The sequence below is a fragment of the Pipistrellus kuhlii genome, unplaced genomic scaffold, assembly GCF_014108245.1.
Source record: "Pipistrellus kuhlii isolate mPipKuh1 unplaced genomic scaffold, mPipKuh1.p scaffold_m20_p_6, whole genome shotgun sequence".
NCBI lineage: Eukaryota > Metazoa > Chordata > Mammalia > Chiroptera > Vespertilionidae > Pipistrellus > Pipistrellus kuhlii.
The window spans coordinates 69,541,251-70,503,573 of record NW_023425562.1 but is presented as its reverse complement, the minus strand read 5'-3'; the positions used below and the strand labels follow the sequence as shown (position 1 = coordinate 70,503,573).

The 962,323-nt window shown below is 43.5% G+C and overlaps 2 protein-coding genes, 1 long non-coding RNA gene, 1 other non-coding gene and 1 pseudogene across 15 annotated transcripts; 2 read left to right on the top strand and 3 right to left on the bottom strand.

Annotated features, from left to right (window-relative positions):
- Positions 1 to 16,115: 16,115 nt before the first annotated feature.
- RIN2 (Ras and Rab interactor 2) lies at positions 16,116 to 219,415 on the bottom strand. 9 transcript variants are annotated; one of them, XM_045574685.1, is made up of 14 exons: positions 219,286 to 219,415; positions 179,210 to 179,331; positions 120,006 to 120,145; positions 117,553 to 117,645; positions 80,374 to 80,474; positions 61,979 to 62,171; positions 57,992 to 58,103; positions 54,508 to 54,580; positions 49,127 to 49,218; positions 44,920 to 46,089; positions 27,720 to 28,025; positions 25,797 to 25,928; positions 20,362 to 20,525; positions 16,116 to 16,752 (listed from the first exon to the last, which is right to left on the bottom strand). In XM_045574685.1, the coding sequence occupies exons 4-14, from the start codon at positions 117,607 to 117,609 to the stop codon at positions 16,429 to 16,431; spliced, it is 2,724 nt and encodes a 907-aa protein (XP_045430641.1). In that variant the 5' UTR covers positions 117,610 to 117,645; positions 120,006 to 120,145; positions 179,210 to 179,331; positions 219,286 to 219,415; the 3' UTR covers positions 16,116 to 16,428. The 9 variants fall into 9 exon arrangements, with proteins under 9 accessions (XP_045430641.1, XP_045430643.1, XP_036274862.1 ...); XM_045574687.1 differs by lacking the exon at positions 120,006 to 120,145 and adding an exon at positions 79,982 to 80,149; XM_036418969.2 differs by lacking the exon at positions 120,006 to 120,145.
- On the bottom strand, positions 21,444 to 21,570 carry LOC118708555. Its single transcript, XR_004984629.1, has one exon. It is a non-coding gene; the product is annotated as a small Cajal body-specific RNA 24 (non-coding RNA).
- A 25,245-nt stretch (positions 219,416 to 244,660) lies between the features above and the next one.
- Positions 244,661 to 711,316, bottom strand: SLC24A3 (solute carrier family 24 member 3). 4 transcript variants are annotated; one of them, XM_036417549.2, is made up of 18 exons: positions 710,674 to 711,315; positions 710,259 to 710,634; positions 637,955 to 638,083; positions 400,998 to 401,116; positions 373,440 to 373,514; positions 370,508 to 370,592; positions 369,644 to 369,747; positions 304,958 to 305,032; positions 295,809 to 295,834; positions 289,333 to 289,386; positions 284,135 to 284,268; positions 280,940 to 281,100; positions 279,904 to 280,174; positions 271,336 to 271,502; positions 268,888 to 269,002; positions 267,365 to 267,477; positions 250,152 to 250,217; positions 244,661 to 246,590 (listed from the first exon to the last, which is right to left on the bottom strand). In XM_036417549.2, the coding sequence occupies exons 1-18, from the start codon at positions 710,731 to 710,733 to the stop codon at positions 246,441 to 246,443; spliced, it is 2,280 nt and encodes a 759-aa protein (XP_036273442.1). In that variant the 5' UTR covers positions 710,734 to 711,315; the 3' UTR covers positions 244,661 to 246,440. The 4 variants fall into 4 exon arrangements, with proteins under 4 accessions (XP_036273442.1, XP_045430579.1, XP_045430580.1 ...); XM_045574623.1 differs by having other exon boundaries at positions 710,259 to 711,316; XM_045574624.1 differs by lacking the exon at positions 400,998 to 401,116 and adding an exon at positions 431,667 to 431,743 and having other exon boundaries at positions 710,259 to 711,312.
- Positions 600,183 to 618,256, top strand: LOC123651543. The gene is made up of 3 exons (XR_006740327.1): positions 600,183 to 600,193; positions 601,454 to 601,455; positions 618,130 to 618,256. It is a non-coding gene; the product is annotated as an uncharacterized LOC123651543 (long non-coding RNA).
- Positions 711,317 to 739,915: 28,599 nt separating the features above from the next.
- LOC118708593 lies at positions 739,916 to 740,051 on the top strand (annotated as a pseudogene).
- Positions 740,052 to 962,323: the final 222,272 nt, after the last annotated feature.

Sequence of the window (962,323 nt, the reverse complement as noted above, 5' to 3'; positions counted from 1 at the left end):
ATATAAAATGTATGGTTAAAAAATAGATCACATAACCAAACAGTTCCAATTATGCTGAGCTTTCAAATAATAGAATATCAGTTTTTAAATTTAAATTAAAGTTAAAAATGTCATTTATCAGTAGCACTAGCCACATTTCCAGTACTCACACAATAGCCCATGGGTAGTGGTTGTTACCATGTTGATTGGCCCAGGGCCAGAGGCTAAGAAATGAACATGTTCTACCCATTCTTGAAAGTTCTTTCTCCTCACCCCCTTCTGAGCAACTTCTGAGGTTGTTTTGAGGGGCAGGTTGCACAAGTCAAACCAACCCAAAGGACTCCTCAAGAATAAATCTCACTTCTAAGGCCCTAAAGTCTCTAACTGCCCTGGGGCCCAAGTTGGTTTATAGGAATCTCTTCAGCAGGCCCCTGCCCAGACATATGGGCCAGGCATGGAAGGAGAAGAGAGCAGATAGTTGGGGAAGTAAGTAGGCTCATAAGAAGGTTGCCCCAAGGTCCAAGGTCAGCTCCAGACTTTGTTTCCAAAACCTCAACAATATAGGCATGTGAGTGTAAGCACATGTGTAAAAGTTCCTGGGACTACAACTCATGCCCAAGGTACTACAGATGCACCAGAGGGCAGAATGTGGCATTATGAGCTCAGCTTCCGCCTGCCAGGTGTTTAAACAGGGGAAATAGAGGCAATTTCATATCCGCAGAGCTGATGTGCCACAATAAATGAAGGTTAAAGGATAATGTTTAGAAAAGGTAAAATTACCACTCTCATGCAAATATAAAATGAACATTTGTCAAAGATTTTAACTTTTTAATCAATGAAAGGACCAGTATGACGTTATAGCCTGTTTAAAGGAGAATTTAAAATGCAGAAGGCAATAGGATTGCTGAAGTATATTTAGAAATAGTGTCAAGCTTGTCAGTATCCACAGAGCAGTAATATACTGCATCTAATGGACACACATGAAGCATTTATATTTCTATGGACAAAGATCACTTTCATTACCATCAATTTTTACAGCTTACAGTTTTGTAAAATAGGCTAAAAATAATAAAAGACAGTTACCCAGTCACTTTTTTTTTTTTTGTCATTTCAAAATGTCTCAACAATTTTTTTTCTGGCATAAACTAACATTAACTTCAATTTTGTTATTTATGAAGTTTTGGTGACTTTTATTATTTTTATTTTGATTTATTAGCACTATAAATAGGAAATGTATGACTATTCTGTTTCTACCTATTTAAGTAACGGTATAATAAGAGCAATTCTGATTTTTGAAAACCACTGTGGATTCAATACAAAGGCAATTCTCAGCCTCTTCAGGAGATGTATGTTGTGGGGCTACCAGTTTGCAAACCACTGATATAAATTATGATTCAGAATCATCATTTCCAGCCACCCATCAAAACTCTACAGTAGCTATATGCAATGGCAATGGGTGCCAGGCCATGGGAAATGTGGAGGACGTTAGAGAGAACATCCTGGAATCACAGGCTGGGTCCCCTTCCTCTCCCTGTTTATATACTTATTTTCAAACTCTTATCAGTGTCCACTGCTGAACGCCTGAACACCTCAGATCTATTGGCATCTAGAAGTGTTAACTGTTAAGCAGGTGCTCAGTAAATATCAGTTGAATGAAAGGTGACATATAGGTTACACAGAAAATCATGCCAGCCCTAGTAGTTTATAAACAGGTACTCACGTTACCAGCTAACTTATTTCACCGTGCCTCCGTTTCTGAACATGGTGCATCATAGTAATATTCATCTTATTGTGTTGTTCTGGGAACTAAATAAGCTAATGTATGTAAAGCACTTGGAACAGGGCTTGCCATTTAAATGTTTGTAAAAAAATAAAAAATAAAGTTAAGTGTTTTGCATTTTGGAAGATTGAAACTTTGAGATGTAGAGAGTGGGAGAGACAAAACCGTGGACCGTGGCACTCTTGGCAGTCAGTGCAGGAGAGCTGGCACGTTGTCCGGGTCGGTGAGCAGCTCTCTCCAGATGGGCAGATCTTGGAAGCCGCCTCCCTTTCTCTTATTGTCTTGCTCCACCCAGAGAAACCTACATGTCAGCATGACTCGTTTATTTTTTTAAAGACCTCACAAGGCGCTACATTTTTAAAAAAGTAATTGTTGTTTAATGAAAGTGATATATGCACATTGTTTAGAAAATTAAAGACCTATAGATATGTACAAAGAAAAAGGCAACAAATCACTAAGAATTCTACCACCTAGGAGTAAACCATGTTAACGCTTGAAGAATTTAAGACATATTTTTATGTAGTTTTAGGGGAGCAAGAATAATACTTTATTTAAAAGAGGATCAAATTATACATGCTAATATTAAATGTAAACATATTTAGTTTTTAATATAACTGAATAAAAGAGAACTGGCTTACTACTGAAGAGATTGTTGAGAACTAGACGGTACCTAAATATTTCCTTTAAAGTTTACGTATATATTTCATTACCTCATATATATTAAATATTATTTCAACGTTTTAAGGAAAATCATTGAGGTTGGAATTGCATTTTTTAAAATAAATTTTAATTTAGTTATTGATACCTCTCCTAGGGCAATGGAAACTAAGGAGAAAATAAACAAATGGGACTACATCAAAATAAAAAGCTTCTGCACAGCAACATCAACAAAACAAGCAAGGAAGAACATATTTGCCAATGTTATCATCAATAAGGGTTTAATCTCCAACATTTACAGGAAACTCATACAACATAACAAAAGGAAGATAAATGATCCAATAAAAAAAAAAAATGGGCAAAGGACCTAAATAGTCACTTTTCGAAAGAGGACATATGGAAGGCCGAGAAACAAATGAAAACATGCTCAGTCAGTAATCATCTGAGAGATGCAAATCAAAACAACAATGAGGTATCATCTCACACCTGTCAGAATGGCTATCCTCAACAAATCAACAAGTGCTGGAGAGGATGCGGGGAAAAAGGAACTCTGGTGCACTGCTGGTGGGAATGCAGACTGGTGCAGCCACTGTGGGAAACAGTATGGATATTCCTCAAGAAATTAAAAATGGAACTCCCATTTGACCCAATGATCCCACTTTTAGGAATATATCCCAAGAAACCAGAAACACCAATCAGAAAGACATAGGCACCCCTATGTTCATAACAGCACAATTTACAAATAGCTAAGATTCGGAAACAGCCTAAGTGCCCATCAGCAGATGAGTGAATTAGAAAACTGTGGTACATCTACATAATGAATTACTACACTGCTATATAAAGAAAAAGGAGGAACTTTTACCATTTGCAACAGCATGGATGGACCTGGAGAGCATTATGCTAAGTGAAATAAGCTAGTTGAAGAAAGATAACATCACATGATCTCACTCATATGTGGGATATAATGATCAACATAAACTGATGAACAAAAATAGATTCAGAGACAAAGAAATACTGAACAGATCGTCCAACCTCAGAGAGAAGGCAGGAAAGGGGGCGGGGAAGGGGAGGATAAGAGATCAACCAAAGGACTTGTATGCATGCATATTAGCATAACCAATGGACTGGGACATTGGGGCAGTGGGGGCTTGTCCTGGGGGCCGGGAGTGGTGGTGATGGGATCCATTGGGAAAAAAGGAGATATATGTAATACTTTAAACAATAATTTTTTTTTTTAATTTAGGACCCTAGTTACAGTCTCTTTATAATGAAAGATGAACTGCTTATGATTTTTGCCTATTCTATTTTACCCTGTTGATTATGCTGTGTGTATTATTGCTACTTTTCAGAATGGATATATACATCTGTGTTATAGCTGTGCATCCTCCAGGTGTTTGCTTTTAAGTATAACTATATGTTGTTATAGTTTTCCCATTCCGCTCTTCCTTTTGATTATTTTATGGGTTGCCTGGATTTTATTACAGTCTTTTTTCTTCTTTAGTTTGGCTTTGTTTTGTTTTCCTGGGGTTGTCCTCTACTTCAGAGCTCCCTGGTTAGAATATTGGCTGGATACCCATGAGTCCCATGCTCTCTCTCCCCGAGAACTTTGTCAACATCATTACTCCGTTGTTTTTGTGGGTTCCACGTTGTTAGGAGAAAAGAATAAGGCCAGCATTATTTCTGTTTTCCCTTTTGTGGGTGACGTGGTTTATACTGGAGTGCCATAGCACTTACAGAAATTAAATACTCTTAACAGGACATACACTGTAAATGTAGCGAATCTCTGACAATTTCAGCAATTTAACACTGGGATTTATTTATTTTAATTAGTGTTTCTTTATTTTGTGTTGTCTTGGTTTGTTTGTTTTTAATCCTCATCTAAGAATATTTTTCATTGGTTTTTAGAGAGACTGGAAGAAAGATGGAAAGACAGAAAAATATTTTGTGAGAGAAACACTTTGATTGGTTGCCTCCTGCATGGGCCCCGACCAAGACCCGGGCTGGGGAGGAGCCTGTAACCAAGGTATGTGCCCTTAACCGGAATCCAACCCAGTACTCTGTAGTCTGCAGGCTGATAAAAGCTGGATCATTCTCACATTGCCAGTGGCCATATAATATGGCACAACCTCTCTGTAAAGGGGTTTGTAGGTTTTTTCACAAACTAAAAATTCAACTACCATGTAACCTAGCTTTTGCACTCCTGGGCATTTATCCCAGAGAAATAAAAGTGTGTGTTCAGACAAAAGTCCCAGAGCCAAAAGTCTGTGTACTGTATGATTCCATTTATATGACATTTTGGAAAGGGCAGAATTACAGATCAGAGGTTGACAGGGTTTGATGGCACTGATCATGATGGCAACTCCATGGCTGAATGTATCTGCCAAAATCATAGAATGTGCACTGAAAAGAGTGAATTGTACCATATGCAAGTTATACCTTAATAACCTTGACTTTTAAGAAAGTAGAATCAGCCCGGCCTGCATGGCAGGGTGATTGAGCATTGATCTATGAACTAGGAAGTCGCAGTTCGATTCTGATCAAGGCACATGCCTAGGTTGCGAGCTCCAGCCCCAGTATGGGCCATGCAAGAGGCAGCCGATGGATGTTTCCCTCTAGCATTGTGTTTCTCTCTCTCTCTCTCTCCCTCTCCCTTCCTCTGAAAGTCAATAAAACCATTTCTTAAATCTTTAAAAAGCCTATCTAATAAAGAGGGAATATGCTAATTGACCCTCATGCCATCACAAAGGTGCAGGTGCCCACAGCCAATAAGGAGGGAATATGCTAATTGAATGCCCTGCCCTCAAAGATGGTGGTGCCAACAGCCACAAGATAGTGGCATCCAGTCCACTCAGCCCTGCAGGGGAGGCAGGTGCAGCAAGCCAGGTCTGCCCCAGGTGGGTCCAGCTGCTCTGTGTGCCTGCCTCTACAGTCTCCTAGTCCTCTCAGCCTCCCACCTGCCCAGGGCCAGCCTGAGGCACAGGCAAGCCTCAGATGGCAGCTGCTCAGTTGCCTAGGGCCACACGGCTCAGGTGACCAGGGCCAGCTGAGGCTTGCACTGCCAGCAGTGGCAGCAGCAGATGTGTGATGTGGCATCACCTTCCCCTGATCACTGCATTGCTTCCCACCCCTGAGGGCTCCCAGACTGTGAGGGGGGCAGGATAGGCTGAGGAACCCCTCCTCCAGTGCATGAATTTTCATGCACTGGACCTCTAGTAATTAAAATTAAAAAGTAGAATCAACATGGCCTTTATATCATTGTCCCCACCATTTCAATACACTTATTTAAAAAGCATGAACTACATTATGGCCCGTAGAGTTCCACAGTTCCTTGGGCTTCTAAGACATGCTGTTATTGATTTCCATTTCAGTATATTAGAGTTTATTTTTAACATGCAGAAAAACACTGTTTTTGTCCCGGCTGCACATTTTCCCTACATTAAGGATGACTCATAGAACTTTTATTTATCATTTCATATTGCATAATTCCTTTTACTGCTTAGTTGGAAAATACTACCAGCTTTTACCACATTTTATTACAAAAACATTTTTCTGCTCATTGAGACAAAATACCATGTGCTCTTCTATAAACAGTGCTGACCCAGTATCACATCCATCATGGCAAAATTCCACATTTAAACAAGCAAACAGCTTGACATTTCATCTGCTGCTCCGTTCTTTGTTTTGTTTTTCTTCAGATCACATGGAAATGACAAAGTGCACGGTAAATAAATATTTTTATAAATCCTAGGCAATGTGATTAACCATAAAGCAGCTTGGATGGGTGGCTGCCTCCAAACAAACAAAAAAAATGTTTTTTTTTGTGTTTTTTTTTTACAAAATAATGACAACACTACAGATAGGTTGACTTTGAACATCAATATCATAATCTATTTCCAGTTTTTCTAATTCATCCACTCATCCTAAGGGTGACCACAGGTTTCAATTAAGTAAGACAGGTGGTACACATCTGCTGCCTTCACGAAAATGAGAATAAAAGAAAATTATTTTTTTCTTAAAGGCATAAATCCCTAAGAACAAAGAGAATGAAGGAGATAAGAGCCAATGAGAACTGGCAACAAAATTATGGGTGCTAGAAAACTCATTTAGCAGACAGAAGCAAGCAGAAAGCTCAGCTACTGCTAGAGGAAGATTCAGGAAGCAAGGCAACTGATTCTTAATGCAGGTGAGGCAAGCCAGGTACAATAAAGGGAGAACACAGGTGCTTTTCTCCTTGGAGAGATACAGGTAGTTGAGTCCCTGAGCTCAGATCACAGTCAGAGGAGAGTGAGGGGGAGACATTGCATTGAAAACTGGGAGTAAGTAAAAGTTGGCATTCTGAAAGATGCCCCCCTGCAGATCCATTGCCTGTTTGTTCCCAGAATGCTGGCAGCTGGACTTACCCCTGTTTTGCAATGCCCAGTAGGATGCTAGAGAATTGTTTGCAGAGAAACTGACTTAAGAAAAAAGTCCCACAGATACTCACATTTTTCAGCTCTCCAATAACATGAATGGGCTGCTACATTGTCATCTTAAAGGGAAGACCATCAATTAACAAACTCTGCCCAATATACACAGCTTTTAATAAGCTTTGTGATGCTTTACATTTAATTACCAAAAGTTAAAAGTTATACATATTTAAAAGAATAATTTGAGTATTATTTATGACTAAAATTTGAGAACAGTGTGGATAAGGAGAAAATTTTAAAACTTTCTGCAAAATGGAAGGGAGGTGTATCAGTTAGCTTCTGCTGTGTAACAAATCATCCCAACTTAGTGACTTAAAATTAATTATAGCTGACTCAGTAGTTCTTCTGGTATGAGCTGGAATCATAATGTTTTTATGGTCTAAGACTGATTCACTTACTGTCTGGGACTTCCTGGGATGGCTGGGAAGTCTATAAGAGCTACCACCCTCCCTTTTGCAGCTGATGGCTAGTGAGTCCAGAGGAGATCACTTCTCCAAATATGTTTTAACCAATTCATTCCTTGGTCATCATTTTTCAGAAGTTTTTAGAATCTGTTCACCATTCAAAATGATTATTTCTTCCTCTCCATTTTTTGTTTTCTCTTTCTGGAATTACTAATATTTAAAAATTGGATCTACTAGATTCAGCTCTCCCTGCCCCCTTACTTTGAGCTTTAACTTCTACTTCCTGTCTCTTTGTCTTATTCTTTATACTTTTGGGGACATTGCTTCAATTATTGAATTTTTTACTTAGCATAGCATATTTGCAATTTACAAAAATTTGTTTTTGCCTCTAAACGTAATTTTTGTAAGATTTTGTTCTTTTTTTCCTTTACATACAAGTCACATTGCAAAGGGTGTGGACATAGGGAGGAGTGATTTATTATAACAATCTGACATACCAATATACTGTTTCCATAAATACAATTATTCTCAGGGCCTTAACAGCCTGGATTTTAAATGCTCTGTTAAATGAAGAGAAGTTTTTACTATTAGCTAAAAACTCAAACTATCTCTCTGTGGCTATTAGTTATAGCATGATCTGTGGGTGTTTTGTTTTTCTGTTTATACCAGTTCTATTTTTCCTATTTGATTTTTATCTCTGCCTTTCTGGTTAGAGACTGTACTCAAATGACTTTTAACTATTGGTAATTGAATGTAAAGCACCACAGATCCTATTGAAAGCTGTGCGTATACATTTATACATTTCATTAAATACATCTATGTTTCTCAAAATTGATGAGTAAAATGACCCTATAGCAAATAGATTCCCTGGGAATGAAATGCCTTTAAAAGGAAGTCATCTGTCCTTTCAGAAAATAAAAAAAGCTCCTAAACTTCCTACCTCACATAATGACAGTGTGGCTAAGTATGCAGGCTACATGATGATGTCCCTGTGGGCGTGCGCACACACCCACACATGGATGTACAAGTAGTCGGCCATGACAGAAAGAACTTTCCGACTCAGCCTGTGGTAACACAGACACCTATATTTGTTTAATTCTATCAGCTACACTAGTGCCATTGGCCCCAATATGCCTGAACTGATTAATACTTCTCAATCACGCTGTAATGTGAACGTGGATTATCTGGGGATTCTGTTAAGATGCACATTCTGATTCAGCAGTTCTGGGAGGGGTCTGAGGTCTCACCAGCCCCCGGGAAGTGTGATGTTTGACCCATGGACTATATTTTCAGCAGCAAAACTTTAAACTGTGCACAATCTGAAAAGAAATTTGAAATTTTCCAAGTGTCGTCTTTCCATGTGCTTGCGAAAAATAGGAGGTATCCAACATCCTAGTTAGTTCAATTATATATGGTTAGTCTTTGGTAGTTTATCGTTCTTTGCAGTTTTCTTTTTTTCCCCCTTTAAGTTCACAGTAGATGCCTAAGTCTGTTATGCATGAGATTGTACATTGATAGCTGAGAAAAGAGAGTGAGAAAGAACCTGCAATCTGATATACAAATCCACTCTCATAATTTTTAGACTTGGCAAGAAATTGGAAGCAAGGACAAAGGAAAGCACATCAAATATCTATTTTTGGTAAAGCACAATGCTTTAAAAGTAAGCCTGTTAACTGTTACACGTGTATATGTAAACATCTAAATGAATAAGTGACTATAATAAAATAGAAAGAGGAAAAGTTGTCAGAATTACCACTGATTATAGTTACACTTCCTCTTGAGTAATAACTCCTTCCTGGGAAGTGCTGTTGCCGACCCTCACGGGGGCAGTGACGGTTCCTCTATGGCAAAAGTCACCACTGTCTCCGGGCCCTGACGCTCTGGGCCAGAGGGAACACTGGGGAAAGGCGCCCAGGTTAGACATTACACACTACCATCACCATCACCACCACCTTCATCCACAACAATAAAGCTTAGAGGTGGCATTCACTTTTTATTTTTAATCCTCCCCCACAGAGCACCCCACCCCAATATATTTTTCTTAAACTATTGATGCCTGCTACTGCCTTTCTTTTATTTCACACAAAAAACTTGTCAGCAGATAATTAACATGAGTGGGAAAGTGGAAATAAACAGTAGTAGAAAAATTCCAAAGAAGTTGATTATCCTATATAAGAAAGAGGTAATATGCAAATTAACCATCATACCATCACAGGATGGCTGTGCCCACAGCAGAGGCGGGGTTACTGAAACGAGCGACTAGCTGGGACCTGAGGCTGTGTGGAGTCAGGCTGGGGCCTGTCCAGTGAAACTTGACAGGGGACCTCAGGCCGTGCCCCCCACCCCGGCACTGGGCTGGGGGACTTCAGGCCACAGACCCCGCCCTGCAGGGCTTGATGAGGGAACCTCAGGCTGTGCCCTTCGTCCTGGGCTGGGGGACCTGAGGCCATGCCCTCCTCCCCAGTGCCAGACTGGGGGACTTGAAGCTGTGCCCCCCTGCCCAGTGGGGCTTGATGGTGGACCTGAGGCTGTATCCCCCTACCCAGTGGGGTTGATGGGATTAAAGCTGGCCAGGTCTGGATCTCGCCTAATGAGGGTGGGGCCGGCTGGGTCTGGATCTTGCATGATTTTGAGGTGTGCATGGGTGAGCAGGGACTTGACTCTGAGTCCTGCGGCACACCCCAGCCTCTGACAGGAGGAAGATTTGCATATACATGTTACTAATTTTCTTTCATTTCTGACATTTCTATTATAGAGAAAGGGCAAATAGCAATATTAAAATATTTCCTTTAATTAATTCCCTTTTAATGTGCATGAATTTCGTGCACCAGGCCACTAGCCTAATGATAATAACTAATATTTAATGTGCTCATAGTGTGCTAGGTAGTGTTCGAAGACTTCACATGGATTCATTCATGCTGGCCTTGTGGCATGCTGATGGGACAAGATAAGAAGTACATGCTTGCCGAAACTGGTTTGGCTCAATGGATAGAGCATTGGCTTGGGGACTGAAAGGTCCCAGGTTCGATTCCGGTCAAGGGCATGTACCTTGGTTGCAGGCATATCCCCAGTAGGGGGTGTGTAAGAGGCAGCTGATTGATGACTCTCTCTCATTGATGTTTCTAACTCTATCTCTCTCCCTTCCTCTCTGTACAAAATCAATAAAATATATTTTTAAAAATAATATAAAAGTACATGCTTGACAGTATGCATGTATGTGTCTTTTGAGGATATAAGCTGTGGATGTAATTTTATTTACACACTAGAGGCCCAGTGCATGGATTCATGCACCGGTGGGGTCCCTCAGCCTGGTCTGCACCCACTTGCAATCTGGGACCCCTCAGGGGATATCAGATTGCCAGTTTAAGAAACTGAGGAATATAGCAGTGCACGAAGTGGCAGGTGGCTGGGGAGGAACCCTGAGCACCGGAGCCAGGCGCTGCACCGCTCCCACCCATCCCAGCCCCACTGTGCCTGCTGCTGCTGCTGCTCTGTAGTGCTGACCCAGAGGCAGGAAAGGCTTGCATCGCCACAAGTGCACTTTCCAGCCATGAGCCTGGCTTCTGGCTGACTGGCGCTTCTGCTGTGGAAGTGTATTGACCACCAGGGGGTAGCTCCTGTGTTGAGTATCTTCCCGCTGGTGGTCAGTGCACATATAGCAACTGGTTGACTAGTCGTTTGATCACTTGGGCGTTTATATATATAGACTAGAGGTCCAATGCACAAGATTCGTGCAAGCAGCTCAGCACTCGCAGCCCCGGCTTCGTCCGGAAGGTGGTCCGGACAGTCATTCCGCCACCTGGTCTAATTAGCACATTAGCTTTTTATTATATAGGAGATATCATTATTTGTTTTAGCTTTTAAAATCATTTCTAGTTAGTATGCTAAAACTGCACTGTCCAAATGGTAGCCACTAACCACGTGGGGGTAATGAGCATTGGAGATAGGACTAATGTGAAATGAGATATGCTATGAGTGCAAAGCACACACGAGATTTTGAAGACAATGTTAAAAAATGAACCAATGTAAAATACCTCTTTATTGTTTTAGTTTGATTTTTGAAATAGTGTATTTGGGATATCATGGGTTAAATAAAGTAGATTACTAATCCTATATAATAAAAAGCTAATATACAAATTGAACAGTGAGACGACTGGTCACTATGAAGCACACTGACCACCAGGGGGCAGATGCTCAATGCCTGGTAGTCAGTGCCTCTCCTGCCTCAGCTGCAGGTAGGCAGTAAGGTGTGAGGGTCCTGAACTAGGAGAGGGATGTCTGACTGCTGGCTTTGGCCTGATCCCCCCTGGCCCTAAGCTGGCAGGCAGACATCCCCCAAGGGGTCCCAGACTGTGAGAGGGTGCAGGCCGAGCTAAGGGACCCCTCCTCCACCAGTGAATGAATGTCATGCACGGAGCCTCTAGTATATTACTAAAATAAATTTTATTACCAGAGTGATATATTACTGTTTATTTTACCTGTTTTTCCTTTTTTAATGTGTCTACTGTAAAAATTTTAAATGACTTATATGGCTTGCTGCATATTTCTATAGAACAGTGCCATGCTAGAAGTACTTCTGCCAGCCGAATAAGAAATAAGATTAAGTCCAGTTGATGTTGCTCAGAGGATGAGCATTGACCTATGAACCAAAGAGGTCATGGTTCAATTCCTAGAGGTCAGGGCACATACCTGGGTTTCAGGTTTGATCCCCAGTGTGGGGCCTGTAGGAGGCAGCCGATCAATGATTCTCTCTCATCATTGATGTTTCCATCTCTCTCTCATTCTCTCTGAAATCAATAAACATATATTAAAAAAATAAAGAAATAAGATGGAGACCCTCCACATGGTTAGGTGTTAGTGGCCCTAGACAGGTCTTACCTCTCCCAGATGTGTTTCTATGTTAAGACCCAGCTGGTTCTCAGGCCTGATTTTGCAGTAGGGTCACCTTGAAGTTTTAGAAGGCAGCTATGCTCACCACTATACCACCAACGCGGACACCTTGAAGTTTTAGTAACGATGGCAGCCTGATGTTGATGGTCTGGGCAGCCTGGGCCTCAGGAGCTTTACAAACCTGTAGGTGTCTTGAAGCATTAGCAGAGCTGAGAACCGGATCCAAATAGGAGCAGTGGACTCAGTCCTGGTGACGGGCAGGTGGGAGTGTTTGCATTGGGGCCTGATCAAGCTTTGCATCTCTGGTTGAAATTAGAGAAAACAGGTTGTGAAAAGGACGTGGCAAGTCAGAGCCCTGCTTTTGGCGAAGAGCCTCGTAATGGCTCTCCTTGAACACTAGTGTGAGGGAAACTGCCCTACAGAGTCAGGGGGAGAAGTGAGGGAGAGGGAACGGATGAAGCTACATGAGGGGAAAGGGAAGCCACAGCCCAAAACTGCCTCCGTATGAGGTGCGATTTCCCCCAGGAAACCAAGGGCTGGCTACAGAGATCAAACCACCCCCAGTCCCTCACCCCGCGGCGGGCTGAGAGGCAGACCTGGAGGAAATCCTCAGCCTTCCTGAGCCTGGCCCTGGCCACCCCTGGTCAGAGGCCCCCTTCGCCCTCCAGGCTGAATACCGAGAGCCGATGGCAGTGGTTCTAGAGCACTTAGTCAAAGGACATCTCAGATTCATGTATCGGATGAATGTCTGTTATGTGGAATCTCAGAATGCAGGCAAAGCCCGCTTAGGAATGTTAGTTTATCAGAATAAAGGAAGAAGCTATTCCCATTCCTCCAACAGCCGCACTTGGACCAGAACTTGTGCACAGACTTCCCCCCAGAGCTGCGGTCTCAGAGCCCAACTTGGTTATCACTTTATTCAAAAGCAGACTTTTCTGAGCAATTTCAATGTTCGAGGCCTTTCCTCGAGGCAAAGTCAGTGTTAATGTGGCAAACGCTTGTGTCAACTGCCCATGGTCCTCAGATACTGGAGAAAAACAGGTCCTTCTCAAACAAGAACCTCTTCTCAGAGGCAAAACGCTATTTTCCTTCTCCCTCCTTCCATATCTTCAAATCTGTTTTTAATTTTGCAATGTGAATTTTTTCAGATCCCCTACTTGATCAGGGCTAAGTAAATGAGCAACAGGTGTGTTCTCAAATATGATCTGAAAGACCATGTTTTTTTCCTTTAGGGTTTTACTATCAGATACTGCCAGATGATTAAAATACCTGTGTCCCAGGTACTGACACATTTCTCTCAGACTTTAGGGGAGTACCCAGGCCGTGTGGCTAATAATCCTAGTGCTCTCGGGCACATTTATGAATGGAAGCATTCATGGCTGGGCTTCCTGCCTCTTGTGTTTTCTTATAGATCGCAAGTTGTAACTTTCACATGACATAAACCACATTCACAGTTTCTATTTCTACTATGGGTCCCCACAGGGGGATCCTTGGCAGTGCATGCAAGATTAAAAAAAAAAAAAATCCCTTCCTCTGGCCGGCATTCAACTTTTAGAACACAGTTTTAGATCTGGAATGCATTCTCCTCTCTGTCTACCAGCATGTATATTTTTACTCTCCTTTCTATTCCTTCCAAACTTCCAAAATCTGTTTCCTGACAATTTGAAGAACTGAGAAATGTCTGCGTGGGGGGAAAAAAGTGAAGACACATGTGATCTTGTAATTTTAGCAGGGAAACATTGCCCAATGGCAACACCAGGCGCGGTCTTGTGATGCTTCCTTTTGCTCACACTAACGTTTCCTATTTGGATCGCCCTGTCCTCTCACTGAAGGCTGCTGAGACTGCCTCCCATTCAGATGTTGTGACTTGCTTTAAGACGGCAGAGTACGGATTTCTAAGGACAAGAGCAACTCGGTGACCTTAACTCGGAGGGCGGGGAGCACCACTCTGTGGGCTGACGGTCGTTTTTGATTCTCTGTAAATGCAAAGAGCAGGACGTCTGGTGTTGAAGTACTCACTCATCCTACTGGGTTAGGAGGTTTGCTCAGACATAGGACTTACCAAGCACTTCTAATGGTTCAGGCAGGACTCCAAGCACCGGGAATATAGCAGCAAAGAAGACCAAGCCTCTGCCCAGATTTTGCAAGAGCACCAAACGCTCAGCCAGGGCACCTCAGAAGTTGCCAAACAATGGGCAGGTGGTCTATGGGGCCAGTTTGACAAACTGTGATTGTCCTCTAGGTTCAACCACGCCCATCACTGTGTGGGCAACACTGAAAATCCTTTCTGCTTAGAGCACCCTTTTCCTTGGTTTTTGCCTCATGTCAGTACATAAGCTGCTGAACAGGTAAAGTCTTCTGTTTCCTCTCTGCAGATTATCTAAACCACAAACAGCAGCGTGGGTTTCTGACTGGCATCCCAGGATGTGGCGCGCGATTACATTCTGCTTCTCGAAGAAAAACAGGCGACAAAAGAATATTTCAAAATTATTTTCACACATGATTATCGTACAGTATTACAATGTATTATGTGCAAAATTCCATTTAAAAAAATCATTTACAAAAGGAAGTATAACACAGCATGTGCTGTGGGTTCTGGGCGTATCACAAAAGCTAACAAAGGAACAAGGTACAAAGCCAACCAGGTCAGATGCCCACGCATCTCTGCACAGAACAGTAACGTGTTTTTGCAGCTCCCTGTGCTACGTGGATACACGACCCTCATACTTTGAGCACCACCTCCCACCCCAACCAGGTTTCACAGAACATGACTTTACTTCGCCACGCATTCTTACAATGCAGATGGCCTTTGGGTGCATTTGCAGACTCTTTTCCAAACAGCATCTTACTTAACCTCCGTGAACGCCATCATACACATGACTTGGTCTCTGCCCCAAACCATTCAATGCTGCTAATTTTGACTTACATGGAAAAGGGAAATAACAGTGTTATCTTTATTTTTTTTTCTTTCTTTCCTTGTGGAGCTTTTAAAATTGTTTCCAAAGACAAACAACATAAAAAACGTTGCCAAATCTCTCTGTCTATTTATGGTATTCTCAGCACAGGTGGCTCTTCCATCCTCTTTTCTCACTTCCTTCAAGGAGCCTGAACCAGCAGGCTCACGCCTCAGTCCTTTGTTAGAGTCTGTGTTTCTCTCTCGACCTCTCTCTCTACATCCCTGTCTCTCCTGATCCTCAGCATCACTTGGTTAAAACGCAAAAACAGGCACAATCTCCCGGAGCGTGAACAAGGGAACAGTACGTCAGACTTCCGACGGCATTCTGCGGCCAGTGTCAGGAACACACTGCTCTACGAAACCCAGCAGCCTCTCCCCACAGAGCTGCCGCGACATCCAGTTACAGAGGAGGGGCTTACACAATGCAATGGCTCTCAAATCCAGCAAGAGATTTCTTTTGGAATATTAAATGTTAAAATCACATGCATCATTATAGAATATCTTAAAGTTACAAAAATAGTTTAAAAACCATTCCTGACAGTTTACCTGCAACTGCTATAAAATTTCTATGAAATATATATAAAAACAAAACACAAAGGCTCTTTGTAAAATAAAACAAAAACAAAAAAAACAAGAAAGAATAGAGCCGAAACCGGTTTGGCTCAGCGGTAGAGCGTTGGTCTGCGGACTGAAAGGTCCCAGGTTCGATTCCGGTCAAGGGCATGTACATTGGTTGCAGGCACATCCCCGGCAGGGGGTGTGCAAGAGGCAACTGGTCTATGTTTCTCTCTCATTGACGTTTCTAGCTCTCTAGCTCTCCCTTCCTCTCTGTAAAAAAAAAATCAATAAAATATATTTAAAAAAAAAAGAATAGGAAAAAAGAATGAAAGGAGGAAGCCATCCACAGAACTGAGAAGTACTTTACGCACTGCATCAGCCAGTCCTGTCAGACACCTGCTGCTGAATGAATTCAAGAGAAGAGCTTGTACCTTACATGTTTATTAAACACATGCACACGTCTGTAAGCCTGGCTGCGGATAGGCAGCAAACACTTTTAGAACACTGAGACCATCCAATTCAACTCCCCATCTCTGAGGGAGAGAAGCCTCCAGTTTCACAAACCTCAGCTACCTGGCTTGGGCAACATGGCTAAAGATGCCCTTGGTCAAATCTGCCCGTGGATGGTTTAGTCCCTAAACTGAAAGGGTCTCCACGGAGGTGCCTGCTTTTCCAGCACAAGCACGGGAAAGGCACTCGGAGGGCGAGGTTCCCAACCACTGGAGCGTCCTGAGTCTCCTAAGAGATGGTGAGATCTTCCTCCCCGTTCTGGAATGTGATGCCGTAAGGGTCGTTCTGGATGCGCTTGTAGACAAAGTGGAAGATGTGGGGCTGGGGCCGGCTGTGCAGCTCGGCCTTGATTTTCTGAGGGTAGGTGTCCTCTGCCAGCTGCTGCCACGTCTCATCGACGAAGAGGAAGAGTCTGTACTCCTCGGGGTCCCCCACCTTGAACTTCTCGGCACACAGCTGGCACACGTCCTCGGTGGTGACATATGGCCGCACCAGGAGCGTCTTTCCCGTGCAGCCACTGTTGACCTCTTGGAAGGCAACGCGGAGGTAATTCTGCAGGTGGAAAGAGAGAGGTGGGGGTGGGGGGAGTGGGTGAGAAGGGGGAAATGAGCAGCCGTAAGTGAGCGTGATGAGCTGCGAGGGAGCCGTCTATCTTGCAAGCCACTCCTCACGCCAGGCTCCGGCTCCTCCAGATCATGCCAGGATGTGAGGCGGCCGAGTGCACGCACAGAGGCCGAGCTAAATTTGGGCAGTGGGGGAGCCACAATGTGGACCGAGTGGTTGCAGTTTAATTCCTTACACATATAAGGAGCAGGAAGTTCACCGAGCTGGTCTGATCCCTGAGTGTCCTTCATGAACCCTGGGCAAGCAATCCCTGGTGAAGGGAGTGAGCCAGACCCGATACTGGGTGGATTCCCAGCTTGAAAAACAAACAGGGCGGAAGAGCCCGGGGCAGGAGTCCGCAGGAAGAGACGTGTGACATACGTGGACACAAGGGCACATGTACGACTTGTTTTGGATGACTTTTCATGAGGGCAATGATGTTAGGTTGAACCATGGGATACTGACAGTATCTGACCATTTCACCTCCCCGCATGGCGATGGCATATGGTTCAATCTAGTACAATGGCTCTCGGTGCAACATGGAAAAAGCCAGCAGGAGGAAAACGTTCATGCTCCCAAAAGGCTTTGGAGATGGAGCCGAGTGCAGAGCGGTTGGGGGGGCGTAGGGGAGAGGTTTGTGGGCAGGGCTCTGTGAACAGGGCCAGGTGCACGCCATCACAACATACAGCACGCCTCCCGTGTCAGACGCAGAGCCCTGACGGGGCGGAAAGAATCCTGCACGCACAGCAGGCCCTCTGAGATTCCGTGGCTCTGAACAACTTCCTCCGAGTCCTCTTCTTTAGGAATGGGGTTCCCAGATGAAATTGTTTTCTCGGGCTTAAAACAATTCCCCTTTCTAAACTTTCTCAGGGGCGAAGGGAAGTGGTGCTTGCTCTCCAGGGTCTCCATGGTTACCAGGAGAGCTCACTGGGATGTTGGAAGGGCTAGCTCCACCAGAGGGAAGGACTGTGCACTCTGCACTGGTAATGGACACGCTGGAATCAGAACCTCGGCCAATACACATCCTCCATATTACCAAACCCCTCCTCTCCCATCTCCACCCGGACACACGGCCCACACAGTTGGTATCCATTTACTCTCTGACTCCGGAAGAGGACTTGGTCAAAGTTTACGTTTTTTGCATTTGACTAGTGAAGAAGCTGAGGCACAGAGAGGCTGAGCAACTTGTCCAAGGCCTGTACACAGCCCATGAGTGCCAGACCCGGTATCTTCACCACTGTTGCGTGCTGCTTCTCTGGTGAGGAGACTTGTGTGTGTGTCTGTGACCCCTGATTTAGGAGTTCCAAGTGTCTCTGTTTTTGTTTTTACATCCAAACTAAGTGCTAATAATTCCCCTCTTGGTTATATGTTGTTGTGTGTGTTTGTGTATGTGGTGTGTGTTTTTTTAAAAATATATTTTATTGATTTTTTACAGAGAGGAAGAGAGAGAGATAGAGAGTTAGAAACATTGATGAGAAAGAATCATCGACCAGCTGCCTTTTGCACACCCCTACTGGGGATGTGCCCGCAACCAATGTACATGCCTTGGACTGGAACTGAACCCGGGACCCTCCAGTTTGCAGGCAGACGCTCTATCCACTGAGCCAAACCGGTTTCGGCTTGGTTATATGTTAAGGTGCTCCACCTCCTGGGTAAGCAGGGCCAGTGGAGGGAGTGTGAAGAGGGAAGGGGGCCCTGTGGCCGCTGAGGATCTCCAGGTTAGAAATTCCAGCTGGAGAGAGGGGGCAGGAGGAGTGGCTGGTGGCATGTAGGGAGATGGATGAATGAGCTTTTCTTATTTCTTCTGTTCCTCTCCTCAGAGGGTGGGCAGCCTTAGCAGCCCCCTCCAGGGACAGGCAGCCACAGTATCCTAAGGGCCTATATATGCAAAGCCACTTAACACATTGACAGCTCTTCAACAGCCCAAGGGGCAGGGGAACATGCGGTATGTGTTCTTGCTTTTTATTCATTTTTATTTTTTAATAGATTTTATTAATTTTTTTGCAGAGGAAGGGAGAGGGATAGAGAGTTAGAAACATCGATCAGCTGCCTCCTGCATACCCCCTACTGGGGATGTGCTCGAAGCCAAGGTACATGCCCTTGACTAGAATCGAACCTGGGAACCTTCACTGAGCCAAACCGGTCAGGGCTGTTCTTGCTTTTTAGATGGAGGAGGGAATTTCTGAGAACACTGCTATCTTAGAGAAGACCTTGAAGATCTTGCCTTTCCATGAAGGGCTTACTTTGTGCCACATGAACCTTTAAGTATTTTCAGAAAAGGCAAGGAAGGCGAATCTGAATGCGAACATGGACAAATCTGTCCTGCTTAAAAGTCCACCACATGGCACAGAGAAACAAAGCACAGTTGAGTTTTATAATATGACTTGGAATTTGCAAAATATGATTCAAACACACTTGCAGACTGACTCGTAATTTCATAGACAATGAGCAAATCAAGGGCTGTTGTGCCGGGTAAAGTTTTCTAGCACCCTAATCTGCCTCTCTTCTCTCAGAAACAAGAGAACCTCACATTCCTGGGCACCCACTCATAGTCATGGAATATTCCAGACAGCGACCTAAGCAGCACCTGACCAGCCACCAGAGCTGATGCTGCCAGAGGGATTCTGGTGTCTTCCTTTCTGCGGGGAGATGGGTGGAGAAAGAGGAAGGGGAGAAGGGAAGGCATTACTGCACTCCCCCCTACACCCTCAGGTGGGCTCAGTCAGTCTTTTTTTAAAAAATTAATATGTTTTTATTAATTTTTAGAGAGAGAGAGGAAGGGAGAGGGATAGAGAAATAGACACATCAATGATGAGAGAGGAACATCATTGATTGGCTGCCTCCTACAAGCCCCCTACTGGGGATGGAGCCTACAACCTGGGCATGTGTCCTAACCGGGAATCTAACCATGACCACTTGGTTCCTGGGTCGACACTCAATCACTGAGCCACACCAGCTGGGCAAATTTTTATTTACTGATTTTAGAGAGAGAGGGAGAGGGAGAGCGAGAGAAAGAGAGAAAGAGAAAGAAAGACAGGGAGAGACATCGATTTGTTTTCCCACTTATTTATGCATTCATTGGTTGCTTCTTGTATGAGCCCTGACTGGGGATCGAACCTGAAAACCTTGGCATGTTGGGACGATACTCCAACCAACTGAGCTACCTGGCCAGGGCTCCTCTCAATCTTCTGATGAAATAAAAAACCTGCCACCTGTGCCAAAGAGCTTCCTTCTTGATTTCCTGTCTGTTTAGGGCTCAGTATTCATGCTGCACACTCTGCTAGAAATCCCGCCCCAATTTGACTTTGTTTTCTTAAGGGCAGCAAAACTTATATATTTATAAGTTTTTAAAAAATTATTATTATAAGCAAAACAGAGAAGTGAAACAACGGGGTCAGAGGGTGGTTTAAAATATCTCTTCCGCCGGATGCTCTGACAAAAGAGGGACCTCAGGCGCCCTGAGCTCGGGGCGCCCCGGGAGCCAGCTCAACCGTGGCGGCTGCGGACAAAGGAAGCAGGCCCCCGCCCCTCGCCCCGTCACCATCGCTGGCCACGCACCTGAAAGTCGTCTACGGAAGGGATGGTCCTGTTGGTGGTCCTCCGTTTGTGCCATTGCCTCAGGGTGTCTCTGGTCTCGGAGCTGAGCAGTCTTGCAGCTTGCTCTTCTTGGAAATTCTTTATCAGAGAAAGTGCCCCGTAGGCGCTTGTCAAGTAATAGCCACCTAGAAAGGACAGAAAGAGTGAGTCTCCGAGGGTCCTGCTCTGGTGACGAGTCAGGGGACGTGTAGAGGCTGTGCTCTGCATTTTCTCCGTTTCTCCCTCACGCATGCCCTGTGGGACCACGGTAGCACACAGCCAAGGGCATGTCCTTTTCACCTCCGTCTGTCCATTCACGCATTCCCCCCGATGTACCGGGTGACCCATCCTGTGCCGGGGATGGGGACGCCGCCGGCCCTGGCTGGTGGCCCTGGCTGACAATGCCCGGTGTTCATCGGTAGGATTCCCATTCCAATGGGCCAGACATACCACAATCTCAGTTATTTAAGTGCAACTGTGAAAACGTTTTGCCAAGAAAGGTCAAGCCTTTGTGTGGGCCTGAGGGAGGTGGGGAGGCTTGTGCGGGTGAGGAGGTCAACTGCTCTGAGGCCAGAATCATTTACTTTGGCAACAGGAGTCTGCATATCTCCTGGCAATACTTTCTGGGGCTTCCTTTTTTTGTGTGTGTGTAGAAATTAGTATTTTCTAAATTTTAAATAAAACATATGCTTCGAAAGGACTGCACAATATACAAGTGCGTTCCCAATAATATGGTTTTTTCAAAAGAACTTCTCCCTCCTGATGCCCTTCCTTACCCTTACTTGGGAACTAAGGTGACACATTTAGGGGGAAAAAAAATTATTTATAAGGAGAAGCAAGTAATGTCCCTTTTATGGAGCATTTAGGAATGATTTCTTATGCCTGGGGGATGTTAAAAGACTACAACACTGTGAGGTACACAGAAATGTGTTCATTGCTTTGTCCTCAACTGTAATTTGGTGCCTCCTGGGGAACTTGCAAGCACTGTGCTCTAGAACCACTAGGGGCCGCCCCAAATGCTTATTAAAAATTTCCTAACTGGGCATCCACATTTTGAAAATTATATATGTCAGTAGAGGAATGCTCCACCCTTTCCACTTGCAAAGGGTGAACAGAAAGCCACTATATTTCTCTAGGACATTTACAAAGAGTTTTCTTCACCTTAAGAAGACTGGCTAAAGTAAATGTCCATTTTAAATTGAGAAATATTCTTTGTCAACACACTATTGAATCTCTACAATGAGCCCAACACAGGTTCAGAGCCGGGGATGGGTTGTTAGGAAGCAGAGTCTGAGTCTCAGCTCTCCATATGTTTATAAATTTACTAAAATAAATGGACACTGATAGTTTATTCATGCAGGAACCAAAAGTTAGTTGTAGTTAAGTCGGTTTTGTGCAGAAGCACCAATTTCATGGCCAAAGTATTTAGCTGCCAATGCAAGATCCCTAACAACTATCTCTGTTCAACAAGTGACAACAGTCAAGATGGCAACTGGTCCCCCATCTGAGAAATGAGCCCTGTGAATCTCAGTGGCCAGGCAACTCGAGAAAGAGAACACCTTTGTGGTTTTCAGGTCACTGATGGAGATTTAGGGGTTATTTTTATTTCTTGTTAACCCTCACCTGGGGATAATTTTTCCATTGATTTTTAGGGAGAGTGAAAGAAAGCAGGGTAAGACACACACAGAGAGAAACATCAATGTGAGAAACACACATTGATCGGTTGCCTCCCATTTGCGCCCCGACTGGGGCTGAGGATCGAGCCTGCAACCAAGGCATGTGTCTTTGATCGGAATAGAACCCACGACTCTTTAGTCTTCAGGCTGATGCTCTATTCACTGAACAAAACCGGCCAGGACTGGGGGTTATTTTTTATGGCTGCATCATCTAGGCCACTTTGAACAAAGCACTTTCCATGCACAGATCACATGTGAGGCTTTTTGTTTAGTTATTTGAGTAGTTTCATGCTCCACCAGCTGGGGGTAAGTTCCCCAAGGTACCTCCACACACTAATTCAGAACTGTGAGTAGCTGATTTTTACTAAATATTTGTTCTAAGAACAAATTAGCACACGATGGACTGGGAAATGCAATAGTAGATTTAAATGCCATAGAATTTCAGGAGAAATTAATACCGACTTAAATATTCAAGAAAGAGGTGTTTTAGAGCTGGGACTTGGAGGGACTGTTACAACCAAGTTTTGGAGGGAAGGTGTTTCCTTTGGACATCAAATATTAGACTTCATAGATCCAGAGACAATATAAGCATTGAACAGACCACCAAACCTCAGAGGGAAGACAGAGGAGGGTGGCGGTGTGTGTGTGTGTGTGTGTGTGTGTGTGTGTGTGTGTGTGTTAGGGTTAAGAGATCAACCAAAGGACTTATATGCATGCATGTAAGCATAACCAATGGACACAGACACTGGGGGAGGGGGGGGTTTGAGGGCATGTGCTAGGGGGTGGGAGCAGCTGGGAGAGGCCAATGGGGGAAAAAAGAAAAAATATAAATTTTAGACTCCATAGCTGTGATCTGTTCAGGCCACAAGGAGAAAACTCAAAATGTTGGAAGCACAAAACTGACCACACGCTGAAACATGTAAATGCAATTAGAGGAAGGTTTAAGTTTCAGCAAAACTACCATCCCACCACAAGAGTTGTGCACTGCAAAGGGCTCTCTGATGCTTCTCCCGTCAATGGAACTCCCCGCAGAGGCAGCGGAAGAGATGCGGGCTGCTGCCCTGCAAAGCAAAGGGCCTTGGCCTGGCCTCGAGGGCTGGGCTGATGATGTAGCTCTCTGCTAGGCAGCTTCCTGCTGCCGGCCACATAGCTGCAGTTCACTGACATGCAGGCCTGGTCTGTAACCATAGCCAAGCCGACTGGGCTGCCCGGCTTGCCCACGGGAGGCAGCCAAGAAGCCTGGGACACAGCTCCGTGGAAGCAGGCTCCGGTTAGGCATGAGCTCACAGGCTCTCTAGATGTCCACCAGCTGGCCCTTGTGTCTCTCTCATGTGTGACTCCTGGAGGTGAGGACAGCAACCTGCTCATCTGTCATGGACACAGTGTCCAGGGCAGCGTCTTCCTTTGGGGAAAGGCTGGGAAAGGTGGCAGGAATTGGCTGTCTAGATCCTCGGGCCACAAGATGTAAGCACGTGTTTATCCTAAGCACACATTGTCAGCAACAAAATGGTAATTTTCTGAGTGAAACTGGCAAGCTCTTTCCCTAAAGTACCAAGAATGTGATATACTCATCACTAGAATTAAACACGATCAGAGCTAAAAGCAACAACAAACCTGGATGCACACAACATTACAAAAATGATGCAATCCTATATAATAAAAGCCTAATATGGTAAGTGTCTGGTTGTCCAGTCATTTGTTCAACCAATCACAGCATAATATGCTAATGATATGCTAAAGACACTCAACTGCTCGCTATGATATGCACTGACCACCAGGGGGCAGGCAGTCGACCAGTCAATATGACATGCACTGACCACCAGGGAGCAAACACTTGGACTGATAGGTTAGCTTGTTGCTGGGATATGGTCCATCGGTACTGAGTGAGACAGGTAGGACATGCCCTGGAGCCCTCCTACGATCCCTCTTTGGCTGGCCAACCTCCCATGTCCCTCCCGGTCTTGATCATGCACCTGTGGTGTCCCTCAGCTTGGCCTGTATCCTCTAGCAATCCGGAACACCGTAGGGATGTCGGAGAGATGGTTTCAGCCTGAACTCATGCACCAGGCCTCCAGTATGTAATAATAATGCAAAATGTGAGAATGATGGCCTGGGTGCTTCACTTGATGATTGGACAAAACCACTTGCCCCCCATTCCTCCTGTCAAAGCCCATGGCAGAGCAGATAAGGAAAGCTCCAGGCAGGGCCTTGGTGGCTCAGGTTGTGAATGAAAATGAGGGGCAGTAAACAGGCAAGAGGAGAGAGGGATGAAAGAGGCTCATTCATATCTGTCTAGGGTGGAGGGATGGGATAGAAGATACTTTCCCTAATCCTGAGTCAGCACTAGCCCTGGAGGGGTGGGAAGAGTGTACCCTATGGGCTCCTAGGAGGAGGACAGACCTGGTAAGAAAGGCCAACAATAGGGAACTAAGGAACATGTCGTGGGGGTGATGATACCACATTTAAGTTCCCTTTGGGGAAAATGCAAGTATGACGCATTCCCTGGGGCATCCTATCAGCCCCAGGACCCTTTTACTCAAGCCTGGACTAAAAGTCACTGGAGAAAAGATGGAAAAAAAAAAAAAAAAAAAAAAAAAAGAAAAAGAAAAAGAAAAAAAAGAATAGGCAACAATTCAGAACTCAGGGGACACATGAAAATGGATGAGCTGGATTCCCAATGCACAGGCCCTGATTTGTTCTTTAAAAAGACAAGCCTGCAGAAGAGTCCCAGTTATTTCTGTTTTTCATCCAATTTATTTCCATGGCAAAATTCCTAAGGAGTGTGTAAGGAGAGGGAATGTCTGCTAGGACATGTCGGTGTCAGGCAGGCACAAGAAAAAAACTGAACTGCCTAGATAAAGCAAAACAAGCTGCTTAGATGCTACTCCACTGTCTTTTTATTTTTACTAAGAGCAGAAATGTTAAAATTTCTTGTTAACAGACAGCCAGACTATTTTTTTAAATAAAAAAGAAAATCACTGCTGTTTTCATCTTGAACACCGATTAAAAAAAAAAATGATGAAAAACAAATAACAGCAGGACGTCCTTTCAGTGGAGATATTCTCTAGCAAATGTTTATGACTTCCTCTGGAAACAAAAAAAAACTATTTCTTTTTTCAAAATACCACTTATTCTATTGAATAACATTTTTTTTTAAAAATTGCAATCAACCCATCTCGGTGAAGTGTAATTATGTCAGGGTTACATTTTTTGTGTGTTTTTCTGATGTTTCCAAATTTTCTACAACGACTGTGTATTACTTTTGTTGTTAGAAAAAAGGTCAGCACATTCTTTTAAATTAAAATTAAACCTAATCCTAGGATTTCTAAAAAGCTCCCACATAGGTGCTTAATACGTACAGGGTTTTATTTGGGGGGTCTATATATGTCTTTTAAAATTGTTTGATCCTCACCTGAAGATATGTTTTATTGATTTTTAGAGAGAGAAGAAGGGAGAGAGAGAGAAACAGCGATTGGTTGCTTCCCATAACCAATCGAACTGGAACCTTTTCATGTACAAGTCGATGCCCTGACCACCTGAGCCACAGGGCCAGGGCTATTTTGGGGTACATTTTTGGAGGCTAGACAGAAGTGGTGGACTACACAACATGCGAGTGTACTAAATGGCACTGAACAGTTCACTTGAAAACAGTTGATTTTGTTACGTGAACTTCATCTCAACAGCAAAACCAAAATCTGCCCCAAGCCCCCAGTTCGCCCCACCCTCCCGAAAGCTCGCTACCTTCTCCGTGCAGCAGTGAAGGGTCCAATAGCTCCATCATGTACTCGATCTCCGTGTCCAGCTCCAGCATGTCGCACTGGGCTATGACATAGGTCAGGACCGGCAGAAAGTCGTCGGCGCCATACATCCTCCCTGGGAGTAGGCGGAAAGGGGGGGACAGGAACATGTTTACCAGCATGCCTTGCTTTCATCCCCTCCTCACTGCTTTTATATTAGGCAGCAGGGAGTCATCCTGGGGCAATGTGCTATTCACAGACCGGGGTGGGCGTTTCTGGAATCCGGTGTCGCCCACAACCCGCCGGGCTGCGCATGCCTCAGACCGGCCCCAGCTCACAACCTCAGCCTGAGCGTCCAGGAGTAGGTGAACAGGGCAGAGCTGTTTTTTTTCACCACCCCCAGGCGTTACGGCGTCAGGCAACAGGACCCAGTGCTTTCAAGCCGCTTAACTTTCAGCAAGTAATACCACCAGCCAGATTACAGAGCATCTGCTTACTATGTCACCCCCTGGTGTCCTGTTTCCTACCGCTTCCTGTGCAAGCCAATCCCAAACCTAACGACAGGAGCACATTCAAACCAGGAACAGAGGCTGCTCTCCGCTCCACACGGGAGCCCACGGCCGATTCATTTAAATGTGCGAATTCAGCATGTGTTGCATAGATCCACACGATTAATAAAAGGCAAAAAAAAAAAAAAAAAAAAAAAAAAAGTGAGTCCTATGGCTATTTTTCATGACCGTGGTGCTTTTCAACAGGGGGTGGGGATGGGGAAGGGGATGTGATTTTACCCCCGGAGGAAATTGGCATTATCTAGAGACGTTTTTAGTGTTGGGACTGGGGGGTGGGGGTGCAAATGGCATCCAGAGGTTAAACCTACAGGAAGCACACAGACCCTCCCCGCTCCCCCCCACAACCAAGAGTTATCTGGTGAGGATGCCATCAGTGCTGAGGCTGAGAAACTGTTTTAGAAGAACATAACCCTGTGCAGGTGTTTTCTGGGATCTTTGACGTGATTTCATGAACGACACAAATACATTTTCTACACGTCAAATACGCTGGCAGCATTAAGAGCTGAAGTTCACAGGCTACCATTGCTAGACCAAGAGCTCATGCACGAACATCTTTTCCTCAACAATGTGAATGCACGCACATTTTCATCATCACACACAAGGTGTGGTTAGCAGGGCCTGTGCTTCCTCTCTGCTCCTTCGCCAAGGAGCAGTTTCGCTCAGAGGAAAAGGTGGGAGCCACCCACGGAATTACAACGGGCTCCCCGAAGACCCAGAACTAGGCAGGGCTCCCTCACTGCGTATGAGTCACAGCTACGATCTACCAGAGGCAGCACAGGAAGTCCCAGGGCTTACTGCTCATGGCCACTCCTCTGTGAATGCCAAGTACATTGCTTTAGCTTGTGGCAAAGAAGGGAGAGCCAGTGACATGGCTGTCATGAAACACATCATTACTGATTGCCTTATGTTTCTGATACCTGTAGGTCACTAACACAAACCCTCACTGGCCAAAATGTAGTCCTGATCACCGCTGATATTCCCATTGCACTCGGGGCTATGCAGGCCTTGCCCCACCTAACATGAAGGAAAGGGTCATAGCCAACAATAGGTGCAGACACTGCATCTTAGAAGGCAACGTGAGGCGGCTGAAGTCCCCCGGTTACTGAGCTCATTTGCAAAGCTAGGATTTAAACAGAGACTGCACGTGTATTCGCTGTTCTGAGGCATCGCAAATACCTTGTTGCCCTCGTTTGATTATGCTTTTGGTGCTGTTAATCTGTTGCATGTGACTAATTTGCCAGACACTAGCGTAAGGCTTGTATTTTTGTGAGCCTCTCGGTGAGAATCACGAGATTGAAAGAGACCTTGGGACTCAGAAAGCTCTGGTCACCGGCCCTGCTGGGAGGAGGCAGCCTCACCTGAGTTGCTCTCCATGACCGTGTAAATCAGCTTGCAGACCCGCAGCAGCAGCATGACCTTCTTTTCCGGCGAATACATCTTCTGCATGGTCATGAATTTGACTTTGATCTTCTCCACGTCCACGATGTCTGGGGTCGGGGCGAAGACGCCCAGCTCCTGGGGGTTCCTCTGCCGCACGAGCTGCAGGTTCTCCTTGAGCTGCTTCCAGGAGCCGTCAGCCACGTGGAAGTCCTTCAGCATGGCCTCCACGTGCCCCTTCAGGGGCTTCAGGATGCACTTGTGCATGGCCTTTTCCAGCACCACATCTGCCAAAGAAAGATGGACGCATGATTTCCACTGTCTGCAGAAAGGAAACTCAGCTCTGCTTCCCCGGGACAGACACCTGCAGCTCTATGCACCTGTTAGAAGGCGGGCAAGGTGTAACGTCACACTCACGCAGCCCACACAACTTAGCAGCCGCATTTCACTCCACCTTTTCTTCTGAAAAGCCAGCAAGAAAAAAACCTGCCCTAAAAAGTTCCCAGTTTCTATTGCACCGTGATCAATGCGCCCTAGCTGGTTTGGCTCAGTGGACAGAGCGTCAGCCTGCGGACTGAAGGGTCCCAGGTTCAATTCCAGTCAAGGGTACATGCTTAGGTTGTGGGTTCGGTTCCCAGTGGGGGGCTTGCAGGAGGCAGCAGATCAATGATTCTCTTTCATCATTGATGTTTCTTTCCTTCTCCCTTCCTCTCTGAAATCAATAAAACTTTTTTTTTTAAATGATCAATGCAATGAAATATATTTATTTTAACTACTTTTATGCCCCCTCCCACCCCCCATAAGCACAGGTAAGTGTTTTAGGAGACATTCTTATGACCCAGCTCTTCCAAGGATCTCTGCGTTGACAGGTAAGCAAGTATTATTTTATTGGAGGGATTTTCTAACAAGCAAGGGTTCAAGATTTCTTAAAATGTTTTCTGAGGAAATAAATTAAACTACATACACATATTATCTTAGATTGGATTCTGGACAAAAAAAATAATTCTTTATTTCATTTGTTATGAAGGATATTAGTGGGGCATTAGATTTGAATCAAGCCTGCAGATCAGGTAATACTGTTAACACTGAAGCAGTGTTAATTTTACTGTCATTTTTTAACAGAATGTTTCTGTTTTTAGGATATACACAAGTAGGGTAAGGACACAATGTCTTAACTATCTCTCAAATGGTCCGGAAAAAAAGGAGAGGAAGGGAGGAAGGGAGGGAGGGAGGGAGGGAGGGAGGGAGGGAGGGAGAGAGGGAGGGAGAGAGAGAGAGAGAGAGAGAGAGAGAGAGAGAGAGAGAGAGAGAGAGAGAGAGAGAGAGAGATGGAGAACACACACAGAGAGGAAGGAGAATGATTCGAATGTGACATTCTGGGAATCTGGGCAAAGACAAGACATGATTTCTTACTACATTTATGCAACTTTTCTGTAAGTCTTAAATGATCTCAAAGTAAAAGTTTTGGGGGGGGGGTGCTTTTGTTTAGAGTTAGGAAACACCTTTAGGTGGGAGACATGATTTCTCTCTCTCCCTTTGAACAGTTGTCCAATGGAGTAGCCTTCTTGGCCGATAGTAAAATGACCAGGACCACACAACTGGGGATCAGACTGCAGACGATGTCTACAATAATAAGCTCTCTGCTCTTCCCACGTCAGCCCTCCAATATCAAATGCTTGCTTATTCTCATCAAAACTACCTGGGTAGTAATCACACCTAATATCTGACACTTTAATCTGATTTCATTGGGGGCACAAGGGTCTGTTTATTTATATGACTGAGAATGCTGAGTTATCTCTCCGGCCTTTGGAATTCCTGACACTGGATCAGATCACATTGAATCCAAATTATCATCTATTGTTAGGAGGCCAAGAACACAGAAATCTAAGCTGGACACACAACACTGAAAACAATTTCCCACAACCTAAATTAAAAGAATGTCTGTAGTTGATGCTGACCCCACAGTAATTAGCTTCCCCAGCCCAAGTTTTCCTCTGTTCCACTTCCATATCCAACTCAGAAGATCTGCTTGTTTAAACAAAGAGGTTTGTATAACTATAGAGATTAGGTTGAACCAAAAGAAGTTATAAAATAAGAAGAAAAATCACACTTTTACTTGACCTTTGTTATTAAAACCATTAGTTGGTCTCCATTGGTCATGTTGTGCTAGTAATGTTATGCAACTTCAAAGCATCTTTGACCTTACTGTTTTTATTGTGATGAAAAGTCAATAATAGCAATTAATCCTGAGCCCTCAGGTGCTTTATTTCATTATTCCATCTAATTCTTACAATTATATTACTTTTAAAAATATATTTATTGATTGATTTCAGAGAGGAAGGGAGAGGGAGAGAGTGATAGAAACATCAATGATGAGAGAGTATCATTAATGGGGGGCCTCCTGCATATCATCCTCCTTGTCCCCCGCCCCTTCCACTTGGAACTGAGCCTACAGCCTGGGCATGTACCCTGACCAGGAACTGAACCATGACTTTCCTGGTTCATAGGTTGATGCTCAATCACTGCGTCATGCCAGCCAGGCACAACCCGCGTTTTTGCATAATATTGACATTATAGACATTTTCTAGATGAGAAGACTGATGATTGGTGATGTCTAATGACTTGCTTGAGGCTGCGCAACTATTTTGAACAACCAATCCTATTGCTTTACAAAGTAAATGACCTCTTAATTCTAAAGTTCTTTATGAATAGTCACTAGTTTATTCCTCTCTAGCCAAAGGTTCCAAAAGCTATCTTCGTGATGGTAAGTGACTCTGTTAGAATGAGGTCACCCAAGGGGGAGGGAAGCCATGCCAGTCATTAACAAGGACTGTACATGAACGTTGATAGAAGCAGCATTTCTAACAGCCAAAACCTGGAAACGGACCATTCCAACAGGCCCATCCCAAAGGAACAGATACAAGGATATGTTTGTACAGGGGGACAATGGAAGATTCATTCCATGAAACACAGGACACTGCCGCTCCAGATGCAACTGGACATAATGCTGCATAGAAGGAGCAGACACAAGAGGATCTCCTTTAGCATTTCTTTTATATAAAGTTCAAAAACAGGCAAAAGGAATCTATGAGGACAGAAGGCAGAATGGCACTTATCCCAAGGAATAAATGGGCTGCGGGGAGACCCTTCCAGGGGGTGGAGATGCTCTATATCTGGATCTGGGTGGTGGCTGCATGTGTGCACATGTCAACATAGTCCCAGCTGAGCACTTAAGATATGCACACACTACGGATGTAAGTTAAGTTTCAGTAATGACGTGTAAGTCAAACAAACAGAAACAGCTGGAGACCAGCCTGGGATTTTCTCCTTGAACCCCAAGGGCAACTGTAAATATCACAGTGAGCCAGGTCATGTCTGGGTCAGAGCACTAACACAAAGGCACTGTCCTCAGTCCCAGGGAGCTGAGCAGGTCCCTGAGCAGGCCTCTGAGCTGTAAACTCCACCCTTAGCCGTGGACAGAGCTGTGAAAATCTGTAAGGAGGCTTGAAACCTAGGACCCATTGCCAAGTGCCTGATTGTTTTGAAGCTCAGAATGAAAAACAAATTTCCCAGTGTTAGGATTTTTTTTTTTTTTTTGGTTCAGTTTTAAAGGCCATTATTTAGAAATAAGACTGCTTTCTTTGCACTGTTATTCAGGACTTTACTCCAAAGCCCCACTGCAAGTCCATTATATATATATGAGGAATATTAACATCCAAGGGACCCAGTACCCAGCTGGCTTTCTCTAATAAGAAAAACAGGTTCTGTTCAGGAAGGAACAGGGGAAAGTGATTTGAGTAAACAAAAGGAAGAGAAAATCTTTCCGAATGAGGACTAGCTCAGAGAAAACAAACAAGCACCCGGAAGGGTCACATCCTAATATATAAAGAGCCAGGGTCTGTAAAGTCCAAAATGACCAAACAGATGACTGAATGCCAGTCTGCATATGCAGCAGGTTCAGGTGGGTGGGTACTGGTGAGCGGGCTGAACTGCTGACTTCTTGGTCCCTCCTGGGTCGTAGGCGCTATGGCGACCCAGCACTGACTGCCACTGTCAAGTCAGGTGCGATGCCATTGGTCGGGGGGGGGGGGGGGGGGCCCGCCATTGCCCCATGATTGACCTGCAGAGGAAGGCCCAAGCCACTGGTAGAGGGCTCTGTGATCACCCCAAAGAGGGAGGCCCAGGCTACCCGGTCAGTGGCCGTGGGCAGAGCCTTCCTCTGCAGGGCAATCAATCATGGGGCTCCCAGACTGTGAGAGGACAGACTGAAGGACCACCCCCTCTCCCCACTGAGTGCACAAATTTTGTGCACCAGGCCTTTAGTTTCTTATAAATTACAGTCTGTGTCCCCAGTGTTCATCCTTAAGGGGAATGGTACAGAGCATGGCAGTTCCTTGAATGCTCCTCGCTTTAAGAGACCTGATGTGGTTATTTATAAGAAGGTTAGTTTTGTCTCCCTCCTGTGCTATGAGTGATCACTCCCCTATTAGGAAGGGAAGACAGAAGCCTTCTCCCTGTTGCTTCACTCTGACTGACAGCGTCGGCTCCAGAGAAGGCCAGAGATCAGAAAGGAATCATCACGAGACTGGGTCATGCTTGCTTGCCCAATGCTGTCTAGGGGGAAGTGAGAGCCCGAGAGGTGAAGGTGAAGTCCAGAGAAAATGTGTGTCTTAGAAAGCACAAGGCCTAGCAGCCAGCCCAACTCTCTCTTTTCTAGGTAACCTTGGCCAAGTCACTTCACTTCTCTCACTGCCATTGCCTCGAACTTCGGAACTGCCATAGGCATCACTGCCCACAGGAGGCAAGACAGAACTAGCTGTCTGAACCTGATTGGCTGCTTCAACAAAACAAAACAAATATTCTCCTGAGGATTCTAACAGAAGCCAGAGCCTAACTAACACATCATTCAAAATGTACAGGCTGCAACCTAAGATTATGTGACAAAGATATCACCTCTTGGTTGAGGAGAGTGCTAGAATTCTGAACATCTTTTCAAAAGTAAAGCAGTACAAAGAGAAGCTCATGACAAGAGTTGGGTCTTTTTCGTAGGAAACTCAAACGCTTATAACTGCTAACATTTAGTGGGCATCTATTTGTGCCATTGCTATCTGAAGGGGCTCAAATATATGACCTCACTACGTGCTAACTCTCACCTAGCCCTTTGAGGTCGGAACCAGGGCCATCCCCCTGATGCACAGGGGCTGGAGGCGTAGAAGTCAGAGAACTTCCTAGATGGTGGAGATGAAATGCAAGCCTGGTTAACTCTGCTGCAAACAAGTCAGGAGACGGCATGATGGGCCTCCCTCTGCACAAGGACAAACTGAGTTGCTTTTTTTCCCTTTTTGTGCTGAAGCACTTTCCTTTGGCTGTGTAGTTGGATTGAGGATTAGACCTGAACATTAGGTGATGCTCAGTGAGTTCCAAGCACTACTACCTACTTTCTACCCCTTCAACTGAGACGAGTACATAATCCTTATTTGTCTCAGCTTGGGTTTTCTCAGAAGCAGAGCCTAAGCCAAGGCCCTGAGTATGAGAAGTTCACTGGGTGTGTGTGTGTGTGTGTGTGTGAGCCCTGGGAGCACTAGCAGTGGCTGTGGGAGTGAGACAAGAGGGAAGGCAGCTGTTGTGTGTTTTACTGAGCCAGTCGCCAGTGGGGCAGGGGGAGCTCAGCTCTCCTGGGAAGTCCAAGACACGGGAGAGCAGCGGTCGCCAACCTTTCGGGCCTCATAGACCACCAGTCCCACTGGAGGAGAGGTGGGTGTGGCACTGATGCACCTGCTCCTTCGGACCCTGCTGGAGGGCTGCTCGCAAATGCTGCGGAGGGCACTTCTTTCCACCCTGGACAAGGGTGCTGGTGGCACGAGAAAAAGCTCAGGTAAAATTTTGCATGTACCGGCAGTTGGAAGTCAAACAGATGAGAGAGTGTCAGTGGGTCAAGCACAACGATGTCTAGCACGCTGTGTTACGTGTGAGGAAACTGAGGCACATATATGTGAAGATGTGACCAAGTACACATAGCTCATCATCAGCAGAGCTTCCAACCCAGCAGTGTGAACCTCCACACGCCCCTGCCTCTCAGCCCAGAAACCACTGATCCTTCCCATCACAGTGCACTGGGATGTGACACCCAGGCAGCCACAACGGCACGGTGATGACCCTCTGTCCAAACTACTCATAAAGCACACCATCGGAGGTCCCAGTGGCCTCGGGTCAGAGGCGAGGTCCAAAGGAGAAGTTTTCTACGTTGCGACCTTGAGGTTCAAAGAAGACGACCTTTCCAGGTCTCAGATTCCTCATCTGTGCAATGGGTCCACTCAGAGGTTCCCAGCTGGATGGTCCGGAGGGCTGGGTGAGAGCTCACGCAATGAGCACCTCGTGTGCACCTGGCACCTAGTCAGTCGGCAAAAACCACTCCTTCCCCGTGTTTCTTTGCATGTGCGGTTTTTCGGTGTTCACTGCGGTTTGCTTGGTTTGAAATGGGAACCGAAAGTGCTTTGAAAAGTCAATTGAAAAGCCACCTAGCTTCCTGTACATCTTTTTTTCTCTCTCTCATGCCTTCTTACTCTTCCTCAGCCCCTCGCATCCATAGGCCCAAAGACATAGGATCTGAAGTCTGGCCCTCTGGGTTTTTCTGCCCTGGAACTGCCGGTGTTTTGTCACCGCCTCATTCTGCCCCTCACACAGGGGAGCCAAACATCCTGGGCAGCTGTGTCTCTTCAAAGTGATGGGCACGGAGAGCCCGAGCCTTGTTTCGGATGAGGCCGTGTGTGGGATACAGGGTGGGTTTGGTTCACCACTAGCTGTTTTGCTCTCCTAACTGGGGAGGGCTCAGGTCACGCTGCTGTCCCTGCTGTATGTTGCCACCCCAGCCCCCCGGCGTCCCGGCTGGTCACACCGGTCTGCAGGTGTTTACGGCCAGCGTCTGATTTGAGTGGCTGGTGTCTGAGCTAGAGCAACTGATAAGAGTTCCACTGGTGTGAGCTTTCTGCAATGCTCTCCGCTTCCTTAAAGACTCAGACATTTCCTGGGGATGTGTCCCTGCCTTCCCCCCTCACCTCCCCTGACACATGCCCCACAATAGCCCACTTTCTTGCTGAAGCCAACAGAATTGCAGTCCTCTGTGCCTCTGCACCTTTCCATATGCTGTTCCCGGTGTCTGATGGGCCCCTGGCCTTTTCTGACGCCGATTCCCACGAGGCCTTGCTTTCCTGCCCCCTCCACGGGCTCCTCCCATTCTTGTGAACTCAGCATTCTTCCTTGCCTCTGCCATGGCATATGCTTCTAGAGAACTAGGCTTCTCTCCTCAAAGGAAGGCCTCTGAACACGACTTGGAGGCTGTGATGTGAGAGCCACCTGCAGTCCCTAGTCCAAGGGCCAGCCACAGCATGTGCTCCAGAAGTGACTGCTGAATTGAACTATAAGCCCTGCTTTTGGGAGGCTACTTGAAAACTGTTTCTTCTCCTTACCCCTGCAGAGTTCAGCAGGTGTGACTCTGATGATGTAGCTATGGCCCAGGTGCTGTGGGGCAGCCAGTCCTGCAGAGTCCCTGTCGCCCTGCAGGGATGCCCCGTACCTGGCATTGCTTTAAGTACTGTCAGCAATGCATACCTGGCCCATTAATAACAAACGATAAAGATCCCACCAGCCCAGCAGAAATGGTGCCAGAATAAGATGACAAGTATTAAGTGGTGATTTGCTTGCATTATTGTCTGTGTGGGTAGGCTTCAAGAAAAGGCATTATGAAAAACAAGCAGAAGAGAGACAGTCATTGGCAGAGAGCACGCTGACGGCTGGGGTGGGGGGAGGGTTGGGAGATTGGGGTGGTGAAGGGATTGAGCAAAAGAGAAGAAAATAGGGAAAAATCTCATGGACATGGACAGCAGTGTGGTAATTTTTTTGGGGGGGGGGGCTGGGGAAGGTGAAGGAGGGTATAGGGAGAATAAACAGTGATGGACAGAGCTTGACTTGGGCTGGTGAACATGCAACACAGTGTGCACATGGTGTGTGTGGGGTTGTGTACCAGAGACCTGTATGGTTTTGCTGACCAGTGTCATCCCAATAAATTCAATAAAAGGGGAAGGGGGAGAAAAACAAAAAACAATAAACAACCCATTATGGGGGGTACAGGCTATATTCATGTAATATTTTATGTATAAAATCCATCAGACTAATCTCAGTGTCTTCTAGTAACAGGCCAGTAAAAACAAAGGCAATAGAGATGAGATCAATCCTCAATCCTCCTTACAGAAAAATTCCAAATAATTTATGTCAATCCGCTGGCCTCAGGAGGTGGGGCTTAGTTCCACCAGTATCCTGGGAGTGTGGGTGGGACTTAGTAGTTTGCTTCTGAAGAGTGGAGTATGGACACAGAGGACATTGATTTTACAGAGCAGAAACTGGCAGACTCCACCTTGGGCTGGTGATCCAGGGTAACAACACCCATGTTAAGTCATATGGGTAACATGCTACGGTGTGACTTCACCTGCACAGTTGTGTCCTCCGTCCTCACACAACAGATGAGAAAGGCAATGGAGCTCCCACCTGAGATATAGGAGAGCCGGTCACAAGAGCCGATTTCAGTTTTGCGTGCATGCTGGCTTGTGCTCGCTAAGGCTATAAAAACGAGGGTAATAAGTGGGGTCTCCCAAGGCATTAAGGAGGTTTATGTGGATTCTATGCATAAAAGTGCTTCAAACACCGTCAGGAACCACACATGGGTGAGGGGATTACGGGGGCTTTTACTTGGTTCTATTAAAAACGCACTATGCATGTGATACATACTCTTTGGAGAGGAGGCGGGCTGTGAATGTTGGCTTTTGAAAGAAGCCCCTGGCTAGGACAATTAGTGAGAACCTCCACAGTGGACACGGTGCCTGAGGGGAGAGGGCGGGGGCTGTGCCTGCAGGACCTGGTCCCTGTTGAGAGCCAGGAGGAGTGAGGGCAAAGCAATGGGTGAGACCCTTAGACAGTGAGGCTCCTCCACGCAGTGCTCCTCTCACCAAGACAGCCAATCTGAGCTGTTCTTTTGGCCGGAAGAGAGTACTTCAAAGTCTGAAAGACGGTCATGCTTCCATTTAAATGAATGCATCATTTCAAGTGGCTCATGCTCTCAACTCCTGTATCAAAAACAGGTGTTGGTGGTGTTTCCTGTCTGGGAGGTGCTTCTTTCTCTTGAGATGGAAGCTTCTGTAGTCAGAAAACTCTCGCACAGATGTCTCCATGTGCCTCATTTTGTGATGCCACTCTGAAACCACCTGGTTAGCAAGGGCTCTCTGAGTTACTGGGCTAACAGTTCCCTTGTAGAGAAATACCACGAAATCAGGGGCTCCTGGGCAGAGACTCTTAACTCCAACCTTCTTTTAGTTGTGATAATTCAATTAACCCAATTTTGATGCCCTAAAGGAGAAATTATATAACAAACTAGAGGCATGGTGCACGAAATTCATCATGGGTAGGATCCGTAGGCCTGGCCAGTGATCAGGGCCAATTGGGGCCTTCCAGCTGCCAACTGGGGCCTCCCTTCCCTGGCTGTCAGCTGGGGCCTTCCTTCGTTCTGTGCCGCCCACTGGTGGTCAGTGCACATGATAGAGAGCGATAGAACTCCCAGTCTCCCAGTCGAACTCCCGCAGGAGTTCGCATATTAACTTTGCATATTAGCCTTTTATATATATATATAGGTGATGTCCCACAAGAAAGAGAGGTCTTCTTGCTGTGGTCCTCTATTTAAACTAATTTTCAAAAATAATATAGGCATTCTTTTTATATGCTGCAAGGCCAATCCTTCTCCTTCCTCTCTACCCCTTGTTAACTGTGTAAGGATGTTCAGTTCATCCTGGGAATATGGTCACATGGACTAGATCAGAAGTCAGATCCAAGTTTTTAATTGCAGCTTGGCATTAATATGCCTCTCTGGTTGCATCTCTCAGCATGATTATTTATCTAAAATAGGACAGATAACTCAAGGGCTTACATCACATTGTGTGTTAAAAATTAAAAACAAGTCACACTAGATATTAAAGCTTGAGCCAGTCTTACATACTCATTTTTTTAAAAAGTGATCTGGAGCAAAGTAACTGTAATTGTTTAAATCCTAAGAGATTTATTCAAACCCCCTTTCTTATTCATTCTATGGTCTCTGGTGTCTAACCACATTTCAATATTTCTCTATTAATAAAAACACATGTAGCCTGGGGGTGGTAGTGGAGGAGGGGTCAATGAGGAAAAAGAGGGACATCTATAAGACTTTCAACAATAAAGATAAATTTTTAAAAATTAAAAAAATAAAATGGCTTAATAAAAGACAACACATGTATATGTATATTGACACTTTTTGAAATAGATGGGAATTCAATTTAAGAATATTTTTCCTCAAATAATTACACATTTTAGTATACAGCAATTAAAGAAAAAATAGCATTGTATTTTTTTTCATTATTGTCTTTTATGAATACCAACAGTTAGCTTTTTTCTGTATCCTTGATAATCTGTGGTGGGCAGTTTGAGTGAAATAGAAAATCTGGGATTAGTAAAACTTTGGGGAGTTGCAGAAATTTTGTTTTTCTTGAAATAAGACTTGAAAGCAGAGGGATTTCCCAAGATTAGCATCAAATAAGAAATAAAAAAATTTATTTTGCTCTCATAAAATTAAAGCACTACTTACAAAAATGCAACTAGTTTTGCAAAGTGGAGATTTTTACCATCAGAAACTTTGGACTGGTTTTCCCATTGGTTGAAAGAGGGTGGTATGATGTAAAAACTCACCAAGGAGAAACACATGTTGGGAAAAGGAGGGATGTCACACCCTGTCTGTAGTCCCCTGGGCAGGACATGGCAATAATGCGTGTACCTCACTCTGTTGATGAAGTTACTGATCCCAGGGCTGTTGAGGAGGACCTAAAACTGTGTTCACTTTTTGTTAAAGCATCTGTTTGTCCTCCCATGTACCACCTTGGAGAGGAAGAGGTGAGTGGAGTGGATAACTGTTCATAGGGAAACATAATACAGGTTGTGGACAATGTGTAGATTTACAGCTGTTCATATTATTATTTATCAGTTAATAAAGAATAAAACAAGAATAAACTCTGTATTTTGCATATCACAACTGTAACTGTAAACCTACTTTTGCCCCACCCTGTCTATGGCCCTGGAATGAACAGAGAACTGGATCGTTGGGGAACTCATATCTTATCATCATTGGCTTCATTCTCCAACCAGAAGAGTGAAGCTGATGTCAACCAACTAATATTCATTCAAGAGTCTGTAAATAGCGGGGCTTTGGGGTGGAAGTGCTTTAAAGAATGATCTAAACAAATTGCAAATTCTCCATGACACAACCATGTAGAGTGGCAGGTGTTTGTTTGTTTGTTTGTTTGTTTGTGTTTTAACTCAATGGAACTTGCCAGGGGTTTTTATTTTCTTCTTTATACTTCTCTGTATTTTACAATTAATTTTAAGATGAGCATTTATTTTTTAAGAAGGCAAAACCTATTTTAAAATAAGCTCTTTTTATGAAACTATATTTTAAACTGAATCTTGGCTAAAATGATTCTTGGCCATTTTTTTCTCTCTTTTAGTTTACTGAATTTATTGGGGTGACATTGGTCAATAAAATTATATAGGTTTTAGGTGTATAATTCTATAATGCATCATCTGTATATTGTATTGTGTGTTCAGCATCCCAAGTCCAGTCTCCTTCCATCACCATTTAACTTCTACCTCTCCCCCTACCACACTTTCTCTCTAGTAATCACGATACTATTGTCTGTGTCTACGAGGTCTTATTTTTTTTTTGCTTAATCACCTCACCTTTTTCACTCAGCTCTCCAACCCCCTTCTCCTATGACAGCTGTCAGTCTGTTATTTATATCTGAGTCTGTTTCTATTTAGTTTATTTTGTTCATTAGATTTCACATATAAATGAAGTCAGATATTACTTGTCTTTCTCTAATTGGCTTATTTTACTTAGCATAATACTCTCCAGTCCATCTATGCAGTTGCAAAGGGTAAAAATTTTTTTTTCTTTTACGGCCAAGTAGTATTCCATTGTGTAAATGTGCCAGCTTTTGTATCCACTCATGTATTGATGGGCACTTGGGCTGCTTTCAAATCTTGACTATAAACATAGGGGTGAATATATTCCTTCAATTTAGTGTTTTGGGTTTCTTCAGGTATATTCCCAGAAGTGAAATTGCTGGGTCATAAGGCAGTTCCATTTTTAACTTTTTGAGGTAACTCCATACTGCTTTCCACAGTGGCTGCACCCATCTGCATTCCCAATAGTGCATGAGTGTTCCCCTTTCTCCACATCCTCACCAACACTTGTTGTTTGTTGGCATTTTTCTTTTCATTTTGGAGATTGACTATCATTTTGTACTCACCTAGAAAGTGCTCACCTAAAGGGTTATAATAGGAACATAGGGGTAAAGTGGCAATGCGTAAGAGACAGTTTTTTCCACTGGGTTTTCTCTTTGTAATTGAAGAACCACTCTCAGAAGAAGAGAGATTAGCACTACCTCCATAAACTAAATGCATACACAATTGCATTCATGTGGTCATTTTTTCACATCTGAATGATGACTCTAATTTTACATGGGTAGTGAAATGCCTCCTTAAATGTCCTTAATTTCAGGATGGAAATTCTTAAATCCAGGCTTTAAATTTAAATTCTCACTTTCTAGTTCAGAACTATCTCCTTCACAAATTATGGGAGAAAAGGACAGGACTAGATTTTCCAGAACCCTAACTGCTTTTCTTCTTTTTTTTCAATCCTCACCAAGGATATGCTTTACTGATTTCAGAGAGAGGGCAAGCAGGGGAAGTGCAAGTTGGGAGGAGAGAGAGAGAGAGAGAGAGAGAGAGAGAGAGAGAGAGAGAGAGAGAGAGTTAGTCATGGATGAGAGAAACATTGATCAACTACCTCCTGTATGTGCCCCTACCAGGAATTGAATCACTAACCAAGATATGTGCCCTGACCAGAAATTGAAACAGCAACCTTCCTGTGTATGGAATGACACCCTGAGCCACACCAACCAACTAGGCCATAACTGGAATTCCTGAAAAGCCTTACAAGCATTAGTAGACACCTGTTCAGAACAAATTTGAGGCTTGGGATTCTAGGGATGGCAACCCAGCTGAGACTACTTCCACCCTGGAAGTGAGATGTGGTGAGAATGAGCAGACAACAGAGAGAGAAGACCTGGCTTGAACCCAGACTCCCCCACGCTCTGCATGGCACTTTATATATCTTGGCCTCCATTCATAAATATGCAAACCACAAACAATACTTAAACAAATGTGCCAACTTTGACTTGGTTATTAGGCTCAAAGGAATCAATTTATTAACAAGCCTGAAGTAAACTAGTGAGCCTTTCACTTAGAAATATATCAAAATAGACAACTAGACTAAGTCCATTTTCTTGTCAGTCCTAATAAGGTGATTGGCATGTAAGGGGATTGGCTTTCTAATAATTAGGTCACCTCCTTCCCTCCAGTTGGGCTGGTAATCAGTTTTTTAGGTTAACCTCTGCTTGGTATACCTTCCTCTTACTTTCAAAAGCCCAGCATATGCTGATACCGGTTTGGCTCAGTGGATAGAGCATCAGCCTGCAGACTGAAAGGTCCAGGTTCGATTCCGGACAAGGGCATGTACCTTTGTTACGGCCACATCCTCAGTGGGGGGTGTGCAAGAGGCAGCTGATCAATGATTCTCTCTCATTGATGTTTCTAACTCTCTATCCCTCTCTCTTCCTCTCTGTAAAAAATCAATAGAATATATAAACGGATGAACCAAAAGATAGATATAGAGACAGTTTATCAACAAGTAGACTGTCAAATTACAGCGGGGAGGGGAGGAAGATCTGGGAGAGATAATAGATCAACCGAAGGACTTTTATACATGCATATAAGTACAACCAATGGACACAAAACTCTGGGGAGGGAGAGGATGTGCGGGAGGAAGGGAGGGGGGCAAAAAAAAAAAATCAATAAAATATATTTAAAAAAAAATCAATAGAATATATTTTTTAAAAAGGCCCAGCATATTCACTGGACTTTCAAAACAGAATGATGATTCCTGGGGAAGCAGCAGAGGTGAAGTACCTGTTTTAATGCAAAAAGCTTTATTTATTTATTTATTTATTTATTTAATAAAATATATTTTATTGACTTTTTTTACAGAGAGGAAAGGAGAGGGATAGAGAGTTAGAAACATCAATGAGAGAGAAATATAGATCAGCTGCCTCCTGCACAACCCCTACTGGGGATGTGCCCTCAACCAAGGTACATGCTCTTGACCGGAATCAAACCTGGGACCTTTCAGTCCGCAGGCCGACGCTCTATCCACTGAGCCAAACTGGTTTTGACAAAAGCTTTATTTATTTTTTTTTAAATATATTTTTGTAGATTTCACAGAGAAAGGGAGAGGGGGAGAGAGATAGAAACATCAATGATGAGAGAGAACCATTCACTGCCAACTGCACGCCTCCTACTGGGGATCAAGCCTGCAACCCCGAATGCAAAAGCTTTAAAAACCAAAACAAATAAACCAATAATAATTAAAAAAAAATCATAGCAAAGTTTAAGTTGGTTACACCTACATCTCCACAAAGGGTCAGCTGCCTTAGTCTGAGCTGCCTCAACAAAGGGTCAGCTTCTATTCCAATTCCCTTAATTTCTTTCTTAATGTAAATGTTTTCTTAATTTTTAATGGAGATGTAATTGACATATAACAATGTATTAGTTTTAGATGTACTATGTGCTTTATATTTTTTTCAACCCTCCTTAATTTCTGATGAGAAAATATGAACATAGGCAGCCGCAAGGGGGTATGTTAGAAAAACCTGGGCTTTGAACCTGATAAGGAAGTTCAATGCTGCACTTGCCAAGGTTACTAGCTGGTATGGCCTCAGGACAAAGGACGCCAACTGGCAAATCCCCGCCTTTCTCTACTCCACAGGGATGGTGCCCACGCCTGCTTCCCGGGTGAGGCCAGGACTCACTGAGATCACCTGATTAGGCCACCCGGCTCAAATTAGGGGCTCCATAGATGTCAGATTCCCTTCTTGTATAGGACCTTAGATTTTATTTTATTTTGTAATTTTTAAAAATATATATATATTTTATTGATTTTTCCACAGAGAGGAAGGGAGAAGGATAGAGAGTTAGAAACACAGATGAGAGAGAAACACTGATCAGCTGCCTCTTGCACACTCCCTACTGGGGATGTGCCTGCAACCAGGGTACATGCCCTTGACTAGAATCGAACCTGGGACCTTTCAGTCCGCAGGCCAACGCTCTATGAGCCAAACCAGTCAAGGCAGGACCTTAGATTTTAAATTAAAAGCTGCATATTTCTGAAGTAGCAAAGTGTATATTTAATTTTTGGAGAAAACGGGGTCCGGCACTCCAAGGGCAAGTACACCAAAAGGATGCAGGTGCCATTTTCTGTCAGGTCACATACCTAGACTTCAGGGTCCATCCCCAGTCAAGATGCATGCAGGAGGCAACCGATCGATGTTTCTCTCTCACATCAACGTTGCTCTCTCTTTGTCTCCCTCCCTCTCTAAAAAATCAACTTGAAAACACACACACAGATCCTCAGGTGAGAATTAAAAGAACAAAAACAAGCTGGAAGAAGAGCTTCTGGAGACCAGCACTCAGGCTGGTGCTTACACCATCAGCAGGGAAGGGAGGGAAGGCCCTTGTCCCCTGGAGCCTGTCTCTGTGGGCTGGCTGGGTGGTGATGCCTGCCACATACCTCAGGGCTGACATCAGCGCCTGCCTGGCTCTCCCCGTGGGCCGCCTCAGAGGAAGCTTTTTGTGTCGGTTCTGGGTCCTTATTATGCTATTACGCCTGAGCTGGTCTCCCCCGGAGAAGCAGGGTCCGGTGGGACGGCAGGAAGAGGTGGTCTGTGTGGCTATTTTGATTCTCCTTGAAGCCTTTTCCGATTCTGAGACACAACACCAGGGCACAATCCTCCCATCCTCTCTGTCTTCAGCTCTAACCACGCCTCAGGGACCCAGGCTCCACCCACAGAAAAACAAACAAGGCTTTGATTCTGTTGTGAGAAAATCAAAGAACTGCTGAAACTCGAGAAAGAGAGAGAGAGAGAGAGAGAAAGAGAGAGAGAGAGAGAGAGAGAGAGAGAGAGAGAGAGAGAGAGAGAGAGAGAGAACTACTCTTTACCATATACTGTGTACTACTTTCCACAAACAGCCCCAATCAGAAAGAAGAGACTTGTGTGGAGCTTTATGAGCTGCCTGGAAGAGTCTGAGAGCTATTTTGGCTGTTGCTGCCCAGTGAATGGGGTTTCTGAAATTAGTCTTTGAGACTCAACCTTCTAAAAAAAAAAAAAAAAAAAAAAAGTCTTCAACACTCACCCTGGAAAAAAGACTGCCTGCCAAGTTCAAATTTTCCTTGGCCAAAGGAGTACCAATTTAGCTCTTCAATGAGGTTATAAAGAAAGTATTTCCCCTTGACTTCAGAGAAAACACCTTTCATGTGACCTCCAGACTGTTAATTATTTTTTAAAGGAACACAAAATAAACTATCCACCCCCCTCCCGCCCTGCCTCTCCCCACCCCCCCTCTACTCCAAAACGGCGCTTGTCACTGAATTCTGTAAGATCAGAAGCCAGCGGGCTGGTTACCCTTTGGGGACCAGGGTGACGATGGGGAGGTCTTCTGGATGCTGGTCAAGTTCTACTTGCTGAGCAGGCTGCACCCTGCCACCTCCGCGCTTTTCTGAACGTAAGGGACACCTCAGTAAAAAGTCCTTTCCAAGCAAAGCAATCCCGAACGCCCACTGTCCCCCCCCCGCCCCCCCCCTGAAGGCAGCAAACACAACTTTCTGTGCGTGCACAGCCTGCAGAGAGCCCCTTTCAGAAAACCCTCGGCAGTCCTGTCACACTCACTGCACAAAGTCAGCCGGCAATCCGACGCTCAGAGGGCAAACTCGATCCCCGGGCAGAACCACCAGCGGCTCCCACTTTCCCAGCCCGACTGGTAGCAGCCCTGTGAAGTCTGCTTTCAGGAGCTAAGTTTGCACTCAAATCGGGGCGGGCGAGGTGGAGCATGCTGATGTTTTGAACTCCCAGAGAAGTCTTCCTTCACAGAATGCACGGCCCTACGAGGTTACTGTTACCAGAGATGTGCCTAATCCATAAAGGCAAAGTGGGTGCTTACCTATTTGGTCTTCGGGGATCAAAGACTCAATGGGGGGGTCCAGCTCCGAGCTCTGCGACAGGTAGTTCTTCACCTGGGTCATGAACTGCCGGATGGTCTGCAGCAGGTCCGTGCTGGACACATGGCACTCCTTGTTCTCCTGCAGGAAGCTCACGTAGTCCTGCACCAGGCAGCCGAAGTAGGTGCACTTGTCCCGGGACAGCTCGGAGATCCGGCGGACCATGCGCTTCTCGGGGGTCATGAAGGAGCTGAACACGCCGCTCATCTTGCGGAGCTGGGACTTGAAGAGCTTGGGCAGCACGAAGGAGCTGTTCCTCTTCTTTTTGGACTTGATGGGGGGGGCCATGGTCTCCTGATCGCTCTCCTCCTCGTAGTCCTCCTCCAGGCTGCTGTTGGTGTCCACCTCGTAGCCAAACAGGGGCATGCTGCGGTCGAACTCGAGCGAGTCGGAGGAGGAAGTGGAAATGCTCATGTCGCTGAGCCTCTGTCTGCCTCCTCCATGCCACGGGGGCCGTGATTCAGAGCAGGCGGGCAGGGCCCTTGTGCAATCCCCCGGGGCCTCGGCAGGCGGGGCGCCACCTGGGCTGCCAGCTGCGCTGGGCTCCGGCTCCTCTTGCGGCCGCAGCAGCTCCCGATCCCCGTCCCCGTCGGGCTGGCTGCCGGTCAAGGTCTTTGCGCCGCCTCCTCCCGCCTGCAGAAAAGAAGCCTGCTTCTTCAGCCGGGGTGGAGGGATGGGGGTTGGTTTCGTTCCAAGCAGAGCTACGTTCCCATGTTTGTGATGGTTGACTGTTTCTGGCATGCTCGCCCGGGTTTCGGTCCCGGACAGCTGAGGGCTTGTGTGCAGACTATTAATAGCGGGCGGCGGGGGCCTGGGTGGGGGGGACCGAGGCCTCTCGGCGGTGCCATTCGCGTTGGGAGTCCTAGTGCAGGGCCGCTTCGGGCCTCCGCTGAGGTCCTGGCTGTGCACTTTCAAGAAAAGGGGATTAATGAAACACAGGGCTCCGTTGGTCTGGCTGCACTCCAGCTCCGAAGGCGTCCTGGTTTTGATAGAATGCACTCCATTTATAAGGCAGAGCTGGCGGGAGGCAGGGCAAACGCCTTCAGTGGAGGGAGGCCTATGGGGAGGTGGAGGGTTTGGGGGTTTGTTGTCAGCTGGAGAGCTCCAGAAATCTGAAAGTCATTATCAGTGAACACAAGAATGTAAATACAGTACACTGGGGTCATTCCTTCACAAATAAAATAAAGCAGCACATTTTCATGACAGTTGAAGGGGAAAGAAACACTTTGTTTTGTTTCTGTTTTGTGTGCTTTACCTGCATTTCCTTACTGGGAGGGTAGAAATGCTGGGGGCCCAGCTGTGGGCTCAGGCAAGGCTTCAGGGGTTTTCACCTTCAAAGCCCTTGAGACATGATTTGGCCAACCTACAAAGCCAGCCCAGCCTTCTCACAGGTGAGGAGTAAAGAACCCGATCTACAGTGTTTGTTTCTTACAGCAGAAGCTTGGAAAAGGCCATATGGGGCTCCCTGACTTTACAAAAAACCAAGCCACAGCACCCTCCCCAACAACCCCCTTCTCCTGGGATGCCCTCTGCCGAGGACGGGCACTTCCCCTTTAATGGCAGGAGCGGCAGCTGGGCTTGAGGGATGTTACACAACCCGCTTGGGGTTTTACGTGTTCAGCATTAAAACCCCAAAAGGAAGAAAAATATACTCATGGGTCCCATCAGCAAAAAAAAAACAACAAAAAAAAAACGAGGACAGCAAACTTATGCAAATGTTAAGTCCAAGCTCAACTGTGTATCTTTGTGGTTTGCTGCCCATCCGCCCCAAATCCTATAACCGCCTCAACCAGAGCTATACCTATTCAACACACTTTGGAGCAGTGCACGCTGCCTATTGCAGTAACACTGCCCGAATCCCCCTTTCCAGATGGGTCTCAGTTTTCCATACCACTCCAGGAAGGAGGCAGTGCTGTCTGTTGTAATTTCCATCTGGAGTAGGCCATTCTCTCTCTCTAGCTTTGCCTTGCTGTGCTTGCTTAACATGTGTTTCTTTCTTGTGGGCCCAGAATGGCTGGTCACGGGGAGCACCTGCCCTGCCTCGTCTGTGACGGAAACACGCCCGACATGGGGGCTTGTGTCACCTGCTTTCTCGTATCCTTCCTTCCCTTCCCTCTGGTTCTGAGCTGTCCAACACGACAGCCACCAGTCAGTTATCTATTGAAACCCAGCTCCTGCCACAGAGAAACTCAGCTTTCACTTTTATTTAATGTTACTTAAAGCTCAATTCAGTTCCTGGAAAACTGTTAAGCAGGCTTAGAAATTGGGTATGTGAATCTACTTTTTCCACCACAAATGTAATGAAATCTAAACACACATCATGTATTTCTGTTGACAACTTAGTGCCTAAACAGAGATATGTTGTAAGGAGAAAACACATACTTAGTATGAGAAGAAGGATGTCAAATGTTTCATGAATGCTTTAATATTGACTATATGCTGAAATAACATTCCCAGGTATCTTTCATCCAATAAATTATAAAAATTAATATCACCTATGCCCTTTACATTTTCTTTAGTGTGGCTCCTAGGAAATTAAAAATTACACCCTGGCTGGCCTCCTATGTGTTTCTATTGGCTGGTGGGGGTCTCGGTGGAACTGCTCCGATGGCCAGCCAGGGCCAACACAAGCCATGTTTGCCTTTTTCTTTGCAGGGCACTGCTCCTGTCCCTGACCCTTCAGTCCTTCTGCGTCAGCACAAAGCAAACACTGCACGCGGAGCCCTGAGCAGGAGCTATGGGGACAGGCACCACAAGAGAAAACTGAGCCCTAAAGATGGATGTCTTCCAGGAGCCTATTGTCTAGCTTAGGGGTGTCGAACTCAATCAGAGAAGGGGCCAAAATCTAAAACCCAGCCTAAATCGCAGGCCGAATGGTTTACTGAACAGTCATAAACTGTCATTGTGATGGAAACGCAGCGGAGTGCAGTGATGACAGCGCGGTGCGGGCCACATTGCAAGGCCTGGAGGGACGGATTTGGCCCGCGGGCCTTGTGTTTGACACATGTGGTCTAGCTGGTGATATTAACTTAAATTTAGGAACTGTTTCAAACAAACTCTAAAGGTGTGGAAAACTCAGTTTGCAGGAGATGGCATAGCTTTTCCACGGGGACATTAATACAGCCCTGGTACTGTTAGCAGGATTCTATTTTCCAATCCTACTACCCAACTGCCCAGGGCCAGGCTTCGGACACGCTGGGCAATCCTTTTGGAGCGATCCAGGTGGCAGAACAGAATCTGAATCTACCTCCAGGCTTCTCTTCTAATGATGCAGGCTCCCTTGGCAGTGACATCGGCTTCAAAACAAGTTTATATTAATAGAAAAATATGCCAAGGGGCCAGCACATCTATTTTTATTTACTGGGCCAAATATAGTGTCTTAGGCCTTAGGAATCCCAGCACCTGCCCTTCCGAGTTGCAAGCTTCCATTCAAAGACTACGGCCCGGTTGTTTATCGGCAGACGGAAGCCCTCCAATCTTAAGAGAATTTTCCCTTCTCATCTAGGAAGGAAAGGTTTTGTAAAAGTTATGCCCACATGAAATCCCCAGGACAGTGGGACAAAGAAGTGAAACTGGGTGAACGGTATGTCCGGACCCGCTGTCAACCCCCGTTCAGCAGCATGGTGTTGGGTTTACAGGCATCCAAGAGGCCGGAGGAGGAGCAAGTGCCAGCCAGATATTATGTACCTGGCGGCTAAGGGACGTGGCCCAGAACACCAGGACTGGAACCGAACAAGAGAGGAAGTGCGACAGATGTCACTACAGACGCCTGTGCTGCCAGGAGTGCCATCGATGTCTGTGGTTCCTCCTGCATCAAACCGGTTTCCCTTTCTGTCAGGCACTGCCTTTCCCCAGTGAGATGCCCCAGAGAGGAGGAAGATGACACCCTGCAGAAGTGTGCGTTAGATCAGGACATTTAGGGGCCGTGGCGGTTGTTGTTACCCAGACAAACTCAGCTCGGGCCTTGGCGGATTGGTGCAACCTCTGATTTAGGAAAAGACTCTCAGAAGAGGTGATTCATCAACCTTTTGGACCTGAAGTATTGGGGTGGAGATCGGGATTACTCTTTGATGTATATTCAGCCAGCCCCACATGGACTCTGCTCCATGGAGTTATTTTCAAGAGACCTGGGCAGGGGCCCCCACTTACTTAGTCCCAGCTGGGCTAGTTCTTCAAGCTGAGCCTCCGTCTTGGCCGTGGAGATGGCATAAGGCAACTTCAAGGTGAACGGCAGAACGTCCCTAATTTTTCAGGAAAGAAAGTATTTGTAATTGCATGTCATGTTCCTATCTCTTACTTTTATTTCCATCCTAGACATATTTTAGCTTGAGCTATTTTAAGTGTCCTAAGTAGACACCAAATCATGCCTAACCAGAAAACTTCTGCCTGTGCTAACACCCTCAGGACCAGAATTCCTTTCTGGTTAGTTACAATGTAGCTAGGGTTAATATCGGAACTGCTGAATAATCGGTGGATCTATCATAGACATAAAACATTAATACTAACTTACTAGATGCTTGAATGTTGGATCCCAAATACCAGGGCAGGAATGTGCAATTTGAAACCAACATTTATTGTCCCATTGCCTTGCACGTGGCAGACTCTCAATGAATATTGACATAAAAGTTCTTCTGTCTTTCAGGGGAGTACACATGAACCCAGTGTATAAGGGGTAGGGCCTTACTCTAAGCATTGGTGCGTTCTTCACAGGGATCAGCACCATGCCTCACCTACAACAGACAGGGAGAAAGTGTGTTTTGAATAACTGAATGGATGAATGTTCAATACAATGGTGTTATTTATTTTTTTTAGTGGTGACATTGGTTTTATAATGAATTCATTAATTCAACACATGTTTATAGTCATCTATGATGTGCCAGACCCTGTTCCAGGGTGGTGGGAAAAAAAAATACAAAAACAGACAAAAGTCCCCACCTGCACGGAGCTTCATGTAAGTGGACACCAATAAGCAATAAACCATCATGCAATTGATAGAAGCTACCAGAAGAGGATGTGTGCCCTAGATAAAAACAAAGTGCAAAAGGGGCACAATGAAGAGTGTTCACGTGTGAGAGCTGGCCAGGGTCGGCCCCAGGAGCAGATAGCATTTGGTTGAAGATCTAGAAGTGGCCAGGGAGTAAATGTGAGGAAAAGAACTTTCCAGGCAGAGGGAGCAGCAGGTGCACAGGCCCCAGGATGGGAGAGGATGTGGCCTGTGTGAAGAACAGCCCGGGGCCATCATGGCTGGGGGGGAGGTGGGGGGAGTGAGGGACAACACTTGGAGCTTCTGCTTGTGTGTTGTCTATACAGGATGGCCTGAAAATTTCCATTGAAGAGAATAACTACACCAAAAAACGTGTTGTTTACTATAAGATAAGGCAACATTCTTGGCTGCCTCGGATTAAATCCATTAAATCCGGAGGACTGAGAATTTTGGAACCCTTGAAGCTGCTGACAATGAATAACACATTAGAAAGGTCAATGAGAAGAACCAAACGTAAATAAATGTCTAGTGTCACGAGGGTTCTAACACACTGCTAGTAAAAATGCTAGGCGTCGGGGGCAAGCTAGAAGGGGTCAATGGGGGAAAAGGGAACATATGTAATACTTTCAACAATAAAAGTTTTTTTTTTAATGCTACAAGTTGGCAGTCAGGAGGCTCCTGTTTCCTGGGGTGTCTAGCCTGGGTCACCTCCTGCTTCCAGAAGAACCTTTCACCTGCCCCCCACTGCTGTGAGGACCTCCTTCTACTTGTCACCTTGCATCTGTTCTAGAGGAAGCAGGTGGAGCCTCAGGGGATGGCAGCATTTGTAACAGCTGCTGCCTGACCCGGGAGACACAATGACCCTGATTATAATCTTACATAAAGATCAGTGGGAACCAGGACTTTGTAATGCCTAGGTGCATTGGGAATATATGTTTTTATGGCAGTACCAACTTAATATCTGCTTTCATTAGGCAATTTGGGGGAGAAAAACCACATACAACACAATCAACCTACTTTTATTTTAAGCTTTTACCTTGCCCAATGCAGGACCTTGAGCTTAAATATCACATGACTGTTTTGTTTTTTCTTAATGACATAGATGACAGGAAACAACACCTGCCATTTGCTAATGGGTGGTTTTAGGCTTTGATCTACTAGAAAATTAGATGTTGTACATGAGTCCTCTCCCACTGTGCCAGCCAGCGCCCAGCACAGCATCTCCTCCAAGCACATAAGCACATCCTCACAGGTTCTCTCTCTCAGTCTCTCAATCTCTCTCTCTCTCTCTCTCTCTCTCTCTCTCTCTCTCTCTCTCTCTCTCTCACACACACACACACACACACACACACACACACACACGGGGGCACTTCCTTCTCATCTACACACTGTTAAGTAAAGGGGCCCTGGTTCTAAAACTTGCATAAAAGACAAAATAAAGCCATCTTAGGTATAACCATTTCACCCAAGGCTTTCGTTTCATCTTAACTTTGCTCTATACATGTCATATTTCTAAAGGGGAGACAACTAACTTCACTGACTACCTACTCTTGCATTGAACCGAGCACCTTACCTCTGTGGGGCCCACACACAGCCTGGGAGGAAAGTTACATGTCCCTCCTCCCACAGGTCAGGAGCACAGGATAAGGGAGATGAACAGGCCCCTACACCCACTCACAGAGCTGATGTGGGACGAAGAGTTGGAACCCAAGTCTATGGATCTGGGCTGGTTAAGTGCGAAAATATGGGCTTTGGTATCAAGGCAGGACTGAGTTCAAATCCATTATATGCTCCTGGTTAATTGAATGTGGTTACAATGAGGATTAGAGCTAATGTGGTAATGGTATCTTGCATAGATACAGAAAGCCCCTGAAATGACAATGATACTTAACAATTAATCATGATAATTATTTCCTCTAACCCCTTGCTACTCAAAGTGCAGGCTCGGACCAGCAGCCTGGGCCTCATCCCTTGGGCTAGGGGTGTCGAACTCAATCAGAGAAGGGGCCAAAATCTAAAATCCAGCCTAAATCGCGGGCTGAATGGTTTACTGAACAGTCATAAACTGTCATTGTGATGGAAACGCAGCGGAGTGCAGTGATGACAGCGCGGTGCGGGCCACAATCTAAGGCCTGGTGGGCCTTGTGTTTGACACATGTGCCTTGGGCGCTTGTTGGAAATGAACTCCCAGGCGTGGCCACAGACCCCCACAGTCGGAGGCTACACTGTAACAAGATTCCTGGTGGTTCTGGCACAAGTTTGCCAGGCAGTGCTCTACACTACACTGATGACACTAACCCGCAGAGAGCCACGAGGCACCGCTGGCCATGATGTACCACTATTTGTATTCTCAGCCATGCTTTTCCATGTGCCCTCCCGGTGCGGCAAATCACATGCTTATTGATCTGTGAATTCTCTCATCTAGTGTATTACGTGCATATATGCTCTGTTTGAATGCCAGACCTGACAGTCCAGCCACCGTCTCTACCTGAATATATTCAGGTACTAACAACCAACTAGGACATTGCAAAAATATGTTGGTAAGACTGGATCAAATCAATGAAGAAAACAGATTTAAGTAAATGAGTAACATGATGAAAAGGAGAAACAAAAACATCAATAACCTTTGCACCTTGAAATGAATAAGGAAGTGAATCTCGGGTCTCCCTCATCACAAAATGTCAACGCTGGTATGTTTCTATAAGCACCTTATTATATTCATTCCCATCATGCCTTGTAGTTTAGAAAAGACTTTCTGTTCTCCTTCAATCATAGAACAGGCCTGGACAGCAGGCATTCCAGTCTATTGTGAACACTGAGGGGAGAGATGGTATCTTTCATATGCAGCTGCCCAATGCTGGTGTATAGGTGTAACAATCTTTCACAACAAAGCAGTTACCAACAAGCAAACTATGAAGACTAGTACTGGTCAACTTCACCTCTAACCAGCCTGGTAGTGTTGACAATCACTCCCAGGGCCCGATCTGCCTCCAGCCAGACCAGGTGCGGTCCCTTGGGGACGGTAGAGGCTCCTGCCCACACCTTGGCAGGTTTCGTCCCCTGGGGGACCCTCACAGGGCTCTGGTCCAATTCTAGGTGAAGCCCCTGCTTCTCCCTGCAGCACAGAGTACCCCTCCAAAACGGTCTCCCCATCCTCAGGCCATCGGTTGTGTGGCTTCCCCTGGCCTGGTGACCTCCAGGAGCAAAGAGCTTAGTACCTGCCCCTGAAAGGCCGAGTCCTGCGGTCGGCAAACTGTGGCTTGCGAGCCCCATGCGGCTCTTTGGCCCCTTGAGTGTGGCTCTTCCACAAAATACCACAGCCTGGGCGAGTCTATTTTGAAGAAGTGGCGTTAGAAGAAGTTTACGTTTAAAAAAGTTGGCTCTCAAAAGAAATTTCAATCTGTTGATATTTGGCTCTGTTGACTAATGAACTTGCCGACCACTGGCCTAAGTCCAACAGGTACTTAAGTCTCTGACCCTTAAATTTAGCCTGACCCTTAAATTCACATAAAATAAGCCAGTCCCAGGTAAGCTTCTTGGCCTCAGAGAGGCTGCGAGAAGTGATCTTTGAAAACAACCAAGAATAAGCAGTGCACGCCTGCCACCTCTCTTCCAGCTGCAACAGACACAGGAGGGCACAGGAGGCCAGGTGAGCTCAGAGGGGCGCTGGTCCCACCAGATAAAGAGGAGGGTGCTGTATCGCTGGAAAAGCACTTGGTCTGAAAAGCTGGGATGGCTAGAAAGTGAAGAAGAGAAGGTCTTGCACAACTCCCACCCTCCTGACGCTGGTTAACGTTGTGGTGTTTGGCTTAACGTCACATCGACTGAGACGGTCGCTTTAATGAGGAAAAGGACGTGAGCACCCAGCGGCCCCGAAGGATGGCGATGCACCGTGTGCGGGCTGGTGTAAGGAACCCAGGCTTTCAGAATGAACGGCACTCCTTGAAGAGTTTTCAGAGAAGTTATCAAGGACCTTTCAATGTGACTGGCCCCTTTCTCTGTGTGTGTGTGTGCGCATGTATGTGTAGGTGTGCACGTGTGTATATTAAGGTGACCAGACGTCCCGCGTTTGGCGGGACAGTCCCGGTATTTAACAATTTGTCCCACGGCGTTTTAAAAACAGATTTTAATTAAAACCAGGGCTGTTTAAAATGCCTCGGGACGCGGGACAAATTGCTAAACATTGGTACTGTCCCGCCAAAAGCGGGACGTCTGGTCACATTAGTGTATATGCATGAGTGTGTTTCCCCTGCTGGGTGGGTCTCTGTAAAAGGAGCCATGGGAGCAGCTTGGGAACATAATCATACTAATGAGTGAGATTTCACATCTGGGGGGGGGGGGGAAAGGGGGGGACAGAGCCATGATCTGGGTCTTAGGCCTGGTACCGTGGGCTTGGTGACCGTTTTATTCCAGTGGATAATCCTTCCAGGGACATCGAATAGGTGTAAGCCTGACAGATCCCTCTGCCCTGTTTGAATCAAGAAACTCGGGCCAATTCTGTTGCATACCCAGCAGGTGTTGGAGATGATAAGCGAAGAGGCCTTACCTGCTGATGCAGTAGAAAGCAATGAGCCGGAATAAATCCGCAAAGCTGATTCCTGAGCCTTCCAGGGAAAAGGCTGGAAAAGAGAGATTTGGGAAACTGGCTGAGTGTCCCTGAGCATGTTCTGGGAAAGAGAGGCCGCCCCTGCACTGCTGCCTGCTGCGTGTATGGGACCATCCCAGCACCCGGCGCTCTCAGACAACTACTGTGCACTTATCGAAACCAGCTGTGAGGAGGGTGCACGCCAGCCGGAAACAGGCCAGGGCGGAGTGGACGGCTTGGAAACGCGGCCCCTGACTCACTAGGAGCCACAGGCTTCAATCCTGGTAAACAGTCCAGCACATGCTCCAATTGCACAACTTTCCCCCCCCCCCCCCCCCCTCTCTCTCAAAATTCAGAATACAAAGTTGGGCAGGGAGAAGGGGCCAGTCTGGCTGGAGAGAAAGGCCATCAGCATGTGGCAGGGCTTGGGGAATACCAAGGCCCTCATTGCCCTTGACCCTCCTGAGGTAGACCCCCTGGGTTACATTCCTCTTTGCCTAAACAGGCCAGCTCTGGTAAAGACGCAAGGCACAGGGAGCACAAAGCTTGGAGACAACACAAGATGTCTAGGAGTCAGCTTCTGTTTGAATTCAGTGTGAAAAATTCTAAAACCCACTTACACAGAGCGCCCCCTCTCACCACTGCCACCACCAAGTGCACAAGATTCCTAACGGAAAAGAGATGTCTGGCAAGATAGGAGGCCATCTGTACGTCTTCCGGGTGATGGGACAGCCTGTGGGTGGACTTCAAATGTTCATGTGTTTGCCAACCACGCCTCACACCATGTTGGCTGGGGTACCACTCATGCAGTCATTCTTCCCAAAACATTCCAGACATCCTTAGCTTTGGGAAGATTTCTCATTTCCTCAATCAAATGAGGTTTTCTTCCTTTTTTTAAAATATACTTCATTGATTTTTTTACGGAGAGTAAGGGAGAGGGATAGAGAGTTAGAAACATCGACCAACTGCCTTCTGCACACCCCCTACTGGGGATGTGCCTGCAACCAAGGTACATTGAGCCTGGGACCCTTCAGTCCCCAGTCCAACGCTATATCCAGTGAGTCAAACCGGCTAGGGCAAGGTTTTCTTCCTTTAATAACACTCCATATCCTCATTTATTTTGCCTATAATTTGCCTATAATTTGCTTGTGTTGTGTTATTTTGCTTAGTATTTCTGCGGCAGCCAAAACACACCAAATATATCACAACAGAGACCCACAGAAACACACTCTCTCACCACAACTTAGTGAATTAAATAAGAGGGGGCCATTTGGGGGAGGTTAACATCTCTGAGCCTTGGTTTTCTCATCTCTAAAATGGACAACAGTGTGGAGAGGAGCAACAGCATTTGGACAAGTTCAAGCCTCAGACTAATGGGAGGGCACAGTCCTCTCACTGTTACCTGCAAGTCCCAGCTTGGAGGGCAGAGCCCTCTCAGCACAATTATAGCCAACAGCTATAGTTGTAAGCTTGAATCTATGGTCCGAACACGTGGCCCCACGTGTCTGAGTGACGTGGGCCTGATAGAGTTCAGGTGCATGTAATTGAGTAGACTGGAACATTGTAAACATCTTGACCACGCTCTGACTTTGCCTCGGGGAATATGCCTATAAAATAAAGACTCAGCTCACAAGCTGTGGCGCCGTCGCTAGCTCTCCATCAGAGAGGACAGCGTCCCACCGAGAACCCAGCTTTCATTCTCTTGTCTGTCTTTTCTCAATCCTTCACCGCCCCCTCTCAGGCTCACCAAACCTGGCTCGGCACACAACAGTAATACTTTCATTGTCTCTCAGAAGGGTAGTAGTGGGAACTGAAATTTTAAAAAATGGAGTAATCTATGTGAAAACAATCTATACAAAAATAAGGTGGTATTTATTATTAAACCACATCTTCTAAATGTTACAAAAAAAATCCCCCCAAAAAACAGGTACCTGTTTTTATAACAAGTCCTTCCTCTTCCAATCCACCTCAATTCGAAGAGAAAATAGGACCTGGGAGGGGCCATCACAGTGGGACCAAGGCCAGTTACGGCTACCCTAGTGCTTTGTGCATAAATAGCTCTTTCAACCACTAAAGGTCCCCTTGAAAGGAATAAGGAAGTGACCAAGGTCTTGACAAAAGAGGGAAACTTTTAGCTGGGAGGGACTTCAGATGAACATCAAGAAAGTCACTAAAGGGGTTTCCAGACTAACTTATCATGGTTAATATTAGAAGATACTTAAAAACAAGTTCTTGGCTGGCAGACTTCCAAAAGCCAATTCAGCACTGCCTTGTTCACCTAGTGTTTAATTCATTAACTTTAAAATGGGAGGCTTGAAATCTATGCTCCAATTACCTCCTCATGTAAATAAACTATTAATCATTCACCGGGTTTAATGAGTACTCCTATGTCTGCACGTGGACGTTCTTCCCTGGCACCAGTGACCTTGTGAGCCCTGGAGGAAAAACATCGCAGGGCCTTGCTGAATTTGAGGCCGGTCACACAGAGGTGGGGAAGTTTCGTTTCTGCTGCCAATGTCTCCTCCAGACCCAGGTAAGGGCCACTTGGCTTAGTGAGACGATGGAGGCCGGTCTGAGGGGAATCCCAGACCTGCCCTTACATGGACCGTGGTACCTTCCGGTTCTTCCGATGCAGAGACTGGGGTCCAAATGGCGAAGTGAGAACCCTGGTCTCAGCCTCGCTATTGGAACAGTCCATGGGCCTCCCCACGTGCTCCTCCTGCCTCCACGCTTCAGCCTGCTGACCTGCGATGTCAACGAAGCCCTTCCCTTTGGGGTGCAGACCTCTCTTCCGCTCCTTCTTGGAGGCTGGCAGCACATGGGAACTCTGTCCCCTTTCCAATTTGAAACTTGGCCCCCTGATACTTCACGTTTCCAGGGACCGTGGGAGACATATCAATGCTACTGCATGCCACTCTCTCCTCAAAACTTAGTGCTTCTTCCTAAGGGATGTATCCTGCCTCTGATTTGCTGCGTTTCACAGAAAAGTGAACAGCAATCGCCTGGAGGAAAATATCTGCTCCAGGATTATTCACGGAGATGTGCAGAAACATGTTTCAGTGTTTGATCCTATAAAAAGACGGCCTGTTCCGAAGCTTAGTCATCAGCAAACCTGGGCACCAAACCCATCCTGTGCTTAACCGGGAAGCGGGTGAGGAAGCCAAACTCTACTGAGCCTCTGCCATATGCTGAGCAGTAGGCTGCTCACTTTGCACATAGGTTGTTTAACTGAACGGTTAACTTTCTGAAGTTACCACTGCCCACTCTACAGATAAGAAAACTGAGGTTCCTGGGGCACGTTACCCACCCAGTTGTTCAGTGAACCAACGGCAATGGCAGGACTCAGACCCACGACTGCCTGTCTCAAAGCACAGCCTCCTTCCTGTGCCTGCGAGGCCTGAGGCCCTCATGCCAACCAGGACCCAACCACCCAGTGACCACTTACTGTATGTGCTTTCCTTTATGGCAAATTCCTTGAGTGGAGTTCCAAATTCACAGGGCAGGCGAAGGGAGAGGACTTTCTTCTGCATTTTGGTGGATTTACGAACCAGGAAAATCTAGGAGGGGGAAAAAATTCAAGCTGAGGAAACATCTAGAAGGTTGGAACCTGGGCATATGATTTTTCATACCTCCAACACCCACAAATTGAGCTCCCCTTTATAGCTTAACTGCAAGGCTTAATGCAGGACACTCTGCTCCCTAAGCAAGGTGGGATCAGCAGCAAGCATGCCATAGTCTATGAAGCATCTACCTATACTAATAAAAGGGTAATATGCTAATCAGACTGGGGGACCCTCTGGACATCCTTCCAGACAAAGCCATGGTGGTGGGGCTGAGGCAGAGGCAGTTAGGGGAGATCAGGCCAGTAGGGGAGAGTAGTTGGGGGTGATGAGGCTGGCAGTGGGGAGACAGTTGGGGGCGATCAGGCCAGCAAGGTGGGGCAGTTGGGGACGAGAAGGCTAGCGGGGGGGAGGGGCAGTTGGGAGCAAGCAGTCCAGCAGGCAGAGTGGTTGGGGTGATCAGGCAGGCAGGCAGGTGAGCCGTTAGGAGCCAGAAGTCCTGTATTGCGAGAGGGATCCCAGATTGGAGAGGGTGCAGGCTGGGGTGAGGGACAACTCTCCCTGCCCCCCACTCCCCCGCGCCAGCCCCCTTTCACAAATTTCATGCACTAGTTCCTTGATAACTGATTTCCATGAATTCCTTAACAGCTAACTTCCACAGAATTCCACTTTCCCTTCAACAGAACCTTCCCCAAGAGGTAAGAGCTCCCTCAGTCTGCAGAGCATTTTCAGTTTGGTGACTGTTTACGGGTGACACAGTCTCTGGCTTGGTCATATATGGGTATCTTGGTTGATGAAACCTAGATTCTAAATACAGGCAACAGGGCAATGATGAATTGAGAGTTCACTGACTAATTTGGCTCACGGGTATATTTGTGATAGAGATTTGAATTTGTTGTCAACAATGAAAAGACAGGAGTTGTTTTTTTGTGTGTTTTGTTGTTTTTCACATTAAAATCTGAATTTCTACCTTCTCTTGGAAAATTGGAATACAAGGCAAGACCAGGCATGGCAACAATCCACTGGACCCTAACCATGACGGCTCCATTGGAAGGCGGGTAGGTGTGCTCTGAAGTTCATCACGGCCAACACCATGGCTTACGGTCCATTGACTCCTGACTCACGTCACTTTCCATAGCTCCCTCCAGGTCCTGATGGCCTCAGGCACATGCTTTAACCCAGGACACCTTTCTGGCCTCCGTCACTGCAGAGGCAAGCATGCCATCTACTCCTTTTCAGGCTGTGCTCTGCATATAATTCAAAACCGAGAGGACGGGGGCACCACTGCCCAGACTAAAAATAAAAGGGTGCTCCGTGGAGTGTGCACAGGTGGCCTGGCGGAGCCTGGTTCCCTTCTGCAGCACATGCCCCTTCTCCAAGGGTCCCATACTGATGTTTCCTTAACCCCTTCCCTGCTTCCTCTGCATTTGAACTCTGTGCTCTCCGTTCCCCTACAGTCTATATTTTCCACATAATCTTCCCTGCAGTCTGTATGTCCAGTTAATAGCTCCTAAGAATCATTTTTGGGGGTGGGTAGGTGGGGTTGAAGGGGATGTTATGGGAATGGGGTGTTTGATAAGGAGTCAAATAGTTCTCTCTTTCCTTCTAGCACCCACGAGTAGGTAGCCATGGGATTTGCCTAGAAGCCAGTTCTGGGAGTCCAGGTCTTTAGGACACTCTAAAATTGAAGCAGATGTTCCCTAAATACTGTGAGAGGCAGCCGTTGGGGAGTGGAAAGGAAGTCATAGTCCCTTAGGCAGGTGGGGATTTCTGGGAGCCTTGGAGGCGGGGAGAGCACAACCTCTAGGCCCATTTCCTGAGTCTCCGTGACCTGAGATCAGGGCTCAGTGAAGTCTGGCCAGCAGACCAAATGGATTTAAATATTTGCTCCAAGTCATTTCAATACTGTCTACGGCTGCGTCTGCACTACACGGCGGACTTGAGCGGTTGTGACCAAGACTGGATGGCCCACAAAGCCCAAAATACGTACACTCTGTCCCTTTACAGAAACAGTCTGCAGCTGCCCGTCTTCAGCTGAACATTAGTGAAGGATGGTGGGCATCCCAAGGACCCCTGCCACCATGGCTAGCCTTTTCAAACCTCCCTCTCGCACCTGCTTCCCCTGCTCTTCAGCATTCTAGTTTCTTCCAGTGCATCTGGCCTCTCCTGATGCATGTTGCGCCTGTCCTCAGCCTACCCATCTCACCAGGCGGGCCCTGGCCGGGGACCAAGTAGGTGGCTAGAGTCAACATCCTGCCTGACTTGTTCCCCACCAGGTCTCAGCAGGAATGGACGTGCCTGACACCAGAAGGGGAATTGCTACCTAGCAACAGGGCCACCGCCTTCTTCAGACATGTTAGCAGACACGCAGGAGCAGACAACACAACCTCCCACACGTGGGGGTCTCACAGAAGGGGGCTCTGATTACACAGACCAAAACCAGAGACAGCAACCCAGGGCGCCGGCCAAGGAACTCTCTGCGAAGATGATCAAATGCCGCGCCCGACATCCTGATTGCGTTCCAACAGAGTTCTTAGTCCTGTCTGCCTTCTGTCAGATGAGAAACAAAGACTCGCTTATAAATCAAAAAGTGGTAACAGAGAGGCTCTGGCTGAAAGGAAACACAGAAGTTTATTTTCCTGCCCAATTGTTACAACGTCCCTCAGTTACTGACAGAGTTTTATCCGTCTTTCCACCTACTTCTGAATGTCTTGCTCTTGCCAGGTGTGGTTTCAAGTCTTATTTTATTTAGTGTGGTCATTCTTGCCTTTGGAAGTAGGCATTGCATACAAGCACTGTCCAGCAGAACTTTCTGTGATGATGGAAATGTTCTATATTCTGCACCATCCTAGATAGTAGCCTCCTGTGGCTAGTAAGCACTTCAAGTATGGCTAGTAAACAGAGGAACTGAGTTTGTGTGTTTGTTTTTTTTTTTTGTTTTTTTTTAATATACTCCACTGATTTTGTACAGAGAGGAAGGGAGAGGGACAGAGAGTCAGAAACATCAATGAGAGAGAAACATCTACCAGCTGCCTCCCGCACACCCCCCATAAGGATGTGCCTGCAACCAATGTACATGCCCTTGACCGGAATCAAACCTGGGACCCTTCAGTCTGCAGACTGACGCTCTATCCACTGAGCCAAACCCGTTTTGGCGAACTGAATTTTTAATTGAATTTCATTTAATAAATATAAACTTAAATAGCCACACGAGGCAAGTGGCTACCACACTGGACAGCAAACGCTACGCCAATCACTGAATAACTATTTTTTAAGGAAGTTCTATAGAGTTGTGGCCTGGTCTTGAATAAGATGAGACGAGACTTGAGTAGGGAATAGGTGAACAAACTGAACTGGACCTAGATTCATATGTAAAGCCACTGAGAAAGCCATGAAAACTCACTATCATCAGCCAGAGCAGACAAGTCTATGGACAATGAACTTTTGAAGGTTAGGTCCCCAGTGAGATGGTTGGGCCCTAGGCAGGGTTCCCAGACTCAGAATGAATTAAAACAACAGGGACAACCACCCCTTCTCTTCCTTCCCAACCAGGCTCTTCCTACATGTCTGGTCCTAAGAAGTCAGGCCCAGGGCCTCTGAGCAGCAGCCCCTCCTCATGACTGAGGTGCCCTGCTGTCCTGCCGAGTCCTGCCCTTCCTGGGGGTAACTGAGCAGACAGAGAGGGAAAGACACATTGTGAAGGGCTCCGGGAGCTGCCACCAGAATCTCCCTGCATTGCAACCCAGGTACACACCGGGAACCGTATTCCCTACAGGCTGCAAAGAACTTTCTAGAACTCCCAGTCTTTTTGTCTTTAAGGATGTGGCAGCGCTGCCTGCCTCAACCTGTCTCCTTGAGGCTCTGAGTCTTACCCCCGGGGGCTGGGACTGTAGGACTCCTGCCGCCTCCTCCTCACTCAGATTCAGCTGCAGCCATATGGAGTGGGTGTGGAGAAGCCGGTCCAAAATGCTGAGCCTGCTGGAGAGGCTGTCATAGCCGGAGTCCCGGGGACAGGTCTTCACTTCCTTTTCCTGGGGACAGCCGTCGTCCTTGTGTCTCACCATGCTAGGAGAGAGAGAGTCGGCAGGGGTCAAATGGCTGCGGCACAGCTCCCCTGACACAGACACGGTTCTGCAACCTCAGAGGCGAGGCCTGCCATAGCACATACCCCATCTTGTCACCACTACCTGCTTGTCTTCCCCTCCAGAGCGGAAGCCTGAGGGCAAACACCAGGTTATATTTCGCTCCGTAGCCCTGATATTAAACGGCATATTCAACAACACTCAATGGACCTTCTCTTTCTAACCCAGTTTCATAAAGGTTCTAAACATCCTAAATGCTGTTTAGTCTATCTTCTGGCACAAAGCATTTCTTCCTTTGGGCACAGACCCCCCCTAAGTACTAAATTCCATATGGGAACCATGAAGTTCTAAAGCTCAAGAGACGATATCATAAGAAGGACCAGGGCATGCTCTAAGCAAAAACAAACCATTCACATGCATGCACATTCATTCTGTGTCCAAATGAATTGCATTTCATTTCTTGTCACATAGGTAGGAATTTTATTACTAATAGTGGAACAGCTGAACAACCAGTCGCTATGACATGCGCTGACCACCAGGGGGTGCGTGTGAAACATGGCAGGCGTTGGCAGCAGGCAGCAAAGTGCAGAATATGGGGGCCATCAGCCACGATGGGATGGTGGAGCAGGTGAGTGGGGTCGCCAATTGCTATCATCTGGTGGTTACTGAAAATTCTTTGCTCCTGTGTGCTGCAGTCCACCCTGTGCTTGCACCTGCTGCTGGCGCCCAGCACCAGCCCTAATCACTTGGTGCCTTCAGCAGGTGCAAGTGATGGCTGCCAGCCCTGATTACCCCTCAGGGATTCTCCACCTCCTCCTGCTCCTGAGGGGTGATTGGGGCCAGCAGCTGCCTCTCGCACCCGTTGCAGGCTCTGGCCCCACTCAAACCTGCTGCTGGTGCCAGCCCCAAAAGCTCTGCACTGTGAGCAGGTGCGAGCGGGTGGGCGCCAACAATGGTGGCAGGAGCGGGGCTGCCGGCAGACAGGAGACCAGGGGCCACAGCAGGAGGGACCGAGTGGGGGCAAGAAGAGTGGGCTGAGACTTGCCCCTGTGCCCTCTTAAGGAGCATGAATTCGTGTACTGGGCCCCTAGTATTATTTATAATGAAACCTTTCAGCAGTATGTTGCTCTGCTATTCATAAAATTATATTGACATTATTCATAATCACCATAAAGTGGAAATAGCCCAAATTTCTATCAGGTAATGAATGAATATAAATAAAATGTGGTATACTAGTAGCCATACTTTTTTTCAGCATAATATTCATTCATCCTTTTATGAATAAAGTACTGATCCATGCTACAACATGGATGAATCTTGAAGACATCATGCTGAAGGAAAAACCTTAGACACAAAAGGCCTAATATTCTATGTTTCCATGTATATAAAATATCTAGATAGACAAATATATACTGAAAGAAAAATTAGCGGTTGCCTGGGACTGGGAAGAGGTGCAGGATGGGTAGTGATTACAAATGAGTATGGAGTTTCCTTTTGATGAAATGAAAGTGTTCTGGAATGAGATGTGTGGATATACTGAAAATCACTGAATCCTTCACATTAGATTTTGAATTGTATGTCATACGAGTGAAAGCTCAATAAAAAAAAATCACAATGACTTCCATGGTTGCTTATGGCCCCAACATTAATCCTGTTATTGAGCATTTGGTTCCCATTTTATAAATGAGGAAACTGAGGTCCAAGAAGTTATCAAGCTGTCCTGAGTTATAAACAGCTATGAGACGGCAAAAATAGAAATTTAAGTGGTCTGGTGTTTACCCAGCTCTGCTGTAATGAATAAGATCACGAACACAGGATAGCTTGTACCTATGTGGTGTCTACCCCCGGCCAGGCCCTTTGCAAACATTTTCTCATTTACTCCTCTCAACAGCCCTGAAAGGAAGATACTAGGATCCCAGTTTAAACAGAGAGGACTGGGAGGCTCAGACTGATTGAGTGACTTGCTCAAGGACAGGGCTCTGCTAAGAGAGAGAAGATAGAAATTCCAAGCCAAGTCTGTCAGCTCGGGGGTCTCTTCCCCTCCCCCACACTCAGAACTCTCCCTTTCCCTGGCTCTCAATGAGCCTGTAATCAGCTCCTGTCCTGGAGCAAGCCAGCAAAAACATCAGACCTGACCCTTCATGTCTGAAGGGCCAAGATCAGATTGGAGTACACACAGACTTGAAATGTCTAACCCTAACCCCAACCCCAAGTGTGTAGTCTGGGTGAAGACCTCAACACTGAAAAAGATGAGTGATGGTCCCAAATGTAAGGGAGCCTGCGGGTAGGAGGTGTGCTATTTCCAGGTGGACCTCTCCCCTCCGAGGAAGGTAGACTGAATGTGGACGAAGCCCATCCAAGGTGATCATTCTGGGGTCTCCTGTGGGTAGCAACCCATAATGGATAGCCTGGGGGCTGGCCAGAAACCCCATCCTAACTTCTCCCCTACACCTTCTTGACTTTCTACATCTCTAAAGACTCATGTCAAGAGTTCCATTTAGCTTTCTCTCAAATATGTGAACGTTTCCCTTTACCTCTGCTACATGTTTCCAGATGGGAGACTCTGACAAGAAAGGGCCATTTCTCATCGTGCATATGATATTCCAGGGTGTGTTGAAGTGAATCTTTGCAGCTAATAAGAACAAACTCTTCAAAATGAATCTGGTGTGAAAATTCCTTTCCCATAAGGTAATAGGAGACTTTTGACCAGCAGTTCTCAACCCTGACTGTCTATTATTAAAATCGCCTGGGGAGCTTAAAACAATTTTGATGGCCAGACTTCACCCAGATCAAATAAATCAGACACATCAGGTAGGGTGCAAGCATCAGAATTTTTTCAAGTTCCCCAGACAACCCTGACATGCAGCCAAGTTTACAACCACTGCTTTGGACTAGCTCTTGAACCTACATTAGCATCACCTGGGGTTTGTTAAACCACAGTTTCCTGGTTTCAATCCTGCAGGGTTGGGGTGGGCCTGGGACTCTGCATTTCCACCAAGACCTGGGTGACGTTGCCAGCCTGAGGAGCACTTGCATGAGACCTAAATGCAAAATGTGCACTGGAACTCAGATCCAATTAGGTGTTGTTGTTTTTAAAATGTATTTTATTGAGTTTTTACAAAGAGGAAGGGAGAGGGATAGAGAGTTAGAAACATCATTGAGAGAGAGAAACATCGATCAGCTGCCTCCTGCACAACCCCTACTGGGGATGTGCTTGCAACCAAGGTACATGCCCTTGCCCGAAATTGAACCCAGGACCTTTCAGTCCACAGGCCGACGCTCTATCCACTGAGCCAAACAGGTTAGGGCACATTAGGGGTGTGTGTGTGTGTGTGTGTGTTAGCGGGAGGGGGGGGGCAGTAACATGGCACAGAAAGAACTCACAACCCAATTAAAATAACATTTTATGCTGTCTGTAGTTGTCGATATTTTACCAAGATCAAATTCTGCAACCTCTAAATAGCAACCCTGACACCCAGGTGCGCTGAGAGTAAACATGTTGACAGCTTTCCTTCCTTCGGAGGATATATCCCTTGACACCTCAAGAAGCTAAAAACTCTGTTCTGACAACTGACCTCAGCCTAAAAAGCCGGGGCCTCCATGGGGAGCTGGTAAATAAGATTCATGGGGCCTCATAAAGGAGCAACCATAAATTAGACCTCATCTTTGCCAATGACTAAGCCAACGCCTTTACTCAGCTAGCTATTCTTTGATGTTTATGGCCTACTATTACAGAACAAATTGGCTTTTATCAGCCAGCCTAAAGCACAACCTCCAGGAAAGAGCTAATGAAGGAAATGCTGAACCTGTAGTGAATGCTGATGGTGCCCTGCCCAGTCCTCCAGTAACAGATCGGGCACCCATGCCCCTGCTGCCCCTTTTTCTTGAAGATTCCTGGGAAGTTACCCTCTCCCCGGGAACAAGGGCACTGCTAATGACACAGGGTGTAGGGGAGTGGTCTTCTCGCCTACGGGGAGGACAACTCTGGGTGCTATTCACACTCAGAGCTCCCTGTGCAAAGGCTGAGGCTAGACTCGAGCGGGCCCTGGTTCTCTGCCTGGTTTCCTCCCGTTCTGCCCTGTATCCCTCAGCCCCGCACACACCGCTCCTGAGCCCCCCTCAGTAGATCACAGCACAGGAATCCCTCCCCGCCTCAGGCGCTGCGTTTAGGGAACTCAACCTAACACAGAAGCTGAGGAGATTAATAGAAAGTTATAAACCCAACGCAGCTTCTCGAGACCAGGTGCCCAGGAAGCTCCCTTGCTCCTCTCAGTCCACCACCCCCTCTGCCCAGGCTCCATCCCAAACAACACAGCCTTTGACTCTACCGCCCAGTGTGGTTTTTCAAATGAATGACAATTAGCAAAGCGATACATCAAACACATAAAACTCTGATATCGGGTTGTTTCTATGAAAAAACAAAACAAAAAAAACCACACTGATGTAATAAATAGTCAACATATTTTCTATGTAAGAATGTCACATGTAGATAATATGTATAAGAATATAAAAATCCTCTCTTGGTGAATAGCCAAAATAAAGCTTAAGAGAACTAAGATATAAAGCAAAATGCCAAGTCCTTACTATCAACAAGGCTGGTATACGTCCATGTATAAAGTCTCAGCACTGGCACAGGCTCTGGACGGCTCTGTGCTCAACCTTAGGGCACCGGGACCGGACGAGTAGGGCCCCCAGACCTCCACGTGAGTGAAAAACACACCTTCCTTAAGCTGAACAATTATATATTTTAAATGGGCAATTTGTATCCACGGCCATGATACGATGCACTTGATTAGTTTTGAAGGATCCAACTGGTTTCAATTAAGCATTTAAAGTGTACTAAGAACATTCCCGTCTACAGCAGACTGTCTGATCATATTATAGTTCAACCAAAGACACTGGTATAGTTCATGAACAACCTCTGGAAACCTCTCACAGAAGGAATGGCAAGTCCTCTTGGAAACGAAGCAGGTGGAAGGGGCCTCTGATCCAGGAATGCTCCTCGAAACCTCGTGCCACGCTTCTCGGGCTCTCTCTGTGTGTGCGTGTGCGAGTGTGGGTACTTAGCACAAGCACGAGCCCATCTGCCCTAGAATCTGGTAGACTGCGAACTGCTTTCTTAGTCTGTTTTGTTCCTACTTGCGGAGTTAATGGGCTCTGTAAATGAGTCACCTGGAGACGGCTGGCTGGCTGAGTCAGCAGAACTGGGTGGAAGGCAGAGTATCACAGCTTCCTAAAATGTACTTGGCCTGGCCCTTGTCTCCTTCCCTGCTGCCCATGCCTGGCCCCGGCACCACCCTGGGTCTCCAATATCAGACTTTACAAAGGTGTGGAAGGGAATTCTCTCCTTGGGAGGGCATCCCTGCTTGTGCCGCCTGCTCCTGCCAGGCCAATCCCAGTGCTGGATGCAGGACTAAGTAGTAAGCCACAAGCTGCCTTAGATTTGGAAACTGAAGGAATGAGTGGCAGGCGCCCCCAGCACTGCGGCCCCCCCCCCCCCCCCCCGGCTTACCTTCCCAGGCTATACCTGGATTTCCAGAAAAGTGTCCCCGATAATGCTTAGGGAAGACTCAGTGCTCCTCAGCCTGCGGGCTGGTTCCCTGAAGGTCCCCAGTGGGCTGACCAGACTTGTAAGAAGACCAATAGTTTTCCCTTGTTTACACAGTAAATGCCTAATAAACAGCCTTAGAATGAATCAAGACAAACGATGGGGCTAATTATTGTCAACAAGATGTTAACTGCATCAATAAAACAACAAAACAAAACAAAAATAAACAACAAAAGCGGAGCCCAGGGTTCCAAGTTGTTTTTGCCTAGGACCCTGGTCGGCAAACTGCGGCTCTCGAGTCACATGCGGCTCTTTGGCCTTTTGAGAGTGGCTCTTCCACAAAATACCATGGCCTGGGTGAGTCTCTTTTGAAGAAGTGGCATTAGAAGTAGTTTAAGTTTAAAAAATTTGGCTCTCAAAAGAAATTGCAATTGTTGTACTGTTGTTATTTGGCTCTGTTGACTGATGAGTTTGCCAACCACTGGCCTAGGACCTAATTATGGCTAAGTTTCATCACATTACCTGTCTCCTTAGCAGAAAGAGCTGCAGTCCTGCTACAAGGTGAAGAAAGTTTGTAGATTAATTATAATATTTTATAACTTCTCGATGCTATTAAAAATTGACAGCCTTTCTCAAAGAGTGTTGCATACACCAAGGCAATACATGAGAGCATGGTTTTTATCTGAATGTCCAGGACTTATTTTAATAGTTACTTGTATTGGTAGTGTATGGTGGAGATATTAAATTTACTTTCCCTCCCAATTTTCCACCTTAACCATTTTAAGTACACAGTTGGGGGGTATCACAAATAATCGTATTATTGTACAGCCATCGCTACCATTCATTTCCAGATCTGTGCCTCTTGCAAAACTGAAACTTTAAACTTACTAACCAACTAGTGGCCAGATGTACAAAATTCACGCAAGAGTGGGCCTTCACTCCCGTGGCTGTTGGCACCGGCTTTCCTCGCAGCTCAGGCTTCGTCCGGAAGGACATCTAGTCTCATTGGCATATTACCCTTTTATTATTACAGATAACTCTGCATTCCCTCCTCCTCCTCCCATTCCAGTTTCCGTTTCTGTGATTTTGACTGCTCTAAGAACCTTATATAAGAGGAATCATACAGTGTTTGTCTTTTCATGACTGGCTTACTAAATATACTTTTTATTTATTTATTTTTAAAAATATACTTTTATTGATTTCAGAGAGGAAGAGAGGGAGGGAGGGAGAAAAAGAGGGAGGGAGAAAGAGAGGGAGGGAGGGAGGGAGGGAGGGAGGGAGAGAGAGAGAGAGAGAGAGAGAGAGAGAGAGAGAGAGAGAGAGAGAGAGGGAGGGAGAGAGAGAGAAACATCTATGATGAGAGAGAATCACTGATTGGCTGCCTCCTACAGTCCCACACTGGGGATCAAACCTACAAGTGGGGCATGTGACCTGACTGGGAATCAAACAGTGATCTCCTGGTTCATAGGTAGATGCTCAACCACTGTGCCACACTGGCCAGGCCTAATTTTACTTTTTAAAATAAAGGTAGACGATGAGTTGGTTTAAAGAAATAGGCAATTAACAGTAAAGATGCTGTATGAGTAAAAGAAAAATTGTAACACAACAGAGGAAATTTGGGATAAGACAATTTGGATTAGAACATAAGATTTTCCCTGTATTAATGTTTACAAACCTCCCTCTTAGATTCATGGGGAAGATTGCCCTGAAAAATATATCTGTATGCCATTGCTCAGCCCCTCTTTTCTGTGTTCGAGCTGTTCTTGAGGGTCCATTGCTATAACGGTCCCTAATCTACCTGCCAACAGCGAGCTCAGATCCTGTCTCCTCCCCTGTCTCTTGTAGCTACAGGTGAACTTCAGGCACAGATAATTCCTTTACTCATTTTGTAGACACCTCTGGGGCACTCACCCCATTTTATGAGGAGATATATATATATACAATATATATATACACATACACACACACACACACATATGCTTCTCTCTCTCACTAGCCTGGCTGTATTCAGGCCTAGCCGGGACAGGCATTGATCATATGACTGCTGCACATGAGCAGGGGCTGCAGAGGAGGTGTTTTGCAGACAACAGATTCATTTCTGTGAGTGAAGAAGGGGAGTAGCTCAGTGGACAATGAGAAACATGGTGGCCCTGGGTCTCCCTTAGCTCCTTTCTGCACTCCTGCCCATAATCTCAATTCGGGCCTTAACTTCAACCAGGTCCCAACAAAATCACCTGGCAGCTCAGTTTCAGTCTCAGGAGACAAAGGGTTCTTGTCTCTGTGTTTATCAGGAAATAGGTGGCAAAAATCCACCTCAGCTACCAAGAGCTCCCCCCCCCCCCCCCCCCCCCCGAGTCATCCTAAGGTCTGGGTGAGAAAACAAAGCAACCCAAATCCTTCCAAAACAACAAATCCAAACTTTTAGCATCCCCTTCCTCTTTGCTCATGAATTTCCTTTATGCACAGCCCCTCTCCAACATCCAGTCAACTAGCAAGGGGTGGCTTTGGGTATAAAAGTCAATGCTGAGTTTGAGCCTAGAACTGTCACTGTAGCCCACTGACGGGGCATTGTTGATAAGTGCTCCATTCAAGGTCCCCAAATACCTTGTTCCAACATTGGCAATGAGCTTTAGATTCCAACAAAAGAACTGATCACACCAGCTGGTTGAGCACAGAAAAAGGTAGGAGTAAATACTATTGACAGGAAAGCTGTGAGTTATGGAAAAATCCAAAGTGGGAGCCACACCAGCAACAAGGGGGACGGGGGTACAGGGTGGGGGGTGGGGTGGGGGGGACTTTAGCAGCCAGTTACGGATGAGTTCTCATCTACCTGGAGTTAAAACCATGTTCCTGCATATGTAAATGCATTAAAATTAAAATGCTAACTTTGGCCCTGGCTGGTGTTTCTCAGTGGTTAGAGTGTCAGCCCACTCACTGTAGGGTCTCGGGTTTGATTCCCGATCAAGGTCACATACCTAGGTTGCGGTTCACTCTCCACCCCAGATAGGGACCAGTGGGGAGGCAACCCGTCAATGTCCGTTTGTCTCTCTCTCACATCGATGTGTGAAAGCAGAGCCACATGCTAACCTGACAAGCTCAGGGAAGGCCTGCAAACCCAGAGACCTAAGATAACCACAAAAGATGGTTTGAAAATTAAATATCTAACAGGTTATAGTAGGTAGTCATGTCCCAGATATTTCACCTGACAAAGATCAACTAAGATCTTCTTTACTGAGCCACTCAGCCTTCCAGCATCTGAGATAACATATCTGTGAGATGTCTGGGTAACTTGAAACTTCCTTTTTACCCCAACTCCTCAGGGCACAACAAATGGCCTGGAGACATTCCTCACCGTTATTGTTATCGAGTTAATTGTCAACTGTTAATTAAGTTAGAGTATCCTGTATCTATCTCTGTAAAAGAAGCTCATGTCCATCATTTCACCTTTTACCCTATCCCAGAGGTTTCCCAGCTTCGCTTTGTCCCACCTCTCTAATCTATCACCAATGAATTTCATGTAACTAACCTAAAGCCCTTTCCTTTGATTGCAATGTATAAATATAAAAATGTAACCCGTCATTCTCCGGAGCATTATCTCAATCCATTGAGGTACTGCTTCCCGGCATATGTCGACAGTAAGGCTCAAATAAACTCACTAAGATTCTTTACAGGTTTCAATGGTTTTTTCGTTAACAGATGTTTCTCTCTCCCCCGTCTCCCTCTATCCCTCCCTTCCACTCTCTCCCCGAAAAGCAATTAAAAAGAATATCCTCAGATGAGGATTTAAAAAAAAAAAAGCCAACTTTTGTAAGGCATGTCATAGTTTCCATCTAGTCAACCCCCAATTTTAGTCTCCCCTCAGCCTCATCATCTTCAATGGCTGATGGAAAGAGCATCTGCTGGCAGACTTGAATCAAAGCCTCAGTTGCTTCTTTATACCTGTAAGGCCTTGATCTGTTACTACATGTCATTTAGCTTCAGTTTCCCCATCTCTAAAGATAGATTCTTGTTGGAAAAAAGGGACTATGGTACTAAAACAAACAAAATCTGAAAAGAACTGATTCTAAGAGCCTGGACTATCTTGAGAACTCTGAGTAAAAATTCTGCTTAGTAGAGTTTCCAGAATGTCTCTTTAATTTTCTCCTCGTTTTAGAAAGCCATGAACACGAAGCAAGGCAAGGTGTTTCTATTCTAGGACACAAAGACTGTTCTATAAACAAAATTCTGGAGTTAGTTTTGTCAATTTAATGGCAACCTTTTCTGAGGGCGGCTCCTGGCAGGCCCTTGAGGCTGGAGCCATCTCCACCCTTGGTAGATCTAGACCCAACCTATACTCTGGTGCTGGCCATCCTCAACATTCAGATGGAAAAAAAAAAAAAGGATGAAAGGTGACTTCTCTTGATATTTTTACACTGAAATTTCCACTCAGCTCGCCTCTCTGGAGCCTTCCTTCCTCATTCGGCTGGTGCTGAGCGTTCAGCGGGCCCAGCCTAACAAAGCCTTTTCACACGACGCTGCCTCAACCTGCTGCCAGGGCAGGAAGGTGCAGCCCAGCCCGGGACGTGTACGGCGGCGGAGAGCTGAGGATTCCAGCTACAAGAGGCCAGGGCAGAGGCATCTTAAGAGTTAAGGACCAGACAGAAGTTGGAGTCCTGGAGCAGTAAATCCTTGTGCATATAGGAAGAAGCGAGCAAACACAGCCCAAATGCCAAGCAGTGGCGAAGATGCCAGGCTCGGTGGAAGCTGACTCCAGGGCCTCCTAGGACTGGGAGAGGAGAAGTGATGGGTCTGTGATCAGTGGTTTCTAGAAATATATTAACAGAAAAGGCCTCTTATGTAAAAAGATGGAGGAAAAAAAAAACAACACAGCTCATACTGAAGAGATCCATCTGATAAAAATTTCTGGCAATTCTAATTTTTGTTAAACACATATACAGTATACACACACAGCAAACAAGGAATTCCCAGAAAACCTTCAATTTCAGAGATACCTAGGAGTTGATGTCCATTGATTTCTTAATCACATTCAATCATGAAAATAGTTCTTTAGACTCCGTGAGGCTGAATTACACGCCTACTCTGCAGTATTTAAGTTAGGAGAGGAAGGGGAATAAAAATTCATTCTGACTAAAGAAGGGGCACTGGCCAGTTTCTCAGTTTATTGCTGAGAAATTACTAGGTGAGTTGAGAAAACTTACCCACCACCCAAGATGGGAAAAGCAGTGGGCAGAGGTCTTGGGCAGGCGATATTCTTGTAAGGACCATGGCCTATTTACCTACGTTGTGAGAGATATGGTACAGGCCATCCGTCCATCTCCTATTCGAGGTGAAAACGTTAGATAGTGATAGAACTGGGCTTGGGACACTCTGGCTTACGCAGTTTACCTACCCTACAGGAGTTGATATGTTAATCCCTCGGGGCCTTTTTTGTCCCCTTAAATTCCAAAAGGAAAATGACTGACATAGTTCGCATTGCAGATTTTATTCCTGTGTGGCTAAGGACTTCTGCTTTCCGAGGGAGGAGGCCTCAACTTCTTAAAAAAGATTTCTAAAACCAAGTCACAGGGCATTTGCAAAAAACGTTGAGGACCTTTGGTGATTTTTAAGTTCTATCTACTGAGAACTGGAAAGGGAGAACAACACAACACGGAAATGGAATAAAAATGTGTGTCTGCCTCCGGGGAGGAGGCGCTGCCATTTTTATAAGAGGAGGAAGATTTGGTGGCGTTTTTTTTTGGTTTTTTTTTTGCTTATGAACTTCCTCTCAAAGGCTGCAAAGGACAGATCTGGAGCCAACACTGGCAGGGCCCTTCATTCATTCCTGTAAAACTAAGAAATGAAACAAAGAACCTGTTGTCCTGCACACCCCTGCCGCTGAAAACAAGAGAAGGAGCCAGGCGGCTCCACGTCTTGGCACACTGACCTTGAGCCTAAGCAGCGGCATGCACCAGGCTTCACACATTGGCAAGTGTCTCGTGGATTTGCAATTCTTGGCCTTTACGTGCCTTTGGTTACACGGGTGTTATTTCATAGCTGGATTCAATCCGCCCTGCACTCGAACCAAGCAGATACCTACTGGCAGAATCAACTACCAACACAGCAAGGCAAGGTCTGTGAAGGGTAAAGTGTACCTCCCTTAGGGTACACCTGGTGAACATTGTGTGTACCTAGGGAAGCCAGCCTAGGATACACTGTGGATTTCCCGGATGAGAAAAAAAACAAACACACAGTGGAAATCATGAGTGATCTACCATTTAAATGCATAGAAAAACACGGAAAGGGTACATACAAGGCAAAGAAACCAGCAAACAAGCCAACAGGCCACTGGCTCAGGGCATGGGCACACCCTAAAGCCCCCCAGCATCTGACAGCAAGCCACTCTGCTAGGACGGTCGCACCTGTCAGGGGTTTATTTTCCTTTCCTGTGAGCGCCAGTCTGGTTCAATAAGTCAGGAGAGGCTCACCATTGTTTGCTACATGATAGCAATTGTATTTTGCGGCATCTTAGGCCCCCTTGAGAAAAAGTGTCTGGTGTTATCAAAGTTTATTGTTTCTGCTTACACACGATTGATTTCTAAGAACTGTAAGTGTACATTCCCATAATTCTTGGAAATGTGTTGGTGCCTGCCTGTCCATAGTTTTTCTCAAAGACTATCTGATGGGAAACAGAATAGAGAAACTCTTTGACTTGGGTAGGGGTAGTGTTCGGAAAGGCAGCTGAAAATCTATACCCATCTGAAACACCCAAGTAACACCGCAGACATGGCTGCACTTTCTGTTAGTGGGGAGGGGGTGGGCATAGCTTTGTTCAAACCAGAGGAGGTTATGTGGCGGAAACAGTTTTGCAATAAGACATTTTCCCTACCATGCCCACTGAAGGGGTTCTGCTAGGACTAGCTGGATCAATTTCCCTGAAGGTGTTTCCTGATTTCAAGCCACCAGGGGTGTTTAGAATATGAGTGTTTGGAATATGATGTCAAGGCATTCTATGAGATTCTCTTAACTCTTTGCTCCTGCTGTTACCCATGCAGCAACAATTAAGTTCAACTTAAAGAAAATATTTGTTGAGTGAGTGCTATTTGCCAAAAACACCTAGACAGGGGAGCGTGGAGTTTTATACAGCCTACAGGAGAAAGAACTGTAAACAAGTATCACATAATGGAATAAGTACATAATAGAGAAATAAACTAGATGCCCTGGGGACCTTGGGGAGGAAGCAGGTAATTCCAGGTAGGAGGTGGTTTTCGGAAAGATGAAACTCATTAACCGTAAAGAATGTGAAGTAAGTCACCCATTCAAAAATGCTCCAAAGTACTGTTTGGTCCGCCTTCATTGGTGAGACCTATTATACTAGGGAAGGTGTTTGGCATATGAACCTTAGATCATAAGCTCATAGCAAAACAAACAATAATCAGTGAATTTCTTCTGATCTTTTAGATTTGCTTGCTTTACTTTGTTCAATATGCAGAAATATTATATGCAGTGATAGTCACCATGCCATGAATTGGTTTGGCCAAGGCCATTAGCCGCATGGTAACGAAGAAATATATGTGCCTCTAAATCTGATACAATTATTTTTTGAACTTAAACTTTTAAGCTCAGAATACACCTGCATCCATCCAATAGTTTTCCATATTTAAAATACATATATTCCACTTCATATATGTATTTGAATGCTGGTGAAAAGTGGTCCGATCCTGGATCCAAGTTAAAGGTAGAGATGCCAGGATTTAGTGAAGTCATTCCACTTCAATGACTTTGAATACAGAATTTAATGTCACTTCAAATTATTCTTTTCTGCATCAAATAAAAAGTGACTATTCTTTGTTGATTTATATCCATTTTTACTCTTCTAAAGGTTTTGGAGAGTGTATATGAGATCATTAAAAAGCAAGTTAAAGCCATTGATGCAAAAATCATTGTGCATTTTTTGTCTTCTTGCATAGTATCTGTGTCTCATCAGTGTTAGCCAGCAGAACACATCTTTTCCTCTTTCCCATACTTGGACCGATGGGGACGTGGGGCTTGAGTGTAGGGGAAAGATGTGCCGGTCCCTCTTCTTTTCTAGGGAGGATACTTAGGGCCTGCCACACATTTCCAACTTTCTATTTTTTAAGCACTGGCTGGGACCCTCTAATTGCTTTACAAGGGTGAAGTCTTGTTTATTCAAGAGGCTCCTGATGCTCCGATACCTTTAGAAGGTCCAAAGGGCTAGCACCTTTCATTCGTCGGGTCAATGGACGCTACATGGATGCTTCATGACAGACACGATTCTAGGCACTGGAAAAAACAGCACCACACACAGACCAAGCCCCCGCTGTCAAAATGCCCACCTTCCAGTGCTCGGAGGCAGAAAATGCACAATTACACAAATATATTTCATATCGGCACAAGTTCTAGAAAGAAAAATAAAGCCAGCTAAGTCGGCAAAGAAAGGCAGAGTCCAAGGATGGATGCTTCCCGGAGGAAGGACATTCCAGGCAGAGGGAACAGCAAGCACAAAGGCTGCTCAGCAAGAAGCTGGAGGGGCTGGAGCAGAGCGCTGAGAAGGCTGAAGGGGAAGAGATGGTGAGGGGTTGTGGGTCACCTCCTGTAGGGACCGGAAGGCCATGGTGGGGATTTTGGTTTTCAGTGAAAAACCACTGAAGAGCTTTGAGCAGGAGTGACATGACTTGGGTTTAAATTAGGGGTGTCAAACTCAATCAGAGAAGGGGCCAAAATCTAAAATCCAGCCTAAATCGCGGGCCGAATGGTTTACTGGACAGTCATAAACTGTCATTGTGATGGAAACGCAGCGGAGTGCAGTGATGACAGTGCGGTGCGGGCCACATTGCAAGGCCTGGCGGGACGGATTTGGCCCGCGGGCCTTGTGTTTGACACATGTGGTTTAAATGATCATTTTCTATGCTGTTTAGCTAACCACCCAGAGAAGGTGGAAGAGGTGAATGGAGAGACAACAGGCAAGGTTCTACTGTGGTGGTGCTGGTGAAAAGTGGTCCGATCCCGGATCCAAGTTAAAGGTAGAGATGCCAGGATTTAGAGATGGATGGGAGGACGTCAGGAAAGCAGGAGAGGCACCAGGGATGAAGGAGGGCCCAAGCACCTGAAGGCATGGTCACTGGGATAGGAAGGCCCGGGAAGAAGCAGGTTTGTGAAGGGAAACCAAGGGTTCGGCCTTGGTCTTTTAAGTTTGAGCTCCTGAAGGTCTGGCTGAATGGGAAGCTGGATGCAAACATCCGGATTCCAAGAGAGAACATTCCAAGAGAGAACGGGCCTAGGGATGCAAGTCGGGAATCACCAATACACAGATGTATTCAAGCCGCAGGCCTGGCTGAAATTACCGAGGAAATGACAGGTGTCTTTCCATGCATGTGTTTACCACGTGCCGGCACCAGTGAAGTCTTTCACAGCTAAGCATTCACTTAATCTTCCTAACAACTCTGAGGTCACGTTCTATCATTATCCTCATTTCACCGAGGCACAGAGATGCTTCCGTGTCTTCCTCGAAGGCAGTGGGGGAGGGAGAGAGGAGGAGATGTGTGAAGAGGAGAGGCTCAAGAAGTGAGCTCTGGGTGCTCCAGGGCTAGGGAGTCAAGAAGATAAGCAGGAGCCAGCCAGGAGCCTTGAGGGGAGAGAAACCAGGGCTCATGGCATCCCAGAAGCCAAGCCAAGCAAGTGTCCCAGGCAGGCAGGGTGGGTCTACCGTGTCAGACGATGCCGGGAGGTGAAGTGGGCTGCGAAGTGGTAACTGACTATTGGGTGGAGAAAAGGGACTGGTGCACTCTCGCTAACCTGGTTTGGAAATGCACTCTCCCATTTTGAATGCAGGCAGAGAAATCTCAGCAGCTGAAATTTTGCCCCCAACCAAAACTTTAGATGTTTCCATGGTCGGTGCAGAAGTATTGCTTATTCTCTCCTCTGCTTCCAGAGGACAGCAGTTCGTAGGCCCACCGCCAGACCTCACCATTTGATGTATTAGTAAAGAAGTACCAATGTTATGAAATCATGCATTTTTACATTCTAATCATTGTATTCCACTATAATTGTTTTCCCCTCGTCCACTCACATATTTTGTTTTTATGCATTCAAAATATTAATCTGAGAAGGGGTTCATAACACAAGAAGAGGTTTCAGATCTCAAGCTCATCTCACTCTGAACCACGAAAAAGCAACGAAGAGCCAATGCAGGGTGGGGAACAGCGACTTCTAACCAAGGGCACCGGCCTGTCACTTAATCCGGCTTTCAACAAACTAGGGAACCACAGACACTTCCTGGTGATGGTGGGTGGAGTGGGTGAGGTCATATCACAGCTCACACTCACCAACCATGAGGCTGCAAAAGGCCATTCACTGCCAGGCATCTGTGCAGCCACCAGAACACGCCCAGCTAAGGTCCTGAGGGGCCACCCTGACTGCTTCTTCTCTCTCCACTGTTTCCACTGGAAGTGGCCCTGCCTGCTCCCCTGTCCTCCTGGGCTGCTCCGGGCTGGGCTGACCTGCTGCTCCCCTGTGACCACCCGCAGCTCTGCTCCGCCTTCACTGTGAAAACAACACCATGTCCTCCGTCCCCCACCTTTGTGTTATCCGTCCCTCCTGTCATTGGCAAAATGGAGGAATTAATAGCAAAGTCACCACTCCACACTTCTAAAACTTAGCGAGAGACACCAGCACAGGAGCCACACCCTTATTAGTTAGACTTTTACCACAAAATACGGGTCTCCTATCAGCGGAAAGAGGGTCCTAGTGGAGCTCAACCTCACAGTGCAGTTAGGAGCTTCAATTAGTTCCAGTGGAAATGCATTGAGAACAGTGACTGGCACAAGGTCAACAACACATGCATTGCTAAATCAAGACAATCTTGCCTTTTTTTCTTTCTTTCCCATCAAAGACAGTGCCAAGTAAAATGCCTCTGAAGTTTCATAAATCCAGTGTTAATCAATACAGCATTCAAGAATACACATCAACCTGATAAAATAAAGTTACAGTCACTCTTCAATTTAAAAAGAAAAAGACTAGAAACATGTTAAAGATTAAATGTAGCCCAGCTCTCCCACTTCATGATGCCCACTGCAGTCAGAGACCCAGCCCTGATTACATTATCACTCCCTCCAGGCCTAGCATCTCCGTGGCTTATACACAGGAGGGTCCTGTCTCTTCTCTGCAGAGTTTGGGGTCCATCTTATAGTACTGTTTCCTGGATGTGGGGAAATCAGTGCTATGAACTCTCTCTTCTTTACTCTTTTGTCATCAGCCTGGAGCCCCAATTTATTTTTAGCTTAGTAATGAAAGGGTGAGGAGAAATCCCCTGGCTAAAGTTCCACGGAGTTCAGAACTACTCCGAATGCGAGGTGGAAAGAGAATCAGAAATCATGGTGTATTTGTCCAGATTAGGTTGGGGGGTGGGGGAAGAAAGGGGGATTTACCAATTGAAGCCATTCACATTGAAATAAAGAGAAATTATAGAGTGCCTAGTTTCGCTCCAAGTGGCTTGGGGGCCATCTGGTCTACCCCTGTCATTTTGCAGAGAAGGAAATGGAAAGCAGAATGTCCACAGCTGCGGGAGAATATAGTTCCTCCAGAGACATAGGAGTTAAAGCACCACCTTACAGCTGCCAAGTGCCTCCCTGGGATTGCCACTCTCTCTTCAGGCGAGGGCAGGGAACAAGTCCTGCCAGTTTGAAATTTGCCTGGACAGCCAAACCCAGCTGGTTCCCCTGCCTGTCTTTGCAGTACCACTCCGACTCCTGCCTGTCTCAAGACTTGCAAGCAAATCCTACCGGGTGAAGCTCCCCCTCACCCTGCACAGGCAGCCTCAGCCCCATTTCCTGGGAAAAGGGGCACACGGCTTACAAATCTGGCCTCTCAAGCACCAAATGCCCACGCCTTTCAGCAGTCGGGATATTCTGCTGTTTTGCTAGCAATGAAGTACACAGTCCAAGAGCTGGATAAGGCTTGACCAGCTCCTCCAACCTGCCACCCCAACCCTGATCAGGCACCTCCAATCTCCAGATAAAGATCTTACTTTATCTACTCTAAGATCATTACTTTATCTACATTTAAGATCATCCTCCAGATAAAGATCTTACTACCTACTCCGACCCGTGAAAAAACGTTCACAGCATACCAAGCTTAACTAGGACAACCCACTGCCTCCCCTTTCTTAGTCATGTACAGTCACATCCAACTGTCAGAGCGCGGGCTGCACTGCAGGCTAAGGCTATGGTGGGTGCTGGGGGTTTTCTGACCTGAGAACGCAAAATGAGTCCATCCTCTGAGCGCTCCCCTTTAAGCCTCCTGGAGACTGACACAGGCTACACTGAGCTCTATTTGGCGCGTGGAGGATCCTGCTGCGTTATTGTTTCCATCACTGTGAGTAGGTGGATGTGGCAGATAGAGTTTTAGGTTTCCGGGTTCTGGTGCCAGGAGGAAGGGAAAGGTTGTAGAGTTCAAGTGCCTTCGCAGGGATTAAAATAAACAAGCAGACAACTGGTGCCTAGGCCACTCCCACCTCCTCCAGGGTTTCATCCGGAGCCGCCACCACATTCCCAGTTCCCAAACTGGAGGAGCCCCGGACACGGCAATCCTCAACACGAAGAGGGTCCACTTAGCTCCCGCCTCGCCACATCGCCTCTGTCACCTGTGGGCTTCGGTGGGTCCCAGGCCATTTTCCAGGCTGACATCCGTCTGCACCATCTCCCGCTTCAGTTCTCCGATCTGCGAGGCGATGGTGTCAATAAGCTATTCAAAGACAAAAATAGTGTGACGTCAGGAAGTGGAAGTGAAGAGGCGTGCCCAGGGCCTGGGGAACTGCAGACACTCTAGTAGGTAGGAGCATACAGATGGCAACCCCTCCCCCCCTTTTTTTTTTAAACCATGAATTTCCCCTACTCAGAGGAAAGAAATAAAAAGGGAGGGAGCAGCTTCTTCTTAGAAAGAGGAAGGACTTTGGTTTCGGTACTGCCCTATGAAGAATAATATGACGCTCAGCTTGGTTTCCCAACGAGAAAACAAAAAGGAATAAACAAATCCTGGTCAAATCAGGCCTCGACACTCATCCTGTCAAGGTGAATTCCCGGGATTAAAATTTACACAGTCATCATCCTGGCTACAGAAATAAGCATATTTTAAAGACATACACACATCTTGCAAACCAATTCCCAATGACACTAAACTTATTTCTCACTTTATTTATTTATTTATTTATTTATTTTCTGGTCAGAGAAAACTGTTAGGGAAAAGGGAAGAGAGGGGCAGCATGAGCTGGAAGTGTGTGAGTGGGTGGGTGGGTGGGTGGGTGAACCATGAGGAGAATGGAAGGGGAAAGGCGTGGTCTTATGTCCTTTACCCACATGCTGGGCAAGGGCTACATCTGTCCCTAAAGTTTGGTCTGAATTCTTGAGCCCACATACATCCACTCATTCAACAGACTCTTTCCTGGTTATAATTAGGCGCTGTATGTGTAGAGCGGCTCTGAAAGTGTGCCCCTGCTCACGATTTTTTAAAAATGTTATAAAATGTTACTGATGTCAACATGTAATTGCTTATTTTTAAAATAAATATCTTAGTGTTTTCTTCATTTACTTTCAAATACAGCAAATATCTGTAGATAAGTCCACATGAACTTTGAAGTCCTCCATCATTTTTAATAGTGTGAAGTAGTCCTGGGACTAAAAGTTTGAGAATCACGATTCTAGCTAAAGACGTGTTGTATTGCCTCCAGCAGCTTTTATCCCACCCAGATGCTGGTAGAAATTTCATTGGATGACCTGTCCCTAAGCTAGTCTAGATTGTTGACACCATCAATTCATTCACTAATTCAACCGGATTCTGTGGCCACCCACTTCTTGCCAGGCACTACAAGTATAGAGTAAGATTGACAATTCTCATGGAGATGAGACCATAGCACTTCGCAATAAGAAGTTCCAGAGTGAGCCCAGCTGGTGTGGTTCAGTGGTTTAGCATTGACCTATGAACCAGGAGGTCATGGTTTGGAGCCGCATATAGCTCGTGAGCCGCAGTTTGCCGACCACTGCCCTAGATTATTCTAAATTGTTGATCCCATCAATTCATTCACTAATTCAACCAAATTCTGTGGCCACCCACTTCTTGCCAGGCACTACAAGTATAGAGTAAGATTGACAATTCTCATGAAGATGATATCCTGGTGGAGCACAGACCATAGCACTTAGCAATAAGAAGTTCCAGAATGAGCCCAGCTGGTGTGGTTCAGTGGTTTAGCATTGACTTATGAACCAGGAGGTCATGGTTTGATTACAGGTGAGAGCACATGCCTGGGTTGTGCGGCCTGCAGGAGGCAGCCAATCAATGATTCTCTCTCATCATTGATGTTTCTATCTTTTTCATCATTGATGGTTTCTGTCTCTCCCCCTTCTTTCCTCTCTATGAAATCAATAAAAATATATTTTTTTAAAAAAGTTCCAGAATGAAAAAAGAATAGGGTGATGCTATAGGAACGAACTACTGTATAGCTAGGGTGGGGTGGTCAGGACAGAACTTGGAAGAAGTGGTGGATCTCTGAATGACAAGGTAGCCAGGAAAAGATCGAGGGAGGAGCCCTCCACACAGAGGGAGTCCCAGAGGCTGGAGAGGCATTGTGGAAGGAGAGGCAGGCAGAAACCAGATCTCTTTGGCCTTCTAGATTACAGAAACCTAGAATTTGAGTTTTTGATACTAGGAACCATTGGGGGGTTTTACATAGGAGGATGGCATTTTACTTTTTTTATGTCCTGTAAAGAGCGCCTTGGCTGCTGGCTAGAGATATTTGTAAGGGCAAGAGGACAAAGAGCAAGACCAGCGAGGAGGCAACTGCAGTGATCCCAGCAAGAGATGATGGTGGCTTGGACCAAAGTCGAGGGAGCGGCAGTGGAAGTGGAAAGAAGGGGGGAAACTCAGGAACAGTATGACATAGAAATCGAATTGAAAGATGGGGAAAAAATGGGGAAGGATTAGACTTGAGGAGGAAATCTAATTGGGCAGTGGGCAGGTTAAGTTTTAATGGAGTTGTACTAGCTATCAATTAAATGTGTTAAGTGGCTTTTGACATTCACGATGGAGCTATTTATACATTTAGAAGCCACTGGCCTACGTGTCAGTATTTCAAAGTCCTTTGTCAGGAGAGATTATCTAGGGGAGAGTGTAGATGAAGAAGGTGTCCCCATAAGTAACTCTGTGCATTCCCAACACCTAGAGGTCAGAAGGAAGGCCTCTCTGTTCTCCATGCTTGGTCCATCCCCTTTGTGTGTGACTGGGTGGGGGCTGTGGGTGAGTTTCTAGAAGCACTGGGCTTTAAAAGAGAAAATGACCAGGAGATCTCATTTGACACACATCTCAGTGGCAAAATTTTAAAAGTCTGATAATATTGGATAATATGGAAAAATAGGAACCCATATGCTGCTGGGGAGTACTGCTCACAGAGTCACTTTGGAGAGGAGTTTGCAATATCTTGTAGAGCTGTAGATACACAGACCTCCTAGTTACACAGGGTGCAGGGAGACCTTTATGAGAATATTTGCTGCCCACTACTTTTAAGAAAACCAAAGTACCATATTTTTCGGACCATAAGACGCTCCGGACCATAAGACGCACCAGTTTTTAGAGAAGGGAAATGAAGAAAAAAAGATTCTGAAACAAATAGTGTCCTAAAATATTTTATGTGCATTAAAACCCAACATCACAGTCATAAACACATGTAATCAACCCTGTAAAGTAAACAGCAGCATTTAGAACCATTTTAGAGCCAGGCAAGCACACAGAGACCACACAGAGCCGGGCAAGTAAAAAACTTTTTTTTAAAAAGTATATGTGTAGGCTATATTTGGGGGGGGGAAAGTGTGTCTTATGGTCCGAAAAATACGGTATAAGCACCTATTGGTCCATCGATAGAAGAATGGGTAAATTGAGGTATAGAATACTATACAGAAGTTAAAATTAATGAACCAGAGTGTTAATGAAAAAACATCCAGTGTAAGAAAAAGTCTTGTTAGAGTTTAGTTGAGTCAAGCTGATGACAATTGCTGGGAGGAAAAATCTCAATGGATTGAGAAAATATTCGGGAGAATGGCAGTTCTACAGCTTATTTTATACATTAGAATCAAAACAGGAGATGTAAAGGGTGTGTGTGTATGAAATCCATTGGTGGTAGATTACGGAGGCAGGAACAAACAGAGTGGGGACATCTCTGAGCTTGGATTAAAAAGTAAAAGGAAGAGACACATACTTATTTTACATTATGTCAAGTGGCTTTTCACATTCATGATGGAGCTATTTCGGTGGATACAGGATAGTTAACATTCATAGCACACAGAGATGGTATGTGAGCCACAAGATAATATGGTATCACCCTCTGGTGCCAGCAGTTGTGCCTGCAGGGGTCTAGATACTTCAAAGATATGTTATCTTAGATGTCCAAAGACAACAGACAATTTTAAAGATAAGGACTGACCTTATAAGAAGCTGTAGCCTAGGATTACCCACTCTGACCCATTGTTAGTTAGGGATTTTTATTTCAGACCACTCTCAGTGGAAAATCACAGGTAACACCACTTGGTTTCTGGATTTGCAAGGCCCACCATGGGGCCTTCACTGAACTTGTCAGGTTTATTGATAGAATGTGGCCCCTGTTTTGTCCACAATAGCTATATGCATAAAGACATATATATTGTAAATATAAAAATTCAAAAGTCTTTGTTAAAAATAAAGACAATAGCCAAGATACGGAAGCAACACAAGTGCCCATGAATAGTTGAGTAATAAAAAAACTATATATATATATATATATATATATATATATATATATATATATATATTACTCAGCCATATATATATCTATTTCATAAAAAAGAATGAAATCTTTAACCATTTGCAACAGCATGGATTAAGGGTATTAGGCTCAGTGAAATAAGTCAGTCAGAGAAAGACAGATACCATTTAATTTCACTTATATGTAGAATCTAAAGAACAAAATAAATGAACAAACTAAACTGAAACAGACTCCTAGACAGAGAGTGAACTAGTGGTTATCAGAAGGGATGGTGGTTGGGCGACTGGGAGAAAGAGGTGAGGGGATTAAGTACAAGTTGGTAGTTACAAAACAGTCACAGAAATGTAGGTAAAGCACAGGAAATAGAGCCAATAACATTGTGATAACTATGTATAGTGCCAGTTGGAGTACCGGAAGTATCAAAGGGAACACAATGTAAAATATCTGATTGTCTAAACACTAAACTTTACATCTGAATCCAATAAAAATAAAATTGAAAGAAAAGAAATATCTTTAAAAAACAGAAGCTGAAAATGGTTGCATTCAGTGTATAAGTTTAAAACCACATAACATTGTATTACTAAGTGTCTGTAGATACACACATAGATATAAAGACTACTCCAATATGCACTGTGGGGTTACACTCCTAACCCAGGACAGCAACTGACTATCTCCAGAGAAGAAATAGATGGAGGTAAAGGAGCTTAAACACGTGAGATTTTTTTTTTTAATTCTTTGAAAATTGATGGGAGCTAGACAAAGAGAAATATGGATGTGAAAGAGAAACATGGATTGGTTGTCTCCCCACGTACCTCAACCAAGGATAGGACCCAAAACCTGGGTATGTGCCCTGCCTGGGAATCCAACCTGCCACCTCGTGGTGCATGGGATGGCACTCCCAACTGCCTGAGCCACACCAGCCAGGGAGAGATTTTATTTCTTAAATGAAATGGCAAACTGATACGATTTGACAGAGCTAGTGATTGTTTTTAGTATTATATGTCATATCTTGTATGTTTAAAATACTTCAGAATCAAAGTCTTAGAAAAATAAGAAAAGAGGCGGATGTGTATGAAACTGGGAGGAGATGGAGGGATGAAAAAAGTGGGAGGAAGTGGGGTGAGTCAGGGGAGTCTGAGTGTCTGAGTGTCTGAGCCAAAGCCCTACCACTCTAGGCTGGGGAACTCCCCTCCCATTCTTGGTCACGGCTGTGATCTTGGTCACAGGACAGCCACACACAGCCCACCAGGGAGCAGAGAGCCCACTAGGGAGCAGAGAGCCCCGTTGGTGGAGGACCAGCCACAGCCTCGGGCAAACATCTACAGAAACTAAAAGAGTCTCACCCCCAGCAGTAAGTAAGGTCACCCTCTCCACCCTCAGCCATCTTCACAGCCACCATATTGATTTGAACGAAAAATCCCCATTGGCCTTCCCCAGGAAAAGAAGCTGACCCGCCAGCCAACTTCCTCCCTACACTGCTCCTGTTGACACTTTGGCTGCATGTCCAGGCCTTGGGCCCCTCTTGCTCTTTTCTCTGTATCTGGAACAACACAAAAACCTACAAATTTCAGTTCTCACTTAGCAGCACTCAGTGGAAAACCACAGGTAATAGAGCTATAACAAACAGCCGGCTGTGGAAGAGCATGGTGGTGAGGCAGGCCTAGGGCGAGAGCCCTCTCCAGCGAGACATCACTGTTCAGCTCTGTTCTGCTCCACTCTGCCCTGCCTGCTCCTCTCGGGTCCAGCAGGACATTTTTGGTGTTTTGTCTTCAGGATTTCAGCTCCCTACCTTGAGGTGGGAGGGGAAAGTGTGCTCTGGAAGCCAGGGGTAACTGACCTCTACAGTCCCTTATTGGTCCACCTTCATGCAAACGAGGGCTCCAAATCCTTGCAGTTTGATTGGCCCAAAAAGCACTGTCCTGAGTGGCCAGAATGGAGCTGTTCTGATGGGTTGCTTAAGATGCTAATGTAGGTATAGCTGCACAGCTCTGATTCTGTGGGAAAAGTCTCAGTCCAGGTGGTTAAAACACAATTTCAGGAATTCATTTTTATAAGTGTTGGCTTAGGGGAGAGGAACAGAGTACAAGCAGGTAGTTCAGTGAAGGAATCAGGTAGTTCAGTGCAGGCCTGTCCCTAAAGTGTGGTTTATGTGAACATGGAGGCCCCTGTTTAAATTGGTTGCTAGGCTCTTTTTAGTTTTGTTTTTTTTTTCCTTTTTTTAAATTGAGAAGTTAGCCACCAGGAGTCCTTTTTGGTAGGTGTCTTTTTCAGGATCCACAAAGCCAACAGCAGTGTCAATGGAAGTGCTTTACTGCAGTTGATGCTGCTAACGGAAGTTTCTCAAGGCTCACGAACACAACCCAAGACCCCAGCACATCCCTGTCCTTGTCCAGAGTTCCTACAAGAAGAGGAAGGGCTGCCTAAGCATCTGCCACGCCGGGGAGCAAGCGCCGCTTCCACAGCCCTGTTTTGCTGCCAAGGCTGTGCGGGCATCTGGGGAGGTGGCAGCAGAGGCAAGCGGCTTTTGCTCAGTTTAATCAGGGAATGAGATAGGACACCCATTTCCAGGAAATTAAGTTGGTGAGACAGTGGTTCTTATAACAAAAGGCAACATTTGTGTGATTTCCAGAAAACTCCACAAGCCGTGTCCTGAGGCTTCAATCCAAGAGACAGCCATGCACACAGGGCAGAGCAGATCCGCACTGATAAAGCCAGGACCTACCTGTGTTTGTTGGGTCCAGCTCTGTGGCTGGGGATGAAATGGCCTCTCTGTTTCATAGCAATGATCACCATTAATAAAAAGGGAGAATTTAAACAGGAAGAGGATTTGGGAGCATTTAGGAACTTGTTACAAAGTGTTTTAATCTCATCTTCCTTATAACCCTCCAACACGCTATGCCCCTAGCTAGAGTCAGCCAACAGGAGGCCACAAGGGTATTCCAGGGCAGGTCTTTTTGAACCCAAAGCTGTGGGGAGGAGGGGCGGGATTTGGGAGGAAGTGAAGATCTGGGCCATTCGAGGGGGAAGAGGCCAGAGAGAGGGAACCTGAAGAAGGCAGGCCAGGGGTTGAATCTCTGGGTCCCCTCCCTCTTTCTACTAGGAAACCCAGTGCCTTAGGCCCCCTAACACGTAAGAGGACACAGGAAGCCTAGAGTGCTCCCCTGGGTGGTTTCCATGCAAACTGGCATCCAGGCCCGGGGCAGAATTCTGGAAGCTCCAGGTTCTTTCTTGGTCCTCTGAGGTCACACCCAGGCCTCAGTCTGCTATACTCCAGCCTTGTACAGATACCTACCCTGATTTGCACCATTTTGTAATCACTCTAGGTAAATTTCCAAGAGGCAGGAACCTCACCTGAGGGGCCACACTTCAAGCCTTGTAGTGTTTACAGGCAGTCTAGCTTGTAGCAGCTACCTGGTAGTTGGACAGCGTGAGCTAGTAGTGGTGAGCATACCAGCTCTGGGTTCAAAAAGACCTGTCCTCAAACATCCTCAAGGCCTCCTGTTGGCTGACTCTGGGGGCAAGGGATGCTGGAGGATTACAAAGGAAGATGAGATTAAAACCCTTTGTAACAAGTACCTGCATGCTCCTCAATCCTCTTCCTACTTAAATTCTCTCTTTATATTAATGGTGATTATTTCTATGAAATAGTCCATAAAGGTAAAAGGTAAAAGATACTTAAAAAGGGTCTATACCCCTCCCAACCTGGAGAGAGGCCATTTCAGCCCCCACAGCAGACCTGTCCTACAAAAGACCAGTGCTTGTGGAGCCCAATCTTCTCTGTCTGCGCAGAAATCTCTAACCTTGAGATCGGCCTGCTAGAGATCAATTTTCCCTGGCTGGATGAGGGAGACAAGTCTCCATCTGCAGTCCCTGTTTGCAAGCGAGGTTGGAGGGAAGGAGAGGGAGGGACACCAAATCTTTTCTTTCTTTTAGGGTTAGATAAAAGGAGAAAAATTATCTTGAAGGTCGTGTAAAATGAAATGAGAAAAGTGCTTATAGAGCAAGTTGAGATACAATACTTGGAATTCCAAGGCTAACTCAGGAATGTTATCAGTTGTCTGGAAAGGACTGTGTAGCTGATAGAGGAAGACTTGAAAGGAGGGTGTGGGAAAAGTCAAGTGCTGGCTTTCAGCTATGGGGTTTCTATTTCCCAAGTGCATCATCGTGGCCTCTCCAGTCCCATCAGCTCTGTGGAATTGGACCCACCTCCCAGTCATGGAAACCACATGGCCAACCAATTCCCTCTCTTTTCGTCTGCTTCCGCTGAGGTAGAGGAGCTGCATGGATTGCTGGGTACACCCCCCTGGGGTTTGTCTGAAGCAGTCTGGAAAATAATGGGCTTCTTACAAACTTTCAAACTGTCACCATGGAAACAAAAGAGTAATGGAGACTTCCTCCCTTTACTTGTAGAGGAGTGTCTGGGGAAGGATGCCGAAGGATCTCGGAACTGTGCCCTTCTGTTTTGTTTTGGAACTACCGTATTTTTCGGACCATAAGACGCTCCGGACCATAAGACGCACCAGTTTTTAGAGAAGGGAAATGAAGAAAAAAAGATTCTGAAACAAATAGTGTCCTAAAATATTTTATGTGCATTAAAACCCAACATCACAGTCATAAACACATGTAATCAACCCTGTAAAGTAAACAGCAGCATTTAGAACCATTTTAGAGCTGGGCAAGCACACAGAGACCACACAGAGCCAGGCAAGTAAAAAAACTTTTTTTTAAAGTATATGTGTAGGCTATATTTGGACCATAAGACGCAGGGACTTTTTCCCCCCACTTCTGGGGGGAAAAAAAGTGCGTCTTATGGTCTGAAAAATACGGTATGTTCCATCTCCTATGGGTGTTGGTATGTATACTTAAAGAATTTAATTCTATTCACAAACATAGACACACGAATACATTCCCACTGAAAAGCAGATCACTGTAGTTCAAGTTACTTTCCCTTGACCATGGCCCATAATGCTTTCCATCTAATATTGTCAGTTTAATATGATCATTCTTGAATGTTATGATCCTGTGCTTTTTTTTTTTACCTCTAGTTTGCTTATTATAGTAACAAAAATGTGGAATGTATCCACACGGATAAAGGGAAGCCCTCGTTCATTTTACGTGGAATGGTTTTCCATCACTGGAGTGTACCACAGGGACATTCCACATATCCATTCTACTCTGATAGACATGTAGGTCGTTTCCAGAGTTTTGCTGTCGCCGGCAGTATTGTGATGAACAGCCTGTGCAGCGGGGGAGCCCTCAGAGTCAATGCCGCATTGCTCCCCAGGTGGCTGTGTCCATCTCTCCTGTCTCCATCTCTCTTCGAGAGCATCCACCCCACATGTCAGGGTTCTGACATCCTGCACTTTTAAGCTTTGGCAAACCTGATGAGTACAGTGGCTTTTTATGGTCTCAATGTGCTTTGTTCAGATGCTATTGCTTGTATACGGACTGGCTGTCCGCATTTCTTCTAAGGAATTGCCTATCCACTTACCTGTCGACAATTTTGAGGTTCCGTATTTTTTCTTAAGTTGTGATATAAATCCACTATCTCAACTAATTAAAAGGTGCTGTTTTTTTTCTCATACTGATTTCCTGTCTTTTAAATTCCTAAAGATTTTAAGGTTGATAGAGTCAGAAGTTCATTATGGTTCCTGTTTTGTCTCAGAAGACATTCCTTCTCTTGAAGCAATCAAAGGTCTCCTCTATTTTTTGCGAAGACGTTTTGCCAATTTGCATATATTGTATGTACTTATTTGTAGGCCTTTCATTCTTCTGGAAAGCCATTTAAAAAATGTTTTTATTGATTTTAGAGAGAGGAAGGGAAAAGGAGAGAGATAGAAAATCAAAGATGAGAGAGAATCATTGATTGGCTGCCTCCTGCACAGTCTCTACTGGGGATGGAGCCTGAAACCCATGTATGTGCCCTGAGAGGAAATCAAACCATGACCAGCTGGTTCATAGGTCGGAGCTCAATCACTGAACCATATCAGCCAGGCTGGACTGTCATTTTGAGTGTGGTGTGAAGTCAGGATGAGGGAGTGAGGGATGACCATATTAGTGTCAGAACTAGTTTTCCCCAAACCTAAACACTGCACTCTGGGATGGCTTTATTGGCCAAGGTGCCTTCTGTAGGACGAGAGATGTACACAGAGGGCAACCTTTTCCAAACTTGCCTGAAGGCTGGGAGTGGCACAGGAGGCAGCAGGTAGATTTTCATTCCAAAAGGAGAGCAAATGAGCTCAACAGTATTTATGCAATGGCTCACCTAGCCCTGCTGATTCAAAACGTCCCCTTAATCACAATCAGTCCCTCCTACTTACCGAAAAACAATCTTCATTATCTTTTTATCCCACTTACTCTATTTTGGAGTTAAAAATAATACAACACAGTCCCACACACTTTTTCTCTATCGACCCCCATGCCATATTCTGAGTTAAGTCAAATGGCTTGATGTAAATAATTTTGATTTTAGCTCAAAGTAGTGCATAGTAGTATTTAGAGAAAACAAATACACATGAATACTTTAATACTTACAAGCAAAATTTTGGCTAAATGCCTGGCTTGGATTTCCTTTGGCTCTGCTGCTTCACGCAGTGTGCCCTTGACCACGTCATCTGACCCATTAAATATCCTGATCCGAGAACTGAGGCTACGCTGAGGCCTGCCCCTCAGGGCTGCCTAGTAAGAGTTCACTGGGGTAATGCTACAGAGCCCACAGCAGATCTTTCTGAGAATTTGAATATTTTCTGGTGGGCTAAGGGCTTAGCCATTTACACCACCCACAGGTGAAAGTCAGATGTTTGGTTTAAAGGGTATGAGACATGTGGGCATGTACATGTGTTGGCTAATTTTGTTTGTTGGGGGACCCAAGTTCTTGTGCAAGGCCCACGAGGGAGACCTTCGCATCTACGTCCCCACAGGTACTTGAATTCCATGAGATCTGCCAGAGGCCTGATAAGCATGGATGTACTTACAATGGATAGAAATATTTTAATTTAGGAAAGCCCCAGAAAATTCCAGACCTGGTGCCCCTTGTGTGTGTTGGTCCCCCCAGGGAAACCTCAACATGTTGAAGGACCAGGTTTCCATACCTTTTAGCTTCTTGGGCCCTCCTCAGATTTAAAAACCCCTGCAAACATCGTGCTGCAACACAGCGCCCCTTGAGATCAGGGCTTCCACCACGGGGGGGATCTGAAGGCCTCCAGAGAGCGGCCATGAGAAGGAAACCTGGCCCTACGCAGCCAGCCCCAAGTCCTTTGTCTGAGGATGGCTTCCCAGCAGCCAGAACCTGCTTTATCTGGTGCAGAGAGACCTCAAAGGACCTCCAGAGTCAGTCTCCCACCAATGAGTGACGGGCGCTGGGGAGTAAATACTTCAGCTCCCTCTCCTCTGGCTGAGACCACTCTGAGGTGAGATCTACACTGTCCACAAAGTTACCATGAGGGAACTTTGCTTCAAATTGGACCCTCGTCTGAGCTCCTGCTCTACCCCACTATGGAATTCTCTTTGGAGCACTTCCTGATAATCCGTTTTCATAAAAGTTGTTGGTTCCGGGCCTGTTTGGGGGGGAATCTGAGCCATGATGCCCCCAACCTTCCTGCTTGGCTCCCTCTTTCACCGTTTGAGGTGGATGGTCCTGCCTGTGGGTTATTCCTGAAGCCAGATGCTCTCCTGAGCAGCCCCCACTTGGATGTAAATGCTCCACAGCAGGAATGGTGTCTCTTTGCTCCCCACTCCATCCTCTGAGATCCGGACAGGCCCTGGTATGCATGGGTTATTGAGTGAATGAGTGCTCTTCCTTCTCTACCTTCCTCTTTGTAACTTCCCTGTTCATTTTCTTCTAGAGCAGGGGTAAATCAGGACAGGACACAGGGGGGTGGAGCACCAACCAGTCCATTAGATCTTGGCTGGCCATGATGGGGAAGTAGCTGACATTGTGGCAGCCACTGAAGAAGCTCAAGAGGTTTTGTTTTTTGTTTTTAAGTATATTTTTTATTGATTTCAGAGAGGAAGGGTGGAGAGAGAGAGAGAGAAACATCAATGATGAGAGAGAATATCAGCTGCTTCCTGCATGTCCCACATTGGGAATCAAACCATGACCTCCTGGTTTATAGGTTGACGCTCAACCATTGAGCCACGCCAGCCAGGCTGCTCAAGAGTTTTCAGTTAGTCACCAGCAAAAATGCCAATGTGGTATTTTTCCATGGTTAAGTTCTCATTGAGTGGAAGCCAGTGGCTTTAAACATGCCACACCTCCCTCCACAGTGATCTATACTAATAGAGGAATATGCAAATTGGCTGGGATATTGTCACTAACAACCAGTCAGGATGGGGGTGGGGCTGCAGTGGCAAGCTCTCAGCACACCTGCGCTGGAGGTCCAAAGGGTGTAGAGAATAAGGGAGAGCAGATAGGCAGTTACGGGGATCAGACAAGGAGGGGAGAGCAGTTAGGGTGATCAGGCCAAGAGGGGAGAACAGTTAGGGTTTTCAGGCCAGCAGGGGAGCAGTTAAGGGTATCAGGTAGGCAGGCAGGTGAGCAGATAGGAGCCAGTGGTTCCAGATTGCAAGAGGGATCCTGGCCAGGCTGAGGGACCACCCCCCTCACACTGTGCATGAATTTTGTGCACTGGGCCTCTAGTTGCTTTATAAGCTGCCTCTACTGAAACGGAAGAGACCAACTTGGCTAAACCTTGGCCAGCTGGAAAAGGCCGGGTGGGCCATGCTGATACAGGTGTCGCTGACTCCATGTAAGTTCTAGAGGCCTAGACTCATTTTGTGTGTGTGTGTGTGTGTGTGTTTTCTAAACTATATTTGAAATTATACTGCAGAGAAAACCCTCTGATATAGCTTTCATTTTAGTGTTTCCTTGGAAAAATATAACATAATTAAAAAAATAGTTCAGTACATGAAATATTGCAGCAGCTAGTGTGGTATATCTTGAAATAGTCTTTGTGCCAAGGTGCTGCTTTACTTTGTCAATTTCTGAGGCCAGTATTGTATTAGATTCTTCAATGACCTCAGAGGTCATAGATATCACCAAATTACTGCCCGTGGCTTTGAGTTTTAAGGTTAAATAACAAGGCAAATGAGAGAAGCCCCATGAAGAATGAAGTTCTTCCTAAGAATTGGCACTAATGTTTCTACAGCCCTGGTTAGTTTTAGCATTTGTAAGTTTGATTTTGCATTTTTTTCTTTATATTTTTAGAGTATTTATTACACAGAAAGCTCTAGGTCTACAATGGGGAAGAACAAGAACAACAAAAAACTCAGTGTGCTTGCCCAGGCCAGTGTGGCTCAATTGGCTGAACATTATCCTGTGCACTAAAAGGTCACCAGTTCGATCTGGGTCTGGGCACATACCTGGGTTGCAAGTTCCATCTCAGTTGGGATTGTGTAGGAGGCAGCAGATATTTCTCTCTCACTTCTCTCTCTTCCTCTCCCTCTCCCTCTCCCTCTCCCTCTCCCTCTCCCTCTCCCTCTCCCTCTCTCTCTTCCTCTCCCTCTCCCTCTCCCTCTCCCTCTCTCTCTCCTTCTCCCTCTCCCTCTCCTTTTCTTTCTCTCTCAAATCAATAAAAAAAAAAAAAAAAAAAAAAAAACCACATTGGGAAAAAAAACCACACAAACACAACGATGTGCTCCTTCAAATTTAGAATATGGTCAATTATAATATACACTTATTTTATATATCATTAAGAAAAAAAGATTCCCCAATTATAATTATTCCACACTCTTAATTATAAAATTCACAAGATTTCGTAGATGATAAAATATGACAATCAGCGCATTTTAGAATTGAAGTGTGCTAATCTATGTCTTCATGGAGCTCAAGGTGGGGTCTGAGATTGTGTTGGTCAATTGTTAATGTTCTGTTTTGCTGTCGTATTGGTGACAGACATGCTGTGTGAGGACCGGCATCTGGGAGTTTACAAAACGGGGTGACCAGCAGGCATTCCAGCCTCCTGAGCTCCATCTGGCACCCTCTTGGGTGTCACAGGGCTTTTGGGAGGCTCTCTGCCATGGCAGTGGCTGGCAGCCTGGCAAGAGCAGGCTGCGGCACAGTGAGCAGGCACCTCTGCCTTAGGTCTCTGGGAAACACACAGTCGGGAGCCAATTTGCATGGGTAATGAGAGCAAAGCCCTGGCTGTGATGCCCTTTCAATCTTTAAACAGAGGAACTGCAAGGCCAATGTAGTGTCGGTAGAGTCACCATTGAGATCAACCTTGTCCACCCACACATGGGTTCAGCTACAAAAGGTTGCTACAGTTGAGAAAACAATGCAAAACTTGAAGCAAAAAATAAAATAAAATTGTTTTTAAAGTCATAGTTGGAAGCCTACCTAAGTAAGTCACCTGGGGTGTCATTTGTTTGATTCTTTTCTCTGATTAAGGCACAGACTCTATCAAGTCAAATGAAGAGCTTGTGGAAGACTGGTATTTGTTTGGTAGACAAGATGGCCCCAAAGGTTTTGGGTTTATTGCCCTGTACATCTTTAGCTAGTTTGTATTAAGTTGAACTATATTAACTTGCAGTGGTGGAAGGTAAAAAACAGTTGAATATCAGCCATGCCAAGCTTATATCTAATCTTGCAGAGTTAGATACACAAGCTGGCTGACAGCAGCTATTACAGCTGGCTCAAGATGGGATTCTTCTGTCCACAGGCTGTTTACCTGTCTCTGACATCTGGCGTTGACTTTTAACATCCCATTGATCTCCCCTTTAATATGTTAAATCAATCTTTGATATATATTTACTATGCATTTGTATAAGAATTATGATTTTTCACTTTTTGAAAATGATCTCTGAAGTTTATCCATATCCATGCTGCTCTAAGAGGCGTGACAACTGTGTATTTTTGGCTGCATGTGTGTGTGTGTGTGTGTGTGTGTGTGTGTGTGTGTGTGTGTATAGACTTCATTTGCCTCAAGTGTTAGGTTTCTAACACCACCTTTGGCTCAAACTTTTGAAATTGCCAGCTGTCCTTTGTCTTTCCGGAATGCGGTGGCATGAGTGCTGCAGTCACATTCACTTCCCTTTGCCACCTCCGGTTTCTTTCAATGGGTTTTCTAGAAGCTCTGGAGGAGAAATAATGACTCGTTCCTTTCTGGAAGTTAATTTGAATGTATACATCAACGATTTAAGTATGAAAACTATTGGCTTCAGCATATCTAATTCTAGGAATTGACCCGAAGAAGTAATCAGATAATGTATAAAAGTATGTTTTTGGCAACATCATTTATAACAGTGAACAATGAAAAAACGACTAAATGTTTAACAACAGAGGACTCAAAGTGTGGTAGAGCATTATACTGGAATACTATACAGCCATTAACATTGTGATCCTGTTATATATTAATTGATAGGCACAATATAAGTTGTATATCAATACAGTAAAAAGTAAGTATATAGTGATATATTATTAAGTGTTAAAAAAAGTTGCATAACAGTATGTATTCTCGAAGCCTATTTTTGTAAAACATTAATCTGTGATTTTATATAATATTTGAGGCCTGAATTTTCAGGCACTGGAGGGGGTTTCCCTCAGCCCAGCCTGCCCCCTCTCACAATCCAGGAGCTCTCAGGGTGGGAGGCGACCTGGTGATCAAGGGAAGGCGATATCCCCATCACACCTCTGCTGCTGCCACTGCCGGCAGCAAAAGCCTTGACTGGTTACCTGAGCCTTGACCAGCCCTGGGCGGCTGGGCAGCTGCCATCCAAAGCTTGCCTGCACCTTGGGCATCTGCTGGGCAGCCAACATCCAAGGCTTGTCTGTGCCTTGGGCATGGGCCAGGAAGCCAATATTTGAAGCTTGCCTGCACCTTGGGTATCAATTGGGCAGCAGCCATCCGAGGCATGGGCAAGCCTCAGGCCAGCCCTGGGCAGCTGGGGTACTGAGGGTGGGTCTGGCTGCACCATGTGCCTGACACTCCTCTGGTGAGGCTGAAAGGACTGGGGAACTCTGATGGGGCTGAGGAGAATGAGTGCTGCCATCTTGTGGCTATGGGTGCCACCATCTTTGTGACAGCATGATGGTCAATTTGCACATTCACTCTTTATTAGATATGATAATAGAAATACAAACAGAGCAAAATTCTGGATATATCATAGGGTTCATTTCCAGGTGGAGCAATAAGAGGTGATACAATATAGGTGATATTTTTTAAATCTTTCTATAAACTTTTTTTAAAAAGGAAAAAATAGCTATTTTCATTTTGGGGAAAATAAAAGCAAAAGAATGATTTGATGGGTGTAATTAATATAGAGCCTGGAATTATCAGCATAGCAATTAGACATGTTTTCTTCAGAGCTCCTGGCTTTGGTGACAAAAATTGGATTATGGGTGCTGAAGTTTACCAAATGGAAGTGCCAGCAAAACTTATACTTGGTTGGTGCAGGCTTTGAAAGGAAATTAGATGTTCTGCTGACCATCATGGCTGAGCTACTGAATGAAGTTCCTCGCTCACTAAAACTTTGGCCTTACCATTCGGAGCTGTACCTCACCTATCCAGCCTACCTTATTTGACAACTATACTCAATCACACACCAGGGGTTAACTTCCATACAGATCGGAGTCACTCTTAATTCCAAAACATCAGTTACATAAAGGAGTTTTCTTTACCCCTCCCCCGCCTAGTTATAAAAACCAAAGTAAGCTCTAAGCTGTCATTTCTCTGTGCCCTGCTGCTTCTGCTCAACTGACTCCAAGTACCTTCTAATTTCAAAGGCACTGAGTCAGCTGGGCTATGTGTTTAAAGCAGCATTTCCTCAAATGCTTTTCACCTGGCACTAGCAATGTAGGATGTGAACAGGCATGCTTTCACTGGAATACCACTGGGAACATCCAGTGAACGGGGTTAAACATTTGATTCATCAAGGTCACTGTGGGCTCCTTAGGGCCTTTTAAGATCAGGGTGGGGAACCTTTTTTCTGCCAGGGGCCATTGGGATGTTTATAACATCATTCCTGGGACTTACAAAAGTATCAACTTAAACATTAGCCTGCTCTATTTGGTCAAACATTTAATTAACTCACCCCTAATGCCTTGGTTGGGCCAGACCAAATGATTTCTTGGACCTTCTACGGCCCACGGGCTGGATGTTCCCCACCCGTTTTAAGATGCTCATGTGCTGTGTGAAGAGTTCCACAGGCCTACTGACATTCTGAATTTTTGTTGATGACCATTCTGGGGAGCAGTGTTCTACAGAAAGTCTGTCTCTCTCTCTCTAGTTTTTAATCCTCACCAGAGGACAAGTTTAGAGAGAGGAAGTGTGGAGGGTTGGAAGGCAGAAGAGAAGAGAGAGAGAGAAGGAAGGAAACATGGATTGGTTGCCTTCCAGACCTGCTCCAACTGGGGATAGAATCCACAACCCAAGTATGTGCCCTAACTGGGAATCAAACCAGCAACCTTTCTGTGCACAGGACAACTCTCCAACCAACCTAGCCACTGCAGCTGGGCCTGCTGAAACTCTTAAAGAAATCCCAACGAAGGGAATGCTAGCATGGCCCGTGGGGTGGTAACTGCTGCATTTGTAATATCATTTTTAATTAAAAACACACACACAACGTAATGGCGTTAGGTTTCAAAGGAAAAGTGATTGGAGAGGAGACATAGATCTACAACTTGGAACATTAAAATGAAAAATTTGAAACAGACATTTTTTCCCCCTGTAAGTTGAGTGTGACAGCGTCGCCTGTACACATCTATTTGGTTTAGGGAAGGAAGAAGGCAGAGGGACTATGAAAAGGGAATTTGAATTTTCAAAAAATGTCAAGTTTGGCCATTTTCAGTCTTGTGAAGATGATTAGTAACTCTGAGGGGATGAATCACCGAGGCTTTGACGCTTTGCTAGAATTCAAAGTGTGTGTTCCTCATGAAGAACCGGAGCTTTGTTGCAGAAGTCTGCTCAGACACGCCCGTCTCAAAAGTTCAGATGGGATCTACGCAGCAGGTACTACCCGTGCCTTCCTTGTGACCCCGGGGATCACTGCTCCCTTACACGGCGATGCCTTCTTACCGCCAGCACCAGGAGTCTCTGCCCAAGGCCTGAGATGCTCGGTGGCTGCATGAGCTCAGAGCTGGATGGGACTTAGTGCATGAGCACCCCGGCTTCATTGCCCTTATGGGGATGACTCTGACCCTCGCTTCCCAGTCTCCTAGAGGGCGCCAGCAGGACGGAGCCCAGCAGCTGCCTTCTCTTCTCTGTCTCACTTCCCTCCTCTGCTACCTGAGTTTCCTGAGATCATTCCCCAAATAGACGACTGGCATTCGGATCCAGTCTCCGAACCTGCTTTTGGGGAACTCAATCAATGTTTTTCTTTTCACGATAAACTCAGAGCAAGACCTCTCTGGCTACATCTTCCACCTTGGGCAGCCAGGTGCCTTCATCCTCCCTCGGGGTCTTTTCCCTCTCCCTAGAGCTCCCAAGCAATGGGTATGTATATACAGGGTGTCTTGGATTCTTCTGGAAACTCTTGTGTTCAGAATTTGGCACAGGGTTCCAGTGCCAGTTTGTCCTCATCTCTCTCCTTTACACAAACAGAACAAGTTTGATAAAGAGGTTTGCAATCTTCCTTAGCATTAGAGTGGAATTAACAGAATAATATCCACTAGTGTTTCTCAAACTGGAATGTGCATGCACACCACGGGGGAGTCTTATTAAAATGCAGGTCCTGATTCCTAGGTCTGGAGTAGGGTCTGAGGTTCTGCATTTCTAACAAACTCCTGGAATAGAGTTGGAATTATACAATATTTGTCCTTTTGTGCCTGGCTTATTTCACTCACCACAATGTCCTCAAGGTTCATCCATGTTGTGGCATGTGTCGGAACTTTAACCTGCTTGACCTAACCCACTTGACATCCCGATAAAGCCCTCCTGATCCTGATTAGACTACACTGTTACGAAAGCCATTCGTCTTGCCCAGCCAACAATCACAGGGAGCTGAAGTTTGTAAGAGAGAATCAGGCTTAAACTTCAGTGTGCACCCACAACATAACATGCATACATGCCTTGTGGGTGAGGTACCTCTAATCAGAGAAGTTTGAGTATTCTTATTCAGGGCAAGAGAACTAAGAACGTTCTTTAAAAACAGAATCCAACCCACATTCATCAGCAGCATTACTTAAAATAGCTAAAAGGGGGAAGCAACCCAAATGCCCATCATAAAATGTAGTCTGTACATACAAAGCGATATTAATCAAGCTTAGAAAGAAAGGTTATTCTGACTCATGCCACAACATGGATGAACCTTGAGGTAAAAAAAAATCAATAAAATGTATTTAAAAAAACAAACAAACAAAAACAAAAAACAAAACACAAAGCCAGGGTCATCCCATATGGCCTGGTCCCAAGGCTCTGGTTGGTTGCACACCCATATGCTGGGCTCTTGTCCTGAGAACCATCTATTCCGGTAACCACGGGATTAATGTTTTCGACCTCTTATGTGGGTACCATTTAAAACTAGTACAGCTTTGTTGTTTGTGAAGCTGGATACTGATGCAAAGTCTTTTCATGTGCATGTTACACTTCAACCAAAAGTTGAACATGTAAAAAAATAAAATGAATGAACAGTGCCATCGGTAGACTGTAAGGAAGCAACACACCTAATTGCATGAGTGAACCTGGGTTGGACCCAGGATGAGGGGAAAAGAAATACTGTAAGAACGTATCTAGGACGGTTACCAAATACTGACTGTGGGCTAGAACACAGTCTTGAATCAGTGTTTAATTTCTTGGTTTTGGTCCTTTTATTGTGATTGTATAAGAGACTGTCCTTCCTCATAGAAAATACTAAATGCTAAAGGATTTAAATGACATAATGTCTTCACCGTGTTCTCAAATAGATCAGAAAATGTATTACATATCTAATTACATATAGAAAGACAATTTACATACTTATTGGCTATTTACATATTTATTTATATGTGTGTGTTGGGGGGAGAGAGAAAACGATATGGCAAATGTAGCAAAATGTAAACAATTGGTGAATCTGGACCTGGAGCAATGCGTATATAAAAGTCCTTTGTATTATTCTTGCAACATTTATGGAAATTTGAAATGATATAGTGCACACATACAAGAAAGTATATAATACAAGGAACTCCTTGTACTATTCTTGCAACTCTTCTGTAAATTTGAAATTATATCAATAGCACCCCCGCCACCATGCTCAGTGTGGAAAAAATTAAAACGATGAACATAGGAATGAAACACAGGCTTCCAGGGGCCACTTCCCTAATTCCTCCTAGCACATCTCCAGAGCTCACTCTGCACATTCTGATCATTAGGACAGACCTCTTGGAAAGTTTGGTCAGCTCAGTTCCTTGTCCTCAAAATCCCTGTGTCCTTGGAACACAAGTCAGAGGAAGTGTGCTTCAGGAGGCCGCACCTCTTCCTGTCCAAGGCCTGCAGTGACCCCGGAGTGCACCAACCACACCCAGCTGGCCCCTTCGCCAGGGTCCTGCCGAGTGCCTCCAAGGAACCAACACTTAGTGGCCACCAAGCAGGCCAGCTGAGCTCACTGATGAGCCCTGAACTTCGTGGTCCTGGTTGGAAGGCCAGCTTGGGCTCTTGCTCCCTGTAGGACCTCAGGTTCTTCATCTGTAAAAGGCGATGATAACTTGGTGGGAGCATGAATGGGAAGTAGCATAAGGAAGTTACCTGGCACAATCGTGAGCCTAGAGCCCCAATCAAAATCAGTCCAGGTCAGTGGTGGGTGGGCTGTGCAGTGAGTGCTGTGGTGCAACATGCAGAGGCTTGCACACACACACACACACACACACACACACTCATCTTTGATGGACTCAGCCAGCACTTGGCTGTCTAGTTTCCAGAAATAAAACAGTTTTTAATTTCATCATAGAGTTAACTTTTGTTTCACTTAGGAAAAATATAAATTTATTTTTTATTTATGTATCAATGGTGGTGATGGGTCAAAATTTGTATTTGGAAACTCTAAAGGCATTTTATGTGGCCTTGGAGATGAGGCAGGAAAGGATAGTGGAGTGAGTGTCAGGGTGAAGGAGACAGTGAAGGGCTCAAAGGGAAGATTATAAAACAGGCTGCTCTGATGACAGGTACATTTGTTTTATGATTCTTAGTAGATTACTAGCAAAAATGAGAAAAATGAGATCAGCACGGAGTTCTCTGTGTGTAGTTTGTTTGTGGTCACCCACACCCAAAGTTCAGCTCCTTCAAATAGTAGATTTTTAACAAATGACCTTGAATCTATCTCTCAGAACAGAAGGGAAGTAATTTCTGACTCTCCAGCTTGCATCTGAAAAGCTTTGAATTTTTAATCTTGAAGCCTTAGTAACAAATGAAGACTTCGGGTTATATGAATTGTTCTCAACCTTCATTCATTTGCATAACAGAAATGAGAGACTCATTCCACAGCATTATTCTAGTTACCAGAGTTATTTTACCATTCCCTTTGATGTCCAAAATCTTTCTAAAGTTTCTATGTCTAGAACATAACATAACTTGGATGAGTCTTGCCAGGTCTTTAATAGATAGCACTATGGGTGTGATGAGCAGACCGGACGAAAGCTGTCCGAACTTGGGGAAAATCTCAGGAAATCCACATCACATGTCACAGGAAAGGGAAAGAAAAACATTTTGCTAGTCAACTCAGCTGTTGGTAGCTACCACTTAATGAGTGGCTTTCTCTGTAGCAAGTATCATCCATCCTGTTACTTAATCTTCACACTGTCCTTGGGTGATAGGACAGGGACTTTTTCTATTTTTGTTTCATAAACTAGAGGCCCAGTGTATGAAATTCACGCACTGAGTGGGGGGGGGGGGGGGGGAGACAAGGTGAGGGGGAGTCCCTCAGCCCAGCCTGCACCCTTTCCAATCCGGGACTCCTAAAGGGATATCCAACTGCCCATTTATGTGTGATCAGGACTAAACAGGCAGTAGGACATCCCTCTCACAATCACTGCTGACTCCCAGCCGCTTGCCTGCCATCCTGATCACCCTTAACCACTCCCCTGCCAGCCCAGTTGCCCCCAACTGCCCTCCTTTACTGGCCTAGTCACCTCTAACTGCCCTCCCTTGCCGGTGTGGTTGCCCTTAATAGCCCTCCCTGGCCAGCCTGGCCACCCCTAACTATCCTCCCCTGCAGGCTTGGTCACCCCCAACTGCCCTCCCCTGTTGGCCTGGTCACCCCTAACTGTCCTCCCTTGCAGGCCTGGCCACCCCCAACTGCCCTCCCCTGTAGGCCTGGGTCCCTCCCAACTGCCTTCCCCTGCAGGCCTGATCACCCACAATTACCCTCCCCTGCTGGCCATCTGTGGTGGCCATCTTGTGTCCACATGGGGGCGGCCATCTTTGACCACATGAGGGCAGCCATTTTGTGTGTTAGAATGATGGTCAATTTGCATATTACCTCTTTATTATATAGAGTGAGGAAACTGAGACTCTGAGAGTTTTTCTCACATCAAGGACCTGGAAGTGGTTGCAACAAGGATTGATAGCCAGGGTTCTCATGGTTATAAACCCATGACCTTTCCACCAATATTTCCCTAAGTAGGGTACACAGCTTTGATGCACTAAAAGTGATACTGGGCTGTACTAATTTGAAGAGGTTGGCCTGTGCACTTTGGGAAAGGCTCTGATGGCTGTCCACAGGATGAACTTACCAGCTTAGCTTCATCTCAGACCTGGAGGCTCTCCCGGGACCCATTCCCCTCCTCTGAGCTCAGCCTTCCTGCATCTCTGTATCTGCTTTGGTTCCTGGATGCTTCCTTTCCTCTGCTGATTACAGAGTATGCGGCTGCTCTCCATGCCCAGCTGAAGGCTTGATTGGAAGCCAGGGCTTCCAGGGTTGGGAAGTTTTCCTGGTGAGAGTGGCAGCCTTATCTAGAGCTGTTTCTCACCTGGATACCGAGCCACCCTTCCTGAGAAAGGCTCTGAGAGTCTCCAATGTGTGTGTCACATCAGAGGTATCGGCACACACTCATTTTTTATTTCCTTTGTCCTCACATAGGCTTATCCTATCTTTAAAATATAAAGAATATTTTGTGCAAAAATCAGGAGACTAACATAAAACCCAAGCTCAAGTTTAAAAGTTCAAAGGTTTCTAGTTTGTTGAAAATTAGAGCCAAAACCGGTTTGGCTCAGTGGTAGAGCATCGGTCTGCGGCCTGAAAGATCCCAGGTTTGATTCCGGTCAAGGGCATGTACATTGGTTGTGGGTACATCCCCGGGAGGAGGTATGCAAGAGGCAGCTGGTCGATGTTTCTATCTCATTGACGTTTCTAGCTCTCTATCTCGCTCTCTTCCTCTCTGTAAAAAAAATCAATAAAATATAATTAAAAAAAAAAGAAAAAAAATTAGAAACACAGCTATCATGGTGATCCTCAGTCTTTATTTATTTATTTTTTTAATTTAAAATCATTTTAAAAAATTTTAAATTACAGTTGTCACTCAATATTATATTAGTTTCAGGTATATACCTAAATGATTAGACATTATATAACTTACTAAGTGATCATCCCAATAAATCTTGTACCCATATGAAACCATACTCAGTTATTATAATATTAAAAGCCTCATGCACGAAATTCATGCATGGGGGGTGAGGGTCCCCTCAGCCCGGCCTATGCCCTCTCACAGTCCAGGACCTTTTGGGGGAATGTCCACCTGCCAGCTTAGGCCCACTCTCTACAGGGATCGAGCCAAAGCCGGCAGGCCGACATCCCTCTTGTGGTCCAGAACCCCTCACTCCTTATTGCCTGCTTGCTTGCTGCTCCTTTCCACTTGGCTAGCTGCTCCTTAGCGCTACAGTTCAATTCCTCCCCATATGTCCCTGGTGCCTTTCGAGCTGCTGTCCCAGCACTAGAACTCAGAGTGAGTGAATCTGAGTAAGTCCATGTGTAGGCCCTATAAAAGGAACTTACTGGGACTACAGCAATGCTCTTTCTCACTCAGCCACAATTCCACTGATTTTTAGAGCCAGAAGTTATGGAGACTTCTATTTTTGGCACTGCAACTTTTCTTTCTGTTCTGGATTGCCCGGTGTGGGGCTGGGACCCCTCATCCTTCAGCCAAGATATTCCTCCTGATTTTTACCCACCACACTTGGGAGTAGGACCAACCCATTTGGCATCTCTGCCTCTCCCACCAGTCTTGATGTGGCTTCTTATTTATATCCTTAATTGTAGGACTTCCATTCAGCTAGATTTCAGGAGGTTCTGAATGATGGTTGTTCTGTAGTTTAGTTGTAATTTTTATGTGGGTGTGCTCCAATACAGACCCCAAAAAGTTGCCATTTATCAACTTTCCTCTGGGTTAGCTTTACTGGTTTATAGTATCCACCTGGCCCCTTTTTGCACCTGAGGCTGAGGCCTCCACCTCCAGTGTATTCAATCTAGCTATTTCTGACGAACTCTATGAGGCAGTAATGTGATTCAGGAAAGAGTGGACCCTGCCCCCAGAGACCAACCTCTTACTGACCCTGGCATGTGTTCATTTGTAAACCGGAGATACTGCTACTCACACACAAGATTGCCTTTGAGAATTCAGCGACAAAATGCAATTAGCTCCCAAGTCAATGGGCAGCCAACCTTTTCCACAGAGGACCAGAGAGTCAATATTTTAGGCTTTGGGCACAATATAGTCTCTAAATCAACTCTGTTCTGCAGTTGTGGGACAGAAGCAACCATAACCAATACGTGAGTGAAGGGGTATGGCTGTGTCCCAATTATAAAAGCAGGCGCCCAGCCAGATTTTGGCCGGTGGGCCAAGTTTGCTAACTGTGGTAAGTGATTGTCTTGTTCCTTCAGCTGTTCCCCTCCAATCCAATCCCATATTTCAGGTACACTAGTTATTTCAAATGCATGGGGCAGGCCTGTACAACAAATAAACAAGAGTTTGCAATCTTCCTTCCTTTTAGGTAGGAAGTCAGCTCTGGCCAAGTGTTTGCTGTGTGGATTCTAAGGAGCAGAGAAGACAACCATAAAGCTTGAGGCTCCAGACAGACCAAAACGATCTTCACAATAAAGACAAGAAGGTGGGGGGAGAGGTTGAGGAGAGTAAAGGAAGATGACTGTCAGACTCAGGGAGAAGCTCTGGGAGAGTGGAAAGGGACATTTCTGGAGGGAGTTGCTGGGCACCTGGACTAGGTGCAGAGAAGAACCAGCAAGCTGACTGCAAGGGTGCTGGGTGGGAGGCTGACTCTGGTGTCCTTTGAGGGACAATAGGGAAGATTTGAACTGTATTTTGGTTTTCTTGGTCAGCTGTAATCCTTGCTAATGCCCAACAAGGTCTGTGAGGCTTGCACCTAGGTTGGATTGTGTCATTCCCATCATCAAAACCCTTCATGACTTCCAACTGGAGTAATAATGGGGTCTTAACTTCTCACCCTCCCACCCTTACTTCATGCCAGTCCCTACCCCCACTGTCCAGTATGCTCCCTACTCTGTTATTTCAGAGTCTTGGACACTGTTCCCTGGCTTTTGCATGTGCATCCCCCTTATCTGGGAATGTTTTCTCCTTACTCTCTCTCCTGAAGAGTTATGCTTAAATGCCACCTCCCCAAGAAGCCCTCCCCAATCATCCATTCAGGCAGCCCTGCAAATTCAGATTTCCCTAATTATTATCTATTTCTCCCATCATTGCACACTCAGTGCCAGGAGAGGTGCTGCCATTATGGGTGCAGAGTCATTACAGACCGAATAAATGAATAATCCTATCTAATAAAAGAGAAGCATGCAAATTGACCCCCCGCTATGCCCACCAGCCAATCAGGAGTGAGTATGCAAATTAGCCCAACCAAGATGGCAGTTAATTTGCATATCCAGGCATAGAGCAAGACTTAAGACAGCTTAGAAGGAAGCCAAACGCTGCAGAAGGGAGTGAAGCTTCGGAGAAGCAAGCAAGCAGGGTTAGAGAGAATGGAGGGAAGCAGGCGGCGTGGTGGAAACCACCGCAGGAAGACCTACTGCAGGAATCTTCCTGCAATGGGCCTCTAGTATATGTATAATAGACTCATACATGCATTACACATATCTTCATCCATTCAGTCATATGTACTGGACCCCTATTATTAATGGCCAGGTACTAAGCTAGTTCCAGGTCATACACATTCAAGACAGTGCATGCTAAATACATGCACACACTTTTCTTGCTTTCATTTCTTCTACTTCTGGAAGGCCTGCCCCAGAGTCAGAGAGACCTTAAAAATGGGCAACTTCCTAATTTCTACTGCAGTCCAGGAATTGTCAACCTCAGTGCAAATTTGGAGCCAGATAATTTGTTGTGGGAGTTGCTCCTACATTGTAAGAGCCAGCCAGTAGCACCTCCACCCAATTTGTCACAACCAAAAATATTTCCAGATAACTCTGAAATAATATTTCCAGTGGCCTAGCCTGAACTAACTGGCTATCCTGGACCAGAACTCCCAGTCACCTGCATCTATGGGACCTGACCCTCTCCACAGAAACAAGCCCAGATCTGGAAGCAGAATGGGAGTGCGAGAAAGGGTCCAGGCATGCACCCACTGAACACAAATGATGAGCACGCAATGAAAACAGACGATTCCACAAGGCCCCCAGGGACCAGGTCTGACACACGGCAGAACATAGGCCACTCAGACTCCCAGAAGGAATGGCCCCATTCTGTCACACACTGAGTGTCCGCTGCTGCTTTACCACTGAGGCCTCTGGATCCTTTAACTCCACCCAAAAATTACGCAACTACATAATCACTGAATTGTCCTCACTTCCTGATAACATTCAACTCCTTCTTCATGGTTGTCAGATAAATCACAGGATGCCCAGTTAAATTTGAATTTCAGGTGAACAATGGGTAAATTTTTAGTATACATATGTCCCAAATACTGCATATACTTATGCTATAGCTGAAATTCAAATTCAGATGAGTGTCCTGTATTTTTATTTGCTAAATCTGCAACCCTTCCTTCCTTAGAATTAACCAGCATAAGCCCAAATGCTATAATAAGCCCTTTCCAAGACCCACATACTGAGACCTCCCCCGTCCCCCACGTAGTTCTTCTGGTGTGTTCTTCCGGGCTGCAGCTAGCTAGTAAATCTAATCCTGATGAAGTATGTGTTGTTGCTGGTGTTTTAGAACAGCAATCCCCACTTTTTGAGGCAGGACAGACACTGAGAGGCAGCCATCCGAAAGGGACTGCTGTGGTTGGCCAGAAGGGGGCACACTTGGAGCACCTGTGTGTGGGTAAATGGTCTCATCAGGTGTGAGAGGCTTAGAGGGGAGATTTTGCTTCAGTTTGTCACAGCTGAATCACCCTGCCTCTAAAGATCTCCATAGTTGTGTGTGTGTGTGTGTGTGTGTGTGTGTATGTGTGCGTCACTTCTCAGGGAGCAAATAGAATGTGGAGATGTAGTGGGAAAGCAGACAAAAATAAATAAATAAATAAATAAAATAGAGCATCTTATTAGATGGTGGCCATAGCACCAAGCCTTACAGAGAATGGGGGACTGAAGTACGACGTCTGAACTAACTGGTGAAACCCAGGGTTCTAATGACTTTGATTAATTTAGTTTTGAATCTTACCTTTAGGAATCTCTCTCTCTCTCTCTCTCTCTCTCTCTCTCTCTCTCTCTCTCTCTTTCTCTCTCTCTTTCGGATAATGAGCAATCTGAGGTCTCCCCATGGCAGCAGGAGGCAGTAGCCCACTTGACCTAAATTATGTTTCACCTCCTCAGCCTAAGGTGAAATAATTACATAGCTATCGATACTTCCCCCTGAAACCAGAGAGAAGGATGCCGCAAAAGACCTCAGAGCTGCCCTCAAGACCTGAAGAAATGACTCATCACTCTCACCTCACAGCTCTCAGCATGACCCCTAACCCCCAACCCACGGTGTCTTGTAATTTTGCCCTATACAATCTGTCACCTACACACCATCGGGGAGATGGGCCCTGAGCATACTTTCCCATTCTCCTGGGTGGTGCCATTCATCAGTAAAATAAGTTACCTAGTGGGTTTTATTTCTTCACTGCGATGCTCAGTGCCCAGTGTTTGGCTCTGCTCGCACTGGGTGGGCGAACTCTTTCTCTTCTAGAACACTGATGCTCACAGCCCAGCTGGGACGATGACATTACTTCATTTTCCAGGCAGGGACATGAAGCCAGGTCTAGAATGCAGACCTTTCTATGATTTTTGTTTTGTCCTGTTCACTCATAAGAACAGTAGTTCTCAAACTTGAATCCCCTGGCAGGCTTGTTAAAACAGACCCGTGGGCCCCACCCCCAGATTGTCCAACTCACTGGTTCTGGGGTGGAATCCAAGGATCTATATTTCCTAGGAAGTTCTTGGTGACGCTGCTGCTGGGAGCTGGCACCACCCTTAGAACCACTGCTCTAGGCTGCCTTGCTAACAAGCTCTGGGCGATGCCAAAGCTGGCCAGCTAAAGATGATTTAATTATGTTTGACTTTCCTACGGACTATTTTTATTGCCTTTTAGGACTTTAACCAGTTTTGATTTTAACTCGGCAAACATCACAGAATGTCCAAGTCAACTACATATACATTTAATTGTCAAAGTGCTCTTTGAACTAGCTTTATGCCTGTTTCCTGGATTTGAATAAAGTCTGACAGCAGTTCATTCTAATTTATATGAGTCATATGTTTTACCTTTTTGAAAATTACACATTTGGCACAGCTTCAACTCTACACTCCCTCCTGTGCATCCTCCTAATTATGAAAACTCAGAATTTCAACTAGGCCTGGAGAAAATAGGAAGTTGAGAAGAACCAGAGGAATCTATTTCATTAAAAAAATTAAAAAAAAAAAATGTTGCCTGAAGCAAGTGAGAAAGTGTTGAGCCCCAATGAGCAACATGTGGTATCAGAAATGGATGGCCAAAATGTGCTGGGAAAACTAACCTATAAAATCATAAAATCCATTGCTTTTTTTTGAAATAAGAACAGGAATTGTTGTCCAATAAGTTCATGGCATCCCTACAAAGTCATGCCCTAGAGGCCTGATCTGTGTCCCGGATGAGTTTGGGGAAGATGGTCAAAGAGATGCATGTGTATCTGAGAAAAGCCAACCCCTCTCCCAAGAGCCGCTGTCCCCAGGGCCCCACCAGAAGGGGTTTCCTGGGAGCTCTCCCTGAAAAAGGAGGGAAGGGTCAGAGCGGAACCCTCAGCAGGCCATCAGGCTGGGGTTCCACAGGAGAGTGTCAGGCCAGGTCTGATTCCCACCCCTGCTATAAACTACCCAGCCTTGTCACATCAGCCTCCGGGGCCTCAGTTTCCCCATCTGTAAAGGGAGGAGGTTTAGAATCAATGTAAGCCTTTCTGACCAATACAGCAACCACCAGCCACATGTGGCTACTGAGCACTGGAAATGTGGCTAGTCTGAACTGAGACGTGCTCAGTGTAAAATATGCACTGATTTTCTTTCTTTTTTTTTTTTTTTTTTTTTTTTACATTTTTTAAATTAAATTATTATCTGTGTACATATTTTAACATTGCCCCCCCCCCTATTTATACCTCCCCCCCAGAGTTTTGTGTCCATTGGTTGTACTTATATGCATGTATACAAGTCCTTCGGTTAATCTATTATCTCCCCCAGATCTCCCTACCCTCCCTGCTGTAATTTGACAGTCTGCTTGTTGCTTTACTGTCTCTATACCTATCTTTTGGTTCACCAGTTTATAATGTTCTTTATTATCCATAAATGAGTGAGGTCATGTGGTGTTTCTCTTTCACTGACTGGCTTATAAAATACGCACTGATTTTCAAAGGTATTGTACAAAAAGTATAAAATATCTAATTAATATTTTTATGCTTTATTACATATTGACATGAAAATATTTTAGATATACTAGGTTAAATAAAACACATTATTTAAATCATTTTTACTTGATTTTAAATATATATATTTTTATTGATTTGGAGAGGGAGGGAGGGAGGGAGGGAGGGAGGGAGAGAGAGAGAGAGAGAGAGAGAGAGAGAGAGGGAGAAAACATCAATGATGACAGAGAATCATTGATGGCTCGCCTCCTGCATGCCCCCTGCTGGGGATTGAGCCCCAAACCTGGGCTTGAACCCTGACTTGGAATCAAACTATGACCTCCTGGTTCATTGGTGGATGCTCAATCACTGAACCACATCAGATAGGCTGGGTTTTTTTGTTTGTTTGTTTGTTTTGTTTTGTTTTTAATGTGGCTACTAGAACATTTAAAATGACATCTGTGGCTTACTTTGTAGCTCTGTGAGATAGCACTGTGAAGACCTGTCCAGCTGTGCCTAGGAAGTATCTAAGAAAAACTTATTTGTGAAAAACAGAAGACACACAAACGTTGCTGTGAGATATGCTTTGCAATATTATCATGTACTAGAGGCCCTGTGCATGACATTTGCACACGGGAGGTGGGGTGTGGGGGGAGTACCCTCAGCTCAGCCTGCACCCTCTCCAATCTGGGACATCCCTCTCACAATCCTGGACCACTGGCTCCTAATTGCTAACCTGCCTGCCTGCCTGGTTATCCCTAACTGACCCCCCACCAGCCTGATCGCCATTCACTGCCTTTGTGTGCTGGCCTGATTGCCCCCAACTGCCCCCTCCCTGCTGTCCTGGTCGCACCTAACTGCACCCCCCCACAAGCCTAGTCACCCCTTACTGCCCCCCCTACTGGCCTGGTCACCCCTAACTGCCCCCTCCTGGCCTATTTGCCCCTCACTGCCCCCCTGCCAGTCTAATTACCCTCAACTGCTCCCCTGTTAGCCTGGTTGCCCCCAAATGCCACCCCTGCCGGCCTGGTTACCCTTCATGGCCCCCCCGCCAGCCTGGTCACCCCATGCAGCCTGCTTGTTCAGTTGTTTGGTTGTCCCTCACTAACCCCCCTGCCGGCCTGGTTGTAGGCAGCCATCTTGTGAGGGTGTGAGGGTTAATTTGCATATTACATCTTTATTATATAGGCTAGCTATTGATATGTTAATTGTTCTAACCAAACCTCTAATCTATTTTGTTTCCACTGCAAGGTGCCTGCCTGGTCATAGACTGGTACATGGTGCTTCCCTGGACACTTGGTATGGCACGTGACGTCTACTCACACTCAGTAGTCAGCTAGGAGACCAAGGGCTCAACACTCACATCTATGACTTTTAAACATCATGGATCCATGTGAGGATTTCTCCAATTAAATGACTGAGTAAAATGTGATTTAGGGTCCATCCATTATTTTTCAAGCCCCTGCCATCTCCATCCCGTCACACAACAGTGAACTGCTGTCCGGGGCTGTGCATGCACAGAAATGGCTCCTCATGTAAAGAGCAGCCTGAAAACTCAGGTGCCAAAATCGCTGAGGCCCAAGCTGTGCAATGGTGCCAGTTGTGGATGGCTGGAAATTTGCCTGCAGATAGAATTTCTGAAAGCACATGAACTTTTCAAATGCCAAGGAGAGACTGATAGCTACAGGAAGTCTGTTGTGGTGACGTGAATCATCACTCCTGATTTCTCTGTTTTGTGGAATCAGATTTTAGCAATTAGGTTTCTTCACATGAGCCGCACTTCTGTTCTTTACGGTGCTAGAGAGCTCTCCTCCGGCTTCTCTGACCCATGACCCAGGCTCTCCGTTTCTGAGAGACAGCCATGCTGAGCCTGTTATTATACAAACACTGTGCCCAATGACCAAAACCTCCTCTCACTGAGCCTCTGCTGCTGAGCTGGGCCCTCGAGCACCCCAGGTTGTGTGTGAACCCACATTCAGGTCACCTCCACACTGAATGAGCAGTTTGGAGGTACAGGACAGCAAAGTCCCTATAATCAAAACACATTTCTTCCTGGTCAGCTAAGACCAACCGTTTCCCTGTCACTGAGGCAAAGGGAGGCAGGAAGCAGACACTCCGAGAGGACGAATGCCACCAACTTGTAGGCTGGGGCGCCCCTGGGAGAAATGAGAATTGCTATGTGGATAAGCTCCACTGATCCTTTTTGGCATTGTTCTGTGCTATAAGGGGGTCAGGAATGTGGCAACAAAGACAAAACAAATCCCCTCATGGCAGCGTTCAGAGTTCAGAGAGTTCAGGTTTACTTCCTGGCTCTACATTGGGGTCACAGCTAAGCCTTCATACACAACATTTCTACCACAACTTAACCTTTAGATAAAAATAAAGGTAGATACCAGCTCCACCATAAAGAGCTCCATTGTCAGGGGATAAGATGGGTGTACCCCACCTGGAAGGGTAAGTGGGAGCCTGATGGGAAGAGGTGGAGGGTGAGAGAGAGGAGGTGGGTAAGCAAAGCCCAGAATGTGGGCATGAGCAGGTTTGGGCCATGAGGACCCTTGGAAGAAGAGCTGAGGAGTAGGTGGGAGCACAACCTGAAAGTCCTTGCAGGGGAAGAGTGCAGACCCGGTGCTGGACCCAGATGGAGCCTGAGTCTGCGGAGGTAACGTGATGGGTGTCGTGGCTCGTGACAAAGCAAGCACACATGTTCGGGGGCAGTGCAGACGGATCACGAGCATTGCCCATGGTGCCCACAAATGAAGGAATGAGAATCCAAGAAGGGAGATAATGCAGGAAAGGGAGGATGGGTGTAGATGCTGGAGACTTGAGGGGTATTTGTCAGCAATGGCTGGTGTGGGCACAGGGGTGGCTTGGAGGAAGCTTGGAGCTCAGGAAAAGGAGGGATCAAAGATTCCTTTGAGCTCCTCTGCCCTCGTGCAGGACCATCTGGAACTTTACCAGCCTAGGCAATGTTGTTCTTACACGATCCCTTTCACACAGCACACCCCTGCAATATGACAGCAATAGGTGTTCACCCCCATTACTTAGGGGCAGGTAACAGGGAATTGCTGGCCTTCCCCGTGCATTTTCACGGAGACCTTAAGTTACTGTTTCCCACAGGAGGTGGGGGACATTAACAATGGCGCCGGGAAGGACTCTGACCTGTTGGCCCAGCAGCACAGGATTTCTGTGGCCAGGGTTCCAGGATGCAATTCTACGGGAACAATGACCCTGGGCCCTCTCATTACCCCAGAACGCTCAATCAGTGCCTTATCCACCACTCTGTGTCCTGTGACTTATCTGAGTCACTTCCATGAGCCAGGACACATGGGAAGCCACAAATCAAGGCTTGCTTCTAGTGGTCGGCAACTCCGGTTTAAATACACCAGAAACTGGATGGGGGGACATACTGATGTAAAAGAGGCCCAATGACTACGCTTTACACAAAATCGCAGGAGCCCTACTAAGCAAGAAAAACATAACAAGCATATGGAAGTCAGCTGTGGGCCAAGAACGTGACGGAGACTTTTCATGCTTTACGGTGGATGTGGAGAATGACACTGCAGTAGCTGAAGAGTCTCTTTGAAATGTAGCCCCACCACATCCCTGGGAAATACAGTCAATATCCGCTCTCCAACCAAAAGCCACTTCCTCAGGAGAGATTTCTCTGGAACCCAGCATTATGTTATACAGTCTCAAAGCCCCTTTTATTTCTCACACGAGGCACTGTTTTCTCTTATTTAACTATGGGTTCAGTGTCATGATTATTAGATTAATAATCTTTCTTGCTACCAGACTGAAACCTCGCTGAGGTCAGGGATGGCTTCTGGTTTTTCTCTCCCCTGGGCCACGTACAAGCCTGGCTAATCAAAAGCAGTCAACGTTTGAAACATAAAAGCATGAGGAATAAAAGAAGGCCCAGTGGGTCCCAGGATGTGTCGAGCGACAAACCATCTCAACGACTGAACTCCAGCATTTTAAAAGTGAACCTCTAAAGAGCCAATATTAAATGTCCAACGGGCAGTTTACTTCATCCTTGCAGATAATGACATGCCTACATTAGGAAATAATTGATAACTAATATCATTTATCTGAATTATGATTAATAATATTTTCCCATAATAACTAACTGTGGATTACCATAGTAAAGAATAACAATGGCAATAAAGAGGAAAGAAAGGAAATACAGTTGACCTTTGAACAACATGGGCTGAAGGGGCTTACCCCAAGCAGTAGAAAATCTGCATGTAATTGTTGACTCTACAGTTGAACTTTCACATCTGCAGATTCAACCAACCTTGAATGGAAAACAGTACTTTCAATCCACGGTTGGGAAAGCCCTGGATACAAAGGGTCGACTATATTTATTGCAGGAAATCTGCATGCAAGTGGACCTACACAGTCCAAGCCCCTGTTATTCAAGGGTCAAATATCATTTACATGGAGCATCTAACAAATAAATTGAAGTTCTGCAAACAAAAACAAAATGAAGAACGAAATAGACAACCCCGACAGTGCAGGTCACTTTGCCTACATTTTCCTCAAGGGCCTTCAACTCAGGAGAGAGACAGTAGAGCTCGCCTCAGCAGTTCCAGCAGGGCTCTCTCCTCTTGCTTGACCCTTTCATAGGACACAGTCCAGAAATATAAAGTAATTACCTTTAACCTGCTTTTCAACTGAAAATTGAAAAAAAGAAAAGAAAAAGAAGATTTTCCTCAGGACTGTAGGAAAAACTGGGTCCAACAAGGCCCCTGCCTAAGGAATTTTCCAAGGCAAGTTTGACCATACTCAAAGTTCTCATTTTGTCTTGAATTTAATATCTAACTACTAGGTAAGAGTCAGCCCCACTACACTTGCTGAGCAGAAGGTGGTAATTATGAACTGGCCAGTATTTAGGCTGATGTAGGCAGTGCCTTCGGTTAAGGAGGGGGTTGGGTTCTTCCCTTCTAGCAGCATGCAATAATTATCTCATCCTGAGCCAGAATCCTGGAACTGGAGCCGAGTCAGGGGCCTGGTGGGTCTAGCACCTGGTCTACAGGAGACTTGAGGAGCCCCTCGCTGGCCTCAGGATGGTGGATGTTATGCAAGTTTGATTCAAATTGAATAAACTGCTTGAGAACTGCAAATGCTGCATCCACATACCTTAACTATGAGGGCTGAGAATCGAGACCATCTGTGTCAACATAACTATTTCTTCTAGGATATTCTTGCCCAGGAAGTTAAAGCTGTAAAACAATAAATAACTTCTCTGTTTGCTGCAGAAAATTTTTATAGGACAATCTGTCCTAGAAAATAGTTTGCTCACCTGGGAAAACAACTTTTATATCAATGATGGTTTATTGCCAGGACTCAAGACCCTTGTCTTATCAACAAAACAACAAATGACAAGTGCTGGCGAGGTTGCGGAGAAAAAGGAACCCTCGTGCACTGCTGGTGGGAATGCAGACTGGTGCAGCCACTGTGGAGAACAGTATGGTGTTTCCTCAAAAAAGTAAAAATGGAACTCCCATTTGACCCAGTGATCCCACTTCTAGGAATATATCCCAAGAAAACAAACACCAATCAGAAAGAATACATGCACCCCAATGTTCATGGCAGCACAATTTATAATCGCTAAGATTTGGAAATAGCCTAAGTGCTCATCAGCAGATGAGTGGCTTAAAAAACTGTGGTAATACTACAATGCGGTAAAAAGGAAGGAACTCCTACTATTTCCAATAGCATGGATGGACCTGGAGAGCATTATGCTAAGTGAAATAAGTCAGTTGGAAAAAAAATAATTATCACATGATCTCACTCATTTGTGGAATATAATGAACAACATAAACTGATGAACAAAAACAGATCCAGAGACAGAGAAGCATTGATCAGATGGTCAAACTTCAGAGGCAAGGCAGGGGAGGGTAGGGGGGAAGTGGAGAGATCAACCAAAGAACTTGTATGCATGCATTTAATAAGCATAACCAATGGTCACAGACACTAGGGGGGCAATGGGGAGATAAGGATACATATGTAATACCTTAATCAATAAAGGGGGGGGGGAAAAGACCCTGGTCTTACTATACCCATCAATCTCGAACAATTATATCATAAACTTTGCTGAAATCCAATCACTTCTCTGCCTTGAAAAATATAGCTCAAAGGACATGGATTGAGACCTCTACACCCTATCCACACACCTCCTGACAGCCACTGGCTTAGACCCAGCAGGACTATTTACTGACCCTGACCTCCCTTATCATGGGCCTTAGCTTTCTTTTATCAACAGGCTCTTCCAGTGGTTTATACGGAGTCTCTAAATGACACAATAAATCAGGTTTGGCTCTTGGAAGTAGGACACATTTAAATGGGAGTTAATACATACTCACAACCCATTAGGGTGGGAAATCTAGTAAAATGGTCAGTTTTCCTCTGTAACAAAGTTAAGAAGCCTCTATACCATTTCTCCTATTGAGGAAAGATTGAACTGCAGTTTGAACACCTGCCTATGACAGATTTCAAATGCAAACTCTGCCTTCATTTTTCTACTCTTTTACATGATTCTGTATTTTCCAAATGTTCTACAATCATGATGTTTTACTTTGAGGGTGAGCAGAAGGACACAGAGCAAGAACAATAAGAAGGGAATCCACTTCCAAGTGTAAATCAGGAATGACCACCAAGTCTTAATTTAAAACACATGCACACACAGAGAATGTAAAACATCCATTTAGAGTCTTATCTCTTTAAGCTGGCAAAGTAACTGTATGGCACCGACATCAGTATGCATCTGGAGAAGCTGTACAGTTTTAATCATGCTGCCTTGGTTCACCCTTGTCTGACCATAAGAGACCTCTGGGGAGTTTGATAAAATGCACCAGTAAATAACATTCCATCTCTGCTTACTGTTGTTGTTATTGTTCTTCTTCTTTTTTTTAAAATGAGCACTAAGTGATTCATACAGTCAAGCAAAGTGTAAAACCCAGGACCAACGCCACTGATTCACTAGAATGCAAAGTCCAGCTTCCATTGTAAACCAACCCGCTAAAACCTGGGCCGCTGGCAACCAAAGATCACCTCATCTGTCTTCCACAGGGTGGCACCTCTGGGTGCCTGGGTCCTGGGCCTGTCCTGCAGCTCACAAAAGTCCCAAAGACTGCCAAACCTGGTAACAGCTTGCAGCTGGGCTCAGGCACGCTCCGCCAGCCAGAGCTGGCTCAGAGAGCAGGCTGCCCCTGCAGCTTGCCGGGCCGGGCAGCTGGAGAGCCTGCAGCTCCCCACGCAGCCTGGCAAAGGGAGCGAGCTGCAGCTTAGCGATCCCAACCGAGGCTTCCTTTACCTTAAAGAAACTTCCTCGCTTGTCCGGGCTGCGGGTACCCATGGTCCAGGATGACATTCCCTCCGGCGAGTCTCTACTGCACGCTGGGGACTCCTGGAGGTAGAGACATTTTTAATGGTTAGTCCAGCCTGTAGGAAATTCCTTTCTAAGCCACAGAACACTCACAACAACAGCCCTGCCAAGATCTTTTTCCATCAACAACATAGTGCCATTTATTTCCCACCAAAGCCCTTCCATCCCCTTTCAGGCTGGTTTCCTGCCTCCGACAGCACAGTTCCTAGACGCGGCCCCACCTCACTGCCCCACCTCCCCCCTTTCCAGCTGACGCAGGAGGTCTCGGGGGACTACAGAACGCACAATGATGGCTTTGTGTTTGCTTGACCTCACACACAAGTCCTAGAGGCACCAATATTAGATGTCACTGCACTCTGCCCCAAAGCTTACGGACTTCATGTGGCTGAGCACAGAGGGGCAGCAGAAGCTTGAGGCTGTGCACGTCGCAAGAAACCGTGCTGGGATGGGATAAAGCCACCCTCAGTTCTATTAACCCTCTCCCCAAGGCTAGGTCAACACGAGGGCTGGGAATAAGTCCTTCCATTTTCTCCTTAGACATCAAAGATTGGGGATGAAAATCCACGTCCCTGTTTATCGAGGTTAACTTGGGTAAGCAACAGATGTAAACAGCACCAGGATACCCTAAAGGTGGGGGCACCCTTTGGTCCGTGGAGGGAAATCTAAAGGCGTGATATGATTCTGAATCACAGCCCTGGCTCTGTGAGCTTGGAATTTCCCTTATCTGAGCGTTAAAACCCAGTACGCTTTCCTCTCGGTCACAAAGCCTTCAATGTCCACTTGTAAGTAAAGCACACACACACCCAGGCAGCTGGCCCCACGCCGGCCAGTGTGCATTGAGACCCGGGGAGCGTCCCCAGATCTTCCTTGCCCAGCGAGGCTGGACATGCAGCAATTATAAAACCGCCCTCCTGCTCAGGATCCTGCCTGCTCACAAGGTGTAGCTGGTCCTAGAACCACGAGCCGCAGGTGGAGGGCCATAAAGGAAGTGTGCATTCAGTAAAAACATCTCTTAAGACATAAGAGGGGGTTCAGCCATGGGGATGGAGAGGGAGAGACAGAGCCATGGTCATGCTGCCCGTTTGCTGAGGCTATTTCATTATTAGCTGGGGAACGGGGAGCCAGCAGCACCGAGGGGACATGTCAGCAACCAGAAGAGCAGAATTCCTTTGCAGAGAACTGAATCCCTGCGAGTGAGCGACGCTCTTCGGAGAGAGGCTCATTTCAGCCTCAAGCGCTGCCCCCTGAGGGACTCCATCCAGGAAAAACTGAGGATGTAGGGCACACCCACCCGACCTTCCAGAATGTTCACCTATTTCAGTTATTTCTCCATCGCTCGGTCACTTCAAAGGTTCGGAGGTGTCTTTTCTGTGTTCCTTTCCACTTGCAATCCCGCTGAGTGCAGGCCCGTTTCCAAACACCTCCTTAGGCATGTGGCGAGCTCCCCCTGCCATTCCGCTGACTCCCGAGGTTCAGGTCCTCAGGCTCAGCCATTCCCGGGAGCCCCGGCCCCATGGCCTCTGACGCCCATCACGGATTAACCAAGTCCACAGGCTGGAGCGGCTCCAGGAAGAAAACGGTGCCGTGTTCGGAAGGAAGAGCGGGATGGAGACCACGCCCTAACCGCTTCGACCCAGAAGCACACCGACACGAAAGTAGACTTCCTGAAACCGAGCCACATGGCTGTAACTCCTTCCCTTTCAGACGTCTTCTCAGCAAGAGACCTGCCCTGGCACAGCAGTGAAGGAACCGTTCCCCGAGAGCCAAGGCTTCATTCCTCAGCCAGCCAGACCTGCGTCTCTTTGCTCTGCTCAGAAATTTCCTGTATGCAAGCCCTTTTGGATGCGCCAGCCAGGCAGGGGAGCTTGCCTATAGCGACAGAGCAGTTTGGAGTTCAGGAAGCTGCCCGAAGAATGTGTCCTCAATGAAACCTCCACTCTGGCCTCCACGTGCGGCAGGCAGATCCATCACGTTTCTTTAAGATGAAGGTCGCATCCACCCCCTCCTCCCATGGCTAAGCCAGCATGGAGATGCCAGCAGGTGATTAGAACAGGCTGCCTAGTGCCACGGGAGGTCCTTCCCACAGAAGGAAATCCAAGTGGAACTACACACCACAGATAATTCTAATTGCTCAAAATAAAGTTTTTAAAAGCCCCAAATAAGTTTTGGATGACCGTCTTTCCTGTTGTAGCAATAGTTTCCTTCCCAAGCCATAACCTCTGACACCTTGCTCAATACCGGCAGAAATTTAATAGAATTTAAAATGATTACCTCTTCCCATTCATGGTTAAACCCTCCCCCCATCCCAACTGGTTTACACCAGTAGTTTCAACCTAAAACCACCCCGGTATCAGGCCAGACTAAGGAACAGAAAAAAGTACCGTAGTTCGAGAGGCTGCAAAATTCCTCCCGAGTTAGCGGTGGGAGCGGCTGCTTTACCGGTTTCCCTGAAGTGGTAAAGCGGATTCTTGACACATCAGCCCCGTGCATCCAATGGGTCATTCCAGACGCTGGCTAAAAGCTAGCAAAAAAAATGTCCTAATGGCACTACGGGACACGGCAAACATTTTGGAGCTGCCAAGCCTCTTCAATAACACCACTGAAGGAATGTAAACGGCTGGTTGCTTCAGTTGCTAAGGGACGAAGGCAGGAAGAGATTCTACCTCCCTCTCCAGAAGCACCAGGCTCTGCCGTCTGAGACCTCGCTGTGGCTTTGCAGGTGCCGGGAGAGCTACTGCTGAGGTGGAGGTCTGTCCTGAAATCACAGCATCAGGGACTCGCTGAGTCACCTGGCCAGGCTCCAGGCGGCCCTGACTGCCTCTGAGCAGGACCGTCCGAGGCTGATGCTCCGGCCCATTCTACAGAGAGCCCCTAAGGACAGGCGCCGGGGCTCCACTGCCTGGTCCTTGGCTGCAGGCTGGCGGGCGGGGCTGGGAACACCGAGTGCCCACTTCCCAGTTTGCTGATCAATGGAGCTGAGTTGAGTGGCAGGCACTCTTCCAGCGTTTTCTCTTCCTGGCCACTGGCCAGATCTCAGAGAGATAGAGGGTCTGAGTTGTGTCCACATCCTTCCTTCCTTTCCCCTTCCCTCCCCTCCACCCTGGATTTATTTAGTCCAATGATATTCTTCCTATTTTACTTGCCCCAGATCACAAGCGCAAACCCACAGGAGAAGCAGCCCTAACTTACCCTGGCATTCACCACTCCCAAGTTCAAGTTAAAAAGAAATGCCGCTTAGTCAAGTCATCTCCAACGAAAGCTTTCTCATCTCTACCTTTTCCCTTCTTTCGAGGGAGACAAAGTGAACTTTGGTTCTAAGTAAACAAGGTACCTTTATTATAATTACATCACAGCCTAATTACTGAATAGGAGAAAGTGACTCACCCCTGGGGACCTGTCAGGTCAAGGCCAATCCCAAGAAATACACTTCACCTTCTCCCGGGATGAAGGCAAGTCTTCCTTCTTAAATGTTTGTGCGTGTGTGTTTTTTTTGTCTTTGCTACGAGGCAGAAGCAAGTGGGGCGTCTCTGTGTCTGGATCCAGGGCATGTCTCTGAATATTTTCATAATGTTCTATGTATTACCACAGCTTTTAGAAGTTGGACAGAAAAACTCTATTCCAGGCTCTGGTTTGACAATTCATGTTTTGTGCGTTTTTACATTTTTCCTTTTTTTTTTTTTTAAGTATTTTGCATAGCTACCCAGCACTGATTTTTCAAACTTTTTTTTTAATTAAAGGAAAAACAAAAACAGATCATGAAAACTCTTCAAACAAAAAGAAAAACTAATTTGTGGGAAGTAAGAAATCAGAAGCAAAAAACTGTATTCCCAGTCCCCTCACTCACTAGCTGTGTTTTTAAAAAGAAGTAGGCACAATGCTCAGCACCTTGATTTCTCTAAGAATAGTCAAGAACAGTAATTTCAGTTGGAATGTACACTTCTTTGAGGTGGAATCTGCTTCTCCACTCTTTTTATAAAAATATATCTTTAGAGCTGAAACTGGTTTGGCTCAATGGATAGAGCGTTGGCTTGCGGACTGAAGGGTCCCGGGTTCGATTCCGGTCAAGGGCATGTACCTCGGTTGCGGGCACATCCCCAGTAGGGGGTGTGCAAGAGGCGGCCGAGTGATGACTCTCTCTCATCGATGTTTCTAACTCTCTATCTCTCTCCCTTCCTCTCTGTACAAAATCAATAAAATATATTAAAAAAAATATCTTTAGAGTTGAAAGTATTACAGATGTCTCCTTCTCACCCCCATTTATTCCCTCCACCCCACCCCTTCCCATCCCCAGTATTCTTGTTTCTTTTTCTTTTTTTTTCTTTTTTTAAAATATATTTTATTGATTTTGTACAGAGAGGAAGGGAGAGAGATAGAGAGTTAGAAACATCGATGAGAGAGAGTCATCGATCAGTTGCCTCTTGCACACCCCCTACTGGGGATGTGCCCGCAACCAAGGTACATGCCCTTGACCAGAATCGAACCCGGGACCCTTCAGTCCCCAAGCCGACGCTCTGTCCATTGAGCCAAACCAGTCTAGGCTCTTGTTTCTTTTTTTTAAGAAAGAGCTCAAAGGTGAAACTGTGCATGTCTGCTGTTAACAGGATTGGCCTGTAAATGGGGCTAATTCTGGTGGAGGTTCATCCCGTCCTTCCTTGAAAAACTCGTGTCTCAGAGACGCTCACCTCATCCATGTGGCAGCAGCTCAGCGGTGCCCGGGTACCGAGGGGTGGACACTGCCACTGGAGGTGGGCAACTGGTGGGAATTCTTTTCTTGGGTGGGAACCTGCCTCTCTTCTCTTACCTCTCAATGCCCTCATTCTACCCCTTGGTACTGACCGAGGTGGTCCCTCTTCCACATCCCAGCAGACATCCCTATTCCTCCCTTGAGTGGTAGCTTCTCGTGAGCGTGGTGCTGGCCTCAGGGTGGTGCCCTCAGCCCATCAGGAACGGGGTTAATAAGGAAGGGGAGGGGGTGGCTGTTACCTTCAAAGCATCCCCGTTTGGCATTTCAGAAGTTGTGTGTCATTTCAAACGCTCAACTTGAAAGCTCCAGGTGGTAAGTGGTCACACCCCCTGCACATGTGACATACAATGAAGACGCCTCCTAAGCCATCTTGGCTCTTTTGACCCAAAGGACAACCTGGACGGGAAGCTACACACTTCTTCCTCAGGGTCTACTTGTCGATCCGTGAGCACTTGAGTTTAGAGCTCTCTTTTCCAAGGTTCCCCGGCTGTCTTGGTGGTTAATTTAATGAGAGGATCTGGGAATAGTTTATTATCCAGGGTGTATTTTACACGGAGCACGTCTCAGTTCGGACTAGCCACATTTCCAGTGCTCAGTAGCCACATGTGGCTGGTGGCTGCTCTATTGGTCAGAAAGGCCTACATTGAGTCTACACCTCCTCCCTTTACAGATGGGGAAACTGAGGCCCTGGAGGCTGACGTGACAAGGCTGGGTAGTTTATAACAAGGATGGGAATCAGACCTGGCCTGACTGTCTCCTGTGAAACACCCACCCTAGTGGCCTCCTGAGGGTTCCGCTCTGACCCTTTCCTCCTTTCCCAGGGGGAACTCCCAGGAAACCCCTGCTGATCTGCATCCTGGAGGCGTTTGGCGCAGATGGTAAAAGACATGCCTATGTATCCAAAAACGGCCACCCACTCCTCCAGAGAGTAACTGTCCCCACAGCCTCTTCATTAATGTGTTTTGTTTGGTTAACCTACAGCCTATGTCGCTAATGGAGCAAAGAATAAGAACATACATAAAGTCCAAATGGCTACATAAACATGTTCTGTTTAAAAGGGCAGATCTCATGCTAAATGTTCCTACCACAATAAATAAAATAAAATAATAAAATAAAATAAAATAAAAATCCTAGGCCCAAATGTCATGACAATCACCTTTATGAGGGAAAAAGGGAACATCATTCCTATATAATAAACTAGCCTCCTAGCACATATGTTGCTTGAATTTCATGCACTAATTTGCTACTTTTTCCTTCATTTTTAGTCCTGCCTTTTAATATGTTTCTATCTTTCCAAACTTTCCACTTCACCATTAGGATATTTACCCACTCTTTCAACCAGGAATATGCCGGAAAATGTTTAACAACTGGCTTTCTGGTGAGTAAAAGCCCAAAGTTTTCGCATCTGCCTATTTTGCGAACAATCCCATCACTCGCATCATGGGCAATTTCAAATTACTGAGGTGACATCAACGGGCCTGCAAAGTTCATGAAAATGTATCAATCAGCTGTAGTGAGCAGGGAGAACGGACTCCAGCTCACCACTGCATTTCATTCACCCATTCTGAACCACAAGGTCTCTGAAGAGGTTGCTTTTATTTGATTCTTCATATGCTGAAGTAATAAGAAGATAATAAAAGCAAGAAACTAGATCTCAAAATCGAAACCAGTACTTTATCCATGAAACCACATTGTTTGTCCCCAGTAAGATGTGAAATATTTCTGGCTAGCTTCTTAACCAAGTTAGATGACGCCATCAGGACAACTGGAAGGAAGCTATATGTTCAGTCTGTTACTTCGGACTTAGGAGGCCCCATTTCATTAGAAGCTGAAGAGAATAAAAGATCCTCCTTTAGCCAACCAGACATTGGGGACCCTATAGGCCTTATCAGAGTAGTATCTCCAATGTCTTACACAATACCTGTGCATATGTGCTCAACGAAAGTTGACTGGATAAGTAAGTGCATGAGATTTTACAGAGAAGTCATCTAGTTTGAAAGGTTTTGTTTTTGTTTTTAATTCTTTATTGTTTAAAGTATTACATAAATCTCCTCCCATCCCCCATTAAACTCTCCCGGCCACTCCAATCCCCCAGAACATGCCCTTGCCCCCTCTACTGTCTGTGTCCATTGGTTTTGCTCATATGCATGCATACAAGTCCTTTGGTTTATCTCTTACCCTCTCCCTACCCCTGCCTTCCCTCTGAGGTTGGACAGTCTGTTCGAAGCTTCTATGTGTCTGGCTCTATTTTAAAAAATATATATATTTTATTGATTTTTTACAGAAAGGAAGGGAGAGGAATAGAGAGCCAGAAACGTCGATGAGAGAGAAACATTGACCAGCTGCCTCCTGCACACTCCCCACCGGGGATGTGCCCGCAGCCAATGTACATGTCTTTGACTAGAATCAAACCTGGGACCCCTAGTCTGCAGACCGACACTCTATCCACTGAGCCAAACCGGTTTCGGCTCTGGCTCTATTTTTGTTCATCAGTTTATGTTGTTCATTATATTCCACAAATGAGTGAGATCAAGTGATATTTATCTTTCTCCAACTGGCTTATTTTGCTTAGCATAATGCTCTCCAGGTCCATCCATGCTGTTGCAAATGGTAAGAGTTCCTTCTTTTTTACAGCAGCGTAGTGTTCCATTAAGGAATGGTTTTTAAGGAATGGCTTCCTCAAAGCACCAGATGACAGAAAGAACCAGAGCTTCAAGAATGACAAAATAAGATCAAATACCAGACACACATATTCCAAGCTGGAAAACCATTTCTTATACCCCTTTGAAATACACATTCTCTCGGTGGCTGAATTTTCCCTACAGAGTCTGTGATCTGGATGTCTTTCTTTTCTCTATAACACCCAGACCCACTTTGTTCTCTACAAGTCTGTAGTTGTCATGTTCCTCAGCTCTTTCATTTATGCACAAATCAGAATTCTAGAAAGGTTTTCAGATGTTTCCAAGCCATCACAGCTTCATTAGAGACCACAAAACGAAACAAAAAATCCACCAGATAGTGCAAAACTCCCAATGTAATATAGCTGGTTGCGCAAATGGACTTTGTATGCCTGTGTCTTATGGGGATAGACAGAGCCTTAAACTTCCCATTCCTGCTTGTAAGAAGTGGGCTGGAGAACAATGAAACGGTTGGGCCTCCTCTGAAGAACACCTCCTTCTAAGTTGCAGATTCCATGTGGGACAGTCAGTAAAACCACATGATCCAATATCAAAATAGCAAAATGCAATACCTTCTATAATTAGTAAATGCCCTATTAACATGCATTACTATCTTGCAGCCAGAACTCAGAAATTATGAAGGGAGAAGCATTAAGAAACAGTTGATCTCCAAGATACTTGAATACTTTATGTGTCACAAAGGAGTCAGAGACCCACACAGCTCACTGAGGCTTTCAGGGATACCTGCTGCCATCACCAAAAAGGTGGGTTTTGTGACCAAAAGTTGTGCCTCGGGAGTTCAGGCATGTTTAAAAGTTGCTCTCTGTTGACCAATGGCATCCATGTCTTTTTCTGGGAGAGTCAAGTACATAGGATTGGGGTATTTCACAAATCCAGTTTCATAATCAATTTTGTGCAAGCTACAACTAACCAAATAGTTCTGCAAGGCTCTGCAGATTCTCTTAGACTCAGCGTTTTCCTCTCTGTCTGTCCGCCCCCTCCTCTCCTCTGGGACAGGTGTCTGATGCACAGTTATGGCAAGGAGGCCAGAGAGGGAAGGCACCGTTAGGATCGAGGCCAAGGAGCGGAGGAGGCAGCAGGGTCAGCTCTTTTCCACCAGGAGTATCTAAGGGTGAGTATAAACTCAAGTCATAAAGATAGCCAGGGGGTGAGACTTCTGAAAAGAGAAGGGCAAAGACATATGGTTAATGGGTCCATAGATGATGGTCTTAGTGGACAGGGGGGATTGACTTCTCTGGGCTCTCCTGCCTCCCAAGGGGATGCTGGATGGACACTGATATTTTCAGGGCCTGGAGCAAGAAGACAAAGGGAGTATCTGGCTATGAGCTGTGGGCGAAAGGGGCCACATGCTGACCTGACAGGCTCAGGGGAGGCCTGCATGTCTTGCAAACTCAGAGACCTAAAGTCACCACAAAGGATGGTCTGAAATTAAACTTTAACTAAAAGCAGTTATTTTTATTGACAAGGTCAACCTTTACCTTAACTGAGCCTACCTGTCTTTTTGCATCTATAATAATATACCCTTTGAAATGTTTGGGTAACTTGTAACTTTCCTTTTCCTGGACCCCTTACAGTACAACCTAATGTGCTGGGAGCCAGGACAGATACCACAAATTCCTTCATTATCATGTTAATTGTTCCTGCACCCACCTAAGTATGTGACTATCATTTTACTTTTTATCCAATCCCAGGGCTTTCCCCGCTTTGCTTTCACCTGCCTCTAATCTATCACCAATGGATTTCATGTGACCCACCTATGTCCCTTTTCTTTGACTGCAATGTACAAATACAGATGTATTATAACACACTATTCTATGGAGTATTATCTCAATTCATTAAGGTTCTGCTTCCCAGCATAGGTCGACAGTTTGGCTCAAATAAACTCCCAAAATTCTTTACAGGTTTCAATGGTTTTTTACGTTAACAGAGCTAGTTAACTAAATATGTGCTAATCTCCTACCATGACAAACATACCTTCATAAGGAACTGGGAGGCCCACTTTCAATATAAAATGTCCGGACTCTTCAGTGTCCTGAACTGTGCTCCTCGGTGTTCCGATTCTGAACCTGCCCCACAGCCTCGCCCTTCTCTTCCCTCAGCAGCTCTGTGGCCGCCCAGCCTTCCTGCACAAGCCCTCCCTCCCAAACCTTCCAGCCTGTGTAGGCAGGGCAGGCAGGTTTGGACATGTGGGCAGATTCCAGAGGGTGTGACTCTGGAGCGAGATGGGGAGAAGAACATGGGGTCCAGGCTGGCACAACCCTTGGCCCACTTACTTCTCTTTTCAAGGGAGAGCTGACGCTGAAGTGGGTCAAAGTCCATAGCTTAGGCCCGTGGTCGGCAAACTCATTAGTCAACAGAGCCAAATATCAACAGCACAATGATGGACATTTCTTTTGAGAGCCAAGTTTTTTAAACTTAAACTTTTTCTAACGCCGCTTCTTCAAAATAGACTCGCCCAGGCAGTGGTATTTTGTGGAAGAGCCACACTCAAGGGGCCAAAGAGCCACAGTTTGCCAACCAGGAGCCTAGGCAAAGGTCCCTCTTACCCAGATCTTAGGGTGCTACTGGGTGAGCACGCTGGATTATCTTAGGGCTCACGAGAGAATGGACAGAACTTCCACCACTGCCTTTGTCCTTCTCTCAGCCTCATCAATCTTGCTTTGCGTGAGTTGTAAGGTTTAGTCTCCAGATGCCCTGATTATACTCCTATGGCACTTGGAGAAAACAGATGGGCTTGTAGTCAACAGCCCTCAGGCATCCTAATTTTGCTATTGCTCTTCACTCCAGCTTAAGAGGCCATGCTCTCTCCTTTAAGGCACCCTCGCTACTGTGCCCCTCCCCCACCTCCTCTCCCGCCTTGGCTGTTCTATTATAAAATTCCACAGCCCCCTTCAGTATGGACCCACCCTCTTAGACCTCCTCCTCCAACCCTCTCTCACCCCCAAACCAGCTGCTTTTCCCTCCCAGCATCCTCCTCATCTTGGAGAGCAAAACACACCCAGTAAGCATTGAAAAATACCCTAGCCCCGTGATCGGCAAACTGCAGCTCGTGAACCTCCTGCGGTTCTTTGGCCCCTTGAGTGTGGCTCTTCCACAAAATACCACGGCCTGGGCGAGTCTATTTTGAAGAAGTGGCGTTAGAAGAATAAGTTTTAAAAATTTGGCTCTCAAAAGAAATGCCAATCCTTGTACTGTTGATATTTGGCCCTGTTGACTAACGAGTTTGCCGACCACTGCCCTAGCCTCATGTCTGAGATCAAGCCTCTCATATGCACACTTGCTTTGGGTGACCCTGTTTTGTGAACCTCTAACATAAGCTTCTACTGACCTAGAGGTACTGCAGACAATACAAAAGCAGACCACATGCCTGAGCATCACACTCAAATGATGATCTTGCAAAAACAACCCCCCCCCCCCCCCCTCTCTTTGGGTGGCTGTGAAATGTTTCCAGCAAAGAGGAAGATTAGAGGTTAGGGAAGATTAGAGGTTAACGCTTTCATCTTCCCGAAGACCTTACCCTCTTGTTCTCCAGGAGGCTGAATGTGTTTTTGTTAAGCCAGGAAAGAGTTGTCTGTTTCAATCCTGGGCCAAACCAACCTCCTCACAGTCCCCAGTGGCATAACCCAGATGTGGGTGGGAAGGTGTCTGGATGTGAGAGAGCTAACGCCTCACTCCCCTGGGACAGCGACCCAGTTGGCATATGGTACTTTGGTTTACAAAGGGCTTTTCTCCAAATAGCCCCACTTCACCTGCCTGCCGTGGGGTCTCAGGCCCCCTGGCACCCCTGCCTACACACACACACACACACACACACACACGAGGCTCCTCGACAGCTGGAAGCTTCTATTTTAACCAACGTTTTCTCCACAGACCCTGCTCTCAACTAGGCCTTTTCCTTCCTGCTCCCTACCCCGTTTCAGATTATTTTCTATCCCTTTATTATTTCATCAAAATGTACAAAGAGAGTAGACAGAAGTCAAATCATTCCGTTGGCAGGCTGTGCAATATGTCTGGATTGCAACTATTTATTTTGTCTGATTCCAATGTAAGGAAACACCAACAACAAGCAGAACAAAACCCAGTGTTTGTGGCATGCTTTTCCTCCTTTCCTACTTCCTTTCCTAAACTCAGAAATATATATCTATAAAATAAAGGTACAAAAAGAAGCCCTAATTTCGGGTTTCTTCCCCTGAAAGGTAGCTCCAAACGCTGACTTTCCACTTAACATTCCGTTCCCCTGAAGTCCTCGCTCTCCCGTTAATGACAACACCAGAGTCTTCCTATTCAAGTGTCTCTCATCTTCCTTCCATTCTCCACATCCACACAATCCTAATGGTTTCAGCGGCTCCCAATGTCCGCGCATCTCCACCCAGGTCCAGCTCCAGTCCGTCCTGCAGGCCACACCAACAGTCCTTCCCCAGCATTCCCTGCCCGGGTCACACCCAATTCTCAGGATTTAATACTTATTTGCTCTGGTGGGGTACCCAGGGCCCCTTGATGATCTGTTTCCAACCGAATACTGCAATCTCAGCGGTGATGTGAGTGGAGACTGGCTCTGCCTCCTCTGGAATAGAGATCCCTCAAAAGTGGAGGCAAAGAGCATCCCCACTGGCACCCCCACCCGCACCCCCATCCTCGCTGAGTATTTTCACATGTGACAAATGCATGCTGTCGCTCCTCCCAGCCACACTGCCAAACCCCGACCAGAGTGGAAGGTGGCCGGAGTTGGCAGTGCCGGGCAGGTGAGATCTGGAGGCATCACACACTGCAACTGCTACTTAAGAGCAAATGTGGCTTGTGTCACCTTGACCCAGCTCCCTCCGCTCTCAGGAGGGAGCTCTGAGGTGCGTGTTCTCCTAGGCATCCCCAGGGGGATTAAGCTCCAGACACCTCAGTGAGGACTGCCTCTCCTTCCCCACTTCCCCACTTCCCCACGCTCCTACCAATCTCCCCCCAGAACTGTCTGCACTTGATTTCTTACCTCAAGGTCTGCTTCTGGAGCCCGCAAACCCAGACAATCACACACACAGATACACAGACACACACACACACTCACACACACACACACACACACACACACACACACACACACACTTGATAATGCACTTTAATAGCTGCTTCCCCCTGCCTGTCTCCCGTCCTTTTTCCTGCTGGCTTCCCCTGCGATCACCTCCCGGTAAATAAATGACTTGGACTTGAATCTGTGCCTCAGAGCCTGGCTCACTTCTCCTCTTAGGAATCCTGGTCAGCTGCTACCGAATTTACAGTGAATGGAAACATTTTTTTTTTTTTTTGCAAGGAAAAAAAAAAGCAAACAAACATTTTGAATGAATATTATTTCTATGTCCTTGTAAACAACCACCATCCTTTGTGAGTGCAACTAACAGTATCCAGTAAAGAGTGATAAAAAAGGAATTGAAAGACTTTTTTTTGCAAATTGTTGCAAATTTGCAAAAAGAGTTAAAATGTTATGTTACCATCAGTGCAAGTAATGACACTGCTTTGAACAGAGGATGCAATTTTTATTAATAAAGAGTATTTTCTTGGGTCCTGGCCCTAACAAGATACATTTAAAGACCAAGAAGTATCACCAACTGATTAGTCTTCTTAGGATACGCATGCCCTTTGGTTCAGCTCTGCTCCCATCTGACCACAAAGAAAGCTTTTAAGGAACCCCTCCTATTTTTCTCATTATAATCCCTTGCTTGTTTCTCTATGGTAATCAGCAATTAATCCCACAATATCAATGAGCCCTTGAATCAGTGAGGAGCTTTTATGTTTTAAGTAACAGAAGAGCCAATTCAAACTGGCTTAAAAATAAACAGCAATGTCTCCATACAGATTGCTTATTAACTGCAAGAGGAATGACAGGAACCACACACTGCAGAAACCAGAGAGCATCTCGACCAGGTGAACAAAATTAATATCCCTGGGGAGGCCAGACAGATGCTGTGCTCCTCCAGAATCCATGTCCCGAGAACACATCGATCACAGAATACTCTGGCAGGGGGTGTACACCCCAACTGAAGAAGGTTCTATAAAAGAGCTGGCCTAGATTTTGGGGGGGGGGGGGGGGGGGAAGCAATGTTATGAAACACAAAGAAATGCTGAGTAAGCATTCCAGGTTCAAAGAGATTAAAGGGAACTGAACCCCACTGCAAAGGTCATGATTCTGAAGAAAGAAACATACTAGAAAGGACACTATCAGGAAAACTTAAAAACTGATATCTTTGATTTAGATTAAAAAAAATACCATTATCAATGTTAAAGCTCCAGTCTTGGATGAGAGGATGGTGGGAATGTAAGAAGACATTCCTATTTTTTATTATTATTATTATTATTATTATTATTATTATTAATATTATTAGAGGGAGGGAGAGAGAAACATCAATGAAAGAGAGAGAGAAAGACCCCAATTGGCCACCTCCTGAATGCACCCCAACCGGCACCAAACCCACAACCCAGGCATGTGCCCAGCCCTGATTAGGAATCGAACCCATGACCTTCTGGTGCATGGGATGACACTCTAACCAACTGAACCGCACTGGCCGGGGAGAGATCCCTGTTCCCAAGAATTGCATCTGGAAGAAGTAAAGGGGCCTGATGTCTGCAATCCGCTCTCAACTGGTCAGAGAATGATTCAGCAAATGGGCAAAAAGCTACACTCGGTGACTCTGCAGAAATGGCAAATGGGAGTTCTCTGAACTTTTCCTGCAGCTTTTGTGGAAGCGAAATTATTTCAAGATAGAAACGTAATCACTCAGGGGTAAAGGGACTGAGGGGTATGTTGGAATCCACATCAGGATGTCAATGAGTCCCTTCTCCTGCGGCAGATTCTGTCCCAGGTTCTGCCTTCCCAGGGGGAGCAGTGCGGCCCGCTGTCAGTGTGACCGGCAGTGAAATGCCTGTGGTGGCTCCAGGCTTCGCACCCAGACCTACACATCTCGGTCCACGCCAGCTCCCTCAGAAGGGTGAGTGGGGGGTCTTCCTTGCCAGAAACCCTCCCCAAATTTGAGCAATCCTACTCGAAAACACACATTCGAATCAACACATCCCTGCCACTCGAACATGAAGTCCAAACTTCTTTTTTAATTCATCACATTTTTACTGAGCCTGAAAACAATTCACTTAGTAGTGTATGATGCACTGTCCTCTGCAATCTGACTCAAACATTGATTTCCACGTTTCTATTTAGGGCCCATCGGCCGTGCATTTCTGAAGGGCAGGGCCCAGGGTATATTGTCTCACGTTCCGAGGGTTGCCAGTGTCCCTATAAAATGTGGACAAGCGCGTAACATCAGCCCTGCCGGCGCCTCCTGCTTCCCCGCCCAGGAAAAATTGTGGAATGAATTCATGAGTAGATCTGTGACAGCACTTAAAACAGTGCTGGGCATGAAATAATTCATCAGAATAAAGTGCTATTCAGTAAGGTACATCTTCATTTAGTTTGGGTATTTCACTCCCTAAAGGAAAATGACCCTGTTATTCCAGCCACATGGAACCGCTGAGAAACCCATAATCGAGCCAAAACGCGGAAAGTACATATGTCCTAATTTCCTGTTTTTCTCTGAGAGGCTGCAGTCCCAGCTTGGGTCAGGCAATGCATGACTTGTGGCCCAGCACCGGAGCAGCCCTGGCTGAGAAGAAAGGCTGTCTTCATTTTGTACAGGAAAGCAGGGAAACCTCAAGATGCCCACACTGCACGTCACCCGGCTGGGACAAGCGCACTCAGCAGTCAGCAGGGAGGTGTCAGCTCCTGGCCCAGGATTTAACTTGGCTCGTTACGCCCCAGGGTGCCGCACACCAGACATGCGGACACCGATGGCTTCTGCAGCCCCCACCACAGGCCAGGCTGCTGATGCTGCCCTTTCCGGGCCACAAAAATGCCTCAAAGCGCAGAGAGCAGGCTGACTCACCCAGCGAGACGACATTTTCAGAGCAATTTCCGGACCATCACCCCAAAAGGTCTAAATAACGACCCTGGGATTCACCCCCCATTTTTCACCAAATAATGGTTCTTAAGAATCTCCCTCTGCAGCCCTGGCCGGTGTGCCTCAGTTGGTTGGGTGTCATCCCATGCACGGAAAGGTTGCTGGCTCGATTCCTGGTCAGGGCACATGCCTGGGTTGAGGGCTGGACCCCTGGTAAGAGAAGTACAGGAGGCAGTGGATCGAAATTTCTCTTTCTCTAAAAATCAATAAACTGCCCTACATGGTTTGGCTCAGTGGATAGAGTGTTGGCCCGCAGACTGAAGGGTTCTGAGTTCTATTCTGGTCAAGGAAACGTACCCAGGTTGCAGGCTTAATCCCCACGTGCAAGAGGCAACTAATGGATGTGTCTCTCTTACATCGATGTTTCTCTCTCTTTCCCTCTCCCTCTCCCTCCTACTCTCTCTAAAAATCAATGGAAAAAATATCCTGATGTGAGAATTAACAACAACAACAACAAAATAGTATACATACATACATACATACATACATATATAAAACCAATAAACTATTTTTAAAAACTCCCACTGCAGAGAAACCTGGGGGACACCACCTTCACCTGCCATCAGTTATCTGCACATGTGCCCCCTGGCATCAGGCACAGAGGAGGAAGCAGCACTTCTGTGGCATTCCCGCCAAGAGCACATGACCTGAATCCACCTGAGAGAAGCATTTGACACAGCAATCTGAGTCACTACAAAAACAACCGGCCTGAACTCTTCAAAAATGTCAACGTCTTAAAAGACAAAGGAAGGCTGAGGACCCATTTCAGATGGAAGAAGTCTAACGAGAAATGACCGCTACGTGCAATGTGTGATCCTAGACTGGATCCTGAATCTAAAAAGCAAAAAATGCAATTGCTATGTAAGGAGCAATACTGGGATAACTGGTAAAACTAGCCTGTGGATTATAAATCAGATAAAATTATTGCATCATTGTTAAATTTCCTGAATTTGACAACTGTGGTATTGTGGTAACATAAGAATGTCCTGGTTCTAAAGAAGTAAACACTGAAGTATTAAATAATACAGACATGATGCATTGATTTACTCTCAAATCATTTAGAAAAGTGTGTGTATGTGTTTGTGTGTGTGTGTGTGTGTGTGTGTGTGTGTGTGTAAGAGAATGATAAAACAAATATGATAATATGTTAAAATTTATTAATTTGGATAAATAAATGTCATACTAGTTTCTTTGTACTATACTTGTAACATTTATTAAGTGTGAAATTGCTTTAGAACTCAAAAGTACATTCCACCACCACATTATGCAAAGCAAAAGAAGATTCTGAGTGAACAGTTTAACGCCTTCGAGCGGCTCACCGTGCAACACTGGGAAATGTTTAATTAAACAGGACAGGGACACTTTATTCCCTCGTGTGTACAAAGTAAATAAGCCTGGGAGCACAATTTGATGTGTTAGAGTTTTTTTAAAAGTTTTGACATTTGATATAAAATGCATGTCTGGGTGTGTGTTTTGTTTATTATGCAATATTTAAGATAAGCAAAAAAAAAGTCAAAAAGCAGCATTGTACACCTCTGTACTCTCCACCCCTGTCATATCATATCCTCGGATGCCTCTCAGAAGTTACATGATTTGTACACTTGGTACTCATCAGTCCCATATATTTCTTTTTGGGTTTGTTACATATGTATGTAGGTGCATACTTTCACTGTAGGTCTTAATAATATAACTCTGAATTGTTTATGTAACTCCTGATGGACCCTCAAGAACTGCTAAGGTCCCAGGGATTATAGCTTTAGATGGGCTGATCTTTCAGGCTCTTCTGCGATATCTACCTGGTGACCATGATTCTACGTCCTTGGAAATAATCTGAATACCCCGACTACAACCCATAAAATATATGTCACAGAACACACACAATGAAGTGCTGGAACCCGAAAACACTGGTTCTCAATGGTGATGGCACACAACTCCTCCCAACTCTGCCTTCAATGGCATCACATGGGTAGTTAGAAATTCACCAGGGTTGGAGGATTGACACCATGGGAATAGGCGAGTGCTACATAACATACGAGGCTGTTGTAACTATTTAGTACAACAAATGAATGAGTGGACTTAGGTCCTATTTGATCCTATCTAATAAAAGAGTAACATGCAAATTAACCATCACTCTGCAACAAAAGTGCCGGTGCCCATAGCCACAAGATGGCAGCGCCCAGTCCTCTTAGTCTTGCTGGAGTCCCCAGCAATATTTTCGACAGTCGCAGGCGTCTTCAAACTATGGCCCGCGGGCCACATGCGGCCCGCAGAGGAGTCTGATCCGGCCCGCCAGGTTTTTTGGGCAGTGAGCGCAGCCGAGGTGTTACAGTAGGAATTAGTAGTTCATATAGTCCGGCCCTCCAGCTCTCTGAGGGACCGTGATCTGGCCCCCACTTTAAAAAGTTTGAGGACCCCTGGTAGGGTGCCTAGCTGGGAAGCACCTGCTCCCAATGCAGCAATCCCTGCCCAGTGGCGGCAGCCAGGGGTGTCCAGCTGGGAGGCACCAGCACCCAGCATGATCCTGGCCAGCGGTGGCAGCCAGAGCTGGGGTCTCAGCCTGGCCAGGGTGCGATCCCCTTCCAGTGGTGGCAGCCTGGGGTCTCAACCATTGAGTCACATCAGCCAGGCAGATATGGAGGAATTTTAAATGTTTCTTTTAAAAAATATATTGATTTTTTACAGATAGGAAGGGAAATGGATAGAGAGCTAGAAACATCAATCAGCTGCCTCTTGCACACTCCCCACTGGGTATGTGCCCCCAACTAAGGTACATGCTCTTGACCAGAATCGAACCTGGAACCCTTGAGTATGTAGGCCAATGCTCCATCCATTAGCCAAACCAGTTAGGACTGTCCAATGTGCTAAAGAAAAAACCCTATCTAATGAAGAGGGAATAGGCAAGGGAGGGCATTTGGGGGTGACCAGGGTTTCAGGGGAGGGCAGTTAGGGACAATTGGGCTGGCAGGGGAGCAGTTAGGCATCGATCAGGCTGTCAAGGGAGTGGTTAGGGGGTTATGAGGCTGGCAGGCAGAAGTGGTTAGGGGCAATCAGGAAGGCAGGCAGGCGAGTAGTTGGGAGCCAGCAGTCCTAGATTGTGAAAGAGATCCCAGATTGGAGAGGGTGCAGGTTGGGCTGAGGGGCACCCCCCTCCCATGCACAAATTTCATGCACCGTGCCTCTAGTTTATATATAAAAGAGAAAAATTAACGTTTTTCATGTAGTCTTTCAGATTCTCAAAAGGAAAAATGAAGAACTAAAGCTTGTTAAGATTTCATAGCCCAGATAGACTGGTATAGAAAATGTTAAGATGAATCTTGATGATACTATAAGAACAACTGTCCAAAGTATCCAGATATAACCATCCAGATATAATTTACAAATTACATATGTCCACTTGAGAACAACTATAAAGATTATGGTTTGATTACTCTGTAGGATGGTAACCAGTTCTGCATCTAATTAGTGAGCGTATTTCAGCAGCCTTGCTTTGAACTGATTAAATACTATATGCCTCAGTCTCCTGTATCCTATCTTTAAGTAGCTCAGCCATGCTGCTGATGCCTTCTTAATGAGTCAAATAAACCTTTAAGCCAAGCTCATTATATGTCCGTAGGAGAGCTTTCTTTATAAAACTCTTAAACGATTATACTTTGCCAAAGGAAATGTGGGCTTGAACTAAAGAATTTGGTTCTTTTTTTATTTTTGCCAAATTCAGTGTTGTCAGCCAGGAGGAGAAGCAACTTTGGAGAAGTGAGAAAGGAGAGATTCAAAGGACCCGTGTTGTTGGATGAGCTGGTAGTCTGGTTCATCAGAGCCAAAGCTCGATGGTTCTCAAAATGTAACCAAGTCTGGTTGTAATAAGAACCAGGAAAACCTTAACCACACACGATGGATGTTTTGCCAAAAAGCCTGGTGCTGCACTGGGCAAGCTTAACCCAACAACTTTATGACTGTTCAGCTGTTAACGCCTCACTCCGGAAAAGAGGACACGAACCCTGCACACTAAATACTGCCACCCAGAATGGTCCAAAGCCAGGGTAACATCAGCAATAACGTTTCCTACCTATGAGGAACCAGTGGGGCTTTTGCTATTATTGCTATAGTACCTCTTCCAGGAGCTTTTCAGACATTTAATTCTAGTGGACTCCCATTACATTTTAATACTACATATATGCTATAAATCTGCTTATACGCTATATACATCTCTGTAATTTACAGATTAAAAAAAAGATCTTTAGCTGGGACCGGTTTGGCTCAATGGATAGAGTGTCGGCCTGCGGACTGACAGGTCCCGGGTTCGATTCCGGTCAAGGGCATGTACCTTGGTTGCGGGTACATCCCCAGTAGGGGGTGTGCAAGAGGCAGCTGATCGATAATTCTCTCTCATCGACATTTCTAACTCTCTATCCTCTCTCTTCCTCTCTGTGAAAAATCAATAAAATATATATTAAAAAAAAAAATCTTTAGTCCCTTCCACAAAAGCAATTTTTGGCTCCTTGTGACCAAAGCTCCCACTGAGAATAGGTGTTACGCACTGACCATTATTAACTGGGTTCCCCCAGCCTCTGACGTCACGGCAGCATGGACATAAACACAGAATGAGAAGGCTGGGCGCCTGCCGATGGGCATCTTTGCTGTCAACCGAGGAACAACAATAATGGCAGAAGCAACAACAGTTCTGAGCACGTGTTAGATGCGAGGCACGGAGCCAAGCTTTCACACACTGGGTCTGAGTCTGCTCGAGCTGCCATAACAAAATACCACAGATATTCCAAACAACAGAAACGTATTGTTCGCAGTTCTGGAGGCTGGAAGTCCAAGGACAGGGTGCCAGCAAGGTCAGTGAGGCCCTGTACTTGGTTGCACACTTCTTGCTGGGTCCTCACATGGGCCGAGAGGGAACTCTGTGAGGTCTCTTTTATAAGGGAACTAACCCCATTTATGAGGTCTCTACCCTCATGACCTAAACACCTCCCAAAGGCCCCACATACTAATGCCATCACCTTGGGCATCAGAGTTTCAACATATGATTTGGGGGGTGAGGGAGGGGGAGGGCAGAAGACATTCAGACCATAACATACTGTTATAGTTGGGTTACCCCAGAAGCAAACCTCAAGATAAGGATTCCAGTGCAAGTAATTTCTAGGGGAGGTGATTCCAGAAAATACTGGTAGGTGAATGTGGAATGAGGGAGGAAACAGGGAGGGAGGGTGCAAGGAATGTTTTCAAGCCCATGACCATGTGAACTGGAGTTTAATTCACAAAGAAACTCTGGTAAACTAACGTCAACCACGAACTTCAGAGTGATCCTACCCGAAAGAGTGAGGGAGGCGGAATATTTATACACCATCACTTGTTGGCTGAGGCTTGCTCCTGCTCTCTTTTGGCAGAAAGATGCAAATGCTAGGAGCCATAAGTCAGGCTGGTATGAACTGAAATGATAGGGTCCAGGGCTTGGACAAATACACTGTCTCATATAATTCTTGAAACATCCATTAGAGGTTGGCATCCTAATTAGCCCAAATTTCATAGGTATGGAAATGAGGTACAAACTCAACAGAAAGTAAATGATAAGAGATAACTGATCACTCCAGAGGCCACGTGTTTAATCCCATGCTATAAATTTATACTGCCTTTTCCTGGCATATACATGCTGCTCTTGCTGATTTTTCCTATTAGAATTGACTCAACAAATTGACAAAACTCATAGGAGATTGGAATCATCTTACATCCATCCATAAGTTGACGGAGAGGGGAAGGATTCAGAGAAAAATAATGAGTGAATTCTGGAATTGTTGAGGTTGTCAATAGAACCTCTATGTGGAAAGTTCAGGAGGCAGGTACATCCTGGCTCTTGATTCGGGAAGGGATGTGCTAGAGATACAAGTGCGGCAGCTGTCAGCATGTACATGTGTTATGGCCTGAATTTGTCCCCCAAAATTCATTTGTTTAAACCTTATTGCCCAGTACCTCAGAATGTGATGGTAGTTGAAGTCAGGGCCCTTATTTTTAAAAATATATATTTTATTTATTTTTTACAGAGAGGAAGGGAGAGGGATAGAAAGCTAGAAACATTGATGAGAGAGAAGCATCAATCAGCTATCTCCTGCCAGGGATGTGCCTGAAACCAATGTACATGCCCTTGGCCGGAATCGAACCTGGGACCTTTCATTCTGCAGACCGATGAGATGCTCTATCCACTGAGCCAAACTGGTTTCGGCAAAGACAGGACCTTTAAAGAGGTTACTGAGTTAAAAGGCTGTTAGTTGGCCCTAATCCAATCTGACCAGTGTCCTTATAAAAAGAGGAAATTAGGACAGACCGGGAGAGAGACACCAGGAAGAGACAGGAAGAGGGTGGTCATCAGCAAACTAAGGAGAGAATCCTGCCAGCACCTTGAGATCTTGAACTTCCAGCTTCCAGAACTGTGAAAAATAAATTTATGTTGTTTAAGCCACCCAGTCTGTGCCTTTTTGTTATGGCAGCTCTAACAGACTAATACGATATGGTAGCTGTTGTCATGGAACATAGGGATCTACATGAGAGCCAACGGAAGGTTTTATTTCAAAACACAGCGACTGTAAAATGGAGCAGGTGCTGCAAAATAGACCAGAGAAACAAAGACTGAAAGCTATCTGCTGGGTGTGGCAACAGGAAGGAAGAGCCAAAGAAATGGGAGAAAAATGGGAAACAATATTTTATATGTACAATCCTATTTGATCCTCTTGTCAATCGAGGAAGACTCACCTTGCCTAGTATCCTACAGTTAGTAACTGGCATGGCTAGAACTAGGACCAGGTATGTTTGATTTCTGCAGCCTCATCAGCTCACCTTTTTGGAAGCTGAGTGGCTACTCCCACCTTGTTCCTGCCAATTACTATCTCTCAGGAGACCAGTCTAGGCCTGTTGTGTCAACAAACTCTTGGGATGGCCTGACATGAAGCTGTGTTCTCACTATCCAGCCATCCTCCCTTCCCAAGAAAGCCTCATGGTCCCATGGCCTCCAGAGGGTCCATCTCCCAAGTCCTAAGTTTCAACTCAGCAACTCCTACCTGATCTAAATCCAGTCTGGGACAGGAGTTTCTGTGGTCCTGTCTTCTCCCTGCCTCCATGTGCCTCCTACCAACTTCCACTTGGCTCTGACCCCACGGTCTGGGCAGTTCTGTACAGCCCTGGCATGGTCTTATTATGAAAAGCAGACCCAAATATTTACACTGGACTGTAGGAAAACAGATGAGATCATGGAATTATTGACATTGATCTTTTTTAGGAAAACTTATGGAGAATGGCGGGGTGGGGGGAGAGTCAGCAAATTAGGGATGGGTAAATGTTATGGAAGGTATTATTTCCTAAATATGGTCAAGAAAAGATTATTAAAATGATGTTTTTTGAGCACTTAGAAGGAAAATTATGATCGCTAGTCATTAACATAATGTTCCAAAATATGAACTTAGTTGACTTTTGTTTCTTTTCTCTTCTCTTCTCTTCTCTTCTCTTCTCTTCTCTTCTCTTCTCTTCTCTTCTCTTCTCTTCTCTTCTTTTTCCTTCCTTCCTTTCTTCCTTCCTTCCTTCCTTCCTTCCTTCCTTCCTTCCTTTCTTTTTTCTTTTTTTTTTTTAGAGTGAGAGGAAGAGAGAGGGAGAGAGAGAAACATCTATCAGCCACCTCCTGCACAACACCCACTGGGGACCAAGCTCACAATCCGGGCATGTGCCCCAACTGAGAACTGAACTGGTGACCTCTATGTGCACGGGACAATGCACCACAACCAACTGAGCCACACCTGCACACCCTGCCAGGGCTTCACTGACTGTTTAATGTTTCTAGACAATAACTTAGGAACTATGAACATAAAAAGAGTTTGATTTTATAAAGAAGTTAAACAAAGCTCTCAAAAATATTCCAAAAGATACAGAGTGAGCTGGACAGCAACACAAGCAATTGTCCAGTTACCCAACCAGAAAGCCACTAGAATACATCTTTTCTTTCAGGTCCTTGGACCAAAATCTAATGGTGTCAGCCTCTTACTTCAATCTGTTCTGGAAATCTGCAGACTTCACCTTCCTACCTTAACCTCTGACACATATCCTGCTTCACCCAGATTTAGCTTGACCTGATTTCCATTCTCCCTGCCTAAGAAAATATATTGACATTGGCATGCGGTTGAATTGGCAAGAGAAACTGGGGTTATCAGACTAGGGAGTTGAAGCATAGGCAAAGATTTCTAAACAGGACATAAAAAGCACGAAGCATCTCAATTTTAAAAAAACCACACATTTAAAAAGGATAAACAATTAAGAAAGGGGTAAATTGGACTTCATTAAATTTAAAATATATTCAAGAAAACATTTCATTAAAAAGTGAATGAACAAACCAAAGAGTGGGAGATATCCTACACACATACACCTAGCGAAGAACTTAAGTCAAGAATATATTTTAGAAAACTAGCAAACCTGAAAACCAATAAAAGCAAAACAAGTTTTAAAAAGGAGCAAATGAGCCCTAGCCGGTTTGGTTCAGTGGATAGAGCATCGGCCTGCGAACTAAAGGGTCTCAGGTTCAATTCTGGCCAAGGGCACATGCCGAGGTTGTGGGCTCGATCCCCCCCAGTAGGGGACGTGCAGGAGGCAGCCAATTGATGTTTCTATCTATTTTTCCCTCTCACTTTCTCTCTGGAATCAATAAAAAGTATTTTTTAAGGAGAATATCCAAATGTTAAACATATGACAAGGTGTTCAATCTTATTACAACACTCATCAGGAAAATTCAAAATAAGACCACAATGAGATTCACCCCTGTAATCATCTGAATGGGTAACATTTAAAAAACTGACCACATCCAGCTGTCAGAGGGGAGGGTCAGGGGAGCACTGAATAAAAGGAGGTGAAGGGATTAGTCAAAGAACATGTGTATAGTCCATAGACACAGACAACAGTGCGGTAATTGCCAGAAAGAAGGGGATGGCAGGGGCTGGGTGAAGGTGGGCAAAGGTATGTGTGTGGGGAAATGGGTACATCTTTAAGCATGTCAATAATAAAAATAAAGTTTGAAAAACAATAAAAATAAAAGTCTGACCACATCAAGTATTGACAAGGATATGAAGCAATTGGAACTCTAGTATACACTGCTGGTGGGAGTAAAATTTGGTCCAACTACTTTAAAAAACTGGAATACCTACTAATATCTATGTCTACCCTATATCAAGGAATTCTACTTTCAGGTATACATCCAGGATAAATGGGTACATGTGTCAACAAAAAGTCATATTTACAATAATATTCATAGCCACTTAATCCATAATAGTTGAAATTATAAACAACTTCCATATTTATTAATAGGAAAATGGATAAACAAACGGTGGTAAATTCATACAATAGGTAAGTTCCCAAGAATTAATAAGAACAAATTACTGATATATACTGAGTGGCCAGATTATTATGACCACCTGACATTTGTAGGCAAATTAGCTGTACACTGCATTGTACAGGATATGGAAGACAAAGGCCTGCTCGAATACCTTTGCTGTCTGCAGTTACCAAGATGAAACGTCTCCAATTCGCACAGGAACAAAAGGATTGGACCTTCAAGCATTGGAAAAAAGTCATGTGGTCCAATGAATCACGTTTCCAGTTGCATCATGCAGATGGCAGAGTGAGAATTTCATGGAAAGAGCGTGAAAGCACGTATCCCACATGCATGAATTCAACTCTTCAAGTTGGTTTGGGGCATGTTTTCCTAGCATGATTTTGGCCCTTTAATTCGTTTGGAACAACGTCTGAATAGCACAACATCCCTAAGTATCATTGCTGATCAAGTTCATCCTATCATGTTGATGGCGTATCCCAATGAAGATGGCTTCTTCCAACAAGACAATGCGCCATGCCACAGTGCTCGTATTGTGCAGGAGTGGTTTCAAGAACATGAGGGAGACTTTTCCTTGCTTAGGTGGCCCCACAATCACCAAATCTCAATCCAATTGAGCATTTGTGGGATGAAGTTAAAAGAGCCATCAGGCAGCTGGTTCCACAAGCATCAAATCTCACAGAACTGGACAGTGCTATTCATCAGGCATAGTGTCAGATTCCTCAAATCACCTTCCAACGTCTCATGGAGTCAATGCCAAGAAGAACCACCACAGTATTGAAGGCAAATGGTGGCCCGACGAAGTACTGATGGGGTGGTCATAATAATATGGCCACAAGGTGTATATGACAACATAGATGAATCTCAAAAACATTACATTGAACAGAAGAGGCCAGTCACAAAAAAACTGGTATGTTTTATGCAATAGATTAGGTGAAACCATGCTGATAGTTATCAGAATGGAGACCAACCTCGTTTGGAGGTGGTATTGACAAACTGTTTGGGGTGACAGAGATGTCCCTTGATTTGAGTGGTGGCTATAGGGGTGTGTACATATAGTTAATGGATCTGTATATCTCAGACTTCAATCTTACTGTATAAAAATACACCTTAATAATAAAAAAAACACTTTAAAATGAGGGCAGATAGAGACTAAGATACTGCAGTATACATAAAGGCTTTAAAAAGCCAAACAACAAGCAGTCTCTTCCTGTTTGTTCATTTCCAGCCACCCTGCGCGGGGTCTGTAATTACTCCACTCATGTTTCTAGTTCCATTTCCGATGACCAATCACTGGGATGCACCAGTGGAGAAATAGGAAATTTGATAGCATCTAAGCCATTATTAGTTTTGTCTATTAGTAGGCCAGACACTGGCAAATAAGTCATGACACAATGCTTTCCTATCCCTTAGAATTCATTTTAATCTTATTCAAAGAGCCTTCAAAGGCTAGAAGCCTTATTTAGACATACAATGCTATCATACATACTTTTCCTGCACATTTTACAAGGAAAATATAAGCACAGTAGATTAATATAGTCCTAAAACTTCTTCATATACAGAGTCTGATCTTTCAAGAACATTACTGTTCTCCACTTCTGTCTCTGGGGCTCCCTCCCAGCCTCTGACATCAACTATACACTTCCAATGCTGGAATGCTCTGCTCTTACAGAAGGGGTCCATGTAACAATCCAGATTTCAGACAATAACCCAGATTCTTATTCCTTCTTCAAATGGTCTGTAAGTGCTTTGGTGACCAGTCAGGGTCCCCAAAATTATAAGCAAGTTCATATACACACAGAATAGGGCAGCCACCTCATGACCACATGGCCAACAGGGATTGCAAGATGCCTGGGCCCAGTTGTAATACCCATGGCGATTTCAGAGCTCCTAGTGAAAGTGTAAAGCACCCTCTCCAAAGGGATAAGTAATTGGGTGTCTGGGGAGTTTTGCAAATGCCTTTATTCTCAATATGACAATCATCCTATAGCCACAGAGGAATAATTTCAATATTAATTCAAATGCTATAGTTGAATCACTTACCTTGTACCTAAAGAAAGAATGCAGGTTAAAGGTGATCAGAGAAGAGGTTAGAAAAGAGCAGTACAAAAATAAGTGGGCACTGTCTCTACCTAAACAGGGTGGTCTACCCACCACCCCTTTGGCAGGTGTTTTCCTGTTGTGGATAGGAAGCCCTCCAGAAACCAATGCCCCCTGGTCTGTTTTTAAGCACAATTTGAATTATGATTTGGTGCTCTAAGTAGCTTTCTTTATTTTTTCCATATATAAAAATTATATATATAATTTTTAGTTTTTAATTATAGTTTACATTCAGTATTATTCTGTATTAGATTCAGATGTACAGCCTCGTGGTTAGAAAAGCATGTGCTTACAGTACATGATATTTCCAGAACCCAACTGGCCCCATGCAGAGGTATTACAATATTCTTAACTACAATATATTCCCTATGCTGTAACTTATATTTCTGTGACTATTCTGTAACAATTTGCACTTAATCCCTTCACCCAGCTCCCAACCTCTTCCTTCTGACTCCTGGTCTGTTTCTGTTTTGTTTTGTTCTTTAGGTTCTACATATAAGTGGAGTCACATGGTATTTGTCCTTCTCAAAGTCGCTTTCTTACAAGAAAAGAATACATCCAGTGGATGGTAATTATCTAGTCTACATTATGTTCGGGTTTCTTATTGCAAATAAACAAATCGGCACCCTGGCTTACGCGTCAGCTATGTGCGTTTAGTTAGGGGGAGCCCATTCTGGGCAGTGATCATACACAACCAGGACATTCTCACAAAAACCAACTTGATTATGTTATTCACCTCCAATTCTTCACCCCCAGTCTATCCACACTCTTGCCACGTGAACTTGCAGTGCCCCTCAACAGAGACAAAGACCGGCGTTGGGCTTGGTTGTATGAAAAGCTTCGGCCAACAGAGTAAATGCCTGTAAAAGTGCTTTTGCCGTTGGGCTTGTGCTCCGCTGCCTCTGCCACCGCCATGAGAAAAATACATCCCAGAGAGCTCGGGACGCTTGGGGACACGGGCAGCAGACCTGAGCCAACCCATGACTTGGAGCCAAGCCCAGCGGAGCCAGCCTAGGTCGCTGAGCGGCAGCCAACCTGCAGACGTGAGAGCGAGAAAGAAATGCTGGTGATGATGCGCCTCGGAGTCTGGGGGTGCTTTGCTAAGCTGTGTTGTTGAGACTAGCTAAGTGATGCACCTTCCGCCAATCTCACTGCAGCGGCCGCAGTGCCCGCCAATGGCGTGCCGTCAGCTCAGTGGGAGCGCAGGTTCTTTGTCCCTCTGGGACCCTGGCACCAGGGGAGAGGGGCTTATGGGATGGCTGGAAATGTTTCCTAATCCCCTTCATCTACTATATCTGGCTCCAAGCTTCACCTGGGAATGGAATCTTGAAACCACAAATCCTTCCTTCCTCTTGGGGAAAATCCTCTTTAGCTGAGTGTCACGTCCGTACCATCTGGATCTTCATCTCGCCTGCCTCAGGCTTCCTCTTTGTCCGCTGGCTGCACCGTCTCTCTTCCCCACCCTGGTTCCCACAGGCCTGGAGACCAGTGCCCCATCGCACTCTAGGCAGACCCCCTCTCTCAGCCGTCTCTAATCCCAGGTGCACTCTCCCTTGGAACTTGTTCTTATAACTGGACCTACTGCCCCAGGGGCATGTGTCCCGATAAAGGTTAGGTGGCACTGCCACTGAGTTCAGGGTTCCCCAGACTCCTGTAGCAGCCTGTGCTTTCTTACTGCCCCATCTACCCATGTGACCGCTGCAAACAGAAGGTAAATGACAGCAGCGGCCAACCGGTCTGCGAGAGCTGGAGGTGGCATTCCCCTGGAACTGACTCACAAGTGTTTCCGTCCCTGTGTAGATCCAGTGAGAGACCTCACTGATGGGGAGATACACAGCACTTTTCCTTACAAACGATCCCTCTCAGGAGAAAGGACAGCCCCGCTGAGCCAGAGACAGACTCTGTGAGGGCAGCAAACAAACCTCCCCCTTGTCCTACAGGTTCTCATTCCACTACACGCGGGCAAAAAGGAAGGATGTGCAGGTGGAGCTACAGACAGCAAGACCTTGCTCAGAAAACGAACACACACACACACACACACACACACACACAGTGGGGTTTCCTCTTAGTGGTAATTTATGGGGAAAATAATTGATGGTGCTGGAGCCACCAAATGTTAAGGACCTTTGTCCTTGGACACGTGTTTTCAGAGTGGCCAGGCTGCCAGTTCCTCAGGTGTGAGGCCGTGAACACAGCCTGGGCGCCTGCAGAGAATTCTGAAATTTACATTAATAGAGCAGTCACTTGCAGAAAACCAAAAATAGAGGTGGGGGAGGTTCAGGAGAAAGAACTGGCTCCTTCCCGATACATCACAAGGGACAGCGGGGGGGAAAGCTGATCTTTAAAACTGGTTCTTCTAGCCTCCTATATTAAACTTCGCATTTTCTGGAGGCTGCTGTTTTGAGGCATTCAGAATCTTGTATTTTAATATAAAACCACAAAAACTCTTGCTTTTTTTTTTTCTGTGCTGTGCCATTATCCGACTCTTGGCAGACGTCAAATTCTTCTTTTTAAAACTATTTCCTTTTGGAGGTCAGCTGAGAGTCCGGTTCAAGCACCACATTGATAAAACCGAACACAGGACCACTCTTCCAGGCCATCCATTATGGGTCCCCATAGAAAAACACGACACGGTGCCAGGCTTCGGCGACATCGTGCCTCAAACGTGGCTTTGTGTCAACGCAGCTGTATCCACAAGCGAGAAGTTAAAAGGCATTTAAAAATGTTTCCATTTCTGGAAGCCCTCTCTCTGCAACTTCCACGCAGAGCGGGAGCAAAGAGCGGGGGCAGGGAAATGCCCTCTCAGCGCCCAAGACCTGGCTGAGGACTGGGTTCCTGTGCCCAGACCTCGGCCCCTGTTGCCCAGCTCTCTCTCTAGATCTAAGCACACCAATGCACGCACAAGTGCTGTCCTAGATGGCCGGCAATGAGGTCCAGAGGAAAAGTCTTATTTTCGGACCGTCTGTATTTATTTTATTTTATTTAAATATATTTTACGAATTTATTTATTTATTTTATTTTTTTTTTTTACAGAGAGGAAGGGAGAGAGATAGTTAGAAATATCGATGAGAGAGAAACATCAATCAGCTGCCTCCTGCACACCCCCTATCGGGGATGTGCCCGCAACCAAGGTACACGCCCTTGACCGGAATCGAACCTGGGACCCTTCAGTCTGCAGGCCAACGCTCTATCCACTGAGCCAAACCAGTTAGGGCTGACTGTATGTATTTAAATGACAAAATGTTTCGACCTGTTTATTCGTTCTGCAGACAAGATGAGCTCATAGGGAATGATTTTTTTTTTTTAATTGGCAAAATCTAGTGGCTTAAGCCTATACAGCTTTAACACAGTTTAAACTTTGATATGCAGTAAATCCTTTCCCCTCACAACTCTCCAAAATAGCCTGGGGACTGACTTTTGTCCCTGTTGAATTCTCCCAGAGGTAGTGACCATTGTGCAGAATAAGTGGACAGTGAGGCAGAGTTACAGACACCTGGGGAAAAGCCAGATTACGTTCGTTTCCTCTAATCCACAGAGGAAAGGTTCCAAGACCCAGTGGATGCCTGAAACCACAGATAGTACTGAACCATACACCCACACACTCACACACACCCACACAAACACACACACACACACACACACACACACACACACCCCGTATTTTCCGGCGTATAAGACGACCCCTAATTTTACAGTTAGAACATAGGTTTAGGCCTATATTCGCTGTATAAGACTACCCCACTTCCGAGGCAACACCAGTTCTTTTTTTAATAGACCGCCTCTCTGTCTCTGGCCAATCTGAGCAGGCTTTTTACTAGAACAGTGTAGCTTCGGGTACAGAACATGTACACTGTGTTCTATACACACACACACACACACACACTTGGGATTTTTTTTTTTTCCTACACACATACCTTTTCACACAAAGAAAGTACTTTATGGCTTCTCTTTGGCATATCTGGATTGCTAGCATTATTACTCTTATGCTCTAAGGCCAATTGTAAGTAAAACAGGGGTTACTTCAACCCAAGCAGTGCAACACCAAGATGGTCAATCTGATAACACGGACGGCTACTCGGTGACTAACGGATGGGGAGCTTATACAGCACAGATACAGGGATCAAAGGATGATTCACGACCTGCGGGAAATGGAGTGGGAAGACATGAGATTTCATCACACAACTCAGCATGGTGTGCTTCTTAAAACTTATGGATTGCTTACTTCAGGAATTTTCCATTTAACATTTTCGGACCACGGTTTACCATGGGTAACTGAAACCATAGATAAGGTGGGAAGGGTACTACTGTACTTTCCTTTAGGGGATGCAGAAGCCTGCCAGACAGCTTACCTAACTATTGATAGTACTGATCAGGCGATTCCTGATTGACTGGTTTAAGAGTCCATTTCTGCCTGGCTGGTGTGGGTTAAGGGATGAGCATTGACCTATGAACCAGGAGATCACAGTTCAGTTCCCACTCAGGTCACATGCCCCAGTTTCAGGCTCGATCCCCAATAGGGGGCATGCAGGAGGCAGCCAGTCAATGATTCTCTCTTATCATTGATGTTTCTCTCTCTCTCTCTCCTTCTCCCTTTCTCTCTGAAATCAATAAAAAATATGTATATATTTTTTAAATAAAAAGAAAAGGTTCCATTTCTGAAAGTGCTGAAACTATAATTACGTTAAGTCTGGGTTTGCTGACAGGGATCTTAACATAAGAGACTCTATTTTTGGCCTGCTGTCTTGTTTTTAACACAAGTGGAAAGAGGGTTGTCACTAATCAACATGATCTGATACCTATCTCTGGCTCTTTTTAAGGCAGCCTTTTATTGAAGTACAACATACATATAGAAAAATACACAAATTATACATTAACAGCCTGATGCATTTTCAATAAGTTAGCACACCCACTTACCCAGCAACCAGACCGAGAAACAAAAGGCCCCAGGCCCTCAGAAGTGCCCTGTCCACTCTCCAGTGACTTCTATCTTCTCATCAAGCAACAGAAGTCAGCAAATTTTGACCCTGCCTGTTTGTTTAAATAAAGTTTTATTGGAACACAGCCATTCCTGTTCCTTTAAAGACAGTACACATCAGTGCTGCTTTTGCACTAGAAAGGCAGAGTGGTTGCAACAAAGTCCATATGGCCCGAAGATCCTAAAGCATTTGCTATCGGGACCTTTTCAGAAGTGGCAGCTCTGTGCAGTGGAATGTGACCAGTCACTGATGCAATTTAAAACTTTCTAGAAGCCAGGTTGAAAAGTAAAAATAATTTCAATATTTTTACCCACTATATCTAAAATATCATTTTAACCAGTAATCAAGAATTTTAAAATGAAATCTTTTTCTTTTTTTTTTCATACCGTTTCCAAATTTGGTGTGTATTTCACCCTTATGCATATCTCGGTCCACATTAGCCACAGTCCAAGTGCTCAAGAGCCTGCTGGCCACGGCTATGGTGCTGGACAACAGGGTCTGGGCAGCCTCTGGCTCTGAGGCTGGAACTCCCAAGGCCAGCCTGGGCTCCTCCACAGCAACCACAGGCACATTTCTGCCGTGAGCTTCCCCGCGTCTTTAAAATGTGAACTGAAAATCACATTCTGAGATCCTACAGCTCTCAGTTATAACATATCCCTAGGACAGTGGTAGGCAAACTGTGGCTCTCGAGCCATATGCAGCTCTTTGGCCCCTTGAGTGTGGCTCTTCCACAAAATACCATGTGTGGGCGCACAGATACAGTGCGATTGAAACTTTGTGGTCCATGCGCAGAAGTCAGGTTTTCGGCTCTCAAAAGAAATTTCAACCCTTGTACTGTTGGTATCTGGCTTTCTTAACGAATGAGTTTGCTGACCACTGCCCTAGGACAAAGAGAGTGAAAGAAATGTCCAAAACTCACAGTTTCGCAAGAAAGGGCAGGATGGGTTGGTGATGAGGAGCACAGAACTCTTTGAACTTTTGTTAGGGAAAAAATAATGCTAGCAAACAAACTAAAACAAATGAACAGCAATGAATGCTACATGCTTTAGATAAAGGATGAAAGAAAAAGAGGAATTGAGCGGAACTGGTGGTCATCTCTTAAGAATACCTTTAGCAATTCAGCCATGTCATTGTTCTACGTGGCAATAAAGAATGTTTCACCTACCCAATGTCACAAAACAATTAAGCAAACAAAAGACAAACTGAATGATTGCTCATGTTTAAACATTAAAGCATACCACTTAGAAATCTGGATTTCTGGCATCTTTTGAAAAACTGTAAGGGCTGGGAAAGCAGATGCTGCATGACCACGTGACAACAGTCAGAGGGACAGAACAGCAGGTGCCCACTCCCGGACAGAAGACTTGCTCTCTAGTTGGCCACAGTCCTCACCCTTCCCAGTTGCCCACACACTTGTCACGCACCTATTTGCAGGACTACCTGGTTTTTTAGTTTATGGCCCCTGCGGTAGACATAATCTTGAGATGACAAAATAACTTTTGGAATTATGATAGGCTAATGTTGAAAGCAATAAAGTTATATGTTTCTGGCCATAGGAAAAATTTCAGCAGAAGTGAAACTATTATTTTTAACAAGTGTATATTCTAGTGGTTTCTGTGAAATGTCAAGGGGCTTTGGATCCTTTAGTTTATATGTTGGTAGAATAATTGGTCCCAGAGTCAGAGGCAAGTGATGTTTTTTAAGGCTTTAAATACCGGAGACAATGAAGTGTTGAATGGGCAGCAACCAACCGCACAGGATTGCAATTACAAATTATTTCCAATCTCACTAGCCAAGCTGAAAAAACACTCTAGCGACATGGTTTCGAGAGTTATTCTCTCCTAAATTATTGTGGCAATGGAGCTTGACGTACTTAAGGACTTAAACATGATTTATGGCATCTCTATTTAAGCTATTTGTACCCTGAATCTTGTCAATATACCTAAATCATGTTGTATTAAAAGTTATAAATAGCTCATGGGCCATGGCACTGCATGTTTTATAGAACTATAAAATGTATTCTTTATAAAGCCAACATCTTTTATTTTAAAACATTTTGAGCACTGAAAGGTATTGTCAGAATAACTTACCTCCAACAACATTAGTTCTTCTCAAAAGAAACTCGGAGAAAGCGACTCTGTTCTTTGATGTTGGTTGACATTTTAGTTTTGAACATGCTGGTGGGTGAGGTAGTGTAAAGATTACTGGGTCAGACCTCAGAGAGGCTGTCTTTGACTAGCCATACAATCCAGAATCTCTGTCTTCGACTAGCTGTATAATCTGAAAAGTAGTTGACTCACTCTTCTGAACCTCAGTTTCCCTATATTTAACATGGGATGGATAGACCGGATTGGTGGATTCCAATGTTTAAAATGTGCATTAGGATCCTTTTCTTTAAGTGAAATCCTAGGTGACGTTCATCAGGAAAGGGCAAAGCTGCCTTGATGGGAGGAGTGAGTGTACCCTGAGTCTTGTTACTATACCTAAATCATGTTGTAGTAAAGGTTACAAATAGCTCATGGGCCATCGCACTGTCTGTTTTATAGAACTCGCTGGGTCACACCTCACTCTGTTCCCAGGCAGCCCTAACTGGTCTGAAGACAACTGGCTGAAGGACACATTCATTATTTGTCCAGGTTGTAAAGTGAATCAAATATTAAAATTGGGCATGACAGCAGGGCTGTACAAACTCTCCTCGCTCTCCTCACAATATTCTCCACACCTCCGTCAGGTACCTCCGTAGCCCTGGGCCATTCTTTGTTCTCCTCCCCACCATGCCTTTCTGCTTTCCTCAACCTCCCTGGACAAGGGCTTTCTCAATCCCCCATTCTGTGCTCCTTCTCCTTGCTTCTCCCCAATTCCCTTCTCAACCATGAAGCACTTATATCACAGCAACTTTATCAGAGAACTGACAAGCATCTCTACAAGACCCCACTTGCAGGAGGGTTAGAGGAGGTCCTCATAAACACCAGCTGAGCTCATGTGTTTCCATCACCGGCCCCTTACTTTCCATGTTGAGTCCAAAGCCTCTCCCTGACTTTCCACTATGGGAGGCTCTCAAAGCTTTTGATCTTTGAAAAGGTCACCATCACATGACAGGCCCCTTCACTATGAGGTCACCTAGTCAACCTTCCAAAATAAATATAAACAGTTACTAGCAGAGAAAGACAAGGCCCTGTCTTTATGGTTCAAATCATCGTTTCAACAGACAGTGACCTTTTTATTCCATAAGTTGGCAAAGCCTTTGAGGCTGCATTTGTTACTCCCGGCTGCAGGTAAAGTTATACATCAATTCACTTCAATAGAATCAAAAGAGCAAAACCAACTTGTGTTCAAGGCAGCAATGCCAAAACAAAACAAAACTAAAAAACACACACACATAAACTCCTCTTAGAAAAGTCCTTACATGGTACATATGAAGGACTGAACATGACCTATATGCTCACATGCTCCCTGAAGAAAAGACATTAATATTAGAGAATGAGAGGCACTGAAGAAGGAACTGGTACAAAAGTCTTATGTTGGAGATGACAGGAATTCTCTTAAATTTGAGTTACGTTTCAAATCTCAACAACAAAGAAGCTTAATCTTAATCTTAAGGCTTAAGATTTTAAACCTGTGAGTTCCTAGAAAGTAAAGACTTTTGTTAACAGATTGCCTTAGACAACCCCAAGCACAGTGAGGTGCCCAGGAGAAGACCTTGTGAAATCCACACAGAAAAGGCTCTGCTGGGCCCCAGAGAAGACTCTGTGTATGAGACCTCATCACTCATTGCCCATCCTGGACAAAGATGCGCTCCCAGCAATTCAGGGCGTGATTGGACATAGAGAGACATCTCCTTGATTATCAGAGGTATTTGGGGTTGGACCAAGGGGCATAGCAATTTTCCTCTTGGAAAGGAACCTATGAATGAGCTGTGTCAATAATTACAAAACATTCCTTTAAGCTGCAGGGAAGGGCTCTCTGTGGAAAGAAAATGATGTGTATTTGTACATTAAGAGCAAACAGAGAGTGTCTCTTTGTTTCAATACTTGTCTTCCTAGACATTGCCTGCATATTGTCACACAGAAGAAAATCAGGAAGGAAAGAACACCACCACCACCCAAACGCCTGCCTGAGGAAGTGCTGATGGCTCATCACTCTCCTCCAAGGTCTCCTACCAGGGGAAGAGACTGGGGACAGGAGCCATGAGATTTGGATTTGGCCAGACTCCACTGGGAACACTCATGTAACCTTGGACCAGGTATGTCCTCTCTGAGTTTCAGTTCCTTTGTTTATGAAGTTTGAGGTCGAAAGCGGTGTTAGCATTTAGCATTTTTATCCCCTTGGTTATGGAAATAATACATGCTCATTGTTTATAATGCATGATTCATCCAGACACTGAGTGGAAAGGGAAGGGCCCTGCCAACCACATCACAGCAGAAGGAGGGAAGGGAAGGGGGAGGCGGATGCAAAGGTCTAAGAAAAGGTCCAGGAGAGAAGAAGCCAGGGGTGAGGGCTGGCTACACTACATCTTCCAGGTGAGACTAGAAGGCGTAGAAAGAACAGGGATTTCTCTAGTCCGGGGGTGGTGGGGTGGGGTGGGGGGGATGTCTGGCCCACGGGCCATGTAAGGCCTGGGAAATCATTTGGTCTGGCCCTGCCAAGACATTAGGAATGAGTTAATTAAATGTTTGACCAAAGAGAGCAGACTAATTTTTAAGTTGTTAATGTTGCATGGCCTGTGAATGACGTTATAAATATCTAAATGGCCTTTGGCAGAAAATGGGCTCCATGGCTGCTCTAGTCAAACAATTTGCCTGTGACACAGCTGACTCTGCGCAGGTTGAGCGATCCTCAGTAGAGGAAAAGCATTAGGCCAGGAGCCAGGAGACATGTCTGGCTCGGAACTGGTTTTGTGCCTTTGAGTGGATGGCTGAATCTCCCGAGTTTCCATTTCGTCATCTGTAAGACACAGACAATAGTCCCCACTTCAAAGGCTGGCTGGGATGGTAAAATGAATTTAGCTCATGAAAGCTGTGGGCAAGCTCCCAGGTATTATTTTCACTGCCACAAAAAAGGCGGTCCCTCCCTACCTTTGCCTTTATTTCCTTCACAAGTATGTAGGCAATTACAGACCCACCGAAGGGACTCTGTGCAGCAGCTTTTCTCACCGGTTAATCTGTTCCTAAACGCGTGGTTCTTTAGGCGATGCTTAAAGCAGACCTGGCGCTAAAAACAAATGTCAGGGCACACCAATGAGGCGGTGAGCACAGATAAATGCAAAGAAAACACAAAAATAAAAAACAAACAAAACCACCACCACCAACAAAAGCAATCTCACCTAACAGTTCCTGTGGGAATCCTGCTCTGAATACAGAGGTCGTCGGTCCGTTCATGCACAGATTAAAAGTGACCACAGAGGCCTCACAGGCCCAGCAAGGTGACCGACCAGCTTGTGTTGTCAGGCCACTGTGACAGGGACCAGAGGAGGCGGCTTGGGTAAGGTCTCCAGGGAGCCAGTGTAGGGTGTGCGGGTGGCACCTTTAGCATCAGCCCTGAACCTGGAGCCACAGCCCGCAGTGGGAGAAACAAACACTGGAGTGTGAGTATGCCAAGGTCTTCGGGGTGAACCAACCCCACAGACAGCAAACAGTGCCAAACCTGTCTGCAATGGACATATCCAGGCCATCAGTGTAGATTTCACCATGTTTGGGATTGTGATTTGTCCCAGACATTAGGAAAAGAGACCTGAGTGGAAACGGCCAGCTCCAGGCCCCGGGAGAATGCCCAACGGGGAAAGGAGTGGCTACAACCTCAGTCCCCCTAAGTGGTGTGAAATTACCTTGCCCTTCACAACCACCCACTGTCTCAAAGGCTCCCCACACCTTCTTCATCTCCTTCCAATACTAAATTGCCCATTAGATGCATTCCTTCCCCAAGTGCTTATTTATTCATTTAATAGTTTTCCAAAACAGAAATTCTTTTTATCTGCTAATGCACAATCATTGCAAAAAAATTTCCCCCAAAAAAAGTTAGACACAGTGATATTCTCCACCCTGTTCCCTCTATAGTTCTACTTCTTCAACTCCCTCACTATTGAAAGTTTGAAATATATCTTTCCAGAATAACCTTTATCTTCAATTTTTGGGGAGATGTGAAATATAAGCCCAGATCTTAAGTGGACAACCCCATGAATTTTTTTACATGTCTACATTAAAACACAGAAATTAATTGTATTTCTATACATAAGCAATTAAAATGAAATTAAGAAAACTCCATTCATAATAGCATCAAAAAGAACATAATGCCCTAGCTGGCTTGGCTCAGTGGCTAGAGCGTCAGACTTTGAACTGAAGGGTCCCAGGTTCAATTCAGTCAAGGGCATATGCCCAGATTGTGGGCTCCATCCCCAGTGTGGGGCATGCAAGAGGCAGCCCATCGATGATTCTCTCACATCATTGATGTTTCTATCTCTCTCTCCCTCTTCCTTCCTCTCTGAAATCAATAAATATGTATTTTAAAATATATAATACTTAGGAATAAATATAATACTTTGGAATACTCATGGGTTGGAAGAAAATAAGATGGTCATACCCTGCAAATTGATCTATACATTCAACACAATCCCTTTCAGAACCCCTTTTGCTGAATTGACATGCTATTCCTAAAATGCAAGGGACACAGAATAAACAAAACAATCTAAAAAAAAAAGAGAAAGTTGGAGGACTCAACTTTAAAATTGAACCTTCCTAGTTTCAAAACTTAGTACAAAGCTATAGTAAATATCTGATATCAATCATACCCAAAATTTATGAAGAACTTGCACTCCTATAACAAAAAAATAATCCAGGATATGAATAACCATTTCTCCAAAGAACATAAATTGAATGGTTAATATGCACATGAAAAGATATCCAATGCCATTAATCATGAGGAAAATGCAAGTCAATATCACAAGGAGATACCACTTGACACACACTAGGATGGCTATAATCAAATAGAGGAATGACAATATGTTAAACATAGGTGAGGATGTGGAGAAATTGTAACCCTCACACATTGCTGGTGGATTATATAACAGAGCAATTGCTAACCAGTTTGGCAATTCCTAAAAGTTAAACACAGAACTACCCTATGATCCATCAACTCTACTCCTAGGTATATACTCAAGAGAACTGAAAACTCATGTCCACATAAAAACGTACATATGAATATTTATACCAACATTATTCATAATAGGCACAAAATAGGATTAACTCAAATATCAATCAATTGATGAAAGGACAAGCATAATGTAGTATAGTCATACAATAAAACAAAATGAAGAATTGATAAATGCTATAATATCATGAACCCTGAAAACATTATGCTAAGTAAAAGGTCATATATTGTAATATTTTAATTTTCTCTGAACACTTCCTCATATTTATTGAGTTCAATTAATTCTTAAGTGTTTCTTTCTTTTTTTTTCTTCTTTTTTTTTTTGGCTGATATTACATGTAAAGGCTTTGGTCTTAGTCAGAGCTTGGTTATAACTTCAGCCCTTTAACTTATCCTGAGTGCACATGAGTGTGTGTGCACATGTGTACATGTAGTTTATGTTCAGTGTTTCTTAATCTCTCTGAGGCTTAGTTTTCACACATGTAAAATGGGAACAAATAAAGCTTTAAGGGCAGTATTTGCATATGACATGCCATAAATGGTTGTAAATATAGCAGTGGAGAGTCCATTATAATGTTCAGTATCTTCCAATTCCTCTAAAACGAATGTCTTTTGTTTGCAGAGTTGTAAGACTCTAATATATTGCAGTTGTTTTTATAATGTTAGGATTTGCATACCTGCTGCACAAAATAAAATTTCCTTGAGGAAATTTTCAGGTTCATCAAAATTACAGTATGTTACCTAAAACACAAAATTAATTGCATTATGTAATATTAGTAAAAAATAGAAACTTACTGTATTCCCCCATTATAAGAATTATGTAATTCAGTAACTAGAAGAACCATTCAAAATTCTGTAATCTTAATGGGAATAATGAAGAAAGATTTAAATAAATAGAGAGGCACATTACTGTCTACTTGTTGGCAGATTAGAATACTGGAGATGAAAGCACTCCTTAATTTAATAGAGATTTAATATAATTCCAACTAAAGTACCCACATAACTGTGAGAAATGAAGTTAAATCAAATTTGAGTTTTTCCAAAGATTGGCAATATGTAATAAGAATTACTAGACTTTTAATACTTTAATTTTTAAATTGTTGATTTGAGAGTTGAAGATAAATCCTGTTAGTTTTGGTATGATGCTATAATAAGATATTGGACACTTATGAACTCACTCTAATTTTAATTAATTGAAATAGATATTTACCTGGGAGAGTTGAAGGAGGGTGAGTAGCTGGAGAGGAATCTCTGTTATGCTCACTCAGCATTATCACTGTGGGGCATTAAATGCATTCATTCTTTAACCCATTTTGCCCAGGGTACCTCTGGATGGACTGTTGAATAAAGTTTTTCTTTTCTTCTCCTTCTATTCAATACATGTTTTAGATATATTATAGAATTAAATAAATCAGTAACAACATCCTGGGGTCTCCGGGAAGCAGACTCTGAGGCAGAAATTAGCGTGCAGGTTTATGGAGGTGCACCCATCAGAGCAATGCCTGAGATCAAGAGGAATGCAGCAGGAGTGCAGAGGGAGAAATGGAGTTGGGGTGCAGATTCGGACAACCCCACAGAGCGTTAGAATAGTGTTCATAGTTGTCCTGAGTTGGGCTGAGATGGCTGGGCTTTCGTAACCCCACAGCCATCAGTCAATGGAGGGGTCCTTTCCTATTTTCTGTTTTACAGTCCTACTCAATTAATCTCCATTTGCATGTGTTGTAGGAATGTGTTAGACCAGTGGAGTCAGACAGGACCTGGGTTAAACAACCTCAGTACTTGAGTTCTGGCTAGGAAATGCTTCAGAGAGAATCCAACTATAGTAGGTCCTTGGGTTGCATCAAAGATACATTCCTATGGCGCAAGGTAACGTGATTTTCGCCATAAGTCGGAACCAACCTACATAAGCACCTACGTTACTCACATGGAGCACGTACACAGAAGTAATGAAGTGAAACAGTAAAGAAAAAATTAAAAGAAAGATAACAATTCTTGACCTTTACTTGTGATAAATAAATAATAAAAAACATAAAGCACATATGTACATACGTTGAAATGACGGAACATTTTTTTTTTTAATAAATAAATGGGAGGTGGCAACATAACCACAAAATGATGTACGTCAAGTCCTACGTAACGTGAGAACTGCCTGTGTAAGAGAACATCTATATATATATAAAAGCCAAGCAACCAGAAAGACTAGAATGACTGGTTGCTATGACACGCATTGCGGCCAGCCAACTGGCTAGATGGGGGCAGGGCCAGCAGCCAACCTCCTGCCGCCCCTTTCCCCAGCCGGCTGGCAAGGCCAGCTGGCCAGACCCCACCTGTGCATGAATTCGTGCATTGGGCCACTAGTTTATTTATAAAATCACAGAGGTAGAAGTAATTCATAGAAGAAGTAGGCTTAGAAAAGAAGTTATAGAATGGAGTTACAGGAAGGGCCCTACGCGCTTGGGAGTGAGGAAAATAAGGGTAATGTGCCTGGGGCGGGGAAAGGAAGAGGCTCTGAAGCGTTCAGGGGAGGGAGCAAACACTGCGTCTTCCATCTTAAGGGTTTTAAGGGTGGAGGTTTTAGGTGAGGTCCCAGGGAAAGGTCTTAATAGAATATTCAGCAGCTTTCCAGGTGTGTCCCTTCAGGGTCTAGGTCTCTGCTGATTGATTGGCTGGCATCAGGGAAGGGGGTCATTATTCAATGCAGCTGGTCAATCATAACCTCCAGGTACTTCTCACCAATGACTTGAGTAGTGGCTGGTTTTGTTGCTTTTCTGGGTCTGGAGCTGAATGAAATACAACTGAGGCCTAGATGTTATCGCTAGGGAGGAAAGGTCAGGGGGTCTAAACTACATGACTAGCGAAAATGCTAGGGGAGGAAAGGTCACCGTGGCGGCCACCTTACAACTGTCCACTGCTAGGCACTTTCCGCCATGGTGACCTTCTGACCTTGGCCCATTGTCCTTCCTCTACTCATGTCTATCTAACCGCCTACCACACATGCACACCGCACTCCAACTTTGGGTCTTCAAAACCATTCCTCTGCTCTTCCCTCGTCCTAACATGTTTGTAGTGACTCTACCTGCCAGGAAAATGCCCATCCATTCTTCAAGACCCAGATCAATTATAACCTCCCGGTACCTCTCAACAATAATTTTCACATCCTGTGACTGGTTATTTCTATAGCCATTAACAATCACAGGCGTACTGCTTTCTTTCAGATGCAACTATTCTCCAGGAATGACCCCAGGTAACCTGTGATTTTGCTGAGGCACCAATCTGAACCATGAATACAAGGTTGGTGAATTGTCCTGGCTTTTCCCTTCCCTCTTCCCACAACATCATCGGTGCTTCACATTGGCCAAACCTGGCAAGAATCCAGTTAGCAAAGGGAGCCTGAGAAAATGTAGCTTATTGGGCCAGTCCAGTGGCAATACAGAGCAAAGTGGAAAAGGCAAAAACTGGTCTGGGGTGGCAGAAAAAATAATTAGGTCAACAGAAACTCATAGGAGCCAGTGAGACTTCAAGGAATGGGACTCACGATTAGAATATGACAATAGGAGGACATATGTGAGATGTTCTGTTCCAAAGAAATCGATTTTTTTTTTTTTTTGGAGAGGCAGTGAGCCGTCTCTGTAAAGTCAAGAACAAATAAATCTATGCATCTATACACAATGGCAAATAATGGAGAAAAGTGTGACTGTAATGACCACAGTGGTGTTCACAGCCACTGTCAAATGTGGGAAATGAGTGACTCAATCCTGCTACAGAGATCAAGAGAGAAGACTGAAGACAGAACTGATGGGAGATTCACTGCCCACACACATTCTCACAGTATCATTGTGATAAAAACTGCATATGACACACCCTTGACCTAACTGGCTGACAGATTCAGCCCTCAGAAGATTGAGAAAGCAGTGGAGGGAGCTGCTATTCTTAACTGACTTCCAATTAACAAGGAGGAAGTGATGGGAAAAGTGGAAGTGATGGGCATTCTGAGAGGAAACACTCAAGTCCTCTTTATGTTCACGGCCGCTGGGAATTAGAAACCTAGTCCAGCTGGGAATTTTATGGTTTGAGCAGAGATTTCCAAAAGGTTAAGGTGAGTAGGAGTCTATAAAAAATGTCCTTCTTCTCATCAAAGAGGGTGGGGACTTCATGAAAACAAGGTTCTGACACACAAGGCAGTAAAGAGCTAAGAGTGAAGAATCGCAACAAGCTGATGTGTTGGCACAGACAATTTTGCAATGAGCTCACAGCATCTCTCTCTCATTAGTGTAAATCAGTGAGCATCTCCCGGAACTGGCAGGTATATCATCAGCACAGTCATCACCAGGCTTTACATTAGTCTACCTGTCCGGCACCCTTTCTACTCTGCGAGTCTCCCAGGAAGCCCAGGCATCTGAGCCATCTAGAAATAAAATACACTTGAGTCTATCCTAAAGGCTGGAACACAGAATGGACTTCGTGGGATTGGAGATTCTGGAGACCATTTTCATAAGAAGTGTGAAAATATCTTTTAAACACTTGTGGGAGAGGAATGAGCCGGCTCCAATTCTGGCTTTCCCTTTTCCAGTGCTCCCTCTCTCATCCTATGAACTGAGGATGAGTGATACTTGGCCCACAATTCCTCAACCATTCTCCTATTTAACGCACAAGACTGAGCATCTGCAATACACCAGGCGATGTGAGATGAAAGACAGTAAAATGCTGTCCTCTGCACCCACACACACTGTTAATACTGAGATTTGTGACCAGTGCAATAGGAACAGAAGATAGAAAGTGTAAGCTCTTCAGGGGGAGAACAGAAGAGCTTTACAAAGAAGGCAACCTCTAGGTTGAGCCTGGAAGGATGGGTAGGACGTGGAAGAGATTCCAGGCAGAGAAAAGAACATGAGAAACGCAGGGGGAAATGAAGGGTGAGAAAATACTTTGGGGAAGCCTCACACCCAATACTGCTCACTATTGCTAGAGCCCCAAGCACTCTGTGGAAGGGAAACTGAGGCTGGACAGGGGAGGTCGGATTGCTGAAGATGCCCCTATGGATGACCGGCATCACTGAAAACTTCTCAGCAGGACAGTGGCATTGTAGAGGACCAGCGTGGGCTGGGGAAGGGAGGAGATAGTATAAATGTGAGATGAGTACAAAGGATGAGGCACCTATGTGAGATTTATACAGTGTTTCCCAAAGTGTACCCCCAGGGAATGGGAAGAGTTTGGTGGGGGTCGCATTGCACCGGAGTTTGGTGGAGATATGCACTGCACCGTGCTTAGCTGCGCCTAATTCTATGTTCTCATGAGTATGAGGGGTACTCAGTGTTATGAAAATTATAGAAGGGGTATACATATGTCAAAAGTTTGGGAAACACTGATTTAGGAGATACAGGATTTGATACATGTGGGAGATGAGAAGAGGGAAAGGTGGCTAAGGTAACAACCAAGTTTCATCCTTAGAAAACTTGGTACAGTTCACCAAAACAGGGCATCTAGAAAGAGCAGGTATAGTGGGAGACCCATAAAACAGTTGAACTTTGGACCAGCTGAGTTTGAGGAGCATATGGGTCATCAAAGAGGAGATGACCAAGAGTGCACTGGATATATGAGTTTAAAGCTCAGCACACAGGCAAGGGGTGGAGACAAAAAGCTAGAGGCAGCAGGAATGGCAACAAATACAATGGATGAAATTCATGGCCTAAACCCGAGGGCTGCTCTACATCAGCAGTATGAATATCACCTGCAGCAACAGTCTGGGCCAGCTCACACCAGCACACAAGAGCCAACTGTTAAATAGTCGGGCATTTTGAAAGCTGGTTGTTAAACCCTTGGTAGCCTGGTGAGAATATATACACCACACAGAAATCAGCAAGTACTATATAAATCAGGCCTGCTTTCTTCACACCCCACTCCCAGAGCTGGCAACCAGCACACACAACACTTGAGAACTTATTAATCAATGGAAATTCTCAGGCTGGACCCTAGACCTATGAAATCAGAAACTTAGGCCAAAACCAGTTTGGCTCAGTGGATAAAGCATCAGCCTGCAGATTGAAAGGTCCCAGATTCGATTCCGGTCAAGGGCATGTACCTTGGTTGCGGGCAGATCCCCAGTAGCAAGTGTGCAGGAGGCAGCTGATGGATGTTTTGCTCTCATCATGTTTCTAACTCTCTATTACTTTTCCCTCACTCTCTGTAAAAAATCAATAAGATATATTAAGAAAAAAGAAGAAGAAGAAGAAGAAGAAGAAGAAGAAGAAACGTGGCCAGTTTTCTTAAGCCCTGCAGGGGATTCAGATCCAAGGAAAGGCTGAGAATGCCCACTCGAGACGCATGGAACACAGGATCCACACTAGCCCAGGAAGATCAGCCTGGCCTGGGACTGGATCAGGCGTCTTCAAACTATAGCCCGCGGGCCACATGCGGCCCGCAGAGGAGTCTGATCCGGCCCACCAGGTTTTTTGGGCAGTGAGCGCAGCCGAGGTGTTACAGTAGGAATTAGTAGTTCATATAGTCCGGCCCTCCAGCTCTCTGAGGGACCGTGATCTGGCCCCCACTTTAAAAAGTTTGAGGACCCCTGGACTGGATGGAAATGTGAGGCTGGGCTGCTCAGGGGAACTCCCGGCCTGCTCCTGAGGGGTGAGTGTTGGGGGGAGAGAGGAGTTCCAGACCACAGGACACCCAACAGACTGTTGAAAACTGGTCAACATCTCTCTAAATCTGTGTTAGGATTAACAAGCCCCATCACCTATTTCACTCTTCTCAAATCTAAAATTAACTTTTTTTTTTTTTGACAGACAGCTTCAAAGGGATTTGGGGAGGACAGTGATCACTTAAGAATCTGCAGTGCATTGCTTTGGTTTATGGTGCTGACGGGGAACAGAGTTTACCACCCCCAATATTTGCCTTTTTTCTTTGGATATTAATTAATTTAAGCTGTTTTTTTTTTTTAAATAAAAAAAAACTTTTTTAAAAATTTATTTTAGAGAAAGGAAGGGAAAGCGAGAGAGAAACACCCATGTGAAACATCAATTGGTTGCCTCCTGAATGTGCCCCGATGGGGATCGAACCTGCCACCACCTCTTGGTGTGCAGGAGGAAGCCCCCACCAATTGAGCCACACTGGTCAGGGCTAAGCCGGTTATTTTTAAGGAAAAGACTCAGGAAGAATGTTTGACCTACCCTCAAACTACTTAGAATTTAGACAAACAGGACATGCACCAGGAAGGGTGTTTTCATCACAGATAACTACAGCTTAAGATGAACACTGTGACAGACAGAGGAAGCTAGCCGGGCCCCTTTGATCTAAGTGCTCTCTGTGTCCCATGGTCCAAGTGGCCCAGCAATGTTTGCCAAACATTTGCTTTTCCATTTCATGTGAATCACCTACCTTCCCTTTGAAGTCCCAAACCACTATCTCTTTTTATCCTTGGACTCAAGAGGGTTTAGAAATCTCATCCCTCCTCAGTCACATGGGCTTATGGAGCCCCTGTATGAACATATATAATTAAATTTGGTTATTTTCGCCTGTCAATCTGTTTCATGTCAATTTTATTATTAAATCAACCAAAACTAAGAGAGAAATGAGGGGACGTTTTCCTCTCCCCTACAGGGCCAAGTTAAAACTTTAAAATCTGACTAAGGAAGGCTGGGACAGTGTCTGTTAAAACTGGCATCTTCTCATCTCACCATTAAAATGACCTTGCTTAGAATCAGGCTTTGTTTTTCTGGTTTCGCCTTACAAATAAGTGATCATAACATTGGCAATCTGAACTTTATCACAATAAAGGTTAAACACCAATGAAATTAGCAGTGAAAACTAATGTCTATGGTGAAAATGGCCACAAATTGCCTGGAGTACTGAGGGCACATTTTCAAGTTGCTTTGGCCTTTTTAATGGAATGAGAACTGCATCATGCCATTGTTTTGATGTAATACAATTTGTAGCATTTTATAGTAGAAAGAACAGCCGATTAGAAATCTTGAGTTTGCATTTTCATTGACGTGCCCTTGGGAAAGCCAAAAACTTCTTTGTTGATCTATAAAAATGAACTAGGTGGAATTGGACTAGTTGACATTTCTGGACACTTATACCTACACTAGAGGCCTGATGCACGAAATTCGTGCAAAAGTAGGCCTTCTTTCCCCCAGCTGCCGGCACTGGCTTCCCTCTGGCACCTGGGACCCGGCTTCCCTGGCAGCCCTGGCTTCGTCCAGAAGGATGTCTGGTCTAATTAGCATAATATGCTTTTATTATTATTATAGATGTTTTTGTATCCAACATATTGTTGATCATTAAGTAATATTCTTTGTAAAAATCAAAACAACACAAAAATATATTAACAAAAAGAGTCTCTTTCTGTTATAGACTGAATATTTGTATCCCCATCCAATTACTATGTTTAAGTCATAACCCCTGCTCTGATGGTATTTGGAAAAGGGACCTTTTGGAGATAATTAGGTTTAGACGAGGTCATGAGAATGGGGCCCTCATGATGAGATTAGTGCCCGTTTTATAATATAACTAGAAGCCTGATGCATGAAGATTCAGGCTAGAATGGGCCTCCTATCCTTGGCTGCTGGCACCGCCTTTCCACTGTGACCCAGCCCTGGAGCTATCTCTTTCCGTCCCATCTTTGCCTTCCCACGCTGTTCAGAGGCCCTGAGAGACTGGCTTTCCACCCCACCCCACCCCACCCCCATCACTTGGCACCTGTGTATGCAAATTAACTGCCATCTTTATTGGGTTAACTTACACATCACTCCTGATTGGCTGGTGGATGTAGTGGAGGTACAGTCAATTTGCATGTTTATTAGATAAGATAGGAGGGTTACTATCCTACTAAATGAATTAAGCAAGTTTATCCTATATACCTCTATATAAAAGGCTAAGTTGACTTGCGCATGTGCAATATATAGAAAGCTCTCACTGGCGCCAATTGCACATGTGTGTTTTGATCTGTCATTGACAATTGTGAATTTGATTGATACTTCTATTATAGAGAAAGGATGATAGTGATATTAAAATATTTCTTCTAATTAAATTCCTTTCAATGTGCACAAATCCGTGTACTGGACCACTACCACTAGTTGTATATAATGCTACTATAACATAGGGGTGCATATATTCTTTCTGGTTAGTGATTTGGGATTCATAGTATATATTCATAGAAATGGGACAGCTGGATCAAATAGCAGTTCCATTTTTATTTTTATTTTTTTTATTTTTTTAGAAAACTCTATACTGTTTTTCCATAGTGGCTGCAACCTTTATTCAAACATCTTTTAATCCATGTCCAATTAGTTCTCTAAACTGAGGTGTATAAATGGTAAAAATATGATAAATGAAAGGCAACAGAGAGCAAACATTACTGGAATCCCACTGAAATAAGTTCCTCTTCCTCATTGTAACAGCCAGGAATGAAAGCGTAATTAAAACCAAACAATCCAGCAAGAATGGAAACTGAAACAAAAAAGACTTTATGAAAACCAGTTTCTCAGCGTTCCTGTAAATTGATTATTTGTTTGTAGAGGGGACTGGTCAGATATCCAGCACCTCTAATGGCAGAACAGTCACCATGGAAAATAGCTACTAAGACCATTCACTTTCTTTCTAATTCAAAGCTCATCAAAGACACCTTTTGAAAAACCAGTGTGTTTTCTTTGCCCCACAGATTCCAAAGCAGCAGAGAGGATTCCCCACCAGGCACCAGCTCCCAGGGCAGATCAATATCCTGGCCCGGTGGTTTACAGTGGAGCAAGCTGGAATCCAGTCAGAAGAAACCGTCTAGACCTGGGCCTCCCCTTGTGGTTGACTGAGTTTCTGGGCCTTCATAGGTTTCTGGGCAAGTTCAGACTAGCTAGGTAATCATGATATTAGCAACAAATGTGACCTTCTAGACCTGTCATATAAGTCATGTCTTTTTAGAGTGCACTTAGCACTAGGAGGCAGCTGAGATCGAGTGCATGGATGGCAGGTAGGGGGCACTCCCTCTCCCCCTGACATGGAGGGATTGATAATCAGTTAGCACTGTTTCCCAGTGGGGTACCACAGGATCCTTTTCAATACAGCACTCCAGCCTTCAACAAAATTGGCTTTAATTTGATTTCATAAGTGAAGAAATTAAGGCTACATTACCTACCCAAGGTCAACTTCCCAACAGCATGCCAACAACCTCCATTCTTATTCCAAACTGGTAGCCCCTCTCGTGATATCACGTGCAGTAGGCTGCTACTGCTTCAGTGGGAGCTGGCGGGGATCTGCGCTGATTCCGTGGGAGGCAGGAGGGAGCCACGCTGCTTCCGTGGGAGGCGGGCCCGCTCTCTCCTCTCCAGGCTTACACTCGGCTGTGGAGGCTGTGGGCTGGCCCCCCTGTCCCCTAGAGGCCCTGGCTGCTCCGCGCCTGCTGCCCAGAGGCCCTCCGCGGCCAGGGCGGAATGCTTGTCTCATCGCTGTGGCGATGAGGCAAGCATTCCGTCAGGCCACTCACACTGCCCACTCTCAGTGGCCACCCCCACAGGACTGGGGGACTCCCAGTGGGGATGAGGGGACTGAGCGCTGCCATCTTGTGGCCATGGGTGCTGCCATCTTTGTGACTGAGTGATGGTTAATTTGCATATTACCTTTTATTAGATAGGATAGGAGGGTTACTATGTTCTGTATTCTCTAGAGCTTCCAGACATCAACAAAAGAGGCAAGAGCAGAAATATTCAGATAAGAAATATTCAGATAAGAGCTCCGTTGTCTCAGTGAGACAGAGCTGGCGATTACCTTCACTGCCAAGGTTAAGGAGTTATACTTCCTATCTATGCATCTAATATTTTGCCAGTCTTTTTGTTTTGGGGACCCAGGTCTGACTGTAGGTCAACCATGTCCAACCCTTACCTGGAGTGCACTGTTTTCTGTTTGTAACTCCCCATGCTAAAAGACTCATAAGAAACCTAAGGCCTAGTAAGGTAAAAACAGTCTCCCAATGCCACCCAGGGCTCAGATGAGAATGTGATATTCTGACATCCTATTTAGCTTGTCTAACTGGTCCATCATTTGTCCCAGCTCTTCAACTGCTCTCGTTCCTTAAATGGGAAAAGGCTGTACACTCACTAAGAAATTAAAGAGATCTGATTGCAGAGGAAGAAGCCATAGCAGATGAAGGTCAATGCTATCAAATGGAGGTGAGATTGAATCTATACCCTGGGGATCAGAGGTAACAAGCTATCAATCGGTAATGCTAAATCAAGTTAAAACGTAGCCACAATAATTGATATGATTAAGGTATGACCTTAGAAATGTCTTCATAAGCCTGGCCTATGAAACATAATTCATTGGCTTGAAATTTTCTGAAATTAAATCCAAGTGGGTTAGATATAAGACATGTTTGAGACAAATGAATTTGTACCAGGTTCTTCAAAACTACATCGATACAGGGTAGGGCAAAAAGTATGTTTATAGCTGTAAATATACAAATAGTTTATTCTTATAATATTATTTATTCATTATAGTATTTTCCCCATATGAACAACTGTAAATCAATGTTTGCCCCACCCTGTACATGAAGATTCAATCCAGCCACAAATACAATGCATGTGCCACCAGCAGGGGCTCTGATCAACTCTGATGTCCATCTTTCTGAGACTAGAAGTATGCTTGAAAAGCTTCTGAAGCAAATGCAACATCTGTCTTTTTTAACATCTAATGTGCCTGTATGTTGTAAAGGTGAATGATGGACTGCAACAAACCTTACAACCCCCCAAACAGAGGACATAATAATTCCCAAAAGGAGATGCGACAGCAACTTTCTGACTCCTCCTGAGGACGCAGTAGTTGGGAGCTGAGCGGACCGTAGGCATGCAAGGTGCCTTGCTCAGCGTGACTCATACATTTCCCAGAGAGCTCTGCAGGAAGTAGATGGCAATGAATCACAGTGCTCAGGAGTGGAAAATACAATGTGATTCACATTAACTGAAAGAAAGGTTGAAGGAGAATAAACAACTAATAATGAAAGCCATACACATTCTCTCACGCATCAGCAAATACCACACTGAGCGTGTCAGCGTAGCTTCTGCTTTTCCAAAGTTCAAAGAAGAAAGAAAAGGCAAATTTTCTAAATAAAGCCTAATAAGTCTATGGAAAATTTGAACCACTTTAATGCATAATGTAGCTACATAAAAAGACATAAATTGCCGAAACCGGTTTGGCTCAATGGATAGAGCGTCGGCTTGGGGACTGAAAGGTCCCGGGTTCAATTCTGGTCAAGGGCACGTACCTTGGTTGCGGGCACATCCCCAGTAGGGGGTGTGCAAGAGGCAGCTGATCGATGACTCTCTCATCGATGTTTCTAACTCTCTATCTCTCTCCCTTCCTCTCTGAACAAAATCAATAAAATATATTTAAAAAAAAAAAAAAAAAGACAGGAATTACTTCCAGTGAAGTCGGAATTTGTTAAAGAAAAAGAGAGCTAATGTATTATTTTTCACTCAATCTCAAATAGACCTTCAGATATCTTTTCAAATTGTTGTTGCATACTATAAAACTTTAAAATCGTAACGTTTGCTTAAACTACAGTATATCTCCGTAGAGAAAATCGTAAACCTCTCAAGTAGTATCATTTCATTTCTCAATAATGAGTTATCTAGGAAAGCAGGGGAATGCAAGTTGGGCTCCTCATAATCTAATCAGCAAGCAAGTAAAAATTAAACAAGCAAACAAAAGGAAAAGCTTTGAACCTACGGGAATCAATCACTGAAAATAAGGAAATCTCTGGAAACAATGAGTAGAGCCATAGAACTTAACGTAAGAGCCTATTAATAATCCTCGTGGACACAAATTTTGAATTTGTGTTGAACTTGTATTGGTTAGTTACAAGAAAACATGAAGTTTACAAAACATAAAATGAAGTTAATATTTGGGTAGAACTTGGTTTATTCAAGCACTCGATTGACCAACTAAATTGTAAAAATCAGTCGAGACCAGAAACTGAATGACCTGACAGTGTGGGGTAGGGAGGTTTAGAGTGGCTGTCTTGGGTGGGGTGTTATGTGATCACAGCAGTTGTGAGCTGTCGTTATAATCAATGGTGATGTTAGGAAATAAAATGTCACCTTTTTTGGAAAATGGCACAGGTCAGTGAAGAGGCAGAGTCAAGTGTGTGGAAGCACTGGGGAGGGAGAAGAGCAGGGGGGAGAAAAGCAGAAGTAGGCAATGGGATCTCTCACACACACACACACACACACACACACACACACACACACACACCATAGACATATGCATACTTCCAGGGAGCTGAGGCCCCAGGCAAATAACCTGGGTCAGGCCTTAAAATGTTTTATTTTTGTCTGAATTTTCTTGGGCTGAGTTAACCAAATGACTGAAATCTCCACTTTATGCTTTGTTGTGTTAACTCGGACACACATTTGCACTCCCATTTGCCAGTAAGAACCAAACCAAACAATGTCAGAAGCAGCATTTTGGTCTCAAATGTTTGGGTCTCTGGATCTTGTAGTTAATGCTACCATTTTCTATTCTTACAATTTACCAAGATTTGAAGAAATTTGTCATTATTTCAAATTACCCATCAGGAAGGCATTTTATAAAAATTTTAAATTTTCTATAACTTATTTATCTTTTACTTCCAAATACCAAAATTCCTAAAATGTGCAGAAACCAAACCCCAGATAATAAAGACTATGTATTATTTTCCAGTTAAAATTTTTCAATATTTTTGGTTATAAATTTAAGATATATGTATGTGGACATTCAAATCTAATGGTTTTGGTAAATTAAGAATACTTTTTTTTTTTTTTACTGCAAAAGTAATACAAGTTTGTTATAGAAGTATAAGAAACTAGATTACTAAAATAAATAAATAAAAAATTAAAAAACTATAGGTCCATTGCTAATCCTTCGTAGTACATTCTTCCAGAATTTTTATGAACCCATCTGTCTCTACCTCTATTTTTTTATTTCACAAACCTTATTATAACATGACATGTATTGTATATTGTTTATTTCTCCCATGGTGATTGAATCCTCTTGGGGGAAAGCACTTTGCCACCTTTGCATACTACTAACACCCTCAGCCTCACACAGTGCCTGATGCACATTAGAGTTCATAAAGATTGAATGAATGAAAGAAGACTCAACAGTTGGTACTCACTAAATATTTGAAAAAAAGAAAGCCAGTTAGTACAAGCCAGCCTGACCAGAGTCATGGAGAGGGAAAGTGGACTGAAACATCTTTCTTTTCCACCTTATTGTTCTTTTCTCATTTGCTATTGGCTAAATTAGTCCATTGCTTTCTGTTTATTTTTTTATTTTTATTTTTAAATATATTTCATTGGTTTTGTACAGAGAGGAAGGGAGAGAGATAGAGAGTTAGAAACATCGATGAGAGAGAGTCATCGATCAGCTGCCTCTTGCACACCCCCTTCTGGGGATATGCCCGCAACCAAGGTACATGCCCTTGACAGGAATCAAACCCAGGTCCCTTCAGTCCCCAAGCCGACGCTCTATCCATTGAGCCAAACCGGTTTCGGCTGCTTTCTGTTTAAACTCATCAAATTTAGCTATAAGCATCTATTCAGGTTCACTCATTATGTGAGATATTATAAAAGCATGGATTTGGTGGGAAGTGAGAAGTAATTCCACAAATGGATGGACTGGGCCCCAATCAGGGTTTATGTGCAGTGGGTGAGAATGGGAAAGGCTGTTGTATAGCACACACGTACCCATGCTCATGCCACAACGGGGGTGTCTGAACATGTCTGTGCATCCCTCCGCTCTCAAGGTCTGGCATACACTGTCCGGCGAACACAGAGCAACTGCCTCTTGTCCATACCCAAAGGGAAGAGGCTGAGGAAGTTGAGGAACTTCTGCAGTAACTGAAGAAAGGAAGATAATATAAGCCCTTTCATGTTTTTTTTTAGCCAACATCTGGGAATTTCTCTCCCCAGTTTCCCATTCACAAAGAAAAAGTGGTCAAGGAAATATGTCTTGATTTAATAAAGACCAAGTGTGTCATTACCAGACAATGCCTCTCTCTGGCAAAAGATTTAAAATCTGATCTCCCTATTCCCTTTCATTCTTTTGGTGAGGATGTCCACACTATAAAACAATTCCAGTGTGCCATTCTGATGGCGTGTTAGGGGAGTGAGGGGGGGCTAGACTTTTTAAATTTTTTCTTTGGAAATAATTTTGAACTTACAGAAAAAAAAAATTACAGTATGCCCACAGTGATAATCTGCTCATTCACATAATTGCTTTTCCTTTCCTGTCTCATTTCCCCACTCCCCTGCCATTTTGCCTAGAATCACCTACCAAATAAATTACTTGGGACTAAGTCCTTGTTTCAGAGTCTATTTTGAGGGGATCCCATACTTAATTGCCACCAAGAAATAAAACTTATTGATTGGCTCATATATCTGGTACCTCCTGCTCAATCCTTATGCATTTATAAAGATGGCAACAAGCCACTAAGTCCACAGGCAATTAACAGTACTAATAAGGCATATGGTTTCCTTAACGGGTTAATTAGAACGCTCTAGTGCAGGAGTGGGGAACTTTTCTTCTGCCAAGGGCATTTTGGATATTTATAACATCATTTAAGGTCCACTCAAAAGTACCAACTTAAAAATTAGCTTGCTATATTTGGCCAAACATTTAATTAACTCACTCCTAAAGCCTTGGCAGGGCCAGGCCAAATGATTTTGTGGTCCTTATATGGCCCACGGGCCAGATGTTCCCCACTCCTGCTCTATTTGAACATCATTGCTAAGATGCTAGCATCAAGATCTGGGTTCACTTGCTTGCTTGCTTGCTTGGCCAATGCATGGACACAGTATAAATAACTTAAAAGTGTTTGGAAATGTATTTCATCATTCGAGGCTTAGATTTCTTCCACAGACCACAGGACTCAGAACACAATGGTCAAGACATCCTCAGCATATGCTTTATGACTTATAACTCACCAAAAGCATAAAAACTGCAAACCTTTTCCATGCTAACTTGGAAAAGTCCTATAAATTTATGGCTGCAAATTCCAACCAGCATAAAAGTTTTTGCCTCTTCTCCTTCCAGCGGAATTGTATTCGCGCCAGACAAGAGAGCCAAAGGTACGGAGAGAAGCAAGAAATGACATTTTTACAGAGTTCAGATCGTTCTCCTAAACGTAGGAAAATAAACACATCAATGCAATTGACAGTTTATTCATCCCACTTGCTGCTCATATTTCCTTCTGACGGGCATGAGCAACTGGGATGCGCAGGTGCCACGTCTAACCAATGTAGGCAGCTGCCAAGATGGTAAAATGGCATAGTTGTCCTCGTGGGAGGAACTAGCTCAACAGCTCCACACACCTCGTGAGTCCACGGTGATCGAAGCTACGGGACGCGATAAGGCACATGTGTCAAACACAAGACCCTCGGGCCAAATCCGTCCCGCCAGGCCTTGCAATGTGGCCTGCACCGCGCTGTCATCACTGCACTCCACTGCGTTTCCATCACAATGACAGTTTATGACTGTTCAGTAAACCATTCGGCCCGCGATTTAGGCTGGATTTTAGATTTTGGCCCCTTCTCTGATTGAGTTCGACACCCCTACGATAAGGCAACGATCCCAGCTGAGGTCTGAGCTAACAAAGTGGTGTGTATCTTTTAATAACCATGTCCTCTCCCGTTAATAACCACCTAGAATATCAAAGAATTGGAATTATGCCCGCAGGGGTAACTAAAACTGGCATTAGTAAAGATTTCTACATTTCACATTTTATTCGCTCAACTTGGCAGAAGGCAGGGGAAGCACACAGAGGGCCTTTTTGAACTGAAGCCAAGGCCAACAATAGGAACTTCCCCAGTGAAGACAGAACATACCTCTTTGCTTCTTGGCTTGGTTTTGGCCGTGTGACTTGCTTTGGTCAATGCAATAACGCAAAAGAGCCAGTTAGGAAGCTTCTCAGGTTTCCATCTGCATCCTGTGCTTCTGCCGTGGTCATAAGAGCTTCCCTCGGGTAACCTCAGCCCACAGCTGGACTTAGGATGTCCCCAGATGGAGCAGGCCTGAACCTAGACCTTGGTGAGAATCCAAGTCTTGCTGAGCCTGTGCAGGAAGCAGAGTCACCCAGCTAAGTCCAGCCTGGATCAGCCAGACCCCCACGTACATTAGCCCAACCCAGATCAGCCAAACCCCAGTCAACCTTTATTTGGTGGGCTAAATAAATGCTTATTATGAATGTGCCCCCTGTCTTTCGGGTGGTGTGTTGCACAGCAAGAACTGATGCAGAGCCCTAGCTGGTTTAGCCCATTGGATAGAGCGTTGAAGGGCCCTGGGTTCGAATCCAATCAAGGGCACATGCTCGGGTTGCTGGCTCAATCCCCAGTGGGGCATGCAGGGGGCAGGCAATCAATGGTCCTCTTTCATCATGAGAAAGAGATGTTTCTATCTCTCTCTCTCTCCCTTTCCTTTCCTCTCTGAAATCAATAAAATATATTTTTAAAAGAAAAGAACTGATGCAGGAAACAAATGAGAAGTGCAGGAAGCCAAGGGAAAAATGAACATGTTTTTCCACTTTCCTTCCCTGGACAAATGGGTGGCAGCATGTAGGACACAATTATGAAATTCACAATTACTTTTAAAAGGTCCCCATGATTTCTCTACAAATACCCCAACATCTGTGTCCCTTAGTGGGACAAGTCCAGGATGTATCTTATGCAGTCTGTCACGACCCCAGTAAGATTGACCCCAATCACCCACAGTGGTCACGTGCTCACTGTCACAACCTGTATGGCCTGTCTCCTCCCTTCCCGATCCCATTCCTCAACTTCCTCACTGTGCTTCCGGGAATCACTGCCCATACGAATACCTGCACCCTAATTCTTGACCCAAACAAAGACACAGCTCATTTTTACAAATAATGAACATTCATCAAGCATTTCAATGTGCGAGGTGCTGTGACACACAGATGACTTCACCACTCCGTGCCTCGGTTTTCTCATCTATAAAATGGGGACAAAAATAGTGCTGTTGTTGGAAAGAATATGTAACGTGCCTAAGACAGGACCCAACTTAATAGCAAGCTTTCGATAAATGCTGCTGCTTTCAAGCAAGACTTGCTTCTCCTTACAATGACCAGACTTCTAAGCTGCACCTCCTGGTGTTGGAAAGAACGGGGTGGCTGGAAGAAAAGAGGGAATGAGGAGAAAAGGAATGAATTTCATCTTCTCAAAACCAATTTAAAATCTGTCAGCTGATGGCAGCACCGACCCCTAAGTGAACAGTGAACAGGGAGGACAAAAGCGAAAGGGAAGCCTTCTCCATGGATTCTATTTGGTTAGGAAAGTTGTGTTGCATGGGGGAGGAGACACCTAGGACCAGCGGAGATAAAGGAGGAGCATCCAGGGGAAGAAGCTGGCGGGGGTGTGCTCCTTGGTGCAGGTGACTGAGCTCGGGAGGGGTGATATTTCCAATGGGCTTAGCTGTGACAGAGGACTTGTGAGACGGCATAGGGACACCAATAAACCAACCATAAGAATGTAGCTCTCCTCCACTCCCTAAGAAAAATGTCTTATCTTCCTTCTAATCACTTTTTTTCTTTTTATAAAATACATTTTATTGATTTCAGAGAGGAAGAGGAGGAAGGAGGTTGGGGGGAGAGGGGGGGGGGATAAGGGGAAGAGGGGGATAGGGGAGAGGAGGAGAGGAGAGAGAGAGAAGAAGAAGAAGAAGAGAGAAGAGAGAGAGAGAGAAGGAGGAGAAGAAGAGAGGAGGAGGAGGAGGAGGAGGAGTAGGAGGACGGAAGGAGGAGAGGAGAAAGAAGAAGAAGAAGGGGAGAGAAGAAGAAGGAGGGAGGAGTAGGAGTTAGGGAGGAAAGATAGGTCCATCATTGATGGAAGAGAATCACTGATTGGCTGCCTCCTGTATGCCCTATACTAGGGATAGAGCCTGCAACCCAAGCATGTGCCCTGACTAGGAATAGAACCGTGACCTCCTGGTTCATAGGTTGACGTTCAACCACTGAGCAACACCAGCTGGGCTCTAACCACTTTCTAGCATAGGGGTGTCGAACTCAATCAGAGAAGGGGCCAAAATCTAAAATCCAGCCTAAATCGAGGGCCGAATGGTTTACTGAACAGTCATAAACTGTCATTGTGATGAAAACGCAGCGGAGTGCAGTGATGACAGCACGGTGCGGGCCACATTGCAAGGCCTGGCGGGACGGATTTGGCCCGCGGGCCTTGTGTTTGACACATGTGTCTAGCAGATGTTGAAACCACTTTTCCGCACTTTCAGTTGGTCAAGATTTGGTGAATACATGGCCTTCCGGGGTGGTGGTAATGAGCTACATGGCCATCTTGCCCCCACAGCCCACAGGCACACTAGTTGCCAAGTAACTGGACAGAGGAGGAAATAACCCCATCCTGACATGGAAAGTTCCACTCCAGAACCCCTTGCAAGACCACCTTTTTCCCAAGCCTGCTTTCCCACACAAGCCAAGCAAAGCCAGCCCGTGAGTTTGGAGGACCTTCCTTTCCTCCGTGCTATCTCCCTTGTGCTCAAGCATAAGCTTAATAAAATCTGTCTGGAAATTTCTCTGGGGTTTTCTCTCAATTTCTATCTTGTGGGACGCAAGAACCCCAACACCAGTGACGCTTGGGTATGATGGGCAGAGGCCTGGGCCTGCTCCAGACACGGCCAGAGCACTCCTTGGGGTACTGTCAGATAGGACACTCAAACCTGGCCTTTGGTGGGCCTCATGACTTCTCTTCTCTGTATCCATCTCAGTGTCCTGTTCTCTTTTCTCAATCCAGTTCGTTTTCTCTTGTTATAAATCATGCAAATTGTTTCCTTTCTACAGTCTCCATTTTAATGTTAGTTCCCTCAGTACACATTTGCATTTCACTTGGTGTTGCAGGTTGCAGAGATGGCCACCATTCTCCACCCTCCCCCAATGCCTGCTCTTTGCAAGATGGTTTTACAACTCTTCCCATCAAGGCCTCCTTCTCAGAGCAATTAGTCTATAATATAGACTCTCTATCAATAGAGCGGAATATATTTCTCATCTCGAATCTGGACTGGCCTGTGATCTGCTTTGGGCCAACAGAATGTGGCATAAGTGGCCTTGTGTTATTCTCAAGCCTTAGCCTCAGGAAGCCATGCATGTTCACGTTGCTGGGGCCCTGACTAACCTGCTGAAGGATGAGAGACACGCAGAGCTAGGGAGCTATCCCAATGAGGTCATCCTTGACCAGTCAGCTCCCAGTCAACCTGGAAGCTGATGGAAGACTCGAGAGGCAGGCAGCCCAGCTGGCCTACCTAGACTGGCTGAGCCCAGCCCAAACTGCCCGCCTGTAGAATCATGAACGAAATAAATGGCTATTATTTGAAGCTACTAAGGCTTGGAGTGGTTTGTTAGGCAGCAAAAGCTAACTGGTAGATTAGGCAATAAAAATATAATTAAGGAATTATATTTATCTAACAGTTTGCCTGTACTTTTTTATCCTCAATTAAAAAAAAATCCCCATATTCCAGTCCTATTGCTGCATCCATTATTATTTGAGCCTTATACCTACTAAGCCTAGGGAAAGTATTGGACATTCTAGACAATGTAAAGAGTTATTCAAAGTTCTCAAGCAGCTGCCATGACAGGCACACACATGTTTAAGTACAAGGTGAAAGACAAGTGCCACCAATTCCATGGCAAAAGCTGACCAGGATGTATGCAGAAGTTACATATGCTGTATTTTAACATTCATATCAAAGTGCATTCTCCAATTTCACATCTGAAAATATTTTCCACTTGGATAACAACCTAGTGCAAAGTGGTGTCTCAGAGCCGTGCCAGTTCCTGGTATTGTTTAGTTTACTGTTGCATTTCATTGAAGTTACTTATTTATAAAAGTCACACACAAAGATGTTTTCTCTAACAGGAAAGATAGAGGAAGTGAAGAAGAAACATCTGGCCTCCAAAGACAATCCTTTAGCACCAAGATAAGTCTCATGCCCAGAATTTTGTACTTCTTATCATCATCATCCTTGAAGAAAATAACATACAGTGTTCTTTGGTATTTATTTAACTGACATTTGCTCATTGTCTACCACAAGTTAGAGTTTGTGCTATAAGAAATGAGGGACATGAGACAAAGGCCAAGCCCTGACCTCAAGGAGCCTGAAGTCAAACAAAAAAATAGAAATATTGATGCTATAGAAACATTCAATTCACAAATGATTATTACTTTACGTGATATGTGTGAAAGAAGAGCCTCATGCTAACCTGACAAGCTCAGGGAAGGCCTGCGTGGCAGTCTTGCAAACTCAGAGACCTAAAATAACCACAAAAGATGGTTTGAAAATTTAATATCTAACTACAAACAGGTTATAGTGGGTAGTCATGTCCCATATATTTCACCTGACAAAGATCAACTTGGATCTCTTTACTGAGCCCATCTGCCTTCCTGCCTCTAAGATAACTTATCTGTGAGATGTCTGGGTAACTTCCTTTTTACCCAGGACCCCTCAGGGCACAACAAATGGCCTAAAGACATTCCCTCATTGTTATTGTTATCAAGTAAAATGTCAATGTTAATTACCTTAGAGTATCCAATACCCATTTCTGTAAAAAAAGCTCAAGTCCATCATTTAACCTTTTACCCTATCCCAGAGGTTTTCCAGCTTCTCTCGGTCCCACCTCCCTAATCTATCACCAATGAATTTCATGTAACTCACCTAAGGCCCTTTCCTTTGATTACAATGTATAAATATAGAAATGTAACCCGCCATTCTCCAGAACATTATCTCAATGCATTGAGGTTCTGCTTCCTGGCATATGTCAATCGTTTGGCTCAAACTCACTAAAATTCTTTACAGGTTTCAATGTGTTTTTTTCGTTAACATATGAAAAAAAAATATCTCATGTAACCCGAGCAGAAACCACAGAATCTAAACTCATGGAGAGAAAGCAGATGACTTCCTGAAAAAAATTGCATGTTTAAACCAATACTGACATTGATCTAGGGTTCAAATTAAAGAAACAGACTCACAACACACTATGCAAAGTTATTTCTCCAAAGTTACTCTCTTGTCCCCAAATGGGTTTGCTTTCTCTAAGAACAGTTATGTCTGAGGGGTAGGAAAGTCCCCAGCTCCTGGTCCAGAGGAGGAAGCAGTTGGGGCAGGAGTGGATCTCACAAGCTTGGCATCAGGGAGCCCTAAATTCAAATCCCATCTCGTTGTGTGGCCTTGGGTACGGTACTTCATCTTATTTGTAAATGAGTGTATGACATCTACCTTAGGTGATGCTGTAGCAGGTTTCAATGAGATCACTCAAAACAATGACAATGTTTATTTTGCTCCTGAATTTTCTGTGGGGGCAGGGCTCAGCAGGATGATTCATCAAGGCCAGTTTGTCCCAGCTCTACTCAGTATCAATGGGAGCAGCCACCATGATGTGAGGAAGCCCAAGCTCCATAGAAAGGCCATGGGGAGATACACCAACACAACCAAGCTAGAGCACACAATATTCCCAACCCACTGAAGCACTTGGCGATGAAAAGCAATCGTCGGTCGGCACGCACTGGGTTTTATAATTTGTTACATACCCTTCACAGCAGCATTTCTTCTAGTCTCCCAATTTAGTCCAGCTCCAACCTCCTCAGCATCACAAAGGACTTGCACATTTTATCTTTGTAGAAGTTCAGAAGTCCGGATCTCTTGTATCCATCTACAACACAAAGAATCAAATATTTAAGAGTTTTTTATGCATTAAAAAAAAAATACTATGAACACCACACAGAGGACTTGCCTCTTCACTTGGCCCTGGAATAGGAGCACAGTGAATGGCTTTCCATCCTGTTCTGATCCCTCACCCGGACCTCTGGGCCAGGTGACCAAAGAGGGACCTGCTTTACCAGAATGTTCTTTAAATCCCTATGCCAATACTCAGATTTCTAAACTTCAAATAGTCCTCCACTTAAAAAAAAAAAAAAAAAAAAAGTTACTAATCAGCAATGATTAGTCAGTCAATTCATATTTTCAATCAATTAAGTGACAATTTGAGTATCCCTTTACCCCTTGCATCAAATTAGGTCATACAAATTTCAACAGCCCTGCAATCTTCTAACCTAAGATTTAGAGATAGAAATAACCTGAACATTAAATTCTAAAATGATCCCCTGTTTCATTATTTTTGCATCAATTCCATGCCTTTTCAAAATTCAGTACATAAATACAGTCATCTAACTTGCAAACAAGCAGAAAACCAAGAACAAGTATAAAACCAAAGCTCAGGTTCCTTTGATGATCATCACTAATACCAGGATCCGTGTCAGAGGTGAGCAGTGTTATATCTTCACAGATCTGTGCATTCAAACATTCAATCTCTCTCCCTCAATGGGTATGGTTATTTTCTAAAGAAATATTTAATGTGTGTCATCCTGCACCTTGTTTGCTTCATTCTCAGGGTGTCTTATCGCACATCCCTACATCAGGATCAGAAGATGATCTCATTTAAAAAAAAAACAAAACTCTGATTAATATTTCTCAATCTCCACTCCTCCATCAGGCCATATAACTGAACTCTAACTTCCTCCCTTGCTTTCCTCCCTGTCTGGTGTTACACACATTCCATCCCTTCCTACATCCTCTAGATATAAATTTCTGGCCTAGAATATCCTCCTTGCCCCTCTCTAATTCAGATTAGCCCTCAGGCGCAGAGGCAACATACTTGGGCTTCAATCCCAGTTGAGAATTTCAGAAAAAGTACTTAATTTTTACTCACTTGGATGCCCTATGTATTAAGTAGGATGGCTGTAACAGCACCTACCTCAAACGGTTATTCTAAGGATCAAATAAAATAATCCATAGCTTAGTCCCACTACAGGATATTTACTAAATGCTCAATAAATCACCAATCATCATCATCATCACCTTTTATTTCTTTTGGTAATAATTTAAATCCCGCTGTCTTCTTAATTCAGATTTCCCCCTGAATTTCTACTTCACAGGTAGCTAGGAATACTAAAAATGATCCCAATAAACTTTAAGTTCCATTTACTTCCCAATGTCTTCTCATCTTTGCTCTCTGGACTCAGGATGAGCCGCAGTCGCTCAGAGCAAAGGAAGCCAGGAGCAAAGGAAGGCTCTGCTTCTAAGGTATAAAAAAGTGTAGTGCTTCCTCCACTACACGGTTTATATTATCATATTAAATACATATCCACACAAAAATAACTAAATATCTTATTCTCATGAACCTGTACAATTATACCAAGAAAATGTATAAATTAACTAAGAACAAAAATGTAAACACTACAATTATAAGTCACAAGAGGGGTCCAAGATGGTGGCGGAGTATTTGGAAATTACACACCTCCTCCCAGGTCTGAACTGGAATTACAACTAAATTAGAACAATCAACCTTGAATAACCACTGAAAACCAGCTGAACAGAATCTTATAAACTAGAATTTTCCAAAGAAGCCACATCCAGGCTGGTAAGAAGGGCAGAGACATGACAAAAGCTGGCCCACACACATACACGGCCATCGAAAAACCAAAGAAATATCTCGCCTTAGGGGTCTCCCCTGAGCAGTGAGGGGTCTCAACACCCAGAGCACCAGAGCCAGGAAGAGTAGCCCACTAACATCTGGCTATAAAAATCAGCGGGGAGCCCTAGATGGTTTGGCTCAGTGGATAGAGCACCGGCCCTGGGATTGAAGGGTTCTAGGTTCCATTTGGGTCAAGGGCACTTCCCTTGGCTGCAGATTGGATCCTGGCCCATCCCATGGACGCAATCAATCTGTCTCTCTCACATCTATCTGTCTCTCCTTCTTCCTTCTACTCTCTCTAAAAATCAATGGGGAAAAAAATCCTAGGGTGAGGATTAACAAAAAAACAAACAAAATCAGCCAGCATTCTGTCCAGCATGTAGAGACTGGAATCCACTAGAAACCAAGGTGCCATCTTAAAGGGGCAGCACACAAAATCTCATTCTTGGCCAGTTAACCCTGGGCTCCAGCAGAGGGCTGTGGTTTAAAGTGGACTGGAGTTGTGGGAGTTGTGGGACAACTGTGTTGTGTGGCTCTGAGGACAGATCAGAAGGGAAAGCTGCCACGGTGCCTGTGCTGAGTCCCAACCCCACACTGCCCACAGACTGGATCCAGAACTCCCTCCCACACTACAACATCCTGGGGAAATGCAATAACCCCACCCTCTCTTCTCCTTGTCTACTCCCCATGCCCCGCCCTACAGAGCTCACCCTGCCCAGGACTCAGCTGCCAGGGCTCCTGGTGAAGACTTTCTTGAAGGAGTTTGGAGGGTGAACTCAGGGGTTGTCAGAGACTGCATGAAGTGGCTCTGGGGTGAGGGCCACTCCCCTAATGCCCTGAGGGCTCTGTCTCCAGGAGAGATTCACTAGCCCCATACTCCTGACTCCACTCCCTGGGGTCCTGACATGTTCTGGCACTGCAGAGGAGTCAGCGGGCTGTGGTCAGCTTGGGCCCTTAGGAAAGACTCTCCTTGAAGGCGATCAGGAGGTCCCAGCAGATCAGAGAGAGGCCGAGTTGTGTGGCTCTAGGGCGGAAACCGTTTTCCCCTTACACGTCCATCCAGCGCTACAGTTCCTGTATGGTGTCCTCACTAACACGGCCCATTTTGGTCTGTTTGGACCTGATGAACACTGATACCCTCATCCCGATGACTACCTGAGACGCCGCCACACCACAAAGGTCTGAGGACACCCTGCAAGTGAGAATTTTGCTGAGTGGCTTCAGTCTCAGCATTGGTGTGGTCTGAATTTGTATCAGTTTGGTGAACAACACTTGCCCCTACTGGGAGATTCACTGAGAACCTACCTCATGCAATGGCCCTACTAACCAAAGCAACCTATAGATTCAGTGCAATTCCTATCAAGATACCAATGGCATATTTCACAGAACCAGAACAAGTAATCCAAAAATGAATATGGAGCCACAAAAACCCTGAATAGGTGCAGCAACATTGAGAAAGAAGAACAAAGTTGGTTTCACACTACCTGATATCAAACTATACTACAAGGGCATAATCATCAAAACAGCATGCTATGGGCATTAAAACAGACATACAAATCAATGAAACAGAATAGAGAGCCTAGAAATAAACTCACACCTATATGGTCAATTAATATTTGATAGAGGAAGCAAGAAAACATACAAGGATGTAAAGATAGTCTATTCAATTTATGGTGTTGGAAAACTTGGACAGATACATGCCAAAAATGAAACTAAACCACCTTCTTATATCATATACAAAAATAAACTCAAAATGGATTAAAGACTTAAATGTAGGACTCCTATAAGAAAAAATCTCTATTTCTCTTCACAATATTTTTTTTTCTGATACAGCTTCTTGGACAAGGGAAACAAAAGAAAAAATAAACAAATGGGAGTGAGTCAAACTAAAAACAATTTGCACTGCAAAGGAAGCCATTAACTAAACAAAAAGACAACCTATTGAGAGGGAGAAAATATTCACCAATTCACAAAAAATGTACCAATTTTGTACATCTGAAAAGAGTTAATATTCAAAATTTATAACACAGTCAAACTACTCAACATAAAAAAATAAATAATCCAATTAGAAAATTGGCAGAGGACCTGAATAGACACTTCTCCAAAGAGCACATGTAGATAGCCAACAGGCATATGAAAAGATGCTCAACTTCACTCATTGCCAAAGAAATGCAAATTAAAACCACAACTCACACCTGTCAGAATGGCTGTCATCAATAAATCCATAAACAGCCGAAGCCGGTTTGGCTCAGTGGTAAAGCATCAGTCTGTGGACTGAAAGGTCCCGGGTTCAATTCCGGTCAAGGGCATGTACCTTGGTTGCAGGCACATCCCCGGTAGGGGGTGTGCAAGAGGCAGCTGGTCGATGTTACTCTCTCATCGACATTTCTAGCTCTCTATCTCTCTCCTTTCCTCTCTGTAAAAAATAAAATATATTTAAAATAAATAAATAAAATAAATAAATCTGTAAACAAAAAGTGTTGGCAAGGATGTGGAGAAATAGGAACCTTCATGCACTGTTGGTGGGAATGCAGACTGGGACAGCCACTGTGGAAAGCATTAAGGAGGATCCTCCAAAAATTAAAAGTGGAACTGCCTTATGACCCAGCGATTTCACTTCTGGGTATATATAAATCTAAAGGAAACCAACACATTAATTCAAAAGAATATTTGTACCCCAGTGTTCATTGCAGCACTGTTTATAATAGCCAGATATGGAAGCAACCCAAGTGCTCATCAATAGATGATTGGATACAGTAATGTAGAAGTGGTACATATATACAATGAACTATTACTCCGCCATAAAAAAAAGAATGAAATCTTACTATTTGCAACAACATGGATGGACCTGGAGGATAAGTTTGCTAAATGAAACAAAGTCAGTCAGAGAAAGACAAATACCATATGATTTAACTTGTATGTAGAATCCAAAGAACAAAATAAACAAACAAAACAGAAACAGAGCCACAGACACAGAGAGTGGACTGGTTGATGAATAGGGATGGAGTTGAGGGACTGGGTGAAAAAAGTGAAAGGATTAAAAATACAAATTGGCGATTACAAAATAGTCATGGTGATGCAAAGTACAGCATAGGAAATATAGCCAATAATAATGTAATAACTATGAATGGTGCCAGATGGGATCACTGGCTAGAAACATCAGGGGGATCACTGTGTGAAGTATATGATTATATAACCACTGTGCTATACTCCTGAAACTAATACCAAATAATGTTTTGTAAAAACTAAAAATAAAATGTTCTTTAAAAAAAAAAAATAGTGATGTCAAGGAAAAACCCATTGTGTTCCTTTAAAATGTCTCCAAGAGAATGCTGAAAAGATTCTTGAACATATTTACATTAAAAAGAAAAGATCTGTACTTTTATGTAGTATTCAACAGACTTTGTACATTTAACTATTTATAAATCCACAGCATTGTTTTTTTTCTATTGTAAGAATATATTTTCCTAAACTCTCCAAAAATAATTAACAAAAAAGGCTCACAAATAGGAAAGAAAAAAGTAACAATATTATTTAACAAATGATGATGTTATATTGAAACTAAGTCACTCCTTGAGAGTGAATATAGTGGAGTTGCATCCTCTGTGAGAAGGGTTAACGTAAGAAAATACAGCAGGAGTTACCCTTAAAGTTAATCTGCTGTGTTGAGAGGCACCTGTGGAAAAGCCACCTAGGAAACAGGAGCCTGTGGTGTCCCACATCATGCGGACTCTGGGGCATTCACTTACTGAATGGAACGGAAGGGCAGGTGAAATAGCTCACACAATTCAGATTATTCCCATCTCTGTTCGACTCTGAATGCTCCCTCAACACTTCTCAATCTGAGCTACTGTGCAGCTTTCATTCCTCCTCTCTGCTGGGCCGTATATGTGGTCTTCACCTGGGGCAAACACACCGTCTATGACCTCATCTGCTCCTTCCTCATATCCTGTAACAATTCCAATATGTAGGATGACTTGGTCCCAAGGCAAATTAAATAACCACAAACCAAAGGTGGGCACTGAAATTCCTCTGCAGAACTTGGCTTCAAGGCTCAGCTCTTCAGAGACTCTCACCACTGACTGCACACCTGAGAAGTTGTATGTGGCCCAGGCCACACTCAAACAAATCACAGCAAAATGTCTGGGGGTGGGACCTTTGCAGCCCCATTTTTCAAAGCCCACTGGGTGATTCAGTTTGCAGTAAAGGATGAGAACCACTGACCTAGGGATTAATGGCTTTCAAACTCATGACGTCTGCCCATAAGAATAATAAATACATTTCATCCCAGCCAACATGGCTGAGTGGTTGAGTATTGACCTATGAACCAAGAGGTCATGGTTTGATTCCCAGTCAGGGCACATGATGGGTTGCGAGCTCCATCCTCAGTGTGTGGTGTGCAGGAGGCAGCCAATCAATGATTCTCTCCCATCATTGATGTTTCTCTCTCTCTCTCTACTTCTCCTTTCCTCTCTGAAACCAATAAAAATATATATTAAAAGATACATTTCACATCATGACCCATACTCATACACACATAAACAAAAAACAAACATTTTAATAAGACAACACTTAATTCTTACTACTAGCTACGCATTCCCATGTTTTCCATTCCACTCACTTTTATTTAATGGGTGACAGTCCACTAGGGGGTCATGACCCACAGTTTGAAAAATACTGCTTCAGATGACTCAGAATATAGTGATATGAATCCTATATAATAAAAGCCTAATATCCTAAGTGTCAGACTGTTTGACCATTTGACCAGTCATTATGATGCGCACTGACTACCAGGGGGCAGACACTCTGACTGGTAGGTTAGTTTGCTGCTGGGGTCTGGCTAATCTGGACTGGGCATGATGGGCCAGACATGCCCTGGATCACGGCCCCTCCCCAGCCCCAACCGTGCACCTGTGCTCTCTCACAATCTGGGACCCCTCGGGGGATGTTAGAGAGCTGGTTTTGGCCCCATCCCTGCAGGCCAGGCCAAGGGACCCCACCAGTGCACGGATCTGTGCAACAGGCCTCTAGTTATTAAATATTATCCTTGAAATAAAAATATATTTCAAAAACTAAAGAGCATAAATAAATCCCAGAGAACAATTCCATACTTACAGACGCTCACTTTGAGCATCTTAAAATATTTGACAGAGGAGGCAAGAGAATGTGTGTGTGTGTGTGTGTGTGTATTAGAGGCCCAGTGCACGAAATTTGTGCAGGAGGGGATGCACTTCAGCCCAGCCTGCACCCTCTCCAATCTGGGACCCCTCAAGGGATGTCGAACTACCTGTTTAGGCCCTGGGATTGGGCCTAAACGGGCAGTCGGCCATCTTTCTCACAATCCAGGCTGGCTGGCTCCCAACCACTTGCCTGCCTGCCTGATTGCCCCTAACTACTTCTGCCTGCCAGCCTGGTCGCCCCTAACTGTCCTCCCCTGCAGTCCTTGTCCCTTACAACTGCCCTTTCCTGCTGGCCTGCTCACCCCTAACTGCTCTCCCTGCAGGCCTGGTCACCACCAACTGCCCTCACCTGTAGGCCTGCTTCCCCCCAACTGCCTTCCCCTACAGGCTTGGTCCCCGCTCCCCCAAGCCTCATTCCTCCCCCCACACACACACTACTATCTTGTATCCACATGGGGGTAGCCATCTTGTGTGTTGGAGTGATGGTCAATTTGCATATTACCTCTTTATTATATAGGATATATCCTATATATATCATAATAATCTGGCAACTCAGTATATATCCTATATAATAAAGGCTAATATGCAAATTGTCCCCTCGACCAGGAATTCGACCAGCAGGCAAGCAGGCCAACCTCCCATGTCAACTCCTCCTGACCAGGCTGGCCAGACCCCACCCATGCATGAATTCATGCACATATGTGTGTGTATATATATATACATATGTAAGTATATGAATATGTATATATATATGTATGTATGTATGTATGTATTTTATATATTTCAGAGAGGAAGCAATAGATAAAAACATCAATGATGAGAGAGAATCATGGATCGACTGACTCCTATAGACCCCCTTCTGGGGATTGAACCTACAACCCAGGCATGTGCCCTTGATGGAAATCGAACCCAGGACCCTTCAGTCCACGGGCCGATGCTCTAGCTACTGAGACAAACCAGCTAGGGCTGAACACCTTTATTATACTCCCAAATCTTTCATTTATACAAAAGGTCAAACTCATGTATATATTTCCTCTTGTGTGTACATATGATGTATGCTATGCTTTTCCCACTAGCCATTATTTCCTATCTATCATATATTATCACACAGCATTCCATCTATTTGGATAATCCGTAAATGACCACATTGTGGACACCCCCAACCCCACCCCCAACCCCACCCCCGCCAGAGCTTATTTCACTCTGCTGCTCAGGGGGTGCTGGTCTTATGGTTTGCTTTGTCCATGCACCATGGGCATCCCACAGGATGGACCACAAAGCAAGCATCTGCACTAATACTTGTGGCCTGAATTTTCACATTCTGGTATACATTTCCAATTTGGATTTAACAAAATAGTCCACTAGGGAGGCTGATAAATATATCTGGCCTTCCAAAGAAACAGGTTTACCATTACTAGCAGCCTCTCAGTAGTCACCACGCTTCTAACACCAGACTACAGTTCTAGCTATCCAGTGCTCTTCCCACGTGGGAATAATAGAATTCAACGTCGCCGCCAACATCCAATTTCCACTCATGTTGCTGCAGTCGCATCCCTAAGGGTTCAAGAGAAAGAGTTTTTTGAGCACTATGGGAAAAACCAACTCAAAATGTTATGAGTCCACTTCCAAAGAGGATTTGACTTTGAAAAATATAATAACTAGCCAAACCCAAACCAACCAAAAGAGATGCTAAACTAAGCTTAGATTGGACATACATGGTATATGTTATGAAATCGTACAGGCAGAAACTTGAAACACCAGCGCCATAAAGGCTGTCTTTATATAAGAAAAACATGATTGTATAGGAAAGAGAGAAGCGGACAGACGGAGGCCTCCCTTTGGCCGGGGCAAAGCAGCTGGAATGACTGGGAAGCGGTCCGACCCTGTGGACTGGACTCCACAGCATGTGGACACAGAAGCATTTCCTCGGCGAAGGGCATCTGTTTTCAATCTAGTTATTAAACTTCAACATGGTTATTTTCCTAAGAGAAATGCACATTTACTTCAAGCCTATTGGTTGCTTAGCAGACTAAAAAACCTCTCCAGGGTATACTAAAGTGTTTCTAACCTTCACAATTTTAAAATTATCGTACATTTCCATTTAATTCCTCTATGGAGGACAACTAATGTTATGGGAGGTGTCATGATTACAGTTATTCACTCATTAAACAAATACTGCTAGAGCATCTATGAGATGCAATGTGCTTTGAGAAATACTGAGTCACTTTTCAGGGGAAATTCTGGAGCCCTTGCACAATATTTAAAACCCCTCTAGGCAAAATCAGCTTGAAGACAAGGATGCCAACCGATTGACCAACCTTAGTAGGTGCTAAAAGAAAACACTGTTCCATTATCTCACTCAACTAGGAAATGGGGAGTTACAAGGATGAAAATAGGTTTCTTTGTTGCAAGATTTCTAAAGCCTTTTCTGTGAATATGATCGAGAAGGTTTACAGTATGTCCAGTGTCTTCCAAAATTCGGGAAGGCAACAAATCAATGTTTTCCTCTCTCTCTCCCTTCCCCTCTCTCAATGAGCATGTCCTCGGGTGAGGGTTAAGAAAAAAACGAGTCCACAGCAAAAGCCCAAGCTGGCCACAGATGACTCCTCTTCAGCTCATGGGCTTGACAGTGTGGCTATGGAGGGTTAGGGCTAGTGGATCTCTGTGTGTGTGTGGGGGGGGGGGTGGGTGTCAGGGCAGATCTGGGAGTGGGAAGGTGGAAGAAATGGAACTTGCCACACAATTCAATCTCTGACATCCCCAATTCACACTCAAGAGCCCTCCAAGAAAGTCTACATCCGGGCCCAGGCTGCTGACTCCTCAGCAGGACGAGAGCTCTACAGGGCAAGGTGGAAAGGAGTTGAGGGTGGGACTAGTGTGGCCCTTCAGGATGATGCATCTGCAGGAAGTTAGGGAGAGGGACTCAGCACAGGAACTCTGGCAGCTGTCTCCTGGGTGTCACGCAGCCCAGCTTGTCCTCGCACAACTCCAGTCCTCTCAATCTGCCCTCCCTCTGCCGGAGGCCAGGGGGAGCTGCCATGGATGAGATTTTGTGGGCTGTCGCTTTAACAGACTCCAGTCTCTCCCTAGTGGGCAGGATCCATACCAATTTTCACAGCCAGATGTTATATGAGCTGCTCTTTCCATATGGGTGCTCCAGGCTGGGGAGCTCTGGTTGGGATTGATACCTCTACTGCTGTGATATCCCTGAGGATGCTTAACAGCTATACATGGGTGTGAGGCCAGCCCTTTTCCTGTCTCCACCCTTCCTATCAATATCAGTTTCGATACGGCTTCCTCTGTAAACCCTTGGTTGTAAGACTTTTGTTCAGTTAAACTTCAGTTGGTTATTCAGGCTGATAGTTCTACATTTTAGTTGTAATTCCAGTTTGGACCTGGGAGGAGTTGAGGGTCACTGCTACCTACCCCGTTGCCATCTAGGATTTTCCTAATTTCCTCTTCTGAGTCCAGCCAACTTTTCCCTTCACATCTTCCTGGGTTTATCCATTTTAGTTCAAATTTTTTGAAATCTTGATTCAAGATTATATATATGAAAATGTTTACTTAAATAATCAATGTTGGAACATTCTATTGTCATTTTCTTCAGCTTTGGTGTGTGTGTGTGTGTGTGTGTGTGTGTGTGTGTGTGTGATTAGAGAGTGTGAGGCCTGGCTGGTAGAGCATCAACCCATGAAACAGGAGATCATGGTTCAATTCCTGGTCAGGGTCCTTGTCGGTTGCAGGCTAGATCCCTGTGGGGGCCATACAGGATGTAGTTGATCAATGATTCTCTCTCATCATTGATGTTTCTATCCCTCTCTCCCTCTCCCTTCCTCTCTCTGAAATCAACAAAAACCTATTTAGGGGGGGTGAGAATATTCAAATCTAGACATTTTTGATTTTCAAACTTTGTTTTCTTCTTATTAAAGTGATGCTTGCACGTTGTCTGTCACTTTCTGCTCCATTTACAATAGATTTTCTTTTCTGGACAGCAATGAAACTGATGCAGAAGAGAGTCAGGGCTTGAAGTGGCTAACTAGGTTTCTGATTCAATCGCACCCTCTACTGTTGATATGGTGAAGTGCAGGCTATTGTATGGTACTGCTTGGAGGAAGGGTGTGTGTCCCTGTGATTTTGTGATCCTTTTATCTCTGCAGGACGCTTAATTTTTATTCTTTTCGCCCTTCTTTCTCCACATTGCCCAGTCTCCCAGGGGCAGGTGCCCTTCCAAATTTCTCCATCTCGAAACCCGTCTTTCTGAAGACAGTTTCCCTGGGTCCCGGACACATTCAAGTATTTCCACTGGGGACAGGCTGTCTCTCCAGGGGGGATGTCTAGGTTGGTCACCCCAGCCTCCCCGCACTCTTGTCCTTTTCTCCACGTATGCTCTGTGGTCCCTGGAGCCAGCTGGCCGGACCTGGGTGTTTATTCCACTCCTTATAAGTAACTGGAAGTTTGTGCAACTGTCTCCTACTTATACTATGGGTGATTTTCATTTGCTCTATTTGTTGACTTGGGTGACTTTTTTTGGAAGTTACGTTAAGAGTTTTGGATCTAAGAAGCCACCATTATTCTACTGAAACTCAGAGAGCTCTCTATGTGTTTAAATAATAATGTTATTTACTGCTTTTCACTCATTTACCCATTCCATCAAACCTGTTCACTCTTCATAATACAGAAATGTCTCGATGCAGCTGTCTATATATACACCGTATTTTTCGGACCATAAGACACACTTTTTTCCCCCCAGAAGTGGGGGGAAAAAGTCCCTGCGTCTTATGGTCCAAATATAGCCTACACATATACTTTAAAAAAAAAGTTTTTTTACTTGCCCGGCTCTGTGTGGTCTCTGTGTGCTTGCCCGGCTCTAAAATGGTTCTAAATGCTGCTGTTTACTTTACAGGGTTGATTACATGTGTTTATGACTGTGATGTTGGGTTTTAATGCACATAAAATATTTTAGGACACTATTTGTTTCAGATTCTTTTTTTCTTCATTTCCCTTCTCTAAAAACTGGTGCGTCTTATGGACCGGTGCGTCTTATGGTCCGAAAAATACGGTAACTTTAAACAAGGAACTCTTCGTAATAACACACACACACACACACACACACTCACTCACACACTCAAGTGTTCAGAATACTTAAATAATATCAGCCATCACCAGAACCTGCCCTGAATATCAGCAAAAGGCCGAGCACCTGAGAGCATCTGCCCCCTGGGATGAAGCCGTAGGTACTGTAAGTCACTGGAAAGCCGCACGTGATTCAGGTTGCCCCGGGGTAACAGCCTCTGCCTAAATTCCCTCATTTCCAGAGACAGAGCGGACAGTGCTCTCCTGGCCCCGGTGCCACCTGCTCAGACACACGTGGTTTTTGAACATTTCTCCAACTACGGGAGCAGGCTCTTTCCAGGAGCCAAATGGGTCTGAGCTGCTGGGAATGAATCCCCAGCCCAAAGGCCTCATGCAGGGCTGTGGGAGGGGGCACAGGAGAACCTGGCCCTCCCTCCTCACTCTCTAGCAGGGTAACTGAGTCAGTGTTTACACTGAGGCTGAGTGAGCTCTCGTCCACAGGGTGCATCAGCGACCTCCCTTCCCTGACTCCCCTCCACTCCCCTCAGGTTTCCTGGGGTCACACCGCTTGTCCCATAAAGGGACTTACTTTAAGGTGGCCAGACGTCCCGCTTTTGGCGGGACAGTCCCGATTTTTAACAAGTTATCCCGCGTCCCGTGGCGTTTTAAAAAAGTCCAAAGGATTTAAAAGAATCTTTGCAAAAACCGGGACTTTTAAAAAATGCTGCGGGATGCGGGACAAATTGTTAAAAATCGGAACTGTCCTGACAAAAGTGGGACGTCTGGTCACCTTAAGTTACTTACATGTGACTCTTTGCTCAGGGCCTGCTTCGGAGGGGACCTACATGAAGCCTCCGGAGCATCCCTCAGGGAGAGAGCCCCCGAACAGCTCACCAATCCGCACAGGACGAGGAGGAGAGGGGTCTTGGACGTCACACCCATGGGTCCGGGGAAGCTCAGAAGATCCTAATGGCAGCGTGTGGAGCAGAGTTCCCTCTGTCCCCAGGGCCACTCCTGTGACTAGGGCCAAGAATGTAAAGGGCGGTGGTGAGGAGGAGCCTCTGCATTCCATGACAAAGGCCCGTGTACATAGTAACATCCCATCTCTGTAAATACTTGTGGAATGAGTGAATGATAAGGAATTACGTTGGAGAAAACCACATGAACATCAACGCTGCCATCAGCACTCAGGTTTTTCCAGTTAACACTCTAATCTCATGGAAATATTTGTGACTGTAGGATGTGACAGATAAGAACGCCAGAATGAGCTGGAGCTGAGTTCTTCAGAAGTCCCCCCGCTGCCACCCTGGGAGCTCTAGAAAACCAACCCCGGGGAGGGCGCATGTAGAAGGAGCAGACATGTGTGGCGAGGTGAAATGACGGAAGTTCATGTCACCATCCCCTCATTTTGTCATAACTCTAGAGGGCACCCCAGGTTCCCCTCAGATACAGGTGGGAGCTGCCGTCCCAGGACCCCGTGGTGCAGGGGTCCTACCCAATACTTGTGGGCGTGGCCATGAAGAAAGACGTCTGTGCAGCAGACAGAGCAAGGACAGCCAACTGGGGTTGACTTCTGAAACCAGGGTTTCGATGTTCTACAAGAGGCCATGCAAAGCTCCTGTCTGCTATGAGCAAGGGAGGCGTTTAGAATGCAGAAGAGATGAGCATTTACAGGCAGAATCGCTGCTTTGTTGACTTCTTGGAAAGATCGGTTAATAAAATCAACAATTATTTTAAAACTTTGCTATTTTACAATAATCAACATTTAAAAATGTGTATTTTGTCCTGGGCACTAGGTTAGAACAAGTAGGTTCCATCTGCCCCTTTCCCTCAAGAGGGTTAGTGAGAGAGACAGGCCAATCTAGTGTGATCAATCCACTCAATAGTCTATCAACAATCCTCCTGTAAATATCTACTTTGTCTGCCCTGGCTGGTTTGGCTCAGTGGATAGAGCGTTGGGCTTCAGACTGAAGGGTCTTGAGTTTGATTCTAGTCAAGAACACATGCACAGGTTGTGGGCTCAGTCCCCACTGGGGGATGTGTAGAAGGCAGGCGATCAATGATTCTCACCATTGATGTTTCTCTCTCTCTCTCCTTCTCCATCCTCTCTGAAATCCATGAAACAAATTAATAATAAAAATAAATAAATATCTACTTTGTCTGATGTGAGCTTATGGGTTCTAGTCATGTACAGAGTCAAAATAAGGATTAGCTAATCATTTAGTCATTAAAACCTCAAAAAAAATTAAACAGGTTTTATGGGCTTTATTTAAAATGTGTTCTAAATCACCCTACCTAACTCACCCTACCTTAGTAACCAGCTTAACATGCTGCATTATATGTGCAAGCACAGCTTTAAGAAAGATTGCCCAAGATGAGTACCTGCAGCACCTTCTCTGGAAACAAATCAAAATAGTACGTCGCCTTTCTCTGTAGTCACCTGCCTCTTGTAAAAGCACAGTGCAGGGAATGCAGGTAGAAGACTGTCCAGGATGGAAGGCAACATCGCTGCCTTTCTAAACAGAACCCCAAAGCCAGGACACCGGTTTCCCCAATCTCCAGAACGTCACCCACTGAAAGTCATCATCAGTATTCTCTCCTCTGACAATAACACAGTAAGTAATTTCTACTTCACTATTTACACACGGCAGCCCCTGGGGCAGAGGCCATGGCTGCTCACCAAGGACACATATGCACCTTTTATTTCTGACACTACAGGCCCATTGCACGAAGATTCATGTAAGAATAGGCCTTCCTTCCCCTGGCTTTGCTCCTGGCAGCCCAGGAGCCTGCAAGTCTTTGCTCCCTGCCAGAGCACCGCTCCTATAGCTCCCTTTGCCCCCTGCCCTCCCCCTCATAGCAGGTGTCTCACCCAGACGCTCTGTGCCTGAAAGTTTGAGGTTCACCTGTTAACAAATGCCACCATCTGGTCAGGCTGCAGCCACTCTCCCATCTCCCCATTTACTAGGAAAGAAAATGGACAAAGACCCTGCTCCCCTTTGGAGACTTCTATTATTGTCCTGACGGTGCGTGAGAATCACAAGAACAAAATACTGAGTGTATACCACAGTATCACACATGCAAAACTCTCCTAATGCTCTCCTCTCTGGCGGGGCTGTTCTCCTCCCCACTCCACATACAAAGAATCTGAGTCTCCGGAGGTGAACTGATTTGCCTCGCTATCCACAGCCAGCAGGCAGAGGCCCTACAGCCTCGAACAAGATCTCTGAGTCACTGCACAGCACGGCCTCTCCCCGGCCTTTGGTTTCAGTACCAGCCACCTCGGGGAGCACTGCATACTCGGACTAACACTGCTGCGAGTCACGGTGGTCTCCTCAAGAGAGACTCAGGACACCCCGAGTTCCGAGGATGGCAGGTCATGTGATGTCTCAGCAGAGAATGGAACCGTCTCCCACTATGACTGTATGTGTAGGGAGGGACTGCCTCTTCAGAACCCATAAATTCATGACTATCAGGGGAAGCTGTCTCTGAAAACAGTTCTAGGCCATGATCGCTTCCATGTCATTTTAATTTATAAGTACCTAGGGGTATTTATAAAATGCAAAATAACCTCACATTTAACAAAATTTTAGGCATATGCAGCCTTAAACTTATATAATTATCCACATTAAAAAAAGAAAAAGGCAGCCCTGGCAGGTGTTGCTCAGTGGGTTGAGCGGCGCCTCATGCACGGAAAGGTCCTGGTTTGATTCCCAGTCAGGGCACATGCCCAGGTTGTGGGCTTGATCCCTGGCAGGGCCCATGAGGGAGGCAGCCAATCAATGTTTCTCTCCATACTGATGTTTCTTCCCCTCTCTCCCCCTTTATCTTTCCCTTCCTCTCTCTAAAGTCAATAAAAGCAGGTTTTTTTTAAAAATAAGCAAAATTAATTGCTTAAAATCTCTAAAACTTCACATTCAGAGTCCAACTCTTCTGGATCACTTTGTACTCAGTGTTTTATGGGCAGCATTGTTCCAATTAACACTATCCTCTGTGATATCAAGAACATAAAGAGCATAGAGGATGATGATTTTCTTTATTTCCCCCTTAATTTTTACTTGAGAAAATTATTGGTTTGAAATTAGAGCATCTGGAGGCAATAAACCGCACCCCCTAAATCCAAATAGCTAAATATAACTTAGTTAAAAAATATAATTTACAAAATCACATCTCAGGAAAGTGAACAAAAACACTAAATGTCTTGCCTTTAAGATAGGATTGGTTTCTCCCCAGAATGACAAAAAGCAACTAATGATTTGAGATTAAAATCAAACATACCTGTTTTTCACCCCAGCAACATCTAAACCAATGACCTACACAGCACAGTGCTAGCACACAGCTAACAGCCCTGAAGTGGTAAGTGTGAGAATTACATGAATTTGGATACATAATTTCTAAGACTCGGTTTCTCCTGCTGTAAAATTATGTGATAGGATTCAATGATTTTAAGGGTCTTATCCTATATAATAAAAGCATAAGATGCTAGTAGTCCCCCCAATCGGAAGTTGTCTCGGAGTTCAGCCAGTGGGTGGGGCTGGCTGGGGGAAGGGAGGAAGTACATAACCGGCAGCTGGCAGCCACTAGGGACCCTACCAGTGCACAAATTCTGGGCACTGGGCCTCTAGTCCTATATAATAAGAGAGGAATATGCTAATTATCTGTTATGCCTTGAGACATAACAACCAACCGAGTAACGACCAGATCATGGAACTGCAGGCAGAGAGCTACAGGAGGGCAGCAGAGAGGTACTGGCGCAAGGATTTGTGCGCCGGGCTACCAGTTGTTATATGAAGTTCTCTGTCTATGTAAATGCCCACACAACTTTAATTCACTATCATGTCTGAACACCAAATTGAAATATGGTAGCACTCATACTTGGGTAAAAACTGCTGTTTGAATTTTAACCTTGCTATCTGACTTCGACCTTCGATTACTTGCTTGAACAATAGGATAGTTGCAGGAGATTGACTCCCACTGACTCAGTAGCTTCAGGGGTAGAAACTGTAGATAACCTTTAGTTCTGCTTTTGTATTATGGGCAAGATAGGGCCACATTCCAATCTCAAGCAGGGTGTGACTAGGAACCAACCCTGCAGGCTGTCCCCAGTCTTTAGAATTTAGTCCTGAGGGGCCAATCAGGGTTAGCCGAGGCAGTGACATCACCGACCTGAGTAAAACCCCTGGACTGGGCGAAATTCGCTCTTTTCCGCCATGCTGCCAGCATGAGTGGGATAGCCCAAGCTAGCATGGAGATGGCTCTTTTGTTTATTGCATCGGACTCGGCTCCCTGGTGGTCCTTGGGGATCATGACTGGAATCCCCAGCCAGGACCATGAGGGACCCCCATTCCGAAGAGCCTGACTGGCCGCAGTAGGTGTGTGTTTGTCTGTGTTTTTGTGTGAGCGCTCTGGAGGGACTGCCCCTCCATCGGGGCTCTTACCTGGGTGTTTACCGGCTGCTGCGTCAGCCATGGTTTGAGTCCAGATTCGAATCTGTAATAAATTCTAGCATGCTTAATCAAATTGGCTCCGGTGGTCCATCTCTTGGGGACTCGCTTCATAACACAAATACCACGCCTTTTTCCTTCCAATCATCACTTGAGGATATACTTCTATTTATTTTTAGGTAGAGAGAAAGGAAGAGAGAGAAACAGAGAAACATTGATTGGTTGCCTCCCAAACATGCCCTGAGCAGGTATCAAGCTTGAAACTTCTGGTGTACTGGACAATGCTCCAACCAACCCAGCCATCCAGCTGAGGCCTACCAACTCCCCACCCACCCCCCTTTAAAAAAAATAAATAACATCTGGCAATAAAGCATAATTTATAAGTGCTTAGGGGCATTTATAAAATGCAAATTAACCTTGCATTTTCTAAAGTTATCTCTTCTATAAAAGGAGACTATTTGTCCTTTCCAAACAAATAAAAATATACTCAGGTAGACTCCAAACAGAAACATGATTTCCTCCTCCCATTGAAAATAGAGCTTCTATACTATTATTTGCCTTTCTAAGAATTTCAATAGATGTGGATGAAAATCCTGTGAGACTGGATTACGGTGTGTATGGACTGTAATCATGAGTCCCAAGCCTCCCAGCATTTAATTATGTTGTTTGTTTTTTAAAAGAGTGAAATGTGACTTCAGAAGATGCAAAGAAAAAACCCAGGGATACCACAAAGCAAGCCTCTGTTTCATCTGGGCATTGCATTCTGTTTGCTTTTTCATAGTATTTTCGAGTTCATGGAATGCAAAGTGCAATAAAAGATGATATGTGAATAGGAAATCTCCCTTATTAAATAAAAGAGAAAGGAAAGATTCCATGTCAATAGGAAATCCCCTGATTAAAAAGGTGGATTTTCGGCTGGAAACATATACAGTTGGAGGAAAATATTCACAAATATGGTTATTGTAACGAAGGCCCCAGTTCATTGGGGAGTTTAGTTTTTCTTTTCTTTTTTCATTTTTTAGTGTTGAGATTATGACAGATGCCACCTCCCTGCACCCCAGCCCCATTGCTCCCTTCCATACAGACCCTACCCCACCCTAGGCCTTCACCATCCTATTTACTGTCTGTGTCCATGGGTAATGCATGCATATAAGTTCTTTGATGAATCTCTTCACACCCCATCCCCTTCCCTCTGAGATTCTTCAGTCTGTTCCATGTTTCCACGCCTCTGGTTCTATTTTATTCATCAGTTTATTTTGTTCATTAGATTCATTGTTTATTTTGATTCAATTGTTAATAGATATGTATTTATTGCCATTTTATTGTTCATATTTTGATCATTTTTTTTCTCTTCTTGTTCTTAAAGAAGACCCTTTAACATTTCATGTGATGAACTACTTTACTGGAGCATTCATCTGAGTGTCAGCTGATTTCTCAGCAGAAACTTTGCAGGCCAGAAGGGAGGGACAAGAAATATTCAAAGTGATGAAAAGCAAGGTCCTAAACCAAGATTACTCTACCCGGCAAAGCTACCCTTTAGAATTGAAGGTCAGATAAAGAGCTTCATTGACAGTTTAGTTTTACAGGGTCATTTCCTGAAACCGGAGGCTATGTGGGAATCAGATTTAAACAACAATTTATAAAAGCCTGTTTAATTCCTGTGGTGCAGGTTTAGGGCAACTGCAATGCGGGATTTTAAACTCCTGCGTTGAGAGGAAAAGGTGTAAATAATGGAGAACTTGCTGTGGACAAGTGGCTCAGTTGGTTGGAGCACCATCTCGTGAGCCAAAAGGTTGCTTGCATGTTTGAGTCCTGATCTGTAGGCAACCAATCCATTTGTCTCTCTTACATCAATGTTTTTCCTTTTCTCTCCCCCTTCCTCTCTCGCTAAATAAATAAAAGCATATCCTTGGGTAAGGATAAAAAAAAATAAATAAATAAAAAGAATGGAGAAATAAGGTTCCACAATATCTTTCTCCTTTGTGAGAGTGGGACTATGAGACCCTGGATCTTCACTCAATGGGACACCTGCTCCCTTCTTCAGCACCTGAGGCAAAGACCCCACAGGACAGGTGAGCAGGGAGCCGTAAAGGCAGAAGGAACCGGATACGTTGGGGATGGAGAGAGGGTCTCCCAGCTTAGAGAGGAAGGAGTCGTGTGGACCAGGTCACCAGTGGTTAGTGTAAGCCCCACTTCTTGGGGCATGTCTCAGTCCAGCTACCTCCCAATATCCCTGCAGGGTCCCTAGTGCAGTCCTAGGCCCTGGCCCATCCCCTTTCTTCCCTTCCCAGCCCTTCCACTCCTATTTCCACAGAGGCCACCAGACTTTGGATTTAAAAAAACAGAAAAACTAACAGAAAATATAAACACTCTGTCATTAATAATGGAGAAAAGAGGGTAAAAAACATTCCCTCCTGTCCTTTAAGATCAGGAACAAAACAAGGGTGCCCACTTTCACCACTTGTACTTAATATAGTACTGGAAGTTCTAGCCACAGCAATTAGCCAAGAAAAAAGAAAGAAAAGAAAAGAAAAGAAAAGAAAGAAAAGAAAAGAAAAGAAAAGAAAAGAAAAGAAAAGAAAAGAAAAGAAAAGAAAAGAAAAGAAAAGAAAAGAGTGAGGGGGAGGGGGAGGGGGAAGGGGAGGGGGAGGGGAAGGGGGAGGGGGAGAGGGAGAGGGAGAGGGAGAGGGAGGGGAGAGGAGAGAAGGTATCCAAGTTGGACAGGAGAAGGAAAATGATCTCTGTGCACTGATGCCATTATCTTACATGTTAACAAAACAAAACAAAACAAAACAAAAACCCTATAGATTCCACCAACAATCTTAGAACTAAAAAAAAAAAACAACTCAGCAAAGTTGCAGGATACAAAATCAACACACAAGAATCAATTATATTTCTATACACTTACAATGAACAATATGAAAAGGAAATTAAGAAAATAATTCCATTTACAATCACCTCAAAAAGATTAAAATACTTAGGAACTTAGGAATAAACTTAACCAAGAAGTAAAAAGACTTGCATAATGAAAATGACAAAACATTGCTGAAAGAAAATAAAGACATAAATTAATGGAAAGACATCCAACATTCATGGGTTAATATTGTCAATACTACCCAAAGTGATCTACACACTTAATGAGATTGCTATCAACAAAACATATGGGCCATTTTTTGCAGGGAAATAAAAAGTCCACCCTAAAATTCATATGGAATCTCTGGGGACTCTAAATAGCCAAAACAATTTAAACAAGAACAAAGCTGGAGGATTCACTCACACTTTCAAAACTTACTACCAGTTACTATAGTTTTGTACTAAGTTAACTACTGTGGTTTTGTAGTAAGTTAATTGCTGTAGCTTTGTAGTAAGTTAATTTCAAACCTGGTGTAAAGACAGACATAAACACCAATGGAATAGAATAGAAAGCTGAGAAATAAACTCATGTATATATAGTGAAATAATTTTTAAAACATGTTTTTAAATTTATTTTAGAGACAAGAAGGGTGAGGAAGACAGAAATGTCAATGGGCTGCCTCCTGAATGCCCCCACTGGAGATCAAGCCTGAAACCTGAGCATGTACCATGACCGGGAATTGAACCTCTCAGTGCATGGGCGGGACGTTGTTCAACCAATTGGACCACACCGCCAAGGCTACCTAGTAAAATGATTTTCAACAACGGTGCCAAGGCCATTCAACAACAAAGGGCAGTCTTTTCAACAAATGGTGACAGAAAAACTGAATATCCACATGCCAAAAAATGAAGTTGGTCCCTTACCTTACACCATCTACAAAAACTAATTCAAAATGGACCAAAGCATAAAAACTAAAGCTATAAAAGTCTTAGAATAAAAGCTTTGAGACATTGGGTATGGCAGTAATTTCTTGGATATGACACAAAAAGTTAAACTACATAAAATAAGAAGTATATGTACCTCAAAGAACACAAACAATTAAGTAAAACAGCAACACTCAGAATGGAAGGAACCACTTAAAAATTATGTATCTGATAAGAGATTAGTATCTAGACTATTAGTATCTATAACCCAACAACAAAAACAACTGGATTTAAAAATGGGCAAGAGAATTGAATAACTATTTCTCCAAAAAATATGCAAATTACCAACAAGCTAATGAAAAGATGCTCAGCGTAAGTAATTATTAGGAAAAGGCAAATCAAAACCACAGTGCAATACTACGGAATACCTATTAGGAAGGCAGCTATGCTCATCACTATACCACCAATGCTATGTCACGTCCATTAGTATGACTACTATCAAAAAAAGCAAAATAGCAACTTAGGATATGGAGAAATTGAAACCCTTATGAACTATTGGTGGGGATGTAAATTGGTATAGCTGCTGTGGAAAACAGTATGGCAGTTTTTCAAAAAATTAAAGATAGAATTATCAGATGGTCTACCAAGTCCACTTCCAAATAATTGAAAATCCATTTCTCAAAGGAATATTTGAACACTCATGTTCATAGCAGCATTATTAACAATAGCCAAAAGGTGGAAGAAACCTAAGTATCCATCAATAGATGAATGGATAAATAATGTGGTATGACATACCATGAAATATGATTCAACCTTAAATAGGAAGGACATTCTGACACTTTACAACTTGGTTAAACCTTGAGGACATTACGCTGAGTGAAATAAGACAGCATTTCATTTCATAGATATATATAGTATGCTGTAGGAAATAAGCCATTAAACAAGACAAATACTATATCATTTCACTTCAGTGAGGTGCCTAGACTAGTCAGAGACACCAAGAGGAATGGTGGTTGCTAGGAGCTTGGGGGAGAAGGATGAAGAAGTATTGTTTGATGGGTACAGAGTTTCAGTTTGGGAAGATGAAAAGGAGTTCTGTGGATGGATGGTGGTGATGGCTGTACAGCAACACGAGTGCCACTGAACTGCACACTTAAATATGGTTAAGGTGGTGATTTTTGTCATAATAAAAAAGTAATAAAAATAATAAAAGGGAGAGAAAAAAAAACCTGTAATCAATCTCTTAGTTGAAATTCTTTATTTGCTAAAGAACGATGAGACTTTGGTGGCTGACCACCAGGATAGCCACAGAAATAAAAGAGAAGATCGTTAAAATGAGAGAGGGGGAATAAAACATTCCCTCTGTGACCTGCACCTTCGCACCTCCACCTCCCTCCCATTTCATCAATTAACCACAAAGGAATCAATGGTAGGTGTTAGGGCACATAAAGGACTGAGGCTGGAGAATGCCTGGGGAAGTCTTTAATAAACTATAAGTATCACAGAAATATTTGTTAGTGTTTCTATTTCTAATTCCGAGGGAAACTAAAACCAGATGCTGTGTGCATTTATCTGTAGCTGTGGCAGGAGCTGAGCTGGAGGCTTGGAGGATGCACGGAGGATGAGCAGCTATTATACATGTACTGAGTCCCACACCCACCCTGACAGCAGTAAGGCAGCGATGGAAACATTCCTTAGCTGCTGACCTGGCGCGAGGAGCTTGGCTCTGTTAATGGGTCCACCTGAGACCAAACCCTGTCCCGCCACTGACAAGTCAGAGACACTGTACAGCCATCACCACCATCCATCCACAGAACACCTTTTCATCTTCCCAAACTGAAACTCTGTACCCATCAAACAATACTTCTTCATCCTTCTCCCCCAAGCTCCTAGCAACCACCATTCCTCTTGGTGTCTCTGACTAGTCTAGGTACCTCAGTGAAGTGAAATGATATAGTATTTGTCTTGTTTAATGGCTTATTGAGCAGGTTACTTATGCTATCGAAGCCTGTTTTCCCAATATAAGACGGGCATAATAAGAGTACCTATCTTCAAGATTGGCACAGAAAAACATTTAATAAGATGCTGCATGGACCATACCAGCCCTAAGCATGACACACACGTACTCCATACATGTTAGCTCTCATGATGACTGCTAGTGTTATCACCCCTCAGGGCTCTATCAACAGTCTCATGCCAAAAACAAGTAGCCTCCTTCCTGCAAAACACATCTCCACTAGACTCTTATTAGAGGGAGCCCCATGTGAATGAATGTTTTAAGTCTCAATTTCAAAAGGGCCATTTGCAGGGAACATATGCAGCTAAGTGAATTGAATCAGCAGCTAATCCTTGAGACACAACGTTTCCAGACTTTGGATGGCATATTTAGACACATGAAAGTCTGCACTTGTTACCATCCGGCTCCTTAAGTTACCCTTGGGCCGCATCTTCATACCCTTTTCTTAGGCAATTGTATCTGCTCCTGACTTTACTGAAAATGGCTAACAATGTACTGGCAGCTCAGAGCTCCCTTTTAGGCTCCCGATCCTGGCACTAGACTCCTTGATACATCCACTGGGTTCTCACAAGTACTTCAGAGTTTCCCCATACAAATTGGAACTCTTTATTGTCACTTATTTTTCTCCCAGACTTACCATCTCTTTCAATGGTGCCTCCGTTACCCTGAGTGGTCCTGCGAGAAGCTCCAGGCCATCCTGGATGCCTCTCTCTTCGTAACCCTCACATCAGTCATTACTGAGCTCTGCTGGGTCATTCTCCTAAATTTTGCCTCTAATTCTTCGCTGGAGTCCAAAGCTCCTTCTCCGAAGGATCGCTGTCTTCTCCCATCTGGTCTCCTTGAGGTCCCCCTTGTTCCACTGAAACCCTTTCTGTAACCAGCCTTCTGAGTGATCTTTTCAAGATAAAATTCTATTGTGTCAGCCTCTTCACAAGACATAATGACGCCTGGGTGGAGATGATGGTCATGAGGATTCCAGGAAGTACAACAGTGGGTACCCCACTGCTCAGTACCTCACACGTAGTAGGTTCTCAATAGCACTTTGAATGAATGCAAGGGTTTCAATCCCTTCTTCCCTTTTTCTAGACTAGAAATGCTTTTCTATAGGCACTTTTAATTCCTTCCCGTGCCACAATAGCAGACTACTAGCAGCAGTCATAGCCTCTCCTAGCTAAGTGTTCCTCTCCCATCTGCTGCAATCTCTGGTAACTGGTCCTTTCCCCATTTCTTCTCTAGTTGCAAAAATATCGCTTTTATCGCACAGTGCTCCAAGAAAAATACAATGTGCCCAGTCCACATTCCTATCTGACGTTCTATGGCAACATAAATCACACAGCTGGTTCTGATGAGTGCTTCCTGTTGCTCCACCCCATTCTCTGAAGCAAACCCAAGGCCTCCCTCCTGCTTCAGTGAGCTGTGCTTGGGCGAGGGAGCAGGAGCGGGAATTGACAGTGGAGTCAGTTTTAGACACGTTATGTGAGCTGCGTCCAGGAACCCGAACTCTGCCTTTAACAACTTTCTGCAAGAGAAAAGGAGAGGCCTCCAACTCCTGTCCAGGCGTGAGGGCAATCGTTCCACAGGGCAGAACCCAGCAGTCGGAATGAGGGACCCTCCAAGGCCATGGAGACTGCTGCTGGTCGGGGGGAAGCAAGGGCATCGCCCCGAGTTTGACATAAAGTTAAATGTACTATATTCCTTTTTCTTTTATATTATATGCATATCACATATTATGACAGCTCTATAATATTATCTATAACAATCTGGAATAATAAAAGCATAATATGCTAATTAGACAGGATGTCCTTCCAGACAAAGCCGAGGTAGCAGGGGCCGAGGCAGAGGCAGCCACTGCAGCACAGAGGGAGGGGGTGGGGGGCACAAGCCCCTTGCATGAATTTCATGCATTGGGCCTCTAGTAGAATATAGTTTAACCCTCTATGATGTTATTTTTAATGGCAACTGCCATCAGAACGGTATTGTTAGGAATATTGAAGTTCTATTGTTCAACTCCCAAATATGGTCGTTTGGCCTGTAGCATAGCCTGCGCCTGCAGAAAGAAGCTATGCTTCATCAAAGGCTGCCCTCTCAGGGGACATGCACCTAACAGTGTCACTGAGGGGTCACCGAAACCAGCCCCAAACCAAGAGTCAACACCACCCCCTTCACCTGTCTGTTTCTTTAAGCCTTCAGCTACCATTCTCAACTTTCCCCCTTTCCCAAGAGGGTGTGAGGATCCCCTGCCCTGCAGGAGAGGGGAGATTTCACTCAGGCACTCTGATCAAGAAATAACCATTTCCTACTGAGAATGCCCAGCTATTTTCTCTGTGTGCACACTGCTCACACTTCTTGGACATGTGATCAGTCTCTAATGATACTTTATACCCTGTTATGGGTTGAATTATGCCCCCCCCCCAAAAGGATAAGTTGGAATCCTAGTCCCCAGTACCACACAGGATGCCCTATTTGGAAACAGGGTCTATATAGACTTAGTCAAGTTCAGATAAAGTCATTCAATGGTCCCTAATCCAATGACAGGTGTCCTTATAAAAGGGGGACATGTAGACAAACATGCATGTGATGAAATGCAGGGGTACTGCCATGTAAGGATACAGGCAGATCCTGGAGAGAGTGTTACAAGCCAAGGAACCAGAGGCTGCCAGAGGCTAGGAGCAGGAGTGAGGCAGGGAGCAGCCCCTTTTTTAGTGCCTTCTGAGGGAGCAGGGCACTTGATTTTGGGCTTCTGGTCTCCAGGAATCTATTTAATATAAAAGCCTAGGCAACCATCACAACTGAATTGAACAGATGACCAAAAAGGCTGTGTGGGGCAACGAGGCAGAGGGTTAGGGAGGGGTGACTGAGCAGCAGGCTTCGTGGGGAGATCAGGCAGGCAGGGTGGGTAGTTGGGGGCAACCAGGCCAGCAGACAGAGGCAGTTAGGAGTGATCAGGCTGGCAGGAGGGGCAGTTAGGGGCAATTAGACATACAGGCAGGTGAGCAGTTAGAAGCCAGTGGTCCAGGATTGAGAGAGGGATGTCCAACTGCTGGTATAGGCCCCGATCCCTGGTCCTAAACCGGGGCCTAAACCGGCAGTCATACATCCCCCAAGGGGTCCCAGATTGGAGAGGGTGCAGGCTGGGCTGAAGGGACCCTCCCCTCTGCCTGTGCATGAATTTCATACACCAGGCCTCTATTATGAGATAATAAATTCATATTGTTTTAAGCCACTCTGTTTGTGGTACTTTGTTATAACAGCCTTAGGCAACTAATACACCCTCCTATTTCCATATAGAGATACTATGGCGATATTATAGGACAGATGCTAAGTGTATTCCTTTTGTTTTTATATTATCTATATAAATAAAAGCCAAGCAACCAGAACACCGGAACAACTGTAACTGGTTGCTTTGATGTGCACTGCAGCACCAATCGGCCCTCCCACACCGATCCGGGGCAGGACTGGCCCCAATTACCCCCCTCCCCCAGCCTGATTGGGGGTTGAGCCAGCTGGCCAACCTCCCACATCCTCTCCCCACTGCTGGCTTGGTCCAGCCCCAATTGGCCCCAATCGGGGTGGGCCAGCCAGACCCCACCTGTGCACAAATTCATGCACCAGGCCTGTAGTATATATATTAATAGATGATGCTATATGTATAGGGGCCAGTGTTTGACAGACCTGGTCTGCATGCAGGCCCTTCGGCACCATCCTTTAGCTCCTTCTGTAGTTGCCAAATGTCTTTATCTCTAACTTAATTTGAGCACGACATGTACTTGTATTTTTTTTAAAAATCTCTCTTGCAGAAATGTTTTCCAGGGGTGGGAAACAGGATAAAGGGGACTTCCAGAGCTCATTTTCTTCCCTTTCCTCAGTGGGAGCCATGGGGCCCTGAGCCTGTGTAACTGAGTGAACTGTCTCCTACTGGAACTTTTGAGGGCTTCCTCAGAACAGGCATACTTTCATTTTTAGCCCAAAGGGTTATTTTGGCCTCTGAGCCATTCATTCTACCCAAGCCTTCAGGAATCTTTCTGCCTTAACTATTTAATTCCACAAATATCTACATACATACATACATACATACATACGCACATACATATGCACCCTAGCATTGCGGCAGATGCTGAGGAGGCAACCTGGAGCAAAACACACAAAGCCCTGCCTTTCCTAACCCATACCAGGGGAGTACAATGCTTGGAACACAAGGCAGGGCACGAAATGGAGCGGGTCAAAAGGGTGGGTGGTAGGTTTGCTATCTTACGTGGGGTCATCAGGGACATCTCTGCAGTGGACATTTGAAGGGAGTAAGAAAGTGAGGAGCAGGTCATGTGAATATTTGGAGGGAGCACATCTCAGGCTGAGGGAGCACATCTCAGTGCAGAGGTCCAGAGGGGAGCAGGCTTTTAACCCAATCAAGGAGGCTGGTGTTGCTTGACCATGTGAGTGACAGGCAGGTGGGAGGGTGGGAGAATGTTATGGAGAGCCCAGATCATAAAGGGACATGCAGCTTGTGGAGAAGATGTGGAATTTACCCTGAGTGAGAGGAAATCTAGAGGAAAAAGGAAAGGACCTTCCTTATGTTTTAAAAAAATTGTCGTGGAGAAAAACACTGCCAGGAACAAGAACAAAGCAAAGGCATCAGTGAGGCAGATGCTGCAAAATCCCAGGTGAGAGGCGGTGGGGGCTTCGCGGTGGTAGCAGTGGGTTGCTGGGAAGTGGTCAGATCATGGATAAATTCTGAAGACAGAGCTGACAGAACTTGCTGACAGATTGGATGTTCATGGAGGGTAGAGAGTTGGGGTCCAAGGTGTGAAGCCTGGAGGTGCAATTTGCTGAGATGGGAAACGATGAGGAGAGGAGCAGGGCTGTGCAGGAAGAATAGGAGTGAGTTTGTGCACATTCAGCTGGAGAATTCCTACGAGACCAACAAATGCAGATACCAAAAAGGCCACCGAATCTTCAACAGCACCTGCAGTTCAGGGAGGAGCGTGATGTGGAAACTGTCTGCACATGAGTGGTATGTGAGGCAGTGAGGCAGGATGACTCACTTAATGAAGTCTCAGCAAGGAAGAGAAGAGATCTGAGGACTAGACCCTGAGGCGCTCAATACTTAGGGATCAAGGAAATGAGGGGAGCTAGCAAAGCTCGCGAGAAGGAGTCCTCCATGAAGCAAGAAGAGCAGAGGAAGCATGGTCTTGAAGGTCATGTATTTGTAAGGAGGAACAGGTACCTATGTCAGATGCTGCTGGAAAACGGAAGGGTACGGGGACCAAAACTGACCATTTGATTTGACAACATGGAGGTCATGGTGACCTTGGCCTGATCAGTTTAAGGTGCAGCATCTCAATGGGAGTGGATCTAAGGAAAAACAGAAGGAGGGGAGCTGGACACCAGGAGCACCCAAATGCCTGTAAGGAGCTCTGTTGTAAAGGGAAGTTGAGAAGAAGGAGGAGCTGAAGGTAGAAGTGGGACCCAGGAAGGTTCTCTAAAGATGAGAGAGATTGTACTCGGATGAAAGTGACCCAACAAAAGGGGGAAAACTGGTGATTCAGGATGGAGATGGGGCAACTGTAGGAGCAATGCCCTTGAGTACCTGAGAGAAGCCAGTACCCACTGCTCAAGCAAAAGCGTTGACTCCCCAGAAGAGCATAGCGGGCGTTTGACTCCCTGCAGCAGGAGGGGAGGTAGAGCATGTGAATACAGGCGCAGGGCTGCTGGTGGAAGTCCTTCTGATTAAAAGGAAATACCAAAGTGATAATACTAATAAATCAAAGTAACCCAAACTTTATTTAACGACACATACAGGTAACAGTAGTCAATGGCAGTCAAAGACTGATCTGAAGAGGAAAGTGGATGGGCTAATCAAATGAAGTAGGACCCCCACAAACCAATAGCCATGAACCTTTTAATGTGCCCGTGATTGTCCAGCCATGCCCATCTGCCTGGAACGGGCACAGACCAGGGGAAGCATGCTGCAGCCAGGGCTGAGTGTAACAGGGGTGGTTCCCTGAAAGAGACCAGCAAAGGAAGGGTTATAACTGTAGACCATGGGATCTGAGCTGGAAACGAGGCAGGTGAGGATGTGATCTATAAGAGGGGCAGTGACCTGATGGCAGGGTCAATGGATTACAGAGCTTGGTGGCGGCTGAGCCAAAGCAACTCTCCGAGAAAAATAAGATTTCACATGTCTTCCTCAAGACGGAGAGCATGGAGAATTGTGTTCCTTCGCCAATGTCCATTCACAGAAATCTTCTGTTAAATGGTTTCTTGGAAATACTTTATCAGAGGGCTTTCTCCTTGCTTCTTTGCTAGGCTTTTCAGATGGTGTGTAAAATGTTTGACGTCAATAGGTGTCAGATCTTGATTAATTTTTTCCAGCACTCAGCCCCCAAAAAATAAATCCTCAAAAAGAGTTTTGTTAAGTGAAATAAACTGTACTACCTAGTCATATAGATATACAGTGCTTTCAGTTCAGCAACCTTCAACAACTCCTTCGCTGTGTTTATTAATTTTTATCTCTGTTTCTAGAAGGGTATTTATTTTATCAAGGCATCATAATCCCTGAGATTTATGAAGTCCTTTTTCTCTCTCTCTCTGGACCAGCTGAGTCCAGCCGTTCATACTTTCCCTGTACTATCTTTCATGGATTGTATAGAGAATCCCTCCGATTATTAAAGACCAGCTAAGATCCTAAGTTTAAATGGCCTCATGGGAAAATAGTAGCTAACCTGTTGCCCTTTCTGCTTGTTCTATTCATCTTTATCCCTATTGCTGATCATTTTTTTTCTTGCAATTATTATTTTAATGGTTTCTTGATTATTTAGCTAAATAAAAAAATACCTTAGAAACACTAAAAGAGAGATTGGTTTCCACTATAGTTTAAATAAGACCTTAACCTGGTGAAGATCTTGAACCATGTTTAAAATGTCATCTGATTCCACATGGGCCTGCCATGTGATTTTGGCTTCTCTGTCTCAACCATTACCCCAGCTACTGCCTGCTCAGAATAGCAGATGCACAGAATCCTTACTGGCGGTGTATCACGGGCAGCATCCTGGTAAATTGTAAACCCCTGGTAACAATGAGCTTCATCTCTGAAGCCTCCCGTGATTGGCTAGCTATCACCACCTAATCCTTCCTTCTGGCAGATTCTGCCAGAATCCTTTTCTGACCTGACACTTTTATGTGCAACAATGTCACCCTTGAATAAAAAGAGATCACTCTGCCCTTTCCTAGCCCCGACTCTTTGAAATGACTCCACCTCTAGTAGGTATGAGTGAAGACAGAGTTTAAGCAAGCAGGATCACACAAGCCAATATTAAAACGTAGGAGGTTACTTGTATTGTTTAGATCATCTGCTTAGCCTAAGGTCACCCAATATACTGTTTAGGGAAAGACATTAGCTTAAATATTAGACATAATCGGGGTATGAGAGGAATTTTCCCAGAGGAAAATTGTAATGCCAAGTATGTTTTAGGTATGTGTTAAGAAAAGAATCCCAGAACACAGAGTGAATGGGGTGGGAGGCCATGGACAGATGGCCAGCAGAAGACTCCCACACTGGGAGAGGGGCAGGGAACTATTGATTTCAAACATCAGACCATCCTACAGAGCAAGTAAGAAGCTCTGAGGAAACCACCCTAAATGGAACACCTTCATCAACGTGGCAGGGAGCCTTCCAGTCTGCTCATTGGACCCTATTCCTTCCCTCCCTCCCCTCCTCCCTCCCTCCCTCCCTCCATTCCTCCACTCCTTTGCTCAGGAGCCATGCACACTTCCTGCACAAGCTAGTGTAGCCAGGAACCAGAGGAGTCTCTGCAATCCACACCCCCTTCCCTGTGGTTATGTTAAAATGACACCTTTTAAAAGACACAAGCCTCTGTCTTTGTTCTCCTTCACAACCCTAACCTGCCAAGTGGAAAAAACAATTGCAAAGGAAAACAATAAAGAACTTCAATTAGAGGTTTTCAAGTTCAAACTTGACAAGTGTGTCTCCCTAGCCCAGTAGTGACTGCACTGTCCTGCTCTCACCTGCTCTCACCGGTGTTTGTAAGCATCCCCTGCTGGGCTGGAGGGCCCTGGGGCCAGGAGTTATACAGGGGAACCTGACAGCCACAAAGGAACCTGGAGCCCCTCGGAGTGTGCCAGGATCCCATATCCCCACAGGACTCTGCAGAACCAGCCCAATTACTGTTTCCTTCCCCAGGCACTGCTGGCAGGTCAATACATGTGGTGGGTAGGTAGCTAGTCATGAATAAGAGAGAACAAATAGAATCAGGCATTAATAAGCCTCATAAACTGGGGAGCTGAATCGGACACTGAGCCTGCTTGCTCCACTAGGAAGTTATAACTTCACACAGTCCCCAGGGCATCCTCTGCCTTCAGGACCTAATCCCCCTGAACCTGGCATACCAGAGGAAGAATAAAAACAGCAGGAAAAATTCCTCTGCTGGGCACATGCCCAGTAGAAGTCAAGATGCACAGGGGAGGTGCTTCTACTTTGAGGCATGCGGAATAGGAGCCAAAATGGGGACCAGAGAGGCCTGCCTGTCAGGCCGGGGAAAAGAAACAGTTTGGATAAGGGCCACATGGCCCGCAAGACCTAGAAAATAGATTGGTTATCGGGAGGATCCAGCACCAGCCTGCAAAAGTTTGGGAAATAGATTGGTTAGTTTGTAAGGTGCCTGGTCCTTCCAAGTCCAAGATAATATAATCAGCTTCACAAAGTTCTCTCTCGTGTCCTCCCTCCCTCTCTCTCTCTCTCTCTCTCTCTCTCTCTCCTTCCCTTCCTCCCTGCTTCCCTCCCTCAGTAACATGCACTCTCCCCAGTCCCTTGTGTGTTCTCTCCATAGCCATGTGGCTCTAGCAGCCACCTGAGGCCCGTGGCACACACTGCAGGCCTGGATACAGCGGCAGCCAGAAACAGTCAGTGTAAGCTAGCTGGATGGGGACAGTATGAACTGGACTGAACCCATGGCACAGAACTTTTGGACCGTGGCCTTTTTGCTGGGCATGATAAAGATAGGATCGGACTTTTTCCATGGCAGGATGGACAGAGAGGAGACATTGGGAACCCAGGGGGTCTTTTGATTTTGCTTCTCCAGTGAATCTGACCTGGACACACCAACCTCCCATATGCGAGTCTCCTGCAGTGCTTTCCTTGCAATCCCGTGAACCAACCCCATTTCTACCAGCAAGAGTCTGAGTATGCCCAACCCACCCCTGCAGGCTTTCATTCAATCTATGGTTTACTAGAAAAAAGAGGATCAAAAACTACCAAGTCTTCCCAAATCCATGTCGAGGCTTACTATCATTCCCAACAAATCCCATGGAATAAAAGTCGACTGGAAGAATTCATGGTGAGCGTTGCTTAGGAAACTGGGCAGGTAGGAAGAAAGAAAAAGATGAAGGACGGAAAGCAGAGTGGGACTTGACCTGCCAAACACTGCATGAATTCCAGAGCGGGGAAGAGGTGGGTTTGTCAGTGTCAATCATTGGCTGGTTAACAGGAAAAAAGCAAAGGGGAGGCCAGACTTTATAAACAGGGTCATCTGGGCAGCGTCAGCAGGAAACTACAGTTTCACATTCCCCCGCAGATCCCTGGGGGAAGGGACTGAACAAAGACGGAGATGGCACATGTATGTGCAGAGAAGTCATGGTGGCACAGGAAAGGTGCTTGCCTGTCCGTCTACCCCGGGGAACAATGGACTGGCCAGTGGGGGGACCCCATCGGAAGCACAGGAAATCTTGGACGGTTATACTCCCCAGACAGTGTTCCCTCTCCTCTTGGTCACTCTCTGGTTCTGGGACCTGCACTTGCCCTGGCACTCGCCTGCTCTCTCTCCATAGCCACGTGGCCTTAAAGCAGCCTCGTAACCCACGGCCATCCGGACTCACAAGCAATGGAGTGCAGCTGGGAACACAAGCTAAGACACTGGACTGGACTGGACTTGAACATGGAGCAGAAACTACGGGCAGTGGCCCTTACTCTGGCCCCGCTGAAGACCAGGTCGGACTTCTTCCATGGTGGGAGGGACAGACATGGCACCTTGGAGGGGGACTCCCTTAATTTTACACCATCAGTAAAGCTTTCCGTGAAATCCCGTCCTCCCTTGGAGGCCTCAGGAAATTGCCCGAAGAACTCCACTTCCAAAGACAGCAGTTTTATTCACCAAATGATGCTGGGCCTGCGCATAAGCTAGTGTGGGGGGAAGGAGAGAATTGAGTAGCATTCTTACTTCACAAACCACCCATCCAATGATTCTAAATGAACTTAAACCAGCAATGTAACACTGAGTCCATAAAAATTAGAAGAGAAGATAAATGACGAGCTGCTGATGGATACAAGCAAGGCTTTCTGAGCACAGGCGCCATAAAAGAAATCCAAAGAAAAAGCATGAACATTCCACTACTCACAACATTGGTTTCTGTATGAAAAAAATGTCATGAACCCTCGGCACTTGGGCAAGAAACGTCTGGACAGTGAAAGGAGGCGTGTGGGTTAGATGCCGACTCACTTATCTGGGCTCCAGGTGTTGAAGTCAGACACACCCCAGACTGGTCTTTGGAGGCGGGTCCTCTGGTGTCAGCCCTCTGGTGCGAGGGGGTGTGGAAATCTGGCTGATTTGTGGTTACTCAACCAGTCATGTGCAGTCCTACCGAGGAGACCCTGGTTTACCATACAGAGAGATGTCTGCCTCCATTAATTTTTTAAAAATTATCCTTGCAATCAAACCAAAGTTAAATGCAATGGGGCATTAGCTATTTGGGGGGGGGAAATCTGTAGTGATTTCTTCAATAAGGAAAAAAATACTTTATTAAGTAAATCAAGTTAATCCAGCTGACTATTTAAATTAGCTAAAGATTTGGACTTCTATTTTTTGTATTCCTGAACAAATACATAAAACCATATATGTGAAAACCAAAATGTCTGTTTATCTCATTTAGTAGGTTAACCTACTAAATTGAAAATGCTCAATTTTTCAGAATTTCAGGTAATTATATACTAATACCTTCATCATTTACTATCACTTGATCAAATAAAAATGAGATATAAATTCACAGCAGCAATTAGAACACCTCATGAATTTGTTTCTCATTTGAACATTATAAAGCCTGGCCACATCATTTAAATCAATCTTACACATGGTTTCAAAATACAAGTCAGCACACCTTTATAACTTTTCCTACAACTCTCAGTAGTATTCAAAGTTACTGACAAGAGTTGCTGCCACCAAGAATTCTTGTCCTGAATGAGGATGAAATGTCCATAGACTCATATCCCACTCCCCCGAAATCCAATTTTATTTTCTGAGATTCTTCTACAAAATGACTCTGTTTATACTTTCACGAAACCATTAAAATAGTTTCTAGCTCTGGCCAGTATTTCTCAGTGGTCAGAATGTTGGTCTGCAGATTGAAGGGCCATGGGTTCAATCTCCAGTCCCAATGAGGGCATGTGCAGATGCACCCAATTGATGTGTCTCTCTCGCATCAATATTTATCTCTCTCTCTCCCTCTCTCTCTCTCTCTCCTTCTCTGTCTCTCTCTCTCTCTCCTTCTCTTCCTCTCTTCCTCCTTCTCTTTCACTCTCTAAAAAATCAATGGAAAAATATAACCTCGGGTGAGGATTAACAAAAATAAAATAAAATAGTTTCTACTCCAAAAACCATTGTCATTTAATCAATGTCATTTAATCAAAAACCACTGTCATTTGTTCAATCAATCAATATTTAATAATGCTGTTGAGTGGGTTTGCTAGAGACTATACTAACTTGTGTGGTTCCATTCACTCTCAGCTGATACTACGTACTTCACAGGGATATTAAAAATGCTTCATGCCGAAGCGGTTTGGCTCAGTGGTAGAGCAGTCTGCGGCCTGAAAGTTCCCAGGTTCGATTCCGGTCAAGGACATGTACCTTGGTTGCGGGCACATTCCCGGTAGGGGGGTGTGCAAGAGGCAGCTGGTCGATGTTTCTCTCTCATCGATGTTTCTAGCTCTCTATCTCTCTCTCTTTCTCTCTGTTAAAAATCAATAAAATATATATTTTTTAAATATATTTTAAAAAATACTTCATATCTTGGGTCAGCCTGGGCCCTAAACAATCACGACAGATGTGCAAGGTTCTGGATGGTCCTGCTCATAAGTGCAGGCTCTTCCTCCTCCTCCCTGGCTTCACAATCCCCTTCCCTGCCAATAGATCCATATCCAAACAAAGTTCTGGTTTGATCTTTCTGCTCCTCTTGTGGCCTCACTCTGAGTAAGTTCATTAACTAGAGACAGCTTCTGTGTCTCAATTACTTCCTGTGTCTCCAGCTACTTATGGAAAATTCCTATTTGGGCAACATACAGAACTTTTAAACTCAACAGGTTAAAATCATACTTGGTATTTTCTCCCCATTCTCTTCCATGGCCACAAATACAGAAGCGCTTGAGTGCGCTATTGTGTACGCATGTGCACACATAAACACACACACACAGTTGCTGAACACACACACATATACACACCATCTGATAGATGTCCATTTTTCTCAAAACATTCCTTTCCTTTACTTCAATACTGGTATCAGCGGCCACTTTTCACACTCAGTGAAAACTCTGAGACAAATCTAGAGATAAATTTGCTCAGCGCTTGGAGATATAGAAATAACTGCGGGTGGACAGTAAATTCACCCAGCTACGTTTCTGGAATTACGCTATTACTTCCCATGGCTCCGATCCTCTGCTAGCCCGCAACTCTTCTCTGAGCTCCTGAAATAGGAATCCCAGCTTCCCCAGGTCACCTCCTCTCTTAAATGCAATAAAGCCTTAACAGCCAGGGTTACAGATCTGTGAAACGTGCCCGATATTACCATAGTAGGCTGTAAGCAAAGTCTTTTTAAAAAACAGAAGACTTCACTTTGGCCGGCAGGCACAAGGTGTAATATACAGATCTTGTAACATAGAAACCTACACCTGAAAACTATCTGTTCATGCTGACCAGGGTCACCCCAATAAAATTTAAAACACACACCCCTGATTTTAAACAATGGGTGCCCATGTACTGGGGGCCACCATCAGGAGCCCTTTGTTCCTGGCCGGAGGCACCCAGTGAGTGATTGCTGCTCCTTTTCACGAACAGACACTGACACCATCCACACTGCCAGCTCCCCAGGAGAGAGGAAGTGAGACAACTGAAAACTCAGGGGGTATTTCCTGTTCAATGGAGATGATCAACCCAATGTGCCATCAGTGTCAGAACCCCAACACTGCCATTCCCAGTACCCAGCTGCCTCTGAGGCATTCTCAGGGGAGGCAGGTGAGGTCTGCAGGCCTCTGGGCAGCATGGAGACAGCTCTCTAGGGCCTGTTTGCCCCTTTTATCCGACTCCTCCTCAGCTCCTCAGCTCCGATCAAACCTGGAGAACTGACTCATGTTCCCCAGGGTCACAGAACCTGGCAGACCAAAAATTCACTCTACATCTCCGAGAGGGGATTAGGTTTAATGTCCAGAACATATATTTTTACTATCCTGAGTGCCAACGTTTTTCAGAAACGGCCTAGATGTTGGAAGGTGAACTAAAAACCATTTGGGTGAAGGAACATTTCCCGGAGTGGAACCGTTGGAACGCTGGCTCCAGAAGATGCTTCACAAGGAAGAGTCTTCTGTGGCCAAATGAAGTTGGCACACATTCCAAATGATGGCATCATCCCGAGAAGTCCCCATGCTCATTCTAACGAGAAAGGCACTGAAAACCCTACAATGGAAAAACCTTAGTTTCACGTGAGCATTACTCTATGTATTTTACCACGGTGACTCTTCAGTAATTCTTCAGCAATGGTTCACCCTAAAACTCAACTGGGAAAATTCTCCTCTAGACATACACTGAGCGCAGCCGCCTCTAGCAAGTCCGTGGTGGTACAGTGAAATGATTACTGGATCTGAGCCCTGGTTTTAGCTTTGGTACTTGCACCTCTCCAGGCCTCTGTTTTCTCACCTACAAATGGAATTAATAATATTGCTTTGAGAAACATATGAGGCATCCTCTCTAAGAGCACTCTATAAAGTGCCATAAAAACATGATTCTCTGCTAATGATATACTTCTTGTTGTGTGACTCCTTAAAATGGATTTATAGTTCTGACCAGTGTAGCTCAGTTGGTTGGCACATCATCCTGTGCACCAAAGTGTCACAGGTTCGATTCCCAGTCAGGGCACATACTCAGGTTGTGTGTTTGATCCCTGGTCAGGTTCATGCCAGAGGCAACCGATACATGTTACTCTTTCATAATAGTGTTTCTCTGCCCTTCCTTCTCTCTAAAGTCAATGAAAAACATCCTCAGGTGAAGATTTTTTAAAATCCCTTTATAAGGGATATTTTTGTTCATTCTTTCAACACCCATTCCTTGTGTGCTAATCAGGAAAAGCTCTGACTGGGTTTTTGACCTCAGGAAATTCAGACAGTTGGCAAGTGGGGTCCGGTGCAAACTGCTCATAAGAGATACAGATACAAGTCATTCTGGGATTCTGAAGTGGATGCCTGGCCAGGAAAAGGCGGAGGGAGGTCAGGGAAAGCTTTCCAGTTGAAAGCTTAGGAATCTTGAAGGATCATTAGGAGGGCTGGATGGATAGGGGGAGTGGGACATAATGCCAAAATGATATCATGTGGGGAGTATGTGAAGAATGGGCCTCCTTGCAAGGGGGAGAAATAACGTATCTGTCTCTTCTAAGCAGAGGAAGAGACTTAGCTCGGTAAGGAGGTTGTTTCTTGAGAGTAGAACTCCTCTTTGGAGTCGTGGCCCCTGAAAAGGGCCGGGGGAGTCACATGCAGAATAGGAGTTACTATTTGGAAAAGGGCTGGGGGACATTAGGTGGAGATAAGAGGGCTGCTGGGAAGTTACCTCTAAAACCAGCACATACCATAGTCCTCCAGAGAGTCAAATTCCTGCCATCTACCCCTGCATGAGGGTCCAGTGTGGGCTATTTTAATTTTTTTTTTTTCCTGCTTAGGTAATCTGCAGAAGAATGTCACTAGACAAGGAAGGCCTGGCAGCAGGCTGGGCCTTCTCTCATGACCCCAGCTTTCAACTGCTGAGAGCAGAGTCCTCAAACCTCCAGGCTACTGTCAACCACCAGCCGCCTTCTCCGGTCCCAAAAGCAAGGCCCTCTCAAAGTCCAAGTCCTTCCCAATCCCTGGCTCCTGACACCCTCCATGGAGGTCCAGAGCACTGGGAACTCACCAGTGTGTGATATACATACCGGACAGGAGGCAACAGGGAAAGCGTGTGCCTCTATGTACACTCATCAAGATATTCTCCCGTATTTGAACCAGGTAAAAAGTAAGTAAAAACTGCTCAGTCCACAAACCTGACGGTATAGAAAGCCAGCACTGCCTAGCCTGTCACATGTTTATGTTCTACTAACCCTCATAAACCTCCGAGTGGGGACTAAATACAGGGAGGGCGTCTGGAAACAACGTTCCCATGGCACGGGTTGCAGGGTCATCACAACACCCGTCTTTATTTAAAACGTTGGCATGTTGTTCATCATGGATTTTTTTTTTTTACATTGCATTTGATTTTTAAAATATTGCTTTAAAATGCTACTTATCTGAATGACTGAGAACCACCAAGTGTTTATTTTCGCTGCAATATTTACACAGCCCTGCTGGCTGAAGAATGCTGAGGTTTCCTTGTTGATAACAGGATGTTCCTAAGAAACCCCAGCGTGCCTGAAACTCTCAGGCTTGCAAGCAAGTGCGGCGCCACTGCAAGCAAGGTCAGCGCTGGCCTCCTCGCAGAATCCCGAAAGCCCTGAGGACTCCGGAGCTTACAGAAGAGAGGAGTCTCTTTGGGCGCAGGGGAGGCCGGTACTGCCCTGTTTTCCTTGGCAAGAACATCAGAGACTCCAAAGCTGAATTCTACAAACCCTGCAGTCTCCCGGCCCGTCGAGGGGCGCCCTGTGACTGGTGGGTGGATGCCGCCGAGCCTGGGGAATAAGAGGCCAAAGGGTGGAGGCCTCCAAGTGGGAAAGTGGCCCTGTCCTTTCCAGGCAGGAACCCTGGGCTCGCTCCTCCTCCTCCGCCAGCAGCGCAATCAATCACCCGCTGCAGCCCGATCGCCCCCGGCCGGGATCACCGGCCCCCTCCCGCCGAGGCCAAGTCCCGAGGGAGAAAACCTGGGCCCGGAGCGTCTGTCCGGCTGGGGCTCAGGCTGGGCGCACGAGCCCGGTCCTCGCCCCGCACCCGCCCTCGCGCACTTGACACACAGGAGGCGTCCCCGCAGGTAGAACTTCCACCTCCTCTTCCTCCTCCTCCTCGGAGCACGCACACTCCCCGCTCCTCGGGCCACCGCGCCGGCACCTCCTGGCTGCCCCGCACGCCACCCCGCAAAGGTCAGCTGAGGATACCCCGTGGCCCGGCCCGGGGCAGCGGCCGCCCCGCAGCGCCGTATGGTCACCCCGCCCCACTCCCCGGCGACTCTTCCCCCTTCGGCCCCCACGACCTCCGAGGCCGCCGGCTTCTCTCTCCCCAGGTCTCCCGGAGGGGAGAAGAGTTGGAAGAGCAGCACCCCGCGTCCCGAAACCCGCCGAGACCCCGCCCGCACCCCGGGGGTCGTCCGGGGCGCTGGGTGCGGGCACGAGGGGTGGGGTCCCCGCGGCCGCCGCCCCTTACCTCGCGCAGGACCTCCCCGCGGGTCCGGGCAGCGGGGAGACCGGTAGCCCCGCGGACTGGCGCGGGGCCGGGCTTCCCCACCGGGGCGGAGCGGGAGGAGGGGAAGGGGGAGGAGGAAGGAGGGAGGAAGGGCCAGGGAGGAGGGGAGCGGAGGGGCGGGCTTTGTGTCCGCCTCCGGCCCGCCCAGGCTCCGGCGCTGGTAGACATCCCCACCCCCCATCACCCACCCATACCCCACCCCCGCACCTCGAGGGGGTGCAGTGAGGGGTCAGAAGGCGCCTGCGCGACCCGGGGTCCCGCCACCCCTCTCGAGTGCCGCGCACTCCCCGCCTCTCCGGCCGGGCAGCCCCCGCGTTCACCCTGGGACCGGGACCCCGGCTGGTGCGCGGGAGAGCCGGGACCAGAAAATTTACTTAGCCCGGAGCAAACTTGGCCTGGCGGGCACGGGCGCAGCGGATCCCCTCTCCTGCACTCCCGAAGGACGATCGGAGTGTCTTCTCGGAGCTTCCTCCCCGTCTCCTTCCTTGCCGCGCACAGTAGGGCAGCACCGACGCGCGGAGCCCCCTCCCCCCCTCCGCAGACCCGGCTGGCGCGCGGCCCTTTGTCCCGGCTCCGCCGGACCCCACCCCGGCGTGTTGTTTCCGTGGTCGCGGAGAAGGGGACCCCAGCCCTTAGGGGAATCAGCAGCGGGATGTGGTTTGCTGGTTTGCTCGGCGCCAGGAGACATTTATCTCACCCGGGAGGGCGACCGGGACCCGCTGGGAAGCTGGGAGCTGCCCCCGCCGGGAACCGAGCCCGGCCGGACCCTGGTGAGCGTCCTGCCGGGTTTTCCCACCTGCGCCCCCCCCCCGGGAGAGCTCTGCAGACCGAGGTAGAGTTACAGAAGCAGCCGGTGTTGCAAAAAAAGAGCAAGGACACCTGTTTTGGACAGAAGCAACAAACAAAAACCCACAGAAACAAACCAACAAAACACCACCACCGAGAAAGACCGTATTCTTGTTCTTCTTTAGATCAGCAGCAGAAGAAACTTTTTATTGGTGTTAGTTCTTGTAAACCCTGCCTTCTAAATACCAAGACTTATTTATCGTTTATAATCAGCTCAGCTCGCGGGAAAGTAACCCACTGCACCCAGGGTTCTGATCCAGGCCGCTCGTTCAATAAATAATGGAGCACTTGCTATGCTCCAGGCACTGAGTCAATGCTGGGGGGTGCGCTGAAGGATCTTCCTGCCCTGCCGGGCTGCCTTTCCGGAAGGCTGGGGGGCAGGTGCGGCGGCGTCTGCAAATAATCACAGTGTGCTACACATTCTGACTAACAGCAGTTCGTGGCGTTAGTCACGTCCCTGGCTGGTATTTTTCCCAAACAATGGTCAATCTTTGCATCTACGATAACATACCTGATGACACACCTTTGGAATGTCACAGTAATTTCCTTTTCCCCCCAGAAATTGTCAGTTTGGCTCAAATAAACTCATAAAAAATTCTTACACATTTGGGCATAGTTTAAAAATATTTTTCTCTTGGTTTCAGAGAGGAAGGGTCAGGGAAGAGCGGAGGGGAGGGGAGGGGAAAGGAGAAGAGGGGAGGAGAAGGGAGGGGAGGGAGAAACATAAATGATGTGAGAGAATCTTTGATGGGCTGCCTCTTGCTCTCCCCATACTAGGGATTGAACCCCGAACCCCAGGCATGTGCCCTTGACCAGAATCAAACCCAGGACCCTTCAGTCCACAGGCTGACACTGTATCCATAGAGCCAAACCAGTCAGGGCAGGTTTGGTTATTTTTTATGTTGACACTACACACCAAGGCTATGCAATATAGCCTATTGCTTCTAGGCTACGAGCCTGTACAACATGCTACTGAACTGAATACTCTTGGCAATGATGACACACAGGTAAGTATTTGTGTATTAAACAAAGAAAAGGCACAGTAAAAATATGGTATAAAAGATAAAGATTGTTACACCGGTATACAGCACTTACCATGCATGGAGCTTGTAAGACTGGGAGTTGCTTTGGGTGAGTGAGTGAGTGAGTAAATGAATATGAAGTTCTAGTCTGGGACCTCATTGGACATTACTGTGGACTTTATAAACACTATATACTTGTGCTATACTAAATTTAAAAAGTATTTTCTTCAATAATAAATTAAACATCACTCACTGCTACCTTTTTTACTTTATAAACTTTTTGATTTTTGACCTTTGTGATAACACTTAGCTTAGAACACAAACACATGGTACAGATGTTCAAAAATATTTTCTTTATAAGCATTCTATAAGCTTTTCCTATTTTTAAAATATTTCATATATGTATTTTTTACTCCGTAAACATTTTTGTTAAAAACTAAGACAGAAATACACACACGAACCTAGGCCTACACAGGGTCAGGATCATCAATATCACTGACTTCCATCTCCATTACCTTGTCCCATTGGAAAGTCTCCAGGGGCCTTCACATGCATGGAGGGGTCATCTCCTATGAGATGGCTTTTTCTGGAATAGCCGTTGGTTCTTCAACTATAAGGTGTAACTCCTTATAGAAATATATCCATGGTGGTTTCCTTGCTTTGTTCCTTTATTTTTAAATTTTAATTTTTTTTATTGTAGACTACAGGCCCACTGCATGAATTTGTGCACCTTGAAAGGAACTGTGGGCCATGAGGCTGCAATGTGCACAGGAGGGTGGGGTCTCAGTCCATCCTCTACTCCCCCACCCAGCCCCACCCACCATAGCCCCTCCTGCTACACCCAGTTCCCTGTCTGCTGTAATCCTGCTCCTGCTGCTGCCACTCCCACTGATGGCAGCAGGTGTGAGCATTGGACAGGACCATGGAGTCTGGGAGCAAAGAATTTACAGTAACCACCAGAGGCTCACCCAGATGACAGCTACCAGCAACCTGCTTTGGTCTGGTGCCCTGCTCACCTGCTCCACCATCCCTCCGTAGCCTGCACCCAGCACCCAGCATGTTCCACGCTCTACTGCCTGCTGTCAACCCCCACCACCATAGTTCCACGCACCCCCTGGTGGTCAGCGCACATCATAGCGACCAGTTGTTCGGTTGTTCTGTCATTTGATTTATCAATATTTGCATATTAGCCTTTTATTAAATAGGACTAGAGGCCCAGTACATGAAATTCATGCACTGAAGGGGGAGGTGTCTCTCAACCCAGCCTGCACCCTCTCCAATATGGGACCTGTCAGGGGATGTCCGACTAAAGGACATCCCTTTCACAATCTGGGACTGCTGGCACCCAACCGCTCACCTGCCTCCCTGACTGCCTGCCTGACTGCCCTTACCACTCCCCTGCCAGCTTGATCAACACCTAACTGTTCCCCTGCAGGCCCGATCACCCCCACTACCCTCTCCTGCAGGCCCAATCACTTACGTTTGGCAGGGAGTCAAAGGCAGGAAGAGGAACTGTCCTCCCCTGCCAGCCTGGTGACCCCTAACTGCCCTCCCCTGCCAGCCATCTTGTGGCGGCCATCTTGGACCAAATGGGGTGGCCATAGTGTGCAAGGGTGTAATGGTCAATTTGCATATTATCTCTTTATTATATAGGTTTTGTTTGTAAGTAGATGATGCACTATGAACATTTCTCTCTATTAAAGATAACCTTTTCAATGTTGGAGATTTTAAAAACTTTAAAAAATTGTGTTTTCTGTTTGTTTTTCATAGAGAGAAACATTGATGAGAGAGAAACATGGTTTGGATGCCTCCTGCATGACCCTATAGGGGATTGGTCCTGCAATCAGGGCACGTGCCCTAACTAGAATTGAACCAGCAGCCTTTTAGTGTATAAGATAAAGCCCAACCAACTGAGCCACACTGGCCAGATCATTTTCAAACTTTTTAAGAAGTTTGTTGAGGTCTGCAAAATCTTCACTGAGCTGAAACTGGTTTGGCTCAGTGGATAGAGCGTCAGTCTGTGGACTGAAAGGTCCCAGGTTCAATTCTGGTCAAGGGCATGTACACTGGTTGTGGGCATACCCCCGGTAGAGGGTATGCAGGAGACAGCTGGTCGATGTTTCTCTCTCATCGATGTTTCTGGCTTTCTATCCCTCTCCCTTCCTTTCTGTAGAAAATCAATAAAATATATATTTTAATAAATAAAAAAAACCTTCACTGAATTTTCTTGGGGCTTTGTTTACGTCTCTTGTAGTTTAATTTCTCTTGCCTCTTCTTCACTTATGCATTGCTATTCCAGTTCCAAGAACTCCTCATTAGTCAAAACCACACGAACCACCTTAAGAACTGCTCAATGTCATCCTAACCACATCACGTTAAAGTTGTTTACCATTAACCACATCCTTGTTGATTTTTGCAACCTTTGTGTGATGATGTTATGACAGCTATAATATCACAAGGCAGTAAGAATTGTTTAGCTGTTATCTTATCAGACCAGCATCTTAAACATAATTCTGCAGCACATGACTCTGTTTTGAACTGACAGGAATTCCAAGCAGTTGAATATGAGAGTGTAAGGAAGAGATGAACAGAGGCACACCTGGCCTCACCTCCCTCCCTCTTTTGTCCCTTCTTCAGCCTAACAGTGAATCTATTTGAGAGACAGTGTCCCAGGCAAATGCTGAAAATATGAGGCTTCTGCTTCTTCCTGTGACTTCCTCTTTCTCTCTTTCCATTCACCGTCTTACAAACTTCCTTATCTTGGTAACATTGCCCCATGGATGTCCCCACAAGTTCAATCAGTTCCAGGACTGGGGCCCATTGGCCCTTTCCTCCCCAAGGAAAACATCTTGTACCGTAGAGATGGGTCGGGATTATTCATTCAAAATTATTTATTGAGTAGCTACTAGGTGCCAAGTACTATTGCAGGCAAAATTGGGGATACAGCAGTGAACCAACCAAACAACACCAAGCTATCATGGAATTCAGATTATAACAGGAAGAGAGAGGCAATAAGTCAGACAAACATGGGAAATATGTGCCATGGAGAAAAATTAACCCAGTGAAAAAGCAGGTGCTGCAGAGGCCACAATTTAAAACAGGTGGTCGGGCCTGGCCAGCATGGCTCAGTGGATGAGCATGGACCTGTGAACCAGGAGGTCATGGTTCCATTCTGGTCAGGGCATATGCTGGGGTTGCAGGCTCAATCCTCAGTAGAGGGTGTGCAGGAGACAGCCAATCAATGATTCTCTCTCATCATTGATGTTTCTATCTTTCTCTCCTTTCCTCTTCCCCTCTGAAATCAATAAAAATATATTTAAAAAATAAAAGTTCCTCTCTCTCTCTCTCTCTCTCCCTCCCTCCTCTCTCTCTCTCTCTCTCTCTCTCTCTCTCTCTCCCTCCCTCCCTCCCTCCCTCCCTCCCTCCCTCCCTTCCTCCTTCCCTCCCTCCCTCTCTCTCCCTCTTTAGAGAAAACTCGGAGGATAAAAAACAACAACATGAAAATAGCGCACGTTGGACCTCACAGACTTAGCTCACTTTTGGCAGGTTTGACGTCCCACCCCAGGGTTCCCAGAGCCTGAAGTGCCCCCCCCCCCCCGCCCCCAGTGAGCCACAGAGATCACAAGTGCTCCAGGGGCACTGTTGTCAGCTGAGGACCTGCTGGCCAAGGGATGTCATTTCTAATGAAGCCATTTCCCCTCTAAAGGAAGCCCAGCAGCACTGGTTCCAGGAACACTGCCCAGAGCTGGCAATGCAGTGATTTCTCTCTTCTGTTGAGCAGGGCGAGTAGAAGTGAATGTCTTGTGCACATATAATGACTTGAAAAGAGTGGCTTTGGACTCCAGGGTCTGAGCTGTAAAATCATCATCATAGTAATTATGGTGATTCTTTCTTTACTAGTCTGCAGTGGTCCTGGTGACATTACCTTGCTCAATTACCATAGCAACCCTGGGAAACAAGTGGAGCATATTATTGGATAGTTAGCTAATCCCTAGTGTTAGGGCTTATCTAGTAGTTAGGTGGCAGTTAGAAATGACCATCTCCTTTTCCAAAGATGTGGTTCATGTAGAAGGAGGTGGTTATTATTATTATTTTTTAAGTTTTTATTGACTTGTAGAGAGAGAGAAAGGGAGAGAAGAGAGAGAAATAGAAATATTGATGAGACATCAATCAGCTGCCTCCTGCATGCCCCCTTCTGGGAATCAAGCTCAAAACCAGGGCATGTGCCCTAACTGGAAATGTAATCAGGGACCTCCTGGTTCATGGGTTGACACTCAACCACTGAGCCACATCGGCTGGGCATAGGGAGGTGGTTCTTAGCTGGAAGGGCATTTGGCACAATTACATATTTTTTATTTATTTATTTACTTTTATCTTTGCTTCAAAATCTAAAAGGAGACCGTGATTATCTCTGGAGTGTGCGATGATTGGGGTCTCAATCTTTCAAGTTGTATGTTTATGAACAGTCTGAATACTTAAGATGGTGTATTACTTGGTTAGAGAAAATACCTTTACATATAAAATTGTATGAAGAGAACCAGAAGTACAAGTAGAAAAGTAAATTTAGATATTTAATATTTTGATTTCTTGTTTGACCTTATTATTTAGATCACTCTTCAGGCCTATAGTACTTTGGCCTGAGAACTGACAATACTCTGAGGGTACTGACTATTCTACCTGGCATGCATATATATATATATGTCAAAGGTTAGCTCCCATCTATGTTGCTCCCCATAAGTTTAAAGATATGTTTTCTATTGCTACATAACAAATTACCATAAATGTAGTGACTTAAAAACAGCACATACTTATTATCTCACAGTTTTCATGGGACAAGAGTCTGGGTACAGCTTAGCTGGGGTTCCCTGCCCCAGGGTCTCATAAGGCTTCAATCCAGATGTTGGCCAGGGCTAGCTGTGACCTCTCAGCCAAGACCTGTGACCTCTCACCCAGAATTTACTTCCTTACAGAGGTGCGACGGAGGCTCTTTCCCTGTGGAAACAATGACCAAGCAATAGCCATTGGTTCAGAGCTTGCTACAACAAGAGAGTAGGCCACCATCACTTACATTTGGCAGGGAGTCAAAGGCAGGCAGGGGAATGGGAAAGATTTACAGTGGAGAAGGGAGGTGTCAGTTCACAGGCGCCGTAATTGGAAGCTTTTGACCGCTGGAAACTGGAATCAGGCCACCTAGCAGCCAGCAGTCTACGTGACTGGTCAGGGGAATATATTTGACCCCTAGTTGGAAACAGAGACAAAATGAAGAAGCTGTCAGTTGTTAATCAAGTTCTGGTTATTTTGGACCAATTATTACAAGGGTTATCGTTTGATCCCTGGGTCAGTTGCTATAGATAGTGTTGTGAATTCCCACAAGTCTGACATAAATAGCACTGGCTTTGAGGGCTGGTTACTGTAGATAATGGGTGGTTTCCTGGGCTGCTCACTGCAGAATGCGGGTCGGAGTTCTATGTCTACATAAGGTCCATTTGCATATCCAGTCTTTTAGTTCCTAGAGACAGGCTGTGTGTCTCCCTGCACTTGGCCCTCTCCAACAGGGTAGTCTACTTCCTCTGGGCCAGCGAAGAGTGTCTCTCACTCTCATGCATTCTAGTAATACGGAGTTTTTATATATGTCATTATACATTCATAAGAGTGGCATCATACCTTTGCCATAGTCCCATGGTCGGCAAACTGCGGCTCGAGAGTCACATGTGGCTCTTTGTCCCCTAGAGTGTGGCTCTTCCACAAAATACCACGGCCTGGGTGAGTCTATTTTGAAGAAGTGGTGTTAGAAGAAGTTTAAGTTTAAAAAAATTTGGCTCTCAAAAGAAATTTCAATCATTGCACTGTTGATATTTGGCTCTGTTGACTAATGAGTTTGCTGACCACTGCCATAGTCCATTGGCTAGAAGCATTGGAATATTATCCAAACTGGAGAGGAGAAGATGATAGGGCATGACTCCAGGGGTAGACACCACCGGGCATTTTGCCTTCCACTTAGGATTCCGCCTACCACAGGGGGAGAGGATGAGCCATGAGCTGTGCTCCAGGCCCTGGGGAAGGAACACTGATTATTCCGGCGTGGCTCTAGGGTCTAAAGCACATGTGTCAAACACAAGGCCCGCGGGCCAAATCCGTCCCGCCAGGCCTTGCAATGTGGCCCGCACCGCGCTGTCATCACTGCACTCCGCTGCGTTTCCATCACAATGACAGTTTATGACTGTTCAGTAAACCATTCAGCCCGCGATTTAGGCTGGATTTTAGATTTTTGCCCCTTCTCTGATTGAGTTCGACACCCCTAGTCTAAAGGAAGAAATGCCCACAGACCATTGTTCTCAGGAGCCTCTAATAATGACTTCTCAAGGAAGCAGACTTTTGTGCTGCCCTAATATCCTCTAACACCCAAATCCAGGCTGTTGTGGCTGATTTCTGTGGGTAAGGAACTTTGACTGCTTCCTTTGTGTGAGGGGTCCCCCAGCTCCTGCTATGGGGGTGTTTCACCTATTTCTCTCTCCCCATTGCTGCTCTGTTAGATTCTAGAGCGGAGGTCTCAACCTTGGCTGTATATTACAATCACCTGGAGTTTTCTAAAACCTCAATGCCCAGATAACACCTCAGACTGTTAAATTAGAGTCTCTAGGGTGGGGCACAGGCATAAACAACTTTATAGCTACCAGGTGATTCTAATTGTGGCCAAGGTTCTAGAAGAGTCACTTTCTGAAGCTACAGCCTTTAAATTGGCTCTGAGGCTTGCTGCACACCAGTCACCTGGAAGCTTTTAACACAACCCTCTGGTGACCTGGCCCCAGCTCTAATAACATGAAGCTGCCTGACTGGGAATCTAACAAGTGACCTCCTGGTTAGATCCACAACACTATCTATAGCAACTGGCCCAGGGAGTCAAATAATCAGATGTGACTGGTCTGGAGGATGGTTTGGGCATTGGGACTTTTAAACGTTCCCCAGATGATGCCAGTGCTCAGGCCTGATGAGAGCCATGGATTCTATTAGGTCGGCAACTAAGTAATTGCGGATTTTTTAAAAAAGACAATTTTTTCATGGAACTAAATAACTTTATTCTGTAATGTATTGCCCATTTTGATCAATGACCTTTTGCCATCTTTCAGGCAGCATCATAATCCCACGTTCAAAAAACTTCTGGTTTTTATTAGCAAAAAACTGAATCAGGTACGATTTGACATCATCATCATTATTGAAATTTTTACCATTCAAGGAGTTTTGTAAAGATCGAAACAAAAAGTAATCAGATGGTGCAAGGTCAGGACTATATGGTGGATGTGGCAAAACATCCCAACCAAGCTCCATTAATTTTTGCCGAGTGACCAAAGATGTGTGTGGCCTTGCATTGTCATGATGGAATACAACACCTTTTCGATTTGTCAATTCGGGCCGCTTTTCTTCAACTGCATTGTTTAATTTCGTTAGTTGTTCAATGTAGACATCAGAATTGATCGTTCGGTTGGGTGGTAAGAGTTCAAAGTAGACAATTCCTTTGTAATCCCACCAAACTGATAACAAAACCTTCTTTTGATGAATATCAGCTTTTGATGTTGTTTGAGTTGGTTCACCTGGCCTGCTCCACGATCTTTTCCGCTTGATATTGTTGTAAACAACCCATTTTTCATCGCCAGTTATCAGTCGTTTTAAAAATGGATCATTTTCATTACGTTTCTTTAGCAAATCGCAGCTGCTAATGCGTTGCGTTAACTGTGATTCTTTCAGTTCGTGAGGAACCCATGTATCGAGTTTTTGAACATAGCCAAGTTGTTTTAAGTGATTTTCAATGCATGTATGTGATACATGAAGCTTCTCTGCAATCTCACGTGTTGTACTGTGACAGTCCGAATTGATTATTGCTTTGATTAGGGCGTCATCAACTTCAACTGGACGACCAGAGTGTTTTTCATCTTTGAGTGAAAAATCACCAGAACGAAATTTGGCAAACCAATTTTGACACTGCCGTTCTTTTAAGGCTTCGTCACCATAAACAGCACATAACTTTTTATGAGCTTGCGATGCTTTTTTCCCTTTGCAGAAATAAAAAAGCAAAATATGACGAAAATGTTCCTTTTGATTTTCCATTTTTCAACAAACGCCAAACGAAAACTACAAAACATATCAAAAAACTTTTTTTACTGATTAACAGCTGAATAGCCAACTATCAAATAACAAAATGTGTTTTACATTTGTACTACGTCTGCAAACCTAAAAATTCAACTGAAGCCATATGTGTGTGAAACCCGCAATTACGTAGTTGCCGACCCAATACATCCAGGTAGCAAGGTGCTCCCAGGGAAAGGGGCAGGTCCCTAGTTTAAGGGTGATTCATTGAAACCATGGGCAGAACATAAGGAAGGATTTGTCTTGATTGCTTTTGCTCTGAAAGTTGAAATAATTTAAGAATATTAATTTAAGGCTACATCAGATTTCCTGCTTTTAGAAAGGTTTTCCAAGCTGGCAGTGGAAATTTCCCTTTGCTATCATATTTTGCATGTGTTCTTATTTTATACGAAGCATTAAGAGAATGTTCTCTGTATCATTTGTCTGGTAAGTCTGTTTGAGTTTGTCACGTGGTTCCCAAATGCACAGTGAGATTTCTGTAGGCTGAGGCTGCCAAAGGAGCATGGGGCACAGAGGAGACGTGGAGACATGAGCTGGTGTCTAAAGGGCAGGCTCAGTTGGGCTGGAGGAGGAGAGAGGGAAGGGCAAGACCAAAGATATGGAGGTGAAACAGTGTCTACTTGAGAACATAACTCAATAGATCCAGGAGAGATGAGGTTGTGATGAGGACAAGCATTTTCTGACTACCTCCATGTTAGAACTTTTTTCTCCATCATCTTTATCAATTACATATTTACTTTTACATGTACATTCTGCTCTATAATTCAACTAGAGGCCCAGTGCATGACATTTGTGCACTGGAAGGGGTGGTCCCTCAGCTCAGCCTGCGCCCTCTTGCAATCTGGGACCCTTTAGGGATGTCTCCCTGCAGGCTTAGGTTTCTTAGGGGAGCGAGCCTAAGCTGGCAGTCAGACATCCCCCCATGGATCCTTAGCGCTGCCAAGGAGGCTTCTGGCTGTGTGGCACTCCCCCTGGGGGAGTGCACTGAGCACCAGGGGGCAGCTCCTGCATTGAGCGTCTGCCCCCTGGTGGTCAGTGCGTGTCATAGCGACCAGTCTTTCCATCATTTGGTTGATTTGCATACTAGCCTTTTATTATATAGGATTTCCTAGACCTTGTTTATAGATTGATTCTAAAGACTAAACACCAATAAAACACATCAACATCATCATAACCAGAGTTCACTGTACAGCCTCATAATTGGCTAAGATTAATTTTCCTTTTCTGTGAACCCAACGTCACTATTCCTGTGACACTTAAAGGAAAATATTTCCAAAATCAAGGTCGATGAACTCTTTTCTTGCCCCCACATACATTCCTCAAAATCATGATCATGCTACATTTCAGTTTGCTTCATATTTGAGCCCTTATTTTCTTACATAATCTCTTTCCAACCAAAGAGTCTAATTGCCTTTTCCTTCCTTCCTTTCTTCTTTTAAAAAAAATTTTTCTTGTTTATGTTGTTAATAGAAAACATTTACCATCACAGATCTTTCAAAACATCCAGCCTTTCAATTACAGTAACTGCTGCAGGGAATCCACGTTTTCTCAGAACACTGTGCCCCCAGAGACTTCTGCATTTCTGCGTTCATAGCAATTACTTATTTGCTACATCTGTTGGGAACTATTCTCCCGAGGCTCTTTTTCTCTGTATTTCTGGAGTAAATCAATTGTTTTCTAGATCTCAGGTCTTCTTAGTTTGTTTTCTCCCTCATTTCTTCTCAGGAGGGGCTCTTGGAGGCTTTCAGAGTGTGTGTGGCTGAAAACATGTTTAGTTTGTCCTCATGCTTGACTGATATTTTGACTAACAGACACTCTAGGTTCAATACGTTCCTTTTTAATTTGAGGGCTTTCTTTATCCTCCAAGTCGTAAAATTCATAGGAATACGTCTGAGCTGGATCTTTCATCCATTGCTTCACTTTACCCATCAGTGTCCTCTTACCTGCTTTTTTTCTTATTGTAAGTTCAAATTTCTGATGAATGTCATATAGACCTCTTTGTTGTGGTTAACTTAATCCCTCTTGTATCCCTTTACTTTCATTTTAAGGGGACTTAGGGTGAGTAGGAGAGTAAGTGCATGTGATTGGTCTGCCATTTGGAACTCTACAGACATGTAATTTCGGTATTAAAGGAAAGGAGGACCCCTGAAGATGGAAGGACTTGTAGACACTTGCTTTACATCATGGGGAAACTGTAGCTCCCATAGTGCTCACTGGTGGCCCAAAGAGGTAACATCAGGTGACCATGTGTTCTGTTCTGAAGTAAACCATGACATCACTTTTCCAGTGAATGGAAATGATTGGGAATGTTCTAATATATTCTGGACTATTTCCATTAGGTCCCATGGGTATCCAGAGTACTAAGTGAAGGTTGGAAAAATAAAGGCAGCTTACTTAGTATGACCTCTAAGTGTCTGTCCCACACTTCTGGAATGTACCTGGTGCCTGTCAGTGGGCACATCTTGCAATTCTTACATTCCAGTGCACTTTGTAGCTGGCACATGAGATGCATCCTAAACTTAAAAATGATGCTACTCATCTGAGTATGGAAGAATGAAAAAAATCAACCTATGATGGTTTTGACCAGGCATTGTGTAAGTTTAAGCCCTCTGAAGGAAAGGCACAAATGGCTCTGCTCAGTCTGAGTTATAATCAGGAGGAATTATAGATTCCCTATTCTACAGGATGAAGATCTGAGGGTAGAAGGGATTCTGCATCTCCTCTCCAATGAAGTGGGCAGACTTCAAGGTCCTCCTTCACTTGATACGATGTGAGATCAGGAGAAATAGCTGTGAGGGATTGAGGCACATAAACCTAAGACTACTCCAAAGACTCAGCACAACCTCCCAGGGTGGCAGCAGGAACCTGCATGGGCCAATGAAGAACAGATAAAGAGAGGGCATACCATCAGATGCCAGAGTAAATAAATAATGTTATCCTGTATCAGATGCCTCCCCGAATCCACCCCCCAGGCTGTGGACTGGGGCAGGGATGCGAGAGACTGAAGCTGACTAATAGTTTCCTGTGAGAGCAGGTCTGCCATGCTTTGGAGAATCATATCTGCTGGCTGTTGTTTGGCTGGCATCCAGAAACACGGCTCATGCAGCAAGTGATCGCTGAGGACGACTGTGCTCTCAAGCAGGAAGCCCCTGGGGTGGACATCTGGTGCATAGCTGAGTGGGAAGTGGCCACTCTACACTCCTGCACCCACAGGCTCTGTGTTCTTACTGGTCTTTCCCGATGAAGTGTGATTATCTCCCATACATCTTGGGGAAGTCTGCTTCCTTCAGAGTGGGGTGGGGTGGGGTTGGGGTGTGAATAGAAGGGCCACAGGGCTCCTTTGGGCAGGAGACTTCTGAGGGTGCAGTGATGAAGCTCCCCCCTCTGTCCCTTCCAAAGGAGCTTTGGCTGCTTGTCCCTATTAGACATGCTGTTCCATAGGGAGCGCCCTTCCCTCCCTCTCTGCCAGCCCCACTGGCTTCGGCCCTCAGCCCATCACATAGTAAGTGCGAACTGGAGCAGAAGTTGCAGAAGTCTGGTTCTCTCTTATGTGTCCTATCCCCATTAGACAGTGACCCCGAGTCCAAAGACTAAACCTCATCCCATAAACCCATGGCCAAACCCACTTCTGGCAGAACACAGAGGCATCTAGTCCCCTCTTGGGGGTTTTGGGATGGTTTATGTGGGGGTGCTGGGCAGCGGCTTTGGGGCCCTGGCCTCTCCAAGGGCTGCCTGGAATGGACTTCTCACAGAAACACTGTTTGAAAGTGGCAAACTTGCCGTGTCCTACTTGTCTTTCCGTACCGTGGCCCCGCCTGGAAAGGGACACAGAGGGCTTAAAAAGTGTGTGCAACTTCCCCAATGTTTACCAATAGTTACAGCTCTTTCCTGTAAAACCATTAAGGACCAATCAGAGAGAACTGGTGTACTGATAAACTTGGTATTATTTCAGTGTGGCTATCTGAATCATCACTGAATTCATTTCATAGGGCGGCCGTGACAAATTACCCCGTGGTGACTTAAAACAACAGATTTATCCTCTTGGGATGCTGAAGGCCAGAAGTCTGAAATCAATTAGGACTGGTTCCTTCTTGAAGTCCCGGAGAAGAGTCTGTCCCACGCCACCCTCTGAGCTTCTTCGTGGCTTCTGGCAGTCCTTGGCATTCCTTGGCTCATGGCTGCATCACTGCAATCTCTGCCTTGTGGTCTTATGGCAATCCCCATGTGTGTCTGTGTCCAAATTCCCCTCTTCTTATAACACCAGTTGTTGGGTGAGAGCCCGCCTGAATCCAGTGTGACCTCATCTTAATTTGATTAGATCTGCCAGGACCATTTCCAAGATAAGGTCAAATTCGTAGGTAGCAGGGGATAAGACTTGAACTATTTTTTTGGGTGTGTGTGTGTATGTGTGTATGTGTGTGTGTAAACATTTAATCCATAAACAAAATGTACTTTTATCAAAGTAAATTAAAAGACAATTAGAAAACTAAATGCACAAATCTTTTTTGTTGTTGTTGACAGTGTTACGGATGTTTTCCGTTCTCCCTCTTTTGCCCCCTCCACCTAGCCCTCACTCTACCCCAAGCCTTCCCCACACTATTGTCTGTGTCCATGGGCTATGCATATATGCATATAAATTCTTTGGTTAATCTCTCTCCCCTGAGATGTCAGTCTGTTTCATGCATCCATATCTCTGAGCCTATTTTGTTCATCAGTTTATTTTGCTCATTAGATTCCTCATATGAGTGAGGTCATGTGATATTTGCCTTTCTCTGACTGGCTTATTTCATTTAGCATAGCAATCTTCAGATCCATCTATGTTGTCACAAAGGGTAGGAAATCTTTTTTTATAGCTGCATAGTATTCCATGGTGTAAGTGTACCATAGCTTTTGTATCCATTCATGTACCAACGGGCATTTGGGTTGTTTCCAGATCTTAGCTGCTGTAAACGACACTGCTGTAAACATAGGGGTGCATACATTCTTTCTGAATGGCGTTCCAGGATTCTTAGAATATATATCCAAAGGTGGGATCGCCAGTTCAAATGGCAGTTCCACTTTATTATTTTTAAAAATATATATATTTTATTGATTTTGAAGGGAGAGATATAGAGAGTTAGAAACATCGATGAGAGAGAGTCATCGATCAGCTGCCTCTTGCACACCCCCTACTGGGGATATGCCTGCAACCAAGGTACATGTCCTTGAGCGGAATTGAACCCAGGACCCTTCAGTCCCCAAGCCGACACTCTATCCATTGAGCCAAACTGGTTTTGGCTGGCAGTTCCACTTTAAAATTTTTGAGGAAACTCTACAGTGGCTACACCAGTCAAAAGGCAACATATCTTGTTATTCTTTGAATGACAGTGGTAAAATTGTCCTACGTTTACAAAAGCCATAATTTTTTTCAAATATATAAAAAACAACAACTGGCTTTTAAATACTTAGGTTAGTAAAAATGGAATAATAATAAAAATGCTCTTACCTCTCATAAACCCCTAATTAACGCATGTGGGAAACCAGTGATAAATACTAGTAGTCCACTATAAAAAATGGCAAAACAAATATGCAGATATCGTATTAATACAATATGAAAAACAAACAAACAAACAGACAAAAAAAAACAAAACCCAAAAACAACAGTTCTGAAATAACCAGTTTGTCTTTTACATCACTTTATTTTGAGGTGTCAAATCTCTCTAAAGGGAAAATAATATTTGAGAATGAACCTCTACCTTCATAATTCTTGAATTCTTTTTTTTTCTTTTTTAAACTATAGAATCTCCCAAAGTATAAATGAACACCATGTCACATAAGCGTTTTGATTTTACATTGTCTCATGCATGTGTTGTACTAAAGTGAGAAGCATCACAGAACTTTAATTCATCTGAAAAATTAAACATAAATTTTAATCCAACCCAGCAAAGCCTTCCTGCTTCATCCTATCATGTCTGGAACACACACTCAACTCAGTTGTCCCTGCTCTGTGTTTTTTGCAGCTTTGAATGAAAATGTGGATATTGTGCAGCAGGAAAAATGGCATGTTTGCAAGTTAAAGGAATCCAGCTACTTTCATTAAGTTTCTTTAAATTTATGTCCTATATTTGGGCAAACTTCAAAAGAAGATACTTCAGCAAGGGGAAAGGCAATGCTTTTAATGAAAATTCCAGGAAATGAGTGGGATTTTAGGCCCACTTTGCTGATCTCTTGTAAACATGCATATATAGTGAATGACTGCGATTAAAACTAATAGGAGTTTCACATAATTGAAAAGAAGGCCAAGAGAAGGTCTAGGATTAAGATGAGCTTGTCATTTCATTGTCATCCTTTGACATTTTTTGAGAATTATTGAGTAATCTAGAGGATGTGTACTTCTCTTTGACTCACTATTATTGATTAAGAAATCAGAATGTTGACCTGTGGGTCTTATCTAAAACAGACAATTTCTGTCAGTTAACAAAGATCACTGTAGGTTGTGGTTTGGTTGCCCTGACCTTCATTAACCAGTCATATATCTAGGAGTATTTTTTCCATCATACTTGCATCCTATTTAATAAAAGAGTAATATGCAAATTTGCCATAAATCTGCTACACCCATAAGCTACGCCCAGCAGCCAATCAGGAGCGACTATGCAAATTAACCCAATCAAGATGGCTGTGACCACGGAGTGAGTGGGAGGCTTGGGTTTCCCTAGCAATGGAGGAAGCCAAGCTTCAGTAGCCCTGGCCTGCCTTGGCCTCTGCTCAAGGCTACAAAGTTTCAATTATAGAAGATAAATAAATTCCAGATACCAGGGCCTCCACTTGGGTGGCCGGGAGGTGTGGCCAGCCTGCAAACACCACAGACCCCTCGCCCAGGCCACCCCATACCCCAAGGGAACCTCCTCCTGATCCAGGATACCCTTAAGGGCAAACCAGCAGGCCCCCACCCATGCACCAGGCCTCTATCCTATCTAATAAAAGAGTAATATGCAAATTGACCATCACTCCAACACACAAGATGGCTGCCCTCATGTGGAAACAAGATGCCAGCAGAGGATGGCAGTTGGGAGGGACCAGGTCTGCAAGGGAGGGCAGTTGGGGGCAATCAAGCCTGCAGGAGAGGACAATTAGGGTTGACCAGACCTGCAGGGGAGGGCAGTTAAGGGTGACCAGGCCTGCAGGGATGGGCAGCTGGGGGAAGGGATCCAGGCCTGTAGGGGAGAGCAATTGGGGGAGAGGAGACCAGGCTTGCAGAGAAGGGCAGTTAGGGGTGACCAGGCCTGCAAGAAAGGGGAGTTAGGGGTAAACAGGCGGGCAGGGGAGCAGTTAGGCATCAATTAGGCTGGCAGGGGAGTGGTTAGAGGGTGATCAGCCTGACAGGCAGAAGTGGTTAGGGACAATCAGGAAGGAAGGCAGGCAGGTGAGCAGTTGGGAGCCAGCAGTCCTGGATTGTGAGAGGGATTCCAGATTGGAGAGCATGCAGGCTGGGCTGAGGGACACCCCACTCCTGCCCTGTGCACAAATTTTGTGCACCAGGCCTCTAGTTTACATATAAATAGCCAGGCCTTTAAAGTGCTCCTGGAACCAGCTTCACCATCTTACTGGTTCCCATGATTAATAAATCTTAAATCTATAGTTATTGCCTTATTTTTACATGAGAGTCACTTGGAAAAACTTTTTGAATATATACTTTGACACATCTTTGGACTTTAAATCTGTAACGTGGTGTTGGCAGTGGAATATAAGAAGTTATTTGTCAAAGTGCCAGTCATGTGCTTTGTGATGCCAGCACTGGTCCCGAGGCGGCCACGGACAAATCCCCACACTGCTTTGCTCTCGCTTATGGGTAGGGTCACATAAAATGCCAGAATAAAAATACCTCATTTGTTTTCATCTTGTGCTTATTTGCAAATGAAATTCTGTAACAGCTTTTGTCTAAGAGGAGGAGGAGATGAATGTTAGTATCAATCCAATAATTGAGTCCAATTGCTAAGGTACTTGCAATAGCCTGAACAGCTGTGAAAGGGGCATTTCAAACACACCAATTCTCAAAACAAACCAATATACTATTTTGTTTTGTACTTGGATTAGGTGTGTAAAGGGACAGGAGTACTTGGGATGGAGGTCCCTAGGAAAGGAACAGTCAACCCTACAGAAAGTTCAAGGGCTGTTGGTGCTAAGTGTCCAGAATTTGGGGTGCAGAGAGCTATTTAATATAAGTTACTTCCATGAACTGCACAAGGACTGATTTTCATTCTCACTCAGACCCTGCGACTGCGCTGAGATGATTACACAACACCACCACCAACAGATGACTGCTGGTGCTCTCCTGGGTGAAGAAATATCCTGGGGGCCAAGACATTTGCTTCTCCAATTCCTGGCTGCGCCTTCTTCTGGATTCTAACCTAACCACCGTCCAGCTGGGTCCCAATTATCCCTTCAAAAATGACAGCCTAAATATCCTTCCCGTGGGACCTGTCCCCATGCTTATTACAAAAAATTGCTGTTATGTAAGCCCCTCTCCTCTTGTTCTGTTTTCTGCCCCCTTTGGCTAGAAGTGATGATTTTCTTGGCTGACCTTTCTTTCTTTTTTTCTTTTCTTTTCTTTTTTCCTCATAGTCTCAAAGGAGAAAGTTCTAGTCTTGCAAGTGAGGCAAAATTCTTTGGGGCTTTTTAAGGAAAAGCGTAGAATCAGTTCCCAATTCTACATGGAAATGAGACAGACATGGTTAGTTTATCAACAAAGAATGGGAATTTCCAATCTTAGTAAGCTATCTGGTGTAGACTGAATGTGAAAATTAGGTGAGACACACCCTGAGTTAGATCTTGGCCTTTTATTTAGTTTTTCAGTGGTTACTCCTTTACCCCTACCCAAATGAGGGCTTACTGGAGCTAAAATAGGACTCTTTTGTCCTCCAAATTCACTAACCCATCCCCTGTTTCAAACGCATTCCTCACCATCATCTGTACTGCCCCATTTTGCAATTCCTCAAAAATACACGGAGACCAGTGACCCTACAGAGTGACCTCCTAGGAAAGAGTGTCTGTCCTCTGGCGAGCAGAGGAGGTGTCTACTCGAAGAGCTGCTCAAGCTTGAGTAAGCATTACCTGGGCCTGAGATCCTACATTTCCATCAGCCAGGTGTGCTGCTGGTCCCGGAGCACCCTGTGAGCCCCGCCGCTGTAAGGCATGCCTCCAGGTTCAGGGCAGCCGGCCTGCGACCTAGGTCAGAGCAGAAAGGGCATCCTCTCTGCTCCATGGAAGACACGCTATGCTCTTTGTTGGCCGGGGTGGCCCTTTAATATTCTCTATCTGCTCTGCCCAATACTGCAATCACCTGTGGCTCTTTAAATGGGAATTTAAACTAAGTTCAACAGGATTAAAATGAGTCCCCTAGTTCCGTGGTCGGCAAACTGCGGCTCGAGAGCCACATGCGGCTCTTTGGCCCCTTGAGTGTGGCTCTTCCACAAAATACCACGGCCTGGGCGAATCTATAATATTTTGAAGAAGTGGCGTTAAAAGAAATTTAAGTTTAAAAAATTTGGCTCTCCAAAGAAATGTCAATCGTTGTACTGTTGATATTTGGCTCTGTTGATTAATGAGTTTGCCGACCTACTTTGAGTTGCTTGAGCCGTGTTGCAGGTGCTCAACAGCCACATGACCCTGACGGTCGCACACAGATGTAGGCCATTTCCAAGGCTGTGGAAAGTCCTACCTGACAATGCTGTTTTATGGGAATTCCAAAGTCTCTCTTTCTAGTCAAAGCTGCCAGTTAGAGACCCATCCACACATTCGAGTAGCAAAGACCCAGGGGACACTCAGCATTCCTTTCTGGATTTGCACAAGAAATACCCTAAATGGTCTGAGTAGATTTCCCTGAGCCATGGTTCCGAACCACAGTAGAAACACCTGGGCCTGAAACAGATGATCCAAATCAGGTTGTTGGGGGTGGGACCTCGTTACTTTCCAGAGCACTGAGTCACAACAAGAAACTGTGATACAGGACTGGGGTTTCCTGATGGGGTGCAGGGGAAAGCTTACCACTGATCCTAAAAGGCTGTCTTGTTGCAGAATTCATATTTATAAACAAACTTTCTGTGTAGCCAGTCAACCCTTGTTAAAGGCATAATTCCTTTCTGAAACAAACACTGAGAAAAGGGAGTTTAAAATTTGAAATTGTAGTAGACTCCTTTTGAGAGCAATGCAATTCTGTTCCTATGTTCATCCAAGACACATTCCGAACCAGTGCCTCATTTATAGAAGGTTTGCCTCTTTATACCAGAGGAGTGACTTGGTATGATTCTTATATCTTCAAACTTCAAACTTCTTTTTCCTCCTAATATGGGCCTTCAGTTAACATTTAGGCAACAGATAAACTCTACTTAAAAGTGCAAAGAGGCTGCCTCTGCCCTAGGTGGTTTGGCTCAGTGGATAGAGCATCGGCCTGTGGACCAAAGGGTCCCAGGTTCGATTCTGGTCAAGGGCACATGCGCAGGGTTGCATTTGCAGGAGGCAGGCAGCCAATCAATGATTCTCTTTCATCATTGATGTTGATGTTTCTATCTCTCTCTCCCTCTCCCTTCCTCCATCACTGAGGGGTCTTGGAAGCAGGAAGAAATACCTTGCATCCTATTGTAACATGATACAGTGGGTCTCACATTAGCATTGCTACCTGAGAGCACCTTCTTGGTTAGAGAAAAGGCTTCTAGGAAGAAAGCCTGGGAGAGGTTCAGGGACGGATGTATTCCATCTCATTGCCTTGGGGTGGACCACCCTACACTGGCATAGGCCAAGCATACAATGTTCTGTTTCTGGAAAAGAAGCATTTCCCTTCCTCCTTGTTTTCCTGCCTCCCTGATGGATTCTGCACACGAATATCTAATTCCACTTCTGACTCAGAGCAAAAATTTTAGTGGATATAAAAATGTGGCGTTTACCATCTAATTTTGCAGCATATTGTGTCCCTTGAGGTTCTTGTGGATAAACCAAGGCCCCAGCCACAGTTAGGGTTTAGCCGTAGGCACGCATCATGCCCTTGCCTGACTTTCACCTGGGGTTAGCAATCATTTTCCACAGGAGAGCTGACCAGGGCCACCACCTGTCAATGGGGTTTTCTGAGCCCCAGGAAGACTGACTGGCGAGGGATGTCCTGCTCTCATTCTTAACAAGACCATGGTGCGGGCATGTGTGATTGTCTGGAGCACTTGGGCTATGAAGCCCAGCTCAACAAGATAAATTAAAGGTGAAATCATTTTATTTTTGTCCTGAGCCATGGCAACTTTGTCAGATGGATTTGCATCAAAAGTATATTTTTCGATTAGGAAGTTAGCTATGCATGATTGTCACGTGAAAATAGGAGTTCATATACAATTCATGTCTTCTATGTCACTGTTACTTTCTCTTACTGTAGTTTAGAACTAAATCTTTTGCACCTTGAATAAAACTGGTGGTTGTCTGCTCCCGTCTCTACTGAGCTAATAATTCCACCGAGAACCTTGGCTTTCCTGCATCTTCATCTTAAATTATTTATCTTGATCTGGTTCTGCTTTAATTTAAAAGTTGTTTTCTGACTCGGAGTAGAAGTGCAGGATGATAGAGAATGTAAATTATGAAGAGTTGACCACACGTCTTTTCCTACTTTCAACAGTTGTAGATCTCAGCAGTTGTAGAAAGGAAAAATAAGCTGTAAGTCAAAGATATTGGTAGAGGCTGGTGTAGGAAAAAATGTGGCTTTATGGGCAAAGGACATTCTTTACACGGGTGGTTCTCAGAGTGGGTCTCAGTATCAGTAGCATCTGGGTGTTGGTGAGAAGTGCCAGTTCTTGGCTCTCTCCTTAGACCCACCCAGAAACTCAGGGATGGGACCTAGAAATCTGTATGTAACACATTCCCCAGGTGATGCTTAAATTGGGAAACACTGATTTTGACAGTAAGATGAGTACATGTATTCTTATATATGATACCGAACATAATATAAGCAACTGGAGGAAACAATTCTACCCGATATGGCAATAAACTTTTATATATATTGAAACTAGTATTTTAGAAGCCTTTAACCAGTAGACAAAATAAAATCTTAAAATAAAACAGTGTGCATTTGGTTCAAACCCATTCGTAGTTAGCATAATGCGGACTGACCAGAGCACAGGCTTAATGAATATCTAGCATTCCAGGAACACACCTTCCTCAGTATTGTGAGAGATAAAACATCTGACTTATGCATCATAGAGAAAAATATGAAACCGAGTAAGAATTGAAAAATGTTAAATTTATGTATATGGGAAGCACTTTCGCACATTGCAATTTAGCCACCACATAGCCACGGCTTCGAAGTACCCTCAAAGCAAGCGCAAGGATTGGGAGATGCCTATTTATGTTTCATTCCAGGTTTTGTATGCACTTTTCTGGAACCACTCACTGGATAAATTATTCCAACAAACCAGAAAATATGACGTTGCCAAACTCAGCTTTGAGTAAACAGGATAAGTTGAGAGTTATATAAAGAAAAAATGTTAATAATGTAAATGTGAATGCATTTATGTTAATAATTTATGCATTAAATGGCACATTTGTCAAAACTGTAGTCTTAAATCTCCCTCCCTCTCCCACCTGTTGCAAAAAACGAAGACCAAAAACAAAATGAGTATCAACTATGACTAGTCACTGTATTTCAAATCTCCCCCACTTGGGTGTGGCTAAATTGAGGTTCAATAAAAATTTCTTAAGGTAATGGGACTACTGGGTATAACTTATTAAGAAAATCACTGTCCTGGGTGCAACAGTAAGCTATCTGAAAGATTTTTTGAGGAGGGAGGGTTATTACTCCGCCCTGTGCTTTGAAACTAAGCATGATGTTTAATGTGAAATCAATTCCAGCATATGGCATAATTTATATTGTGCACATTGCTAATCTCTCCGCTTGTCCATGGCCTCAGTTCCTAATTTTCTTGGCATCTTTGCAGACGCCCACATCTCTGGATGATGATGCAATTGTCACGTGAATTTTTATTTATCAAAGAAAAGTTGGCTAAATCCACCCCATTCCTGAAGATGTATCATAATAGTCAGCTGGATATTTGGAAAAATTGAAAAGACCAATTGGACTGTTTTCACACAGAATTTTGGTGTCAGATAAGTGGTGTGTGTGTGTGTGTGTGTGTGTGTGTGTGTAGCAGCTATTGTAGAAAATATCAAAGTAAATGAGATTGATAATTAGTATGAGACTATTCAAAATCCAAAATGGAAATATCCCATCTACTTCAAAATAATTGATAGAAATAGGTCAAAATGCTTGGATAATGATCTGCTAATGTGATAATTATCCTATCTTGAATATTTTCATGAACAATTAGGTAAAGTTCTACATTTAATTACATGTATTGCAAGTTGGATGTTATTCCTATCTTATATGCCACAAGTGAAAACTGGACTTTACTATAGTATCACCTGTCCTCCTTTTTTTTTTTTTTTTTTTTTTTTCCCTTTTAAGTTTTTCTTTGAAGCCTGGATGTTTAAAATGAGTTCAAATGTGCTGCTTGGGATACAGAAGGTCTCAAATCCCCTGTAGATTTCTGACTGCAAACAAGTTCTGAAGCAACAGACTCAGGAAAACAATGAGCAGCCTTCAGATCTTTTTGTAGATAAATGCAAAACATCCTATATAATAAAAGGCCAATATACAAATTGTCCCCTTGACCAGAAGTTCAACCAGGGGGTAGGACCAGCCAGCCAATCACCCACAGCCCCTCCCCCTGCCAGTCAGGCCAACGATAGGCACGCCCAACCCCAATCGGGGCTGGCCGGCTGCTCCCTCCCCGTGCACAAATTCAGGCACTGGGCCTCTAGTGTATCTATAAAAGTGGTCTCTCCATAAGAAGTGTACTCTCCACATTCCTTTGGGATGGGGAAAAGCTCTCTGAAAACGTCCCACGTGGCCTCTCAGTGTATCCAAGGCCACCTGAAGGGCAGGCGTGTGGACAGTGACCCTCAGCAGGCCTGGGCCAGATTGAGAACACAATTCCCAGAAAAAGAAAACGCTCTGGAGGTACCTCCCTAGTGTGGGGTCCACTAGGATGTGTTCAGGAGGAGGTACAAGCTCCTGTGTGTGCCTTCCCTTGTTTAGAGCCACAGAGATATCCCCCTTGTGCATGAGATCACAGGCTGGGGAACTTACTGAAACTAGCACATCCCAGAAAATTGCTGAGAGTTTCTCTGGCCCTACTGCCAGGTTTGGGATACTGACAAGAAGTTCTTCCCTCACACCCATCTGAAGCCCTCCCAAATGAATCCCAGCATGTGGGAGCAGTGCAAACAGCAACGCCAGCAGTTCTGCATCACTGGATGGCCAGCTCATTTAGAATCACGTTCTCAACGGACAATTCAAGACACAAATCACGCATGGCTGAGATCAGAGCAGAAACAGGCCAAATGCTCATTGCAGAAAGGAAACTTTCATTGTGCAGGAAACACGGAAACTCTACCTCACCCCACAATTGTGTCTCTGAGAAATCTTGCATAAAATTATGGTTTCCTAAGATTTCACAGCAAATGTGTTTAAAAAGATCAAGCATTGGATCAGATGTCTTTTCTCAGAGCAAAACTAATTAAGTAAAACTCATTAAGACTAGTCTAACAACATATTTCATGTAAAAGGATCTTATGCTTTGTAAGCACTGATCAGCATAATGAAAATTCCCTGTCCAATATCCAGAGTATATGTACAAAATGCACAAATAAGCTAGTAAAACTATGTTAAATGTAAACACTCAAAACAAAGTTAAGCACCTCGTGCTTTTCCATCACCTTGGAATACACTGTTAGATACAGTTAAATAAAAGTTGGCACTGTGAATTAGTAGATATTTTTCTTCTAGTTCCTATAAAGACATTAATGTTGACTTTCAGATGGAAACCTGACTTGTTCCCTCACCTTGGTCCACTTTCAGATCTGGGTAATTCTTTCTTGAGAGTCATGCAGGACAAGAACTGGGTTTTCGGACAGGATGGTGACCTTGAGCCCTGCTGAAGGTCATCAGTACTGGCATGCTCTTCCTCTCAGGTTCAGCTGAAAGAAAGATCTCTAATGTAATGTCACACATGATCTATAGGACAATAGGTTAGAAGACCCTCCCGGATTTAGAGGGACTCATGATTTGCCACTTTGTACTTGTAATCCACCAGACATTTTACCAGCTTCCCAGGTGAGTCCACTCAGACACAGAAGTGCAAAATACCTGATCCCTCGGGGATTGCATTCTTTTTCCCTGGCATTGCACACTCCTCAGTGCCAAACAGGCAGCATGCCAGAATCTAAGGAGAAAGGAACGCGCACTGCTCAAGAAAGGATACAGAACAGAGAAGTTTATTTTACACTATCTGTCCAAGAAAACAATTGCCATAAACCAGTGCAAAGTGTGCAACAGAATCATGAAGTGTGTCTTAGCTCTGAGAGCCCAAATTGGTGATCTCCTCTCCCGGGCCTCCATCAGGCAGGTGCCCCATTGGCTAAGGCTCACCTCCTTTCGCACCCTCGACAAGAGACGTTCAACCAATTTGTTGCAGGTTATTTTTACAATTCAGACCAGAATGTGTAGTACAAGGAACAGAGAAAACCATACCGAATGGATTATAAGTGATCAGTGCTTAACATAAATATAGGAGGAAGCACGGGCAAGAGTCCACAGTTTCAATAAATACAGGTGTAACAAGCATGGGTGGGTCTCAACTGGTGGAATTAGTCTGCGTAATAATTCAGCATCATACGGAAACCTAGCAGGGCTGTTGAGCAGTGATTGGCAACAATGTTCACAATAACTTATGCCCTGGAGCTTGTCTGCATTTAGCACATTCTGTGGCTTCAAAGATGTCAGTTCTGTTTTCTCCTTCCCTTGCCATCCCTTCCAGGAGGGGACGGGTGGAGCCGGGCAGCTTGGCCACGGTGTCCTGGAGGAAGGACGCTGCCCAAGAGCCAGCTTGCAGGGTCCAGTGTACTCAGTACCAAGTGGCAAATCGGGGCTTGATTGACGATGTCTGTGCAAAGTGCGCTTCTCTCCATCCTCCAAGAAACCAGTGTCTGTAATTCCTGCACAAAAAGCAGTGGGTGGCCTCTGGGTCACTCGCTGTCACTCCAGAATGCCAAGCAATGACAACGCATCTCAGGGACTCACAGGTTTTGGGAAGCTTCTGCTGCTGACTGCCTGGTACCTCATGGATAGATGTTCAACCAGGGACCCTCTCCAAAGGCCTGAGGCAGGCTAGAACTATTGCTTAAAAGACTAGAGAGAACCTAGTGAGAAAGGGAAGGTCATGATGGACAGGTAGGAAGCTGCCTTCTTCCTCAGAAAACCCTGTGCTCCCCAGGGAATGCCTATGGGCCCGTGGGGGCATCCTTGGGCATGAAATGTCATGCGTCTTTCCCGGTGGCCTGGCTCAATGGTTCATTCTAATAGGCACTAGGCCACACCTGCTCTAGCATGCTTGGGATTTGACCCCAAGACACAGCGGGGACAAACCTGTGGCTTCTGTACTAATCCAGAGCCCAGGGACAGAGGATGCAAGAGAAGCTCTCGCCCGATCTCTGGAAGAAAAGGGGCAGAAGGGAGAGCCCCTCCGAAGAGAAACAATCCCCCAAACCCAGAACCTAGGAACCACCTGAAAATATAACAAAATCCCATAACCAATGTACCCTCTCCTTGCTATCTCTTTGACAGTCTCGGGCCATAAATTAGGTTAGTCTTCCATCCAATAACTTAAAAAAAAAAAAAAAGGAGGAGGGATTGTAATAAGATTTGCCTGGCTTGGGCCAGTTAGCAGCCAGTTTTTCTAGAATCTCAGTCACTGTCAAAAATGGAGCTTGAAAATTCACATGGATATTGAAAAGTCTTCACACTGAGGAGGCAAAAAGGGGTGGGCAAGAAAGGCTGGGTGGCAGGTAGGACCCCAGGAGGAGGAGGGGCGAGGGAGGGGGCAGAGGGCGCCTGGGCCACTGAGGCAGGAGCGGAGGCCTGTGAACAGCAAGGGAGAGACGGAAGCCCGGCCCTGGGGGCCCGTGTGACTCGGGTGGTGCGGCCGGGTCTTGTATTGCACAGAAGAGAAGGAACGGAGCCTCGGTGGGCGGCCCGGCAGATCAGTGTTCCCCGCACATGGGCAAGTTCACGAAGGTGAACACGTTGAACTCTGTCATGATGGAGAAGCACAGGAACACGCCGTACAGGAAGAGGCATCCACAGCCCAGCTTCTTGTCCAGCTGCCACTTGTTCAGGTGAACGCCAAACACCTGCAACACACAGGGCGTCAGCGAGCAGCAGCGGGAGGGCCCCTGAATGGGGCACGGATTCTCTCCGGGCCCACAAAGTCCATGTTTTATATTATGGAGCTTAAGGCCATCATAATCAAGAAGAGGGGGAGTCAGGACCTGCTGGTTGTGGGAAAATCACTTGAAAAAGTCATAAGCACGGGAGTAACAAAGATAGTCATAGCAGATGCCTCTCCTGCCCTGGACTCCAGCCCTGTACCATTTGGTGCTGGCATCACAGTTCTGACACTTGACCCTTTTGTCACACTAGGACCTCAGGGGCAGGGAGTGGCGCATCTCTTCAAGTCACTGTGCCTGGAGCCAGGAAGAAGTCCCCCTTGCTCCTCACTGCTGCTTCCATTCCCTTTTCTTTATTCCTCCCGAAAAGCACTGGGCTTGGAAGCTAAAGTCTCCCGACAGTCACATTCTACCTTCCTTGCAGTCAACCCTGGGCCCTCCTGGCATTCCTCAGGGCCCTAAGCGCCCCCCCCCCCCCCCCCCCCCCCCCCGCCCCGACTGCTGTTCCTATCGTCGGCAGGCACCCTTGTTGTCCTTTAAGTGATTTATCTATCCACCAGGACGATCTGCCCAACACCAGGTCTCTTGAGTCCTTGTCTTCCACCCTATTTCAGCCTCTCACTCCCATGTCACACCCTGGACCTGTGATATACCCACTAGCCACACGTGGCCACCCACATTTACATGTAAATCAGATAAAGTCAGAAGCTGAGCTCCTCAGTTGCACTAGCCACATTTCAAGTGCTTAATGTCCACAGATGGCCCGTGATACAAGACATCTCTAGCACTGTGGAAAGTTTGTTGGACATCCCTGCTGCCTAGAGCTTGTCAAATATCCCACTTTAGTTTTCTTAAAAATATGTTTTTAGTTATTTGAGAGAGAGAGAGAGAGAGAGAGAGAGAGAGAGAGAGAGAGAGAGAGAGAAACATCAATGAGAGAGAAACATCAACATAGATTGACTGCCTCCTGCACGACCCCCACTGGGGAATCCAGCCCCAAACTGGATATGCCTTTTGACTGGGAATTGAACCAGTGACCTCTTGATATATGGTTTGACACTCAACCATTGAACCACACCACCTGGGATCAAACCATTGAACCACAACACCTGGGATCAAACACCTCTTTCTCCTGGCCATCTTCTGTCTTTCCCATTCTGGTACCACAACTACCTACAACTTTCAGAACCCATGACCCAGAATTCACTGAAACCATCACTGCTTCACTGTACTTCACTCTCCTGTCCCTGTGCCCTCCTTACCCTCCTAAGTTCCTCCAGCAATTGCTATATTTGCATCCGCCTCCATTCCTTGGTCTATCTATAGCTTTTGTGGTCTTTGCTGGTTAAGCCACAGCCCTTTGGTTCATGCCAAGCTTCCATGTACTCCACGCTGCCTCCTTGCAGCTGACCCAGGCTGGAGGAAAATGCTGGCCAGGCTGATGAGTCTCACTTTAAATTTAAGATCATTAATGCCTTCTGGCAATCATCCACATTTCCTAGCCCACCATCTCTCCCTTTCTTAGACGGCTATTTCAGGCCTCTCTTCTCTCTTTAAATGACCAACACTCCCTTCTCTACTCTCACTGTCAGCTCATGACATGGTTCCCATTTCACAGAGCTCCTACCACCACATCTACCTGCCCACCTTCCCTCTGTTAATGAGGACCCACAGCCCACAGCCCTGTCCACAGCCCATTTTTCCACGTGGGCACGACATTTCCCCACCTCCTGGTACTGCTTAAGGTCATGGCACCAGCAATTGTCTCTCTTTCATCTCCACTCCCCAAACCCACCTTGATTATTCCAATTAGCATAAAAGAATGCTGCTATCTCTCTCAGCTACACTTTTCTGGGTTTCCATTTCTCTCCTTTCTTTACAGCAAGATAACTTGAAAGAGTTGTAAATACCAGCTGCCTCCAGTTCTTCTCCTTCCATTCTCCGTTTACTTATTCCACTCAGCCTTCTGCCCCACTGCTCTGCAAGCCACCATGTCAAGAGCACCGATGACCCTACATTTCTAACCCCAATGGCCAACTCGGGACTCCTCTCCCTCAACAGCACAGATCTCTCCACCGTGAAGCCCCTCCTCCACATGACTCCCCATTGCCACACTCCTCTGGTTTTCCTCTTATCCCTCTGAATGCCCTTTCTCTGTTTCTTTTGTGGTTTTAGTCTCATCATTCGTACTTGGGTCTTAGGGCTCTTCTCTTTCCTGTCCATGCCCACTCCCTTGGTGAACTCATCCAATTGCCTGGCTTTAAATACCATCTACATTCCGGTGTCACCAGCTTGGACATTTGTCCAGAACCCAGACTCATCTTTCCAATGGCTTTCTTGGTCTCTCCACTTAGAGGTCAAATAAGAATTGCAAACTTAAGATGTTTAAAATTCCTCTTGTTTCCCAAACCTACTTCTCTTCCATCTTTTCACAGCCCCATTTGGATAGCCCAGACAGCGGTTAGCCCGATCTCCTACAAATTGTACAACCTCAGCACGGTGTAAGGAGAAGCACTGTGCTACAAGCTTGCACTGTCAGACAGCTTTTTCCTCCATCATTTGGTGTCAACTTCTCTACTGTCATCAGTACAATGGAGCTGATATTAGCAACCAGCTCATGCGGATGTGGTGAGATCCAAACGGGAAAACAGATGCAGAATATTAAACACCGTGTGTGGCGATTACAAGTATCATAACCCTAAGTCATCTGGCATGAAGAACCTCTACACTACTTTTGTGTAAGGAAGTATTTGCTCTGGCAAAACTTAGACATTTGACTCCCATCTTGATCCCATAGATTATCTCTCCTGCCTCCTGCCTGCCCTACTGAATTCCCATTCTCTAGCATATGTACATTCACATGCTAGGTATAACTCAGTTTATATTTCCTTGAAAATGTCAGGAAAAAACATATTGTGTCTCAATGTTTCATGTCAAAATTCAATAGCATACTTGTATGTTACAGGATACTTCACGTGGGTCAGTCCACGTGTTGGTGCAAACTGTGTTGGTGCAAATTTGTTTGCACCAACATGTCAGTTGAGATGGAATGTTAAGTTATACAAAAAGATATAATGGCCAAGAAAGTAGATAGCAAAAAAGGGGAACTGTCAATAAAATATATTCTTAGTTGCTGAGTACTGGTCAAACCCATGGATTTATGAAGATATTTAGTAACCTGGAATCATTAATTAAAATATACTATTCTGTAACAAATTTTGCAGAAAGAGTGAGATCTCCCCTTTGGTTTTGATAAAACGATTTATGTTTGGCATGCCACATGGCCATGTTTCTGAGTGGAGGCTGCTTCCTTTCAGTAAGAGAGGGTTTTCTAGTGGGTTGCTAGGATCCACTTCTAGAAGAAACAGAAGAAGAAGGAACATCTGGAGGCTGATTGTCCTGATCCACCAGGAGGCCCAGCCCATCTGGTGTCCAAACAAACTCTGTTGCCAAAGAACTGCAGGGGGTGGGGGCGGAGGAGGGAAAACACAGGAGCTCAAAGTGAGGAGAGAACTGCAAACCTACTGTGACAAAGACGGAGGCCAGGAGCAAGCCCACGGAGTAGATCAGTCCCCTGCTGTTCAGCCGAATCTGTAACAAAAGAATGAGACAGAATTAGCTCTCTGAGAAGTTACGTGTTTACACGTGGGGCACTCAGGCATCTCTGAGTGAGTCCAGTTTTCTCCTATAGGGGGCGAAACAAAAGGAGGCCTCCCCAGCCATCCTCTACAGCTTGTGGGGGAGAACGTGAACTTTTCTAAAACACCCAGAGAACGCCTTGTCTGGTCCACTCTCAGCCTGGTCCCATACTTCCCTCCAGCGACGGTGGTTGGACTGCCCCAATTCTCCATGTGTGTTGCCTGATACTTGTCGCCCACAAGGCTTCCCTGTGGACTGCACCTCCAGGAGTTTCTTAACATGGGTGATGGGAGCAATGGTTTGAAAACAAACAAACAAACAAAAACTACTAAAGTTTTTATCTCTTTTGCATTAAAATGTCTATGACCTTCACCTCAATTTGATATGAAGAGATGGGTGAGGCCTGCTATCTAGAGCAAGCAAAGAGGAAAGAGTTAACATAAAAAAGGATTTTGTTTGGTTTCTTTTTCACAGCCAAAAAAAAAAAAAAAAAAAAAAAAAAAATGGGGCTAACAGCCAAACCTTGAAGAAAAAGAAAGCAGCAATTTTTGGAATGCTTATAGAACAGCGCTGTCCAGGAGAACTTTCTGCAAAGACAAAACGTCCTGCATCTGTGCTGTCTCGCCTAGCAGCTGTCAGGAGCGTGTGGCTGTGAGCACTTACTTGCAAAGGAGCTCATGAAACCGAAGAACAAAACATTTAAATTTACCTTGAATAAATTTAAATTTCCATCTAAAGAGCCACATGGGACTAACGGCTGTAGCATTGGGCAGAGTAGGTAGAGAATATTAAAGGGCCAACCCAGCCAACAAAGATCCTAGCTTTTCTTCCAGGGTGTAGAGAGCATGCCTTCCTGCTCTGACCTACGTCAGTGGTCGGCAAACTGCGGCTCTTTGGCCCCTTGAGTGTGGCTCTTCCACAAAATACCACGGCCTGGGCGAGTCTATTTTGAAGAAGTGGTGTTAGAAGAAGTTTAAGTTAAAAAAAATTGGCTCTCAAAAGAAATTTCAATCGTTGTACTGTTGATATTTGGCTCTGCTGACTAATGAGTTTGCTGACCACTGACCTAGATCATGAGGTCGCTGCCCTGAAACTGGAGGCATGTCTTACCGCAGCTGTGCTCCCGGGGTGCTCCCTGGACCAGCCGCACACCTGGGGGCTGGTTAGAAATGTAGGATCCTGGGCCCCAGCTGACCTCCTATATCAGAAACTAGGAGGGTGGGGCACACCGATCTGTGCTTTAACAAGCCCTGCAGGGACTTAAGAACCAATGACTTACAGAAAATATCGAGGCTAAATTTGCTTCTGGGGATGGGACTTGGACATTCATTTTTTCACCAGTTCCCTTGGGAAGTCTTGTATGTATCCAGGTTTAGGGACCACAGCCTCCCTCCTCCCCACAAGGTACATTGTCCTGCTGGGAGACAAAGGCTCACCTGTGTTCACAGAAAGAAAAGTGAGGCAGGTTGATGTAAATTAGAGGATAAAGTGGGGATTATTAGGAGGAGTGGTTTGGGGTCTTTTGGACAAAGTTCAAGGTTACCTCTTTCCACCCTTTTACCAGTTCAGCCCTGCGGTCTAGTATGGGAATAAGGGGATGACTCCGTAAATGGGTTTGCTTGGTTCATGATTGGTTCGTCTTTGGTGATAGGACACTACATCCTCATGCCCTAAACAGCCAACCCTTTCTTTTTTTATTTCTTTTTATGTCAGAGAGGAAGAAAGAGGGAGATAGAAACAATCAATGAGAGATAATCATTGATTAGCTGCCTCCTGCATGCCCCCTACTGGGGATCAAGCCTGCAACTCAGGCATGTGTCCTGACTAGGAATGGAACTGTGACCTCCTGGTACATAAGTGGATGTTCAACCACTGAGCTACCCCAACTGGGCCTTTCTGTGAGGACCCGTGAGCATCTCCCTAAGGGACGTTCACAGAGGGAATGGACCGGCTCTCTCCCCTGCCTGAACAGTCTGTGTGAGCTAACCATCTGCTCGGCCCCAGCCATCAAATGCCTTCCTAAGAATCAAGGACTCAGATCTTAATCTCTGTGACACTAGAGCAATGGGTGGACCCAGTGAATTCAGGGTGGAAAAATGAGGAATCAGCCACCACAGGCCAGCTGGTGGCTGAACTTCCAGCAGACCCTCAGCCAGACTGTGGTTAGTTTCCTCTTTCCATCAGCTGTGATGGAATGAATAGGCTACTCAGCAGGAGCACATAACAAATGCTGTGCTGAAAGAGGGCCTCTGCCCCAAAGTAGTCTGTCCACACTGACTCTGACAATCCCACATGTACCCTGGTCAGTATCAAAAGTGGGGGGGGGGGGGGGGAGAGAAAGAAGGGAGGTTCAGAGCAAGAAGGTGGCTCCACGTGGAGTGAGGAACAGCCCACCAGCGCTGTCTTCTGTCACAGGGTCCTTGGGTCCACCCGGAAACTGAACACACACTCAGAAACTCCTTTAGCAGCACATGGATTCTTCTAAGTATGGAGTCAATCCACTTCCAGCCCATGGCACCCTCTGAGCTCCAGGGTCGAATTCTTGTCAGCAACAGGAGTTGAGTAAAATGATTTCCTGCCCTTAGAAACCCAGAGCCAGTGACACCAAAGCCAAGAGCAGAAAATTCTTTGGCAAAGCATTTTCAAAATGAATCACATTCAAGCACGGCTTTTGACCTTGACGTTTTCTACATTCACATGAAGTCAGTGCTGCTAACATTCTAAACATGGCTCTCAAGACCAAATACAACCAACTCTTGTGTGGTTTTGGAGTATTCTCCACTGTTTCTCTGCAGCTTCCTTTGGTAAAGAGCTGCCCAGGGTTGTATTGTTTGTCATTCTTAATTAGAGACCCAGGCTCCTAAACCCGGTATTGAGTCCTTTCTATCTGACGCTCACACTTCCTCAGGGAGGTGACCGTCAGGAATCAGGTTTCCTTCAGTTGCCTCTGGTCCAACTCAAAAGCCTCCCAGCCACTGGAAGTTGTTGGTAGTTTGAGGCAGAAGTTGGCAAACTACGACCCATGGGCCAAATCTGGCCCATTGCCCATTTTTATAAATAACATTTTATTGGCTCTCAGCTCATCATTTACTAGTATATACTGTTTACAGCTGCTTTCATGCTACAATGGCAGACTCCAGGAGTTGGGCAGAGATTGCACCGCTCATGGCCTTAAAATATTTCCTCTCTGTCCCTTTCTGGAAATAGTCTGCAGACCCCTAGCTCAGGCCATGGGCAGCAGTCCCAGCGTCCTGGTGTCTGAGTCCCTGCCCAGTCAGTCACTCATGTGTTGCACGTGACTTTTTCAAGCCTCAGATTTCTAATGTGTAAAATGGGACAACACAGTTTCCACCTTATGGGGCGGTTGCAGGATTGATGGAATTAATCCAGATTAAGCTTGAACAGAATCTGGCATAGAATAAATTCTCGGTAAGGGTGGGCCATTATCCTTCACTCACATAGGAACTGCCTGGGCCCACTTCCCTGGGACCCCTGGCAGCTCCATGGCGGAGATGACACACAAGGAGGGTGGGGACCATGTCTGACTATCCTCCACCTGCCACAGGGCTGAACACAGACCATGTGCTTAATGCGTAATCAGTGACTGGATAATGGGTACTTTCCAGATAGCATCTTGATTGTGATTTACAAATGGGCCATCATTTCCATGGGGCAGGGTGGACTGGTCAGAGGGAGATTGGCAGCAGACAGGCCCTGGGCACCAGTCCTGATGTTCCAGAAACAATGCAATCCCTGCCCAGCATTCCCTGTCTCCTGGCCCCACTGGTTTATTCCAGGTATAGCTTTTTTGTGGTTGTTGCTCAGCATTTTATTATGAAAGTTTTCGATCATTCAATCAAGTTGAAAGATACTACCTTATTTTTTAATGAACTACAACGTAAGCTGCAGATGCTAGTACACTTCACTCCTAACCACTTCAACTGGCATCTGGTACGTGTTAAATAGGGGTCAATTGTAGTTCATGGGTCTTTTTCCACTTTGAAATTCACAAATCATAACTTCACCATTCAATGAATTATGAGAAATGCATACACCCATGTAACCCAAACTATATTCATGATTTCCAACACTTCCATCCTGCCCAACCCCCACCCGGAAAATTCTCATGTGCCCTCTGCCTCAGCCAGGAGTGGTCACTACTCTAAGCAGCTCTCCCATAGGCTGGCTCAGCCTGCCCTAGAAACTTCAAATGAATGCTGTTCACTCTTTTATGCCTGGATTCTCTTAAAGAGTCTCTCATGGTTTTCATCGCAGCAATAGCTTATTTCTTGTCATAAAACAAACTAGTAAATATACCTCAGTGTGTTTAACTACTCTCTGGTTGATGGACATCTGGGTGGCTTCCAGCTTTGGGCTATCAGCAAGTATTGACTTGATAACTTACAGACAAAATGAAAAGAGACTTATAAAGGCTCCTTTGCACAAGTAGGAGAACTATTTATTTTTGTTTTTATTTTTTAAATATATTTTTTATTGATTTTTTACAGAGAGGAAGAGAGAGGGATAGAGAGTTAGAAACATCGTTGAGAGAGAGAGACATCAATCAGCTGCCTCTTGCACACTCCCTACTGGGGATGTGCCCGCAACTAAGGTACATGCCCTTGACCGGAATAGAACCTGGAACCTTTCAGTCCACAGGCCGATGCTCTATCCACTGAGCCAAACTGGTTTTGGCTGGAGAACTATTAATGAAGAGAATAAGGACAGCTGGGGACTCTACTGAGACCCCTGAGGCTGTCTCTCTCATCCTAGCATCCAGTCTGAGGGTGGGCATCCAGGGCCTCTCCAAACTGCAGTCCACCTTTCCCACCTCAGCGCACTCCCACCTCCCTTTTGGGATCTTCTCTCTAGTCAGATGGGACACACACTTCTTTCCCCTCTCTACTCAGCCCATCTCTCCTGAGGTCCTTTCACCTTTTATAAATTTACTGGGCCCTTGCTGGTCCTATCCCCCATCTGAAGCTGATCTTGGTCACATTCTTTGCTTGAGTCACCTTTTAATCTCCCCAGCTAGTCCCAATGCAGAGGGCAGATGCTTGGGTGCTAAGTTTTTCCTCATGCCACACCCATTACTTCCCCTTGGCCCCACACACTCATCTGCAGGTAATGCGGAGTGTGCCTGTATGTTTGTCTGCACCCACCTTGGGGGCAGTGAGGCTGGTGACCAGGGGTAAGAGTGGAAAAGTGGATGGGGAGATGGACCATGGTGAGTAGTGGCTTTTAGCTGATCTTTTCAAGCAACAAAGTGAGAGGGAGCCTCAAGTTTTTAAAAACTGAGGCATAATTTGCATACAGTGCAATGCCACAGATGTTTATCCAGCAAGTGTACTGTTAGATAAATTTTAACAAATGCATGTACCCATGTAATCCACATCTCAGTGAGAATATAAAATATTTCCATTGCCCAATAACTTTCCTCGACAACAGCAAATTGAACTCAACCCTCTTAAAAACCAGTTTGCTGGGTGTGCTGAGTCAAACAACATCTCTGGACTACCTATGGAAAAGACATTGGGCTCCAACCATGCACAGTGCTTATATAAATGATTGTTTCCCTGCTTCCTGCATCACAGATGCAAAGCCCCATCAAGCAAAATGCAGAACATCTCTATGGTGATGCCCACCTGAGAGCAGGCAAGGCGTAACTGGATTATTCAGCCATAACATTTAGCATCGTTTTTATGTCTTGCCTTCAAAACTATGCATTTTCATTCTCCAATTCCCTCTTGGCAGGCGTGGCTGAGGAACAGAAGGCTGGCTGGTTCCAAAGTCAACAGGAATTTAGCCCTTGATGTATGTATATTTTTCACAGGATACATACAGAGACCCAGTCATATACCTAGTTTCATGTGTGTATGTGGTTCATAAAACTGAATCTTACAGAGTTTGGGGACCCCAAATCCCCAGCCTCAAAGACTCGGACTTCCCCATATTACAGTTTAAAATCTTTCTATTGTTTGAGGTCTGCTCTACCCAACAAGCACATTATTTTAGGAAAATAAGAAACTCCTGGATTTTTGCTAATTTATTTATAACTTGGAACACATGTTGTACGTCACTTCGCATTTTAAATATTTGGGTAATTTGAACATTTGTGTGGGTGTAGGTTCCAAATGGATGTGTCTGGCCTTGGCTTAACATTATAAAATATCACTGGGTGGGAATTTCTTTCCTTGAACAATTTAAATGAGGCAAGAAAGCTAATAAACCTACAGAACAAAAGCACTGTAATGGCCGTGGGTGCCTTTCTTTCTATCATGCTTCCACCAACACACACACACAATGGAAGGGAAATTTAGTAGACCCAACAAGCTCCAGGGAGCCTCATGGCAGGCCTGACAAGCTCAGAGACCAGAAGTAATCACAGAGGATGATCTGATCATAAATTCCTAACTGAACAGGGCATGGCTGGTAGTCCCAGGCTTATAGCTTCCTTAGCAAAGGCCAGTCTTTACCTTCAGTGAGCCCTGTCCATTGTTCTGATGCATCTAGATAATATATCACTGAAATGTTAGAGAATTTTCTTTTCCAGACCCTCAAAGGCATAACTGAGGCACCAGAGCACAACACCCCAGAACCCCTCATTGTTATCTTGTCCCCCGAATACCACCTCTATGTGCTGGAAATGTTAGCTATCCTGTACCCACCAATATAAAAGAAGCATGCATTTCTCCATTTTGCTTTTTATCCAACCCCAGAGATTTCCCTGGTTTGCATCCTCCTGCCTCCTTGATCTACACCTTGATTTCATGTAACCCTCTTTAAGTCTCCTCCTTTGAGGGTGCTGCATAAAATTAGCTGCAAAGCTGCCATTCTCTGGAGCACTTTCTCAATCCACTGAGATCTTGCTTCTTGGCATGTCCTCAAAATTTTGGCTCAAATAAATTCTTTAAATTTTCTATAGGTTTGGACCTTTCATTGACAGGTGCACTGAACTTTAGAGGCAATTCTATGAGGGAAGTAGGGTGGTTTTTTTTTTTTCCTATGTAAAGATGAGACATCTGAGGCTCTAAGAGGTTAACCATTTAGCCAAGGTAAGACTCTGGTCACCAATTCTAGTGTGTGTGTGTATGTGTGTGTGTGTGTGTGTATGTGTGTGTGTGTGTGTGTGTGTGTGTGTGTGTGTGTGTGTGTTTCGCCTCATGTCCAAGCAATCCTTTGGTACCAGGTGGTGTCCTACAATTTAGCTCAATTCCAACACTATTTACCTGCAGATAGTGTCAGGTCCCATAGGTTAAGGGTTCAGTCCTCCAAGTCTGTCCCAGACATCCACTCCCCACCTCCCACTTTGCCTGCCAATTGTAAGTCCAGTTTTCCCCATGTGCTTCCTTGGATTGCATTCATTTCCCAGAGTGGCTCACAGAACACAGAGAAACACTTTACTCACTACAACTCCACTTCATTATGAAAGGATGGAACTCTGGAACAGCCAGGTTGAAGAGATGCCTAGGGCAAGGTATGGGAAGAGTGAGGAGCTTCCACGCTCCCTGAGCAAGTCACTTCCTGAATCTCTATGTGTTCATCAACCTGAAAGCTCTCCAGGCCTTGTCCTATGAGTTTTTATGGAGGCTGCATACATAGGTGTGACTGATAAAATCACTGGCTATTGCCAATTGATTCAGACCCTCTCACTTGAGATCCGGGCGGGACTGAAAGTTGCAACCCTCTAATCACAGGATTGGTTCTCCTGGCAGCCAGCCCTCCTCCAGGGGTGAGGTCTAGAAGTAACCTCATTAACATGACTAAATATACCTCTCAGTACTTAAGAAATTCTGAGGATTTAGGAGCTCTGTGCTACAAACTGGGATGAAGACCGAATACATATTTTTTATTATAAATCAAAATATCGCACCAAATCAGGAAGCTGGTAAGGGTCAAATCTGCACTTAGAGTTCGGCTTTGAACTGTAAGTTCTACACTCATGTACCCTGCAGGACCCAGGGAAAAGGCCAGAGTCCCCTTCACCCCTTAAGAACCCTCAGAAGTGGCATCTGGACCTTACCAGCCTATCACTGCTGCAAGAGTCCTCAATTCCAAGAAACACAGATGCTAGTGTAGCAGATGCTGAAAGGACCCCATCGGCACCCAATCCCCTTACTATTTTGGTAGCCAGCTGCTTCCTAAAAGCCAGAACCAGCATCTGTGACTGAGGGCTTTTTCTTGAACCATGTACGTGCCAAGCAGCCCTCCACCAATGACTCTCTGGGGTGGGTGTATAAATACCCCAATTCCCCTGCCCCTCAGATAGGGTTATTCTGGGAAAGGGCTGCACCATTTCCCAGAGCTCCCCCAGGACTCAGCTCCAGTCACCCATGGCAGTAAAGGGCTTTCTAACCTCTGTCCTTGGCTGCCTTCTCTTCCCACCTCCCCTCCCCACTCCCTTTCTCTGCTCCTCCAGAATAAACCCATCACTCTGAATCCTTGTCTCATAATTGAATGATTTCTAAAGGAGCTAAACTTTGACAGTGAAATGACTGAACTTCAGGTATTAGTGACTTAGGTAAGCCTTTCCACAAGGGACCTGTGAGGATCCTGCCTTTCCCCAAAGATCACCTAATTTTCCTGACACAGTACCCAAAATTCAGTGGTCAAGGTTCACCTTAAGGGTCGTAGATGGTGTCACGATAGCTCCCAGGATCTCGGAAAGAACAACCTCAAGAAGACTCATTTGTGAAGATGTCATCCAACTATCTCCAAGTTACCTGTGGGAGTTATCTGTGGGAGTAGTTTATAAACTGGTCCTGGCAGTAACATTCTGGCATTCTGCTAATTTCCATGGTGTTAATACTCCCCCAAGTCAACTACAAGCTACTGATGGTGGCCTCTCTGAAGGCAGGGCCAGGAAGAGCTGCAACATCACTTCTCATGAGCCTGCTCAAACTGGCCCCAGTGCCCCATCTCTGGGGGTCGGGACAGGTGTCTACAGAAGAAAGGAACCACTGGTCCTGGCAGTTGGGGCAGTGTCCAGGCGTTGAGAACCTGATTTGGGAATACTCGATAAACAAGTGCGAGGGCAAGACCTGGAAGGCATCCAGAATGATTGGTTCATTGATTCATCCCACAGAGGCCCTTTCCTGGGTGCTGAGGAAGATCCAGTTCCAGGCCTCAGAGCATCTGGGCAGACGTGCACATCAGAGATGACAGCCCTATGTGATCCTAGAAGTAGGAAATATGGCTGGAGGTAAACTTCTTGGAGAAGATGGTTATAGGGCTAACAGAGAAGGCCTCAGAAGAAGCACCTCAGGAAAAGCCCTGAGAAATGTGACTTCACCATCTTTCTTTTTAAAAAATAATTTATTTTTATTGATTTCATTGATTTCAGAGAGGAAGGAAGAGGGAGGGAGAGAGCGATAGAAACATCAACAATGAGAGAAAATCATTGATCGGCTGCCTACTACACTAGGGATCAAACCTGCAACCTGGGCACATGCCCTTGACTAGAACCAAACCTGGGACCCTTCAGTCTGCAGGCAGATGCTCTATCCACCGAGCCAAACTGGCTATGGCCTCACCATTCTATTTGAAACATAGTCCTGGACCCTGTTTCTTCAGATTCTCCTTCTTTTTGGCTGACCCCTCCTCAGTCTACTTCACTGGGTGGTTTTTCATACCTAACATCAGGATATGGTTCTGGGCTCTCTTCTCCATCTACATTTATCTTCTTAATGAGCTTTATGCACTAAAAAGCATGTAATGCTATTATTCTCAAGTTCATATCTGCAGCCCAGACTTCACCTTGAATCTTCAGACACATTTATTCCACTGCCTACTTGCTAACTCCACCTGGATTGCCCTCAGACACGTAAAATTTAATCTATTCTAAATGGAGCCCTTGACATTTCCTCTTAAATATGCTCCCTAACCCATGTGATGTCTTCCTTATCTTCTATGAATGACATCCAAATGAAGAACTAGAAGTTACCTTTGAGTTTTCTCTTTATCTTTTCCCCTCTATTCATCCATCAGAAAATCTCATCAATTTTTCCTTAAAAGTCTTTTTTCTCCTGGGCAATACTTCCACCAGTTTAGCCCATTTCACCATGTCTCTTGCCACCAGCTCCCAACTCGTCTCCTCTCTTCTTTGCCTTCTCCTAATGAATTTACAAATCTGATCATCAGATGTAAAGTGAATCATGCCATGACTTTACTAAAATGTCCACCCCTTGGTGAGCAGCACTGTTTCGCTGCCTCTGGAATTTGGGTTTGGCCACGTAATATGCTTTAGCCAATGGGATATTGGTGGACTTGACACAAACACAGGTTTGAAATGTATTTCTGTGATTGAGGTGGCCTCTTGTGCTCTCACCTTTCATCATGAGAAGGATGTGTCTCAGGGAGTCACTGGTTCAAAGAGGTTAAGAGACAGGTGGAACAGACCCACCCGAAGCTTGGAGCCAAGTCTGAATCAGACACTCAACTCACGGATGTATGAAAAAGAAATATATAATAATGAAACTAGGCTACTGAATTTTGGGACTGTTTGTTACCTAGCATTATGGTAGCAATAGCTAACTGATACAACTACCCAAGTCTAGGTCACTATATTTTCTCTCTCCTGCCAATGCCTCAAAACTGGTCCTGCAGCTGTCAGTTTTGTCTGGCTCCAACCCATTCTCTATGTAGTGGTCAGAATCTTCTTAAAGGCACATATAGTGAAAGGTACCATTCCCTCTCTAAGACCATTCATTTGTTCTATTATCATGGCTTATAGTGTCCTTCACCACATGATTTCTCTCTCTAGTTTTGCTCCTATCTCTTCCCACTGCCCACATCTTGCCCTCAGTCACAGGAGCTGCCCTTGTATATGAAGCCTTCTCACATTTCCATCTCCTACAGGCTGTTCTTTCTGCTTGGAAAACAATATCCTCTCACTCTTTCCACTTGCTTGGCTCTGAAAATCTTGGATGCTCAGAAGATGCATCATTTCCTCCCAAGCATCCCAGGCCCACTAAATCCTTCCATACAGTGCCACACTCTGCCACACAATGCCACACTCTGCCACGATTCCTGCACCAGCCCTTGGGAGGACACACATCACACTTTGCTCTGGACTGTCTCCTTCCAGAGGCTGTAGTTCCATGAGCACAGAAAGGAGGTTGTCCTGCTCACAGCAGCATCAACATCTCTTAACAGCTTAGCACACAGTAAGCATTTAATTAATGTTTAACCAGAGAGAAGGAACTGGGCAGAAAGCACGGGGTGGGGATGTTTCTGGTCACCTTTCTTCTTCACTTCTTTGGGTTCTTGAGTCAGGTGGGCTCTCACTTGGAAAAAGAAAAAGACAGACTCTCGTTCTCCCTCTGTTATTTTTTCTAGGATTTCCTTTGCTTTTCTAAGCTGGAGTTCAGAAATCCGAGTTTTGCTCTGGCTTCCTAGAGCCTGTCTGATGGCTTTTTTAGTTCTGTAGAGCAAGTGGAACAGAAACTTTTCACCAAAATAGGGCAAAAGTGCTCATTTTCCAAACTCTGACTTTTAGAAATATATATTTTTTAAAATCTCATGCACTTAAATAGCTTGCTGGCTTCTGAGAAAGCCACAAGTGCTAAGAAATGTCAAAATCTGTAAAACTGCCTTCATTCCCCGCTTTCAAATGCTGAAAACAGCTGTCTTGATGGTAATTATCCAATAATTATGACTTGGAAATCCCATCTGGTCAAGATGGAAAAATTGTTTCAGAATTGTCAGCAGGTCCTTTGCGAGGGCAAGAGAGGCCATTAAACCCACAAAAAGGTCTGCTCAGCTCTGATGTCAGAGACGCAGACAGATGTCCGGGTTGCAGCCATGCTACATGGAAGGTGCCCCGCGTGGCCTGGAAATGAAGCCTCTCTCCAGGGAAAAGCTGGAGGCAGACAAGAGGGAAGACAAAATTGCTCGTGACAAATAAGCCCCTAAGTCTGCTCTCCCAAGAATCTGCCACTAATTTTCCGAGCTGGTCACAGGCGCTGGCACCAGAGGGCCTGGTGAGAGCCAGGGAGGGAGGGACCCAGAGACTGTATAAACAAGTAACCCTCATTGAAGAATCCAGAACGTTCCTCCAACCTTCAGGCAGAACCCACTGTAGTCACGTCACATACCACAGCCTAGAGCAGTGAGGACTTCAGCTTTTTAGAACAGGACTAGGGGGGTCAGGAGGTCTCTTCCCTTCCAGGTCCTTCTTTCCTTACTTGAAGTTGAAGAGCTCATTTGAGCCTGTCCTCTCTTCTGGCAAAGATTAAAATCAGAGATGGTTCTGCCTCAGTGTGACCCTTGTGTGTCTGAGCCCCCAGCCCTGCATGGTGGCCATTGTGGCACGGTTTCCTTTCAGCAGAAGTACCCTCCCTCCCCCTTTGATCTCTGGGGCTTGGGACAGGGGATGGAGGAGGGGAAGCAAATCTCACCGTCTTCTCTCTGCCTCTATCTGGCTGTGATTTTCTGGGCCCTGGTTTCCTGACCTGCTCAAGGGGAGTTGGAACAGCATTGCAGTAGAGTGCGACATGTGACCTCTGCCCACCTCACCTCATTCCTTTCTCCCTCCTTGCCTCTCCCCTGCCCACCTCACTCAGCCTGCCTCTCCCCTGCCCACCTCACTCAGCCTGCCTTACCCCTGCCCACTTCACTCAGCCTGCCTTACCCAGCCCCACCTCACCCTGCCCACTCAGTCAGCCTGCCTCACCCCTGCTTTTGTGTTGCTCTGACTGCCCTTTTGTTCTCAGACACAGTCCACCTCAATGTCTTTACACTTGCTGTCCCCTCCACACACCCAACTCTTTTTTGTCATTTGCCACTCAGCACAGAACCCACCTCTTTTTTCCAATAAATCTAGAGTGATATGTGCCCCCCCCCCCCATCACATCACATGTCTCATAGGTTTCAAAAGGCTTTTGTTCTCCAAATTTAGTGCACTTATGTATTTGTCACTCATGGATTTCTGTTTTCCCATACCTGATGCACCCTCTGAGAGGGAGAGTCTAGTCCATCTCATTTACTCTCTGTTTCCAGTGCCTTTCCAAATTTTTTGGCACACAGTAGGCATGGTAACCACTGGTTGAAGAAATAATCCTTGCCTAATTTTGCTGTTCTCGGGATTAGATGAGACTATGTGTTTCTAGAGTGCCTGACACATAGTAGGTACTTAATGTTCAGCTCTTCTTATTGCTGTTTTGTCCTCTACTTTTTTTCTCAGGTCAACTTATTCCTACATTCTGCTCTGCTCACATGTCCCCCACCCCCCACAGCTGAGGTGATGCTGATGGGAAACTTAGGATCCATCCAGCCAACAAGCAAATATTTGTTGATAGAACAATGTATAAAAAAGACAGAGTTCCTACTCTCAGGGAGATTGCCTCACTGGGAGAGGCTCAGACAAAGAGGCAAAGGGAAGCTTTCATGGAAGCTGAGGAAAAATACAGGAGTGACCCCTGACCCAAGCCTGGAGGAATATAGTTGACATCTAATCTGACACCTGAAGAATGAGCTGGAGAGACAATGAAGCCCCTTCCCCCCCTCTGTGAAGTGGCCTGGTTCTATGGGGCCACTTTCTGGGACACCTGACTTCTAGAAAAAACAAAATTAAAGCTTGGTTGGGCCAAATACTGGGCATCTTGTGTGGTCTAACATTACTAGACAAAGAGGAGTTCTGTACAAGTAAAGTTGTCTAGAAAATTTAAGTCCAGCACCTACCAGCATCTTAACTGTTTTTAGTGAAAATATTTCATTCTTCACTGTTTCTTGCTGACTCAGAATTACTGCCATGATTATATTTCAACTATAGTTGGGTATTCTAGAATCCTGCATTCTCAAATAGTGATTCACTGTCAGGGGGAGTTTTCATTCTAACTGAATCAGAACTAAAATGCAAATGGGCAAGAAGCAAGTTGTGAATATTACTGAAAAAGAAGTTAACTAGAATTGTTTCCTTAGAATTTTTATAGTTCAAAATGAAATCTTTACAACAAATAGTACTGAAACAGTGATATCAACATGCAAAAGAAGAAAGATGAACCCTTACCTCACACCATATACAAAATGAAATGTCCTTGATTTCCCTGGGATTCAAGAACTGTTTGATTATATTGATGAATTTCTGCTTTCAAAAGAGAGGGCTACACTGAATGTCTGTACTCCTGGAATAAAACGACCATCTATCTGGCCCTGGTTACAGATACAGCAGTATTTGGATGATAATGCAAGGTAACACATTTTTTCCCAGTCTTCCCAACCAAAACTCTCTCCTAAGAGCACTCTCCCATGTGGCTTTGCCTTGGTCATAGACCAGATGTGGCCACCTTTCCTTCTGCATTTCCTCCTTCATGTCAAGGATAAGGATGATCTTCAACCTCAGGATCAGATATACTCCTTGTACAATTCCAGCAGAATTACCAGTGACCCAATTACATCATCTACAGATGAAAAACAGAAATTTGGGCCAAAGATCTAACAGGGCCTGAACTTTTGTTTTCATGATGTCACCCTGCCACTAGAGTTGGGACCCGAAATGGTGTGCCTTCATGGCTGTGGGAGTTACTGATATGAGAATTTTGTTTAATTTTCTGTTCTCTGAAGAGTTTTGGAAGTATGTCAGAGAAGAGGAAGGCAGAATATTTAGGGGGTTAATTGTGGCAGACAATGTGCCTAATCGAGTTGGAATTTCAGGCCTGATATCCACGTTCTGTCAGGAAGTTTTCAAAGCTGGTTAGAGAAACCAGTTTACTTCCAGGATGAGCTCTGAGTTTTGTTTTTGAGTTTTTGGTTGTACCCTGTTAATCCCAGCAAAGAAAAAGAAACATAATGGATTTCAGGGACAACGCAAGGATTTGCATCCCCTGTTCCTGCCTGTCTATCCTTCCCTGGAGAGAGTCATGTGGTAAATATCTATTATTCATGGACTGATTTTCCAGGTTATTCAGAGTGTAGTTTCTTCTTATCTTTTTGCTGCCTGTTCTTCAGATACCAGAGAAAACAAACAGTAGTTGAAATTCACATAGGTCTGCATTTTACTTGTTAGGTAAGAGGTAAGTGGGAAGGTGAAAGAGACAGAGCAATAAACCAGTGGGTTGCTGATGAACTCAACAGATCAGTACCCCCTGCTATTCTGGGGCTCCAATGAAAACAGGCTATAAAGATGAATCAGGAAATGAAATGAGAGACAGAACATTGCATTTAAAAGAGATAGATTACTAGGAGGGAGGGATGAGGCAATGAAGATCAAGGATGCCCTCTGGTGAAACCTCTCAGCCAGTAGGTAACTTAACATAAACCAGAAACATATGGCTTTTCTGTACGGATTCCAATTCCATTGTGTCCAGACCCAGGACAGGCTGCCTCAAGATACTCTACAATAATCTATATTGATATTTTAAACTAAAGTTACTTAAGAATCTGCCTGTACAAGAAGTAAGCCTGACCTCTCTGTGCCCCTAAAAGCAGAGATAAATCCCCCATGTGATAGATACCCTCAACACTCCTGAGGGCTGAGAGAGAATATAACCAGAGTTAAAAGAATCCAGAGTCCAAAGCTTATATAAACAAACGTTAAATGTTGAACTGCCTTTATTAATTTACTACCCGAGCTCAATCCTTGCTTAGATTCCTTTCTAATGAGCACCAACTTTCTTTGTCCTGTGCACTTCTCACAAATTCATTCCCCCCCCCCCCCCCCCCTAAAAAGTATAAGAAGGGGACTGGTTCAATAATTTCTTTGAGCTTCATTGTTTGATCTGGGTATCATATTGTGATTCTCCCATGCACACATATTAAACAGATTTTTCTCCTGTGAGTCCAGTCTTGTGTCAATTTTATTATTTTACCCTAGTCCAACCATAAGAACTAAAGCAGGGTACCCTTCTCCCCAACAATTGCAACCGGTTGGATATACCTTTCTTAGTTGAAACAGCCATTAGTCAAGCAACTTCGAATACAACTACCATTTGTTAAAATGCACTACAGAATTTTCTGCAGAATAAACAATTACTTAGAACATACAGTACAGATGGACTAAGTCATGCTCAGCAGCCTATTTAGAGAAGCACTGAGCACTGCACAGGTGTAACAGCTTCAGAGGCACAATCCTTCTTTCTTCCCGATATAGGAAGAAACCTTGAAGCACAGTTTCTTCCTCAGTCTTTGGACAGTTACTAGGGCAGAAGCTTTTGTAGCAGAGGGGGGACATTTTGGCGAGTTGGGAAAGAGCATTGAGTCCACCTGGACTACCTGAGTCACCCACCTGCAAATCACCTGAAGCCATAATCAGGTCATCACAGGAGGGTCTGACAGTCATCAGATCCCTGGCAGAGAGGGAATCTTGTATTTTTGTGCCCCTTTCTTCACATACAAAGATAGTTTGCATGCAAAATAAATACACTTGAGAAGAGGTTGGCAAATTATGGAGCTGGGCCAGATCAAGCTCACCACCAGGACTTGCATAGCCCATGAGTTAAGAATGATGTTTACATTTCCAATGAGTTAAAAAGAAACGAAAGAATCATAATATGTGAAAAATATATGAAATTCAAATTTCAGTTTCTATTAATAAAGTTGTACTTAAACAGCCACACTCATTCACTTCCATATCATCTGTGGTTGATCAGGCTATCACAGCAGAGCTAAGTAGATGGGACAGCAACTGTCTGGCCCATGAAGCCTAAAGCATTTACCCTCTGCTTCTTTAAAAAAAAAAAAAAAAACCACACAAAAAGTTTTAATTGATCTTTAGAGAGAGGAGGTGAGAGGGATAGAGAGATAAAAACATCAATGAGAGAGAAACATCATTCATCAGCTGCCTCCTGCTCACCCCCTACTAAGGATCAAGCTCACAATCTGGGCAGGAATCAAGCCAGTAACTTCTTGGTTTAAAGGTTGATGCTCAATCGAAAGAGCCAAACCAGCCGGCTACCCTCTGTTTCTTTACAGAAGAAGTTTCCAACCATGCTCTTGAGTCCTGAAGGATCCCACAGGCCTCACTTTGGAATGACTTTGATGGGGAGAATTTGTTACCTGCCAAACATTAGTATTTCCACACTCCCTCGCCTTGAGGCAAAGTCACTGTGACCAAGGCCACTAAAAACAGATGTAAAGAGAAGCCATGGAGAAAAACCACTTACGTAGGATCCATAATCCACAGCCAGAGTCTGCAGGGCCCAGGGGAGACCGAGGCCAATGAGGATGTCAAACACGTTGCTCCCGATGGAGTTGGACACGGCCATGTCTCCCATGCCTGCGGGGACAAGAGGCCACTGCAGTGAGGGAAGGGATCTCAGGGGAGTACCCACAAGGGACTCCCCGAAACCTTCTGTCTGACAGCCAGAGACCTAGTTGGCAGGTCTGCAAGCTCACATATTTGGTTCTCTCCTAGGCCGATTTTGGAACAGTGATTTTAAACCTTTTTCACCCCATGGCACACATAAACTAATTATTACAATTCTGCAGCACACACAAAAAAATGTGTGTTTGTGTAGAACTGACAAAAAATAAGTATAATTGTGATTCATTCACACTGGATGGCTATTGTTATGTTATATTTTTTATTTGACAAGCTAAGGGAAAAGAGGTCAGTATCCTTGACAACATAGTCAGGTATTGTATGTTTTAAAACTTCGATGGTACACAGGTTGAAAATCACTGCTATAGATTGATGCTGCCTGTAAAACACATAATCATTGGAATAGAATATGTATTTTCAATAGAATTCAATAAATTACACTTTCTTCAACTGTTGACCCTTATTTCAAATATGATCACGGGTCAGATGTGCTTCAAAAATCCAAATATAATTTAATAAATTAGAATACATCCTTATAGAAAGGAATTCACACAACAGTTGTATAAAGGGGCTCCTGATCTCAGCAACCCATACATTTCAGTATCATCATCCACCTGTTTTACACTGTATTCATCCTTCTAAACCACTGAGCAATACTAAGAAGAATAATGTAACCAGTTGACTTTTGCGAGGACTTGTAGAGGACACTGTGTTGTGTCATAGCTAGACATTTCTGTTGAAAACAAAGGTCCTCTAGCACAAATCAGGCATACACGTTAGAGGGGTGCTGGGGAGGGGCATGGCCATCCGGGGCATCCACCTGGGAAGGTTAACTGTGACCTTGGTTTTGAAGGAGGGGAGGATCTGTCACACACTGAAGAGTGACCTATGGCAACTACTACCTCGAGGGTTACTGCAGCTGAGTAAACCTTAGGCTATGTGGTCTGTGCTCTCTAAGCCTCAGTTTCCTTATCTATAAAATGGGTGTACCATTGTCCCTAACTCATAGAATTTTTTTTTTAAGTTGTATAAAATAATGTGCCTAAATTGCTTTACTCAGTGTGAGGCACTTAGCAAAGGTTAGCTATCAATATATTTGTTACTATTTAAAAAAAAAAAGGTAATACAACCTCCAGAAAGGGGGGGGGGGGGCTGGTGCTACATAGAAAACTTCTCTGACCTTCTGGCTTGTTTCCCTGTTCTGATGCCAAGAAGCCTTTTGACCAACATGGCACTGAAGTCCCCCATCACCCCTTCCAAGCTGGGATTTGAAGGCCTGGTAATTGTCAGGTGGACACCCACCCTCTCACACCCTTGTTGAGAGGTCTTCCTTCCTCCCCTACCCCAGCCCACTGGGGGCCCCACCTTGTCTGGCCACGATGAGGCTGGCCATGCAGTCAGGCACACTGGTTCCGGCTGCCAGGAAGGTGATGCCCATGATGACGTCAGGAATCCCCAGTGTGTAACCGATGATTGTGACCTGGAGGAAGCAGGAAGAGGTGGTGAGCTGAAGGCTGACTCCAGCCCTACCTGCCTGTGCATCCTTTGACCAAGACATAGAAAAGGCGGTCTCTCCAGGGGGCAGCGTAGGCTCTCTGTATGAAGATGGAGGGGAAGAAGGTCTCGGGGAGCACCCTGGGGCTGCAGGTCAGCGGACCAGGGTGCAGTTATGGAAGCTCATGTTTTCCAATCAAAGATGGTCCTTTTCCACTCGTTCCTTTCAGCTGAGACAGATGGCCCGAGAGAGGAAAAATAGTGCCTGGGGAAAAGCAATATTGGGATGGAATATTTACACCATGGGTGGTCCTAGGAAATGCAGAATGCATAGCTGCCAAGTTGGGCTGGGAATTTGAGCTGCATGATGGGAATCCACACCTCCCAGTCTTGTAGGAAAGGCCATAGTTGCTGATTCCTTTCCTCTTTCCCTGGAAGCTTGCTTAACATCACCTTTGTCAACACTGCCCTCCACACCATATCACTGATGTTTGCTGGGCACTGTGCTAAGTGATGTTTGTGTGTTTTAACTGACTTAATTCTCACAACAACCCTACAGAGTAGTGCTATCGTTATCTCTATTCTTTAGATATGGAATATGAGGCACTGCCCAAGGCACACGTGTGGGTAAGTGGCAGAGGGAGGGCATTCCCTCCCTGGCAGGCAGGCTCCTTTGCAGAGGCAGTGCCTCTGTCTACATGGGAGGGGTTTGGCCTGAGTCAGTGCCTCCATTATGCAAACGAGCCCATTCTGGCCCCTTGATCCCAGATGGTAAGACAGAGGAAAGCGGGTGGTGAGACATCATGGAGGGGGTGGCCAGCAGCGACAAGAGACCAAGTCCCTATACGTTGGCCTAAGGAGAGGATAACTTGCAAGAACTGAGAGGAATTGGTCAGGATGCCACCTGACCTCACTTTCTACAAAGTTACAAGAAATGCAAACCATGAACTGTAAATAGCACATTCTCACAGTTCCTCCCTGCCAGGCCAGCGGTTGAAGGAGACACCTAGGAATGCACCCTGACTTCCTCCAAAGGCCACAGATGCTCCTTCACAGTCCAAAGGTTTGTGGGAAGTTAGTCACATGGAGATGCCTGGCTGGCCCCCTTTTAAACTGGAGAATGCACCTCATTTCTGTTCAGTGCTGAATTGAACTTGGAGTGGCCTTGGGACTTTCTGTCTTCCTCTCTCCAAGGAGGAAAGTGAGATGCAGAAAACACAGCATTTCTGTCGGTTGTTCTGAGGAGGCTTTGGAGAAGTGGCGTTACCAGGATCCTGGCCAAACCGCATTTTCCTTTCTAACAGCCCTCGGCCGGGTCTCTGTGGGAATCAGGTTTGTCTTGCTGGGGCTTGGCCTGCCCTCTGGTATTATTGCGATGCTTGTGGCTTAGTCTGGAGTTTTGGGGAACTGATTCCCCAGACAGCTGGGCCAGGTCTCCTGCTTCCTGTTTTCTCCCTACTCCCCACCCCTTGTCAGGACTTCTTAGAGCTGTCCCTCCACCCAAGGAGGAGTCTGACGGAGGGAGGGTAAACCTCAGGTTAGTGGGTGGGTTTGCTTGTAGGTGGACTTGGGAGAAAACCACTGAGCACCTAGAGGACAGGGACAACAACACCAGTCCCCAAACCTGGAACAGAGATGGCACCCAGTGAGTATGTCAAATAAAACTGTTAATGAGTACAGGAGAAGGGAGGAACCTGTGGCTATAAGATTTAGGTTGAAAAAAAAAAATTCCTGTTTCTCCATGATGTTGAAAGCAAGGGATAATTATGATTTAATTGGGCCAAAGTTCACAAATTTGTTATTGCCTCCAAAAATAATCCTTCCAGAACATTTTATTAGCTCTTGAATATAACCCCCCACCGCACTCCATGGATGTTGGGGATGATGGAATGCGGGTGGAAGTCACAGCCAAGGCCATAGAAGGCACCATGCACTCCAGTGATCCACCATGAGAATAGCGTTTCCCAGGCAGCCACATGGATTATGGTCCAGGAAAATGGGCAAACACATGGATTAGACATAAACCCCACCTGCTGCCTGAATCTATGGAACCACGCTGTGGCTTGAAGTAGAGTTGCTCAGTCAGTGCCTGTGCTGAAATTAGTCCAACCATTCAACCTGAAGACGTGAGCAAGAGGATAAATGCTTGTGACTCTAAACCTCTGTTTCAGGGTGTTTTGTTATGCAGCTTATTGCTGCAGTAGCTGACTGTCACAGTGTCTGGGCTGAAACCCCAACCCATATTCCCCTCTGGTTGAGTGTACAATATTTCTCTCTCTCTACAGAGATCGAGGGCTGCCATGGGGTTGATGCACTCACCATCCACACCATCATGTAGGAGAAGGCTGCGATCCACAGCGTGGAGGAAGCAAATGTCACCATAAACCACTTCTCCCACCGGGGCTTGTTGCAGTTGGGTACCGTGAAGTATAAGACAAAACTCAGTGGCCAGGTGAACACCCATTTCACTGTCTCCAGTTTGCCGGCTGGGAAAAATAAAAAGGGCAAACACAGACACACACAAATCAGTCCTCTGCTCCACCAGCTCTCCATACTGCGTTCCCCAGGCACTTATAGCTTAATTGGTGGCCTGTGAAAGAAACCTTACTGTGTTGTTCTTTCCCTAAAAGACACAAATGGCTTTTCATCACCAACAAAACCTGATGGACAAAACCAAGCAGAATACCAACCTTCTCTGCGGCCCACCTGGTAGGGAAGGCCTCTAAAATGAAAGGATGAGTCACTTCTGAATCGTACAAGGCTGGGGGGATGGCTTGGCAAATGAGGCCAGGAGCAAAAGAATGAGAAAAAATCCAGGACACAAACGGGTGAGGGAAGTGTGTGGGGGCAGAGGTTTGGGGGGAGGAGTGTTGCTAGGAAAATGATCAGTTGGCCTTTGTTGTCTATTCTCCAACTGGATACATAGGTCACCATAGCCTTCCAGATTGTAAGGCGTCAGTGGTCATAGCGCCATCTAGTGGAATCTATCAGCATCGTCTATCAATGTACTGAAATCTTGAAAGATGATTTGAAAGCTCTCAAGGTTGTCAAAACAGGGCATTGAGTGTTTGTATCCCAAACTGATATGTACTTTGAATCACTGTTTTCTATTTCTCTAACTACCTGTTTCCATGAATAAGATGACGGATTTGTCAGTGATGACCTGATCCTCCCATCTCTGTGCTGCCTGAGGACTCTGACTCAGAGACACCCATACATGTTGTTTTGGTCACTATATGATCATCATTTCCTGTTGCCTTTGATTTGAAAAACATATTAGTTCTCTTTTGGTCTTTATAACTTTCCTGCTTCAGTGCTAACTCACCTGCAAGAACTTCACATACACATATATACTCTCTTCTTCTATCACAATCTCCTCTTCCAGAAGTTTCCCTGTGCTTCCTTCTAGTCATCCTCCCACCTGCTACCACCATAGATGAATCTTTCCTGTTCTTCAACTTCAAATAATAAAATCATATAATATGTTTTTATGTCTACCTTCTTTCATTCAACATGTTTTTTCTGTGTGATTCATTCATGTGTAACTGATTCATTCATTTTAATTGCTGTGCAGTATTCTACCCTGTGAATACACCACAGCTTGTTTATCCATTCTCCTGTGGATGGAAATTTGGGTTGTGGCCAGTTTTCAGGTATTACAACAAGAGTGGCTATGAGCATTCTTGTACAAGTCTTTTTGGGGCAAAGACCCAAGAGTAGAATTGCTGAGTCATAGGGTGGGTACTTACTTAACTTTATTAGAAATTACTAAACAGTTTTCTAAAAATGATTGTACCATCTTCTATCCCGACTAGAGATAAGAAGGTATTTAAAAAAATATATATTTTTTATTGATTTTTTACATAGAGGAAGAGAGAGGGATAGAGAGTTAGAAACATCGATGAGAAACATTGATCAGCTGCCTCTTGCACACCCCCTAGCCGGGGTGTGCCTGCAACCAAGGTACATGCCCCTGACTGGAATCGAACCTGGGACCTTTCAGTATGCAGGCTGATGCTCTATCCACTGAGCCAAACCGGTTTCGGCTAAGAAGGTATTTTTAAAATACATTTTGAACAGGGACTAATGAAACAAAACTTATTTCATAATTTTCTATCAGTATCCAGCACTTATTATATTTCTTACCAGTCTCCAAATATTTTCTTAAAACACAGAACCAAGTTACACAACATCACTTTTGGCTCCCCGGTCTCCCTCGGATGGCAAGGTGGTCACTAAGGGAAGAGTGGGGCTTATTCACCAGACAGCGCTGGCTCCGCTGCCTGAACCAAATGTCTCAGATACTTACATCCCCTAAGTCTCAGTTTCCTCATCTGTAAAATGTGGACAGAGCAACACTGAACTCACAGAGTAGCTGGAAGAATTACATGGGATATCAGGATGGGGCTGGGACAGTGTAAGTTGGCAGGTTGGTGGAATCAAAATTTTCAGGATCATTCTTGACTCTCCCTGTTCTCTCAGCCCCACACCAACACTGGCAACCTGCCCAGGGCACCCTCAGTCTGCCTGCAGCTCACGATTCCCACAGCCTTTCCTGGGGCCAGCCCTCCATCCACGACCTGGCTGAAGACCCGAGTTCCTAAGGGACTCACTGCTCCTACACTTGCTCCACTTCCACCTGCTCACCATCAGTAGCCAGAGTCTAAAAAAGTAAACTGCTTTAGAACCTTCTACTTGCTTCTACTGCCCTCAGAGAAAAACAGTATCTCCCCACCTAAATGATTTGGCTCCCACTTACCGCTCTTCCTACTTACACATGCTCCTGCCCAAGCTTTCTGTCCTCAGACTCACCAAGCTTCTTTTTACCTTAGGACCTTTGCACCTGCAGTTCCCTGCCAGGCAGTCCACTGCACAGCCCCAATGTCCCCTGATCCCTCCGATCACCTGTTTAAATAAGACCCTAACCCACCCCACTTCTTTTCCATCACCTTCATTTGTTTGTTTCATAGTAAATGATTTCTGTCTGAAAGTATCAGGTTTGTTTTCTCATTTGTTTTCACTTGCCCCAAGCTAGAATATAAACTCCATAAGAATGTTTTCTCAAGCATGCTCAGTACTTTAAATGCCATGAACAGGGCAAGGCATATATCACATGATCAATACATATTGATAATATTGACAGTAATAACATTGCTAGGAACAATATAGTAATGTGTGTGTGTGTGTGTGTGTGTGTGTGTGTGTGTGTGTGTTTAGGATCTAAAGGTATCCCACTAACAGGTGCAGAATAAAGCGAAGAGAACAGAATAAGAAAGGGGCATCTTTCCCCATTAGCAGCATGTTGTTAGATTTCAGATTTGGAGATGGTAAAGTGAATGAGGAGAACACTGAGACTGTTTGGCTGGATCACAAAGCAAGAGGACTGCCTGAGGATTTGTTTTCTGAGGGCTTTTCAAGTGCTGCAGAATCCAGATTATGGCCAGATTTTTGGATTCCAAATGCATCCTGGAAGTCTGCACTTCCCTGAATCCTGCAATATGGTAGTGACTTATCAGCCTGGGGGCCTTGACATCCCCTACGGGTCATGCAGTCTCCCAGATGCCCTCCTAGGGAGAGAGAGTTTAATATATACACCCAATCCAACTTACAAAGAAACACATGAATGAGCTGAGAAATGACTTCAATTTGGCTATCTGTCATTCTTTAGAAAATAAAAGCGATAAGAAAAATGAAGTCAGGACTTAGGACTGCAAGGGCATAGAAATGACATTAGGTAAAGTTTCCAGCAGTACAAGCCAGCAGCAATGAGTTTTGAGTTTGGTCTCTCAGCTGAAAAAAATTTTTGACTTCACACTGGGAGGACATTATATCTTGAAAACTGTTTTCACTGTCATCCAAAATGCTATAGATGCTTTCTTTGAGTTACAGTTCCATTGTAAGAACAAATTTAAAGCAGAAATTCAAGGTATACCTTTAAATGAAATATAATAAATATAATTTCTTGAATAAATCAAGTGATGCAGAAGTGTGTGTTTTCAATGGTTTTGAGGACATTGAGTGGTCAACTTTGCCCCTCAGGCCAGGCACTGCCCAGGTCCTGCAGATACAGCAGCAGTTGAATGAAACAAAATTCCCTGCACATGAAATAGAGGTTACATGATTTCTCGAATGCCAGCCAGCAAATGGGAGCTGGAGCAGGGACTGAGCATCCTCAGTCAGTATTGCCGGCTCTAAAAAGCAAAGGACTTCTTCTCAAGTTACAGTTCTGATTAAGCTTTTTTGGACACTTAATTCTATTGGATGGAAAAAAAAGTCATTCATTGCTCAGTATTTTAGACCGAGAGTTAAATATATATAAATTTCTCCTAATCATATAGGCTAGTGGTTGGCAAACCACAGCTCTCGAGCCACATGTGGCTCTTTGGCCCCTTGAGTGTGGCTCTTCCACAAAATACCACGTGTGGGTGATTGAAACTTCGTGGCCCATGCGCAGAAGTCAGTTTTCGGCTCTCAAAAGGAATTTCAATCATTGTTCTGTTGATATTTGGCTCTACAAGTTTGCCAACCACTGATATAGGCAATTAAAAGGTATACATTGTTTTAAAATAAAAAAGCAGAGAAAAAAAAAAATAATCCCAAATACAAAAAGCATACTTATATTTTTGCGTATTTCTTTTCATTTTTAAAAAATAAAAGTGTGTTTATCTACATATACATGTAAGTGTTTCTGTTTCTCTCAGTCACTAGGAAGGCTTTCTTCACACAAGAGATAAGAATATATGTACAATTTATATGTATGTATACATATATAGATATACTATGCATAGTTGTCCATTGTATATATTTAATCTACACATATATACATAAAAACTCAGGTATGTTAATATGCGTTATACATTATGTAATATATAATACCTTAAAGATGTGTACACACATGCATATTAACAGACAATATATTAAATTTGTGCAGCATATATACAAATATGTTATATGCATATATTAATGATATTGATCATACATGTGCACTAATATATGCACACACATATTCATGTATACACATTTAAACACACGTGTCATATCTATCCCTATATTTATATACTCCCACAGAATTACTTATTTGTTGATTATACCCACTCAAGTCCTGGCAAGAAGGAAGCCCTGCAGCTGGGTAACTGGAACAGGGGAACCTGGCTCTCACAGGATCAAGAAAAGAAAAATGTGCTCGTTGTGTGGACAGACCTTTCTCAGGCCCAGGGAACTTAGCCTGAGGAACCCCAGACTGTCCTTCTGGCTCCTCTGGTGCCCTCTGCTGGCCCGAGGCCCCCTCAGGCTGCTCCGTGCTGGGAGCAGGCCTGGCTGGACACAGCCTCCGAGCCTCAATGGAAGTTCCTGGCTCCAGGAATGAGATTTCTCAGCAGCTGGTGGAGGAATACTGAGGCTCAGAGTTGGAGAAGCCCACTCTCCATTTCAGAGGCGGAACTGGGCGCGGAATTAGCCTCCCCTAAGCCTCAGAAGGACTGCGAAGTCAAGGAAGTGTCTCCAGGCCTCCAGCCCTTCCCCATCCCAGGTGTGATCTGTGGGCCAACAGCACTGACATCACCTGAGGGCTCATTAGAAATGAAAACTCTGAGGCCCCGCCCTTCTGGAGCAGAACCTGAGTTTTGTCAAGGAAGCCCTGGCGAGAAGGGCTGGTGTACAGGAACTTGGGACCTGTTTGCTTGGGGCCCTGGGACAAAGCAGAGACCCCCAGGTAGCAGGCCCATGCAGAGCACTGTTTCTCCTGTGGGGCCTCTGGAGCCTCTGGGGCCGGTGCTTGTGAAAGATGCAGGGGCCCGAGGTGGGTCTGAGCCCACGCCTGCAGCCAGGTCTCCTGTCACATGAGGAAGAAGGAAACACAGCTGGAAGCCCTGGAGCCTCCTCACCTCCTTGGTTTTGGAGATGAGGAGACACCTCACACCTCATAGCTAGGCCTGGCACTTACCTCGTCCAGGTGAGAAATGGGGACACGTGATCGGAAAGGGGCCCTTAAACCCAGCCAGCCTTCTGACCTACAGAACCGAGAGCTATTCAACAGGTGTCGTTTTACGTGGCTGAGCTTGTGATAACCTGCTGTGTATGCAGCAACAGGAAATGCACACAAGAGTTTACAGGGGATGAATGGAGCGTCTGATCCTTTAACACGTTAAGCGCCCAGCCTGTTTTGTCTTCCTGATGGAAAGTATAGTGTCAGTCACCAGTGACTGACTGGGTGCTTAACATGTTAATCCTTAAAATGCTTTTGTCCTGGTTGATACCCTGTTTTCCCCAAAATAAGAGTGTCTTACATTAATTTTTGCTCCCAAAGATGCACTAGGTCTTATTTTCAGGGGATGTCTTATTTTTCCATGAAGAAGAATACGGTACACATTTATTGTTAAATGAAAATAAAGAAAATTTATTACCTGTCTACGGTACGGTAGTACGATAATTGTCAACACAAACCTGAATCCTACAGTATCAAGAATTTACTCATTTAATCAATGACAATAATGTCATCATCTTCTGGAACATCATCATAATCCAATTCCTGAATTTCCTGGTGAATTTCTTGTGACTCCATTTCTTTCAGAATCAGTGGACTAAATCTCTCATGTTTAGCAATAGCACTGTCTTTAAATGAGTACTTCTTGTCAAGGTAGCCTGCTTGCAGTGCATTTGCAATGCAACTGTCAGTGATTTTTCTCCCATGAATTCTTCACCCAAGTCACAACTTCTTGCAGTTTAGGTTTCACAAAGTTTCCACGCTGATTTCTCTCCATTCTATTTTCAATGTAGTCATTAATTTCCATGCACAAATTGTCTTTGAATGGCTTGTTTATTGCAATATCAAGAGTGTGGAGATAGGCCATCATTCCTGTGGGAATCATTATCTGATCTATTTTTCTTTCGTGAAGAAATGTCTTCATGTCTTTAGCACGGTGAGTGCTGGCTGCATCCCAGACTAGCAGACCTCTTTGGATCCCTCTCATAACAAGTGGCAGCATTAAATGGACCCACTTCCTTATAACTGCTTGTGTGGCCCAGAGACAGACCAGCACTCACCACCTTCGCAGCGTCCAGTCTGCTCTAATCCTCCTGTTCTTCTACATGCATCTGCGAAAGTCTCTTCCTCTCTCCTGCCCCACGCTCACCGCTCACTCAGACCTCCGCTCCACCCCCACACAGCAGTGACTTCAGGACTCCGTGTAACGTCACTGGTTGCTAGACGCCAGTCAGGGCAGCCCTAGCAACCAGTTTACAGTAAATTAATTTTCATTCTGAGACAGAGCTTAGGGGGGGGCCTTATTTTCGGGGAGATGCCTTATATTTCACTCAGAAGGAAACCTGTTAGTAGGTCTTATTTTCGGAGAATGTCTTATTTTCAGGGAAACACGGTAGGAAAGAAGCTTGCTAAGAAATACAGAGACAGTTGGCAAAATGGATCAAAACACAGTGTGTGTGTGTGTGTGTGTGTGTGTGTGTGTGTGTATATATATATTTTTTTTTTCCTATCAAGATTACCTACTGCCCAGCCGGCGTGGCTCAGGGGTTGAGCATAAACCTATGAGTAGCCAGGAGGTTTGGTTCTATTTCTGGTCAGGGCACAAGCCCAGGCTGTGGGCCCGATCCCCAGTGGGGGATGTACAGGAGGCAGCCAATCAATGATTCTCTCTCATCACTGATGTTTATATCTCTCCCTCTCCCTTCCTCTCTGAAATCAATAAAAAATACGTATTTTTTTAAAAGAAAAAAGAATATTACCTACTAACAAATGGCAATTTCACTCTGGACGGGCAGTTCGGGATTGGGGCATAAGCATCGGGAAGATGTTTTCTAGTTAGTTTTGGTAAACACTTGGCCATGCTGAGCTCTCAGGAGCCCAGAGGGGGCCCAGGAGCAGTCCGAGTCTGTTTTACCTGCTGTCTCTTGAACACAAAAAGGAGCACAGACACCTGGCTCCCACCCTGAAACCCAGCTCTGATGCTCTGCCCCCACATCCCACCCTTGCAAGATGGTGGACCAAACCATCCTTCCCCAGAGTTTAAAGTCCTCCCATACATTCAACCCTCCCGGAGAAGGCACACATGCTAATTAAGCCCCACACACTTGACAGTGAAAGTGAGTCCGACCAGTGCACTCTGTCCTGAAACCGTTGGAAGCTTCTGGCAAATCTAGAAAATGGACGGAATTCTTTGGGCTCGGTCCACCTGTCCCACAAGGTCACTGGGAAGCCACATCTCTATAGGAGGTGATAGTCAAAGGAGAAGGACACCACCCTGTCTTGCTCCTCCCCTGGGTACCAGAGGGGTGTTCTCAGCCAGCCCACAGGATGAGATTTACCCGGGCCAGGATGCTCTGTGCCCAGGTGTACATCTCCTGTGGGGTCTGCCCTGGAAGCAGCAGGTGCTGGGAGTGGAAGCACCTAAATGGAGTGAGGGGCAGGAAGTGAGGAAAAAAACACACAAAGGCTAATGGGGAGGGCTGCACATGTACCCAGGGCTGGCCTTGGCAGGACAACCCCCTGCTAACTGTAATGGGAAGGGAAGGGTGAAGGTGGGTGGAGTGCTACTTCTCGGGAGCCCAAGATGCTCTGCCGACACTCTTAGGACACGTACTCGCTTCCTTAGCACCAAAAGGTCCACAGAGCAGCTAAGAGAGGGACTTCCCCCACAATGATAAACTTGGCTGAAGAGCCTACATTGCTACCAGTGAGCATGCGTAGCCATCTTGCTCATGTTTGGACCCTCACAGCAGTCTTGCCCACTGCAGATGTTAATGTAAACATTTCTGTGCTCATACAGAGATAGTTCTTTGAAATGAATGGCAGAAAGATAATCAAAGTTAAGGGCATCTACTCAGTGGCATTAAAAGAACCTCCAACCCCAGCCCAGACATAGAACCTCTTACAGGGAGGGTCGAATGGAGTGTACGGTCCTTCGTCATCCTCCTCATCCTCCTCTTCCTCTTCGTCATTCTCGTTGTTCTCGTTGTCCTCGTTCTCATTCTCTGTCTCATTCCCAGCCTCGGCAACAACATCATCCCTCCGAGTTCCATTCACGCCCCTGTCTGGGGCACTGCTGGGCCCTGTCCCATTCTCCACGGTGTGTTTGATGGGGATTTTGATGGCCACCTCAGATTCTCCATTGGTGTAAGCCCTGCTGTTTATCAGTCTTTGTCTCTGGAAAGAGAAAGGCACATTCTTACCACGGGAAGATGGACTGTATATCCCTACACCCAGAACACCAGGTAGCGGACAAGGAGATGCTTTCAGAACACTCTGCAGTCAAGTCTTAAGGGATTCCTCAAAGTAATAACCAACTCAGAAAACCTCCTTCTGGGAAGAAGGGTTAACCTTCATGACCCATTGGAATTTGCAAATCATTTTAGAGGAAAATTCCCATTGCTCACTTCAGATTGCACTTCTTTTCTATCAGGGTTCTTGATTCTCTGTGCACTGTGATGTTAACTTTCTTCTCCAAAATTTAGGAAAGCCACACAAATGTGTTTGGACTAGTGTACCAATAAGGCTGTTGCTCCAGAGAAAAGAATACAGAGGAAAATTCAGGTCAGAGACTCAAGATTATTTTAAAGCAATTTTGGTATGAAACCACTTCTGTGCAAGTTCATTCACATGAGAGGGCTCCATTCAAATGCAAGATGTAAAGAAAAAGGTACATAGAAAAGGACCAGAGAGGTTTTTTGTTTTTTGTGTCCCCCCCCCTGTATAACTGGGAGCCGGACCATGTCTATCAACATGTGGAGGGAGGAGCAAGGACCAGGATGTGCACCTGGCCCAGTGAGCAATAATGTTTCAAAATGTCTGAGAGATATTATTGTATTAAATGTTGAATTAGATGCTTCTACTTTCAGACCTGGAAACTTTCTCTCCTTCCTAGTATCCTATCCCTGTCCAGTGGCAAATGGCTTCTGCTGTCCCAGATACCTCATTGATCAACATGCGGCTGGCCATGGAGAGTCTGGTCTTGGGGGGAAAGTGGCTGGTGATCATGATTCGAAGTCCAGCCTCAGAGAAAGACAGCTGGTGTGGGTAGGCAGACAACAGCTCATCCACCATGATCACTGATGCTTTGCGGTGGAAATTGGCTAGGAAGGTTAAAAACACAAAATAAAAATATTGAGATTAGGAGCAGGAAAGACATATTCATTCAGTCTTCTTTTCCTTTCTCTTCCTTCTTCCCTCTTATGCTCCCAGTTGTCTTCCCTTCTTCCCTCCCTTCCTGTTTTTCTCCCTCCCTCCTTCCCTCTCATCTTCCTTCCCTCCTTAACTGCCTTTCCATCTATCTACTCATCCAGGGAGGGCTTTAGTAAGCAAAATCTGAGGAAGAACCAAAGTCTGTTTTTTTGGGCTCATTTAGTAGCTCTTTAGAAATGATGAAACAATTTAAGCCTCATTCACTGACAGAAAAAAATGAGTGATAATAAATAAGAATTTCTCCTTGTTCTCAAAGAATTGACCCCCTTCAACTCAGATCTGAGGCATAAGAAAGACCCCCATAATCTTTAGTAACCTTTTATGCCCTTCAGATGTCAACAATGTTCATACTGAGAGGTTAAAAGCAACAGACTTGACTTTTAAGTGGAGGACCTGGTGGAGAAATGGACACATTGCTTCAGTCCCTGCCTTTGGATCAGGGCTGATGGGTGAGCGAGTGGCCACAATACAGAGGCCCAAGGCCCAAAGGAGGCTGCAGGCAAATCTTATGTAATGACTTGCTGACTGGCTGGAAACAAGTTCCACCAAGGCCCCTCTCTAGGAATGTGAAACATGAGCACATATCTCTCGGGGACCTAGTCACGGGCCCTCTCCGTGCTCACTCCTGTTCCAAGCCACTAAACCATGAAATGATCTCTGGAAACACTAAATAATATTAGGTAGCGCTCTCTGCCTTCCTGAGAGTGTTCCTCTTATGGTTACAAACTACCCAGAGAGAAAAAAATAAGTGATATCTTTATGCGGGATGGCACTGAATAATCTTAAGTCATTAGTTCAACATGCACATAATTAGGAAAGTCTACCAAATGACTGATTTTAAAATTCTCATAATTACCAACAGATTCCAAAGTCAGACATATATTTGAAAAGAATCTATAGATTTTCTAATTTCTTTTTTTTCCTGCAAAGCAACCATATGGGATTAAGAAGAAATAAGCCCACATATTTCAAGGGAAAGTTAAAAAACAAAACAAAAAAAACCTCAATAAAAAACGAAGCATATTCTAGGCAAAAGTAATTGATAATTTTTGTGTTTCTCTAAGAAATAACATTATTTGAGCTGCTTTATATTATTTATCTAAGTATATAAATGGATTAACAAGAATCTACTAAATATAAAAATTACCTTTAAAAAAATGTCATTAACTATTAGGTCTAGTAATAATTAATGTCGTTTTCTAATATTTTAAATCGAATTTATTTAAACAATACAACAAAATTTAATCAACAATATAGTTGCTGTTGTTTTCTACTACTTGTGCCCAACGCTCAGGAAGCATTTTAATCCCTCTGTTGTAAAATTCTTGTGATTTTGATGCAAAAAATTCGGTCAATGCATTTTTGAGGCATTCTTCATTATTAAATTTTTTTCCAAGAAGAAAGTTTTGCAAAGAACGAAACAAATGGTAATCGGAAGGGGCAATATCAGGAGAATATGCAGGTTGAGGGAGAACTTCCCATTCCAACTGGCGCAGTTTTTCAGCAGTGATTCTTGCAGTATAAGGTCGTGCGTTATCGTGGTGAAGAATTACGCCCTTCCGATTAATCAGCGCGGGTTCTTTTTCTCTTAAAGCTTGGGCTAACCTTTCCAATTGGGCACTATACACTGCACTTGCAATGGTTTGGTTAGATGGTAAAAGTTCATAATGAAGAATTCCTTTAAAATTCCACCAAACACACAACATCACTTTTTTCGCATGCAAGTCAGGTTTTGGCATGGGCTGCGGAGCCTCATTTTTGTCCAACCATTGAGGCCGCCTTTTCAAATTAACATACAGCACCCATTCTTCATCTCCGGTAACAATTTGCTCTAAAAACGGCAAACGGTTTTGACGAGAGAGGAGCGAACTGCAAATTGTGACTCTGATTACGGTTGTTGTTGGTCAACTCATGAGGAACCCATTTTCCAAACTTTTGGACTTTGCCAAGTGCACGGAATTGATTGGAAATTGTTTTCTGTGAACAATTTAAAGTTGTCGCAAGCTCTTGTTGGGTAATTTGAGGATTTTGCACCAAAAGAGCTTGAAGAGCTTCTTGATCAAAATTGGACACACGGCCTCGACCACTCTTGTCATCTAACGAAAAATTTCCCTCGCGAAATTTCTCAAACCAATGCTGGCATTTTCTAGCGCTAACTGCATCTTGACCAAGAGCACTACAGATGTTTTTTGCAGCCTCACTTGCTTTTCTTCCTAATTGGAACTCGTAAAGCATGCAGTGCCGAATATGCTCTTCATCCGCCATCTTCTTAGCCCTAGTTTTGCAACAGAAACCAAACAAACACAAACTTTTTCAAGCAAAACTTGTTAATTGCACTTCACACGTTCTGTAGATACCACGTGTTTGAAGGTTATGTCAATACAAGTCAACGCCAAGCAAGATTTTAAACGAATGTTTAAAAATGACATTAATTATTACTAGACCTGATATATCATGCTGCAGCTTGGAAACTGAGGTATGACAGCCTGGAAGTAAATTTGGATATAATAATATACTCATGACAATTATTATTCATGAAGTATCTTACATACTTTGTCTCCTTTACTCATTACAAAAATTATCCCCATTCTGCAGAAGAGAAAATTGAGGCTCAGAGTAATTAAGTGACCTGCTTTGTGGTCACACAGCCAAAATGTGACAGAATCAATAGCTCAAAACCCATGGTCTTCTCTTCCTTACCATCCTGTCCTAATTTCCTTGTAGCACTCCCAGCAAATATTTTGCCCAAGAACTTGCATGGGGCTTTCAGTCAGCACATCACCAGGTATGAGACTGCCCCAGGGTATGGCCAAAGGGAGGGGAGAGGCCAGGAACCTGTTCTCCCTCAGAGAGGCAGCGCCCTCTTCAAGCCAGCTGCAGTGCCCCATGCTGCTTACTTCCTGGGCACAGGCTCCCCTTGGTTACCTTTCTTGAGTAGCACCACAGTTGCGTCGCAGTTGCTGCTGTCATCGATTTCAGCATTGCTGGCCAAGCCATTGACCATGTTCCCAGCACTTTTCGTCCTCCTGTCAAAGCACTGATGTATGCAAGCGTTATATCTGAGCAGAGTAACAAGGGAAGAGAGCCCATCAGCATTTTGCTGTTCCTCCATCCCCGAACTCCCACCAAGTGTCCCTGAAATCTGGATGCATTGTGGGGACCCCACACCTCAAGTTATTATTGTTATTATCATGTCATCACAGTTCCCCTCACAATATACAACCTGCCCCATTTTCCAGTGTAAGGATATGTGAGAATAAAATCAACTTTACATAAATAAATAGTGACAAACTGCTTTCTTTGCAATCTCTTCAATGTCCACGGAGGCACCTCCGAGATTGAGTTCCCTGACTTGGAGTCCGTGCATGAGACTTAGTGGGATGGCCACGTCTACCTTCTCCGGGCGACGTCTCTAGGGCCTCTGCTGCCAGGGACACCTTGCTGCTGCCTGGGGTGTCGTGGTCTACGTGTTATAGGTTGGCTGGCCGACTAGGTCTCTGTCTGTCTTGGGTTTCCTGAGGTCACAGATTGGCACCCTGTGATTCTCTGTTACTCTAATGCCATAATTTTTCTTTTTTGTTAGTCTTCACATGAGGATATTTTTCTGTTGATTTTCAGGGAGAGTGAGAGAGAGGGAGACAGAGAGCGAGAAACATCTCTGTGAGAGAGACACATTGATTGGTTGCCTCTTGCACATGCCTTGACCCAGGCCAAGGATTGAGTCTGCAACCAAGGTAAGTGCCCTTGATTGAAATTGAACCCAGGACCCTTCAGTCCATGGGATGATGCTTTAGCCACTGAGCAAAACCAGCCAGGGCTTCTTATGAGAGGCAGAACATTATTATTGTGCAACCCTAACATAATCATGGAGACAGATTTTGAGCATCAGCTCTGCCGACGTCACAGACAGGAGACACAACGTGCTTGCTGGTGGGAGGATGGGCACTGCTTGGCATACAGTCTGACCTGAATCAGGTTGATTGATGGCTGACAAGGAGGAAACACAGAGGCTAGAGGGGTAGGCCACACTACACCCATTTCCAAACTGTGGACATCTCTGTGGAGCAAGCAATTCACTTCAAACTTTGTTGAAGAATAAATTGAAAGAAAAGAAAAAAAAAAAGGTAAACAAAGGGTGGATTTATAGATGAAAAGAGAGCCCAAACATGGAACAATCAATTGTACTGAGTGGAATTTATTTGGATTTTTGCTTTTAAAAATATTTATGACATTTATAAGATTAAACTAAATCTGTAAAAATTATGTTTATGAGGTGAATTGAAAATCTGAACACTGATTTGATATTCAGTTATACTGAAAATTAGCATTAACTTTAGGTGTGATAATAATAATGTATTATTAACTGGCCTGAAGTCTGGGACTTCAAATCATAGAAGGAGGGAAATTGATAGGAGTGTGGATGGAGCAACTGTGAGTGGCTGGTGAAGAGTACGTGGGATCCATCACATGATTCCAGAGATTTTCAACCTTTTTCATCTCATGGCACACATAAACTAATTACAAAATTCTGCGGCACACCAAAAATAGATTGTATTTTTTTGCCAATCTGATGAAAATAAAAGGTATACTTTTTTTATTTGACAATCTAAGGATCTTTTGGGCAGTGCCCCTGACTAAGTAGTCAGGTATTGCATGTTTTAGCAATTCTTGTGGCACCGGTTGAAAATTGCTGCACTATTCTGTTAACTTTTGTCTATATTCAACCTTCTTCTTCATGTAAGATCTCTCCACGTTGTAGACTCCACAAGAGGGCCTTGCCTGACTAATAGAGCCATGTGGGCGGGGCACAGTTCCTGTCATCTTGACCCCACATCCATTCTCCACATAGAAATACTGACTTGCATGAGGGTTTGGTTTTAAAGTACAACTGTGTGTTATATATTTATTTGGATTTGGGTAACAGAATAACGATACTATGAATAGTATTATGAAAACTTCCTTGAAACCAGATACTGGATAGTAACTATGCTGTCACATCCCACCCTTACAAAAGAAAAGCATTGGAGGTAGGAAGTATTACTAATCCTGTTTTGTAGAAGAGGGAACTGAGATTCATGTCTGAATAGGTTTGCCAAGGTCCCCATACCAGTAAGTGGTGGGGTGGGATCCACAGCCAGGCTTTGAAGTGAAGAACTTGACCTTTGCCTGGAGACCATATTGCTTCATGTGGGGACAGGATCCCAGAGGAGTGATGCAGAGGTGCAGAAATCAATCCTTGCCGAGGCCAGGTGTGCCTCATGTTCCCAGGAGCTTTCTGGCCAAACTAAATGGCTCTTTGACTTCCCGACAGAAAGTTTAATGTCATTTAAAGCCTTCTACCCAGGGGGCAGCTGATGATTCCAATATATGCCATTTTTAACTGCTGTTGCTATGTTTTATATTTTTAATTGAGTGTTTTAAATTTTGTGCTTGCACCCCGAAGCTACTTTATTGTGAGGCGTGCAATTTTATAAATCAGATTTTATAAAACCCAATGATTAAAGCCTCTGATTGCAGAGGGGGATGGCTAAATACCAGATATTTCAATTTAGAACGTGGGACCAGAATTTATGTAGAAAATCCCACAAGCACAGAGGCCGCCATTCCCGGTTTTATTTGCATCCTGCTGGTCTGAGCAGCTGGAAGGCTGGTGAAGCTGAGGCATCAGCAGAAACACACACCTCATTAGCTTTCACACTGGGTATGGTTTGGAGGAGAGGAGAGGAGAGAAGTCGTTCACTGTGCTCTCTTAGTGTCCATATGCCTGCTAGCAGCCCACGGGCTTGGTGATGGCCTGGCAGACGGGTGCAATGGTCACAGGAGGGGACTACTAAAATCCCTCAACCCAGCTTCCCTGTAGACCAGCTTTGCTCTTAAAGACCTGCTTGTTCTGTGAAGCTGCCAGTGAATTCAGTGTGGAACATGCTTCCATCTAAATTCGATTCAAATCCCTTGAGTTGCTGGGCTTATAGCACACAGTCAATTCTATGGAATAACTGACCAAAATGCCTTTTCTAAAAGGAAGAAAAGGGCTCTTGACTCTTTGGGAACTCAAACTTAGAACCACAGGAAGTTAAAAAAAAAAAGGTGAAATAAATAAAAATGAACGAAGAAACACATGTGTATTGTTGAGGTCTGTCCACTGTGGCACTGGTTCCTTAATAATTTTGCTATTTTTGAGAAAGAGGAGCAAGATAGATGCTCCCATCTTGAATGACTTTTCCTTTGAAATCTAGATATGTCAGAAAGTCTAGTGTTTGTGGGAGCCCACCTCTTGGTATTTGTCAATGAAAGGTGATTATTGATAACAGCCCCTGATTTCTTGATCTGTCATCTCGTGGTTACTCTACACCAGGACACTCTAGAAATGTCTTCTTTCAGTAACAAGACCCAGGCATTGGGGCCACACTGACCACGGACAGATCCTAAGGTGCTAAGGAGAAGCCTGGACTCCCCATTTGAGTGATGGGTGGCAGGCCCCCCGCAGACACAGCCAAGCCAGCTCCTGCCTTCACAGTTCAGGTGACCTTTGCCAGAGGCCACACTGATTCCTCTGAACGGGGCTCTTGGCCACTAGAGGCTGGAACTAATTATTGTCAGGCCTCAGAGCAAGAAAACCTAGACATGCCAGTTCCAGCCTGCTCCTTGCCATGAGCAAACTGGCAGCTCCTAAAGGCCTTCTAGTTTCTTGCCCCCTGGAAAAGAAGCCACTCCTGCAGTCACATATGCTGAGGAAAATATGGGCTAATTTAGAAGAATAGAGACTGCTCCCATGGGGGCTGGCGGCTGCAGCACTGAAGGTCTCTGCACTGTTTATAAGCTCCTCATCCCAATGGTACTTGGCAAAACGATGACCCAGCAGGTTCACAACCCTGGTGCTTACATTTTACCTTCGAGTATGGGGAACATTTGCAGTGTGATTCTTTAAAAAAAAAAAATTCCCCCCCTTGATTTTGGAAAGGAAGGGAGAGGGAGAGGAATAGGAACCTTAGTGATGAGAGAAAACCATTGATTGGCTGCCTCCTACACACCCCACACTGGGGATCGAGCCTGCAACCTGTGCCCTAATTGGGAATCGACCCGTGATCTACTTCATAAGTTGATGCTCAATCATGAGCCAAGCTGGCCAGGCTACAGTGTAATTCTTGATAAAAGAAGTAACTCTAAGAGGAAAAAAAATATATATGATGTGTTGGATTTAAAATATATTCACAAATTCTTTGACACTCTTCCTTTCAAAAGGCAAAGTAGACCCCTTGAGTGTGGATTAGACTTAGTGATTTGCTGCTAATAAACAGAGTATGACAAAAGTGCTGGTATGTGACTCGTGGGACTAGATTATAAAAGGCAATGTGGGGTCCTTCTTGCTCTCTCCCTGAGTGCTTGTGTGCGGGACACTCGAGTGGCCTTAAAGAGAGGCCCATATGGTGAGGAGCTGAGGCCTGCAGCCGACAGCCAGCATCAGCTCACCAGCCGTGCAAGCAGGCCACCTTGGAGCACCGTCAACAAGGTGATGGCCACTCTGGACAGTCTTCTATCCGCAATCTCATGAAAACCCTGAGCTAGAACCCTCCAGTCCAGCTGCTCCTGGATGACCAGCTCTCAGAAGCTGTATGAGACACCACACGTTTGTGGTTTGAAGACACTAAGTTTTGGGATCATTTGTTACACAGTCCTAGATAACCACGTGAATAATAGAAGTCCATAGAAATTTTCAACCATGGTTTTAGTCCTCTCTTCATTAGCTCTGGTCCCTTCTCTTTTCCTATATAGAAGCATAAGTAATTAAGTTTTACCTCCTTTCTTGTTATGAAAGAGAGTGAAGAAACAGCCCAAACCTAGGTTGCCAGGCCTTGAAGAGAGTTTTCGCTTGAGAAATTTCAAATTAAACTGAAGCTTTGATTCTATCATCACGCCTGGGTTGGAAGGATCTTGGCTATGGCCACTGCCAGAGCTGCAGCGGTCATAGCAGGTTGCCCAGGGAGCCAAGTGAGTCTGTGACCACACGCAGCGAGAGCCAGCCAGACCCCTGCCCTCTCCCCTGTCCCTCTTTCCACATTATCACATAATGCTGAATGTAGAAAACAGTCTTGGAAAGGAAACTAAGAAAGCATTTTACTTACTTCATGATGATAATGTAGATAAAATACATCAGCACGAGGACTAAAGACTCCCACCTGTGTACACAACCAAGAAAGGCTAGTTAAAGCAAATCACCATAGGCACATGTGCAACACACAGGCCTATTTTTAAAAAATGTCATCAATGGGAAGGGCAGTAAACCTGCCAAGCATGGCAAGGGTAAGGCAGACGTGCAGACTGCTTACAAATATTCCCTGGTCGAAGATGTTTTCCGGACTGCATACAGCTTTCAATGACCTTTCTCTTTTTCTCCTTGAAAGGGAAATAAATGCTTCTTCCTCTGCGATTCACTTACCCCAACTCGTTCTTTGAACACAGCAAGCCTTCCATAATATCGCTGAATACAGGCCTCTATTTATAAATCTGTCCACAGCTTAAGCTCACTAAAAACTAAATATATTTACCGAAAGCCAATGAGAGGAATTGATAGGGACAACCAAGGAGCAAGGCAGAAAGAGAGAAAGAGAGAACAGAGAAGGAGAGGGAGAGGGAGAGGGAGAGAGAAACACTTGGCAGGGAAGATGTCAACAGGAAGGATAAGAATGAACAAGTGGGAACATAGTCAAAGGAAACAAAAAATAATGAAACCCACTGAAATTTACCTAAAAATTCTGATAATTTGAACACTTCCACTGCCTTTATTTTAATAACTTCCAACTAAAAAATAAGGGAATTTGATATCTAGGCTTCCTTTTGGTTGTAGAATAAAATTAACCAACTGGAAACCAATTAACCAATTGGCTTCTAGAAAAAGTTCTTAAAGAATGGTCTATGAAGAAATTGTAGATTATTCCTTTCTTTCCTTTTTCCTTTTCTTGTCTAGAAATTGATCCTAGATAAATATGTGGTTAAATAAAAAAGAATGCACATACAAGGGTTTTCGCTGCAGTGTTTATAAAAGTGAAGTGTTGGAAGGAAGCAAAATGTTTACATGCGTATGTTATGATAAGCATGTTCATACAATGGGCTGCCACGCATCAGTTAAGAATGATTATGCAAATACTTATGTATTTATTATAGAAAGTGCTTGTTATGCTACTGAGAGAAAGAATCAGGGTGTCCAAATCCCTTGAACTTCTGCTATGTGTCTTGGCTTCTTCACAAAGGTTTGCTACACTACCTTCCAGAACCTTTCATTCTCTTAGCAAATTTCTCTAGTCCAACTCCCAAATCTGTCAATGCCCTGAAACTCTTGTCAAAGGCACCTGTGCCCTTTATCTACAAACTCCAGGGACGGTTCTTTGTCATCCTGTTCTATTTCTCTGCAGCATCTGAGAGTTAACTACTCTCCCTCCTTCGTCAAACACTCTGCTCCTGTCTTCCAAGAGGCCACACTCCTACTTCTCCTAACTTCTCCTTTCCCATCCCCTTTGCTTCCTCCATTTCCTCAGTTCAGCTTCTGACTATGGGACTCTTCTCTTTCTACCCACACGGTCTTCCTAGGTGATATCATCTTGTTCTATTGCTACAAAGACCAGGTGACACATCCACCCCACACCTCTGCCCAGCTTCAGGTTCATGTATCCAGCTGTCAGTATGGCCTCTCCATGTGGAATCTCAATGCATCTCAGATGGAATTCTTCATTCCTAGCTTCATTTTCCCCTGAGCTTTGCCATCTTAGTGCACTGTTCCACTGCCTGCTCAGTCAGGGCCCCGATCTGGAAACCAGCCTGGAGCGCTCCTTTATCCTCACCCATGTCCATCAGGATTCTATGTCCAGATATCTCCTGAACTGCCAGCTCTGCCCTCTCCAGTGCTACCTCCCTACTTTACCTAAACTCTAGCCTCTGAAAACTGGCTTCCTTGATGCAACTGGGTCATGTCATTCTTCTGCTTAAATTTTTTCAATTGTTTCCCAAAGTTCTTGAGGAGTAAAAAAAGGTGCAAATCCTGGTTCTGTTTTCTTCCTCTCCAAATCATTGTGGGTCCTGAATTGCTTCACCAGACTGGCCTCCGTTCATTCGCACATTTCAAGCTTTTTCCTTCCCCATAGAGCCTTTCCATTACTGTTCCATCTGCCTGTAATGTTTTCCACTCATATCTGGTCCCTTTCATCCTCCAAATATCAGCTTAAAGGTTGCTTCCTCCAAGAAGTCTACCCTGCCTACTCTTGCTTCACCTTCTATCACAAGACTTTGCTTATGTTCTTTAGACCTCTGATCAGACTGTGTCTTATTTACTCATGACTTATTAATATATAATGCCTGTTCCTAGCAGTCACTGGATAGCAGTTTTCACACCTAGCCCCTACCTCAGCTACATGGTTTCTCGTTTTCAGACACTTAAAACAGACATCTGGACAGCTCATTTCCCAGCCGGGAGACACCTTCCTTCCCCCTCAGCTCCTCTGTGCAGGGTGGAACTGCTTCCAAACATAGCTTTTCAATTGCAAGACATTCCCAGTGGCCTGAAGAGGGCTCTTATCTTATTGAAACCAACATAGATGTGGCATCTACTTATTTGGGGAAAATGAGGTTTTATTCACAGTATTCATTTTAAGAGAAGATATACCCAGGATCTAAAGGGATGTCATGGAATCGCTACAATATATTTTAACAGACTCAGTGAGGAGTCACCAGTAAATGAACCAACATCAATGAAATATTTGTTAAGTTGAATTAAGTCTAGCATCTTCTAAATAGTTATACTCTCCAATTCCTTTAGATCTTTTTGACTTTTCACTCTAAGCAAGTCCTTTCATTGCAATATTCGAGTAAGGTTATCTTCAGTCATGGTTCAAGGATGCCCATGACATGGGGGTTCCCTGCTTGTGTTGATATTTCAGGTTTGCTTTGTTGTGCTCAGACTCAGGGTTCACCCAGCGCTCCCCTACAAGATGCACCGGGTTCTCTGGGGCCTCTCTGCTGCCATATCTCCCGTTCATTCCCTCTGCTTTGGGGCCTGATTGAGTGTCTGATGATCAAGTTTTGGCTCAGTGCTCTTGGGATCTCTCCCCGTGTCCTGTGCATGTCTCCAAATGACTTAATTACATGTCTCCTGTCTGCCTCTCCTCTAGCCCAGAGAGCTCACGGTCCGGGCTGAGTTGCTTTCTGTGTTGTGTCTAGTTCTGGAACAAAGCCTGGCGCCCAAAAGATGCTCAGGGAACAGCGGTGGAGTTGACGGACTCTGCCTGCAGACCTCTAAAAGCTCACAGCTCTCCTCCCCCTCTTCCCCAGGATGCTCTTCTCCTGACCACAGCCTAGCCGCTGTCCTTGGAGGACCTGGTCCTGTAGTATGATCCGGGTTTGTTTCTTCCCTTCTCCCAAACGTCTGTTTTGAGTCACCTTCAACTGGCCCTGATTCTCCTGCCAAAGATTTCCGTGTTGGAGGGCAGTCCCTTTTCTTGCCTGTAGGGCATGGCTCCACTTCCCTAACTATGGTCCAGAACAGTGAAGGCTGGCCTCCATATGACACAGGTGGACAGCCTCCGGGCTGTGTTCTCAGACTCTCCTTTGTCTCCCTAAGTCACAACCTGAGGCTCAAAGAAGAAATAAAAATACCCTGGATCCTTTCGTTTTCTTGTTAGACCTTCAGACCCACTGAAGCCACAGTTTGGATTCCTTCTGGCAACATTGTGGGCCTTGCTGAGCCATCATCATGGATTCATGAGCCTTGCTCTGCAGGCTGAACATACATCCTAATAGGTGGATGCTTTGTATGTTATATGTCTTTTACAGCAGGTACATAACTGGAAAGCACGTGACAGATTCTTCTCTGCCTTTGGCCTGCAAATTAAACCCCACTATGTTGAGGCAGTAACCCTTCAATTTCAAGGAGGGTGGGCCTAGTCCCAGGATAAATAATGATTTGTCTAAAATTATATTTCTATTTCCCCTGTCCACTCATTGGTCAAGGCAGATCCAACTGGGACCAAAGAGATGCAAGGTAGGCATAGCACCTTCCTTCTTCTTGCCTTCAATCCAAACTTGATGGCTGGCCCTGCAGCAGCCCTTTGGGGGCCATTAGGAAAAGGCCAAGAGAAAAGTAGAGCCATCGCCCTACCCAAACCTGGGGTACTTACCATATAAGAAACACAAACCAGCATTCTTTAATCTCCAATCACTGGTTTTTCCTGTCACCTGCTACTAAAAGCTTTCTGAGTACCATCTGTCAGCTATGTGACTCATTGCAGGCCGCCACCTCAGAGCAGCGAAGGAACCTCAACTGTGTAGGACGAAGGTACCTTGTCCCTGTGTATTTGTATTGGACAAGGTTCATTTCTTCCTAAAGAGAACTGTAGTTTCAAATTAAACACTAATGAAGTTAGTTTCCTTCTGCAGATTTGGAGTAGATTGGTAACCTTCCTTGAAACTTCTAGACATGCTGGGAGGTTCTACCACAAGGAGTGGAATCCACTGTTTGCAGTATCATTGAAATATGACTGTGCTCTCATTGCACAGATTGAAGAATCTGGCTTTAACGAGAGACATCAACTCCCAGACACACCCTCTTAGCAAAACAAATGCTCATGGTTGGCTGGGTAAAAAGGGCTGAGGTGTGGACAAGCCACAACTATCTTAAAGTGCAATATAATTTGCTCTCACATGAAGAGCTGGAATCCCTGGAATTCCCAAAGCAGTTATGGGCCAGCAGCTCAGACTAATTTCTCAGCCTCACTCCCGTGAAAAATGTTCTTCATCAGCCCATCCACATAATAACAATAACAGGCTGGCATCTGGAGATAATGTTCCGGTGCCACAAAAGCCTCCCTACTTCTTTCCTGAAGCTATGCCTGTGCATGAGTTAGGATGCGAACCCACTCCAGGCTGAACAAAACACACTGGGAATGTGCAACTCACTTATCTGTGGCCTCCCATTCCCTCATCATGATGCCACGTACAGCCTTGCTGCAAGGCTGAGTGCTACCTGAGGATGGGGTCACCTGACATCACAGGGGGTTCAGCCTTGGGAGTGAAGAGGAACTAGATGGTCCCTTTCTTGCTCCACTCCATCTGAAATACCTGGAAAGATGTTTTGAGGGCAAGGACTGAAATAGGCTTAGCATGAACCCTATATTCACCTCCATGGTGGCCATCAGCGAGGCCAAGGAGATGCTGCAAAGAGAGCTCCTTAAGACTGACGGACAGCAGAACTGCCAAGATCTCCTTTCTGAAGGATTCCCACACAAAGGCATCAGAAACATTTCTGAGTTCAACTGTGATCATGTGTTTGTCTTTATGACAGCAACAACACTGAGCAACATGTTGAGCACCCACTGTTTGCTAAGGCAGAGCAGTGGCTATGCTGACGCTGCCATCAGATGCAGTGAGAATTTTTTGCCAGGGCGTGGGGAAAATGTCACCACTCCATCTGATGACCATGTCCTGGTGGGTCCCACAAGAAGGTTCTCCCTGACTTATTGACCTCTGACCTGATGTGATCCTGGGTGTCTTAATCCCTTTCAGCCTATTGATCACTGTTACTCAAAGAGGACCTCCTTCTTATTTTTTATGGGTCAATACAGAGGTTATGAATGTGTCTTAAAGCAAGTTCTCCAAGCCATCTCCTCCTCACCCTTTCTGGACAGAGAAGAGTTGGCAAATGCCCTAGCCTAGCGTATAACATTTTCCATCAATATGATCAGTTCCCCTATCCCCACTTCCACATTCTGAAAGTCATAGAGATACCCCAGGACACAGAGATGTCTCTCTAACAAAGCATTGGCACCCATTTTGCTGGGAGGGGAGCCTGGTGAACTCTATGCTTTGTTTTCTAGTTCATTCTTAACTTTAAATAATACAGTACCACCCCTATCTATTCCTAAGATGTTATTTCACATTACTCTACTTCAATAGATCAAATCTTAAAAAAAAAAAAAAAATAACAAGAACGGACAATGCACCCAATTTCCATTTCCATTTCAAATAGATTTGACTTGCTTAGAACTCATCTCAAAAATGGGGATTTGGAGAGTTGGCTCAAATACAAAGGTTCCCAGGTATTTAATTTGGGCAATTAAAAAAAAAATCTATCCAAAACAAAACCACTGACTTTCCAGAGCACTAAGATCTTCCGAAATGTCAGGCACAACTTTATGGGTTGGAGGTCACTGAAGTGCCTCCTCCCCCTCACCCCCCTCACCCCCTGGGTTCTGGGCGGAATGTGGAATATGCCAACAAGGTCTGGACACAAGTTGGAAAGATTAGTCAAGTCTTAACTACAGCACAGCCAATAGCTGAGTGCAGAAAGGCACAGCTAAGTCACGCATCTAACCTGGAGGATGAAGACATGTGATATTAGGAGTGGAAACCCACCACCCAGCCTAAGGCAAAGACCTCTGCTCTGTGCAGCTAATATAATTCCTTTATGGAAGTGGACAGAGGGTTCTGGAGAAGTGCTAACTGCTCCAAATTGTCGTGACATGACCCATTTCTTCCATAAACCCTGAATCTGGTCTTCCATATATTTGGCTCTGCAACATAACAAGGAACGTTGGAAGGAAAGAGAGGTACTTACCAGGAAACTTGTTCATCGTAAATGAACTGTGGGGGGAAAAGGGATAGATTAGACACGCACATGTGCAAGCATGCTTTATGACAGTCTGCCCTTGCTGCTTGGTAAGAATTGGGGTGGGGCTGGCCTGGCACATGAAGCCTGTGGGCAAGCTCCCCTCTCTGCTGGTTTAGTCTGTGGCCAGTGTTAGTGGAAGGAGGTGCTGTTGGCAGACTGGCGTGGACATGATGGGGAGGGGAGAAGCGATAGGTCATCCCATCCTTCCTGAAATTTCTGTCCAATAGTGGATTGTGAGGGAAGCATGACTGGCTGTTGTGTAGAGCAAGATGTTCTGTAGAATTTTACGTCTGGAAGGGATGTAGGCGCTTGGCAGGGGCTTTGCACACCCCCGCCACTCTGGGCCACCTGTGAGACGTGTGTATGTCTCTGTGTACTGTACAGCTCCTTCAAGCTTTTACACAAACATTTGGAATTCTTTGTACTCAACACCTTTCTTTCAGTTGACCTATATCCTTAGAAGAATTTACGTTCAAAGGAAACTTTACATCACAGCCAGAAGCTGAGAATCAGCACCAGTTGCGACCCCGTGCAGAAGGTAAAAATAAATGCCTGACAACAGTGACTGGGATCCTGGCTGCCAAGGCTCTGGGTCACAGGCCTGCCCTTTTGTTGAAGAAGGTTGTTAGCAAGGGTTGAGCAGTGTAAGACACACAAGTACTAAGTGGAGACTTCTCCTGACCAGTTAAGACCAAAGAGAATACAAAGTAGGATTGAATTAAGCCGTAGACCCATGGTCGGCAAACTGTAGTTCACAAGCCACATGGGCCTCTTTGGCCCCTTGAGTGTGGCTCTTGCACAAAATACCATGGCCTGGGGTGAGTCTATTTTGAAGAAGTGGCATTAGAAGAAGTTTAAGTTTAAGAAATTTGGCTCTCAAAAGAAATTTTAATCGTTGTACTTTGATATTTGGTTCTGTTGACTAATGAGTTTGCTGACCACTGCCCTAGACCTTATATCATCTAAAATCATTTCTCATTTGGGGGCAAAAAAACTGGTATAATTTAAGTCCTTTGATTTTGACAGGAAAATTGAGTCACTGAGAACATGAACCATTGTCTTGCGGTGCCGAATTTGCTGCAGTGTTCGTTCTAGAACCCGGACCCGGCTCCTAACTTGGTGCGCTCTACCTGACTTATTTGCCCAGACAGCCCATTGTTGAAACTGAATGGTGCACCTGTCTTTCCTTCAAGCAGGAGCCGAGAGCTGGTCACTCACTGATGTGACTGCTTGGAGTGGGACCACATCTGAGTGGCTTTTCCTTCAGGGGGCAATGGCCAATGGGAACCCTAAGGTAGACCTTGCAGGACAGTCTGGGTGTACAGTGTCATTACTGCACGGAGATGATGAACTCAGTTAATGACATGGGCTGGCTTCAGTCCCCAGCGACAATGACCATCCGTTGTGAGAGATGCAGAGGAAACCACCACAAAGACCTACAGGGTCCAGAGCAGAGGCACATCCAAGGACCCTCCTCCAATGACCCTGCAGGTGCAGAGAGAGGGGCGAGGAGAAATGGGCACACTTATTTGCAACTCGTATTCCTCAGAGACATTGAAAAAGATCTTGGCTCCATCAGGTTGGTGACTCTTGTCATTGTTATCATGTCAACAGAGTGACACTGGATGAAAGTGTCAAACTGGAAAGGGAAGAGGACTAAGGCAATGGAAGAAGCAATGGTGTAGCCTGGACTGGATGGTTTGGAATCCACTTTCTGGAAGGCGGTTACGGATGCTTCTGTATAATCACTAGCTTTAAAAGAATTGCTTTCAAGAAATCACTAGCAGAAAAAATGATTTAAGTTAGAAAATGTTTTCTATTAATTGAAGTTAATTCAATATCAGTCTTAAGCAGTGGGCTTGAACAATCAATTCACAGCCACTTAGAAGGACACTAGATACGGGTAAAGGGTTTATTAGAGCACCAATTTGATTTTCATTCTCAGGGAAGGCAGGCTGTCCTCTATAATAGGAATGTAGCTTTTAGAAAAGCTACATTCTGTGTGATTTGTCTGGCATGGGGGCATAGGTCAATACATCTTTAGCTATCATTTCAATGATCATATCAATAAAAACATCAGAATGGGTTTAATTGTACAGTGGATCCCAAACTGAGGACAGAATTTATGGGAGCACCATAAATCAAAGAAACAGTGGGGCAAATCGGGACAACATAGGATAAGATATGCAATTGAGGATGGAGCTTCCTGGGCCAGATGTCCAGGTGATACCTATGGCTGGGGGAGGGATGGGGGATTATGGTTCAGAAAGGCGGACAGAGAAAGAGAAATGCACATGATCTCGCTAAAATGGCGCAATCTGCAATACTCCAAGTAACAGACACAGTAATGTCTCACCCCTGACCACTCTGACAGGAGGCCTTAGCTGCCCTGTGGCTAATAAGCAAACAGTCTGGATGTTGCCCCATTACTTTAAGAGAACTGAGAGAGAGAAAGAGAGAGGGAGGGAGGAAGGGAGGGAGGGAGGGAGGGAGGGAGAGAGAGAGAGAGAGAGAGAGAGAGAGAGAGAGAGAGAGAGAGAGAGGGAGAGGGTGAGGGAGAGGGAGAGGGAGAGGGAGGGAGAAAAAGGAGAGAATTAAAAAAAGAACAATAAAATGGATAAAAGGAAATAGAAACCAGGCCTTTATGAAAATTCAAATGGAAATTGGCTTGTTTATGGTGAGAGAGGAGGTGGGGGGTGAGTTATGAGCCGCCTCCGAGTACCAGATGATTGTCATTCAAAGGCTGAAAATGAGGACCTCGGCACTGGTCACAGAGTGTCCCCTGAGAGTCCATCCTTCAGAAGTGTTGGAATCAGCCTGTCTGAAAACTCTTAAAATGACAAGGGCATGCTGCTGATGGTTAAGGAAGGGATTGGTTATTCCTTACAGACTTTATTTTATTCTTTTAAGACAAGTGTTGCATACCGTTTGGTATCATCATACTCTCTCTGCGAGTAAAAGAAGACAAAATAACCTCCCCCATCCATTCCAGCGGCATTACTAGGGTAGGAAATCAATTTTATGTCCTGTCTGAAACAAGAGACCGCGCCCCAGTTCCACCCAGCGACCACTAGATGGCGATCGCAGCACAGCCCTCAGGCTTGTCTCTCTGCCAAGGCAGCGAGGTTTGAAATGAAGTCAGTCCAAGCCCATTAAATCTCCTGGAAAGAGGGCAAATGCCTCAAGGCAGGCAGCCTCCTGAGGGGCCTTCAGCAACCCACTGCTGTCGGTCTCAGGCCAAGGTGAGGTTCTGGAGGCAGCTCCTGCTGGAGTTCTGAACTGGGGACAGGTGGGTGGGTCCCTCATCTTATGCGAACACTCAATTCTCCTGATGCGCTGAGGCTGAGGGATCTGCTGGGTCCCTTCAGAACCGGCTCACTCTTTTCCCAGCCGGAGTTTTGAAAACAGGCCGGCCTTGGGAAAGCAGCTCTGAGAGCTGTGCTGGGGGCGTTGGGGCGAGGCACTGGCTCTGCCCGCTGTGGCCACATGTGGGCAGTGCTGACTGCTCTCTGGGTCCCAGCTTTGCCGTGCATGGCTGGCCAGGGCACCTGCTCTCTGACCCACCCGTGGTTCATCCAGAGCCTCTTTTGGCTTCGCCTAGACTAGAGCTTTGCACGTGTTCCACAGACAGAATTAAATGGGATCCCACAGGAGTGCATTTCTCTTTTCCTCCGGGCTTCAGAGAAACAATTGGGTTCCATGGAAACCAGCTCATCCGACCTGGTGTCTGCTCTAGAAGTCTTCCGAGAGAAGACTTCCATCAGGCAGGTGGATCCGTGGAGGTTAGAACATCCCGGGGAACTGCGAAGGGAATGGCACATCCAAGAGGGCACAGGAGGGAAAAGACGAGCCAGGATTCGCCTGGGTGTGTGAGCAGGAGTGGAGAGGCTGGCCGGGCTCTGTGCAGGGTGGCAGGTGGCTGTCCCCGCATTGCGTGCCAACCCCTGGGTCTGCTCCCTGTGGCTGTAACCATGGAGCAGGGCAGCTGCATTGCTGAAGCTAAGACTGCCTTACTGGTATTATAACCACTGGCCCCGTTAGAATTTTACGCAGAGAAAATAATAGAAATCAACGCCATCATTCTCTTTCAAGAGACCAAAGCCTTGACAATCTCCCCTCCTTTGCTGGGAATAAAACTGCCCCCCTGCCCCCAGACTCCGCCCATGACAGCGTGGAGACACCCTCAGAGGTGCCCAAATGGAGTCCTGACTTCCTGAGCTGCAGGGACCAGGGGTGTAGACAGCTTAGCCAATGCGATTCCATCCGAGGAGGAATCAGATGGAATTCGCCAGGAAGCTGCTGCTAGGCACCGTTTGCACTGGAAGGCTGAAGGGGAGTTGGGAGTTGGCCATTAGCACCTCTGGCAGGCAGGCTTGACAGCGGTGGGGCTGTGGGTGGGTAAGAGGGTGAGGAGCCAGGGGTGCAGGGCCGTTAAGGACAGCTATCCACATGACCATAAGATGTCTTTTTCTCAAGAAAGGCCAATGAGAACATTTCTGGAAGTGTTACATTAGTTGAAAGGGTTGGGGGAAGGGAGTGGGGGTACGCTATTCTCTTCCATCTAAAAATGTAAGGGTAAGTGCCATAGACACACCTCTCTAGGGCAGATTGCATGGCAGCTGAAGTAACATCAGGAGGATTTCAGAGACAGAAAGGCAGATTTTATGGGAGAGAAAATCCTAATTTTTTGCTGGGGTGGTGTAGATGTGTCATCTTAGACACCTGTTCCGGTAAACCTGATCTTTTGGCAAATACTTGAATTTTTGGAGCCTCAGCTTTGCTAAAATTGGACTCCTGTAGTAGTAGCTAGCTTGTATTGTCAGGAGTATTGAACTGGGAAATCGTCAACAGACCTAACAGAACCCTCCATCCTGTCTTAAGTATGGAGACCACGCTTGCTAACACTCACAGATGCTGTGAGAATGTAGGTCTATTTTCTATGGGAGAATTTGTTCTCTACAATTGTGCTATCCAGTATGATAGGCACGAGTCACCTATGGCTACACAAATGTAAATGAATTAAGTCAACATTTTAGGCCTGTGGTCTCACTAGCTGCATTTTGAGACCTCAGTAGCCACATGCCTAGTGACGGACAGTGCTGCTAGGCCACCTCTGGCAGTCACTGACTCATCTCTTTTTGTCCCCACAGAATCACCTCTAGAGGGGAGATTGCAATGAGCCCTCTGGGGAGGCAGGGGAGAGAAAGAGACAGAGAGAGGGTGAGAGGGCAGTGAGCCTCATTTCTATGCCAGTGCTCTGGTTGCTCAGATGGCCTCCCAACTGGTGCTAATGGCTCGAGGGCCCTTCCCCAGGGAGCCAGCACTTCCCAGTCTGGATCTGTGACCCCATCCATGTTATCCTGGAGCTGTCTGAGGCCTATCGATTCCACGGAGAGTTCCCTTCTCTTGAAGGCTCACGTCCCCAGTCTCAAAGCAAAGAGGAAGGGTAAAAATAAAGTATTCCTTTTAGGGCAGCTGTTAGACTGAGGATGTAATGAACCATTTGCATTTATGTAAATTGCATGATTATGTAAATTACAGTAACATTTCAATAAGAAGACTGTGGGGCCTGCTGGAGTTTGAAGCAAGGATAGGAGTCTGGGCTGGAGCTGTCTGTGGTGAAAGTCCAAGTAGGGAGTGACGGGGGAGGCAGCGAAGCAGCAGGAGACTATTGGGTAGAAGGGACCTACTCTAAAGAGCCCAGGATACTCCCTGGTCTAAAAGGTGAGACTCCTCTTCTAGAGACCAAGGTCATGGGCGACCTTCCCGGCCACATCCTGCTTCTCCAATGCCGGAAGCTTCGCTGCAGAGAACATCACGAGGGCTACAGGGGAAAGGCTCTGAAGCACACACTGTCCATTTGTGAGATTATAACTGCTTTAGGCAATACCATCTTCTTAATTTCTTCTGCTCTCTCCCTAAAAATTGACAACGAGAACACCAGAAAGCAGCACAGAGCAGCTACCAAAGTGCACTGAGTCCTTCGCCTCCAAGTGAGCTGTTAAACACTCTGCTGGTCTCAGAATGCATGCACTTGTCTTACTCGCATGGTTTTCCTTCTTGGCTGGGTCCATCTGCATCAACTTCCAGGACTCTATAGCTGTTTTAGGATTCAAGTAGCACCGACTCTATTAGCACCCTCTGGGCCCAGGGGTGATGAGCATCCCTGGAGAAGTCATCTTTCCCTCTTTTTGGATCCTAGGCCCTGGGGGCTGTCCTTCAGGCTCCTCTGCTGGGCCTGAAGGACTGAGCCCAGGGACATATATACAGAACTGGCATCCCGTCTCACTGAGTCCAGACTTGCCCTCGGGTAAATTAGCTCTTCTTTGCATCACCTCAGGGGACCAGCAGTTCAGTCTTCTGAACAATTCAGAACCATAAAAAGGGGAAGTGGGGGGAAACCCCAATGGTTAAAATAAATTCTTCAGGTGACTGGTAATTATTTGTGGATAAAAGGAAAGGCTTTTAAGTTCAGGAATTTTAAATGTCCACAGCAGGGTTCTGTAGAGAAGCTTAGGATTATATAAGGAAGGCCAGAAGGAAAGTGATTTTGTTACCATGACATTAGGGGAACACAGAAAGAGGAGACCAGGAAACCCTGACAAAAAACACCGCATGTGTGAGCAGCAGCAGCATAGTGCTGGGCATGGAACAGATTGGGGTTACTGAGAAGCCTCCATTGCTAAGTGCCACTAAGCACTGTCTTCTGGGTATAAAACTTCTACCCTGCATGCTGGTTTTAAGTTTTGTGTGATAATGACCCCGGGGATGAACAGTAGTCAGAAATTCAGCCACGCTGCCACTATGCCTTGCTTTTGAGAATATCAATGTTTACTCTAGAAATGGTCATGGCCATGCAACAACCAGCTTTCTGGATATCCAGGTCTCCGGAGGAAATGGTGCCCGCTGGTATGTGAAGTTCCGTTTCTCGAAGTGCAGTGTGGTGCTAGCATCAGAACCACCTGGGGAGGGGGAGAGGGGCCTGGGGCAAGTGCAAATTTTTGGGTGCTGCCCCAGAACCTGCTGGATTACAACCTCCGGGTGTGCATTTTGAGTAAGCATGCTGGGCGTGTCCAGGGCACACTGAAGTTGAAGTTGGCGGAGGGCCAGTTAAAAAAGCAAGAACCAAGCCCAAGCCCTGAGGACCCAAACTTGCCTTTCCCCATTTCTTCTTAACAGGGAGAAATGTAATTTTTCTCAGAACACAGAACTCTTGAAATCTGGTCTTTAAACACAGTTCACCTTCAGGGAACTGCAAGGAATTGCTTGCTTTTGCACATCCTTGCCATGAGGGGGATGCAGAACTGCCGGCAGCCGGAATGTCCACTCAGCTCTGCCATTCACCCCTGCACAGGGGGGCAGAGATGGCTTTGCCCAAAGCGAATGGCACCTGCAGCCTGAAGCCGCAAAACTGCTTTACTTCCTCACTTAACACATCATTCACAGCAAGTACTTCTGTTTCATCTCGAACACATCCAGATGAATTGTACAGAATACAAGCTATTTCACACACAGACCAGGAGGTGTCAATGCTGAAAAGTGAGAACGAAGCTGAGGCCAGCGCGTCTGCTTGGGGGAGTGGACACGGCCAGGTCTGTGCTTCTGGCCACGCTGGCCTGGGCTGTTGGCCACATCACATTGCCTTTCTGAGCATGGTCATCTCTTTCTGGAATTCAGCAAAAGTAGACAGCTGCGTTCCTTACATCTCCCCCTAACCATGCCTCCTTGAAAAAGTAATTTTCAGAAATATCCTACAATACCCGAGATGGAGGAGCATAGTGCACGTGATCAATGCGGTTCCTGCATCTCTGCGGAGAGTGTCAGACAGGAGTGGGCTTGGTGAGCAGAAGAGTCTTCTAGATTTGGGGTTCTCATACCGTTTCCATGGGTTATAATTAAGAACAAGAACACAGAGTCAAGTGTGTCCTTAAGTCTCCTAACCAGGGACTCAACAGCGTCTCCAGGTCCTTAGGATAGGCCTCACGCTCCCCATTATCAATGGCCCTGTAATGAGGGGACTTGCCTCTAACCCAAGACCCTCACTGTGATCCGTAGGTAAGAAAAATATGACCCGGAGAGATTGGTTTCTCCAGGGACACTGGAGGCGGGGCCCAGAATTAGAAGTTAGATCTCCCAATTCCCATTTCAATTCTTTCTGATTTGCCAGCCTTCTCTGGGACAGCGTGGTTGCCAAGCTGAGGGGTTGGGTTTGTCCCCACAGCCGACATAGAGCCACTGACCATTGCAACAAGGGGTCCATTCCCAGGTGTTCTCTGTAAAGATACCACTTGGGATGGATTGAGGGAGTGGTGAGAGGAGCGGGACAGAGACACTACTCATTGCAACACTGGCCTGGGCCCATCTGCTCAGGCCAGAGATGTAAAAAGCCTCAACTAATGGGTAAAGGAGAACACACTGGGGAGATTTTTGCAAGATGAGGAGCCACAGGACAAGTAAGCCAAATGAGCATAGTGGCAGTTGGGGGAAAGGTGTGTTTAATCATTCCCAGGCTGGGTGGCAGGAAAGGAATGGGGGCAGACATACAGGAAGAGGCTGGTCTTGGAAAATGGTCATCAGTTTAGAGACATGTTGAGTTTGGGGTGTGAAGATCTCCAGTAGAGAGTTTGCTAATCCATGGCTGGACCTCAGGGAGTTGCCACTGTGAAGACACTGGTAGGGGTATCCGCGCAAAGGTGCTAATGGCGACGGGTGCTGTGGGAAGAGCAGGGCAGTCCCGGGAGAGCGTACAGAGTGAGAGGGAGAAGATCCAGATCCAGGGATGGTGATGATGTAAGGAGTTACAGAGGAGCCCGTGAGGAAAGAGGGAGGGAATGTCAGGAGATCACAGGAAAACAGCAGGGGCTCTCATGCAACCAGATAACCACAGGTGCCACTCTTATTTGAGCACCAACTATCAGAGGAGGGGTGCTGGTTGGTCAAAGAAAGACTGGAAGAGAGAAAGACTGTCTCCAGGCATAGACATCCATCTGCTCATGTCACCATGCAGAGGAGCTGCACATAACCTTGAGTAGTAGGAAGGGTGTTCGGGAGCTCACGGTAAGGGAATTCAGGCGAGCTGTCCCCCACACACTTACCACAATGAGTGCGACCACAGACAGCGTGTAGTAAACGGAATCCCTCAGCAGGCACCAGGAGGACAGAGCCACCACCTGAAGGAAAAGGGGAAAAGACAGTAAGAAGCAGGACATCCAATGGGTGCAAATGAAAAAAAAAAACTGGCTCCTGGTGGCCCCAGCCAGTGATAAACCTGAAACACAGCCTAGTATTTCTCTCTCCTGTCCTCGACCAGTCAGTCTGGCCAGTCAATATGAATTTATTGAAGATCTTCAGGTGTATCCATCTGGACCTTCTGGAAAGCACCTGCCACAATTGTATCAGGGGATGAGCGCATGAGAGAAAATGGGGAAGCAGTCAAGCAAGCTGGGAGTGCCACCCAACATGGCTCGGGTCTGATCTGTAAAAGACAGTGGGCAGGTTGGGTGGATGCATCGCAGGTGGCAGGGCAGTCTGAAGAAGGTTCAGGAAGATTGAGGGGGAGCTTGGGTGCACAGCCACCTGTCAGAGGAGTCCCGTGTTTCCCAGGAATCGGTCAGCCCTAGCATCCCTAATGTCCTGTAAGGGAATGGGATCAGCAATCATACTCTGTGTCCTTTGTCAACACTCTAACATCTGCCTCAGCCCGACCTCCTGTGAGGAACGAAGACCCAAAGCTGCCCGTCAGAAGGGACATGGGCAAGGCCTCTGGGCACTCCTCTCCTGGCACTCTATTCTCATCTCTATAATATGCCTAGCCTGGTTGGCACTTGATCCCTGGTTTAGTCAGAAGTTTGAAAGATCAATTTGCAAAGATCTGGAGAAAATGTGGTTCTTAGGCAGTGGGAAGTGTCCCTTTGAAGATATGATGGCTCTGCTGAGCCAATGCCATTGACAGGCATGATGCCGGACGCTACGGCAGCCTCAGCAGCTGTGCCCAGACTTCCTTCAGGAGAAGGAGGCCCCTGGGTGAGACAAAGGAGAATAAAAGGCCCAGGGGTGGGCACTGCACAGAGGAGAGAATGGGGGAGGGAAGGGAGACAGGGATACGAGGGTCAGATTTTTATTCTGAAGGAAAAATAATGTCTCCTTGGTATGTTCTTCAACCTCTTTTTTTTTTTTTTTTTTTTTTTTTTTTTTTAGGAATACCTACAATTAAAAAAAATTTTTTTGCACCAAAACCGGTTTGGCTCAGTGGATAGAGCGTCGGTCTGCAGTCTGAAAGGTCCCAGGTTCGATTCCAGTCAAGGGCATGTACCTTAGTTGCGGGCACATCCCTAGTAGGGGATATGCAAGAGGCAGCTGATCAATGATTCTCTCTCATCGATGTTTCTAACTCTCTATCCCTCTCTCTTCCTGTCTGTAAAAAAATCAATAACATATATATATATTTTTTTTTCTTTTTTCTTTGCAGGTTAGTTCTATGCTGGCAGACACTCACAAAGGAATTGGGGAGATTCCATAATGCCATGACTTCCTGGGATGTTACTCACAACTTCCTCCCACCTTCCTAGAAAAGTGTCAACTATCCCTGGCTGCCTTTGAGCTTGGCCTGGTAAGTGAAAAGGGCAGAGCAAATGTCAACACCCAGCTGGACCAATGGCAGGCACACGTGGTACCAAAGACAATAGGAAAAAGGGGTTCCAGGGACAAGGCAACCTTTGGTGCCTTTTCTCTCCCTGGCTGCTGTGTCCGTCTATAGAGAAGAGACTAGCAATGTCAAACCAGAGAGGGCTTTCTGGATTCAAATAACATGAGAGATATGACTTAAATAGAACCATAAATGAATAATGAGTCCCGTCTCTTTCCATTAACACGTTCTTCCACTTGTTATATGAACACTTAGATATTTTCTGTTGCTAATTTTACCTTGTTAGGTTTCATATTTGCAGATATAAATTACAGATGATGGGGCTGTCAGGAAGAGGACGGGTGCTACAAAAATCACTTTAGAACAAATACAAAGCATTTTTTTACCCTTTTATCTTTGTCTTCTTGTATTGTCAACTCAGAACCTATGGTCCTCATTCAGCAGCCACAGAATAGACTAAACTGGACTATATTGTTCACTTTCTAGTAGGTCACAAAAGATTGTGAATATCCACTCAATTCATTGAAATTAGACACATGGAGCTAAAACATGTAGCAAGTATAAATTCTGAATTTCTTTAAAAGAGTATTTTTATTGATTTCAGAAAGGAGGAGAAGGAGGAGGAGAGAGAAACATCAGTGATGGGAGAGAATCATTGCTTGGCTGCCTCCTGCACACCCCACACAGGAGATTGAGCCCACAAACCTGGGCATGTGCCCTGGCCAGGAATTAAACTGTGACCTCTTGGTTCATAGGTCAATGCTCAACCACTGAGGCACCCTGGCTGGACAATTCTGAATTTCTTTAAAAAATCAGTTTAAGATGGCAGTTTGAGCACATATTACTTTTGCTGTTTCTCATTATATCATAGCAAGATAATAGTAAAGGGATTTTTACTTTTAGGAAAAAATAAAAAAGACATAAGCCTGCAAGAAAAAGAACAGAAGAGCTGATTAGAGCATCAACATTTTGGAAATTGAACATCAGAAGAAACGATGGTCCTTCAGCTGGAAGTGGGCGAAGCTCTAGATGTGTGGGTGAAGGTGAGCCTGAAAGCAGGGTAACCGGAGGACTGCTCAAGAGCCTAACGCCCAGGCTTCCTCCACCACTTCAAGCAGACGAGGGACTGACTGCACACCCCACACCTTAACAGAAAACAGGACATCCAGCCCTTGCAGAGCAGTTCCAGAAAACAGAGAAATAGAAGTAATCAAATAAATAATTTAAGGGAAATTTCCAGAAGGTAAGGACATGCATTTTCTGAGTAAGCAGAGGGCCCTCTGAGTGTCCAGTTCAATGGATATAAAGTTGTACACCAAGGCATGTCATCAGTAATTTCAGAATATGGAGGCACAGAAAAATCCTAGGAAGAGAGAGAGAGAGAGAGAGAGAGAGAGAGAGAGAGAGAGAGAGAGAGAGAGAGAGAGAGAGAGAGAGAGAGAGAGGGAATATATGAATGAATTATATACAAAGGGTGAAAACTGGAATGGCTTTTTTTTTCTGAACAAAAGCACTGGAAGCTAGAAGATAATTTTGAAGATACCTGAGAGTCTATGTCCAACCAATTGTTCAGTAAAAGTAAGAGAAGATTAAAAAAAAAAAAGAGCTTGTCTCAAAAACTTTACTTTTCATGCACCACTTCTCAAAAAGCTACTGGAAGATGTGTTCCACTAAAAGAAGGGAGTAACCACTTGTTACATAAAAGTATGTCACAATAACCCATTATACCAGTTCATAAGAATCTATAATAATAAGTGAGGGAAAATTTCAGAATTGTGAAGAAAGATCCCAAAAAAGACAGTAAAAGGAGATTCCAAAATTAAACTTTTCCATCAGGCTTAGAAAATAACCTAGCCAGATTAGAGGTCAGAAGACTCAGAAGTAATGAGACTGAAAGCACAAAATGAATGGAATATCTGAGAATTCTGAACCCATGGAAAGGATACTAGAGCGCTCTGGGAACAGAACATAGAAAACTAAGCAAACAAATGAATAACAAAAGAATAACTATAAACCATAGGGAAAACACAGACTTGTGCAGGAAAGGAAGATGAATTATTAAGTATTAATGGCTCAGCTATAAATAATGGTGACAGAGTCATAATAAACTAAGCATAGACTACTGTCTAACCAAATTTATGATATTACTAGTTGGGGAGAATGGAGGAATGGGCAGAAAGGGCAGGTTGGGCTAAAATAGACCTAAATCCTTCTCTTCCATACTGGGAGTTCACTGAAGAATGTCTGAAACTACAAAATCAAGTAATTCCACTGAAGGAAGTTATTTAGAGATATTGAGCAAATACCAGGAACAACCAATTTAATGAGAAGTATTTGCCTCAGAAGAGTGGGAAATTGGTGCTGGAGGGTTGGAAGATGGCTGTTTCAGAATAAGCATAGATCTGATTGCCTCCTTAAACTGTGCATATATAGCTTTAATAAAAATAAAAACTAAAATAGAAAGTATGATACAAGTTATCCACTTAGATTTACTGCATAAAGAAATAACACTTTGCACTAGGTCTAAGGAGTCAAGTCTGAATCCATAGTGAAGCATTTTATCTCTTTATCAATAGAACTAGAGGCCCGGTGCATGAAATTTGTGCATTGGGGGTGTCCCACAGCCTAGCCTGCACCCTCTCCAATCTGGGATCCCTCGAGGGATGTCTGACTGCTTGTTTAGGCCTGATCCCACAACTTTTCTGTATGTGAGCCAATGTAGAGCAATGATTTTCAAGAATTTTAAAACATGCAATACCTGACTACTTAATTAGGGACACTGACCTTTTTTCCCTTACATTGTTAAATTTTAAAAATGGCTACAGTCAATGCAATAACAGCAATAATAGAATGAATTAAAATTATACCTTTTTTTTTTTTTTTTTTTTTTTTTTTTTTTTTACATATAGGCACTGCCTCCCTCATTGGCCAGCAATAGGTGTTTGGCTAAATTGAGGGAATTGACTAAGATCCTACAACTAATAGTGGGGAGGGGCTGGGATATGAATTCAGGAAGTTTGAGTCTCAAGCCCATGTTCACATATATTATGCTATAGTGCTCACTGAGGACAAGGATGAAAAGCAGACAAATGTTTGTGAGGGCTTCCTGGAGATTTTCTTTGCTCCATGACCCCAAGCTATAAGGCAGATGTGTTAGAGACAGTAGCCAAAGGAGGGAAGAGTTGAAGTGAGAGACAAAAAAAGCAGTGACCACAGCTTCATTAAAACAAATATATATATATATATATATATATATATATATATATATATATATATATATATATATATATACTGCTTTAAGGAAATTTAGGGAAAGCAACCAAAGCAGAATAGTTGCCATAGGACCATAGATACAGATATGATTTTGGTATGGTCATATTCTAAGAGAGAGAGAGAGAGAGAGAGAGAGAGAGAGAGAGTAAGTGAATCTGAAATTACTCTGTTTAGCTAAATTAGTTAAAAAAAATAAAACAATAACACAAAAGCAATGAAGTTCACTGTTTGGCAGTTGAATGTTTTTTTCCACAAACATGCTTGGGGGCTAAGTGGCTCCCTTTGCTTCTCAGTGAAGGGTCTTTTATCTTGAGAAGGAGAGTTGCAACCCTATGACGTAGACCCTGAACATACTTATTGGCAGAGAGGAACATGTTAGCACCTCTGCATCAACATGGAGCTCTTTGGCAGCTGTTGGCAGGTGTCCCCCAGCCCAGAGCGGGGGAGACATTGATGAGAAGAACACAGTGCTTCCTCAGCACTTTGCAAAATGGCTACAAGGAAGAAAGACAAGCCATTCTGGTGAAAAGACCAGAACAAGGGTCCTGGGAGAAAACCAACAGTGAGTAATTCTGCTCTTGGCCTCATTAATCAATAATACAGATGGAGCAGATTACAAAGGGCCATCTGCTGGCAAACTCCTCCATAAATTAAAGCCAGAGGCTCGATTTTCCCTCGCTAGCACTAGGAATCCCTCCCAGCTGGGATTTCGTCTCTATATTTCTTTTCTATTTCTGGAGTGCATTTCACAGTTTTTTTCTATTAAATGTGCAGCTTCAGTTTCCTTCATATAATTCCATTTAGTTTCAGTGTGGCATAATGGGAAAAACAAACAAACAAACAAAAAGACCCACAAAACAACCCAACAAGAAAACAGAGACAAACAGAAAAACCCTTCACATTTCTCAAACAGAGGAAAACATTCTCCTTCATTCTAATGTTGAGTGATGATATTTTAGAATTCGGACTTATTCTAAGAGGCTGAAATTAATTGTTTATGATAAAACTATATATTCTCTGAATATGGCTATGAACTGCAAACCTATATATAGCTATTTATCCTATTCGATATATAATAAAAGCCTAATATGCAAAGTGACTGACCGGCAGAACGACCAGTTGCTATGATGTGCAATGACCACTAGTGGAAAGACTCTCAATGCAGGGGCTGCACCCTGCCTGCAGGCCCCAGGCCAGCCAAGGAGGTGGTTGGGGCTGGCTGGTGAGTGGGCTGGCACTACCCCCCAATCATCCTGCAGGTGAGAGGCAATTAGTGGCAGTGGAGGGTTTGGGGTAGTAGGGATGGTGAGCAGGCAGTGCCAGGCCAGCCAAGGTGGGTGCCAGTGAGCCCCCCAACCCCATCACCCTGCCAGTCATCCCACAAATCAACCCTTATCACTGGCCTGGTCTACGGACCCTACCCATGCACAAACTTTTTGTGGACCCTACCCATGCACAAAAATAGCAGGCCTCTAGTATATGATAATAAGATAATATACAAACATAGTATATAGGGTGGGACAAAAGTAGGTTTACAGTTGTTAATATGAGAAATAATACAATAATTAATAAATAATAATATAATAAACTCTGTGTTTCCCATACTCATAACTGTAACCTACTTTTGCCAAACCCCATATAAGAGATTTATAGTGTATATATAACACAATATGATACATTTGATTATTTTTCTGGGTGCAGAATAGAAGATGACATTGCAGGCATTTAAAAAAGCACAAATATCCTCAAAATTGTAAGCAGTTTGCATTTTCTAAAAAACTACTGAAGCAGTCAGAACACTTTAATAGTTACATGACAGAAAACGTAAACTGCTATAGTCTAAGAGAAATGTTATTTCACACAGATTTCATGGAAAAGGGATTTGAAAAATCATAACATGAGTTTCTTTCCAAGCTTTTGAGCTGACACAATTTCCATAGCCAATTCTCACCACAGAGAAGAAAACCACACGATGTGTAGCAAGGATGGGGCTCTGGAATATCCCCCACAGAACCTGAGTCACAGTGGCCCTAGGGTTCAGAACAGGTAGGGTCTGCCTTGCTTTTCCCTTCGACGGGGAAGTCTTGGTGCTACTGTCTGCTCTTTATTCAAGTACACCTTCTAAATACTCCGATCCTGGGAAAATTCCCTAAAATACAAATGGCTCCTGCTTTCTAGACGTTCACTGTCAGAAATGCAAAGTAACAGTCAGGCCACGTAAAAAGACCACCACAGGCTTTTGCAAAACACGATGAACTTCTGCTTATTAATCTTCACAAACATGCAAATGAGTTCATGTCTGTAATTTTATTTTTTGAAGGAATCTCATTTTGAGTTCTAGTTTTACGTGAAGAAAACAAGTGACAAGTGAACAAGCTGCTGCTGGAGAAATATTTAAATAAAGCAGAGGCGCCGTCAGGACAGGGCAGACCTAAGGACGTTGATCTCTTGAATGCTCTTCATTGATCGTGCCGAATGACCACCACAGACACTCATAATGGCTCGGAAGACTCGCAACTCAGAAGTGCCTTCTCCATCATCCAAAACAGTATGTGCTGTCGTTTTCATGGTAAATGTAAACCATCCCCTGCTAGGTCTTCGCAGTTCAGTAGCTCAGAGTGTCTTCGTCCGTGTCACAGGGGTCAGCTCTGCCTTAGGGAAGAAACACTGTATTGTAGCCTGCCACGCTCCTGGGGACTCCGCCACTCACTCTGGGAGGAGGATCTACTTTCACTGGCAGGCATTGCTGCGCCAGCACCCAGCACCCAGCACTGCATTGAGCAGCACTAGGGACCCACACTGGGTAGAAGCCTGCTGAGTACATGTAAGGTATGTAGGGTAATTTCAAGTAACCGAATATGTTAGCTTTGACTCCTCTAGAAACTGAGCCTAAGGCACGTGGCTTATTTGGGAGGTCATTCTAGGAAACATTGTTAGGGGGTGGGAAAAGTGAGGCAGGAACAGTAAGCAAGTTACAGCAGGATAACTGGGGTGCCGTCTTGGTGGGGAGCCCTGGGAGATCACGTAGAACTTGCAGCTCTCCTTGTCTCACCCAACTGGTGGGGAAGCTGGGGTATTTTTAAAAAATATATATTTATTGGTTTCAGAGAGGAAGGGACGGGGAAAGAGAGAGAGAGAAATATCAATGATGAGAGAGAATCATTGATTGGCTGCCTCCTGCACACCCCCCTACTGGGGATTGAGCCTGCAACCAGAATCAAACCTGGGGCCCTTCACAGGCTGACGCTCTGTCCACTGAGCCAAACCAGTTTATCCACCCACTGCCACTCATTAGTTGAGGGTGCACCCCCTGAGATTTAATTCCCTGGCACTTGCTGTCCCAGGGGCAGTGACTAATGAACCCTCAGGCAGAGAAATGCAGGTTCTGGCAACCTGAAGTCAGGCCAGTGGGAATGGAAATGGTAAGGGGGAGAGGTCACAGGTGGGGCACAGGCAGTGTCTGTTCTACCCTCAAACATGGATTTACACAGTAATCCAATAGCAGGTAATCTCTCCCCCCCAACCCCACCTTCATTCTCCACCTCCCACCTCAAGTTTTGTAAGCTTAAAAATGCAACCCAATGCTATCTACGTAAAGGTTGAGAGCAGAACATACTAACTGAGGCTGTTGTAAGTTCATCATACTGTCCCCCTTGGGCCAGGGCAGAGTCTGAAAGGGTAGAGGGTGCCTGGAGGCTAGGACATTTCTGCTTCTTGGTCAGGGTCCAGTTTGTGTGTGCTCAGCTGTGAAAACTGACTGAGCTGCACTTACAACCTGTGCCCTTTTCTGAGTGTATGTAGTCCTTCAAGAAAAACGTTATTTAAACAAAACAGAAATGCAATTACAATGCTGGTTGTTAATGTTATTATTACATATTAATTTTAATAGTACCTTAATTACTCTCTCACTACTTGGAATTGACTTATTCATAAAGTTGCCAGATAAAATACAGGACACCCAATTAAATTTTAGGGGCACAATCAGTGATTTTAAAATATAAGTATAGCCCTAACCGGTTTGGCTCAGTGGATACGGAGTTAGCCTGTAGACTCAAGGGTCCCAGGTTCTATTCCGGTCAAGGGCATGTACCTTAGTTGCAGGCACATACCCGTTGGGGGTGTACAGGAAGCAGCTGATCAATGTTTCTCTTTCATTGATGTTTATAACTCTCTATCTATCTCCCTGTCTCTCTGTAAAAAATCAATAAAATATATTTTTTAAAAATAAAATAAAGCCAAAACCGGTTTGGCTCAGTGGATAGAGCACCAGCCTGCAGACTGAAAGGTCCCAGGTTTGATTCCCGTCAAGGGCCTGTACCTTGGTTGCGGGCATATCCCCAGTAGGGAGTCTGCAAGAGGCAGCTGATCGATGATTCTCTCTCATCGATGTTTCTAACTCTCTATCCCTCTCTCTTCCTCTCTGCAAAAAATCAATAAAATACATAAAAAAATAAAAAAATAAAAGTATAATATCAGATATAATCTGGGAAATATATTTGCTTTTCTAGAATGGGAATGTAACTGGTGCCCTGTATTTTCATTTGCTAAATTTGGTAATCCTACTTTCGATTTCAGGGGGTTGGTCAAGAAAATGATTTTGCCTTTCATTAGATATGCACAGGAGAGGAAATTTAGTGATTCTGGAATTAATACTCTTAATACAAAGGAAAAGCTGGATCTTTTCTATGTTGCCTACTGATCTCATGCTGGATCCTGCCAGCTGTTTATTCTGATTGTTTGGGCTGCTCCGAGTTTTTTTCCCTTCATTTCTTGTTAATTGCAACAACTGCCAACATCTACATTGTATTTTTTTGGGAAGGGGGTATTTTTCCATAACACCAAGACTCTTAAAGGCTTCTCTTGGAAAAGACTGAAGACCTGGCAGCCTGGAGGTGCTATCTCACTTGGAGCTGTCAGCGGTGCCTTGTGTAGGGAGGACATGCATTCTTCAGCTTGCCACACTCTCCTGTACCCTATTGTCCCCCCTTCGAAAGGCCAGAGTCTGCTTACTTTCTGCTATTGTTTTCCTTGGACTTGACCACTTCCCTCATTTATCCGGTAGACCCCGGTCTGCAGGAATATGCATTTGTGGTCCTTGGTGTAAAAGAACAACTTTAATCCATGTTGACAATGCTGAGCACACCAGCTGCCATTTCTTCACATTCCCACATTGTGCTCGGGTTTTTAAACATTTTGTGCCATGTGCCCCTTTACACTCTATGAAACTGAAATAAAAGGCATACATACGATCAATAAAAAGATTATACAGAAACCAGTTTATTGAAATTTAGTTATCAAAACTTTGGGAAATGGAGATATAGTAAATACATGTGTTTCTCTATGACTAAGAGCCAGGAAAATTCTTTATTATAAAGAGTTAATCATTTCAATGTAGTGACGAATGGAGAGAGAGCCAAAGTTTCTGCAATCACTAACACAGTACAAATGCACCTCATATTTCTACTGGAGACAAAGGCCTAGGTACTGCCAATGTCACTCTGATTTGTTGCCTCATGAATAATTAAATGAAATGTTAAAAATAAAGATGTATTTTTTTTCTCATCCAAATTCACAGACCCCCTAGCTAGTTTTTGGAAATGGAAGCCCTGAGGCTCTCATCCTTAGTTCCTGGCTTTGATTCATTTAATTAATTGTCCATCCATCAGAAAGGGGATGGGAGGGAAGGTGGCTCTCAGTCCATCTGGCTATGGTGATAGCAACTCAGATGAAGATGGTTGAAATTAAAGGCAAAAACATGGTTTGGGGCTATCTTTAGATTTCAATTACGTGGATTTTCTGTTTTGTCCATTATCATGGAAAGAAACTCAGCTATATCTATGCAGTTTTCCAGAAAGAATTGAAGTGGCTCACAGCATCCTTTCCTATCTCAGCTTGGTAAATGCAGAATGCGAGCCATTCCTCTAAGAGCTGGAGAGCTGCTTTGCACGGCTTGCTGTTTACCATATGGTCCAGGACTGCTTGGTACAGATGCACCTCTCAGACCCCACTCTCAACCTCCTAGATCAAAACCTGCATCTTAATAAGACCACGGGTGCATGCTGCAGTGCAAAAAGTGCTGGCTTAGAGGACAAAAGTCCCCAGTCTGAGTTGCTCCTGTGATATGTGTGTGTGTGTGTGTGTGTGTGTGTGTGTGTATGTGTGTGTATGTATACATACACTGACCACCAGGGGGCAGACGCTCAACGCAAGAGCTGCCAAACTGGGGTGACTTGGCAGTGGTGGTTCTCAGGTGATGCAACTCGGAACCAGAAAGGAGGGAGCCTGATTCTTTGTGGTGCCACATGAATCCACTTTTGGCCATGGGTTATGTTGAAAAAGGGTGAACAGTGATATTAAAATATTTCTTCTAATTAATTTCCTTTCAAAGAGCACAAATCTGTGTACTAGGCCACCAGTCCTATATAATAAAAGGGTGATATGCAAATAGACAGAAAGGCAAAGAAACTGAACAACCAATCAAAGTGTAATCCTATCTAATAAAATAGTAATATGCAAATTGATCCTGTATTCACTACACCCATAAGCCACTCCCACCAGCCAATCAGGAGGAGTATGCAAATTTGGCTGCAGCCATGGAGTGAACAGGAGGCTTGGGTTTCCCTGGCAATGGAAGAATCCAAGCTTCCTGCACACCCTGGCCAGCCCTGGACTCCACTCAAGGCTACAAAGTTTCAATTATAGAAGATAAATAAATTCCAGATCCCAGGGCCTCCACTTGGGTTGCTGGGGGGCATGGCTGGCCTGCAAACAACCACAGGCCCCTCAGCCAAGCCCTCCCATGCCCCAAGGGAACCTCCACCCTGATCCAGGACACCCTTCAGGACAAACCAGATGGCCCCCACCCATGCACCAGGCCTCTATCCTATCTAATAAAAGAGTAATATGCAAATTGACCATCACTCCAAAACACAAGATGGATGCCCCATGTGGTCAAAGATGGCTTCCCCCATGTGGACAGAAGATGGCCAACACAAGATGGCCAGCAGGGGAGGGCAGTTGGGAGGGCCCAGGCCTGCAAGGGAGGGCAGTTGGGGGTGATCAAGCCTGCATGGGAAAGCAGTTAAGGGTGACCAGACCGACAGAGGAGGGAAGTTGGGGGCAACTGGGCCTGCAGGGGAGGGCAGTTAGGGGTGACCAGGCCTGCAGGGGAAGGCAGTTAGGGCCAATCAGGTTGGCAGGGGAGTGATTAGGGAGTGATCAGGCTGGCAGGCAGAAGCAGTTAGGGGCAATCAAGAAGGTAGGCAGGTGAGCAGTTGGGAGTCAGCAGTCCTGGATTGTGAGAGGGATGTCCCACTGCCTGTTTAGGCCCAATCCCAGCAGGATTATAGGGTCTCCAAACAGGCAGTCAGACATCCCTCAAGGGGTCTCAGATTGGTGAGGGTGCAGGCTGGGTGCAAAAATTTCGTGCACCGGGCCTCTAGTATGCTAATTATATGCTAAGGCCGCTCAACAACTCACTATGACATGCACTGATCACCAGGGGGCAGACAGTTGACCAGTCAACCAGTTGCTATAACATGCACTGACCACCAGGGTCCAGATGCTCCAACTGGCAGGTTAGCTTGCTGCTCGGGTCCAGCCTATTGGGACTGAGGGAGATGGGCCAGATACACCCTGGAGCCCTTCTGCAGTCTCTCCCTGGCCTGATCATGCACCAGTGGTGTCCCTCAGCTTGGCCTGTGCCCTCTCGCAATGTGGGACCCTTCAGGGGATGTCAGAGAGCCAGTTTCATCCCACAGGCCACTCCCCTTGGGAGGATACACATGGCTCATGGCTGGTGAGCACTGCTGTGGCAGTGCAAGCCTCTCTCAATCCATTGGGACTGATGGGGCATGAGCAGTGGGGTCAGGATGAGTGGGGCTGCATGTAGTAGCTGCAGGCAGTGTTGGACTGTGGGTTTTGGCTCAATCCCTGCAGGCCACCCAGAGGGATCCCACCCATGCATGAATTCATGCACTGGGCCTCTAGTTGAAATATAAAGAGACTGGTGAGATGGCCTGTGGCAGTGGGCAGTGGTCTGGACCTGATGTGGGGGGACATGGGCAGCTAGTTAGGATCTTTGCAACTGGGTGTGTTGGAGCTCCAGGTGCCAGTTAAAGCAATGTGTGTATGGGAGTTCCTCCTTGCAATTTTAGATCCAACCCTGCTTTAGCTTCTGGGGAAACCATCCCTTTGTACAATGTATAGCAGCCTGACAGAAAATTCCTGCTCCCTTCCAAGTTCTCTACTCCAATATAAGGAAATGCAAGTCAGAGGGTGCTATATTTATTTTTAAATTTATGCCATTCAGGTTAGTAGCCAGAGAAATGTTGGAAGGAAATATTTCCTCATTTACCAGGTGTACCGGTTAATAATGCGGATTTTTTTTTTCAATAGATGGAGTTACACATATGTTTATATATATGCAATTTGATATGTATGCTATTTTGTTGTATTGACAGCAAGCTTCAAGACTTCATATGGCAAATTTGCTGAAGGGGTTAACATCATAGATATTTTTATGCTTAAAAATGTTGAATTTTGTGCCAAACAAAAGAGCATTTGTGGGAATTTTTAATTCATTATTTTGAAGAAAAGTGCTGCTGAAAGTGAACATATACTTCGGAAAGCTTATGGTGAACATGTACCATCTCAAGATACTTATGAATTTTGGTTTAAATGCTTTAAAAGTGATGATTTCTATGTGAAAGACAAAGAACTTTCAGGTCAACCGAAAAAGTTTGGAGACCAACAATTACAAGCATTATTAGATGAAGAAACTAAAAAACAACTTGCAGAAAGATTAAATGTTGCTCAACAATCAATTTCTGATTGTTTCCAAGCAATGGGAAATATTTTAAAGGAAAGAAAATGGGTGCCACATCAACTGAACGAAAGACAAATGGAAAACTGAAAAGTCATCAGAAAAATTTTGCTTCAACAGCACGAACGTCTTTTTTTGCATCTAATTGTAACTGGCAATGAAAAATTGATGTATTTTGAGAATCCCAAATGCACAAAATCATGGGTTGATACAGGTCAACCATCAACATGGACTGCAAAGCCAAATTGCTTCAGAAAGAAGACAATGCTCTGCATTTGGTGGGATCAGGAAGGTGTGGTGTATTATGAGCTTCTAAAACCAGGTGCAACCTTTAATATTGATCACTACTGACAGCAAAAAATCAATTTGAACTGCTTTGATTTTAAAGTGACCAGAATGGGCCAGAAGACACAGCAAAGTAATTTTGCTTCATGATAATGCATCATCACACACTTCAAAACCAGTTAAACACACGTTAAAAGATCTTGCCTGGGAAGTATTAACCCACCCGCTGTATTCACCAGACCTTGCTCCTTCAGATTGCCACTTGTTCTGATCAATGACACATGCACTTTCTGAGCAGCACTTCAAAACGTACCAAGAAGTGGAAAATTGGGTCTCTGAATGGTTTGCCTCAAAACAAGAAAATTTCTATTTGGACGGTATCCTCAAATTACCTGAATGATGGGAGAAATGTGTAGCTAGCAATGGACATTCCTTTGAATAAAGCACTTTTGATGTTTCTCTTGAAATTATCGTGTTTTCTTTGATTACAAAATCCACATTAGTAACCGGTACACTTGGTAATTGACCAGAAAACCTAAAAGGACAGTTTCAAGCTGGAGGGACCATTTCAGTGTGCACCATTATAGGATCTCCAAAATGCTGTGTGGCTTTTGAAGTGTTGCCATATCATGTGAGCTCAGAAATTGGATGTGAGCTTAAGCTTCTGCAAGTATGATCCAGTAAACTTATTACATTGGAATTTGGTGTCTATAATATTACCAGGTGCAGAAATAGATGGTTTCTATGTTGTCAGAAAATCAGCAACAAAGAGTTGGGTACCGATGCGCCATTTCCCTCTAGTTTCTCTGACAAGTAAAATGCTTTGGCCTGAGGACTGAAGGGTTCCATGTTCGATTCTGGTCAAGGGCATGTACCTTGGTTAGGGGCACATCCCCAGTAGGGAGTGTGCAAGCGGCAGCCGATCATTGTGTCTCTCTCATCGATGTTTCTAACTCTCTATCCCTTTCCCTTCCTCTCTGTAAAAAAATAAATTAAAAAAATCAATAAAATATATTTTAAAAAATGCTGAAGATACAGGGGAGAGCAAAACAGGAGAGCTAGCTGTTGGTCAGTCCATAGACTTGGATGTAAATTTAGAAGTGTCTGCTTCATACTTGGAAGGATCCACGTTTCTCTGGCTTCATCAAATTAGAGAAGAGGAAACCTGGATTGTGCACCTTTAAAATTAAGATTTCTCCCTACAGTTTGACCAAAAATAAAAATAAAAATGGATTTTTGCAATATCAGGAGCTAATGTGACTTACAACAGAGTGCGTGTTCAAAGGAAAGGTGAGAGGCCACCACCTGAGGGAGCTCTGTGAGCTGGGAGAAAAGCATCAGCCCCCTCAGGGTGGATGCAGAGTCACACTGTGCTCTCAGGCGCATGCAATGATACTGAAAACACTGGTTGCTATGTCTGTGTGGTACATCCGGCCCCAGTTATTCTGTGGCACAATCTATTTTAAGTAATTTCTGTGACTCAGGTCGGGGCAGCAGGTGATGTGCGTGAATCAGTTCTGTACCCAGGGCAAATAGCACAACGAAAACCTTCTCCCCAAAGAGCCAGTTAGTTTTGAGCCGAAATCTTGTCTCCCAGGTAGTTAACGTTAATTTTTCATTTTGCAAATGACCATGTTAAGTGGAGAGCAGTGAGCACCCCAGCTGTTCAGGGGATCAGAAATGTCATCAAAGTGCAGGGGGACAGTGAGGCAGCAGGGGCATGTGCTTTCACTGTGCAGGGTGGCTCTGGGGTTTGCGGCCTGGGCCTGTGTGTGGGGCCCCACCCCTCCATCTGCAGAGCTTCACTGCAGCTGCCCCCTTAAGTGCTGTGCCAAAGAGCTTATGCTCTTCCACATTTCATTGTTCCACCAGGAATGAAAATATTCCTCTCCCTCCTCGCCCAACCTCACCAAACCCTCAGCAGTGTGTAAGGATCCAGGCAGAAATGTCTCAGAAGCCTCTATGATTTGGGGGTGAGAGGGATGTTGTGTTTTCCCTTGGGATTCTCCCTCTCCTTCCTATGAAGGAAAAAGCCTCTCTGAATGACTTGGGGCCTTCAGGGACCTGTAATAAGCTGTTTCCCAGGAAGTCATGGCCTGTGATGGAGCCCCTCCCTAAAACAGCCAACATCTTAAAGTTGGTTCTTATGTGCTTCACATTTTCCTTACAATCTTTTAATATTCCCATTTTACAGACGAGCCAACTAAGGCTTCATGAGGTTCCCAGTTTGAAAATGGTCAACTCTGGCTGCCCACTGGAAACACCTGGAAGCTTCATGAGACACTCATGCCTGAGTCCTCTCCCAGACACCCCCTCTCAAGAAGCTGAGCTAGCTGAGCTGGGCTGTGGATTGGCCACTGGGATTTTTCCAAGCCTCCCAGACACTTCTACCATCCAGCAGGGATTGAAAGCATGCCCCAGAGATGGAAGACGCTGACGATGCCTTGCCATACTAGCAGATAGCAGCTGTGTGTCACTGCAGGTTGCCCAGCACCAAACCAGACAAGGATGGACCGGCATTACCACCATTTGTCCACGATCCAGAACTGAAATATCATTGCTGACATGTACACATAAGGAACTGTTTGACATTGAAATTGGGACTCAAAAGAACTGTTGGCCCAGAAAGAAACTCACCACAGACTGATTCATTTGCCTCTCAGCATAACCATTATTGCTTGTCTCATTTTCAGTTCTTATAAGTGTATCACTCTAAGTGTAGTATCACATGATCTCACTCATCTTAGGGGAAATAATGAACAACATAAACTGATGAACAAAAACAGACCCAGAGACAGGGAAGCATCAATAAGACTGTCAAACTTCAGAGGAAAGGTTGGGAAGGATGAGGTCCAGGGGGAGAGATCAACGAAAGGACTTGTGTGCATGCATATAAGCCTAGCCAGTGGCCACGAACAACAAGGGGGTGGGGGCATGTGTGGGGAGGGGTTTGGGATGGGAATGGGGGGATGAGGACAAATATGAGATACTTTAATCAACAAAGAAATTTAAAAAAAAAGCACTGCCCCACCTGCTACGACCTGTTGGACTGAGGGATCCAGGTGGTTAGAAATAAGAAACCTCCTGGCACTCTCTAGCCCCACACACCGTGGAAGGCAACCCCATGTCTGTGTCTGAAAGTTGAGAAATAACAACACGTTTTTTCTATTCCTTATGAACATTTCAGGGTCCGTACACCAGCTGTGTTGCCCTTCATTACTCTGCGTATAAAGCAGATCTTTTTAAATATCTCTCTTGGATTTAAAATGTACTTTGAGAGCCACCTCGGTATAAAACAAGAAGTGTGGAGTTGCTGGATTTAGCTTAATTGCTGGAAAGACTCAAAGGCTGGGGGCCAGGGTCGCCAGAAGGCTTGTTCTCTCACATGACTCAGTAGGGATCTCTGCTGGGGACCCTGGCCCAGGGTCCCGGGGCCTCTCCCTGTGGCCGGGGCTTCCTCATGGGAAGGCAGCCTCACCCCAGGGCAGGCAGACAACTTCAGTGGGGTTCAGGGCTCTACGTGCCAGTGTCCCTGGGAACAGTCAGAAGCTGTACCGCCTTTTATGCTCTGGCCAGAGAAGCCACACAGCATCCCTTTCCTAAGTCACAAGACTGATGAAATCTACAGTATTTTTCGGACCATAAGACGCTCCGAACCATAAGACGCACCAGTTTTTAGAGAAGGGAAATGAAGAAAAAAAGATTCTGAAACAAATAGTGTCCTAAAATATTTTATGTGCATTAAAACCCAACATCACAGTCATAAACACATGTAATCAACCCTGTAAAGTAAACAGCAGCATTTAGAACCATTTTAGAGCCGGGCAAGCACACAGAGACCACACAGAGCCGGGCAAGTAAAAAAACTTTTTTTTTAAAGTATATGTGTAGGCTATATTTGGACCATAAGACGCAGGGACTTTTCCCCCCCACTTCTGGGGGGAAAAAAAGTGTGTCTTATGGTCCGAAAAATACGGTAACCGTTGTCTGGAGATTTTAAGTTGATTTAGGAGTGATGGTGGGAACATTTTAATGTTTCCCTACAAATAAAAAAAAAAAGACAAAACCTTAAAATAATAAAATATTTAAGTAAAATTGCTGCAGAGTGCATCTGGTTGCATAAGTTATGCACCTTTATACAAGTTACCTCCAATGTTGGGAGACGCCAGGGTCCTACATTGAGTTTTCATAAATATCTTCCTATTTTACCTGATTTTAAATTGAAGGTCCACTGAAATTTCTAGATTTTATGGAACAAACTTTAAAACCTAAAATTGATGATTATGATTAAAAAACAATCAATCAGTACAACTGAGTATGAATGAAAGTAAGTCTCCCGCATCCCTTCCACCCCAGGCTGACTCAGCAGAGGGGAAGTATGAACGTTTCTGCTCTTAGTTATTTTCGGGGCCACAGACTAACACCGCATAATTTGTCTTGACTTCAAGTCATGGTCTCTGAAGACCGGTGAGGAAATGACGCACACCTGATGTTTCTAAGTGGTGAGAGCATTGGCCCACGCATTGAAGGGTCATGGGTCCAACATTACCAGCCATATGGCCTTGATGGCTATATGGAATGAATGGCAAGCTATCATTCCCACATCTTTGCCTCAGATTCTTCACCTTTAAAGTGGGGATAATAATAGAACTCCCCTCAAGGGTTATTATGAGGCTCAAATGCATTGGTATATGTCAAGAGGTTTTGAACTCTGCCTGGCACATGATAAAGTCTATCTATGTATATAATAAGTGAGGAATACATAGATTGCTTCTCTTCTCCCTTCCCCTCCTTCTCTCCTGGATGTTAGAGTTAGTTCGTCTAGGGGGTATCACAGCAATTTTCCATCAGTGTGCCACAAGAATTTTTAAAACAGGCAATATCTGACTATTTAGTCAGAGGCAATGACCTCTTTTCCCTTGTTGTCAAATAAAAAAAATGCCAACAGCCCTGGCTGGTGTTTCTAAGTGGTGAGAGCATTGGCCCACACATTGAAGGGTCATGGGTTCGATTCCTAGTCAAAAGCACATACCTGGATTGCAGGTTTGATCCCCAGCACTGATAGGGATGTGCAGGGGAAGCAACTAATGGATGAGAAACATCAATGTTTCTCTTTCCCCCTCCCTCCCTCCCTTCCACTCTCTCTAAAAAAATCGGTGGAAAAAATATCCTTGGGTAAGGATTAAGAACAACAACAAAATGACAAGAGCCAGCACAATAGCTGTTCATCAAAATTATACCTTTTTCTTTTTGGTAGATTGGATATATATATATATATATATATATATATATATATATCAATATATATATTTGTGTGTGTGTGTGTGTGTGTGTGTTCTGCAGGATTTTAGTAATTAGTTTTTGTGATCCATGAGATGAGAAAGGCTGAAAATTGCTTGGTAATCTTAATGAATTTATCCTCATATTAAGAAAATGAAATTGCACATATTAAAACATTAAATAGTACTTGAGTCTACCAGAATGAGAAACAACAGATCCTGCCACATCTCTCCTATTTCCCAGCGTTATACACTTTTAATTATAATTTTTGGTTCTTTTAAGTCTTATTTCTAAAATGCCGACCAAAAGGATAACTCTTTCTAGATTTATCCACTTTAGACATTACTTATTGAATCCCTCTATAAAAAATGAACAAGTAGCTCATTCATATTATTCTCTACATTTTCTTTCATTTCTAATATTTGAAAGTTATTATTATTAGGGCTAGTATATCTTTGAAGTTTTCCTCCTTTCCTTCACATCCCATTAGCTTTTGGAACTATTTCTTGATTCCATATTTGGGAGAACAACAGTGTTCACATCTCTATCTCCAGCCACTTCCTCACCAATTTCTTTTTTTTAGGTTTTACCCTCATTTTTCTGGAGTACTCTCTTAAGTAGCTTCCTAAGAATGGGTAGGTGAGAGGTAAAATTCTGAAGCTTTTGTTTGCTGGAAAATATTTTTATTTTATCTCTCATCTGATTGTTTGTTCAGCCACCTATAGAATTCTGGGTTCAAATTCATTGTCTTTCCTAACATTCAAAGTATGTTTCTATTGTATTTTAGCGTTTAGTATTGTCAATTAAAGTCTAAAGTTAGTCAAGACTAACTATTCCTTTGGTCAAGACTTATTTCCTTTCTCAAAATTGTAGGATCTTTAGCTTTCATGTATCAAAATTTCATGCAGATGTTTAGACCTATAGGTTTGTTTTGTATTCCCTGTGACTGCCACTATGTCAGCTCTTTTATATATAGACTTATGTTTTCCTTCTGCTCAGAGGAAATATCCTACTATTATATATTTGTTTAAGTCCTCTTTTCCAATGTCTGCACTTCCTTTTCATGGAACTCCAGTTAGATTTCATAAGAGAGCCTGCACACTGATCATCCACCTTTTTAAACTTTGTCCATCATATTTTTCATCACCTTTTCTTTCTGCTCTGAATGCTGAGTGCTTATGTCTTTTAAGTTTCTATTTTGGTCATCACCTTAATAATTTTGTTGTTTTTTTCCAGTTTCCCCCACCAATGAAACAAATTTTATTTAGCACAGTCAGTTCAAACATGCAGCACAAAAAATTTACCGAGGATAGAACGTGCATGAATAAAAGACAGTCTTTACCAAAGAAAAACAAAACACATTACTAATTCAAAATATTTTGCACTTGAATGCAAAATATTGGACACCTACTGATCAGAGAAAGGAAGAGAAGAAAAGAATATTTTAAGAAGAGCTCAGTCTCCAGCTTGTACCAGAGAAATCCATAGAGGTCAGAGGCTGGCATTAGTGCTCTCAGCCAGAGCTGTTTACAGGACAGAAGACACACATGCTCTAGGAAGTCACCCAGGTCTATTACTCCCACCTCAAGACTTCTCCCAGGTAAAAGATTGTGTCTTCTCTAGCATTCTCCTCTTCCTACAGCCTCAGGGTCTGTTTTTCTATCCAGGCTGTGGAAATGATAACTTCATCAATATTGTTCTTTTCAGTTTGACTTTCCATTTTCTCCAGAGTGAAATTGAATTTTCATCCTTCTTTCTGAAAAGCTCTATGTTTTCATCAACCTCAGCTACTTCTTGATCTAAACCACCTCTTCCAGTTTCTGGACCTTTTCTTTCAGGTCTTCCTCTGTTAGTTGCAAAGCACTAAGCTCTGCTTAAGTGTGATCCATTTCCTCCTTTATCCGCCATCCATCTCAGTATGTCACTGACCTTTGCGATGAGAGAAGCTTAGACGGTATCTTCCCTGCTTGTGCCAGCCCTACTGGGACCAACAGTAGTCACACGAGGCTGGGGAGGGTACTGGGGACTGTGGCATTAGTTCTTTTAATGCATTGCGGAAGGATTATGAGAATTCTCGCTTCATATTACACAGTGTTTTACAAAGTATCATACTTTTAAAAGATATTAGCTTGTAAGAACATGTAATAAATCACTTCAAAGTGCAATGGGTATTTAATTTTAAAGCATGTCTTTAACATTTATGTTAAACTTTTTTTTGGTACTCATTCAATAGAAACTTATCTGGCCACTTGGAAAGCTAGCAATAAAACTACTGGTCCAAAATTTTACATTTTGGAAGTCATATTTAAATGTTTTAAACAATTCCTTGTGTACTGATTGCCCCCACGTTTTAAAAATAGTATCCCTGTTCTGATTTTATGGCTCCAATCCTAATGAAAGTCTTAAGGAAACTAATTAAAATTTTATAAGGAGTTTATTTGCATTACCTGAATTATCTTTGGTTACTCAGCAAAGAGCTGCTCTGTTTATCCATTTTGAGCCTTCATTTGGGAAGTAGCCTTAGACACCTGGTAGTCTTTGGGAACATGCTGATACTTTTGAACCAGTGGCTGAGTAATTTGAAGAGTAACCTGAGTTTTCTTTGCAGGTGTATAGGCCTGCTTCTCCAAATTCCTCTGATGCGAGTGCTGATTGCTAGCTCTGTGAAGGGACATAGGGTGTGTAGACAGGTAAGCTTCACTTCAGGATGTGTGGTCAGTGTTGTGAGCTTCGGCCCTCCCAAAGGCAAAATAAAGAGAGAATATAACACTTTTGTATACTTCCTTGTAGAGTCCCTCTGTAATATTAGACATTGTACAGTTCCAGGCAGAGAAAGCTGAAGTTACAAGCCTCCCTAGACAGGTTTTCATTTGCTTTCAGGACCATTTCTCTGGTTCTGTCTTGGAAAAACTATTAGCCAGTTATTGGAAATGGAAAATGAACCAAGTGATTCCCTTGTTTTCAAGGGTAGGGTGGTTTTCAAACATGACCACAAATTCTTTGACACACCCTCATCAAGAATGGGAGATCTATGTCCCCTCATCTTGAATACAGATGACCGATAGAGAATGACAGAAGTAGTGTTTACGACTTTTAAGGCTAGGTCATAAGAGGCCATGTGATGTCTTCCTTATTGTCAGGAATACTCATCTTGAGAGCCCTGAGGATGCCATCATGCTCAGGCCATCCATAGGTGCTCTCTACAACAGTTCCAGCTGAACACAGCTTCACCCCAGTTGTTGGTCACCCCAGTTCAAATGCTAAAATGTGAGTGAAGCATCTTCCAGATGATCCCAGGCCCAGCCATTCAATTCTCCTCCAGCCAGCCAGCCAGAATTTCTGTTTACAATTGCCTGAGTATTTCCTAATATTTCTAGGATTTCTACATTGTGAAACAGAGATAAGCTATCCTTGCCATGCTCTGTCCAAATTCCTAGAGCACAGACTCACTGAGCAGAATTAAATGGTGTTTGTTTTTATACCACTGAGTTTGGGAAGCTAGTTACACAGCTATAGATGCTTGAGGTACACGAAGATAGTTCTTTAATTAATTATCCTAATAACTCCTTCTGGACCACACCTTCTGTTTCTGTGCTTGAAGCTCTATGAGATCCTCAAGAACTCATGACATCCCAAGGTGGACTTTAACCCTTTCTCGCATGTGCTGAGGATGGAGGCTTTCCCTGCTCTGGATCAATATAATTATATCTGATTTCAGACACCTAGGAATTCATAAAAATGTATGGACCACTCTTGGCATGCCTTCCTGGTCTCTGGGAAATGATGGACTCATTCCCTTCCTGGTCTCTGGGAAATAATGGACTCATTCTCTGTAGTCAGGGCAGGTAGATGTCCCTCCTGAGAAACAAGCATGTTCAGATGAAGAGACAGATCCTCCATTCAAAAAAACTGGCACATTTAATAGCCATTAATAAATCATAAGTAGGTGGTGTCTATGAGACAACACATGCAAGAAAATGTGCTCAAATGTCTTTTTCCCCCTAAATCAACACAGGCTATGAAATTGATTATATTAATTTTCTTCTAAGTTGGTTGGTGGTTAGTTTATTTATTGATTAGTTTGTAAATAAAAATTTTGAAGCTTAATTTATAAGCAATGAAATGCATCTAATTAAAATGCATAGTTCAATGAGGTATAAGTAGATCTGTATGCCCATGTAACCACCACCCCTGTCAAGATATAGAACATTTCTATCACCCATAAATGCATTCCTATCCCCTTTCCAGTCAATCATGCCATCTATCTTCACCCAGTCAACTACTGATTTGACTTCTATCACCATAGATTAGTTCTCACTATTCTAGAACTTTATATAAGTGGACTCAGATAGTATGTTTACTTTTGCATCGGCTTTTTTCACTCAGCATATTATTAAACTTTGTCCATGTTATGTGTATCACTAATTTGTTCCTTTTTTATAACCAAAAGTATTCCTTTTGTCTATCCATTTACCTCTTGATGGATGTTTGGGTTTTGAGATATTATGATAAAAGCTGCTCTTGCCGAAACCGGTTTGGCTCAATGGATAGAGCGTCGGCCTGCGGACTGAAAGGTCCCAGGTTCGATTCCGGTCAAGGACATGTACATTGGTTGCGGGCATATCCCCAGTGGGGAGTGTGCAGGAGGCAGCTGGTCAATGTTTCTCTCTCATTGATGTATCTAGCTCTCTATCCCTCTCCCTTCCTCTCTGTAAAAAAAAAAAAAAAAAAAAAGCTGCTCTTACCATTCTGGTATAAGTCTTTTGATGGACACTGAATGAATACTGTAGACCCATGTCCTGGAAAGCCCTTTGTTTCTTCCTTAGTGCAAGCAGAGTCCCCTTGGCAGAATTCCTGGTGCCAGCTGGGTGAGTGGGATCCTAAATGAGAGACTTACTTTTTCACGTTTTCTAAGAACGATAGAACTCTGGGTCTCAGGAGTTCAAGGAAATGATCTAACCAAATCAGAAGTGGTCTGTGAAAATCAGAGCCAGCCTTGCTGCACTGAAAAAGGTGACTAGGGACTTTCTTGCTAATAAGTATTTCAAAGAGATAAGTAGCTTCCCTTTAAATAGCATATAAATACCGCTATTATGGAGCAAAAGACTGAAAACATGTTGCTTTTAACTAGTAATTAGGAATGGCCATGCCTATAAAAAGCACTGAGGGAACTCAAAAGGAAATGGAAGGCACAGGAAGCTTTTTCCCCCTTTCCTTTTAAACATGTGAACTACTTTTTAGTAGATTTAGAAAGGGGTGGGAGATATAAATAGATGGAAGAGCATACCGTGTTCATGGATTGGTAGAATCAACATGATTAAAATGTCCATACTACCCAAAACAATCTATAGATTCAATGCACTCCCCATTAAAATACTAATGGCATATTTCACAGACCCAGAAAGAACTCTCCAAAAATTCATCTGGAATTAAAAAAAAGACCTCGAATAGCCACAGAAATTCTTAGAAAAAAGAACAAAGTAGGTGGGATCTCAATACCAGATTCCAAACTGTATTACAAAGCCCCTGTTTTCAAAACAGCCTGGCACTGGCACAAGAACAGACATATAGTCCAATGGAATAGAATAGAGAACCCAGATGTCAACCCAAACCACTATGCACAATTAATATTCAACAAAGGAGGCATGAACATACAATGGAGTCAAGACAATCTCTTCAATAAATGGTGTTGGGAAAATTGGACAGATACATGCAAAAAAATGTAACTAGACCACCAGCTTACACCATACACAAAAATAAACTCAAAATGGATACAGGATTTAAACATAAGATGGGAAACCATAAAATACTAGAAGAATCCATAGGCAGAGAAATCTCAGACATATGCTGAAGCAATTTTTTTGCTGATAACACTCCTAAGGCAATGGGAGCTAAAGAGAAAATAAACAAATGGGACTACATCAAAAAAGCCCATTGTATGGGAGAGCATATTTGCAAATGTTATCACTGATAAAATCTCAATCTCCAACATTTACAGGGAACTCATACAACTTAACAAAAGGAAGATAAACGACCCAATTAAAAAATGGGCAATGGACCTAAATAGATACTTTTTGAAAGAAGACAGAAGGAAGGCCAAAAGACATATGAAAACATGCTCAAAGTCACTAATTATCTGAGAGATTCACATAAAAAAAACAATGCAGTACCATTTCACACCTGTCAGAATGGCTATCATCAACAAATGACAAGTGCTGGCGAGGATGCAGAGAAAAAAACACACAAAACCCTTGTGCACTGCTGGTGGGAATGCAGACTGGTGCAGACACCGTGAAGAATAGTATAGAGTTTTCTAAAACAAACAAACAAACAAACAAACAAAATGGAACTCCCATTTGACCCAGTAATCCCATTGCTAGGAATATATCCCAAGAAATTAGAAACATCAATCAGAAAGGATATAGGCACCCCTTTGTTCATAACAGCACAATTTACAATAGCTAAGATTTGGAAAAAGCCTAGGTAACCATCACAGATGACTAGATCAGAAAACTATGGTACATCTACACAATGGAATACTATCCTACCTAATAAAAGAGTAATATGCAAATTAACCATCAATCCACTACACTCACAAGCACACCCACCAGCCAATCAGAGCGAGTATGCAAATAAACTTAACTAAGATGGCTACAGCCATAAAGAGTAGGAGGGAGGCTTGGATTTCCCAGGCAACAGAGGAAGCCAAGCTTTCTGCCTGCCCTTGCCTGCCTAAGCCTCTACTCAAGGCTACAAAGTTTCAACTATAGAAGGTAAACAAATCCAAATAGAAATGGCAGCCACCATGGAGCAAGCAGAAGGCTTGGCTCTGCTCCAGGCTACAAAGTTTCAATTGTAGTAGGTAAATAAATTCCAGATCCCAGGGCCTCCGCTTGGGTTGCCAGAGGGCATGGCTGGCCTGCAAACCACCAAAGGCCCCTCACAGAGGCTGCCCCACGCCCCAAGGGAACCCCCACTCTGATCCAGGACACCCTTCAGGACAAACCAGCCGGCCTCCACCCATGCACCAGGCCTCTATCCTATCTAATAAAAGAGTAATATGCAGATTGATCATGACTCCAACACACAAGATCAAGATAGCTGCCCCCATGTGTTCAAACATGGCTGCCCCCATGTGGACACAAGATGGCCACCACAAGATGGCCAGTAGGGAAGGGCAGTTGGGAGGCACCAGTCCTGCAAGGGAGGGCAGTTGAAAGGGACCAGGCCTGCAAGGAAGGGCAGTTGGAGGCAATCAACCCTGTAGGGGAGGGCAGATAGGGGTGATCAGGTCGGCAGAGGAGGGAAGTTGGACTTGTATGCATGCATATAACATAACCAATGGAAGCAAGACACTGAGGGGTGAGGACATGTATGGGAGTGGGGTGGGGGTGGGGGGACAATGGGAAGATATGTACACATGTAATATCTTAATCAATAAAATATAAAAAAGGAAAAATAAAGAAAGAACATGTCCAGTAAAAAAAAAAAAAAAAAAAAAAAAAAAAAAAAAAAAAAAGAAAGAAAGAAAGGAAGAAAAGAAAAAAAAAAGAAGAAAAGAAAGAAAGAAAGAAAGAAAGGAGTGGGAGGCAGTACTGGCCAACTTCCTTTAAAAACAGTAGCAGCAACAGGAATATTTTGTTGAATATTTACAAGTGCCAAACACTATCCTAATGACTTTTCTCTAGATGCTTTAATTACTTTGATTTTCACATAACTCTTTAAGATGGGTGGTTGTTATGGGTTGGTTTGTCTTTCTCTTCCCACCCCACCCCCATATTCTGTGTAGTCTTAACTCCAGATTCTCAGGATATATATTTGGAGATAGGGGTCATTATAGAGGTAATTATGTTAAAATGAGGTTACAAAGGTGGACTCTAATGCAATAGCACTGGTGTTCCTATAGGAGAGTTTAGGATACAGACAACACAGAGGGAAGACCATTTAAGGACAGAGGGAGAAGGGGCCATCGATAAGCCAAAGGGAGAGGCCCCAGAAGGAACCAACACCTCTATCTTGGACTTCCAGCCTCCAGAAGTGTGAAAAACTAAATTACTTCCCTTTTAGCCACCCAATCTGCAGTGCTTTGTTGTGGCTGCCTCAGTGAACTGATGCAATGCTACCTAATGTCTCCATTTTACAGATGTGGAAAACTGAGGGCCATGCTAACTGACTCAGTTTTGTATGCCCAATAATGAAGCCAACTGATTGACTCAAAAGCTCATGTTTATAAGCATTATACTAACATGCCACTTTTGGGAGCAAGTAATAAAAATAAAATGGATGGTGTGTCCTTATCTTGTAGGAACTCACCACTCACTGTCGAGACAAACCGCATGACAGGCAAAGTCTACATGGCTCGGCAGTCAAACCCATGCTGCCCAAGGCTCTGCAGGGCCAGGCTGAGCATTTTTACAGAGACCTCCAGGCCTGTGTTGATCAGAGCCCCTGAACATGCCAACCTGTTGCCAGCACCAACCTAACTTACAGTACAACCGCCCTGCGTCCCCAGAAGTGGGCCCAGGGGCCATAAAGAGGCTGTTTAATGGTCTTCCGAAAACACAAACAACAAACAACAGATTACTGGTGTGGTTGCTTGAATAATGGACCTCCAGGATGTCCATATCCGAATCCCACAGCCCTGCTGAAACACTAACTTTAGACTTCCGACCTCCAGAACTGTAAGAAAATAAAGTGGCACTGCTTTAATCCGCTCAGTATAGGAAATGGATACACCTGTGTCCTACTGCGAAACTCCATATGCCCGGTGCTACTGACCTCTGCCAATCTCATGTCTGTCAAGTGTTCGAATCAGAGTATGTTTTTTGTTTTTTGTTTTTTGTTCAAATTGTTTTCCACAGATAAGAAATGTTCTGCTAAATATACAAATGGGACTACATCAAACTAAAAAGCTTCTGCACAGCAAAAGAAACCATCAGCAAAACAAGAGGGCCCACTGCATGGGAGAACATATTTGCCAATGTTATCACACGATAAGGGTTTAATTTCCAACATTTACAAGGAATCATACAACTTAATAAAAGGAAGATAAACAACCCAATAAAAAATGGGCAACAGACCTAAATAGATACTTTTTGAAAGAGGACATACAGAAGGCCAAGAGACATTTGAAAATATGCTCGAAGTCACTTATCATCTCAGAGATGCAAATCAGAACGACCGTGAGGTACCATCTCACACCTGTCAGAATGGCTATCATCAACAAATGACAGGCGCTGGTGGGAATGCAGACTGGTGCAGCCACTGTGGAGAACAGTATGAAGTTTCTTCAAAAACTAAAAAATGGAACTCCTGTTTGACCCAATGATCCCACTTCTAGGAATATATCCCAAGAAACTAGAAATACAGATCAGAAAGGATATATGCACTGCTGTGTTCATAGCAGCACAATTTACAATAGCTAAGATTTGGAATCAGCCTAAGTGCCCATCAGCAGATGAGTGGATTAAAAACTGTGGCACATTTACACAATGGAATACTATGTTGTGGTAAAAAGGAAGGAACTCCTACCATTGGCAACAGCATAGATGGAACTGAAGAGTTTATGCTAAGTGAAATAAGTCAGTTGGTGAAAGATAAATATCACATGATCTCACTCATTTGTGGAATATAATGAACAATATAAACTGATGAACAAAAGCAGATCCAGAGACAGAGAAGCATTGACCAGGCTGTCAAACCTCAGAGGGAAGGCAGGGGAGGGTTGGGGGAAGGGGGAGAGATAAACCAAAGGACTTATATGCATGCATATAAGCATAACCAATGGACACAGATACTAAGGGGATGAGGGCATGAGTGGGGGGGATAGTTAGAGGGGGTAGGTAAGGACATATATATATAACACATTGATCAATATAGAAAATAAAGAAAAGTTTTGTTGTCCTTAGACCAACTGGGGCCCCAAAGCACTGCTCCTGAGGGGAGTGGGGCACTAATGAATCTGCCACATCTTCCAATTCTTCCAACAATCCTGTGCACCTGTTACTCCCACTTTACAGAGAGGCAAATGGAGGCTTAGGACAGTGGAGAGACTTGCCCAAGGTCCCGCAGCTGAGAGTGGCAGAGTTAGGTCCAGACCCATGCAGCCAGAGTCTGAGCCCACATTGATTTTTTTTTTTTATCATGGCAAATATACATAACAAGATTTACCATCCTGACCATTTTTAACTGTACAATTTAGTGGCCTAAGTACATTCACATGGTTGTGCAACCGTCATCACCACCTGTCCTCAGAGCTTTTTTGTTTTCCCAAACTGAAACCTTGTACCCATTAAAGAATAACTCTCCAGCCCGGCTGGCATGGCTCAGTGGTTGAGCATCGACCTGTGAACCAGAAGTTTACGGTTCGATTCCTGGTCAGGGCACATGCCTAGGTTGTGGGCTCCATCCTCGGTAGGAGGTGTGCGGGAGGCAGCCCATCAATGATTCTCTCTCATCATTAATGTTTCTCTCTCTCTCCCTCTCCCTTCCTCTTTCTCTAAAAATTAATTAAAATACATAAAAACAAAGAATAACTCTCCACCCTTCCTTCCCTGGCAACCACTATTCTACTTTTTGCCTTTATGAATTTGACTACGCTAGTTATATGTAAGTGAAATCATACAGTATTTGTGCTTTTGTGTCTGGCTTATTTTACTGAGCACAAGGTTCATCCATGTTCAAAGCCCACAGTTTTAACCTCTGCAGCATTTCCTGCTAACTCACAGGAAAGCTTCGACATGACTCAGGTTAGGGGCTGTTCGGATCATCTCCGTACTTACAACCCAAATTTACAGGAGCTGAGGACTCATTCATGGTCCCACAGAGTATTGTAATACTCAATTCTGAGCCTAGAGTGTGGTCAAAACAGTCCCTGCATTGCCCACAGAGAGGCTTACTACTTGCAACAGAATGAAAAAATAATTGCAAAATCCTTCTTTCAGCTCATAATGTCAATCTTCCTACCCTATATATAAATCCCACAAACACAAAGATGATGTTTCCTCCACATTTATTTCCTTTGCTCTTCCTAATTGTTCAAAATGTGACACAGGAGAAGCACAGTACTCTAAACACAGAAAATAATACAAAGGAAGAGTTGGTATATTTTGACTTTATGGTAAACATTCCACAATGGATATATGCTTACCTCATTTTGTGAAACACAATGTTTTAACTCATAAATCAATACTTTTTTTTTTTATAATAAAATACTTAAAATCCATATTCCATATACATACTGACGTGGGCATGGTGACTACACTCTACATAATTATTAATGTAATTAGTTTTTACTTTTAACACATTCCATCCGCACAACTAGCTTCTGGGGGGCCAGCACCTAAGCTACATGAGGCTATTTTCTTTTTTTAAAAAAAAATATACTTCAATGATTTTTTTACAGAGAGGAAGGGAGAGGGATAGAGAGTTGGAAACATCGATCAGCTGCCTCCTGCACACCTCCTACAGGAGATGTGCCCTCAACCAAGGTACATGCCTTTTACCAGAATTGAACCTGGGACCTTTCAGTAGGCAGACCAACACTATATCCACTGAGCCATGCCAGTCAGGCCTGGAGGCTGTTTTCAAAGAGCCACCTATGAAGTCCATCCCTCCTTGCTGTTCTGGTTCTGGGACACATTTCACCCTGGGGAATGCCTTTCTGGCAAGCCCTATATATAAAGTCCCTTTTCATTGTAGTCTGATTAGATATTTTAAAAATGGTTTTGGTTTAATGGATTTGGCTTATGTCATAGATATAAAAGTGAAGTTAAATAATAAAATTAGGTTAAATATTGCTGAGTCAAATGAAAAAGGATAACTGCAATCCTGTTTCAGAATAGAATACCTTTTAGTGAAAGAACACTTTGGGACAGTTATATTTTATTATTCTGGGATTCTTTATAAAACCAGAATTGGGGTCATTTTCTTTCTAAAATGCTCTCCTTAATCTTACGTTGTTATTTATTTTATCAGCACAACCTCTTTCAAAACAAGGCCAGAGCTACCTGGTCAGCCTGCAAGATTTCTGTTAAGCAATCTGTGGATAATCTTCCAGAGCTCTGCTATATGTGATGAGTTGCTTTTCTCTTGTGACTTTCAAGATTCTCTCTTTGATTTTTGACAGTTTGATTTTTATGTGTCTTAGCATAGGTCCCTTTGGGTTAATCCTGGTTGGAGTTGTTTAAGCTTTTTGAATTTATATGTTCATTTCCTTCCTCAAATTTGGGAAGTTTTCAGCCATTATTTCTTCAAGTTAGGCTTTCTTTCCCTTTCTCTCTCTTGTATTTCTGAGAATCCTAAGAATTTGGGAACTTAAGCCATGAAAGTAAATTTTTCTCTTTGTACATTACATTGTTTATTCTGACTGCTGATGCCTGATGGTTAGAATAGTTATGTGTGAAGCAAGACTCTCAGAGTAATTGTATGTAAAGTTTTCAGGTTGTGGTGTATACAGAGTGCTGGATTTGAGGCATAACAGTTTATAAGGAAGCACTAATTACTTAAGCCTAATGTCTTTTATGTTTCCCTGGAAAGAGGTGCTTGGAATGAAGGAGGATAGGACCAAGAAATAATTTATTCTTGAAGTTAAGTTGCATTGTTACCCTAAAGACAGATTTTATTCTGTTCAATCAAATGTCCATATTTTCATCTCCTTCTATGAACAAAGTACAAAGAGTGATATTTTTGAGAAAAATATTGGAATTTCTGACTTACTTTATATGTAGCTGACATCACGTCTGTGTCATCAGAAAAAGTAAATGAATAATATTCTTGACCTTCTTCACTCTTATTCTAGAACTTAGGCAAGGTGCTTCACTGTTCTGAACCCTAGCTTTCTCAGCTGAAACAGGAAATGAATAATATGCTTTTTTTGGGAGGGGGGGGGCTGACGTAAGGATGAATAGGACAATGTCAAGTCTTATTGTGAAGCCTGGATGTAGTTGGCATTCAATAAATGTTAGTTTCCCTTTCATTCTGAATTCTGATGGGTTTTTACTAGACTAGTTGACTATTATTAAGTTGAAATATTTTATATATAACTATTAATAAAAAAAATTCACCAGAACCCTGGAAAATTATGGTCAGGTGGGCTTAAGTCATGGAAAATGAACAAGCTATTCCCCTAGATCAGTGTTTCCCAAACTTCTCTCATGATGAGAATCACCTGGTGGAGTTGTTAAAACACGGATTCCTGAATCCCAACTAAGAAGTGCTAAACTAGAATTTTTGGGAACATATAGGTAAAATTGTATACTTAACTAGTGCTCTAAGACAGATGTTATATACAGAGCACTAAGTTTGGGAAACACTGCCGTAGATAAATGGGAAGAAAAATAGAATTCAGTAAAAATGGAGAAAGGGCAATCCAAAAGAAATTTGAATCAGATGAAGCAAAAGTAGAAGGGTGTTGTATTAAAATTCTTGTTGGGATGAAATGGAAAACTGGGACTCCATGAAAAGAACATATATTTAAGGAGTTACTACCTACATTCAATTGTGAACAACTGTTCCTGAATAATTATACCCTGATAGGGATAAATGACACAATATATATTTGTAGTCACTTTGGCTCCCAGGAAGAATGAAATTGTAGAAACTTATTGTTACAGCTGTTGTTGACAGCTGTTATTAGCAGCTGCAACTCTATCCCTTAAAAAAAATCTGACAGGTGGGACTGGCTGAGGAAGGACATCCATGGGGATTATCTTGGTAAATTCAGATCCAGTGACTCTTTGTTGGTATCATATTGGATTAATAATAACTGGTTGTCATCATAATATATTCTATGACATCAACCTACTTTTAAATGCTGTCTCATCAAGTAAGATAGGGCATGAATGATGGCCCATGACACAGGGAGAAATTGAGGAAAGAGACATATTCTTCTCTGAACTCTATCTGCACTTACACTTTTCACTCCTCAGGTTGCCTCTATATGGTAAATTTTGGATGAGAACCTCATCTTATGTTCTTATTTCTAATTCAGAATATATATTCTGGATCCATCTAATAGAGTGCAAAAATAATCCAAGATTATTTGAATCTCCTCCCATCAAGAGGTGGAAACAATTAAACTTTGGCTGACTTGCTGTGAGCCATACAATGCAGAAGTGGTGGGGTGCCAGTTATAAGCCTTGAGCTTGACTCTCAGTGGGAACTTTTCCACCACCACATGAACCAACCTGGGCTAGCCTGCTGGAGAATGTAAAATATAGACACCCCCACCCACCACCTCCAGCCTGAGACATTAAACCCAGCCAAGAACAGCCCATACTAAAAGGATCATCTCATTGAATTAAAGTCTAATTACTGAGCCACAGAATTATCAACTATCCTATATAATAAAAAGCTAATATGCTAGTTAGACTGGACAGTGGAATGAGCAGTGGGTGGGGCCATGGGGCCACGAGGCCCGAGGCAGCTGGGGCTGTTGTATGAATTCGTTGTTTTAAGCCACTAAACTTTTGGATAGTTTGTTTACAAAGCAATAGATAACTAATACTATCCAGAACTCATTCACTTGGGAACTCAGTAAATTTGATCTGTAGGATGGTTCACTTTTCTTCTCCAGATAAGTGGTCTAGAACAGTGTTTCAGACTGAATTATTGGCCCTGATTCTTCACTCTGGATACACACCTTAATCCACCTAACTTTCAATTCTTCCTATAAAAGTTAGAATTTTTTTTTTTTTTTTTTTTTTACAAAGGACTTGGTGATGTGACTTTCTTTGGACACTGGGGTGAGAAAAGTGATGGTTCACCAGTTCTGAGCCTGGAATTCAGAGGTCTGCCTTATTTCATTGCCCTACTGTGTTTCTGCCATCACCATGAAAAGGCCTTCCTTTGAGGAGCCGCTGCTGTCTCAGTCTGGGCCCCAGATATTGAGAAACTAATGCTTATTGATGTGTATAACTGAGATTAGGAGCTGTGTATTACATAGCAATAGCTGACTCAAACATACAGCTTTATTTTGACACAGCCAACATATCCCTACTTCCTTCTCAGATAAGCAAGTATCTTAGGCACTATTCTAGGCCTGGGTTCAGAATTCTGGGCCCATTGCCTGTAGGGCAGTCACTGAGTGACTTTGACAAATGGGCTCCAGAGATCAAGACAAGTTCAAACCAAGCAGAATCCAATCAAAGCATCAGAGAAAAGGGACTGGGCAGAAATGCAGATGCCAGTTACAGAGACCTCACAACAAGAGTTAGAGGCACCCAAACTAAGTAAGTTAAGTTCTTGAAGAAAATGGGAGGGAAAATCTGAAAAGATTTCTTGTGGCCTTTGCTCTTTTGTGGGAAGTCTGAGTCCTGAGTCCTGACAAAAGCTAGCATTGTTAGGATAGTTCAGAAAAAAAAGAAAAAAAAAAAAGGCTTTTGTTGAGAACACAGTGTACTCTTCAACTCACTCTCTTCTTCTGGAGCCATGGGAATGTCACTCAGCCCACCTGGGGCGATTCAGGTTGGTCTCTCTTCTTAGGGACACATATTTGCTCTTATCCACATTTTCTGCTCACATCTTGGCAGGCCCACTTTCCTCCCACCATTGGGTATCAAGACAATGCGTTTGGCTCAGGTTCTAGAGCAGCCATCAGACAGCTTTCTGTGATGATGATAATGGCCTATCGATATAATCTGCACTATCCAATATGATACCCACAGGTGACTATTGAACACTTGAAATTTAACAGGAGTGACTGAGGAACTGAATTTTAAATTTCATTTCATTTTTAGAAAATACGTTTTATTGATTTTTAGAGAGAGAGGAAGGGAGAGAGATAGAGTGATAGAAACATCGATGAGAGAGGAACATCATCTATTGGATACCTCTTGCGTGCCACCTCAGGTTGGGGTTCAAGACCAAAACCTGAGCATGTGCCCTGACTGGGAATCGAACCAGCGACCTCTTGGTTCCTGGGTTGATGCTCAACTGCTGAGACACACTGACCAGGCATATTTCATTTCATTTTAATTAATTAAAATTAATTGGATTTTATGTAGCGAGTGGCTACCATACTGGAGGGCACAATTCTAGAGGGCAGTGTGCTGTCCAAGCCAACTATATTATGGAACTTCAACAAATATTATACATTTAAAACTGAAACCTACTGAAAGGCTCAGCCTCTGCTGAAATGGCAATAGGCTTGCTCTCCTTGCAGCTCCTGCTTCAGAGCTGAGCATGCTGGGCACTGACTCTCAGCACACAAAGCTATAAAGTTTAAATTTCTAATACTAAGAAACACTCATTTTGAGAAAGATTTTATGACATGAGAGTTCCCACCATCAGAATGAAATGGACAAGAGCAAAAATGGACCTGTGGTTTTTCAATCCTCCTGAGCAAATTCTCCAAAACACAAAGCAGGCAGGAGCCGCTCATGGGAACCCCCTTGCTTCCCCCTCCCCCCGCCTCTCTATTAAAGACTCAGAACTTGAGTCACTGCATTTGGTAGCTTTTCTTGTTTAATAAAACAAAACCAAAGAAACCAAAGAACAATCTCAATTGAACTCATGTGAACTCATCTTTATGCTCCAGGGTTGGGAAGTCATTGAGCATGGTGCATCGGAATGGCCTTCTAGATGTCTACAGCCTAGAAGAATGAGTGTGAAAACATTCCTAACTGCTCCCTCAAACAGATTTTCCATTTTTTTAGCTCTTTATGATCAGAAACCCTTCCTCAAAGGCTGTGAATTGTGACTGCTGGCTTGATCAAAAGTAGAGAACAATTTTTAAGCACTAGAACCAGCCCACTCAAAGGCCATCTAGGCATTACACAACCACATTGCCTCAGTTTCCCCATTTTGTATTCTCTTAAACCTGTATTGACTTTTAGCTATCATCAGGAGAGCCTCTTAATGGCCCCATCTCATCTCTCAATGAGTCTGTGTTCACTCTGGTCCCACCTTCCTCCTCCTCAACACATCTCAGCAACCAACTCCACATCCCACATTAAGCCACTCCCACTGCTCCTCTCAGTTCCCTGAAGGCTCATGGCACTGGCTTGGTGCATCCTGAAATCTTATTGCTTTCTCATCTGGTTCTCTTTATGGGTCCCTGACTTGGCCGGCCCTCCCTGAGGAGAGCGTCTCAGAACCACACCCCTGCATCTTGCCTGATGTTCACACAGAAAAGGAGCTCAATGGGTTCTTGATGTTGGCTGGAGGGGCTGAAGAGAGTGCCATGTCTACAGGTGCAATCAGGAGATTTGGCATGTATGGGCTTTCGTGACTCATGATAATGATCTGCCATGAGCAGACCAGATGAGAGCTTCTGAACGGAAGAAGCAGAGCAGGTGGTTCTAGGAAAGATGCAAAGAACAGAAGAGCAGAGGACTGCAAAGACTGTCTGTGGCCTAGCCTCGCTGTTTAGTGTGGTTTGGGGTACAGAAGCAGTAGCATTACATAGAAGATGGTTAGAAGTACAGAGTCTCAGGGCCCATCCCAGACTTTCCGAATCAAAATCTTCATTCTAACTACATCACCAGTGATCCATGTACACATTAACATTTGAGAAACGTTAATAGTCTAGAAGTAACAGATGTCTGGGACATACCTAAGAGATGGGAGACCTGCTAAACAGCAGCACTTCACTTCATGTCTGGGAATTAAATATTATTTCTAAAGAGAACAGGACCAACACACTCTGAGAAAGAATATCAAAATCTAGTTCTTTACATGGATGAACAATATTAAATATCCCTAAAACAAACAAACAAAAATAAACAAAGCAGCCCTGACTGGTTTGGCTCAGTGGATAGAGTGTCGGCCTGCAGACTGAAAGGTCCCAGGTTTGATTCTAGTGAAGGGCATGTACCATGGTTGTGGGCACATCCCTAGTGGGAGGTGGGTAGGAGGCAGCTGATCAATGTTTCTCTCTCATCAATGTTTCTAACTCTCTGTAAAAAAAAAAAAAAAAATCAATAAAATATATTTTAAAAAATAAACAAACAAAACAAAATGCCCTACCAATACTGCTGATGGGATGGTGGGGGTAACTATTCAAGGAGCTAAGAGATCTAGATAAAATTAGCCTATTTTGAATCTATTGGTTTGATAATGTCAATCTCTGGAAATCCACTCAAGCATCTCTGTCCCTACATGATTGCTGCCATGACAGAGGAAGCATTGTGGGCAGATGTCAATCAAGAGGGATCCTTAAAGATAGGACATTTCGTGGAATTTTGGGGGGATTGTTAGAAATTATGTTATTTGTCTTTTATTACCTCCAGATGGTGAGGATGAAGAGTTTGGAAAATGAACTCCCATTTAACCACTAAAAAAAGGAAAGAGAAAATCTGAAAGGTATTTCCATACCAGAAAGAGACTGGCACTCCGAAAGCTTTATTTTTCAGGTAAGAAGCTTGTTTAGATACAGTGGTATTTTCATTCTGCAGAACACTAAGGTAAGTCACTTGAGAAATGTCTTTGGGCTTTGCCAACATTAACTCTACAGATGGAATGAGAGCTGAGAGCCCAAAGTCCTCTCCCTCTCTCTTTGCAACACAGACTCCGAAGGAGGTCAGGGTTGCAGCTCCTTCCAGCTAAACAAAGGCTCTGCTTTCCCATTTCTCATCCTAGGACAGATGCTCAAGTCTCATCCAGCTGCTCTGCAAACACAAGACAGAAGACCCCATAATGTTCCAGCAGGTGGGTCTCATCCCATTTCCCCATCAATGTGCTGGGTATCCCAGTGACATTTGACAGACAGCTGGTGTGGACACTGCAGCTGCCAGCCCCACAGATGAGCTCTGCCTTTTCAGGGTTTAACGTCAAACAGCTAAGGTTCTGACAATGTCAGTTCTGACTTCTCCCATCTCTTTCTCTCAAGAATGCCTTCTCTGTCACCATCTATAAAGTTTCCCATTACAGAGACATTCAGCATGTATTGGTTTTAAAGAGCATTGAACTTGAGATGCTTAATTGCAATCATTATCTCTTTAAGCATCCCCCTCTCCCCAAATATTGATAGCACACACTATTTTTTTTTTAAGAAAGGATTTTTCAACTTTATTTTTATTGTCTACACAATTGTTTACACTATTACACTATTTTCCCACCTCTCCAATAGCTGCTTCTCACCTTCCCCCACCTCTGGTCATCATCTTCCCCCACCTCTGGCCATCTGTGTCTACGGGATACGCATGTATGTTCTTTGGCTAATTCCTTCACTTTCCTTTATCTGGCCCCTCCCCACTTCCAGACTCTTAAGCCTCCTTAATCATCATTTCTCTTATACCAAAAGGAAAAGAATCACCATTTAATCTTATTTCTAACATGCTGAAAGTTACCCTGAAGATACAAAGATCTGCTTAAAGAATAAAGGTGACCTGCGGAGGCTTTGCAGGATTATAGGCTCGATGTGCTGGGAGACCCTCAGGATAGGCAGATTTTGGTGGAATTCCCAGTTGCTGAATTAATGTTGGAGATTATGGAATGGGTCAACCAAGGAATAAAAGTGGTCTAGTTCCTCTAAAAATGCAAAGGAGGGCCTTTGGGGTGGGATGGTGGACTTGTGACCCTTTGGGTGGGTATTAAGTATTTTTCCCCTGCAGAATAAAGTGTCCTAAAACCCTAGGTATTCCCCACTCTCCATCTGTTCCTACTTTTGATTAACCTTCCTCTAGTTAGACTTCCCCTTGCCACATTTGGAGCCTTGATCCACCCTTAACTTATCACTCACATGATAAGCCATAACCAGAACTGTTCTTCTTTAAAGACTATCAACTGTCACTGCCACTAAACAAAAATTTCTTCTGTCATTTAAATGTGACACAATCATCAAAAGGTTGTAGAGTGCCTTATCATCGATCTACAACCTAATGTCTCAATGCGAAGGACTGCAGCTCTAAAAAGCACCCCACAAAGCCTGTCCCAAAGTGGTTGGATTTTATAATAGCTGAGTTGGTGCTCCAGCCATGTCAGTTGCATAAGCAGTTACTCCAAAAACCTGATGGTATAAACTGGCCATTCTCATGCTCACAGATCTTGGGGCTCCACGAGGAAAAGCTCATCTTGCTCTAGTCAACATCGGTTGGGGTGGCTTGAGGATTGAAGACTGGAGTCTTATGAAGATTGCTTATTCTCATGTCTGGTTTCTGGGCTGCAAACATCCAAGCAGCTGGCTCAGGAAAGCTGGGGCTCCTCAGGCATCTCTCTCTATCCTGAATAGTCTCCCCAGCATGGCAGCTTCAGGGCATTTTGGCTTCTTATATGGTGGCTCAGGGCTCCGAAGGTCCATGACCCGAGAAAGTGCGAGAGTCTGGGAAGCCCTATTGCTTTTTATGATCCAGCCTGGGAAGCCACAAAATGCCACTTGGATCTCACTGTATATACAAAAAGGGCAGCACCAGCCAGCACGCAGTCAAGGAAAAGGTAACCAGATTCCATTGTTTGATGATAGGAGTGTTGAGGAATCTGCTGCTATGTTTTTGTTTTGTTTTTTTAAAGATATATTTTATTGATTTTTTACAGAGAGGAAGAGAGAGGAATAGAGAGTTAGAAACATCGATGAGAGAGAATCATCAATCAGCTGCCTCTTGCACGCCCCCTACTGGGGATGTGCCCGCAACCAAGGTACATGCCCTTGATCAGAATCAAACCCGGGACTTTTCAGTCCGCAGTCTGACGCTCTATCCACTGAGCCAAACTGGTTTCGGCTGCTGCCATGTTTTAAGCCACACAGTGGGGTAGGAATGGAATGAAGAGTGGGTGCTGGAAAGCAATAATGGGGAGATGGCTGTGAGAGCTAGTGTGTCCTGGTGGCCCATTTGGACAAACTAGCTTTCTTTTATAACAAGAGAATCCTAACCATTTGCATTCTCAGACAGTGAAAGTAGCTGACCATAGGCCCTTCTGAATCTGAGGATGGAGTCAGGCATGCCTTGCTCTGAAAGGTCATTAGAATGAAAGGGCTGCACCTTGATAATTTGCTCTGCTTCCCTCTGAAATAATGACCATTCCCATTATAACTGTCCTAACTCATACTTAATTCATGAGATATTAACTCAATTAATCCTCATCACAAGTCCACGAGGAAGGCATTACTACTGTGCCTATTTCTCAGGCAAAGAAATAGAGGCACAAGAGGCATAAAAAATACTTGCTTAAGATGACCTAGTTAGTACATGGTTATTACCTGGTTTGTTATGGGTTGAATTGTGTCCTCTCAAAATTTGTATGTTGAAGCCCTAACCCTCAGGACTTCAGACTGTGACTGAATTTAGCTATAGAACCTTTGAAGAGGAGATTAAGGTAAAACGAGGTCATATAGGTGGGCCCTTAATGCCCTGTAACTGGTGTTCTTCTAAGAAGACGTGATTAGGACACAGACATGCACAGAGGGAAGACCATGTGAAAACACAGTGGGAAGACAGATCGACATTGACAAGCCAAGGAGGAGCCTTAGAAGAAACTGGCCTTGCTGACCCCTTGTCTTCAGACCTCCAGCCTCCAGACTATGAAGAGATAAGTTTCTGTTGTAGAAGTCCCCCCAATCTGTGGTAATTTGTTATGGCAGCCCCAGCTGACTAACACAGTAGAAATGCTGTTGGTGTCTGAACCGAGCCGACCCTGGTCTGCATTCTTATCCATCCCACTTTTGGGCTAGAGAGTGAGAGAGCATTCCTTGGAGGTCTCCACCAGTGACCCTCTCACCTAATTCTCCCATCACTGGGAGCCAATGTGATTTAAAGCTGTCTGGTTCTCCAACCCTGAATATTTTAAGCTCAGTGGAATTGTTAGGAAGAGAAGCCAATTCAAAGTGAGGAAGGAAAAATCACCTCAAATGAGATAATTTAAAATAGGATAAAGGGAGTTTGAAGGCTCTCTGGGATCTGGCTTAGAAGTTGGAGATAAAAAATAAAAATAAAAAATCCCACACCTCCTCGGAGCTTCCCTGCCTTCATTACCCTGCAGTTATGTAACACGTGTGGCCTCGTCTGAACCGCAGACAGAAAATCCCCACTTTGACACCACTGCAATTTTTCTGAAATAACTCTTTTTACAGAAAGTGCATGGGGCTGAAGTGAGTGCAGTGGGTATATGCAGGCATGGAGTGGTTCAGGATACAGACTCCCCAGGGACAGCCCCTGGCTCTTGACCTCAGAGAGGGGCCTGAAGTGCCCTCTCACAGTCAGTCTTGATTTGAACAGCAGATATTTCACCACTGTTTGCTCTCCCAGATCTGCCATGAAACAAATGTCATGGGTGGCGACCTATGTGCATAGGTAAGAAGACCTCAATGCCAAGTCCAGCTCCACGGGGCACCTCAAAGCCCCCAGGACGATGGTAGCCATGCACATACATCCAGGCCCCTTTTCCAGCAGCTCTTCACAACAGCCAGCAAGAAATGGAAGCAGCCTGACTTCACCTTCCTCCCCTTCACAGGTAATGGTCCCCCAAATCATATTTCATCAAAAACTCTGTCTCAGGGTCTGCTTGCAGAAAACCCAACTGGTGACAGCACATAATTAATCCATTTAAAATTTCTAGACTCTGACTTGCACTCTCCCTGATAGATCTAGCAAAATAAAATAAAAACGAAAGACAAACCAAACTAAACCAAACCATAACAACAAAACCAACTGGAAAAGGAAATATCTACTTGGAGGAAAGATCCTCCATCCCACAGAGGTCTGTTCAAGGATGAAGCTAAAGACCACATAATCTGTGGAATTAAAGCTTAAAAGATTATGGCTGACAAAAGGGGATTATGGCTTGGATGATGAATAAATACACAAGGTTTACTAATCAAAACACATTACCACATACCACACACACCCCACCAGCAAATTTCAGTTTGCATTGTTAGATGTTAACCCGGTGGATCTTTTCATCTTCCTTGGACACGTCTACTAATTCAGCCTCATTATTCATTATTAGTCTTAGTGTTTTTAACAGAGTGATTCAAGTCATGGATCTACCTGGGTCAACAGAAGCAAGGTCACAGGCAACTGCAGAGTTGGTGGCATTTTTATTAGAATTCACATGGCCTTCAGAGGGGCCCTCCAGTCACAGACTGCACTTTCCTGATTCTATAATTGGCATTGGGTCTTTGGTTATTAAGAGTCTGCTAGGCATTTTGCATGTTACGCCCAGACTTCGTGATCCCCAAGGACCACCAGGGAGCCGATGCAATAAACAAAAGAGCCTTCTCCATTCTAGCATGGGCTCCTCCCACTCACGCCGGCAGCATGGCGGAAGAGAGAATGAATTTCGCCCAGTCCAGGGGTTTTACTCCGGTCGGTGGTGATGTCACTGCCTCGGCTAACCCTGATTGGTTGGGTGAGGGCTAGGGATAACTCCGCCCTGCAGGGCGGAGTTGGGAGCTCATCCTCGCCCTGCCCTGCCCTTTCATTCAGTTTGTTGGGACACAAGTACCTACGTGCCTTAGAACTTTCTCTCTGTGTGTTTGTAGGCCGTCTTGGTAACTTAGAAGAACATGTGAAAAACAGGTAAGAAAAGCAGAATGGGATCAAAACCCAGGTTCTGTGGTAAAGACCAATGTCTGCATGCAGGAGAGTCTATAAGCCTGTGGCAGTCAGGGACAGCTGCCAGGAAAGGAAGGCTTGGAATGGGCCCTGCAGATAGTGTATTCTAGGAGAAAGATACGGCATTGGGCAACAGTGTAATAGGTTATTTTTACTGAACATTTTCTATGTACCTGTTGTCATTCTAAGTACATGTATTAATTCATGTAACTATTGCAGCAACCCCACAAGATAAAAACTATTCTCATTAACCCACTTTATAGATAAGGATATGGAGGCTCAAACTATGTAAGTAATTTGCTCAGTGTTATTCAGTTAGCAAGTGGCAGAGATAAGATTCAATTCCAACAGTCTGACTCCAAATTGCAAGCTTTTAATCATCCTCTCAATTATAATCTTTTCATGATGCCACTCCTGCCAACCCCTTTAGTTCTATAGAAATGGCAAAGAATATAAAACCCAATTTTCTGCCTGATTGAAGTCCTGGATTGAGGTTACCAGCTTGAGGGGAATATTGTGGACTCTTTGGGTTGCAGAAGCATCTTAGGTGGCAGGATATATTCTGAGTTCAAGTCTAAGTCTAAGTTCTAAGAGAGTTTGGCTGTTAGGAAGACCTCAGTAAAAATCGCAGGTTAGAGGAGTCCCAGATCTTCCAGGGATACTCAGTATTCTGGGAGCAGCCTGTGGGAGGCATAGCCCTGGCCCAAGTACTGTGATGGATTTCACAACACAGCAGCCAGGGAAGTCTGTCAATCACCCTTCTTGCATTCAGAAACCCGAGAGGCATATTCTCACAATGCCACATACCCAACGATGATCACCACTCATGGTGAATGGCATTGGGCCGCCTGCTCCAGCCCTATTTTCATCAGGACTCATATCTTCAAATTACAGAAAGACCAGTCTTCACTGAAAATGCACCAAATGCAAATTGCCCCCACCCTCATCACACTATTGAAGCTGCTTATCAGATCTGTGGACCTGCCTGACTGGGAGTCAGAGAGAAAGCATTGCATGAGACAACTGATTGAAAATCATTTCAGCAGACCGTGCAAAGATAAATAAGGGTGGTGTGAGACAGATGAATGCAAAGAATCTCACACCTAAATATAGAACAAGGTGGTGCATGGGAAAAATACCTCGAGACTGAAGGTGCTCAAAAGTTCCTATGAACCAAATGCTACACAGTCCAATATAAGCTCTAGTTGCCTGAAAGGTTATTTCATGCGATGAGCAAGAGATTTTTATCTCTTCATGCTCAACATTGGTCATCACATACTTAGTGAACAATATCCCCAGGTCTGCACCCCACACTGGGATGGAGACATTGATCAATCTGGAACATCCCGTGGAGGGGCAGGTCTCGAGGAGTTTCCCTCGTAGGTGAAAGTGAGACCTGAGGGTCAATCTGAGATCTGGCTTTCATTACTGATTAAGCAGGAAACAGATGTGTCTTTGCTTTGGCAGAGAAGGCAGAAGTGGGACCAATTGTCACACATTCCAGGGAGGGAGATTTGAGCATCTTGCAAAATGGTAAACTCTGTATTCGTGGATAACAAACTATTGCTAATGGGTGGAGACTTGATCATGATGTTTTTGGGAATAGTCAGGAGTCCAGGTTTGGGCATATTTGAGGTGCTCTGCAGGTGACTGGGGAAGCGGGCTGGGATCATTAGCATGTGGATGGTATTTAATGTCACAGCATAGAAGTGAGAGTGGAGAGAAAAGCTAAATGGTCAGAAGACAGTGCTCCAGTGTTTAGTCCAGTGGGGAAATGGGGATAGACTAACCAAAGAGGCTGAGGAGGAGCAGTGGGGAAGTGGGGGAAGAGCCAGGACCATGTGGAGCCCAGAAGCCAAGAAAGAAAATATTTCTAGGAGTGAACAACTGTGCCAAGTGCTGCTATCATATAAAGTAGAAAGAGGGCCGGGACTCAGTCTGAGATAGAGGTCCCTGTGACTTTAATGAGAACAGTGACAGGGAAGCAAAGGGGCACAAGCCTAATTCAAGTGGGATCAAGAGCCGATTCAAAAGATACTATATTGGAAGCAAATTTTGGACTGAAAAATTCCTAGTATCTCCCTTTCAACCTGAAGATTCTACAGTCTTATTTTAATTTGGAAGAAGGTCTGGCTTGTGGAAGGATGGTTGAAGAGGAATAAATTATCTCTATTACTAAAGTCAGAAAAGCCTCTGAAGAAGGTATGGCCTTGACCAAAGGCTCAGCAGCAGGAAGGTGCCAGGTATATTCCCATGTTAAACCATCCCTACGACGGAGTCCCGGGTATCCAGAGTACTCATCTGCTGGATGGTGCACTTTTGGGTGCCTTCTCTGTCTCTTTTGTCTCTCTTTCCCACTCACCTGCCAGGGTTTCTTGGGATCCAGTACCAAGTAAATCACTTGCTCTTAAATCTTTGTCTGAGGTCTACTTTTGGGGAATAAAAACCTGAATATGGGGTGGCGGGGGAAGACTCCTAGGTCTGGTGTCCTAGGTCTGGTGTCCTAGGTCTGGTGTCCCTAGTGTCTGTGTCATTTCCTCTTCATGGCCATTCCTACCAGGAGGCAGGGCAGGTAGCTAGCTGCCTATAGTGCTTAGGAATGTGAGGGGTGGGGACCTCACAAGCTCTATTTTCTGTCTCTAGCCAAAGTCTTATCACCTATAAAATGAAGGGGATGGGCTAGGTCATCTCTAAGGTATATTTCAGCACTAATATTCTACATCGTGAAGAACAGAACAAGTAGCCAGAAGATCTCTGCCCTGTGTAAATGAAGTAATATTTGGTAAAAAGTAGAACAGACACCAATAAATAAATACATTAAAAAAAAAAAAGAATGGGAAAGGGATGATGATGAGGAGGAAAATAGAAGGAAAAAAAGGAAAGAAAGAATAAGAAAAAAGCACTAGCTTCAGGGAAAAGCTTTATTGAATTGGGATTGGGACAATGGACTGTTGCTAGTTCATAAAAAAAAAAAAAAAAAAACAAAAAAAAAAAAAAAAAAAAAACAAAAAAACACACAAATGAGCAGTTTTCTCCCTGAGTTTCCTGGCATGCAATTCAACACTAGCACATTGACTCCGTGGTATAAATTGCGGATTCGTGGTTATGACCCAGATGAAAAAATGCTTATTCAATTTAATGGCAAATACTGCACAGTTTCAGTTACTATTTCCACCAGCTCACGGGAATACAGAGACCCAAACCAAATGCTTTTTTATGTCAAAAATCTTTTTTTTTCTTTTTTTTTTTTTCAGAGAAAGAAACCTCTCCCTTTATTTAAACATAATAAACATTGGATTAGCTGGTAGAAGAAAGCATTACCTTCATGCAAACTTCTTAAAATGAAGAAAAATTGCATAAGTAAAAAAGGTTACACTAAGATTGTATCTTGAAATATATGGATATACTGTAATGCTTCCTTAAAAATTTATGTTTTAAGAGCAACACCTTGCTTGCTATGATAAAGGAGGGAAGGATAAAGTGTTGATTGTTCCTTGGTGCAATTTCCCCATAAAATGGTAGAAGTTCATTAGATAACACTCCCCCACTCCCTTCATGTTTTATGTTCCCATAGCCATAAAGAGAGTTTATTTTGGAGAAATATTTTAAGGGTTTCATCAAGTTTTCCAAGTCCTAATCTTTTAGTATTCAAATCATTCTCTTTGGAAGGATGTAGGACCTGTGTCATCATCTTTGTCTTATTTTCTTTATCAACTGTGAGTTCCACATTTATTAATGCCTTTGTGTGTGGGGTGTGAGCAATTCTCCAACACGTCACCTTTATGAACTTTGCATTTTTATGGGATGTTACAACATCCAACTAATAGCCACAAACTGGACAAAGAGACTGATGTGATAGCTGGGAAAAGATGCTATTGTTAAGCAAGGAAAGATGTATGAAGGGGGCCCAGTTTTTTCAAGTGCTCAGTTCATTAGTGAATGTTGTGTATGTTGACAATTCGGCTTCCCTATGCAACCTGCTAACAGCAGGGACTCAGATAACAAATATTGTACACAGATCAATGAGGACCCCTTGCTCCATTATACATTATACTCTCTTTTTGTCAACTTGAAAAACATTATTTTTTAAAGCCTATTGTGCTGTGGTGATTCTAAAGAGATGACAAAAGCACACCTTAAAAATGAAGCAAATGTTGCTAATCTGCAAAGTTACTGACAATGAAGTTATGTCTCTTCAAAGAACTGTGTTGATGTGAGGGACACCAGGGAATGGTACAGATACCAAAGGACCAACTTTAATTCACATTGTAGAAAAATGCATTGGAATCTTGAAAACTGTACAGCTCATTTGACAGAAATAATTTACCAACCTGTAACTTCACACTGCTTGTTGCTTTCACATGTATTTAACTCTTATACTGCTAATATTCACATGTTTATGTATTTCGTCTACACCTCCATCCTCCATATCATTATCACCAAAGGAAGCAAATACCAGAAGAATCAGTTTAGACAGACAAATTTAGGAGTCTACTAGAGATGATAATCTGCAAACATGAATAACAAAATAGAACTGAAGACTGCTAAAGAAGTTTGAAGAAAAGATTATGTTCACCTGGTGAAATTCAGCTAAGTTTCTTTCAGGAGGTGACATTAAATACAGCCTTACAGAACAAAGATGACTTACACTTTCAAAACTGGGAGGTGGTGTGGAGTGAACAGAGATGTAGAAGGACATTCCAGATGGAAGGAACAGCACATATATAAGCACTTGTACAGAGGTAAGCAAATGAGGGACAAACACAGTTCTGCGAATGTGTACAGGTGAAATATAGCTAGAAATGTAAAATGGCTCCTGGGATATGAACTTGGAAGATGTGCTTTGCAGGTGAAAGATGAAATCAGAAAGAAGATTCAGAAAGTTTAATAAATGTGAAAATGAATTTGAGGAAGAGTGAATGAAGAGAAAGATGGGTAAGGTGACTTTGGTGGTCCAGCTGACCAAGAGCTGAAGGTCAGAATTGAATGATGTCCATGGGCAGATTACAAGAAATGTTGGGATGGAACAATTGATAAGATCTGACAATAGGTTGAATGTGGAGTAGCTTCCATAAGACTGAAACTTAATGTGGAAGTGACAGGAACCAAGGGGTGCACTCAAAATGCCTGAAGAACTCAGGTGGGATGATGTCATAGTTAACTTGATGTGTCAACTTGACTGGGCCATAACATGCTCTTCTATTTGGTTAACTATTTATTCTGGACATTTCTGTGAGAGTGTTTCTGGATAAGATTACCTTCCCCAATGTGGTGAGCCTCATCCAATTAACTGAAGGCCTGCATAGAATAAAAGGCTGAGGAAGAAAAAATTCTTTTTCTCTGCCTGCCTTCATACTCTGACTCAGACTGGAACTTATACCAAGGACCTTCATGGTTCCCAGGCCTTTGTACTTGGACTGAAATTGTACCATCAGCTTTCTTGGGGCCTCCAGCTTGCTGACTCTCCTTGAAGATCTCCAGACCTCTCAGCCTCCATAATTGTGTGAGCCAATTCTTTACAGTAAATCAATCAATATCTTATCTTATCTTATCTATCTATCTATCTATCTATCATTTATCTGTCTATCCATCCATCCATCCACCCAGATACACATATATTTATGATATTAGTTCTGTTCTCTGGAGAACACAGACAAATAAAGACAGTGTGTCAATGCACAGAGAGTTCAGTTCAAGATTAGATCTTGAATTGAAGGCCATCCCAGAAGACCCAGGTTGGAAAGGTCTGACAGTCCATACACAAACTAAGTCCTGAGGATGGGAGTCCCCTCCTCTGAGCAACTCAGGCCAGGAATGAAGACTTAAGTCATGAGATTAGGTGAATTTGTCCCATATAAGATGGGGAGATGGGAGTTCTGTGGTGGAGAAATGTCTTTTGGGGGGATTATGAGAAGAGGGGTTTCAGGAGAAAGAAAGCATTTTATGTAGTAGAGCAGGTGAAAAGTTTGCTCAGTGAGAAATGTTCACTATATTTGTGTCCAGGAAGAGATTTTGGGGGAGCTTGAAGAATCCGTTCCAACTGGTGAGTGGGGGCAGGAGAAGGAGGCAAGTCCCCTCTTATAGGTCCTTAAAGAACATCTTTAAGTTGTCTCATCTTTATGGTGGCTTTCTTAAAGATAACTATCTGCACTCACTTAACTTGTCCATCTTCCCTTAATGCCCACATGTCTTTTCATTAGTCATGAAGGAGCCTGGACTGATAGGTGAACCAGGTATAAAACATAGGTTGGCCACATACTGTTCACATATACTCTGAAAATGCCAAAGGAGTCAGGAATCAAAGGGCAGCAGTAGAGTTCAGTTCATGTCTGACAATTACCAGCTTTGTGGATGTGGACAAGCTATACCCACTTCTGCACATCAGTCTACTCAAATGCCCTGGTCATTCTTCTGATGCTCATGACCTCCTCTGGCTTTCTTCTCTCTCCGTCCTCACTCCTACACACCCCTTTGATCTCCCTCCTACACAAGATGGATGCACAAATGTTTTCTATTTATATTTATGGACAGAGAGGAGGTTAGTTAGCATACTTCCTTGGATTCTAAAATTTCACTCATCAAAGTCAGATGAATACCATTTGTGGAGTAATAAATAGTTCAGATCCAAATTTAGTGAGAGGTTTTAGAGCTTTATTGGAGCTTAAAATCCCCTTACAATAAGTATGTTTCTTCATTTCAGCACCAGATAATTTTTAAACACTCTGATATAAGGAATAAAAAATAAAATCAATACCAACTGCTATTTACTTCTACTGGCTCTGCCTGAACCATGTCAACCAGAATCATTTTTTGCTATAAAAAGCTCACTTAAGTGATATGTCAACCTCCCCTGTGTTGGAAGCCCTAAGCACTCAGCAAGCAGTAACTAGAATGAGACAAGTCCATACACACTAGCCAGCAGCAGTCACCCTCATGTGCACCCCAGAATAACTTTCAGCAGGAAGTGTTGAGCATGGAACTCCGACATGCTGCTATAGGCACACTTTCCCTCAGAGAGAGAAAGAATGGAAGGCTGGCTAGTTTGGTTTCCTTTCCTTCACTAAAAACACCCACTTTGGCCAAACAGCAAGTCCAGCTGAGGGCATCATGAGGCCTAACCCTAGGAGGAATCAAAGCTTTAGAATGATTATCCCGGTCTAGGAATTTGAGCTGGTGTCAGAACTGGCTTCAGAAAGAGGCCACTGCTGTTTGGAGCAAGGAGAACAGGTGAGGGGCTGCCTTTCCCTTCAAGACCCCTCCAAACCTCCAGCCACCACTGAATGAAGGAGTTGGAAAAGAGCAGCCTGATAGCTAGAATTTCCTTTTTCTTTTCAAAGCTATTAAGTTGTACTCGTTTTCTTCTGGTTTGGCAAGTTCAATGGAATGATTCGTGGGAAAAACTGAACCTTTAACAATTTGGTGGTTGTGACTTGCTGGGGAAGATGTTGAAAAAATCAGGTCACTAACCAGAAACTCTTCAGGTAGATGTCAGAAAGCCTAGGCTGTAAAAAAAAAATGTATTTCCAAACATATGGCAGCATATGTATGGCACTGAACAAGCAAATCTTGAGATAATTCACATGGCAGGCTTATGGGGCTGGACCTTCATCTCTTAATGGCAGTCAATATAAATTACTCAAAATCATAAGAATTGGTTGATCTCAGCTTTAGAAAGTCACATGTTGCTTTTAAATCCTAGCATTAAGGCTACAATTTATTAAAAAGAAAGACAGGAAAAATGAAAGAAGAAAGAGAAAAAGACCACTGAATGGAGATAGAAAAGAGTAGCCTGATGGAAAAAAGAAAAGAAAAGAAAAGAAAAGAAAAGGAAAAGGAAAATGAAAAGAGAAAAACAGATTTGTGGAGAAAACCTAGGTAGAAGTTCTAACTGGAAACAGACCATTTAGAGGACATAAGTGGTCACTGCTATCTGAAACTACCTTATTGATTTACTGTGTACTTTCTTTACCATGTCTTCCCTGGACTAGAATCTAAGCAACACGAGAGCTCAGGCCTGTCCCGTCTTGCTTGCATCATCTCCCCAAGTGCTAGAACTGGGGCTTAGGGGATGCTCACTGGCTGAGCAAGTGACTGAACCACATTTGTGCTGCCTGGGTCTTGTAAAGACCTTCAAGGCCTAATGGCCACTGTAGTCCCAGGCCTCCTTGGAAATCCTCACAAAGATCTGAAATGATGGGGCTCAGTGCAGACCCAGAAACCACAAAGATGAAGACTTATCTATTTTCTCATGTAGTATAAATGGGGCACCAAGGATCGTTACAGCTGGCAACCCAGAAAGTTGCAGTATTTTTTAAATTTTATTTTACTATGGGCATACATGGCTCCAAGGCTGGTGGCATCACACTTAATTCCAAAACGAACAAACAATTTGACAAATTAAAAAAAAGAATTAAATGCACTCAGACCCTGTAAGCTCCAGAAAACCTCTTCTCTCTTCTAATGGAGAAAGGAAAGGACTTCTGATTTGAAGATAGCTAAGTAGTTTGACAATGGCCAGCCTGCTGGATGAACAAGTGTTGGAATCCCCAAAGGATCTAGTCACAGTACTAAGCCATTCTGGACTATTTAAGGAGTCCATTGATTTCATCCCTGATGGGGCCTGCTGATATCTGAGCAGCCAAGTACAAAAACAACCTCAGCTATATCCACTGTGGACCCTCCCTCCACTGCTTTCCCTTCTTTGGACCACAAAGTTGGAGATGTAAAAAGGCAGTGAGCACCATCGTTCCCCACTGAACTGTTGGGGATATTCAGAGCTGGGAAGGTGCTGGGGTGATATGGCCAGGAATGCTCAGTCCAAAACCTCACAAAATTTAAGCCCAGGGGTGGGATTCGGTAAAATTATCCTCAACCATGGCTGAATCAGGGCCAGAGACATGATTATTCATAAGGATTATTTTACTTCTACTAGTAAGTCACAAGTAGGGTTTGTCCAGATGGAGCTGGCAGTGCCTGGAGGCTGGAACTAGGGGCAAGGAGAGGCCGAGAGATGAGCCCATCACCTGGGAAAAAGCAACAGGTTTTCCATCCCAACTTGGTTCACAGCTCTGTGGGAAGAGCACTGAGGCTTGCTCTCAGAAAGGCTCCCCTGAACCTTCAACTCAGCCCCTGAGACTTGCAGGTAGTACGAGTAAAACGAAGCCACCCAAGAGCTTAGAAACAAATGCATTTCCAAAAAAGAAACCCAACATTTCCCCCCGGGACACTCCTGAACTTTGTTTCCCTGGATCAGATAAGAACCCACCTGGCTGGACTCTTAATCTTTCCTCCTTGTTCCCAAAATAGAGTAGACTACCCTAAGAGACAAAAATAGAGGTGAAGGGCAGAATGGGTGGGACAAGTTAATCAGAGGCTAAGGGACAGCCCCATCAACATGGAAAGGTGAGCCCTCTGCTGCTTCGTGCTTTGAAGGTCATAGCACCATAGTGCACTGGTATTAGAAAGCGCCTTAAAATCCATTCAGTCCCATACCAGTTCAATACCTGCGACACTCGGGCCACATATAAATGTTGCTCAGAATAGAGTCCCAATTTCTAAAAGGAGACGTTGTCTCATTTTCCCCTGAGACAACCTCCTGAGTCGCTAGACTCAGCACTCCGAAAAGCTCTAAAACAAAAGGCCCCAGGATAGCCCATACATGCAGACTTCTGGACCAGAGAGAAAAGCTGTTTGACAACCCAAGGTGGCCTCCTCCTTCAGCCATGAGATGTGTTCTACAACCTTCCACATGGGAGGGTCCTCTGCATCATTCTGCTCTGCTGGGTTTTGCCCCACAGAGATTAAGAGAACAAATTCCAGACCGAGACTGCCTTGCTCCAAAGCCTAATTCTGCTATTCCAGATGCTTTTCTGGAGCAATTCTCTCCCTCTCCCACTCTGGGCTCTGCTTTCTCATCTATAAAATGACAAAACAGTAGTTACATCATCAGGTGGACATAAGGACTCAAGAATTTATAATAACAAAAGTTTAATATGCTAATTAGACCAGACAACCTTCTGGATGAAGCCTAGGCTGTGAGGGAAGCCCAAGTTTTGGGTGCCGGGTGTCAGAGGGAAGCCGGTGCCAGCAACTGGGGGGAAGGAAGGCCTACTCTTGCACGAATTTCGTCCATTGGGCCTCTAGTTAATAAAGTTTTGTAATAACTCAGTTGAGAACCACCTTCCTTCTCCCTCCCCCCCAATAAAGATTAGCTATTAATACTAAAACTGTGTTTATTTTCAAATAAAAGTAGATGGTAACTGGGAGCAGGAGAATGTTACATATTGCTAGGGGATAAAAAACGGGGGGGGGGGGAGCGGGTAGTAAAGATGCCATGGGAAGCTTAGAACCCGTGTTTTTAGAAGTTGCATGTTGCAGTGTCAAAGACAGAGCAAGAGAGTGGAAAAAAGAAAGTTTACTGGATAATGACCAAGATCTTAGAGTGAGGAAGGCCGGGGTCTAATGTTGTCTAACAGCTGCACCTAGCCCTCGGGTCTCTCAGCTGCTGGCAATGGCATCAAGTGTCCTAATTCCAATTTTCCATGCCCCAATTGCAGCCATGGTTTGATCTTGGGTAAAATAAATCAGAAACAAATAGAGCAATCTGAGGCTATTTTCTTTCCCATCTCCAGGAAAGGATGAGTTCCCTCGCTGCCCTGTGAAAATAAGTAGTCCCTCGGTTGAGTCAAGGGAGGGAGAGCCTCAGGCCAACCTCTACTCCATCTTACTTGCCTATAAAAGCCAGAAACTTGGCCCATGAGCTCCCCCGTTGCCTTGAACTGTCTGCACACTATCTGGAAAGATTAATGACGTTTGTTTCCTTCTCACTTGAGGATTCAGGCTGTGGTCCAGTCTTAAGGTTTCCATTTAAATGCAGAGTGATGTTTCCCCTGCAGGAAAAAGCAGCTGGAACAGGAGGGCATAGATGCCTTATTTCACATAAATAAAAGGAGATTGGCCAGAATAAAAAAGAGTGGGTCAGAAGTATTTTGTTATATTAAAAAAAAAAAATGTCCTTAGTAGCTCCTCTCTTCCTCTCCTTTGTTAAATTGCACACTTGGCCCCTCTTGCCTGATGAAATAGCAAGTAGAGTTATCAGCAACTCAGAAAACCTGAAATAAAGACAGTATCTTGGTACTGTAGCCTAGCATGATATGATAAAATACCCAGCTTTGCATGGATCTAAGGAAAGCTGGGGGAAGGGGACAGATGACAGGGAATATGATGGGTCAAGTCATTATAAATGTTGTAGATTTCAATAGTTCTGATCTGGCTTTATCACATGCAAAATCACGACTATTCCTAAATGCCAACTGCAAAGTCACAAAGACTACCGCTGACATGTGATGAGCAGTGCTGCCTAGGACTTCGGTACCACTGTATCCGGGGTACCAGAAATAGCTAACCAGGGCTCTTACCACGAGGGAAACCAGTAGGAGAAGTGGCTCCATAAGAGAGCTGAGCTGAATAGTGAGGTTAGGGAGGGCTATTAGTGACAAAAACTCTCCAGCAACGTAGTCAATGAATAACAGATGGTGATTAAGCTTCCAATTAAAAAATAAAACCTCACAATGTATTTCAGTGACCCCAGCAAATTTTTGGATCTGGCACACCATGGCAGACTTCAGAATATGTTAGATCTTAGGCTGGCTAGTGTATGAAAACAATCTCTTCTAGTTTCTCATGACCAATTTGTACTTGTTTGTAGAGCCAGGACCCATTTATATTACTCAGGAGAGAAATCCCAGTCTTCCATGATTTCTTTCATTCTAATTCCAATATCAACAAACCCTGTTGGAGTCACCTCCAAAAGTACTCCAAATCCAACAACCACTTTTGTTATATTGCCCAGAGCTCAACTCATGCCTCACCATAGACTTCCTAACCGGTCTTCCTACCACGTTGTTACTCTAGGGTACCTCTCTCCATAGAATAGTTGGATGAATTTGCCACAGTATAAATCAGATGTGACTTATTTTATAGCTTAAAACTCGCCAATGGCTTCCGAGTGCACCCAAATCCTCACCATGATTTGCCCCTGCCAGAGCTCTCTCTCAGACAAACTCTCCCTTCATGAGGCTCCACCTTGTATTCTGTCTCTCAAACATGCCATGCCTTTTCCCATTTATACACCACTACTTGCTCACTGGGAACTTCCTTGTCCAGATCACATATGATGTTGCTGTCATGACTTGAGGTTCTTTGGAGACACCTTCCCTGACCCCAGTGGCCAGGGCTGCTCCTCCCTATTCCCCACTAGCATCCCCCATCCCACTGCCCGGTGCATATCCTTCAAGGACTTTTTTTGTATTATTATTTGATCATTTATTGTTTTCCATTGGTCTATGAACTCTAGAAGGGCAGGAACTTTTCTTCTCTTGTTCACCTCTGTGTCCCTGTGCCTGCACATAATAGGCAGTGAATGAAAATCACATAACATAGATAATTCTGTTTTATGACTGTGTCTCAGGTTATGTCCAAAGAGTTTCTGCTGCTTCCATTCACCTTATCTTTTGGGTACCTGGTGGCAAGTTGTAACAGCTGTCTATGCATTCATCTAACTCCTCAGGTACCCATCAAATAATTCCTGGCATGTTGGTGCTAGGCAATGGGTCCTCCCTCTACCCATGTGAAGGGCATTATATCTGTTAGGCAGTGTCTTATCAAAGATCCACCGAGTCCTTACTGCATGGGGTGATTCTGTTGGTGCTGTGGATAAGTGGGAACAGGCATAGATGCACTGGGCTCTCAGGGAGCCCATAGCCTAACACCATGATTGTCTCCCAGCAGAAAAGAGATTCCCTATACTTCTGTAGCCTCCTCATGCATTTCATAGTTGGTAGGAATGGGAGTGTCACTGCACTCCCTACCTCTTCCTACTGCCTTTGGCATTGCTGTTTTCTAACTCCAGCTTGAGAGGACAGCAGACTAATCTTTTACCGTGTTCCAGGGACAATGGCATGTTCTCTCTGCTCAGAGTGACCCAAATGTCCAAGACAGTGCCTAGAACTGGAGCCTTCATATTAGTTGGTGCCATTTTCTTCATGGAGTGGAATTTAATAGTATTTTCTGCCCCCATTAAATTATCAATGCTTGCTGATATGGCTTCTCTGGAAACTCTTCATAAATTAGTATCACTTTTTCCATCCACTCTCTGTGATTTTCACTTTATTTTTCTTTATAGTATTGACTACCCTGACACATATATCATCTCCCTATTTCACTATCCAACTATCTCAAATTTTATCTATTTCTCTCCATTCATCCATCCATCTACCAATCTATCATCTTTGTTGTACATTAAATATACCAAAGCCTGCTAAAACTATGTATTTTTTTTTTTCACTGGTGTATCTCCAGCTTCTAGAACAGTGCTTGGTACAGAGTAGTCACTCAATGAGCATTTGTTGAATCAATGAACGGACTTATTGCCCAAAGAAAAAATATAATAAACATTTTATCCTAGAACATAATCAATGAGTTATTACCCTGGCTTTAAATTCCCATATGATAATACAAAAAAAAAGTCACCTTTAATTAACATCATTATGCAAAGACAGGCTGGTGATGTTAAGTTTTAGATAGCGTTAGGCCTCCAGTGCTGGCTGTGGCTCAGGCCATGGACATTGACCATAGCTGCTTGGACCCAAAGCATGAAATCTATCTGGCCTGTTCTGTCATAGCCCCTGCAATGCTCTGTGAGTATGGCGGGTGATAAGAGGTAAGACAAAGGAGGACACTGGTGGATACCAGCTGAAGGAACAGAGGGTAGCAGTCTTTTTTTTTCTTTTCTGTTGCATGTACACTTTCATGACTTGATAATATTCTATGTTCTCCATTATCACATGACTTTCTGCCTGGGGTGGAGTTAGAAGACTATGATTGGAATTCTTTATTTCCTCTTGTTTTGTATGCAGGCTCTCCCTATGAATAAAGGGCAAGTGTGTGGGGAGGTGGGTCTCTATGCCAAGGGATGGGCATGAAGCTCAAGAGTGAACATGTTGGACCCAAGATTCCACCTGAAAAACGTAAGGTCAGCAGATGCCACACACACATTCCAGTGAGTATGAAGGAGGCATTGAATGGCCCACTTCCCCCTTTTAATCTGATCATGCCCTTCTGCTTACTTAGTGGTGATAAAAAGGCTGTGAAGGATTGGGGAGGCCAGCTGCAATGTACGGGAAGCTTAATGTATAAGCCTGTGATCTAAATCCATTCTTCGAGTTGGGTGTGAGAGAAAACTTATGTGCTCTGTAGCCTAAAGCCTCCCAACTGTCTGGCTCTGTGACTGACACATTACTTAGCCTCTCAGAGCTTCTGTGTCTTCTTTTGAGAAATAGTGTCCTTCTCAGAGGGTTACTGTGAGCATCACAAGGGTTAATGTCTGTAAAGCTCTGAGAACAGGGCGTGGCACATGGTAAAGACTAGAGATGGGTTTGTTAAGGAGAAAAAAGAAAATTAAGCATCTGCCAGATGGGCTTCTGTCCTTCATTACATCACCTTTTCACCTCAGGCTTATCTACTTGGGAGCAGGGGGTGGGGTGGGGGGGGCAGCATGGAGATTGCTGTGTCTATCCCCCTGGGCATGGCCATGAAAAGAAATGACTTTTGTGCCCCAAACATGGAAAGCTTTCATGGAGGTGATGCTCAACTGCAACAGTTGTGAGGTTCTCAGCTCCCTGAACACTGAAAGTCATGGCCAGTGCCAAGAATAGCCTGAACAAGGACACAGATGGTGACCTGAAATCCATCCCATTTGCTCACTTTCAAGGAGCAATGTGACCTAATTACATGGAAGGAATGTTCATCCCTAGCTGCTAGGGACTTCAGCTTTCCTGCTCCCGTTTCTGTAAGGATACACCTCAGATTTCAGGGACTGCCACACCCAGGTCCATGGGGCAAAAGGGAAGTGACCTCTTCATTTCCTCCCACACAATTGAAGAATGATGTTTCTGAGTACCTCTCTTGAAAACCAAACAAGCCGAAACCGGTTTGGCTCAGTGAAAGGTCCCAGGTTCGATTCTGGTAAGGGCGTGTACATTGGTTGCGAGCACATCCCCGGGTAGGGGGTGTGCAAGAGGCAGCTGGTCGGTGTTTCTCTCTCATCGACGTTTCTAGCTCTCTATCTATCTCCCTTCCTCTCTGTAAAAAATCAATAAAAATATTTTAAAAAAAGAAAACCAAACAAAACTTATAAAACATTGCCATGATCACTTTATGTAATTCCTAACAGTCCTAGTCTTTATCAATTTGGAAATAGAATGAATTGGAAAGAATGTCTCAGGAGGGAAGTCAAGTCAATGTATAGAGATGGTCTGAAATGGAATCAGAGAACAAAATCCCCAATTAAAAACCAAGCAAAGATTTGAATGGAATATCCACTAAGGAAGTTAGATGGGTGGCAAGTAAGCACTTGAAAAAGATGCACAACACCATGACTCATCAGGGAAATGAAAATTAAAACCACAGTGAGGTGCTACTCATGCTGGCCAGAATATCTTAAATGAAAGCAAAACAAACTGATAATACCAAGAGCTGGTGGTGATACAGAGCAGCTGGAATCATCTATATTGTAGGTGGGGATATAAAAAAGTTTGAAAAACTTTTGGCACACATATGTGAAATTAGACAGTATTTGTCTTTCTCTGTCTGACTTATTTCACTTAACACAATACCCTCTAGGCCAGTGTTTTTCGACCTTTTTTGGGCAAAGGCACACTTGTTTCATGAAAAAAATCACGAGGCACACCACCATTAGAAAATGTTAAAAAATTTAACTCTGTGCCTATATTGACTATATATAAAGTAATTCTCTTGAATAGGAATCAAATAAACACAAAGAAAGTATTTTATAATTACTTTATTATGAAATATTAAGTAAACAAAATAGTGAAAAATTATAAAATTCTTGTCTTGTCTGCACCTACGGCACACCAGGCAACATCTCGGAACAGCGGTTGAAAAACGCTGCTCTAGGCCCATCCATGTTGTCACAAGTAGCAGTTTCATTTTATTTATTTTTTTTTGTGTGTGTGTGTGTGGCTGAGTAATATTCCATTGATTATATATACTACACCCTCTTTACTCATTCATCTATTGTACAAAAATAGACTCACAGATACAGAGAACAAACTGATGGATTCCAGAGTGAAGGGTGGTGGTGGGTGGATGGATAAAAAAAGTGAAGAGGAATAACAAAAGTTCAGCTATAAAATAAATAAGTCATGATGATGTAGTGTGCAGCACAGGGAGAATAGTCAATATCCTAATAACTTTGTGTGGTGAGAGATGGTTACTAGACTTATTGTGGTGATTACATTATAAGGTACATAAATATTGAATAAATATATTTTATATCTAAAACTAATATAATATTTTATGTCAACTATACTTAAATTGAAAAACAAAACACCTTTCACAGTTTCTTAGATGTACTGGGTTTTGTCAGCGGAACAATAAGCCGGGAACCAATGTGTACAGAATAAACTGAGTGGTCTGTGGGTCTCTCACTGCGTTTATTAGCTTAACTCCTCTATCTGTTTGGTAGAATGCAAGTCCAATGTGGACTATGCCCTCTGACTATAAGAGAAGCTTCTAGCTGAGCACTGTTTGGGCTGAGTACTTCCATTATTCATCATGAGTCACCACCATTGTGCTTATGTGTCCATTCTTTGCATTGCCCTGGCAGCAACACTCAACATCAATAAAGAACACATACAAGCTAGGAATAAATGTAATAATGAAGTAATAACTTCTAGAGATTTTTAAATCATAGGTTTTCTATGTGGGAAGAGAATAGCTTTTATAGCCAGATGTGAGCTCAATTCCAGACCTAACCACTTCAGGGCACTCTCCCTGTGACCAGATACACTTTTTCTTGTCTGTAAATGTTGATATATCTGAAAACTAAGTGGGTATATTTCTAAATATTTATAAATCACCTAGTGTGGTGCCTGTAGATTGGAGGTTAATAAATGGTAGCTGTTGTTATTTTTTAATATGCCATTTCTATTTGGTGTTTCTTATTTTTTCTATTTCTCTACTGAAATTAAGTGTCCTTCACTTAGTCTTCCCTTCTTTCCCCATTAAAGATAAATGTTTTAAATTCTTTTTTGCGATTCTTGTATCTGGATCACCTGTGGTTTGCTTCTATTGGTTTTTTACTTGGTTATAAGTCCTGTTTCTGTCTTCACAGGTCCCATAGTTTATTGTACCCTGGAAATTATGTATAAAACAAGAGTGAGAATTGAAGAATAACCTTATGTGTTTTTTTCCTCCAGAAGTTTCAAGTTCTTCTCTCACCAGCTGGCTACAGTGAGGAGCTGATTATTCAGAATTCAGGAAGGGTTCAGGTGAATGAAATGGGTTGAACTCACCTCTGACCAAGAGTAGATCCAGAGACAAATGTCAGGGAAGGGGGCGGTTAGAGATCAACTGAAAGATTTATATGCATGCATATTAGCATAACCATTAGACACAGACACTGGGGCAGTGGGGGCTTGCCCAGGGTGGGAATGGCTGTGGGTGGGGGGTGGGGAGAGGAAGAGGTCAAGTTGGGGGAAAAAGGAGACATATGTAAAATTTTAGACAATAGAAAAGTAAGATATCCTTTCAAATGACTGAGTAGTATGCCATTCTATAAATGAATCAAAGCTTTTTATCTACTCACCTACTGATGGGCACTTGGGCTGTTTCCAGATCTTGGCTATTGTAAATAATGCTGCAATGAACATAGGGGTGCATATATTCTCTCCAAGTACTATTTCAGGTTTCACTGGATATATTCCCAGAAGTGGGATCACTGAGTTAAAAGGCAGTTCCACTGTATTAATTTTTTGAGGAAACTTCATACTGTGTTCCACAGTGCTTGCACCAGTCTGCATTCTCACCAGCAGTGCAGGAGTCCTCCCTTCTCTCCTCACCAGCACTTGTTTTTTTTTTTGTTTTTTAAAATATATTTTATTGATTTTTTACAGAGAGGAAGGGAGAGTGATAGAGAGCTAGAAACGTCAATGAGAGAGAAACATCGACCGGATTGCTCTTCTTTTGAGAGCTGATAATGGTGTCTAACTTTTGTTGCGCATCTACTGTGTAGGCCTGGTGTTGTTTGCTGAACACGTTACGTTTCATCCTAGGGCAATCGACCAGCTGCCTCCTGCACACCCCCCACCAGGGATGTGCCTGCAACCAATGTACATGCCCTTGACTGGAATCGAACCTGGGACCCTTCAGTCCACAGACCGACGCTCTACCACTGAGCCAAACCGGCTTCGGCAACACTTGCTGTTTGTTGACTTATTGATGATAGCCATTCTTGCAGGTGTGAGGTGATATCTCATTACGGTTTTAATTTGCATGTCTCTGACTATGAGTGACGTTGAGCTTTGAAGGCAGGTTTGAATTCAGATGTACCACCTCTGGGTGCTGTTCTGGCTTGTTTAAAGAGGCCAGCATGAATAGCAAGGCAACGCCAGACAAGATTAGCGGGACCTCGCCAATGAACATGAGGTAATTTGGAGGATGCCAGGAAAGCTGATGCCGAAGCTCTTTATTACAAACTGGGGCCATCTGCCGGCCTGTAATCACTGGGATATGAAAGTCCTAACCTGGAATGTAGTTAATCTGTTTACTCTCTATTTGCGGTGGTTATGTCTTTAAAGCTTAACATGCTCTGGATGGTGAATTTAAGTTCAAAAGTGCATTGTTTCACAATGTGGAAATAAATTGGTGTTTCCTCTTTGTTGTTATTTTTTGTTTTTAAATGAAAAAAAAAAAAAAAAAAAAGCTGGTAGGACCACAGCCCTATAAATGTCTTGCGGGCATGCCAAGAATCACTCTGTAAGCCACTTTCTAAGAAGCAATTTCCTTTTTGTCCCGTAAAACTCCCCAAAGCACCTTAGGCGAACACCGAAGCGCTGGGTATGTTTGCAAACTGCAAATACAGCAGACATTTAATTACATCGAATTCATCAAAACCCTAATTGAGACAGGAACTCAAACCTTACCGCTTAATTACTTTAATTTCAGATGGGTAACAGACTTGGTCACGAGCAGCCGTTCACGCAGGAATACATTAGAGAGAGCCCCATGGGCACTCGCTGGTAATTCTCACAGCCAAATGAAAGTGCGGAGCAACATAAATAACAATGCTAAGTGAGCCCCATGATTGGATTTATTAATCAGTTCAATTGCCAATAACCATCCTTTGCTGGAACACGCTTGCTGCATAGGCTCAACCGGCCTGGAGGGCGGCTCGGGATGCCAGGCACGTTCATTTCGTACTGATTTTTCTTTTCCTCCCACTGATCAGACAGCACAGAGGCCAGGACCAGCCCTGTGAGATGGTTCTTCTAATCAGCCTCTCCTCATTTAGAATTTCACATAGAGACCTTCTCCCTGACCTTTCCTGCCCTTGCCACGGGATACCTGGCTGCTGTTTCACAAGTTAGTTGTAAGTTCCTTCCACTGGTTGGTTAAATTATTGCAGTGACCCAGCATGGGATTTAAAATAAAATAATATATATATATATATATTTCAGAGAGGAAGGGAGAGGGAGAGAGAGAGAGATAGAAACATCAATGATGAGAATCATTGAGGCTGCCTCCTGCACATCCCCTATGAGGAATCGAGCCTGCAACCCAGGCATGTGCCCTTGACTGGAATTGAACCGGCAACTCTTCAGTCCACAGGCCGACACTCTATCTACTGAGCCAAACAGGCTAGGGTGCAAGCATGGAATTTTGAGGCAAGAGATCTAGGGATTGCTCTTCTTTTGAGAGCTGATAATGGTGTCTAACTTTTGTTGCGCATCTACTGTGTAGGCCTGGTGTTGTTTGCTGAACACGTTACGTTTCATCCTAGGGCAATACTAGGAGGTAGGTGCACTTATACCTACTCTATAGATGAAAAAAAACCCAAAAAACAAAAAACAAAACTCCGAGGCTTAAAAGGTGAAACAACTTCTCCAAGGCTCCACAGCCAGCAATAGCAGAGTCGGCATTCAAACCCAGAGCAATTTGTTTCCCAAACTATCATTTTGCTCTTTCTGCAAAGACTTCGTGGATCTTACAAAGTCCTGAAGAAGAGCACTGTGTAGCTTTGGAACTCTCTATGTAGGCATAGTACACGGAAAGACAGGAGGAAGGGCTGGCACCCAGAACAATCATATGGGCTCCTTCTAATATCATCCAGGAGGTTCCTTCTCTCCACAATGGCTGAGATGAGCTTGGCAAAGAGCTTCTGGAAGGTAAAGTGACTGATACCAGAACTTGCTAAACACTCAGGAAGTAATTGGCCTTTTAAGTCCTTGTTCTAACAAGACAAGTGATTTACTGCATTGCTAATAAATTATGGAACACAAATGCATTCAAGCCACCTCATATGTATTGTAATTAGTTGCATAGCATTTACTAGCTATGTCCCCGCATTTGTTTCATTTGCTTACGTACTTTATTTCTCCCTCTTTGGGCTTGCCTTTGCATCAAGTTTCTGGTACAAAAGACTAATGAACTAATGATAACACTAAGAACCACCAGGCTAATAAACGTACCGCTAATGGTGGCAGTGCTAATTAAGAGAGTGCTAATAGCAACAGACTCTTCTGCAGGATGACTGTTCATCTCCAACTCAGATGAGAACCAGCGAAGTACAAATGGAAATGAAGGCAAAGACAGAGACTTTTCTTTTTGGTACTGACTACATTAATAGGAGATCGATAAAATACCATATTGTGGGTCTACAAAACCTAAGACAAAGAGAGAATTGACCCAAAGGATGAAGAAAAAAATTTCCAGTCCAGTAAACTGGGAAGAACTCAATAACCACATGTGGACATAGCTGTCCCTCTCAGAAGTAACTGTTCACTTGTGGGTGTTGGAGCTGATTCCTGATGAGATCAAGGGGTCCTGCCTATCACCAGAAGTAACAAACTCACCAGGCTACCCAGAAAAATAAATTGGTATGGAGATGATGGAGGTAAAAGCAAGCAGTGGGGAATAGCGGTGGTGTGCCGGAGCGCATCCTGCTTCAGACATTCTCTAGTCTGTGTTCAAAACACGGGCAGCATTGGGTGCCCTGGCTGGTTGATTGAATGACCAAGGGGCCCGCGGAAGGACATGGGAGAAAACTCCCCGGAACTTTATTTAGCCCTTCAAACCACCCAGCCACTTCTATCAGGACCTTGGCTCAGACCACCGGGTACCTCAACACTGCAAGTGGACACCCTTGATGGGCTTCTAGAAGTCATGTTTCCTAGATAATACTCGGAGTCCTGGGTGTTTCTACAAGGAAACTAGGACATGAGTGCTGGCAGGCTGGCTGCAAGCCCATTTGCCCCTGCAATGCCATGGATGCCGGAAAGCTTCACACTTTGGTGACTTCGGGGTGTCTTCCCAAGACTTTCCAAAATGCACACCAGAGTTCATAAAGGACAAAGACCCCATAACACCCCCTGGCAGTGGCATAGTCTTCATAGATAAAATGCAAGTGTGCAAAAACCTCTGGTGACCCCAAAAGTCAGCTAAAGCGAACATGTAAATAAAATGCTTTCTTACTGTAGATGGGTCCTAAATTGTGATGGATGCAAATTGTTTTTAGCAGAAAAACACACATCTGTCATTTCCTGTCTCCTTCTCTCTTTTTACTCTATTTACATTGAGGCAATACTATACCTAAAATTGTTTTAGGTTTTCCAATTCAGATCAATACTATCAAAATGAGCATGGCACCTTCAGATTCGTGGCCCATATCTTCAGACTGGTTAATTACTTACATGAACCTGGGAACTCTATATTCCATCAACACAGAGACCAAAGGATGGTGCCTGAGAATTTCAAGGTCTAGCTGAGCTAGCCTCCTGGGCATGCGACATCACATCCTCACTGTCCAAGACCACTGGTCCTTGTGCTGATTCTACTCCTGCCAGACTGGCTGCTGCCTCACTTCCACGCCGCCCTCCCAGACACCACCTTCTGCCATTACTCCTACCTGACCAGCGAAGAGCCCACAGACTCCGATGATGCACAGGATGTTGAACACTGCCGAGCCCACGATGGTCCCAACTCCCACATCGCCCTTGGTGATGAAGACACCTGAAACACAGCGCCAGAATCAGCCTGGCTGTTGTGGGCGTCATATTCCAAGGTGTTTATAGAGGAATTTTCTTAAGTGTTAGACTGATCACAGAGGGTATGCAGGAAGCAGTCAAGGATTGAAAGGAGCTCTTTAATCTGAGGATGCTGTCCCACAAGAGCATTGGCATTGGGGCTGGGGCATGTCCATGCATAGTAAAAGCATTTCTTTAATTCTATATAATAAAAGCCTAATATGCTAAGTGTCTGGTAATCTGATCATCTATTCAACCAATCAAAGCATTATATGTTAATGATATGCTAAGGCCACTCAACTGCTCACTATGACATGCACTGATAACCAGAGGGCAGACTGTTGACTGGTCGCTATACCATGCACTGACCAACAGGGGGCAGACACTCTGATTGGTAGGTTAGTTTGCTGTTGGGGTCTGGCTAATCAGGACTGAGCAAGACAGGCCAGACAAACCCTAGAGCCTTCCCATGGCCCCTCCCAGATGAGCAACCTCCACATCTCTTCCTGGTCCCAATCGTGCACTGTTGGGGTCTCTCAGCCTGGCCTGCACCCTCTCACAATCCAGGATCCCTCGGGGGATGTCAGAGAGCCAGTTTTCGCCTGATCCCTCAGACCAGGCAGAGGGACCCCACTGGTTCATGAATTCGTGCACTGGGCCTCTAGTAAGATAATAATGAACAACCACCACTGAGCCCAGGTCCTTTAGAGAGCTCAGGGCTGAGATGTCCCCAGGTCATCACCTACCTATGACAGATGTGAACAGCTCTGGGGCCGAACTGCCCGCCGCCATGAACGTGGCGCCAGCCACATCTTCACTGAGGTGCAGGCGCTACAGAGGAACAAGAACAAAGCACAGGTGAGTTCAATTACCCCTGGGAACCCTGTGACTCCCAGATCTCAAGTGAAGTCCTTCCACCTCCTCCTTCCAGAGCTCAGCCTCTGTGTCTGACTGCCCTGGCTGGGCCACAGTTCCTCTCATTGTCCCCCTTTGGGGACAAAATCAGGAGGAGGGTCCACTTGAGTTAAAGGCTCTTGACAAGATCTAAGGGTCCCCAATCCCAATGCCCCAATGGCCATGCAGATAATAGGAAGGAGTGGAGTGGCCAGTGTGAAGCACAAAGGGCATTCACCTCCTTTCTAACATCAGACCACTTGGTTCCCTCTGAGTTCCAAAATATTTCTATTTTTAAATTAGATTGACTGGGGTGACATTGGTTAATAATAACATCATATAAGTTTCAGGTGTCTATATTTATAATACAATATCTATATACTCTACTATGTATAATGTGCCTACCACCTGAAGTCTAATTCCCTTCTGTTCAAGTATCCTTATTTTTTGAGATGACAAAGTCCACATTTTTTAAAAATGCAAAATATCCTGATTTTTTTCAGTACCATGCTGATCTTAGGCTAAATCAGGCTCATGGTAACCAACTTTTGAGCCTTGATTCTAAGAGGTTATGGAGGCTTTGGGGTGGGGAAGGTCATCCTCCTGAAACCCCTTCCCATTCTTGATGCAACCTTGAAACCCTGGGGTAGGGCAAGTGAGGGATAAGTAGAAAATAATGAGGGATCAACTCTGCCGAGGTATTCTATTCAATAAACTCTCTAGGTCACCCTGTTGGTTAATCCAAAGGTGATTTGCAAGAAGACAAGACAAATACACATTCAAGGCTGCTTAGCAAGTTTAGCTTTTCTGTTTTCAATCATGACTCAGAAAGTGAGCTGCTGGCCATCAGTAAATTGCCAGTTCCTCCTGGTGTCCCAGATGGTCATGAATGATACTATTCCCAGTGGCATCAGCAGCTGCACTCCCTTGCTCAGCCATGGAGGGGCAGCATGGCTTTGGCGTAGGCTACTGGCTCCACCAACCAGCAAGTCTGCTGCAGGAGCCCTAATGGAGCATTTTCATCTGGAATCCTGGGGTTCCTCACTCTCTACTGAACAGCTAAACTTCACTCGGGGTCCTGAGGAGACCTTAGATGAAGTACTGATACCTCAAGTTGAAAGGTGTGGTTGTGAGGACACCCTGCCATCCTGTCTCACTGGGAGCAGGCAGTTTGTGGGAAGGTCGCCTAAAGTAGAGCTCACACTCCTGGGGTAGTTTGTCAAGACTTGCCACAAGCTGGGAGCCTTGCATTGCCGGGTCTTCTCCAGCTCGGGTTCCCCAATGGGGGTTATTCTGGAGTCCACACCTTGGATTATCTCTAGTTCCTCTCTCTCCTTCATCCACTCCGTTGGCTTCTTCCTTCATACCCTCTTATGCCCCCTCCTCTTTCATTCCTAATTCACTTCGGCCCTGGCAACATCTCTCCTGATGTACGGACAGGCTATAGGGTCAAGCCTAATTGTGTTAGTAGGGCTCTGCCCTCCACGCTGGGACTTGTATGTGGCTCTGCCACAGGTCAGTTTGAGACTTGATCCTATAGCAGCTACCTTTTTTTTTTTTTTTTTTTTTTTTTTTAAGTTGTGTGGAAAAGAAATAGTTTGCTTTGCATGAAAAACAAACCACCAAATGGTGGTATTTTAGAGATCACAAATGACCCCACTTACAAGGGATTCAGAGTTTCTTCATCTTTCCCATGAGGTGACCCTGTTCTCAGGTTACCTCACTTTGAACAAAGGCCTTCCTTCCACACCTGTCCACAGTCCACCTCACTTTTTCCTCATCCTCCTTCCACAGAATAAGGAACCCACTCCCAGGCCTTGATCCTTTTATTTTTTTTAAGCACACAAAATTAACAGACTTCCAGGATATAGAAGGTACTGCTTAAGTTAGTGGTTCCTGACCAGCACCTTCAGCAGCACTTGGATACTTATTAGAAATGGAACTTCGGATACCTGTTGGCCCCCAAGATCTACTGAATATGACACTTGGGAGGAAGGAGGGAAGAAAGGGGAGGGACAATGACGTTTGAGAATGATATAAAGAAACTTGAGCTCCAGATTGGGGTGGGGGGGCATTTGGGAGAGATCCCTTCTGGAAAGGTATCTGAATTAAAAAGACAATAAAATGGAAAGCTTCCAGATAAAAGAAACTACATTTCAAAACAGAGGAGAAGATGAAGGAGGCAAGAAAATAAAAGGGTTCTAGATATGCTGAAGATTCAGATAAAAGGGATTTAACTTGGTATTCAGCCTGGTGTCACTGGGCAGATTTTGAGCAGGGTCCTGTTTTTGTCTCTGTGGCCAATTCTTTCATCTTCTCCCCTTTCATGCCTCTGCTTGGAGCATTTTTATACATATACACAGAGGAAGGGTGATTGATGTGTGTGGCTGGAGATTTCTCAGTCGACAAGGACTCCACAAATCACCAAAGGAGGGTTACCGAAGCAGAAGGGAATGGTGGAGAGGAGGGAGTGATAGAGAATGAAGGGGCAGATTTTAAAAGAGGGAAAGAAAACTGGAAGCAGAACTCAGAAAGTACCATGAGTTATAGCCAAATGGACAGGGAAAGCTGGCCATGTGTATGTCAAAGCCCAACTATAGATGGGTGTTCTGGAATTCTAAGCAGATTGATGGCACTTTTGTGCTAATGTTGCCCATCACTCTGAAGTATGCTGTTATCCGGTGTTCCCACCCATACCGGCTGCATAGTGTTCCAGGGCCTCCGTGAAGTAGGCTGGAGCAGTACCAGTGCCCAGCTCAGAAATGCTGAGAATCAAGCACATACCTCACAGATCTTTTCCAAGGAAGGGACGAAGAAGTCATCACACACAATGGCCAGTGCGTAGAACATGTACATGGCCTAGAAGAGAGGAGAGGAGAAAGGATTAAATTCAGTCAAGGCAAAGCCATGGGCTGAGGGTCTGGCCACTCTCTGTCATCATGAATTCAACATCCTACTCAGGGTAAGAACAATGTCTTTGCAATGCCTGTGAGGTCCCATGTGATCTCACCTTTCCTCTCTGACATTATTCCCTACCACTGTCCCCCATGTCCACCTCCTTGTTCCCCAAACATGCCATGGATGCCTTTGCATTTTAAAAATGTATATATATTATTGATTTTTTACAGAGAGGAAGAGAGAAGGATAGAGAGTTAGAAACATCGATGAGAGAGAATCATTGATCAGCTGCCTCTTGCACACCCCCCACTGGGGATGTGCCACAACAAAGGTACATGCCCTTGACCGGAATCGAACCTGGGACCTTTCAGTCTGCAGGCCGATGCTCTATACACTGAGCCAAACCAGTTTTGGCAGCCTTTGCATTTTTTGTTCCCTCTGCTGGGAATACACTCTCCCAGATCACCTTGGATAACTTCATCATATCCTTCAAGTCTATGGATCAACCTATGCAAGAAGCCTTGGATTCTTCTCCCTCCCATTCTCTCTATCCCCCTACCTTGCTTTGTTTTTCTTGACATATTATCTTTGAAGTTCATTTGTCTGCTGTCTTCCCCACTAGAAGGCCATGTGAATTATGAACTATATCCATCTCATTTATTCCAGCACTCATCTCAGCACAGTGGTGCATAGTAGGTGCTCCATAAATATATGAGCAATAAAAGGATAAATAAATGAATACTTCCAAATGAGCTAGTGCACTCTCCTGTTTCCTGCAGGACAGCCTCTGCAATCTTGTCTCCACATCGTTGACCAGGCCATAAATTGCCTCTCTACCTTATCCAACTCCATATTTCCTTCCTAACTAATGAAGTCTTATTAGGAGCCCATTGTTGGTTGACTACCCAGTGTGTGTCCTCCAATCCTAATGGTACTACAGTTTCATTCAAATATCTATCATATTCATACATGTGGAGGTAACCCCACCCTTTCCTCCAGGAGCAGTGATTGGCCAATCAGTGTGTAGCAGTTCCCAGAGTCAGTGTGCTATTGCTTCAGAGGTGAGCACATGACCTAGGCTGATTCAATCACATGGCAGGAAAAGCCTTATAGTTCTTGACACAAGGAGCTGTTTTTCATCCTCAAGTGCTGGCTATGAACAAAGAGAATAGGTATCGTGATGGCCATTGGCAGCCATATTAAGGGAAATCTGAATTGAGCTGAAGCTGACCCTCAGTCAACTTATGACATCACTGAGCCATGCTCATGTGTTGCTAGAGCCCACTACACCTCCAGGTTTCATAAAATTGGCAAACAGACCAGTTTGACTTGGAGTTTCCCTGTTAATTGCAGCCCTAAGCATCTAATGGACATGGTTGCTCATCCGTTAAGTTCCAGTATCCTCTCATTTTTTCACCATCCAGCATCTTTGCCTTTGAGAACTGCTCCAGGGCCTTCAGTCACACCCTGTCCACCTTCCTCACCAAGGACACAGGCACATGACCCAAAGTAGTCACCAGGACACCCACTTCCCTTTATACAGTGGTGGGTGAGCAAAAGTTCTGCAAGGGATTACAGAGAAGCTGGGAGAAAGGGTTTCTCTCCTTATGGCATATAAAAACCACCTGAGACTGGACCTGCTGGAGGCAGCTGCCATAGAGAAAGAGCTTGGCTCAGAATGCAGCTCACACCAAGAGATGGAGAAAACACACACACACACACACACACACACACACACACACGCTCAGTAACATCAAGTGAACACTGGACCCAGCTCAGTCTGAAATCAAAGTGAACTTGCAATTTCATGAGCCGGTCATACACTTTTTACACCTACACTGGTTTAAGTTTCTACCACTTACAACTCTCCTTCATGAAGGCTTATGTAGCAACCTAAGTGTGAAATGGTTTTTCTGGCCGTTGACTCTTGGCTGTCAACTAATTTAGACACCCTCTTCCCTGCATGAGCTTGTTTTCTTTGCATTGTGTTTTGTTTCTACAACCAGACTGTAAGATTCTCAAGTACATCTTAACACCTGAGTCTATGGAAATATCAGACAAGTGCCCCAAACCAAAGATATTTTGTTTCAAAATGATGACTATAATAAATGATCAAAACCAAACAAAATATATCATAGGAGATGGGTTATATAGACTATAATTCATCAATCAATGACATACTGTGACAAGAGATTATGTAAATCCATATTTAGTGACAAGAAAAGGCATTTATAATAATAGTTATAAAAAGTGAAAAGTGTTATAAAATAATGTGTACAATCTCTTTTTTTGTTAAATAATGTATAAGAATGCATACATATATTCATACTTATATAAGATAATTTGCATATAAGGGTTTGAAAGGCCATAAATCAAAATAGTTTCTCCCTTGGTTGGTGTGACTCCACCTGTATTTTATAATTCCTATCCATATTTTCTGATTTGACTACCTTGAATTTGGATTTCTTTTGTGATTTTTATAGGTGGTGGGAGATTGGAGAGGCAGCAACTCTGTTTTACATTTTACTACTCTCTGAGGAGGCTAAGAAGCTTGGAATGTACAAAAAACTTAAAAATAACTTTCTATTTATTGGTTTGTTCATAATCTATAAAAATTATTTGCCTGTGGGGTGTTTTTAATATGTCAATTAAAAAATTAATGCTGTATTTTATAGCTTTGTAGATGAGTCAGAACACACATTCCCAAATTGTAATGGACTCAAATCCTCTTTTGTATAAGACTTGGCTGATCCAATGATATGAAGACTTTATCATAAACTCTGAAAGGACAGCCAAATGCAGTAACTGGAATACAGGATTGCACACCTTTGAATTAACCAAAACCTAAATAAGCCATCCATACCTAACATACTCAATTCACTAAAACAGCCAATGCCATTTGGAAGTCCACAAATCATCTCTCAAAGACTGCATTCCAGTATTTCATATTGATCCTATTTCAAGGCAAGAAGCTCCATCTAACACATCACAATATCAATGCTTGAAGTGGGATGGGAAAGGAACAGATCTACCAGATTCTTTGTGCTTTCAAGACTGATAGCTGTTGAAAGCCACATTATTTACTTGCCCATTATTGAACACATAGATTGCTTCCATATATTGACTATTGTAAATAGAACTGCAATGAACATAGGGGTGCAAATATATTTTCTAATTAGTGTTTTGTATTTCTTCAAATACGTTTCCAGAAGCATAATTGCTAGTTCATAAGGCAGTTCAATTTTTAACTATTTTGAGGAACCTACATAGTACAATACTTTCATAGTGGACACACCAATTTGCAACTCTACCAAAAGTACACGAGCATTCCCTTTCCTCCACATCCTCGCCAGCAATTGTTGCTTGTTGATTTATTGATGAGAGCCATTCTGACAGTTGTGCAGTGATCTCTCATTGTGGTTTTAATTTGCATCTCTCTGATGATTAGTGATGTTGGGCATCTTTTTACATGTCTATTGGCCATCTGTATGTTTTCTTTGGAGAAGTGTCTATTCAGGTCCTCTGCCTATTTTTTTTTAACCATCTCTGGAGGATATGTTGATTTTTATAGAGAGGAAGGGCAAGAGAGAGAGAAACTTCAACTGAAAGAGAATCATTGATTGGTTACCGTTCAGATGCACCTCAACCAGGGACTGAACTCACAACCTAGGTATGTGCTTTGAGTGGGAATTGAACCTGTGACCTTTGGTGTACAGGATGAGACTCCAACTAACTGAGTCACACTGCCCAGGGCCTCTGCCCATTTTTAAATTGGATTTTTTTTTTTTTTTTGTGCTGAGGTGTATCATTTGACTATATTTCCTATGGTGGTCTTTACGTCCTGTAACTATTTGTAACTATCAATTTGCACTTCTTAATCCCTTCACCTTTTCCATTCAGCCCCCCAGCTCTCCTTCCCTCTGGCAACTATCAATTTGTCCTCTATATCTACGAGTCTGTTTCTGTTTTGTTTATTCATTTATTTTATTCTTCAGGTTCTGCATATAAGTGAAATCACATGATATTTGCCTTTATCTGTCTGACTTACTTCATATAGCTTCATACCCTCAAGGTCCATCCATGCTGTTGTAAATGGTAAGATTCTATTCTTTTGTATGGCTGAGTAGTATTTCATTATGTATATGTATCACTGCTTTTTTATCCACTCATAATAACTATGTATGGTGCCAGGTGGGTACCTTAAATATCAGGGGGAGCATTTTATAAAGTATATGATTGTAACCACTATGCTGTACACCTGAAACTAATATAAAATAATATTGAGTGTCAACTGTAATTGAAAAATAAAATTAAAAATAAAGAAGGCCACATGACTTCTTGTACAAAGGCAAAGTGAGGTGGGGTTCTCACTCCCAATCAGACACTTTGTGGCAACTTCCTCTGGACATTTGGAGGGGCCCACCAGGTGATGAGGTTCCTATCCATCTCCTCATACCTAATGGCAGGTCTGCCAATTGACTTACAAGAAACTAAGCTCTAACTCTGCCATACTACCCAGCCCCCCAGCTCTCCTTCCCTAATTAGGTTCCCACTGGAAAACAAAATTGAACAAGGTGTTGGTGGGGATGGGGACTGTGCATGTGGAATGGAACAGGGGAAATAAGCAAACGCTATATTTTCTGCCCAGGTTGGCTTGCACAGAACAAGGACCCATTTATATGAGGTGAATGGATTTCGTGGAGCGTGATGCTCACAGAGTCACTGCTGTCACCTTTGGTAGCTGTCAAAGGAAATGCCTGAGTAGCATTAGCTGGCAAGCAGCTGCTGAGGGACAGGCAGCCTGGAGTCTCAGAGGAAGCCCAGGGTGGGTAAAAGACCTCACATCCAATCCTGGACTTGACACTTCTGAGCTGAACCACCTTGAGCAGTGAACTCTCCCTACCCAGCGGAGCCTTTGACGTGAGACCAATCACACCATGCTCTCTAGTTAGCATGTGAGGTTGTTGTGGGGAGAAAATGGAAACAAATGAACAGAAAGGTCTGAACACAGCAAAACACCTCATGACACAATGGCAATGCCAGAAGGACGTGCCGCAGCTAGTGTGCAGGAGTCACATAAAGCAGAGCTGAATCACCCCCGCCGTCTTAAGTGAAGCTGTCAGGGATCAATTGACAGGCAGCTATCCTCAGGACACGGGCGAGCTGAGACTGGTCAAGCTCAACCTGGTTCAGTTGAACTCAACTCAAAAGACCCAGGAGCTAAATAAGTGTTTATTGTTGTATGGCACTGAGGTTTTGAGGCCATTTGTTACACAGCATCATTCAGGGGTCCTCAAACTTTTTAAAGTGGGGGCCAGATCACGGTCCCTCAGAGAGCTGGAGGGCCGGACTATATGAACTACTAATTCCTACTCTAACACCTCGGCTACGCTCACTGCCCAAAAAACCTGGCGGGCCAGATCAGACTCCTCTGCGGGCCGCATGTTGCCCGTGGGCCGTAGTTTGAAGACGCCTGATTTAGGCAGTAAGTAACAGATACAGCCAAGGTGACAGAAAGAGTCACAGAGAAAACAACAATAATGAGAACTTCTAAGAAAACAGACTATCTGGGCTTTTTTTTTGGGTGGGGGGTGGGCCTGACAATATCCTCAGCTTTTCTAGTATCCTGAAACTAGCCATGGCCATGTGACACAGTTTTGGCCAATGAGAATAAGGGACAGATCCTACTAAACTCACCCTTTCTTCCTGTTTTGAATGTGATTGTGATGTTTGGAATGGCAGCAGCTGTTGTATGACCATGAGACCAGCATGGAGATGCAGAGAAATATTCTGAGGGGGGCAGAATATTGAGGATGCCATTCGTCAGCTGACCTAATACCAGAGATCATTTCCCTCCATACTTCTCACTGTGTGAGAAAAGGACCCCACCCACCCCCAATTGCCTCTGTTGCCACATGCAGCTACGTGCTTCTGGTAGGGGCAAGAGTAGTGAAGGAGGTTAGAGAAGGCTTCCCAGGGAAAGTGGCCATTAAACTGGGCTTTTGAAAGATAAATACTGTCCCATCAGGCAGTTTCAGAGGTTGATTAGCTCTATAATAAAACTAGAAAACTTTGGCGACAGTGGTTAAACTGAAAAATACCTAAGGTAACAGGAAATGATGGTGGCCTGTGGCTTAATGGAGGTGAACAGGCTCTAGCTGAAATGTCGATCTACAGAAGGGCTTCTGAATTGTGAGGGCAAATGTATCTGAACAGCACGACATTAACCCTGCTGTTTTATGTGGCATCTCCAGTCAGCGGTTTTCACAGGCAATTTCCTTTTACTACATCTCCGCACTCCTGTGGCTCTGTCTTTAATTTCAATGAAGGTGGTGCTGGAGAGGCAATTCCTAGGGAAGAGCCATAGAATGCTGGCCTTGGTGGAAATTGTACTCAATCTCCAGGGAATGTGGCTTGAATAATAACCAAAAAAGATCCTCCTCCTTTTCCCTTCTCTGCCCCCACCCCCCTCATAGTTTCAAGTGATCGTACATGATAACACATTTTAAGAGTTAATTCTTTAAAAATAATCCCTTCCTGTTATGGCTCTATACCTATTGGTTCCATGATGCCACATTGGGACTGACTGAGGCACTCACTCTCGGGTTCTGCTACCTCTGCAGACATCATTTGATTGGATACACCACAGCTAGTGACTGAAGAGACAAACTCTGAGCGATAGCCAAACCAGGGTTCTGAACACGAGGATCTAGTTGGAGGTAGTTGCAGGGAAAAGGAATGTAGCAGGTGGCTATTGGGTGCCCCTGGTTCCATCATATTTTTTGGCCTTATTAATTTAGAGCATTCCACTGCCTTTCAAATGTCAGCATCTGCCTCCATTTGTTTGAAGACCTCTGATTTAGCCTTTCACAAAGCAGTCAAGAAGTTCTTGGGTGTTACTGTCCCTGGGAGCCCCTGAACAATGGCTGATAAAAGTTGGTGTATGTGTATCCAGCTCCTTACTCCCTGGGAGGTAACTGCACTGTCTCCCTGAGTCCCCAGATGAATTAAGCTTCAGGTGCCCACAGTGTTGAAACCTCGAGCAAATTACCTTTTAACTAGCAATTTTCCTTCTCTGTTTCACTTCCTGTTTCCTTCTCTGTTTCCTTCCACCCCCAACAGACCACTTTAAAACGAGGAAAGTCGGTTAAGGAAGACTGTGGAAAGAATGCAATGCAATTTATAAAATGGGCCACTTGTAGAAACAACCGTTTTCCACCAGTCTATGGGGGACTCTCCCTTAGTCCCACTCCCCTGTGGTCATGGTGTCAGCTGGTATCGTGAAGGTTTTCGGAACCACTGCCAACTGAAAAGGTTTCCCGTGAGGGGACCCAAGCACTAAAGGAAATGAGAATGTGTTAATGTACCTGCTCCATTAGCATAAGTCCTATAATTATGTTACTTGAAAGGAGTCTACCCAGATGAGGCCCATGTCTGGTCATTGTTCCTGGAGGCCACCATACTAGGGTCATTGATTTGGAGCCCTGGGAATGAGAGATTTGCCATCTCTGGAGAAATTTTTCAGTGGGGGAAGAATGCTTTATTGGTTTTCAGTTTCTCAAGAACATGGGAGTGATAATTGCCACTTCCCCTCAGTATACACGGAAGGAAGGTTCTGGGGACAGGCTTATATAGCTGGGATAATGCCAACTTGACCTCACTTGGTCCCAGGAGTATGCATTCTTCTTCGACCCTCTCAATAGCTGTAAGATGGGGCACTGGACTTAAGCTAGCCTCACAGGCGGGAACCGAGTTCGGTAACCTGGTTAGGTCACACAGCTAGTAGGTGGAAAGGGCCAGATTTGAATTAGGTGACCTGACTCTCGAATCTGTGCTGCTAACCATCACACCACACATCATCTCAGGAGGAGGACTGGCTGTGTTCTACAATATTTGAGGAGTAACTCTACTCCTCTAACCTCTGCCAGGCCCCATCTCTCCTTCCACAGAGAGCTCCGGTGAGATGGAGGCTCTTGACCTGAGGTCCCTGAACCCCCACCTCCACAAGGAGTACTTAAAAAGCCTTAAGGAGTGTGTCAATTTGTATGGGAACAGCCTGTATATTTGTTTTCAGCAAACATTAAGCAGAATTCAGTATTTCCTTCTACTATGAATCTACGCAATAAACCACAGAAACATTGGCAAGACCTGGGAACCCGTCCCTAATGGAAATCTCAGACTTTTTACATCAGATTACTTGTGTTGCAGAGGCCTCATGTACCTATTGCTATTTCAAAAATAAGCAGTTATGAGACCTAACACTATTTAATGTATTAAGAACACAAATTCCCTGGTACTCTCCCAGTGAAGTGGCTCCAGCAGCTAGGTATTTGAAAGTCACCAAGGAGACCCATGAAAGCACACAAAAACTATTGGATAGGCACACAAACTAGTAAGGAGGTCTCAAGTTTATCTGATGAAGTACCAACATGTCTGCTAAATATATAAGCAGAGCACTTGAGGTTAAAGTTAAACATAGAGCTATTCACTGGATTCTGTGTGAGATTAAAGGGAGAACACCTAACCTAGGCGAGAGTGAGGGGAGGGTATGTTCTGGAGGAGTTGATGTTTATATCATGTCCAAGAAGATGAACAGGAATCAGCCAAGCAAAAAAGTCAGGAAAGAATTGGCTAGACAAGGGAATGGATGAATAAAAGTGTGGTGTCCTAAATTAGCATGGTTTGTGCGGAAAACTACAAAATATTCACTATTGTGGGTGAGAAAGTAGAGACAGATGAGTCTGCAGAAATATGCAAAGATATGTTTTGGGAGGTTCCAGTATTCCAGGCTGAGATATTTGGATGCATAAGTGCAGACTATTTTTCTTGAATGGAAATCACTGTTGATTCTACTAGATGAAACTTATGAGGAGGAGGATGATAAAAATGGTTTGATGATGATGATGGTGTTGGATTTAATGGGTATGATGATGGTGAAGATAGTGATCGTCATGTGATGAAGGGAACAATGATGATGGGAGTGATGACAGTGGCTGTGATATAATAATTGGGGGGGAAATGAAGATAGTGATGTGGAGGAGGATGGTGATAATGATAATGATAATGATAATCATGGTGGTGATGATGGTCACAATGGTGAGGGTGATGGCGATGGGGATAATAATTTGATGATGTGAAGATGATGATGACAGTGGTGGTGATGACAGAGATTATGATGTCATATTAGAGACAACAATGATGATGATGGTGATAATGAGACAGATAATGATGATGATATGACCATTAACACTTATTAAATGTAACCATGGACCTCAAACCGCCTCAAAGTTTTTCTCTCAAGTATACCCTGAGGAAAATACTATTGTTATCCCCATTTTAAAGACAAAAAACAAAAACAAACAAAAAAAAAACCTTAGGCAAAGAGAATATAAGCCCAAGTCTCAGAGTTAGCATGTCTCCAATCCAAGCCAGAGCTCAGGCTTTCACTTCCTCTCAGCAAGAGAGGAGGACTGGTCTAAAGGATCAGAATGCCCACTGGCTTGAGGATTTCTCATGGCCTCTCATTCTTCCTTACTCCTTCCCTTTCTTCATCTCCCACTTCTCCCACTGCCCTTCTCCTCTCACTAAACAATAGTGGCATATTCTGTAGGGGTCCTCAAAGTCTCATGTAAAGACTGTCTGATAACAGGCTTGTTTGCCAACACTGCCCTTTCTTCTTCAGGCTTGTTTGAGAAAACAAGGACAATGACTTCTACACTAGGAATGTATTATAAATAGCACAGAATTTAATTTCTCTGGAAGACTTCGAAAACTTGAAGTTTCAAATATCTGCAAGAAAATACTCAACTATCTGTAACATGGTGGAACTCTTCACTTCAAGGTTGGTGAGAAAGCTGCTTTTTGCCTCATGTTTTTATTGGAAACCTGAGCTGAGCCTTTCTAAGGAAAAGCACAATAAGTTAGAAATTTTCATGCCAGAGTTAAAGCTAAGTTTATTGCATAATATTGCGCCTTTGAAAGACAGCACACTGGTGAAAGTTATTAAGATATGTGTATTCTTGTCTTTCCGTCCTTTTCTTGTTATTCTCTCTCCAAACACAGTCTTGGGAGCTAGTGGGCACCAGAGCTGCCAGATAACATCAAATAGTAGAACTGCAAGCCAATATGGGTGAGCAACCAGGACTTCCAAATACAGAATCGGCCCGAGACATAAGCTCTCCAGGCAGGTTCGTAATTTGGCACCTCTTCAAACCCATGTTCTTTAAATATTTATTCAACATTTGTTTAGTGAAGGATGGAGGAGAAAACTAACGTTCTATTAATAAAAAAATGTATATAGAAATTGAGCCTCTTACAACTTCATTTCTACTGATGCAAGATAGTCAATATTTTGAAAAATATTCTGCACAATCTTCCCCAATTTTTCTGTAATTGTTATTCTTTTCAAGTTTCTCTTGTAAGATGAACTACTCTAAAGTAGGCAATTTCTTTCTTTTTTTTAAATATTTTATTGATTTTTGTACAGAGAGGAAGGAAGAGAGATAGAGAGTTAGAAACATCGATGAGAGAGAGTCATCGATCAGCTGCCTCTTGCACACCCCCTATTGGGGATATGCCCACAACCGAGGTACATGCCCTTGACCGGAATCGAACTCGGGACCCTTCAGTCCCCAAGCCGACGCTCTGTCCACTGAGCCAAACCAGTTTCGGCTAAAGTAGGCAATTTCTTGATAGTGAATTCAAAGTTTAACTAGTTAATATTTAGATAGTGAAACATTTTATTCAAAGTTGATAAATACTAAGCACTGTTCAATTTTAAAATTTCAGACATAGGATGATCTGAGTGCTAACAAAGTACATGTAGGCTGGCAATAGCAAAAAGAGAAGATTCTCTTTATTTCTATTTCAGGTAGCTGTTTGGGTCAAGTTGAGGAGATCAATTTATGTGTCTTTAACTGTGTTGTGTGGAAACCCAAGTTAAGTGACACCATCTTTCCCATTTATTATACTGATGTTTTTTAAGGGTTCCAGTAGTCAGGCCTCCTGAGAAAGTCAAATGGCCACCCAACAATATAGCTTTTAGTACCCAGTTGAAAGTCATGCCAATGTCCACAGGTTGGAATCACTTCTTTAACTGTGTGTCATTACTGTGTTCTATGAACAGAATAGATCGAGTATCATAGGTTGTGCTTCTGGAGTGGAAGGTGATTTCCATTAGTGGTGGAGGGGGATTGGGTCATCCAGGGTCCCTGGCCTAATTCTGCTTGTCAGGGTGCTGGATGAATGTGGGTAGGAATCTAGCCTGGGGCTATGTGTATAAATGAACAAAGCCAACAGGCTTGTGTGGGTCTTAAATCCTGACCTTCATTTTATTGTTTAAGATCTACTTTAGCTAACGAAGCTAGACCAAAGTTTTACATTACAGTATTTCCAACTTCACACTTCAATGACAAGCCACTTAAACAATTACCAGATGATTGCTATGAACTTTTAACTAGGAAGTTCAAAACTTCTCTTAACAGACAATTAGTTCAGCTAGGCCCATGAGCTCCTTCCCCTGGCTGATCTAGACTGGCTTGATGTTCAGAGATATTCCAAGGAATTATTTGTACCTGGACAATAGTACAAATAACTGCAGGTCCTGGGATGTTCTTCTTGTGTTCTGTTCACCTGGTGTGCCCATGGGAAGCTCAAGACAGAGATGTTCTCATACCATCTACTAAAAATCCTCTCTGTTTTATTTTCATTGATTAATTTTATATATATTTAAATACATATTTATATTTCAGAAAGGAAGCAAGAAGAGAGAAAGAAACATTATCGATAAGAGAGATTCATTGATTGGCTGCCTCCTGCACGACCCCTACTGGGGATTGAGCCAGCAACCCTGGAATTAAACCTGGGACCTTTCAGTCCACAGGCTGATGCACTATACACTGAGCCAAACCAGCTAGGGCCTCTCCGTTTTGGGGGGAACAATGTCATAATAATAATGATCAACATTTGTTTAGGTTTTAGATGCCGACACCAGTGTTAGGAGCCGTGGCTCTAGGCAGAGAGCTAAAATTTAATCATGCTTTCACTTACCTCTTCTAGGGGTCAGAAAAAGCAAGAAGCTGAGTTGCAAATAAGAACACAGATGATGATCAAAAGGCATGGGGGCAAAGCACAAAAGGGAAACAAATCCCCTTGAGGTTTTAAAGGGTCTAGAGAACAGTGGTATCTTTGAGTTTCTTCAGTTCTCTTCTGCAACTTACAAAACAGGAATAAAAGAAATTTGCCAGCTGCTTACTCCTGCTCTGACTGGTGTAAATAAGTTGGTGAGTCTTTATTTTAGCTTTTTGACTTGAGTATTTAACCTCATCAAGGCTTCAGTTTTCCTTTGTCTGTAAAATGGGAAAAATAATAGTTCCTACCAGATATGGTTATTTTAAAACTAGATAATTCATGTAAAATTCTAGCATAATAACTAAACTGTTGAAAGCATTAAATAATTGCTGAATAATATTGAATATTATTTTAATCAACTTGTTAGAAAAATGGAACCAACTGAATTGAAATAGACTTAGGACATCATTCATATTTTCTTCTTTACAAAAGCAGAAGAAAAGATTGGCAGGCTTATTCCTCTCTTTGACTGCATCTGTGGGGGCCACATGTACTGAAGCAGTTACATTGGAACAGTTTGCTGATGAGCCTGGTTTCCTTTTCTGTTGTCCATCCAAAGAAACCTAACCCAAGTTTCACATTCCAACAAACACATGATTTAGGATTCCCAGCAGTCAATGGGGTTGGCCAATGCAATGGTAAAATCCAACCCATCTCTGGGTTCGATGTTAATTACAACTGAGAAGCAGATGGTATCTAAATCTAGGACCATATGTTCTCTGTCCATGGGAACTTTCCCTGGTGGAGAAGACAGGACCATCACCATTTTTTCTTTTTCTTTTTTTTCCTCCCAAGAAAGACTGGACTTTTGAGTTTAAGAAAAATCTTATTATTTGTCATGATAGAATTCCTCTGATCTTCATAACCACAGAAGCATTAAGTCAGACATCCGACAAGGAAAGGTCAGTGGGCTGACCTCAGGAGTGTAGATGGCTACTCAAACTCAAGATGCTAGCACAAGTAAGACAATCTGAAGGTAAGAAAATATTTGAATATAACCTGTCTACTGATCTGTAAGACAAGCTCTACTCCCATATATATAATTCTAATTAAGTGGTCTGATGATAATTTATATTGAATTCTATTTCTGATACTTATATTATTATCTTTTTAAGAACTGACTAAAAAGTAATTTCCCTTTTCCTTTCTAAATAAGACCTGCCAATAAACATGTTGGCTCCTATAGGAATGCCAGTGTCACTGGATCTGGTCAGGTAGAGAATTTATTATTCATTTATTTATTATTTTAAACAATATATTTTTATTGATTTCAGAGAGAGAGGGAGAGAGAGAGAGAGAGAGAGAGAGAGAGAGAGAGAGAGAGAGAGAGAGATCATGAAAGACAATAACTGATTGGCTGCCTCCCACACCCCACCCCCAGTGATCAAGCTTGCAATGTGGGCATGTGATCTTGTCTGGAATCAAACCTGGGATTCTTCAGTCTGTAGGCTGATGCTCTATCCACTGAACCAAACCAGCTAGGGCTTGTAAGAACTTTTAATTTTTTAAAATCTTTACCTATGATATATTTTTATTGATTTTTAGCTTTTTAGAGAGAGAGAAACTGATTGGTTGCCTCCCGCATATGCACCAACTGGATATCGAGCCCACATCCTGGGTATTTGCCCTAAATGGGAGTAGAACCTGTGACTCTTCAATGCAGGCTTATTCCTCTCTTTTACTGCATCTGTGAGAGTCATATGTATTGAAGTAGTCACACAGGAACAGTTTGCTGATGAGTATTGTTTCCTCTTCTGTTGCCCATTTAAAAAAATCCAACCCAAGTTTCACATTCCAGCAAACACATGATTTAAGATTCCCTAGCAGCCCCAGCAGTCAACAGGATGGTGAATGCAATGGTAAGATCCATCCCACTAACTGAACCACACTGGCCAGGGCGAAAGGTACCTCTTTTAAGTTACATTTTATCATCAAGTTTGCACCAGGCAGGGATTGTGCCTTTGACTGTGGATCTAATAAGAGATGCTGTTGATCACTGGAAATCCAGTGTTTAGAAAAAGTATGTGATTCATGAAGCACATGCTGTGATGCTCCTTGATCCACTTATAACAATGGATAATTTAAGACACACTGGAAGCTTCCTACTCAGAACAGTTGCCCACCTCACCTGTGGCTCTGCTTTCTGCCCCAGGAAACCTCAGTGCTAGAAAACTTTCTTCAGCCCATGTGCTGAACAGCTTGAAAATGTCTAGGTTTTAACAATCCAGAAACAATCACCAACCAAAGAGAGAGTAACCAGCCTGCCCAGCCCTTACTAGGGCACTTCTTTTTATTTTTTTAAATTAATTAACTTATTTTATTGATTATGGTCTTAGATAATTGTCCTTATCCCCCCATTCCCATCCCAACCCCCTCCCTACATATGCCCCCACCCCCCTGTTGTCCATGGCCACTGGCTAGGCCCATATGCATGCACATAAGTCCTTTGGTTGATCTCTTCCCCTTAACTCCACCCTCCCCTACTTTCCCTCTGAGGTTTGAGAGTCTGATCGCTGCTTCTCTTTCTCTGGGTCTGTTTTTGTTCATCAGTTTATGTTGTTCATTATTTCCTCTAGATGTGTGAGATCATGTGATCCAAGAAATACCCTTGTAAGAACCTAAACTGTGACAAGTAATAATGGTTATGTTGAGAGGCAAATGAATAAGTCTGTAGTGAGTTCCTTTCTGGGCCAACAGCTGGGGCACTCTGAATCAGAATCGACACCATCCTCAAAGGGCTGAGTCCTAGTTGTTCACAGTGCTAACCCCCTTTATAATGCCCCTCCTTGTTGGCTCCTCTCCATTCCCTATCTTGCTTCCCCCTTTCCTCATGTCTGCTTCCTGGGCATGACCTCAAATAAACTTCCTGTACCTGGTAGAGTGCCGGTGGAGGCTCTTATCAACTCACAAAGGCCAATTATTACATTTTCAGGAAATATGCAAGTCCACTGAGGTACTGATAGCCTAAGACTGGTGATGGTGCGAATTTTTGCACCTTGGAAATAAGAAAATGCTTCAAATCAGGTCTCCACCTATCCTACAGGAGAACCAGTTGTTACATATTTACCAGCCCACCACTGCCTTTACTCTAGTCCTTATCTCAAGGTTTGTTTCCAGGACCACCCAAACTAAGAGTATGAGTAGCAGGTACCACACTGAAGCCAACACATGAACATTTAGAGTAACTAAAGACTCAATTTGCCATCATTATTGTAAGTATTCCTTCACTGGCCAAAGGCTTAGTGCTCTTCATGGATGGAAGAAAATTTATTTCTAAATTTATAGTTAAGGAGGTAGGTAGAGAAACTGAAAGAAAAAATCCTAGGTGAACTGCCACTTGAAACTCATTCCAGGAGAAAATCTTTGTGAGCTTGGGCTACACAAAGATTTACTAGATAGACTATGGAAAAGGAAAAACTGGAAAAGAAAAATAAATAAAATGGAGCACATCAGAAACAGCAAAAGCTTGCTATTCCAAAGACACTATTAAGAAAATGAAAGGTCCGGTCATAGACCGGGAGAAAATAGTTGCAAAACATATACTTTCTGAAGTACTTGTATAATCAACATATACAAGAACTCTTATGACTAAAAAAAAAATGAAGATAACGCAATTAAAAGTGGACAAAATATTTGAGCAGACACTTCATCAAAGAAGATCAATGAATGAGGAAGAAGCTCATGAAAAGATGTTCAACATTATTAGTGGTTAGGGACATGCAAATAAATACCACAAAGAGATACCTCTATAATCTCACTATAATGACTGAAGTTAAAAATCTGATGATATCCAGTTTGGGTCAGAACATGGAGAATATGGAGGAACGCTCATGCATCATTGGTGGGAATTTATAAAAGTACAGACATGCTGAAGGAAAGTTGGGCAGTTTCTTATACAATTCAACATATATCTACTCCCAGGTATTTACTCAAGAGAAATGAAAACATCTGTAGACACTAACTCTTGTACCTGAATATTCATAGCAGCTTTATTCATAATAACCCCAAACTGGAAACAACCCAGATGTCTACCAACTTGTGAACAAACAAGCTAAGGTGATACACCTGCACAAAGGAATTCTACTAGGCAATAAAAAGGAATAAACTCCCTGAATATACAAAATGTGCAACTGCAAAATGGATCTTAAAAGCATTAAGGTTAGGGGATGAGGGTTAATATCCCCAGTAATAAGACATAGCAACATCGCATCCTCCTGATACGACTTACTGAAAAGAGTACAAGGTCAGGGTGGTATTCCTGATGAACAGGTATAACCTCAATCAAATCATGAGAAATACAGAACATAAACCCATATTGGCCCAGAGTATTCAAAATGGTGAAGGTCATGAAAAACAAAGACCAAGGATCTGCCACAGACTATAGCAACTAAGGAGACATACATCTGAAAGGAGTGCAGGATGCTGGGTTGTACTATAAGAAGAGATTAGTGGGAAAACTGGTGGAATTTGAGTAAGTTCTGTAGCTTCATTAATAGTATTGCAATGTTAATTTCCTGGTTCTGATCATTGCACTATGATTGTATATGATGTCAACATTAAGGAAAGCTAGGTGATAGGTATTTGAGAAGTCTCTGCACTATTTTTTTAATCTTTCTATAAGTCTAAAATTATTTCAGAATAAGGTTATTTAAAATGATGATTTTTGTATGCAAATTACATCTCAATAAAGGTGATTGAAAAGTAAGCAGGTCCACCTGTCTCAAATGGTGACTCAGAAAATCTGATGTTTCTCTGAGAGTCAGGAAGTGAGAAGATAGAAAGAATGGAATGCTCCATCCTCCCTTCTCTCCCCCACCCCCTACCTTAGGTCATGCCTCACCAAAACACTTCCATTCTTTTCTGTTTTATATTCATGTGTGTGTGTGTGTGTGTGTGTGTGTGTGTATGTGTGTGTGTGTGTGTGTGTATATATATATATATATATATATATATATATATATATATATGGATTTATTCAAAGCGGGGGCATTATTTATAAGAATGTAAAAAATTTCAACAACAGGATTATATTTTGACACAGTGAAGGAGGTCTCTTTCTCAGATGAAACCCATCTTTAAGAAAAATGGAAGTTGAATGATCCAAAATGGTGACAAAGTAGGTGGAAGTTATATTCACCTCCTCCCAGGACAAAATTGTAATTACAACTAAAATATACAACAATTAACCTGAATAACTAACTGAAGAAACTAAAGACTAGCTGAACAGAGGTCTTATAACCAGAGATTTACAGAAGCCACATTATGACTGGTTGGAAAGGCAGAGATTCAAAAAGGGCTGGCCCTGCTCCCGTGGGCAGCAGCTCAGAGTCAGGAGAGATATCCCAGCGGCAAAGGTTCCCCTGAGGAGCGAGGGGTCTCAACCCCAGCTGGGCTCCCCAGCCCAGAGCACCAGAGCTAGGAAGAGGAGCCCACACAACAATGTGAAAGCCCACTTGGGGATTCTGGTCCTGAATAGAAGGAGGCTGTACTGGAGGAGAGCACTGCCTGCACACTCCCAAAGGGGTCTTTGGACAAGCCCAGAAGGCCTGGGCATCCCTTTGACAGCATGTGGCAGTATCCTAATGGGTAGACTGTGGAGAAGGCCAGATACCTTAGGCCATCAGGAATGAAGTAAAGACTATTTTTTTTTTAAAGAAATAAGCTTGAGAATTGTAGAGATTATTCAACTTCCCTAAGCCACCCTCGGACTTAAGGAATGCCTGATATTGTTTTCTAACTGGACATCCTTTTCTGTAAGTTTTGGTTTTGAGGCCAGTCAGGATGGAGCAAAACCCTGTCTATGCATTAGGAGAGAAAACACTACCCTGAGGAAGAATTACATGAACCTGATCTCTTGGGAAAAGGTATCCCAACCAGGTGTCACAGGCCTGCTGCAGAAGTGAGTTACATCTGAATTGAGCTTCTAAGCTTTGAAACTGTCTTTGCTTATTTTTTTTTTAACACAAAGACTGGCTACTACATTTTACACTCCAGCTAAAATCAATGCCTCTTTCTCCATGCAACATAATTTTTCTGGAAGAAAACCCACACTTATTAAGTGTCTTATTTCAATGGCGAAATGACTCAACTGACTTGGAATTCTCTACCAATTTGGATGACAGAGGCAGGGGAGAGAGCAATTTAATCAGACCCACTGGTGATTAACACCATGACCAGTTTCCCACTAGAACACTTTGCCAGTACGTAAGGCATTTTATTTTTGGATTTTCTTTATGCCTAAGGCACACAGTGGAGGAGAGGATGCCCATGGTGTGTCCTTGTGGCTGTCAGCATTTACTTGGGCTGATGAAACCTTGGTGTGGTGTGTTTGCCATACGGAGATAGAAGGGTCCTTTAAAACTCAGAGCAATTCACAACCCCCACCAGGCATTTACAGGTCAATTTGGGGGCCTTCCGCCAGGCATAAAATAAGAGAACTGGCATGACAATGTCCTTTCATGCACGAATTATCTTCATTTTATAAATGAGAAACTGAGGCGCACTGAAGAGGCACTTGATGTGGGGTGGGAGGAGGATGGAGCAAGTCACAGGTGCCATTGCAGATGGAGCAGGTCTCATGAAATCTTTCTACAGTGGGTAATTTTTAGAGTATTGCCTGAGTAATTAAGTTATAATCTACCATTCCAGTTTAGTCATGCATCTGTGTTTCTTTCCCATCATTGAGACTAACTAATGGGAGAAGAAATATGGACCTTCTTGAACAATAAATCCGACAGATGGGAACTGGGTGACAATTCCTCATCCATCAGTGTTCTTTGGCCAGAAGCCTCCAAGACAATTTGCTTTTGCTGCCGCTGAGCCTCACCAGGATCATGGGACATTCACTGTTAGTTGGTATCTCTTTAGCAGATGGCTTATTTATAAGTAGCAAGTACATGGGTTCTTTCCTTTATGACTCTGCACTGAACAAAAAGCTTGGGTTTTTTATTCTCTTTTTTAGAGGATGCTCAGATCTATTTGGAAATGTATGAATGCTGTTGATTGCTGAGGCTGTGGCTAACTCAAATTCAGATTTCCAAAGCTGCCAAAAATTAGAACATCAGACACCTTTACCAAATAGCAACAAAGCGATCTGCTTAATCCAAGAGCAGCTTTCAGCCCAACTGAACAGGACACTTCTAGGACCTTCCTGCTAACTCTCATGACTTTTTCTCTATTGCAGCCCCATCTTCCCTTCAAATTGGGGGATAACTTTGTCATCACAGGCTGGGTGCTTACTTTTTTAACATCCCTCTAGTATTTTCATTGGACTTTCTACACCTCTTTTCACTTGCCCGGTATGCTGCAAACCACAGCATTCAGAGAGTGGAGATACACATTCAGAATTCACTCAAATTTCAGTCCCACCTTTCTGCCTCTGCAGCCCCTTGTTACTCTGGGTGAGGGAAAGTAAGGGCATACTGGAACTTCTATTTGAGGACCTCCTGCGACATGCAAGATATTCCCTTAGAGTCTGTACGTGGTGTCTTACTTAGATCTAACAACTGCGTGAAATAGACACTATCAGCAAGCACTGTTCTGTAGATGAGGACACTGAGGCTCATCAAAGTTATGCAACGTGGCCAAGGACATACAGCCAGGAGGTGAACTCTAAGCCCAAGTTCATTTCTACTCCCACACATTCCATTTTCTCCTCTTTCTCTATAAACTTCACTAAAAGCACTTTTAGAACAGGCTGTCAGAAAGAAATATAATATGAGCTACATGTGCAATTTAAATTTTTCTACTTTTGAAGCAAATACCCCCCCCCCCCCAAAAAAAAAAACAGTAAAGAGAAACAGGTGAGATGAAATTTAATTTGTCCCATTTAGCTGAATATATCCACATATTGCCATTTCAACAGGTATCCAATTTAAAAATATCAGTGTGATATCTGACACTCTTCTGTTTCATCCTGAGTGCTGTGAGCTGGTGTGTGTTCCGCATTCACAGCCCATTCCAGCCTGGACTCACTGTCTCCCACCTGCTCCAGGGGCAGAGGCTGGCACCCACTGTGCTGGACAGAGCACGGGAAATGCTCAATTTTCAGTCTCCTGGTTATTTCTTCTTGAGCCACACTGTTGTGGTTGGATCCATTTCTCCTACTCTGCATTCATCCCCTTAGATTCACTTTCTGACTTTTCCAAATTACTTTCCTCCTTTTTCCCACACTCTGCCTGCTGGCCTGCGCTGCCTGCCTTCTGCTGTTCTCAGATGATCCACCTGGCCTGCACTCGCTCTTTATAACATCACCCAAAGCTGCATAGGCTGGTCTGGCTCTCTGAATGCCTCCTCTCTCCTGTAGCAAATATTTAATATTACCATGGTGTACACTACTGGCCACACTCTAAGGTAGCTTGCGTGTTCAATGCACATACTCCTGCCCCCAGCCTAGGTGTCAGCTTCAGTCTCATAACCCCTTTTAAAAGGCTTGGGATCACCATGCCAGTCAGCTGATGTGACTGGCATCCCTGCAAGTAAATGGTTTTATCAGCATTCATTGTATGTTCCCCCCCCACACACACGCACCAGTCATCCTGTTATTAAGCATTTACTGAGTACCCACAATATCAAAGACACATTCCAAGGGGCTGAAGGAGAAGTAAGGATTATTCTCATTGAGACTCCAGCCTCTTGAAGTTTACACAGCTGTGTTCTACCCACTGATGGGCAAGATTTCACATTTTCTGAGCTGAGTGCATCCCTCTTACCATGAAAGGTGCCTTGCTTTCTTGCAACGCAGTGAGTCACCCTACAGATACTGGAATCTACATAGCATCTCCCTATGGCTTTTAAGTGCTCTCTCAGTACCAGCCACTACCTCCACTCTTCACTGGTGCTTACACATGCATGCAGATGCATGCACACAAGTGCACACACAGGTACACAGGCTACCTGCTGCAAATTGCTTGTGATTTGGCAGAATCTAGCCATTAAAAGAAAGGGAGGAAAGAAGAAAGGGAAAGAGAGAGGGTAGGGGAGTGAGGCAAGGCTAGGCAAGCCAGTCTGGAGTCTTTGCAAGCTTTGAGAATTGCACCCTTTGGCATCTGCCCAACACACTGCATATGAAAAATCCTTGCTAGTTGTAGATCTATGAACCTTGGTAATATGTACCCCCTTCTTTCTTCTGATGAGGCAAATGACACATGTGCATACTGTCACCTAATCCTGCCCATTCTTGCTCATAGGAAATTATGTTCTATATATATAGTTGGGGCAGTAGAATTATAGGCTAGGGAGAATGGATGCAGTGAAAAAAATCCAAGCAGGGAATTGCAAGAGGAGGCAGGAAGAATAAAACAGGGTCATTTGAAATGCTTAACATCAAATTCAAAAGGGAATGGAATCAGCTGAGATCAGATGCCGTTTTATAATGAAATCATCTTCGGCCTCTTCACTAGAGCTCAGAGACACAGCTAGAAAACGTGAAGGAATGATAATGGAAAGAAATGTCACAACTGGGGGAAAGTAGGAATCCATCCTCTAGCTTCCTAAGCATCTAAGCAGAGTGGCCACAATGAGGAGAAGATATATCTTAAAGACCTGAGCAATTTGGTGTCCAATTTTTTATTGACGCCTATGTTAGTAGATTGCCTCTCCTCACACCGAGAGGCAGGTGTGGACAGTTTATAAATGAGATTGGGCTCTTCTTGGTGCAATAACTTAAAAGGAGAGGCATTTATCTTGGGAGATTCTTCTCTGTTGGTGGATAACAATTAGATCTTAGCCTTGTGAGACAGAGGAGAGAAGCCAGCCCTGCTATGTCTGGACACCTGACCTAAAAGCTGTGAGAAAATAAATGGATATTGTTTAAAGCGTTTACGTTTGTGGTAATTTATTACACAGCAAGAGGAAACTTGCACGGGGTCTATTTGTTACTGCAACCACCCCACCTTGTACATTTCCCTACTTACTTTAGAGTTAGACATCATGAAGCATCTCCTTGTTAAATTTTTTTAAATGAGTGATAAAGAAAACTTCTAATTAATGACAGATTTTGTAAGGTCATTATTTATAGTGTGAGTGTGTGTATGAAAATGAAGAACTGACATTGGAGGCAAAGAATTCTAATTTGTGATGAATGTGCTCCTTATAAGCAAAGGGGCGATTCTAAATAAGCAACACCAGGGGAAGACGAGCATCACCTCATCAGAAAACATACCAGCCAATCAGAGTTGAGAAGGGCTGAATGTCAGCCTGGTTTGTAAACCAACCCCTTTCATGCTAGGGCCACATTCTTTCATGTACTGAGCTGCACGGTGACTGAGAAAACCATGTAAAGTCAGAGGAGAAAAATGCACTCAGAAGAAGAATTTTAATATAACTAAAACTGGCTGGGCATTTCTGGCGATCAGGGGTGGGGATGTCAAAAATAATCTTAGACTGAACCACAGTTCCCAATACCTGGTTACCTGGCTGCACTCTGCCGTGATAGCTGCAACGTTGTCCTGATTTCTGTGCCCAAAGGAGACTTGTCTAATTAGCGAGAGGAGGAAGCTACACCAGGGCCGAGGGTTATTAGAAATCATGAATCTCCTCTCGCCCTGGCTCTGGGACACCATCAAAGGAAATGCTGCCTCAGCTCCTGCATCCGAGCTCAGCTCAGGGCAAGGCTGGGAGGGAGAGAGTTGTTTTTGGCCTGGTCATCCACCAGCTGCTGCTGAGCAGGCATGTCTCTTCCTGGGAAGAAGGCAAGGGGGGTATGCCAGCAGCCCTGTCCACGGAGTCACCTGGTACATCCCGGTTCATTTCATTTTATCTCATTACTTTCTGAACAGTTTTACTGAGGTATAATTTACATGCCATAAAGTTTATCCATTGTAACTGCACAGTTTGGTGGTTTTTAGAAGCTTTATATGATTGTACAGCCACCACCACACTCCAGTTTTGAAGCTAAATATCACATGATCTCATTATATTTGTGGAATATAATGAATAACATAAACTGTTGAACAAAAATAGAACCAGAGTCATAGAAGCATAGAATAGACTGTCCAATCTATGAGGGAAGGTGGGGGGTGAAGGGGTAAGAGATCAACCAAAGGACATATATGCATGCATGTGAGTATAACCAATGGACACAGATGGGAGTGGGGGGTGAGGGCATGTGCTGGGGTTGGAGGTGGCTGAAGAGAGGTCAATGGGAAAAAAAGGAGAGTTATGTAATACTTTAAACAATAAAAAACTTTAATAAAAAATAATAAAATAAAATATAAAAGTTATAACCAAATTATCCTTTATGATTCCCTAAGACCTTATTAATGTGTATGTATTCAATAAATAAATACTTGACAAATAAAGATTAAATAAATAAAATATATATACTTTTTATTGATTTCACAGAGGAAGGGATAGGGATAGAAACATCAATGATCAGAGAGAATCATTGGACACCCCACACTGGAGATTGAGCCCATAACCCTGGCATGTGCCCTGACCAAGAATTGAACCGTGACTCCCTAGTTCATAGGTCAACACTCAACCATTGAGCCACACCAGCCAGATCACCATAGTCCACTTTTAGAACTCATCCATCAGAAAGTTTCCCCCTGTCTATTTGTAGCTCATCTTATTTCTACCCCATCTGTAGGCAACCAATGATCAATTTTCTGTCCCTTTCGTCTACTTTTTCTAGAAATTTCATTTAACTGGAATCAGACAGCATCTGGTCCTTTGTACCAGGCTTCTTTCACTCAGTATAATGCCTGCTGCTTTGCCACCACTCCCATCCCCTGGTGTATGCACCAGGCCACCTGCTCCTCCTGGAGGATGTCTTGCAATTTTTCTACAATGTCTATGAGGCCATCCATGATATATCAGACACTGTTTGGCCCTGAGGTGGACATTAGAGACTAGTAGAGAGAGATGTTAATTAAACTTACAAATAAATGTATAATATACACTGTGATAATACCTATCACAGGAAAGAGTGCTTTGAGCTCACATAGGTAGTGGATATGATCTGACCTGGGTCAGAGGAAGCTTCAGAGAGGCAGTGACCTCTCAGCTGAGATCTTAGGGATCTGCCTCAGTTATCCTTCCAAAGAAAGAGAATGGTGTCTGAAGCAATGGAAGGTCACATTGTTGGAGCACACTGAGGGGTGCAGTGGGTGGGTAGTTAGGATAGAATCTGGGGGTGTCAGCCTTAGCCTCATCCCTTGGAGGACTGTGACTGGAGCATGAATGCACCTGAGTGTTGTCCCACCTGGAGGCAAGGTGGCTGCAGTGGTCCAGGAAGAGCCTATGGGCTCGTGGGCAGAAGAGATGGAAAGTCGATATTGCTGAATGCGCTTGCTTCTCGCAGTGTAATGGGAGCACGTGTTTTCAGGGGATCATGTTAATAGCACAATGCAGATGTTGATTCACTAGATTTGGGGTGGGGCCAGAGATTCTGCATTGTATCCCATGCCCAGGTGACGCCCATACTGGCAGTCCATGGACCATACCTGGAGTAGCCAGGACCTAGAAGACCTGGTGGTGAATTCAGCAAGGCAGGTGATACCAGATCGATCCCAGGCCTGCAGGAAGGGCAGCTCTGATTTCAGAGAAAGGAGATGCAGCAGCAGAGAGACTAGGCTTGGGAGGCGAGGCCGGGCCTTACTCTGTGGGCAGATGGGAGTGCTGTCTGACTCTGCCACAGAGAATCAGAGAACAGCCAAGTTGGAAAGACCTTAAAAATCACTAGCCTACAATCCCTGAGCAGGAAGGCAGTGGTTTTCAAACTATGCTCTCCAGGTTTCACTGTTCCTGCAGCAGCCTTGTCAGGGTGGGTGCGGGAGTGGGATAGGGCACGAGAAGTGATGGGGTGGCGAGAGCAGGGCTTGGGTCCTTTCAGCCAACATTGTGAAGCTGTTCTGTTTTATACATGGATGAGATATGGTTTATAATCTATTGCTAAAAAAATTAGAAAAGATTGGAGGGGAAATGAAAGGGTCTGGTATCATGTGGTCATCAAGGGAATGTGGCCTGGTTTCTGGTGGTTACAGAAAAGTCTTTCCTCAGCTCTAATAAGTTTGGCTCCAGGTTTCTGCACAAGCTCAGGGGTGCAGGGAGGGTGTGGATAAAGATTCCTCGCCAGCCACAAAATGCTCCTCCCAGCCACGTCTAGGGGGAGGCAAGGGGAGGGAAGTCCCAGGCCAGCTACTGGATTCATGAGTTTTAAGGACTGATGTTTACTTCCAAGGAAATGAAAGCATCCTCCTAATCAATTAAACTCTATCAGTAAAAGTGAGAATACATCTCAAACAGCTGTCTCCTCCAGGAACCTGAAAAGGAACATGCCTGCCCACTGGCAATTGCATTTTGCCCCATCACTGAAGAAAACTTGCGAGATACCCTCCAATGGGAGCAGATGGCCTTGTAAATACACCAGGTGATAGGGGTGGGGAGAAGAGGCAAAGCACAGGGCCCCGACTACTGCCCCTCAACCCTGTCTCAGAGGGACCTGCTAATAACAGCACTCCCTTTCAGGGCCAGGGAGTGTGGCTGACCTAGATGTCTGATTCCTTTCAATTCCACATGGGAGCAAGAATCAGAAGAAATAAGCCCTTTTATCTGGTCTTAATTAAACACGATCTGCATAGAGGGAGCAGCTCGGTACAAGTACAGCAGCCAGCCAGCTGACTCCCAAGTATCATGATGCCAGGAGGAGGATGTCTGATGGCAGGAACTGAGCAGTCAGACCTGCCTATCTTCCATATGAAACCAAGATGGCCTTTCTTCCAGAGTTGCCTTTGTTCACCCTGTTGTTTTAACTATTCACTAGCTTTAACCTGTTCAGGAATTTTATGCAATTACTAGAGGCCCAATGCACAAAATTTATGCACTGGAAGCGGGGAGGGGGAGTCCCTCAGACTGGCCTGTGCCCCCTCCCAGATAGGGAGCCCTTGGGGGATGTCCAACTGATGGCTTAGGCCCACAGTCAGACATCCTTAGCACTCTGGCAGAGGCGGGAGAGGCTCCCACCACTGTCACTGCGCTCGCCAGCTGTGAGCCCAGCTCAGGGCTTCTGGCTGAGTGGCACTCCTCCTGTGGGAGCACACTGACCACCAGGGGGCAACTCTTGTGTTGAGCATCTGCCCCTGGTGATCAGTGCTCATCACAGCGACAGGTCATTCCACTGTTCAGTCTATTTGCATATTAGCCTTTTATTATATAGGATGTACTGTCTTCCCACCTGCATTGTAAGCATCTTGAGTAAAGATCCACTTCTGATAGTTCATATATATCCTTCTTTGAGTCAGTAAGTATTAAAGCATAACAAATGAGCTGCATTGTTTCAAACCCCATGTGATCTCTCTTCTACTAGGTCTTATTTTGTTTTTATTATGAATGTAGCCACACAGCCTTCTTTTCCCTTAATCCTTGGATCTAGGGGAACATCCATACCTCCTTCCCCTGTGTCCTTCTATTCTCTGCTCATTCCCCTTATTGTCTCAAAAGGAAGCCAATCTGAGGTCTGAGTGTAAATTACTAGTAGGCATGCATTACATGTGGGAAGTTTGCTTCATTCAAAATCGCCTGCACATGTGTCTGTCCCCTTTCTTTCTGTCCCAAGTGGGTAATCAGATTCAATCTGGCATGTGGGCCACCTAAACTAATGGTGGGGAGAGAGAAGGTAACTACACTTGAACTTTGAGCTTGCACATGGAAATACAGAAAACTTCCTCAGAGTTTTGCATCAGTGCATATCATCAGATGCATGCCTAATTCCTAACTTTGCTAGGATATGCCCCAAACAGAAGGAATAGCTGATATGACCTTGTCAATTTTGGTCTGGTGCTCTTGCGGGGACAGACTTCCCCTTATACAACTATGCATAGACACTAAAATTATATATGCTTATTTTGTTTTTGTTTCTTTCATTCAAGCTCCCTGTAAATGTTATTGCTGCATCACACCTGGATGTCTGGCATCTCAGAGTGGAGGCAGAGAATGAGAAACATCCCCCTTCCGGGCTACTGTGATCTCACCTCTCCTCAAGAAGTTAAGGTGTCCTCTTACCTGGCTGTGTTTCTCTAAGGCCAAAGGCAAGCCAGCCTCTCAGGACCCTTTAATAAAGGGCTTCTGCAATATTGCTATTAACCCTTGAGAATGCTTTCAAAGTCAGTAATTTGTCTTTTCTGCCAACTTCAAATGTGGCAAATGAGGTCCTGGGAGGGTGATTTTGATTTGGGGCAGTAGACACCCTCTGAGGGTAAAATATGTGAATCAAGAGTATGGCCAGCCCAGGTAATGATATTTGTGGTCAAAACAATGTGTGAATGTAACATGAGGCCTTGAATTTCCTAGTGGGGAAATTCACACACTCTTCACCTGACAATGAAGAGTGCAGAAGATGTCTGGGAAGACAGCAATATTGCTAGAATGAAAGTGTGGCCTCCCAGGATACTGTTGGAAAAGGGCACAGCTCTCCTCAATGAGTACATCTTGAACTGTATGTGAAAATAAACCTCATTATTTACAGCCAGAGACTGTTCCTGAGGCAGAACTGTACTCTGATGCACAGGGTTTTGCTGTCCTCCTCACATACACTACCTTCAGATAATGGACCCCAAAAGCCTAGCTTTTCAATTATCAATTCAACCTCCATTTACCAGTTGTTGGCTACCCACAAAGCATGGCACCTGGTTCTTCCTTGAACACAAGATGCAGCACTTCCTCTCAGAGCCAGTGCTGACTCCCATCTGGCCCAGGTGGGTGGACAATCCCTCCCCAGTGCTCCTGCAGGCCGGCCTATCACACAGCCTTCTGTGTCTGCCTCCCGTTTACTCCCCTTGGCATCCTCAGCACCAGCACTCCTTGGCACTTTATTGGACCTAATTGGACTTGCTGAAGGAATGCTCCATGTCCCGAGTCCGTCAGAGGCTCACATTTGTAGCCCAGCATCATTGGCATCCCAAGAGTTTTTCTATGATACACCATTTCAAATCAGAGCTTGCTTTCTCTGCTTCTGTGATTTTGAGTTTTTTTTAAATTGTATTTGACTTCTACTTTCATACCATTGTGATCAAAGAAGATGCTTGATATAATTTCAATCTTCTTGAATTTATTAAGGGTTACTTATCCTATATCCTAGCATGGTGTCAATCTTATAGAATGCTCCATGTGTATTTGAAAATCTATACTCTACTGCTTAGGGATAAAATGGTCTACAAATCAATGAAGTCCATCTGGTCCAGTGTATCATTTAACGTCACTCTTGCCTTATTTGTCTGAAAGATCTATACATTTATGTCAATGAATATTAAAATCCCCAACTATGACTATATTCTGCTGATCTATCCTTTAATCTATACCAAGATTTTCTTAATATATTTAGGTGTTCCTATGTTTGATGCATATATGTTTACAAAAGTTACATTCTCTTGTTGGGTTGATTCATTATGCAATGTACACCGTTGTCACTTATTTATAGTTTTTGTTTTAAATTCTATTTTTCTGGTTTAAGTATTGCTACCCCAGTGTGTGTGTTTTTTTTTAAATTTCCACGAAATATTTGTTTCCTTTTATTTTCAATCTATATGACTTGGCTCTCATGTAGACATCATATATAAGAGTCATGTTTTCTTATCCATTCAGCTACCCTATGTCTTTTGATTGGAGCACTTAATCCATTTACATCTAAGGTTATTATTGATAGGTACTTTTAATTGCTATTTTATTCTTTATACCTATGTTCCTCTCTTGATTTCTTTCTTTCTTTCTTTTTTTTCCTTTTTTTCTTTCTTCTTCATTGGGCAGGCCCTTTAACATTTCTTCCAATACTGGCTTGGTGGTAATGAAGTTCTTTAGCTATTTTTGTCTAGGAAGTTCTTTATTTTGCCTTCAACTTTAAATGATAGCCTTCCTGGATAGAATAGTCTTGGTTGTAGGTCCTTGCTTTTTATCACTTTAAATATTTATGCTAATCCCTTCTGGGATGAATATTTTTGTTGAGAAATCAGCTGACATGGCAACTCCCTTGTAGGTAACTAATTGTCTTTCTCCTGCTCGTTTTAAGATTTTTTTCTTTAACCTTTGACATTTTCATTATGATGTGTTTTGGTGTGGGTTCATCTTATTTAAGACTCTTTGTACTTTCTGAACTTCTGTGACCTTTTTCTTCATCAGTTTAGGGAAGTTTTCAGCCATTATTTCTTCAAATAAGTTCTCAAAGTCTTGCTCACTCCCTTTTACTTCTGGTACCTGTATATGTGGATGCTGTTACGCTTGATGTTGTCCCAGAAGTACTTTAGACTTTCCTCATTAAAAACACTCTTTTCATTTTGTTGCTCTACTTGGGTGGTTACTGTTGTTTTGTCCTTTTAATAGCTGATTCGATCCTCTGTGTTATCTAGCCTGCTGTGGATTCCTCTGCTTTATCTAACCTGCCATTGGTTCCTTCTAGTGTATTCTTCACTTCAGATATGGTGTGAGTGGTTTGTTTTTTTTAATCGTTTTTGTCCTTTTTAATGCTTACTTTCTCCTTGTTTAAGTTCTCACTGAAATCATCCACTCTTCCCCTAAGTCCTTGAGCATCCTTATAACCATTGTTTTAAGCTCTGCATCTGGTATCTTGATTGCTTCCATTTCATTTAGTGTGTGTGTGTGTGTGTGTGTGTGTGTGTGTGTGTTTTGGGGAGGGTTCTCTTATCCTTTCATTTAGGGCATATTTATTTGTTTCCCTATTTTATCTGCTTTTCTGTGTTTGACTCTGTATTTTAGATAGATCTGCTATGACTTCCAAGTTCGTTATGAGGGCTTTTTGATCTAGGTGCCTATGGATTTCAGTGGCAGAAACTTCTAGATCACCTGAGTGAGGTGCTTCAGAAATGTTTGTATGAGTTATGTATCCTCTTCTGTTGTAGTTGAGTCTTAAATGCTGTTGGCCCGTTCATGGCTGGAGTTAACCTGCAGGCTGGCTGACTATAAGAACAGACCTTGTTCCACGTGTATGAATCACTGTTCAGGGGATGCACCCTGAGATGGAATTATTCCTGGCAGGTTCTGGTGCCTGCTCAGAGTCCCCATTTGGCTGTGTCACTTGTGTGGCTAGTTGGGTCATGTTCTAATGAGGTTTGAAGCCCACCACTGATTGTGTTGGGTCTAAGCCCACTTGGACGAGGTTCTGGTGCAGGCCAGTGTCAGATGTTGTGTGTAAATGGCCTTGAGCTATCTGTCTGGGCTACCACACTGTTCATTGACTGTGGCTGTATCTACAGGGCCTGGGTGTACATGGGAGGGGCCAAGCTATGCACAAGGGTCAGCTTCCTGCAGCTCTGTATTGGGGGCAGATTAATAAAAGGTCCAAGGATCTCTGAAGTTGGCATCTACCTGTTGGCTATTTCCCTACTCCTTGAGGTTGCCTGGACTTCCTCCAGAACCTTTTGAAGAAAGACTGTACAGTGGGCCCAAGCTGGATGCACCCCACCGCCCCTTCTATAAGGCACAAACTTGGTTGGGTGGGGTGACCAGATGGGGAAGACAAGACTAGTGGATCCCCCACTTGGAGGCAGTGTGGTCAGGCACTCCATGGGGAGAAGGTGGTCCCTACTCAGTCTCTGCTAGAGTCTCCAACTCTGACTCCCCCAGGAGGAGTGCACTGCTGGTTTAGATTAGGTGTAGTCAGTTGTCCCCACTCCAGGAACAAGCTCAGCAGGGCAGGGCCACTGGGACTTGTGAAAACAGAACAAGACAGTCCTCCATTGGGGTGGCACCAGCCACGCCCTCTGGAGGGGAGTGTGTTCTATGCCTCCCCTTAGCAGCATAGCCATACCTGTTCAAACCCCCAACTGAAGCCTTTTAGGGAGATTCTGAAGGTCCCAGCTCTGAGTGGACTTTCCTTTCTCCTATGGATCTAAGCTCAGCAGGGCAAGGCCATGGGGATTTGGGAAGACAGAACAAACAGTCTCCTATTGGGGCAGGGGGGTGCTGGCTGAGCCTTTAGGTGTGTGTGTATGAAAGGGGGGGAGGAAGATGGGTGGTGGAGGAGGGTGGGAGACACTAGCCATTGTTACAAAGCCTTGCAGTTATATGTCTGTCTGAGTGTCTGCCTACAGTTTCTTCAGCAAAAGAGCCCAACAAAGATCCCTGTTAGGTGCAGCCAACAGTCCTTTCTGTTGGAGTCAAGCTTGGCATGGTAGTATTGTCAGTATTTGGAGGACTGAGTTAGTGCACTCCACAGGCTTACACTATAAGTATAGAAATGTCTGACCCTGGGGAGATGGTCTTTGCGGGCAGTGTGGCATAGTGACTCAGGATCAGGACCTCAGTAGCTGCCTCTCCAGATCACTCTTCAGGGCCAGGCTACCCAGGTCTTCTCTTTATGACTCCACATCCCCTGAGTCGCCTTCCCTCTACTGGAGCCCTGGGTGAGTGCCTGACAGCAAGCTCCTGTATGTTGGCCTTTTAGGAGAGCACCTGGGATCCTAGCAGACTCCCTGCTCTTCCTGGTGGACTGAGTCCCAGCTGATTTTCACTGCCAGATGCTATGTAGGCTCCACTTCCTGGCCCTGGGACTCTGGTTGGGGGTCCCATTATGGGGTTAAGACCCTACACTCCCCAGGGGTGACTTTTGCAGCTGAGATATTTCTCTGGCTTATCAGCTGCCACACATGAGTGCCGGCTCCAGCCCTCTCTGCATCTCCTCCCTTCTTACCAGGCTCTATGTAGCTTCTGTAAGTCCCTGGATACAATAGTCCTGTTCAGCTGTCCCTCGGTTAGTCATTCAGGGTGATTGCTCTATAATTTAGCTGTAAATCCAATTTGGAACCAGGAGGTGAGTGTGGTTTCTACCTACTCTACAGTCATCTTAAAACTCTCTCTGAGTGTTGCCTCTTAACACTGCCTCCCTGCATTTCTCCCCTCTGACTTCACTTTCTGGTCTGGCTTCAGGTCGACCCAACTAATTAATTTGATAATGCTTTGCCAGGTGGGAATCCCTCGATTTTCATATGGAATCGCCACTGGTTAGGATCCCTGCCAGACTGCAACTCTTAGAAGGTAGAAGTGGAGGCTTTTTCCTCATCCTGATCACTATTCCCCTTCTAGACAGACCTGGTAACCTGCATGCAGTAGGAGCATCAAAATGCACAATAAAGAGTTGATTACAGCTGATGACTTGCAAATGAGGAGAATATGGGAGAAGAGGGCCTGGGATAGATCAGCCACATACAGTTCCCATTTCATAGGTGTGCTTGCTAAAGGTCCCAACTGGTTAACATGTCCCCCAAACTCCCCTTTATTTAAATAGTGCTAAAATAGCTTAGATCTTTGGTGATATTTTTATATTTTAATGGGGACATTCTGAAAATAATGACTTAGTTCCCTAGAAATGACTTTTCTAAGGAATGAGACTACACATCCTAAGACTAATATTGAGATAGGAGGAGTCTGTGATTTCCGGTGTATGGGGTGGAGGGATGTCCCACATCCTTGGATTACACCTCCAAATCTTCATCCTTCACGATTTATCTTAACCCAGGGAGAGCAGAAAGTAAACAATTATACTGTGAATGGCATTTTAACTTGATTGTAGAAAGTAGGGGCAGAGAAAGTAAGAGGGTTGGGTGGGGGTGCACTCTGGGATGGAGGATGGAGGAGGATTAGGGCAGCTCCTATATCTTCTAATGATCTCTCCTCAGTGACTGCCATCATCATAGTTATTACAATTATTAAGCCTTTGATAAAAAGCTATTCTTTTTTGTCTGAAATTCTATCATGGCTTTAACCTAAAAGGTACATTTTGCTGGAAGGCTGGAAAAAAATTTGTTCACTATAAAGGAAGAATAGAGTAAAACACTGTTTTAAAATCACATTTGAGGGTCATGTATGAGGGTTTCTTAAAGCAGTTGGTTCCAAGTATTCAGCATCTCATGTTCTTACCACAAATAGTTTTGCAAGATTATCCCACAAGAATCAGAAATAGGGAATGGGAGGATATTAGCACTAAACTATCTGTAATTTTAAAATTACTTTAAAATTTACATATTTCAAATACATTTAAAGTGCCATTGTCATTCAGATAGATTCTCTTTTTATTAACACTTGACATTGGTGATTGTTAACAGATGAGCTAGGACTACCCTATAAAAGGAAGGAAGACCAGAGGTGTGTTTTTTTCCTTCCTCTCAGCCTCCTCTAGCATTCTGAAAATAATTCTGGAAATAAAGCAAATGAAACGAAAACCCAGCCATCTCTGAACACTAATGTAGAAGCAGATTGTCAGGAAATCCGCTTCACCAGTCTTCATGCAATATTAACCACCCACACGTAACACATGCGATGCTTATTCCTCACTTTGGCGCTGGCTTCGTCTCATGCATGACGTGGAGGAGTTGGTGTTGCAGGCTTCTGAGAACGTTCTGGTTTCAGATTTGTGTAAAGGAACAGTTTTTGCATTTTCAAGGCAGATTAAAGAATTAATTTGCATTTCAATTAGTGCTCAGCAGAGACCTTTGTATAGAGAGCTTCAGGGTGCCTCTGGGTTATCCAGTTGTGCCAGAGCAGTACCCTCCTCAGGATCATCTACCACCATCTCAGATCTCTGCTTCCTGGCAGGTTTAGGTTCTGGAGTCTGAGAGATCATGGTTCCAATTCTAGCTCCATGCTGAACATGTGCCCTGAGTGACCTTAGACAGCCATCCATGCTCTCTGAGCCCTCGTTTCTTCATCTGTAAAACGGAGCAGATTAAAGCAAACATGCACATGGTGCTTATTGTGTCTGTACTGTTATGAGTGGAATGACAGGCAGGCGGGCTCCAGGGTCTGAGCTAACTATCTGTTCATGCCACAAGGCTAAGAGCCATGCTCCTGGCAACTTGAACTCGCAGAGGAAAAGTGCTAATGGCAGATCCAGAGAGCTCTCAGACCTTAGTGTAAAGAGCCCCTGCATCCAGCTGATACCAAGCCTGGGCTTCCCCTCCAGGCTGCTGCCCAGCCAGAGCTGAGCAGGGCAGGTGATGCTGGAGTTGCCATTACCCGGAGACTCAGGGATTTCAATTTTAGGTTTCCTTTCTTATTGGAATGGCCACGTTATAACTGAGCAGCTTAACACCTAAAAATATATTTTTTGACAATGATTTTAAGAGTGGAAGGGAGAGGGAGGGAGAAAGAGACAAACATCAATGTGAAAGTAAAACATTGATCGGCTGCCTCATGCTCCTCGTACTGGGGATGCAGCCTGCCACCTGGGCATTAATACCTTTTTACACACATTGCATACACCTACGTAATCAGTAACCAGATCAAAAAACAACAGAGCACAACCAGCACCTCAGAAGCCCCTTTGTGTGGCCTCAGAGTCACTAAAGCTTGAGGTTGACCATTATCTTGTCTTCTGTTTCTGTTCTTTATTATAAGTGGAATCACATAGTCCTCACTCTTTTGTATTTGGTTCAACACTGTATTTGTGAGATTCAACCACACTGTTGCACATAGTTGTAGGTCATTAGAGATCATTACCATTGGTGTGTTAATACTCTGTTGTTTCACACTGGCATGATTTATTTATCTTTTTCACTATTGACGGACATTCAGGTAGTTCCAACGTTTGACTATTACCAACAGTGCTTCCACAGACGTTCTACTACGTGTGGTACACACATAATCTCCGCTGTGTGCATTTCTGTTGCTACACAGGATTGCTGATTGGAACACAGAGCAACCCCATGTTGCTGTTCAGCTTCAGCAATTACTACCAAATAGTTTTACAAAGTGATTACTTCAGTTTATATCAATTTATGCCTCCTCCCCCAAGAAGCAGATGAGAGTTCCAGTATTTCTGCATTCTTGTTGATACTTGGGATTGCCAGTCTTAATTTAGCCATGTAGACGGATGTGGAGTGATACCATGTTATAGTTTTTATCTGTATTTCCCTGATGACCAAATTGAGCAACTTTTCATATGTTTATTGGCCATGTGAATTTCCTCATCTATAACATGCTTGTTTAAATACTTAACATTTTTTCTCCTGTGGGGTTGTATGCCTTTTTCTTATAGACTTGTAATAGATATACATTTATTTACACACACACACACACACACACACACTCATAATTTGAAAATATTCCACTTATCTTGGACTGTTCCACTAGGTAAAGAATTATAAAAGAGAAATAAAAGGATGGGAAGGGACTTAGATGGGGAGGGATGGGCAAGGCTGGAACTGGATTCTCTGTGTAGGACCGAACCCTTGAGCCTGGAGGAGGACATGAACATATAGAAGATTAAAAGGAGAAGTGACAGGTCAGGAGGTCTTTGGGACAGATAGTTGAAGAATTTGGTATTTTTTGTTTGTTTGTGGCTAATAGAATTCATGCTATTAAAGCAGGAAAATAGCAAAACCGGTCAGTCTATAAAATGTTCTCTACAACCCAGGTCCATAAGTTTGGTACCTATATTTTTTTCTATGTGACTTATTGTTTTGGTTCTTATGTCTAAGTCTTTGATCCATTTTTTAAAATCCATTTTGAATTAATTTTGTACATGGTGATAAACTGCAATACAGTTTCATTCATTTGCATGTGGCTTTCCAGTTTCCCAGCACCATTTATTGAAGCAGATGACATGATGCTATATATAGAAAACCCTAAAAACTCTACCTAAAAAACTACTGGAAACAATAAAAAAAATACAGTCAAGTTGCAGGATACAAAATCAATGTACAAAAATCCATTGCCTCCCTGTATAACAACAACAAAACTTTAGAAAAAGAAATGGAGAAAACAATTCCTTCTGCAATCACAACCAAAAGAATAAAATACCTAGGAATAAACTTAACAAAGAATGTGAAAGACCCATATACCGAAAATTACAAAACATTATTAAAAGAGATTGAAAAAGACAAAATGAAATGGAAAAATATTTTGTGTTAATGATTAGGAAGAATCAACATAGTTAAAATGCCCATTTTACCTAAAGCAATATACAGATTTAATGCAATCCCCATCAAAATCCCAATGCCATTTTTTATAGAACTAGAACAAGAAATCATCAGATTTGTATGGAACCACAAAAGACCCAGAATAGCCAAAGCAATCCTGAAAAAATAAAGAACAAGGCTGGACGTATCAATGCTACCTGACTTCAAAATATACTACAGAGGCATGATATTGGCAGAGAAACATATACACAGATCAATGGAACAGAATAGAGGGTCCAGCTATAAAACCACACCTATATCGACAGATAATTTTTGACAAAAGAGCCAGAAATGCACATTGGAGTAAATAAAGATAGTCTCGTGAAAATTCTTGAGGCACATCAATGTGCCTGCCACAGGACATTGGTTGAAGATCACTGTTCTAGGTACATATCTTCTTATCTTAAAGGGAAGACTCACTCAGGAAGACCACAGAGTAGATGCACAACCACAGTGGTGGCCTGGTGGAGGTGGGATTCTTGCACAGACCTGCTGAGGCTGAAGCTCACATTTCTGATTCTCTGCAGATCTGTCTCAAACTGATGGAAAGACGTGGCCTACAATTACAGACCCTGATGTAGTAAAATTGATGGTACCTACATCTCTGCTGCAAACACAGGAATTCCCACCATGCATGGCAGTTATGTGCCATAACTGTGTCCTACAAACAGTGAATCAGTGAATACTCTGCCACCCTCCTAGAAGAAACATGGGATTTGGTTCCTAGAAGCCTTGAGCAACAACAAATGATCTATACATAACCTTATTTTATGTATAGACCCCTTACTTAACACTGTTGATTCATTAACACTGAGCTCCGAGCCAACAGCACTATTACTCAGGCCTAAATGAAGCTTATCTAACACATGAATTTTCTCTGCAAGGCACATCACAGCATTCATAGGCTTAGGAACACTAGACAGTACATTAGCATTATGCCTGGAGGCAATTTTAAAGTGAGAAATCATCAACAGAAAGCACAAAAATGCACAAATGTAGACTGTGAAAGGACGCTTGCTGACAGTCTGAGGCAGGAAGGCAGAGCACTGCCCTGTTGGACCATGGAGTCACTGTGTGCATTTGTGAGCAGGAATATTGATTTCTGGGTTATAAATACTTTTTTTTAGCAAGTAGGCAAATTTGCAAATATAAAATCTGAGAACGAAAAGGATCAAGTACATATTATTTGTTGACTGATCTAGACTAAAGAATTTTATAGGGGTGTCGAACTCAATCAGAGAAGGGGCCAAAATCTAAAATCCAGCCTAAATCGCGGGCCAAATGATTTACTGAACAGTCATAAACTGTCATTGTGATGGAAACGCAGCGTAGTGCAGTGATGACAGCGCTGTGCAGGCCACATTGCAAGGCCTGGCGGGACGGATTTGGCCCTCGGGCCTTGTGTTTGACACATGTGATCTAGTTAGTCAGGGGGAATTACCAGGGGAGGGTCAAGGCTGCCAGTTGCCAGCTCAACTATTTGCCCAATTTTAGGGTTCATTCTTGAGGTTGCCATGCCTCCAACACATCTAAAGAAGCCCAGGGCCACCAATAGCAGAGGGCTGGAGCAAGCACATGGTAAAGTCTCTTACTGACTAACCCCTATGCTGGCCTGTGGTCTGCATATTGGTGACCAAATATCAATGTTCCCAACAGAACTCTGACATTTCCACAGGCCAAGGGATCCTGAGCAATGTCTCTAACAGGACATAGACCAAAGCTGAACCCCAAACCCAAAACAATCACCAGCCTGCCTATGGGGTGATTACTGCTGCCTCCTTTCCAATGACAACCATAGCAGCGCTGACATCCTATGTCTTCCTGGACAGACACGATGGAGATATCCAATCATCAAATTGTACCCATCTTTTGTCAGCATACAATCCAGGCCTATTCCCTCTTCTACCACCCCTCTTTAGAGTCATGCTGCCCAAGCAAACCTCCTCCTTCCAGAGTTACTTGCATGTTCCACTGGGCATATTCTCCCTTGCTGCAGCAGGCTAAAGAATTGATCTTTGTTCTATAGGTGATGGCAGGTATGGAGAAGTGGACTGCAGATCCTTTTAGTCTTGTTCAGCCCTTTGCACTGCATCTATGCTCAGGCACCCCAAATAAACATGCAACCTTGATCCCAAACTCTTTTACTTTGTTATGCAAACAGAGCTTAAACAAAAACCTCAGCTTTGTTCTCCCAAGCAAATCACCTCATGAGAACCTAGAAATTTGGAAGTACCCTTGGCTTAGGAATCATGGAACCTACATGTGTGAACTGTTTTGAACAACAGAATGTGGCAGATGTGTTGCTATGTCAGCGGTGAGCCTAGGGCAGCTTCCTACTGATCTCTGGGAACTCTGTCCAGCTGCCAGGTAAAAAAACCAGGGTTAGCTTAATGGAGGATGACAGAGCATGTGGCTTTCATTGTCCCAGCTGATAGTCATCTGCCCAAAGCCAAACTGTCTAGCTGCTGACAGCTAACCACAGACACATGAGAAAGCCCAGCAAAGACCAGAAGAACAACCCAGTTGAGCCCAGCCCAAACCACCAACCAATAGAACCAGGAGCTAAATAAATGGCTATTGGTTTAAGCTACAAAAATACAGGGTCATTTGTTATATAGCAAAAGCTAACTGATACAATACTGTCCCTTTGATAGCTAATCTGAAATTAATTATGAGACCTGCAGTTGGTTAGTTATTTTACCCAAAGTATGATACTTTGCAAATGCCTGTAAAGTACTCTGTAAAAAAGAGAGTTCTGAGGTCAGTTTTGAAAACCCTGCTGTTATACTTCCCATAGGGAGATTCATGGTTCATATTAGCATAATTAAAGTTTGTGAGAAACCCGGAATTTAGACAATAACTTAGCATTTCTTAAACACTTAATTAAAGAATCTTTATTTTCCACAAAACGCCTGTGATGATCTTTCTTTCTGCAGCACCTCATAAAACAGTCAGGGAAATGATACTCTAGAATCTAGATCAATAAATGAGCCATTGCTGGAGGCAAAGACTAACAGTAGTTAGCATAATAAATGCAAGAAGTTCATCAGAAGGCTGATGGACATCTTTAGCAGGGCTGAAGATCTGCATATTATTACCTGCTACCAAACAGCTGAGGGCATTTCCCCTAACCTGATAATCTCTTCCTGTCTACCAAACTTTACCTTTGATATGCCTATTTGCATTCCTAAAGGGCCAATGTGTTTTCCAGTAAATAAAAAGCCGTGGGTCCAGAGATTCAGAGAGCCCATATCACTAGAAGGTGCAGCCTCCACCTGGCTCTCCCAAATGCCTTCCAAATTTATATTTCTTGTCTTATCTGTATTCATTTATGCGCAGCCCTTCTTCAGATTCCTGAACCCTTGCTGTGAAAAGACTGTGGCAAGCCATGGTTTCCAATCTGTAGCAAACAGACTCCTGAAAGCTTGCCTTATTGTATGAGGTATCTATGCATAGATGGTGGATGAATGGTCAAAACACTCCTTGAATGTAAAAAATAGTCTCCACACTCTGAAATAGATTGGGGGTCCCTGATCTTGGTTTCAGGCTGTCTGGCTGCCTCTTGGAATGGTATCTGTTGAGGTCATGAGATGGCCACAGGTAGAAGTGACACACATGTCCCCTGTAAAGGGCTAAAATAAGACAAGTGCTGCCTCCAGAAGGTGGATAAGTTGCTTGGCAGTAATTGTCAAAATTCTACATTTACAGGAAACTGGCACTTTGTAAATACCAACTCGTGCTATTTGTGTAACTGTTTCTCATCAATATATGTGGGAATTCTGTAATTATCATGAGTGCTATTCAGAGGATTCTGGAATCTCAGAAAAATGAGGGTAGCAGACAGAGCTTGAGGAGCCTGCAAACACCCACTGGCTCTTGCAAACACCAGTGTGGATGCTCAGACAAGAGCAAAGGGCAAGGGCATGGCCTAGGCCTGAGCCATGACCAAGGTCTACCCCAGTGTCCCCTCTCCTTGGGGTGGCAAATGAAGGAGTAATGTGGACAGACTTAGTCACTCAGGGATTTAGATATAAAGCCTGTTCACCTTGGTATTGGACCTGAGGCTTTGCTGACAGTGTCCTGAGAGCAGCCATGGCTACAGTCCCATGAGTATGGCTCCATGCTGCCCTTGGTTCTCTGGCAGCTTATGGGAATTGGAAAGTAGCTTCTAGAGCTGGGTTGAGAATAAAATTGAGAAAACTGATCAAACAACATGCCCCTAGACCCTTCCAAAGTTGGCATTCAAGTTACTGTATGGGAACGGGGCCTCCCTCCCTGTGCTCCCACTCTGGAGGCCATGGCCCTGGGTCCGACCCCAGCTCTGTCACTCATGAGCTGTGTGTCCAGGACAAGTTGCTGAATTTCTCCATGCTTCAGTTTTCTCCTCTGTGAAATGGGGAAAATAATACCTACATCATAAGGGATAAGTCATTTAACTGTCAGAGCTTTAATCATCCACATTCACTTAGAAGTCTGCTTGCACCTTTCATTTTAGTGGACAAGTTGCTTGGCAGTAATTGCCAAAATTCTATATTTACAGGAAACTGGCACTTTGTAAATACCAAGTCGTGCAATTTGTGGACCTGTTTCTCATCAATATATGTGGGAATTCTGCAATTATCATGAGTGCTATTCAGAGGCTTCTGAAATCTCAGTAATGTTTCCCAGTTCGAGTCTTATAAGATGTCAGACTTCTAGGCAGAGAGAACTATGCTTATCTGTCCATTCCTGTCTTGGTTCTGCATTTCTCATTCACACTGGTCTCAAGAAACTCTTCTTGATTTGCTTGAGGCATTTATGCATGCTTAGCTCTAAATATGCCATCAGCAACTTGCTCCCTTAGATTAGGTACTTCTCCAGGAGTAGGTTATTCATTTATATGAGGAGGATTTCAGAGGTGGGGGGATTTAAGGAGAGTTACAGCAGACCCCCAGCCATTAGCCATTCTCCTCCTTTGTCTTCATGACTTGGGAGCAAGACAGATGTGCAGCTATATTTGTACATTACATAGTCCCTTGGGTCATGTTTCCCGTTCTCCCACTTTCCTGTATAAGAATCTTAGCAGGAGAGAAGAAATTCCCAACGACTTGGTTGATTGCATTCTTGAACTTCAGGGAAACCCTTTGATGCACTTGGACCACGTATGTGTCCATTTGCGGCTGAAAATGAAATGAGAGCATCTGTGGCCTGTTAACTGGGTGGTGAGCTTAAGGCAGGGGAGCCACAAACCTCGGGCGATCTCTCTGCTCAGCTCCCATCCCGATGCCTGTGAACTGGTGCAAAGGCAGCACGCGGAGCAGCTGGGTCGCTGCACACAGGCTTCCTCTAACCTTGCCCTTAGCCACTAACATTATTGTTTTGTGGGCAGAGGCTTTTTTTCCCCTCTCATCCTTACATGGAGCAGCTGCAGGCCTGTGTTTCACATGATCATGTGACCTGATCTGGTCCTAGGGCCAAGGACACTTGCTTATTCACCAGTGACAGGAAGAAACAGAGCCTTCCCAGTGCCTGGCTATCCCAGTGCCTGTGAGTTTTAAGTGTGCAATATCACAACTTCTGTGTGTGTCCAGGAACTCCTGGAAGGGACTGTGTCCTGGGGAACTGGACAATGTCATGGATGCCCAGGGATGGAAGCTTGAAGCCACCTAGAAGCCCTTTCCTATTTTATGTACAAAATGTGGATCCTGGAGTTAGAGTGGGAGCTAAAAACATTTTTCTCATTTAAAGGTAAAGAAGCCAAGGTCCCAAGGGGCAAGTGACATACTCAAGGTCCCAGAGCTCTGGAGCAGTGGTGGCTCTGGGACAGAAGGACCTGCCCCCTTTGAGCCATCCTGGAAATCAATAGCTTAAGATATGGACATCATCATCCAGCCCCTCTTTCTCCTTTGGTGAATGGGTTTGGGGCCATCACCTATTTACCCCAAAGACAGAGAGGCCCTCAGCTCTTGGCTGATTTGGAGACATTCAAAGCATATAGCTGCCCCATTGATGCCCAGCGCGTATGATTTCTTTGTATATTGTTATTAGCTATATCACAATGGGATGTCTGCCATGTCTGACAGTGCTGGATACCTTTCCATTCCCTTTTCATGCCATGTCTCCATGCCAATACCATTACAGAATCAAGTAGATATGAATATATTCACAGAAGAGCTTTCCTTTCCTTTCCTTTCCTTTCCAACAGTACTTTTTTTTTTCTTTAATGAGGGCCAGCTACTTTTATAAGAGATGCACAATAAATCACCTCTTTAGTCATGCTGAACACTTCCTAGTTTGAACAGATTCCTCTCTATGCTGACTTGTCTATTTACTATAGGAAGAGAAACAAGAAGATTTGCTTTTTACCATTTTTGGTATAGGAAAATCTGGTTCCTTTGCCAGCAGAGCAAAGAGTGGAGAGAAGCCTCCCAGTGGCAGGCTGTGAGTGTTCACACGCAACTGAGAACTGACACGTGTGTAGCAAGATGCACAAGGTAAAAATGTAATTAAAGTAAGGGTGTGTACTCAGAACCAAAGGTGGGATGTGCTTGAAATGTTTAAGGAACATGATGGGGAGGAAGGTCTGCAGAGCTGAAGGGTAGGAGTGGTGGGGAGGCAGGGGAAGGAAGCAATGAGTTTGTAGAGGCAGGCAGAGCTAGAATACACTGTCCTGATCCCCACATAGGATTTTAAAGGATCATCTGGGCCACTACATGGAATATGGACCCGAGGGGGAGATTCTGATCCAGGTGAAGGATGATGGTGGCCTGGATAATGTACATGCCAGTGGATGAAGAGAGAGATGGACTGGCCAGGACTTATTGATGGTTATGGTAGGAGGGGGAGAAATCAAGTTTGATTCCTGAGATTCCAACCTGAGCAACTCAATGAATGGTGGCGATAATTGCTGAAGGGGCAAGCTAAGAGATAAATGGGTTTGCAGGGAAGAATGAAAGGTTGCTGTCTTAAAAACTCATAGCTCTTTTTCAAACTACAATTGACTCCATGCCAACCCACCCTCACTCTTCAGTGGAGTGCTGTGTTGCCAAGGGAGATATTTAAAACAAACACACATAAGCACACACACGCGCATACACAGACCCCTTTACTTATTCAGAATCACACTTTAAGTAGTTGTGCCTAATACATTAAAAATCATTCCTTTTGTCTTTCAAACAAAGATTATATCCAAAGAAACTCAAAACACGAATTTGAAAGAATATGTGTACCTCTATTTTCATTGCAGCGTTATTTAAAATAGCTGAGATTTGGAAGCAGCCTAAATGTATATAAGTAGATGAGTGGTTAAAAAAAAGCTGTGATACATTTACATAATAGAATACTACTCTGCTGTAAAAAAGAAGACAATTTTACCCTGTGTGACAGTGTAGATGGACCTGGAGATTATTAAACTAAGGGAAATAAGCCAGTCAGAGAAAGACAAGTAGCATATGATCTCACTCATATGTGGAATTTAATGAACAAACTGAACAACCAAGCAAAATGGAAACAGACTCATAGGTAGAGAGAAGGTAGACGGCTCTGCTGTTGGGGTGTGGGAGGTGAAGAGAATAGCAAAAAAGAAAAAAGAAAAGAAAAAAGAGAGAACTCAGGGTCATGGACAACAGTGTGGTGATTGCAGGAGGAAGGAAAGTGGTTGGAAGTGGAAGAGGGTATAGAGGAGATAAATGGTTATGGAAAAATAACAGAAAATAAAATAAAAAATTATAGCATTCATAGGCATGCATGTGTGTGTAACGTTTGCACTCATGTGCTGCATGTGCGTATGAGCGTGGGGAAAAAATTATGCTCCGGGGCCTGCTCTCTACAGAGGAGTAATAGATCTTGTCTCAGCCAACTCTGTAAAATGAAAAATCGATGCCATCAAATAAATTTAGGCCTGTGTCCAGGAGAGGATGTTAAGGGTCCAGCATAAGCCAAAACTGCTGGTTCTGTCACAGCTTCAGATGCTGAAAAGTATGCTAACGGCCAAGGATACTTGTCTGCCTCAATCCCTGCATCCACAGCATGGAGGAAAGGCAGTTCTAACAAGTTCCAGGAAAGAGAAAATAGATTATCAGGCTTCCACCTTTGTGCATAAAACAAGAACCATCAGGGTGCTAATGAAATAGCTGACAAGGCAGCTTCCATGATGACCTATAGGCCAGGATCAGGGAGTTCTCCATAATCCAAGGATACATCACAATTTGCAAAAGGCATCCTAACCAAATGCCCAAGAATGAGGAGCACAGTTGGATCTAATCTGCACACTTGTTCTGAGCTTTCTAGGTGGAAGAGTATGTCACCAAGAAATCCATCTGCTCCCAGAATTCTTGGAAGAAATGCAAAGAGTGCCTCAGGAAACAAAACCCTCAACTCAAAGAGAGCACCTGGGTAGTCAAGGACACATGCCCTGAGGGTAAAGATTTGGGTAAATGGGCCCATCCTATAGCAAGTGGGAAGGTTAATGGTTGACAGTTTAATCCAAATGCCCTAGGAACCAGCTTCTTAGAAACTGGTTCCAAAATTCCCCAAGGAAAGAGGTGTTGCAAACTGAAAGGGCAAGTGAATGTTGGGGGTCCTTAAAATGAGAAACAAAAGCACAGGCAATAAGAACAGCCCTGGAAAACTTTCTAGAGCCTCTGCAGAGAGCAAGAAGCTCCTGGGATCTCAGGAAGAGAAAGGGGTCCTCGTGAAGTCCTGGTATCTGGTACAAACAGGCCAGTGTCCTTGCTTGTCATTGGTCCTCAGGCTAAACGAGCTTAGGGAACCAAAGGCACAGCCCCCAAACCTACGTATGCCAATCTTCTACTAATAACATGTTTGGGTGCCTTTTGTATGTGAGCACTGCCTTTGGGTTGCTGAAATAATACCTCAGTAGATAGAGACCAACCCTCTAGAGAAATAATTTACCTTAATAGTGTCAGGGAGCATTGTGATTGCTCTTGAAGATGTTCCTTGAGGTGCTACGTTTTTGTGCAGATGTTCGGAAAGGCCTCTGAGTCCTTGTGAAGCAGACTCATCTCTGCAGGGGTGGGTGTCTGCTGCCACTGGATCTTTGCAAAACCCAACCTACCTGGACAGCACCGACATGGTGGAGAGCCAAGGTATGTAAATAAAGTAGGTGGCCTCTGCATTCTTGCTTTAACTTGCTCTGTCCTGCCTTGGGCACGGCGGTACCCTGAGTATTTAATTCATGACCCTTCTCTCCATGAAGGTCCATCCCAAAAAGGTCATTTTGTTATGCTCAGGACTGATGGAACCCCTGGAGCCCTATGAAAACATCCTGTCATTTTCATTGCTCACCTCTTTCATTTTTAACTCTTACCAGCTTATACCGAGTATGTACTCCAACGATAAGCTACTAAGTGCACTTCATTCATTCACTCACACACTACACCTTCAAGAAGCAATTCCTGCACACAAGGTGCCATGCAGCCTGTGACAGGAACATAAAAATGGCTAACATATGGTCCCAGCTCACCAATACCAATCTGGGGAGAGGTAGAGAGGAAAGACATGTGCTGCATCTGAGGACAGCTGGCATGAAGTTTCTTAGGAGATGGACAAGAAGGTGGGAGTTTAGAGGAGGGGAAGATCTAAGCTAGTAAAGAACTAATTCTCTTTACGGAAAGTCAGAGAAAGCTTCAAGGAGGTCCGGCATCAGGCTGGAGTTGTAGGAGTCCCAGGAGGCCAGAGGTGATGGAGGCCTGGCCAGGAACTGGTCAGGAAGGCCCTGACATTTATTGGTGAGTGGAGAATAATCTGTTTTTGCTAGTCTATAATATATGGGTATACAGAAGAAGAGAAAAAGAGCCTGAAAAAATGGTCAGCACATGGATGCTGGGGACACTGAAGTGACAATAATGACAATGACTGACAGTTACAGCTGTGTGCCACGCACTTGTTAGGACTGATTTCTCTAACCCCCACATGGAGAGCTTGCGGAAGCACAGCCTATTATTATCCTCATGTTACAGGAAAACTAAGGCACAGAGAAGCAAGTGACTGCTCCAAGGCAATGTTCCTACAGAGAGGTAAGCTGGCACTCAAACCCAGCAGTCTGACTCTGAAACCCTGCTCCCCTTCCCTCTTCCCCCGACTCCATTGCTGGGGAAGACATCTCAACAAGCCATCACCTGGACATTGCATTCAAGACGTTGATCTGGCACTAGGAGTGTTTGATTTGGATTGAAAGGGAACATGAGCTAGGAAGACCATCTTGATGGACACTGGACAAAAGGTACCACAGATAGATGCAGAGTAGAACAATGACAATAATAGGAGTTAATGTTGTCTGGTACCTATAATTTTCTAGGTACTGGACTGAGATAGTACATGCTTTATTATACCCCACAATAAAGTTTCCATGAGGTAGGTTAGCCTCATACCCATACCCAGGTGGGAGAACAGAGGCCCAGAGTATTAAAGGCCACCCAGGCAGTAGGTGGCAGTCAGGGCTTGCACCCTTGACCTTCACCCTAATCTTGAGAAATGGCAGAACTAATAGAACTTGTCAAGTCCAAAGTCGGATGCAGCATGGAAGGGAACACATTGAAGAAGACAAAGGTGTTGGGAAAAGACAAGACCTTTGCTCTTCTCACCTCACTGGGTCAGAAAGGAAATGTGAAGGACTGGATAGGAAGCAAAGTAGGCGGAGAAGGGATGAGGGGTGGGGGAGGGGGAGGGCGTATGCACAGTTCTGGGAGCTGGGCAGCTGCAGACTCCCCAAAGTTCACTGGATGAGGGATGCCATCTTTTTCTGCTCTCCACCCCAGGGGACACTGGTGACATCTGAACCTCAAGCATAGACACCACGCCTGTGTGTGGAAGGGGGAACTGGGAGAAGACGCAGGGGAAGTCCCCAGCCAGGATCTTCAGAATTATCTCAGGTGTGGGTACAGGTGCAAGTCTGCTCCTCTTTGGGGCAGCCCAGCTGGTATGTGTCAGGCAGACACTGGCAGTGCCCACCCTCGTCCCTGGCACTCATGCTCCAGGCATGACAATTGGACAACTTCCATCTGTGGTCTGAAGGGCTTTGGAGCAGCTTGCCTCCATGGAAGCAGCCTTCTGCCAGCACTGACAGGAGGTGGGGGCTACACACTGCAGGCTCCTGCACCTCCACTGGGCTCCTCAGTGGAAGGTCATGTTCTCTACTATGTGCCATCCCAGGAGGTGGGAGCATAAGCTCAGTAGCCCTGCCCTCTGGGTCACTGGCCTTATATCACACAGCCCTGATGGGCTGCCTTTCCCCACCTTCCGCCCTCTGCAGAGTGCTTCCTGGGACCATCCCCTAAAGGAAGCACCTGCCCTGGACTCCCTGTTTCAGGTCAGCTTCTGGGGGAGCCCGGACTAAGACACCTGTCTCGGCCACAGGAGTTCTTCCGGCGTAGATCTGCAGGGAGGAAATGACTCCTTAGACTGTGGAACAGGCTGAGATCTGTATCCCTGGGTACAGAAGCTTCTGGGCTTTAAGGTCAGGGTTTTTTTTTTTTTTTTTTTTTTTTTTTTTTTTTTTTTTTTTAATTTAGAACTCCTATACCAGGTAGGAGGGATGATAAATAGAGGGGATACAAAGTTCCCTCAGGATAGCATTTATTCTGTCATCTGGAGGCATGATAAATAGCGGGTCTTGCATAAGGTTCTCCATAAAACAGAATCATCAGGAAACTGTTGAGCAAAACCAGTGAGCACCAACATTTAAAATGCATGGAGTGTTTTCTGATAAATGAGAGCATTTAATTGACTATTTTATCCAGATTGATTTTTTTGAATATTTGCTAAAGACTAGTTCTTTAAGCTAGGGCATGTGATGAATCCAAATGGCATTACCTCATTGTTTACTTAGCGTTTAAATGTATACTTTCCAGAGAGAAAATGCTACAAAAGTATAAGTAGTCCATTCATAGCTATTGTATACACACTGTGACTGTTGGCAATGTCATCTCAGAGGAACACAAAGTTTATCTTCTATAAACAAAATGAATTTATATAAAAGTACATCGAGTAGGGATGGGCGGACCAAGAAATAAATTAGATAAATAAGATGGAGGGGGACACACAGCACCCTGCAGCTGGCTGGTCTCCAAGAGAATACGTTTACTATCTAAACAATGCGCATGCTCTCTCCCATCACCATCTGGGGCTCCTCATTAGATCATATTTGGAAACTGTCTTCTCCAAAGTCCACTCCCCTGGCTTCCTTCCGTATGGCATTGGGGTCAAGACATGAGCCACAGAGACCGTAGGTGAACTCAGTCACACCTCGGTCTGGGGATGTCTAGAAGGAATGCAAGACTCAGAATCTTGCATCTCCTTAGCCTCATGGGTTCTAAAGAGGGACCAAATGGGCATAATAATAGGTGTAGGGACCAAATGGGCATAATAATAATTTGGTGCCTCAGGAGAGAACTGGATACCAGGATTCCAGTGCAAGTCCTTTCACTGGGCAGGGAGACCCCAGAAAGCAGCAGGAGAAAGCAGGGAAATGATTTGGAGAAGATCAGACAGCTAATCAAGATGCTTTCAAACAAGCTCCTGGGTTGGAACCTACAATTTACCCTGCTCACGCAACTCTGGGAGATAGGGTGGAAAACGTGTTTCATTTAGCCCAACTGAGGCACCAGGGAAACAATATATTTATCTCCCACCCCCTCTCTGAGGGCTATTTCTGGGCTGTTCTGCATTCTGGGTACCAGAAGAAGTCAAGTAACAGGGGCTGGATATTGGGAGTCAGGCAGAATTCAGGCAGGCACATACAAGTTGCAAGAACTAAGGGGTTCAGGTGGGATGTAATCCATGCAGTGCCAGACACCTTGCCAAGAGCTTGGAACACCTGTATTCCTCAAAGCAACCTGATGAAGTGGGTGCAACCAGATGCAGTGGGTATGTATCTCCTTCAGGGACATGTGAGGAAACAAGCTCAGTAAGGCCAAGCAATTTGCCTGTGGCTATGTAGCTAATAAGTAGAAAAGCCAAGGCTAGAACTCAGATGGGTCTTATTCCAGTGCAGGCTCTAAGGCAAGCATGTCAAACCCATGGCCTGAAGGCCACATGTGGTCCACAAGGAATATTTTTGCAGCCTCCCCAATATAACAGTATAAGAAATGTTTTAATAAAAATTTTGTAACTTAATTTTTACCATGCCCATACCCTGTTATACATAATATATATATATATATATATATATGCCTAATATGCAAATTGTTTGACTGGGAGACCGGGAGTTCGATCATGTGCTATGACATGTGCTGACCACCAGGGGATGGCACAGAATGAAGGGAGGCCCCAGCCAGCAGCAGGAAGGTCTGATCAGCCCTCATCGCCAGCCAACCCTAGGGTCCCTACCTGTGCACAAATTTTGTGCACCAGACCTCTAGTTATTAACAACGAACTACAATGTTTGTTAATGATTGATTACTATAATCGCGTCACATTCATTTCCCTTACACACCTTACAGGCAGGCACACTATTTCTCTCCACTAATACTAGCAGTGAATATTTTAGCAGCCGACTGCCACGTCATTAGTCTTATACTGATTTGTTTGGTGTGTGCAAAAGGAAGTACCCTGTTTCCCCGAAAATAAGACAGTGTCTTATATTCATTTTTGCTCCCAAAGATGTGCTAGGTCTTATTTTCAGGGGATGTCTTATTTTTCCATGAAGAAGAATATGGTACACATTTATTGTTAAATGAAAATAAAGGAAATTTATTACCTGTATATGGTACGGTAGTACAGTAGTTGTCAACACAAACCAGACAAACTGTGAATCCTACAGTATCAAGAATTTACTCATTTATTCAATGACAATCATGTCATCATCTTCTGGAACATCATCATAACAATCCAATTCCTGAATTTCCTGGTGAATTTCTTGTGACTCCATTTCTTTCAGAATCAGTGGACCAAATCTCTCATGTTTAGCCTAGGGGGGGCCTTATTTTTGGGGGAATGCCTTATATTTCACTCAGAAGGAAACCTGTAAGTAGGTCTTATTTTTGGAGGATGTCTTATTTTTGGGGAAACATAGTATTTAGCTTTTGAAAAACAAGAAAAACAGGTTTATTTGCATTATGCTTATTAATTTATGCAGTTATGCAGTGTCTGGTAGGTTAATGATCAAGAAAAAATATTAATTTTTATTAAAATGTTCTATTATTTTATGGTAATGATTACTCATTTATTTCAGCCCTTTGTATTCAGCATGTCCTTATGGAAATAAACCTACATTTATATGAAAACTGAAGCTTTTGTGTGCTTTTTTTCTTTTCTTTTTTTTTGGCAGCCCACATAAACTTCAACCTTATTTAGCCTGTGTTAGCCTTTGAGTTTGACATGCTTGATGTAAGGCAGTGGTCAGCAAACCCATTAGTCAACAGAGCCAAATATCAATAGTACAGCAATTGAAATTTCTTTTGAAAGCCGAAAACTGACTTCTGCGCATGGGCCATGAAGTTTCAATGGCCCACACGTGCTATTTTGTGGAAGAGCCACACTCAAGGGGCCAAAGAGCTGCATGTGGCTCATGAGCCAGTTTGCTGACCACTGCTCTAAGGGATCACATTTTATCTCCAGCTCAGGGGTCCTGGGAAGTCCATCCACAGCAAGCCTGGGTGCAGCGTATGGGCCTCATGGCCAGGCCAGGGTCTTCGGAAAGAAGTCTTGGGAGCAAAGAGGGGCGGGAGTAACTTAGATCTATCAAAATAGAACAATTTACTCTCTCTGTGTTAATCTTCTCTGCACACTGCTTTTAGTTGTGTGTTGACACTGACAAATTAAGGATATGCTCAGCACTTTTCCAAGAGTAAACAGCGAATTCCACCAGCTCTTCTAATCATTTTTCTCTTCTAGGGTGAAATCCCTTAACTAAACACTAAACACGTCTGCCCAGCAAGTGAGTTGTTGCTGAAACCTTGCTGACCAGATCATGTAGGTCTCCTTAAAACTCCAAATGCTTGCAGCAGCCCCTCGCCCAGAACCCTGGCTGTGACCGAAATTCCAGCTACGAAGAGGCCTTGAGACCCTTGTCCTGTAGCTCACAGGACCTGCTGTCACTGAATGAATATGGCTCTGATCCCGTGTCAGAAAAAAAGCTGCCTGTGCAGGGGTGTGTGTGGGGGGTAGAGGGGGGGTAAAGATGAAGACAAAAAATAAAATAAAAAATCCAGCATGTACTGAGCACCTACTATGTGCTCCCACTTTACAGAAATGGAAATTGAGGTCAGGAGCAGTTCTGTAACTCTCTCCATATCATGGGAGTTTTTTAGGGACATACACATTTTCTTACTCCTAGGTGTTCTTTCTTCTCACAGGGTCCCAAGGTGCCTTCCCTGCATCCTTTGCTAGTGACCTTTTCTCTGGCCATCTCTTCTTGATTTCAAGTTAACAACATAATCAAAGGGGCGCGGGGGGGGGGGGGGGGGGAGAAATGGGGCAAAATTAGAACTCACCTCGGTGCCTTCTAGGGCACAGGTGGCTAATTAAATTTATATTACATAAAATAAAATTAAAAATCAGTTCCTCAGTCACATTAATCATATTTTAAACGTTCAGTGGCCACAGGTGGCCAGCAGCTACCACATTGGGGAGTGCAGAGAGAGAACATTTTCATCAGCACAGAAAGTTCCATTAGTGCTGGGCCACAGAAGTAGAGTCTCAGAGCCCAGAAAGCCCAAGGAGAGACCCTGGAGAGACAAACATAACCCCTGGGGCTGAGGTGGCCGGAGAGCTTTGATATGCAAAGCTGCCTCTCCCAGGGATAAGGAGGGGGTTGGGTGGAGCTGGAAGGAGCCTCCTCCACCTCCTGTTTGCACCCTGGCCCTTCTGCCCCTAAGAACCAGCTATTGCATTAAGTAGTTTATTCTCTGGCTCTTAACAAAAGCAATCTGGACCCCAGGGAAGGGAGCCTGCCCAGAACAACCATTCCTCCAGATATTAGAATTAAACAGCAGAGATAACTGAGGGAGGCTCAGGCCCCAAGGAAATGGATTCCTTGGCCAGGCCCTTCCAGATAGCCTTTTCCCCTAGGACGAAAGGGGAACTGGAAGCTCAGAGGAGTAAGGCAGCCTTTCCCACTTGGGACGTGGGCTCTCCCCAGATCAACTCCCTTCTCCAAGAACACATCCAAACCAGTGTTCATTCTCGCGCAGGGTAGAGGGGTTAGTTTTGGGGTTGGGGTGGCAGAGCCCGACTCCCCATCAGGAGTGGGCCATCCCTGCACCTTCTGAAGGAAACCTGTCCTTCCATCACAAGGACTGATTAGGATCTGACCCAGGGAAGTCAACCCAAAGGCCGGCTGGAGAAGCATGTCAGGCAGGACACCTATGAGCTGGGCCCCTTAGACACTTCTGGGGCTGTGAACTAAGAAATAGTGAACAGTACAGGTGGCAGCGAGCAAGCAGAGCAGGCAGTGTCAGGGCCTGCATGGGGCACAGGTTGTGTGGAGATTGTGTGGGCAGGGGGGAGGGGGGGCACGGTTAGGGCCATCTAGGCCATCTAGGCAGTGTGCTTGGCTGGGAATACCACCACAGAGAGGAAATGGGGAATGGACTTTGAACACCCACAATCCCATGGGGAGGGTGATATCTGAATAACCTCCTTCCTCCCCCTCACATCCCAATCACACTTCACCACCTCTACTCAAGGGCCTTCCTCCAATGCTGACTGGTTTCCACTGTGGCTTTGGGGAGCAAGGAGGTCTTAGTGGAATCATGAAACAGGAATTAGCAAATTCTTGACTCTAAAACGCTGATCTGGGAATAAGAGAGAATTGGATACAGGCTCACAGGGAATTTCCCCAATTTCCTGACCAGATTAAAAACTGGGTTGGAGGAGGAGGAGAAGAGAAATGTAGACAGGAGCTGGAGGTTTTGGGGAGAACACCAACCTTGGGGGTCCAGCCCCAGACATCACCTACAGGGATCAGCAGCTATGGTCCTATTGCCATCCCTGGAGAACTTCCACATGCGGGAGCCCTGGCTTGACGGATGGCCCAGCCCAAGAATCCTGCCTGAGCTGCCCAAATGGCATACCCTGTGTGGAGCCCACCTCGTTTGAGTACATGCGAGCCCCTAAAGTGGGCACTGTACTCCAGATTCCATGAAGATGGAGTTGTGGACAAGGCAGTTTCCACTGCTGGACAGAGCAGGCCTCAGATAGATGGCCAGGCATCTCCCTATGGCCCACACATCCCTTTTGCTGCCCCAGGAAGCCTGATGGGGCCCAAGAGTGGCTGCCCTGACTGCTCCCCGGAGGAAGAAGAGCCTTCTATGCACACAGTGTCAATGCCTGAGTTGCCTGGGCTCCTCAGAGAGTGTCTAGGTTTTAGAATATGAGGACAGAAACTGGGAATTTTTTGGTTGATATTTCCTTTCTGGGTTGGTTCATGGATGGGTCTGAGTTGCTGAATCAGTGGCCAGACCCTTCTTCCAAACAGACTCACTTAGCAGGGCATTGCCTTCAGAAGGGCTACACATTCACTCTGTACCACCTCACACACACTCACACAGAAACATCCTCCCCCCGAAAGAAAGGAGTTACATTAAACACCTGAAAAGAAGGTTTGATGCCTAGGAAGGATCCTTTCCCAAATAAAAGGTATTTATTTCTGCTGTGGAGGTTGACTTATTAAAAACAGACCCATTTTGAGGAAGAATTTCAAACACTGATTACTGAAAGCTGCTTTTACTGGAAGAGAAAATGTATAGCTTGTCTTTTAATCTCAACGATTCGGCTAAGGACATACTGGATAATTAGCCGAAATTTCACAAGATGCTCATAAATCACAAACAAACTATGGCCCTAGAAAATTATCCACAGGCTTCTTCTGTTTGGGGTCAGCTCCCCTAGTTTACGGGGTGCGAATTTCCTAAGAAACAGGAAACACTGCATTTAGTGTCTCAACATTATAACAGATCGGCTATAAAGCAAGTCCGAAGAGTATTGTGTTTCCTTGGGGTTATTCATTGTTGACAGTTATACAGATAAAGAATTACCCACTCTAGTCAGGAGCCCATGTATAAAGAATAGTCAGAAGGAATAGAAACCTTTCTTTACTGTAATCCCATGATTTAGGGGTTCTGAAATTGATAAAATCAGAAAGATTTAAGGAAACATTAAATCTACAGTGTTTGAAAAGTTTAACCAGAAATGGCTGATTTCTACAAATCATACACAAAAGAAGTTAGTATTTTGATGGAAAAAAAGGAGAAAAAAGAGAAGCAGGCTTGGATATTTAAGATTGTTCTGGGGGATCCAAAGACCAGTGCACACCTGAGGTTGAAAGCCACGGCTTTATGGGGCCATGAAGGCCCAGCCCACTCATGGGGCCCAGGTGAAAGGGGAAGGATGAGTGTGGATACCAACACTCAGGTTTCAGAGTGATTTGAAAGGACTCTGCTCTGCTTGAGAGCAGCAAGGACGATAGTTAATCCCATGAAAAACAGCCAGGGGCCCTCTCTGGGCCAGCCCAGGGTGACAGAATACACCTCTGAGACCCTCCCTTCCCTGGAGGAGGCAGACATAGCTCATCAGGGGCCTAGAGGCAGCTGGAGGATGCTCAGTCCCCTCACCCCTTCGAATGTCCCTCCCAGATCTGGGGTCTTCCTCAGGCAGCCCTGCCCAAAGGGCCCTGAGCCTCTCTCCGCGGCCGACCTGGGTCTTCCTCACCTGATGGAGGGCTGACCACTCTGGTCCTCTCCGACTATGGCTAACCCTGCTTCCTGAGCAAGGAGGGATGGTGAGATCCTGAATCTGTTTCCTGCCACTTCTAACTCAGCAACTGAGCCACCTTGTGGTGCTTCCAGGTGAGGCCCACCCTCCCCCAAACCTCTCCACCTCCCTCCAGGTCCTCGGTTCCTGCTCACTCCAGGCACCAGGGACTCTCCAGTCTCTATATCCTTCATCACAGGTGTCCTGCTCCTACCTGGAACCACTTTGCTCCTGTCATTGTTGGAAAATACCTACCCAGTCTTCAAGTTCAATGCAATTGCCTCCCAACACAGGAGTTGCCTTCTCTGCATTCTCACATCACACGGAACAGATGATGCATGGATGGAGTGTCCATTAGTAGGCCTCCCCCGGGGCAGTGGGTTCCTGTGGGCGAGGCTGCCCCTTGGGCCTCTAAAAGGGGCCAGCCCAGCGCTCCCTCATTGCAGGGGCTCAAAAGGCCCCTTGATGGCTGAGGGCAGGGAATCTGTTTTCAGCTCCCACTCTGTCTCATTATGCACTGTGCCTACAGGTTAGTCCTGGCAGCGTGTCTTCTCACATCTAGTCTCATATGTGCATGTAACGACTCCTAAGCACGCCGAATGCGGTGGGCACGGTGGTGGATGAAGGGGGTGAAAAGCATCACTGAGCCCTGCACTAAACTGGGCAGCGTTTGTTGTTCAAGGCACCGGGCACTATACAAAGGGGCTTCCTGGTGAGGCTCATGTCCTATTGGGGGAACTTAATGCTCTTGTGGAAAGCATAGGCAAGATTTGGTCCTTGACCTTGGGGAGGGTGGGCAGGCCCTCCCTAACTTGTGCCCCTGCCATAGAGAAGAGGTGCTCTCCTCCTGGTCTGAGCCCGATGCCTCCCTGCACCACGGGCATGCATGTGGATGCCCCTGGCAGCAAATTCAAGCTTCTCCACCTGGTCTCTTCCCTCTCAGAGGCGGATCCGGGAGGAGGCCCACCCAGGCCGTGGCAGCAGGCCCTGCTGTTTAGGTGGAGAATTCTGAAGCTCCAGTGCCTGGAGCATGGTCTCACAGGGGTGGCTGCTTCCCTTGGCCCCTAGAGTCCTTGCCCTGGGGTTTCTTCAGTGCAGGGCCCAGGGCAGGGGCTATGAGCAGTATTAGATACCAATGATGACAAAGTGCTAAGCTGCAGGTTTCTGCCCACTCTCTAGGGACTAGGAGAGTGTTAGGGTTAGGGCTTTTGTACACTTGCCTTCATGCCACCCTGGGGATGCGCAGTCACAGACAGAAGAGGCTACAGGCATCCTTGAGTCGTGAAGAGCAGGGCAAACGCACTCTCCTCCACCTTGGGCTGGCATCGGAGGGTGAGCGGGGTGTTGGGAGGAAGGGCCCTGCCAACTGCAGGCGGCAACGTGGCCCTGGAGGAGGGAGCTCGCACTGTTTGTGCCCCGAGTAGCAACCTCATTGCTCAGATGTCGGGGCACAGGGAGCTGATGGCTCCCAGGGAATTCTGGACCAGTTCAGTGCCTGGGTCTCCTCAGCCTTTCGACAGGGAGCCTCGCTGGTGCCGAGGGCGGCAGCTGCCATCCGTATTAGTCGCTCTGTGTACGGGCTCTCCTAGTGGGCAGGGGGCCTGCAGAGCGCCAACTTCATCACCTGGTATTTTTAGAGATTGTCTTTGCTTAAAAGGGACTCCTCATGCCTTTTTTCCCAGCGGAGGTGGTTCTGGAGGGTTGAGGTAAGTGAGGAAAGACCCGAAGAACTGATGGCTTTCAGCGTGAAGGGGTCAGGCTTCAGGCAGCCTAGGGGCCTAGAGAGGTTAGATATCTTGTCAGAAGCCACATGCAAAGTGAGAACAGCAGAGCGACTCCAAGTCTGTGATTGGTCAGACTCCAGAGTCCAATGAGGTCTCTGTCCCCTCCCCTTGAGTCATAGATGCCCGTGACTTAGGGGCTTGGGCATTACAGGCCGTGAGGTTCCGTGTTCACTGTATGCTCCCCTCTCGGAGCCCTCCATGAAGCCACGCTGGAGTGGCCACAGGGAGGTGCTCTGGTCAATAGTTCCAGCCTATACAGTGCTCAGCCTAAAGCCAAGACATGAGTGTGGACAGCCCTTTTGGGGTTGGTGGGGGGTGGGGAGCCTCCAACAGCAGTGGCTGCAGCCCCAGTTGTGCATGTCACCACCGCCATCCACATTGACCCACCCAGGCCCAGACTCTGTGTACAGCATTCCCTCTGGGTCCTTTCTTAACAACTGATCCACAGAACCCAGAAGCAACGTAAAGTGGTTATTGGGTATGTCACAGGATTTGGATAATTTTGTTCACCGCAATAAATATTCAGATGTTAGCATGCTGGGGGAGGGTGGGTGCCCTGGAGATGAAAGCGCACAGTGCCGCACCTTGTTCAGAACCTGGCCTGGTCATCCAGCTTCTCTGCCACTCCTTGACATATCTCCACACACCCCCTCTCCAAACTCTCCCAGTGGGTTTGAGGGAAATCACAGACCTCCAATCCACTGTGTTTGCAGAGGACATGCTAGGGCACTGGTGGGTGTTCAGAGTCAGAAAAAACTTTAGTGATCACCTACTACATGACAGCCACTGTATCCATTGCCATTACACTTAAGACACGGACTTAACAAATACTCTGCCCTTGCCACATGCCAGAAACAGGTAGGGAAATTAAGCCAAATACAAAACCAAGTTTCAGTTCTCCTGAGGCTTACATGTAAGTGAAGTTGACAATAAGTAAATGATCATCTATCTATATAAAAGCCTAAGCAACCATTCAATTGGTAGCTATAATGTACACTGACCACCGGGGGGGGAGAGGGGGCGCGGCAGAAGATCTGACCAATAGATTATCTTGCTACTGGGGTCCTGCAGATGGGGACTGGGTGAGACGTGTCGGACAAGCTCTGGAGACCTCCAGCAGACCCTCTTCGGCCGGCCAACCTCCCATGGTACCTCCCTGGCCCAGATCATGCACCAGTGGAATCCTTAGCCTGCCTGCACTCTCTTACAATCTGGGACCCATTGGGGGATGTCTGCAGGCCAGGCTGAGGGACCCCACCAGTGCACAAATCTATGCACTGGGCCTCTAGTATAACAATATAAAGGCTGGTTAGGAAAGGATTGCCCAAAGGGGAGACATCTGAGCAGAGAGCGAGAGCAAAATTAAGTAGTGTGGAGCAGGTCTGTTTGACCTTGGAGTCCATGCTTTGGGTGAGATATCAAGAACAGAATATATACAGGTGCCTGTCAGCTTATGAACCCATGGCCTTTTAAAGAGGGTACACTGAGAAATTGCCCCCACAAGGCTCCCACAGGAGGGAGGGAGGATGCTGGTGCAGCCACCACTGCCCACCCCCCAGCCAGGCCTCTCCGAGGACCCTCCAGAAAAGCGACGAGAAGGTACTTACACAGAGCACATGGAGAACCACTGCTCCCTGTCTCCGGTCCTCGTTGGTGAAGATGTCACTGGGGAACTCATGCAGGGCTGAAGAACAGAGAGAGAAAACCAGCTCAGTACAGATGACAGCATTTTCTGTGCTGGGGGTCAGGGCAGTCTGCCAGTCCTCATGGTAATAGGGGGTCCGTGAACTTGGAAGAGAAAAAATGATATCTTTCTATTCACAGACCTCAAAATGGGAATTGGTGTTTCCTGCAGATTAGAAGTAGGCAACAAATTACAGTTGTGTTAAAGCACCTGAGACTCTGCCCCAAGATATTTTCATGACCCATTATGCATACTACTCTATTCATTCAGCACTTCACCATCAGGGTGGTCTTCATGTCACCATTTAAAGTGTTAGTGAGAAAATACGTGAACTACCATACAGCCTTGCAATGGCCAAGTCTAGTTCCTGGGACCGGAAAAGGGCCTGGACAGAGTCACAGGTACCTCAGGAAACCATCCACGTGTATGATGTGGCAATGCCCAGTGTCCACTACAGCCGGTGTCCCCCACCCCTGTCATCTTCCAAGCCTCCCTTGTGTAGGAACTGGGAGAGAAGAAGTGCCGGGTGTCTTTACAAGTAGGAACAAGAGACCATACTTGCTCATGTATGACTGGCATCAGCACATGGCAGTGAGCGTGGGGTAGAGGTGGCAGAAGGTAGGCCCTGAGCCAAGCTTAAAGGTCTGGATAAACTGCTGTTGGGACTTGCATTCTGAACCCAGCATGGCAGGGCCTGGATATTAAGATTTACACCCTAGTTAGCGACATGGTAATGTGTTGTTATATTAACGACTGATCCACAGAACCCAGCATGGTGACTCATTTGCAAAGGACATTACCACGTCATCCAGATCACAGAGCATGTAAGAGCCCTCAGTGGAGACCTGCTGGGCAGTAGCTTCATTTGGGGAGGCCCCTAATGCTTAGTACTGACCTCATCAGCCCCTGCTTAGGCACTATCCACACAGCCTATCAATACACATGCCACTATTTCATGAAGTGCTGCTTTGCTGTGGTTCTAAAGCAGCTGGAATGATTGTATTTAACCTTCCTAAGGAAGCGGTCAGCCTGGGGCCAAGGAAAGGCTCAATTGGGCATCTGGAGATGTGGGACTCGATGCTAGCACTCCCATGGCTGGCCTTTGGTGGCGTGTATTTTCCTCTCTTAGCTTCAGTTTGCCTACTGGCCATCTGACAAATGGCCCGAGGCTCCTCCTTACTACTCCCAGGAACACAGAGAACAGTTAGTGCACACAGCAGACACCTTTACTAAATTTCTGTGAGATGAAAAACGCTGAAGGGAACTGACCCTGGGCACTGACCGGGGCAGAGAATGTCAGCCTTGCCCAGGTTGCCCAACAGTTCAAGAACAGAGCTACCAGAGAGAGCATTGAGCTGCTTCCCCAGGACCAAGTAAACTCCCCACCTGGCCGACTCTGACTCAAGCCACCAACACATCTGGGAGATGGTGTTTTCAGAAGAACTGCAGCTGTGCAATACAAGAGCATATGGAGGAGGCAAGGTAGCTCACTGGACCGGAGGACTCTGCCCAGCACTTTCTGGACTCAGTTTCCTCATCTTTAAAACAAGGTGGGGCTTCTAGTGCCTCTCACAAGCTGATGGGGTGCTGATGTTTCAACCATTGAGCAACTTCAGCCAGAACTCTTTTTTTTCTCCCTCTCAGTTTTCCTTTATGTACATCTCACCAGCCCCAGGAGGCCAGCGAAGTCAAGCAGTGCTGTTCCCATAGAAACCACTGCACCCAAACCCAGCAGATTTCCCTTGCCAAGGCAACAGCAATCAGAGGCCTGCTCCTCTCTCCTGGCTGCTTTCCTGAGGCCTGGGTTTGATGAATCTAAATGGAGGTTTGCTGGAGATGAAATGTGTTTTGTGCTTTCTTTGGAAAAAAAACAACAACCCAAAAACAAAACACAAACCACACACCTGCTGCAGGGACATTCACGGCATCTTTGGACATACTAATTGCCTATTGATCAAATGAAGCAGCCAAGATGAAGATCAACACCCGCTAACACCTAGCTCCTTAGCACATCTGAGCAGAAGGAATATGAGCCAGGCAATCTCAGTGTGTTGTCTCATTCCAGGGGGCTTTTATACCAAAATATCTAGTGAATTTGATTGACTGCCTCTTGGGAATTGCCTCAAGAATTTGGAGTCCTGACCCTGCCCAGCTCGTCCCCTACAGTGATGGGGTGACTTCACAGTTCTGCATTCATCTGTCCTGTGCTCCCTCATAAAGCCTGTTGCTCCTTCTGCCCCTCACATGAACATTGGGGAAACCTTGCCAGCAGGTGTAGGACTAGCCTCCCACAGAGCCGTCCTCACCTCATTGTGGCCCTCCTGTACTGCGTGAGCACTTCACACATGATATTCAAACCAAACTGCAGCCATTTGCTGTCTATTGTACCTTTGACTCAACTGGACCGACAGTTCCCCGAGGACAGGAGCTGTGCCATTTCTCTCCTTATGGCCTGTGCCCACCAGGCCAGGGTCCATGAAAGAGAAAGTGAACACAAGTGTGAATGTACTCAGTGGTTCTTTCTCCCAGGAAATGCTTTTGTATAAACACAGAACTATTGGCTGAGAAATGACACTTCAGTCATCTCCCCAACAACTAGATTCCAACTTGGGTGGCCATTCAGCCAGTTCACAAATATTCCATTCTCCTTATTCCAGAGACCTGGAAGGAGTATGCCTTTGGGTGTCCTTCAAGGCTAGGTGGGGCCCCACAACTTGCTTCGATTAATAGAATGTGAATAAAACAACATGTTCTATTTCTGGACAGGCTTGCATTTTCTTGTCTAAGCATTCATAGAAACATATGTTGGGGTGAATCTCCCATCCGCCTGGATCCCTGAGTGACTGATATCAGAAGCCCACACCCTTAATACGTACTACATTTTGTACATGTAGCATACGTAAAATTGAACATTTTTATTCTTTTTCTTGCCACTGTGATTCGGGGGCTATTTGTTACCCAGCATATCCAAGCCCACCCTGAGCAATGCAACAACTGATGTAGTCCTTGGCACTGCAGCAGCATTTTGTACATGAGGCCTTGCCTCCAGCAATTTCGGTTTCTTCTGTCTTCTCCATTAGACCAGGGGTTAGGGTTGGAGAAAATGTAATCCCCTCTGTGTCCTCAGTGCCTGGAACCGTCACTTAATGAGTGTTTGTTGATCAGATGTATGCATCTGTCATGACTGAAGACCCTGAACAAAATCATCCACAAAAGAATCTGTGTGAAAGTTGATATACTAGTAGGCACAACTTAATTTTTTAAATATTTAGTCTCTGGAAAATTTCAGAGACAATTCAGTGCCCTCCTCTAAGGCTCAGTGAGGTTCAGCAAGCCATAGGAATGCAAGAGGGAGACTGTCTGGCAGTGGGAGGGTGCAGGGTGCCCTGAGGAACTGCTGCCTGCTGGGAGGTTGTCTCATTATAAGGACTGTGTTTTAATACTAGAAAACGTATTAACAGATCCATCACATGCAAAAAAAAAAAAAAAAAAAAAAAAAAAAAAAAGCACATATGTTCAGCTCTTACCATGTGCTGGATACCATACTTAGCCCTAGTTCCAGAAAGAACAAAGATACATAGTCCTGATCACTAAGGAGTTACAAGTTAGTGGATGAAAGGTTAGGCAGGAGGAAAGGGAAGTCTCAACCCTCTTTGAGATCATCCCAATAATTTAAGTATTCTGATTTTAAGCCTAAAACTCATCTTTATCAAGTATTGTAAATATATACTGTATATATTTGTTGCTTTTTCATTGCTTCTCCATAACATGGAACATTATCCCTAATTTACAGATAAGTAAATCAATCTAAGTTCACACAGATGTTAGGGGAGAAGTTGAGATCATAACTGGGTTTACATGTCTAGCATGTTCATTTCTGTATTAGAAAGGGCAAACTGACTCCCTCCTCCCCCACCTTTTACAGGGCACAGTTTTTCCCTTCAAAAGCCAGAAATGAAGTTCTGGATTCAAATGGATTGATGTGTACATGGAAACAAGATCATGAGCAGTATCTCTGTGAAGGAAGATGGAACCATAGGTCATGATAACCAAGAGTTTCATGACAGGGTTCATCAAACTATCAATCAAAGTCTTAGCTGGTTTGGCTTAGTAGATAGAACATTGGCCTGTGGACTGAAGGGTCCCGGGTTCCAATTTGGGTCATGGGAATATAGCTCAGTTGCAGGCTCCTCCCAGGCCCGGGTCCTGGTCAGGGCACATGCAGGAGGCAACTAATCGATCTGTTTCTCTCACATTGATATTTCTCTCTGTCTTTCCTTCTTTCTTCCACTTTCTCTGAAAATCAGTGAGAAAATATCCTCAAGTGAGGATTTAAAAAAATACTACCAAACAAATAGATATTACCAATCAAATGTGTTGAGAAAGGTTGCATCAGCCAAATACTAATGTGGTGACATTTGCTTACCACAGGCAGCCAGGGTATTCTAAGCCCTAAAGACCTACATTTGTAGCCCCCCTTCACCACTCATGAGTTCTGTGGCCTCAGGGAAATTCCTTAACCTCTTTCAGTCTTAATATGCAAAATGGGAGAATAAAAACAATACTAGTTTACATGGTTAAGCAGATTAACTGTGATACTTATGAAATATGCAGTACCTAGTATTGGGTATCTAATTAGTAAATGGAGAGGGAGAAATATGGACAAGGGGTGTTTCCCTAGACATCAGTGCTCTGCCCACATTCCTGGGGTCCAATCCCTTTCATGCTAAACAACTTCCACAGCAAAGCTGAGAAAGAGTGCTCTGCCCAGATACTGAAGGCTGGATATGCTGAAGAATTAATACAGCTCTTTCCCCAGAAGAAGTCCTCAACCAACATCTGAAGTAGCCCTCAACCTCACTCAGCTCCCTACCCACTCGAGTGTGATAACTCTGAGGTGTGTTCTACACTGTTGATTCCAATTCTCAGCAGGATCAAGCTCTAGTTGTCCACAGTGACAAGTGGCTTTAGAACATTCCTTTGACTGGCTGCCTTCCCTTCCCTGTCTCAATTCTGGACTCCCCTATCTGGATCATCTCCCAAATAAACTTGTACTTGAGTCTGCCTCAGAGTCTATTTCTGGCAAACTCATATTTGGACAAGGGGAGCTAGGAATTTTGCACTTTTGTACCCCTTCCATTTCAACAAGGGGTTACATTTTCTAGCAAAGGACTCACTCACATCCAATTGAATTTCCACCTAATAATGGCAATAGTCCTCACTAGCCTCCCTTCCATGTACTTACAGAGAAATGATGCATCCTGTATTGCCAACAGAAGCACAGAGCCACCTCATTTCTGATGCAAGTTGGTAGACTGTCTCTGTCTCTGTCCCGTTTTCCTGATGCTAAAGTTAATCCAACACCCATGAGAAGTTCCGTGATTTCCACTTCAGAGCTCTTTTTCTCATTTCCATATTGGCAGAAAATTTTACACAATCATCCCACAATCTTTTCTCCTGGAAGCGAACAGATATTCTTTGCAACTGAAGAACCCCCATCGTTAGTTACATAGACTTTTGGCCTGGCAGGGTACTGAAATATAATTTGACGAACTAGAAACATATTTCTTTATCAATAATAAAAAGCCTTGGCATCAGTGTTGCTCATGGCTTCATGCCAGTAGCTACTGTAGAAAATACAGCGAATAATGTAGTGGTCTCAGCCCACAAACATGCAATATGTAGAAAGAGGCCTATTTGCAGGGGCAAGGGCCTCCAACTTGCATTTGTTGCTTTTGTAGGAATACCATCACTGTGTCAATAATGAATTTTCATTAAAGGAAATAAAATATTTATGGTAAATAGCCCTATGGTATTCAGAAATTTATGCCATTCTTGGTCTGCTCCGGTCCTCAAAATGTCCCTTGGTGCCAACTTCAGAGGCAGAATGTTTAGATGGATGAACTGGAGTCTGACTCAAGTGCTACACTGCTATGCTCTCAAGTCTGCTTATTGATCCAGAGAAATTCAAACCAGCAAGCTGATGTATGCAGAAACCCACTAAGTAGCTTCTTAAGAGGACATTCAGTGGTAAGAAGGAATGCCTATTCCTCCTTGGAAAAATGCAATGGAAATAGATTGTTTTGAATGTAATAATTCCCTACAGGAATCTACATTTAAAAAGTTTACTCTTTATGAATTTATTTTATAGAAGCTGAAGCATGCATGATAAAAGACTGAAGAGTTCAAAATCAGTGATTTTTGAGATCAACCAAAGGACTTATGTGCATACATATGAGCCTAACCAATGGTCGAGGACAATAGGGGGGTAGGGGCATGAGTGGGGGTGGGGGATTGGAATGGGGGGTTGAGGACAAATATGTGTGATACCTTAATCAATAAAGGAATTTTAAAAAATGACAATTCATCAAATTTCAGAGCTGGAAGTAACCTTTAGTATTGGTCTAGAAATGGGAAAGTAATGACAGAAGGATCTGGTTAGAAGCACAGTTTAAGTTTTCCTTCTGCTTCTTCTTTGAATATCTGTCCTTTTTCTCCATAATGTTAGTCCATTGTCATCAATTCAGGGTTAGAAAATAGATTTCATCTCATATGTTCATCGGTTGAGTAGTAATGACTGACTGTCTGTTAGGCTGAGGATTAGATGGGGCTCAGTGGGGTAGAGCATCATGATCCATTAACAATGTCTGTCATAGTTACTGGAGTGGGAATAAGGGCCTAATTCCCTACACTAAAGCTTCCTGAAAAAAGTCGTAAAATAAAAGAATACCTGAAATTCTTATGCCTGGTTATAGTAATTCTTGTCATAGTTTCTTTGATCAGTACCTCTTTTAGAGTATAATCCATTACAAAAGGGGAAGGGGAAGATTAAAGTATTTCTATACAACTCCCTGCAAATACCAAATACATTTGAGCAGATGCACCCATTTAGAAAACATTACCTTGAAATTTGGTCTATAAATAATTAAATATCTAAAAAAAATCTCACACTTAGTTGCAGGAAGAGTTGTAAATAAACAAATTATTGGATAATTCAGTTGATAAAACTCAAGCTGTGCTTATGCCTCAGTTTAGTACTTGGTGACCTTAGGTCTCTCCTTTAGGGAAAAAGGAAGATATTACTTTGAGGAAATCATTTCCCCTTTTTACCATTCACCTATGGTTTTGGGTCAAAGCACTCAAAGAATCTTCTAATTACATCTGCAACTCTATTAAGGGTAAATTTAAGCTCAAAGCTTTTTGATTTGAACATGAAGTTTGTTTACCAAACGTTTAGATTTCAAATGTCATGGGTACATCTCTTGGAAAACATCTGTCACTGAATCTGAATAAAAATTAAAGAAGAATATAATTAATCTAAAATACAAAGTAATTCTTAAATCCATTTTTCTCCATTTTCTTGGCCCATTACTAGGCTCTAATGGTGGCACATTATAGCTTTAAATGAGATTGACTAAACACCTTTTGCTTCTACAATTTGCTTTGGTCTCCAATTAGATGATGGACCAACAATAGGAAGTGATGACAAGGAAAATATTCTAAGAAGACCATTGTGCTCTCTTACAATTATCAGAGCAAGACTGGTCACAGCATGGAGCAGGCCAGATCAAAGCAAGGGGATTTAGAATCTACTTAATATGTGTCTAGTAATTTTTGATTGTATATTTGACTTTATGGACGATGCCCTGAGGAGATTCTGGATTCTGTCTTTCTTCAAAGAGTGCTGAGTTTTTGTTTGAGCAGGAAGTTAAATTACCGGAGGGTCATCGCCAGTGGTGGTTTTGGCTTCTTCTGACAAAAGTCTGTTCAAATAAGGCTTACGTCTGGAATTATTATAGGATTTCAATGGAAAGTTTGGACTGTTTAGTAAGCCCCTTTAACTTGAGGGTCTTGCACTATAAACTCTGTCTCTCCACTGGGCTGGTAGGAGCTACTAAAGCTCCTACCCAGCAATTTATGACTCTCAGCTATTGTTTCCCCCAGGGTGCTTGAAGTTGGTCCCAAAGCATGAACAACTTAGACTTAAGGTTCCCTCTGTGGCTTCTTCCTTTCTGGGATATCCCCCAATTTCCACCTGCTTTGGGAGTTCCAAACTCTACCCTGATGACTCACCCCAATAATTTCACAGTTTTCTGGCTGTTCTCTATCTCCTGTACTGCACATACAGGGAAGGTTCATCAAGGAAAAGGCCAACTATCGGGTCTAGTAATAATTAATGTCGTTTTTAAACATTCGTTTAAAATCTTGCTTGGCGTTGACTTGTATTGACATAACCTTCAAACACGTGGTATCTACAGAACGTGTGAAGTGCAATTAACAAGTTTTGCTTGAAAAAGTTTGTGTTTGGTTTGGTTTTTGTTGCAAAACTAGGGCTAAGAAGATGGCGGATGAAGAGCATATTCGGCGCTGCATGCTTTACGAGTTCCAATTAGGAAGAAAAGCAAGTGAGGCTGCAAAAAACATCTGTAGTGCTCTTGGTCAAGATGCAGTTAGAGCCAGAAAATGCCAGCGTTGGTTTGAGAAATTTCGCGAGGGAAATTTTTTGTTAAATGACAAGAGTGGTCGAGGCCGTGTGTCCAATTTTGATCAAGAAGCTCTTCAAGCTCTTTTGGTGCAAAATCCTCAAATTACCCAACAAGAGCTTGCGACAACTTTAAATTGTTCACAGAAAACAATTTCCAATCAATTGCGTGCACTTGGTAAAGTCCAAAAATTTGGAAAATGGGTTCCTCATGAGTTGACCGACAACAACCATAATCAAAGAGTCACAATTTGCAGTTCGCTCCTCTCTCGTCAAAACCGTTTGCCGTTTTTAGAGCAAATTGTTACTGGAGATGAACAATGGGTGCTGTATGTTAATTTGAAAAGGCGGCCTCAATGGTTGGACAAAAATGAGGCTCCGCAGCCCACGCCAAAACCTGACTTGCATGCGAAAAAAGTGATGTTGTGTGTTTGGTGGAATTTTAAAGGAATTCTTCATTATGAACTTTTACCATCTAACCAAACCATTACAAGTGCAGTGTATAGTGCCCAACTGGAAAGGTTAGCCCAAGCTTTAAGAGAAAAAGAACCCTCGCTGATTAATCGGAAGGGCGTAATTCTTCACCACGATAACGCACGACCTCATACTGCAAGAATCACTGCTGAAAAACTGCGCCAGTTGGAATGGGAAGTTCTCCCTCAACCTGCATATTCTCCTGATATTGCCCCTTCCGATTACCATTTGTTTCATTCTTTGCAAAACTTTCTTCTTGGAAAAAAATTTAATAATGAAGGATGCCTCAAAAATGCATTGACCGAATATTTTGCATCAAAATCACAAGAATTTTACAACAGAGGGATTAAAATGCTTCCTGAGCGTTGGGCACAAGTAGTAGAAAATAACGGCAACTATATTGTTGATTAAATTTTGTTGTATTGTTTAAATAAATTCGATTTAAAAAAGTATTAGAAAATGACATTAATTATTACTAGATCTAATAGCATGGCTCTCACACAGTGTGGCTTCCTTATTTCAAGGTTCATATATCCCAAAGTCTTTACTTATTTTATTCACTTTCCACAGCTTTTACTTTGGTTTGTCCAGGCTATAACTGTTCCTACATTAATCCAATATAAGCTACTCTATCATGACTGAAAGTCAAAAGTCTGAAATATATTCTAGGTAATCACCTCTGCAGATAATTTACAGTAAACTAACACTACAGGTTCCCCCAACTTGCTATTAGCCAGAATAAATCCTATATGAAACTAATGCAGCCTGAAATAATTGTGTGGCCAAAGAGTCAATAATAAGCTAGGGAAAGCTAAGGTAACTGGAATGGGCTGACAAGGTAAGATTGAAGGGCTAGGAGGTCATCTAATTTTATAGGAACTTATATGGACAAACCAAGGATTGGCTAGAAAGAGCACTCAAGACAGGAGATCACAGGAAGAGATGCTGCAGTATTCCACAGCCCTCAACTGTATCTATTTCAAGGTTAAGGCAATCCAAAGAAGCATCTGTGGCAGCTCTGATGTTTCTGTCAGGCGATGCCCAGAAGCTTAGAGGCAAGAAAGTGCATTAGGAGGCAAAATGATATGGGAAACCAGTTACAGCCAAGGGAGTGAAACTGGGTTCTGCTTTCGTTTGGAATCTGGAAGTTCTCTTCTGTGTTCCTATAAGTGTCAGGTTTTGATAATCCTCATGAAGTTGGCAAATTGAAATTCACAGCAATAAAGGAAGGTGTTTAATAAATGCTTTTCAAGTCCAGACAAATTTGTGAAGCTTTAGAAATAGGAAAGAAAGGTAGACTGAAAACAAAATTTTTTACTAAATCTGGCCACTACCTCAAGCACATAAAAGTAGTATTTTTTTTTAAAAAAAAGAAAGTGAAGGAAAAGTCTGATTGGCACTCAAATTAGCTGAAATCAAAATAATATATATCACAATCTGTGTTTGGAGTAAGGATCAGAGGGAAGGCAGAGATAGGTTAGGGGATGGGAGTGGGAAGAGATCAACCAAAGAACTTGTATGCATGTATGCATAACTCATGGACATATACAAAAGGGCAGTGAAGGCCTGGGGTGGGACAGGCTAGATGGGGTCAATGGGGAAAAAAGGGGACATTTTAATACTTTCAATAATAAAGATTTACAAAAAGAACAAATTGAAGAGGAAAGGCCAACATGAAAAAGGATGGAAAGGTTTCACTTGGTTCTGTGTCAACTCCATCATATTCCCCATTATATGTCAACTAGAGGCCTGGTGCATGAAGTTCATGCACTGGCGTATCCCTCAGCCCAGCCTGCACCTTCTCAAATCTGGGACCCCTCAGGGGATGTTCAACTGCCGGTTTAGGCCCGATCCCTATCACAATCTGGGACTGCTGGCTCCCAACCACTCGCCTGCCTACTCCTAACTGCTTCTGCTTGCTAGCCTGATCACCCCCCCAACCATTCTCCTGATTGACACCTAACTGCTTCCCTGCTGACCCGGTTGCCCCCAACTGCCCTTCCCTGCTGGTCTAGTCACCCCCAACTGCCCTTCCCTATGGACCCAGTCACCCCTAACTGCCCTCCTCTGCTGACCTGCCCCCCCCCCCTCCAACTGCCCTCTCTTCCCTGCAGGCCCGGTTGCCCCCAACTACCCTCCCCTGCTGGCCTGATACCCATAAGTGCCCTCCCCTGCTAGTCATCTTGTGGCATTCAGCTTGTGACCACATGGGGGTGGCTATCTTGTATGAGGGTGTGACGGTCAATTTACATATTACTTCTTTAGTATATAGGATGACCTTGTTCCCTCAATACAAGTCCATGACCTTGTTCTCTACTATCTCTCATCATATTCTCATTAACTCAATGACCTCATATTCCCCCTTAGAATTTAGGATTTTATGACATTGCTGGCTATGTCTATGTGCTTATATTTCATTGCAGCATTGCTTGGGTTAAAAACACATTCAAAGAAATCCTTAAAGAAACCAACATAATTATTTTGATACCCCCTCCCACCCCCCACCCCCCCACCCCCCCAAAAAAAGCAGAGGCAATTGTAGCAACATAAACTTTGTGATGGAATAACTTTGGTCATCTAATCACAGAGGCCAGATGTAAATGTATGTATTGTATTTACTGCTATAAACCAGGAAAAGTCTTGGGCCCACTTGGGTAAAATGCTGGTTAAATAAAATGAAGACCCTTCTCGTCACCCTCAGAGACCAAGGACTAGTTTAAGATGTCCTTGAAGATGTTGGTGTGCAGGTCATTGGATACCAAATTCCTGCAGTGTGTGAGGAAAAGGGACTTGGCAGACTTTCAAAGGGTGGAAAAGATGTTCATAGCATTACTTCCTATGATCTTTTCTCAAATAAACATTGAATTTCAGGGCACCTCATAGATCCATTAAAATCATTTTTTCAAAGCATGATACTTACAATGCTTGAGATACGTGATATTTTGGGTGATAGGCACAGAAAAGCTTTATTATTCTTTGAGAGACTACAATGTTTAAGTTTTCAGGTATAGCTCAAATAAGTAGGATCAGACTGTCAAACTTATGTGCATAAAACCCTGCAATCTCCTAGGTAACACTGTGGGAAGATAGGCAAAGGCGCTGTTTTTCAATCTGAAGATGAAAGCAGCAAACCCCGTGGGGGTCCTGGACTGAGGAAACAAGGTCCAGCCAAATCACTTCCAAGAGATGGCTGTCAAGTGCACACAGGTAGGAGGGCTGGGGAGAGCAGCCTTATCTTTCCCTGAATCCAAGACACAGAAGCAAACCCAGTGGCTTACTCTTAGCGATTCAGGTAAATGACTCTTTCCAAGGATACAGAGTTCCTTTGAGAAAGATTCAAAGACCAAAGAGACTCTGATCTCTTTATGATTACATTTACATCCTATCATGAAAGCAAGCTTTTCAGGGATACAGGCAGGCACACAGTTTCCCTATCAATTTAACTCCAAGATGAACAGATGCCACGTTGCTCTAACTGGCAGAGGATAACTAGAAAATAGACAACACAGCCCTGCCCTCTTGAAATTAACAAGCTAGTTGGGGAAGCTGTATTTTAGCACACAAATCACACAGAGTGCAGGATGGTAGAAGGCAGGCTATATATAGATGTGTATATGCGTGTACTTACACCTATATATTGTACATACTAACTGCAGCATAATAGCTATCCAAAACATAGTGGTTTAAGACTATCATAATGTTTTTCATATTTTGTGTGATGTCTCCCATTTCTGGGGGTTGACTGGGCCCAGCTAGATGGTCCTTACTCAGTGACACAGTTGTTGGGAATGTGAAGTCTTGCTCAGTCCCTGCCTTTCTGGCACCTGTGCTCATGAGGCTCAAACATGGGGTGCTGGAAGTGCTGGGGCTCCTGGGAGCCCCTCTCTACCTCCGTATGATTCCTCCATGTGCTCTTTTCTTGGGATCTCTTTAGCATGGAGACTTCTCACATTGGAGGCTCAGAGATACAAGGCAGGGGGCCAGGAAGAAGTTGCATGGCCTTTTATGACCTCACTTGGAAGTCATGCAGAGAATTTCCATCACCTTCTGTCCCTTGGGGCAGTAACAAAAGTCTGGACCGGCCTCACATGAAAGGGGGACTAGACTCTATCTCTTGATGTAGGGTGGGGAAAGGACAAGGTTCCGGAAGAGCACAGGGTCCTGGCGTTATTGCTGTGGTCTTTTTGGAAGATGCAATCTGCTGCACTTTGCCTCTAGCTGAAATGATAACTATTTTTAGAGCTCCCTTCATAACGAATCTAGATCTATTCATGTGGATCAGACAGGGAGTGGTATTCAGAGTCAGGAAGAAAGGGATCAGCTTCAGCCAAAGCAGCAGTAAAGGCAGCTGGGTTAAGTCGGCCTTGAGAGGGGTCTTGAAGAGGGAGGGCATATGTGGCTAGAGTGGAGGTACTCCAGGAGGAGCAGAAAGAAAGGCCAGACGTGCAGGTGGGAGGGAGCGGAGCATTCTGAGTTCTCATGGGATGGGTACTCTTTGATGTGCCTCTCCTTCAACAAACAGCCAAGCTCTACAGTGGAAACAGGCGTAGTTACTACATTGAGTGGCCAGATTATTATGATCTCTGAATGCATAATAATCTGGCCACTCAGTGTGTGTGTGTGTGTGTGTGTGTGTGTGCGTGCGCGCGCACACATATGTATATTAGAGGACTTGTGCATGAATTTGTGCATGGGTGGGGTCTGGCCAGCCTGGCCAGAAGGAGGAGACATGGGCAGTTGGCTGGCCTGCCTGCTGGTCAAACTGGTCGAGGGGACAATTTGCATATTAGCCTTTTATTATATAGGATATACAGAGTGGCCAGATTATTATGCATTCAGAGATCATAATAATCTGGCCACTCAGTGTAATGTGTTTCCCTTACATGAACTCATGGCTACCCTGACATCTCTGTGCTTTACAGCAGGAGAAACTGAGGCCTCGTTCACAAAGCAAGTGTGATCTTGAGGCCAGGTCTTCTCAGTCAAGTGTCCTTTCTTCTAAACCACAGTACGCAAATGTATGTATCTGCTGTTATAAACGAGGGGAAATTTTGGGCCCATTAGTCAGAGCTCAGTTCACATTTCCCCCCAGGCTTGGAGAGATGAAGTACCTGCTATGAAAACCCCATCTTTGTCTTTTCCAATAAAAAAAAGACTTCACCCCGAATTTAAAAGAACATGTGGAATTGCAATGTGCCATGGAAAGGTTTCACGTGGTTGTGTGTGAACTTCATGGCACATTAGAGCCCAGAAGGGGACTCAAGACTAAAGTTGGCCAGTCCTCCTGGTTAACCTGTACTAAGCCACGAGCAAGAGAAACACGGCCTTGAAGTGTATGGGGTCTGGGGGTTCCCCCAAGCAGGAGCAATGTCCTGGTTCCTTCCACCCAAAAGGAGCCCCTGCCTTAGTTAAGTGCTGGCACTGTCTATTGCAATTTGACGTTCGTCATAGGCTAACATTGAGCTGACTGAGATTCTCCCATTTCCTGAGATGCCTGATGGAATGCATGCTGACACCTTTGCAGCAACTGTCTGTGCCCCAGGGCCCCATTTCATCATTTGCACATTTCATGACAGTGGGCTGTACCCCAATGTGTGCTTGGTATACTGGCACCCACAGGGGTAAGGCAGAAAGAGTTGGTGCCAGGGGTCCTGAAAGGTCCCAACTGACAACAGAGCAAGGTTTAGATATTGGGGAAAAAGTGCCCTGGTGTGGTTACTATCCATGCCCCCCCTCTCCCCGCTTCCCCGAGGATCCCAGCTCCAGGTGCTTTCACACCCAACAGCCCACAGCCAGGGCTCCAGGAACTGAAGTGCCAGCTGTGAGCCTCTGCTTCATCCTGCCCTTGCCCCTCCCTCCTTCTCTCGCGGTCCTGGTGTCCGCTCTCCTAACAGCCTTTCCAGGGAGCACGTTCAGAATCATTTTCACATAAGCGCTCATGCCATGCTCAGCTTCTGGGAACCCAGGCTAACCCAGGAGCCACACAAACACTGCTTCTCCCACAAACATTCCCTGGATCACTCCAAAGGAATCCTGCCCTAAAACACCACAGAGACTGGGATCCAGACCACATGAGTGCAGGCTGGAGGGTGGGTGGTGGGCAGCAGCTTGTTACCCACATCCCTGTGGGTATGGGTACGGCATTCCATACTTTCCCTTCAAATGACCGTGTCCTGGGTCAGCCACACTCATCACTTGGCAGCCCATCCATTCCCAAGGGGCCAATCTGTGCACTCTCTCTCCTGAGATCCTGACATGCCGATGGGTCTGCTGCTGCATGCAGACGGGCTGGCTGGTGTTTAGGATGGAATGATGCAAGATTAGACTTGCTCTGAGACACTGTCAGCGAGCAGAGGGGTGGGACCGGGTGAGGCAGGGAGTGGAGAAGCCTCAGAACTGCCCGTGGCCAGAGTTTCCATTCTTGGTGCCAGCTGATGGGAGCCAAGGGTGTCTCAGGGGCACGTCTGACCGGTGTGAATGCACAAGCAGCAGGGAGAACATCCTCTCTGTGTTTTCAATGGTCTTAAACACGTCCCAGAAGTGTCTATGTTCTCCTGTCACATAATTTTAAAAAATCTTGTTTTTACCAGGAAGTTCAGATCCAAATAGTGAAACAGATAGAATGTGTGGTTATGTTTTGGCAGGAAGCAGCAACAGACTCAGGTGGTGACAGAAGGTCCAGCCTCAGATCTGGGGCATTGTCAGGGAGAATGCTGGATATCAGAATCTCATTGCATGAAAGGAAATGGCAACTATGGTGTGTGTGTTTATGGGGAGGAGAGGGGGGCACAGCAAAGGCTGTCACTTTTGGTGATCATTTCCAAATAACAGAAAAACAAGTAACACGGGTAATAGTGGTCAGGGACAATACGAGACCTATCCAAGGGAGTAAAGTCTTGAAAACAACGTCCACACCAAAAGCATGCACCACACATTTTGGACAGCCTTGCCGTTCCTGAGGGAAGCCACACTTCCATAACGTGAATGAAATAAGCTCTTTTTATGCCCCCAGTTTCAAAGAGCCTGGCTGAATGGCTGAGTGGCTCTGTCCGTGGCTGTATACAGGGGAGAGTGAGATTATCTGACCAGCCACATCAGCTTCTGCAGCTACCCCTTCCATCTCTCAGTAAAACATGTCTAAAACATGCTAAGGTTTTATAAAGGATTGGAAAGCGAACCTCTCACAGACAGATGAATAAGCATCTTCTTAAAGGTGACAGGACCTTTTGGTGAAGTCAAGTGGACAGCAGGGTGGCCTGTAACCCTGTAGTGGTGCCTGCTTAGATCCCCCTTACCAGGCTGGTCACCCACCACCCAGTGCCTTAAATGTTGCCTGGTGATGGCTCCGACTCAATTCTCCTCCCAAGAACCGCCCTCAGTCCTGGAGTATGAATGTCTGGAAGATCAAGTCTTCACTCCAAGAAGGTGTGCAGCCAATCCCCTGCTCAAGGAAGAACAACTTCAGGGTGTCATCCATTCTCCATGGGCCCCGGGAGATCGGGCTGGAGCCCATCTGCAGCTAAGGACACAACTTTGCTCACTGCTTCTCCTGCCTGACCCTGCTGCTTTCACTCCCCTTCTCTGAGAACTCTCCAACAGCAAATCGCTGGCCCAGAATCTTTCTGGGAAACCCAACTTGAGCCAACCTGTTAGCTTGGCTTTTGCACTCAATCCTCCAATGAAATGGGGCATCTCATTGAAATGTAAAATGCACACCAACTGGGAAAGGCAGGGCCCTGTGCACTAAGGGATGACCAGAGCAAACATTGCCTCTTTTCCTCCCTGTAAATCATTACAACCCAGAGCTGGACCAGTGGTTCAAGCTCCTTCTGTTCCAAGCTATGCCCCAGCCTGAGACATGCTGCTGTCCAGGCTGTGTGCCCTACAAACTGACAGACAGCATGAAGCCACACTCAGATTTGGCACCAATAAATAGTATTGCTTTCCTCATCCACCCAAACATTGTGAAACAATTGAAATAGCGTGGGACTCCTTCTTCCAAATCTGAAGAGGGCTTATGGAGAGATTTTATCCTAGCTAATAAAGAGAAAATATGCTAACTGACCTTCACACTGTCACAAAGATGGCAGCGCCCACAGGCAATAAGGAGGGAATATGCTAATTGACTTCCATGCTGTCAAAGATGGTGGTGCCCACAGCCACAAGATGGTGGTACCTAGTCGCCTCAACCCCGCTGGAGCAGCAGGTATAGCCCAGATGCTCTGCACTTCTGCCTCCTGAGTCCTCCAGTCCCCTCAGTCCCCAGCTATCCAGGGCTGGCCCAAGGCACAGGCAAGCCTTGGATGGTGGCTGTCCAGTCACCCAGGGCCACCTGAGGCTCAGGTAACCAGGGCCAGCAGAGGCTTGCACTGCTGGCAGTGGCAGCAGATGTGTGATAGGGCATCACCTTCCCCTGATCATTAAATCACTTCCTGACCCTGAGGGCTCACAGACTGTGAAAGGGGGCAAGCTCGGCTGAGAAACACCCCCTTCCCCTCCAGTGCATGAATTTTCATGCACAGGGCCTCTAGTATTTTAATAAGAAATTTATTTCCCAGAAGGTTTTGTCACTTGGGAGTTAACAGAGTTTGGCCAAAACCAGGCATCCATGCTGAGACGTACCAAAGATTCAGGTTCACAAAGCTGCCAACTGTGAACCCCTCAGACCAAGCCCGGCACTGCTGTTTTGATGAAGGGCTCCCAACGTGACTTCTGCAGGAGGCTGCTGCTCTCCTTCATGGCAAAGGGTAAAATGTGCAACACATGTTCCACAGACATGCTGATTGGAGTGGGAGGGACTGCCAAGGGGTCTAAATATGCAGATAACACAGGTGCCATCTTTGCTCATTACTGAATGTCTGGTGACCGAGGCTTAGAGCTGTAGACTGATGCCCATCGAAAGGAAGGTCAGTAACCACTGGTTCTTTCTGCCTCCACACAGATCACACCCTAGGCCTTGGGAATCTTGTTTCCAGGTGGGAAAGGATGAACCATTCTCTCAGGGGCGGGGCATAGGAGAAGGTTGACATGACAGTTGCGTCTCTAACACTAGATCCCTAACTCAGACTCATGACCCCCTCACTGTGTTCCTATTTTCTAACCCCTTGGCCTCCCTTAAAAAACACCTAGATTATCTTCCTCTTCCACACCCATCCACCCACCCTTTTACATTTACTCTTTTATATCAATTTATTTATTTATTTATTTATTTATTTATTATTTTTTTTATTGATTTTAGAGAGGAAGGGAGAGGGATAGAGAGATAGAAACATCACTGATGAGAGGGAATCATTGATGGGCTGCTTCCTGCACGCCCCCTACTGGAGATTGAGTTCATAGCCCTTGGCCAGAATCAAACCTCAGACCCTTCAGTCTGCAATCCAACGATCTATCCACTGAGTCAAACCAGCCAGGGCTACATTCACTCTTTTAACCTCAACTTGGTCCTAGAAGTGCAGTAAATGGTCAGCAAATGCTGTTTAAAGGAATAAATATGGCATGGTTTTAGCATTTGGTTTATTCATCCAATAAAAATTCTGGAGGACCTACTCTGCAAGGGGCACTGTGGTCACTTGTAAGTAACTAGGCAATGTTTACCCTGTTTGCTTATCTTCCTCACTCTTTAAAAAAAAACACAAAAAAAAAACAACATTGCCTTATGTGCTTCTTCAATGTATACACATTAGGCTGCGCTCTATGATCTTCGGGTCCTCCCAAGTGAAATGTCAGAGGTGTGATCTGGGATGATGACTGATCAGAGACTTGCTCAAGGGGACAGGAATGAGAGTCTTTGAGATGGCCCACAAAGAAATGGCTCACACCTGTAATGCTCTCCCATCTAGCTGGTCACCTGGTCAGCTGGTGCTGATTCCTGTCATCATGGCGAAGAGACCAGAACCAACAACCATTTAGTTCTGAGAGCTACCTACCAGCCCCACCAGCAACCTCAGGGTCCAGAAGTAATTCTGGACTTTAGAGTCTAAGGAAACTGGGTTTTAGATCTGCCTCTGCTGTGTAGGTGTCATGTGGCCTTGGGCCATGTGCTCTTTCCCTTGCTGCCTGCATTACCTGCCAGTCCTTCTTGGCTAGTTAATTCCCAATCATCCTCTAGATCTCAGGTCAGTCATCATCTTCCTTTGCAAGCTTTCCCTGACCTTGACCATGTCAATTCTGGTACCATCAACTGTGTCTTCTTTTCTGTTAATTTAACATCCCCCACTAGACCACCTCCCTCATATGGTTTTATTATAGATTCTTTATAGATTCCTCCCAAATTCTCCACCAGGCCCTCCCTCTCTCCTTTCACCTCAAAAATTTCTAGCTGCCCAGTATTTCCTCTGTACTTGTGCTGGATCTAGGAATCTTGCTGACCCAGGCACCATTTTCTTGCTGACAAAGACTTGTTTGTTTGGTTCCACTGATTAAAATAAATTCTATTTCTCTTCAGTTATTTAATTATTACTTTCATTTTTTCCTTTCTAAATATTGTTTGATTTACTTGAAAAAGGTAATACATTAAGTGGTTCAAAATTCCCAGAGGTGGAATTGCTGGGTCATAAGGTAGTTCCATTTTCAGTTTTTGGGGTAACTCCATACTGCTTTCCACAGTGGAAATCTGCATTTCCACCAACAGTGCATGAGGGTTCCCTTTCCTCCACTTCCTTGCCAACACTTGTCATTTGAGGATTTATTGATAATAGCCATTCTGACAGTTGTAAGGTGATACCTCATTGCATTAATTTGCATTTCTCTGAGTGACAGTGAGCATCTTTTCATATGTCTATTGGCCATCTGAACGTCTACTTTGGAGAAGTGTCTATTCAGGTTCTCTGCCCATTTAAAAAATATGTGTTTTTTTTTTTTTTTTTTTTTTTGCGTTGAGTAACACAAGTTATTTATAAGTTTTGGATATTAACCCCTGATCAGAGGTAGCATTGGTGAATATGTTCTCCATTCAATAGATTGTTTTCTCATTTTTTGGTTTCCTTTGCTGTGCAAAAGCTTTTTTTTTTTTTTTTTTTAAGTTTTATGTAGTCACATTTGTTCTTTTTGTGTGTGTCCCTTGCCTGAGGAGATGTATCAGAAAAAAAATATTGCTCAGAGAAATGTCAGAGATTTTACTGCTTCTGTTTTCTTTTAGGAGATTCACAACTTTGAGTCTTATAGTTAAGTCTTTAATTCATTTTGAGTTTGTTCTTATAGAGGGTATAATAAGGAGGTCTAGTTTCTTTATTTTTGCATGTATCTGTCCAATTTTCCCAACATCACTTATTGACTAGATAGTCTTCCTCCTACTGTATGTTCTTGCCTCTTTTGTCATATGTTAATTGACCATAAAGATGTAGGTTTATTTTTGGGGTCTCTATTCTGTTCTATTGGTCTATATGCCTTTTTTTTAATGTCAGTACCATATTGTTTTGGTTACTATGGCCTTATAGTATAGTTTGTTATCAGTTAGCATGATACTTCCAACTTTTCTCTTCTTTATCAAGATTCCTGTGGGTATTCAGGGTCTTTTGTGGCTCCATATAGATTTTTGAATTATTTATCACAGTTCTGTGAAATACACCACTGGTTTATTGATAGAAATTGCATTGAATCTATAGATTGTTTTGGGTAGTATGGACATTTTAATGATATTAATTCATCCTATTCATGAACACAATGTATGCTTCCGTTTACTTGTATCTTCTTCAATTTCTTTCTTCAGGATCCTATAATTTTCTGAGTACAGATATTTTACTTCCTTGTGGAAATTAACTCCTAGGTATTATTTTATGCAATTGTTTCATAAGTTTCCATTTCTGATAGCTCATTACCGATATATAAAAATGCAATTTATTTCTGAATATTAATTTTGTGTCCTGCTATTTTATTGAATTTACTTATTAGTTCCAGTAGTTTTTTGGTGGAGTAATTAGAGTTCTTTATATATAATATCATGTCATCTGCAAATAATTACAATTTTACTTCTTCCTTTCTAATTTGGATACTTTGTATTTCTTCTTGTCTGATTGCTGTGACTAGGACTTTGAGTACTATGTTGAATAAGAGTGAACACATCTGTCTTTTTCCTGATCTACAAGAATTGCTTTATGTTTTCCCCCTGTTAAGTATGATGTTGGCTGTCAGTTTGTCATATATGGCCTTTATTATGTTGAGGCATACTCCCTCTATTTCTATTTTGCTAAGAATTTTTATCATAAATGGGTGCTGGATTTTGTCAAACTGCTTATTCTGCATCTATTGAGGTGATGATATAATTCTTGTCCTTCATTTGTTTACATGGTGTGTTGTGTTAATTGATTTATGAATATTGTGCAAACCTTGCATCTCTAGATTAAATCCTACTTGATCATAGTGCTGCCCCTCTTGGGCCCTGGCATGAATATTATTGTGCCCAGAGAAGCACGTAGGCATGAATACAGCCTCGCTTCTCTTTACACAGAGGGTAGCTAATATAACACAGTGGTCTGCATGCTGCTGTTTCCATTTAACATCAGAAATCTCTTGGCATGGGCACATCAATCCCACAGCCTCATCCACTGCCTGGTGTACTAGTAAAGACACAGACCATCTCCTGGTGCCCTGGAGGAGGGCATCTAGATTGTTTTCACTCATTTGTTGTGGGACATTATTGTATACACCGCTTTGTGCACCTGGACAATTACAGGATAAACTCCCAGAAAAGAAATTGATGGCTAAAAGCAATGCACATTTTATACTCTGTTAGAAATAAGTGCCATCCAAAGGGTTTGCACCAATTTTTACACCAGCAATGTATGAGAGTGTCTGGTCCACATGACCTTGCCAACACATCAAATTATCTAATGTTTGGACTTCTGGCACTATGAAGCAGTTAAAATGGTGCCCAGTATAACTTTAATTTGTATTTTTGCTTATAACTGATGAGATGATTTTTTCATGTTTTTAAAAAAGTTTGTTTTAATTTTTTAAGTGTGGTAAAATATATATAAAATTTACCATCTTAACTGTTTTAAAGTGTATAGTTTAGTAGTTTTGAGTTCATTCACTCTGTTGTTAAACCAGTCTTTTCCATCTTGCAAACCTGAAACTTTATGCCCATTAAACACAACTCTCCATTCTCCATTCTCCTAGCTCCTGGCCAACACCATCCTACCTTCTGTACCTAAATTGGACTCTAGGTATCTTATGTGAGTGCAATTATATAGTACTAGATGCCCGATGCATGAAGATTCATGCAGAATGGGCCTTCCTTACCCTGGCTGCCGGCACAACCTCTGCTCCAGCCCAGAGCCGCCGTTCTGCCTTTGCTTCACCTGGAGCTGCCTTTCTTTCCTCCCACACAGCCCTGAGAACCAGAGCAGCTAGGGTGGTGTGAAACGCCTGCGTCCTACCCTTTTGTGTATGTAAATTAACTCACCATCTTTGTTGGTTAATTTGCATACTCACTCCTGACTGGCTGTATCATGAAGGTATGGTCAATTTGCATCTTTCTCTTTTATTAGTGGAGATTTGTTGTCTTTTTTGTGTGACTGGCTTATTTCATTCAGCCTCATACCCTGAAGGTTCATTTCTGTTGTAGCATATCTCAGAATGATCTTCCTATTTATGGATGAATAATATTCTTGAACACCCCTACACCTGGCTCAATTCAATTCAGTGTGTGCACACAGTTGCAAAGCCTTATACTGATGGAGCCAGGTGTAGGGGTGTTCCCAATATCCTATATGTAGCATATCTCAGAATGGTCTTCCTATTTATGGATGAATAAAATTTAAATATATATATATATATATATATATATATATATATATATATATATATATATATATATCACATTTTGTGTATCCACTTACCCATTGGTGGACTTGTAGGTGCTTCCACCTTTTGGCAATCATGAATAATGCAAAAATGGGTATGCAAATATGTCTTTGAGACCTTGACTTCAATTCTTTTGGATAAATACTCAAAAGTAAAGTCACTGGATCATATGGTAATTCTATTTCTAATTCTTCTGGTATGTTTTAATGCCATTTTATTTCCAGTTGACCCTGAAACACCACCAGGCCCTGTTTACAGGAAGCCTCTGTCTCTCATCTTCAAGCTCGTCCCTGAAGTTATCTTCAGCTCCCTCTGATGCTCTGGGATCTGCCTCCCAATGTGGCTTTAGAATGAAGTTGGACCCAGCCCTAGCAGTGTGAACCCAACCCGGCACTTTCTCATCTGCTGAGCTGGTCTCTGCACGGAATCACACACCCTGCAATTCAATTCAGTGTGTGCACACAGTTGCAAAGCCTTGTACTGATGGAGCCAGGTGTAGGGGTGTTCCCAAACTCTGCCCAGGGGTCCTCCCTGAGATCTATGTGACCTCACATATCTGTGAGAAGCTGACCTATGAGCAGAGGCAGCCCCTTCTCAAAGTTTCCAGCACAACAGCAGCCCATCCTCTCAGTCCTCAGGGCACTTGGCCCGCAGACCTGCCGGCTGCTCTTCCACTCCCAGCTGCAGGGACTCCAGTGTTCACACCAAGGAGGCAGCTCCTTTGGGCATCTGGAGCATCATTTAACCTCAAAGGCAAGAAAACCAGCTGGTACCGCTGGCAACAATGCCACCTACCCTTAGGATCTTGCCAAACATTCCAAACCCTAAATTTAGGTTTGGTTAAAACATATACTCAACAACCCCAGAAGCAACTGAAATGTGATAGCCAAATTCTGTGTCCAGTGTCTTAGTCTGGCTGCCTCTAGAATTTCTTTTCCATTTGCTTTAATAGCAAAGAACTCTCTTTTTTTGGTCCCCTTTACCATTGCTTTGGAAAGCTAAGTGCAGCCAAAAATCTTCCAAGGAAAGCTAAGTGCAGGCAAAAGCCTCCCAAGGAGCTATTGTTTGTTGAATGTCAACCTCCACTGCACAGGGAGGAGGAGAATTACTGGTGACTGAGTGCAGGTGCCTCCTGGAGTCCCTGGTCAGTGGAGCAGTTTGACCAGTAAATCAGGACTGATCACTGGTCCAGATCTGCCTGGACTCAGCAGCCATTAATTACAAGCAAACAAGCGAACCATTAGTAGGTAATTGATTGCTGCACAGCCTCGATCCCTGCAGTGGAGACAGGTGTGCTGCCACATGAGCCCAGCTGTGCTTTCCTTCCAGGCCTCAGGGAGGGAAAGCCCACAGTGACACCACAGTGAGCTGCTGTAACTCAGGGCACTTTCCCATCTGCTGAGCTGGTCTCTGCACCAAATCACACACCCTGCAATTCAATTCGGTGCGCACAGTTGCAGAGCCTTGTACTGATGGAGCCAGGTGTAGGGGTGTCCTCAAACTCTGCCCAGGGGTCCTTCCTGAGGTCTGTGAGACCCCCCTTCCACTCCCACCCAACCAGTTAGCGGCTGGAGGAAAACTCTCAGCAGATGACCTCACTGTCCAGAACATCTCAGCAAGGTATGGGATCTGCCCTCAGAGAAGCAATTAGGTCTCCATTGGGAAAGCAAGTGACACTGTTCCAGGCTTGTTTGTCTTCCTTCCTTCCTCCCTCCCTCCCTTCCTTCCTTCCTTTACCTTCCTTCCTTCCCTCCTTTTCATTCATTCATTCATTCATTCACTCACTCATTCATGTAACATTTGTTGAGCACCTGTTCTGTTTCTGCTATCTGTTAGGCACTAGGGACAATTGTCTAGTAATTTAGCTTCACTAATGAATGTAACTTTTTAAAAAATATATATTTTATTGATTTTTTACAAAGAGGAGGAGAGAGGGATAGAGAGCTAGAAATGTCGATGAGAGAGAAACATCGACCAGCTGTTTCTTGCACACCCCCTACCGGGGATGTGCCTGTAACCAATGTATATGCCCTTGACCAGAATCGAACCTGGGACCTTTCAGTCTGCAGACCGACCCTCTACCACTGAGCCAAACCAGCTTCAGCTGAATGTAACTTTTTAACTATGATGAACACCAAGAAGATACTTCCTGGGCTCTATGAGCCTGTGGAAGGCGGGCTGTGATGTCTCTGCCTGCCTAGTGAGGTAAGAAGAATAGGAGTGTTTAGAGAAAAGTGTTAGAGAAAAAACTACCCGAGAAAATGAAAAGCCTCCAGAAGACCAGGGGAGGGAGGCCCACATGGTGTTTAATCAATTGAAGAAGGAGAGTGAGTCTGGAGGGGAGGAGAAAACGGAGTGTGAGAGGAGGTGAGATGGAGAGGGAGGCAGACCACTCAGGACAGTGGCCCAGGTTAGCAATGTTGGCCTCCACCCATAGAGCAATGGAAAGTCACTTACGTTTTTTCCAAAGGGGGTGCAACATTAGGTTCAACTTGTAGGAAGGTCTCTCTGGCCATCACGGGGAGAGAGTGTTGGTGGGAACAGAAGTGATGCGGCTACAATGCCGGCCAAGAGATAGGAGGCAGCACTTGCACTCCTGTGGAGCGGATGGGGTCAGGTTCTAGAGCTCATGTGGAGGAACAGCCAGAGAACTCATCAGGGAATTGGCGTGAGGTTTGAGGGAGAGGCTGGATCTGGGACAAAGGCCAGCTTTCTGCCTTCAGCAAAGGGGGGGAGGGGGTTTGGGCTGGACAAAGACAATGGGGACCCAGGAAGAAGACCAGGTCTATGGGATGGTAAAGGGGTCAATTTTGACACAGGGAGTGTGAAGACTCTGTGGCTCCCCAGGAGGAGGTGCCAGCTAGGTTTAGGATTCATAGGAGAACCCCAAATGCTGGGGTGGAAGTCAAATAGGGGAGGCCCTAGCACCCACTCTGGAGAAGAGGGCCATGTGCAAGGTCACCCGTGAATGCCCACCAGGCTGCCTCTGGGTGGGTGAAAGGTTGACTTGGCTTCCTTGACTTCCCAGGAGCCTCCCCTGGAACTCTCCCCAGCTAGTCCACCCACATCTACTCCCCGTAACCTAACTCAGATCCACTCTGTTCTCTCCATCGCAGAGCTACCCACTCCTAAGGCTCTAATCCTGCATCCTCTTTATGGACTGCTGGGACCACTGTTAGGACTGCTATTTCCCCATTACCTCCTGAAAAATGGGAGTCAGCCTGAATTTTCCTGAACCCTGATGTCCCCTGGCTCAGACCCAGCCCTCCTGGCCTTCTCTCCAACACTATCAGATTCTTTTTATATTCACAGGATGGATTTTCAGTAGGAGCCAGGCCTACAGGATTCTCATTTTGACTCTAGCACTTACCAGTTGGACAACCTCAGGTCTCCATTTTCTCATCTAAAATTGTGGCTGCTGCCTTTTATACTTCATAGAGCTGTGGAAAACTAAGCCATATGCATGTAAAGTGTTGAAACTAGTATCCAGCACATAGGAACTGCTCAATAAATGTTAATTGTCATGACTTTACTATTTTGTTCAACTTACTTTTTGCACATTAACATTCAAGCTAGGGCAATGAAGCATCTTTTCCTGAGAGCAGTACCTCAGCTGTCTGTTTCTTCCTCGGCATTGGCAACTCCTCACACACGGTAGCTATTTCGCCTTCATATTTGACTCCCAAGTTCCCCTTACAATGCCCTGAACACACTCCATAAATGATGGTTCCTTCAATGACTATGCAGCCGCAAGAAGTTCTTAAAGTCCAAGCACACAGTAGGTGGTAGGGAAAATGAGCATTTATAATGTTTCAATCAAGAACACAAAGTATTTTCAGAGGCTTTTTATTAAAGGTGGTAGTTAATACGCATTTGCTGCATTCTATGGGTTTTTTGTTACACTACTAAACTCAGTGGTATTGTTTCAAAGCCTCCTAGGAGAACACCAAAGCCCTAATGCCAGGAAAGACAGGTCTCCCAGGATCCAAAGATTCCTGAACAACCCAGGGAACTCAGGTAAGTCAACCGTCCTGGACTTTCCCGTTTCCAACATCAGCAGCATACAGACTCTTCTCCCTCGCTGAGTGTGAGGATAAATAATACAGGGTCTAAAGAATGTTCTGGAATCCTCTGTGACCTAAATGAGATAGTTGTCTGAAAAAGGCACAGAACTAGAACTAGAGCTGAGGACACCACCACCTCTCAGCTAGACAGCCTGCTAGGCAATTCCTAATTGAAGAATGTACCTCAAACTGGGCATAGTTATTTATCTTAAAAAAAAAAAAAAGGCATAATTCAGGCAGCTATTTCCAATAATATAAATGTGTTCCAAAGACGAGGTCATAAAGGTGTATGAAAATGGGTTTGAGAAGCAAAAAGAACAATGGGGAATAAAGCACTGCATTCTATTTGTAACTGTTTCATAGTCATTATGATTGGAGCCTCTCCCCTAGTCCAAGCTTTCCCCATGAGAAAACGGGCCGAGGGAAGTGAAATGCCTTCTCCTAGCTCACTGATCTTAATGTCAGAGACCTAAGACCCTTCTCCTAGTAACTGCACATTTTGCAAATCAAATTGTATTGAACAAATTTCCCTTGAAGAAAAAAAAAGTGACAAAAGACAAGTATGATAACACCATTACGCGGTAAAATATGTTACACTCTCTCAACCAGGCCCTGTGTTAAGCCCTTTAAATACATTTCCTGGGTCTTTCAACCAGTGTATGAATATGTAAACCGGCCCTGTTCTCCTGGGAAGACCCAGGCCTGCCCAGTCGGCTGAACAGCAGGTACTGGAGCCAGAGCCTCTGGGAATTTTCTTTCAAGGTTCTCAAAGCCTGAGTGTAGCATCACAGCATGTCCCCTGAGCTCTTGAGGTCCTCATGCGATGCAAGCATCTGAGACTCTCCACTCAAGGGCTCTCTCATCCCGCAGGCGGGACAGTGGGCAGGCCAGAAGAGCTGGGAGACTATTGCCCCTATTGCAGGGGGGATGCCAATGACAGATGGAGCTGGAGGTTTAAGCCTCAGCCTCCTCCTCCTACACCTTGTCCCAGCAGGACTGAGCCCACAAAGCAACCTCCTCCTTGTATCACACCTTGTATCGATTTCCTTCTCTCTCCACGTCACTTCCTCAATAGCCACCAATGCCTTCTGGGATCACAAGGGTATTTATTCTCCATGTCAAATATAAGAAAAGCCACAGCATAAAGGATTGTACCGAGCACAACAGCAGCAAAACGCTTTGTCAGCTGATTTACAGACCTGCATTGGGTCAGAAGGCCACTTCTGAAATAAAAACAGAGCCCCAAAGATGCATCTGTTGTTATGGGAAATCCATAAGGCCCTGAGTCTGCATGTCCCTTCTCCCAGGGGGTGGGTGGACAGGCGGGCCATTTATCAGTTGCTGAAAGGCTGAGTCCAGAGCAGACGTAGCCATACAAGGTCATCCCCTGGCTCCCAACCCCAACGGATGACCTCTGTGTTCACATCACTACATGAATTCCCTACAGATGATCAAGATGACAGATAGCAAGAGTGACTGAGGGCTTCTTGCTGACATCATGGATGGGGTTCCTCAAGCTTTACAAGGGAGGGGATTCATGTCTAGGGATCTTGGAATGCTATTTTTGCGCAGATTTGTTTTTTAATCCCCCTATCTAGGTTGTCTCTTGTGAAATTGATGACCACTTTCCTCCATTTACTTTCAATACCCTCAAAGCCAGTATTAGTCATCTAGCTCTTCTTGGCATCAAATCTACATAGTCTGACACCGTACACAGTATGTACAGTTTATGCTATAGTCATGCATAAGGCCACCAAGTGGGGAAAACTGCCAGAAAAGAAAGAACCTATTGAAGCCATTTGCCTTTATTGTAAGGTCACTGACACCTGCTCTTTAGGCACAGGGCACGTGATACCCTCCTGACAGGCAAGGCCAGCATGGTCAGGAGGAGCCGGCTGACCCCTGGCTGAAACATCTCCCTTAGCCAAGGACTATGGTATCTGTGATGCTAAACTGTAGGCTGAGCACTGTTCTTGCTCTTCAGAGTTCTTTTAACACACACATATATATATATACCAAAAAAAGACTCTGTAACTCAAAAATATTTCCAGATAATTCATTAATCTGTTATTAAAAATCTCCCCTTTTTGTGGACTAAACTTGCCTTCAATTACATTGGAAATCTGCTCCCTGCAGATCCCTCCAGCTGCACACACCTGCCTCTTCCTCCTGCATTTATTATTTCTGCAAATGGCAGTGGCACCTAGACAGCTGCAGAAGATCTAGACCCATCCCCACACATGACCTGGATCACAACCAGCCGGTTTCCAAATTAGGAGGTTTGATTCTGCCTCGTTTCTTCAACCCTCTTGTGAAATTGATGACCACTTTCCTCCATTTACTTTCAATACCCTCAAAGCCAGTATTAGTCATCTAGCTCTTCTTGGCATCAAATCTACATAGTCTGACACCGTACACAGTATGTACAGTTTATGCTATAGTCATGCATAAGGCCACCAAGTGGGGAAAACTGCCAGGAAAGAAAGAACCTATTGAAGCCATTTGCCTTTATTGTAAGGTCACCGACACCTTGCAATAGCTCTCCTTTGCCACAATGCCACAGGGGCAGGTCTTAGGAGGTCTCCCTCTGGTGCCATGACAAGCACATTTCTCTGTCATCTTTCCTCTTCCAATCTCTCCCGATCATTTCTTCCCACATGGTGCCCAGTAGAGTCAGGACAGTGATACAAGAAGAGAAAGGGAGTATGGACAAACATGTGCTGTTGGCATCCCACCTCCAGGAATTCTGTGCCCCTGGGACAGGACCCTTGTCTGGATTCCTGTAAGGATGGATGGTGACATCCCGCGTGCTCCGCCCTCCTTGCTCTAAAGGCCAGGTGTCCCTCCCTGTCGGCTGCAGCCACCTCCATGCATACATCTAGCTCTCGCCAACAAGATCTTGTCTAATTGCTACATATTTTGGATACAATCCTTTATCAAAAGTGTTTTGCAAAGATCGTTCTCCCAGGCTTGTCTTTTCATCTGAACAGTGTCTTTTGAAGAAGTGAAATGTTGTTCATTTTAATGAGGTCCAACTTCTTTCTTTCATGGATCGTGCTTATGGTGTTGTCTCCAAAAAGTGATTGCCAGGCCCAGAACCCCCCTGGATTTTCTTCTATGTAATCTGTTATGAGTTTTGTAGTTCTGTATTTTACATTTAGGCCTCTATTTGATATCGCCCAGTAGAAAAACAAAGTCATTTGCCAAGTAGTTAAAAGCATCAGGGCTTCCTTTATCTGTTTTTAAATCAAGTTTAGGATTTGCACTGCAGGCAAGCTCAGACTTATTATTTTATCACCAACATCTTAGGTTTATAGCAACTGCTCATCAAAATAAACCTCTGGGTGTATGCACACAACTGGCTGCAAGGCCAGCAAGACAGAGGCCGGGGGTGCAGCCGGCATATAGTCTCCTGGCTATGAGTGGATTGCTTGGGTATGACACAGCAGTCATGAGAGCAAGGACTCCACAGCAGTGTCCCCTTATCTGAGGGGGATACATTCCAAGAGCCCCCAAGGATGGCTGAAACCAGGATAGCACCAAACTCTCTGAATAATGTTTTTTTCCTATACCTACACATATATCTTTTTACTACTTGGCTTCTCTTTGGCATATCTGAATTGCCAGCATCCCTGCTCTTCCACATTGGGGCCATTATTAAGTAAAATAAAGAACACTTGAACACAAGACTCGGATACCCCAACTACCCATCTGATAACCAAGATGGCTATTAAGTAACAAGTAGGGAGCATATAGTGTGGGTAAGCTGGACAAAGGGGTGAGTCAAAGGACAGGGCTGAGCCGGACAGCTGATTTCATCATGCCACTCAGAACGGCGCATGATTTAAAATGTGTGAATTGCTTACTTCTGGAATTTTCCATTTAATATTTTCAGACTGCCATTGACTGCAGGTCACTGAAACTGCGGAAAGTGAAACCGTGGATAAGGGGGACGAATGTATATACCGGGTGAGGTGGAAATGCTACTTGAGTCTTCCCCAAAATTTGCCAGCTTTCCCACACACTTTCTAAAAGTTCTCCCCTGGCTTCTGCCTTGGTCAGGACCGTCTCCTTAGTTAAAAATTAGTCTCATGCCCTAATGTCATTTCTGGATATCTACTGTGTACCACTCATCTAGTCTGGTTTAACGCTGGAGCGTCAACAAGACGTAAGATATATTTCAGCATAGAGTACAGTGGATGCTCCTTCATTGCTCTTCCTCAAAATATTATTTGGTATTCAAGTAAATCCAAAAATAAATCTTACAGGCTTTTAAGTTAAATTTAAAACTTAAATGCTTTTTATCTTCTACCCAAGAACATTTATTGTTAAAATATTTTCATATACATTTAGATACACGTGGAAGTTGCCTTTATAAAGACTATTTACTATCCAACTCAATTCCGGTTATTTCATTACTGCTTTCCTTATTGTTATTTTCTAAGTAAAAGATTCAGCGTATCTTCTAACTGGTCACTGTCAATGTCTAGGAAAGCCTTTTTGTTTCTGTATATTTTTCTTATATCTGACCATTTAAAACTTTCTTATTAATATTGAGAGTTTATCAGTAGACCTTTTTCCCTCCCCAAATAATAATATTTAAAATAGTTGTTCACTAGGTCCTTTGAAGCAAGTATGTGAGATAAAAATGGCAGTGGGAGCCATTCTCTGCCACAGATGTGATTTTCATGGGCTTGCGAGCATCTTTGTCACCTCTGCTGTTGACTGAGAGAACGTGTTTTTGACATTGGGATACACTCTCCTATCAACATAAACATTTATAGATAGTGTTTTTCTCCACGGAGACACATCTCTGTGATGTATGGCAATGGCAGAGACTCTACTACAAATCAGTCTGCAGCACAGAGGTGAACTCTTACCTGCTCCCGAGAGATGTTTCTTTTAATCTACTGCCAAATTTAGTTAATTTTATTTTTAGCAGTTGTGAAGTTTTAATCATTTTCTTTTCAGGGTGCTCTGCGCTAGGTTTTAAAGTCTGGGTTATGACAAAGTTCTAAGCCACTGGAAAAAATATTATAGATACTGTCTCCAAGCCCCCTGGCTCCTCGGCCCCAGGCAGAGGAGCCCCATGGGCCTGGGGGCCTTCTCCAAAACCTGGAATCCTAGAATGTAGGTGCACCCTCCTGGGCCTGGCTTCGGGCTGGGCCCCTGGAGGCCACGGGGACCTCAGAAGCTCCTGACACCAAATCCACTGACTTCAAAAGCAAAACCCAACTCCAGTTGCCACTAAGCCTGACAGTTTCATGCGGCGAGCTCCCCGGCCCAGGTGGAGTAAGACAAGTAGAAAAATCTCCTCAGACAGTTTAATTAAGTTGAGTGAGTTCCACTGTTCTGGAAAATAAACCAAACCATTTTCTCTATTAGCAAAAATGACAATTCAGCATCCGGGCAGATTGCTGAATTAATAAAAGTTCATTAAAAAATCCATCTTTTAATTAGAAGTCTCTGCAGACCCAACCACCAAATTAGAGACTGATGTGATTGGAAAGGACAGGGAGCGTTCCCGCTGCCAAGGCCCGCGCCAGCCCGAGCCCTGCTGTGCCTCCTCTGGGGCACTTTTGGGAGCTCTTTGCCTGGCATCTGCACAGGAACCACCAGACCCTCCGTGGAAGCACTGACAGCTCCCCCGGGAGGGTGTTGTAAGGACCACATGGAACCTACCAGAAGGTGGTTAGTAAGGTGAGGTGGAGCGGGCTCAGATCCAGGCTCCCCAGTTGCATGGCTGTGGGTGAGGTCATGGAGTGACCTCGGAAATGGGAAAACTAACAGTATTCAAGGTATGTCATAGGCGGTTGTGGGGTGGAGGAAGAAAAGCCACATACAGGACTGAGCACGGTTCCAGAAGACGGTCATGAAAAGTCAGTAGTCATGACTCTGGCTGCCACTACAATTTAGCTATCATCTCTCCTGGGAAAACAGGGGCAAACTGTGCGTTAAGAAAGTGGAGCTCTGACCCATCAGTTCCATAAACTCTGAGCCTCAGTTTTCTTACCCCTATAATATAAATAAGCAGTTTCTGCTGATCCTGTTCTACAGAATTCTAAGGAACATGGGTTTAACATCCCCAAGAGTCCATGGAGGTGAGGCGTCACACACTGCCCAATGTGTAACTATAGCAAACGTGTAAGTAACACCCTGAGCACCAAGTCTCAGAAGTGGTATCCTTGTTTTTGAAAGTGGCAAAGCTACTTTCTGGGGGTTAGAGAGAGGAGGGGAGGTGAGGTGTACTAACATTGATGCCAGATACAGGGAGCCCCCCACGCATGACCATTTTAACACACAGCTTTGTAGGTGCCATGGCAGCTGCATGCTCTGTGCAATGAATGGCCTGAAGCTTCCTTGTTTCCTGCTCAATCTCCCTGGGGTCCTTAGCAGCAGCTCCCCTCATGACTGACAGCCGGGGCCTATGCGGACGTGGAAATGAAGCTGACCTGGAGACTTGAGAGGGTCTGAGAAGTCTGTGTGCTCATGGATACCACGGAGGGGGGTGCACTGCACCATAACTGTCTCTGCCATTTCAGGCAGCAGGAGGGGGACAGCCAGACACACTCCCCTTCCTCCAGCAGGAAACCTCACAGTTCTTGGCAAAGCCAGGGGGTAAAGGCCTGGGTCCCTCCCCCATTACCCAGGAAACAGATCAACTTTTGGAGAGACGCCTTCCACTGCAATTAATATTGTCATAGAGGAGTGTCTTTCAAGCCCCGGTGAAATGAACTTGCATAACACCCAGGAACTGATGCAGGCAGAGAGCTGAGTGTGGGAAAGCAAAGGCAATGAGCTTCCTTCCTCACAAAGGTATCCTTCCCCCAAAATGTAAAAGTGTTGTCATCATCACTGCTGTCATCAAAAACAAATCTTTCCCAGCAAAGCCCATACCACCTGCTCCCCCAAGGCAAGCCCGGTCTCTGGCAGGGAAAGGTGACCCTCACACAGAGGAAGTCTGCATCACTCAGGTGTGCATCCACTGAAACACCTCATTGGACCCACAGAAACGACCACACATACATGTATGACACACATGACATAGGGCCCCATCACGGATGGCACAGGCCATTACCTTTTAAGTAATGAACACACTAAAGAATCTTTTGAAAGCTACACCATCTCCACAAAAAAGCATGCAAGCACTAATTCAAAGCATTCAACTCTCACCCCAGTGGGTCCTTCCGAATTAAGAACCACTGTTCTACAAAGAGGAATGCTTTTAAGAAACAGTAAGTTAAAGATTTGCAAAGTAGAATACTTTAAAAACCCCAAGATTACTTGGTATTTAATGAAGTACATGGCAAATTCCTTTGTAAAGAATAATCTCTGTCATGCAGAGACTTGCAGACTATTATTTATATATTTTTAATTTTCAAATCTTGCTGTATTGAAAAGGAACATTGGAATTAGAGCACAGGGATATAAACTGGCTGCATTCACTCAGTTTAATTTTTTTTAAATTAAAAAATAGCAACTGTTGATGCACAGTACTGTGCGTGACCCCAGGATATCAAGGGAGGAACGTTGCTACCCTTCTGCATGCTTCTACTTCTTCACCCCCACTTCCTTCCACAAGCTGATGGACCTGGCCACCAGCTGCCATCTCCCAAAGCCACGTGTGAAACATTCAGGGCGTTTACAAGCAGTGGTTAAATGGTTATTGCCTTGCTATTGGCCACTGTGGGAGAATTCACACCACAGAAATCAGCAAGGGCTACAAGTGACAAGTTGGGGTTTTCTTCCCTCCCGGGCAGCTTGTTTACAGGGCCACCCCTGTACATTCCCTAGTTACATATATGAAATCAACACTTAGAAATGTTCTCAGAAATAGCATCTGTACTTTTGGCCACCAGAACAAAAACAAAAATGTATTAGCAATGAACCCATAAAAGAAATTGGTGCCAAAGATGATATTCATGGCATGTTAATTAAGGTTGAAATCTGAAGCAATTCCAGGACCACATTCATGGAGTGATGGAAACAGTAACTTAGAGTACTGATCCAGCAAATCTAGAATCTCCCATCTGTGAGGACCTCACAGCAATGCTACACACTGCAGATCCTTTCAGTCAGATTGACACGTGCAGGGTCAGCACAGAGACTATCCCTAATGCCAAGTCCTGTGTTAGGTACAGGTGACGCAGAGTGAGCTGACTGTGGGTCAGTCTAGTTTGTTCTAGTTTCCTGGATTTGGTGTTAGCCAAGACTGGTCGTGTCTGCATGTGAATGTTTGTGCAATGGAGGAGGGAGAGTTCAGTGCACAATCTTAACCTTGTACATCTGAGCAGTGATTTCCCAGACTATGATGTGTTCGTAGTTTAGGTTCTGGGCAAATGTTACTCAGGAGAGAGTAGAGCCCTCTCTTGACACTTGGGTAGGGCAGCCTGGCCTCTTAGTTTCAATCCACTCCCTTCTCAGAGAAAGAAGTCCAGTGCTAAAGTCATTGAGATCTGAGCCAGGCCTCCTGGGCACTGTTACCTCTGAACCACATTCCATGCCACTCTGCTTTGGTGAGCTGATAAATCCAACAGTTCTACAGCAGACAGGAAAGAAATGATGTTTGGATGACACACTGTGGGCAGGATTTTGGCTCCTAGTTTGAAACCCTAAAGGATAAGACAGGTAGAGCTAAACTGTCCAAGGTACTGAGCAAGGGCAAGGGCTGTAGGGCCTCTCTACACACACCCATAGCCTCAAGACTGTGGGAACAACCTGAGCTTGCAGGGTGCTCCTCAAGCAGGTGTCCCTGGTGGGCTTGAAAGCACCTGTAATGTTGCAGGGAGGGGGTCAATATGGACAGATACCCCTTTACCACCAAATGGATGTCCCTTTTACCTGGGAATACTCCCAGGTTTGAAGAGTTGAAGATGTCAAACTGACATCCTTGGATGGGCTTGTGACAATATAATTTAGTTTGCAAATAGTCCATAAATTGATGGCGTCTTTTATCAAGGTAAACAAATTGAGGTATGCTAGTTTCTAGACTTAATGGAGAGAAACCTCAGGCCAGACACAATGAGAATCATGGAAAGCTAGAAAAAGAATGGTTCTAGATCAGTGGTTCTCAACCTTTTTAATGCCTCGACCCTTTAAGACAGTTCCTCATGTTGTGGTGACCCCCAACCATAAAATTATTTTCATTACTACTTCATAACTGTAATTTTGCTACTGTTTTGAATTGTAATGTAGATATCTGTGTTTTCTGATGGTCTTTGGTGACCCTGCTAGCGGTTCTCAACCTGTAGGAACTATATTAAAGGGTTGAGGCATTAGAAAGGTTGAGAACCACTGCTCTAGATCAAGAAGTACATTTACTCTTTTTGGTATGCATGAGTAAACCGAGGTGGTGTCACATGTCCAAAGTTATACAGGAATATACTGGAAGAGCTGAGCTGGTCCTCAGGTTCCCTGGCGTCCCCAAGTGAATGCACCATGCAATAGGAGCTTGGCCACTCAGCATGTACACAGTTATGTGGAATACCCCTGCTCAGCACTGTGAGCATTTGCTAATTTCTCCTGCTCTGCAGGTTGGTCAGGGGCAGCTAGAAGTCCTCAATTTTGGGGACATGCCGTTCTCCAAGAAGCTTCCATAGCACTAAGTAAAGCACTGGCTCCAGGCCCAAACAATGAGAAAACTAATGCGTTCCAGATAGTTTTCATGTCCATGAAAGCTCCCCACTGGATATTTTCTCTTCCTTCTTGAACTTCAGCTTCTTCATCCCTGCTCCTATCAAAATCATGGTGACATCAACATCCCTGGCCATGACCATCAAGAGCTCTAACCTTCCACCTTACTGATTTTTATCACTTCTAACATTCATGTTGTCTGTCCTTCCTAAGCCTTGACTCTTGTGTCATTAATGATGTCACTACGTCTTGGTTTCAAGCAGCCTTTCTGACCATTACCCCCCAGCTGTCCAGGCCACTTACTTTAGAATCCCCACTGCTACAATCCTTTCTTAACCATCCATCATCTTCCTTATTTCCCTCCCTTTGTTGCCCATTAGGTTTTATTGCTTGCTCTTCTAATCATTCCTCTTCAAATACTCCACCTTCTTGTCCCTCTCCTCTTATGCAATACTCAAGTGGCAAAACTTTGGACTGTGATTAAACCCAACTCTGAGGCACACTTGAGCAAGTTACTTGGTCATAAAAGATGACAGATCTGGGCTAGCAGACTCACCTCAAATGGGCCATCAAAACTCAAAGGGAAACCCAGGGAGCTGGGTGATCTCATGGCATTTTCTATATAAACTTGTTCTTTGCTCTGGGTTCCTACTTCTTTCTCTGTCCTCAAATGATTCCTCTCATCAGCTCCTCACTTTGCCCTATGCTGTATTCATAGAAAATAGGAGCAATTAGGCATTCATTTTCCTTCACCAAATCCATTGGACTGCCTGAATCTACACCCATATTCTCTTTTGCCCACTGTTAAAGTGGAAATGTCCCTGCTGCTTTAAAAGGAGAGTTGGTGATCACATATTCTGAGTGCCATGCCCTATCCCCTGAATTTTGGACAGTTTTACCCCCATACTTTTCCCTTCAGCTTCTGAAGCATCCCGTCTCCCTTTTTAGTCCATCATTTTGATAAGCAAACATATTATAAAGAATTTCCACCCCATTTGTTTATTTTCTCCTTAGATTCCTTTGCCTTAGGAGATGTATCGGTAAATATATTGCTATGAGAGATGTCTGAGATTTTTCTGCCTATGGTTTCTCCGAGGATTTTTATGGTTCCTGTCTTACATTTTAAGTTCTTTATCCATTTTGAGTTTATTTTTGTGAATGGTATAAGTTGGTGGTCTAGTTTCTTTTTTTGGGGGGGCATATATCTGTTCAATTTTCCCAACACCATTTATTGAAGCGACTTCCTTGACTCCATTGTATGTTTTTGCCTCCTTTGTCACACTTTAATTGAGCTTAATGGTTTGAGTCGATTTTTAGGTTCTCTGTTCTATTCCATTGATCTATATGCCTATTCTTGTGCCAGCACCAGGCTGTTTTGATTACAGTGGATTTGTAGTATAACTTTAAATCTGGTATTGTGATTCCTCCAATTTAGTTTTCTTTTCTCAAAATTGCTGCAACTATTCTTGGTCTTTTTGGTTCCATATAAAATTTTGGAGTATTTGTTCAGCTCTGTGAAATATGCCCTTGGTATTTTAATAGGGATTGCATTAGACCTGCAGATTGCCTTGTGTAGTATGGACATTTTAATGATGTTGATTCCACCAATCCATGAACACGGTATATTCTTCCACTTGTTTATATCTTCTATCACTTTTTTCAATGACCTGTAGTTTTCTGAGTACAGGTCAAAATAAAAAGCTTCTTCACAGCAAAAGAAACCATCAACAAAACAAAAAGAGAGCCCACAGTTTAGGAGAACATATTTGGCAATGATACATCTGACAAAGGGTTAATATCCAAAATATGTAAGAATTTCATACAACCTAACAAAAGAAGGACAAACAATCCAATTAAAAAATAGGCAAAGGAACCAACCAAACCCCATACTGTTTTCCATAATGGCTGTATCAATCTATATTCCCACCAGCAGTGAATTAGGGTCCCTAAGAGGACATACAGATGGCCAAGAGACATGAAAAAACACTGATCATGAGAGATGCAATTTGAAACAATGAGCTATCACCTCACACCTGTCAGAATGGCTAGCATCAACAAATCAACAAATAACAAGTATTGGCAAGTATATGGAGAAAAGGGGACCCTAATTCACTACTGGTGGGAATTTAGATTGATACAGCCATTATGAAAAACAATATGGAGTTTCCTCGAACAATTAAACATGGAACTCGCCATTTCACCCAGTGACCCCACCTCTAGGAATATATCCTAAGAAACCCAAAGCACCAATCAGAAAGAATATATGCACCCCTATGTTCACAGCAGCACAATTTATAATAGCTAAGATCTGGAAACAGCCCAAGTGCCCATTAGTAGATGAGCGGATAAAAAATGCTGTGGTATAGTTATACCATGGAATACTATGCAGCAGTAAAGAAGAAAAATATCTCATCCTTTGACACATCATGGAGCAACCTGACATGTGTTTACATGCTAAGTAAAATAGGTCAGTCAGAGAAAGGCAAGTATTATATGATCACACCCATATACGGAATCTAAGTAACAAAATAAACTGATGAATGACGAAGTGGATCCAGAGACATGGGAGTATGGAACAGAGTGTGGAATCTCAGAGGGAAGGTGGGGAAGGGTGATTGGGTGAGAGGAAATCAACAAAAACCCTTGAATGCATATATGCAGAACCCATGAACACAGACAATAGGGTGCTGAAGGCCTGGGGCAGGGGTTAGAGGTAGCCTGTAGGGGGTCAATGGAGGGAAAGGGGGACATATGTAATACTTTCAACAATAAAAAATTATTTAAAAATGACAAGAGAAAAAAGAATTTCCATCCAAAAATATTCTATACCTAAGAGGCATCCCATGTCTGTCTGTGCTCAGTTTTCAAAAAAACACTTGCAAAACTAAATTCCACGTTCTCACTTCAACCTTTGACTCAGTTACTCCTTGACTCATCCAACCCATTTTCTACTTTCTAACCTCCTCCTGAAACTGCTTTTGTCGAGGTCAATACAGGCTCCATGGTCAGACATTTCCACCATGCTTCTCCGATGAGGTGTTTGCTCCCTCCTTAGTGATTTCTGGGATGTTGTTCTATTCTTTCTCTCTGGCCACTAGTCTTGGTTTCCTTTGCTGGTACCTTTTCCACTGGGTTCGAAATGGTGATGTCTTTCCAGGTCAGCTCATAGCTTTAAACACCTTCTATAAGCTTATGTCTCCAAATGGATAGCTCCAGGCTGACCCTCCTGCCTGAAGTCCAGGCACATCCACACATAGATGGCATCCACACTAGATCATTTAGATGGCAGTATACTCGCTACTCTCCCCACTCCCTTCAGACCTGTCCCTTCTAGCCACATCTTGCCTGTCCTGAGAAATGTTACAACAATCCACAGCAGGTTAAGCCACACATTTAGGTGTTTTTCTTGCATCTTTTCTTTCTGCTATCCTGTCCAAGTCATTGTCAAGTTGCATTTTACTCTTAAATATATTACAAATCTGTCCTCTCTTCTCCTCCTCTATTACCTTCACCATTTCTTCCCCGACCCTGAACTGGCCCCTTAAATGGTGTCCTGGCTTTCAATTTTGTCTCCTTACAACTAATTCATCTTCCCACCCAGCAGCCAGTGCGATCTTTCAAAATGCAAACCAGGTCATGCCATTTCTGTGCTTAAAACATGTCACGCTACGCCGCTTATTTTTTTCACAGCAATTATCACAGCCTGTAATTTCCTCGATCGTTTGCTTTCTTGTTGGTTGTCTCCTGACTAGAATATGGGTGCAGATGTCGGGGCCCCTGGCGAAATCACCACTGTGCCTAGTACTTAGTAGACAGTCATCACCACACGTTTTGATAAATTAATCAACAGTTTTTTGAGGAAGCTCTTGTAATCTAGTTGCAGGTCCAGGACAGTTTCTCAGGGCCAGCAGAATCTCTTTATGCTACCAAGACAAGGTGTGCTTTAAATAGACACCGGTCCTGGCAGAAGCAAGGGCCCTGGGAGAACTCCGTCTCTGCAGAGCCTTTGATCGCCCTCAGAAACTGAAAGCCCCTAAATATAGGCCATCCATGAAAGATTCATGAGCTCCCGCCGCATGCACAGAGCCCTGGAAATCAGAGACTTCCATCATGGTGGACACTTTGACATTTGCTCCTAATCAACGGAGGCACATATTTTATGACCATGCGAGAGGAGGATGACCAGGGCAGCATTCCAGGAGCATCAGAGGCTTCCCCTCAGAGCGGGGAGTGCGCTTTGCTCTCCAAGGCAAACACAGCACACCCACGGCCACAGCGGCTCATGAAAAAGGGGTGGCTCTGACTTGCTTTCTTTCTCCCGTTGCATCAGGCATTGTAGATGCTCACTGTCCTTTCTTTCATACATTTTACTTAATCCTGGTTTAGGTGAGGTCTACAGCCTTTTTTTCCTGCAGCAATGAGAAGTTTGGGTCAAAAGAACTATTAAGGAAGCAGGAGTTGGGAATGAGTCTGAAATAATGTCATCCTTTGACATTTTACAGAAATCCTGCTCATATTTATCATTTGGGATCCTATGTTCAAGAACAGCCTCACTTCTATATATGGCGAATATATGGTTACACTTTTTCAGAAAGTTCTACTGGGGAGTGCTGCTCTGGACCTACAGGATCCCCATCAGTCACTGGAGCCGGTTTGGCTCAGTGGATAGAGCATCAGCCTGCAGACTAAAGGGTCCCAGCTTCAATTCTGGTCCAGGCTCGATCCTCAGTAGGGGGTGTGCAGGCAGCCAATCAATGATTCTCTCTCATAGTTGATGTTTCTAACTCTTGTTCTCTCTCCTTTACTCTCGGAAATCAATAAAAATATATGTATTTTTAAAAGTCACCAGAGAAACACTGATAGAGAGCTATAAAAATGAGCAAAGTTCAAACCTCCATATAATCCACAACCTGCTGGGAAAGGGAAAATCATGGTGTATTCCTGGGCCTTAGTTTCTTAATCTGTATAATGGGCATGCTCTCTCCTTTTTCTCTTTGCTTCAATATATTTAAAGGCTTTCAAAGAAGATAGACTTTAATTCCTGAGATAAATGCACCCTGTGCATATTATGTTAATCTTAACAATGTTAAGTACTAACTAACAGTCCCCAGAAACCAGGCCTAGGAGAAAAAATTACTGAGTAAGTGAGCAAGCACACATGAGTTCTCCATTTGGTGTTCTAAACCAGATGCTTTCACAAGATTATTCCATTCCTCACTGACTTCATCTCTGTCCTCGCCCCTCTCTTTGTGAGCACTCACTTGGAAGGGCTTACACTACACACCCACCCACAGGCAGAGTTTGAGTGTGTGTGTATGGGTGCATGAATGTGCACAGGCACATGTGAACTGAGGGCCTCGGGAGCTGGGCGGTCACAAAGGAGGGGGGAAGTCAGAGACAGGCTGCAGAACCAGCTCTGAGCAGGCAGGACAGCCTGCCCCTACCAGCCAGTGCCAGCCAGGAGGCCGGGCAGGCCCTGGAAGTCCCGGTGATGAAGCACCTTTCACAGCAGCGGCAGCTTTTTATAGGTTCTATTAACCTCTGAAAAGGTCAACAGAAAACCATTAACTTCCCCACAGCCTTGGTGACAGTGTGTTTCAGTGTTCTGCAAGTCAGACGAGAGCGTCCAGGCATGGAGATGCCCTGTGAGAAGGGCCTTCTAGTTTCAAAAGGGCTGTGGCAGTGGACAGAGAACCTAACAGGGCCCCTCACTCCAGACCCAGGCTGCCTCCCGCAACCTGAGAGAGCCATGAGCAGGTGTTGGGGGAGGTGAGGAGAATGTAAGAAAAGTACAGCCCACACTGAGTCCCTTCCCTACAAGACCTCCACCCAGCCGGGACCACTACACAAAAAAGCCCATGCCTGCCAAAACCGGTTTGGCTCAGTGGATAGTGCGTTGGCCTGCAGACTGAAAGGTCCCGGGTTTGATTCTTGTCAATGGCATGTACCTTGGTTACAGGCACATCCCCATTGGGGGGTATGCAGGAGGCAGCTGATTGATGTTTCTCTCTCATCGATGTTTCTAGCTTTCTATCCCTCTCTCTTCCTTTCTGTAAAAACTCAATAAAATATATTTTTTAAAAATATGCCTGGAGGAGCCCCGGCCAGTGGTGGGTTAATCAACTGACCCTCTCTCTTCTTTTTAATTTTCACCCAAGGTTATGCCTGTATTGATTTTTAGAGAAAGAGGAAGAAGAGAGAGATGGGGGTGGGGATGGGGGTGGGACAGAGAAACATCAATCAGTTGCCTCCAGCACACACTCCTTCCAAAATCTCAACCTGGGATTAAACCTACAACCTAGGTATGTGTCCTGAAAGGGTATTGAACCTGAAACATTTGGTGCATGGGACAATGCTCCAACCAACCAAGACACCGGGCCAGGGCTGTCCCTCTCTTCTCTCCCTTTTAATACTTTGTATTGGAGAGTTCGAGACCTGCAGAGAGGACGGTGAAAGCAGGGGAAGGAGGATAGGAATGCCAGTGGCAAAGGCTCTGCAGTCTCTCCTCACACCGCTGAAACATCGGGGAGAGCATAATTATGCACGGAAAGCTCCCTGGAGGGGAAAATATCGGAATAAAACTGCTCGCCCAAGAATGCTCCAGCAGTCTCACTTCATTTGAGCAAGTGGTTAAGGCCTAGTGAGTGAGGGGATTGGTTGGGTTCAAGTCATGGCTCACTGTGACCCTCTCCATGTCCACTCTCTCACTGCCATGAGGACACGGCACACATCACACCACAAAGTACAAGAAGAAAACACTCTAGAAACATTCTTTTTAAAATCATTGCAACTCCCAGGCAGTAAGAGTGTGGGCTGAGCTGTGGGAGTCCTGCTCTGACCCAGTGAATGAGGGTCACAGTGAGCTTGGATATCTGTCCAGGGGTGGCTCAGGGAGCGAGAAGGACCAGGAGTCCCTTGGGTGACTCCGTCAGAGCAGCCGAGCTCATCCCAAATCCCCTGGAGCAAAAGCCTCCTTCCAGGCCTGCGGCCAGGGTGAGCTGAGGGAGGCATCCAGGGTGCAAAATTAAAGGACGTGCCAATCCTTGGGATCAAGGCCACTCTGCACCTGTACCGCCCAGAGAGGGAGTTGCTTCAGACGCAGTGGGAGCCAGGACCTCCTGCCATTTTGTGCCTGAGATGCCTCATTGGAGCTTCTGATGAGGCTGGCCCCTCCTTATAGACCCGAGGCCTCCATGTACCCACGCTGGGCAAAGTGGCCCATGCCTAGCACCAGCAGCACCCGGGAGCCGGTTAGCAATGCAGAGCCCGAGTCTCACTCCAGACCTACTGTGTCATAATAAGCATATTAACAAGATACTGGGTGATGTACATGCAAAAAAAAAAAAAAATAGATTTGAGGGCTGACAGAGCCGAGACATGGCAGAAGTGACAGGTTCCCCTGGCATTCAGATCTCCCAGCCTTGGTGGTGCTAGGGCAATGGTTGGCAAACGTTGGCTCGCGAGCCACATGCGGCTCTTTGGCCCCTTGAGTGGGACTCTTCCATAAAATACCACAGCCTGGGTAAGTCTATTTTGAAGAAGTGGTTCTAATGCCAAGCCACACTCACAGAGCCAAAGAGCCGCATCTGGCTCGAGAGCCAAGTTTTGCCGACCACTGTGCTAGGAGGCGACTGGTATTGATGGGATGAAGGGCTTTCCTGAGATCACAAATCTACAAGCGGCTTCTGGAGAGATAGCACATTGGTTATATTAATAGAAATAGTTGTTGGCCATTCATTAAATATTTAACAAAACTGTGTGGTATTTAAATAGAGGATCAACCACCCTCTAAGGTCCAGCCGGTACTGAGAGCCTATTTAATATTGTATTAGGTCGATGCAGTTTGTGCAATACAAGTCAATAAATATTCACATGGTGTCTCAGGCATACCCAGAACTTGAAAGAACAATGTCAGGAGCATACCCAAGTTCCCACTCCTTCCACAGCTGAGAGATACAAAGGCTGGCAGCGAGCAGGTTCCTAACATGAGGAGGTTCATAGATTGCAAGAAACCCACCTCTACTTGGCCGTTTTATCTGATGGAGCCTTAGATGGGGGTGATGTTAAGGAGCACTAAACGGGAAGTAGGTGCTGGAAACTCCAACAAGACTGCCCAGAATGTTGAGAGTTATGCTCAGTATCTCTTTAAAATATATCCGAGTGCATGTATTTTTCATTGAAAGCAATGTAACCCAAAAAGCATGTTAACCACCCAGTTCAAGTCAACCAGGACCATTTTATTACATGCCAAGCTTGGAGTCACCCACAGGTGCTAGACTTTAGTCTTCCAAAATCTCAGAACACTCCAATGACTCCCGGGCTCACATGGGAGGGGAGGAGTGAGTTCTGAGCAAATATAACCCTGGCATTACTATTTTACCACTGTAAGAGTGAAGGCAAGAGAGCTAACTAGTTGCAAGTTCTCAAGTGTCTATAGGCCACAATTCTTTCTTTCTTTCTTTTTTATTGATTTTTTACAGAGAGGAAGAGAGAGTAATAGAGAATTAGAAACATAGAGGAGAGAGAATCATCGATCAGCTGCCTCTTACACAACCCCTACTGGGTACATGCCCTTGACTGGAATCGAACCTGGGACCCTTCAATCTGCAGGCTGACGCTCTATCCACTGAGCCAAACCAGTTTCAGCTTCAGGTCACAATTCTTACGTCCATCAAAGTAAGTGACTTGACAAAACTTTCACAATAATAATAATAATAATAATAATAATAATAATAATAAAATGTCCACTGTCCCCACAGCATTAAATATCATTCTTATTTCAAATATGGAAAACCATAGGACAGATATTAACAACAGAAGTTCAATCAGCTGGGAAAAACATAGTCTAGGTTAAACAAAATGGGGTATATTCATGTAGGGGTGGGCAAAAGCAGGTTTAGAGATGTGAGTACACAAAACAGGGAGTTTATTCTTGTATTATTACTTATTATTTTTTGTATTATTTTAAAAGTAGTAATAGTACACTACTTTTGCCCCACCCTGTACAATGGAATATTGCTCAGCCTTATAGAGGAAGGAAATTCTGACACATCCTTGGGGACTCTGCTGAGTGAAGCAAGTCACAGAGACAAGTACAGTATGATCCCACTTACATGAAGTGCCTGGAGTCCTCAGCTCCAGAGGCAGAAAGTAGAATGGAGGTTGCTAGAGGCCCTAGGGGTGGGGGGGTGGGGGGAGGGGACGGGTTGGTAGTTGCTTACTGGGGACAGTGTTTCCGTTAACAAGATGCTGGGTGATGCACATGCAAAAGGTGAAAGTGCTGGAGATGGATGGTGGTGATGATGCTTGTACAACGATGTGAATGTACTTAATGCTACTGCACCAGACACTAAAACATGGTTAAGATGTTACTTTTCTATGTATTTTAACCACAATTCTGGGTCTGTTAAAATTAAGAACAGCATAGCTGGGACTAACGCCAACTATAAGGCTAGAATTGGTTAACAATGCTTTTTTACATAGCACTTCTTAAAGGCCAGGGTACAAATTCTGCCTGACTGTATTCAAGTAAAGCCACGGAAAGAGAGAATATTGACATGTGCACACAGACAGTTGTGTGTACATGTATGCACGTGTGTGGGTACATGGGAAGAAGATGACGGCCTGGAACCAGCCTTTTTATAGGACGTAGGGTGAACAAACCTAAAGGCTGTGCTGACCCACAGAGCATATCAGTTCTCACCCAATGCTGCCAGCCAGGTGGCAGAGGCCCTGCGTGCAAGGATAATTACGTGTCTGTAGAGTGTGTAACAACTTGACTTCCTGGGTGGAAAGGCTGGGGAACAAATTCCTGGCGGCCCCCAGATGCTCTGTGATTCTCCTGGGGCACCGAATGCTGAGGCTCTGCCACCTCTGAGCCTTAGAACTGGAGTTGCCGCTCTTGATTAGCAGGGGTGGGGGTGGGGGGAAATTACTGGGGTGGCAGGCCCGGGGTAATTCCTAGGGTGGCCCAGGCGGGGCTCTTTCTCTGGGCCTGCTCTGTTGGCCCTCCCTCACCTTCCTCCAGCTGGGACACACAGAAGGCAGAGCAATAAGCCCAGAGAGTGCTTGTCCTCAAAGGGAGTCCGTAGTGGGACTGATCCCCAGGGAGTGATCTGGGGCCAGCAGGACTATGGGGCTTGCCTGTCTTCATGAGACAGTCCAAAAGATCACTCTAAGCAGAATAGTGAAAAGGTTCGGACATTTTCTCCATCTCTCCAATATGGCCAGTTATTAACATTTCAGAGGCTAATGAGCAGCTGTGACTTTTCCTCTAGTATTTTATTCAACAGAGTAAATCATTTAAATACTAAGAATACACATTTTATCTCAGATTTCAGTAAAACATTTTTATTGTGAGTTTTAAAAGCGGGCCATAAATAACTTTTATCTTAGTCTGAATTTGTATCGTTAGAGTAAAAAGTGTTACTGAAAATAACCCAAAAGTCTAATTCCTTTATTTAACAGCTAAAGCTCAGAATGGTTAGCTGACTGGCCCCATGTCACACAGCAAATGAGGCAGAGCTGAAGCCAGAACCCTGTCCTCCTCTGTCCTTTCCCTGACAAGGCTAGAGGCTCTGGTCATAAAATCCGATACTCCAATGAGATGTGGGGTTATGGCTTTAGGGTTTCCCTTTGCATCCCAGGCCACATGTTGATAAGTATTACATTACTCATCTTTTTCTCAAGTTCAGACTTTTTTGGGGCATGGCCTGTGGGAGGTGTTTAATGGGTATAACCAGTAAAAAAACACACTGTGTTTCTTTTTATAGCATCAGAGAGTGCATGGAAGAGCCATATCTGGCACATGCCTCCTCTTATATGAGTCCCAAGAGAAAACTCAAACTCTAATATTTAAGCTTCCAGGACATTAACAGGGAGGCTGTGCACAAAGTCACAGTACTGCCTTTTGTCTCTGTGGACATAAAGTGCCTACTCACTGGGGAGCGCTGCCCGCCCAGGCTGCGGACTGGGATGCTGCACTGACCCCAGGTCAAAGCCCCCACGTGCTGAAGTCACACCCACAGCTGCTCCCTGCCCCTGGCAGCCTGCCTTGCCTGGTGCCCAGAACTGGGTTCATGAACTGACAACACATTTTTGAGCCACTCCGGGCTGCAGAGGGGCAGACTACGGGCGAGTCCAGGCACTAAAATGCTGGTCATCTCAAGCCAATGTGGCAGGTTTTGAAGAATGGGATGGATGCGCGCTCCAAGGGGGAATGAACATGTACCTATCTCTCGCCATGGGTCCTCCTACAAGGCTACCTCATTTGAGGGCCCAAAGCAGCAATCCATTTTTCAAAATTTTATATGTGGTAAAATACATATAAAATACAAGACCTTTTCTTGAAAGTTCAGAGAAAGTTTTAGAGATATAGATGAGGAAGAAGAAGGGTACACAAGATTTGTGGAGAAGATTGAGCTGCCTGGCAGCACGAACTTTCTGGGCAAGAAGTGCCTTCTAGACCTGAGGTACACTACATGCTCAAGCTCTCTCATCCATGTAAACATGTCCAACACAGAGTGCAGTTTCAATAACAGGTGCTATATAGGAAATGATTTGTCATTTTAGTCTCCCAATCAAGTAGGTCTAATTATTCAGCCTCTATCTGCATTTGGCTTCTCTCAGAAAAGGACACTGAAATAAGTAGTTTATTTGGGGTGTGGTACAGGAGGCAACAGTAAAAGAGGGGAGGGAAGAAGGGCAATATAGGAAGTAGTCATGAACATGTGGGCAACAAGGGCACAATGGCACCAGGGATGCCCTGAGAGACAATGTTGAACCACCTCTGAATTGTTCCTCAAATTGGCAGAGAAGCTGGTAATTATCCACCAGCCTCTATACATCATTGGCTAAAGATGCTCCTTGTTTAGGCTGAGCACAGGGCCATGGCCAGAGAACAAACGCCATTGGTAAATCAATCAACCTACTGATGACCCAACACTATACCACACTTTATGGAAAATAAAAAAGAACTAGAGAATCTTAGAGTAGCTGATATTTTCAGCTGTCTTCCTACTAAGTATCCAATTCTCCCCTCCTTCTTTTCTGTCAAGATCCCAATTTTGTGCTGGTGGTGAGTTCTCCTCTCACAGTCAGGCATTTAGTAATTAGTAATGGTGGTTCCTTGGCTCTGGAATGGCATCAGATAGGAGAAGGAAGTCTTCAAAGGGGCGTATAAATACTGCCTTGCTGATAGAAGCAGACAGCAAGGGTCAGCGTGGGATGAAGGGGAGAGGGAGTTCTGAGAGCCATACCATCACCTCTATGCTATTCATGCACATCCTTAGCCATGTCAGATCACACTGACGTTTACAAAACTAGATGATACAACACTCACTAGAGAAGCTCTTTGTAGCCAGAGTACACCTTTCTTCATCTGTACAGTTGGTTTTGAAAATGTACATGTGGGACTTTTCTCTTATCCCACTTAGATTTCATCTCCTCTGTCTGCAGGCTGTGGGAGATGGCCCAGAATCTTGGTTCTTCATTACATTTTGTGGTCACTACTATAAACCTTGAGCAGCTTGAAAATGTGATAATTATGCCTTTTATGTCTTCGCTGAAACGCTTTATGGCTTGCCTTTTCTAATTTACTATCATTTGTAAAAATGTTGCACTTGCTGGGGTCAAGTACAGACATGCCATTATAGAAGATCCTCCCTGCCCCTGGACAGTGACCCCAGGTGTAAAGTAGTTCTTCAGCCAGCTACTAATGTCCCAGCTCTATCCCATCCATGCCCAGTTATCTGACTGGCCTCAACGAAGTCATAACAAGATTCTGCAAATCTTATGTTGAAATCAAGACCCACTCTATCTACCTCATTGTTCTGAATTACCAGTCTGGAGATTCTATCAAAAGAACAGAAATAAGTGGTCAGTGCAAAAGATGTCCTCAACAAACCTTCAATCCATCACGGATCAGAGGTTGGGGACCACACAACATTGATGAGTCTTGACCTCATTTGTCTGATGAGAATCGACCTTGTAGTAATGCTGGCTCCCTGCACCAGGGGTCCATAAATATTCAATTACATCAGAATCAGCCTGTCTCTAAATCCCTGCCTCTTAAACAATGAGATGGTAATGCACCCAAGCTGAGAATAATTCATTAAAATCTGGAGGCAGCAGCTTACAAAATGGAAAATAGTCCTGTCAGCACTGTTGGCGATCCTTTGCCCAAATGCTTGCAGTAAGTGACACCTTTGGGTATATATTTAGTCCCTTTAATGGCAGACAGGGTAGCCTGGGAGAACTCTCAGCACTTGAAGATGCTCTCCTGGACATTTGTTTTTCGTTCCCCCCATTGTCCAATCAGCAGACAGGGTCTGCAATGACCAGGAAGCAGGCTCAGCTGGGGATGAGCACGTGCAAGGTCTTCCATAAAGAAAAGATGAGGCTGGGGTATAGGAGTGGAGGGTCGAGGGGGAGAGGGGCAGAGCTCATGACCAAGGTAACATGAGACTCAGAGCATCAAGAGCAAACATAGCAAATTGGTTTCCATCTGAGCCTGAACACTCCCCACCCACCTCTGCCTCCAGGCTCCTTCCTGTCCTGTAAACCACACTCCCCCACCCATGGCTCTTGGTTCCTTGGATACGTGGCAGCTTTTCATTTGAGACCAGAAGCCAAGGACCTCCAGAACTTGGTTAGGCTCCCAAAGGACCCAGTGGGTGACAGTACACTCCATATGAGACGATTCACTCTCATCCCCAAAGGCTGGTTCCAGGCATGTGATCAAACAGATCTACCTACCCTTACCCCTCAGTGATGTCCTGTGTGAGGGCAGTTCAATGCGCCTGGCAGGCCTGCACACAGGGTGACATCTGCTGTCCTCAAGTTATTTCCCAACCTACCGAGCACCTTGGTCTTCCCCAGAGTATCCCATCACTCTCCACATCCCCTTTCCTCTGTAATGATCCTTCTCCCCTTCTCCTCCAAGACACACACACACACACACACACACACACACACTCCCTCAGGCCTCACATTAGCCACCAGCTTTCCATTTTTTAAACTTTACCACTGACGAGTTTTGAGAACAGTAAATACAATTAGGACAGAAATACTGCTGGGAGCCTGATCACTAGAGAGTAGGTTTTGATGTGATCCTTTGATAAATAGTAACCCGCCCCCCCATTTGGAAAATTCTAACCCTGTTCTTTAAAAAGTACACCAGCTCTTCCCCCTCGGCATCTCAACTGTGGTCTGTGGCTGAAACAGAACCACTGCTCTCGTGAGGTAAGCCCCGAGCATCTTATCTCTCACACGCAATGCTTCCCTGGCGGGGCGGGGCTTCTTGGAGTTATATTCTTATGCTGTGTTGAGATGTGGTCTGGGCTCCTGAAAATAGCCACACAGAAAATCCTGTCTTATAACACGAGGACAGGCTCAGGCGGGCCAGGAAAAGCAAGTGAGGACGGAGGGAGGCTCTGGGGGAATCTGTCCTTGCGTCCCTTCACTGGAGCTCTCACGCTGCTAGGGAAGGGAAAAACAGAGACTAAGTCTGATTCCCCTTTGAAAACCTGAGGTCTGAGATTCCAGCGGCACGGCAAAGGCAGGTGGCCCCGCTCCTGAGGCATGCGGAGAAGAGGAAAACGGAAACAGGGCCAGAAAGGGACAGAGTCGGTAAGAAACCAGTTAGAAGTTATTTATCAACAGCTTAAAATGAAACCTCCCCAACGACCTTGAGAATCTCCCAGTCCTACACGCATTGGCAGCCATCATTCAAAATGCCTCTGCCACAGGGAGCTGCTGGCCAACCTTCCATTTGCTCTTGCAAAAGCAGGGGACTTGCACAAGTGGCCTCTTCCGCCATGCCACACAGCTGAGTTGTCATCAGCAATGCAGGAGGTGAAGATCTGGCTCTGCTCAGAGAGCTACTGAGGCTCAACATGCTGAATGAATAGATGGAGTGGACACCCACTCACAATGTGACCTGCTGGGGCCAAGGCACAGTTACAGGAAGCACTCCGGAGACTTACGACATTGAGGAAGATTAGGGCAGCCACACACAGTAGTGTAGGATATTCAGTGCACAAGGGTGGCAGGCGAGAGCTGCTCTTGCCAAGCAGGGGGAAAGGGTATTTTAAAATATTTATTTTCTTATTCTTTTAATTTTGGGGGGAAATATCATTGAGATATTATATACATATTAAAAAAAGTGCATAAATCACAAGTTCCAGGTTTGATGAATTGTCAGAAACTGAACAGACCCATGTAATCAGCACCCTGTCAAGAAACAGGATCCTAGCAGGATCCCAGAACTACCCTCCCAAAAGACATTCTTTAAAAATTTGAATCAAAGTGCCATCTGTTCACTAAGACAGCGCACAAGAGGCGCCCTTTCAAGTATACACACAAAAGCGTCCTATGGACCAGTGGTCTCTCAAGACAGGAGGGCACTATGATGAGGAGGATGGGACAGAGATAGAATTCTATGAAGAAAAGATGGTCAGTGGCACTGCCCAGAGGGAGGCCTTCCTATGTCCACAATTCCCCGCTCTCCCTCCCTTCTGCCACTTCTCCCCACAGTAATTATCAAGCCTCTCATTATCAGGGCAGAGGAGAGGGCACCTGAAGGCTTGGGGACAGAAAGGTAACGTAAGAAGCTTTGGGAAGCAGCCCATCCTTCACTGAGAGCTGTCTCGAGTCCCAATGTGCTAGTTAACAACTGTGTGAATGCTGGAGGTTGAGTCCAGTTAACTGCTTAGTGAAGAGATCCCCTGTGCACACTGGTTTAGTGAACAGATGGCACCTTGATTCAATTTCTAAAGGTGTATTTTGGGGGGTGCTCCTGGGGTCCTGCTAGGATCCTATTTCTTGGCCTGGGTGCAGGCCATCTGAGGCTTCCTCACCAGATATCTCCTCAGCAGAGGAAAGGAGTGTGCTGTGACCACATGACCTGGTAGAGACCCAGCCCCTGTGGACCATGGTGCTCTGACCTGGACCTGTTATTGATATTCCATTGTTGGTTCTTTCCAAAGTGGTACAGCCTTCTGCCTCTCTCCCCAGACTGGTTATTCCTTGAAGGTTGGACCCCATAGCTCTGTTCATTAACAAAAACTGGGGATACTTATGAAAAAATGAATGAATGAATACAAAGTTTACAAAAAAGGAAAGGTGCTTCATTTTCCCTTATTTTGTCCATAATGTCCCTGTCCAATAACATTTCCACATAAAGACATCTGGAATTCTCTGCCTAGTTACAGCCCTTCAGATTTGGATCCCTAATCACAGAACAGCGGTCAGAAGATGAGGTTCACATCAGAGCACCGACAGTAGAAATGTATTCTTCCTGTGTCCTCAAAATTCCAAGGTTTGCAAATATAACTTCTCATTCATCTCATCTGTCAGTCACTGTTGAGTCAACAGAATGGTCAAGTTCAAGGACAGGAAGAGATTCAGCACTGTGGAAAGCCGGGAGAGTTCAGTGTAAGGGCCAGAGGCCTAAGCATCCCACTGGGCTGAGCATCATGGGCGGGAAGACCTGAGACCTTTCTTTTTTCTGACAGAGGACAAGGTTTTCCCTCAGTTCCTAACTCAAGGCCCCAGCCTATGATACTAGCTGAGTGCTCCTCTGATCAGGGTATTAGGGGCCCCGAAGCCTGGGCCCCTCCTGAGGCTGCCATCCTCTGAGCCCTTTATTTCAGTTGTGGCTATGGGCACATCCCAGTCTCCAGGCAGAGTCCCACGGGCTGAGCCATCAGCAGCTCTCAGCTTTCTGTCGGGCTTTCCCAAAGCCTGAGAGACTGCTTAGACCCGGCAAGTGCAGGGAAGCTGGCCCTCAGCCACTGGAGCAGGAGCTGCTGGAGAACACTCCCCACAGCCATCTCTGCAGAGACAACTTGGAGGGGCATCCTACCCCGTTCTAGTGGCATGGGCCCCCATTTGCCCCAAATCAGTCTGCACTCAACACTGTGCTTTTTCCTTCTTGCCTCATGCCCCTTCCCTTCCATTTGCTGCCATCACTCCCCTACTAAACTACACAAGTCCTTGTCTTGGGCTCTGCTTTCAGGGTCCCTAAATGTATCCAGTCCAGGGGGTGCAGGTGACTGTAGCTCAGCTACACTTTCGCTGTGCAGAAAGTGTACTCTCTGTTCCCACCCACCCTCCACCCCCAATGAGTAAGAAAAATTGCCTCGTTGAAACTGGTTTGGCTCAGTGGACAGAGCATCAGCCTGTGGACTGAAAGGTCCCAGGTTCGATTCCAGTCAAGGGCATGTACCTTGGTTGTGGGCACATCCCCAGTAGGGGGTGTGCAAGAGGCAGCTGATCGATGATTCTCTTCCATCAATGTTTCTAACTACCTATCCCTCTCTCTTCCTCTCTGTAAAAATTCATTAAAAAGAAAAGAAAAGAAAAGAAAAAAGAAAAATGGCCTCCAAGCTTTTGATTTTTCTCATCACTAATCATTTATGGAACATTTGCCAGGTGGCAGGACTGTGCTAAGGTGCTTTGCACTGTTTATCTCACCGCATCTTTGACAACTTCCTGTAGGATGGCACAAGTGTCATCCATATTGTACTAAGGCTTCCGGGTGATACGCTGTTAAATGGTGGAACCAGGTTTGACCCAAAGATGGTGCAAGTCCAACTACACACCATGGGGGCCTCACCCAATGACTCATCGGCAATGATAATAACTGGTCGGATGCTGTGATTTGAAGGCCGAGATAAGTTGTGTGACATGTTACTAGGGAAAGTCAGGCAGGAATAGACTGGAATCCGGATTAGCCATGTACCTTCTCTGAAACCCAAGACTTTGTGTTTACGCTGGAAAATGTGAATTATAAAGACTATTTTACTGTTGGCTCTTGAGGTTAAAAAAGTAACTATCTGTGACTTGTGCACAGTAACTATTCAATTCATGGCAGTGATAGTAGCATCACCACCATTGTTGGTAAAGCTAACACAATCTCAGAACATTGAGTCTGGCTCTGTGCTTGGCACTGAGCTGGGGCTTAGGGTTTGGAGGCCACGACTTATTTCGGCCTTCAAATCACAGCATCCGACCAGTTATTATCATTGCCGATGAGTCATTGGGTGAGGCCCCCATGGTGTGAAGTTGGACTTGCACCATCTTTGGGTCAAACCTGGTTCCACCATTTAGCAGCGTATCACCCTGAAGCCTTAGTACAATATGGATGACACTTGTGCCATCCCACAGGAAGTTGTCAAAGATGCGGTGAGATAAACAGTGCAGAGCACCTTAGCACAGTCCTGCCACCTGGCAAATGTTCCATAAATGATTAGTGATGAGAAAAATCAAAAGCTTGGAGGCCATTTTTCTTTTCTTTTCTTTTCTTTTTTTTCTTTTCTTTCTTTTCTTTTCTTTTCTTTTCTTTTCTTTTCTTTCTTTTCTTTTCTTTTCTTTTTATTGAATTTTTACAGAGAGGAAGAGAGAGGGATAGATAGTTAGAAACATTGATGGAAGAGAATCATCGATCAGCTGCCTCTTGCACACCCCCTATTGGGGATGTGCCCACAACCAAGGTACATGCCCTTGACTGGAATCGAACCTGGGACCTTTCAGTCCACAGGCCGATGCTCTATCCACTGAGCCAGACCAGTTTTACCTCTCCTACTTTATGATTGACTCAGAGTTGGCTACAATTCAGCCAAACCCATGCCTTCCATATTGGGGATACACACTTCACTTTCAGTGTGTTACCATGTGGCTCAGTTTTGGCCAATAATACAATATATTAGCAGAAATGAGATGCACCACTTCTTGGCATTGCCCTTTCAAATCTCCCTTATGATCCTCTCTCCTTTCTCTTTCCTTTTTTAGAACATTTCTGATTCTTTGACATATACAGGGATTTACAGTTCATCACAGTCACTCACACCTCTATTCTTTTTAAAATCTCTTTATTGTTTAAAGTATTACACATAGTATTACATATGTCTCATTTCCCCCCCATTGACCTTTCCTTGGCCTCCTCCACCCAAGCACATGCTCTCACCCCCTAGTGTCTGTGTCAATTGGTTATGCTTATATGTATGTATACAAGTACTTTGGTTGACCTCTTACCCCCTCTCTTCTGCCTTTCCTCTGAAGTTTGTTAGTCTGTTTGATGCTTCTCTGTCTCTAGATCTATTTGTTCATCAGTTTATGTTGTTCCTTATAAATGAATGAGATCATGTGATATTTATTTTTTTCCAACTGGCTTATTTCACTTAGCATAATGCTCTCCATGTCCATCCATGTTGTTGCAAATGGTAAGAGTTCTTTCTTCTTTTACAGCAGTATAATATTCCATTGTGTAGATGTACCACAGTTTTTTAATCCACTCATCTGCTGTTGGCATTTAGACTGTTTCCACATCTTAGCTATTGTGAATTGTGATGCTATCATCATAGGGGTGCATATATCCTTTCTGATTGGTGTTTCTGGTTACTTTGGATACATCTCTAGAAGTGGAATTACTGGGTCAAATGGGAGTTCCATTTTTAATTTTTTGAGGAAACTCCATACTGACACCTCTATTCTTTTTTTGTTAAATATATTTTTTATTTATTTCAGCGAGGAAGGGAGAGGGAGAGAGAGATAGAAACAACAATGATGAGAGAGTCACCAATCAGCTGCCTCTTGCATTCTCTCCACTAGGGATTGAGCCCACAACCTGGGCATGTGCCCTTAAGCAGAATCGAACCTTCGACTCTTCAGTTCACAGGCTGACACTCTATCCACTGAGCCAAACCAGCTAGGGCTCTCCTTTCTCTTTCTTAATCTGCCATGTGGAAAGGAATACCTGAGGTCCCAGCAGATGGTGAGCCAAAGACAGAAGGCTCTTGGGTCCCTGAGTCACTGTATGGAAGGGTGTCTGCTGAATAATGCAAGAGTGAAAAGTAACCTTCTATGGAAGGGGTAGGGAACCTTTTTCTGCCAAAGACCATTTGGATATTTACATAATTCATGGGCCATATAAAATTACCAACTTAAAAATTAGCCTGCTACATTTGGTCAAACATTTAATTAACTTACCCCTAATGCATTGGCAGGGCCAGACCAAATGATTTCACAGGCCTTATACAGCCGACATACAATGTTCCCCACTCCTGTTCTATGGTTTTACACCACTCAAATTTGGGTTCCTATCTATTAGAGTAGCTTTAGTTCAACAAGGTACTTTGTGCTCATTCTTACAAACTTATGAAATTCATAAGGTGGGTGTATATGCTTTCAGTGCCCCCGTCAAAGTCATAGGAGTAGGGAGGACCCACTTAATGACATGAGGTGGCATGAGCTAGTGGTGACGCTGATGGCAAACACTAAGCATTGACGTACATGTGCAGGGATTTTTGACACAGACTTGATTATTCACATGTTCACCTGTCTGCCATGTGCAATTAACAGAGCTGAACAGGCCGTGATTGAAAATCACTTAATCCAGACTGTTCCATGGACTTGTCCAAAGTCCGACAGCTGGTTGGTTACCGGCAAAGCTGAAGTCTCTTTGTTTTTAGTCCAGGAATTTCCCCTGGAGGCAGAAATTCTGGTAGAATGAGTCAAGGTCACATAAAGGGCACTCTCTTTTTTTGGACATTTGCTGCTCAGCTAGCTCATCAAAGTCACCTGAATGCAGAGAATAAGAGTAACTCTGTCCTTCCCAGAGCAATTCCCTGGCTCCAATGAAACACCAAAGACACGTCCCTTGGCAACATGCTTCAGCCAGCAACCAGTTCCGAGACCTGCCTATAGCACACCATGGACTAAGAATTAACATCTCTGTCCTTGTTGCTAAGAAACGGAAACTTGGTAATTATATTACAGATAACAAGAGACCTGCATTTCTAGAATTTTATTTTTTTAAATCTGTAAATATTAGCTTTCCCATTGAAGCAGCTTACTTTCAATCTCTTGCGCTTTTTTATGTTTAATTAAAAGGCTCCCAGCACTCGCTGTGCGCTGCCCTTAAAAGTTGGCTCAGCATATGCTTTCTTTCCTTCCTGAAGGTTCTCACAGCCCCTGGAGCCACTCTCACAGGCAGCTTGAGGTCCTGACAGGTGAGTCAGAGTTCTGATGCAGGGGTTAGCCACCCCTAGCTGCTGAAACCCAGCTCGACTCATTTTCCACATCTGGATAAGGGGATAAGATAATAATAGCCTTCTCACACAAATGGTGCAGTGGGATCTTACAATGATGTAATGAGATCCCAGGACCTGGCACACAGCACATGCTCTTACATTTTTTTCTTTTTACATATTTGCTAAACAAGTTGAACCTTAGAAGGGAACTTTTACAAGTGATTTTAGCAGATTCTGCTGGTGGGCTGCCCACATCCTTGACCAGTGCGGTGCACACTTGCCTGATTTCTGACTGCCAGGGGGCTCTTTCTGGCTGTCAGAGCCAACTTTGCCCATGACCAGAAATGTTAGGGGCACAATGACACATCAGCCAAAAATGACGGGAGTTGGGGAATAACACCTCACTCCCTCCTGTCTCCTGTGTGCTCTCTGCTGCCTCCCAGGTCCCAAGAGGGACTGAGCTACAGTCGCTCACAGTTATTTCTTCTCTTCATTGTCTCAATTTCCTGCTCCCTGACCAGCAGTGCCAAACAAACAACTTGCCCTTCAATCCTTGACTCCAAGTCTGCTTCTAGGAGATCCTAAACTAAGACAAATGAATGCATTGTGCATGAATACACATCTGTACATTCCAGATTAGAAGACAATGAATTCCACTTCTTCTGTCTTCCAATGTACTGACTGTTCCGTCCAGCTTCAGAAGGTCCACACTAGTGATGTAGGAAGAATTGAGTTTGGTACCTAAGTCAGTAGAGGTAATTGGTTTGGAAAGAAACATACCACCCTCCATGACAGTGGTGGTCTCTGGGAATGGCAGGTAAGGGGTGATTAGGACTGGTGATGGGGAGAGGACATCTATATTATTTGTAGTGTTGCATTGGCTTTTATTTAAAAGATACAAAGCAAACATATTAAATTATCTTTGTTCTTTTCTATATTTTAAAAATATCTCAAATAAAATAAGTATTAAAATATAATTTGTCAAAATTTGTGGGATGCAGCAAATATCCTATTTTTAAAAGAACATTTATATCACAGCATGCATATTAGAAAAGAAGATTCAAAATCAACAATCTAAGCTTTCACCTTAGGAAATTGAAAAAGGAAAAGCAAAGTAAATCCAAAGTAAGCAGAAGAAAAGAAATACTAAAAATTAGAGCAGAAATCAATTGCAGAAATTTAAAACTGGATGACACAGGGGGGGAAAAAATCAATGAACCCAAAAGCTGGTTCTTTGAAGAGATCAATAAAATGTATCGACTTCTAGCCAGGTTATAGGGGAAAAAAAGAGAGTTTAAACACAAATTACTAATATTAGAATTGAGAAAGGGGCTATCACTATTGATCTCATGGACATAAAACATAATGAAGAAATATAATAAATAAACTCTATGTCTACCAATTAATAACTAAGATGAAATAAACCAATTATTTGAAAAGTCTACCAAAACTCACATAGGAGAAGTAGACAACTTGAATAAGCCATATCTATTAAAGGAATTTAATCAATAATTAATAACCTTCTTAAAAAGAAAGCACTGGTGAATTTTGCCAAACATTTAACAAATTATTCCAATTCTCTACGATCTCTTCTAGAAATTAGAATTAGAGAGAATACTCTCTAATTCACTCTGTGAGGCCATTATTACTCTAATATACTACATTAGACAAAAAAAATTACAAGAAAGGAAATCTACAGCAAAGTATTTCTCATGAATAAAAATGCAGAAATTCTCAACAAAATATTAGGAAGTTGAATCTAACAATATATACTAGCATAATACATTATACATCACAACCAAGTGGGGTTTATATTTATTCCAGGTACACAAGGTAGGTTTAACATTTGAAAATCAATTAATATAAGCCATCACATTAACAGGCTAAAGAAGACAAATAGTATGATCATAATACTAGATGCCAAAAAAGCATTTGATAAATAAAACACCAATTCATTTTTAAAAAAAAGAACTCAGCAATTTAGGAATAGAGGGGGAACTTCTACAACCTGGTAAAGAACATTTACAAAAAGTCTACAGGACATCTACAAAAATTCTACAGGTAACATCATAACTAATGATAAAAAAAAAACAGATCCTTTATTAACTCCCCAGCACTCCTGGCATTCCCTGCATATGAGCTGGGCCTGCTCTGTGACCAGAGAAAGCCCTCAGACAAGGTAGAGTGGATGCTAAGAGGATAAAGGTAGAACACTCACTACTTCATGTCCCATTAAGTCTTAACAGTAAAAGTAGTGGTGAGAAACTAAATGCTTTCCCCTTAAGATCAGGTATAAGACAAGGATGTCTCCTCTCACCTTTTCTATTTAACATCATACTGGAAGTGCAAACCAATGCAAATAAGACAATAAAGATAAATAAAAGGCATACAGATTGGGAAGTAATAAATGAAACTAGTGTGTCTCTCTCCTCCCCCCCCCCCCCCCCCCCCTCGACCCACACACACAGATTAGATGACTGGCTATGTAAAATTCTCAAAGAATTGACAAAAAAAAAAAAAAAAATCCTTCTGGAACTAATAAGTGATTATAGCAGAAATACAGGATATAAGGTCATTTCCCCCCACATACTAGCAGTTAACATTTGAAATTAAAACACAATATCATTTTCAGTAGCTTCAATAAGAAGAAACACATAGGCAGGCATAAATCCAATAATACAAAGAACTATATAAAGAAAACTAGAAAGCTCTGATGAAAAAAAACCAAAGAACTAAATAAATTGAGAGATATCCCATGTTCATAGATAGGAAGACTCAACAGTGTTAAGATGTCAGTTCTTCCCAACTTGATCTATAGATTTGATGCAATCCCAGTCAAAATCCCTAGTGTGATGAAATAGGAAAGATAATGGTTTCCAGCCACCATTTCAAAACTGGTCTCGCCCAGGCATTATTTCTCAGGCTTGTCTGAAACATTGCTGTGGGCGTGTGATGTGGAATCCCAGGGACTACGAAGTCTCAGAATCTAGTCTGCCTCCTCCTCAGATAGGAAAGGCCTTTGCTTTTAATGCATCCATCTAGCATGCCCTGTCAGCAACATTGGAAGGAAGCCCTGAGTCCCCACAGATTCCAAGGCTGACACTGCCCTCCACCCCAGACCTCAAAGTTTGCCTTCCATTCAGAAACCTGGGAAGCCCTGGACACAGGTGCCATTACCTCTTTCTACCCCTTATGACACTGTTTCTGGAATCTGGACTTCTCTCTGGTTGTTGAAATTCTACTCATTCTTTAAAGAGTAACTCGGCCGAAACCGGTTTGGCTCAGTGGTAGAGCGTCGGTCTGCGGACTGAAAGGTCCTGGGTTCGATTCCGGTCAAGGGCATGTACCTTGGTTGCGGGCACATCCCCGGTTGGGGGTTGTGCAAGAGGCAGCCGGTCGATGTTTCTCTCTCATTGACGTTTCTAGCTCTCTATCTCTCACCCTTCCTCTCTGTAAAAAAAAATCAATAAAATATATTAAAAAAAAAAAAAAAAAAAAAAAAAGAGTAACTCGGCCAGGTCTCTCCCCCAGGAACTATTTCTAGATTTTTCCAAGTAAGTACATACCCTCTGGTTAGAACAGTATGGGAATGGCAATTGTAGCCACCATCTCTCTCTGACCTCATGGCCTGGTAGCCACATCGATGGTGCCTCAGCAGCAAAAGTCACAGGAGTTATTATTATCCCTGTAGCTCTGTGGCATATAACATTGAAGGCACTTAAAACAATCAGAGGTGAAACACCTCTCTTTCAACATATCTTCTCTCTGCCTCCCTCTCAATCTCTGGCCTTTCCAACTCCTTCCTAGATTACAGACAAAAGCCTTCCTTTCATCTCTGCACACCACCCAGCACTAACTGACGAACAGGTACTCAGCAGCTATAGTGAGAGGTCTGATGGGACTAGTAAGGTAAAAGAACAATATGGGACATAGTTTCACTCTTCAATTTACACTTGGTATCTATGAGCTTTGGAATAAGCTAGATTCACCCAGATAGAAATAAAATATGGATTCTAGAGTGGTGTATGATTTTGGTGCCCAAGGATTCTCAGATCACTGTACATCAGCAAATACAAATCATCAAGGTTATGTCTGATTCTTTTCCCCATATTTTAACAAATTAAATACAAGGTGGGGGAAAAGTAGGTTTATAGCTGTTCGTATGGAAAATAATACAATCTATAATAATAAAAGCATAATATGCTAATTAGACCGGACAGTCAAAAAACCTTCCAGATGTCCTTCTGGACAACCTTTCTGACAAAGTTGGGGCTGCAAAGGCCTTGTACAAGCTTTGTGCATCAAGCCTCTAGTAATTAATAAATAATAATATTATAATAACCTCTATTTTGCATACTTACAACTGCAAACCTACTTTTGCCCCACCCAGTATAATAAATTCATAGATATATCTATTTTTTATGTAAGGGTGACACCCTACATCCAATCAGAAACCTAATCACTACCCAAGGCTGACTAAATGGAAAACCAATGATGCTTCAACCTTTCTCTCTTCTGATCTCCAAAAGGCATTGGTCATGTCCACATGGAAAGACCATGTCTTTTACTAAGTCAGACTCTGCGGTCAGTGAGGCATTCCATTTAATAGGATCTTATTTATCCAGAGACCTCTGAATTTGCACACTACACAGATCAAATCTACCACGTGTTCTGACTTGTATAGACATAATTTATAGACAAATGGAAAGGAAGAATGCAAGAGATTTGGAATTCCTTTGAAGGAAATGAGTTTTGGTTTCTTTTTTTGGTGAATTCAGGTTATTACTGATAATTATTTTGATTGGGTCTTCAGGAGTCACTTACATAGGCCAAAAAAATTTGTATAGAATTGTATAAGTCATTCACAAGTGCCTCACAAGAACACTTCTGAGCTGAGTAATCCAACCAAATCTTCGTGTTTTGAGGGGCCCACGTTACTCCCCCCAGTTGATGATTTTGTACTTGTTTTCTACAGAAGAAAAACATTAAATAAAACCAGGCAAAAAGACAAAGAAAAAAATGCTTCTAGGTTCCATAGGCCTTAAAAGTAAAAAAGCACGGCTTGATCCCCAGTGCTGGGGTGGTTCCCAGTGACATCACACATGCTGCTCAGTGCAGGACGGGGTCACGGAACTGGCTCCAGCCACAGTGTGCCCAGGGGTGTTAGGCTTGCTGAGATCACGGTGCCAGTTGTCTTGGTGGATATGAGCACAACAGTTGAATGGGAATGTCCGTACTGTGGGAGGGGTGCCAAATTCTATGCATAAGTTAGGGTGCTCTTGTCAGCCAAGAGATGAAGGGTGCAGGAAATTGCTCTGCAGGAATGCAGGATGCAGAGGCCAAGAAGCAGCTTGCAGGGTACACGGCTCATTGCACCCTGCTCACTCACAACAGGCAATGCCTTAGGGGGAGCTTAGTATTCAAGATCTCCAAGATCATCTTTCTTTCTTTCTTTCCCCCCCCCCCCAAAAAAAAATTTTAAAAAATCCATGACTGTGAATTAGCAATGGTTTCTTTAAAAAAAAGAAAAGAAAAGAAAAGAAAAAAGTTTGTATTGGTTTTAGAGAGATGGAAAGGGAAAGGGATAGAAAAACAGAAACATCAATCGACTGCTCCCACAAACCCTGAGCCCAAAGCCCAGACATGTGCCATGCCCAGAATAGAACTGGTTCATGGGTCAACACTCAACCGCTGAGCCACCCTGACCAAGCCAAGATCATCTTTCATCAGAAATTGTCACTGTGCAGACCAGGCATCTCTGAATTAAAGGCTTACTTTTATTTTTATTTATTTATTTTTGTTGTTGTTAATTCTCACCTGAGGATATTTTCCCATTGATTTTCAGAGAGAATGGAAGAAAGGGGGAGAGACAGAGAAAGAAACATCAATGTGAGAGAGATACATCAATTGGTTGCTTCCCACATGCTCCCCCACCAGGACCCAGGATTGAGCCTGTAACTGAGGTATGGGCCCTGGACCAGAATTGAACCCATAATCCTTCAGTCCACAGGTCAATGCTCTGTCAACTGAGCCAAACAGGCTAGGGCAAGGCCTCCTTTTAAAAGTGCAACTTATCCTCCTGAAAGTGGTGAAAGGCCACCTCCTTCTAACTCGGTCAGAGGCCTTTTGTATGTGCAAAGGCCAGCGTTTCCCTTTCACAGCTGAGTGCATGGTGCCCAGAGGCGGAGAACTCACCAAGCTCAATTGACTTCCTTTTCTCAATAATTATTTCACCTTTTGAAAACACAGGGTCACTGGTTGAACCTTGGAGTGAGGAGAGCATGGAAGCCAGAGCTTGTCAGGGGAAACCACTGTTCTCCATGACTTCACTTGGGAGTCAGACTCGTGCACAGAATATTGTTCCAAAAATATAGCAGGTCCCTGCAGTGGTCTCATTTATGTGTCTTCACAGTCGTGTGGGGAATCAGCTGTGGGGAATTTTCAGACCTCATGATGTGAGACTCAAGCATGGCCAATAGCTATGACCAAACAGCCGAGGGAAAAGGTGCAGGAGGCTGGAGACAGGAACAGAACACACACTATATGCAGCACCGTGGCTCATTGGTGTCTGTCAGCCATTTGAAACCCATCTTTCCTTAGACACATGGAAGCTACAGAGATGCACAGAGCAGTGTCATCCTGTGATAGCCCAGATGACAACTGGCATCACTGTCCTGAATGTTTGAATAAACTTGTCTAGATAACCCCTTACCCCACATGAAGTGGGAACCTAGAGTTCTTCCCACCACCTCGAGGGAGTCCTGAGGGTATTCTGTTGGGCAAGTCACTTCTTGTTCTTTCTTCTGACTTATTCTCAGACTCTCCTGTCCTGCTTGCACATATCCTCTCTCCTTTTTCTCCTCCCCACATTGGCATATCCCATTTGCTTTGGATAGCCCCAGAAAACCATTACTCACAAAAGGACATTATTACTCCAATATTTACTGAGTGCCTACCGATTGCTGGGCATGAGACAATGAAGTTACACAGGAGAGCCAATAGGCACAGTCCACAGAAAAGGCAGATAAGGCACAAATAAACAATTCAAAGAGTTACAAAAATGTATTACAAGTGCTCTGAAGGAAGAGGCTTCTATAAAGGAGAAGAATAAAGAAGGACCTGACTTAGATCAGGGGCTCAAAAATGGCTTGAGGAGGTAATGTTTACACTGCAGTCTGAAAAAAAGGCAACTGTGGTAAGAGGGCTCAGCTACTTTGATGAACAGAAGGAAGACTGGTAGAGCTGGGAGTGTATGAGCCAACTCTTCCTCTGGGGTCCCTAGCCACCTCAACACACATACCCTTTAATACCTCCTCTTGATTCTGTGATTCACCAAAAGCCCAACAGCAAAACTTTCTTAACTGGAGCCAAGAAAAGGATCCCTCTAAAGGCTGTGAAAATGCAAACCCAGGTATAGTGGTGGCCATGGGGAATGTGGCAGGAGAGAACAAGACCAATAACATGAGAGATGCAACCATACAACCATTTACGGTCCATTGCTTCAGCAGCTGTCTACCAGTCACACATCTCCTGACAGCCTCCAGCCAGAGACGGAAGGGAAGACATGCTCTGGAGAGGCCCCTCTAAGTATCAGGGTCTCCAAATCCAAGTGAGCACACTGGGTCCCTTTCACACGGAGAGCAGGCATTCTTTATCACACTCATGTGTGAGGTCTTAGAGACAGGAATCAGAGGGTCATGCTACAGAGTGACAAGAGCATGAGATGGAATTCTGCTCAGGTATTTTTGCTTGGAGATCAGAGGAGACTATGCCAAATCTTTGAAGGATTGGAGGTCAAACAGAAGACCCATGAGTGGCTCAACACAAATCCATGTCTACTGCTTCTCTTCCTAGCCCTGTAAATAGAGCCAGACACTGACCCTCTCAGGGTCTTTGTTTAATCATCTGGACAAAGAGAAATACTACTGTGTTAGTATACAGTATAATAATAATGGTCCTTTCCTCACAGAGGATGCATATTAAGTGGGCTGATACGGTGTTTGTCAGCCATTTGAAATGCATCAAGTTCTCAGAACACTATCTGACACATGGTAAGTACTCAATAAATGTTAGCTATTATGATTTTTTTTTTTTTTTATTTGAACCAAGGAAGATCTCAAGCCAGTCTTCATACGAAGCACAGGTCAGCATTTGTAAGAAGGGGATACCAGAACGTCACTCTGTACAGGGGGTTTCAGGTAGATCAAACTGTAGACCCAAGAGACAAGAAAATGAATGTCTGGGTCATAATTCCATTCATTCTTGAAGCCAGTATGGGCAACCAGCCACTACAATGTGTAGGCCAGTAAACAAGTGGGATAAAACATTTCTCTCTGTTCTAAGTTTATCCTGTAACCACTGACTGTTCCAGCTGGAAGAGACCCTGAAGATAAAGAAAACTGCCATAGAATCTCACTAGACACATGAAAAAAGTACAACCATCTTTTCATTCTGAGCCCACATGCCAGTGCCTGCCAGTCCTGGGGACTCCAACCAGGTTACCCTGAGCCTGGGGAAATAGCTCTGAAAAGGTGACTGAATATTTTAAGCACACATGAGTTGCCCTAAAGTCCCCCCACTCCCAAATGTCTAGTGCCCAAATGTGAATACAACATCTAGCCAAAGAGATCCTTCTGGATTCTTAACATTTTCAGTGGGCAGATGACTAAGGTCCCCAACTATTTCTCTTTGAAATTGTATTTACTGCAATAGTACAGGAACAGTTAACTCAACCATCTGGCAAGGGCTTTTGCAAACATTTGATGTCCCTGGGAAACAATGAGGTTGGTGCTGTTATGTTCATTTCCCAGAGAAAGAAATTCAGGTTCTGGGGAGTTCAGCAAATGGCATAGATTTGTCCAGCTGTTAAGAGGATTTGAACCTGGGCTTGACTATCCTGGGAATCTGTTATTTCTCCATTACAGACTACTCCAAAATAAATAGGAAAGCATCTTATCATCATTTTGGCAAATCCCAACACCATAGTAATTGGTTTGATTGATCAAAAGTACCTATTGGAAAAGGTGCAGAGTACCCCAGAGCTAGCAGCAGCACAAAGGAAAGATGACTCTTGTTTGTCTCGTGGCTTCTAGAACTAAGAAACTGAATTCTTGTAAGATGCTAGCTAGCAAGAAAGGAAAGGTTTCTTTCCTTCAGGTATGCCATAAGCATTAATTTCTTGCATACCCATCTCTAATTAGGCATGTCATGAGATGACATGAGTTCCATTTTTTTCTTTTTTTTAAATATATTTTTATTGATTCCAGAGAGGAAGAAAGAGGGAGAGAGAGATAGAAACATCAATGATGAGAGAGAATCATTGATAAGCTGCCTCCTGTACCATGCCCTCTACTGGAAATGGAACCTGCAAACCGGGATTGACCAGAATTGAACCTGGGACCCTTCAGTACACAGGCTAACGCTCTATCCACTGAGCCAAACCAGCTAGGGTGACATGAGTTCCATTTTTCTATGAAAAGAAAGGTGAGTTCCTATACTAGTATATTCTGGCATAAGACTATCACATCCCTTTTCCCTATAATTACCCAAGAATAAATAACCACCAAGAGGCACCCATGCAACCCGTTAAAGGAATGCAGAAAAAAGAATGTAGATTGCAGGCTACACTGCAGGAATTATGAAAGCTCACCATGCCTTCTTTCTAAGCAAATGGCAAGTTCTCAAAAATAAAATTGATATGCTTTTCCTACAGTGTAAATTTTTTGGGCTGAGGTTTAGAAACCTCAGGCACAGTCCACAGGAAAGGCAGGTAAGGCACAAATAAACAATTCAAAGAGTTACAAAAATGTATTACAAGTGCTCTGAAGAAACAAATTGTAGGTTTGATTCCCAGCTCTGGTGGTCGGGGCACTCCACCATGCACTGAACTCAAAGGTGTGTGCCTTCTCTCTCCTCCCTTGGCTAGCTGTCTGCTCTCCATGGAGCCCTCCACAGAGCCTTCCACAGCGACCAGCAGGGATTGATGAACACCGGCTCTGTGTACTTCATGGGAGAATAAAGTTCTGTGATTTATTTGTTTCAATGCCCATGAGAATTTCCCTTATATGGGGGTTTCTGTAAACACAAATGTAGCCCTAAATCTTAACTCATCTTGTTTGATAAACCACTGGAATGTTGGCTTGGAGATGCAAATTAATTACGTCTTTTATTTTCTGAATTCTAATGCTGACCCTGGAGGAACTGCCTATTTCAGTGTTAGCTCATCCTAGAGATGGTGAATAATGTGTGTTCTTTGCAAATTCAAACCAATTGATCCAGAGTCCACACCCCAACTACCTCCTCTTCTAGGGGGTTCTCACCCTGGGCCATTACTTATCTGCCTAATGTGGCACCCAGGGCCAGGAACCAGACGACTAGGAAGAGCTCCTATACCCACCCCAGAGCCCACAGAAATGAGTCCAACAAGCCAGCCCTAAGCCTGTCACATCTGTTCCTTCCGTGAAAACCACAGTGAAGGCTCTGGGGACAGATTGCCCCTTACCTTTGCCTCCTGACTCACCCTAGTGCTTCCCTGAGTGACATGGCATGTCCCTTTCTGGTAGGAATTATGAGGAACACTGGGTTTGCATTGGAATTATCTCCTGGTAGGTTGACTTCCATATCTCAAATTTTCTATTAATATGTCATATATATGCATATCATAAGATCAAATTCTTATGATCTCTGAACGCATAATAACCTGGCCACTCAGTGTGTGTGTGTGTGTGTGTGTGTGTGTGTGTGTGTGTTTATATATTTAATCCTCATCTAAGGATATTTTTTTCCACTGATTTTTAGAGAGAGAGAGGAAGGGACAGAGGAGTGAAGAGAGAGAGACAGAGGAAGAGAGAGAGAAACATTGACTGGTTGCCTCCCTCGAGTGCCCTGACTACCAGAGCTGGGGATCAAACCTACAACGAGGGATATGCCCTTGGTTGGAAATCAAACACAAGACCCTTCAGTCCGTGGGCCAACACTCTAACCACTGAGCAGAACCCGCCAGGGCAATGCATTATATTTTAAAACAAGATGGAAGTTTCTACTCCACAGTCCACCTCCCACTCACAGAAAATGTGAATGGCTTCATCTTTATCTTGCATTTCTAAGAGGAAAACCAACACTTGTGATTGGGATAGGAGAGAATAGAAGAATCAAAAGATATGCAGATGCAAGTTTAATATTTTGCACATTGGAAAATTTTTACCTAAAATGACCTAAGTTTAGTCACTGCCTGATTCAAACGAAAAGCTTGGTGCATTTTCCCTGTGGAACATTCATTAAAACTACCACCAGCATGATTTCTGAGGCTCTGGATTTTGTAACCTCATTAGTTTCTGTAAAATCTCTCTGTGATTTGACCCAGTTTCAACTCCCAGAGTCTGAAAATAAAATATGGATGCTTTCTGTATAAGGATTTGGCCATGTGTCGTTAGTCCACTAATAAAGTATGGGGCCACACTGCTCCTCACTTAACTAGAAATGCTCCAGAGGGTATACCCTGGAGGAAGCTCAGATTCATTAAATCTGGAGTGGGAGGATGTCCTGTAGAGATAGCTCCTTGCAATGAATAAAACACAGCAAACCATCATTTAAAATCCTCAACAGCTTTTGCGACTAAATGAAACGACCTATAAAGAAAGCAATTTTAACATAGACTAATTGATAGGAACAACAGTTAAGTACCTGTGGCATCTTATGCACATTATACCCAAATGACATCGTACCAAACAGGGGTATCTGAGGACATGCTGTACCTGTACCTTGGAAGAACGTACTATATTCCTTCTCAAGTTATTCCCAATAATTCAGACGATTTCAACCACCACAATTCAAAGAAGATTCAAAAGCTCAAAACATTCCCATGCATGTGATGGATGTATACTTCTCACAATTTACGGCACTAATCCCGTGTTTTAAGATGCTTTGGTGAACACGTGCTAAACACTGCCTCTGGCTACCAAGAGCTGGCCATCATTCCCTTTATTGGCCAAGGCAGCACGGCTGAGTGGGTCCCTGCAGTGTAATATTACATGCGCTTTCCTCAGTCAGATGAGAGACCCCACACTCCCGACTGAAGGCTTCCTTCCATTTGTGTGGCTGAATTTTTGTCTTCCCTTATGAATGTCTTGGGGCTTGAGATACATGAGTAGTGGTGGAATCAGATTTCAACTTGGAATTCTCCGTGGGGTCACTTGCCTCGACTTGAGTTATTGTGGGCAGTGTGAGAAAGCTCCACAGACTAACTTAGAGATGGTCCTGGCAAAAGAGCAACAAGGGCGTTAAAAACATCCAAGCACCTTTCCTTGTCTTCTATGATTGCTTGAGCTTTTGTAACCCTGAAATGTTCCGTTGTTGATCAGGATGATTATTAAGATTACATAAAAACTTGTTTGACTTTGTCAAAAGGATGCCAGGTGATGACTGCTCTGCTCAGAATATCTGCTTTGGGGGTTGGCTTTTGCTAAGTGCTATATTTATACATTAATGCACTTCCTCAGCCTCAATGCAAAGACCTCTACCTCCTGTCACCCCATCAATGTCTGCCACAGAACCCAACTTGATGCTAGGGGACATTTGGGATAGCTTGGGAAATTAGGACTACAAAGTATCTCCCCTCAGACAGGGTCACTAAAAACAACAGAATTAAAACCTGATTTTTACAGGCCTCAAACAAAGTGACTCTATAGCCCCATGCAATGTTTAAAGCTCTCCTCAGCACCAGAATATCCTCCTTAGTCAAATACTCCATCACAGCATAAAGCCCTAGCATTTCTTAGTGTTGATAACAGTTGTGCCTGCATGTTGCTCAGTTGGAAAAAAACCCTGTAAATTCAGACAGAGAGCCACCTTATTAGCAAATGATTATAGGACTGAGTTTATCTTTTTTAAAAAAGCAAAACTATGCCAGGCCAGTATGGCTCAGTGGTTGAGCGTCAACCCATGATGGGTTTGATTCCCTGACAGGGCACAGGCCCAAGTTTCCTGCTGGATCCTCTGTAGGGGGCACTGCAGGAGGCAGCGGTGATGTTTCTCTCTCATTAATGTTTCTATTTCTTTATCTCTCTCCCTTTCTCTCTTTAAAACAGCAATTTAAAAAAAAAGTGAAGTCATTTTTCCCCCCCATGAATTGTTGTTGGTCTTCTGTTTCAAATCAGTATGAAAGACTGGGTCACTGCTTCTGACTTGGGGCTAAGTTCCCATTGACTCCTCTCTCTTTGCTCAGTGCAGTGGGGCAGGGAGGGCTTACTGGCTGCTCACCGGCTGGTAACTTCTGACACATCTCACCTACTGACCATGACGGGTCCACAGCACATTGGTAGGGACACTAAAGCTGCCCGTCTCCAGATGCAGGTTTCCCCCCAGGGCTGGGGCTGGCTCAGTGATTCCCTGGTGGCCCTGCAGAACCTCCTCTGGGCAGCAAGAAGTCCTAGAGGATGCTCCTGAACAACCTTCCGCCCCTCCTCCCTCCTTCACTCAGGGTGGGGTGGTGCAGTGGTTGCTGCCTCTCCCTGCCTTCCCTAGCTCTCCTGCCCTTTGCCCTCTTCTTAGGCATTTCTTGCATATTGCACCTGTCCTGGCAGTACATCTCAGAGGCTCCCACAATGAACTTGGATGTCTACCAGGGGCTGAGCAGAGAGTACAATCCAAGGCTTCATCAGACTTTGACAACATTCTCTTCTTGCCACCATCCAGCCAGTAAACACCATCACTAGTGTAAACAGGCTGCTCCCCGAACCCCAAAGCCTGAGGTTCTCCTTTTACCCCAGGAGACATACATGACAGGCTGGGTCCTGATGGCAGGCAGAGGGTGAGAGTTCCAGGCCCCATAGAGACCACACCACTGGGTCAGGGTCAAAGACAACCGTGGATGCCAAGACTCAAAGCAGGAAGAATGGAGCAGGGTGTGATTGAGTCTATGTATATGTGTATGTGAGTGTGATACAGTGAATATGTGCATGAGTGTGCACTGAGTGTGTGTAATGTGTGCATGTGCATGCAGGTATATGTACCTGCCTTGGTGTGCATGTGCATGTGTACTTGTGCGGGTGTCTCTGTGTGTGTATGGAGTATATGTGCATGTCTGTGTGGTCATAGGCTGGGGCAGGAACATATGGGAACAGGGCTGCTACCATGGATCAGCTGTGTTTTTCTGCACTATTTCCCCAATTAACCCTCCCTGAAGGCTGCAGAAACCCTCCAGTCAGTTCTGCTTTTAATTTCCATGTAAATCAGTTGGGAGAATGGCCTTCCCCTCCCCTTTTTCTCTTCATTTTCCCTTCCCTCTTTTTTGTACTTTCCTCCATCCCCCCTTCCTCCCTTTCTTCTTTTCCTCCTTCTCTCTAACTGCCATCCCTTTTTTATTTCCTTTTTTTCCACACCAGTCCCTTGGTCTAGTCTAAGAAGGCACCTGCGTGAGCAGGGAACCAAGGAAAATCCCTCTTTAGATTTTTCTTCTCCGCTTTACTCCTCCTTCCTCTCCTTGCTGAACCCAGAAAACTGCCAAGTGCCTTCCGTGTCTGTAAAACCCAAGCCAGCAGAGTTTAGAGGGGTTTCACCTGCACTTCCAAGTCTTAGCCCAAAGGAGATGGTGCGATGAGGTGGGTGGCAAGGGGAGGGAGGGGAAGAGAGACAGAACAGAGCCCCTCCCTCCACCAACCTCAGACCCCAGGGCACTCCCAGAGTGCCTTGCAGCGGGAGCAGTGGGCTGCTTTCCCATCTTCCACTCTATTTAATCACAGGCCTAGCCGGCCTCCACCCCCCCACCCCCCTCTCTAAGCTGCGCAGACAGGCTTTCCCGCTGCAGCTCTGAATTAAAAAGGAGAGATTTATTGGGAGGAAATTCTCCCTGCTTTCGGGTGACATAACTTCAAACCAGATGACATGCGCCTAATCAGCAGCGCGGAGGACGCCTTTTATGGGTCAGTCAGAAGTAAAGGTGGAGTAACTGCACTCCGCTCTCCGGCAACAACACATTTATGAGCTGCTCGGATGAACGGATGATTATGGGTTCTGCCGGCCCGCGCATTATTTATTTAACAGATGAGCACCGCTTCAAGAGACAGTCCTCAATTCCTCAGTCCACCTCGCTGTCAAGTAATGGGGGGCAGCCTATTAAAATGACACGGCAAATTCTAGTCCAATTCCTGCCACCGTCCACACGAGCAGGAGTCTTTATCGGGGACAGAACCCGACTCACGGAAGAGCAGCATCTCCTGAATCTGGGAAAACAGAGTAATAGGGATGCTGTGTACTTACTGCCTTCCCATTTACTTACATGATGCTCCCTAGGTTCACCTTCTAGATCTTTCACCATAAGAATGAGAGGCGCAATATTGCTTGAGTAACCCTAAACCTGAGTGCAATTCTCTTCCCCCAAATCATTAGGCTAAACCATTGGAGACTGGCATTTCTGCATGTTGAAAATGGTCAAATAACGTCAGTATCAAGCCAAAGTCCCTAAGTTCTTGAGATAAGATGCTAGAGGTAAAAAGGAGAACAGTGGAGGATGGAGAGTTGTTGGCTGTGCACATGCAAGTTCCACCTCTCCCTACACTGAGCAGCCTTCAGAGAAAGGGAACTGGTGCTAATCTGTGAAAGCCCACCATAGCGGACATTATTTCATATTTTTAGAAATCAGCAGTGTTTCTCTTTAAAATTTGAGACGGTAGAGGGAGGTAAAAGAAGCCCTGGAGAAGATGACAGGAAAGCATCCCCCGATGGCTACAGATAAGAAAAGTCACGATGCGGATTCCACCACCTGTCTTTAAAGCACACATCTAAAACATTCCCAACATGCAGATAAGGAGAGTGTGTCTGTGGATGGCACTGTGTGTATAAAGCCTTTCTGCAGTCACCGCCTGGGCAAGGCAGGTGACAGCTCCATTCATAGAGAGGAAACATGGCGAAGGAGCATCCAACTCTTTTCCACACTCACTTATGGGAAGAAGTGATTGAATCTGGAATAAATAAAAGCTCATAACCCTTGCCCTGACTGGTTTGGCTCAGTGGATAGAGCATTGCCTGGGGGCTGAAAGGTCCCATGTTTGATTCCAGTCAAGGGCATATACGTTGGTTGCGGGCACATCCTCAGTAGAGGGTGTGCAGAAGGCAGCTGATAGATGTTTCTCTTTCATCGATGTTTCTAACTCTCTATCCCTCTCCCTTCCTCTCTGTAAAAAAAATAATAAAAATATATTTTTTAAAAAAGAGCTCAGAACCCTAATGGACAGCCTCTTCACTTGTCTCCCAGACAAGGACTCAGGATGGCCTATGCCAGCTCTGCTCACTCCAATGAAAGAATCGTGGCAGTGAGGAGACCAGAAGCTTACTTTTGGTCAATTAAACTAGAGATTTTACCTTTTCGAAGAAAAGGAACATTTGTATGCAATCGCAGTGGTAAGACTCCACTACTTGGAAGTCAAACTTCCTGCACATTCTCATTGTCTACGAGAATGTCTCAGCCCTCGCTCCTGGTGCCATGAACCCTCACCGGGCTTGGAGGTTGAGAAGTCTCTCAGACTCCTATTTAACGTGCAGTATGAACGCTATACAGAATGGGTCACTGTGGCCAACTCCACTGAATGTTCAAGCCACCAAACAAAAATGAGAGTGACTGGGTTTTGTTGATGTGAAAAGAACTCTTAGAAGCAAACCAGGAGGGAGCAGAAGGTGCAGCTGGCAGCCAGCCCTCAGGAGAGCCAGCAGAATACTCACAGCCAGGCCGGCTCCTACCCGTAGGAATTCCACCGAGTGATTAGTTAGGTGTCCTCAAGTCTAGGACCCAGACACAGTGTAAGATGGCAAGGAAGTATTTTTAAAAGACTGCATGGAGACAGATGAAAACCAACGCGGGTGTGTTTCATTGTTGTGGAATCGGTGCTTGAAGGAACAATCTGTTAGATGTCTGCGGGGAGTAGATTTTTTATAAGCGTTTTCAATGGGGATTTTTTTTTTCACGTTATTAAAGTTGTGCTTGAATTCACAGGGCCACACATTAGCCACATGTGAACTACCCTCTAGGAATGAGGAACGCTTCCTAACGGGAGATAAAAAGCCCCTTCGCAGGGAACTTGCGTAGGCCCCACAGGAGCACATCCATGAAATGATTCCCACCCTGCGGCAAATGCTTTTTTTCTGAGAGAGATCTTTCTCGCTCTGGGGCAGCTGAGGGCAGGCCTGGTAGGAGGACAAGGACAGGACTGGCTTGAACAGACAGAAGCACCTCAGGATTGCTCACCAGGACCACCAGCAGCTATGAGAGTGACCACACCTCCTATTGGGGCCACCTGCCCCAGAGGGGGCTCCTACAGCACGTGCGGTGTCCACAAAACAGGGAAACATTATCAGATACACTTATTCAGACAGCGGTTAGTTACATTTTTAAGTTCGGTTCTCACTACATTTTTCCTCAATCTTCAGATGCCCTTCCAGGTGAAGCGCCTCTAGATTAAAGCGGTGGGTACACTGGGACATCTGAGAACAGTGAGATCCATCCCCCATTTTCCTTGTGAGGTCAGTGTTTACAGACACTCGGTAGTGTGTGTATTGATAGCAGCTGTGGTCATGGCTTTCCCTGTCCTCCTCAAGCCAGGAGCTCCTGCTGCTGGCTCCTGCCCACCTTGTGCCCCAAGCCTCTGCACACCTGCTTCCCACTTTGGTTCATGGGCATGTGCGCATGTGTGCGCAAACACACATACACACACACATAAAACAGTCATACACAGACACACACCCACATACACATCTTCCTCCTCCTGTTTCCTATTTTAATATGGACACCAAATTGTCGCCTGACCTCAGTCTAAACACCTTTTCATTCCCTTGTTCATCGTTCTTTTTATTTCCTTGATACCCACTTCCAATCAAGAGCTAAGCCCCTCTTCCAGCCCCCATCTCCCCCCTCCCTGATCTCACAGTCACAGTTCAGACACTGACCATCACTAGCCAGAACACCCATGGTTACCTCCTATGTCCGACCTCATTTCCTCTCAATCCATTCTCAGACAGAACCTACTGAAAACTCAAATGGTACAGCCCATTCAGAAGGAAATATGGCATCATCAAAATTGACATGTGAACATGCCCCTCAATGCAGCAGTCCTATTTCCAGGAGTTTGCCTGGAAGATACACACCCACAAATCAAAATTATCCCCCACAGCATTATTTGTAATAGCAAAATCTTGGGAACAACCAAGTGCCCGTCCCTAGGAGACTGATTAGATAAATAATATTATATGATATTGACTTTTGAAATTTAAGTATTTTATGTTTCCACAAAATAAAAATGAAGATGAAATAACAAAGCCTAAATTGTATACAAATGAATCAAATTGGATGCATTTATAACATAACTGGACATACAGATAAGAAATTCAGTTACTCTGACCACACATTTTTAGAGGGATACATTTTGAAAAGGAAAATAGCTGCAAAGAAATCTTAGATTTTGCCTAATAAGTAAGTATTGGTGGTATTGTCTCTGGTACAGTGATCCAGATTGACTTTGTATCTATTGTAGGACACAGCAAATTAGTAAATGTGTTCATGTGTTTTTGAACCAATGTGGGGATATGGAAGTGTGAGGAAGTGAGGAAGGACCTTACAATAAATTAGTGTTATTGGTTTAAATTGTAAGATTTCAAAAATATACATGTATACCCTGGCCAGGTGGATCAGTGGGTTGGAGCATCATTCTGAAAAGACTGCAGGTTCAATTTCTGGTCAGGGCACATACCTACCTGGTCAGGGCAGATACGGGAGGCAACTGATTATTGTTTCTCTCTCACATGGATGTTTCTTTCTCTTTCTCCCTTCTTCTCTCTCTCTCAAATCAAGGAAATCATCACATACACACTAGAGGCCCATTGCAAGAAGATTCCTGCAATAGGGCTTCCTGCTGCAGTCGCCACCCTGCCTGCTTCCCTCCTTTCTCCCCCTTCTCCGCAGCTTCACTCCCTTCTACCAGTTTTCACTCTGAATATGGATATTCAAATTAACTGCCATTTTGGTTGGGCTTATTTGCATATTCGCCCTGATTGGCTGGTGGGCGTTGCTTGTTGGCATAGAGAATGTACGGTCAATTTCCATGCTTCTCTTTTGTTAGGTAGGATGTGTATGTGTGTGTATAATATTTTTTATCCTAGCAAAGTTCTAGAGGCAATGGTGTTTCTATAGTGATGGAGCAAGTTGGCACCCAGACCATGGTTTCTAATTATCATTCAAAGGAACCAGGGAAGCTCAGAGAAGTGGTCAGTTCCAAATCTGAGGCACAAAAGTGCCAAGGGAGGCAGAAAGCCGAGAGTGCTCAAAGCCAAGTGGGGACTTAACAAGGACATACCAGCTGGCAAATGGGCTCCCACTGGCCCTGTTTGGGACACTTTGAGCATCAACAAGCATAATAGTATTTCCTAATACAATGAATAAAAACAAAATGAATTTCATGGGCCTAAAGTGATGATTTTGTAAAATGGGATGTGTTGGAAATATTTCTTGAGAGGAAGCCAATCTACAAATGGAGAAGAAAAAAGGGAATTGCAAAATCACCTTGAGTTATAAAGGGTAAGATGTTTCTGTAAAATGGAGAGATGGTGGTGACAGCCAAGAGGACAGTTTAGTTCAGCAACATTGGTCAAGCTGGCATCCTGGGCCTCTGGACATGATGCACAGGGCTCCCAATGGTGCTTTTGCCGAAAATATTGAAGCTAACCTAATTATGAGCGAACAATCACACACAGGTCCAGACTGAGAGGCCTTTTGTTAAGAGACTGGCCTGCACTCCTAACAAATGTCAAGGAACATAAAACAACAACATCAGGGTGGGGAACATTCTACATTAAAAAGGACTAAAGAGCCAGTGTCCCCAAGTGCAATGTGTCTTCCTTGACCAGACTCTACATAAAAAACAGCAGAGCTAGAAAGTTTATTTTGGAGAAAATGGAGGGAATTTAACTATAGATGTCAAAAGACACACTTAAATATATTACAAATGCTCAATCTTGAATGTGATAATGGCATTGCAGTTATGTAGGAAAATGAATGTCCTTTCTTCCTGTAGACTCACACTCAAGTATGTAGTCATGATGTCTATCATCTACTTTCAAAGATTCTGAAGAAAAAAAATACAATGAGAATGACAGAATGCCAATGTGGCAGATGTTACCAATTTGAGAATCCATGTGTTGGGTGCACAGTTATTTATTGTACTATTCTCTCAACTTTTCTGTAGATTTAAAAATTTCAAAATAAAAAGTTGGAAAGAAAGTCTTTTCTCATCCGGGTCACTCACAGTCAAGTCTGGACTCTAATCCAGCACATAGTCTCTGGCCTTTGGTCTCTGCTAATCTGGCTTTCTCTCTCTTCGCTCCCCCCCCCCCCCCCCCCCCCACCCCCCCCCCCCCCCCGCCACACACTGAACTTGCACTGTCTGCTCCAGCCACACCATTGCTGTTCCTCCTTGACACGATGCTGTTCCTCCCTGCTCAACCATGGCTCATGCAGATCTTCTCACCATTGAGGGTTCCTTTCTTCCTGTGAGAACTTAAATACTTTTCCTTTAAACCCATCTCAGACAAGACTCTGAAGGGCATATGCCTTTTTTGCACAACCCCTCCTCCCTCCAGGCTCCATTGTATCGTGCACCGTGCAATACAGAAACGAACTGCTGATGTAAGGGGCAGCCTGCACTAAATAGTAAGCTCCCAGATATAACTGGCTTCAAATTTGATTGCGCCATTGGGACGTGGCACCCCCAAGTGTCTATAGAACTGAATGACAATGGGAGCTGGGTAGGGATATCTCTGAACACAATGCCCCTCAAAATAGCAGGGTGACTGCTTCCCTGGCTGCCCATCTTTGCTCGGGATGATGCTGTGTTATTAACAACAAACGGGGTTCTCAAAGACCAATACCGTTCAGTACCCATATGGAAACAGAAACTGAACCCCTGGGAGCAGAGAAAACAATTCTACAAACCCTCCTGCTGCACGGGCCCATTAGAAACACCTCCGGGGGCTCCTGCTTGCTGATCTGTGGGAGGGAACCAGGGTACACATCCTGCAAAGTCTCTAAGTGGGCAGGCTACGCTTTCTTCCATCCTAATTTCCACAGCCATCCATCGCCTTCAGACTAAGTGGAGGTCTTTTATCACATGGCACGCTCCATGCTGTTGGCTTTCCATTTCTGTGGTTGGGGCTGAGCAGGCGGAGCAGAAAAAAGCTGGAGGAAGGGCTAGTATTTCCCTCCTGAGCTTGGCTCCTCAGATGTCTCCCACAGGACACTGCAGAGAGGAACTAACACCCCCTGCTCCGCTAAAGCAGCCTCATTGTGGCCCAGGACACGAAACCACCCTCGGCCTGTCCAGCTGGATGTGAGCCCAGGCTGCCCACAATGCCCTGTGCACACAGTTGATGTGAGTTTTCTCGGGCAACAGGCATAACCCCATTTTAGAGATGTGCACATTGAAGACGCACAGCTGATAAGCAGGCATTTGTGGCAGGAGGTAATGGGAACAGAGGCTTCCAACAGTGAATCTCTCCAAATTACTTACCAATCAACCACTAATCAATTACATGTATGGACTGACTGACCATCAGAGGCCTGGGGGCAGAAGGGACTCCCTCATGCATCCCTCTGCTGGTATCATTCTCCCCCGAAATTTGGTGAGGGGTTTCATAAAGAAGTGAGAAATTCCTTCCCAATTGCTAAAATAATTCTGGCTTGCAATAGGGACTTCCTGCTCAAGCTTTTAGAACTTTCTTATAAACTGTGGCTGCTCATTAGAAACACCTGGGGAGGAGTTTAAAGCTCCCCGGGCCAGCACTCACCGCAGACCAATTACTCCCGTCACTCTGGGGACGGGGCAGAGTCATCCGTCTTTTGAAAGGTCCCCAGGTGACCAGGAGGTGCAGCCAAGGTTGAGAACTACTGAAGCAATACCACCAAAGCTGCCAGGGGAGGCACAGAATTACCTTGTCAAAGAGTCAAAGATGCTGAACTGAGGAGGACTGCCAGGTCAGGAGCCCGGTCCTTGCCAGCACACTGAGCAGAAAAGTGTCTCCATTTCTTTCCAGGGTGGGTAATGTCAGAGTCACCTGTGCACAATCCAGACAGCTGAGAGCCTGCTCTCCTGACACATAGGCAAGTCCACTGGGTATCAGCCTGCTTCCTCTCCCCAAGTCCTAGGGCTGCACCTTATGAAAGACCCCAAGACCCGTTTAGAGCAGTGGTCACAAGCACAGTGTTGGGGCCAGGAAGGCTGGGTTCTCCTGGCCTTAACTTAAACAGCTGCCCTCCAGGTAGTTCACCAAGTCTCCCTGTCTGCAGGGGTTCTCTGGCCAGAGAGCATGCTCAGTAGAACCGGCCAGAAAAGCCAGCGACTGAGCACCTCAGCAGCAGCCTCAGCCCATGGAGGAAAGTGATCAATGGTTGAATACTTCCACATCCTCTTCCCTTGATGGGACAACTCTTGGGGGTCTCCAGTGGCCCTGAGCCCAGCTGCCCAGAGCAGTAACTGGCTCATTGAGGCATCCTGCATGGGCACTACTTTCTGGCTTCCTCCCTCTCTCACCGTTCTTTCTGGGATCCCTTCTGAAACCCAAGCCCTCCTTCAGGCTGTTGGAGGAGCTCAAACTAAGACACCATGAAACCTTGAGTTGACTTCTCTGAGCCCAGATTGGTCAGGCTCTAAAAGCCCATGGAAGCAAAAGGAGACTGTGCATAAGGAGCTTTGACCTTGAGTAGGAAAGGTCAGCTGCTGGGGTGCCTGACCCAAGGCTGAGCTCTCGTTTTCCAGCTCCTTCGAGTCCCTCCCCGAGGAGTTCCGGAGGCAGCAGCACTGGTCTACCTGATGGATAGTTAAATCGCCAAAATTCCTCTTGGGCAGAGATTCAGGAACTTTTGCTTGGAGGCACTAGCTCATTAAATAATTAAATCAATCACTTGCAAAAGCCTTTATGCCAGATCCCCAGTCCCCACACTCAGAGTAAACTAAGCCTCAGCCTAAAATATTCTCGCCTGTCTTAAAGAGCCAGGAAAATGAGAAACTGGCCTTTGACTGTCTGGTCTGTGCCAACAGAGGTGGGAATTGGCAATACCATCTCCCAGGTGGCGGGGTGTACTTCTATTGGGAGGCACATCAAGTCTGCTTGTCACTATTTGTGTGATGTCAGTGAAAACCAATGATCTTAGCCTGGATCCTTCATTTCACTGGGGAATGAGACATGGTGTTCTCATTTCTTAATTCCTTCTTTGCTTATTAGCTGAAGTTCTTTTATAAAGAGAAACCTCTCATCAAGGGGTTGCCTGCGGTACCATTTTACAAGAAACATAAAAATAAATGCTTGGCTCTTTCTTGTTATTTACTAGCTTTCAAGCTAATGAGTTGGCTACCCAGCATCTTCCGAAGGTGAATATGGACGTGTGGTTTGATGCACTGCAGTCATTATTCTAAGTGAGGATCAAATCATCACATCTTTGGCCAGTGGGAGCCTCTCCAAATTGGCTCCTGAGTCCTATTGACATGACTCAAACAGATGCACGCCGACTACTCTGCTGTTTGGTTTAACACAGGTTCCATCTTGTACATTTCCTGCTCCAAATCTAGAATCAACCACTTCTCCCAGGATCTCTGGTTCTTTTAATGAGGAAGAGAAATGGAATTTAGAGATGTAAATCATTCTAAATTCACTCTGATGGCCACCCAATGGCCCATTTCAAAGTGGGCAGCTCATGTCTGTGAGTTGGGCATTTTCTTGTATTTTTTCTTTGTTAATTTCTTTCCCTTTTCCATTTTCTCTAAGTCTCTCTCTTTTTTTTAATGTAACTTGCATTTTTCTGGATTTAGATTTCATTGACGAGTTCTCTAATTTTCATAATTTTTCCTCCTACTTCATTCCATACCATTTTTGTTTTATTCTCCTTTCCTGGAGATTTCCTGGACTTGATATTACCACTCTTGTATTGAACTTTTTGCTTTTCGATTATTCATTTTGTTTCCAGCAGTTCTTTTATATTCTCAAAGTACTTTACTTTTTATGGCATGCTGTTCTTGTTCTGTGGGTGCCCTAACTTCTTTCTACACCCAAGGCTGTCACATCATTTTCTGGATGTTTCATACATGTTCCACAATGTCTCTGATTCCTGAAAATCCTTTTTGCCCTGCTTTCTCACTTGGGTTTCTTTCAAATGTCTGATGACACCATGTTGTTCATTCTCTTTCAAATGTCTGATGACACTGTGTTGTTCATTCCCATGTGAGGAATGTGCTGAGGGAAAGCTCTTCTCTGCAGAGGAAGTGGCTGTCTCCTTCGGGCTCCAATGCATAGTGATCAGGCAGGGACCTAGCAAGTCTTCAGTGAAAATTACACTGAGGGTCTTTTCTTTTAGCTGACCAACTCTCCTTTGAAAGACTCCTCCACTTCTCCCATTTCCTGCCTGGAGAGTACAGGTCTGGCTTCCATTCCTGGATGCCAAACAGAGATATTGCTGTTCAGTACCCAGTCTTCACCTCATTGCAATATAGGGTGTCGCATACAGCACCCTCAGCTTGGCTGATATCTGAGTAAGAACGTCTCAGGGCCAACTCAGAGAATGCTTCTTCAGTCCTCTACTGATGCTGCGGTGGAGGCTGGTTTCCTGACTGTGTGGGAACTATCTACAAGTTTACTTTTCTGTTCTAATACTCAGCTGATTCTTCTGCATCCAGCCCTTCCCAAGTCTATGCCTACAGAGACATGTGGCATGTTGATGCCTGAGCCATTCAAGGGTTCTTTGAGGTGAATGAGTTACTTTCTGGTTGGCTTCTCCTGCAGGAGTGGGGAGTCCAGCTTTCTCTGGCCCTCAAAGTCAGGTCCCTCATTCATCTACTCGGGAGCTCATAGAACTGTGTTGACCTCTCCCAACTGTTGACTATTCTTCTCCCATTCTCTTTGAACTTGTAGCGTAATGCTTTTTTAACCTATTCTATTATTATGTCCATGGATTTTGTGAGGGAATGAAGAAAAACCTATCTGTAATATGCCATATATAGCCAATGTCATCTCCAATCTATTTTCTATACTGTTGCCAAAGAAATCTATACATATAAAAACCTAATATGCCAAGTGACCCCTCAGGGGTTTAACTGACCGGGAGTTCGATCGCTAGCTATGATGTGCACTGACCATCAGGGGGTGGGGCAGAACGAAGAAAAGGACCTTTCTAGTGCATGAGTTTTGTGCAATGGACCTCTAGTTCTTTAAAAATGCAAATCTGACCATGTTACTTCTTTTTGGCCATTCCTTGCTGTCTTTAGAATAAAATCCAATTTATTAATATTTCAAGCCCCTCATGGGACTGTTCTGCTTTTTCCCCTCACCTACCTCTCCAGTTTAACATACATGAAAGTACGTATTGTTCCCCAAACACCTAACATTCTCTTCTGCCTTAGGCTTTTGTGCATGCTGTTCCTCCAGTAAATGCTGTCTTTCCCATCTCCTCTCATTTGTCTAATTGTTGATCATCCTGAAAATTTTTGCTTCAGTATCACCTTTTCCAAGAAGTCCTCCCAGATTACTTCTGTGGGTTTTGGGTTGACATTTTCTCTTCTGTGTTCCCAGAGCTTTGTTAAATCACTCATTGTATTTGTTGTATCTGTGTGTGTCTTGCACTAGGCAGGAATCTCCTTCAATGACTGCTTGTGTCTGTTTTGAAGTATTTAGCACAGAGCCAGGAATTAGTATATGCTCAATGTGAGTAGAATCACCAAGCAAGAGAATGAGTGAACATTTGTTTCCAAACCTAAAATTCCTATTATCCTCTCCCCCTTATTTAAGTCATAGGCTCTCACTAATGAATTGTTCAAAGCCCATTATTTTTCTTAAATTTCTCTTGCTCCATCAATTTGGTCTAATCAAGGAGGCATCACAGCACCAAGCAAGGATGTCTAATTAGGAATCAGCAGGACAGGACGTGAGCTTGCAGGTGTCCTTGGCCAAGTCCACTCTCCTGACCTCAGTTTCCCTGTCTGTGAGGGAGGGTAACACTTATCAGACACAATGGAAAGACAACACCTTTTATGGAATTTACAACCTAATACAATTTGAGCACCTTAATTTCTATAATAGCCTCCACTCACATTTCTGAGGATGGTACTTTCTATAAGAGCTTAGGCAAATCCCTTACTATCTGCATAAGCCTGGGAGGACGTATGGTGGTTGTTGCTGCAGAAAGAGATGGAAACCCCCTCAGCTCATCAGGGTAGTGAGTTCATTTCCTGGGGCTGCTGTAACAAAGTCCCACACACTGAGTGGCAGAAAACAACAGAGATCTCACAGTTCTAGAGGCCAGAAGTCCAAACTCAAGGTGTCACCAGGGCCAATCTCTCAGGAGGCTCCAGGAGAGATTCCCCAACCCCCCCACCACCACCCCACCACCCCACCCGGTTTCAGGCACACCTTGGCTTGTGGCTGCATCTCTCAACTTCAGCCTCTGTCACTTCAACTTCTCTGCACAGGTCAGTTCTCCCTCTGCCTCTCTCTAATAAGGGCCCTTGTGAAGGTATTGCGGACCCGCCCAGACAAGACAGGAGAATCTATTCTCAGGCTACTTAACTTAATTACCTCTTTGCCACCTTGGGAATATTCACGCTTTGGCCATTTAAAAGTAATATTTATAGATTCTGAGGATTGGGAACTATATCTTGGGAGTATTTTTTGTTTTTGTTTTGTTTTGTTTTGTTTTGTTTTGAGCTTATCACAGTGATAAAGTTTTTATAATCAGCTGTAGAGTAATGCTTACTGGAAACTCTGGATTTTCCAGGGCAACACTTGACTGACAATTAGGCCTTATTCAAGTTGCAGAGAGGGTGTTATAACATTGCCTTGCCTGGATGGCACTGTCTGGAACTGGGGGTGGAGCAGCATCGGTCACTTTCCTGCACCATTTCAAGGAAGCTTTGAGGAATCCTTCCAGGTAGATGTACAGGCCAAGGCAGGGCGGTGGGAATACTGGCTCCCGGGGCTGATTTCCAGAATCGGAATCTAGGCCTTGTCACTTACAAGCCCTGTGACCTTTAGCAGATGATTTCACCTATTTGTGACTAAATGTCCTCATTTGCCACAGAAGCCCCTGTAAAGTCCACCTTGGGGAGGTGGTGGGAGATGAGATGAGTCAATGCATGTAAAACACTCAGCCCAGCCCTTGGCACATAGCAAACCAACAGTACCTTAGCTATTATTCTTGTTTATGCTGACAAATGAGGAAACTGAGGCTCAGAGGAGTTAAATGTCACTGCCAAGCTCACAAAGCTAAATAAGTGGGAAAGCCTCAATTCAAAGGGTCCGCAGTGCCAATCACACAAAATGAACACGTACTGGAGACTCGAGGCACAGCACGGTGACTGCAGTTACCAGTCCTGGATTGTATGCCAGAAATTTGGAGATCGCAGGTGCTCTCACCACCAAAAAACAAAAAACAGAAAAGGAACCATGTGAAGAGATGGATATGTTAATTAGCTTGATTGTAGTAATCATTTCCCTCTGCATGTGTATAGCAAAACATCATGCTGTATGCAATAAATATTTTTTTTAAAGCGCCATAGAACCAGGCCTGTCTGACCCCACAAAACTGAGCCTTATATCATGGTATATCATCTTTCACATGTAGAAGGGAAGGTACAAAAGACCCAACACATGATGGCGTTTTGGAGGTCTTTCCTTTTATTTATTTGTTTTTAAATATGTTTTCATTGATTTATTTAAAAAGATAGAGAATGGCAGAGGGAGAGAGAGAGAGAAACATTGATGTAAGAGAAAAATCATCATCAGCTGCCTTCTGAACACCCTCTACTGGAGATCTAGCCCATAACCCAGGTATGTGCTCTGGCCTGGAATTGAACCGGTGACCTCAGTATATAAGGACTGCTGCTCAGCCAACTGAGCCACATAGACTGAGGCTGGAGGTCTTTCCTTTTAATTGAATACATTAACTAGAGGTTGAAATCATGCATCCTAGGTTTCCCCTCTTGGAAATAGACTATGCTGACAGAATTCACTTGATAGGGCAAATTCTTTGAAATGCACACAGGTTTACAACGCCTCCCGTCAAGAGGGCAGGTGTCCCTGGACAGGGCTCCAGAGTTAGTGCTCACAGGTTGTTTCAATCATAAGACTTTTTAAAGTGAAATTCTGAATACTTATGGATGTTTTTTGGTTTGTCTCCAGAAAAACAAATAGTATGGCTGAAACACTTGTTTCCACCTTAATTTTTTTTTAATATATTTTATTGATTTGGTACAGAGAGGAAGGGAGAGAGATAGAGAGTTAGAAACATCAATGAGAGTCATCGATCAGCTGCCTCTTGCACACCCCCTACTGGGGATATGCCTGCAACCAAGGTACATGCCCTTGACCGGAATCGAACCCGGGACCCTTCAGTCCCCAAACCAACGCTCTATCCATGGAGCCAAACCGGTCCTGGATCCACCTTAATTTTTTTGTAGAGATGCATCGGACTGGGTCCAGGGGTCCATAATAAAATTTTGCCTCACTTAGTAAATAAAGAATTCCTTTAAGAATAAAGAAAAAGGCTTGTTAGGAGGCCTCTGTCTCTCAATCCACTCCAGAGACTAACTGCACAGTCTTGGCCCAGAGTCTACACAGTTTGGAAGAGGCGAGGCACGTTAGGGGAGGAAAGGATATGACCTGAGGCTTGTGATTTACACAGAATGAAAGTCTAGCAGCTGAGTGTACGTGTGTGTACTCTGACACGAAAGCAGGCATAGATGTGCTCACCTGTGTATGTGTGTACCAGTATATGCATGAGAGTGCACACTCCCAATATCACTAGGATCTTTTACTCCCCACAGATCCCTCCTGCTGGACACACATTAAAACCAACTGTGTTTACACTCTGGAGCAGAGCACACACATATACACCACAAACACTCAAATGTGTTTGATGTTTTTCATTAACTCTTACACCTCACAAACATGTCCAAGTATATTAATACTGCAGTTGCTAATTTATATTATAGTGTAACTTATATTTTCAAAATAAAAAGAACTTGAAGTGGTTCTGGTTCAAGATAGAGGCATTAGCCCTGCAGGGTAGCTCAGTTGGTTAGAGCATTGGTCCACTATGCCAAGGTTGTGAGTTCAATTCCAAGGCAAGGCATATACAAGAATCAGCCATTGAATGCATAAGTAAATTGAACAAGCCCTGGCTTGTGTGGCTCAGTTGATTGAGCATCATCTCATGCACCAAAAGGTCGCTGGTTTGATTCCAGGTTAGGGCACATGACAAGGTTTTGAGCTCGATCCCTAATAAGCTTGTAGGAGGCAACTGATCAGTGTTTCTCTCTCTTTCTCCCTTTCCCTTCTTCACTAAAAAACACATTAAAAATAGAGATGAAATCATAAGTGCTGATATTTTTTACCTTTTCTATTACTGTTCTATCATAATGATTTTTTTATGTCATGAAAAACTTTCTATACATATCATTTTTAATGGTCCTATATTTCACGGAACAGATAAGTCATATTTATTGACACATTCTCACCATTTTGGACACTTTGGCTCTTTAATAATAAGTATTAAATAAACCAAATGTCCTTCTACATAAATGTCTTTGTACACAAATGTACCTTAACCCCTGCAAGATACAATTCAAGAAGCAGAGTTCGTAGGTCAAAGGTCAGCAGCATTTAAAGCTCTCACCTTGTACAGGCTACTTGTTTTCTAGACAGTCTTGCTTTTCCTGAGTAGCACATAATATTCTATGTCACTGTACTCTTTCAGGGCCGTCATTTTAGAATCTTTGTTAAGTTGACAGGGGAAATGATGTCCCCTTACTATTTTAATTTGCCTTTTGTTAAAAATCAGTGAGGCTGGACATTTTATCACAGGTTGACTCACCGTTTGAATTTCCTCTCTGGAGATCTGTTTGTCCTTTACCCTGGTATCTATTTTGGGTCTTAATGTTTTTCTTATTGATTTGTGTGAATTCTTTATATATTAGGAATATTAATCTTTTTGTCCTGCTTGTTTTAAACATTTCCCAGCTTGATGTCTGCCTATTAATTTTGTTAATGAGATAGCATTATGAGGATAAATTTCAAAATGTTATGGAGTCAAACCTATTGATGACTGTGCACAGCTTTCTCTAGGGGTATTTCCATTAAACGATTCCAGCAGAGAGCTTTACTAAAACACCCCTGTTCTAGGAGCAAGGCAGAGGAATGTCACAGAGACTTTTGCTTCTCCTTCTCTTCACTTGCTTCAGAACAGAAAGTTGCAAATGAGAACATAATCATTAGTCTGTGCTGCGAAAGTGGGCCTGAGGGTAAAGTAAGAGATGATTATAGGGTGTCAGAATTTTTGACAGAAACTCAAATCAGGAATCAGAGGAGGCAATCATTGTAGCTGCAACTTGCAACTTCAGTCTGGACAGGACTTCTAGAAAGCAGCTCAGAGAGCACACCTAGAAGTTGATAATCTCCTTGAGGAGGAGTTGGAAAATTTTTCTAGCCCTTCAGTATTTTGTCTAATTCTTCTGCACTTTTCCAGTGTCATAGAAACCAGGGAATTTCCATGTCTGGTACCATTTATTTACTTATACAACAAATATTCATCGCATCTTGGCTTTGCCCAAGATACTCCATGAGGTATCAAAAACTCATGTTCTCATTTTCCCATTTTTCTTCTTTTGTTTTCAGAAAAGGGACTCAACTTATCAAAACATAACTCCACAGGCCCATCCAATTTCCCCAGCCTTACACTTGTGGGTTTGGCCTTTGTCAGTGACTGAGTAGGTGGCCAAAAGGCAAAAGGGTTGAACCTTGCTTCCGGAGCTAACACACTGTGGGAGTGTCCCATTAGGGCCTGTGTAGACCTCCCTAAATTAGAGCATTTGTACCAAGCTGGTGCATTCCCTTAGCAAGTGTTAAGTCAGAATGCTCTTCCCCCTTTAAGAGATAGTTTCCAATTCTGATTATCTCTTGCTTTTATCCTGAATGCACTGCAATGTGTTTATCAGAGATATGCCGAAGAGAAGGAAGCAGTTAGTGGCAGTTTAGTGACTAGAAGCTGATCAGGGGTTGATTTGCAAGATGTTAGGCTGCTACTCTACATGTGGGAAGCACAGGAGATTTAGGCCATGAGCAAGCAGCCCATCTCCTCCTTCCTTGCAAGATATTAAGAAAAAAGGGCATCCAAAATCAGCTCCCCTGCCCTGTGCTCTGAGATGTCCTGAAATAATTTCACCGGGACTGGTAGCCATGCTGCTGGCTTTAGGTGGTTCTTCTTCTCTCACTCCTCCTCCTTCTCCCTCACCCCTCCTTCTCCCTCAACCCTCCTCCTTCCCTTTTTCATTTCTAATTTTGGCATTTCACCCACAAGGGCAACAAAATGGTCGCAATCTTGGTTATTTTCCCATTCCTGTCCTATAAGAAGGTTTTCTCCATGAGCTTTCCGCCCCTCCCTGCCCCCCAACCAGGGCATTTATCTTTTTCTGGGTCACTCCCTCTGCCTGAGTCATTTTGTTAGGGCTTAATTTCATTAGGCCTGAAACAAAAATGCATTGGATGAATATGAACAAAAATAACACAAGATAAATTCGCAGGCCAGATTCTCTACACTCCCAGTTCTGGGGTTTGAAATGGGCCCAGTGCTCTCCTCCTTCAATTGTTGCAGAAGAAGGAGGGGCTACGACCCGGTGTCTATTCACAGTTAAAATATGATGAAGGACAAGTGTGGGGAGGGAGCTACAGGGAAACCCTTCTTTTGCTCACGCTCTGAATGTATTATTCCCTGATAGGCCCTGCCATGAACACAACGTACCTTCACCAAATATGTTAAAAACAAACTCCAGTCTCTTGGAAGTGTCAAGGGAAATTCAGTGTCTTCATGCCCACAGCTATAGTATTCAGAGGTGGGAGACTGACTTCATCAGAGGCTGTTAAGTGGGACATTTGGGTTTTCACTTCTCCAAACCCTAACCCACTATCATTCAAACAGATAGAAAGATGGCTAATGCTTCCGGGGCGGGGGGTGGGGGGGTGGGGGGGAGAGACAAATGAGATGCTGTCTAATGACCCCTCCATTGCTCTCTATTTCTTTTTCTTAAGTCATTTCTACCTCAAGCTTGCCTGACTCACTCCCGCATCAGAATGAGATTGTCCCAAAGGCCAGAGCCTTGAGCTGCCTGAGGAATTCAGTTCTCTTCTTGCTGCTGGATGCCCTGGAAGTATCTGGATCTAGAATTGATCTGAAGCTATCATCAGACCAATGATGGCTAAGGCAAAGTCCAAAGATTTTTTTTTTAATTTTAAACTATTTTTTTTAAATTATTGATTTTAGAGAAAAGAAGGGAGAGGGCTAGAGAGAGAAAAACTTGATGCTAGAGAAACATTAATTGGCTGCCTCCTGCATGCCCCCTGAATCAAGCCTGAAACCCTGGTATGTGCCCTGACCAGGAATTGAACCATGACCTCCTGGTTCATGGGCCAACATTCAACCACTGAGCCACACCAGCTGGGCAAAGATATTTTGACATTTCCCCAAATATTGACTTTATTTTCTTGCCAAGTAACATGACAACTAACATAACCATAAGGTTCTGAAGACTTGTACTAGAAAATAATGTTGTCAGTGTATAGAGTTATTGCTCCCTTCGGAAATACCATCTTCTCTGCTGAAGAAGAAGTCTGAACACTAGGGCAGTTCACCACCTCAGGAAGAAGAGTGATCTGGGAGCACTCACCCCAGGGCCAAGCAGGCTGTCTCCACAGCAGCCAGCAGAGGGCCTGCCTTGGCTCTGTTCAGGACACTGCCCTGAGCAGCGGAGAGGAAACTGTCAACTGGACTGGATTCCAGAACCAAAGCAATATGCACGGCCATTCTGAGGTACAGGAAGGGATTGTTTGGCTTCTCTGTGTACTCCATCTCAAAAGGGCAGAATGTTTACATCTCCCACCTCGACTCCCTTTCACAATCCCATGCAGGCACATCTATTTCTTCAGACGTGTTATGTACTTGTTTTTATTTTGAAGATGGTGCCTTGTATAAAAAATGTTCAATAAATATTTTTAGGAAAGAATGAGTGAATTTGTGAATGAAGATGTTTCTAGTGTCAACTCATAAGGTATCTTAAATCCACGGTCCACTGGATCCCTTAATTCCTTTGTTTTCAGCATTTACTGAGCACCTACTATATGCCTAACAAGTTGTTGGTGTTGGAGAGCAAAACCGGCCCTGGTTCTGCAAATCCAAAGAACTGACAGAAACACAGACGTACTTCCTTCAGTTCCACCCCTCAATCATTTCATGATCTGACATATACTTATTGCCTCCCAGACTAAATATTTTCTCATCTTTTAAGTCTGTCTTCAAGTGACCATCACTCTTTCCACAGTACAAACTCCACAGCTCCTGGCTCATGGGGGGCACTCCACCGTGTGAACAAGGGGGTGACTGCACCCCCAGTCCAGGCCACCTGAGAGGGATGGACTAACCCTCTGGGCCTTGAAGTCAGAGCTGGGCAAGTGGCCTGAGCGCTCTGTGCTCTGATCCACTTATGTGTAAAGATGGAGAGCGTGTGCACCTGATGGGAGTGCGATAAATATTCACCTCACCCCCCGTTGTCTCCTCTCCCACGCACCTGCATTACCTCTTCCTCTGACTCATCTTCCTGCCAGTGACATGGCCTGAGTCGCTTCTAACAGCTCAGGCAAGAGCACAGCGTTTTCTGTTTCTCTCTAAATGTGTGCTGAGAGGCAAAGCAATGCAATTGCTTCCTTTTTTTTCCTTCCCCTCTCTTATCTTTTCGGGGGGGCCAGAGTGGGTCAGTTTCTTCAAGAACATTGTCTAATACCACCTCTTTGTCAAGGTGGTAGTTTATTTTTCCCCTCTGGGAACCACGGCTCTTTTCTTCTTTCTCAGTACTTCTTCCAGGCCCCTAACAAGGCATTTGACAAAATCTCCTGGCTCCCTGGGAGGCGCTTGCTTTGTTCCCAGGCTCCTTTTAACGGTTTTCTAAGGCTCCTACTCCTACTCCTGTCCCATGGTCGGCAACTGAATATCTGCAGGATGAATTTCATCGGATTCTGGCATTCAAAAACGGCGTCGATCTATTTTATTTTTCAGATCAGAGATGTAACACATACATCCTTCAAAATGTGGAAGATGCAGAAAAGTATAAAGATCAAATTAAAGATAACCATAGTCCTACCAGGTAGAGACATACACTGTTAACATCTGAGACCACTCTAGTCCATACATATTTTGTGCATGTATATATTTTTATATAACTGTGTTACTATAAATAATTTTAGATGTGTTTTGCTAATCCTCAGTGGATATTTTTTCATTGATTTTTAAAGAGAGTAGAAGGGAGGGGGAGAGAGAGAAAAACATCAATGCAAGAGAGACACATCAATTGGTTGCCTCTTGCATGTAGCCCAACCAGGGTCAGGGATCGAGCCTGCAACCAAGGTACATGCCCTTGACTGGAATCAAACCCGGAACCCTTCAGTCCTCAGGTCAATGCTCTACCCACTGAGCCAAACTGCCAAAGGCTAATTTTAGGTATTTTTTAAAGTTAATATAGCTTCATCAGCATTTTCCTTTGTTATTGAGATTTTTCACAGCCATGATTTAAATAGTAGCATGATATTTTACACTATGGGCCTACTCTAATTTACTGCATCATTTCCTAGCCAGACACTTGGGTTGTTTTCCCTTTGTTGCTATGGTAATACAAGGAATTTCTCTCCCTCAACCTGTTCTGCGGACAGATGTTTGATTTAATAGGGCTCTAACCTTCTGATTCAGTGACCCCCCCACAAATGTGCCCTGAACCTTTTCCAGTTTCGTGGTCAGACAGGCAGAGAACGTCCTCCTTCTTCTTAGGACACAGTGGCCAAAGCTTCACGCCCTGGTCTTCACCTGACGGGGTACATCCTGCCTCCAGATCTCTCAGCATCAACATCTGCACCACATTTCTGCTTCCTTAACTCCACTGAGCCCACCCTGGCCGCCCCTCCAGCCCTGCCTTGCCCTCCCTCACCTTCACACAGGGGACCCAGGCTGGGTCTGTGAATCTGCGGCTCCTCTCCTGGGAAAGGTCAACTCCCAGGTCTCTGCAAGGCATGTCCTTGTAGTTCAGGACCCACCTTTCTCAGAAAGGCCTCCCCGGATTGACAATTTAAAGAAGCTATGTGTTCTCCTCCCCACCAGTCATTTTTTAAAATATTATATTTTTATTGATTTCAGAGCAGGAGAGAGAGAGAGAGAGAGAAAGAGAGAGGAGATAATCATTGATCGGCTGCATTCTGCATGCCCCACACTGGGGATGGAGCCTGCAATATGGGCATGTGCCCTGACTGGGAATAGAACTCCTGATTCATAGGTTGAGGATCAACCGCTGAGCCACACTAGCCGTTCTTAATGCCATCTCTCCAGACCACTGAGCTCCTCACTCAAGTGCCTGAAAATATGTGTATCTTTAATGTGTATCTTTCACCTCCAACCAAACTGTTTCTCTTGTTTTTTTGCTATAACTTTGTTGGCCAGAACAGTGAAAGTATATAGCAGGAGCTCAATAAATGTTTCCTGAAGGAATGAGTGATGAACAAATGAATGAAAGCATGAACAGCAATATCATTTCCTTGATGAGTTATTCTATATAACATTTGCTACATTATATGGATGTACTTTATATCAGAGAATATCTTCAATCTTAAAAATATCCGTAAGTTTTTTACCAATATTTTGTTTCAAGAAATCTTTCCTGATGACATTTACAGGAATGGAGACATCAGTTTTGCAAAGAATGGTCATCAGAATACTATTTATAATATTAAGAATTGAAAGCAACTCTAATACAGAGAAAAATGGGGAAATCGTTATATGTGTTACTGTTATTTGAATGGTGAAATATCATGCAGCCACTAAAAAAAATGTTTCTAAAGACTTTTGATGACATGAAAATTACCACAAAAATGTACCAAACATTAATGGTATATATCTGAGTATTAAAATTAAGATGACATCTTTCTTTATACTTTGAGTGTCTTACAAATGTTTTTCCATGAGTCTGTTTCTTTTAGAGATAAAGTAAAACATAAAAAATTCTCTAGTGTCTTGAGTGTAAAGGTGGAGTGTACTCCACATTTTCTCCCACTTTTTTTTTTTTTTTTTTTTTAGTTCTCCATCTTCTATTCTTAGAGGTGGTTTGCAAACAGTAGGTATTTTTAAGTGTTACAGAATGTTCACAGAAGGAACCAGTTTTACAGGTTTACTCCTAAAAAACCACCAGGTTCCCTTGGCACTGGCAGCAGCCCTTACCCCTGCGGCACCGCGAACCCCAAAGAAGAAAGGATCATGGAAACTTGCTCCCATCTCAGTGACATTCTTTTGGGGTGATGAGGTAGTGAGGGTACAGGCACCATAACAGACGCACGCCTCTGCCAACATTTCCCGATCAAACTCTCAAAGGTTCAGCAATCAATATGGTGGAGAGAGGAAAGGAAGTATAAACATGGACTGTGCGGGGGATATTGACACATCTAAATGATCACTGTGATTGTTGTCCTCGCTTCGTTTTTTTTCTTCCCACGCCTGAGATTAATCGCCAGGAACTAGACTCCTAAAATAGACACCTTTGTGATTCATTTACTCTCCCCAAAGATCTTTTTTGGCTGCTTCTTCCCTGTAGTTCTCTTCTGAAGCCAGGAAAACTTTGTTGTTATTTTCCCCTCTATGTTTCTGACATAAAAGGCAGCTCCTCTTTGCCAGGTGGCCTCCCTCGGCGCCTGAAGCAGCTGGAGGCACACCATCAGAGCATGGCCCGCCCCTCTCTGGACTCCCAGGAGGAAGGCAGAAATTGGGACATGGCACTGGGACACAGAGAAACGGAAGATGACGCATACTTTCCATCTGAAGGGTACATTCAACCATCCAAAAATCTCCCACCTCCATTTCTCAGCTGATCACCACAGAAGACCCCCTGCCTCTTTCTTTACCTTGGACCTGCCCAGGCAGCCTCTCAGCACCGCTGCCCAAATGCTCGCCCAGCTGACTAGAACGGGCTCTGGTCTTTGGGGGCCTCCATTGCTCCTGGATCAATAAACCCACTTCCCTACTCATTCTCAGAAACAGACCCTCTGGCCATAGTCAACAGGCACAAAAACATTTTAATTTTACACTGATTGGTGTGAACAGTCCCATTAGCCAAGGCAGCTGCAGCTTTTAGTAAGTTTCCTTGGTAAAAATACAATTTAAATTCTTCGAACACTTCAAGGGTTGGGAGTTTATTTAGTAAGCCCCCACTTCCCTACTCATTCTCAGAAACAGACCCTCTGGCCATAGTCAACAGGCACCCCTCCCTGACCGGTAGAAACGCTTTACCATCTTGTCAGGGATCAACAGAAAAGAGGGGTGGGATTGACTGGAGATGTATGTCTGTGAGGGGGGTCGTTGGAGCCCCCATGACTGCCCACTGTATCTCTTACTGGATCTAACCCCAAGGCTTGTATCTGCATCTTTGCAATCTTGTACTTTATAAGAAGGATGGGAGGCTTCTCTCACATTCAGTAGAAAAAGCAGCTAAATAACCTCATTGGGATGTCAAGGCTATGGCGATGCATCTTGCCAGTTGGGGGAACTGAGCTGGCCCCTGAGGATACAGAGATTGCCACAGATCCTCAAGTGTAACCCTTTCCTCTTCTGTGCTCCTTTCGCTCTATCGCCCTCCTGTGCCATGTGCCTCCTCTTCTCACTGCACTGGTCACTCCATGTTGTAATAACTTTGTCACCCGTGTCCTCCTCCCCCACAGAGCTATAGACTCCTTTACGGTAGAAATCACATCCTGTTTGTTCGGAGTGGATGAGCACAGAATGGGCTCTCAAAAACATTTCTGAATGAAATTGGCCTGAATCCCTAGATGAAAATTGAAAATTAATTCTCTTAGTCTCTTATATGGACATTAAAGCAAGGGGAGAGGCAGAAAAGCTATAAAATTGAACTCCAGTCTCTCCATTTGTAAATCAACTTTGAAAATCCTCTATAATTTGAGAAATGTCTTCACATGTAAGAACAAAGATGCATGGAATTTCAGAGAAATTGGAATCTTCCAGATGGGGTATGATTTGACACCAATATTCAAATGCTTTCATTTTCTCTCTCTCCAACCTTCCTTTCCTCCCTCTCCTCCCCCACACCCCAATCATATATATTTCAGAACCCTAGACATTCTGGTAAAATGCTGAGTAATTTGGGTTGGATCACCCCAATATTTTTGAAGCCATTAAGCCTCTCAGACTGAATTCTAAGTTCTCCAAGGCAATCAAATGAAGAAGAAAGGACAGGCATAAGATTCAAGCTCCATGAGGTATTCAAAATCAGATTTTCAGGGGGCCTTTTAAAATTCCATTTGCTGACCCAGTAGTTATTACTTTATTAATAGAATCCTTCAGCACAGGAAACCAATCAGTGAACAAACATAAATACATTTCTAAATCCATGTGTTAAAGTCCCTCCAGAAAACAAACAAACAAAAACATTTTAATTTTACACTGATTGGTGTGAACAGTCCCATTAGCCAAGGCAGCTGCAGCTTTTAGTAAGTTTCCTTGGTAAAAATACAATTTAAATTCTTCGAACACTTCAAGGGTTGGGATTTTATTTTAAACTGGTTTCGAAACAGTGCTGGTGCCAAATGTACTCCTAGTTATTAAGTTACTTATGTCAGGATGAATTCAATGGCAAGGCAGAGGAAACACAAACAGTAAATTCAGCTGAAATTAGGCTCCCACTATTGTGCTTTAAGCCAAGTTGCCACTCCTTGCAGAGGGAATGGTAAGAAGGAATTTGGACTGATGGCCTAGGCACTGGTGGGTCTTGGTTTTCTGCAGAACCCGGCGGAAGAAGCAGTGCAGGGGGATTCCCAGGGCCTGGGTTCAGTGATACCCACAGCTACCCCCATGCTGGAGATGCTGCCAATAGCGGGCCTTCTTGGTGACATGATGACCAGGGACTAAGGAGAAATACAGTAGATCTTAGAATTAAGACTCCAGACAACCTCAAGGTGGGAAAAGGGCAATTCCTGACTCTCAGAGACAGCCATGCCCAGCAAAAGCCTACGGTAAGGCTATGGGACATCTGGGAACTGGTCAGGGTCGCTGGGGAAGATTTTTGGGGTGGGTCATGTCTGTGGTCTCTATCCTAAGTGCTGTGAGAGGGGAGGTAAAAGGAAATTGAGTGGGGTCATAAAAACCTTTAGCCTATAGGTTTGAAAGAAACCAGGAGTACAAGGTCATCTGTATTTTAGTTGTAATTCCAGTTTGGTCCTGGCAGCATCCTGGAGTCCAGGGAGAAGTCTACAGCTCAGTGAGGGGGGCGCTCACAACAATGCTCTCATGAGGGGCAGATGCACTGCAAGATGATTGGCTGTACCTGCCACAGACCACCCGTGACTGGTTTTCGGGTGCATCTAACCCAATCCCTGGACCCAGCCTGCACAGGAGTCTGCATGAAACTGGATTAAAACTCATGCCCAAGTCACCAGCTTGAGCTGGTGCAAATTTAACAAAAATGCACCAGGAGGGAGGCCGATGGAAGCTCAGGGAAAGAACCAGGGTACACGAGGACCCCCTGTAGAATCTTGTTTCCTGCTAATTCCTATCAAAGTTCTACTTACGGAGATAAAAAATGGTGGCAGAGTACGTGGATGCTGCCAGGACCAAACTGGAATTACAACTAAAATACAGAAAAACTCCCTGAGTAATCAACTGCAGACTCGCTGGAGAAAACCCTGATGACTGAGGACGGAAAGTGGAGACCCCAAAGAGACTGAAAGCACATTCTAACCTGGCTGGGAGTTGTGTGCCCTGTAACATGGGAGCTGGCATTGGAATGCAGTCCATCTGGCTTTCCCAAGAACTGCTTATCATTATGGAAAGATTGACAACCTTGTTGCTGAAGCAATCTAGTCCAGGAGGCACCTTATCTTTACAACCCCCAGCCCCTATTGCCTATAATCTGGTCCTGGGGCGCCTGGAGGCACCTACCCTCTGTGACCCCCTCCCTCTGCCCGCATGCCTTGTAACCTCTGATGATTATCCCCTGCCTACTTTCCCATGCCTGTAATTCCTACTTCTCCACGTAATCTTTGTCCTTCTACCCAGTATAAACTGGCTTATGGGGAGAGGCAGAACAGATTTTTGTGGATGACCTGCTGCTCTCCCATACTGCCGGCATTATTGGAGTAAACACTCATACGTGATTTAAGAAAATAATAATAATAAGGTCTACTTACTAAATACCTTGTATTCGGTGGCTATCAGTGATCACTTACATTTCTACCTCTACCTACACCACTATGGCAAGTGGCTAAGGACATTTTTATCTGCCCACAGTGCCATGTCATAAGAAACCAAGGATTTCCACAAATTGAAAGGCCATTGGCTTATCCAGCCCAATAGTCCAGTGTCTGAGTAGAAGCTTACAGTTACCTCCACAAGGAAGTATGGCCTGTGCTGTTGACTGACATGTCCGCAGCTCCCAGGAGAGTACCTGGCACATGTGCTAGGTGCTGGGAAGTGTTTGCTGAATGGAACTGAATCCTGAAAGAGGTGCCCAGGAATGCCAGGTGGCAGGTTCAGCGTTTTTCTTGGCAGTAAAGCGGAAGGAGCACATGGCAGAGTGGGAGTGGGGACAAGAAGACCACAGTGCTGGTTTCTGTGCCTTTATCAAGCCTTTGCCAGTCACACACTCGCCTTGAGTCTCAGTTTTCTCATCTGTGCAAAGAGAAGAGCTGGTGCCAGCAGTGTTTTCCAGCTTGTTACCTTGGGCTCCAAAGCTCAGGGGAGGGGCTCTTTGCAGGACATGCTACATAAATGCCTTCGTTTGTTTTATTGTGAGGGTTCCCATAGTATTTTATTGACTAAAAGTTTCCACTGCTGATAACAGAATGTTGGAAAAAGACCCACTGAGTCCTTTGTCCCAAAACACTCTACCCCTCTCCCCCACAATATTTCTAATTCTTTAAATCTAGCTCCACTGGCATCTTATGGTTCCTAAGACACCTGAAAGTCCTTCCCCTCCCAGAGCTACTCCACCTCTGTTCCCTCTGCCTGGAACGCCCTTCCCTGGCCACCTGGGCTACATCTTGGCCAGACACACTCCTACTTAGAGGCCACTGTCTCATGAAAGTGCCCCTGCTATCCATAGATTACTGAGTCCCCATTATTTGTGCTCACAGCACTCTACTTGTCCCATTAGCTGGTTTCTCAGTGGTTAGAGCATCGGCCCTCAGACTAAAGAGTAACAGGTTCAATTCCGGTCAAGAGCACATATCTCGGTTGCAGGCTTGATCCCCAGCCCTGGTTGGAGCATATGCAGGATCCAACCAACCGGTGTGTCTCTCACATCAATGTTTTTCTTTCTATGTCTCTCTCCCTCCCTTCTGCTCCCTCTAAAAATCAATGGAAAAAATATCCTCAGGTGAGGATTACCCCCACCCCCAATTGTACTTCTCATAATTCAGATCAAATAAGTCAGAGTGATTATTGGCCTCAGGTCTGTTCCTCTGGCTAGATTACTGTTTCCATGAAGATGAAGGCAGACACTGCGTCTGTTTTGTTCACCACCTTGTCCCAAGAACTGAACTCATACATTTTACTCAATAACTCCTCCTTGAATGAATGAATAAGTTAAACAATGACAGGCATTAAGATGTTACATTAAAGCTAAATAAGATGTTGTATAATAGTTAATTATGGTGTAGCTACTGTCCCCCACATACTGTAAGACACTGGACAAGCCTGCGCCAGGGTTATACTTCTCATAGAAAAGTAGAGAAACAATACCGGCCCTTCTCAGTTTTCTGGTTCTGTCCTATGCGATGTCTAAAACGACAGGCCAGCAGACCCTCCATAGAGCTCAAATTACCTGTGGGTGCATACACCAGACCTGGGCTGTCTAATATGAAGCATTTAGCACCTGTGACTAAAATTAAAGTAAAAAATTCGGTTACTCAGTCAGACTAGTCACCTTTCAAGTGCTCAGCAGCCATATGTGGCCACTGAGTGTGGCCCTGGGCAGTGCAAACGGAGGCCATTTCCACCACATGGAAAGTTCTACTGGATAGCACTGTGGTAGCCCCTACTTAGCTCAGCACTCGCCATGTTTCTGGGTCGTCCTGGACCTCATCATTCCCTAACTGGGTTTTGCCTTCTTTCCCAACATCAATAACTGGCTGTAGCTGAATGTTCACTGCTGATCTTTTCTAAAAGAACAGAAGTGAGATGTTAAAAGCTTTCATCTGTCAAAAAAGTTACTTCTCTGATCCTTCCCAGTACATTTAAAATGTTCTGTTTGTTTTTGATTATTTTCACTCCCTTTGCTGGCAACAACTTCCTTTCAAAGTTGGCCCTCTCGAAATCACCCATGCCACTGGCTGTCTCATGGCACTGATCTTTGAGGATCCGGCCTCATTCTCTATATGCCCACTGCTGAAGCTTGGGCTAAGTCCTTGGTTCTTTTCTTATCATCTCTGTTCTTTTAAGGCCCTGGTTCATTTTTTTCTGGAGAAAACTTTCAGCTGTTCAATGATAGCTCCAATATCTGCATTCATATGTCACTACTCGGCTAACAGTCGAGAAAAAAATAGCTGGAGAGCAAAACCTAAGCAAATCTGCTTTCCTGAAACAGTCTCTTTATATTCTGGCTTCTTCTTACTAAGATCATCATGGATTTAATTATTTTGTGATCATTTCCTCCAAGGCTTCCATCTAATCTTTAGATGAGAGCTTTAGAGCAGTAATTCTGTCTTCCCTCTTTCATAACATTGCATTAAAGAAGGATTTCTGCCTGCATTGATTCGGCCCCTCCTGATGTTTGTGAACCATCCCCTGCAGCTGCCAGGCTTGCTCTGGGCTCCTCCAGAAGCCAGCACTGAAACAAAGATATGCAATTCCAAGTAACCTAAATGAACCCCACACCAAAGCTCAAGAATATATATAGGAATACAAAAATACCCACTCCTACTAGGTAAAATTCACAATGTCTGGAGAGCCAGTCGAAGATTACTAGTTAGGAAAAGAGCAGAATAATCGAAGCCATAATGAGGAGATACATCAATTAGTGAAAACCAACCCAAAACTGACACAGATGTTAGAATTGGCAGACAAGGGCATGAAACGATTGCCATAATTGTATTCTATAGCTCAAAAAGTTATGTACAGACATGAAAGATAGTAACAAGACTCCCTCTGAGGTTCTCTATGTAAACTACAATGTTTGAGATGAAAATATACTGGACAGGATTAATGAAAGATTAAATATTGCAGGAGAAAGGATTAGTGACCTTAAACATATAGTAATAGAAACTATCCAAAAGAAAATAGAGAACAAAGATATTTCAACACCCTTTTCTCAATAATTGATATCACAAACAGAGAGTAAGTGAAAAAGACAAACAATCCTGTCAACCAACTTGGCCTCGCAGACATTTGTGGAGCACCACACCCAACAACAGCAGTGTGCATGTTCCTCGCAAGTGCACAGGAACCACGAACCAAAATAAACCATATCTGGGTCATAAAACTGGTCTCAATTAATTTAAAACAAATCAAGTTGTGCACAGTTTGACTTCATTGTAACCCACAATGGGATTAAGTTAGAAATCAATCATCGGTAGATACCTTAAAAAATCTCCCAATTATTTGGAAATAAAGTATGTGGTTGTTTATTACATTTCTAGATGATCTACATGTCAAAAAAAAGAATGTAAAGAGAAATTATAAAGCATTTTGAACTGAATTAAAGTAAACATACCATATCAAATTAGGTGGATGCCCCAAGTAAGGAGTAAGTTGAAAAAGAAAAAGAGTCTCAAATCAATGACTTAAATCAACCATCCTAGAGGACATTATACTAAGTGAAATAAGCCAAATACAGAAGAACAAGTATTCTGTGGTACTATTTATAGGAGGGATCTAAAACAGTCACTCACAGAAGCAGAGAGGAGAATGATGATTGCCAGGTACGGGGTCGGGGAGAGGAAACGGATTATTAGTGAAAGGATACAAAGTTTCAGTAAAACAAGATGACTAAGTCTTAGAGATCTATCATAGAGCATAGTCTATATTTAATATTATACTGTATACTTAATTTTTTCTAAAAGGATAAATTTTACATTAAGTGTTCTTATCACACAAAAATAATAATAAATAAAAGAGAGCAGGAGCAAACTTTTGGAGGTAATAGATATGTTTATGGCATGTAGTGATGGTTTCAAAGATGTATACTACCTCCAAACTCATCAATGTCTACTACACTCACTATATACATCTTTATGTATGTCAATCATACCTCAATACAGTACTTAAAAATTAAATCCAAAGCAAGTACAAGTTAGAAAATAATAAAGATCAGTGTGGGAGTTAAAGAAATAGAAAACAAGCACAAAAAGCAACAGGGAAAATCAATGAAACCAAAAGTTGGTTCTACAGATTATCAATAAAATTAGCAGATCAAGAATGAGAGAAATAACATCAATATAGATTTAATACATATATTAAAGGATATTTAGTAATGTTATCAATAACTTGGATATGGCAAATTTGAAAACATAAAAGAAATGAACAAATTCTTTAAAAAACACAAACTACTACCCTTATTTAAAAAGAAATAGATAATGAATAGATCTATATATAGTAAATAAATTGAATTTGTGATAAAAACAACAACAACAACAACAAAAAAACACCTTAACATAAACAAAACTCTACTCCCAGATGACTTTGTTGGTAAGATCTAACCAGATACTTAATAAATGACACAAATCCTACGTAAATTCTTCAGCTCCTATACAATTTATTTTATAAAGCCAGTATTTTGTTAAAATCAGACCAAGCAAAAGTAACTATAATAGACCAATACTCCTCTTGAACATAGTTACAAAAATTCTAAATAAAATTTTAGCAAACAGAATCCACAATATGTAAAAGTATAACATATCATAACCAAATTGAGATTTATCCTGAGAGTTAAAGTTGGTTTGACATTCTAAAATCAATGGATGTAATCCACCATATTAACAAACTAAAACCAGGAAACCACATGAGCATCTTGATAGATGCCTAAAAAGTACTTGTAAAAAATCAGTATCTATTCTTAATAAAAACTCTTGGCAAACTAAGAATGGAGGAGAACTTCTTCACTTGAATGTAAAGGACATATAGAAAAAGCCTACAACTTATACCATACTAATGGTGAAAGACTGAGTGTTTTTCCCCTGATAAGGAACAAGAAACAGATGTCTATTCTCTCTACTTCTGTTCAAAATTACAGAAGTCCTAGTTAGTGAAATAACGCAAGAAAATAAATACAAGGCACTCAAATTAGAAAGAAAGAAGTAAACTGCATTTGTCTGCAGACAACATGATCCTCTATGAAGAAAATCTAATGTAATACACAAAAAACTACTATAACTAATATGTAAGTTTAGCAGGTTGCAGGATAAGAGCTCAATGTACAAAAAATTTATTGTATTTTTAAGCATTAGCAATGAACAATCAAAGCCTGATATTTTTTAAAAATACCAAAAATAAAGAAGTTTAAAAAAGCAATACCACTTACAATACATAAAAATACAATGTATCTGGGATAAATCTGATAAAAGATGTGCAAGATCTATACACTGAAAATTACAAAACACTGCTGCAATTAACCACCTAATAAATGGGGCAATATACCATGTTCACGTGCTGGAAGACATTATTGGTAAGATATTAATTATCTCCAACTTCAATATAGATTCAACACAATCCCATTCAAAATCCCAACAGGTTTTTTGGGGGGGAAAAAAGAGAAAGAAAAAAGTTATAGTGCTTTAAAATTATATTAAGTAATGAAGGCATATCCATCAGGAGTCTTAGAAGTTAAATCATAAGCCAAGAGGAAATGACTACCAATGGGAGAAAAGAGAAGGCTCCAGTTTTTGAAATAAATACAACGGAAAGATTTAAGCAAAAGGGGCTGAGATAGAAGGAAGAAGTACAAGACACCCACACCCGTACAAGGCAGAGTTTTAAGGAAGTGGTGTTGATTTCCTGTGCAGGTGAACCCTCTTGCTCAGGTTCAGGGAGTTTGAGCCAGGTTTCTAACTTCCTATTAACATGTCACTTCCGATTGGAATCTAACCTCCTGTTGCTGAAGGTCTTCAGAGAGCCAAGCTTGTAATACTCCTCCTCCTCCAGACTCTCACAAGACTGCATCAAGAACTAGCAACCTTTCAGCATCATAAAGAGAGCTCCAGATTATGTTCTTTCTCAAAAGCGTCCAATTTATATAATAGATACAAAGATCTTCACTATTTTTCCCAGCCTCAAATGTTAGTCTTCATCTCATTTCCCCTTCACTGTTGAATTACCACTTTAAAAAGCACAATATCTCCCTCTAAAACCACTTACATTTTGTAAAAATTTAATATTTTCAAGATAAAGTTAAATAAGAGCTTTAAAAAATGTCCTTTTATGAAGACCATAAATATCTGTTGCCTAATAAGTTGTTCTTAAGATCTTGTTTTTGTTCAAATTCTGAAAACTGCTGAACTCCTGGGTTCAGGGCCTATTTTCTTTCCAACTGCTCTGGTTTCCAACTAGTTTGTTATTTTTATTAGAAGGCTGCACCTTAAATGGTTATTTCATACCTTTGACAAGAACCTAATTGGTTATGATAAAAAACCAAATTATGTGTATTTTGAGGAAAGAAAACATATGGATTATGGAAGAAATTTTGTTAATGAAAAAAGGTAATGTGAGAAATGAGAATTCCAAATCTGTATTTTTAAAAACATGCAAGACATGGGATGAGGTGAAATTTGAAAAATGGCTAGCATGTCCTTATATATAAACTGTAAGCATTACATCTATTAAGTTGGGTTGAAATGCACACATATATACAAACACATATTGAAGTGTCTAATACATGCTTATTGTTTGTTACCGCAAATATTTAATGATGTTAATGACCACTTTTTCGTTTATCCTTCAGGCCAAATAATCTCCTAACTCCAATCCCTCCCAAACTAATAAAGGCCACGTGGTGTGAGTGTATCCTGAAGCCAATTTTGTTTCTGTTGCCAGGGATGAAAATGCAAAAGAACATCTCTATGCAAGGCTGGCAAGTGGAGGTGACAGCGATACAGTCTGCATACATATCCCTGACAAGATTTTTTTCTGAGAATAATTACCATGTTTTGACATAACTGCATATTTTTTAGACACCATATGATCCTGGCAAATGGAAGTGTCAGTGAAAATTATACTCCATCAGCATAAACCTTCCGAAATGCCAGAGAAGTAATTTGATCTGTGCTGTGAGTTACGTCTATAAACAGGGTCCTGATCCTGATCATGGTTTATTCCAACCAAAGTGTTAGAGGACACATGACTATTATGTATTTCTTTTAAACCATTGTATGTTCTAGACCCGCTCTGTCCAACAAGGTAGCTGCCATTAACGTGTGGCTACCGGCCACTCCAAATGGGGCTTGTCTGATTTGAGATGTGCTCTAAGTGTAAAATACATGCTGAATTTCCAAGACCTACATATAAAAAGAGAATGCAAACACCCTCATTAATAATCTTATATTGATTACATGTCAAACTATTATTTTAACAAACAATACAATTGGTTATATAAAACGTTAAATTAATTTTAACTGTTTCTTTTTACTTTCTTTAGAAAATTTAAAAGTACATATGTCTCTTGCATTATATCGCTACCAGAGATTACTATTCTAAACAACAGAGATTAATAAATCCCCTGGGCTCACTGATTGGTCTACTTTAAAGTATACAGATAGAAAAAGACCACTCTTTAAATAAAAGGAAGATGAATGATCCAATGAAGAAATGGGCAATGGACCTAAATAGAATATTTTCAAAAGAAGACAGAAGGCCAAAAGGCACATGAAAACATGCTCAGAGTCACTAATTATCCGAGAGATGCAAATCAAAACAACAATGTGGTACCATCTCACACTTAGAATGGCCAACATCAACAAATCAACAAATGACAAGTGTTGGCGAGGTTGCAGAGAAAAAGGTACCCTTGTGCACTGCTAGTGGGAATGCAGACTGGTGCAACACTGTGGAGAACAGTATGGAGTTTCCTCAAAAAACTGAAAATGGACCTCCCATTTGACCCAGTAATCCCACTCCTAGGAATATATCCCAAGAAGCTAGAAACATCAATCAGAAAGGATATATGCACCCCTATGTTCATAGCAGCACAATCTACAATAGCTAGAATTTGGAAACAGCCTAGGTACACATCAGCAGATGATTGGATAAAAAAACTATGGTACATCTACACAATGGAATACTATGCTGCCATAAAAAAGAAGGAATTCTCATTATTTGAAGCAACCTGGATGGAATTGGAGAACATCATGTTGAGTGAAATAAGCTAGTCAATGAAAAAGAAACATCACATGACCTCACTCATTTATGGATAATAAAGAATATTAAAAACTGATGAACCAAAAGATAGATATAGAGACAGTAAAGCAACAAGCAGACTGTAAAATTACAGTGGGGAGGGTAGGGAGAGATAATAGATCAAACAAAGGACTTGTATACATGCATATAAGTGCAACCAATGGACACAAAACTCTGGGGAGGGAGGGTATGTATGGGGGGGGGTAAGTTATGTACACAGATAATAATTTAATTTTAAAAAAAGAAAGAAAAAGACCACTCTTTGCCGAAACCAGTTTGGCTCAGTGGATACAGCAACGGCCTGTGGACTGAAAGGTCCCAGGTTCGATTCGGGTCAAGGGCATGTACCTTGGTTGCAGGCCCACCCCCAGTATGGGGTGTGCAAGAGGCAGATGATCAATGATTCTCTCATGGATGTTTCTATCTCTCTATCCCTCTCTCTTCCTCTCTGTAAAAAATCAATAAAATACATATATTTTTAAAAACTTTTTAAAAAAAGACAATCCCCCAAGACAAACACTAAATTTAATCCTCTAGAGCATCAGGATATGGGCATTGACTACTGGTAGTACTTTTTCAGAGCATTCAATGGTCCTCTTCCAGGGCTACACTACTATTTCCGCAGCGACAACTGACTCTTGGGGACCGTGTTAATGTTATGTGGCAGCCAAAATGTCATCCTCGTTATTAAAAAAAACTAACCCCCACCTCTCAGGCAGGAAGGGAAATACCTCTGTTGTCTGACAGCTAGAAGACGAAAGCCCCAAGTTCTGGCCCCAAAGCACCTTTTCGGGGAGCAGACACCACCAGTGTCCACCCCACCCTCATGTTCTCACCAGGGATGCAGACTCCTTCACTGTTTCCAAACTGACACAGCCTTCACAGTTCCATTCCTGTCCACATGCTACCCATCTTGCTGGAATGCTCTAATCCTCTTTCTCTGCCTGTATGGCTCCTAATTTTACTTTGAAACCCAACTCATTAACATAAGTGCATATTTTCTTGACACCATATGATCCTGGCAAGTGGATCCTTTGAAGAATCATGCTGCTCTCCTCCCACAGTGCTCAGACACCCTCAGCATAGCTCTGTTTCACTAGTTGTTGGGTTCCCTAACCGTCTGTCTCTTTTCATGTGCCTACAACACGTCAGGCCAACACAACAAGCAGTGCACTGGTGTGTGTGGGTACACATTGGCAAACACACACAAATGTTTTTTCTCTTGTTGCCTATGCTTTCAGTGTCATAGCCAAGCCATCACTGCCAAATCCAGTGTTGTGAAGGGTTCATCCTATGTTTTCTTCTAAGAATTTTATAGTTTGGGGTGTTATGTTTAAGTCTTTGATCAATTTTGAGTTAATTTTTTGTATATGGTAGAAGGCACAAGTCCAACTTCATTCTTTTGCAGGTGGATATCCAGTTTTCCCAACATTATTTGTTAAAAAGATTGTCCTTTCCCTATTGCATGACCTTGGCACACTTGTCAAAATCATTTACCCGTTATGTAAGAGTTGATTTCTGGGCTCTTTATTCTATTTCAGTGGTCTATAATGTCTATAGAGGTGCCAGTTTCACACTCTTTTCATCACTGTAATTTGAAATCAGGAAGTGTGTCCAATTTTATTACCATTTTTAAAAGATTTTTTTCCACTTTGCATGGACCCTTGAGAGTCCATATAAATTTTACTACCTGCAAAAAACACTGTTAGGATTTTGACAGAGATTGAATTAAATCTGTAGATTACTGTGGGTAGTATTGACTCTTAACAATATTAAGTCTTCTAATTAATGAATATGGGATGTATTTTCATTTATTTATGTGTTTCTTAGTTTCTTTTATTAATGTTTTGTAGTTTTCAGTGTAAAAATCTCTTGACTTTTCTGTTATGTTTATTCATAAGTATTTCATTATTTTGATACTATTGTAAATAGAATTGCTTTCTTAGTTTCCTTTTTAGATTATTTATGGTTAATGTATAGAAACATGACTAGTTTGTATATGTTGATTTTATATCCTACAATTTTGCTGAATTCATTGTGTGTGTTGGGGGGGGGGGAGGATTTTCTACATAAAGATCTATCATCTGCAGAAAAAAAATTTTTTTTTATACTATTCCTTTCCAATTTGAATGCATTTTATTTCTTTTCCTGCCTAACTGCTCAGGCAATGGATTATAGTACTCTGTTGAATGGAAGTAGTGAAAGAAGGCATCCTTGTCTTTTCTCATGATCTTTCAAAGGAAAAGCTTTCAACCTCTCAAGACAGAGTATGATGTTAGTTGTGGCTATGGGTGATGTTTATATTTTCTATTAATCAAGCACTATTTTTTCATTGAATAGAAATGTACTGAGTATCTGCTGTGTTTCAGACACCATCCTAAGCTGGAAATTCAGCATTAAACAAAACAAATCCCTATGATCCCTATTCTCCTAGAGCAGTAGTTGGCAAACTGCAGATCTTGAGTCACATGCAACTCTTTGGCCCTTGGGTTTTTAGCAAAGGCCAGCTTAGGAGTACCCTAATTAAGTTAATAACAATGTACCTACCTATATAGTTTAAGTTTAAAAAATTTTTCTCTCAAAAGAAATTTCATTCGTCCTAACTGTTGATATTTGGCTCTGTTGACTAATGCAGACCACTGGCCTAGAGCTTGCAGTATGGGAAAGAGAAAAACTAACAAAGAATGTCGCTGTTAGAAGTGGTAAGACAGCCCATGAAGCAGTAAAAGCAGAACTAGGTGTGTGTGTGTGTGTGTGTGTGTGTGTGTGTGTGAGAGAGAGAGAGAGAGAGAGACGGTGGGGACTGCAATCTCGATCAGGGTGGTCAGGAAAGGCCCTCAGTGCGGTGAACTAGCCATGGGCCACCTTGGGGAAGGACAAAGGTTTGATTTCATGACTTTGTATTGAGCATGCTGTCAAGAACAGGGGGAGTACAGAGATGGATTAGGATACCACCTCAAACTCTGTGGAGCCTTTAGGTCTGACAGGTAAAAAAGGAAAGTAAAGACAAAACATTGGAGAGTTCAGAGTGCTGAGGTCATAAGAAATTAATCAGCAATGCCTGAGGAAAGCTTTCAGCTTCAGGATGAAGGCAGGTAGTGGGTAAAGCAGGTCAAAATGCTAAGAGCTCTCAAGCAAGGTAATGGGAATGTCAAGAAAATACGCCACGCTTCACCCTAACGAACCTCTAAGCCAGTGAGTCCAGCAAAACATGCAAAATGACAACCTGAGGCTCCACAGATCTGACATATAAACACGGAACTTGGGTCTATGCACATGAATTGGTGGCTCTGTGTATGTTGTGCATGTGCTATGTCATTTCACAGGACAAATGGTTATGCAATTTTTGTCTGCGTGAAAGAAAAACACATCACTTCTGCAGAAATAACATTAAGGAAAGAGTGTCCCTCTATCTTTTCTGGCAATCTGACTGCCTCACTAAAGCCCCCAGCAGATTTCTCATCTTGAACACAGGGCTAAACAAAAAAATCAAAACTAGTGATGCCACAGCAGCTTTCTGGAGTGATAATACCTATGGAAAATGGACTGGATTAGCCAAGCAGCATCCTGAGAAATATGGATGTCATCATGATTGCCTCCCATTTATAGCCCAGCCTCCTGGGAGAAGGCTGATCAGAGCTGCCAACGAAGAGAAATCAATTCATTCCAGCTGTACTCGGTGACTTTACTGCTTGCACTCAGAGAATCGGCCTGGAATCACTTTGAAAAGAGATCATCTCTCTTCTCCTCTCTATTTAAACAGAAGCCTCTATCAGAAATGGACGGAAAATATGTTTTGGCAGCCGAGTCAGAGGTAATTGTAAGAGCTGAATGCTCGCAATTTTGCAGGCTTTGCCACAGGGACCTGGGGGCAGCCTCTCAGAGTGGTTGTATCCGGACATTCTAGCAAACTTCAACCCCATTGCCTAGCCTGGCCGCAGCCAAACAGCCTCCCGCTTGATCCTCTTTGTGCCAGATATGTCATGTTTGTTCCCATACTAATTTCTGGGTAGGAGACAACATAACAGGCAAAAGAGGGAAGCTGTAGTGAAACATCTCCTTACCCTTTGCATTTGTGCAGTTTGGGGCCCTCATCTCTCGGTCTCCTGGGGAGGTTTCTGCGTTGCCTGCCAGGCCAGAGGGAGGGCACCACACGGACACTCTGGTCACACCTAGGCCTTGGGCAGAGCCTGGGTGAGGAGGGACATGCGAGCTCACATTGCAAGCCTGGCAGCTGCCAGGCCCCCAGAGCAACATTAATAGCCTCTCCGGGTTCTCTTCTGAAAAGACGAGGAAGCTGTTTAATTTTCATCACTCTAACGGTTCAGCATAAAATAATAAAACTCACTTCATTTTCCTCTTAAACCTAGTTTTTCCTTCCTTCCACTGCAGTAAATTAGACTAATTCCTATGTGGCCCTAATTAATCATATTATCATCATCAACAGTAATTAAGTTACTGGAACTTTCCACAGACTTAGATTGTTTAATGTGAAATTATGGTCCAGGGGGAACTTGTGTTCTTTTGCATTTCCGCCCACACATAGGAAGTGGCATTCTCTCCCCCACGCTGGCAGGCCCTGGATAACAATCGATCAGCCAAATCCATAGCATTTATTCACGTGTGGTGAGTCACACAAATCGTTGACATGTTTACCAAGATGCTGACGTGCTGAAGAATGCTTCCCAGTCCCCAGCAGAGACATGACAGACATCCCATGCAAGTAAGTGTCGGAGGGGATACCCGTGACAGAGAACACATCTACCGAACGCGGGGCTAACATTTAAAATGTCACTTGAGTGGTTCTGTTTCATCCAAAGATTTGTTTCCTTCAATTTCTGCGTCAGCATGTCAACTCCCAGGGCTTATTTCTGTGTTTCCCGCTTAACAGGACGCCTGCCCCTCCACTCAGCATGTCATTAAACAAATGGGGATTTTTGTCAATCTTGAAAATGGTTGGAAAGAAGATATAATAATACTTTGAATTGCTAAAACTCTCTAGACCACATGTGTCAAACACAAGGCCCGCGGGCCAAATCCGTCCCGCCAGGCCTTGCAATGTGGCCCGCACCGCGCTGTCATCACTGCACTCCGCTGCGTTTCCATCACAATGACAGTTTATGACTGTTCAGTAAACCATTCGGCCCGCGATTTAGGCTGGATTTTAGATTTTGGCCCCTTCTCTGATTGAGTTCGACACCCCTACTCTAGACATTCCTTCTGCGAATGCTTGCCTAGAATGGGAATGACTGCTCATCTGACCTGAGCAGAAGTAGTGGGAAGGAGGTGAACTCAGAACAAAGAAAGAAAACTGAAAGTAGATGACAGTCACTTCTCTCAGAGCCTCTTGGAAGAGGAACCCACTCCTGTGATTAGTGGTTCTGTAATAACAGACTCATGGAGAGCATTCCTTTCTTTTCCTGGAATCCTAAAAGCACCTTCTGCCCTTGGGCCTTTGCACCTGCTGCTCCATCTTGCCAGTCATCTGCATAGTCCACACCCTCCACTCTGATGTTGGCTCAACAGCATCTCCTCAGACGGAACTACCAGATGATTTTACCCATTACTCTCCTTCACCTTTTCCTGCTTTATTTTTCTTCTTAGCTCTTATTTCCTTTGGCCAAATAATGCATTTATTTATTTATTTATTCATTGCCTACCTCAGAATATAAACTTCATGGGGAGTGGGATGTAGTTTTGATCATTGTTACATCCTCAACACGTGTACCTATCTAATAAAAGAGAAATATGCAAACTGACCGTACCTCTGCTACACCCACCAGTCAATCAGCAGCAAGTGTGCAAATTAACCCAACAAATACGGCATTGGCCATGGAGCTGGAGCAAGCAGGAGGCTTGGTTTGCCCCCAGCAATGGAGGAAGCCAAACTTTCCAGCCATGCTGGCTGGCCCTGGCCTCTGCTCAAGGCTACAAAGTTTCAATTATAGAAGATAAATAAATCCCAAATACTAAGGCCTCCACTTGGGTCGCCACTGTGTGTGGCTGGCTTGCAAACTACCACAGGCCCCTCGCCCAGGCCTCCCCATACCTCCAGGCAACTCTAACCCTGATCCAGGACACCTTTCAGGGCAAACCAGCCGGCCTCCACCCTTGCACCAGGCCTCTATCCCATCTAATAAATGAGTAATATGCAAATTTACCATCACTCCAACACACAAGATGGCTGCTCCCATGTGATCAAAGATGGCTGTCCCCCTGAGGACACAAGATGTCTGCCACAAGATGGCCAGCAGAGGAGGGCAGTTGGGAAAGATCAGGCCTGCAAAGTAGGGCAATTGTGGGCAATCAGGTCATCAAGGGATGGCAATTGAAAGGGACAGGCCTGCAAGGAAAGGTAGTTGGGGGCAATCAAGCCTGCAGGGGAGGGTAGTTAGGGGTGACCAGGCCAGCAGAGAAGGGAAGTTGGGGGCAGCTGGGCCTGCAAGGAAAGGCAGTTAGGGGGACCAGGCCTGCAAAGGAGGGCAATTGGGGGGGACCAGGCCTCCAGGGGAGAGCAGTTAAGGGAAATCTGGCTGTCAGGGGAGCAGTTAGGCATCAATCAGGCTGGCAGTGGTGTGGTTAGGGGTTATCAGGAAGGCAGGCAGGCGAGCAATTGGGAGCCAGCAGTTCTGGATTGTGAGAGGGATGTCGACTGCCTATTTAGGCCTGATCCCATTGGGGGTGGGGGGAGTCCCTTGAGGTGTCCCAGATTAGAGAGGGTGCAGGCTTGGCTGAGGTACACACACCCCATGCGTGAATTTCATGCACCAGGCCTCTAGTATAATAATACTTGGTAAAGTTGGTGCTCAATAAGCATATATTAAAAGGCTGAATTTAATAAACAAATGAATGAATGAATATAAAATGGTGGGAGAGCAATGACATCTTTCCTGTTGGTAATAGTGGTATTGATATTAATAACAGCCATTAAAATAATAGCTAACATCTATGCAGGGCACAAAACACTTTTACAGTTACCCACCACCCTGCCCACCCTCACCCCCCCCACACACACACACATTTAGCCACTTAGTCACCCAGGTGTCCTACCTATTTTGATGTTAGCCTGGCTGAGTATTTCAAAGAGTCAGAATTTATTCCCCAGTGCTCCATCATTTTAGATTTGCTGCCAAGGGAAACCTCTTACACTTTATTCTACTATATGTTAAGCAAAAATCAGTTTAAAATAAGAACTTAACCTTCATGGCCAAGGTTTACTGGCCATTTCAGACATCAGGTCACCTGTTAGCACTGTAATTAACCCTATTTAACCCACTGTTGCTGGTATATGGTATTCCTACTCATTCCCCAGATTCCAAACAATACTCTTCCGGAATATTCCAGCATTCCATCTCACCCTTCCTTTAATAAATACCCAGGACCAGTTCTTCTGCTCAGAAATAATCAGAGACTAAATGAACCCAGAGCCCCACAATCCAGGGGAAAAGTGAAAGAAGGAAAACACCCACAGAAAGTGATCACTCCAAGTTGAGTGTTTCCTCCTGTGTCCACACCGGCACTTCAACCAGAGAAATCTCTCCCACATCTAAACCCCAACGTAAAACCACCCTGGTTAAAGCAGCTCCCCACCGTTTTGGGAATCAAGTTCACTTCTTTAACGTGACCACTAAGAACCTATAATGCAAAGGTCACTGCCAATGACTCCAGCCATGCTGGCGACACCGTATCACAGTGTTTCTCCCACTCAGCAGCCTCCTTTCAATTCCTCTTATGTGCCCTGTTCCTTTGGACCCTAGGGCCTTTGCACATCTTCCCCAACCTCCATCTATTCAGCATTCTTCCCGTACATCTTCCCCAACCTCCATCTATTCAGCATTCTTCCCGTAGGTTCCAGCCTCCATGCCGCTTTCTTCTCTGTGAATGCTCGCTGATCACCAGACCTGTTTGTGATCTCATGGCACTGTGTCATTTACTTCACTAAACTGGCAAGCACACTTTGAATGTTATTTGACCATTCCCTGTCTCCCCTATGAAGTTCTGAGTTCCCCACAGGCAAGGAATGGTTTGCTTTTGTTCACTATCTACTCCTTAGCACCGAGTATGGCACCTGGCACAGGCAGGGTACTCCATAAAGATGAGTTAAGGAATGGGTGGAAGAACAAATGCACACTCAGTAGTACCCAGCAGAGTCTGTATCACAGAGTTACTATAATTCTATAAGAGTTACAAAATATATACTTTATGAAAGTATGAAAAAAATCATATTCTCCCTCAATCCCAAATCTATACATGTAGTAGCTAACTTAATTCTGTTGAGCATCTGATAACCCTTTACTATCTTACAGTTAACAAAGATAAGTGAGGAGTGTATGTGAGCACACCCTCCTGTGGCCCCTCATCCCTATCAAAGTAAAAGATGGCATGTCACAGTGACTGACATATGAAAGGCTCTAAATATATTGTATGTGATTAGCTAAGTAAAAGATCCCACCCAGGGATCTGTGTGATCAGGTCATGTGATCAAATCAGCACTACTCCATCCTGTGGAATGCATTTCCATTACCACGACTCAGCTCTTTATTTCTGAAATCCTCTAGGTTACATAGTAATTTTCCAATTTTAACAATTATGTCTCACCTGCTCGCAGCCACTGTAACAGTGGGGCCATTAGGAAAAAGCCTAATGTAACACTGAAGTTCTGCTTTAATTTTTTAAGTTCCCAAGTAGGAGGACTCAGGGTCAATACATAGGTATACATACACAGAGTGGCCAGATTATTATGATCTCTAAATGTATAATAATCTGGCACTCAGTGTATATCCTATATAATAAAAGGCTAATATGCAAATTGTACCCTCAACCAGAAGTTTGACTTCAGGCAGGCTGGCCATGTTCCCTCGCCAGGCTGACCCGACCCCACCTATGCACGAATTCATGCACCAGGGCTTTAATACGTGCACGCATGCAAGCGCGCGCGCACACACACACACACACACACACACTGAGTGGCCAGATTATTATGCGTTCAGAGATCATAATAATCTGGCAACTCGGCGCATACATGTTCTTTTCTAAGGAGAACAGATTTGCTTTTCAGGCTTAGATGCTACTGATCACATTTAATTCTTCTCATTTAAAAAACAACCACTATTGATCTCTCTACTGAATCTTTCATTTTGGTGACATTGAGTGAGAAATTATCAGATGAAATAAATACTAATTGCAAAATAAAGAAAGACTATACTTTGGGACCCGAGTGCCACACCACCAAACCCTCCCAGAGACTTCCCACCTAGTATTGAACAGTGAGCCTTGAGGGAAGGTAAAAGAGAGAAGAAGTGTAAAGCGCTTTATTTCTTTTTAATATATTTTTGTTGATTTTAGAGAGAAAGGAAGAGGGAGAGAGAGAAACATCCATGATGAGAGGGAATCATGGATCAGCTGCCTCCTGCAAGTCCCCCACTAGGGATCAAGCCCACAACCCGGGCATGTGCCCTTGACCAGAATCCAATCTGGGACCCTTCAGTTTGCAGGCCAATGCTCCATCCACTGAGCAAAACTAGCTAGAGCTGTAAACCATTTTAATAAAAAAAACTATGAACAGTATCTTTAACAAAACAGATTATTTATCCCCAAATTCAAACTTAAATTTTGACATCAGTTCATTTGCTCAATTTGTTCCTTCATTTACTTGACAAACACAGCTGAGCACATTGACTGACTCTCACTGGCTACATTCACTTTCATCAAAATCAGTTAGCTGAGTTATATTTTCCATGCAGGGATCATTTATACCAGAAGGCGGGGTTTGAAATAGGGGCCTTTAGATGGCCATGATAATTTCCAGGCCTTATTTACATCTCTTACAACAGTGACTAGAAAATTTTTGTTTTATTTTGTTTCGTTTTGTTGTTTATTATTGTTGACTCTATTATAGATGTCCCACATTACCCCCCACGCCCATGCCTCCCTTCACCTTGCCCCAGGCCTTCCCCACACTACTGCCTATATCCATGGGCTATGCATATATGCATATATATTCTTTGGTTGATCCCTTCCTGTACATTCCACCCCACCCCACCCCCACTCTGAGATCTGTCTATCTGTTCCAGGCACCCATGCCTCTGGTCCTATTTCGTTCATCAGTTTATTTTGTTCTTTAATTACACATATAAGTGAGATCATGTGATATTTGCTGTGGAACTCTAACCTGTAGAGACAGCATGGATGGATCTGGAGACTATTATGTTACGCGAAAAAAGCAAACATTTTTGAAACTCAATATAAGCTTAGCCATATCACTGCATATCCAGAGCACCAGGCATGGTTAGCAAACTCCAGGGGATAAACAGCAGCATATCCAAGCTATGGCAACCCCACAGCGATACCTGACACTCTTGGAGAACATTCTCTGTCCCAAACCCCACCCACACAGAGCTGAAGTGAGAAGTTACAAAAAAGTGATCCTTTCTCTGCCTGGCTTATTTCACTTAGCACCATAATCTCCAGGTCCAGCCAGGATGTCACAAAAGGTAAGATTTCCTTCTTTTTTTTTTATGGCTGAGTAGCACTCCATTGTGAAAATGTACCACAGCTTTTTTATCCACTCACCTACTGATGGAAACTTGAGCTGCTTCCAGATCTTGGCTATTGTTAAATAACACTGCAATGGACACAGGGGTGCGTGTGCTCCTTAGATTTAGTGTTTCAGGTTTCTTCAGATACATTCCCAGAAATGGCATTGTTGGTTCAACAGGGAGCTTCATTTTTAATTTTTTAAGAAAACTAAAAACAAAATTATTTTATAAAGAAGTGATCCTTTATACCAGTGGTCAGCAAACTCAACAGAGCCAAATATCAACAGTACAATGATTGGATTTTTTTTTTGAGAGTCAAATTTTTTTAACTTAAATTTAATTTTATAAAAAGCTTCTTCTAATGCCACTTTTTCAAAATAGACTCACCCAGGCCCAGGCCATGGTATTTTGTGGAAGAGCCACACTCAAAGGGTCAAAGAGCTGCGTGTGGCTCGTGAGCCACGGTTTGCCCACCACTGCTTTAGACCAAGTTGTCACAACCTTTCTCTGTAAAGGAACAAGTAGTAAATGTTTTAGACATGTGGGTGGTGGTCTCTGTAGCAACAACTCTGCTGGTCTCTGTGCCCTGACAGCGGCCACAGAGGACACATACACAAATGGGAGTGGCTCTGTTCCAACACCATAGTATGTACAAAAATTGGGGTGCAGATCTGACCAGAGGTCTGCGTCTGCCATTCCTGTAATAGACACAGCTTCCTAATACAAAACTTTTCTGAACAACTGTGGGGGCAGAATGAATTGCCCACATGAAACCTGAGGTAGACTGATCAGGGTTCAAAACCCACCTAAGGGCCAAGCATCGGAAGATCCTTTCACATTGATTTAATTTTCATAATGTCATTGTTTATGTACCCTGAAATGCATAGATTTTAAGTGTCCACCCAATGTATTTTGAAAAACGTGTCTGTGTATGTAACCCTCAGCCCAAGAAAGGACATTCCCATTGGCCTCGGAAGTTCCCTTGGACATCCATCATCATAGCTCAATTGAACCTGACCTAGAACTTCACCAACATGAAAGGAGGCAGCATGGACTTGAAGGTCTGGCTCATTCCACTCAGTGTATGGTGTGTGATCTCGCTTGCTGGGCTGGAGTTCTTCGTGTCCACTCCCCTTGGCAGCTGGGCTGGGGCCCACTGTAAGAACAGGCCACAATTTATCCCTTCCTCTTCATGACAAGGACACAGTGTCCCAAACCTCTCCAATCAAATTCATTTAGAATCAGAAAGAGAATAAATACTTTCAGAAGTGCCTAAGCTGGAAACAAAATACTCAACTATTATCCTCACTCTACCAAATTTCCATGTGAATCAAGGTTAACCCCCGCCCACTAAATGCCCACCTTGGATCAGTGTAAAATAGAAATAATGTACACACTCCAACTAATAATCCCTGCTTTCCAGCATCCCAAGTAGGCAGTCCTGGCACATTCTGTAGCAACCATGAATGTGGTTCTCCCGATCCTTTCAAGCTGCCTTGTGATGGACAGGCCCATGGCATTTCCTCGGCTAACGCTGGACTGGAAGCCGGACTGCATAATTAACACCCATGGTTATCTTTCAATGCCTGCACCTGGCACTCTTAATTTAATTATCTCTCCATTTCTACAATCCACTGCACACTGGTGACTGCTCCACCTGGCCAGCCTCGACCTGAATCTCCACTCGCCTGCGGGACTTTTCATCCAGAAATAATTAGGGACACAGGGTCCTCTGTCTCGTGGCCAATTCAGGCATGAATGCGATCGGACCCGGAGGAAAGTTTTATCTCAAATAAATGTAGTCAGCTTGCAGCAGTGGTTAAAGGGACAGGGCTGACTTTCAGGCCTTTCGGTCATGCTGGAAGCTAACAAAAAAAAAAAAAGTGGCAATGACATTTCAGAAAATCTAGAACGCTCTGGTTCTGGAAATCATCTTCCCCCTTGGCTTGCTCATGGTGGAGAATGAAATAATGAATTGGAACCAGCCTCCCAGTGAGGCTAGTTGCCCAGCATGCCCTCAGTGATCCACGCTAAGGACGCACAGATAGAAGCAAGTAAGCGGAGACCCAGAGATGGTCTGGGTTCCTCATTCTGCCTGCCTGCTTCACATGATTGTTCTACCTTACATTTATGTTACTGCTATTCACCCAGTGTGACCAGCAGGTAGCAAGCTTGATCAGATAGTCCTCCACTTCTCCTTGCACTTATTTCTTTTTGAAAATGACACCTAGCACCTAAAATTGTCCCCACACCGGCAGTTTCAATAATAAAATTACAAATAAAATGATAGTATTATGGAAAACATAAATTGGGGTTCAGAATGAAGTCCATGAGGAGGTATCTTTATACACCCTCTTTCTCTCACCCTTATATATTTTATTCAAGGTTTACCTGTGCGAAAACATCTGAGCACACACACACATACATACTTAGTATTGGGTTACAATGATCCAACTTTAATACTCAATTTTAAATAAGAAAGCCAGGTTGTCTACAGCATCACTTTATCTAAGTCTCTTATAAGACACACGAGAGAAGCTTCTAGACAGATTTATGAATTGTGGAGACCTTGCTTTATTTAAAATGTCCCTCCTCACTCACATTCTAGGTTCACCTTTGCTAAATGCAGGAAAAAAATTCTCAGGAAATTTTGACCTGCTTTTCTCAGCTTCTAAAGGATATTCAGAGAAGGGGCAGAATCTTACCCTCAAGGAAACCTCAGGGGCACCCCTCCTCTTCACCAAAGCACAGCTCGGGGAAGGGAGGGCTGACAGATGGCTGCACTGCCAAGCCACACTGCAGAAGGAGCCTCAGCCCACTTCTCCTGAGGTACAGCTCCTGCCTGTGGTGTGTCAGGGCATGTCCTCCCCTCACACACTGTAAGGCAATGTGCAGCGTAAGTGCAGGAGCTTGGTGAACTCTGCAACCTCCCTGTGCCCAATCTGTCTTCCAGGCCAGAAGTCCTGACAGAGGGGTTTTCTTCTGGCTCTCTGCCTCCCTGTTCCATTTCAGGCAACTTCCCTTATTAATAACAAAAAGTGCTGATCTGGGACATGGACAGGGGCATGTACCAGGGTAAGCTGGTCATTTTTCTCTCTCTTCAGAATAAAACAAAAAGAAGGAAGAAAGTAAGGGAGGGCAAGAGGGAGGGAGGTAAAGAAAAGAAGGATAGGAAGGGAAGGGAAGGGAAGGGAAGGGAAGGGAAGGGAAGGGAAGGAAGGGAAGGGAAGGGAAGGGAAGGGAAGGGAAGGGAAGGGAAGGGAAGGGAAGGGAAGGGAAGGGAGGGGAAGGGAAGGGAAGGGAAGGGAAGGGAAGGGAAGGGAAGGGAAGGGAAGGGAAGGGAAGGGAAGGGACCTTAACTAACTACTCACCGTGCACCACAGTATTAAGACAGGCTGCTCTTAAGCTCAGAACACAGCTTGACTTCTGTCTAGGAGCTTGCTTAGCCTTTACACCCAGAAGGAAAGGGGGAAACATTGCCACCCAGATGGGAAGATCCAGGATTTAAGTGCCCAAGGATCTGGGTCTTAGTTTATGTTCCCCAGGAGCAAACTCTGAGACAAGGATTCTGAGGCAAGTGACTAATTTGTGAGATGGCGGAATGCCAGCAGTTATCCCTATAAGTAACTGGGGCTTAATCCCAGCCTCAGGGGGACTCTGGGAAAAATACATAAACCATGTATTTCAGTGTTATCTTAGGGACCTAGGGTGTTTATACACCAACTCCCATCTATCCCCAGAGAGCCATCATTCCTCTGGCTTCTGGTCTACCACCAAGGCAGGCAAAGCACACCTAGGTGGCCAGAAAAAGCCATTAGGCTAAGCATGCAGGTGCCCTCATCAGTACAGATGAAGGATATGGGCAGGGCCACAACAGTCTCTGAATCTTGTGTCCTGCTGCTCATCAGAACTCGACTCAAGACTTATCCCTAAACTCCTTGGACCCACATCTAAGCTCCCAATATGGAAAACAGTGCCAGGTTACATATACCCCTGGCACTGTTTGTGGTGAGAATGAACTGAGATGATACCTCTGAAAGAATTTCCAAATTATCATTAAAAAGCCTTGTAAAGTCATTAGCTCTCGCAAGCCCATAGCAATGACTGGGAGCCCACCATGTGCCCACAGCTCCAGGCGAGAGAAGAGAGGGGGGCAGCCTTTGTTTCCCCAGGGCTTGCACTGAGCACTGAAGAGGAGGTACATCGCATGGTCAGGATCCTGCTTGTCTGAGGGTGCAGTGGCCAGGTGCTCTGCTTCATTTCTGAGGGAATGAATCCAGCCTGTTTCCCCAGGGTCCCAGCTCAGGGGAACCATCACTGAGTTTGACAAGGTTAGGGTTGCTTATGTAAGACCAGGAAGAAAAGGCAACTCAAGCAGTGGGAGGGGCAGCAGTCTACCTTTCTTTTTCTCAGTCCACCCCAGGTGACATTTGAGTGACACCTTGAGGATTGGTAAGCAGAGAAACTAGAGACTGTTCCAATTTTGAAGCACTACTGGAGTTCCCGGCTTTGTCCTCTGGCCACAAGGTAAGCTATGGCTCCGCACTTCCCCCACCTCAAACTCCTTCTTAAGCAAAGACATCTGGCATCTGAGTACCCAGGCTACCTTCCAGAATGATGATGCAGACGCTGATATTGGTAGCTAGGTGATAATATATGAATAAGGAATCCTTACAACTTAATCCAGGTATTCAGCCCATTCAAGACAAACCTGAAAGAAGTTGTGATTAACTGTAACAAGGATCTAGGAGATCCTTGACACACACCACCTCCAAGTGTTTCATAATGTCTTTGCCTAAAACAGGTCATGTCCTTAGCGATGCCTTCAGATCCAGAAGCCCACCCACTCCAGAAAAATGATAACTAGCTAGCTGCAGCTAAAGCTCTTCCTCCACTCAATCTCTCCCCTCACCCATGTCTCTCAGGACAAAGTCTTCTTAACCTAGGACTAGGTGTCTGTTGGGGATACCTAAGGGCCCTCAAATTCTGTGTTAAATCTTTATTAAAATTTAAAGCTGTTATAACAGGAACTTCCACATGGGGAGTGTCCCTCAAGAATTAGGAACCACCGTCTTCGACAAAAATGACGTCTGGAAAATGCATGGAGCTGGCAATGATCTACACCAGGGAGTACATGGGCTGTTCTATCACCAAGACAGAGAAGAGGGGGCTGGACCCTCGACGTTGCCCTATTCGCCCTGGTTCCCATTGAGGATTTAGCACGGATGGTGCCCTGTGCTCTGATTCTCCCAGTGAGGAAACAAGGTGCAGAAACTTGGACTTACTTTCCAAAGTTATGTGGTGATCTGGAGATGAGGGTGATGACCATGAATGAGGCTCTCCCAGGACTTTTCCTACTCCTGCCTTCCCCCTTCTTCTCTGAAAAGTAGGAGTCCTTTTCCTCTCGAGTTCTATTCCTTCCTGGTTTTCAGAATGTTGATACCCATAGACTAATATGCACTGCTCCTTCCAGACTACCCACCTCCCCACTGACTGTCAGCCAGGTTCAAGAGAAACTCCGCTCAACTCAGGGCCCTGGCTTTGCAACGGGGATGACAGTGGTGCTGCTGCTGGCCGAAGCAGAGAAGCGGCCCTACCAGACGCCTCCGCTTTTGGCTTGATTCCCTTTGGGGTCTGCCGAGGGAGAAATTAACTTGTATAAGTCAGGTCCTCTCTCAGGAACTGAATACCAGCGGCAAACAAAAACCAGACCAAAAGCATGTTTGAAAAGGCAAAGTGGGACAGGGGCAGGGAGCCAACCTGTAGTCCCCCATCCAGAACTAATTGTCAGGACCTCCCTTTAATGAAAAGCAACAACAAAATCACAAAACCAAAGGATTTCTTTCTTCCTTTCTTCCTGTCTTGTAACAAAGTCAGGCGTGTGTCCTCTCTCTATAATTCACTTCACTTGTGGTCCCAACCAACCTCAGGCACCACAGGAAATGGAGAAGCAGAAGAACTTTCCATAGACAGGTCCAAATGTTTGCCTTCTGATGCCACCTGATTAAGTCTGACCCTGACTGACACAGAGAAAGGGAGACATTGCTGGCTGTTCCCTGTGTCCTTTACTCAATGGTTTTAAGTACCTGGAGTGAAAGCCTTGCATTCACTAACATTTTCCAGTTTCTCTCTGGGGATCCTTTCTTTCTAGTCTAAGTGTCTCTCTTAATAGCAGGGGCTCAGTAGGGTTCAGATAAAGAAACCACAATTGTCCTACTCCAATAGGGTTCCATTGCTAATAAACAGAAAGGAAGCCTCTCTAAGGTCGGCTTCTTCTATTTGTTGATTTGCTCTCTGGTTTTCGTTTCACCATTTTCATAATAACCATATGAATGACATAACTGAGTCTGCTCCCAGATAGGACTAATGAAGCCAAGGTCATGGCCATTATCCCTAGGAGACTTTTTGTTGCTCTTATTCTTGTTGCTTATGTATCTCTATTTAAAAAAAAAAAAAAATTCAATTATAGTTTACAGTCAGCACTATTTTGCATCAGCTTCAGTTGCATAGAACAGTGGTCAGAAAATCAAAGTGGTCTCCCTGATGTTTTATGTACCTGCCCGGCTGCATACAGAGTTATCATAATACTAGGGCCCAGTGAACGAATTCATGCATCTTCAAAGGAATTGTGGGCTATGAGGCTGTGGTGGGCACAGGGGTGAGTCTCGGCCCATCTTCCAAGCCCCTGCCCGGCCCCTCCCACCATAGCCCCAGTCTCCTGTCTGCTGGCAGCCCTGCTCCTGCCACCACCACTCCCATGCACTGATGGTGTCAACCCTGCTCGCACCCACTGATGGTACAGTGTGATTAAAGCCGGCACTAGCAGCGGGTGTGAGCAGGTGTAAGAGGGGCCAGCACAGGCAGTGGGTGCTAGTGCCAGGTGGTTCCAGGGTGTGTGGGAGCAAAGAATTTTCAGTAACCACCAACTGGCAGCAACCAGTGCCCCACCTTGGTCTGGTGCCCCAGCTCACCTACTCCATCCTACATGCCCCCTGGTGGTCAGAGCACATAATAGCAACCAGTTGTTTGGTTGTTCCACCATTTGTTCTATTTGCATATTTGCTTTTTATTATATAGGATTATTTTATAGGACTAGAAGTCTGGTGCAAGAAATTTGTGCACAGGGGAAGGTGTCCCTCAATCCAGCCTGCACCCTCTCCAATCTGGGACCCCTAGGGGGAAGTCTGACTGCCTGAGATCCCTCTCACAATCTGGGATCACTGGCTTCTAACAGTTTGACTGCTTGCCTGTCTGGTCACCTCCACTCCCCTCCCCTGTTGGCCAGATTGCCCCCTAACTGCTTGCTCTCCCATGCTGGCCTGATCTTGCTCCTAACTGCTTGCTCCTCTGATGGCCTGATCACTCCTAACTGCCTCTGCCTTGGCCCCTGCCACCGTAGCTTTTCTGGAAGGAAGTCAGATGTCCAGTAGATGTCTGGTCAACCCAGTCTAATTACCATATTACCCTTTTATTAGTATTGATTAACTATATTTCCTATGCTGTAATCTACATCTCTATTACTGTTCTGTAACTACCAATTTTTACTTATTAATCCCTTCACCTTTTTCACCCAGCTCCCTAACTCCTGCCCTTCTGTTCTATGAGTCTGTTCATATTTTTATTTTGTTCTTTAGATTCCACATATAAGTGTAATCATATGTTATTTGTCTTTGTCTGAATATTTCACTTAGCATAATAATCTCCAGGTCCATCCATGCTGTAGGAAAAGGTAAGAGTTCATTTTTTATGGCCTATTAGTATTTCATTGTGTATATGTATCACACCTTTTTTTTTTTAATATATTTTATTGTTTTTTTTTTTTTTTTTTTTTTTTTTTACAGAGAGGAAGGGAGAGAGAAAGAGAGCTAGAAACGTCAATGAGAGAGAAACATCAACCAGTTGCCTCTTGCACACCCCCTACCGGGGATGTGCCCGCAACCAATGTACATGCCCTCAACCGGAATTGAACCTGGGACCTTTCAGTCCGTAGACCGACGCTCTACCACAGAGCCAAACTGGCTTCCGCTACTACACCTTTTTTATTCACTCAACCCAAGATGGGCACTTGGGTTGCTTCCATATCTTGGCTATTGTAAATAATGCTGCAATGAACATAGGAGTACATATATTCTTTTTTTAAGATTTTTAAATTGATTTTGAGAGAGAGAGAGAGAGAGAGAGGGAGGAAGGGAGAGGGAGAGGGGGAAAGTCAATCGACTGCCTTCTGCATGTCCCCCACTGGGGAAGCAGCCTGTGTCCTGACCAGGAATTGAACTTGCAATCTTTCAGTACATGGGACAATGCCTAACCAACTGAGTCACACAGGCCAGAGCACATATATTATTTTGAATTAGTATTTGGGGTTTCTTTGGATATATTCCCAGAAGTGTAATCCATGGGTATTAAGGCAATTCTATTTTTATTGTAATTTTTTGAGGAATCTCTACCGTTTTCCATAGTGGTTACACCAGTCTGCATTCCCACCAACAGTGCACTAGGGTTCCCTTTTCTCCACACCCTCCCCAGCACAATAATGATTTATTGATGATAGGCAGGTGTGAGTGATATCTCATTATGGTTTTAATTTCTATTTCTGTGATGGTTAGTGATGTTAAGCATCTTTTTATACATCTATTGGCCATGTGTATGACCTCTTTGGAGAAGTTTATTCAGGTATTCTGCCTACCTTTTAGTTAGACTATTTGTTTTTCTGGTAGTAAGTTGTCCATTGCTGTTTTGTTTTCAATTTTCTTTTTATCCTCAGAGCATGCCTCAACCTCAAAGGGCTGACATAGTTAGGTGACCTGTAGCACTGAGTAAGAACAGCAGTAGATCATTCTATTCTTGTCCTCCTCCTGGGCCTCTTCTCTTGCAATGCTTTCTTTCATGGCCTGCCCTCAACTTCTGCCTTTGCTAGTGAGATAGAAGATGCCAAGTAATAAAACTACAACACATGAGAAATTCTAGACACAGGAAGTCAGAAACTTCAGTCTATGTCACAAAGCTAGGGAGTTCCAAATGTGGGATTAAAACTGGGTCTAGGGTCCCATCCCACAAGGTTAGGTAACTACATCACTAAAAAGCATGGCAGCCTGGGGCTTTCACAAAGGGAGAGGTATGGGGGAATGTTGCCATATTTGGGGGGTATGAGAGTTATCACTATTGATGGGCACCTGGGAAGCCTTTTAAAGGAACTAACTAGAAAATCTCATCCTTCCCACTTCCACTGCCTTTTTCATCACTGCTGAGCCACTGGCTCCCTGGGCAGTGTGAACCTATTCTAAGATTGGTTCAGAGTCCAATCTTAAATGCTCTTTTCCTGATCAAGTTTCCTCAGTCTGTCCCCCATGATCTAGCACTTGAAAGGCAGCCTGGAAGACACTGTGGACACCCTCCCCACACCTCCTCAGTCTCTGTCACTTCAGTCCTAGCCACCTCGACCTCCACCTACCAACATCCGCATCTCTTTGCCCAATGTGTGATGGACAGGATGTCTCAGGAATTAACATCAGCCCTCACCCCATTGCAGCAGCCCTCAATCGACTGCAAATGAGACTTGGTGTATACCTGCCTCTGCTCTCTTCCCCCAGAGCTGAGAAGGTACTGATGGGCAGTGCTTTCCAGAGTCCTCAGTAAAGCAAGGTGCTACCAGGGCTCCCATCTTCAGAGTCACCTTTGAAAAGATAGCCTACACTCAGGCCCATACTCAGTGGCTGCTTCTGGGGAAACCCACACTAATATAGGCTGTGTCATATCCTGGAAAGAACCTCAAAGAAGCAAGAAAGCCCAGGTTCCAGCGATTTCATATCTCAGAGCCGCAGTTTCATCATTTGCAACAAGGGTCACAATGCTGTCCAGGGAGCTCTAATGTGTGATGAAGGACGGGCCCATCGTGGTGACCTGCCAGGCTGCTGAAGGCTGGAGCTGGCCGGATGTGAGAGTTAGGTTTCCGTTTTTGAGCAGCCAGAACCGTGGTGCAGTGAGATGTTGCCACGGTGAGATCCTGACCCTGCTTCCTGGACAGGAACTCTGCTCCTGGTTCAGAGCCCTGACTTCACGTTTGCATTCCTCAGCCTCACGCTGGGCAAGGTTGGCATGAAACTGTTCACTCCATCTGAAGTGGAGGTGGAAGGATTACAACATCCTAAAGCTTCCTGGAATAGGAGGGTGATTAAAATAGCAATAAATACATTCTCCAGCCTTTGTGAACAATGTAGGGGAGCTGGCCGGGGTCCTTCAAAAGGAAACTCCAACAAGCAAACTGTCAGGCTCCAAACCACAAGCTCACAACTCGGCAGCTGGCCTGGTAGATGGCAGGAGGGTGAGTGCCTGGGAAGTTCTGCCCTGGGCTTCTTTTCTGCTCCTTCACGGAAACACAAATGACCCTTCTGCCGGATCTCAGGGGGGAGGCACTGTGTTTGTTACGAAGTCTAATATATCAATCATCAAGCAACTGGCTAATATTTACTGTGTGCAATACCATGCTAACTGCTATAACAGGAAATAGTATTTGACCATGAAATAGTGACTTGTGAAAAAATAATTAGCATGCTTAGATCAGAGACCACTCTGAAATGTCAAAGTAGCCATTTTGGACACCTGTACACCCACTTCAATGGCTGGACACACTGAACAGTTTTGAATTGTCTTTTTTTTTTAGTTTACTTTTTTCTGATTAATTTTTCAACAAGGCATAACTTACAACGGGAAAACACACAGGTTGTCAGCGTTCAGCTCAATATATTTCAACAAATGTAGACAGACTTGTAACCCACAAATCAACCGAGAGGCAGAGAATGCCATGGCCAGACAGTTCCCTTGTGCCCCATCCGGCTAATGCCAGGGACACCCTCAGAGGTCAGTGTGTTTCCCAAGAACAAGAACATTCTCTTACATAAGCATCGCAAAACTGCCAAGTGTGGAAATTAACAATATTAATGATGCTATTATCTACAGACCTTACTCATTCTGCTCATTATCTCACTAACGTCTCTTAGAGAAAAAGAAAATGTTTCTGCATAGCATTCAATCAAGGCTCCTGCTCTGCACTCCTCTGTCCCGTCTCCCTGGTCTCCTCCCGACGGGGACAGCTCCTCAGTCTTACTTTTGTCTTTCATGCCCTTGCAGGCCAGTTATTTCATGGAACACCCCTCAGTTGGAATTCGCTTGATGACATCTCTCGATGGACTGCCTGGAAGTGATGTGTGCTTCAGGGCAACACATCAGGAGTCAGGATACCATTAGGGTCAAGGCATCCAGGTTCCTCACTTTAGAGTCACTGTTTATTTCCTTTGTAATTAATAAGTACCCTTTAATAAGTATACTCTGACACTATGTAAATGCCCCATGTATCAAGCATTTAGTCACTACTTTTAGTATTAATTTATGGTTCTTGCTTGAAACAGCTATGATGGTTGCCATATGGTGACTTTTCTAATTCCATCATTTCTCCCACTCACAGGAAAAGTTATTCCCATCTCATTCATTCACTTATTCAAATGTGGTCTCACAGATTCTTATTTTATCCGATACCCTGTTACTGTTATTGTTTATTTGAATGTTCAAACTGTCCCGGCTTTGGCCAGTGCTCCTTCAAGCTTGTTTCTGTGTCCCTTTGACATGTCAGGACTGAGAAATGCTCCTGGATCCTGAGACCACTGGCCCCATTTCTGTGTTAATTTATGTTCAATGCTGTTCTTTCAACAAAGCATCCTTTGGCTACAGTGCTGGGTGCTGAGGCCAACGGTTGTCATGGTTGCCTGCCCCAGGGAGAGAGGTGAAATAGATGGGCCTGAACTGTGGAGGGAATGGGGCGGTGCCCACTGAGCACCCAGGAAGGAGGGCCAGTGCCCAGACTTAGGTTGAATGCAGTGGCCCACTGTTGGAGATGCCAGTCCAGGGACAGAGAACATACACCAGCCCCAAAGCCAAAGCCAAGCTGGAGAGTCCTTCTAGTGGAGACATGTGCCAAGAAGGACCGAGGTGAGGAGCCAACATCGAGGGGAGGGACAGGCAAATGGGGCCAGGTTCCCAGGGCAGTCTTTGGACCATGGCTCCGTGCTTTAACTCTGACTGCCCCATTTTCTCTCCGGCTGGACCTTGACTATCTTAAAGTGTCAGCATTTGTTATTGCCACTTCCCAGGAGACACCAACCAAGATGATTGTCAGTTTAAAAGAACCCAATATCACCAAAACCGGTTTGGCTCAGTGGTAGAGCGTCGGTCTGTGGACTGAAAGGTCCCGGGTTCGATTCCGGTCAGGGGCATGTATGTTGGTTGCGGGCACATCCCCTGTAGGGGGTGTGCAAGAGGCAGCTGGTTGATGTTTCTCTCTCATCAATGTTTCTAGCTCTCTATCTCTCTCCCTTCCTTTCTGTAAAAAATCAATAAAATATATATATTTTTAAAAAGGAACCCAATATCAATCTAACAACAAAGTTTTTGACCCACTGATTGCCAGCAATAAGTTAGCTAAATGAGTGCACACACACATACTGTATTACTGAGAGAATAATACTCCAATAACTTCAGATTTCTGCCATGTATTCCATTTACTCCATGGATGATAGTTGATCTTTCCCATCTTATGGGTCTGTGGTGCTAAATGATGCTTCTTAAACAGAATCTCACACCACAAAACACGGAGCCTGTTACTCCGCAGACATCCAGTGATGGACACTGGTGGATCATCACTAAAGCAGAAACATCCCAAAGTAGAACTAGCTTTTTTCAGATAAACATGGCCAACACACCAATGCCAAAGTACTGGGCATAGGACCAGCTGGGATCTTCCAGAGTCTGAGATGTTTCATGTGCTTTCCCACCAGATCCTCTCCCAAACCAGACCAGCAAGGCAAAATCAGCTGGTTCTCATCCCTGACCTTTTCTACCTTCCCAGGTGTAGTGTGGCTCAGCAGATGAAAACATAGAAGGGAGGCAGACCCCAGCTGTCTGAACACCTGGGCATCTAATTAGACAACTGTGTACTCTACCCTTTGCCTAGCCAAAGACAGCCCATAGATACTCGCAGTGTTTTCAGCAATTTGTCCCTAATGGACAAAGTAGGGTTAAACAAGGGGAAAATTGTGAGACTTCCTCTTTTGCTCCCTGCTTTCATTTCCCAAGCCTATTTGTTAGTAATGAGAAAAGAAAAAACGGAAATACTTTCACCTCACTGAAATTTTCAAGGCTCAATTATGTCAATTTCCTCTCAAAACAAAGATCTTTTCTCTGTTCAGCTTACAGATTTAACAAATTGGGGAGGATCTCCTCTTTGGGGACTCAGTGTGCTCCATACTACTGTTCAGAAAAATGATCAGTGGCTAAGAAAGATCAGCTACTACTCAGGCAAATCCTTTTCTTTCCCTGCCATTTCAATGCAAATGAAATAGAATTAAACAGAATTTAAAATTTAGCTCCTCACTTGCAGCAGGCACAAACATGTCAGGTGCTCAGATGACTTAAGGATGAGGACATTCTGTCAATTATAGGGAGTTCTACTGGAGAGTGGGGCTGGCCAATGGACCCACCTATTTCAAAGGGAAGAGAGCCAGGGGTCAGAGCCACCCAGGGACCTCACAGACCACTCTCTCCATTCACACCCATGGATGGTGGGGTACAGGGTACACCTGGGGTTGAGGAGGTGGGAATGGGAGGCATTTAACCTTCATCGATCTACTGACCTTTTCCCTTCCAAATACGGCCACTCTTTATTTCTAAGCAAGCGGATACATTCCCCTCAATATGGAGCCTGTCTGTTGGTCCCTATGTTTTCCATAATTTTTAATAAAGTCAGTTGGATCCTACCAAGGTCCCTCTGTGATCAATGATTCCCACTCGTTGTTGCTCAGGGTCTCATGAAGAGAGAGGCATGGTTTCAGGGGCTCCTCCAGGGACAGAGGGTTGGATAGCTGCAGTAATCTTTGTGGGACAGAAAAGAAGTCCCAAGACCCTGCTTATTAGGAATGGGTGGGGAGGCAGGAAGGGAAGAGAGACTGGGACCCACAATCATGGTGAAAAAGCCATGAAAATGAAGGAACTACAAGAAAAGAAAACTCTCCAGAGGTCTCCTTTCAGCCTAAAAGTAATTCACTTCTGAGAAAAGTATCAGCTTAAATGTATGCCATGGCAGACCTAGATAATACTTTAAACAATAATTTTAAAAAGCCTGAGGAAACAGAATGAACACACAAAAAAGTAAATAAGTGAAAAATAAATAAATAGAAGTTGCTCTTTAAAAGATTCACAGGATTGTTCACTCCCAGAATGCTGGGGTGATTGTCAGGTAGATAAAGACGCATGACTATATAGGGCATGATGGCTGTTTTATGTTAAAGAAGTTATCCTTCCACACTTAAAATCTGAACCATGGGCAATGGAAAGGGAAAACAGACCCCCTTCCTACCTTGCTTCCTCTGTGTAATTTGAAAAAGGAAGAACAGATCATGAGTGCATGAGAGCTGGGCAGGTAGAAAGAGATGGATTTCCTGTTTGAAGGAAGCCCTTGCCAAACCTGGAAGGGCTTAGCAAAGAGAGAGTTATTTTTAAGACTCACAAAGTTTGTGTTGGCATAAATATAGTCCTTGCCTGGAGGCAGGGAGCAAAACCAGATAATAAATAATACCTGGACCCACATGTCAGGGAACAGTCAGAAAAAAAAAAAAAATAAGCTTCATTTTCATAGGACAATGTCCTGAACTGCAGAACAGGCACCTTTGCTATTGGCAGTGGCATGAGGGAGCCTGGAGGAGGGGCTGGGGACAAGGGCTAATACTATCCCTGAAATAAGCCATTGCTACCTTCTCATTCTTACGTAAAGTGTAAATGGAAGCATCATTAGGAAAATGTTGCTTGTTTTAAGGACCTTTCACATATCATTTTAGTAGTAGCCAAGTGCTTTTCTGCACAATAGCTTCGGGAGAAATCTTCCCATGCCCCATTCCAGCCAGACAGCTGCCTCAGATCTTCCTACAGGCCCTTCCATTAGAAGCCCCACTGAATCCCATGGTGAGAATCCAGAATGTGAAATAAACTAAAGAAGGGCCTCACAACGAAATCCCCACCCCCACCCATTTTCTGCAGTAGCTCTGGGTTCCTCTCCACCTGTGCGTCTCCACCTAGGAGTGCTGCTAGGGACTCACCTGGAGGGTTTGGGAAAACTCAGGAGCTCAGTAGGCCTGGGTGGGGCAGGAGAACGTGCATTTCTCACCTACTCCCTGAGACAACTGGCCCGTACTGCTGGTCCCACAAGGCTCTTTGAGAAACTCTCCCTATATTAGTGATTCCCGTCATTCCCAGAAGTCCGCTGGAAGGAAAGTCGAGCTGAAGGGGCCAGTTGGGGAACATCCTTCTCCCGTTTGTCACTGGTGCAAGTGAAAGGCCCCGGGAGAGCTTCTGTAAGCCTGCACTGCGGCACCCGCGTGGCTGCCTGGAGCGTGCGGAGGGAGTCATTCTCAGCAGACACCGTGCACAGCCCTGAGAGCCCCTCTTTGTGGCCCACAGGGAGGCTGCCCAGTGCAGTTGGGCTTTTCCTACTATGTTCTTCTTTCTATGTCTCCTGCTGTTCCTCTGAGTTTACTCTCTCACTTGGCAGGTTCTTGCCTGCAGATGACAGCGTTGCTCAGAGGAAACCTGGGGTCTGGGTGGGTTTCCTACGCCAATCTGGGAGGGGGGATACTGAAGCACCGTGTGGTTTAAAAGTGAACTGCTCTTGAGGAAACCTACAGCCATGCTTGGATATCAGGACAAACTGTGGGACATCAGTTTCAATAGTCATGTTCCCCATTAGGTGTTGGATGCAGGCTGTTCTGGAGCCTGCGTCCCTCCTGGCCAGAGGCAAGGTCATTGCTGAACCCGCAGCTCCCATTGAAGACCCAGCTGGGCCCCCACTAAAGACAGGAAACCTTCTGACATCAGCCCATCCGCCTGACCACATCTGTCTCCTCCCTGGACATTCATCGCTCGGGAGAAAATAACATATTTGCAACGGGGCCCAATGGCCCCTCTCAAATTGTAAACTGACCCTTGAGATGTTTTCATTCTCCAGGAACTATTTTTCCTGGCATACATGTAACATACAAAGAAAAAAAATCCTTTGCTTTTTTAAAACATCCAATACAAAATAAGCGATTGTTAAGGCTCCAAACAGTCTGTTGTAATTCCCTAGCATGCTCTAAAAACAATGAGCCCCATGAGGGTGTATGTTCTTTGGCCATCGCTTCTCTCCCCAGTCGGTTTGACTATACTTTGTTCCTTCCACAGTCTCTGTCACACTACAGAGCATCCTGAATGGGCACCCCTGCTGGACACACATGCCAGGCCAGGCTCCGGGTCTCTCCCTTTCAGCACTAATGGAGTTCAAACAGCTGACATTATTCTCAAATGGACAATGTCTTCCTTCTTTATAATGTAAGCAAGGCCAGTAGCCAGATCTGAATGATGAACCTACGAAAATGGGCAACCCTTTGTTAAAACTCAGACATCTGACGTAAGGCTGCTCAAGACCACCAGGTTTGAGGTAGATCTCATGTCCCAGGGGAACGGTCTGGTGAATGACACACCTCACCTCCTCTTCAATCGCTGGGTGTGGAAACTCCACAGTTTTGGCCAAAGGAAGGAAGGAAGAGGAAAGCACCTTTGAAAAGGACCCAGGGCCTTTTGGAAGGCCATTGCTACCCTACGGACTCACTCCTCCTAGCTGAAGTAGAAACAGCAGAGGACTCAGAGATGTGGGTCCAAAGCCTCCATTGACTTTGGGATACCCATGCCATTGAGGGTATGCAGATGATTAATTGAACTTTCCCAAATACTAACGCCCTCAACCTGTGCCTTCAACCTGCACACCATTCATTGTTTGGTCCCAGGTGGAAAGTGTGAGCTGTTGGGGAACAGGGTGCAGGTCCAATGAGGTGGAGTGAAGAACAGCAGGATCAGCTAACACTGGGGCCTCCTCAATACTTAGAGAGCTCACAGAAATGGGAAGGTATCAGTTGGTGTCAATTGGAAGACATCAAAATGTTGGCTTTTGTGTCCAAGCGACCCCAGGTGACACTAGTGAAGCTCAAATAATGAAAGATTTTGAAAAGTTCAGCACAAGTCTGCTAAGTAATTGTGGCCTGACTTTTTACCATCCCAACATGAATGCTAATAACTTTCCGCAAAATTTTTGATATTCGACAGTGTGAGGCAAAATCATTTTTGCCCTGAGACCAAAGGAGATTCCAATTTAGCTCATCTTCATGCCCCTCATTCAGCCTTCCTGAAGAGAAGTAGAGACAGTGACAGGCTCAGAAATATGAATTCTAGTGCTCCAGCTATTTTGGGATAACCATATTGTTAAGGTCTGCAGGTATGGACTTCTCTAAATACTTGCCATCTTCTCTGGGAAATGCACATGACATTAATCATTCTCCTTCAAAAAGATGACATGGGAATGTCATGAAAGGAACTAAAGCTGAGCATTCCACCTGATGAAAAACCTATTATGTATCAGATTCTTTAATGTGTTTTGCCTGCATTGTTTGATTTATTTCTTACAAGAATAAATCAATATATAATATATTTAGGTATTATATTCCTACTTGTTACAGAAAAGCATCAAGTTCAAAGAGATCATGAAGTGCCTCCTCGATCACATAGCCAGCAAGTGGATGAACTACATAAAATCTAAACCCAGATGACTCTAGATCAGAAGGCCTTTCCCTAAAACCCTGAGACAATACATGTAAAATTGCCCAGAAAATGCTGAAGCCGAGTCAAAGTTAAGATGATGTGATCATCCACTAACCAGAAATGGTAATTAAAATGACATCTCATTCATCCTGCCTAGTGAGGGAATCAGAGATTTCACTTAAGTGGGCTTTTCCAGGTTTCCAATGTTTTCCCCTAATTAAGAACCAATCTTTTTCCCCTCAATGCAGAGATTTTTTTTAATGGAAAATTTCCAAAAGTAATTATGTTCTTTTTTGCTGTCTTGAATACACATGGAACAGAATTTTGAGATTTCTAAAAATAATCCAGGACATTAATGAGTATCAGGCATCAAAATAAGATACAATTGGGCAATGTTCTCAGAGTCTGTGATGTGGTTTAAAGCAGCCCCAAATGCCTGGACTTGTTAGCTTTCCCAGCCTACTTTCTTTCCGAATATCATATTATGAAAATTTTCAAATGTGCCGAGAAGTTAAAAAATGGCAGCCTACCACCTAGATTCCAACATAACATTGCAAAATACTTGTTTTGTCACATGCATCCATCTACTCATTTCTCTATCTATCAATGTGTTTTTAATGCATTGAAAAGTATATTGCAAATATCAGCATACTTCTCCCTGAATATTTCAACATGCATATCATACAAATATTTATTTTTAAAACTATATTTTATTGATTTCGGAGAGGAAGGAAGAGGGAGGGAGATAGAAACATCAATGATGAGAGAGACACATTGATTGGTTGCTTTCTGCATGTGCCTCAACCAGGGCCAGGATCAAGCCTGCAACCTCAATACTGGAATTGAACCTGGGACCCTTCAGTCCACAAGCCAACACTCTACTCACTGAGCCAAACCAGCTAGGGCATATTCTTCTATTGAGATACCATTTACATACAATGAAATGTACAAATCTTAAGTGAATATTCACTGAGTTTTGAAAAATGAATACATACTGTGTATGCAAAAGCCCTATCAAGATGCAGACCATTACTACTGCCCCAGAAAGTTCCTTGGTACTACATCCTAGTCAATTCCACCCTCACTCCCCAGGAAGCCCACTTTCTACAGGTCTTTCTGCCCCTCCCTCTGCCCAATGTCACTTTACAATGTCAGAGATTCTGTTTCTAATTTGTACCTCATTTTATCTGCAATTATCTGAGTGAGATCATAAAGGTAATCCTAAAGCCACTTTCAGAAAGACATATGGGCCCTGGTGTCTTTCCTGTCAGGCTGAGAGCCCCTCATCCACCCCAAAAAGACTGGGAACACCTGATATTGTCAGAAGCCCAATTTCCACATAAAAGAAGTGCTACTGGACTGTCACAAAGCTTGGCCAGATATATCTCTGCCTGTAAGATCAAGTGTTAATCTGTGAAAGAACAGAATTTCTCTAGTAGTTAAAATATCTGTGGTCAGTATTTCATGAGAGTCCTGAGGGACCAGATATGGAAGGAAGATAACGGCTCACTCAGTGTATTAGATGTGTGGTGTTGTGGAGACATTCATGTGTTCTGATATGAAGATATTCATATGTTGTGATGTTGACAACCACATGTTGAGATGTCAAGACATATGCATGTTGAGATTTTGCAGCAATCAGATGCAGATGTTGTTAAAATGATGAGACATGCACAAGTTCATATGCCAAGTTGATAGGCTGGGACATTTGAGATGTCAAGGTACAATTCACAGGTTCAGTTGTAGTGGCATTTGCTTGTTAAAATGTTGAGACATGTGCATGTGAAGATTGTGGAGACAGTCACAGGTTCAGATGTTGTCACAGTCATATATTGAAATGTTGAGACATCCAGGCCCAAGATATAGATACTGCCTCCTTCTAAGCCATATATGATACACCCTTCTTCCATATTCCTCTCCCCACAGCAAAGAGTGCTAGCGCCACCTCAAAGGTCTTCACGGACAGTTTACATTCATGTCTATATATCCTGTATCTCTCTGCCTGAGGATGTCCTTTGGCCCCAAGTAGGTGCTCAATCTGTATACAGGCGGCAAGAAATGCTGGGGGATTACAGTCCAGGAGTGACCCTCAACCAATGCAAGATGAGATATGGAAGATTAATACCCAGCTCCTTCTCCAGTCAGTGGCTCAACACTATCTCCCAGAAAGTCCTCAGTGGCAATGTCCCCTACTGGTATTTCTTGAGATCACCTCCCAAAGAATCTACTTGTACCCAAATCCTTATTTTTTATTTTGGTGGAAACCCAAACTAAGCCATCTGCAAAGCACCAATCTTGTATCCAAACCGACCTAAAGCAGTTAGGACATCCATCCTGCCCATGTCAGTCAGTGGCAGCAGGAACTCACAGCTCTTTTTGGGAGGAGTTCCCAGTTATACTTTCCTCAGTGGGGAGAAAAGATGTCGGAGCTCCATGTAGGCTTTTAATTGCAAATGTCTCCTCGAGTCTCTGGGAGGGCATAAATGAAGAATCTTGGAATATGGGCAATTTTAAATAATGATTTTATAATTTTTAACTTGGAGAAACAATGGATCAAGAAAGACACAAATGATGCAACTGCTATGGAAAACAATTTAGCAGCTCCTCATTAAGTTGACCATAGAGTTGTCCAAACAAAAACTAAGGCGTAACATAGTCCATGGCCATAGGCAATAGGGGGGTGAAGGTCTGGGGCAGGCAGAGGCTGGGCAAAGGGGGAAAAAGGAGATAAGGAACATCTGTAATGGTGTCAACGATAACAATATATATTTAAAATTAAAACATGAAAGACAGAAGTCTTAAGAGTCATCAGATACTTTTACAAGCTGGAAGCCGTGGCCTTAGATGTTTCTAGTCAATAATCCCATTTTAAAGTTCAAGAAAGATGCAGAGTGGTTAATGCAAATTTGGGCAAGTTTACAAAGGAAATTAGGGAAATCTACCTGGAGTTTCTACTTATCAAACTGGGAGCAAATTTTTCATGCTTTATGGCCTGGCAGTCTATACCAGGCCATAAAGCACAGAGGCCAGAGCGCAGGTATGGTGCTCAGGCGGGATGTGCTCAGGTGTTGTGAGAAGGTTGGATGTGTGTAGCCAATTCCAGATTTTAGGTGGGTCCTCACCCCACCCAGCCACCCCTGAGGCTGCACACCCACTTATCCCTCTCAATCACCTACCTAACCCTTAAAGGCATTCAAGGTCATGGCCCCTGGTCTGGATTATTGACAGGAAAAAAATAAAATAAATAAAATTGTCACTACTGGAGTTTTAGGCACTGCAAATAATAAACAAAAATGAAGACAGAATTGGAACAGGAGGGATAAAAGAGTTGGCAACTCATAGCTGAAGGAGCAAATTTGCCTTAGTTGGACCCACAGTGGTAACTGAAGAGTGATGAATGATAAGTGATGATTAAAAAGTACAGGACATACCCTGAAAGCTAAACATCAAAATAATTAGCCTGGACATTTGGCAAAAGTCAAGGCTTGGAAAAGGTAGCCAGCACCAGTTTCCAGGCCGAGGCTCACTGGCAGGCTTGCTGGAATGCCTGTGAGGCTTTGCCCGTTGTCTGAAGAGTGACATGACCATTCCCGGCTGGAATCTCTCACCCAGAGGACAGGGCCTACCACGTTCCCAAATAGCCTGAGGTATTTAGAAGATTATAGCAGGATATGTATATATCTCTGATCGTAGAGTAGGAAAGGACTTTTTAAACAAGACACAGTACAAACCATAAAGGAAGAAAAAGGTGATGCATTTGACCACATTAAGGTTTAAAACCCCTGTGTATCAAAATCGACATCCAACAGAGAAAAGACAAGCCATGGACAAAATATAACACTAATAAAAAATTGATATTCAGAATATGTAAAGCTCTCTTATAGCTAATTAGAAAAAAACAACAAAGCTTATGCGTAAGCAATTTGCATAGATGACCATAAAAATGCCCAATAAACTCATGAACAGAAGCTGAACTTGACTAGTGTGTTTGCTTCCTACAAATGCTGTCACAAATTACCACAAACTAGGGCCTTAAAACAACAAACATTAATCCTCTCTCAGTTCTGGAAGCAAGAAGTCCTAAGTTAAGGTGTCCACAAGGCTGCCCTCCCTGTAGAGGGGAAATCTGTTTCTTACTTTGCTCAGCTCCTGGAGGCTGCTGGACTCGCTGGTTTCTGCCCACATCACTCCCGTCTCTGCGTCCACCTGTGCAGAGCCTTCTTCTCTGTGTGGTCTAACCTCCCTCCACCTTCTCAATGGTGACAGCATTGAAGGCACACCACATAATCCATGGTGATCTTCCCATCTCAAGCTCCTTAACTTATCACATCTGCAAAAACTACCAGGTCAAGTAATAGTCCCAGGTCCCAGGGATTAGGACCTGATATCTTTGGAGGGTATCGTTCATCTCACTCCAGCCAGTAACCAGGGAATGCAACTTTAAACCACATTGAGACACATCATCAAGAGGATATTAAAAAGTCTGACAATACCAAGTATGTATGACAATGTAGAACAATAGAAACTCACCTCTCCTGCTGTTGTCTAAATCTATTGGTACAACCATACTGGAGAGTACTTTGGTGAAATCCATGAAAACTAAGGATGCCCATGCCCTATGATCCAGCCATTCCACTGCTAGAGAAATACATCTTACACAAGAGCCTTCAGTGCAGTAATTCATGTTGGAACCCTGGAAACAATCAGAATGGCCAGCAACCAGGAGAATAGGGAACTCAACTGAAATACGATGATGCAACAGGATACTATATGGCTTTGAAAGGAAGTGAAATAGAGTCTCATACATTGACATCGATAAATCCTACAAACATTACATCGCAGAAGAAAGGCATGTTACAGAAGGACACAGATTGCAAAATCACTTAGACAGTACTGAGTTTAAACTCACACAGAGAACAGCATGGTGTGGACAGTAGAAGAGTAAAGGGGGGATAAATGTGTGACAGGAAACTTGATGTTGGGTGGTGAACACACAATACAATAGACAGATGATGTGTTATAGAATTGTACACTTGAAACCTATATAGTTTTACTAAGCCATGTAACCCAAATAAATTCAATTAAAATATATAAAAGACATGCAGCTGATACCTGTGTTATCTATGGATACATACACGAGTGGTGAAAACCTAAAGATATTAAGGAATCCCACACTCCCAATTCTAGATAGAGGTTGTCCCTGGGAGGCAGGGAACAGAATGCAAATGTGAGCTCTAAGAAATCCAAAGAAGCTTTCAAAATGTATTTGCAATAGTTTATTTCTTAGGTAGGTGATAGATATATGGTGTTCATTATACTAATCCCTCTACAGTTTTATGAATGAAAAATGTTGTCACTCTTTTTTTTTAATTTAGGAGGTGATGTATATTGCTGTCTGGGGTGGTGACAGATGATCCCACTCAGTGGGAAGGACTGATGGGGGGCAGGAAGGGAGACTTTGGTCTTAGTCCCAGAGGTCTTTTAACAAGGGGTTTATGGGTAAAATTGGGGGAACCTGTAAACTGGGATGAGGAAATCCATTTTTTAAAAACTAACTTCCAACTGAAATGTAGCATTTACTTCCACTATGAAAGTAGGCAGTAAACCACAGGGTATAAGCAATTTCTCTGACTTTATCACCAATAGCTGTCATGTATTTTACAGCCCTTTATGGTGTGGCGGGCATCTCAAAATGGCATTTATGCTCATCGACAATTCAAAATGACAGTAGTTATTAGACCCACCACCAGTTCTTGCTATTGAATGCACAAATAAAGAAGCACATAGCTTATTACTCTATCACCATGCTATTTATTCACTATACTGTATCTATTTCAATATAGTTGAAATACTTTTTGCTGCCCCGTATATTATATCCTATGTATTTAAAAGCAGTATCCCTCACCAGACTGTCAAGGGGTGAAGCACCCCTGGATGAGAGAGGGGCTGGCGGTTCTCAAGGAGCTGAGTCAGTGACCCCACAGCTCCAGAGGTGAGAGATAAAGATCAGCTTTCAATTTAAGGAGGAAAAGAAAGTTGCACTTGTTTATCTTAGCAGATGTAGGCGCAGAGCCCAGGAATTAAGGGGAGCTATTTTCCAATGTGCCATCCTTCTTACCCCATCTCTGTGTCTCGTTTTAATGGATTTTAATCAGGCCTTTCTTGTGATGTGTTCTGAACTCAGACTGAGATGTAACACAAGAAGAGAACTAGCGGATAAAGTCTCAGAGGAGGCCTCTACACTGAACCGAAACCCACGTGAAGGCTGAGCCCATAATTCGGTGATTGGAACCACATGCATTTCCTACCTTTGGGCCAGAAGGATGCCCAGGGGAAGCAGAGGTGTGGGGAGCCAACTGGTTTCCTGACTCAGCCCAGGCCAAGGTGTGGCCAGGCCTTGGAAGTCTGAACCTGAGTCATAAGGATGCCAAAATGAAAATGAGACCATAACTGCTTCCGGCGGAAGGCAGCCTTCTCCACAGCTCAGAGCCCACCGAGAAGGGGAGTTTGCCCAACATGGAGACTTTGGGGAGTTTCTGTGTGCCACTACTGCACATGGAAAAGCAGCAACTTATCTTAGCAGGAAGGCTGGTGGTTACTTTCATTAAATCCATTGTTTGTTGAGCATTTGCTATGTGCTAAGCATGCTGTTAGGTGCTTTTTAAAATCAACTTTATTGAAGTATACACTATATACAATAAACTACAGCCATTTATATCTTACCTAATAATAGATAAGCATGTAAATTGACTGTACCTCTGCTATGCCCACAGCCAATCAGAGTGAGTATGCAAGTTAGAAGGCCAAAGATGGTGGTTGCCCAGCTGCTCCAGGCACAGAGTGGCCAGGTGGGGCAGGATGCCTGCTATGAGAGGGAGAGGGGGACAAAGGGATCTACAGGAGCGGAGTGCCGCAGTGAAGACAAGACTGCAGACTCCTGAGTGTGCAGCAAAGATGAAGATGGTAGACTCCAGCTGGAGTCTGCAGCAAAGACGAAGAAGGCAGACTCTGGCTGGAGCAAAGGCCTGGGTCCTGGGTGCCAGAAGAAAACTGATGCTGGAAGCCAAGGGAAGGAAGGCCTCTTTCATGAATCTCTTCGTGCAACGGGCCTCTAGCTTCATTATAATATAATCAGCAAACTCACTAAAAGACTAGATCTTAATTATTCCCACCACTTGCAAAGATGATAATTATATGAGGGGACAGAGGCGCTAACTATTGCTACAATAGATATCATAACAATATATGTGTATCAAATCAACATGTACACCTTACATTTACATGTTACATGTCAAATATATTTCAGTTAAAAACAAAAGAACATAAAAATAATAAATATGTGTACAATTCCATCACTCTGAAAGTTTCCTTGAGCCCCTTTGTGTTGCATCCCCTCCCACACCTGGCCCCCATGAAACCACTGATCTGCTTTCTGCCTCTAAGGAGTATTATGCATTTTCGAAAATTTTATACAGATGAGATCATATAGTATGTATTCTTTTTGTATTTGGCATCTCTCATTTAGTTGGAGATTTTTTGAGAGCTATTCATGCTGTTGTGTGTTTCAGTGGTTCATTCCTTCAAACTGTTGAGTTGCATGTATGTACCCCTATTTATCCACATGGATACACCCCTATTGGCGTTTACATTTACCAGCTGATAGACATCTGGGTTTTTCCAGTTTGGGGTTGTTATGAATAAAATTGCTATGAATCTTCAAATGCTTGTCTTTTATTTGTAAGGTATTTAGGGATAAACACCTAAGTGTGCAATGACTTGGTCATCTGATAAGTATATGTATAACTTATAAGAAACTTTCAAACTGTCTTCCAAAGTGACTCCATTCCATTTTACATTTCTATCAGCTATATAATAGTGTTCCATTGACTTCATATCCTGACCAATACTTGGCATAGACAGTTTTTAAATTTGAGTTATTCTAGTGACTGTGCACTAGTATCTCACCGTAGTTTTAATTTTCATTTTCCTGATGACTAACGATGTAGAACATCTTTTCGTGAGTTCATCAGGTCATATATTATTCATCCTCTGAATATGATAAAAGATTAAGGGAGGCTCTTGCTTTTGTCTCTTGCTTCCTCTTAAACACTTTTTACAATGCAAACTCTTTTTGGACAAGGACCATGTCTCTAGCATAGTATCTGACAGATGGTAGGTGGTAGGTACTTAAAAGAAGTTGATAAATGAGCAAATGAATTCCCAGTTAATTCTGGGATATAATATGACATTCTTAGAGCCTACTAAACAGTGCTATGCTTGTAGGTGTTACTACACTGAATAAACCAAGACTGCTTTTTTTCTTTCTTTTTTCTTTTTTTAATGTGATTAAACTATCTCTTCCTTCATATTAGAACTACAGCTTCCTCCTGCCTATAGATGGCCCACTTCCAAAACTGGTGATTTGAATGTATTGTGGGCTAGTTTGAGAAGCAGAGAAGTTTGTTTTAACTTCTAAATGTGTAACTATATAAGCCTGAAGGATAGCCTTAAAAACTTCAAAAGATTTTTTGAAACTTTCTAAGAAACTCCTATACAATGTTCTTCCCATTCAGGGCTGAGAACCCATGCTGTCACGGGAGTCTGAGGTGCAGTCAGCAGTTTAGCAGTGAGAGTCGATGAAGAGAACTGAGGCTTTGGGAGAGAAACCAAGAAAGAAGGATCCTGACTCCTCCACTCACTGTTCCTCAGACCTTAGAAAGCTCCTGAATCCCACTGAGAGAAAACAATGCTGTGTTCATAGGGTGACCTAAGAATTAAGTAAGTTCATGGATGTGGAAGTTCTTCACACACCTGCTCACAGCATCAGTAAGTGACAGTGTCCTTCTCCTAGAGAGCAAGGTGTTTGCTGCCTCTGGTGCTGGTCAGGATCTCCTTTAGCAGCTGGTACTGCATCTAGCTGCTGCAGCCAAAGTGGGGACTCTGTCCACAAAACTGCTCCCTGGAGGCTATATTCCCTGAATCCCCCAGGTGTTCAATGACTGGCTGATGTAAGCACAGACTATAAGGCTCCTTGACCCACACAGGGACAATCTTGGGTGTGATTTAAGCTACAGGACCAACTTTCCTGCTCTGGACCAGGTAAGGCTGAACGTGCCCTCATAAGGCATTTGTTTTCAGCCCTTTCCACTGCCATGCCCTGCTTCTCCTCAATAAAACATGTGCTCATGAATCCCCATTTCAGGCTTGCTTACAGGAATCCTAAACCCAGAAAGAGGCACATGGGCTGCCGTTTCCTTCCTGTTGCATTCATGACACAAAGGTTAAGAGTTTTTGAAGCCAGGCTCTCTGGTCACTGGAGTGTGAAGAGTCAATGCAGAAGTTTTCCACACCTTCTGTGCTTGTTTAAACACATAGATAGTATAGTGCTCAGCCTGCTCTAAACCAATCACCTGGGGGAAACTGAGGTAGCCAAGCAATCAAACAAGAGGTATTTTCTGAAGCCTTGGGAGGTATACAGAAGAGAGGTACACAAAGCTAAACCTCTACTCTCAGAGTGTTAGAGGCAAAAAGACCCCAACAGATATTCACCCCAGAAGAGGAATTAGAGAGGTTGGGATTGACAAATGTTACTACCCCTGTCTGTGCCCATGAGAAGGATGATCAGAAGCCAATTACTTGGGTTACTCAGCACACACTGGAGGAGTTCTCCAAAGTGATGTTCAAGCTGGGACTAAGGGCAAGTTGAAAGGAGAAGCCAGAAAGGGTGGTGGTGGCCAAAGAGTAGAGGGAGGAAGGTCCAATTGAGTCACACATCCAGACTGTAGAACAAGCAACTGAGCCCCACGTGTTGGCCCTGACGCTGCCTAATCCATGATGCAGAGATGAATTAGAAAGGAAATAGCTAGAATGAGCTTCAACTCTGGAAAAGTGGACAGGAAGGGGGAATGCCCACACCGATGGGAGGAGATGGCCACATGTTTTATTGAGCAGCAGTGAGATATGCCCATAATACCAAGGCCAGGTTTCAGGAAAAGACTCATGAGACATGTGTGTGAGAAAATGTCTATTCTCTGTCTTCCTCAGAAGACTCTCTCAAGGCCATCCCTGGACCTGAGCCTTGAAGACCATCACACAGACAGCCAAGCATCAAAGCATCCAAGGGAGAGTGATGTCAATGATCAAAGAACCTGGGGGCCAGTTCAAGGGGAGAATGAGTGGCATTAGTATGTATATAACCCATGGGAGGAGTGAAAGGACAAGGATCCTACTTATACATATTGTTCAAGTTCTTTGTTAAGCTGTCACTGGGGCTTGGGCAGAGGTGAGTGGAAAATTCAGCTTGTGGCTTTCCTCTTTCTTGGAGTTTTCTCAAGCTGATGAAAAACTCAGCATAGAGCTTCACCCAAGGCTGACTCACAACCCATGGCACTCACAGACAAGCTGTCCTAGAACTCTCCTTGCTTCCTACATTCTCCTAACAAAGGATAAGTGGAAGAAATCACCATATTAAATATCTGCCTAAAGTGGTCTACCCAACTAATCATGTGCATAAAATCATAAAAGGTTCATCTCGAATGCTAAAATCAATCAATTGGCAATGTCTTCCTAGAGCTCTGGGTTAAGAAGGAGCTCTGTGATTGATTATTGATGTCTGCCAAGAGCAGTGGAGGAAATATGGTGCCACAGATTTATCCATTTTATTTTTGTTTGTTTAGAAACATCTGATGAGTTCAAATACTAAATGTTCAGATTTGTATACTAATTGAAAAACGCACCTAACACTGTCTAGATACAATATCACAAAAATAGTGATTTTTAAAAAGCCGCATAGAGTAAGGAAGGCAATGGATGAAGAGAGGGGACAGGAGAGTAAAATTTAAGGGGGAAATAGGAGGAGCAAATTCAGACAGAAATAAATCTGTAAAAGAAAATTTTCAAAGTAACTTTAATCTCTTCTACCAAATTCTATTTTAATTAAATGTTCTTTTTACCAACTACAGAGCAAAATGAAATTTAACATTAAAAAAGTATTTCCCACTTTTCATACAGAAACTCCCAGCTGTGAGTTTATCCCTATGAACAGCAGAGCTGGTAACTCTCAGAAATCCCTGGCTAAAGGTCAAGCCACTGCAGCCAAGAACTTTCCTGCACTTTTTTCTCCAGAACTCCCGGGACCTCCAACAGTGCTCACACTCTCAAAGAATGTTCCTCATCCTGCTAGGTCCCTGGCTGAACATGTCATTATGAGTATTAGCTCTGTGACATGAATGAGGCAATCACTTTAGCTAAGAGCTTAGGGACGCATGCTTCCCAAGTAGCAAATTGTGTAGACAAAACACCAACCACAGCAAACAGAAGGACGACAAAACCAAAAAATGTCAGAAATAAAGCTTACAGAGCAGTCATTCCATATTCATTTGGATTTTCCAGAAGTAGAACCAGAGACGAAGTTGAAGGCAGCTAGTTTGCTGGGAGGTGGACGGAACCCCAATAGTTTGCTAGGAAGTGGGACAGGGCAGGAAGGCAGCCAGCAAAGGGTTAAGTTATCTGTGGGCAACTAAAGTTCAATCCTGCTGGGGAACTCTGAGAGACTATATAAAGCATGTGCCCTTTAGCCATCCCACTGGAAGGGTGAGAGTGCTGGCTATTTACACAGGGACTCTCCTCAGTTCTTGCGTGAGGACTGTTGGGGAGCGGGGAGTTCATTCCCTAAAACCCCTGGTTTTCTTTGTGGGGCAGGCAGAGCGGTCTTCCTGGGCTTTGGAAACCTCTAAGCACCTCAGGCAAAGCGGTTCAGGCTCAGGCAGTGAGAAGAGTAACCCATACCTAATAACAAGACCTGAGGGACAGGACACAGTGGACAACAGCAGTGTCTGCCACACAATCCGGTCCCCTCAGTCTGCGGAAGGAAACATAGGACCAGTGTCCAATGTGGTTGAATGTTGGTGCAGGGGCACAGAGACAGGGAACTGAGGCACAGCTCTGCAGGGTTTCCCTACGTGGAGTCAGTCTATGTGGGCTGGCCATTTCTGTGGTTTTAGGAAAGAACTTAGACAAGAGACTCTGGAGTCAGTTTCTTACAAGAGGGGCCGGCAAATCACCAAATATGTACTGCTCATCAAAGCCCTGATCTAGCCTTCACAAATGAAGGAGATGGAGTATTTGTCCTTAAGAGGAACATATATTCCAGGTAGGAAGTGAGAACAGGTAACGAAATTTGATACAAAGAAGGATGTGCTAGGTGGCACAGAGAGGGGAAACCCATGCTATTAGGGAGTTCTCCTGAGAGAGACATCATCTCTGGCTGGGTGTTGTGAAGGACCTCTTTGAGGAGGTCATATCTGAGAAGTGTGTCAAATCATGGAGGATACTGTGACTAGGACAAATGGAGATGAGGAGACTACACCAAGAGTGGAGAAAGAAATGAGACCCAGCACAGAGGCATGCAGGGGACTGACGAGCTCTCCAAACACCAGGTACCCTGAAGTGCACACGCCAGACACTCTGGGCCCATGCTGAGTAATAAATGGGAGGAGATACGTGCACAGGTGAGATGGAGTCCTGTGAGGGCTTGAGGACCAAGCAGAGGAGTAGTGCTGCCATTTGAAACGCCAGAGAGGTATAGTGTCCTATGCCACTGTTGCTAAAAAAACAACTCCATCTATCTATCAGCACTGAGAGCCAGAACTGAGTAGTTGCCTAAAAAATAGCAAAGAGATGTAAGCAGGAGATAAAAAGGTAGTTAGTGAAAGAGGTAGAATATTCCTTACCTAAGCTGTTGGACAGAACTTTCTGAGATGATGGAAATAACCCATATCTACACTGTCCAAAACAGCAACAAATGGCTAGCCCAGATATGGCTGTCTGCAGGCCCTGGGAGTCTATCTCAAGTGCTAAAATGAGAATGAACAGAACCTTCCAATCAGCTGGGAATTCCCAGTTCTCCTTGCAGGAAGCTAAACACCCTCAGGACGCCCATCTGAAGTGTGAAATGCCTTGGCCAGCCCATACAGAGTGTTTAGAGTGCCTCAATGTGAAACTGAAACCCCACATGGGGACCCCTTGGCTTCTAGCAGAGCCTGAACCCCGGGGGAGCCAAGTCAATTATCACCTTGCTGTGACCTGCCTGAGTAGCTATCTGTCATCCACTGGCAGCCCAGCCATAGAACATAAGCCAATGATGATGCAACCTGTGACTGAATCAAATAGAAACATTCTGTACAGCACAGCACCTTGAGAGGTCTGGAGGCAGGGCGATGGCGGCAGGGAGGGAGCTCCATGTGCTGTGTTGTCTAACCTCACTTCGCAGGCATTACCTCCCTTCACCTTCACAACAGCCCCACGGGGTAGATCTTTCCACCTGCACCTTGTAGATGAGAAGTCTGCAGCTGGGTTATAACTTACCTCAAGTCCAACAGCTCCTAAGAGACAGGCGGGGATGGGTCTCAGGCATGGTGATTCCCACCATTCCATGCAAGTCCCCCCCCAAAAAGTGTGTTTGATTGCCATAACATCACCCTTTCATCTTTCACACTAAAACCATTTCTATAGGCAAACTCTGGACTCTATTCTAACTCATTTTGTTAAGTTAATTTCTCACAAATATTATATTTTTAAAGAACTCCAATCTATATAAAGGTTTGTTTCTTTCTTTTTTTTCTATTATTAGTAGACTTAAAAGAAAGGTTTTAGTTTTACAGAAAAAAGTGAGCAGAATGTATAATTGATAGTTCCCATGTCCCCCCTCATCCCCTCCCCACTCCACTTCCTCATATTATTAACATTGGCCTTAGTGCAGAAATTTGTAACAATACAATATTATTATCAATAGTGGTTTACATAATGGTTCCATCTATCTATTTGCCTGTTCTTTCACCAATATCACACTGTCTCTCTTTTTAATAAACAAAATAATTAATAATTGGCATAAAGCATTATATTAGTTTCATGAGACTATCACACTGCCTTGATTGCTGTAGCTTTGCAGTAAAGCTTGCAGTCATGCAGTGTCAGTCTTCCAACTTTGCTTTCCTTCAACATTGAGTTGGCAATTCTGAGTCTGTTGCCTCTCCAGATAAACTAGAATCACTTTGTTGATATCCACAAAATAATTTGTTTGTGTTTTGGTTGGGATTTCATTGAATCTAGTCACGATCAAATTGGAAAGAACCGACATCTTAACACTATTAAATCTTCTTATTCATAAACATGAAATATCTCTCCATTTTAACTAGTTGATTTCTTTCATCATAAGTTTTCTAGTTTTCCTCATAAAGATCTTGTGCATGTTTTATTAATTCATATCTAAGTAATTCATTATTTTGCTGTTAATATAAATGGTGTTGTGCTTTTCATTTCAAATTCCAATTATTCAATACTAACATATAGAAAAACAACTGACTTGTACCATGCAACTTTGCTATAATCACTTAGTTCCATGAGTGTTTTTCTTTGTCAATTTTGGGGGATTTTCTACATAGGCAATCATTACTGCAAAGACAATTTTATTTCTTCCTTTCAAGTCTGTATATTTTTATTTCCTTTTCTTATCTTACTGCATTGTCTAGAACCTCCAGTATGAGCTGAATAGGACTGGTGAGAGTAGTCATCCTTTCCTTTTTCCTGATCTTGAGGGGAAAAGCATCTAGTTTCTCACATTGTTTTTACTGCTAAGTGGTCATGTGACATAAAGTAGGGGGTGCTTCACCCAAAATCCATTGGCACATCCTCTTCCTTGTCTGAGGGCTTTCTCTGGCCACAGAGCAAGCTCAGCCCATTATGTGGAGAAGGCCAGGTGTGCTCTGGAATTAACTCCCTAGAAGTAACCCTTAACCAATTGTGGACAGTATTAGATAAATGTTTCCTGGTGTCCTTGGCCCTTAGGGAAGACATTCCTGTATGTACCTTCTGTAGATTCCCAATTGATAATTGAATCCCTGCTACCCAAATAAATGACCTACTTTTTATTATATCCTTCGCTGAATTCTTCCCCTTATCCGTCTCATTTCCCACTCCCCTACCAGTGCTTCTTGCTATCTCCTCCCAAAACAACTAGTTGAATTCAAATCTGCTCTTAAAGTCTGATTCTGGGGAAACCTAGCCAAAGAACAAACCATGTATAAATCTATTAACTAGTTTCAAAAACTGTATCTACAGATGTATCAATTAGGATTCAGAATGCTTGCGAGCACTGTTTAGGGTCCACTAGACACTCTGCCAGGTATACACTGAGTGGCCAGATTATTATGATCTCTGAACGCATAATAATCTGGCCACTCAGTGTATTTTTATCTCAAATGCATACCCAAAGTATTCTAGACTTTTGCTGGAGATCAACCCCTATTTGTCCTGAGCTTTCTATCAGCCAGTGAAAAGGGAAAAACTGATCAGGTGCACGATGTATAGTATCTTTGATATCAAATAAATGAAGTACTCAAGAGAAGTACACTGAGTGGCCAGATTATTATGCATTCAGAGATCATAATAATCTGGCCACTCAGTGTATATCACAACTATATTATTAAACAAAAAATAATGAGGTAGCAAAAAATTAAATTAAGAAAAAAAGCCATTTTTAGATGATCTAATAGTACACTTTATATTCTTATGTTCACTGGTCTCTTCATCATTGACCACTGTTCTGTTTATTCACTGGAGAAGGAGGTGTCCACAGACACTCAGCTGCTTTCCCTAACCCAAAAACCAATGCTCAGAAATGAACTCCACTATGATTCTTTCCAGGCTTAAAGACCAGAGCTTATTTCAATGACTATGGCAAAATTGAGGTCCAAAATACTTCCATATCATTAGTGGCTAAAAGTAAAATCCATGATCCAACAACTTGGAAAAACATGGCAAGGGAAAATCACCTTTAACTCCAATATTATGACCAAGCATGTAACACCTGTAAAATCATGTCCAAATCCCCTTTTCTTTTATGGGAGAGAAATTTACTTTCAGGCCTATAAAGTTTTCCATCCTCTGCCTTCACTAAACTTATCCAACATTGCATCCCAACACTCACAAGTCCTTCCCTCTGTTCCAGCCAGACCTCCCAGCAAACACAAACTGGTCGACCATCTATATATGGTCCCACCTCAACTGCTAATTATTGCCAGAAAAGGACATGGGCTTTCATTCCTCTCCACCTCCACAAATGCTACTCCCATTCCTCAAAATGCCTATTATGCCTTTTCAAACTCCTACACCTCCATCAAGAGCCAACTCAACTGTTACCTCTTCTGCAAAGCCACATTCATTATATAGAATTATTATTTCCTTTTTCATTAATTTATTGGAGTAACATTGGTCAACATGAACATATAGGTTTCAGGTGTGGGTTTCTATGTTACAAGATCGGGGTATATTGCACCATGTGCCCACCACCCAAAGTTAAATCTTCTCTTGTCACCATATATTAGGATCCGCTTCTCCTCATACCCCTTTCCCTCTAATAATAGATAAAAATACCATCTTTCTGCCACTAGAAACCCATTGTTGACATTTAATACAGATATTTCCATAACTTGCTTTTTTTTCACCAAAACATTTATCATCAATATGTTCCCATGTCACTTGATATTCAACAACCTAGTTTTTTTTTTATGATTGCCCAATATTCTAATGTATTTTTGTCCTATAATTAAATATGATCTTAAATCTGATCATCTGATCTCTTCAAAGATTAACATGGTGGACTCAGCAGACATTTATCTTGATGGGTATATGGCACGAGGTACAGGTGCCATGGCTCCATTCCAGTTTCCCACAGAACTTGGGTGAGATGTAAAGACGGATTAATTAATGCACCTATTCTGGCCAAGGGCCCAGTCACCTTGGTCACTGCCCATATTTCTGCCTTGAATTTTAAGACTGGGGAGAATAGAGAGCTACTCAGCTTACTTCATTGTACAGGGAATTATATTACTAAATTATTTGGAGGCTGACACAAGAAAGCCAGAACCACAAAGAGAAATTGGCACTTAATTTGAAGGTAGGTACAAACCAAAGTTGATGTCCCACCTTGCATATCTAGAACAACCTAATATAGACCAACATTCCAACAATAGTAACAATAATAAAAATAACAACTAATATTTTGTAAAGCATTAAAGTGCTTTTGATGCTCACTATCTTGTTTACTCTTCACCCCCAAGGAAGATATTATTAGAGATGAGAAAATTGAAGCCCAGAGAGCCTAATCAGCTGATTGAGGAATTAATGGGTAGAGCTAAGATGTAGACCTTAGGATTCCAATTCCAAATGTTGTGCTCATTTCTATCAGATTATTCTATCTCTTCAAGGACTATTTTTTCCACATCAAATGGTGAAACCACCCAAGGACAGAGGGCCCCTGATATATGTAAGATGACATACACAGGTCTATAGGATGCAGAATTAGAAGATATCCAGGGTGACGTGGGTGACCTTCTGGAGAAGGCCATGGCATTCATTCTATAGAACATCCTTAATGGAAACCTTGATTCCCTTTGCCCTACCCCATGCACTGTGGAATATGCCCTTGCTCTTGTTGGGTAGACTCCCTTAGGTTTTAGCATAGGTTGTAGGCAACACCACTTTGCTTATCACCACATTATGGTGACACCTTGCAGGACAAGCCCAATCCTGAACACATATCTCTTAGGAATATGGCCAGTGCATTGCAGCTAGATGGGAACATGTCAACATGTCAGAAAAACAGAGACAATGAGTAAAATGCCACACTTGGCATTAGGAGCCCGCAGTCCTAAACCTTCTTTCTCATGGATTAGATAGGTGCCAATGTGCTCTTTGGGTTTCAGTTTCTTCATCTGTAAAGCAAATGAGTCAGCCAAATTATGTCAAAAAGACTCTATCCTATGGGCTGATGGAACAGGAAACTGCTTCCATTTGGCAGATTTCTACAACACTGTAAAATTCCAAAGCAGGATTCCTGCATGTCTGGGAGTTATTGAATGAAGGTGCATTCACTCCATCTTTAAGTCCCAAGATCCTTTATGCGTTATACTATAACATTTACCTTTACAATCTTTGAAGTGAACAGACGTCCATTCTTCCTTGGCCACTAGCTAGGGTGTTAACCGTATTATAGTACAGGCTTCACAGGAAGACAACTGAGAGCTTCCTGGCCTAGCACACCTCTAGAACACACTCTAGAACCCAAACCTATAAGATCCTCAAGTGATCTTTGGATCTTTTGAATAACTCTTGGACTCCACCTGTGAAAGTTTTGATCAACTATGCATGGGTGGGGCCCCAGAATCTGCACTAAAGGGAAAATTTCCTAGGTGATTCTCAACAACCTCTGTGAGAATTTCTTGATAAGCTAACTTAAATTTTTCAATCTAAAATTCTTTATTGGTTTGCCTATTGTGGTGGTCAACCTGGGAGATTTGAAAACTTCCCACGTCCAGGCTCTCAGACCAATTAACTCTACCCCTCTGGGGTGGTCAGGGCATCAGCACTTTCAGAACTCTCTAGGTGATCCTGGTCAGGCAAGAGTGCACTCATCCTACAAACAGTGGGGAAACCGTGGAGCCTGCAAGTCAAGAGTCCTGGGCTTGAACTCTACTTCTGTCACTATAGTCTCTGTGGCCTCAGTTCCCTCACAAAGGGCCCACTGACTCCTTCATTCATGGTGGGAAGACTAAATGTGGCCTACACATGCATTGCCCTGTGCCATTGTGTCACTCCTGCCATAAATCACACCATACAACTGTATCTTTTTATATTATCAGTGGAGGCCTCATGCATGAATTCGGGGACCCATAGGACCGGGCTTGTGGGGAGGCCCACGAGTGGTTGGCCAGCCAGTCACGCCCCCAATTGGGGTGTTGGGGGCTGATTGGGGCAGGATTGGCTAGGGGGAGGGGCCAGGGGAGGTTGGCTGTGGGATTGCACTGACCACCAGGGGGCAGATCCTGTATTGAGTGTCTGCCCCCTGGTGGTCAGTGTTCATCCTAGCTACTGGACAGTTGTAATGGTTGCTTAGGCATATATATATATATATATATATATATATATATATATATATATATATCCATCCTATATAATAAAGAGGTAATATGCAAATTGACCCTCACACCCTTGCACAAGATGCCCATTCCCACGTGGTCAAAGGTGGCTGCCATAAGATGGCTGACAGGGGAGAGTAGTTGGGGGTGATCAGACCAGCAGGGGAGGGCAGTTGGGGGCAACCAGGCCAGCAGGGGAGGGCAGTTGGGGTGACCGGGCTGGTAGGGGAGGGAAGTTGGGGGCAATCAGGCCAGCAGGGGAGCAGTTAGGCATTGATTAGGTTGGCAGGGGGGTGGTTAGGGGATGATCAGGCTCACAGGCAGACAGGCAGGTGAGCGGTTGGGAGCCAGCAGTCCCAAATTGTGAGAGGGATGTTCCAAATTGGAGAGGGTACAGGCTGGGCTGAGGGATACCCCCCCACCACCCCAGTGCACAAATTTAGTGCCCCGGGCCTCTAGTGTGAGTGCGTGTGTGTGTGCGTGTGTGTGTGTGTGTGTGTGTGCGTGTGTGTGTGTGTGTGTGTGTATAGGGTTATTGTTTTAAATGGAAAATCTAGATGATAAAGAGGCAGAAATATTGATCTCGTCATGTTATTTCTGGGTGTGTATTAGAAGTACATGAATCTTAGTTGCCAAGTGGTTCCCAGCCTCATTTGGGGTGACCTAGACATATCTGGTCCCCAAGTCTTATCACTGCTCTTTCCTACCTTACTCCTCCCTTCACAGGCTATGAGGGTGGTGTTAAACAATCCAGCAGGGTGAGAGATGAGAAAATCCATACCCTCTATCATGAGGCCAGCTGGAGTTGTTTGCTAAGGCTACCTCAAAAACATACTACAAACTGGGTGGCTTGACAGCTGAAATACATTGTGTCACAGTTTTAGAGGACAGACGTCAAAGATCAGGGAGTCAGCAGGGTTGGACCTCCTGAGGGCTGTGCAGGAGAAGCTGTCCCAGGCTGCTTGCCTAGCTTCTGGTGGTTTGCTGCCAATCTTAGGCGTTACTTGGCTTGTAGGAGCATCACCCTAATCTCTGCCTTCATCTTCACATGGCATTCTCCCCATGTGTGTTTGTATCCAAACATCTCCTTTTTAAAGGGGTACCTGCTGTGCTGGATCAGGGCCCACCCCAATGACTTTAACTTGATTAATCTCAAGGATCCTTGCTCCAAATAAGGTCACATTCTGAGGTTCTGGGGTTTAGGATGCCAACATATCTTTTTGGGGAACACAATACAACCTATGCCATTCCAAACCTTAAGATCTGAGACCACACCCTGCGTCCTATACATGCCCCAAGTCCCAGTGACAGAGATGGTCTGCAAAACCAGTGCAAGGTCCCAGTGAGACTGTCACTCCTTCAAACGTCCCTTGCTTCACAAAACACCATAAGGAAGATTTGGAGATTATACAGAATTCACTTGACTTCCGCCTGGAAGTCCTCTGCCCCCTTTATCCAATCTATTGATGGTTAAACATGATTGATAAACACTTAAAGTGTTACTAATGCAGAGTTGCATCAAAACGACTGGGCTCATGTTCAGGACCTGACAAAGCCTATCCCCAGCTCAGCTCTGTCCTTTCCCCCATTGGTCTCTGACCCTCAGCTCTTAGGGCTTGGCAAACCTCTCAGCCATGGGTTAAGAACACAGCTCTACCCAGTAGGTATATCAGGGTGGGTCTCTCTGAAACACCAGGTAGAAGCCAAGAGAAATGTGAACTCGCAACATTTACTTAACAATTTCTGCTTCTTCTAATGCTGCAATACCTTTATTCAGTTTTCCTGACCGGTTCCTTTTGCTTCTCCTTATAAAATATGAAATATCAGAATTTTTAAACAGTACAATAAGTGAAATGGCATTTTGTTCTCCTGTAAATTGTTATACAGACTCTGGAATAGTTTATGAATCAATATTCTCATGGGTTCTTCATCGAATGTGTTTATTTACAAGCTCCCTTCTGTGCTGCCAACGCCCACACAGATGCTGAACAGAGAGAAAGAAAACAAAAACAAAATAAAACAGGTACCTGGGGATAGAAAAACAACTGCCCCCACTAAAACTTGGCCGGCATGATTAAAAGGAGGATTGAACACAGTCATCCGAACCGTAGCTACAAGCCGATGAGAATACAACAGGGCAGCTGAAGCATGACGCTCTAGAGGCATTCACATTCGTTACAAACAGTGTCTGGTTCTTTTGGGAGCTCCCTGTCCAAAAATGCCTTTCCACGACTCAGCAAGTTTAGAGTTCTTTCGAAGCTTGGCAAGTGTCCCTCTGCTGAGAAGAAGCTATCCCCTTCAAAATGTGAAAAAAAAACAAAAACCCTGGGCAAACCAGAAATGACATCTCTGTGGCCATCCAAGAATGTTTCCACCAAAATTGGGCCCTCCAGACCCAGCCTTAAGAAAGTGAAGGAGTCCCCCTCGAAAAAGGCAGAGCCAGGCATATAACTCAGACTTTAAGACTGCCAAGAGGCTCACTAAAGCGCAGTCGGACCCATAAAAACAATCCTGATAATAACAACAGTCATCAAGTGAGTGCGTATTCCACACACTGGAGTGGACGCATCACATGCTCTACCTCCTGCCAGTCCCCCATCATAAGCATCACAGAAAAGACGGGGCCTCAGCATCTTGCCAAGGTCATACCTGCTCATGGCAAAGCCAGGTTTCCATGTTCTATCTGACTCCAGAGCCTAGGCTACTGAACACCTCATGCTGTCAACAGTTAGTTAGTCCCACCCCAAACAACTGGCTGAAATTGAGTAGCCAATGAGATGTACCCGGCAGGTTAGCCAGGGTTGCCTGACCTCAGAGACCAAGACAGCACAGGCAGCCACCTTTTTCACTTCTCAAGTGACCTCGGTGGCAATGTATGGACAGACTCGGGGGACTTCGCAAGTCTGAGACGTAGGGGCTTGAGGGCTCCTTTATAAAGGAATCTGTGGTGCTTGTAAAAATGTCAGAGGAAGAAATCCAATATGCAACAGGCCCTGAGGTTTGCTGACCTTATTACATGACAGACAAACCGTGGGAGGCAGGCCCCAAATTAAATCCTGTCACGTCAAAGGCTCTGCTGGCCAGAGTCTGTAGCAAGGATGACAGAGCAAGGGGGATCTTGGGTCGCCATGCGGACTTCCTAAATCAAAAGGGTCATTTCACAGCTTCTTTCTATTAGATGTAAAGATTGTATATTCATTGTCTTCTTTATAAAGGGAAATAGCTATAGCTAAAAATATTTGGATGCCTGACTTAAATGATTCATGTGGATAAAAGGCATAGTGCCTGTGACTTCTTAATTTATTTTCTAGCGTCTTGGTGAAGGAGCCAATGTGATAGATGAATTGCAAAACCATTTTCCCAGTCCTTCGTTCATCCCTGTCCACGCCCTTTGCAATCTGATTTTTCAGCTCCTCCATTATTTGGGGAAGCTGTCCTTTGACTTTGGGCTGTCCTTGTAACTTGATTAGGCCAGAGAATGTGGTAAAACTGATGCTGTGTAATTTCTTATCATAGACCTCAGGGCACATGAGTCCACCCCTAGACCAGCCAGCCCCCAGCTGACCATCAGATGATCACAGACACATGAGCCTGACCAGCATAAATGCCCAGCTGACCCATTGACTCATGAGCCATAGTTAATGTTTATTGTTTTAAACAACTGAGTTTTGGGGTTGCTCGTTACAAAGCTATTGCTATTGTTCCCTAACCATGAATGGAGACTCCTTTCTCAAGATACTCACATGGCAGATATTTGCTTGTTCTGAGCACACCCATTTTACTAGTCCATCACCTACTCGCTAAAACATGTTGCTTCAAGAACAGCTGCCATGCATGGGCTTTTAATCTGTGTGAAACACTAGGATAAACACTTTTAATCCTTTTTCTTATTTGATCCTCACTTCAATATTAACTCAATAGCCACATATAAGGATTGTGATTTAATATTTTCATATTAATGATGGAAAAACAGAGACTCAGAATGGCCAAGTGGGCTAAGGCCACTTGCTAAGTGCTGTCCAAAATGTGACGCCAAGGCCAACTTATGCCAGGCTCACATGCTTACAAAGTATGCTTAAGAAATTATGTTTCTGCAATTAACTGTGATGTGCTGGGGTTAAAAATTTTCACGGTGGGCATATATCATGTTCAGGGTGTCCCCCCAAAGTTGGATATATGCTTTGAATAATTATTAATTCCAATGGGTTAACTATGAAAAGAAAGAAGTGTCAATTGAGCTATCAGCTATTAAAGTGTGTATGCATTTTGTGGACACCCTGTGTTTTACAGATTGGAATTTCCTGAGCACTAAGGCTCACCAGCTTCACCCAGTTCAGGTGAGGACAAGTACAGACTATATCTGACACTGTTTCTTGTGCCAACAGGAAGGAGAGCTTGTCTTTCTACACAAAAGTCAAAAGAAGAGTCTAGGGAAGGGGTTTGAAAACTTTTCTATAAAGGGACAGCTATAAATATTTTAGGGTTTGTATGACACAGTCTCCATTGTGCTGTTATACCAAGAAAGCACACAGGGGCAACGCATAACAAATGCATGTGGCTGTGTCCAATAAAATTTTATTTGCAAAAACAAGAATGGTTTGCCAAGCTGTAGCCCAAAAGATAAGGCCCCGGGAGGTGAAATAGGCTATATTGTTAGTGCTCTCAATCCCCAATGTCAATGAAAAATACAACAAAAACTCTATTACAAGCCTCTTATAAGTGATCTCTACATCACCTAATCTTTTCTGTGAGGTATGACAGAAATACACGGTGGAATACTATGCAGCTGTAAAAAAGGACCTCTTGCCATTTAAGACATCATGGAGGGAAGTGGAAAGTATTATGCTAAGTGAAATAAGCCAGTCAGAGAAAGACAGGTACCACATGATCTCACTCTTCTGTGGAATATAATGAACAAAATAAACTGATGAGCAAAACAGATCCAAAGCCGAAACTGGTTTGGCTCAGTGGTAGAGTGTCGGTCTGTGGACTGAGGGGTCCCGGGTTCAATTCCGGTCAAGGGCATGTACATTGGTTGCTGGTGCATCCCTGGCGGGGAGTGTGCAGGAGGCGGCTGGTCAATGTTTCTCTCTCATTGACGTTTCTGGCTCTTTATCTCTCTCCTTTCCACTCTGTAAAAAATCAATAAAATATATATTTTTTTAAAAACAAAACAGATCCAGAGACATAGAATCTCGAAACAGATTGAAGAATCTCAGAGGGAAGGTGGGAAGGGGGTAGGAAGAGATTAACCAAAGAATTTATATATATATATATGCATAATTCATGGACACAAACAATAGACAATAGTGTGGTGAAGACCTGGGATGGGGGTGTTGTGAGGTGAAGGAGGTTAATGGGGGGAAAAAGAATATCTGTAGTACTTTCAACAATAAAGATAAATTTTAAAAAAATATATTACATAAATTGTTTAGGACCACATTTCCTGGTACCAATATATAGTATGCAATATCATGAATAAAATAAAAGTCTTATATCTTCCATATTTTACATGCAAAAAAAAAAAAAAGAAAGAAAGGAAATGACTCATTGTTTCTTGCTGAGCATACTAATACTGATTGGCTTGCCATATCTGCCAGGAGTGTTGTGTTACAAAAGGCCCAGAGGCTCCATTGGTTCCACAGCAAGAGTGCTGTGGTTAATTAGTAATGCATCACATGATCTCACTCTTATGTGCAATCTAATTAACAAAATAAACTGTTGAGCAAAACAGATCCAGAGACATAAAAGCCCATTTCCTTGGGAAAGGAAGGGGAGGAAGATGGCATGAGGTTAAGTCCAATATCCCATACATTTGTCATTTATGCTCTATATTGTTGCTACCTGTTTCCAATAAAAGTTGACTGTTGATAATTCAGTCTGCTTTGCAGAAACAGCCATGAATAATCTTCTGAATGCCCTTAACATAGTGGACATCTTCCATCATATACCAAAAGAAAAGGACTGCTCAATACAATGAAGCTGAAGTGACTAAACAAAATTATATAATCACTACTGTTTTTTATTATAGGTCATAAATCAAACAAATAATTTGAGTAATCCCCTTGCAACAGTATTTAGTTTACCTTAGCAGCCTTGCCCTGGTCCAAATCAAGCTCTTGGGCAGTCCTACAGGCAGGGATTGCTAACAATGAAGGCTCCAGCATATTGCCTTTCTCTGTGATCAGAGCTGGGGACTTTCCTATAGCAGTCATTTGCAACCTTGTTGAACTGCCTTAGTTAGCAATTACCTTCAGCTGAGCACACCAACCCCTACCTATTGACTAAGAAAAGCTAAAAATCTATCCAACTAAAGCACACAAAAAGTGAAGATTTAAGAGGAAATGAAAATACATCTATAGTTATATCGCCCATTTTATTCTAGTCATCTTGATACCAAACTTTGTGACTTTCGACTAAGAGACTGAGGGGTTCCTTTTCTAATATGTTTATAGACCTTTGTGGTCCATGATGACAACCACTAGCCATATGTAGCCCCTTAAATTTAAATCAATTAAATTTTTAAAAACTCAACATTTAAATTATTTAGTCACATGTCATATTTCAATTGTCCAGTAGCACAGACACAAAACATTATCAAAGAACGCTCTATTGGGCAGCAAGGATTTAGATTAAAGTAGCAGATACTGTTAGTGTCCTGTGTGTATCTCCCAGGTACACCATGGGTACCCCAGCAGAGGCTTTGTGCTAACACTTCTAACTCTGCCTGGATGCTCTGTTCTTGGCTGGGAGGGCACCCTCAACCACATGCAGGGCAGGCCAACAGTGCCAACCAATACCCCAGACACAGTGCTAATAAATGACAAGTGGGAATCAGTGGACAAACACCCCAGCTTCCTAGCTCCCGGGCTTGAGTAACTCTGAGGCATGTGTCACAGAGATTTCCAGTCTTGCCCATGACACAGAGACCTGATTGCCCATGGTGGCCACCTGCAAGCCAATGCTCACTTCATTGGCTTGACTCGGATCAGCTTCTGGAAGAACCCAACTAAGAAAATAGTTGTTCGCAAATCTTAAGCTAGTCACATTTAGCTTGGCATTGAATCTTGGTGTGAGAAACTGGCTAATTTCAGAGGTGAAGAAGATGATCATTTATGAAGTATACATTATCTCCCAGAAGAAAATATCTGTTGTCTTATGTGATTTCATTGTCATTATTTTTACTGTGTCAATATTTCTCAGCTTGATTTGCTTAATCACCAACCCTACCTTTGACTCCTTTTAGTGGTTTCCAAAATAAAACCACTTTCTAGAGACACTTGACCCCACTGGAAACCCAGAAAGAATATATTACTGGTTCAGAAAGCTATTCCCTCAGTCCAGCTTAAGGACCCTTTGGCCAAAGGAATATCATTCAATAAGTGGGCCATCCCAGGGAGATGATGTGTGTATATTTGTATAACTTGTTTCCTGTGTGACTTTCTAAAACACATGTGTCAAACACAAGGCCCGCGGGCCAAATCCGTCCCGCCAGGCCTTGCAATGTGGCCCGCACCGCGCTGTCATCACTGCACTCCGCTGCGTTTCCATCACAATGACAGTTTATGACTGTTCAGTAAACCATTCGGCCCGCGATTTAGGCTGGGTTTTAGATTTTGGCCCCTTCTCTGATTGAGTTCGACACCCCTATTCTAAAACTTGATTTCCTGTCTGCCAGTCTATCCTCTTGGGCTGCCTTTTTCTCTAACTGCTTTATTCAGATATAATTCACATATCATACAACTCACCCATGTAAAGTGTATAATTCAACATTTTTTACTAGCATTCAGAGAGTTGTGCAACCACCTCTTTTGTTGCTTCTTTCACCATAAATGGTAATAGGCAGTGAGATCTCACACATTGTTTCTACTCAACGACCTTGTGACTACATCTGAAAATCAAAGTCAAGTTCACAAGAGGATCATTTACTACCATTGAGGGTAAACAAAAGAATAAACAATAAATATGCTGGTGTGGCTTCCTTTTCTTTCTTCCTCGTTTTCTAAAATTACCATGTTCAATTATTGATTCACCTATTTACACTGCAAAAAAATTAGCAGGGCTGGATTCACCAGTAACATTTTGTTTACTCAACAAAATGCAAATTCACACACAAAAATGTATTCTTTTAAAAAAAAAAATTTCATTCCTCCCTAGATCTCTGGTTATTACTGATGCCACAAACCACTTTAGTGAAATATAACCCTCATCTTCCCACATTGCTCTTTGCAACAGGCCAAATACCCCCCACCCCCACCTCTGTCCCCTTGAAACCTAGCAGCTGTCTGGGGCCATTTAAGCCCCCACCAGAATCTGTTTCAGAGACCCTAATTTGAGCTTCCAGAGTTCAATAGAGAAGTTCTTTGGAGCAGTGAACAGTAAATCCAAAGGGAAGATGAAAGGGCACCACTCTTCATAACCATCAAAATAACTGACTAAAATTACTGTCTTCTAGGGACAGCTCCTGTACCATTGTGTATCCGCCCACCTACACACACACACACACACACACACACACACACACACACACACGGCCTGACATTCAAAGTCACTGTTGTGAAAGACCCTTCTCTAACCCACACATTTCTTCCTTGTGCTTGCTGGCAGGATGGTGCCTCAATAAAACACCCCTCTAGGAGCCACAAGAACCCAGTCACCAGACCCCCTCAGCCTCAGAAAAACCTCAGTTCATCTGACACGGAGATGAAAGAAGCAGAGTTATTTACAGTCTTCTCCCAAAACTGTCCTGGCTCCCTAGGAATTCTAGAAGAGGATGGCTGCTGGCATAGAGTAGACACAGAGTTAGCAATGCATTAACAAGAAAGAAAAACTATACCCGTATTTCCTTTAAAGTAGTCCATGTGGCACTAGAATGTTCATGGGACCTATGTCCCCATCACCCACTCCTATTTTAGGGGCTCCAGCGATTCTCAAATGCTTCTCTGAGTCCTCCTGGTGGGTTTCTCCTTATGGGACTGGGCCTCTCTAAACACGTTCTGGTTTCTATTTATTCTTCCCCAATACTCATGCCTGGAAGTAGCTCAAAAGCAAAATAATAAAAACAAAAGGAGAAAGATGCATTTTTGCCATTTATCAAAGTAATGTTGGAAAAAGAAATCTAGTCAATTTGTAGAGTTGCTGAGAGGCACTGAATGACTGCACTGAAGATATATTTTGGTACAAAAGACAGAACACAGAGTGTGCTTCTATTGTCTCCCTCTCCCACAGGGGCAAGGGAGGAGGGGACGCTGTGGGGAGAGACATGGGGCGGCCTCTCCCGTTGCCTAGTGGAGGCTGCTGGCTTCTTTTCCCATCAGGGTACCCCTACAATTCATACTCCTAACCAGAGTGATCTCTGAAAACATTCATGTACTTCCTTCCTTCCAGCCTCTGGGGACTCCCTCTCCAATTCAGAATAAAATCAGAACTCCTTTCTACGGCTGACAAGGCCTTAGATACTCTGGTCCTGCCCAAGATTCCAACTCCCTCCAATCCTTCACCCCAATGGCAAAGTCCTTCTCAGTTCCTCAAGCGGAGCCCTCCTCTGTCCTGCTGATGGCCTTTGCAGCGGACGGTCCCAGGCCTGGAATGTTGTTCCTGGGTGGAATCAGGGCTGACTCCTTACTCCTTCCCTCAGTCAGGTTTCCATTCCATTGACTTAATGGTACCTCTCCCATCATCCCCCCATTACCACCCAATGACCCATTTCCCTTCTCTGTAATATGAGTACCATCTGACGCTTTCCTGTTGCTCCTTGTGTTATTCTTTTATTACTGCACCTCCTCCTGGAACAGAAGCTCACTGTGAATCAGCAGGGTGTCTGTGTGGCTCACTGCAGAGAAGATGGGGCCTGACCTGGGACTCACACTCAATACATCCTGCACGAGTGGGTGAATCAACCAACCAATCAGGAAAGGGTTTTGTTTTTGTTAAAACAAAAGTTGTTTTCAGAAGAATTTCAAACTTACAGGAAAATTGCAATAGTGCATGGAACTCCCATAAACTATTTACCCAAATTCACCTATTATCAATATTCTGCCCCATTTGCTTTATTATTCTATTTATCTATCTAATGCACATCTATAGCCATCTAATTTATACCTAGCTAGGCATCAATCATTATTGCTACTACTACTGATAACTACTTAGTTAGCTGTCCATCATTATTTCTGAGCTGTTCAAGAGTAAGTTACCTATGTCGTGGCCCAAAACTTCAGCACTTATTTCCAAAGACTAGACATTCTCTTACATAACCACAGGACACATAAATTTCAGTAAGTTTATTACTAATGTAATTATTTTATTTAACCTACTGTCCATATTCAAACATTGTTAATGACCCAATAACATGCAGTGGAATATTTTTTCCCTCCAGTTCAGAACCCAGTCAAGATCTGGATGTAGCTGGTCCGTCTCTCCAGTCTCCTGGGTCTTTCTCTTTCATGACATGGGCATTTTTGAATAATACAATCCCTTACATGAGATTTGTGGTTTTCTGCTGCTTCCTCATAATTAGATTCACTCCTGGAAAGAACATCCTGGAGACAAAGGTGCATCTTTCTTTCTAGAGCACATGTGTCAAACACAAAGCCCGCGGGCCAAATCCGTCCCGCCAGGCCTTGCAGTGTGGCCCACACCGCGCTGTCATCACTGCACTCCACTGCGTTTCCATCACAATGACAGTTTATGACTGTTCAGTAAACCATTCGGCCCGCGATTTAGGCTGGATTTTAGATTTTGGCCCCTTCTCTGATTGAGTTCGACACCCCTATTCTAGAGCATCACCCCTGAAGGTACCATAACCACGTGGTCTCAATGATGTTAACTTTGATCAAGGTAAAGTCAGTCAATGTATTATTGGGTTTCTCCACTGTATAGTTTCTCCACTTGCTAATTATAAACCATCTATGGGGAGTAACTACAGATGAGGTTTACTGATCCAGTCCTTACTGGGCTCATTGCAAAGTTATGATTTTCCTAACCCAGCCTCTTCTCTATATTTACCAGTCAGTATTCAGCATTCTACCACCCACCAAACCCCTCCCTCTCTCCCATTTGTTTCTCTATGTTTTTTATTCTATACATAATATCTTATAATTATATAAATTATTCTGTATATGTTCCAAACTTCTCAGAAGTATGGAATCATAGGTTCTTACTTTTTCAAAGTTCATACTTCATTCCTGTCCATATATATTTTGCTCAAACTGGTCCCAAATGTGGCCAGTGGGAGCCCTTCAAGCTGGACCATATGTAAAAGGAGATAATTTTTAAGTACATTTGCAAGGTCCTAGTTGTTTGGAAGGTGCCTCTTCTCGTTATAGTTTGCCTTAAGGGAGAAATGAGTCTTCCCCCACGTCACAGTCAGTGTAGGTTGCTATAACAAAACAAAAACAAACAAACAAAAAAACAAAAAAACATAGACTGGGTGACTTAACCAGCAAATATTTATTTTTCACAGTTCTGGAGGCTGGAGATCCAAGGTCAAGGTGCTGCTAGATTCAGTGTCTGGTGAGAACTCTCTTGCTGGTTTGCAAGAACTCTCTTGCCACCTTCCCACTGTGAAGAAGGGCTCTGATCTGTTTTCTTATTACAAGGGCACTAATACCATCATGGGCTCCAACCTCATGGCCTCTTCTAACCCTAATCAGGGCTTTAACATATGAATTTGGGAGGATACAGACTTGCAATCTATAGCGCCCCACTTTGAGTCTCTGGACAGGTAGTGGCCATCTAATTGACCAATCCACAGTTCTGCAAAACTCCTGACTACCTCCTCTGGGACAACGAAATCAGCCTGCAGAGTCTGAGCATGTCCAGAACCTGAGCCCAACAGACCCTCCTCAGCCAGCCCTACCCAGGGAAACCACTGGCCAAGAGACACCAACCAGCACTTTGTCTCTGAAGACAGCTAAACTGATTCCTCATTAAGGCATACTTATGTTTCAGAATATGAGCATGTGACCTGGTAAGCCCAAGAATCATGCAAAAGGGACATAGTATAAAATAGTCTATGATGTGTGAAGTAGCCCTGTTCAAAAAATCATGTCTAGAGACTCCAGCTTATTCAAACCCTGGTTTCAACCAGCTTAAGATGTCTAGTAATGTGAGAGGCCTTGAAGCTGGAACAAGCAAGATTTCACACATGTCAGATCACAGAGGGCCTCCACATGCTGCCAAGGTCTAATCCTTGACCTTGAAATAGCACAGGTAAAAGGACAGCACTCGCTGTGTATTAAGTAGACAAGATAAAGCAAACAGCAAACTCAGAATCCGTGAACAACTTTCAACCACACACTAACTGACCTGAGGCATGTAGCAATAAGGGGGGAAGAATTATGTCTGGAGTAGAAGATCTAGAAAGAGGAATCTTATCTGTTCCCCAAGCAATGATTCTACCACACCTCCCACTACCCTGGAAACTAAATAGCAAATTCAATAATAGTGCACAACAGCCTTTAAAGCTATATAAGGGAATACAATAATCAAATATTATAATGGCTAAAATAATATAACAAGCTTATTTGTTGAGCACTGACAGATGGTTTATTTATGCCCAATGAACAGATGAACTAAAACTGAACTCAAAGACATCTTATTGTGTGTTTCCTATAGGAATAAAACTGAAACAACTAATGAGAGGGAAGGCACACTTCTGGAATGAAGTTGTGGAACAAATGTATTAAGTAGAAGAAAAGTCTCTGAATTCAATTATATTGAACAAATATATTTTCATTGGCATACAAAGACATTACTATTTTCTTTAACAATAAAACTTCATATCAGACTTTTCCTATGAGATAATGAACTATTTCTCTTCACTCCCAGGTGATGCCCATAGGGCCTGCCTCCATTTCTTCATCACTCATCTTCTCTTGAATGGTCCAATGCACTCATCTGATGTGTCAGCAGCATTCAACTCTCCTGGCTCTCTCCCTCCTCCCCAAGAGCTAGCTTCTAGGTCTGACTGCATCCTCTGGTCCTCCTCCCCTCCACTGGATGTTCTTCTATGTCTTCTTTTCTGGCTATCTACAGGGACCCTCTCTGTCCACATTTGCTCCAAGAGGGATCTCCTCCATTTCATGCCTATACCTACAAGCTTCTATATGCTGCAGAGTTCCCAGCTCTTACCTCTAGCCATGACTTGTCAGTTGAACTCCAGGTGCACACTGTAGCATTCTACTCATTATTTCTACTTGGGATACCCAGTACCCAACTTAAAATTAATACTTCTGAAATGGAATACCTGATCTCCTCCTCACAAAGCCTACTCCACCAGCTGCCTCACCGACTCTATACTTCCTTGGGTCAGGAATCCTGGATTCTGTTATTTCTCTCTCATTCAATTCTATTTCTTCAGGAAATGTGCCTTCAACGTGTAGCCAGAATCTAATGTCTTCTCATATCCTTTCTTTTTCTGAGCCATATCCACTTAATAATTTCCAAAGTCTTCTACTTTCTACCCATACCCCCTACATTTTATTAACAATTCAATGTTCTGTTTGATTCTGGTTACATCACTTCTTAGAGCAAGAAGTGGCCCTCCACCCACAATAAAATGACCTCATTGGCCTCCAAGGCCCTAAATGACCTGCTCTGCATATCCCTCTGACCTGCTCCCACTCCTCCCTCCTTCTGACAGATGTTCCACTCCAGCCCCATTGACTCTGCATCATCAGAGGACACACCAAGAATGTGTCTACCTCAGAGCCCCTGCCCTTCCTATACCCACTGCCTGGCATAATTACCCTCAGATATTTCCATAACTCATTTCTGATCTTCAAAGATTTCTCAAATATCACCTCCTCACTTCTATCTTGACTTAAAATTTCAACTCGTCATATACTCCCCTAACTGCTGATCCCTCTTACCTCCTTTATTTTTCATCTATCAAGTATCACTTTCTAGCATACTTTATATCTACTTAAGAACATTTGTCTTCACCACCCATCTCTCACCCTATAGGGCAGCTCCATGAGGGTAGAAACTTTGGCTTTTTTGTTTCTGCCCTTAGGTTTCAGAACACATAATGGGTGACACATAGTGTACGCCCAATAAATGTATTTTGAGTGAGTGAACACAGATCTATACAACCTTGAAGAAAAGTGGACAGAATAAGGATAAACATTTAGATCCTGAGGCTGAGAGCAGACATGTTCAAATCAGTACATCCTAAAAATATTATGATGATAAAGACCATAAGTAAGTGAAATAGATAGTCAGCAAGGCAGAACAAGATGTCCTGAAGTGAGCTCCACTTGGGGCCAGGTGTAGAGGACACTAGTAAAGTCCAAGGTTATAGTACATAAAGTGTCACACTATGGCTCCAAAGAGCATCTAAGTATGGCAAACACCAATGTTTTTCTTATTTCTTCTGCAGAAGTGCAGGTAACAGATAGTGTGGTTGCACATCCAAGTCATCTTATATACTGAGTGGCCAGATTATTATGATCTCTGAATGTATAATAATCTGGACCCTCAGTGTATATCCTATGTAATAAAAGGCTAATATGCAAATTGTCCCTCAACCAGGAGTTCGACCAACAAACAGGCAGGCTGGCCAAAGACCCATGTCCCCTCCCCCTGGCCAGGCTGGCCAGACCTCACCCATGCACGGATTCATGCACCGGGCCTCTAATACACACACACACACACACACACACACACACACACACACACACACACGAGTGGCCAGCTTATTATGCATTCAGAGATCATAATAATCTGACCACTCAGTGTATATTCCACCCATTGGCATTTCCTTTTGGGGCACTCTTGCATGGGTAAATTAAAATCTTTCTGTTGGTAACCATGTGCCTTGGCATTTGGGAACAAAGCAATTGTGGTTACCAGCTGCAATGTTGCTCTCTAGCCCAGCCATGGAATGAGGAGAGACAGGGGTTAACAATGACATTCTCAGAAGCTACAGCATCTCAAGGTATGTCCCTTAATCCACCACTCCAGGAATCACAAAAGGGCTTTAAAATTTCTCTTCCCATTATGTGAATCATCACAGAACAAAATGATCCAATGCTTGGTATACTTGGTATAGAATATTTTAAAAACAAAATTAAATAAAGAAAGAAATGCTAATCAAAATAAATGCAGGGAACAGTGAAACATCATAAAATGTTCAGCCCAATCTCTCCCCTGGTGCAAAGTCTGGTTCTAATGAATCTCTAAACAGTACCCAATCATTGGCAGGGTTTGTTTTTCCTGGCTTCCCAGAGAATCCATTTCAGTAAAACAAAGGAAACAAGCTTTTTTCTATGTCAAAAAAAGGAAAACTGAATGTACTGGAAACTCTCCCTCTGTCCTTCCTGACCCACAATCCACATGACCCCCACTCCACCGCCCCTGTTCTGTGCCCCAGAAGACCAAATCTGGCTCCCAGGGCCTTTGGATACCAGGTGGATTTGGCCAACAACAGGAGGCTAAAGGGCAGGAGGAGAGAGAGCAGGGTACTTTTTCCCCTAGTTGTCTCCTGGCCCACTGTTCGTGTCAAGTGTCCCCTCCACTGCACACAGAGTGGGGGTGGCCCTGACCTCTGTTGCCCCTTCAGGCAAAGGGATGGCAATGACCCCTCACTATAGCTAGTCTCTGGAGGTCACCATTTTTTTTCTTGGTTCCCTCATCCTGACCACTTCTTGATAAATAGACCCTTCATGAAACTATCTCTGGTCACTCTTGAGCATATTATCCTTTGCTTCCCAGACCCTGGCTAAAGGAAGAATTCATGTTCCAAGAAGAAAACCAGATAGAGGTGGAAGTACTGCTATGGCACTGGCAGCCATGCCTGCCTCTCCCAAGGCAGTGGTCAGGAAGGGGCAGGGCTCTGGAGGAGACTGGCCATCAGCTCTGAAAATGGACAGGGGCTGTTCACTGAGGTCAGTGCTCAGGGTTGCAAGTATGGGTTCCTTCTCTTTTTATGGGGTGATAGCTCTTTGACCAAAAGGCCAACTAAGTTATTTTGAGAATGCAAGAGAGTAAGAGAGGAGTAAGAATGAGGTGTCATCTCAGAATAAACGTTCCACCTTCCATTCACCTCCATGAGCTGTCATAACAGAGGAAAGCTGTGCTTCTCCAATGTCAACTGCCAGGGTGAACATTGAAAAGTGAACATACCGGGATGATTACCTCACTGAACAAAAGTCTGACACATCACCCAAGACAATATGTGTCACAATATTAATGTAAACATCCGATGTGTTAAGCTCTTAAAAACAAACAAACAAAAAAAAAATACACACGATATATTATAATTGCCTTTCCCCCAGTTCTAGCTATATAGTTGGCATTTTATAGACATAGCCTAAAGACATCTCATTAATGAATCAACAATCTGATTTTCTCTGATTAAATGGATGGGTAAAAATGTCAAACCAGCATGGTACGGAGTCAGAAAAGGGTGATGAGCAATGTAGCCATGGCCACAGAGCATGTGACCAAGAGGAGTTGTGAACTCAGAGCTTGTGAGACTGTAACACCTTTTGGTAGGAATCCAACACAGCTGTTTTTTTTTAAAAGCAAAACTTCCCACCCATCAATAAGAGCAGTGAAAATGCCAAAGGGTTTTTAACTTAGACCCAATAATATGTTTGCAGCCTAATCTCACTGCAGATATCAGAAAAATATTAAAACTAAAAACAATTTCAAATTGATCTGAGTGGTATGTTAGAACCACAAAAAGCAGCATTCTGGCTAATTTTCTTGTTCTAATGAGGGAAAAGGGCAGTCAAATTTGCCCTCTGACATCCATTTGTAACTTATCATATGCCACAGCAGACATCCAGGAGATTTCAAATGACTGAAATAAGAGGAATTATTTAGCAAAACCGGTTTGGCTCAATGGATAGAGTGTCGGCTTAGGGACTGAAAGGTCCTGGCTTCGATTCCGGTCAAGGGCATGTACCTTGGTTGTGGGCATATCCCCAGTAGGGGGTGTGCAAGAGGCAGCTGATCGATGACTCTCTCTCATCGATGTTTCTAACTCTCTCTCTCTCTCTCTCTCTCGCCCTTCCTCTCTGTACAAAATCAATAAAATATATTTTTTTTAAAAGAGGAATTATTTAGTGGCTTAGGGACAGCATTTTTTATTCTGAAGTATCCCAACACCAGATCATCACAGCTACCAAATATGTTCAATAATCACAACCAATGCTTTCTGAGTTTAATCCTGCATCAGTCGTACTAGGAGCTTACTGTGCCTGAACTCATCTGCCTCTCATTGACCTTGAAAGGCATTTTTTCTTCTCTATGACAAACTAGAAATCAGATATTCTTAATTTAGTAGACTTGTTTAAAATGCTAATAAAGGTATTGGTAATAATGTCAATTAAATGGTTTGTAGAGCTACAAAATTTTTTTTCTTAGAACAAAGAAGAGCAGCAAAAAGGAAAATAAATTAAAAATAATGAGGATAGTTTAAGGGAATTTGGGACAACATTAAGCATAACAATACCTGCATCATAGGGGAACCAGAAAGAAAAGAAGGAGAGCAAGAAATCAAGAACCTATCTGAAAAAATAATGAAAACATCCCTAACCTGGTGAAGGGAAAAGACACACAAGTACAGGAAGTGCAGAGAGTCCCAAACAAGATGAACACAAAGAGGCCCACACCAGGACATATCATAATTAAGATGCAAAAGGTTAAAGACAGGGAGAATCTTAAAAGCAGCAAGAGAAAAATAGTTACTTACAAGGAAACTCCCATAAGCCTGATGTCTGATATCTTAACAGAAACATTTCAGGCCAGAAAAGATTGGCATAAATATTCAAAGTGATAAAAAGCTAATACCTACAATCAATACTATTTTACCCAGCAAAGCTATCATTTATAATTGAGGGATATATAAAAAGCTTCTCAGACAAGGAAAAGCTAAAGAATTCATTACCACCAAACCAGTATTGCAAGAAACAAAAGAAAAAATAAACAAATGGGACTGATGCAAGCTAAAAAGATTTTACACAACAAAGGAAATCATCAATAAAATGAAAAGGCAACCTACTGAATGGGAGAACATATTTGTTGATACATCTGATAAGGACTTAATAGGATGTAGATGAGAATAAAGGGGGGATAAACGGTGATGAAAGGAAACTTGACTTGGGGTGGTAAGTACAATATACAGGTGATGATATTAGAATTGTACACCTGAAACCTATGAAATTATATTTTCCAATGTCACCACAATAAGTTTAAGAAAAGAAGAACTGAGCAGAGGAAAGGAGCAATTTTCCAGCTAATACCAAATCTTCAGCCATCTTGGAAAATGGGCACCAACTTTTAGTTTCTCTCAGGGATAAATGTGGCTTCCAACACATCTTGTACCATAAAACGTGTGACTGGTAGTAAAAGACCCCCTTACGCCTCAAACTCCATACTAGCCTCCTGGTGAACCTGCTAGATATGGTATATACAGTGTAAGAGCCAACTGCCATGCTAAATGGCAGGCTGAAGACACTGCTGGCCCCATGATGTATGGTGGCCTGAATGCATAGATCTGGTCCTACTAATTCCATGAGCCTGACCCCATTGCTTCTTGAGGTACACTGACCAAAGAAGTTCTTAAATATAAATTAAATTATCAAGTTTTCCAGAAATAACAACCCTAAGTGAAACCTCCATGTCCTAGGAGAAGTCCAGAACAATTTCATGCTCAGTCATATAAAGACTCATGTTTCACAGACCAGCTTATAGTATAACCACAAGTTAGCACACTTACAGCCAAACTTGGCTCCGGGTCATTCTGTTTACAATGCTCTTCTCAATACTTTATAAGCTTAAAGAATAAAGACGATTATATTGCTCAAAAAAAAAAAAATGCCCTTCACCCAAAATAGGTTTCTTTATGCCCCAGTGTTTTTTGCATCTCACTGTCCTTTGATCAGTTCTAGCTGATGAGGAGAAGGCTCACCTGAGTTTGTTGACTTCCACTCAGGGCTGCTGGCATGAGGATGGCACCTTTTGTGTGTGCTAAGTGGACACAAAGGAGCACCACATTTTTCAGACGAATGTTCATTAATCACAAGGGAAAGTTCTAATGATCTAGCCATGGCCGATTTTACTCAGTGGTTAGAGCATCGGCCCAAGGACTGAAGGGTCACAGGTTTGTTTCCGGTCAAGGGCATGTACCTGCATTGCAGGCTTGATCTCAGGCAGCCCCAGTCCGGGTGCATATGGGAGGCAATTAATTGATGTGTCTCACATCCATGTTTCTCTCTGTGTCTCTCCCCCTCCTTTCTACTCTCTCTAAAAATCAATGGGAGCCCTAGCTGGTTTGGCTCAGTGAATAGAGCCACAGACTGTGGACTGAAGGGTCCTGGGTTTGATTCCAGTCAAGGGCAAGTGCCTGGGTTGCAGCCTTAATCCCCAGTAGGGGGTGTGCTGGAGGCAGTCAATCAATGATTCTCTTTCATCATTGATGTTTCTATTTCTCTCTCCCTTTCCCTTCCTCTCTGAAATCTATAGATAGATAGATAGATAGATAGAGAGAGAGATAGAGAGATAGATAGATGGAGGATAGATAGATAGATAGATAGATAGATAGAGATATGTTAGATAAAATTCAAAAATATATATCCTTGGGAGAGGATTAGCAAAGAGAGAGAAAGAGAGAGAGAGATAGAAATTGTTATAGTCTAACTGGATTTTAAAGAAAAGGTAAGTGCAAGGTAGAGAGAAATCCCAGGTCTTTGAAAGCCTAAAATATCCCAATAAGAAAAAACAAGGCAAGAACAGTCTGGAAAATTATTAGTGAATATGTCAGCTTGAATGGGCTCTCCTGTCCAAAACTGGGACAATTTGAGCATCAATAACAACAATAATGATTAATTATCAAAAAGTATAAAAAGGTATCCATAGTAATACAAAAAGGGGAGGGCTCAGTTTTAGAGAGGAATGCCAGCCAATCGAGAAATGATTGAATGGGAAAATCACCATTTTGCAAACCCTGACATAAAACTCATCTCGGAAAGGATGATTCACAGATGCTAAAGGCATAGGGCAAAGGTTACTGGGAAACAGAATAGCCACACAGATGCAAAGTATCAGTCTCATGGATATACCATACCCAACTGATCAAAATTAATCACAACCCAGTGACATTGTGTGCCTCCTGATGTGATGAACTGGGAAAGACTCCACACTATTTGTGCAGAATTCTTACTGAAAATGTTCTTCCAGCATCTAATCAGGGAAAGACAATCAGACAAATCCAGGGCATGGGGCATTTTACAAGTTAACAGGTCTGCACTCATCAGATGTCAGTGGCAGGAAAAAGAAATAAAAAGGCAAGAAAGTATTCTAAAATAAGGCAGGTTAAAGAGTGTCAACGAAAACATGATGTATGAACCTTGACTAGATCCCAGATTTTAAACATGAAACCATAAAAACTTTCAGGGACAATTGAGGAAAACATCAATATGGGCATATATTTCATGTTTTTGAATTTTTAAACCAGAAATGGAATTACTTATTTAACATATTGGAAGGGAACTGTACAAAACTTTACAGCATCTTTAATGCATTGTCTTTTGACATACACTTTTAGTTATTTTAAACATACTTAAATGGAACAAATGTCTTAGAAACCCAAATAATAAGATAATCTTACTCCTTAAAATAATCTGTATTGATTCTGAATGATCTGAGAGCCTGGAAATAAATGTGACTTTTTTTTTAACGGTTTATAAATTTACTAGGTCATCTGGGAGACCAGATGGGCTGAGCCAAAAATGGAGCCAGCCGTGACTTTAATTTTCCAAGACTAAAGTCTTCTAGTATGAACATCTTAAAAAAATTTATTTTGCCCTTCACATATTTTCAGTATCTATACTAAGTATTTCCTCTGCCCCGTATGTGCTGCCTTAGTTCCAAGTTCAGTGATGGGTACATGCTGATGACTTAGTAAATGTCTGTTCAATAAGTTACTAATAATTTTACAAGTTAACAGGCATGTTTCTGGTACTTGGGTCTAAAAAAATGCATTTGCCTGGCTTTAAAAGTTTCCACAGTTACTGTTCCATTTCTTGTGAGTATTTCTTGAGTGGTATTGTGCTTATGGGTGTGAGTGTAATAGCCTTGTTCTTAGGAGATCAGCCCTAAGTATTCAGAGGCTGTCTGTCTGCAACTTATTTTCATATGATTTTGCACACCAAAAAAAAATGAACCGCAAAGTGTGTGTGTGTGTGTGTGTGTGTGTGACTACTACTACTAATAAGATGTCCAATGCAATATTTTTAGTCTTTGTTCTTGGTATGCTAAATGACAGGTACAAAATTTCTAAAATTCTTGAACTTTCCTGATTGATAGGCATGTCTTTTATTATCTTAAGGAGCCCCTTTTGAGCGTCCCTGAGTTTGTGCTAATGAGGTGACTTAGCCCTCAGATAGCCTCAGGATGAGCCTGGACACGAGACAGTCCAAGTGATTTGAGGGGCTAGAACTTTTTAACCCTCCCCACCAACTTCCGGGCAGGAGAAGGCAGGGGTGCAGACCAATCTTTATCAAAACACTGAACAAGAGTGCACGAGCTTCCAGGCTGTGGGTGCATTCATGTGCTGGGAAGATGGTGCATCCTGTTCCACGGAGACAGAAGCTCCTGTGGACAACCCTTCCAGACCCCACTCTGTTACTCTTCACCTGGCTATGAAGACCTGTATCCCTGACAGTATACTTTATTTTTCATTGAGATATAATTAACATATATAATAGCTTTTAGAATAAACTTAAAGTAAATGTTTGTCTGAATTGTTCTGAGCCACTCTAATAAATTAATCAAACCCTGGGATAGGAGGTCAGAACCTCCAATTTATAGTCAGTCAGAAGCACAGGTAATAACCTGGACTTACGACTGATATCTGAAATGTGATCGAGCAGTCTTTGTTGGGCTGAGCCCTTTACCTCTGTTACATGATGCTCTCTCCAGGTAAATACTGGCAAAATTGAATTAAATTCCAAGGACACTGAGTCAATGTCCACTGAAAATTGGAGAATTGCTTGGTGGTAGAGGAAAACACTCATAGGGATGCACGTGTGTGTGTGTGTGTGTGTGTGTGTGTGTGTGTGTTGAAAGAGAGAGGGGGGGAGGAAGGGGAAGCAAGTATGATACCCCCTATGTACGATGTTGACACAGAGCCAGTAACACACAGAGTGGGTAAGATCTGCCTACTTGAGGCAGAATGACCACAGCATGAGCCAAATGAGGGACAATATCTCTGCCAGAAAAATGAGGAGATGTCCAAACTCTAGAAAAGAAGTTCAGCAACAATCTCCTAAAACAAGATGGAAACCATCTCTTAAATTCCATTCAGGCATCCCTTATATTAATTTCATAGCTTGACCTTTATGATGTTAATAAATCCCAAATTTTTAAACAAAAAACACTCATGTACACCATCTCTCCCAATGACAATGACAAAACCTGACCTACATGTGCCCCTCAGAAGACAAAGCCACGGAATGGCTGCAGCACAGGATACGGGTGTCGGCGCTTCTCCAGACCAGCTGCTATCAAACACGTGTGGCTCCGGGTGCAGCCTCGATGTGCCAACAGACTTAAGCAATTGTAATTACAGGTGAGCAAGCTTGGTGAAGCCCCTTTTCCAATCCCATGAGAATTCCCTAGGAGACTTGTAGGAGGAAGCTTTGGGAATCCCCACCACCCCTCCCTCAGCTTGGGAAAGGAGCTGTTAGCCTTTGGCAAGCTCAGTGCAGCAATTCTTCAGGTGTGAGTGACCTGGGACCCATTGTCCTGATTCCCCAAACCCCTTCAGCACCTCCTCCTGTATCCCTCTGAGCCCTCCCCCGGTCCCCTGTCCCCACCATCACCAGGTCCCCATGACCCACACTCCATCCACCAAGGCAGCCATCTCTGACTTGTCAGTGTATGCACTTTGTCATTGTTGAATATTTTAAACCCTCTCACCTTCTAGACGCCAGTCCTTCCAGGGCAAGGAGTCTGTTTTATTCATTTCTGCATCCCAGCACTTCTGACAGTGCTGAACGCACCCAGGAGGAACAATGGGGGCTCTCTAGGAGGCAGGTCTGCCTGTGAGTGAGTGAGGGTAGGTGGCTGGGTATTGCTGAGATAGCAAACTGCCTTTGCATTTTAGATGTTGGTCCCAGGAACAGTGCTGAGCCTGAGGTGCCAATTTCTTTTAAGGCATTTTGGCTGGAAAAAGCTTACTTGCAATAAATTTCAACAATAATACACACACACACACACACACACACACACACACACACACACACACACTGAGTGAAGAATTAATCCTATTATGTCCCCAACAGTATCTCCCACCACATGTTTGCAGAACAGTAGGACTCAGGGTTCCTTCAGATTCATTTGGCCTCCTCTACTTCCCTAAAGGAAGCTGATCCTCACCCCTGAAAACCCACTGGAAAGTCTAGGGCAGGAAGAGCTGTGCAGTGAACAGCAAACACACCATAGGCAACAAGAGGGAGATGCTTTACCTAGTCCGTGTGGCTTAGTGGTTAAGCACAGACCTATGACCCAGAAGGTCATGGTTAGATTCCCAGTCAGGGCACATGCCCGGGTTGCAGGCTTGATCCCCAGTGTGGGGTGTGAGGAGGCAGCCAATCAAAGATTCTCTGTCATCATTGATGTTTTTATTTCTCTCTCCCTCTCTCTTCCTCTCTGAAGTGTGTGTGTGTGTGTGTGTGTGTGTGTGTATATATATATATATATATATATATATATATATATATATATATATATATTTTTTTTTTTTTTTTTTTTTTAAGTAGATGCTCTGGAACACGTGTGAAGAAACTGACATCCCCAGAGCAGGATCCTTTTACAACTGCCCTCTGTGGTCTGGGAAACACTGGACACAGGGAAGGACTTTGTGGAAGAAAGTGCTGCCCCTGAAGGACAAATGAGACTGAGGCAGCCATATCACACAGCATGGAACAAGACAACATCTCTCCCCTGGCAGGCGGCTTATAACCCTGAGTGTGGCTCAGGAGGGACTCTGAGGGCACAACTGCCCCCTCCACCCCACCCCATCAGCCGAGACCTAAAGAAGCCACAGAACCGACACTCAGGGGAAAAGAAAGATTTTTGGTTCAAATAATCAATCTGGATGGAGGACCTGACACACACATGGGGAAGGCAGCCAGTAAAGCTGGTGTTACCAGCAGGGACCACTATGGGCACCCACCTGAGAGGCAATACACCAACCCCATCCATCACTGGCTGAGGCTGTTCCCGGGGCTCGCTGACTCCCTGACCTTTCATCTGCCACTCAGGGAGCAATGTGAATGGACTCCAGGGAAAGTCTCTGGCAAAGAGTGCAGGGGCAAGCAGGTGGAGACAGGCCTGGGTGCACTGAGTGACAGCAAAGGAGCCATGAGCAGGGCCTGGGCAACATCAGTTCCTGAAACACCCAGAATGCAGCTATCACTGCCCCAGCCAGGGTGCCTGGGGACCCCAGAATAAAAAGCTTTGTACTCCTCGGAGGTGAGGTGTCTGCTAAATATAAGGCATGACCATTCCCAGGAAAACAATTCTATTCCCCAATCAGAGGAGAGCTGTTAGAGAACAAAAGAGACTGCAAAAGGTGTGGAGTATCCCTGTCACAGCAGCTCAGGGAGGAAAGGCAGTCCCTCCCCCCACCCCCCCCACCCTCCTCTTCTTGCCTGAGGTGTGACTGGGATCTCAATCTATGTTACCATGGGTGGTAACAGGAGTGAGGGGTGTGGCTCTGGGCCCTGCCTGGCTGCTTTGCCCTTTTCCCTTTGGCTTCTTTTCTGTAAACACAGCAGGTCTCATCTGGGAAGCAAAGTAGAAATGAAAGGATCACTTAGTGATTAAGGAGAGATTTGAGATCCCCGAGGAGGATGACTACCCATTTGGAAATCAGGGAGACTCCATATTTTGAGATGCAGAAACCTTAAAGGAGTCTGCTTCCTAGGCAAGGCCCTTCAGGCTCTCCTCACTGTCACCTCTGCAAGGCCCACCTCCGGTCAGGTGACTTCCTGCCCCCATCCCCCCTCAGCCAAACATGGTGGCCTGCACCCTCCCCTGTTCCTGCCTAAGGAAACCAGAATGAATGAGCTTCTGGCTGATTTACGGCTCCCACTGGAGTCATTTAACCCCAGTGTGTTTGAACTGCTAGACATTTTCAAGATTGGATTTTTTTTTATTTGACTGATTTAGGACCCATAGCCCTGATTAAACAGGGAAATGCTCTTCTATCAAATGGACCACCCCACGTGCTTATGTAAGGGGCAAACGCTGATATCTCAGAGTCCACCCACCCCCAAGGTGGCTGCAGGCAATCTCCCTCCCTCAGCTATTCATGGAAACCCTGCGAACCTGTTTACCTCTTCTAATGGCTTCTGAGCCTCTCTCTCAAGCTACCTAGCAAGGGCCTACACATAGGACCTGGGGCCTCCCCTTGGCTCAGCCCTGACACTAGTGCTTGCAGGTGTTGCCGTGCCCATGAGCTCTGGTCATGGCATTGTAACTCTCTAACAGAGGATGACCCCTCCACCAGCAGAGCCGGGGACCCATGCAGATCGTGAAACCCACCAGCATGTGGGTTCTTGGTAAATTCCCGAGCAAGGTGCACAATCTCGTGTCATTGCCGTGACTATAGCGAGGAGGAGGCCTCAGCCCCACGAGGTAAAGGATCATCCCTGGCCACTCAACCCTCTTGGGGTGGGATCATGACCCCAGCTCCTCCCAGAACATTCCATTTCATTTCTATTTGGTACTGGATATAAAATCCCTCTAATACACGCCTCCTCCTGTGCACCTGAGTGGGCGTCTTTGAGGCCCAGCCAGCAGCGTTCTAAGAGTGTCATACTCTGGAAAACCCACACTGGGGACACTGCCAGGCTGCTGCCCCGAGCCTCCTTCCCATTTCTCACTTGAAACATTCCTGGTGTAGAAGAAAAGAAGGAAAAACAGGTCTACTTGGCTCAGAGGAAAACAACCTTTCTCATGTGAAAGTGCTAGAAACAAATATGGGTGTGAGGGTGAGCAGATCTGAGTACAGCGACACAAAGGACCTGTTCTTTGCAGAAAGACAAAAACAAAATGGATGATCTGCTTGAGCTGGGACAGAATGTGGGTGCCCCAGAAGCAGATGACTGGACTGCCAGCACACTGGCCCCGTGACCCACAAAATCAAAGTAAACGGCTCCTTCAGCACTTACTACGTGTGGCCTTTGACCTAGTGCCAAAACACGCAGGTAGTGATTTCAGATGACAGGGTGATGCTGTAGTTCTGTGCAGCGCAGATGCCATGTGCAAATCACACATCTGAAACAGCAGGCTTCCTGCCCAGGTCCAGACACCGACAGGCTGCAGCCAGTAGGCAGCAAGGTGTGTTATTACAAGTCTTTGCTGACTCTCCTCCCAGAAGACTGGAGGAGGGCTGCATGCTGATGTGGCAGGAGGACCAGGCTGCCTGCACAGCCAAGAACCTTCCACAGCAACACCCTTCACCCTGCAGATGAGAAAATCCCTCATTCTTTTTTTAAAATATATATATATTTATTGATTTCAGAGAAGAAGGGAGAGGGAAAAATAGAAACATCAGTGATGAGAGAGAATCATTCATCAGAAGCCTCTGCATACTCCACACTGGGACACTGGGCAATCGTCACTGACCACCAACACCCACACGGTTCAGCAGAAAGGCAGCTGGCCCCTGGAGCTCGGACATGCCCCCGAGCATGGGGCAACTCCCTAGTTCATGCAAGTACTGAGTTAAAACTTGTCACAACCCCAAGGACTTTCCCTATCGCACATGTCATCACAAAGTCTACACAACATGGGGTGCAGAAAACAAAACCACACAGATGTGTACCAAAATCAGGAGCACCACTTCTGCAAGCAGCAAAATGAAGTGGCAAAGGCACTTGGGAGTGAATAAAAACAAGTTCATGATAAAGCCCGGCCCTGTTCATAGTGACTGTCTTCCCGGAGCACAGAGGGAGGAGGTGAGGTGAGAGTGCAGGAGGGTTTTAACTTTCTACTCTTTAGAGTTCAGTACACAGAGTTTCCGTTATCCAAGCTAAGCATGTATTCCTGAATGACCCTTACAATTTAAAAGAGTCAAAGATGTGCACAGAAAAGTTATACACACCCAAGCGGTACTAAGCTTCCAAATTATTGAGCTTTGGGCATGTCTTCCCCTGCACCTGTCCAAGAGCTAGGCAGCCTGCCTACATCCCTCACACGTTTCTTAAAAGCAAGAATGAAGCCCTTCACTGACGAGAAAGCAAGCCCTGCATCTTACGCCATCTTATATCCCAAAGAACTCTTCCAGCCCAGCAGGTGTGGCTCAGTAGGAGAGCGTCGACCTATGAACCAGGTGGTCACGGTGCAATTCCTGGCCAGGGCACATGCCCAGGTTTCAGGAGATAGCTGATCAATGATTCTCTCTCATCATTGATGTTTCTATCTTTCTTCCTCTCTGAAATCAATAAAAATATATATTTTTTAAAAAAGAGAACTCTTCAAAAACACGGTGGCCTAACTGAGGGACATCCATGGCCACTTAAAAATAACCCTGTTACCTTAATGAATTAAACAAGTGCCATTTTGGTTCAAATAGCAATTTTCACATCCAATTTTCCTTCAGCTAACCCCTGGGTTTCCTGTTTTTTACAAGTCCCCTTTTATTTGCTATCCCAGCATTTGGAACATGAATGAGAGCAAGAAATGGTTACAAAACTACTCACTGCTCACAACAGAGGAGAGTAAAAGAACGCACAGGAAAAAGTCCTCACGAGACAACCTGAGCACAGGCAGCCATGTTCTGAGACAGGCCACGGGTGACATCCTTGTGGTATTCTTCTGAAAGATGTGTTCTAATGAGCAGGAGACCCAAGGGTCGCAAGGGGAATTCTGGGCCAACCAGAGTAGGAAGAAGAAAGTTGTATGTTGTGCTAATGTATAGCAGGCTGCACGGTGTCATTGTCCCACCTTTTAGATGAGGGCCATCGTCCTCCCAGGGTGACATAATTTAACTGTTTTCCTTTGGAAACCTGTCCACTCAAATGCCACCAGTCTTTCCCTACCAGCCCCCTCTCATCCATCCTGACCTTCCATGCCCCATGTGCACATCACTGTATGGGTCTCTCTTGCTCTGCTTTCAGGTGATCTTTGAGGGCTGAAACTGTGACCTTTCTATTTCCACGCCTCCCTCCACCAGGAGTGCAGGGACCAGCAGGAAAGCTCAGGGAGGTGGGTGTGTCTGTAAGTCTTCACCTGGTCCTGGAGTGATTCACCACATGGGGAGGAGCTACCTATGGGCCCTGCTGGCGCAGAGCTTCTCACTGCAAGTCTGGGGTTTCCTCCCAGCCCTGGCCCTTGAACACGAGTTAGGTTCACACCCGAATTCTGCAGAGGTATGAACTCAACTTTACACATACCTGTGCACAACAGCCCTCAGGAAGGACAGAGGGAGGGAGGCAGGGGAAAAGAAGGGAGGGAAATTACAGAGAGAAAAAAATTCCCACAGAGAGACTCCAGGAGAGCAAACACAACTCAGAATGGCCTCAGAAAAGGCCTTTTCCCAGAATGTGTAAAGCACCTGGCTATCCTCAGAGCCCATCTTTGACCTTTCCCCAGAAAAGCTAAAGAAACAGGTAGTGCAAGAAGCCGGGAGCATGTCGATACAGAACATCTGGAAAGTATGACTCCAGAGCTTGGTTATGTAACGAGGCTGAATGCGGCATCGCGCTCTGTTTATATTCTTGCTGCCAGGATGATTGCAACACAGAGGGTGGCTGTCTCCAGTGAGGGCTTCGAGGCCACAGACACCCGCCCGGTAGAAAAGAAAAGTGACAGAGAGCAGTGAGGTCCCTCTTCAGGTAGCTCCAGTCCGTCCTGGAGCAGCAGGAGCCTTCCAGAGAACTGGCCTGGACGAGAAAGGGAAGAAATGGTTCTTAGGAAATCCCTGCCCTGAAATCTCCCTCCTCTTTTCTCAAGCTCTCACACACAGCCTTATTGGTTTTTATTTTATACACAATGTTTAACCAAGGAGAGAGAATTAATATTTACTGAGCATACACTCGGCTGGCCCTTTCCAAACTCCACTGTGCACATGAATCATCTGGGAACATTTGAAATTCACATGCAGATTCTGTGGGTCCAGGGGGACCCAAGCTTCTGGGTCACCAACAAGCCCCGAGCCACACAGATGCCTCTAACCTCACACTACACCCTGAGTAGCAAGAGGATAGAATATGGTGGGAAAACGTTAGAAGGGGCAGTGTGAAAGCCAGGGTCCAACTGTTCAGGAAACAAAAATATCAGTGAATAGATGCCAAGATGCCTAGATCGGGTCACTGGGAAGTGGATCCAGCACCCCCAGAAACAAGCAGGCCATGCTCATGCCCTGGGGCTGTCTCTGCATTGAACTTGGCTCTGTCAGGCCCTTGGGGTCGGCTGGACACTCCACGCTGTGCAGGGTCAGAACCTGGACAGGTCAGACATTGGAAGCACAGAGAGTGTGATGCTCTGCCCCCTGACCCAGCCCGATGGCCTGAATTGTTCCCAGGACACATGTCCATGGGGCAGAGGCGGAAAGCCCAGGTCTCCTGAGGGAAGATGTGGGGACGCACGGGATTTGGTTGGAATGTCTGTAAGGAGGATTCTCTGAAAGGTTGGGGGCCTCTGAGGAGACCTTGCCGAAGGCAGCAGCCCCTGCCTTGACTTTTCCAAACAAGTCCGATCCCCGGGGTGTATTCCTAGAATCTCTATGTTTAGTCTTTAAAGACTTGACCTTGTAGAAGCACATACTTTCTCAAGGATACTTGCCCTACTGATTGTATCTAGAGGTTAATTTGAGCTCAAGCTGTTGTTACAATAAAAAGCCAATGAGGCAGGCAAACAGGACTGTTTTTACTACTGAAGTAAAAGGGTCCCTTAGCCCTCTCTTTCACAGAAACCTGTGTCTATTATAAATAATCTGTTCATCCGTCGCTCAGGGTCTGCTGGTCAGCCCTGGCAGGAAGAATTCCCTTATCTTTACTTCCCTCAAATGATGACTCTGCACCCAGTTGTATATGGCTGAGAAACAAACAATATCTCAAATTAACCCACCAAATGGAGAAGAACACAGGAAGAAAAAAAATTAGGTCACTTTTTTAGGTCACTTCTCATGATGCTTAGGACTCAGCACCCTTCCAGAAAGCCCATGGGATGGCCTTAGCTTCTAATGTTGGCATATTGCTTTCTCTCCCAAATAGGAGATAAAAGGGGAGCTCCAGGCCAATGCTTCTCAAAGTTGAACCTGCATAGGGATCCCTGGGCGCCTGAGTCAGCAGGTGTGGTGGGGTATGCAATTCTGCATTTCTAACCAGCTCCCAGGAGATGTTGAAGCTGCTAGAGAATGTGCAAGCCACTTGGTTAGGCACTTAATCTGCACTAGTTGACTGAATGCCCTAAACCATGCTCTCGGGCTAGGCACAGTCTCCCCTTGACCGATGAAAAAGCCAGTCATCATGGTGAAGAAATGTGATCGAGTTCCACAGCTAGAAAAGGGGTGTCCGGATTTTAAGTTTGGTCAGCCTCGCACCAAAGCTCATGTTCTTTCCTCAACAAAATGATGGCTTCAGTTTATTATGAGAAAGGCCAACAACCCACATTCAGTGCACTCTGTGTCACAAGGCAGGAACCTCTAGAATTTAGAGAGATATCACTTAAAACTTACCACTTTTTTTTAAATGGTCTGCGTTTGAAGAGATGTTTCATTTATTGGATAGTTCATTCAACTACACATTCAGCAAGCACCTGCTGAGCTCTTAGATGTGCAAGGCACCATGCTAGCAGCAGCAGCCACTTGTGCAGAAAATACTTCTCGATGATGGCTGATAAGTGAGCTGCTCAGGACATAATACAGGCTTTCTAACAATAAACACACCCTACTGCAACCCAGTTTTGTATTTCCCTATCCCACGTTCCAAACGATACAGCTGATTTCAGACATTTTAATAAAAATCCAGTTCAATAAAGGTTTGCAAAGTGCATCAAGTACAAAAATCTGTCCTGATATCCCTCAACCAAGGTGTGATGGGACAGGGAACTTGGCCTGACCTAGCTCTCCAACATCTGTCTTTGGACGATACTGCTGATGCCACCTCCCTGTAGCTAGTAATCTGGGGACTGCTAGGTGAATTGGCAAGTCTGATTTCTGGACTCTTAAAATGCATAGGAATATAAAAGTGTCTTCAGTCTTTTGCAATTTCAAAATGAAGCCACTCCCCATCTAAGTAGTAGCCTTCCTTTTGCAAGGGCAATTTGAGAAATTCTTACAAGAACTTGTGGAGCTGAAGAAACAAAAAGTCAAGGTGTTGGTAACATCAGGGTTGACCAATATGCTTCTAAAGAGACTTGTTCAAAGCATTTCTTTGTTCATACATTAGAAAATGTCACAGTATGGAAATAAAATATGCTTCATATGATGCATCCTCAATTTAAACAATGACCAGATTGACAGAAGAAAAATATTAATAACCTGTGACTCATCTACCCTCACCTCCAGCTATTTATTCCCCAAGGTCTCTCTTTGTGTTCCTGTGGAAGGACCTCTGTGTCATACAGATATTAGGGTATCATAAATAAAGACTTCCACTTCCAAGACTTCATTGCTTCCATTAAAATCAGGCACAATAATGCAAGTATTTCTATGCTGAGTAAGCTGAAGTAAACCAGAACTTGCTTGGTCACCACAGATGTATGATTGGTTCAGAGGTTCCCAGGGCACTAAAGATGCACCTCTAAAATTTTAATGGATTTTCCACAGTGAGACCTTTCAGAAGGTCACAACCTGGTTTTGAAAACAGTTGGAATTGTATGTCTTCAATGAAAAGCATGAGCGCAACATAATTCATATCCACCTGGAGGGGCAAATCCCCACGTGTGTTTTAGACATTCTATTAATAGACTGGTAGGAACTCAATAAGAATTACCAGGAAAGGGTTTGATTACCCAATTGGGTTGGGAAACAAGGACTTAAACAAATTTAAATAGGTTTCTTCCTGCAGTTGTCAGAGGCTTTGATGTTGTATTATGTCTCTCCAGGTATATGATACTCTGTTTCCTAAACTCAGTGAATCATGGGACCCCTCCTCCCAGTTTTGTCTTACAAATCAGGCAGGATTGCTGCAAAGTGGCCTACTCCATGCCAAGGCTGTTCTAGGCACTGGAAGAGAGCAGGGAATGGTTAGGCCAAGATGGGGCAGTGGTCCCAGGGGGTCCTATCTTTTCTAACCTATGGAAGCTCTTCATCTACATGAAAGCAGATTTTTACATCTCCTTTTAACAATAAAACCATCTAGCCTACTAGGAGGTGCTCACTGATTGAGCATTTACTGTACAAGCAATAATATCAGTAAGTGTACTTACAAATACTATCTCATTTACTTTTTCTAATAACCCAGTGATGTAGTTCATGTCCCCATTTTGAGATGAAGGGACTAAAGTGTCCATCTAATGACTACCTGAAAGGCCATTACTAAATTCTGGTTTGCAGAATCCAGTCCCATGCCATTTCTACACCAAACTGTCTTTTGAATCATTCCCCACAATTTGTCCCCAAACCCCCAACTTTCCCCTTACTCCACCATCACCAAAACTCACCAGAGCTGAGAACAGCCAGAGCCTGAGGAAGGCTCAGAGACCTGGTCCTGGGAAGACCCAGTTGGCTCTCAAAGGAAAGGTCAGTAAAGGGGCAGCAGGAAACACCTCCCTCAGCACAAATGCTGTGTGACATGAGACCATTTTCAACCCACAGGCCATCCTGATGTACACATGCCAGGTGCAAACAGCCAGGCAAGGCCAAGGATGGAGGTCCAAGCAAGAGCAGCAGCCACACAAGTGAGGGCTTGGCCTCCACTCTCAGCATGTTGCATAACTGGATAAATCTTTACCCTCTCTGTGGTTCAGGTGCCTCGTTTATAAATACTCTGGCTACCCAGGCATAGTAAATGCTGAGAAAATAACCAAAAAGGTGAGAAACTGGAATACGATTGCGGAAACGGCTTTCAGAATTACACAAGAATGACCATCTTTCACATTTTCTCATGAAAGAAACAGTGTTTGCGACTTCCTAAGAAAAAGGGATATAGTAAAGGCTGAGTAACAGAACGCCAAAGATACCTACCCTGGGGGGGAAATACATATACAGTAGAACCTCAGTTCTCCAACTTAACTCATTCTGAAAGGCTGTTTGAAAACCAAGTTATTTCCCCTTAGAAGTAATGTAAATTGATTTAATCCATTCCAGACTCCCAAATGACCCCCTCTTTCAACCTTTCTTATATACAGTAACTGTCTAATGCACTGTTTAATCTATAAATAAACATTTTTAAAAACAAAAAGGACATGAAAATTTAATAAAAGAAAATAAAATGTACAGGTGAAAAATGAAAATGTAACAATAAACAGCAACAAAACACACAAATATGTTCACAACACTTTCCTGGGATGTTAACAGCATGAGGGTGAGTGGTAAACTGACTCATACTTGTGCATTCTCTCCTTTGTCACCTGACAGGTGACTGACTGATCATACAGGTATCAGCATGAAAGGGTTCTTGGGTGGAGAGGCGAATTGTTTGAGATGGGAGATGCTCAAGAACCAAGGTTTGATTGTATGTATATCATTGGAGAGAAAAGAAAGGTGACATCCAAGATCCTCCCTCCCGGGATTTTATTCCAGGGATATGACAGCCACAGGAGGGGTCATTTATGGAGAGCAGCTCCCATCCCACACAGGTCTCCTGTGAGCAGGCCCAACAGGAAGAGTTAAATTTAGAAGCACAACTGTCACATTGCATTCAAGAAGGAAAGAGAAAAAGAACTCGTCGAGTCTTATCATTCAAACAGGGCCAACATACTCGGGCCCACGTTTTCAGGGCGGGATTACCGAAGAAGCCAGGCACTGAGGATGCCCAAGAATGTGAAAGATGTGAAAGATGGTCATTCTGAAAATGTGAAAGATGGTCATTCTTGTGTAATTCTGAAAGCCGTTTCCGCAATCGAATTCCAGTTTCTCACCTTTTTGGTTATTTTCTCAGCATTTACTATGCCTGGGTAGCCAGAGTATTTATAAACGAGGCACCTGAACCACTGCCCTCTCCTTCACAGTCCTACCCTCTCCAAAACACGCTTCCTGGCTTCTGTTGGCAATGAGCATTATCTCCCTAAGCTTTTCTAATTTTTTCCTGTGAAAAAAGGTTTGGCCAATGGCTTTTAGTGGAGGGATTTTCATATCCATGCTTTTTGAAGAAGAAAGAGAAGATGACACTTGAGGCCATGATGTCCCTGCCTAGCTGACTGCTAGCCTCACCATGGGGCATGGGATCAACCCGACCATTCAGGTGGTGGGAAATAGAAGGGAAACAATGAGAGGGAAAACTTTAAAAAAAAAAAAAAGAAAAGGTTTTTGTTTATTCTATCACAAAACGTCTGTGGCAGCAGACCGGGAGTGGTGAGTATTTCTGATCCTCCTCATCTTGACCCTGAGGAGGAACACCCAAAGAAACCTGAACTTGGGTGAATTTAAGAGCTGAATCATCAGAGCTGCCATTCATTAAGCTCTGCTTGGTTCCAGGAACAGGGTTACACTCATGGTGCATGCTATTAATTGGTCAAGGACCATCAACCTTTTTCATCTCATGGCACACACAAACCAACTACTAAACTTCTGCAGCTCACCAAAAAGTACATTTTATATTTTGCCAATCTGACAAAAAAAAAAAAAAAAAGTACAATTTTAATTCATTCACACCTGATGGCTATTGTGGTTTTGTCTGTTGTCATCTTTTTCTTTGACAACCTTAGGGAAAAGAGGTCAGTGTCCCTGACTTAAACAGTCAGGTACTGCACATTTTTAAAATTCTTGCTGCACATGGCTTGAAAAATCACTGATTTAAATAATTATCCTAACTACAGCTAACAATCACTGAGCACGGATTTTACAGCAGCTATCCTGATAAGCATGTGCAAGGAGGCGAAGCCAGGGCTTATGGAGCCTAAGCTTATCCACTGGGGGGTCCCTATCCATGAAAAAGCAGACCAAACACAAATACAAATTAGAGGTCGTGGAAGGCCCTTGCCAGTGTGCAGCCCTGAGGCCACACTCCCCTCAACCTGTCCCAGAGTGAGGCTGGCGTCCATACCATCTGCTGTGAGATGAGGAAGCTGAAGCTCAGAAGTTGTCAACTGCCCGGGGGCCTCTCCATAGCAAGTAAGAGAGCCAGGTGGCTTCAAGGCCACCGAGCATCTCCTGAGAAGGGAAAAGAAGGTCTTTATTATCTCTGAAACTTGATAATTTTTTTGTAAAAATTGCTTAGTGTTTCCCAAGCCCAAATGTTTAAAGAGACATAAGGAAAGAATGATTAGTCTCTCTTTAAAAAATGTCTTTGATTTTAGAGAGAGAAGAAGAGAAAGGGATAGAGAGCAAGAAACATCCATCGATGAGAGAGTATCGTTGAACGGCTGCCCCCTGCATGCCCGATACAGGGGATCAAGTCTGAAACCTGGGTGTATGCCCTGACCGGGAATCCAACTGGTGACCTCTTGGTTCATGGGTCAACACTCAACCCCTGAGCCACAGTGGCTGGGTGATTTGTTTCTTTTTATGGAAACTGGTTTTAAAACCTGCTTTTCAATGACACTATATTGACTTGAAATGAAAAATAAAAGTTTAATTTCCAAGACAGAAGTCTCCCTTGAGTTAGGAGATTTTTCAGGCCAGCTTTTCAGTAGTTATAACATTTATCCTTGTCTTGTTTGCCCGGGAAGCCAAGAGCGAGTGGTCAGCTATACCGCAGATGCCTCAGTAACAATGCTGTTCACACCTCATGCTGACCACAGAGACAAGCCCAGGTGTCAGGAATAACCCTTCATCACATACAGGTCTTTTCCTTGATGTCCTTTGGCACTCTTATCTAAAAGTGGTAATTTCCCTAATGAAGCTTTTAAAAGATTAAGCCCACCAATGTGTCCTCCAACTTACCATCTCCTCTCCTGAAGGGAGAGGACTGTGATGCAATGAGAAAGACTGTTGCCCAAGACAGAAGATATGGGCTCCTTCTCTGACAACCTAGATGGGTCATTTCACTGCTGGCTCTAAGTTCCCGGGCCTGAATATTAAGGGTGACACAAAGATGGTTTGCCTACAGCAGAAAGTTGAAAACAACCCACAAAGGTATGATGAGGGAATAGATAAATAAAACGCAATGGAGTCTTACAATGAAAAACAAGGCAGCAGTTGCGATGAAGGAACTAGTGTATTCACATCCAATTCAGGAATATAAGTGGAAAAAATTACAGGATATTAATATAGTAAAATAGCACTTCTGTAAATTTGAAAACACACCTAACATTATTATTATGCAAATGCATGAGACAAAAAGATAAAACAGGAGCCAGATATCCCCACCATAAGAATACTGGTTGCTTCTGAAGGTAGAAGACCCAATGAGGCAAATAAAAAAAGATGTCAACTTGATCTGCAATGCTTTATTTTTTATAAAGTGAAAAAGATTAGAAGCAAATAAAAAGTTAACGCTAATGAATTCTGAGAGTAAATACACTGGAGTTTGTTGTTTTCCCATGTAGTTTTCTATTACTTCAAAATAAATTGTATTTTAAAAAAAGAAACCTGGTAGGATTCATTCATTCAATCATTCATTGAACAAAGATTTAACATCAGTAACTAAGATGCAACTACCATTTTCCAAGTGTTACAGTATCTACATCCTAGGGATATAATACTGAGCAAAACCCTGTGTGTGCCTGCCCACACAGGGTTTATCACCTAGAGGCAAAGACCAAGCCTTATGAAAATCAGGCATCAAATTCATATTCTTGCCTGCAGTTCAGCCTAAGTAGGAGCGAGGTGCTGGGAAGAGGCACTTAGGTGTGGCTGTTTTTGTTGTGTTTTTTTTTAAATATATTTTATTGATTTTTTACAGAGAGGAAGGGAGAGGGATAGACAGCTAGAAACATCGATGAGAGAAAAACATCGACCAGCTGTCTCTTGCACACCCCCTACTGGAAATGTGCCCGCAACCAATGTACATGCCCTTGACCAGAATCGAACCGGGACCTTTCAGTCCGCAGACCAATGCTGTCTATCCACTGAGCCAAACTGGTTTTGGCAGCTGTGGTTGTTTTAACTCCAGTTCTGCCTCCCTCCCTGGGTGCTCAAGGACTGTCTGACTCTTGAACATGTTTGGAGAATTAAGGCGACAATACAGGTCAAGCACTTAGCCCAGTCCCGACTCCAAGAAGACATTTGACAAACGCCCTATCCCTTCACAGTGTCCCTAGGAAAAACACCTATAGATTTAAGTCCTTCCTCAGAAATCTTGGGTTTGCATCTGAAATAAGTATATCTAACAGCTGAACATGGGTTGAATCAGGTCTAATTATTTCACGTGTTGTCCAAACAATATCAGGAGGCTGGTTTTTAAGAGTTGAACAAGAGATTAACATTGAGCCCAGAAGGTAACCAGGGTGGTGAGGGGGTCTCAAAACCATGTCATATGGAGTGGGGGTGGGAAGCTGAGAAACTGAAGACAGGGAAGCCTGACCAAGGAAGACCTTACAAACTGACCTTAAAAATAATATGCCATGCAGGGGAGGGGGGGCTTATTTTACGGAACTCAGAATAACTAAAAGGCAGATTACTTTGGTTCAGTACAAAAAAAGACAACTTTAATAATCCCAGCTGCCTAGGGAATAAAAGGCCTCTAAAAGGAGGCAGGAAGAGAGTCTGTCACCAAGGCTATACAGGATATGACAGAGGACACTTTCAGGTGATGCTGTAAAGGGAACTTGGGTATTAAATAGGCTGCTGGGTCACATCATTCTGCGCGGTATCTGAGTGTTGAGAGTATGAGACTCTAAATTACCGTCTTCAGAGAAGATAAAACAGACACATAAGTGTCTGGACCCAGTAATTGCTTATTAATCCCTTACCAGTACCTTCCATTTTTTGCAACAACTTTGCAGATTTCAAAGTTCTCTCCCAGGCATTTTCACATTTCTCCCCAAGACAGTGAAGAAGTGGTGGAGCCACGCCTGGGCTGAAGGAAGAGGGGTGCACGAAACGACATTAAAGAAGAGACCCCTGGCACAGGGACCTGGGGACCGAAGCACTGGAAAGGATAGGAGAGCCGCCCCGCTTTGCACCCCACAGCCAGCTACTTCCTCGGGCTGAGGCCAGATTTTAGACGTTATGACAAAAAAGCAAGTTAGGTGTGCAGAGTCAGCCATAGAAGCCAAGTGCATGGGAACCACCTGGAGGGTTGCTTCCCACAGCTGCCGCCACCGCTGTGATTCTGAGTTGAGAAAGGTGGCAGCTGCTGTCCCACTGCTCACAGCCAGACCTGAAACGGGCCGCCAATCCCCAACCTGTTCAAGTCAAAACAGCTGGAAACCTCATACAGCATCTAGGGCGCCAAGTTGGCAAGCCATCTGGAGACTCCGGGAATCCGACAAACATGCCTGCCCTTGTCTCTTCTCCCCACATACCGATTTCCTAGAAGCAGAAGTGAGTCACTGAACCAGACAAAAAGGGTGAGCAATGAACAGTGGAGATCCTTAACTAGCCCAGAAGTTCCTCAGCAGTATGAATTGTGAGTGTATGCATGTAACGGTCAGGATGGCTGCGGAACAAAGCAACCCAAACTGGCAATGCAAAACAATACCCATTATTTCTGTTATTCTCTCTCCTGGCTCTGGGGGTGACTGGGCTCCATTAGGCATTTCTCATTTGGACTCATGTGGTTACAGTCTGATGGTGGCTATGGCTAGGGTCATCTAGAAGGGGTCTTCATTCACATGTCTGGTTGTCAACACTGGCTGTCAGCTATCAACTAGGACCTTGGAGGGAGGAGGGGCTGTTAACTAGAATACCTATAAGAAGCCTTCCATGACATCTGGGCTTTCTCCTGCATGGTGATTGGGTTCCAAGAGCAATCACTGAGAGAACTGGGTGGAAACTGCATGGCCATCCATGACCCAGCTTTGGAAATCACACAACTTCTATGTCTACAGCCTATTTGTTAGAAATAGTCATGAAGGCCAGTCATAGTCAAAAGGAGAATGAGTGCCATTTCATGTTGAAAGATTAATGTGCTTGTGGGGGTGTTTTAGAACACCCTAAGATTCAGTCCTTCCTCTAGGGCTACAAACTGTATTCCACAGCCTTCAAGGGGTCTAGATGCCTCCAGTTTCAGTGTGGAATTACCTCTTATTGTGCCTGGCTTTGGGCTGAAGAGCATCACGAAGTTGGGTGTGTCTTTTCTGGGAACTTTAGGAAGTCCCACTTTTGGGGGGGTCTCTGGAAATATGAAACCATGCAGGATCTGAATACCAGGGCTAAAGGGTTCTCTAATTCAAACATAACTAGTCACTCTGAAAGATGGTTTATGTGACATACAGATTCCATTTCACACAAGACAGAGCCCAGTGAGGGACTAAAGTTGCCAGAGGATATGGACACATTTGCTTTTGACGCCAGAGCCAGAAAAGCCAGTATGTATGTGCTCCTAAAATAACACATATGCAGAGGCCAAAGGAAGCACCCCAATCTATAGTGACACCCCACTTTCCAATTTCTATTCAGGACTCAAATTGGGTTTTCTCCCTGAGCTTAAATGAGTTCCAAGCCCTTAGCCCCAGCAACACTTGCCTGGTGAGCCCCTGCCTGGTGAGCAAAGGGCTGTTTGCTTGCAGAAGGAGCTTAGACAGGATTTTGTTAGTGTTTCCATCCTCCCCTCCCCCCCTTTTTTTTCTTTCAATTTTCAATGACAGGTTCTGAGCCCCCATGGGGTCCCCAGAAGTCCCCCACATGCATGGAGGCAGTCGAAGATGAGTGAGGGGGGAAGAAGTGTTTCCCAGACTCTGGCCTAAAAGGCTTCCTCAGCTCACCCAGCCTAAGCCCTCTGCTTGGTGAGCCATCAGTGCTTGTACAGGCACACATGACAAGGCAGTGAAAACTGGTGGGATGAGTCAAATGCCTTTGCCTGGCAAGACAAATCCATGCACACACAGAGGACGTGCAGAGTGCTATTACCCATCTTCCTGCGTTAGGATGCACTTTCAAACCTACTTGAGATGACACGGAAATCACTTAGTTAGAAAAGGGGATGTAGGTATTGAGCAAGCACTGTCCATCCCCCACTGACCCACCCTGTCCTAACTCTCCGGTGCACACTGGCCCAACTTCCAGCTGCACTCCTTCACCTGCTGGCTGTCTCTGGTCATGGGCGCTAGTCTACCTGCAGGAGGAATAAGCTGGATGTGCCAGATCTCTGACACCCCTGGAGTCAGCCCTCCCAATGACTGAAGGACACTGATGTATACTCAGCCCAGCTCCCTCATCTGTGGGTTGAAAAACTCTGAAGTATCTTCCATACTCTATCCCAAGGGCCCCAGGAGGGTAAGCCCCATTGCCCCAGTGATAACTGGCTGATGACACCCCTTGCACTGGCTGCTGCCTTGCCCTCCCTCTCTCTCACTTGCCCTACTGGTATATCCTGGGCTTACCTCCCAAATAAACTACATGTACCCAAATTCTTATCTCAGCATCTGCCTCTAAGAGAACCAAAAGTGAGTCAAGGGACTTGGTGATCAAAGCAAGAAATGAATGGTTGCCAAGGGTGTGCCTTCATTGTACAGCTTGTTTGTGCATCACAATTAATACTCTCAACTGACTTGTGTGACAGAAACTGACAGGTAAACAAGGAACACAGGGAAACAAATGAAGACCCCATGCCCACAAAGGGTTCTGCCTAGACAGAGCTCCTTTGGGAAATAGAAGGTCTCACCCTTTCCAAGATCCTAACCCACACACAGTTCTCACGTTAGTGTGGGGCTGGTCCCCTGCCCTAACCAGGCCTCCGGTTCCCAGTGCAGGTGCTTGGAGAGACAATGCCTCCCTCTCTCTGACACTGTGTCTGTGACGAGGCCTGTGCCCAGCTCCAGCAGGGAAGTGTCGCAGGGTCCCCCTGAGCCCTGGGAGCAGCTCCCCCAGCAGAAGGCAGCCAACTGTTTACTCAGTGACTCCGATCATTTTCTCCACCTGCTCAGTTCTTCTCCCATTCCTTGTTATAACTGAAAAACAGAATGGGCAGTGTTGCATCTGGAGTGGCCCAATCGGTTATGATAGAAGGATGAGGAAGATCACCCCTTCTCTTCCTCTCCTGCTCTTTCTTACTCTTCCCTCCCCTCCCCTTCCCACAATCAACCACAAGGTTTCTGAGTCCAGTTCATACTTCTGTGTTGTAGGAAAGCAAGAGGGAAGTTGAGCAGGAGGAGAAGAGCTGGGCTGAGCATACATGAAGAATGAGTGCTTTCATCTGGTTAAATAAAGTTCAAGCTCGAACTACTTTTCCAGACAGCACAGACATCTATTTTAAAGTTGACCTAAGATAAGTATTTAAGATAAGTGACCAACATCCCAACTAAAAACACACCCAACATATTAACATTTGTCATACTTGTATATGTAAATTGTATGCACAGATATCTATCTATATGTGTGTACGTGTATAGTTAATAATGTATCTACACACAAAAACCTAAATGAATGAATCTCAAAAGCAGCATGTTGAGAAAAAAATGCTTACAGAAAGAGTATATACTGTATGACTCATGTATTTAAAGTTCTAGATCAGACATAAACTAATCTATGGGGATAAAAATCGGAAGAGTGGTTGTGTGGAGATGGCCTGGCCTGGGGATTTCCTGAGAAGGGGCATGAGGATTCTTCCTGAGATGATAATATATCTTCTATCTTGACGAGGGTCGGGAGCACTGTTGTATGCATATGTCACACCTCACTGATGGTACATATAAGACCTATGCACTTCATTGCCTATAAATACTAACCCCAAAAGAACCCCAATAAACTAAAGATATTCATGCTAAAGTATGTTAGAGGAGGTGTATTTATTTCTGCAAATTACATTGAAATCCACCACTAAAATAAAATAGGATAAATTAATGGATGGGTATAGGGTTGAACAGATAAGTAAACGTGGTAATACCAGTATAATAAAATGGAAATTACAGAATCTAGATACTGAGTCTGTGGCTGTTCACTGTATACTTCTTCCAATTTTTCTGTGGATTTGCAAATGTTCATAAAATGCAGAGAGAGAAAAAAACATGCAAAGCACATAAAGACAAAACTGAGACTGGATAGGGAGAGGGTTGCAAATTTTTTAAGTAATAGCCCATGAAATTGTGGCATTGACAGAACAATAATTCTAGGTTCATAATGGCAACTACTGAAAGATTCTGGGCCTGGGCCCCATTAAAGGGAACATCCTTTTGGGAACCATGCATTCTTTGGCCTGGGCCCCATTAAAGGGAACATTCTTTTGGGAGCCATGCATATAAATGACTCCTGCAAAGGGGCCCTTAAAACTAGAGTCACTGGATAAAAACACCTCACCAATGGGTAGGCATAGCAATGCTACAACTTTACTTCCTCTGTATTAAAATATAACTTGCTTTGTATTTGTGGTCATAATGGAGCAGGCAGTAGGAAAACCTCCTTTTCCTGGAATATGAAAGGACAGTTGCCCATGGAACACAGGTCATGTTTTTGCCAAAAAGTTGATTTGAGGGGATCCAAAAGGCAGACTTAGATGGTGAAAGGGGGCAGAACTGAGCCCTGAACAAGCCCCACTTTTTTTCCACCTTCTCCTTTCCTTTCCATGTCCTCTTCCTGCTTCTGTTGAGATCCATTCTATACACTTAATCTTGCATACTCCGTCTAAATGACCAAAATTCCCATCCTCGGTAATTTTTCTATGGATTTTCCCAGGACAGATAAACAAGAGTTCAGCATAAGTGGAATTCCCATTCTCAAAGAAAGATCCACCAGGAGGCTTATTTGGTGCTGACAAGCTGTTCCTATGATCTGCAGGTATAATTTGACAATTAAGGTATTTTTACTTTCTACTTTGGTATTAGTACATGTCAGATTTGTTTTACTCTTCTCCCACAGTAAAATCCCCACACCCTAAACCATGCATGAATAATAACCACACTGTCCTATACATGACCAATCGGGGCCCTGTTTGCGAAACCCCTCAGGAGGAGCATACAGTGGGAGCTCATGCAGTGAGCATCCATTCATGGGTTGCTGAGAGTTTGCTTTGCCCTAAGAACTTTACACAATTTGTCCTGCTGAGTCCTTATGTCCACGCTTTCTGCTTGTACCATAAATTATCCCCACTTCACAGGGGAGGAAACCGAAGCCTTGAGATGGTATATGACTGGTCCAGGGTCCCACAACCCATGGATGTCAAAGTCAGGACTCCTCTCCAGGTATGTGAGACCATGGTCTGCATCCCTAACTATACCCAGGAGCACTTTGCAGTTATTAAACGTGGGTATCCCTCATGTTCTGGTTCTCCCAGTGATCCCCAAGGCAGGGTGGGTACTCTGAGCGCCCACTTAGCAACTGAGGTACCAGAGGCTAAATGAATCCACCCTGACTCCTTGGACCCCGGTCCTTTGCTCCTTCCAAAGTGGCCTGCCTCTGTGGTCTGTCGCCTGTTCTCCTCCCTTTCTCAGCCCAGTGTCCCTGATTCCAGTGGCATAGATGCTGAGTGAGCCTGTGGTAGGACCTCAGCCCTTCCCAGTGCTGGGAAGCCCAGACTGGGCTCTGTGCACACAGGCTTGGCAGAGATGGACAAGCCGCTGGGCTAGCCTGAAGTCCATTTTGTTCTGAGTTGGCTTGTAAAGAAAGATGCTAATCTTTAATTCAGGGACTTTATTTGTTCCGTTCGAGAAATTTCTGCCAAACTAGTGGTGTAATACTATATCGGTAGCACCAATATGATTATCTAGACATGTACTTATTTAAACTTACTCTCCAAATGGAATGTGCACTATCATGGGCTTAGATGGAGTATGCTAACTGGAGAGGTGGCCCTCGGCCCAGGCCATGGGGATCCTGCAGCTAAAGGGAAGCAGTAGGCTTGGTGACTGATGCCCAAGTGTGTGGTCTGTAGAAAACATACTCAGAGAGTCAACTCAGACAGGCCCTCCCCTCCCCTTAGACCCACTACCCCTATTGTCCTTGGAGGCTGTTTTAAAAATCTTGAGGCCTAGAAAGGCTGCCACATGCCTCTAGGGAGAGAGGCCAGGCCTTCATCCTACCCAGAAGTCCCCAGAGTCCCCCTCAGGCCTGGAGAGTCATAGTCAGGGCCAGAGTGCTGCAGGGAGAGGTGGTCAGCTCCCCGGGCCCTGCCCTCCAGCCTAGTGTTAGCCCTGGACTTTGGCCGATCCACGCTTCTGAGAAGGAGGGAGGGTGTTGGCGGGAGAGGTGAGTGCTGGGCAACCAACAAGTTCTGGAAGGCAAGCTTAGCTCCACTGGTAGGAAGAAGGATTCTCATATACACACATGCATATTCAAGTGCAGCCAGGGTGAAACTCCATCCTAGTGTTTCTCAGAGGGAAAATTTTAGGGGGGGGGAAAAAGAGAGAGAGAGAGAGACCCCCGAGATTGAGTTTAAAACTAAATGACTATGGTGAGGGTCATGAAGAGTGCTGAATGAATGAGGAACCTACAGCTTGATAGGTTCGGTGTCTTATTGCACTGACATTGGTTGTTAAGTGGCAGGAGGAGATAGGTTTTGACTGGCTTGCAGGCCCAGCTACCTTCCTCTCTGCCAGACTCCCAGGGCCAGCTCCGCAGAGCCAGCCAGCGCCTGGAGGGGGTCTCAAGTGGTAGTCTCAGCCCTAGTATTACCAGGAGACTTTCAAACACTGATGCCCGGTTCCCAGTTCCAGAGACTCAGGTGTCTTGACTTAGTGGGTGGGACCTGGGTTGAAAATCTGCCCAGGTGACTCCAAAGAGCTAGGCCGGGGCTCCTCACATTTGAGTGCCCCTGACAAGCCCCTGGACAGCTTGTGAGAACCCACGTGGCTGGGCCTGCTTCCCAGAGGTTCTGTCCCAGAGGCTCTCAGCAGGCCCGGGAATGTGCATTTCTGACAAGATCCCAGGGCTGCTGCTGCTGGCTTGTCCCACTCTCAGAACCGCTGCCTGCCTCTACCTGAAAGCACTCAGATGAGAGCAGAGGAGCCCACATGTGCAACCCTCATTTGCACTTGTGACTTAAGGCTGACACCACACCCAAAATGAGGGGACACAGCCCAGCCTGCGTCCACAGGCTGGAGAGTCTGGTAATGCAAGCGCTGGTCCCTGGGGACAGAGGCCCATTCATACCTCTAGGCTTCGTCCTGGTTTCATCAGTGAAATAGGATTATCTGTGGAACGGGACAACCTCTGCATGTGTAACTCAAGAAAGAGTGCCTTGTCCCTCCATGCACACGGCTGCTCCAGGAATGACTGAGAAGTTGGGCCAGGCAGGAGGGAGCCCCCATAGGGCTGGAGATAGAGCCAAAGCCACACCTGCTCAGGGAAGAAGCAGCTGTCACTGTCATAGGCCACACAGATCAGCCACGGGGGTGCAGGGGGGCCAGGAGGAGGCTTCCCCATGAGCTGACCCGTGGCGGCTGTTCTAATGCCCGTGGCCTCCACACACAGTGAGCTTACTGCTCGCTGCTTCAGCGCCTGCACAACGAGCCCTGGAGAACCACCCACGAGTGATATGGGCTGACGGCGCTCACCAGCTGCCAACCCCGTGCTGATGCTTCACCCTCTGACCCAAGAGAGAAGCAACTCCAAGGTTTATGGAAGCTTGGACCACTGGTCTGGAATAAGAAGTTAGTCCAGACCACTGGTTTTCAAGCAGTTTTCGGGGATGAGTATTTACTCTTCTTCTTTTAAACAAATCCCTAACACGAGGGCAGATGAATGTTGAAGGTTTTTTATTGTGTGTCTGTGTGGGGGGGAGGGAGTAAGAAGAGTAGAGTCCCTGAGTCACACAGAACCTTAGTTGTCATATGGCCCAGGCACCGTCTGGAGGGTCAGGGAGGGCAGAGAGGGAGATGGGAATGTCATCCTTGCCTCAACCTCCCTCCAGGCTACATGAGGAACCAGTCTTGGGACCTCAAACAGGGGCCAGCAGCAAACTAGAAAGGGCAACAGAGTAAATATTTTAGGCTTTGCAGGCCCTGTGGTCTGTGTTGCAACTACTCAGCTCTGCCATGGTAGAGGAATAATTCCGAAACTTCTTTCCACGCTTATGATGATGAACTCTCAATTTGCTGTGGTCTCAGTCTAACTTTCCATCAAGAATATGGTCATTCCTGTTGAGGCCGGATTGGCTCAGTGGTAGAGCGTCCGTCTGCAGACTGAAGGGTTCCGGGTTCGATTCCGGTCAAGGGCATGTATATTGATGCGGGCACATCCCGGTAGGGGTGTGCAAGAGGCAGCTGGTCGATGTTTCTCTCTCATCGATGTTTCTAGCTTTCTATCCCTTGCTGTACAAAATCAATAAAGTATATTAAAAAAAAAAAAAAAGAATATGGTCATTCCTGACCTGCAGATATTTTTATCCCAAGGAACACATGTGTTCCAATGAGAAACTGCTTTGAAAAGTCTCTAGTGCTTTGCAAATGGACAGGCCCACCGACACATCTAAGAGCAGAGGAGAGCTGAGCTTACGATCCTTTACGTGCATTGCAGGAAGATTCCAGGCACTGTTCACTGGGCTAGGCTACCTAAGCTGCTTTAAAAGAACAGGGTTTTAAAGAAAGCCTCAATGAACAACAATTTAAAAAAAAAAGTCCCAAAGGGATGTTGAAGCTGGAAGAAATTAAATGGTATCTGAACCTTTCTCCTGAATCTTGAGGCTTTAAAACTCTTCTCAGTGTGAAGTACAGAGTTCTTCACTCCTATTTCATCCTGCTTGTCTACATAGTGGCCTCTGAGGCCAGCAAACAGCATTGTCAGGCGCCGCCTAGTTAATCCCATCGCACAGCTATAAGAATGTTGCATGGTGCTGAACTACATGACCTGTCCATCCTTAAGACACTCTTCATAATCCCTCATTGTGCCTCAGAGTAGGCAAGTCCCTGTGAATGATCACCATTGGTCTACCCTCCATTATATTTCTGGTCACAAGGATAATATTGCTATCATTTATTAAATACAGTCTCTAATTGAGGTTCCAGCTCTTTCACAAAGCTAACTTCGCAATTCTGTGAAGTGGGCATCTTCAATCTGCACTTCAGAGATGGTGGAAATGAGGTTCAAAAGAATTTAGGAACCTCACCGGGCATCACACAGGCGCCAAGTGATAGAACCGAGATGTAGGGTTTACTCTGGGCCTAAGCTCTTTCCACCGTATTGCCGATGACTTAACCTATACTCAAACATTCATTATTTTCCTGGACTTCTTGTATATACAAAGAAAAGATGCAATCTGCAAACAGACACACCTGGGACAATTTCTATCTCACTTGTGACCCTCCCCAAGTGACCAAGTGAAAATCATAAAGGTTAAGCCAAGAGCTAGGCCAGTCTCAGAAGATGTAAATTTGGGTTATAATTTTTCTACAGAGGGAGTAGATTGCTTTTGTAATAAGTATAAGGGAAATGGAAATATTTGTGTGTGTGTGTGTGTGTGTGTGTGTGTGTGTGTGTTTTAAAGGAACAAGTTTGGGAGGAAATAATGTAGCTATAACCTTCCTTTTTTTCTTTCAGGGCATTCTGCTAATGGAGATGCCCCAGCCTCCCTTGCAATTAGAAGTTGTCATGTGACTGAGTCCTGACCAATAGAATGTAAGCAGGAGTGAGAGCCCAGTCCATAAAACCCAGCTACTCCAAATCCTCTAAGGTCTTTCCTCTTAAAGCAGAGAAGCACAGCCGAAACCGGTTTGGCTCAATGGATAGAGCATCGGCTTGGGGACTGAAGGGTCCCGGGTTCGATTCCGGTCAAGGGCATGTACCTTGGTTGCGGGCACATCCCCAAAAGGGGGTGTGCAAGAGGCAGCTGATTGATGACTCTCTCTCATCAATGTTTCTAACTCACTATCTCTCTCCCTTCCTCTCTGTACAAAATCAATAAAATATATATTAAAAAAAAAAAAAAAAAAAGCAGAGAAGCACAGCAACCTTGGAAACCAGGTGTGAGGAAGAGAAAAACCTCAAAATGGAAGGCTCCCAAGTCCATGAACCACTTTTTGCAACAGAGCCACCTTACCAATCAGAACTTCACACAAGAAAAAAGCAAACTTCTGCCGAAACCGGTTTGGCTCAATGGATAGAGCGTCGGCTTGGGGACTGAAAGGTCCCGGGTTTGATTCCGGTCAAGGGCATGTACCTTGGTTGAGGGCACATCCCCAGTAGGGGGTGTGCAAGAGGCAGCTGATCGATGACTCTCTCTCATCGGTGTTTCTAACTCTCTATCTCCCTCCCTTCCTCTCTGTACAAAATCAATAAAATATATTTAAAAAAAGAAAAGAAAAAAGCAAACTTCTTGTGTGTTAAATTCCCAAATCTGAAGGACTTATCTGCTACAGCCTCTACTATTACCTTGTCCTACTAATTCAGTAAAAAAAAAATTAGATACAAATTGAAGACCAGATCACAGTGAGTTTCTAACTCATTCCTCTTAATGTCAGTAGCTATTATTTGAATCATAAAAATTACAAGTGCAGAGGAAAGTTAGTAAAAGTGATGTGAGCTAGTACAATAAAGCAGAGATCTTTACAACTTTTTTTTTTTTTTTTTTTTTTTTTTTTTTACAAACCTTCGTTCTTTGTGAGTTCAAACCTGGGGATAAAACATTGGGGTGATGGATATCCTCCTATTGTGGATATGCTTGGTTAAGTAAAATATATTATTAAAATTAATTTCACCTACATCTTTTTACTTCGGAAATAAAGCTACTTGAACACTTAAAATTATATTTGTAGTTTGCATTATGTTTCCTCAGGACAGTACTACTCCAGATCATACAACGGTTAGATTTTCCTATCTAATTGTCAATATACATTGAATTTCTACGTGTGACAGTTGGGGACCCTACTCTGCTCTGACAAGCCCCATGACCATGGGAGATCATTTATCCCCTCTGGACCCCTCTTTTTTCATGTAAAAGATGAGAGAGTTGGACCCATCATGCTTTGTATGTATGCTGATTTTATGGCTCACATTCAAAAACAGGAAGATCCCAACACTCATGACTTGCACCCTAGACCAGTCTTCCATGCTTGCCAATCTGTGCCTGGCCTCCAGTTTTTATTCATGGGCCACATTCATCTTTTTTACTTGGCCCATATTGCTGTTCTTGGAGGGACCTCTGGCTTCTTTCCTCTATGCACATTCAACAGATGATGTGGTTTACGGCCATTCCAGCATACACCTGATCCAGTGAACATTCCTGGCATGGACCCTTCGGGTCAGTGCCCTGGCAGCATCTGCTTGGTCCTGCTGCTCAGACCCAGCGTGTCTTTCCATCTTCAAAGACCTTAGATCCAGCTAAGCCAGGCATGTACAGGAAGCCGAGCTCTTTATCAGGAGACTCCAGTAATCTCAGAGCGAAGCCCATGCCAAAGGCTATCATTTTAAACAGCTTCTTTCCTTCCAAAGTTTATTTGAAAGAGGCACTCTAAGGAAAAGCTCATTTCCTTAAAATATCAAGTAACTAAAAACCAAAAGATGATAGGTTTTTTTTTGTTTTGTTTTTTTCTGGAGACAGACGGCAAAGTGCATAAATAAAATTCTGCAAAGTGTACAAATAAATAGTACAAAATAATCATTTTTTGCTACAGTTATCCACCCCTCTCAGTGCTACATTTAGCTAACTTAATTTTCCGTGACTCAAATTTATCCAGTATAATTTCTCTTAATAGGTCATCTGAGTAAACAGTTTCAAGTGTTATTTACCAAAAAACAATGTTTCCAGGCTTCAGATGGAATTGGCAGCTAGGCTAAGAAAACAACCTTCAAATTTCACAGAGGGCAAGAAAAAATTGCAGAAAGATTGGAGTCCAGAGGTCAGCCTTTTTTCATGCTGTTCTAGAGGCAAAAATTACAAATTTCCACCAAAACCATGTCTTTAACAGCAAGGGAAGAATGCCATTTAAAATAAAAATCCAAACTGTACACAGCAACATGTCTTTAAAGTGGCACTATCACATGGAGAGTGTGTCATCTCAGTGCTGCCACATCAACTACAGAGAGCACTCCTACCTTATCTATTTTAAATCCTCACCCAAGGATATACTTTTTAATTGGTTTTAGGAAGACAGGAAGTGAGAGAGAGAAAGAAACATCCATCAGTTGCCTCCTGTACATGCCCCAACTGGCAATGGAACTCACAACCTAGGTATATGACCTGACCTGGAATTGAGCCTGCGATGGTTTTGGTGTTATAGGAAAATTCTCCAAACAACTGAGCCACCTGGACAAGTGGCAGTGCCACTTTAAAGAAGGAACCCTGTGTCCTGGCCGTCCCCTGGCCAGTTGCTGGGACTCCTGGTTTTCAGAAGGAAGAAGAGGGAGAGAGAAGGAAATAAGGAGATGGAAATGAGGAGGCAAAGGCGGAGGTGGAGAAGGAAAGGGAGGGAGGGTGAGGAGTAGAGGGAATAAAAGGAGGACTGTGGTATGGCATGGAAACACAAAGACTTTCTTAAGGGAAGTGGAGTGGGGGCATCTTGGGATGGGAGTTTTTGTGACTGTTCTGGAAATTTCTTGCATAAGCAAATGTGTGCAATAGAAAGAATCAGAGAGATAAACCAGTTGCAAGTCTATTTCATAGCTGAGGAAATTAACATCTAGGGAGCAAACTAGCCCCATCTCCCAGAGAATACATTTCACCTACTCTAATGGCATCTAAAGCCAGGGATTCTATGAACAGTCTGAGAAGCCCTGTGACATCCCAAGTGGCACTAGGGGCACTTTGTGACAAGAGCCTAATTAACTCCTGTGACCTGGCACCATAACTCACTGGGTCACGGCAAAAGCTGGCACCCCAAGAACTCAGGTCCTGAGTAAACAGACACCCTTCACGCATATAGGGCACCCTGATGCATCACCATCATGACTGCTCTGCTGACATCATCACAAAGAGGAAGAAGGTCCATCTAAAATCCACCTGACTCACTGCCTAGTCCCTACATTTAAGTCATTTGAGAGCAGACACCACTACATTCAATCAGTAGAAGTAATATTCATTACGTACAGGCCTGCTTTGGCCTCTCCAAGGAACTGGGCAGCCTGCTGAGAATGGGCCTGCCACTGGCTTATTCCAACTCCTCTCACCCTTTCATCAGTTAGAGGTAAAGAGGAGTAATACTAATAAATTTTGATTCTAAATCAAGATCTCACAAGTGCTTTGATTCTCAACTTTTTTCATAAAATATCCATTCTGTGAACATTGAGAAGCAGTCTTCTGACAGTATTCTGGATAGAAGGCCAAGACAATTGGTGGTGATGTGAGTCTGAGGCAATGTTTTGATTACATCCTTACAGAAACAGAGGATTCCTCAAAGGTGCCTTGAGTGAGATCTTCCAACCTGCCTGTGTTTGAAGGTGGTGCCTGGGCCTCTCTGCATACCTAGCTGACTGCCCAGACCTGGGCCACTAGGAAGTGACCTGTTGACTGAACAGATGTGAAGTATCTGCCCATTCCCCTGAGGAGGGGCTGGAGAATGTAACTTCATGACCTGCCTACAATGGAGGGAGGGGTGCCCCGAGCCCAGTGGGAGTTCCTGAGTGAGCTCCTCCTGTGGAGCTACCAAACACAGAGCACTAAGCTGGTAATACTTTATTACTTCATTATCAATTCTCAGGGCAAATGTGATAGGTTAGAATACTTATTTAGTTTCACAGAGAAGCAAAAAGGCTTAGAGAACCTGACCATTTGCCCAAAGCCCAAAGCTTCCAAGTTTCTAAGCCAGTATTCCCACTCAGGTGAGTGAAATCCCAAGACCCAGATTAGAGATGGGGCAATCAAATTTACACATTCACCCTATATCCTTGAACTAGAAAGACAAGAGACAAATGGACCTTCTAGACCAGTTTATCTAATAGACAATGGAAATGCTCTATGATTGGTGCTGTTCAAATGGTAGCCATGAGTCCCAAACAACTCTTGAATATTTGATGTGTGGCTAGTGCAACTGAGAATCTGGATTTTTTTATTGTATGTAATTTGAATTCATTTTAATTAAGTCACCATTGAATGTCCATATTAAACAGTGCAGTGAGGGACATTTTACATTAAAGCAAACAAACAAACATTCAAAAGCAAAATGGTCACAACAATCTGGTTGGTCCGAGCAGCTTAGTGAAGGAGAGAGGCTCCAAGCAGGCCCTGGATATGTTAGGGATTGAACAAGACCCTCCCTGGTTCAAGCATGATTGCCTTCCCTACAAAATCTGGTTTAGAGTCAAGGACCCAAGAAATCAAGTCCAGTTCCCATAGTCTGCAGATGCGGACATCAAGGATGTGCCTGCTGGGTCCTTGTTCTTCGTGGACCAGCTCTACACAACATGATGAGTTCTCATTTACTCCTCACGTTGCCTTCCTAAAGCCTTTCCTATCCTCCATTTCCCTCTCCTTCCAGCCCCCACTCCTACCAACACCAGCAGATGCTGGGCTCATGCTCTGTATAAAAATCTCTCTCGCAGTGGCTTTTAAGGTGCATTATTCTTCTATAGCTGTCACCTTGAAGAAGGCATTTCTTGATATGGTGAGCAATGATACTCACAGAGAGACCACTTCATCTCCCTGAACCACAGTTCCCACACCAGCAAACCGAAGCAAGCCCTCCATCACACTGGCCAGGGCATAGCTGAACCCAACATCCTGGATCTGGTCACCATGTCACGTCTGACTCCATTATTTCCCATAACAAGGGTTCCCTATCACTGCATTTCCCATGACTTTGACTTACCTTTTCTTCAGCTGCCCTAAGAAAAGAATGCAGAGGTACAAACACACCTGCATAGTTGCCTGGGGTCTCATCTTTGAGTTTCTTAGACATTTGCCCTAGATGTCCTTAAAGTCTCTCTAGATTAGAATTTAAAGAAAAAACATGGCATCCAGCTCTTCCTTAGCCAAAATCAGAGAAAACAGCAGCTACTGCCCAAAGTGCAGCTGTCAAGTTACCTGGTTCAGTGCAGTTCTTGCTGCTCCGAAGGTCTGTGTCTTCTGAAGTCAAAGTGTCATTCACCTGCATTAACTTCCTCCCCAACGTCCACTGTCGGTCTTCCCCTATGAGATCCATGAAGTCAAGGTCTGGGGAGAAAAAGATAACCACACATCACTAATTTGCCTTTACTAATCTGGGTGCTCAGTGTCTTAATCAGCCATTACCTATACTTCCTGTACCCCCATAGGCCTTGCTGTTATACTTTCTCTGGTACTGGATTCTACTGGGCCTCAAGGGTAGCCCTCAGCCAGTAACTGGTAGGAAGTAGTATATTAATACCTCACTGCTCCAGTGGGATGACTTTGAGGTATATATTCTAACCTGAATTGCAGAGTTTTCTTCACTGGGATCCCACTCTAGTTGTTTACAGTGTAAGTCTCATGATAAAGCACACTTTATCAACTCTGCCCTTCGATGTTTTAATTCTCTGCTCCCAAAACAATGCTGAGAAATGTTTAATAAGCAATTCTGGGGGTAAAGGATGGGGAGTCTTTGTTTGTGGCCATAGGCCAATTTCTATGGTGTAAATCGCATGTGTCAAACACAAGGCCCGCGGGCCAAATCCGTCCCGCCAGGCCTTGCAATGTGGCCCGCACCGCGCTGTCATCACTGCACTCCACTGCGTTTCCATCACAATGACAGTTTATGACTGTTCAGTAAACCATTCGGCCCGCGATTTAGGCTGGATTTTAGATTTTGGCCCCTTCTCTGATTGAGTTCGACACCCCTAGTGTAAATAGTCCCATTATGGCCTATTTCAAGCTACCACCATGGCCTCCCTAGACGTGAATTTAGGAAGAGTTGGACACAGTTAGGTCCACTAAGTCAGTATAATTAGCTCTAGCCCACCAGAATTTACTCTCCTACCAGCATTTCTTGAACTACCTCCCAAAAAAAACTTCCTGCAATTGAACACTTGATCAGGATCCCCTTCTGAAGGGTTATCCAGCAAAGACACCATTTTAACATCTAAGAGCCTAGGCCTTGAACACCACATAGCAAGAGTTCCATAAACAAGAGACAAAGGCAGGAATGAGGAAAAGCAAAACACTGAAGGGGATATGCATTGAACAGTGCTGAGATGACTCATGGGATGGAAGTGCCAGGAAACAGAACAGAGACTATAAAGTACATGAGAAGAAGAATGCAGTGAGTTCTCTGTTAAAGACATGTTGAATCTAAATTGCATGTGGAGCTTTGCAAGGGAGGCTTGCTGCCTATGTGAACATGGGTGCAAATGCCTCTGGGGACAGAGAGGATCAGGAGAGTCATAAGCAAACAGGGGACAGTATGAGACATCTATGAATGGGGTCTCCCAGAGAAGGGGGGGGGGACTAAAGAAAAGGGAATAGAACAAGAAATTATGGGGAACTCAAGATTCTTTCAGAGAGCAAGTATAGAAAAAAAAGTCATCAAAGGGTCATGAATGGAAGAAAAAGGAACAAGGAAAATGGTGCCACAGAAGGTGAGCAGACAGAGAATTCCAAAACAGAAAGAGTGGCCAATAGCCTTGACAACTATGGACAAATCAAGGAAGACAGAGGCAAAGAAACAACAGAGCTGGAAGATGGAAGCAGCAAGCCAAGGTGACTCTTTCTAGTGGGTTGGCACTAAATCAAGATGTGACATGACACAATGGCAATCTCTTGAGTTTCAGAGTTGCGGTGGTCAAAAAATGGACTTAAATATAAGACAAGGGCCTAATGTGCAATGGTCTTCACAAAAGACTGGAGGGTACACCCCATCCAGCCACATCAATGTGGTGTTCTGAAACAGTCAATGAAAAGCTGAAGGTAATCATACGCATTGCTCTATTTCCATGGTGGTTCAGTTTCCTAAATAATTACACCTTCAATATTAAATTTGTACTTCATGACATCATCTGGGAAAGAAAGGGGGAGCACAAATATTGTCTGCTTTGCCCACTGTTGTTCCTCCAACACCTGAATAATTATTCCCATTCTGTGGATGGATCAAGTAAGGCTAACAGAAGTTTCTGAAAAATCACAATGCTTGTGGACATCTCACCTAAACCAACAAGACACAAAAATGTCAGCCACTCATGCATTAAGGTTTTCCACAATCAAAGGGAGACTGTTGCCAGACGTAAAATTATCAAGATATCCAATTAAACCTTATGCATGTTGGCCAGCCCTGATGTATGTTCTTAAAAAAATAATAATAAAAGTAGACTGTGGAACTTAACTAACATCACTACACTAAGTGATAACTTTAGAATCAGAAATATAAAACCTACATGGTAGCCACAGATATCAGTTTTGCCAAAAACATGAAGATAATACCAAATATAATTCAAGGATAAAGCAGGCATTTGTGTAGTCTGGTTAACCTGAACAGTTAATTCTTATGATTAAGACTGTTGACAAGCACAGGAAAACTTTTCAAAATTTCACCAAGAAACAATAAGGCCAGTGGCCTTAAAATCCAACAAGCAGCCCTACAATGTGAACTGAATACCATAATGTCATAAATAATCTGAAAGTGTGGAGAAAGACATCCCATTTGTCTGAGGCCAGGTTTTCACAGAAGCAGTTCCTGAGGCAAAAATTCAAGTCAAGGTGGTTTATAGAGGGTGGGGAGAGGGGTGATCTACGAATAGGGAAATGGGACAGGGAAAGGGAGTCAGCCAACAGAGGGTGCATATCAGGTGCTTTGCCAAAATGAATCAACTAGAGTTTGAACCCTCTGGAAAGCTGTGGGTGCCAATGTAGGCAGGTATCTCAGACACCCCAGGGGTGAGGGAGCTTATGTATTGATCTACCTACTCCTGGTCTGCTGCTGGCCGAAGGCTGTTCCCAGGGACACACATTCCCTGGCACTTCCAACCTGCCACATGTCCAAGGGAGGTTCTGGTGCCCGGAAAAAGGCCCTGGACAATGAGATACAGGTGCTAACAGTTGAACAGTGCCAGTGTGCACTGAAGAGGTAAGAACAAAGTGATGTGGGCAGGGCACCAAAGGCATCTGCCAGCCTGCCTGAGATTCAAAGGCAGGGCTGTGCTATGGACCAACAGACTGGCCACTCTGCTGTGCTCGTAATCTGGGTCAAAGTAAAGCGCCTGGTGACACAGCAATGCAAAGATTTGCAAAGAAGCGAGAGTGTCCCTTCCAACGACTTCCAAAGTCCTTTCCTAGGCCAAGTTTCCATGGTTCTGTAATTGTAAGAGAAAAGCTGATACCAATTAAGAGATGTATAAATAAAGCCAGCTATTGTAGCAGAAAATTAGAGGATTTTTTTTTCTTTTTTTACATAATGATTCAATATCTTCAGGAATTAGAGACTATTAAAGCAGTACCTCTGGATTCCAAAACCTACAAACTTTTATCTCAACAAAAATATCTTTTATAGTTGACCACTAATGTAGAGATCAGAGTCTGAGAAAATGAGAATGATGAAAACTAAGCACTTCACTCGCTTCCCACTGAGCCAAGTGGGACAATATTATGTCCCATTTCATTTACCTCCAAACTGAAGCACAGAGAGGCTAAAAAAAAAAACTCGACCAAGGTCACACAGGAAGCACAAAAGGGCAGAATGGGATTTAAACCCAGGTCTGGTAAGTCCTGAAAAGGACAGAATTCAGTGGGTTGCATCATTCAGCCACAGAAAGACAGAGCAATGCATCCTGCACCTTATAACAGGTTAGGGTGAGGACAGTCTTACTGGACTTACTTTCAAGAAGGCTGTTTCCTCAGACACTATCAGGAACACAGCCAAGCATGATGCTACCCCGTGAAAGCATCTCAAAGAACAAAGTAAATGGTTCTGAAACAGCACTGGACACATAATGCTCCTCTGAGTGTGGATTTCCTAGAGACTAAGCTAGTCCCATTGGTCATGACACCAGGGCTGTACTCTTGGATTCAGGGAAGTAGGGCAGAGGGTGGGCAGTGAGGAAGGCAGAAAAGATTGGGAGAGGTGGCCACACTTGGTTTTTCCACTGCTTTCCCCTCATCATCTCCTGCTTCCTCGGACTTTCTCTGCGATGGCAGAGACTGCTTCACAAAGCTACACTTGAGCAATGTCAACAAAAACACTTGGCCCCTGTCCACTGCATTCTTGGCTCCTCATGTGCCGGGCCCTGGAAGTGCATGTTGGCCTAATTAGCCGGGGTGTTTGGGAGGGGGGTGGGGGGAAGGCAGGGGGCATAAAGAGGGAAGCAGCAGGCTCACGTGTTCCGTGCCCCACACTGATGAGCAGAGGCAGCCTGTGGGACTGCAGTCTCAGAGGGGGCAGGGTGGGGCAGAAGTAGGCCGTGGAGCTAGCACAGGGTGCCTGCTAGAAAGGGAAGAAGTTCTCAACCTGAGACTTGAGCCACATGCTAAGGAAGGAAAGAGAGTGGAGGCTGGGAGCCAAGTTTCCATTACAGAGCTGTGTGCTCACCCTCTTCTGCTCTCTCTCTCTCTCTCCCCTCCTCCCTCATTCTCTGCCCCATCCCTTCCCCGCCCCCCAATTCTCCTTGGAACTGGGGCTTGGAAAACCCATGGATTTCTGGCACTAAGAATAGATTTCCTTGAGTGCCCAAGGCCCCCGCCTTCACCCTAAGACTTTCTCCTCTGTGCACTCCTGTCCCCCAGGCTTCCATCCTTCCCACGTGCCAGCCCCACGTCCAATGGAGAGGAGGGGCTGCCTGCTCTCTGAGGAGGAATTAACTCCTTCACACTTGTGGACAGACAGCTGATGGACAGATTTGCTACCGTGTGTCACCCTAATTACCTTGCATGCCTCTCTCCTCTGTGCCCAGTAGCCTGCCTGCACCATCCACTCCCTGCTCTCACAGGATGTTTGGGCCATCTTACTGCCACTGCTGACGGGGTTAAGTGGCTGAGCTGGGACTCCAGCCCAGGTATGCACGTCACACCTTGTCCCGGAGCTCCGGGAGCCCAGGAAAGAGGCCTCCTGGGGTCAGCAGCCTGGTTGGAGAGGTCCTGTTAACTGTCCCCTCCCTGAGAACTGGGATTCTGCATTTCTTCTGGAACCCTGGGGCAGCGGGCACCACCCCCCTAAAACATCCCGAGGACCAGGACGACAGGCCCCATTTGCAGATGAGGAAACCAAGTCTCACACGCCCAATGCAGCACAGTTAACGCCGCAAAAGCTGAGCCCGTGGAGGCAGTCACTGACTTTGGCTCCGAGGCAGGCTCAGCCACCGAGGCTATAAATACCCCGCCCTGTGGTTTACACAGCTGTCTCCACTCCACGCACCCTGGGCCTCACCCCGGGGTCGGTGGTCCGTTTTGCATAAGCCTGAAGCCAGCAGATTGCCTTCTTGGAACCCAGTGAGCAGGGGCGAAATCTGCCTCCCCCACACCATTCTGTCACCAGCCCCCATCCTGACTCCACACCTAGAGTCTCAGGAAGGGGCCCCTGGGTGGGCGAAGGGGGGGGGAGCGGGGGCACGGGAGGCACTGGCTTTCTGCATGTGCATTTACACAGATTTTCCAGCTGAAACAAAAAGAAAAGGAAAGGAAAGAAAAGAAAAGCATGTCCCTCTGCATTGCTCTTGGTCCTTGATAAGGAGCACAAACTGTGGAGGCTGCAAGCTCTCCACACCCACCAGTACTGGAGGAAGCCAGGGGTTAGACGGGCTGTGCATGGGCCCTCAGCTGCCTCAGAGCTCCGGGAAGACGGACAAGGGCAGATCCAGAGAGCTCAGAGCTGCAGAGGCCACAGACCCCATTGAATGTCCCCACACATGTTCACACACCCTGTCCAGTGGGGGCGACTGTAGGACCCCAGTGGCCTGGGCCAAAGTGTCCCTGTCATGCTCTCCAACTCAGCGATGGCACCACAGGCAGCAGCTTCAAGCCAGATTTAAACATTATCCCCGTAACAAAGCACACATCTCAGCGTCAAGAGGAAAAGCCTGTTGAAAGCTGAGGTTTTTCGGTCCCTCAGATGGGCCTCTCCTTTTACTCAGAGGGGAAAGGGACAAGTACCCGAACCCCGAAGCCGGCACAGCCTCAGCTGTCCTGTCCCCTGCTCTGTGTTGCTTCCCAGCAGCTGCAGGGGTAATTCCTGGGGGCCAGTTAGAAATGCAGATCTCGCTGAAACCGGTTTGGCTCAGCGGATAGAGCCTCAGTCTGTGGACTGAAAAGTCCCAGGTTTGATTCTGGTCAAGGGCATGTACCTTGGTTGCGGTCACATCCCCAGTAGAGGGTGTGCAGGAGGCAGCTGGTCTATATTCCTCTCTCATCGATGTTTCTACTCTCTATCCCTCTCCATTTCTCTGTAAAAAATCAATAAAATATATTTTTAAAAGAAAAAGAAAGGAAAGAAAAAGAAAAGGAAAGGAAAGGAAAGGAAAGGAAAGAAAAGGAAAGGAAAGGAAAGGAAAGGAAAGAAAAGAAAAGAAAAGAAAAGAAAAGAAAAAAGAAAAGAAAAGAAAAGAAAAGAAAAGAAAAGAAAAGAAAAGAAAAGAAAAGAAGATCTCGGGCCTGGTGGAGCCCAAATCTGCATGGGGCACACTGGAGTCTCCAGACCCCTGGGGCAGTCGTGCTGGAAGGACTTGGGAGGGGAGACTCCAGACCCAGAGAGATGAGCCCAGCCTGCTGCTGCTGGGGGGAGGGAGAGGGGCAGGGAGGAGCTGTGAGGGAAGTAGGGGCCTCTGTAGAAAAAGAGGGGGGAGGAATCATGAGGCAGCTGGGGCTCCCAGCTCGCTGTGTGACCTGTGATGTCCATGTATTACGGCATCCGGAGGGACTGGCCCCATTTCCAGTCCCCGTGCAAACCCACCCCTGGAGGGGAAAGGAAAGGCCCAACCACCTCCTTACTCCCCCACCCTCAAATCTCCACTGCTACTGCCTTTCCTTCGCTCCTGACACCGACCCCTGCACAGCCCCCCGAGGCTGGGCAAGCCCCTGCAAGACTGCCCTTGGGAACAAGGGACTGCCCAAAGCACCCAACCCACCAGTGTGAGCCAAGAGCCCCATCTGGCCCCAAGCGCAGATTTTGTCATGGTTATTCTGCAAAACCCAATAGCTCTGGTTGTGACTTGGAGGCAAAGGTGAGGGAGTCCACACAGCCCCTGGCTGCTTTCTCCAGGCAGCCTTCCCAGACTCCCCAGAAACCTCCAGATCACAAGCTCCCAGAGAACACGCACATGTCAGGGACAGAATAACAGACCGACTCTCATTGTGGTATCTCTCCTCCCCTCCCCCTAACAGGTCCTAAGCTCCAGGAGGGCCCAGCCTCCCTGTGTTTTTCTCTTCACTGTGCCTCCCTGGCCTAAAACATGGTGGACGCTCTCCAGCGATGGGATCATTGTGTTTCACTTGAGCCGTGACCTGGGCATGACTGGGAAGTAATCACGGGATCCACAAGGGCAGAGCTGAATCTCCAGGAAAGATCCCCAGGTGATTCAACCTTGGTGAAGGGGTTCAGTTTAATGATAGGCCCAGGAATTTTAGGGGCAAACCTGAATCGGAATCCAGGTTTTCTGGGTTCCTGAACCAAGCTCTTCGCATTACAGCTTACTCCTCAAGGGTGGTGCCTGGACCAACAACATCAGCATCGCCTGAGAGCTTGATGGAACTGCACCTCAGACCTACTCCGTGAGACTGCGTTTTGATAGGTGCTCAAGTGACCACCAAAGTCTGGGCAGCTCTGCTACCCCACACTAATGACTTTGACCTCATTTGTCCTCATCCCTGGGTGCCTTCAAAGTTCCCAGCACAGTGCTCAGCTTGTCCTCTCCGTCTCTGAAGTCCGAAATGAAAGGACCCCTTAATGTCCCAGGACCAGAAAGACCGCTCGCTGAGCTCCACAGAGCCCTACAGCCCTCTCAGAGGCGGGGCTTCAGCATGCATAGCGCTGCCTGGCCGCCTGAGACACTTCCTCCTGTGCCCGCCTCACCAGCAGCCTTTCAGATGCCTGTCAATGGCTTGGAAAGATCAGGTCCCCAGCAGCCTGTTTCAGAGCTTGCTCTTTTCAAAACAGCTCCACCTTTCTTCATTGCTCCGCTAAAGGAAGCACATGGGTTTGTTCCAAGGAACCCAGGGGCTGACCCCCAGGAGTGCTCACCTCCTGATCTAAGCACACATCAGGGGCAGGAGTCAGCCCCAGTTCTTGGCAGTGCCTCCCCTGCCCTTCACTGTGCAACCTCTCTGCCTCGTCCCTTTCCAGATTTCACAATCTGTAGTTACTCGGAGCTCTGGCCTTCTCCTGGAGTCTCTCCTCACTGGCCTCATCAGAAAGCAAGCAAGAGGACCCCTCTCCTCTCCTCTAGATCTCTCTCCATCAATCAATCAATACCCGCCCACCCCCCCCACCCCCCCCACACACACACACTATTCAATATGGGAATTCTTCTCAACTTTAATATGCATGCCTATCACCCAGGGACCTTATTAAAATGCTGACTCTGAGAAGTAGGTCTATAAGATTCAGTATTTTTAACAAGTTCCCAGTGGATGCCAGTGCTGCTGGTCCAAACAACACTCTAAGGATCTTCATTACACATTTTTCAATGAAGACACACATTGAACGAAAGGGTCTGAGTCACCATATGCCAATGTGCATCCCAACTGGACTGTGTTTCAGAAAGGAAACTGCAGGAGTCCCAGGCAATGCACTCTGCAGTAGCTCCCAGCAAATCCAGAGTAGCCTCAATGGACTAGAAGCCTCTGGAAATAAAGAGGATGATGATCGCACCTGCTGTAAGGCAGAGAAGCTAAACTCTTCAGACCTACAGTTAACCCCCATCAAAAGTGGGTACAGAGTGGTGCCTCACACAACGAACTTAATTCATTCCAGGAGCAAGTTTGTTATGCGAAAAGTTCATTATGTGAAACGCGTTTTCCCATAACAATACATGTTAAAAAAAATAATTCGTTCTGTAGCATAAAATATGCTAAGATGACATAAAAAAAGATAAATTTTTTGTTATTATTTTTATTTAGATACATCTAAAAACATAATTTAAAAAAAAAACACACATTTTTTTAATTTTAAGACAGACTAAGTAGAGTCTACCGAATCTTGCACATCTTCATCCATTTTCTGCTTTTTGGCCGATGGTTTCATGAAAAACCTGTCCAAAGTCGTTTGTTTTTCTCTTTTCTCCAACATCTGCCGGAAATAACGGACAAGAGTATCGGAGTAAAGATCGTTGATCCTGTTTGCTTCAGCTGAATCCGGATAGTGGGCATTGGTAAACTCCTGAACTGCTTTCCATTTGACCAGGATGTTCTTGATGTCAGCAGTTGGGACTGGTTGATTGTCTGATTGTTGCTCCTCGTTATCAGATGACGCTTCCCTTTGAGCATTGTCCTGTTGCTGGACCAGAAGTGCTTGGAGCTCTTCAGTTGTCAGCTCTTCTTTGTGTTCCTCAATAAGCTCCTCTACATCCTCTTCCTCTACCTCTAATTCCAACCTTTGGGCCACTGTGATGATGTCCTTCACCACTTCTGTGTCATCAACTACTGCTTCTTCCTGGGTCCACGAAGGCACAAGCATCTTCCAAGCAGAAATGAGGGTCCTTTGTGACACTTCTTCCCAGGCCTTCTGTATAAGTCGTATTGCCATAAGGACATCAAATTTCTCCTTCCAAAACTTTCGGACAGTCATATTGTCTCCACCAAACTTGCATTCTTCAAACACCTTATTAAAGAGGGCTCTAGTGTAGAGTTTTTTTAAGTTCGCAATAACTTGCTGATCCATTGGCTGAAGAATGGATGTGGTGTTTGGTGGCAAATACTGCACCTTGATAAAAGGATAATTTTCCTGCATTATTTCCTCTAGGTCTTTTGGGTGAGAAGGGGCATTGTCAAGTAGTATCAGAAGGGCTTTGAGCGGCAGTTCTTTTTCCAGCAAGAATTTCTTCACGGCAGGAGCAAAGGTTTCCAGAATCCATTCGTTGAAGATAACTTGGGTCACCCAGGCTTTTTGATTGGACTTCCAATGGACGGGCAGTTTGGACTTAATAACGTTATTTTTCTTGAAAATTCTTGGATTTTCAGAGTGATAAACCAATAGAGGTTTGATCTTGAGGTCTCTGCTGGCATTAGACGAAAACATAAGGGTAAGTCTGTCCTTCATGGCTTTGTGTCCTGGCAATTTCTTCTCCTCTTTTGTAATGAAGGTTCTGCTCGGCATTCTTTTCCAGAAAAGACCCGTTTCATCGGCATTGAACACTTGTTGTGGGCAGTATCCTTCATCCTTAATACATTTTTGAAAGTTAATAGAGAACTTTTCTGCTTCTTTCTTGTCAGCACTGCCAGCCTCACCATGCATAGTAACGCTGTGGATTCCACACCTTTTCTTAAATCTAAAAAACCACCCCCTGCTGGCTTTGAATTCTTCATTATCTTGATTGCTGCTACTTCCAGGGATGTTTTTCTTTAGATCGTCATAAATTCTCTTGGCTTTGTGACAGATAATATCTTGGGTTGTTACGTCACCTTTCACCTGCCTGTCCTTAATCCAAATCGCTAATAGCCTCTCCATTTCCTCGTGGATTGAAGACCTATGTTTTTCATGAAATAGTTTTGATACTCCTTTGGCTACTTTGGCTGATTTGATTGCATCCTTATTTGTCAAAATGGTGAAAATGGTGGTCTTGCTGAGGCCAAACTCTTTGACGAGGTCACACTGTTTTACCCCACATTCACTCCTTCTAATTATTTCCTGTTTCATTTCAACAGAAATCACCTTCCTGCTTTTTTTAGAAGCCATGATATAAAAAAAATATTGAGTTTAACTTAAAAGGACGACTGCCGTGATACGTGCGTGAGTTAATTCGTAATAAAGAACGATTGCCGCGATACGTGCTTAAGTTAAGCGCAGTGACTGACGACTGCCTGCAGTGCCTGCGCGGAAGGATGCAATACATCGGCAGCGATCATGGAAGCTTGGGCGAAGCAGTCGTGGAAGCTCGGGCAAAGCAGTCGTGGAAGCTCGGGCGACTTCGTTGTGTGAAACGAAGTTCGTTGTATGAATCATGAAATGAAGTTCGTTGTGTGCAGCGTTTGCTGTGCGAGGCGTTCTTTATGCGAGGCACCACCTGTACCTGACTTCCACAGCACTCAGGAGCAATCACTGAAGTCATGTGCCCACTGCACCTGATGATGGGGAGTGAAATAAGCCACATTTCTCAGGCAGTGGGGGCATCGTCTCAACCAACACCCTACCTGCTCTTATTAACCCACCTGCACATTCAAAGACAGGAACCCAATTCGGCACCAAAATCTGTATTGGTGGCTATGAAATGGGCCTCCCAACAAAATGGCCTTCAAGCCCTAATTGGTTTGGCTCAGCGGGTAGAGCATCGGCCTGCAGACTCAAGGGTCCCAGGTTCTATTCTGGTCAAGGGCATGTACCTTGGTTGCAGGCATATCCCCAGTAGGGAGTGTGCCGGAGGCAGCAAATAGATGCTTCTCTCTCATCGATTTTTCTAACTCTCTATCCCTCTCCCATCCTCTCTGTAAAAAATCAATAAAATATGTTTTTTTAAAAATGGCCTTCAAGGGGTGATAGGGTGGACAGAGGGGGAAGTAGGGAGAAAAATAGGGACAGATGGCACTAGGTGCAGCTACAACCCAATGGGTGTGATGTGGACGCCTGGTTCCAAAACTGAAGCCTCCTTTCAGACAGTGGTGGCTCATTTAATGCTATTTGTAATGCTCTGTGAGGCTTTCTCTTCAGCCATTTGGCCCAATATCCAACCTGTCGAGAAAGTTTGGGAAATCAATTGGAGGCACAGGAACTCCTAAAATGCTCCCCAAGATAATTTCCCACATTTAAAAATAGAAAAAACCCCAATACCTCAGTGGCCCATTTAGATCTGTGCCATGGAAAAGCACTTTCTGCAGCGATGGAGGTGCCCAACATGGTTTCTGCCCCATATGGTAGCCACCAGCCTCATGTGGCTATTGTGAATGTGGCTAGTCCAGAAAAGAAATCTAATCTCTATTGTCATGTTAATTAATGTAAATTTAAATAGCCACCTGTGGCTGTGACTAGACTAAGAACAGGCCTAATCACATAAGTAGAATATACCAGTTCCAAGGTCAAGAACCCAGGCAGAAACCAAAATATTTCAATATATAGCAGGGTCAAGGGAAACAGAGAAAAAGGCAATGGCCTTGAGAGAGAGGTGATCACGCATTCTGATGAGACTCAGAAGAAGGTGGGCTTGTCTGATTATTGCTCTCTTTTGGCTTCCTTCTTAGGGAAGAAGGAAGACAGTCAGTAGTCTGGTAGAAGAAATTAGGAAGAATCATCAATACTAAAAACCATCCCCAAGTCCTCTTAAAGAGGAAAAGTAACCTTGCTCTGTTGGCATAGAAATACTCCCAGGCTTCTTTACTCTTTGCTCTTTTCATTTTTTAAATAAAAGGGAGAGGAAAAAAGAGAAAGAAACATCAATGAGAGAGAGGAGCATCATCAATTGGCTGCCTCCCGCAGGGTCCCTAATGGGGATCAAGCCCACAACCAGAGCATATACCCTGACCTGGAATTGAACCAACGACCTCTTGGTTCCTATGTCAACATTCAACCACTGAGCCACACCAGCCAAAACCCTCAAGCAGAATTTAAAGAAAAACAACTCAAGTTGCTAAAAAAAAAAAAAAAAAAAAATCTGTGAGATCCACATGGGAAGGCAGCTGAGTGTGTATGGTCATGGGTAGTCACTATCTCAGCATTTGGTGAGGGGATTCTAGTGCCAGATCTATCAGGGCTGTTGAAGTTTAATCACTTTATCTCAGATGCTGTATGTGCAAGTTAAATGCACAATTGATCTCTGAAGTCCCTTGAACTTAGATTTTTAAGTCTTTAAAAACAAATCTACAGTAGAGTTATCTAAGCAAAGACTGAGAGGGTCCTATGGGTGGGTGAGCTACAGGCCATATTAGAGAGCGGGGGGGGGGGGGGAGAAGAGAAGGGGGAGAATATTAGAACCTCCATATCTCTATCACATGCCATTCTAAAAAATAAGAAAAGTACATATTCATTTAATATTTAACATACGGGTTAACAGTAGCAACCACCCTGAGTCCAGCATATACCATAATTAATGTAATAGAAAGGCACTTTCATTCATGGCAGGTAAGAGGCCTGAAGGAAGAGTGCAGGATGACCAGGGAGCCCTTCTGAGTTCACTTGCTTTCAGAGGTTGCAACATAGTGCACTTTATAAGAGCTCAGTTAAGCAGATTTACAGATATTATTTTGAAACAATAAAATCTTCACACTATTTTTAAGTGAGATGGGGACATAATCATGAAATCTTTTTATACTATACAGATGTCCACTGATTATATTTTGGCAAGAGTATTTTTTAAATTGTTGAACTTAAAAATGAATTATGAGTTTCTCTTTTATAAAAATATGACAGTTATAAATATGCTAATGTCTTCTGAGAAGTATGTACTGGCTAAGTATGTACCTAACAGATATACTAGTATTCAGAGAACACATGCCTACACACACACACACACACACACACACACACACACCCTCCAAAGTTGTATTTTATCAACCAGGTAAACAAGTACAGCTTTCCTACAGAAAACTGTTCTGTGAAGAGAGCATTTCGAAAACAAATATTTTAAAAAGTGTGTTGTTCCCTTCCCCGAATGATAAAAACCAGCAGCATATAAACGGTTCATACTTTCCACCTTAAAACTTGGAAGCAGAATTATGTAATCTGAATAAAAACATTCCCAAATAGAGTTTCACTAACTTTGACCTATTTATTAAAAATATGTAAACATAACACCTTTCAAAAGTTGCAAGATTAATCCAAGGAAACCAGAAACAGTGGGAAGGTGTTAGCAAAAGTCTTTGCATAACTGGTAGATAAAATGGAAAAATGAACAGCTTGATTTAACACAGCCTCTGGTGTTTTTTTTCCATGGGATCTGTGTAACTTGGTGAATTCTCCATTTCAGAGAAAATAGCCCTTAAACTTTAATATTAAGCTGAACTTTAAAGTAAGTTAAAATAAACAGATCAATTAGCTGTATCTCAAAATATGGAACTAATATTTTCAAAAAAATGATTTAAGTACATTCAATCACATTGTCCTTCAAAATATAGTACTCATAGAATAAAACAATATTAAAAATTATAATACTTAAGTAAAATTGAAATGCTCTGTTCTGTTCTATTAATAAATATAATGTTTAAATGGTTTATGTTTATTTTCTTCTTCCTAAATTTATATTTTTTAAGTTAATTTGAGAGACAGGAAGGGGAGAAAGAGAAAAAGAGAAAGAGAGAGAGAGAGAGAGAGAGAGAGAGAGAGAGAGAGAGAGAGAGAGAGAGAGAGATCAGTTTTGTTGTTCCATTTATTTATGCAATCATTGGTTGCTTCTTGTATGTGCCCTGACCAGGAATCGAACCCACAACCTTGGCATAGCAGGATGACACTCTAACCAACTGAGCTACCCAGTCAGGGTTATGTTTCTCGGTATTTAAAATCATGGGTGCATTCAAGTTTGGTGGGATTTGAAGCTTGTATAATGTTGGGATCCCTCTTTTAAATAGAAAAATATAGTATAAATACAAAATTAGATACTAGCATCATTTTTATATTCACATAAAATATATGTGAATACAAAATATAGTATTTATTTTACATAATTGCTAAATAAATTTACATTCATAAGAACAATGTGGAGATTACTGCTTCAGATGGCACATCCTAGTCCAGCTACACACATACCTTCCTCATTTCCTCCATTAGATTGTAGCTACCTAACAGCAATTTTCTCTTAGTGGCCCTCACTACTTGCATAGAGGAGGAATTCATTAAATCTCCATTGGAAAATTATTTTTTTTTAAAGTACACTGAAATGTGGTGCCCACACTCCTCCCTCCTAGCATCCCTCTCCTTTCATTTGAATCAACTTCAGATTTTCATTTGGGAAATGACCCCTCTCCATATCCAATCTACCTCTTCAGGGTGAGATCCATTCACTCACTAGACGCCAGGTCAAACAAAGCCCCATATCCTATAGATGATTGGTTCTGAGATGTGCTCATAACTGAGCCACGCCAATCAAAGCAGAGATCCCAGGAGACTCACCCCAATCAACCAAAAGTCTTATATGCATGCATATAAGTATAACCAATGGACAGAGACAGCAGGGGGGTGAAGGCATATATGGGAGTGGAGGGGGTGGGCATTGGGGGGATATGGACACATATGTAATACCAGTAACACACCAAGGTGAGCATAGCCAAACCAAGAGACAAAAAGACCTCGGGTCCCTAGGACATCACATGTCAGCCCCTGGATACCTGAAGCCAGACCAATCATGGCCTTCTCATTACACATCTCAGTGTACTCCCTTTTAAGCCTGAGCCACATGGGGTTGGCGTTTATCGAACAGAAACTGACAAACTCCTCGCTGATACCTGCTTCCATGTTTTATCCCACCCCATGTAAAATATGGTAGCTCTTCCCCAAACCTGCCTGCCTCCACCCTCACTGGGTCCATCAGGCACCCTGCTGAGCAGAGAGCGCTTTCCTTTCTTTTCTCCACATAAATGTCCCCCACTCTGCCATGGAAATAGAGGCTCCCTAACGCCTTCTACCAATCATAGTAATACGCTGCAAGAGGACTGGGAACACTGTGTGGGAATTAAGATGGCTATGGGCACAAGGAGCTCAAGTACAGTCCGCAAGGGGTGATGGTTGTTCCCTGATGGTGGACAGAGACAATCTATGCTCAGGTCCCCAAATACCCTGCCATCCTGGGCCATATGACAGACAGAGGCTGGCCCGATCCCACAAACAAAAACCTCGGCGCCATTGTGAAACTGCAGTAATGCTTTTCACAGTGGCAGTTTGCGATGCTGGGAACTATCCCAAATGCATAGTCTGAGAAAGAGACTTGCATGCAAATAGTGTATCTGAAAGGAATGTCTGGAAGAAGGAGTGAGGAAGACTGGGAAGCAAGACAGGGAAAGAGAAAGAGGAACTATGAGGGTGCATTTCGAAGGCTGCTGCTAACAACTGGGACACAGTTCTCATGAAAGCACAGAGATGTAAAATAGTCCAACCTGAAAGATAAGGGTGGTGGCTCCCTTCCCCACAGCTGAGATCTGCCCCAGAAGCAGGAGCTTCCCAAATTCCAGGCTGCCTTTTTGAATGGGCCAAGCCAGCTCCCACCTACTAGGGAAGACCCTGGACCAGGGAGTAGAAGGACGGACGCGTAGCCCATGCTTGAGGTGGCACCATCAGGGCAACAGAGTCTGCACTCACACTGAACTGCCCACTGCGGCTGGAGCTGGAGCCCAAAGCAGGCTGAGGGGCCTTCTCAAGGGACACCAAACCATGTCAGCCACTGAAGGTAACCTTGGCCTCACCTTGGAAATCAGGTCTCCTAAAGCAAGTAGGAAGAGACCATGGGCATGTAGATTCTCTAACAATGTTTTCCTTTTCTTCTCTTGTCTCTCACCACTGAACTTCACACCCCAACTAAAGTATTCTCTGGATGTTTCACAGTGAGAAGAACAGGACTGAGGACAGCAGTGCGGCGTCCATTTACAAGCAAAGCCACTTCCTTTTGACTCTGTGGTCCACTACTCGGACCTTTCTGAGTTGGAAACTGATCTGGCCATCAAAGAGTCACCACGTTGAGTGGGAAGAAAGATAGGATCCACATCCTCTCGAGTTTCAGTCCCGAGTCACAGATCCATCAACGGGAAAGGGAAGACAGGGAGCGAATACAGGAAGGGCCATTGGGGATAGGCCTTTCAGGTGGCTGCCTGAGTCATGGCAGCTTCGTTTCTCTCCTTTCGTCCAGAGAGAACACCTCCCCGGCTCTAATACCCAGTGAAACCCTCCAGGTGCATTTCTATAGGTTTGGGATTTGCCTAAGGAATCGGGCTTTCTTTTCTAGCATCCTGACAGGAGCAGACTGCCAGCAACTCCCCGCTTGAAAAGACTTGCTAAAAACCATAATCAATATCTAGCAGCCAGCTCCTCTATGCAGTGTGCTCCTCAAATGCCTGTCTGCTCCCTTCCCTTCAGGCCTCACTCTCTCTCCCACAGCCACAAGGCCATTCATGCCAAACACTGAGAGAGACCCTGTCCTTCACAGACTCTGCCAGCCTATGTCATAAGTCCTTTGACAGGAACCAGAAAGAATAAAGAAAAGTGAAAGGCTTCTTCCATTGTTTCTGAAAGAGGTAAGAAACAAGGAAGAGAAGTTCATGTACACACACACACACACACACACACACACACACACACACAGTGGAGTAAGGGGTTCTGAGAACAAGAAGCCTGCCCCTCTCTTCCAAAATCACCAGCAGGGGAGAAAGATGAGCAGACAGTGAAAGGGCAGATGGGTCACAGACACAGTGGGTGGGGTTAACAAATGTCCCTCGTGGCAGATAGCAGGGATTCTGTGGTTCTTTTCACAAGATCCCGTCATCTTTTGCCCACTGTGACAGCAGGAAGTTGTGCAAAAAGTGTTGGGCCCGCATCATTTCAACATGGCAAGAAGGAGTGGTTCGGAAGGAGCCCGTGGCCCCATTCAGATCAGTGAGATAGAAGCAGAGGTTTGCTCCCACTTTCTGGGAAGGAAGGCCTCTCACTCTCCAGAGAAAGCTGCCGATGTCAGATCTCTCTCTGCTGCTGGCGAAGAGGTGACACCTGGAGCCTCTGCAGCCTTTTTGCCACCATGGGGGAAGTGGCCTTGGGAAGAAGCAGACATACGGAAGGGAGGAAAAGGAGAGAAGGGAGTTGGATCCTGATAACATTGCTGGCCCATGGATCACACTAGCCTACCTGCAGAAATACCCTCCAATAAACCTCCATAGGCCCATGGTCAGCAAACTGTGGCTCGCGAGCCACATGTGGCTCTTTGGCCCTTTGGGTGTGGCTCTTCCACAAAATACCTTGACCTGAGCGAGTCTATTATGAAGAAGTGGCGTTAGAAGTTTAAGTTTAAAAAATTTGGCTTTCAAAATAAATTTCAATCATTGTACTGTTGATATTTGGCTCTGTTGACTAATGAGTTTGCCGATCACTGCCCTAGGCCGTAGGCACTTTGACTTGTACATTTGTTTTGTTTTGCTTTGTTTTGTTGGCATGAAGTGTCATAACTGATGTGTAGGAGATTAAACTTTTGGTACAAAGATAATAAGTATTGCAATGAGAAACATCAGATTTTTGTTCAGACTACTGGTCTCAACTTCCTAACCTATGGGGCCTTACTACTGCATAACTCCTTCCTACTTTACACATGTTAACTCTACTAGGACACAAAGCATTTTTCTTAAATATATTTTATTGATTTATTACAGAGAGGAAGGGAAAGGGATAGAGAGTTAGAAACATCAATGAGAGAGAAACATCAATCAGTTGCCTCTTGCACACCCTTTACTGGGGTGTGCCCACAAACAGGTTACATGCCCTTGACCAGAATCGAACCTGGGACTTTTCAGTCCGCAAGCCGATGCTCTATCCACTGAGCCAATCCGGTTTCAGCGAAACAAAGCTTTTTAATATAGGCAGTGAAAGCTCATCACGATGTCCCATCCCCTATCCATTATCCACTATCCATCAGGTCCAATCTCCTTCACTCTGTAGCGGGGGTGATGACACCCGACACATTCTCACTGGTCCCTGTGTCCCCCAACCTGGCAGCCTAGCAGCTAGTGCTAATGGCCCTCAGCTCAAACAGCAATAGACGAGCATAGGAAAAGAAGATTCAAGAAGATTCCTAACCTGAGAGAAGTTCAGTGAAGCCATGAAAGGCACTGGGAATGGTGCTGATTTAGAAGGAGACTGAAGCCTGTGATGAGCCTCATGAGGGGTTGGGGGCTCCCGTGTTCTGCGGAAAGCCCTGCCTCGCCACTCCTGCGTCCAGGGCCGCCTGATTCGGTTCCAACTGGAAACGCACTGCACCTGTGATTTGATCTGATTCCCCTCCTCTCCAACGACAGGCGTGAGCTGTCACTACCGTCAGATGACAAACAGGAAGTCACTGAGTAAGAGGAACGTACTGTCCATCCGTGCATGTCAGAGGCCGTCCCTGAACCAGGGGGAAGAGTTCCAGCGACCATGTCTTGCACGACAAGTGAGCCCCTGGCTACAGTGCCCCGCACGCCTTCTCCAAAGGGCTGCAGAGCACAGCGCTCTCGTCGCTTCGTTCTTTTATGGGAAGCAATAAACCAGAAAATGTTCATCCGCAGAGGCAAATACAGCAGTTCTCTCCACAAGCACGTGCAGAGGATGCTCAGGTTGTGAAGTGAGGAATTTTATCTCTGGTTCTGTCTTCGGTTGAGGTCTACACTTTACAATAATTACTGTTTTTGCGACTACTATTCTTATTCCTAAATACAAGACAGATGCATCTTTAGCTGGACATCATACAAAGCTATAGGTGCACTTATTTTCAAACATCGTTGGGGGTACTTACATTGTATCTCAATACCTCACTTAATCATACAGTTGCCTTGTGAGGTGGGTGTTATCTCCACTTCCCAGATGAGAAACCAAGAGCTCGGAATCTAGGCCAGCCACTGGTCCCCAGCTATGTGTCCAATTGCTGCCTTGGACTAGTCTGCAGGCATAGGACTGTCCTGACAAAATGAAGGTGGTCCCCTCAGGGACACAGGCTTTGTAGCCACAGAGATAGGCCTGGCACACCACCTTCTAGTTCCCACTCCAGAAATCTTCCCTTTACCCTCATCTGCCTTAAACTCACCCGGATTCTCCCCTCAGCGCTAATGTTAAAATGGGAATCTTCTGGTGAAATGGCCCACATCTTGGATGAATTCTTGATGGGACAAGACAGGACCTCAATGTAATTTGCTTAGTGTCCACACAAACCACTCTGATTTCTGCAGACCTGGCCTCTGTCGAGTGTTCCATCCTTTGTGATTTTGCACTCCATGCAAGTTCTGTGCCAGCTCACTATTCTCTGGAAAGCTCATATTTAGTGGATAAATGATAGAAAAGCGATCACTCTTACATCTTCCTTATCATTACTGTTTCCATTACTCTTTCTCTGTGAATATAATTATTAGTTAAAAAGAAGCCTGAGAACTACTGGAGTTTGCTTTTGCCTTGTTCTTTGCAGGAATGTTAACAGTGGCTTTTTCACAGAAAGCCCTCACTTCCCCGTGCCCAACTCTTGACCTGGGGGAGGAGAGCTCACAGCACAGGAAGCAGCCCATGTACAGATGTGGGGGGACAGTGGTGGAGCAAGTGGGCCGCGGTGCCAGCCTCCAGAGCCTGCAGCTGGGCCTCCCCAACTGGTGAACACTCGCACCAGTTGTTTAAATGAAAACAGGTAAAAAGAGAGAGATGATCATAAGACAACATTCCTAACAGGGACCTACCCGAGTTCAGGTGCTGAGGAGTGCACAGGCTAACAAGAGCTCCTAGCCCCAGGGCTCGGAGATCCCTCAGCAAAGGGGGAAGGTCCACCTCACAATGGAAATACAAGCCAGAAGTTTGTGTGTCTTTTTTTATTTTTTTATTTTATTTTATTTTTAACAGAGAGGAAGAGGGAGGGATAGAGAGTTAGAAACATAGATGAGAGAGAAACATCGATCAGCTGCCTCTTGCACACCCCCTACTGGGGGTGTGCCCACAACCAAGGTACATGCCCTTGACTGGAATCAAACCTGGGACCTTTCAGTCCACAGGCCAATGCTTTATCGACTGAGCCAAACCAGTTTCGGCGTGTGTGTCTTTTTTTTTATTATTAAAATATACTCTTATTGATTTCAAAGAGGAAGGGAGAGAGAGGGAGAGATGGATAGAAATGTCAATGATGAGAGAATCATTGATTGACTGCCTCCTGCACGCCCCCTACTGGGGATTGAGCCCAAAACCTGGAATGTGCCCTGGACCTCCTAGTTCACAGTTAAATGCTCAACAACTGATCCATGCTGGCTGGGGTGTGTGTGTGTGTGTGTGTGTGTGTGTGTGTGTGTGTGTGTGTGTTTTTAATGGACACTGATACTGCCCAGTTCTTGCAGGAGGCATGTCTCTCGGAAAAGCCATAAAACTTGGACTTCTGAATTACCCCACACAGCATCCACAAAAAGCAGGGAACAGAATGGATATTCAGTGGATAATTCCTGGAGAACTAAGTTAAAATGGCACTTCCCAAGATCATCTTCAGCCCTCCTAGAAGGTGAGATTGGGGGCCATGGGTTTTGCGTTTTGACACCAAGCCTTACAGGAAATAAAAGAAGCTCTGGTGGCCTCCAGCTGGGCCACGAGGATGTGAGGAATCCAGGCCAGGGCTCGGCCAGGCTCCTGGTAAGCACTTTTGCCAACCAGGGATTTACAGCCTGTTCCTCGGGGCAGCAGCAGTCTCAGAGTCAACCTTCCAAGAGGAGGATCGATTGAGAAAACCAATGTTCAGGCTCAGACTATAAATTTTTTAAAACAGCCCTGTCCACAATTACAGATGGATGTGGGTGGCTCACGGGGGCAGGAGAAAGTAACGGGCCCAGCTCTCGGGCTCACCTTATATGACTCTGTGCTTCCTTTTAGGATTTCTCTTTAGAATCCTATTTTTGCAAATGAACTTTTTTTCAAGTTGGGTTTTAGCCATGTTACCAAATGAGTCATCAGAAGTCCAAACCTAGGAATCATTTTGTGGAAGAATATAATTTTGGAACTAGGAAGGTCCTTCGAGAGTATACAGCACAGGGCGGTCCAAAAGAAATATGCTGCGAGCCACATAGGCAAGGTCACATTTTCTCACAGATATATTAAAAAAAGTAACACACAACAGGTGAAATTAATTTTGATCACATATTTTACTTAACCTGATATATCCCAAATATTATCATTTCACCTTTATTGAAATACTAGAGGCCCTGTGCAGAAAATTCGTGCATGGGTGGGGTCCCTAGTCCTGGCTGACAATCAGGGCCAACAGGGGCCAAGCCAATCAGGGCGAGGCTGGAGAGAAGGCTACGGTCACCAGGCTGGGTGCAGAAGGAACAGACACCAGATGCCGACCCCCCCATTGTCGCTACCATGCAGTTCCCCACCTCCCCACCTCCTCCTTCCCTCGCCATAGCCACGCTGATTGGGCCTATTGGCCAAGGGGAGGGACAAAGTATGAGAAGTTAGCTGCTGGCCCCAAGGAGGGAGCCGGCCTCAGCCCCCCTGGGAAAGAGGCCACATCAGCATCAGCTGCCACCCAACCCCAGGTCCCCTTCTTCACCTGGGGGGCCAAGGGGCAGGGACTTCAGGAGGTTGGCTGGACAGGGGAGGTTGGCTGTGGGAGCACAAATGACCACCAGGGGGCAGCTCCTACATTGAGCATCTGCCCCTGGTGGTCAGTGCAAATCATAGCGAATAGTCATTCAGTCATTCCAGTTGTTCCAGTCAATTAGGGTTTTATATAGATAGGTAGATAACTTGCATACTATAAAATGCACCTATTTAAAGTATACAATTAAATGCTTTTAGTATGTTTATAGAGTTGTGCAACCATCATTATAACCTAAGTTTAATATATTTTCATCACCCCAAAAGATACCTTGCACCCATTAGCAGTCACTCTCCATTATTCCCTAGGCAACAACTAATAATTTTCTGTCATTAGAGATCTGCTAATTTGGACATTACATATAATGGAATCATACACCATCTGGTCTTTGGTGACTGGCTTCTCTGACTTAGCATGATGTTTTCAAGGTTCATCCATGTTGTCATATACATCAATACTTCTTTCTTTTTCATTGCTGAATAATATTCTATTGTGTGGATAACAATTATTAATGAACTATTTTTTTTTTTTTGTACTAAGCCTTCAAAGGCCATTGTATTTTACACATCTCAATTGAGCTCAGTGGTCATATGTGGCCCATGGTTTGGTAGTAGTACAGATCTAGGCACAGCCTTTTAGGAAACAAAATAAAGCCCTGGACAAACAATTATTGGCCCAAGGTCACATGCCAGTCAGTGGTTACATCTGAGCTTGAACCTATGTGTTCCTGGGCCCATCTAATAGCACCACACTACCTTCTCACCCACGTCCTGGGCCACATAGAAAGGAGAATAAAGATGAAAAACCATCAGGCTACTCAGACATGGAAGTCCGCTCTTCCCCTCAACAACATTCCAAATCTGGTTAGCCATCATTCCGTTTTTAACCAGGGCACAGGCTTAGTGAAACAAGCGGTGAGGCACCCAGTCACAATCAACTGAGAGAAAGCCCCTCTCCAGGTGAGCTGACTCCCGACAACAGCCGCTGCTGGGTCACCATGAGTAAGCCACTCAACTTCCCTGAGACCTTTTGATGGTAGGATACATACGTCCCTGACTTCATGGGGAGCTTGAGAGAGGAGATGCAGAGCTAGTAAGCAGCACAACAATCATTTGAACCCAGGCAGGTTGGTTCCAGAGTCCAGGCTTCTGATCACCTTTGAGAAGCCTGGGACATCCAGGAAGGCTAGGGCCGTCCCTATGGGATTTCCTCCTCCTTGATAGACCCCCTCGGCCCTCCTAGCCCATAAATCATGATCTCCAAAAATCATGTCTTCTGGCTCCAAAGAACATCTGTGGCCACCCAAGCCTAGATTTCCCATGCTGGAGGCATGAGTCAGAAAGACAAAAAAAATTTCTCCCTTTTTCTTATGAGTTATTATTACTTGTCATCACGCTTGTTGCATGAGCCACAAGGGTCTGGATTTATGAAATTGGAAGGAAAGCTGCTGAGGTTTGCTGCTGGGGAATGACAGACGCCACAGTGCTTAGATTCAATGCTTTGTCCCCCAAACCATGGCCCCTTCACCCCCACCCAGCTGCCTCAGATGCTTTCTCAGAAATGCTAGCCCAAGACAGCAAGCAGCCAGTGAGCATGGAAAAGACAGTTTCCCCTCAGGTGAGCTCTCTCCCCAAGCCTTTATTCACTGGAGAGGAGGCAGGGCTCCTGTGACCTATTTGAGAGCCCCTGAGCCATCTGTGGTGACTGCACAAAGACAGACTAGCTCTGGTGTGCAGTTGGGAGTGGATGGATATCAGGCTGCCTGGTCAATGTCATTCTGTAGGGGAAGCACTCTGGCTTGGTAAAGGCCAGCAGTCACAATTAGGCTAGAGATCGGTGCAGACATGTTTAGTTTGGTTCATACAATATTGTAAAAATCCCCCCAATCTATACTAATAAAGTATTATAATATGCTAATTAGACCAAATATCTTCCAGACATCCTTCCGGACAAAGCCACAGTGGTGAGGGCCAAGGCAGAGGGAGTTAGGGGGCAATCAGGCCAGCAAGCAGGGGCAGTTAGGGGTGATGAGGCAGGCAGCCAGGTGAGTGGTTAGGAGCCAGTAGTCCCAGATTGTGAGAGGGACCGAGCCTAAATTGGCAGTCGGACATCCTGCATGGGGTTCCAGATTGAAGAGGGTGCAGAATAGGCTGAGGGATGCTCCTTCCCACCTCAAACCTATGCACAAATTTTGTGTACTGGATGTCTAGTTTCATATAAAAAGCTAGCTTCTCTTGAAAAACCAGGAGACCTGGCAAAATGGGCTGGAGTCCTGCTGGGTGAACACTTAGGAGAGGATCTACTCACCTTTGGACTAGGAAATCTCCCTTGTCCTCACCACAGTCCCCACCAGTCCCTACTGTCTCTCACCAGGCCCTCCGGCATAGACACAGAGCACATGCACTGGACCTGGCCATGGGAGGAGGACGGTGAGGCCCCTGGCTTATCAAGCAACATAAGGTTTCCCGTTAAGCCACATTCAAACCACACTTGGAGCTGTGGTTGGCCTGCATCCTCCTGTTCTGTGACACCTCCCCTCTCTATACTCAAGTCCCTTTTCTTCTTCGCCTTCCTGCTTCTGGGCTGCTCTTACTCACATTTAACTCTAGAATGTCTGGTCTTGTGTTTCTCTCACATGGGAATGCCTTGTTTCTCCATCTATTCCAGAAGCTCTTTGAGGAAAGAAACATTTCATACACTTCTTTTGGCTCTTTTTCTTGCCAAACTGGGTTGGGCACACAGTAGATACTCACCAAGTGTGATGTGGCATGAAGATGAGAGCCTAAAGGGGAAGATGGGGAGAATAAAGGGCCCAGAGGCATGACCTCCCACAGCTCCTTGCTGGTCAAACCCATGCCAAGATCTTAGAAGGACACAGAGAATGATGCATAGACATTATTCCTTTAAAGACTCTAATGACACAACCACCAGAAAACAACTAGAGAAGTGAATGCCAGACTATATGGCTTAAGGGTCTAGGTGGAGGTCTGGAGGATTTCAACTTGATTGCTTGGAAGAGTGCAGGCCCAGGGGCAGTAGTGGGGCTGTGCCAGGATGACACGTGGGAAGGGATCCATTAGTATGCACCATGCACACCTGCATCAGATCCTGGAATCTGAAATAATTTCATGATTTTTCTGTAGCGAAAACACCTTAAAAGTGACTGATGACTAAAACCAGCAATGACAGGTTATTTACACTCAGCATGTTAGGTCACTGATTGAAATTTCTAATACATGACCTGGGCCCTGGGACATCCGGACAGACCCCCAGGGAATGTGAAGCTTCAGGCCTATTCCCCTCCTCCACCTGCTCCTATAGAAAAGGGCAGGTGAGCCCTTGCACCGCAGGGGCAAATGCCAGGATGCCCTCTATAAGTGATACTATTCTGTCTGCTGCCCTGGGGGCATATTAGGACCAGCACTATTGCTTAATCCATGGGAGACCAAACATCCAGAAATTGCTCCAGATGTTTCCACATGACCTTGCTTAACTCCAAGAGGCAGAGTACCTCTTGCATAATTCTATAAATCTAAATGCACACACAGCTCCTACCATGAGATTGTGAAATCAAGTACCACCACTTCTGTTTATCTCTTTAGAATCTAACACAGAACTACAAACACATTTATTCTAAATATATGTTGACTCCTCCCCCATAATAGGAACTCTACTAGAAGACCCAAAGAAGTTTGTCACAGCAGGCTGAATAAGAAATGTGTAGTTGTTTTCTGCCAAGTTCACACAATCCAGGGAAACACACATCCAAAAAAAATGTACCAAGACAACTCAAGGGAACCCATATGGAGGTTCTCAAAAAATATGCCCCTCACTCTAATTTTAGGCTTCCTTTTAAGCTAAACGGAGAGAAGAGGTAGAAAGGGGAAAGAGAACGTTGTGAGTATCTGCCGATTGGAAACGATGAAACTGACCCACTCTGTCAGCTAGCTGATTTCAACAGATGACAGCAATAATTAAAATCAGCCATCAGGGTTAATTAGCGCCTATTACTACAAATATATTGTTTCCCCTGTCACCACCAATGCTTTTTCTTCTTGCTCCAAGCTTGGTGGCAAAGATCTTGCTACCCACAACTTCGGGGACCTCCCAAAACTAAGGATCTCTTCATTACAAAGGTCATCCGACTCCACGCTGCCCCTTCTGCTGTTGAAAACGGTTTGGCTCCATTTCAAAGCTAGTGATTTTGGCCTCAACATTCTTCAGTCTTCAAGCCGTGGCTGTCTGGGGGAGCATTTGCTCTGACTGACACAGCCTGCTGAGCCGAGAGAAGCAACGCTTGCCCGAGATGGTTATAAAAGATAACAAGGACTTTATTAGAAGCTATACACAGCGTTCTGTGCTGTCTTTGATGGAATCAACCACCGCCATAAATTTCAAATCCACACTATTGGGCTGCGACCACTAATAATGTAGCCTGGCCACAGAGAAAGGCTATTTGAAGTCTGTACATCCCATAGCACTAGGCCAGTGGTCGGCAAACTCATCAGTCAACAGAGCCAAATATCAACAGTACGATTGAAATTTCTTTTGGGAGCCAAAAACCGACTTCTGCGCATGGGCCACAAAGTTTCAATTGCACTGTATGTGCGCGCCCACGCGAGGTATTTTGTGGAAGAGCCTCACTCAAGGGACCAAAGAACTGCATGTGGCTCGCAAACCGCAGTTTGCACTAGACATTCAAAACTGAAAGAATCTGGGTGACTTTCTAAAGCGAGCTAAGTGGGATCAGCTTAACTTTCTACCCACCACCTGGGAAAATCACCCAAGAGAAGCCAGCGAGGCCAGCCATTGGAGAAGCCACGACCCAGACCCCTACTGGGTTCCCCTGGTGCAACATCCTGCTCACAGCTTCCCCACCCCAGTGCCTGCATCTCCCAGCTTCTCCTCTTGAGGGCTTTCTCCAGCACTGGAGGTCAGGGTATGGGGTTTGGCCAGCACAGAAGCAACTGAAAGATACAGAAGATTTAATTCCGGAGAAGGGGAAGAACTTGAACAGTCCTGCGCCAGTAGGGAATTGGATTTGGTGGATAAATACCCAAGCTTCCTGTCTCTGAGGCATATTCCACATGGTGTTTCAGAGATCTAGGGTTGACCCCAGTTGCCCATAGCAGTATTCTGCTTAAGAAGGCACCTTTTTATCAGTACTTCCACGTCCCCCCGCCCCCCACAACTTTCATTTTGCTCATTCCCTCTCTTGGAGCAAGTGCTGGATCATGGCCTGCAACTAAGTCCATGTCTAAGGGTCTGCCTTCTGGGAAAACCAAACCAAGACGGAGGCTAAACAGACAGGATTTAAATTCACAATTGTTTTTCTTCCTGTCTGTGGCGTATTCCATGGGGAACACGTTAGCTTTCTCTTGGTAACCCAAATATAGAAATATAGTGGGCACAGGAGAATGCTAGAAGAAGGGAGAGACACCACTGGCCAACAGCAGTGAGTGCCCAAACTGGCCTAAAAGCTGCCCACCAACAGCTGTACCAGTGTTCCCTCGTCCAGACATCCCTACGATCTCTCTGTTCAAATTATCTTTCATTTAGGGACTTAAATGGGTTTTCCATTGTGAGTACCATTCAGCTTCTTCATGGGCAGCAGCATGGTATAAGGCAAGAGAATAAATACTAGGTTATTGATTAATGTTTGCAATGGGATCAGGAATAAAGAGTGGTAGCCAGTATGCCAGGCATTTATAATCATTTTTAATTACTTTATTAAGTTATCACATATTTGTATAATCATTTCTATATGGGGAAGGATAAGGACTTTGGAATCAGACAAACTCAAAACTCATCTCTAACACTGAAGAACCTGGGCATCTTAATTTATCTGTCTAGGCCTCAGGTTCCTTAACCTTATAAATGCAGATCCTGGTTCCTAATCTGTAAGACTAGCGTGAGGTTGTGTATGATGGTATGTGACAGCTCTTGGCACACTTCTAATTTAATAAGCATTCGTTTCCCTTTACCACTGGAAGCCAGATAGTTTTTTATCAAAAGTATTTCGGATTTCTTAAGTGAAATACATTATTTGCCAAAACTAATTAATGTATTTAATGGCAAATAATCTGCAGTGGATTAAAAAAAATATATTAAAGCTTTTATGATCATTACCCTCTCCCACCGCACCTCTCTTTTGGTTGAAGTGGTTTTTCAATGAAATTTAACCCTCCAGGCAAAGACACTGGATCCAAAATAAACCACCACACACCCTTTAGAGTATGGTGGCCATAATTCCCAGATTTATTCACAACACTGAAGGAAGGAAAAGCAAGAAATGTGTCTGGCTTTGATGACACATGCTTTAAATAATTAACAGGCAACTATGCAAGTTTCGACTGTGTCCATTAGTTGATTGTTCTGTTTAGAAAAGGGACTGTCCCATATGGCATGCCCAGCCTCAGGCCACATCCCAATCCCGGGAACCTGATGCTTCTGAAAGCATGTGTATCCCGGCAATTGACACAGTGGAAACTTGTGCAAGTGAGAAGTCACTTTAAAGCCTTGTGTAAATGGTATAAGTGGTGGTTTGGAAAATACGCTGGAAAGTTAGCTGCCAAAAACCAAAAATGAGAGCAATTTAAGATACTTTCAGTTGCCAGCAAACATGCCAGAGCCTAGCACATGCTCAGTACAGATGGATATGGGGCGCATAGCTGTCGAATGACTTAATGAGTGCTGGCCCCCATGTGTTTCCCCCGGACATTTGGCATGCCCACAAGATAATGTCTGAGAACCAGAAATAGGAAAGGTTGTCTTTCAGATCAGACAGGGGACAAATGTTAAAGATCCAGGAGGTGCTACATCTGGCCCCGAGGAATAACCTGCAAGCTTGCCGAAAACAGGCAGCTCTCGCTTTGCACAGTCTGAGAGACACCAATTTCAGGTGCCACCATTTAGTTGGATAAAACAAGGGCCTCTGAAGCATGGTTCAAGTTTCTGTTACCATGATGCATTCACTGGGACAAACTGCTAACGAACAGACCTCACTGACAGCTCCTCAGTCCACAATCACTATGTAAATAATGTGTACACCACAGCTGGTGACCAACCCATCCATGTTTTCAAAGTCGGCCACGACTGGTCACTGCATCAGGGACTCAGTGAACAACAGACTGCAGTCATGTGGCTGTGCTGCCCCCTGATAGACCCATGTGACATTCTACAAGATGAATAAGGAACTAAACAACAAGATAAAAGTAAAAGAAAGAAATGGAAAGCAGTGACCCTGGAAGGGAAACATTAACCAGAGCGTAAATGAAATTGGAGAATATACTGCCTGATGCGGCTGCGGTCCTGAGACTCTGGATGTGCAGCCCGGTGAACTCAGTGAAGACAAACTTATGGGGACAAATAAAAAAAGTGTTTGTGACCCAAAAACATAATAATAATAATAATAAGATGAAGATGTCTCGGAGGAAGTGACCCCTGAAAAAAAAAAAATTCACATTAAAGGAACTCATGGAAAGTGTAAAAGATCAAGTATTGGAAGCTAATCCAATCTCAGAAAGTAACAGTACAACTAGCCAGGGCCAAGAAAACATGCTCAGTCCATACTGTAAGTACTAGTTAAAGTACCCCAGGTAAGTTTATTTTATTTACAAAGAAATGAAACACTTGCCCTAACCAGTTTGTGGTTAAAGCATTGGCCGGCAGACTGCAGGGTCGCAGGTAAGATTCCAGTCAAGGGCATGTACCTTGCTTGCAGGCACCAGCCCCAGTAGGGATGCATGCAGGAGGCACCAGTCATGTTTCTCTCACATCTGTGTTTCTCTTTGTGTGTCTTTCCCCCTCCCTTCCACTCAAAAACAAGTTAAAAAAAAAATTAATGGGGGAAAAATATCCTCAGGTGGGAATTAACAAAAACAAAAAAGAAAGAAAGAAAAAGAAAAGAAATTAAAATGAAACACTTTAATTCTTGATATCTAATGTTTCTAATTAAGTGTACTAAATATTAGCTTTATTACTTTTCATTTCACTATACATTTTTAACCAATGATAAAACTGTATTTAATGATGTAACAGAAAATTTCAAAGTTCACAAAACCATCACACTTTTTCTCCTTGAATATTGAGATTGTTTTAGGGTTTTAGCATTGCAGAGTTCGTACAGCTATGGTAAGTTTAAAAGGATTCCAGGCACACAGAATTCTAAAGGGAGAGCCCCTAAAGAAGACCAATAAAACTTTGCCTATAGGTTGGTCCTGCTCTCTCGGCTCCAAAAATAGGCAAGATGCTAGCAATATGTACAATTTTTGCCAAGCCCTTTTTTTCTATTTCTGGAGCTGTGCTGTGCTTAAAACAAAAATGAATGGACAAACAAGAAATAAAATCAACCAGCATAAGTATAAAGTTTTACCATTTATCAAATCCTCATTTGAGGAATGGATTTCTCCCTTGAATGCTCTCAACTATCTAAGGTACTCAAAACATTCAGCACCCTTTTTATAAAGGAGAAAACTGAGCTTACGAGAAAATGAAGCACTAACCCCAAACCACATAATTAGAATTAGAAACCTATAACAGTGCTGAACAACAGAAATAAAATGCCTATAACTGCAAGCCACATATGTAACAAATTTTCTAGTATTCGCATTAAGAAAGGAAAAGTAAAATTAATTTTAATAAATCCAATACAACTGACCCTTGAACAACACGGATTTGAACTGCACAGGTCTACTCAGATGTGGATTTTTTTTTTTCAATAAATATACAGTCGCACTCCATATCCCCCAGTTTTGAATCCGCGGATTCCCAGCAGTGGTTTCAATTCATGGTTGGGAACCCACAGATGTGGAAAACCGACAGTGCACACTAATCTACACCATTTTATATAAGGGAATTGAGCATCCGAGCATTTTGATATCTGCAGGAGTCCTGAAACCAATCATCCATTGATACCAAGGGACAAATGAAATTTTGGAAAAGTCCAAAGTTACATACAGATTTTAAATTGCAAAGATATTAGTACCCCCTGTATGGTCCAAGGGTCAACTGTACATGAAAACTATTATGATATTATGATTACAACACATTAACATGAAATTATTAATGAGATATTCACATTTCTTTAACTATTAATAAGTCTTCACAATCTGGTGAGTGTTTTACATTGACAACACACCTCAATTCTACATTTCAAGTGCTCAGTTGATGGTATGTGGCCCTAGCTACCATGCTGGACACAACTGTGAACTGTCTGTCTTATGGGGGAATTCAAGGTGGGAGAGTAAGTGGAGGTTACACTTAGCTCCTCCTATGACTACATCAAAACTACAACTAAATTATAGAACAATCAACCTGAATAACTGAAAGATTAGCTGAATATAAGTCTTACAACTAAGGCCATATGGAAGAAAACCAGGGCATGACTGGAAGGAGGGGCAGAGACACAAAACATTGACCAATTGGGACTTGTTCCTAGGGTGAAAGAATGGTTCAATATCCTCAAATCAATGTGATACACCACATAAACAAAATGAAGAATAAAAATCATATGTTCATACCGATAGATGAAGAATACAGCACTAACTATATATATAAAAGCCTAAGTGACTGGATGACCAGAAGACCAGATGACCAGACAACTGGCCAGTAGCTATGACATGCACTGACCACCAGGGGACAGATGCTCAGCAGGAGTTGCCCCCTGGTGTTCAGTGCATTCCCATAGGAGGAGCGCTGCTCAGCTGACAGATGGGCACCAGATACTGGGCTAAGGGCTGTTGAGTGCAGCTGTAATGGCCTCTCATCACACTCCTGCTGAGCACCTAGGTGGTGCAGCGGGGCCAACCTCAGGCTTCTCCCGAGCCACCTGCCACTTTGTGCACTACTTTGTGCTACGATGGATCAAAGGGGACAGTGAGCTGGAGCCCAACGAGCTCGCAGACAAGGCCAGGCTGCGGTGGCTGGGAGGTCCACTGATCCCCAAAGGACAGGCTGAGGGATCCCACTGGTGCATGAAACAATGCACTGGGCCTCTAGTTTATAATAAAACTCTCAGCAAAGTAGGAATAGAGAAAACATACCTCAATATAATAAAGGCCATCCGTGACAAACCACAGCTAACATTATACTCAATGAAGAAAAACTAAAACTGTTTTCCTTAAGATTAGGAACAAGACAGGGATGTCTACTTGCACCACTCTTATTTAAAATAGTACTGTAATTCCTGGCAAAGCAATCAGACAAGAAAAAAAAGTCATCCAAATTGAAAAGGTAGAAGCAAAATTGTCATTATTCGCAGATGACATAAAACTATAGAGAGAGAACCATAAAGATGCCATGCACACACTAAACTACTAAAATTGATAAATGAAATCAGTAAAGTAGCAGAATACAAAATAAATATTCAGAAATTAGTTGCATTATTGTACACTAACTACAGGCCCAGTGGACAAAATTCATGCACAGGGGTGGGAGAGTCCCTCAGCCCAGCCTACACCATCTTCATTCCGGGACCCCTAGGGGGATGCCCAGTCTAATTAGCATATTACCCATTTATTAGAAAAGATAATGAACTGTCAGGGGGGAAAAATGAACCGGCAGTCAGACATCCCTCTCACAATCTGGGACCACTAGCTTCTAACCGCTCACTTGCCTGCCTGCCTGATTCACCTCTAACCACTCTGCCTGCCTGCCTGGTCACCACTAACTGCCTTTCCCTGCCAGCCTGGTTGCCCCTTACCATCTCTGCCTTGTCCCCCACCACTGTGGCTTTGTCCGGAAGATGTCTGGTCTAATTTGCATATTACCCTATTATTAGTATAGATAATAAGCTGTCAGAAAAAGAAATTAAGAAAACAATCCCATTTAAAATTTCATTAAAAAAAAACAAAAAACAAAAAACAATGAAGAGATTTAGCCAAAGGTAAAAGAGCTGTTCTAGGAAAATTATACAATATCAATACTAAAGAAATAAATTGAAGAGTATACAAGTAAATGGGTACATACACTGTGCTCATGGATAAAAAGAATTGGCATAGTTAAAATTTCCATACTACACACACAAAAAATCTATATATTCAAAGCAATCCCTATGAAAATACCAATGATGTTTTTCACAGAACTACATCACATAATTCTAAAATATATCTGAAACCACTAAAAACCTCAAATAGCCTCAGCAATATTGAGAAAGAACAGAGTTGGAGGTATCATGCTATCATATCTCAAACTATACTACAAGACTATAGTAATCAAAACAACATGATACTGACATAAAAAAAATATATGGAATAGAATAAAGAGCCCAGCAATATACCTGCACCTATATAGACAGTTAATGTATGACACATGAGGCAAGAATATACAATGGTTTGATAAAGAGTGTCTATTCAATAAATAGTGTTAGAAAAATTGGACAGTTACATGTAAAAAAATGAAAATAAACCACCTTCTTACACCATAGACAAGAATAAACTCCAAATGGACTACAGACTTAAATTTAAGACTTAAATTTAAAACTTCTAGAAGAAAACACAGTAAATTGTGACATTTCTCTTACCAATATGTTTTCTGATATATCTCCTTTGGCAAGGAAAACAAAAGAAAAAAATTTTAAATGAGGACTATACCAAACTAAATAGTTTTTGTACAGCAAAGAAAACCATCAACAAAAGACAATCTCAAGCTTGATCTACTTAATGGGGGAAGAAATTTGCCAATGATATATCTGGTAAGGAGCTAATATCCAAAATTTATTAAAAACACACACAATTCAGTCCTTAGAAAACAATGCAATTTAAAAATTGCAGAGGACTTGAACAGAATATTTTCTAAAGAGGGGTCACACAGATGGCCAACAGACATATGACAAGATCCTCGATGTCATTAATCATTAGAGACATGCACATTAAAACCACAAAATGGCTATTATCAATAAATCACATGAAAACATGCTCAAAGTCACTAATTGTCCGAGAGATGCAAATCAAAACAACAATGCGGTACCATCTCACACCTGTCAGAATGGCCAACATCAACAAGTCAACAAACGACAAGTGTTGGCGAGGTTGCGGAGAAAAAGGAACCCTCGTGCACTGCTGGTGGGAATGCAGACTGGTGCAACCACTGTGGAGAACAGTGTGGAGTTTCCTCAAAAAACTGAAAATGGAACTCCCATTTGACCCACTAATCCCACTTCTAGGAATATATCCCAAGAAACTAGAAACACCAATCAGAAAGGATATATGCACCCCTATGTTCATAGCAGCACAATCTACAATAGCCAGAATTTGGAATCAGCCTAGGTGCCCGTCAGCAGATGATTGGATCCAAAAACTATGGTACATCTACACAATGGAATACTATGCTGCCATAAAAAAGAAGGAATTCTCATCATTTGCAGCAACCTGGATGGAATTGGAGAACATCATGCTGAGTGAAATAAGCCAATCAATGAAAGAGAAACACCACATGACCTCACTCATTTGTGGATGATAAAGAACATTATAAACTGATGAACCAAAAGATAGATATAGAGACAGTATATCAACAAGTAGACTGTCAAATTACAGCGGGGAGGGGAGGAAGATCTGGGAGAGATAATAAATCAACCGAAGGACTTGTATACATGCATATAAGTACAACCAATGGACACAAAACTCTGGGGAGGGAGGGGATGTGTGGGAGGGAAGGAGGGGGGCAAAAAAAAAAATCAATAAAATATATTTTTTTAAAAAGAAGAAGAAGAAATGCAAAGTTTAATTGATTTTCAAAGGATTACTACAATAAATAAAGACCAGAACTCAAAACTTATTAATATTTTGATTTATAATATCTAGTATGTTTTGTTCAATATCCACTGGGGGAAAAAACTGAGGTGAGGGCTAATGATTTTAGTTTTATTAAGTATTTCTATGAAATTTACCCCAAAGTAAAAGACACACTTTTCAGTTGGCAAACAGTGAATGAATGATAATGAAAATTCACATTCATGGACCATTATGTAGTCATTAAGATGATCATTATGATAACTACATGGATATACTAAAGTACTTCAAACCTTTTGGGAAGAAAAGCAAAATCCATGAGTATATCCATATTAAAGTTACAGCTCTGCAAAAAAATAAGTAAGTAAATAAATAAATAAATAAATAAATAAATCAACAAACAACAAGTGTTGGTGAGGATTTGGAGAAAAGAAAACCCTCCTTTGTGCACTTTGGTGGGAATACAGATTGATGCAGCCATTATGGGAACAAAATGAAGGTTCCTCAAGAAATAAACAATAGAACTATTTTATTAACCAGCAATTCACTTCTGGGTATGTAGCTGAAGAAACCCAAAACACTACTTTGAAAAACTATATGCACCCCTATGTTTATTGCAGTGTTCTTAATAATAGCCAGTAATGGAAGCAAACCAAATGCCCAACCATAGCAAGTGGATAAAAATGTGGTTGTGCATACATTCAATGGAATAGTACTCTGCCATAAAAAAAAAGTGAAATCTTATCTTTTACTACAGCATGGATGTTTCTAGAAGGTATTATGCTAAGTGAAGTAAGTCAAACAGAGGAAGATAAATACACCATTTCACTTATATGTAGGATCTAAAGAACAAAATTAACAAGCAAACAAAATAGAAACAGACACAGCTACAGAGAACAGACTAATGGTTGCCAGAGGGAAGGGAGGTTGGAGGATGAATGAAAAAGGTGTGGGGTTAAGAAGTACAAATTTTTAGTTTCAGAGTAGTGCTGTGGATGTAAAGTACAGCATAGGAAATATAGTCACTAATATATGCGTGGATATGTATCGAGGGGATCTTTGTAAAGTATATGACTGTCTAACCACTATACCTGAAACCAATATTAATGTAAAATAATGTAGCATATTGTATGTAACAAGGTAAGAAATGTCTCCTATGATCAAAAAATTTAATCTGTGTAATGTCAATTCTGAGACTTTTTTTTAAAAAAAAAAACTTGTATTAAGGTCTGGTACAAGAGGAATTTTAATATGGGTCCTATTTTATATATGTTGGAAATCTTTATTACATATTGTTGAGTAAAGTTCTATATGTCTATAAGTACAAACTTGTTCAAATACTCTATATCCTTAATGATTTTTTATTCTTTGATCTGTGAGTTACTAAGAAAATTGCTTCATTCTATCTCAATATGGTTTAACATGTATGTTTGTTTTAGTTTCTTCTTGAAAAGCCAGTTTGCCTTACGTTATTTTGAGATTACCTTCCAAAGTGCTTGAATTGTTATTTATATCTTCCCAGTTAACTTACTATAAAATACTGACGTTTTACCCCAAATAATAATTTTTGTGTTTAAATCTCCTTTATAGGCTATGCAAAATTATCTAACCCAAAGGTGTATTTTTTTATATATATTTTATTAATTTTTTACAGAGAGGAAAAGAACCATCAATGAGAGAAACATCGATCAGCTGCCTCTTGCACACCCCCTACTGGGGATGTGCCCTCAACCTAGGTACATGCCCTTGACTGGAATCTAACCTGGGACCCTTCAGTCCACAGGCCGATGCTCTATCCACTGAGCCAAACCTGTCCTCCCATTGTTCATAATAACTAGACACTTTTTCAGGATAAACCTCAGAATGACAGGTAAAATAGAGGCTTGTAGGATTTCAGATTCTTTTGAACTGAGGAAAACGTTCAGCTAAAATGAATTATTCAAAACTTTCAGAGGCTAAAAATTAATGCATGAAGAAATTCCCAATTACTTTGGAGGAAACTGTGTTCTGGAATTATCTGCAAGCATCCTTTTCCCCTACCTCCCATCCCCCACTCCACAATGTGTTGTTTGAGCCAATTCATTTCTGGTCCATATATTCACTGTTTCAATGTTATTCACATGTCAGAGATCTTATAAATCACACACATAAACTTTATAAATCATACTTTCTACACATTAATATAAGTCCTGGGAAACTACATAGGGTAGCATTAATTCTCTCCCAAAATAGTTCTACAAGTTATTTGGAGAGTAATAACTTGGCTTTAATATCATAAAAACAGATCCAAAGTACCTCAAAATGACCACAGAAAACATTTTATCATTGCTAATTGCACATTAAAAAGGAGAGAGAATGTCATCTTTGAGCAAGTTTAATGCTTAGACCATACTGGACTTTTTAAAGAAGAGGATAGGGGGAAATCTGCACTACAACGAAAAGCTAAGCATTTTCTAGGATGCACCTTTCCAGGTTGTCTGACTTTTCATTGCCCTTGAGCTATTTATTTTATACTTCTTTACATTGATACTTTTTCTGTATACATGCAAATTTTGTTCAGTAGGCTCAATGGACTTCTCTCCAAAACGGTGGAAGAAACCAAATTTGCACATTCGTTGCAATATTCCTGATCCATAAAAATGTCTGTCCTTTGGATTATCCCTTATATGTTTGTAATATCTTACCAGCGTCCTCACCCATCATGAGTTAAATAAAATCTTTAATGTGTTCTTTCTATATCTGAATGGAAGTTAAGGTGTACCATTTCTGAAAATTGTTGTTTAACAAGGAGTGAAGAAACCTGTCCCCGTGAGGAATAAGAGAGGGAATAAAAACAGACCCATACTTTCCAAACACTGAAATGTGGAAAATGCCAGCTGCAATCCCTGCTGCCTGCAGGGCAGTCCTGGGTTAAAAGTGAGGAGCTGTCCCTTCCCACAGCGCAGACTGCTGAGATCCAAACTCCAATCTATATGGGACATCTCAAACCCAACACCAGTAACACTGACCTCATCCCACACCTGTCTGTTGACTCAATGAATGAGTAAATGAATGAATGGAGCTGAAACACCTACAAAACCTGGGGTTTTTATTTACTCCCATCAGGGCCCATACAGACTGGTTTCAGATTAAGCGATCACCCCTCCCGTCTGAGTTGTAAATTAACCTTCCTCTTGGATCTGGGTGTCCAGTATGCTCATTCACAATCCCACAGGTCATACCCCCTCTTCTGCCTTTACCAGGGAATCCTTTCAGTTATTATTCTAAAAACCTAAAACTCACTATTGAGATGGCAGACTATGCCGGGGATCTGATAGTGTTGAGGCACAGAGAGTGATGCTTAAGACAATCACTTTTTCCAAAGCACCAGTCTACGGACCTCGAAGGTATAACTGGGTCAATCAGAGAGAGCCTTTCAGACCTTGCTGCCTGGTGGGATCAGGTTCACTTATTATTCAGCGTTTTCACAGCCTGTAACATTCATTTCTCAGCACCCTTCTGCCATCCTGCAGTAAAATGACCCCCGTTGTCTGGGGATGCTAATTCACTATTCATCACAATTGCTCTCGATGAGAGCGAAGTGTGCCAAAGCTCTGAATGCAGAGCCACCACGGAGTCTCGAAGGAGCACCTTGGCCAAGAAGAGATAGAGCCAAAAAACACCACAAGCAGGACTGACACAAGACCAAAGGAAGTGGGAGGTGTAAGTCACTGTTAATCACTCATCAACGCCAGCCCTGGGAACCCTGGGTATGCTCTGAAAATCTACTCGCAAGCACCTCTTCCATTCTGTAGAATTCAGACCTGGTATGCCTGCCTCCACCTGAGTGAGACCAGGTGAGATTTTCCCGCCTAACAGCCTCACCACTACAATGGAGAAATGTGGTGGCACAAAGAGAAGCCAGACCATTGTGACAGAGAGAACAGCAGAGAAGTGGAGTACTGACAGCATGGGGCTGTGGTTCTGGTGGTACCTGACAGGACTTGGCATATGCACAGATCCTTCTGCCTCAGAGCACATGGACTAAGACCATCTGAGTAGAAATACTACATCATCTTCTACAGGAACAAGTCACCCTTGCAAACAGGAATGCCTCTCTCAAACCCCTCCGATCTCACAGCCACAGCTCTGAAGCCCAGTTTTGGCCACTTGCATGATCTTCTTGGATCCAGTTAGTGTGAAATCCCAAAGGTTCTACTGCAAGGTCCTAGCAGGTCCACACACATCTGTTCAAGTGGCATGATCCAAACTAGTGGGTCCAGAAGGGCCCTGTTTATAATAGAGACAGGATCTGGGAGAAGCAGTGGCCAGTCACCAGCCAGGCCCACAGGTGGCAGGGCAGAGATCACCACTCAGATCCCCCTCATCTCAAGGGCACCACCCAGTGCTGTGAGTGTTGGCTGCTAATGGCTCTCACCTGCCTCTTCTCAAGAGAAGCTGCCCATCTGGCAAGTCACTTGCCTCTGATACCACAGGCAGCAAGTGGCCAGTGAGTGGCTGACCTGGGTACAAAAGGAAGCCCATTTTCCCCAGACAGAATCAACTCGAATGTAGCTGTGGAGCTCCCTGTGGGATCGGTTGACATCCCAGCTTAGCTTTCATTCTGCATCTATCCTGCTTTATCTAGCCTCCCTCCCTCAATTATTCACTTGCCTAGGAATCAGGCTCTGCCAAGCGGAGATAGCGAACACCCTGCAGAAAGAGGTTTATGCCTCCTTACTCATTTACACCTTCCCAAGGAGAAGTTGCTGCAGGCAGCACCAATGTGATGCTGGCTTGCCTGGTCTCCCTGATCCCGTCTGCATGTCAGCACACACGCAGTTCAGCCCACCATCGACAGGGTGTTACTGTCCCTGGAGCAACCTAGAATTGGGAAAGTGCCTGAAAGCATCTGCTTTTATCATGCAAAGGCACCTTTCAGAGGCACCCGTGTCTAGCGGTAGGACAGACGACGTGGTACTGAGGATCTGCGTGCTATTTCCAAATCACATGCTATTTCCAGATCTACTTGAATTAAGGCAGCCATGGCTAACGGAAATGCCATCAGCCTCTGCTTTCAGCGGCAACGAATCAACTCAGGTGGCAGCTCCAGTCATTGCAGGTGACTGAAAGCCCAAAACAGCAGCTGCATGGGACTCGGATGATTTTCAGGGAGAAATGAATTGATTAATGCTTTACTTATATGGCTTTCGGGTCAACAGAACCCTCTAAGACACTAAATGGATGGAAGAAAATAGCATGGGGGAGTGGGGGAGACTGGAAGCCACCGTTTTCACACCTTGTTAAACTGATTGTGTCTATTAGGTTCTTGGGGTGGGGGCAGATAAGAGATGAAAGATGACCCCAAATTTGTCTCCCAGATCAGGGCCCAGAGTGCCCCTCAGGATCCATGGCTCAGGCCACAGAACTGAGGGGCAGCTTCCTAGCCTCGGGGATAGCAGTATCAGAGGAGAAAGGGCTGCACTCGGCCAAAGGGTAGAAAGGGGAGGTGATGGCGACATAAAACCTGGCCAGGCTGTCTCAGCACGTGCCTTTGCTGTGTGCATTCACTCCCAATAGGCTGGCACCTCTCAGGGACACCCCCTCGTGTCCAGGACCCTGGACTAGTGGCAAGGCTGCCTGCAGGACTCCAGGGTAGATGGTGACCAGTCAACTTCCCCACAGATGCTTTCACTAACAGTCTCTGAAACACAGCCATCATGACAGGATTCTCAGGGGTCCCAGGATGGCAGTAGGAGCCTCAGGGTCCGGCCAAGAACTAGGTCTCAACATCCACACTGGGGTACAGACCTAACTGAAATTCACACGTGGCCATGGAAAGGCACATATGAGAATGGGACCTGGCCATAGGACCCCACATGAGCGAACAGGCACTTGGGATACAGCCTTCACTCCCAGAGGAAAGTATTCCCAAATGGTACCTGATGGAGAATGGGGATGGCAGCCAGATGGGCAGATCCCTTCAAGCAGTGAGATCTTGGCCTCGAGTGGAGCTCTGAGCTATAGGAATTGGCAGGGTGACCCCCACTCAAAGGAGAGCTGGCTAGAAGGCAGTCTGCTACTTAAAAAAGGTGTTGTGACTTTGTTCTCTCAGAGGGTCTCTGGTTTGTTTCTGCCCTTCCGTCTAAGGACTTGGCTGACTGTGGACACCACACAGGAACCAGAGTGTGGGAGGGCTCTCTCTCAGGCCTGGCTGCAAACACAGGAATTCTGGAAAGACTTGTTCCTACTGCATTTCTTTTCCTTAAATACGCTTTCCTCTACGGAACTCCAGTTATTGTGATCACACTTTCTCCCGTATAATTAACACTTCTCTGCACGCAGTGATTCCGGGACTGCATTACTACCTCAGGAGCTGGTGCTCCCGCACGCAAGGCTATGCGTGTGCGTGTGTGTGTGTGTGTGTGTGTGTGTGTGTGTGTGTGTGTTTGAGAGAGAGAGAGAGAGAGAGAGAGAGAGAGATTGATTGATTCTGAGGGCAAAGAAAAAGAACTCTAGGAGGAGGAGGCAGAAAGGGGAATAGAGGAGGAAGAAATATAGAAAAAATGGTGGTTGTTTCACTTGTAGAGGGCAGGGCATGTGCCTCAGGAGTGTCTCCTATCTGGACAACCCTGCCTGCTGCAGGGACCTGACATGCACAAGGGCAGAGACTTCATGGCCAGGCGGCTTCTCCATCCCAAAGGCTTGGGCTCTCTTGGGTGTGGTTTGTTTGCTCATGAAGCCTTTCAATCCAACGGATGTGACTACAAAGTTCAAACTCAATTATCTACTTTGATTTAAAATCCAAGTTATAGTTTAAATAAGTACATCACTTTGGGAAACTGTGTACTAGGATCTACTAAAGCCGAACCACGGGCACATCCTAAGTCATCCATGCTAGGATATAGACCTGAAATTCACATGTGGCCATGGAAAAGCACCAATGAGAATGTTCTGAGCAGCATGACTCATAACATCAAACACTGGAAATGACTCAAATGCCCATCAATTCTCACAATAAAACACTCAATGATAATGATAATAAATAGTCTACAACCAATCAAAATTATGAAGGTGGTTCTCACAAGCATAATATTCAGAGAGCGAATATATGCATGGGTTACACTGAAACAACATACATACAGACAGGCAAAGCTGACTTACAGTATTAGAAGCTGGGACAGTGATCACTCTGGGGGGGGGGGGGTGTAGGAGCGAGGGCGCCAGAAAGGACCATGAGGGGCTTCAGGGGTGCAAGTCCTGCTCTGCTTCTTGATCTGGAGCTACTGTTTTGTTTATGGAAATTCACTAAGCTCTGTACACTTGTGACAGATGCACTTTTATTTCTATATATTAAACCTCAAAAAAGGTGTTGAAAAGTGACAAAATGAATCACATTCTCTTTGTACTGAAACCATCCTTGTCTTTCCTTACTTGGGTTGGAAACAGAAAAGGCAGCAGGAAAATGTAAGAGGGGCTTAGGCTCTTTAAGTGAAATCAAGGGAAGCAAGATTCAAGCCCGGTGAAAGGGAAATTGGGGGGAAAGGAGGGAAGTTGGTGAGAAGACTGAATCCGAAACCCATTGAGAGCTATCTGATTCGCATCTCACCACTCTGCCCAACTTTTCTCTCACTGGGGCCATTCTCAATCCAGCTGAATTCAGCCATACACTAATGCTTATGCTGTCAACATCTTAAGTGCATGCTGATGCATGTGTACTGACAAGACACAGACCAGAAACCTGGGTACCACACAAAAAGAATGTGTGAGGGGTCAAATTTGCACCCCCAATTCCAGCCTGGCCCTGCCAGTGTTTGAATGCCTCAGAGACTGGAGCCACGCTGAGCTTGCATGTGGCACAAACAGATGTTGAACCCTAGAGAGTACAGATTGCCATGACTTTGAAGTGACCCCAGGCCAAGCCTCTGTGTATGGTAATTCTCATGAAATCCTTTTTCAGGATGACTTACAGATGGCAAAGTGGGCAAAGGCAGGCAGCTGGGGCAGGAGAGGAGCAGACGGTGCTGCTGGCTCACCAAATCCTGACCACTCCATCCACTGTCAAACCCCGACCTGTGCCTGCCTGGCCAGCAACAGCAGGCTCTATAATTACTAGTGCTAATTATCTCCTTCCCCACCAGAAAGAACTCTGCTTTAAGAACAACTCCAAGACCATGTGGATTCCTGCAACAGAGAGGAATTGACAGGAGTGCTCCAGCCATGAAGACAGAAAAGAAACAGTCCAGAGATGGAAGATTCTGACGATGCCTTGCCATACTAGCAGTCAGCAGCCGTGCATCACTGAAGGTTGCCCAGGACCAAACCAGAGAGGGTCGGACCTGCATTATCACCATTTGTCCACCATCCCAGAACTGAAATATCATTGCTGACATGTACACATAAGGAACTGTTTGACATTGAAATTGGGATTCAAAAGAACTGTTGGCCCAAAAAGAAACTCACTATAGACTGATTCGTTTGCCTCTCAGCATAACCATTATTGGTTGTCTCATTTTCAGTTCTTATAAGTATATTTCTAGCATCACATGAGCTCACTCATCTAGGAGAAATGATAGACTGAAGAACAAGAACAGCATCAATCAGACTGTGGGACCTCAGAGGGAAGATAGGGGAGGGTGAGGATAAGGGAGAGAGTTCAACCAGAGGACTTGTATACATGCATATGAGCCTAACCAGTGGTCACAGGCAACAGGGGGGTGGGATCCTGCATGGGGAGGGGTTTGGGATGGGAATGGGGGGAGGGGATAAGGACAAATATATGATATCTTAATCAATAAAGTAATTGAGAGAGAGAGAGAGAGAGAGAGAGAGAGAGAGAGAGAGAGAGAGAGAGAGAGAAAGGAAAAGGAATGAACATCTGCAGCTGGAAAAACCTGGAGCATCTGAGGATTCAAAGTTTAAGGAATCGTCCTGCGAGGGGGCACAATGGGACCCCTGTCGTGTGTGTGTGTGTGTGTGTGTGTGTGTGTGTGTGTGTGTGTTTAGGAGGGCTGAGCCCATCAAATATTCGTGGCATTGCCCTAACTTCTCATATACTCATTTTAGGCCAAGTGCTATACAGTGTAACTGATATTACTTTTTTAAAGTTAATTGCAGGATTGGGAAGTGTCAGGAGACTGGGCAGTTCCCTGGGGAATGAAAGTCTAGGGAAGAAGAGGAAAACTCTACCAGCTCAACTATTAACCAAAAACATAAGGTTTAGAAACCTGCAGACACTGAGATATAAATGTTCATTTTCCCCAAGAGACCCTCCCTCCTCCTTCTCCACGCATCATCCCTGTCTATGGAGGTTCTGGATGTCCTTGATGATCATTTTAAGATCTTTTTAAATCTAAAGGCATTGGGAGGGAGAGTATAGAAGCATATAATGAAATATGAACCCGCCTATTGCCTCTCAAGGAAGAACTGGAGACCCCAAGCTTCTGTAGACATTTGTACAGTGTTAAGAACTGAGTTGTATTGCCAAAGCCAGTTTGGCTCAGTGGTAAAGCATCGGTCTGTGGACTGAAAGGTCCCAGGTTCGATTCCGGTCAAGGGCATGTACATTGGTTGCAGGCACATCCCCAGTGGGGGGGGAGGGGGGTTGCAAGAGGCAGCTGGTCAATGTTTCTCTCTCATCGACGTTTCTAGCTCTCTATCTCTCTCCCTTCCTCTCTGTAATAAAAAATATATTAAAAAAAAAAAAAAGAACTGAGTTGTGTCTCCCAATACTTACATGTCCGCATTCTCCCAGTACTGCAGAATGTGGCCTTTAGAAATAAGGTTGTTCATAATAGAAGTCATTAGCTAAGATGGGGATCACAGGGAAGTAGGATGGGATTACCCCTAATCTAACACAACTGGTAACCTTATAAAAAGGAGAAATGTGAACCTAGAGACAGATATGCACAGAGAAGACTAGTATGTGAGGACACAGGGAGAAGACGGCCATCTTCTGAGGCTAAGGAAAGAGGCCTCAGAAGAAAATAACCCTGCCAAAACCTTCATCTTGGACTTCCAGCCTTCAGAACTGAGAGAAAATAAATGTATTTTGTTTAAGAAAGCAGCAACAACAAAAATAGAGACCCGGGACCCTACATCAACTTATTTAAGGCAAGGGGCCACCTAAATTCCTTGTTTCTGTTCAAGGTGAGCTGGGCATGGGACAGAGTCAAAAGGCCTGAAAGCATTTTATCTGAGGTGAATGAGGCATGGTTTTCTCTATCAGCAAGTGAAATGTAACCAGACAACCAATGAGTCCAGGCTGCTGGTCACTACTTCAGCCAATGAAGCAGAGACAGGGTTGAATCATATAAGTGCATTTATTCCAATAATGCCAGCAGTGTGGGAGGACAGCAGGTAATGCACACACACAAAACAAAAACAAAAACAAAAAAACTGTTCTCCCTCTCCTCATAAGCCAGCTGCTTATATTGGGCAGAAGGACAAAGATTACATGGGGAAGTAGGAATTACAAGCATGGAGAAGTAGGCTCAGGATAATCATTACAGGTTACAAATCATGCGGGCTGGGGATGAGGGTTACTGAGGGTAGATGCCTCCAGGCACCCTGGGACCAGATTAAAGGCAATAGGGGCTGGAGGTTGTAAACAGTGGGTGCCTCTGAGACTAGGTGATTTCAGCCATGAGATTATAAATCTTTCCATAATGATAAGCAGTTCTTGGGACAGGAGGATGGACTACATTCCAACAATAGCTCCCCATGTCCCAGGGCGTAAAACTCCCAGCCAGGTTAGAATGTGCTTTCTCTAACCAGAACAAAACAATCCTGGTTAACAGAGCATGATTAAAATCTTTATTTTATTTCTAATAGCCAGTCCCCAATACTGTGTTTCTGACCCTAACAGAAATTCATTCATTCATTCATTCATTCACTCACTCAAAGCTACTTAACAAATCTTCTCTCTGTAGAGCAACTCGCTACGTACTGCAGAGAAGTGGAGGCATTTGAGATTCAGAATCTACCTGAAGAGATTTCAAGGTGAACAACTGATATGGTGATTCCACTGCTTGGTGTCACCTGAAGAAACTCCTGTCACAGTTGGGCACAGGAGCTGTGTGCAAGAAGGCTCAATGCCAGCACTGTTTGTGCAAACACCTCAATTGCCCACCACAAGGAAAGAGCTAAAAAGCAAAGTCATCTCTGATATATCCATAAGAACAAGTCAGAGACCAGGTATTTCAAATGGAGGGAATTTAATGCAGGGATTGACTGTACCGATAGAATAAGTAGCTTAGGAGCCAAATGGGCTGGTGGGGCAACTCAGAGAAGAGCTACAGCAGGCAGCTGGTAGCATCCCTTGGGTGGGAAGGGCAAAAGGAGAAGATGTTGTTAGCAGGCCATGAAGGGAGGTGCTTCCAGCAGGAATGGAGTCACAGCTAGGAGGCTACATAAAATGTGGTGGGAGGGAAAGTGAGTGGGGTGGGGAAGGAGATGCTCTCTCTTTTTTCTCCCCCTCTTGTACCTCCTATTGGCTGAACTGCCTGGAGGCCAGAGGACAGGGGGACTGGGAAAGGTAGCTCCCTGTGATACGAGGGCAACAGGGAATATCCTGAAGGTGCACAAGGCATCCTGGGAAAGTATCCCAGCATTGTAAAGAAGGTAAATCAATCCCTAACATCCTTTGTTGAATAAGAAAAGGCAAGCTACAGAATTAAGTGTATAGATTGATACCATCTCACCACAATGAAATACTGCATGTTTAAAATAAAAAATGTCCATAAATGGGGACATGCCCTACTGATTATGGTATGGCTTCTAGACAGGGCCATAGATCATGGCGACAAGCTATGTGTACTCAAAGAGAACACTGGCAGTATCTGGGATGTCTTAAATTTCACCAGCAGGAAGTAACCCTGGAATTACTTTGCTAATAACAATTAATCTTAAAAGGTACATGCGTGAGCCAGGCCTGGTATGCGTTTCATCCCAATGCTGTCCGCCAGAGCTGATGTCTCCTTCCGGAAAAGTCCCCTGGCTCTTTGTAAGGGCACTTTACAGGTGGCACCAGAATCTAAATCTATTATTTACACATGCCTTTCTTCCCTAATAGAGTTTAGGTGCCTCTCGGGCAGGGACTGTTTCTTATTTAGCTCCATAGGACACCAACATAAAATCTCCACCGAGAATGTCAGTTGAATTACAAGCAAATTAAGTTACGGATAAAGTCCAAAGAGAAAAGTTCACCATTAGGCAGGGTAAAAGGGTTAAGGATGCAGAAGTTGAGCCAGGCCTTACAAGAAAGGTGTCATTAAATGTTTGAGAGCCTGTCATACTATTGGCACTCAACTATTGCTGAGAGAATGAGCAGAGCTGTGACTTCACTGTGGTTTGTTACCCAGTGCTCCATCGTGTTAAATTCACTTATAATTCATATACACCCTTCTAAGGTGACCAGACGTCCCGCTTTTGGCGGGACAGTCCCAATTTTTAACAATTTATCCTGCGTCCCGCAGCGTTTTAAAAAAGTCCCGATTTTTTGAAATCGGGATGTTTTTAAAATGCTGTGGGATGCGGGGGGGGGGGGGGGGGGGGAATTGGGACTTTTTAAAACGCTGCGGGACTCGGGACAAATTGTTAAAAATTGAGACTGTCCCACCAAAAGCGGAATTTCTGGTCACCTTACCCTTGACCCTATGAACTGTGGAACTGGCTCTCCAGCTCGGAGGCAGGCTGCAGCCAAAGTTTGGAACCTTGAAAGTGCAGGCTTCAGAGTTCAGTTTAACTCTATGTTAAAGATCGAAAGTTTGTGTTCCTCCCAAAATTCAGATGTTAAATCCCAATCACCAAGGTAATGATATAAAGCAGTGGTCAGCAAACTGCGGCTCATGAGCTGCATGCGACTCTTTGGCCCCTTGAGTGTAGCTCTTCCACAAAATATCTCGGCCTGGGCCAGTCTATTTTGAAGAAGTGGCGTTAGAAGAAGTTTAAGTTTAAAAATTTTGGCTCTCTCTCGTCAGCCTGCAGACTGAAAGGTCCCAGGTTCGATTCTGGTAAAGGGCATGGACCTTGGTTGCGGGCACATCCCCAGTAGGGGGCATGCAAGAAGCAGCTGATGGATGATTCTCATCGATGTTTCTAACTCTCTATCCTTCTCTCTTCCTCTGTAAAAAATCAAAAAAATGTTTTTTAAAAAATTGGCTCTCGAAATTTCAATTGTACTATTGATATTTGGCTCTGTTGACTAATGAGTTTGCTGACCACTGGTATAAGGAGATGGAGCCTTTGAGAGGTGCACAGGTCAGTAGAGTAGAGCCCTCATTATTGGGATTAGTGCTTTATTTAAAAAAAAAAAAAAAAAAAAAAAAAAAAAAAAGCCTTAGGCCCAGCCAGTGTGGCTCAGTGGTTAAGCATTGACCTACAGACCAGGAGATCATGGTTCAATTCCTAGTCAAGGCACATGCTCAATACCCAGTGTGGGCCCTGCAGATGGTAGCAGATCAATGATTTCTCTCTCATCATTGATGTTTCTATCTCTATCTCTCTCTTCCTCCCTTCCTCTCGGAAATCAATAAAAATATTTTTTGAAGGAAAAACCTCAGAGAGCTCCCTCGCCCCTTCCACCATGTAAGAATACAATGAGAAGAGGATGAGGGCTCTCACCAGACCCCAAATCTGTGAGTGCCTCAATCTTGAACTTTAGCTAAGGCTGAACAGAGAACAACCTCAGGACACCCTCTACCAGGAGGGATGATCACATGTGACTGTGTGTGTGTGTGTGTGTGTGTGTGTATGTGTGTGTGTGTGAGAGAGAGAGAGAGCGAGAGAGAGAGACCTCACCCACACTAAGAAATGGCTGTAATTACAGTTCTGTGGTTAATTCTTGCATCAATGACTGATAATAGAACCACTGGACCTCTTGCAGATCCTTTGGAAATCGGCAAAGGCACCATCCCCGGGAGCCTGAGAGGAGCAAGCCAGATACCACCCCCCAAGGAAAGGAATCCCATCCTCCTTCCTACCCCAACATCCCTCTCAACATCATCAGGCCCTCCACAGAGCAGCAGTAGCTCCCTGCACACCGAAGGGTCTCTATCTTGGCATCTCCAATGAAGCCCAGTAGGTATGCTAGAAGTAGTCACTCAAGGAGCAAACAATATGCTTGAGGTTTCATCACATGCAGAGCGCAACATCATAGCACCAACCTGCTGCCGTGCTCACAACACTGCTTCTCAAACCTCTTCCACATGAGATTTTGTTAGAACAAGGCTTCCTGGCTCCATCCCCAAGGACTCCATTTCGGCAGGCTGGGGTAGGGCCATGACGATGCATGTCTAGCAAGCTCACCGGCGGGCGGCGCCAGGTGATACTGATGTCACTGATCCAAAGATCTCGCTTTGAAAATCCCTGGCTTCTCCTACAAGTAGAAATGTATGACACACAGAGGCAGTCCATCGAGCTGTGCAATTTCAATGGCTCTGGGAAACCAAAATCGCATTGGTAAGAGTAATTCTCGTGAAACAAAAATGAATAATGATTCAGGGCATGCTCTGAGGCAAAAATCATATCGGCCTGGCTGTAAATGAGCGGGAAGCGTGTTTCCAGCATCTTCCAGGAGACTAGCGAGTTAAAAATGAATGATGCAATTAAAAAGTGTCAGGGCTGCCAAGGGAAAAATAATTGAAGCGTAAATGCTCACGTTTTTACAGATGAGAAAACTGAGAACAAAAGCAGACATGCAGCTGACCAGCAAGGATGGAACTGGAATCCCTGCCTCGAGACTCACTGTCCAGTCCTCCTATTACGGGCAGTATGAGCCAAGTCTCCAAGAATCCATGAATATTTTCATGGCAGAAATTATAAAAATGCGGGAGGATCGTGAAGTTTTACTGTCCTCTGTGGTGGAACAACACGGAGCAGTCCTGCACAGTATCAACATAAAAGATTTCATTCCTGGTGTCTCCTAAAATAAACCCTCATTCTGCGCTGCATCCCTCTCATCTCCCCATTCTCCTTCTTCCCTTCCTACCCTGCTTCCCAACGGACTAAAAAACACTGAAAAAGCAAACACCGGGGCTAAAGAGCTATCAAGACACACTATGCACCCTGGAAGCTTCCAGATGCATGTCTTCCCAAGCAGGACAAGCTGTGTCCATTTATGGTTTTCTTGGCTCTAGATTGGACGATGATGATGTTCTTGCCATCTTAGGCAAAACAACTGTCCAGATCCGCCTCAGGGTGGACATCCTTCTCCCGGGCTCGGAGCTGTTGTTTGTCATCAGTTAACACAGTTGGCCCGTGCAACCAGAGGGAGCCCGGGGAGCTCCCGCCCCCACGGCCGGACACCTCATTGCTCTTGAAAAGCCGAGTTAACGGTTCAAACTGTTTTTTCCTTCTTATTCTGTTATCAGAGGCGCGGTCAGTGTGAAGGAAAACTGAAACAACTGTCAAGAAGAGAAGAAAAACAAAACGTCTGTTTGAAAAAGTGTAGGTCGTCACGTGACATGTTTTAAGGAGGTGCCTTCATCTGATTCACATCACCCTCTTGGTCTGCTTTCCAAGTTGGTGCTTCTCCGCTCTTGTCTCCTACTGCTGCAGGGCTTCTAGAGATTTCTGAGGAGGCGTACGTTACGGGGGAGTGCAATCTGAGGTTGAAGAAATAAAGGGGGGACAGGTGACAGCCAGGGCAGGCCTTGTGGATAGGTTAAGCACAAATGAAAGAGCCATCGCCAGCCCCTTAACTCCACAAACATGCTCAGCATTTCTGCCAGTTAGTCTGGGCCTGCAGGATCGCTGCAAATGCATGATCATTAGAGAGTCACGGTGACTTGTAACAGACTCGTAGCACAAAGGAGTTTAATTAGTGGCCACCGAATATTTTAAGTCACCTATAATATTTTAAGTAGCCAACAACAAATGATTAATTACATATTTAATATGCATGTGTCCTATATAGTCAGGAATGCCAACCAGCTTGTGAAATGGTATTTACAAAAACCATGTACTATTTAAAATGTGTTTAAGTCACAAACGTGCAACATGGAACATCATATTGTAAGTCAAAATGCAACCTACAACATCACATTTATTTTATGAAGATCACCTATTTATGAAAGGATCATTCAGTGTTTGAGGAAGATGAACTACTTATATAAGAAATATTTTGCATATGACCCTACATATCTTAAAGGGTGGCACAATTTTTAACTCCTTTTCTTCTTTCTTTTTATTTCTGTAACTAATCTATCTGGCAGTAAACTGGGTTCCCTTTATTTGGTGCAATGTCATTTGGGCAGGAAGTAATAATCCAACAAATATTTATGGAGTTTCTCCTCCATCCCAGGCACTGGGCATAGGCAGAGAACACAACAGATGAAGTTCCCGCTCCCGGGAGCTGGCACTCTCACTGGGACCGGGTAACAGCAACACAGGGAGAAAATAAATACAACGCGCAGCAAACTATAACCCAGTAACTCCTCACAGAAACGCCTGCCTGCTCCAGTTTCTGCTTTCCAGGGTCAGACCATGGCCTCTATCTGATACACTGAGTGTTTGAATTTCCTATTTTTACTGTAATAAATTCTCACCAGCGTGGCTTAAAACAGCCCCAAATCTGACAGTTCTAGGAGTCAGAAGGCCAACTGAATTCTCCCTGGGATAAATTCAAAGTGTCAGTAGAGCTCCATTTCTTCTAGAAGCTCCAGAGGGAAAATTCATTTCCTTGCATTTTCCAGATCCAAGAGGCTGCTCCCATTCCTGGGGCCATGGCCCCCTTCCATATTCAAAGCCAGCAACCCTGTCACTCTGACCTCTGCTTCTGGCATCACATCACTTTCCCTGACGCTGGCCCTCCTGCCTTCTCCCTTCTCTAATTAAGATCCCTGTGATTACAAGAGACCCACCTGGGTAATCCAGGGTAATGTCCCGATCTCAAAGTCAGCTGATTAGCAACCTTAATTCCATCTGCAACCTTAATTCCCACATGTCATGTAACATAACATTTCCAGGTTGCAGGAATTAGGACCTGGACGCGGTTGAGGGGAGCTGCAACCACCTGGGGGAGCTTCCTCTGGAACTCCCTGATAGGAAACAGTCAGTAATCTCGTTTCTCAGAGATGTTTGAGCACAGTGGAGGGTACCATTGTCTACCTGTGAGACTCAGGGGAAGTCACTTTATGAGGAAAATAATAACCTGATCCATGGTTCTGTGGAAATAGTTGATGTAAAAAATGCTTGAAAGAAGTATGAGCCTGGAAAACACAATGACCAGTTAGTTAACATGAGATAGATTTAGCTAGTTCTGAATTTCTTTATCCATAACAATTAAATTTTTCTTCTTTCTAACAAACTAAAAAAATCTGAGCAGGCTCCGTGTGATGCTGTGGTAATTACCCAGTGACATGTGATTCACCCTCTCCTGCATCCCCATTGAAAGAAATGTAGAAATGCAGAGAAAGAGGCTGAGTGTGGCTGAGCTGCTGAAACATAAGAATGGGATGTGGACTGTGGGAGAGCACACTGAGCCCTACTGCGAACCCCTATCTCAGAAATAGCATGCTGAAAGGAACTGCTTTCAAGGGCACTCCCACCCCGTGAATACACTTTCTATACCCATCCATTCAGAGACCCCAATTCCTGGAAATGCATCTCAACCAAGGAAAAAGGGCAGATGGGTGGGGGTATACTGCCTTTTGGAGAATAACAGAAAAGAAGAGAAATGGGAAAAAACCATAAGAAGGATACACACTGGGGTATTAGATTTTAATGTACTGTCTTTAGATGGAAGTTTAGAAATAACTATGAAATGATTAAAATTATATGAAAAGAGCTCCACCTAACTATTCAAACTGCCAGGCAGCAGAAGCAGGAGATCCCCTCTTCCACAAGCTAAGGTACCCTCAAAAACACAACACAAACGGAATTTAGCCAAGGACCATGAACAACAGCCACACCTTGAACTGAAGATACACTAACAGTAATCTGAAAGGATGTGGCAAGGTGAGTGCTCTGCAGGGACCAGACAGTCTGTTCACAGTGACAGGGCTCAAAACAGGCCTCCCCAAAATATGCCATCCTGGCACGGGAGTTATTTTGAGCTGAAGGCAATCAAGACCCTGCAGACTCCTGGAGAAAAGCTTTTACTTTTTCTTTCATTCAAATTAGGGGTCTTGCCCACAATAAAAGTGGTCACCGGAAATAACCTTTTCTAACTTACCTATAGGGCAGGGGAAACTACTAATTACTGAACATCTGCTCTTCTTGTCATCCTACAATGACCTTCTTTCTCTCTGAAGCCCCAAGGCACCTTACCTCATCTCTAGCTCAGAATGTCATAAGAATCTCATTTCAACTTTCTCAAACCTCTCATGTATGAGGTCTCTAGAAAGTTGCCCCCAACTCCACCCCACAACAGGCACCCCCACAGTCTAGATCTTTTCTCTCAAAGATGGATAACTCAAAAAGGCTTTGAAAATTATCTGCAGCATAAACACAAAGAATCTTATACTTCCATAAATAATTTAGTACATAGAGTAGAATTTTAGAAAGAATCTATCTTTCAATCTCAATGATGCAAGAAAACATGGGCCATATGAAGAAAAATGTTAAATGGACAGAAAGGCTAAGATGACAGTGGGCATTGGCTAATATGGAAGAGGACCAGATGTGATATAGTTTAAAAAAAAAAAACAAAAAAAAAAAACACAGAAATACATGAACAAAACCTAAATGGAAAAAAAGGCAGTAGAACAGATCCAAAGTACTGAAAATCAAATCACTGAGGAGAAAAAAAAATTAGAGATTCTTAAAGAATGAAGGGGAAATGTCAAAAGGGGAAATGAGGAAAGAGGTGAGAGACATGGAAGACATACAAATAGCTATCGGAATTACAAACAGTTCATGTCCCAAGAACAACAATCAAAACAAATGCAAAAACGTAATATTCTCAAGGTCCATCCATGTTGTTGCAAATGGCAGTATTTCATCCTTTCTTATGGCTTAGTAGTATTCCATTGTGTATATGTACACATCTTTGTCCAGTCCTCTATGGACACTTCAGTTGTTTCCATGTCTTGGCCACTGTGAATAATGCTGCAATGAACTTAGAGGTGCATATCTTTGCGAATACATTACTTCATGTTTTTAAGGTATATACCCAGGAGACAGATTTCTAGGTCGTATCATAACTCTATTCTTAATTTTTTTAAGAATCTCCAGACTGCTTTCCATAGTGGATATACCAGTCTACATTCCCACCAGCAATGAGTGAGAGTTCCCTTTTTTCCACATCCAACACTTATTGCTTGTCTTCTTGATAATGGCCACTCTAACAGGTGTGAGGTGTCCAGAGAATATTATGCTCAGTGAAATAAGTCAGTCAGAAAAAGCTAAGAACCACATGATTTCACTCATAAGTGGGATATAAAAGTGAAATTCATAAATATAAACAGCAGTGTGGTAGTTGCCAGAGGGAAGGTGATAGGTGGAGAAGGGAGTCCTAATATACGGACAGAAGAAATTTTTACTTTGGGTGGTGGGCACACAGTGCAATATACAGATCTGGTAACATAGAAACCCACACATAAATCCTATATAGCATATTGACCAATGTCACCCCAATAAATTTAATTAAAAATAAAATAAGCAAAATAAAACATGTGAAGAGGAAATGGTTAAAACAATTATATAATGAACAGGGAGAATAAATAGTTGTTATCAATATAATAAGAAAGCAAAAACACAATCCAATGTAATATTCTCTGGACAAAATGAAAGAAAATTAGAAATGGTATTTCCAAATATACATTTAAAAGCAACATGACAAGTTAGAAATTAAAAAAATCACACTCTCCTAAATAATTATTTGCACAGAAAATATAAACCTACAATTACATGACTATTACAAAAATACAATATAATGATTACATGACATTGTAAAACTCATAAGGAGAGCCTAAAGTGGCCCTGAAAGGCACATGCATCATTAGCAAGAAAGAACAAAAATATGTGGCCCAGCAGGTGTGGCTCAGTGGCTCAGTGTACACCTATGAACCAGGGGGTCACAGCTCATTTCCAGTCAGGGCACATGCCTGGGTTGTGGGCTTGATCCCCAGTAGAGGGTGTGCAGCAGGCAGCCAATCAATGATTCTTTCTCATCATTAATGTTTCTCTCTCTCCCTCTCACTTCCTCTCTGGAATCAAAGAAAATATTTTTTTTAAAAAACTCACTTATAAAAATATATGTGTGTGTGTGTATATATATATTTTATATATATATATATATATATATATATATATATATATATATATATATAAAGCACTTAAACATATTAGAAAACAAAGTAATTTAGAGATGATTTTGAAAAACTATCCTATATAATAAAAGGCTAATATGCAAATTGACTAAACAGCAGAACAGCCTGTCACTATGATGCGCACTGACCACCCCGGGGGCATTCACTTAACGCAGGAGCTGCCCCCTGATAGTCAGTGCTCTCCCCCGGGAGGAGTGCTGCTCAGCCAGAAGCTGGGCTCACAGCTGCAAGTGCAGCAGCAGTGGCGGGAGCCTCTCCTGCCTCTGTGGTAGCACTAAATATATCCGACCAATGGCTTAGGCAGCTCCCTGGTGCAAGTATGCCTAAGCCATTAGTCGGACATCCACCAAGGGCTCCTGCACTGCAAGAGGGCACAGGCTGGGTTGAGGGACCTCTCCCCACCTGAGTGCAGGAATTTCGTGCACCAAGCCTCTAGTTTGAGCTATAATTGATGACTCAGGAAATAGGGAGAAGAGCAAAATTGATAAATAATAAAATACTAAAAAATACAGTCAAATTTCATCCAGAAAATAAGAGAAACATCTAAGTTAGCAATGAGAAAAATGTTATATAATCATAATTATAGAACAGTTAGAATTTTAAAATGCAATGCATATTTTTATTCATTCAAAAAAACTTAATGAAGTTGTCATTTCCCTGGAGGGAAAAAATTACCTAAATAGAAAAGTAGCACTGGAAGATATTGAAAAGTTTGTCCAAAATTAGATGCGAGACTACAGGCCAAGAAGAATTATAAGTGTTATTTTGAATTTTAAAGTTACAGGTCATTCCCATGCTTTATAAAATGTTCCAGAACACAGAAGAGCATGTAAATGATCAATTTGTTTTGTAAAGTTAGTATAATGCTAATATCTGCCACGAATATAAAAGCAAACATTTTATAGAAAATACAAACAAATCAAATCCAACATTAGTTTTTTTAAGTATATATCTAGGGTTTACTTCAGGGGCAGCTCAGAATAGAAATTTATTTATATTATGTTATATTAAACACTTCAATAAATATTAATGAGGCATTTGGACACTCCACATCCATTCTAATTTTTTAAAAAACCTAGAAAACTAGAAATTAAAGAAAACTTACACAGCATAATGAAAGTAACCAATTTAATAGCCAACAGTAAAAAGCTATTCAACTACCACCTGAATTTTAAACTTGCCTATGATAGCAAATTATTGGAAAACACAAGATATTGGTTTGTATAATAGATGTGTTTTAATTATTTCTTATATAGTTTAAAACTTAAGAATAAAATATAAATAAAATTAAAAAGAAATTAAAAAGAAATCTTTAAAAGAATGTATAAAGAATAAAACAACAAGGACAATAAAGAATTAATACCAGATAAACTTTCACAAACAAATGTAAATAAGAGATAGGAAAATAATCATGAATCTCCATTGATTGTTTTTTAAACCTTGGATCACATGAAAAGCACACTATGAATGAGAAGATTCAATGTTATAAAATGCCATTTTTTCTTTCACCCTAGCTGGCTGGGCTCAGTGGATAGAGCCTTGATATGCAGACCAACGGGTCCCAGGTTTGATTCTGGCCAAGGGCACATGCCAGGGTTTCAGGCTCAATCCCCAGTAGGGGGCATGCAGGAAGCAGCTGATGAACAATTCTCTCACATCATTGATGTTTCTATCTCTCTCTCATTCCCTTCCTCTCTGGAATCAATAAAAATATTTTTTTTAATAAAAATAAATAAAATGCCTTTTTCCCCCACAAAATAGATTTGTCAGAGGCAATTGGGCAAAAATTGACAGATTCTAAGTGCCCCTGAAAGGATAAACGAGTGGTAATAGCAAATAGTGTTCTTCCCCAAAACAAGAGGAGTCTTGCTCTATGAGATAATTAGCAAGCTATTAAACTACAACAATTAATTAATGGGTACGCAGAACAAATTAGACATCACAAAACTGTTTCTGTGCATAAGAAAACAGGCATGAAATAAGGGTGGTACTATAAATGTGTGGGTAAAGGAAAGATTCTTAAATAAGCAATTTAACTGTTAAACCTGTTCATTTGTTTAAGCCAAATCTTTACTGTATGCTAAAATAAAATCCAAATGAGCAGAGTTTAAAAATGTTTAATTTAACCATAAGACAGGGAAGAGACATGAAGGCTTATATGGAATTAATATATAATTGAGATCCTGGATCTAAGAATAAAACAATGAAAAAAATAAATACAAGGGAAAAGAAATATAATTTTGACTAGATAAAAATGAAAACCTTCTGTAAGCCAATTGAAAAAAAGCAAAACTTCTGAACTAGGATAAGATATTTATACTAGTATATACAATATAGCTCTCACAAATCATGGATAAAAATACTGTTGTCCCATTAGAAAAAAAATGAAGACATTTTTCTCACAAGCAAAGAAATATGAGAGACCAATAAACATTTTTTTTAAAAATCAGCTTCCCTAGTATCGATATAAAAGAAAGGCAAACTAAAGCACTGAGATACCATTTCTCTGCAGTCAAACTAAATTTAAAATATGTAAAAATAACCATACTTATTCGATTCTGGCAGAGAACACTGAATTGAGCACTCTCAACCCTTGCTGTTGGAATCTCTCACTTGTTCAGATTCCTGGAAAGTACGTGTTAGTTTTGACAATGGGCATGCACTCTGACACTGAACAGCACTTCTAGGAATCCACCCGGGAGAAAATGCCAGAGATTAGCAAAAATTTTAACACAAGAACATCCATCATAGTGAGTATATTGAAAATTCCTAATGATCACAAATGGAGGCCTGCATAAATAAATTAGGATACAATCAGATGACACAATGTCATGGTTAAGTCCATGGGTTCTGGAATCAAACAGCCTAATTTCAAATCGTCCTTGGCCCTGTAGACATTTTGTGAGCTTTAGCAAGTTACTTAAACTCTTTGGGTCTTATTGTATGTAAAATGGAGATAATAATGGTACCTACTCCATCAGATACCGTGAGGGGGAGGGAGGCGGTTGGGAGGATAAAGGAGTAATACAGGTAAAACACTTACGAGTCCCTACAACAAGGTAAGTGCTCAGTAAATGCCACTTGGTATAGTACTAAAAAAAATTATGATTGTAATATGCACTATATTATGCAGATATTAATTAGTTTTTAAGTTTGATGCCATGGAGAAATGTTTATAATAAGGTAAACAGCAGACTCCACCAATTCTACACTATCTCTTCCAGAGAATAAAAGGGAATACTCCTAATTCATTTTATGGGGCCAGCAAACCCGAACAAAGATAATATAAGAACAATAAACTATCAATGTCCTGGGCAATCACAGATGCTATAGTCCTCAACAAAATGAGATCAATTCAAATCCAAGAAAACAGCAAGCGAAAAGCACACCATGATCAATGGGGATTACCCAGGATATGCAAGGCTGATTCTGTATTTGAAAACCAGCCTATATAAACCACCAAACATTAACTATCTAAAGAAAAACTACAAGATCTTATCAATTGATGGAGGAAAAGCATCTGACAAACTTCGATATCCATCTGATAAAAATTGTCAGCACACTAGGACTAGATGGAAACTTCCTCAACTTGATAAAGGGGTATATAAAAATCCAACAGCAAATACCATAATTAATGTTGAAGGACTGGAGGCGTTCCCTCTCAGATCAGAGACAAGGGAAGGCTGTCCACTCAAACTTAACCTTGTACCTGAAGTCTCAGCCAGTGCAATAAGGCAAAAAAGAAATTAAAAGCCCTGGATCTGAATGTGTATAGGAGCTTTATTCATAAATACCAAAACCAGAAACAACCCAAATGTTTTTCAATAGGTAAATGGATACGTAAGCTGTTGTACATCTGTATAATGGAATACACCTTAGCCATGAAAAGGAATGTACGGCTGTTACATGCAACAATGTAGGTAAATCCAAGAGGCATGATGGTGAGTGAAAGAGCCAGTATCAAAATATTGCATACTGCAGGATTCCATTTGCATGACATTCTCAAAAGGACAAAATTTTAGTGACAGAGAACAAATCAGGGGCTAGAGATGGAGAAGATGTGATTACAAAGTGATAGTCTGAGGGACTTGGCTGGGGTGGGGGGTGGACTTCTGTTCTGTATCCTGTCAGTTAATTTTACTGTGGGTTAATTTTTTTTTAAAAGCAGGATCCCATACATTACATATAGTAGGATACCAATTTAAAAATACATAAGGAAGGACATATTCTGCCATGTTAGGAAAGACTGGAATTGACCTGACCTCATGCCCAAGTTTATTTAAAGTAGGTGCAGTGAGTTTTCTTTCTGCACACCAAGCACACGCATTGAAATCCCACTCAGAGGTCCTTACCACCAAATTCCAAAGCCTGGGTTAGTAGGTTTTAGGAAACTTTGCTTTCCTTGGAAGTGACGTTCAGATAACAGACTAGAAATGCAACACTAGAGATTTAAAAATTTTTAAATCTTGTAAGCCCAAAGGCCCATAACAAGAAAAATTAATGGGCATTCATTTTTAAAATGCTCAACCATTCTCATGCTAGAGGGGTAATTGCTCAGGTAAAAGGTAAGTCAAGGATGTTATTTTTCTCCTAAGGCAAGTTAAGCATCCTACCTATCTAATAAAGAGGGTATATGCTAATTGACCATCACTTCATCACAAAGATTGTTGCACCCACAGCTGAGGCCAAGTTCCCATAAGGAGCCTTAAGGAGCAATCAGCAGGGACCTGAGACTAGCCCTCCCCCACCCCCCATGGGGCTGACAGGGGACCTCAGGCCACACCCCCAACCCCAGTGCCAGGCCAGGGGACCTGAGGCCACACCCCCCACCTGGCGGGGCTTGACAGGGGACCTCAAGGTGCGCTTTCCATTCTAGTGCTGGGCTCAGGGATCTCAGGCTGCTCCGCCCACACCAGCACCAGGCGGGAGATCTGAGGCTGTGCCCCTCCCCCCCCCCCTGCTTGGCTGGGCTTGACAGAGGACCTCAGGCCATGCCCCCCACCTGTCAGGGCTTGATGGAGGACCTCAAGGCATGCCTCCGGCCCTGGTCTGAGCTGGGGGACCTCAGGCCACGCTCCCCATCCTGGCGCCAGGCCAGGGGACCTGAGGCTATGCCTCCTGCCTGGCAGGGCTTGACAAGGGTGGGACTGGCCAGTCGGGTCTGGATCTAGCCTAATGGGGAGTGGGAGGGTCGGCTGGGTCTGGTTCTCACTCTTTGAGGTGCATGAGTGTGGGTGGGGACATGAGTCTGGGTTCCATGGTGAGCCCCAGACTCTGACAGGAGGAAGGTTTTCATATAGACATTTTACTAATTTTCATCTCTGTCACTTCTATTATAGAGAAAGGGCAAATAACAATAGTAAATTATTTCCTCTAATTAATCCCCTTTTAATGTGCACGAATTTTGTGCACCAGTCACTAGTATCCTATAAGCCAGTATGTCTGGATAAACAAATTTTTTTTTAATATATTTTATTGATTTCTCACAGAGAGGAAGAGAGAGGGATAGAGAGTTAGAAATATCGATGAGAGAGAATCATCAATCAGCTGCCTCTTGCACACCCTCTACTGGGGATGCACCCGCAACCAAGGTACATGCCCTTAACCAGAATCGAACCTGGGACCTTCCAGTCCCCAGGCTGACGCTCTATCCACTGAGCCAAACCGGTCCCCGCAAATCTCTCATTTTTTACAAGAAGTATTTCATCCTGAAATTCTCCAATTTTCTCCACCTAATGACTACACATGCCAAATAATTCCCAGCAAGATACCAGCACTTCAAAAACATTTCAGAATTTAAAATAATTTTACTGACAGTTTGCATTAAATATATTTCTAACCTTAATTTTCTGATGTGTGTTTTTGTTTTTTTTTCTTAAGTATTTACTAAGCACAGAGTCAGAAAACCTGGGTTCTGGCCCCCATTTCAATTCTTTCACATCAGTTCCTTTAAACATAGGATCAGATGATAACATACAATGGTCCCTAGACCTCCTCCATCTCTAATATTCTAGGACAGCAATTGCCAGCCTTTCTCATTTCATGGCACACATAAACCAATTACTAAAATTCTGTGGCACACTCGAAATGTATGTTTTGCCAATCTAACAAAATATAAGTATAATCTTTATTCATTCACACCAGACGGCTACTGTTGTGTTACCTGTTGTCATTTTTTTATTTGACAACCTGAGGAAAAAAAAGTCAGTGGCCAGGACTTAAATAGTCAGGTATTGCATGATTTAAAAATTCTTGCATCACTCCGGCTGAAAATCACTGTTCTAGGAAATGAATCACAGTGAAAGTAATATTGCAGGGAGCACGGCTAAACTGCTTAAATGAACAAACGACTTAAATGAACTATTTTCACGGAGGATTCATTCAGAAATATTGTGTAAATGACAGGGGGAAAAATGTTCATTAGAGAAACTATTACCTAGCCATGCCTGACCTTTATCTAGCACTTAGCTCAGGTTACAATACCTGAAAGCAATAAAACTGCAATGATTGAGACAACTCTCAGCGTCCCAATTTCACTGGTGTACACTGACCTACACTCATGTCCCTGCTGCCGACTTATAAGCAGTCTTTTGCATAGAGCAGCATTATTGGTGCTGGAATTTTACTTAATTCTTAAAGCTATAACTTTTAAATTAACTTAATCTGGGATAGGTGATAGGAGTTACTTAAGGTAGAGAGTGTGTGGTTATTAATGGGCAACACACATTATCCTTGTGATGTTGACTCTGTCCAATATTTTGACTGCAGTGATTGTGAGAACCTTCATAAGTTTTTAAAAAATTGTACAGAACTTAACACACATACACAAGTACAGATATAACTGAGGAAATATGAATAAGATTAGTAGATTATATCAATGTCGCTATCCTGGTTATAATATTATATGAGAGTTTTGCAAAATGTTAGGAAATGGGAAATGGGAAAAACTACAAGGAATCCCTCTGTATTATTATTTCTTATCATTGCATGTGAATCCACAACTAGCTCAAAACAAATTTCAGTTAAAAAGAAGGATATGATGAAAACTCACCTTCCACCTACTAGCCCTCCCAAGAGGCAACAACTCTTACCAGTGTCATGTGTATCAGAGCTAAAAGAGAGACAGGAGGAAGGAAGACAGGAAGGGACAAAGAAAGACTTAAATAACTTGGAATGGTCTTGCAATGTATCGAAATAAATTATTCAGCCCTGGCCAGTATTGCTCAGTGGTTAAAACATCAATCTGAGCACAGAAGGATCTCAGGTTCTATTGCCGTCAAGGGAAGGTACCTAGGTTGCAGGTTCCATCCCTAGCCCCAGTTGGGGCACGTGTGGGAGACAAAAAATCAATGTGTCTCTCTCATCTCTCTATCTATCTATCTATCTATCTATCTATCTATCTATCTATCATCTATCTCCTGCCCCCTTCCTTTACCTTTCTCCCTACCTTCCATTCTCTTTAAAAATCAATGGAATTGATGAGGATTCACAAAAAAACAAAAATTTTTTTTTCAGCTCTTTCATACTCGTAGCTGTCCTTGAGACAAAGTCTTGAGTCTAGGAGTGTGTTTCTTTTTAACAAATCCCCACCCTACCCCAGCTTCCTCTCCCATTGGATTATTAGAGGTAACCATGTCTTTTTCCTCAAGACAGGGCACTGGGTGACCCTTGGTTGGGAAATCTGACCGTCCCCTGATAAAGAACTAAAACTAGAGATGCAGAGGACACTCAATGACATGGCCCAGTCAGCTCAGCTTACGGAAACACAATCAACAGACTTTCCTCCTTGCAGTTTCCAATCATTGTCTTAATGGCCTTACTTCAATAGGAGGAGACACCAAGGATCACTTGACATTCAAAGAAAGCACATCATATGAAAATCAAAACAAAGTAAATAGACAACAGCAACTTGTAGAAACAGACTCTATACAGAGAAAAGAAAACTTCAAAGACATTATTAATAACTTAGGGATATAAGAGATGATTCTGTATCATTGAAGCAGAACAGGGTGCTACTAAAAATAACTTCCAAAGAAAAACAGAGAGCTCTTGGAAATAAAAAATATGACAACAGAAAATAAAAGCTCTATATAAGAATTGGAAGATATGATTAAGAAAATACAGACATTAGAGTAAAAGGATGAGAAAAATATATATAAAACAGGATAAGAGGGATAAGAAAATCAAGTCAACCCAGGAAGTCAAACATCCAAATAATAGACAATCCAGAAAGAGAGAAAAGAGAACTTAAGACAGAAAAAAACCATTAACAGACAAGTTCACAGATATGAAGGACATAAGCCACTCCAGAACCAGGTGAGTGGACAAGAAAATGCATGAAACAGTCATAAACATGATTTTAGAGAACATTATGAGCAAAGCAAAGAACACACATGTCCTTAGAGGGAAAAACAGATCTCACTCAAAAAAATTAACAACTGGAACAGCACTTGACTTCTCAGAGGCAAGGTGGCACTGGAAGCTAGAAGAGAGCAAAACAATGCCTTCAAAATTCTGATGGGAAAAAATATATTTTCTAATTGAAATTCTTTTTTAATATATTTTATTGATTTATTACAGAGAGGAAGGGAGAGTCATAGAGAGTTAGAAACATTGATGAGAGAGAAACATCTATCAGCTGCCTATTGCACACTCCCCACTGGGAATGTGCCCACAACCAAGGTAAATGCCCTTGACTGGAATTGAACCTGGGACCTTTCAGTCCGCTCTACCCAGTGACCCAAACTTATTACGGCTAATTGAAATTATTGATCCAGCCTAACTCTCCTCTAAGTGTAGGGGTATAATGAATATATTTTCAAGCCCACAACGTCTGAAACCTTTGTTTCATTATTCTCACACCCCTGTCTGAGGAGGTACTTATATGTGATCCCCAAAAAATGTATACCACAAAACCAGGAAAGACCAATACATGAATTCTTGGAAAAAGCTTTCAACATAGGGAGAGCTGGGGAAAGGGAGGATGTTGTGGGGGAAGGGATGCAGGAAGAGGTTGGAGGGGGAGCTCAAGGTGACAACTGGGCAGCAGATTTAGCCAGCAACTTCTCCAGACTAGACCAGGCCAGAGAATGTGGTGAAGATTTCTTCAGAAAGAGACTTAGACAGAGTGTCTAAGGGCACTGTCTGTACGAAGAAGAGATGAAGGCGACTGGGGGGAAGTGTGGGCTTCAATGAGTGGTAAAGTCTTAGAAAACTAAGCAGGCCAATATTAACTCATGTTCAGGACAGAAAAATTAAGCCGAGTGTCTTTCCCAACTCAGCTGTGAAGACCACCGAAGTGGCTATGATAAGGTAAATACTGACATAGCCCAGTGGTGCCAGTCTTGGCTGCATGTTAGAGCCATCTGCCTCATTTAAAAAAAAAAATCTCAATGCCGCCCTACCAGTGTGGCTCAGTGGTTGAGCACTGACCTATGAACCAGGAAGGTTGCTGGTTCGATTCCTAGGCAAGGAACATGCTCAGGGTTGTGGGTTTGATCCCCAGTAGGGGGTGTGCAGGAGGCAGCCGATCAATGATTATCTCTCATCATTGATGTTTCTCTCTCTCTTCCTCTCTGAAATCAATAAAAATATATATTTTTTAAAAATCTCAATGCCCAAGCTGTACCCCTGAGCATCCCATCGGAATCCCTGGGGAACAGGACCCAGCCAAGAGCAAGGTTTAAAGTTATAACCAGGGGTGATCGCAATGTGCAGAGAAGACTAAGACCTGCAGAGCTAACCAAAGGTACAATGCTCAGCCTCTTGTGTCCTACTCACAGATTATGTGTAGCTGCAGCTGCTTACAATCTTGGCTTTCCACAGTTCACTATATTCCACCTAAGTGCCTTGCCAGAAATCAAAGTCAAAATTCCATAAATGAATGTTAAACATCCTCACTTAAAAGTGGTTCTATTGCCTGGCTGGCATGGCTCAGTGGTTGAGCGTCAACCTAGGTACCAACTCACCAGCCCACCTGCAGTATACGAGACCAGTCAATACCTGGTCAGGGCACATGCCCAGGGTGTGGGCTCTGTCCCCAGTGCAGGGTGTGCAAGAAGCAGCCTATCAATGATTATGTCATCACTGATGGTTCTATCTATCCCTTCCTCTCTCTTCCTTTCTGAAATCAATATATATGTATATACTAGTATATACTAATACATATATATATACATATTAAATTGGTGCTATTGACCTCTTAGTGTCAACTTATGGCAACCCGTTTCTCCTGGTTACCCATGCCCTATCTCACCCACTTTGTTCTTACATCAAAGTCCTACTCAATAAAACTGCTTGTTTCCTGCCCTACGCACACTGATTCCCCAACTGACTGCCTCACTACAGTGAAAATGCCTCCTGCTTGAGGTCAAACAATGCCGAAACACAAAGGGGAAAATGAGGAGAAAAATACAAAGTTGCAAATGTGAAATTCCCCCAAACTAGGTCACAGATGGCTTACTTTATTTGTTCACCCTCTCCTTAGAAATAAAGTGATTGACAAGCAAGGAAGAGTGGCTAGGTTTCGTGATTCACATCAGCACCTTGTGTTGACTTGAATAGTCTCAGATATGTACGTATTGCCATTCTAATCCCACCTCCATCCTTTCTACACATCAATCTCACTAGAAGGCCACGGCTCCATGTTAAGTCTGTGCCTAAAATCTGGACACGCTGCCATCTCCCATGGTGTCTGGGTAGCAACTCACCAGCCCACCTACAGTATACAAGACTCTTCTGCGCCTTTGTCAGCACTTGATATTTCCATGTTTTCAGTTTTGCCAATCTGATATTGAAAACTGGCATTGCATCATTTTTAAAATGTGGATTTCCCTGAAGACAATGAACACAGAGGATTTTTTTTATTTGTATCTAATGGCCACTGGCAACTGCTTTTCTTTGTGAGGATTGCCTGTCTGTATTTTTTGCCTTTTTGTCCCCATTCTTACCAAGCTGATTCCTTTTCTATCCCAGGTTCCAGGTTTTGCTGACCACACACTCTTCCACGCCATGCTGTGTTCTCATCTGTATCTCTCACGGTGCCTGAAAATTAGTAACCCAACATCCCTGTTCCCACTAAAGCCTGCGCACCACGAGGACGATATTCTGGGTGTCCACCTCTGACCCCTCTGTCACCTCGGTAACTAGCAAGAAGCCACAGGTGTTTATTGAAGGAGTGAACATAGTTCTCTGTGTCTTTATGTCAGGGAGGTCCAGCCAGAAGCCACTGAAGGTGTGCCACTGAGAGGAGTTCCACAAAGGGACCATTTGGAAAGGTGGCTGCAGGGTGGAAAAACCAATGAAGGACGGTGAAGCCCCAGGACTTAGTCATGAGAGAAAGGCGGGTTGTCCCTATGAGATCTCCAACCCCCAGGGAGTCTGGATGGTCTCGCCCAAGTCTGAGAAATGGTGAGCCATCACCACTGTCCTCATAGAAAACCTCTTCCACTTGAATCCTTAAGACTTCACATTCTAAATCCTACAGAATAACACCATGTATCAAGCCACTGCAAATGATAAACAAAATGATTGTGAAACGAATTCCACAGGAACCAAAGGCCAGAAAAGGCCAGAAAAGGTAGAATTACCTTCCCAGCAGAATCACCCCTTCGCTGCATGATTTCAGAGATGTTTTCTGAACACCTCATATCTCAGTGCCCCCCACTTATAAAGTATATGTACTATTATTATTCCCCCCCCAAAAAAAATTTTATTTTGCTTAAGGAAAAGAAGTGCCCTTAAAGAAAAATACAGATGCCAAAATCATGTGCTATCAGCCAACTTCCACCAGGCCATGGAATTCTCAGCAAATGGCTGGTTTTGCAATTCTTCTGGCTTTGCCAACCCTCCAGGGGGAAAAAAAAAATCTTCCCACAAGGTTGGAGGCTTTCAAGTGGAGGAAATCTCTGAGAAAAATCTGGGTTGATGAGCAGCTAAGAAAAGCCAGGAGGAAAAGACACACATCTATATGTGTTTAGGCAGAAAATAGAAAAAGTTGAAAAGCAATGCTTCTAAAATACCGCTTCTATGAAAGCAACCTTCTGTTACTCCTTCACTCTCTGGGTGCCTGAAAAAGGCAGCGTGACTTCCATTTTCTACTCATGTCCTCTTCAGCCCAGGCCAGGGAGTCTGGCGGCCTGCAGATCTGGCCAAGGTGGGCTTGGGTTCAAAACTTGCCCCGTAATGAGGGGACGCCGGGCAAGGCACTCACCTTTCTGCAACTCAGAGTGAGCCCATGAAATCTGCTGGGATGAGGGTAGGATTATACATCATGAAAATAAAATGTGTGTCAGCCAGTGGGTTCCTAACACATGGGAGTTCGATCTATCACAGACACCATAGTTTGAAAACCAAAAGGGCTTTTTTAGATTAACAAGGGCTTTTTTTTATATATATATTTTATTTTTTTGTTGTTGTTGTTTTTGTTTTGTTTTTTAACAGAGAGAAATTGAGAGGACGGAGAGTTAGAAACATTGACCAGCTGCCTTCTGCACACCCCCCACTGGGGATGTGCCGGCAACCAAGGTAGGTGCCCCTGACTGGAATCAAACCTGGGACCCTTCAATCTGCAGGCTGATGCTCTATCCACTGAGCCAAACCGGTTTGGGCAACAAATATCTTTTTGAACAGCTTCTATGGGCTGAGTGACAGAGGTGACAAAGGTGAGACAAGTTCATAGTGGCCCTGACCTCCTGACCTTGGAATCTGGTGAAGATACTCAAGCCGTAACTAAAGAAATACATAATTGCCAACTGTGATACACACTATGAAGGGAGGATAGAGCCTGCTCAGAGAGCAAAATGGGGAGCCTCCTCTGGTCAGGAAGATCGTGGGTCAGGAAGGGAAGGCTGAAGGATTAACTACCGCAGTGGTGACAGTGGGACCAGCATGTGCTGGAGGCCTTGGGTCAGAAGTGTCACCCTTTTGAGAAGAAAGGCCAGAGTGTTGAAGCATGGGAAGGGGAGATAACGCTGGGGAATCTGGCAAGACTTCCCTGTAAGCCACACGAGGGATGGAAAGGTCACGGTCATGGTCCTCTGAGAATGGGAAACCACAAAGTGAAAGATGGGCTCTCGGGTCTGCAACTGATCTTCGCAATAAAACTCCAGCCCGCTTTCCACCGCTGGATCCCACGCCAGTTACATGAGTAGCAATGTTTTCATGATTGCAAGGTATTCCAAAAAATGACATACACACGTATGTTCCAAGAGAATAAGGTGGAAGTGCATGTATTAGTCACCATTTTCCACCTTGGAAAATATCTACAATTACTTGTAAGTTACTATGCCTTTGGATTCCTGGTATTCCAAAGACAGCCACACTAGTATCTCCCACTGCGCATGCTCTCCTACAGCAAACCCTGACACGCCTCTATTGAGTAAGCGACGGTATCTATCTTCTCGAACTTGGGCAGACATTGCTCACTGCCTTGAGCAACAGGAAAGTGATAACACGAGACTCCTGAGGCAAAGACATAAAAATGCCATGCACTCCTACCTTATTTTCTTGGAACCCTGAGGACTTTTTTTTACTTGTTAAACTTCTGAGGAAGTTCAAACCAAGGCACATGGAGAGGCCACATGTAAGTGTTCTGGTTGACATCCCAGCTGAAGGTCCAGCCAACAGCTGGCATCCACCCCAGACACGGGAGTGATGCTGTCGCCAGATGACTGCAGACCCAGCTGTCAAGTCACCTAGCCTTTCAATCTTTCCAGCTGAGGCCCCAGACATAATGAAGCAGAGAAAAGCCATCTTTCACTAGGCTGTCTGAGCCAAAGTATCCATGAGCAAAAAAAATAAAATAACTTTTATACTCATACATGTGGGGTGGATTGTTATACAGCAATAGAAACTTCGAGAGAAAGTATCTCAAAGTGTGTGTATGTGCTAGCATATGTAAAAGTAGGTAAGTAGATAGATAGATAGATAGGTGTATAATTGTTCTTATTCACTGTTCACCTATCAGGACCATTCTTCAGGGAATGGTTACTTCTGAATTAGAACCCATGTGCTTTATCCACATCACTTCTAGAAAAAGGTGACCAGGTTCCTTACTTCAAAGAATAAACACTTTAAAAACTCAAAACATACAAAAGTAATCCATCCTCACTGTGAAAGAAAGAATGAAAGAAAGAAAGAAAGAAAGAAAGAAAGAAAGAAAGAAAGAAAACATTTGTTAGCAAATCTGACAACTTATTTCAATTGGCTTTGAAAGCAGAGATCAAAAACAAGATCTCCATTGTCAGCAACTAAACAGAGCACCCCGGCTCTTTCCTTCTCTGCCGCTGAAGGTTCACACAGCTGCAAAGTGTCTGCAGATTAAATAAGGCGATGCCTGTATAGCGCACTTAGCACAGTGACTGCCTTTTTAGAGCACACCAGATTCCAATGATCATTATTCCTTTGTTGTTGTGAGAATTAACATTTTTCTTGATTCCAATGCTAACCCTTTCGACCTAGTTTAACTATGCTCCTGTTTCATCACAGCAGAAAAGAATCGATACCGAGTTTGGTTAAATGTCAAGAAAGGTATCTCAGATTCCATACGATATACAACATTATGTAACATAACTGCCACAAATCTCTATTTAGGTTTAGTAAAGGACTATCCTTTTTATTAAAAAAAATAAAAAGTCAATATGTGTTAGAAAAGTGTTTTGGGAAGTTACACTTAACCAATGCATGGCTTTCAGGTGAGTAAATCAAAATATTACCTTTGATCCTTAGGAAGGTACCCCTCTGTGGTTACATAAATATTACAAAGCTGCACCACATGGTGATATGAATACCAGGGGACAGAGGTGACATGAAAGAGCCAGGTCAACTCAGGTCAACTCAGGCTGGTTTCTTCCTCTGCTTATCAGTTGCTACGTGACTTTAAGTGAATCACTCAGCCTCTCGAAGTCACAGCATCTTTTAAAAAGGCTAAATTCCAAACTTTTTTCCATCCTAAAAGGACCCTCGGGTAGAGTAGCACCAAGTTTCCAGCCTGATACTCACTATTCAAATGCCTACGTATGTTGAATGACAACCTCCCAAGCAAAATAATCACCTGCAGGTTCACACGCATTAATTTAATATCTTTAAAACTATCTCAAAAAAAAAAAAAAAAAACTTGTGCCTTGCGGCAAAATATTTCTGTGCATCGTGCAATGAAATTATCAATATGCGATAGGGGAAAAAAAAAAAACGGTGATTCAACACAGAATCATGACTAACATGTCATTTGGAGGAAATAAATGGAGGTTGGATAGCGTCTTCTTAACACTGTCGGCTTTTCTCCATTATCTTCAGGTGCTTGGTGTGAGGGTCTTCTTAAGCCCCACATTTATGGCAGGGGGTGGAGAGAGGGAGAGAGAATACGAATTGTACGAAGAAGAGAGATCCAGAGAGGGGTGAGGGGAAGGGCTATGCTGTGGAACTAAATCTGAGTCACTGGCACCTGAACAGAAATGTCACTGCTTAGGGAAACCATTTCAAAATGACATTCTAGCCACCAGGTTTCCAGTCTGCAGAATGTCTAACACTCCCTCCCCCTGAACATCCCAGGTCGGATAGCCCCCTCCCCCTGATGAACATAGTTGTATGGGTCACATTCCCCATCCTGAAAAAACAAATGTCTTTTCTATCCTGGAAAGCGGTGGGAACTCTATGACTCATAGAGCCCAGACATGCAAGAAAAAAATGGCCGGCATGTAATTGACTTGGAATGGCCCTTTCCAAAGGTGGCACGAAGAACAGACTGGCTCTTTGAGTCAGAGAAATGAAGATGGAAATGGGGTTCATAAAAACCCACTTGGTGAGAACTGGCAGCTCTGACGCTGCCCTGGGAGACAGGTCCACTTTGCTCGCCCAGCACAGAACCCTACCTGATGTCAGTCCCCACCGCCAGACAACCCGGGAATCTGGAGCAATCTTAGCTGCTTCCCTGAGGACCAGAGCCGACTCTCATATTACCATATATGATGAAGTCTGTCAACAGGTCTGCGAAGGCCTGAACCAAGATGGACCATCTGCTTTCCCCACGAAGCATGAGACCAGCCCATTTGGAGGCGATCCCTCAATTGATGGCACCTTTAAAAATATCTTACCATCAACATCCAGATGCCTGTACTGTGCACTCCCTAACACCTTGTGTTAAAGCTATATGTCTCTCTTAACACCAAAGCACTATTGGTACAAACTGCTTTTTCTCACAGTCATTTCTATGACTATCTTCCCGGGAAACATACCACTTTGAATGGCTGGGATCATAAAACCATTTTAACAACAATTAATTCTTCCAAGTCTTTCCTCTGTTTCTTAGACAGCTGCTCCCGGGGGTCCGAACTGTTTTCTGTGGACAACTGTTCCGAGCACATTTCCCCACAAGAGCTATTTCAGCGCAAGGAAGGCCAAGGGCAAAGATAAAACGAAAGTTGCGGGTGAGAAGGTGGCCCCACCGCAGGGCACCAGGAAAGCCGAGTCCAAAACCCTTTATTTCAGAACGGCGAGTCCACAACACGGATCGGTCTTCCCGGCGACTGGAGAACAAGTCCATTCCCAAACCCTTGCCGGTGGCCGACACTTTTTTTCTTATCTAGAAGTTCCCAGCATCTGTGCTGGAAAGGCCGGCGTGGAGCTTCCTATCTGGTCCACCCCGCGCCTGTTCCATATGGAGAACACCTGGCAACTATGTGTTCACCCGTCAACCAGTCCTGTGCATGTCCTCCACCCAGTGCACAGACAGGTGGTTTACCTGCACAGGTAGCGAATCTTACCAGGTCAACTTTGGGGGGGGGACTTGCTTAGGGGAACAGTGCCTCCAGCTTGTGGCTGAGTCCCTCCAAAAGACACGGGCAAGGGTTCCAGGGCCAGCCAAGCAGCCAGTGTGCTAACTACTCCGTGCGCGGCGCTCCCTTCGGAGCCAGCTCTGCCCGAGCCCCACGGAGGGGCAGTGGGATTCCTGGTCCCCGGCACCCGTGCCCCTGGCCCAGCCTGCTCGCCCGTGCCCGGTCAGGGATCCCAGAGCCGCCAGAGCCGCAGCGCCCACTCCGGGCGGGCGGCGAGCACTCACCATTATGCTCCTGCAAGCTTGACAGCGACCAGAGCACCAGCGCCACCAAGGCCAGGAAGCAGAGCTGGCTCAGCAGAAGGTCCCTCCGGCGACTCCGGCGCCGCTCGCGGTCCTCCTCCTCGGGCATCCTCGGGAGGCAGGGCAGCGGCCCCGGCGGGGGCCCCGGCGGGCGGCGGCCGCTCCGGTCGCGGGCGGCAGCGGCGGGGACGGCGGCTGCGGGAGGCAGCCCTGCGCTCTGCAGCCGCGCGTTCTCGCCGCGCTCCCGCCCCGCAGCCGCTGCAGCCTCCCGTGCCTCTGCCTCGCCGCCGCCGGTCTGCTGGTCTCGGTCCTCGTCGTCGCTATCGCTCAGTCCCTCCTCTCCCTCCTCCTCCTCCTCCTCTTCCTCCTCCTCCTCCTCCTCCTCCTCCTCCTCCTCCTCGCTTCGGGCCCGCGCCGCTGCCTCCCGGCGCTCAGGGTCCCTCTTCTCGCGCGCCATGGCTCCCACGCTCGGCGTCCGCGATCGGCCTCGGGCGGCGGCGCGGCGGGGGCGGCGGGGGCGGCCGGGAGGCGGGGGCGGCCGAGGAGGAGGAGGAGGAGCAGGGACGGACCGGCGGGAGGAGGCCCCGCCGCTGGCCAAGGCTGCCGGCTGGCTGGCGAGGCCACCCGGGCTGGCTCCGGCCTCACCGGCTGCAGGAGCGCTGGACGGGACCGCCCGCCTACTCCATGGTCGGTGCACCGGGAGCCGGAGCGCGCGGGAGAACCGAGGGAGCAACTCCCCGCAGCCGGCAAAGCTCGGGGACCCGGGCGCGGGCGGGGGGCAGCGGGGGACGGAGCCCGGCTCTGGCCAGCACCGCGCAGAGAGGGCGCGTGGGGAGGAGACAGCTGAGCAGGGAGCCCGGTGCGCTAGCCTGGCAAGATCGTTTCTTGCCAGGGGAAGGGAAACACAAACCGCCACCGAAAAGCCGGTCACCGGGAAAATGGATTTCACTAGAAACTTTCGGAGAAACCCGGGGTTTCTGGAGCTCACGACCTGTCCTCTGCCCGGAAAGCGGGCGCCACGAGTGCAGTGCGCCTGGCTGCGCTCGCCCAGCTACCCGCCTCGCCTCCTCCTGTGGGCCTCCTGGGTTTCCCTCCGCCCCCTTGTGGGGATCCCCCTGCACGCCAGCCTCCCGACCTGGAACAGGGCTCCCCAGAGGCTCTTGGCTCACTGGGGGTGTCCTGGCTCCCCCCTCTGGCCCGGGCCCGCACTTCACTCCTTGATGCCGCTGGAGAAAGCTTCAAGCTGGGGCCCTGGGTGAGGCGGCCTGGGGGTCCCTGGCCAATGTGAGGCTTCAGGCTTTCCTCAGGAAGCTTTAGGGAGCCCCTAACTCTGAGGTCAAAGCCCTAGTACCCCCACTCCCTTGCCTCCAAGGTGTTGACTCTCCCATTGCCCGGCTAGGTCCACAGCCCTGCGGGAGGTAAGGTGTGCATTGGAGAGGACACCTAGGATGCCAGGCACATCCTCAGGTCTCCTGGCTTCTTCCGGTGCCTGCCTAGGGCTGCTGGCTGGGATGGCTGGTGGATACAGCCCTGAGGAGGAGATGCATTTTGGGTAAGGCTGACAACTAAAGGGCTTCTTAATAAAAGGCTCACTAGTAAACCAGGTGTCCAAATGACAGTCTCCACGGAGTCCAAGCACGTCGGGGTATCTAGCTGCAGGTGTCTAGGGAGGTTTCCCCACTCCCCGACTGGGAGAACCCACAGCCACCAAGGGCGTTCCCACCTGTGGAGACCTCCAGATGACAGCTTCTGGGGACACGGGTGGCTTCCTTTCCACAGAGAGCCCATTTGACCCTACAAGATCGGGAGATGTTTGCTTCCTGGTCATATCATTTATGTACTCCTGTTTTCAGCTTGGCATCTTGCCAGACACAGAACGCACCTTTTCTACAATGTTCCACAATGTGGTTGTCCCTGTGCTTTGATTACCAGGCACAGAGAAGGGTTTTTAAAATATGTAAGTAGCCGAAACCGGTTTGGCTCAGTGGTAGGGCATCGGTCTGTGGACTGAAAGGTCCCGGGTTCGATTCCTGTCCAGGGCATGTACATTGGCTGCGGGCACATCCCCAGTGGGGGGTGTTGCAGGAGGCGGCTGGTCGATGTTTCTCTCTCATCGACGTTTCTGGCTCTCTATCTCTCTCCTTTCCTCTCTGTAAAAAATCAATAAAAAATATATTATAAAAATATATATTATAAAATATGTAAGTACATGCCGGCTGGTGTGTGGGGGCGGGGGAGGGGGGTCGAGGCAAAGAGGAGGGGATTCCCCAGTTGCATTACCTTCATCAAACATTCTGTGACACAGAAATGAAAGTTTAGGAGTTCAGAATACTCTGCCTTTCATCCCACTAACCAGGAAATACACTGGAGTCGCTTTTCCTGGTGTATGTAGGGAAAATAAAAGTGAGAGAGAGAATCTGGAACTAATTGGGTTAGAGAATGAACACTAGCTCAGGGGAAAATTGCCACAGGCAAAGGAGTTGTGTAATCTGGTGATGGGAGCAGTGTTGGGAAGGGAGCAAGAGGGGGAGAAAGCAAGGATTGGCAGTTCCCTGGGAATCCTCTCAGTACCTGCAGTAAAAGGAAAAGGGAACGGGGGGGGGGGGGGGGGGGTGAGAGAGAGAAAGATTGCTCCTTGGCACATAGAAATTTTTCTAGTCAATATTAATAGATTTCAGAGCTAAGGGGTGTGTTGGAGTACAGCAAAGACAAAGACCCAAGAGGAGCCAACCACTGCCCATGGAAGAAAACCGGGGACTTCTGGTTGGCAGTCTGACTGCATGGAGGCTGGGGAGTGAGGAGGGGGTGGTGCACGAGGGGTCCTGACCCCATGCTGCCATGCTCCTCTGCAGGAAGAAGAGGGAAGGCCCTTCTCTGGTCAGGAAGGTCCTCTTCTCCCCTCCCTCCAATAGGTGTGCTGGGTGGGAAGCAGGCTCTCGAGTTTTCTGTCATCGGTGGACAAAGGGGCCAGACCACAGTCACTGGGCTCCGTTTCTGAGGAAAACAGTGACTTGTGCCCTGTCTCTCCCAGGAAGCTTCTCAAGGACACTGGGTTATGTTAGAAGCAGAACCTGTCATAACTAATGTGCTACTTATCCTTCACCATCAGGATCCTCATCAATCCTAAGGTAGCTTTTGCCTTTTTCTTCTTTTTTTTTTTTTTTTTTTTTAATCTGTTTAGTGTCACATTTTGTTCAGGGTGTCTTAGGGAGAAAGTTCCAGCCCTAATAATCTGAGCATTAGCTTGCTTGGAAAGAGATCTTTTGCCCCAAGATGTGCTCAGGCCCTCATCCAATCCAGAAACGAGACAGGCGTGTTTACGGGGCGCCTCCTCACCCTGAGCTAGGTGCTGGGTGTGACCGCGCATGCCCCTGTTTTGACTTCCCGTAAACATTCCAGTTTCAGTTCTGAGCAGACTCTGGGCCTGATGTGCAGGCGCGGTCATGGTTTATCTTTCTCAAACCTCTGCTTTATACTAAAGAATCAAAGACCTTCCACGACCACATTCACGGTCACTCAGCCCAGGCCGGCTCTCCACCGGGAAGCAGAGTGGGGCTTGATCTCTGCCTAGACAACCAGCACCTGCGAAATTTCCAGGTCTCCGGCCTCCCCTCACCCATAGCACCCAGACCTGACAGAGCAGATTCTATGACAAAGCAAGGCTGTGACTCCAGAACACCAGACAATGCTACTTGTGTCAGATAAACCACTCAGCAAGGAGGGAGGAGAGAAAAAATCAGGACTTTTTTTTTAAATGCCGCGAGACGCGGGACAAATTGTTAAAAATCGGGACTGTCCCGCCAAAAGCGGGACATCTAGTCACCTTACAATAGATGTTCATAAAAAAACCTTCAAGCCGAAACCGGTTTGGCTCAGTGGGTAGTGCCTGCGGACTGAAAAGTTCCAGGTTCGATTCCCGTCAAGGGCAGGTACTTGGGTTGCGGGCACATCCCCAGTCAGGGGTGTGCAGAGGCAGCTGATCGATAATTCTCTCTTATCCCTCTCTCCTCCTCTCTGTAAAAAATAAAAATAAAAAAATAATAAAATAATAAAAAAAATTAAAAAAATTAATTACAAAAAATAAAAAGGGTTGGTGGATGGGGGAATAAAAGGAAGGAACTCTGCCATGGACTGTTCCTGGACTGGTCCCAGATGCAGCACCCCTCCTGGGCATGCCTGACTTCAATGTCCAGGCCTCACCCCACTGGTCACGGCCTAGCTTCAGGAGACAAAGAATACACCCGCTGCTCTACAGGCCCGATGTGTCAGCCTATGCATGCACAGTCACCCAGACCTAGACAGAACCCCAACTTCACCCAGGAAGGCCTGACAACTTATTTCCTTCCCCGTTCTCGATTGCTGCCTTTATCAAAAGCCAGTAAAACTGCTCCGTCAGCCTATTTCTGAGCTGTGGATATTTCAACGGATACAAAGGAATCACTCCTAGGAGTGTATTCATCCCACACTCCATCTCATGAGGTATTTGAGGGCACCAGGTCTGCAAGTTGGGGGTCCTGTTAAAGTGTTCAGATTACAATGAGAGTTCAAAGAAACTGCTTATTTTATAGTAGTTTCCAATTTTTTTATTTTCTTTTTGCATTTGGTCATTTTTACTCACTACATAGATATGACTTTAGATTTCTTTTTTCTAGTGAACCATTGTCATATTCACAGCTGTCACCCTCTTTATTCATTTACTAAGGTATCATATACATGCAGGAAAATGCATACAGTTTAAGCATTTAGTGCAATGACTTTATGTGTATACACCCTACATAAGATTTAAATCATAACTTAGAACATTTCCTACCAACCTCCCACCCTGTAGTAAGCCTTCAAAGACAGACCCTATTCCCCTCTTTCAGCCTAGGTCAGTGGTCGGCAAACTCATTAGTCAACAGAGCCAAATATCCACAGTACAACAATTGACATTTCTTTTAAGAGCCAAATTTTTTAAACTTAAACTTCTAACGCCACTTCTTCAAAATAGACTCGCCCAGGCCATGGTTTTTTGTGGAAGAGCCACACTCAAGGGGCCAAAGAGTCGCATGTGGCTCGAGAGCTGCAGTTTGCTGATCACAGTTATAGGCCATTGTTGCCTGTCCTTGAACTTCAGGAAAACGAAGAAACTTTTGCTCAGCCTTGCTTCGGTGGAATCTGTCCGGGATGGTGTGTAAAGCTAGGGTTTGTTCATTTTCATGCTGCGTTTAAGTGTAGATTTTTTTTTTTTTTTTTTTTTTACCTGATGCTTCAGTTCCCTTCCAAGTTTAGTGTAAGCCAAGAATAACCAAACCACCGCCTCTGGATCTGATACAAATGACCTTCCAGATTGACTAGTTTTATAAGGAACTTCAACTGAAACTGAACCAGTCATCGCTGCTTCGCAAACTGGTTACAGTGTGTAAGGAGGGGCCCCAGGGTAACTGCAGGACAAGAGGTCAACTGGCAGGCTTAGGGGGTCAAGTTTTTTAAGACAAGCATAGAAGAATTCCAAAGTGTGCATAAAATTGGAGGCAGCTTTTAGTGGAAAAAGTCAGCACAATCCATTTCCTGTGCATTCTTTCCATCTCCTTTTCCTTCTAAATGAGAAGAAAGAGAATAGGTGCCATCAGGAAAGATTCCCACTCAGACCGTGGCTGCGCCATGGAGCATCCTTTCAGTGAACGTGGACAGACATTAAAAGTACAAGGGAGCTTGTTAGCAATGTCTTCGACCAAGCCCATCCTGAGGAAACAGGATTCAGGAGGCCTGGAAGCCTGCATTCTTATAAACTCCCAGGATTCTTCTGTGTTAAGTTTTGAGATCTGCTGAGAGAGAGAAAGAGAAAGAGAAAATCAGAGGGAGAGAAAGAGAGAGAGAATGAGAGGGAGAGGAAGAGAGAAAGAGAGAGAGAGAATGAGAGGGAGAGGAAGAGAGAAAGAGAGAGAAAGAATGAGAGGGAGAGGAAGAGAGAAAGGAGAGAGAGAATGAGAGGGAGAGGAAGAGAGAAAGAGAGAGAAAGAATGAGAGGGAGAGGAAGAGAGAAAGAGAGCGAGAGAGAGATATTTTAGTGGATCTTAAAGGGCAAATCTAAACAGGCAAAATATATTATCTAGCCCGTTTGGTCAATATTTTAAATTAACTTTTGTGGGTGTTTGGAAGAAATAAAGACAGAGTATGCAAACACCCCATACCTGTGGCTGTATCTGGCTCCTGTTCTGCATGAGTTCTGCATTGTTTTTTTTGTTTTGTTTTGTTTTGTTTTTTAAATATATTTTATTGATTTTGTACAGAGAGGAAGGGAGAGAGATAGTTAGAAACATTGATGAGAGAGAGTCATCGATCAGCTGCCTCTTGCACACCCCCTACTGAGTATATGCCCGCAACCAAGGTACATTGCCCTTGACCGGAATCGAACCCGGGACCTTTCAGTCCCCAAGCCGACACTCTTATCTATTGAGCCAAACCGGTTTCGGCTGCATTGTTTTTTAACTCTGATAGACAAAATATAACAATCCAGAGCATGGAAAGAATCTATTTAAAAATTTAAATCCTCAGAGGACAAAAATTTAGTATTTCACAGTTTAAGTAATTTTCTTCATCCTATCAGCATCATTCAGAAACCCAGTGTGACAGGAAAAAACCCAAGGAGGACACTGAGGTTTATTTATACTAACACACAAATATTAAGCTTGGAAATACCATGTTTTTAATCAAGAAAATTGATCTCTAAAAGTTTTATCACTTTTAAATTTTAAGACTTCATCCTAGAAAATTATGGTGTACATCTTAAGAGGCAAGAGTAAGTGTATTATAAATTTTTTTCAAGTTAAACAAAATCATGTGTGTCTTTCCATCTGTATATGTACATACTTATATATAAATACACTTATATGTAGCCTAGCCAACATGGTTCAGTGGTTGAGCATTGACCTATGAACCTGGAGGACTTGTTTCAATTCCTGGTCAGGGCATATGCCTAGATTGTAGGCTGGATCCCCAGGATGGGGTGTGCAGGAGGTAGCCAATCAATGATTCTCTCTCATCGCTGATGTTTCTATCTCTCACTCTTTTTCCCTTTCTCTCTAAAATCAGTGCAAATAGCCAAAACCGGTTTGGCTCAGTGAATAGAGCCCAAGGACTGAAAGGTCCCAAGAGCATGTACTTTGGTTGCGGGCACATTCCCAGTGTTATGCCCAGACTTCATGATCCCCAAGGACCACCAGGGAGCCAAGTCCGATGCAATAAGCAAGAGAGCCTTCACCATGCTAGCATGTGCTCCCCCACTCATGCCGGCAGCATGGCGGAAGAGAGCGAATTTCTTCCGGTCCAGGGGTTTTGAGGGCTAGGGATAACTCCGCCCTACGGGGCGGAGTTGGGAGCTCATCCTCGCCCCGCCCTGCCCTTTCATTCCCCCCTTGTCTAATGTGCCTAGTCAAATCATTGACTCAGCAGCCTACTTCCTTTCAGCATAAACAACAAATACAGTTATCAAGACCCTTAGTACCACAGTTCCCATCAGTATTGTCCTCACTGAAGTCCAGTTCCCCTCCTGCAGGCATCAGTTCTCCTCCTGGCCTGTAGTTGCCAGGATCCAGGCCATGCAGGAGCTGGGAGTCATGTAGTCAGGTCTGGGTGCCATCTACTTCAACAGCAGTGGGCGTGCTCAAGATAACAGTGCAGCATCCCTTTGAGTCCTTGGGCAGCAAATTTCTTTACCCACATTGAGTTCCAGGGCTACAGGGTCTGCGGTGGGCACTGGCAGTGCATCTGGAACAAGCAAACTGCAGAGCCTGTAAGGACTTGAGCAAGGAAATGGTTACCATACATGATCCCCTCCCAAAAAGGGGAAACTTGTCCCAATAAGGGGTACACCTGGCCCTCAAGAGGGCAAAGGACAGGGGGTTGGTCCAATTTTCACCGAATCTAAGACACATTTAGTTAAACCCCCTTTTCAAGAGTCTCGCCTGTCCTAAGGCTAGAGCTATGAGATACCTTAGCTACCAAGGGGAGGGCTGTTATCTGATAGTGGGGTATACCTCAACCTAATCTGAAGTGTCTATAAAAACTAGACCTTAATGCTGGTGGTTTAATCTCTGAAATCCACCTACCAATGCTCTCCTGGGGAGGTTCCCTGGGACCTGAATTCCCAGGGGGGATCCCCTTACCTTGCTTAGCATTTACCTGTGCACAGACAGTACTTCTAGCAACTCTGCCTCACAGAAGTTCAGAAGTCTTGGTGACACTTAACCTGGTGTCACCGGGCAACTCTGACCTAGAGCCTCTGGAACCAACAGTCTTGTCATCTGGAGGGTCCATCAACCATCTGGTCCTTCAGTGGCTTGCTTCTGGTCAGCCAATTCCTTCTGGCTGCAGTTGGTACCCCTCTTTTCTTTGTGGATGGCACAGTGTCTCCATCAAAGGGCCTGGATTAAGGCCAAAAGTTCTGGAGCTGTGCCCAAATGGTGTGGTCCAAGGTGACTACCACTGCCCCTGCATATCAGGTCCCATCCTGAACATAATTGCTCCCATCCGTGAACAGTACCTTGTCGTCTGTTACCTCTGTGCAGTCATGAATGGGTTCCATCATCATCATCTGGAAGCAGGCTGGCAGGGTTGATGGCCAGAGTTTTCTGAATCTGGACACAGGGCTGGTCCAGGAGAAAAGCCTGGCCCATCCAGGTTAGCTCCTGGTCCAGAGTCCACTTATCTGCCTCCTTCACCAACAATGCTGTGGCTGCCACAGGGTCCAGTCTTAGACAGATAGGCAACAGGTCCCTTCCAGGGACCTAGAGTCTGAGTGAGAACCCCTTTGGCAATGTCTCTTACCTCACTCACGTAGGGGTGGAAGGGCTCCGCGTCGTCCGGCAAGGCTAGGGCAGCTGCTGAGATGAGAGCCTTCTTTAGCTCCTCAAAGATCCGTTGTTCCACTTTGGACCAGTTCAACAGCTGCATTCCCCCAGTACGTGTTCCTTCCGAGGACCACAGTCCTTCTTGATGTCCAAGGAAAACAGGCAGTTTGTCCGGTGGCTTCCTGGGCTGATGTACGGGTCCTATTGGCTCTCTCAAGACTAAATAGGGTGCCCCCATGCCCATCAGGAAACTAACAGGCTTGCCTCTCCTAGCTAACCTGTCAGGACATACTCTTTATAATTTCTATAAAAATCTTATCTTCCAAAAATACATAACCATGCCTCAAATTTTAAAAGGCAAGGGAGGAGGGAGCAGGTCCAGTACCTGTTCCCAGGCCTCTAACAGCCACCTGAAATGTAAAATGCCACATTTTCCCTACAGATATAGATTTATCTACATTTCTAAGCCCCTCTACTCCCCACTGCAGAACATCGGTGAAAATTGTCCAAGCAGTCTCGGGGGGTTAATCATACAAATAATTGTTTTCACATTGTTTTAACACAATTCTAAATAAATTATAAACCTTTGTGATGAAGTCTACTTAAATCTATAAAGTAGATACACATGACTGAAACCAAAAATTATTCCCAAAGTTTAAACAAAATACAAGATGCAGGTACAAGCCCAAATTCAACAACAATGGCATATGAGAAAAGCAAAACAAAACAAATCAAATATAAAAGTTTCATGTTACATTAAACATTACTTTAGAAAAACTGACTTTTAAAAAAAATACTGCATCACTGACTTAAAATAATTTTTTTAAGTGTAAGCATTACATACTTTTTCATCTGACAAATGAGAATAAATCAATCCTTGAGATCTTTGATCATTACTGCTTATTCTTAACATATATAATACAGTTTAGCCTGCCATATTCTAGGCATCTAGTTACTGCAATTAACTTTTCCTAATTCAACTTATACTTTGAACTTTTAAAGCTGGCAAGTCAAATAAATTTGGCATTTCTTAGATTAATAACATTACATTTTTAATATATCCTACTTAGGGTAAAGTTTCAGCAACAGATCTAATCATACAGTTTTTTCAGATCTCAAAATTTTTTTTTTTTTTTCTGAAGTTCAAACAAAGCACTGAATAATCTCTTTGTAGGAGAGCTAATAGTCTTGCGCTCTCCGGCCTCCCCTAGACCTCTTCACACCAGAGGCAGTTTACTAGGATTTAAGACAATGTCAGAAAATCATAGGTCAATCACAATTCATACTTAAGTAGCTATATGACTCTGCTTAGCTGATACCAATGACAAGGAAGACTAACCATTGTGGGCTGCTTCACCACCAATTACCTGCCACTCCTGAATCTGGAGCAGCATACAAATGCAAATGAACACATTCTTTACCTGAAGACTCTCAGCCATTAACGGCCATTCACCACCATTCACGTAAACTTGTTACCATTACCATCTAGTTTTCGCCTCATGGCGGGGAATTTCAAGAGCTGCTTACAATGACTTGGGAAACCAGTTTTAATTTATCTCCACCACTTTTAAAACTTATTCTGTACCCAGAAAAGTGTTTTTAAGCACAGCCCAAAACTATGCGCACTCGTTTTGAACTGGCCTTTTCTCTTTACTGAGCACAGAGATTTGCCTTTGAGCTCTTCTCCGGTACCTGATGTCTCCAGGGACCAATGTCTCTACACTGGCCCAGGCCCCTATGGCCCAGGCCCCTGGGGCGAGGCTGCTTTGGCCACCCCAACCACACTACTCAGGCAGCCCCCGAGGAGAAAGCGCGGGTCGCCCCAGCGGCTTCCCGGCTCCACTTCCCAGGCAGCCAGCAAATTAGCCCAGGTGCCTGCTCCCCGAGCGAGGCCACCACTGCCCAGCCGCGCTCCAACGCGCAGACTGAGCCCCGCGGGAGCCCCCCCTCCGACCCAACGCCGCCAGGGGGCCCCGAACCACCATGCCGGCCACACTTCGCCGGCTCCATCCTGGGGCACCATGTCGCCCACAGATACCAAACTCAGACCTGGGAAAGGCTCACTTTCCGCAGGTGAGGCAACGGCTCACGCCATTCCTCTCCCCATACGAGGGTCCCTCTCGGGCCCTCCCGGGAGGTCAGAACGTCTTCTGATCCTCCTGCCCGTAGCCTTCACGGTGCGTCCACCAGGCGTCTTCGGGCACCAATTCCATGAGGGGTTTTATGTCCCTCCAGAGCGCGCACACACCTACCGCGGCTAGTCAGACTCTCCGGATCGGGTTTTCCCTAATGGTCCGGGGGATCCCGGACGAGCCCCCATCTGTTATGCCCAGACTTCATGATCCCCAAGGACCACCAGGGAGCCAAGTCCGATGCAATAAGCAAGAGAGCCTTCACCATGCTAGCATGTGCTCCCCCACTCATGCCGGCAGCATGGCGGAAGAGAGCGAATTTCTTCCGGTCCAGGGGTTTTGAGGGCTAGGGATAACTCCGCCCTACGGGGCGGAGTTGGGAGCTCATCCTCGCCCCGCCCTGCCCTTTCACCAGTAGGGGTCGTGCAGGAGGCAGCTGATCAATGTTTCTAGCTCTCTATCCCTCTCCCTTCCTCTCTGTAAAAAATCAATAAAATATATTTTAAAAATAAATAAATAAATAAAATAAAGGCAAATGTACACTGTATTTTAAAAATAAATACACATATATAAATTTCATATATAATAAAAAATATATTTTAGATGGAAGTGGTATTAGAAGGTTTGCAGGATCCGTGAATGAAAAGAAACTTTCCATTTTTCTTTTATATTCTTATATTTTTAGAATTATTTTTCTGGCACCAGCACATCCTATTATTCTAATTTTTAAAATTAGGGGGAAAAAATTAAAGAATCTGTCCAGGTGTAAGTCATTAAGACAAGTTTACTTAAGTGAAAGGAATTAACATGGTTAACTTTGGAGGGGGGAGGGGAGAACACAACGCTGGGCCCAGGACTCCAGGAAGACTTCCCTCTAGGAGCCACTTTGCCCAGCATTTCCCTGCTGGCTGCCCTCTGCCCTGAGGCTCTTTCTAAGCAGCAGCAGTAAGGTTGCAGGGGAGGGGCAGGTCGCCCGGGTGGTTGGCTGCCTTTGTTGACCATAGCAGGAAGCTGGACTTCTGATTGTAATCTAGCCACAGATCTAAGGTGCAGGCCATTTCTTCCTTGTGCCTCAGTTTCCTCGTTGTTAGCTAGAAGGATGGCAGCAACCTTTCCTCAGAAGGATGTTTCCAGCTATGAAACATTTTGAAAATACAAAACCTGCAAAAGACAGATGCCACAGTCAATTGCTTTCCGCACTTCAACAGCCCTGTGCTATCCTTACCAGGGTACGTGCAGCAAGCTCTTCTCCCCCAACACCTGAAACCTCAATGCTGATTAGAATCCCTTTCGGTTCAAGCCCAGCTCAGCTGCCAATTGTAACGCCCTGAGAGTGGTAAACACAGGACCCATCACCAAGTCCCAGTCATAGGGAGAGCTGAGGTCACATTCTAAAGGAGTGGGAGGGCCCCCCGTTATTGTATCCAGCTTTTACCAGTGCCCCAGAGAGAAAATTGATGTCACACTGCCAACCTTGAAAAGCTGTGGTGGTGCTCCCCCTAGTGGCAGTGGTACACATCCTCCTGGGCCCTAGGGGATTTCTGTTGCCTACATCTGTATATGTACATGTTTCTTTCCATTTGTATATGTATATACTAACATATACTTATATATAGCTCATCAATGAATCTCTCTCATCGCTAATTGTTCTCTCACTCCCTTTCCCTTTCTCTCTCAAAGTGTTTCCTTCACCCAACCTCCCCATGATTGGTGACTGGCTCAGCTTAATTTCACACTGAATCCTCAGTCTCTTTCCCTTCCGTATTTCTACGGTGGATTCTGAGGGAGAAGATACCTACTAACAAGTGTTCCTGGTGGCTAACTAGGCTCAAATTTTAAAAACAGAGCTAAGCAGCCATTTCTGCATAGGGTCCTCTCATCAAACTGCACTTCAAGGAGGAGGCCTGCACTGAGCTGCCTGCCTCCTGCACTGAACTGCCTGCCCGCTCTGTACTCCTGCCTGCTGAGCCAGTCCTCAGGGAAGAGTTCATGTTATTCTTTTTCAACCAATAAGACTGAGGTTCTCCCCATCCAATCAGAGCTGTGCAGCTGTGTATATCCCCCATCAGCATCTTCAACAACCAATCAGGGAGGCTCCCTTCTGACCAAAAAGGACAGTACTTTTTGGACCAATCAAACTGCTAGGATTTGGAGTCCTCATTTGCATGAAGATGAACCAATCTGGGATCAGTGATTGGGTTAGCAATCAGAGAGGCTCCCTTCTGACCAAAAAAGGACAATACCTTTTGGACCAATCATACTGCTAGGATTTGGAGTCCTCATTTGCATGAAGATGAACCAATCTGGGGTCAGTGATGGGGACTTCTGTTTATTTAAGTCAGCTTCTTACTTGTTCTGAGAGCCCACTTTTCCTTTCAACCGAAGACTGAAGGTGGTATTTCCCCAGCTGAATCTGAAACACCAAAGATGTCTGCCCGGATTGGAGCAGACCAATGCAGAGCAGAACATAAGCAGAGCTGTGTAACCAGAGAGTGGCCTGGCCCCAGGCCCACCTCACAGCAGTGCTATTCCACAGACATGCTGCTTCATAATTGATCTGTAACACTATTGAGCTGTAACACTATTTCAGGCTGAGTAATGCTGTTCTCACAGCTGTGCTATATCAGAGTTGAGCCATTTGCACTGAATAAAGTTTCCTTCTTCACCACAGCCCAAACTGTGGATTCCTGTTGCATCAACAGCCATCCCTTGACATTTCTTAGGCAATGTCTGACATTGAAATGACTGCTGCACCACTCTCTGCTTCCAAGTGTTTGTGTCAGTGGAGAGATTTCCTCAAGTTTTTTTTTTTATTATTATTAGCCATACTGCCTTAAGATACTTAAATATTCCACTTGTTTACAATTAATCCCTTACTCTGAAGATTGACACCTGAAGTAGACAGGACTCGATCATAGCACTCTTTTCTGGTCATTTAGGTCCTTGTTACTCAAAATGGGCCAGACTATGGATTCTCGGAGCTGCTTAGGAATGTAGAATCTCCGGCCCAGAGCACACCTGCAGCTTCAGAATCAGCATCTTGAAAAAAATCCACAAAAAAATTCCTATGCGCATTAAAGATTAAGAAGCACAGATTTGGTTGGTATTTTATCATAGATGAGAGACTAGGTCTTCATAACTATCCATTTGTATGACCAGGTATAAATTATAACACTAGAGTTTACATGCACCATTTAAAAAAAAAAAGTCTCAGTTGTTTTTAAACACCTCATATATGGAAAACCAACAAAACCAAACTCCCAATGTTTATTTATTTTTAAAAAAAATATATTTTATTGATTTTTCACAGAGAGGAAGACAGAGGGATAGAGAGTTAGAAACATCGATGAGAGAGAATCATCGATCAGCTGCCTCTTGCACACCCGCCACTGGGGATGTGCCCGCAACCAAGGTACATGCCCTTGACCGGAATCGAACCCGGGACCCTTCAGTCCGCAGGCCGACGCTCTATCCACTGAGCCAAACCGGTCCCGGTGAAACTCCCAAAGTTTAAGCATTTAAAGTGTTAACATAAAAATATTCAAACCTATAAAGAATTTTTGTGAGTTTGAGCCAAACTGTCAACAATTGCCAGGAAGCAGAATCTCAATGGATTGGGATAATGCTCCAGAGAATGGCAGCTCTTCATCTTGTTTTATACATTACAATCAAAGAAGGAGATGTAAGTGGGTTACAGGAAATCCATTGGTGATAGGTTAGGGAGGTGGAAGAAGGCAAAGCAGGGAAAATTCTGGGATTGGATAATAAGTAAAATGATAGACACATCTTTTACTTAGGTGGGTGCAGGATAGTTAACAGTCAACAACATGATAACAATGACAATAAAGGAATTTATGGTCTCTGTTCTGGTGCCCAGGTGCATTTGATTGTGCCCTGAGGGGTCCAGAAAAAGGGAAGTTACAAGTTACCCTGACCCTGACATTTCACAGGGATGTTATCTTAGATGCAAAAAGACAATAGGGTCAGTTAAGGTAAAGACTGACATTTGTCAGGGAAGATAATGGACTTGACTACCCATTATAAACTGCTTTTAGTTCAAGTTTTAATTGCAGACCAGCCTTTGTAATTACTTTAGGTCTTTGAGTTTGCAAAACTGCCTTGCAGATCCTTCCCTGAGCTAGTCAGGTTAGGGTGTGGCCTTTTTTTCACCCACAAAAGTAATCTATAAGCAATAGATTCTGAAGTTCCCAAGGAATAAGAATTCCAGCCTCGTAATTAAACATTTAGCTGTGAATTAGCAAGTGTCTATATTCCAGATAATATTCAAAAGAAGAATTTCAAAGTTAAACCCCACACCTACTGTAATCTGTTATTTTAACACTACCAATTTAATGTGTTTTAAACACAAAACAAGGTATAACTTTTGAAAAAGCAGTGTGAGAATTTGAGAATACAACCCTGCCTAGGTATAATACTTTTTATTTTCTCTCAAAATGTTTCAGCCCCTTGTCTACGTTTGTCATAATCTCAGAAAAGTGTTCCAAAAATATCAAAAATTTTAATTGGATGACAAATATTATTTAAGAAATTAAAAAAAGTTCTTTGAAATGTTAAAAACTGAGTGCAATAATTTTTTAAACTTATTTTTAAAAAATATATTTTATTTTAAATATATATATTTTATTGATTTTTTAGAGAGGAAGGGAGAGTTAGAGAGAGATAGTTAGAAACATCAATGAGAGAGAAACATCGACCAGCTGCCTCCTGCACACCCCCTAGTGAGGATGTGCCCACAACTAAGGTACACTCCCTTGACCAGAATTGAACCCGGGACTTTTCAGTCCGAAGGCTGATGCTCTATCCACTGAGCCAAACCAGTTAGGGGTTAACTTTTAATTTTGAAATAATTTCAAATTTATGGAAAACTACAAAAATAGAATAAAGAGTTTCTATAAACCCCATGAACTTCTAATGTTATCACTTTTGATATTATAGTACAATTATCAAAACTGGGAAATTAACATAGGTATACTACTAACTAAACTACAAACCTTATTGAAATTTCATCACTTTTTCTTCTGTTAACATAAAAAAAATATTGAAACCTGTAAAGAATTTTGTGAGTTTATTTGTGCCAAACTGTCGATATATGCCGGGAAGCAGAACCTCAAAGAATTGAGATAATGCTTCAGAGATTGGCAGATTACATTTGTATTTATACATTGCAATAAAAGGAAAGGGATGTAGGTGGGTTACATGAAATCCATTGGTGATAGACTAAAGAGGCGGGAGAAAGCACAGGGGTAGGATAACGAGGTGGGGGGAGGGAAACCACATGGATTGGATAAAAAATAAAATGATAGACATACGTGGAGAGCAGCTATAGTGTTTGGATAAGTTCAAGCCTTGGACTAATGAGAGGGCACCGTCCTCTCATTGCCACGTGTAAGTCCCAGCTTAGAGGGCAGAGCCCTCCCAGCACAATTATAGCCAACAGCTATAGTTGTAAGCTTGAACCTACGGTCCGAACACGTGGTCCCACATGTCTGAGTGATGTGGGCTTGATAGAGTTCAGGTGCATATAATTGAATAGGATAGAAACCCACGAGAATGTTGTAAGCAACTTAACCACGCCCTTACTTTGCCTCATGGAATGTGTCTATAAAATAAAGAGATGACTTACAGACCGTGGCACTGTCTCTCTCCATCAGAGAGGTTTTCCATCAGAGAGGACCAGCGTCCCACCCAGACCCAGCTTTCTTCTCTTGTCTGACTTTTCTCAATCCTTCACCACCTCCTCAGGGTCACCGAACCTGGCTAAGCTGGCTCAGCACATAAGGCGCCCAATGTGGAGCTGAGTATGCCATGGCCAAGCGGGCTTGCCACAGACACATACTTAGGTGGATGCTAGAACAATAAACATGATAATGAAGGAATTTGTAGTATCTGTTTTGGAGCCCAGCACATTAGGTTGTGCCCCAAAGGGGTCCAGAAAAAGGGAAGTTACAAGTTACTTAGACATTTCAAAAGGTGTGTTATTATAGGTGCAAAAAGACAGATAGGCTGAGTTAAGGTAAAGGTTGACCCTGTCAGTGAAGATACTGGCCTAGGATTTGACTACCCACAGTAACTGCTTTTAGTTAAAGCTTCATTTCAGATCATCCTTGAGGTTACTTTAGGTCTCTGAGTCTGCAAGACTGCCATGCAAGGCCTTCCTGAGCCTGTCAGGTTAGCATGTGGCCCCTTTCATCCACACTTCTAAGGTCCTGTTTCTGTTTGGGTCTACTATGCAGGATGCCACTTTGCATTCAGTGATTATTTTTCCTTAACCTCCTCAAATCTCTGACAATTCTTTAGTCTTTTCTTATTTTTCATGATTTTGACACATTTGAAAAGTACTGATAGTTTTATTTTTTAGCATATTCCTCAGTTTAGTTCTGCCTGATGTTTTCTCGTGATTTACAAGAGGTTGTGCTTTCTTGGCAATGAAATTAGGTATACTAAGTCCTCACTGCATCATATCAGTGGATTTGTGATGTGAGTATATCTTATTTGGAGGTTGTTAAATTTGAGTGGTTGGAGTTAATATTTTAAGAAGCTACTTTATAACTAAACAAATATTGTTTCTCCACAAAATTTCACATATTAATTTTAACATTCATTGGTAGATCTTGTCCACAACAATGATTATTATTGTATTCAACTGTTTTACAAAAGCATTATTTGCCATTTCCCTAAAGTATTGAATAACTACTAGAGGAGCCTTAAGTGTGTGTGATCAGCAAGGAATATTACGTGGGAAGGGGTCTGTATTCAAACAATAAAAAATGAGGCATAGGAAGAAGGAAATAAGAGGACCCCTCTATAAGTTAAATTTCTAACCTATCTTGGTATCCTTATGAACTGCCTATGTCAGTGCAGCACCCACCTTTAAGACCTCATAGATAAAGTTCACAACCTTTCCATAGATATGAATCTATCAGCTAAGGATTTTAAGACAAAGAATTGTGTCTTTAAAAGAATAAGAGTGGAAAAATTAAGTAATTGTCTATGATCCCAATCTAGTGTTAGTAAAATATATAAATCAAAATGAGGAAGTTATTTACAATCAAACAGATGGCATTTTTAAAGCCATCCATATTTTATTAGTATTAACAATTTTTTTAAATATATTTTATTGATATTTTACACAGGCGTCTTCAAACTATGGCCCGCGGGCCGCATGCGGCCCACAGAGGAGTCTGATCCGGCCCGCCAGGTTTTTTGGGCAGTGAGCGCAGCCGAGGTGTTACAGTAGGAATTAGTAGTTCATATAGTCCGGCCCTCCAGCTCTCTGAGGGACCGTGATCTGGCCCCCACTTTAAAAAGTTTGAGGACCCCTGTCAGAGAGGAGGAAGGGAGAGAGATAGAGAGCTAGAAACACCGACAAGAGAGAAACATCGACCAGCTGCCTCTTGCACACCCCCTACCGGGGATGTGCCCGCAACCAAGGTATATGCCCTTGACGGGAATCGAACCCAGGACCTTTCAGTCCACAGACCGACACTCTACCACTGAGCCAAACTGGTTTCAGCTAACATTTTTTTTTTTAATTTCTTTACTGATTAAGGTATCACATATTTATCCTCAACCCCCCATTCCAATCCTCTACCCCTACCCACTCATGCCCCCACCCCCTTATTGTCCTTGACCACTGATTAGACTCATGTATGCACATAAGTCCTTTGGTTGATCTCTCCCTTTTATCCCCGCCTCCCTTTGAGGTCCAACAGTCTGACCCATGGCTCCTTATCTCTGGGTCTGTTCTTGTTCATCAGTCTATGTTGTTCACCATTTCCCCTAGATAAGTGAGATCATGTCCTACTGGAAATATACTTATAAGAATAAAAAATGAGACAAGCAATAATCGTTATGCTGAAGGGCATATGAATCAGTCTATAGAGAGTTTCTTTCTGGGCCAATAGTTCTTTTGAGACCCAATTTCAATGTCAAACGGTTCCTTATGTGTACATGTCAGCAATGATATTTCAGTTCTGGATGGTGGAAAAATGGTGGTAATTCAGGTCCAACCCTCTCTGGTTTGATCCTGGGCAACCTGCAGTAATACACAGCTGCTGACTGCTATTATGGAAAGGCATTCTCAGTGTCTTCCATCTCTGGACTGCTTCTCTTCTGTCTTCATGGTTGGAGTAGTCCTGTCAATTCCTCTCTCTTGCCAGAATCCACATGGTCTCGGAGTTGTCTTCTGAAAATTTACAAACATATTCTCAACCAAAAGTTAATAAAGGAATATTTTCTTTAAATTTGACTTGGGATCCTTTTTCATTTTTTTTGCCCAAATGATTTTCCTCTGGCTTGTTTTAACATGTGTGTTTTTCATGGTTGTCTTGAACATATTCTTTTGATAGCCACCATTTTTACCCTTGATTCTTTGAAACCATTTTCAGGAATATTCCCTTGGTCAGACCTATTGGGTATTATGATCACCAACTTCAAAACATCATAGTTTGGTTGTGTTGTGTTTTGTTTTTCTTAAACCATGAATTCTGCTTTCTTCCCATTTGTGAGGAATTTCAAAGACACTGAAGAGCTCCTTGCTCCATACAACAAATCACTTTTCTTTTTTTTTCCTAGACAGTAATCTCTGGTTCCATAACTATGTGTGACTATTTTGCCAAAACTGTTGCAGAAATTACTAGGCAACCAGAGGAAACACAACCAGGAACTCAGAAGATTCAGAAAAAAAACACTTTATTGCAGGAACATCGGTGCATGGCTCAAGGGAATCAGTTCTCAAAGCTGTGTGGCCCAATGCAGTGGGGGTCTGTTAATATAGCCCTAAGTTGTCTGCTTTTCACTGGCTTTTGCAGCCCCTATGACAATTGTAAGGGGGAAGAGAGATTACGACCAAACCAACCAACCCACCTGGCGCCAGAATTTAATCTTCTGTGGGGACTTTTATAGCCCCTGCAAGATAAGCATTCAGGGAAACAGATTTTGCAAGGCCAAGACACAAGGGGTAAGAGGATTGGGGCTTAATTATAGGCTAGCAAGCATATGCATCAGAATGCAGGTTGAGGGGGCACCAAAACTTTTTGAGCTTTTTGCTCAAGCTGTCTTTACAAAACCAGGCCTCAAAGGAACCAGGAGCTAATTCTGGTTCAGGAGTAGGAGAATGTCACAATCACCAGGCACTTCATTTCCTCATTTATAAAAACCCTAGATTCTTGACTCTCTCTAAGATGCAAGCTATCGAAGCATTACTCATAGTGATATACAATTATCAGGGAATTTCAGCTTTCTAGTAGAGGAATTGCTAACACCTCCCACAGTTATTATAGGCATAAAGACTTTGGCTTTTGATCTTTGTGAGTTCTTCATTATAGTAATTGTCACATGTGAGATAATTACTGAGATGTTTTATATTGCTACCAAATCCCACGTGGGCAATGTTTTCTGACACTTTAAACTTTTGGAAAAGTGAGAACACTCAAAAGTCTTTGCATAACAATAATGAGAACATTAAGGAAAGTAGTTAGAATCAACATTTTCAGGACTCTGACAATTAACCAAAGACTTCCTGCAATGTACAGGGCATTTATTCAAGAAAGAAAAAAAAAATGGCTGAAGCTAAGTAAGAGCAGCAAGCTATATGGCATTTTAACTTGCTCTATTTCCACCCATACTTCCTGGTACTATGGTATCCTTGAAAACAAATAAATCATAATCACAGTGAAAACAAGCAGCCAGGTAACCACTGGAAGAGGCAGAAGGTCTTTATTTTATATGCCTTGTGGTTCTCTGAAAGATGCCTCTTTATTTAATTTGACTCAGAGTAAATTAAATACAAATCATTTTTTGCCTATGGAAATTTGTTAAAAATAATCAGTGAAAATTGTTTAACATCATGGCTGCCCAACACATTAAATAACAGAGGGAATAAACAGTAGGATAATCAGTTGGCTTGAAAATAAAAAATGGAGAATGATATCTCCATTGGGTGCTTTGAAAAATTCTGATATCTGGAAATCTAGAAAGCCACGCACATGCATAGTCCATGCAAAGGCTGTGTCCATGCAAAGGAAAAACCTGAAAGGCCCTGTAAGTTCTCACTTCTGACAACTTGAGGTTCTGAATAAGTAAAAGGAGAAGACAAAGACAGATTTGCAAACTGCATAGCTAAATTTTGAAGTCATTTCCCAATACACGTATACTGAGCCTTTTGGCAAAAAATAGGAGACTTGTTATTTCCAGGCATGTAAGGAAACCTTAACAAATCTATAGTTGACCAGTACATTAATCAAGCAGAGACTTTAGTGACCACAGATGATAAAAAATATTAATTTTGCATAATTAGTTTTGAAAAATCACTGAAAACACACACACACACACACACACACACACACACAGAGAGAGAGAGAGAGAGAGAGAGAGAGAGAGAGACAACAAACTCTAAAGAGAATAATCTTATTTGATAGTTGTCACATTATTTTTACTTAATGTGACTAGTTTTTAAGAAAAATTATGAGACATACTGTACAAAGAAAAAATGTAGAGTCTATAATAGAAAAAAACAAAAAAGCAGTTCATAGAAACTGTCCCTGAGGAAGCCCAGGCATTGGACATACTAGACAAATACTTCAAATAAACTATTTTAAATGAACTAAAAAAAAAAAAAAAAAAAAGTCTAAAACTCTAAAGAAAAGTATAAGAAAGATGAGTACAAAACTGAAATAAAAAATTCAATGAAGAAAACAGAATAGAACTTCATAGACCTATGACATCATCAAGTGTATTAATATATGTACAATAGGAATTCCAGATTGGGAATACTGAAACAAATAGAATATTTACAGAAATAAAGACTGAAATGTTCCAAAATTTGATAAAAACATTGATCTATACATCTAAAAAATTCAACAAATTCCAAGCAATATAAATGCAAAGAGATCCACATCTAGATCCATTATAATGGAAGTGTTGAAAGACAAAATAATATTGAAAGTAACAGAAGTGTGATTATAAGTGGGGATGGGATTCTTAATAAGATTAATAGCTAATTTCTCATCCTAAATCATGGAACCAGCAGGCAGTAGATGACATGTTCAAAATGCTGAAAGAAAAATATTGTGTGAACAGTTTTACACAGCCAAACTTTCTTTGAAAAATTAAGAAAATTTAAGACATTTTCAGATTTTAAAAAAAATTTTTTATTTACTGGCAGATTTATTCTACAAGAAATACTGATGGGAGTCCTCTAGGCTGAAATAAAAGGACACCATAAAGTAACTCAAATTCCTTTGAAGAAATAAAAATCATAGGAAAAAAAACTACCTAGGTTATATAAAATTCACTATAAATGTAAGGTGTTTTATTATATTTTAATAATACTATCTAACTTAAAAAACAACTGCATAAAGCTATAGTTATAAATCTGCATTAAAGGTTACACAATGTAAAAAGATGTAATTTGGATGACAACAGCAACATTAAGGAGGGAAGTGAATGGAGTTATATAAAAGCAAAAAATTTTTATACAATTAAACTTAAAGTGATATTAATCTGACACACTCTTAAGATGTTAATTATAGTCCTCAAAACAAGCACTAAGGAAATAATTTATAAAATGTAAAATAAATGGCAAGAAAATAATATCCTAGAAAATATACACGTAACACAAAATACACCAACAATGAAAGAGAAACAAAACAAGGTAGGCATGTAGAAAACATATAGCAAAGTGGTAGGTGCAATTTCTACCTTATTGATAATTATATTAAATGAAATGGATTAAACATTCCAATCCAAAGTCATAGAAGGAGAGAAAGGAAGAAAATAAAGCATGACTTAACTATATACTGTCTATAAGGAACACACATATTTTGATAGTAAAATGATGGGGAAAATATATCATGCTAACAGTATACAAAAGGGCTGAGTGGCTGGCTGGGTTGCTTACTTGATTGTAGCATCATCCCGAACACCAAAAGGTTGTAGGTTTAGTTCCCAGTCAGAGCACATACCTAGATTGCAGGTTCAATCCCCAGTGGTCCAGGTGCATACAAAAGGCAACTGATCAGTGTTTCTCTCTCTAAAATCAATAAAAATATATTCTCAGGCGAGGATTTTTTTTTTTTAAAGGGCTGAGTGGCTATACTAATATCATATGAAATATTGATAGATTTTAGAACAAAAATTGCCAAAACTGGCCGGGACCGGTTTAGCTCAATGGATAGAGCATCGGCTTGGGGACTGAAGGGACCCGGGTTCGATTCCGGTCAAGGGCATGTACCTTGGTTGCGGGCATATCCCCAGTAGGGGGTGTGCAAGAGGCAACTGATCGATGATTCTCTCTCATCGATGTTTCTAACTCTCTATCTCTCTCCCTTCCTCTCTGTACAAAATCAATAAAATATATTTTAAAAAAAAAATTGCCAAAACCGGTTTGGTTCAGTGGATAGAGCATTGGCCTGCGGACTGAAGGTCCGGGTTTGATTCCAGTCAAGGGCATGTACCTTGGTTGTGGGCACATCCCCAGTAGGGCGTGTGCAAGAGACAGCTGATTGATGTTTCTCTCTCATCGATGTTTCTAACTCTCTATCCCTCTCTCTTCCTCTCTGTAAAAAATCAATAAAATATATTTTTTAAAAATTGTTACAGACATTTAATAATGGCAAAAAAAAAGTATCAACCCATCAGGAAGATATATGATTGTAACCCTATATCTGGAACCCAAAATACATGAATGAAGCAAAACTGACAAAATGGGATGGAGAAATAGATAAGTAAAAGGTAGCAGTTGGAGACTTCTATAGCTCACTTTCAATAATGAACAGAACAACTAGAATTAAGATTAACAAGTAAATAGGACTATAACAACACTAACCAATTATACTTAACAGACATCTATAGAACATTTAACCCAGCAATGAGTAAATATATTATTTGCAAGTACACTTGAAACATTCTATAGAATAGGCTATACATTAGGATAAAAACAAGTCTAAATAAATTTAAAAGAATTGAAATAATAAAAAGCATGTTTTTCAACCAAAAAGGAATGAAGCTAGAAATCAATAGCAAGAAGGAAAATTGGGAAATTTTCAAATACATAAAAATTAAACAAGACACAGTGCTAAATAACAAATAGTTTAAAGAAGAAATCACAAAAAAATTTTAAATACTTTGAGGTGAAAATACACACACTACTGAAACTTATGAGATGTAACTAAAACAGTGCTCAGAGGAAAATGTACACAAGTAAATGCTTATATTTAGAAAAAAAATAAGATAAATAATCTCATCTCTCACTTTTAGAAACTATAAAAAAAAGAAGAAACTAAACTTGAAGCTAGCAGATAAAATAATAAAGATTGGATTGAAAGTAAGTGAAATAAAAGAAATAGAGAAAACTCAATGAAGTTAAAATTCCACTCATTGAAGAAATCAACAAAATAGACAAGCCTTTAACTAGACTGACCCAGTACAAAGAGAAAGATCAAACTGCTAAATTCAGAAATGAAAGAAGTGACATTACTACCAGCACCACAGAAATAAAAATTAGAAAGGAATACTATAAAAAAATTATATGCCAATATATTAGATAACATAGATGAAAGGCACAAACTACCAAAATTGACAAGGGAAGAAAGCAGACAATTTGAATACACATATCAATCAAAGAAATTGAATTAATAAATAATAACCTTCCAAAGAAGAAAGTGCAAGGCCCAAATGGATTAACTGATAAATTCTACCAAACATTTAAGGAAAAATTATACCAATTCTCTATAATCTTGTAACATAGAAACACATATAATAATTTATAAATCATTCTATGGGCTAATATTACCAGAATACCAAAACCAGATGAAAACATTGTAAGAAAAGAAAACTACAGGATAATATTACTCATGAACATAGATGCAAAATTTCTAAAAAAATAAAAAAAAAAGAAAAAGAAAAATAGCATTAGCAAATCAAGCCTAAGAATGTATACAAAGAATTATACACCATGACCAAATAGGATTTATTCCAGGTATGCAAGGCAAGTTCACTCAACATTCAAAAATTAATTAATATAATTCTTCATATCAACCACCTGAAGAAGAATAATTGCATGATCATATCAATAGATGCAGAAAAAAAATATTGGTAAAATCTAACATCCAATTATTATAAAAACTTTCAGTAAACAAGGAAAATAATGGAACTTCCTCATCTTGATAAAGAATATCTACAAACTTAAAGCTAACATTATACTTAATGATGAGAAACTAGAAGTTTTCCTACACTATTCCTTTTCAACAACACAGAAATCATAACTACGTACTTCAATAAAATAAGAAAAGGAGGTGAAGAGCAAACACTGAAAAGCAAAGCCTGAACTGCCTTTTTTTGCAGATGATATGGTGGTCTATGCAGAAAATAAAAGTATCTCCTAAAACTAATAAGCAACTTAGCAAGGTTGCAGTATTCAAAGTTAATATAGAAAATTCAATTATTTGTTTTTTCCTGTAGAGTGGCAATGAACAAGTGAAATGAAGTGCAAAACCATTTGAAGCACTCAAAAATTGCTTAGGAGGTGGGAGGGCAATGGGGGAAGGGAGGGATAAGGACACATATGTAATCCCTTAATCAATAAAAAAATTGCTTACTTATAGATCTAATAAAATATGTATAAAAACTATATGAGAAAAACTACAAAACTCTGATGAAAGATGTCAAAGAGCCCTGACTGGTTTGGCTCAGTGGATAGAGTGTCGGCCTGCAGACTGAAGGATTCTGTGTTTGATTCCAATCAAGAGCATGTACCTTGGTTGTGGGCACATCCCCAGTAGGGGGTGTGGAGGCAGCTGATAGATGTTTCTCTCCCATCAATGTTTCTAGCTCTCTATCTCTCTCCCTTCCTCTCTGTAAAAAATCAATAAAATACATATTTTTAAAAAAAAAAAAAAAAAAGATGACAAAGAACTATATAAATGTAAAGATATTTTATGTCCATGGATATGAAGCTCAATATTGTCAAGATGTCAGTTCTTCTCAACTTAATCTATAGATTCGGTGCAATCCAAATTAAAAAAAAAAAAATCTCATCAAGCTTTCTTGTGGATATTTTTTGTTGTTGTTGTTTATTTTTTATTTTTTTAAATAATTCTTTATTGTTCAGATTATTACAAATGTTCCTCCCCCCCCCCCAACTGCTCCCCTCCACCTGGTTCCCACCCCACCCTCTGCCCTTTCCCCACCGCCCATTGTCCTCATCCATAGGTACACAGTTTTTGTTCAGTCTCTTCCCACAACCCCCACTCCCCTTTTCCCAAAGAATCGTCAGTCCACTCCCCCTCTGATTCTATTATATTCACCAGTTAATATTGTTCATCAGGTTTTTTAATTCCCTTGGCTTTTAGTTTCACTTGTTGAGAGTTACGTATTTGTTGATCATAATTTTTATCTTTATCTTCTTCCTCTTCCTTAAGAACCTCCATCATTTCATATAGTTCTGGTTTGGTGGTGATGAACTCCTTTAGCTTTTTTTTATTTATGAAGTTCTTTATCAGGCCTTCGATTCTGAGTGATAGATTTGCTGTATGTTCTTGCTATTCATCACCTTGAATATTTCTTGCCATTCCCGTCTGGCCTGCATGGTTTCTGTTGAGAAATCAGCTGACAATCATGTGGGTGCTCCTTTATAGGTAACTACCTGCTTTTCTCTTGCTGTTTTTAATATTCTCCCTTTGTCTTTTGCTCTTGGGATTTTAGTTATGATGTGTCTTGGTGTGGTCCTCTTTGGATTCCTTTTGTTTGGAATCCTGAGGACTTTCTGGACTTGTAAGTCTATTTCTTTCCCCAGGTGGGGGAAATTTTCTGTCACTATTTTTTCCATTATGCTTTTGGTATCTTGCTCTCTTTCTTCTTCTGGGACCCCCATAATTCTGATGTTGGTTCATTTGAAATTGTCCCAGAGGTTTCTTACACTATCTTCAACTTTCTAGATTCTCTTATCTTCTTGCTTCTGTGGAGGAGTGTCGTCTGGCTCTTTGTGTTCCAAATATTTGACTTGATTCTTGCAATCTTCCAGTCTGTTTTTAGGACTCTGTATAATATTTTTTATTTCAGACAATGTATTCTTTATTTCTAGTTGATCCCTTTTCATATCCTCATAGGTCTCATTTATTTTATCAGCCTTTTCTAGGAAATTCTTGAAAAACCTTATAATCATGGTTTTGAACTCTATATCCAGTCGCTTTTTGTCCTCCATTTCTTTTGTTTGTGATCTTTTTCCTTGTCTCGGCATTTTCACAGCTTCCCTGAGCTGGTAGGGTGGCTTTATGTGCTGAGGTGTCCTATATGGTTCAGTGGGTCAGCCTCCCAGTTACCTGAGGTGGACAGTCTTGGTGTAGCCCTTTGTGGGCTGTGTGTGTAGTCTTGTTGTTAAGCCTTGCTTGTTGTTGGTATCACTGGGAAGTGTTGATCTCCAAGTCAATTGGCTATGAGGATCAAAAGTGTCTCAGTTAGGAGGGTTTCTGTATTTTGCTTGGATGGGGCAGAGTCTCGGGGTGGCACAGACTAGCTTAGTGAATCCCACAAGATTGGTTGCAGGCACGCACACCTCTTTGGTATAGGTGCAGACAAGCTTTGGATTCCTGTCTGTCCCTCCCTAGCAGAGTCCTATTCGCTGCAAGTGAGAAAGCTAGCCACTGGAAGGGCTTCTGTGCTCCGCTTGGATGCGGCAGAATCTCAGGGTAGTGCAGACAAGCTTTAGTCAGCCCCTCCCTACGAGGGTCTGGTTTCTGAGTCCCGCAGCAATGGCCCCTGGCTTCACACACCTCCGAGAGATCTCTGCCCACTGCCTGACAGTCTGGCCTCTCCCTGTCTGGGGCAGTCTATCAGTGCAATAGGGTGGTTCTGTTTTACTCCCGAACAAGAAAGCCAGCCACGCATTAGCTGTCCATTCTCTCCGCGTGCAGGGAGTAAGCCAGCTGCGAACTTGGGTGCTCTCTCCGCACTCTGCAAGCAAGCCAGCAGCAAAGTCGGGCGGCTGCCTTTTTGTGCACGCAGTTCACTGCACCTTCACAGTTCCTGAGGTTCAGTATGCCTTCTCTCTCCTTCCCAGATGGTAGAGTCTCCTTTCAGCCAACCGTCCAGCGCTTCAGGGTAATGTTTCCCCTGTTTTCCAGTTCTAAATTCAAAATTGTTATGGTAGGCTGCATTCAGGTGTCTACCCTATGCCACCATCTTGGTTTGTCCTTCTTGTGGATATTGAAAAATTGACTGAAGTTTGTATGGATGGGCAAAAGACCCAGAATGGCGAACACTATTAAAAAAGAATAAACTTGGAAGACTGACACTACTCAACTTTAATGCTTACCATAAACCTACAGTAATCAAGACAATGTAGTATTGGCAAAGAATATATCAATGGAAAAAATAAAAGCCCCAGAAATATATCTATATCTATATATAGATAGTTGATATATAGATAGGTAGATGATGATAGAGAAAGAGAGAGAGAGAGAGAGATTAGAAATAGATAGATGATACAGATATACAAGAGATATAGATATAGATAGATATAGATAGATATAGATATAGATAGATATAGATATAGATATAGATATAGATGTAGATGTAGATGTAGATGTAGATGTAGATATAGATATAGATATAGATATAGATATAGATATAGATATAGATATAGATATAGATATAGATATAGATATAGGTATAGTTATAGATATAGGTATAGATATAGATATAGATATTCTACTGCTTTGACAAAGGAGTAAAAGTAATAAAGATTGTCTTCTTAACACATAGTGCTATAACAATAAATGGAGATCCATATAGAAAAAAATAAATCTAGACACAGACTGCTGAAGCCAATTCTAGCATGTCATAATTACAAAAATTTCATCAAAAGGTTGATGGAACTTGGGGACTCAACAAGGGCTAAGTCACATATGTTATCACCTATTGGGAATGGCTAAAGGCATTTCCCCAAACCTGAAAAGAGATAATTGTTTGCTGCCAGATAATCTACATGTTATTGCCGCTTACTGGCCAAACACCTGAACAACTGTAGGCTATTCCCCATTCTGACTGCTTCTTTACCAAAACCCTACTCTTTGAAGTGTATCTTCACCTTGCCTTGGGACAAATTGTGTTAATAAAAAGCAAGGGATCCTGAGACAAGAAGAACTTGGTTTCTTTAGCCAAGCTCCTCTGATCCCCAATGCCTTTCAAAATTATAGTTCTTCTTTGGACTCTTATTTAATCTATGCACGGCCCCATCTCCAGATTGCTGAACCCTTCTAGATGCCAGATCAAGACCCACCAGTGTTAAATGTCGCTCAACATCCAACATTAACAGACCTCACACCCTTCACAAAAATTAACTCAAAATGGATCACAGACTTAAATATAAAATAAAAATTTTAAAACTTCTAGAACATAACACGGGTATGGCTATGGCTTTTTAGAAGATATAATACTAAAGACATGAAAAACATAATTCGTAAGCTGGACTTCATTAAAATTAAAAATTTCTTCTGTGCAAAAGATACTGTCAACAAAATGAGAAAACAAGCCACAAAGAGAAAATATTTGAGAAAGACATATCTGGCAAAGACCTGTTATGCAAAGTATACACGAACACTTAAAATGCAACAACAACAACAAACCACACCAAATAACACAATTAAAAACAGCAAATATCGCTCCTTGGCCTTTTGGCTAAGATCAAGTGTAGTATCTGTTCTTATCAGTAAAAATAGCAAAAGATCTGAACCAACGACTCACCAAAGATATATAGATGTCAAATAAGCATTTGAAAAGACATTCCAACCCATACATTATTAGGGAATTGCAAATTAAAACACCAATGAGACACCACTACACAGAATGGCCAAAACCCAAAACCTTGACAAATATCAAATGCTAGTCAGGGTATGGAGCAATAGAAACTTTAATTTTTCATTGCTGGGGTTAATACAAAATGGTATAGCCACTTTGGAAGGCAGTTCGGCAGTTTCTTAAATATCTAAATATAGTCTTATCATAAAATCTAGCAATCATACTCCTTACTACTACTTATTCCTCTACTCGAAAAAAAAAAAAAAAGTTGAATACTTTTTGTCTACAAAAAAACCTGCACTTGAATTTATAGCAACTTTATTAATAATTGCTGAAACTTGAAAGCAGCCAAGATATTCTTTAGCAGATGAATGGGTCAACTGTGGTATATTCAAACAATGGAGCATTATTCAGCACTAATATATATATATATATATATATATATATATATATATATATATATATATATATATATGAGCTGCCAATCTACCAAGCTATGAAAAGACATGGAGAAACCTTAAATTCATGAAACTAAATAAAAGAGGCCGATCTGAAAAGACTACATACTGTATGATTATGACTATATTACATTCTGAAAAAGACAAAACTATGGTTTACATTGGTCAGGATGGAGGGAAGAATAAAATAGGCAAAGCACAGAGTGTTTAGGGCAGTGAAACTATTCTGTTTGATACTGTAATGGTAGAAACATATCATCATATATTTGTCAAAACTCAGAAATGACTACACCAAAAAATAAATCCTAATGTAAACTGTGGACTTAGGTGATAATGATGTGCCAATGTAGGTTTATCAGTTGTAAGAAATGTACTCATCTGGTGCAGGATTTTGAAAGGGAGGCTGAGTATATTGGGGGAACACGGGATATATGAAAACTCTCTGTATCTTCTGCTAAATTTTACTGTAAACCTAAAACTGTTCCAAAAATAAATCAATCTTTTTTAATTCACATGGAAATGAAAGAAACCAGAATAGCCAAAGCAGCCTTAATAAAGAACAAATATAGAAATCTCACACTCCCAGTTTCAACACTTACTACAAAGCTCCAGTAATTGATTCTATATAATACTGACATAATGGTAGACATACAGATTAATGCAATATAATTGAGTCCAGAAATAAACCTGCATGTTTATGGTGAATTAATTTTGGTAAGAGCTCCAAGTAGTATAAAGAGGGAAGGAACAGCTTTTGTGACAAGAGGTGTTGGGACAACTAGATATCCACATGAAGAAGAATGGATTTGAACCCAAACTTCACAGCATATACAAGAGTTAATTCAAAATGAATTAAATACCTAAATGTAAGAGCTAAAATGATAACACTCTTAGAAGAAATTGTAATTGCTTCTAAGTCTCCATGACCTTGTATTAGACACTGGACTCAGATATGACACAAAAGCCCAGGCAATGAAAAATATTGATTAAATGAACTTCATGAGAATGAAAAATAATTGTGCTTCAAAGCACAATATCAAGAAAGTAAAAAACAAAAACAAAAAACTATAGGATAGGATAAAATATTTATAAATCATAACTGATAAGAAACTAGTATCTATAATATACAAAGAACTCTTACAACTCAACACTCAAAAAAATAATTCAGTTTTAAAATGGGCACATTTTTAATAGGCATTTCTCCAATGAAGATATACTAATGGACCTTAATAACATGAAGACATGCTGAATGTCTTTCACCATTAGGGATATGCAAAACCACAAAGAGATGTTACTCCACACCCACTAGGTAGGCTATAATTTTAAAAATGCAGACAATAAAAATAATAATGAGAATGTGGAGAAATCAGAATCCTATTACAATGCTGGAGGGAATGTCAAAAGGTGAAGCTGCCTCAAAATGCTAAACATGAGACTCAGACATTCCATTTCTAGGTATATACAAAAACTTGTACACAAATGTTCACTGCATCCCTATTCATAATAGCCCCAGGGAGAAGTAACCCAATTGTACATGAACTAATGAGTGGATAAATAAAACATGGTTTGTTCCTATCATTAAATATTAATCAGCAATAAAAGATAATGAAGTAGCCCGGTCGGCGTGGCTCCATGGTTGAGTATTGAGGCCACAGTTTGATTCTCGGTCAGGGTGCAGGCTTAATCCCCAGTGTTGGGCACACAGGAAGCAGCTGATCAATGAGTCCCTCTCATCATTGATGTTTCTATCTCATTCTCACTCTCACTCTCCCTTCCTCTCTGAAATCAATAAAAATATTGTATATTTAAAAAGTAATAAAGTATTGATACATGCTACAACCTGGATAAACCTTAAGAATAATTGCTAACAGAAAGAAGTCAGACACAAAGAGGTGCATATTTTATGATTCAATTTATATAAAATGTCCAGAAAAATCAAGTCCATACTGAAAGGAAAATTAGTGGTTTCTAAGGACTAGGGGTAGAGGAGAATAGGGAGAAAGTGCTAATAAGTGTGGAATTTCTTTTGGGATGATGGCACATTCTAGAATTAGATAGTAGCGATGTTTGCATATTTCTTTAAATATACTGGAAACCACTGAATAGTGTACTTTAATACGGTGGGGTTTTTGGTTTTTTTTGTATGTTTGAACTGTCATTAGTGCTCCCTTCTATGTTGGTTTTACATACCTCTAAAAGCAGTGCTAAAGCTTCTACTTATTATATCTAAGCAGTCTTTTAAACACATCACAGCTGATTTGTATCTGGTGTGAATGTCTTTAAAAAAAATTTTTTTTTATTGATTTCAGAGAGGAAGTGAGAAAGAGGAACATTGGTAGAAACATCAATGATAACAGAATCTTTGATTGGCTGCCTCCTGCACGCCTCCTACTGGGGTATTGAGTTCACAACTCAGGCATGTGCCCTTGATGGGAATCAAACTCGGGACCCTTCAGTTCACAGGGCGATGCTCTCTATCCACTGACCTAAACCAGCTAGGGCTGGTGTGAGTGTCTTGTGTGAGCATCTGACAAGGCAGTTCCATGATGTCCTTGTCTTGTAGTCTAGCTGTGGCTGAAGAAGGGGATGGACTTGGCTGCTCACAGTTAGTCTACTTCTGACCAATAATTCTCTTACATGGCATACTACTACTTTGTTAATTTTTGAACACACATCTGGAAGATGGGCTCAAAACTTGACAGGTTTGTGAGCTTCTTATTCACGCCTGGCTTTTGCTACATGGGTTCCAGCATCGGTTGCACTGAACTTTCACTCTATAAATAGTTCTTTAGCAGATTCCCATGTTAACTAACAGAAACAGAAAAATCTCTTAGTAAGCCATCCAACATTGCTATCGGCTGTAAAAATAATCCCTCGTGCTTGTACATGGCCAAATGCCTGATGCAAAATACAAAAGCAGCACATTAAATATTATTACCCTTTCTGAGAGTTGCATTGTATAATTTAGTAAAAGATTTTTATAACGTATTGTTAGAAGAAATTTTGCACAAAAGATCGTAGCTTCATCTACAACTACCAAGAGAGATTGCAATCTAAAACAATTATTTTTATGTTTAAAACTTAAGCTCCTCTTAACTTGAAATTATGAAGAATCTTCTTCTTAAAGCACTTGGAATTCTGTTGTTAAATTTTATAAGTAGGAACAAAATGTTTGCTCTTACACAGTCTTCAAAGTATTTCTTCATTCTCTTTTTATTATATTTGGACTGAAACTGTTTTATCACAGAGTTTTTGGATCTTTTTCTTGTGGAATCTTGAGGTGGCAAAGTTGAAGTTCTGCTTTTAATTTGTCATGAGATGTGAAGTCCCACATAACACTTTTTCTTATAGCTCATAAGGCATTAAATAACAAACAATTAATACAGTTCACATAATTAATTTTATTTAATGCGATGGATGCTAGTATACCAAACACATATCATTACTCTTTTACCTAACATTATTATGATATTACAGGAAGTCCTCAATATCAAAGAGTTCTTGCAAATTGTGCCTATAAGCTAATGACTTCTAATGAAACCATGTGTACCACAGGTAGTTGATATAAGTGAGAGTTAAATTAAGTTTCTATAGCATATCTCTGCTCATACAAACATCGCCAAACTTCTAAATAAAGACCCAAAACACTCCTGATACTAAACATTGAAATAAATGTGAGCTACACTACATTTAAGGAAGAGTAATAAAAATAAGTACGATTATTTTCCCAAACTGCTTATTCCAGTTCAGGGTTTCTGGTAGCTGGAGACTGTCCAGGCAGCTTGGGGCACAGGTGGGAATGCACTCTGGACAGATGCCTCTTCACTGCTGGGCCAGTCTCACTCTCACACTCACTCAGACTAGGACCTGCAGGCAGGCCAATTCACCTCATGTGCACATCTTTCCGGATGTGGGGGGAAACCGGAGCACTAGGAGAAAACCCACATAGACATGGGGAAGATGTACAAACTCCTCACAGACAGTAGCCCTGGCTGGAAATATATTTTTTCCCCACAAAGTGACATTGCATAAAACAATGTTATTTGAGGATCTGCTGTATTATTATGGGCTGAATTGTGTCTGCCAAATTTATATGTTGAAACCCTAACCCACAATGTGACTGTATTTGGAGATTGGATCTATAAGGATCTAGACCTTTGCAACAAAGCAAATGTTGTTTTGTTACTTTCCCAGTGCACATAATAGTTATGCTTACACTATACTATAGTCTATTAAGTGTGTGATGGAATGATGTCTAAAAAGTGTACATACCTTAATTTAAAAATGCCTTATTGCTAAAAATATGCTAACCATCTTCAGTGAATCACAACCTTCTTGCTGGTAGCGGGACTTATCTTCAATTTGTAAAAAACACAATGTTTGAGAATCACAATAAAATGAAGCACAATATAGTGAGGTATGCCAGTGATTAAGATTCAATGAGGCCATAAGAATGGGGCCCTAATTCAATAGGACTGGTGCCCACATAAGGAGAGGAAGGAACGTCAGGAGCACACACCTGGGGGGAAGGCCATGCGAGGTCACTGCAAGATGGTGTTCATCTGCAAGCCAGGAAGAGCCCTCACTAGTAACTTGCACCTTAATAACCTTGGACTTCCAGCCTCCAGAAGTGAGATGATAAAGGCATTTCTGTTGTTCTAACATCCCAGACTGTGGTTTTCTGTTAAGGGAGCTTGAGAAGACTAACACAATTGTTTTTCAAAATTTTATAAACATTTGTTTGCTCAGAAAGGGTGAGATAGTAGATCATATTACAGGCACTTTGTTAGTACCCTCTTTTAAATACTCACAGTAATTATCAATTTCTTTCTCTGATAAATATTGAAAATACTACTTTTATATATACATTTAATGACCCACAATCATCATTAATTAGTACAACACTTTACTCTTGTATTAATAAATATATATTTATACTTCAGGTAACTAATAGAATTTTAAAATTTAGAGACTTTTCACTCCAAGATACATCTAAAATGCTTGCCTATATTTGGAAATATAAAAACTAGAGGCCCGGTGCACGATTTCCTGCATCAGTGGGGTCCCTTGGCTTGACATGTGGGATCAGGCCAAAACTGGCTCTCTGACATCCTCCAAAGGGTGCCAGATTGCAAGAGGAGCAGGTCATGCCAAAGGACCCACCAGTGCACGATTTGAGGCCAGGGAGAGATGCGGAAAATTGGTCAGCCAGGGAAAGGACCACAGGAGAACTCTAAAGAGTGTCTGGCCTGTCTCAGTTCGATGGGCCGGACCCCAGGAGCAAGCTAACCTACTGGTTGGAGCTTCTGCCCCCTGGTGGTCAGTGCACATCATAGTAACTAGTCAACTGACTGCCCCCTGGTGGTCAGTGCATTACATAGCAAATGATTGAGTGGCCTTAGCATTCATTAGCATACTACTCTTTGATTGGTTTAATGGCTAACCGGACGACCGGATACTTAGCATATTAGGCTTTTATTATATAGGATAAGTCTAAAAGATGTGTCTTATTCTGTTACAAGAATTCCTTCCAATTAAATATGTGTTCCCTATGCAATCACATATTATTGATCCAACAAAAGATAGGGTTGGAAAATAGAGTGGTGAAATAGGCAGATTAGGCTATTTAGACTTCTAAAGATCTAAGTTAGGCAAAGCTAAATGGCAGAGTAGAGCACAATATTGAGGCAAAAGGTAAACTTTAATGCATTCTTACGCTCTGTGCCAGCACTTCTTGTTGAACCCAATTAAACCCAAAATGCCTAAATGACAACTAGACTGATTTTGTTTGGGGATGCAATGTCATTTTTAGATTAATTTTATGATCTGGACAGGTGTAGATTTTTGTTACGGTGTCTACAGTAAAAAAACAAAAATGTTTGAACATTCTGTGTGAATAAGCTATATGGATGAGTTCCTTCCTTCTCTAAGACCTTATTCTCGGAAGCTTTTAACCACAGTGTCCCTGCCTCTCAGGCCCAATGAAGTCTATCTGAATGGCCTACCAGTGGTTCTCAACCTTTCTCATGCTGCGGCCCTTTAATACAGTTCCTCCTCATGTTGTGGTGACCCCAACCATAAAATTATTTTTGTTGCTACTTCATAACTATAATTTTGCTACTGTTAATGAATCGTAATGTAAATATCTGTATTTTCCAATGGTCTTAAGCTCTACAGCAGTAGTTCTCAACCTGACCCAGCTAGCAGGGTCGCCTAAGACCATCGGAAGTTATGAAGCAGCAACAAAAATAACTTTATGGTTGGGGGTCACCACAAAATGAGGAACTGGGTAACAGCTTCACTGAAGAAGAACCTTTTGTCTTGGAAGACCATCAGCAACTCTCTAAGAAACTAACCTGATGGTTGTGTCAGTGAGGAGCATGTATTTTTTATCTTTTTTTTTCATTTAGTGCAAAATACTTCTAAATTCCTCTTGCTGTTATTTAAAGTTTTTCTTTAATTTCTAACTATTTTAGAACTTTCCATCTACCTTTCTGTATTGATTTCTACTTTAATTCCATTGTGGTCACTGAACACACTTAGTATGATATCAATTCTTTTAAATGTATTAAAGTGTAATTTAGGAGCCAGTATATGTAGTCACTATTAGTGGAAGTGCCATGTGAGCTTGAAAGGAATGTGTATTCTGCTGCTGTTGGATGGAGTGCCCTATAAATGTCAAGCTGATTGATAGTGCTGTCCAGATCAACTATATCTATTGGTTTTCTGCTTGCTTCATCTATCAATTACTGAAAGAGGGGTGTTGAAGTCGTCAAATATAATAATGATTTGTCTGTTTCTCCTTGAAGTTCTATTAGTTCTTGCTACACATTTTTTTGATGTTCTGTTGTTAGGTGCATACATTCTTAGGATTGTTCTGTTTTCTTGGATAACTCGCCCCTTTATCATTTCGTAGTGCCCTTCTTTATCTCTGATGAATATTTTGTTATAAGTTAGTTTCTGTCTAAAATTAATGTAGTTACTCTAACTTATTTTATTACTGTTATTATGATATATCTTTCTCTATTCCTTTACTTTTAAAATCTACCTTTATCCTTATATTTAAAGAAAGTTTCTGGTAGACCATGTATATTTGGATCCTGTTTTAGATCTACTGTGATAATCTTTGTTTTTTAATTAGTGTATTTATACCATTTGTATTTGCTGATTATTGGTTTCCTTAAATTAATATCTACCATGTTTGTAACTGTTCTTCTATTCATTGTATTTGTTCTTTGTTTCTTTTCTTTATCCCTATCTTTACTGCTTTCTCTGGTTTTAATTGAGCATTTTATACAATTTCACTTTCTCTCTTAGCACACAACTGATACTCCATTAAAAGAATTTTAGTGGTTTCCCTAAAGTGTGCAATATACATTTACAATTAATCTAAGTTCACCTTAAAATAATGTCATATCACTTGACACAGAATATAGAGCTACCTTTAACGAGAGGATCCATTATTCCCTCTCATTCCTATGAAGTTGCTGTCCTAAATTTTAATGTATCTATAGCTATAACCACCCAATTCATAGTTACCATTATTACTTTTAACTTTCTCTTTTAAGTAAAATAAGAGGAATAAAATATTTGATTTTACTTTTTTTTTATTCCTTCTCTGGTACTCTTCCTTTCTTCATATACGTTTAAGTTTTTGACCTATATAATTCACCTTCTCCATAAAGAAAATTTTAAATACTTTTTCTTGACAGATGTGCTGGCAATGAATTACCAAAAGTTTTTGTTTTACTAAAAAAAAGGTCTTTATTTCTCATTCATTTTTGAAGGATAATTTTTCTGGATATAGAATGCTATATTTTTTTCTGTCAACACTTTGAATATTTCACCAACTCTTTGTTGCTTGCATGGTTTCCGATAAGAAAGTTTTGGTAATTCTTACCTTTGTTTATTTTTAGATATGAACCCCACATCTTCTTTAAAGACATTGGCACTGGTTTTCTGCAGTTTAAATATTATATACCTACATGTACTTTTTTTGATATTTACTACATTGGTGTTCTCTGAGCACTGCGTTTGTGGTTCTGTGTCTGTCATTAATTTTGGAAAATTCTCTGTCATTACTACTTCAAATATTTCTTTTTCTCCTTCGTCTTTCTTCTGGCATTCCTACTATTATATGTGTATGTTATACCATTTGAAATTCCCCACAGTTATAGTATGTTTTGTTCTGCTTTGTTTTATGTTGTTTTATTTTGTTTAGCTTGGAAACTTTAAATGGTATGTCTTTAACATCTTTTAGCCTCTGAGCTCATCAAAGGCTTTCTTCATTTCTGTTACTGTGGTTTTTGATTTGTAGGTTTTCCTTTTGATTATTTATTATAGTTTCCATTTCTCTATTTACATTACCTATCTATTCTTGCATGTTGTCTACTTTTTCCATTACAGCTCCTAACATATTAATCATAGCTATTTTTAATTCCCCTTCCAATGACTTCAAAATCTATGTCATATCTGAGTCTGGTTTTAATGCTTCCTTTTTCTCTTCAGACTGTGTTTAATCTTGCCTTTTAGTGTGCCTTGTAAAATTTTATTAAACACTGGACATGATACATTGGGTAATAAGAACTGAGGTAAAAGCCTTTAGTGCAAAGTTTTATGCTAATTTGTCTAAGTGTTCAATGTTTGCTGCAACTGTGTCAGAAGCTTCAAATTTACTTCATGTCTTTGTTTTTTTCTCTCCTTTTACCATTGGGCTCCTTAAGTAGAGTCTGCACTTTATAGCTCTTCAGCTGTAAGAGATTCATGCAATAGGCTTTCCTTCTCTTGGCTTCCAGCACTGTTTTCCTCTGGCCCCCAGAACCCAGGCCTTCGCTCCGGCTAGAGCCTGCTGTCTTTGCTGCAGACTCTGGCCAGAGTCTGCTATCTTCTCTTCATTGTAGACTCCAGAGTCTGCAGTCTTCGTCTTCACTGCAGCCAGAGTGCCACTCCTGTAGATCCCTTTGCACCGCCTCCCACCCCCAGCCACCACCCTCCTTTTCACAGTAGGTGTCCTGCCCTACCCAGCCACTCCTCACCTGGAGCAGCTGGGCAGCTGCCATCATTGGCCTCCTAATTTGCACATTCCCTCCTGATTGGCTGGTGGGTGTAGCATAGCGATGGTCAATTTACATGTTCTCTTTTTTTTATAATATATTTTTATTGATTTTTTACAGAGAGGAAGGGAAAGAGATAGAGAGCTAGAAATGTCAATGAGAGAGAAACACCGACCAGCTGCCTCTTGCACACCCCCTACTGGGGATGTGCCTGCAACCAACGTACATGCCCCTGACCAGAATTGAACCTCGGACCTTTCAGTCCGCAGACCGACGTTCTACCACTGAGCCAAACCGGTTTCGGCTACATGTTCTCTTTTATTAGTATATAATAGATGATTAAATCTGACTTTAATAGACCAATTTCCCTGAGCTAAGACCTTCACAACTGTTTTTTACTCTTTTCCTCTCTCTTTAGGTTCTGGTAAAAAATTATTCCTTATTCCCTCTGAAGATTAAGCATTTACTATGGAGAATTATCTGGGCATATCTCACAATGATTCCTCCTCTCCTCACCCCACCCCACCCCTGCCCTGCAGCACTGAGGGAATCTTTCTTAGCTTTTACCATAAGAACCTGGTGAGCTTCCTAAAAGTAGATCCATGGAAGTGTGGATTCCCCTAAGACTGAAGATTCCAGAAGTTTTTCACTTTCTTGCTAGTCCACACTCAAACTCCAGTCCATCAAAATTACCACACGTCCCTACCCATTTGTGGCTCCAGCTGCTTCTGCTCTAAGCATGCAGATTCTGTGTCTTCACTGTCTCTCCAGATTTGGTGTCGGGAGGCAGTGGTATCATTCTTTGAACACAAGTCTTTGATGGGTCTAAGAAATTTTGTTTATTTTCAGTTTGTTCAATATTTTCCTTGTTTTTAAGAGCAAGAGTGATCACTTTCCAAGTTTTTTGCATGTTGCAGATGAAAGCAAAAGTTTTGCATCTGTATTTTCATAGTAATGGAAAATCTAAATCACATGGGCTTAAACAATAAGGGACTGCCTCTGCTCATATGAGTAGGAATTTCAAAGGTAGCTCAAGTCTTTTAAAAATATATATTTTATTGATTTTTTTACAGAGAGGAAGAGAGAGGGATAGAGAGTTACCCTGTTTCCCTGAAAATAAGACAGTGTCTTATATTAATTTTTGCTCCCAAAGATGTGCTAGATCTTATTTTCAGAGAATGTCTTATTTTTCCATGCGCTAGGTCTTATTTTCAGAGGGTGTCTTATTTTTGGGGAAACACAGTAGAAATATTGATGAGAGAGAGTCATTGATCAGCTGCCTCTTGCACACCCCCTACTGGGGATGTGCCCGCAACCAAAGTATATGCCCTTGACCTGTATCGAACCTGGGACCCTTCAGTCCACAGGCTGACGCTCTATCCACTGAGCCAAACCGGTTTCGGACATAGCTCAAGTCTTATGTTTGGTTGGTGCGAATGGCTTATCAGCACCAATCAGAAAACAGATTTCTCCCATTACCCTGTTCTGCATCCTTATTATCCTTATTATCATCTACATTCTGGGCACAAAGTAGTAGCCAAAATGTGTTCCTTCAGAGAAAAAAGACAACTTCTTCTCAACACTGAAAAAAATAAAATTGGGCTTTCATCTTTGATTAAATAATCTCAGGTCATAAGTTCATTATATCAGTTAGCTATTGCCACTAAATGCTGTGTAACAACCACATTATTTTGTTGCCACTTAACAATACATGTTACTGATGTATGCAATGTTTGTCTAGAGGAATCTCTGCTAATGTCATCTGGGCTCACTCACATGTTTTCAGTTGGGTGTGAGTGGGCTGATTTGGATTGGATTGGACTGGGTGTTTCAAGTTCAAACTACAAAAGCTCTGTTCTGCCTATCTCTCATCCTCCTTGGATCTGAGACTAGATGTGTCATGTTATTGTCATAGAAAAACCAGGGTTGTAAGAGAGGAACACATAAAAATGCCGAAAGCCTGTGCTTAAAACTTGCACAGTGTTAATTCTACCCACATGCTACTGAGCAACAGGAGCTACATGGCTGAGGTTAAAATCAAGGGGCAGAAAAGTATACTCTGCCCACAGTGAAGCCATGATAAAGGCATTAATACAGATGAAGATTATTACCCTCACAGCCACTGTTTTCACAAGACTATGAATGCCCTGATGGACAAGGACCAGTCAAAGTAATGCTCTGGGACTGCTGATTGAATGGTGCTGCTTTAGTTTGCTAGGGCTGCCATCACACAGTACAACAGGCTGGGTAACTTAAACAACAGAAAGTCATTTTTTACCTTGGCCTGTCAATGGCTATTTTTCCATCCCAGGTCTTAACATGGTCTTCCCTCTATACATGTCTGTGTCTTGATTTCCTCTTCTTATAAGAATTCTGGTCATATTGGATTAAGGTCCACCCTAACAAAAGTAATTTTTAAAAAATCCACTACATGACTGCATGAAAGGGACTGACAGAGTGGGATTGTGGTTAACCCTACCCCAACCACAGAACATACCATACCACCCAAGAACATGGTTGTGAGAACAGTACACTTCTTCTACTCCAGGGCATGCTTAGAGCTATGTTCTGGCATGATCTTACTCTCTGAGGGCTGCTAAAAGTTCCCCTCTAGTACAAATAATTATTTTGCCATGCATTGATGTGAGAAGATGGAAAATGGCTACTTGGACTGTGAAAGAGAGTGGGAAATAATCCACCAAGGAATCTGGTGACCTCTCAACCATTTTTTTGGCCAGGCCTCCCTGCAGGCATGACTAGATTTTTTTTTTTTTTTCTGGATGACAGCCTCTCATTGGCATCTCTAAAATAACACAAAGTTTACAGATGAGTCATTGGTGTTTTTCTTGGCACACCTGAACTATTCCTTCCCAGTGAGCGGCAGTAATGCAATATTAAGTACAGTCATGAGTGTACTTAAGTTAAGCTCAAGTTAACAGGTCATAAAAAGTCATACATGTGAGCACTTGTACTTGGAGAGAACAATATTCATGCACCGGTCTATACCAGGGACCGCCATGAGCCAGTATTGATGGACTAACAGTATTGTTTTGATGTAGCTGTCTTAACAAAGTACCATAAACTTGGTGGTTTAAACAACAAAAAAAATTATTGTATCCAAAATCCAGGTATTGACAGAGTTGCTTCCTTTTTAGGTTGTGAGAAAAACCTGTCCTTTGCATTTTGTGTGCCTTCTGTTTGCTGGCAATTGTTGGTGTTCCTTGGTTTGTATCACTCAATCTCTGCCTCCGTCTTTACATGACATTTACCATGTACAATATATGTCCCTGTTCAAACTTCCTTTAAAAAATAATAAAGACACTAGTCATATTGAATTAGGGCTCACCCTAATGACCTCTATTAATTAAGCTAATAATTATAGCTTCAACTACATTATTTCCAAATAAGGTAACATTCTAAGCTACTGAAGGTTAGGACCTCAGCATATAAATTTTGGGAAGACAGAACTGAACCCATAACAATAAAGCATGGTACCCATTAACCACATAGACCCTCTCCTATAAAATAAAACCCTAATATGCAACCTAATGGCAGAACGACCGGTCACTATGATGTGCACTGACCATCAGAGGGCATACGCTCAACCCAGGAGCTGGCCCCTGGTGGTCAGTGCACTCCCACAGGGGGAGTGCCACTCAGCCAGAAGTCAGGCTCGCTGCTCTTTATCATTGCCTTGGAGGTGGGATAAGACTCCAGCCATTGCCACTGCACTCACCAGCCATGAGCCCAGCTTCTGGCTGAGGTCCCATGGCTGGCAAGCATAGTAGCAGTGACAGGAGCCTCTCCAGCCTCAGCTGTAGGTAGGTGGTAAGAATGAGGGGTCCTAGTCTGCAAGAGGGTGTAGGCTGGGCTGAGGGACCCATCCCAATGCATGAAATTTTGGGTACCAAGCCTCTGGTTTTTTTTATACCAAGCAATAATATAGATTGTAGCACCAAATCAAAGTGCTATGTAGTAAAATCATCATCAGAAGGAACCAGAATGATACCATTGGAGTTCTCGATTTTCTTTAGCTTTGATTTAATCCAAGAGTAAAAATGTTTGTTTTTCTGAATTAAGCTATTGATCATTTTGAGAGTATTCACTGTGGCTAGGACTTAGAGAGCAATCTTCTAATATTTCCTGTTGAACATGTATCTTAATCCCCTGTATCTTAATAGCAAAGCAGAGAGCCCACACATCTAAAAAGGAGTCCAGCTGAAGCCATTCTGGCTCAATGGTAGAGCGCTGGTCTGCAGACTGAAGGGTCCCAGGTTCGATTCAGGTCAAGGGCATGTACATTGGTTGTGGGCACATCCCCGGTAGGGGGTGTGCAAGAGGCAGCTGGCCGATGTTTCTTTCTCATCGACGTTTCTAGCTCTCTATCTCTCTCCTTTCTTCTCTGTAAAAAAAAAAAAAAAAAAAAAAAAAAAAAAAAAATTAGTAAAATATATTTAAAATAAAAAAATAATAAATAAATAAATAAATAAATAAATAAATAAATAAATAAATAAAAAGGAGTCCAGCCACTTAGTCTCAGAAGTGAGTAGATAGAGTATCAGAAAGTTCTTTTGGTGATAAATAATGGGAACTAAGTTTAGATGTCTAAACAAACAAATATGAAGAGGTGTATAAAGCTTCAGTATGTTTCCCAAATCTCAAGGAAGGGCAAAAATGCAACAATCCCAAGAGCAATAGTTTGACATTTTACAGGAGACTTAAGAAGCTATAATTTTCTATTGCTCATGTTTGTACTTCTCTGCTTGATTTCATCCTTTTTTGTATTTATCTTTCTCCTTCTTATCCTCATTTTTTTCCTGCTCTTCCTTCTCCTTTTTATTCTCCACCTCTTGCATTACTTCTCTTTTTTTCCCTTTGCCTCTATTTTTTATCTCTCTCCAAAGTGCCTTCCTCTGGCTTTCCAATTCATATGTAAATAACTAATGTCCTGGATATGGCATACCCAAAAATTCTGGGGAAAATATTGAAGGATATGTTAAAATGCCAAACTGAGTTTAGAAAGCAGATAATTCTTTGAGTGTAGTTATTCTATGCTGCTTATAGAATACACACCAATGTGTCTTAATAGGCAAAGCAGAGAGGCCATTGTGCCTGAAGAGAAGATCATCCTACTTGGGCTGAGGAGTTAGCCGAGGGAGTATCCAGCAGACTCTTTTGGTGAGGAAAATGCTGAGGTCATAAATGATTAGAATATGCAAATCCAGGAGCTGGATGTTCTCTGGTAGATTTGCTCATTTCAGTTGCACTTTATGCTTGCAGAAGGGAAAGTGAGGGACCTAAGCATAAGGAGAGGTGCTGCAGACCACTGAAAAAGATAGGACCCTGAAATCCTCCAAGAATGACTAAGACCTCCTTCCTTTGTTCTGCTGCAGAGAAGAGCAGGTGAATATGCCATGCCTAACTCAACATTGGCTTTGAGCAGAGTAGGGAAAAAGGAAGTCTACTTTCAGAATTATCAACCATAATCCCCCCATTTTCTGTGGGTATGGGGCCTAAACTTAGATGATAGGGGGGAAAAATTGGCTGAAGCCAAAAGCTTAGCTAAAAGTTGTCCAAAGTTGGTGGTTACACCTAAGCACATTGAGGGAGAAAAGGAAAATTTTCTCTAAATTAATCCCTTTAAACTCTTGTCCTCAAAGAATTTATACTGAAACCCCTCCCACCCGCCTCTCTCTCACCACCACTAGTACCACCACCAAATCCAAAAGTTGTCATGAAAAAAAAGCCAACAAAAGCAACAAATCACAGAGTCAGACTCACAAAAGCTGATGATATTGGAGTTATCAATATGGCAAATATGTAACAAATATGTTTAATATATTTAAAGATATAAACACATTTATGAAACAATGGGAAACATAAGACTATCAATATTAACCTGAAATTTTAAGTGATTAAATAGTACTGAAAGAAAAATTAAATAATAAATATTTGAAACTCAATGGACATATAAAATAGTATATTAGACATAGCAAAAGAGAAAAGGATTAAATGAATGGAAAATACAACTGAAGAAATTATACAGACTGAACCACAGAGAGAAAAGAAAGAAGGATGTTCAGATAGGATATTAAATCCCAAACATAATAAATAAAAGACAACCTAACCTAGACAAATATTAGGGAGAAATGCATAACCCAGACACAGAAAATGTTAAACAGTCAGAAATAAAAAACAGATTATTGATGAAGAAACAGAAATTAAACCCACCTCTCCTAGTTTACAAATTACCTCTGCTGCTTCTCACAAGCAATAAGGAAAGTAGAAATTAGTAATATTCTATCTTTAAGATGTTTTATATTAAATAACCCAATGAAACTATCTCTCAGGAATTAAAGCAAAGAAAATGGGGGTGGGGTGGGTAGCATTATAAAAAACAAAAGAACTGAGAGACTCTCAGAAAAGTGATATCTAAAGATGTGCTTCAGAGGAAAGTAAAATGATCCCAGAAAGAAGTATTGAGATACAGCAGGGAATGATGAGAAAAGACAATATGGGTAAATCTAAACAAACTTGACTATGTCAGAGATAACTCTCATGGTTACTTTAATACTATATAATAAAAGCCTAATATGCTTAGTTTCCAGTCATCCGGTGAATCATCGTCTATTCAACCAAACAAAGCATAATATGTTAATGATATGCTAAGGCCACTCACCGCTCACTATGATGTGCACTGACCATCAGGGGACAGATGCTCCAACTGGTAGGTTAGCTTGCTGCTGGGATCTGGCAGATCGGGATTGGGGACTGAGCGAGATGGGCCAGACACATCCTGGAACCCTTAGGCCCTGATAGTGCATGAGTAGAGTCCCTGCCTATGCCCTCTAGCAATCCGGGACACCTCGGGGGATGTTGTAAAGCTGGTTTCAGCCCAATCCCCAGATCATTGCCTCTGGAGGGCATCATATGCAGGGCTCACAGATGCAAACACTGCTGCAGCGGCATGAGCCTCTCCTGATTGGGACTAATTGGGTGTGAGCAGTGCTGGGATGAGGGGGAGCATCAGGAAGAAGCTGTAAGAGGCATTGGACTGCAGGTTTCGGCCCAATCCCCATAGGCCACCCCGAGGGACCCCACCCATGCATGAATTTATGCACCAGGCTTCTAGTAGTTACATAAAATATAATGGCAATCACCTCTGTTTTGCTGAACCCAGGCTGGAAAAGAGCAGGGATGCTCAGAAACACTGCAAGACCAACTAAAATGCCTGGAATAATAGATTATGAACTGAGACATACAATAGACTGCCTAAAGCTCAGGAAGAGCGTTTAAGAAATTAGGACTTTCAAAATGGGTAATTTAGAAATCCATGTCATGCATATGCCTGGGGGAAGACCCAAAGCTTCAACTTTTGGCTAATTCCTAGGTTTGGTGCAAGTTTGGATAAGAGTTGAAGGAGTGCCTGGAGCAGAGACAATTTGTAAAGACTGGCAGAGATGGGATTTTTTTTCTTTTGTTTTATTTTCTCGTAGGGTTCAAGGAAATCATTGTCAAAATACTAGCTGAACTCGGATAAGGAATAGAGATTTTAATGAACATACATGACAAGGAATACAGTTTTTGCAAAACAAAAAATTTGGAAAAGTCTGTTTATATTTATAGCACAGCAAAAATGGTGTTATTGTTGACTTACTGGAAATTTTTACAGAAACAATTATTTTGTCTGGAATAATAAAAAAAAAAAAAAAGATGATTTTATTTTTTTCCTTCCAACCTGTATAATTTTTATTTCCTTTTCTTGTCTTTTTGAATTAACTAGGACTTTTAACACAATGTTGAATAAGAGTAGTAAGAGTAGACATCCTTTACCTGTTCTTATCTAGCAGGAAAGTATCTAGTTTTTACCATTAAGTATGTCAGCTATTTTTTGCAGCATTCTTTTTATAGTTGAAGTTCTACTCTATTTCTAATTTTCAGATCATGTTTATTGTAATGTATATAAGCAAACACTTTTTCTACATCTATCAATATAATCATATTTTTTCTTTAATTTTATATTTGACTAACTACTTTAATTGATTTTCAAATGTTGAACTAGCCTTGCCATACTTGAAATAAATCTCACTCGCTATGGTGTATAATTCTTTTTCATATGTTAAATTCAATTTGCTAATATATTATTGAGGATTTTTGTGTCTATGTTCATGAGAAATATTGGTCTATGGTTTTCTTTTCTTGGAATATGTTGTCTGATTTTCACATTATGGCAATGATGGCCTCATAGAATAATTTAGGAAAGATTCACTCTGTTCTATTTCCTGAAAGAATCTGCAGAGAATTGGTATATTTTCTTTCTTAAATATTAGCTAGAATTTACTAATAAACCCACATGGGCTTGGTGCTTTCTGTTTTGAAAACTTATTAATTATTTATTTTATTTATTATGCATATTCAGGTTATCTCTTTTTTGTATAAATTGTGATAGTGTTTTTCAAGAAATTGGTTCATTTTTATCTAATCTGTGAGTTAACAACTTTGTGAGAATAAAGTTATTCATAATATTCTTTTATCTAAATCCCATAGGCTTACTGATAACCCCTTTCATATCTGATATTAAACTTTTTGTTTTATCTCTTTTTCTTCTTACCCTGTTTCCCTGAAAATAAGACAGTGTCTTATATTAATTTTTGCTCCCAAAGATGCGCTAGGTCTTATTTTCAGGGGATGTCTTATTTTTCCATGAAGAAGAATATGGTACATATTTATTGTTAAATGAAAATAATGGAAATTTATTACCAGTATACGGTACGGTAGTATGGTAGTTGTCAACACAAACCAGACAAACTGTGAATCCTACAGTATCAAGAATTTACTCATTTATTCAATGACAATCATGTCATCATCTTCTGGAACATCATCATAACAATCCAATTCCTGAATTTCCTGGTGAATTTCTTGTGACTCCATTTCTTTCAGAATCAGTGGACCAAATCTCTTATGTTTAGCTTAGGGGGGCCTTATTTTTGGGGTGATGCCTTATATTTCACTCAGAAGGAAACCTGTAAGTAGGTCTTATTTTCAGAGGATGTCTTATTTTCGGGGAAACACGGTAGTTAACCTGATTAAGGTTTTATCAGTTTTATTGATCTGTTCAAAGAACCAATGTTGGGCTTTCTTGAAATCCTCTATCAAATTTCTGTTTTCAATTTTGTTAATTTTATTCTAATTTTTTTCATTTCTTTTGCTTACTTTGAATTTCATTTGCTTTTACTTGTCTGGTTTTCTAATCTGGAAGCTTAAATTATAGATTTTAGATTCTTCTTTATTAATATAACTAGAGGCCCAATGCATGAAGATTTGTGCAAGTATAGGCCTTCCTTCCCCTAGCTGCTGGTTCTGGCTTCCCTCAGGCACTGGCTTCCCTCTGGCACTAAGAACCTGGCTGCTTTGCTCCTGCCACTGCCAGGCATCTGGGACCAGGGCTGCTTCACTCCCCCCTCACTGGGGGCATGCTCCAAGCCACGCTGCGCTGCGGCTGCTCAGAGCACACCCTCACCCCTGGTGTGTGTCTGCTGGAGCTGGGGGTGGCTCACAGTCCTCTCCCACCCATCTGTGCATGCAGCCTCCTCCTAAAGCTGGCTGTGATGCCTTAAGGTATCCCAGCTAATTTGCTTATTACCTCTTCATATACATAGATCATTCAATGCTTTAAATTCCTCTGTAAGAATTGCTTCCATTGCACCCACCCACAAGTTTTGATAAGTTAAAATTCCCTTTATTTTTATCTCAAAATATTTTTAAAATTTTTTAATTTCCCCTTTCACTCATTTGTTTTTTAGAAGTGTTGGTTTCAGCCTCCAAGTTTTTTTTAGGTTTTATTTCAGCTATTTCTTTTATTAGTTTTGAAATTTAATTCCATCCTGATCTGAGAGCATACATTGTGTGATTTTTAGCTTGTTAAGGTGTGTTTATGTCTCAGAATGTGGTCTATCTTGGTGAATGTTCCATGTACACTAGAGAAGAGTTTGTATGCCTCATAATTTTTTTGTGGAAAGTTTGACATAATGTACTTGGTAAAAGATACTGAACTAAATGGGCATTTCATGTGAAATTCCATGTTTACATGGCTAGGCGTTAGGTTGTGTTTACTATTTGCTTGTAGCTATTAGTACCAGAGGCTAAAATTTTCTCAGATGTCTTTGGTGTTTTTGTTGTTGTTTTGTCTACCTGTTGTTGTTTTGGTATTTCCCTAAAGATTTCTTCTTTAATAGGTCAGAGATATGCATATATCTTTAGTCATATACCCCTGTTATAGATGAAGTACAACTGACATGGTGGTAAGGAGTGAGGATAGGAGAAGCATTCTATGACAGATCTAGTCTTTTAGAGAGCCTGTGTTTCTGGGCTATGACCTTCAGACATGCTGTCATGCTTTTCTTCTTCAGATGAAGTAAGAAGGCTAGAGAGGTTGGAAATGGGTGATTCCTCTCTCCTCCCTCCACCCCCCCATTGGTTAGGCTTTAATAAAATCCTGGTTGGTGAGGTTCCAGTAAGATAGTTTCTTGAGAGCAAGCTCTGGGCATATTTCAAAATGGTTCCCCTTCTCCCTGCCGCATTAAATCGCAAGGAGATTATTCTCTGTGCTTCAGTGTGGACTTGGTAGGACTCCTGGAAGTGAAATCCACTCAAGTATGGATACTCCCTTGAAACCTGGAGTTTCCTCTCTCAGACCTGTGCACACTGAGCCTCCTGCAATTTATCAACTACAGATGAGGTGTTCCTGCTCCAGTGCTGGTTCCTGTGGAGTTCCGGCTTCTTCCCAGGAAGAAGGATTCGCTGAATCCATTTGTCTGTCTCTCCAATTTGGGGACTAGAGGGAGGTTGCCTGAATCTAAGAAGAGTTACTGATTTTCCTTTTATTCAGCTTTTTCCATGTTGTCAAGACAGGAGTGAAAACTGCCAAGCTCCTTACATGCTGGACCAGAAAGTGAAAATCTCACTCTAAGGCTTTTAAATCTATACATGTCAGTCTTATCTCTTATCTGGATTAATGTTTCATAATGCCAGTGAACACGTCTTATTAATATAGGAATACCTCAGGGATATTGAAGGGTCAGTTCCAGACCTCTGTGAATATTGTAATAAAGTGAGTCACACAAAATTTTTGGTTTTCCAGTGTATGCAATAGCTCTGTTTATACTATATTGTCATTTATTAAGTGTGAAGTAGCATTATGTCTAAAACCACAATGTATATACTTTAATTAGGAAATACTTTATTGCTAAAAAATGCTAACCGTCATTTGAACCTATTGGAAAAAATAACACTGACAGACTTGCTGGATGCAAGGTTGCCACAAACCTTCAATTTATAAAAAACACATTATCTGTGAAGGACAAGAAAGTGAAGTTCAATAAAATGAGGTATACCTGAAATATTATATGGTATTTTTTAGTGCTCATTACATACCAGACATTGTACAAATAAGTATTTTACACATATTACATTTTGGACTAATACTAATACTAACTAACACTTAATAAACCTCTGCTATGTTCTAGGCTTCATGCTAACAGCTTCTCAGATTTATATTACTTAATCTTTACCCCCTCAAAAGAGCTAAAGCAAATCAAAGCAGAAACAAACAAAACCTGGGAATAAAAAGTATTGTTAGAGACATGGAACTAGGGTTCAGAGAGGTGGTATACCTTGGCCAAGTCCCACAGCTAGTGAATTTTGTGGCCTAAAGAGCCAAAGCCAAACCTTCCTGATGTTAGAGCCCTGGAACCTAACCATCAGACCATGAGGATGGTCTGCCTCTGGGTGGATTTTGTTCTAACCCCCATATGATGTCTCCTGTATGACATTTACACACAAAACATCTAGTCTGAGTGGCTCTTTATAACAAAACTGGGGGCCCAGTCCACGAATTTGTGTACCTTGAAAGGCACTGTGGTCTGCATGTGTGATGTGGTATTCAAAATGAGCTGCCCTGCAAATAAAAGGAAAGCAATAGATATGGTCCCTGCCTTCCTAAGATCCCGGGTTCAACTAACAGAATGTTAAAAGAAAACAATAGACTCTGCTTTCATAGGTCAACTTAAGAACACAAGCAAATAAAAATAAATAGTACATTTACAGTGAGAGGCAGTGAAATAAACATTAACTTCACAAAAGCCTAGCAGACTTGAGTTTTAAAATTATTTCTTCCACACATACTCATAAAACTTTGAGAACATTTCTTAACCTTGCTGAGTTTGATTTTCTCACCCATCCAATGAATACAATTAATATATGCCTCATAAAAGCTAAATAGGAGTGATTAACCAGGGAACTTTTATGCACATATGCATAGCCATGGACACAGACAATGGTGTGATGAAGGCCTGGGAGGGGTGGGTGTGGGGTAGAGGGCATCAATGAGAAAACAAAGGGCAACATCTATAATACTTTCAACAATAAAGATAAATTTAAAAGAAAAACAAGAACAACAAAACACACCAAATTGATTGCAAGATCAGGAGGAGAAAATTACCCCCCTCTCCTTTAAAATAGGTAATCAGAAAGAACTAAGATGTTGGCACAGGTAAACGCTGGCACTTGTGGCCATCCATAACTACATCAAAATTACAACTAACATACAAACAACAGTCATTCAGAAACGCCTGAAATGAAAGTCCTACAACTATAGAAGTAAAAAAGAAAGCACATTGAAACTGGTAGGAAGGGCAGAGGCATAGAATGGACTGATCCAATACCCACCATTTATTTTGTTATTTTTAAAAATATATATTTTATTGATTTTTTACAGAGAGGAAGGGAGAGGGATAGAGAGTTAGAAACATTGATGAAAGAGAAACATCGATCAGCTGCCTCCTGCACACTCCCTACTGGGAATGTGCCCACAACCAAGGTGCATGCCCTTGATCAGAATCAAACCTGGGACTCTTGAGTCTGCAGACTGATGCTCTATCCACTGAGCCAAACTGGTTAGGGCACCATTTCTTTTTCAATTTTCCATGCAGTGGCTGCCTTGAGGAGCAAGGGGTCCCACATAAGACCCTCATTCCAGGGTTCCAGAGCTGGGAAGAGAAGTCCCCATAACTTAGGGCTATAAAAATCAGCAGGGATTGTGGCTAAGGGAGACTGAGGCTACTGGAGATCCAGGCAGTTTCTCTTAAAGAGCCAGTGCATTAACTTTCATGTTCCCACTTCCTTTGAGCTCCAGTACTGGGGCAATGGCTCAAGGGGAGACAGGAATATATAGAGAGAAACAGGGTATATAGGGGCAGGATCTTAGTGCCCCTAGATGGGGGCACTGGCAGAGGTCATTGTTCCTTTTCTGGGACCTCCCTTGTCTCACTTGACTGGCAGCCATATTTGAGTTTTCATAAGCATGGCCCACACTGTTCCTTCTGCCCCGGTGATTCCCTGAGACTCCACCTAATCCGATTTACAGCCCCACCCAAGCTGTTTTCAGTAGCTTTTCTATGAGAACAGGCTGTCCTGACTCAGGCTTCAGACTTTGCTAAAATCTCTCAAACAAGCAGCAACTGGCATCAGTGTGCCCCAAACTTACCAATAAGAGGCCCAAGACCATTCCTTGCCTGGGCAATTCTAAGCCCAATGCAAATAGCAGCTATCTGCAGATCTCTCTGTAGCTTCTGCCAGGTGGCTCTAGGCAGTGGCTGACTTTGCACCTCCCACGAGGCCCCAGAGCCAATGCACCCGGGGACACAGCTTCGAATCATATCATATTACAATGCTACACATCCACAAGTGACACACTCAAGTGGTAGGCAAAGTGAACACTAAAGCCCCACTGAAGCATAGGGTGTGCCATAGGGTATCTCCTGCACAGCAGCTTCCACTGTAGTCACAGCTAGTCCTCACAGCCAACTGGCCTAGACATCAATTCCTGCCAGTGACATCAACAGCAATCAAGGCTCAACTACAAGATTGTGCACAAAGCCCACACAGGGGAACACCTAAAGAACCCAGCTCAGGTGACTGAGGAGGCTGATCCATTGGGCCCTACAGGACACCTACTACACAAATCTGGGAGATATAACAAATATACCTAATACATAGAAACAAACACAGGGAAGCAGTCAAAATGAGGAGACAAAGAAACATGTCACAAATGAAACACATGGAAGAAAGCAAACTACGGGATACATAGTTCAAAATAATGGTTATAAGGTGGCTCAAGGATATTAATAAGAGCTTCAAGGGACTCAGTGAGACAAGAATCTTAGTGAGAATGTCAAAGACATGAAAAAGGACCAGTCAGAAATTAAGCATACACTAACTGAAGTAAAGAATCACTTATAGGGATTCAACAGTAGAGTAGAGGATTCTGAAAATCAAATAAACAATTTGGAATATGAGGAAGCAAAAAACATCCAATCAGAAGAGTTAAAAGAAAAAAGAATCCAAAAATAATAAGAGAAAATTTCCCTTACCTGATGAAAGAAATAGACTTACAAATCCAGTTAAGTGCAAAGAGTCCCAAACAAGAGGGACCCAAAGAGATCTATACCAAGACAACATAATTAAAATGTGAAGAGTTAAAGATAAAGAGAGGATATTAAAAGCAGCAAGAGAAAAGCAGTTAGTTACTTCCATGTATGGAAGTGACCATATAATTGTCAGCTGATTTCTCAACAGAAACTTTGGAGGCCAGAAGAGAGTGGTAAGAAATAATCAAAGTGATGAATAGTAAGGACCTGCAACCAAGATATTCTACCCTGCAAAGCTATCATTTAGAATTGAAGGTCAGATAAAAAACTTCACAGATAAGAAAAAGCTAAAGGCATTCATCACCACCAAACCAGCATTACATAAAATATTTAAGGGTATTTTTTAAGAAGAAGAAGTAGTAGAAGAAAAAAAAAAGATTAAAAATATGAACAATAAAATAGCAATAAATATATATATATCAACAATTGAATCTAAAAATCAAAATAAATGAACAAAAAATCTAATGAACAAAATAAGCTGATGAATAAACTAGAATCGGAGGCATGGAAAGATAGAACAAATTGATGAATCTCCGAGGGAAGGGAGGCAGAGGGAGAGTGGAAAGGGGTTAACCAAAGATCTTACATGCATATATGCATTACTATGGACACAGACAATAGGGTGGTGAATGCCTGGGGTGGGGCAGGAACTGAGTGGAGGTAGATAATGGGGGTGAGGGAGAGATGGGAGACATTTGTAATACTCTTAGCAATAAAGATTTTAAGAAATAAAATAAAATACATCATCAGTCCTTACCAAAAACAAAAACAAGCAAAAACAAACAAAACATGAAAAGCTTCTGTGACTGTGGGAACTGAATAAATGCATGTTCTCTTGCATGCATTTATTCATGCTTTTGGGGGGCTTACATCTTGTTGTAGGAAGTATATGGCCTTCATTTAAATGCACAGATCAATTTCTGATTCTGAGAAAGTTATATAACCTCTCTGAACATAAAAGTCTATCTTTTTTCATTTGACAAATTTATATTGAGGATCTACATTTTTAAGTACTGGACACACCAAATCATGACCAACATAATTCCCATCCTCTAAGGGCCTACAGTACTTGTCCATAGTAGATACAACCATGGCCTCTTGCAGATGCTGAAAGACAAGCAACGTTGTATATAACACAATGCCTAGCACATAGTAGTTCAGTTTGCATTGCAAACCCAGTTCCTGAAAGATGAAAAAAAATGCTGTAAAAGGGACTAAGGGTGTGTATATTAGGTTTCTGTTGCTATGGTAAGGAATGGCCAAAAACTTAGTGGCTAAACAACTTAATTGTATTATCTAATATTTCTGTAGGTCAGAAATCTGACATGGATCTAACTGAACTAAAATCAATAGGGTTGCATTCCTTTCTGGAGACTCTAGGAGGTGCTAAGATATGAACTGTGTTCACCCAAAAATTTATTTGTTGAAACTCTAACCTACAAAGTGACTATAGTTGAAGATAGGGATTTTAGGAGGTAAAGTTAAATGAGGTCATAAGGATAGGGCCCTAATCCAATAGGATTGGTGGTTTATAAGAAGAGGGAGAACAAGAGAGAAAGAGTGAGAGGAGAGAGGAGAGAAAGTTATCTCACTCTGTGTGTACATACCAAGGAAAAGGCCTTGTGAGGACCTAATAATGAGAAGCACTACCTGCAAGCCTAAAAGGGGATTCTCATCAGAAAGTGGCTTGGGGGGAACCTTGATCTTGGACTTCTAGTCTTAAGAACCGTGAGAAGTAAATTTCTATTGTTCAAGCCACTGCACCTATGGTATTTTATTATCATAGCCTGAGCAGACTAATATGAGGAGAATATGTTCATTTATTTGCTTTTTGATTTCTGCTTTTGCCAGATTTCTTTGTCTTTTCCAGATTTTAGAGGCTGCCTGCATTCCTTGGCTCATGCATTCCTTGGCTCCTCCTCCAGCTCTCTGACCATGGCTGGGAGTCATGCCTGCTTTTAAAGATGTGTGTGATTAGATTGGGCCTACCTGGATAATTCCGGAAAATCTCCCCACATCAAGGGCCTCAATCCTATCACACCTGCAAAGTCTCATTTGCCATGTAAAGGAATAGTCACAGTTTCTGGGGACTAGGGTATCTTTGACGGAGGCATTACTCAAAGATTGGGTACAAGGGGGTCTCCATTGGAGTTTAGGTATAGATGCTATCAGGACATCTGAGAAGTGCATTGAAAGAAAGATGGCAAAGTCATACATTGTATTTCCAATTGACTTATGTTGAAGCCAGAGCCTTTATTAGAGTTTATTTGAGCTGAACTGGGAATGCTCCCGGAAGCAAGATCTCAACAGACCAAGAAAAATGCCTTTGAGAATGACAGTTTGCAGTTTCTTTTATGCTTCTGAAAATAATGAGGGAATATAAGTAAGACTATGGGAAGGTGGGGGAAAGCAAGGCGGGGATTGGATTACTGGACAATTAACAAGTTTATTGCTTTGAGGGTAGCTACATTTCTGAAGGGTCAAAAAAAAAAAAAAAGAGGCATTTCAAAAGTATGTTAACCTAGATGCATGAAAACAATGGACAGGACTTGCTTAAGGCAAAGACGAATTTTTCACTAAAGAAGTTATTTGCCTGGAGCATGACTACCTCCATGATCTGCCCAGTTAGGAATTCATAATCAGGTCACCATGCTGTGGGGTTACTTTTGGTTAGATTTATGACAGTGCCCCCATACTTATCTAGTAGCTTTTCTCCGGCAGCAAACACACTCAGCAAAACAGAGGGAAAGAAGGTGGTCTGGACAAAAATGTTTCCCTCTAGACACAGTTATGTAACATGTGGTCTCCAAATGCCTTGAGTTAGCAACTCTGGTTTCCTTGTTTCTTTTATAGCCTATACTTGATTCTGATCATTGGCAAAAGATCACAATATCATGATTTTCAAAAATCTACTCTTCACCTCGTTCATTAACTGAAAATCACGGGGTGTTCTAGGAGAAAACAAAACCGAAGATTTTCTCCTTACATTTATCTTCCTGTGTTCACCTATCCTTCCTCATTTTTTCCTGCCTCAATTCTTTCTCACCTTCTTTATTGAATCACTTACAAAAGAAACCTTAATATCTACTGCATTATTATTCAGATCTCCAAATATTTTAAGCTTTACATTAAAAAAAACTTTTTAAAAGCTTATGAACTTGAAACATGGAACTCTTTTCAAAGGAACATCATCTTTTTAGAATATATATATTTTATTGATTTTTTTACAGAGCCGAAGGGAGAGGAATAGAGGATTAGAAACATCAGTGAGAGAGAAACATTGATCAGCTGCCACCTGCACACCTCCTACGGGGGATGTGTCCACAACCAAGGTACATGCCCTTGGCCGGAATCGAAACTGGGACCCTTCAGTCCACAGGCCAACGCTCTATCCACTGAGCCAAACCGGTTAGGGCAGGATTCATCTTTCGAAGTCAAACACACTATTAGTTTTCTAGGGCCGCTGAAAATAATTGTCATAAATTAGGTGGTTTAAAACAAGAAAAACTGCCCTGATTAAGTGGCTCAGTGGGCACTGTCCTGATGTGCTAAAACTGTGGGTTCTTTCCCCAGGCACCAGGGCACATACAGGAAAGCAGCTGGTGAATGTATGAATGGGTGGAACCACAAATCTACACTTCTCCCTCTCTGTCTTAAAATCAATCAATAAAATAATTTTAAAACAAGGAAAAATTATTCTCTTGCAGTTCTGAAGATTAGAGATCTGAAATCAAAGTGTGAGCAGGGCCATATTCCCTCCAGCCTCTAGTGGAGAAACCCTTCTTGTTTTTCCCAGCTTCTAATGGTTGCCACCAACTCCTGGCATTCTTTGGTTTGTTAGACACATCATTCCAACTCCATTGTCACATGCATTCTGCCTTTGCAACTGCTTTCTTTGATAAAGGCACCCATCCTTGGATGAAGGCACACCCTTATCCAGTATGACCTCATGTTAATTTAACTAATTACATCTGCAAAGACCTTGTTTCCAAATAAGGTCACATTCCGAGGCTCCAGGGGGTCATGAATTTTAGGGAACATTATTTGACACAGTACATCCACCCATTATTATTATTATTTAATAATTATTTAATAATAATCCCTTGAAAGGAATTCTGCCTTTATCTTAAGGTAAGTGGCTCAGACTGTAGCCAAATTTGAGAAAAACACTTTTATTTTCCCCGTAAGCTGAGAAGAAGTGATTTAAAGTCCTCAGTCACTCTCTGACTCAAAAGTAATAGAATGTGATCTCACCCTTAGGAGAAAATCAATATCATGGCCCTTTAAGTTGGGCTTATATAAATCAAGTGCCTCCCAGTGTTTTTAAGGGGACAGGGTCACTGTTGACTGAGTGCGGATGATGGGAGCGAGGGGTTAAGTGTTCTTCTTGGGGATGTAAAGTTTACATAGGTTCCAGCAGAGCTGTGCCTGGAGGATTCACTGCTTAACTGAGAGAAATGCACATGTTCTCAGTACGGGTTTAAGCTGCCCCTTCTTTATTGCTATGCATCTGGAGTTCTGTGTAGTTTTTGATGAGCAGGCCAGGGGGAGTTAATGTGTGCATGCACGCCTGCTTTTACTTCATACTGCATGAAAAGGGAGAATTAACTGAGCTGGAATGGGGAAACCCCAACGTATTCTGGGTGGTCCAACCATCATCTCCTGGGATTCCAAAACCTGGATAACACAGTGAGACCAGATGCTGGTCTACCGTGTTCTAGCGCTTTGGTCTTGTGAGAGGCAGGCAGTAAACTCACACTCCTGTGGACAGAGTGTCTGTCTAGAGGAGGTTCACACTTTACACCACGGGGAATGGGCCTAACTGGTCAGAGGGCAACACCTGGGAAGAGAGGTCTTACCCTGAAATGAGAAGGAAACCATCTTCTCACTTGGGGGCCATGTGCCTGTGGGTGCCCACTTGCTGAGCAAGTAGAGTGTGTTCCCATAAAGGGAGGTGAGCTGGCCCCTTCAGGTAGGCAGCAGAGAGGAAGCAGGGTGGAGAAACGTCCATCAAGTACCCCTTGTCAAAAATCCAGGAATTTCAACATAAAAACTGCCAAATCAATAAACAGTACTTAGTGAAAGCTTATTGTGCACAGACATACAGTTCACAAACTGGGAGATTTCAAATTTAAAACTGATATGAAGCTCAGGGGCACAGAGTTACAGGATGGCTTAGGTGAAGAGGTTGTTTAACCTCTGCAACAAATGGCAATTGCAGTGGGAGTTTCCAGATGGCAGGGGATTGGTTAAAAGTGACGATCGGATTCCATTCTTAGGAACATGATGTGTTTATTTTATAATTGTCAGAGGCATTTACAAGAAGCAGCTCAAGTTAAGTTTTACTTCGTTTGCAGCATAAGCTAAATTAAATTTCACTTATTAAATGGTTTTGGCTGCTCAGGGAATCCTCAAATCCGATCTTCATTTTAATTTTATTTTAACACTCCTAACAATGAACCTACACTGGGGCTGGATGTCTCTAGGCACAGACGTTGTATTGTAATTTTAAGAAATTCTGCATTGTTCATCCTTCCCTTACCTCTGAATGCTTTACCCATCAGTCATGGTCCCACCAGGAGACAGAAACTGGTTCACTAAATGAAGACAACTTGCTAAAAAAAGGTGTTAACTAGGGATTGGAGAAGTGAAAGGCAAGAACAGGAAGCTGTCATGAAAGTGATGACCACAGGAAGTAGTGACCTCCACAGGACTGGAGGAACACAGAAGAGAGGCTGGAATTATTAAAATACAGATTCTTGGAGAAGAGGTCCCATGCAGGTAAAGCTCAAGGAGGGGACATCAGGTGGCCGGCTGAGCCTGGAAGGGTGTGGGTGTCTCTGAGTTGGAGGGGTTTTCCTGTGGGGCTGGCTAAAGATCTCTGAGGAGAGAGCACTGCCCAGCTGGTGATGGTCTCTCTGAATTGGGTAGAATAAGGCTGTTTTTATAAATGTTGGAACCAAAAACTAGCTCTAACTGCTGCTATAGCAACAAATTGTCGATGCTCCTGTGGAGAAGCAAGGTGGGGCACTGCTGACAGGAGCAAGAAGCACAAAAGAGCAGGTCCCTTCCCTCTCTGGCCTGTGATCCTCTTCTCATGCCCTGATGACAGAGCTTAACAGATGACTGAGCAGGGATGGGTCTCAGCTGAAGCTCATAGAGCAGAGGATAGAAACGAGAGTTGCTGGGGGCAGAGGGGTAATAGCTTGGTGACCAGCACAGTCCACCCCTTTGACTATTCAGCTTCCGCATACAGCCTCCTACATATATCTTGTACATCAGCTAAACAACTCTATGGGTGCACCTGAAACAATGCAACTATCCTTCACACAACTCAGACACCCCAACCTTCTATTTAAAGGGAGGAGACCCAAAGTTTCAAGAATCATTGTGTCCATCTCTAAGTCATTTAAACCAGGACCTTGACAGCCCACAGAGCTCAAGGCAATCTGGGGAGGGAAGCAGAATATCCGCATTCACCCAGTGGCCTCTCTGATCTTGAGAGCCTTTTAAGCACAATTTTTTATTTTTTATTTTTCTTGATGGTTCTCTTTCTGCTTTTTACTGCATTCAGGAATCAACAGGGAGCACTCTAATTTAATACCTGTAAAAATGTCTCTCAGTCCATGTCTCCTGGTGAATGAAAATGCTAGACTGCAATTTCAAAGGCTGTGAACTCACCTCTCTTTTGGCTGGGCTTTTAATAGTAACTCATTCTTTCCTCAGGTAATCTGAGATTCGCATGATCCCCAAACCACCTGGAGCTTTAAAATGGCTCATGAAGTGACAAATATGAAAAGAAAAGAAATCATGGCCTAACAGCAAGCAGTTGAAAAATTATTTCCACATTATATGCCTTAAACATTAGCTGTTAAAGTGAGGCGACAAACTGGCAGCCCGAATGCTGCCCACAGTCTCTTTTGTTGGGTGAGCACAGTAACTTATTTTATTTTTTAAACGCATCTGAATATTGTTGCACAGGCCATGTGGTCTTCAGTTTGCCACAATCACCACAAGTCCCTAATGCCTCACTCTGGCCAATATATACCACTTGTTTGTTATTTGCACGCAGACTTTTCAGTTTGCAATAGTTAAACTAATATTGAAGGTCATTTTTTAAAAGGAAGCTTGTGTTACTTACCACAGATTCATTAAACTAAACGACATCTGGTCTACCCCACCCTACCTCTCCTCCTCTCTCCCCCCTCCCCCACCTCTAAGCAGAGCTTAATCTGTGATTCATGGCAGAGCTCAGGTACAAAAAGGGTTCTGTCTGTACAAGTCCCACATCAGAACTTCAGGGAAATGAGGCAAATGCCCTCAGTTTTCAGTTTTGCCTTCGACCTTTCAAAGAATTCATGGTACTCATGTCACACCATTAGCTTTTCCCCAAATAGCAAGGTTCCTAATTCACATTAAAACAAAGTGTAATTTCTTTATCATCCCACTGCTTTGTCCTTTCAGGTCTGGGTTACATTATATTTGGTCTAATCTGATTGACTTCCTAAACCAATACATCCAGAAGTCTCCTTATCCTTGCATGTTTTGGATGAATGTTCTCATTCTCTTCCTTCTCGGGTGTTAGGTGGTATATGAGGAGGGGACTTCCTGTTAATGGAGGAGAGAGGATCTTAGATTCATGCACAGTTGTGCCTCCTCTGCCCTCTTTGGAGAGGCCCCTAGTCCATCTGTTCTCTAAGCACGCTGTTTGAATTGCACGCTAAAACTGTGGCCCAGCTTCTGGGCCCCATCAGAGCCTGATGTTCTGTCCTCTAGGCTTGGTCTTCCAACCCAGCTTTCTCTGGTGCTGAAATCTGTTTGGGACTCACATTCAGTCCCCAACCTGAGTGACCTTCCCTATAGCTCTTGTCTACAAGTCACTTTGTCAAGGTCCCAAGTATTTATCACTGGTTCTCCACTCTGGAATGCTCCAGGGTCTGCCTGGATCTTTATCAGACCACCTGGAAACCAAGAGGTCCTGAAAGTGCAAACTTAAATTCTCTTCTTCCTCTTTGCTTCATTAGAGGACCTCCTACTCCAAGAGGGAAACATGGCAATGCCCCTCTGATTCTGAGTTATCCCCTAACCCAGTGCAGGAAGAGGCTCAGGATGTATACATTGCATCATGTTTCCCTATCATTACTTCTTCTAACAATTCGCAGGGGGCCTTTGTTTCTATTTCCTGTTAGTCAGAAAATCCTTACATTACAGCTTTCTTCTCAAAGGAACATCTCCACTTCCATTTCACTGGATCACTTTTGCAAAATGGCTGCTGTGTAATATACAAGGAATAGACCCTGGCCAATGTGGCTCCATTGGTTGGCCATCATGCTGTCCCATGCACCAAAAGGTTGCTGGTTTGCATCCTAGTCAGGACACATTCCTAGTGGTGTACATACAGGAAGCAGCCAATTGATGTTTCCTTCTCACATTGATGTTTCTCTCTCTCTTCCTCTCCTTCCTCCCCCTACAAATGAATTTTTTTAAAACTAAAAAATGTATAGAAGGGATAGTAATAAAAATATTATTGAGGAACCTGGTACCTGAACTCCTATCACACCTATGAGAGAGAAGAGACATCAATGAGTGTAGAGACTATCTGAGGTTCCCATGGTATAGAGGGCCTACAGACAAGACATCAGAAAGGACTTCAAAGACCAGTCAATTCCATGCATAGCAAAGAACCTGTGAAGCAGAAGACTGTGGCTGCCTCTGAAGCTTAAGGCTATAAAACACTGGCTTCCAGACTAAGTTAAATAGAGGCCAGGAACAATAATAGAAAATTAGAACTAGCCTTAAAGAATAAAACCTTATTAAACACAAATTATCAACACAAATATCAAAAGCTACAGTAAAGATCAAAGATGGCAATGAGTTACATGGAAGGTACAATGATATTTTCCCAGCAATAAACTAAAATATAGAAAAATCATTCTGAATATCCACTGAAGACTAGCTGGAAAGAATCCTTATAACCAAGGATGAAAAGAGAAGGCCATAATGAAACTGGTAGGGAGTGCAGAGGTGCCAGAGGGCTGATGGGGCTCCTACAATCAGCAGCAAAATGAGGAAGGTAGACTCTGGCCAGAGGGAAGGCCTGGGTCCCAGGTGCCAGCGGAAAAACTGGTGTTGGAAGCCAAGGGAAGAAAGGCTTACTGCACGAATCTCTTCGTGCAACGGGCCTCTAATGTAGCCATAACAAACAAGGATCTATTACCCTTTGAGACATCATGGTAGGACCTGGAGAGTATTATGCTAAGTGTAATAAGCCAGTCACAAAAAGACAAGTACCTCATGATCTCACTTCTATATGGAATCTAATGAACAAAATAAACTGATGAACAAAATAGATCCAGAGACATAGAGGCCTGCAACTAACTGACAAACTTCAAAGGGAAAGGGCATGAGAAGAGAATAACCAAAGAACGAACATGCATATTTGCATAACTTATGGACAGACTATAGTGTGGTAAAGGAACTGGGTGAAGGGGATCAATGGATTAGGGGTGGGGGGACATCTGTAATACTTTCAACAGTAAAGATAAAACAGAACCTTATTGGCTTATTTGCTTTCAAAAACAGTATTCTCCCAGAAGAAATATCAGTAATAATGAAGCTGGGATCAAAGACTTTGATTGCTTTACCACTAAAAGAATGATTTATTCTCCTCAATAGTTTCATTTTGATAAATAAAACATATTTTAGCACCTCCACCTCAAGCACACCCTCCCCACACTTTCACCAACCCTCTCAACTGTGCAGTGTTACAGGAGAGCTGTAAGTGTGCCCCTCACTCAGGGGTCTGCCATCCCAGCCACTGAGCTCTTCTTCACCTGCTCACACCTCCTCAGAGGCCTCCTTGCTCTGCCCATCCTCAAAATGTCCACACGAAACTCTGTGTTCCCAGCATGATGCTAATCCCCATGGTGGGGAACCAGCAGGCCTCAGAGGAGCACAATTCAATGTTTAAGTACATTTTCTAGGGTTTCCTAAAGCCTAGAACTTCTAATGGTCCTTTTAAAGATTAGCATTCTGTGAACAAAATCAATCACTGATGTTCACTGCTGCTGATTTTCATTTTTTCACTTGAAGAGGATAAATCTGAATTTTAAGTTTTCTCTGTTTGAACCATGTTTCATTTTCCCAGGCTACAAATTTTAAAAATGTATATATTTTTTTTACAAGAGTAAAGTTGAATCAACACCCACCCTCTCTCTCTAACCACTGTGTGTACCTCTGGATCATTCGCGGCCCCCAGTCTGCTCTGCGTCCCTGCCCGCCTCACATGGCCAATCACCTTGAGCAGCTTCCTCCCTGCAGCTCCAGGTTTGATCATTTACATTTCATTTCACACAGGCCACCTGTGCCGGAGCCTGCCTGCCTTTTAACTATTCATTTTATAAAATCACAAAGTCAACAATTTTGACCTGCAATTTCCTTCTTAATTTCAGGCGTCTACAGCTTATTTTATAAGATGTGGGGGATGGAGAGTGAGTGGATTTTGGGAAGAGACAAGCCTGAGTGTAAATTCTGGCTTTGCTAACTAACAGCTGTGCAACCTTGTCTCAGTGGACATCCAAGGACAGTTTTTTAAAAAGCCTTTATACAGGTCATGGGTGATGCCTGTTGAATGGAGTAGAGCATGTGGTGTCAGCCCATGTCTCCCAGTATCTGAACAAACTCCCTTGAATGACCATAATGAATGTTGGTGTTCTGTGCTCTGACCAGCATTTGCACCCATGGTTCTCTATGAAAATCTGTACTGTGTGATGTGACTTATCTCCCAGTAGGTAAATTGTAGAAGACCAGGTGCTCATTCTCTTTGGTAAGTGAAGTGTGAGCCTGACTTCAGAAAAGCTGAAGAGGAGTGTTCAATGTTGTGCCAATGCCAGTGGCAATCCCAGAGGAAAAAGCTCCAGCATTTAACGTGGCAGTGGTGGGGCCAGGTCCAGCAGCCAGGGTCCCAGCGTGGCCATAAGATGCAACCTGATAGTGTAAAGGCTTAGTATTCAGACCTTGAGTATGGTAGGGGCAATAATATCAACTCCTGCATCCAGGTTCCACACATATGGCAAAGGTGACAGTCATGCCTTCCAGTTCCAGGATTGGAATGGCAGTGGTGTCAGCTCATGCATTCAAGGTCTCAGTGTTAATTACAGCCTTTAGCACCCAATCTCATCCTAGCCTAGCTACCCCTTTGACATGACCTTGGCTAAGAGTCCACCCCCTAAATTTCTTGAGCATCTCCCCATTTTCTGATTATGGTTCCATAACTTTCTTTTGATTTTATTAGTCAATAAATTCTTCTGCTGCTTAATTTGACTGAGCTCAGTTTCTGCTTGTAACCAAGACTCTGGAGCAGTTCCATGGCCCTTTCCTCATATGTCTCTCATTTCTGGCTCAGGAGTTCCCTCAAGTCCTGTCTACTTCCTCTGGGGTATATAGAGGCTGGCTGTTGAGGGTGAATGTGTGCCGGTGGCACAAAATTGGTGAAGAGACCCTACGGGTTATGAGTGGAGCACTGATAGTAGCATCTGCTACAGTTAATCCCTCAGTTACCACCTGTCGCCAGTGCCCACTCTGTAGGCTGTGTGGTTTCTGTCCACTGATGTAAAGGGTCTGGCATGTGGCAGATGCTCTGTAGGTGATGATCATGTGCTCTGTGAGCACAGTCGCTTATCAGAGGCAGGTGTTTAGAAGCCTATCTAAAACCCTTCTGAGGAACAGAGAGGAAGGGGTGGAGAGAGGCGAGAGAAGAAAGGAAGGGGGAAAGGGAAAGAAACTAAACAAATGGTCCTCGAAACCTGAAAAACAGAACCACAAGCAGATGCCAATGCCAATGTTGACCATATATGATCCCTCTGCAAAGAGTCCTGTTGCCTCTGCACATGCTTCCACCAAAATACAGATGCCCTTTGGAGACAAAGCACTACATGCATATGCACACACACACACACACACACACACACACACACACACGCATGCACATTTCTCACTTATCTGGCAGCCTAGTTTATTTTTTTTATTTTTTAAAATATATTTTATTGGTTTTGTACAGAGAGTAAGGGAGAGAGATAGAGAGTTAGAAACATCGATGAGAGAGAGTCATCGATCAGCTGCCTCTTGCACACCCCCTACTGAGGATATGCCCGCAACCAAGGTACATGCCCTTGACCGGAATCAAACCCGGGACCTTTCAGTCCCCAAGCTGACGCTCTATCCATTGAGCCAAACCGGTTCGGCCTGGCAGCCTAGTTTAAAACTAGCTCAGTCTGGCTAAGCCTTCCCTGCTGGCTGCCTTGCAAGCTCATCTCCAGATTAAACCTGTTGGGGTTTCTGCCCACAAGCAGCACTGTGGGAATTGGCATGGGAGGACCCCTGGATTATTTTTTAAGTGGGCAAGTTCTATTTTCAGAAGGAAGAAGAAGGAGACAGTTGAAGACTGTTACATATTTCCAATCATGAGACTTTCTCCATGTGCCCCACAGAGATGGAGTTCTGGTATTTGCCCAGGGAAAGCTTTTAGACATTCTTGGTTTGGCTGACTTGTAGTGAACTACTACTAAATACCACAGTGCAGAGTAGCGAAAGAATAGAATCCCCTCGCTGGCAGAATGTTAGAAAACAGGACTGTCTTATCTCTCTAGAAAAGATAAGAGAGTTTCAGTGTGATTAGAATAGGAAAACCACATTGGACAATCTCCTGACTTTTCTTACTGTTCCTAAATGAATGGCCTAGAAGGAAGGGTGCTGTCCTATAAAGCCTAAGGTTTGATTTGCTTTAAACTCACACAATTTTAAGAATACATATTGTTGCATTCCCTACTCAAACTCCCTTCTGTGTATATTCTGCTCCTAGGTCCTGGTGGTGGGCAGCAGAGTAGACCCCTTCTGTCACCCCAACTGAGTACACACACATACAGAGAGAGAAGGGTGGGGGATTGGGACACAACCCATAGGATAGGAAAAGCCTAGGTGCCCGGCTGAGGCATGAGGATTTGGATTGCATTTCTGGCTATAGGATGAATTCAATCTGTCCCTGAGCCATAGCCACTCCCTCTTCTGGAGCCCATCAGCCCACAAGTGATTGTGTGAGATCCCAACCTAGCAAAAACATGAGATGTCTTTGGGGATGGTGACTGACACATGGCAAGGGGCGAATGGGGAAAATAACCCATGTAATAATATAATGGTCTCTTTGCTCAGAGGTAGAGTTGTGTCAGCCACCAGGATAATGTCCAAGACCTAGTTTTCTACCTTTTTCCTGAGTTTGTTAGATAAAGCATTGTGCATGCTTGCTTGTTTGCATCAGCAGAAGACAGAGTCCCCATGCACCCTAGCCAGTTTGGCTCAGTGGATAGAACATCGGTCCAGGGACTGAAGGGTCTCGGGTTTGATTCCAGTCAAGGGCACTTACCTCAGTTGCAGGCAACCAATCAATGTGTCTCTCTCACATTGATGCTTCTCTCCTGGTGCCTCACCCCCTCCTTTCCACTCTCCCTAAAAATCAATGAAAAAAATATCCTCCAGTGAGGACTAACAAAACAAAGAGTTTCCATGCTCTTAACAAACTTTGCCATTTTATATAAACAACATAAAAACAAAGTGGTGTTACTTATGTAAGCTTTCATGGACACATCTTTGTCTCCAGCTGAAAAGTTGGTACAAATAATCTAAAGCAAACAGTATTGTTTCAGAAAGCAGCTCTTGTTGGCATTCTCCCTGGAAAACTCCCCAGGGTTCTCCTAATGGCAGAGACCTCTGTGTGCCCACAAGGTGCTGGCAGAGCCCATGGGAGGCTGTTTGTCTGGTTTGCTTGGGCATCTCATCCCTCTTTCCCAGGCCAGAGGAGTTAAGAAAGAAAGAGAGTCCCCATATTTCAATGCTTCTCCCCCTTCAAAAGAGACCAGCAGACTGTGGGTTAAAGAAAAAAATTAAAGAGGAAAAAATGCAGAGAAAGCAAGAACTTATTTTTCTAGTATAAAAGGTGAAACCTAGAATTCAAAGGTGAAAAAAAATAAAAGGGAAACAGTGACAATGTAGGAAGAAGAGAAGGGAGTGGACAGATGCGAATTAATCTCCCGTACTTATCTGCACATTTAAATTTATTCCAAAATGGAAATATTGTCATAAAATAAAACTAAAAGAGAAATATATCATAACACCATAGTGATTAAGAAGCCTTGAAATCTGTCATACCTGAGTTTAGGCCCCTCTAACCAATGATTCAAGTCATGACCTGCACAAGTTCATTGGCCTGTCTGGATGTTCAGGAAAAGCCAGCTGCTACTTTTATTAATACTAATAAACTAGGAGGTCATGAGCCTCAGAAGTCACCCAGAGCCCCCTTCTGACATCAGGTTGATAATGACTCATCAGTCAAAGGAGCTAAAGGTCAGTCCTGTGGAGTGAACTGAACACTTAGCCCCCAACCTCCAGCCCCGCCCTCGCCCATGAATTCCTCTAATCCTGGGAGTGGAGGTGTCTACTACCCACTCCTGTGACCTGAAATTAAATGATTTCTTGTGAACTCTGAAATGAAGAGCAGACATATAATCTATAATGAACTTAGAAAACTGCAAATATTTTTTTAAAGAATCCCATATATTGATAATGATCATCTCTAATCATATGCCCAGTGGAGCAAAGTCTAAGTAGCATGAACCTCTGCACATGTGTCTTGGTTTTCAAACACAGCTATTTTCATGCTCTGCTTAAAGACATAGTGGATTTTCTCTCTCTTTTTTTTAAGAAAAATTTTTTATTCCCTTGCCTGTTTATTAGAGTCAAAATTTAAATACTTTCTTAGTCCTCTCATTTAATCTGATCCTCTTTCTCTATATATATATATATATTGCCTGTCCTTTCAGGAAGCAAGTTCATTTAAAAATAAAAAATATGCATTCAATAAATTATCTTGCTAGTTCATATAATATATATAGCACAGAATAATACTGACTTTAATCAATTCTCTCTTCTAAATGAAGTGACCTAAAAGGAAAAAAGAAAAAAATCTTGGACATGGACAACAGTGTTGTGATTCCCAAAAGAGGGTATGGGGTGAGGGAGGTAGAGGAGAGTATCTGGGAATAAATGATGGTGGACGGAGATTTGAGTTGGGGCGGTGGACATACAATACAGTGTACAAATGATGTGTTGTAGAATTGTGCACATCAAATTTGTATAATTTTGTTAATCAAAGTGGCACCACCATACACTCAATAAATAGGAAAACATTTAAAGGAAAAGTAAGTGTCCTAATTCATGTCAGCACAGCTCCTTTTACCAAAATCTAGAACCTTTAGGGGAGCAAAAGAACTGGGAACTAAAGGTGTGAAAGGTGTTGGATTTCTCTGGATAACAATATGTGAAAATTTAGAGTTGCTAGTCAGAGTGGGGCTGGGAGTAAAATATAAGAAAGGTATCTAGAAGCAGGATCCCACACAGAGAGAAATAGCCAGAGACCAGTGTAAGAAAACAGAAAATTTAGTCACTGATGTAGCATAGCATTTGTCTTCATGTTAGGATAGCATCTAACTCAGGCCTGAACAGATAGAGTGTTTTTGTTTTGTTTTCTCTCTCACATGACAATAAGTTCAAAGTTGTCGATTCAGGGATGATCTGGCTGCCCTATAATGTCCTTAAGAACTTTCTGTTTTCTTTAGCATGTGCTTTTTTAAAGTTACAGTCACAAAGTGGCTGCTGTGACTCCAAGCATCACATTTACCTTCTAGGCAGGAACAGCAAAGAAAGAAGTTTAAATTAGGAAAGCAAAGCCCTACTTGCTAGACAGAATGTGTCACACTCATAGCTATAAGGGAGCTTGAGAGAGTGAATACTCCTTGAGCAGGTTATCACCACGAACAAAATTGAGATTCTATAATTAACAAAGGAGAGGGACTGGCTATTGTTAGAAACTAAGCTGATCTAGTATAGTATAGTTTTTTGTTGTTGTTGTTTATTTTTAATATATTTTATTGATTTTTTTTCCAGAAAGGAAGGGAGAGGGATAGAGAACTAGAAATATCAATCAGTTGCCTCCTACACAACCCCTACTAGGGATGTGCCCACAACCAACGTACATGCCCTTAACTAGAATTGAACCCAGGACCCTTAAGTCTGCAGACCGATGCTCTATCTACTGAGCCAAACCGGTTTTGGCTGATCTAACATAGTTTTGCTGCTGCTTGGACCCACAAACCTTCAGCAAAGTCTGCATAAAAAGACCTTGCTTGAGTGGTTGGGTGGTGGGAACCAGATTGAGGGATTGAACCTTATGTCTACATGGGTGCAGAGTAGATTAAAGAAGCAGATATGGAAAGTGAGCTAAAACTCTGCTCAAAATTCCCTGGAAAGCAAGAGCACAAAGTCAGATGTGGAGATGAAAATTCAAGCTCAGGGAAGAGATGAAACAGGAAGCTGTGTCTGTTGGTCATAACTTTGTTATTACTGTTGATGGTGAAGATATATAGATAGATGATAGATAGATGATAGATAGATAGATAGATAGATTTAGAGATAATGAATAACATCTGTTGAACACCTACATTCAGAGCACTGTTCTATGTACTTCTATTTTATCCTAATTAATCCATACAAGAAATAAAAAGGCAATGAAAAATATTTCTATTTTACCAATGAATGCCTGGAGGCTGAAAAGGTTATTTTTTTAGCTTAATGGCCTGTAAGTTTTCAGCCCTGTTTGCATATGCACTGCCAAGGCACAGGTCCCAGAACAACCACCCACCATGGGCTTACCTGTTGTTAAGCCCCTGCCCTCCTAGACCAGCCAGCAGGTAGCCCTGGCACATTGTACCTCAAAGCTGATGTTTTGCTTGAATCCTCAAAGAACTTAATATCCCTTACTCCCTCTGAACATTTTATCTCTGATGACCTCAACCTCACTCTAGAGTGGTTTCCTCACATGCACTGTTTAATTTCTCCCCAAAGTTGCCTCCACTGTGATGAGAAGAAGCCAGGCCCAGAATGTTAAGTGTCCTGGCTCCCAGCCATCTCTTGTCTATCTCTGTCCTTACCTCACCAAAACTGTTATAGAAGGCTTGTCCTAGCTGACTTGCAATATCCTTAAGGAATCAGTCAATTTTTCCTGAAGGAGAAAAGGAAGGGAAAAGTAAAAATCTTAGGAAAATGGCAGAGGGTGGCATTATGTTAAAGGTTTTAGTGACCAAGGAGAGGGAGTTCCCATCAAAGTTTACCCTATGGTCTGATGGGACAATTCATATGAATCACAGAATTATAGAATCAGTATCATTCCCCAGACAACCAGTATGGGCTGCTAATCAATACTCATGCCAATCAATCCTCACAGAAGGAGATGGTGAAGTTTCACTCTAGTTTCCACTTCACACAAGTTGGGGGACCTTGGGCCTCAGTAACCTGAGCCATAAAATGAAAAGTTTGTTATTCTAGTTCTAAAAGTCTATGTTTCTCTTAGAGCTCCTGAACCCTGAGGTCCAGAACCCTGCAACTATCCGCTTGGCCCCTGGAAACAGTATTTATTTGTCATGGTTTACTGACATTTAACACACAGTGGTCACAGGTTCTAAGAAGTTCACAACTCTATTTTGGAGGACAATCCCTAGCCCAGGGGTCAAAATGAAAGAACAAATCATGAAAATAGTTTAGCTTGCAGTATTACAAGCACATCATAAAATGAATTGTGAGGGATTTTATAGATTTGGGTTGATGGAATCTAGCTTCATATGCAGAACAGTTCAAACACATCATAAAAAATAAATAAAGAAGCATTGCGAACTCCTAAGTAAATGCCTCTGAGTTTTGATATCATGTTTTTATGCTACCTTCTTCAATATTGCTGGACATAGTGGGCTAATGTTGAAAACTTGGATTTCACTTTTGTTTTGAATATTCCCAGCATCACCAGGGAAGGTCAGCTTTCTAAGTGAACACTCAAACATTTGTTAGGTGATAGGGGAGCAATTAGCAGTCAAAGAATTTCCCTTATGGGCCTTCAACACTTTGACCACTCCTGCTTCCTTCCTGCCACAGTCCCAGGCCCACCAGAAGAGAAATGCAAGTAAAAGCTGGTGGGTGGTACTTAAGAACAGCAGAATTTCAGTGGAGACTATGGGTACCCAGCCTATATCCTCTCAACACTTATCATTCTTGTGTGTGTCAACCCAATGCCTTCCAACTGCAAGCATTTGTACATCCTTGCCTAACCAAGAGCCTTCTCTGGGCACATGGAATGAGGTTAACACTCTCTGGGAACAGCCTTAAACCACTAGCAGATGGGAGTTGTGGACAAGTGCCCCAGCCCCTTCACTCCTCAGGAAGGATAACTCTTAGGCATGTTCCTCTCTCTCTCAGAGGTGCCCAGTAAGATGGAACCCCAGGAGCTATTTGTTGTTGGCTTTCTTCTACTCTTGCTTTCATTTCCTTACTTCTCTATCAGTGCTTCCTAGTATCACCTCTCAAATAAACCACAGCCTCCTGAGTAGTTCAACCTAAGAAATCTATTCACTACAATTTGGCTGGTAATCCAATTTTTACATGCACAGTTTCTCCTTAAGGAAATTACAGCTTTTCATTACATTTTATCTTCTATTTAATAACTTTTATTTCTTTTTCCCCCACAAAGGGATAGATGCTTATTGAAGAAAATTTATAACTGAAAATAATGTCACAATTGAAAATTTCCAAAGAAATCCTTAACACTATGAAGAGATGCTGGTAATTTCTTCAAATCCCTTCAATGCGGATATTATAGAATACGTAGGAATGTAAAACATTGCTCCACTAAGAAATAAAAATGTGTGTCCTCATCCACTTCCAACCAACCAACCAATCAATCAATCAATCAAAAATAGACTTGGGTTCTAGTCTCAGCTTTGCCACTATGCACACAGGTAAGTCACTCCCAGAGTGAAGGTGGGACCAGTAATGGTGAAGATGTCATTGCCACATTTCTCCTAGTCAGCCCCTAAGCACTGGCGTAGGCCCTGGTGCAATGTGAAAAAAGTTAATTTAAGTTGCTTGAGGAAACCTCTTTTCCATCATGGTATTTCTAGAGAAGACTGGCACTCACCCACCCAGAAGGGAAGGCATTGGCAAGAACACAGCTGACCACCTCGTTCCCCTCTCTTGCTCCTCTCCAATCCAGCTCCTCCCATAACAAGATTGATGCTATATGTATTTAACCCCTATGTTGTGTCCCACCCCTTTTAAAATGCTCACGGTGACCTCATGATTGTCTCCCTTAATCTCCTCTTATTCCCTAGCCATGCCCCTGCAGTCACCCTGTTCCTCATTCATAGCGAGTTTGGATGTTACAGTCCTTGGAGGAGTCAGTTCTGCAGCAATAAAACATATGCGTCCCTAAAAAAATCACCATATTGTGCAAAATCGTGCAAATTAAACCACTTGTGGGGAAATGTGGGGAAAGGAGCACAGCATTCAAAAACATGAGTGACACATTAAAACAGATTAGAACCCAATAAAAAGTTTAAATGATTGGAACCTAATAAAAATGGTAGCATAATTTTACACCTGTAAATGGTTAAGAAATAGATCCATGTGACAATAAATGTATCACTTTACCTTGGAAAAGGCCTAGAGTTTGCTTGTGGAAGTGGATGCCAAGGGGCTGCAGCCTGTAAATGGTTGTGAATGAGATGGAAGGACACCATCTGAAATCAGTGGTGGCTGATAGATGAATATGCCTTTAGTATATTCCCGCAGCTCAGCTGAGCTGGGTATAGTGTTCTGTATTTACCTAGTGTGTTTGAAGATGAAATTGGACATGAGAAAATTCAAAACTTGTTTCTTAATATAAATCACATTGGAACAAATCCACATTTTCAAAACAAGTGTGATAATTAGGGCTACCTCTCACTGGCTGCCCAATCAGAAGGGCCTCTCCCCCACCACCAGGGGGCTCAACACCCACCCTGTTTCACTTGCCCTATAAGAATTACCATTATCTAAAATTATCTTCCATATAGGGTGCCCCAAAAATGTGTACACACACTTTAATTATAATTATAAAGGCAGTGTTTACTAAAATACATTTTCTTTTCAAAACTGAGCTGTCAGCTGTCAAAGTGTGTATACATTTTGGGGGGACACCCTGTATTTACAGGTTTGGATTTCCATTGTCAGTTACCCCTCATTAGCCTCTAAGCTCCAGGAGGGAAGGGACATCACCCCCATGTCTACCACCTGTGTCCCCAGCACACTCCTAGTGTCCAGCACAGGGTAAGTGTAAATAATAAATACATTAAAAATGAATTTTGCCCCTTATGTTTTTCATCACATATTAGAAGTCCAGTTATACCCTCACACCCAGCTCTTCAAACAAGATCAGCGGGAAAATTGTAATAGTTGTTTTTCTACCTTTAGATTTGTTCCAGTTACTATGGCTGCATAACAGGTTACTGCCAAAGTAGACACAAAGACAATCATTTTATCATGTTCTCCAATTCACAGGTCAGGAATTTGAATAGAGTATTGAGGGAATGGCTTGTTTCTGCTCTTCTATGCCTGGCACCTCAGCTAGGAAGACATGAAGATGGAAATGTTTGAGCAGCAGGGACTGGATAATCAAAGACTAGTTCCCTCGCAGCACTGGGGCCTGGCTGGGGAGCCTTGGAATTTAGGACTGCCAGCTTGAGGGCCTACCTATGACTGCTATGGATGGCATGGCTTCCTGTAAGCATGGAGGCCTCAAGGTAGTTGATTTCTTACTCGGCACTCCAGGGCTCCAAACAATATTGTCCAAGCGTAGCTCTTGTGACCCAGCCTCAGAAGTCACATAGAGGCATGTCTGCAATACTGTGTCAGTCTAACTGTCACAAGCTGTGGTACAATTTCTAATAAAATGCTTCCAAGGTGTATTGCCCTAATCCATGGAGCCTGTGAGCATGATCAGATATCTTTCCATGATCATATTATGTTACATGGCACAGTTGACTTCAACATAGAGAATTATCCATGTGGGCCTGGTCTAATCCCATGAGCCAGTAAAGGCAGAGAGACTCCTCTGGCAAACAGAAAAACAGCAAGTCACAGACATAAACAGTGGAGTGCACCACTTCCAGACCAATTGTAGGAGTTTAAGAAATAAAAGGAGCCAAAACTGGTTTGGCTCAATGGATAGAGCATCAGCCTGTGGACTGAAAGGTCCCAGGTTCGATTCTGGTGAAGGGCATGTACCTTGGTTGTGGGCACATCCCCAGTAGGGGGCGTGCAGGAGGCAGCTGATGGATGTTTCTAACTCTCTATTTCTCTCCCTTCCTCTCTGTAAAAAATCAATAAATATATTTGAAAGAAAGAAAGAAAGAAAGAAAGAAAGAAAGAAAGAAAGAAAGAAAGAAAGAAAGAAAGAAAGAAAGAAAGGAAGGAAGGAAGGAAGAAAGAAAAGGAAAAGCATGAAGGGACCTGGAGAGTATCATGTTAAGTGAAATAAGTCAGTCAGAGAAAGACAAGTATCACATGATCGCACTCAAATGTGGAATCTAAGTATCAAAATAAACTGGTGAACGAAGTGTATCCAAAGACAATAAAGCTCAGAGGGAAGGTAGGGAAGGGTGGGTGGGTGGGAGATAATCAACCAAAGACCTTGTATGCATATATGCAGAACCCACGGACGCAGATAATAGGATGCTGAAGGCCTGGGTTTCAGGTGGGGGGTGGGAAGAGAACATGGAGGTGGACTGGAGGGGGTCAATGGGGGGGAAGGGAGGACATATGTAATATTTCAATAATAAAGAATTATTTTAAAAAATAAATAAATAAAAGGAAAAGAAAAACAATCCAGAAAAAAAGCAAAAATAGAGGAAAAATAAAAAACACAAATACATGGCATAACCATCCAATGGACAATTACAGAGCAATTCAAATGAGTGAGCCACACAACTCAAAATGAAATGCAAGAACCTCAAAAACATAATGTTGAAGAGAAAAGCAAGACCCAACAGAATATGTAGAGTATGAATCAAATTTTAAAATTAAAAGGAGGGATGAAGAGCTAGATATATTGGTTGGGGATAATTATATGTGTAATAAAACTGTATATAAAAGCAAGGTCAGGATAAACATAAAATCAAGATAATGATTATCTCAGAGGGGGATAGGATGAGGGGTGTCCATAGGGACTTCAAAGGAATTATTACTATTCTAATTCTTAAGCTGGGTAGTGAGTTAGAAGCTCATGCATCTCTAACTCCTCATAATAAAAAATATTTTGCATTTGTTTAATTTTTTTAAGTTAAGAAAGAAATGGTGATTGAACAGCAGGTGGTCCCAAGCCCCTCCTTTTGACTAAGTTCAGAGGTCTAGCATCTCTCCTAAGGACACCAGGGAGTGGATCCTCACTAGAATTCAGGGACCCTGATTCCAGGAATAGGATGTGAAGATACCACATCCTATCAAAAATATATTTGAAAGAAAGAAAGAGAGAGAGAGAGAGAGAGAGAGAGAGAGAGAGAGAGAGAGAGAGAGAGAGAGAAAGAAAGAAAGAAAGAAAGAAAGAAAGAAAGAAAGAAAGAAAGAAAGAAAGAAAGAAAGAAAGAAAGAAAAAGGAAGGAAGGAAGGAAGGAAGGAAGGAAGGAAGGAAGGAAGGAAGGAAGGAAGGAAAAGGAGAAGAAGAGACGGACAAAGGGAGAGAGAGCCTATCAGTCGAGGCTCATAGCTAGACGCTAAAGAAGGCGAACAATCCCGACGCAAAGACAGAAAAGCAAAAAACCCGCACCGAAAGACAGAAAGACACCAGCCATCCCCACTCGCCACACCAGCCCTTCCCGTGCCAATCCATTCCCCCTTGCATTAAGGACCTGGAGAGTATCATGTTAAGTGAAATAAGTCAGTCAGAGAAAGACAAGTATCACATGACCACACTCAAATGTGGAATCTAAATATCAAAATAAACTGGTGAACGAAGTGTATCCAAAGACAATGAAGCTCAGAGGGAAGGTAGGGAAGGTACTCCTGGCAGGTTCTAAATGTCTGTGATATGTTTGTGCTGGGGCTTGCGACCAGTTAAGATGGGAAGTTTTTACATTGTTGGAGTATTTTTAAAACCTAAAGTTTTATTACCTTCGAGTTAAAATAGTTGGGATTCCCTATTCAGGTTTTTCAATACCTCAGAGTTGCAAAATTCTCCAAATAAATTTTAATTGAATAATTTCACTCCTTAAAATAATGAGGACCACATGTGAGGCTGGGAAAGCAGAAGGGAAATCTAGGATGTTTAACGGGATGGGGAAACGTTCAGGGTGTTATGTTGACTGAGAAAGGAGAGAGCTCCAGGCACCGCATAATCCCAGTGAGATGTAGTCCAGGTCTTACAGGTTCAGCCACCTGGGAAGGTTAGGACATAATGGCACTCATACCTCACGTGACAATCCCCCACACCCACACTTGCTAGCTTTGCAGAAGTCTAGTCTGCCAGGATTATATAACTCTGAGAGCAGCCCCCATCATCCACATCACCTGATGGGGTACAGATATGCAGCTGTAGAGCATGCTTTTGGTGTTTCCCCCACATCCCCTCAGAGCTCAGCATTCCTGAGCTCTCTCTGCTCAGCCTTAATGTGACCCTGCCTGAGCTCTCTCTGCTCAGCCTTAATGTGCTGCAGAAACAACACTTCTGTGAACAGTGACTATATTAAGTGTTTCATCTGATGGATCATCTCATTTAAATCTCACAATATTTCTGTGAGGCATGGTTATGCCCAATTGGCAGACAGAAAAACTGAGGCTCAGAGAAGTTAGGTAAATTGCCCCAAGTCATCCAGCCCATAAATGGTACTGCTAGAACTGTAACCCAGGTCATCTGAATCTGAAAACCCAGCTCTTAAGCCTGGGGCCAAAGAAAACCTTCCAGATCTGAGTACTTATGTAAGTCCTTTTCTCCTCCCTTCTTTTTCTGTGTTTCTATTTTTCATTCTGGCTTTGTTCTGAGAGGTCAAGGGTGTTTGTTTCTTTCATTAAATTTTTATTTTTATTTTGGTGAGAACACAACACAAGATCTAGCTATTCTATTAACTGTAGGTACAATGTTGTCCAGTAGCTCTATTGAGCTTATTTATCTTAACTTAATTGAAACTTTATGCCTGTTGATAAATAGCTCCCTGTTTCTCTCTCCCCAAATTCCAATCATTGATTTTACAAATTTGACTCTTTTAGATACCTAAGATAAATGGAATCATGCAATATTTGTCTTTCTATGAATGGCTTATTTCATTTAACATAATGTCTCAAGCTTCATCTATATTTTTGCATGCATGAATTCCCTTCTTTTTAAGTGCTGAATAGTATTTCATTGTATTTATATATCATATTTTCTTTATCTGTTTATCTGTCTATGGACATTTAGGATGTCCCACATCTTGGTTATTATGAATAATGCTGCAATTAATATGGGATAATAATAATAATAGCTCTTGCAGATCTTGATTTTAATTCTTTTGGAGAAGTACTCAGAAGTAAGATTGCTGAATCATATGGTAGTTGTATTTTTAATTTTTTTTAAAGAACTTCCAAACTTTCCCATGGCAGTGGCACCATTTTGCATTCTTACCAATGATGCCCAAGGGTTCCAATTTTTCTACATTTTTGCTACCGGTTGTCTTTTTTTATATATAATTGCCATCCTGGCAGGTGTAAGATGATATCTCACTGTGGTTTTTATTTTAATCTCCATGATGATTAATAATGTTGAGCACCTTTTTATGTATTTGTTGGCCATTTCTTTGGAGAAATGTCTATTCATATCCCTAGCCCATTATTGTTATCTTTTTTGTTGCTTTTGTTGTTGGTTTGTATGAATACCTTATATATTAGATATCAGTCCTTACCATCAATATGGTTTGCAAATATTTTCTCCCATCACATAAGTTGCCTTTGCACCATTGGTTATTACCTTTGCTGTGCAGAAGCTTTTTTGTTTGGTATAGTCCTACTGCTTTATTTTTTATTTTGTTGCCTGTGCTTTTGGTGTCATATCCATAAAATCACTGCCAAGGACCAATGTCATGAAATTTTTTATCTTTTTTTTCCTAAGGGTTTTGAAGTTTCCAGTCTTACAATTAAGTCTTTAATCTATTTTGAGTTGATTTTTGTGTATGGTGTAAGATAAGGCTCCTTTCAAGTGGCTCACTGAAGTGGTAACAGTACTGAGAATATTGCAAAGAGTGTGAAATAACCTCTCCCCATCCTTCAACTGCTGCCAAGAATAACTCTGTGTAATATTATTATTCTGAATAAACCACACCAAACTTGCTCTGGTCTTGTATATAAGAACATTCTTCTCCTTGTGGTAGAATGGGAAGAGACTGGGATTTGGGGTAAAAATACCAGAGTATTTATCATGTCTGCCAAATACCACATGCCCCTAGAGCATCTCTGGAGGATTCCCACTGAGCATCTCTGCCTAAAACTCAGTTTCCTCACTTGTACAAAGGAGTTAAAGATACTTTTGCCACAAAATGGTTTTGAGAGTGCAAATAATTAAATCATATGATGTAAATGTAAACAGTAAAGCACCATAAGAATCTACACTAATGAAAAAGAATATGAAAATTGACCATTACTTCATGATGCCCACCAGCCAATCAGGAGTGAGCATGCAAATTAACATGACGAAAATGGCAGCATTTTTGTCATGTTAATTTGCATGCTCACTCCTGATTAGCTGGTGGGCATCATGAAGTAATGGTCATTTGTGCTGCCTAGAGGCCCAGAGTGCCCCACAGCCGCTCTGGGCCTCTAGGCAGCACACATGCAGGCATGGAGCAGTTGGGCTTTGCGGGACACCTGCTATGAGGGAGAGGGCAGGGGGCTGAGGGAGCTACAGGAGTGAAGAGTGAAGGCTCTGGCTGTGGTGAAGACTGAAGGCAGCAGCCAGAGTGAAGGCCTGGGTCCCAGGTGCTGGAGGAAAATCAGTGCCATCAGCCAGGGAAAGGAATGCCTATTGCACAAATCTTTGTGCAACAGCCCTCTAGTAATGTAATAATGGCTTACAGTGTTGTTCCTTAAAAAACATTATGTAATATGAAAACTAAAGATGCAAGCTTTGGAATAAGACAGTCATCACCAGGAGAGTTGGGGAGATCTTAGGAAATGGCTTTACTTCTGAGCCTGCATTTTCATCTGAAGTGACCACATAACCTCTATTAACTGAGAGGCTGTATGAAAAGGCAAGTGCCAAATTTACACACAGCCCCCAAAAAGGTAGTTTTAGTAACAGTAGGATTTATAGTCTTTGTGTCTCTCTCTGCCTTTACACACAAATTTGATTACTAAAATTTAGAGACATTGTATAAGCATAATTTCTAGCAGGCAGGGACTCAGAGTAACATTCCAGGGAAATTACAAAGGCCAACTTTCTCCCTCCCATGCTCAGGCTACAGCACTGGGATAATGTGCTCCCTACCCTAGTGGCCATGTCTGTCCCTGTCCATTTCACCTCCCATCCAGCCTGATGATTAGCACACTAACTTCATTATTGCAAGTCTCAAAAACCACTTTTAAATAAATGCCATGAAAAATAATAATTCTGTCTAGCTTGTCCACATGTCTGAATCTGAAGGCATAGCAACCTCGGCTCCAGCTACCTGACCAAGGCTGATACCACTCATGCACGTGCGAGCGTGTGTGTGTGTGTGTGTGTGTGTGTGTGTGTGTCTGTGTGCATAAGGTTTTCATTAGCTGTTGATACATTACAAAGTGATTCATGCGATCTATCTCTCCCAAGTCTAGCTGCATCCCAGATGTGCTATGAATAAATCAAGTCTGGTTCTTTTATTGTCCAGGTAAATTACTTAAAAGGGTGTCTACTTACACATAAATCTAATCAACCACATTTTGAAATGTGCAAGGAGTCATTCAACCTTAAACTATATGTGTCTCTATTTTAGTCCATCATACTGATGTAGAGAGAGGCTATAACAATTACTTATGCATAATCCTGCAGCTTTAACCTAGTCACGTAAAGAGCAGATAATGTATAGCTGTCACGCTGATTAGGAGTCAGCTGAATACTGGAGAGAAACTCTGGAGGATTCCCACTGAGCATCTCTCCCACCTCTGGGACTCTGCTGTGACACCACCTCAGCCACTCCAGTCTTCCAGCTCCATCTCTTCAGGGAGTCCCCCAGGTTCTGTCTGTCCCCCACTCCTCCAATCAGCCATGTCCTGTTTCATCACCTTGAAACTCTCTCCAGACAAAGTGGAGGGTTGGGAGGGGGGTGGGGGGAGAGATAAATCATGAATTTCACCTTGTTTTCTGTCTCTCACTATCCTTCAATGCCTGGTGTCCAGTGTCTTGAGAACCATTTCCCATATATCTATCCTTTTTTTTCTTTTTAAGTTGTTTCAAGTGGGAGAGTAAATCTGGTCCCTGTTCCTCCATCTTGGCTGAAAATAAAAGCTGCTTTCATTGATTTTTGTCTAACTGTTGTATCTGTAGCCAGCCTGTGGTAGCCATTGACAAATGAGTATAGTTCTATTGTGAATGCTGGTTGACGTTTGTGTTCACATAATAAGTAAGACAAAAAAAAAGATACAAAGCTGTATGTTGGACTGTCACTTGTTCATCGATGATGTGAATAATTGCTTTGCTGAAATAAATCATGGTTCACAAATATTGAGAACAGTCTTTTTATGCTACTCAAAGTGTAACAAATACAGACATAGCACACATTTAAGTTTAACCGACCTTATTAATATTTTCTCCATCACTTTCTTAAGTCTAGCCAATCAACAACAGCAAGCCAACCCTGTTTTGTAGCATTTTTTTTTTTTCATTTCTCAGGTGTAAATATTCCCAACAGATGATTTCGAGATGCCAATGTTATGTCATTGAACACAGAGTTGGGACAAGAGGCCCAGTAGCCACCATGAGATGGATATTCCCACTATGTGGATGCAGTAAACATAAAAAATAACCCTAAAAGCATCGGTTATAGCAAAACAGGAAGTTATGAGTGATGAGCATTTATTCTATTTTCTAAAGAAGTATATTTAATTGTAAGTTTTTGTAATTTGATTTTTAATAGTGGCTTCCAGAATTCTTGAAGACTTACAAAACAGCTGTGTGAGCTGTTTGCCCATCACTTGGGCAAAACAGCCTGTGATTGGGCCATGGATGCCAGTCATATCACAGGCAGGCAGGTGCACACCATTTTTGGAGACAGTGATTCTTGTTCCTGTGTCTTGCAAGGGAAGTGTTCCTTTGCCAAATGGGAAGGGTAAACAAGGGCAACCAGGTAGCAGGAGTGGTGCATGTGAGGGCAAGTAGGAACCATCAGTCCCAACTTTAAACTTCCCAGGATCCAAGAGGGTGTCAGGAGAATTTCATGACTTCACACAAGGACTCCAGGTTGAATCTCAGTCTCTACTTAATTAGCGTGGCCTGAGGCACACCATTTAACTGTTCAGGCCTCAGCTTCTCCAACAGCACCTATCCCCCAAAGCTGTGGTAAGGAGTGATTGTGTTAAAGCACATTAAATACTGAGAAAAGTGCCTGGTGTATAGGCACTGAGGGGAGGGGGGAAGGAAAACAGTATTCCTGTTATTTTTAAATAGCCCTGTCCCAGAGAAAGCCGATCCAGTGCTGACCTGAATGTCTGAGAGAGTCTACATTGGAAACAAATGTCATCTTCTCTCCCCTCAGGCACACCCAGGAAATGAGTCTCCTTTTTCCATCTCAACAGCACAGCCGTGCAGGCATGTGGGGGCAGAGCAGGCTCATGCAGGTGCATCTCCTCCCAAGTCAGTGTTCAGAGACATCAGCACATTGGCAGCTTGAAAGCAGCTATGGTGGGAATATTTATACAACAGAAATAGGCAAATACCAACACCCAGGGTTTTTCTTCCAGAGCACATATCAGCACACCACTGCTTCTTCTGATAGCTTTCCCAGTCTATGCAGTTAAATTTGTTTACTATAAAGGATGCATCAGACTTCACTTCCAGGAAATCAATCTCTCCCTAGCAAGGCATTCAAGGAAATAAAGAAGCTTGTGCAATCCTATTTCCAAACCATAGTCCTACCAAAGGAATGACCAAAATTGGCCTGATGTAAAGAGTTTCTCCATGTGGAAACAAGTACACAAATTCAAGATAACCTCACACTGAACGCATTTCCGTTGATACTGGCTTCTCTGAAACTTAGCAGGCTGCAGAGTGCAACTTAGAATGATGCAAAGCCATGCCTCCAGAGAGCTCATGGTGAGAACACATCATGAAGGTACCAATGATAGCTTTCTGGGCCTTTTCACAGACAGGTGGATCCTGCTATCCTCCCCATTTGATGAAAGTGAAGTCTAGAGGAGAAAACAAGCCAGATCACCAGGTTCATCTTGGAGCCATCTTTAAGTGATTCTCACATTAAGCTAGAATGGATTACTAGAAGGTAGACCTAAAACCAACAAATGAGTGTAGTAGGCTATATTACTGGCTCCAATTCTTCAACCCTCTCCATATTCATGCCCTTTATTATGTGCCTTGGCAATCTCCCATGGAAGGGGCAGATTATCTCTGTCCCCGCACTTGTCAGTGTGACTTGCTTCGGCCAATAGAACAGGTGGGAGAGATCCTCTGTCTTCGGAGGCCTCACCTACTTCCTCTTGGCTTGCTGCAGCAGCTCTGCTATCACCGTGAGAAGGACATGGATGGCTAGCCCATTGGTCTAAGGAGTATGGGAGATACTGCATCCTGAGGCTGAAACATCTTGGCCCACCTGCGGGAAGCAGAGGTGCACAGAAAGTCCAGACTAGACCAGACAAACCCCAGACATGAGAGTGAACCTGCTGGGATCCTCAGAGCCCCCCAGCTCATGTGCAGATTGCTATTGTGTGTTCCCAAGACCTGATGGTTGTTTTTTATGCAACACTATTATAACAATAGCTAAGTGAAAACAGGAAGCATAAAGAAAATTATTTTTCCCTCATTCAGAGAATAATTTCTTAAAAGTTGAAGCGTTAAAATCATGAAGATTTAGATTGTCATATTCATTGTATTATCTCCAAAGCCTACTCCAGTGCCTGGTGTACAGTTGCTACTCAATAAATGTTTCTGTGTGCCTGTGTGTTAGGCTGTCTTATGAAAAATGTAGAGAGCTTCCTGTCATTGGAGATAAAACTGCATTGATTGTATTTCATTTATAGAATACAATAGGAGGCATTTTTTTATTCAGTGGATAAATTACTAAGGACTTGTTCACATGAAGTGACCAAAAAAAAAAAAAAAAAAAGGTGCCTCTTCTTGCTGACTCACAAATTTAAAATGTCAAGGGGTAGATCATGTTTGGACTATGTTGTCAGACTGCCTGCCTGGCTCTGGATTGTTCTGTGTTGTGACTAGTGGCATCTGGGAGACTCCATATTTCCTCAAGGGACAATGGTTTGATATTAATAAATTCAATGTTCATGGTGACTCTATACCACATAACTACCACAAATAACGGAAATTGATTGTATATGTGTGTATGAGTGCACACACTCAATTTTAATTTCCGATTTCTTGCTTATGGCAATTTTGAAGCCACAAATTAGAAGGCATAAATTAGAAATACAATGAGGGAAGATGCAAAAAGCCCTGTACACGAGCACAAAGACCCAAAACACACAGCCTTAGAAGGAGCACACGTGGCTGCTCTCTTTCTGTGTGCAAGGCTCTCAGCTAGGCTCCCTAGGGTGCAGAAGGGGATTCAGCAAATACCTGACTTTGAGGAGGAGCAGAGAGTCTGACAGGAAAGGTAAGGCGCCTGCACAGATACAATGTTAGGAAGAGAGAGGTCAGTGCCATGAGAATAACATCAACTTCAAATTGTTTGGTCACTTTTTTGCTGTCATAATTCCTAATTTGTGTCTTCTAATTTGGGGCTTTAAAATATCTAGATTTGTGATTCAAATTTGAATTACACTTGCAGAGCAAATTCTTCAAGGCTCAGGTTTAGGGGTCAAGTTTACATATGGAGACCTGAGGTCTGAATTCTTCAAAACTAGGGTGATAGCCCCAGGGTTCCTGTGTTACCATATTGCAATGTGGAGTGGGCCTGACCAGCCCACTAAAGGTCAACAGTGAAACACCTCCCAGAGAATTAGCCTTAATCCTTAGGCCCTAGGGCTCTGGATGCTCTCTGAGCTCATCTCTCCATGGCAGAGCTACGGTATCCTGAACACTTGGGACACAATGGTGGTTCAGGGGCAGTGACATAGCATGACTACTTGAGGACATCTCATCACCTAGCAGTGTTTCCCAAACTTTTTTTTTTTTAATATATTTTATTGATTTTGTACAGAGAGGAAGGGAGAGAGATAGAGAGCTAGAAACATCGATGAGAGAGAGAGAGTCATGAGAGAGAGTCATCGACCAGCTGCCTCCTGCACACCCCCTACTGGGGATGTGCCCACAACCAAGATACATGCCTTGACCGGAATCGAACGCGGGACCTTTCAGTCCCCAAGCCGACGCTCTATCCATTGAGCCAAACCGGTCTCAGCTGTTTCCCAAACTTTTGACATATGTGTACCCCTTTCTATAATTTTCGTAATGCTGAGTACCCCTCGTACTCATGAGATTGTAGAATTAGGAGCAGCTAAGCACGGTGCAGTGCATATCCCCACCAAACTTCGGTGCAATGCATACCCCCACCAAACTCTTCTCGTACGCCTGGGGGTACTCGTACCACACTTTGGGAAACACTAGTAGGGGATGGACAAGAGAGATCTTACAGTCCAGGTGATTCTCCTGTAGTCTCATTCATTCCTTGCCTAAGGATGTTTAATTACCATACTTCCTTCCCTCCCCGCAAGCCCTCCTCCTTTACTTTTATTTATTTTGGAACAACATCATTCATAACACCCAGGTGGATGTTCGTTGAACCTTTTCTTCCATTTTCTGTTCTAAGCACAGATAATTATGCACATCAAGCGAAAAGGTAAATATTGTAATTTGTCTCCAGGGATATTACACATAATGTGGCTTTTGTTTCCTCCACCAACTAAACAGTGAGCGCTCTATCTCCTCCTGGAGGGGCCTGGAATGTTCTGGAGGACACATAAATAAGGGTTTTAATTTAAAAAATTGCTTCTCAGCCCTGCTGGTAGCATCCCTCCTCTTCTGACTAACAGCATTATTTGTGACATCCGGTGGCAGACAACTCGGCCTGTGACTCATGCACCAGCAAGACGTACGCTCTAATGCCATTATGAAATGGCAAGAACCCCATGATCAAACTCTGAAACATTGTTTGTAGATTAAACAGAAAGCCTTCTCCAGAGGCTCCTCCATCAACAGAGCAAATGGTTATTGCCAATTTGCATTTCTGCTCCAAAAATGCTGGGGACCATTTACATGTAAATTCTCACCTTGCTTGAGTTCTCTCTGGGCTGGAGGACACCATTCAGAGGGGGAGCAAATGAATGGGGCTGCCTGATAGAACACATCACTAACTTAGAATTCAAATTCAGGGCTAGTATTGTGCTCCATGAACATCCCTCGTGGTTACCTGTATTCATCGGGGCTCAGCTCCTGATTCTAGCTCTGGAATGCAGCACGGGCTTCACCCTACAACTTCTCTGAAAGTAACCTCCAGTGGAACCCTAGAACTATGAATATTTCAAACATTGGCTTTTCTTCCCTACAAACCTGCCAGGGAACTGGAGCAAGGGTAACTTGCCTGGAGCCATGAATGATTTTATGATAAATAAATATTCATTCAGGAGAACGTGTACTGAGAGCCCAGGAGCTAAGCACACACATGGCTAACCCACCCTGAGGCGGCAGGGAATGGGGAACAAGAAGTGTGCTCCTTCCTCTCTATATTATAGGTTAGCTTCTGGGGGGCCACTAGGGGGCACCTGCTGGTTGTGTGCCTTGGACAAATGACCTCTTGCTCAATGGCCGAAGCTGGGCCTTTGTCATAGAGCCGAGGGTGCCTTTCTCTGGGAACCGCTCCATAAAGAGCAGAGAATGTTTTTACACTGGGTTTCAAGGATGCTGTGATTTAAAAAGAAAAAATAGGGCATCTAGGAGGGAAAGTAACCATATTATTTTAAAGTTAATTAAATATGTTTTATTAGGTACCTGCCAGGTGTAATGTAGCAAAGGGAATATAAAGTTTAATAAATCCCTGATTGCAGGGTTTTGTGGTCCTGGAGGGTAATGAAGTTTGCGGGTGAGCTGCAAAAAGGCAGAATGTGGGAAGGGGGCTGAGATGCCCAAACACAAGCTCAAGTACAGTTACAGAGCACAGGGAACACAGTCTCCACCATGATGCTGACAGCCACTTGGGAGGAGACAGCATTTGAATGAGAACATCTAATAGCAGGAACAAGGCCCCTGCACACTTCCTATGTGCCCAAAACGCTACTCTTATCCCCATGTCCCAGATGAATATAGTGAGGCACAGAGAGGAAAAACAAAATGCCTTCACACCCAGCCCAGAAATCACCATTTTTAGAATGACTTCTCAACTTTTTTGTCTCTTCATTTCTCTGTCTGCTGTGGCACTAACATCAGTCCACTCTGCAATTCAACTCAGCAAGCATGTATCAGATTCCAAGCATGTACAGGACAGCATGGGTCAGAAAGGACAGGGGTAGTGCCCACCAGCAAGGAGCCCATAATCCAGCAATGACAATGAATTTGGATGTAGGCTAACTCTAGTTCATAGTCAAATGCCCCGTGTGTCATGAGGAGGGAAGGACGGGTGATTGTTAAGGATAGATTTGTGTTGATGACGAAAGAGGTGGCTTCTTTTTCTCTATTTTTAAACAAATATATTTTGTTTTGAGAAGGAAAGTAAAAACTCACAGGGAGGATAAAGAAGAAAATCAAAATCATTCATAATCTCACCATCAAGAGGAAAAAATTTTATGTTGCTATATTTCATTCCAATCTATTTTTATCTGCAAATTAAGATTTTTTTGGGGGGTGGGGCAGAATTATACTGTTTAGATAATTTAGTATTAATATTGCATTATGAGTACTTTATATTATCAATAAAAATTGTGTAACAGATAGTTTTTAAAGGCTAAATGGCAAGTTCATGCGTAAACATGCCATAACTCACCCGTTTTACTGTTGTTAGGTATTTACTTGTGCCAGGTTTTGCTATTAAAAGCTCCATTGCAGTATCTATTGTTGCCTATTGTTTTTATCAAATCTTTGCATCTGGCTTCTGTAAAAATAGTTAAATATTTGTAAGGCATATAGAGTTTCTAATTAAACAGTCTTCATTCTTGTTATTTTGACATTGCTGCTTTAGGAAAGCCAAGTGTGCATAGCGCAGTCTCTCAGCCACCAGCTGTGCCTGGAGACACTGTCTTCTCATCTCTCGTGTCATCATGTCAGCTCCACTGACCATGTGGCAGATGCAGGGCCATCTGAGTAGCATCATCTTGTCAGCACCTCTTGCCATATAACAGTCAGGTGGCCACCAGTCGCTCTACTCATATCCCAGCTACCAATAATCCAGGGGGAAAGTAGGTTTCCCTTTGCCAATAGTCCACAGAAGCCCCAGAATTGAGTCTTATCAGTGCCCCGCGGGTCATGTGTGTTTTGTGTGACCAATTATAAGGGTCAAAGAGATGCAACCGGCTGATCTGCCTGACCTGTGTCTTGTCTTCTTTTTTCACTTCCTGGTTGTGTCCTGTGTACTGTTTACAGACAAGCCCAAATCAAGAGTTGCTAGCTATGCCACTCTGTACTGAGGAACAGTAAAATGTGTTAGGCTGGAGAGGACTCAACCCACCTGTCTTTTAGTATAATCCAGCAACTTGAAGTCAATATGGTCCAAACCTAATCTACCTTCCCCACCAAAGCATGTGCTTCCTCCTGCATCTCAAAAAGCCATTGTGAATCATGTCAGACCCCATGGTTTAGCTCACCCAAATTTCACTTACAGCCCCCTCTCATTTGCTTGCCTTTACAATGGAATCTATGGAAGCTAAAATCTTAATCTCCTAGCCTCTCTCACTGCTGGGAGTAGTCATGCAAACACCTATGGCCAATGCGATATAAGCAGGTGATGGCTGGAGCTGTCGTAGCCATGCTGCAATTGTAAGGACCAGAGACACACACTAAGGAGGGAAGAGCATAAAGAGGGAAGGACACTGCGTCAAGAGTGATGTCTACATAAGCTGCAGTAGCCTGGGAAGCCCACCTCTACACATCCTGTTACATGAGACAAAAAGATGCCTACATTTTAAAGCTAAATGTAATTCCTTATGAATATACCATCTTCCCAGTCAACTAGAGAACCTCTGAGTTTCTTTGTCATTCCCCAGTATTGCTCTTCATCATTGATTGCACACCAAGCACTATTAATGTTTATTTCTCTGGAGAGAAAAAAAAATAAACAAACAACTAGAAACAACAGAAAGCAAAATGTTAGGGGGAATATAAACAGTAAAAAACTGCCTAGGTGTGTCAGCTACGCATGGGGTGCTCTATGATAAGTCAAAAAATGTATTTGGAGGGAGGTTATAAAGCAACATCTAGATAGTTGCATTAAGGTTGCCAGAAAATGTTAAGGTCCCTTCCATCTTTGAAATGCTAAAATAATTCAAAGAGAATCACCAGGTGTAGTTTCTAGCCATGTGAAACTGAGCAAAATATTGTTACTGGCACCTCAAACCGCCTCATAAGATAATGGGTCATGTTAGGAGCCGTGCTTTGCCCTGGAGGCAGAAATTCTTTGTGTTGAGTTCATTTTAGGAGCAGAAGCTGAAGGCCCTGCCTAATGAAGGGGAAGAATTTGGGAGAAGGAAGGGTGAAGAGAGAGGAGTCAGTGAAGCTGTGGAAAAGGGGGCCACAGAGGAGATTTCGGGGGCTGAAGGTTTGAAAAGAGTAGTAAGAAGAATTAAGATATGACAGATTAAAGTGTTTGTTGTATTATCCATTAGGCAATCTCCCCTAGCTCTTAAAGAAATATCATACAGCATTTTGTGAGAAGATAACTCTTAAACTGAAGCAGAGATTGAGTTTCTCACCTGGACAGGCACAGGGAGGAAAAAAATATCCTATGCAACACAGTAATTGACTCCAGTCCAAGGGAGACATCCGAATTTGAATACCCTGAAACTCATGGACATCTAGGGATGGTCTTGCAGTTTAATAAGCCATGAATTTGAAATTCAAAGCAAATTTTAAGTAAGTTTCAAGGGCCAGGAGGCCCTAATTGACATGAAGTCTTTTATACTTTTTACATCAGGCGAACATTTTATTTCCCTTGAATTGGCTCTTTTCCAAAACAAATACAAAACTAAAACAAGCAAGAGAAACAGTAACAAAAAACAGTTGTATACTATCAACCCAGAAATGGATGGATTCCACCAATGATATTAATCACAACCAAGCTCTTCCCACACAGCAAAGAAGTGAGGATCTGGCTTTCTGTAAGCCAATGTATGAGTTTCTGTGTCAGGACTGACCAGCAGACCCTGAGCAATGGATGAATGATTATTTTTACATACTTTTTTGGGGGGAAAGAGAGGGCTTAAGGACTGCCTGGCTAAAGGAACCAAACAGCCCCATTTGTCTGCCTTTTTAGGCTTTTATTGTAGTAACTAGAGGTCCGGTGCATGAAAATTCATGCATTGGAGGGGGACACTCCTCAACCTGGCCTGCCCCCTGTCATAGTCGGGAGCCCTCAGGGGCAGGAAGTAACCTGGCAATCAGGGGAAGGGGACGTCCCCATCACATCTCTGCTGCTGCCACTGCTGGCAGTGCAAGCCTCAGCCCGGCCCTGGTCACCTGAGCCTCAGGTAGCCCTGGGGGGCTGGGAAGCTGCCATCTGAGGCTTGCCTGTGCCTCGGGCCAGCCCTGGGCAGCTGGGGATCTGAAGGGACTGGGGGACTCCAGAGGTAGGCGTGCAGAGTGTCTGGACCCACCTGGGGGCAGACCTGGCTATGCACAAGCCTGCTTCCCTGGCAGGGCTGAGGAGACTGGGTGCCACCATCTTGTAACTGTGGGCGCCACCATCTTTGAGGGCATGGCAGTCAATTAGCATATTTCTCCTTATTGGCTGTAAGCACTGCCATCTTTGTGAGGGTGTGATAGTCAATTATCAGGATAGTTTGGATTAAAATTAATCTTTAGATACTACCAGCAAGGTAAGTATTCTTGAGAAAATATATGTATTTCTAGTATCTTTTTAAAACAAGAACGTTTTGAAGTCTAAATATAAAGATTTTAGTAAAACACCTGGGGGCTCAGACTTGTTTGGAAAAGTCAAGGCAGGGTCTGTGGCCTTTGACAAGAGGCCTGCAACCTTTTGAAGAATTCTTCTTATAGATTTTCCAACTAAGTCCCGTGCTTTCCCACATTTCTGAACCAGAGGGTCTATAGTAGGCTTGGGATGAAGGGTTTTCCTGCCTCCTTTCACCAGCAATTGTGTTTGTAGGGCCAGGTCTATTTGCCTTTAGTCTGTGAAAATCCTCCTAGGCTCTGACAGTGAGTGGAATGCCCCACTGATTTCTCGACACCTGGACTAGTGCTATGGGCTAGAGCTGCTGACATCAAGTCTTCCCACAATCAAGAGATGGCTGATTTCTTGGTTAACACTCAACCCACAAAAGACATTGTATATGAGCAGATAAGCCATGCAGCAGACCAGTAAATGTTTTTATTTACTGACTTTCTTTTATAGCAGATTCTCTGTAGCTAAAACAAAGAATGAAAGACAACCAGACAAGAGTCTTGTACTGAGAGATTGTAGGAAAAAAATGCAGGAGGCATAACATTGGTCTAATAGGAATTCTAGAGGGAAGGATCAGAGACAATGCAAAGAAAGATATAATCAAATAAAATTAATATATATTTATCTGCACTACAGGAAGGTATGCATCTTGAGCATGAAAACTACTAAGCATGATAACTTTAAAATCACATCTAGACCTATAACGGTAAATGTCTAAGCTCTAGAGATAAATAGAAAAAATTTTAAAAGCTCTCAAGGAAAAAAATATGTATAAAATCAGAATATAAGGGCTATGAAAAAGGGCAAGACACAAATCTCCAATGTCATGAAGGAAATACTGATATATTTGGCTACATGGAGACTACAAATTCCTGCAGTTTGCTACCTATTTAAATCTGAAATGAAATAAAATCAAATATATTTTTGAGACATACATATGTAACTAAATTGTCTTTAAAATGATACAAAACCAACTTAACTGTATGTACCTCTGGAGAAAGGAGGAGGAGAACGGCATGAAAAGAATTTTCACTCTTTGTTGTATATTCTTCTGAATTGTTTTGAATTTCAATCAGAATGAACTACTTTATTACTTAGTTGTTTAAAATATGAAAAACATATAATAAAAATAGACTTTAATTTACAAAATAACAGATAATGAACTGCCTACTATATATGTTTCTTCATTCATTTACAAAATAACAGATAATGAACTGCCTACTATATATGTTTCTTCATTCATTTGTTCATATTAACTGGGCACCTGCTATGTGCCAGGCATTACTTTAGACACTAAGATACAGCTGTGAAAATACAGACAAAAAACTCCTGCCCTCATGGTATTTTACATTCTAATGAATAGAGGTAAACAATTCAAATTAATAACTATAAAAATAACCAACACCTTTAACACCATTTGTAAAACTGCTCCTCCCCAGTATTCTGGCATGCTTTAGCTCAGCCAGGAGCATTCCCACCCTTCTAGATAGGGGGTCATCCCTCTCTCTCTCTCCCTCTCTCTCTCTCTCTCTCTCTCTCTAACACACACACGCGCGCGCGCACACACACACACACACACACACACACACACACACACATTAGCTAGTTTTGCCTTACTTTAATTACCTTTTTTTAAAAATATATATATATATTTTATTGATTTTGTACAGAGAGGAAGGGAGAGAGATAGTTAGAAACATCGATGAGAGAGAGAGTCATCGATCAGCTGCCTCTTGCACACCCCCTACTGGGGATATGCCCGCAACCAAGGTACATGCCCTTGACCGGAATCGAACCCGGGTCCCTTCAGTCTCCAAGCCGATGCTCTATCCATTGAGCCAAACCGGTTTCGGCTAATTACCTTTTATTACTTCTTCCACCTCTATTGTTAGAATTTGGTCTAAGACACCTTCATCCTAGGTTCTTGGTCAGACTTGGGCTATTGGTGATTGATCTCTATTTCTGCCTTTGCCCTTCTCACTTTGCCATATACCTGTCTTCAACACAGCAGCCAAAGTGATTCTGCTAAAACATTCCAAAGCAAGTCCATCCTCTGCTTGAACCCGAGCCCCCATCAAGTTCCCATCTCCATCAGAGTAGCATTCAACATCCCTACTGTGCCAGTAAGACCTCACCATTGGCTACATAACGTCATGACCTCATCTCCTACGTCTCTCCTCTCTGACCAAGGTCTGGCCGCATGGCCCCTTTCCTGTTCCCAGGATGCTCTCTCCAATATTGGGCATTTCTTCTGCCCTCAGCTGGGCCTCAGTTTACCCGGAAGTCCAAGTGATTTGCATGTCACTTCAGAGAGGCCTTCCCTAATCAGCTCTCAAAAACTGGACCCTCCCCACATCCTCTCTGTTTTCCTTAATCTGTTCTTTTCATGCTCACAGCATCTCTCACTCCTAATGTCTGATATATTTACTTGTTTATTCTTTATGACCTTTCCCCTCCTCCCTACTCAGAATATAAGCTTTTAATGTCAAGGACCTCATTTGTTTCCCTCTTTGGCCTCAGTGTAGAAAGTGCTGCCTTATACATCGTTGTGTTCAGTAAATATTTGTTGATGACAGGAGAAAGTGGAGTCGCAGGAGCGTGGTGGTGGGAGTTCTCTGACCCAGGCATAGAGTTAAACAGATGCAATGCCAGGAGAGAATGTTCGAGCATAAATAGCTTTAATCAGAAGTTCAGCTCCCTTTTTTATTAAGACTATGAGCTAGCCATTCTGAACAGCTTCAGTGATTAAAATACTCCTCCTCAGCATTGGTCTATGTTTGAAATAATTACTGTAGTTACTGTTGAGTTTCAGTAATATACACATAAGCTTCAAATTACCACATTTTCATGACTTCCCCTTTAACTGACATTGTACTCCACATGGAACATCATTTGGAGAATTCACATTTTCAGAGCCAGCCTCCAACACATGCACACAGAATGTACGTTCACTTCCAGAATTAGTTCAAAAGTTACTGTCCCCAGCTCCTGTGGGTCCACATGTGCCTGCTGGTAGCAAAGATCTGAAAGAAGTGAGGCAGCATGTTGAGTCTAAAGATCAAGACACAGAATTTTAGTCATTTTGTGTCCGTGTGACAAGTTGGAGTTTTCATTTGTGACTAAAATTTAAAACAGTGACACTGAGTGTGAGCTTCAGAACAATAGTTTTGCTTGGTAAGTGAAAACTGTAGTTCTTACACGAAATGTTCACCAAATTTGAATACTACCTTTAAAACTTAATTTCAACTCTTCTTTTTAAGTTTGTAATTGTTTCAAAAACTAAAAACCAAATTAGGAATGAATGATTTTCTTTGACTACTACATGGTTATGACCGAAAATTATTTTGTCACATACTAGTAGAAGAGGCGGTGTTGAAAACAACCCTCTCTGGGTGTTAAATAGACAAACCACTGCTGAAAAGTAGGTACTATTATCATTGTCAACATTTTACGGAGCAGAAAACTGAGGCACAGAGGGCTTAAGTTACCTTACTTCAGTGGCAGAGCAAAGGTTCAAGGCCAGGAGACTGTAGTGATCACTTCCCCTTGATGTTAATGAAGTGCTCTTTGTACCTTCAATTGACTGAAACCTGGGACATTCACATTTTATTGATAGCTAAAAGGTACTTGTTTTGCCAATGCAAACATGCTTAAGTTAACTGCATGGAAATCTTAAATCTACATTCAACAGAAGTCATATACAAGAGTATTCATAGTAGGTTTGTCAATAGTAAATGGATACTTTGAGGTACATTTATATAATGAAATAGTACACAGAAAATATAAAAAATAAGTTAATTATGAGTACACATGATGGCATGTTGAGGAAAAGAAGCCATACACCATGGAGTCATTCCTACTTGGCATGACTCCATTTATAGGATGCTCAAAACAGGAAAAACTTGTGGATGGAGATAGAAGTGGAAACAGTGGTTCCTTGTCAGAGAGATTAGGAGGGTGAACCAGGGAAACTTCTGGGATGCTAGGAGAATTCTGAATCCTGATCCAGGTTCTGGTGATACACATCTGCTGTGGTTTGAATTGCATCTCCCCAAATTCAAATGTTGAAGCCCTCATTCTCGTGTGACTGTTAGAAATAGGGCCTTTATATGCCGAGACCGGTTTGGCTCAATGGACAGAGTGTCGGCTTGGGGACTAAAAGGTCCCAGGTTCGATTCCGGTCAAGGGCATGTACCTTGGTTGCGGGCATATCCTCAGTAGGGGGTGTGCAAGAGGCAGCTAATCGATGACTCTCTCTCATCGATGTTTCTAACTCTCTATCTCTCTCCCTTCCTCTCTGTACAAAATCAATAAAAATATATTTTTTTTAAAAAAGAAAAAAAAAGAAATAGGGCCTTTATGGAGGTGAAAAGGGTTACATATATCAGAAGGGGCGGGGGGAGGACACTGATCTATTAGGATTAGTGTCCCTATGAGAAGAGACACCAAAGGGAAGGCAGAGCTATTGATGGACACCAAGACCTGTCCCAATGCTTCTGAGCTGGGAAAATACCGAGGGGACAGGAGGCACAATGAGATGTGGCCTTAACACAAGAACAAAATGATGAAGTTTCTGTACGCAGTTACGCAGACATGAGCAAAGGGAGGACGATGGGCCAGGTTCAGAAGATCATCAGGATAGAAAGTCCCAAGTGCCTAGCAATGGACAATCAATTGTAGGGAGGGACCTTGCCCCCACTGACTTTTCCTCCTCTAGCATATCACTGGTCATGCTGTTTGGAACTCCTGACCTTTCCTCCCTAAAGATAACATCTAGGCCTCAGTTGTATTTCAGCTCCAGGCCCAAATGAGCAACAAAACCAGCCACAGCTGACATCAGTACCATCCAATCAATCAGTGGCAAACACAACCCTGAAAGGACACACCTGGAGAAACTGCTGAATATTCCATTAAGATTTTTCCATGGGGCCACCCCTAAAATCTCCACCCTTAAAATTCTTCGAACTGAGGGCTTAGAGTGCTCAAACTCCAGGGTACACACTCATGCCTCTCCCTTTCCTACCCTGCCCCTCCCCTTACAGAAGGCTGACTTCCAAGCAATGGCCAAGAGGTGGTTTTATCTCAGGGATTTTCCCTCTCAGGGTATCACCACCTATAAACAATTTGCCACTGGAAGTAAATGGTCATTGGGGAAGCTGACAGGCTCCAAGAAGACTTGGTAAGGTGAACCCGTGTGCAAATTGGGAATCCTCTGTGGCCACCACTGGGGAATTGTGCCATTTGGAACTCGTTTGTTTGAACTTTGTCTTTGTTTCAGACTTTGTTTCTGTTTTAAAATGGGTGGTTCCATTAGAGAGTCATTGGGTGGCATTCAAAAGGAAAATAAGGAAATGAATATTTTGCCCATCCTAAAGTGTCCTCCTGGAGGGCCAGGGAGTTGCTGTGGTACTAGGAGCAGTGGAGGAATTAATGTGGTGACTGCCCCACCTCAAGGTGAAGACATAAAGTGTCACTTTTAAAATTCAAACAGCTGAAATTGCCCATGCCTGATACCTTCCCTCATCCTTGTCCAGCCTCCTTAAAAGTTGTTTTCTCTCCAAATGAGAATGAGATAGAGCAGTGTTTCCCAAACTTCTCTCATGATGAGAATCACCTGGTGGAGTTGTTAAACTACAGATTCCTGAATCCCAACTAAGAAGTGCTAAACTAGAATTTTTGGGAACATATAGGTAAAATTGTATACTTAAGTATACAATTGTATACTTAAGTATAGAAATGTATACTTAAGTATAGAATTTTTGGGAAGATATAGGTAAAAATATACAATTTTACCTATATGTTCCCAAAAATTCTAGTTTAGCACTTTTCTAGTTTAGGTAGATTTTCCCCCTACCATTTCCATCATCTGGGGAAGATCCAGTCTTTTCATAACTACCCTAGACCAAGATGGGGCGGGGAGGGGAGAAACTGTCCATGGAAAAGAGCCTGTTGCATTTTCTTGGGAGCCCCCTAGTGCATTCTCGTGCTGGGAACAGATCATTATTGTAGACTTTTTGCAGCTTAAAAGGCAGTATTCCTCGGAGCACAGGCACTGCAGTGATTTACAGAGGTCTCACACTGTCATAATTAACATGACTGAGTGATTTTCCAATTTGCAGAATGCCTTGGGAAGAAAGTAAAAAGCACAACCCAATCCCAAGTACACTACTCAGAAATAATGACAAGGAATATACTGTTCCCGATCCCTCCCTCCTCTACCCCAGTTAGGTCTTAGGTGGTTTCCAGAGTCTGGTTTCTCAGACTCCAGGCAATGTCTCCTGGGATGGCACAGGCTCTTGCTAAAGGGCTTCTTATCTGCCCTCTAGTGGTTGGGACAGATCAGCACAGAGGTCCCAGAGGGTACACCCCCATGGATTATGGACTGGCTTGCATTGACTCATACAAGCTTCCTTTCATACATGTTTATTGCTGAATCCCCAATGTCTACATAGTGTCTGGGGGAAATTATGGGTTCAACAAATACTTGTTGAATTAAGTTAAAATTCAAAATAAATTTGAGGATCACACATAGGGTAGTCAGAGAACATGATTAACAATGCCTGGCTTTAAGGCATTTCTAAACCGGGGCCTCTGCCATTTCCTCAAACCACACCAGTCTGGTGGTGTAGCCTGGGCTTTGGACATGGGTGATAAATCAGTAATTGATTTAGCCTTCAGTAAATCATAGGAATTGAAAGATGGCTGTAGCCAGCCTTTTGGGGACAACAGGTGCCTCCCCTTTCCCACCATTCATAATGTAGTAGCACCAGATCACTAAGTGCTGGGCTGAATCCCCTGTCCTCCTGACCCTGGCCACGTCCCTCCCCTGTGCCACATCCCATGGCCAGATCACAGGCCCAGACAGACTTGGATTTCAGGTGTTGGCAAGCCCTTAGCCATGAGGACAGTTCTCTCACTTGAGTATTTTAGTTCATTCCTCACTTTCTCTCTAAAAATATGAAATTCATCCCTTTTGTTTAGGCTGGAAAACTAATCTGCTTCACTTTGAAAATCTACCTGTCCTCAGGCCAGCCTGTTAGGGACCTGGACTCAGCTTGAGCATTTCAACTCTTCTTTAGAAGGAAAAAGCCCAACTGACGGCTACAAATCAAATGGTACTAAATGGCTTTTATTGAGAACCCTGAGTGAAGGTGGTTGGGGTCAGCTTACTCACTGAGGAGTGCCTCCTCTATGGCTCTCTTTGCATCTTCTCGTGGTCCTAGGAAAATGGCCACAATCATCAGGTAACATGATATGAAACAACTGTTTTCAAAGGGGAGCAGGGTGTCAGACCTTTTGCCCACATATTTCTCTCTTACTCTGGAAGAAGTGTATTTCCCAGAGTGCTCTGGGAGGCTTCCCTTTACATCTCACTGTCTGGGACAGTTTTTGTGCCCCCTCAGCTGAGAGGAACTCCTCCCAAATGAACACAATTAAGACTCTTTTAGCAAGAAATCTGAATGAATACTTTTGCATAGGTGAACAACATTATCTGCCACAATCAACTGAAAGTATGTACAACAATAGGGAGCTGATTATCTCACATAACAAGATGTTCAGAGGTGGGCATCAACTTCCATTCATCAACTGAACCATGTCAAGACTCTGCCATTGAATCTCTGATTCTCTCTGCTTTTCCCTCTTAGTCACTAGATAGCTTACTTTGCATCCTCACATATACCATCCAAATGCAGGCAGAGGGGTATTTCCTTTCCTGGAGACTGGTAGGAGAGGCAGAGGTGCAAATTGGCTGATCTCACACTCACCTGTGGTGGATAAAAGTTGGGAGGGATGTCTTGCTGTGGAGGACCCCACTGAGGAGTGAGGGGTCCCAGTCCCACACCAGGTCCTCCAGCCTATGGTTCCAGTGCCAGGAAGAGAAGTTTCCATAATTTCTGGCTGGAAAAACCAATGTAGATTGTAGTTCCTGGAGTCCCAGGCAGTTCATCTTAAAGAGCCTATGCTAACTTCTTTTGAGCTCTAGTGCAGAGACAGCTCTAGCTCAAAAGGCACCAGGGATATATGGGGAGTAACTGAATTATCCAACATCAGGACAGGACTTGAAAAATCTTTCTCCCAGATAGAAATATTGGCAGAGGTCATGTTCCTTTTCTAAGACCCCACTCCCTCACAGAGCCAGCAGGTGGGCACCATATCTGAGTCTCCTTTAACCAGGCTTCTTGTCCTGGTGATTCTCTGCTCCAACCCACACAACCTGTAAGTCCAGCCACGCTGTTTTCCAGTGGATTTTCCATCCGAATAACCTATCCTGGCTCGTGTTTCAAACTTTCTTAAAATCACTCAAACAAGCAGCATCTGGCCTCAGTGTGCCTTGTGCCTCATGATAAGTGGCCTCATGCCTGTCAATAGCAGCATAAGTAGCAGCCATCTGCAGATCTCTTTTTGCTCATGCCAGGTGGTCCCCGGCAGAACATAGGCAATGACTGACATTGGCCTGCTCTTCCTGGGAGGTGTAGCCAGTGAACAGCCTCAGATCATGTTATAGCAACACCACCCAACCACCTCCACAAGTGACACACTCAAGGGCAGGACTCAACAGACACCAGAATCCTGCTGAAGTAAGCCTTGCGTGTCTAATCACTGGGGTGCACCTGAAACTAATATAATAACATATGTCAACTGTATTTTAAAATAAAAGATGATTTTTTAAAAATCATTGCTGAAAGTAACTGCAGGTCATTAAGACTAATTGCATCATTCTGACAATAATAAACCACATCTTCAAAAATTGATGTGACAAAAAGCCACAGCTTTACCTAACACCACTGCTCTTTTATGCCTGGCTTCCTCTTGGCAGGCTCAGATCTTGGGACTCCTTAACCAGATACATAACCATTGACTCTGCTGTTTGGCATGGTTCAGAGATGCTGTAGAGATGACTGGTGGGTCCAGTGTACCACAGAGCAATGCACTGGACTGAAGCAGCTCAAGTGATGTCACTGGAACCTCACTATGAAATGACCTGCACTATGATTTTTAACTTCCTCAGAACCCAGGGAGTATTTCCTCTTATTCCTTATTTACAAAAGAGAAAAGTTGACTCTCCATGAGGGTCTGTAACTTTCCCAGAATCAAAGCCAGAGAGTTGCTTTGGACCCAGAATTTTTCGACCCCAGAGCTATGCTCTTCCTCCTTGTTTCATCTTATGGAAAAGTCTCCAAAATTGCTACAGACTACTTTTCCCTTAAATTTCTCTGTGGGGTTTCCACACCCACCTGGGCAGAAAGCCAGCTACCTCAGGTGTAGCTCTTAAGAGGCAATAAGTCAAATCAAATAACAGTCTTTGCTTCCAGCAGTCTGACATTGTGGTTGCAGAGGAATGAGCCATGCTTAACACAGTAGCACTTTAAACAATAATGTTAAAATGCAAACACTCCTGGAAAGTGCAAGAGGCACCTTATATTCCCTCCAGTATGGAACAGACCACTAGGAGGTCTCCATGTGCTGGAGAGAAGGCAGCCACAAAAGACCAGAAATGCAACAATATCATAAACTTAGACGGTTTCAGAGAAGGGCCCCTAAATTTGGGGAAAGTTAAGTAAATCTGAACTTTTTTGACTCTAGGTGTGTTCTTGAAGTCTTTGGCTGATGGGGCTTTCACAACACACACACACACACACACACACACACACACACACACACACTATTTTAAAGGGTTAAGTGGTGTACTCAAAGATGAAACTCATTGTACTAGTCAAATTCACCAACATCATGCAACTAATTCAGAAAATGATTAGCTGTACTTCTCTCCTGGATTATGAGCTCAGTTGGTCCTCTCTTTTATCTGTGCAGAACCTACTCCAGATTCCCTGGACTTTGAGGCCAAGACTCAAGGTCTTTGAGGAAAGCCCCAGTACCTGGCTAAATCTCTAGGCCCTATCTCCAGTACAAACCTGTAGGCCTAAAACAGGGACAACAGATGTCAGAGAAGAAGTTGGAGATTCAAGAACTTAAAACGCAAGCAGGGAAGGAGCTGTGAATTGCAAAATATTGAAGCAAGACAGAAAACTGAACTACTCCTTTGGCAGAGATAAAATCCTTAGTTTGGAAGGGAGAGATTTTTTAAAAATATATTTTATTGATTTTTTTTTTTTTTTTTTTTTTTTTTTACAGAGAGGAAGAGAGAGGGCTAGAGAGTTAGAAACATGGATGAGAGAGAATCATCGATCAGCTGCCTCTTGCACAACTTCCACTGGGGATGTACCCATAACCAAGCTACATGCCCTGACCGGAATCGAACCCAGGACGTTTCAGTCCACAGGCCAACGCTCTATCTACTGTGCCAAACCGGTTTTGGCCAGGAAGGGAGAGCTTCTTAACCTGGCTCTGTCACTATGGCCATCAAGGCCGTGAACTGGTCATTTCATTCTCTCAAAACTGTAAAATAAAATGACTGGACAAGATGCCTGGCCTTCTCATTTGAGCTCCTTAATGCCCCCAGGCTGATCTGACCACTGGGACTAGTGGGAGGAGCTGAGAGACCGGAAAACCCAGACTCTATGAAAATCTGTCTTCAGTGTTTATGCCTCTAATTTAGACAGTGTTTGAAGGCCTTTATCCAATTGTTTCAAAGCAGTTTGAAACATCACTAGACTAGACAAATTTCTGACATCTACAACTTATATCAAGAAAGAACAAAATACAGTTATTAAACACAAAAAGAAAACATGTTCAGCCTATTCTTTAAGCCACATATGACAAAAATCACAGCCAAAATCATACCCAATGGGAAAAACTAAAAGCATTTCCCTTAAGATCAAGAGCAAGTCAGGGGTGTGTGCTTTCACCACTTTATTCAACATAATATTAGAAGTCCTGCCACAACAATCAGGCAAGAAGAAGAAATAAAAAGCATTCAAGTTGGAAAAAAAGAAGTAAAATGGCTTTTATTTGCAAATGGCATGATACTGTATATAGAGAATCCTAAAGACTCCACCAAAAAAACAACTAGAACTGGTAAGTTAATTCATTGAAGTTGTAGAATACAAAGTTAATATTCATAAATTGGTTGCATTTTTTATACACCAATAATGAACTATAATATATAAGGTAAACCAAGAATCCCATTTACAATTGCATTAAAAAATACCTAGGAATAAATTTAGCCAAGGAGGTAAAAGACCTATACTCATTAAGATCCTGAAGAATATGAAGATAGAAAAAATTGGAGGCATATACTATGTTCATAGGTAGGAAAAATTAATATTAAAATGCCCATGCTACCCAAAAACAGTCCACAAATTCAATGCAATTCCTATAAAAATACCAATAGTGTATTTTACAGCACTAGAACAAATAATCCAAAATTTTATATGGAACCCTAAAAGACCATGCATAGCCTCAGCAATATTAAGAAGAACAAAGTTGGATGTATCATGCTACCTGATATGAAACTACACCATAAGGCTATAGTAATCAAAACACATGGTAATGGCATAAAAAACAGACCTCTAGATCAATGGAATAAAACAGAGAGCCCAGAAATAAACCCACATTTATATGGTTAATTGACATTTGACAAAGGAAGCAAGAACATACAACAGAGTAAAACTGGTTTATTCAATAAATATTGCTAGACAAATAAGACATATATATGCTAAATAAAGAAAATTACACCATATTCTTATACCAAACTGAATTAAAGTGAATTCAAGTCTTAAATGTAAGACTCAAAACCATAAAACTCCTAGAAGAAAACATAGGCAGCTGGGACTGGTTTGGCTCAGTGGATAGAGCATCGGCCTGAGGACTGAAAGGTCCTGGGTTCGATTCCAGTCAAGGGCATGTACCTTGGTTGCAGGCACATCCCCAGTAGGGGGTGTGCAAGAGGCAGCTGATCGATGGTTCTCTCTCATCGATGTTTCTAACTCTCTATCTCTCTCTCTTCATCTCTGTAAAATATCAATAAAATATATATATTAAAAAAGAAAGAAAACATAGGCAGCAAAATCTCTGATATTTCTCAGCAATATTTTTCCTAATGTATCACCTATATTAAGGGAAACAAAAGAAAAAAATAACAAATAGGACTACACCACTAAAGCATTTTTGAACAGCAAAGGAAATCAACAAATGAAAAGCTAACCTACTAACTGGGAAAATATATTTGCCAATAAACATCTGATGAAAGGTTAATATCCAAAATTTATAAGTAACTCATATGACTTAACACCAGAAAAACAAACAATCCAATTAAAAAATGAGCAGAACATCTAAATAGACACTTCTCCAAAGAGGGCATACAGATGACCAATAAACGTATAAAAAGATGTCCAATAACACTAATCATCAGAGAAATGCAAATAAAACCCACCAAGATACCACTTCACACCTGTCAGAGTGGCTCTCATGAATAAATCCACAAATGACAAGTGTTGGTAAGGATGTGGAGAAAGGGAATCCTCATGCACTGTTGGTGGAGAGGCAGCTTGGTGCAGTCACTATGGAAAACAGTATGGTGTTTCCTCAAAACAATAAACATGGAACTGCCTTATGTCTCAGCAGTTCCACTGCTGGGGATTTATCCGAAGAAAGCAAAAAATTAATTCAAAAGAATGTATGCACTTCTATATTCATTGTATTCTGTTTACAATAACCATATATGGAAGCAACCCAAGTGCCCATCAATAGACTATTGGATAATTTAGAAGTGGCACATATATACAATGGGATATTACTCACCATAGAAAGAGAATGAAATATTACCATTTGTGACAGCGTAGATGGACCTATAGTACATTATGCTTAGTGAAATAAATCAGTCAGAGAAAGAGAAATACCATACGATTTTATTAATATGTGGAATATAAAGAATAAAATAAATAAACAAATAAAATTAAAATAGAATCATAGACCCAAAGGACAAACTGGTAGTTGCCAGAGAAAATGGAGGTCAGGGGGCTGGGTGAAAGAGGTGAAAGGATTAAGACGTACAAGTTGGTAGTTACAAAGTAGTTACGGGGATACAAAGTGCAGCACAGGGAATATAGTTGATAATATTATGTAAGGTGCTAGGTGGCTACTGCAAATATTAGAGGAAACACTTTGAAAAGTATATGATTGTCTAAGCAATAATCTGAACACTGGAAACTAACATATAATAATATTAAAAGTAAACTATAATTGAAAAATAAAAAAATTTTTAAAGAAAAATAAACTTTTAAGGTTAAATGTCCGATGACTACTCCCAAGGAAGTGTTGGCCACAGGCTCTTTATCTCACAGAAACCTTAAGAAAAGTCAAACTGATGGAGGGATTATAAAATAGTATTCCTATGCTTCTTCCACTTTAACATTTAAATAGGAATGCTCAATGTCATCATCCAAAAGAGTTAAATAACATTGGGAGTTCAGATACCACAAGAATATGGAGAAGTAGCAAGGGCTATGTTTTTGCTCTGAGCCCTCAACATGCATAAGGCCAGCCCTGTTCAGGCCCTTACTGAGCAGTCAGAGCAATGGATCCAAAGCCTCAGAAATCCTGGGAGAGAGGAAAAGTTGGATGAGAGGCTAATGAACATAGGTCTAGACAGAGGGAAGCACTGTGAGTTTGGAACTGAGAACTGGGGGGTGAGGTGGGACCCACTGGCCAAAGAATACTGCCGAGTACAGTAAGAAAGTGTGGTGCTTAACAACAAGTCCTATGACAGCGAATTAGTGTATGTGTGTATGGGGGGTGGGGGGAGGAATTCTGTCTTTATGGGATTTATATTTTTATTTTTCATATTTCTCATATTATTAAAGTAAGATGTATATATAGGAAAGCACAATGATTAGTGTCTAGTGGATGAACTTACATCAACTGGACACAAGTGTAATCAGCTCCCAGATCAGGATGTAAAACATTGCCAGCACCCCTCCCAAAGCCGCCTATGCCCCTTTCAATCTCGAACCATGCACCACTCTACTTCTAACACCATAAATTAATATTTCAAACTTTATGTTATGGGAGTCAGGCCCCGAAATATGCACTCTTATGTTCAACATTATGTTTGTGAGATACATTCATGTTGTTGTATATAGTTGTAGTTTTTGCATTTCATTATTGTCCTGTTATACCATTTATGTATAGCATTGAGTAGTAATCAATTCTACTGTTGAACAATTGTGTTATTTCCAGTTTGGGCTATTATGAATAATGTTGCTAGGAAAAATTCTAGTACATGCCTTTTGATGCACAAATATATGCATTCTTAGTGGGTTTATTCCTAAAAACTCAGACCATGGACTCTCATGCATTGTTGGTGCCTTTTTATTATATGTAATTACAAAATGCACCAGTGTTCAGAGAGTCCATGGGCTTTTAAGTTTTTAACCTAGAAATCATTGAAAAAGAAAGAGGAGGAGGAGGGAAGGGGAGAGAAGGAAGGGAGGAAGGAAGAGAGAAAGGAAGGAAGAAAAGAAGGAAGGGAGGAAGGAAGGGAAGGAGGAAGGGAAGGAGGGAGGGAGGGAGGGAGGGAGGGAGGGAGGGAGGGAGGGAGGGAGGGAGGGAGAGAGGGAGGGAGGGAGGGAGGGGAAGAGGAGAAGAGTATGGGGAGGAGAAAAGAGGAGAAGAGGACCGGGGAGGAAGAACTAGTAGCATTAACCATGTAAAAGTGTACAAATGGCCTCTCTTCCCTCTTTAGGTCACTGGGTATACAGTATATGTGAATATGACACAAGGTTTGGCCTTTCTCAAAGGCTATGAGGGAAAAGCACACGCAGGGCTTTTTGGTATAGGGGCCTACCTACATCTGAGGAGGGTGGCAATAGTAAATTATAAGATAATTATAGAGTTATCTGACTCTGCTAGAAACACACCACTCCAGCAAATAACACTATGCCTGGAGTCCACAGCGGCACTGGTGATACGGTTCCTAGGCTAAAAAGATATGCTATGCAGTGAATAATCCATCAACTACCAAGCCATTCCAGGGAGTAGTGGAAACTGTTGGTGACTGGGCCATGCTCCAAAGACCAAATAAGGCCAGTAGAAATGAAAGAGACAAACAAAAAATTAGGTTGTATTCCCTACCCCCCTACTCCCTATAAACTGGTCAGGAAATAGTTATCTTGAGTCAGCAAACAGAACTGAACCAGCAGCCCAGACAATGATTACTTGGTAGCTTGGCTGGACTAACGTCTACAAGGCAGGAAAGCTTTAGCAATTATTTCCATCAACAAGACTCTGATGATGATGGGGATTCATAAAAAAGTCTGGGAGCTGTTACCACATGTAGGGGTGGTGGAAGCCAAAGACCAGGTGAAACATTTCAGTTTGATGGGTATGTATACATTCTATTTCCTTCTCAAGATTAAACATGCTTTCCTCCAGAGCCTCTGCTGACAGCCTCTGTGTGAGAATGGTCCATGTCCATTTAAAGTTGAAAGGGAAGCAAAAACAAGATTATATTTTTAGAAGCTGGGAGATACAGACTGAATGGGGTTGAGCATGAAAGCAAATTTGAGAGACCAAACTAACAGATGCTTTTCTTAAATGCAAATATTCCTTCAGCTCACAGGGAGGTTATATGATGTTTGAAATGGACTGCAGCAAGAATGTCTAGTCCTATCTCATTTATTTTCATCATATTCCTGAGCAAACTTAAAAGATTTCTAAGTCTTTAAATGAATAACATAAAAGATAATCCTTCACCTGGTTGGAATGGAGTCCTGCCTGCAGTCAAGGAGACAAACCAGATACAAGCTTCTATATAAAATGACTCTGGTGACCATGGAAAGAATTCCTGTTTAAAAATACACATATCCTTCTAGGAATACGTCCCAAGAAAACAGAAACACCAATCAGAAAGGATATATGCACCCCTATGTTCATAGCAGCACAATTTACCAAAGCTAAGATTTGGAAACAGCCTAAATACCCATCAGCAGATGAGTGGATTAGAAAACTGGTACATCTACACAATGGAATACTTCGCAGCTATAAAAAAAAAAAAGAAGGAATTCTTACCATTTGCAACAGCATGGGTGGACCTGGAGAGGATTATGCTAAGTGAAATAAGCCAGTCAGTGAAAGATAAATATCACATGATCTCACTCGTTTGTAGAATATAATGGACAATATAAACTGATGAACAAAAATAGATAAAGGCAAAGAAGCATCAAACAGACTATCAAACTACAGCAGGAAGGTAGGGGAGGGTTGGGGGGTGGGTAAGAGATCAACCAAAGGACTTGTATGCATGCACATAAGCACAACCAATAGATACAAGGCACTGGGGGAAAGGAGAGGGCAAATGCTGGGGACGGGGGAGGCCAGGAGGAGGTCAATGGGAGGGGGGAGAGAAAGAGAAATATGTACTACTATTTGTAATACTTTAACAATAAAATAAAAAATGATAAAAAAAATTTAGAAAAAGAAGTAGAGGAGCGGTGGTGGAGTGTGTGTGTTCTAAGGATTAAATTTAAAAATGCATCTGAAATGTTCTGGAAACTAAATGGCATGACACACTTAAAAGGGATTATTATATTAAGGCAGAAAACTGTGGGAATGACCTTTTGACTTTGCCTGGTTTCCAGGATGTTTTAGGCAGGCCATTGTTTGCACAATACTTTCATGCTCTTAATTTGTAGTGCATATGTTTGCATGTCTTAACTTTTAGGTGGCACCTTGTGTCTAGGGTGTGTCTTTCAAGTTTCTTTACATGACTTAGAAATGACATGTACCTAATGAATGCTATATATAAAGATAGAAATTCAGGCTTTCTGTGCATCTGTCTTTTATGTTTTTGTCACAATGTTTTCATATAGTCTGGAGACCTCTTAACAATAAGGGTGAAAGCCTTTGAAAATCTCAAAAAGCCCTGGATACATGCAAAGGTATTAAATTTAAAGGAGACACTATTACTACTAATGCTATTCAAATTTATAAGTATTTTGGAGTAATAAATCTATAAGAAAAAAACACACACACAAAACACAGACCCTGAGCTTTTGGTCAAGATGGTAGAACAGGTAAACATTGTAATCACCTCCTTTTATGACCACATCAAAACTACAACTAATCTATAGAACATCTATCATTGAGAACCACCTGAAGTCTGCAGAAAAGAAGTCCTATAACTAAAGATATATGGATGAAGCCACATGGAGACTGGAGGGAAGGCAGAGATGGGTTAGTCCCATACCCAAGTGTGGAGGTTAAAAATCAGGAGAAATATCTTGGCTGTAGAGGTATCTGCTGGGGAGCATGGGGTCTCAGCCCCACACTATGCTCTTTACCTAGAATTCAGTTCCAGGAAGAGAAGTCCCATTACTTCTGGCTTGAAACACAGTGGAGATTGTAGCTCATGGAAATGAAGAGCTTCTGGAGCCCCAGGCATTGGGTCCATGCTCAGACTTACTCACTGATGAACTCACTCCTCTGAACTCCAACCCTACGGTAGCCATGAAGGGATGGACATATGCCTTCAAGGAGAGGGCTGGAGAGAAAGCTTTCTCCCAGAGAGAAGTTCTGGCAGTAGCTATTGTTCCTTTGCTGAGCCTCTCACTGAAGGTGAAGGCAGGTGTCATGTCTAAGACTCTATTAAGCTAGCACTGTCCACCCTGCCCTGGTGAATCACTGAGACCCTGATTCAACCCAGTAGCTTTTTCACAGAAATGGTCTGTCTTAGCTCATGCTATGACTTTCCTAAGATTTCTCAGAAGTTAAAAAAACCCAAACAAGCAAAACTAGCCTCAGTGGGCCCTGTATCCCTTGATAAGTAGTCCCAAGCCCAGTAATAGCTGCAGCCAGCTGTAATTCACAGCTTAGCCTGTCTCAGGCACCTCCAAGTGTCACCCATCTGCAGATCACTTTGTAGCAGATATCAGATGGCCCCAGGTTGGGCACAGGCAGTGGCAGACCTGCACCTACCAAGAGGCCCCAAAATCAACACACCCAGTAGCTATCTTCAGACCACACCAGAGTACCACCCAACCACATCCACAAGTGATATTCAAAGGACAGACTTGGCAGGCACCAGAACTCTGCTAAAGTGAATCCTGCTCTATAAAGTCAGCCACTGCACAACAATCCCTCCACTGCAGTCATGGCGAGTCTTCATGACCAATCAGCCTGAGGGTTAATCCCTCCCATTGATATGCCAACAGCAATCAAAACTCAACTACAGTAGGAGGACACACACAACCCACACAAGGAACATACCTGAAGCACCTGGCTCAAGTGACCAGCTACAATGAGTCCTATAAGACACCAATTACAAAGGACCACTCTAGTAAGAGTGGGTGATATAACAGCTCTATATGACACATAGAAACAAACACAGGAAGGCAGCTAAAGTGAGGAGACAAAGAATCATTCCCCAAATGAAAGAATGAAAGAAATCTTCAGGAAAAGAACTAAATAAAATGGAAGCAATTTACCTAATACAGAGTTGAAAACAATAGCTACAAGGATGCTCAAGGAATTTAGTGAAAACTTCAAAAGCATAAAAAAGAATATAGAAACCATAAAGAAGAACCAGGCAGAAATATATATATACTATATATGTGTATGTATATGTGTATATACATACACATATATATTAACTGAAATGAATGCATTAGGCAGAATCAATAGGAGATTAGACTAAGCAGAGGACTGAATTGGTGATGTGAAAGATAAGGCAGCAGAAAGTACCCAATCAGAACAGCAAAAGTAAAAAAGAATACCCCCCCCCCAATGAAAATAGTTTAAGGGGCCTTGAAACAACATCAACATGCCAACACTGGCATCGTAGTTAATGTATGGAACAACATGGGGCCTTCAGTAAATCCACATGATAGTCATGTTCCTGGATATCTTGAAGAATGGGTTAGCAGTGATTTTTATTTAGCTTAAATATGCCTACTTAAAATAAAATTTTTTATCTACTATTATTGATGGACATAACCTCAAATTATATTTTCTCTTAAGCTTTATGGAGGCCTTTTCAACTGGAGTTTCAAGAAATTATGTCCTAATGCCATAAAATATCCACTGAATGTAATGGGCTACTTTCTCCCTATGCTTCTAGAATGGTACTAGCTATCTCTGTACATTTTGGGGGAGGAATTCAGAAAATTTACTCAAATCATTGTCTGTGGAATTTAAGTTGAAAATGGCTGAATCAAATCCATCATGTTTAGCAAGACATTTTTAAAGCATCAAAAATAAGAAGACAAATCTGATATATTTTCATTAATTTTTAAGGTTTCTGAAATTCACGAAGTTTCACAAATATTCTTATATGTTAGTGATGGACAAAAAAATCACTTAACTTTGGGAAAACACTAGTCTTCTTACAACAATAAAAAAAATAACTAATGCCAGGACCTGTTTGGCTCAGTGGATAGAGCCTGCAGACTGAAAGGTCCCAGGTTCGGTTCCAGTCAAGTTGCAGGCACTTCCCCAGTGAGGAGTGTGCAGGAGGCAGTTGATCAATGTTTCTCTCTCATCAATGTTTCTAACTCTCTATCTCTCTCCCTTCCGCTCTGTAAAAAATCAATAAAATATATTTTTTAAAAAAATATTATATAAATAACTAAAATAATGCCCAGAAAACAATATGGCAACAGACTAAACTGCACCCCTTTTGTTAGCATACACCGTTGAAATGCACACACACACACACACACACACACAGTGAAGAAACAACCATTTGAACAAGCATGCAGTGCGGGAGGTAGTAAAAAGATTAAGTACAGATGTTTTTAACAAGGTTTAGCTTATGAGTTTTGCCAGATTGGTTTCAGTAATGAAATCCACAAGAAGTACTTTTGGTGAGTCATTATAGTAAAGATGTGCAAGGAAAAATATAATCTCAACAACTGAGTTTTTTTTATTAAATATGAGGACTTAGGAGTCTAAATAAGAATTTAGCAGTAAGGCTTCCAAGAGAGCACTACGTGTGAGACACACATACTCACATGGGCACACTCTTACAGCAAATATATCACACTCAGAAGGACTACAGGATATCAGTAATGGTGGCAAGTTTGTAAGATAAAGGCCTTTAAGATCAAGTAGAATGTATACAACACTTTATGACAGAAGAAGACTGTTATGAACTAAATATTTGTGTTCCCCTAAATTCACAAGGCGAAGTGCTAACCACCAATGTGATGATGTTTGGATGTAGGGCCTTTGGGAGGTTATTAGGTTTAGATGAGATTTTGAGGGCGGAGCCCCATGATGGAAATAGTGCCCTTATAAGAAGAGCAAGAGACTTGAGAGCCCTTTCTCTCTCCATGAGCACCCACCAAAGAAAGATCTATAAACACACAGCAAGATGGTGCCTACACCTGGATTTGGACTTCCCAGCCTCCAGAACTGTAAGACACACATTTCTGTTGGTGAAACCAGCTAGTCTTAAGATATTTTGCTACAACAGCCTGAGCAGAGTAAGGGACTAACTGTGAAACTTCTTTGTTCCACATTTAGATTTGTATGTTATCTCATAGAAAAGTACTTAAAAGATCGGGCAGACTTAAAGGTGACTTACACACTTTTCTTTTACAAAAACATCAAGTGCTTCAGAATTGCTGGCCTCTCCTGAGATGACAAGTAGCTGTCACCCTTCTAACAAAGACTTCTTTTTAAAAGAAGTGCCACACCTGTCCATTCAAAGTAAACATGACATTTGAACAAAGAATGAAAAGAAACCGCTGTTTTAAAGAAATGTATGTTATGAAGTTGATATTTTTGTAAAAAAAGTTTGGATATGTCCCCAACATTGTATGATATTCTTAAAAATCAGCTATGCTACCTATAAAATTGACCCTCTTCACACTCTAAACACTTGGAAATAACACATTATAACTTGTTAAACAACCTTTCAAATGAAGAGTGTCAGTGGCTTAGAAACAACCCGTTCAAAATATATAAGCACACCACCTTCTGATTAGTTTGCAAGAACAACTAATAATTATCAAGGAGCAACATTTTAAGAAAAATCTTCACAAATTTGGTGAACAGGTTGAAAGTTATGTATTGTGATTTGATAAGAATGGCCCACACTGTATTTGTTCTACTTAGTTCAATGTAGTATGAAATTGATATCAGTTTTGACCAGTAAAATTGGCAATTTCATAGTTTGACTATATATTTGTGTGAAAGCTAGTGGCCTAGTGTCTTCTGGCTGCCCTCAGACAAGGACATCTCCGCTCAGGTAAATTAGGAGTTGGGGGTAGTAACTGATACTCCAGCAAAACCAGAACCTGGTGGACCTGGAAACTGCACAGACTTCTCCATGCTCTGCCTAAATATTGTGCTGAGATGGTATCTGGAAGTGGAGCCTTTGGAAGTTTATTAGGTTTAGATGAGGTCATGAGAGTGGGACCCTGTGATAGGATTAGTGCCCGTATAAGTAAAGGAAAAGAAGAGATTCTAGAGCTCTGAGCATCTAAGTAGTTATGCCAAGACAACCTCAGAGACCCCTTGCTCAATGATAGGAAGAACTTAAGTGTTTGAGAGAGAGAGAGAGAGATCCAGCAGTTGGGTTGAAAAAAGATAAAGCTACGGAACTGGAGGTCTGAGGTCTGGGAGGCAATGACCTGTATGACCAAAGGCCAACTAGCAGTACATGGTGGATAAATGAGAACAATGGAGAATGAAATATGCTCTGAAAAGGCAAAACTCACCTTTCCTCCTGTGTTGGGAAAAACTAGATCTTCTTGTGATCTCTTTCTTTCCTGTGTGTCTCTTTTACTACTCACACAAAACACTTCACTTCTAATCACCAAATGTGTGAGGGCTTTTCCCTACACCAAGAAATGCTCTGTGACACCAGCTGAATATCTTACAATTGAACTCAATTCTAATATTATCTACCTGAAGACAGTGTCAAATGCCCTAGGTTAAGGGCTCAATCCTACAAGAATGCCCCCACATCATTTCAGATGCCAATTACAAGAGGTAGGACCCCAGTTTAACTATAAATTCTGTCCAATTTGGCTAAAAATAAAATATTCCCACAGTCCACTCCCTCCTCAAGTTCAATTGATTTGTTAGAGCAGCTCACGGAACTCAGAGAAACAATTACTTACACTTACCAGTTTATTAAAGAATATAATGAAGGATACAGATGAACAGCCAGATAAAGAGGTACATAGAGTGAGGTCTGGGAAGGTTCTGGGTGCAAGAATTTCTGTCCCAATGGAATTGAGGTACATCACCCTCCTGGTGTGGAAGGAAGTGTTTGCCAATATGACAGCTCTTCAAACCCTGTACTTTTGGGATTCTATCACATAGGCATGATCAATCATTAACTCATTTCAGCCCCTCTCCTTTCACAAGAGAATGGGGCAGGGAGGGTGCTGAAAATTCCAAACCTTTCATCATGACTTGGCCTTTCAAGTGACTAGCCCTCATCCAGCAGCCATCCAGGAGCCCACCCAAAGTCACCTCAATAGAACAAAAACACTCCTATCACCCAGAAAATTATAGGGGTTTCAGGAGCCCTATGTCAGGCACTGGAATCAAAGACCAAATATTAGAATAAAAGATGCTCCCAGTGCTCTTATCACAAGGGTTTTAGTAGCTCTGTGTCAGAAACCAAGGGTAGAGACCATATAGATACTTCTTATTATAAATCACAACATTAAAGCCGCCTTTCACCTCTCACCTCTGGACACATTGGTCCTCTGCAGTGTCCCAGAACTTACATGCAATTCTGAAGAAAAAGGGAGAGAAACCCTGAAATGTCCAAGAGAAAGTTCCCATCACCCAAATGCAGAAGAGAAATTAATTCGGTAGAGAAAGTTGCATGTGTTGTTCAATGGATCAGCCTCAGAGGAAGTAGAGGCCACTGCTCCTAGTGGAGGTGTTTCTTCTTCCAGCTTGAACAAGAATTCCTTCGGAATATAGACAGAGAGGACAATGAGGAATCTCTCAATTATACTCAGAGCTATTTTAAAATTCATTTTATTGATTTTTTATAGAGAAGAAGAGAGAGGGATAGAGAGTTAGAAACATTGATGAGTGGAATTATCTATCAGCTGCCTCTTGCACACCCCCCACTGGGGATGTTCCCGCAACTAAGGTGCATGCCCTTAGACTGGAATCAAACCTGGGACCTTTCAGTCCACAGGCCGAGGCTCTATCCACTGGGCCAAACCAGTTTCAGCTCACACTCAGAGCTTTTAAAGGACAACTTCGGGTTGGAATTTAAAGGAAATAAAAATGTGATTCTGAGGCAGAGTGGGTGGAAATTTGTATTTGTTCAAGTAAAACAGCTTTATAGCAAATGCCTCAAAGTTGTCATTTTTCTTCTCATACCCTTATCCTTGCCTTCAAATCATTCAAAAATAAATGCAGCATTTGATTAAAAAGACAACTTTTTTACACTGAAAAAAAAATCAGGATCATGGATCTTCCATACAGATTCCCATCTTTCCTATAGATGTTTTTACTTAGGGGAGATGAGCACAAAAGCAGCAATAATCAGAAGTATTGATTCTAGGGCTGAAAAGATTTTTCATAAATCTCCAAAATTATATTGTCAAGCAAGGAAAGCAAATAGAACAAGCATTCTTGTTTATTGTAGCTATAAAAATGAATGAGATATTATAGACCATGGATTTTCAGGAAACTCACTTCTGTCTTCCCAAAATATATTTCTCTAGGTACCCACCCATTGAAAACTCAGTGGCATGGCCATCTGCTTTGTGAGATTTACAGCTGAGCATACATGTGTAAGGATTTTGCAAGTAATTTGGGGAACACTTCCTGATTTCTAGGGGCTTCCTGGAGAGTTCTTGAAAACACACGTTTCTGGTGAACAGATACCTGTACGAGATGGTAGTTACTTTACTGTTTCAAGTTATAGGTAACTTGTTATTTAGAAATGAGTTAGGTGATGGGAACACAATGATAAAAATGAACTCCCTGCTTTCATTGACTTATAGTCTATCAGGGGATACAAACACTTGGGCATGCTCCTGTAACACCTCATAAGGAGGCCTGGGATAGCAGAAACTAGTGCATGTTAGAGAAGCACAAAGAAAAGTCTTAAGCAACTATGGAAGGCTTCCCAGAGGAACTAGCATCTAATCCAAGACATACAAGTTAAATGGGAATTTCTTGGCAGACTAAATAGAATGGACAAAGGCTGAGAGACCTAGCAGTCTTTGGGGGATCTGCGAAAAGTTTAGTGCATGAAGGAGGTACATGAGATTTTTTTTTCCAGGAGGATTTATCGCAATTTACATGCAAAAAAAAGTACCATTTTTAATGCACAGTTCTATGAGTTTTGACAGATGAATATAAAGATGTGACAACCACCACCATAATCAAGTTATAGGAGACGTTCATCACCCCTAATTTCCCTCCAGTGCCCCTTTGAAGAGAGCCAGTCCCTTCCCCTGACTCTCAGCCCTTGGCACCCACTGATCTATTTTCTATTTCTATTGCTTACCTTTTCCAGAACGTCATATAAGTGGAATCATACTATGTGTCACCTTGTGAGTCTGTCATTTTTTACTTAGCATACTGCATGTAAGATTCATCCATATTGTTGCATTTGTGAACATGAGATTTTTTTTTATGAACCCAATTTTAGGTTGTGGACAATTGACATTTATACTAGTCACCTGATCCTAAAAATTTAATTGTGATCAAGTTTTAATGACCTAGAAGAATCTCAGAGGGAATTCTGAAAGGTGGCTGATGATGTGCATAGCTACTCACATTCCTTTCCCATCTCTCCATCAGGAATAACACAATTAGCAAGGTACAACCAAAGCCTACCTTCAAAGAAGAGGTTTTGCCTGTTCCTGTTCACCTCACTACATGGGCCTTTAGAAAGCCTACCAGTCCATAGTTTACTGTGAACCTGGGGGAAGGGGGATGATGCACAGTAAAATGCACTGACACCAGCCCCTGTGGATGTGGGAATGGTGTCACTTGTCCCAGTAAGCCTCAGGACAGTTTTCCAGGTTTCTTTACCACCACCTCTTAAGACCAAAATTTGCCAGTTGAGACAGCCAAGCTACAACATCTACAAATTCTAAGGGAACACCTGCCCATAAAGAGATAAACAAAATGGGAGCCATTTAAGACTTAAATGAGAGGTCTTGACTCTTGCCCAAATCATTGGAATCACTTGGGGAACTTAAAAAGCCACCAACATCTCAATTTCATCCCTGGACATTCTTTATTAATTGGTTTCACTGTGTCCTGGACACTGGAATTTTGAACACCTCCCTGGAGTGATTCTCATGTGTGGCTAAGGTTAAGAACCACTGGATTGGGGCGGAGCTTGAAGATGGTGACCAAACAGATGGACTTGTTCTGACTCCGTTCCCAAAACAGAAGAACCACTGGATTAAGGAAATTCAACAGCTTTAGGTAGAAAACTAAGTTTAACAGGGAGAACAGATGACTACTATTAAGATAGAGCTAATGGAAAAGATAGATGAAGTTAAAAAGCAAGTGAGAATTCCCAAGGACATTTAATTCAACATAGAACAAAATATTTTCTTGAACTAGAATACTTATTTCTGAAATTACAAGTTCAACAGACTAACTGATAAGAGAACATTCTTTTTTTTATAATTTTTAAAATATATTTTTATTTATTTCAGAGAGGAAGGGAGAGAGAAATATGATGAGAGAGAATCATTGATATGCTGCCTCCAGCACTAAGGATCAAGCTCGCACCCCGAGTATATGCCCTGACTGGGAATCGAACCACGATCTCCTGGTTCATAGAAATTTATAAGAAACAGGGAGGACAGACCAGGATATGTGGATGTGAATAATAAAAGTTTACAAGAAGAGGAAAAGGAACAGATCAGAAGTAATATGAAAATCATAAGAGAAAATTGATCTGTGTGGTTTTGCATCTTCAAGTTAAGGAATTGAAAGGGCCAAATAAAATTAATTATACTTAAAATAAAACAAAATCCAGATCTTCAGTAACATTTCCTCATGGTATTCCTGAATTCCAATTATGGAGGAAAATAAATATAACAGGTTTATAGAAAAAAACAGCAGATGACTTTCAATGGAAAAAAAGATAGGCTAAAATCGGACATCTGTCTACAATACTGGAGGTGTCAGACTCTGGGGAAAGGCTTAAAGGTGACTGAATGAGGACAGTATTCAAAGAATTCTATACCCACCCACAAAATCAATCACTTGTCAAGGAAAGATATTTTTAGATATGAAGAGACTCAGAAAGTCTATAGAAAAATACAGATAATTCCTATATCAAACTATTCCAGATCATAGAAAAAATATGAAAAAATTTCCAAATCCATTCAATTTAGCCAAACTGGCAAAAATCTTATAGAGGATGCACGCACACACACACACACACACACACACACACACACACAGAAAAGTGCTAGGTTAACTTTTTTTATGAACATAAAGAAAAATTATAAATGAAATATTGAGAAGCTGAATCTACCAGTATATTAAAAGTATAATCCATGATTTCAGGAATGCAAAGATGATCCAGATTAATAACACGTTTTTGGTGGATAAGTTGATATCATATGGAATTTAGGCAATATAAATCACAATCCCAACAGAATTTTCTGTAGATATAGATAAACTGATACTGAAATATATATATACAAAGACAAAAGACTAGAATGGCCAAGTCACTTTTTAAAAAGAAGAATGAATTATAGGAATCACACTGACTTTAAGCTTTTAATAAAGCTTTAGTAATTAAGACAGTGAAACAAAATAAGAGGCCAAAAATAGAACCACACAGAAATGGCCAACTGAATTTTGAGAGACTGAGAAAAGCAAAATTTTGAACTCAATGAAAGCAAAAGCAATTCAATGAAAGAAGGACAATCTTTTCAAAAAATGGAAATCAACATGCAAAAAGATGAATCCCAACCTATTAATAAATCATATGCCTCATACAAAAATTAACTCAAAATGAATCATAATTCTAAGCATAAAATGTAAAACTATAAGGCTTTAGAAGAAAGTATAGAAGAGAATTTTCATGAACTGGAATTAATGAAGAGTTCATAAACATGGTACCAAATGGTATACATATGATACAGAGTCATCATCAATAACTATTACAATATATTTTTGCAGTGATGTACAAAATAGGATATTTGTTAGTAGTTTTGGGGAAATAATTCTTTTATCATTTTCGTACCCTCCTATTCCATTTATGATTAGAACTTTGATAAGGATTGGATATAGAATTTTATACAATGTCTTTTCAGCATTCGCTAAATATGATTTGCTATGATCCTGTTTTCTCATGTACATTAGTCAATGTTAAAGATTCTAGAACAGGAAATAATTGTCTTATATCACAAGAGTAATGCACCTCTTAACAATCAGGATATGTCTTGCTGAGGAATGTGTTATTAGGCAATTTATCCTTGTGCAAACATCTTAGAGTTCACTTACACAAACATAAATGGTATAGCCCACTACATACTTAGGCAATATGGTATAGCTTATTGCTACTAGGCAGGCTGCAAGTCTGTATAGCATGTTACTCTATAAAAGAACACAAGATTAAATCAAACACAAGATAAAATGGTGCAATCAAGAGATGCAGTAAACATGAGATGTATGAGACTGCTGCCGGTGTAAAACAGACAGTATACTGTTTTGCAGAAAACTTTTTTTTAACTAAAAAAGGGTATACTGTAAAATAATGATAGAAAGTATAATATAGTAAACACACAAAGCATAGTCATTTATTATCAAGTGTTATGTACTGTACATGATTGTAAGTACTGTATTTTTATGTTCTGGCAGCGCAATAGGTTTGCACCATCCTCACCACAATACATGAGTAATATGTTGCACTATGACACATTGGCTATGATGTCACTAGGCAATAGGAACTTTTCAGCTCCATTATAATCTTACTAGAAGCCCAATGCATAAAATTTGTGCATGAGGGGGGTCCCTCAAACCAGTCTGCACCCTATCACAATCTAGGACCCCTCAAGGGAAGTCCAATTGCTGTTTAGGCCCAATCCCTCAGGCCTAAACTGGCAGTTGGACATCCCTCTCGCAATCTGGGACTGTTGGCTCCTAACTGCTGGCCTACCTGCATGCCTGATTGCCCCAATACCTCTGCCTGCCTGCCTGATTGTTCCTAAGTGCTCACCTGCCTGACTGATTGCCTCTAACCACCTCTGCTGCCTACCTGATTGCCCCTAACCACTTGCCTGCATGCCTGATCACCTGATCGCCCCTAACCACTTGCCTGCCTCTGCCTCAGCCCCTGCCACCACAGCTTCGTCCAGAATGACATCTGAAATGACTTCCAGAAGGTTGTTTGTCCTGTCTAATTAGCATATTAAGCTTTTATTATTATAGATGGGCTACCATCATATGTGCAAATGCAGTCTGTTGTTGATTGAAACACTGCTATGTGGTGCATGCTTGTGTGTTATTCAACATTGTTTTTGGAGGTTTCTTTTAATGCTCTAAGACAAAATACCTCAGGGATAATATTAAAGAGGTTAAATTAATTTCACTTGGAAGCTATGTTTGTACACTTAGAAACATGTCTCTTCACAAAATAACTACTAAAATTAACGAGAATTGAATAATATGGTAATATAAATGTCAATGTTACTGGTGGACTTTTTAAAAACATGCTGAGTGAAGTACAAACCTGAAATGCTTTTTATTTTTATCTAATCACAGGCTTCAACAATGTTCTGCTGAAATTTCTTTTTTATCCCTTTCATTTGGATAGAATCCATAGATTTCTGGTCTTTTTCAAGAACTAAAAGCTTAATATGGTCTAGTTAAGTATTAAAGTTACACAGTAATGAATAACATTCATTTTTGTATGCTCCCACACAATATTCAAAATATTTATTTACATGACTATTATTCATAATATACTAGTTATGTACCATAACTTATTAAATGTTTTTTAGTGTGGGTACATTTGGGTTGTGTCCAATGCCTGGCTATCAGAGGTAATCTATACTAAAAAAAGCCTAGGTGGCCCTCATGCCCTCACGTCATCATAAGATGGCCACCCACCCCATGTTGTCACAAGATGGCCATCCCAACTTCATCATAAGACAGCTGCTACAAGATGGCTTTCCCCACATAATCACACAAAGGCAACCACAAGATGGCCATCCCCATGTTGTCACAAGATGGCCAGCATGGGAGGGCAGTTGTGGCCAAGCAGGCCTGCAGAGGAGGGCAGTTAGGGGTGACCAGGCTGGCAGGGGAGGGCAGGTAGTGGAGACCAAGCCAGCAGGGGAAAGCTGTTGGGGGTGACCAGACCTGCAAGGGAGGACAGTTAGGGCTGACCAGACTGGCTGGAGAGGGCTGTTGGAAGTGACCAGGCCAGCAGGGGAGGGCAGTTGTGGACAAGATCAGGACAGCAGGGGAGGGCAGCTGGGGGCTATCGGGCTGACAGGGGAGCAGTTAGGCATCAATCAGGCTATCAAGGGAGCAGTTAGGGGGTGATAAGGCTGGCAGGTAGAAGCAGTTAGGGGCAATCAGGCAGGCAGGCAAGTAGTTAGAAGCCAGAAGTCCCTGATTGTGAGGGGGATGTCCCAGATTGGAGAGGGTGCAGGCTGGGTTGAGGGACACCCCCTCCCCCCAGTGCATGAATTTCATGCACCAGGCCTCTAGTCCTTTAATAAGTTCCTTTTTAATATGTAGCTTTATTTTAGAGTTACTTCCTTGGGAAAAATTCCTAAGTATGTGTGAATGCTTTAACATTTCTTGTGGGATTTTCCCAAAAAAAATTCCTTTTTAAAAAGGCTGTACCAATTTGCACTGCTATTAATTTGGTTGGATATCTCTCTCCTACATTCTGATTAGGCATATTATTACAACTGTATCTTACCATCATCTTTATCTTGTTCCTATTATCTATACAAAATGGTGAATGTCCAGGGGTCAATAAGACCTCCAAATTTAGTATCAGATTTATTATATAATTCCTATTCAGCAAATGTTGGTGTTAGGACCTGCATAACAGATAGCCATAGGGGAAGAGGCTGGGTCTTTTGTTCCATTCTGGGCAGAGACTGAAGACACTTTCAGTTCAATATAACAGTTGTTGGAGGATGCCTGAGGAGTATAGGAGCAATATGAGGAGAAGAGACCACCAGGGTGTTTTCAGCGATGAAGGAGGTATGAGAGTAACTCCCAAAAGGACCCAGAGAAGGTTTCAGTTTGGTAAGATGGAGTATGTATACTCCAGCTTGTTAATCTCACTGAATGTAGCTATAATTTGTACAGGATGCATGGAGCATCTATTTAAGGACTCTGAAAAGTAAACAGTGGCAAGCAAACTGGAGAGTTTCTGTTTGGAGAACTAAAAGGGGGATACTCCATGAAACCAAAAAGTACTAAGGAGGTCACAGACAGACAGAACTTACAAAGGAACACCAATAAGATGAATAGTTGACTTACATTAAAACAATGAAAGTCAGAAGGCAGTAGGATAATGTGTTCACAGTACTCAAAGAGAAAAACTCTTAACCAAGAAGCCTAAAATAGCAAAGCTTTTTTTTTTTTTTTTTTCAAAACTATGGGCAAATAATGTCATTGCCATATTAAAAATGAAGAAAGTTTATGGGGGGTTGAGGACAAATATGTGATACCTTAATCAATAAAGAAAATTTTTTAAAAAATGAAGAAAGTTTGTTATTAGCACACTAACGGCCCAGTGCATGAAATTTGTGCCCTTGGGGAGGGAGGGGGAGGTGTCCCTCAGCCTGGCCTGAACACTCTTGCAGTCTGGGAACCCTGGGGGGATGTCTGACTGATGGTTTAGTGGGCTTAAGCCATCAGTCGGACATCCTCAGCATTGCCACGGAGGTGGGAGAGGCTCCCACTATTGCCGCTGTGCTCACCAGCCATGAGCCCGGCTTCTGGCTGAGTGGCGCTCCCCCTGAGGGAGTGCACTGACCAGCAGGGGGCAGCTCCTGCATTGAGTATTTGCCCCTGGTGGTCAACACGCATCATAGTGACCAGTCATTCCACCATTTGGTCATTTGCATATTAGATTTTTATTATGTAAGAGTCTTCTTACAACAACCATTAATGGAGAATAATTTTTATCCAAATAAACAAAAAGCACCCATAAAAGTTAGTATAATATATAACTGTAAAAGCTAATGTAACTGAACAAATTAAAGAAGACCTAAATAAATTAAAAGAAAGCCTATGTTCATGGCTTAGAAGATTTACTATTGTAAAAATGGCAATATTTCCCTGCCAGAAGCCAATTCCAGCATGTCATAATTGGAAGAGTTTCATTGAAAGGTTGATGGAACTTGGGGACTCAACAAGGTCTGAGTCACATATGTTATTGTCTGTTGGGAATGGCTAAATGCATTTCTCCAAACTGGAAAAGATACATAAATTGATTATTTACTCCCAGACAGTTTTGGGCATCTTAATCTACATGTTATTGCCTCCTCCTGGCCAAACACCTGAACAGCCGGAGATAATTCCCCAATCTGACAATGAATTCTGTATGGAGCCCTACCCTTTGATATATCTACCTTATCTTAGGACAATTTGTGTTAATAAAAAGCAAGGGGTCCTGAGACGAGAACTTAGTTCCTTTTAAATAAGTCTTCTGTGACTCCTTAAATGCCTTCCAAAATTATGTTTCATCTCTGGACTCTTATTTAATTTATTCACAGCCTCTTTTCCAGATTGCTGAATCCTTCTTAATGCTGGATCAAGACCACCGATGTTATTTCCCAAAACAATCTACAGATTCAATGCCCTCTCTAATAAAGTTATAAGGAGTGTTTTTGTAGACATGGAAAATATGATCCTAAATTTCATATGGAATTGCAAGTCCCAGAATAGCCAAAATAATCTAAGGGAAAATAAATTTTGAGAATTCTCACTTTCTGTTTTAAAAATTTTACTACAAATCAACAGTAATCAAAACAGTGTGTCATACTGGCATAAGAACACATATTGATAAATGGAATAGGATTATGAGTCCAGACATAAACCCAATACATCTGTAATCAACTAAATTTCAACAGAGTGCCATGGCCATTGAATGGAGGGGAAACAGTCTTCAACTAATGGTTCTGAACACATGCAAAAAAATAAAGTTGGGTCCGTTATACCACATATTAAAATTAACTCAAAATGAGTCAAAGACCTAAATTTAAAAGGTGAAACTATAAAATTCCTAGAAGAAACATAGAGGACATTAAATCTGCATGACCTTGGATTTAGAAATGGTTTCTTAGTATGATGCCAAAAGGATAGCCAACAAAAGGATAAATAGGTAATTTGAACTTCATCAAAATTAAAAACTTTTATGCGTCAAAGGTTATTTTCAAAAAATGTTTAACCCACAGAATGGAATAAAATATTTTCAAATCATACATCTGAAAAGGGACTTATATCCAGAATATATTAAGAATGCTTACAACTCAACAACAAAAAGAGGAACAACATTTTAAAAAGCATGCAAAGAACTTAAATACCGGTAAGCATTTTTCCAAAGATATACAATTGGTCAGCAAACACATGAAAATATACTCAATATCTTTAGTCATTGGGGAGATGCAAATCAAAATCACAGTGAGGTATCACTTCACACTCACCTAGGATGGCTATAATCGAAAAGTCAGGTACTAAGTATTGACAAGGATGTGGAGAATCAGATCCCTGCTTCACTGCCAATGGGAGTGTAAAATAGTGCAGACACTTTGTGACACAGTCTGGGAGTTCCTCAAATGATTGAACACAGAATTACCACATGACGCAATAATTCACTCCTAGATGTACATCTAAGAGAAATGAAAACATATATGCACACAAGCACTTGTACACAAAAGTTCACAATAGCATAATTCACACTTACAAAAATTTGGATACAACCCCAATGGAACATAATTTGACCATAAAAAAGGAATGAAGTAGTGACACATGCTGCAATGTGGATAAACCTCAGAAACATTACACAAAGTGAAAGAAAACAACATATTAGATTATTTCATTTGTATTCAATGTCCAGAATAGGCAAATATATGGAGATACAAAGTAGATTGGTAGTTACTTAGGGTTGAGAAGTGAGAGGGGGTGGATAGAAAGAATGGAAGGTGATAGATAAAGACTTCATGAGTATAGGATTCCTTTTTGATGTGATGAAGTGTTCTAAAATTGTCTGTGGTAATGGTATTGCAAATATTTGTGAATATACTAAAACCATTACATTTGCACATTTTAAATGGGTGAATCATATAATATATGAACTGTATCTCAATAAGCTGTTAATTTTTAAATTTCTGATGATACCAAGTTCTGGCAAGGATGTGGAAAACCATTACAGGAATACAAAATGGTTCAGACACTCTGGAAAATAGTTTGGCTTTTTCTTATGAATTTAAACATATACCCAGTTAAACATGACTCATAAATCCTATCTCTGTGTATTTACACTAGAGAAATGAAAATTTTATGTTCGCATAAAAACATGCACACAAATGTTTATAGCAGTTCCATTCAAAGTCCCCCAAACTGAAAGCAATTCAATCCAATGGGTGAAGGAATAAACAAACTGCTATATCTATATAATGAAACTCTACTCATCAGTAGGAAAAAAGGGAACTATTGTACTTGCACCAACTTGGATAAACCTCAAAGCTATTATGTTGAGTGAAAGAAGGCAGTCTTGAAAAGTTATATAATGTAACATTCCATTTACTTGACATTCTCAAAAATACAAAACTAGTGATGAAGAACAGATCAGCGGTTGCCAGGAGTTAGGTATAAGGGAGAATGAGCCTATAAAAGGATAGCATGAGGGAGTTTGGGGGTGATGGAACTATTTTTTTATCTTGATTATGGCAGTAGTTATATGAATCTATATACATGTTGAAATTCATGTAATTGTATGCCAAAAACAATCAAATTCTGTACCCAAAAAGTCAATATTACTGTATGTTGATTTAAAAATTGAAACAAAAAAATTTATAGCAATACATAAAAGCAAAATAAACTTTTTAAAATAAAGATGAAAAGACCAAGGAGAGAAAGGAAAGGGAATGAAAATTCACATAACAGCTCCAAGGTCAAAAACTCTCCTGGGAAAGCAAGGGCAACTTGCAAGTTGGACGTGCAGGTTGCACAGATATACATGGCAGGAGATCTCTAAGGTGTCATCATGTGGTAAGCTTTGTGATGGACAAAATTCCAGGGTAAATGGCTGGTTGTCATTTTGTAAGATCATGAGACTGCTCTGGCCAACCAGAAGTTGGAAGGAAAGGTGGTGGCCATGGTTATATCTGCATTCTCAGTAGAGTTCCATTGTGGCTGATAGAAATGTGGAAGGGGCTCCTGGACCCTGTATTCACGGCTCTCTCTCTGGTTCCTGTGGTGCATCAGGGAGAGAACAGGAAGGAAGGCTCCCTCTTACTCCCTTCTGTGTGTAACATACAGAGTGCAAGGGAAGTAGAAAGTGAACCAAAACAACAGAACCTCAATCATGGTGACCACAGACAGTCCTCTCCCATAGAAATTCCTCCACCAAGGCCCTGTCTGTCCCCTTAACAAGTGGCCTGAGGACTCATGATGTGAGGAGTCTGAGTTTTGGAGTGGTTTGTTACTCATCAATAGCTAACTGGTATATGGGCGGTGTCCAGACAGGAATCACAAAGGGGCGGCAGCTCATCATTTGGGCATTTATCATGCACATGTGTTTTCCAGGCAATATTTACTCATGAATGGGTATAAAATCAGTTTTCACCACCCTCCTTCCCCTGGAAGACATTGCCATAGGTTCAGTTTTACAGGGCAAATAGTCACTGAGGTGGAATTCGCTTATTACCCTGTTTCCCCAAAAATAAGACAGTGTCTTATATTAATTTTTTCTCCCAAAGTTGCACTAGGTCTTATTTTCAGGGAAGGTCTTATCTTTCCATGCGCTGGGTCTTATTTTCAGATGATGTCTTATTTTCAGAGAAACATGGTAGTAATCAACATGCTTATTAGAGATCAATACTGTAAAAGGAAGGATAAATAAGTAACACTGGGAAAGAGAAATAAAACCATGAGGCAGCCCAACCTGGCAAGGAGTTCTGGAACATATATTGCCTTCAGAACTGCCTCACATCTGGCTGAAATGGACAGGCCTTTATATCCCCAAAACACTCTCTTATTAGATATAGGCTGTCCCTGGGTGGGTGTGACCCCAGATGACCCTGTAGCTTAGGCAGGTTCTGAGGCTGCCTACTGACCATATTCCCTACAATTGGGAAGCAAGTCCTTCCCTGAGGGGGACCTGGACACAAGTGCCTGTGTCTACATGAATATTATAGGATAATATATGATCAAAGACCCATCAGTAGTCATGATGGGTCTTTGATCATATATTATACACAAGGGCCTAAAGACCACTGTTGCATCAAATCAGCTAATATGTGTGGGGTGTTTTTGGCACTGTAAAGGTCACAGAGACCTTTTCCCTGTTCCCAAGCCACCCATAATCTAGAGGGGAAACCATAGCTGAACACCTTTAATATAGACAAAATAAAATTATTGCTAAATAGAAGTGCTGGCACAATGTTCTGGGAACAAAGACGACCTTCTCAAAAAGGAATTTAAAACGCATAGCAGTGTAAATATTTTAGTGCTGAGCTCAGGGTACAGGGGTTAAGCTGAGTTCAGAGAACTCAAGAAATCAGGGAGGCTTCACAGAGGAGGTGAGACTTAGGTGGGCCCTGAATGAGGAGTAGAATGTGGATACTGGAAGCAGAGAGTGTTCTCTTGAGGTAAGCAGCATGCATGAAGCCTGGGTTACAGAGACCGCAGCTCACATCTCCTCTCACTGCCCACTACTCCCACAGCATCTGAGCCACATTCACCCAGAGGCAGGGACTGAGCACATCTCCACCCAGGAGAGCCACAGTGTACATGACCCATAAGTGAGGAACAGTTAGCTGGGGGCCCCCAAGTCTCTCAGATTGAGTGCCGAGTAGAGAAGAGCAGTGTTGCTTTGCTTTGGTTGTGTCTCCTTCAGAAGACAAGGCAGGGCTAGCCAAATGTTTTCTTCTCCATCTCGACTGGGAGTGGGAATAACAGCTGTCCTTTCTGAAGTGCCCAAATGCCTTCCTGGACTCCAACTCTGAGACTCCATTCTGTGCCCAAGGAGCTGCCTTCTCCCCATAATGACACCCATTAGAACTAAGACTGGCATCTGTTAGAACTGTGACTGAGATCACAGCCCCCCATGGAAGATGCCGTGAGGATCGAGAGCCTCTGGAATGATTCAGTCCTGTCCTCCCACCAGCCAGGGGTGCCAGTGATGAGAGGCCATGGGTCTCCAATGCAGAACCGGCAGAGAGGCTGCCCTCAGACAGCTAGGGGTCGGAACTGGCAGGCACTGTGTTGTGAGCATTCTTATGGTCACGACCAGGCCAACCAGGTCATACCTTCCAGGGGGCACCATGCTCATACTCCAGGAGAAATGAGGAACATAGAAGACAACGTGATTGGTGCCCTGGACGTGTCAACTGAGCAGCCCCACTGAAAACAGAGTTCTGAGTGAGGAACTATCAATATCCCCATTTCTCCCACGAGGAAACCAAGCAAATTGGAATGACCTGCGCTGGTGATCTATATTGTGGCTATGCCAGAATTTGAAACCAGATTTCTTTGTCTGACTTCTTCAACTGGCCCAAACTTTCTAAATCTCTCCCCTAATAGTGAGGTATGGCAAGGTCCCCAGAAGGGCCTCAGAGCCCAGCAAGGGGTGACTCAGTCACCAGGGAGGAGCTGCACTGGAAGCAGCCTCAGTGTCAGCCGGGCTGGGGCACCTGCAGGCTGAAGTGAGTTCTCAAATGAAAACAGCAGAGAAAATCAGCCACCTCCCTCCTCTTCGAAGGAAAGCTGGATTTGGAAACATAATATTCTAACATTATAAACAGGGTTTTTAAAAAACAAAACATAAAAACACCCTACAATTAGAGGAATTAGCCAATATGACTTGCTCAAGAACTAATCACCTGTATTATGCATTAGAGCAGAGCCGGGAAGAGCGCTTAGGGCTTTGTGTGGCACCGTGATGGGAACAATGAGAAACAGCAGTGGGAACGTACCCTCTCAGGATAATCCCGGCTCAGCGCCTTCTGCATTTAATCCTTTTCTCCTTCGGGCCTGTGTGCGTTATCATTGTTATATTTGTATGGCGCATTAACACTCATAAAATGCTCTCACACTTGAGACGCTCTGCTCTCTATCTTTTGATTTTGCAGAAACCTTCAGAAGTGGGAAGGCCAGGTGGGTGATGGGTTTCAAGAGACCTGAAGAGGAACAAAAGGTGGCGGGTGTGGACATTCAAGTCCAGAACGCAGGGGCACCCATGGAACCTTGTTTCTATAACAACGTAACTGAGTCACTGTTTTGTACCCCCATTCCTCCTCCTGATGGGGGTGAGGAAGCCTAATCAACCTCAGTGACAGAATTTAACTGTCATGTCAGATTTAAGCTGAAAATTTCCCTGTTTCCATGAGGAGCTTATAAAACCAGAGCAGGTGGGGCAGTGGGCACATGCAGCATCAAGGTGTCTCTACACTATGATTGGCATCTGCCCTTTCTGGTATCTACGCACACATCCCTGCCCGGTCTGGTTCTCGGCCACATTCCCAGCAGCCTGACATTGATGGTCCATGTCCTCCATGCATAGGACACCATCAAATCCACGTGCATCTTGGGCCAGGAAAAGTTCCAGGAGACTTAGTAGGACACCTCAGAACCTCGGTGGTGCACCCCATGGTACCCCTACCTGGGCAGCCTGGGTGGTCTCCCAGCCCTCGGATTCCTGACCTCTTTAAGGAGCTTCACACGCTTATGTGTGAACTCAAAGCCTAAGTGCTCACTACTATTGTTTTCTGCATTCCTGCCACCACAGCCCTCCCCCCGTGTGTGTGTGCACATGCGTGCGTGTGTGCACGTGCGTGCGTGTGTGCATGTGTGCACATACAATGACAATCTTGATTTTCTATCCCAAAGTCTCAATCTGTCCTCAACTTAGTATTCTCTGTATTCGGAAATTTTCCTCAGCACACAAAGCCCTTTTCCAAGAACAAAATGCTGTTTGTGAAGCATTGTGCCAATCACCGAGATAAATTCTTTCCACATGACCATCCCTTCCATCCTCACAACAAAACACGTGCTAACAGCATTTCCCTGCTACAGTTGAAGATGTAGATTCCCAGAGCCCTCACACAGGCTTCCCCAGCCCCACAGCCAGTGAGCAGCCCAGGTGCTTTCAAGCCTTACTAACAGCCTTGCGGGGCCCCTCACCCAGAGCCCTCTTGTGCCCAGCCAGGGTTGAGCTAAGCTAACCGGGAGTGGTGGTTCCCTGTGTCCCCTCAAACCCTGCCATCAGCCAAGGCGCACACTCTCCGGCTGAAAGCTCTCCTCTGCCTGCCTCTCCTCACCCAGGTTTACACCCTTCTCCAGTTTGGTCATGGTGGGAGAAGAAAGCTGAGTGTCAGTCTTTCACCCAGGAGAGCCCAAAGCCCCCAGGAGATTGACCGAAGCCTTTGTTGGTAATGAAATGGAAACTCAAGTGCCCGCTCTGCCCAACTCTCTGCCCCTGAGGGCTGTACCTGAGAGCCACCTCCAGCTCAGAGCCAGTGTCCCAGCTTCATACAGAGACAGCGATCATGTGTGCAGGAGGTCCTTCTTTGCAGCTTCCCGGAAAGCAGACCATCTGCCCGGGTGTCTGAGCAGACTGGTCCTCAGGGAGCCCACGGCAGGGGCTCCTTTCCTCCTGATCTGGGCAGGGGCTGTCAGCTGGCCGGACTAGGAGCCTGACAAGGGGCAGCCTGAGCCTCTCCCTGTCCAGCCGGGAGGTGGTGGTTGCCATGACTCTCAGGATGTGCTTTGCCTACTCCACTCCCCACACCATGGATAGCAGTTAGTCACCTAACCTTAAATCTGAAATCTGCCTGCAGGGAGCAGGCTCACAGCCTGCGAGGGAAAAGTGGGGGATGTCAAGAGGCCTCCCCTGAAACACAGTGGGACCAGGACAATGAGCCCACAGGGCCTAGAGATTTATATGTGCAACCTGGGGCTGTGACAGACAAGCTGTGTGAATTTGGACAATGGCTCACCCTCTCTGAGCCACGCTCTCACGTAGAATGAGGGGTCGTGATGGTTATATGTTCTCTGGGAGGCTACTTGCAAGAATGAGAAATATTCTGAGTCATTCTCCCTCTTTCCCACCCCCTTCAATTAGGTCTTAATTAGAAGGGAAAACAGAGACAAGTGATCTGTCCCAGGACTCAGGTCCAGGCAGCCATAGATAAGCTGAGAAACATGACCCTGGGCAGCGCTGAGGAACTCCTAAGTAGTTCTGTGCCACGTGACGGAAAATATTATTAAGCTGAGACTTTAAATAGCTGGTGTATCTGTGGCTGGAAGATGGCCCTCGACCTCCAGAGCAGTCCCCCCAGGGTGGGCGCCTGAGAAGGGCGCTGAATCACCTCACAGTCTCTCAGACACTGGCATCCCAGGGTCCCAGGAGCCACCTCAGGAGCAACCCGTTTACTCAGGGCTTCCCAACAAACCACAGCTGTGTCCCGTCTCCCACGCACCCTCGCAGGGCTCGAGTTGCGAACAAGCTTTATGCTGCCTCCATATTCTTAAACAACCGTTCAAACTCAAGGTGCATCAGAATCACCTGGGGTGCAACTAGACCGGATTGCCCGATTCCACCTCAGATTCCTGCCTCAGTGGGTCTAAGTGGAGCCTGGATTTCTGTTCGAGTCTCAGTCCCAGTGCCCAGGCTGTACCCAGATGAACTGAACCAGGCTTAATGTATGGGCCTCAATGTCGCTTAAAGCTCCTTGGATGATTCCAATGTGCAGGCTAAGTGGAGACCTATGGTTCGAAGGAGTCATCGCCTTGGAGAACACAGGGCATCATGCCAAATGGTGTAACGTTATGACTGGGCAGGAAACCTAGATAATGGGCAGCAAGGACCTCTCTGGAGGCCAGTGGAATTCCAGCTAAAAGTAGCCCCTCTGAGTGTCAGAAGTTTCCTGGGCAAAGATAGAGCCAACCACCTTTGTGCTCCTTACTTTTTAAAACGGGGCCCGGAGACCAGCAGCAGCCCTGGGAGCTTTGAGAAATGCAGCATCTCAGGCCCTACCCCAGAGCAGAATCTGTGCTTGAACAACATCCCCAGGCGACTCATGTGCACTTTTAAAGTTTGAGTTAGGGGAGGTCTGGCAGGACCTAAGCAGGGGCTAGGAATAAAAACCTACTCAAACCCAAGGTTGTCCCAGGGGCCATATACTCAGCTCCCCAAATCCGGACAACCATGGAAAGTTGGGTGCTCCTGTTTTATATATAAATCACCTGTCTGTGGAGCTCTGCGTAACTTCAGAACTGCTAAGGAAACCCACAATTTGCCCTCTCCCCAACAAATGACCTAGCTGAATCCTCAAACCTGAGACCATTCTGTTCATCATGCGTGGATGGAGTTATAACCTGGTCCTAGTCAGAGCCTATCACATTGATCTTGAACGTGGTCTACACATTAAAATCATCCAGACAGCTTTAAAATCTCTCCCATGCCTGGGCCACACCCAGACCAATTTACATCAGATGGGGCTCAGGTATGTCAGGACTTTAACACTCACCCAGGTGATTCCTGTCAGAACCAGGAAGTGCCCACTGTAATCTTCAATATGTCTCTCCTGACCTCCCTCCTACAGCCTTCAGTTATTTCCTGCCTGACCTTTCTTCTCCTCTGTCATTAAGTTGGACACTGGATGCTCCTAATGGGAAGAAACTGTGGGCTTCATGCCAGAGAGAGAATGTTATTCTGCACACAAAGCAAATTTGGTTATCTTTGCTGAGCTTGCAAAACTGTGAGAGAGCTACAACCTTCAGATTGTTTTAGTCTTGTCTAATTTTTTAGCAAAACACCCATAAATTCAAGCAGCTACTGTCAGAGTGTGGCTGTGACACCAAGAGAGGCCAACAAGCCTGCAACACCCAGGGGGCCAAGGTCAGAACAACTGTCCCTTGCACCATCCCATATCTCAGTGGTGACATACATGCAAGAATCCTGGTCATCAGTGCAAGAACTCTCCTTTACATTTTCTTTTCCTTTCTTCTAGAAGTCACTAAGAACAAAGATTTTATTAATTTGCCATTAGGAAAATTGTTTGGGAGTGATCCTTCTTGGGATAAGCTCATGTCATCTATGACCATAAGAATTAAATCAATGTATTGACCTTAAGAAATAAATGATTGTTAGTATTTTGAAGGAGGAGTAGGAGAAGGAGGAGGAGGAGGAGGAGGAGGAGAACAACAACAATAACAATAAAATATTTGAAGGAAATTATTCAGTTACAATGCATATTCTATAGCAAATGACCTTGGATCTTTCCAACAATTTTGTGCAGTGAGTGAGGCATATATTATGATTCCCATCTGTTGTGAGCTGAATGTTAGCCCCAATGATATGCACAACTCCTAATCCTTGGAATCTGTGGGTATGACCTCATATGGCAAACGGAGTGATCCAGTTAAAGGTCTTGAGAGCAGTTGCTTATTTTGCACGATCCTGGTGGGTCCTAAATGCCATCACCTGCATCTTTATGAGAAAGAGGAAGAGGAAGTTTTAACACAGACACACACAAAGGATAAGGCAATGCAAAGGCAGGGGCAGGTGCAGCCTCAAGCCAAGGTGATTCATGTGCACTTTAAGCTGCTGAGGAGAGGAACATTTGGAGGTCCTTTTGGGAACTGCAGCCCCACCAGTAGCCCTGTGAAGCTGGTGTTAGACTTCTGGACTCCAGAACTGTGAGAGAATAAACTTATTAGTTTAAAGCCACCAAGTTTGTGGTAATTTATTAACAGAAGCCACAGGAAACAAACACAACCTCTTGTCTCCAAATTCATCATTTGTTACACCAAAGTCATCACATGCCAACCAAGGGAAAGATCACTGGAATCCAGGAGGGAATAAGCCTGACTCGGTCCCTCTTCCTTTATCCCAGGAAGGCAGACAGCAGTGAGCATGCTCACCAGTGTAGAAGTAAAGGCAGAGAGTGACAAGTGCCATGAAGAAACTAAGCAGGAAATGTAGGAGTGGAGGTCCAGGGCCAGGACAGTGGAGGGGCAAATGGAGGAAGATAGGTGACATTTTATGTGGCCATGAGAGCCCTCTCTGGGGAGATGACATGGGAGCTCAGACCCAAATGGGCCAAAGGATTCATGGAAGATGAGCACAGAACAATCTGGGCCCAGGGACAGCCATATGGAGCCCACAGGCAGGCAGGAGTGTGCATGTTGGAGGAACAGCAGCCAGCATGTATGTGAGCAAGGACAGAGTGAGGAGGTAAGAACACGAGAGAGCTGGGGACTGAGATAGTAGTCGCCTTTTACTCAAAGTTATGGTGTCAAGTAAGGAGGTGGCTTGATCTTCCACATAAGAAGCGCCCTGCAATGCTTAATGTTCCTGCATTCATTGCCCACAGATACTCTGCTTATGTATCTATGGGCAATGAATGTCACAACTCCACATCTTCTCAGCCCAGCCCTCAGGGCATTGCTCCTCCACAACCAGGTCAGGTGGTTCTGGAGGTGGCACAGGTACAGGGCTAAGAGAGGAACCCTGACAAGACCCCCTGAGGGGAGCAACAGCCATTGTGCCACATTTCTCTCCAGCTCCCAGCTCTACACCCCTCAGCTGTGCCAATGTCCCAAAGAACCAGGCCTGACTGGTCAGGAGCTGCTCCCCTGTGACTGCAGCCCCAGACACTCCTCTTCCTGCCCTTTCTCAGCAGCTCCCTTCCTGGGCCACCCTGGGGTACTCAACCCCTCATCTTCAGTCCTGGCATCTTTGGCAATAACAGGTGAGCGATAGCCCCTGGGACACTCACAGGAGCCAGAACTGCTCTGAAGAAGCCACATGAAGTGCACATGAGATTGTGCACCTTAGAGAGCTCCCTGAGCCATTAACCCCTCGCTGAGCACTGCTCTGAGCAGCTGGGCTGGGTCCCGATGCCAGACCATGGGGAAAGCATTGAGCCAGGAGGGGCAGCGGGCAGAGCCAGCCAGTCCAGCCAAAGGTGGATGCTCCTCTGGGAGCGAGGGGAAGCCTGCTCTATTTTGCTTTGATTTTTACTGACTACAGGTCCGAACAACAAATATTTACTTCCCCTTTAATTGGCCTGGACAGCACTGTGATTTGCACTTTGGCCTTTCCCTGCCATTCAGTGCTTATTCAGTGTTCTCTGAATCCCTAATTAAATGCTAAGTATGTCAGGGTTATAAATGCGAACCAACATGGGTCCCACTCTCGAGGCACTTAGGGTACTATGGGTTGTTAAATGAAGCTATTGCTACATAAGAAATCACCCCACACTGAGTGGCTGACAAACTACACACATTTGGCTTCAAAACGCCCAACTCGTGATGCTGTGGGTGAGGAGTTCAGGCAGGGCTCTGTGGGGACAGCTCTCTCTGCTCCCTGGGGTGTCGGCTGGGTGGCTGGAGGATCACAATGGTCTCACTCATGTGTCTGAGCTCTCAGCTGGGGAGGGCGGCCACGTCTGGGCTTGGGTCCTCCTCTCTGTGGCCTCTCCCTCTCCACATGGCAGCTCGTCCTCTAGGCCCTTCTCTCCAGCTGGACAGCCTTGACTTCTCCACGTGGATTCCAAGGAAACAGAAGCCGAGATTTACAATGGCTGGGCCAGGCCCCTTTCCAGAGGGTCTGCTTTCTCTGGTCTGGGGTGCAGCCTGGCACCAGGAATTTCAGTCTCTCCAGGTGCTTCTTCTGGAAAGTGGCCAAGGCTGAGAACCCCAGCTCTGCCCCTCCTACTCCAAGAGCAGTTTATAGGCCGGTAGCAAAGGCAGCCCTGTGTCTGTTAGAATCCCAGAATCCCAGAATCCCAGCAAGCAGAATGTTTTGGTGTTCCTGGAACCAGAGCTGTCATTAATGACAGCAAGTCAGCCAGAAGGAGCAATGCTGGAGCTGTGGCTCCCTCTCTTCCTCCACGGGCATCTGGACAACAGGCCCCCAGGGGATCCCCCAGCTCTGCACATCCCACAGAAAGGTGTTCCCATTACAATAGAGCCATGGGTGGGGGGAGGGGATGAAGGACAGAAGCGGCCACGTTCATGAGAGGGCAGAGGGAGGCAGATCATTTGTGCTGGGCTGGAGGGTGTGGGGGATGTACCACAGGTGTCAAGGAGACTGGAAGGTGATTCCAGCTGCCTCCTGACTTAAATCCGCATCTCTATCTGTTTGAGGAAGCTGATGTGCTCTGAATTCCGGGCCTGTACTTCTGCCCCAGGAGGCTGAGGATTCCTGCAGAAAAGCCACACACAGCCTTGCAGATAGGAGTCTGCTAAATTCTCCCCTTACCCTCACTCCAGATCTGAGGCCTCCCAGAGTCCAGTCCTTGGTCTCTGCTACCTGCTCTTCTCTGCCCGAGGTCAGCTCCAGACATCTCGCTCCTGCTCACGCCAGAGTCCCTCCCTGTCTCCCTGTCTCAGCACCCCCAGCCGAGCCTGCATGCAGTGCCTCAGCCATCTACAGAGATGCAAGCTCTTGATGATGTCACCCCTGTCACAACTCCACAGGAGCAGCAGAAGGAGTGAGCCTCCTTGGGGTGGCCCCCAAGGCCCACCATAGCCTGCTCTCCCTCCTCCCCCAACTCTCCTTCCCCTGTTCCCTCGCCCTATTATTATACCTGCTGCTGGCACACCCTTGAACTGAGCTGCTCGCCTGATTGTGGCATTTAGGAACTCAGGTCCAGGTCAGTGGGACTTTGCCTTTGGAGCTGTCTCTATACGGGGCCTGCACAGGAGTGCCCCTGCCCAGCTCCATAGACCCTCGTGATGTTCCTACAATTATGCCACCACAGGCCACACCTGGCTGCTGAGCATTTGAAATGCAACTACTAGTAGTCCCAAATAAGATGTGTTGTTAAGGGTAAAATGCACAAACGTCAACATTTTGTCTAATAAAATAAAGAATGTTAAATAGCTCATTAGTAATCTTTATATTAATTACATGTTGAGATAGTAATATGTTTACATATTGGGTTAAATAAAATATTCTATTGACATCAGTTTCACCTGTTTTGTTTTACTGTTTTTAATATGGCTGCCAGAAAAATTTAAGTGGCTCCTGTGAATCACTCTATTTCTTTTTTTTTTTCTTTTCTTTTTTTAATATATTTTATTGATTTTTCACAGAGAGGAAGAGAGAGGGATAGAGAGTTAGAAACGTCGATGTGAGAGAATCATCGATCAGCTGCCTCTTGCACACCCCCTGTTGGGGATGTGCCCACAACCAAGGTACATGCCCCTGACCAGAATCGAACCCGGGACCTTTCAGTCTGCAGGCCGACGCTCTATCCACTGAGCCAAACCGGTGCCAGCAATCACTCTATTTCTACTGGTTGTGCTGGGCTAAGGATTTCTTTCTCCCCCAGCTTCTCTGTCCTAGTTGTAACCTAAAGTAAATTATTGAAACTTCTCTATAAAAAGTAGGTAGTATCATTCCCACCTTTCAGTAAGAAGAAAGGTCATGTGCCCAGCATATGCTATCTATCATATAATATTAGTTGTATTAAAGTTAACAGTGACAGTGACCTTTGTGGTCTGAGGGGTTGCATTCCTTTAAGGTACCTAGGTTCTCACACAGTGTGGAACACACCGTAGGTGCTCACTGCCCAGACTGTGCAAAATGGGAGTCGCAGACTAGAGGTTGACTCACGGGCAGAAGCCCAGCTCTGGGAGATGCCCCACGGGGACAGGTTGTCCATCCTGCCTCCTCAGAGGTCAGTGTGAGTCCCTCCTGCTCTGGTGCCCCCATGTCTGACCAGGCTCCTGCAGCCTCAGCCTCCAGCCTTCTCCCCCTTGCTCTCTAATCTCATCCACCCAGTTCCAGCCTGTTGACACTCTGGCCCTGCCGAATGCTTCCTCCCTCCAGAAAGGTTCTGATGAGGACCCACTGGGGACAGTCTCCCCAGGAGCCAGAGTCACTCACTGCTTCCCTTACTGAAGGTGAGCAACCAGACATCCTTTCCCTAGCTGCTCCTGGGCTCCTCTCAGAAAGGTTCTTGTCTCCAAACAAGATCTTCTATGCCAGCAGCAAGTCACTCTGGAAAAATGTTAGCCCATTTGATTCCTGAGGAAGAAAAGCTCACAGTTTGTCAGCGGAAAATGAAGCAACACTGTTCTGACACAGGTGTGGGTGTGGGTGTGGGGGAATGGGCTTCAGCCCCAGGAGCCGTTGTCAGGGCCTCTGTTTTGGCAAAGCCCAGGGCCTTTGGGTGTTCCTGAATTTCCCTAGGATGGCCTTGTGACAGGATTGAGTGGCTGGAGTTTGCAACAGGCACCAATGCTCCAGTGAGGCCTTCTCCCACCCGAACAGAGGCCAGTGGGATCCCAAGTCAGGTTAATGTCTAGTCATGGCCATATCCACACGCAGGTCTCCTCAGCCTTCTGGGAAACGTGGTCCCTCAGCCTCTTTTGCAGTCTGCAAGCCAGCGTCCTTGGCAGAGAGTAAGTCAGAGGTTGGAAAGCTTTTCGTTCCTCACCGAGCTTTGCCCCCAATTGTTGATTTTTCTGGATCCCACCGCCCTTGGATCTGCCACTTCCCACGAGTCCTACTTGCCATCCTCAGCTACAACACAACCCCATGAGCCACGGTTTCCATCTTCCACCCAGTAATGCCTGGCTCTGCTCTGCCAAGCCTCTTCCCACAGGGGTCCAGCATCACCAATTAGCAAGGTCGCTTTCAGGCCAGTCCCCTAGACAGGGCTGCATCTCAGCAGAGAAGACAGTGAGGGAGGGGTTCCAGAGCTGGGACAAGGGAGCATCGATTGACAAGCCATAGAGAGCTTCTCCAACTACCCGAACCTGATCCCCCACATGAGCCAAAATACTTATATTTACTCATGAGAAGTTTTCACCGGATCTGACAAGGTCGTATGATGTCATTTAACTGAAGCGGTTCCAGAGATGACAAAATAAAAGAGCATCCAAAGGAGTCTCCCTGGAGACCTTGGGAAGCTTGACTTTTGCAATAGAGGCAGGGCAGGGTGGGGGGGTGGGGGATGTAATTACAGCCATCAGCCTCCCCCTGCAGGGAGTGACTTTAGTCACATTGTTCCCTAGGTCACGTCATCCTCTTAACAAACACAGAGACCATGTGTCACATCTAAATATAGCCAGGAGGGTATACAGGGAACTACTTGAAGGGAATGCAGAGAAAGTTGCCGTTCATTACCATTCAGCCTGGCTGGAACTCACATCAAATGAGGAACACTGTCACATCCAGGAGTCCCTCATTGACTGTCAGCGCAACAGAGGGGCGGAAAGCGCATCACGCACTGGATTTTCCTTAGAAGCCTTCCCTGAGGTCTGTCTGGTAAAATAGGGCAAAGCCAGTGACTAAGATAAACCATTGCAAGGGGAAACCATAGACCCCAAGGCAGTCGCTAATGTGGCCTGAGAAGCAAGGAAATGCCATGATTCCAGTTCTTTGCTTGCCCTCTTGTGTGCTGAGTTTCTTTTCTGGCAGGAAATCAGTTTCTGATCTACAAAAGTACATCCAAGAGACCTGAGTTCAAGCCCTGGCTCTGCCACTCACTAGCTGTGTGACTTTAAGTAAGTGGCCTTTCCTCTTTGGGCCTCAGTTTCTCATCTGTAAAACAGGGATGATCATAGTAGCTTTCTCAAAGGTCTTTGAGAAGATTGATGGAAATAATTCTTTCAGCACTCAGCAATTAGTAAATTGAGCACCTACTGTGTTATAGACACTAGGATACACCAGTAAAGAAAACAGCTGAAGCCGGTTTGGCTCAGTGGATAGAGCATCGCCCTGCAGACTAAGAGGTCCCAGGTTCGATTCCATTCAGGGGCATGTACTTTGGTTGCAGGCACATCCCCAGTAGAGGATCAATATTTCTCTCTCATCGATGTTTCTAGCTCTCTGTCTCTCTCCCTTCCTTTCTGTAAAAAATCAATGGCTGCATATTCTTTGTTACACTGATTCCTATCTCCTGCATCAGGACTTCCCTTTGTGACTTGCTTGACCAAGAGAATGTGACAGTGATATTCTGGGAGTTCCAAAACCAGACCTGAAGAAGAGCTGCAGCTTCCTCCTGGATCACTTGGGACACTCTCTCTGGCTGCCCTACTTGCATATTGGAGAGATGATGTGTAGGTGCTCTGATCACCTGCCCAGCTGAGCCCAGGATGCCAGCCATCCCCACCAAGTCACTGGCCCTGGGCTGAATCCAACTGGGCCCTCCAGACCCACCCATCCACCAGCTAAATCCAACCAAATGACCTGAATTGATGGGTGTAGAGCTTAAGAATTGCTCAGCTGAGCCTGGCTTGAATTTCTGATCCACAAAATCCTGAGATACAAGAAAATAATTGTTGTTTTATGCCACTAACTTATGGGGTGATTTGTTACACAGCAACATATAACCAGAAAGGGCTGGTAAGAGAGGCTTTGCTATCCTATCTAATAAGGAGGAAATATGCTAATTGACTGCCATGCCCTAAAGATGGTAGCATCCACAGCCACAAGATGGTGGCACCCAGTCCCCTCAGCCCCACCAGGATAGCCTACCCCATGTGCCTGCCTCCAGAGTCCCCCAGTCCCCTCAGCCCCCCAGCTGTCCAGGGCTGGCCCGAGGTGTAGGCAAGCCTTGGATGGCGGCTGCCCAGTTACCCAGGACTGGCCCAAGGGATGACCCAATGACTGAACAAGCAGGCTGAGTGGGGTGACCAGGCCAGCAGAGGGTTTAGTGAGGGACAACCAAGTGACTGAAAGCTGGCTGTGTGGGGCAACCAGGCCAAGGGGGGAGGGGGACAAGGGGAGAGTGTGAGGGGCAACCAGGCTGGCAGGGGAGAGCAGGCTGGTAGGGGGGTGCAGTTGGGGGCAACCAGGCCAGCAGTGGGGGGGGGCAGTTGGGGGTGATTAGGCTGGTGGTAGAGCTGTTAGGGGTGACCAGGCCAGCAGGGAGAGGGCAGTTGGAGGTGACCTATATGGCAGGGGGAACATAGTTAGGGGCGATCAGGCCGGCACACAGAGGCAGTGAGGGGTGATCAGGCTGGCAGGAAGGGAGACAGTTAAGGGCAACCAGGCAGGTAGACAGTTGAGGGATTAGGAGCCAGCGGTCCAGGATTGTGAGAGGGATGTCCCAGATTGGAGAAGGTGCAGGCTGAGCTGAGGGAACACCTTCCACCCCATGTATGAATTTCATGCACTGGGCCTCTAGTAATGCATATAAAACCCCTAGGCCAGTTGCCACAACATAGCATCTGATATTATTATCTCCACTAGTATTTTTTCACTAGCTTCTCTCAACAAGCCAGGGCTTTCTATTATGCATTATTTCAGTAATGTTTGTGTTGTTTTCATACATAGGCTACCGATTCTGTTTATCCTCTTAGACATGATATTCCAAAAATAAGCAGATGTAGGGAAGCTACAGAACTCAAGGGATGGCAGGATAAGGAAAGGGCTCAATAAGGCAAAAGGACATTTATGGGCAGAGATTGACTTCTGCACTTGACCTTCATCTCCACACACATATACCTTCTCACACTAAATAAATAAATAAATAAATAAATAAATAAATAAATAAATAAAAATAGATTGAATTTTGATGGGTAGAGGGTTTTCCTGGTAGTCGTAATCTTATCTAACTCTTAGAAAAACAGTTACAATTGTGTTTTATTATCCACACAAGTTTATCATGAGATCACTATGAAGAAACCAATGCTCACGCATATTTAAAAGCTCTCTCTTTCTATGTTCTGGTTTGCTCGGTTTCAAAGGAAAAGAAAAGAGGATGGAAAAGAGCCTCTCTTTTGGGAATGGTGCAGCTTGTAGACCTACAAAGTTGGAATTTTCTTAGAGGAAAATGAAAGAATATGACTATTTTGAGTAATTAAACATTTGTTCCAAAGGAAGCAGAATCTTAGTAAATGATTTCCGTAGGAGGGAGAGAGAGAGAGAGAAAGAGAGAGAGAGAGAGAGAGAGAGAGAGAGAGAGAGAGAGAGAGAGAGAAACACTGTACCCTAAAAGATAAATGAATGCAGGTAGCTGTTCTAATAAAAAATTAAGAACCACAGGATGGAAGAGATATTTGGAGATATAGATGGAAGGTAAATGAAGAAATTGATGAGATGTCATTTAAAATATCAAATGCTAGACAGTAGAAAGTAGTGAGAACAATCACAGAATATGCAGCTAATTGATGATTAGCTACATGTTTTACAATGCTGTTTTGGTAGCAGGTCTTCCCCTTCTACTCCCCAACATCCACCACAACCCCACCAGATTAAATGTATAGTGTCACACCCTTTTCCTATCCCTGCTGAGTGGGCAAATACATCATTAGCATTCCACAGTGCTGTACTGCCACCTAAGGGCAACTATTCAAATTGCAGGCATAGCGCTTGAGAGAACTTGTTTCATTTCTGAGGGCATATATCTTGCATATCCAACCCTGTATGTTGTAGTAATCTCTAGAGGAGAAATTGAAATAAATCTATCCTTATTGACTATATATGATGTGCTCATAAAGATGCATTTAAATGATGGCGAGTGCAGTCCCTATCTCAAAGGAGCTTAAAGAAACAATCAACACATAAGGGAAAAAATAGTAAGTATTACATGTCATTGGAGTTTATAAGAAAGAAATATCTATAGAAAGCAACAGGATCTCTGGTTTATCATGATAAAAATAGAAGAAAGAATAACTAAGCCAATTGGGAACCCAAGTGGTTCTCCTCTTTCACATTCTTATGTCAGGTTGGGGAAGGGAGGGAGAAGAGGGAAGGAGTCAACTGCTGTTAATGCCCACTCTGTGCTGGGAGTTTGACCGCTGCTGTTTCCTTTATGCTCCACAACTACCCTCCAAGGAAAACTTACTGTCAAAGTATTGAAGATCATTTGAGGCTGAGTAAACAGCCAAGATTCAAGATTGGATCCTAGCACAGGTCTGAAAGAGTTGAAGATCCATGCACATCAAGTCACACTGCTTTAATGTACCAAACTTCTACTTCAGTTCCAAAAGACTGTGATATTTGAGAGACATGCATGTGAGTTTGTGCTTTGCCTACATGGGTCAATTGTGCTTCCTGGAGCTGCCCTGCATGATGAGAGGGCATTGCCCAGCTCAAAGAGGTCAGGAGCCAGAGGTGGAACTGAGGCTGCACCCTGAAGAAGCATACCCATCTCTGAAGGTTCACACCATTTTGTGCTTTCTCTAGCAGCATGGCTATGTGCTTCAGGATACAGATCAACCCCTGGAGGAACCTATTTCAATTGACAACTTCTGACCCCAGCCAGAGAATTTGATTCAGCAGATTGGAGGTGACAGCAGGAACTACTTCCAAGAAGGGTTGGATACAGGTATCCCAGGAAGCACCAATTAGAAGTTGTTCTGGATAATTCAGATGCAAGATGTGAACATCTGTTTCCCAGCAACCCCAGTCTCTGCCTCCCTGTACACAAAGGATGGAATCATTGCCACTTCACTGACGCTTTCCACTGCATTACACTTTGTGTCAGAGTCCCTCCAGGAAAATGGAACCCACTCTTCATTTCAAATAGAAGAAATTCATTACAGAAGAAATTCAGTTACATGGGTGGTGGATGAAATAAGAAGCCACACAAAGATCAGTGGAGCTAGAGGTAACTCCACCCTCAGAGATAAAGGGACAAGGAGAGGAAAGGGTGTTGCTGAAGCTGCAGAAGTGGGAACCAAGGCTGTCCTGAGCAGTGGAAGGAAGAGCTGTCCAGCAGCAGCAGGAGCCATGGAGGACATGCTACTCAGAGCAGAGATGGGAAATCAGGTGCCTTTCATGTCCCCGTGGAGGGACTAAGTTGGAATTCTAAGAACCCACGTAAAACCAATGCTTAGGGAGCACCTTTTCCAGTGGGTCTTGAGCCTGGCTAAGCCTCAGGATCAGTTGGACCCCCAGCTCAGAGATTTTGATGCAGTAAGTCAGAGACAGGTTCTGGAGAAAGGTATTCTGAAGTGACTGTAATGTGTGGACAGGGTGAGAACTGATATGGTAACCCTAACCAGCAGAGATGTGTTTACTATTGCATATTCAGTAATACCACAGTATCTGACCCAACACTGAGATGTATGGCTGTTCAATACCTGTGTGGAATGAACAAATGAATGAATGAACAGCAATGGCCCAGAGCCCTTGATGAACCAGCTAGATCAGATGGACATCAATGCAGAGCAGAAGAACATGTAAAGAATCAATCAGATTCAGAGACAGAGAAGCATCAATCAGGTGCTCAAACCTCAGAGGGAAGGTAGGGGAGGGGTGATGGTAAGGGAGAGAGATCAACCAAAAGACTTGTATGCATACATATAAGCATAACCAATGGACAGAGCAGGGGAGTGAGGGCATGTACAGAAGTGGGATGGGTATGGGGGGCAATGGCGGATATGGACACATATGTAATAACTTAATCAATTAAAAAAAATCAATCAGAAATAATCGGCACTAAAGAGATGAACATGGCTACCAAGGCTAATCCCAAGCAAATAGTCTTTTCACCTAAAATGAATCAAACGCCAAGAGAGGAGCAGGGTCCCTCATGGAAGTAACTGAGACCCAAAGAGCAGAGGCCAACTGTCCATCAACTTAGTCCATGTAGCATTTCCACCCTCTTGGTTTATATAGGCACCAGCAGTGGCTCTGATGACTGTACTCTGGTTTTATTTATGCCTTTTCCCTATAAAGTGGGGTGTTCCCACATCTTCTCCTTCCATTTTGCCTCCTAGCACCTAGGTATTGTGTGTGACAGGCAAGGTCCAGCTAATCAGCTCCATCCGCCCCAGGAGTTGGAGGAAATTGCAGGTAATGGCATCCCACCTGGGCCCAGCACCACACCTGCTCTGCTAGCAGCTGTCTGGAACCCTGACTGAGCCACAGTGCCACTTGCTGCCCACGTCTCCATTCCTTATGCCCCCTTTCCTTCGTGTCTTTTTCCATTTCTCTCTCCATTTCATCCTTTCCACGTCTCTCGTTTCTTTTGTCTCAGCCCTCTCCTTTTGTTCCCTCTCCTTTCCAAGTTCTTCACGCCCTGAATGTCACCTCCACCTGTAGCAAAGCCTTCCTCGGCCCATGTTTCTATTTTCTCCTGGGTGAAATAAAACTACGTACAGACGTGTCCTTGAACATCTCATCAGGGAGGAGGGACGATACACAGCTTTACAGAAGAAATGAGGTGGGTTGCCTTGATTACTCTCCCCCAAGGAACTTTAGAACTTGGGACATTTTACATTGACAGGAAAGAGCTTCAGGCAAGGTCACTGGAAAGAGCTGCAGGCAAGGTCACTGGCAGCTATTTCTGTTCCATCTGGGTTTTAACCAGCTCTTCTGTCCCCAGCGTGGGAAGCTCCTGTCAGGGAAATCTGGCCTCGTCCCTGCATTGCAAGCGTGAGGGCTGCTGTGGTTCCAAGGCACTAGGATTGAAGGGTGGACCCCAGCTGCTTGCCCCACAACCTTTAAGATGCCAGAATAGCTGCAGTGACTCCTGCTGTGAATGACCTGCTAGACCAGCACAGCATAATGGGGTGACAGTTACCAAGCCTGATTGCATGTCAAAATAACCTAGGGAGCACGTACAAACATCGAGATGCCAGGGCCCATCTCCTCTACAGCGGTGTCCAGGCAGCCAGCCCAGGACCCTCCTGCTAATCTCGGAGAACCACAGCCCTGAAGGAACTTTGCATCTAGAAATGGCAGGATGTTTACACCTGACTCACAGACAGGTCTCTGGCCAAAGCTTTTCAACTCCATTCACATCCCATGCATAACAGTGAAGGTGTCCTTTTTTTTTTTTTTTTTTTTTTTTTTTTTTTTCTACTCTGCACATTTATAAATAAACAAAGCAAATCCACTATGTCAAAGTACCAATCCCTCCCTGCTTTATGCCTTATGGATTTGGACTTTTCCCTGAGCCCAATGTAAGAAGCTTGCCACATCTCCATTCCCTGTTGCTCTACCGTGGTTTTAGATGAACAAGAATACTGTTGGACAGAGTATTGTATAATCCCCACCTCACCCCACCCCACCCCACCCCCTCACCCCCGGCTCACATACAGGGTTGGCTGGCCCAGTGTATGGCCAATGTCAGGAGCCAAGCCTTCTCTCCCACTCCATCAGAAAGATGTCCTGAGGCTCAGGACTCAACTTCCAACCTTCCCTCCCAGACAGCACATCCCTCTTTCTCTGGCCAAGGGAAGCACAAATAAGAGCAGATATGAGAAGAGGAGAGCATTGCTCATACCTGCTTTGGGGAAAAGCTCTCCCTTTTTGTTAAGGCAGACTTTCAACCCTAACCCAGTGGCTTTGGAGCATTTTTAGCAGCAGAATCAATTTTGAAGTTTCTGGCTTGAAAACCCAATACTTCAAACAGGTAACAAAGAGCTTCCCTGCTTGATGCCAGATGTGCGGCCTCTCACCCATCCACACATCCTGCACCCTTACATAGAATGCTCAGCTCCCAGCTCTAAACTTTGGCATCCTCCTCTCTCACTCAGAGATTTTCATGAGATTTCAGGGATATGTCTGCAGATCAGACAATGGCTTAGCAGAATGGAGGGTCATGTCCATTTGCCAGAAGAGACGGATCAAGTCTTATCCCCTCTCTTACTTTGGACTCCTCCAAGAGTAAGGACATGTATGGAGGTTGCTGCTGAGAAAAGAGAATTCAACCCCCCTGGGAACCATTCACAGTGCCCCCAGAACTATCTGCCTGAATAAAGGGCAGCTAGGCATTTATCATCAGGTTTGGACCCCTTGGGGTAAGAATTGTTCTAGGACTCTTAACTACCCCCTGCTGTGCATACATGTACACATGTGTATGCACATGCATGCACACACATATGTACATATGAATCTGGTTTGTGCTTATACTCTTATACATGAACTGTGCCCCACAGTGGCAGCTAAAATCAGGCATGAACCTTTGCGTTCTTGGGGGTGCTCTTTCAAGGATAAAATGTTCCCCTGAAAATCACTTACCTTGCTGTCTAAAACCTCATGGAAAATTGAGATGCGATTCTTTGGCACTCTTCATGCAGAAATGCCCATCTCTGTGGATAGAACTTAAAATCTGAGAAGACATTCCTCCTACTCATAGCAGCCTCTCTATGTCCAACTCACACACCAGCATGCACTGAGTCCCCTCCTCCAGCCCCTCCAAGCTCCAGGATCAGGGCTAGAGCAACCAGGATGTCCCTGCCCGCCCCACAATGCAGAGTGTGTTCCTTGATGGGGTGTCTGCAGGACGAACCACAGGCCGTGGCTGTCCTCTAGGATGTAGCTCAGCTCATCGACATGAAAAGCCCAGGTTGAGCACATCCAAGTCCTGAGGAGCTGGATTGTGCCTCCACTTGGTCCCTGAGCTCAGGTTGGTGTAACCTGCCTAAGCAAGCATGGCTTCTTCGGTGGGACTCTCACACTCACTTCCCAGAAATTCTCTGACTTGAACTAAATTCTCTTTAGTTCAGAGAAACTAAAGCTCTTTTTCCCATTACCACTGCCCTCAAGTGGGATTTAACGTCTCAGAGCTGGTCTGTATGTGGGCTTAGAGAACACCCACCACAGGGCGTTAAACCAACAGAATGCAAAAATTGGCATGATGCCACTTCTGCTTTAAAAGGAAAGGAGAGAGAATAAATCACCAAGATGTCTTTTGATCGAGGGTCCATGGTTGACATAGGTCAGTAGTTGGCAAATTCATTAGTCAACAGAGCCAAATATCAACAGTACAACAATTGAAATTTCTTTTGAGAGCCAAATTTTTTAAACAAACTTCTTCTAACACCACTTCTTAAAAAATAAATAAATAAATAAATAAAAATAAAAAACTCACTCAGGACGTGGTATTTTGTGGAAGAACCACACTCAAGGGACCAAAGAGCCACATGTGGTTCGCAAGTCAGTTTGACGACCATGGATCTAGGTCAATGGTTCCCAAAGTGTGCTCCCTGAACCAGCAGCAGTATTTCCAGGAAACTTGTAAAAAATGAAAACTCTCACTCTCCATCCCATCCTAGACTTACTGGATCAGAAGTTATGGAGACTGAGCCCAGCAACACAGGTGATTCTGATAGATGCTGGAATTTGAGGGCCATTGAGTTAGTCTAGTCATGAGGCAGCCACTATCCACTGTGCCAGAAGCTGGGAGAAGACAGAGTTGCTATCCTCCAGCTGTGTCAGTGTGGCAAGGAGGACAAGGTATGTGTTTGCAATAACAAAATCCAGGGGGAGAACTGCCATCTGGGCTACCAGACACAAAGGAAGTGTTCACAAGGAAGTGGGTGCCCAAAGCATTCGCAGAGAAGAAAAATCAAAGAAAGGGAAAAACAGAAGAGAGAAAGAAGAATGCCAGTGTGCAAATAAATCAAAACAGAATAGGAAGGAAGGAAGAAAGGAAGGAAAGGAAGGAGGGAAGGGAAGGAGGGAGGGAGGGAGGGAAATAAGGGGTAGAAGTAAGTTCTGGTGGGGCCCATAAGCCCAGCTCTGTAAAGTCCTCTTCGGTGAACCAGCTAATTTTCTGAGTCTGGCCTGCTTTCTAACAAGCCCCAGGCATGTGGTGGGCACTAATTTGCATAGTTGGTTTACCAGGCAAGTACACTCTCTGGCAGAAGCTGGAATCTCCTTGCATTCTTTAAAGCCTCCAGGCAAATGAAAAATTGGAAATGCAAACATTTCCTTCAACTCTCTGTGAGTAACAGGTACCAAGCAATTTCTCTGCTGCTCTGCGCCACCAGTAGAGAGAATGTTGCATATTTCGATTGTCATGCGCAGCAAAGCTGTGAGACAGATATGGGGGTTTCCTAAGCAGACATCAATTATAAAGGTATGGGCCTCTCCCACACCCCATTGGATGGCACGTTTTATTTAGTCTCATATATGGTATCATTTTTCAGTCCTCTACCAAGTTCCTTTCTGCACTCCCTACTTTGCAGTGCATTAGTTACCATGGAAACAATTTGGCTCCTATGGTTGGGCATAGCTTAATTGACTGAACAGAAAGTCATTTTGTGCAATGGTTGGATATTGTGTGTGTATGTGTGTGTGTGTGTGTGTGTGTGTGTGTGTGTGTACATTTATAGGTGATATATATAACTATATGATTATTAAATCCAGTACTTTAGGAAAATTCCAATAATTTAAGAACTTCCCAAAGGAAATAACACACACATTGAAATTAAAATGCTAGGAATGTGGGACCAGCACACTACCTGGGTCACATGTTGTAACTTGGCCTATAAAAAGGGAATAATGGGTGAGAGACCAGCAGGTCAGAATGGAAAGAATGCTGGCATGGCAGCTGGGAGAGCTGGATGTCTGTCCTGGGCACACCCCACATAACTGCCTGGGGGACTCAGAACAGCCTACTTCATGTCTCCAACACTATTTCCTCATCAATTGAGAGCAATGAACAAAGTGTTTCCTCAAGCCCCTCTCTGTGTGTGTGCATGTCCTAGGATTTTAACCGTGCTTACTCAGTGGTCTCATTTGTTCCTGTAGAAGACCACCCTCCTGTGGCAAGGCTGAGTTCATCTGTCCATTCATTACCCACTAGCAGTCATTTGTTAAGTATTTACCTGTTCAGTGAGGCTCTAACACTGAGTGAACTCTACAGAAAGTTGAGGTGTTGAAACTTCTGTTGGACAGTATTTTTGGAAGAAGAGGTCGCATAGCAAGGAAACATTATAGAACACAGTGGAAACATGGCCTGTTTCTCACTGGTCAGCTGTCTTAGCTCTTAGCCAGGAACGGACCTCACAGGACAGTTTCACAACTCCAGGCACCAGGCCCCAGATGCTCAGTTCCTTGTGTCCATTTCAAAAGACACATTAAAGCACTTGAATTTATCTTTCTAAACTATGTACAGCGAGTCCCAAAAAATGTACACTCACTTTAACTGCTGATAGCTCAATTTTGAAAATGTAATGTATTTTAATAAATACTGCCTTTATAATTATTCAAAGTATACATTTTGGGGGGACACCCTATATGTTTCCTTCTGCAACTCAAATATCCATGCTTAAGAGATAATCAGTGAGTTCTACATGGTTACCCAAAATTTCAGGATTAAAGGACTAACTCAGTCTAAAAAAAAATTGGGGCTTCCTTAGTCCTTACTTTATCCTCTCTCAAATATCAACAGTGGAAACTAAAATAACACTCCAGATTCAAAGGTTATTTCCTGACAGCAAAATTCCTTCTGTTTTCCAATCAGAACATCCCAGGGCTTTCTTTCTGGGTGGGTTTATCCCAAGGATTTTAAACAAGAGTCAGTAAAAATCACACTGGCTCAACCAGACATCAGCTGCCTGGCTCACTCTGTTTGCTCTTGATAAAGATAAAGGCATGGTACTCATAGGCCCTACTTATTAAGGGGGCTCAGTAGTAATTGTTCAGAAATAGTCCATATCAACCTGCTCAATTCTCTCACCAGATAGGAATTACTTTCTCCATATTTCAAATGAAGAAAATGATATTCAAAAGATGAAGTAGCCTGCTCCTTGTCACACAGCTAGTATGAAACAGGTCCATTTGCTTTCAGACCACGAGCTGGTATGCACAGCAAATGTATGAGATATCAGTTGTCACAGCAGTGCTCTGGAACAAAACACTCCAAAACGCAGAAGCTTAAAATAGCTACTTATTATTGCTCCTGAGTCTGCAGGTCATCCTGCCCATCTTGGTCAGCTGTGGGTTGGCTGGCTACTCTCAGCAGGGCTCTCATGTCTCTCATGATGGCCTCACATGGGAAGAGGGGAGATGTGACTGTGTTCTATGTGTAATATCCCAGTAAGCTAGCTGAGGTGAGTTCTCGAGGTCCTTGCAAGAGAGCAAGCCCCAGAGTAAAGCACTGTTCAGAGCTTCTGCTATGTCACATGCCACACTTGCTCATCTGCCATTGGTCAAATCAAGTCACATGACTGAGCCAAGCGTTAAGGCGTGGGGCAGAATAAAGAACTGAGACCTTCCATGCAAACAACCTAACACGTGGAGTTCAGATTCAGCACTCTTTCCACCACCAGAATGGAGGCAACATGTGGTGAGATTTTACTTTGGTTTTTTCAGATAGACATTTAATATTATGACTTTGGTAAGTAATATTGAAATAAGCCTATATTCTAAGGAAGATGAAAAATAAAACTAAATTTTTGGTTAATGTATAGATGAGATCTAGTTTTTATTTAAAACTATATAATTTTTGCAAACAAGTAATTTATTTTCTTTTCTCTCTCAAGAAAATCTAGATTCCTTTGTACCGAGTTTGGCCTAACTAAGGAGCAGGTATCCAAATTTAAATCCTCATAAAGTCAGATATTTATACAATTTTCAAAAAGCCCCATCCAGCTACTACAAATCAACTAATTCCAAGCAACCTTTTAAAAATTCTGGAGTGGAAAAAAAAGGAATTTCCCAAAGAAAGAGAAGCAATGAGTTAAAGCACAAAGTCTGGGCTGTTCTCCTGGGTTACCTGACTAAAACCAAAGGTCCCGAGGGCACTGCCAGCTGTGACGTTACAACACTCACATGTTCAGATGGCATTTAGTCCTCCCAACATCAAACATATGAAAATTTTGAGGGTTTTATAGACCAAACATTTGGATGCTTGACCACATTTTTCCATTTTCCATCTGGAAAAGAATGAAGACAGGCTGAGGTTTGTCTCTTAGACTTCCTAAGAAGATGACCTTAGATGACTTTTTTTTTTTTTTTTTTAAAGGGGGCTGCAAATCAAACCAGCACACATGACAATGACTTTCCTTACAATTAGCCACCTGAAAGTCATCCATGAGTGTTGGAAAGGAAATTTGTGTTGAAGGAACAAAGATGGAATTAAAAATGTATTATGTGCCCACTATGTGCTGGACACTCTTACAAATACCCACTTCCCGCACCCCTCCCCCAAATACTTAAAGAAAAGGAAGTTCTATGTGGTTAAATCACTCACTCAAAGTCACATTTGCAGTCTTGGGAAGACTGAAAATATTTCTGCCACAGAGATACATCTTTCAAGCATCAAACAAAAAACAGGTTTGAAGAGCTGTGAACAGGAAACCACTCTCTGCCGTGTGTGTGTGTGTGTGTGTGTGTGTGTGTGTGTGTGTGTCCCAATATTAGGGAAAGAATTTTTAGGAGTTGCCTTCCTTTTTATACGCAGTGTCTGGCGCAAGTTATCACTTGTCAAGCTGAGCTCAGTGGACCTTCTTCAACAGAGTTGGCTTCTGCCTAGTTGTCAGAGAGGCTGCGATGAAATGTTTCTCAAACTGAATGCCCATCAATGGAGGAATGGATAGATCAAATGTGCCATAGGTATACAATGGGATAGAATGAAGCCTTAGAAAGAAGGAAATCCTGTTACAAGCTAAAACATGGATGAACCTTAAGGATATTCTGCTAAATGAAAGAAACCAGAGGCTGTGTAGGAGTAGGAGGAAGAGAATTTTTGTTTAATGTTGATAGAATATCATATTTGCAACGTGAAAAAATTTTGGAGATGTGTTTCCCAACAGTGTGAATATGCCTAATATGACTGGGCTATATACTTAAAATAATTAAGATGGTAAATTTTAGGTTATACCATTTTTACAATTAAAAAATGAAATGAAGTTGAACCCCCCCCCCCAAAATAAATGGTCCCCACCTTTCTCAGTAATGCTACAAGCACCCAGACAACCAACAGTGCCCCGTGAGACATTGCCCAGCTCTGGGGGTCATCTCTGCTGATTCTTCAAAAAGGAAGCTCTGCTCAAGGAGGAGTTACGGAATGATGAACACTGGCATTGCACACATTCTCTCCTAGACTCAAACGGACCTCTGACAATTGTGAAGTAGCAAGGACGTTACTTTACCTCTCCAATACCAGATTCCTAAACTATAAAATAGGAAAAAAATGCACCTAATTCATACCAGCATAGAGAGGTTTAACATGAAAAACTAACAAAATGTTAGTTATTTACTAAGTTTTTTCTTGAGTAGATGGGACAAGGTGGGACATTGAAAAGTGATGGACTTAATTATAGCAACATCTAACATTTTTGAGGACCAACTCTGTGCAGGCACTGCACTAGGTGCCTCCCAGAAAGGAAGTTAGAGAGGGGTGGCAGGTCAGAGCATATAAGACCACACTAGGACTTTTTTTTTTGGGGGGGGGGGAAGGAAAAGTTTGGAACAAAATATCACATCCAACCTTTTAGGAGATCCACTCTAGCTGTTGTGCTGAAGAAAGACAATAGGGAGTAGATGACCAGGTATGAGACTGCCACAATACGGCTAACAAGAGGAGGCAATGGCTCAAACCAGGATGGTGGCTCAGTGATTAAGCATCGACCTATGAACCAGGAATTCACAGTTCGATTCCAGGTCAGGGTGCATGCATGGGTTGTGGGCTCAATCCCCAGTGTGGGGCATGCAGGAGGCAGCCAATGAATGATTCTCTCTTGTCATTGATGTTTCTATCTCTCTCTCCCCCCTGTCCTCTCTGAAATCAATAAAAATACCCATTAAAAATTGACAGGTTCTATATATTTTGAAGGTCCAGCTACCAGGATTTGCTGATGGATTTCATGTACAGTGTAAACAAAAGAGAAGAGGCAGTGGTGACTGGAAGTTGTTTTGCCTGAGCTCTTGAGAGGGAGGACTTTCCATTGAGTGGGACAGTAAAGACGGGAGGCTCGGGTGTGGGTAGGAAGGGTCAGGAGATTGTTTGTTGATGTGTGAAATGTGGGGTGCCTACACGATATCAGCGTGGAGATGCCAGGTAGGCAGTTCTATAGACAAACCTGGAGTTCAGTTCTGAAATCTAGACAGGATATAGAGATTTGAGGCTGGTGGTGCCTCTACCTCCTTTGGTGATCGTCACTAGGCTCAAATGGTTGTTTTTAAAAATTGACTTTGAACCCAACTGGCAGCCTTATAGGATTCCTATCTTGGTCTTCAGACAACCAATTAGACTCCCTTTGGCAGGGCAATAGTACCCACTTATTCTCAGCTCCCAAATTCTCAGACCTAGGTCTTTTGCTCATATCACTGTTTTCTCCTTTACTCACTCCTGTCGGTTTCTTGTCCTCAGCCTTGTCTTGTGGGAGCTTCCCACAGGACTGTTGACTCCTCTGAGAGGCACCTTAACTTAACTCCCACCACCCCTTCTGCAGAGTCAGCATCCCACTGACCTCTGCCACTGGCCTTTCAACACTGAAGCCAGGGTATTCTGGGAGGCAGACGCCAAGATGAACAAACACTGTGCTTGTGCAATGCGGGGCCCAGTCCAAAGATCGGGTTCCATTCTGGGATGCTGTAGCAGGGGTAGACCAGCCTCCTTTCCTGCCACGCTGCTGGGAGAGACTCGCTGTCTCACAAAGAAGCACAGGAGCAAATGAGCACAGATTTCCTCAGATCAAACATCATTTGGGTTCAGCCCCAGTTAGCAATACTACTCGCCTCCCCTGAACTAGACTATGGGAGACCCCCGCAGGCCAGCCTTCTGGCATCAGAAAGCAACACGCCTTTTCCAGCAGATGGATGCACTTGGAGACATAGCAGGAAAGGACCTGAATCTGCAACTTCTCTCATACTTGGAACTGCTGAAGCTCCATGTTTTATGTGAGCCATTTTCCAGGTAGACCTGGGTTTCTGAGGAGGAACATGGTGTGTCTGACTTGAGCATTTGGCCCTTGGAAGCACACAGTTTCTCCAGACTGTAAAGTGTGATCTAAAGCATCCTGGACTGCTCACACCTGCCTCCAGCGAGATGCAAAACAAGCAGCTGGATGATTCTGTCTGAGCCAAATATGTGCTGCTGAAGCATCGCCTCGGTGAGACACACAAGCAGCGGCTTCCCCACCAACTCCACTTCTTCTCTGACTGAGAAGCCTGGGTCTTGCCATGTTGTTCCCATGCTCCTCAGTACTTTAAAAGGACTTATCAAAGGTTCTGCTTTTCTCTTGAACAATTTGAACCCCAGCCTCCTGAGAGTTTATCTTTGTCTTTATAAAATGCTTGCATTCTTTCCTCTTTTCCTAAGAGCATCTTAGGACCAAGTATTTACTCACTTCAGGGGTACACAAAGCAGTTGATTTGGTATGGAAACTCTGATTTGCCACACTTCTAAGATCAGAGAGGCAGAATGGTGTGGTGGGAACTTGGTGGGCTGAGAAGTGGGAAAGTGGAATTTCAGATAGACTCTGGGGTCTTTGGCAGATTTTTAACATCACTGCAGCTCTCTACATCAAATTCATACATCTCCCTCTCCCCCCGTCCCAGGGAAGTAAAGGCCCAGTGATGTGCCTGCCCCACTCTGACCACACAAACACCTCTCCCATCTCCATTCTCTCATAGCTATGGTCTTTCTAATCCTGATGGTCTGCATTCTAAATGCTGGGTGATACAGCATTATTCTCAAGAGCCAAGATATGAAAACAACCTATGAATCCATCAGTGGATAAATGGATAAGGAAGATATGGTACACAGATCCAACAGAATATCACTCAGCCACAAGAAAGAAGGGAATCCTGCCATTTGTGACAATATGGATGGACCTTGAGGACATTCAAAGGAATATTAAGGGAAATAAGAAAATAAGTACTGCATGGTACTGCTTATACGTGGAATCTAAAAAATAGTCAACTCATAAAAGCAGAGTAGAAAAGTGATTGGCAGAGTGTATAGTATAGGGGAAATAAGGGTAAAGGGGTACAGTACTAAATTTCAGCTATAAGATGAATAAGAACTGAGGTTTTAATGTAAAATGTGGTGACTATAGTTGATCACACTGTATTGTATAATCGAACTTTGCTAAGAGAGAACTTAAATATTTTCATCAATTAAATTAGTAATAAATGCCATGTGGCATAGCATCTAAAGCACATGTGTCAAACACAAGGCCCGCGGGCCAAATCCGTCCCTCCAGGCCTTGCAATGTGGCCCGCACCGCGCTGTCATCACTGCACTCCGCTGCGTTTCCATCACAATGACAGTTTATGACTGTTCAGTAAACCATTCGGCTGGCGATTTAGGCTGGATTTTAGATTTTGGCCCCTTCTCTGATTGAGTTTGACACCCCTAATCTAAAGCAAAGATCTCCAACACCTTCTTACTCCAAGGTCCTGCATTCTCTCCCTCTTTACTACACCTCCAGACGAGCCCTGGCTCAGAGGGAATGGGAGGTTTCATCCACCTCTGAGAATCTGTGAGAGAACATTCTTTCGATGCAAATGGATTCGGAGGAAGATGAGTATATGTGAGAGGAACCTATTCCATCAACATGACTTCAATCCCCAGAGCAAACACAGAGAGATGCTCAATGCCAGGCTGGTACCATTCCTGAGGCCAGACTCTGGCCAGCAAAAATAATCAGAATGAAAAATTATAACAAGGGAGCTCCATTCATTGAAGAAATATTCATAAAGTGCCCATTGAAATGAGTAAAACAGACAAGAGTCCATGGAGCTTATGTTCCTGTGGGAGAGAGAGTTATTAAACCAATAAACAGAGAAAACACGTGTCCGATGGCGATGAGTATTGGAGAGGAAAATAACATAGGGGATCATGAGGGAAGATTTCAGCAGGAGGGTGAATTTAAGTCCAAGATGGAAAGGAAGGAAGAACACCTGGGTGCCAGCTGCCCTGTGTGAACACCAATGGCTGGGCAGCTGGGATCAGAGTAAGGCTCTTTGTGAACTGATATATGGCCCCTCATACCTGGGCCAGCTGTCCTCTAACAGTTTGGGAAATCGTCTTAATAAAACTGAGCCTATGACGGACACTGGCTTACAGCCACATGCCATTTGGGCACATGTAGGGTTTGGCTTGGTCAGTACATTAAGAAAACTGAATTTGAATGCCTTCTATTTGGTGCCTGTCCAATTTGCCCAGACCGTGCATTCCCTGTCATCCTACACCAGTGATGTCACATGTTTATGGAGCATGCCTGGTCTCTGCAGGCTTCCAAATTCACAACTTGACACAGTTCTCAGTGGCCCGCTGACTTTCTGTGGAGCAACAGTGTGAGAATTACCCAGTAATGGATTAGAACTACAGATTTAACCCCCAGAGTCTGATTTTGTGCTGGATATTTGTTGTAATGTAAATACAATTGGTTCATGCCTATTGGATCCACTCCCTTAGGTGATCCTATCCCACAACAGCTCTGGGCTTGTCCATGTGACTTCCCATTAGGGGCTCAGTAAATGTGATACAAGCAGAGACTTGAAAGGAAACACTCTCTCCCAACCCCCAGCTCCAGCTGCTCCTGGATTCTTTGTGGCTCCATATGAATGAGCCTGAGTTGGCCCACTGGAAGAAGAGAGACTTGTGGCCTAATTGCATTGGGCACCCCAGATGATAGCTTGCCAACCACCAGTCATGTGAAGGAGGCCATTCTGGACCACGATGCCTAAGTAATCCTAGAAAAATTAGGTAAGCCGGTTCAGAGCAAAAGCACACCCCTACACACACATAGAATCATGAGCTAAATAAATGGCTGATATTTTAAGCCATAAAGTTTTGAAGCATTTGTTACACAGCCAAAGCTAACTGATACAAAACTCAAAATTCTATCATTTTTGTAAAACCTCCAGGCATGTCTCTGATGGCACAGTCAGGTCTGGCAAACCGTGATGCATTGACTTGCATCACCATCACCTCTTACTGCTTTTTCCTCCAGATGTCACAGCTGTGGCCTTGCTGAGGGAGTAGAGCATGGTAAGGGAAGACTCCAGTGGGACCCTTCCAGAAGGAAGACTCATGCTCAGTTCCCAGAGCAAATGAGGTCTCGCCTGGAATGTTGGTCTGGCTCAAGAACTGGCAGAAAGGTTTGGCATTTTTCATGTTAACTCCAGGGACAAATGATACTGGTGAGCAGTCAGGAAAAATAACCACAGAATAGTTTCATGTTGGATGTGGACAAGTAGAAGGTATAGAAATGGGACGCTCATGTTTTCTATCTTCTTGGGAACCCAAGTCTGAGGGAGAATGTATCAGAAGGACAGAAATACAACATCCTGGGGCCTTGAAGGAGAAGGCTAGCAGCCAAGTGAGGACCTGGGCTCTCCCAGGCCAACAACAGAGATGAGTGTGTGGGAAGGAGAGGGAAGGACAGCAGCCAGAGAGTGACCATGACCTCCTCAGACTCAGTGGGAAAATATTGCTCTCACTTTTCAAAATCGGAAAATGAAACACATCCAAAAATCTTGGGAAGAAAAATCCTTTCCAGCAGCAGTCAAAATCATTTTCCTGGACAAGACCCTAAACACTGGACTATGTATGTAAAACATGTGAACCAGGGAACTGGGCAGAGGAGGTCACTCAGGGCACCCCCTAGTACTAACTGCTGGCCGATCTCACTTCAGCCTAGTGTAGCTGCAGACACTTGAGGGCAAGACTGCCTCAGACTGCCTCAGTATTCTTTCCCAAGGTCCACCCTTGGTCTATCCAGTCAAGAAACTTCTTCTAATAGCCACAGAATTCTTGCCAAAAATTAGCCCTTTCTCCTAGACTAGGCATTGTATGGCAATTCTATAAGACATCCACTTACACACACACACACACACACACACACACACATCTGGGAAAATACCTAGAAAATGGCCTACATAAGCAAATTTATTTTAGAAAGTCCCCTTCTATCAGCAGGTGAGGCCATATGAAGGAGGAATGAATGAAGAAGTTCTGATCTTAGAATCCCTCCCTGGGCAGGGAGGGATGTGGGGCTCTAACATGGCTATGTGACCTTGGAGCAGGCGTTTCCACACACTCTGTTGAAATCTTGAGTCTGGCCACCTCTGTTTTTCAAAGTGCAAGAATCCTACAAAATTAATGCCAAGAAATGCATTTCTATACACCAATAGTGAACTTACAGAAAGAGAGACTAAAAAAGCAATCTCATTTACCATCGCAAAAAAAAATAAAAAAAAATTAAGATACCTACGAATAAACTTAATTAAAGAGGTAAAAGACCTATACGTGGAAAACTACACAACACTGAAAAAAGAGATAGTGGAAGATATAAACAGATGGAAGAACATTGATAGAATCAACATTATTAAAATGTCTATACTACCCACAGCAATCTATAATTCAATGCACTCTCTATTAAAATATCAACAACATACTTCACAGACCTAGAAAGAACTCTCCAAAAATTCATCTGGAATAAAAAAAGACCCCGAATAGCCACAGCAGTCCTGAGAGAGAAGAACAAAGTAGGTGGGATCTCAATACCAGATTTCAAGCTACACTACAAGGCTACTGTTCTCAAAACAGCCTGGTACTGGCACAAGAACAGTCATATAGACCAATGGTATAGAATAGAGAACTCAGATATTGACCCAAACCACTATGTTCAATTAATATTTGACAAAGGAGGTATGAACATACAATGGAGTCAAGACAGTCTCTTCAATAAATGGTGTTTGGCCGGGACAGGTTTGGCTCAATGGATAGAGCGTCGGCTTGGGGACTGAAGGGCCCTGGGTTCGATTCCGGCCAAGGGCATGTACCTTGGTTGCGGGCATAGAGGGTGTGCAAGAGGCAGCTGATTGATGACTCTCTCTCATTGATATTTCTAACTCTCTATCTCTCTCCCTTCCTCTCTGTACAAAATCAATAATATATATATATATATATATATATATATATATATATATATATATATATATATATATATTTTATGGTGTTTGGAAAATTGGACAGATACATGCCAAAAAAATGAAACTAGACCACCAACTTACACCATACACAAAAATTAACTCAAAATGGATAAAACACTTAAACATAAGATGGGAATCCATAAAAATAATAGAGGAATCCACAGGCAGAGAAATCTCATACATATGCCAAAGCAATTTCTTCACCAATACTGCTCCTAGGGCAATGGAAACTAAAGAGAAATAAATAAATGGGACTATGTCAAAATAAAAAGCTTTTGCACAGCAAAAGAAACCATCAACAAAATAACAAGAAAGCCCACTGTATGGGAGAACATATTTGCAAATGTTATTACTGATGAAGGTTTAATCTCCAACATCTACAGGCAACTTATACAGCTTAATAAAAGGAAGATAAATAATCCAATAAAAAATGGGCAATGGACCTAAATAGAATCTTTTCAAAAGAAGACAGAAGGAAAGCCAAGAGACATATGAAAACATGATCAAAGTTACTAATTATCTAAGAGATGCAAATCAAAACAACAATGTGGTACCATCTCACACCTGTCAGAATGGCAATCATCAACAAATCAACAAATGACAAGTGCTGGCTAGAATGTGGAGAAAAAGGAACCCTCTTGCACTGCTGGTGGGAATGCAGACTGGTGTAGCCACTGTGGAGAACAGTATGGAGTTTCCTTAAAAAACTAAAAATGGAACTCCCATTTGACCCAGTAATCCCACTTCTAGGAATATATCCCAAGAAACTAGAAATACCAATCAAAAAGGATATATCCACCTCTATGTTCATAGCAGCACAATTCACCACTACTAAGATTTGGAATCAGCCTAAATGCCCATCAACAGATGAGTGGATTAGAAAGCTATAGTACATCTACACAATGAAATATTATGCTGCTATTTTTAAACAAAAGAAATTCTTACCATTTGCAGCAGCATGGATGGACCTGGAGAGCATTGTTAAGTGAAATAAGCCAGGCAATGAAAGAAAAATACCACATGATCTCACCAATTTATGGAAAATAAAGAACATTATAACCTGATGAACAAAAAGATAGATACAGAGGCAGTAAAGCACCAAACAGACTGTCAAATTACAATGGGAAGGCTGTGGAGTGTTGGGGAGGGGGTGAAGAGATCAACCAAAGGACTTGTATGCATGCATATAAGCACAGCCAATGAACACAAGACACTGGAGTTGGGGGGGGGGGGGCCTTGAGGGCACATGATAGAGGGTGGGGTAGGCTGGGGGAAGATCAAAGGGGAGGGGGAAAGGAGAGATATGTACTACTATATGTAATCCTTAAAACAATAAAAAAAAGAAAGTGCAAGAATCCTGCACTGAGCTCATCCTGGCAGGACCAGCCCTGGGTTTGGCACAAGCTGTCTATTCACAGTAATAGGTAAATGTCCCAAGTGGAAATAGAGGTTCAGGAGAAATGAAATCATGGCCTTTCAATGTTTTCTCATCTGTACATGGGGATGCTATAACCAATGGTAACTATAACCAAATGAGACAAAGTGTGTAAGGAGTGAAGTTTCTAACACATAGAAAGCCCTCCATAGATATTAGCTGCTGCTGCTCACAGGTGAGGCAGGCATCTCAGGGGCCTCAAGGGACTAGTTGGTCCCCTCTCCTTTCTGACCCTCCCAAGCTGGGTTTTAGTTCTGTTCAACCCAGAGCTCTTAATGGTCTTCTCCACAGCAGGCCCAGGAGATAGGGGAAGGAAGAGGAATCAAGATTGGGCTTCTGTGCTCAAGGGTCTTAGTCAGTGGGAACACCTGCAGGTTCAGCCACTGCCAGGTCAATGGGCAAGAAGGGATGTCAGCAGCCAGCTCAAGTGTATCATTGGCACACATGCAGCTGCTCAAAACTGGCCCTGGTGTCTGCTGGTCCAGGGATGAGCTTTCTGTAATACTTTCAACAATCAAGATAAAGCCTGTAGCAGATGCCTACGGCACCTCCCAGCCCTCTGTCCTCATCAGTTCCGTGCACGCTACTCCCAAAGTCTCTCTGCCAGCACTGCACTCTTTGCCTGTGGGTTTTGGTGCTGAAGTCACTTTACACCACCCATGAGGGAGAAGAAATCAACCAATGACAGATAAGAATTGGTGAGTAAATTCCCAAGCTCCCTCACTCCTCGTGTAGATGGCTCCAGCCATGCTCTACACTGGCTCCCAGAGAACAACCCCGCCCTCCTCCCCCCAGCCCACCAGCAAGACAGAGCTCCAAGTGCCCATAGACGGAACTCATTTTATAATACCTGATCAGATACTGTCCCTTTCCTGTCTCCCCTTTCCACCCTCCTATCATTGTTTCCTTCGCTTGCCAAATAAACCACTTGCCCTGGAATCCTTGTCTCAGGAACTGCTTCTGGGGGGACCCAGCCTAATAAAAGCCATATTTTTTTTCTCTTGAGCTCCACTTAGACCCTGAGGCCCACCTATTTGTCTCTTCTCCCACCTCAAGGCCTGTCTCCTGCACGGCACATCACCAGCCCTGGATCCACCACACTAGCAATTGAACCTCCTAATTTGTCTCACTTGTCTGAGTTGTTGAAGCTTCCATGTTGGAGCCACTCCCAAGCTTGTTACAAGCTCTGGACCTGCCCTGCAGTCCAGGTATCCCTCAGGTTGAACCTCTAGAACCAGCTTTGGACCCTACACACCCAGTGCAGAGTATTTGGCCCATCACAGCACCTCAAAACCCCTGCCTGACCTCATCTTCTGCCAGCAGCCAAGGAATGCATCTGGGCACTCTGGCAGGGTGCATAATCAGCCTCTGGAACTCTAGCTACTGGGAACCCATCCCAAGATGTGGTCCTCACATCCTCAGCTCTGACTTCCTACCTGTCTTCACTGTGCTGTTAACGTGCCACCCAGTTTGACAACTATTCTTGCTTTCCTTACTTTGACTCTCCTGGGGCCAGGAGGAAAGGGAGAGTCTGTGCCTTTTGCCATTTTAGAGGCCATTTCAGCTCCATTCAGCCTGATCCCAGGAACAGGCTGGGCTTGAGGACAGCAATGAAGACCTAATGGAGGGTTCTGGTAAGTGCATAAGCAATTACAACCCACTGTGACAAATACTGTGGTGGGGAGGGGAGGGAGTCCAGTGCTACAGGAGCCCAAGAAGGCACTATGAGTGAGTCCAAGCCTATGACTAAGAATTCTCTGGGGGAAGATTGGGTGAGAGAGACGGTTTGTCTGGCTCAAGCAACAGCATCTACAAAGACCAAAGGAAATAAAAGATTCCCTAGTGAACCTCATGTTATACAGTGGGAATGAATACAAGATCCTAAGAATATTTACTGAAACTAGGAGATAAATATTTAAGTTGTGAGTGGTCTCACTAATGAGTTTTATCTTCTCATGGAACCCTTCCTCTGAGTTCCTCGGTCTCTGCATCACTCCAGCTCTGCTGGAGATAAACAACGTTATGGACAGAACCATTTAGAAGACTTCCGCCCAGGTACAAACAGTCCAATTTAACCCTCTGTGTGGGCGGCAGCACATTTGAGCTCCAGGAATTCTGGTGCTCACTGCTGAGCCATTTGCTCTAGGTAAAGGGCAGAATGCTTGAGTCAGTAGATCATGTGACCAGTGATTGAAAACCAGAACCTGATTACCAACCCCAACAGCTATCCACCCCAGGCCCTACACAGTCAGATGGCATAAGTAGAAAGCCCAGGAGCCTCACCTAGTTCACCAGTTCTAATGATTCCAGCTGATCTCTTCATGGAGTTGCTTTGCCCAGCCATGGCACAAGCCCCATCCTCCAGAGATGGGGCCTGGAAGAGACGTAGGTGTGCCTCCCCCCCCCCACCTTCACACACACACACACACACACACACACACACTCTTTCAGGAGACTGGTCTTGAAGAACTTCAGCAAATTGTCATGCCTTCTCTGAGCTGTCAAACCAATGGGGGCTGGAACAGAAGTAGTAATATGCTTGCTGGAGGGGAATACAAGGTGGGTTGTCATAATCGGTGGAGGTGGAACGTGAGAGTCAGTGAGGATGGTGGGACAGGTGAATCCACATATAGTGGGATGGACAGAATGTTAGATAGAGGCACTGAGATTTGGAAGAGTTGGTCCCTTGTGTTCCCGTGACTACAAATCCCTATGGCGATAGAAGCACCATTCCTTGTATTAGCTCAACAAGGAAAGGGGTGCACCACCCACTGAGGGCACAGGAGCAGGAGGCACCTGGGGTTGAAAATGAAGACATTTCTGAGCCACTACTCTTAAAAACCAAGGGCAGCAGCTTTGTAGGACATGGGCACCATTCATTCTGGGGATTTCCTCAATCAAAAGTGTGCATGTGCCAACACCCTAACTTCTTATACTGTGTGTGTGTGTGTGTGTGTGTGTGTGCACATGTTTTAATTTATCTTTTAATTCGTAAATTTATACTAGAACTAGAAGATTGTCTAGAACCTGAAAAGTCTAGAGTAGGGCCAGTGAACTACAGCACATGAGCCAGATTTAGCTACTGCTTTTTCACAGCATGAGAGCTAAGAATGTCTTTTACATTATAAAATGGTTATCACCTATTAATTACCGACATAATAACCATTTCAGTAGTTATATAATATTCTCTATTTTTGCCTCTTGGCCAGCAAAGCTTGAAATATTTACTCTCTAGCCCTTTAAGAAGAGATTTGCCAACTCCTGTTCTAGAACAGCAACTCTCTAGAGAGCCAAAGTAATAGAAGGGAAAATGTGACCATTAGAATCTTTGGGGGGAAAGCTGGGATGCATTATGTAGTTGAAAAAGCATGTTCTAGGCCCAGGATCGAGGACTTCCAGTTGTAAGTATAACCTGAAGAAATCCTATGCATGGAAAAAGAAGATGATGACCACATTGTTCCTCACAATAACCAAAAAAGGGATATTGAAAACTAAATTGTGGTATATTAGTATGGTCAAAATCTGCACAGCAGTAAGAAAACTTACCTAGACCTAGATACATATCAATATGAGATCTCAAAAATATAATGTTGGTGGGGGGGGGGAAAGCAACTTGCAGAATGATCTGTATAGTCTGAAACCAAATGCATAAATTTCTAAATAAAAGTTCACAACAATTCTCTGTATTGTTCTTATTTATGTGTGTGTGTGTGTGTGTGTGTGTGTGTGTGAAAAAGATGTCAAAATGCATTGGAAGATGGTATACCAAACTTTTGTACTATTGCCTGTAGGAAGAAAGGGAGAAAAGGCAAAGGGGAGGTCAAAAATGAGATGTGGCTAAAATAATACTGGCCCAGGGAACTTCAAATGCATCAATATACTTTGTTCCTACACACAAACACACATACCTAGAGTTAAAAAATATAAAATGCAAATACAAATTTGGAGTAGTTGGAAGCCAGGCACTTGTTTTATTATTCTTATCTCCAAATTAACAGCATATTCTATTGTAAAATTGCCTCTGTTTTTATTTACCCTTTCCTGCTATAATTACTTTATTTTGAAATTCTAAGTAGCTGAAGAACAGTGTGGGGTTTTTAGTCTAATCGAGAGGAGCATGGATATTTAAACACTTAAGAAACACTAATCTGAGGCAGAGGCTTTCAATTTTTAAGTTTAACTTACATGGCACACATTTCACCCATTTTAATACACAACTCAATGAGTTTCACCAAATACACACAACACACCTTAATAACAACCACCACAATCAAAAGAACACTTCCACCATCTTCAAAAGCTCACATCTCCTTCCCCAACCCTGCCTCCAGGCAACCACTGATCTGTTTCTGAGTGGATTGATTTTTTTTCCCCACAAAACTTTTTTTTCAAGCAGACACTTGAGAGCAAGCCCAAGAAATAAGCTTTGTGAAGTCTGAGCTGTCCTAGATGAAATGGTGGGAGAGAGAGGTGGAAATGCTGTTTGAAAACCACGGAAGCTTAGCAGTGGTTTTCTCCTTTCCAAATGTGAGCACTGACTGTAACACAGAACATTTCTCATAACCCCACAAGATAGCAGTGACCCTTTCATTACCTGTTGAGTGACAAAATGCATACATGCATTTAGATTCCAAAGCCCCATGAATCATTAGCCCACCAGTGTCTGGAGACCATCCATTCTAAGAAAATTTAGCTCAAAGTCTGATTTTACAGAGAAGAAAACCAAGTCCTGCTTAAAGTCACACAACTGGAGAGAGTGAATAGCCCCAACTGAAGAGATATCTGGTCAACACTCTCATGGCATTAGCAGGTCTACAATATACCTAATCTCCTCCTACTTTACCACACTGCCCTTAGATGGCAAAATAGATGTGCCAACCGTCCCCAATTCAAAATGGTGGCCAAAAAGTTGTTCATCTCTGCAGGACTAGTCAAAAGGGATGAATCATGGTGCAAAGTTGACAAACAGGGGCAGGCTTAATTCCCTGCATATAATAGACTAGGGGTGGGGAAAGGGCAGAGGGTGGGATGGGAACCTGGTGGAGGCGGGGGGGGAAATGAGGAACTTTTGTAATAATATGAACAATAAAGATTTCTTTAAAAAAAAATAGATTAGGGGCCTGGTGCATGAAATTCGTACGGGGGGTAGGGGGGGTTCCTTAACTCAGCCTGCACCCTCTCCGATTGGGGACCCTTTGCGGGATGTCCAACTGCCATTTTAGGCCCAATCTCAGGGATCGGGCCTAAATCAGCAGTCAGACATCCCTCTCACAATCTGGGACCACTGGTTTCTAACTGCTCACCTGCCTGCCTGTCTGATTGTCCCTAACTGTCTCTGCCACCAGCCTGATCACCCCTAACTGCCCTCTCCTGCAGGCCTGATGTCATCCCCAACTGCCCTCCTCTGCTGGTCAATTTGGTTGATTGGTCAGTTCCTATGCTAGCGTCAAAAGCTTCACCTCCTAAGCAGCCATTGGCTCTCCACAGTACCCAGATTTGGTTCTCATTGGCCAATTCCTATGCCAGTCAGCGTCAGAAGCTCCACCTCCTAGGCAGCCATTGGCTCCCCGTAGCACCCAGATTTGGTTCTGATTGGTTGGTTCCTATGCCAGTCAGCATCTCCAGGCCTATCTCTAGGCATGATCAAAGAGGCGGGGCTTCAAAGCAGTCCACCCCTCACCCAGCCCAACCCCCGAAGCCTAGAGAGAAAGAAAAGCCTGGCTGCTGGCGAAGATCAGGAAGAAAGAGTGAGAGGAATAGAGAAGTAGATCAGACGCTGACTCACTTTCTGAGTCTCAGCCACCTGGGCAGTCATTGCTGGGTCACCAGGCTGCAGCTGGGCAACTCAGCACTGACTTTCAGATGGTTTGCATTTGGTTGCAGGCTTAGCCCCTTCCCAAGCCTAAAGCCTCCACCCCAGGCTTTAGGCTTGGGAAGCAGGCATCCCCCAACCCTCCAATCACAGGCTCAACCCTTCCCAAACCTAAAGCCTGGGTGGAGGATTTAGGATTGGGAAGGCCACCCTCCTCCGATGGCCAGCTGGAAGTGACCTGGGTGCCAAAGAGGTTCCCAGGACCCAGGTATGTATGCAAATTAATTGCCATCTTTGTTGGGTTAATTTGCATACTCACTCAAATTAACTGATTGGCTGTGGGCCTGGTGGAGGTATGGCCAATTTACATATTTCTCTATTATTAGGCAAGATATTCAAATAATAGTTGCCCCACTTCCACGAAAGATGTCAAAATCCACAGAATACTTCTTCCCACCCTGACAATGAGAAAAAGCCAGGAAATTACAAAACCATAACTGTTTTGAGTCCATCAAAGAGTTGAGGTCACAAAGCAACCAAATAAACTAAATTCCAAAGGATGAGAAGCCTCTTGGAGGAGAGATGGGATACACGAACCATTTCACCTTTGTCAGAGCACCACAGGCTGCAGAGGCAGCCACCACAAAAGTAGGTAAGAAGAAACAAGCTAAAATTTCAATGAATTATAAAAAGTTAAGCAGGGCTAGCATATCAATTTACAATGACTGGGGGGTCCCAAACACAAATAGAATTCACAGTCGCTCACAAATTCTTTGCCATGGGCCTTTGCCAGGAGCCCATGGGAAGAATTGGTGCAAGAGAAGAGGCTGGAATAAGTGCTCCAAGGTTATGCAAGTGTGAAGGTAACGCAGGTGATGCAGGTCTGCTGGTGATGCAGGTCTGCTGTCACTGCAATGCAGGCACAACACCCTCCCCATTTCCCAGCCCTTCCTTCAGAAGGAGCAATGGTCTTAAATTGCTGGAGTGTGAGAAGAAAGTGAGTCTAGAATCCTGCACCAATACAAAGCAGGAGTTTTCTACCACTAGTGAAGGAGCAGAAAACATTCTCCCAGCCAAGATCCAACATAGATAAACTTGCAGTTTGATGTCCATGGTGGGGGTTTGGGGGATGTAATATACTAATACATCCCTACCCCTGAAACTCAGGTGCACAGCCATTGTCTAAGCCAAGGCCAGACCAGGAAAAGTGAGACACTCCCCAGTTTCCCTCATGAGCTTCAAATAATAAGCAACAGTCTATTACTGGGGAGTATCAAAATGTTGGAGAAATTGACCACACAGGTACAGCTGAAAACTGAGTAGGAAACAGGAACACTGAGACTGGAACTCCCACACATTCCAACTCCCACATTAAGCAAAAGATAACAGCAGCCCACTGATAGAGGAATCTGAAGTCTCTGCTGTACTCCAAGAAATGATAACAGAAACATAATCAAAACCCAGCTGGATTCCTAAGTAGATTGACTCAACCTCCCATGTTAATTGGCCTGATAGTAAAGGCATGCTCTTTTCTGGGTGTAATACTACTTACTTTAGTCTCTACTGTTTTTCTACAGCAAATGTCTGGAATGCAATAAAAAATCTTGGGATACACGAGAAAGAACAGCCCAATGCAGAGAAAGAAAACAACCAATTGAATCAGTATCAGATGACTCAGATGTTGGAACTGTCAAACAGACTTTAAAATTACCATGATTACTGTGTTAAAAAAAATCTAATGGAAAACTGAGCATAGCTCTAATGAATCAAATGGTAACATGAACCAACAGATAGGGAATTTCAGCAGAGAGTCAAAAAGAGTCAAATAGAAATGCTAGGAATACAAAAAGCAATTTCAGAGATTAATTCTTTCTCTGGAGTTCTCAGCAGGCTGGACACCACTGAATAAGGAATCAATGAATTTGGAGATAGACCAATAAAAATTGTACATACTGAACCCTGCTGCCAAAAAAAAAGTGTAGGAAAATAGAACAAATTTGTAAAAGCTGTAGGATAAGCAGTCTAATATACCTGTAATTCAAGTCCCAAGAAGAGAAAAGAGAAAAAGAATATAAAAGAATGTAAAATCTTACTTTGTTCTTCTTTATGTAATATTTCTTTTTTTCTCTGGCTGCCTTCAAATTTTTATCTTTGGATTTAGCAGTTTGACTAAGAGGTGTGTGTGTGTGTGTGTGTGCGCACGCGCATGTGTTTTATATTAATCCTGACCTGGGTACAGTGAGTCTCTTGCTTGTGGTCTTTTTATAATGTTAGATAATTCTTGGCCATTATATCTTCAAATACTTCAAATATTTTTATTTACTTAGAGAAACAAAGAGTGAAAATGGTAAACCTAAAGGTAAATGTGAAGGTGAATATTTTTTGGTCTCAGATAACACCTTGAGTTGATAGAAGTAGGGCCAGGAGTGGACAATAGTAGTGGGTCTTCTAACTGATAATAAGTCTATTCTAAACATTGAAGAATTAGGTAAGCCCCCATCTAATCTGTTGCTTCGGTTCCTTGTAATTGAGCCCCAAGGGCCCATTACTCCTATTAATTCAAGGCATCATCAGAAGTAGTTACCACTGAAAGTAGATGACCTATATCATGTATGCTCACCCCACCTCTGATTATAGCCTGCTTCATAGACAGTTCCTTGAAAGCACAGCCTCACCTCTCACTGACAGCTTCCCACCTCTAGCACATCCCATCTGCGTTTCCACTTTCTTCCTCTTCAAAACTGCAGGGCCTTCTAAACCCAGCACAAGAGCAGCCAGGATAGCAGGGAAGCCAATCAGGGGCTAACCCACAGCCAATGGGAGAATGAGGAGCCAGTGGGTAAGTGCCCAGATTTTCATCCTTCAGGGGGCCATTCTCCATGCTTCTCAGAGGTCTTAAAAAATGAGCCCTGTTGCTCACAGTAACACTCTCTCACTCTTATTCTTTCTCCTCTGTCTCGTCCTTCTTGCTTCTCCCTCATGCCTCCTGGGGTCACCTACCAGAAAACTACCAGCACCTAAGCCCTGGTCTCAGACTACTTTTGAGGAAAACTCTAAGACAGATTCCATTATTCAAGGCTCAGGACCTCAGCTCTGTCTGGGTTCATCAAATCAGAAAGATTCTCTCCTGATGCCATGAGTCCCACCAGGAAGAACCATTCCACTTGGTCATTTTAAGGAGACAGACCAACTATCATTCCAGGGAGAGGAATAGGCAGAGTGAAGGCTGCCTTCACAAGAGACCAGTTATGCTTTTGCATTTTTTCCACTGACATTAACACCCAGAAGAGCCAAGAACATGTAGCTGATTAGCCAACTGCCCTCAAGTTATCTAATTCCCAGGCCTTCATCAGGCACTACACGTAAACATACACGGTGCAGTGCCTAAAAAGGGAAATCAGATCACGACAAATTTATGGCAGGTTTTGGACCTGGATAGCCTTTAACCCATCTTTCCATGCTTCTAAGAATTGAGCGTCAGGGCCACATGCCACAGAACCTAATGACCCCAAGACTAAAAGCAGGCAAACATGACAAGCCCAGCTGTGGAGTGGTTCCCCCAGCATCAAGGCCAGCCAAGACCTCCTCCCCTCCCTTTCCAACCTTTATGGTGAGTCACCTCTCCTGCCCGTAGCCTGGCAACCAATCCATCAAAGGAGGAAAGTCAGCTTTCTCCCTTTTAGGAGCAAAACATCTTCTTCAAAGCACTGATTTTAGGACCATTTTGAGACTCCCAAGGAAATCATCAGTAGAACAGTTTGAAGCTTTCAATTCCTCCAATCCAGCTCTAAACCTCATTGAGAACTTTTTCTGTGCAAATAGGCATCGGTGGGATACAGAGATGAGGAAAACACAGTTCCTACCCTCAATGAGATTTCAGTCTCCTGGGGCAAATGACAATCAACAGCGCAGAAAGATGATACTCTTGTGCTTTTTCACAAAGTGTGACAAGTGCCCCTGGCGACCCAGCTTATAAATTGAAAACTGAGTTAACAGTGTCGGAAATCCAGAAACAGCAAAATTTAAACCATCAGATCAGCCGAGACCAGTTTGGCTCAATGGATAGAGCGTCGGCTTGGGGACTGAAGGGTCCGGGTTCAATTCTGGTCAAGGGCATGTACCTTGGTTGCGGGCATATCCCCAGTAGGGGGTGTGCAAGAGGCAGCTGATCGATGACTCTCTCTCATCGATGTTTCTAACTATCTCTCTCTCTTCCTCTCTGTATAAAATCAATAAAAAATATATTTAAACCATCAGATCAATAAATAATCTTTAGTAAGAGCTTATTGAGCACATAAGAGCAGTTTGTGATCTAGGAGCTTTAAAATTTAAAACTGACAAGAAGCTTAGAGGCATGATGGTACAGGATTGCTTAGAATGTGAAAATGAGGAAGTTGTTAATCTTTACAATCATTCATATTACAAGAGGAATCTCCAGATACCAGAGAATTGGTTAAAAGTAATTACCGCATACCATTTTAGGAAGATGATTTCATTTTTGTAATGATTATCAGAGGCATTTATAAGAAATAGCCTAAGTTTCACTTATGTTCATAAATAAATTTATTGTGGTTTAAATGGTTTTGTCTACTTCAGGAATTCTCAAGTCTGATCTCCATTTTTTATTTAATTTTAACAACAGACATTAAGAGACTATGGACCAGTGAGAAATTTAACCAAGGCCCAAAGTGTTTTTCTATGGGAACAGAAGGATTCTCTCTAAGCTTTACCCAAACTCATGGGAAGCCCTGATCTAAAAACAGCACCTCCTTCTATAAGATAAGGGCATGCCTGCGTCTCTGTCTTCTGCTGGCCTGGGAGTGCCCAGGAACTATTCAGCATGCATTTATTTGCTAATGCATGGGACCCACACCAAGCCCCAGTCATAAATTACCTTTAAGAGCCATGGAGCTCTTTAAAAAATTTCATCTGAAGCTGAGCCTCAGACAGATATGTTGATTAAAGATGGGATAAAATCTAGAATCCCTTCTCAGTCTTTGGGATAACTCCTTAGCCACCCCAAAATGTTCACCTGCATTCACCTGGGATTTTCCAGTCTTAAAAGATTTTCCAACCTGAGGATCCTTCCCAACACATTCCCAAGATGAGCTGAAGGTGGTTGCAAGTGCCTCAATATTCCTCCCATGGGGAGGTGGGGACTATTCCCCACTGCTTACATCTGAACCAGCCTTCAAAGCTTGCCTATCCAAAAGAGAAAAAAAGTTGCAAAAAATGATATTCTCAGGATTCTGAACCTAGGTCACAGGAAGTCTCACAGCTTCTGCCAGGGGATTTCACTAGAAACTCTCACTCTAGGGATGTTCTCACTCAGAACCTGCCTACCATTGTGAGAGGCCCAAGCATGGGAATGCCACACATGGGAGTTCCAGGGTCAGCCCTAGCCAACAGCCAGCATCAACTGCCAGCCATATCGATGTGGCACCTTGGATGTCCAACCAAGTCAAGCCCTCAAAGAGCTATAGCCCACCCATATCAGCCAGCAGCTACACAAGAGCAAAATCTTCCCAGATAAGCCTAGCCGCTCCACAAAAGCATGGAAAATAATAATAAATTTTTGTTGTAAGCCACCAAGTTTGGTGCCATTTTTATCCAACAAATAGATAACCAGGGTACACACAGAGATAACCAAGTTCCCTGCCCACAGCAAAGGGCTGGTTCCCATAATCCAGTTGTCCCTTCCTTTACCACTCTTCATGTCTCCCGAGGACCTGGGAAATTCTGGAAGGACCCCCTGTTTTCTGACTCCTACAGAATGCAACACTTGCACATCAGAGTCAGGAGTGTCTGGAGAGACTCTCCAATCTAACAGCTTCATTATACAAAGAACCCGCTCAAAGAGGTAAGATTAGCTGGTAACAGGGCCAGGGTTTCAAGTTGACTCTCTTGATTCTAAGTACCATGCTCCAGCTATAGCATTATGCTGCTTCCCGTCTGTCCTGGAACAGAGCAGGTAGAGTCCTTGATTCTGTCAAGTATAACTCCTTTCCTGGCAGAGTTTCTCTGAGAACCACAGGAATGCTGCTTACATGAGACCTCAGAATTCATCTGCTCTCCACAAGTTCATTGCACTGCCTAGAAGGGCAGACTGACAAATGATGCCCCTTAACATTTACTCATTACACCTGTTCTGAGCATCTACTGTGTGCCAGGAAATTAGCTAGGCATAGATATAAGGGACACAAGCATGAAGAGAATAGTCATTTTCCTAAAACTACCAGCCTACGCCAGATCACAGATACAATTTGTTACAAAGGCATGAAATGAGTGCTCTTACAGCATTATCTATGATGTGCCATAGGGTCATCAATAGGTCGCAAGGTCTCACAAAGCGCTAGAAGATTCCATACCAGGGACCATGACTATGAGGCTATAGCAAGAGGATGGATAAATAATTGTGTTACAGAGGAGTGAAGACTTGGGACCAATGAGGCAATCAACCACAAAACAGAAGATGCACACAAAAAAGAGACCTAAATGGAAAGGTCATTGAAAAGCATCAGAACAGAGCCAGTGGCAAGAGAAAGAATAATGGGAAGGATAAATCTCAAAGCATAGAAAGAGAGCAGGCAGGGAAACCACTGCGGCTCCAGCTAAGCAACCAGGTAGTAGGTGATCAGGTGGGTGAGGTACAGCTATCTAAGTTCTACCTCCCATCTATTTCCCTGAAGCAAGCCTACATAAATCAATGAGGATTGCATTGTTCTGGGGAACTACTGCTCTTTCTCACTCCCCACACAGACTACCTCTCTCTCTGATCTAGTTCATCCGTGCTGAGCTAAGCCTCACTCCTTTCTCTCTTTCACCTCTCCCTCATCCATTATGGCCTACTTACATGTACACAATTCACACCTGAGTATTAGTTGAAAGCAACCCAGCCTTCTAAGCTCTGATCCCTGAAAAGCCACCCCTACTTACTCCACCTCACCTGAAACGGTTTATGATCTCATGGTTCTGAGGCTATAAGCAGAACTCCCACACCCACCATTTGAGGTAAAATTTCTCTGCCTTCCCATGTGTCATCCAGGGCAACCAGCAAATACTTGGACATAGCCTATTTCTGGAGATACTCAAGGGGATGGGCCTGGCCTGGAAAAAGTCTCTGTGTCTACTAGAGTTGAACCAACTAGGGAAGGTAGAAGACACACAAATTCAGAATGGGCACTTTAGGAAAATCTAAGATACTAAAAATTTCTCATGATCCCTTAAATACTTAAAGTTAATCCCCAACTTTCACCTCTACATCTTCCATGTGGAGAATTTGAAGATATCTCTATAGATTTATGCATTTACATCTTCTATTCCCACATTCACATTAGGGTTTGACATGCTCATCAACGTTGCTAAGACACAGCATAGTAGTTTATATCCTTGTTACTCAAAGTGTAATCCATGGGCCTGCATCACCTAGAGTTTATTAAAAATGCAGCATCTCAGGCCTCATTTTAGACCTCTGAATTCGAATTTGCATTTCAACAAGGTTGCCAGGTGATTTCTATGCACATAAAGGCATTGATTACAGATTGTCCGGATTCAAAACTTGGCTCTACTCCTGGTTAGTTGTGTGAACCTGAAAAAGTTTTGGTTTCTCTATGCTTCTGTTTTTTCATCTGCAAAATGGGGTTAATGATAGCACCCACTACATAGATTTATTATGAGGATTCAATTCGTTCACACATGCTAACCACTTAGCAAATTATTCACCACACCATTTAGCTCTTGGTAAATTTTGAGGCTATTGTTTTTATAATTAATTTTATTGACCTGCCCAAACTTTGCAGAAATATGAGAAGACCCTAACTCATACACTGCCCATGGCTCCCCCTCTCTGAGCTTAAGAACTGAGGAGCTGGAAAATCCCAATTCCAGCAGCAAGAGAGCAAAATCCCAGCCAGTTCTGGTATTATAAAAAAAAAAAAAGAAGCCAACTTTCCAACCAACCAACCAGTATTTATTAAGCACTGTTTCAGACACTACTGGTTTGTCAACTGTGATAGGCAGAATTTTAAGTTAGACCCTAGTTTCCCTCTCTATGGGATATATACCTTGTATAATCCCCTCTTCTTCAGTATAAATATGATTGTTTATCCTAATCTTTAGATTAGATTAGATTAGATTAGATTAGATTAGATTAGATTAGATTGCATAAGGCTTTATCATAGTAGACTGGAAGATACTAGAAGTCAGGGAGATGTGTTCCTGCTGCCCTGGAAGAAAGCCTCCCATGCTGTGAACTACCTCTGGCAGCCTCCTACGTGGGAAAAAAGCTGAAGTGGTTCCTAGCTGCTAAGAGTGGTCCCTGGATGATAGAGACTCCAGTCCTACAAACAATAGCCAGTTATCTTGGATGAGGACCCCAAACAAGTCTTAGATGAGATTGCAGCCTAGCCAATACCTTGATTTCAGCCTGGCAAGATCCTGACCAGAGAAGCAAGCTACACCTGAACTCCTGACCCACAGAAAGTATAATATAATATAATAAAATTGTGTTGTTCTAAACTGCTAAAGGTGTGGTTATTTGTTACACAACAGTAAAAAACAGTTACAGATGCCAAGCCCAGAGGTTGGTAGTCTACAAGGGCATAACAGTTATGGTATAAACTCACAATCACATTGGTTCCTAAACTCTTTCTATTCCACCTTCCTTATCATCTGACTTCCATCTTCATACATGGCTTATCTTCATGGTCCAAGCTGGTGATTTAATCTCCAGCCATTCTATCTTCATTCTTGGCATAGGAAAATGAAAAGATAGAAAGGCAAAAGAGGCATTCCCTTGCCATCTTTCCCCCACTTTTAAGGAACAAGTCTAGGAGTCTTACTTTACACTTTCTGCTTATTTCTCAATAGCTAGAATTTGCTTACATGGTCACACTTAGCTGGAAGGAGGTTGAGAAAAGTATCCGGGTGCAATTGCTGCTATTAAAATCAAACACCCATTCATGATTTAAAACAACAACAACAACAACTCTCAGTTAACCAGGAACAAAGACAAACTTTCTCAACTTAATAAAGTATATCTGAGGGAGGGAAGACAGAGGGGAAAAATCAGCCAGCATCATACTTAGCAGTGAGAACCTCAAGTTTTTTACTAAGATCAGGTATAATATAAAGATATTTCCTCTTATCACTCCTTTTCAAGATTGGACTAGAAGTTTTAACTAATTCAATAAGGTAAGAAAAAAGAAGAAATAGAATAGTTTTTGTTTTTGTTTTCAGGTGACATGATCATCAATGTAGAAAATCTGAAAGAATCAACAACCAAAAAAAAAAAAAAATTCCTGAAACTAATAAAAAATTACAGCAAGGTTAGAGGATGCCTTGATACAGGGATGGAATTTGTAATTAAAAACACAATATCATTTACATTAGCACCTCCTCAAAATGAAATGGTGAGGTATAAATCTAAGAAGTATATATAAGGTCTATATGATGAAAACTACAAAGCTCTGAGGAAAGAAATCAAAGAAGAATGTAAAAAGGCCACATACTGCAAATTCCAACTAGGGTAGTGACAAGACTTGGTATGATACTATAATAACAGATACATGTCACTATATATTTGCCCAAACCCATATAGTATACAACACCAAGAATGAACCATAATGTAAACTATGGACTTGGTAATTATGATGTATCTATATGAGTCCATCAATTGTAACAAATGTACAACTCTGGTAGGATATGCTGATAATGGGGGAAGCTATGCATGTATGAAGGCAAGGATATATGGGACATATTTGTATCTTCCCCTCAACCTTGCTGTAAATATTAAAGTCTTTTTTTAAAATATATTTTATTGATTTTTTACAGAGAGGAAGGGAGAGAGATAGAGAGCCAGAAACGTCGATGAGAGAGAAACATCGACCAGCTGCCTCCTGCACACCCCCTACCTGGGATGTACCCGCAACCAATGTACATGCCCTTGACCAGAATCGAACCTGGGACCTTTCAGTCCGCAGACCGACCCTCTACCACTGAGCCAAACCGGTTTCGGCAAAATATTAAAGTCTTTAAAAAAAATAAAAAATGTACTTTTATGAACACAGAAAATATGGATATTTGGTAGGTGCATTCTTTTTCTTTTTCTATAAAACAAATTACCACAAACATTATAGCTATAGGTGTTTCTGATGGTATAATATTCAAAAACTGGTGGTCCTCCCATGTATGTCTTGGGGACTTACTACATTAATAGGAGACCTCTAAAGGTCCTTCCTAGATAATTCCATGTCTAGTTTTGGCTTTTGCTGAGATGGCTGAGGGGATTCATGAGTCACAAACCTAATCAATCCAGACAGCTCTATGTGTGACTCAACACTGTGCTCTTTTCTTCCTCCGGAAACACTAGCAAAGGTTTGATTTCTCTCCAGAGCATACTATCCCAGCAGAGAACCTTCTAATTTTAGTGTCTTTTGCAATATGACTAAAGTAAGAATTTCTCATATTTTAAATAACTTGTTCCTTTTTAATAACTAGAGGCCCAGTGCACAGGTAGGGTCCCTCAGCGTGGTTGGCAATCTGGGCCAATGGGGTGGGGGGCTGACTAGGAGGAGGGGCCACAGGAGGTTGGCCGGCCATGAGAAGTTGACTGGCCATGAGAGGTTGGCTGTGGGAACACACTGACCACCAGGGGGCAGCTCCTGCATTGAGCATCTGCCCCCTGGTGGTCAGTGCACATCATAGCAACTGGTCAACCAGTAGTTCGATCGTTCGTCATTCGGTCACTTGGGCTTTTATATAGAGAGATTTTTCCTTCGATTTACCTTTCTCTTTTCAGCAAGAAGAAATGAGGTTGGACTTTCAATACTTTGCTTGGAAACCTCTTTAGATACTAGTAGATATCTAAGTTCATCACTTACAAGTCAGAACTTCCCACACAACTGTAGGACAAAACTCAGGGACATTTTCTGCCACTCTATCACAAAGATTTCCTTTCCCCCAGTTTCCAAGAACATGATTCTCATTTCTGTCTGAGCTCTCACCAGAAGAATCTTTAATGTTCCTATTTCTACCTATGTTTTATTTATGGCAATATGGATGTTCTCAGACAATGCAGGCTTGCTCTGTCATGCTCCTCACTTCCTCCTGAGCCCTCACAGGCAACACCTTTCACATCCATATTTCTAACCTATGTCAGTAAAGGAGGTTCAATTCCACGGTTTATGGGACTCGATGACTTTGGCCACAGCCTCCCCCTAAAGGACAGATGGGGTGCTTGTCTCTTGTGTGTAGATGAAAAACCTTGACTTATTTTATCATGGCCCTCAAAATTCTTCCAGCCTTTAGCCATTATCCAATTCCAAAGTTACTTCCACATTTTTAGGTATCTGTTACAGCAGCACTGCATTTCCAGATACCAAAGTCTATTAATTGCCCATTGTGGCTGCAACACATTACCACAAACTTAGTGGCTTAAAATAACACATATTTACTCCATTACAGTACTTATGGTGAGAAATATAAAATCATCAGGTCAACCTAGCTGCATTCCTTCTGAGTAAAATCCATTTCTTGCCTTTCTCAGGGACCTCATCTCACTTTGGATACAAGATCCTTGATAAGTTAGATTAAAATGGCTGTGAGATGGAAGCTCAAAACAAATATCAAGGTGAACAGAACAGTCCAAAAACAAGCTTAGTCATTCAAAGGTCTATGATTTTCACTGACATTCCGTCTCTCAGCAGATGTTCCCCAAAGAAGACCACAAATCTTCTTTTTTTTAAAAATATATATTTTATTGATTTTTTTTACAGAGAGGATGGGAGAGTTAGAAACATCAATGAGAGGGAAACATCGATCAGCTGCCTCCTGCACACCCCACACTGGGGATGTGCCCGCAACCAAGGTACATACTACCCTTGACTGTAATCGAACCTGGGACCCTTCAGTCCGCAGGCTGACACTCTATCTCCACTGAGCCAAACCTGTTTCAGCCACAAGTCTTCCTGAATAGGTAAAAGCATAGGACAGATAACCTCAGGTTCCATACAACTCTAAAACCCTCTTTACTGTGATTTTGGCTGGTACCATTGTTCCTAAATAATATTCTTTATCCCTCTCATAAAATATGTCCAAGGCTGCTTCTGAAAAAGAAAAAAAGAAAAAAAAAAACTAGCAAAACAAATTTTGGTCAAATCCATTTGGCTTTAGTATTCAGCTCCCCAGCAGAAATCCAGGTCAGTCAATCAGAACACAATTTGCTGAAAGCCTGCCTTTTGGACCTAAGCACCAGCCAACACAGGGAGAGAGGAAAAACATATGAGGCATGATGGTGGCGCCTTGCATTTACAGAATGGAGCAGCCAGACACTTGGCTAAGATGGGGTATTTTGAAATAAACATATGAAATTGAGCAGTTTCCTGGTTTCTGTCAACTGAAGATTAGGAGCAGAAGTTAAATGCAGGCATTTTTCCTGCTATAAATGAAATGTGGTGCTCGGAAAACTCTTTGCAAAGCAATCATTGGATGGCTGAGATCGACAGGCAACGTTCCCTGCACCTAGAAAACAGACAGATCTGACCACATTAACTGGGCTCTCCGCACTAATAATCTCCAGTTCAAGAAATTCACAAGCCCCTAACCCCAACAACAAAAACAAATAGCCATGTAAGAGAAAAAATATCAACAATGAAATGAACGTGCTTACAGTGCAGGGGTAAGGGAAGGGAGGAATGGTGAGATGGTGGCTGTTTGATGGGGGAGGAAGGGAAATGGGGGGTATTTTGTTGGTTTAGTTGGTTGTTTAGTTGTTCTATTTTGTTTTTGTCCTGTTTGATTTTTAGGCCTCCCTCTGGTATCTCTAACCAAACCGTAAGCCCTTTGAAGGATGGCCCTATGGACCCTACGCATCATCGCCCTAACCCAGTGGTCGGCAAACCTCGGCTTGCGAGCCACATGTAGCTCTTTGGCCCCTTGAGTGTAGCTCGGCATTAGAGCCACTTCTTCAAAATAGACTCACCCAGGCTGAAAACCGACTTCTGCGCATGGGCCACGAAGTTTCAATCGCACTGTACGTGTGCGCCCGCACGTGGTATTTTGTGGAAGAGCCATATTCAAGGGGCCAGAGAGCCACATGTGGCTCTTGAACCACGGTTTGCCGACCACTGCCCTAACCCAAGCATATGTGTGCTCAGTAAACCTGTCAGTAAAGGAGGTTCAATTCCACAGTTTACAGGTCTCAACGAGTTTGGCCACAGCCCCCCCTAAAGGACAAGTGGGGTGCTTGTCTCTGAAAAACAAGGAACAAATAATCTTTACATCATGGATTTTTCTCTTCAAGCAAGAGCCAACAGCCCAAGGCAATCCTGTTCCTCCCCCAATCTGGGAAGCACACTTTGCCCAAGCCCAGATGATCTCTTTCAGTTCAATCCACGTCTGTTTTGTTTGTAGCTCACGGAGCTAATTACCACAGAAACACAGAGGAAGGGGCTGAAGCTATTGAAGTTTGAGGTGACGCAGACAATGACAGTCTCCAACCTTTCTCTTTAAAAAAAAAAAAAAAAAAAATTACCTGCATCTATGTATACATAGTTACAAAATAATTACATATTTCCCCAAAGGAAGGACACAAACAGAAGGGAAAACACAGACACTTCCTTGGTTCATCGCTTTTCTGTTTGGGTTCAAAAGACAGCCCTGAAGCTTTCCACCTACACTTCTGGTGACTGGCCTGTCAGGGGAAACTTGTCTACTTGCTGCCTGTAATTTCACTGTTGGAGGCTTCTCTGCTGCTACAGATAAGGGCATCCATCACGCTGCACTAGAAAGAACCTTCTGCTTGCCAAAATCCAGGGACTGGAAAAAAGACATCATTTATGTTTTCATGTAAATGAAATGCTTCCTGTCACAAATTCTGGAGCAAGGCAGCTCTTACACATTAGGGCAGGGTAGTGGGAGTGCTAGAAGATTCCATGATGTAAGCGCTCCCAAGAGCCAAGTTCTTCTTAGAACACAAACCAATGCTAAGGAAAGTTGCAATGCATTACAGCTGTGACTGTTTGCCCCAACGCTCCCCATCAGTGTCGTTCATGGCTGCACAACGGGTTGCTGCGAGAGGAAGTTGTGGCCCCAGTAGTGGGGACTGGTGATACCTGTCTCACTGATATTATTTCACCTATGGGTAAGGTGACCAGACATCTCGCTTTTGGCGGGACAGTCCCGATCTTTAACAATTTGTCCCATGTCCTGAGGCATTTTTAAAAAGTCCCGATTTTGGGAAAGAATTGGGACTTTTTTAAAACGCCTCAGGACACGGGACAAATTGTTAAAGATCGGGACTGTCCCGCCAAAAGCAGAATGTCTTGTCATCTTACCTATGGAGGAGAGGGCAGTCTTGGTCTGTACCAGTCACATTTCTTCTTTTGACTTCTACTCGGATGGCCAAGGAGGCATCTTACTTTATCATCCTGATGACTGATCTTTATTCTTCCGTTTATATGAACCAGGACCAATGATAAAAATTTTGTATTGATACAAACGTGGAAGGTTATATTAGTGCACACTAGTCAGATGGATAGAAAAACATAAACGTAGCTTCTGGAGACTTCTGCTTCCAAGTAACAGCAGGCTGGCAACTTCAACAAAACCTCCCAAGCAAAACCATCTTCTTAAAAACATCCGTTTTCTAAAAGGAACAGTAAGTGAAAAGTGACTCCGTTGCTAATACTCTCACCCTGAGTGTGATTAATGGGTGTTGATGAAATAAGACACTGGGCAGAGGGTCTAGTTCTCCACAGAGGAAGTCAGGGAATGAAGGAATTCACACAATACTCAGCTTCACTGAGCGTGGAGTCGTGGGGCACAGCCTCACAGTATGAAGGAATAGCTGATGGTCACAGTGGCGAAGAGTCACCAGGGAAATTAAACCATGTGGACACTCTACTGAAGAGTCTCATCTGCTTCAGAAAGATTTCTCTTCAAAATGCTCAAAAATGTCCCATTGCCTTGACATTTAAAGACATCTATACTTAATACATCTACATGAAATGCCATATTCTCAGAGAATACAGGCAGACCTTGGAGATATTGTGCATTTGGTTCCAGACCATCGTAACAAAGCAAATATCACAATAAAGTGCATCGTGAATATTTTGGTCTCCCAGTGCATATAAGTTATGTTTACGTTATACTGTCATCAATTAGGTGTGCAAAAAGTTGTTGTTTTTTTTTAAATCTTCATACCTTAATTTAAAAACATATTTTATTGCTAAAATATGCTAACCATTATCTGAGTCTTCAGCAAATTGTAACTGTCTTGATGTTCATGAAAACACTTCTGTGAAGTACAATAAAATGAAATGAAATAAACAAAGTAGACCTGTACTGAATAAATGAGGTGTTCTGTGTTTGTGGGGGGTTTTCAAGTCACTGAATACAAATCATTATGTTGAACAATTTACAAACCTATGATGCAGTAATGACCTTAGCATCATATAGAGACTCCCTGTGAATCTTCCAGTGACAGCATCTACTCCATAGACATCAAAGCACATTGATCATACAGCAAAGATTAAGCAACCTTCAGGACAGAGTCCTTTGGAGTTATCTTCCAAGCCCACTCCTGGCTAAAGGCAAACACCAAATCTGGCCAGGTGCATTTCTCCAGACCCATGTAGGGGGCTCGCCTGCCCAACTCAAGCAGCGTGGGAATACCACACCTGCACACTAGGAATAGTTGCTCCCACTTGCACACAGGTACAAGGGGTTGTTGGGGTGATCTCCATTTTTAATTTCTGTTTGGCCCTTATCAATCTAAGCCCATGTTGAACTGAGAGGATTCTATTTCATCTTCCTGGAGTGTCTTCTTAGTGATGTCTCCTCAGTCACCCAGTTAATTAAGAGGCTACTCCTTTCCTAAGAAACTGTACACATGGTTCTGTAAAAAGGTAGAAACTAATCAATCAACCACATGGGTAAGACATTAGCAGGCATAAACAAAGAGTTTTGTCCCTTTTGCTTAAAGATGGTAGGTTTAATGGTCCATTTTGTTCTTTAAAAGAATCTGTCACAATCCCTCAACCAGTCCAATCTGCTTTCCCCCCATTGCCTCTCCTACCTGGCCACTCCCATTCCAAGATGGGTGATCTGCCCCCAAAACTCTTCCCAGGCCTCCTGATGCATTTCCCAGCTTCCACTCCTGCTTCCTACAGCCCTTGCTCCACTCAGCAGCCCATGATCTTTCTAAATCAGAAATCAGACCAGTCAGTCCCCTGCAGTAAGCCTCTCAGAGGCTTCCCATCACTCGGAATGAAATCCAGAACTTTTGCCATGGCCTAAAGGCCCCTGCCTGATCTGGCCCTGCCTGTCTGCCTGGCATCTCCATCATGCTCACCTGGTTCACTATGTTCCAGCCATGTTGGCCTCCTTGCCAGGCAGGCCTCAGACACATCAAGCCTGTTTCCACCTCAAGAGCTTTACAATTGTTGAATTGTTGTCCTTTCTGCCAAGATGCTCTCCACTTGTTTGGATTCTTTTTACCACTCGGTTCTTCACTGAACTGTCACCTCCTCAAAGAGCCCCTCCCTGACCACCCAACCCTAAAATAGCCCCTTCTCACCCATTCCCCATCTAGAACGTCATTTTCTTCAGTTCCAGTAATTAACTTGATCACCTGGCTTTTACTTGGTATTTTTACTCTCTTCCTCTTAGAGCATAAACTCCTGAGAACAGGGTCCTTGTCTATGTTGTTCTGTATCACCAACATCCAAAACAGTGCTTGGTACATCAGAGATGTTTAGTAAGTACTTTGATAAATAAGTCAACCAACTTTTTAGACTCAAGACGATAAATTATTTGAGCAGTTGCACCAGCTGCCATTTTGTTTCAAGAGGATAAACTGAGTCATAATTTGGCCTATGGTTTATTATTTGGATATCTATTAATAGTTTACCAAATCTGAAAGAGAAAAAAAATCAAATTTAAAGTTAAAATGATTCCTCTCTTCCCCTTAGACACACTCCTCCCTTCCTCCCAAATCTGAATGTTCCTCAACATTCAAGTTCAGCATTTGGTTGGCCAGGCCCAAGCAAGTTGATTACACTAAATGCATTTCTTGTCCTTGGCATCTGCTCAAGCAGCAATTCTCAAAATTTAGCACCCTCAGAATCACCTGGAAGGCATGTTGAACCACACATTACTGGACCCAAGAGTGTACTGGAGCAATCTGTAACACCTCATGAGAGTAGATTGTTAAATTTTCAGGAATTTTGCAAGCCAGTTGTGAAACACAGCTATCATTAAAAAATAAATGATAAAAATGTATAATTAAATAAATTGTGTTTTTTAGAACTACATAGTTCCTTCTGGAAAAGGCAAAACTATGGAGACAGTAAAGATATCTGAGATTGCTAAGGGTTTAAGGGGAAGGAGGGATGAATCAACAGGCAGAGAACAGAGGATTTTTAGGGCAGTGAAACTACTCTGTATGGCATATAATGGTAAATACATGTCATTATACCTTTGTCCTAACCCAAAGAATATACAATACCAAGTGTGAACCCTAATGTAAACTCTTGACTTTGGATGATGATGAGATGTAGATTCATCAATTGTTAACAAATTTTCTACTCTGATGTGGGATATTGATCATGGGGGAGGCTGTGGATATAAGAGGCTCAATTTTGCTGTGAACCTAAAACTACTTGAAACAATAAATCTTATTAACAAGCTACATTAAAAACATTTCTTGCCCTAGCCCAGTAGTCGGCAAACTCATTAGTCAACAGAGCCAAATATCAACAGTACAATGACTGAGAGCCAAATTTTTTTAACTTAAACTATATAGGTAGGTACATTGTTATTAACTTAATTAGGATACTCCTAAGCTGGCCTTTGCTAAAAACTCAAGGGGTCAAAGAGCCACATGTGGCTGAGAGCTGCAGTTTACCAACCACTGCCCTAGCCAATTTGGCTCAGTGGATAGAGAATCAGCCTGCAGACCAAAGGGTCCCATGTTTGATTCTGGTCAAGGACACATGCCCGGGTTGCAGGCTCGATCCCTAGTGGGGGCGTGCAGGAGGTAGCCAATTAATGATTTTCTCTCATCATTGATATTTCTTTCTCTCTCTCTCCCTTTTCCTTCCTCTCTGAAATCAATAAAAATATGTCTTTTAAAAAGCATTTCTTAATTATTTTATTACATGTTTCTATTATGTCTGCTCTTGAGGATATCTGTCTATTGCACCTGTGTGATGGAAACAGTATAAAATGGTGTGCCTGTGGAGAGTGGCTACAGCGTTTGGACAGGTTCAAGTCCCAGACTAATGAGAGGGCACAGTCTTCTCTTTGCTACATGCAAGTCCCAGCTTGGAGGGCAGAGCCCTCCCAGCACAATTATAGCCAACAGCTATAGTTGTAAGCTTGAACCTACAGTCCGAACACGTGGCCCCATGTGTCTGAGTAATGTGGGCTTGATAGAGTTCAGGTGCATGTAATTGAGTAGATTCAAAACTCAAAAGAACTTTAACCACGTCCTTACTTTGCCTCGTGGCATCTGGCTGTAAAATAAAGAAACAGCTTACAGGCCGTAGCACTGTCTCTCTGAGAGGGCAGTGTCCCACCGAGACCCAGCTTTCATTCTCTTGTCTGTCTTTTCTCAATCCTTCACCGCCCCCTCTCAGGATCACTGAACCTGGCTGAGCTGGCTTGGCACACACCACTGCACATCTCTTCCTAACTCCTCACTCAGTGCTGTTATGTGGCCTGAAATTGGCTGTGCTGGAAGAATTTGCAGCACAGAAATGGATAAATGCTACAAATTTGAACTTGGCTTATTATTTTATTGGTTGTCTAGACTTAACAACATAATAGAGAAAATTTTAATATTATGATTAAACTTAAATATATCGATATGTCAGCCTGTAGCTATTGAATTGGGAATAGAAAAAATAATTCTGAGGAAATATTTTTCCAGTATATGAAAACTATTGTCTGATTCAGCAAAATAGTTGCTCATGTCATTGACATGACATTCTGAAACAATATATATCTTTATTTGTTTCACTCTCATCTTACTCCTTAATATAAACAAAACTATCAACCAGTGTTCATGTTGGTACTCCATTCATTAATTAGTTACAAGCTTACCAAAAACCAATGTAAGTGTCCTGTATAAATAAACTTGCTACATAAAATTTATAATAAGGCGTATTAAATATTTCATATTATAATTGGTAAAGTGTGTGCTGCATATAATACCTATCAGAAAAACTTATAATGAACTTATGTACACAAATATGTGCTTTTTTCCCAGAGAGATGGTTATTAAACATTTGCCTGCACTCCACAGGCTGGGCGCCCCACCCCCTCCCCCAAGCTCTAGATTCAGCAGGACTGAAGTGAGGCCCAATAATCTGAATTTCCAAAAAAAAGTTGCCCAGGAATGCTAGTCCTGCTGTTCTGAAGACCCCTCTGAGTGAACTGGGGAACATCTGACATAAAAGAAAAGGAGGCTTACAACCACAATGAGATACCTCCTCACACCTGTTAGAATAGTTATCAGAAAACTACAACAGAGGGCATGAGTGGGGGGGTTGAATGGGGCAATGGGAGGATAAGGACACCTATGTAATACCTTAATCAATAAAGAAAAAAAAGATTTTGGAAAGAAAATACAAAGTAAAACAATAACAGCATGGATGAATCTTCATAGTATTAAGCTAAGTAAAATAAGTCAGATGGAAAAGGACAAGAATAAAATTATTTCACTCATATATGGGATATAAAACAAAAACAAACAAATGACCAAACAAAAACAAGCAAACTCATAGATACCTAAAACAGTATGATGGTTACCAGAAGGGAAGGGCGTCGGGGGAGAAAAAGAAGGAAAAGAGAGTCAAATACAGAGTGTGCCAAAATAAGAATGTACACATTTTGAAGGATTATAAAGTCAGAGCTGCCAAAACCGGTTTGGCTCAGTGGATAGAATGTCGGCCTGTGGACTGACAGGTCGCAGGCTCGATTCCAGTCAAGGGCATGTACCTTGGTTGCAGGCACATCCCCAGTAGGAGGTGTGCAGAAGGCGGCTGATCGATGTCTCTCTCTCATCGATGTTTCTAACTCTCTATCCCTCTCTCTTCCTCTCTGTAAAAAATCAATAAAATATTTTTTTTTTAAAGTCAGAGCTTATTAACATATAGTTCATTTTCAAAATATATCCCCATTGATTTTTAGAGATAGTGGAAGGGATGAAGGAGAGAGAGAGAGAGAGAGATCAATTTGAGAGAGACACATTCTCCTGCACACCCCCCAATTAGGGCCCGGGAGAAATCTGCAACCAAGGTAAGTGTCTTGACGAGGAATCGAAACCATGACTTTTTGGTCTGCAGGCCAAAGCTCTAAGCATTGAGCCAAACCACCCAGGGCATGATAATTGTTTTTGTCAATGCCTGGTTTCAACTAATAACCTTTCTGATCCAAAAACTGTGTTGATAATGTGAAGCAATGAAATCACAAACATCAAGAATCATTTTGTTGGTTTTTGAGCACCCTCAAATTGTCAACTGTTACTGGTTTTGTACCAGAAACTTTATCTCTTATGTATTCCCGTTAAAAAAAATAAAAATAAAAAATCTAGTGGCACTTTAGGATAAATGTCTTTGTTCAAAGCTTAACCTGGCTTCCTCCATTATTTCAAATGAGTTAAACCTGAAAAGGAGTGAAAATTGAGTAATCAGCTGTTAAAGTATGCATATATACATTTTGGGGGGACTCTATATTACAGGAGACTAGACTTTAGGTGGTATGCACACAATAGACTATGCAGATGTTATATTATAAAGTCATACACCTGAAATTTATATAATATAATTAGCCAATGTTATCCAAAAAAATTTAATTTAGAAAAATAAAGAGGTAGCAAGTGTTGGTGAGGATGTGGAGCAAAGGAAACCCTTGTGCACTGTTGATAAGAATGTATCTACTATGTGCAGCCACTATGAACACCAGTATGGAGGTTCCTCAAAAAACTAAAAATAGAACTACCTCCTGGGTATATATCTGAAGTAAATAAAATCAGTATCTCAAAGACATATCTAAACCTCATGATGATCATGTTCATTGATTCAGTATTTTTAATAACCAAGGCATGTAAAAAATCTAAGTGCCCAAGAGATGAATGGATAAAAATGTACATATGAATATTATTCAGCCATAATAAAGAAGAAAACTCTATCACTTACAACACCATAAATGGACCTTGAGGGCATTATGTTAAGTGAAATAAGCCAGACAGAAAAAAAAAAATACTGTATAATCTCACTTATATATGGAATCTAAAAAATTTAAAAAAATGTTTTTCCTAGAACCAGAGGATAGAATAGTGATTGTCAGAGGCTAAGCAGAAGGGTAAATGGGGTGATATAGGTCAAAGAGTATACATTTTCAGTTCTATGAAGAATAAATTCTAAGGATTTAACATATAGGGGTGGGCAAAAGTAGGTTTACAGTTGTGTGTACGAAAAACAGTTTATGCTTTTATTTATTGTATTATTTATTTGTATTATAACTATAAATCTACTTTTGCTCACCCCTATACAGCATGGTGACTCTATTTAATAATATAATATTGTATACCTGAAAGTTGCTGAGAATAGATCTTAAACAACTCACCACACACACACAACTATGTAAGGTGATGGATGTGTTAATTATCTTGATCTTGGCAATCATTCTCCAATGTATGTGTATATCAAATCACATCATACTTTTTAAATATATACAATTTTATTTGTCAATTATTCCTCAATAAAGCTAAGAAAAATTGTGTTATAGTATAATTATAATACACATGGAATTTAAAAGATTTAATAAGAAAAATAATGCTAAATATCTAAATAATTTTATATTGATTTCATATTGAAATGATGTTTTGTACATAATAAATTAAAATTTTTTATTAACATTAAGGAAAAAAAAAAAGAAAAGGAGGCTTTCCATCATGGGTCTTCCAACTGATGGGTAGACAATTCACTTCACTGCACTCAGTCACTGGATATTTTATCAAATAAATATTGACTTTTGTTGGCAGAAGACATTACAAGTTAATTCAAGAAGTCAATATTTGCTCAATAGATGACAAATCTTGAGGGAAAACAAAGAGAGGTATTAACTCCACTTTGCTAGTGGTCAGCTCAGCATTTTGACATGAAGTAAGCTCAAAGACTCAATTAATAGATTACCCCATTAGCCTGCATGTCACCAAAATCCCCACTGTTAGAATCAATCAAGAAAAACCTTGCTAAAGTGCAAATATTTTGCCTAATACAAAACCATCTGCTTTGTTCCTAGACTAAGCCTAAGCATTCCTCCTTCCTGCTTCATTAGCAACATTTACATCTACTTCCTGTGGAACTCCTTCCTTCAGTTAACTTGTTTCCCTTTCCTGTGGGCCTTAGGGTCACAGAAGTACATTAATCCTAACACTGGTGTTGACTGGCGTTCCAAGATGGCAATGGCATAGGAAAACACTGAACTCACTTTATATGTGAGCAAATAAAAAAATACATGTACACTTCTTTTTATTTCTTTTTTTTAACATATTTTTATTGATTTCAGAGAGGAAGGAAGAGGGAGAGATAGAAATAGCAATAATGAGAGAGAATCATTGATTGGCTGCCTTCTGCACACCCTCTATTGGGAATCAAGCTCATAACCCAGGCATGTGCTCTTAATCGAAATCGAACCCGGGACCCTTCAGTCTGCAGGCTGATGCTCTATCCACTGAGCCAAATTGGCTAGGGCATATGTACACTTCTAGAAAGAGGACATACAGAAGGTCAAGAGATATGAATAAATTCTCAAAGTCACTAATCATCTGAGATTTGCAAATCAAAATGACAATGAGGTACCATCTCACAACTTTCAGAATGGCTACCATCAACAAATCAACAAATGACAAGTGCTGGTGAGGATGTGGAGAAAAAGGAACCCTCATGCACTGCTGGTGGGAATGCAGACTGGTGCTACCACTGTGGAGAACTGTATGGAGTTTCCTCAAAATGGAACTTCCATTTGACCCAGTAATCCCACTTCTAGGAATATATTCCAAGAAATCAGAAAAACTCATCAGAAAGAATATGTCTTTTTCATAGCAATGCAATTTACAATAGCTAAGATTTGGGAACAACCTAAGTGCCCATCAGCATATGAGTGGATTAAAAAACTGTGGTACATCTACACAATGGAATAATATGCTGCTGTAAAAAAGAAAGAACTCTTGTCATTTGCAACAACAGGGATGGACCTGGAGAGCATTATGCTAAGTGAAAAAAGCCAGTCAGAGACAGATAAGTACCACATAATCTCACTTATTTGTGGAATGTAATAAACATCATAAACTGATGAACAAAAACAGATCCATATACAGAGAAGCATCAAACAGACTGTCAAACCTTTGAGGGAAGTAGGGAAGAGTGTAAGGAGGGATAGGGTAAGAAAGCAACCAAAGGATTTGTATGCATGCATATACATATTAATACAAATACATACATGGTTATACTAGTAAATATAACCAATGGACACAGACAGTAGGGGGTGAGGCCATGTGCTGGGAGGCAGGAGCGGGCAGAGAGAGGTCAATGGAATAAAAGGAGACATATGTAATACTTTCAACAATAAAGAATTTAATTTTAAAAATTTTTAATTAAAAAATATATAAATAAAAGAGAAAAAATATGTAGATAGCAATTATTCCTGAGAGAAAATTGAGCAATGATGAACAGCTTCTGACAACAAATAAGAGAAAGAGACTGAGTAGAGAAGGCTGGGAAGCCAAAGTAGCCCTCTGGATGTTGTGAGAACTCTCCGATTTCGAGGAGCCTGTGAGTGCATTGTTGTCATACCCCTCATACAGATGGATGAGGGTTCTATCCAGGTATCTGGGCCTCCCTGCAAGTCACCGTACTGGCTCAGTAGGCCAGTGCCCAGATGTCTTAAGCAGCCACTTGCCTCCAACCTGTCTGCCAAAACCACCCTAAACGTAGTTTACACAGAATCCATTTCTGCTTAAAGCCACTTTTTTAAGAGTGGGAGAGACAGCTATTTTGTCTAATTAATATTAAAAAAAAAAAAAAAAAAAAAACTAGAACACCCAACAAAATGAAAAGACAAAAGAATACCTCAAGTGAAGGAACAAGAAAAACAAAACCAAAAAAATACCCTAAAAAAAACAAAAATAACTAACTTAATTAAAAAAAAAAAAAAAAAAAAATTCAGAGAAAAGATTATAACTATACTCATCAAACTCAAAAGTGAAATAGAGGAATTTAGAGAGAACTTCAACAAAAACATTAGAAAGTATAAGAAAAAAACAAGCACACCTGAATACAATAACAAGGGGGGGTGGGGGAGAGAATCACATTAAAAGGAATCACCAGCAGATTAGTTAGCACAGAATAATAGATCAGTGGCCTGGAAGACAAACTAGTGGAACTCAAACATCCAGAACAGCATAAAGAAAAAAAGAATTTTTTTTTTTTTTAATGAGGATAGTTTAAGGGACATCTCTGATAACATCAAGCACTCAAACATTCATACTATAGGGATCCCAGGAGAAGAAAAACAGGAATTTTATTTAAAGAAATAATGGCTGAGCCCTGGCCTGTAGCTCAGTTGGTTGGAGTGTTATCCTGTACACCAAAAAGGTTGTGGGTTCAATTCATAATCAGGGCACATACCTACAATAGGTTTCAGATTCAACCCTCAGTCAGAGCATGTATGGAAGGCAACCGATTGATGTCTCCCTCGTGCATCAATGTTTCTTTCTCGCTCTCACTCTCACTCTCACTCCCTTCTATCTCTCTAAAATCAAATTTTTTTCAAAAACATATCCTTGGGTGAGAATAAAAACATATACATATTTTTTAAAAGAAAAAATGGCTGAAAACTTTCCTAATCTGGGGAAGGAAACAAATGTCCAGGTCCAAGAATCACAGAGAATTCCACACCAAAACATACCATACTTAAACTGACAGAAGTTAAAGAGGGAGAGACAATCTTGAAAGCAGCAAGAGAAAAATGAGTTACATATAAAGCTATCAGCTGATTTCTTACCAGCAACTTTACAGGCCAGAGGGAGTGGCAGGATAACTTTAAAGTGCTTAAAGAAAGGAACCTACAACCTACAGTAATAATTTACCCAGCAAGGTTATCATTTAGAACTGAAGGAAAAATATAGAGTTTCTTGGACAAGCAAAAACTAATGGAGTTTATTGCCATTAAATCAGTGTTAGCAGAAAAGTTAAGGGTCTTCTTTGAGTAGAAAAGGAAAGGGCATAATCAGAAATAAGAAAATATTAGAAAGGGGAGAACTGCACAGGTAAAGCCAAATATTCAAGAAATACAGCAAATCACACATTAAAAAACTAATTCAAAGGTTAAAAGAAAAAAACATCAAACTCCATTCATATAATAAATAGGAGATGCACAACACAAAAACATCTGAAATATGACAGCAACATAAATCATGGAGGGAGGAGTAAAAATGTAGTCCTTACAGAATATATCCAAACTTAAATGCCTTTCAGATTAAAATAGACTACTGTAGATAAAGAATGATATATGTGAACCTCATGGTAACCACAAACCAAATTCCTACAAAAAATTTACAAAGAACAAAGAGAAAGGAACCTAAATTCACTAAAGAAAAACAGCAAACCCCAAGAAAATAATTCAAGAGAAGAAAGAAACAGAGGAAAACAATTAACAAAATGTCAAGTAGTATATACTTATCAATTATTACTTTAGATATGAGTGGATAAGTGTTCCAAAGAAATAGGGTAACTGAGTGGATTTTAAAATGGCCCACCAATATGCTGCATATAAGGACTCACTTCAAATGAAAAGACACATTTAGACTGAATTTGAAGGGCTGGAAACAGATATTCCATGCAAATAGAAACGAAAAGAAAGCTGGAGTAGCAATAGACTTTAAAACAAAATTTAAAAGTTTTTAAAAAGACATAGAAGGACATTACATAATTTAAAGGGTTCAATTTAAGAAGAGGATATAACAATTATAAATATATACACACCCAACATAGGAGTACCTAAGTATATAAAGCATGTATTAATGGACATAAAGAGAGAAATCCATAGTAATACAATAATAGTATAGGATTTTAATACACTCATATCAGTGAATATAGACAGAAAATTGATAAAAAATAATCTCTTTAATGTTAGATTAGATGAGATTAACTTAACACTTATAGAAACATTTCATTCCAAATCATTTTTAAGTGCAAATGAAACATTCTCCAGGATAGATCACATATTAAGCCACAAAACAAGCCTCAATAAATCCAAAAAGATTTAAATTATATAAAACATCTTGTATTACTATAACGGCATACTCTAGAAATTAACTACAGTAAGAAAACTGGGGGGGAAAAAACAGAAATATGGGAGACTAAACAACATGCTACTCTATAACAAATGGATCAAAGAGGAAATCAAACAAGAAATCAAAAACTAGCTTGGAGAAAATAAAAATACAACTTTTCCAAGTTTATAGGATGCAGCAAATACAGCTTTAAGAGGGAAATTATTACCTCAAGAAACAAGAAAAATCCCAAATAAACAATCTAACTTTACACCTAAAGAAAAGAATAAAAAAAGAACAAAACAAAACAAAAAATGCAAAATAAATGGAAAGAAATAGTTGAGATTAGAACAGAAATAAAATTAAAATTTGGTGTGTGTGGGGGGGGAATAAGAAAAAAGATCAATAAAATTAAGAACCGGTTTTTTGACAAGACAAATAAAATAGGCAAACCATTAGGCAGATTCACCAAGGAAAAAAAGAAAGAGCCCAAATAAATAAAATCATAAATGAAAGCGAAATTACAACTGACACCACAAAAATACAATCATTAAAGAATACTATGACTAATTATAGCCCAGCTGGCTTAGCTCAATGGTTGAGTGTCAACCTATGAACCAGGAGGTCATGGTTCAATTTCTGGTCAGGGCACATTCTTGGGTCATGGGCTTGATTCTCAGTGGGGAAGAGGGGGGGTGCAAGAGGCAGTCTATTAATGATTCTAATCATTGCTATTTCTATCTCCTCTCCCTCTCCTTTCCTCCCTGAAATCAATAAAAACATTTTTAAAAGAATACTATGACCAATTACTAGTATATACAAACAAATTTCACAATCTAAAATAAATAAATGTCTATCTTATATAATATAATAAAAATCTAATATGCAAATCGACCAAATGGTGGAATGAATGGTTGCTATGATGCACACTGACCACCAGAGAGCAGATGCTCAATGCATGAGCTTCCCCCATTCTGCAGGCCCCAGGCCAGCCAAGGTGAGTACTAGTGGGAGCCCCTGATTGCCCCGCCAGTTGCCCCTCAGAGAGAGGCAACCAGCTGCAGTGGTGGGGAGTGGAACCAGCGAGTGGGCAGTGCCAGGCCAGTAAGATAGGTGCCAGCAGTCCCCCTCACCCCCCCGCCATCTTACCACTGGTCACCCTGATTGCCAGGCAGGCCTAGGGACCTGTGCACAAATTTCATGCACCAGGCCTCTACTAAGTATATAACCTTCCCAGACTGAACCAGGAAGAAATACAAATTTTACACAGAATAATTACAAGCAATGAAATTGGAGTGGTAATAAAAAATAAAATAAAAATTACCAACAAATCAAAGTCCAAGCCAGATGGCTTTTCAGGTAACTTTTATTAAACATTCAAAGAATTAATACTTAGTCTTCTTACACTATTTTTAAGAATCGGATGCTTCCAAATTCTTTTTTTTTTTTTGAAGCCCTGACACCAAAACCAGACATTACAACAACACAAAATTATAGACCAATATCCTTGATGAACATAGATGCAAAAATTCTCAACCAAAATTAGCACACCAAATTCAACAATACATTAAAATAATTATACATCATGGCCAAGTGGATTTATCCCAGGGACGCAAGAATGGTTCAACATCTATAAATCAATCAGTGTAATAATTAATAAAATATAAGATTAAAAAACGCTCAACAAAGTAGATATAAAGAGAACATTTCAACTTAATAAATACTATATATGATAAACCCACACCTAATACCATACTCAGAAGTAAAAAGATGAAAGCCTTTCCTTTAAGGTCAGAAATAAGATAAGGATTCCCAATATCATCACATCTATTCAATATAGTATTGGAATTCTTACCACAGCAATTAGATAAGACAAAGAAATAAAAAAATAATCCAAATTGGAAAGTAAAATTTACATTATTTGCAGAAGACATAATACTATATACCGAAAACCCTAAAGACCACACCTATTAGAACTGATAGATGACTTCTGTGAAGTTGCAAGATACATAATCAATATACAGAAACCTCTTGCATTTCTATATACCAATAATGAATGATCAAAAGAAGAAATTAAGAAAACAATCTCATTTATAATTGCACCAAAAAGTACAAAATACCTAGGAATAAATTTAACCTAAGAAAAAGACTTCTACTCTAAAAACTATAAACTATGGAAGTTATTGAGCAAGATACAAATATGTGGAAGAATATAGCTTGCTTATGAATTGGGAGGATTAATATTGTTAAAATGTCCTTAATACCTAAAGAAATATATAGATTCAATGAAATTCCTATTAAAATACCAATGGCATTCTTCTCAGAATTAGAACAATTAATCCCAAAACATGTATGAAGCCACAAAAGACACTAAATAGCCAAAGAAATCTTGAGAAAGAACTAAGTGGGGGGTATCATGCTTCCTGATATAAACTATATTACAAAGCTACAATAATCAAAACAATATGGTACTGGCATAAAAACAGACATAGAGATCAATAAAATAAAATAGAGTCCAGAAGTAAATTCTCACTTAGATGGTCAATTAATCTATGACAAAGGAGACAAGGATATTTAATAAGTAGTGTTAGAAAAACTGAAAAGATACATGCAAAAAAATAAAATTGGACCACTCTCTTACACCATATTCAAAAATAACTCAAAATGAATTAAAGACTTAAATATTAGACTCCAAACTATAAAACTCCTAGAAGAAAATATAAGCAGTAAACTCTTTACATCTCTCTCAGCAATATCTTTTTTAATATATCTCTCAGAGCAAGAGAAACAAAAGAAAAAATAAATAAATAGATGAGACTACATCAAAGTAAAAAGTTTTTGCACAGTGAAGGAAATCATCAATAAAATGAAAAGACTGAACGAGAGAAGATATTCATAAATGATACATCTGATAAGGGGTTAATATAGAAAGAACTCACACAACTCAATGCCAGGAAGACAAACAACCCAATTAAAAAATAGGCAAAGGATCTGATAGATACTTCACCAAAGAGGACAACAGATGGCCAATAGACATATGAAAAAATGCTCAATGTCACTAATCATCAGAGAAATACAACTTAAAACCACAATGAGATATCACCTCACACCTGTTCAAATGACTACCATCAATAAATCAACAAATAAATGCTGAGGTGGCTATGGAGAGAAGGGAAACCTTGTATATTGTTAGTGTGATTATAAATTAGTGCAGCCACTATGGAAAACAGTATGAAGATTCCTCAAATAAATTAAAAATACACTTGATGTATGATCCAACAATTCTACTTCTGGTTATTTACCACCCGCCCCCCAAAAAACACATTATGTGTGTGTGTGTGTGTGTGTGTGTGTATATATATATATATATATATATATATATATATGATGAAATATTATCCTATCTAATAAAAGAGTAATATGTAATTTGTAATATGTAAATTGACCATCACTCCACACACAAGATGGCCATCCCTATGTGTCAAAGATGGCTGCCCTCATGTGGACATGAGATGGCCACCATGTGATGGCTGGCAGGGGAGGTCAGTAGGGAAGGGCAATTGGGGGAGGGAGGACCAGGCCTGCAGGGAAGGGCAGTTGGGGGAAACCAGGCCTGCAGGGGAGGACAGTAAGGGGCAACCAAGCCTGTAGGGGAGGGCAGTTGTGGGGGACCAGGTTGGTAGAGGAGGGAAGATGGGGAGGACCCAGGCCTGCAAGGGAGGGCAGTTGTGGGTACCAGGCCTGCAGAGGAGGGTAACTGATGTGGGGGGAGACCAGGTCTGCAGAAGAGCAGTTGGGAGCAATCAGTTCCTCACCATGTGGGTCTCTCCATCAGGCTGCTCACTTCATGACTCCTGCCCATAGCCATATGAATGACCTTGGAAGTGAAACCTCCTGCCCCAGTCATGCCCGGCAACCTGAGACTCTGACACCCTTCAGCTAAGCTAGTCCCAAATTCCTCACCAGCAGAAACACTGTGAGTTTTAAAAAAATAAATGCTGTGCAAAGAAAAGCTACTAAGTTCTGGAGCAATTTGTTACGCAGCAATAGAAAACTAACACACTCCATGTCCTTCCTTTCCACCTAGAGACTCACATGTGACCTCCATGACATGTGCATTACCTAAAACACATAGTCCACTCTTTTCCTCCCCATCCCTACCTACTGTCATGTCACCTTTGCTTTAAAATGAGGTTACACGTACATAGTTCTTAGTAATCTGCTTTTTCATTTACTATGTCATATATAACTTTTTGTACCAATAAATACCCTTTTATAGCATGTTTTCATTAATTGCAAACTATCCTGTTGAGAACCAATACACCAGAATTAATTTACCTAATCATTTTGTATTACATTTTAATGATTTCCTGTATTTATAAAAGATAGTTCAGTGAACATCCTTGGAACTAAATCTTTCAACAGATCAAAGTAATTTCCTTAGGATAAATTACTGGACAAATAAAGGCTAGGAAATAAAGAAAGTTCTTTTAAGCTAGAAAATGAAGTTTTGGTATTCATTGCCTCACTGAGCTCTAAAAATGAATACACCATTTTTGTTAAGATTGATAGCAATGTCTGAGTGGGCCTGCATCCCCACTAATATGTGGGTTATTCAAATATATTTCTGAAATGTCTGCCTTCTGTTAAATCCTGTTAAAGTATGGGTTCTAAATATTTGTTATAATTGTGAGCAAACTCATTTTTTATCGTCCTATAAAATAAAAGCCTAATATGCAAATTGTCCCCTCGACCGGGAGTTCAACCAGGAATTCAACTGGGTGTTTGACTGCTCACTATGATGTGCGTTGACCACCAGGAGAAGGCCAGAACTGACAGGGGTTGGCAGTGGAGGCGCAGTCAGCACACACACACCCTCCCCCCCCTCCCCCCCCCCCCCAGGGGCCCAACAAAAGCAGGACCTTGGCAGGATGGTGCAGCAGGTGTGCAAGTGGCACCAGTCCAAGGCGATATGAGCAGGGCTCAATTGCCCTGCCAATCACAGCCCCCCCCCCCCCCCGCCTCCAAACAGTGACTAACAGGGGGCAGGGCCACCACCCGGCTTCCAGGCACAGAGGGAGAAAGGGCAAAAAGCAATATTTAAATATTTCTTCTAATTATTTTCCTTTCAATGTGCACAAATCCTTGCACTGGGCCACTAATATTTTATAACTGATTGTTTACTGGTATATAGGAGAATTACAGATTCCCGCGCCCCCCGCCTGCCCTATATTTGATTGTCAGGCATTTTTCTGAACTCTCTTACAGTCGTTTTCTGGTTGACTATTTTAAGGTTGCTAAATAGAAAATTATTTGTAAGTGATAATAATCTCATCTGTAAGACTTCCTTTCCAAAAAATCATTTCTCATTATCTGTTGTACTTCATTGGTTAATGCACTGTACAATATTGAATTATAGGAGGCACCTATAATTCAATATTGTACAATCTTTTGTACAAAATCTATTGGCAATCTTTTCTTGTCTCTGACTTTAATGAGAATGTCTCTGATGTGTCTCTATTAAATGTGATGTTTCTTCTTAATTTAAAATGGATATTTTAATAGGTTTGCAATCTTTCACCTGTTTCGGGTAACAGAAAACTAAACTCAAGCTGCACTATAAAGTGCATTGGAAGTCCCACAGCAAGTTCAGGCAAAGCTCGCTCCAGGCAATCACCTCTCAGTCTTTATTCTAAAGCCTTTTTCCCTCCTGCTCCCAAGATGGCTGTTCTTGCTCACATTTAAGAGAAAAAGAACTTCCCTCCAGCTAGCTGCTCTCCCAGGATCCAGAAGAAAGATCCCTATGTTACATCCGCCCAATGGAGAGTGGCTGTCTCATTCCTAAACAAGCCACTATGGCCAAGTAGACAGTTTATGCTAACCGGCTTAAGCCAATTAGAAAACAGACTTGGAATGATCCCAAACAGTAAGTGTTCCCCTATAATCATTTTTATCAAATTAAGGATCCATCCTTCCGGTCCTAGTTCAGAGAGTTTTATCAGACACAGATATTGATATTCATCACATGTATCTGCAGTTTCTATTTCCTCTTTCCTTGCACCTCTCTTAAGATACTTATCATTGTCTCTAAGCTTCAAGATACTCAAAAGTGACTCTAGGGCTTCTTGTACTGCCTTATAGAGATTTTTAGCATAAGATATTTAGCAACAAAGATCTCAAAAGTTTCCAAAGACAATCTCACTGGGATGTGGCCTCCAGGAGCCTCCTGACCACCAGGGGCCTCCAACAGCTCAATATTTTTATGTGAGTCCATGTTAGCTTTAAAAAGGTTAATGTTGTCCCAGCCTGTGATAAAAAACACCACCAACAGGTTCAAACTCCAATCTACCCTTTTAACCTAGTTTGCAACCAAGCTGAGCTTGTAGTTTTCTGTGCAATTTCCTGTGGAGTTCTGACAATTCCCATTGTGTCATGGCTCCTCCTCTTCAAATACCCCTCCTTGTATCACTACATTATGTTGGTTAATTATGAACTAATCTTTCCTGTAAGCTCAGCTAAGATAGGCTTTCTATAGCAAATTTGCATTGGTATCATGCTTAGCATAGTATTTGTGTTTGATTATAATATTTACTAAACATTATTTTACTCGGAAGCATGCTGAAATATCACTTTCTTGGCCATGAATTTCTAGGTCACTGGCTGGCAAAAAAAAAAAAAAAAAAAAAAAAAAAAAAAAAAAAAAAAAAAAAAAAAAAAAAAATCAACACATACAAGATAAAATAATTGAGTTTTATTTTCATCCAGATGTCTCTTTATTTTTCTGTATTCAGCCCTCCTCAGCTCCTTTGAAAAAATACTTCAAAATGGTGCCTTCAGTTGGATCACAGTTTTAATGGCGTTACAGATTTGATCTATCAAAAACATTTCTGGAACTCAAACCTGAATTTGCTACTAAACAGATTCACTCAGTGTCTGAGTGGGCCTGCATCCCCACTAATATGTCGGTATTCAAATATATTTCTGAAATGTCTGCCTTCTGTTAAATCCTGTTAAAGTATGGGACATTGAGTGAGGTGGACACACTCAGCTATTGCCAAACCGCCACTTGGCCAAGATTGCTTCCGGTGTTGGAAACAATAAACTATCAAGTGAGAACTGGAAGAAATATGCATATCTTTGGCAGGGCTGGGTGGAAGTTGTTTAAACTACTGACCAAGGTCTGCAAGTGAAGATCACTCAGCATGTTCCTCTACAGTGCTATTTAGAAAGATAACATTTCCCTAGCTTAGGATCTTGTGCCTATTGCTGAGGGTAGATCATGAATGTATCTGTTTCATGCTAGGAAATATAAGCCTAAAATTTATTCCATAGTTGTCCAATGTATAACTGTTATTTAGGATCACTGCCATGAGTAAAGAAGAGAGTGCAGTGGGTAAAATGGGTGATGGTGCAAGCGAAAATGTGATCCTAACTAATAAAAGGGCAAATATTTCTTGCTCAAATTTGCTTGCCTTGATGAAGTCAAATATAGTTGGGAAATCTTATATAATAAAAGCCTAATATCCTAAGTGTCCTGTCATCAGATCATCTGTTCAACCAATCAAAGCGTAATATGCTAATGATATGCTATGGCTGCTCAACTGGTCACTATGATGTGCACTGACTATCAGGGGGCAGACACTCCATCTGGTAGGTTAGCTTGTTGCTGAGGTCTAGCCAATTAGGACTGAGCAAGATGAGTGGAAATGCCCTGGAGCCCTCCTGCTGTCCCTCCCTGGCTGGCCAATTTCCCGTGTCTCTTCCCAGTCCCAAATTGTGTGCCGGTAGGGTCTCTCAGCCTGGCTTGCACGCTCTCGCAATCCAGGTCCTCTCAGGGGATATCAAAGAGCCAATTTCGGCCCCATCCCACAGGCCAAGCCAAGGGACCCCACTGGGGCACGAATTCATGCACTGGGCCTCTAGTTATACAATAATTATAGAAATTTGGGACTGTCCACTTGAACATCCCAGATAGTGAATTAAGATTGTCATTGTCCCAAATTTTTTTAAATCAGCTACTGCCTGAAATTTATTAGTACAACACCTGCAGTTGTCCTCAGGGTAGGTCAATAGCATGCTAAACTTCAGAAAAGTAGCAGAAAACAAGGAACCCAGAGTAGAGGAGCAGATGTTACAACCATTCTGTGGACCTCCCACCAGGAGGGAATGAGAGGTGGTGAGACTAAGAAGTGATTGCCACCAGAAAAGCCTCCAATTAGGTTCAAGGGAAGATATCCTGAAAGGGCAAACCTGGTTTCCAGGACTTGGAGGGTGCAGGGGTACAAGTCAGGTCACCAGAGCAAGACTCCATGACATGGACCTGGGAGAACCTATATAAGAACTTAAGTGCAGAAGCTCTGGGCTCTGAACAAGAAGGGCAGTGCTTTCACAAGAACTGGTCAAACAGACAGCAAGGGAAATTTAAGAACGAACCTTTGCTGTATACCTGAAACTAATACAAATAATATTGACTGTAAACTGTAATTGAAAAATAAATACTTTAAAAAAGGGTGTGGCCAGGCCTGTAGCAGCAACAGCCAAGTCCAGAGCAACTGGGTCGGGAGCGGCAGTGACCAGACACGGAGCAGCTGGTTGTGGAATGAACCAGAGCAACAGAGGCCAGGCCCGGAGCAACCTGGCCCAAAACAGCTCGCTCCTCACCTGCCCCTGCCCCACAGCTGCCTCTCAGACATGGCTGGAAACTTTTGCGGGAACTTGAGGGTCTGCTGAATCAAGTGATGAAGGCTTATATCTGGATGTGCTGAGTTAGTATAGTGCTGGGGTGTTGATCTGTGAGTGCCTTGGGTGGGGCCTGGATGAGGCTGGTTGTCCTATTTGGAAATGTCTTTTGTGTGAAATGTATCATTGGGCATGTGGAGGTATTATTGATATGAGAAAATGCTAAGTAACAGATTTGCTATCTGAAAAGGGATTTACTATCGGGGAAAGGGAGGGAGGAAGAGACTGAACATAAACTGTGCACCAATGGGTGAGGATGAGGGGCCAGAGGGTGGGGTGGGAACCTGGTGGAGGGGGGAAGAAATGAGGAACCTGTGTAATAATATGAACAATAAAGATTGATTTAAAAAAAAAAAATGAGCCCAGGAAGGTAAGGGGAGCTGATGAACTCCTTATGGAAGCAGAGGAAGGAAGATGCAAAAATAGAAACCAGGAACCATATCATGAGATGCAAAGAAATGAACATCTTTGAAATGAACAAGTGAAATGTGGTTGAATCTCAAAACTAGACTGTACAAGGTATAACATCCTCCTTAACAAATACTCCTGGACCCAGAAAAGTTCAAGGCTACATGATAGACTAATTACCAGCCCTACTTAATATATGGACAGAAGTCTGACATTTGTACCCAAAAATAGGAGAGCAACAACCTGAGGTCCCTTAGAGTATGGAGGTCACTGAGATTCCTGGGATCAGCAAACACCACTGCCTTCACTGAGTCCTCTCTCCAAACAAAACCCAAGTATTCTTTTGAGTTTTGAGGAAATTTCCAATAAAATAAATTGGACTTGACTCATATGCCCCACCAAGAAAAATGTAGGGTGAAATCTTAGGGTTCCAGTTGTCAAAGTGCTCTGCGAGGCCTCATGAGATATTGACACTTAGAATGGATACTCTCCTTGCATGAAATGAGGTACATATGGAACTACAATATATCGACTTCTACTCAGAAGTCACTCCACATGTGACTTAATCTTCTAGAGGGCTTTGGTTAACGCAGGTGAAGTAGACAAGACCCTGGAAACACTGTCCTGTATGGGCACTCCTCTTCTGATGACAGGAAATCCTACCTGTAAGTTGTTTTCATTGACTATCTTCCATGCAAACTTCTTAAAGGAACGGACATTCATTCTCTCCTCACACAAAATTCCCCTGAGCCTTCGTAGAAATTGTCAAATTTAAAGGAAACCCAATGTGTGTGCTTCCTCAGCAAAGTTGTCCTCTCTAAATTGACCTGATTCTTCATGGAGGTTCATCTCCAACTGGCTGCAGCTATAATTGGATCCATGATAATACGTAGTTCTTTTTTCTCTTAATCTTGTTTACACAAGATATACTTGACATCATAGAAGACACTAGACTGTGCTGGAGGTGGAAATTTAATATGAGAATCACTTCTCTCTCAGTCCTTTTGAAGATTCACTTAGCAGGGAAGGCTTGGTAAGTGGGTGGCTTCAGCTTTTTCCTATTTTGAATTGAATTCCATCTAGTGCTGTGGCACTAAAAGCAACGTAAGCATTTATAAGAAAAAGCAAATGAAATTGCAAAGAAATTAGACAAATGGAGTTGATACAAAAAAAATCCATTTTAGAAGGGGATTTGCGAGATTTTGAACTTAATGTTCAGTATTTTATCAATAGCTTATTTTTAAAAATCTTACTGTGTGTAGAAACTTTTAAAAATATTATTGAAAAGTGAAGGTTAGGAGAGCACAAAAAAAAAATAAGTTTCTCATAATTCTATGATCCAGAACAATGCAGTTCCTTTTTAGCCTAATTCTCTTATTTTAATATATTTTTATTGATTTCAGAGAGGAAGAAGAGGGAGAGAGAGAGAAACATCAATGATGAGAGAGAATCATTAACCAGTTGCCTCCTGCATTCCCACCCACCCCCAATTGGGGATCAAGCTCACAACCTGGAAATATGCACTTGACCAGAACTGAACCTGAGACCCTTTAGTCCACAGGCCAACACTCTATCCACAGATACAAACCAGCTAGGGCTGGCCTATTTCTTTCTTGTGATTTTTCTATGCATTTTGAACACAGCTGAGGTAAAACTCTACAGAAAACTCACCATCCTATGAATATTTGTGTAATAATTTCCTGTAGCACAAAAAGTATAAAATAAACATTATTCTTAGGGATCACATAACATTCTAATGCATGAATGCTCCATGATTTACTTAACCATTACTTTAATGACAGGTTTGTACACTTTCAACGTTTTACTTTTATAAATAACCTTGCAATGACCATCTTTGGATCTTTGGTCATAAATCTGGGCTGTGCTTGGGATTATATCTTCAGGAAAGATTGCTAGGAAGAGATTTATGGAACAAAAAGGAAATGGAACCTTTTTTAAAGTTCCCTGACACGTGGTGAAACTACTGAGCTGCTACTTTTGGAAACAGATAAAGCTGGACAGAAAAACAATTTCGACTCTAATAGGCTTGCTAAGCTGTCTGTAATGCTACTGCCCATCCCACGAGTGTTAAATCAGTTGGTCATAAAAATTATTTAATAAACAAAAGCTATAATTACACTTTCCTCTATTTCCCAAGTTTTATACAGAAAAAATATAACCAGAAAAGTGGCTGTGATTTTTTTTTTTTAAGAGTTGTACAATACCCTCCCTCTCCAGAGTTTTGTGTCCATTGGAGGGTATGTATGGGTTTGGGAGAATGATAAAACATGTACACAAATAATAATTTAATAAAAAATAAAATTAAAATAAATAAATAAATAAATAAATAGTTGCGCAATAAAGATGTTGCCTATTGCTTTTCAAGCCATAGTAAGAGAAGCACCATTGCTCACCTCTTTACAGCACAGTTTATAAAGTCCCCTCCAGGGCATTTCCTTAACTGATCCTCTTTACAACTTGGCTGCTCAGGTATTATTATCCCCATTGTTCAGGTGAAAAGACTGAGCTCCCAGAACTGAAGTGTCTTACTGATGAAATGAATAAGAAAACCTTGTGGACAGTCAGGGTTTAAAAGAGTTGGCATTATTTGTTTTTATTTTCTTTAAGTTCATCTTTTCTTATTGTTTACATGAAATTTACACACTGCTAGGTAAACATAGCCCCGTTAGCCACCAGCACAGCACAAAGCTGAAGACAGAAAGAGTAAGGGCATCTCTGCATAATGTCCCACTTGATTGTTGCCTGGTGAGGGACCAACTTCGTTCCTGGTATTCCTTTCTTTGAACTTGAATAACATGTGGGTGAACCGCTTTTTGTAGCATGTTGTTCTCTCCCCTGAAGAAATAATTGTTGGTATTAGGGCAGTGGTTGCCAGTGGTTAGATATAGGACAGTCCAGGGGAGAGACAATGACTTATCATTGTCTATTATTGATGGGGGCTCCAGAATTATACAATAATAAAAAGTACCCATCATCTTAGCTGTCTTTCTCTGATGAGAAATAGCATATTCCTAAAACACATATGGTTCCTCCAATTTCTTCAGAGATGAGACAATTTCTTACATTTTGATCCTTACTGCTACCTTGGTATTGTTATTATTCCCATCTATACGGAAGAAATTGAGGCAGTGTGTGGCAGAAACTGACTAAATGTTTTGAATAATCAAAAAAACTAGCTCTCTCAGATTCCTTTGCAATTAGGATGTGGTCATATATTTGGTTCTTGACTGTGGGCAGAAGTAATAGAGCTCACTTACAGGCAAGCCAAACAATTTTCTGTTTGCTCTCCATGCTCTCTGTCTTTACTGGTAGACAGGTTAAATGAAGAGGATTCAATAAAGGTTTCCAAGATAGAAGAACCTCCCCATGACAGGAAACTGGATCCCTGCATCATGCTGTGGAGAGCCACCTGACCGTCATTGCACTGCAATGTGAGTGAAAAGTGAACATGGATAATATAAAGTTGTTAAGATGCGAAAATGTATTTGCTCTTGCAGCATTGCCTAGCCTAGCATAACTTATACAAAAGGGATTGGCCCAAGGTCACCCTTGAATGACACTTAGGTTATACCATCTTCCTGTAACTCCAGTTGTGTAGTCCTTAAATAAGATCAGGAAATTCTGTTTTTGATTTCTTTGCAGCTCATCTCTGCTTTGTGCTAGAGTGTCCTGAAGTCTGGGGACTGGAATCACCCTGCCCCACCCCCCACACACACACACACACACACACACACACACACACACACACACACATACACACACACACACACACAAGTTTCTGGAGGTTGATGCTAGCTGTTGCCTGGAACTTCTGTTGGGGATGTTGGTCAGAAAACCTACACGAGCCTCCTCTGTGTGGTCTGTCTACTTCCCCACAACATGGTGATTGAGTCCCATGAGCAAGCATCCTAAGAGGACCGGGGAAAGCTGTATCACTTTTTATGACCTAGACTCAAAAGTCACACAGTGCCACAAAGTCACAAAGCCCACCAAGGTTCCAAGGAAAGGACCATAAATCCCACATCTCCACAGAAGAGATGTCAGGGGCATTTTAGTGTTGCAGCCATCTTAGAAAATACCATCCTCCATACATGGCTAACCAAGGCACACCGTAATAAGAAGCAGTTTGGGCTCCAGCAGGTTTGGCTCAGTGGACAGAGTTTCAGCTGAAGGGTCCTGGATTCAATTTCGGTCAATGGCATATACATTGGTGGCAGGCTCCTCCCCAGCCCAAGCCCTGGTCAGGGCGTATGTAGGAGGCAACCAATCAATGTGTTTCTCTCATATCAATATTCCCTCTCTCTACCATTCTCTAAATATCAATGGAAAAATATCCTCGGGTGAGGATTTATAAATAATAATAAAATAAAAAAGCCTGGGAATGACTCAGCCCAGGAAACTTGAGATATCTGCCTTCTGAGCTCTACCACCTGAGTCCCAGTCCTGGCTTCTACTCTCGCAGTTCCAGTCCACCCTGCCCTCCCTCTGCCAGAGCACAAGCAGCACAATTTACAATAGCTAAGATTTGGAAACACTCTAAGTGCTCATCAGTAGATGAGTGGATTAAAAACTATTCTATTAAAAAAGCAATAGAATACTATGCTGCTGTAAAAAAAGAAAGGAAGGAAGGAAGGAAGGAAGGAAGGAAGGAAGGAAGGAAGGAAGGAAGGAAGGAAGGAAGGAAGGAAGGAAGGAAGGAACTCTTACATTTGCAACAGCATGGTTGGACCTGGAAAGCATTATGCTAAGCAAAATAAGCCAGTCAGAGAAAGATAACATCACATGATCTCACTCATTTGTGGAATATAAAGAATAACATAAACGATTAACAAAAATAGATCCAGAGACACAGAAGCATTGAACAGACCATTAAACCTCAGAGGGAAGGTGTGTGTGTGTGTGTGTGTGTGGTGTGTGTGTGGGGGGGGGGGGGGGGGGGGGGCGCCGCGGGTAAGAAATCAAGCAAAGGACTTGTATGCATGCATATAAGCATAACCCATGGACACAGGCAGTAGTGGGATGAAGGCTTGTGCTGTGGGGTGGGAGCAGCCCGGAAGGGGTCAATGGGAGAAAAAGGAGACATATACAATACTTTAAACAATAAAAAATTTAAACAAAAAAGGAAGGAAGGAAGGAAGGAAGGAAGGAAGGAAGGAAGGAAGGAAGGAAGGAAGGAAGGAAGGAAGGGAGAAAAGAAAAAGTCTGGTACAGAGGCTTTGGTCAATTTTTCTTAACAAGATTTTTTCAAGCATGTGTGTGTGTGTGTGTGTGTGTGTGTGTGTGTGTGCACTTTTTAATTTTTTCCCCAAGCCAAATAAGCCAGTCAGAGAAAGCTAAGTATCACGTGATCTCACTCATTTGTGGAATATAATGAACAACATAAACCGATGAACAAAAATAGATTCAGAGGCAGAGAATCATTGAACAGTCTACCAAACCTCAGAAAGAAGGTAGAGGAGGGAGGTAGTGGGAAGGGGGAGGGGAGGGTAAGAGATCAACCAAAGGACTTTTATACATATACTGTAAGCATAACCAATGGACACAGTCAATAGAGAGGGATAAAAGCCGGGTGGGGGTGCCAGGCTGGGAGAGAACAATGGGAGGAAAGGGAACATATGTAATACTTTCAACAATAAAGAATTAAAAGAAAAAACATTAAAGATGTTTTATAACGTTTTAAAATAAAAAAAAATTAAAAATAACGTGTGTGTGTTGAAATTTCTCTAAATATTTACCAAAAAATAGTTGGAAATAATTTCCTCCAATGAATGAGACTGGACATCCAGGAAGGAAGAAAAGCCCAGTTTTCATTGCATAACTTTTGCTGTGTGAATTGTCACAATGTGCTTGCATTATTTTCATAATACTAAATAGAATTTCAAAGCGATGAATGGGGATATTCTGAGTTGATTATACACATTTGTCTCTTTTCTCTGTTGAAGTTATTATTCTTTTGGAAGCCAACCAAATGATGCAAATGAGGAAAAAGAATTTTTTTGATTTTCAATCGAGACATCAATTTTCATTCTGTACTCACTAGATGACAATTTGGCTCAGTCAGAATCACATTGGCACGTGCAAGAAATTCTTAATTTCTCTGCACCGGCAGTTACCCATCTTGGCTGCAGACTCCAATCACCTGAGCGCTTTATAAAAGAAAAGGCTCCTAGGCCTTCCTTCCGCCCTGTCAATCACAGCTTCCAAGGCAGGCACCCGGAATCTGTTAGTGAGAGCTCTCCCTGATCCTAATACGGACAGCCTAGCCCCGGGGTTTTGAACTTGTCTTTGGGAATAAAACATCTGGTGGCTCTGCCTTTAGCTGAGGATCCACAGGGACTCCACCTGGCTATTCCCAGTGTGGGCCACCTAAGCTTATTAGGGATGCAGATTCTCAGGTCCCATCTCAAAGCTACGAACATAGGATCTACATTTTAAGAAAGATCCCCAGGGGATTCCTGGGCATGTTTAAATGTGAGAAGCATTGATCCAAATGATATAATCCCAACAACAGGGAAGAAAACAGACAAAAAGCCCCATCTTCATGAGGCTTATTTCACTTGGGGGAGATAAACAGTAAATAATGATAAAAATAAGCATAATAGTTTATGTTTATTATTCATTTATCTAAATATAGTATGCAAAGCTGGGGATTCGGAAAACAACCTGTAACCAGTAGGTTGTTTGCCTTAAATTTAAAAATAGCACAGTGGATGCTGATAAGTGCCAGGGAAGGAAAGGGGAGTGTGGGGGATAAATTTGCATCTTTAGAGCAGAAACAACCTCACTGAAAAGACAGCATTGGAATGAAAGCCTGAAAGAGGTGAGGGAAGGCTTGCAGAGACTGAGTGAATGGAATTGCCAGCAGAGGAAACAGTCAGTGGAGAGGCCCTTCTAGGCAGTGAGCCAGGAGCAGGGACAGAGGATCTGGGGCAATGTGAAGACGTCTTCTATGCATCGTGAGATGGGAACCCTGAGTCAGCTTTGAGGAGCAGTGACAGGATCTAACTTACATTGTCAAAGGACCCCTCTGGCTGCTGAGTTGGAAGTATTCAGTGAACCATTTAATAATGCAGATTTTTTTTTTCAATAGATGGAGTTACACATATGTTGATATACAGTAGTATATGCAATTTGCTATGTATGCTATTTTGTTGTATTGGCAGCAAGTTTCAAAACGTCATACATCAAGTTTGCTGAAGGTGTTAACATCATAGATATTTTTAGGCTTTAAAATGTCAAATTTCATGCCCAAAAAAAGAGCATTTGCGAGAAATTTTAATTCATTACTTTATTTTGAAGAAAAGTGCTGCTAAAAATTATCGTATACTTCAGGAAGCTTATGTTGAACATGCTTCATCTCAAGATACTTGTGAACGCTGGTTTAAATGCTTTAAAAGTGATGGTTTCGATGTGAAAGACAAAGAACGTCTAGGTCAACCGAAAAAGTTTGAAGAACAACAATTACAAGCAATATTGGATGAAAATGCATGTCAAACTCAAAAACAACTTGCAGAAAGATTAAACGTTGCTCAGCAAACATTTCCAATCATTTACAAGCAATGGGAAAAATTTTAAAGGGAGGAAAATGGGTGCCACATCAACTGAACAAAAGACAAATGGAAAACCAAAAAGTCATCAGTAAAATGTTGCTTAAATGGCATGAAAGAAAGTCTTTTTTGCATCAAATTATGACTAGCAATGAAAAGTGGATTTCTTTTGAGAATCTCAAAAGCATAAAATCATGGGTTGATCCAGGTCAATCATTAACATCAACTGCAAGACCAAATCACTTTAGAAAGAAGACAATGCTCTGCATTTGGTGGGATCAGGAAAGTGTGGTATAGCATGAGCTTCTAAAACCAGGTGAAACCGTTAATACTGATCACTACTTGCCGAAACCGGTTTGGCTCAATGGATAGAGCATCAGCCTGCAAACTGAAAGGTCCCAGGTTCGATTCCGGTCAAGGGCATGTACCGTGGTTGTGGGCACATCCCCAGTAAGGGGTTTGCAAGAGGCAGCTTGTCGATGATTCTCTCTCATCGATGTTTCTAACTCTCTATCCCTCTTCCTTCCTCTCTGTAAAAAATAAATAAAATAGCCGAAACCGGTTTGGCTCAGTGGTAGAGCGTCGGTCTGCGGAGTTTTTTTTTTAAATCAATAAAATATATATTTTTTAAAAAATACTGATCGCTACCAACAACAAATAATCAATTTGAACCATGCTTTTATCATAAAACAACCAGAATGGGCTAGAAGACACAGCAAAGTAATTTTGCTTCATGATGATGCACCTTCACATACTTCAAATCCAGTCAAAGACACGTTTAAAAGATCTTGCCTGGGAGGTATTAACCCACCCACCATATTCACCAGACCTTACTTCTTCAGATTCCCACTTGTTCCAGTTGATGGCACACACACTTTCTGAGCAGCACTTCAAAACGTACGGAGACGTGGAAAATTGGGACTCTGAACGGTTTGCCTCAGAACAAGAAAAGTTCTATTTGGGACGGTATCCACAAATTACCTAAAAGATGGGGGAAATGTGTAGCTAGCATTGGGCATTACTTTGAATAAAGCACTTTTGATGTTTCTTTTGAAATTATCGTGTTTTCTCTGATTTAAAATCCACATTATTAACTGGTACACCTGGTATTACTGAGTGAGCAGTCATAGAAACAGGGACTTCTAGTTACAAATCTATTGCAATAATCTGGGGGTGAAACAATGGTACCCTGCAGGAGGACAGCAGAGGAGGCAGTGACAACTGGTCAGATGCCCATGTCCTAATCTAAACTGACCATCTGTTATGGTCCCTCTCCCTACCTACGGGAGTTAGGGACAAAGCTGGCATTGTCTTTGTTGTTTCAACAGTGTCACGTGAGCCACAGGGGAAAAGCTATGCAAAGCAGTAAGAGAGCTAAACTTGTGTCTCATCCCCATGTTTGCATCAGAGCCCTCTGCTTACGAAGACACCATCTGACTGTGTCATTTGCAAAGGTTAACGTGCCATGTGGTTTCACTGTTCTATATAAAGCACCGTAATGCTCGCCAACAGGGGAAATGAGCGTCCTCCCAAAGCTCAGAAGTCATAAAAAACACAGCTGAGTTTCCAGCAAGGTTTGGAAAAGGACCCTAGGTGGCTCTCACACAATTTCTCTTTTCACTCATCCATGAGCTGAAGGAAAGCCATTAATCTCTATCAGCAAACATAATTAAATAGAACAATCTGGAGAGGAGCAGGCCTGGTGCAAAAGGCAGCAGGAAGGGGAGGAAGAAGGAGGCAGTTCCACTAAGTCCTCCCTACCACCACAGGCCTCATCTCACTGCCCTCACAAAGGCACTAAAATGTTCCTGCCTTCAGGTTCACCTAGTCCAAACTCACAATCTTCCTACAACCATGGCACACCCTGGCAATCACCAGTGTTCTCTTGCTTAGAGCCTTGAGGTTGGTGTGATGAATGAACAAGAGGAACTCTCCCAGGGAGACCACGGGCCCAGACAGATGCCAAAAAGCAGCGATTTTGAAGGAATGGGAGGCACCTCCGTTTGCCAAAGTGAAATGGGGCCAGACCGTTCGTGACTATACAGCCAAATAGACAACTTCTACTCATTTGTCTTACCTGCTGGTAAGGAAAGAAAAGCCTGGGGAAGCGGATGACTTGCTCCAGGCGACACAGTGGAGAGGTTCCAGGACAAGGACACAGAGCCCAGGCCTCACAACACCACAGGGACCTTGTGCCTGAACAGTTCAGGACTAGCTTCTTTTTAAGAAAAATATTTTATTGATTTTTTTTTTCTTGTACAGAGAGAAAGGGAGAGAGAGTGTGTGTGTTAGAAACATTGATGAGAGAAAAACATCGATCAGCTGCCCCCCCCCCCGCCACCCCCGCATAACCCCTCTGGGGATGTGCCTGCAACCAAGGTACATGCCCTTGATTGGAATCAAACCTGGGACCCTTCAGTCCACAGGCCAATGCTCTGCCCACTGAGCCAAACTGGTTAGGGTAGGAGCAGCTTCTTTAGGCACTAACTAGGAACTACCTACTCTATTATCTGTCAAAATTAGTGCTTCCTGGGGGAATCGTAATAACAATCCTAACACCTGGTGTTATACCCTCACTTTTTATCAAAAGGCACTTTGAGAAAATTATATATAACTAGAGGCCTGGTGCATGAAATTTGTACATGGTGGCGGGGGGAGGGGGTGTCCCTCAGCCCAGCCTCACCTCTCCAATCTGGGACCCTTTGAAGGCATTCATTTAGGACAGTCAGACATCCCTCTCACAATCCAGGACTCCTGGCTCCCAACTGCTTGCCTGCCTGCCTTTCTGATTGTCCCTAACTATACTTCTGCCTACCAGCCTGATCACCCCCTAACCACTCCCCTGCCAGCCTGATTGATGTCTAACTGATTCTCTGCCAACCTGTTTGCCCCCGACTTCCCTCCTCTGCCGACCTGCCCCTAACAGTTCTCCCCTGCAAGGTTGATCATTTTCAACTGCCCTCCCTTGTAGGCCTGGTTCTTCCAAGTTGCCCTCCCCTGCTGGCCTGATCGCCCACAACTGAACTCCCCTGCAGGCCTGGTCCCTCCCAACTGCCCTCCCCTGCTGGCTATCTTGTGGTCATCATCTTGTATCCAACTAGGGGCAAGATCTTTGACTACATAGGGGCAGCCATCTTATGTGTTGGAGTGATGGTTAATCTGCATATTACTCTTTTATTAGATATGATAGAGACCTGGTACATGGGTGGGGGCCAACTGGTTTGCCCTGAAGGGTGTCCCAGATCAGGGTGGGGGTTCCCTTGGGGTGCGGGGCAGTCTGGGAGAGGGCCTGTGGTGGTCCCCCTGACTCCCCCAAGAGGAGGCCCTGGTATCTAGAGTATATTTATCTTCTACAATTAAAACTTTGTAGCCTGGAGTGGAGCCAAGCCTTGGGATTCATTTACCTTCTATAATTGAAACTTTGTATCCTTAAGCAGAGGCCTGGGCCGGTCAGGGTGTGCGGAAAGCTTAGCTTCCTCCATTACTTGGGAAACCCAAGCCTCCCTCCTGCTTTTTCTGTGGCCACAGCCATCTTGGTTGGGGTTAATTTTCATACGTGCTCTGATTGACTGGTGGGTGTGCCTTATGGGCGTGGCTTGTGGGTGTAGTGGAGTGATGGTTAATTTGCATGTTACTCTTTATTTAGATAGGATGTCCAAGACCCCACCCCTTTTCCCTGATACAATCTTCTCTTCTTTGCTCACAGCTAGCAGTGTTTGTCCTCTGCACAGCTTCCTTTACCTTCCTCAAGACCAATTCAGAACTCAGATTTTACTACCTCTGCTCTTTCATCTCTCTGCTTTCTCATTCTGTTGGGGAGGACTACTGGAGTAAGGGGAGTAGGCGCTATGGTCTTTCATAATTAGATAAATATCTTATTTGTCCCCTCACATTGACAAAGACTCTCCTTGATCAAACTTTAGTCAGGCTCCTCTGAATCCTCTTCTCAACCAAACCTCAAGTTGGCCCCTGTGCTTGCCTGGACCTGCATAGCATAGTCCAAGCAAGAATCCTGCTGAGTCAGTTTAGAAAGATTCCCCCAACCTGATACCTGATCACCCTGGCTTATCTTCATAAAGATTCCTGCTAAGTGGATTGAGCAATAATCCCCCTACCCTGATGTCGCCCTCTTAGTAATTCTCCATCCACTGACCCCTCTAGTTGTTTGTTGCCTACAATTTCCCACCTGTCTTTGCTGTACTTGGTCTTGAATCCAATCTCTGTCCCCTTTTGTGTCTGGTCACCTATTGCAACAGACCTGAATAAAGTCTCCCTTACCATTCTAAGAAGCATCAGATTAATTTTCTTTAACAGCATATATATGAGGGAGAGGTTGGGAGTAAACACACCAAAATATGAATCCTGATGACCTCTGGGTGATACTGGAATTTATACTTTTTGGAACATTTAAAGTTTTGTTGTATATCTCTTTAGGAAATTGATTTTATCATTAAAAAAATGAAATGAAAGTATTAGCATGTGAAGTTTCAGGAGTCAATAGTCATAGCTATAAAATATTTTATGTTTATTCTTCACTTCCTTAAAATATTTTTTTTTAATGGAGAAGAAATGCCCTTCCCACAGGGATTGGTTGTGGATCAAACCATTTGGCAGAAATACATTAGCTTTTAGGATCACGCTCTGCCCAAATCCTCTTTTCAAATATCCATCTGGCCAGTGATAGTCATTACTAGGGATCAGTATCCTGATCAGAGAGCTAACTAGTCAGGAGCAGCAGTACGGGGAAGGAAGATATAGTCAGGAAATAAGATGAACTCTTTGGTTATTTGAATATAAATGAGGGTTGATCAACCATGTAAAGCAAAAAGAAACATTTCTTAATGTCCCCAACTGCCCAGTCATGAGACTACTCTCCAACTTGAGCTTACATTGATGAACACCACACATTTCACCATTGTCTTAGAAGAGACCACTTAGTCAGGAAAAGACTTTCTAGGCAGCTAGTTGCTTTAACCTTTATCTGAAATTGAATTGAAAACCAATATGCATTCAAATTTTAGTCATTCTTCAAAATTGATCACTCAACTTTTATTATCAACATTATTAGAGGAAAGAATCAAATTCTGTCCTTCTCTGATCACAGCTGAGTCTGATTACACCAGAATTGAGGCTGCTGTATAAAAAGAATATATACACTTCAGCTTCAAATTATGGAGGACCCAGGTTCTCATGAAATTACAGAACACAACCGAAACCGGTTTGGCTCAGTGGATAGAGCGTTGGCCTGCGGGCTGAAAGGTCCCAGGTTCGATTCTGGTCAAGGGCATGTACCTTGGTTGCGGGCACATCCCCAGAGGGGGATGTGCAAGAGGCAGGTGATTGATGATTCTCTCTCATCGATGTTTCTAACTCTCTATCCCTCTCTCTTCCTCTCTGTAAAAAAATCAGTAAAATATATTATATATAAAAAAAAGAAATTACAGAACACAGATTCCTAGAAGTAGAAGGACCTTACAGGTCACTTTGTGGATGAGGAAACCTGGGACCAAGGCAAGACCAGATTTCTCATCATTCCTTTTGTTTTCATTAGATTATTTTTTTAATTATATCAACAATACCTAAAAGTTGATTTTGTTTAGAAATCTTTGTAAGTAGAAAGGGTCTTGCTTCTGAAACTTATCTATGCCTGTATGAGTATGCATAAAAATCTACGCTTTTGTTGTTGTCATTGGGGTCGCAGACAAATAATATCCTAATGTACACTGTTTTTTTAATGGCTTATCTGAAAGATCTTGCTGAATTATGGTTCTGCTTCATTATGTAAAACAGCTTACATAATCATTCCCCTGATAATGGCTATTTAAGCTGTTTTCAACTTTTAGCTATTACCTCCCAAAATGCTTCATTATCTTATGTTCGAAACTCAACTCCTGATTACATTTCCCCACACACACACTCAGCCCAGAAAGGACTCCTACTCCACCCTCAGACTTCCTCATCTCAGTTGACAGCCAGGTTGCTTAGGTCAAAACCTCAGAGTCAGCCTTGACCCCCATATTCAATGTCAGGAAATTATGTGGGCTCTGTCTTCAGAAAACTGGCAGAACCTGACCACTCCCTTATACCCATTACCTTCTAATATTCTAGAAAGTTTATGTAGTCCTTGTATTAATTGCTTCCTGTCTATCTATCCCCATGAGAAAACAAGTCCCATGAGGGCAGGTTTCTTTGCCTGGTTTGTTTACTGATTTATCCCATCTCTAAGCTTGGGGTACAGTAGAATTCATAAGATTATAAGCTTATGAATATTTGGTATATAAAGTAATGCTTTCATTATTATTCATTTGCATGTTTGTGAATATTTCCTAGGAAATATACCTATATTTTTTGTTGGATCCAAGATACATGCATTTAAAATTTAAGTAGATATTACCAAACTATGCTCCCCAAAAAAGGAACCAATTAACACATCCAACATCAATGCATGAGAGTCTTTGATTCCCTACCCTGGTTGTTAACTGATAAAAACTCTTATGTGGGTTTAATATGGGTTTTCACCCATATGCTGGTGAAGATGAACATTTAGTCTTATATTGATTGGCCATTTATATCTTCTCTTCTTTGCACTTATCATATTTTAAAATAGCTTAAAAATTTTTTGAAAATATTATACTTTTTCAGAAAAAAAAAAATCATCCAAGAATGGACAAAGGAGATCCCTGGGTAACTGTTCACTGGCAGATCTGGGCTTTGCCTAGGGAACCTTCCAGATAGTCTTTAATTCTATAGAGGTGTGTGCCTTTGACTGACTTGCCATTGCTGGGCTACTTTACATGCTTGTAAGGTAACAATTACATTGAAGACCACTACCCTGTTTCCCCAAAAATAAGACAGTGTCTTATATTAATTTTTGCTCCCAAAGATGCGCTAGGTCTTATTTTCAGGGGATGTCTTATTTTTCCATGAAGAAGAATACAGTACACATTTATTGTTAAATGAAAATAAAGGAAATTTATTACCTGTATACGGTACGGTAGTACGGTAGTTGTCAATACAAACCAGACAAACTGTGAATCCTACAGTATCAAGAATTTACTCATTTATTCAATGACAATCATGTTATCATCTTCTGGAACATCATCATAACAGTCTAATTTCTGAATTTCCTGGTGAATTTCTTGTGACTCCATTTCTTTCAGAATCAGTGGACCAAATCTCTCATGTTTAGCCTAGGGGGGGAGGGGCTTATTTTCAGGGGATGCCTTATAGTTCACTCAGAAGGAAACCTGTAAGTAGGTCTTATTTTCAGAGGATGTCTTATTTTCGGGGAAACACGGTAGTAGCGCTGTAAATAGTTCCCATCCACATCAACGGGAATACATTTATCCCAGAGGGAATGTAACTCTCTGTAATTTAAATTCTGATTTGAATCTATTTTAACAACTAACTCCTTTAATAATTAATGTGCTAAATGAAACCTTTGATACGTGTTCACTTTATATTTGTATAAGAGTCTTTTTTCTAACTTCTTGAAAATTAGACCCTAGCAGACTTCCCTTAATCAGCCAGAGGATTTCAGCTGCCCTTAGGGTTGAGGACCAGAGAGTAATTTTAAAATTTATCTACAGCACTGATGCTAAGAATTAATATTTAGATTCTGACATTTTAAGTAGGGTTTGAGTTCTCTGCGAGATAATGGGCTCTAAATCCTGGCTTTGTGCAAAGAGGATGAACTTTTCTCAATTCCTTTATCTTTATTCTTTACTATATTAAGAGCCTGAAGGACCTAAGGGAGGACCAAGCAGCCTGGAAGGGAACAAAGGAGTCTCAGCAGCCTGCCAAGAGAGGAGAGTGTCTAGTTCAATAGCTCTGGGTTGAAGGAGTGGAAGCATATATGTAAATGGAGGGGCAAGAAGAGGCAGCAGGACCCAGATTGTGGAAGGGGATGGCCTCTCACCTGCCCCTGCCCCAGCCCCAGCAGGTGTGGACACAAACAGCACAACCCAGTGCAAGGCGGCAGAAGCAGCACCAGGCAGGAGAAGGGAGGGCTGAGCTAAACTCTCCCAAGCAGAACCTTGGCTCCCATGTGGCTGCTATTGACAGATTTAGCAAATAAGAATGCCAGCTGTACAGTTAAATTTGAATTTGGGGTAAACAATTTTTTTAGTGTAACTATGCACCATATAATATTTGAGACATTCAATACTTGGAACATACTTATACTAAAAAAAATTACTTGTCATTTATTAGAAATTCAAGTTTAACTGGGCATCTGGTATTTTATCTGGGACCCCTACCTGTGGCACTGATGGAACAGGAGTTTCCTGCAGCCTCTTCAGGTGCAGAGGAGCATGGGTGGCTTAGCTGGGAGCACACAAAAGGGGGTGAGGGAGGACATTGTGATGAGGAGAAGTAACTCACTAATAGGTAAAAACTATAGGATGGACCACATGACAGGGCCATAAGTAAACTATAGGGGACAATAGTGAGAGCAGCAGTGAGGCCTGACCAGCCAGAAAGAGACATAGGTGTTGACCAAGCTGAGAAAGAAATCAGAACCAAGATATGGATGCAGACCTCAGCCTCAGATCCCAATGGAAACAGAGGACGTTGGCATGGGACAGATGACACCTGGGTAATTACCATTCCAGGGACTGAGGTGACATGAAGTCAACAAATGAAACCACTTAATGTGTTAATTTATATTAAGCTTACTAGAGTGTACACCAGAGAAGAGAAGATCGAGCACAGAGAAACAAAGTAGAATATATTTTTATCTGCACTTCTGAGTACATGGTAATTGTGTAATTCAGCCACACTCATTTTGTATAGCACTGTTTTATCTTTTCTCTGATTGCTTTTTAAAGACTTCATGTAGTCTGGATAATAATCATTTAACTGCCATATGTTACAAATATTCTCTGGTTATTATGTTGTAATTCAATAACTATTATATATGCTACCATTTTTTATGTAGATGTTTAAACTTTCATGTAGTCCATCAAAATGTATCAATTATGCCTACTGCATTTAGTGTCTTGCTTAAGAAAATTTCCCCATCCCAAAATTAATAAATGATCCTATATTTTCTTCTAATATTTTGTAGTTAAAACTTATACATTTTCCTTTAATTTATTGTATATAACATATCTAAAATACATATTTATAGCCAATAAGGCAAGAACCCTATAATGCACTTCACCTTACAGTCTTTAAAAATCCTGTTTGTATTTTATGAATTAATTTAGTGAGAACTGACAAATGGACAGGATGGACACACAGTATGGCTCTTGACTAACTTAGATCTCTACTGGTGATATTAATAAAGATTAGGAATGTTTTCATGTAGATTTTGCATATTTCTTATTATATTTATTACTAGCTGTTTTATAGTGTTGTGGCTTATAAAATCTTATTTTGCATCACATCTTCTAATGCAGTGGTTGGCAAACTACGACTCACAAGCCACATGTAGCTCTTTGGTCCCTTGAGTTTTTAGTAAAGGCCAGCTTAGGAGTACCCTAATTAACTTAACAATGTACCTACCTATATAGTTTAAGTTTACAAAATTTGGCTCTCAAAAGAAATTTCAATCGTTGTTCTGTTGATATTTGACTCTGTTGACTAATGAGTTTGCTGACCTCTGTTCTAATGTATTATTGCTAAAGTTTAAAAAATCCTTTGACTTTTTATGTTGATCTTATACCACTTTATAGAAATCCAACAACTTTTAATAACTTGTCATTTGATTTTCTTTGATTTTCCAAGTAATCATATCATCTCCAAATATCTCATTTTCACCACCCTAATTGCATTGGCTGCCTTAAGTATAATGTTTAATTGTAGTGATGATTGTCTTTGTCTTGCTTCCAAATTTGATGGAAATGTTGTAGGTGTTTGGTAGATGCTTCATATCAACATGTTATGTTGGATGTGTCAACAGCTTGCTAAGCCCTAATATCAGCAGCTACCTGGGACACTGCCCTCATTCCCAAGTACTCATGCTTACTGCTCACACCTGCCTGCTGCTACTTGATGAAAGTATGCAACCCACCTGACTGCTCTTACAATACCCCATCAATCACCTGGTCAGGTGACTCCCATGACTCTTCCCTGCCTCTACTACCTCAAGCTTAGAGCTCTGCTGGAGTGCTCACAAAGCACCCTGGGACTGCTCCCACCTTTCAAAGAACCCTCACTGTACATGTTTTGATTGCTGAACTCCACTTGCAACCTGATTTCTTCTCCCTCTGGCTTTCATGCATCCCTCATAATTTCTGGTTCATAAAAGGTAATACATGCAATTTTACAGAAGTGTAATGAATGTTTTGTGCCTTTTCTGTAATTTTTAGAGACCTAGGGCAGAAGGGTGCATGGTTCACAGGTATGCTCAATCTGGTACCTTTATCCAATCCCCCTTCTCAACTAGATAAGTCATTTTTACCCCCTCATAACAGATGCCACCACCCCAAGGGGAACTCCTTCATCTTAGCATGTTATCAAGAACTTCTGGTGCTGGGCACATTCTCTGACTCTACTGGGGTCTCTGGGGCAGAAAAAGCTGTCTGAGCCCCATCATAAAAGCTACAGATGGCTGGTTATTTATGTTGCTGCACTAACTTTTTCCTTAAGGTCACCCCCTTAATAAACATAGCTCCAGAGAGAGATAGAAAAGAAATAGATAAGATTTCATGCTGATGGCTGTGGTCACAAAGGTCCATTTTAGGCACTCAAGCTGAGATTTGAGCTAAACAATGACCTTATAGAGAAGTTTCAAAACATTATTGGGACTAAAATTGCCCAAGAAAAATGCTCTGACAGGTCTTTTGATAATCAACTGTGTCAAAGGGACAATAGTACTGACACTTCTAGTTATTTAGAATCATTTTTTGATCTTCAAAATTCAAAACTACATCGTGTAAGACTTTCTGATGCACATTTGATGTTTTGAAGGTCCTCTGGCTTGGTCCACTCTGTGTCCTTGGGGATCAGTTGCCAGAACTATTTCAGTTCCATGACTTTCTTCTCTAGGGAACCATAGAAGAGTCAGACTCAGAAAAAGGAACTAAGAAAAGACAATGGGAATTAGCAAATTACTTTTACTCATGTGCACTGAAACTTATTGGCCTCAGATGTGCAGACAAGTGGATTTATAAGACTTAATAATTATTTCTTATTTGTTTTTATTAGAATCATTCCTTGGTTGGCTTTAAATTTTCCAACTTGTGTAAACAATTCAGAAACAATATGCCGATGGAAGGGTTCAATGAGGGGATGTCAAATTGTTGGAAAACTTAGTCATGACTAGACTTTCAAACCCCTGGAGTGGTGAGTCTGAAATTCATCTCCAACATGTTAAGGAAAAATTGATGTTAACTTCCAATGGATATGACCTAGACTTTGCTGCCACCTACGTTCCATCCCTAGATCTGGCCTTGCCTCCAAATGCCACACAGCAACCATGCACACTCTTCCATCCACAGAGCTGACAAATAGTGCAAAGCCAGTTCTCACAGACTGTCCCTGAAGGTCTTCCTTATTGATAGGAACCTGAAGGTACTACAACACTTTAAATGAAGATGGTGGTCTGGGGTAGGCATGAAACTTAGGAGTCCCCCAAAACAGACCCTGAAATGAGAATTTGAGTGCAAGTAGTTTATTTGGGAGGTGATTCCAAGGCACACCACTAGAGAAATGGAAATGTAAGACAGGGAAGAGAAGCCAGCCAATAAAGTATATATAATTAATTTGGGATGCCACTGTGGACAGCTGAGGATCAATTAAACTGGGCACTTTGGGAGAGAGCGTAGAACATGGCACAAAACTGACCTCACCCTTGAAACTGACCTCACCCGAGAAAGTGGAATATCTTCCACAGTTTGCAGAGGACTATTCCCCAGGGGCATTACCTTCCACCTGCCCATCTTTGACCAAACATGCTGAAGAACACCCTCAGGGGGAGAGCTGGAGGTATTTGCAGCAGGCAGTCCTCAGCATGCACTGAGTAGTGAACCTGAGGGCAGATGGACAAGGTACTAAGCCCATCTGTTTCACTGAAAGATTTGTGAACTTTGACAGTTGCGTTTTCGGGGCCCTCTGAGGATTATACAATAACTATCCTTGTGTCCTCTCTTTGGTGGATGCAGCTCAACATCATTTCTTGGACATTGTCATGGCCTTGCTCAAGTATACTTACTATTCTGAAGCCTCCCGTCATGCTCTGTCTTTAGAATTTCTATAAATGGCATCAGCATCTGTAGGGGAGGGAAAAGTTTTCCTTGTCCCTTTTAGGGTTCTTAATTGGGTCCAAAAGTTGAACTGACAAAGATAAATTAAGAGAAAAGCACACAAATTTTTTTTTGAAATTTTACATGCACAGAGGGCCTTCTCAAGAGAATGAAGAACCAAAAAAATGACCAAAACAGGAAGTTTTTATATCTTGTAGACAAGGAAACAATAAATTTGTGAAGAATTGACAAAAATCTTTATACCTTGTAGATAAGAAAAGAATAATTTTGTGAAAAATTGACATTCTCAAGATAATGAAGAACCAAAAAATGACAAAAACAAAGTTTTTACACCTTGTAGACAAGGAAACAATAAATTTGGAAAGAATTTGAGCTAGGGGTAGTTACAAAGAAGTAACTGGGAAGATAAAGGTGAACTTCACAAGCTTTGTTTATATGGAATTATTGGCTCCCAAATTCTGTTTCCGGTGATAAGAATGTATTTCTTTCTCTTGGTACAGGAGGGAATATTTCACATGGGAGTTTTATGACCTATTTCACAGGGAAAGGGCAGTGGGTTGTGTCTTCATTTTGTTGATAGTTTTCTTTGCTGTGAAAAAACTTTTTAGATTGATGTACTCCAATTTGTTTATTTTTCATTTTCCTTGCCTTACATGATATATGAGAAAAAATATATATTGCTACAAGAAATGTCTGAGAGCCCTAGCAAGTGTTTCTCAGTGGTTAGACAGCTGGCCCACACACTAAAGTGCTTCAGGTTTGATTCCCAGTCAAAGGTAAACACCTGGGCTGCCAGTTCTATCCCCAGCCCCAGCTGGATTGTGTGTGGAAGACAAGCAATCAATGTTTGTCTCTTACATTCCATTGATATTCCTCTCTCTCTCTCTTTTCCCCTCCCTACCCCCACCTTTCTGCCTCTCTCTTTCCCTTCCACTCTCTATAAAAAAAATCAATGGGATGCCAAAACCGGTTTGGCTCAGTGGATAGAGCGTCAGCCTGTGGACTGAAAGGTCCCAGGTTCGATTCTGGTCAAGGGCATGTACCTTGGTTGCAGGCACATCCCTAGTAGTGGGTGTGCAAGAGGCAGCTGATCAATGATACTCTCTCATCGATGTTTCTAACTCTCTATCCCTCTCTCTTCCTCTCTGTAAAAAAATCAATAAAATATATTTAATTTTTTAAAAAAAGAGTGAAAAAATCAATGGGAAAAAAAATCCTCAGATGAAGATTAACAATGCAAAAAAATAAAAGAAATATCTGAGATTTTACTGCATGTGTTTTTTTCTAGAATTTTTATGATTTTGAGTCCCACACTTAACTCTTTAATCCATTTTCAGTTTATTCTAGTGTATTATGTAAGAAAGTAGGTTAGTTTCACTTTTTCTGCTCATATTTGTCCAATATTCCCAACACTATTTATTGAATGGCCTATCTTTATCCATTGACTATAGAGGCATGAGTTTATTTCTGAGCTCTCTATTCTGTTCCATTGATCTATGCATCTGTTTTCTATGCCAGTACCATGCTGTTTGTATTACTATGGCTTTATAGTATAGTTTGATATTAGATAGCATGAATTCTCAACTTTGTTCTTCTTTCTCAAGATCACTGTGCTAGTTGGAGTCTTTTGTGATGGCAACTTAAATAAAAGTTTTTGGTCCTTCTCTAATATTCTCAGAGTTTTATTCACTCACTCAAAAGGTCACTCTATGTCCCCAAATCTGTCTTATAAAAATAGAATTATGTGACAGTTATTTTTCCCTCAACAAAAAATAACCTTGAAGGGAGAAAACAAATTTAAGTGGCTTTTCCTTTTCTTTTTGGTACTAAAAGAATTGAAATTTGGAAGACTTGGAACCTGACATCCATGGTTGCCATGGTTCTTGCTCTGTGAGGTGTGGGATTTTCCCACAATGCAGTTCTCTGAAGACATGCAGGAATTGGGCAGATGTAGCATATAGCAGGACCCTGTGCTGCTCATCTGTCTCCCCTCAACCTAGCCAAGGGCTCAGCAAATATGGGAGAAAGTAGTCCCAGGTCATACCTCATGATCCATTTTCATCTATAAATTAAGGAGAGTGACCCTGAAAAGCAGTTCTGTACATGACAATCTGCTGGAAAACAGCAGAAATGGACTCAAGCTGGCATTGATAATGCTGGAGACTCAGCCTTAGGGTCCATGGAGTCCTGAGCAAGAATGGTAGTCAGGCCAGAAATAGCTGAAACAGAGCCCTATCAGATTCTCTCTTTATCCCAGCGCCTGCTTCTCTCTGCATGTGGCTGCATCCTCCCCTTTGAGCATCAGACTTTCCCTACTTTCCCACAATCCTCAGAAACAAAGACGAGCACATTGGGGCTCAAAGCCCAACTGTCCCTACATTCACACACACATACCAACCCAATTGAATGTGCCCTGAGAGATGGGGTCTATTGGATGAATATGGTCATTATGGGGCATCCCTGTGGGTAAAGGAGGATAGTTTAAAATATTCACTATGAACTCTAAACATACCTGCAAAGGCATCCACGACTAAACTCCTGCAAAGGAGTACCCAAGGAGCAGCTTTAGAATAAGGAACACTAGGATGGAAGAAAGCATGTCCCAAATCCCTGAATACTAGGAGGGGAATCTATTACACAAGTCTGTTTATAAGAGAAAAACAGTCCATACTAAATTATTTGTTCCTAGTTGGGACACTAGTAGATGAAATCTACCTGATCATTTCTAGATAGGTGTTTATTTGGTCGGGGTTTTTTTTTTGTTTTTTTGTGTGTGTGGTTTGTTTGTTTGGGGGGGGAGGGTTTGGTCTCTTTTTATGACAAATGTATCTTCCATTTGCCATTGAGTGCTGCTACCGGCAGGGGGGAAATTACAAAACACATATGTGAGTAATCTCAAAGTAATCCCTCCCATCCAGCTGTTGCAGGACGGGTTTGTGTTCTCTCTCAATGTCACCATAAATTTCCTGGGCCCTGACGCATCCCAGGCCTAGAAGAGCATTTAGGAACCTTATCATGTGATGCCAGCTCCAGAAAGAAATTATCTTTCAGGGTTAATCTCCCAGTTACCCACTGCTGCTTAGCAAAACATCCCTGAACTTAGTGACTTAAAACAACCACAATTAACTGTTTTGCTTGCAAATCTGCATTTTGGGCAAGGTGTGAGGTGTGATGGGTCAGCTCATGTCTGCCCATTGTCTGGGGCAGTGGGTTCACTGTCACAACTCACTCCCATTGTTCCAGGTGGGGCTGCCTGTGACTGGGGACTAAGCCAGGGGTGGCCAGCCACTGTGATCCTCCCAGACCACTTGGGCTTCCACACAGCATGGCAGCTTGATTCAAATAGGGAGCCCCCAAAAGATAGGAAAAAGAAACTGCCTGGGTCTGAAAACAGGCACCATGTCACTTCAGCTGTATTCTTTGATTAAGATGTCACAGAACCCAGATTCAAGGTCCTACCTCTCAATGGGAGGAGTATAAAAGAATTGTGGGAGTCTTGTTTTGAAACAAGCATAGCTTCGTATAAGAGATGTAAGTGTAGGAAATTAATATTGGCACAACGAAAATTCAGCTTTGTCATTCTGACACTACTCCCAACGTGAGATGGGCCTCTTCCCCCTGCCCCCTCCTCGCTGGAGATCATAGCAGTCCCACCCCACCCCTAGCCCAGCCCCTTTCTTGCACTGGGTTGAGGAAACTTAATGGTTGGACACTCCCATTGAAGGCTGAGCACTTGAGGGAGGACTATCAGGGGGAGGGATCAAAGGGGTGAAACTTCAAAGGTAATCAAAGGGAGCAGAGGAAGTGTTCTCTCAGTTACCCTAGTAGGTAGTACCCTCAGGATCCAAGACTAGGCACCATACCCATCACTGGAGCTGGGACAAACTAAAGAGCAGAAAATCCACACCTCCATCCATTTAGCACAACTCTGTCTGGCTTGGATCATCAGGAGTCAGCAAATGTCTTCTGTAAAGAGCTAGACAGTAAATATATTGAGGTTTGCAGGCCACTGATGATCTCTGCCACATACTCTTCTCTATTCTTTTAAAACTCTTTAAAAATGTAAAAACCACTCTTAGCCTACAGCTCATACAAAACATGCTGCTGGCAGGATTTGGCCCATAGCCCTGGTTTAGCCCCATCCTATTCAAAATGGCCCAGCATGATCAACATCACCTGGCAACTCATTAAAATGCAGATTTTCAGGTCCACTTCAGACTATAACAAGTCCTTGTTTAGACCATGCCCCCAACCACCTTCTCCTGTGTTCCATGAGTGTGTCTGACTGGCTAAGGGGATGCCCTGCACTGTGGCATGTACCTGGCTTCCCTTTCATTATCAGGAGCACACACCAGGATCCTACAAACAACCAGCAGGGGGATGATCCTTCCCCTAAACATTATGATAAAACTGGCTCCTCCTATGGTTAAAAACAGCGTTTGGTTGGCTTATACAAATTTCCACCAAACTATCTCTGGAGGCACAGAAAATGGAAAATTCATACCACCACTACCATGGCTTGAGAACAGGTCAGCACTCCTCCCACAGAGGTGGGATATGACACCTGCCCTTAAACCTGGTCAGGGTGTAGCAAAAGTGATGCTGAGTCACTTCTAGACAAGGTCAAAAAAGTCTTGCAAGTCCAGAGTCTTCTTGAGGAGTTGAAGGGGGTATCCACCATCTAAGAATTCAACTACTTTGAGGCCAGTGAGCTGAAGAGACCACCTGTTGGCACTCTAGATAGCAACCCAGCTCAGCTTCCAGCTGATGGCCTATGAGAAGCCATCTTGGACTCCACCCAGAGAAGGCTCTACATTTCTGCAGTCACAACTGACATCCAAGGAGTAGGGAGGACAGTGATGGCCGAAGAGGAGGAGTTTCCTTTGTGCTACAAGCAATTCTCTGAAGGAGTGGCTGTAGACAGGTAGAAGTGGTCACTCTCTGAAAGCCTTGACCTCCAGCTAAAGAACGATCAAGAAGACACTGAGATGTAATGGGCCTTCATTCCAGTGAAAAAAGCTGTCTCTTCTTGGCCCAAAGATAGAGGGACCAATCAGGGCTCAGGGGGCTTCCTAAATGTAGTACTTTCAGTTGCAAAACTGGAAAAGTCCCTGGCAAATCTAAAGAATTCCCACTGAGTATTTGCAGTGATCAAATGGATTGACAGGAAAGATGTCCCTCTGCTGAGATGACAAACCTCCATCCCCCGCCAGACAGAAGCCCCCCATTAATCACAGCCAGGAATGGCAATGTTGCTTATCACACATGCTGCTGCCTTTAAGTGCTATCGCCAAATCTTCTCCTGTCTGCAGTCTGAGAAATCTGACTGCTGGTTACCTCTTAGCTCAAAGATTTTGAGTAGAAAAGAGAAAACACATTTCCAGCTTGGGCACTCAGCAATCGTAATTAAGATAAGCATGTTTACAAATATTCAACTTGTCAATAAAGTTCCATCAGCTCCTGGTTGCTTATAGAGCAGCTCAATTGCACCAGCTGGGTCGCAGACTGATGTAAATACCACTAACCCTGAATAAAGGTTATATCCCCAGCAGCCAGGAGCAAATCTGCAAATCTGATGGAGGGTTGGTGGGGAAAACGAGCCATACACTCTTCTACCCAGAAAGAGCAGCAGCATCCAGCGAAAGCTACTGCTGCATCCCTTGCTGAATCTGGAGGCCTGGATGGCCAAGTCCAACTCTACCATGAAGATACAGACTTTCAGAGAAGCGTTTGGCATGTGCTGGCCTGTTTCCTCCACCTGAAAAATGAAACCACGGACTCAGCCCTTTCAGAAGTCTTTTTAGCTCTAAGGAAGTGACTCATCCCTAAAGATGAGTGAAGACTGGGAACATGGTGATAGCCAACTGTGCAAGCACAGGATAGGCACAGATCTTATGCAAGTCTTGGAAATTCTGGTGACAGGGCACTCACTAGAGGCCCACAATATGAAGTGGTCACTAAAGAAGACACAGCGAGGCTTGAACTTGAATTCTGAGGTGTCTGCCTGCAGAGACACTGTTGGTTCTCCACCCAAACAGCCTCAGAGGCTCATTGCCATTTGTTACAGACTAAATATGGACATCCTCCCCCCCAATAATCGATAGGTTGAAACCCTCCCCCTCTCCCCCAATGTGATTATATTTAGAGAGAGGGCCTTAAAAATAGGTGGTTATATATAAGGTACCCTTATAAGAAGAGGAAGGGACACTAGGGGTAAGTGGGCACAGAGGAAAGGCCAAATGAGGACATCAAGAGAAAGTAGATGTCTGCAAGCCAAGGAGAGGGCGTTTACCAAAAACCAACCTCACTGGCACCTTGATCATGGACTTCCAGCTTCAAGAACTGTGAGGAAATAGATTTCTGTTCATAAACCAGCCAATCTGTGGTATTTTTTATTGGCAGCCCTAGCAAACTAATATATCTTTTCTGTGTTCCCAGCCCACATGTCTGTCCCTCAGTTGACTATATTTATTCCTTCTCAATCTGTATACTTTATATTTTTTTAATTTGTCATACTGCATTCATTAGGACTTCCTAACAATGTTGCAAAGAAGTATTGAGAAGGATCATCATTGCTTTGTTCCAATATTAGTGAGAAAACTTCTAATTTCTGACCATTAAATATGATGTTGACTGCAAGTTTTTAGTAGATGTTCTTTCAAGTTGAGAAATTTCCCTTTCTATTTCTACTTGGTTGAGATTTTCTTTAAAATAAAGAATTGGCATTGGATTTTGTCATATGCTTTTCTGCATCTATTAATATGATTATATAATTTTTCTTTTTTAGTTTGTTGATGTAATGGATTACATTAATTGGTTTTCAAATGGTGAACCAGCTTTGTATACTTGGGATAAATACCACTTTGTCATGGCATATAATTCTTATTTACACTAATGAATTTCATTTGCTAATATTTTGAGGATTTTTGCATGTATGTTTATACTGGTCTGTAGGTTTCTTGTAATGTCTGTCTAGTTTTGGTACCAGGATAATGCTGGCCTCATAGAATAAGTTAGGAGTATTCCCTCTGCTTTTATCTTCTGAAAGAGACTGTAGTGAATTGATATAGTTTCTTACTTAAATATTTGATAGAATTCACCATTGAACTGATCTGGACCTGGTGCTTTGTTAGGAATGTTATTAATTAATGATTCAATTGTTTAATAGATAAAGGTCTATTCAGTGTGTGTGTGTGTGTGTGTGTGTGTGTGTGTATGTGAATTTAGGCAGATTATGTCTTTCGAAGAATCAGTCCATTTCATCTGGGTCATTAAAATTCATGTTCAAAATTGAGCTATTAGCTGTTAAAGTGTATATACATTTTTTGGGACACCTGTATATACACAATATAAATCCTGAAATAATTCTGCAAACAGATAGAAAACTGGCCAGAACCCACAGAGCAACATATAACTGCATCTCCATCAAACACAAGTTATTTATGATTCTATGGACAAGAATCAGTTGAATTATTCTAGTTTTGCTGTAACTTAAAGAGTTGTTAGATAGGTCAAAGACAATGAAAGGCACAGATAGCCGGGAAGGGTCCCCTAGATAGGATATGACCTTTTTCACCAATTCCAGTCTTCAAAAATACTTCCTGACACAAGTGAACCAGACAACTATCTCCAGTTTCCTATCATTTCGATTTCAAGTCCACATTCAGCCTAGATAGTAGTAACTTCACCTCAGTCAACTTGGGGTTAATTCCTTTATCTCAGAATAACGCCTAAGTTGGAGGGAGATGGTAAGGTTAATGCCATTACTGGGCTTGGTATCATCTCCACACAGAAGAGCATTAAGTTATTACCCATCAGTCCACATACATTCCCAGGGAGATATTCTTTGTCCCCAATAGTGGCCTCTTCAGGTATAGAGGTTCTTGATGCTATTTCAGTATTATTTGGCTACATAAAAGTTCAAATGGCTGCCCTACTGAGGTAGGTGGGTCCAGAACATATCTAACAAGTTCCCAAGTAATGCTAATACTTTGGTTTGGGAACCACATTTTGAGCACTGCTGAACAACTCAGATGCCCTCAACAATTTCCAATGCATACGAGAGTCCTAATTATTAGGGCTTCCTACCCAAGAGGCGAATACATGGATACCTTCATGTGATTCCCAAAGGTCAGGTAAAGTGACTTCAGTGGCTCTAGGCTGTCTTGATGAATGAGAGGTAGACCTTACAAACTTGACATGTAACCTGATTGATTATAATAATTTCAACAACAGAGCCAATCCTCTTGGGACATTGCAAATCTGATTTTTCTTGGCTAAGTTTGTGCAGAGTACTGTGGAAATTGGCACCACTGGCTTTGAAAAGGGATACTGATTTCTTGATAACAAGGAGCTGTTCTTTTGCATTTGGAAATCAATCCTCACCTTGGTTTCCTACTGCAGAGTTTTTCTGATGGCTCTGTGGCTTCCTCTCTCCCTGTGCTCAACATCACAGGTGCTGAGAGATGCATGCATGCCAGATAATTCCTTATTTCTGTTGGCCAAGTGGTTGTTTGCTTTTTATCATCAAGCCCAGTCTTATGAGTGAGAGCTGTAACTTACTATGGGGATTAGTTCTTGTCACTTATTTTCCAGAAGAGTGACTGCTTCTTCCCAGTGATTGTATGTTTTTATATGCACAAACCATGCATACATAACAAGAAAGAGAGAAAAACACTGAATAAAAAGAACACATTCAAATGAAATCAGTTATTTATTGAGTAAGAGTTATACACACAAGCTGTGTTCCATGTTGTGATTGCCCTGCATTCTCTCCTAGCACTTCTATCAGCAATCATCAAAACTGGCTTTCATACTACTGGCCCTGTGTTCCCTTGGTCAGGCCACTTAAAGCTCCCCATGTGGTATAATCACTTTAGCAAACTGTTACTCAATATTTATTAAAGTTGAAAATTCAGTCAATTCTTATTATTCATGGTAGTTCTGTCCTATAAAGCTGCCGCAGACTCTAAATTAATGAATACCGAGCCCCTGATCCTAGGGGATGTACAGCAGGTCCTTGAGTAACCTTGTATCATTCAACATTATTTCCTTATAATATTGATTAGATGCCTGAACTTAATTCCTGTTTATATCTATTAGTCTATGGCAAATTTGTTTCATTATAGACTATTTTGCTTAATGCTTCAGAATCTATGGAGGATGCTAAGTGAAGACTTATTTAGCAGAGCTAGGTTCCCACAAACTTTTGGTCACAGAATGTTCATCAGCCAATCAATACCTAACCTTGTTTTATATGTGTTTCTATTTAAAGACACTTTGCTTTTTACTAGTACACATTGTTGATTCATTGGCATTGAACTCATGGCCAAAGGCACTATCACTCAGATGTGGAAGAACTTATCTTTCACATCTGAGTGATAGTGCCTTTGGCCATGAGGCATATCACAGCCTCTAGAGTTTAGGAACATAGACAGCACATTAGCATTAGGCTACAGGCCATTTAAAACATTGAAATCACAAAGAAAATAAAAAGACAATGCAAAAGAAAAAAAATCCCACAACATGGCAGTAAATACATAGTGAACAGGACAGTTGTTTACAGTAAAGAGCTGCAACAAGAAAGTAGAATATTGCCTTTTTTATTTTTACCTCAGCTGGGAGAGCAACTCAAATTTCCCACTGCTCTGCCTGTGTCTGTGAATGAGTGGGAAAGTGCTCAGTATTGATTGGGGGACTACCGATGACTTTTAACAAACAGGCAGATTCATAATGAAGAATCTATTGTATAAATAATGAGGATTTCCTGTACATCCTCCCCCAGACCCAGCAATCCACTCCACTCTTAAAGAAGTGAGTGTGCATATCACCTAAAGGTAAGTACTGGTTGTCCAGAGCAGCTTTCTTCATATGCAAACCTATACATATCCAGCAATGGAAAAATAGATAATGTGTGATATATTCATGCAATAGCATATTCATCTGCAATATAAGTGAACTCACCACCAATTCCCCCAACAATATGGATGAATTTCAAAACCAGTCAGTTATACAAAAGAAATCAGGCATAAAAGACTATATACACACTTTATACAATTCAAGGTCAGGTGAAATGAGTCTGTAATGATAGAAAACAGGTAGTGTTACCTCTAGGATATTAATAGGAAGAGTCATAAGTATCCTCAGGTGCTAAGAAGGTTCTGTATCTTGGTTAGAGTAGTGGTTACATTTTTATGTAAAAATCCATCAAACTGCACAATTGTGATGTCGCTACTCTATTACATGTGTGCTATGCCTCACCTCAATTTGTTTTTTAGAATTGCCAAGGTAATTCTAATGTGCAGCCAAACCCGGGAACCACTGCTTTAAAGAAATCTTTGAGCCCCATTAATGCCCAGTTCCACCTTTCAGATCATAATGACTTGCAAGATAATTTCTGCTTGCTCCCGACCTTTTAAAACCAGAAAACAAAAAATACTAGAGCTGGAACTCGGGAACTATTCACTGCCAGAATGACTAATTGGTTTCATCCCCAGTACTAACTTCAGTCCATTTGTAATGCTTGCCTGGCATTCTGGATCGAGGATTTTGAGACTACATCCAAGCACAGCAGGGGAAAAGTTGCACAATTAGCAGGATCTGGCTTGTGCCTGGTGAGGAGAGATGCATATACTTTCATTTAACTGCAGCCTAGTCCAGCTCTCTCCTTTTTCACAGGCAGGAATAGAAACCCAGAAAAAGTACTTACCAACCTTCACATTGGTAGTCAGTGGCAGAGGCGAGACTACACCCAAGCGTTTCCTGAGCATCTAGGAGGTTTACCACCTCTGCTAGATGCCATCAAGTGGATCCTGGAAAGGAAGGGCATAAGAGTAAGGAACCAAGGCATGATCCTAATTGGGCTAAGGATGCAGGCTGCCCATGAAATTGCCCTCCCAAGAGTTCAGGGAATTTGAAAAGATGCTAGAACTGTTGTCAGATGGAGACTAGCCTGGAGCGGGTCTGCCTTAGGCCGGCCAGTAGTGTGTGGGTTCTTGACTTCATGCAGGAAAGACTTCACAACGTGAGTCCAAGTGATTTTGAGAGTATGTTTAGTAAAGCTGGGGACAGTGCAACAAAGGAGGGCTTGGGATGGAAGAAGCAACAACAGAGAGCCTAGGTGGGGCTGTCTTGGCTTTTTAGAAACTGGGCCAGGCTGGGCTGCATGAACTCACTGGGCTGCATGAAATCACTGGGCTCACAGTGACAGAAGTGAGCCAAGGCGGTGTTGTTTTCACTGGAAAATCAGAGAGAAGGGGATCTTGGAAACAGGTTCAGGGGGAAAGCCCAGTAGGAGCTGCCACTGCCCACTGCCCCCCTGGCTGCAAGTCTCATGGGAACTCTTAGAGTTTAGGAGAAAGACAGCAGAAATACATGCCTAAGGGAGAAAGGCATGGGCATGCTCTAGTGAGAGCTTGCTGAGGGTCCGTGAGGCTTTTTACCTTTCTTTAGCCTGCAGAAATGCTAGGGGAGGTCTTACAAGATAGTCTTAACAGAATATTAATTTGCTTTCCAGGTGTGTCCTTTAAGATGGTGATACATCAAAATGTAAAGATAGAGGGGTCAGGTTTATTTTCTGGTTAGTTTTATTTTTAAAGAACATCATTGAAGAGGGACTGTGACTGAGACCCATCTGCTCTGAATGTGCAAACCATTTGCTCCTAAGTATCCTTGGTAACAGAAGATAAAACCTTGTGATTCATTAGCTGGCTGTAAATTGCTCTGTCCTTATTTAATTATTTTGTCTTAGTTTTCCTTATTCCACTTGCAAAGGAATTTCACTAGTTTCTTACTATCTTGCCTCAGTACCAACATCCAACTTACTTCAAAACTATGTGCTCATTCACTTACTCATAACTCTTCAGCACACATTGCATTAGAGAGAGAATGGATCTGAATGTTCTTTGAAAACCATAGGCTGCTTTACAAATATTGACTGGTTTGATAAAATGCTTTTTAACAATCATAATAAATACCCACCATATGCCCAGTTTTGTGCCAAAAGTTGTGGAAAATATTACAAAAGTTGGAGATGAGATGTGAGTAGTTGATGAACAAATTATAGTAGTCCAACCTAGTTTTGGGCATGATGCCACTAAGCAGTTAATGATGTTGAACTATTCACCGTCACCGGAGTTTCAGTTTTCCAGTTACAAAGTGAGTTTTATATGAGCCCCCATCTCATAGGCTCTGGGAGGGATTGGATTACTTTGTGTGGCAGAGCCTCACTTTTATAGACAGAATATTCCAAAGTCAAGCCAAAGGTCTAAATCATGTAGCGTCAAAACATCCTAAAAACTGGTGCATTAGTTACTGCTTTGCAATGCCCTTAAAGGTGCTGTCTTGCTCCTCTACCATGCTGGTTCCCTAACTAACCAGATAGTCCAACTGCAGGCAGGATGGAGGGAGGTCCAAGACCCCACAGGCTTAAATTTCTGACTTGGAGAAAAACATAGTTTAGAGCAGTAGTTCTTGATCTTTAATCACTGGGACAACTTTAAAAGGCCTCATGTCTGGGTCCCACCCAGTGTGTTATAAAGTTTCCCAGTGATAGTCAATGTGCAAAAACAATTGAGGAAAACTGATATAAGAGTTCTGGAAGAGACTGTGAAGAACTCTAATGGTATCAATTACATAGACAAAGAGTGGTCTCTGCTCCATCCCAGTATCAGCAAAATGGCCAGGGCAGAGTCAGAGGCTGAGATGTATAGGGTCCAGAGGCCCACCATGGCCTTGCAGACACCCACATGGGGAATGAGCCTGCAGAAGCACAATGCCACAGCAGGCAGCCACCAAGGGGTCAGGGGCCACCAAAGACATCCTAAGGGCCATTAGATGGCCAAACTTAGGGTCAGAGCTCAGGGAAAGGACAGTGCAGGTTCTACAGTATTTTCCCTGGTGGGCCTCAGAGCCAATGGTCATTTCCAGCACCAGCTCCTCCTCATGGATGCACAGCCCTTGGATATCATCTCAAGACAGAACAGCATGTTCCACTCATGTTTACATAATCAATCCATTGATGGACAAGTGGCTTTCATACACAGCAAATCGCTTCATCTTTCCAACAGTACAGTGCGGTAGCCAGAGGAGACATGATTATCATCCAGTTATGGATAAGAAAATCAAGCTCAGAGGTTAGACTTCCCAAGGTTACAAAGCTATAAAGAGGTTGGGTTGGGTTCCAACTCAGATTTCCTAACTTCCAGTGTGGAATTCTTTTCAATCATTACCATTAACAATAATAGATAGTATTTATTGAGCATTTAATGTGTTCTAGGCATCTGCTGCATTTTATTTCAGTTGTTCATCTTATCCATTAGAAGGTAAGTATCAGAATTGCAATTTTACTTATGAAGAAACTTAGATTCAGGGTTTAAGTAACTTGTCCAAAGTCACATGATATTCTGCTAAGAGTGGTTGTGGGCAATGCTGCAATAGAAAACAACAAACGCAGTTTGGAACTAATGGAGTGGACCAGCTGAAATAGCTAGCCTATAGTCAGTAAAGCCAAAACCTACATGAAGGAGGACAGATCCCACCAGATTTTTTAGTCTGATATGTCTAGACCACCACTGGGTGGAACAGACTATGCCTGAGGGATCAACCCCATCTCCTCTGAATCCAAAAGGCCAGGGAGAACAGAATTCTCATCCTACACAACACCTGAGGCTGTTGTGAGTGTATCTATCATCTTTCATATATGAAGAGTGGCCCTAAGGCACGTGTAATCTACATGGAAGGTATGAATGAGAGAATGTCTGGAAGGAAATCTGATTCCACCAGGCTATGACACACATTTTGATGAATCTCCACTTGAGAACATAAAACACAGAGCTCTTCTTCCTCATACATTCCCATTTTTAAAAGGCACCAGCAGTCTTAACATCACCAATTATGGAACTAATGGAGTCATCTCCCTCTTTTTTTTAATATATTTTATTGATTTTCCACAGAGAGGAAGGGAGAGGAATAAAGAGCTAGAAACATTGATGAGAGAGAAACATCAACCAGCTGCCTCCTGCACACCCCCTACCGGGGATGTGCCTACAACCAATGTACATGCCCTTGACTGGAATCGAACCTGGGACCTTTCAGTCCACAGACCGACGCTCTATCCACTGAGCCAAACTGGTTTTGGCTCCCTCTTGATAAAATTCACTGGGAGAACTCACATCATTTCTGGGGTTTCCTGCCAAAAACACATCAACTAAATCTAATCATTAGGAAATCTGACATGGCAGCTACATGCAATACATGCTTCTGAATGGAATCCAGAATTGAAAATGTTTTTTCCTTCGATGTAGAAAATGTTATTGACAAAATTTAAATACGCAAACAGTATTGTGCCCACATTAATTTCCCAATGTTGACAATTGTACTTAATTTTCTTGTATTTCAAATACACACTGAAGTTTTGAGTAGAGAGAATGAGAGAGAAGAAGTCGAAGAGAGGGGATGATAAAGCAAACATTATAATTGTTAACATTTGGGGTAAAAGGATTTCTTTTGTACTATTCTTGATGCATTAGGTCTTTATAAGTAAAATGGCAGAATTCTCGGTCCTGGGGAACGTCTCTGAAGATCATGCCTCAAAATAGTAGCACCAAGGGTGGAGGAATCAGGGTATTAATCTACCATGTCATACTACCCTTTGGTTGAGGGCTGCTTATGGGGCAGAGTAATACAATGTCCACTAGGTTCATCCAACCTAACTCCTGCCCTCCATGCAGAGCATCCTCCACCTGACCATCCACACCCAATGGGCAAAATTTACAAAATGTCTGAGGGATCAACCCCATTCAGAATGAGGTTGAGTCGATATTCATGTTTGCTGGAAAACGAACAGTGGGGTTCTATGCAATGAAGAACTGGAGACCCATGGGTGAACACAGAAGAAGGGCTTGAGTGTGGATTTTACCAGGCATAGTTTGGGACTTTCCAGGTAGGGTAATTGCAATAAAGGTGTTTTGAGACAAAAGGGAAAACCAGGCTCACTGCTAGGAGCCAAGAGCTGGGATGGGGCTTATCTAAAAGGAAGTAGCCTACTGCTGGCTGGATCATGAATTTTAGGGCTGAAGAAGGTAGGAAGAATTAAACCCAGCTTGATTCCAGAAGCTGAATCAAGCTACCTGCTCCCTTAAAAATAGACAGTTCACCAAGAGGAAATACAGAGGGCAAATAAACACATGACAAAATGTTCTACATCATGAGGCATCAGGGAAATGTAAATAAAGACCACAATGAGATGCCACCGCAAATCTATCAGCATGGCTAAAATAAAAAAGTGACATGAAATGTCCACAACAATGTGGAGAAACTGGGTCACTCACATATTGCTGGTGGGAATGAGGAATGATACATCCATTCTGGAAAACTGTCTGATAGCTTCTTATAAAACCAAATATGCCTTTACCATATGATCTGGAAAATGTACTCTTGGGCATTTATCCCACAGAGATAAAATTTTATGTTCATACAAAAATCTACACATGAATGTTCATAGCAGCTTTATTCATAACAGCTTTCCTCCAAAAGCTGAGAGTAGCCCAGATGTCCTTCAACAGATGAACAGTTAAACTTGCTGGTACATCCATACCATGGAATGTACTTGCAATGAAAAAAACTGAGCTATGATACACACATCAACTTGGGTGATTCTCCAGGGAATTATACTGAGTGAAAAATGTCAGTCTCATGGGTCACATACTGCATGATTCCATTATAGAAATGGAGAAGAGGCGAGTGTTTGCCAGGAGTTAAGGATGGGAGAGGAAAGAGAAGGGGGATGGGAGGAAAATGGTTATTGCTATAAAAGAGCAACAAGAGAAATCTCCATGGCAATGGAAATGCTGTGTATCACAACAGTGTTAGTAAATACACAAGCCTACATATGTGAATAAATGCACAGACCTAACTACACACACACACAAATGAGTACAAGTAAAATTGGAGAAATCTAAACAAGATGGGTAGGTGAGTTGTATCCATGTCAATATCCTAATAATTTTGCAAGATATTATCATTGAGGGAATCTGGGCTCTCTCTCTATTACTTCTGACATCTGCATGTGGATCTACAATTACTTCAAAATTAAAATTTTAATTAAAAATCAAGATGAAGAAGAATTGGTGCATATTAAAAGGCTGATTCCAAATATGGGAAATAAAATAATATAAACATGGGGGAAAGCACATTGATAGGAATTAGTGAATTTGAACCAGCTTGGCCTTGCTCTGGTCCAGATGTGAAGACTCATATGCCTGCAGGAGTGGGCATATCATAAACAAATATACTTGGGTGACCAAGGTATCATATTGAACTAGAGAGGGCTCATTTCCAAAGAGGCATCCACTTTTCACCTGCATGACATTTTGCCAAACAAGGAAGCAGGCCCAGTGTCACCAAACTTTCTAATTTTTCTAGAAAATATAAAATCTGAATTTTAATAAGCAATATTCCCATTTTTTAATGTTGACAACTAATTTAAAAGTGCTAAAATGTGGCACATATCTAATAAAATATTACTAAAGATCATATTCAAATTTCAAGTAGCCAGTATTCTATTCTTAGTCTAGTACAGCTTCCTTTCCCTCCACTAAGTTTTACTCATCCAAGACTTAGTGAAGGTTTTTATCTCCTTTTTGACCCTTCTTTGAGTCCCACTTCTCTTGTGGGACTCTGTGCTTATCTTGAATTTTCTATCTACAGTTGGGATCCGCATATATGGAGGGCCAACTGTAATTAGACTCACATTTTTTATTGCATGGGTGGTCGGACATCATAAATACCTTGGTTGTTCAAGAGTCATTGTATAGCCCACCTCCCCACAATTCTTTATTTCCCTCTATCAGAGCATTCACCCCACTGTATTGAAATGTCTGGTTGCCTGAGAGCTCAATACAGCTAATTATGGCCCCAATCATGCTGCATAATAAATAGGACGGCTAGAAAAAGGCTGGTGTGAGCACTACTGATGTTGGCCTGATTTAGGTATTTGTGAGCTAATGGGACCAGCTAGTCTAGGTTAGCCCCAGCTGACATGGCTCTGCTCCAGGTGTCTCTCGTTCTCCTGGAACAAGTGGGCTAGCCCAGTGGTTGGCAAACTCATTAGTCAACAGAGCCAAATATCAACAGTACAACGATTGAAATTTCTTTTGAGAGCTGAAAACCAACTTCTGCGCATGGGCCACGAAGTTTCAATCGCACTGTACATGTGCACCACACGTGGTATTTTGTGGAAGAGCCACACTCAAAGGGGCAAAGAGCCTCATGTGGCTCGCAAGCCGCAGTTTGCTGACCACTGGACTAGCCTGAGCATGAAGTTTTCAGGACAATAGCAGAGGCCAAGAAGAAAACACACAAAGCCTTTTAAAGCTTAGACTCAGACCAGCCCACTGTTATTTCCAGCATATGCTATGGTCCCAAGTAAGTCACATCATCTACCCCAAAAACAGTCAAATAGACTCCATTCTATAATGAAAGGCCTATGAAATCAAAAGCAAACAGGACAGATTAGACACAGCAGGAATGAAGAATGAGACTTTAACACTCCCCAACTCCTGTGGTTATGAGTCCTGTTTTACTCATTTTCTATCCCCAGAGCTTATCATTGTGCCAGGTGCATAGTATGTACTTAAGGGTTGCTTTTGAGTAACAAGGGAGAAAGAATAAATGAGTAAATAAACAATCATTTTGTTTATAGATGGGGAACACTTCCTAAGAGGTGGAATGACTTGCCCAAAGTCACACAGCTCGTGGCAAATTAGACACAGGGCGGAATGAAGAATTCATGTCTTCTCTTCCCACTATCATAAGATGCTTGGTGATGGAACCATCATGGCACGGCACTCACCCTCTCTGCACTCTGGGGCTGCCGAGGGCTGGTGTCTGGGTGGGCACCTACAAACCAGTTCATGGGCCTTACATAGCAGGGTCCTGTGGGTTGGCTGCCATGGTGTGAATCCATCCAATGTGTGGGTCTGGCTGGCGCCCTGCTAACTTCTTGCATAAAATAGGAAGAGACACTTGCTCTGCCAACAGATAGAACACAGAGCCAGATGTCTCCGTTGTTATCGTCATCTTTCCTTCTTACATGCTAATCTCCCCATCAGGGAGCTGGAGGAGGCTGCTATTCTGGGCCAGTTTCCTACAGTTTGATGCTTGTGTTTCTCATCGCTATTGCCACTTGCTGGCATTGGTATATTAACAGTTTAATCCATGTGAATTTCATGTGTGCTTCCTCTGACACTGCTTAAAGTGAAAGCTAGGATTTTATTTGCTTTGAAAACTAAAGCTCCAATGGGGGCATGAAGGGGGGGGGGCAGTCTCAAACATTACAAAAAGCCCCTTGGCCAAGAAGAAAGCATTCAGCCAAATCTCTCACTGCCCCAACTTGAGGAACAAGGAGGAGTGACCGGGGATCACTGTAACATTTCATTTTTCTTGGCTCCCAGTGAAGAAAATCAAATTCTAGTCACTGGCTGTTTCTTTAATCATGTGACCTCAGAGAAGCAACTTGGCTTTCCTGCACCTGAGTTGCAATCTGCAAAACAAATGAAATAACTAGATGTGTGTTTCTCAAGCACAGGCTTCAATCCCCCAGAGTCAGCTTTCACCTGAGGGCACCTGCCCCAGGGATGAAGGTGGGAAGTGTGGCAGGAGGGTCTCTAGGATAAACCACGAGAATCCTGCTACGCGGCTCCTGCTTCAAATCACACTCTCTATTCCCACACGGTGACTGCTCCTCTTCCAACAGGTACTTGGTAGGAAAGTGTGAGAAACTCCAATATTGCCACCTGGTCTCAACATTGGCTGAGTCAGTGAATCAAGACAATCAAACAGCCAATCTCTCACCCTGGGAAAGGTAATAAGTACAGTCACTTTGGAAAATTGTTTGGCAGTTTTTCTTATAAAGTTAACCATGTATTTACATTGTAACCCCCCCAACTCCATTTCTTGTTACCCAAAAGAAATGAAGACATATGTTCACACAAGCACTTATACACGAATGTTGATAATAGGCAAAAGCTAGAAACAACCCAAATATCCATCAACAGGAAAATGGATAAACTGTGTTGCATCCCAACAATGGAATATTCCTCATCAATAAAAATTACAGAACTGGTAATATATGCCACAAATTGGATACTGTGGGATGAATGATTGTGTCCACTCAATATTCATAAGTTGAAATCCCAGACATTTGGGAGGTAGTTAGGATTTGTACCCTTATTAGAAAAAACAGGATCTCTCTCTCTTTCTCTCTCTCTTTCTCTCTCTCTTCTCTTTCTCTCTTTCTCTCTCTCTCTCTCTCTTTCTCTCTCATTATGTGTGGGCACAGCAAGAAGGTGGCCATCTACAAGTCAGGAAGAGGGCTCTCACCAGAACCCAAGCTTTGGCACCCTGATCTCAGGCTTCCAGCCCCCAGAACTGTGAGAAATAAAGTTCTGTTGTTTAATTGTTAAGCTACTCAGTCTATCATACTTTTGTATAGCAGCCCAAACTAAACTCAAATCACTTTGCTGAATGAAAGAAGCCAGATACAAGAGTGTACATGCCATCTGATTTCATTCATGTGAAATTTTAGAAGAAGCCATACAAAGTTTAATAGAGGTTGCCCCTGGAGGGAGTGCTGAAGGTGTTGACTGGAAAAGGGCACAAGAAAATCTGGGGGTGGGGTGAGGGAGATGTTTTGTATCATAATGGGGGTGGTGGTTATACTGGCATAAACATTTGTCACAGCTCATTAAACTGTGAATTTAAAATCTGTGCATTTTACTGTGTATAAGTTGTGGCTCAATTTAAACAATTTAATTTTTATTACTGATTTGAGATAGAGAGAGAGAAAGAGAGAGAGAGAAAAACAGTTATGTGAGAGAAATATAAATTGGCTGCCCCCTACACGCCCCCACTGGGGATCCAGCCCACAACTCAAGTATCTACTCTGACCAGAAATGGAACCTGCAAACCCTTTAGAGCTCAAGATGATGCCCAACCAACTGAGCCACACTGACCAGGGCAGTTATGCCTTAATTTAAAAAAAAAAAAAATTAACAAACAACAAAAAACACTTGCCCTAGCTGCAGAACAGAGATGTCACTGGGAACTTAAGAATAGCAGCCTTTTAAACATCAGAGGCTTCCAGGAACCACCATTGAAGAAGGGCTATTGAACAGAAAACTCTGAGCTTAGAACAAACCCATTTGTCAAGACACAGCCGAGAGCCTACTCAGCCAAGAGTTGTTATTAAGCCATCAGTCGGAGAGCCAAGCATGTCCTACGGATGGCTTAGCTGGAAGTTCGACATCCTTAGTGCTGCTGCAGAGGCAGGAGAAGCTCCCACCACTGCCATTGCACTCGCCAGCCATGAGCCCAGCTTCTGGCTGAGTAGCACTCCCCCTGTGAGAGCACACTAACCACTAGTGGGCAGCTCCTGCATTGAGCATCTGCCCCCTAGTGGTCAGTATGTGTCATAGCGACCAGTTGTTCCACCTTTCAGTTGATTTGCATATTAGCCTTTTATTATCTTACCTAATAATAGACAAACATGTAAATTGACCATACCTCCACTCTGCCACCAGCCAATTAGGAGTGATATGCAAATTAACCCAACAAAGATGGTGGTTAATTTGCATACTCAGCCACAGAGTGACAGGGCCGGGACACTTGTGTCGTAGCCATGGCGATAACACAGGCATCCTACCCTATCCCCGGTCTCTCAGGGCCTCTGGCAGCATGGGAAGGTGGGGCCAGAGCTGAAAGAGGCAGCTTGGGACCTGACTGGAAAGGGGCTGGGCTGGAGTGAAAAGGCAATACCAGCAGCCAGGGAAAGGAAAGCCCATTCTAGCATGAATCTTCATGCATCGGGCTTCTGGTCCTATATAATAAACTCTAATATGCAAATCAACCAAACGGCAGAACAACTTGTCGCTATGTTGTGCCCTGACCACCAGGGGGCAGATGCTCAATGCAGGAGCTGCCCCTGGTGGTCAGTGCACTTCCACAGGGAAAGTGCTCTCAACCAGAAGCCAGCCAGCCAGGCTTAAACTGGCAGGAATTGGACCTAAGCTGGCAGGCAGACATCCCCTGAGGGGTCTCAGACTGCAAGAGGGCTCAAACCCCTCCATCCCCCCAGTGCACAGACATGGTGCATTGGGCCTCTAGTATAAGATAAAGTCATGGATAATGTTACTGTGACAGGTTGGGTTTCCTGGAAAGCAGACTCTGGGATTAAGATGAGTTTGCAGGAAACAGGACTCTAGGGATCAGTAGGAGGGAAGGGAAGAAAGCAGGAGGGAAGCTGAGCTACAACATTGTCTCATCAAAGGCCTCCTGGCCACCCTGGAGAGTCAAGTGACTTTCAGAGCTGACTGAAGGGTGAGGGGCTGGGCCTTCAGCCCACATTGACCAGTCATTGGATGCAGGATGTTCCTGGAAGGAGGTCTTACCTCCAGCCAGCCAATCCCCAAATGGGCTCAGAAGCTGGAAGAACTGGAGTTTGTAAGGTGGATCTGGACAGCTCATCACAGAATCTGCTACAATCTCCAAAGCTATAACAAAGACTCTCGTTTCTTTATCATGAACCCAACCCACTCTTCTTGACTTATAATTACAAATAATAGTATTCTCCCTGACTCTCCCCTGTTAGGTGAATAATCTTATATAATAAAAGACTAATATGCAAATAGACCAAGTGGCAGAACAACTGAACAACCAGTCACTATGATGTGCACTGACCACCAAGGGGCATGGCAGACATCAACCATGGCAGGATGGTGGAGCAGGTGAACAGAGGTACCAGACCAAGGTGGGGTGCCAGTCGCTGTCATCAGGGTGAGCCTCTGGTGGTTACTGAAAATTCTTTGCTCCGGCACACCGTGGTCCCACCTTGTACTCACATCCACTGCTGTCACCAGAGCTGCTACTTACACCCACTGCCAGTGCCAATCCCGCTTACACCTGCCACTTACACCTGCTGCCAGTACCTAGTGCCAATCCCAATCACTCAGCGTCATCAGCAGGTGTGGGCAGCAGCTGCTGACCCAAATCACCCCTGAGGGCTTCTCCACCACCCCCTCCACCTGAGGAGAAGTCAGGGCAGTAGATGCTGCTCACACCTAGTGACAGCACCAAGTGATCAGGACATGTATCAGGTGCCAGCAGCAGGTGCAAGAAGTGGCTCCTGCACCAGCTACAGGTGAAAGTGGGGCAGGCACTGGCAGTGGATGCGAGTGGCAGCTCTGGTGTCATCAGCAAGTGTGAGTGGGGCTGGTGCTGTCAGTGTGTAGGAGCGGCAACAGCAAGAGAGGGGCTCCGGCAGAGATGGGACCAGGGGCCGTGGCAGTAGGGGCCAAGTGGGAGTGCAGAGGATGGGCTGAGACCTACTGCTGTGCCCACTGCAGCTTCACGGCCTGCAGTTCCTTTCAAGGAGCACGAATTCGTGCACTAGGCCCCTAGTCTATAATAATAAAAATGTAATATGCTAATTAGACCAGACAGCCAAATGACCTTCTGGATGTCATTCTGGATGATCTTCTGCATGAAGCCACAGCAGTGGTGGGGGAGGCAGAGGCAGCTGTCATGGCAGGTGGGGGCCGAGGCAGAGGCAGTTAGGGGCATCAGGCAGGCAGGCAAACAATTGGGGGCAATCAGGCAGGCAGGCGAGTGGTTAGGGGCAATTAGGCAGGCAGGCAAGTGGTTAGTGCTGATGAGGCAGGCAGGCAGAGTGGTTAGGGGTGATCAGGCAGGCAGGCAAGCAATTAGGAGCCAGTGGTCCCGGATTGTGAGAGAGATGTCCTGGATTGCAATAGGGTGCAGATTGAGCTGAGGAGCACCCCCCCCATGCACAAATTTCGTGCACTGGGCCTCTAGTGAATATATAAACACAGGTAAAAAATAAAAATTAAGTCAGTGCAATCAGGGAAATGTAAATCAAAACCCATAATAAGAAATCTCAAAAACAAAACATATGAACATTCAAAATGAAACAGAAACAAATTCATAGGTACAGAGAACAAATTGATGGTTGCCAGATGGGTAGTGGATAGGGGGATGCATGGAAAGGGGAGTGGGATTAAGAAGTACAAACTATTGCCTAATCACTATGCTGTACACCTGAAACTAATACAAAATAATACTGAATGTAAACTGTAATTGAAAAAACTAAAATAAATTTTTTAAAAAGAAGTACAAACTCCCAATTATAACATAAGTCACATTGGGAATATAGTCATTATAAGGATATAGTCATTAACGTTATAATGGCGTATGGTGCCAGAAAGTTACTAGACATTTATGGTGATAATTTCATAAGGTATATAAATGTCTAAACACCAAGTTGTACACCTGAAACTAATATAATATTTTATGTTAAATATAATTTAAAAAGCACAATGAGGTGTCACCTCATACCTGTTAGAATAGTAATTATTAAAAAGACAAAATTAACTTGTTGGTGAAGATGTGGAGAAAAGAGAAGACTTGAACTCTCTTGGTAGGAATGTGAACGGGTACAATCACCATGGAAATAGTATGGTTAAAGTAGAACTATCATATGATCCAGCAATTCCATTTCTGGGTATATATTCTAAAATCATAATCTTGAAGTGATATCTACACTCCCATGTTCATTTGAAGCACTTTTACAATGGTAAAGACATGGAAGCAACCTAAGTTCACTGATGGATGAATGGATAAAGAAAAATGCAGAGTATGTACAAATGCAATGGAATATTATTCAGTCATTTTTTTTTTCATATCTTATTTGTTTTATTGTGTTAAAATTCACAGAGAGAAGCATCCATTAAGAGATAGAGAGGACTGCTCTGTACTGAACTACCTCAGCAGTTTGGGAAGAACTGAAGAAGTACTTAATAGTTTATTAAGTACTGTTATTACTAAGTCTGTTTATTCCAAATAGCTCCATTATTTTCCTCAGAGATAGGCTTATGTTGTTTTTTTGTAAAAAAAAAAAAAAATCAATCTTTATTGTTCATATTATTACAAAAGTTCATTTTTTTACCCCCTCCACCAGGTTCCCACCCCACCCTCTGCCCTTTCCCCACACCCCCATTGTCCTCGTCCATAGGTGCACAGTTTATGTTCAGTCTCTTCCCGCATCCACCACTCCCCTTTTCACAGAGAACTGTCAGCCCACTCCCCTCCCGTATCTCTGATTCTATTATAATCAACAGTTAATATTGTTCCTCAGGTTTTTTAATTTCCTTGGGTGTTTTTTTTTTAATTAATAAACATTTATATTTTTAAGAATAAATTTTAAGCTGAAACCGGTTTGGCTCAATGGATAAAGCGTCGGCTTGGGGACTGAAGGGTCCTGGGTTCGATTCCAGTCAAAGGCATATCCCCAGTAGAGGGTGTGCAAGAGGCAGCTGATCGATGACTCTCTCTCATCGATGTTTCTAACTCTCTATCTCTCTCCAGTCCTCTCTGTACAAAATCAATAAAATATATATTTTTTTTAAAAAAAGAATAAATTTTAAAATCTAATCATTTTAAACCTTGTCTTTTCTGCCCTGGGAACTGAGAAGCAAACTTATTTACATGTAAACTTGCCCTTAAGCTATCAAAAGGTGTAGCCATTCAAATGTAAATGAACTCATTGTTTAAAGATAGCTGCTGGCTGGAATTGGATTACCTGTTCTGGGTGGAAAGGGCTTGTCCTCCCCTTTCTCCATTAAAATTAAGGTGTTAGCTTTGAAACCTCTTTTTGGCAAGAGACCTTAAACTTTCAGAACTTTAAATTTTTCAGGTAGCAAATCGATTACTTAGCATTTTCTCAAATCAATAATACCTCCACATTCCCAAGGATACAGTTCAAACAAAAGACACATCCAAATAGATCAACCAACCTCATCCAGACCCCACACAAGGCACTCACAGACCAACGCCCCAGCGCTACAACAACTCAACGCATCCAGATCTAAGCCTTCATCACTTGATTCAGCAGATCCTCAAGTTCCTCCAAAAGTTTCCAGCCATGTCTGAGAAGCAGCCCTGGGGCATGGGCAGGCAAGGAGCGAGCTGTTTCGGGCCTGGCTGCTTTGGGCCTGGCCACTGTTGCTCCGGGGCGCTCCACGCCCAGCTGCTCCAGGCCTGGCCGCTGCTGGTCCGGTCCGGGCCTGGATGGTGCTGCTCCGGGCCTGGCTGCTCCCGACCTGGCTGCTCTGGGTCTGGCTGCTCTGCTCCGGGCCTGGCCACACTGAGCCTGGCCACCGCCGCCACCTCAGGCCTGGCTGCCACTGCCCCAGGCCTGGATGCTCTGGGTCTGGCTGCTGCTGCTCTGGGCCTGGCTGCTCTGGGCCTGGCTGCCACCCCTCCAACATTCTGTCTTTTTTTTTTTTTTTAACGTATTTATGCTGCAAAGTTGGCTGATGAGTTGAGTTTTGTCTTAATCTTCGATTTTTCAAGATCTTCTTTGTATTCTTTCTTAAGTAATTTTACTATCTTTTTGCTATAACTTGACTTCTTCACCTTGAAAACTTCTTCGGTTTCTTCCTCCTCATTCTGGAAGCTCAGCAGGCTGGCCCGTGGCACCCCTTTGTTCTCCGAGACCTCCTGCACAGCTTCAGTCTGTTGCCGGGGTTGGTGCCACCCAGGAAGCAGCCCCAGGCCTCGGCTCTGTGGCCCACGCACAGCTGTCAAGGGCCCAGCAGCACCTCCCCCCCGGGCGCCCTGTCACCCGGCTCCTTGCCGGCACCCAGCAGCTCCGGCTCATCGCACTCTTCCCAGTCTGGAGCTTTTGGTCCCTTCCTGTCAGGGCCAATGGTCCCTTCTCTGCGCGCAACGTGTGCGCCTCCAGGGGCTCTGCCTTTCGCCGCTCCCCTGGGATTCCGCCTCACAGCCCAGGCTCCCTCTGTTTGAGCCCGGGTCCCCAGGGTCTGGCCTAGAACTAAGGTTCAGCCCTGTTGGGTCTGGGGTTCAGCACAGTCCGGAGCTTTTATCTCCTTCCCGCTAGGGAACGCCAGCCAGGCACTCAGTCTCCCCCACCTCTCCGGCTCCGTCCTCTCTGCAGGCGCACACAGCATTTCTCGGTACCTTAGGCTTTTACAGCTCCTCTGATCTCCCTTCTGGTTTTCTCTTTCCTTCTTGTTGTAGAATTTTCAGTCAGTCGACTTCCTGTAGCTCTGGGCAATGTCCATTTTATATTTTAGTTGTATTATTGAAATAGTTGTGTGTAGCTGTGGTTAGGTATTTACCTGTGTAGCCATCTTGGATCCTCCTCCTGTTCAGTCATTTTTTTAAAAAAAAAAATCCTGCCATTTGTGATACATGGGTGAACCTTTAGGAAATTATCCAAAGTGAAATAAGTCAGACAGAAAAAGAAAAATACTGCACAGCATTATCTCTCTTATTTGAGAGCTCTAAAAAAAGGAAGAAGGAGTAGAAACAGAGAAAGGATTGGTAGTTGCCAAGGGCAGAGAATGGGAGGGGAGGGGACTGGATGAAAGCTGTCAAAAAGTACAAACTTCTAGTTATAAGAGAAATAAGTTCTTGGGATGTAAGGCACAATATGATGACTATAGTTAACAGCACTGCATTTTATATTTGACAGTTGCTAAGGGAATAAACCTTAAAAGTTCTCATCACAAGAAAAAATTTTGTAATAAGCAAGGTGATAGATGTTGACTACACCTACTGTCATAATCATTTTGCAATATATACATATATCAAATCATTATGTTGTACACCTAAAACAAATACAATGTTATGTGTTAATTATTATAACTCAATAAAACTGGGGGGAAAGCAACCATGGGCAGCCATAAATTTAATAACTTTTTAGAAATTTCTCCCCTTTGTTCTGCAAATTAGATGTAGATATAGATGTCATAACACCTACTCAGTGCCTTCAGTGGAAAGCACCATGTTCATTTTCATTCTCTAAAGAGAAAGTTATTCCCTCACTATATAGGGGGGATGGTCAATACATTAACAATAAAACCTCAATTGTCTCTCCCTGGCCAGTGTGGCTCAGATTGCTGGCTGCCAGAGGCAGGGAATGAGAGGTAGGGGAATTGGTTGGGCATTGGCCCGTACACTGAAGGGTTGCTGGTTCGATTCCCAGTCATGGGGACACTTGCCCAGGTTGTGGCTTGATCCCTGGTGGGGGGGCATGTGAGAGGCAGTCAATAGGTGCTTCACTCTTACATTGATGTTTCTCTCCCCCTTCCTTCCTCTTTCTCTAAAAATCAGTAAAAATAAAATTTGAGAAGCAATTAACCTCAATTGTTTCCATGATGGCAAGGGTGGCTAGCCATGAGAATAGGAGTCTCTGAGTGGTGCATGTTGTAGCCAAAGCAAAATGATGCCTTCAAGTCTCCCAGCTATGGATGTTAGCTCTTTATTAAACAAAAGTCACTTATCTCAGTCTTCCCCACAAAGTGGAGAAACATTGCTAACTTTGTGAACAACATCAGCTCTTCCTTCTCTAGCCCTTCTCAGCCAGGGGCACTAATTCCTGGTTAGTCCTCACCAAGGTCATGTATTTTAGAGCTGGAGAAAGCACTTGGGTGCAGGTAGCCTATTTGGAAGATCATCCTAAGAAGCCAGATTGAAGGAGTGAAGAGACTGGGACAGGGAAGAAGGAGACATTTTGTTGAGCTGATTATCACTGTGGGATCCCTCAGTGATAATCTTACAGGGATCCCTCTGAGAAACTGCAAAGAACACACCTCAGAATTGTCTCTCCGGGTTGAGGGCTGTCTGTAGATGACACCCAGGGAGAGGTTGAGCTACCTCCTGTGACTTCACAGAAAGTTCGGTCTGTGGCAGAATAGGGATGCACTGTTCAGATCCTCTTCCAGACAGGGCCTGCTGTGTACTTGCATGCAGTGTGCTCAGGGGCAGCCAGAGCTCGCTTTGGGGTGTGCTACTCATGCAGTCACACAGGGCCCCAGATATACATGGGCCCCAAACTTGGCTTAATGCTCTGCTGTCACCATCTTGACATTCGTATTGATTTTTGAACAAGGGGCCCCATTTTCATTACACACTGAGCCCTGCAAATTATATTGCTGGTCATTGCTGGTAGCCTCCAGCTTTAACTCTTCAGGGTCCACCCTAACTATCAGGCAAAGCTCACATTCTTCTTGAAGCAGTGTCTTGAAGCTACTGAGCTAGACAGTGAGACAAGGAAGGGCCTAGACATTTCCACTCAGCGTGGGATCCTTCTAAAGGACAGGCCTGGCTGGTAGGTACTTTGCCAGATCCTCATTGGGTTCTGATGACTGCCCCTACCCCATTCTGCTTGTTCCCTTTTCAGCGGTTACTCCCCAGTGAACTTCTGTACTCCTAACTGATTTAACATTTACTTCCCAGAGAATCCCACCTGCTGCTGCAGCTGAAGTCCAGGGAAGGGCAAGGGTGTGAGGCATCAGGAACACTGCTCAGGTCAATCCCACTACCATTCAGCCTTGTGTAACTCCCACCCTACCATGCAACAGGGAAGTTAGCACTCATTTGGGATTATAAGCCTGGAATGGGTTTTACCCACAACTCAGTGTCCACCAATCCTTACCTAATTTTTATCACATGACTTACAATGACTTAGGGTTTTCCTCAGTTTCCCATTTGGTACCTCAGTTCTATTAAAACAAAGCCTATGCCTTGTGGGCCAGAATATCAAGCTGGGGTCCTGCCTGATTCTTGCCAACCCCCATCCCTGTGCTATAAGGACAGAATCAATGAAAAGTATTAAGGGCACAGTCCAACAGAATGGGACATTTGGAAAAGCTAGTCTGACACCTTTGCCTGTAGTTTCTCTTATGTTTTTCCTGTCCACCATCCAACTGAGAACTTTCACCTTCTCTCATCTACATGACCAACAGTAGCTGATGACTTTTTCTTGAACCATTTTTCAAGAAAAATAAAATTTATGTCTTTCCACAGAAGTTACAACATGAGTGACAAGACGAAATTATATCATTTCACACCATATGACAAGTAAATCCATGGATGTACAAACTCTATACTTATTTAAATAAGCAAAGAAGATAAGTATGCTCTCCACATCCAACTAATCCCTATGCACACCCTAAATGCATCTTAATTTGCAAACATGTATAGATGCTACTGAATTTTTAGTAGATACAGCAGGCTCTGTTGCTGCCCCACCTCAGAGCCCCTCAGATAACCTCTTGAGTTGACCTGAAGATGTGGTGGACAGCTACTGTGTACACTCGCACCTGAAGTGGTCCTATGTTCCAGCTTCTCCTTCTGAGAATTTTCCAGCATCAGGGAACCTTGCTCAGACTATACTCAGAGCAACCCAGATGCTAAGGAATCCAGGTTATCAAGCAACCTCAACCAATAAGAGAAGAGAATGGATAGACAATCACTCCAGCTTCACCATCCCACAACCTCTCAAGGGGAAATTCTGTGGCATGTTCTATACCAGAGGTTCTCAAACTTCAGTGGGTCAAAGAATCACCTGCAAAGCTTGAAAAACAAGGATTGCTGAGCCCACCACCAGAGCAAGCTTCCCATCAGTAGGTCTGGGGTGGGTACTTGAGAATTTGCATTTCTAACAAGGTCCCAGGAGATGCCCACGTTTAAGAAGCAATTCTCCTAGGGTCTTCAATGGAATGCAGCCCTCATTGCTCACAGAGGAACCCTGCTCGTCGACACTCACTTCATTGGCTTCTTTCTTTCCACTTCCCTACTCTCTCACATGGGCTTCCTTGGAATTACCTCCCAAATAAATTCCCAGCATTCAAGCCCTTTTCTCAAAGTATCTGCTTTTGTTAAGGCACAAGACTTTTATAAATTTTTCCATTAAAAAGTATAACTGAGCCGAAACCGGTTTGGCTCAGTAGATAGAGCATCGGCTCGGGGAATGATAGGTCCGAGGTTCAGTTCCGGTCAAGGGCATGTACCTTGGTTGTGGGCACATCCCCAGTAGGGGGTGTGCAAGAGGCAGCTGATCGATGATTCTCTCTCATCAGTGTTTCTAACTCTCTATCCCTCTCTCTTCCTTTCTGTAAAAAATCAATAAAATATATATTTTTTAAAAAAGTATAACTGAAAGAAATCCCAATACCCCAAAATATTGAAAATCACTGATTTAGAGAAAGCTTTTATTTTACAGCTAGTCCATGAAGGTTTGGGGTCTTACTAAGGGAGATTCAGACCTAAGCTTACTAAGGAAGATTCAGATCTAAGCTTTCACTCACCCACACTCCCTACTTAGAAAGTAATATTCTTCTTATGCCACATGTTCAATTATGACCACCTGAATGATCAAAAGGGTGTGGGGGGGGGGGGGAGAGCATGAAATAACAGTGAAAGCACTCACTCAGTCATCTTTAGTCATTTGCCCAGAATTTTCTTCTTATATGCCCCAAATGGAACTGTGATTTTTAAGATCTTGAGGCTTTACTTTCTGCCACATTTCTTTCTTTTTAATTGAGATATACTTGACATGTAACATTATATTAGTTTCAGGCATACAACATAATGATTCAATACATGTATATATTGCAAAATGATCACCACATTGTCTATAACCACTATACATAATTATAAAAATGTATTTTTCTTATGACTTTTAAGATTTACTTTCTTAATATGCAACACAGTATTATGAGCTATAGTCACCATGCTTACATTTCCATGCCTTGTTTATTTTATCATTGGAAATTTGAAATTGTGACCACTTTTACCCACTTCACACACTTCCTATTACCTCTGGCAAACACCAATCTATTGTGTGTATTTATCAATTTGGGTATTTGGGTTTTGCTTTTTGTTGTTGTTTTTTAGATTTCACATATAGGTGATATCATAAGGTATTTTTCTTTCTCTGCCTTGTTTCACCTAGTATAGTGTCTTCAGGATTCATCCATGTTGTATTGTGAATCATACTTTCATTCCTTTTTATTGCTGAAC

What these genes read in the sequence shown, in the direction of transcription:
- RIN2 (XM_045574684.1), bottom strand. An exon ending in CATAAAGGAAAGCACATACA is followed by an intron (nt 54,581 to 57,991) that starts GTAAGTGGTCAC and finishes TCTCTTTTCCAG; the next exon opens with CCTTTTCCCTGGAAGGCTCA. An exon ending in GGTCATGGAGAGCAACTCAG is followed by an intron (nt 25,929 to 27,719) that starts GTGAGGCTGCCT and finishes GCCTACTCCCAG; the next exon opens with GGAGGATGTATGGCGCCGAC.
- SLC24A3 (XM_045574623.1), bottom strand. Translation starts at nt 710,733, where the DNA reads ATGGCGCGCGAGAAGAGGGACCCTGAGCGCCGGGAGGCAGCGGCGCGG. An exon ending in CAAGAACTGCACTGAACCAG is followed by an intron (nt 401,117 to 637,954) that starts GTAACTTGACAG and finishes TTTCACATACAG; the next exon opens with TTCAAGATGTACTCATTGAG. An exon ending in CTGTGGTCGCACTCATTGTG is followed by an intron (nt 295,835 to 304,957) that starts GTAAGTGTGTGG and finishes TTCCCCCCACAG; the next exon opens with TTCATTTACGATGAACAAGT.